Source organism: Malaclemys terrapin, chromosome 1, assembly GCF_027887155.1.
Source record: "Malaclemys terrapin pileata isolate rMalTer1 chromosome 1, rMalTer1.hap1, whole genome shotgun sequence".
Taxonomy (NCBI): domain Eukaryota; kingdom Metazoa; phylum Chordata; order Testudines; family Emydidae; genus Malaclemys; species Malaclemys terrapin.
Window position 1 is genome coordinate 128,443,531 of NC_071505.1, and position 1,120,482 is coordinate 129,564,012.

The window sequence follows — 1,120,482 nt, forward strand, 5'->3', positions numbered from 1 at the left end:
CACTGTTCCATGAATTTACCTATATCAAGTGACGTACGGGACAAAATATCAGCATCAACATTAGATTTTCCAGTTTGGTATTGGATATTGAAATTAAAGTTGGCCAATTCAGCTACTCACCACAGTCCAGGGGCATTCACTCTGGCTGATGCAAGTACATATGTCACTATATAAACAGTGAAGGATATCACGTAATATAAATAATACTGAAATAGCTCTATAATTGCCCATTTCATAGCCAGAAACTCCTGTTTCCCAGAATGCAAATTGTCTTTTTCTGCAGGAGAAAGGCTACAGCTCTAGGACCCTATCACTAGTAACTTGACCTCCTGTCACTGATACAACCCAGCTCCCAATCCATCAGAAGTCGCATCTGTATGTAAAAGGAATGTCAGGGAGAAATCTGGATAGGCTATTACTAGGAGTTGCACTAGAATCAGGGCCGGTGCAAGGAAGTTTCGCACCCTAGGCGAAACTTCCACCTTGCACCCCCCCCCCAACCCCACGGCAGCTCCCCACCCCTCTCCGCCCTAGGACCCTGCCCCCCACAGCAGCTCTCCCCCCTCTGGGGGAGCCATGCGGCAGCTCCTCACCCCAGCTCACCTCTGCTCCGCTCCCGCTCTAATTCTCCTCCCCTCCCAGGCTTGCGGCACCAAACAGCTGATTGGCGCCGCAAGCCTGGGAGGCGGGAGAAGTGGAGCGGTGACCACACGCTCGGGAAGGGGGCATAGCAGAGAGAAGCAGGGGTGGGGAGCTGCCGCACAGCTCCCCGGGCTGGGGGGGTGGGAAGCTGCCATGGGGGGGGTGCCCCAGGGCGGAGGGGGGGAGCTGCCGCAGGGCTCCCCACCCCAGCTCACCTCTGCTACGGCCCCTCCCCGAGCACGCCGCTCCCGCCGGCAATGACAATAATTGCATGGAGTAGCCGCTGCACTGGGAGAGGGAGTCTGAGCCGCACGTGTCAGCGCGCCACTGGCAGCCCAGCCCAGGAACGCTGTAAAAAAAAATTGGGCGCACCGCTTTTTGGCGCCCCCCAAATCTTGGCGCCCTAGGCAACCACCTCGTTTGCCTTAATGGTAGCACTGGCCCTGACTATAATATCGAGCATCTTTTCTAATATTTTCTGACGTTCCTCGGTTCATATGATTGGCTGGCTAGGAGGCACTTGACCCATCCCATTCTTTCTCTGCTTTCTACAAGGCCCCTTCTCCCCACAGATGCCTTATTGTTGCGAGGTGGAAAAGACAACAGTATACAAAGGCCTTGCTGCTTTTGAGAAGTCCTTAATGTACTGGCGATAATCATTTAGCAAGCCCAATACCTTCGGCAACTCGCTCACATTGCAAAGTTTTTTCTCTTTCAATGTCTGTACTGCAAGGCTGTCAGCTGGATCCATTTTATAACCTTCAGCTGTTATAATCAGCCAGATATCAGACCTTGCTTTTAAATAAATCACATTTTGCAGCCTTTCAGTTTGATGCTATATTTTTTGAATTGCTGAAGGACTTCCCTAACATGCTCAACGTTTTCCTCAAAAGTTCTTCTATAACCAGGGTATTATCCAAATATAGGACACAACTGTTATCTCTCAGACCGTCAAACAATTCTTCCATATACCTCTGGAAGGTGGCAGAAACATTCATAAGCCCAAGTGGAATACAAATCTATTCATACAAATCCCATGTGTAATGAAGGTGGTGAGGAGTCAACTCCTAGTGAACCCTGGATGGTAGGCCTTGCCTTGGTCTAGAACCAAGAAGCATGACTTTCCACCAGAGCCATCTAATACATCCTATATATGGGGAAGGGGTTGATAATCTGGCACCATCTTTTGATTCAGCACTCAATAGTCAATATGGAGCCGCCTTCTGCATGCAGACAACAAGAGAAGTGAAGGAAGAGCTGGACCTAGTGACCCATCCATGGTTGAGTAGGCTTGCCAACACCTCTTCACCTCCTGGTAGAGGCAGCAGGTTGGGCCTCATGCAGCTCTATGTGCATTTCTAAACTTTGAACTTGGCCTATTTCCTGAGCATCCTTTGCAAAAAACCCTAACTCCTTTCGTAGCATGTGTTGGATTGCCTCCTGCTGCTCCTTACTAAGAGGATGCAGGTTAACTGGTGATATCCATCTGAAGGTGTTACAAGGAGGTGAATTCCCAAATGAATGTTTTGACCTGGTATCATTACCACTTGGAACAGTGTCACATTCAACTCTCTTCACTTTGACGCTGTCCTGGTTCAGGGCTCGGACTGGTACTGGCAATGGAATTACTGCTCGGATCATTTTGAGACATCCCAACGCTGTGTGCTGGCGGAGTGTAATATCACGTTGGATTGAATTGCTGATGGGAATGCTGACCCCTGTGGAATTCTGAGTGGCGGTCTCCTTAACCTATAACTCTTCCAGCCACTGACCCTGAATGCCTGGGTCAAAAATGGCCGGTACTCCATCAGAAAGCCAATTTATATGTGTTCAACCTTTCAAGTGTGTCATGTCCCCTTTTTTAGTTATGACTCCACATTTCCCTACTTGTACCATACCAAGGTCCCCACACTTTGAGGCCTTTAGAAAGTGTACCAACACATTCATTTTTTGCCTGCTGAACATGGAGAAAGGTAGTTGACAAATTACTATGGAGGGCATGGGGTACTGTGGCCTCTGATCATTCCTGACAATACTGTTTAACAACCTCTTCAGTAACATTATATCCAATAATAGGACTCTCCATCTCAGGAGTTGTGACCAGCATGGGGACTGTTAGTACTTTCCTGCCATTTAGCAGCTGAAGCTGTATTTCAACCGACACATCATATGGAATAGGGGTGCCATTAGCAGTTGTGAGCCTCAGGCTTTCATCTCTCTCAAGCAACATCATGAGTTCCCTTACTGATACATTAGGAAGGTTCTCCTTCACCCACTGGCAAGGCACTATGCATGCTTGTTTACCATGTCCCACAAAATTGCTACTTAATTCCTTTCAAAGCACATCGAACCGTACCTTTTGCCCCACTATGTTAATTAGCTTATCATACTGCTTTGATGTCAATGAACAATTACCTACTATTCCTTTAATATTACAGTTGTACTCATGGTCACAAGTACATCTATACAAGAGTTTAACATTTCTAGTTCTGCTAGCCCCATGGGTTTCTCAATTTCTTGTTTATTGTTGGCAACTGTCTGTCTTTGGGACTTCTGGGGTTGTTGGTCATTCGAGGTCTCTTTGGAGTGATTGGGTGTAATTTCCCTTCCTGTCCACTCTTAGGGGTCTCCTCATGAAACAACATCCAGACTGGTAGTGCTCTTCATTCCCCCACCAAAAACAAGTGTTGCAAGTGTCACAGCTCAAGACACTTGCACCTGTGTTGCCCCTCCAAGGTCCAGCAAGGGCACCCACTCTAGACTCAGAGCTCCTCAGCTGTCACCTCTCTTAGGTGGAGACCTGCATCTCTCTCCCTCCTGACTTGGGTATTTCTAGGCTGCACAGTTCCCTGACTATACTGTGATATCCCTAGCAAAAACCAAACTTAATTCAATAAGGTTTGCCAGGATTTTGCAGGAAATTGCATTATTGCAATATGTATCATATTGCTTTTGTCCTCTTTCTGGTAATTGGGTCACAGCTTCACCACTAAGGAGCTCTCTGTGGGATGGATTGGAGTGGTCTCCTTCTATCATGATGGGGGACCCTCAGAACCTCTTTGATAGCAGCAATCTCCATTTTTAGTTCTTTAATTGCCACTAAACTTGTCTGCCAATCTCCAGTCTCATCCATCAGATGATTCCACGTAAGGATATTTTTTCTTCTGTTTCCTCGTCAATCTCTGGCTCACAAACAGCAGAGGCCTATTACACAACATTAAGTTCTGCAGCTTTTCTTCATGCCCCGCTTGCTGCTTTGTGCTGTTTTTCTCTTTCCTCAACCATTTACAATGGTGAGTCTTTCCAATAAAGCCTCCTCTGTAACTGAACTATCTTGGAGATAGGGTAACATCACAGACCGAATGTCATCACTCTGTAGCCCAGTGGAGACCAAATGGAGGAACATATCTTGCATCAAGAGTGGATCATACTTCAGAGTAGAATCAGCTTCCTGTGATGCAAACAGTACTTTCTGTAGCAAATCCAAGGCACGTACCAGGAAATCCTGAGGTATTTCTTTGGGACCCTGGACTGCACTGGTAAAATTATAATAGAGTTCAGTTGCATCATTCTCTTCATAATAGGATCTGAAAAGTCTCCTCCGCTTTGGTAATGCCACGGTGCTATTTCCTTCCCTGTAGCTCTGAAGACTCCTTCCAGGGCATATTGCTTTAACAACTGCCTCCATTACTTCAGGTCCTGAATAGCCCTTTTGTAGCCCTGTTTCTATCTGATGGACCAGTCTTGACAAACTCAGTCCATCCTTCTGATTGAAACCTCCAGTCTGTCTTGTCACTTTGAAATCCTTCTTGAGCAGAGGTGCACATTGCAGAGCTTGTACTGCTGCCATTGCTCTCATTGGGATTGCAGTCTCTCCTATTTTCTTCCCCAGTGGTGTATTGGTTATCTGCTCCATCCTGTCCCTTAGGTCCAGCAACAGAGACATGCCCTGATCTTCCATCCTAGTAACATCCTCGCTGTCTTAAGTGCTTATTAGCATACCTAATTAGAGCTAACGGGTCTTTTCTTTAACTCTGCTTTGACTCTTTCCTGAAATGTTTAAGTAATCACAAATAATAAAGAGATTGTCACTCTGTAGCTGGTAAAACTGCCCTTCTAGCTGGATGTGTAGATTTTCCAGCCTACCATCAGCCATCTTTGTTTGCTGTGCTTAGTCTAGCCCCAGCAACACTCTCAGTTGCAGCAGCTAGCTGTATTGCTTTGTAAGGCCTGCTCTTTGGAAGGGTTGTTTTCCACCTTCAGAAATCAGCAGCTAACAACCCCTCCTGGCTGGCTTATCAAATCTAGCACACTTTAAAACATGGATTCTGTCCTTCAAAAACACAGGATTCTTTATTATCTCAGTTAGTGTAAACATACTGCACACACCTGTAACACAGAGCAGAAACTGAGGGATCTGTGCAAAAAACAGAGCTCCAAACAAATTGTTCACCCCCATACCACAGCAACCCCAGACAACAGAAGCTTAAAGTGTGTAAAAATCACCACCTCTGAGGAACAGAGTGGGGAGTTGTCCAAAAAGTTCAACCACTGTGCACTCCCTTTTGTGTATGTCTTACTTGGATTTAGCTCTTCAGTGGGAGCTGTGGTTGCTCAAGACCTCCCAGAGGAGGGTAACAAAGCTGATCAAGGGTATGGAACAGATTCCATATCAGGAGAGACTAAAAAGATTAGGGCTGTTCAGCTTAGAAAAGAGATGACTAAGGAGGGGAGGATATGATAGAGGTCTATAAAACCATAAATGGTGTGGGAAACATGCATAGAGAAGTGTTATTTACCCTTTCATGCAATATAAAAAACAGAGGTCACCCAAGGAAATTAACAGGCAGCAGGTTTAACACAAACAAAAGGAAGTACTTTTTCATGTAACACACAACTAAACTGTGAAACGCATTGCCAGGGGACGGTGTGATGGCCGGACGTATAATTGGTTTAAAAAAAAAAAAGAAGTGGATAAGTTCACAGAGGATAGGTCCATCAATGGCTATTAGCCAAGATGGTCAAGGATGCAAATCCATGCTCGGAGAGACCCTAAACCTCTGACTACCAGAAGAGCTCTGTGTAAACTCAAAAACTTGTCTCTCTCACCAACAGAAGTTGGTCCAATAAAAGACATTACCTCACCCACCCTGGCTCTCTAATATCCTGGTACCAACACAGCTACAACACTGCATAGAATCTGGGAGTGGAAGACAGGGGTGGATCACTCCATAATTGCCCCATTTTGTACACTACTCCTGAAGCTCTCATATGGGCCACTATTGGAGACAGGATATTGGGCAAGATGGAGCAGGGTCTGACCCAGGCTGGCAGCTCTTACGTTCTTAAGTATGTTCTAAGACCTCTGAAAACTCAGGTCACTCATTTAGGTACGTAAAGGTGGATTTATTTTCCTAATTTCCGGCACCTAAGTTTGAAAAATGGCCTTATACCTTATTCCTCATAAATCAGATACTAGTGCTTAGACATCTAGATCTGTAAATATAATATTGTTTCTGCCATTGTATTTAATCACAATGTGGGCACTTAATTGGAGGTCCACTTGAGGCTCTTGGCCCAGTTGCTCTCATCTTTCTCTCGGTAATCAACCAATCTTTTCCATGAGACTTGAAAAACTGAGGTTTAGTCTGCTTTGTATGTATACTTGTGACCTTAAGAGCATCCCAAAGTCAGAAGGCAAGGGGCTCACTGGTAACAAGTAGTGAGTGTTCTCTGGCCTGATCAATACAGTGTATCCCAATTCACTTATGTCATAATCTGTATTTAAAAGATGTCATGTAAGGTATCATCAGAAAACCAATAACACACCGATCATTAATATTCCTGTGTGATGTATGTATGCTAAATACCCGACGGACTGTACAAATGTGAAGGAAATATGGTACTACAATATATTTGAACCAGAGAAGTCTGGGGAATAAATAAACAGGCATTTTCCCAGACAAAGGAAAAGCCGACACCTCCAGCCAGCTGCAATCACAGACAATTGGCAATCAGAGTCAAGTTGCCATTCATTGGCATATTGGAGGCTGCAGGGACAGATCAAAAATTTGCATTGTAGAAAGCACCAGCGAGGAAGAAACCAGTATGGAATCTTCTCCACTAGACTCCATGGTGCCTCTGCTCACAGCGGGGACAATCAACTTTAAGAAAGGTACATTTCAGAAGTTCACAGGACTATAAGAGGGGTAAAGAACCCCAAATTCTTTCACCTAAGAAGACTTGTAGCATTTTGTACTTTGTGGGAGATCCTGACCAAGAGGGTGGGCATCCATCTTGCTGAAAGGAGGCGGGGTAAGAATCTTGCCTTGAACCAAGAGTATACTTTTAAGTCTTAGTCACTAGCAAGCATTATTCCCTTTTATTTGCTTGCAACCATTTATCCCTTACACATGAACTCACTTAAAACCTCTCTGTTTGTTAATAAACTTCTTTTACTTCTATTCTAAATCAATCCACTGCTGTGTTTGACTTGAAGTGATTATAAACTCCAGTTAAAGCAACAAGCTGCTGTGAGTTTGTCTCTTTAAAGGAGCAACAGACCTTAGTATGCCTCTGACTGTTCCAGGAGAGGGCTGGACATTTCAGGGCAGATGGTTTTGGGGAAATTTGGGACTGGGGTGTTTCTTGGGGTCACATGGCTAGTAGTAACTGTGATGTTGCACCCCATAATGCTTTATAGAAATATGCTTATTAGTGTAAATATGACATAACTGGAATATGTTTTATGCTAGATATGCCATGTAACATATCTTTGCAAAGGTTATGTTCTTCCGCATGTATTCATCCTATTTGTATGCATGTATCATTTTTGTATTCGAAATTATTAATATTGGCTGTGTACTTGTTTGATTTTAAGTAGCCTTAGTGAAGCATTTGGTCAGCTTCTTGAGAAAAGACTATTCTCAGTAAGTGCCCAATCAAGAAACACTTAAGCTGACAATAGACCTTGACAGACACCAATCCACATCTGAGCTTTCCTGGGAACATCCTGTAGAAAATGGAGTCATGCATGGACATGTGACTTGCCCATGTGACTCCAAAACTCCATTTTGTAGCTGATTCTACACGGGGGATAGGGGGGTTTCCACCCACAAGAGAGAAACTATATAAACCCCTGGATACCCCTCCATTTTGTCTTCAGCTGGGTCAAGAGATAGTCTCTCCACCCCCAAAAGATACCCAAAAGAAACTGGAACAAAGGACAGTAACCACAGGGATGTGAGTGATTGCTGGACCCAGGCTAGAAGGAGGCTAGTCTGTAAAAGAAGTTTACTGGAACATCTCTGAGGGTGAGATTTCATCTGTAATCACTTTCTCACTGTATTATGCTTAGACTTGGTGTGTCTTATTTTATTTTGCTTGGTAATTCACTTTGTTCTGTCTGTTATTACTTGGAACCACTTAAATCCTACTTTTTGTATTTAATAAATCACTTTTTACTTATTAATTAACCCAGAGCATGTATTAATACCTGGGGTGGGGGGGCAAACAGTTGTGCATATCTCTCTATCAGTGTTATAGAAAGTGAATAATTTATGAGTTTATCCTGTATAAGCTATATACAGGGTAAAACGGATTTATTTGGGGTTTGGATCCCACTGGGAGCTGGGCATCTGAGTGTTGGAGACAGGAACACTTCTTACGCTGTTTTCAGTTAAGCCTGCAGCTTTTGGGGGATGTGGTTCAGACCTGGGTCTGAAGTCCCAAGCTGCCAGGGGAAATGGGCTTAGAGGTAGTCTCAGCACATCAGGTGGCAAGTCCCAAGGGGGTTTCTATGATCCAACCCATCACAGTAACCAAGGCTGATGAAGACTATGGCATAACAAGCAGGCTGCCCGAGTCAGAATTGCTGAACCAGGGATGCTCGCACACACATTCTCAGTGCTTGCTTGTGTGCTGCCGATGAACATCCAGACACCACAACAGCTACTCAGGGTTACAGGACAAGTGGTGATGCAACCTCTCACTGGTCTGAACTGCACCCCAGAACGTGACAACATTAAAGAGCCACTGATACTTTTCATGAGTCTTAAGGCTTGGGCTGGGGTCCCTGGTCAAATATTCCTTTCCTTCCATTGTTGTGCAGTATTCAGTGCTGCTCTCACCCCCAAAGCTGGTTGCATTCCAGTGTTGCTTGACTATGGGCCGAGATTTAACTAAGGGCATTAGGCACCCAATGTTAATTACATTCCAGTGGAATTTGGCTGCCTTGTGCACTTATGCATCTCAGCCACAGTGCAGTTTGAGATCTTTAAGGATCTGATATATTATCATGTTATTATTTGTACTGTGACCCCCTTTCCTGCACATTTCTCAAGTTACATCTGGGCCTCCTCTGTCAGGATTTTATGTGGCAGTTGTGACTGTACTCAAAAGAGGGGTCCATTTCCCACAGCATTTCCAAGGAGGTCCATGAGATTCAACACAATGGTTTACAGGGGCAGAAATCCGGAGTTAGGAAGTAAGAGCAGGTTCACAATCCCTTTCTTTTGGCAACTGCCGCTGACCCCCTGCTACCCACTTAGGAGTCACAACTCACATGTTGAGATCTGTGCCCCAAGCAAAATAGAATTAAAAATAAAAATCCTGCTTTTTCAGCTGCAGCTGGGTGTCTTGTTCCCGTCATTAATTATAAATTGCAGTCCAGCCCCTTTTATAATCCCCATGCGTGACTGGCTGGGATCCCATAGGACTTCTTGCTGGCATCAGAAATACGATGCTCAGGGCTGCCAAGGTTCCTGAATAGACAGTAAGTGGCAGGAGATTCATCTTTCCTGGGCGGGGCACCTCGAAAACATCTACCTCAAGAAGATGTGGGGTGGCGGGGGAGAGGGAAGATTGTTGATCACTTCTAGGGATGGGGCATGGTGTGTGAGGGTCGGGAGAAAGAGAGACCCTGGTACTCCTTTCTGTACCCCACTACAGCATGCTAGGCAATAGCTCCAAGGACCACTCACCAGGGAACTCCCTATTAAACACTGGTGATGGGGCAGGGATCTGTGCAGTTCGCGCGGGAAATGAATGACAGATGGTCATGTCTCAGCAAGGAAACCTGGCAGGCTGGTGCGGTATAAGGACACAGTGCAAGTATGAGTCCCAGCCCTCAGTGTTTTCTGTCTACAGGGCTGCACTGCAAATAGAAAGCACCATCCCTATGGCGCTGCGCTTGAGAGGCGAGGAATTCATTTTTGCTACTGTGAGGTGCATTCTGGAGGCTGGACCCACCCCCCCCCCCCCATTTTAAGGCAATACTTCCTGCACAATGAGAAGTGATCTGTAGCCAGGGTATTTTTATATAAGATGGACAACATTTTCAAATGTGGATGCCATCAATTAGGCTTCTAAGTCCATATTTAAGCACCTAAGCAAAAAAACCTGCTGATTTTTAAAAAGGCAGACAGTCCCAGTGAGATGTACTGGTAGAGAACAAGGGGGAGGAGAAGGCATGAATAGAGGAACTGGGTAGGGGCATGTTCGGATTGGCAAGCAATCAGTAGGGATGTGTGTGAGCCCAGATTGGGAACAGAGGGGATATTACAGGTCAGGAATGCTGTACCTGGGGAGTTACAGCACCCTGTGAGCAGACTCAAGCTTACAAAAGTAAGGGTAGGGTCAAATCAGGTCTGAAGGGGCGTTGGCAGAGTAGTGGTGCAGGGAACTAGCCTGTAACTCCCATCTGCACTATGCCTGTCTCAAGTCAGGGCTGGCGGTGCTTTGCTTTTATGAGCAATACATTCATTCAGAAGTTAGCTAAGAAAAGTGCTCCAGTGTGGTTATGCGGGAGGAGTGAGGGAACAGAGACGAGCAGTGATTTCAGACAGAAAAAAGAGAAGGAAGAAAATAGGGGTAGGTCTACCCTGCAGCTAGGTGTGATTCCCAGCTCAGGCAGGCAGATTTGCACTAACACAGCTCAAGCGAGAGCTCCAAATAAAGCAGTGTAGACATTGAGGCATGGGCAGAGGCTCGTGCTACCATGGGAGTCCACGCACCCCAGATCCCAGCTTGGGCGGCTAGACTGAGCTGCTGCCTGTGCCTGTGTCACATTGCTATTTTTAGCTCGCTATCTTGATGTGAGCTAGCGTGAGTCTGTCTACCAGCGCTGGGAATCACACCTGCCCACTGCAGCATAGACATACCCCCAAAGGCTTGATTTTTAAAGATGGAGCCGCACAACTGCACATACAGATTTGTGCACACCCAGCATCTGCACATAAATACCCCGTGGACACAAATTAAATAACTGGGGACACAGTCAGTTAGGAACCTAACTGATTTTTTGCACGCACAAACAGCTGATTTGCACGCATACATCAGATATTTCCATACAGACCAGTACACACATTGTTTATTGCATTTCACTCACTTTGAAAATCTGACCCTGCATTCTCTTGGATATTTAATATTCCTTCTATGTCTCTACAAAAAGTACATTGGTAAATGTGCGGTGCAGACATTGTGGGGAATAAAGCTGGTCAAAAAAGGCTGAGAATGTAAATAATTTTAGTTGCTTTTAAAAAAAAAATCAAACATTTTCCAGTTTTTCAATATAAAAGAACCTGCCCTAATGAAAAAATATTTGTTTTGTTTTTTATTCTTTTCCCCAGGCCTTTTCCTTGCCCCCATGTTTTCAGTGGAAAAAGGAACAAAACAAAACAAAACAAAACAAAAAAACAGGCGGGAGGGGAAGGGGAGGATCATAGAATCATAGAAATGTAGAGCAGGAAGGGACCTCAGGAAGTCATTACATCTAGCCCCATGTATTGAGGCAGGACCAAGTAAACCTAGACCATCCCTGACGGTGGTTTGGCCAATCTGTTCTTAAAAACCTCCAATGATGGGTATTCCACAACCTCCCTTGGTAACCTGTTCCAGTGCTTAACTAGCTTTATAGTTAGAAAGTTTCTCCTAATATCTAACCTAGATCTCTCTTGCTGCAGATTAAGCCAATTACTTCTTGTGCTGCCATCAGTGGACATGGAGAACAACTGATCCCTATCCTCTTTATAACAGCCATTAACATATTTGACAATTATCTGGTCCCCCGTCAATCTTCTTTTCTCAAGTTTAAACCTGTATTCATAGGTCAGGTTTAACCTTTTTTAATCTGTATTCATAGGTCAGTTTTCTAAACCTGTCATTTTTGTTGCTGTCATCTGAACTCTGTCCAATTTGTTCACATCTTCCCTAAAGTCAGGGGAAGGGTAGAAAAAAAAAAGTGGGGGACAGATTGGAGTGGGGTGGGGGGGGGAGTGAAAAATGAAACACTTTCCAATTTTCTTTTTTCCATCAACATTTTTTTTAAAAGCCCCAAAGTTGTCTACAAAATTTTATTTCCCCAAAAGTCTTTATTTTTCAAAAAATAAATAAAATATTGCGAATGAAAAATTCAACTAGCTGTAACAGGCGGGTGGGGTGTTGATGATTTCTTGCTTGGAAGCCTGTACTCATCTATTAACATAAATGGAAACCGAGGGCCCACACGTTTGCTTTGGTTGAGCTAGCATGCTAAAAATAGCAGTGTAGCTGTGCATGGCACAATGGGCTAGCCAATGGTACTGAGGGGGGCTATGTAGTCCTGGCCTGCTCCGTTCCAGCTGTGTACAGTGTGTACAGTCCTGGTGTAGGTTTTAGCACTCATTTCAAAGTGAACTAGGACAGACAAGTTGTACCTACATGATAGACTCTAATAAGGCCCCAATCTTGCAAAGCTGTCAAGCACATGTGTAACTTTAAGCATTGACTTCAATGAGACAACTTACCTGTTTAAAGTGAGGCACATGGTTGAGTGCTTTGCAAAATTGGGACTTAAGAATGGGCTCTGTGACAGGTTGCCCCCCCTTTAAGATGCCACCTGATGTACTGGGATACCACTGAGCCCACGTGTTCCGCCAGCCTGGGCACCCTTTAACCCTGTCTTCCTGAGCCAGGCTTTTAAGCCTCCTCCTGCACACACACAGGCAGGGCCACACCCAACTACAGAATGACACAGACTCTGAGACCAGCTCTGGGAAGACTCAGCTAAAGGGACTTGCCCCAGCACTCAGGTGCCCACCTCCCTTGGCAAGCAGACCCAAAGGTATGTTATGAAATCCGCCTCCTCCCTCAATGTGGAGGAAGGTATGCACAGCCTCTTGCCCCCCCCCCATTATGAATTGCACAAACTGGGTTATATTATAAACAAGAAATAAGTTTATTAACAATAAAAGGTAGATTTTAAGTGCTTAAAGAGCTAGCAAACAGAACAAAGCAGATTACTAAGCAAATAAAACAAACCACACAAACTAAGCTTGATTCACTAAAGAAACAGGTTAAAAAATGTAATTTCTCACCCTAAATGTTGAATTTAGGCTGGATGCAGGGTTTCTGTAACTCAGAGTTCCAGTTATTTCTTCTTGCAGACTGGACCCCTGTCTCAGTCTGGACTCTCCCCTGCCTTTCATTTCAAGTTAGTTACTTTGTCTCTTCAGGTACTTTCAGCAGTCCTTCTTCTTGGGTAGACAATGGAGGAGAGTCCCATTTGCCTTCCTCCCCACCCTTAAATAAGATTTACATAAAGTGGGAATCCTTTGTTTCCCAACTTGACCCCCCTTCCCTTTTAGTGGAAAGTTACAAGAAGTTCAAGATAATGTTTAGTATCAGATGACAAGATCACCTGACCTAGTAGTGTTACAGTTATGTCCCAGGATGCCTCTCAGGAGGTAGAGAGATTAGAATCTTCACAGTCTTGTTTTTCCTTCATAATAGCCCATCAAATGTGATGGCCTGTCATCTGGTAGGGGTCTTCCCAATATACACCCAATTGTAATTGTTACATAGTCCATATTCCTAACTTTAGATACAGAAATGATACATGCACAGAAATTGGATAATCACATTCAGTAAATCATAACCTTTCCAATGATACCTTACACGAGCCATCTTGAATAAAGTATATCTCAGTTATGTCATATCCATATCTAAGCATATTTTCATAAAGATTATGCAGTGTGGTGTCACAGGCTCCATCCTGCAGGATGCTAACCATAATTGGCTTCCACTGAAGTCAGTGGCATCTGAGGGAACTTAGCACCTACACGGACCAGGCCTATTGTTGAGTGAAAATTCTAAAGCCTGAGTCACTGGTGCACTGCTCTAGTGTAACTCCATTGAAATCAATTCCACTCTGTTGAAATAAGTGGTGTTACACTGGCATACATCTGGAATAACGCAGGGGGAATTGCAGCCCAGGGTGTATAAAGTGATGGAAAGTCATTTTGTATGCTGATTCTAACACTGTCCATTAAAGATATATTATGCTAAACTAAACCTAGTGTATTAACTGTGGTAAAATGTTTATGCTGTGAGGATATGAAAAAAGATAACACTCCAAAGTTTAAAAACAAAATTGTAAATTAGAAAATAGTAAATTTGCTGGAAAATGCATTTTTTGGGTCCCCAAAACTATTTGCTGAATTTGGATCAAATTTAGCAAATAGTTTTGTCCAAAACAAATTCGATTTTTTTTTTGTAAAGTTGAAATGGTTCATTTTAGCCTTTTATTTTGAAATGGTGTTTTGTTTTGAAGATTACTTTTACTGTTTTTAAAAACTAAAAGAGGGGGGAACACACCAGAAAACCAGTGATATAGTGGTAAAAAAAGAAATGGGTAAACTAAACTCCATATTCCCCAAGTGAGAAGTGGGTAAACTCAGTTTACCTGTGTTTAACCTGGACTACACTACTGCCAAAAATGACCCAAAATGAAACATAACAAAAATTGTTTTGGGTCAAACAAAACATTTCATTCAAACCAAAATGTTATTTTGTTTGTTTGTTTTAGTTTTGGTGAGGATACAGCCTGGATATTGAGGAAGAATGAGAGGCAGCAATCCAAGATGGCTCCCAGGTTGTGAGCCTAGGTGACAGGGAAGAAGGTAGTGCTGTCAGGTGTAATGGAGAACAATCTGCGAGTTGTCAGTATAGAGAGGAACAGTTAAAACCATGGGTGCATAAACTCACCCAGGGCCAAGGTGTGGAAGAAAGAGGGGAGAGGGCCCAAGGGTGGAACACTGGTATGTTGCGTGTGGAAGCCTACACTGCTACTGCCCATCCTGTACTTGGTCTGTGAATAAACAGAGACTGTCACACTGCCCAGCTGTCAATTGTCCCCTTCTGTTTACCTTGTTTTGACCCTATGGCCTGCACCCCTGTTCCTGTTTATTCACTTTTTGTCCCCCTCTATCAGCTGATAACTGGGTTCTGGGACTCCTTCCTCCCTCTCCTGGGCCTTCCATATCTTTGGTGGACTCCACACAACAATCCCAGGCACCAAATAAACACCTTGTAGCTGGAGGGGAGGCCAATGCTGCCCTTTAGTGGGCGCTGTCTCCTTACAAAAAATAGCTCCTTTTTACTTGGGCTAAATTCACTTCAAGATGGGAGGGGGAAAATGGTCTAGAGAAGCCCTTGTCCTTCATTAAAAATCTATTCCAATTTGAAATCGAATTTGCTGGCAAACTGTTTTGTTTTTTAAGCAGAAACAGCTGTGGGGGAGGAAGAAAAAAAATGAGAAGCTGCATAATCTGCTTCTCTTTCAGGCAACTGCTTGGAGATCTTTCCCAGGGGGCTGGGTTCCTGCTTCCCGTATGTCTCTATTGGCCTTTTTTCCCGGGCTTTTTATTTTTCAAAATGGAAATGTAGGTCAGTGAAATAATGTAGGTCACACCGTGTTAGAAAATGTAGGTCAGACAAACCATACCAAAAAAAAAAAAAAAAGAGACGTTTTCTGACTGCTTTCAGCAGGAAAAAAACATGCTGGGAATTGGGCTTTTGATTGGGATATCCTGTCCCATTCCAGCAATCCCTACTGGGACTCCAAAAGTTTGCAGCCAAGAATAACAGAGGATCGGAGAATGGGAAGGGAGAAGGGAAGGCAGGAGAAATGACCAGCTCATATGACCCTCCATTAGAGACTTATATAACGAGCTGGTACAAGCTCATTTTTTCATAAGTTTTAATCCCTCCGCCTCCTATGATGCTGAGCCAGGAGTTTTCTGGAGAATCTGAGTCACACGGATTGCAGCTGGAAAGAAAGGATTGATAGCAGCTCAGCAGGCACAACCAGCCATGTCTGGGTAGCTGGGAGGGGAGCAGCCAAGCCACCAGTTTTCAACAACAAATCATTTGTCTTCGAAGGAATGGGGAGAGACATGCCAAAAATGTCAAAGTGGGAACACGATGCTTGTCCTTATGTCAGCCTTACTGCTTCTGCGTTTGGGAGCTACTAGGTAAGGGAATACCCCTGTGCATGTTTGAGAGCATGGGGGTCTCTTATGAGGTTTGGTTTTCTCTCTTGGTTTGGATGCCCAGCTTGGTTTGCTCTGCTATGAGGAAGTTGCAGGGGGAGGGAGCTTTACATGTAAAACAAAATATGTTCTTCTCTTTAAATGGTTTTATTTTGAAGGGTGGTGTAGGGAAGTGGGGAGCAGAGCTTGCAGACCACAAAACCAGACACACTCTTCTCTCCATCCTGAGGACACTCAATACTTCATAGTGACAGGAGTAGCGCTGTGCTTACTTGGATTCCTTCTCCCCCGCATCACCAGTTCCAACATCTGAGCAGGGGAAGCTGGACAGACACTTTGGTTCTGACTTGGACTCGGTGCCTTTCTTAACAATATGGGCTGGGTTCCATTTGGCCTGGAGAATATTAAAGTCATTTGGTATAAAAAAAACTCACCCCTTTCCGATTCAGTTTTATGTCTATCCATTGATACCTTATTAACCCTATTTGTAGCACATCCTTAGCACACTTCAGGGCAACTGCATCTGTACTCCCCCTTGAAGGCCCGCACTCTAGGCTCCTGGCTCTTCAGCCATCACCTCTCTTGGGTGGAGGCCTGTGTCTCTCTCGCTCCCCTGACCAGGGCTTTTCCAGGCTGCACTATTCCCTGCCTATACTGTGATATTCTCGGCCAGCCAGACTGTCTAAACAGACCAATGTCTGTGCTTTGCTTACTCTTCGAAGGCTGTCATTGCCGGCAGTCACAAGTTACCACATAGCTCCTTTTAAGCAAGCACATTTATTCTTAAAGTGGAAGCACTACAGAGAAAACATATTAAAAAACAACAAAAGTTCCTATATGCATGTTCAAAGCTTAACAGAGGGCACCCATCTGTCCTATGGACCTCAGTAGACGAAAGGCCTTCCAACTCTTCCCAGGAAGAATTGGGGCTTCACAAGGTCCTGGTCCTTTGCTGGCTCAGAAAGAAGGGCCTGAGTCAGGCTATTTATCCAAAGATACTTTCTTCATCTGTTGGACTATGTAGAATGCAGTTTGAACCAGTATATGTGAGTCTCCCCCGGTGGGGTAGCTCTCTGAAGGTGTTACAACGTGAGTGAATTTGCCTAATCATGTGTCACGTGTCCGTCCCCCCTCCCACCCCCCACACATACACTGTTATTATTTCCTGGAGGGTTGTGGTCCGTCTCCCCCATGGAATTACATGCAATTCCTGGCCCACAATGATACATAAATTTAAAACAGTAAGAGATCCCAAAAATATTACTGGAAATTGCCATATCTGTTGCAATCCTGATTAAGGACAACAAGTAATGGTATCTCCATCTCTCTGTTAGAGCAAACAAAACCATCCCTTGAATCTGGAGTCCTGCTTCTTCAGTTTCCCAGTTGTTGAGCCTATTCTTCTATTAGGTGTTCCCAGATGGGTGCAAGGCAGAGGATACGTAAGTCCTATTCACATCAATGGGAGTTACCTGTATATCTCCACCACATGGGTGGTGGGAAGAACAGCTCCTCGTGTGTTAATCAGAGAACTTTTCCCCTGAGTCCTCATTGTGTGTCTGATAAACAAACTAATGTGCACATCTTGATTCCTTCTGCACCAATATTACTCATTAAACTGCTTAAGGGACCTGATCATTGTTGCCTTGCACTGTGCTGGAAAATGGCAATTACAGTAACACAAAGACCTTCCTAAAGCCCTGTCTCTCAAGTGAGTGTTACTTGCAGCTCATGTGTCAGCGATGGAGATGGTGTTTTTGTTACTCTGCAGTGTTTATTTTATTTTCACCCACGTAAAGGGGAACATGCTCAATTTAGACAGACTCAGGGAGGCCCTGGAAGTCTGCAGCTCCACTTGGGGTTGTAGTTTGTTCATTTGTTGTCTACCCTGAGGGAATTTTAATCCACGGGAGAGTGAGAGTGTGACAGTGACTGGAGCCAGACATGACTCATGCAGTGTACAATGTGCATGCTTTCTTCCATCCCTCAGTTTGGCTAATGCACCCCAGACCTGCCCTGCAGCAACCCCCCGCCCAGCTCTACTAAGTTCCATTTTCAAAAGTGACTCAAGCATTAATACCTTTAAAGATCTGGATCGAAGTGTCTAATTAACTTTTGGAAATGGAACTTAGGCGCCTACGTCACAGTCTTTTGAAAATTTTACCCTTAGTCTTTGTTATGGGTTTGTGGAAAAGGAGTCATAGCTTAAGATAAAATGGGCCTGGTTTGCTTCTTTTTGTTTTTCCTGGTGTGAGTCAGGAGTAAGTGACCAGAAGATGATGGAATTACACAAGTGCAAAACTGAGGTAACAGTGTTAAGAATCAGGCCTGGTGTATTTGCTTAATGTATCCTCAAGAAAAAAAGATAATAAAATAATAAAAATATCACGGAAGGAATATACACAGACCCAGAGAACTTCTGGGAACTAGCGGCGTTGCTGAAAAGGAAAAAAGGAAAAAGTATTATCTGAACCTATTAAAAAAAAGTACTAAGAATTAAGCCATAACCTCCAAGCTCATTCTCACTAGCCCTCTTCATTAAGATTCACCTGCCAGAAGTAGTAACCCCTAATGTTGAGTATTAAATTATATTACTGCATAGAGTTTTGAATAGTCTGCTCGTCCAACAGCCAATCAGCTCTCAGGCCTGGATCCTGCAAACATTCACACATACTTAACTTTACATATGTGAGTAGTCCCAGTGCTTGACTTTACATGTGTGAGTAGTCCCATTAACGTTAATGTGTATTAAGTTAATGACATATGTTTAAGTGTTGGCAAGACTGGAGCCTATATACTTATTATAAGTGATGGGATTCTGCAGAGGAATCATATTCAGATCAGCATGGTAACATTTTACACCCATTTTGCATTTACTGTATGCAAGTATAAATGCAGTGCATGGGAGTAGAGAATCAGGGTTCTATAACCGGATTCTCCTCACACACCATTTTCCCGCCATAGACTTCAGTGTCCCTCCTGATTTATCTTAGTGTAAGTGAGAGGAGAATCTGTTCCCTGGTCTATAAACTGGACTGGAAATAACTAATGAAAACAGGCTCTCTCATACTCCCTAGTTCTGGTCAGCCTGGAAATACCACAAGTACAGCCTTTCTTATAGTATTTTGCCATTTCTAAATCAAATTTCCAGCTCATCAGTTGGTGTAACCTCATTGACGGGAGTTTGAAGCAAAACTATGCTAATTTCCATCAATTGATGAGCTGGCCTAGCAATTTTTAAAATGTGAATTATTTCACATTTCCAAAAAGATTCAGGTTTGGTTTGAGTTTTGAGCAAAGCTTTGGGTCAACCCCTATTTTATCCAGCTGGGTCACCTGTCCCTAATTCTTGCTCAGAAATCAGTGTTGGAAAAAAGCCCCAGTGCCATGGATTAAACCAAGAGACCACACCTGGAAACAATCAACTTTAAATACCTGTTGCCTAAACCCTAAGGACCAGATTTTTAAAGCTTATTAGGCATCTAAAGATGTAGATAGGTGGTGGGAGCTCCTAGGACCCAGATCCGCAAAGGTATTTAGGTGCCTAAACCCCCTGGGGGCTAGGGGCTTAAATATTTTTGTGAATCTGAGCCTCAGGGGGATTTCAGTGGGAGTTAGGTATCTAGATGCTTCTGAAAGTCCCAATAGGCAGCTATCTGCATCTTTAGATGCCCATGCAGCTTTAAAAATCTGGCCCTAAATCCCTTACAAAGGACACAGTATAAGGTGCAAGTTGACCTTGAAAGGCAGAGAATTAAATTTTATTAGAGAATATTTAAAAATAAAGACGGTACAAACGATTCAAGGAGTCAGTTGTCAGTTATTGGGGGGAACATACAGAGTATGGGGGGATGTTTGTTATGTTGGGGTTGGCAGCACACATAATACATACGAACTGTAGAGTCCCCAATTGGGGGGGTGGGCGGTGGGCGAGATAAAGACAGTTGATAATCGGTGAGGGTCAATCATTCACACATGGGGCACAAATATTTATGGGCACAAGTAGGTGGGTTGCATGGTGGTGATGGGGTGACCCTCACGGGGTGGGATCCAGGGGAAAGAAGCCCTGCAGGGTGGGGGGGGTTGATAGGTCCCATCCCCCTTGCGGGCGGGCGAGGTCTCCCCGGCTCACTCCTTGGCATTGACGGTGGCCGGTGAGGTTGGGTGGGTTCAGGGCTCAAGTGATGAGGCCCATTGGGGGGTGGGGGGTAGATGGGCCACTTCCCTCTTGCCGGTGGGCAGGGTCCCCTTGGCACACACTCGCTATCGGCGGTGGTTGATGGGGTTGGGCGGGTTCAGGGCTGGCGTGAGGGGGAAGTATGGGACCCCTCCCCCTTCCAAGTGGGCAAGGTCTCCCTGGCACGCTCGCAGCACTGGAAGCGGCCGGTGGGGTTGGGTGAGAAGGGGCCCAGGGGGTAGGGTCTCTGACCCCTTGTCGGTGGGCGAGGACTCCCTGGCTCGCCCTTGAAGTCCATGAGAGGGGAAAAAAAGTCAGTAAAGAGAATTCACGCCTTCAGAGAGCAGTTTGCAGCTTCTTAGGCTGCAGCTTTCATATCCAAGGGAGCCGCAGGGTCAGCAGGAAAATCAGAGTATAATAATTGGCTATCCCACAATGGGTTTGACTCTTTGCCCTGCTCCCTGGGTGCCCACCCCTTGGCAGCATAACAAAGAAGTCATGTGATCATTGCCTTCCCTGTCATGCTTGCACTCTCCCCTCCCTTCTGAGTGGTAGGAGATTCATACTGCCACTGCTTGAAAACCCCCACTGAGTTTGGAGGGGAGCATGCTGTTTAGTGTGACTGCCCCTCGCCTCCGTCCCCTTTCAGGTCCAACATGGATCCCAAATCTGCAAAGATCCGGCAATGCCGTGCTCATGTGAAAGGAGTTCTGTGAACTTCTGGGGAGAAGGGCACCCTGGCATAGAACATGCACTCCCTGCTTCTTCCTCTTTGCTCCCCTGCTCACTGCACAATGGAAGCTGGTTCATGTGTGGATAATACCAGCACTGTATCAGATGTGCTAGAGCAGTGGCTGCCAGGCTTGGACAAATGTCCCAACAATTAAAATAAAAAGCCACATCAATAGGCCATATTCTAGCATTGCTCCATGCACAGCTCAGCCACTGACCTCACTGGGATTCTGATGCATACAGCAAGCATACAATATTGCTCCAAATGCTTTTGTAGGTCTAAATGGCAACTTAAAATTAATCCCAGTGGTTTCTCTTAGCACAGGAGACAAACAGAGAATTCCACTTCAAGATTCTCTTTTGCAAGGTTTCTTGTGGTCCAAGCCACCAATGAAACAAGAAATAAAACACCTACTAAATATCTCCCACACTCACCTTCCAATCACTCATGACAGGCCTTTTAAAGCCATCTTGCTGAAAGGAGGCGGGGTAAGAATCTTGCCCTGAACCAAGACTATACTTTTGTTAAGTCTTAGTCACTAGCAAGCAACAGACACAAGAACATGGAGTGAGGTCGATCCCAGGATATTAGAGAGACAAGGTGGGTGAGGTAATATCTTTTATTGGACCAACTTCAGTTGCTGAGAGAGACAAGCTCTGTGCAGCTCAAAAGCTTGTCTCTTTTTCATCAACAGAAGTTGGTCCAATAAAAGATATTACCTCACCCACCTTGTCATAAGAACATAAAGTCAAATTCAGTTGTTACCAGCTCTTAGCCGAGACTGTTTTTTTCTCCCCTAATTAATGAGCAAACATATCCAGAAAAAGAAACACAGATGACTGCAATATAATGTTCTATAATGCAGATGAGAATGACCTGGGGGAATTTGCATAACTTCAGCTTGTATTTATACCTGGGGAGGTGGGCTAAAGCATCTTTTCATTTTATTGCAATGAGATCAGGCAGGCAAGCTGTATATTAACTGTGTTAAACAAGTTTGACACTTTCCCCTTATAAAGTGACACCATGGAAACCATCTATGTCTTGTATTAAAAAAGCCAGTGTGAATATAAGTTGAAAATGTACATTTATCTTCTCGCTGGTGGCAAGTGGAATAACAGGTTGGGAGCGTGGGCTGACAGGGTGATGTCCAAATCCTATTCAAACCAACTCTGTCTGATGGAGACAAGTATAGACCTTTGCATAAGACCCATGAGTGCCCTCCAAGAGATAAAAGGTTAGCTCCGTTTTCACTGTGAGTAAGAGGTCAATGCTGTTGATGATGATAAACTGATGAAGGGATGTCCTCAATAAAGACAGTGCACAGGGAAGCTGGGGTTAAACTCTATGGTTTGAGGGTGGCAAGAGGGGGTCTGTGGGCCAGTTCCTCTGCTGCTGTACAGTTGCATAGGTCCATTGACTTCAAAGGAGTTGCACTGATTTACACAGCTGAGGATCTGACCCCAAGTGTTGTGAGTAAATTAAAGCTATTAGCAGTTTGGTTTGGGATTTGGGTTGAGCTTTGTTTATTGGTTACAAGATACCTAATATTTTCCAAATTGTTACCCACCTTTTTTTTACAGTCACTGTACACAGCTGGGTGCATACTGAATATTGAATCGTTTACAAGGCACGACTCAAGAAAACATCACAGGGAACAATTCTACACTGGCCTCCGGGGCATGTACTGGATGACTAAACATCTCTTTATCCATAATTTCGAAGGGACCAGTCCTTACTTTAGGTAAAATTCCCATGGAAGCCAATGTGAGTTTCACCCGAATAAGCCCTGCAGGGCTGGGACCTTTGATTCTATGTAAATATACATATCAAAGAGCTTCCTGAATAAGCAGTAGGAGCAGGAGGTGTTCAATGGGAGTTGGGCAATTTTTTCTTTGAGGAAGATAGTATCTAAGTGCTCTAATTATAGATACAGTTCAGAATCCAAGGGAAATCCCCACCATTACTCTTCAGTAGTTGCTGCTGCAGATTCTCAGGGTCTGACCTGTGACCTGTGCGTTAATTTATATTTTCTACAAACCGGTCAAACTTCAAACTTGTCTGGTAGTAAAAAATAAAGTTCCCCTCTACCCACCCCCATTCTCTTCTCTGTCTCGTGAATTGAGAAAATCTTTGGAGTAGAAATTACAGCTCAGACTGAAGCTAGTTATTTCAGTGAAGATACCAAAGGTCTTAGGGAACATAAGCATCACAGGAGAAGCAGTGGTTTCTTTCATTCATGTAAAATATAGAAGGGATAAAGTCTTCAGGATTCCCCACCCCCATCCCAACTTCCTTGGGTGTATAGACTTGCATAAGACAAATATAGCAGCCAGCTCCCATCCACTTTCCTCAATCTACTCCCCTCCCTCATTCCTGGCCTTACACTCTGCTCACTTCAAAGAGCCTACACGGGGTCACACCACCGATAATGGCCAAGATTTTCACAAGTGACTAATCATTTTGGGTGCTCAATCTAAGGTACCCTGAAGGGGCCTGATTTTCAGAGACTGTTGAGCACCCACCCTCTGAAAATCAGACCCCTTTAAGTGTCTTAAGTCAGACAATCAAAAAGCTGAGGAAACCAAAAACGTTAAGGGCTAGATCCACAAAGGGGTTTAGGCCTAACTGCCACTTTAGGCAACTAAAGTCCAAAATTTAGATCCTCAAAACCTCTGTTCAGCTGCCACTTAATCTTGTAGGCACTGAGCTACTTGGTGCCTAGCTCACACTTAAGCCCCGGTGGGATTCCCAAAGTAGGCCTTCTCCCACATGCCTCACTTGCAGGCCAGTAGGTGAGCTCTGAGCAAGCCTAATTTTCCAAAAGACAATAGTGCTGTCCCCCTTGTAGTCTATAGCCCAGTGGTTAGGGCACTCACCCAGGAGATGGGAGCCAGGTTCAAATCCCTGCTCTGACTCTGTGCTCTCCCCTCTCAGTGCTCCAACCACTAGACGTGTGAGATAGCAACTCCCCCCATCTCGGCTTATGATGAGAAAGGGCTGACCAGGGCGAGGTGCCCTACTCCCTTGAAGGAAAGGGCTCACCTGTGAATCTTGAGTGGAGATAGGCACCTACCTCCCCCTGAGGTGTGGAGCTTAAACCCTGCCTCTCTCCTCAGGATGTCCTACTGGCTAGTTTAGGTGGCTCCTGCTCAGCGTACTGGATTCTGTGACTCCCATTCATAAGTGCTTAACTCTCCCCCTGTTGTGCAGGGAGCCTAGGCACCTAACTCAGGGCTGTGAGTTTCACTGAGTAGCAAGGCACCAAAAGTTAGGCATTGCAATGCTCAGCTTATGTACCCTCTGTGTCCCTAGCCTAAATTACTGAAACTTTGTCCTCCTCCCTGTCCCTTCACCCCCTGTACATCTTGCAATGTTTGAGTTAGAATATAAGCTCTTTAGGACAGAGACATTGCCTTCACAGATGGCCTGTGAAATGCAGAGTGATCTACAAATAATTAATCAAAGCAGATTCTGCTGCTGTCCCATAATCACATGGGACAGAACCTTAATTAACCAGATTCTTTCCTGCTTCTTAGCACTAGTGTAACTGATATAAGCCATGATAGCCATTTAAAAAGCCATGTTAGCCGTATACAGAGATGATATTGCTCAGACAAGCCACATTCAAAATGTATTAGCTATTTAAATGACCTGGTTAAACAAAACATAATTAGCGATACCTTGGTCTCCTTGTATGCTTCATAAACCTGTACAGGGGAGCTCTGAATTAGCTGAATCAGTTCTCTCCCCCAAAGCAAATTTCCCATGTGTGGGATTTACAAAACCTACCAAAAGACCAAGTTATGGCCATAGGCTGAATTAATTCCTGAGTGGATTCCTTGGGTGTTGGGGGCAGGTGATGGTGCACAGCTCTCTAGTCTTGCCCTTTCACACACATAGATCCCTGTTCCCATGGAAGTTCCTCTATAAAATCAGAAGGAAAGGAGTACAGTGCAGTAAAGATTACCAGTCTCTCTTGCTATGTGGACAAGGCAAGTCTATGTGTACAGTGTGCCCCCCATGCACAAACCCCCGGTGCACAATCTCTTACTGCAGTCCTGGAGTTTTCTTTTTCTACTAACTGTGGGCTTCAAGTCTCTGTCATGACTTTCAGTAGGCAATATTATCTGTACTTCCAAAGCACCCATCCCTGTAATATCTGGGTGCCAGATGGCCAGGCCAGACAAGGCATATGGCTGTATATATATATCCAGGAGTTATGTTTGAATCTTTTATTATTCATCAGCAGCTCACTTCAGGCTGATTGCTATACACCTCCTTAGACAGAGTAATCCAAGAGTTCAGCCTGACATTGTCTACAGTCTGCCAAACAAGGTTAGCCTGCAAACAGACCTGCACTTTTCACCCTCAGTGATCAATAACCTATTCACTGCTCCCATGGGACAGGTTACCACATCAGGGTTTTGGACCGTCAATTACATCTGTATCTACACTAGATTTAAAGATTGCAGGAACATGTGTAATATACAAACACTTGGCCAGATCCAATATTCAATACATATGTGGATAATGGTATTATTGTGTCAGGGAGAGTTTACATTGGAAATTTAGAGTAGCTCCAGGTGGTTTGGAATCAAACAAATAAAAGTCCATTTACTCAGTGAGCTAACTAAAACATTTGGCAATTCAAATACTTGCTGATGATCAGTTCTTTTAGATGAGCAGCCGTCTATCACAGGCCATGTGGCATAATTAAATAAGAATACTCTGTGTGCAGTCCAAATTCCCTGGGATGCTTCCCTTGAAGTATGGCAAGTAGGCAAGCTGGCCTTCATGGCAAAAAGCCCACCTAGAAAGTAGTCACAGCTCCCAAGCAGTCAGTAAAATCTGGACGTGAGAAGCATGTTATAGCTTTGTTGGGACTGGGCGAGAAATGAGTTGATACAGATACAGGATACTGTGTCCTAGCCTAATTTCTTTATAAGTATACCTGCTCCTGAACGATAAAAGCAACGTGTAGCTTGTAACACACCGATGTATGGGTAGCACACCTGAATTCCAGACAGGCAGCTCTTTCTTCAGGTCGTTTCTCTGCTTCTCTCTTAAACATACTGTTCCAACCGTCCTCTGGTTGGATACAGCTCCACTATTGCCCGGCCTTGGCCGCTCGCCAATAGAAAAAGAAACCCACCTGAGTACAGTGATCAATGACCCTCCCTCTTAATACAACCACTCAAGCCTTGGTTGTTAATGGCCCTTCAGGTCGAAAGGCCTGTATTGTTCTCACCAATTAAATGAATTCATTACTGAGTTGGATATGTTTGCAGCATCTGTCAGCTGGTTCTGCAGAGAGAAGGGACAGCTCCAAAATAACTAATTTCAATTGATTTATTATATTCAGACCTTTTAGCAATGTACTAAGGAGCCTTATACAAACAAACCAGGACAATACTATGCACCTTCTAAATGCTTCCTCTGTGCAGCCTGTAGGTGGCTCCCGAACTGAGTTGTCAGCAAGGTCAGCCTAGTACACAAACTTGCTGTTTTCAGTGCAATTTCAAAGCGGTGCATAACTGTACTCGGGGGTTGTATGGCAGCACACAGGGAGACAGATGCACCATTGTCTCACAAGTGAAGGCACCGTAACCTTCACCATTCTGATCTTGGCCTAATACGTATGGGTTAGTAAACAATGAATGACTGAATTCCAATAGTGTGCTGTGGGATGACATCCCAACCCAAACATCCTCTCCTAGGGCAGGAGCTGCCCCATGTGAAAACAAGACCTCCACTACTACCAAGCAGTCCTGGACCAAAGAACTTGTCAGACATACCTCCAATTTTGTGCCCCGGACAACTCGAGCTAGGCTGTAGTCCAGGGATATCATTGCACTACCACCACTAAAGGGAATAGCAGCAGAAGCTTTTAGTCCCAAGCCTGCAAATTCTGAGACAAGTGTTCTTTGTTAAGGAGGGTTATGTTTACATTGACGCATACATCTGCCAGCATACAAACCATTATGTTTGTCCCAATAACCACTTATATGGTTCGGGTTAGAAACCTAAAACCTAAATCAAATACATACCATAACAACAGAGCCAGAAGGTGGTGCTGAATTAATCTGTTCATACAAATTAAGGCCATGTCTACACAGCAGACTTGCCATGATTACAGCCATCACTGTCCAGCTCTTGATATAGTTGTACCAACACAAATGTAAGCTCTGCCAGTACAAAGAATAGCTTTGTCTACCTACATGAGGGTTTTGCTCCAGTACAGCTATGCTCCAGTACATGAGGGTTTTGCTCCAGTACAGTGGCTGGCCATCAGTGGATGAAAACAGGACAAATCTGCAGTGTAAGGATGGTCCAGAGATAAGGACACTAGCCTAGGCAAGAGCTAGGGTCAAGTCCCTACTCTGCCACAGATTTCCTGTGTGACCTTGGGTAAATCACTTAGCTTCTCTCTGTCTCAGTTTCCCATCAGTAAAACAGGGAGAACAGCATTTCCCTACTTCACAGGGATAGTGTGAGGATAAATAAAGCACTTTACAAACATTACTTAATGTATCCTCATAATATCCCTGTGAGCTAGGTATTAGTCCCATTTTACAGATAGGACAACTGAGGCACAGACCATGACTTTGCAAGAAAGTCTGTGGTAGACCCCAGAATGGAACCCAGGTGTTTTGACTCCATGATCTGTCTCTTAACGACAAGACCATTCTTCTTCGGAAGTTTAAAAATCTTTGGTTAACTTGTTGTTTGCTTGCTTTTGGGGGAGAGGGGGTAGGAGGGTAGGGTCAGAGGTTTTGCTATGTAACCTTGCACCTTTAGGGCATGTCTTCACTGCAGTTAGCTCAGTTTTCAGTGTGGGTGTTGCCCCTCAGCCCCCTGCCTTCTAATCACAAAACCCTCTCATTTGAGAGCGGCAGTGCTTTCAGTTCAGGCTAGCTGGCCTCTTCTGGGGTATGGGCTAAACCCCAAGTGCTGCTTTCACTCGGGCTGGTAACCCATTCCCTTTCCAGTGTGGATGTAAGCTAAATCGCTTAAGTGCTGACAGTCCTCCAGTGCCTTCCCACAATCCCTCCTGTGGGCCCACAAGGACAAAGTAGTTCTCCCACAATGCACCATGATAGATTCATAGACCAGCTCGTTTACTGCAGCATTAAGAACCATGGGCTGTACCCCCAGAAGTCCTAGTGACACACACGTGTGCGTGCAGCACTAGTAAGACACAGTAAGTCAGGTAGGGCTTTGTAGTGTGACTGCTCAGCTCCAGGCTAGGCTATGAGTATTCAGACCTGGGAGCTTGTCACCCAGGATAACTTGGCAGTGAAGACAAACCCTTTCTTCAAATCCAGCCCAGCCTGGTAGTGAGCAAAAGTTTCACCCTCTGACAGTTAGTTGGTGGCCTGTGTAAAATGAGTGTATTTGCCTCAGTCTGGTCTGCACCGGACTGGTGTCAATACCACAAAAAATTATCACAATAACAGTCTCCCTTGCAGGCCGGCTCAATGCAGGACCCACAGACTAACTGGGCCTGGGGACTGAATTACAATTTCATCCCTAGAGGTGGCCCCACCAGAATGGGATTTCCACATAATGTAGAGAGGGGTAGTGTGCTCTTCTACTGCCTAGATTGAACCCTCTCGGTGCCTACAGACAGAATTTCAAGCTCCAGGATCTTTCTCCTGGCTGGCATCTTTCTCCAGTGCTATGTTCACATAAAATCTTGCTAGAAGGAGAAGAAGAAAAAAAACCCAGCTCTTTTTTTACATTTTCTCACATATCTGCTGCACTTTCTCCTTTTTGACCAGCCCTGGAAACAAAAACAAAATCATGAGAATTTCACTGGCAATATTTGTAGCCAACACTAGGGGGTCTCAGAGTGCTTGTTCTTGTGACACTTGAACACCCAGGAAAAGGAACAGTCCAATTTTTCCAACCTTCTCTAAACGGAAACCATTGAGGTTCCCCTTTTGGTACTGAAAATGCCATCATGACAATATAGCTCCAGCGTGTCACTAACAGGCCTGGAGCACACTTACAAGCCTCCCCCAACTATCTGTAAAGTGAAGGGAATCCTTTCCCCCGTGCTCTCTCAGGATTTGGGAGGTTAGAATTCTCTCAGCTCCATGCCTCGTGTCACTCGTCAGGCATGACTATTTAATACACTGTGTCTGACGAAGGCAGGATGGGGGCAGTCACAGGGGAATACAGGAAAAAATAGAGTGTGTTTGTGAATGAGGAATGTTCTCAAAGGTTTCAGAATTCTCCAAAAATAGACACACATTCCTGAGGAAAATGTGCAGTGCAGGTAGGAGTGGCGTGATACTTCTGCTACTGTTTAGGGGAAGTTGGGGAGGGAGGTGGAAAATATACTGGAAAATATCTTCATTCAGTTCTCTTGCTCGCTCGCTCTCTTGGCTTAAACATGAGAACAATTATTGACTTTCATCCCACAGTCCAAGCACATAGCTGCCAACATCTGTGTTCAAAGAACCCTTTGCACTTCACCATTAACTGAGGGCTTCACCTTCGCAATACTTAATGCAAAAGCTCATCTGTCCCATTACTGATTATCTGGGGATTGAAAAATACAGAATGTTTAGGACCCTGTAGCTTTTCTCTCTGTCTTTTGGAGTTGTTTCTTTGTTCAGTTTTTCATTTGGGGTTGTTGTGTCATGTACTGTGTCCCCAGTACTGTTTTCATAAACACACACACACACACACACACACTTACCAAAGTGCTGTGTATTTGTCCCACTCTGTATAATCTGAAGGGGGAGGGGAGATTCTAACCTGTCCCAACCCGTGAGGATGAGCAAATGTGTCTTATTCTCATACTCTTCATAGTCTCTTACTTCCTATCCTCCAAAGTTCAGAGTGACACCTAGTGTCGGTGGCCTTGAGTAACAACAGAAAAACACACACTTACATTGTTCTAGCTGTTAAAGCCAAGTATTGCCAGACAAGGTTATTTTTGCAGCAATGTGCACAGTTCCATTTGTTCGGAGGTGGTTAGAATAACCCCTCTAGGGTTTTTTCCCTTCTCTTCTCTCGCACTCCATGGGCAGCTGCTTTAAATAATAAAACACTGGTATGTTATGACCTAGAAATTTGTTACCAGGACTGGACATATCCCCCGGGTGGAGAAATTTATCAACATAGCTTTAGAAAGGGAGACTTTATTCTGTAGTTCATAATGGCACATTATTACACATAAAAGATCTACATTCCTTAGCTCCTTAGGGACCCAGTCCCACTCCCACTGAAGTCAATGAATGTCTTTCCATTGATTTGAAGGGGAGCTGGATCAGTGCTTAATTGCATATGATTTTCCTCTCCCTTTAGTCACATTCTGAGTAGTATATTTACCTGAATTTTATCAGCAGCAATATCTGTCTGCATTGTTTGTTAGAGTTACAGCTAAATAACTATGTGTTCAGCTCTCTATTCATATTTTCTTGTTTTGCTGCATTATTTCTGATCCCTTGTTTATACAGAGCTTTTAAATAAAAGCAAAGCCAAGCTGAAGACAGTAGCCAAGTACTTTTTGGAGTTTTAAAAATCCTGCTTTTAACTAATTGCTCCTAACACCTTGCTGGGTTGCAGCAAACCAGATGTTCTTCAACAAATAAGTCTCGCCACCTCCTTTATGAAGTGCATGTCTTGCCTATGGATGCAAAAACATCTTTGCGCTGAGACAAAGTTCAGGATCTATCAAACCTGTGTACTGCCTGTATCGCTGTTCAGATCAGAAACCTGGGCCCGCTTACAGGTAGACCTGGAGTGGCTAGAGCCATTCCCTATGCCCTGTCAGTGCAAATCCTGAGCATAAAGAGTATGACTTTGTGCAAAATGTCACACTCTTGCGAAAGGTCTGGCCTTCCTTCAGTCACTCACTATATTCAAAAGCGATCTTGCATGCTCTATGGCCATGTCACCAGGATAAACAAAACCAACAAAATCACCCGACGTGTGAAAGGGTGAATGCCTTGAGCCTACCTCGCACCACCTGCAATGCTGCCCCAAAGATTTGTGGATTCACAGGATTGAGCCAGATCTAGGAACTTCATGGTGTCTGGTGTGATGCCATCAACTGCGGGCACTCTGGTTGGTGCAATGGTCCGTAGTAGGCTACGCATGTTTGATGATGATGTTTGGTTACCAGCCTGCCCAAAACTGCTCTCTTCTCAGGGCTGGGGGGTCACAGATTATGTCCAGCCCAATTGCTATTTATAGTTCACTCAGTGTCCTTAAGATAGGACCAGGTTCCCAGGCTGATTGATGTTTAATCATCCAGAAAAAATTAGGGGAAGAGATGTCTCCCTGCTGAAAGCGCCATTCCACTGACTCAGCCAGAGGGTGAAGATCCCACCCTACTCATCTCGCAAACAGGCAGGAAATGGAGTATCCCACTTACATGGATGGTTATGGGTGGAATCATCCCCATTTCTTCTCCACCTATTGGGGGCAGGAGAGATACACACCCCTCCCCTGGCCTAGGTAGCTCTTTTCTGATGGTTATTTTCTGAGGCTCCTCCCAGGACCTATATATATCTAGTCAAAATCTGAGCCTACCAGCTCTGCTGGACCCTTTACCATGTTATGCCAGTTTGACTGAAGAACATCCTGAACTTCGCTTTCTCCCCCAGTCATGGCTGCTTACCAGCACCAAGGAAATAAGAATTCTGCTAATGATGAGCCCCCTCCCTCCCAAGCTGGATGGAGAGTGAACAGGTCCAAGAGAGCATTATGGAATGTGGAGGGATCATTTCCATTGGCTTTTCTCCCCACAAGTTGCTGCACAGATTCCTGATACACAGAGTTGATAATAAACAAAGGCTGGCGACATCTGGAAGTTGGTGGGTAAACCCAGCTCCTGGGGGTAGGAGCAAATGCAGCAGTAGGGAGAGGTGGGCATGAGCCACAGTCTGCAGGCATGGGAGAGCTACCTCCTGGATTGCTAGGAAGGATGGCACATATTGTACCACACATTCTGTTTGGCTATGCATCCCAGTGAGCCCTAACTGCACAGTATTCTGGGGAGAGGGGGTTGATGTCACTTTGGCTCTCTTCTTGCCAACATGTTTTGGGACATTCAGGTAGTTTCCACTCCATTCCTCTCCTCTGCACTGCACAATGAGGGAGGGGCGGTGATATGGCTGTACATAATCTTTGCTTTTAAAAAAAAACTCTCCTTGTGTGAAACGCCCTCACAACCTCTTCCCAATGCCTCTATTCATTTTTCTGCACTTCCTGGTCCATTTCTACTGCAGCTCCAGCCTTTCTGAGAGGAGTCACGCAAAGTGAATGGTAACATAGTCCATATTTTTCTGTCTCCTTCATATAGCCTCTGGCTTCTTATTCATTGCTCAACCCCTTGCTGCCCATTGAGCAGATATCTTCACAATGCTGTCTGTAATGATGCCCAGACCTTTGTCCTGAGAACTTCTGATCCAACCTTATAAAACTCAGTTGAGCACCCACTGCTGCATATGATTAGCCTGTTTTCTGTCCCACTGTTTAGTTCTTTGCATATTTTTGTGTAGAATTTCAAATGCCAATAACCCAATTTCTTGCACTAGTTTTGTTAGGTATCTCCAAGTTCTCATACCATACCCCTCACCATGGCATCTGTGCACCTTCCAGAGATACATTAAGCAACATGGCTAGTATCTGTCACAGCTTCTGGGCAGCACCTCACCACTCTCTCTAATCTTGACTAACCTAAATATTTTTGGACCAGATTCCACCACCCTTACTCACACTGAGTAGCACCTTACTCTTAGCGTAGTCCTGTTAATTTCTCAGTGTAAGGAGCTACTTGATTTGAGTCAGGAGGGCAGAATATGACCCTTTGTGAACAGGCAAATTTCACAACCTCACAACTTGTCCCCTTATCCAGTTGGACAATCTATTGAACAGCTGTGATCCTAGTATTATATCTAGACAAAATCTGAGTTAACACATTGTTGTTGCTTTCCTCTGAAGGACTGGTAACTGCTGGAGACTAGGTATTAGATGGACCGATTGTGTGTTACCATGGAAGTTACCTTGACACTGTCTCTGAAGCTTTTAGAACAGAGGGTGGAATACTAGTCCTATTAAAGTCAATGGGAGTTTGCCCACTGACTTCAGTGTGGCCAGGAATTCACTCCGAGTTTCAGATTTAGCCTTAATTTTCCAAACTTAATAGTTTCCCCCGCAGAGTCACTTAAAGGCACGGGGGAGGGGGTGTGTTTTAATTTATTACAGATATGGATTATGTTAGTTTTGATCAAATTCACTTTGAAATTCTACAGGCAAACATCTTATAATATCTGGGCTTTCTTCCATTAATCAAGCTTTACATTCACCTAAAAATGACCTGTACCAAGTCATTCAAATTTATGTGCACTACAAAATGAACTAGGCATTTGCCCTATACATAAATATGGTATGCCCCAATGACACAAATTACAAACAAATCTTAAATAGCTTTTTTGGCACTCCTGGCATTTAGAGTCGGTTTAAAACCGTTAGATTTGCCCCATGTCTAAGCGCACTTCCTATTTTTGAAAATAAGCCTAGATGTCTAATTAAGACTTTTTTTTTTAAAGTGGTCAATGGTAATAATTTAGCGTGCTTAATTAGCCCTGAAAATGTCGGTACATATTTTGCAAGTGTGCATGTGTGACACACACAGAGAGAAACCTGCAGCATTAAAATCCAGTTCGTGCATTATACACTTGGCCAAGGAGGCAACATTAAGTGCAATTTGCACCTTAGTATAATCTTTTAATAAGAATAGTTTAAACTAATAGATGACCTAAATATGTACTCATGCAGAGATGTCGGGCACAGTTAAGTCATTAGGGCAAGGGTTAAAATTACTTCAAAGTGCTGGCATTTGTTTCTTAGAGGATGGGTCAGGCAGGAACAGAAAACTCCATAAACCTCCAATTGACTTTAAAATTAAAAACATATGCTGAAGCCAGAAGCAATTTGGTTGGCTTTGTTCTCACCAGTAGGTGTCACTACAGTCAACACTGGTATGTCACAGGGGGCTTTTGAGAGACAAGGACATTACATTAAAGAAACAAAAGTAAATCCAACTTTCACAAACCTGATGTGCCTTGCTAGACTGATATATTGCCTTTGCCAGCCCTCGTCATTCAGTTTATGATGAGTACAATGTAAACTCTTGTGTCGCTTGAGCAGAATCATATTAGACGGTGAACTGAAGAGTTCAGTGCATATGTTGAAGATGAAAACACGACAGGCAAGTATGTCTCTTCATTTAGCTGCCTTTTAGGCTCTCTTTCTCATTGAACCAGATCCCGTTCTCAGTTATAGCTGTGTAAATCCAACATACACAAACTTCATTCATTTCAGTGGAGTTACTTCAGATCTACACCAGTTTGTCTATGATTGCCATCTGGCTCATTTTATACTGCATTTGAAAAAAAAAAGAAATAGACAACCACACAAAAAACATTTTCTAGAGAATTGCTTCTTTAAGGGGTAAATTAATGACATCTTTCATCCTGGAAGTTTTTTCCGGTATTAAAGCTATTGTTATCATCATAGCCATTACCATCATGGTATTTTCCAAGTGGTCACCTTTCCAGGTATGTCTATATTGCAATCAGAGGTGTGATTGTAGCTCGTGCAGTTTCATTTAGCTAGTGCAGCTAAAAATAGTAGTGAAGCCATGGTAGCCCAGGCTACAGTGCGAGCTGTAGAAACCTGCCAGCACCCCGGTACATTCTTGCATTCTTAGTCCTGGGGTCCGTGCTGCTGCAATGTCACTGCTAGTTTTACCCACACTAGCCAGAGTAAAGCTAGCCTGGGTAAGCCTATGTTAGCTGCGTGCACTCACCCTGCTGACTGCAGTGTAGACATACCCTTACTCTGTCCTGCCATTCATTATCCAGCTGGAAAGCACGGTAATTGCTGGGCTTTGTAGTGATCCACCTGACCTTTGTTTCCCCTGTTCGCTTCTTGAATCTCTCTTTAGTTTCAGCTCAGGATTCTAAGCAGAATTCTAAAAGTAGGGATTGGAAAGGCCTGCTCAGTCAGTTAATCCATCCCAAGGGAGGATTGTTCTTTACCATATATTTTCTATAGCCAAGATTTTCAAAAATCAATGGGTGCTGCTGGGTCAGAATGTTTGAAAATCAGACTGGTGGATTTAGGAGCCAACTTGAGGCAGGCATTTTTGAAGATCTTGACCAAATAGGTTTTTTCCAGTCTGGTTTTAAATGACCCAAAATGATGGGGCTAATATCACTTCCCTCTGGAAGCTATTCAAGACTCTCATTGACTTTAAATGACTTTGGATCAGGCCTTCAGTGATCACTCCTATGAGTTCTCATGGAAAGGCCTTATGAACTCCATGCCTTTTGCACAGAAGGCTGTGTTATTTTGTAATAATAATACCTAGCAGTTACCAGCTTTCCATCAGTAGATCTCCAAAGTGCTTGACAAAGATGGTCAGAATCATTATCCCTATTTTACAGACTCAGAAACTGAGCACAGTGCGGGAAAGTGACTTGCCCAAGGACACCCACCGGGCCAGTAGCAGAGCCAGGAATAGAAACCATGTCTCCTGAGGGCCGGTCCAGGGCTCTGTCCATTAGGCCACACTGCTTTGGCAATGAAAATTAAATCAAAGGAGCCTTGCTACTTATCTAGTCTTTGCATTCAGGCTGGTTCTGGCTGCATTTATTTAGTCTGGATGACACAGTGGGTCTAAAGAATTATCTTAACTTTCTCCAAGCCATCATGGTTTCTTGTCAGTTTGCTCAGTGGTCAGAGAGTTTAATCTGACAGCACCACATTTTTATATAGCTCTAGTACAGGGCTGCACAGGGCTAGTGAACCAGATGACACGTTTTATTGGCACCCTATGGGAATTGCTGTTATCACAAACTCGTAACAGGTGGCTGAGAAACTCATGAAAATAAGGTTTATTATTCGAGTTTTCCACCATGGCCTAATTTGCATATAAGCTATTCCAGGAAATATGTTCCTCAGTTCAGTGGAATCTCCCACTTTCTGAATGGTGATAACAATGCAAATTGCATCCAGCAGATGGTGTGATCTCATCTCTGGGCACAATAAAAGGATTTGGAGGGAGAAAAAAAGCTACCTAACAAACAAGTCCTGTTATTTCCCTTTAGGTAGTATGTGGTGATGAACTTTGGATCAAGTGGCTGTGTACGGAGTTCTCCCCCGTGCATTGCTGTGATCTCGCCCCACCCCTTCCACTGGAGAGCTGCTGACCAGCCAGGACCTCTCTCCCTCACACCACTGGAGAAACCAGGACAGACCGGGACATTTCCCTCCCCTAGAGAGATGCGGACCAGCCAGCCCTCTCCCCCAGTTCCCTGTCTATGGCCGCGGGACTCCCTCCACCCCCTTATTGCACTCCCGGAAGTGAATCAAGGCAGGGCCCAGCCAGAGTTTCTGGGACTGAGCTGGACTTGGCCAGCAGCAGGATCAGCCTGGCACTGCATGCTGCCGGAGTGTTGGGGAAGAGAGGTGTCCAGACTCCCAGGGCAGGACAAAGCTGCCCCATCCTGGGGATGTTGCACTTGCAGTCTGGCCCTGGCTTTGCCCGTGGCCTCCTGAAGAAAGAGATACAGGCAACGAAGAGTGCCACAGATTCCATCTTTTCTAGGCTGCTGTAGCCACTGCTCATGCTGCTGCTCCAGGTCGTTGGTGCCAGTTGCAACTGGGTTTGGGGTGCTGAATTTACTGCCCAGGCCACAAGGTGCCGTGACTGTACAGTGCTCTAACTGTCCTGTGTGGACCCTGCTGGCTTACTCTGTAGGCGTGGGCTGTGAATTCAGTGCCACAAACCCCCTCAAAATTGCCACCGCTTGCCTCATATCAGATCGGCACTGTGCTGTCTGTGCATGTACCATTGGGGCAGTGGCAAAGCATGCCTGAGCTATATGATAGATTCGCTGTATTTGCCATTTGTATTTAGTGACACACATTATACAGATGTATCTGCGTGTGCTTTGACATACTTCAGCCAGGAGGATGGGGAGAAGAGAATTCAGCACTCCCCCTAACTCAAGAAAATGTACAAAGAAGGCCAGGAGGAGGGGGAACAGGCTAGAGCATGACTCCGGATGGTAGGAAAAGTAGGCTTGTACTCAGTGATGAGAAAAGAAGTGACAGTTGGCAAGTGAACCATGCCAATGTCCTGACCTACAGGCACAGTTAAATGCTGAGACTTATATTAAGAGGTGACCTTAATGACATTGAAAGTGACATACTGTGGTGTGGGCCAAATTTCGCCCTGACTTCTGCTTTGTACAACCCCATTTGCTGCAAGACACCGTTAGGCCCTAAGTCTGTGTGAGACGGAGTAACTGACACGTAGCGATTCATTCTGGCAAAGGTGCAGAGCCGAGCACAAGGATGTAATATTGTTTGTTATCTGTAATGTGGTAGCTCCTGGGAGCCACAGTGATGGACCAGGACCCCCTTGTCCTAGGTGCTGCGGAAACACAGGACAAAAAGATGGTCCCGGCTCCCGGTCATGGAGCGATGGTTAGAACAACTAGGGAAGAGTCAGGGCACAGGACTATGCTAGCCACGCTCCATCCTATACTCGACACCCCCACTTGCCTTCAACATGCCCTGGAGATGTCCACTGCCAGCTGAGTGCTTGCAGGGTCATAGGGGTGTATAACTAGTTCTCAAAAGTCCCTCACTTCCAGTCACGTCACCCATTTTAGTCCCACAACTACAGATGTTGCTTACAGATTTGCTTCTCTGTTATTGCTGACAATTATTAAATTATTGAAGGTCCCTTACAGTTCATATCTTACGTTCCTGAAATCTCATGCTTCAGGGCTTCAGCTGGTCACCTGTAGGTGGAGTTTTTTGTCTCCTTCCTCTGAAGCATCAGGGATGGCCACAGCTGGAGATGGGACACTGGACAGGGTAGCCTGGTGCTCAGTGGTGGTACAGAGAATTCACTCTCTTAGGTGCCTGAATGGCTGGCTTTTGCTCACATGCTCATGGTCTAACTAGTCATCTATGGGGTCAGAAAAGAATTTCCCCCCAGGTCAGATTGACAGTGACCCTGGCGGGTTTTCACTTTCCACATGGGGTGTGGGATCATTTGGGTATATCTCACTTGACACTGCAGAGGCCTCAGACACACACACACACATTCTCTGCCCATGGCATGCAATAGCTTAGTCTCTTGTGGGGCTGTAACACTTTGGTCTAATTTTGGTGATTGGGTTTAGAGTGTGGGTGCCTGGGAGGTGTTGGTGGCCTGTGATATACAGATCAGACTAGATGATCTGAGGGGTCCTTTCTAGACTTAAACTCTGTGTGACTCTGTACTGGACATGCAGAATCATGAAACTGAAGTTACAGAAAGTTATTTACGCTGCCAGAAGGCGTCACACAACATTTTGAGTTACCTGCCTGACTGATTTGTCCATGTCCCTCATTTGGGCCTTGGCAGATTAGGAGGTACACATCAGAAGATAACAACGGCCATGCTGGATCAGACCAAAATCCATCTAGCCCAGTATCCTGTCTTCCAACAATGGCCAAGGCCAGATGCCCCAGAGGGAATGAACAGAACAGGTAATCATCAAGTGATCCATCCCCTGTCACCCATTCACAGCTTCTGGCAAACAGAGGCTAGGGACACCATCCCTTCCCATCCTGGCTAATAGCCATTGATGGACTTAACCTCCAGGAACTTATCTTGTTCTTTTTTTTTTTTAACACTGTTATAGTCTTGGCCTTCACAACATCCTCTGGCAAGGAGTTCCACAGGTTGACTGTGCCTTGTGTGCCATGGGCAGAGAAAAAAAGGCGGGGGGTTTGGCTTTCTATGCCAGGAGGCAAGCAACAGGAAGGTATAAAAGGGAGTATGATAAAGAAGTGAGGGCAATTTTATCTAATGTTCTGTCAGTTGCTTTCCCCTGCATCTTGGCAAGGGCTTAGACTAGATGACCCTTGCAGTCCCTTGGTTCTATGGTGAGTGTAACAACCACTATTTACAGCACCTCTGCATCCCTCGCTAAAGGTTCACACGAAAATGACCTCAGTGCCCCGTCTTCCCCGCTGACCCCCAACAACATGCACTGCCCGCTCATCAGCAATGCCCAGAATCAGGATTCAGCAGGATACTCGCACACCTGCCTAACTTTAAGCACGTGAATGTCCTATTGAAGCCAGTGGAACAACGACAACAAAACGTTCCCGCTTGTGAAGTGTGGCGATTTTCTCAAACCCCAGACAGTCAGAGGGTGAATTGGACAAGGTGTAGTTATGTATCTGAAGTTTGTCCAGGACACCAGGCCTAACATCGCCGCTCTTCCAAAAAACACCATGGTATCTTTTGGGCCCATTCTGGCAAGGTGCTGAAACCTATAGCAAGATACTCAGTGCCCTCTCCTTCCATTGCCATTTAAGGGCCCCCACAACTCGTCAGTCAACAGTAGGGATGGATGCCAAGCACCTGTCAAAGTCAAGATACAAGTTGATAGAAGTTTAAGTCAGAAGGAATTGAGGGGGCGCAGAACCTGGCAAGACTGAGCCCTCAATAGCTACAAGTGGTCAGGGCCTCCATTTTACCTCTCATTCAAAAGGAGGCATCTCCAACAGCAGAGTGCCTGCTGACACCAAACCGGGGCACTAGTTCAACACAGAGGGAGGAATGCTCCTGTCTGAAGCAGATCCCAACACCACACTACCTGGAACACGTTTTTCTTTATGATCTTCCAAACAAGGCTCCAATTCAAGAAAGCACTTCAGTCCATTCCTATTCAGGATAGCACTTAAACACATACGTTGGACTCAAACACTGGTTTCAAGTTATTGACTTCAGTGGGAAGTTGAGCATGAGTGTAAGTGCAATCCAGAATAGGGATGCTTTCCCGAATCAGGGCCTAAATACTGACCATGATCCAAGATTGTACTGCTGCAATTTCACTTCAAGTCACAGGGAGAAGTGTACTTGCCTTCCTTCCTGTTCCAATGGAGAAATTAAACTGCAATTTTTTTTAAAGTGATCAAATATATGTCAATATATAAACCTCTGAGCTCATTCCAACACACTATCCCCGGGTGCTCAATCATTTCATAATAGCCTTGACTCCCATTGGGGTGGTGTGAGACTTCAGGAGCAGGAAGTAGGAAGATAAATTAAAATCCAGGGTCAAGTTCAGAATAGGTGTAAATGGGTGTGACTCCTTCAAAGTCAATAGAGCAATGCCTGATTACATCAGATCTGAATTTGTCCCCCTCCCTCCCACCCGCAGCTTGCAGAACAACAGGTGCACCAGTCAGCTAAGGCTGAGAACATGGGTGCGGTGTTCTGACCTGTCATTCCTCCCCTTACCACTTCATTTTATCAAAACAAAAACAAGCCTCAAGGAATTTAAACCTGCTGTTTTTGTTCTGTTAATAAATACCAATTGCAGACTTGTTTTTCTTGATCGCGTTTTGGGGAGGGGAAGAAAATATTAGGAGCGCGAAGGTGCGAGGTCTGACTAGTTTACATTTATGAAGACCAAGGGGGCTGGAGTTGATAAAAGGGTTAAGCTGACCTCTTCTGAAAAGCACCCACCTCCGTGGAGAAAGGGAACGTGACAATGAGAGAACATGAGCTTTAAAAAAACAGCCGTAAAGAAAGCTTTGTGCAAGAGCATTTCATGTGCAGAATTATGCGCACATGTGGACTAAATTATCAAGAGTGGGCATTGAAACAAAACATTTAAATACATTTAAAAGCTAGGGACTAAAAAAAAGGAAGAGGAGAGGTTGCTAGAGAAAAAAGGACGAGAGATGAAAGAGGGAGAGAGCAGGACACAGTAACAAAGTGGATGAAAGTGGAAGGGCTGAATGACATTGGCGGCTGTCTCCTGTTCCGCTCATTCTTGTTTATCAAGCACCTTTGGAGTTCCTGCTTACGGGCCACGTCCTGCCTTTGAATGGATGCACAGGGCTCTCTCATGCACATCCAAGGACAAAGGAGAACAAGAGCATGTGGAGAGGAGGTAAGCACCATGGAAGAAGGAAAGCACTTCCCCCAGGAGATCAGTAAAGCCCCTCTACCCCAGCATTGTGGCTTGGAGGGCACAAGGGGAAGGAAACAGGAGCTATGGAGCAGCTGCTGTCTTTAATGTATTCCCCTCAAGACCTACCACATATCTAGATGGGACCAAAGGGCAGGGCCGGCTCCAGGGTTTTGGCCGCCCCAAGCAGCCAAAAAAAAAAATAAAAAATAAAGCTGCGATCGCGATCTGCGGCGGCAATTCGGCAGGAGGTCCTTCGCTCCGAGCGGGAGTGAGGGACTGTCTGCCGATTTGCTGCCGAATAGCTGGACCTGCCGCCCCCCTCCGGAGTGGCCGCCCCATGCACCTACTTGCCAGGCTGGTGCCTGGAGCTGGCCCTGCCAAAGGGTGCATTAGCTCCCATTCTGTGTCTTCATCCTCCTTTGGGAGGGCGTTACTATTTCGGCACAAGCCAATGGCTTCATGGCTCTTAAGGGCATGTCTACACTGCAACTGGAAGCAAGCCTCCAGCCTGGGTAGACAGACTCTGCTAGCAGGCATGGGCGGAACATGAATGCCCCCTCCCGGTTAGCTCCCCGGCCCCACCCCTTCCTCCTGAGGCCCTATCCCTATCCCACCCCTTCCACCCCCCTCACCTGCCAGAGCCCTGAGCCCCGCCCCACAAGGCCAGAGGAGCCCTGGCCAAACCACCCTGACCACCAGCCGCCTTCTGGCCCTAAGCGCTGGCCCCTGAGTGCCGACCCAACAGCCACTGGCCAGCCCCTGAGTGCCAGCCCAACCCCTAGGCCCCTGGCCAGCCCCCAAGTGCTGGCCCGATCCCTGGGCCACCAGCCGGCTGGCCCAACCCCTGGAGAAGGCTGGACAGCACAGAGAAGCACCCCTCCAAAAGGTTAGTGCTTCTCCTCAGAGATGCCCAAGAATGATGCAGTTTGGATGGCTGTTTCTGTGCTTGCCATTTATCTATCATGGTGCATTCACAGTGAATTCATGGGCTATTTATTCCCCTCCTGTGGTTTTTGCCATGGGAAGGTGTACTGTGGCCCACAATAAATATAAAGCTGAGTATTTACAATTCACACTGTGATACAAGGAAGCAGGCAAATGTTTCTGGCACTATCTGCATTGGCCAAGGAAACTGCAGTATGACAAGATTCTTCCTAGAAAGGTTACAACCACTAAGGCCCTGTCTATACTGAGATTTGGAACTGTGTACCAGCACATCTGCTGCTAACTCAAGCCTGGTCTATGCTCCAAAAATGGTGGTTCACCTGCAAGCATAGGCAAGGAATTGTCATGCTCAGCACTGTTCCTGTAGCCACAGCTGAAACCTGTTCTGGCCCTGCTGCCCCCATGCTTCTGCTCAGGTTTTTATCATGGTCACAGAAAAAGCACCGAACCTTCTCCTTGTCTACACTTGCAGCTAAAGCCCTGTTCAGGGGATCTTGTTGCTGACACCTGTTGTCAGCAGTGGATAATTTTTTTAGTGCAGAGAAGCCCACAATACCTGGAGCTTGGCCAGCATAGACAGGGCCTTAAATTAGACTAGTTCTATTCAGATGTATTTAGCATGGCCATGAAGTAAAAGTCAGTATATTGCCCTGATCACTGGAATCACAGAAATGTTTGGGCTGGAAGAAAAACTCAGGAGGTATCAAGTCCAGTCCCCACACTGAGGCAGGACCAAGTAAACCTAGACCATCCCTGACACGTGTTTATCCAAAACCTTCCAATGATGGGATTCTACAATCTCCCTTGCTATCCTGTTCCAGTATTTAACTATCCTTATAGTTAGAAAGATTTTCCTAATATCCAACCTAGATCTTTCTTGGTGCAGATTAAGCCAATTACTTCTTGTCCTACCTTCAGTGGACATGGAGAACAATTGATCGCTGCCCTCTTTATTACAGCCTCTCAACACATCTGAAGACTTATCAGGTCCCCCGTCTGTCTTCTTTTCTCAAGACTAAACATTTCCATTTTTAAAAAAAAACTTTTCTCGAAGGTCAGGTTTTCTAAACCTTACATCATTACATCCTCTGTTTGTTCACATCTCTACTGAAGTGTTTCATCCAAATACTCACACACTACTCCAGCTCCCACCTCATCAGTGCCATGTAGAGAAGAACAATTACTTCTTGTGTCTTAAATACAACACTCCTGTTAATACACCCCAGAAGTATATTAGCCTTTTTCTCAACGGCATCATATTTTTGGCTCATGTTCAATTTCTGATCCACTATAACTCCCAGATCCTTTTCTGCAGTTATACTGCCTAGTCAGTTATTCCCCATTTTGTAGTTGTGCATTTGATTTTTCCTTCCTAATTGTAGAATTTTTCACTTGTTTTTATTGAATTTCTTCTTGTTGAGTACAGACCAATTCTCCAATCTGTCAAGGTCCTTTTGAATTCTAACCCTGTTCTCCAAAGTGCTTGAAATCCCTCCCAGCTTAGTGTCATCTGAACATTTTATAAGCATACTCTCCACTCTGTTATCCAAGTCATTAATGAAAATATTGATGAGCCCTGGACAGACACCTGCAGAACGCTACTAGTTATGTCCTCCCAGTTTGACAGCAAACCATTGAGTTTGGTCAATCAGTTGTGCTCCTACCTCATAGTAATTTTATCTGGATCACATTTCCCTAGTTTGTTTATGAGACTGTCACGTGGGACTGTTTCAAAAGCCTTACTAAAATCAAGGTATATCATGTCTACAGCTTCCTCCCATCAAATAAGCCAGTGACCCTGTCAAAGAAGGAAATTGGGTTGGTTTGGCATGATTTGTTCTTGACAAATCCCTGTTGGCTATTACTTGTAACCCTATTATCCTCTAGGTCAGTGGCGGGCAAACTTTTTGGCCTGAGGGCCACATCGGGTTTCTGAAATTGTATGGAGGGCTGGTTAGGGGAGGCCAGGCTCCTGCCCCCATCTGACCCCCCCGCTTCTCGCTCCCTGACGGCCCCCCCAGGACTCCTACCCCATCCACGCCCCCCTGCTCCCTGCCTGCCCCCGGACTGCCCGCCCCTGACTGCCCCCCACCCCTCCATCCACCCCCTCTCCTTCCTGACTGCCCCCCGGTACTCCTGCCCCAATTCAAGCCCCCTGTTCCCCGCCCTCGGACTACCCCAACCTCTATCCACACCCCCGCCCCTTGACCACCACCCTGAACTCCCCTGCCCTCTATCCAACCCCCTCCCCCGCTCTCTGCCCCCTTACTGTGCTGCCTGTAGCACCGGTGGCTAGTGGCACTACAGCCCCGCTGCCCAGAGCACCAGGACAGGCAGCCGTGCCGCCCGGCTGGAGCCAGCCACACCACCGCACAGCACAGAGCACCGGGTCAGGCCGCGTCTCTGCAGCTGCGCTGCCTGGCAAGAGCTTGCAGCCCCGCTGCCCAGAGCATTGTGTCGGTGGCGCAGTGAGCTGAGGCTGTGGGGGAGGGAGAACAGCAGTGGAGGGGCCGGGGACTATCCTCCCAGACCAGGAGCTCAGGGGCCGGGCAGGACGGTCCCGCGGGCCGGATGTGGCCCATGGGCCATAGTTTGCCCACCTCTGCTCTAGGTACTTCCAAATTGATTACTTAATAATTTGTTCCAGTGTCTTTCCAGTATCCACGTTAGGCCAACTGGATTATAATTCCATGGGTCCTCTTTGTTCCTTTTGTTAAAGATAGGCACTAGGTTTGCCCTTCTCCAGTCCTCTGGGATCTCACCTGTCCTCCATGAATTCTCAAAGATTGTCAACAGTTCTGAGATTGCTTCAGCTAGTTCCTCGAGTACCACATGATGAATTTCATCCAGCCCTGCTGAAGGGGGAGGGATAGCTCAGTGGTTTGCGCATTGGCCTGCTAAACCCAGCATTATGAGTTTAATCCTTGAGGGGGTCATTTAGGGATCTGGGACAAAAGTCTGTCTGAGGATTAGTCCTGCTTTGAGCAGGGGGTTGGACTAGATGACCTCCTGAGATCCCTTCCAACCCTGATATTCTATGACTCGAGTACATCTAATTTATCTAAATATTATTTAATCTGTACCAGAGGCCTGTGTGTTTTGGAGTGTTGCTGTACTGCTGTAGTAACCTGTCCTCGCCCCATATGTTTAACCTGTAATAGCCCAAGCGGGCATCAGGGGTTCTCAAACATTTTCATGGCACAGGCTGCATCTTAATAGAGATTTCCCAGGGGCACCTCCCCACCCATTCGCAATTGCAAGACATCCCTGTGGCAGCTACAATGATTGCTGACATGGAAAAGGGACATGAGGAAAGTATTTTATTTTTAGCCTCTTTTCTTGTGCTTCAGCAGCTGGGAACAAAGAGGAGCCAGCGCCATGTGACCAGCCAGCTCTCCACAGACCAACTGAGAACCTACAAGGTTTATCGCTCATTATAGGTGCAAACCTACCTCTGTCTCACACATACCTGGTGTTATCCTGCTATTGATTGTTGCAAGCCCAACATCTTGACAAGTACCGACTGAGAGTAGTCTCTGCAGCGTTCTTTCCCAAAGAATGAGGGAGATGGACAGGAAAAGACTATGCAGGAAAAAGCAGCAGCTGCTGGAACCAGAACAAAGGAGGCACGTCAGCAAGAACAAACCCCTGTCCTTCCACAGCCCCTTTGTATTAAAAATCCCTAAGCCCTAAACATGAAGTAGAAAAACATGTACCTAGGTACTTGGCTTTAGCAGTTCTTTTCTGCTTTTCTTCTGTAGTGCCTCTCTTGCTCCAACCCTTTTTCATCCAGTCCCCTACCCACTTTCATTCCTGTCTCCATGGAACCATCTATTCTACACTGTGACAGGGTCTGCTTACCCCACACTAGCCCTGATAGGGTTAAGCAGGGGTGAAAGTAACTTCCTGAGGTGGGTAGGGCCTCATCCAGAAGAGGGGGGGCCTCTCACGATTTAAAGGCCCTGGGGCACCGTCTGTGGCTGGGAGCCCCAGGGCCTTTAAATCAACCTGGGGCTCCCAGCTGCGGAGCTGCGAGCAGGATTTAAAGGGCTCTGGGCTCCCTGCCGCGGTGGGGAGCCCAGAGACCTTTAAATCCCCGCCGCAGAAGCCGGTGCAGTCTGGCACGGCATACCGGCTTACTTTCACCTCTGGGGTTAAGCCCATATTATTGACAGTGGACTGGGCATGCTCCAAATGCTCTAGCAGTATAAAGGGAGGAAGCCCGGCTCATTCTGGGCTTGAGGCAGCAGGGGAAGGACTGGTCTGGGAAGTGCCTGTGGAGGGCCAGCCGTAACCCCTGTCTGTGCTGGGAACCAGAGCCTCCCTGGGCCCGCTTGAACCCTGGTGACTGGAGTAACCACAGGAGGTGACCGGCCCAGCTGACCACAGAGAACCCAATGTCTCATGGGAGACCCCCAACACAGACACTGGTAGGAAGTGACCCAGGGAGGGTGATGGAGTGGTACCTCCCACCCAGGAAGCATCAGCATGTTTTAGTAGGACCCTGCCATTGAGTCAGTGGCAAGTTGCTACACCACTGTGAGGGCCCTGGGTTGGGGCCTGGTGGAGTCAGGTGGGCCTGGGCCCCCCTACTGGGGATGCCACACCTCTTGGTGGGTGCCCCACCCCCATGGACTCTGGCTGCTAGGCCATGCTGCCCTGACCCTAGGGGCGTAAACTGTCATGTACACCATAGTACAAATATGCCCCTAGCCCCATTTTTAAACACTGGTGAAGCCCAACACCAGTTGCCTGCTTGGCCTGAAGCATGATTATATCTTTTTGGTAAACAGTTTTCAGATTGCAATGGTCTCAAGACTGGGTTTCTAACAAGGGATTTACACATTTTTGTCTGGGTCATCACTGAGCAGGCAAAGTAACTTAAAGGCAGGTGAGATTGAACCAATTTTTAAAAACAGGTGCAGCTGACACTTAAATTTTCATGTTGAATAGGTCTTTGTTGTAGCTTATTCCTTCTTTCTCCCATTCTTCTCCTATTTTCCCCTTGGTTTCTGTTCTTTTCCTCTTTCACTCATTCCTGTTCTCTTTATCCCTTTATTTTTCTTTCATTCCTTCTCGGTGCTTTTTCAATATTCTTCCTCCCTCTCTTATCTCTGTGCCTTATTACCATTTCCTGTTCTGCACCAAATTCAGCTGAATACATGGGGTCAAATTCTGGTGTAAATAGGTGTAACTTCATTGGAGTTAATGGAGTTGTGCCCACTTATACTAGAGCCAAATCTGATTCTTGGGGCTGGAGATTAAGGCCTTGTCTGTCTACAGAAATTGCACCAGTATAATGTTCCTTATGAGAAATGCCATGTCTCAACACACATGTTGTCTCTCATTGATGGCTCTCTGGATTTGAATTCATAGAGGTTACTTTAGTTCACAAGCAATACAACTTTTCTCAGATCGTATTAAATGAGTTTAGTGGAAGTGTGACTGCATCCCACTTCTGATTTAAGTGTACAAGTTGTCCTTCCGCTGCTGTCCCGCACTGCACCAGTCACTGCAAAACTGAGTCCTTGAGTAACTCCAGAAAGACCCACTGCCTCCGGGATGCCACCATCTCTCTTAGGCTGTGTCTTCACTGCAGAGGTAACTCTGGTTATCTACACCAGGAGTGGGCAAGCTACCGTCCACAGGCTGGATCCAGACTGCAGGATTGCAACCCCCGTAGTGCCGCGAGCCCCATGCCGCTCCCAGAAGCAGCCTGCACCATGTCCCTGCAGCCCCTGGGGGAAAGGGGGCAGAGAGCTCCGTGCACTGCCCTCACCTGTGGGTACCTCCCTCCGCAGCTCCCATTGGCCAGGAACAGGGAACCGTGGCCAATGGGAAGTTTGGGGGAGGTACCCACAGGCAAGGGCAGCACGCCGAGCCCTCTGCTTCCCAATCCCCCGGGGCCGCAGGGATGTGGTGCTGGCCTTCCGGGAGTGGTGTGGGGCCAAGGCAGGCAAGGAGCCTGTCCTGGCCCCGGTGTGCGCTGCTGCCACCCCGGAGCCACTCCAAGTGGCACTGAGATGGAGCCTGCACCCCAACCCCCTTCCCTGAGCCCCCTGCTGCACCCTGTACCCCCTTCCTTGAGCCCCCTTGTACACCCTGCACCCCTCCTCTGCCCCAACCCCTGGCCCTGAGCCCCTTCTTGCACACTGTACCCCCTCCTGCACTCCAACCCTCTGCTCCAGCCCTACATTCATGGCCCTGCATGCAATTTCCCCACCCAGATGTGGCCCTTGGGCCAAAAAGTTTGCCCACCCTGATCTACACTCAAGTCATCTCCTCTTATGTTACCCTAGCATGAGTGGAAGTGGCCACACAGCACAAATAACACTTGAGCTGCAGAGGTGGGATTAGTAGCACACAGTGGCTGTGTCAGTAGCTGAGAAGTTTGGGCAACTCTAGCTGTCTATCCCCGGAGGGGCCAGTCAGCTCAAATTAAAAGCACCACCACACCAGAGTTAGGGTTTTGTGTGTGGACAGGACTTGGATTAGGAGCAATACTTCAGTTATAACTCTAGTTAACTCTGCAGTGAAGCCAAGCAATGGGAGCTCATTTTCAATCTCTGCAAGCGACAGGTGTGCAGTGTTCCTCTGAGCCTTCTCCATGCCGACAGCAAAGTTTGGAAGTTGCCCTGGCAACAGATGAATACTGGGATAGAGCAGGAGGGATCACTGGAGTTTGGCCCTTCCACTCACAATTCCTCTGGCCTCCAAGAAGTATCCCACACTCTGCCATGAAAGTTGCCCAACATGCTGGGAGCCTGGTGGAAGTACAAAGCGCCCTGGGATACCACATTACAATATACTACACTGATTCCACACTATGCTGTGCAGGTTTGTGGCGTGTGCCAATGCCAAGCACAATGAACACATGCAGTGGGTGTGTTTAGTTACCTCAGTTTAACTATATCAGTATCACTTATCGTCATGCAATTTGTGTGTACGGACAAGGAGGTAACCTAAGTCTTGTTTTCAATAGCAATTTAGGCACTTATGAGTCTAGAGTATACTATCTTTCAGTGTGACTTAGGCACCTAAATCTCTTTGGAAAATGGGAATTAGTCTGGTATGTTACTTAGGCCCAACTCCACAAAGTTATCTAGCACTTGACTCCCATAGATCTGGGCCTGAGGCACTTTTGAAACTTTTACCCGAGGCCAAGGCCTTAGACTTGGAAAAGCTGTTTAGTTCTTGCTCCTTTAGATGATCCCACCAGTAAGGATCATCTTTTTGTTCTGTAGCTGTACGGCGCCTAGCACAATGGAGCCCTGGTCACAGCCCAGGGCCCAAGTGCTATGATATAAATAATAAATAAGGCTAAGATTTAGTCATAGGTACTGTATTTTGGGTAAAAGTAATGGACAGGTTATGGACAAGAAATAAAAATTCATGGCCCGTGACCCGTCCATGACTTTTACCAAAAATACCCCTGACTAAATCTCAACTTCTGGAGCCCTGCTGCTCCAGGGGGCCCCTGCTCCAGTGATGGGGATTGGCTGCTCCCCTCCCCCCCCCACCAGCAGCTGCTCCCAGGGACCGCTTTCTGCTGCCCCAGGACTGCTGCTGCTCGGACAGTCCCCAGGGCGTCCCCAGGACTACTACTCAGGTGCTCCCTGGAACCAGCCACACCATCCGCTGCTCGGACAGTCCCAGGAACCAGTTGGTCCCGGGGCCACTCTTGCAGTGGTGGGTGCGGCTGGCCCCAAGGCAGACCCCCATCGCACAGGCACTCCCCGGGGCTGCCCCCAGGACTGCTGCTTGGGCGATCTGTGGGATCAGCCACATCGGTTGCTGTTTGGGAGGCCCCAGACATCTGGCCCTAGGGACTTCCCGAGCAACTGGCCCTGGGTTGCTCCAGCAGTGGCCAGTGAGGCTGGCTGTGGGGCCCTGGGGTCAGCCACACAAGCCACTGTGGAAGTCACAAAGTCACGGAATCCATGACTTCCGCAACATCCGTGAAAAAATCAAACCCTTAATAAATAACAATATTACTGGCACCTGAGAGGAGGACAGGGGTCAGAAAAGTTTTACTCCAGCATGTGGGCTATATTTTAACAAGGCTCCAGGCCAAATTTGTTCTGTGGGCTGTAAATTGGCCAACCCTACTGTAAATGATTGACATCAGAGAGGCTGAATCATGAATGTGAGCTGATAGGGAACCGAATAAACATAAGCAAAGCAGCCAACTATACCCACAATAGTTACATTCAGTGTATCAGCCCCAACAACAGTTGTCCCACCTCTGCCCTACCTGCAGCAAATCCTGTCCAGTTAAAAAAACAAAGCCTTTACAGCCAGGAACTGACTCACGAGCTATAAAATCCACTTGTTTTGGTTATGAAACAACTATTGTCATAACCATCAAATTAAATGAGCCCACACATACAAATATACTTATTCTTAACATATCAAAACCAAAATGAGTTTATTATAGCACAGTTATTACAGTAAGGAGCACCTGCAGCAGCTATGATGATTATTCAAAAGTCTCCTTTGCAAAATGCTTGGGGCAACTGCACTGACAGAAGTGGTGTTCATTATGGACAGTGCTTTGCTTGAAAATTATATTAGAATAGGCATTACATTCCAGAGTGCAATCCAGACCAGTGAGGAGCTGTGTCCCTACCTGCCTGCAACCTGGGGTGCCTCACAATGCTTTGCTGCTGTAGTTCCCAACCTGGGCTGCTCTCAAACAGCCTATCAGCATGCAGGCCACACCCAGAGTGTCTGTGAATAATCCCAGCCCTGGTCCAACTCGGACCCAACAGCCTGTCAGCAAACACCAGCCACATGCTGGCTTCCAGCAGCTGTGGTTATATGCAGGGTGACCCAACATGCTCCCTGTCCTGGATTTCCCCCCAAACATGTGTGTGCTGCACTGTCCAGCCCTCTCCTGGACAGTGCAGATATATTGGGTCCATCGCTCCTCTAAGGGGACCAATATACGATAGTTTGCTAGCCTAACTGGAGTTACCCACACAGTTCACAACACTGGATTAGTTTTGATTAAAGACTAAAACAAGTTTATTTAACTACAAAGAGAGAGGTTTTATGTGAGTTCAAGAATCAGGCATTAGAGTCAGAAACAATTATAATAACGATACTACACTTTCTAGTACTAGACTTAACAAACTAGACTTGGTTCAAGGTGAAGTCCCTTACCACATTTCCAGTAACATTGCTGACCAAACTCTTAGGCCAGGGTCTGCTCCCAAAATCCAACAGCTGTTTCTTTTGGTTTCTTAGGTGAAAAAGAGAGAGATGGATAGGGAGAGACAACTTGGGGTGTTTTGCCCCTCACTTTTATAGTTCAGTTACCCTTTGAGATACATTTTCCCAACAGTTACCCCTAGTTAAAGTTCATTCAAACAGTAAAGAAGGCAGCATGGTGCCTGGTGGTGAAAGAAGATGCACGTGCCTTCTTCTCACCTCTGTTTGCAGAAGTGCAGATTCTCCTTGTCTCCCCTCTTGCTGTCTGAGGACCCTGTTTACAATTTACATGGAAACTGAGGTAAACACACACTCCTTTGTTTAGGACCTACTGGAGGACCTGCCTAACGGGGGCTATGTACCACCAATATCATTCAGGGGAAGTCATAGCTTTATATATGATGATGCTACATACATTTTACCATAATATTACTGAGCAGCAAGTTATTAGTTTTCAAATGATACCTCACAAGGCATATTTTGTCCAAAGATTACTACAATGATGTATAGGGTGTGACTACAGGAATGCATTCAGTTACAATATGATTCAGACATGGTGCCACCATAAAACAGTTTTTAACATAGTGGGGTGGCCAGTTTGAAAAGACCCTCAGTGTTCCAGGCTCTGTTCAAGGACTATAGTCTTTAGCATGAATCTGAAAGTGGTTCAGCACCATCTACAGCATCTACCCAAACAGGTTCAAAGCCGGATTATTAGATCAGGGCCCCCATTGTGCTAGGCACAATACAAACAGAGACTAAGAGACAGCCCTGCCCTTGAGAGTTTACAGTCTCACTAGACAAGAGGGACAAACTGTGGGAGAGGAAACAGAGCCAGAGAGGTGAAGTGATTAAAAAAAGGTGTGATACGAATCCGTGGTGCAGAAGCCAAATCCCCCCAAAACAGCTGTTTCCAAGGGTGCAGTGGAAACATCTGTGACTGGCAGCTCAGTGCAGGATTGATGCCCAAGCACTTGTCTACCCATGGAGTTTTTCAGGAACAGCAATTAAGGTTGTGTCTATGCTACAACTTCTGCTGCCTTGGCTGTGTCAGTCAGGGTGTGAAGAAGTGTGATCCCTGACCACGGAACTGTGCCAGCAGTTATGCCAGCAAAACTGCACTTTTCCAGTATAGCTTGTTTCATTCAGGGATGGTGGAATAAGCTATACCAGTAAAAGCACAGCTTTGCCAGTATAAACTGCAGTCACACTAGGAGCATGTGACATGAGTGCTTCTGGGTTCACAGCCAACTACTGTTAGGCTCCCAGTTGAGTGCCTAGCACACAAGGTCTTTATTTAGTTGTCACCCCCCTTCAGGCAGGGCACCACCTGCAGCAGTCTTACCCAGCAGCAACAAGCAAGGCATTGGCAGCAAATCACAACAGTAGTGCCACATCAGGCCTACCTTCCCCCAGGGAGGCTATGGCAGGCAGCAGTCTCTCAAGCAGTTCCTGGCTCCAGGCAAACTTCTCTTACACACTGCAAGTGAAAGTCTATTCTGCCTCCCACCAACTGAATGAGTTGGGCTCGCTCCTTTGACCCCTCCGTCCAAGGCAGACACCTATAGCAGGTGTAGCAGGGAGACGCAAACAAAGCCCACAGCAGCTCATTAACCCTTTCCTGGCCAGCATGGGGTTTGTATATCCCACCACAGAGCACTTCGCCGGAATAGTGTATGGTGGTAAAGCACTCCTAGTGTAGGAATTCCTGAGTAACTCCAAGTGTAGACAAGCCCTAAGCCTGCCTTTCTCCCTGTCCATAACCACAGTTGCAGTCAGTGAAGATGCAGTAGCTGGAACTCCATTGTTACGAGAGAGGGGTATCCAGCAGCATATTCCCAATTAGGGGAGTGTCCCCCCCCCCCCATTTGGAACTCACTGCTCCCCTTGCTCCAAAACAAGCCCAAGTTTACTGATCTTTGGAAGAGCACTTTGCCAGGTCTGTCTGTTGTCCCTGGCTTTTAGGGAGCAGGGGAAGATTTGTCAGGCTGGCTGGCTTGTGTGAGCCCTGGCTTATGGATCTTCAACTTCGTTCATATGTTTGCTGCTACTTGTTTTTTGTAATGATCTGGGAGTAATTAAAAGTATCTGCTGATTTAATAGAATGATCTGTATTTTCAAAGGATTGTCAAGGGCACCCCAGGCCAATAGTTTCAAAAGCAACTGGTGATTTGTGTGCCTCAGTTCTGGGGTGCCCTCCTTGGGACACTTTTAATGGCATTGATTTTGTGAGGTGTCTTAATTATGGTACTCAAAATCACTAGTCACTTTTTAAAAATGTAGCACTAGAGCCTTGGGACATGAGCTCTTTCTTAGCAGTTTGCTATAAATGTATACAAATAATGCAGAGGTTATGGCCTATAACGTGCTTACCAGAAATTGTCAACACAACCTTTGTGTGTGTGTTTGTGACAGAAAGAATGCATAAGAGGATGCATGTGTTTGCGGGATGGAGGAAGGGAAAGAAATTTTACTTCAAGTGAGGGTTTTGTTGTTGTTTGTTTTAAAAATAAAGTACAAAATGTTACTGCTGGAACAGTGTTGCTCTGTGCTCTGGCCCTTTTCCAAGACAAGATTTAAGTACTTACTGAGGAAAAGAAAACCATCGTATTTGACTTTCTACAGTATACGCTGTATCATTTGTTATAAACTATACAGGAAAAGAATCAAATGACTGAATAACTAAATACCAGCTCTGTAAAGCTGTGCAGAAATAACTAGGCTCCAGGGCCTACGCTACTACTCTCCATTATAAAAGTATAGGTACAAAAGAAATATGGTTTATTTGAAATATTTTCAAGTTCTGCCAGTAATAAAATTGGGTCTTAACATCATCCCTTTTCCCCAGCAACACAGAGGGAGAGAAGAAAGCTGTTGAAGATATTGTAGCTCTCCTTACTGAAGGAAAAAATTTACACACACTCTGATGGTGGAAAAATATAAATAAATAAATGAAATGAAAAACCCAAGCAAAAAACAAAAACCAATTAGTGTAAACTAAACTGATATAGGGCACTAGGTGTGCACACAAGGAGGTTGTACCGATCAAAACTAAATCGGTTTCTAAACGGATTAAATCAATGCAATTTTCACATGTAGAGAAGGGGTAAAAAAAATTAAACTACGTAAAACCCAGATCCTCAAAGGTATTTAGGTGCCTAATCCCCACTGAAATCCCATTGGGAGTTATATGGCAATATCTTTGAAGATCTGGGCCTAAGTGATTTAGGAGCCTAAGTTCCATCAAAGACATTACTTAGGCACCTTAGAGCCTAAATCTCATTGACTTTGAATTGACTTTTGAAAATAGAATTTAGGCTCCAAAGTCAGTTAGGCTCTCTTGAAAATTTTACCCAAGGCTTTGTACATATCACATATTCAATTTGTCATGTTAGGACCCAGTTCTGCAAACACGAATGGATGTAGCATTTACTACAATCTATGCACTATAGTAAACACCATGTCCAGAGTAAATGTTTGCAAGTTTGGGCCTTACTATGTCTTTCTAAAAAAAAGATAGTCTAGCTCAAAGCTATGGGCCTAATGCCGGGATTATTGGGTGAAATTCTCTGGTCTGCACTATGCAGGAGGTCAGACTAAATTATCAGAGTGGTTCCTCTGGTTTTAAAATATATGAATCTATCACAAACTTTAATGGAGCCATTCACAGTAGTAAATACTACATCCACAAGTCAGTGTCTGCAGAATTAGGCCTTTCATTTACTTACATTGGCAAATCTGTCAATACAGAACCCTGGAATAATTAATCTGAGGAAAATGTGCAGGATTTATAAAGAACAGATATAATTCAGACTAGTATCAGGGGGTAGCCGTGTTAGTCTGTATCTACAAAAACAACAAGGAGTCTGGTAGCACCTTAAAGACTAACAGATTTATTTGGGCATAATCTTTCGTGAGTAAAAACCTCACTTCTTCGGATGCATAGAGTGAAAGCTACAGATGCAGGCATTATATACTTACACATGGAGAGCAGGGAGTTACTTCGCAAGTGGAGAACCAGTGTTGACAGGGCCAATTCAATCAGGGTGGATGTAGTCCACTCCCAATAATAGATGAGGAGGTGTCAATTCCAGGAGAGGAAAAGCTGCTTCTGTAGTGAGCCAGCCACTCCCAATCCCTATTCAAGCCCAGATTAATGGTGTTGAATTAATTAATTAATAATTCAGACTATCCATCAAACAAATGCTTAGGGGGGCATATGTATATATATGCTCACAAACCCCAAACAGAGGGTCCCACTGGAGTTGGATTCCAAATGTGGTCACACATGACGCAGTATTAATAGCCTTCATTTACCTTGTCTCTCCAATATCCTGGGACCAACAAAACTACAACAGCACTGCGAGCACAGATAATTCAGGGAAGTGGTGTAGCTATGACAACAAAAAAACTCCTTCTGTCAGAATACACTGCATCTATAGTTACATCAGCATAGCACGAGTAGTGTCGGCAAGGCCTTAGTAAAACTCAAGTGATCAATCTCTGCTGTGAGTTTGCAGTAGCACAGGTAATAGACCTCAGTGAAATTTTTCAAATTAAATGTTTTTGCACCAAAAATATGCATATTCAGGTCAACTGAAACATTTTGTAACAAATTCACCAAATTATTTCAGACATGAAAAAAAGTTCTGAAAAAGCAGAAGTGTCTCATTTTTGACATGTTTTAAAGGAAACATTTTGATTTTTTTTATTCAAAACGACTTTAGAATTTTAGAAAGATACTTCTACTTTATTTTCCAAAAGATTATAAAAAACCACAAACAAAAATAAATGTTTCATTTTGGGTTGAACAAAAAGTTTTGTTTGACCAAACAAATGTTTTGACTTCTTTTTTTTTGGTTTGCTGAAAAATTTAAAAAGAAATATTTTGGATCAATCCCAAATGTTTTTTTAGGCTTGGCCACCAAACCAAAAAATAAGTTATTTGCACAGCTGTAATAGCTAACATCCATTAGTTATCCCTCAGTGAAATATGCCTTTTTATCAATGAAGACATTACCTTAGGCTCATTCCCTACCACTGTGTTGATTTTAGGACCACATTTTCAAAGCTATTTTCAAAGCACCTAACTCCTGATGGGAATCTAAATACCTTTGAGGATATGGACCTAAGGGTATATCTACACTTAAAATGCTACAAAGGCGCACCTGCAGTGCTGCATCTGCATCAATGTAGCACTTCAATGTAGGCACTACCTACACTGACAGGAGGGGTTTTCCTATCGGTGTAGGTAATCCACGTCCCCAAGAGGCGATAGCTAGGTGGACAGAAGAATTCTTCTGTCAGCATGACGCTGCTGACACTGGGGGTTAGGTAAGTATAGCTATATCTCTCAGGGGTATGGCTTTTTCACACACCCTGAGAGAAATAGCTATGCCGATGTATGCAGTGATGAGCTGCCAGAATGTTAATAACCGGTTCCCTACCGGGTCTTCGGCGGCACTTCGACGGCGGGTCCTTCAGTGCCACCGAAGACTCGGAGCGAGTGAACAACCCGCCGCCGACCCGGTAGGGAACCGGTTATTAAGCGCCACCCGGTGAATACAAGTCTGGGACCCCACACACACACCCTAACTGCCCCCCAGGGCCCCACCCCCTACCCAACTCGCCCCACTCCCTGTCCCCTGACTGCCCCGACCCCATCCACCACCACCCCGACAGACCCCCAGAACTCCCATATCTACCCAACCCCCCCGTTTCCCATCCCCTGACCATCCCCCCAGAACCTCCACTTCCTCCAACCGCTCCCTGCCCCTTATCCAACCCCTCCTCCCAGCCCCGGCCCGGCCCCCTTACCATGCTGCTCAGGGCAGCATGTATGGGTGCTGCACGACCCACTGGAGCTCGCAGTCCCACCCCCTTACCATGCCGCTCAAAGCATCAGGAGCTGCCCAGGAGCAGTCCAGAGCACTGGCGCTGGGCTCTGCGAGAGGGGGGAAGGTGGAGGATGGGGCGGGGGAGCCTCCCCAGCTGGGAGCTCAGGTGGGCTGGACAGGATGGTCTCGCGGGCCAGAGTTTGCCCATCCCTTTAACAACCGGTTCTAAACTGGCTTCTAAATTTAACAGTTGGTTCGCTCAAACTGGTGCGAACCAGCTCCAGCTCACCACTGGATGTATGTTCCCAGTGCAGACCAGCCATTAGTCCCAACAAGCCTATCTTGGCTTGTGGCAAGGCTGGCAAGATTCTTTTTGAGCTAGTTTTGCTTCGTTGGGGATAAAGAGTAAACTAAAACTGAGGAGGAGGAGGGGACCCTGGGGAAATTTGTAGAGTGAAGACTGCTGCTTAGTTACTCCTAAAGCCCATGGGGGGTAAATTTGGAAGCACCCCCCCCCCCCCCCAACAGCCTAATAAGGCTCTGAGGGGATGCCACAACCTGAACTCTAGGCCTCCTAAGGCCCATGACGGAGAGTTTGGGGACAGGTTAACCTAAGGTTTGCAGGAGGTGCATTCTGGAGGAAGGCCCAAGGAGAAGCCTCATTATGGACTGCAGGTTGAACTTGTCATAGGGCTGAAGAGCTTACATGGGCTCAGGGGAAGGAGAATCATGGTGCATGGGGGAGGGACTCCCAGGGAAGTAGCCATGCAATGCAACAGCAGCTTTTCTGTTCCCGTGACTCTCGTCCTCCCATGCAGTCCAGAGAACAGCAGGCCAAGAGGGAAGGGAGATTTATCCCCCAACTTTCCTGCCAGCCACATTTCCCCCCTTGCTATATACCTTAGGAAGGGACCCTCAATCCTGCAGACCTCATGGCTTGATTTTCAAAACTGCTGAGCCCCTACAGCTCCGACTGATTTCAACGGGACTTGTGTGTGTTCAGTATCTTTGAAAATCAGGCCTAAAGAATTAAGACGTTCTTAGTTTGCATGGTAACTGATAAATAAACTCTTTGCTATGGATGGATAACCCTGTTGCCAACTCTTGTGATTTTAACATGAGTCTTGTGATATTTGGTATTTTTGTGAAAGCCCCAGCTCCTGGACTCACTTGACCACAGGAGAATCTCGGCTTACATTAATAAAAAGTAAGTTTCTGTCCCTCTTGGTTACAGAGAGAAGATGGAAAACTTGACCCCTAAAGGCTCAAAACAGCTTAGAAGATAAATCCCTCCTGATTTTTAAGCCAATCTCATGATGGGGGTGGGAGCTGACTCATGATTTTTGAATACTGGAGTTGGCAATATTGAGCTAAAGTAGTCTGAGTTTCTCAGGGCATCACATGGGGGAAGAGTTAAGGTGGTCTGGCTACCTAACTGGATTTCCATGCTTTCAGAGGTTTGGGTTTCTTTTGAGTTTAACCTTCACTCTGGATTTCCAGGGTTTCCAATAGTTTATCAATTTCTTTTTGTTTTGTGTCTACCTTTCAAGAACTTTGGCTGAAAATTACATTTAAAATTGTTTTCAAACCAATGATCAATACGGTGACAAATTCTTTTAATTGAGGTTTTCAGATAAACAGCTTTGAACAGAAGCTTCGGGTTACATGGATACAGCTAGGAAGTAGTAACACTCTAAAAACAGTCAAAAAGCCACACACACACACACACACACACACACACACTTTTCTGCCCCCACTGAGAGCCCTCAGGTAAAATTTTGGGATGTAAATAAGCAGGGCTTTTTTAAACCATCAGAAAGAGAATACAAATCCAGTTATTTTTCCTTTGCAGATTACCTTTAATAGAGACACCTTCTTATTAAAAACAAGCAAACAAAAAAGACATTTTCTGCCCAACCCAGAGCTCCCAGAAGCATTATACTTGATTCCAATGGGAAGCAGATGGTTATGCAGAAACTCTCTTCCCTTCTTTTAAAAATACCTTTCATACGGGTCACAGGGATTTGCTTCTTTTAGATTTCCTCTAAATTCCCAGAAACTTGCAGTGAAATGGGAAAATTTACCATGTGGGAATATCATGTTGTTATATGTTAGTGCACTAATGATGTTGTATCATGACGCTGTGCAATTCCATAACATGGTTTAGGATTAACACAGGCAAGATATAATAAGTTTGAGGCACTGCTCTACATTAATTATTTATTATTACACTAGTACCAAGGGTCCCATTGTGCTAGGTACTGCACAAACACAGTTCCCCACACAGCTTAATAGTCAAGTCAGACAAAGTATGGGAGGGGACTCAGGCAACAAGAGTTGAAAGTACCTGCTCAAGGTGACACAGCAAAGCCAGGAATACAATGCAGTCTAGTCCAATGTCCTATTCATTGCATTTAGCACAGACATGACGCTGTAATTTTTGATGTCTGAGATGGGCTGTAATTTGAAATCAAAGTTCTTTAGAAAGTAAAATCATCCCCTATAAAGAATTTAGGAAGCAGCCAAACCAATTCACCTATTTATATAAGAAAAATGTTTCTAGCCCTCTTGATCCTCAAGCAATTATTACAGCTAACGAAAAAACTTTGGGCAGGTCCTCGTGGGTGTAATAGCTATCGGAACTAAGACAATTACACCAGCTGAACTGTGTGTGTGTGTGTGGGGGGGGGGAGGTTAGTAATTTGTGTGCCTTTTGCACAGATTCAGTAATAACTATCACATATATGGAGTGCTGCTTTTATGAAAAAGCCTAATACATAAAGATGTAGCATTTACTGAAAGAAAACACAACACAAAACGGACGTAAAAAACTCCCTACCAAACCCTTCCAGCAATGTCCAGTTACTGATTTAGAGGTTAGTGCTGTGTTCTGGAAAAAATCCAGGCACCATATGATTTCATGCACTAAAAACTTTAAACATTTCAGAGAAACATAACATATGACATAGGGTGTTTTTATTTAATGAATGGCTTTAAAAAATGGAGCCAGTGTCCCTTTCACAGATGTACATCTCAGGCCAAAAGCATTGCTTTAGAATGTGTCATCACTTGGGAACCTAAAGAATTGTGCTTGAGAAAACATTGCTAGAAAATAATATCCCCTTCCCAGAATGGTTCACTTCAGGCTTTGTAGAAAAACAGAACTCATTTCCACTGGATATAATTTATCTATTGAGAAACTTACTTAAAGGCACCAGGTTACTGGGCACATAGTTAGAAAACTGTTTACTCTCATAGTAATAATAATAATGAATCATTATTATTAGCACTTAGCTCTTATATAGCACTTTACATCCTCAAACCATTTTGCAAACATGAAGTAGTTAGTCCTCACAATACCCCTGTGAGATAGTAAAATATTATTAGCTCCTTCAGGGGATGTGTGTGGAGATGCACAATCCAAACTGGAATTTCTGGAAGCACATTGCACTTGACTTAGTGCTTGTCTTCACTGCTAAAAAACCCTTTGTTTTTTACCTCAGAGTAACTAATGTGCACGAGCTATTCTGAGGCACAAAGTGAAGACCAGGCACTTTAGTTTTATTGAGAGGTAAACTCACCAAGGTAAACGGCTTATAGCCCCGGATGGGATTCACTTTGGCGAGTTTACCTGACAGTAAAATGAAAGTGTCTGGTCTTCACTGTGTTTTTGCTTCAGGATAGCTCATGTGCATTAGTTTTTTACACAGAAAAATGCCTGTTCATCAAAACAAACTTTTCATGGGAGACAGTTGGTTTGGACAAATTTCTTGACTAAAACAAAAATTTGGAAAAAAAAGTTTTTAAATTGTTGAGACGTGCCATTTTGACTTTTTTTAAAATGAAAATTTTGGTTTTCTGGTTGAAAACATCTTGTTTCCTCCAAAATTTAAGCTAAGTATAGTACCTTTTTAAATAGTCATTCCTGAAACAAAACCTTTCAAAATTATCAAAATGAAATGTGTCAATTGACTTGAACCAAAAACTTTTTGGTTCAGGACAGTTTTCAAAATGTTGACTTTTCATCCCAACATGGGAAAAATTTCCAAAACTTTGAAAATGTTTGTGGGATGCGAAAACCATTTCCTGCCCAGCTCTAACTAGGACTTTCATGTGTTAGTTAAAAGTGTTAGAAATACACCATTTTAATGAAAATATGAGTCATACCTCCCCCCGAGATGGAAGAGAAGGTTTCTTGCATCCTATGGCTGACCTTGAGCACCCATGAAGGGCTAGTCCCAGACTACCCCTAATGGACACATATAAGGGCTCCTTTAATAAACCTAGATATGGCAGGCCAATTCAACTCACCATTCAGCACATAGGCACTCTCTAGGGCCCCAATCCTGCATACAATTAAGTATATTAGTAGCTTTATGCATCTGAATAGTCCATTGAACTCAGGGGGACTACTCAGGTGCATTATTGGGGCTTGTGTCTGGTATTATACTTACCCCTTAACCACAAATTCCTTCAGGAAGGTAGCGTTTTGCATGCAAATGGCTTTTTAATGGAGTTTGAATTATAATGAGCTCTCACAGCCTTGGATAGGTCAAAAACAAGTGTAGTCAAACCATTGAAATAGATCACCTTCTCTTACCATTTTCTTCATCCTGACTGCAACAGTGTCCAGTAGAGTGGCTGTCTGATTATCCCAGCCTGACCCACACTTCCTAGATTAACTTTAAAAAAACAAAAACAAACAAAAAACCCCCCACAACCACAAGATATTAAGTGGCTAGCTTAAGTATGCTTTGTCATTTTTGCAAGTGCCGTCTTAAATGTTAGGGGGATGGGGCAAAATGAAGATGGGACGCTTGCATAACCAGTTCCCAAAGTAAGAATACAATTGTGGGGCTTGGCTAATGTTGCAGCCCAAGTAAGAGCTGAGAAGCAAGTACAGGCTGGGGGGATACACGAAAATCCTAGCACTGCTCAGATCAGCCCTCTATCAACTGTTCTCATTCCTTTCCTTTCTGTTTCTCTTCTCTAAATTTGTCTTCGTTTAATCCTCTCTTCCAGGCTTTGACTCGTTTCTTCTACAACTGACACACACACACACACACAGCTCAGTTATGATCATTTCCTGCACGATGCATAACTGAACGTCGAACGGGATTAAAAAGTACATCATGTCTCCTTCAAACTATTTATCTGAAAACCTCGCTCTGTTTTGCCTGTCGTGCCCTCTTTCTGCGGGAGGATGGCGCTCTGATATTTGAAGATCTTTTCTTCGGGGCTCTATAGTAGTTTTTCACGCTTTGCTGCTACTATAGCAGGCGCCTGCCTCTCTCACTATTTGCTGCAGCAATCAGGGGGTGCCTGACTGTAAACAAAACACTTTAGATCACAGCAAGGTCGCTCCAGACACAGCCTTTCTACTTACAGCCTAAACTATTTAAGGTGGAATGGTTGTGGTTTATTTCTTCTAAAGGGGAAAACAATAAGAAAACTCCCCTGTTGCCAATTAGCTAATTAGCCTGACTCCAGCAGCAAACACTGCTCATAAAATGCTAAGCAGGATGTGAGCTAAGGGTTGAGTTGCTCCTTGAGGAAAGACCATGATAACTACAGGTCATTTGAAGATTTTCTCCACAGAATTGCTGAATGCTCCAAATCGTGTTAAGTCCATACCTCTTGGAATGTCTTCTCATGTGAAAACGATTGCATTGCTGAGGCTACAGTCTTGAGTCTGCCCTGCTTTTGCACATAGCACAGTCCTTTATACCAGTACAAAGCAGGTGTAAAATACTTCCAATCAGAAGGTGGCATTTTATCCCTACTTTGCACCGATATAAATGACTGCAGCCTTACAGCCTCCAATGTTGCAAGTGTAACACAGTCTTTTAGGATGGTTTACTCTAGGGCAGAGGTGGGCAAACTATGGTCCGTGGGCCACTCCTGCCAGGCCCCTGAGCTCCTGCCCCCAGCCCCTCCCCTGATGTTCCCCCTTCCCTGCAGCCTCAGCTTGCCCCGCCGCAATCCTCTGGGTGGCGGGGCTGCAGAGCCGCTGCCTGACTCGGTGCTGCTCGGTGGCGTGGCTGGCTACAGCTGGGCAACGCGGCTGCCTGTCCTGGTACTCTAGGCGGCGTGGCTGTAGTGCCGTCAGCCACCGGTGTGCTCCAGACAGCATGATAAGGGGGGAGGGAGTGGAGGAGTTGGATAGAGGGCAGGGGAGTTCTGGGTGGTGGTCAGGGTGTGGATAGGGGTCAGGGCGGTCAGAGGGCAGGGAACAGGGGGCTTGAATGGGGGCAGGAGTCCCCAGGGGGCAGTCAGGAAGGAGGGGGGATTGGATGGGGTGGCAGGGGGTTGGATGGAGCGGCAAGGGGCAGTCAGGCAGGGGTTCTGGGGGCAATCAGGGGACAGGGAGAAGCGGTGCTTGGATGAGGCAGGAATCCCAGGAGGGCAGTCAGGAGTGAGAGGATGGGTTGGATAGGGTGGCGGGGGGCAGGCAGGGGAAAGGGAACAGGGGGGAGGGTTGGATGGGACAGGAGTCCCAGGGGCCTGTCAGCAGGGCCGGCTTTAGGCCAATTTCACCAATTCCCCCGAATCGGGCCCAGTGGCAGGGCCGCCGGGGTGGGGGCAAGTGGCTGAGAATCCCTTCCCTGGCTAGAGGCTCCTTGTTAATTTTTACTCACCTGGCAGCGCTCCGGGTCTTCGGTGGCACTTCAGCGGCAGGTCCTTCACTCACTCTGGGTCTTCGGCAGCACTTCGGTGGCAGGTCCTTCAGTGCCACCGAAGACCCGGAGCGAGTGAAGGACCCACCGCCAAAGACTAGGAGTGCCGCCCGATGAGTATAAGCCCCACGTGTTTTTTTACGGTTTTTTTTTTTCAGTCATCCCTGCCGGGACCCCATCAAAACTGTTCGAATCGGGCCCCGCACTTCCTAAAGCCGGCCCTGCCTGTCAGGGGGTGAGAAGCAAGACGGATCGGATAGGGGGCGGGGGCTGGGCCAAGCCTCACTGTTTGGGGAGGCACAGCCTCCCCTAACCAACCCAACAGACAATTTCGGAAACGCGATGCGGTCCTCAGGCCAAAAAGTTTGCCGGCCCCTGCTCTAGGGTCTCTCTTAAATGCCCAAGCTCACACTTGCTTTTTTGGCAGTCCATTGGGTCTCTGGCTGAGAGAGGTGTGTGGCTCTCTGTAGGCCTTCTCTGTACTAGAAAAGTGAACCAAGTTTAGCTAAATAAACAGTTAATCTGATGCAAGCCTCTGATGTAGTCAAACTAGTGCTTTCTAGTATAGACCAGGTGCTAGATCTGATGCTGAGTTCCTAGCTGGACATACAACTGATAACCATTCATGTATAATTTATCCAGGCAAGCTCCTGAAGTCATGAGAATGTTGGCTTTATTTTAATTTTATTTTAATTTTAAAAGTAAGTTTTTAGACTTGTGGTAGCAGAGAGAAGTTGGAAAATGAAAACTAAGGGCTAAAACCAAACCAGAAGGTAAATAAAAAGGTAGACAATTTTATTATTTCATTGAAATCTCATGATTTTTAAGATAATCTCATGGTGTAGGTTTTTTGTCTTTTGGTTTTTGGCCTGATATATGATTTGTTGAATGATTGGGCTGGCAATATTAAGACCCATCGGACATAATGGTCCAAGCACAGGATAGAAAACTAAGGCCATGTCTACACTACAAAATTATGTCCATTTAACTGATGTCAGCATACAGCCACTGTAGTATTAAATCACTTGTGTGTGTGCATGCACACTTGGCTCCTTGTGTTGGCAGTGCATGTCCTCACCAGGAGTACTTTTATCAATTGTAGTGTCAGTGTTGGCATTGTGGGACAGCTCCTGAAGGCCAGTAACAGTCGATGTAGGTGCTGTGTTGACCTAATTACTTCAACTGACTCTATCCGCTTGGAGAGGTGGTGTTATTTAGGCCATGTCTACACTAGCACTTATGTTGACAAAACTTTTCTTGCTCAAGGGGTGAAAAAACCAACCCCGAGTGACATAAGTGTTGCCAGAATAAGCGCTTGTGTGCACAGCACTATGTCGGTGGGAGATGCTTTCCTGCCAACATAGCTACTGCCGCTCGTTGAGCTGGTTTTATTATGGCAACAGGAGAACTCTTTCCTGTCGCCATAACATGGCTACACAAGCAATCTTACAGCAGCACAGCTCTATTGGTACATGGCCTAAATCAGTGTAGAGAGGTACTTATGTTGGCGGGAGCCAAATTTAAGAGAAGACACCTCCACAGTTAGGTCAATGCAAGGCAGCTTATGTCGATCTAACTGTGTAGTGCAGACCAAGCCTAAAATTAAAAACTCCCTGCTCTGAAACTAATGCCTTCTAAGGTCTTGGGTAAGTCACATGAAATGGGAATGATCATTGTGATTGAATGGGGCAAAAGGGGAAAACTGGATTTTCCATATTTATTTTTCCTCTTCCTTTCCCCAGCCTTACTCCTGGTGTTGGGAAATGACTATTTTTATTACATCATTGCCTTAAGGAATGTTCGTACTGAAAGCTTAAGCAGCCCATTAAAAAGAGAGAGAGAGAGAGAGAGAGAGAGAGAGTGTGTGTGTGTGTGTGTGTGTGTGTGTGTGTGTGTGTGTGTGAGAGAGAGAGAGAGAGAGAGAGAGAGAGAGAGAGAGAAACAAACCCAGTTGCTTCAAGGTCAGTTGAATCCTCTCCCTCCCCCAGTTAAACTCTGTTGTATGGGCTCTCCGCTTAAATTAGTTTGTCCAAAGCAACAAATCTGGCGGTGCATAGGCACATAGAAATACAAATCGAATTAAAGTGAAAATATATCGTGTTGTGCAGGATAGAGGGGAACACAGAGTGACCGTCAGCCCCAAAGACTAGGATCTTTCTGTTCCCATTACAACGGTAAAGGAGTAAATCCTTCAGCAAGGGCTGGTGGTAGCGTCCCCCGGGGCGCTCTTAATCTCGGAGGATCAGATTTGGACTGAAGCCCTAGCAGAACCCTCTACCCCTGTCAATGGGACCTCCCTTTCACGTGAAGGAGACGGCACGGGCTATGATCCGGGACGGGCAGGGAACAGAAAGTGTTAAAGGTACGCAGTACTGGCCGTTATCTGCTCCGAACCTGCCGTAGCTGACTGAGGAGGTGGGTGTGATTCCTGGAGCATCTAACCCATTACCCCAAGCACATTACAGAAACTAGGCTAACTTAACTGACGGCGACCCTAACCTCCACGAAGAATGCGGGAGCCGCCGCTTCGCTTACTTCTTTCTCTCTTGTTAGGAGGTGTCCCTGCTGGCTCCCTCCTTGCTTACACCTCCCTACCTCCCTCCTTATCTGGCGGGCAAGGGGTGCTGTTGTATCGAGGGGTCCCGCTTCTCTCTCCCGGCCCCGCGTGTGTTCAAATCCAAGATCCCCTTCCAGCCCCAGCGCCTTGCCGTGAACTCCTGACCTTCCCGTCTCCAGGGCGAAACACTTGGCGCGGGTGGATGCGAAGCGCTTGTTGCAAGAACGAAGTCAAAATGTAACTAGCCTCCCCACCATGGCTCGCTCCCGGCCCCGCTGCAAAGCCGCTCCGCGCTTAGCCTCCGCCAGCCCAGCTCGCTGCGGGGCAGATGGGAGCTTTGCAGGGCCGCTTCTAACAACAGAAAAATGGCAAAACGGTTTTTCTCCATCTCCCTCCCCCCCCCCCTTTTTTTTTTTAAATGATTACGATTAAAGCGTATTGAGACCGAGAGGTGGCAAATGAGGCCGGGCCACCTTTAGATCTGGCTGTTTGGAAGAGGTGAGGCGCACAGATGGGGCGGCGCCCTGCGCATTAACCAATGGATCGCCTCCGCTGTTTAAATAGACTTGTAATGTCAATCATTTTCTTCTTCGTCAGCCTCCCTTCAATCGCCATATTGGGCAACCGAGAAAAGGGCTCGTCTTTTCTTGTTTTTTCCGTCGTCTTTTTTTTTTTTTTTTTTTTTTTTTTTTTTTTTTTACTACACGGCAGCTTTGACATCGGCGAGGTTTGCGAGCGCAGTTTGGATCGGGGGAGCCGCGGGCTTCGCATCAGCCTGGAACTGGGCTTGCAAAAGGGGGCTTGGCTTTTCCCCATCCTCCGCTCTCCACTTGATCTGCCCCAGGCTTTCTGGTGAATATCAGGGGTTCTCTCCCCCCGGCCTGTGTCTTATGCAAGTGTTTGGTGTTGTCTCTTCTCGTGGAGCCGAGATCGAGTTTAAAAAAAAAAAGAAGAGGCAAGGAAGAAAATATTTTCACGTAGCGAAAGAGAAAAACAACCACCGCCGCCAGAAGAAAGAGGGTGGGGGGAAATGTCAAACGTACGTATTTCGAATGGGAGCCCGACCCTGGAGCGGATGGAAGCCCGGCAGTCGGAGTATCCCAAGCCTTCAGCTTGCAGGAACCTCTTTGGGCCCGTGAATCACGAAGAGTTAAACAGGGACTTAAAGAAGCACTGCAAGGACATGGAAGAGGCATGTCAAAGGAAGTGGAATTTTGATTTCCAGAATCACAAGCCCCTGGCTGGCAAGTTCGAGTGGCAAGCCGTGGAGAAAGGGAGCTCGCCCGACTTCTACTTCAGACTCCCGAGGCCCCCCAAAGTCGCTTGCAAATCTGCCATCCATGAGAGTTTGGATGTAAATGGAAACTGCCCAACGGTGATTGTAGTCGGTTCTCAGGGAATCTCAGAGGACACTCACTTTGTAGATCAAAAAACTGATGTATCTGAAAATCAAACGGACTTAGCAGACCAGTGCAGTGGGCAAAGAAAACGACCAGCGACGGATGGTAACGTACTCTTAGAAAACAAAAGCTTTTTGCTTTCTGTACTGTATCCTTGTCAGTGTTAGTTAGTGCTGTATACCTCCTTCGCATATACATCACGCTCATATCTTGCATACAGTAAACTGTTCTACTGGTTTACTGGGAGACAGCGTTTTAAGATTTACCCTTCCTCTTAGCTTAAAAACCCAGGACTGTCTGTACTCTCGGGAAGCTTGAGTTAAATTGGCTTCTAGAGCCCATGGATCATTTGCAATCAAATGCCCTTACAAACTAACACCTCCTTCCTCTCCCCGCGACTGTAGTAATCGCTATGTGAACTCTGCATCCTTTTGACTTTTTTAAATAGTACAAGTTTCATAACACATATGAAGCAACGCGTAGAAAGATATTTTGGACAAAACAAGAAACTTGTATCTTTATTTAAGCAAAAAAAAAACCCTCCTCCCCATCTCTTTCATCTCTTTCGATAGTTGACCCTGAGGGTCATAAATATTCAGGGTCCTCCAGTCCCTCGTTCCCCCATGCAGCGCAAACATCTGGCAGCAAACGTATTTAATATCAAGTTTTCAGTTTTCTTTTTGTTTCTTTCAATGTTGCCCTCCTAGATTCTTCTCCTCAACCTAAAAGAGCCAACACAACAGAAGAAGAGGTTTCAGAAGAATCCCCCAGTGCCAGCTCAGTGGAGCAAACACCCAAGAAATGCAGCCCAAGAAAACGTCAAACGTAAACTGTTTAGGTGGGTTCCCATTACAATGGTGGAGTTTGTTTGTTTGTTTTAAACCAGTGTAACTGAGTAAAGCATTGAAGGACTATGGAAAGGTCCACTCTGAGGCCATTCCAGTATCTATGATATTAGTTTCTCTGATAAACTTTGTAGACTTGGTCTTTTTTTAATACGCCTGAAAAACAGAATTTCAAAAGGGCTTTAAAATAGAAGTCTACAGATTAAATACATCTTGTTAATATGCTTTAGGAAGACTATGCTAAATTTTGGGGGATAGGGGAGAGGGAGAGTAAATGAGCGAGTTTTTACTGGGCCATTAATAAACAATACCTTCCTTCTGGTTTAAGATTTGGGTCACTTAAGTAGGGAGGATCCTCTTACCAATTGTATCGGTACCATGCTGGTAGAACGCATGAGTTTCAAATACGTTCTTTCTAAACTGTTTTAAACTTTCAGATGAGTATTAATGGCTTTTCCCATGGTCTTTGCACATACCAGCAAACTTTCATCGTGAGACATATAAGTAAATAAGGACTGTAAATCAAGAAGCTGAGCATTTTATTTATATCAGAACTATTCTTTTTGTTATATTTATTTTTGTACGATCACACACATCGGAATGTACAATCAGCACCCTGCGTTAGTGAGAGGGGTTTTTTTAAATGTAAGGGCTAGGGGGTCGTACATTTACCGATGGTTTCAAAGTAGTAGGGATTAAAGGAAAGGGTTTCCAAACATGATTTGCGATTGTGCAGAACAGATTAAGCTGTAAAGCAGAAGTTAAAACAAATTAGCTCTGCTGGGGTAAACAATCCATGAACACGTCAGCATGCATGTGTATGCAAATTGTACTACTACTGTCTGTTTATTTGGGTGTTTGAAGGGGAAACTAATGGTGTCGGCAGACAAAAAATAAAAGGAGTGGAGTAGAGGAGGGTTCCCTGGGCTGTTTTTTTTTATTATTGCAACCCAAAATACGTTTTGAGTTTAGAAAGATAGAAGATCAGTTGCAAACGAATCTTGCATTAATCTTAAATATGTGACTCTGGGTCAGCCAAGAGACTTGTTGCAAAACAGCTTAATAACACAGCATTTATACTACTTTAAAAAAGTGAAATATGGGGAGCTCTGGAAACATGTTCACTTGGTCTCAACTCTGTGTAAGCCTGCTGGATTTAAAAAACCTATGTGTGGATCAGCAGCCCTCCATAAGGGTGGAGGTGAGTTTCCCTTGTTTTTAAAGGAATATGTCCCTCTTCTGCCCATATACTACTGATTACTCGTCAAAAGTTTTCTTGGCACCACACCCAATTTAAAATCGCTCCATCCCCAACAATTAGGGCAAAGAATGCAAGTGATCGATTTAGTTTTTAAATAGTGACTTGTGTCTCATGATCTCTAGTAGAGCAAAGCAATTGCATTTCTTTTGGCACTTCTAATACCTTCCTTTTTTATTTTCATCACAGAGTTAAGAATATGCATTTCCTTGTTCATCGGATGCCTCGGAGGTTGATGAAGGGAGGAAGATGTAAAGTTTTTTATATATATAAAAGTTAAAATACATATCGTTGATTCTCCATGGGATGGAGATACTGTACAAGCACTGAAAAAAACAAAAAAATAAACAATAACACTAAAATTTTAGGCACTCTTAAAAGACCTGCCTCTAAAAGCATTGGATGTAGCATTGTGCAATTAGGTTTTTCCTTATTTGCTTCATTGTACTACCTGTGTATATAGTTTTTACCTTATGTAGCACATAAACTTTTTTGGGGGGGGGAGAGGGAGGGAATGGAAAAGGGTGACCAATTGAAACTTGCTTTCACAATCTAGCAAGCAGGGAAATTTATGAAGAGAAGCAGTGTAGAGGTTTTCTTTAAAAAAAACTTTTTAAAGATGTATTGTCTCTTTAAGTGGGCTCTACAATGTCTTTTTTTTTTTTTAAATACACCATAATGCTAACACTGGCTACAGCAGACTGTTACAGACTGCTTGTGAATTTCTACTTATTACATTAAGCTTATGAGGTGGGAGCTCTGTTTCCGTTATGTAGCAGCAAAAGGATTTTTATGTCCTGCAACTTCTTAAATCTCTTAGGATAAACCTAAAGAATTTTAGAGTAGTTCCATTGATTCTAACTATTATCCATAACATTAGCTGGATATTTTCAAATGAATCTGGAGAGTTCATATTTCAAAACAGAATATTGTTGATTACTGATGTTCATGAGTGAGTGAAAAGGGACACTACATCTTTAAACAGTATTTCTACACTGCCTGTGTATCTGTATGTAAAAATAAAAACATAAAAGTTTGAAGTGTACCTGTGTACATAACTCTGTAAAGACACTGAGAAATTATACTAACTTATTTATGTTAAAAGATTTTTTTAATCTAGAAGATATTTTTTCCCCATAAAGCCAAAGTGGCATGTTTTGTGCATTTGTAAATGCTCTATTTGGTAGACTTTTAGGGGTTTTTGTTTGTTTGTTTGTTTCTGTTTTTTTTTTCTTTCTTTTTCTGTTAATTAATATGGCTGTGCTGAAAGGATTGCAGACTGAGCCAAGTTTAATATTTTTTTTGTAATGCGTGAGAAAAAATTGCCAATTGATATTGTTTCACATCAAGCAATCAATAAAGAAAACTGCCATATATATGAAATGAGTTCTCTGCTGTGTGTTTCAATTTCATTCTTTACCTGGCCCAAGAGGAAGTAGATTACTTCAAGTAGTACAGCAGGTTTCCCTCTGTGTGCCTAAAGTATAGGGGAAAGTAAGGAATAAAGATACAGCATTATAAATATATACATTCCTCAGGCCATGTGTCATAACTTACTGTTACTTCCACCAGTAATAGGCACTATCTCAGATTAACTGGGAGCAAAGGCCCTCAGCCTCTTGGTTCAATGGAGGAAGTTAACTTCTTGAGTCACACCATTTTGTTTAAAAACTATACCTTTGAAATCTTAATCCAAATAACATCTGGTCATAACATACTCAAATACTGGACCATATCTTGCCATCAGATGGCACAAGATTTGGCCAACTGTACATCAGACCTAAGCTGCTGTTAAGGCCCAAATCCGTAAAGGTATTTAGGCTCCTAACTTCCACTGAAATCAATAAAGCTTTCACTCTATGCATCCGAAGAAGTGAGGTTTTTACTCACGAAAGCTTATGCCCAAATAAATCTGTTAGTCTTTAAGGTGCCACCAGACTCTTTGTTGTTTTTGTAGATACAGACTAACACGGCTACCCCCTGATACTTGACAATAAAGGTAAGGAACCTAAATACATTTGAGGACCTGGGCCTTAAATCCCTCAACAATCTATGCCTGGAATCTGTCAGCGCTACTCCCGTACCCCCATTTTAAAGAATTTTCAAGTTCTGATATGACTGTGTCTGAAAACCCTCTTATATTAACCGCATCTTACCAAATATGTCCATTTCCCTTGTCCACACAAAATAAGTAAATCAACAAAATCATAGGATTCTGCATATATAAAAAAACCCTAATAATTACATTGACTAGTAAGTACGCAATTGGGTTTGCTTTTAGTATGTTTGTGCTTCTAAATTATCTCCATGTTTGTAGAGCAAACACATTGGTTTTTGTTCCATACAGAGAGTTAACCCTAGAAAATATTCTATGATCTATGGCTATGGTCCTGATCTTGCACACACTTATAAAAGTGCTCAACATTACTCACCTGAGTAGTCCCACTAAAACCATTGGACCTACTTTCCTGCTTAAAGTTAAGCATGTGCATAATGGTGGGGGTTGTTCGTGGCATCAGGGTCTCGAGTAGTAATGCCACCTCTGTCCAAAGCACCCTCACTATGTCACACTACTAAGGCTACTCTCTCTAATATAGAATCATGTACAGTATAGGGTGAATTAGGACCTAAACAGAAGTGGTTTCATACAGGGATAATGTTTTTCATCTGATTTTAAGCTGCTTCATTACAAACTCTTATGGAGAGCCAGTTTCCTGGGGAAAGGAGCACAAACCTATGTCAACAGGTAAAATGCAGGTAAGGTTGCTATCTCCTATTAATCGTTTTGACACAAAACCAAAGAGGTTGCATCACCACAGGAAAAAAGCTTTAAACAAGACAACTTGCATGCAAATCATCTACTGTAAAGGGGAAGGTAAATTGAGGTTTTTATAAGTGGATCTAAGACCATTTAAAAATAAAGGTCATTAGAAATATTTCATCAGTTGTTCTTTCACAAGTGCTCTTTCAAACTTTACATTGCCAGGGATGGAATCAGGACTAGTTAGCAAAACCTCACATCTCTTCAGGGCGTTGTTTTTTCTGAGCTTTCCCAGATATCTTGAGAGAGTCTGTGCCCCAGTTTCTCTACCTTCCTCTCAGCGCTGGGGGAGAGGCACTATGTAAGCATTGCCAGCTCCTTACAGGGAAATCCCTATAGCACTGTAAAGTTTTATTGTTCACACTATATTTGCCACGGCTGCATGCCTGGGCCTGTTCAAGTTGATCAGCTATTGACAGTGTTAGCACAACCATTTTTTCGAACATGTAGCTGAGCATACATCCATTCCATGCCCCCTGAAAATCGTATATGTGCGACAAAAAAAGCCCTAAATCTCAGCGAGTGAAATTTCTAGCGGGGCAGAAGCACCTACTTAAAGAGTCTAATTCACTTGCTGAAATCCCCTATTAAGCAATGTCCTGTTATTTATTTCCACCATGCCTGGGTTTTCCCTCGCTTGCTGCCTTAGCTTCGCTTAAAATACACTCTAGGCGCACAGGGTGTGCACTATCCCTGTAATTAAAGGCAGGAGAGGAAAACCGAACCGTTTCTCCCCAAGGACAGCAACTCGGAACGCTGAACGACCAGCCTGAAAGAAACCCCGACTTCTGAATCAGGGCACGCACTCCCCGGCTATGTATGTACTTGATGCAAGGCAGATGCCACCCGAGGACTGCGACTGTCCCAGGTCTGGGGAAAGGGAGTGGCCAGTGTTTGTTTCCACCGTGCTTTTCCTCGTCTGACGGCTAGGGATCGGTTTCAAATCCCTCTTCCCCGCAAGCCTATGGATGGCATCCAGCCGCCTGATGGTCTAATCTGCTTTCGTCTCCAAATTTTTAGGGGTTCAAAAGGTCTCGGCACGCCGAGTTGATAAGAAAAGCCCTAAGGTGAAGAGCACCAACAGGGAGTTTGCCATGAACAAAAGTGGTCACGGATGGGAAATAAACAGGCAGCGGCTCCTCCCTGTCTCAGCCTAACCCAAGGGATAGCGCGAGCGAAACCTCGGCCCGCCTAAAAAAAGCTTAAAGCGAGTGGGAAGGGAGGGGAGCAGAGGTAGGTCAGGCTCACGTGGGGCTCTGTTTGGGGGGTATATAGCGTAGGATCCGTACCCCAGATACACCGACCCAGTACAGTAATTGCCAGGTCCTAAGCAAGGAAAGGGGTGAGGATGGCACCTTTCCAGGGGTGCAGAGCGGGGTGTACCGGGGTACAGGATTACGTTGCGAGATGGGCGTGCAGGATTTTAAAAAAAAATGTTTTATATCGCACTGCAAAAAAAGGCAGGCGGTGTTTAGAGCTTTGCGTTGCAGGAGGGGGGCCCTCTACAAGGAATCCTTATCGAGCGATCATTTTCACCTGGGACCCATCACCATACCCTAGCTTCAAAAATCAAATAAAAAAAAAAAAGCTCCAAAATCTTGGAGTGGAGAGTCTCTCAGACCTCTCTAAAAAGAAACCCACTGTCTTCCAAAAAACAACTCAGCACCGATCTGCAATGCTTCGGGCCGTCCGTGGGTTAGCAGCACCCTCTCTCCTTGCTCACATGTTCCCCCCCCAAAGGGGGTGTGGGTAGGGGGAACGAATAAAACACACTCAAAAGTGATCTCACAATTCATCTTCCCCTCTCAGTAACCTTCCTCCCCTTGGAAAAACAGAGCAAAAAAACAAAAACACACCATTCCCTCCATGCACCGGCAGGGAAATGCAAATCACAAGCACACAGAGAAAAGACGAAGGCAGGATTGCATCATTGTAATATGTCCCCCTCAGCCCCCCCTCCTGCCCCCCAGCTCGAAAAGTGTTGTTGCAACAATCATGGCGTTGTTTCAAGTTACCCCCTCACTCCTCCACTCCCCCCCCCGCCTCTAAAATCAGCGGGTTGATCTGGGGAGGCGACTCAAGGGAGGCACCTTTGGAAAGTTGTGTGTGTGTGTGTGTGTGTTTTTCTTTTGAAATCCAGATCGCGCTGTAGTTGCGTTAGGAGGGAACGCTTGGCGGCGGGGGGAGGGAGAGGTGGGTTATTCTCTCTCTTTCTTTTTCCCCCTGCTGGCCGTGCTTGTTGTTGTAAACTGGATTGGCGTCGGCTGAGCCCAATGAGCCCGTGCTGGGGGAAACAGCCCATCGGCGGAGCGGCCATTGGGGAGATTTAAGGTGGACTCGTGGGATCAGCCGCGAGCGGCTCCAGAGCCCGCCCGAGAGGTCGTGGCTGTGCACCGGCTAGAGCAGGGCTCATTTACATACACTCCCTGATTGGCCTGTCGCGGCAGTTCGAATTCGTCTGCTGCTTGCTTATTAGTTCGGCGGCATTTTCCCCTCTAGCTGGCTGGAGGCAACCTTGCCTCGCTGTCTTTCCCGGGATGCCATGATGACCAGCAGCTCCCTACTCTGATCCTTGTGGGGTAGTGGGAGGGAGCAGCCATGCTGTCACTTACACACACACAGTGTGTGTGTGTAAAAAAAGCGGCTGGCTTGGTGTGGGTGTGGGTGTGTAAAAGTGTAAGTAAAAAAAAGCATCTGGCTTGGTTTGAATCTCAACCTCCAGAGATCACTCCCCATTCAGCCTGATGCAATATCATCCTCCCCTTCCCCCACTCCCGTTTCCACTGCTGCGGCAGAGTGAGGACGAGGGGGTGCTAAACAAACAGCCAAGAATTCGGCGAATGCGGTGTTGCACAATGTGTCAGGGAAGCAGTTTAGCAACCTCCGGCAAAATCAATATACATAGGACAGGAGGGAGTCTTATGGTGATAACGTTTCACCAGCAGGGTCCTTCTGAGGATGGCTGGGAGCCTCTCACCCCCCCCCCCCAACTCCTGCTTGTGGGGAGGGGGGATAAGCAGGACTCCTCCACACTGATCAATTAAATTAAAGGATAGTTTTAAAAAAATGAACGAGTGAGATTTTATAATGTCACATTGGAACGCAAAGCAAAAACCGTAACTAGGAGGCAAAGATTTGTCTCCCTCTGTTTTTGTTTAAATTGCCTTAAAATTAATCTAGAGAAGGGAGTCTCCAGAGGAGGGAGAGGGGGTGGCGGGAAGAAGGAAGAAGCAGTCTAGCAGTTTTCTCTGTAGCAAAGTTTCTTTGTGTGTGTACTTTTCTGCCCTCAGGATTTCTTTTTTAATCTTGACAAAACCTGTTTTAGAGGGAAGACGCATGGTCTAGTGGTTTAAGCACAGGACTAGAAGGCAGGAGATCTGGGTTCTTCAATTTCACATTTGCTGTTTAACCTTGGACAAGTCACTTCAACACTCTGCCTCAGTATCTGGAAAATGGCTAAAATACCCTCTCTCAGAAATGCACTGTGAAGTTTACATTGTTTGTAAAATGCTTTCAGATCCTTGAATAGAGACTGCAAAGTCTTGCATACTGAAGGATCACACACGATGGATACCACATGAAGCAGTCAAGCAAATCCACAAAGGTTCACTTTGCAGATCCCTATTTGCATCTTTACTAATTTTAAATTTCCCCCTTTATTTCCTTTACTTCATTTCAGGAAGTTGTTTCCCCCTCTCTGTATGAGAGTATACCCACGTCTGTAATGCATTCTAACTCTGCTCTACCTCTCGCAGCAGTGTTTTGCCATGCCTTATCCCAGAGTTTGGGATAAAGGTTCTGCAGGGGGCAGGAAGATTTTATTATCAGTTTCCTCACCCCAGCCAGAAAAGTAGGCATATGATGGGTTTCTTAACCAGAATTGACTTGAGAGTGACCAGGTGTTTTTGAGTGGAACACCTGGTTGAAAAGGGACCCTGTCCGCTCTGGTTAGCACTGCCAACTGGGCCATTAAAAGTCTGGTTGGTGGTGCTGCGGGGCTAAGGCAGGCTAGTCCCTACCTGTCCTGGCACTGCGCTGCACCCCTGGAAGTAGCCAGTAGGTCTGGCTCCTAGGTGGAGGGAATGGGGTTCTGCGTGCTGCCCCCACCCATGCACCTAGATGGGGGGGGCAGTGCCTGTGAGTGAGAGCAATGCACAGAGCCTCCTGGCCCCCTGCCTAGGACCCAGACCTGGTGGCTGTTTCTGGGGTGCAGCACGATGCCAGGACAGGCAGGGAGCCACCTGAGGTAAGCTTGTGCCCCAGCCCCTTCCCCCAGCCTGGAGCCCCCTCCTACACCCCAAACCCCTCATTCCTGGCCCCACCGTAGAGCCCTCACCCCCTCCTGAACCCCAACCCCCCTGCCTCAACCTGCAGCCCCCTCCCACACTCCAAATCCCTTGGTCCCATCCTCCAGCCTGGAGCCCCTGCTGCACTCCAAACACCTCATCCTCAGCCCCACCCTAGAGCCTGCTCCCCCAGCTGGAGCCTTCACCCCCTCCCGTACCCCAACCACCTGCCCCAGGTCAGTGAAAGTGAGCGAGGGTGGGGGAGAGCAAGCCACTGAGAGAGGGGGAATGTAGTGAGCTGGGGGTGAGACCTTGGGAAAGGAGCCGGGCTAGGGTGTTTGGTTTTGTGCAATTAAGACGTTGGCAACCCTAACTGACTTGTGCATCAGTCTGATAATTTCACTAGATCATATTTGCACAAATAATATTTGGGAGAAAAAAGTACTAATAGACTCTTAAAAGTGCGTGTTATCAACAAACACACTGGTAGCCATTTAATCATGGACTTTTTTCCACCACATTTCTCCCACTGCCAAATCTGCCTCCTTGGTTTTCTTCCCACTGCCCCGCTTGCATCCTGCCCCCCATCATTCATTTTAAAATTTTCCTTATTTTTTGCCTAGCTGACTTAAGTCTCTTCACATAACCCCAAATGATTTTAAAATCTAAAACAGAAATAAATGAAAGTGGGATAAAAGTGAAAAAATGTTGCCACCTTATTCTGCTCTGGTGGGAGGGAGGGAATATACTCTCCACTAAAATTACTAAGCTAATTTATATAAATACCTCTCAATAAGTAAGTACACACTCTTCAGGTTGCTGTTCCAGTATGATTTCCTCTGCCTCTATCCGAAAGAAAAAATAAAGTTGGGTTACCACTATAAAAGTTACTAAAGGAAACACTAAAAGTTACTAAAGTTACACAAACAAATAAATTACAGGTGAAAAATACATCTGTTTATAACTATGAAGTGCTATCCCACCTAATCATCCCTCATTACCATCTAACTGTTCCTTGGCTACAGCTGAACATAAGTAGAGAGATGTCTGGATATCCCTGCCTCTCACAATGAGACCCAGCAGTTTCATCCTTAAAATTCTGGTTTCCTGGGGAGACAAAAGGAAGAGGGAAAATTAATTGTCCAGCAAAGATGACAGAAAAATTGCGAACAAGTGAAAAGTAATCTGATGATATCTAGCAAGAGGTTTCCTAAATCACATTGTTCCAGATCTGACATTTAGGCACTAACTCCCATTGATTTCAGTGGGAGTGAGGTGCTTAATGTCTTTGAGGATCTGGATCATAGAGTCTTCCAGGGTAGATAAGAAGCCTATTATTTATTACAGTAGTGCCTAAAGGCTCCAAACAGTGACTGTATATATATAAAAAGATGGCTCCTGCTTTAAAGAGTTTACAGTCTAAGGGTACATCTACACTACAGGGGGGAGTCGATTTAAGATACGCAAATTCAGCTACGTGAATAGCGTAGCTGAATTTGACGTATCGCAGCCGACTTACCCTGTTGTGAGGACGGCGGCAAAATCGACTTCTGCGGCTTTCTGTCGGCGGCGCTTACTACCACCTCCGCTGGTGGAGTAAGAGCGCCGATTCGGGGATCGATTGTCGCGTCCCGACGGGACGCGATAAATCGATCCCTGAGAGGTCGATTTCTACCCGCCGATTCAGGCGGGTAGTATAGACCTAGCCTAAGTGTATGAAGAGAGGCAACATGTGGATACAACAGACTGTGGGGAGCGTAAGGTGACAATGAGACAAAAGACCTGGACAAAATATGTCAGGGTTTCTTCACCATACATCATGAAGCAAAAGAACGGGCCACAAAGCCAGGCTCTTGGGCCCAGATCCTCAGTGATATTTAGGCACCCAATTGCCATTTAAATTAATGGGAGTTAGGTACCTAAATACCTTTGAGGGTCTTGGCCTTTTCTCCTTTCAGGACACCTTTAACTCTTGTAGTCCTGGTCTATACACGAGGGTTGCATTAATATAAATTTCCTTTTGGCAGGAGTAGGTTTTCACACACATCTTTCTCCAACTGATGCATCCTTAAATTAAATCAACAGTTGTAACCCCCTTTTTTAGGCGTGCAGCTGTTGACTGGTGGAGTTAAATTGCTACTACATCAATGTGGATGACTACTTATACTGATGTAAGTACATTGGTCCAAGAAGGCCTCTCACTGCTATCCCATGCTGCACCAGACTCTGGAGAATTGACCTGTCTGGTAACTTTTCTGAACTCTACTGCCCAGGACTCAGGCTGACCAGAAGTTCCTCTTGGCTTTAAAAGGTCTTGCTAAATCACCCAGGCTACATAAGCTTTTGCTTCTTACCAAAGGGATATACTGCCTTGCACATCTGCTTTGACCTAAAAAGGAGGTCATGGACTCTGCTGGATTCTGGGATGAGGAAACTCATGTTGGAATATGAAAGTCTACAGCACCTCTCAGAGCAGATGGTCTTTGGGTCTGATCCAATGCCCACTGAAGTCAATGGAAAAATTTCTATTGAATCAAGCATTGCCTGTTGTCATTGGATCAGGTTCAGCAACCAGCTTCAGTCTACAACAGGATTCCATGGTGAGTGTGTTGTCACCTGGAGCATGAGTTGCAGATCTATAATGATTGTGTAATCTCAGATGTGGAGATTACAAGTTATGTTACATTGATCATGTCCTGAATGTCCCTCCCCTCCTAGTTACCTCAGACATTTAGCACCTAACTGTTGGATTTTTTTGAAAACATATTTACCGATTACCTTTAATGTGCATTTAATGTTGATGGGAAATGCTGATTGACTCTCCTTATTATTTGAAGTCCTCCATCCACGGGACAGATGCAGCATGGGCAGTGCCAGAACAGGCTTCCATATGCTGCCTTCCCAATATGCTGGCAGTAGTAGACTAGTAGATGAGGAGAGTTACCTTCATACCCTTCCGACCTTGGCCTCTCTTCTGAGACTGCCAACAAGGGTTCCAGCTGCTTTGAGTTTTCATATTTTTTTGTGATGTAGACCCCATTAAAAGATGGATCAAGACCAACAATTCATTTCGCATAGACCAACAGAAGAGCCATTAAGTTGTAAAGGCTTTCAGGCACTGCTGATTATCCAGATTCAAACCAGTGACTTATACAGGAAAGGCTCCATATCACATTACCAATCCCCTGAACTACCCTTGCATGGACTAAAGAGCTCTTCAAGCAAATGGACCATATCCCTGCTGGGAGCAGTTTCAGCAATACCCTTTATTCTCCTTTTTCCTTTGTGGCAGACACACGCATTGTTTTGGGGTCTGTGTTGGCCTTTCCTGCTGGATGAAAAGTCTGGGGTTAGTGTTGTAACTTTTTTATACAGTAGTTTGCACTTTGTGGACTAAAGTGCTGAACAGTTCACAGCTGAGCCGATAGGCTCACTCACTTATTTATTTTATTCTGTTTTGGGAATGCTTTCAAAAGGGAAAACTTTTTTTATTATTATTTTTTATTAGTGGATTAGTAGAAGAGAGACCTCTACTGGCTAAACTAGTGGAGCTGCTATAATTTTATTCTCCTGCACACTTCTGCCTTGTGACTCTGGCTTTAGACATGGGCTTTCTTTCCATTCAGCTACTTTCTGAATTCACTGCTGGTCCACACAAGTCTCCTGAGGAAATGTAAGAAGCTACATCTGACATTTTGTTTGAATGTTAAGGGAATATCTAGCCCTATGGCATCTGCTAGCTACCAAATTAGTAACAATGCCTAGTGTAGTGGGAATACTTAGCTTTTTTAAACTGGCTTTTTTCGAGGAGATGAGTTGAGGGGGACTTGAGCACTGAAGCATGGGAGAGAATTGGAGGCTTATCAGTGATGGGAGGATAAGGCAGCAATTGTTTTCAGCTGCCTTTTATTCTCTTCAGTTCTTTTTCCCACTGTCCAGCTGTGTTACCCCTATCATTCTACGCTGGGGAAGGTTTAACCAACTAGCCTTCTTGGTTTGGTGAGGTTTAGTTCCCTCTCTCTGCTATTACACAAGAATTATATGGCAGACAGTTTCCATCTCTCTCAGCAATCACCGTGGTAGGTGACCAACTGTTTATATTTTTATGTTAGAAAAATGCTAAATATAAAGTGTGTTAGTAAAAATGTCCCTATTTGCACATATGTAAAGGAAAAATAGCTTTGGTGTTTATAAAAGGGTGGAATTGGGTGACTCACAGGATTGTTACTGGCGTGTGGTGCCTTTAATCCCTAGGTTGCCTGTCCAGGTTGAAAGCTGTTGCCATCTGTGTTGTTCTTTGCACTAAAACAAATAGAGCTTGTGTTTAGCAATTTATTTTTATTCCAACATTACATAACACAGCAATCAAACCCTGTTGTAAGCTGCAGCTTACAGGTCACTCTCTGACCCTGCAGTCCAGGGCTCAACCTTCTAATGTACGGTGTGACTCCTCTGACCTTTGCAGCCTCACTCACCCTATGTCCTTGCACAACAGCTGCACCTACACCATCTGACAGCTGTTTAGTGGCCTGTGAGAAATGAGTTGGTGGCCTCTGTCAGCTCTGAAGACTTGACTGGACTAGAATCAGACGATCCTGCTGCCACTTGGAATCTGAAATCTCTGAATATAACATTTGCAAGTAGTTTGGCCAAAACAGACATGAAACAGGCATCTCCCGATCTAAATTGCTTTTACTTCCTCTTTTTTGCAGGAGGACTACCCTGGCATGGATCTAAATAGATGGAAAAGCCCTGGATTCTGACGTCCTCCATTCCCGCACTTGGTTCAAAAGTGGCCTTGAGCAGCACACTTGGGCCTTTCCCGCCCGCTGCTGGCACACCCCTATATAATGGCGGTGGTCATGTGTGTGTGTCTGTGTGTGTCTCCTAAAACTATTCTGGCAGCTCTCTAATGGTTAGAGAACCTCTTTACATTGTAGGTTTCCCTCAGAGGCTATTTCTGCCTTGCTTTTTTTGCTGCCAGAGTGACATGTAGGAGCATTAGGGCAACAGAGACTCAGGCCCAAGATCTCTAAGGGGGGAAATTAAAAATATTTGCTAATGATTTTATTTTTGATGGAACTGCTAGTTGAAGGTTGGATCTACATTTTCTGCTCCATAACTTTTATTTTTTTTTAGTCTTTATCTAAGATAGTGTTTCATTAGTTTTGCCATAATTAACTGCAGAAGACAGGCAGAGTATTCCTAGATCTTACAGCTACCTATGGTATGACCTGGCATATAGGCCTACTACCAAAATTGGCATTGGTCCTATCGCAATGGGTTATCATGGCTGTGGAGCTGCTGCTGAGAGGCTGCCAGTTCCAAGTTTCACTTGGACGAAAAACAAGCTTCTGGAGTTCCCAAAACAATGGTCTCTACCTTAGGGCTCATTCTAGGACTGACACTTTTCAACCGCTACACAAATGAGCTTCCCTGCACTAATGCCAGATGTTTTATCTAGGCAGATGACATATGTCTGGCAGTGCAGGACCAGGATTTCAGTCACCTAGAAGGAGTCATGAATGAAGTTATGAGAGAGGTGACCCACCAGTGTAAAAGATGGAGGCTTTAACCAAGTGCAAAAAAGTCACTTTCCAGCTATTTCCATCTAAACCACACAAAGGCCAACAGATACATCTTCCTGAATGGCCACAGGGTGGACCATGACCCAAAGCCTGTGTGTTCGGGTGTGACACTGGACCGCACAATGACATTCAAGGAACACCTTACCAAGACCTCACTGAAAATCAGGGCTGATGAGAGGTGGGGGAAGCTGGTACAAATTACCGGGGCCCGGTGGTCCAGAAGGGGGCCCAGGACCCGACTATGTTGCATATGTTTTTGTCTACAAATCCCGTGTAAAGATTTTTAGCTGGTCCGCCCTTGCTGGGGGGCCCAAACCTGCTCTCGGTGGCCCTGCTGAAAATAAAGATTAGAAACAACCTGATCAGTAGACTAGCTGGTTCAATCTGGGGAGCCAGTGCTTAATTTGTGCCAGAGCTTGCTGGGCCCGAGCCCTGGCACCTTTAGGCTTGTTAGTTCATAGTCCTGGCATCTCTGGGCTTGCTGCATGAGTTATGAATCTAAAAAAATTGCTTGAGCCCCGGCATCTCTTTACAAATTAAGCACTGTGGGGAGCCTACGTGCAGACACTAAGAAGCTCTGGGTTTGCCTTTTGCTATTCTGTAGCACAAGATTGCTCTTTGATGTGGCTCAGCTCCTCTCACACAGGACTAAAGGACAGTCAGCTGAATGAAACTATGTGCATAACAACTGGTACCATGAGACGAACCAACTAGGCCTGGCTGCTGGTCCTGTCCAGCGTTACCCCTTCTGACATCAGGTGACAAGTTGCCTTGCAGAATCTGTTACTTAAGATGCAAGACTTGTCACATCTACCCCTGTTTAAAAGATGTGCCTAATCCACTGATCTACCACTGTTTGGATAGTTCCTTTAAAGGACCTTGATGTTACCTCCAGATGGTCTACTAGGTGGCAAGAACAAGCTTCACACGTAGCCAATGACTATCTCACGGCAGCTCTAACAGTCCAGCCCCCTAGTTTTACCTTCCATGTCATCTGTGGGCAAAGCTCACTTGCTTCAGGTGTAGAACGATCAGATGTAGTGCAACAGTGGGGCCTTTGTGACTCACCCCTTTGCCACTGTGGTCAATTAGAAGAGATAGATCATAGACTTGCAGACTGCATCCATCAGCAAGGGCTACCTGATTCCCTCGTGGACTTGCACAATGCCCTTCCCTCAGATGTTGAATGGTTAAGACATTTAGACTAACACCCTTGTCTGGAACGTCTATGTAAATGCAATCACAATAAAAAACACTGCTCTACAGCCAAAATGCTTCTGAAATAAATGCAGTCAAACTTTACTAATTCTGGGTCACTGAGAACGAAAATGATGCTTAAAATTGTTGATTGGCTCTAGTTTTCAAGATATGCTACTGGGTCAGTATATACGACCCTTGACTTGGGAATGGCGGAGGATAAGTGAGTTATAAAGGGAAGGGATCTCAATTTAAACCAGAAATGACTAAAATACATCTTTGACTGGATCTATGAATAAATCTATGACTGGGTTTGGACAGTACTTGCTTTTTAGGCAAAACAATGAATGATGCAATCTGAAGCTGGTATTGCGTCATACATGATATGAATTGCATCATGTTATTCCTAGAAGTCATGGATGATGCAATCATAACAAAGCTTACATCACTCTGCTGAACAAAGTGCCCTAGATCAGCTCTAGAAATCATACAGTGTCGTGCTCTCTTATTTGTCAATGTTTGATTTTGCAAAGGGACACATTTCTGTTTAGCCAAAGTGAGCAGAGATGCCTCGTACTTGTGTGAACAGTGCAGATAACTTCTGCTATGTTTGTGGTGAAGTGACTTTTGCACCACAAAAGCGCAGTATAACCACTATGGTTAAGAAAGCCTATCACCTTTATTTTGGCTGCAAAATTGGAGATCAGGACAAGAGGTGGGCCCCACACATATGTTGCAACACTTGTGCAACAAATCTTCGCCAGTGGTTGAACAAGAAAAGGAAATCTATGCCTTTTGCAGTGCCAATGATTTGGAGAGAGCCAACAGATTGTAACCAGTAACCAGCAATTGTTACTTCTGCATGGTGCCTCCAGTTGGGAAAGGTGTGTCAAAGAAGAAAAAGTGGACTGTGCATTATCCAAACATTCCATCAGCTATACGCCCAGTAGCCCACGGAGAAGGACTGCCGGTTCCCGATGCACCAGAATCATTCTCACTTGAGTCAGACGAGGAAGAGGAAGCAGATGAAACTTCTGGTCCTGAACCATCATGGCAGGTGATGTTAGGGTTTCCATGTTCCGTGACCGTCAAAAGGATCTTGTCCTATTCTTCTTCATGGAAGGTGATCTTGTAGCCTGCAACAACATCGATGGTGTGATGGCAGCCCTCAACATCGTTCACGATCCAGATGAGTGGAGACTGTTCATTGATTCATTGAAGACGAGTCTTAAAGCTGTTTTACTGCATAATGGCAATGTTTTGCCATCAATTCCAGTTGGTCATGCAGTCCATATGAAGGAAACCTATGACAACATGAAACAACTTTTGAGGTGCATAAACTATGACCAACATCAGTGGCAGCTTTGTGGCGATTTGAAGGTTGTTGCTCTCTTGCTTGGTCTGCAGACTGGATACACAAAGTACTGCTGTTTTCTCTGTGAATGGGATAGTCGTGCAAGAGATTCCCACTACATCAAGAAAGATTGGCCACTCCGACAGTCATTGGAGCCTGGGAGGAAAAGTCTTCAGCATCCACCACTTGTTGAATCAAGGAAGATTTTGTTACCACCCTTACACATCAGGCTGAGTCTGATGAAGAACTTTGTCAAGGCCATTGACAAAACACAAGCAGCTTTCAAGTACCTCCATGGAAAATTTCCAAGGTTAAGTGAAGCTAAGATAAAGGAAGGTGTCTTTGTTTGTCCTCAGATTCGTGAACTTCTTCGAGATGATGCATTTGACCATGCACTGTGTGGCAAGGAAAAGACGGCATGGAAAGCCTTCCACTTAGTGGCAATAAATTTTCTCAGAAACAACAAGGCAGACAACTACAGGTTGTTGGTGGAAAACCTCCTCAAGGCATACAAAAGCCTTGGTTGCAACATGTCACTAAAGATACATTTTTTGCACTGTCATCTAGATTTTTTTCCACCGAATTGCGGAGCAGTGAGCGATGAGCACGGCGAGTGATTTCACCAGGACATTGCAACAATGGAGAAACGCTATCAGGGCAAATGGAGCCCATCAATGTTTGCAGACTATTGCTGGACAGTGACAAGAGATGCTCCATTTAATGAATATAAGAGACAAGCCAAGAAGTGCCGAGTAGACACTGAATAGGACTAAACTATGTACATAATAGTTTTTTGCCTTTTGTTTCATAATAAATTTTATTTATATAACCCTTTTGCTGATTTTGAAAGTGTTACATAAACAGGACAGGTGAAAAATTATCATGTAAAGCAACCATAAACACATGAAAAGATCTAGGTTTGCAATTTATGATTAAAACTCTACTATCTACACAATATACATAGACATAAAATGTAAAAACTTAAATATCTTAGAAACAGTAGCCAATTAGTTGTCATATTTGAATTCAGCACATCAAAATACATAATAAATAGCACATTTTATCTCTGAAGCAGACGACTTCTCAAAAATTGTAGACCAGTGAAACCTGGCTAAAATGGTGCCAGTCTGGGGTTCCGTCCACCGGCTCCGCTCAGCCCGCTGCTGGTCTGGGGGTTCTGGCCGCCAGCCCCTTGGCAGCCGGGGTCCTGGACCCACTCAGCCCGCTGCCAGCCTGGATGAATAGAACCTCAGGCCAGGCAGCGGGCTAAGCAGGGCTGGTGGCTAGGACCCCAGCTGGCAGGAGCCGGCAGATGGAAGGGGTCCCAGCTGCCGGCCCCGCTCAGCCCGCTGCCAGCCTGGGGTTCTGGCCACCAGCCCCGTGTCAGCCGGGGTCCTGGCCACCAGCCCCACTCAGCCGCTGCCAGCCTGGGATATCAGCCGCCGGCCCCGCTCACCTCGCTGCACTATTATTTACTTTACATACAACAATAGTTTAGTTATACAATATAGATTTATAGCGAGAGACCTTTTAAAAATGTTAAAATGTATTACTGGCATGCAAAGCCTTAAATTACAGTGAATAAATGAAGATTTGGCACCCCACTTCTGAAAGGTTGCTGACCCCTGATCTAGGCTGTGTCAGGAAGAAGATCTTTGGTTAAGCTGTAGTTCAGAGAGGGAGAAGAGACAGCACTTCTACATTCTTATCACTTTCACGCTGGCCAGGCCTTAGCAGGAGTAGAATATTCAGGCCTTCCTGGTTCTAGTAGGAGGAGGAACTTGAAAGGCCCGCTCAGTTCAGGTCACAAAAAGAGGAAAATTTAGGCCCAGCTAAAGAAAACCAAGACAGCAAAGGGAAATGCCTCCATCATCTGTAACATTATTCTAACTGCAATTCAAAGTCATTTTCCTAGTTTGCACACCTCCCCATGCAATCTATCCATTCTACCCCTCTGCCATCATTTACTGCCCTGCCTAATCATTCCGCTATTCTTCATTTCTGCAACTCTGCCCCATGAGGGCTGCTTTTTCACAGATACAGCCCCATTTAGGTAAGATGTGTCTACACTTTGAGCTGGGGATGTGATTCATACCTCAAGGAGACATACTAGTGCTAGATCTAATTGAATTAGTGTGCTAAAAATAGTGTAGCCATGGTGGTGCAAGAGGTGAATAGGGCCTTGCTGGCCTGAGTACGTGCCTAGTATCTCATATGGGGATGTACTCAGGGCAGCTAGCCCCTCCCTCTGCTTGCATGGCTGCAGCTAAACTCTATTTTCAGAGCACTAGCTCAATCAACGCTAGCACAGGTGTATCTCCTCGAGGTGGGAATCACACCTCTAGCCTGCAGTGTAGACATAGCCAGAGAAATCTCCCTCACTCTGTACCACTGCTTCACTTTTTATTAGCTCCCACCTTAAAGTGTAGCTCTGCTCTAAAATGTGACTGTAAAAATGACACATTGCTTAACTAATTTGCTCGCTGTGAGTTTTCAGAGTTGTATCTGTTGACTTTAAAATAAGTTTCCCTGGAAGTTCTGGGGAGTCAATTCAGCCAAGAGAGAGCGGAGCTGGCTTTCATTCCTTCTTGGGTATCATCAGCAGAACTGTTTACTAAACCCCAAACAATTACACCTGTGCAAACCCACTGACGGCATTGAGTTTACACAGCTGTCACCGAGGACATAATTGAGAGACAAAAGTTGCACAGTTGTCACTGGAGGTATAATTTGGCCTGCAGTCTCTCTCTATTACTGGTGATGAGTAGGAAAGAACCCAGCTTGTGTTTCAGACCTCAGTGTGTGTTTGCTGGTCTGGAATTAGGAAAATTGAGTCAAATAAATTCAAGGTCTTGGCTCTTGTCTTCAAGGCACTCAGTGGCTTGGGCCTAGAATATCTAAAAGATTGCCTAAAGCGTGATGAAGACCGTGGTCAATAGCCCTGCTCTTAAGGCCCAGTGGACATAGGTCCTGAAACTCGGAGTGCTGGGGGTGCGGCAGCACCCCCTGGCTTGAAATGGTTTCCATCACTTACAGGGTTTACAGTTTGGGTCAATAGTTCTCAGCACCTCCTCTATACAAATTGTTCCAGCCCCCCTGCCAGTGGAATGTTCTACAATAAGGGTAAATCTCCTCTGTGCGGTAGACAGAGCTTTCTTGGGGGCTGGTTTGAGAATGTGGAATGAACTCCCACAGGAGTTTTCACAAACCTCAACCCCTTCTGCTCCAAGTGCAAGGTCCACATCTTCGACCTGGCTTTCTCTAATATAAACACATACAGTGTGTAAAGTAAATGAAAACCCAAAACAAAACTCTCCCAAAACAAAAAAACACAACTGTGCACACAGTTCTCCCCTGGGGGAGAGGATGAGAGAGAACAAACCACATGTGGCAGATATTAGTCACATCTCTTCATGCACTACTGGAAGACACTCAGCTGCTACAGTGATGAAGGCGGTATAAGAACCTTTATAGAATAAAAAATAAGTACAATTTTTTCCAGTGAATGAGGCACATTTGATATGGAAATCATTGAGAGGCAATAAACACAAAGCACAAACATGTCATTCTCTTTATAGAGTTATTTTTCAGAGTATAATATATTTTCCTAGTAGTTTACGATTCAGGTGACCATATCTTCATAATTGAAGAACAGGACTCATTTAAGATTATTTTGGGCCACACAATAGGCATACAAAAGACAAAAGCACTCTTCTTTTTTTAAAGTGCATGCTGGTGTCTTTACTGTCAGCTTCTGACTCAACAGCCACACGTATATTTTTCAGAGCAGAGGATTTTTTTTCCAGTTACTTAGTGTCGTGAATGTGCATAACATGAAGCACTGAGCAAGTGTCATTAATAGTCTCATGAGTAAAAGAACATTCTACACTCATTTGGTTTTTCTCTTCACTCCATGTAGTGCTCATCACACTGAATCCCCATTCCATTGTCATTCCTCATTCTTTGTCCCTTTGTAACACATTTTATTTGGTGTAGCAATACACCTTGAACAAACCGATTGTTTTGTTTGATTAAATGGAAAACTGGGATATTTCAGATGTCTCAAAAGAAGTCCATGGGACACTGGCCAAGGCTGCCCAGGTTCAACAGAGATGAACCTCTCTTTGCTTATGATCGATTCTTTGAAGAGTTCTGTGATGTTGTCTAGGAAGACATTATGTAAAATATAAACTGCATTTGTTCCCTTTGGCTCCAGTAAGGGCCTGACCTGACTCACATTTAAGTCAATGGTACCTGAGTGAGTCTCATAGACTCCACATGGGTTTAAGGATCTGCATTAGCACATTTATTTGCAGGATTGGGCCCTAAGTCAGTGATGAAAGGTAATAGGGTACAAAGGAAAGGATGGGGCCAAATGGGTTCAAAGCACTTGTTTAAATGCAAATATTTTTGACAGTGAATCAAAGCAGCCAAGGGAAGCTATGAAAACCACATGAAATGTAAATAGATATTTTGGGGGTTTTTTTAAGGCTGATAAATGTAAAGTTTTGTGAAATGTGACAAACCTTCTTTTGCCCATGTAAAGAACACACAGGATGGTGCAGTTTTTTTTCAAAATTGTCAGAAAGTCTCACTGTCAAGAATTCTGGCTGAAGATAAATCATCTGTTTTATTGTTGCATATGACCTTTAAGCAATAGATTTATGGTGAGCCAGGGTGGCAACCTTAAAAGACCAGAAGAAATTAAGGACACCTGGATTACGTCTGAAAGTCTGAACATAATTTTCCGCTTATTTAAGCCAGTCACAAAGAATTACAAGATTTCTTGGGCCAGACTCTGGGCAAAGAAGGCAATTTTCACTTTTTAACTTGCAATGACCAGAGGTTTAGGTTTGTCCATAATTCTTATTCAACATGAGGGATGCTCCCTACTGATAGGTGGCCACCAGTTTTCTCTGTGGGAACACAGCAGAGATAGGCTATACTCCAGCTTTAATATACACGTACATGGCTAAGAAATGATGTACTGGCTTTTTTAAAGAAGGGGCGTGCCTGCTTTGAAAAGATCTCCAAAGCTAGCACCCCAAATTTCAAACCTCTGAGAATGGAGCCAAGTCTGGCTCCTTCCAAAGTCAACAAGTCTGGCTGGAAGATTGAGGGGCTTCTACAGGAGTCAAAAGGTATATGCTGTAGGCCTGGCTTGCCATGAACCACTGATTCACCACGTGACCTTTGCTGCAATTTGTTGCCACTTTGAAAAGCAGCTGTCACATTTGAACTGACCTCTCCTGAGTAAATGAACATTGACAGGTAGGGCAGGATTTTGGCTGCAAATGGGCAGCACAGAATTCTCCTGGAGAGGGGAGCTTTCTGCTGGAATGAAGCTGGCAAATTTAGCTCCTGTGCCAGCTTCTCCTCAGCAAATGAAGGGGGCAGGTGGGGTAGGGAAGAGGAACAGCAGAACTAAACTAGACCCCAGTGGTGTAGGCTCTCATAGGAATCCTAGGCCTGTGCATGGCTGCTTTAACTTACACAATGCCAGGATCCAGGAGATGTATCTGACTAACTCTTTGTGGCACTCCCTTGTGGTGAGTGGAGTTCAGATGCAGAAGGGAATCTAACCCATGATGCCCATCTCCATATAGAGTGGGATGGTGGGTTATAAAGGTTTTATCAATATAGTTTTAGAATGGGCATATTAGCTATGAGTGAGTCTGTCAAGGCTCCTTCCCCACTCTGAACTTTAGGGTACAGATGTGGGGGCCTGCATGAAAACTTCTAAGCTTAACTACCAGCTTAGATCTGGTCCACTGCCACCACTCCCAATGTGCTAATTCCCTTCCCTGGGTAGCCTTGAGAGACTCTTCACCAATTCCCTGATGGATCCAGATCCAACCCCCTTGGATCTAAAAACAAGGAAAATCAATCAGGTTCTTAAAAAGAAGGCTTTTAATTAAAGAAAAAGGTAAAAATCATCTCTGTAAAATCAGGATGGAAAATAACTTTACAGGGTAAGCAAACTTAAAGAGCCCAGAGGACCCCCCCTCTAGCCTTAGGTTCAAAGTTACAGCAAAAAGAGGTAAACACCCTAGTAAAAGGTACATTTACAAGTTGAGAAAACAAAGATAAAACTAACACGCCTTGCCTGGCTGTTTACTTACAAGTTTGAAATATGAGAGACTTGTTCAGAAAGATTTGGAGAGCATGGATTGAGATCTGGTCCCTCTCAGTCCCAAGAGCGAACTACCACCAAAACAAAGAGCACAAACAAAAGCCTTCCCCCCACCAAGATTTGAAAGTATCTTGTCCCCTTATTGGTCCTTTGGGTCAGGTGTCAGCCAGGTTACCTGAGCTTCTTAACCCTTTAAGGTAAAAGGATTTTGGAGTCTCTGGCCAGGAGGGATTTTATAGTATTGTACACAGGAGGGCTGTTATGCTTCCCTTTGTAGTTATGACACGCCCCCCAAATCACAGATAGTGTTGGACAGCCGGTTCCACACTGGCTGTGATTTCTTCCTGGAGCTCTAGGAGAAAACAGAGTTAATAAGACACATGCACCTTTAGACATACTACTGATTATATAAAAACTAACAATATGTCCCACATTCCAAGAACAATTTTTAACCAGTTGATTGTGGGAAACTTTCCCGGGAAAGTGCATCAGCCACTTTGTTAGAAGTTCCTGAAATGTGTTGTATTACAAAATCAAAATCTTGGAGAGTTAAACTCCACTGAAGAAGTTTTTTGTTATTCCCATTGGTGGTATGAAGCCACGTTAGCGCAGCATGGTCGGTTTGTAGTTGGAAACGCCATCCCCAAACGTATGGGCATAGCTTTTCCAGCGCGTACACAATGGCATAGCATTCCTTTTTGCTGATTGACCAGTGGCTTTCCCTCTCAGACAGTTTCTTGCTGAGAGACATGACAGGATGGAATTCTTGATCTGGTCCTTCCTGCATTAAAACTGCTCCCACACCCCGTTCGGACGCATCTGTGGTTACTAGGAACGGTTTGTTAAAGTCTGGGGCCCTTAGCACAGGGTCAGACATGAGTGTTGCCTTAAGCTGGTTAAAGGCCTTTTGACACTCATCATTCCACTGAACTGCATTTGGCTGTTTCTTTCTGGTTAGGTCTGTCAGTGGGGCGGCGATTTGGCTGTAGTGTGGTACAAATCGCCTATAATATCCGGCCAAGTCTAAGAAGGATTGGACCTGTTTCTTTGACTTTGGAACCGGCCACTTTTGGATAGCATCCACTTTGGCCTGTAGGGGATTTATAGTTCCTTGACCCACCTGGTGCCCCAGGTAAGTCACTCTGTTTTGGCCTATTTGACACTTTTTAGCCTTAACAGTTAGTCCTGCCTGCCTGATGCGCTCGAAGACTTTTTCCAGGTGCTCCAGGTGTTCTGCCCATGAATCAGAAAAAATGGCCACATCATCGAGGTAGGCAACTGCAGATTCTCCCAATCCCGCTAGGAGACCATCTACAAGTCTTTGGAAGGTGGCGGGTGCATTTCGCAACCCGAAAGGAAGTACATTGAATTCATACACCCCTGCCTGGGTGATGAAGGCTGACCTTTCCTTGGCGGGTTCATCTAGTGGTACTTGCCAGTACCCCTTGGTTAAGTCTAAGGTAGAGATGAATTGGGCATGTCCCAATTTCTCCAATAGCTCATCTGTGTGTGGCATTGGATAGTTGTCAGGACGAGTTACAGCATTTAGCTTACGGTAGTCCACGCAAAAGTGTATTTCCCCATCTGGTTTGGGAACTAGAACCACTGGAGATGCTCATGCACTGTTAGAGGGGCGGATTATACCCATCTGTAGTATGTCCTGGAGCTCCCTTTTTATAGCAGTTTGGGCATGAGGTGACTCCCGGTAGGATGGGGTTCTAATTGGGTGAGCATTACCTGTGTCAATGGAGTGGTATGCCCGTTCGGGCCGTCCTGGAGTGGCTGAGAACATTGGTGCAAAGCTTGTGCACAGCTCCTTGATCTGCTGTTGCTGCAGACGTCCAAGGGTCGCGGAGAGGTTCATCTCTTCCACGCCACCGTCACTTTTTCCTTCGTAGTAGACACCTTCAGGCCACGCCGCGTCATCTGTTTCCTGGGCTGTAAACTGGAAAACTTTTAATTCTCTGGAATAAAAGGGCTTAAGAGAATTAACATGGTATACCTTAGGCTTTATGTTGGAGGTGGGGGATGCTATGAGATAATTAACAGCTCCTAGGCGCTCCTGGACCGTGAATGGTCCTTCCCACAACACTTCCATTTTATGGGCCCGGAGCGCCTTTAAGATCATGACTTGGTCTCCTACTTTGAAGGACTGTTCTCTGGAATGTTTATCATACCAGGCCTTTTGCTCTTCCTAAGCATCCTTTAGGTTTTCTTCAGCAAAAGCTAAAGAGTGTCGGAGGGTGCTTTGTAGGTTGCTTACAAAGTCTAGAATGTTAGTTCCTGGAGAAGGCGTAAACCCCTCCCATTGCTGCTTCACCAACTGTAATGGCCCCTTAACCTCACGGCCATACACAAGTTCAAATGGTGAAAACCCTAAACTGGGATGTGGTACAACCCTGTAGGCAAAAAGCAACTGCTGTAACACTAGGTCCCAATCATTGGAGTGTTCATTTACGAATTTACGTATCATGGCCCCCAAAGTTCCATTAAACCTCTCCACCAGGCCATTGGTTTGATGGTGGTAAGGGGTAGCAACCAAGTGATTCACCCCATGAGCTTCCCACAGGCTTTTCATGGTCCCTTCCAGGAAATTAGTTCCCGAATCTGTAAGGATGTCGGAGGGCCAACCTACCCTGGCAAAAATGTCTGCTAAGGCCTGGCACACACTTTTAGCCCTGGTGTTGCTTAGAGCTACTGCTTCCAGCCATCGGGTAGCAAAATCCATGAAAGTCAGTATGTACTGCTTTCCTCTGGGTGTCTTCTTTGGGAAAGGACCCAGAATATTCACAGCTACTTGCTGAAATGGGACCTCAATTATGGGTAGTGTCTGGAGAGGGGCTTTGACCTGGTCTTGGGGCTTTCCCACTCGTTGGCACACCTCACAAGACCGGACATAATTAGCAACATCCTTGCCCATTCCCTCCCAGTGGAAGGACTTCCCCAACCGGTCTTTGGTTCTGTTCATCCCAGAATGGCCACTGGGATGATCATGGGCTAAGCTCAAGAGCTTTACCCGATACCACTGGTCTACAATTTTTGAGAAGTCGTCTGCTTCAGAGATAAAAATGTGCTATTTATTATGTATTTTGATGTGCTGAATTCAAATATGACAATTTGAATTCAAATATGACAATTCAAACAACTGATTGGCTACTGTTTCTAAGATATTTAAGTTTTTACATTTTATGTCTATGTATATTGTGTAGATAGTGGAGTTTTAATCATAAATTGTAAACCTAGGTCTTTCCATGTGATTATCGTTGCTTTACATGATAATATTTCACCTGTCCTGTTTATGTAACACTTTCAAAATCAGCAAAAGGGTTATATAAATAAAATTTATTATGAAACAAAAGGCAAAAAACTATTATGTACATAGTTTAGTCCTATTCAGTTTTTACTCGGCACTTCTTGGTTTGTCTCTTGTATTCATTAAATGGAGCATCTCTTGTCACTGTCCAGCAATAGTCTGCAAGCATTGATGGGCTCCATTTGCCCTGATAGCGTTTCTCCATTGTTGCAATGTCCTGGTGAAATCGCTCGCCGTGCTCATCGCTCACTGCTCCGCAATTCGGTGGAAAAAAATCTAGATGAGAGTGCAAAAAATGTATCTTTAGTGACATGTTGCAACCAAGGCTTTTGTATGCCTTGAGGAGGTTTTCCACCAACAACCTGTAGTTGTCTGCCTTGTTGTTTCTGAGAAAATTTATTGCCACTAAGTGGAAGGCTTTCCATGCCATCTTTTCCTTGCCACACAGTGCATGGTCAAATGCATCATCTCGAAGAAGTTCACGAATCTGAGGACCAACAAAGACACCTTCCTTTATCTTAGCTTCACTTAACCTTGGAAATTTTCCACGGAGGTACTTGAAAGCTGCTTGTGTTTTGTCAATGGCCTTCATCAGACCCCTTTCACACAGGAAGCCTCTGAGTGCAACCCCCCCTTAAATTAAAAACCACTTTTTTTATATTTAACACTATTTTACATGGTAAATTTATAACCCTATTGTTTAACATGAATTTACCTTTTCTCAACACTTTTAAAGTAAGATTAAAACATTTTTATCAAATCATTATTATAAGCAGAAAAGTTATTTAAAAAAATATTTACTCTTTTATGTAATTTTTTTGTCAATATCACTTTTTGCAGCAGACTTAGCGCCCCATTACCACTCTTACTTCTGCGCTGCTGCTGGCAGCGGCACTGCCTTCAGAGCTGGGCAGCTGGAGAGTGGCGGCTGCTGGCTGGGTGCCCAGTTCTGAAGGCAGCGCCGCCACCATCATTATCAACAGCGGCCCTGAATTGTAGAGTAAGAAGTAATGCCATGCCATGCCACCCTTCTGTGTAATGTTTGCCCTTTATGCTAGGAGGGGTGGCTACAGGGTCTTAAGGCAAATTTTGAGGTGGCTATAGCCCCTGCAGGCACCCCCACAGTGCCATCCCTACCTGTGTGTTTGATTGTTCAATTATAAATTACTTTTTTATTTGCCGATCTTAGTGTTCTGATTGGTCTGCGGTTTAATACAGCTCTTCAATTGCTGAACAATCAAGCCCTTGAATGTTGTCTCAGTTCCACCTTTTTAGTCTCAAGACAACAAACCTGCATGCATGATACTACAATCCTCAGAGTCCAATTTCCTTAAAGTGGTGATAATACAAATATATATTTTGTTTAGGAATAACAATCACTGCATTATACGTTTACAATACTTTTTGAAGTAAATACACTACATTGTGACGGAAAGCTGTGTATAATTTTCTAAAACACTAGATTTAAACTATATATTTTATGGCAGTTGCCCTCTGTTTTATGCATGTACTTGCAACCTCCATGTTATAACCCCCAGTTCAAAAACCCCTGCTTTAGCCCAATGGTCAGGGTGCTCACCTGGGATGTGGGAGACCTCTTGTTCCAGTTGCCTCTCTGCCTGATGAGGAGAAAGGATTTGAACAGAAGCTTATCACCTCTCTGCTGCATGCTCTAACCACTGGGCTATGGGGTATTTTGATGTGGGGCTCCCGCAATCTAGCCTGTTGAAGTTGTTCCACTTCAATTAAATAATTGAATAACTAGATATTAATTGGGCCAGAAAAAGAGTAAGAATGCCTCTGTAGCCCAGTGTTTAAAGCACTCACCTGAGAGATAGCAGCTCCCTACTCATCTCTGCTCCTAATCAAGCAGAAGGGGGACTTGAACCAGGGGCTTCCCATATCTTGGGAGTGTACCCAAACCACTGGGCTAAGAGTTACAAGGTATAGGCTCTGCCTTGCTTTTTTTTTTGGTAGATCTTGGCAGCCTCTGGGCATGCTTACAGGCCCTGTACATGACTTAGGCAGCCAAATGCCTATCTTTCCCCATTTGTGAATCACTCTGGGGCTTAGGCGGGAGATAGGTGTTCGAGTGCCTAGATGGAGGCTGCCGTGCACATGCTCAGAGACTGCAACGTAGGCGCCTAGGGAACTTTTGCAGCAAAAGCATAGGCACTGAGGGAGTTTAGGCACTTACAGGGTCTGGTGGCAGCCAAGCGGGAGTTTTGTGGATCACAGTGGTGCCTAAAAATGGGATGTAGGCACTTAAGTCTAGGGGTTAGGCATGTAAGTACTTTTGTGGATCTGGGCCTAAGTGCGTGGGGCCTGTATCTTTATATCAAGCTACACCACCACGACATCAGGCTACATCACCATGCATGTTTGTATTCTGTATATGACACATTTTACAAGAAAATTATTTTTGAAATGTTTGAGAGTTTAAAAAAATTATTGGGACTATTTGTTTGTATCTGGTTGCCTGTGCAACTTCAATTTGGCCTCCTTGACCATATGATTACAGTCTGGTCTTTAATTACATGATTACATACTACTTTTTCCTGAGGACCCCTGCCTCATTCAATATTTCTTTTTATCCTCTTCATTCAAATCCATCTTACAGACTCTGCACTGAATTACAAAATTATTAGTTTCCTCTTGGGCTTTTCTGTGGTGCTTTTACAGTAGTACCCGAGTGCTTCATAAACATTAGTGAATGTGTCGTCACTAACATCCTGAGATTAGCTGGTATTATCCCCTTTTTACAGCTAGTGAGCTGAGGTACAGAGAAATTAAGAGCAAAATTTTCAAGTGTCAACTAATTTTGGATGCCCAACTTGAGACACACTCATTTTCCAGAGTACTTGGCATTTTTTCATAGCACATTAAAGGCCAGTTCTAACTGACTTCAGCTGCAGCTACGAGTGCTCAGCACCTCTGCAAATCAGTCCCCGTTGTCTCAAATCAGGCACCCAGAAAATGAGGAACACAAAATTAGTGAAAACCAGAGAAAAGGTTGGTTTAAGCGACTTGCCTAGTATCATGTAGGAACTCTGTGGCAGAGGCAGGGATAGAATCCATTTCTCCAGGGCAGCATTCAACTGCCTTAACAATGAGACCAACCGTTCTCTTCCTGCACTTGTTTACTCCCAAGAGAATCGTCCATCCTGTGCACTGAAGGAGGCAGGAGTCCTGTGGAAAAGAAGAGTACAGTAACTCCTCACTTAACATTGTAGTTATGTTCCTGAAAAATACAACTTTAAGTGAAACAATGTTAAACGAATCCAATTTCCCATAAGATTTAATGTAAATGCGGGGGGGGTTAGGTTCCAAGGTCATTTTTTTGGGGCAGACAAAAGGCATTATATACTGTACAGTACTGTACTGTACTGTGGTGGAGAGGTGCCCCTGGCTTACCCCTGGGGCTCAAGGCTGGGGGTGCAGGGTCTGAGAGGGAGTTAGGGTGCGGGAGGGAGGTCAGTGTGGGGGTGCGGGAGGACACTAAGGGCTGGGGCAGGCAGGAAGTGCAGAGCACTTACCTGGGGCAGCTCCTGTTTGATGCAGGGGGTGTGCAGGTGGCTCTGCGCAGCATGGCTCCGCTCCCATGGTTGCGATTCTGGGAGCCGTGATTCTGGGAGCTGGTCTCTCCGCCCCCTCCCCCGGCAGGCAGGGCCACCCGGAAAGCAGGGGCTTTAGGGGCTGCAGGGCCCGGGGCTAAGGGGGCCCAGGGGCCCTGGCCTGCAGCTCTAAAGCCCCTTTTGGAATGCAGCCCTGCAAGCATGGGCCGGAGGACACAGGAGGAGCAGGGGCAGCCGCGCAGCCAGCGGCTGGAGAGAAGCGGCGCTTTCCCCTTCAAAGCACCGCTTCTCTCCGGCCAGCTTTGAAGGGGAAAGCGCCGCTTCTCTCCGGCCGCTGGCTGCGCGGCTGCCCCTGCTCCTCCTGTGTCCTCCGGCTTCCCCGCTCGCTCACTCCCTCCTTCCCTCCCTCCCTCCCTCCCTCCCAGAAAGTCCTAAGCGCTGCCAAACAGCTGTTTGGTGCAGGGGAAGCGCTGGGAGGGAGGGACAAAAGGAGGGGGAGGAGGTGGAGAAAAGGAACTTGTGCAATGCTCCCTTGTAAAGTCAGCCAAACGACATGATAAGGGAGCATTGCACAACTTTAAACGTACATGTTCCCTAATGGAACAGCGACATAACTTCGAAACAATGTTAAGTGGGAGGACGTTAAGTAAGGAGTTACTGTATGTGATCATGTTATTAAAGATAATATTATAATGCATATGCACAAGTGGGCAAATTAAGGTTGCATAGGCAGCCTTAAATCTGACGTTGCCTGACTTTGGAGAGCTTGACCTTGCAACCTTAATAATGTTCTTCTAACATAGGAAATTATACACACAAACTATTTTTTTTAAACCACAAACTGAAAAAAAAAACCCAACCCAGAAATTCAACCATGTGGAGCCATATTGACCCCCATCTTGGGTCATTAGCAGAGTTCAGATCTTTAGGTCCATAACACTGGCCTCTACCATTTAAGCTAGCAGAGTAACAGATAGCAGTAACAGGCTGTTATCCTCTATGTGGACCAGCCACTAGAAAGGATGAAACACATACTTTGCCAGGGGGTTTCATAGCTTTTCTGACAGCAGAGGAATTTTGAGACTCAGGACTCCTGGTCCAATTCTAGGTTCTGGAGGGGAATGTGCTCTAGTGTTTATAAACCAACCATGCTTCCCTGTCCCCTGCCCCTCCCTCCCTTGCACCTTTCTCCCCCTAAACATGCTTTCAGCCCCCTCCTCTCTCTTCCTGTCCACCCACAACCAGCTCCTATTCCCCAACTCCTCTGCTCCTCACCTTCTGGCTCATGAAACCCCATTCCCTTCTTCCCTTCTGTATCCTTGTCAGACAGTTTCCTCCTTCTCCTCCATGCTGCCTGGGCACAAGCAGTGGGACTGTTTCACGCACAGGAGAGACGGTCTCCCTGCTCTCCGTTCCTGCGCCTGGCACTACAGTCCTGCAGTAGCCAGAGGGAACAACTGTAGAGAAAGTCCCTGCAGTCCTGTGATGGGATGGCACATCCATAGGCTGTATATAGAATATTTATTTTTCTGTTTATCTTATATAGAACCTGTGAAGAGATGGAGCATGCCAGCTGTGACGAGTCTTTACCGAGTCTTTTTCAGAGGCTTATAACTGGGCCATATTTTGCGAATTTTCACAGGGACAGCAACAGGCACATCTCTATAGCAGGGAGATCTCTTCCTCATCCAAATTCAAGTCCCTGCTCCAAAAAAGGCACTAGAAACAGTTTTTCAATTAAATGGTTGTAGCAATTTTTAAAATATGGGCAAAATAATATATTTTCTCCTAATCTTGTTCTTGGTAATAGCTGAACCATTTTAGATGAAACTAAAAAAATCAATTGGAGGCAGACACCCAGCGTAGAAACATTTCAGCCTGAACAGTTTAAATTTGGTAAAGTTATAAGCAACTGAAAACAAAGTTTGATGGTGGGAGGTGTCAGCAGCCTTAAGTACAGGCATTGCTACCAGCTCTACCTATAATTTCGGCGAATAGGTATGAGTCTGGGTATCTGAAACTGCTACTTGTTTTCTTTACCTTCATGCTTCCTATATTTTCTTCCAATGGCTTGCTGACTGAGAGAAAATGTATCACTTGGGCAGGGCCTCAGCCACTGTATCACTCTTTCACGTGCAGGAAATATTATACAACATAATTAGACGTGGTGCAAACGAGTTCAATTCCACCAAAGTCAATTGTATTTCAATTACTTACACCCATGATCCGAATTTGGGCCTAGAAATCTGGGAGGTGCCTGACCCTCTGAGAGAGAGAGAGAGAGAGAGGGAGGAGGGCTCATGGAGGAGCTGCAGAGACAGCTAGGCTTGGGGAATAATTAGAATCCATTTCATATAGGCAAGCAGCCCATTGTGGTTGAGTTTTGTATAGATTCCCCAAGTGAGAAAGTCAGAACCAGTATCAGCCATGGAGAGGGAGTCTCATTCATTAACTAGCATTGGAACAGTCAAAGCATAGGTACATTCTAAGCTGGAGTGATTTGACAAGAGCACCCCAAAGTTGTCCCTCTAACGGGACAGTTTGCTTAAGGGCCTCACCTGGGTGGCTTAAATTGAGTTGGTCAAAATTTTTCCATCCAAATTATTTTTGACAGAAAATTAGGTTTCTGACTAAGTTAAATTATTTGAAAACTTGTCTGCTGTCTGTAGAAAATTTCAATATTTTAATTGAAAAACAGAATGCCTGAGACCCCCCCGCCCCATGACAACACTAAGAGGGGAGAAAGCGGTGCATGTGCGAGATGTACTCTGGCCACCAAGTCTGGACCATAGATAAAAATGGGAGCAAAATATTTTGGTTTACAATATTTCACCAAAAAAATCTAAAATTTTCTGTAGAAAATTTAGTAAATATGAAAAAAATGCTTTGTCTTGAAATTTTCCACAGGTCCCTCAACCCCCATTTTCCAACCATCTCTAGGCATGAAAATGAGCTGATTGCAGCCCCATGCGTCATAGAATAGAACCAGAGGTCCCAGCATGCAATTCTCTATATTGAGTCAAGCAGCATGTTAGCACTGCATGATGGAATTTTTATTTTCCACAGGCAGTAAGTCTGTACTAAAGATGAAGTATGTTAGGTCTTGTAGCCACTGAGGTCTCACTGCTGCTGAATGCTTTCTACTAGCTTTCTCTCCACACAATGCCAATTTTTTTATGAGCTCGGAGAGACAATTTTCAAGTGGTCTGTACATGTTACAGTAGGTACATCTTCCCTCTTTATTTGTTGCGGGACATCTCCCTGGAGGAGTTGGGGCACATTTTCTTATCTATAATTTTTGCAAGTTAAAGTTTAAAAAATAAGCATCCTGGCATGGGGATGTGGCATACTTTGCCCTAAATTTCACCAGGCCCACTGTAGTCCTCCTATTAAAAACCAGGCCTATGCCAAAAAGGCCTGTCATAAGGAGCCACAACTGTTTACAGCCTAAAATGTTACTGTATGTTCTCATCTCGCTGAGCAGAAGTGGAAAGGTGTAGTTGTGCAACCCAGTTGCAAACAGCTACAGCTTGGTAATCACTCTCTGATGCAGGCTATGACTTGTCTCCTTATATTTACTGATCTGATACCTGTCTGTTTCAGGTGCTGCTAATGAAACAATTTATTTCAGGTGGCTTTGGGTTTTGAAATGAATGCTTTTAACAGATTTTTACAGCTGCAGCCTTTTCCTGAGTTTTATTCTTTTGTCTTCCCCAAAAAGTCCTCAATTTTTCCACAGGAACTAGCTTTTGTTGGGAGAAGGCAATGTTGTGAGTTTGATTGTCTGTCACTACTAAGACTAGATCTTTTTTTTTCTTTCAAAGGAGTGATGTGTTTCAAAAATCATTTTCTGTCTATCTTAGGTATTTATACGGCCCTCGTTACTGTAGTGTCTCAGTAGCTCACAACATTGCTGTGAGCCAGGGTAGCATCTCTATTTTACAGATAGAAAAATGAGGCACAAAGATTAGGGGTATATCTTCACTGCACAGTAACCTAGGTAATTGGCCCCCAGGTTAGCCTAGCCTGTGTGCAAGCATCCCCATGGCACAGCCCTACCTGCAATATTGTGTTCTCACTGTTTCTGCACTCATCCATGTGGCAGGGGTCATGGCCCATGGGTTGTGGTGCTGAGACGCTGTAGGATTCTTTCCCAGTCAATTTGTATCAATTGCGGGAGAATGTGCCTGTGCTTGGGAGCGAATTGTAGGAAAGGCATTGGAGGACTATCAGCACTTGAGTGATTTTTGCCTGTGTCATCTCTGGAGGGGCGGGTTCCAACCCCAATTCAAAAAGAGCCCAGGTTCTAACCTGTACCCCCAGTCGTGTAAAATAACTCAGGCTTAAAGCATCTTCAAATTCAGGTCAGAGGTTTTTGTGTGTGAGTGGTACGGGAGTTGGGCTAAAACCTGCTCAGGGTTAACTGTGCAGTGAAGACATGACTTGTCCAAGCAAGATCTCAAAGGAATTCTGTGGCAGAGCAGAGAATTTAATTTGGGTATCCAGAGTCCCAGGCTACGGCCCTAACAACCATCCTTTTTCGATAATCATCCTTTACTGTAAATATGAATGATCCTTTACTCTTTTCTGTAAATAGGAATGATCACACTGAAATAGACAAATAATCCGTGTAGTCTGGTATCATGTGTCTGACAGTGGCCTGTGTCAGTTGCGCCAGACAAAGCCTCATCATAAACTTTCTTGTGTAATATTGTATCATGGGGAAAATTACTTCCTGACCCCATATGGTAATCTGCCACTATCTCTTCATGTAGGGTGTGTCTGTGAAGGAGATAGACTACATTTTCTTATCTATATAATTTTTGCAAATTAATGTTTAAAAGATTAATTTCCTGGAGTGGGGAAGAGGCATATGAGAAATGACAGGCTTTGTCATTTTATTTGAACAAGTGTAAATGCAAATACTAGTCTCATTCATATAAATGTTGACTACTTTTTAGAGACTATGTTATTTACCTTAATAGTATCCAGCAGCAGTGAGTTCCGGAGGTTAATTTTTGTTAAAGTATTTCTTTGGACCTGTTTTAAATTTGTTGCATTGTAAGTTTCATTGAATGCCCTCTTGCTTATGATGGGAGAGGGTAAATAAAAGCACTCAACCAATCTGTATTTTGTATAAATTCTACTGTTGTGTCTCTTCTTGCTCTTTCCTTTTCCAAATTAATTAACGATGGTCTTTTATAATCTTTGTATAAAAACTGTTCTCTGCTTCTATTATTTCACATAACTTTCTTTTTCCCCTCCAGACCTTTTTTATTTCAGTTATGTCTCATTTGAGATAAGATGATCCAGATGGAATATTGTAGTCTAGAGGAGGAGATATTGTACCATCCTTTAATGAGCAACATACTGTGATTTTTTCCCCATCCGATTATCTATCCCCTCCTCATTACCGTCTAACATCTTATTCAGTTTCCTCCCATTGATTATAATTACATTTTTAAAAAAGCCCTATATTAAAACAACATTATTAAGGTTGCAAAATCAAGCACTGAAAAGTTAGGAAATGCCAGAATTATAGTTGCCTGTGCAACCTTCATTTGGCCCTCTTGTGTGCATACATTACGATATGGTCTTTAATTACATGATCACATACTATTTTTTCCACAGGATCACCACCTCATTCAGTGCACAAGCTGCTGGTGCTCACTTAAGGAGCAGCTATTCAATATATTGTTTTCTCCTCATTGTTCATTGTGTGGCTTCAGGCCTTATTTTCTGCACACTATTCAAACCCTGCTCGGAAGACAGAATTATTAATTTTCTCATGGGCTTTTCTATGGTGCTCATCACTGTAGTATCTGAGTGCTTCATAAACACTAATCAATTTGTCTTCACAACACCCCTGTGAGGGGAGGAGGTGGTATTATCCCTATTTTACAGATGGGCAACTGAAGCACGGAGAGATGAAGGTCAATTGTGTTCTCTAATTTTGGGTGCCCAATTTGAGATGATTAGGGCACTTATCTGCCTCCCTCCCATCCCACGTTCCTCACCCCTCTGAATTTGAGTCATGATGCTTCCTCCTCCTCCAGACTGACTAGCCACAGTAAGGGAAGCATTGAGAGCACAGGAGAGACAATCTTCCTGCTCGCAGTTCCTGTCCCTGGTGTCACAGCAGTCCACATCACCCTGAAGGAGCAATTGCTGGGAAAGTCCTACTCAGGCCCTGCCACCCTGGGCTGAAGCATACTCAGTTGCTTTGTGGGGATGGCACATATATTGTCCAATTGTCCCATAGGAGCTGTGTGGAGATATAGCATGCTCAGCACACCTGGAATCTTCAGAGAATTTAGATACCAGACTCTACAAGTCTCTACTGAGCATGTGCAAACTGAGATTTTTTTCAGAAGCCTATAATTTGGCAAGATTTAGGCAGATTTTTATGGGGATGACAAAGAGACAGGATCCTGATAATTGGATGACATCCCTGCCAAATTTCAAATCCTTGCTCCACGTAGGAGTGTGTGGCTGTTCCTCCCTATCAATCTTGGAGGGAGGCCACACCCCGTTGCTGTCCCATTCCTAGAAAGGCAATCTGAAAAGGGGAAAGATTAGCTGTCTCTGTAGTCCGGGCCATCTGAACTGGGCTGAACAGTGATCAGTCTCTGGGGCTCAAGCCCTCAGGCAGGGTGGAGCCCCAAACAATCTAGGGTTCTGGCTCTCAGGCAGGGCAGCCTAGGAGCCTAGGCCCTCAGGCGGGGCAGGGCACCAAAGAGTCTAGGGGCTCTGGCTCTCAGCCAGGGCACAGCAACAAATGGTCGGGTATCCTGGCTCTGGCAGACAGCTGACAAGCGCAAGCCTCTTGGCCTACAGCAGGAAGGCTGCCACCCCAGGGGTGGGGTTGGCAGTGAGGGGTAGGGGGACCTGGACCCACCCTACTCCACCAGGTCTCAGCCCAGGGCCCTAACAGTAGCAGATGGTTCTACCACTGGGTCAGCGGGGAATCCAGCTGCAACACGCTGACCTAGATTCAGGTAGCAATGTCGCCAGACAATAGTCGGCTCTCTCTGGGCTACTTCCTCCTCTTCCCTCAGGATGTACCTGGATCTCGGGGTCATCTTCTGTCTCCTCAGGGTTCACCACCAGTGGCAGTCCCAGAAGCTCCTCAGTGCCTGGGGTGTCTGGTGAGTCCTCAGCACAGCAGGAGTCATCTTTGGATTCCTGCTCCAGCAGCGGGTGGGGAGTGTCTGTGTCCCTTGGTGGCTCCAGCCCAACTGCACTGCAGGACCCGCCTTTTGTATTTCTTGTCCAGCCCCTCCACTTCTGGCAGGTGGGCATGGCCTTCCTGGCTCTGTCCAGCAGGGGTGGGTGGTGGTTCCTCCCTGCCAATCTCAGATGGAGGCCACGCCCATTCACTACACTCCAAAGCATGGAACTGCTACAGCATCAGGGCCAGCTCCAGCGTTTTTGCTGCCCCAAGCGGCCAAAAAAAAAAAAAAAAAAGCCACGATCGGTGAAACATTTCTGCAGCAGCTCTTCCGCTGCTGCTTCATTCTTTGGCAGCAATTCGGCGGCAGGTCCTTCCTTCCGAGAGGGACTGAGGGACCCGCCGCCGAATTGCCGCCAAAGAGCCGTACGTGCCGCCCCTTTCCTTTGGCCGCCCCAAGCACCTGCTTGCTGTGCTGGTGCCTGGAGCTGGCCCTGTAGAGCATTACAATGAAACAACTGTATACAAAAAATGTTACCATGGGAAAAACAAATGCTTTTTTTGGAAATAGTAAAAACCATTTTTGTTGAAATTAAATTTTGTTTTTTCTAATTTCAGGAAAGACGTCTACAAATTGGAGAAAGTCCAGATAAGAGCAACAAAAATGATTAAATGTCTAGAAAACATGACCTGTGAGGAAAGACTGAAAAAATGGGTTTCTTTAGTCTGGAGAAGAGAAGACCAAGGGGGGAGATGATAATTTTCAAGTACTTAAAAGGTTGTTACAAGAAGGAGGGAGAAAAATTGTTCTCCTTAACCTTTGAGGCTAGGACAAGAAGCAATGGCCTTAAATTGCAGCAATGGTGGTTTAGGTTGGACATTAGGAAAAACTTCCTAATTGTCAGGGTAGTTAAGCACTGCAATAAATTGCCTAGGGAGATTGTGGAATGTCCGTCATTGGAGATGTTTAAGAGCAGGTTAGACAAACACCTGTCAGGAATGGTCTAGATAACTTAGTCCTTCCTTGAGTGCAGGGGACTGGACTAGAAGACCTCTCGAGTTTCCTTCCTATCCTACAAGTCTATGATACTATGACTACACAACTCCTTTTATTTTTAGACATATATTATAAGAATAAAAGGCCCATTTAATTTGAAAACGTATTAGCAAGTTTTCCTGCTTTCACAAGTCTGACCCAGGTATCATGGAAATTAAATGAAAGCCATTAGTATATGATTGCTGTTCAGTGGCCTATAGGAAGTAGTTTCATATCAGTTCCTAGTGCATAGATATCACAAAACCCACCACTACACCCATGTCAACAGTCTCTCAGCAGAAAGACTGAGTGATCATAGAAAATGTACTATGCTAATTATGATGGTCATTTTTGCAATGCGATACAAATTCTTTGTCTACACTAGAGGTTTGCAACTATATGAGTAGCTGATTATTAATTGCTGAAATCCAGGCAAATTCCTAATAGAGACAAGGCCTTTCATGGTTTTCCTTGTAGCATGCTAAGATTTCCTAATCGTTGTCTCAAACAAGCTTTGCGAAGCCTGCTGAGAAAAAGGATGATATTTGAACCTCTGTAGGCACTACAGGCTTAACCTTAGCAGGAACATAATGTGACAAATGATGCCCCTCAAATGATACCCCTCTCAGTTGTTTCACTCAGGTTAACAATGGGGGAAAGCTGTGGAAGGGAAAGAAATGACAGAACTGAATCTTAAAGTAAACTAAAGCATTTCATTGGATAGATTGTTACAGCTAACTATCCATTGTTGATTGTTTGTTGAAAAGCCTTGTTAACTGTGTTTGCTTTGAATAGCACAAGCCATTGGGTCACTCATTGGGGAGTGTGAGTCATGTTCCTCCTGATTATAAAAATCATGGTTTCATGGACTTTGTATTGTGCTCACTGTTGAGTCACACTACATAGGGTTTCTGGCCCTTGTCTATGACTTTGGAAGGAAGTAGTATGACAAGGGAAATAAGCAGGTTCCTTTCTCTGGTGGCTTTTTTCCTCTTTAAAGATTACAAGCTACTTCTGAAGTGTCCATCCTCTGTTCTAAAGGTAAGATTTGTTTCAATCCAGAGAATCCGACATACTGGAATTCTATGGTAGTGCTGTAGAAAAATGGGTCTATATTTGTGTGTCTTGCTTACATATAAGTATCTTGACTAGGTTTACACTGTGTAATGGAAGGCGTTTTTAGTATTGGGTGATGTAGATGGCTAAAAGCATTAAAACCGGGCCTTTCATCTCTACGTTATGACCTCGGCTGGTAGTGACCAAAGCTGAGCGAAAAATGTGTTTAAATATGATCATGCATTAACCTCTGTACTGTTTACTCTTTGACCTAATTTCTGCTACTGGGAAGGAATAACTGATTAAAATGAAAGGAATAGAATAAAAAAGGCTGTGGTACTGCAATAAAAAATGGAATGTGTCAGTATTTTAAAATAATATTGTATTAGATTAATAGAATTAATACTTATATTAAAGATACGGCTGATGTTTTGGCACACAAGCATCTTCCTCAGAGCCAAGAAATTCTATTGCTTTAAGGAGGAAATACCTCATTTATACATAAGGTTTCCAGAGCATGAATAGGAAATGAGCTACCATAAAGCCATTATTGCCAACTGATATCAGTCACTTATCTCAGGCAAATAATCTCTCAACACAGCAATGACAAAATAAGAAACAAATTAGAAGATATGGAGTTTTTATCAGACCACGTAGAGCCTGTGAATAAAAGTACATTATCCGTTTCATCAAGGTTGATCGGATAATCCATGCGAAGGGGAAAATACTACTTGGGGAATTATAACTGAGGGACAAAATTAACCAAAGGGGGAGAGGCGCTAAACAGTGAAAAAAGATTGTTGCTCACATATCTATGCAATGTTTCTTTTTATGCACCAGTACCAGCAAATGGAAAGGGTTCCCAAGTCACAGAAGATAGCAGACAACAACATGGCTAAATTAAACAATGACTTTGAAGGAAGAGTTGATGCTGCTCTTGGGGAAGAGGGAGGAATTCTCTTTAAAAGAAATTCAAACTGCACAGTCTTCACCTTCACTAGTTAAATGTACCCTTGGCAGGGTTATTACCATCTTGTTCCTTTTATGTCAACAAATATATTAATTTTTTCCTCAGCTCAAATTACCATCTTTGTTGGATCCAGCTGGAGACAAATTCTCTGCTAATGGAATGTCATTCTCTTCAGCATTGCTATGTCAGCAGAGGGTTTGGCCTATTGTTTTAAATAAAAAATTCCAGATAGCCTCTCATTTGTTCATCTTCTCTATGAACCTGAAAGTATGTTCAGTAACCACACATTATAGTACATTATCAGGATTATTTTAATTTAGAAAATATCTAGCAACATGCGAGACAATATCAGATATACATTAAGTAATTCATCTGCTAATTGCAGATTTATGGTCAGTAATTCATCATTTCAAAGGTCTAGGGACGCTCTCAGATATGACAATCCTCAAGGACATTAGAGCATATAATTTACATAATCAGGATCACATATAAATCTCGCACAAATGGAGATTTCTCTACCAATTAAGAATGATTAAAGTAAGGAGCTTTAATCATATTGTTCCAATCATCACTACACGATTGACAGGGAAAATTTCTAGTAGTCGGATTAGGGAAAATAGTTAGGTTTTTATATCATCAATAAAATGAGAATGTAACAGAAGCTCATAAATTCTGGTTTCTCTTACAAGAAGTTTCTAGCAATTACTTAAAAGTACTTGGCTATACTTTTAGTTTAACCTTAATAAACTCAATAATTGTAATAATCTTTTAGAAAAATGGGACTATATAATTTCCATGACTGGGGTTCCTAAGCACTATATTAATTCAAACAATAAATAATAATAATAATAAAAGGTATTACAGCATTCTTAGTTTAGTCTTAATTCGTAATAAATTCACTCCGAATCCAGCACACTTTTCTCTAATAACCATTTTCTCATAACCCCTGCATATAAACCCTTCACCACCTACCTCCTCCATCTTTGCTATGTATTCTGTCTGATTAGAACATGCTTCAGGATTGAGGCTAGAATGATTATATGTATGAAGTGAGTGACATCAGTTGGTGCAGTAGCTTGTTTCCTGCTCACACCCTGAAGTTTTTGTGTGAATGAGGGATTTCCTTCTCAAGGTAATGGATGTTTTTGGCTGTGAGGAAGATTCTTTTGTATAGTATTTTTTCTATTGATCTAACAATAATATTTACCATGGGCCAGATTGTGCAACCAAGCACTTACTCACATGGATAGTCCCATTGAAGTTAATGGGACCACTTGAGCAAATGTAAGTGATGAGTAATCTAGCCCTGTGTGTTTTAAAGCAATGTTTGAGGTACTCTGCTTGTACAGGAGTTCCACTGCCTTCTCTTTTATATGCTGGTGATTTAGGCTAAGCAGCAATTGGTTGTTTGGAGATGTTTGTCTATCACCCATCTTTATGCTATATTTTTCTACACCTATTTTTTATTGTGTATTAGATATATTTCACTTTTAGGAGTAACTGAGACAGCAATACTTTCATTACTCTTTAACTGGCATGCATATCTTCTCTATATACATGACAATAAATAATATATTATTATGACAGTCTGTATCCCCATGCTCACTCTTTTTACAAAACTATAATGGATTTTGTATAAAGTATGCCTTGTGAGGTATGATTTGAAAACTCAAAATTTGCTGATCATTATTGTCATAGTAAAATATATGTGGCAACATTGTATGCAAAGTTATAAGATTTTATTGTATAACATTAATGAGACACACTCCAAGTTTAGAAAAGCAGGCACAAACCAACCAGTTCCTTGAAGACAAAAGGCAAACTGTTGCCTCAGCCAAGTTTCAACAAAATCAAATGGACTATCACCTGGTTAAGCGGACATTCTTTGGCAGAAAAAAGGATGTGTGAGCGAGAAATTTACATCTTGGCACAGAAGTAGCTGGAAGTTCCCATCTCTCCAAACTTTCTGTCTCCTGAACCCCAGGTGAAGATGATTCTCTAAGAAGAGGAAAAGGATAAAAATGAGGAACAGAGTCCCCAAATGATCTCTTCCTTCATCTCTACTTATAGTATCAACAACACCTGAAGGACAAGGAAATTAACACTTAACTGGGGGAGAGATCCTGGGTGAAAGGTATCCAGCCAGTAAGACTGCTAGACCATGTGATGAGAGAGACCCTTTGCTTTGAATTCACTTAGTTTGTTAAGTTAGGTATGAGTTTGTGTTTTACCTTTTATTTCCTTATATTCAATTCTGATTTTTATGCCTCATTACTTGTAATCACTTCAAAGCTATCTTTCTGTAGTTAATAAACTTGTTTTATTGTTTTATCTAAACCAGTGTGCTTGGATTGAAGTGTTTGGGAAACTTCATTTTTTATAACAAGATTTGTGCATATCATTTCTATTAATGAGATAATGGAGGTTACATAAGCTTGTGTTGTCCAGGAGAGGGATGGACAGTACAAGACACACCTTTCTGGGGGAAAGTCTGGGACTGGGAGTCCGCTGGTGTTACCCTGCAATGTAATTCATGAGTGGCTGGCTCTAGTATTCAAACAATATAGCTGGGAGTGATTTATATGCTGGAGGCTGTGTGTGAACAGACCAGGAGTGGTTGCTTTCACAGCGATGCAGTGTAAGAGGCACCCCAGGTTGGTGAACTGAGGGAACACAGCTGTCCATCAGTCCAGATTGTACCTTGGGGAATGTCACAATTCTAGTTATAATTATTTATATTATATTACATAAGATAAGTTAAAATAACATTAAGGTAGCAAAATCAAACAACCTTAATTCTGGAATTCCATAACTTTTGAGTGCTTGACATTGCAAACTTAATGTTATTTTAATGTTTTTTAGGGATAATTTTCTAATTAAAATAAACGAATAACAAAGTAACAGGTATCAGCAATAGGCTGTTATTATCCTCTGGGTGGATGACCGGTTACTAGAAGGAGATGAGGTATGCACGCTTTGTCAGTGGGTTTCATAGCTAATTGCCCACCACACATGAATGTTCAGACTGAGGACTCCTGGGTTCAGTTCCAGATTCCAGAGGGGAGTGTGCTCGAATGCTTATAGATCATTCTGCCTTTGTTCCTCTCCCATCTCTCCTGCTATTCTGACCAACACCCTGGCTCCAGTCTCCCCCTGCTCTCCAGCTCCTACAACCTACACTCTTCCTGTCCCTTGCCGTTTCTCATCCTGCTGCATTCAAATCAGGTGGCTTTCTCCTTGTCTGCCTCACTGTCTGCTCCGTGCAACCAGAATCTTCAGAGAATTTAGCTCCCATCGTCTAGCAAGGCTCTACTGAGCATGTGCAAACTGAGATTTTTCAGAAGCCAAATTTGAGAAAACTTTCACATGGACGTCAAAAGGCACATCCCGGACATGAGTCCTGTCAGCAAAATTTTAAGTCCCTGCTCCAAAGCATGGAGGTGCTAGAGTTTCTCAACAAAACGGTTGTAAGAATTTTTGAACATGGGAAAAGCATATTTTTCCCTTATCTCCTTCTGAAAAATAGCTGAACTGCTTTTGCTTAAATTAAAGAAAAAAAACACACACACACACGAAGAAGAAAAGAAAAAGTCTCAGGCAGATATCGGCATGGAAAACTTCAGCCCAAATGGTTAAAATTTGGCAACGTTATAAGCACAGGAAACATGGTCTTATAATTTAAAGTTTCTAGTGACCTTAACTAAAGGTGTTGCTACCAGCTCCACCTATTTTACGTGTGCGTGTGTATATGTATGCATGCAATGTGTATAATTTACAATCAATATATGTATTTAAAAAGTGTGTCTATAAATTACATGTTACATACTTATACTGATGTATAAACCTAATATGCAACTCTCCACACCTGTACTGTGCAAAATCAAGCTCTTTGTCTGACCTCAGATCAATGATATAAATCCCATTGGCTAGTTTAGACATGCGCTTCCTTAATAGTCTATTCTTCCTTTTCCTTATAATATCTTCCAATATTTTTTGTAAATTGCTACCACTGGAGAAAATCAAATACAGTCTAGCACATTTGTCTCTGTTTTTCATTTTGTTTAGCTACAGAAGGTTAAATGAAAAGCCTTGGAAGGACTTTCTTTAACACAACTGAGGAAGCAGCTGTTTACCATGAAAACAGTCCATACATTTTAGTTTCCTGAGCTGGGAAATAGCTCCAGTTGCCACTGGTATATTTCTTTGTACTTTACTCCTCGCCTGGGACATGACTTGTACTGACAGACCATGGCACACAAGGAGAGGGGTAGGGGTGGGAGGTAGAATCATGTGGCTGTGACTCACTGACATCTAATTTACAAAACCTAAGACATTAGTAGTGTGCCTTCGGTCCAGTAGCTGCTGCAAACCCTATGCAAATAAATTCACACTGCATCATCTTGTCCCTGAAATGAAAAGAGCTAGGAACCACCCAGAGACCCAAATGCTGTAGGTTGCTTGATCTGTAAAACACATGAAGCCAGTAGCTATGACACTGGGATGAGAAGAGTTTTGTCATTTATAAAAGAGGAGCTAAACCAGTGATTCATTATCTTCACAGGTGCATAAATTGGCTCAGATCACTTTTTTAAAATGTACACGTTCAGTCTCCAAATCAATGGACCTGTATTCAGCAAATGCCCCCAAGATAACCTAACCCACAGCCAGTGCATGAATTGAACAAGTGCTTCCATCAAGGGACCGAGACAGCGAGATTCTGCAGGAACTCCTGCATTCAGAAGACAGTCATTCTGAGAAATCAGCGTTGCAAACATTTCCTCCTCTTTGCACAAGCAGAAACATAACAACACAGGAAGAGCTACTCAGGTTTCCTAATTTATGTTCGCTGGCTTCCTCATCTGGGCATTGGAGCTGGCAGGCTCCCACTCTGCCCTCTGTCCTTTAGCTCAGTGCCATGAGTGGGCTGTGGTTTTACGTACATAATGCAGTGTTAAACCAAATCACTACCCATCAATGAACAGAATATTGAAGGATGTGGCTTTTTGTCAGCTGATGGCCAGAGAAGTGTGCACCTTCGAATGCTGTTGCCCATAAGTAATAGAAGATCAGATATATCTCTCTCTCAGCTACTTGTATGGCTTCCATTACTGTAATATCTGAGCACCTCACTAATATTGATGTATTTATCCTCACAACACCCCTGTGAGGTAGGGAAGAATGCTCGTTTTACGGATGGGGAAGTGAGGTGTGGAGAAATTGAGTGACTTGCCCAAGATCACATAGGACATATGTAGTAGAGCAGGGATTTTCAGCCCAGTCTCCTGAACCCCAGGCTAGTGCCCTAATGACTGGTCAATCCTATCTCATGCCTTAGGAGTGACTTCCCTCTCCAGTGCTCCTGTTCGTGCATGACAGAACAGCAGACCTAACCACCCACACTGATGCCCCTGTTCACAGATAAATGATTGCTGTACTCTAGTTTAACGCACCCAATAGTATGGTATCTGTGCAACAGAGACGAAGAATTCAACCCTTGCTGAATCACGGCCATTGACCACTAGGATGGTTACATCTCACCATGCCATGTGCACCCAGACTATTACTTTATTAAAGCCAACCTATTTTTCTTGCTGCCTGGTTTGAAGGGCTCTTTGTGTATTTGAATGATGAGAAACAAGGGGACAGGCGGAGGAGAGCAGCATAGTAACAACCCCTTGGATGAAAAACCTCTGAAACTTCTGCTTTCTGCTACTTCTGAGCAGACTGTAGAGCAGTATAGCTGTCCATTCTGACCCATCCTGTCTAAACCAGTATGGGTAAGGCTTCAGGTGCATTGGCACAGAGGTTTCTAACACCAGAGGGTGCAGTTCAGGACTGAGGTGCAGTGACAGGGCTGATGGAGACAAGCTAGAACTGAACTGTTGGTGCTATTCCTGGCTCAAGCCAGCACACTCATTCCCTCATTTTCCAGATAATTAAATGTATTATCAGCATTGGGGTAATGCCTACATGCCCCGGCCCTATTGAGCTAGACACTGTACATACATATATCACAAAAGACAAGTCTGCAGTTAGTGTATATCTGCATAGCGTTGCTGATTTAGGATATGCCTCCATTGCAAACAAGAGGTGTGACTGCAGGACGTGCAGACATACTCGAGCTAGCTATGATCTAACAAGCTCAAATAGCAATAGCGGTTAAATGGCAGCAACATGGGTGGCAGCACAGGCTGTACCAACCTGCCTGGGGCCGGGGTATGAACTCCAATGGCTAGCCTGAGCTGTCGGGGTATCACTGCTGTTGTTAATTGAGCTAGTTAGCTCAAAGCTAGCTCAGGTATGTCTACACATGCTGCAATCACACCTCCGATCACAGTGTAGACATAACCTTAAGTGGAGCTACACCCATTTATACCAGCTCATGACCTGGCCATAGGTACTGGAACTAGGGGTGCTGCACCCTGGCTTGAAGTGGTTTCCATCATATACAGGGTTTACAGTTTGGTTCAGTGGCTCACAGCACCCCCACTATACAAATTGTTCCAGCACCCCTGGACCTGGCCCATTAAAGCATCTTTTCTCTCACTGGTATACACTGGCAATATCTTTTTAATGACCGCTCACATGAGCTACAAGAGATACATTATAAGGTCTGTAAACACCTGTTAGTATCACAGTAAACATGATACTCTATTTCAGCTTCCTATTCACTGCTTTCTTATCACTGAAATAATTCTCCTAAAAGTGAAGTTTCACTATGAATGTACATTTTCCGAGATGGAGCTTGTACATTTTGTTCTAGTGTTACCTAGCATGCGGTAGCTCAGCACACTTCAAAGCCACCCTTTCCCCTGGTAAATAAACTAGGGTAATTTAGCTTCTTTGCCCAGAAGACCTCCCAACTGCAACTGCCTTTAATGGGATTGAGGAGGTAGGAAATGAGTAGCTGCATGGGGCAGTAATGGGCCCAAAGGAAGCTCACTCTGGGATCCTGTGCCTGAGGCGTGGGTATTTGGAGTGCGGTGTCAGGGGAGGCATGGCTATTTGGGAAGTAACACCTTTGCAGGACCAGAAGAGTGGCTGGAGAGGGGAGAGTGTCTGGGGAACAAATTAGTGGCATGAATTCTAACTTTACAATCCACCTTGAATGGGGCGGGGGGGAAGTGGGCTGGGAGGGGTGCAGAGCTGCACTGTGCAGGGAACAGACTGAGATTCAGAGTCACGCTTCCTCCTTTGCTCTACCCTAACTCTGAGGGTGTGTATATGGAAGGGGAATAAGCTACTTCACCCCTTTGCAAGAGACGTTTACTCCGCCCCTTTCCCCATGGGCGCAGCCAGCTACTCTGGTGAGTGGTGAGCTCCCATGCCTTGCTCCTTTGCCCCCTAGCGCACAGGGCAGGAGTAGCTGTTTTCCCTTCCATGGCCATACTCACTCTCTGAACTGTCCTGAGTTAGTGGAGCAGTGAAGAGGCTTTACCTGTCTGTGTGGCCATATAAGGGGGTTAGTGACATTCCAGCCCTGCGAGCCCATTGCTGGAGCATGGTCACAAGAGGGAAGGTTTTTCAGGAAAGTGGCTGGTCAAGAAAAGCCCCGTGCTTTAGGAGTCTCTCCCAGAGCATGGGGAGAAGAGGAGGGCGGATTTGTTCCCAGTGTAGTTGGCTAGCTCCTACCACTAATGCAGTCAGGGGGGGCGGCTAGCATGTGGGACCCTTCTTGTGGGCTGGTGTCATGGCAGGATGTTTTCACTGCAATGCAAATATTTGCAGACTGTTTGCGTCAGATTCAGGTTCACCCAGCTTTGTGGCTAGAACTGAAACCAGGACATCTTTACTTTTGCTCCTGGCTATGAACGCTCTTGCTCTCTCCCAAGCACACACCCTTAATCCTGAGGCATGGTTAGGTATTACCACCTGAATAATCAGATTCAAGAGAATTCTTGTATATTTCTAGTGTTATGTGTACTACTGTTATGACAGGTATGCATGAGGTGCTGTTCCCCGCGGCATGTGAGTCCACTTTATCAGGTTTAAATTTCATAACAAATAACAGATCTCAGAAAAGGCACCAACACAACACTCCTTGCTGCTCCTGCTCGAGATCATGAGGCGCTTTTCATGCATTGCATTTAAGTGTGATCTAAATCTGAAAACATAGGACCTAATCAACATACCTGATGCGGTCAGACCCCATAGTATCATACCTTTGAAGCGTGGGAGAGACACTGTGCTATGCCCTGAAAAAAATTAATGTGCCTTTAAAAATATTCAACCTTCAGGGAAATATGTTCTCCTATCTCCAGAAATGCCAGTGGTTACACTACCGCCAAATAGTTGTGGCTCCATGTTTGCTGTATCTGGAGGACAATGGCATCTGAGATCAATCCTTGGTTGCACTGGAGCAGGGCAGAGTTAGGAGTAAAGGTGACAAATTTCTGTCTCCTGAAGTCCTGGGGCAGGCCAGGAACTGAGTCAACCCCCAGTGCAAGTGAAAGCAGCAGAGCTCAGTGCAACATTTGGGTGACAAGATGGGGGGAATCCGCTCTCTTAATCTGGTGCATTTATTTGCTTTTAAGGATTTGGATGGGTAGGTAGGTTGTACCCTGGATTAAATTTAAATGGCTTTGAAAGAGGCTTCTGCTTGTTGGGATTAATTGATACTAGAGATAAGATGAAAATAGCTACCACACAAGGAACTTTAAAAAAAAAAAATACAAAGCACCAAATTCTAACTTCCCGGACATTGTCATATTTATCAGTCTAAATGGTGTTGAAAATAGCAACAGCTGCTTCTGGGAAATGTGACATGCAGTTTTGAACAGGAAATTTACTGCCTTGTTTGACTGGAGTTTCTTTTTTATTACCTGCTTGCAGAGTTAGGGCATAAACATTGAAGTCATCCTGATGTTACCTCTGTGTGAATTGGTGGGGTCTTAGTTCAGATAATGGACAATATGGCCTCCAGGTGGTGCTGAGCAGCTCCATAACTCAAAAGCGATGAGCTGATTAAATATTACGGGGTTTAAAATAATTTGAAAAAAAAACACAACTATTTCCTTTGCTCTTCCTGCGTACGAGCTGTAGCTCCCACCCCAACCTCACTTTGAAATATGATTAAGTATGTTTCAAATTATAATACTCCCCCGTGTCTCCCCCTCCACCCACCTATTTTGCAGATGCCAGTTCCAACCCCCATCTCTCTCCTCTTTTGCCAGTGCTTCCCGATGACAGCCCTCCTTGGAACCAATTTGCAATCCTGAACAGGATGAGACCAGTTTTCAGGGATAGCTCTGATCCCAGATTCTACAGGGATCAACCATTTCTCTGTTTGACAGCCCTTCAAACCAATCCAGTGCAAAATAAGCAACGCATAAAGTGTGGCAATCTACTAATAGTATAATAATGTCTTCGATTTTTATAGTGCCTTTCACCCTGAAGTTTCTCAATTTGCTTTACACACGCTCATGTAAGCTGAATCACTTTATCTGCCATTTAAATGCAGCTCTCTCTGGTGTAAAATATAGCAGTGATTTAACATTGCACGGCTACACTACAGACCAGTGTGGCAAAGATGAATAATGTTTGTATTCAGCTGAACCTGCACGGGGGAATTTAGGTAGGCAGAATGTAATTACCCATATTGGAATCTGGCCAGAATGCCGGAGGCTAACACCTGTACTCTTGCGAAATATGCCATGGGATAATAACAAGCAGAAAATGAAGGGAGAGCCCATGTTCTTCATAATAAAGCAGCGAGCTAGGCATTGTGCGAGATCTGCAGTATTAGGCTGAATATTCCAAACCCCCTAATTTTGAATGGGGGCGGGTCATGCTTCATATGTGATAATAATACAAACCAATTTTCTAGCCCACCAGAAAGAGGCAGTGGACAATTCTATTTTGTCAGAGTTGAGGAGTGGGTTTGGAAGTCATTAATTTAGAACGAAATAACTTTGGTTGCCTGGGGTTTGGTTTCAGATATAATTAGAGACAGGACAAAACTGGAACCGTAGTTCTGTACCAGTTTAAATGTCATGGGGGCCGGGGGGTTAGGAAGTGACTCTGTGGTTCTGAATTCACCCCTAAGGCTTTGGTTCCAGGTCAAAGCCAAATCTATAAAGGGCCCAGTTTTGATTTTGGATTGGAGGTAGCTGAGAGCTCATGAGATTTTGTTGCATAGTGGTTGAAATCTTGTGAGAACAGCTGACCTCATGACTATTCTGGGGTGAAATCACATGAGAACAGTTTGTGGGATTTCATTGTTGTTTTATCTTACCCCTAGCTCTAAACCATAGCCTAGCTCTGAATACTGCATTCTTGGCCCATATATGCGTTTAATGTTAATTTTAAAACCCTTTAGGCAAATACCTTTCTTTGGTCTGTGTTTGTATAGTGCCTAACACAATTGGGACCTGGTCCATTTATCACCATATAAATAATAAATCATCATAAATTAACTTATTTGAAATTCAGGCCCAGTTGGGCATCTTTCTGATTTTGGGATCAGCTGTGCCTTGCAGTCTTCCCTCCTGAAGTTGGAGCATGAAGCCATGTTAAAGAATTTCTCCATGAGTAAAACCAGTAAGAAAAAAAATCCCATTCCTGTGGGTCTAAAAGCAAAACAGTGTTTTGAGTTGACCCCAGACGTGTTGTGAGAATGAATGGCTGACAGTTTTTACAGACCAGGAAGTGTTACATTGTAAGGAGGATATGGGGATGATATGAAAAACAGCAACATTTCTTGGCAAAGGCAACAAATTTTTCATGCCACGCAAATTCATGAAAATTCAGGGAGAGAACTTTATAGTCATTTTCACTGCAAGGAACTGTGTTTGTCCAAATAAACAAATATATCAGTCTTCACTCACAAATACCCTCAAAGGAAATATTGGTAGTTTCTCCCAGCACTAGAGACACTGTGTAGGTCTGCCAGAGGGAACTGTAGCATGTGGATCTTGGAGATTTGCAAACTGGTCTGAATAAAATAAGAAATCCCTATGACCCTTCACCCCAAATATCAAACAAAGGGCTACATTTAGCCCTACCCTATACCCCACTGCCAAAGAGGTGCGAAGAAATCTATGGGCAGCTGAGGAGTCTCTTGGCATGGAGACCTATTGGGCCCTAGGCAGCTCTTACAAGCTGGTTTAAATTACAGTAGCCCTAAAGACTGCTCTAATTTTCACTGAAGGCCAAACCAACTCTGTGTGTGTGTGTATGTGTGTGTCCAGTGCAAAGAAAGCTTAAAATCACCCTTTGCTCTTAACCCAGATGCCCCGTAGCAGAACTCTGGGGTGCACCCAAATATCTGGGACAAACTGTGAGGTTTCCACAAGTTTTGTTCATTCTGTCCTGCCATTATTTTCCATTTCTGAGTTCCTCTGACCTCCCAGGATTGGGTTGGAACTAAAGGCAGAAGTGATTAAAAGACTTCAAGACACTTTTCATCTCTGGGACTTGGGCAGCAGCCTTCCCACATTTTGCATACACCTCCTTGCTGTCCCAGCCTGGAGCTATTCATTTTACAGAATCCTCTACTTATGGGAGTTACTTCGTTTTCATACTTTTTGAGCAATCCTATATCCTTATAGGGCGTCTTTTATGTTGAAACACCCAACATGTGACACAAACTATTACTGTTTAATGATATACAGACTGACCATCCACCACAGAAATGCAGCCACCTCTGGAGGAAAAGGGGAAGGGAAGCAGGTGCCATTTCGTACTGATTGACCTAGAAAGCTCTCAGCAGTGGCAGCTGGGACTGTCAAAATTTCTAGGAAGTAGCTTTCAATTTCCTGGATTGCCTGTTCTCGGCTACTTATGGTACATCTCAGAAATGCACCTCACTCTCTGTTATATGTAAATCTGTAGTAATACATCCTAGATTCCTGTAAGGCACTATCCCCCATTCGATTAATAGAAACCTCGGGTTCCTCTTTTTTGCTTCCTCTATTGACCACAACTCACGTCATGAGTAAAGTCCCGTCTGCGATGGCTGCTGTCAGCTTGGGTGCATATGGTGTGCAGCATGTGTATGCAGCAAACCACTTCATAGATTTTTTTTTTTCCAGTGGAAACTATTAAAAGCTGAAAGTCTTTTCTAATAAAATTCACACAGCTGCTGCTGCTGCTGCTGCAGATGAAATTGCAGCACCACAGTAGGGGTCTCCGGAGTGGGACGGCCTATGCTCAGTGTACTGAATCAGTCAAAGAAGTTCCAAGACAAGAAGCTCCGGCAAATAACTTTAGCATGTGCCTCTGGCTGTTTGCCTGTAAACAAACTGGCATTTAAAGCTGTTCTCTGGTATTAAAATGCCTTAATTTCCCCTTTCCCCTTCTATTTCCTCGACTTCACCCCAGCCCCCTCGAGATGCAGGGAGCATAGAGACTGAAGCCAGCTTAGCTTGACCCCTCTCTGCCCCAGACAGCTGCCCTTCTGCAGATTGGATTCAGATACCGCTGCTTCCCTTAAGGTGGGAAAATACTGGTCATAGGCGGCTTAGGTTTGGCCTATGATGGTTTGGCCATTTTTTCCTGGGGACCATAGACTGTCAGGTGTGTGTATAGCAATATGATAATGTTGTGTCACAATGACAATGCTGATACCTTGGTGTGATTCTGTTGCTGTGGAGCCTGATAATGCAAAACAGGAGCCCCTCCCCCCCCTTTATGTCATTTAAAATGTAACTATTAAAAACATAAACTAATAAATCTTCCTGCAAAGTGGCCTACAGGACATGGGATGGGTCCATCCAAACAGGGAATTTTCCAGGACACTTGGTTGGCCATGCTCAGGGCCGGCTCCAGGCACCAGCCCACCAAGCATGTGCTTGGGGCGGTGCCTGGAGGGGGGCAGCGCGGCAGGGTGCTCCAGCCGAGAGCGGGGCCGCGACTGGGCTCACCGCCCTCCCCGCGGCGCTCTGGCCGCCGGAGAGAGCGGAGAGCCCCGGTGCTCTGGCCGCCAGGGAGAGTGGAGCCATGGCGGACTTGGCGCCCTCCCCTGCCGTGGGGGGGGGGAGAGGGGGCTTTTTTGCCTAGGGCGGCAAAAAAGCCAGAGCCGGCCCTGGCCATGCTAATGTGAATATATCTTATATTGTAAAGGGCCCAATTGTGTTACCCCATTGGCTGAACATTCTCTGACCCCTAGGGCTGCAAACCATCCTGAAATATAATTGTTGAAGACAGGACCGTGTCCATTCCAAAGCGGGCCTACACTGCTGGAATTTCCTTTCATCTCAATATAGGCCAGAGTTTATTTGTGGTTCCTTGGAGGGAAAGTCTTTTTGCACCTTTACATTTTGGTGTGAATTTAGCATCAGCATCAGCACAACCTTCCCCACTCTACTACACCAATGTGCGTAAGCCAATATACGTGAAGGGCCCCCTTACAGCTCAAAACTCTAGGTCCTGTCAGTTCTTGGTTCCTCTGTTGAGCATGTCAATTTATGCCAAGTATAGTAGCAGCTTTGCTTATACCGCCACTTGTCCTGCTTTCAAAAAGCCGAGGCAGGGTCCTCCATGGAGGAGTCAATGAGGAGGCGCTGGTTGTAGGATTAACATATATTAACAGGTCAAGGTAAACCCTAGGCTTCGCCTAGCCTTTACCTCAACCTGCTAACATGTGTGAAAGCTACAAGCTGCCTTGTGTTCACTAGCGTTTTTACCTGGTGTTGGCTAACTCAAGTTAAGACTACACCCTTTTTCCTAGTGAAGATGCAGCCTTTGAATAGACTAAAACCACCAGTCCACTGAGTCATGCAAAACCATTTCAAACCTCAGTCCTTTTTGTTCCTACTTTAATAGTAGTGCATGTGGGTTGTGTGTGTCATGTTGTTTAATATATTGTATTTTTAGGGGAGTTTTCATTCCCACCCCTGGGATTTGTGGTACTGGAGGATGGTTGTTTCGTAATGCCTGGCTTTGTACTAGTGTGTAGAGGCCCTCAGCTGGGGTGCCAATCAGCTAAAACAATTATTATGTTAAAATGTATTTTTAACTTTTATGCATGACACCTCTTTTTAGAGCACAAAATGACTAATGGCACATACTGTTGTCATTATGATGGGGACAGGCAGTATTTAAAGCATGTTTCTCAGCCTGGATATTCCTCTTAAACAATAGTAATAATCTGGAAAAAATTAAAAACAAATAAACCCCCTCGGTGATGCATCCTGAATATTTAAAAGCTGATCCCTGCCAGTGTCACTCTGAGGTTAGAAACTACTCCCTCAACGAGACCCTATTACAAGTGCTAAGGCTACTGCTTCTGAATCCCTGAAACAGCATGGCTTGGGGAGCCGGTGGGTCAGACCTTCTAGTCCTTATCCACAGAAGGATTCAGGCCCGAATCCTGTAAAGGACTGCATGCTGCACAAAGGCCCACTGATGCCTTTAAGTTGTTTTGTTTGTCTGGGGGAAGGGAACCTTAGTGAAAGAAAGTTGTCACTGACTTCAAAGGGGTTACTTGCCGGAGTGAGGACTACTTGTGCACATAAGGATTACAAGAACGGGTCCTAGTTGTGAAATGCATTGCATGTACTAAAGCTGGCCCAGGCTTGTCTTTCCGTCATGTTCCAGGCCTGGCACAAAAATTCACTTTTAACTTGGGCGCAGTTATTTATTTGCCAGTTTCATCACAAGGGAAAAGGATGACACAAGGGTTTTCCTCCAATGAATTTATTTGGGGGGATGTCAGATGATCCCAACATTGTGAGACAGAACCAGCAGGCAAGAAAGTTAGAATGAGGTGAAGGTGGGGGCAGGAGTGGTGTGTATGTGTGGGAGTTGGGGGCGAGGGAAGGGAATTCTTGGGGCAAAAATGGCATCATGGGGTGGTTGCCAGACTTTAGGTTCTCCCCTTATAATAAAAGGCTACAGGATCCTAGAGTTACTGGCCACAATGTTGCAGCCTGCAATGTGTTTATTCTTTGATTTATGAAATGTGCCCTATTACACAGGTCTTCAAGATACATATTCCCAGGTTAAGTGCCTTGCCATGAGCCCTGAGTGAGGGGCAGTGTCTTGTTGTCCTGCACCAAAAGCGGCCCAGGAAGCAGTTTGTGACTCAGAGGCTACATCTACACTTGGAGTGAGGGGTGTGATTCCCAGCTCGTGTAAGTCACACCTTTAGGTTATATTAAAAAAATTCTAATCAGGCTAACCAAGTAAATCTGGATTTACTATCCAGCGCACTTCCATTCATAGGAATGGGCATACTGAACCAGAGACAGGGTCCATCTAGTCCCGTGTCCTGTTTACAATAGGGACCAGCACAAGGTGCCTCAGAGGAAGGTGCATATTATGACTCTGTGTACAGTCTTGCCCCTCTAATGTGTTATTTGAAGGGCTCACATTACCATGTTTCTCTGCTTGGAGAATACCTTAATCTATTTGATTTTACCAGGCTGGGGTTATTTTCTGCATCCAGTGAGATTCTCTCTGGTTCATGATTTTTAATCCATATTGGCTAAATCTGGCAGTCCTTACTCAGCTTTTACTCAGATAAAACTCTGGGTGACTTTAATCAAGTTTTGCCTGAGCAAGTACGGATTTTTTTCAAGGCCTTGTTGGAAGTTCCATTATTTCCAGTGTCAATGTATCAAGAAGGTTCACATCCTATTGAAATGCAATTAGCAATCAGCAATTTCCCAGAAGCTGGAAGACTGCAGCAAAAGTTCATAAAAAGAAGATGTTCTCTTCTTTATTAGGGGAGTGCACCCCACAGAGACTACAGGTCCCAGCATTCCTATGGTACTTCTTGATCGGAGCAGCTTTCTGTTTATGTCAAGAGGCAGCACTGCAGGCTGAGATCTGTAATATCTCCAAGTGCACCTCTCTCCAGTGGTGCATGGAGAGTCAAGCTCCATTAAAGTCAATGTGGGTTTGCCATTGACTTCAAAGGGAGCAGGATCAAGTCCATAAAGAAGGCCTAGACACACTTAACTCACAACCTACCTCTGCCACAGAGGGTTAAAACACTCTTTCTGGATCCAGCCGGTTGGTTTATAAAATGACACTATTGCTCCTTGCAGTTCTACAAAATGCTGCCTAAGCTTTCCTGGGACGTGACTTTTTTTGACACAAGCCTTTTCCAAAAAACAAGCAAAGCAACTGTGTTTTGACTTCTCCAAATTGTGGGAGTGAGTCACGCTGATGGAGGAGCTTGAGGTCAGAGTAGAGGCAGAGGCCCACTCAATCTCAAAGGGAGCACTAAACACTGGTGCTCCTTTTCCCTGTGAAGAGGCCTTGAGTGAAGAGGGCCCCCCTGCAGACAAGCCAGAAAAAAACCTCATTAAATAACATTCAGTGTAACTATTTAAAAATCTGCTCTCTGTACGCATTAAGTTTCCTCTGTTTATGTTAAATGCAGGGTCTGTCTTTTTATTTAAGGTGTGGACAGTGCCTAGTTCAGTGGGGACCCAATTCCTGATTGTAGCCTCTAGGCACTACTGGAATACAAATAATACAGGAAGACTAGGTAGCTCAAGAGATTCAGAGAGCTACTAATGGAAATACAGAGCCTTTCACTTTAAGGGTTCTAGGGCAAATCCAGCCCACCTGGGCGGTGATCAACATTTATTTACACCCGATGGTGTAACATTTATTTACATCTGTGTGAAATGACTTGATTGTTTCACACCCCATTTCCTAGTGATCAGTTTTCCACATCACAAAAACCACCACCATGGCTAGCAATATTGGCATACTTCCAGCAGCCTCATCAACAGCTGAGGACTGTGTGGGCATGGACAACAAACCATATTCTCATGCCTAGAGGAGGTATCTCTAGATCAGATTGAAGCACGCCAGTGGGGCAATTTCACAGAAGCCTCTTCTTGTTCTGAAGATAAAGTTCCCTACTCATGTAGGAACAGAGGCAGACCATGGATCCTTCATAGCTGAAACGGTATGATGACAACTCTATGCCGTGTAAGAGGACTTCAGGCCCTGGCGACGTCAAGCCAGGACCTTCAATGCATGGAACTTATTTAAAAAAAACAAACACAAAATCCCCACCTCAGCAAAGTTGGCTATTTAAACACCGGGGTAGAAAATCTGTTAGAGATGCAGAGCATCTGCAAATACTACTGAAGGCAATGGAAAGTTGCAAGTACTCAGCACTTCTCAGGCTCAGGCCTTGAAGGATTTTGTTTGCTTTGAGGGAGAGGAGCCTGGTGAAAGAAATTTTAAAAAAATCAATAAGAAAATAATAAAGAATGAAGTGGAGGGGAAAACAACCAACCACCAATGACTAAATAAGCTAAAAATAGCAAACGGCCCCAGAAAATTGTCTTTGCAAAAAATGAGAAAAAGCAAAGACAGCAAGAGAATCTCCTTCTTCTGTTTTCACAGCTATGTCCCCCTCTCAACAGCAGCAGTGATCCCTGCCTTGGGGTACATCTACACTACAGGGGGGAGTCGATTTAAGATACGCAAATTCAGCTACGTGAATAGCGTAGCTGAATTCGACGTATCGCAGCCGACTTACCCCGTTGTGAGGACGGCGGCAAAATCGACTTCTGCGGCTTTCTGTCGGCGGCGCTTACTCCCACCTCCGCTGGTGGAGTAAGAGCGCCGATTCGGGGATCGATTGTCGCGTCCCAACGGGACGCGATAAATCGATCCCCGAGAGGTTGATTTCTACCCAGCCTTGGTCACTCAGGCCCACATCTTCCAAGGTATTTAGGCTTCTAACTTCCATTGATTTCAATAAAGCTGTAATGGTAGAGGGCAATGTAATACCTGAGGCAGTAATGTGTCTATATTTTACAATTTTGACAGGACCAAAGCAGAGCCGGCTCTCACACAATCTATCTCAGGATTTACTCAAGACCCAGGCCATATCAGACCAGGACACTCTGCAGGGAGTTTCAGTTCCCAATAGATTTCCATCCCAACTGGATCTATTCAATAAAGCTGCTTGTTATTTATTTGCTGTGACAGACTCACGGTGTCAGCGTCTGTGAACTGGTGACAAATGCTCAGTGTAAGGTTGGGGGGGGGCACAAGGTGGGGCCAGCTGGGTGCCTAAAGGCTGCTCTGATCTCTGGTGCCTGCTAGTATGGTCCCTCAGTCAGGAATCAGCCAGAGGCAGGGGTGACTCAACCAGTCCCCCCTTTTCCTGGCCAGAGCCCCTGCAGTGGAAGCTGGGACACAGAGTGGGGCATTATTTGTAAATGTCCCGAATGTAGACAGTGTCGGCTGACACAGATGCTGACACTGCATAATCGAAAAAGAGCACCAGCATGGACCGTACGGGGGGTACTGGATCTGATCGCTATATGGGGAGAGGATTCAGTGCTAGCAGAACTTCGTTCGAAAAGACGAAATGCCAAAACTTTTGAAAAAATCTCCAAGGCCATGATGGAGAGAGGCCACAATAGGGACTCAGATCAGTGCTGCGTGAAAGTCAAGGAGCTCAGACAAGCCTATCAAAAAACAAAGGAGGTCGCTCCGGGTCAGAGCCGCGGACATGCCGCTTCTACGCCGAGCTGCATGCAGTTCTAGGGGGGGCCGCCACCACTACCCCACCTCTGACCGTGGATTCCGAGGCGGGGATAATCTCATCAGCTACACCTGAGGATTCTGCGGACGGGGAAGAGGAGGAGGAGGAGGAGGACGAGCTTGCGGAGAGCACCCATTCTCCCCAACAGCCAGGATCTTTTTCTCAGCCTGACTGAAGTACCCTCCCAACCCTCCCAAGCCAGTATCCAAGGCCATGACCCCATGGAAGGGACTTCAGGTGAGTTTACCTTTTAAAATATAAAACTTGTTTTAAAAGCAAGCGTTTTTTAATGATTACTTTTCCCTGAGGACTTGGGATGCATTCGCGGCCAGTACAGCTACTGAAAAGTCTGTTAACGTGTCTGGGGATGGAGTGGAAATCCTCCAGGGACATCTCCATGAAGCTCTCCTGGAGGTACTCCAAAAGCCTTACCACAAGGTTTCTGGGCAGTGCAGCCTTATTCCGTCCTCCATGGTAGGACACTTGACCACGCTATGCTTGCAGCAAGTAATCTGGTATCATTGCATGACAAAGCCTGGCAGCGTATGGTCCCGGTGTTTGCTGGCATTCAAGCAACATCCGTTCTTTATCTCACTGTGTAATCCTCAGGAGAGTGATATCGCTCATGGTAACCTGGTTGAAATACAGGAATTTAATTAAGGGGACAGAGGTGGCCGTTCCTACTGGGCTGTTTGCCTGTGGCTGAAAAGAAATCCTTCCCTGCAGTTAGCCAAGCACGGGGTGGGGGGGGAATTGGCCCTGAGCTTTTCGCGTTTGGCTAGCATGGATCTTCCCTGTTACCAGCCATGCGGTGGGGGGAGGGGTAAAGCGATCATCCCAGAGAATTTATGGCGGGATGGGGGGTGTTAGTTTGGTTCCTGCAGGGATCTTCCCTGATACCAGCCACACGGTGGGGGGAGGGATAAAGCGATCATCCAGAGAATTGGATGGGGGGGTGGTTAGTTTGTTTTCTGCTGCTGAAGGTTAACAGGAAAACCGCAGCACTCAACGGGCTTTGCTTGGTATGTGGGAAAGGAGGGCGCAGAAGCCGAAAGACAATGGCTTACCATGGCCGCATGCAAGCCGAATTCTGTTGCCCAGACCTGCGTCTGTGATCTCTAGCAGCAAAGCCACAGGCACTCAATATTAAGAGGCAAAATGCGACCTTGAACAGAAATCACATGTGCTATGTAATGTGAATAGTGTTGGTCACCTTGAAAGAGTATAAGCATTGTTCTGCAAAATGTATCTTTTAAAAAAATTCTCTCCTTTTTTCCCTCCCTCCAGCAACTGCAAATTTTTCAAGCCTCCCTCCTCTGTCCCGAAGGCTATCTCAGATAAGGCGTCGGAAAAAGAAGACGCGAGATGAGATGTTCGCAGAAATCATGGAATCCACCCGCAGTGAAAGAGCTCATCTGCATGAGTGGAAGGACACAGTTTCAAAGTATAGGAAAGAAGCCAGTGAATGTGAGGACAGGAGGGACCAATGTGAGGACATGAGGGACCAACGTGAGGACAGGAGGGACCAACGTCAGGAGAGGAGAGACGCTCGAGATGAGAGGTGGTGGCAGGAAGATCAGAGGAGGCAGGATGCAATGCTGGGGCTGCTGTGTGAGCAAACAGACATGCTCCGGCGTCTGGTGGAGCTTCAGGAACGGCAGCAGGATAACAGAGTGCCACTACAGCCCCTGTATAACTCCCCTCCCCCCCTCACCATGTTCCATAGCCTCCTCACCCAGACATGTAAGAACATGGGGGGTGGGGGAGAGGCTCCGTACACCCTCCCATTCCACCCCAGTGGACAGCCCAAGCAAAAGGCTGACATTTTTTTAACCTTTTTTTAGTGGCCTTTTCCTTCCTGTCGATCCTCCTCCCAAACCCCACCTGGGTTCTCTCCCTCTTTTTATAATCAATAAATAAAGAATAAATGATTTTTAAATGATAGTGACTTTATTTCCTTTGAAAGCAAGCTGGGGGAAGGGGGAAGGTGGATTCCTTACAGAGAATGAGTCAATAAAGGGGGAGGGTTTTCATGAAAGAGAAACAAACAGAAATTTCACACTATAGCCTGGCCAGTCATGAAACTGGTTTTCAAAGCTTCTCTGATGCACAGCGCTTCCTGGTGTGCTCTTCTAATCGCCCTGGTGTCTGGCTGCGTGTAATCAGCAGCCAGGCGATTTGCCTCAGCCTCCCACCCCGCCATAAAGGTCCCCCTCTTACTTTCACAGAGATTGTGGAGCACACAGCAAGCAGAAATAACAATGGGGATATTGGTTTGGCTGAGGTCTGAGCGAGTCAGTAACGATCGCCAGCGACCTTTTAAATGGCCAAATGCACATTCTACCACCATTCTGCACTTGCTCAGCCTGTAGTTGAACAGCTCCTGACTCCTGTCCAGGCTGCCTGTGTATGGCTTCATAAGCCATGGCATTAAGGGGTAGGCTGTGTCCCCAAGAATAACTATTGGCATTTCAACATCCCCAACGGTTATTTTCTGGTCCGGGAAGTAAGTCCCTTACTGCAGCCATTTAAACAGATTAGTGTTCCTGAAGACGCGAGCGTCATGAACCCTTCCCGGCCAGCTCACGTTGATGTTGGTGAAACGTCCCTTGTGATCCACAAGTGCTTGCAGCACCATTGAAAAGTACCCCTTGAGGTTTATGTACTAGGTACCCTGGTGCTCCGGTGCCAAGATAGGGATATGGGTTCCATCTATCGCTCCACCACAGTTAGGGAATCCCATTGCAGCAAAGCCATCCACTATGACCTGCACATTTCCCAGAGTCACTACCTTTCATAGCAGCACCTCAGTGATTGCTTTGGCTACTTGCATCACAGCAGGCCCCACAGTAGATTTTCCCACTCCAAATTGATTCCCGACTGACCGGTAGCTGTCTGGTGTTGCAAGCTTCCACAGGGCTATCGCCACTCGCTTCTCAACTGTGAGGGCTGCTCTCATCTTGGTATTCTGGCGCTTCAGGGCAGGGGACAGCAAGTCACAAAGTTCCATGAAAGTGCCCTTACGCATGCAAAAGTTTCGCAGCCACTGGGAATCGTCCCACACCTGCAACACTATGCGGTCCCACCAGTCTGTGCTTGTTTCCCGGGCCCAGAATCGGCGTTCCACGGATAGAACCTGCCCCATTAACAACATGATCTCCAAAGCACCGGGGCCCGCGGTTTGAGAGAATTCTGTGTCCATGTCCATGTCCTCATCATGCTTGTCACTGAGCTGCTGTCGCCGCCTCCTCCTCGCCTCGTTTTTCTGGTCCTGGCTCAGCATAAACTGCACAAGAACGCGCGAGGTGTTTACAATGTTCATGACTGCTGTCTTGAGCTGAGTGGGCTCCATGCTTGCCATGGTATGGAGTCTGCAGTGTTCACCCAGGAAAAAAGATGCAAAATGGCTGTCTGCTCTTGCTTTCATGGAGGGAGGGATGAGGCTGTACCCAGAACCACTTGCGACAATGTTTTTTGCCCCATCAGGCACTGGGATCTCAACCCAGAATTCCAATGGGCGGGGGAGACTGCAGGAACTATGGGATAGCTAAGGGATAGCTACCCACAGTGCAATGCTCCGGAAATCGACGCTAGCCCTGGTACATGGACGCACACGCCGAATTAATGTGCTTAGTGTGGCCGCATACATTCGACTTTATACAATCTGTTTCCAAAATTCGAATTATATAAATTTGGATTAATCCCGTAGTGTAGACATACCCTTAGCATCTAAGGATAGAACAAGAAGCAATGGGCTTAAACTGCAGCAAGGGAGGTTTAGGTTGGACATTAGGAAAAAGTTCCTAACTGTCAGGGTGGTTAAACACTGGACTAAACTGCCTAGGGAGGTTGTGGAATCTCCATCTCTGGAGATATTTAAGAGTAGGTTAGATAAATGTCTATCAGGGATGATCTACTCTAGACAGTATTTGGTCCTGCCATGAGAGCAGAGGACTGGACTCGATGACCTCTCGAAGTCCCTTCCAGGCCTAGAATCTATGAATCTATGACAAATATGGAGAGCTAGCATAAAAGAGAAACAAGCCCTGGGTACCTCACATGAGGCAGGGAGAGAGTAGCTACTTGTGCAAATGAAAAAGTGAAAGAGGCTGGAGGCACCATATCCAGTCATGGAGAAAACATCCACTCATGCTAATAGGGATTTTTCTTGCGTGTCAGGGGTTTCCCCTCCCCCGCTGAAAAGCAGCAGCAGCTGGGAAGGGTGAGATGCTCTGTTTCTTGGTCCCAAGTAAGATGAGCAGTAAAAGCTCATCAAGTGAGACAGTGATAATATAATGGTGCGTATGGAGGCTCAGAGGGAAGCAAAGTTCTTCTTCGAGTGATTGTTCACGTCCATTACACATTAGGTGTACGCACGCCACGTGCACGGACGTCGGAAACTTTTTCCCTTAGTGGCTCCCGTCGGGCCGGCAGGGCCCCCTCCTTCCCGCCAGAGCGGCGCCCCGCTCCAGGGTATATATATCCCTGCCAACCCGACCCCTCCAGTTCCTTCTTACCGTCTGTGGCGGCGTTGGAACAACTCTGTTTCTCGTCTGAGAGTGTCCCTTAGCATAGTCATTAGTGTTATTTAGCAAACAGTTATCAGTTATTTAGTAGTAGTGTTGAGCTTAGTAGTTAACAGCTCATTAGGTACTTAAAGTTCCTGCTGTGGTTGCTTGGTCAACCCCGGCACCGGCCCTGGGCGGCGGGGCATGCCGCACGCCCAAGGCTTCAAGGCTTGTGCCACGTGCCGCAAGCCTATGCCATTGAGCGACCCCCACAACTCGTGTCTCCGCTGCCTGGGGGAAGCTCACCAGAAAGAGCGCTGCAAGATCTGCAAGGCCTTTAAGCCCAGAACTAAGAAAGAAAGAGACTTTCGCCTTAAGCAGCTGCTCATGGAGACGGCGTTGCAGCCCTCCACTTCGGCGGCACCGTCTGCCTCCGTGCGGAGCGCCCCGGCATTGGTGCGGGAACCGGCGCCGGCGGGTCACCCGAAGCCCACGGCACCGACCCAACAGGGGCATGTACGACACCGGTCGTCTTCGCCGGCAAAATCGAAGGGCCAACCCAAGGCCTGAGGACGCTCCCCGCATAAGAGGGCGGTGCCGGTGAAGACCTCGAGTGCGCCTAAGGCCGGTACGGCCCCGGCACAGACCCCGGTAGTGGCTCCGGCGCCGAAAGGCCCGTCGAGCCCCGGGATAGGCGCGTCGAGTGAGGATGAAGGGCTGGAGGAGCTCTTGGAACAGCCCTCCACTCCGGACACATTTGAGGCAGCTAAGGACCTCATTGCATTGTCCGTTGAGGCCCCTACACGTACTGAGGACGCTCCGCCGAAGCTGCCACACAGAGGCAAGCCGGCGATGGTGCGCCCATCACGGTCGCCGTCTCGGCACCGTTCAGGGCACCGGTCCCGGTCGAGCTCCGCCTTGGTGGACTCCCGGTTGCCCTCGGCGCAGAAAGCACCGCAGCAGTCGGGCTTCAACAAGCGGTCGGCACCAACTCAGCAACCAAGCACGAGTCGGCACCGCGAGGCCTCGGCGGTACGTTACCCGAGGCCGACCAGCCGTAGTCGTTCCCGGTCCCGCGATCACCGGTACCGATCCAGGTCCAGGTCAGCGAGACACTGCTCAGGTCCTGGTCGCGGAGGCGCTACTCCCCAAACCCGGACTGGCACCATCCTACGGCTCCGCCGTGGCCTTCCAGGTCACCGTCCGTGGTCTCGGAGACTGACTCGGGCCGGTACGGCGGGTATGCCCATAGGGCGCAGGCTAGCAGGGACTACGAAGCCTATGGCCATTCCCAGTGTGGCCAACCGAGCCAATGGCCCTTCTGGACACCCTGGGCCTACCACCAGCAAGGGCTCCCATCTAGGACCTCGAGATCCGGGCCATCAGGGTACCGATCCTGCTCCCCGCGGTACCGCCCACCATTGCATAAGGAGGCAACGGTCTCTAGACCGCCGGAGCGGGAGGGAGTGGACTCGGCACCGAGCACGGTACCGTCCCAGTCCCACACTGTGGGTCAGGCCCCAGAGGAGCAACCGGTCGATGCTGGGTTGCAGGAAGATGAGGATGGGCAGAAGGCCCCGACCTCTTCCTCCTCGCCGGACGAGGCAGTAGCGGGCACGACGGTGTCCGGCCCTCCCCCGATTGACCATCGGGCGCACCAAGACCTGCTTCGTCGGGTAGCCCTCAATCTGGGCTTGCAAGCGGAGGAGACTGTAGAACAGGAGGACCCCATGGTCCATATCCTGAGCCCGGAGGGGCCCTCCAGAGTCGCTCTCCTGATTATACGGACAGTCCAGTCCAACTATAAGACGGTGTGGCAAACGCCGGCCTCCAGTGCACCGACTGCAAGAGGTGTGGAGAGAAAATACTTCGCCCCATCTACAGGGTCTGACTTCCTCTTTTTACACCCGTCTCCTTGTTCGCTGGTGGTCTCGGCGGTCAACGAGCGAGAGCGTCATGGCCAGCAAGCTCCTGCGCCCAAGGGCAAGGAAGCTAAGCGATTAGACTTGTTCGGGAGGAAAGTCTATTCATCTGGGGGCCTTCAGCTGAGGATCGCTAATCAGCAGGCAATTCTAAACAGACACAATTTTAACTCTTGGGCATCAGTCTCCAAGTTTAAGGACTCCCTACCACCTGACGCGTATCCTGAATTCACGGCCCTGGTGGACGAGGGGATGGCGGTGGCCAAGACCTCATTGCAGGCCTCCCTTGACTCAGCCGACGCAGCGGCTAGAACAATCGCGTCAGGGGTAGTGATGAGGCGTTCGGCATGGTTACAGGCTTCAGGCCTTCCGCCAGAGGTGCAGACCACACTGCAGGACCTCCCGTTTGAAGGTTCGGGTTTGTTCTCCGACCAAACGGACGCCAGGCTACATAGCCTTAAGGACTCGCGAGCAACCCTTAAGTCGTTGGGTATGCATACCCCGGTGACACAGCGCAAGCCCTTTAAACCTCAGCCACCACAGAGGCAGTACCACCCTCGCCCTCGGCACGAACCGTACCACCGTCGTGGCAGGGATAACAGGCGGAGATGTAACAATACGCCTAACCAGGGCCAAGGTCACAGCCAGGGCAAGCCACAGCCAGGGAACAAACCAGGCTTTTGAAGCTACGCCTGAGGACAGCGTACCACATTCCATACCGGATCCTCCTCCGAGTTTCAAGGACCACCTGTCCCATTTCTACCAGGCATGGTTGCGCATAACATCGGACCGCTGGGTCCTGCGCACAGTGAAGGCGGGCTATACCCTCCAGTTTTCCTCGCCCCCTCCCTGCCATCCTCCTTCCCCGTCCCTCTTCAGGGACCCCTCTCACGAACAACTTCTCATGCAGGAGGTACAGACCCTTCTCGCAGCAGGAGCAGTGGAAGAGGTCCCACCAGACCTAAGGGGAAAAGGATTCTACTCCAGATACTTCCTGATTCCCAAGGCAAAAGGGGGCCTCCGTCCTATCTTGGACCTGCGCGACCTAAACAATTTTCTGATCAGAGCGCGCTTCCGTATGGTCTCCCTTGGAACTATTATCCCATCCCTGGATCCGGGGGACTGGTACGCTGCCCTCAATATGAAAGATGCCTATTTTCACATCGCTATCAATCCGGCCCACAGGCGGTTCCTGCACTTCATTATCAACCAGCGCCATTTCCAATTTACGGTCCTGCCTTTCGGCCTGGCATCAGCACCACGAGTATTCACGAAATGCATGTCCGTGGTAGCAGCCTTCCTTCGGAAGAGAAGGATGCGTATGTTCCCGTACTTGGACGACTGGCTTCTCGCGGGCAGGTTGGAGGCCGAGGTCCGATCTCACGTGACGCTGGCCTTGCAGATGTTCGACAGACTCGGCCTCCGGGTCAATGTGCCCAAGTCCACGTTAGTCCCCACACAGAGACTGGACTTCATAGGTGCGACCCTGGACTCGGTGACCGCGCGGGCAAGTCTCCCAGAGTCACGGTTCCTGACAATTCAGAGGGCCGTAAGCTCAGTCCAAAAATTCCCCACGACAACGGCAAGGTGTTGCATGCAGCTCCTGGGGCATATGGCAGCTTGCCCACATGTGGTCAGACATGCCCGCCTAAGGCTCCGGCCTTTGCAGTTGTGGTTTGCCCAAACGTACCGCCCCAACAGAGACCCATTGGATCGAGTGGTGACGATCCCAGATCAGGTGCTGGGCTCGCTCCGCTGGTGGCTCGATCAACAGCAGGTCTGCGAAGGGATCCTCTTCGCTGCCCCACAGCCCACTCTGACGTTAGTAACGGATGCATCGGACCTAGGTTGGGGGGCGCATCTGGGGGAACTACGGACCCAAGGGCTGTGGTCCAGAGAAGACAAACTGCTTCACATCAATCTAAAGGAGCTAAGAGCGGTTCGCCTCGCCTGTCAGACCTTCCACGCCACCATAGAAGGTCACAGTGTGGCAGTCCTGACGGACAACACTACCGCCATGTTCTATATAAACAAGCAGGGCGGGTCCCGGTCTTCTCCCCTCTGTCGCGAGGCACTCCAATTATGGGACTTTTGTATAGCCCATGCGATCCACCTCATCGCATCATATCTTCCGGGGATCCAAAACGGTTTAGCGGATCGCCTCAGCCGATCCTACCAAATGCACGAATGGACGTTGAGGCGAGACGTCCTGCATTCAATCTTCCGGAGGTGGGGCTTTCCCCGGGTGGATCTGTTCGCCACCAAGGACAACAGTCAATGCCCTCAGTTCTGCTCATTCCAGAACCTCAGCCCGGGATCATTAGCAGATGCCTTCACGATCCCATGGGGAGGGAGCCTGAGGTATGCCTTCCCTCCGTTCCCGCTCATACACAAGGTCCTCCTCAAGACCCGCAGGGACAGGGCGACAGTTATACTCATCGCCCCGGCCTGGCCACGCCAGCATTGGTTCATGACCCTGCTGGAATTGTCCATAGTCAACCCGATCACCCTCCCCCTCCATCGCGACCTAGTCACACAAGACAAGGGTCGCCTGCTCCACCCGAACCTGTCTTCGCTACATCTCATGGCGTGGTATCTCTCTGGCTGAACGATGCAGAACACAGGTGCTCTCACCAGGTTCAACAAATCCTCCTTAGTAGTAGGAAGCCCTCTACAAGAGCGACCTACCTGGCCAAATGGAAAAGGTTCTCCCACTGGTGCGAGCCTCAGCACATACAGCCTCTACAGGCCTCAGTTCCATCGATCCTGGACTACTTACTGCACCTCAAGCATCAAGGGCTTGCGCCCGCCTCGATTAGAGTGCATTTAGCCGCCATTTCGGCTTTCCATCCGGGAGAGTTGGGAGTGTCAGTGTTCTCCAACCCCACAGTGGCCCGATTCCTCAAGGGGCTGGAGAGGGTGTTTCCCTACTTGCACCCGCCTGTCCCTGCGTGGAGTCTGAACCTAGTCCTAACAAAGCTCATGGGACCCCCCTTTGAACCCCTAGCCACTTGCTCCCTCATGCACCTCTCGTGGAAGGTGGCGTTTCTCGTGGCCATAACATCGGCCAGGAGGGTATCGGAATTGAGGGCCCTCACTTCAGAACCCCCTTATACAGTTTTTCATAGGGATAAGGTGCAACTGAGACCGCACCCCAAATTCCTTCCGAAAGTGGTATCGCAGTTTCACATGGGACAGGACATTTGTCTACCGGTGTTCTTCCCTAAACCCCATACGGACCCTCACCACCGCAGCCTACATACCCTTGATGTTCGAAGGGCATTGGCATTCTACCTGGAACGGACCAGGTCGTTCCGCAGAACACCTCAGCTGTTCATTGCCATTGCGGAACGTATGAAAGGCTTGCCTAACTCGACACAGCACTTGTCGGGCCCACTCGACTAGGGCCCAAGCGTCCTCAACGGCCTTCTTGGCACAGGTCCCTATCCAGGAGATAGGATAGATGCACCTGGTCGTCCGTGCATACGTTCACAGCCCACTACGCGATCCATCATCAGACCAGAGAGGACGCGATGGTCGGATGGGCTGTGCTACAGTCAGTTGTACCTTGACTCCTACCCACCTCCAATGGTAAGCTTGGGAATCACCTAATGTGTAATGGACGTGAACAATCACTCGAAGAAGAAAGAACGGTTACTTACCTTCTGTAACTGTTGTTCTTCGAGATGTGTTGTTCACGTCCATTACACTTCCCACCCTCCTTCCCCTCTGTTGGAGTCTCCGGCAAGCAGGAACCGGAGGGGTCGGGTCGGCAGGGATATATATACCCTGGAGCGGGGCACCGCTCTGGCGGGAAGGAGGGGGCCCTGCCGGCCCGACGGGAGCCGCTAAGGGAAAAAGTTTCCGACGTCTGTGCACGCGGCGCGCGTACACCTAATGTGTAATGGACGTGAACAACACATCTCGAAGAACAACAGTTACAGAAGGTAAGTAACCATTCTTTTTTAGGGCTGTCAAGCAATTAAAAAAATTAATTGTGATTAATCGTGTGATTAATCGCACTATTAAAAACAACAATAGAATACCATGTATTTAAATATTTTTGGATGTTTTCTACATTTTCAAATATATTGATTTCAATTACCACACAGGATATAGTGTACAGTGCTTATTTTATATTTATTTTTATTACACATATTTGCACTGTAAAAACAAAAGAAATAGTATTTTTTAATTCACCTCATACGAGTACTGTAGTGCAATCTCTTTATCATGAAAGTTGAACTTACAAATGTAGAATTCTGTAAAAAAAACCCACCTGCATTCAAAAATAAAACAATGTAAAACTTTAGAGCCTACAAGTCCACGCAGCCCTATTTCTTGTTCAGCCAATCGCTCAAACAAACAAGTTTGTTTACATTTGCAGGAGATAATGCTGCCCGCTTCTTGTTCACAATGTCAAAGTGAGAACAGGCATTCGCATGGTACTGTTGTAGCCGGCATCGCAAGATATTTACATGCCAGACGCACTAAAGATTCATATGTCCCTTCATGCTTCAACCACCACTCCAGAGGACATGCATCCATGCTGATGACGGGTTCTGCTCAATAACAATCCAAAGCAGTGTGGACCAACACATGTTCATTTTCATCATCTGAGTCAGATGCCACCAGCAGAAGGTTGATTTTCTTTTTTAGTGGTTTGGGTTCTGTAGTTTCTGCATTGGAGTGTTACTTTTTTAAGCATGCGCCGCACCTCGTCCCGCTCAGATTTTGGACGGCACTTCAGATTCTTAAACCTTGGGTCGAGTGCTGTAGCTATCTTTAGAAATCTCACATTGGTACCTTCTTTGCGTTTTGTCAAATCTGCAGTGAAAGTGTTCTTAAAATGAACAACATGTGCTGAATATGTTGCATCTGAAGAAGTGAGGTTTTTTACCCATGAAAGCTTATGCCCAAATAAATCTGTTAGTCTTTAAGGTGCCACCGGACTCCTTGTTGAGCATGTGCTGTGTCATCATCCGAGACTAGTGTAACATGAAATATATGGCAGAATGCGGGTAAAACAGAGCAGGAGACATACAATTCTCCCCCAAGGAGTTCAGTCACAAATTTAAATAACACTTTTTTTTTTAATGAGTGGCATCAGCATGGAAAGATGTCCTCTGGAATGGTGGCCGAAGCATGAAGGGACATATGAATGTTTAGCATATCTGGCACATAAATACCTTGGCAATGCCGGCTACGAAAGTCCCATGTAAACTCCTGTTCTCACTTTATGGTGACATTGTAAATAAGAAGTGGGCCAACATTATCTCCCGTAAATATAAACAAACTTGTTTGTCTTAGCAATTGGTTGAACAAGAAGTAGGACTAAGTGGACTTGTAGGCTCTAAAGTTTTACAATGTTTTGTTTTTGAGTGCAGTCATGTAACAAAAAAATCTATATTTGTAAGTTGCATTTTCATGATAAAGAGATTTCACTACAGTACTTGTATAAGAGGTGAATTGAAAAATACTATTTATTTTATCATTTTTATAGTGCAAATATTCTATAAATTATATAAAGTGAGCACTGTACACTTTGTATTCTGTGTTGTAACTGAAATCAATATATTTGAAAATGTAGAAAAAAATTAAAAAATATTTAATAAATTTCAATTGGTATTCTATTATTTAACAGTGTGCTTAAAACTGCAATTAATCGCGATACATTTTTAAAATTGCAATTACTTTTTTTGAGTTAACTGCAATTAATCGACAGCCCTAAGAGTTTTTAAAAAAACAACCAGGAAAGGGCACAGAGAGAAACCGGGATTTTCCTCCACACTCTCACTTTAGCTTTGTCACTCAAAGCACTTCATTTCACATAATGTGCCTTACAGCAGTGGTTCTCAAACTAGGGCCGCCGCTTGTTCCGTGAAAGCCCCTGGTGGGCCGGGCTGGTTTGTTTACCTGCCGCGTCCACAGGTTCGGCCTATCGCGGCTCCCACTGGCCGCAGTTCACCGCTCCAGGCCAATGGGGGCTGCAGGAAGTGGCGCGGGCCGAGGGACGTGCTGGCCACCCTTCCTGCAGCTCCCATTGGTCTGGAGCAGCAAACTGCAGCCAGTGGGAGCCACGATCGGCCGAACCTGTGGACGCGGCAGGTAAACAAACCAGCCCGGTCTGCCAGGGGCTTTCCCAGAACAAGCGGTGGCCCTAGTGTGAGAACCACTGCCTTACAATATTGCAGAAAAAATATGCCCATGTGTGTTTTGTTCATAACACACACACACAGAAAACTTAGATAAAAACATAAATACTATTGCTGGAGGGTTGCAATGTAACACTACTTTATTTCGTAGAATTCACAATGATAATGCACAAGAACTCAAACACTGAGAGAAACAAAGCAGGCTGCTCCCTAAAACAGAAGGGTACAATTAACTACACCTCACTTGAGGCTGGCTGACTGCAGATTGACTGCTGCTGGCATAGGCGCTGACTTCCTCTCTGCCCGGTGGTTGTTTGACCCCCCCACACCCCTGTCCCTGCCTCTGCCCCACCTCTTTCCGCCCCTGCACCGCCCTCACCCCACTCCACCCGCATTCTACCTTTTCCCCAAAGTCCCTGCCCCACCCCACCTTTTCCCACCCCACCTTTTCCCACCCCAGCTCCACCCCCTTCCCACCCCCATTCCACCCCCTTTCCCCCAAGTTCCCTCCCCTACCCCGCCTTTTCTCCGCCTCCTCCCCCGAGCGCGCCACATCCCTGCTCCTCCCCCTCCCTCCCGGAAAGTCCTAAGTGCTGCCAAACAGCTGTTAGACAGCGGGAGGCAGGAAGTGCTGGGAGGGAGGGGGAGGAGAAGGAGGTGAGGAGGGGGGAGATTGGTTGCCAGTGGGTGTGGAGCACCCGCTAATTTTTCCCCGTGGGTGCTCCAGCACCGGAGCACCCATGGAGTCGGCGCCTATGGCTGCTGGGCCCCGAGCACCTGCATGCAGACCAGAACAAACCTCTGAGCAGTTAAAGTGACAGCTTATAATTTCAATACATTTTCAATACACCACATTCTGTAAACTGGCAGAGCTGACAACCCAGCCCACTAATCAGAGTTGCCAACTTTCACATGGTAAATAAGCACCCTGACTTTCACAATAGGCCAAATATCAAGCTAATCCCATTGCAAAAGAAGGCCAAAACAAGCCAATCCCTAAGAACCCCAACACTCTATGTGACTAGATCCCCCCCGTGTGCAGTCTGGGACTGGGGTGGGCCCACTGTGCACCCCTGACTCTCTCCCCCCTTTGCCCCTGCATGCCCCTTTCCCCCTGCTTGCCCTCCCTTGCCCCTGCTTGCCGGGAGCCAATCAAAAAAAAAAAAAAAAAAAGAAGCAACAAGCTACAGGCCAAACAAGCAATAAGCAATAAACCAAAAACTAGCCAACAAGCAACTCGCAAGCCAATTAACCCAAAAACAAGCCCAATTTCTGCATTTTTTTTCATGGGTTTGGCATGTCTGCCACTAATCCTCAAGAAGTGATCTGATTTCTCCACCCATCTGGTGAACACAGCAGCACCCCAATACAACTTCCACCTGCCAGTATTTCTGCTACCCTGAGGAGTATCTTGACCCACTTTCCAACTGCTCTGCAGTAAAATCTTCCCATGACACCTTCACTGTTCTGCCGCTATAATTATTTGTAGTACAGTAGGACCCAATTGCTGCAATCTGAACCTGGGGCCTAACTGCGCTGGGTGCTGTACAGACCCTGAGTGAGAAACCTCTCCTGCCCCAAAGAGCTCACACTCTCCCACTCCCGCACAAATGATTCTAGCTGCCAGCTGCCAAGGCCTCTCTCCAATGACAGCATCCCATCCCATTCCCCATCAGTTAGCACGCTGAGGATTTGAACAGGAAAAGGGGGGCCCATTGTGAAATCTGATTCAGACCATCAGCTGTAAGTGCTATTACTGCTCCAGCTGCTACCCTTCCCTGCCCCAATCCTTCATCGTTTATTCCTTCTTCCTGGCATGAGTTTCGGTGGGCATATCCAGTACAGTATTCCATGACTTACGAGGTTTAATTTCCTGTGGGCAACATTTCTCATGGCTTACAGGCAGGTGCTTTTTTCCCCTTCTCCTTTCATCAGGCGTTTCTTTAACACACTACTTCTGGAACGCTTCCTTGTATCTAACTACTTCTGGAAATTTAGTGATCATGGGCCCCATTCTGAGCTCACACCAGTTTTATACTGATACAACTTCCTCGTCTTCAGTGGAGTTAATTGTGATTTACCCCCGGGTGACTCAGAGCAGAATCAGATGCAGATCTGCTGTGTTTTCCATGCACAGTTCTTACTGTGCAGAACAATTTCTCCTTGTCTACACTTGCAGTTAAACCATATTCAACACCAGCACATTGTAGAGAAGGTGTTTAAGGTGCAATAAACAGAAAACATAGCTACATACATCACAATAGTGTGTTTAATAGCCTATCTGCTTTGGGAGGGTATAGACAGACCAGCGCAGGGGCAACAAACTGGGGAGTGAATCCTCCCAAACTGCTAGCTCTGCTTCACTATATAATTAACTATAATATGTGCCCCTCTCTCTCTCTCACACACAGACACACACACACACCTACCTATCTCTCTGCTACAGTTGCACTCTCCTAGCACCCTGAGGGAAGGCAGGGGGAGAGAGAGAACCAAGACTGTAATTTTGGACCCATAGTTTCTGTGCCTGGATAGAGGCCTAAGTGAGAGAGATTTGACACAAATCAGAAGAGGAAGTTACGTGTAAAAATGTCGATTTTGCTTTTTCACAGTCTCTGTTTTCACTTCCATGCTTCATTTCTTCCATGTTTTCTTTTCTTTTCATTGGTTTTGACAGCAGATTTCCCAAAGGGGCTAAGCCTTGAGATTCCAGAGGGCTCAGTAGCAAGAATCTGTGTGTAATGTAACGAGTCATGGGGCTGCTTTTCCCAAAGGGGCAATGAATGAGCAGATGTAGGTCAGGGATTGAAATCGTCTTCCTCACCCACCAGAATTCTTCCATCCTGGAGCCCAGCGGATCCTCCATTTCCATTTTACTCCCACCCACAAGCTCCCCAGGACCTTTCTGTAGAGACTGTTCTCTAGGCTAAGGAAGAGGCAACCAAGTGGCTCAGTGCAGCATTCTGCAAGTTCACAAGAGTTAGCAGGTCTCATTGTCTAGCAGCTGGAGATTATACTGAAAATAAGGGGTGTTTTTAAGTTATCTTTTGTTCATTTACCATCCAGGATCCCCTCTCATACTTCCCTTTACTTCCCTCAAAGGCCATGTGATGCAGTGACCCTCCTAGTGGGCCAAGACAGTTCAGATATGGCTCTGTACTGGACTCCATCTGCACTGCTCCAGTTACCTGGAGGCTATCATTTGACAAGGGGCTATAGAGTATCATATGAAAACAGCATCTCATCACCAGACTGATGTTGCAGCACTGATATCTCCATGCAGAGAGGAAAGGACCCTAAAGTCCACAGCTAGCTGCAGAAAGGAAGGAAACTGTGTTGGTTGGGTTCCTGCAGGCCTCTTGTTGAAGGAGGCACTTGCATGGCCCCATGGATACTGCTTTCTAGATGGTTCCTGAAGCTCAATGCTCCCAGAACACAAATACCATAGGGATGAATATGCAGCGCAATACTCTGGAAGAAGAACTAAACAACAGACATATCTGGGAATATGCAGGGGCCACTGTGGCTGGAAAAGATCTTTGTTTTTCACCCAGCCTTGCCTTCACTGAGCTCTGTTCTGCCCTTCTTAATCTGCTGTGCTGCCTGGGGCCTCTCAGAACCTCCACACCAACTGCTTTGCAGGCCCTGTGCTCTGCCTCTCATGCTCCACTCTTCCTATGCTGCCTCCTCCACTCACAGTCTGGCTGCTGCTTTTCGGCACCCTCAGCCAAGCCCTCTCTGAATTACAGTTTGCCAGGTGGCTGCACATTTCTGGGTCAGTTTTGTGAGATGTGTACGCATGCTGTGAACGAAAAGAGGATTTGGCTAAAATACACGGAATGGCAAAAGCACTGGATTCAGGAACCCAGTAAGGGAAAAGCATACCCAACTCCAGTGCTGACAAATACGTGTATGGATCCTTTAATTTGTTACTTGTGAGTTTCACAAAACGGAATAGAGCAGTTTTGCACCTCGCTGGGTGCTCACTGGCAGAGTCATCTTTGCTGAAGGGTGACCTTGCTGGGACACTAGTTGCATGAGAATTGAACGGCAGTTTCTGCAAACCAGTTTCCACTCAGCCATCAGCTTCACTTTAGTATTCAGTAGCTCCACAAAGGCTAGGAGTTTAAAAAATGGAAGCCTAAAGTTAGACTCCTAAATCCATATGCAGGGACCTAAATAACTGGTCTGGTTTTCAAAAATGCTGAGCTCCCATTGGCTTCACCTAATTTGCATGTAGAATCAACTGAAACCTGTGGGCTGGAGTCATTGACTTCAAAGGAGCTACACTGGCTACCACCAGCTGAGCATCTGACCCTTCTCTCTTCAGACACCCATTCTCTGTTCACCCCCTGGGCATTTTCATCTGGCCTATTTGTGAGCCTGGCCAACGTGGTGCCAGGAGCTTGAAATTGGCCTCTGCCTATGGCAGTGGACCATGCCCAGCCTAGGGCTTACATTTTTTTGTGTCACTGTGTAGATTCCATGCACATTTGCACTGGAGAGCACTCTACAAGGAGCCTGGAGTCTGAAATTCCATCTCTGACTTAGATGTGGTCACTTCGCATGAAGGGTTGGGGCGCACTGACCGAGCATGATAAGTCTGCCTTGCTCCTGCCGGGGTTACACCTATTCTGTGGCAAACAGAGAATTTCTGGTGCTGTGCTTTGAATGACTTTCGCCAGCTCAAAACTCAAGAAAAAAAGCAAATAATCGAGGATGCAGTTGCTTCAACACCGATTGTTTTTAAAACTGGATTCAACTGGCTTTAATATAAAATGAAATAAAATGCCTACATATCACTTCAAGAATAACCCTGTTGTCAGCAGAATGGAGCTGAGAGTAGCAAAGCAGCGTCCATGTGTGGTATAACAAACTGCCTACAGGCTATAAAGGTAATAGCTTGCACAGCTTAGCTTATATAAATTGAACTGCAAATGCCAGCAAACGGCAGCCATCTAAGAGAGTCTAATAGGTTTGAAGTGTCTCAGAACAAAGCTACTTTTATGATTTATACACTTGCCAGACAACCATCAAATTCTTTGCTGAAATGGGAGCTTCGCTGGTAGCGCCATAGGGGCTGGCCAGCTAGCAAAGAATTCTTGGCATCAGAACAGCTGTCCCAGAGTGGTACAGAAGGCCTTGCCAATGTGAGGTGGAGCTATCAATAGAATGTCTATCAGTGCAGGGAACAAATGGGACCCTGGTTTTGGCTTCCTCCATCTAACTAACCCCAGTGTATGTGATACACTGATAACACCCCAATAGACAACTGTAATAATATTTACGTGGAAGGTGTGGTGGCCATGATATGACCCTGCTGTTTTACACTGAGCTGTCAATAATTTACTGCAGAGAGCCAAACGGCTAGAGTAAAATGAGGAAGGACTCAAATGATTACGTTACTGGAAAGTCTGATAACCTGAGACAAATGCTGTTGTCCCTCGTGCAATCACAAAGGAAAAAAAGGAACTAGAGTGGAACATTGACTTGCCCATCTATAGCATGAGGGCAATCTGATTTACTACAGGCAAAATCTAAATATAGAGGCTTTAAGGTGTCTGCAGCCACTGGCTGGTAGGGAAATGTGAGACAAAGAGAGATTAGGTGATTTGCCTGGGATGCATTATGGTGTAGGGAATTAAGTGTAGTTCTGGGAGTCAGGAGAAATCTATGGCACTACTCACGTGTGTAACAGTTTCCAGGATCAGACTTTTAGATTTATTCTGCCACTGACTTATTGCGTGTTCTTAGAAAACTCACATTACCTTTCTGAACCTCAGTTTCCCCATCTGTAACATGAGGACAATGGTATTTAGTCACTTGATAGCTAAGCAATGTTAATAATATGCTAAGTATCAGAGGGGTAGCCATGTTATTCTGAATCTGTTAAAAGCAACAGAGGGTCCTGTGGCACCTTTAAGACAAACAGAAGTATTGGGAGCATAAGCTTTCGTGGGTAAGAACCTCACTTCTTCAAGAAGTGAGGTTCTTACCCACAAAAGCTTATGCTCCCAATACTTCTGTTTGTCTTAAAGGTGCCACAGGACCCTCTGTTGCTTTTTAGTAATATGCTAGATAAGAATAAGGCATTGATAAGAGCAGTCATACGCAGAGACAGGTTTAGAATTCAGGAGTTGCTAATTCCTAGCCCTGTACTTAATTCCCATGAAAATGTGATTTCCTCCCACTTTATCAGAATTCATGAGTGCAAATTTTTGCTTGAACAATGGCTTTTTGCTTGACTCACTGCAAAAAAGATTCAGACTCCTGAAATTTTTGCTTTTTTGTTGTTGCCAATTTCACCCAACTATATAGAAGTTCCGTGAAATGTCACCAATGCATGATTTAGTGAAACCAAGTCATATTTCAGTACTTTGCAGGGGGTGGGGCAGGGATAATAAATTAAAACACCCTGCCAGATGCTCAAAGATCTCTTGCTAGTACTAACCTCAATTTTCATTGCTGCTTTTTTGTCAGTAGGCACCTGCTTGTTTCTTCTGGTTTCCTAAGCCTCAGCACTAGAGATTAATTTTCACATTTCTTTGTATGTGGTGTGTTGTCCACTTGAACGCTTCAGCCTCAAGTCTGTGGCCATTAAAAGAGGACACTATGGACAGAAAGCAGAGAGGCAAGCACACAGATTCCAGCAGAGACACTAGCACATGGAATACCCTCCAGGACAGAAATATATAGCTATCATCAGGGGAAAACCTTGGGGCAGTAGTACGCAGACATCACTGAGGACACACGTCCATGCATATTAGAAGAAGGGGACCTCTGGAATACAACAACACGGCAAGAAACAGTGAAACTCTTTTAGTCTAGCTAATGAAAAGCATGAAACAAAGCTTATGCAGTTGTGGAAAGGGTTTGTTCCTGGAAAATATTTCAATGAACCCCAAGTGATTTGCTTTCCACTTTTAACTTCCTTGAATTCTCCAAGTATTAGTGGCCAAATCCTGGTCCTAAGGCAGCTCTTGCTATAGGTGTGAGGAGAATTTTGCCCTTTATATTAGGGCCTGATCCTGAAAATGCACATGTAACTTGACTCATGGCTAGTCCCATTGACGTTTGCCTGTGTGTGTTTGCAGGATTAGGCCCTTAGTAAAATCTTTGGGGTAAGGAATGTGTGTTACCTGATGAAGCTGATTCTCAGTCACCTTCTGCTCCCTTTGTGCCTCCCTTGCATACATGGATTTGGGGGAGCCAATTCCTACACCTCTGTCCTTGCTGCACATAGTGGAGGCTGGAAAGGAAGAGGGGCTGTAGCAGAAAGCACTCTGGTGATTCCCTGCTGGCAGATCATCCCTTGGGACCCTTGCCAGCTGGTGCATGTTAGAGCAGCCCCAAGCTGCTCCAACCTGTGCTAGGGCCTGGCAGAGTATCAGGGTGCCGTAACCAGCTCCTTGATAGCATCTGCGTCTCTGCTGAACCCATGAATCCATTGCTTTATTTGCAAAGCAGCTTGGAAGTTTACAGGGTTATATAAATGACTAACAACAATCTGGCCACTGGCCTCAGGGAGGCTGGATTGGATGACTAATACATCTTTTCCATCCCTAACGTCTATGATGCCCATATAAATCTATGAGCCATTTAAACTTTTTAAATGACTTTTTATGGAGGAGTGAGATGTCAAAAATACTATCTGGGGAATTTAAGAAAAAACTTGAGGATATCAGGCTATTGTGTTGCATGCCTCCTGATCTCTGTTATTTGACAGAGACAGTTTTTCTCGTAAAGAAAACATCCAGGGCCTGCTCCAAAACCTACTGAAGTCAATGAGCTTTGGATCAGGCTTCTAATGCATTGGATTTCCAGTTACAGGCAGGGAGAGGCAGAACAATCCATCGTATTCAAGAGGAACTCATTCTGCCCCAGTGGGAGTGTTGGGGTTTGTCCTGCTCACCCTGTTTGTTCACACACTGCCCTCTCGACCTCTCCCTGGCTTTTCAAGGTTGCTTGCTAAACACACACTGGCCATCTCTTCCATTTAAACAGAATCCAGCAGTATTTGGATGCCAGGGAAAATAAATCAAAATGTTGCTCTCAAGCCACAAAGGGTCCAATTCTTTCATGGAGATGATACAAAACCTCTTGAATTGCAGAAGATGGTTATCAGCTCTTACTTGGGGAGGAAAAGGCTGGGAGTGAGTGGAACAGAAATCATTGCTCAGGAAGCTTTTGCTTATGAAAGTCACCAGTCTCATTTCAGCTTCATAAAAGGTTGATCTGGGAGCGAAGGGACAAGGTCTAAAATTCTCAGTACTTTCCAACTAACAATGCTAAGTCTCCTCCTACTCCCCACCACAGCCTGCTCGCCAAGGGCCAGTAACGCCTTCCAGCGCTGCTTCCGTGGGAATTGGAAACGCTCTGAGTAAACGGCAGGAGGGGGGAGGCAGAGGACAGAGTGGAAAGGAAGAGCTTGCCTCTTTTCAGGAAGAGCCGTGACGAGAGTAACAGCTGAGATGCTAGGGGAGGGGCAGAATTTTATTTATTGGGGTCCCAAACTATTTAGCCGGTTGGTTGGTTTTATTTGGGAGATGAGAAGTAAGAGTGTGTGTGTGTGTGTGTGTGTGTTGGGAGGAGGAGTGGGGGCCAGTAATTGATTCTGGGGAGAAAGGAGGTATCTAATTGCCAGCTTCAGCCCAACTACTTATTTTAGGTATCAGCTGCTACTATCTGATGTCAAACAAGAGGCATGTCATAGACATAACTGGGGAGCACGTGTCCATAATGCCTGTTATCCTGGTGTGTCTTCTGGGGATGACTCAGACTATAAAAAAGATCTAATTGTAACAAAAAAGCTATAGTGCTGGGTATTGGAAGAGTTGAAAGGAACCATGATTTGCCTGTTTGAGATGGCTTCCTTACCAAGTAATGGAGGTTTGGAGGGGGATGGGGGAGGGGAGTTACTTTTTCTCCACGTAAAGCACCTGCACCTTGAATATTCAGTAACAAAATACTTTGCCTTCTAGAGATTCAAGTTTTATGTATGGCATTTGAATTGCCAGCCAAAAATAACATTCATTAGGTAGCTCAGTAGCACACCCTGATTACAAAGAGTTCATAGATCTGCTGAAGAGAACTAGGTAAGAAACAGCTAATCCCAGCTGCAACGCCCACGGTATGGCTCCTAATCTTGTGAACCTGGCAGCAGGCTCTGCAGGTCTCCCCCAGTTTGCTCGTTACTTAAAAAAAAAGAAGAGAGAATATCCAAATTAAACTACTTGCAAAAGATATTCCTTTTATAAGAAGTTCCTTTCATAATAAACATAGTCATGGGACTTTAACTGTAGCTAGCATCTTTATGGAGCAATTCTGATATCCTTGTGGCAGCGGCTGGGGTAAGGGAAAGGAAGGTTCATGCTCCCACAGGTGGCCTTGGCAACACTCCTGGAATTGAAGGACATTTTTCAAATCCAGAAACAACTACGAAGGAAAAGAAATACCTTTATAAAGATTGCAATGAGGAGGAAGAGTCCAAGAGCAAGAGATGCTGACTTGGTTCAATTCCAAGGGTTCACTATCAGAGAAGAATGCATGCAGAGTCCAAAAATACAGCAGGCCTTAACTCACAGCATGTCTCCAATCAGAGTGGAGTGGACTAGGAAAGTCAGGGATGGAGGACGAGGTCGTCTAGCCCCAGTACTATGAAATACTGATGGTGGAACACAAAAGTTTCACCGATTCAGTCAGATGAGCCACCAAAAGTTTGGATAATTGTCCAAGGATAGATTCTGCAAGTCCGCTGTGATCTACTGTGCTGAACCTGGTGCTGCAGTTTGGGGGCTTGTCAGGAACTGTGTGCTGTTGCTGCACATCTGTGCATATATCACTGCCGGTGCAGCTAATAACATTGTGGTGCTTGCTGTATTTTTGTGACAACTACATTGTTTGGCACTGAGCCAATGGGTTTAGCATCTACAAGACTACTATTTTCACTGCCAGCAGGCACTGTACATCAGGTGTAAACTAATAAAGATGAATCACTTTAAAAATAAAAGAGTTTTATTCAGTCATGAAAACAGCTCCAAGCAAACAATATGAAGAATTTAATAGCAAATACATTTTTAACTTCAAAAAAATAATTAGGCACCCTAATAAATAAACAAGGGAAAGGAACATTGATGTCCATTGTAGCTACCCATACATCAACCATGGCTCTCACAGGTCAGTGTATGTGAAGCTGTAGTTGTCCATGCTTTCCCCTGGTGTGGAGGGGTAGAGGTAGGCATGCTGGCCCTGAGGCCATGTGGAATGCTAGGGTGGGTGGGGTGTAGGGAGGTGCTATGCTGCAGTTCTCCACTGACTTCAATGGGAGTCGTGCCCCTGATTGTTGAACCCGGAGGTCCACAAGACTTGTTTGCTGATGGAGAAGCTCCATTATGTCCTGGTGCATCTCCCTCTCCTGTTCTTGTGCCTTTCTCCTATCGGCTCTTTCCTTTTCCATACAGTCTGCAGTATTCACTTGCAGCCTTCTGTTCAAGGTCTGATGCAGCACTGGCTTGCAGGACCTTGCAGAACATGTCTTCCTGAGGCCTCTTTTTTCTCCTCCTCATCAGGGTCCATTGTTCCACTGGTGTGGAGGGGGGACCCCTCAAGTCTGCAACGGTCCCAGCTACAGATAAAACACCCAGAGATACCATTGTCCATATAGTATGTACAGAAAGCAAAACTTAAGATTGAGAAAGTCTCCCTTTCCCTTGTTCCCCTAAAGTGTTAAACAAGACATGTTTATTGGCTCTTCTGCTTTGGAGTGCTTGTTCATGGTGCCACTAACAGCACCAGTCATGGTATTACCTACTAGCGGTCTGGGAAACGAAGAGAGAATTGCTCGGTTGCATGAGACCATGATTATAGATAATGGCACTGAATACTGGCAATATTTGCCACAGGTGAAAGTGGTTTTAGCTGATATCTCCCTCCTGAGGATAACAAAGGCAGAGAGAGCACAGCTGCTGCTGATGTCCTGAAGTTGCCTGAGCCCATATGCCGCTAGCCTGTTTAAGGCAATGGTGTCTGCCAAAGTTATCACTGAATGGTCTGGGCAAGTGATGTATTGAGGAGGAAGAAAAAAAGCTGCCATCCCTAAAAGCCTCTGGGAGTGGATTGCAGAGCACCTCCATGGAAGTTTCCTTGAGTTCTCTCAGGAGGCTTCAAGGGACATCCCTGTGTACACAAACAAACTGTTTGCAGCGCCCCCTCTACCTACCTCTAGAGAGGAATGAAAAGCAGACAGGAATTCTACCTCTCTTTGTTGTACGAGTAAATTAATGAAAATTCAATAGCTGTGTCCTGTTAAGTTGGGGGCACCATTGCTGTAATGGGAAATTTATTTACACTCTCACCCTAGTTTCCTTCCCCTGCCTGGGGCTCACCCATGCTCAACTGCAGGGACTGGCTGGACTAGAATGGAGTCAAAAACAAGTCCTGGCTGATGGCACAGCTCGACTCCCCACCCCATTGTCTGTCTCCCATACTCCTTCTCCTTGTCCTCATCCACCTCTTCCTCCTCCCTATTCATGGCACGGACCTGTGACTTGGGCTCCTTCGAGGTATCCAGGGTAGTGTGTGGGGGTCATGATGGGTAAAATACGTCAATATGCCAAATATGGCACGCAGTTCTTTGTAAAAGTGGTAGATCTGTGGCTCAGCTCCTGATGGATTGTTGGGCTCCCTGGCCTTCTGATATGCCTGCCGCTGGGGTGGCAGGTTTGTACAAATTTTGGTGGTGCCCAGAACCCGCCCCCCCAAACTCCACCCCACATCTGCCTAGGGCTCTGGATAGGAGTTTGGGTGGGGGAGGGGGTCTGGGGCGCAGGCTCTGGGATGGAGTTTGGGTGCTGGGTGTAGGCTCCGGGCTGGGGCAGGGGGTGGAGGTGCAGGAGGGGGTGAGGGGTGCAGGCTCTGGGAGGGAGTTTGGGGATAGGAGGGGGTGCAGGGGTGAGGGCTGTAGGGTGGGGCTGGGGATGAGGAGTTTGGGGTGTGGGAGGGGCTCAGGGCTGGGGCAGAGGGTTGGGGTGCAGGGTGTGTGTGAAGGCTCTGGCTGGGGGTGCGGGCTCTGGGGTAGGACAGGGCTGGGCATGAGAAGTTTGGGGTGGAGGCTGCCCTGGGTCTGGGCCCAGAGAGGAGGACTCCCCCCAGCCCTCTCCCTGCCAGCAGCAGTGAGCTCTGGGGGAGGGCCCCCCCTCACCACTGCCTCACCACTGTCACTGCATGTGCTCCTAGGGCCCCTCTCAGGTCCAGGGACCCCCCTTGCCTCCCCTGGAGTGGGTGCTGGGGGGAGGGGCTTCCATCACGTGTGGGCCTCCTCCCCTGCTGCTGCCCCTCACTGTAGCCTCACTGGGGGTGGGGGATGGGGCTGCCCCTTGCCCAGCATGGGGCAGGAGCGGTGACTGTAGGCAGGGGGACCCCCTGTACTGTTGGAGGGTCCCGCCGGAAAAGGGAAGGGTCCGAGGCAGAAGGGCAGGGTAAGGCAGCCTGCCCTGCCATTAGTGAATGGGGGGCACTAGGACCCTGTGGCAGCAGTTGATGCCGGGAGCCAGCAGAGCAGAGTCAGCGTGAGCTGCAGGCTCTGGGCCCGGGGGAGGTGAGCGGGGGCAGTAAGTGGGGGCCGGGGGACACTCGGGGGAGGCGCTTGGGGGCGGCAGGCAGGGCCAGGGGAGAGACCTGGCCCCAGACATTGGTGGAGCTGGGCCCCTGGGCCCTGAATATTGCTAGAGCCCGGGCACCACGGGCCCATACAACTCACCACCCCTGCCTGCCGCAGCTCCTTAGCTTTCATGTGGCACTGCTGCTGGTCCCCCTGATGTCCCTTCTCCTGCAATTCCCAAGCAATTGGCTTGTAGATGTCAATGTTTCTATGGCAGGTTCATAGTTGTGCCTGCACAGCCTCTTCTCTCCACAGACCCAGAACTCCGATATCTCCTGTCTACTCCAGGCATGTGTAGCCAGTGAGGTCAGCTGGGCAGTTGCATACAACAACGGAGAGCTCCTAGGTGTGCTTGCTCAGCTGGACAACCAGCAAAAGGCATTTCAAACATTCTCAGGGGTTTTAAAGGCAGGGGGCGGGGCTTCTGATCTGACGCCTGGGCAGCGGTGTTAACAATTGTGACCAGAGCATCAGCATCAGGCATTTTGGGACAGCAGCTGGAGGACTGGTAGAGTTGACATAAGTAACACAATGTCTACACTCGTGGTGCATCGACCTATGTACATTGATCATAGCTCAACGCTGCTGGGGGAGCTGGTGTTACTGTCAGCATAACATGGCACTTACATCGGTGGGAGAAAACTTTCAGGGGAGACCCATTGTGACAACATCTGAAGATTCAGCAACATCTGAAGATTTATCAGTGGTCATCCACTTTCCCCCTTTCTCTAGTTCTTTGCTTTGAGTTATTTGCTTAAGATTTGTTTTCCCTCTGCCTTTACAAGTTTGCCATGCACAGCAAAACCTGCTATTTTGTTCCCTGTGGTATCTGGCAGCCAAACAAAGGAATTACAAAGAAGAAAAGGATCATCATTGTTTTTTTCCTGATGATTTAATACACAAACACTCTTTTTTATTGCTACTGCTGTTGCTGTGTTTAAGCATCTCCCTCTCTCTGACATGCCAAGAACTACTCCAGTGGAGAGAAAATCAGGTCCACATGAACAGTGATCTCAACAATTATTTCTAGGTTCCATCTATATCTATCGAGATCCCTTCACAGATTATTTTGGTACAGACACTGGAATTGTGGCACTCATCGTGAGCCACAATGATTTTGCATTGAGCCTCCTGAAGTTCAGATCTGTAATATACCACCTTAGTTTGAGTTAAATGCATTGGAGCCTCTATGTTCAAGGTGCTTTTTGTCTTTTATGATGGGTAATGTAAATTAAAATCGTGTTGCATTTTGTGATGTCTTATTTATTCATCTTTTTCAAATTTAAGCCGACAAGGCCGGGACTGCATTGTTTCTTCTGCACCAATCCCATATTTGCTGGGATATAGATAATAATAATGAATTCACTTAAATTAAGTAATTTAATCTCTCTGTAGCTCAGTTTTCCCAGCTGTAAACCATAAATTTCACGATGTGAAATGAATTAGTTATCAAGTCCAGTTCCAAGTGGGCATACGCCCATATCACACACAAAACAACCACGTGGCCAAGTTGAAGGGCCATTATGGAAAAAGGCATGGATGACTCTGGTTAAGAAGGAATTGGAAATAAACCCCAAATTTCTTTGTTTTCTGTAAAAAACAGTGATGAAGTTTAAAGGGACCTTCCTCTCCTCAGGAGATGGCAAAATAAGACTGAAAAAAAGATTCATAGTGATTTATTTTACATTGGGGGAAAAATTCTTAGTAGACCCCTCCTCTTGAAAAATGAGGCTTAAAAGAGCAGAAAATAAGGAGCTTAGTTACAATGTACGCAGCACTTCAGGAAAGAGTCCTATATGATTAGTAATTGGTTTGGGAGCATGGTTAATATTTGGTTCAGAAACTTAGTAACATCTTTGGCCTATAGTTTGAGCTGCATGCTTTTTGGTTTCATCCACCAGAATAGCCTCTCTCATGATATTTTGGTTTTTTCCCTCCATTACTGTTCTAGAACAGGAAGCGCACAGGCACACAAAATATAGAAACAAACAAGCGAGCAGAGTTAGATGAACTCTGTGAACATCTACACCGGCTTTGGGGGGGGGGGTTTGGCAGAGCACAGGGTGTGTGAATGGCCTCAGCTCTTTCTCTGAATCTGCTCGCCTTGAATTATTTCCCCCTCTTGCTTGTGTGAGTAAAACCGAGAGTCTCTTGCCTTCATACTACTGCACCACAGCAGTATGAATGAGAATAATATGCAGAATGAAAGAAAAGCCAGAAAGGGTAATATAAACAGATGACTCATTACTGCAAAAGAGGTTGGGGTGGGGAGAAGGGACGGGGGAGGGGGTTGTCGTATAATTTCAAGAGAAACTACAGATGTGGAGGTGGAAATTTGCAAAGGCAGCCATCCCTCTCCCTCTGTATTGGGAGGGATAAAGCGGCTCCCAGAGAGCAAACTGAGGGTACCAGTCAGTCCTCAGCCAGGGACAGTGGCAGCATTCAGCAGGCTCCAGCTGCCAAGAAATATGTGGAAATTACAAGTTGTAAGTCAGCTAAATAAACAAGAAGGAAAATGGCTGAGTCAGAGAAAGTGGAGTATTCAGGTCCAATGCATTATTAATTGAAAAACTGCTTAGCACAGTTGGAAATTCTTTGGGCAGGGGTAAAAAAAATATGAATGAGAAAGAATCTTTTGAAGTACTAATCAGTACTGGTGTGGTGCTGATATCTGGGTCTATTCATGCCAATACTATCCTATCCTATCTACTTGTTATGCTGTGTGTTTAGCTTGTTTGTAGTGCTGCTGTGATTTTCAGTTTGGTGTGCAGGCATTTCTTTTCTAACCATGTACACAAATCAACATGAGAAACTGCAGATTTACCAGCAGCAAGTGCAGGTTAATGCAGAAATTAGGGGCTTAGTGTTCCAACGGTCCTTGGTTAGCTCACCAAGGAATTATCCGCTGGGCAACAGTTTATGCAGGTCCAATTTCTGAAAGCAGTAGCTGCCAATTCTTTCCCAGATTCCTTCAGCAGCAAAAATAATACAGCAGCACGGAAGGTGAAACTAAATGTAAGAACAAAGGTTATTTCAAAAAACAAATTAAATCACAAGACAGTGTATTCTGAAGATAATACAATATAGAGATGGAAAAGATCCTGTTAAGATCATCTTCCTGCCAGTTCAGAATACATAAAGGACAGGTGAGATATTAAACTGAGAGTACACTTGATTAGCCAAACAGCTACAGTCATTACACCTGTGACTTAAGTACTAAAAGCCACTGTGGATTAAGCATGACAGGGCAGAGTAAATTTGTATTAGTATGCAAAGAAGAATGCCATCTCCTGGATTTTTGTGTAGAGTTGTGGGTTTTTTTTTTTGTTTTTTTTTTGCCAAAGGGTTCAGAAACAACTTCCAAATAGTCATGTCTTGGTCAACAATTGCCTACTTGAACATATTTTTTTTCACATTATTATAAGTCCCAGATGCATGCAATGGATACCTTTTACTTCCATTTGGAGGCAATAACACAGCTGTCTGCAACCAAAATAGACATTATCGAGACACACCCTATTATAAGGTAAATTCCATTTATTTTTGTATGCTGAGCGGGCATATCTCAGATTGGGATCTCTGCCTTTTATATTTTTCTTAATCTCAATTTTCTGAGTTTTCACTGTATCCATCAAACCCCTCTCTCCAGGAACAAATGTACTTTGGGATTTTATTCAAATGACTGGGACAGATTTTCACAAGCGTATGCACAAAATTGCACGTGTGCCTTTGTGTGCTCCAAAATTGTACGCAGCTGCAATGCATACAAAGCAAACCCCGATTTGCCCATCCCAAAACCATCTTTGAGCAGGGCTTGTGTGCACACAAGCTGAGCACATGCAGAAGTGCATGTGCCATTTAGCACACACCATTTTGGAAATTTGGCACAAAATTTGTCTTTATTCGTTGCCCTCGTAACTTTTTCCGTAGTTGTATTACCCATGAGCTGCTAACTCCTCTAGTCTGCTCATTTTTAGCATGGATCTCCTAGGATTTTTTAAATCTGTTTCATAGGGTGATAAATGTAGCTCTTTCAGGTCCATTGTTCACCCTTTAATACTTTTGAAAACCTCAAGTAGCTCATCACAAACTATGCTCTTTTCCAAGAAGAATAAGTACAACTTCACTATAGACTTTCCTCATAACTTGAATTTTATTTTTAGAACAGCTGTCTTCTCTGTTGCCTAACGTTGCACCCTCTGACACCGGCCACAATGCCTTTCTCACATCATGGTGACCATTACGGAGCACAGCAATCCAGATTGGGTCTAACGAGTGCCCTACACTGTAATAATAGCATCTCTTTTTGCTTTGTTTTGTATCCTCCTGCTTAGGTGCTAGGACTCCACTAGGCTTGTCAGATTAGAGAATCTTTACAAAGATCAGGTAACAATAGTACACACAGCAAACTGACACACAGAGACAAGGAGCCCATATATTTGGATCTCATACAGACATAGACAACTTTTTAAGAATATTGGAAAAACAAGCACACAGGAAGTATCCATACATTATAACAGCAAAAACCACCTTTCAAGCCACCAGCTCACTGAACAATCCATCCTCTTACAGATGCTGTGCTGTGGAGATCTCGCTGTTTGCTTTCCTTTGGAGGTGCAGCTGCAATAGCCAGGCATACATGATTTTAATAAGGCACAATAATCTGTCAACTCTAAGGACTATGGAGTGACCCCATAAAAGATAACTGGCACAATGATAAACATGCTGAGATATAAAACTCCGTTATTCTCTTACAAATGAAATAAAGATGTAATTGGACACGTCATGCTATGGGGCTAAGAGCAACATTACCATAAATAATCATCCAAAATACATTATGTAGCAGCTGCATGAAGACAAAGGAGATGAAAACGTGTGTTTAAACATGCCAAACGTGTTTAGAATACTTGCGACACATGTTGATTGCTATTCTGTATTCAGGGTTATTTAAAGTACGTCAATACACTGAGCACAAACTGTAAAACCCTGCAGAGTGGGAGCTTAGAGATGAGCCAATGACTTCTATATAAGGAGTGTACAACTGGAACTACCAAATGAATCCCTTGGAAGGTTCTTGAGAAACCATATACCTGATTCTGAACCATTAAAGTCAGTGGGAACTTTGTCATTAACTTCAGTTGGCACAGGATTGGGACCTAAGTGAACAGGAGATGTCTGGCTACTAATATAACTGTTTGGTAAACTTGCCTGGCAATTTTAGTTCCTAACAATACCTCCAAACTAGAGCTTTGTGAATACATTGCAAAAACTTCCACTAATATTTGCTGGAATAAAAACTGAATTAGCTTCAAGCTGTGTTTGTGACTCCTACCTGACTTTTTAGTGTACTTTTCACTAATATTTATTCATTCTGACTTTCAACTGCCCGTTCTTCACTTTAGGCACTTTAAAGTGAATGAGTTGGCTGGCAGGAATGTTCATGGAAACAATGAATTTTAAGTAAATAATAGAGAATAGTCATGATAAGTGAAATTTGACCTTGTAAATATCAGTATCTGCATTGGAAACCTGATTCTAAGAGTTTCACTTATCCAATCAGGGAACAGAAATGATATCCTGTGACCCAGCTGTCCAATCAAAACTATCCAACACTGCATGAATTTTGACTATCAAACATTCTGAACAAACTGCTCACAAACAATCCAGAGTCTGGGAATCAGTCCCAAAAATTATTCAGAGAATGACTTCAAATAATTGATACACTGGAGAAAATCACAACTTTTTTTGTAAACTGTTAGCTAACTGTAGCAGAGGCTAAATTAAATGAATAAATTATTCACTCATCTCTACTCAAAACTAAGACATTTGTGATCGTTTTCATTTTTGCCTTATGAATATTTTACTATAGCTTCTGCTCCCATTTGAAATCAATGGCAAAACTCCCATTGTCATCAGTAATGGAGGAGTACACCAATAATGAAGGCCATTTCTATGAGCATTGTATTGCCCCAATGGCTTCTCTCGACCTGTACTCATCTTTTTGAGGCATGGTCTTTATTTAATAAGTTGCTTTATTCCAGAATAAGTGCTCTATTCACAAAGTGGAGTGTATTAAAAGTGAACTTGATTCCATAATACAGTGTCTACATGGAAAGCTATTCTAGAATAGTTAAAGCAGAATAGTTTATTTTGCAATACTTATGCTGGTCAATTTTTCTGTATAGACAAGGCCAGAAAGATGACCAAGAGTCCTTCTTCCACACCTCCAGTAGGAAAAATGAAAAGAATTACTGGGGTATTTTTTTAGTACAATGGAAAAAATCCTGCTGTCATAATCATCATTAAAACATAGAAAACTTGTCAGTTTCCTCATAAAGCTGCAATAAAATTTGCATGAGGGACTAATTTGTGCCTGTTTCTCCAGTCTTCCTTCTACCCCCCATCTTAGTGCTAGCACATCTGACAGCAGCAATGAGATATATATGGAAATCACAAAGTCTTGGTATCTGCTCTGATTGATGGTACTTGTGCACTAATTTATTTTTACTGCATGACATCTATGGCACATAAACTTAGGCCACTTAAAAAAAAACACCAGCTGCCTGAAGTTAGTCTCCCAAGTCCATATTTAGGCCTCAAAATCCCTGGCTCGATTTTCAAAAGTGTTTTGGCTGGAATTTTCAAAGGACACTAAGTGAGCTAGATGGCCAGCTCCCAAGCCCCTTCAAAAATCCCACAGCCTTTGTCTTCAAATAGGAGCTGTTGGGTGCTTGGAGGATTTCTGAATGAAGCTACTTATTAGGTCCCTCAGTGTGGATGTAGGGGTACAATTTTCCAAAGCATATAAGGGCCAGATTCACAAAAGGACTTGGCCATTGCAATGTTGTCCCCTTTCTCCTCTCCCCGCGAGCCATTTTGTGTGGAGGTAGGTGTGCTCAGAGCATGCCTTCAGGATTGGGTCCTTCTGGCATGATTGGTAGGGCAACTTCTAGTTTTAGAATTCCACTGGGGCTCAGGTGTCTAGGTGCCTGCCTGAGGTAGCAGTCCACGTACCCAGTTGCAGAAAAACGTAGGCATGTAGGGGACTTTTACAGGAAAAAATTAGGCACTTAGGGAATTTAGGTGCCTCCAGGGTAAGGCGAGCCCAAATGTCTACACAGCAATTTTTAGCCCTGTAGCCCAAGCCCCACAAGCCTGAGTCAGCTGACCTGCGCCTGCCATTGCTGTGTTTAGGGTCTTTTATTCCAGAGTACCCTTAGGCGCTTTTGAAAATGTTGCCCATAGGAGCTGAATTTTAGGCACTTACTTCTGAAAATCTTGGCCCAATAAACAATATAAAAAATTAAATAAACCACAGAATAAAGATTAGCAGTGTATTGTGTGCGTGAACCTTGCCACAATGATTTACATAGCTGTGCATTATCTCTCATTGTTCTTGGTTTTCTCACAACGCACCCACCACAAATCTCAATTAGATACAGAACTCAGGCAACTGGCCAGTCACCTAGCATGTTTACACCATATCTAGCTTGCCCCTTTTACAGAGGAAAATCCTGTGCAAGTTAAAACAATAGTTTCTTGGCCTGCCTGTCCATGACACAGAATAAATTAACTAAAAAATTCCTTGCCCAATTCCTAGTACATGAAATGTTCACAGCAGATATCCCAATACTGGAGCAGATGCACTGAGATATAAATAGTGTCTAATAACAGAGATACTATAACACACATGCATAGTAATTAAAGTCACTATTGTAGAGGAACCTGACCCTAACCTTTCATTATACCCAGCCATTTCTTTTTTCCTTCCATGTTTTTAAGAGTTAAAAGGCCCTGGAGATCCAAAGGAAATTTCACACAAACCCAGACTTTTTCTTTTAACTGGTCGGTGGTTTTCAGACAGCTAGTGAGTAATAAACAAACATTCTAGCATGGCAATGATTAGTAGAATACTAGAGGTCATTCTATCTACATCATGTAAAAACAATAGGCAATGACTAATATCACCAGAGCTATGAAACTGAGTAACAAAAGTATAAGCAACTGAACCACAAGGCCAGTCTCAGAGACTAAGCTGTAGTTCCTCCTATAGGTTTGGAGATTGGATGGTTACATAGCCTGACTTTTTAATAAACAAAATGAAAGCTTTAGGACTGCACTTCAGTGCCAAGAAAAAAACGCCAACACAAACACATCACTTTGTGTCACATCAGCATATTGAGATGATATTAAAAATACGGAGGCAAAAGCATTAGCTAGAAGAGGCTCAAAACGCCAGCCATTCACACATATTAACTAATGATAATGCTTATTTTTATAGAGAGCTTTTCATCATTAGATCTCAAAGCACTTCAGAATCTTTAATGTATGTATCGCACAACACCCTAGTGAGGCAGGGCAGTGCTATTATTCCCACTTTACAGATGGGGAACCAAGGCACAAGGCTATGTGACTTGCCCAAGGAAGCCCAGGGCTGAGCAGGGAATTGAGCCTAGCTACCGGACCATCCTTCTCCCTAGGGCCAATCCTGCAGTCTCGACTCAGGAAAAACATGTCTCCATGTCCTGACTCTGCCAAAAGTCAACGTTGGTATTTATGTAGCAGTAGCATCTTGGGGCCCCGACTGAGCTTGGAGCCCCATTGCACTTGATGATTAAAAACACATAGAGTCACCCTTCCCCAAAGAGCTTACAGCTGTATAACCAAGGCCTGGTCTACACTACGAGTTTAGGTCGAATTTAGCAGCGTTAAATCGAATTAAGCCTGGACATGTCCATACGACGAAGCCCTTTTTTTCGACTTAAAAGACCCTTTAAACCAGTCTCTTTACTCCATCTCCAACAAGGGGATTAGCACTAAAATTGGCCTTTGCGGGTCGGATTTGGGGTAGTGAGGACGGAATTCGACGTTATTGGCCTCCGGGAGCTATCCCACAGTGCTTCATTGTGACGGCTCTGGACAGCATTCTCAACTCAGATACACTGACCAGGTAGACAGGAAAAGCCTGCGAACTTTTGAATTTCATTTCCTGTTTGCCCAGTGTGGAGAGCACAGGTGACCACGCAGAGCTCATCAGCACAGGTAACCATGATGGAGTCCCAGGATGGCAAAAGAGCTCCAGCATGGACAGAAAGGGAGGTATGGGATCTGCTTGCCATATGGAGAGATGAATCAGTGCTAACTGAACTCCATAGCAGTAAACGAAATGGCAAAATATTAGAAAAAGTCTCAAAGGCCATGAAGGACAGAGGCCATAACAGGGACACACAGCAGTGCCGCATGAAAATTCAGGAGCTAAGGCAAGCCTACCACAAAGCCAGAGAGGGAAACGGAAGGTCCTGGGCAGAGCCGCAAACATGCCACTTCTATGCAGAGCAGCATGCCATGCTAGGGGGTGCAGCCACCACTACCCCAACCGTGTGCTTTGACTCCATCAATGGAGAATCACGCAACAGGAAAGCGTGTTCGGGGTACGAGGAAGATGATGATGAAGACAATGAAGATAGCTCATAGCAAGGTAGCGGAGAAACCGGTTTCCCCAGCAGCCAGGATATGTTTATCACCCTGGACCTGGAACCAGTAACCCCCGAACTCACCCAAGGCGTGCTCCCAGACCTTGAGGGCACACAAGGGACCTCTGGTGAGTGTACCTTTGTAAATATTATACGTGGTTTAAAAGCAAGCATGTTTAATGATTAATGATTAATTTGCCCTGGCAATCATGGCCAGTACAGCTACTGGAAATGTCTGTTAACGTGTATGGGGATAGAGCGGAAATCCTCCAGGGACATCTCCAGAAAGCTCTCCTTCATGTACTCCCAAAGCCTTTGCAAAAGGTTTCTGGGGAGGGCTGCCTTATCCCATCTGCCATGGTAGGACACTTTACCATGCCAGGCCAGTAGCACGTAGTCTGGAATCATTGCATAACAAAGCATGGCAGCGTATGGTCCCGGTGTTTGCTGGCATGCAGACAACATCCATTCTTATCTCCCTTTGTTATCCTCAGGAGATTGATATCATTCATGGTCACCTGGTTGAAATGGGATGATTTTATTAAGGGGACATTCAGAGGTGCCCGTTCCTGCTCGGCTGAACAGAAAGATTCCCCGCTCTTAGCCACGCGGTGAGGGGGAGGGGTGAAGTGATCATCCCAGAGAAATGTGTGTGTGTGTGGGGGGAGTAGTTGGGTTTGTGCTGCATGTTAACCCGGAAACCGCAGCCCCTCCTTTTACATTGCAAACCCATTTTAAATGGCCAACCCAATGGATGCTTGGTATGGGAAATGAGGGCGCTACTGTTTGAAACCATTCCCACATGTTAAGATGGTTAAAAAAGCCAAAAGACTGTGGCTTACCGTGGCTGCCTGCAAGCCAAAATCTGTCGCCTGGCACTGCGTGAGTGATCTCTCACACCAAACCGGCAGGCCCTCAATATAAGAGGAAAAATGCGACCTTGTAATGAAAGCACATGTGCTGTGTAATGTGAACAGCAAAATTTAACGTGAAAGAGTGTACCCATTGTTCTCTAAAATGTGTCTTTTTTAACCACCTCTCCCTTCTCCTCCACCAGCTGCAAATGTTTCTCCTTCACAGAGGCTAGTGAAGATTAGAAGGAGAAAATGGCGGACTCGGGATGATATGTTCTCGGAGCTCCAGATGTCCTCCCACGCTGACAGAGCACAGCAGAATGCATGGAGGCAGTCAATGTCAGAGTGCAAAAAAGCACAATATGAACAAGAGGAGAGGGCTGAAGAGAGCAAGTGGTGGGCTGAAGAGGATCGGTGGCGTCAGCTTGCTGACAGAAGGCAAGAGTCGATGCTCCGGCTGCTGGAGCATCAAACTGAAATGCTCCAGCGTATGGCTGAGCTGCAGGAAAGGCAGCAGGAGCAGAGGCTGCCGCTACAGCCCCTGTGTAACCAACAGCCCTCCTCCCCAAGTTCCATAACCTCCTCACCCAGACTCCCAAGAACGCGGTGTGGGGGCCTCCGGCCACCCAGTCACTCCACTCCAGATGATTGCCCGAGCATCAGAAGGCTGGTCTTCAATAAGTGTTAAAGTTTTAAACTGCAGTGTGTCCTTTTCCTTCCCTCCTCCCCCACCCCTCCCGGGCTACCTTGGCAGTTATTCCCCTAGTTGTGTGATGAATTAATAAAGAATGCATGAATGTGAATGTGAAGTAACAATGACTTTATTGCCTCTGCAAGCGGTGCTCGAAGGGAGGAGGAGAGGGTGGTTAGTTTACAGGGAAGTAGGGTGAACCGGGGGGAAGAGGGAAGGGTTCATCAAGAAGAAACAAAGAGAAGTTTCACACTGTAGCCTGGCCAGTCACAAAATTCATTTTCAAAACTTCTCTGATGCACACCACGCCCTGCTGTACTCTTCTAACCGCCTGGTGTCTGGCTGCGCGTAATCAGCGGCCAGGCGATTTGCCTCAACCTCCCACCCCGCCATAAATGTCTCCCCCTTACTCTCACAGATATTGTGGAGCGCACAGCAAGCAGCAATAACAATTAGAATATTGCTTCGCTGAGGTCTATCCTAGTCAGTAAACTGCGCCAGCGTGCTTTTAAACGTCCAAATGCATATTCCACCACCATTCAGCACTTGCTCAGCCTATAGTTGAACAGGTCCTGACTACTGTCCAGGCTGCCTGTGTATGGCTTCATGAGCCATGGCATTAAAGGGTAGGCTAGGTCCCCAAGGATAACGATAGGCATTTCAACATTCCCAATGGTTATTTTCTGGTCCGGGAAGAAAGTCTCTTCCTCCAGCTTTTGAAACAGACCAGAGTTCCTGAAGACGCGAGCATCGTGTACCTTTCCTGGCCATCCCACGTTGATGTTAGTGAAACATCCCTTGTGATCCACCCAGGGCTTGCAGCAGCATTGAAAAGTACCCCTTGCGGTTTATGTACTCGGTGACTTGGTGCTCCGGTGACAAGATAGGGATATGGGTTCCGTCTATCGCCCCACCACAGTTTGGGAATCCCATTGCAGCAAAGCCATCCACTATGACCTGCACGTTTCCCAGAGTCACTACCCTTGATATCAGCAGGTCTTTGATTGCGTTGGCTACTTGGATCACAGCAGCCCCCACAGTAGATTTGCCCACTCCAAATTCCCAACTGACCGGTAGCTGTCTGGCGTTGCAAGCTTCCACAGGGCTATCGCCACTCGCTTCTCAACTGTGAAGGCTGCTCTCATCCTGGTATTCTGGCACTTCAGGGCAGAGGAAAGCAAGTCACAAAGTTCCATGAAAGTGCCCTTACGCATGCGAAAGTTTTGCAGCCACTGGGAATCGTCCCACACCTGCAACACAATGCGGTCCCACCAGTCTGTGCTTGTTTCCCGGGCCCAGAAACGACGTTCCATGCCATGAACCTCCCCCAGTAACACCATGATTTGCACATTGCTGGGGCCTGTACTTTGTGATTTCCTCATCACTCTTGTCGCCGCGCTGCAATCGCTGCAATCGCCTCCTCGCCTGGTTTTGCTTTGGCATGTCCTGGCCCTGCATATACTCCAGGACAATGCGCGTGGTGTTCATAGGGCTCATAATTGCCGCGGTGATCTGAGCGGGCTCCATGATCCCAGTGCTATGGCGTCTGGCCTGAAAAAAGGCGCGAAACTATTGTCTGACGGAGGGAAGGAGGAAGGGGCGAGTGACGACATGGCTTACAGGGAATTAAAATCAACAAAGGTGGCTGTGCATCAGGGAGAAACACAAACAACTGTCACACAGAATGGCCCCCCCAAAGATTAAACTCAAAACCCTGGGTTTAGCAGGCCGTTGATTTCACGGAGGGAGGGGGAAGCAAATGAATACAGAACAAAAATGGTCCATCTATTTTTTACATCTTAAGCTGGCAGCAGACGGTGCAGCATGACTGATAACCATCGGCATCTTCTGGGTGCTTGGCAGAAGATGCTGTACTACGACTGCTAGCCATCATCGTCAAGATGGTTCAGTAGGACTGCTGGCAGGACTGAGTCTCCAGAAGACAAAACCCATGTCTGCCCAGGTGCCTCTGATTGAACTCACTGAGGAATATGACAATGGCGGATATCAATCGTAATACACCATCTACTGCCAAAAGGCAAGGAACTGCTGTTGTGTAGCAATGCAGCCCTACATCTGGCAGCACCCAGATAGCTGATGACGGCTACCAGTCATACTGCACCGTCTACTGCCAAAAGGCAATTAGCTGCTGCTGTGTAGCAATGCAGTACCACGTCTGCTGGCACCCAGATGACATATGGTGACGGTGAGCTGAGCTGAGCTGAGTGGGCTCCATGCTTGCCGTGGTATGTTGTCTGCACAGGTAACCCAGGTAAAAAGGCGCGAATCGATTGTCTGCTGTTGCTCTGACAGAGGGGGAGGGGCCTGATGACATGTACCCAGAACCCCCCGTGACACTGTTTTTGCGTCATTAGGCATTGGGATCTCAACCCAGAATTCCAATGGTGGCGGAGACTGCGGGAACTGTGGGATAGCTACCCACAGTGCAACGTTCCAGAAGTCGACGCTAACCTCGGTACTGTGGACGCGGTCCGTCGATTTAATGCACACACAATCGATTGTATAAAACCGATTTCTATAAAACCGACTTCTATAAATTTGACCTAATTTCATAGTGTAGACGTACCCCAAGACAAAAGATGGGAAATAGGAATTCATAGTATCCCTGGTTTAAGGGTAGAGAGCTGAGGCACAGAGATTAAGGTGGAATTTTTAAAGCCATCTAGGGCATTTGGATGCTTATTTCCCATTAATTTGAATGAGTATTTAGGTTGCTTTGAAAACTCTCTTTTATCCGAGATCACACAGGAGAGCTGTGACAGTGCTGGGAACTGGGCTTAGAGCTCCTACATGCCAGACCAGTGCTCTAAACACAAGCCCATGTTTTGACCAGGAGCTGGGCCTCAGTAAGAACTGCAGGATCTGGACCAATGGGCAATGGCTGTTTTAAATTGACGTATATGAATTGTATATATTATGAGTACTGCCAGTTCTGGGGGAGGAAACCAAGAGCCCGCAGAGTATTTACACCTGTGAGGCCTTTTTCTCTTTTGTGTGCATAGTTGCTGCTAGACCCTTGTGAAACTTTTGTTATGAAATCCAAACCCACATGAACCACAGCTGCATTGGGGTTTCATTACAAATTCATAACCCAGTCCAGAGTTTTCTTTTAAGAGAACTCTTTTAAGCAAAACTTGGCAGCTTCACTTTGAGCTTAGGCTAAGCAACATTCAGGGGAAGTGACATGATATGCAGGTTCTCACTGATCCTTGCAAACTGCAGCCACCGGCTTTTGCACAGCTCTTTTAACAACACTACAAACTAAACGGCAACCATGCTGAACAATTTGGAAGATTGGAAATGACTCAGACTAATTCAAGGTCCGGAAAACATGCCTTATAGCGAGAGACTTGACATTCCATTTCCCCCCCCCCCCCCCAAGATAAGGTTAAGCGGTGCTTTAATGTAAGTACATACCTGCGGAAGAGATTTCTAATAATAGCTGGCTTTTTAGTAGCAAAAAGGCATAACGTGATCTAATGTTTGGAGCCGGGGCTAGATAAATTCAGACTAGAAACAAGGCACAAGTTTTTAACAGTGAGGGTAATTAACTATTGGGCCAACTTACCTAGGAATGTGGTGGATGCTCCATCACTTGAAGTCTTTGACTCAAGACCGGATGCTTGGCTAAAAGATGTGCTATCTGTCAAACAGATGTTGTGGGCTTGGTGCAGAAATTATTGGGTGAGGTGCTAGGGCCTGGGTTATGCAGGAGGTCAGACTACGTGATCATAACAATCCCTTCTGGCCTTAAAAACTATGAGGCTCTGACAATCCAGTAGAAAACAGGTTTTTTTTAACAAGGTACTTTATAAAATTCTTACAGAATCCTTGTTTAGATTGCATGTCGCCACAAAGGATTCCCGAATGTGATAGCTCTCAATGACCAACACATTTATTAATCAGTACTTTCAGGCTTGCTATACTAGTTATGACATATCCCTAATTATAGTCACATTTAACCCCACAGACTGCTAATTTAGGACCAAATCCTGAGAGACACCAAGTAACTGCAACTCTCATTGAAGTCAATGGGGTCAGATTTTCAAATGAGTTCTGGGTCACATTTTCAAGTGCTCAGCTCTCACTGCTGGGGATAATTTTTCAAGAGAGCTCAGCTCCTATTTACTCACCAAAATAAAGGTTAGATTTTCAAAAATGTTCAGCACATAACAACTCCCACTGTGCTATCTAAGGCCAGAGTTTCTGAGATCAACATCCAATGTGCGGAGATCTTTTGAAAATCTGGCTACTTAGCTGGTCACTCATTAAGTAGGAGCTGAGCTTCTTACTAGACACTCTACTGTATGCGCTTTTCTCCCTTGAGGAGAGACTGGGAGAACAAATGACATGTGATAGATGTTAGTCATGATGTTTGATGCACTGCTGATAGGCACTTAGATACAGTTCTGGGAGCCACATTTCAGGAAAGATGTGGCCAAATCAGACAAAGTCCAGCGAAGAGCAACAAAAATGATTAAAGGTCTAGAAAACATGACATATGTGGGAAGATTGAAAAAACTGGATTTGGTTAGTCTGGAGAAGAGAAGACTGAGGGGGGACATGATAACAGTTTTCAAGTAAATACATAAAAGGTTGTTGGAGAAGGGAGAAAAATTGTTCTTGTTAACCTCTGAGGATAGGACAAGAAGCAATGTGCTTAAATTGCCAAAAAGGAGGTTTAGGTTGGACATTAGGAAAAACTTCCTAACTGTCAGGGTGGTTAAGCACTGGAATAAATTGCCTAGGGATGTGGTGGAATCTCCATCATTGGAGATTTTTAAGAGCAGCTTAGACGAACACCTGTCAGGGATGGTCTAGATAATACTTAGTTCTGCCATGAGTGCAGGGGACTGGACTAGAAGACCTCCAGACCTACGATTCTATAACTATCATCCTCTGACTTTCATTAGCCAGTCATAGTGACATGTACTAAGGACCTGATTCAGCTCCCACTGATGTCAATGGAAAAACTCCCACTGATTTTAATGGGAGTTGGATCAGGCCCCAAATGTATGTAAAGAAAAAGAGCTGAGATGTGTTTTTTAGCGCTTTTGTTAAATGGATTCTCTGAAAGATACTGAGAAGGAACAAGTTAGCAGAAGGCAAAAAGCTGTCACACAGGGAGAAACAACCTTGCAAGCACCTTATGAATATTGAGGGACATGAGGGATTGCTGTGTGCTGTCAGCTGCTGCTCTCCTCTGTTTATTGACTAGTCCCCACCTGTTCACATGCCTCTTTGCAAGTGTGAGGTTTCAGTGAACATTGTCCTGAGGGATGTGTGGGATAGGGGTGGGGGGCTCCGGGAGGGCTGGCCGATACATCCAGGATGAAATGTCCAGGTGCCAGGAGCAGAAACAAAACAAGACACACGCACACACAAAAATCAATAAAAAGTGTAATGCAGCTTTATTTAATTAAATCCCACTCTTGACTTCACTGGCCAGCTCCATCCTGTGATGACCTCTGACCTCCTTCATTTTGTTGACTGGCACAGCTGTTAGTAAATCACCTGCTGGAGCGGCTCTCTGGAGCTTTAAAGGTCAGCTGTCAGCAATTGCTGGAGAAAGATAAAGAAGAAAAACAGAACCTAAAGTTTGAAAAAAGGCAGTTTGAGCTCTGTGCATCCAACCTTCCCATTCAGCCAACTGTTTACCTTTCCAAGCACCTGTTTTTTTTAGTCTCAAGGTTTGAGCCATCACGTTCCTCCTCAGTTGTGGTATTATTATTTTTCTAAAATCTTCCATTTCATACATTCTTCTTTCCTACACCATTAGCTTTGTTTTAATGACACTGGACGGGCCAGATTGCATCCCTGAGGGCCATATGGAGAGCCATGCAGAATGGAGGCTTGAGTGCCTCCGGTTCACTGTTCCCTTCTCCCTTCCCCAAGACCTTGCACGGGGATCTACATGCAGTCAGAATTCTGAGCTGGGCAGGGGCTGGAGTTCACGTGCGATCGATGGGGAGGAACACACCTTGCCCCCCAGTCCAGGCTTAAAATGTAATACAGCTTCAGACGACATTAGCTTCTCCACTGAGCTGCAGGAGCCAACACAACTAGAGGGGAGCTCCTATTAGCATGGCTCCAATGGATCCACACTGACCTGAAGCAGCAATGAGGCTAGGGGTTCCTGCTGGGTGTCCAGAGCTGCTGCAGATGTTTTTGGGTCTCCTCCTCCTTGGTCCCAAGGATCTAGCAGGTGTAGAGACATCCTTTTACCCCATGGCACAGACCGCCTTCAGAAAGGTGAATGAGGTAGTTTCTGCAAGGGATTCCTCACTGAGATTTTTGCACAAGTCCCCTTGCTTGTGGCTTTTCACATGAGAGGGGATAATCTGGTTCTATAGCCACCTGTCCATCCAATCTACCTATCACTTTAGCTTTAGAGCTGTGAAAAATATTCATATGAAATCCAGGTTTTCAGGGCCCACCTGAAACGTGGGCCAGGGTGAGCGCTTTTGGGGAACCGTGGCATATTTGGCATGATTTATGGGTTTAGGAGTGTCAAACTTGGCTAATTTGCCAGATTTTGTTATGAAGCTGGGCAAGATGTGCAGGTTCTCCTTTTCCTTTGAGTCCATTCAAACGTTAAACTCAAAGGGAAGCTCATGGGTGTGTGAACCCATCTGAAGTAAAGAGAGAATGTTTGCCCAAAGCTATGCAAACCTCAACTACAGAGCTACTCCCTTTATCCCCTCTCACCCTCATCTCTCTGTCTATTTTAGGGCACATGTAGTTTCCATAAAATTAATAAAACCATGGGACAACCTAATATTTACTTATAACTGGTCATTGTAAAATTCTGGGTCCCATTCAGAGTTGATGTAAGCAACCATTGAAGTGAATGAAGTTGATCTGACTTTGACCCACAATGGCTGTGTACCAAAGGAAGGTAAAAGAACAAGCCAAATTCATCCCTGATGTAATTCCACTGAAGCCATTAGAATTACGCCTGAGATTAATTTAACACAGGTACCTAGTGTCTTGGATGGGGTTGTACGTGGAGTGGCTGATTCTTCCCACCATTCCTGCTGCCACAGCTATGCTTCTATTTTTAGTGTGCTCCCTCAGTCAGAGCTAGCACCGATATGTCTTTCCCCACTGGGAATTACATGTCCACTTCAAAGTGTGACCACGGTTCCTTCACCAAACTAACCTCTGAACCCTTCAACGAAAATTTAATTGTGCACCAAGGACCAGTGGACTGTTTATCTAAGTAGACTTCCGCTCTTCCCTTGACAGTGATTCTCCTTAAATGCTTTTCTTGGATACAGAGGTGGGATTACTGACTGGAACAGGCTTTAGAGTCTATGGGCCAGCTCTTGCCGCCCGATACAGCCCCTTTTTAATTCTCTGAAAGGAGCTGTAAAGCTGGCCTAACTGGGCAGTTGTTGAGGATTATGTCAGTGTGGGGAAATACCTTGGTAATGCAGCCCCCAGTATAGAGGGCTTGTCGGGACAGTGGCTAGGAGCTTAGCTAGAGGGCAGAGTTGGAGTGGCTTATGCAATAGATCCTTGAGGGCTGCTATCTGCTGGTGTAATTTAGAATAGCTCTGAGGCTGCTCTAAGTTGTGGATGGCACAAATGACCCCCAGCAGTCCCCGCCCCTCCAGGTTTGGGAGAGTACAAAAGTGTCATGCAGTTCACAGCTTGGTTAGACCTAAGAATTAGGGGCAAAATGATCTGTGTCACAGGAGCTATAACCAGCCCTCCTTGATCACCCAGACCAGCTCCCAAACAAAGCAAGAAAGTGAAAATAGTATTTATTGTACTGCCATCATTGGCAGAGGAATGAACAATACTGCTGCCTGTAATTCATACCAGTGTTTGGTAGACTCATGTTCATTCAGAAATATTTTGTTTTGTAGAGTTTCAAAGAACTCCCCCCCACCTACACCCACACCACGATATGAGATAGATTGAAAATACAAAATAGAACCAGGCAGGGAAATGGAGAGGCAGGATCAATGTTACACTTAGAAATAATAAGCGAGGGAGAGATTTTTAAAAAATAATTTTCTCCAAAGTTAAGGAAATGGTTCAGACAAATGTCTAGCATACATCATTTAAAAAACACGATTGTATTGTTAAACAAAAAGAAATCCTTGTGAGTCTGTTTGAAGAGGCTATATACAGCATTTACATTAATCACAGAGTTCAAAATCCTCTTTTTTTTAACGCTTACAGCGAGTCCCTCCCTTCCCAGCCTTATTCTCCCCAAGAGGAGATCAAATAACATCAAGACGATGAGTTAACATTCAGTTCACAAGCCCCACAGGTCAAATCCAAACCCCGAGATACACTAGTGTAGAGCCGTAATCTAAGCAGAGACATTGTACTTTTGCAGTCACCCGGGAGCCACTGTAAACCATAATAAGGACTAACGAATCATAATGAGTATTTTGGCAAAAAAGCTCATTTCAGAGAAGATGTTCTTTGCAATTTTGCTCTTTTATGTTTGAGAGACACTGTTTAATGTCTGACAGAGAGTGAGAGAACACCCCCAGCACCAATAACACAAACACAGCCCAGAGCTCGATTGTCTCAGGAGGTTAAAAGCTTGCTCTGTTCAGTGGGAAACAGGGAACAGTGAAGTATGGCAAATCATCAAGAGCAGGATGCTGCAAGCAGATCACATTTCCTGGGAGAGCATCTAATGTGGTCCATTAGTACACGTCTTTCCATTTACTCAGCGGTTTAGGCTGGGATTTTCAAAGGAGATGACAGCTTTGTCAATGGGAGCTGGGTGCTGACTCCCTTTGGCTTTATCTTGACTAGGGAAAGTGATCGAGTTCAGGCTGGGGTTCATTAACATTTGCTAGCTAATCCTGACCTCCTTAGTGTAGACGCAGGGTAACACGTGGTGGTTTGAATTAGCTGGTTGAGTTTTGTCTAAGCTAGAACAAGTGATTTAATGATTTATATATCACAGCTTTCCACAAAACTTAGCTGCAGTCTTTTACGCAAATCTGAAAAGCACAGTTCCCTTCCAGCAGATGGGATGCTATCCCCCAAATATAAAATATTCTCTTAGATATTATCATTTAGGAAGTCTATGAACTACTGGTTAGAAGCATGCAGATGGCTCCTGTCCCGCTATTCTAGTGGTAGGGCTCTGGTTTGGTGTGCAATATACATGGGTGTGATTTTTATATGTTCTGCCTCACTCATGAAATGAAAGAGTTAAAGTTGGGGAAGACAGGAACTCCATACAGGATGCAGAGCATCCTCTGGTGAAAAATGAAGAGCATAGGTGTGTGGAAAATCTACAGCAGTAGCCAAATCAAATGGTTTATCTAAAGAACACCCACCGTGGATGGCAATTCTTTCTCCAGTATGAATTAGCTCACTTGCTATTCCTTTGTACTTGTCAAGAGATGGATAGAGTGTTTTGACTAGACAGAAGCTCTCTGACCTATGATCCATCTCATTTATTTCAGAGGGCACAGTAGCATCCTCTTTAAGAATGAGAAGCCTTGATAATGAGAATGGGAAGAACTCACATTTCACCCAAGATGTAGTTTTATCATATGTGGAACTTTAATTCAGCTCACTGAAAATATAGGAGTTAAAGATGTTCGTATACATTTCCAGATAAAATCTGCTTATGAAAATACGACTGACTGTGTATTATGGAAATAGGAACGCAATCCCCCAAGGCTTCTGAACATCTTGCATCATCATAACCTGACAACAGATTGAAAGATGCCCTAGATTCCCACCTTTCCTCCCTTTGTCCTGCAAGTTGCCATGCATGAATTAAAGGAAAGTAGAAAATCTTCTTTTGATTGGTGTAGACTTTTGTAATGCAGGAGGACAGCATGAAGCTTCATGTTGCAATCTGAGAGGGGAAGATCCTTGTTACCTTTTTGGAAAGAAACACAATATTGCTTGATTTCTTGTATTCTGATATTCTTTTGACACAGCGGTTTAACAATTTCATTACATCCATTCCTGGTGTACTCTATGATACTGTGGTTTCAAGGGAGCTTAGCTGGTTAGTTCTCATGCTGCCAGCTGGACACTGTAGAAGATACTGAATGTGCTATGCTGTTTCCATGATGGAAGATTTGTCTTGAGTCAAATCTGGCATGTTACAGGTTGGAACGCTTGTGATGGACTGGTGTCTCTTGACGCCATCCAGCCCTTGTGTTTTAGGTCTTCTGAAGGATCTTTTCCATCCTGCTTTCACAGGGTCAAAGTCACAGATGATTTCCACAGGGAAGTTGGCAGACTATACCACCTTAGAGAGCATTGGGCAATGGTTCAGGAGAGTGGGACCTCTTTAGTCAGAAAATGGATCTCCTCATTCGACTTGAATTCATACCATTGGATGTTTCTGCTCATTTGGAGATGTATCATCTCAATGATGTCCAACTTCTTTTCTATCTTAGCCATGAGAGGCCGTATTTCGGTCCCATAGGTCACCATACTGACCACTGAAGTATTATGTATCCTCAGCTTCATTGCTCTACTTATCAGGGTGTTCTTAATTGCAAAATCTAATCCTTTGTTCAGGACTGACAAGACAAGATGAGGCTATATCAGGCCTGGGAGCAGAGTGCAAGGAGTTTAAGTGAATCACATTCACCACTGGTGTATCATTCCTCTGAAGTCAGAGGAGTTACAATGGGGATGAACTTAGCCAAATGTATCCTTTTGGCTACAATAGGTTTTGTAATGTGAGTGCTGAACTCCCTGTATGGCGATGTTAATATGAAAAACATGAGATCAGCGCTTAAGGATTGCAACGTCCCTATTCCCCAGATGTCTGGATGAAGAACACTTTCCTATGAAAGTGTTGACAGGAAGAATCCTGGCCAGGCAGAATTCCTCCTAGGAACCACAGCCATGCCTTCATCCACTTCATCTTAAAGGCATATTATTGGTATCATTAGAGAACTTGAAGATTTGGTCAAGACCTCAGCTCATGATCTTTCAACTAGGGTATCAAACAACTCATCAAGAGTTACCAACAGCTGTTAGGGAGATTCTTGGCTTCCCTATGATCTCTCTCTGTTGTCTTGTTCCTTGGAGGTTCCACAGATTAGTATTGATCTCAGGCAGCTTAAAGAGTCAGAACTGAAAGAAGACGGCTGGTGAACCATATAGAATCTTATCTTCTTCTGTGCAAGTATTCATGCAGGTGCACACAAGTAGTAAGTGATGTTACTTGTTCTGGCATAGTTATTGCAAGGAACCAGCCAGCTGTTTTGGGTAATGTGTAGGCTGATCAAACCAGGCTTCCTTCTCCTGTTAGCTGTACCTTCAGTGGTTCACCTAACATACGTGCGACGTTCTTCACTGATAGGCTAGATCAGCTTATGGCTGGTTCATTGGGGCCTTATGACAGCAAGAGTTCTCCATAGATTTCTGAGTTTCCTGAGGCTCATCTCCCATAATTCTTATGCTTTTTTTCATTTTGGTTTGTTTAAAATGATGTAGCAGTGATGGCATAAATGACGGGTTTGTTGATATCTTGCTTAGGAAAAGGAAGGGGGACTGACCATCCTAAAGCAGGGAGGGTTGGTTCAGACCTCAGGAAAGCATACCTTGATGCTAGAATGTCTGATGATGTTCTAGGTTGCTCAAGGAATAGATGAGACCTCTTGGCAAGATCATTTCCTAGACACAGGATAGAATCAATATGCTGATGATATGCCACCATATAACTTTTCCCCATGGTCTCTGCATGTTCATTCTCTGCTTCGAGGAGTTCTCGGGTAATATTGCCAACTAGAAGCACTGAAGCTGCCTTTTCCTCAACCCTCAGCTCAATTTTTCTGCTGGATAGAGGCTGCCCTCCTCCAGGTCTCCAGCTGGCTAAACTTACCTTTCCACATAAGTTGCGAAAGTGTTTTTTGCAGTGGTGCAAATTGCACAGGCTATGCTACCTGTCCCAGTGTCCTCAAGACTCAGTCAGTTCAGTGCATTCTGCAGCAGTCCAAATGGCAGGGTTTCTTGGTCACTTGTAGCTTATTCAGAATGCAGCAATAAGCACATTTGCTCACTAGTTTAAACATTTTTGAGCACATTATATCCACCCTGCATCCTCCACAGTGGCTGCTGCCAAAGCAGTGGGATGAGTGATAGCTGGTTTTTAACTCCCTTAGTGGCGAAGGTGCTGGCTACACTTACGACTTCCTCTTTGAGACTTGTCCTGATGAGAGGTGTCTGGGGTCATACCTCCGCCTCCTTTTAGGTCTCCTACTACTGCACCTTATATTAGTAAGTGATTGTGCTTTTGCTGTGCTTGGTTTAGGTTGTGGAACATATTACACCTTGAAAACAGTTTCAAAACATTTTGCTTTTAAAAAAAGACATACACACACACACACACACATTTTTAATGACAATACAATAAATCTCATTACTATGATATACTGGAACATCATTAAGGAATTGGATAAGAGTGGAGAGTATGCTTATAAAAATTGCATATGACACAAGGCTGGGAGGGGTTTCAAGCACTTTGGAGGACAGGATTAGAATTCAAAAGGACCATGATCAATTGGAGAATTGGTCTGTAATCAACAAGATGCAATTCAATAAAGATCAAAGTACTACACTTAGGAAGGAAAAATCAAATGCACAAATACAAAATGGGAATAACTGGCTAGGGCAGGGGTAGGCAACCTATGGCATGTGTGCCGCCTTCGGCACGCGAGCTGATTTTCAGTAGCACTCACACTGCCTGGGTCCTGGCCATCCGTCCGGAGGGCTCTGTATTTTAATTTAATTTTAAATGAAGCGTCTTAAACATTTTAAAAACCTTATTTACTTTACATACAACAATAGTTTAGTTATATATTATATACTTATAGAAAGAGACCTTCTAAAAACATTAAAATATTACTGGCACGCGAAACCTTAAATTAGAGTGAATAAATGAAGACTCGGCACACCACTTCTGAAAGGTTGCTGACCCCTGGGCTAGGCAGTAGTATTGCTGAACAGGAGCTGGGACTTATAGTGGATCACAAGTTGAATACGAGTCAACAATGTGATTTGATTGCCAAAAAGACTCATCATTCTGGAGTGTACTAACAGGAGGAGAGCCACAAATATAATAGGCGTTTTAGACAATCTGCTCTTGAGAAAAGGAGTCTGAGTGGGGACCCTGATAACAGTCTTTACATATGAGAAGGGCTGTTACCAAGAGGACAGTGATCAGTTGTTCTTCATGTCCACTGAAGGAAGGACAAGAAGTAATTGGTTTAATCTGCAGCAAGGGAGATTTAGGATAGCTAGAAAGATAGTGAAGCACTGGAATAGGTTACCAAAAGAGATGGGGGAATACCCATCGTCAGAGGTTTTTAAGAACAGGTTGGACAAACACCTGTCAGGGATAGTTTAGGTATACTAGGTCCTACATTTGTGCTGGGGAATGGGCTAGATGACCTCCCAAGGTCCCGCCCAGCCCTACATTTTTATATTTCTGTGTTTTCAATTTCTTTTCATCCAATGTTTTTTCAAATTATCACTCTTGGCCTCACGTTGATGACTCTTTTCTTTCTCCCTCTCCTCCATCCCTCCTTTTTTACCCCCTGCATATTGGACCAATTACATTTATTTTAAGTTTCATAGGATAAAAATGTTATTATAATGAGTATATTTTAGTAAAGAGCTTTATTGTGTTGTACTTTGCCCTGACCACCTTTGCAGGTGTCGCATTAATAAGTAAAATAGGGTTGTTATTAATGACTAGTAATGGAAACAATAAGGGATGCCAATGACAAACATTTGGTATTTCCCAGGAAGGAAATTTCATCTTGCCCGCCTTTAGATTTGCTGCAGTGTTTGGGTTCAGAAGCAAAATCCATGAGCCCCTCTAGTGATGTCTGCTCTCTTTTCCTTTCTGACTACTGGGGGAAATAGAGTGTGAAGGAGACAGTCTCCTTGTTGGTGGCACAATAGAGCACATTGGAAAGCAGAGACCAGGTCCAAGTGAATTAGGTAGAAAGCACTAAGGGCTATCACTGATATCTCTCTGAAACTCACAATTCTGCCTGATAGTCAGCTGCAGCTCGGCACTTCTCTGACAGTGATTAATTACCATTTTCCCATGTTGCAGGCTGTATTTGGTAGTGCTCAGTAATTCTCCACCGTAATCAGCCCAAGCAGAATAGTGGCTCATCAGCTGATTTAATTAAAAGCACATTTCTTTTTTCATTGCCTCTCACATGTCATTAGTGCTGTGTGTTAGAAGCGCCTCCAGTCCACAGACTGGAATCAGCCTGAGAGTGCTCTTTCCAAGCCTGAATTCCCAGACACACAAATCTGGAAAAGAGTTTCAAAGGGATAGGTGATTAGTGCCTGATTTGACTGCTTTAAAATGGTCATTTGTTTATTGATGGCCTAATCTTGCAAGGCACAGAATGCCCCCTGGGAAGGGCTGAGCATCCTCAATGCCCGTGGACATCAGCGGGAGTGGAAGGCACTTAGCACCTCATAGGATCAATCCCTAACTCTGCAGATCTCTGGTCTCAGCAACCCCCATTCATTCAGACCTTTGATTATGCCAGTGAACTTCGTGTTCCCAGCTACATGTTGATATGCAAGGCTGTATTTTACTTCCGTAGCAGTTTACATGGTCAAAGTACTGTAGACTCACTTGATCCTCCACACCTCCTGAGGCACCTATATAGGTTTGGAACATCAGCACTCCATACCGTGAGCTACGGAAGTGTGTTTGTAAGTGCTTCAGGGCAGGCATTGTATCTTCTGTCTGTTCTGTTAAGTGTCCACCACTTTGGGGGCCTGCCAAACAAATAATAAATAAAGTGAATCCCTTTTTTTACAGACAAATTCACAGGTGAAGGCCCAGATCCTCACTGAAAACAACTGTTGTTAGGTGCCTCAATTCCTGTGAAGACCTGGGCCTAAACATCTAGCTCAAGATCACAGAGTGAATCAGTAGCAGAGTCAGTGGGATGCTTTGGGGTTCAACCCAGATCAGTAAGGCGTTGTGTCACCACCTGCCCTGTAACCCTGGATGCCTCTGTGCTGTGGAGCTGCGTCTCAGAGCCCTGAGACCAGCCACGTGCTCACAGCACAATAGTCTCACCCCAGCTGGGTTACTCCTTGCAGGGTGACACCAACCGCGCTTCCAGCCCCAAGTTTCCCCTGTAGTGTCCAGTCCCTCCCACCGAAACACTCACAAAGCCTTATGTGTTTGCTGCTCCTTTAAAGAGCCAACAGCCCCAGCTTATTAGCTTGGCTGAGGATTTCACTTTTCAGTTTGAAAGACTGCACTGGGATGGCTATGTAATAAAACAAGCGTACGTTTATTAACAAAGAACAGCTATTGCCGCGACACCCAAGGAAGGTCCCAAGTGATAGAAGGAGTTGGGAGAGAAATGGTTACAAACAAACCAAAGTAACAAACAAACAAACAATGCTTCTAAGACTAAAACCTAACTTAACAAACTAGAGTATTTTGTTCAAAGTAAGTTTCTCACCACAGTTGTTTTTCCAGCATGGCTGGCCAGTTCTTAGTCAGAATCCAACACAGAGCTCAGAGTGCTTTGTTTCTCTGGGTCTGCCTCCATTGCAATAAAACATCTTTGGCTGGCCCAGACCAGCTGACTTGGGTTCATGGGGCTCAGTTCTGCGGGTATAAAATTGCAGTCCAGCTATTTGAGCTCAGGCTGGAGCCCAGGCTCCAAGAGCCTGTGAGAGGGGAGGGTCCCAAACAGGAGTGGCGGAAGTGTCCTAAAGGTGGGGGGCCACAGGCAGCTAAACCGTGGGCCCGCCCCCTGTGCTGCATCATCCTCCCCCTGAGGTCTCACCCCCACGCCGCCCCTTCTCCACACGGCCCCGCCCTCACGCCGCCCTTTCCCCAAGGCCCCACTCCTGCACCGCCTCTCCTCCCCCAGACCCGCCCCCTGTTCACTCCTCTTCGCCCCCTCCCCCCGTCACTCACACTTATGGCCAGTAAAATGTGGAAGGGAATAGCCTTCCCACTTTTAAAAGTGATGGGGCCATGGCCCTCTGGCCCCCCTGTTCCAGTGCTCCTGGTTCCAGAGCCTGGGCTCCAGCCAAAACATTTAAAATGCAATTTTATAGCCTCACAGAACCAAGCCCCATGAACCTGAATCAGCTGACTCGGGTCAGCCACAGGTTTTTTATTGCAGTGTAGACATACCCTTTGACTTTTCAGGTGAAGAATGCCAAAATGTCTCTCTCTCTCTCTCTGCTTATATCTTCCAAAGGTCAATGACCTTATTTCAGGAAGCAGGAAGGTTTCCTGGAGCTGCAGCTTCCATCCCTCATTAAGTGACCATCCTCCATACTTGTTTGCCTGATGGCTTTGTCTACCTGGCATACAAACGTAATTTCATTGTCTCTCCTTGCTCAAGTTACACTGGAGATATATTCAAGCAGGTGGAACCACATTCCTTTGCCTGCCTGCCAGACACACTTGAAGAACATATTGCCAGCACACATTTATAAGTTTTCATACACCACCTGTACGTATACCACACAATAATGTTGACCAGCATGTTGCCAGTTTGCATATGATACCTTACATGACACCGTTTAGATACAGATGATGACAAAAGTGAGTTGGGGTACACTGAGTCGGTCAGGCCAGCTGATACTCACTGCTACATACTGGGGAGCCCTGGGCCCTCTGGATGTTCCTACGGTCACAGCCAGGATTAGATCTCAGGAGTTCTTAGCTCCTACTGCCATTCCTAGTTCAGTAGGCTATCCTACCCCTCACTGCAAGCTGAGACAGGGTTCAAAGATCTTGGTTTGGTTTTGGCTTCTTCTGAATTAGGTTGACTGTACTTACCACAAAACATCAGGGCAAATATAAAAAAGGCCGTAGTAAATAGCAATATACCTTTTTATTTACGGTTATTATTTACATATTCAGCAATATTATTGCTTGGCTGATGTGCAAGAGAAGATACATTTTCTTACACGGGTAATTGTACACATCATTAGCATTTCACAGAAACAATACTTCAGCCAGCATCTGTACTCAATTTACAATCAAATTACATGAAAACGCAGCATTGTTATATACAGCACTTTATTTAAATAAAGACTAGCTTTCATCTACAGTGTATGTGCATTTGTTTTTTCAAAACATTGTCATTCAAAATCACGCTGGCAGCACTGCGGCTGTACAGGGTTAGTTCAGTCATTCAAACTGGGCTTTGCATGTTTTTATGCATCTCGTTATTATACAGGTTTCATATATTAAAAATAAGGCAACTGGAGTAAATAATCGTCACTGAATGAAAGTAAAACAGTGAGAACATTCTGGATAACAGTCATCAGTGCAGCTGATAGCTATTAAAATGTTCTTGTGCTTTTACCCGAAGCAGATTTTATCTCTCATTTCTGTCTGTTCCAACGTGCATCTCGTCTCATTGGCAAACGCTTTGCTTTAATTAGCTGAGGTCTTGCTTCAGTCTTTCGCATGTCAACCAGCCTCTGTATACTTTCATATTTTTAATCAGTAGCCTGTTGTCTTTACTTTGTCATTCACACTAGCAGATAAATCTGCCCCTTTCATGATCCTCGCTGCTTGGTTGAAGTCTTTACTTCAAAACATGCTGTTTAATTTTCCTGTTCACTGATTTCCATTTGTTTCATGTTCAAATGATGGCCCCCTCCCCTGCTTGAGCATGCTGCATGCATTAAACTAGTGTGAACAGAAGAGTGAATGCCAAAAAGGCAATCCTCTTTCGTTTCACCTATGAATGAGAGTTGTTCTACCCTGTTATGGGATTCTCACTTTAACAGTGTGCTCTCTGTGTGTGTATGGGTACAGTCCGCCTATACTACGGCACTATCAGCATCCCACAAGCTGACATGGATTCTCCCATAATTGCTAAGATATTGGGTGCAAAAGTTTGTGGGTTTGTACACATGGGGGCTTTTTTTAATTTAACAGACTGCTGCAGAATATTTAACTTCAACCAATGACGAATGCAGAAGTTCCAGACATCAATAATAAAAGTACTGTAACTATACTTGAAAGAAGGAGAAGGTGACCGCGTGGTATCCTGCTGCTTTTACATTTTCCGGTTCATAGGCGGGGAATCCAAGGATGACCGAAAACGTCTACCAGTTGGGGTGGCTGGGGTTGATGTCTGCGCTTGCGGCTGAGTGCCAAATTGAGTTTGGAGACTGCTCAGGATGTCATCGAGCTTTTGGTCCATCTGCGTGACCTGTTAGGAAATCACAAAGCGGATGGTCTATCAGATGGTCACACACCCTCTGCCTGTTCACTCTTATGCTTACCTACATGTATTTTAAAAAGAGAATGGTGGTGGTGCTGCAAAGGGGCAGCCTGATAATATTGGAAATAGAAATATTTTGTACAGCACTGGCATCTTCACAAATCCATGTAAACCAAATACAAAAAACAAGAGGCTTCTACAACTCCCCAAACCACTGTGTTGTGCACAGTTCTGTGCTTAGACTAATGCGAAGATCAAACCTTACATCGGAGTGGCCAACCTGAGCCTGAGAAGGAGCCAGAATTTACCAATGTACATTGCCAAAGAGCCACAGTAATACGTCAGCAGCCCCCCAGCAGCACTTCCTGCCCACTGGCAGCCCCGCCGATCAGCGCCTCCTCCTCCCTGCCCGCACCTCCCGATCAGCTGTTTTGTAGCATGCAGGAGGCTCTGGGGAGGCGAGGGGGAGAAGCGAGGGCACTGCAGGCTCAGGGGAGGAGACAGGAAGGGGTGGAGTGGGGACAGGGCCTGCGGCAGAGCCAGGGGTTGAGCAGTGAGCACCCCCTGGCACACTGGAAAGTTGGCGCCTGTAGCTTCAGCCCCGGAGTCGGTGCCTATACAAGGAGCCGCATATTAACTTCTGAAGAGCCGCATGTGGCTCCCGAGCTACAGGCTGGCCACCTCTGCCTTACGCTATAATAAAGTCACTGGGAAACCACAGAAATAGCAGATTAGTGGTCCTAGAAAGTAGGCCCAGCAAAGGCTAGTTGAGTCATCCCCTCTGGCCCTCTGCATTTTGCAGCATTCCCAGAAGTGCCTTATTATTATTCTATCTTAGATCATCTGTAGGGAGGGTGCCTCCTTTGAAGATCTGCTTTGACAATCTATTTCACTGCTCAAATTATCTTAATTCCTCCCTCTCCCCCCGGGTCTATTTTACACTTCTGCCTTCCTCAGATATTGGCCATTAGTCCATATTTTACTATCTTGGGACATTGAATGATCCCCTTCCTACATTTATGATGGACAACTCTGTGATATGTATTATGATTGGCGATTTAGCTAGTACTATGTGCATTTATGTATATCATTCGAAGGCTGGCCTATAAAGAATATTGGAGCTCTAGTTTGCTGGTAAATTATAGATCTATGGTATAAAGACTAACTTTCTATTAGAAGCTTGATTTTGATCGCTCTTTTCACTTCATTAAATCACTGGTTTTCCAGACTAATTTTCTCATGCATGTTCTCTTCTCTAGACAGAGAAGAACTTTTTACTTTTTCTGTTGAAGGCTGGGTTCTGTCCAACAAGGTGCCTTGGAGATGCAAGTTTGAAAAAACAAGAGGGTTATTTTGCTTTTGGAAAAGTCTTCTCGTGTGTATGAAATGTCATTTCAAACATGATTTGGGCCAAGATTTTCAAAAATGAGTTGTGGTTTTGGGTGCCCAACTAAAGGCTCCTTGAAGGGCCCCGGTTTTCAGAGGGTGGACGCGCACTTTCTGAAAATCATGCCCCTTCAAGGTGTGTCAAGCTGGACAGTAACGAAAATGGAGGCACCCCAAAATCACTAATCATGTTGAAAAATCTTGGCCTCAGCCCAGAAACTCCACATTGGTATTATTCAGTCATTGCTGAGGGATTGGTCCACACTACAAAATGTTGCCACCTTCAGCATCTTGTGAGCGAATCATGATTAAACCCGCAGCATTCCATCACAATTATCTGACACGATGCTGAACATGAATTGTTCTGTGCTCCTGTGACTGGAAAGTCCTGGTCAGTATCATGTGAGCTGCCTCAATTGTTCGCAACAGGGCTCGAATGCAGTACAGCTTGGTAGTGCAAGCGAGCCCAAGGAGAACTAGTATTTTAAGGAATGTTGGATGGTTCATTTTGGAGTTATGTAATGTGAAACTCTGAACCTTTGAAAACTCTGATCCATCCCCACTGGGTCTAATGATGGTTGAACCTTTAAAGTGATATAGGATCTACACAAAGCTTTCATTTAAAAAAATATTTCTAGCCTTTTTTGTTTTTTTAAAAAGATAGCTTAGGAAATTTACAATAGCTGCCAGGATTGAACATCTATCAAGTTGAGATTTCTTTAAAAAACAATAGTAGCACATTATTCACTCTCCTACCCCCACCTGCTCTCATTATACTCACCCACTGGCCACCAGAATGCCTACGTAAGTTACATCACCGTGACTGCCGGTATCTTTACATATAGACAGCCTGCCACTTGGTGGGAAAGGCAGTGGTGGAGATATGCCCCCCCAACAGAGAGACAGACACACCTACAGTCTCCCCACTGAAACCCCTGCCCTTTAATTCAGTGATTCTCTCAACAGTGCAACCAGGAGAAACTGGCCATGCTCCTGCCAGACCCTAAGCAGTGGTGCTTCCTGTCAGCCCTGGAGGAGATAGAATGGGACTAAATCTCTCTTTTAGCAGCAGAAGCTGCATTCCTTCCTTCACCATGCTAAACCTCTGCAGGGGCAATTAGGTAGGAGCAGAATTTCATTTCCACACATCTCCCTGCTTGAAGGCGAGAACAGGGTGGTATCTCCCACTACAACAGCATCATTTCTACCACAGAAAGGTTCAAAAGGGGAAAAACAAAAATCACAAGTCTCCAGGACAATTTGTTATTAATTTATTTCCTGTATATGGTACAGAAACAGCACTTTTCTGCTATCCAGAAAAACCTTATTACTTAATCAACACTCTGTATACCAACCAGAGACCCACTGTATCTAAGATCTCCATTCCGCCACACATCCCTATATGTATCTGAAGGCAGCACCCTTCAAAAACAGGTCCGATGTGTGCCTATACCCCAGCCACTCTGCATAAATTATGAGTGAAGTAAGAGTACCATCATTAGCAAAAGACACTGAGGCATATGGGTAGAATGCATTACCTCTTCTTGTGTAATCAAATGTTGCAAAAGCTTCTAAAGTTCCTGTAATACTTATAATAGACCCATCTCCCCATAAAGTGGGTTGGCTTGAGAGTAGAAGGTCAGAGTTAAGGTGACTGTGGAACCTTAACTCCACATGGTTAACTTTCAAACTTTTATTTTTCAGCAGCTATTATGTTCTAGTAATGCTAGCTTAAAATAACTGATTTACAACCTTAGTGAAGTTAACTCCAACAGTTGCCATAGACCTTTTATAGCTGGCTATATAACATTGTCACAACAACCAGGGACGCGGGTATGGCATGAACCTTTTGCTTTGGATTCTAAACTGCTAAAGACGGTCTGGGGTTGGAATTGGTTTGAGTGGAGGTGAGTTTTCAGAGGGTAGAGGGTTTAGAAACCTTACTAATGATCTTAGAGGTTACTCAGGGACGTAACCCTTAGTCCTGAGTCTGTTATGAAAAAAAGTGGGGGAGGGGTGGTATTTGGTGGTAGTGTCTCTAGTTTTTATTACAATCTCTAAAAGAAAATCCACCCAATTCCCTTGTTGGTGGCTGACAGGTCTTTATTGGAAGCCAATAAAACCTTGACTCATTTTATCTCAGATTTTTATCTGGCAATTATAGAGTACTTTGAATACAATGGGGTGGATTTTCCCTGTGTCTGAGCACCGCTTGGGGCAGGAAGGGGAGTGGAATGTCACGTTGCTTGTTACAGCTCCCTGATTCTCTGGGCTAGCCTGTGCTGGTCCTGGCCTAGGGTGAGTTAGAGCAGCCTCAGTGTTGCTCTAACTTATACTAGCAGCATGTGGTCCTTAAAGGACCAAACACTAACTGAAGATTGTCATGAGAGAGTTCCATCCTCCTCCTGGCCCAGCATGCCCCCTATACCATCTGCGGCACTCTGACCGTTTACTTGTCTTGTAACTCAAAAGTCAGCCGGAAAGAGGTTGATGCTGTTACAGCAGCTCTCTCTCGAATTTGGTCAATGGTAGAAACAGTCCTGTTCTCATTTCATAACCCTTTGGAGCAATACATCAATGAAGTGACACGGGGGTGAATATGGTCCATGCTGTCGGAAGCTCTGAAAACTTCTCATGGTTGGGGTAAAAGAATCCTGCCTTTCCTCTCCTCTGTGCCCTCTTTTTCCTCCTCTTCTTTCTGGCCTTCTCCACTCCCATCTTCATCACAGCTGTTTACTGAGTGGTGGGACTGTGGGTCAGAGGTGAGCGGATGACAGGGACTGACAATTGAGTTAAGTCACTTATTGAACAGCTCATTGTTGAGGTATTATGATGTCATAGTGGTGGGTGTGTATGGATACATCTACATTGTAGCCAAGGGATAAAAATAGCAGCGTGTGTAGATGTACCAGTGCTAGCTGTACTCTGGCTTGCTCCTAAAAATAGAAGAGAGGATGGTGTGGGCTTCACACGTCTCAAACTGGGGGCCGTGACCCCTCAGGGAGTCACAAGGTTATTACATGGGGGGTTGTGAGCTGTCAGCCTCCACCCCCAAGCCCCACTTTGCCTCCCGTATTTATAATAGTGTTAAATATATATAAAAAAAGTGTTTTTAATTTATAAGGGGGGGGGGTCACTCTCAGAGGTTTGCTGTGTGAAAGGGGTCACCAATAAAAAAAGTTGAGAACCACTGTTCTGCACGAACTATAAACCACAACCCCAGCTGCAGTGTAGATGTAGCCCATGTGTATAGAGTTCCATACACAGAGAAACATTTATGGAGACCAAAAATCCGCATGTTCTGGTAAGCATGTATTCGGCTGGAAATCTGGAAAATACTAGAGTTGAAAGGGTTAAGCAGCCTGGAATTAATTTACAAACCACAGCCTTGATTTTCTTGCTCCCCAGTTCTTGAAAAGCCTGTTTGGCTGACGCCAGTAGTGACTCAACAGAATCTTTCTTAAGCAGAAATAATGTACAGAGCAGAAATTAAACCAGAGTTACTGCACATGAAGAAGATGGGGGTATAAGAGCTTTAAGCAGGGAAGTACGACTGGATGGATAAAAGACATTTTAAGGCCTTATGTAGTGAGATTTTGTCAATTTTGCTCTAAACCATATGCTTGGATCTTAAATACATTATGCCAACATGTTTTATAATAATTCAAAAATACCGTGCTTCTCAATGTACAGTACCAGTTCAGTGAAAGTATGTAACTGATAATAGTTTTGTTACAGGATTTATGTATTTTCTCCAGCAGAAAGAAGCACCAAAGTTTTTGTTTAAAAAAAAAAAATAATAATCCACCACATAAAAAGAATTGCATGTCACTTTACCAACAGAGAGAACATTTTGCACTTCCATAGTGTCTTCTATACAAGGGCCTGAAAAAGCTTCCCAGTCATTAATAAATTGAGACTCACAACATTCCTATGCATGTTAGATACACACTGTATTTTAATGCCCATTTTACAGATGGGAACTCAGGCTCAGAGAGATTAAGTGACTTGGCCAAACTCAGAGAGGAAATATGTGGCAGAGCTCTCCTGATTCTCAATCCTGTGCTTTAAGCAAAAATCCTCCAGACCCCTGCTTTATGACCCCAGTTCAGCTACATACATAAGCATGTGCCAACTAAGCATGGGCATAATCCCACTGAAGTCAATGGAACCACTCATTTAAAGAGAGATGCGTGCTTCGATACTTTGCTGGATCGGGGGCCAGAAACTTGTTAAAATTGATACAAAATGTTAAGCTAGCCAACCTTGCTTAATAGGCTCAACTCAGGGCCTGTTTGAGGTATGTGGGGTTACTCTGAGGAGTCAAGGCTACCACATGAGTTAAACTTTCAGAATCAGGCCCTAATTTTCCCCAAGACACTCAGGCATAATGTAGCTAACCCTGCTAAATCTCCTAACAACTGCCACTTTCCCTCAGCCTGGCTGCAAACAGGACAAGTTGTCAGTTTGGAATAACATATCCAGGCAAATGCAAGGGCAAAGGGTTAAATTTTGGAACACATTTCTCAGCTGAGTAAAGTGAGAAGCCAGCAGGCCTTACCACAGAATTTTCAGAGACGTGATATGCTCCTCGTAGGCTCCTTGGAGACAGGTGAGTTTGGCAGCTGTCCACTGGCAAATGGCAACAAAACTTCTGCTCCTCCACATTACAAAAGAGCTCCAGAGACAATCTACAAACTTTAATGCTTTTAAATACCCTCAACTGCCCTTTAGAAAGGAGACTGGAAATGCAGTTTGAAATATGAAGTTGCTGTTATTGGGGCTTTAGGGTGAGTTGTTGAGATTTATATTTGTGTTAGCATTCCTTCTGAGGAGGAATTATGATTCTATAATGGCATGTGATAGGGTTAAAAAAAAAGTCTTGGAACCAGCTCCTGTGAGTCATAGCAGGGAGCAAAGGGGAATCGGGTCATGTTAGCCACTGGGCCTCAGCAAGTCAGAGTTCTTAACCTTGAACACAGTATTTGCATTCTGTATCTGACTGTTTGTCATCTGTGGTTGCTTATAAGTCTGCCTTTGTGAAAACCAGGGCCTTTGGCCCCTTTTTAAATACTTCATTTTAGCCCAGTGAGTTCACACTGATTATCTGTAAAGGATTTCTGCAGTGTGAAAACGGGGACCCTAAGAATGGCAGCAATGTGGAAGACTGAATTGTGCTGTCAAATTTACCACAGGCTGGATAGATTCCTAATCATTATAAGTGAGCTTAATTTTTTCTCCATCTGTCTGCCTCTCCTCACACACACACAGAGCAAACTATACAATAAACAAAAAGGGAAAAAAGCGAATTGAAGTAGCCACATAATCTTCAAAAAGTTCACTCAATTTAAAACAAAAATGTTCCCCTTCATGGGTGTGTCTGCCTTTTAAATATTATTTCTGGAGGCTTGGAAGGCAGAAATCAAATATGTGAACAACTCACTGACTTGCACTGCTTCCAGATGAGGAGTATAAGGGGAAGATACGCTGCTGGAACACTAAATTGTGAACCCACAAACATGCTTATGTTCTAGTAAGTGGATGTTGGCTTGGATTAAATTTTTTAAAAAAGTTTTCACCTTCTGAAAGTTCCTTTTTCCTTGGGCACATAGCAATCCAGACTTCCACAATCCCAGCAAAGCTGATCAAAATAGCTGAGCTGAACAGCAGAGTCTTTATGAAAATCTCCAGAATGTTAGTGCCATAGTGCAGAACACAACACTGGGATGGGGGATAGAAGACGGGCTTTTCAAAGACCTTATTCCAAAACTTCACAATGTGCTTGGTTTATAGCTCAACTGCATTGTCTTTGATCTCCTGTTTGCCTAATAATTAGAAATGGGCAAACTAGTAGTTGCACCGATGGATTTGATAACTCTAACCCTCTTTTCTTTGCTTGTGAATTACCAGACTCATTTTTACCTATTTATCTGCTATCAATAGAAGACTTTATGCAAACATCTATCAGTCTAGTGGTGCTGCTGAAACTCTTCATTTTAACTATGGCCTTGTCTACACTGGCAAGTTTCTGGGCAGTAAAGTGGCTTTCTGCGCTGTAACTCCCGAGGTGTACACACTGCCAAGCCACTTAGTGCGCAGAAACTGTACAGTTCAGCACTGTAAAAAAAAAAAAAAAAAACACCCCGACGAGAGTTGTACAGCTTTCTGCGCTGGGGGTACAGCACCGTGGTGCCAGTGTAGACATGCTGGTTGATGCACCGCAATTGCCTCTGGGAGGTGTCCCACAATGCCTGTTCTCGCCTCTCTGGTCATCGGTTTGAACTCTACTGCCCTGCCCTCAGGTGACTAACCATGAGCCCCACCTCTTAAATTCCTTGGGAATTTTGAAAGTCCCCTTCCTGTTTGCTCAGTGATGCGTGCAGTGGTCTCAGCACATCTTTTCAGGTGTCCATGCCTGCTCCACACACCAGGCGATCCCCCGCTTGGAGCAATGCCAAGCTGCTGGACCTCATCAGCATTTGGGGACAGGAGGCTGTCCAGTGCCAGCTACACTCTAGCCGTAGGAATTATGATACCTACGGACAGATTTCATAATGCATGACAGAAAGGGGCCATGACCGGGACACACTGCAGTGCACGATCAAAGTGAAGGAGCTGCAGAACGCCTACCACAAGGCGCGGGAGGCAAACCGCTGCTCCGGTGCTGCGCCCACGAGCTGCCAGTTCTACAAACAGTAGAACGCGATACTTGGTGGTGACCTCACCTCCACTGCGAAGGCCACTGTGGATACTTCGGTGGTTCGCACGCCAGTCGAAAGTGGACCTAGGCAGGAGGAGGAGATCTTGGACAAGGAGGGGGAGGGGGAGGAGGACCCAGAGGCAGAGGACGACTCGGAGGCCAGAGATGCATGCAGCCAGGAGCCCTTCTCTACCCTGGAGGAGGCTAGCCAGTCATAGCTGTCAGATCTTGGAGAAGCGCAAACAGGAGAGGAGGCCCCTGGTAAGCAGATTTGATTTGGGGAATTGCTGAAGTGAGTTGTTGGGGGCAGGAGGGTGGCAGAAAGCAGGCTTGTGTCTGTATGATGTGCGTACCACCACATGCCTAGTCTGAGCAGTGGAACAGGGTGTTGATTGACTCCCTCACTTCACGGGAACCTGCCTCAGAGATCTCCTGGAAACTCTCGTGGAGATACTGGGCAATCCACTGCCACAGGTTCTTTGGCAGAGCTGCTTTGTTTCTTGCCCCATTAAGGGTAACTTTCCCATGCCACTCTGCCATCACTTGGGGGGGGGGGAGGGGACACCATTGCTGCACACAGGAGAGCCGCATAAGGGTCAGAGTGGAAGACGCAGTCTTGGAGAAGACCCTCCCTTGATTCCCTGCTTACCCTCAGCAGTGAGATATCTTCCATAATATCTTCCACAGCCTGTGGAAAACATGGAGACAGTAATGATTATAAGCCCCCCTACAGTGATAGCTCTCCCTAAGAGCCACTTGCCCAGTGTACAGTCCAGTCCTGGAACACTGATTTCCCCTGCCCATGTGGTTACTCACCATTTTGGGGGTCTTGCGGCTTGTGTGCTTGCCTGGGGTCAGCCAGTTAGTGACAGGTGTGTGAGTACTGGCTGTATTTTACATCACTGAATCAGTGGTCTGCGTGTTGCAAACAATACTGCTTCTGTAAAATGTTGCATTTTGGCTTCACAGATATGACCTTGGGAGCCCAGCCTCCTTCTTTATTATCGCTGGCTGAACGGCTGCGCAGAATTAGAAAGTGGCCGCGGAAAACTAAGGAGGACTTTCTGCGTGATGTTATGATGCACTCTGCCGCTAAGAAACAGAAATTGAAGGAGTGGCGGGATAGCAAGAAGAGGGACCGAAAGGAGAACGGGGTGTGCCAGAATGAAGCCACCAAGCGGCTCTTAAACATTATGCAGTGCCAAGCGGACACGCTCCGGTGCTACTAGCACTACAAACCGAGCAGTTCTGTGCCCTGCAGCTGCTGTCGCAAAACTCTTTCCCCGCAGACACCGCCAACACACTCTTAACCTCCTGGCTCCAGTCTGTACCCGCAGCATTCTACTCCTGCCCCGTCACAGTCCAGCCCTGCGGACTCCCAGTACCCACTGCACTCAACACCCGTCCTTCTGCAGTTTAGCCCTGCTGAAGAACAGTACCCACAGGACAAGGTTGCAAATGATATCTGGACATACACAAATCTTTAATCGTCCCGGGCCCCCACCTCCTCCTGGGACCCTCCCTTCCCCCATCCCCAACGGTGCTGATATGTTTTTTTGTTTGTCTCTCTCCTCCAGTTGTTGTTTTTTAATAAAAGAATTGTTTTGGTTTGAAAGCAATCTTTATTCCATTAATTGAAAGCAAACAGAGCCCTGGAAAGCAACAGACAATTTTCTTAAACCTTCACAGTGCATCATCTGCACCAATCACAATCACCTCCTAGCATTACAAGCACTGCACTCCCGAGCATAGCAACAAATATTAGTGGCTTTCAGATTCAAATTGCTGCCTCAAGGTATCCCTGATCCTTATGGCTTCGCGCCGCACCCGTCTAATAGCCCAGGTCTCTGGCTGTTCAAATTCAGCCACCAGGCACTGAGCCTCAGCAGTCCAGCCCTGAGTGAAGCTTTCACCCTTCCCTTCACAAATATTATGGAGTGTACAGCATGCGGCTACAAACATAAGAATATTGTCATCGGCCAGGTCCAGCCTCCCATATAGGCAGTGCCAGTGGGCCTTTAAACAGCCAAAAGCACACTCAACAGTCATTCTGCACTTGCTTAGCCGGTTGTTGAACCGCTCCTTGCTGCTGTCAAGGTTCCCCGTGTATGGCTTCATAAGCCATGGCATTAAGGGATAGGTGGGGTCTCCCAGGATCACAGCGGGCATTTTGACTTCCCCATGGTGATTTTCTGGTCTGGGAAGAAAGTCCCTGCTTGCAGCTTCCTGAACAGGCCAGTGTTCTGAAAGATGTCAGCGTCATGCACCTTTCTGGACCAGCCTGTGTTAATGTCTGTGAAACACCCACAGTGATCCACAAGAGCCTGGAGAACCACAGAGAAATACCCCTTCCGATTATCGTACTCGGTGGCTAGGTGGTCCGGTGCCAGAATTAGAATACGCGTGCCATCTATTGCCCCTCTACAGTTAGGGAAGCCCATTTGTGCAAAGCCATCCACAATGTCACGCAAGTTGCCCAGACTCATGGTCTTTTGGAGTAGGATGCGATTAATGGCCCTGCACACTTCCATCAACATGAGTCCAATGGTCAACTTTCCCACTCCGAACTGGTTAGCGAACTATCGGTAGCAGTCTGGAGTAGCCAGCTTCCACAGTGCAATCACCACGTGCTTCTCCAATGACAGGGCAGCTCTCATTCTTGTGTCCTTGTGCCGCAGGGCTGGAGCGAGCTCATCACACAGTTACATGAATGTGGCTTTCCTTGTCCGAAAGTTCTGCAGCCACTGCTCGTCATCCCAGACATGCATGACGATGTGATCCCACCACTCAGTGCTTGTTTCCCGAGCCCAAAAGCGGCGTTCCACTGTGGTGAGCACCACTATGAATGCCATAAGCAATCTTGTGGCATAGCTACTATGCGTGGTGAGATCAATGTTGAACTCCTCTTGCCTCTGTAGTTTAAGGAATAACTCCATTGCCACTTGTGACGTGTTAGTGAGAGCGAGCAACATATTGGTCAACAGTGCGGGATCCATTCCTGCAGATCAAAGAGGCAGGGTGTGCAGTACACAAAACATTGAAAGATGACGCCAAATGTGGACGGAAGCACAGGGGTTGCTGGAATGCGAAGCAATGCATCACGGGGCCCTGGGACAGGACCCAGGATGCCCCGTGACCCCGTCCATCTTCCCAGAACTCTTAGCGGCAGAAGAGGAAGAGATGCTCTGTGGGATAGCTGCCCACAGTGCACTGCTCTGAATACCGCCGCAAGTGCCGATAGTGTGAACACACTATTGCGCAGGCAGCTGAGTGTGAACACACAAAAGTGGTTTCCCTTCAGTGCTCTCTGAGTGGCGCTGTAACTGCCTGCGATGTAACTCTGCCAGTGTAGACATACCCTGTGTCTCAATAGTCACCACTCATTATTTGTGGACGACAACTTGTCTATTTGAGAAAATGTGTATCCATTTTAACTAAATTAGGCACTGGGAGGGAAGGAAAGGTGTTGATCGGTGGGGCCACCGGCGGATGGGAAGCATTGGGGGAGGGCGAGGAGCTGGCTGCCAGTGGGTGCTAAGCACCCACTAATTTTTTTCCATGGGTGCTCGAGCCCTGGAGCACTCACAGAGTTGGAGCCTATGCTACTCATCCCTTGCAGAAGATGAGGTGCCAGATTGGGTAATTGAGGTATCTAGCGAAATACCCATATTGATGCCACCTTCATAGAGATTTCACTAGTGAATATTTTGATAGATCTGCAAAACAGGGAACTACAACTCCCATCAGATCCCTGCCCACTGTGCATACCCTTCTTCCTGGGATTATGTTTCCCATCAGCCCACTCCCTATTGCACTTCCCCTGGCCATTTAAGAGGAAAGCTACTGCCCGGAAAGTGGCAGGACTCTGTTTAGGGGTGGGAGCTGCATGGCAGCAGGCAGTTGCGGAGAAGCCCCAGGACCTGTATGTCGAGTTGCATGTGGAACAGGTTGTGGGTGCCAGACATCACAGCTGGGAGCCAGTGACTGGGCAGGGAACCAGGACAAAGCAGCCCCAAAGAGAGACACTAACTGAGCCTGGCCTGGAAATGCACAGATGTTTATTAGCTTGAATAGAGACTGGATTGGAGAGGGCACTGAGCCTGAAGAGCCCTGAAACTCTTGATTGGACTGCTCCAGAGACCCAAACAGGAGCCGCTATTGCTCACTTTGAACTGGAACTGTTTAAGCCTCTGTTCCTAGGGCTTTGCAACCTTTCCTCTTTCCTGCCAGCCCTAGTAAAAACCTTCCCTTGGCATTGTGTCTGAGTGGTTATCGGGACCCACTAGGGCTACAAGGCTTAGCTGCCGAAGCACCTACAGTACTGCCCTCTGAGCTGCGGTACACCAGGCATGCGACTGGCACCCTAGAGGTTTGGGGTGCAGAGTAACCCCAATAATTACACGACTAAACAGATAATCAGTGGCCAACTCTGCAAGCCATTGTGCATCGGCACAATTCCTCATCCCATTCCCTTAAGAGTAAAATATGGAGGATCAGTTCCTGCTCTCAGTGAAGACAATGGGAGTTTTACCACTGATTTCAATGATCAGGTTCTAAAAAAGGAAAAAAGAAAAACAGAGCTAATTTCAGTGAAATCTGTTGTTCTGACAGATACGGCCCTTGGAAACATTAAAAATAAATATATAATCCATCTGAATATCTTGTTTGACTTAGTCCCCCTACCTCTTACCAGATATCTCTTGTTTATTTTCATTTCATTAAACTTATCTATATAATTCCTCCATTTTCCAATCCTCCCTTCCTTTATCCCAAACATACCCACCCATTCTTAGGTCAGGTGTTATGGCCTTTAGTGGCCTAGAATATATTAACCTTTATTTTAAGTATAGTTTCATTTGTTTTGGTTTCCATCTCCCTTTCCTGTTTAAATGAAAACACAAATGTCTATTCCTCTGCAGTTTGTTCCTGGGGTGTTTCCTGTTGCTATTCTTTCAGTGAGCTCTATAGTCTTAAATTCCCTACACCACAGTCACAATGGTTAACCTTCATGCTAAGAAGACTGCTTATAATTGCGACTTCTGCTGTAATACACTGTCCACACTTCATCACCGGGCTGCTCTCAAGACTCACAGCTGTCTGCTTATTTCTAAGTTAGGCTTGGTCGACACACAGATTTTGTATCAGCACAACTATATTGACAAGTTTCAGAGTAACAGCCGTGTTAGTCTGTATCCGCAAAAAGAAGAACAGGAGTACTTGTGGCACCTTAGAGACTAACAAATTTATTAGAGCATAAGCTTTCGTGGACTACAGCCCACTTCTTCGGATGCATATCTTATGCATCCGAAGAAGTGGGCTGTAGTCCACGAAAGCTTATGCTCTAATAAATTTGTTAGTCTCTAAGGTGCCACAAGTACTCCTGTTCTTCTTTTTACAACTATATTGGTTGAGGGTGTGATTTTTTTTTTTTTTAACCAGAACAGTTCTAGTGGGATGATCCCTAGTGTGGATTCAGTTGTACCCATGTAAAAGTGCCTTATACCAGTAGAACTTATTCCCCTTCCCATATGGGAACAGCTATAGTGGCACCTTTCTAACTGTGTCCACGCTAGAGGGGTTCTGTGCAGCTTTAACTATACTGGAAAAATTTAAAGTAATACAACTTTTTGTGTGTAGACAGGGCATTATAGAGGATCCCTTGAAACTGCGTTTTTCCCCTCATCCCCACCCCTCCAACAGGTACGTTGGCAATTGTTTAACTATTTCTCTAGTGATGGAAATATGGGTTGGGTTTTTTTGCTGTAAGGTTTTTCATTCTTTTCCCTTTCAGGGCCTGCTCAGATTCTCCTTGTAATCTTGCCGTCTGTATTTGCGACATCACAGTGCAACCGCACCCTGCATGATGCACTGCCATTTCTTAGCTAGTTACACGGTGGTGGCTACAAGTTCTGCTGCAAAACCAGGGTGAAAAAAAATGAAAGCTGGCCCAGACTAAAGGGCACATATGCAGTTTTTATGAGTCACACCTTTATTTCACAACATATGCTTCATTATAAGCTGCCAATTTTTTTTCAGCCCCAAACAACATTAGACAGAGAGATGCACTGGAAAAAATACTAAGCACTTTTAATTGTGCCAAGGAAGAACTGACTAAGGAGGTTAGACAGACTCTCCAGTTAGCTGGATGCGATGGTCTTGTTATTTGTTCGCAGCACAATCCTTGGTGTAAGTAGCATGGTATCACACCCTCCATTATCTGAATTTTTTTGCTTTTACTTCCTCTTCTTAAAGCTGTGTTAAATCTCTACTACCATAAATTATATCTATCCATTTATTGGTCTGGCTAGGCGTTTCTAGTGGTTGTGAGAATAATGTTATTTATGGCACTCTCACTGCTTTCATTAATTTTTGCATAGTGCTTATGTAGCATGGGAAAAAAATGCCTTACAAACATGACAGGTGGACAGATAGGCAGCACCTATTGCATCACTCATGGTCAATAATTCTTTCATTATCCAGGATCTTATTGCCAGCAAGTTGCTTGACCTGTCCTACATGACTGGGACGGTAGGACTGGGGTTAGCTCAGCTCATCCCTGCCGGATACTCAGTTTGCCACAGATCTTGCATCAGGGAGGATAATTCTAGAGAGGGAGAAGCCCCTCTATATCCTTCTCAACTCAAATGCAGCAAAAGCTCTCCCAACGTTAAGTCATTTGAATGTCTCTGGTGAAACTGAGTCCAGTGACAAGACTAACTTGCCCTTTCAAGTAAACCATAAACCTCTAGGCACCAAAGGTTTCCTAGAGCAGTTGTTAGATGATGTGTCTAATAGGGCAATGACATTTTCAGGACTCGTTATTATTCGTCTTGCAACTCATATCTAAGAATAAGCTCGACCATTCATTCACACACAGACAAACAGAAAAAACCCCACTGCAAATGATCAGTCTATTTTTCCTATAGGGAGAGTCTGTTATTTATAACACCACTAAGGCAATGCTCAGACATTATAGTTGGGGGAGGGGCTAGATTAACAGAGATGTAAGTACTACAGAGGAGAGATGGTCCAGTGATTGGGGGCTAGTTTTGGATTCTGTAAAGCCAGGTTCTATTCCCAACGGTGGTATAAACTTTCCCTCTAACATTCTACAAGCCACTTAGGCTCAGATCCACACAGGTATTTAGGCTTCCAACTTCCACTGAAATACCTTTGGGGTCTGGGCCTTAGTCTCTCTGTGCTTCAGTTCTTCAGCTGGAAAATGGGAATAAGAGTATTTCCCTACTTTGCAGGGCTGTTGCCAGGATAAATACATTAAAGACTGTAAGGTGCTCCGATACTCTAGTAATGGGGGGGGCATAGAAATTCTTAAGATAGCAGTCAACTGAAATTCATTAGACTAATCAATCAATTTTAGTGGCTAATTATGAATTATTATTTTTATGAGGAAAACTATGGAGAGGAGTGCTGCATTTTGTCTTTCCCCTCTTTCTACTTGTATCAATTTTTGTCTTGCTTTCCTTTAGTTCCACAGCTACTTTTCACCCAAACACTGATCGTACTTTTGCTCAGAGGTGCTGGAACAATTTTTATAGCAGGGGTGCTGAGAGCCATTGGACAAAACTGTAATCTCTGTATACAATGGAAACCACTTCAAGCCAGGGGGTGCGGCAGCACCCCCCATACCCCTAGTTCCAGCACTTATGCTTATGCTCTGGGACAGCTGGGAAGTGGTACCATTAGCTTTTGAGGAGAAGGATACGTAGAGCTGGATGTTATCCTGTGTAATGTTGGCATTAGAGACCAACAGTTAGGTAGGCAACCTGTACAACTGGCTTCAAATTTGGTTCCAAAACCTGAACAAAAATTGGATCTTTACTGCTTTTGAATGTTATTACAAACTAGAAACTTAGAGAAGGTAATTGAAAGGATTTGTTAGGGCTTGTGAATCAGACGAATCTAGGGTGACTTATTGTTTCACACTGAGTTATATGAACCCTGCAGTTTCTTGTGATTTAGGCAAGACAAAGATCATGTGAAACTGAGCAGGTTTGACTGAGTTAGAGGATAGAAGCAGCGGGTCCACAGAGATTAGAGCCAGCTAAAAGGTTGAGTGAAACCCCTGTATGTAAGGGCACAAAGGTACCCTAAGGATACAAAACACAATGAACCATGCCTCAAGCAGCAAGTAGGAGAACTCCCTGACCAGGAAGTTCTTATGTTTATTAACAAGTGTAGTATGGCTCCAACGGTCAGCAGAAATGGAATTAACCTGTCGTGGGGAAGAAAAAGCAGGATGCTCCATTTTGGGAAGAGTATGGGAGAAGAAGAGAGGACCAGCGACTATTTTGTGACCTAAAGCACCCACAATACTTACACACTTGTATTTCTCTTACTGTTCTTTCTCCCTCTTGATATTGGCACTTCTATGAATGGCACGGCAGTGCTGGAATGCTGGTTGGTGATGGGGTTGTGATAATGCCGGGGAATAGATTAAACCAGGAAGCAAATGAATGCGTGTCTAGTGACTGAAATGGGGCCCGGGAGACAACAAACCTGAGCTCTATTTTCAGATACACTGGGGGGTGTATGTCTACACTGCCACTGGGTGAGCGCATCTCCCAGCCTAGGTAGACAGACACATGCTAACTCTGCTTGAATTAGCACGCTAAAAATAGCAGCGTGGCCATGGCAGAATGGGCAGCGACATGGGCTAGCTGCCCAAGTACAAGTACCCGACACCCTGGATCTGTACTCATGGGGCTAGCCTGTGCTACTGCCCAGGCTGGAGTATCCACACTGCAATTTTAAGTGCCCTAACTCGAACAGACCTAGCATGTGCGTGTCTACCCCAGTGGTGGGGCATGCTCCCAGCTGCTATGTACACATACTCTGGGTGACTTCGGACAAGTCCTTTAACCTGTGGAAGGGCAGGTCCAGGCACAAACTTGCACTGAAATAACTCAATCAGTTGTAATAACCTTTTGTTATTTCAGGCACGCTGTGCATAGATACTTATTTCAGCATAAAATGTCCTATTTCAATGTAACTTAAACAGGTAAAAAGATTGTTAGATGGTGAATAGCTAAACTGATCTAGAGCACTTGTAAATCTAAATGAGAGTATCCATGCACGGACTTGCACTGAAACAAAAGGTGTGAATGAAAATTGATGCAATTATTTCAGTGCAAGCCTCGAGTCTCCCAGCTCACCCATTTGCCAAATGGATATAACAACACTTATCCTAGCCTCAGACAAGTATTACGAGGCCTAATTCAAAATTGCAAGGCAATTTGAGATCCCTGGATAACAGAAGTGCAATATGTTGTTATTAATAAAAATATTTTTCTATTTTTCCCACCACTCAGGTATTTTAATTGCTTGGATTACAAAACACCACTGTTTGCTTATTAAAACAGAAGTAAAATATTATCAGTTACACCACCCTAGGGTAGGGCTGCCTGTAGAGATTTAGACCTGCTTTGCTGCACCTGTTTGTTTTTGCCAAAGCCTCACTTATCACGAAAGTGATTTTTTTCTATTCCAGCAGAAGGCTCATTTATACCAGGTCTGCAGCCAACGTCGTTTAAAGCAAGTTTGGAAAGATCCAAAAGGTACTGGGTGGAATTCCAGTCTGTATGATTTTATCTTGTAAACACCATTATCCTCGGTCGTTACATAACATTAAATATGTCCATATATCAATGCAAAGTAAGGGCTTGATCCTACAAGGCCCTATGCCTTTCAGGTCCAATCGAGCAAAAAACATTTAAGGCCGTGCTTAATTTTAAGCATCTCCGGAGTCCCACTGACATCAAATACATTGCTGGATTGGGGCCAAAGGACTCAGCACTTGCAGCAGTGATCCCTGAAAGGGCCAGCATCCTCACACAGCTGCTTGGTAAATGCTTGAGAGAGACTTACGCCAAAGACTTGATCATTCATTGCTCGGAGGTAAAGAATACATCAAAAAGTAGAAAGTTGGGGTTTAATACGTCACGGAGTGAGCAGGGAGAGGACTGGACATGTATTTTTCCCCCCGTCAAGCTGAAAATTTGCATGTATAGCATATTATATATTTATATGCATGTGTGTGTGTGTGTGCATAAATATTTTATTAAGATGATGTTAAAAAAAAATTGTGAACAGAGTTTGAGCATAGAAGTTTCTGGTTATCAGGGAATAACATACAGATTATCGAGGGTGCAAAGTTTGGCTTAAGATCAGGTGGCATGAGGAATACTTAATCTGCAATATCCCCGATTGGGAGTAAAAGGTTGATGGGTCAAAGTACAGACATTGAGATATGAGAGTATGAAGTTCATAGAGTGATTGTGTTTGGGTGTGGAGTATAATGAGTGGATATGATGATGAGGATGGATTGACCCTCATTTGGTGAGATTTAATGTTTAGGGAGTTTATGGTTCCAGTTCATATGATCCAACGGAGAAAGTCACTTGGTCCCTTTCTCGTAGTGGGAGAACGATGTCACTCTGGCTCTATTACACTCTCTCTCTTGTTCTCTCTCTTTCTCTCAAACTACCTTATGCAAAATGCAAGTTTAAAGTAGGAAATACAGTAAGGTAGATTTTTCCAAATCCAGAATCTAAATTGTGGACATTTTACTTTCCGTTCTGGCTTGGAAATAGACGAGAATTTCCAAAATCATCATGGCTACAACCCCAGGGGAGAGGCTAATAAAGCACCAATTTAAGTACAGAAAGGGAGGAGTCCTGTTTGAACTTTGCTGAGCCAGATGGATTACCTGCAAAAGCTATGAAGATGCTTGTGGCAGAGGCACTGCCCTGTACCTGTAGCTGACAAACAATGGGAAACAGGGTGGAGGATGCAGGGCTGTAATTGCCAGATAGCTTTCTTTCTGGTGAGACACATGTCAAGCCAACAAAAGCCTGGCTGAGCTTTTTGTTGCATACCATTGCACTGTTCAATACAAATGTTTGCTATAGTTACTATCCTTCTTGCAGGTCTTTAGAATTACATATCCTGGTGCTCATGAGGGTGAAGTATAATACAGATCTTGCTTTGAGAGTAGACAATATTTTGTGTCGCTTTCTTTTCTGTTGTTCTTCCATATGATTTTATTGCAGAGAAAATGCACAGCAATAAGAAAAAAGTGCATGTACTAACATGACCGTCAAGGTGCAAAGATATAGGAAGGACCTGCTGAGATTTCACAGTGCTGTCCTTTGGGGAACCCTGCAAGTTTCATTAAAGCCTTGGTTTATCAGCCTTTCTGAGGTTCTGAGGCAGAGCGCAGATCCACAGGGGTCCTCCCTAGACGTTTCTGCAGTAAGGGGAAGATAGGAAAATACTGTAGTTCAGGCCCAGGTGTTTCCCCAATTGAAAATTCATTAATAAAATAATGTGCTTCTAGAGGCTTTTTCACCTAGAATCCCTCAGATTTAACTGCTTACTTAGCCTCCCTGCCGTGACTTTTGAATTGAGACACTATCTTAAAGTAATCTAGAACAGTGCTACTCAAAGCCGGTCCACCACTTGCTCAAGGAAAGCCCCTGGCAGTCCAGGCCGGTTTGTTTACCTGCCACATCTGTGGGTTCGGCCAATCGCGGCTCCCACTGGCCGCGGTTCGCCGCTCCAGGCCAATGGGGGCTGCGGGGAGGGGCGGCCAGCACATCCCTTGGCCCACGCCACTTCCCGCAACCCCCATTGGCCTTGGATGGCGAACTGCGGCTAGTGGGAGCCACGATCGGCCGAACCTGTGGACGCGGCAGGTAAACAAACTGGCCCGGACCGCCAGGGGCTTTCCCTGAACAAGCGGTGGCCCAACTTTGAGAAGCACTGATCTAGAACACACAATGTACGTTCAAAGACGTATTCACAAAAAGTAACACTTGGGCTATTTGTTGTGAAAGAAAATGTCCACCTGTTTACAGTAGGAATCATCTATTATATTAAGCTTTGTATATTGGTGTTTGTCAGAATGAAAAAAATCTTTGTATCTTTTATCTAACAAATACATTTTACAAAAATGATGGGCAAAATTTTTAATGTTCTGTATTTCAAATCCCAGGAGCATCTCATATGCTTGTGTGTCTGCACCAAGTAGTAAATGCATAATGAAAATATTACAAAAATAACAATGCCTATGAATTCATGTCCTGGAAGTTATGATCTATAGTTTAGTTTTAGTCAACACTGTGCTCACTTCCTCCATGCATTCAAACAAGGGATGTCACACAGCCCGATAATCTGTGTGAAAGAGTCCTCTGAGACATTTTCTCACAACAGCAACATTTCAGAGAGGAGGAAAACATTCCTGCTGAGAAGGCGGCTTGGAGTATTTCCATTTTTATGCGATCACATGCGTCGGGCTCATCAGCAAATAGGAATACAGCTCCTGTGTCGTCTAACTTCTGTATATGGAAGCAGGCTCAGGAGGTAGCTCACTGGGTTTACTAGGAAATTCACTTGAAGCATCTGAGATATCATCTCTTCAGTACGCTTCCTAGACATAACCACCAATGATGAAAGGAAGGCCTCCTTTTCAGCTCGAATTCACTGGAACGAATCATTTTTAAGTGCCATCAACAACTACAAAGCAGTGGTCTGAACTGCAGCTGCATTGATATTTTTTCCCCAGCCTTGAGTTTAAGGAAGGCACCAAAAAGTGCCTGCATATAACAAAAGTTGTGCGTCAGCACTTTGGTATTAAAAGAACCAGGGGTCAAATCCCTCCCCCTCACTGCAAATGTGAAGAAGGACCTGACTGCAGCAGAACTACTTCGGCTCTGCTTTGCAGGGGCTGTGGGGATTCCACTCCAAGGTTTGCAGTTCCTGCAGGCTGCACAGCAAAGCCCTGTGAGGCCCTCCATTGCCCCAAGAAGATGATGGGTGTGAGACGGGGCGGGGCCAAGGGCTCTATGCATACACTGACGAGCATATGGTTTTGTAGCTGTAGGGGCTACTGCAGCCCTGAGGATCCATGGAACAGATCCACTGCCACGCTGAGGCATGGAGCAGAGGCTTCTATCTCCTACTGCACATGAGCTATATATAGGGAAGAGCATCACGCAGAGCTGGACTGTCTCCAAGAGACAGATTGTGCTCCCATGCTTAGGCCTTGTCTACACTAAGAAAAAACTCTAGACTCCCCTCTTAGATTTGCCCTGACCAGCTAAAATTACACCTGCCTTGTTTACACTAAGATTTTCATGTATGTTAGTTAATACATGTTATTTAACACATGTTCAAAACATACCTTTTCCCCTAGAGTGGCCATGGTCTTACATGTCTACGCAGTGCGGGAGTGGGGAAGGCACAAGAAGCTTGCCCTCACATGCACAGCCCTTATGACAGCCCAACAGAATGGCAAATAATGTGCTTGGGAAATGCAGGGACTGCCAGCTCCATACTCCCCAGGGAGCATGCAGTGCTCCAAAGGAGACAGGGCAGAGGTACAGTAGCAAGCAAAGAGGTTTTCTGCCTCCTTGAAGCACAATGGTCCCCATTGCTTCCCATGGGATGGGCAGCTCCTCGGCCAGTGCAGTGACATGCAGCCCCTGCCTCAAAGAATTTACATTCTAAATAGACAGGACAGGCACAGGTTGGGGGAAAGGAAGGATTATTATCCCCATTTTACAGATGGAGAAACTGAGGCATTGATTACCGATTTGATCTTTCAAGGTGATGAGCAACCTGGCCCAGATCCAGCAAAGAACTTATGCGTGCGTACACACACACACACACACACACACACACACACACGGGGTTCTGTCTGATTGGTTGATTTAACATTTTAAAAACATCTCTCTAGGAATAAAGGCCAGACTTTCAGAAATCAGATTGGCGGACACAGCTTATTCTGACATAACAAGAGTTCAGTAACAATGGTTACAACAGAATGATCCACAGGCAATTAAGGCAGCCACATGAACACGTGTCCTAAGTGCAGTGCCATATACCAAGGACTACCTCCTGCTGTGCTTATTCAACCCGATAGTCCTTAGCAGGCTTGGGCAAGTGAGGCAATGAATTACTCAAGTGAAGTCAGTGGTACTTCTATGAGTGAAGCAAGCTGGATTTGATCTCAAGTCACTGGAGTAACATTAAGAGTATCCTAATTACTCCCTTCTGACTGAATAATTGGGCACTCTAGATAAATGAAGTGATTTAAATATAATTTTAAAAGGCACACAGCACTGAGTGGACAGCTGAGGAAGATGAAGCCTTCTCGTTAGCCACTTCGTAATGAAACTCCAAGTGTGGCTCAAATTTCATCTGTCCTGCCCCGCTTCCATCAAATTTACAGAGGTTAAAGAATTTATCAGCAAACCTAGGCTGAGTTTTGAGTGAGTCTTGGTATATTTATAATTTCCAGTGGGAGCCATTAAAAAAAACTCAGTGGTTTTGCATGGTTTCAACGCCAAACCAGACAACACTTAGTAGTTTGGGATGAGTTTTGCTTTGAGTTTTTGCATACAAATCCAAAACACAGGGCAGACTCACAGGGGAGGAACCCATGCAAACCAAAACTGCTGAGTTTTGCACAGCTCTAATTGTAATCCCTCCACAGTTGTGTTATGATTTATTATTGTTTGTATTGCGGTAGCAGTCAAGGGCTCCAATCAGCATTGGGGCTTCCCTAGCACATTGAAGACAGGATCCCTGGCCAGAAGAGCTTACAACCTAAACAGACAAGACAGATAAACAATGGAGGAAGGGAATACAACATACAGGCAAAGTTATTAGGGTATTGGTTGGCAAGACAACTGTCATTAGTTTCACAGACACCCCCTCTTGTCTATTTAGATTATTCACTCTTTGGGGCAGGGATCACATTTTCCTAAATGTAGACTGAGGGGAGGCTAGGCATGCAGCCCCGCCCCTACCCTCCCATCCACCGGAACCCCAAGCTGCCCCCACCCCAAGGCTGGAGGATCCACCAGTCAGTCCCAGCGCTGAGTCGCCCACCGGCCCCAGCTGGCTGCTGGCTTCTGGCCAGAGCTGAGCTCCCGCCTGCTTTGCAAAGCATGGGCAGGGACAGGCTTGGCTTAGGGGAGGCTTAGCCTCCCTGGCCTATTATACCCACCGCCCATGGTGAGAGGAAGAGTTCATGGAAGCAAGGAAGGGACAGGGGACACTGAGTGGGGTGGAGAGAAGGGGAGATAGGGAGGGGACAGCCTGGAGTGGCACTCGGAAGGCAGGAGAGCAAGGTGAGCAGTGAAGAGTCACTAAGCCCTGGACTATACTACAAGTTTAGGTTGAATTTAGCAGCGTTACATCAACTTAACTCTGCACTCGTCCACACGACGAAGCCATTTTTTCCGACTTAAAGGGCTCTTAAATCAACATCGCCGGGTCGAATTTGGGGTAGTGTGGACGCAATTCGACAGTATTGGCCTCCGGGAGCTATCCCAGAGTGCTCCATTGTGACCGCTCTGGACAGCACTTTGAACTCCGATGCACTAGCCAGATACATAGGAAAAGCCCCGGGAACTTTTGAATTTCATTTCCTGTTTGGTCAGCGTGGCGAACTCAGCAGCACTCAGCAGCACAAGTGACCATGCAGTCCCCCCAGAATGTGTCTATGTTCCCTCTATCATCTCCGTCCCTGAGATTATTGCTGATTAGAAGGTGGAAAAAACTGCACTCACGATGACATGTTTTCCGAGCTCATGCAGTCCTCCCGCACTGATAGGGCACAGCGTAATGCATGGAGGCATTCAGTGGCAGAGGCCAGGCAAGAATTGCTGTGTTTGCTTAACGGCAAAAGTATCGTGCCTCGCTAGCGATCCTGCCCGAGCCAGGTCGCTGTGTCAGCCTTGGGCGGGGGCATGACCACTTTGTGAGCAGGAAGGCCATAGATATAGACATTGCATTAGGTAGCTTCTGTAGCTACAGAAAACATTCCTGTGGCAAAAAAAGAGAAGCCCCGTAGTGTAGTGGTTATCATGTTCACCTAACACACGAAAGCCCTGTAGTGTAGTGGTGATCATGTTCACCTAACACATGAAATGTCACTGGTTTGAAACCAGGAGGAAACAGGTCACTGTTCCTTTTTCTGAGTCCCCTCCTGCATTTTTAGTCTTAGAACACACTGCGCTGTGAAATTTTACTTTGAATTATATCAATTATAAGTTCAATAATATGGAGGCTCTCTCTCAGTTATAGTCCCGGGTTCCTTAGCCTTTCAGCTGCTCTGATAAATTAACATTTTTGTTAGGGGTGGGGGAAAATTTTCATGAAGCCTTTTATAGGGACTAAATGCTATCTAGGACTCTGAAATAATCTTAACGTGGCCCATAGAGTGCAATCCTTCGTTCTGGATTTGTCATTCCACAAGTTGAACTTCTCCTTACTACTGTCCAGGCTTCAGGAGCCATGGGAGCAAGGGGCAGGCTGGAGTAGGTGCGACCGCACGGTAAAGCCAGCTGGGAGAGCAGCCTGAGGCAGAAGCCTCCAGCTTGCATGATATTCCAGGCAGGACGAATCTCCATGAGATGAAACTTAAAGAAGAGAATGACCTGGAGTCACTCCCATTCGGTGCTCTAAGAGGAGGACAGCCATGTCTGTCCAGGCACCCCCGATCGACCTCACCGAGGTCTGCCAGCTGAGCGGGGTTGAGTGGGACCCTGGCTGGCAGAAGCCAGCGGACGGAGCCCCAGACCGGCAGCGGGCCGACCCGCTCAGCCCACTGTCTGCCTGGGGTTCCGATCATCCAGACAGGCAGTGGGCTGAGCGGGTCCGGTGGACAGGACCCCGGAAAAAAGGCATGAAATGATTGTCTGCCGTTGCTTTCGGGGGGGGGGGGGGGGGGGGGGGGCTGACAACATGTACCCAGAACCACCCGCAACAAAGTTTTTGCCCCATCAGGCATTGGGAGCTCAACCCAGAATTCCAATGGGCAGTGGAGACTGCGGGAACTGTGGGATAGCTACCCACAGTGCCACGCTCCGAAAGTTGACGCTAGCCTCAGTACTGTGGACGCACTCCGCCGAGTTAATGGTCTTAATGGTCTTAAGTGGGGACACACACAATTGACTGTATAAAATTGACTTCTATAAATTCGACCTAATTTCGTAGTGTAGACATACCCTAAGACAGCAAAGCAGGAGGAGGTTGGAGCAAAGTCCAGAGATCAAACTGAACCTCTACCTGCTCGCCCCCTCCCACAATCTCTACATCATCATCTTCTAGGAAAAGACTTTCTTGTGATACATCCAATACTTCCTGGCTTGAGTCAAGTCAGAAATCCAGTAGCATGAGAGAGGCTGATCTTGGACAAGTGACTTAACCTCCCCGTGCTACAGCTTCCCTTTACGTTGAGTAGGGATAAAAATACATGGCTTAATTAATGAAAGATGGAAAGTGCTTTGAGATACTCATGTGAAAGAGGAGTCCAAAGGCCTGTGATTAGTAGCCTCCTCTTATATTATTTCCACTGCCAAGTTGAGGCCTGAAGTCAGGAACTGTAGAGGTGCACGTAGTTACAAAAAGGTAGGCCATGATATTTAAAAAAAAATCCAATCCTAAAGTCAGGCTTCTAAATTCAGATTTAGGCACTTAAATCAGAGCCTGATTTAAAATCAGACCATTTATTTCAATGTCTAAATATGGATTTAGGAGTGTAGCTGTGAGCTCCTATTTTGAAGAATGTGGCCACTAGTTAACTGAAACATTTCAAATCTCAAAAGAGGTCTGCAGTCTTTGTTTTATCATGTCCTGTATATAGTGCCACTGTGATTTGGGTGAAAGTTTGGGTCAGTTATTTTATCCAAGATCACCCTTCTGCAGCTGTTAAACTAAATAATCCTCCTGGGTATTACTCACAATGTGAAGATACGTATCTTGAAAACAAAATCCATTTCCTCACTGTATCTTTTCCTGCACTATGAAAACATATGAGTTTGTTGTTGTAGGATTCAGCGTTGCCAACTTTCAGGATTTTAATCACCAGTCTTGTGATATTTATTTCTCTTTAAGCCCGAGCTCCTGGAGTAAAGTGATAACATGACAATCTCAGCTTTCACTTCAGTTTCTAACCCTCCTGGCTGCAGAGGAAATCTTGAAATTGGGACCAGAAGGTCCCCTAAAAGCTGAAAACTCAGAGGTCAAATGAAAAAGAACCCCAAATTTATTATTTTCTTAAAATCTCATGATTTTAAACCTATCTAATGATTTGGGGGGGGCCTAACTTGTGATTTTTGATGTTTGGGATTGGCAGTACTGAGGGTTAGTCATGCTTGTGACTGCATGCTGATTTGTTATTGTAGAGCAGCTCATGAGTACTGGGCTGTTGCCACTTTTTTCTTTTAAAGCAACCCTACCAAGGCATTTGTTTATGAAAATGATCCTACATAAGGAATTACATAGACTTGGCAAATAGAGACACTGGGTCAATGTCTAGTCCTCCCAAATCTGACAGACTCTTGTTGGCTTTCACAAAAGAAGGAAAACAGAGCTATTAAAACGTTGTAGCTGCCAACTATCTAGTAAGTGTATAGCATAATGTAAAGCAAATGTAAATATAATATGATTAAATGTATATTTTTTAAAAGCAGTTAGCTGGGCCTTGTATACAATAGGAAGTTTTATTCCTGCAGGTAGTTAAAATATATTAAATCCCAACATGTCACAGCTTCAAATAGATATTTTCAATAAGAAACTAACCGATGCATCTGCCTTTAACATGGGAAAAGCTCATTTTGCCTGTTGATTTATTAAGGTTGCACTTTTCAACACTCCATTTCCTATTTCCCCATGCCCACAAGCCCCCACGGGAAAGAAAAAAATATGCAGTGAATGTATTTAATTATTACCAGTGTAACTAAAGGGCCACTAAGGAAAGGAGCAGAGCAGGAAAAGCGATGTGAGGAGCATAACAAAAAATAACCCAGAGGAGAAACTGGGGAATTTGTACAAATGGGAGAAAGACTATAAAAAGGTGGTAGGTTAAAACTATAAGAGTCTGCTCTGTACCATTCACAAAAGCATCCAAGTGACTTAAGAGCACGCTACTCTGCCACGGGGAGTCAATGAGCCACATCAATGCATTCCCAGCATGGAAGTGTGAATGGGTAGATGGACCCTGTTCATTCTCCCCCGTGCAACCATGAGGGAAGGGGAAAAGGTACATTGCCGATGTGCAATTCCACTAACAGTGACATTGCACCGATTGGCTCTGTTGTTGGTTTTGTACAGGTGAGTCACAGTACTCTACATCACCACACTTCCCCTGCAAAGCAAGGATATAGCCATACAAGGCTTCCTTGCTCCTCTGGCCCCAGTTATCAGAAACACACTTTCCAGTTGCTTGGACTGGGCCTGTAAACCAGCACCGTCTTTGAATGACTTCTGTTGAAAATTCTCTCCATTATCCTGACATAGGTTGTGCAGTGCTTATTATGCCCCAATAACATGAATGGCATGGACGCATTGACACCCAAACGGTTCCATACGCAGTGCCATCTTGCCTTCAGTCAGCCAAAAGCACATTCTACCACCATCCTGCGACTGCTCAGTATGTAATTAAACCTTCCTCTCCCATCAGAATAGGGCTTCATGAGATAGAGGATAGGTAGGGTCCACTAAAATAACAGTGGGCACAGATACCCCATTGATACCCATGTTACTGAGAGAGGAATACAGCCCCTCCTTGTCCAAACAGCTTAATACCAGATCTCCTGAGCACCCAGGCACCATGCACAATGCCAGCGAATTTCGTATTGGTGTTCATGAATCTCCCTCTGTAGTCAGGGCCGGCTCCAGGCACCAGCTTCTCAAGCTTTTTTTAGATCGCGATCGCGGCTTTTTTTTGGTTTTGGCTGCTTGGGGCAGCCAAAACCCTGGAGCCGGCCCTGTCTGTAGTTGACCAAGGCCTGCAGTATCCCTTCCGGTTGGCATATCCATTGGTACCTTTTGGCCGCCACTGACAGTCCTGATAGCACACTTCAGGAACCTCATTCTCTCAAAGCCAGCAATTATTCAGGGACATTAGCCATCTTCACCACCTCCAGGCAAATCACAGAAATAATTCCCTCACAATCCTCCACCACCACAGCCATTGACCTGTAGCAGTCTGGGGTAGCCAGCTTCCAGATGGCAATAGTGACCCACTTCTGGACTTGTAGGGGCTTTCTAATCTGCATGTCCGGGTGCTGAAGGGTGAGGGGAAGCACCTCAAAACATCCATGAAGGTGGCCCTCCTCAGGCAGAAGTTCTGGAGCCACTGCTGGTCATCCCAGGTCTGCATGACGATGTGATCACACCACCACTCTGTGGTCCTGCTCCAGAACTGCTGGTGGGCAAGGTGGGATTCCACAGCTATTAAATCCTGCCTCAGCTGTGTCCACTCTGAAATCATCTGCACAGAGCCTGCGTGATCTTAGTAGAGCATGCCGCTGCTTTCTAAGGGCAACAAGCCACTGCCAAAATGCCATCCACCAAGTCTCATACCCGGCATTCACCTCCTGTTGCCAAAATGAGAGTTGCATTAAAGGTCAAAAGCCTGATCCTGGTCATGGTCCTGTGCTGGGTCCAAGCCTTGCTATCAATGGCAATGGAAGCTATGGACAGAAGTGTGGGGACTGCTGAGCTGGAAGTGTTTTAGTTTACTGAGTTGGCAGTCTAAGAACACGTCTACACAGGGGCCCGGAAAGGACAGACAAGTTCTCACCCAATACACTGCAAAACAATGTTTAGAGTGGTTCAGTTTAGTGCAGCACTAAGAACCATGGGATATGCCCTCAGAAATCCTAATCCTTAACCAGGGTTAGTGAAGAGCCAATGTGGATGTGGTTACACAGGTATGACCTAAGTGTCACTTAACATCACACCTGGGCTTGGCTAACCCAGCTTCCCAGACCAGATGCCTAAACACAAGTAAATTCTGCAGTACAGACATACTCTAAGTGACTTAGGCACTTTTGAACATTTCACTCAGTCTATCCTGTTTGTTCACTGCCATTGTGTTCTTTCCTTGATTTTCAAAGAAAACTGGTCTTTTCTGAGCAAACAATGTCCCTATATTCCTCTTGACACTCCTGACTCTAATGCCTAAGCTGTGCTCTACTCCTTTGCTAAGCAAAGCTGCTTGTAAGTCATCGGGTCAATTTGTTTTCCTCACCAGTGGCAAGGGTTGGGTTTGTCAGGTTAAGTTCAGTAGCCGTTGAGAAGTCTTGGCATCATATAGCTTCTGCCATCTTGCAAAGCAGAAGTAACCATGGACTAATCAAAACATAATGAAAAAACAACAACTTCCTTTTGCAAATTCATCATGGTATTCATTCATTTGCATTTCTGGCCCATACAAGTAAAAAGGAACTCATGCCAGATGTGAGCAGACATTTAAAGATGTTGGCAGTTAAGGTTCCCATCATCTGAAATCGATTCCACTCACTCATAGACATGTGGAAAATAAAGTTGTGATGGGAACTCCTTTGGTACAGAAAGCAATGTGGGGCAGAATCTGGGAGATTTCTTTTGCAGGTGCTGCCAACTAATGAAATATGAGGTCGCTGGATGGATTTGGGGTGAATCGCCCTCTGGTTCACTTGCAGCTTAGTCGAATTATTCCAGCAAACTTGATCTCATTAATAATGTTGCTGATTCATCTAATGGTTTTAGAGAACATCTGTTTTCCTTTCAAGTAGTTAGATTGTCAGATCTAAAGATGGGATTTGATGTCTGTTGCAATCAGACTACTTGCTTTCAATTCCTGTTCATTTTTGTTTTGAATGGATATTGTGGACTTCATGAAAAAAATTCTAGTGGGAAAATACTCTGCAGTCATGACTCAGATTCTTTTAAATGTCTACAATCAAAAACAAGTCACTTCCCTGAAACAATCATTCATGGGATAATTCTTTAACCATTTGCTACTAACAATGGCCATTGTGAATCAACTGCCTGGCCTCACAGTGGCGACAGCAGAAAAGGACAATGTTTTCTGACAGATCTTGCAAGCTCCTTCAATGCAGGAAGTAATAGATTATAAAGAAATTTTATTTTAGTCCCGACGGGGCAGATTCCAAAAGTCAAAGCACCAGACCTATTTTTCTCGAAGCCCTCCAGAGAAAGTTCTTGAGATCCCAACACAATATCAAAGAGGTCAGCTAGAAAAGAAAAACTGTCTGTTCCTGGCAACACATCAAAACGTTTCCCACAAGTTTATAGTTGTCTGTGTTCAACTGATCATCAAAGAAAAGAGCATGGGAGAGGTTTTTTTTTTTCTTTAGTGGCAAGAGGTGTTATTAACTCTGAGAACATTGGTATTTTCCAGCGTGCCAGCCAACATTAATGTTTAGGACACATAAGGCACTCATTTCCTAAAGCATGGACCGTTTAATTTGTGTACAAACAAGTATTTGCTGGTGCAAAACATTCAGTTGCATGCACAGAGCAGGCAGTTGATTGGGCATATAGAAGCACCCATTCGGCACACACTTTGCATAGTTTGCACACAAAAATGTCTGTGGGTTTGCCCCAATGTGCATATGTTGTGTGCAAAACCCAGGTACCTATTTTTAATGATGCATTTCTCTATCCAGTATATTACCCTCATCATAGCTGTATCTGAGTCCCTAACAATCACCCATGGATTTCATTCTCACAATAACCCTGTAGGTAGAGAAATATTATCCCTATTTTACAGATTGGGAATTGAGGGAGAGAGATTGAGTGACTTGCCTAACATCACACAGTTAGTTTGTTGCTGAGCTGAGAACTGAACCTGAAGTCTCATTATTACAGTAAAACCAAAATCTCATTATTACAATAAAAGCTGTGTTACCCGGTACTTTACCTACTGGAAAGCTCTAGAAACCAGCATTTCTGATATCTCCCAATACAAATCTTAAATAGGGTTGCCAGGTGTCCGGTTTTTGACCAGAGTGCTCAGTTGAAAAGGAACCCTGGCGGCTGGGCCATTAATAGTCCAGTTGGCATGGGACTGGCAGGCTCCCTACCTGGCTCCGCATGGCTCCCCGGAAGCAGCAACATGTCCCTGCTGTTCCTAGGCGGAGGAACGACCACGGCGGCTCCGCGTGCTGCCCCACCCCACCCCAAGTGCTGGCTCCGGGGACAGCACCTGCGAGCGGAGGCAGTGCGCAGAGCCGCCTGGCCGCGCCTCCATCTAGGAGCAGCAGGGACATGTTGCTGCTTACGGGGAGCCACCTGAGGAGAGCGCCACCTTGATCCGACACCCTGAAACCCCTCCTGCACCACAACCCCCTGCCCCGAGCCCCCTCCTGCATCCACTCTCCTTCCCTCCATTGGTAAATATAACTCTTAGTTAACCAGATTTTTTGACTTACGAGTACCCCCCATTTCCCCAACATACCAGATAGCAAAGCTTTTACTGTATTATTATTAATTTGTACTATAGTAATGTCTAGGACCAGGACTCCATTGTGCTAGGTGCTGTACAAACACGGAACAAAAAAGACAGGCCGTGCTACAGACAGCTTGCTGAGTCCCAGTGCTTCTTCCATGAGATCATCCACCCTACCCTCTATGGGTATGTCTACACAGCAAGAGGCAGCCCACGGCAGCAAGTCTCAGAGCCCAGGTCGACAGATTTGGGCTTGCGGGACCCAGACTACGGTGCTAAAAATGTCCGTGTAGACATTGCAGCTTGGGCTGGAGCCTGGGCTTTGAAACCTCTCCCTCTCCTGGGCTTCAGAGCCTGAGCTCCAGCCTTAGGCACAATGTCTACACAGCTGTTTTTAGTGCAATAGCCCTAGTCCCGTGAACACAAGTCTGTCGACCTGGGCTCTGAGTCTTGCTGCTGCTCAGTATGTGCATGTACCCGCAGTGTCTCTGCATGGCGGCAGTATCCACAGCTTTAACAATGACTAGGGCCAGGTCTGCACTAGACAAGGTTTATCGGGATAGCTATATCAGCCAACCCCCCTAGTGCAGATGTAGCTTTTGCCTCTATAGCTTATACCAGTTTGCCAAGCGTAATAAGCTACAGTGGCAAAAAAAACCTCTCAAACCAACAACAAAACATCCACATTGGTGTAACTGCATCAACACTAGGGCTTTCGGCAGTATAGAAATGTTGCTAAAAATCACCCCTTTAACATCCACTGCCATACTGGCCTATACAAAGAAGTGGCAAGAAGCAGCAGCGTAATCAGGACAAAGTAGAGAAGTAAAAATGTTATATGTTGTTACCTCCTTTCTCCTGGTCCCCACCCCAGCACTGATGGTGGACCAATGCCAAAAACTGATTGACAAGAAGTAACCAAAGGACAGCTGCATAGGAGTTTCTATAAAGAAACCTCTTTTGCTCCCAGTTCTAGCTGGGGAATCAGCAGGTGGTGACAAATGTAACATCTCTACAACCCTACAAGTGGCTGCACAGCTCCTTCACCCAGAAATGCACGAGAGACACACACATGTGGGGCTGGGCTAAGAGCGCAGGGTATGTGCAGCAGATTGAAATACACTAGCATGGAAAAATAAACCACTGAAGATAAGAAATCAAAAGGAAGGCGTTCCTTCAACTGAAATTGAAACCTCTGCAGTTTGACGGCAAACTGCACCCATTTGTGATACCTTAGGCCTGGTCTACACTACGAGTTTAGGTCGACTTTAGCAGCGTTAAATCGAATTAAGCCTGGACACGTCCACATGACGAAGCCCTTTTTTTTGACTTAAAGGGCCCGTTAAACCAGTTTCTTTACTCCACCTCCGACGAGGGGATTAGCGCTAAAATCAGCCTTTGCGGGCTGGATTTGGGGTAGTGTGGACGGAATTCGACGTTATTGGCCTCCGGGAGCTATCCCACAGTGCTTCATTGTGACCGCTCTAGACAGCGCTCTCAACTCAGATGCACTGACCAGGTAGACAGAAAAAGCCCCGCGAACTTTTGAATTTCATTTCCTGTTTGTCCAGCGTGGAGAGTACAGGTGACCACGCAGAGGCCATCAGCAGAGGTAACCATGATGGAGTCCCAGGATTGCAAAAGAGCTCCATCATGGACCGAATGGGAGGTACGAGATCTGCTCGCCATATGGGGAGACAAATCAGTGCTAGCTGAACTCCGTAGCAGTAAACGAAATGGCAAAATATTAGAAAAGGTCTCAAAGGCCATGAAGGACAGAGGCCATAACAGGGACGCACAGCAGTGCCGCGTGAAAATTAAGGAGCTAAGGTAAGCCTACCACAAAGCCAGAGGCAATCACGGCCAGTACAGCTACTGGAAAAGTCTGTTAACGGGTATGGGGATAGAGCAGAAATCCTCCAAGGACATCTCCAGAAAGCTCTCCTTCATGTACTCCCAAAGCCTTTGCAAAAGGTTTCTGGGGAGGGCTGCCTTATCCCGTCCGCCATGGTAGGACACTTTACCATGCCAGGCCAGTAGCACGTAGTCTGGAATCATTGCATAACAAAGCATGGCAGCGTATGGTCCCGGTGTTTGCTGGCATGCAGACAACATCAATTCCTTATCTCTCTGTTATCCTCAGGAGAGTGATATCATTCACGGTCACCTGGTTGAAATGGGGTGATTTTATTAAGGGGACATTCAGAGGTGCCCGTTCCTGCTCGGCTGAACAGAACTGTTCCCCGCTGTTAGCCACGCGGTGGGGGGGAGGGTGAAGTGATCATCCCAGAGAATTGGGTGTGTGTGTGTGGGGGGCTAGTTGGTTTGTGCTGCATTTTAACCCGGAAACCGCAGCCCCTCCTTTTACATTGCAAACCCATTTTAAATGGCCAACCCAACGGGTCCTTGGTATGGGAAATGAGGGCGCTGCTGTTTGAAACCTTTCCGACATGTTATGAAGGTTAAAAAAGTGTCAGCTTGCAGACAGAAGGCAAGAGTCGATGCTCCGGCTGCTGGAGCATCAAACTGATATGCTCCGGTGTATGGTTGAGCTGCAGGAAAGGCAGCAGGAGCAGAGACCGCCGCTACAGCCCCTGTGTAACCAATAGCCCTCCTCTGCATAGATCTTTGTGCACAGCATGCAGCATACTTCCACCTCAGAGATGGAATATGTAAGGCACGTGGGTACTAAAAATGTAAAAGTTCCAGACCCATTTTAGCTTTAATCCAGCCCTGAATGTGATGTGTCAAATAATCCCCAGTAGTAAAACTCCACTGAAATCAACAGAGTTACAACATCAGGGATGAATTTATCCCAGTGACTTTCTGTAGAACTGGCTCCAATGTACATTATTACGTCCATCAGAGGGGATTATGGCTTCAGGTGGGGAATATGCAGCTGGAATAGTTGAACTATGCAAATACTAAGGATCTGCTTTCGTATAAATGTCTCTTGTATAATAAAAACTATGAAGGAAGGGGGGAAATTCTCTAAAAGTGTAGGACAGATGAAACTAACTGATTTCTATATACTGTACAATGAGTTACAAAGCTTTCTGTAAGACAGAGATGAACAGGGATGGGGTTGAAGTAAATATTCCAACATGCTCAGACCACAGCGTGGTGGCAATGCTGATCTGAACTCTTCATTTTGAATCCAGCTGTTCTGTAATGTTTGCCTAAAAATTGTACACATAGCCTAAGTGACCAATAGCAGCGCTACAGTGGCACTGCTACACCCCTGTAGCGTAGATACCTGCTACAGCAACAGAAGGGTTTTTTCTATTGCTGTAGTTAATCCACCTCCCTGAGCAGCAATAATTAGGTCAACGGAAGAATTTTGCCATCTATTTGGCATTGTCTACACTAGGGTGAGGCTGGCTTAACTACAGTGCTCAGAGGTGTGATTTTTTTCACCACCCTGCACAACATAGCTAGTTTGATCTAAATTTAAGTGTAGACCAAGTCTAGGAGTCTGATCTAAAGTCCACTGAAGTGTTTCAGGCCATAATTGCTCAGCACCATTGTCACTTAAAGAAAATAATCACATTATTTTTGATTCTGCTGTTGGTTTCTTTTCTTACATACCGAATTCCAGATGCTATGCAACACCATTTCACTTGTCAATTATATAGATTTATATTTTTAGATCTTTATGTACAAGAAACCAAACAATTTTACTGAAAACCATATTTAGATTTACCAAAATTAGTGTTGTAAAACCACATATTTTTCTGAAAAACATAATTCAAAAATTGTCATGAATTTTAAAAACATTCCCATGAAAAACAATTGCCATTTTTGAAGAGCTATTCTACATAGACAAATAAAGAACAAATGGCAGGCAGTTGGGCAATAAATCACACCACAACATCGCAAGGTGTGCATTTATCCTCTCTCACACTTCCCAAGTGGTAGAAAACATTTGGGCTTTTTTCACCTGTCTCACAATGCCTCAGAACTGTGTGGTGTGGGCATCCAGCGTAACTGTACCCCTTGACCTTGCTCCCATTGACGTGAATGCCAAACCTTGCACTGACTTCAGTTGCAGCAGGATCTGTGGCAGCAGGATCAGGCCATTTGCCTTGTGTTTCTGCTGATGCATTTAATGCTTGTGGCATGTATATCATTTGTTCCTTTCCACGGTTTAACAAGGCAATCAGCTAGAGTTTTAATATTTCTGTTCACCATAAAAGCCACTTTCTGTTTGCATGACAAAATTTTGATTACAACTTAAACCATGTCTACACTACCACTGATGGTGGCAACACTTGTGTCGCTCAGGGGTGTGAAAAAACACACTCCTGAGCGACATAAATTTTGCCGGCATAAGTGGTAGTTTGCACAGCCCTATGTTGGTGGGAGAGCTTCTCCCGCTGATATAGCTATAGCTGCTCATTGAGATGGTTTTATTATATCGACAGGAGAGCCCTCTCCCATTGGCATAGAGAGGCTACGTGAGCCATCTTACAGCTGTAAGCTCGCTGATGTATACAAGGTCTCAATCCCTTCCCCTGCCTTACATTCCCCATAACATGGATAATGTTTAGGGTTCAAATCATACTCCACCAGGTGAATATAACTCAGGTCACTTCAGCCTCTGATGCCATGAGAGAGAGAGAGAAAAAAAAACATTTATTGGGGCAGAGCAGAGCATTCAGCATTTCATTCACTCTCTGTTTAGCTTCCCTGCTTGATGGAGTGTCATGTTCAGGTACAGTGGCCTGTTACAGCTGCAAAGAAATCACTGAAGCTTCTGCTTGTCTTAAAGAAAACTTCCATGTGGAATGAGTTAATGACACTCCACCCTCACTCTAATCCACAGAGATGTTTTCTCCTTGCTTGCAAATGTTCTGTGGTGGCATGTTTATATATACAATGTATAAACTATTTTACTATGGAACAATTTAAAAAAAAAATCTTCAGCGACAGCACAGAAAGTGATGCAAAAGTTGCTAGAGCAGTGAACGCATGCTGGACAGGAATCTCTTTCAGTTCCTCTTTTTCTTCAGCCTTGTTTAAAAAGAGTTTGAAGGCTGGTTTAATTCTGAAAACCAGCTCTCCAGACACCAAACAAAACAGCAGCCTGGCCTAAAATTGGCACAAAGTCAGATGCATATTTTGCTCACTTCTCGGTGCCAATCTGCTGTAGCAGTGTGTCAGTCCAAGTTGGCTGTCTGAAATCCAAGTTTAGTGGCCTGAAAATATCCTAACCCTGCTTTGTTTCATGTGGTAAACAGCTCAGTCAATGTGTTTCTTGAATACTGAAAAAATGAAAAACAAAAACAAAACAAAAAACAAAAAAACACACTTGGGAGACATGGTACCCATCCTCCCATTTTACAAACTAGCAACGTTTCACTATTTTCCCTGTAGACACTCAAGGTGAAAAGCCTGGCCAAACTTTTTTCTTATTCAGGCCATAATAAGTCTGATCCTGACAAGTGCTGAGCACTCCTGAAAGGCTGTGTCCTGTAGGTCAAGCCAAAAATGAATGAATCCTGGAACAATGTTTGTGGAGCCTCTGCATTTAGTCTAGCATTTACAACTCTGTTAGCTAACTGGCAATCAGTTAACTTAAGATAAAACAGGACCACAAACTTTAGTCTACAAAAACCCCACTGGGAGCTGAAGGAACTTAGAAGGATTGGGTCCACTAGTTTTTAACTAGAGCTCACTAGGTTTGAAGGCTGTTTTCTTGTCTTTTTTAAAGGTTTTTTTCAGGGTTGTGCATGTCAAAGGAAGAAAAGCAAGCAGTATTAACAAGAGTTTATCACGATTTACCATTTATGTAAACTAAATTCCCTCTCTGCTATTGAAATAAAAATAAAGGGCCCACAGGACCCCTTCTGCAGACAAATAATTGGGAGTGCAGGATCAGGCCCCCCAAATGGAAAACAAACTAAATACACAGACTCCAAATGAAGCCCAAGCCCAATCAATATAAAAATAGCACAAAAATACCAAGGATGGAACACTGTTTCTCAAATAATTAAATCCAAGCAAGGACTCATCTCTCCCAGTTTTCTACCAGCTACTTCCTCTCAAAGGAAATTGACTCTGAAAACCTGAAATCTGTCCTCCCCCGGTCAGCTTTCTAGGCGAAGCAAAAGAACTCAGCTTTCTGCAGGGTACAGCTAAACCCCACCAACATACAGTAATTAACAAGTTAGCAAGCTGTTTTCCTCCCTTTCCAACAGACTACACTGCTCTGAAATGGACTGGATGCTTACTGAAATCTAATGAATGAAAACAACAAGTACAGATTTGGAGATGAAACACATATTTAAGTCCTAATGCACAGATAAAAGTGTGTGTGTGTGTGTGTGTTAGTTAACAAGAAGTCCCCTCCCCACTTCCTAGGGAAAACCTACATATTAGCAATGCAAGTAATACTCCATTAAGCTGTATATTAATAATAATGCTTAGCACTTTACATCTTTGAAGTACTGTACAATATCAACAAACTGGATTAAAACAAAACAACTTGTGATGTAACGGGAGGTGACAGTTATGGAGGAAGAAGGGAAAACGCCTGTGCAGGAGACAAGACTTGGGTTGAAATATTTGCCGCATCAATAGTCTTATCTAATAAAAAGAGAAAGCCAGTTGTGCAGTTGAATTCAATTGAGAGCCTTTGTTTCCTGGTTTTGTTCCAAGTTCATATGTTCTATATTGCCATGGATTTTTCCTCCCTTCGCTCTCTGTATTCTCTTAAATCATGTAGGAGGAGAAAGTAGCTAGTCACCCTCTGCCGCCCCCTGCCCCGCCCGCGACTAGCTGTGTTTTTATGAGACTGTCTCTTCTCCCCTCCACACCACAAGGAAGGAAAGCCATGTGGACATTATAGATCAGGGCAATTTCTGTGTACCTGCCAGTTGTGTAGAAAACAATCACTACCACAAGAGAGCCCTGAAGGGGACTGTATACACTACTCAGAAGAGTATCAGGATGGGTTCTGGCTGCATTTATCTCCCCTGCCCATTTCTTTGGGATTGCTTTCCAGAATCTCAGGTTACACAGCCTAGGACCCCCTGCAGACCCCAGCACTGCAGTTGGAAGGGAGGAGTGGGGGAAGGGAACAAGAAGGGGAAGTTTAATTTAACTGGCTCTGGTGGCCTCTTTGTATGCCCAGCTGACGGGACCTGTCGATCCCCCCATTTATCACAGCCCCAACTGGAGCAGGCAGGGTTAATCCTCCCCACTGCAGGAGTGAGAACTCTCTCCCCCGCCCCCATCTTGTTCTGTGCTTCTCCCCTCCCCCAACAAGCAAAGACAACCCTCCAGGGGAATGACTTTCCCGAGCTTGGAGCACTGTGCAGGAGGCAACGGGATTTATAGGCGAGGGTGATCGGGCGCTTACTTTACACATGGTTTTCTTTTGTTAATTCGCACGTTGATGAGCGAAGCGGCACAGGCAGTGTCGATTGTTCCAATGATGACTTGGGCAAACAAGATGATTGATTAGGCTTGTGTATCCAAGCAGAGCAACAAGCCTAATCCTAAAGGTTAGCTTCCGGACAGGCATTTTGCAGGCTGGGAGATGCATGGTATAGATTTGTAGCTGGTAACAGGAAACATACTCATTGCACATATAAGAGGGAAATCAGAAAATGCGTAATTGTGGGATGAAACAACTGAAGCTTTTATCTCCCAGGACCGATGATTCATGATGTATTACGCTGCAAGCAGAAACTCACGTGCATTTCGTGCTTTTCCTGCTTTCCAGTAAAGAGAGCAGCAGGGGCGGGGGAGGAGCAGTGGGGGAAGAAAAGAGAAATGGAAGTAATTTTGCTCGCACAATATTGCAAGGGGAATTGGAGCGATTTAATAAATGTGCGCTGAGATTATTTTAAAGTGACAAAATCTTTCCACTCTCACTTTCTGGGCTGGCAGGAGGTCCAGAGAGGAGTAAGCAGCCAGATCAGGCTTGCGCGGAGAGTGCTTTGGGCCACTCACTCACCAGCAGCTCCTGCTGATTAAGGAACAGCCCTGATGGATTCCAAAAGGAGCACAGTCTAGGTCTAGGTGTCTTCAGCCAAGGGGGTGGTGGCTGGGTTATGCCTCGCTCAGGTGAATAGAGAGAAGAAAATTGTAGTGAGGCAGAACCCTTCAGGGCTTTAGGGAGGCCAAGGAGCCCTTCCCCCAAACAGAGAGAGAACCGTCAAAAATGTAAACAAAGTTATAGCTGTCCTCTGTGCATTGGACAGGAAGCACCCCTCTATTCATAACCCATTACTGGAATAATCTTGCTGCAAAGTGTGTCTTGCGAGGTACCTTTGAAAATTCATAACTCACTGATCATTAGTATTCTTGCATGTTGTACCTACGTGATGTATATTCAAAGTTCTCAATATACGCTGGAATTATGATTAAAGTGTGTTTAAACCAGGCATGCCAGAAGGAAACAGGTCTACCCAGGTGTTGAATACAAATGAAGCAGGGTTGACCAGAGAATATGGGATTGGATTGTAATTTACATATGCGGTAAACAGAACCATCAAAGCTCACAAGGTGGTTGGAGGTCAGCATGTCTGGACCAGATAAAGCAAGCTATCAAGCAAACCAGTGGGGGAAGACCCAGCAGGAGAGAGAAGCTTGGTCTGGGTTTTACTTTTCAGAAGCATCCATTTCAAAGGTTTACTGGTTTATAAAGGGGCGGGGGGACCTCAAGTGATAAGCAACTGAATCAACTGATTGCATATAATATGATTGTAATATAAAAGTAAACAGAGTGAGGTCTTTTTCTGAAAGCTGATGACACACTGGTGATTGATATCATTGTAAAATGTAAGTATTAACACAGTAGGAGGAATTATGAATACTCATTGATATGTTTTAAAGTGTGTGGCCAAACAAAGGAACAATTCCTGCCCAGACAGGAGGTGCTGGGGACAGCTAGTTATTTGTCTCCTATATATAGTAAGCATGGTAGAATCAAAACAATGGAACACCATTTCCATACAGGGGGAAGGGAAGAACAGCAATGGGTCATCCTGCCTCTTGAAACTAGTTCATTGGATTTTGGAAGGACAGAAGCCACTAGACCAGGGGTGGCCAACCTGAGCCTGAGAAGGAGCCAGAATTTATCAATGTAGATTGCCAAAGAGCCACAGTAATATGTCAGCAGCCCCTCATCAGCTCCCTCCCTCCCCACTCCCATCGCTTCCCATCCACCAGCAGCCCCACTGATCAGTGCCTCCCCACACCTCCCGACCAGCTGTTTCGTGGCATTCAGGAGGCTCTCGGGGGGAGGAGTGAAGGCATGACAGGCTCAGGGGAGTAGGTGGGAAGGGGTGAAGTGGGGGCAGGGTCTGTGGCAGAGCCAGGGGTTGAGCAGTGATCATCCCCCAGCACATTGGAAAGTTGGCGCCTTAGCTCCAGCCCCGGAGTCGGAGCCTATACAAGGAGCCGCATATTAACTTCTGAAGAGCCGCATGTGGCCCCGGAGCCACAGGTTGGCCACCCCTGCACTAGACGGACACAAGGGACCAGAATTCTTGCAAGCTGATGAAGAGTGGTCCTTCAATCAAGGTGAGGTTGAAGGCTCTGGAACTGAATATCGGTGAAAAACCTGCTTAGGCAAAGATCTTTTTCCTAAGATGAATAGGGAAGCCAGCATCTTGTACTTTTGTGGAAGGTCCTGACTGAGGGAAAGTCAGCCATGGTTGGAAAGAAGAATGACTGGTGAGAAACCATCCTGAACAAAGCCTGGATCTTGCTAGATTAAGTTTTAGACTTTTAGAAGCATGTTTTGTTTTACTTGTACCTCTTTCTCTCTTCATTCCTTATACCTGAACTCACTTAATCCTATGTATGTTTTGTTAATAAATTTATTTCATTTTTACCATAAACAAATTTGATGCTGTGTACAAAAAGATGGATGTATTTATCTTATTAAATTAATAAGCTGGGTTGTGTTTTTGTGCTTTTTGAGGAACAAACAAATCTTACTATCTCTCTGAGCTGTCCTAGAGAGGGCTGAACACAGTTCTGTGGTAATTCAAAAATCCCCACCAAATATAAAACATCACTTGTTGGCAACACTGCCTGGAGACTCTTCCATTAGCCCATGAGAGTCCTGTGCATAAAGGAAGGAGTGCATCCTCCAGGGCTATCTTTTACCAGCCTGGCTTTCTAAAGCTGTGTGTTCCATCTTGGTGTATTTATGTCCTGTCTGTATGGTCATTTCAGTCGTATATGGTTTATTTCGCTGCCCCAAGCTGCGAGCAGCAAAATGTCCTTTGAACTGTAGAGTTACAGAAGAATTCTGAAAATACCACGGATAGCCTGTGTAACCAATGAAAACAGATCTCATTGCTGATTGGAACTCAGCAAATGCTAGTCAGGGATCTTATGAAAAGAAAGATTCAATTTGCTGAGCACATTTTAAAGGATTCAGCAGGAAAGGCATGTTTATGGATACTGGCAGAAGCACAAGAGACAGAAAAGATCTTGGATGGACGATATGGTACCCTGGGTGGATCGAAAACGCTATTCGTCCACAGAAATTAACAGAGGATCATACAGAATGAGCTACCATGGTTGCAAACCTCTGCCAGATTCCACTCCAAAGGTGTCTGCAATTCAGTGATGGATGAATTGATTCTCCTACTGTTTCTGGTACTGATTCTGCAGACCAAACTTATGCCAATTTCTCATTAAAGTCAATGGAAGTTTAGCCTTATTTAGGACTGTAGGATGCACCCACAGTTTGTAAAACATTTTAAGAATCATTGAGATGAAGGTGCTTTATGAATGCATAATTTTATTATGGTTTGTTTTGTCTTAGATTTTTGTGATTATCTCTTGGGATAACAGCTGTCCAACTGTCACTCTTACTTGCACCATATATTTATGCATATCGTTTCCTGTTTAGTAATAATGGCCTCATTTTCAAAATTAGCCGCACACAACTGTACACTTAATTTACATGAACAATTACAGTAATAAAGTGTACCCATTATATATTTGCATATGCAAATCAGTAGTGCTTTGCATTTGCAATCAACAGTAATTTTGCATGCCAGCTAGGTGCACAATTGGTTACCATTCATTTTAAACATCAGGCCCCAATTATTATTGTGGACTTTAGAGTCTTGCATTTTTCTGAGTTACTTATGTGACTTTTTTTTTTAAACACATATCTGATGGAGTTTTTCATAGTGTCATAGAGAAAAAAAATCTGATTAAAAAGTACATTAATTTATATTCTAAAAGCAAGCGCTAAACCAGCTAGACACGTCTGAGGATTGCAATACACACAGTATGTAGGATCGCACTTTGTTGTGAGACCCTTGATGTCCTTTGGCACAACAGAGGAAGATAAAGAAACAGTGGCAGCCGTTCTACTCTGAGTCTTGCTTGTATAAGCTAGACCATCAATGTTATTAAGAACAGGTGTTCTTACAGCGGTGGCAAACAGTAATTTCACAGTTGCTGTGTGAGATTTATTGCACGATCTTGCAAGGTCTCATGGGAAAACCATTTAATTTCATTGAGCTGTTACAGTTTATCTTGTCCCTCTTGTTATACAATTCCAATGAGAAGTTGGGTTTTCTCTGGTTTAATAATACTAAAAAAATAAACCCAACGGAAATTAAACCACAAACAACTATATTCAAAAAACAAAGGGTCTGGCTGAAACCCAAGAAAGCAAGGAAATTTAAAGATAAAGGAAACTGTCCTTATTTCACCCTCTGGTGCCTGAGGATTGCTGGGATTTCCAAACGGTGCATGTTGCTAAATGCCACACAGCATTTGGGTGTGGCCAGCCCCTCGGAAAGGGCAGAGTCCTTACAGCAAACAATCTAGACTTTCTTTCCTACCCTTTAATAGTAAAGTCATGTGGCAGACTGGAATCACAGATTTTTTGAAATTTAGAAACCCTCGCAGCCATGTGTGCAGGGGTGGAGTAGGACTAAGCAGGGCCTGGACTAACCAACAAGGCCAGGGACCTTCTTGCAGTATCTCCAATGGGAAGGAAAAGTCTCTAAAATGCTGTGTTTTCCTTGAACTCATGAATTTATGCTCAGTTCCCTGGCCTGCTGTCTGGAAGAGGAAGCCAAACAGACTATTTGACTCAGTACTGAGAGGTGTAGATCCACAGTACTAGTTGCTGTTCACATGCTCTGGGTGGCAGAGACTTGGAGCCTTGCTCTATGGTCCCAAATTCAGAGGTCCTTGGGCCCTGATTCTTGTGTGCTATGGATTCAGTCAAACTGTCACTGCGCACTACCACATCAAAGAACAAGTCTAGCAAACTTCTTACTTTTGTGGGCTGAAATTGAGGTGCTTAAAGCTCTGTGTCACTGTAATATACATAGTAGCTATGCAATAGTAACATTTAATTTAAAGATGATTTGGAGCTTACACATTTCTTTACGGTAAAAGTTACTAAATTAAAAAGGGTCAATTTTTAAATGTAGGCACCTAAATTGTGCCTCACATGTGCAAAGATGCAAAGTGCATGTGCAAGATTGATATATTGCAGGTACAACTTATATGATTATGTTTGCAAATTTGGTCTTTAAGATACGTCCAGAAAAAAATCAAATGCCTAACTATAAGGGGACTAGATGGCCCATGTGTTTGGAAATGGGATCTGAATGCTTTCACCTCTAGATTACTGATTCTAATTCAGCCCAGGCTGACTGTGATTGAAAGTTATCTAATTGCAGATCAGTTTCTCATGTGGAAGCTCACTGGTGCCCACATGACAAAAACCTACATAACTGGTACTGACAATCACTTGTTGATTTTTTTATTTTTATTTTTCGGAATTACCAGAAAACCAAAAAAAAATCTTTTTTTTCCCCCCAGATCTACAATGGAATCACATCTGTTTACACCAAGACTGAATTTGGTTCTTGGTGCAAAGAATGGACAAGGGAGCCAGCTAGTAAATGTTTAAGAAGGAACAAACTCCAAAATAAAGAAACCAGCTTTGCATACTTGTTTGTTAAGCAAATACTTTTCTTGATAAAAGTATTTGCTAGTTTCATTATGACAGCTCTTGGCTGCACGGTCTTTGCTCCCAGTCCAGGTTAAATGACCTTGCTCCACCTGGTAATATCTTGGTGGAGCAGGTTTGCCCACACAAACATTTTTTTTCTACCATCATAGTTTTGCCATCGGCTTCCCAAAGTATATTGAAAAAGCTGGTCTCTGTCACCCCTCCCTTCCTTTCCAGTTCAAAATTATTATCACAGAGTGATATGTGATGATCCATCTCTTTAATACCTTGGACACTGGAGGATTTCCTGTACCCTCCTTCTGATTCTGTGCTGCCTCACAAAGGTTTTGCCTTGGTGTATACATTCACTGAGAAGTGAAATGAAAAAAAGTAGGCAGTGGCACTGAAATTGCAGATTGCCAAACTACTGAGAAATAATGTACTATGGACCTTCCACAACTTCTGCATTCCTGATGACCCTTCTTGCAGGTGCATACCTTAGCACAATATATAATAAACACATCTGGTTGGGATGTTCACTCTCCTAACTGAAATCCCATTAAGTAAATAAGCCCTACATCCATTCTAAAAGTTTTGTAAATTCAATGTTTGTTGATTCTACTGCATCATATCAGCATTGTCTACAATACACAGATTAAAAAAAAAGAGAGATTAAGGAACAGAGCTACAAAATTATTAAAAAATCCCACATTTTAAAAACAGAAATCATGTCCAAATGGTCAGACATACTATGTGCCAAAAATATTTCACTGTTTTTTAATACTTGATACAATATGCCTCTGATGCCTGTACCCCACACTTGCATGGAGATAGACTCACTGATCTAATGTGTCTTTTTTCTACTTCTAGCAGCTGTGATTCAAATCACTTTCTTTAATGAAACATTGAAGACCTCTTTCCTGGCCTGATGTCCCAGGGATATAAACCTGAGTCTGCCTCAGATTCTCCGAAATCAAGTGTTGTTCCCTTATTCAGGAAGGGGATTTAAACGGAGGAAAAAATATATCAGAAAACAAACAAAAAGGGCTGAGATCGCCATAATCACTGCATCCCTATTTTCTGTTTTCTAAAGTTTTCCGTTACTGAGGTCTGTAGGCCCCTGTTATCTCTGCCACACAGTTAAGAGATACAGTACATGTCCTGTGCTGCTGGCTACGGTGGCACTACTGGGAGTAAAAAGCTATATGACCACACTCCACCTTCTTCACAGGAGGTGTCGGTGTTACTGAGTATTTACGCAGTAACTTAGTTTTCAATATAATATTTCCTCTTCCACCCCCTCGCTCACCACTTCCTCTCTGCAGTGGCCAGCGATATCCCATCTCCCCATCAGTAGCTGCTTTGGTGCCCAGAGGGGAACATGAATCATTTCTGGATCATTTTGTACCTAAGGCCATGACTACACTAGAGAATTTTGCCATCACATCCTCCTAGTATGCTTGTAACATAACACATGTCCACAACCAGAATTGTCACTAATGGTTCACACCACCATGGGGATTGGACTTTATCTGATTAACCATCATGTCACAGCTGTACTGTTGCAATGGCAGAGTAGACAGTAAGTCCTGGTGCAATTCGCCCTTCCACTGAAATCCCACAATTCTCCAGCCCATCCTTCAGCCTCTGCTTTGACAGCTGAAGGCCCTGGTTCTATCACCAAAATGCAAACACATGCAAATGGATACTATGGATATTGTAGGCATGATGTACCAATGAGCTGGTGCAGCATTCCACCAGCCCTGTAACACATACGTGTAGAGTGGTGTGTGGAGGTGATGCTTTGTTTCCATCTGAACCAGAATGCCTAGCATGGACACACCTGGAAGCCTGCAGCATTTCACTCCTGAAACATGCTGGCAGTGGAACTGTTCAGTGTTTCTGAAACAAAATATGGACCTCAGGCTCCCAGCTCCTCATGACTCTCTAGTAGCTCACCAGGCAGGGAGACAGAGAAGCCCTGGCTCCCAACTTCCCTGCCAGGTGAGCTGCTGAGAAGTCAGGGAAGGGAGCAGACAGGCAGGAAACCTGCCAGGCATCTGTTGGAAATTCTGTCCAAAATTCATCTGTAGAAGGGTTCGGTTGGGGTCGCCCCTCTCTGGGGCGGCTGGGAGCCAGGCCGCCTCACTACTGAGGTCCGCTGAGTCGGGGAATTAGCCGGATGAGGCAGGAAACAATCAAGGGCTCAGGTCCTCAGGCAGGGGCTGAGCAAATCGTTCAATATCAGGCCCAGGCCCTGGGTCAGGGTGGGGCAACAAACAAACAGGAGCTCAGACCCTCAGGCAGGGGCTGAGCAAGTAGTTCAGGAACAAAAACCCAGACTCCCGGTTCTGGCGTCTGGGGCGAGGGGGAGACTGCCACCCATAAGTGGGGTGGCAGGGGGGACGCAGGCCCACCCACTTCACTGCGTCCCAGCCCAGGGCCCTAGCAGTGGCAGAAGGCCCACTGCTGTGTCAGTGGGGATCCTGGCCGCAACACACTGACATGGGCTCTGGCAGTGCTGCAGCCAGACCAGGGTCGGCTGCCCCCGGGCTACTTCCTACCTCCCCCTCTAGCAGTACCTGTGTCTGGTCCATGTCCTCCACTGAATCAAGCACCATGGGCTCCTCAGGGTACTCGGCGAGCGGTAGGCTTGGCAGCTCCTCTGGGTCGCATCTCTCTGGTAGGCTTAATAGCTTCTCCGGGGTCTGGTCATCATCAGGCCTTGACTGGTATGGCCAGTCCTCGGGTCGGTCACAGTCTGCAAGAGTCTCCCCAGCGGGAGCTAGGCCCCCAGCATCTGGCTTCTCCAGCAACCAGGCAGCTTCTGAGCTCTGGGGTGGGGCTTTTGTACTGCCTGTCCTGCGCTTTGACCTTTGGGGAGCGGGCGCAGGCTCCAGTGGCTCCACCCACTTTGGCATCTAGAGGGGCTTGTACCTCTCTGGGGCGGCTGGGAGCCAGGCCGCCTCACTACACATCCTTTGGAACCTTTCAATTTTGATGAATTTGCATTTTCTGATGGAAAATTTCCAAAGAGCTTGATAGCTCACATCAAATTTATTTGGCTGATAAACCATTAAGAGGTCACAAAACCTCCCTATCGCCATTAGTTTAGAGGGGAGCTGAGTAAGAGGAGACATGATATATGTATCTAAAATAATCGAATCCTCCTGTAATATAAAAATAAGGGGATGCTCAATGAAATTACAGTAATTACAGTAAAGTCATCCCGGTTAACGTTGTTACACTGCTGATCAATTAGGGAACATGCTCGTTTAAAGTTGTGCAATGCTCCCTTCTAACGTCGTTTGGCAGCTGCCTGCTTTGTCCACTGCTTGCAGGAAGAGCAGCCCATTGCAGCTAGCTGGTGGGGGCTTGGAACCAGGGTGGACCGGCAGCCCTGCATCAGCTCCCCGCTCCCCTAAGTTCCCTGTGCTGCAGTTGCCCAGCCGGCTATCAAGGCAGTTCAGCTGTCCCTCTCCCCACTGCCATGTGCTGCTCCTGCCATCTGCCTTGGAGCTGCTCCCAGAGACTCCTGCTTGCTGTGCAGGGAGGGGGGGGCTAATGCCAGGGTGTCCCCCTTTTTTCCTGCTCCTGCACCCCACTTAGCCCTTCTCCATATAGAGCAGGGAAGGGACACAGATGGAGAGAGACAGAGAGAACTTGGGGCAGCAGCTGCTGTCTCAACTTCCTGATCCACTTAAAAAGACAATGCTCTTAAGAGTGGGTCAGCTTACTTAAAGGGGCAGTGTGCATCTCTCCCTCTCTCCCACACATAAGGTGTGTGTCTGTCTCTGTCTGCTATGCTGTCTCCCCTCCCTCATGTTTGTGCTGCCTTGTGTGAGAGGTGACATTAACAACAATGTGTTAACCCTTGAGGGCTCAGCCAAGTGCTAGTTCATCATTTAGCAGCAAGGCATTCCATGGGAAATATCCCTCCCTCTTCCAACCTCTAACTTCACCACCTCAACCAAGCTTCACAATCATCATAGCTGAGAACAGTATTAAATTGTTTGTTTAAAATGTATACTGTGTATATATCTATATAATATATAGTTTTTTGTCTGGTGAAAAAAATTTCCCTGGAACCTAACCCCCCCTATTTATATTAATTCTTATGGGGAAATTGGATTCACTTAACATCGTTTCGATTAAAGTCGCATTTTTCAGGAACATAACTACAACGTTAAGCGAGGAGTTACTGTAAGTCAACTCATTTGAAACTGATAAAACGTATTATACAACATATAATTAATCTCCGTCACTCACTGCCACAATATATCATCATTGAGGAGGGTTCATAGGAAGATTAGAGAGGTTTATGTGACTAGCAAGAGCTTCATCTGTAGTTACTTGCTAAGATAGACCTTTTATCAAGGGTGTTTTATCAAGAGTTGGGTGTGCACACAGATCATGCTGTTAAAAATGGGCTTCTCCTCTAAATATCCATCCTTAAGTGTTTCCAGTATGTTGGTGCTACTATCTGCTAGAATGTTTGCATTGTGAGCTTTCTCTAATAAAGCCTCCTTCCAAACCTAATCTATGTATGCGAGCTGGCATGTGGCCTTTCCTGAAGATGACTCAGCAGGCGCACATATGGCTGTGTGTATTCCCTCCCTACACAAACAAGCTTCAGATACTTGCTAGCTACCCAGCCAGCCAGCAGGCATCTCAGATGTATTGCCTTAGGAGAGAAGGATGAAAGGCTGAGGCCTTCACAGTTGTTTTTCTCTGTCATTAATAAAAATGTCAGCCTACCACAACTCCATAATAAATTCAGTGCTTGAGCCAGTGCTCCAGCTCTCTCCGCCTATGGCTCTAAATCACCAGCATTATTTCTGCTCTCCTTCACACTTAGATGGTGGCTGTCTGCTTGGGCTAGAATTAGACAAGCACAGGTGGTAGCACCTGCTGCCAAGTTTGCCAGTCCGTGTTAATTCTGTGAATGCTTCCCAGTCTTTCCAGAGTCTGTTCTGTGAGACAAAAGGAAGCGACCGGCAGGACAATGGGCTCCTTGTTATTGTTAACAGGATCTCTGGACTTTCTCTCCTTGGCATTCAGCAGCACGTTGGGATGGATGCACGTGGTCCAGGCCGTGTGTAGTGCCACTTGTGTAAAGGTGAAAAGAGAGGTTCCAGGTCTTTGGGGTAGTTGTTTTTTAGAAGCGTATTGCAAATAATGTGTCCTTCTCTCTGTCACCAGATCCACACATCAGATGGTGACAGGAACTTCCATGGCTTTTGCTACCACCACTAGTCACCAGAGGCCTATGGTGTGTCAGGCGCAGCTCCTCTCCATTTTTCTTTTAGTATTTGTTTCCCCTTTTAGAGGATGAAACCACATATTTCTGTTTCAACCTCTCCCCTCTATGAAGAGTCTGGAAACTAGAGCAATGAGCACCAGGAGGAGCCACCCCCTAGCTGCTACGGAAGCCCAGAGGCTGTACTGGAAGCTGTTGTGCTCCCTTTTGCCCCAACATGGGATTTTGGCCAGTGGATTCACATACTCAGAGACTCACAGGCCATGTCACACCCTTCCCTGCACCCATCCCAACCTTATTACATGTTACTCTGGAGAGAATCACTATGGAGCACTGCTCTGCAGTGCACATCGTGGGCTGAGTTCCTTCGTGATCCCTGCACAGCCTGCAGCTCTGATGTGTTTAGCTTCTTCTGCACCTGTCGGTGGAGGGTTTGCAGATTGGGATTTGCTTCTTGAGTGGTGTGAAACATTTACAATAGTTTAGTGTCCTGAGGGCTGTAATACTTTGCTCTAATGCTGGTTGGTGATTTGGTGTGTAGGTGGCTGGGTGTGGTTAGGAGCCTGTGATACACAGTGTAGCGGGGTGGACACCTACTCCTGCCCTGAAGAGCTTGAAATCAGCCCTTAAAGAGGGCTGCAGGGGTAAAAGCAGCCCTGGAGAGGGCTGCAACTCTGAATGCTGGGCTGATTGGGGAAGCAGCTGCAGCTGGGCCACGCCCCAATCAGGGCCCAGCTGGCCCTATAAAGGCTGGGAGCCAGGAGTAAGGACACAGTCTCTTTCTGCATTCAGAGAGAGAAGGGCCTGGCTGCAGGGAGCTAGAGACAGAGTACCTGAGTGGAGCAGGGCTGAGGAAAGGCGGAGGAGCTGCAGCCTAGCAGAAGGCCAAAGGGTACTAGGGGTTGCAGAGGGCAGCCCAGGGGTAAGCCAAGGCAGCAGGTCCAAATCCAACCTTACCAGTGATGAGTAGGCTGATACTGCAGTCTGCCCCAGGGCGTGGGGCTAGACGATGACTGGCAGTAGCCATATACTGAGGTGAGGTGGGAATAGTGGGTGGGGGTTCCTTGGGGAGGGGAGACCTAAGACTGAGAGGTTACTGCCAGGGGGCAACACCCCTGGTAAAAGGGCACCGGGGTCCAGGGTGGGACACGGGGACCAGAGGACAGGCGGACCACCAGCCTGCAGAGGGCGCTCCAGGATGCTGGAAGAGCTAATTCCTGGAGACTACCAGCAGGAGGCGCTGCAGGGGTGAGTCCGCTCCTCTACACACAGGAAGTCAGATTAGGGGCTGTCCATAAATGACATAACACATTAGGGGATCGGTGGGTCCTTAATTTTGAGTGTGTATTTCCGTATTATAAAGTGTTACAAGGACATGGGTGGGGCTTCAAAATCACCACAAATGTGATATATAATTCATGGGCAGCCCCTTAGATGATCAGGTGGTCCCTTCTGGCTTTAAATTTTATAGCAAGGAGACACATATTCCATGCAAAACTCAACTAGCTCCAGGTTCCATTATGAAGTTCATATAAATTGCAAAAATCCCATAAAGAGTGGGAGTGAAACTAGAGGCAAAGTGACATGGCTAAAGGTCACACAGAAGGTTAGTGGTAGCACTGGCATTAGAACCCAAGTATCCTGACCCCTAATTCCAGTGCCCTAGATCCCATTGCATCGGATGTACCACAGTCTCTGTGCTAAATGATTTGGTAAGAGAGCCATCCAGTTTTCATTTTCAATGCTACTTCTTCATTCTTTTAACGTACAGCTCAACTGTCGCAGGCAAATTCTACGAAGTGCTTGCTTGCTGGCGTGGTTTGACAGGATGTGTGCTTTGTGTACTGGCAGTTTGATTTTAACACCAAATGAAAAGTGATTTTTTTTTTAAATGTAATTTTTAAAAACTAAAATCAAATGTTTGAAGGGCTTGAGTTGTTTGTGTGGAAGAGGTTGATTTAATCAGTGCAACCAGGTGTAACTGGTGTTCAAGGGAGTTGGAGGTATTCGGCACCTCTCAGGGTCTGTCCCAAACTGCTAGCCGTGCCGGAGAGCAAGGATGTCTTAGAAAGATCACATCACCTATGGAGCAGCTTTGGAGGCATAGGGAACTACCTAGTTATACCTACTCTATGTACTTGTCCTGTTCCCATCACCAGAGTGCCTTGACTGATTCCTCCAGGGCTAATCTCCTCTTTCTTGCTGGGATGGGTCATCTCAACATCCAGATCAGGCAGAGTACAGGTGAAGCATGGACGACAAGTGCCGCAGAGTCTGATCTAATTCCTATTGATGGTTTTTGGTTTTTAACTTTTTATGAAGGCAAAGTTACAATAAAATGTTAACATACTATATCATATGAAGGATCAGGTTAATATTCAAAGAACTTGGATAAAGATTCTGGCTTCATGACTGGGAAGTCCTCCTCTTCTAAGTACACTGTAAAGCGTAACCAAATTTCTAAATACCTCTCTGGTTTTCAGCACTTCACTTGTGTACGTACTTGATGTGAAAGCTTTTCCATTATAAGAACAGCCCATATTTTACTGGACCACAGTTCCAGAAGAGGCAAAGTTACATTTTCCCCGCAACGTGCAATACAGACTCTAGCTGCTAACAATCAAAAATGAAATTTAATTTGTCATTCTGTTTAAAATGCTGGAGCATTAAGTAAGCAAGGGATCTCTAGAAAGCTGGAATTTTGTTATATGACAAATCTCTTTAATAATTACCTCCCCAAGCCACGTAATTCCTGTACAGAACCTGATGGCCTTAATCTATCCAGTTCTGAAACATTAAGTTTAACTTTTTCAAAATTCTAGCAACTCTTACCTTATCCACCAACTGAGAAGATGCCATTATCATCTAGCATACAAGCTGTAAGAAACAGGGAGTACTGAAGATGATTTTTGCTTTTAGTCCAAGGTAAGCAATGGTTTGAAGTTTTTGGAAGGAACTATCTATTCATTTACAAGCTCCCAAGGGTTTTTTAAATGCTGAATATTAAGAACTCACTCTGACTCAAAGACCTTGTCAGCATGAATAATCTGGCATCATTCTTCAAAGAGTCCTCTGCCTTAGATGCTTTAATTTGAACCACTTTAATTTCAATTAAACCAGTTGAGACCAATTTAATTTCAATAAAGTATATCTTATTGCTTTCAGATGAGTATATATCATTTGCAATAAAACTTGCAACTGCTGTGTCTCCCACAAGAACCCATTCCTCAACATGATACTTTTTTTTTTATATTAAGTGGCACACTTATTTATGTGATCCTAGTGAGGTCTTCTTCTTGTGGAAGTATTTTACAGTTCCCCACCATTCGATGAAAACAACTCCTGCAACTGAAGTTAAATAGCTAACATTCCTCTAACATTAAGACCCCCCCCCCCCAGATTTGTTTGCTAATTTGAATGTCACATGAGGGAAAGATGAGGGAGATTTTCTTGCATTTGGGAAAGTTCATTTCCCCCCTTCCCTGGATCTGTAGGCACTGCTAAATATCTTGGCTAGATACAGTTTCTTTCTAACTTACAACGATACCATTATACAGAGCAAAATTGTTTTGATCAAATGGCAGCAAGTTAAAATAAAAAATCTTGGTGGAGCAGACTCCTGGACCTACTGCTCCTCTCTAAAGAAACAATCAACAAACTCAGTGCTGACCTCCAGCCTACTAGTCAGTAGATCTTTATCCCAAGGTGGAGGACAACCTTCCCCCTTTTGAAGCCACCTTTCCTACATGCAAATGAATTAGTTCATTTTTATGCATAGTAATATGAAATGCTCAGCACACCAGTCTCTTCCCCCACAAGGCCTTTATTCTCCCATCCTCCACTTCCTTGCAAATTATTCAGCTCTAATGCTGGACAATACACAAGATCATGGGAAGTGAGACATTACTTTTAGTACCTGGCTGATCATTCACCTACTGTGTTACTTCTGCTAGAGAATAAGTGCAAGGTGTCGCCTACACCATAGGTATATAAAAGGATGTTACTAAGTGAAAGAACAAGTAATCTAAGTCAATGAGGCCAGAGGAATTAAAAATGGGCTTATGCTAAAGAATGGAATACATATATTGAATAGTGGAACAAATATTTACTGATTTAGAGTGCTGTCAATCTTAATGCTGCATTGACACATTAAACATTATCCTTTCTTTAATACAGAAAAGCAAACAACCCCGCTCCCCCTCCCCCACCCCCACACACACCAGAACAGACCTGAACCACCGAAAAACCTGTGCAATTCAAATTACAAAACATTTGGAAAAGTAAAAGTTGGGCTTCCAATGGCAATGTTAACTTGGCTACCTGACACATTCTGTACATTTAATGAGAAACAAAAATTAAAATGGCATTTAACAAGAAAAGCAGGAATAAAAATACTACATGCATTCAACCAAGTCCAGCTAACACCGCATTTGTAACTGTTACATTTCTTGACTTCTTGTGATGTTAATTCTGCAATGTTAAAATTGGTTTAACAAAAATGTTTGCACTCAATCTCTAAGTTTTTTTTTTTTTTTTTTTTTTTCTTCAGTTCCTTTTGAAAGTGCATAATATGACACCGATGGGTCTGCTGCTTTTACTCATGTGAGTATAGTAGTCCCATTCATGTTAGTGGGGCTACTCCTGTTAATGAGGACAGCAGCAGGCCCCAACTGTTACATTCTAGAGAGTTAAGATACATAGAACACTGTGCGCTGATCAAAGAATGCATACCGGCAGAGTGCATTACTGTGTATGCGTGAACTCGCAAGGTAATTTAGAACTGTCAATGCCCTGTACACAACATTCAAAAGTTTCAACCGATTGTTTTCAGGCTTTGTCCTGGTTTACTTTCAGTGAACATTATTTACATGAAAATTTTCAAGTTCAGTCCTTTTTCTATTATCTACTGAGAAAAAAAAAGTAGGGCATTTTTTTCCCCGGCACTGAGAAAGGGTTTTGGTTTTGTTTGTTTTGAAATGTACACACTGGCATACAGCTAAGATAGGGTTGAAGGGATTTGATCAAATTGACCTGCAACAAAAATCACCTTTGGATGAACACTAAGTAAGGGAAGATTAATCTGAAATGTTTTTTGTTTTTTTTTAAAGTTCTGATCATAGGAAAAAGGGAGATAATAGTTAACATTTTTTGTGTAATTAGCTATAGAGTTGCTACCTAATGTTTTATACCTAGTCATAGTTTTCCACACACACATTTTTATAGCTACACCTCTACCCCGATAAAACGCTGTTCTCAGGAGCCAAAAAGTCTTACCACGTTATAGGTGAAACTGCATTATATCGAACTTGCTTTGATCCACTGGAGTGCGCAGCCCCGCGGCCCCCCCCCCCCAAGCGCTGCTTTACCGCGTTATATCCGAATTCGTGTTATATCGGGTCGCAGTATATCGGGGTAGAGGTGTATATAGATATGTGTGCACACAAACAATGTGTGTCTATTAGTGTGTGTGTATATACACACACACACACACACACACACACATATATAAACATTTTGAAGAAAATTTCCTCAAGCACTTGTGTCCCACTGAAAGTCAATGGGATATAGATTTCGGCTCCTAAATCACGTAAGCCCTTTAAAAACGTGCATCCTTTGTCCATTACATTAACATATTCACTCCTTGGATCAAAAAGGATCAGCTCTCTAACAGTGTACAGCAACACCAAATATTATATTTGTGTTATCGTACCCTAGAACCCCAGTCATGGATAACACTGTGCTAGGAACTGTACAAATAACAGGTCAAGGCAGGAAGTAAAGAGTACCGTATCCAAATGAAAGGGCAGATGTATATCACCTTGATGTCTCAAGCCAGCCGTACAGGAAAACGGCAGTTTAACTAATATAAAAGATCTGGTGACTGCTTCTGGATGCTCACATGTTGTGTCTAGCTACTGAGCTTGGGGGAAGTAAGAGGCTAGTAATGAACATCAAATTAGTCCAGAGCCCGTTGAGATTCTACTTTCATTCACTCTGATCAAGCGTCATGTTGTAAAGCAAACAAAAATGAAGAATGTTGCTATTTTTAGGAATGTTTCTCATCATTTTAATATATTAAACAAACAAGCCAAGCCTGATTTTAATTATTTTTGTTTTAAACTCATGGAAAATCTGCACTTATGGCACTGCATAATATCACTGTCAAAAGCCCCAACTCTTTTAATGGCTGCATGTGAATTAAAAAAAATCTTTAGCTTAGTGACCACAGCAAATCATATTTTTACAGCTGTCAAGGTTCTCATTTAAGATATAAACCAGAATCCAAAAGGGATTTTGTGTGTGTGTTGCATGAAGATAGTGCTATTATAAGTAGGCTAACATTTCTAATGCTGGGGGCAGGGGAAGAAAGAATAGCTGAATGGGAGAAGAGGAAGGCCAGGGCTTGACAGCAATTTTGTGCTGTCCAGCAATGTATTAATATATCCAAAGACAATAATTTGGAGATTCAAGTTTCACATCACAAGACACAGTTCTGTTTATATTTTGAGTGCAAGCAGTTAAAGGCAAAGGGCCAGATTCGGTATCAAGATCTGCTTCCTTTACACTACACTCAGGTGGTACAAGGGAGCTGGAAATGGGCTTCAAATGGCCAGCAGAGAATTCCCGTGGTGTAGAGGAATTCCCTGCTTGCATAGATGGATCTGGACCAGTTGTATATCCCCCTTCACAGCATAAGGGGCATGTCAGATGAGGGAGCACATGTGGTGTAGCGATACAATCATCCACTGGCATAAGGTCTGTTAAGAACCCTATCCCAGAAATGTATCTTAAAGCAGCCTAGTGACTGCACTAAATACTTCTGGGATCAGGGCCAAGCAGAGCTCAGGCACAAAATAGAATTTGGCTTTATAACTAGTTTGGTGGAATTTCATTATAGTTTCAGGGGGTAAAAGAAAAGAGGGAGAACTTATAACTAAATTTACTGCAAACAATGTTCTGCTGCTTTTAATGTACTTTGAAACCAAGATACGCTGTTCAAAGTTCTTTGATTTTTAAGTCAGTTTAGTCCTGGTGAGAGGTTCCAGTTTGGTAACACTAGAAACTGACACCTCTTGCACAGATTCTGCAAACACTTATGCTTGTGAATAATTTTATGCACATGGGTAGGCCCACCAAGTTCAGTGGCTGTACTCATGTGTGGAAACATTTGCAGGATCAGAGCTTCGGTGCACAGGACAAGAGGAGTACTGTCTTACAACCCCACAGTGCCCCAACAACAGTGTCTTGAACTCTGCCCTGATGAGTTGTTCTTTTAATGGCAACAACCAGAGTTTGTATTTAACAATTACATTAGTTTTGTTCAAGCACTGCCCATCACCAAAACCAGAGCCTGCTGCAGAATACTGTCTGATCTGCCCCTTGCATTCCAGCACCCTGCCTTCCAAAATGGAGAATGGCCTTTGGTCTCTGAAACCACACCCACATCCGTACACAGCTATGATACAGAGGATTTATACACCAATGGAGCATCGTTCTGCTATGACTAACAAAGCTGCCAGTTGTGATATCTGCCAAACAAGCATCAGGGATGGTCAACGTTATATTTCCTGAACAGATGTACAATTTACCCAGCAAAAAAATGCATTCAAAATAAAATAAAAAAATGTTTTGCACTGACTAAAAGGGCTTTTTCAATAGGATAATGCACAGAAAATAAAACTGAGTCCAACTGATTCTGGTTACAGATGGGCCCAAACCCTGAGCAGCTCCAAACTTTTGGAAAGTTCAGATCCACCTCTGAATTTAGGGCCTCAGGCCCATTTCTTGTTCTCACCACTTTAGATCCTCAAATGGATGGTTTTATTTAGAAGAGGAGCTAAAAAGCCTAAACAGACTTTTAAGACTCTAATATTAGCTATGCAATAAATGTATGGGCAGCAATAGGTGCCAGTGAATAACCTGATCTCCTTTTTAGGGCTTCTCTTCACTGCAAAGTTAACTCAAGTTGTATCTTGAGTGCTGCCCCTAATCCAAGTCACACAAAATCCCTTGACTTGAGTCCGGTGGTGTTTTTAACTCAACTTGGCTGGTCATCAGGAAGTATAGACTAAACCTCAAGTAAGCACAACTCATCAGCTGCTCACCCACCCACTTTGCAGGCTAATGCCACTCAAGCATCATTAGTCATCCAATGCCTTCCCACAGTTCCCCCCATGGGCCCGAGTTCTCCCACAATTCATTGGGAAAGAAAATATCAAGCAGCTCAGCTTAGTACTGCAGTGCTAAGAACCACGGAAAGTGCCCCAAGACCTGTCAGGGCCACACAGTGACTATAGTACCCGAGCGGCTACAACAACTTGAGTGTTATATTGGAGTGGGGCCACTCTCACTAGGGCTAGGCTAACTCGAGTGTAGATAACTCTAGTTAACTCTGCAGTGAAGAAATACTCCTAGCTGCACTAGAAGGTGGCTCTGTAGGATGTGAATTCGGTCCTTCCATCACCCTGTGAAAAATAGCACATTAAGTATCTTAAGTTACTTGTTCTGGTAAGTGCACCTACCCATACAAAAGCAAAACTATAAAACCTTATTTGCTACATGAAGATTTAATGAATACACTACTTTTTAAACTGCGGATTTATTCATTTAAAGTATATTCATGCTCTGGTCCTTTGTTTCTATTTTACTACTATTTTTTTTTTTTAAGTTGCCTGCTGACTTCAGGATTTGTTTTTAACTTTTTTTATGAACAGCTGGGGCATATTAAGCATGTTTTTTTCACAGTAGTGTTTTATACCAATACTTGATAATGACACACCTGTAAACACTCTGTATAACTAGCACCGTTAGGCCCTCATGGAATGCGTCTGCCACAGTCTGCATGGCAGAAATGCTGGCTAACTCCACCCCCACCGCTTAATCCAAAACTCTCTTCAACACATCTTTCCCCTTCTTAATCTCTCATGACACAATGTTGAAAGTTATTACTTAACTGCATAAAGAAAACCATCTGCCAGTTATTTACCTGCTCACATGTGGACCAAGTACCCAAACATCACTACCACCACAAGCCCAGGAAAATGCACAGCTTTGAAAAAAGCAGAACTCTGCGTGCAGTCATTTGACTCTGCTGCTCCATCAGGTGAGTCTGTAAAATCCGTTGCCCCTCAATGAACAACCAACGCTCCAAATACCATTTCTCACAATCTAGGCCTGTCTGAATCGACATAAAACCTCCTGTGAAAGCGTACGGCAAATGACATTTTAAGAATTGCAAAATGTATTGTCAATGCTCACATGGCCAAATATTATCATGCAGACAGTCTACATCGGGGTCGGCAACGTTTGGCATGCGGCTCACCAGCGTAAGTACCCTGGCGGGCCAGGCTAGTTTATTTACCTGCTGACACAGCAGGTTCAGCCAATCGCGGCCCCCCTGGCCGTGGTTCGCCATCCCGGGCCAATGGGGGCGGCGGGAAGTCGTGGCCAGCACATCCCTCGTGCGCGCCACTTCTCGCCACCCCCATTGGCCCAGGATGGTGAACCGCAGCCAGTGGGGGCCGCGATCGGCCGAACCTGCTGCGTCAGCAGGTAAATAAACTGGCCCGGCCCGCTAGGGTGCTTACCCTGGCGAGCCGCATGCCAAACGTTGCCGACCCCTGGTCTACATGCTAGTCTATTAACCCTGTTTCTGATGTCATATGTCACACAAATTCACATCAGAGTCCAAATTCAGGAGTGCCATGGGGTGCGGGGGGGGAACCTGGTCCCCACATGGGTGGAGATTGGTGGTGACTGGGGGGGTGTTGCCCCACCAAACTGGATATCTTGCAGAGGCAACAAATGGGGACACACCCAGATTTCTGCTTTCCATTTGGCTCTGCTCCCTCCCCAAGCCCTGCACACAGTGCCTAGCTACCCCTTCCCTGAACCCTGAGCTACCCCCCTGCACACAGCCCCAGCTACCCCCGCCCTGCACCCTGAGCTACCCCCCTGCCTGCACATAGCCCCTGCTACCCCCGCCCTGCACCCTGAGCTACCCCCCTGCCTGCACACAGCCCCTAGCTACCCCTTCCCTACACCCCGAGCTACCTCCTGCCTGCACACAGCCCCTAGCTACCTCTCCCTGCACCCTGAGCTACCCCCCTGCACATAGCCCCAGCTACCCCCGCCCTGCACCCTGAGCTACGCCCCTGCTACCCCCGCCCTGCACCCTGAGCTACCCCCCTGCCTGCACACAGCCCCTAGCTACCCCTTCCCTACACCCCGAGCTACCTCCTGCCTGCACACAGCCCCTAGCTACCTCTCCCTGCACCCTGAGCTACCCCCCTGCACATAGCCCCAGCTACCCCCGCCCTGCACCCTGAGCTACGCCCCTGCTACCCCCACCCTGCACCCTGAGCTACCCCCCTGCCTGCACACAGCCCCTAGCTACCCCTTCCCTACACCCCGAGCTACCTCCTGCCTGCACACAGCCCCTAGCTACCCCTTCCCTACACCCCGAGCTACCTCCTGCCTGCACACAGCCCCTAGCTACCTCTCCCTGCACCCTGAGCTACCCCCCTGCCTGCACACAGCCCCTAGCTACCCCTTCCCTACACCCTGAGCTACCTCCTGCCTGCACACAGCCCCTAGCTACCTCTCCCTGTACCCTGAGCTACCCCCTGTCTGCACACAGCCCCTAGCTACCTCGCCTGTGCCCTGAGCAGTTTTCAAACTTTTTGAGCTGAGCCCCCTCTTTGAGTTATAATTTTTGATTGTGTAGCCCCCCCCCCGCCCCTCCAATCCAGACAGACTCGGTGGCTTGTTGAGGTGATGCTCCATCCCCAGACCCTGCTGTGTGCCTGAGCCCCACTGGGCCCTGCCCCCGCCCCCAAATATAGAAGTCAAATTATGTCTATGAAAAAAAACTAGAAACAGTAAAAATCCCCTCCCCCCCACAATCTAAAATGGTGCCCCTGCCCAAATTACCACTCAAAATGCTCCTGTCATAAGGCCACATATGTTGCAAAGTTTATTATTTCCCTAGTTTTCCTTCCATGAAGGACAGCATCTTCAAAAATGCTCAGTGTTGGCCTAACTCTGCTCCTATTGAGGTCACTGGGCGTTTACTATTGACTTCAATGGGAACAGAGCTAAGCCAGCATCGAGGGCTTCGAAAAACCCACCCAAACTTTCCAAAATAGAATTCAGCCGAGGATGGGAAAAGGGTAAGGAAAAGGTGATCACGGAATCACAGAAGTGTAGGACAGAAAGGGACTTTGAGAGGTCATCTAGTCCAGTCCTCTGCACTCCAGACTGGACTACATAATAGCCAGACCATTCCTGAGAGGTGTGTCAGGTCCAGGTTTTATTGCTAGTGATTACAACTTGATGATAATATGAAAACCAGCCACATAAAACTGAGACAAATTCTATCCGCAGGGTAGTGCAATCCCATAGTCAACCTGGAGGCAGAATTTTGCCAACATTCTTTAAACCACCTTTATCAAATTTTAATGAAGAATAGGAATGCTACATATTCAACTCTGAAACAGTCTCTGAAAAATCTGGTCCAGGCTTTTGTCTGCTTCACCATTAACTTTTGTATATTTGGGGCATGAAGACCTTTGTAAAAGGAGAGGCAGGCATCTCTTCAGAGATGCTCTGTATAGAGTTGTGTGGCTGGCTCTATAATGGAACTTTGACTTCAAGCTCTCTGAACCTGGTGAATTTCATGGGGCCATTCTTTGTGGGTCTTCTAAAATATCTTACTCCCAAGGAGCATGTGCTTTCTTAGCATCACCACTGTCATATGCTCTGATGGGATTAACACTTGCTACTACTGGCTAATTCCAGATACACATTGCTTCAACTTCCTTCCCAGCGTGAGGCTTGAAAACATTATGCATGTATTCCTTCTTGTTCTAACCAAATTGACCAACTGATTGTGATTTTAAAACAATAGCTCTCTCTCACGACATACGGCAGTGATAGCCTTAGCCTTCCAAAAGTAATGTGCTCAAGACTTTGTAGATAATAACTAAAAAAGTACCAACAGAAGTAATAGATTGGCTGGTAGCAGTCAGCATTAAGTTGCCTGCAGGCCTAAGTAAAGCTGTGCTTACTTGCTCACATTTTCTTTGTGAGGATGCTCCATTTCTTTAGGAATAAAAAGAGGAAAACAAAATGGATGGGCTTTTCAAAAGCACTCAGTCCTGGCTTAACTTAGGGAGTCAAGTGACTTCAGATCCACCTCTCATATGAGCCAGTAGTCCATTTATATTTTCCCTCGTATCATATCACAGGGCGTTTTACCTGCAGAAATAACAACTTGGTAGAACAGAGGGCAACTGTCAAGAGCACACATGCTGCAAATGCCATCAAATGCAACTCAGTCATTTCAAAGACATTTTTAAAATATCATCTCTGCAGCTTGCTTAGACATTTGTTAAAAGCAAATGGCATCTGGGGAGCCTGGAAACCCAGAGCAGCCATTAGGTATGTCTAAAATATGCATCATCTGTTTAGTGCCATATCCCCTTACCGCACTGCCTCTTCTCGGAGGCCAGTCCCTTGAGATTTACAAAAAGACAGATCAGAGAGAAATAGGAGATCCATCTGCAACCTGCTGATTAGCAAGTCATCAACAGATTAACTTGTACAAAGGGATCAGGGTAGGAGGCTCAGACTGGCTAAGTACATATATGGTAATGAAAGCACAAGTGACACAAACATGAGAAAAGCCAGATGATGTGACTTCTGGGCAAAGCACCTTTAAAAAAAACGGGGGTGGGTGGGATCATGGAGTGATTCACTCCAGAAGATTTGGCAGTGATCTGAAATCAATGGGCTCAGCCTAATCACACTGTTTCCTTTCTCTCTGGGCACGGATCTCTGCAAGCCAGAGGAGCTGGTGGGCGTATGGTATTTGAAGTGGTCTTATTTTCTCTGGGCTAAAAATACTTTGAAAACGTTGGTTTTATTTTCCATTCCTAACAGCTGAGCCCTGGTCCTGAGGGAATGTATGTTATCCCACTGTGAAAACATCTAAACAGGTGGAAAAGGACAAGGGAGGGGGAAGAGGGCTAGACAGACAAACAATTCCTGTTTCCTTTGTGTAAAAAAAAAAAAAAAAAAGCAAAACACAAACAAACAAAAACACACAAAACAAAGCTATGGCTCTGCAGGTTTTAAAACTAAAATAAAAAAATCCAAATCTCCTTGCTTAAACTGAACAATTCTGTATCATTTTTGGAAGCAAGAGAGAAAAATAAAGCTGGAAGTATTATAAAAGCATATTTTGGACAAACTCTACTGCTGTTCCAGTCCTGGGCCTCTGCACAATTCTGACATTGCACTTCATTCTTTACCTGTTGCTTTTCATTTATGCCAGTCTGAAGCCCCTACACAGCCCTAGCAATGCACCCACCTCAGTCCTAAACTCTACATCTGGGGTCAGCAACCCAGTGGCACTCTGCTGCCAGCTTGGGGTACTGACCGCCGGCCCCCTGCCAGCCGGGGTTCCGTCCACCGGCCCCGCTCAGCCCGCTTCTCCAGCCCTTGTTCATCCAGGAACAAGCCTAAGACTAGCTGTAAATAATTCTGTCCAACCAAGCCAAGTCTCGCAACCACCATCATGTAGCCAGAAGTCCCTGCAGCTGCTGCGTAAAATAACAAGTCACCAGAAAGTGGTCCATAGTCTCAAGTGGTGCCGGAGCCTGGCATGGCGCCCATGGACAACCTTTGCTCTGCACATGCCGGCCATGCACAATTGCATGGACGTACAGTTTCCCATGAAAGATGTGCCATTGTACGTCTTGGTACTTACGTGCCATTTGTAGATACTTTAAGGCGCCCGTCAGTAAGTTCTGAGGACAGTTGATCACCTTCAGTAAAACCTTCCTAAAATTGGCCTGCATCACTCTGTGGTACAATGAAGTTTTTCTCAGCAGTTTGGAGGTTTGGTTCAATGATTTGCCAAATAAGATACCATTGTATCTACAATAAATGAACTGCCTGTCTCTGCCAGAACAGTTGAGAGATGCATAAGCGAAATGGCAGAAAACATTAACGAAAAGCAGACGGCTGCATTATAAGACACAACAGTGTTTAGCGTTGCAGTTGATGAGAGCGTGGATATAAACAACGTTCCATGTTTGGCAGTTGTTGCAAGATATTGTGCTTCCAATGAAATCCAAGAGGAATTTTGTTGTCTAAAACCTCTGCATGGCACAACAAAGGGGGAAGATATAGTGGAAAGTTTTGTAAACCATTTTGAAGAACGAGAACTTGATATCAGAAAAATATTTTGTGTGACAACAGATGGTGCTCCTGCCATGGTCAGAAAACAGAAGGGATTTGTAAAGTTACTTGAAGATCAAATTGGTCACCCGACAGTCAAATTTCACTGTATCATCCATCAAGAAAACCTGTGTGCTAAAATTTCTAATTCAGAGCATAATAATGTGATGAATACAGTGGTGCGAATTGTGAATTTCCTTGTTGCTTGATCTGCTTTGACTCGCAGACAGTTTCAAGCACTGCTAGAAGAGATGGACAGTGCTTATAATGACATTCCACTTCACAGCAACATTCGGTGGCTAAGTCGTGGCAAGGGTTTGGTGCACTTTGTAAACTGTTTTGATGCAATCAGGGCCTTTTTGTGGGAAAAAGCACAAAACTACCCTGAACTGGATGATGACAAATGGCTGTGTAAGCTCATGTTTCTAACTGACATCACTGCTCACCTAAACGAACTCAACCTCTGTCTTCAGGGTGCAAGGCAAACGGTTCTGGATCTTTATGAAGCCTGGAAGGCATTCGTTGTAAAACTAGCAGTTTTTTCTCGGGATATTCAAACTTCGACTTTCTGCTACTTCCAACACATAAAAGAGCTATCGACACGTTGCACTGTCAGTGTTGATGAGATTGGAATGTACATGCAAGAACTGGAATCAGAATTTTCTGACAGATTTCAAGATTTCCAGTGATTTGGCCCAATGCTTTCTTTTCTAATTAAACCTGAAAAGTTCAACAAAAGCAACTTGGATTTGTCTGTATTTCAGTGGATGGGTGTTGAAGATTTCTAAATGCAGCTCATTCAGTTAAAAAGCTCAGAACTGTGGGCATCAAAGTTTGGAGATCTGCAGAGTGCAATTGAAGCTACCGAGAGAGATTATGGGGCCTCTGTTCTGACCTGCTGGACGTCCCTGTCCGTGAAATTTAACTGTTTGAAGAAAATTGCATTTGCAATGCTTTCAGCATTTGGATCCACATACCTGTGCAAAAAGGTATTTTCACACATGGAATCTGTCCTCTGTCCCTCTCGGAGCCGGTTAACAACTGATCACTCAGAAGTCTGTGTGCAGCTTAAAGTATCCAAATACGTGCCAGACATTGAAAAATTCAGCAAGGAAAAGCAAGGGCAAGGATCACACTAAACTGATAAGATCTGCATTTTAATTTAATTTTAAATGAAGCTTCTAAAACATTTTAAAAACCCTATTTACTTTACATACAACAATAGTTTAGTTATATAATATAGACTTATAGAGAGAGACCTTCTAAAAACATTAAAATGTATTACTGGCACATGAAACCTTAAATGACAGTGAATACATTAAGACTTGGCACACCACTTCTGAAAGGTTGCCGACCCCTGCTCTACATCCTCCTTTGTTCCAGTTCTGGGTTTTTATAAAGCTTTGCCAAAGCATCTCAGTCCTGACCAGTACCTCTTGTTTGACTACTCCTGTGCCTCTCCAGAGACAGACTGTCAGTCATGCTGAATTGTGCCACATGTTATGTTGTTTTGCAATATGGCCAACTTTCCATTTATAATCAGGATTTTGACAAGTGAAGCTTTTTCACTTGAAACCAAGGATGGGTTTGAACCAAGTTCCCCAAGCAAAAGGCTAATGCAGTAACTCTATTCTGCTGGTGATCCCCAGCTTATTTTTTGGTAATGGCCTTTTACAGGGAAAAAAATTCCAAAGATTTATTCTGTACAAAGTGAAGTCAATAAAGTAATTCAAAGTTTCATTCTAAAACTCTCATAGAGATGATTAGCTCAGAAATTTTAATCCAAAACAATTTTCAGAACTCAGGAATTTCCTAAGCACCACCTGGGATTTTTCTGCTGCTTACAAGGTTTTTGAAGATTGCAAATCCTGCCAAAAGATTTCTTCAAATGAAATCTGAAAAATGTAAAGGCAAGTCCAAATCAGATAAGCAGCCCAATGAATTCAAACACTTCAGGGATCAATAACCTGTGTGTGAGCTTCTCACTTAGGGGATGCAAGTTAGAGAACAATCATGAAAAATAGACCAATAACAACAAAAGGAAGTCTAGGAACAAGACTGAAAGAATGCAGCTTCCACATCAGCGACTTATAGACTCAAACTTTAAGGCTAGAAGGGACCATCATAATCATCTAGTCTGACCTACACATTACAGGGCTACAGAACCTCACCCACCCACTCCGGCAGTAGGCCCACAACTTCTGCATTACTGAAGTCCTCAAATCTTGATTTAAAGACTTCAAGTTAAAAAGAATCCATCATTTACTCAAGTTCAAGCCAAGAAGTGACCCGTGCCCCACGCTGCAGAGGAAGGCGAAAACCCCAGAGTCTCTGTCAATCTGTCCTGGGGAAAAATTCCTTCCCAACCCCAAATATGACAATCAGTAAGTTAGACCCTGAACATATGAACAAGACCCACCAGCCAGATACCTTGAAAAGAATTCTCTGTAGCAAACATAGAGCCCTCCCCAACTAGTGTCCCATCTCCGACCACTGGAGATATTTGCTGCTAGCAGATGTGGATGGCATTGTAGGCAACTTCATCATACCATCCCCTCCATAAACTTATTTAGCTCAGTCTTGAAACAAATTAGTTTTTTTACCTCCACTGCTCTCCTTGGAAGGCTGTTCCAGAACTTCAGTCCTCTGATAGTTAGAAACCTTAGTCTAATTTCAACCTAAACTTATTGCTGGCCAGTTTATATCCATTTGTTCTTGTGCCAACATTGGCACTTAACTTAAATAACTCCTATCCGTCCATGGTGTTTATCCCACTGATGTATTTATAGTGAGCAACCATATCTCCCCATAGCCTTCGTTTGGTTAGGCTAAACAAGCCAAGTTTCCTCAGTCTCTTCTCATAAGGCAAGTTCTCAGTTTCTCTGATTGTCCTGGTACCTTTCTCTGCACCTGTTCTAGTTTGAATTCATCTTTCTTAAACATGTGAGACTAGAATTGCACACAGTATTCCAGATGAAGTCTCACCAGTGCCTTATATAATGGCAATAACACTTCCCTAGCTACTGGAAATACTTTTCCTAATGCAGCCTAGGGTTGCATTGGCCTTTTTCATGGCTGCGTCACATTAGTGGCTCATAGTCATCCTGTGGTCGACCAATGCACACAAGTCTTTCTCCTCCTCTGTCACTTCCAACTGGTAAGTCCACAGTTTATAATAAAAACTCTAGTTGTTAGTCCCTAAGTGCATGATCTTGCACTTTGCACTATTAAATTTCATCCCATTTCTATTACTCCAGTTTTCATGGTCATACAAATCTTTTTGCATGAAATCTGATCCTCCTCTGTATTGGCAATACTTCCCAATTTGGTCTCAATTTTTCTCTGTTGCTCCTGTCCTGCACTTGGCACTGGAACAGGGTGGAGGAGAGAACCACAAAGGTGGCTTGAAGGCTGGGCTAACTTACCCTCAAGTAGCAATAGCCAACTATGAGTGTCCACCTGGCATGAATACTTGGAGTTCAGCAGTGTGGGAGGAGGAGCCAGTGTAGAGCCATTCTGGCAGTTCTATGGCCAGGGTGCCCCCTTGTATCCAGGTATTCCCGCAGGGCTATTTCTGCTCTCCTTAAACCCTCGGAACAAGAGAGAATCGGCCCCAAATGCTGTGTGAGCAAAACGAAAATTCAGCTTTACTGTCTACAGTAAGTTGAGAGACTCATATGGCTCATTCAGATTCCATTATGCAACAGTTTAAGTCAAACGTCCACTGAAATGGATTCAGAGTAAAGCTGAATAAAATAATCCTAGAATAATCAATCTGCTATCACCAACTATAGAGGTGCTCTAGACTTAGGGCATGTCTACACTATACTGATGTATGGCTACACTCATATAGCTGTACTGGCATAGCCCCCTCATGTAGACACAGCCTATACTGACAGAAGGCATTTTTCTATATGTGTAGGATCACCACCTCTCCAAATTATGTTAGCGCCATCAGTGGATCCCTCCATTGGCACAGCTGCATTTGTTGGCATAGCTCTGTCAGTTAAAGGTGTGGTTTTTTCAGTGTATGTCACGCCTTATAACTTTTCCGACCAACAGACCAACCTTAGTCTGTCACAGCTAAACTTTGAACCAATCGCAACACAGGGTTAGCATTCCTATGGGTAGACACAGGCAATGAAGGCCTAGGGGGGGCCAGTGAATAAGGATGAATCTGAAGAAGTGGGTTTTTTATCCATGAAAGCTTATGCCCAAATAAATCTATTAGTCTTTAAGGTGCCACCAGACTCCTCGTTGTTTTAGTGAATAAGGAGTCAGAGTCAATGAAATGTAAAATGGCCAAATCATGAATCACAGTGCCTATTCACTCTAACCATTTATTTTAAAGTAGACTGTTAAGGTTGCAAAACCTATGGTTCAGTTTTGACTAAAAGGCTAAAACTGAGGAAGTATGATTTGGAGCCTGTTGGAAGAACACAATCTAAGGCTGAGATCGCTTGCAAGGCAAGTGCACAAAAAAGCAATTATGAGGGTGTGTCTTCATGAAAAAGGAGCCTAATTTATCATTAGCATGAGTTTTCAGTACCACTCAGGGCATAATACTGTGACCCAGGAACTTCTTTGTGCCAACTGGCAGTAGGTGCAGGGGGCACAGGATTTTACAGGAGTCCCCTGGATCAGATATATGCACAATAATTCACCAAAGGGTGGCATGTAAGGTCTCTACTGAGAGCCAGTAGCCCACTAGTCATCATAATAATTGGGAAATGTATGTACAGATAGTATTTAAGAAGTTATGTATTTATAGTAGAAATTCTGCTCTTAAAGCCTTGAAGTTGAAGGCAGTTCACCAGGAGATGACATGCCTCAGACAGGTTCTGTTCAGGCAGAGGGTAGTAGATGCTTATCTCTATGTCTGGTAAACATGTGCCTTACAACGTAAGTGTATTTGCATACTGAGCCACCATCTAATCAAGACTGTGAAACTGACAAGGGGTTTGTCTGGCATTTCAGAAGAATGCAAGGAGACACATGGCATGCTTCACCTATGGGACAAATTGACAAAATGGCTTGTCTCATGATGAAGGGATCACAGGCTGCCTGGACGAAAAACACTGGTGAGCAATACCTGATTAGAGATGAGAATATCTTGTTAATTAAGTCTAGGCTCTAGATGCATGTTAGGATTTTATTTTATATGTTACCATTTGTTTCTAACATTTCTGCTTGCTCTCACTTGAATGTTTATACTTTGTTAAATAAACTTTTTCTTGATGTCACTACAAATGTATCTACATGCTGTGTGTTAAGCAGAGCAGTGAAATGGAGTGAAACTGGTAAGCCCGAGCGTACAGTTCTTAGGGGAGCAACAACTCGGTGAATACTGTGAGTGTCCTGCGGAACAGGGGCTGGACATTACAGGCAGGTGCAGAAAGGGGCTGGGGGTTGGAGTGCGCCTGTCACTAACCTGTAGAAAGACAGAGAAGCCTGTGTAGGTTGAAGGGGTGGGGAGGCGGGACTTGTGTTGTCCGTGGCTGGTGGAGTTGTGGAGTTGACCCCCAGCAGGCACAGACAAGGCTTCCTCATGCTAAGGGTAGGTGGTAGGGGGGTGCCTCACAACCCTAGGTACCCCTGGGGAATGTCACACATACAAAAGCCATCTGTTCGTTAAAGCTTTCAGACAGAGCTGAGAGTAAGGCCTGGTCTACACTAGACAATTAGGTCGGTATAACTACATTGCTTAAGTGTGTGAAAAATCCACACCCGAGCAACACAGCTAAACTGGCTCAACCCTTGTGTAACTGAATTGAAATTAATGGATTTACACCAATAATTTGAATGTTACACTTTTGTAAAATATATATATCAAAATACATTTACCAGTAAACTATGAAGTACAGCATACAGAATTATACCACTGTTGCCTCTTTTTTTACTCCAGTGGTTAGCCAAAATTTAGAGTCTAACAGATCCTGTTGATTAGGAGAAGAAACTGATGATGGTGTTAGATGTTTCTTTGATGCAATTCTATTTATTTACAAATAATGTACAAAATCCTGTTTCTCTGAGCACAGCAGGAATAAAACAGCAAGAAATCATTTCTTTGCTTACAGTTCCAAGCCCCTTTCCAGCCAGCACTTCGCCGAAAAGCTCTCTCTCTAGGCTTTTGTAGGGCTATATTCCAGCTGTATCTTTGGCTTTCTGCTGCTTCTTTCTCAACTACTCTGTTGTTTCTGCTGCTTCTCTCATACAGACATCACACGTCCTCCAAACAATACCCAACCCAAACCCCTCCATATGTGCCTTGCATGGGCTTTTGTTTTGGGCAGTGAAGTTCTTGTGTATTGGGTGGAGGCTGCTATTGTTTCAGCTGTCTGGTTCCATGTAGGGGCTTAATTGTTTCTTATATTTATAAATAAAGGTAGCTGTTACACCCACTAGTTTTAATGAAGTTTAGCCCAATATATAACACTATATTACATGACAGAACAAATCAACAAACCACATTTTGGGTTACAGTATTTTTGCTATATTTATCATGCTTGATTGCTTGGGGCCTCCATTGATTTCAATGGGTTTTTGATCAAATCCTTATTAATTCATCTTCAAATAATATTGCAAATTAGGGAGGTTGTTCAACTGTACTTGTGAAGTGACTAATCCCATAGTAAAATATGACAGTTTACACTGTACACAAAAGACCCAGCATTGAACCCTGAGGCACCTTATATACTCTGTCACTGTTAAGGAGTCATCTTTTGTCTACCATTATCAAGCATCGGAAATGATGCTTTTTTCTGTATTGCAACTAGGAAGAAAAACGGTGGCATCTCTGACAAGGTGAGGTAGCTATTGGCAAACTATGATTTTTAATGTAATAGTAACACTCTCTCTCTCTCTCTCTCTCTCTCTCTCAGTGAAGGACTAAATTCTGACTGAAAACACCTAAAAGGAAATTCAGAAAGATAGACTAAGGGATTGTTAAATCATTCAATAATATTCCACTATTACTCATATCAAAGGTGCTGTTAATATCTAATATGTAAGAAAGTTCCCTTTACCTAAGCTAGTTAAGACAGCATTGTTGTTCACGGTGGATGGGTTTGGAGAGCATGAACTCACAGAAAACTGTCTGAATTTCTCCAGCAAAAGACGTTTGTAAAGAGGATTCTGTGAGGAGTCTCACCACAAAACAGCTTAGTCAACATAAAAATGGACTCAGGATATGTGTGTTCAGATCTGAATCCAGATCAGGTTTAACAAAGAAGGTACATTAGGACAGTCATTCTGGTGAAGATTTTGGTCCCAAAAATGGTGGAAATCTCCCACAATCAGTTGTTCTCACCATATTTTGCCCATCTTGAACTGAAATCTCATATAGCTCTGCATATGTTGTCAAGTATGGCTCTCCTGTTGGATCACTACCCTACAAAAAAGCAGAAACCTTCTAAACTCACAGTTTCCAGCTTGAATGCAGATTCTCACTGGCCACCTTGGGTAAACCACTAAGACTTCACATGCCAGCCACTGGCAACTTGTCTGAAAACACATATGGAAGAACAACATGTGCCACCAGCTGGATTCCATGCCAGGACCTGGATTTGAAAGCTAGCTCAAAAGCCTGCACCAGTGTAAATGGCGGGTGGTACCATTCACAATAGGCCTAAAGAACTACCAAACCACAACTGTTATTTTACAGTGCTAAAATCACTTAAAACTTCAAGGAGTAACACAAATAACAGGGCGGAGAGCCTAATCCTTGACTGAAATCCAGACACTGACTGTATTATCGTTTCAGTCCAGACATGTGTCTGACATAAGAAACAAGGACAAAATAAAATAGGAGCCATCAACGTGAGCCTGAAAAACTGAGACTTAACCCTTTCCCAACCCAACAAACTTCTGCTGAAATGAACAGTGAACGTATCTTGGGAGGGAGGTTTTTTGAAAATAGCATTCATATTATCGGAGTCTGAGCCAATAGTGAAAATGGAGCTGCCAAATTTATCACTGTCCAGAAGATTTGTATAAGGCCCAAGAGACATTAGTACAGAGAGGTTAGAAACAGGTCAGCAGCAGGGCTTTTAGCTTTCTCTTTTTTTAAGAGCCAAATAATCCATCTCACCAAACTTAGTTTTGGGTAAATTTTCAAATTTATAATTATTGATAGGATATCTCCATAAATTTAACATTTCTCATATCTCCTAGAACTGGAAGGGACCTTGAAAGGTCATTGAGTCCAGCCCCCTGCCTTCACTAGCAGGACCAAGTACTGATTTTGCCCCAGATCCCTAAGTGGCCCTCTCAAGGACTGAACTCACAACTCTGGGTTTAGCAGGCCAATGCTCAAACCACTGAGCTATCCCTCCCCCCTGATAAGAGAAGTTATAGGAGCTATTATTTCTGCTACTGAAATTAATTCCCGGAGGGGTTGCTTTATATTAGGCTGGCTTCTCTAGCTGTGCTACTTTTTTTGCAATGAAACCCAATTTAGAGAAACTCACTTACCTGGGTGTTTCAGACTTACATTGTAACTGGATTCCAAAGACAGCAAAAAGAAACGTCTTTGACACAATGTTCCTCTGAAATTGAGGCCTTGTCAACACTAACGTTGTAAGTTGATCTAAGTTACACTAATCTCATTAAGGTGGAGTACTGACATTGATGGGAGCATGCTCTCCCATCGCCTTAGTGCGTCTTCACCAGACCCACTAAATCGATGCTGCTGCATTGATGGCAGTGGCGCCGATTTAGCGCGGTAGTGAAGACAAGTCCTGACGCATTTAGTTTCTGGAGTTTTGTGATGAAAGTGACAAAAATCTCTGGTTTCAGAAGGAAGTGGACAGACCCCCTAGAGCTTCTTAACCAGGTCAACAAAAGGTGTTGATTTCATTCTGAGTGCAAAAAGCCTCTTAACCAAATCCACCAGACTGAGGTGAGTGGGTCTCACCAAAACTCATGCAAACTCAAACGGATGGATTTAATACAGCTTTACTGGAAACCCAGAACTGCTAAGATAACTGACATGTATATGGGGCTTTATCTTTGGCCAGATCTTTAGCGGGTACAAATCTGCATAGTTCCACTGATGTCAATGCAGTTACATCGATCTACCACCAGCTGAGGATGTGGCCCTAAATGTAGGTCAGTGCTGACCCCAGTAAAATGAGGCGAACAGCTTTGTTTTTTCTAGTTTGATTCAGAAACATGCAGGTTCCATTCAGAATGTCCTTGTACAATACAGATTGCTGCCTGTTTCACTCAAACGGCCTTATATAAAATAACATAGTATTCTACAACAACAACTGAGCAGCCATTTTGTGAAAAAGCAAAGGTTTGTTCTTTTTCCCAGTGTAAGGGGGATGTAGGCCTCTTACACTTAGTGGGTTTTTTGGTTGGCCCTCTCCCAATACCAGGAGAAGGGAGAAGGCTGAAGAGAAGGTCTCCAGGGCCAATAGGGAGAGGCCAGCTCTCCAAGTCATCCAGATTGGCCTGCCTGCCACGTCAATCAGCACCTGTCTTCTGTGTGAGCTGGGGCTGCCAGGACAGAGAAGGTAGAGGCAGGAAGAGTGCAGCAGCCCAGAGCTGGGGAGCTGGAGCAGAGGAGACCAGCCATGATGATGGTGAGCTGGGACCAAGCTACAGTGGAGAGGCACAGGACAAGCACCACAATAGCAGAAGGCCTGCCATGCTGCAAGTAAACTGCAGCTAAGAGAGATGAGCGGCTGGGAGAATGAGGTGGGAATCCTGGGCAGAGAGGGCCCAGTGGAGGGAGATGCCTGACAAGAGGGCCCTGAAGGTTGGACGTGGAGGGGGGTCGTGACCCTGACGGGAGGGCTGACACTGGGGAGAAGGGTCCTTCCCGCCACCTACAACCTGAGGGCATGTAGCCACTGCCAGAGCAGGTGTCTTACCTGCGATATCACCACGATGCATCCAGGTCCTGGGAAAAAGGCCTGGGATGTGTAAGGAATAGGTTGTACATTTTCTTGAGTTCCAGAGACTATTGTGTACAGCGTCCCTGTGCCCATAGTGCAGGGTTCCTTCATCCTTTAACCTTTTCCATTTTTCCCTTATGTGTTTACAGTTGTTGTTTAATAAATTGCACATGGTTTAAACCCAATGTAGTGATCACTGGGACAGGGGAGTGGCCAGTGAGGAGAGTGTACCCAGAGTGGGGACACCCTAGCCCCTTTCTTGAGCGACTCACAACGGGATTGGCGGCAAGCCCCTCACGGACCCTGGGCCCAGCTTTATCGGGGTTCCGAGGGCTCCACCACATAGGAAAGAGAAAGAAGAGTCTGTGTGGTCAGGCAGAGGCCTCTGGATAAAGGGAGTTGGGCCAGGGTCAAATCCTTTTGCTAGTTGATTCCACCGGGGTAGAGTAGAAGCCAGGAAACTTCCCCATGATAGTGGGATCATTCCTTCATTTACACCAAATTAGACAATGTAACAAAACTAAAATAGAAATGACAGTTTCCCTATCCCAGATACAGCAGATGGTCCCTATGAAGCCAAGCTTTACATTTGTGATGCTCTTGCAATGAAGGCTCTGAAGACAAGAAGTGCCTTTTGGCATTTTTATGGGACTTTTTGCCAAACCTGGAAATTCTTGTGTGTGCTGAGCCAAAAAAAACGAATCACCTCTTCCCCTCATGGGAATTATTCTACATCATATTAAGATTCCAACACTAACAATTTTCTTGTGACTCACCACTGTCTCTCTCTTTACAGGGTGAGATTTAATAAACAGTCAAACAAACCATTAAGATAGATTGCAGGTGAAATATAGTACTATGTTCCATTAACAGCATTAATAGTAGTGATATATTGGCTAGGTTACAGGCCAACGCGTTAAAACTACAGGCCACAGCAGACATACCCAATGCCTTGTACTAGCATATATTCCTCCTCCTCCACAGGGTGGCTCTTTGTCCCCCTCTAGTGGCTACGCCACATACTGAGGTTTATGAGCTGCTACTGTCTCTGAGCTAACATACTTTGTCTTTTAAGTTTACCAGTAAAGGCTCACACTGTTAGATCCAGTCCTGGGTTCAACTACAAAAACCTGTTCAGTGGTGTTGTTATATTTAGAAAAGAATTCTGGTTATGAAGCATTTAGAAAGATCTGCCAATGTATTTCTCTGCCCTGGCAAGTCATAGTACACTGGACCTTAAAATGTAGGCATCACCTAATTTAATCGATGTTTTCAGTATTGTATCTGTTATTGTAGTTTCCTCTCTGCAAAGTCTGGGGGGCCATTTGAAGCCATGCTGTTGCTGATACAAGTAAGTCCTATTTCCATATTAAAGAGAAGCTACCACTACCCACTTACCCACCTACCTCACAGTCTGTACAGTGCTCTGAATACAACTTTAGTGGGCCTTGCCTACAACCCAAAGCACAGCTCAGCAGAGAGGTGTAATGTATAGTTTGGGTACCCTTCCTCTCAGTATAAGGGGTACCAATCTCCTTGGGGACAGGTTGGCTAGAGTAATCAGGAGGGGGTTAAACTAATAGCAAAAGGAGAGAGTAAAAAAGAGGGAAGATATGAGCAGGCAGGTAGCACAAAACTGAGAGGTTGAGAACAAAATTAATCAAGAAATCAAAGGACAAGAAGAAAAGAAATTCTTGAATTGCCTACAAAATAATGATCGGAGAGTCACTAACAGACAAGAGGAATCGGAATTGATCATTTATTAGCATACATTTGATCTATTTGGTATTATTGAAACCTGATGGGATGCTTTGCATGATTGGAATGTTAACATCAATGGTTATAACCTATTTAGGCAGGATCGAGTGGGCAAAAGGGGAGGGGAAGTACCACTCTAAGTCATAAATGGCATTACCTGTTTCTGAGTCACTGTTAACTTGAAAAAAAAAAAAGATCTTGAATGCTTATCGATCAATGTCCTAACAGATAAAGCACAAGATTGGGTACTAGTTGGTGTCTGCCACAGACCACCAAATTACACCAGGAAACAGGATAAATGCCTCCTTACACTATCTATAATGTGTAGGGAAAACAAGAAACCTGTGTGATCATGGGGGATTTCAATTTGACTGACTTATGCTGGAGGTCTCATGCTGCTAGTAATAAAACATCCTTGGAATTTCTAAACATTATAGATGACAATTTCCTAAAGTGTTTCAACCAACAAGGGGGAATTCTATATTAGACTTTGTCCTAACAGAAAAAGAAGAACTGATCACAGAATTAAAAGTTCATGGTAGCTTAGGTACAAGCAGGATAAAGTCCAGTCTAGTAATATATACTTGGTGCTTTAATAGGACTAATTTCACAAAGCAGAAAACAATTATGAGCTAAAACAGCTGTCAGAAAGAATTTAATGAGAAACATGTGATTGATAATTGGGAATAATTTAAAAACATCTTACTGTATGTTCAAAAAGAAACAATCCCACAATTAAGGAAGAAGGCTGTGCTGGTTATAAACACCAACCTGTGAAAAACGAAGGAAGGTAACTGTGAAAAATGAAAAAAGGCAACTGTGAAAAATGAGAAAATAATATACAACAAATGGAAGAAAGGGGAAGTTGATAATAATGAATATAAATCAGAAGTTAGGAATTGTAGAAAATTGATAAGAGAAGCCAACTGAGACAAGACGAAATCTATGGACAGTAGAGTTAAGGACAAGAAGACGGAATTTTAAAAATATATTAGAAACAAAAAGAATCATGACAATGGTATTAGTCTATTACGATATGGAAATGGCAGTATTATAAATAATAATGAAAAGAAGGCAGTGTTCAATAAATATTTATCTTCTGTATTTGGAGAAAAACAGATATTATCTCATCATATTGTTAGGATAACATTCTTTCCATTCCATTAATATCTCTGTAGGATGTTAAACAGAAGTTATTAAAGTCAGACATTTTAAAATCAGCATGTCCAGACAACTTGCATCCTAGATCTGTCTAAGGAGCTTGCTGGACCATTAATGTTGATTTTCAATAAGTCTCAGAGCACTTGGGAAGTTCCAGAACACTGGAAGAAAGTTAATGTGCTGATTTTTAAAAAGGTTAAATGGGATAACCCAGGTAATTATAGGCCTGTCAGCGTAACATCCCTCCCAGGCACGATAATGGAATGGCTGATATGGGACTTGATTAATCAAGAATTAAAGAAGGGTAATGTAATTAATACAAATTAACAGATTTATGGAAAGTAGATCCTATCAAACTAACTTGATATCTTTTTTATGATGTTGTTTGATAAAGGTAATAGGGTTGACATAATATACTTAGACTTCCATAAGGCTTTTGACTTGGTACCACATGACATTTTGATGAAAAAACTGGAATGATATAAAATTAACATAGCACATGTTAAATGGATTAAAAGCTGGCTAACTGATAGGTCTCACAATGTAACTAAAAGGGAAATCATCATCAAGCAAGTCTGTTTCCAGGGGGATCCTGCAGGGATTGGTTGTTGGCCCTATGCTAATTAACATGTTTATCAATGACTTGGAAGAAAACTTAAAATCATTACTGATAAAGTTTGTAGATGACACAAAAATCGGGGTAATGGTAAATAATGAAGAGGATTGGTCACTGATTCAGTGCGATCTTCTAGATCACTTGTTAAACTGGGTGCAAGCAAACAAAATGCATTTTAATACAGCTATCAGTAAATGTATACATCTCTAAACAAAGCATGTAGGCCATACTTACAGGATGGCAGACTCTATCCTGCAAAGCAGTGACTCTGAAAAAAGATACAGGGTCAGAGTGTATAATCAGCTGAACATGAGCTCCCAGTGTAATGATGAGGCCAAAAGAGCTACTGCGATCCTGGGATGCATAAACAGGGGCATCTTGAGTACAGGTAGAGAGGTTATTTTACCTTTGGCACTGCTGCAACCACTGCTGGAATACCAGTTCTGGTGCCCACAATTCAAGAAGGATGTTGATAAACTGAAGAGGGTTCAGAAAAGAGGCATGAGAATGATTAAAGGATAAGCAACATGCCTTATAGTGATAGCCTCAAGGAGCTCAATCCATGTAGCTTAACAAAGAGAAGGTGAAGGGGTGATTTGATAGTCTATAAGCACTTACAGGGGGAATAAATATTTAACAATAGTCTCTTCAATCTAGCAGAGAAAGATATAACATGATCCAATGTCTGGAAGGTGAAACTAGACAAATTCAGACTAGAAACAAGGAATAAATTTTTAACGGTGAGAGTAATTAACTATTGGAACAATTTACCAACGTTTGTGGCAGAGTCTCCATCCCTGACAATATTTATATTAAGATTGGCTGTTTTTCTAAAAGATATGATGTAGGAATTATTTTGGGGAAAGTTCTATGGCCTGTGCTATACAGCAGGTCAAACTAGATGATCACAATGGTCCCTTCTGGCCTTAGAATCTATGAATGGTGGACTTTGTATTCTCTCTGTCCTGGGTCAACAGTGTCCCAGGCCCTTTGGAGAAGGGATGCTATAAGTTCTGCCATCTATCAAGGGCCCCAAGGGGCAGATAGTGCAGTTGGAGATCAGCAGGTAGGTGGCCATGTCTCCTCCCCTGATTATGCGCCCTTTGAAATCAGGGAGAAAGATGGGCAGGGGGACCTCTATACCAGCTATACTCCACCAGAAGGTCACACTATACTGGGGTGATCCGCCAATGACCAATTAGTGATTTTAGGACCACAATCTGCTGGTGGCAGGCTGCAGAGGCTGCACCACACCCTACCCTAGGCACAAAGCACTATATAAATAGTGAGAATTATTATTACTACTAGAGCTAGTTGGAAGATGATTCCCCACCGTCTTTGTGGAAAATTTCAGAATTTTCAGCAAAAAAAATAATAAAAATCAAAATTCAAAATATTGTGATTCTGAAATGCTGCTGCAAGACAGTTGTAATTTAGGTTCCTCATGCTCTCATTCTTCTCTATAGGTTGGCCTCTATGGTCTAACTACATCTCACAGGATGCACCACGATTTCATGTCTCGGTGAGGGGAAGCAGTGCATCATGGGAGATGAAGTCCAGCAGAGGAGCCCAGCCCATAATGGAGAATGGGTGCATAAGGCATAACTACAACTACTATGAAGTATTGTGGCAATATTTCAGAACCAGAATCTTTCAAGTTTTGGTCATTCCGTTTTTTGATGAAAAATCCAAATTTCCCATGGAAAGCACACACTCTTCATGAAAAATATAGTTTAATTGAAAGCCCAATTTTCTGTGAAAAAACAGTGTTTGTGGAAAATTTTCTCCCAGGCCTAATTACTACCCAATGAAGTTGAGAAAATGCATTTTATTTTCCACTTAATTTCATTTTGACTCAAGGAAAACAGTGGAGTTACATAGTTGGGAAGGTGAAATAATACAGCGGCAAATTAGACCAATGTGTACATATTATGCATACATCAGTGGCTCCTCGAGTAACAGAATGATTATGTTGTGAGACCCCCCCCAGTTATTCCCAGTTATTCCCAGCTTGTCAAGGCAATGACTTCTAAGAATACACAATGCCTGTCTGGACGGATGGAACTAACTTTCCACTGTTGCAGCATCACAAGGAGTTTAATGGGTGTCAGCTGCAAAGACAGTCAAAGCTGCTTCCCTGTGTAAAAAAAATACAATAAAAATAAAATTGCACCTCTGAGTTATGGTAAAAGTGTTTGCAGTCTGTATCCAGGTGAAAAAAAGTGACATGAATGACGCTAAACATATGAGCTGTTTTAAAAGATTAATGCGTCATTGGCTTATTATCCATCAATGCTTCATCATGCCTAGTTTATGATGGGCATTAGAACTGGAGAAAAAAAATGTCATGTTTACATGAAACACTGGAGGACACTCCCTCCACCCTTTGATTCCGTCAGAAAGCTGGAAGGAGGTTTGTAAACACATGAGAGAGTGTTCCACACAATGCCAGCCTTTATTCTCCTTTGAATTACTCATACTGAGCAGCATGAAGCAAAAAATAACATTTGGGGGTTATTTTGCTCTTAAGAAATAGCACAGCAAAACACTGGTGCAAACTAGAATGCTAGCCAATGTAGCGGTTGGTTCTTTATTTTTCTTGAGTTTTTCAGTTCTGGTATCTCTTTTGGAAACTGTACAGAACGTACTTCATGCTGAAGTTGTTACTTTCCTACATATGCAGGAGAGGCCAAATTCCTCCCCCTGCCCTCAAAGGAATTGTTGCTGTCCCACTACAACAAGGTTTTGCAGGATATAAGGCAGTTTAGCTAGAAAGCATAGGCTAAAAAGCAGCTGGCTCTTACCAAGGAACTGATAATCTCGGCCCATATGAGCATAGAGAATCAGAGTGGGGTAGCTAGCTCTCTGAGCACTGCAGTAGAGACCCAGACAACATGGCTGACTCCATGAAGTGATCTACTCTGTGTAGACTTCCTTAGTGGACTTAGCTGCTCACCCAGTACCTAGACTGATATATGTCTTTCCTGAGATCAACATCTTCCCCCCAAATCAGGTGCAACCCACTCAGTAATCCACAAAACCACCCTTCCCTTAGCTATCGTCACTCCCATACCATCAGATGGGGGTGCGGTCAGTTCCCCTCTCAGGCTTCAGGTGGCGCAGTTGTATGTTGCAGCACTCAGCTGGTGAGGACACCATCTTTGCTAGCCTCAGAGTTATGCTTTGGAAAGCAGAGGCTAAAAAAGAATGCACTTTTGCCCCTCCCTCTCATCACTGTGATCTTTCCCATTCCATTTTTTTAAAACTTCTCATCTGTACCACAGTTATTTGTCTAGTGTTCCTTTAACTACCACATATTTAGCCCCACCAATAGAACACTTCAGATGTTCTCCCCAGGCAGCCCCTTTAGCAGTGACCTGGGAACAAGAGCCAAACATAGACCAGAAACTAACAATTTAGCCATGCCCTTAGCCCATTTAACATTCAGGTGCCTAAATCTGCTAAGGCCACCACTACCACCCCTGAAGAAGAACTGAGGAAAAACTCTGTGCAGCTCAAAAACGTGTCTCTTTCACCAACAGAAGTTGGTCCAATAAAAGATATTACTTCGCCCACCTTGTCTCTCTAATATCCTGGGACCGACGCGGCAACTGGCCACATGTGATAGAAGTGGAATAGTTCTGGAATAATTTATGAATACTGTATGTTGACCTAGTTATTGGAATGTTTGATGCATTTATATGTTGGTTTAGCTTAGAGGAGGGTTGTCAGGAAGGTGCTGATGGCCTCCAACACTCACTGAAGTCAGTGAGAATTGAATGCACTCACCACATCACAGTAGTGCTCAACATCTTGTCCTTAGTCATGACTCCCATGAGGTGAACTTTGCTTATTTTATATTTCCCCTCTTTTAAAAACATTTCAAACAGAGTTTTCTAGGTGAGGACTGACAGGCTCAGCTTTTGACCCATCTACATTTCTTTCTCACCTGTTCCCTGAATCATGCTTTTTCCCTATCAGGTTCCCACCCCCAAAAAGGACAACTGTCTTAAAATCCCAACCAGCAAATTGGTAGCAACACAAACAGGAATGCAGACGCCTGAGCTCACTGGGCTTGTAACGTGAGTATGGTCTTGACACTGCACCAGTACCAAATTCACCAAGCAAGGGATTGACCTCAGTAAGAGGGACAAGCCCTTTTGGACTCACCAGAATGAGAAGAAAAATACTGGAATATGTATTTACATCTCACTCTTGCTCAGATCTACAGACAAAGAGTCCAGGTGGGTTTGTTTTGTCTGATAACCCAGCCATCAGCTAAGATTTTTAAATAATTGTCTCCCTCATTTTGGAGGCCGATTTAAATTTTTTAAAACTCATTCTCTAACATAGACAAAACTACATCCTTTTTTAAAGAGGGCAGTGGCAACTTTTACTACCGATTGCATTATCCGTCTGAGCTTCCTAAAAGCCCATGCTCAAGTCTGACATAACACAATAGATTGGAATGGCTCCAAAGGAGTTTGTTTAGTCCAGCTTATAGTTATTACCTCGTAAACAGGATGCACCTTTAAGTTATAATTTAAATATGATAAACGGGCCAAACCCCAAAGAGTTTTATTATCCCAGGATACAGTTACTACTGAGTTAACAGGAAACACCTGCAAATTATTGTTATAATTAGAGCTGGTCAAAAATGGGAAAGTGATTTTGTGAAAATTTTTGAAATGTTGAAGTTGTTTCCATTTTCAATATTCAGAATGGAAAAATTGTTGGCAACATTTTCTGTCTTTTTAAGTGACTATTGTTTGAGTGTTTTTGTTTTGAGAAATCCATGATTTCTCAGTGAAAGCCATATTTGATTATTATTTATTATTATAATTATTATTAAAATTAAATGTTTGATAACATATTAAAAAACAATGTCCATAAGAATTACAATAGTGATTTAAAGTGTTGTGGAAAAAGATAATGAGAAAATATGGAAAATGTTGATACTTTGACAATTTTTTTGTGAACGATTTTATTTTCTGACAGACCATGTTTCAGTAAAAAAAATGAAAAAAAAAAAACCCAGCCAGCTCTATTATTATACTGAAACGTCGAGGGGCATGTATCAGCGTTCAAGTCACACTCCCCATCAGTACCTGGCCTGGGCCGGGGAAGCTAATGATCCAACCAATGATCCAAATTCAGTGATAAATCCTGGTCACCTGTGGCACGTTGCATAGATGCTAAGAAGAAGACTGAAACGTCTTTTCCATTCTCCTCTTAAGATCCATAAATCTCTCCAATCTGATTGACTGCTGTATATTTCTGTTGGCTTCAGTCCTCAGTCCCCATTCATATTCTTTCATGTCTTCCTCAATTTCTTACCCATGTCACATCCTTTGATCAATCCCACTCCTGATATTATAAACTAACTAATTATAACAGGAATTACTCCTAGTGGTAGGAAAGAAGACTAAATCTCTGTCAAGAGGAAGGGGTATGAAGGATACATTAAAAATATACCAAGGAGCTAGATCAGTGGTTCCCAACCTTTCTGTTGCAATAGCATATTCATGTTCCCAGAAGAGTGTGGCGGGCGCCTGACGACCAGCCGCCGAAATGCCGCCGAGAAGTGGCATCATCGAGAAGCGTCGCTGCTGAAATGCCACTGAGAAGCAGCGGCATTTCGGGGGCAACGCTTCTTGGTGTTGCTGCTTCTCGGCGGCATTTCGGCGGCTGGTTGTCCGGCGGCTGCACTCCTCGGTGGTGGGTTGTTCAGCGGAAGCGCTCCCTTGTCAGTAGGCGGGTGCGCATAAATGCCCGTGGGCACCGCGTTGGGGACCACTGAGCTAGATGGTTTGACAGAGAGAGCTTAGAAATTGGTCAAACATGAAGTTGAGGGCAGTAGCCAATCAGGACAGAGGGTTTTTAGAGTGGCCAAGATGAGTGCAGAGGTGAAAGGTCAGAGAGCACACTTCAGTATATAAGAATGATTTTGAGGGTGCTTTCCTATTAACTCAGTAATAACTGCATCCTACAGTAAAATTTCTTGGTTTTCAGTCTCGGAATTTATTTGGCCTAGAATAGAGTTATTACCTTGTAAATACGAAGTACCCTCAAATTATCATTTCAATATCATTAGACACATCAGACATGTTTTAAAAACTGTTTGAATACTAATTTACCCTGCTGGCTATAATTTCTTTGGGTGGAAAAAAATCTTATAGTCTATAACAAGTCATTCTCCCTTTTAAAAAATGATCTAAGCATGTATTCACATAATCCATCTGTGGAAATACCTCCAAGATGCTGCTATGCTGTAATATTTCAGCTCTTGTATTTATTTATTTATTTATTTATTTTTAAATTAAACTTTATAACAAAAATCAGAAAATTCAAACCCCACAAACACGCTTTTTTAAACTAACACCAGTGGTCTGATTTAACCTCTTAGCACAAAATTCTCTTCTCATTTACATCTGGGTAACCTCACTGACCCTAGGTAATGCGGGAGGACATGATGTGCATTCACACAATATTTTAACTACATTTTGCCGTAGTTTTGTACAGTCTCATTGCCATAGGCTCATGTCAGGTGTACTGACACAGGATATATATTTAAAGGGATACCATCAGGTAGTTTAGTCTAAGAATTTAGGTCTTGAAATAAACAGAACCAAAGAAATAATTTTCCAGTTTTTTTAAATAATGTAAAAACTTTATATTAAGGGTACATTTATAAATAGTTAATAAAGGGTTAATAAATCATTAAGAGTTGTTTTAATAAATTGCTAATCAAATAAATTGTTACATAGTCCAACATGTTGCTTAGAATCATCAATAACACTTGCTACTGCTATGCTTATACCTAGAGCTGGTTGAAAATCATTGAATTTAGAAATTTTTCAATGGAAAAAAGGTACACTTCTTTGTGAACCTTTATACCATCTATACTGCATACTACTCACATCTGCAGTGTACTTATTCCACTGAAAGTCAATAGGACGTAGGCGCCCAAGAGCCTACATCACTTTTGAAAATGAGACATGAGCTCCTAAGCCATTAAGGGGCTTTTGAAAATTTCACTCAACATATTTATAGACCAACTGTAACCATAATATAAATTGCAACAAAATTCATTTAAAACCGGTTTTGGTTGGAGTTAAACATTCCCCCTCCCCTCCCAGTCTGCAATCTTAAAATGAGAACATTGTGTGAATACATAAGAGCCAGAAAGCAAAACTGACCTGACACTGGAGTTAAACAAAAATAAAATTGACTAGTCTACTCCTATCACCCAGTACTGAAACTGTCAATGCCCCTGTAAATTCAAATTCTACCTGGAAATAATTGCACCCGGGTGAAACTTATCGCTCCCTCTTCTATTACATTTATCGACATTTTGGTTTCACTACAACTAAACGGTGAAGTGAGGGAAATTACATGTTCACATGCTGCTTCTTTTTCCTCCGCTACTATCAGACTTTCCCATTGTATATGGATAAGTAGGAAAGGACATGACTGAGTAATCAAAATGAGTCATTTTCTATCTTTAGTGAAATAACCCTCTGTTCAGAATTTCCCTCTGCCAAGAAACAGGCAGCAATTGCAAGTAGGTAATTGCATTGCTAACACACGCCAAGGTTAAGATTAAGAACCAATCTGGGTACATGCAGTGTATTAACAAATTCTCCAAGCATTGACTCTACAGAATAAGATTCAGCATTTTCATCCAAGATAATATGCTCTAATTAACCTAAGCAGGGTACTTTACGTTAAATACAGGGCTTGAATAGAACTTTCGGAATGGGATAATGGAGGCTTATTAGGCTAATAAAGAACCATGTGTTCCAAGGCTGGCTCAAAAACATGATTAGACTTCCCTTAAAAGGGGCCATACTATTTCAGATTTTATCAGTTCTTTCAAGGGGTTATCGAAATAATGAAATAGACATGGCAACTGATCAGTGACATAATTTCACTGGACAATAAAATGAAAATGCTCTAAATAATGTCAAGAATTTTGGTGATCAATACCATTAAAAAATATCCTCAGCAACAGGATTTCTATGCACAGTGATTGGGCAGAAAAAAATCTAATTACAGCACGGAGTCAACCTGATAAACACAAAATGCAGAAAAATGGTTGAGAAATGTGGCTTTACTAAGATTGCCTGTTTATATAATGTCCTGGGAAGATTTCTCTGAACATCTCCGGCTAGGACCTTGAAATCACCCACATTGAGTTCATGCCAGTAAACCCTAGTCTAAATGTTACACAAGACCCAGGACATGCTGGAACAGGGCTTTGATAGTTCAGATTAATGTTGTATAGATGTCCGGGCAGAGGGGATGTTCTCAATAAGGTGCTGATCCTGCAATAAGCTCTGCGCGGGCCTATCCTTGCACCCGTATGGTTGAGTCCTATTGACATCAATGGAGCTCTATAAGGACACAAAGCTCCACCCATACAGAGCTCATTGAAGGATCTAGGGCTAAGTCACTAGAACTAGCCACGCAAATTAACAGGAGAAAGGCCTTATAGGCTCAAACTCTTAGACCAGGGATACTCAGACCCTCAGCGGTTCAGGAGCCAAATTAGCGATCAACATTATCCAAAAGAACCAGAGCAGTGTGAATCAGAGGGGAAATATTTAATATATATAATTATTCTCACAGCAAATAAGTTGATAACTTAGTGCAAATTGATAACTTAATTGGTTAATAACATAGTAAAAGCATCCTGATTGGTTAATATTAAAATCACAGTGTTTTAATATCATGTGCTGCAAAGAGCCATAGGAGACCCATTAAAGAGCCATTTGCAGGTTGAGAGCCACAGTCTGAGCATCACTGCCTTAAGCTTTACCATCTCACCTCTATTAGTAGTTAAGATCTTGAAACAACAGCATTACCAATAATGCGTTGTCTATCAAATCTCATTCGATTGCTTAAATTCAACATCGGTCTGCCAGCCTGATTGGATGGTAGAAAGGTTACAGTGGTAGAATCCACAGTATTCACCTTTCTATTTGTTTTTCAAGTAGACAGTTCTTTTTACACACACCTGAAATTAACTATGTCAACAATCTGTGTTATTACTTAATTCCCTGCTTCTTATCAATTCAAATGATTGTCTTAGGCCTGGTCTACACTACGAGTTTAGGTCGACTTTAGCAGCGTTAAATCGAATTAAGCCTGGACACGTTCACACGACGAAGCCCTTTTTTTTTTTACTTAAAGGGCCCTTTAAACCGGTTTCTTTACTCCACCTCTGACGAGGGGATTAGCGCTAAAATCGGCCTTTGCGGGTTGGATTTGGGGTAGTGTGGACGGAATTCAACATTATTGGCCTCCGGGAGCTATCCCACAGTGCTTCATTGTGACCGCTCTGGACAGCGCTCTCAACTCAGATGCACTGACCAGGTAGCCAGAAAAAGCCCAGCGAACTTTTGAATTTCATTTCCTGTTTGCCCAGCGTGGAGAGCACAGGTGACCATGCAGAGATCATCAGCACAGGTAACCATGATGGAGTCCCAGGATCGCAAAAGAGCTCCAGCATTGACAGAATGGGAGGTACGGGATCTGCTCGCCATATGGGGAGACAAATCAGTGCTAGCTGAACTCTGTAGCAGTAAACGAAATGGCAAAATATTAGAAAAGGTCACACAGAATGCCCCCCCCCCAAAGACTGAACTCAAAACCCTGGGTTTAGCAGGCCGTTGATTTCACGGAGGGAGGGGGAAGCAAATGAATACAGAACAAATCTGGTCCATCTATTTTTTACATCTTAAGCTGGCAGCAGACAGTGCAGCATGACTGATAGCCATCGGCATCTTCTGGGTGCTTGGCAGAAAATTATGTACTACGATTGCTAGCCATCATTGTCAAGACGGGTCAATAGGCCAGGAGACAAAACATGTCTGCCCAGGTGCCTCTAATTGAACTCACTGAGGAATATGACGATGACAGGTACCAGTCGTAATACACCATCCACTGCCAAAAGGCAAGGAGCTGCTGCTGTGTAGCAATGCAGCCCCACGTCTGCCAGCACCCAGATAGCTGATGACGGCTACCAGTCATACTGCACCGTCTACTGCCAAAAGACAATTAGCTGCTGCTGTGTAGCAATGTAGTACCACGTCTGCCGGCACCCAGATAGCCGATGAAGGCTACCAGTCATACTGCACCGTCTACTGCCAAAAGGCAATTAGCTGCTGCTGTATAGCAACGCAGTACCACGTCTGCCGGCACCCAGATAGCCGATGAAGGCTACCAGTCATACTGCACCGTCTACTGCCAAAAGGCAATTAGCTGCTGCTGTGTAGCAATGCAGTACCACGTCTGCCGGCACCCAGATGACATATGGTGACGGTGAGCTGAGCTGAGCTGAGCGGGCTCCATGCTTGCCGTGGTATGTTGTCTGCACAGGTAACCCAGGTAAAAAGGTGCGAATCGATTGTCTGCCGTTGCTCTGACGGAGGGGGAGGGGCCTGACGACATGTACCCAGAACCCCCCGCGACACTGTTTTTGCACCTTCAGGCATTGGGATCTCAACCCAGAATTCCAATGGGTGGCGGAGACTGCGGGAACTGTGGGATAGCTACCCACAGTGCAACGCTCCGGAAGTTGATGCTAGTCTCGGTACTGTGGACGCGGTCCGCCGACTTAATGCACTTAGAGCATTTTATGTGGACACACACAATCGACAATATAAAACCGATTTCTATAAAACCGGCTTCTATAAATTCGACCTAATTTCGTAGTGTAGACGTACCCTTACCCTATTATATTGCAACAAAGAGATGAGCCAAATAGCTCTGAGGCCTGATCATTAGGCAAAAATCCCACTGAAGTTGAAGGGAGTTTGAGATTGGAGGATGGTATCTTGTGTGATTAACAATCTTTTGTGATATATTATTTATTATTATTATTATTGAAAAATGTTATCAAATTACAGCACTACACTTAATAACATGGTGATTTAAAAGTACACTGCATTTGCTACTCTAATAATTTTTAGTGAAAATAAACTTTAAAAAGAAAAACAACTGGAGATTTGGGATGTATCAAGAAGAACAGTCTTAAGGCAAAATTCAGTTCACCGTACTCATGTGAGTGATCCAGTTCATTCAAATGGGAACCGTCACATGAATGAATTTGGTCCTTTCTTTGTAGATCTTCTCAAACAGATGCAAAAATCTTCCCGTTTCTGTCTATAAAAACTTTTCCCAGCTTTTTTTTCTTCTGTTTTCCCCCATTTCTTGTAACCTGCCTTTCTCTATCCCAGCTGCAATTAAAATCTAGTTCACTCACATCCACTACATGAAACAGTGGAACCCCCGTTGACCATCTTCAGTCCTCTTTGGCTTCAACACCATGCAAGATTAAACCCTTCAATAGGCGACTGCATTGGTAAGAATATATGTTGTTGTTTCATAGCCTGCTCATCTGTTCAGTGCTGATGCTTCTGTGCCGCAGAGGACTGACCCAAAGTTTGCTGAAGCCAATGAAAGGACTCCCTTGGGCTTTGGATGGGCTCTAATTGCACTATAGGATTCTAGAGCAATTCTAAGCTTTTCAAGTGATACATGTGCATTAATGATATGCAGAACTGACATACGTGTTAGCTAGAGCATTTAATGATACTTTGTATGCCCATTTTTTTCCACCATGGGACCTTAGTTTGAACAAAGCTGCCCCTAGTCAGCTTCAGCTGGACAAACACCACAGGCTAGAATCCTTATGCCAGTGTATGTATCCTGGGAGGGAATATAATCCCTAAAGAATATATGCAACCATTTTCTTGTCACTGGAATTATGCAAATTATTTTCAACTCAATAAAAAAATATCCCTTATTATGTGGTGCCATCTTGCTTTACATAAGGTCTTTCAGAAGAAAGAAAATATTAAATGACAGAATCCACGTTTGTGGTATATTTACCAAAATACATCAAAAGGCAAGGAGATAAACAAATAAAACTTACTTTCACATTCTTCAAAATGCCTGTTTTTTTGGGTTAATGTATATTTTTGGAGGAAAATTTAATTTATGAAAGTTTAAACGGTTAGTTTCAATGAATGTATTTTTAGCGTGAGTTTTGACTGAAAGTGAGCTACCCAGCTTGCTTTTAGCATTTTTCACGGCACTGTAATAACCACCTTCAGTAAATGACAAAAAAACAGAGTTAAAGCTGATCTTTCCCTTCTTAGTTTTAGATGACAAATTAAGTCTCTATTAGTGTGATAAATAAAGTGGTGGGGTAGCTCCCTTTTATGGAAACCAGGCCAGCCAGTTAGCTGGAATATCCCTCTTGGTGTCTGTTCTCTGCTTGCTTTACCTGCAAAGGGTTAACAAGCCCACAGGTAAAAGAAAAGGAGTGGGCACCTAACCCAAAGAGCCAATGGGAGGGCTAGAACTTTTTAAGATGGGGAAAAAACTTCCCTTTGTCTGTGTGTTGTTGTTCTCTGGAGAAGGAGAGACGGAGCAGCAATGCTATAAGCTGGAATGCTGTGTAAGGCTTGAACCAGGTATAAAAATTCATCTTCCATACCTAGAAGAAATTATTGGACATGGCATGTTTAAAAAGATGTGATTAGGTTTATTTTTTATTTTGGCTTGTGGACTCCTCTGTGCTAACCCCAGATGCTTTTGTTTTGCTTGTACCCTTTAAGCTGAACCTCAAGAGAGCTATCTTGATGCTTAATTTTTGTAATTGTTTCTTTTGAGATCTAGCAAAAAGCCTAAGTTCCAAATGTATTTCCTTTATTTTGTTTTTAATAAATTTTACCTTTTTTAAGAACAGGATTGGATTTTTGTGTCCCTAAGAGGTTTGTGCATATGTTGTTTAATTAGCTGGTGGCAACAGCTAATTTCCTTTGTTTTCTTTCTCGGCTCTTCCCCGGGGGAGGGAAGGGGGGTGAAAGGGCTGGAGGGTACCCCACAGGGAGGAATTTCCAAGTGCCTTCCTGGGTTCAAGGTTTTGTTTTAGCATTTGGATGGTGGCAGCGTTTACCAAGCCAAGGTCAGAGAAAAGCTGTAACCGTGGGAGAGTAATACAAGCCTGGAGTGGTAAGTATTCATTTTTAAAATCCTTGCAGGCCCCCACCTTCTGCACTCGAAGTGCTAGAGTGGGGATTCAGCCTTGACAATTAGTAAAGTCACAGGTATTAATACTGGTAACAAATCTCCTGCAGGCAGAGAATGAATAGTTAAAATTCTTTTCCCTGTTTTACAATTGTGAATGAACGTACCTACAAGGTGTCGATGTCCACCTGCAAGGTTACAAGCACCCCCACACCTACTCACACTTTTCAGGAGGCATTCAACATCTTGAAGGATTAGGCCCTCCCTATGCTCAGAAAAGTGAAAAGACAATAGTACTGGCCAGTCAAGCATGGCATGGCATGCTCAAGGCATCTCACTCCTGATCTACAGCACAAATACTTCACTTGGATTAATGTGTACTAGTCCTGAACTACAGCTATATACTGCATCCACTGCTACAACTGTCCTGGAACCAAATTCAGCTATACTGAAATTCAGCAATCTCAGTCGTCCCTGGAGTCTCCTCTGGACAGAGAATAACAGTTATGGTAAATTTGTTGCTCGTTTTATGATGTGCACAAAGACACAGATGAGAGGAAGAAACTTATCTTCTGTGAGCTCAGCAAAATTTAGTTCCCTGGAACTCCAACCATCCAGTTCAAGATTCTTGTCTTTACCCTTCCAGGCCCTGTATAACTGTGCCCGTCCTGGCTTATCTGCCTTTGTCTCCTTTTGCACTGCTCCCTGCCCCCTTCTATGGCAACATGCTGCTATTTCTGAAACGTATAGCGAACTGCCCATACACGTGGAGGAGCAATTGCTAGCTGGTATGAAAGGTCACCACCTGCTCCACATTCAAATCCCTCCTGAAGAAACATTTCTACCATGACACTTAGGAGAAGCCAATCAGCTGATTAAAGCAAGGTTGCGGGTACCTGGTAATAATTTATTTATCTTGCCTCAAAATTAAAACATTAGATTGCCACAGTATTAATGGTTATCACCTTGAGCACTTCCCTCATATGTAGTGGCCCTGACCTCTACCCCTTTGGCTGTTTGATTGTCTTATAGATAGTAAGCTCTTCAGGACAGAGACCTAGACCCCTTATATAATTTCATCTCTGTGAGTGGTAACTCCATTGTACAGAGGAAGACCAATGAACTATCCCAATGTACCCCAAGAAGCATGCCACTCCCCTCCCATCATCTCCACATATACACATTCTGTGGGCTTGATTCTGACCGCTGACTTCAATGGGATTAGGCCCCAGAAAAGTTCCCGACATAAAAGACAATATAGTATGCTTCTACCAATGTTCATAGCATAAAAACAACAGGACTGGATATGAATCATGGCAGTTTCAGCTCAGAGAGTCCGATCTTACTAGGTGTAAGGAGCAATGTACTCAGACTTAATCAAGACTTTTCAAGAGGCAAGATTTTACCCTTTTCCTGTCTGTAATTCTTCATCCTGACTCTTTTCAGCCTCAGCCAAGTCAAACATCCCTAAGATCCGAGACGGCTGCATTCAGCAAAGTCACACACAGCAACTTTTTAAGGATGCAACAAGCTTTCTTGCCCTCTCTGTTGTGTGTCTACATTTGGGGCCCCTTTTGTTTTTGAAATGTTTCAGCTCTACACATCTGGAATGCCGCAGTTTCCCGGAGGGAAAGGAATACGTTTACAGCAATAAATATTTACGAGAATTCATCTGTAACAACAGAACAGGAAAACTATTTAAAATAACAACAACAACAAACAACAACAGGAAAACACTGGCCAAGAAAAAGAGTGGAATAATCCCAATGGGTTGGAGAGAGCTATTTTTATGATAGAAATAACAAACAGATTTAAAACGGACTTTACTTATTATTACTTGTTGCTTGTATTACAGTAGCATCTAGGGATCACATTTAGGAACTGAGGCCCCATAGAAACTGCTTGACACTGTTTAAAATTGAAATATCTAGCTTTTAAAAATTAAATTTGAATACCATTCACAAAATAACCTCATTATAGGCCCAGTGTAGCTCCCATTAAAGTTAATGAAAAGGCTCCCATTGGATTTAGTAGAAGTTGGATCAAGCCCCACAAAAGCCATTTCTAGTTCTTATGATTGTGGGAAATAAGCTAAAATATGTGAAACCGAAAGGCTCAAAATTTAGAAGGCAAATAAGGAACCCATATATATCATGATTTTTAATCCAACGTCAGGATTTTTGAATGTTTGGGTTGGGTATTAATTCAGTAAAAGGAGAGTTAGAATTAAAGTAATTGGAACAATATTCCTCCCTGTCAAGGGATCAGGTCATAGGCGGTCAGACCTTATGGTCAGAGCAGGAGTTAGACCTAGTGGATGGAGTCTGAATACCAGAGCCCAAGGGCAAAGCGGAGTCAGAGATGGGAATCGGAGTCAAAGTTCAGAACCAAAGTCAAAGTCTGAATGCCAGAGTCGAGAATCAAGACTGAGTCAGAAGGTCAGAACTGTAGTCAGAGTCCAAATGCTAGAATCAGGGGTCAAGAGAAAAAGCGAGGAGTCCTTGAGGCACCTTAGAGACTAACAAAAATGTATTTGGGCATAAGCTTTCATGGGCTATAACCCAGTTCATTAGATACATGGAGTAAAAAAAAGTAGGCAGGTATAAATATACAGCACGTGAAAAGATGGGAGTTGCCTTACCAAGTGGGGGCCAATTCAGTTAGGGTGGATGTGGCCCATTCCCAACAGTTGACAAGAAGGGGTGAGTATCAACAGAGGGAAAATTATTTTTTGTAGTGACTCAGACACTTCCAGTCTTTATTCAGGCCTAATCTGATGGTGTCAAGTTTGCAAATTAATTCTGGTTCTCCAATTTCTCGTTGAAGTATATTTTTGAAGTTTTTTTGTTGAAGAATGGCCACTCTTAAGTCTGTTATTGAGTGGCCAGGGAGATTGAAGTGCTCTCCTACTGGTTTTTGAATGTTACAATTCTTGATGTCCGATTTGTGTCCATTTATTCTTTTGCGTAGAAACTGTCCGGTTTGGCCAATGTACATGGCAGGTGGGCATTGCTGGCACACGATGGCATATATCACATTGGTAGATGTGTAGGTGAATGAGCCCCTGATGGTGTGGCTGATGTGGTTAGGTCCGATGATAGTGTCCCTTGAGTAGATATGCAGAGAGAGTTGGCAATGGGGTTTGTTACAGGGATTGGTTCCTGGGTTAGTGTTTCTGTTGTGTGATGTGTAGTTGCTGGTGAGTATTTGCTTCAGGTTGGGGGGCTGTCTGTAAGCGCGGACTGGCCTGTTTCCCAAAGTCTGTGAAAGTGAGGGATAGGCTGTAGATCCTTGATGATGCAAAGAAAGTAACAGAACACCATTAGCCATCACCTACAACTCCCAACTAAAACCTCACCAGTGCATCATCACGGATTTACAAGCAGGGCTGGTTCCAAGGCAGGAGCAAAGCTGGGGCAGGACTGTGACAAGGCTGGGTGCAGGTCAGAGTCCAGGCTGGAGCAGTGGAGACGCAAAGCAGGAGCAGGGCTTGGAGTGAGGCAAGCACAGGGAGGCAGAGAATCCACAGGTGTGTGTGTTGAGCAGTCAGCAAGTTACTGCTGCTGCTGGGTTTAACGAATGGCCTGTTAGCTTCCTCAGGCAGAACCTTTTTCGGTCCATCAGGTAGCCTAATTCAGGAAGCCGAGCAGCTGCAGCTGTAGGGCCTTATTCCTGACACTCCCCCACCCCAATATATTTGATTCACAGTCCCAGCCCTGTTTCCATTCAACTCTTTAAACTCTAATCTAAACCTTTCACCGAAAATCTGTTCATATATTTTATGAATATATATGATTTTATATCCAAATGGTGTGTGTGTGTTCTGGAAATAAAATAATTCCTCTTATAAACAAAAGATTAAAAGACAAAAGAAAAACCAACCCAACGTTACCTCAATGGTTTGAGGGTAGTGGATGGATGTCGTCAGAAATTTGTTCAAGGATTTGCTAAACTTTGGAGATTAATGTGCAAAAGCAAAGCTTAGAAACCTGACACCATTCTATCTGCTAGTGGCCTAAGAACATAGGATACACTGAGAATAAATAAAAGCTTATTTACCCCAGTGAAGCTAATATCTTTTACTTACCATATTGACATATTAATTTCTGCTGTTCTCCTTTCCTCTCCACTTCCCAATGTTATCCACATCTCAATGAGTTTATCTGTCCTCAGTGGCTAAGATGATATATAATACTTTCTCTGTTTTAACCAGTTTTAATTACATATTTTAATTGAGCATACAGCTGATCTGATGAAGGACACGGCCATATTACAAACTGGTGAATAGTAGATCACTCTAGCTTGGTATTTGTGGTATTCACTTTCAGCGCAAGCAAACCACCCAAATTACATTTACATGGACAAACTCGTCCACCTTAATTTATTGTAACAACATATTTTAGGCTTCCATAAAAGAAAAAAAAGAAATAAGAACAATGGAAACAAATTCTAGTAGTTCATTGTCTGAAGCCAGCACACAACATTTACTGGTAAGATCATTACCTAATAAGATTCAAAATTGTTATTCTTGGTATTATATAATAATTTGGGGGTAAATTTTGCCCTCCATGATATCTATACTATGCAAACAAAGTAAGTAGGAATAGACAAGTGTAATTAAGGACAAAAATTGGCACTTGGAATTTAAAGATATTGCTGGTCTTTTTGAAAATAATGGACCAGATTCTGTCCTCAGACACAGACATGTAATGCCCACTGACTTCTATGGGAGTTGCATGAGTGCATCTGCACACAGAAATTAGCCAAATGCTAACAGCAGAGAATGTTGTCCCAGAATTTTATGGGTATGGAATTCTGTTTCAGTGCAGATTGCCAGAAACATGGAGCCAAAGAGACAAATTCCTGGGATAATATTCTATTCCATTGCAGATAATAGACACAGGATTTTTTTTTTTAAATTAAATAGCTTAGCATTAATTAAATTGTGCTAATGAGGGGTAACTCCACAGAAGTCAGAGTAGTACCTGTGTAAAAGTGAGATCAAAATCAAATTCTTAATGCTGAGGCAAAGCCAAGATATTTGCTTTCAAACAGAAGCCAATAATACTATGATAATGTTCTTTGACAATTGCTGGTATTCTCTGTTACACTAAATGAGTGATGGGCATTTCATCATTTGAGTTGGCAGATCCTGGTGCACTGTCTGCTGCTTCACTGTGCCATCATCAACTCTGCTGCGCTGAAAGCAGAAACCAGCTTTTCTATCTGGGGTATACCGAAAGCTGAGTGAATGTAAAAGCCATCATATTTCTGAATATCAGAAATATAAAAGAGCCAAACAGACAAAATACTGAGAGAACATTTGCGGTAATGTGAACACGACAATGGGGAACAGTGAGCTCTGGTTAACGCAGACAAAAAATAAAATAAATATAGTTTAGAATTCAACTATTCCAGGACCAAGTCTTCTCAAAAATAGCTCAGCTAAAACTAGTTTTAGGCTCATCGTTAATAATGGTAGTGGCTTAAAATAAAAGATGATTGGACATAAATTGTTGTTATTATTTTAAACAATGGCATTCCTGGAGTGCTCAGGATTTTAACTATGTAAGACCTAAAAACCATAAATCTACTTAAATTATATAAAGTTTAAATCATCCTCAAATTATTTTTCTTAGGAGACGAAGCAGTAGCTAAAACAATCATTCTAAGGCATTGTAAATCAGTTGTACTTTGCAGACTGGTACATGAGTGAAATGGCAAGCAACAACATACTGCCTTGAAGGAACGCTTGCAGATTTCAAGGAGAGACATGCTCATGCAGGATATGAATAACTCCCATTGACTTCCCATTGACTATGCGTGGCTTCCCATTGACGTTACTGGTATCCTGTGGTTGGAGAAAAGGGCCCATATTTTTAGATCTGCATGTGATAGATATGATGTGGAATAGACACCACAGTTGTATATTTTTAGCGGTCCCTTTTACTGCATAGCATTCTCCAGGTTCAGATGTGTCATAATGATGAAGGTTAACATTTCAAGGTTGTCCCCTGCAGCTGATAGCAGGCACTTCGCTTACCTCCTATATCATTCTCTAGACGGTTGCAACCCTGTGGTCTGGTTCTGGGGTATGAGGCACAGCCCCCCATCTGTGCCTTTTAGTGAATCCACCCCCTTTGGGGGGATATAAGCAGTTCAAACAAAAGGAAAACACTTCCCCGACCCCCTTTCTTGTGTAAAGGGGAGGGAAGCAGTTTCTGAGGCCCCGCAGGCAGTCTCAGTTCCCACTCCTCAATGTGAGTAAAGGTCAGGGCTTAATCCTGGGGGATTTCAACTGTCTTCTTCCTCAGAGATCTTGGCAGGGTAGCGTTTGCTAGCTGCAGGTCAGTTAGTGCCCCAGGGCCCCGAGTCTGGGAGCTCTGAGCCATGGCTGTGCTTGCTTCTCAGTGTCATCCCAACTGCACTGAGTTCCTCCCTTTTAAGGGCCTGCAATTCTGGCCTGACAAACCTCACAGGTGCGGCGGGTTGGGGCTGATTGCGATCCTTGCCTGGCTGGTATGGGGGGTCATCTGCCCCACCATACATACTCAATGGTTAATCTGTGAACTTTACTATTTACACATTCCCTCCCAATATTTTGTCTTCTTTCCCCCCTCCCCGCCCACTGTAACCAAAATAAAAACAGGAAGAACTCCTACCTACCAATCCATTTTTGGGCACAAACGTTTGTAATTTTTGTCCAGAAACAGAAAGAGTCTCACCCAAGAGTTCCTGTGTCCTGCCAGCTGTAATGCTACTTTAGTCTTCCTCCCATCCTTCCTCTCCTGCCTCCCACATGCCCCTAAGCACTGCTGGGACTTCCAGGCTGCCTGATGAGCAGCTGCCTCTTTGATCCTACCAGTCACAGAGGAAGCGGTGCTGACTCATAAGTCTCATCTCCTTTTTTCAATTACAGGAGCTCCCTGAGTGCAGGGAGGTTCCCAACCAGCAGAGGGTAACAGATGTATCAGCTCTGAGCCCCACGCCAGGAAAGAGCCCAAATGACACATGAGGTAGAGTCTGAGTGGGTTCAAGGTTGGATGCAAATATTTCACACATCTTCAGGGAAGGCTATTACCTTGCTGATGCACATGCTTAATTCTCAGCACTGCTAATGCACACTCTACCAGCATATTCTACAGGCCATTATCCTCTGATCCCACTGAGGATTACCTAAAGAAACTACACCATCTGCTAAAAAAACTCCCTGACAAAGCACAGGAACAAATCTGTACAGACACATGCCTAGAACCCTGACCAGGGGTATTCTATTTGCTACCCAAGATCCATAAACCTGGAAATCCTGGACGCCCCATCATCTCAGGCATTGGCACCCTAACATCAGGATTTTCTGGCCATGTGGACTCCCTCCTCAGGCCCTACGCTACCAGCACTCCCAGCTATCTTTGAGACACCACAGACTTCCTGAGGAAACTACAGTCCATTGGTGATCCTACAGAAAACACCATCCTGGCCACTATGGATATAGAAGTCCTCTACACCAATATTCCACACAAAGATGGACTACAAGCTATCAGGAACAGTATCCCCGATAATGTCACAGCTAACCTGGTGGCTGAACTTTGTGACTTTGTCCTCACTGACAACTATTTCACATTTGGGGACAATATATACGTTCAAGTCAGCGGCACTGCTATGGGTACCCGCATGACCCCACAGTATGCCAACATTTTTATGGCTGACTTAGAACAACACTTCCTTAGCTCTCGTCCCCTAACGCTCCTACTCTACTTGCACTACACTGATGACATCTTCATCATCTGGACCCATGGAAAAGAAGCTCTTGAGGAATTCCACCATGATTTCAATAATTTCCATCCCACCATCAACCTCAGCCTAGATCAATCCACACAAGCAGTCCATTTCCTGAACACTACTGTACTAATAAGCGATGGTCACATAAATACCACCCTATACCGGAAACCTACTGACCGCTATACTTACCTACATGCCTCCAGCTTCCATCCAGGACACACCACACGATCCATTGTCTACAGCCAAGCTCTAAGATACAACCGCATTTGCTCCAATCCCTCAGACAGAGACAAGCACCTACAAGATCTCTATCAAGCATTCTTAAAACTACAATACCCACCTGCTGAAGTGAAAAAACAGATTGACAGCCAGACGAGTACCCAGAAGTCACCTCCTACAAGACAGGCCCAACAAAAAAAATAACAGAACACCACTAGCTGTCACCTTCAGCCCCCAACTAAAACCTCTGCAGTGCATCATCAAAGATCTACAACCTATCCTGAAAGATGATCCTTTACTCTCACAGATCTTGGGAGACAGACTTGTCCTCGCTTACAGACAACCCCCCAACCTGAAGCAAATACTCACCAGCAACCACACACCACTGAACAAAAACACTGACCCAGGAACCTATCCTTGCAACAAAGCCCGATGCCAACTCTGTCCACATATCTATTCAAGTGACATCATCATAGGACCTAATCACATCAGCCAGGCCATCAGGGGCTCGTTCACCTGCACATCTACCAATGTGATATATGCCATCATGTGCCAGCAATGCCCATCTGCCATGTACATTGGCCAACCCGGACAGTCTCTACGCAAAAGAATAAATGGACACAAATCTGACATCAGGAATCATAACATTCAAAAACCAGTAGGAGAACACTTTAACCTGTCTGGTCACTCAATAACAGACCTGAGGGTTGCAATTTTGCAACAGAAAAGCTTCAAAAACAGACTCCAACGAGAAACTGCTGAACTTGAATTGATATGCAAACTAGATACAATCAACTTAGGCTTGAATAGGGACTGGGAATGGCTGAGCCATTACAAATATTGAATCTATTTCCCCATTTAAGTATTCTCACACTTCTTATCGAACTGTCTGTACTGGGCTATCTTGATTATCACTTCAAAAGTTTTTTCTCTTACTTCATTGGCCTCTCAGAGTTGGTAAGACAACTCCCACCTTTTCATGCTCTCTGTATGTGTATATATATCTCCTCAATATATGTTCTATTCTATGCATCCGAAGAAGTGGGCTGTAGCCCACGAAAGCTTATGCTCAAATAAATTTGTTAGTCTCTAAGGTGCCACAAGTACTCTTGTTTTTTTTGCTGATACAGACTAACACGGCTGCTACTCTGAAACTATGGGTATTGTGGGTTAAAAGAAGAGCTATACGTCTACGGTACTAAAATGAACACCTCCTCACCTTATGAAATCCAAATGCCTGAAAATAGTGTGAAAGAGTGTTCATGATTTAAAACTAGCTGGCATGGTAACATGATTTGGGTCTTACTATCACTTGCACTGGTAGAATGGTAATCATCAATATGTCTGTGTGTAGGATGCATAACATTGTAGATAATTTTTGTGCATTGTGGTTCTCTCTCTCTCTAGTAATTTTACTGCCTAAATTCCATGCTGATTATAATTATTTCTGTTTACTATATAGACTATAAGGTTTATTCAGCCTCCTGATCCTTGCACCTAACTCTTAATTAAATATACCTCAACAACTAACTAAATACAATACACAGGGTTAATTTCTATGTTCATTATGATGTATTTTTATATTAGAGTTTCATGGTAAGTTTCCCTTAATCTCCCAGTAGATACCTAGCTAGGCTTGTTATATCACAACAATGAAGCTATGGTTTCCTCCTCAGTTTACTTTTTTCAGGCTGCCTTTCTTTCCCGCAGTGAACTCTAGACTTGTGTTCTCTACAGAGCATGCACACGAGCCATAAAAAAATCCATATAACATTACACAATGCTTCAGGGTTTAGAAAGATACTGTTTTCCCCCCTCACTGCCACACACACAATCCTTGCTGACAGCTGTTTGAAATATATTGTATTGTTTTTACCTACAGTGACTACAGTCCTAGGAGAATCATACAGAAAAATAACAGATATTATTTTAAACATTGAAAACATAACTCTAACTGATTTTCTAGCATGCTATAGTTTGTCAGAAAGAAATATGAGTTTTCTACAGATGTATGCATCTCTCTCTCGCTCTGTATATAACTGAGCTTGCAAAATGCATTGTATTCAATGAAATTAAAGATGAAGACAACCATGGAGCATATTTTAAAAACTATCTACAGCTGTCTTTTGACCTCCCTTTTTTCTGTTCTGGTTTTTAGAGCATGCCCATCATCATGGTGTATCTGAGCACCTCCCAGTAGTGCATGAAGTGACATTACTATCATCTGTCACCAGTGGTTCTTTCCCTCTTTCTTCCTTACCTGAGGGGGAAGCTTGCACATGGACTTTTTTTTTTTTAAAAGTGTGTTGTGCTGTGCATTTATGTTAGTGAAGGCAAAGTTGAAGAAGTGTGCCTTGCACTTTCTGTAGTTTGTAAGGAGTATTAGCACCTTATGGAATGAAAGGAAGATACTATTTTTCACCTTGTTTCCATGAGAGCAACATCCATTGTGAATAAAGGGTATATCTATACTGTAGCTGGAAGATGTAATTTCCTGCCCAAGCTGATCAAGCTAGCATGCTACTGATAGTAGTGTAGCCACAGCAACATAAGTGATGGGAGGGACTAGCCACCCACCTATGTACCTAGTGTCTTGGACAGGATTACACTCGGGGTGGCTAGCCCCTGCCACTGCTTGCACCATGGCAGCTACACTTTGAGCTTGCATGCTAAAAATAAATCAGAGCTAGTGCAGATATGTTGCTTCAAGCTCAAAACTACACTTTCCCTCTCCAGCATAGACTTTCCCAAAGAGGTCGCTTATTAAATCTCTTGATGGGGCTCCTGGAGAGTCAAGTACTACTTCCACTGTGATACATTCGTGGTGCTCTGGATACTTGGGTGGCTGCCTAGATTCTATTAAACTTTAGGGTTCCAAATGCTGGAAAATACAATACCAATGACCTGTTGGCATTGCATTCATGGAGGATAGGTCTATCAATGGCTATTAGCCAAGATGGGCAGGGAGGCAACCTCAAGCTCTGGGTTGCAATGGAAACTCTGACTGCCAGAAGCTGACTGGACAACAGGGGATGGATCACTTGAAAAATTGTCCTGTTCTGTTCACTCCCTCTGAAGCATTTGGCATCAGCCACTGTTGGAAGACAGGATACTGGGCTAGACGGACCATTGGTCTGACCGAATATGACCATTCTTATGTTCTTAAACTGTAGTTATTTGGCTGACAGGCCCAGAGGTGAGCTGCAATCCATCCAATGTCTCAACTAAATCAGGGGCTGCTTTAGGGTGTATAGGGAAGCCAAGTACTTGATCCAGGGTAGTGTCCATGAAGTTATTGCTTTGCCCAGATTCATGGTCTTCTGAAGGGAAAAGTACCTGTCTGGAATCCAGAGGCTGGAGTTGCAGGTGTGAGGACAATTTTGAGGTGTTTGGCCACGCGTCAGGAATGGGTTGCTGGAAAGGGCTTTGGGAATTTTCCCCAGTAACGAGTTGCCCGGGCTTGACCCCCACCCCGTTTATGGAGACTAAGCATAGTCATTTCCTGGAGTCACATGGTTTGGGGACTTGACAGGACAGATGGGCACCACATGGCTGGTGCCACCACAGTAAAAGCACAAGTTCTCTTGCCTTCAACGTTTCTGTTCTGAAGGGTCCAGTCAGGTCCATGTCGAGTCCATCAGTATGGGCTCAGGCAAGAGGACCTTGGCAGGGATTGTGGGTGGTGCCTGGACAAGGGGTGGAGCCCTTCTCCTCTCAAGTTGCTTCTCATTGAGTCTGATATAGATTTGGATGCAAAGTTCAATAAACGGGTCGAGATCCATGGGAGGCTCGACGCAGGCAAACTCCTCTTTTATTTCCTTGTTGAGACCAAGATGGACTGGTGTAGTTGGGAAGGCTCATTCCAAATCATGTCTTCCACCAGGCATCAGAAGTGGGGTGCACACATTGCATCTGACCTCAAGGCCTGGCAGAGCATCTATAGGGCTGCCTCCCCTGTGCAAACCCAGTGGGTTCATCAAAATTTATGGCCAAAGTCTCAGGAAGCTGACCAGGCTAGCTAGTATGGGATGATACTGCTCTAGCAGAGGGGAATAGAGAGTTCAAGGCCTACCCTGATGACCAGTTCCAACTTTGCCTGGTCTGTCTGGAAGGTTTTAGGCCATAGCAGGAAGTAGCACCTGCACTGGTTCATGGAACATCGAAACTTGATATAGATCCCGTTGTAGTGCTCTGGTAAAGTTATTGTGGGTTTGGGTCCAGTGGACAACATAGGATGCAAGGTCAATAAGGGTGTTCCTGCTTGCAGGTCTGAGGTCTATTCCCAAAGGGTGTGGTTTTCACCCAAAGCTGGTCCATTGTGGCCTGTAAGGCTTGGTTTTCCACCTGTAGATGGGTGATCCACTCCTGGAGGCCCATAGTTCCCTAGGGAGCCTGCGACGCTATACCTGTGGGTTCCACGCCCTTTACTGGTAGAACAGGCCTACGGGGAGACTGAAGGGGTCTGAGCAAACTGTAACGACCAATCGCTGAAGCAGGCTAGAGGCAGTCCAGAGCAGTAGTCAAGTGTGTGTGGATGGTCGAGTAGCTGGGAGGTCAATGGGTATCAGAGGCAGTTTGGGGCAACGGTTAAAGTGCTTGCAGGAGTGAGAAGCCACGAGAGCCAATCCAAGGGGCCAGGTCAGTGGGTTAGGGAGGCAAGGGCAGGTGAGGCAGCAAGGCAAGGCAGTACAGGCAGCAACCTTCAGGCAATGGCCTGTTGCTAATACAGCTTCCTCTTCCTGTTGGGCGTCTTTATGTAGTCTAAATAGCCACTAAGAATGCTGTCTGTCCAGCCAATCAAGATCCAGGAGTGTGGCTGCTGTGGGCAGCAGGCCTTGAGCACTAAGGCTGTTGGTCAGGAGCAACAGTTCAGCATATTATAATGACGTGGAGGGTAGCAATGCTGTCTAGGGACTCAGCCGACTGGGGTTCAATACCAGGGACCTGACATGATATAACAGAGGAGACTGGGGCCATGTCTGCACTACAGATGCTACAGCTATGGTGTGGTAGCTATGCTGCTGTAGTGGAGATGCTTCTTACAGTGACAGAACAGGGTTTTCCCTTGCTGTAGGAACTCCACTTCCACAAACAACAGTAGCATTCTTCCATTGACCTAGCTGCATCTCCAGAAGGGGTTAGAGCAGCATAAATATAGCACTCAGGGGTATGATTTTTTCACACCCCTGAGCACTTGTGGCTATGTCTTTTAATTGTAGATCAGGCCTAGAAATGAACAGAGGCACTGGGGTTGCCAACTTTCTAATAGCAGAAAACCGAACACCCTTGCTGCACCCCTGCCACGCACCTTCTCTGAGGCCTGACTCCCCACTCACTCTGTCTCCCCTTCCTCTGTTGCTCACTCTCCCCCACCCTCACTCATTCACTCATTTTCACCAGGCTGGGGCAGGGGGTTGGGGGGCGGTAGGGGGTGAGGGCTCCGGCTGGGGGTGTGAGCTCCGGGTTGGGGCCAGAAATTAGGGGATCAGGATGTGGGAGGGGGCTCTGGGCTGGGGCAGGTGGTTGGGGTGCGGGAAGGGGTTCGGGGTGAGGGCTCCAGGCAATGCTTATCTCAGGTGGCTCCCGGGACATGGACAGCATATCTCTCTGGCTCCTAGGTGGAGGCGCAGCCATGGGGGCTCTGTGTGCTGCACCTGCTGGCAGGCACCACTCTGCAGCTCCCACTGGCTGCAGTTCCTGGAGCCAATGGGAGCCGGCGCTCAGGGAGGGGGCAGAATGTAGAGCCCCTGTGGCCACTCCTGCACCTAGGAGCCAGAGGTACATGCCAGCTGCTTCCTGGACAAAGCTGGGCAGGGAGCCTGCCTTAGCCCCGCTGTGGTGCCAACCGGACTTTTAATGGCCCAGTCAGCAGTGCTGACCGGAGCCACCGGGGTCCCTTTTCAACTAGGTGTTCCGATCAAAAACCGGACACTTGGCAACCGTAATAGGCACAGGAGACAATTCTGTCACTTTGCGAAATTCAGAACTTCAGTGAATCTCTCTCTTTTCTCTGCTTTGATAGATGGTAACTTCCACAAAAAGAAGAAGAAGGAAAAAAAAAGAGTTCTGCACCGGCCAGGCATGGAAATGGAAATGTCTCTCTGTTCCTTCCAAATGCAATCTCCAGGACAGTCTCCCTTCATGCTTCTCTTTTAGGCAGCGATACATTAGAAAGCATTTCACAGCTTCAACTGTTTTTTCTGAGCACAGGACAGATTCCTGGTCTCAGCTGTGTAAATGTTTTAACTGAGATTCATGCTTGGCTATTCAGGTCATTGGTTTCCCTTCCGGCCCACACAGGCCAAAAAGCATCTATATAAGCATAAAGTGTCCAAAACTAATACAGCATTTTTCACTCGAATACACCCATCACACGTGGCTCACTCAAAGTATGGGGTACAATGCCAGGCAGTAAATTCATATATTTGCCTGATATGAACTTGCCATGATTTATAAAAGAGATGCAATATCCCTGTTGTGCGGCTTAACGTATCCGATTTGGCAGGAGCCCTTTCCAAACAAGGAGCCCAAGGAAACCAAACTTGCAATTATGTCTTAGGAAAAACACAGCCTAACACACCATGTGAAGGTATTTTTATTCTTATTCTTGTGTAATTGTTAATAAGAAAATTATTTTGAAATTTCACAACTGCATTTGGAATTGATTTTTAAAAAATTAAAATGATGTACCAACCTCTATTTGCAACCAGCAGAGAGAATAAATACAAAAATATCTCATTTTGGTCTTATCTAGGTACATTTTTAAAACTACATGGAGGGTTTCAGGCATATGATTTCCACCTGAAAGAGCCCACAAGCTGAGGGGTTGATCGCTCTTTCTGATGTCACAGCAGGCATTTCCCTAACTGTCTTTCACTTGCACCTTTCTTTCTTGAAACCTCCTCTCCCGTTCGAGTGCTTCTGCAGCAGGTGGCAGAAACAGCATGACCAGCGGTACTGAAAGCCTCCTCACACCACCCCATCAATGTGCCTCACTTCTGAGTTAGCATCTTCATGTCTATTCATCTCTCTGCAGTCCACTAGTTAGTGCCATTTGCAATAGAAGCTTTTGGCGATGCTAACCTCACTAGGAACTAGACCAAAACCACCAAACTCATTTCCAGGGCTGGCTCCAGGCACCAGCCAACCAAGCACGTGCTTGGGGCGGCACCTTATAAGGGGCGGCCAATGTTGGGGTGGCGGGGGGCACTCGCGGTGTTTTTGTTTTTGTTTGCGGGGCGGCACTCGAGGGTTTTTTTTTGTTTCGGTGGCGTGGCACTGGGGGGGCGGGGGTTTGGGTGGTGTGGCCTGGCCCGGCACGGCGCTCCAGGGGTTTGGGCAGCGCAGCGCGGCGCTCCGGGGGGGGCTGGGGTTTGGGCGGCCCGGTGCGGCGCTCGGGAGTTTGGGCGGCCCGGCCCGGCGCAGCGCTGGCGGGGGGGGTGGGGCAGGAGATTGGGCGGCATGGCGCTCCAGGGGTTTGGGTGGCCCGGCCTGGCGCTCGGGGGCGCGGGGGTATGCCTGGCCTGGCCCGGCCCGGCGCAGCGCTCAGGGGGTTGGCCAGCCCAGCCCGGCGCTCCGAGGGTTTGGGTGGCCCGGCGAGGCACTCGGGTGGGGGCGGGGGGTTTCGGCGGCCCGGCGCGGCAATGGGGGAGGGTGTTTCGGTGGCCTGGCGCGGCGCTGGGGGTTTTGGGTGACCCGGCGCTCGGGGGTGGGAGGTTTTGGCGGCCCGGCACGGCAATGGGGGGGGGGGGGGAGAGGGTTGGTGGCGCGGCACTGGGGGGGGGTGTTACGGCGGGGCGTGCTCTTCTTTTTTGCCTGGGACAGTAAAAAAGTTAGAGCCGGCCCTGCTCATTTCATATAGGACAATGAAGAGCCATCAAATAGCAATAGCTTTCATTCACTACAGAGCTAGATCAGATTTGAACTGTCAACTAAGGTTCCCTATTCAGCAAGTCATTCAAGCACATGCTTAAGTCCCCTTGAAGTAAATGCGCATGCTTCAGTGCTTTGCTCAATTGGGGCTTCAAGAGATGACATGTATCATTGCCCTCTGCCTGTGAAAACCAGCAAGTCCCTCTCTTGCTTGCTTTCTTTTTGACTTGACTGGTCTCTCCTGGGCATTGCTGAGTGCAAAGGTATGCTAGCCTTTAGCCCAAACTATAATTAATAACAGAATTAAACAAACTATTTCCAAGAAAAACAAAACAAAACAAAACAAAAATAGGTCTAGCTTTGTGGTGACATTTCAGGTCACTTGTCATTTTATCTCAACCACTTTTCTCCTCTCTTGTTATTTAGTTGGATCAAGATTTATTAATGTTGCTTTAAGACTTAAATCAATTCTACACAACATACCATGATGCAAATTGCTAGAATTTTAATAAAAACCAAATCAAAACAAAAATGATTTCCAGAAGAAGAAGGAGATATACAAACAGCCACTTGTAATGAAGACAAACATAGTGCAGCCTCTACTAGTTAAATCAAAGGGAAGTTCTGTTTTGGTTTATCTAGTTTCACTGCTGCCCACAGGCTCCTGGTGCCAGTCTCTGCTCTGGTAATATGTGGCATTAATGCTATATGATGGGGGACACCCCTAAAAAGCAAAATCCCCTCTAATATCTGGCTACCAGTTGGCAAACACAACAAAGCCATCTAAAAATATATATATGAGATTGGATTGTTTGGTAGGAAATTAACAGAGAACAGGTTGACAGAGCTGGGTCTTTTGTATAAACTGGTTCTTCAAGGGCCTCCTTCCCGTGGGTCCCTATGATGAAGATGTCATGAACGTAGCACAAGTAGAGGAGGGGCGCTAGGGGACGCCCTTGAAGAATTCCACCTGGATTTCAACAATTTCCACCCCACCATCAACCTCAGCCTGGACCAGTCCACACAAGAGATCCACTTCCTGGACACTACAGTGCAAATAAGTGATGGTCACATAAACACCACCCTATATCGGAAATCTACTGACTGCTATACTTACCTACATGCCTCCAGCTTCCATCCAGGACACATCATACTATCCATTGTCTACAGCCAAGCCCTAAGATACAACCGAATTTGCTCCAATCCCTCAGAAAAACACCTACAAGATCTTTATCAAGCATTCTTAAAACTACAATACCAACCTGGGAAAGTGAGGAAACAGATTGACAGAGCCAGATGGGTACCCAGAAGTCACCTACTACAGGACAGGCCCAACAAGGAAAATAACAGAACACCACTGGCCAACATGTACAGCCCCCAACTAAAACTTCTCCAGCACATCATCAACAATCTACAACCTATCCTGGAAAACAATCTCTCACTCTCACAGACCTTGGGAGGCAGGCCAGTGCTCGCTAACAGACAGCCCCCAACCTGAAGCAAATACTCACCAGCAACTACACACCACACCATAGAAACACTAACCCAGGAACAAATCCCTTCCTTTCAGTGATTCATCAAGTTTGGTATCCCCTTCTCCAGCACTGATAATTCAGAGCAGAAAGAATCCCTCCAGTCTCAACAATGTACTTTAGCTCTGGTCTACACTGGGGGGGGGGAGGAGGGCGGGGGAGGAATCGATCTAAGTTATGCAACTTCAGCTATGTGAATAACGTAGCTGAAGTCAATGTACTTAGATCGACTTACCGCGGTGTCTTCACCACAGTGAGTCGACTGCTGCCGCTCCCCCGTCGACTCTGCCTGCGCCTTTCACCGAGCTGGAGTACAGGAGTCGATGGGAGAGCGCTTGGGGGTCGATTTATCGTGTCTAGAATAGACCCAATACATCGACCCCCGCTGGATCGATTGCTGCCCACCGATCCAGCGGGTAGTGTAGACATACCCTAAGTCAAAGTGATTATGCTATATATCAGGAAGGTATGCAGACCCCTCCCTGACAACCGTGGTTATCATTTTATACCTTTGAAGCACAAGACTCAACTACCTTCATCTGACTCACCTATAACAAATATTTGATGGCCGAAGAAAAAGGGAAGTGGCAGAAAAATCTCTTTAAATGAACGTATAACATCTTGAATAAGGCTCCAAACCAGGGGCAGGGCAGTGTAGCACTAAGATTTCAGTCTCATCTGTATTTTAAAAATAATCAAGAGGTGAAATCTATTCACTTAGTGAAACACACAAGCTAAATGGCCCTCTGCTTTCCAGGGGTTTAATCTTAACTTGATGTACATAAATCCTTATGCAACAAAGCAGCTATAGAAGTTCATGACTGACCTCTTATCCCAGGGTAAAGTGTAATATCCTCCTAATTTGAAGGATGGCAGACAGGTAGAACATATAGCAGAACGTGTCCAAAGGAAAGCCAACCAACAACTTCTGTAGGGTGCACCAAGGGGATAGAACAACCTACATCCTGCCAAAGGATATCATCTAGGCCATGGGTTGCATTTAAGTAAAATGTTCTTGTTCAGTGAACAGAAGTAAAGATATGCCTGAGGGGAGGGAAGGAGGAAAGCACGGTCTGGAAAGTAATGCAGTCAATCAGCAAATAACCACAGAGAGCTCAAGAGACAGCTCCAAAAGTTGCCAACACAAATGCCTGTGAAGCGTGCCAGGGATCTAAGTGCAGCACCAGAACAATACATTACACACATTGGCGTCGGATGACGGAGGCAGTCAACTAAAAAGCGAAAGGAAGAATGGTCTGACAAAAAGCAAAAGAAAACACATCCCACCACCTTCATTAAAATGTGCTTAGAGTTTAGGCAAAATATTGTCTTGAAAAACTCTGCCACAAAAATACAGCTAGTGATAGAATTGAGAAAGAAAACAGATTGGCTTTTTCTCTGCTGAACATGTTCCTTTTATATTACTCGTTAGATAGAAACTAGTCTATTTTGTTCATGTTTTGATACAGATTATTCTCAATCACCTTGATTATGGATAAAGAAGTTTGTTCTACTATCTATCCATCCATCCTCTATTTATATAATGCAGGGAAGGGAATGAGGAAAGGAGTGTGTGAGAGAAAAAACTTCCATAATACAGTTGTTTAAGAATAACGTCTGAATCCTTGATCCTGTAAAGACTTACAGATGTGCTTAACTTTCTCCATGTGTGTAGTACCAATGACTTCAGTGGGATTACTCATGTGAGTAAAGTTAAGCACATTCATAACTCTTTGCAGTTATGAGATGTCAGGCAGATTCAGCTTGGTCAGGTCCATGGAGGATACGGCGAATTCACGTTCCTACCACAAAATGCAGTGCAGAAATTTTGCCTTGCCTTTATACTGGCTTGTCCATCAGGAAGCTAATTTCTAAAGTAGTGTTTCTTAACTTTTTTTTTTGGTCTGTGCCCCACAGAATGGCAGAAAAATCATCTTTCAACCCACAGTCTTTTGGAGCCATAAAGGTATATGGGCTTGGAGTCATGGGATGATTTTTAGCCACTTGGGGGCTGGAGGCCTGGTCAGGGCCGGCACAACCCATTAGGCGACCTAGGGGGTCGCCTAGGGCGCTAACATTTGAGGGCTGGTGACCGCGGCGGCCAGATCTTCAGCCACCCCGGTTGTCGGTGGTATTTTGGGGGTGTCGGGGGCGGTATTTCGGGGCCAGGACTTTCCACCGCCTAAGGCAGCAAAAAGGCTGGCAGTGCTCCTGGGCCTGGTGCTGCTGGGTGAACAGCTTTCAGGGAAGTAGAAGCTGGTGCTGTTAGGTGGATTCATTTGTGGATGCTTAGCCCTCCCCTCTCTTAGCCCTGTCCACCTGCAGTGCCGGCTCCAGGGTTTTGGCCGCCCCAAGCAGCCAAAACCAAAAAAAAAAAAAAGCTGCGATCGCGATCTGCAGCGGCAATTCGGCGGGAGGTCCTTCGCTCCGAGCTGGAGTGAGGGACCGTCCGCCGAATTGCCGCCGAATACCTGGACCTGCCACCCCTCTCCGGAGCGGCCGCCCCAAGCACCTGCTGGTGCCCCCTGCCACCTGGCACTTAGCTCCTGAGGCAGTTCTGCTCCAAGAAGCTGTGAAGCCAGACAGAAGAGTCACGTACTTCTAGACCATAGTAGGAGAACACACAGAACATTCAGAATCCAGAAGAGCCTGAAGTCTATATTCTTGGCGTCTCTTTGGTCAGTTCAGACAAAACTGGCGTCCAGACTCAAGCTATAGACAACTAGTCATTGCCAAAATATTGATCCTCTGAATTTGTGAGCCCAGCATGACTATTCATAGGTATTAGACAAGTGTCAGAAGATAAACTTCTGAACATATTGCCTTACGGCAATTCTTCTGTGATTCCATTAAAAAAATATGTGAGTGAAGATTTGTAATGTGGCTGCCTGTGATGTTTTTATGTAGTTAAAATAATGTTGTTTTTATGAGAGATTTAGTCTCATTTGTTTCACTAACTGCTGCTCCTTATGTGCCTGATGATTACTTCTGTTATCTGTCAGCGTTCATTTAAGAAGGTAGTAAAAAAAACCAAAGAACGGTAAGAACAGAGAAATTTACTTTATTAATAGAATGCTGCTGGGCTTGCTTTATAAAAAACACGTTTAATGATAATAAGATGAAAAAAACACTTGACTTCCCGCCCCCCCAGTACATGCTGGAAAAAAACTTGACTCAGTCGAATACCCTTATTGCTTTAAATAGCATTACAGAATGTTGTAATAACTCATTTTAATGTCAGTAAGACAATAAGCTAGTCTGCCCAAATAACACAAGGTGTTTTCCCCGGTACCTTCGTAGTAAGTCTGTTCCTCAAACTTCAGCAACTGATCTAATTTTCAGGGAGGAAACAATAGCTGGATCCAAAGCTCACTGAAGTCAAATGAAAGACTTGCATTCACCAAAATGGGCATTGGACCAGTAGAGAAAGCAAAGGTGGCGGAAGTTTTACCACATGGGATCTAAGCCCCTCCATCTTCCGCAAAGGACCCTATATGCTTGCTGATAAGTGAAAATGTTTGTATTTTCATATGTTGTTTTTTGAATATCTGTAAGGTTGATTGGCAGGCTATTTTTGAAAATTATTTATTTACTATTAAGAAAACAATTAAAGGGGGATTTGTTTCACCATTAAAGTAAAAAAAAAATCCAATACACAGTGGGAATTTTTTAATTATTATTTTCTTGGTGATTAATTCACTAAAGTTAGTGTCATACAGTAAAAACTTGTATGTAGCCCTCAAATATCACTTCTAGGGCTCCAGTCCTCCCAACACGTATGCATATGAGTAGTCTGGAACCCTCATAGACTGGTCTGGAACTATTCACAAACATGAAGTTATTCACATGCATAGGTGTTTCCAGGAATGAGCCCCTAGGATGTATGCATTCAGGGATGATGGATTTTCCTAATATATTTAGTCCCTGATTCAAAGCCCATTGAAGTCCAATTGATGTCATTCAGCTTTGAATGAGGATCTTAAAAAGCAGAACTCAGATCTGTGGTGTTCAGTTTTGATGGTCACTCATGGAACCCCATAAAGCAGTAAAGGCTGCAAAGGCTTTCTTAAGGGAATTACAGTCTCTCTCTTATTCCTCTATAAAGATCAGGACTTCACATTCTCATATAGACACACATTCATATCTACCTAGGGTGCTTTCCTGTTTTCATAGTGAGCAGTTTTTGAACGCCAAACCCATGCTAAGGAAAACCACCATAACTTCAGGATGGCACAAAAAATTTATGCCAACAGAATACACATCCTGTCAAACTGAATGGGAGAAACTGCTAAGAATTACCATTGTTCAGTGGGTGTAAAATAATTCTGACCTAAAATCATGAAGAATTACGGAACAGCACAAAAACCATAGAGCAGTTCAGCATGAAAATATTATTAGTTAAATTCAATACACCTAGATATTAAATCACTTCACTTGTCAAAACTTTTTATTTTAATTGACTGTCATGGAGATTTGTTGAACATATACCTGGTTATGCTGGCTCCCGGCTCACACCTGAAGTGTAGATGGCAGTAAAAGGTCTTTTTTTGTTTTTGCTTGTACGTGTGTGAGTGAATTTATGGTCATTTTCATGAAAGTGACAGACTAATAACAACAGCAATGGCTTGATCCTGGATGTGGTGACAGGCGATATGCAACCTTCTCATGCACAGCTCTGCCAATCCTTCTTTATCCTGACCTCCAGTGCCCTGTGCAACATCAATGGTAGGCCTGCTAGTGAGGAGGCTTTGTGCTGGATGCTCACAAATGGGAACAGACTTTCCAACCCTGTTTCCTTTCCGCTCTGCATATGAAGAAAGGTTTCCAGAGTTGAATGAGTGATTCGGCTCCTTAGCTATAGATGAGGATCTGGCTCAAACATAACTAAATTCTAAAAAATGAATGGAAATTCTGAACGCTAACAATGCTAGAATAAAATATATGAAGAAATAGTCTGCATGTGTGCGCGTGCGTGTGACTATATACCAATACCAAATCCAAACACGCACCTCTGTAGTTCATTCCGTCTGATGTTTATACCTGGCTTTTGAAGTTTCCTTTGAAGAACAAATATTTTGCCCTTGGAACACAACCGACTGACAAAATGACAAATATTTTAAAAGAGTATTTCCTGAGGGAGGAGAGCTTTGGGAAACAATATAAGGACTCCTCCCTCCACTATCTCCTAGGTAATTAGTTAGCAGGCCAATAGAGATTGCTGAGGACACTTGCTAGTCTGAACCGTACGTGTTCCTACATGTTTATATAACATCTAGCGCCTATCTTGAATGGGGCTGCTGAGTCTACCAGAATGCAAATAAAACTAATAAAAATGGCCATAGTTCTAGGTTAACACCCATTTCCCCTGCCAGTGCTTTCTTTCTTTAACCCCCTAGGCCCTCTCAGTTGTCCAGGACTCAATACTTTTATTACAGCCTTCCAATTTCATTTATTGAGGAGATGTGAAAAGTACAATGTCTGTGGAAATTACCTAGAAATGGTTACACTGGAGAATCTGAATTTGGCCAGTGACTCTGTGATAACAAACACACACATTACATCAGCTGTGCAAAGCTTTCCTGGTGCAGCATGAAGAAACTACGGACTGGATGGAAAATTCAAAGCCTCAGCTAGTATCTGTTCTTTGCCCCCGTCCAGATAATAGGAAAATGTAGTTTTCCCTAACAAAGGCAAAGAGAACAACACAATGGATGATTCAAGGCTGGGAATGTGCTTCGAGAAAAGACTCTCTCAAGCAGGTGAGACATAAATGTTACAAGTCAGAGTTTTAGTACTATATTTCTATAGCTCCATGAAAGGCAGTTTCTCTCTTCACAGCACAGTTCAGCTGCTTGAGAGTGAGCAAGGCTACTCATAGAAGTAGGAGGAATCCAGAAAGCTTCACAGTCACATATTGGCAAGTGGAAATTACAGTACAGCAAGGCAATCCTACGGCACCAGGAGGAGAAGACTGGGAAGTATAGGCATAGTTTGGGGAGGAGGGGGGCATTACCCCCCTAAACTGCAAGCCTGGGGCAGGCACAGAATTTGCCCCCCTACACATGGCCCCATTGATCTGACTGGAGCTATCCCCACAAATACAGAAGTCAAACTACACTTGTGTTGGGAAGGAATGGATTAAGGTAATTCTGGGTTATGGTACCTACTGAGGCCTAGCCTCCATTAAAAGATATAATAATGGGTTATCTTGGGGCTATGATAGGGTGACCAGATGTCCCGATTTTATAGGGACAGTCCCGATTTTTGGGACTTTTTCTTATATAGGGTCCTATTACCCCACACCCCCTGTCCCGATTTTTCACATTTGCTGTCTGGTCACCCTAGGCTATGACTAGATAGCAATTAAAATCTAGCTACAGTCAAAATATCACTTTGACAAGGCCACCAAGTTCCAGGAGCCTTAAAATTCATAGTCAATGAATAGGTAATTGAAGTATTGGAGCAACTGTGACTTTGAAACTCTTTACATGGTGCTAACAGATTAAAATAAAATACATATTTTTATTTATAAATATTAAATATAAAATAAATAAAATAAAATAAATATTTCGTATGTAGGTAGTGCATTACAGATATTAATTAATTCTAAGGACAGAAGCTGGCCTTTTATCACCATTCCTTATGTTGAATAGTACTTTACTCTGTGACTAGTCCCATTTTTTTCAGTTGGGAGCAAGGTTCTACTCACCATGAGCCACTTTGGCAGAATCTTCAGGGGAGAGAGCTGTGTCTTCTAAGCACAGCTAGCACTTAACAAAAAAACAACCACCCTCACATGACTCCTGTTGAGTGTTTTCCTGTTTTACAGATGGGGAAGCTGAAGTGGAAGGCTTACATGAATTTCCAAAGAGCATAGCAGAAAGTCATTGTCACAGCCAAGATTAAAATTTAGAAGTTCCTAGCCCTTGGTCCTGTGCAGTAGACCATGGAAGGTCACACTGGAAAGTATGGGTCTGCTTCTTCTCTGACTTACATCAGTTTTATATTGGTGTAAGTCCATTTACTTCAAGGGATCTATTCCTGATTTACTCCCAGTGTCAGAGAGAAAAGAATCAGGACCCAAAGTATGAACATCAAGAACAAACAACTCTCCCATTTAGTTTCAGCAAAGGGATCTCAAGCCCCTACAATTGTCCACTTGGCTTGTTACAAGTCCCCTCTCCTTTAGCTTGCACAATGCTGCAGAAGGTTCATCATATTAGAAGGCTACAGGGGTGGTGGTAACAGGCTCTCAGAATCCTCTGAGACCTTGTAGCAAAACATCCTCACCAGAGACTGCCTATAACCATTTGGATCCTTATAAAATGCAAAATTACCAAACCATTTCTGGGTAGCTTCATGAGTCTTTGCCAAAGATAGGTATGATTCAGTGAGGAAGCTGAAGGGAACTTATATTTAAGTTTTATGAAGAGCAATGAACATTAAAGACACCCTAACAATTTTATGTTTTAAGAAGAGGGTAACCTAAGGCTAGACTAAAAAGCAGACCAGCTTCAGAAAATGGGCCAGATGCTGAATCTCAAGCAGAGTTTAATCCAACCCTGATCAACCGCCAAATCCCTGTATTGCTTGTCTGTGTCTGAAGCTTTTGATGTATGCATAAACAAAGCTGCCATGTAAAGAGAATTGGTTGGTGCTGATATTGGCACATCAGCCAGGATATTAAATAATGATGACGCACATAAGCAGCAAAGGAGCCGTTTCTCTAGAGCAACTTCACTCAACAGCTGGAGAAGGAAACCTGGAGAAGAGGAACTTTATGACTTCAAACTGTCCAGAACCAATCTTACCCCACTTCCTCCTCTCCATGCCCTTCATTGCCCTCCCAGACACCATAACAATATTTGGAAACCAACCATGAAACATAAACAGGAACTGGCTTTTTTTTTTTTTTTTTTTTTGCCACTTACTATTGCCAAGAAGGATCCTTCAGATTTGGACACCTGGTTGAAAGCCATACCCAGAAAAAAAGAAGAAAAAACCCTCCAACTCAGGCAGCAAACACCACAGAAATAATACTTTGTCTCTAGCTATAATTAACTCGGACTCCCAGAACAAATCAAAATACTTTACTATTATCCAGCCAGTCCAACAACCCAAATACAACACCCAGAGTCTGATTTCCAGCCTGTTATTTCTATCACTTCTCAAAATGTTAAAACTCTTTTGCCTTGATATTAATTTTTTTAAACAAAAAATTGAGAAAAAATCTTCACAAGACTTCGAGCTAGAATGGAGGATGCAAAAATTCTGCCAAAGGCTCCAAGAATGGATAAAGCATTACTCTGTGTGTGTGTGTGTTTTTAGAAGATGTCAGATAGCATTATTTAAAAATTTAGGACAGGACTCCTCCTCCCCTTCTTTTCAGTCTGAACGCCAAACCTTAATACACAACCAAAATACTGCAGTGGACAGCTGTAAAATTCTAATTCCTGCAGTGCACTTAATTTGCTTAGATTGTAAGCTCTTTGGGGCAGGGCCTGTCTTTCTTTTCTGCCTTTGGACAGGGCTTAGCACAGTGGAGTCCTGCTCCATGACTGGGAGTGTGATGCATTACGACAATACAAATAAATAAATACATAAATAATGTAATTGGGAAGGAATGGGGAAATAGTCAGCTTAGTCTTTTTGAGATTATATCATAAAGCCATGATGACTATCTTTGTTGTTTATATATACTACTCCTTTATGAATGATAAAACAACAACTGAATCTGTATCACAAGACTATGCCTTCTGCTTTATATTGTAACCTGTAGTACCCTCACACATCTTGCTTACAACAAAAAGGTTCTAAACACCAGTATTTACTCATGAGTAAATCCAGTGAAGTCAGTGGTGTTACACCCATTTAAAAACTAATATGAGAGAAGAATCAGATGCAAGAAACAGAAACGGGCTCAAATCGAAACCCAGGATCTGAATACTGGAAGTTTGGAGGGGAAAGGCTCAAAACCAAAATCTGGATGTCAATTTTACAAACCGCTCCTATTTTGATGATGGGCCAAACACACCTGAACTTTGGTGTAGTCAAAATCCAGATCCAAATCTGATTGCTGTGGCTTAAGGATATCTCTGAAGTGGGTTGAGAGGAGATACAACTGTAAGTTGATAGAGTCAATCTGTGACCTTACTTCCCATAGTTTAAGTGAATTCGTTTTTATGTCTATTCATTCTCCTCTATCTTGATTCCCAGTTTCACTCAGCACATTTGCAGCTGGCTGCTTCCCAAGACCCTCCCTCTTGACCTACTGCACTTGCAATTTCAAGGCTAGCCAGCAGGGAATGCTGCTATATGGAAACACCATTTCTCTCATTGTGAGAAAGAATATGCTACATATACAGAAATGCTCTTCCCTAGTTAGGAGAGCATTGAAAAATCCATGCTTGACCTGGGACTTACTGGTATTTCACACAGCAGGAACAGCAAAACTGGCTGTCGTGTGCTGATTTTAACCAGTGCAAAGCATATTTATTTTATTCCACTTGGGCTTTGGCAAGGTTACTAGCAGCTTTAGAGGAAGGCTTCCTAGTTTTCAGTGTCCGTCATATGTCAGCTAAGGAGGCCAAGAGTGCTAAGGCTGTCCCAGGGTTAGATGATACACCAGCCATTTATTTACTGTAGTTTCGAGCATCTGTTCCCAAATACAGGTGGGATGTGTTCAAAAGGTCTCTTAGAATGACAGGCCCCACCACCTTGTCATGAAAGAGCAAGGGTATTTTTGTTTTATTCTTCATTTCCCTCGTCAGGCCCAGCGAGGATAACGAAGAGATGTACTTTCAAACAGTGGCAGATTTAGAGTTAGTGGGCCCCTGTGTACAGCTTCATTTTTGGGACTCCCCCTCGGGACCCAGCCAAGAAAAAGAACGTTCTCTCTTATCTCCCTCTCCCATCCCCCCCCCCCCAGTTTTTCATTCTTTTTTTTCTTCATACTCCTCCTATATTATAAGTAATAGGAAGTAAATGAAAATAAAGTGAGGTACCTTGATTGTTTTTGTAGTCAAACTTTTTTCTCACAGACCACTTGAAAATTGCTGAGCGTCTCGGTGGACCACTTAATGATCTCTCCAAATGTTGTTTGTACCATTAGCCATGCTCCCATCTCACCTTCAGGTGGGTGTTCTGCCCGCTTCTCCAGGCCAGCCAGTGGGGCAGCACCAGAGCCCGCAGAGCCCTGGGCACGGGGCGGCAACTGGGACTCCGGGCACAGGGTGGCAGCAGAGCCTGCAGAGCCCTGGGTGGCAGCCAAGACGCCGGACGCCCTGGAGGCAGCGCATGAGTGGAGCTGCCATGGGGCTGGAGAAGGAGGCAGGAGACACCAAGATCTTCCTGGCCAAGGACAGCTTCGGGCACCCTGGTGGCCCCATGCTGGCCGGCCTGGAGAAGCGGGCAGAGACCCACCTGGGCTGAACACCCCTTGTCCTGGAGGTGAGGGGGAGGCACGGCTCCATCGGCGGCCACCTGAGTGCCCCGCTGCCTCCGTGTGCTGATCTCTGCTCGCTTCCCCTGGCCACTGGGTCCTTGCAAAGCAGGTGGTTGCGATCCCCCTTAGCCGCTGCAGCTGCCCTGCAGCCCCAGTGGCCAGGTTTGGGCACCTCCCTGTCTCCCCAAGAGCCCGGGTGGTTCTGTGCTCGTAACAATATGTTTTAATATAAGTGGCCTGGGGCAGCAGCTGGGACCCTGGGCGCAGGGGCGGCAGTGGAGTCTGCAGAGCCCTGGGTGCGGGGTGGCAGCCGGGACCCCGGGCATAGGGCGGCAGCGGAGCCCCACATAAAACGTAGGGGTACTGCAGCACCCCCTACACCCCTAGTTCCCATGCCTATGTTTTGGGGCCCCCTGTCATTGGGGACCCCGTGCCATGGCATGGTATGTTTCTGGGTAAATCTGCTCCTGCTTTCAAATCTTTGCTGCTCTCAAGAGAGGAGGCCTTTTTTGGCAGCCGTCCTTACTCTTTCAATAAACATAAGGTTTTTCTTGGGTTTAATTTATAGCCCTGAAAGTTAGTAGCTTTTCCATTCTGCAGTTAATGATGCTGAAAGCTGGAAGTTAATGGTAACATAAAACAATTAGGGCCCTATTTCTAAAACTTTTATGCATTCTTTATCCTTCATAAAACAGGGAATTTGCTCTTCCTTCTTTAAGGCTACCAAGGTCCAAGTGTCATTTTCATGGGTGTGTTTTTAACTTTACACTCAAAAACCACAAAGCCCATAGGTGTCAAGTATCAGAGGGGTAGCCATGTTAGTCTGGATCTGTAAAAAGCAACAGAGTCCTGTGGCACCTTAAAAACTAACAGATGTATTGGAGCAAAAGCTTTCGTGGGTGAGTACATGCGTCTGACGAAGTGGGTATTCACCCACGAAAGCTTATGTTCCAATACATCTATTAGTCTTTAAGGTGCCACAGGACTCTTTGTTGCTTTTTAAAGCCCATAGGGAAAAGCACAAGTTCCTCCACACTTATGGGGCACCTCAGGGGAACGCAGTGGGAAATATCTGCCAGAAATGAAGCTTTGGAGGCTCGTTATGCATTTGGGTTGCAGTACCAAAGCTGTTTAGAAAGAAAGGAGCAGGGCCGCCCACTATGGGTAACCACAACATCAGCAAAAAGGGGAAGGGGTTATCTGAGGGTATGTCTACACTACGAAATTAGGTCGATTTTATAGAAGTCGATTTTATATAGTCAATTACGTATGTCCACACTAAGCCGGCGGCGTGCGTCCTCACTACCGTGGCTAGCATCGACTTACAGAGCGGTGCACTGTGGGTAGCTATCCCACAGGTCCCGCAGTCTCCGCCGCCCATTGGAATTCTGGGTTAAGCTCCCAATGCCTAATGGGGCAAAAACATTGTCGCGGGTGGTTTTGGGTACATGTCGTCAGTCCTCCCTTCCTCTGTGAAAGCAATGGGCAGACAATCGTTTCGTGCCTTTTTTCCTGGGTTACCCGTGCAGACACCATGCCATGGCAAGCATGGAGCCTGCTCAGCTCACAGTCACCACTGCTGTTGCATCAGAGAGGCTTTGAAAACCAGTTTCATGACTGGCCAGGCTTCAGTGTGACAATTGTGTGTGTTTCTCCTTGATGAAAACCCCACCCCCTTTGTTGATTTTAATTCCCTGTAAGCCAACTAATTTAATATGAATTGAGTCAGAGAGACACTGACTCTATAGCTGATATGTGCCCTCCAGACTTGATTGTTACAGTTCATTTTCTCTAGGAATGAAGCCACAGGCCTCAAAGAAGATCCTGGAATGTGGAAGACCCACCTTCAAATCCCTGACTCCAAATCCATAAAACAAAGACTTGAACCTGAATCTCTTACATCTCAGATGGATGCCCCTGTTGGTTTTGAGGGGCTGGAATTCTCCCTGTCTCTTTGACCAGAAATTCTATCTAGGACCCAAGAAACTTTGCCCAATAAAAGTGGTGTTGAAAACAGTATATTCCTGCGAAAAGTTTTGGTTTGGAAAAATCGATATTTTACAATGAAAAACCATTTAGTTGGAAAATTCCAACCGGATCTAGTAATACCCATTCAAGGACCCTTCACAAACACTGATAAAGGGATCACTGATCAGATTGACCACATTAAGGGCTATCTTCTGACTCTTAAGTCACAGTCCCCACTGGTAAGGTGTTGAGCAGGATCTGAACTCTGGAAGCATTCCATCTGTCTCAGCCAGAATTACTCTGTGAGTGTGAGAGGAGAACGCACACCACAGCAGCTGTGTGCACTCCACCCAGAGTCTGCTTAGATCTGCTGGGAGGTAAAGAAGTGGGGGTCAGGAAGAAATTTCCCTCAGATAGCACAACATTACATTGCACATTTTGCAAGGTGCATGTTTGGCTTTTGCCTGATGCATCAAGTACTGACTATTATACATGGGAAGATACTATTTCAAATGTATCATTGCTAAATGACACACCTGAAAAAAATACCCTCCATTGCCACCCATGATCTACTAATATATTGGATCCCTTTCAGTTAAGCTTTAGGCCAGGGAATGAAATAGAGACAGCAGAGATTGCTGTGGTGGATGACTTCCTCCTGTCCGTAGAGATGGGAAATACATCCATGCTCATCTTGCTGGACCTCTCTGTGGCATTCGATACTGTTGATCGCCAGTTATTCCCGATCTGTCTCCACAAAATGCCGTGATGTTATTGCATGTCAAAATAGCAATGGCAGAAAAAAGCACCTAGTTCCATCTGCGACTAACTAGAAGGCTGTGTGCACCTTACCAGTGGACTCAGACTTGGCTATAGTAATCCACACATTTGCCACCTACAGGCTTGATTATTACAACTCATTTTATCTAGGGCTGGAGCCAATTACCCTGAAGAAGGTTCAGCAACTCATCTGCCTAGTAACACAAGTCACCATGAACACATCATCCTACTGATCCTCTCTCTGCTCTGGTTTCAGGGTAGCAGCCGTGTTAGTCTGTATCCTCAAAAAGAACAGGAGTACTTGTGGCACCTTAGAGACTAACAAATTTATTAGAGCATAAGCTTTCGTGGGCTACAACCCACTTCTTCTCTCTGCTCTGGCTCTCCATTGAATACTGAGTCCAGTTCAAGGCCTCACTTCGGCTTTTCATAGTCCTCCATGCAATTGGCCCTGCCTGAGTGATTGTCTCTCTCCCAGCAGCCACGACCTCCCAAAATGGCTACGTTCCACAGGCACCCAAAAATTGTCACCCCAATAAGAGGACAGCCAGAGTGCAGGAGTCAGAACTTTCACAGGAGCTGAAACTACATGATGGAACTCATGCCTACAAGAGTGACGAATGGAGAAGGAACCTTCATCAGCTTCAGAACCAAATGCAAAATGCACTTCTTTGAGAGTAGACTTTTCTTCAGTAAGTGACACATACACACACAAGCAGAAACAATAAAAAAAAACTCTAATCAAACTATTTCTCAGTTTGAGGAATTATTTTGACTGCTAATGGAAAATACAAAATAAAGTAGCATTGTTTTAAGGGACTGTTTTTTTCTGGAAATTTAATCTGAGATTAAAATATTACTTTTATGAGCATGAACCAGAATTTTTAAAAATGATCCTTCAGGGATATTTCTGGCTTCCAAGTCAGCATTTAGTGACTTTTAAAACTACAGCAACAGTGCTATGATGAACAATGTGATCCAAGAAAGATTATGAGCCACAGTTATATACAGCAGATGGCTTTCATGGTTAGCTCTTCCAGGTAATCTACCAGCCAGATTTAAAAAGGATTAGGGTTAATGAGTTAGGATAACCCATCAGCTAGAAAAGTTTCATTGCTACCACATGCTGGACTGACGCAGTTCTTCTATATCATGCAATGTTTAAATGTTATTTGGCATCTAATCTGATGAAGGCAAAAAAGTACAAGAAAATGCATAAAATATATCACCTGGCATATATTTCCCAAACTTTCTCTTATAGTATTATTTTGAGTACATAGTTGCATTATCAATTGTATTTAGAAGCTTTCTGCAATTTTGGTCAAAATTAAACTATATTTCTACTGGCCCTTTTTGTGGTTTTATGATTTTTTCAGATTGGATGCCTGATAACGTTTAAACATTGCATGATATAGAAAACTCCACCACTTCCCACATCTGCATTCACCCTGGAGATGACCACTACATATGTGCCTATCACGTGGAAGCAATGAAAATGTTTTAGTTGATGGATTACCCCGTAGTGCCCAAAATGCATCCAGGCTGGTAGAGTAGGAGTAGGTGCAGCTTCTTCACAAGCTCCAGAAATGAATGCATCTCATTTACAAAGGTGTGTGACAGCAACACCACCACATTTACCAGGATGCAAGGATGCTCATCTGCTGTTTCACAAACCCAGTAAGCAACAATTCAGTAATTTCACATCTCTGCTGTGAAAGTCGTTACATTACATGCCTACTTGCTATAGCGGAAAATTTGCAGTGGCTTGTATAGAATCCATGGCAGACACTTCAGTGTATTCAAAAGCACATATTTTACCCTACAGTTGAAGGCTGTTGGTGAGGAGTGGCTGTCTCTCAATGGGAAACACCTGAAAAGTTTAGTATTTTTATGCCAGGTGATGAGCCTACAGTATGATCTGCACACATCCATCAAGGACCATGGCCCAGTGCTGTGTGTTCAGTTTCCAACAGTGAGTCTCTCCCTAAATCTTTTTTCTCCTTTCTTCTTTTCTCTGTTTACTTTCTATGAATTCTCTGAAGTGTTTCCAGTCTGAGTTTGCCCAGCTTCTCTTCTGATTTGACTTTCCATTTCCCCCCCGCCCCCCCGTTTGAACTTCACTGCACCCTAAGGAGTGAATGGAGGCAGGCTACATCTGTGGCTCTCCTCATAGAACAGCTTGGGGCTGAAGCAAAAAGACAGATTGCTCCGCTTAAAAAAATAAATTGAACGTACCCAAAGAAAAGCGGATAGGATAGAACAGGGAACCTAGTGGGTGGTAAAGGACAGCTAAGACTTGAATACCTGGGGAGGAGGGTGGGCATTTGAATCAAACAAAATATATACATCTATAATGGAAGCCACATGGTTAGGATAAAGAACTGAGAGCCAGGCTGCTCCTGACAAGAAAGATGGGGCTGCAGGTAAGGCACTGCACTGGATCTCAGGAGACCTGTGTTCAGACCACAGGCACTGACTTTTTACTTTGCCCAGGAGTGCTCAACCCTGGCTCAGCCCCAGGCCTCGCCCCCACTCCACCCTTCCCTCAAGCTCCAACCCCCACCCTGCCTCTTCCCGTCCAGCTTCAGGCCCTGCCCCCACTCCACCCCTTCCACCAAGGCCCTACCTTTGCCCCGCCTCTTCCTGCCACCGCTCTGCCTCTTCCTACCCAGTTCCACCCTCTCCCTCAAGCACGCCCGGTCCCTGCTCCTCCTCTCCCTCCCGTGCCTCCTGCATGCCATGGAACAGCTGATCACAGCAGGCGGGAGGCGCTGGGAGGGAACAGTTGATTAGCTGGGCTGCTGGCAGACAGGAGGCACTGGTGGGGAGGGAGATCTGCCGGCCAGTGGGTGCTAAGAACCCGCTAATTTTTTTCCATGGGTGCCCCAGCCCTGGAACACCCACGGAGTCAGTGCCTATGGTTCAGACTCTGGCTCTGCCACTGACTTTGTGTGACCTTGGACAAGTCACTTAGGGTCAGATTTTCAAAGGTATTTAGGTATATAAAGATAGGTGCCTAGTGGGATTTCTTAAAAGCACCTAAGAAGGTTGGGCACCTAATTCCCATTGAAATCAAATCCCTGTTGCTGCCTATCTGCAGGGCTGGCCCGAGACCAAATGGTGCCCCAGGAGAGGAGCATCTTTGGCATCCCCTATATCCATTTGTTAAATGGCTGGCTGACAACATTTTAGGAGGTTTTAGGAAAATGTATTTCTCAGAAAGTCTGGAAGGTTCCACGAGATTCTACAAAGGTCCAGAACGTACTAGAAGGTTGGTGAAAAATGAATCCACATACCGAATACCTGAAACATTTTACTTCAAACATTCTACTTTCCCTTTTGTCGCTAACAACAAAAACAGCAGCCTGAGCTCAGTGCTCCCCAAGCCTGGCATCCCAGACGATCACCTGCCCCTTAATCTGGCTCTGCCTATCCGCATCTTTAGGTGCCTACATACCTTTGAAAGTCTGGTCCATAAGCTCTCTGTGCCACAGTTCCCCATCTGTATGATGGACATAATAGCACTGCCCTAGCTCATGGGAGGTGTTGTGAGGGTAAATACATTAAAGTTTGTGTGGTGCTCAGATACTGTAATGATAAGTATAAATTCCTAGATGTATAAATCGAAGACGAACCTTTAGTCTGCTATATGACTTCATGCAAGGCACTTGTCTATCTTGGGCCTTTGTCAACACAACTGTGTTTTGGAGTGGTTGGGAGGGGTTGGCACACTCAGGAAATAGTTAATCAGTAGCTTTCAGTAGTGGCCAGGTAGCTGCCTTCTGCTCTTGGGTTATGTTAAGCCATTGAAAGCGTTGTGATGATGTAATGCTTCTCTCTGCACTTCGTTGACTGCCTCTGTTGTTATTCAATATCCTACAGGGAAGTTGTGTGGCTGGAGATCCTGAACTAGCCAGCGAACTCTAGATCTCATACTCATGATGTTGAATACAGCTATCAGTAAAGAGCAGTTATTGTTCTAATCTGCTTCTTGGCTGTTAATTAGTGTTACTTGATATACAGCAAATTGTCAACATAGCATTTTAAATAAGGAGGATACGATAGAGGGAGCAGTAAACTGTACAAAGCATACTCTATCTTATAATGGACCTTAAATCAGAGATGGGTCAGAACCAAAAAAAATGGACCTGAACTTCCATGACATTTGGGTATGACTATATCCAAATGTGAATTTTGAGGTTCAGGCAGATCTCTGCTCTAAACTTTTCCTACCATCCCCTTTCCTAGTTACTGCATTCTTGCGTTACACCATGACTATAATTAATTAGCCTGCAAGAATATTGCATTTTTCTTTTTCTACCCTCCATCTGTACACAATATTTTCTACTTTCTGTCACTATGACTGTAACTATTCCTAACATTATAACAACACATTGCACTTACACGGCACTTTTCATCCCCAGATTTTTAAAATAGAGGTCAGAATTACTTTCATTGTACAGATAAGAAAACTGAGGCACTAAAATTAGAACCATGGCAGTCCGGGCAGTGGGATGGGTTAGCTGCCCCAAATATGATCCTGTTCAGGACCCTAGGTACATACATACTCAGAGCAGTTAGCCCATTCCACACTTGCACCACCATTGCTGCAATTCTATTTTTAGTATGCTAGTTTGATCAGAGCGGGTGCCAGAAATTACACCACCATCTCCAGTGTACAGTATATCTACCCTGAGGCCCCTTTACACTGCCTGGGAGTGTGAAGGGGCCTTAATGTGAGTGTAAACATGACATTTATGTTCACTTTAAGGACCTTTGACATACAGAGTGATGTAAAAGGGCCTTGGTGTCAATAAGACTCAGGCCCTAGAGTTTAAGGACCTAATGAAGTTGCATGTAATTAACATACCAAACCTCTGAATCTGAATTACTCTACTTTTGACAGAATGACAACAGATCACAAACTAGCCTCATGCAAAATTCTCTGGAGGAATCAGTTCTACTGTTCTGTGACTTGTCTTCATTTGCTAATTGCTAGTTAAGTTCTCTTAGTGATTTCTTGTCAAATGGTTAAAAACTGAAGTGCTGAAAATTCTTAGTAAATGTATGTGCTGGAACTGGGTGATTTTTATTTTTACACAGTGAGATCTTTTATGAAGACTTGCTTTAATTTTGAAGATCACCTTCCTAGGGAAATGTGTCTTTCAGACATGCCAAACATTTGCTTTGAGTATGAAACTTTTTGTGCAAACAAATACTGTTTTTCTGCCTATCCAAGGCCCTTATTTATTTTCATTGCATCTATTCTCGAAACTACTGTGATAGTATTTTATCAAATGCCTCTTGCTTTTCCTTTGAGTTTTGGTTTGCTGATTATTCATTGGGTGTATTCCCTCTAGAGTCCCCAACCAAGACAGGGCTCAGTAGTGTTGTGAGCTGTACAACCAAATTAGAGAAAATCCCTGCCCTGCCCAGTCCCTTACAATCACTCAGGCCAGTTGCTGCCCCTGCTTAAAGCCTCACTGGAATCTACCACAGGTCACTGGTTCAAACCTGGCCTACAGTGGTAGTTATTGAAAGTTGGTGCAATTTTATGAGGAGTTCTCAGATATGACAATGCTTAGCATGGTATAAAAGCCTGGATGGATAGACTGTTACATGTCTCAATTGACGTGAGCTCAATCAAGTGTATCCATATCACATAAAACCAATATGAAAATTGCCACTAATTGGTATTCTTATTGGCAATCTGGCTTGTTCACCTAAGGGACCTTCTAATCTTCCTTTGATTGCTAAAACAAAATTAGGTTATAAATGAAAAGATAACATTTATTATATAACATCTAACGGAGGTCAACTCTCTCTTCCCCATATACACCAAGCGTGTGTACACACAGGGATGCTGGGGAGTTTGAGGAAAGAGCTGATTTATGCAGTACCCTTGTGAACAGTCACAGCAAAGAGGTCATTGGGTGAGTAGCGATGTTAGTGGTGTTGTACCAGTTCTGTGAATAAACAGGGAGCCTAATCTTCAGGTCTGTCAACTTCTTATAAGCCATAAATTCTCACCAAAACACTTCTTTACCAACCATGTAATACAGAGATCATAATAAAGAAAAGCGTTTCTACCTTAAGAGAGAAGTGGCCCATACTTCATTACACATTGCAAAGGAGTTCAAGTCCAATAAGAATGCCCAGCCAAGTTTTTTCGTTTAAATCCCTCTTCATTCTAAAGCATCAAATGCATAGTTACAGTCAAATAAAAAAGCACTGCCCTCTTTGCAAAAGAGAGGTGCAAGCCCCAGGGTGATTCGTGCATCAACTTGTCACAGTGGGTTTGCAAGTGTGTGCCTGCCTGTTTGTTCATGGATTTGGTAAGAAACATGTACTTTCCATGGAAGCTTCTATACTGCAGGCAAGAAACCATAACTCCAAGATAAGAAGTCCTACACCAAGAGAAAACATCCACCAATACACCACAGGAACTTCTGTGTTTTTATAAAATATATATTCAGTGGAGAAAAAAAAAACTGTGGAGCAATAAATCATTGTAATGACCTCACCTTCTATGGTACAGTGTTTAATTTTTTTCCTAATTCCATTAACATTGTTATTTTTCTAGAAGAAAAGCCTGGCAGAATTAATTTCGTTTTAATTAGAGGGATGAAGCAATGGATTTGTAGGGCTTACAGGTCCTTCAAGCTGTGTTGTGAGGATTCATAAAACTAGTTTGAGTTTACAAAAGTTTCTTCTTATTATTTACACTGTTTTTTTTTAAAGGGGAAAGAATTCAAAACAGGCTCTCTAGCTAAAGGGAGGCTTGTGCTAAGTATTGACAAAAGAGGAACGTTGGGAGTTATATAAATAACAACACATTGTTAAACTAGGCCATAGCAATTCTATGTTCAGGATATGTTTGCTCTTTCCCACAAATTTTTCCAAGGTCCCTGGTGCTCAATGCAGAACTGGGTCCCAAATCTGGAAGCTCACTACCCTGCTTCCATTGGGTTTGCTAATGAGAAACTGAGAATGAGGCCAGCTGTCTGCTACACCATGCAAAGTAATGCACACTGGAAAAAAATAATCCCAACCATACATGATGGAATCTTAATTTGCTGTTACCACTCTAGAAAGTGATCTTGGAGTCATAGTGGATAGTTCTCTGAAAACATCTGTTCCATGTGCAGCAGCAGTCAAAAAAGCTAACAATGTTAGGAACCATTAGGAATGGGACAGATAATAAGACAGAAAATATCATAATGCCACTGCATGCCCACACCTTGAATATTGCATGCAGTTCTGATTGCCCCATCTCAAAAACCGGTATGTTAGAACTGGAAGTAGTACAGAGGAGGACACCAAAAATGATTAGGGGTATGGAACAGTTTCCTTAGGAAGAGAGATTAAAAAGACAGGACTGTTCAGCTTTGGGGGGAAAAAAAGACTAAGTGAAGATATGATAGAGGTCTATAAAATCATGACTGATGTGGAGAAAATCAATAAGGAAGTGTTATTTACTCCTTCACATAACACAAGAACTAGGGGTCACCCAATGAAATCAATAGGCAGCAGCTTTAAAACAAACATAAGGAAGTTCTTCTTCACACAATATGTAGTCAACCTTTGGAACTCATTGCTAAGGCTGCAAGTCTGTCACAGAGGTCATGGAAGTCACCCCTCTCCCCTGAGCACCAGCGAGCACCCTGGAATCCCCCCACCAGCACCAACGAGCACCCTGGAATCCCCCCACCAGCACCAGCGGGCACCCTGGAGCCCCCCGCCCTCCAGTGCCAGCAGGTTTCCCCGGAGCCGCCCCCCCCAGCACCAGCGAGTGCCCCAGAGACCCCCCCCCTTTAGAGAAGCAGCTGCACCTCCAGAACCTCCAAACACCAAAGATTTAGTCAGGGGTATTTATAGTACAAGTCATGGACAGGTCACGGGGCCATGAATTTTTGTTTATTGCCTGTGACCTGTCCATGATTTATACTAAAAATGCCCATGACTAAATCTTAGCCTTACTCATTGCCAAGGGATGTTGTGAAGGCAGAAGTATAACAGGGTTCAAATAAGAACTAGATAAATTCATGGAGGATAGGTCCATCAATGGCTATTAGCCAAGCTGGTCAGGAACACAACCCCATGCTCTTTGTGTCCCTAAACCTCTGATTGCTAGAAGCTGGGACTAGATGAAGAGGCTGAACACTTGATAAAGTGTCCTGTTCTGTCCATTCCCTCGAAAGCATCTGGCACTGTCCACTGTCAGAAGACAGGATACTGGGCTAGATGGACCATTGGTCTGACCTAGTATGGTTCTGACCATTATTTTCCTGAAAGTGATTTTCTATAATTTTTGAACTGAGATTTCTGCTTCAGAAAGATAGAGATAGACAAGATTTTGTTTGGTTGTTTAAGATCTACAGTCTGGGTAAAAATGATGGACACTCTTTGATTCTGAGAAAAGGTCCCCAAAAGGCCTATAAAGTAATTTTATTAGAGATCAGCTCTTGGTCATTTAGATTCACATTTGTAAATATGTCATTAAACAGTCAGGGGCTTGCAGTGAGTGTTGTGTGTGGAAATATTAAGTGTAACAATGGCACCTGGACTAGTAAAGCAATCACCTACTCAAATGAGATGTGCTGAGAAACACCAAGAGCTGCATTGCTGCAGAATCAGGAGAACAGCGTGTCTTGTTCAAGCGCTGCTCATCAGTCGCATGTTCAGAGGGCTTGCTACTTCCAAGAAAGAATCCGCTGAAGAGGATTTATCACAGAATACTCTCCCTCCTCCTTCTTTGTACACCATCTGCAACTGATATGCTTCTATTACCACCCCCACATTCCTATCTCAGAAACAATAGACAGATATGGCTGCAGCTGACTAGCTAGCTGATACAAAAATCGAACACCTGTGTACCACATATGCACAGCTGCAGCGTGCCACGGCTGAGCTATCTTTTACAACCCATATATTCTCCAGTTGCTTTACATAGGGTGTGTCAGTGAGTGCATGTCAGAATGTGCAGAAAGATGGGGAAACCAGTCAGAGAAACAAAGGCCATAGAATAATTTTACGAAAGAGTTTTTCTTTTCATTGCTCTGCTTGACCCCAAAGGCCCCCTGCAGGAAGTCATTGAGGGGGTCATTTCTCAGTGTTGTTCAATGTGTATATATGAAACCAACTGGGGAACTGATTAAATGCAATAATCTGAGGTATCGGCTATCTATGGATGATACCATACCACACATGCTGCATCTGATCCTGATTCCATCTCTGTGTTATCTCCTTGATTCATAAAGATTAAGAATTAGATGCAAGACAGCTAGTTAAGGTTCCACCCAGGTAAAGGGGTACTGTATTATTGGACAGACCTAGAAAATACACAGAAAATCGTATTTGCTCTCTAGCAGCACTGTTTAATTGTCTGTATTGTACCTTGGTGCAAAATACTATAATCTATTATTATGAATGAGAGGGTTTGACTTAGATGTTTAGACAAGGTATGCACTTTGGGGAGTTACTTTTGACCATGAGCAATCTATCTAGTCCATCCTTCCTACCCCTGGGAACACAGCTGTCAGCAGGAGGCAGAAGTAGCATTCTGCATATCTGAAAAACTGAGAAGCTGTGATCCCTTCTTGTGGACGCAGGCCTGCCCATAGTGATCTGCAACTTTGTGACCTCTCGGTTGGGTGACTTTAATGAAATTACATGGTTTAATGGAACCACTCACAGATTTCAGCCACTGCAAAACATGGGAGCACATGAGTTCAAATGGTGAGAATCACTGACACTCTGCAAACCTGAGTGGCTGCATGTCAGTGCTGTAATTTTAGCAAAGTCCTAAATAATAGGGACCAATTTATCAGAGGAACCATCTGCTTCTCCGTGTTCCATTATGGCACCTGAAATCAGTGGGAATGGTCCAGCTGCCTGTTCTGAGACAGAACACAAAGTGGGCCACTGGCAGTGCCTTTTCCAGGGAGGGCATTTGCTTTTGGGAAACACAATAGCTGGTTTAGCAGAGTATGTTGGAGGATTCCAAAATATATAATGCATTTAGTGTTCCATTTATATGCTGCCTAATGAGTGTTAATTGGTTATAAAGGACATCCAATAAATTGTATATCATTTATTTTCTATAACATACCTTGTTGACCAATAACAACTTACAAGTGTATAGAATATGCATATTTTTTGTATTAAAAATATGGTACAATAAAAGTTGAAAGTCTAATCTGGTACTTCATGCTATGATGCAACAAGAGATTTGAAACTACTGGAAAAACTCACTTTTTGCCTCTGTGGACTCGGCTACTGAAAAACAGACCCTGATTACTTACCTCACTCATTACTCACAAAAGATGTGGTTTGTGCCTACAGCCATCACTAGAGAAAGACGCACTGGGGCCGCTAAAAGAAAACTGCGAAAAACTGTGCTTGTGGAATAAAACTTTAAAGCTAAAAATAAAACATCAGCATTTTTCAGTGTCTGGCTGAATATTGTCCCTATTATTCTTATTATTCTAATGATTCTCCCTGTTATTTATACCACTGAGCCAAGGTTTCCAGGCATGTGAGAAAGTTATTCAGAAAGCTGAAGTGAGAGATATACTTGGGACCTATTTATGCTCACTTAATAAGGCCTCTTTACACTGCTAATATGGTGTAAAGGGCTTTCATGTAATTGAGAATCAGACCCTTCCTTTAGATCCTGTAGATCCTTATGTGGTTTTACTTATTTTTTTAAATATAAACTTTCATACTGAAGTTTTGGGGTGCTCCATACAGCAATTTAATTTCTGATGTAAATTCACTGAAATCAGTGGGGATTAAACCAAAGATGAATTTGGACCATTCCATTTTTAAACTAGTTTAAATACTTTGATAGTATAAAAAAGAACACTGAAAGAGCAAATGATGTCATAACAAGAATTAAAGTAGATTCTTTTCAAAATTTATATGCAGGAATGTTATAGATTCTACCAAGTTTCGTGGATTTACACCTAATGATTCTCAATGACAGCATGCGGCACATTGGAGTCTGTAAGTTGCAGTCCGCATCCTCAGTTTTACTAGTTAATTCCCTTTCTCTCAGTTAAAGATTAACATAAGCATTTTCTGCATAAAGGCAAGATATTTTCCCTTAGTAGTTACAGGACTTTAAAATAAGTCTTTTAATTGATTTTTCAAGTAAACACTCATACGTCAAATGTAAACCAAACAAATAGTCACAGTCCAAACAAATATAAACACAACTCAATTTAACATGTTGCAACAGTCAGACAAATGTGTCTAAAGCTAGAATAAGGGCCTGTTTCTACTCCCATTTAAATCAGTAGGTGTTTTGCCATTGACTTCAATGGGCAGAACACTGGGGGCATATTTAACAGTTATCTTAATGAAGAAATGTAACAAATTATGATAATACGTAACATCAATAAGGAAAATAGACACTTCAAACTGGTCATTTCTGAGGATTTAAAATATTCCTTTCAAAACTGTTGAGTTTAAAGATGTTCCAATGCAGAGGTTTTAGCATCTGCTGCCAAGCTTATAGTGGACTAGGAAATACTAGAAAATGGAACAAGCCATCACTGAGTATGCTTACAGAGTTTATTTACCTTGAGCTAATTAACAGTCAATTAACCTTTGTAAAGGTTAGTCTGGACACTCCCCTGCCATTTGAAGTTCACTCTAGAGATCAGCCTAGAGTAAACTACAAACTTTTGTAGCCTGAATCCAGTGTTTGAGGAGTGTCCAAATTAGTCTTTATAAAGGTGTTAGTACCTGTAGTTAGGAAACACAAGCCCAGAGGGATGGAATAGATGGCCTAGAATCGTTTCCACCTGTAAGGCCTGGTCTATACACAGCATTTGTACCATACCGCTTTATCAATATTAGTTTAGAAACTGGTACAGCTAAATCAGTGACATCCCCTGGTGTGGACACAGTTATACTGGGATGAAGGTGCCTTATACCAGTATAGCTTATTCCCCTACTCCCAGTAGAAGCAGCTTTATATCTGTATAACTGCACAATGTCACCGATTTAACTTTATCTGTTTCCAAACAGATCTAGTTAAAGCAGTACAAAAACTGGGTTTAGACAAGCCCTTACTTCAGTGGTAAAGCAAATGGTAAAAGCAGATATATACAGGGTTCAACCCAATTTATCTAAAATGTTTGAAGGATATCAAGATCATTTAGCTAAATGGGGTTCTGATAATGATGTGGGAGAGGGAAATGATTTGGTGACAGCAGACTCAGGATAAGAGGACTTTAAAATAAATGGAGTCATATAAGTAAAAGACACAATCTCTCTTCCACTCCCATTCCTAGCCCCTTTGTACATTAAAACAAAACAATTGCAAATTTGATCCTGAAATTCTCCATCTACCTACAGGCCTCCCACAGCTGGTTTCAATCTGACAGTACACCAGAACTTTTCTTTCTTTTTTCCAAATCAAAAGGGAAAAATACTTGCAACAAATTTATAACATAAGATGTCTGTTCATAATTGAAATCATTTCATGCAGTTTAAGCTATTTTTTAACTCGAATACTGCACTGACATTTTATTTTAAGACTTAATTATAGGTGAAAAGGAAGAGCATACATTTAAACAGGGCACTGCTTCTTTTCTGTTCTATTTTCATAAATGCCCCCCTTTCTGTCCCCCTACTGTTTAGCTTTTGCAAATGTACATTCCCTTAATATGAGAGTCTCTCTTAATGAAAAGTCATACAGGTTTTCAAAATTATTATTTTCATAGGGATATACAAACATAGATCTAGGAAACATGATTGCACATGTGGAGATATGAAAGCATTTTTTTAAAGGCTCTCTGGAGGAGATGGCTTATATTTGTAGATATTCATAAGCTGAGTCAAACTCACACCATATATTTCATTCACATTTTTTGCTCTATAGGATGGTATAATTTCACATGAGGTTTTTGTTTTAAATTGTGTGTGAAAATGTAGTGTTAAGGAAATATTTCACGCATCTATTATTTAGAGGACCTTTACCCGAGTCCATTAAAGTCAATAGGAGTCTTTCTATGAACTTTAATGGACTTTGGATCAAGCCCTTTATATTCATCCTTCAAGAGACAATGGCAAGGCATTCTTATTGTCTTATAGATTAAGAAATCCACTGGCATGCTGGATGATTTTTAGATTTGGCAGGCATTTATGGGTATCAATCTGGGGCTGTCTCTCCCAGCTGGAGAAGATACCCAGGCTGGCGCTGATCATTAAAAGTCGAGCATAGCTGTGGCAGGAGGGGCTTGCCACCCCAAACACGTGCTTACAGTCGCAGATGGGTATGTACTCAGATAGCCAGCTCCTCCCGCTGCTTGCGCCACTGTAGCTACAATCTATTTTTAATGCACACCAGCTCAATGAGAGGTAACATGAGTATGCCTCCTGGAGCTGGCAATCACTCCTACAGCTTGAAGTGTAGACACACCGTATATTTAATGTGCTAGAGCTAGTGCAGGTATATCTCAGCAGGCTGGAAATTACAGCCCCCCCAGCTGGAAGTGAAGACAATGCTTTTAGTTTACCTGTTCTGTGCATGTTCTAAGGCACTGTAAATTGTGGGAAGTGTTTATTTGTTTCAGAAGTATCAGAATGCTCATTGTACCATTGTGACAGCTGAACTTATAAACCCTATAAAACATTGCTGATGTGCCAAGGGTTGATGGACTGAAAAAGCCTTTGCTTCAGTTTGACTTTTTATTCCTACCAATCCCCATTCACATTTCAGCAAAATTAAATACCCTTCTGTTTAGGTGCCAACATCTGATGGGAGCAGTAAAAGAAGTTAATTGAAAGCTATTGGCTGTAATACCAAGTCAAGATAAAAAAAAACGGTCATGGTTTCCTAAAAGTTCTGTAGCCGTGATATATGGTAATTTAAGACTATAAAACACAGAGACCTTGCATTCTATTCTTAGGGGTTTCCATTAGCGCTACTCTTTTTTCCATTAAAGTTACTCTTTTGACTTTTAGAGTAATCTGTCTGAATCATGGTTCTACATGAAGTGTTTCCCATCCCCGCAAAACATGCTGATCTTACTTCTCTATTTCTTTTACAGCAGCTAGTGTGGGAGCAAATATTGACTGTGGCGTGACACTCCATACTCTATATGGAAATATGCTTATCATATGGATATGGCATAATTGAGATATATTTTATGCAAAATGGGTCTTATAACCTTTCCAATGATACCTTACAAGTTACTGACTGTGATTATCCAATTTCTATGCATGTATCATTTCTATCTAAAGTTAGAAATACTGACTATGTAACAATTACAACTGTGTGTATATTTTGGAGATACCCACCAGACAACAGACCCCACCAGCCTCGATGGGCCATTAGGAAGAAACAGCAAGACTGTGAAGATACTAATCTCCTTCTGTCCTTCCTGGGACTTAGCTGTGACACTATTAGGTCAGATGGTCCTGTCATTTGGTATTAAACACTATGCTGGAACTTATAGTAATTTTCCACTAACAGGAGGGAGAAGTCAAGTTTGGGAAACAAAATATTCCCCCCCTATATAAATCATATTTAAAGCTGGGGAGTAAGGCAAACAGGTCTCTCCTCCATTGCCTACCCAAGAAGAAAGACTGCTGAAAATGCCTGAAGAGACAAAGGAACTAACCTGATGGAAAAGGCAGGGGTGAGTCCAGACTGAGACAGGGGTCCAGTCTGTAAGAAGAGATAACTGGAATTCTAAGCTACAGAAACTCTGAAACGTGCCTAAAAGATCATTTAGGGTGAGAAATTACTTCTTGAAACCAATCTCTTTAAGATCTTAAGCTTAGTATGCGTGTTTTGTTTTATTTGCTTAGTAAGCTGCTTTGTTCTGTTTGCTATCCCTTATATTCACTTAAAATTTGCCTTTGATAATTAATAAACTTGTTTTTGTTTATTATTAAACCCGGTTTGTGCAATTCCTAACGGGGGGCAAGAAGCTGTGCATATCTCTCTTCACATTGAGGGCGAGGGGGAATTCTTATGAGCTTGCGCTGTGCAGATCTTTCTATACAGTACAAGACATACAATATACCTTTGGGTCTGCACTCCAAGTGAGGTGGGCACCTGAGTGCTGGGTCATGTCCCTTAAGCTGAGTCTTCCCCTAGCTGATCTCAGTGTCTATGTCTTTCTGCAGCTGGGTGTGGCCCTGCCTGTGTGTGTGTCCTAGAGGAGGCCTAAGAGCCTGGCTCACCAAGACAGGATAAAGGGAGCCCAGGTGGCAGATCAGGCAGGCTCAGTGGTATCCCAGTATATCGGGTGGCACCTTAAATGGGGGTAACCCATCACACTGACCACCCTTACAGAGAATAATACCTAACTCCACTGAAATCAATGGGACTACTTGTGGTGTAAGGGACCGCTCTGCGTGACTAAGGAGAAAGAATCAGGCCCTGAAGAACTAAGGCCCCAATTCTGCAGTTGGCAGAATGCAGACAGGTTGCTGCACCCTTGTGACGCTCCACTGAAGTTGATTGTGCACTGTCAAGTTCGGGATTGGGATCTGAGGTCCCAGTCCAGCAAACACTTCGGTCAATGGGACTAAGTACGGAAGCAAGCACTAAACCCAGTAGTAAGTGTTGTAGGATCAGCTCCTAAGGAAGCAACTGTACAAGAAACAATTTTAAACGAGGAGGGAATTGCCTTGTTTGGGAGGTGGATGGGGCAGAAACTAGTTTGGTGTGTTTTGAGAGGGATGATGGAGAAGATCGGCATGAGTGGGAAAAGCTGGTAGAATCTACGTCCTTACCCAAAGCTGTAAATGTACTTGCACATCTGTGAGTACAGCAGCAGGTGATTCCTTGAAAGGCACCTGCCTTCCCACCCTCCTGGTGTGGCCCTGACTGAGAGCAGCTCACATGCGTAGAGCTGCAGGTGTAGGCCAAGCTTCTCTGCCCTGCTCTTGTGGCACTCAGCTCAGCTTTGGATGCCCTCCTACCCCCAGCAGCACATGGCCTCTGTTGGGAGGGAGAATGAGGAATGTGACTGAAGTTACCAAGGAGGAAGGGCAGAGTCAGCAAAGAAAAGAATAAAAGAGGAAAAAAATACACAAGAAGGAAAAAAGAACATCAGAGAAGAAGAAATGAGAGAGGAAATGAGCAGAAAAGAGGAGGAATGGTGGCTACGATGTTAAAACATAGCGCAAAGGGATACGAGGTGTGTGCAGGAGTGCCCATCTGCCAATCCATTCCAAGGTGCGGGAACCAAAAATGAACCAAACCTGAACTGAGTTGTTGTTTTCCTTTTAAAGTGACAGTAACACTAAAAGTGTCTTTCAATAAAATAATTATTTGTGTTGCTAACACAACAGGTTATCGAAACCAAAAGAATTTAAAAATCAAATGTACTTTTAATGATTTCCTCTATTTCTTTTCTAGTTGCACTTCGCTCAGCAGAGGCACTGAAAGTAGGTTGGTCAGTTTCACTTCCTGCTTAAAATTAGATTTGCGTTCTGCTTCTACTGCACTAACAGAATGCAAATTTGTTTAGATTTTCAACGTAGGAATTGTCATATTGGATGAGATTCATGGTCCAACTAATCCAGTATCCCATCTTTGACTATGGACACCACCAGCTGCTTCAGAGGAAAGTTCAAGAAACCCTACAGATGTGGGATGAGCTGTTCCCCATCCTATTAATTTCCTAATCTCTCCACTAGTAACAGCATTTTAAGTCTTGAAACATGGGGTTTTATATTCCTTCCAATACTCTTTTTTTTTTAGCATTAACTATTGTAACTCAGGGATTCTTGTTACCCATATGAATATCCTGTCTTCTCTGTGAATCTTGCTAAATTCTTGATCTTGACTTCCTGTGGCAATGAGCTCTACATTCTAATTACACATTGTGTGACAAAGTATTTCCTTTCATCAGTTTTGAATTTGCCACCTTTTGGTTTCATTGAATGTCCCCTTGCCTTTATGTTGTGAGGCAGGGAGAACAGAAGCCTCACTTCAAGTGAATGATTAAAATCCAAAAATCAGCTCTTAGAATTTCTTAGAATATACTTTAATTAATAAATGCTTCCCCCATCTTTCTCTCTGGCTTTTTCATGGCTTCCCCATCATTTTTTTTTTAAATGAAATAAAATCTAAATTTTGGATCAATGTGACAGTGACCTAAGCCTACTTGACAGTGCCCCTTGGACATGAGCTTGAACTGCTTGGGCTGCTTGACAGTATCACTTTAATTTAGTACTTCACTAACTTATCAGAGTAGAGACCAGGTATTTGGCATATGATGGAACATGAATAAATTTCTAGTCTCTGACCTGTAATAATCTGGAGCTGCCTTTTGGCTTCCCTACAACTAAAAGTCCCAGTTATATCAGTGGTGAAAACACTCATTAAATAAATAAGCACAAGGCACTGTTTTGAATGAGATGCAACAACATATGATTTCATACACTAGAAATAAAGAAAAACTCTCCTCATAAATGAAAGCCACGAACACTAAAGTCAAGGTTTAGAGCTTCAAATTATTTGGAGGAGACAGTAGGCCAGATCTTCAGCTGCACAGGAGCAGTGTTCAGGGCTGGGATGTCCATACATGGCTTTCCTGATGGTAGTGGCTGTTCCTGGTGCTGACCAGGCACCAGTTTACCCTCTAGCGGGATGTACCCTGCTTTATGTTGCGCCCGGCTGCCTTTAATCCCAGGCATGTATCTTTACAACCAGAGATCACTGCAGTGCACAGCACTCTGGCCACATCTCTTTTCCTCAGCTACACCTCCTGTGTTGGGTGAGGAGGACAGGCTGGGTAGGGGTGGCAAAGAACTACTATGTCTGTGTGTCCCTTCAGGATGCCAGCTAGGCTGGCTTTCCAGCTGCCTTTCACCAGCACAGCTGCACAAGGGTGCAGCCAAATCATAGCGGAGGAGCCAGCCCATAGACTTAAAAAAAATCCCACCTATAAAAAAGGCTCTAACTTCAATTAATCCTGCTCTTCTTTTCATTTCTCAATTTCTATGCAAAACTGATAACAGGACTAAGGGTAACAAACAGTGATAAGCTTGTAACTCAAAACAATGGGGCCTGTGCAACGAAGGGGCCCGTATAGTGAAGGCGTGCCTGTGTTACTTGTGGGCTGCCTATTGCGTTATTCAAACTGTGAACTATCAATATCCTCAGGGGCATTACATACATTAACGTCAGCATTAACATACTGCAATTCATTAGCTGAACCAACTGTGCTACAATTATACATTCTGCTATTACAACATATGCAGCCAAAACAGCTTATTACGATGTATCATCAGATGTTTGTGGGTGGGGTGTTGCTTGTCACTTCCTTAGGCCTGGTCTACACTACGTGGTTAGGTCAATGTAAGCTGCCTTACGTCGACCTAGCTGTGAAAGTGTCTTCACTGAAATTTGGCTCCCGCCAACGTAAGCGCCTGTCTATGCCGATTTCGTAACACCACCTCCCCGACTGGCGTAGAATCATGGTCGATGTAATTAGGTCGATGCAGTGTCAGTGGAGACACTGCGGTGCTTACATCGATTGTTACTGGCTTTCAGGAGCTGTCCCACAATGCCTCACTCTAGCAATACAATCGATACAAGTGCTCCTGGTGAGGACGTGCGCTGCCGACACAAGGAGCTGAGCGTGGACACACACAAGCGATTTAATAACTGCTGTGCCTGTATGCTGACGTAAGTTACGTCGACTTAATTATGTAGCGTAGACATGACCTTACAGAGGCAAAACACCAGTACGAAATGTGATGCATGTCTAGGTTACACAAGCTTTTTCACACAAATCTTTTTCCTTCTACACCTGAGTTATAGGCCAAAAAGGAGAGCAGCTATGTAGAAAATACCATATCACCTGGCTGGTGCTGAAATATTAATTCCTGCTCTGACTAGCATTAAATCTTAACTATGGTTTCTCTCAAAATTGCCAAGCAATTCTGTCCCCTACAAGCTAGAGGGGTTGTGTGTACAGTGCAGGAAGAGGACTCTTCAAAATCTCCAGAAAGGGCCACTGCAAGATCATAAGGCTTGGGGAGGATGTAGGGTTGGTTAGAACAGCTTTCATCAGCTTGTCCTCCCACATGAAAAGAACTGCTGAAAGATCTATAGTTACAAACGAATCCCACGGCACACACAGATGTGGCTCATGTCCCAGGAAGCAGGGCATGCTTAAGGGGTGGGACAATGAGAGAGTTTTCCAAGCCTACAATAGATACGGGTGTCCCCATGTTATTATTCATTATTTATGTTCCCGTAGCTCCTAGGAATATGGACCAGGACCCCATTATGCTATGTGCTGTATAAACATAACAAAATAGAGATATAATTTGCTATAACGAAGTCTTAAAGCACTTAGAACCAGATTTCAATGAGAAATTAATACAAATTAGGTGCCTACGTGCTTTTGAAAATCCCAATAGGTGCCTAACTGCATCTTTAGACACTTAAATACCTTTAAAAATCAGGTCCTTTGATACTACCATGATGGCCACTATAGAAATGCATCTGTTGTAATAGTAAATTATTGAAGATCAGTCAAATTCTTCTAATTCACTAAAGAAACTCTTCACAGACAAAGACACACTGTATAATGCTGCATAAAGAATCAACAGGCACCACAGGAAATGTAATGCAATATGGGCATTCGATTTACAAACAAACAGTTTATGTCTTAATTCATCTTAACTGCTTTCAAAGGCCTTGTCCAAATGATGAATAACACTTCCTAAAGTGCTCTGCTACCCAGGGCCGGATTATGACATTCTGAGGCCCTAAACTATGTCAAGTATAAGAGGCCCCATACCATAAAAAAATGAATTTATTATTTTCACAGAAAGGACATTGAATATATAAATACAAGAGCTTTATAGCTGTATATATACAAAGGCGAAGTTGTAAAAATAGAATAATAATCTAACTAAAACACATCTTGTAATATATCTGTTTGCATTTTAAAATAGTTTCAAATTAACATTTTCACCAATGATTTCTTAATTAGTAGATATGAAAACTTTGTATCTACAGCAACACAAAAGCAGTGACAGTTACATAGACCAGCTTATTTAATGGAAGCAGTACTACCTGCAGTATGTCTGTTTGCATATCACATACATTTTAACACTGAAATTTAAAACATTTTCATTCGTGATTTTTGGAGACCAAAGTCATTGAGGATGTCCTCAAATGATAAGCTATGGAGTTTGTCACTTTCAATGCACAAAATGGTTAGGGCAGATGGCTTTTCTTGCAGCATTATTGTCTGCAGTTCATTCTTGATATATTTCAGTTGCGAAAATGACTTTTCCCCTGAGCAGTTTGTTACCAGTAGACTCAAACAAAACTGCAAAATCACTTTCAAAAACCAGTAAACATTTTATATTATAAATATTGAGATTTATATATCTATACAACAACAAATAATATTTTATTAATATATATATGGCGAAGACCTGTGTTATTTTACCAAGATCTTTCTGTGAAAGTTAGTGCTATTTTGTCTATGTTCTCACAGGAAAACAAGAGAGGATATATAATTTTTTTTACACCATGAATAAGGAAAACTATCCTTCTTTTCATATGAATACATGAAAAAACGTTTGATTAATTTTGTTAGGGAAATACAAAGTTTATCCAGACTATATATAAAATATATTTACAAATATTTATTCTTATTGAATTTTTGCTATGAAACATGAATTGTTGGGATTTGTCTTTTGCTATACTATAAAATACAATGTATTATGCATATGATATGTGATTTTTAAGTCTATATATGAATTTTTACATAGCATACTACCTATAATAAAAAATTATCTTGCGCGCTGCAAACCTACCAAGCAGAAAACCCCAGTCTTTTTTCCAGGCAGACATCTCTCTTTGCATTTCACTTCTCTATCCTCTATCTCCACCAGGACCACTAATTAATCTCGAGTAAACACCTTGGACACACAGTGACAACAAGCTATATGCGCGAAAGGGAAAGAAAGAATTTACCAGAAAAAAGACTGGTAATCTCTAGACAGGCACTGAGAAAGTGAGAAAAACTAGCCTATATTCAAGCAAATATAATGACTATTATAGATTTTAATAGCCTATACATCATATATGCACATAGTTTGAAATAACTTGCTCACCAAGTACTCAGAATATTTGGATATATATGTATATCTTCCTTCACGTCTCTCAAAACCCTTTATTCCTCCTTTTGTCAGCACTCTCGATATTTACTGTGAAGGTTCCCGAAACTGACAGAGGGAAGCCAACACAAATATATCCTCCTCAAGATCCATTCAACCCAAGTCCATAAGACGATCACCTGCAAACTCAATCATGTGAAGTGGATGAAGCAGAAAGCGGCGTGCGCACTAAGATACACAATTGTATCTTAGAACACACTAACACTTAATAATACTAAGAAAAACAGGAGCGAAGGCACTATACAACTGAGCGTGCTGGACTGTAAACAAAAGATGGAGGCTTTCTGGCTATTACCAGCCACTCTTGGATGAGTCCCATACGAGTATGAGTTTAGCAGGATTGCCTTATGACACCGCCGTGTCCGTCTTCACATTTTTCCCGATTTTATCGGCAGTGAGATTATTTATTTATTTAAATAGGTTATGAAGGCACGGTCAGAATTTTACCAGTAGCAGCTGGCCAACAGAAGGCTGCCTTAGGAAACTGATAGCAGACTTACTCATAGAAATACTAATTTTCCAAGTGCAATTATTGTTTTTTTCTAAGCTCTGGCCTCCGGCCTGTCAATAATGAACAATTAGTGAAGGGTAAAGGTAGGGTAAGGGTATTTGTGTAGCCAGATGTGTATATTTTTGTACATATTTTTGGGCATATTTGAACAAAAATGTCTATATTTAGAAAGAATCTTCTTTTTCCCATATCTCCTTTATTTCTCAATCGATTTTGATAAAATTTGAAATGGAGTCAGTTTTTCCTTTTTTAGAGGCCCCTCATATTGTGAGGCCCTAAGCTGTAGTTTAGTTAGCTTATGCATTAATCTAGCACTGCTGCTACCCATGTCCCTCACTCACCCACACACAGGTGGGCTCACTTCTGAAGCTCTGCCTGGAATACTTTTGGAAGATGGTCATGAAATGCCCTTGTGATTTTCAATGGCAGCGTTGTTCCCAGTGGGAAAAATAATACAGTGCTGATTTGTTCTTTAAGAATTTCCTCCCCTCCATTTTCACTTCATTCCAAACCTACCCATAGTTAATTAATAATAGTAATGGCCAATTTTTTCAAGCTGGGACATCCAAAACCATATTTAGGCATCTAAATAAGATGTGTTGAGCTTCCAGCTCACATGGATTTCTGCAAGAGCCGGAAGTGCTCAGCTGAAAATCAGGCTCCTTATTTAGCTGCCTAACTTCAGACACCCAGGGCTAGGTTTCCAAAGGCTGTCAGCAATGACAATTGTGGTCAGATTTTCAAAAGAACTCAGCTCCCATTTAGGAATGTAGATTTAAAAAACAAAAACCGTTCAGTTCCCAGCAATTCCCATTTGTTCTGTGTGGCAGCGGCTGCGTACTAAGAACTTGTGAAGACCTGTCCATTTCACTTAGGTGCCTAAATGGGAGATGAGCTCTTTGGAAAAAGTGGCCACTTACTTTGGTGCTTACATTGAAACTACTGGATGCTGAGCTCTTTGGGAAATCTGGCCCTCTACCTTGAAAATTTTGACTAACAGTAATAATCATACAGTACTTGGCACTTTCATAGTGCCGCTTCTCCAAGAATTTCAAAGTACGTCACAAGCATCAATTAATTAAACATTGTAACCCCCAGGTGAGAGCAACTGCATGAAATCCTGGCTCTGCTGACGTCAATGGCAAAACTCCCAGTGAATTCAATTGGATCAAGAGTTCACCCATGACATTTATTTTACAGATGAGTAAAATGAGGTACAAAGTGTTTAAGCGACTTGTCCAAGGGCACACAAAAAGTCAGTGGCTGTGTTGTGGCCCCTAGGGTCCAATTCTGATTTCAGTAATAGCAAGGTAACTCAGGAGAAACTCCTTTCACAACATTGGAGTTACATCGATGTATAACTGGAGACATAAGATCATTGCCCCTTCTCTTGATCTAACCACTAGACTTGCTCTCTCCTGCCCAAGGCAAAGCAAGAATATGGAGTAATACCGCTTCAAACTGTAAACATTACACTGACTTATACACAATTAACACCAGCAGGAACTGGTTCCCCTCCTATCCACACAAAGATACACTTCTTTTCCTTCCTAAAGCAAAGCAAGCAATATGGAGCCATAATAGCTTCAAACTACAATCACCGTTAACATTAATACGGAACTGGCATAACAGTTAGCACGAGGCAAGAACTGGCTTATATGGTAAAACTATGAAATCTTCAAAGAGACAAACGTAAAAATTAGTGCCAAGATTTTCAAAAGTAGGTGCCTAGTTAGGCCCCTAAATCCACATTTAGGGCACTTGTTTGATTTTCAAAAGGGGTGAGCACCTAAACAGCTCTCATTCTCTTCAGTGGTACTGCTGAGTAACTGGTCAGATGCAATCTGCACTAGTGGAAGCTTCAGTATGGTTATCCCACAGGTAATGCAGTGCATTAGTGCATTAGTCAAAACTGCAGGGTAGAGGGGCATAGCTAGAAAGTGTGGCAAGGGCTCCAAACCTGCAGATCGACATAGACAAGGGGGGAAATGATGGCTGCTACATCGTTACATTAAAAAAAATGTGATTTTTTTCAAACTTTCTCATGGCACATCAGTGATTTCCCCCAAAATATAATGGATAAAAGCCACAGCCTTCACACTGATTATATACAAAATATGGGCAAATACTCATACACTGTATGGTTTGATCTTATGTTAATTTACTTTACCACATGGCATGTATGACTGAAAAAATTCTCATAAATGAAATATAAGTTTGTAGGGCTGATGTTATCTCATGCTTTGCTATTCTTCATAAATGGAGATTGTTGTACCACGCCGACAAGCTCTGACAAGATGAAACAAGTGTGCATAATAGATACTTGGCTTGGGAAAATTCTGTTTTTTAAATTAAAAGCTACTTATTGTGACAGCATTAGACACAGAATTTTTGAAGCAGTGCGGGCTAGATTTTCAAGACAGCTCAGCACCAACTTAAGCACCAAAATAAATGCTGAGCACTTTTGAAAACCTGACCATAAGTGTTCCAATGTGAACTGTTGCAGAATGGGCACTTTGTAAAATCCAGCTCTTGTTTAGGTGCCCCAAATGGGAGCTGAGCTCCTCTGAAAATCTGGCCTCAATTGTGGGTTCTGAGCCCTTGGAAATCTGGTTGGCCCTGAGCAATTTTAGAAATCTAGCCCTCAGTGTGATCATTTACATGTTATTACCCAGAATGCCCTTCCATCTGAGAGAAACATTTCATAGAGATGGTGGGATATAGAGTTCTGAGAACAAACAAAAAACATATGACCTGTCTGTGGATGCACTGCAATTCTTTTCTGCTTCCTAACTAGCTTTCTAATGTTAGACAGCCCTGAAATGTATATGCTAACACTCAATAAATTCACCATGCTTTCATTGACCCATGCCATTTCTTTACCTTAAGTCATTTATTGTAATACTCAACTGAGACTTGTACATATCAGCTGCAATCCAAGCTGGCAAAAGCTTCAGGTGCTACAGTATATTGTGACAAGAGGGGTTGTCTCTCCAGTGATGTAGCTTAGTACAGTGTTTTTCGATACACAGAGAGAACTTTGTTTGAGAGAGTTCTAACAGTCACACCCATAGATATAAGCCTGAGACGGAGTTAGAGGACTACTGTATAAACAATAGTAACAGTCATGCTATATGCTGCGTATAACACCTGGTACTGTAACAGGCCTATTTCCATTTTGTACATGCAAACCAAGCAGGCTGTTGTAATCTGAGAAGAAACATCTGGCTCACTTGCTTCTTTTTTTTTTTTTTTTAATATGAAAAAAACTTCAAATGGCCACGGAAATGTCTAATAATTAGCTGCCTTTCAAAAATTAGCAGAGTATCACTTGGTTATGATTAAACTCATTTCAAACCTGTTCCTCAGGAAATGCCAGTATTAAATTCCAAGCAATTCTTAAGGCAAACCCACTTAGCATACAATAATAGAAAAATACATTCGTTCCAGGTGCTGACTCGGCAGAACCTGACATTCGAGTCTGTTTATCCTTTCCACCGTCTCCCTAACCCCTTTGGATTTTGTTATTCTATAAGCCTCCAGTGTTGTCCTGTCTCTTTCCCATCTGAGGGATGGTTGGGGAAGGGGGAAGCACTAATGAAAGGAGCATGGAGCAGAGCCACAAGACTAATCCAAATATGGCCTTTGTTTTTCTATTATGCAGCTGGCCCCTTGTATCATAAAACAGGTTCTTCCATTACCACTGCCCCATTCAATGGGAATGCAGAGGCTCAGACATAATTTGTACACTTTTTATTACATTTATTCATTTTTTGTTAAGAATTAACATTGTGTAGGGAGTTGTACAAAATGCAAAGGAAGATGGAGTCTTTGGCACAAAGGTCTTAGAGTCTAATAGACAGGCAAAGCGCGCGTGCACACACACACACACACACTCACACACAGAGATGCTGCTGCTGCAAATTGGCCAACATTTTCAAAAGTGATTCAGTCTTTCGGGTGCCCAACCTAAAAGGAGACTATTTTTTCCAGAGTGTGGGTACTTGGCACTTTTTGAAATGCAGGCACATTTGAAGTCTCTCAAGAAGAGCACCCCAAAAATGATGCATCCAAAATCACTGGTCACTTCTGAAAAACTTGGCCCTAGAGCATCTTTTTTACTTTTAACATTTTATTTTGAATTTCCATAATAGGTGTTGACAGCACTTTACTGACACAGGTTAATGCTATCGACCTGACAGAAGAAATAGGTTTGGAGTAGAGGTGTTTTTAAAAAAACAAAACAAAAAAGGACAAAAACATTCAATGAAATTTTTTGCTATAAATATGAACTGTTTTTTGATGGATTCTGGTTTTGAGAAGGACTTTGAAGGAAGAGAGACAGGCCCTTGGGACTAGAGCTGGGTGAATAACTGATTTTTTGGTTTGCTGGCAGTTCCAAAATAACAAAACAAAAAACAATCAAAACAATTCAGTTCAACCCAAACTGACTCTAACCGTTGCAAAAAATTTCAGTGAATTGAAAAAAATTCAACAACCTGTTGTGGGTCAAATAAATGGACCCGAATAGTTTTTTTTACAGACAGCAGTGGTAGAGCCTCCCTTATAACTCAGTAGTTAGAGCACTCACCTGGGATGTGGGAAACCCAGGTCCAATTCCCCACTCTGCCTCATGTGGAGAAGGGATTTGAACGCAGGTATTCCACACTGCAGGAAATCACCCTACCTGTCATGCAATGGGATATTCTAGGGCAAGACTCTCTGAATCATTCCTGTTGAAGCAGTTCCATTTTGTTTAAATAATTAAATAGTCACTGGCAAAGGAACTTTGGTCTTCCACATCCTAGCGGTGTGACTACAAATTAACATTATGGATGACAATGGGCCAGAGAAAGAGACTGAGAATAGCCTGGTAGTTAGGATACTGAATCTCCCCACATACCATCTCACTTTCAGTTCAAGGGTTTATAATTGTATCAGATTAGAACACCTGCTTTTGATTTGTGGTAGATTTTTATTAATAATACATTTCACACAACTGAAGTCAAATTAGCAAATGTAATTGTATCTTGAAAAAATAGTGCACTGCTATCTTGTTAGTTTCATTGAATTTACCTGAACTATGGGCCAAATCTTGCTTACTTCACACATGCAAAAAACTCTTTTTGTCTTCAGTCAGAACTTTGTTTGGGGGGGGAGGGGCGGGCCACGGCAGAATCTGTCTGAAACTGGACAGCAACAATACAAAGCACTTACCATGCTTTAAACCTTCAAAGTGGTGTCCAAATATTTCATATTCACTTTCCAACATTAGAAATTTTGGTCTTGTCTATCCTGGAAGGCTTTATGGTAACTGGAAACTACTGAAATTATCACAAGTGAAGGAAAGGGGGAGGGATTTTTAGTCAGACTGGCACTCTATTTTTTCACATCTTTTAAATTCCAGCGCCAAATGAACATCTGGGAGAAGAGATGTCTTGGGTAAAGACTCGGCACATCTGTCACTTCAGTTAAGAGAATTCTGAGCTTACATCTTTGATACAGGCTAGTCAGTCCTCCAGCAAAACCAAGACTCTTCAGAATTGACATCCCAGATATTTCTAAGGTTGCAAAAATATAGAAGGAGAAATAATACATAGAAAAAAACAAACAAGAACTCCCAAACCTTTCAGTCTTTTTTTTCCTGTGTAATATAAAGAAGGACACATGGACAATTTTAAAGGAATCTTTTGCAGATTACCTATAAGTGTTTCATGTTGTGAAAAAATCTTTGAGACCACTGAGCTTGGTGATTTCTTTACTCTTTTCTCCAGAGAGTTCTCCTCCTAATCCTTTTCTTAGGCTATGTCTTCACTAAAAACGCAGCAATAGCACAGCTGCAGTGTACACCACTACAGCAACATGAGGGGTACTCCGGTCGCTGTAATTAATCCACCACCCTAAGAGGCAGTAGTGTGGTCAATGGAAGAATTCTTTCATTGACATAATGCTGTCTACACCATGGTTAGGTCAGCTTTTATTGAGGTGTAGACGTACCCTGGGAGACCCAAATACAAAATCCCTTCTTCACATTTGGCAGAAGGGGAATTGGAGCGGGGTCTCCCACATCTCAGGTGAGTGCTCTGGCCACTGGGTTAAAAGATCACCGCCTGGATTTTTCATACCCCTGAGCAACGTAGCTGGCTTGGCCTAACTTTTTAGCATAGACGTGGCCAGGGCTTACACACAGAGCTGTAGTTACCATAGTAATATGAATGTACATTAACAGATCTTCTGTCTGGGAGGCATGTCAAATGCACCTATTACTTCTCAAGGTAGACAACAGCAAGATTTTCAAACCTGGGTGCCTAACTTAGGTGCCTACGTTCATATTTAGCCCCCTAAATAAACAGCTTGATTTTCAAAAGTGTTGAGCAACCAGCAGGTCCCACTGACTTCTGAAACTCAGGCCCTCTTTATTTAAGTGCCTGAATAGGAAATTGGAAGGCTAACTTCAGGTATCTGAAAAGCTTGATGGCCAGTGAGCCATGTTCACTAACATGGGAGACACAATGTAATAAAAATCCCAAATAAATTAAAAAAAATTGTGTTCCCCCACCTGCCATCACCAGAAAATTAATACCTGGCCCATGACATACATCTGACTTGGCTTATATTTTGGCCTATTCTTTCTGAATTAATTTAGCTACCTAAGCCTATTTTATGCCTATCTAGAAGCCATCTGAATGGAAAATAACTGATCTGTGATGCTATTTTGCCCATCCCTGATTACCTCATCAAGAAGCTCCCCACCCAACCTGCATCGAGACAGGAAGCACAAATTCATGACCACATAGGGTAAAGAGGGTGCCCCAACAAAGCCACAATGCTAGCGAGGACTCTAAATTTAAGCTTGCCATAAAAGCTTTGAAAATGATGACACACACAGACAGAGAAACTACGGGGAATGAAACACCTTAATTTTCAAAAACCACAATGATCCACCCAGCACTTTTAGAGCTTTGAGCTCTGAGGCATGAATTAACCACAGGCAATGTTTTTAACCTACCAAACACAAGCATTCATTCTTTCATACTTGGCAAATGCCTAAAATGGGATGTGTGTGTCTTGAAAAAACATAAACTGGACGTTTCTATTTCTGTTTTTAAAAAAATATTCAACTGAGCCATACACCTGCTTTAAATGTAAGTCCAAGATTCTCAAAAGTGGTTTCAATGCCTTCATTTTGGGGTACACAACCTGGGACACCTTAACAGGGGCCAGATTTTCAGAAAGTCCTGAGCCCCAACCCTTTGAAAATCAGTCTCTTTTAACAAGTCTCTATTTGGACAGCCAAAACTGAGGCATCCAAAATCACTACTGTGAATCAAAAATCTTGGCCTAGGTCAGCAATTTCATAATTCTAGCATGTTGGTCAAGTTCCACAGAAAGGTGCTGACATTGTCCCGAACTGCGACCATAATTAAATTAAATTACTACATCATTCATTATCATTGTATATTAATTAGTCAGTTGTTAATTAAGTGTTCTTAAAGCACATCTTTCATTTTAGTAATTCAGCTTGGAGGATACAAAATGCAGTATTAAATAGCTTCTGAACTATAATGTTACACAAATAGCCAAAACCAATGCCAAGTGGAACACTGTTAAATACATCAAATTTAGATCTTTCTTGCATTGCTGAAGCTTTGACTAGTATTTCTTCTGCAGGTCTTATGTTAACTGCACGTGTGTTGGAGAACTTCATGTTTTAGTTAACATGAAGCGTAAAGGTTTGTTGAAAATAAAACACTAAGCCTGTTCCTGCTCTCACTGAAACCAGTTTAATCCTTGCCTTTGTTAGTATCAGCACTGCATTCTTTGTTTGCATCCTTCCCAAAATGGGGAAGAAGTATATGGAAATTAATATTGGAGAGATGAAAATCAAAGCAAATGCGAATAAAGTTTTTTGCATGGTCAAATATAATTTTCAATAACTTATAAGTAATTTGTACTGTGTGGTTTGGCTGGATTTATACACCCACCACTCACTGAAAATCACAGGGAGGGTGTGAAAATTGAGGCTTGAAAGAGAATGTTTTATTTTTTAGCAACACGGTGTCCTTCCAGTTGTCACTTCGACAGCGTAACCAAGAACTCTGCGTTTCCAGTCCATTCCAATCTGAAGATGGCAGCAATTGGTTCAAACTGTGTTAAAATACAAAGCTAAAATCCTTTCTACCTCTCCATTCAGCCCATGAATGACCCTTTGGGTTTGGTCTGGGAGAAAGGAGCTGAGGGCCTGTCTACACTTGCAGTGGTGCTTCTGTAGCTTGTATTGAAGATGCTACTTACGCTGACAGGAGAGTTTCTCCCATCAGTGTAGGTATTCCACCTCCCTAAGAGGTGGTAGCTATGTCAATGGGAGAAGCCCTCCCGTCAATTTCTGAGCGTCGTAGTTATACCAACATAAGCGCCTCGTGTAGGCCAAGCCTGAGCCATTTCAAGACATTTCTGTTGCCCCCGGTAGCCTTTCAGAGGCGAAGCAAAAGCCTCTGCTGGTAAATGGTACTGAACACCACAGAGAGGTCCAGCAGGATGAACTGGAAGCTTTTTGCTGCCATGGCTGTTTGGCCATATAGTAACATTGAGGCATTTCTGTTCAATCCTGCAGCATCATGGAGACAGGTCAGGAATATTTGGTGACCAACAGCATCAAATGCTGCAGAGATGTCCAGAAGGATGAGTGTGGATATACTTCCCTTGTCTATGGACAGGGACAGGTCATCTACTAAAGCAATCTCTGCTGCTTCAGCACCATGCCCTGTCCTGAAGCCCGACAGAGGATCTAGGACACTGGCAGGTGGCCGTGGGGAGGCAGTCTAGGTATAGGAAGAGATTTCCAGTCTAGAGAAGTTCTATGGAGCCTGGCTTTTATTGCCTTTCTAAAAAAAAGGGAGATATACAAATACACGTACAAACCCATATAAATGTTCTCACTGGAATCTTATACGCAAGTTTTCTTTTTCTAAAAACATCTTTTTATTATTCACCTTTAATTATGGGAAAGTTCTCATTTCTATGACCTCAGTAAAGATGACTATTCCAGGAGCAAAGCACTGGCTCCTCTACAGTGGTAATGGGTGGGTGAACCTTATACGTTATCCTCACGATGCACTGTTCTTCCCATGTGCAGTTTGTGAGGGCGGGAGCCCCAGTATAGTTATTAAGAGGCTTGTCTGCAGACATAAGGGCAATAATCTGACTGGAGCCAGTCAGTCCGTGACCTTAAGTGCACCATTTAAAAACCAAGCCTTGCCCTCATTCTTACTCCACCCTCTGCAAAACAAATCACACCACTCTAGTTTCATAACTATTTAAGACTACACTACACATTTTTGTAAGAATGCGGTCATCAGCTGTGCAGATACTATTGCCCAGGATGGAATTAGATACTCTATGGCAGCTTTAAGAGATACAAAATCTCTCTTCTGGGTTTTCTTTTAGTCTTACCTTGAGTACCTCTCATTCCTTTTTACACTACCACATTCATAGTTGGATGGCACCTCTGAATGCTTTTGCACAAAACATCTGATGTATGTGCAGTCAACTCAAACAATTAGCTCTTTTATGTCATGTCTTTTTTGCAATTTTATACAATGTTTACTATTGTGTTGTATGTATTGGAATGTGTAACATACCAACACAGATACACCACAAAGAAAGAGATGTTAAAAAAAGCAAGCAAGCAAACAAACAAACAAAACACCCTAACACTGATAATTGTTTTCTTTAAAAAGATTCTAAATTACTTTCTCCCACCCCTGATTGTGTTAAAAAATATCATCTTGGAATAGATTAGACAAGATATATCTAGAATCCAATAGATAGAGCGTTTAAAAAGAAAGAGTAAGAGATAGAAAAATACCACAGAAAAGACAGCTAGAAAGATACACAGAGAAAGAAAAACTCTCCCCAAAATTTGGCATATATAGTTTGAGAATTTTCACTGTTAGATTTTATGTCACATTTTGGCTTGGGGAATGGAGGGGGGAAGGGAGCTAATTCTGGGCAGTACAAAGAGGCCATAAACCAGCTTAACAGGCCAGATAATGTTTCTTTCAAAGTGGAGGAAACCTAGATGGCCCAGAGCCAGCAACAACCCTGCCCTGGGGATGCGACTGGGCACAAGGGGTTATAAAATGGAGCACTGCCTCTCTCTGTCTATTCCTGGCTGATGAAACAGACCCTTGGGGTTATTGGCAGCTGGGTGCAAATTCAAACACCACATGTGCCAGTCAGAAGCCATGGGCTGAAGAGGAGAGTTGAGTGCATCATTGATTTTTTGGTTTTGCAGCTGAAACAAAAAATCTGAAGAAAAAAAAAGTTATTTCATTTCAAACCAAAACTGATTTTTTTGGAAGGTTTCTGCCAAACCAAAAAATTGAATAAAAATGTCATTTGTGTTGAGCAAAACATTAGAAAATGTCAATTAGAAATGAAATGCCAAAACACTTGTTTTGAACATTTCAAAGAGTTGGGTGTTTTGTACCCAAAATTATTCACCAAATTTGACCTGAATTCACAAATAGTTTTTGCTATTTTCCAAAAAAATGTCTCCCAGCTCTACCGAGGAGTCACAAAAATGACTCAAAGCCACCTTTGCTGCTTCCACTCCCTCCGGATGCTGTGCCCAGCAGAGCTCAGCCAGACCAGAAAATCAGGGCCATTACGTCCCAGTAAATTGCACATCAAATGTGAGAAGTAACATATGAAACTAAAGCAGTTTCCACCTTTATTGTTTTTGGATTGAATACAAGTGATCGAAATGCTGCCCTTGGAGGGGATAGCCCTACACTGTGCCAGCTGACTCAGGCTCGTGGGGCTCGGGCTGTGGGGCTGTTTAATTGCAGTGTAGACTTCCAGGTTCAAGCTGCAGCCTGACTCTGGGACCCTCCCAGGTTGCAGGACCCTAGAGCCTGGGCACCAGCCCAAGCCCGGAAGTCTACACTGCAATTAAACAGCCCCGCAGCCCGAGCTCAGCAAGCCCAAGTCACTTGGTACGGGCCAGCCACAGGCATCTAATTGCAGTGTAGATATGCCCAGAGAGAAGATACCTATGTGCCTCTCCTGCTGCCATTGGCAGGCCTGGGATGTGAGTATCTCAGAGCTGAATTTGGCCCAAGAAACTTATGCACATTTTCTCTGTTTATACATCTGATAATCAGACACATGGGGCAGCCCAAGCAACGGTGGAACAAGGAAACTGAATGCAACTTCCGTGTGGTTGGCATTACGGGACAGGAAACAGATTCTTTCCTCTGTCATTTTCTAGATTTAAAATGGGTATTTTTGTTTATAAATTTAAAAAATATTTTAAAAGAATTTTCTTAATCTGGAATATTGAAAACCTTCTCTAAATACAATATCTTTTACAGGCCCAATCTTGTAATCCTATGCAGGCAAACTTCTACTAATGTCAATGGGGATTTTGCCTGAGTAAGAACCAAAGGACTGGCCCTGTATCCAGCCTCTGCAAATAGAATCTTCCTATTTTATTCGGCAACCAGCTTTCAGTTTAGCTCAATGGAATTCCCACACGCTTCTCCCAGGTGCTGCTATTGTGGATCCATGCAAGTTCTATTACCTTTTAAAGTGCCAATTAATGTAATCCTAAGAAGCCATTTGTTTTCATCTCTCTGCCATCAGGGAAAAAAGCAGGACTCCTCCTTTCAGCAGCTCATTAAATCTTACGAAAATATGTGCCTGCAAAATAGGTAAATTAACCCCAGAAATCCACTTGACAGTGTCTACCCCTGCCAGATTCGCTCTCATTTTCCCATGAAAATAGTAAGCCACTGAAATAGAGAGAGTAGTCAGGAAAAAATCTCACAATTTATTTTAAGACTTCACTAGTTTGTATAAAAGGAGCCTGATTCTCATGTCACTTACATCAGTGTCACTCCATGGACTTTACTGGACTTACTCCTGATTTACACTGATATAAAAGTGAGAGCAGAATAAGGCCCAAGATCTGTCTGACATTCAGGCAATATGTTTCTGTTTGGTCTGCATAAAATGTAACAAACATTTTCCATGATTCCTCTCTTTCTTATATCTATCTATATAAATACTAGAAAGGTTCATCATAAAAACAACTTGTGCGTCTCTACTGTACAAAAATTGAGTAAGAATAGAAGAAACATTGTATCAGAGGGGTAGCCATGTTAGTCTGGATCTGTAAAAAGCAACAGAGAGTGCTGTGGCACCTTTAAGACTAACAGATGTATTGGAGCATAGGCTTTTGTGGGTGAATGCCCACTTCGTCGGATGCATGAAGAAACATTGGCCTCCAAAGCAGCGGTTCTGATAAAAGTTAATTAAAATTCAGATAGAATAGACTAATAGAACAAATGGAATCTCCATCCTTAGAGGTTTTTAAGGCCCGGCTTGACAAAGCCCTGGCTGGGAAGATTTAGTTGGGATTGGTCCTGCTTTGAGCAGGGGGTTGGACTAGATGACCTCCTGAGGTCCCTTCCAACCCTAATCTTCTATGATTCTATGACTGCCTGATTCATATTCCTTCCTGTGTGATGCTTGCAGCCTGTATTTTCTACTATGAGTATACACATGCACAAAGAGGGTAAGTTATATCTGTAAGGCAATGGAGATGTGTGGGCATTGTTAATATGATAAACAAAAAGAAAATAAAAGAAATTACATTGTGACTTTTCTTAAAGGGATCCCCATCCTTTGTTTAGACTTCAAGCAGAGCTAGTTTTGAGGTAGCCAACCTCATTTTACCATTACAGGTACTAATGTCAAGGCTTTTCAAAGCAACCACAACCTAACTTCCTACAAGATCTCTGCCACAGTAAACAGAACCTTTTGCTTTATTTATTTCCATTTGTGAATACACTTCATAACTAGTTATTTGTTTGGTGGCTTTTCCCCTCCTTCTCCTCCCCGCTTCCCACATCCTCATTTTCTGCAGATAAATTTTATTGCTGCAGATTGTTGATGTTACAAATGGCACCTCCCTGAACAACAACCAAATAGGTGTCAGAAATTTTAGCCAGTTGAGCCACTGGACAGGCGTTTGAAGGCAGCTCAGATCAGTTAGGATCAAAATTATGCTGCTGCTATCTGATGCTCGTTCAGTGTTGGGTGTAAAATGGATTGGTGGCTTCCATCCAGGAACCATTCCAGTTCTATCATAGAATCATAGAATATCAGGGTTGGAAGGGACCTCAAGAGATCATCTAGTCCAACCCCCTGCTCAAAGCAGGACCAATTCCCAACTAAATCATCCCAGCCAGGGCTTTGTCAAGCCGGGCCTTAAAAACCTCCAAGGAAGGAGACTCCACCACCTCCCTAGGTAACGCATTCCAGTGTTTCACCACCCTCCTACTCTTTGAGGACAGCTGTCCACATCATGGAAGCCACCATCCACACTGGACCTGTTACAATGCCAACCTCTCTAATTTTATTCCTTTCACTCTGTGTGTGCATGCTTTTAAACTGAATTTTCTCCATGAATCTAGAAACGAAGATGTGTCCTTTTCATTGCTCAGACAGAGTCTCATTGTGAACCTTAGAACTTATATGGTAATTCTGCCTAGGAAGGTGTTACCCCAAGAAAAAAAATTCTAGTGAAGCATACATTTTTCAGAGAACACGTGTGCCCAATTTCTTTTGGCTTTCAGTGGGACTTAGGAGACTAAGTCACTTAGGTGCATCTAAAAATTTTACCCATAACCAATAGTCAATATAGGTTTTATAACAGAAAGAAAAAGAAATCGTAAATTGCCTATATTTCTATTACTTCAAATAGAAGGGAGGCTGTTTTAGTCAAAATCTAAAATATCTTTTGACACAACCCTAAGGAATCCTTTGCAAATTGTGTCAATGCCCTGATCAAAGAAGATGAGAGACCATAATTGAGGGAAGTCCTCTGCAAGCTCCTAGGGCAATGCTACACAGGCAGCAGAGTAAGAACTCTGGAGCTGGGTCACATACATGTCACCCTATGGGAAGGGTCCGAGAGCAGTGAGAGGGAACAATTTATCCATTCTAAGAACTGTACAGTCCCATTACTGCTTTTTCCTCTATTCCCCCAAATATATCTAGGATTATAGCCCAAATTGCACCATCTTTTCTTAAGCATTTCATATTTCAAGCTGTTCTATCTGCTGCGTCTAATTCGTAAAGATCTTGCCTTGTGGCTGCTGTTCACAGGCATAGCATGGTGAGTAGAAACTAGAGAAAGCAGCTCGGGCTTGCCATGCTGGCTAAACCTCAAGTTTAACTGTATCTGGTTGCTGAGACGCACTTAGCTTTTTTAATTGTCAATAGATATTGACTGCTCAAACAGAAGTTGCAGGGAAGTTTCAGAAGCCCAGTGACAATTTCATTTGATGAGAGACAGCAGCTAGCTGCAAAGGAGATTAGCAAGTTACCACCATTGAGAATTCACCGACCAGCTCTTTCTGGGTGAAGATTACAAAGCTTTACTGACAGTCCCAGTAACCTAAACAAACTATGATCGCTTAGTCATCCAGTTGTAGCTTTCCCAAAGCCTTCTGGAGCCAATTTACAACCAGATTCTTTTAGCTGTAACAAGCTGCAGGGAGGGATAAAAACTCATTTAGGGACTGATTTCAGCCAGGAAAACTAAGCTTAGGAGCAGCTATGTAATATATCAAGTAGGATCTCCACTCAGTTCTAATTAGTCTTAAAGAAAAAAAATAGTCCACAAACTTGTTTTATTTAAATACAATGAGATACTACCACTCTTGTCAGTGAGCCTCCTGCAATTTTTGCTTTCAGAATGTATAAGTTAAATTTATGCATTTGGGTGATGTGCCTGGTCCTTCAAACATTTTATGACTCCAACCTCAGCTAGTGATTTCTACTTTGTAAGTACAGTATTTGCACATGAATGCTGATATACATTGGTAATGTGATCCAAGGTGAACTGTCCTCTTTCTGACATAAGCATAGTTCTTTCTTCTCCTAAGATGGGCAGAATTGCAACTCCAGACTAAATGGTGAATTTTGATATATTTTTCCCAAAGGAAAATCTGAAAATTTTTCATGTCCAAATTATATTTTTTAAATTTATTTGAACTGACATTTTATTTTTGTAAAAAATTCAAGGCGAGGTGTTTCACAAACTTCCACTCCTTCCCGTTTGTCTGTTTATTCACCTATCGTGTTTTGTCCAAATCTTAGATTGGGTGCTCTCTGCTGCAAGGGCTGTCATTGTGTTAATTGTTAGTACAGTGCCTAGTTATGGAGAGCACAATTGAAATAACAGATAGAAACAAAATGGCACAAAGGTATTAACAGTAAAGATAACCAGTTTATAAAAAAATGAGATAAAATAAAAAGCATCCATAAGGTTACTTAAAACTTGCCGGGTGTAAACTCACAAGAAAGGCAAGAGAAGACAGAAAGCCAGTACATATTATTCACAAGGGGGAAAAATCTGTTGTTCAAACAGATAAGTACTTAAATATTGTCTCTTCCCTCCAAACAACGGGGAAAAGATTAGTCTAAGTAAAATTATTAATAATTTGCCAGTTACTATTGAACTACAATAGCTAGAAAGTAAACATTAAAGAAAAAATCTAGAAAGCAAGGAAATATTAATGTAGAGCCAACATCACATCCTTGGCCCAAGTCCTGCAATCTTGGTTTCAGCTCTGGCACAAGAGATTGCCTGCACAAATCTGATTGCACAGTTGGGCCCCCAGAATGCTGTTACAGTCAGAAAAGTGGGTATGTGACAGAAACCCTTATGTTTCTTTTGATGGTTTGAAAGAGGGGCCCATATGAATTCTAAACTCCTGGATTTCAGCACCTGTTAAGCCCCTCCAATTGTAAACATAACCTTTTTTTTTTTTTAAACCCTGTTGTGCTGATAAATGAGATGGGGCATTTCAGCCCTCATCTAATCCCAATCTTTCCCTATCCTGTAATTAAATAAATTAATCATTTTAAATGGGTACATTTCTGAGACCACATCTGAAGAAAAGAAATCCCCATTGGCATTTATATAATAAATTACCAACCCTTGCAGAATTCTGGTCTAGGCTTGTCTGGGGATAGCTAGCTGGCAGAAGGGCCAGTCTGTCCAAAAGTTAATGTACAGCACTAGACAATTACAATACAATGTGAACTGCCTTTTATAAGGAATGTATATATTTTTTTCCTCTCTGAGGGTGAGGGAGAGGAGGCTAAGCCAGATTTCTTGATGACCTTGATAGAATCCTGGAAATTCACCAGGATTTTGGGTTTGTGGATTTTTTTTTTAATCTTTCCCTTCTTGGTGCTTTGTGCCAGGGCTACCATCCTACAGGCTGAGGAGACTTTTCTTCTGGCTGGAGGGGACTCTCTTCAGAGTCCAGCAACACTTCCCATTAATCAACAGAAGGGATGTGAAGCAAACTTTCTCCACCCCAACTGACTCAGCATACTTCTCCCTGCCAGTCCCTGCCTGACTAGTAGCAGGGATCAGCCAGCTAGGTCTGCCTCATGTCACTGTCATGTACAAATGTTGTAATAAATCAGACAATACAAATTGAAACCCATGAATCATAGAATCATAGAAAATCAGGGTGGGAAGGGACCTCAGGAGGTCATCTAGTCCAACCCCCTGCTCAAAGCAGGACCAATCCCAACTAAATCATCCCAGGCAGGGCTTTGTCAAGTCAGGCCTTAAAAACCTCTAAGGATGGAGATTCCAACACCTCTCTAGATTCCCATCCTCCCCAGGTGCTCCTGGGCAGCTTGCTGGCTGGCTCTGTGCCTGGAATTTTTTGAAAATTTCCATTCTGCTTCTCCCGAAATGGGATTTTTTGAAAATTTACACTCCATTTCTAACTTTTTGTTCTGATTTGGAACATACACACACAGACTGAGAAACACAAAATTGTCCATCGAACAGAAATTAGTGTGGTAGCACAGCTCTCGTTTGAGGTCAACCAAAGGTCCAAATCTCAAAGTGAAACTCAGGGTGTTGGAACCCCATACAGATCAAAGCAGAAGCAAAGGAACGCTCAGCTCTGTTCCCAGTTCCACCGAACTCTGATTATCTAGGGAATATGTGGATTTTTTGTTGGACAGGAGTGTTAAGGACACTACCCTAGTCTTTAAAGCTCAGAACTTAAGTCAGGTTAAAAATGTTAAATACTTAAAAAACTCTGGACCAAATTTATCTCTGTAGCTCCACTGAAGTCAATAGAGTCAAGACCCAGGGTTAGTTTGGCCCTCTATATTTACCAAAACCTGTATCTTACACGGGTCCAGGCTTTGAGTTTTGAATGAGAGACTTAAATGAAATGAATAACTGGAGCTTGTCTCTGAATTCTCAGCACTGTGCGACTTAGAACTGCACCTTGCTCCAGCACTGAATAGGCTGAGGAAACCAATGACACAATTTCACCATCAATGGTGGAGTTCATGAACCTTGACAGAAATAAAATATTTTCTTTGGGTGCCAATACTGTTGACTGGGTTTCATTATTGGGGCAGTATCCCAATTTCAAACTGGAGATACAGTTAACAGTCGGAAGGTTCCCAATAGCTACTCCTGTTCAGTGGAAATATAAGCTTCCAGTTATATGAACACATCTTGATTGCCACCAGGAGGATCACAATCTGTGGCAAACTTGTCTCACCACAGATGCCAAGACTGAATGGGCCATGAAAACTGCACCACCGTCTCACCCATGGAGGCAGTCTCTGCGGAAGAGGATTTAGAGATATTGATACTATAGTATAATGGGAAATCTATATCTGCTTTCCTGAACTATACCAAAGGAGTTAAAATGTTAGGGTTTGCATCATGTCATAAAATTTCCCACATACACAGTGAGCATGTGAGTATAAACATATAAACAGAGCTGTGCAAATAACTGATTTTTTGGTTCGGTGGCCAAACCAGAAAAAAAAAGAAAAAGTTGTTTCAAGTCGAACAGAAATATTTTGGCAAATCAAAAAAGTTTGTATAGGATTGAAATAAAGTGTTGTTTAGTTTTTGTGTTGAAAGAAACACTTCATTTGACCTTAAGCAAAAACATTTTTTTTTAAATATCATTTTGTTTTTGGAGGTTATTTTACTTAAAAAATGATCTAAATTTCAAAATGAAAAGTCATTTCAAATTGAAATGTTTCATTTAGAAAATGTCAAAACAAAGTATGTTTTTCCTTCCCTCCCCCCTGAAACAATTCAGCAAATTTGACACAAATTGACAAAATGTTTTGGCCAAATTGCCTCTGCATTTTTTGGCCCAGCTGTCCTTATAAAGAAGTGCATCAGACATTTGAAACCTGAAGACAAGTTTTCACACATAGACACTTTTTTCAGGTTCTAAATGTCACACTTTATTGCTGATTTCTATCACACCCATGTCTTGGCCTCAGAAAATACTGCAAAAACAAAATGAAAATGCAATTAAAAATAAAAGTCCTTCAGATATTGTGTTTTTAAAATTATTACTTTACTGTCACCTTCTGAATCTACTCCCCTCCACACGAACTGCAAAAATAAAAAAGGTAGTAAAGACTCTTTCATTCGACTGAGTTAATTTAAAACTTGCTGACATTCAGTGTTTAATATCCAGAAATAGTCCTGTGCAAAGCAGACCAACAGAAAAATTGTCTACAATTGATCTTCAGGCCTTTGAAAGCAACATCAAATGCCACTTCTTACAAGAAGCACAGTAACTACAGTGAGATAAGCAATATTTTCCATTAGCTGCAGATAACTGTTGCACCCTCATTTCTCTTATAAACTCCTTCTGCAGTGAAATAAATAAATAATATCACTCCTGGACTATTTCATTTTAATAATAAGGTTTCACTGCAGAGTAAAGCTTTTTTCTTTTCATTTCTTTCTTTCTCCCCTCTCCCCACCCCCAACGAAAGGATAAAACATCACAGCTATGATTAGTTCCTTTGCCAGCAAGCGAGCCTGACTCTTTAATGTAGCTGCTCTGCTCCTTAGCTTTGTTTTCATTATTATTTGCATTCTGCTGCAGATGACTAAGAGATAGTCAAAAGATCAAAGGTTTCCTTTGATGGTTTATATCAAGGATCCCTGCTGTATTAAAAAGGATCTCAGGTCAGGACATTCTTGTTCACATGCAGATCTGAACAAGGGGCTGAACGCAGTGATCAAACTGGATGAAGGCTGAATACATCCATCAAAGGGATGACCACACTGAACCAAACAGAAGAGGAGGTTCTACTTCCATAACCATGACATTAACTAGCGACAGATGTCTCACTGTGGCTTCTTCTTTGATGTGTCAGGACTAGGAAGAACTAGAGAACCTGGAAATGTTACACATTCTGAATTACTCTAGAACTATATGTATCTATTGGAATATATATATCTATATCTATCGGAAAAACAATTTCTAAAATTAAAGGATTTTATTGTTTTCATAGGATCACAACACAGGCGAGTCTTGTGTTACCAAACCACACATCTGCTATAAATAATATATAGCACTTACCATGTGCATTTCACCTTGAAAACATTTACAAACATCAATAAACTAATCAGCACAGCATCGCTATGAAATAGAGTATTATTAGTCGCAGCTTGGAAATGGGGAAACTGTCACAGAGTGCAAGGCCTAGCCTATGCTAGGAAAGTTTGCCAGTACAGCTATACTTTTAGCTAACACATAGGCTAGGTCTTCACTTAAACTTTTGCTGGCATATTAATGATGGTTAGAGGTACAATTTTTCATCACATTTTCGTACCAGCAAAAGCCCCAGTGTAGCTAGCAGCTTACAGCAGCAAAAGAGTGCTTTTGCTGGTACAGCCTATACCAGTTTCCTGAGCAAAATACGTTATACTGGAAAAAGGACTTTTATGCTGGTATGACTCCATCTACATAGGGCTTTTGCTGGCATAAAAATGCAACAACAAAAAAATCACATCCCTCACTGATATTAATGTACCTGCGTAAGTTTTAAGTGGATACCTGGTCAAAGTGTAAATTTTTAAAGGTATAGATCACTCACAACTCCCATTACCTTCCTCACCTCAAAGAATCAGGCTCTCAGTAACTTGCTCAAGGCCAGGATTAGAACACAAGCCTGGATTCCCAGCCCCCAGGCCTGTGCTCGAACGACACTTCTGTCTCTTAGGTCATCCTACATAGAACATTAGCTACACAACATGCTGTCTGCCTTTGGTCCATGTTGCAACTGGCATCCAACTAGAAACAACATCTCTGAAATGGTTTGTTTGATTGTTACATTGTGTTCTCTTTCTTGTTGGGAGGGAGAGGGATAGCTCAGTGGTTTGAGTATTGGCCTGCCTAAACCCAGGGTTATGAGTTCAATCCTTGAGAGGGCCATTTGGGGCAAAAATCTGTCTAGGATTAGCCCTGGTTTGAGCAGGGGGTTCAACTAGATGATCTCCTGAGGTCCCTTCCAACCCTGATATTCAATGATAAATCTCAGTTTTGGTGGTTATATTTTTTTCAGATCAATGCAATGAGCAGGCTAGTAACTCAAAGAAAGGACAGGCACTATGATTAAAATAAAGAGGAAGTTCAAAGAAATTGTTGAGGAAACAGCTTTATATGAACAACAAAGTGAAGTGTATTTTTATGTTTTCCAAGAAATCCTAGTTATCAGCATGCCATAGAAGAGAATCTGAGCCTACCAAACCAGACAGCCTTGGAACCCCAGATATTATGCATCATTACCTCTATGCACCTGTGAAATCATACCCTGGCTCTTCAATTTGGGCCTGATCTAAAGCCCGCTGAAGTAAATGCTGCTTTTCCACTGACTTCAGTGGAGCTTGGATCAGCCACAAAGTTACTTGATTCAATTCCAGAAGGTTTGAAAGGCCTCCACTTAAAGTGTTGGCTCTTTTCCTTGCCCTACCTAATTTTAAACCTATCTCCATCACATAGCTCACCTAACATCATTTTATAATATCGCCATCTGGAATATATCATTGCTCTTTGGGGTTAACCTATCCTGAAATAGCATCAAGTGGCTAGCTCTAGTGACAAAACTATTTCTCCACCCTATCCCCTCCCCGGTCCCAGCTTTCCCTGTTAATTCCATTGATCGGCAATGGAATGAAGCAGAACAAATGCTGTTCTGCTACACATGCAGTTTTGCAGATAGAAACACCCAAACTGATCATTTTTCAGTGTGGCTAAGAAGCTGAATTTTGAAAACCTTATTTAAAATGGTAAGCACTTTTTAAACAGTCCCAGGGAAGTTAATGGGGCTACTTGTGTTAGTAAGAGCTCACCAGTATGGGTAAAGGTTGCTCAATCTAGCCTTGAACATTTGCTATTTTTAAAGAATCACTGAAGGACAGTTTTCTGTGTACATGTTAATCACTTACTCATCTAAAATGTGAGCAAATACTCAATAAGGGAGTGGATTTGAAGTCTTTAATGTGAATTGTCTTTATTTCCCAACAACATATCATGCAATGTGATGAGGTTGCATATTATGAGCCACACTCTTTGTTACATAACCGTCTACTGAGATGCATTTTCATTGATCTGGAGTGTAAGTGCTACTCTGGGAAAATAAAGTTGCTCAGTAACAATTTGAGGGCAAAACACTCTTGTTTATGCACCAGGCTATCACCCAGATATTCAACAACTTGAAATAACTTGCAAGTAGACTAGTATGTCTATCATTCTGTTTGCTGTCTAATAACTTCCAGTTTGACTTCTCATAGAGTTCTTCCTCTAACCAGCCGATAAACACCACAAGGTCCACTGAATTTTGTTTCCCACCAAGACTGCATCTTTATCTCTAGGAAAGATTGATGAAATACAGTGTAAGTAAAACTTTACTAGCAAGGGCCTCTGTGCTTTGCCACACCAAGACCAATGTACTGTGGTCGCTTTGTATCTGCCTCACGGAGTTTGCATGAGTGACAGGCTGATAAATGGTCTTTTTAGCACTGAAACTTAAACAAGGAGTGGATTGAGCAAAATCACAACCTGGTCTGGCTCAAAATGACATATCGAGACCATTTCTCAGTGATCAGTTTCCTGATGGCTGAATTAACTGCAGTTTTATCTTGCTCTGTATTAGCTGCTTTACCTCACTTTCACCAAGTTGCTTTCTTATCACCGTAAACACTGCTGAGTTACTGTAAATTGCCAAAGGGGCAAAACTTTGCTATCCAGCACATAGGTACAAAAATTGGATTTTCTACTTCACTTGTCCATTGTATTTGAAACCATCCCAAGAGAAACAGATTTGTAAAACCACATTTTATCTTGATCCATGAAAAATGTTATACTTAATAATGAATTATTATTTTCATATGATTTGACATGAATTTCAGTGACAGAAGGCCACAGGGCAAGTACATGTAAAAACCCCTCTGTTTAGGCTCTGGTTTTATGTGGTACCTTCAGCTGCCAGGACATAAACCCAAAAGAATTTATGGGAGACTCCTCCCCACCATTCATTTTCAAGTTGCCAAGGTCACATCCAGAATCTGGGGGCAAGCCTTTGAGATTCTGACATTGATAGGAGGGAGGAATGGAGTGGAAGCCTATTAACAGTGCTCCTTGCATCTTCTTAGCCCTTCTCCTTGGAGGAGAGGCCCCTTTAATGAAAGATTGGAGCAGGCCAGTAAATACTAGGGTGTGACGTTATCTAATTTGAATATAATCATGCAAATCATTGCTGCTACCACTGTTATATAATTGCTACGAATCTTATACAAAGTGTGACGCATGGCCAGAAAGGGTTAAGCAGCTTGCAGACTAATTGACCCAGATTCAACCTTTAGAAACATATTGGTAGATAATGTTTGTGTTTTTGTGCGTTTACCTATCTATTGTTAGAGATTAACAATGTAATCGAACAGTCCCTGTCTATGCTGTATTCTGTGAATTCAGAGATCAAAAGGACATCTTAACATTTAAATAAACTGTAAACATAGTAATATCACTGTATTCCTCTCTTTGAAATATATAGCAAATCACCTGCGAATGGCGAAAAAACAAGCAATTGCCTTATGTTAATCCATGCAGCTAATTACATGCGATGCTTAGGAAATAGGTCTACTTCAAAGTCTCCATGATTGCCTATTGTTCACCTAAGGACTCCGACCCTCAAAAAAAGGCCTGGAACAGTATAAAAACCCCTTGGGTCCTGATCCTTTTAATCTCAAACCTACTTGATGCTTCCTGCAGGGGAAGCTTAAGTCATAAGGCTGAGATCTCCCAGTCCTAACAGTACTATAACCTATGGACTATTTCTGAAAGGTTTCAGAGTAGCAGCCGTGTTAGTCTGTATCCGCAAAAAGAACAGGAGTACTTGTGGCACCTTAGAGACTAACAAATTTATTAGAGCATAAGCTTTCGTGGGCTACTGCCCACTTCTCAAGAGTAGCCCACAAAAGCTTATGCTCTAATAAATTTGTTAGTCTCTAAGGTGCCACAAATACTCCTGTTAGTTCTGAAAGAACTCTTTGCAACTACAAAGCTCACCATCTCTACTATGAATCTGATCTCAAACTGTACTCATGTCTGTATGCATATTAATCTTTTAACCAATACTCTCTCTCTCTTTTCTTTTTAATAAATTTTAGTTTAGTTAATAAGAATTGGCTGTATGCTTAGCTTAGACTTCATCGAACCTCTTCAAAGGATTTTGTGGTCAGTCAGAGCCTAATCAAAAGCCTTCTGGATTTAAGATTAGGATGAGGTTCATGGGGTCATCCCCATGGCCAGCTAGAAACTGCAAGGATAGTTCTGATTTTCGTAAAGCCTATGATTGTCAGCGTTGATTAGAACTTTATTTGTATTAGGACAAAACTGATGCCTTTCTGTTGGGAGACAAAATGTCAGTGGCCACAGCACTGCTGAAGCTTCTCAAAACAATTCTTCCTCACAGGTACATAGGATTCACAACTGTAAGGAATGCAAATCCTTTTCATCCACTGCTTGTCTAAATAATCACAGAATTCAAGATCTGGATCCATCTTGCACTCACACTATTCCATATGTAGATAAGTGAAGGTGGTTCAAGATACATATTGTGACCTGTTTCAATTATGCATTCCAGAATATATCAATAATCCTCCTAGACTACTCTTTTAAAGCTCTGAATTCTTGAGAATCCTCCCTTTCTTAAGACATTACTATTCCTGGTGGATAAAACTTGCTTTCCCAACTTCAATTTATTCTACCCTGGTTTTAGTTGGGAGACCTACTAGTTGTAACCTGATAGGCCAAACATGGGGTAGGAAGACAGTTATATGTACATGGGAAAAGATCAACTTCCTGCTGTGAAATATGCCACTGAGATATGGCAAGAATACCTAACAAAGTACAATATAGGTCTGCTAAATTTGGCTTATAAACCAGTTACAAGTCATCCTGAAGTTAGTAAAAATATCAAAGCAGTTACACAATGAGACGTCAAGGTCAGCAAAGGATTTATATACTAATCCTTTATATTCTAGAACCATGCTCTCTAGATTGGCAGATTCCTAAATCTTATGTTTTGCAGTATTGGCAAATCTGCTATATGGTACTCACATTTTATGGGGACCGAAAAAGTAACAGTCACCACAAAATCTGAAACCTCCACTGGGGTATGCCTGGGATAGGACGTACAACACACACTATTTCATATTTATCAGTCATCACTGGGACCACAAGGAAGAGGAAATATTGTGAACTGAGCCTGCCTGTACTGCAAATCTCAATTTGGATTAGGACACTGGAAAAAGGCAAGGTCTGTTTCAACAGGTTTGCAAGGTTTCAACAAACAAAAGATTAAGAATAATATATACAATTCTTCAAAGAGCTTATTAACTCCCGAGATAGTAGGCCTATGAGACTACGGATGTTCCACAGATTTCACTTATTGCAAAACCTCAAGAATGAACCCTTCCTGCATATCCTCTAGCAGTGCTCCGCTCTGATGAATGGGAATTGTAAGTGGGGTTGGGGGCGGGGGAAGATTGGTGGTACTTCAAAGGTTAGGAAAGCTGTGCTCTCGCTAGACACCAAGATGTGTATTGGGCAAAACATTTTGGTTCAAGTCCTGGGTATTTCCTTGCTTTGCAATTAGCAAAAAGCTGCAACACTGTTTCAAAAAATCAGTTAAAGAAACCACATATCAAGAGGGCCTAGACGGGTCTCTATTTATTACTTCTGATTTTGGCAAGGACACACTTCACCCAACTTCTTGGAGTTACCGTATCATCTTTATTTTCCCTTTGGTTTTAATTTTCCAATTCTAGCTCTTTAGGTAATATGGTGTTAGAACCACACTTCAATTGTGACAGGTTTCAGAGTAGCAGCCGTGTTAGTCTGTATCCGCAAAAAGAACAGGAGTACTTGTGGCACCTTAGAGACTAACAAATTTATTTGAGCATAAGATTTCGTGGTGGGCTGTAGCCCAAGAAAGCTTATGCTCAAATAAATTTGTTAATCTCTAAGGTGCCACTTCAATTGTGGTGCAAAAGGAAGCCCCTACTATGTGAAATGTTATTTCTACTGGTGTTATTCTTATGAACAGTTCAACCAACAATCTCTGAAATACAGCTGTCTCTTTCATAGGATATGGTAACCCTTCTTCTCTAGCAGCACTGTCAAACATTTTTCTAAAGTATGGAACTGAAAAATAAATTCAAATTTAAACCACAGGGGGATTATTATTATTTTTTAAAGCACAAACTGGTCATTCGAGTAAGAATTTGGCCAGAATTGTACAGATAACAATCTTACCCTTGAACAAAGTCCCATGAAATATTTAGGACCTATTGATTTCAATGGAAGTTAGATCAGCCCCCGAATGACCCTAAGTAATCAGGTGTAATTTTACATCTCATCTGAAATTACTGACACGCCACATGCCCCACACATGGAGTAAAGCATAATTGTAGCTGTCAGTAAGCTGAATGGCAGAGGGCAAAAAAGAGATAATTTTATAAAACCGCCATTTAAAGGAAGTGTTTCATTCTTGGCCTGAGGTGACGTCAACATGCAAAACACAAATTAAACGGATGAATGCCATCCCTACACAGGCTGGCGGCATTGGCTACAGTGACCCAAGAACCTCTTACTGCCAACGGCCTGCAGAGGAGGAACAGGAAGCTCCTGAGTCTGGTAGATGCGTTCTAGTTCACCAAAGAATGTCATATAGGTCTTAAATGAAAGTCGGTGTCACAGTGATCATCAATATCATTATAAACCACATGGACAGATGTTGCACATCGAGTTATGTATAGATATTGAAAATATGTTCTTAAAGTCTGTATCAAGGTACTGGTCACCAGCAAAGATGAAAAACAGGTTTTATGTCAGACAAGAGACAATTGTCCATCTATCTGTTTACATGTAAATTGAGTATTGTCTTGTTCACAATGGGTCTCCTATCACCAGTTTGAACTGAATGCAAATGAATAATTGTAACAATTTCAGAAAGAAACTAACAGGAAGAGAAAAACAGCAGGGGAAGAGAACCTTATCTTGAGGTGCATATCAAAGGTTTGCTTGACTGTTTTTGGACACCCGGGTATCCCTCATCTAGGAAATAAATGGACAGCGAATTTGTTTTATGAAAGTGGGATCTCAATTAGGATTGGCTAAAAAACACAATTTTGGGTGAGATAAGCTTCTTTAGACAAGAAAGCAACTTAGTAGTTAAAGTTTAGTCTCTAGAAAGCATGTTATGATTTTGTTTTATATGTAACCATTTATTTCCAATATCCTTACTCACTATTACTTGATTCGCTCTTCTTTGATCATAAACTTATTCTTGTTTTCATTAAAAATATATCTAAGCACCGTGAAGTTAAGCAAAGTGATGGTTTAAGGCCCAACTTATACCCCAAATTAAAAAACACAGTAAAAAGAACTAAAAAAGAGCCACCATGGCTTAACAACCAAGTAAAAGTAACAGTGAGAGATAAAAAGGCATCTTTTAAAAACTGGAAGTCAAATCCTAGTGAGGTGAATAAAAAGGAGCATAAACACTGCCAAATTAAGTGTAAAAATGTAATAAGAAAATCCAAAAAGGAGTTTGAAGAACAGCTAGCCAAAAACTCAAAAGGTAATAACAAAATGTTTTTTAAGTACATCAGAAACAGGAAGCTTGCTAAACAACCAGTGGGGCCCCTGGACGATCAAGATATGAAAGGAGCACTTAAAGACGATAAAGTCATTGTGGAGAAACTAAATGAATTCTTTGCTTCAGTCTTCACGGCTGAGGAAGTTAAGGAGATCCCCAATCCTGAGCCATCCTTTGTAGGTGACAAATCTGAGGAATTGTCACAGATTGAAGTGTCACTAGAGGAGATTTTGGAATTAATTGATAAACTTAACAGTAACAGGTCACCAGGACCAGATGGCATTCGCCCAACAGTTCTGAAAGAACTCAAATATGAAATTGAGGAACTATTAACTATGGTTTGTAACCTGTCCTTTAAATCAACTTCTGTACCCAATGACTGGATGATAACTAATGTAACGCCACTATTTAAAAAGGGCTATAGAGATAATCCCAGCAATTACAGACCGATAAGTTTAACGTCAGTACCGGGCAAATTAGTTGAAACAATAGTAAAGAATAAAATTGTCAGTCACATAGAAGAACATAAATTGTTGGGCAAAAGTCAACATGGTTTCTGTAAAGGGAAATCATGTCTTACTAATCTATTAGAGTTCTTTGAAGGGGTCATCAAACATGTGGACAAGGGGGATCCAGAGGACATAGTGTACTTAGATTTCCAGAAAGCCTTTGACAAGGTCCCTCACCAAAGGATCTTACGTAAATTAAGTTGTCATGGGATAAGAAGGAAGATCCTTTCATGGATTGAGAACTGGTTAAAAGACAGGGAGCAAAGGGTAGGAATAAATGGTAATTTTTCAGAATGGAGAGGGGTAACTAGTGGTGTTCCCCAAGGGTCAGTCCCAGGACCAATCCTATTCAACTTATTCATAAATGAGCTGGAGAAAGGGGTAAACAGTGAGGTGGCAAAGTTTGTAGATGATACTAAACTGCTCAGGATAGTTAAAACCAAAGCAGACTGTGAAGAACTTCAAAAAGATCTTACAAAACTAATGATTGGGCAACAAAATGGCAAATGAAATTTAATGTGGATAAGTGTTAAGTAATGCACATTGGAAAAAATAACACCAACTATACATACAATATGATGAGGGCTAATTTAGCTACAACTAATCTGGAAAGAGATCTTGGAGTCATCATGGATAGTTCTCTGAAGACGTTCACACAGTGTGCAGCAGCAGTCAAAAAAGCAAACAGGATGTTAGGAATCATTAAAAAAGGGATAGAGAATAAGACGGAGAATATCTTATTGCCCTTATATAAATGGATGGTACGCCCACATCTTGAATACTGCATACAGAGGTGGTCTCCTCATCTCAAAAAAGATATACAACTAAAATGGGCAACTAAAATGATTTAGGGGTTTGGAATGGGTCCCATATGAGGAGAGATTAAAGAGGCTAGGACTTTTCAGCTTGGAAAAGAGGAGACTAAGGGGGGATATGATAGAGGTATATAAAATCATGAGTGATGTGGAGAAAGTGAATAAGGAAAAGTTATTTACTTGTTCCCATAATATAAGAATTAGGGGCCACCAAATGAAATTAATGGGCAGCAGGTTTAAAACAAACAAAAGGAAGATCTTCTTCACACAGCACACAGTCAACCTGTGGAACACCTTGCCTGAGAATGTTGTGAAGGCTAGGACTAATAACAGGGTTTAAAAAAGAACTAGATAAATTCATGGAGGTTAAGTCCATTAATGGCTATTAGCCAGGATGGGTAAGGAATGGTGTCCCTAGATTCTGTTTGTCAGAGGGTGGAGATGGATGGCAGGAGAGAGATCACTTGATCATTACCTGTTAGGTTCACTCCCTCTGGGGTACCTGGCATTGACCACTGTCGGTAGACAGGATACTGGGCTGGATGGACCTTTGGTCTGACCCAGTATGGCCATTCTTATATTCTTATGAATCTTACAAGCTGGCATGTAATGTTCCATTGAGAACAGCAGGTCTGGTAATTCTGGGAGTGTTCAGAGGATAAGCCACTGGATATTGCAGGGAATGCCCTGAGTATTCAGGGGTTGGTGTGTGCCTGTCCCTTATCTGTACAAAGAGAGCGAGGCCTGGAAGGCAGTGCTTGTGCTACCTGAGGCTGGTGGTTTCAGGGAGCTAATCCACAACAGGCGCAGACAAGCCTGATTCATGCTAAGGGCAGGAGGTGATGAGGTGCCTCACAACCCTGGATTAAAACTTCTAATTAACATGACTTCAGAGGGCAGTTACTGAAGAGGCAGATATCTAATAGTGCATGATAAACTAGGGGGAAAACAGCCAAAGGACTTGAATAGTGGGTGACCCACTGCTGCTCCGAGTGAGGTGGCCCCAAAATAAGGAGTCTTCTCTAATGTAAGGTGACTCAAACATTTGCAGTACATGCAAACAGACTCTCTAAAACTTGACAGACTCTCCAAAACTTGCCGTTCCCTTCAAAAACCTGTTAAGATTAAGGAGGAAGGAGGGGATGGGAATCCTGCAGGAGCAGCACTGAAAGTTATGCATCTGCCGGAGTGGCAGTTTCAAGTATCAGAACTGTCTTTTCTCACATTCATGTGCCTGCTTGGGGCTTCCATCCTAAAGCTACCTAGCCTGTGAAGACTTACCTCTCTTTCATATAAGGAAGCTGGACCCTGCAGATCTCTTTGGTCTATGGATATTATATGTGAATAATTTTCAGTGGGTCGAAAGTTACTTTATTTATGTTGCTCTCACATAATTAGTACTTGTCCTTCCAAAAGCAAGACCTCTCACAAACCCTCCTTTATTATATCATTCTTCTAAGCAGAGTTTTTTCCAATACTGCACAGAGTATGGCTTTGCTATCTTTTTACTGTAAAAGTAACATGGCCACTTCCATGGAAGTGTCTAATAGCTGGTTTTCTGTGCTAACACATCTAAAATTGGCAGCACAACCCAGCCCAAACCTTAAGTGTATAAGAAGGCCTGCTGAGAAGCATGTGAATCTGACATAAACTTGAAATAATTAAATGGAATCTGTTGTAGCTATCTGGATACTCTGAACACAGTGATTACCTCCTCTAGACAACCCTTCTGTCTGCAGCAACGCTTTAAAATATCCCCTAGGTTTCTAGTGCTGTACAATTTTGTTCGACCCTTTGTCAAACACTACCTCCGTTAGGCAACAAGCTTTCACTGATGCCTGAGTTGGTTTCATAAGACAAGTTTCATTTGTATTTGTATATACATCTTCCAAAGGATTTATTTGGCTGACAGTGTGGAAAATAACATAGTGTAAGGGTCAACTTTTGCCTTCAGTTATGTATATGCAGTTCTTATTGACTGCAATGGATGTTGCATGCACATACCTGAGGACAAAATTTGTTCCTATGCTTGTCATCTAAATGGAAGCTAGTTCTTCTTCTTTTATGTCACAAAACACAATATTATCCAAGTCAGCTATACATCTGGGATGTGGGAGGAAGAAATTTTGCAGATGTGAATTGTAGAATGATATACCCAGACTCCTCCTCTTAATAAATTCATTCACTTAGCACTTCCCAAGAGAAAGGCATAGTGCCTTCAAAATCCCTTTAATTTAAATTCCTTCTGCACCTGCTGCTTCTCTCAATGAAAACCCACCAATATTTAAAGCAGACCAAGACAGGATGACGAGCTAATCAATTCTGGTAACTGTCTCCAAACACCTCATTGTTTTGTGGTGATGCAACACTGGGTCTGCTTTCAGGAAGGAAACGGGAAACAAGAAGTGCATCTGAAAAGAGTTGGTGTTCTTAAGCAGCAGCCCATTAGCATGCCATATATAACTATGTGTGCATGCGCGTGTGTGTTTGCTGAGCTAAATAGAGGCACATTCCTTGGCTCTACAGCCTTGCTGGAGAACTAACACTGATGTCAACACAAATAAAAATGAGGAAATCAAGGGGTTCTTCCATAACTCATTTTAAAATATTCTAGGCAATTCCCTGCATTGTTAAAGATTTAAACATGATTCAAAGGAGATTGTATGTATTATTGATCTGCCTCTTTCTCCCAGGGAAGAGGGAGCTAACAGGAGGTTTGGATCACTTTCTCTTCCGAAGTCATTCAAAGGCAAGGGAGGGGGAGCCCTCTCTCTGCTTTTAGCAAAGGAGAGGGAGCAGTATTCCCCAGAGCTCTCCCTCTACCTTGCACCCAGCACTTTCTTTTCTCCTTGCAGCTGAAGTACGCAGTCATTAACAAAGAGGGAAAAAAATGAAATGAGATACACAAAAAACACCTCATCTGGATCACATGGAATTGGGCCAGTCCAGTCAGGTTTAAAACATTTTGAATTTGAGGGCTGTGAAGGTGGCAATTTACTAATGACTACAAGTTCTTAAAAGGTGTGTAAAACTATCTAATAACAACTTTGGATGCTTAGTGGTTTACCTTTTATTTATAGATTGCGTGACTTTGTTTTCCAGCCTTGTCCCAGAGCTCATACTAGAAGACAATAGGCTTTGAGCTTGAGAAAAAGAAGAAATTTTTCTTTGTGTGTTTCTGTCATAAAGAGTCAGACATTATGGGATCAAAGGACTAAAATACTGAAAATTATTTAACCCAACCCTTCCTGCGTGCCTCAGGCTACTCTCTGGTTTAACTCTCATCTGAAGGTCAAGAAACTTTTGTTCATCTGACATAAATGGCATATATATGTTGGATGATGTCCTGTAAAATGACACTATAAAGACATCTGAACAGCTTCAAAAGGATAACTTGCTGTATGAACAGAATTAAAAATACCTCAAAATAAAAGTTGTACTGCTCCTAAAATCCCCAAACAAAACATATCGCCACAAGCCCAACTAGCCTTCTCTGTGTTAAATGGGCAAGATGGTCAAGAACACTATGCAGTTATCAAAATGCATTAAAAGAATGTTAAGGTTGCAAACTCCAACACTAAAAAGTTAGGAAATTCCGGAATGAAGGTTGCCTGGGCCACCTTAATTTGGTCCTCTTGTGCATATACCCAGGAGCCAGTATTATTATAAGAAGGACTCAACAACTTTGTATTTATTGAACATCTGTTTCTTTTATTACAGCACCAGTCAGGTTCCCATTCACTCACCAAGAGGACTTTTAACCCTCTGTTTAAATTACACATTAATATGTTCTAATCCTCTGACTGATGGGTTGGGAAGGTGGCTGGCTTTCGAGGAGAGAGATGGAGAACCAGGTGGCAACTGAATTTGTCACCAAAAGAAGACAAAAAGGATGTCCGTAATACTAGGCTTTCTGTGGCAGGTGGAATACATGAAAAACTTCTGCAGCACTCTGAATATTTCACCACAGCTTAAGACAATGATATCACTTAGTTATACCTAGCCCTTATATCAGGGGTGGGCAAACTTTTTGGCCCGAGGGCCACATCTGGGTGGGGAAATTGCATGCAGGGCCATGAATGTAGGGCTGGGACAGGGGGTTGGGGTGTGGGAGGGGGTATGGTGTGCAGGAAGGGGCTCAGGCCAAGGAATTGGGGTGCAGGAGGGATGCAGGGTATATGAGGGGGCTCAGGGCAGGGGATTTTTCAATGATGACAAAATAGTCAATACCCAAATTTCACATTTCATTCAAAAGTCAACACCTCCATTAGGACAGTGCCCTGCTAAATCCATGCTGGGACACTAGTTCAGTAGTGACTCAGAAGGAAGAATGTCACCTACTGAACCACCAACACTACTTCCTGTGGCATCTATGTGTATTGAGATCTCCCAACAGGCCCAACATTGCTTAGACTGTGAGAGCAGATGAGAGTGCAACCCAAGGCAGGACAGTTCCATTGTGATATTATTTCATGTATATGTGTCAGATAAACGGTACAATTGGAATGACCTTAAAATATGTTAAGGGCTGTTATAAGCAGGATGGTGATCAATTGTTCTCCATGTCCACAGAAGGTAGGGCAAGAAGTAATTGGCAATCTGCAGCAAAGGATATTTAGGTTAAATATTAGGAAAAACTTTTTTACTATAAGATAATTAGGTACTGCAATAGGCTTCTAATCTTTGTCATTGGAGCTTTAGTTTTATAAACAGGTTAGGCAAAAACTTACCAGGGATGGTCCACGTTTACTTGGGTCCTGCCTCAGCATAGGGGAGCTGGATTATATGACCTCTCAAAGTCCCTTACAGCCTGACATTTCTATGATCTATGTTATGCTCTCCCCTGGTACCACAACGTTCCATTCATGACAAGCCCAGTTAATACTGATAGGAGGTGCCTCTTCAGCAGAAAAAACCTATTGTAAGTCAATATGAAAACCCCAAAGATTCCTCATAGTCTTGCAATTTTTCCTTGGCTTTCCTGGCCTTATGTAAGAAGAGGTATCACTGCTTTCACCCATAGACAGCACATTCACATTTTTAATTGAAAATCTCAAAACTGTTCAGCTGTGGAAGCTGCAAGACATGGCTTTTTTTTTTTTTTTTTTAATTTCCATCTGTGTGCACCTGCGCATAAAGACATTTAGTAAGAGAACCTAGAGTCATTCACATCTGACTGCAGACAGCCTGAAGAATAGACTCTTTTTCTGGAGAATGCTTTGCTACCCTTGATTCAAGGCCAAATATTATTAAACCAACAGAGGCAAAAGTGCAAAGTTCTCTTTGAGATGATAGGAGGACCATGAAAAAATAACAGTACCTCTCATAAGTGCCGTAAGGAAAAAGGTAAAGATTATAAAGTTATTTTTATTCTTGGCTGACACTTCTATAAATTCAGGCCAAGTATCATGAGGAAAAGAATAGCTGCCTTCCCTTTTTCACATAAAAGGATTCTGCACAGAGTAGTACTTCAGAAAAATGATCAGATCATGACTATATAACCCTGGTTTGAACTGAGTGACCAGTCGTGTCAAATTAGGAAACATTAATTCAAAATATAGGGAAGTATCAAAGTACTCTATTTGGTCTCAGCTGTACAAAAATCTGTATTTCCTTTTCTTTAACCTGTTCTCTTATTTTTTCCTTTCCTTTGATACAGAGGTCACAGGCCACTCTGGTGGGCCGGCCTGCTTATGGTTACTGACTTTCCATACATATAGACAAGGAAAACTAGGGAGTTTATCAATGCTAAACTGATACTCATAGTAACTGAACCAAAAAGGAAAGACATCTACTCATTATTACCATCTTCTCCTCCCCTGCCAGGGGTTTTCCATACCTCTCCATTCCTCCCTTCTCCAGCTCTCTGTGTGGGCTTCATTCCCCCCTCAACCCATAAAGAGGTCCCCCTACTCTCCCCTATTCCAGGGTTCTGTGTGTCCTCCGATTCTCCCCCTTTCTCCCCACCACTATCATTTCTTTTCTCTCTGTCTGGGAGATAAATCAGCAGGGTGTCAACATTTTAAACTGAGATGGGGGTGTTATGCTGGAATGTGTTAATGGTTGCCATCCACCAATTCTTTGATCTCCAGACAATTACAGAGCTGGTCGATGTTGCCGGATCTGCTAACCAGATGTAAAGGGGTCTGTGTTTCACTCATTTCCCCCTTCTAGTTTTCCAAATTTAACCCAAATCAATGGGATTCTGCTTACTAGTGCCTAGAACATTCCCTGAAATTTTGGAATTGATTGGATGCAGTGTTCAAAAGCTATCACATTACAGATGAAGAAACAGAGTGCTGTCAAACTGAGTAAGGCCTTGCAAGCTAGGCCAGCAATGCAGCCATGAACTGACTTAGTTGTTAAATGCAGTATAATTGCATCTTATTAACATATATAAATATATATTATATTAACATATAAAAACATATATAGATCACAAACATTCATCTATATCGTCTGGTATTTTATGACTACATAGTTAGAGATGACACATGTAATATTTTTAAATTGCTTTATAACTGGCTATTGTTTTTAATTAAAAAGGTTACAAAGACACTGCACCAAATTCAGACCTGGTTCTAGTAAGTGGAATGCCACTGAAGCCAACAGAATTCTATCCACTTACCCCACATATGAATGTGTCTCATAAGCTCAGTCTTTTACTGGCCATTTGGAAAACACTGTTAAAAGTTCTGAAACTCCAGGTAAATATCTTTACCAATGGTTAATTCATTTACCAACCTAGCACAATTTTATATGTTCACATGTCCACATGCTGGTCAGAATGAAATGTTTACAGAGATAACTATCTATCTTGATATTATGCATTGTATCCACACCCACAGTATAAAACTTGTGTTGTGCAAATAACTGATTTTTCAGTTCACTGGCAGTTTTGAAAAATTTTAAAAATTACTTTGGGTCTCAATGAAAATTTAATTTTGGGTTAACTGAAAAAGTAAGAAAAATTTCATTTTTGACTGAATGAAACATTTCATTCAATCAAAAAAGGAAATGTTTTATTTGGGGCATTTTTAACCTTTGTAATAAAAGCAAAGGAAAAACATGTGGGGACAAAATCAGAAAGTATAAGGCACAAAATGAGTTACACCTAGCAAGGGACATAAAACACAATAAGGAGACGTTCTATAAAATATCAGAAGCAAGACAAAGGAAAGTGTAGGCACACTACTTAGAGGGGAAAGAGAGCTAATAATGAATGACATCAAGAAGGCTGAGGTGTTTAATGCCTGTTTTGCTTCAGTCTTGACTCAAAAGGTTAATTGTGACCAGATGCTCAACACAATTAATATTAACAACAAGGGGGAAGGAACACAAGTCAGAATAGGGGACGAACAGGTTAAAGACTACATAGATAAGTTAGATGCATTCAAGTTGACAGAGGCTGATGAAATTCCCCCTAGGGTACTTGAGGAACTAGTTGATACAATCCCAGAACCATAATTTTTGAGAATTCATGGAGGATGGTGAGGTTCCAGAGAACTGGAGAAAGGCAAACATAGTATCTATCTTTAAAAAGGGGAACAAAGAGGATCAGTCGCCTAACTTCAATAACTGGAAAGATTCTGGAGTAAATTATTAATCAATCAAGCTTGGAGCTCCCCCTCAGTGGCACATGGTAGGCCTCCCCAAGCCTATTATACACACCACCCATGGGAGAATAAATGATTTGGCAGCAGTGCTACCAAAAAGAATCTGAGGGAGTAATATTGGATCACAAATTGAATAGAAGCCAACAATGTGATGCAGTTGCAAAACAGGCTAATATCATTCTGGGGTGTATTAACAGCAGTGTCCTACATAAGACTGTGACATGGGAGGTAATTGTCCCACACTATTTGGCACTGGGGAGGCCTTAGCTAGAGTATTGTGTCCAATTTGTGATGCCACACTTAAAAATGTGGACAAACTGGAGAGAGTCCAGAGGACAGCAACAAAAATAATAAAAGGTTTAGAAAACCTGACCTAAGAGGAAAGATTAAACAAACTGGGTATGTTTATTCTTCAGAAAAGTAGACTGAAAACTGATAATAGTTTTCAAATATACTGAGGTCTGGTCTATACTACCCGCCTGAATCGGCGGGTAGAAATCGACCTCTCGGGGATCGATTTATCGCGTCCCGTTGGGACGCGACAATCGATCCCCGAATCGGCGCTCTAACTCCACCAGCAGAGGTGGTAGTAAGCGCCGCCGACAAAAAGCGGCAGAAGTCGATTTTGCCGCCGTCCTCACAACGGGGTAAGTCGGCTGCAATATGTCGAATTCAGCTACGCTATTCACGTAGCTGAATTTGCGTATCTTAAATCGACTCCCCGCTGTAGTGTAGATGTACCCCAAGGGTGTTAGAAAGAGGATGATGATCAATTGCTCTCCATGTCCACTGAAGGTAGGACAAGTAGTAACTGACTTAATCTGCAGCAAGGAAGATTTAGGTTAGATATTAGGAAAAACATTCTAATTAAAAAAATAGTTAAGTACTTGAATAGGCTACAAAGAAAGGCTGTGGAATCCCCATCATTTGAGATTTTAAAGAACGGATTAGCCAAACACCTGTCAGGGAAGATTTAGTTCTGCCTCAGCATGGGAGGATGGATTAGCTCTCGAGGTCTCTTCTAGCCCTACAATTTTATGATTCTTTGACAATGGAGGAGTAGGTGTCCCTCTCCCTTATCATAGAATCATAGAACTGGAAGGGACCTTGAGAAGTCATCTAGCCCAGTCCCCTGCACTCGTGGCAGGACTAAGTATTATCTAGACCATACCTGACAGGTGTTTGTCCAACCTTCTCTTAAAAATCTCCAATGATAGAGATTCCACAATCTCCCCTACGCAATTTATTCCAGTGCTTAAACATCCTGACAGTTAGGAAGTTTTTCCTAATGTCCAACCTAAACTGCCCTTGCTGCAATTTAAGCCCATTGCTGCTTCCCCTATCCTCAGAGGTTAAGACATTTTTTTTTCTTCCTCCTGCTTGTAACAACCTTTTATGTACTTGAAAACTGTTATCATGTCCCCTCTCAGTCTTCTCTTCTCCAGACTAAACAAACCCAACGTTTTCAATCTTCCCTGATAGGTCATGTTTGAAAGACCTTTAATCATTTCTGTTGCTCTCCTCTGGATTTTCTCTAATTTGCCCACATCTTTCCTGAAATGTGGCACCCAGAACTGGACACGATATTCCAGTTGAGGTCTAATCAGCATGGAGAAGAGCGGAAGAATTACATCTCATGTCTTGCTTACAACACTCCTAATATTACATCCCAGAATGATGTTCGCTTTTTCTGCAACAGCGTTACACTCTGGTCCACTCTGACACCCCAGATCCCTTTCCTCAATACTCTTTCCTAGGCAGTCATTTCCCATTTTGTATGTGTGCAACTGATTGTTCCTTCCTAAATGGAGTACTTTGCATTTGTCCTTATTGAATTTCATCCTATTTACTTCAGACCGTTTCTCCAGTTTGTCCAGATCATTTTAAATTTTAATCCTATCCTCCAAAGCACTTGCAACCCCTGGTTTCCCACTAGTTATGCACCCACCTTATAGTAGCTCCATCTAGGTTGCATTTCCCTAGTTTGTTTATGAGAAAGTCATGTGAGACAGTATCAAAAGCTTTACTAAAGTCAAGATACATCACGTCTACAACTTCCCCCCATCCACAAGGCTTGTTACCCTGTCAAAGAAAGCTATCAGTTTGTCTTGACATGATTTGTTCTTGACAAATCCATGCTGACTGTTACTTATCACCTCATTATCTTCTAGATGTTTGCAAATTGATTTGCTCCATTATCTTTCTGGGTATAGAAGTTAAGCTGACTGGTCTGTAATTCCCCAGGTTGTCATTATTTCCCTTTTTATAGATTGACACTAATATTTGCCCTTTTCAAGTCTTCTGGAATCTCTTCTGTCTTCCATGACTTTTGAAAGATAATCGCTAATGGCTCAGATATCTCCTCAGTCAGCTCCTTGAGTATTCTAGGATGCATTTCATCAGGCCCTGGTGATTTGAAGACATCTAACTTGTCTAAGTAATTTTTAACCTGCTCTTTTCCTATTTTAGCCTCTGATCCTACCTCATTTTCATTGACATTCACTATGTTAGACGTCCAATCACCCCAACCTTCTTGGTGAAAGCCCAAACAAAGAAGTCATTAAGCACCTCTGCCATTTCCACATTTTCTGTTATTATTCCCCTCCACCCCTCATTGAGTAACAGGCCTACCCTGTCCTTGGTCTTCCTCTTGCTTCTAGTGTATTTGTAGAATGAATTCATAGAATCATAGAATATCAGGGTTATAAGGGACCTCAAGAGGTCATCTAGTCCAGCCCCATTTCTTGTTAACTTTTTATGTCTCTAGCTAGTTTGATCTCGTTTTGTGCCTTGGCCTTTCTAATTTTGTCCCTACATACCTGTGTTATTTGTTTATATTCATCCTTTGTAATTTGACCTAGTTTCCACTTTTTGTATGACTCTTTTTTGCTTTTTAGATCATTGAAGATCTCCTGGTTAAGCCAGGATGGTCTCTTGCCATACCACCTATCTTTCCTATGCAGTGGGATAGTTTGCTCTTGTGCCCTTAATAGTACTCTTAATAATGTCTGTTTGAAAAACTGCCAACTGTCTTCAGTTGTTTTTCCCCTTAGACTTGCTTCCCAGGGGATCTTACCTACCAACTCCCTGAGTTTGCTAAAGTCTGCCTTCTTGAAATCCATTATCTTTATTGTGCTGTTCTCCCTCCTACCATTCCTTAGAATCGTAAATTCTATCATTTCATGATGCCTCCAAGCTGCCTTTCACTTTCAAATTCGCAACCAGTTGCTTACTGTACACTGGTTGGCTGGGGTTTGTCCCCCTCCAGGGCGGCGGGGAGCCAGACCTCCTCACTGCATTGGTCAGGTATGTTGGGGAATTAGTGCGGCCCTGCAGCAAACAGTCAGTATTAGGAGGCCCAGGCCCTGGGTCAGGGCAGGGCAACAAATAGTCACTAGCTCAGGCCCTCAGGCAGGGGCTGAGCAAACAGTTTAATAGTAGCAAACCCAGGCCCTGGGTCAGGGCGGGGCAACAACCAGTAGTAGGCCAAAGCCTCCAAAGGCCTGGGAGAGGGGGAGACTGCCACCCACAAGTTGGGTGGCAGGGGGGACGCAGGCCCTCCCACTCCACTGTGTCCCAGCCCAAGGCCCTAGTAGCGGCCAAAGACCCGCTGCTGTGTCAGTGGGGATTCTGGCCGCAACACACTGACATGGGCTCTGGCAGTGCTGCAGCCAGACTAGAGTCGGCTGCCCCCGGGCTACTTCCTAACTCCCTCTCTAGAGGTACCTGAGTCACAGTGGTGTCCTCCAGGGGGTCCAGCACCATGGGCTCCTCAGAATAGCTGGCAAGCGGCAGGCTTGGCAGCTCCTCTGGGTAACTAGCGCACGGTAGGCCTGGCAGTTCCTCGGGATAATGGGCGAGCGGTAGGCTTGGCAGCATCTCTGGGCTCAGGCTAGCCTCAGGTGGTGTCTGGTCTGGGCAGTCCTCGGGTTAGCCGCCAATCGCCATGGTCTCCCCACCAGGAGCTACGCCGCAAGCGTCTGGTCGCTCCGGTGGCTGAGAGCCAAGTGAGCTTTGGGGGCGGGCTTTTATACTTCCTGTCCTGCACCCTGACCTGTGAGGGGCGGGCGCAGGGTTTTCTGGCTCCGCCCACTTTGGTGTCCAGAGAGGCTCATCCCCCTCCAGGGCAGCGGGGAGCCAGACAGCCTCACTACACTCCCTATTTGTCAAAATCCAATCTAGAACAGCCTCTCCCCTAGTAGCTTTCTCCACCTTCTGAAATAAAAAAGTTGTCTCCAATGCATTCCAAGAACTTGTTGGATAATCTGTACCTTGCTGTGTTATTTTCACAACAGATGTCTGAGTAGTTGAAGTTCCCCATTGCCACCAAGTCCTGTGCTTTCGATGATTTTGTTAGTTGTTTTAAAAAAGCCTCCTCCACCTCTTCTTCCTGGTTAGGTGGTCTTTAGTAGACCTCTACCATGACATCATCCTTGTTTTTTACCCCTTTTATACTTACCCAGAAACTTTCAATAAGTCTGTCTCCTATTTCCATCTCAACCTCAGTCCAAGTGTATACATTTTGAATATATAAGGCAACACCTCCTCCTTTTTTCCCTTGCCTGTCCTTCCTGAGCAAGCTGTACCCTTCTATGCCAATATTCCAGTCATGCGTATTATCCCACCAAGTCTCTGTGATGTGTTTATTTACTAGCATTTCAAGTTCTTCCTGCTTATTCCCCATACTTCTCGTATTAGTATACAGACATATAAGATACTGATTTGATTTCCTCCCCCCCCAGTTCTGTCTTGTCTCTCCTTTATCCCTGCTATAACAGTCCATGCTCCCCCCCAAATTCTGACCCTTCTCCCAGATCCCCACGTTTTTGACTTACCTGTGGGCTTTGGTCACCTGCCCCCTTCGAACCTAGTTAAAAGTCCTCCTCACTCGGTTAGCCAGTCTGTATCCAAATATGCTCTTCTCCTTCTGTGACGATACGGTTCTGGCGGGACCCAACTGAGAGTGCCAATTCAGGACAAATGGCTAAAACAGGGCAGTCACAGCCCAAGACTGGGGTTTTTCCACCTCTAAGGCCAACCAAACCAGCCAGACTAAGAGGACTTCGGTCTCACCCCACTTGCTAACCACAAGTCTCACAAGCAATTCCCTTAGACACTCCAGTTTCCCAGTATCCCCACCAGTGCCACTCGTTATGGGGACGAATGGTTATGAAAACCAATACCCCAGAAAAAGAAAAAAGGTTCTCCTGATCCCATAGGACCAAGCCCCAGACCCAGGTCAATATACAAATCAGATCTTACCCACAAATCACACTGTTGCCAATCCTTTAGAATCTAAAATCTAAAGGTTTATTTATAAAAGAAAAAAGATAGAGATGAGAGCTAGAATGGGTTAAATGAAATCAATTACATACAGTAATGGCAAAGTCCTTGGTTCAGGCTTGCAGCAGCGATAGAATACACTGCAGGTTTAAATCAAGTCTCTGGAACATCCCCAGCTGGGATGGGTCCTCAGTCCTTTGTTCAGAGCTTCAGTTGTAGCAAAGTCTCTCCAGAGATAAGAAGCAGGATTGAAGACAAAATGGAGATGAGGCATCAGCCTTATATAGTCTTTTCCAGGTGTAAGAACACCACCTCTTTGTTCTTACTGTGGAAAATTACAGCAAAATGGAGTCTGGAGTCACATGGGCCAGTCCCTGCATACTTTGCTGAGTCTCAAGGCATATTTGCCTTTTCTCAATGAGTCCATTGTATAGCTGATGGTTCTTAATGGGCCATCAAGCAGGTAGGCAGAGCTAACACCAGCTTGTCTGGGATGTCACCCAGAAGCATAGTATAAGTTTGCAATACAGACAGTATAGAGCCAATATTCATAACTTCAACTACAAAACTGATACACACATATAGACAGCATAATCATAACCAGTAAACCATAACCTTGTCTTAGACACCCCATTTGACCCCCTTTATACAAGATTTGGGTGCCACTACAGGACCTTGGTTGCAATAATGATCTATATGGTCCCAGATTATATCAATAACGTCACACCTTCCTCGATAGGTGGACCTCATCCCTTTTTATTAGTCCTTCTTCCAGGTACAGCATCCTGTGGTCAAGGAAGCCAAAGCCCTCCTGGCAACACCATCTTCGCAGCCAGGCATTCACCTCCAGGATGCATCTGTCTCTGCCTCGGCCCATACCCTTGACCGGAAGGATCGAAGAGAACACCACCTGCACTCCCAACTCCCTCACCCGTACTCCCAGGGCCCTGTAGTCACTTCTGATCTGCTGAGAGTCATACCTTGTAGTATCATTAGTGCCCACATGAATGAGTAGCATGGTTGTAGTAGTCAGAGGACCGGATGATCCTTGACAATCCCTCCGTAACATCTCAGTTACGGGCTCCTGGCAGGCAGCATACCTCCTGGGATGCCATGTCAGGGTGACAGATAGGTGTCTCCTTCCCCCGCAGAAGAGAGTCACCAACCACCACTACCCTACATTTCCTCCTGGGAGTGGTGGCTGCGATCCTCCCAGCCTTGGGGTTACATGACTTCTCCTCCTCCACCTTTGGGGGTAATTCCTCATCGCTCGTTGCCAGGGCAGCGTATACGTTTTCCATCACCATGGTGGATGGGTTGGGAGTAGGGGTGGAGCACTGCCTGCTGCCAGAAGTAACCAGCAGCCAGTGTCCTCCCTGTGACAGAGTCATATCCTACTCCCCCGGTGGTGTGACAGCAGTCCTCTGTAGCTGGATAGCCTCCTCAGCCTTGGATGTCTCCATGTGAATCCTCTCAAGTAATTCCTCGTGGGAATGGATGCTCCTCAGCCTACTCACCTCCTCCTGTAGCTCTCCCACGTGTTTCCTGAGAGATTCCACCAGCAGGCACCTTTCACACTGGATTGGGCCCCCAGTCTGGCTTTCTGTGAGTGGGAAATGCAGGCCACAGTCTTTGCAAGTCCACACCAGGATCTGGGTAGAGGCATCCATGGTTAGGTTGTCTGTCTGGATACAGGCGTAGGTGGAGGAGACAGGAGCAGCGTTGACACTGGTGAAGCAGCCCTTCCCAACCATAGCGATTATATTATGACTTCCTCTTACAAACTCCCTTTCAGACTCCCCTGTTTGCGGTCCCCTGTTCGCTAGTCTATTATTCAATTATGTATATAAATATATTATATTACATATATATATATAATATTATATTCAATGGCATTGATGTGGGAGACCTAGGTTCAAATATCTGCTCTGGAGCAAGGACTTAAACCCAGGTGTCTGACTTGAGTTCCCTAACCACCAAGCTACAGGATATTTCACTTTCTTCAACTGAAGCTGTTCTACATTGTATACATTATTAAGTATTTACTGGACCCAGTAGGCATTGGAACCAAGGTGTGTCTCCCACTTCTGGTGAGTTCTCTAACCACCAGGATATTGCAGGGTGGGTCACCCTCACTCTCAATCTCTCCTTGAAGCTGTTCCACTTTGTATAAAATACTTGAAGTCACTGCGCCAGCGAGAGTGAGAATGACTGTACTGCCCAGTGGTTAGGGGATATAGCTAGGAGAGGGTAGATCAAGATTCCAGTCCCTGCTCCAATGAATTTATTGTTATGAGCTGGGTTAAGCCCTGTTAGGGATTGGGTTAAACCCCAGTGAGGTTGATAGATGTGAACTCACCCTTCAGTTGACATAACTGTAAACATAAGCCCCGCCTAAGACAAAAGGTGTGTGAACCTGCCCTGGAGCTTTTGAGCTAAGTATTGTTTTGGGTAGGTGTGTGTGTGAGAGAACACACTGTACACACAGATACTGAGTGCCCGGACAAGAAGTGGGAGAGAGGCAGAGGAAAAGAGGCAAGAAAAGCCAAGTAGGAACCTATAAGCAAAGTGTGACCTTGAAAAAAAGCAAAAGAGTGCGCTTTTGGATCTGATGTTGGCTAAATGGGCTTGGGGGGCTGGTAAGCTAAGCAACTGCTCCTTTTTGTTCTTGGTTCCTTCTGTATTTACCGACACAGGACTTTGTACATTCCTTGTAAAGAAACAAGATTGCATCAAATAAATACTTGGCTACCACTAATTTCTAATCCCAACTGAGACATGCAGAGAGCCCCAAACTTTGTCAAGCTGCTCAGGTCAAAAATATAATCACTTGTATAATTATTTACACAAACTGAAACAGCTTCAACAAGAGAGATTGCGAGACCCCGACATTCAGAATATCTCATCGCCTGGTGATTAGAACGTTCACCTGGCAAAAGGGAGCCCTGAGTTCAACAAATTGCTTCCACATTTAATTTTTTTTTCCATTTAAGACCAAAATAATTTGCCCAAATCAACACTAATTTGCAAAATGTTTCTGTCATTCCGAATCTTCATCTTTCAGAAAAAAAAAAATGTTGGGCCAGAAATTTTCATCCACCTTTCTGTAAAACCTGTATGTATCTGGCCAGTAGCCTAGTCTGTATACTTTTTGGAGCTGCTACAAAGGAAATCTTGATTCAGAAATGAAACTAGGTCCTTGTTCCTTGGGCAGGCATTTTATTGAGGTAATATGCTTGTTTGGTCCCAGAATAAGGGAGGGGCTGTCCATTGCACAAGCATCTTAGGTCAGTCAACTGTAGGAGCAGCAATGGTATCTGCCTTGGGAATGAGTCCTTCACCTGCCCTCCAGGCGGGAAGTGGTATAATGAGATCACAGCCATCTGGAGAGAATTGCACACATGTAAAATGGTGTGTTAGAGCACTGACTGAGTTGGCTTTGGTTGAATGACAAGTTGATCTAGAACCCCTACTTACAGAGCAAAGGGTAAGACCATGACTTACCATACAAACACACACACTTTCCACAGTACTCTGCACACTAAAGTTCTCTGGAGTGAATTTTTAGGAATAGAGGCCCTGATTCAGCGGGATATTTAAGCTTGTGACCAGCTTTAAGCACAAGAGAAAGAAGTTAATATGCTTAAATAATATGCTAGTCACATGCTTAAATAACTTGCTGAGTTCAGCCATAGTTATTACTACCTGTCAGCAGACAAAATCTTTTTTTTTAAGTGACACGAGAACTGACTTTTAATATAAAAGAAAAACGGCTCCACCTTTCAGAACAAGATACACAAAAATATTAGCATATAACACCCTCTCTCCCTGCCCCGCCACCTCCCTCTCCAATAAAAATGGGGAAACATGGATATGGGGAGGGAGAAAGGAATACAAGGTATAACATTACCCTGCATTAGGACATTGTAAAATTATCTAGTGGGGAATCAAGGGCAAATACAGTAAGGCTGAACACTCATACAAGGATGCCGAAAGTCAAAATTAGGACTCCACATTAACTCTTATTATGGAATAGGCTTTTTATATTCAACCTGCACCATACCTCAGCATACTATCATCATCCCTTCTTTCCTATTGCATTTTTCTATAACTAGTTGCATTTCACTATTACATGTTGTTTATAACAAGTAGTTCCACCCTAAAAGTAAACTCCCACCTCCACCCTTCTTTTCAGCTTTTCTTTTATTATTATTACCACCAGTGGAAATTGGAAATCATTCCGTAACTGAGAAATTACCGGAGTGATCTGTTTGAGCAGTGGCATTTTTCTCTTGAAGATATTTTACTTTCACGCTTCTGATTTTTACTGTGGAATTTATTGCGCAGCCAGCACTATACGGTACACTTAATGCATTTGATCTGCTCAGAGTGAAATCATACCCTACAAGCAGCAGAAGGCAGTGCAATTTCAATGACTGAGACTTACCATTTGAGCTGGAGAGGTAGAGACTTACTGGCTGATCCAAGAGCAGGTCTTACACACAATCTCTCCTCTCCCCCCCCACTTTTTGTACTTTTCAATGCTTTTCTTGGCATAGCTGAACATTCCAACAAACTGACAGCTGAGCAGCACCTCACTAATGTATTACCTGATTACATTAAGTACTTTCACATGTGGCATTTTGCACATCTAGTGTTCAGCCAGTGACAGTAACAAATAGGGTATTAATTAACAACACAGTGATTAAAGACTTGGAATCCCGACATCTATAATAAATGTTCCGACGATAGTGTCCTGGGTCAGGAATCTGTAAATCAGGGTGATTGCAAAATGAGCTCTGCTCTTTCTCAACTCATTTCCCATTCTTCGATTTCTAATAAGGTTAACAAGGCAGAGCTGAAGTATTTGAATCTAAACCTTACTTTTCTAAGGACCTACTGAATCGTGATCAGACAATTTATATCATGTGTTTTGCAGCAGTAAAGGGCATTTGATTAAGATGCTTACCTATTGTGTATTGGATGAAAGTCACGGTACATAAGAAGCAACCCTGGCCATTATCATAGAATCATAGAACTGGAAGGGACCTCAAGAGGTCATGGCAGGACTAATTATCTAGACCATTCCTGACAGGTGTTTGTCTAACCTGCTCTTAAAAATCTCTAATGATAGAGATTCCACAACCTCCCTAGGCAATTTATGTCAGTGTTTAACCACCCTGACAGTTAGGAAGTTTTTCCCAATGTCCAACCTAAACCGCCCCTGCTGCAATTTAAGCCCATTGCTTCTTCCCTTATCCTCAGAGGTTAAGAAAAACAATTTTTCTTCCTCCTCCTTGTAACAACCTTTTACATACTTGAAAACTATTATCATGTCCCCTCTCAGTCTTCTCTTTTCCAGACTAAACAAACCCAATGTTTTCAATCTTCCCTCATAGGTCATGTTTTCTAGACCTTTAATCATTTTTGTTGCTCTTCTCTGAACTTTCTCCAATTTGTCACATCCTTCTTGAAATGTGGCATCCAGAACTGGACACAATACTCCAGTTGAGGCCTAATTAGAGTGGAGTAGAGTGGAAGAATTACTTCTCGTGTCTTGTTTACAACACTCCTAATAATACATCCCAGAATGATGTTCACTTTTTTTGCAACAGTGTTATGCTGTTGACTCATATTTAGCTTGTGATCCACTATGACATCCCAGATCCCTTTCCGCAGTACTCCTTCCTAGGCAGTCAGAATTTCATCCTATTTACTTCAGACCATTTCTCCAGTTTGTCCAGATCATTTTAAATTTTAATCCTGTCCTCCAAAGCACTTGCAACCCCTCCCAGCTTGGTATCGTCTGCAAACTTTATAAGTGTACTTTCTATGCCATTATCTAAATCATTGATGAAGATATTGAACAGAACCAGACCCAGAACTGAGCCCTCAGGACTCCACTCATTATGCCCTTCCAGCATGATTGTGTTTATGATTATGTTTAAAATGTTTTTATTTCATTCTTCAACATCTAATTTGATTATCCCATTAAATTTCAATGCACTTTCTTTAACCTAGAGATTTGTTTCTCAGTTATTTAATTACTGCTTTTTTGTCCCCCATTAAAAAAACATGACAGGTCAAATGGAAGCTCCCTTTCCATAGAGCTTCAGTTCAAAGATGAAGTTGATTGAAACATAGTATATAACAAAAGTATTGGCATTCAGTCAAAATCTGACAAATTAGTTATGGCTTGTCTAATCCAGGTTCAACTATAAAACACAATTTAGCAGATATGTTCGCATAATAAAGGATATTAGATTTCTTACTGAATTCCCTCCATCTGACACTCTCATAATACACAAACATATATGGATTTCATTTTTTCATTTCCTTAGTGATAGAATATTTCAATTTATTAATGAACACAGAAATCCTGGTAAATCCTGAAAGCCAGTAGGGCTTTATTTTTCTTTCAAATTATATTTTTGCTGATTTTTCTAGTTTTCTTCATGTTACATATATTTGCTGTTCACAGGGTTTACAATAGCAGGCACACAATGAAAATGGTACATCGTCTCAAAGAAAATAGCGGAAATAGGCAAAACACCAAGACATGTAACAAGATATTTTTAAAATCAAAGTTATTACCATCCTAGTGTTTCTCAAAGTTCCCAGGAGAAAGGGCTAAAATGCCTATAAAGGTAAAACTTGGCAGCCTTTAGAGACACTTAGTATTTCTGAAAAAACAACAACCCCAAAACAAAACAATTTTCCAGTTCTTTTGCCATGGGAAGTCTGCATGTGCATTTGAATCATATCTGTGTAGAAACAGAAGTACCTTTCGAAGCCAAAACTTAAGCTAGACTGGATATGCGCCTGGTGTGACTACTTTCAAATTTGTGTCCTAAGCATGAGGGAGACATGAAACTCGATCTGTGACATTAATGGGATTGGATGAGGAGGTTTAATCCTATGGAACAGGCAGAGACTGTTTTCGCCCACTCTTGAACCTGCACTGTTCTTGTTAAGGTCTTGACCTTCGTCTTGTTACAGTAAAGTCCGCTAACCAGAGGCATCTTGTTTCTCTCAGTATATATTGTGTAACACTAAATACATATTAATTTCCCTGTCAAACTGAATCAGAGCCAAGCAAAACACAACGAGCAAGAAAAGCTCTATTTTCCAAATTTCTGGTTGTATTTTTTTCTCTGTTACTAACTTTCAAAGGAAAAAGAATCACGGGGTCAATTTATTTTTCAGTAGTATGCACGGCTGAGTACAGTTTTCCCTCCGCAGACTTGTGTCTGAGCTTAACACCCCTTATACGCGAGAACAGAAGGGCTCTGTGCAAAAAATACACACACATCTGATTACATACCACACTTCAACAAACTTGCTATTAGACAAAGATGAATTTGCTTGCATTGTCTCCCTTGTTTTTGTTCAGCACATTCTCCCCACACACTCTTTTTATATCTGTCTGTCTCTTTTCCCTCAGGCTGTCAGTGTTGCCTTCAACTTGCTCCCCCCCCTTTACCTCTAAATCTCTCCCTTCAGCCCTTTTGCATCATCTATCTATCCATTCTCCAACCTCCTTGTTCACACCACCCCTACCACTTCCCGTGCTACTGGCTCAGCTCAACTCTGCCCCTGCCTTTCCCACAGCTCTCATTCATGGAAACCACTCCCCACCACCATTCTTAAATGTTATGTTCTCTCTTTCCCTCTGGATCTCTGTCTGGCTTCCTGAAACCCCTCCTATTGCTCTACTCTCTTTCCTTTGAGCTTCCCACATCTCCTTCTTGACCTCTTTCTTCATGGAGACTTTTCTATTCTTCTCCCATCTCCAAAATTGCATCCCCATTTCCACCTCCTGCATCATTTCATCCTTGTCTCCAGAGAGGAACATTTTCTCTCTCCAACCCACCTTTAGAGTGGCTCATCTTTTGTAGGATCTCCTCTGTCTGTTCCATGTCGATGAGATTTTATCACTGGTGTGTGTTTGTGTGTGTATAAAGAGATAGGGACCCCCAGTGGTTTTCTCAGTGTTGTCAACTCATTATATTTGGTGCTTTACTTAAAGCCCCAGCTCCTGGAGGCACATGGCTGGATGAGAATTTCAGCTTTCTTTTTTTTTTAAATAGTAAGGTTTGAGCCCTCATGATAATGGAGAACAGTTTGAAAATGTGACTCATGTGAACCCTAATGGCTCAAAAGCCAGAATGCAAATAAAAAGACACATCTCCCGCCCCCCCCCCCTCCCTCTCCCCCAGCACCGTGGTGGGAAGGAATTATGCTCTCTGATCAATGCAAAGCCATTTTCACTTACAAAAAAATTCACTTAAAAAAGTCTCATATATTAGCACACACACACATACACCCCGCCCCAGCCATGAGCCCATTTCATGATAAAAAAGATATAAGGAAAAAGCATATGCAGTGTTGATCTGAAAAAGAGCTCTATGTAAGCTTGTCTCTCTCACCAACAGAAGTTAGTCCAATAAAAGGTATCACCTTACCCACCTTTGCTCTCTAATAAGAAATAAATGATTTTCAAATAGTTTTGGGGTCCAAGCATCTTAGCAGTACAGTAACCTCATAGTGATTGCACTGGGAGCCTCACTGCTTCCTGCAATGGCCACAGAGCTCCTTCCTCCTTCTCCTTAAACTCCACAATGCAAACTTCCCCATACATAGAGTATAATGCATCATAGCTGGCAATCCAGGGCAGCTCTTCCATCTAAGAGGCCATTGCAACCACAGGTTTGGGATCCTCTCTGAATCAGTTTAGGAAAATGGCCCAATTTCCATCTCAGGCTAGTGGGAATTCCACACTTTGGGGAAAGAAACAGTTTTATGCCAGGTGTGTGTGCGCGTGCACGCATGCACATATGCATTTTAATGGTGCTTGTTTGAAACTGATCAGAAATGTGGAATACTGAAAGTAGTCCCAGGTGAGCTGGATTAGCAGATGAGTTGAAAAGAGTCGGTACATGAAAAATGCACTTGACAGACCATGGGTATCACCAGCACACGTGTAGTATCGATCTTATTACAAATTATGGAATTAAGGGGGGATTAAACTCATTTTTGGGCCCATGAAAGGTGTCAGACTAACAGCTCTAGAAATTGAAATCCTTTATCTCAAACATGTGAGCACATGCCCTGCCAATGGGTCTCAACCCTGATCTGAAGGGATTACCTATAAGGTTTTGCCTGCACCAGATAGTAAAAGACAGATTTTATAACTAGTCAGTGCACGGTCCTTTCTATGACAGGGATGCCAATTAATAAAAGCAGTATGTCAGTTTCCGTCATTGTGGACACCTGCCCTCTACCAACTAGATGGAAACCACCAAAGCTTCTTCACATACACCACCCAATAGCTGCTAGATGGTCACGTTTTTGTCTTTGTTAACCTGAGATGGATTCAAAGCCGGCAGCAACCTCGGTTTGAGCGACTCTACATATTACTAATCTGTAAGGACTTTATGGCCTAGATTTTTAAGAACAGGCGCCTAAAGATGAGCTCCTGAATCCATATTCAACCACTTCCCTGATTTTCAGAAGTACTGAGGACCCGACAGTGTCCTCTTCATAGTTACTGCTTTGACTTTCTTCTTATTCACAATTCCACAAGTCGTAACCTGTTCAGAAACCTGTTTACACAAGGGAACAGATCTATTTTAGTAATTGGTTTAGCTAAACTTGTACTGAATGTGGATTAGCTGTAAATGTATAAGATGCTGTCAACAGTAGCTAACTATGATCATAATTCCTGTCAGGGGTGGCTCTAGCTTTTTTGCCCCCCTAAGCATGGTGGGCAGGCTGCCTTCGGCGGCATCCCTGCGGGAGGTCCCCGGTCCTGCGGATTTGGCGGCATGCCGGCGGGAGGTCCCCGGTCCCGTGGCTTCGGCGTACCCGCCGTCGAATTGCCACCGAATCCGTGGGACTGGCGGACCTCCCGCAGGCAAGCCGCCGAAGGCTGCCTGACTTCCGCCCTCGCAGGGACTGGCAGGGTATCCCCTGCGGCTTGCCGCCCCAGGCACACGCTTGGAGTGCTGGTGCCTGGAGCCGCCACTGATTCCTGTTTGGAATAGGATTTAACTATGGTCAACCGAAACAGTGTTGATTGTAATTTACCCTTGTCTATTCTTTCAGCTAACCCTTATAGACAAGACCCTGGTCTCACCCACTGCAGACTAATTTGTTATCTGGGAAAAAATCATTGAATTAATTCACATCAGTACTCCTACCTCCCACTCCATGCAGAGACAGTATAGGCAAAGGAGTGGCTCCCATGAAAATGTTCCAGAGCTTTTCATATTTCCATAAACAAATACTTGCCATTCCCTACTCAAAAAGCTAGTGATAACAGAAGCCTGCAATTATCTGTGCATAAGAATAAACCACACATAAATGAGAGTGGAAGGATTCTCCCATGACTTCTCCCCAATCTGGAGTTTATCTGTTTCTGATCAACATTTTACACCTCTGTTTCTGGGAGGGAAGGTGTGTGAACCTGAAGATTTCAGAACAAAATTATGTATGTGTTGAGAGGGGTGAGGTGCGAGTGTCTGAAGAGTGGGAACATTCTGATTCTATAGCTATCAGGAATCTTTTCAATGGGAGGATGAAAGCTTGGATACATAGATCTGTTATAGGCTATTGGGCTATTTGGCAAGGTTCCTTTGTGCATGGAAATTACGAAGTATTTCCAAAATACATCTAAAATTTTCATCTGTTAGGAGCAAAGACACTTCTCTTTGTGCTATTTAAATAAACTGCTATGTTAATGTTCTGTTTATTTTTAAGATACAAGGGCCAATGTTTATGACATAGGTTCTGGAATTAGAGGTGTGTGGGGTGCTGCTGCACCCCCTGGCTTGAAATGGTTTCCATCATATACAGGGTTTACAGTTTGGTTCAACGGCTCTCAGCACCCCCACTATACAAATTGTTCCAGCACCCCTGGTTTATGGTGTTTACTGTTGTATAAGAAAACCCCAATACTAGATTATTATGCAGTTACAGTGTACAGGGAAGGTGATAGCAAGAGATGAAGGATTAAATGGCAGTGGGGAAGTGGCTGAATCCTCTAACTCAGGGGTCGGCAACCTTTGAGAAGTGGTGTGCCAACTCTTCATTAATGTAAGGGTTCACATGCCAGTAATACATTTTATATTTACAGGGGCCGGCAGATGGCACACCAGACTGGCAGTGCGGGCTGCAGACAGAACCCGCTGCCGGTCTGGGGTTCCATCTGCCAGCCTCTGCCAGGTGGGGTCCCGGCCGCCGGCCCCGCTCAGCCCGCTGCTGGCCCAGGGTTCCATTCATTCAGGCCGGCAGCGGGCTGAGTGGGGCCAGTGGCCAGGACCCTGGCTGGCAGCAGAGTGCCACTAAAAATCAGCTTGCATGCTGCCTTTGGCATGCGTGCCGCTGGTTGCCGACCCCTGCTCTAACTCTTCATTTCCAGATGGCTGGACTTTTTTTTAAAGTGTATCAGTTTGTCTGGAGTGTATAATATTGAGTTTTAGGTGTCTAGCTGGCCCCACCTGACTTTCAACTAAGTCATGTTTAATAAAGATTTTTTGTTTGATAATATATTACTGTATGTTCTTTATCCATATTCAAAACATCTATTACATAGATGTTATGACTGTGAAAAATATAGAAAGTCTTAAGGGGGATAAAAGGATGCTGCCTTTGCAGTAGTATATAATTCCTCTATGATCACATGGGATTTCTCTGTTGTTACTTAGTTGTACATCACAATGGATCAGAAATTCACAGCCACAGCCAAGACAGAACTCGGATCCTTGTCCTCCAAAAGAACAGGCTACTCACAACCACGTGGGCTAAAGAAGAATCTCTGTTGTCATGCAGAAGTTCTGAGTGATCACAGCGTGCAGCACAGTCACAACCATATGGTCCTAGATGACCATGAATTTGTTACAATTTACAGTCCCTCAGAATTTTGAGGTGAACCAGTAAGGTTATTTTATTTAGGCCACTAAACAAAAATGACACTTGGGGAGAAACTTTGGGTCAGCCCCTCTCTGCTACAGGAGAACTGGTGATCAGCTGCTTAGCCCTGGTCTACACTGCGGGGGGGGGGGGGGGGGGAGGGAGGGAGGGAGGGCGGGAGAGGATTGATCTAAGTTACACAACTTCAGCTATGTGAATAACATAGCTGAAGTTGACATACTTAGATCAACTTACCGTGGTGTCTTCACTGAGGTGAGTTGACTGCTGCCGCTCCCCCGTCGACTCTGCCTGCATCTCTCACGGCACTGGAGTACAGGAGTAGACGGGAGAGGGCTCGGGGATCAATTTATTGCATCTAGACTAGGCGCGACAAATCGATCCCTGCTGGATCGATCGCTGCCCGCCGATCTGGCGGGTAGTGTAGACATACCCTTAGTTGCCTTAATTTTTTTTTTTTAAAGGATAAGTATCCAGATAAACCTATGGTTTGGTAGGTCTTAATCTACATGAGGTACACAGCAGCAACAAGGGCTTGAAACAGTCTTTGGGTGAAATACTGAAGTCAATGGCAAACAGGGCCAGGATTTCACCCTTTGTTTAGTAAAAGCTAATATTAGCAAGGAAATTTAGGGGGTCCCAAGGAAGATCAGACTCTGTATATCCGTAGAGGGAAATAATAGGGTCTAGATTTATCTACTGTCCTGAACACGAGGGACATTTAGAAAACCCTGCCAACTTCAACTCCATGGAGCTAGTGGGCATGCAAATTTAGAGGAGGAAAAAAGCCCCTCAAATGTGATACCCAAAGCCACGTGTTTAAGATGTTTTACAACGTGTGACAAATCCAACTAAATAATTATCTCTGAAGTCAGGCTGCACCATATTAATAAATGTATAATAGTAATATCTTTAATTAAACATTTTTATTCTGTAGTAGAAGGGTGGGGGAAGGGATAACTCAGTGGTTTGAGCATTGGCCTGCTAAACCCAGGGTTCTGAGCTCAATCCTTGAAGGGGCCATTTGGGGATCTGGGGCAAAATCAGTACTTGATCCTCCTAGTGAAGGCAGGGGGCTGGACTTGATGACTTTTCAGGGTCCCTTCCAATTCTATAAGATAGGTAAATCTCCATATATTGTTATTATAACTCAAGGAAGGAAAAAAAGAGAAATAACGTCTGGCCTTCCAGAGGAGAGGTAATTAATGCTTGAAAGGTTAACAAGCAAAAGATAAACAGAATGACCTCATCTGGAACTAGTATGGGGATCTAAACTACAATACAGTCCCTAGGGAGAGTGAAAAACAATGAGATAACTATGAAGCAGTTCTTGAGAACTTCTTGAGAAGCACGATCATTTGGAATACAGACAAACTAATGCACATTGTACAAACATTCTCAATATATAACTACAAAAAGATTGTTGCCAGGTATGGTGATTTGTTTTAAGAGTTTTCAGCTTCTTCATATCAAATGAATCCCTTCAAAGACAGATATTTATAATGTTGATAGTATGATCTTACCCAATACACAGCCTTGTGCCCCTGTTCGGTAAACAAAGTTATAAAAATGGCACATTCAAATGTAGTGGTTCATCTGAAGCAGCTGGCAGCCATGTACTTACACACATACCAACCCAGAGCATAGCTCGTCTATCAATAACTTGCAGCCTTTTCAAGTATAAAACTATTTACATTTTAGTGCACACTACTATTTTAAACCTGAAACCCTATTTGCTAGTATTAATCTTCTCAGTAAGTAGTGGTGATATTTCATTTACTACATTTAAAGAAGGGCATATGTAAAGTGGTAATCACGGTAGCTCAGTAATCAAACAACAGTAACTCACCCAAGCAGTAGTTTTGGGCAATCTCTCTTTCCCTACCTCAGTAATGCATTTATTCCTGGTGAAAGTGTTCTGCTGACAGACCCAGAGACCAACACCTTTACGTATGCACAGAGCAGATATAGAACAGATTCAGGCAATGTTCTTCCACACGCTAATCTGTAGGCATGACCTCCAGAGATGATGTTAGTTTCCATGGTTTGGCCCAATGGCACTGAAGTCAGTGACAAAGGTGCTGGATCAGTCCTCCTGTCACTCAATCTTTGGTCCCTTCTGGTGAGATTGCAAACAAAAATATCAGTTGTGATGCTGTTTTTGATACAATATGTGGACTCTTGTCCAAAATGAACTGGACCTGGGCAGAGACTACTAAGGCTAGGTCTACACTACATCTTACGTCGGCATAACTTATGTTGCTCCAGGGTGAATAAACCACCCCCTGAGCGACATAAGGCCACGTCTACACTACCACTTTTGTTGGTATAACTTATGTCAATCAGGACTGTGAAAAAAACACCTCCCTGAGCAACATAAGTTATACAAACAGAAGTGCCAGTGTGAACAGCGCTATGTTGATGTGGAGAGCTTCTCCCACCAACATAGCTACCACCGCCCGTAGAGGTGATTTTATTATGCCAATGGGAGAGTTCTCTGCCATCAGTATAGAGCGGCAACACGAGCGATCTTACAGTGGCACAGCTGCATCGGTACAACTGTGCCACTGCAAGATTTCTAGTGTAGACATGGCCTAGTTACACCGACATAAGCACCGGTGTGGACAGAACTACGTCAGCGGGACAGCTTCTCCTGCCAACATAGCTGCTGCTGCTCACGAGGGCTGGAGTAGTTAAGCTGACAGGACAGCTCTCTCCAGGCAGTTTAGACAGCAGCGCAGCTGCATCAATGAAGGTCCACTGCTGTAAACTCTCTAGTGTGGCTGCGCTCAGTCATTTCACAAGGGCTGCCCTGGGCAGTACCTTTTTTCTGGTCTAATCTGAAAATAAAGACAGTTGATTCTTGAAGATTTGCCCATTCTATTTTCAAATACTCCAAACAAATACCCCTAATGCCTGCCTCAACCTCTGTTTTCTTATTACAAAACCCATCTTTATGGAGATCATTAAGTTCTTGACTTAGACATGACAAGCCCAAATATCACAGAGTCATGTAACATTAAAAGTGGCTCCATGGTGAATGCTAAAAATTGTTAATAAAAAATTCCAAGCCAAATAATAAAAAGTTATTTCATCTGAGTAACACAAAACTAAGCTTAAAACATGGAAAAGGGAGATCCTTCTCTTCCCTTTATGAAACTGTCCTACAGCTGCACTGTCAAGACAAATAAAGGAAACATATTCATTCCCCATGCACCTACTCCAATAGGCATTTTTTTCTGCCAGGAGCAGATACAGAAATTAGTCGTTAATACCACACCAGCAGTCAGTTCCAGTCATCTTGCCCTTCGGGGGACATTTTTGGTGAATAATGCTTCCTCAAAAAGATTTTACTTTATTTCTTCACTCATTTGTTTAAAAACAAACACAAAACACCCTCTGAAGTAGAGCTGGTCAGGAAATTATTATTTTTCCTATGAAAATTTTTGACAAAAATAGTATTTTTTTCTTCTATTTTTTTTTCAGATTTTCTTCAAACAAACAAACAAACAAACAAACAAACAAAAAGAGAGAACCTGAATGTTTTTAAGCAACCTAACCACTAAATGTTTCAATTTTTGGTCACCAAAAATGGAAAAAAAATGTTTTTCATAATACACTGAAATGTTTCAACATTTTTTTTGGTGAAAAGTACCATTTTGTCCAAAAAAGGCATTTTCCATTAAAAAAAATTTACACAAACATTTCAAGCAGCTCTACTCTAAAGCTTGTTGTAAATACTCCTCCACATAAACTTTAAATAAAACTGAATAGATGATACGTGGGGTGGGAAAGCATCAATACTTTAGAGAATGCATCTTCGTGATATGATCACTACTAAGGTTGTGTGGTGTATTTGCAATTAATAGACAGTCTCGGGTCTGCTCTACACTGAAAACTTAGGTGGACATAGCTATGTTGGTTTGGGGTCTCAAAAATCCACACCCCTGAGTACTGTAGCTATGCTGACCTAACCCCAGTGCAGGCTGACTGAAGAGTGATTTCATTGATCTGGCTACTGTCGCTTGGGGATTGGAGTTCCTACAGAGATGGAAAAACCCCTTCTGTCACTGCTGGCTGCGTCTCCACTATGGGGTTACAGTATATACAATAGCTATGCTGCTGTAGTGCCCATAGTGGACACATGGCATAACATGTTTCTTTGGGGCTAGAACCTAGGTATCATTAAATGGGAAGCACCTAGGTGTAGTGGACCATGAGAAATTCATAAATTTCCCAAAATTACACAAATTTGTCTGTATTAAGGGCAAGTTAGAGTAAAGCAGCTTCTTGGGGAAGGATGTCTCAGGCCACCTCAAACTGTATCTACACTATGGAGACTAGACTGGCATAGCTACAGAATACAGTGATGGAAGAGGTGTTTTCATCAGTGTAGAAACACCACCACCCTAAGCACCAATAGCTATGTTGATGGAAGCATTCTTCCACTGACATAGCTCTGTCTACACTGGGGATGAGGTTGGAATAGCTATGGGAGTCACGAGTGTGGTTTTTTCACAGCCCAAACCAACGTAGCTACATTGACCTCACTTTTAAGTGTAGACCAAGCCTCAGCCTCATAAGAGAGGTCCTCACATAAGAGCAGAAAGAGCAATGCCTTGTGGTTAAGGCTCTGGAGATCTCTACCACACATTTCGTGTTGGACAAATCACTTTCCTGTGCATCAGTTTACCATCTGAAAAATGGTTATAATAGCTCTTTTCCCTACCTCACAGGATGCTTTTAAGGATAAATATACTACAGTTAGCGAGATGCTATGGAGATGAGGCCATAACAAAATGTTATGAAATAATAAATAGAAGCTCTTACTAGAGCTAGCTTTAGTATGAAGAAAAACAATGCTATTTTCCCTAACACAGAATTTTAATATGCCACAGTACAGGGCTGACCCTTGCCACTCCTGTTGGAGGTCTCACAAAACTGAGCCAATGTTTCTCAGACTTGGCCTCCAGCAACTCCAATCCTGGCCCTCTCCTTTAGTCGGTATTGTTGATAATGCATATTTTGTCAAAGCATGTGCCAGTTTACTGTCCACTAGAGACCAGGGCAGGCAAGAGTGAAGGGCGGGAGGTGAAGATCTTGGGACAGTATTAATGTGCACACGAACACTGGGGGAAGGGAAAGGGGGCCTTCAGAGACTCTCAGCTTTTCGGAGTAACTCCTGGAAAGATTTTCAGGACTTGGAACCTTTTCTGATTAAAAACAGTTTCTTCCTTACTTTATCTTCTGTCAAATTTGAAGAGTTTAATGACAGATTTTAAAGAACATACTCTCACACGATCGGAAATTCTCAGAGTGTCTGTGACAGGGTGCTGGGCAAAGGGTTGCTGATTTAGTCCTCTATCATGCCAGCTCCCATTTCCGGGATAAATTAGAGCTGGCTGGAGATAACCCAGCCCTAATTGGGGAAGCATAGACAGCTGTTGCCTAATTAGCCTGGGGCTGTATAAAAGTCTCAGGGGAAGGAAGCCAAGGGGGAGAGCAGAAAGAAAAGACAGGGAGTGGAAGCAAGGGGATAGCTCTTCCCTCCCTCCCTCCTGCCTGCAGACAGTGAAGGGCCAACTGTACATGGTGAAATGGTGGTATGAATAAGCCTGTGAATAAACTGCACTAGTGGTTGCTAACCCCAGGGTCTCAGAGTGACTTCGTGGACTTAGCAGAGGCGCCCCTGACATGCCCTGCTACACTTAAGGGCTTGTCCAGGATCCAGTGCCAGAGAAAATGTTTGGCAGTCTGAAGATGGAGGAGACCCTCAAATGGATGGTCAAGCAGCAGGAGGAGTTGGAGAAGGTAGAGAATCCAGAGGTTATACAGAACTATCAACATGCTCTCTCTGGGGGCAGAGAGACAGATGTGGAGGGGAGAGCAGAGAATTCAGATGTTGCATGGAAGAGCCAGCAGTCCACCGTTGAGGTGGGTAGCAATACAGATGTGGAAGAAGAGGAGGCAAAGGATCCAGAACAGAGCCCATTCCTACGTGGCATTCTCCTCCCCCTCAGCAACCGTGGTGCTGGAAAGTAATGAAGAAGGTGGCAAGACCCCTGACACCCTCTGCCCCTCCCTGCACCTTTGCTACAGCAGCGCGAGAACCCCTGGCCTGCCGGAGAACAGAGACGCTACGGGAGGTCTCGAGCAGTCTGGGGCCACAGGGGTGGCTGGGAGGGACCCGGAGCCTGCACTGGCCACCTGCTGCTTGGCCAGGAGGCCCAGCCACACAGACATTGCCTCGGCCACAGGGCGAGGACCTGCAAGCCCCCCAGAGGGACCAGCTGTCAGGGGCCTGGATAACGGTTACCCCTGTAGAAGTGGGCAGTGATACAGATTTGGATGAGATGGTATGGCATCCAGATGTTGTGCAGAAAAACCGTGGAACTGCTCGGACAGCGATGCAGATGTGGAGGGGGCTGTGGATAATCAGAAAACCCCTAGACAACAGAGCCTGAGAAAGGAGAGGGAAGTTAGAAGTTATGGGTGAGATGTCCACCCCAGGGTCCTTGACCAGAGAGCAAGGCCTGGCGGAGGCTTTTATTAGCGGACCCCCAAAGGAAGAGAACCAGGCCCTGTTGGATGAACTTGGGGGATAGGAAGCCCTGAGTGTCCAGGAGAGGGCTGTAACCAACCCCAAACCCCTGACAGAAAGGAAGGGGGGAAAACAGGGGAACACTGAGGAGGCTGTGAATGGTGCAAGGACCTGTGGGTTGCAGTGCAGCTGTGGGGCCATCCACCCACACACAATTTCGTTTCTGTGGTTGGGGGATGAAGGATTTACACACAGAAATCCTGGGATTGCCCCGAAAGAGGGTAAAAGACTCCCCCGTAGAGCCCTCTCCGGTAGAGTAAGGAGCGGACGCAGAGGGGTGAACCTGGCAGTTGGAGAAGGTGGGGAGGTGTGTGACAGGGTGCTGGGCAAAGGGTTGCTGATTCAGCCATCTCTCACGCCAGCTCTCATTTAGGGGTATAAATTAGAGCTGGCTGGAGATAGCCTGGCCCTAATTGGGGAAGCAGAGACAGCTGTCGCCTAATTAGCTTGGGGCTGTATAAAAGCCCCTGGGGAAAGAAGACAAGGGGGGAGGTGAAAGAAAAGGAAAGACAGGGAGTGGAAGCAGGGAGGTAGCTCTTCCCTCCCTCCCGCCTGCAGGCGGTGAAGGGCCAGCTGTACATGGTGAAACGGTGGTGGGAACAAGCCTGTGAATAAACTGCACCAGTGGTTGCTAATCCCAGGGTCTCAGAGTGACTTTGTGAACCTAGCAGAGGCAGGAGTCAGGGCGGACCCTGCTGCGACATGCTACATTGGCATACGAGGCAGGAGCATAAAAATTCTTAGGGGAGAGTCTTACGGACACTTCGGAATTGCATGCATGCTTTGTTACAATTTTTCAAACATTACTCTAAAAATGCATCACTTTTGAATCTATTTACCATTAAAGAGAAAGCATGAAAAAAGTCAATTAATTTCACTATCCCACAATTCAAGTACTGTGCTACAAATGGAGATTTTTTTGTTCGTAGAGTGAAATATACTGTGTTGGCCTTAGATTGTTTTATGTGTATATACATAACACATAAAATCAAATCTATTTAGTTGCAGCCTCAAAACAAGGTCTTTGGAAAGGTTAGTGCTTATGCTGTACGTATGACTTTGATTTATAGTTCTATTTTTCACAGCATGACACCCATTGTTGGTGAACTGAGATTGTGATAAAATCATGTAGGTGTAAAGTTTCACTGGCTGGATGGCAAAGAGCTGAGTGAGAGAGAGTGTAATGTGAGTTGAGAGCTTCACTCCAAATGAATGAACTTGTATTGTGGATCTGGTTACAGCAGGCACACTGCCTTAATCCATCAACAGCAAGTTCACTTACAAACCAGCCTTTGTTTTTAATCCACAAGCCTTTGGGGATTCGCTATAATCAAATGACCAATCAGAAGAACCCGCCAGAGGAAAAAAATTGCTGCAATAAAGTTTACCCTCAATCACACGCTATTCCTTTAAAAAAAAAAGTAATGCAGATAACACTGTAATGTGCTGTATTAATCTTCCAGGCATTAAAAACTCCATGGCTTGAAAATTAAGGGATACAACTGCAGATCTCTTTACTTTCTTCTGGTGGCCCTGTCAATTCTATTCAGAACGCTTTGATTTCATACGACTTGTGCTCATGGCATGGACTCAGATTAGTGATGGAAGACAGTGACAGGGATTAGTACACTGAGTTGTTTTTGCTTTCGGACAAATAAAAGGAACCACCTGGATTTTGCAATCAAAATAGGTCAAGCTGAAATAACATATGTACTTTGGCAAATGTGATATCTAGACTGAGTGTGTCTGTATATACATACACATGCATATACATACACTTGTAAACATCTTAAAAATAAGGCACATTTATTGACTATCAGTAAAAGGTTACTTTGCTTTGTTAGAAGAATGGGCCAGGCATCCATAACTCGCAACCATCAACAGTCTATGCTAAGATGACTCTTACATCCCTAAAGAAGGGACTCAGGATATGTTGCAGTGTCTGTCCGAGTATAATCTTCAGTTTTCTCCCTGAATCCTTAATTCTGGGCTATTTGATCCACCCTTTGGACCCAACTGTCCCTTTCTTGTAACACAAAAAAAGGGGGCAGATAAAGCTGTGAAAGGAAAACTGCCAGAAATGTGGAACACAACTTATCTGCTGCCATATGGATGAACTACATTTAAACTGGTCTGTGCACAGCCAGTGGAAGAAGGTGACAACTAGTGTGCATTGTGACCATAAAAAGGAGTGACAGATTGTGATGAAGGTGCTATAAAACCATTGACAGCTCACGGCAAGAATTAAAACAGCTGCTGAGGTATCCCTGGTAAACAGCCCGCTTTTGGGTCATCCGATGTACAGTACATATCACAGTAACTGTCATCTCTCTCAAACACAGTGCCTATACTATCATAAATCAAGACAAATGTGTCTTTCCCCTTAGGCAGAGGCTGCAATGAGGTTTTGTATTGAAAGACAAGCAAAGGAGAGGGAGAACTGGATGACTGTTAGGGGAGGGGAGTAGAAAGAGACTATTATGTAACCTAGACAGTCTATTAAAGACATACTCAAGCAAGAAGATGCCCAGTAAATGGCTATGAAGCAACAGACAATCCACCAACCAAGTCTGACTAACATTCTTGTGAACCACTGCCCAGTCTCTAAATTCCACTTTCAGGGGAAGTTCATTGATAAATTGGTGATGGGCTGATTCCAACAGCATGTAATATCCTCAAAATCCTTGGGCTCCCAATCAGTCATGCTTTAGACTTGGGGAAGGCACAGGAATAGCACTGATTACAGTGGCTGACAATCTACTGGGGGGAATGGATACAGGCCAGACCATTTGTTACTAATGTTAGTGTGATGGTATCTCAGGGTACCCAGGACTGTAAGCGACCTTGTTACTCTCTGCCACCAGCACAAGAGATTCTTGCTTGTGCTTAGTTGGGTGTCAGCTCCCAGACACCACCAGCCTGTGAACTACTTAAACACCCACCTCAGGGCTCTGCCAGTCCTTACCTTGCCTTGCAGGTTAATAATAGGTGCACCCCGAATCCCTTTGAAGTGTTCTCCTGAGATATCCAGCCTAACATTGACCACTTTCAGAAATATCAGGTCTGCTGTCCCCAAAGGAACAGTGTGCAACCACCTTGTGAGATTCAGCTCAGGACCAGCACTGGTTTCATATCACAGCACTGAGACAGATTTATAGTGAAAACAAGAATAAGTTTATCATCAAAGATTCAAGTGATAGTGAGTAAGGATATGGGAAACAAATGGTTGGCTATAAAACAAAATCACAACACGCTTTCTAGAGACTAAACTTAACTACCAGGTTAACCTTTTGCCCAATGAAGTTGATCACACCCAAAACCTTTTGCAACTTTTCAGCCAATGTTGGCTGAGATCCCGTTTTCACGAATGTAATTGCACAATTTACTGTTTTAGGTGCAGGACGAAGGGGTGTCTTCTTCATCTCTTACATACACATCCAAAATTCATTGTCTATACTCAGAGACAGGATAACCACCCATGGCTTGTTTTTTTGGTGTGATGCTTCCCTGTTGATTTAACACCTCTTCTTTAACATCTGACTTTATATGCAAATGGATATTCAATTGTATTAGATTACCAGGCTTAATTTACATCCCAACACACAGATCTACATTCCTTACCTCCTATCTGGAGGAAAACCTGTTTTTCAGTCTTTGAAATCATATTTGCAGTATATATACGTAACTCCTCACACAGTATGCGTGCATACATTTCACAATTATATTAATGGCCAGCACAACCCTGGCTTTCCTTTAAGACATCACATGACATTCTTTGGTGAACCATAATGTACATATTCCAATCAGGATAGACTTGACACCCTCTTGCCAGTTGGCTTTGAGGGATTGTTGGTCATAGCTAGATCTCAGCATAATCATACCAACATGGCAAGGAGTCTATGCATTCCACTCATTCCTTTTATAGCATTCTAGAGGGCAGTGTTCGGAGAGACAGCGTGACCTGCCAGGTAAAGCACTGGACAGGGATTCAGCGTATCTGGGTTCTATTTTTGGCTCCGCCACTGACCTGCTGGGTGACCTTGCAAGTCACCTCAACTCCCCATGCTTCACTTTCCCCTTCTGTAACATGGAGATAGTGATACTGACATCCTTTGTAAAGGACTTTGAGATATATGGATCCCCCTTTACTGAGCTCCTTTCTATGGCCCCTCTTCCTTTGTCTTTCCATTAAGTTAATCATCTCCTAACAAATCCCACCCAAATATTTTGTTAAAGGTAACCAACCAGCTTCTTCCCCTCCTCTCCCTGAGGATAAAACCTGTGGAACTAAAATAACAATTGCAAACTATTTTCTTGTATGTTATATCCCTTTCCCCACCCATTGTCTGTGTTGTCTGTTCAGAAGGTAAGCGCTCTGGGGCAGGGACTTTTTATTATCCACTGTTTATCCAGCGCCCGAACACAGTGGGACCTGTTACCAGTTAGCCCTCCAAATAAAAATAAGTAGAACACAGATTTTCTGATTTCCAATCTTTTGCTCTAAGCAACAGTCCATGGTGTTTCCCTCCAGAACCTGCCCCTCCCCATTTTGACCCTCAAAGCGCTCCTCACTCACAGCTAGAGAGAAAGAAAGGGAGATGAGATCATCTGTAAACCTGAGTCTTCCACATGCTAGTGCACTGTGCTACCAGTCACTATCAGATCCCTTCACTCACTCTGAAATTTACATTCAGTGAACTATGAATTATGTGGGCATTAGAGATTAGCTATATTCTTCTGATAAAGCAAAATAAGTATATCCCCCTTTAAAATCAAAGTACTTAATACATAATCACTTTTCTGGGAATTCCCTGAAATTAATTAATCTTTTAGCGTTCAGATACCACAGATATAAATGTGCAATGTAAGAACCTAGATTAGATATTGTAGATATACAGGTAGTCACACAGTGTTGCCAACTCTCATGGTTTTTGAAGTTTTTCTTAAAACCCCAGCTGCTGGGATCAGATTATTACATGTGAATCTCAACTTTCATTTGGGAAAAAAAAAGTTTCTAAGCCTCATGGTTACAGGGAAAAGCTTTAAAATGCAAACCCTAAATGCTCCAACAGCAGAAGGCAAATTAAAAAGAACTGAAAATGTAATCTCATGGAGATTTCAAAATCATCTCATTATTTTGTGTGGCCTGATTCATGATTTTGGAATACTTGGGGTTGGCATTACAGGGACAGAGATGATCAGTACTATCATGAGTGTGTTGCAACTGATCTGTCACATACTCAATATCTTGAAAAAGAAGGGGGAAGAATACACCATGGAAAATGAATGTAGTGGTAATGGTGGGGGAGGTAATATCTTTTATTGGACCAACTTTTGCTGGGGAACAGACAAGCTTTTCAGCTTGTAATGGTGGTAGTTCAAACACACACAAAAAGAAAGAAAGAAAAAAAATCTTCAAATGCTTTAGACCCCAATCCAGTCTCATAGGAGAATAGTATAAACTGATCCAGTAACTTGAAAGATATGCCTCAATGTATTACAGGGAGCAGAGGGGGTTACTTTACACAGTTTCAAATGTGTTACTAAGTTCCATTTACAGGGTTCTTTGATATTGGCTGAATTTATTTCTTATTTTATTATGTTCTTTGGTTATACCACACTGCATTATTTTGTACATAGAGGTCAGACTAGATGATCAGAATGGTCCCTTCTGACCTTAAAGTCTATGATCATCTGAACACTGATAAACTAGATCATTCCAATAAAAGAATGTTGTATTTATGATCAAATATCACTGAGGCTAATAAAGAGATAGTGACTACATATACCTCTGCTTGTTTATGTCCAGGGAGTGAGAATCAATCTGATTCAGAACAGGTATTTTAAACATGGAAAGATGTTATCAGATAATGCTCTTTTATGATTAGTGCATGATTATTGCACAAATAAAGGACCACTAAAAAAATCTTTCAAGGGTCTGCTCTGTAATGCTTACTCATACAAAACTGTGTGTGTGGCTGGGCCTGAAAATGCTTGTATGATTCTTGTCTATATGTGGCGGACTGCCAGGAATGTTAATGGGATTTGTGTAGAATATTAAGGGTAAAAGTGCCCTTAAGTGTATTTTGCATAAGAATATTGGATTTCTGGAAAATTACTTTGATGCTATTGACTCCTAACTACTGCCTTCCAATGCAGTGATCATGCTCTACAGTCTCATTGCTAAAAGCTAGCACTGAGCTTTTGTAACCTACCAGATGAATGATGGAGACTTAAAAGCAAAAAATCTGAGTTAAAACCTATGGATCAGATTCATTTCTGTGATCTCGCCACTTGCCATCACTTTGTGTCACAAAAAGGGGTCAAGAAAGCTGGTGGATCTCTAACCAAGGACTCCACAAGTGTGGATATCTCCATGGCTGGCTCCTAGTCTATATCCTCTGCAACCGCCATTGTAGGAGGCATAGCGGGGCCAGGCCAGAGTGCTAGGTGGGCTCCAGCTATTCTTGGCTGGCATAATGGTTCCTGGGGGCTCCAAGGTAGGTCAAAATTACACCAGGGCTGGGGCCGGCAGTACATAGGCTCCAGTATCAGAAATCCTCCCTTTTTCTCAGTAGCTTCCTCTAAGAACCTGGCCCTATGTTTTTTTATTGTTATAATTTCAAGAGTTTAGTTTTCAACTGGGGGAAATGAGGGGGAGGAGAGGAAGAATAACCCCTTGTAGAGGACATTTGAAAAATCAGCTAGTGTCATTCACAGTCTGAAGTGAAGCCACATGGGACTCATAAGGTGGTGCTACTGTATGCTCATTTTTATTGCTATGAGTTAGTACTGCTACGAGTACTAACAAAACTGTTCTATATGTAAGTATTTCAATAGTGAACACAGCACATTCTCTTCAGCATTAATGTAGACAGTTGTGGCTACCATGCTGTACGTTCCTATGCCTGTTCTAAACTTGCTTTAAATCCACATAAGGATTATAATTACGACTGGGTTGGTTTATGCCAGACCTTTCGCAAGCTGCAGACACTCAGAGAATTATATACTATACATACTTGGGGAACACTTCAGCTGCCATTTTGCCACCATTCTGCAGTGGAACACAGCAGCTATCAGAATAGCACCACCCAGCTATGCAACAATTTAGGGCAGTGGTTCTCAACCTATTTACCATTGTGTTATGTGGGCCGCATCCAATACTACCTCTATGGCCCTGAGGATGTCACATGGGCTGCAGCTCTGTGCTGATTGGGCCCGCAGGCCACAGGTTGAGAACCACTGATTTAGGGACATGATGTGAAAAAGAATTCCTTATCCTCTTAAAGCAAAGGGGGAATTTAGGAAGGTAGAATGTAATCACCCATACTGGAATGTGGTTCAAGCACAGGAGCAAACATGCTTATTCATGCACAATGTGCTACAGGGTATTACATAATCACAACTGATAAGATTCTGTATTTACAGCTCATCTGAAAGGCAGCACACCCAACATTACAGTAACCCCATAACAGGGCATTGTTTTAGTATGGACATACAGAGAATAGTGCCACCTACCTAATCAAATCTTTTTAGCACCTAGGGTCTCTCATATAGTTAATAACCCAACCAAACCTGCTTAGATAAAGATCTAATCACATCACCGCAAGCTGTACTACAATCTTCATCATATTTAAGACCTCCTACCTTTCCCTGATTTCTTTAATACCTAACAGATTGTTGCAAAAGTTGGATACAACCTGCACTACGTGAAACCTCCCCCACCCCATTATTAAAATGTTATGATTACTGGAGATGGAACACCCTGAACTTCAGGAAAGTTTGGATCCTGATTCTATTTATGTCAATGACAGAACACACACTGAATTCAGCGGGAGCAAGATTAAATCCTCTGTGACTTTCTTTTCACAATAAACTATTTAGCTTTGTTTCACCAGCCTTGAAGTATGAATTGCGAATGCTTCGATAAATGAATTGGCTTAGGCAGCTGAACTGTAACTTCTTAAAGTGCCTCTTGTATCTTCTTCCAAAATGCTATTCTGTAATTTTTTACATCAGTACTCAGAACCGCCAACCTTAAGTATTCTAAGAATCATGAGTCAGGCGCCCAAAATCATGGAATTTAAAAATATATATATCACAAATGTTAGGTTCTTTTTAATTTACTTTCTGGTTTTTTAACCTTTAGAGCAGGGATGGGCAAACCACAGCCCGTGGGGAACCACGGCCAATGGGAGCTTTGGGGGAGGTACCCACAGGCGAGGGCAGCGCGTGGAACCCTCTGCCTCCCCCCCCCAACCTGGGGCCGCAGGGACGTGGTGCTAGCCACTTCTGCAAGCAGCACGGGGCCAGGGCAGGCAGGCAGGCAGGAAGCCTGCTCTGGCCCAGTCCCGGTGCGCACCACTGCCACTCCGGAGCCACTCCAGGTAAGTGACGCTGGGCCAGAGCCCGCATCCCGCACCCCTCCTGCACCCCAACCTCCTTCCCTGAGCCCCTTCCTGCACACCGCACACCCTCCCACATTCCGCACTCCCTCCGGCATCCCAACTCCCTTCCCTGAGCCCCTTCCTGCACACCACACCCCGTCCCGCACCCCACACTCACTCCGGCATCCCAACCTCCTGCCCCAGCCCTACATTCATGGCCCGGCATACAATTTCCCCACTCACATGTGGTCCTCGGGCTAAAAAGTTTGCTCACCCCTGCTTTAGAGTATACTCAGGTTATGTTTTCAAGCTTTTCACAAGAACCATGAGGGTGAAAACCTTTTTTTTTTTTTTTTTAATGAAATCTGAGGTTCGCACATATTCATATGACTTCAGGAGCTAGGGCTTTAAGACAAACATAAAATATCCCAAGACTTGTGATTAAAATCACAAGGACTGGCAACACAGCATATGCAGTGAACAAAAGCTATCTACAAGCTGTGTACAACCTCACCACTGTAGAGGAGGGCACTTTCCTTCCTTTGCAAGTGGCAGAAATACATCACTGTCAGTATTCCTTACTTCCTGTCCTAAGATATTGAGTAGTGTTGGTATGCAGCAGGGTTAAACAGCTGTGCAGTTTCACTCTGGAGGTAGCCACTTGTCAGCAATGAGTGACGTGATCCTTATGGTATCCCTTAACTACCTCAGAGGCGTAATTAGTTAATGTCCGCAAAACATCTTGAGACGGTTGGATTAAGGGTGCTATATAAATACACAATAGTAATCTATTTAATCATATGCTGTATACCGGATTCACCAGTAGGATTATTAATAGCAAAAACAGCAACCATAAATAGGAATTATAAAAATAACAATTCTAAAGTCATCTGAAGCGTCTTTCCTAGGCACCTCTGGATAAAATATTTGCTGACCCATCAGTAATTTTATTGCTGTGAAGGCAGCGCTGTGTGTCATATCATGTTATGTTTGGGTTCTTCTAACATCCAGCTGTTATTTTACTGTTATTGTTGGCTATTGCTCAGGTACCGGAGATACTGCAGGTGTTCTGTGCCCTTAAGGTTCAACGTGAAAGGGTAATGCTGGGATAAGTGTGTGACTGGGTTGTGTGTATGTGTGAGGGAGTGAGAGCAGATGTTCAGTCAGTAACAGTAAAGACAGAGACAGTCTCCCTTTTGGTCCACTTGAGGACTATGAGGGTCCTGGTTCCAGTCTCAGCTGTCATAACATGCAGAATACCCTTAGACAGAATACTCACCAGATAGGGTTCTCTGTTCATTGATTAAATCTTTAATTATTTTGGACACTTAATATGATCACAAAAGTACTAATTCTTAGCATATGGAGAAAGCTTTTTGATTTGCAAAACACAATAGCTGTGTCAGGTCAGTAAATACGAATCACCCTCCATTTCGAAATGGGGAAACCGAGGCACTAAGAAGTTAAACAACTTGTCCATGGCCATGTAGGAAGTCAGGGTAAGATCCCTGGTTAGGGCTCAGGAGTTCCTGGATCCCAGGTGTGTGTTCAGATAATCAGTTAGAGCAGGTTGCATAGTGTTTACCAAATTAAACTGGAAATTTCTGGTTTCATGAAGCCACTGAAAGTTAATCCCTTTGGGGCGCGCTCTCTCTCTTTTTAAGAAAAATATTTGACAAATATCATGAGCAAAGGGCTGCCTTTGGATTATTTACAATGTTGTAAACTGATGTTCAGCCTGGGACATTGATAACCAAAGTCACTAATGAGTTGAACAAACATATTCAGTGTTGAATATTTGTATTTGAGATTAAATATACCTTTTTGACAGCAAATAAATGAATTCAGCCAAACCATTCAAGCCAGTTGTGAAGCCACATAAGTCTGTGAATACGAAAAGTCACAAATATGAGCACAAATCAAACTGAAGCAGTAGAATTCATGAAATATTTTCATTTTTCCTAATTAGCTCAAATTAGTCCATACCTCTTATCAAATCTTGACTATCAGTACTTTATACTTTGGCTTGACAAAGTTATTTTTTAAAATGAATTACTGTTGATCTCTATGTTTCAAACTTTCCCGCTACACCGGTGATTTTTTATCAGAAACCTCAGAAGGGATATTTTAGGGCCAACTTTAAAAAAAACCCAAGAAGAAGCAAACACATAGTGTTTGTCCCTGGTGTAACTCGGCTGACCCCAGTGCAGTAGCACCAGGAATACTTTTGGCTCTGTATCTGTACTGAGAGTGAGGCCTATGTGAAATGAGTTTGCTGGTCTCCCACCATTTGGTTGTGGCTCCACTGGAGTCAAAACTCTCATTCTAATTCTTTTTCTCTATGTTACAGTAGCACTATAAGCCCTAACTAGTTGTGGGTGAAATTTTGCTGAAAAATGCATTTTTGCTTGACATGAAACTATTCATGCTGAATAGTTTTGACTGAACTGAAAAAGTCAAAACATTTCAACATTCAGGCATTTTGACAAAAGCAAAAGAGAGGATTCACAAAACAGCAGGATAGAGAAGAAGAGATGGTAGCTATAAATTATTCACACTATCTGTCTAGCCCAACGACTATTCACTGTCATTCACAGTGGCAGTTCATAGTCATTCATGATGACAATGGACAATCATTTGGCCAAGGAAAGAGAGCGAGAATGACTCTACAACCTGATGGTTAGGGCACTCACTGGGAGAGGGGGAAACCCAGTTTAAATCCTTGCTCTGATCACTATTTAACTAGTTATAAAAAGTCGAACAGCTCCAAGAGGAGAGGTTGAGCAAGACCCACACGAGACTATCCCATAGTCTAGTGCAGGAGTCGGCAACCTTTCAAAAGTGGTGTGCCAGTCTTAATTTATTCACTGTAATTTAAGGTTTTGCATGAACGTTTTTAGAAGGTCTCGCTCTATAAGTCTATATTATATAACTAAACTATTTTTGTATGTAAAGTAAATAAGGTTTTTAAAATGTTTAAGAAGCTTCATTTAAAATTAAATTAAAATGCAGATCTTATCAGTTTAGTGTGATCCTTGCCCTTGCTTTTCCTTGCTGAGTTTTCCAATGTCTGGCACATATTTAGATACTTTAAGCTGCACACAGGCTTCTGAGTAATCAGTTATTAACCGGCCCGAGAGGGACAGAGGACAGATTCCATGTGTGAAAATACCTGTTCACACAGGTATGTGGATCCAAATGCTGAAAGCATTGCAAACAGTTAAATTTCACTGGCAGGGACGTCCAGCAGGTCAGAACAGAGGCCCTATGATCTCTCTCGGTAGCTTCAAGTGCACTCTGCAGATTTCCAAACTTTGATGCCCACAGTTCTGAGCTTTTTAACTGAATGAGCTGCATTTCGAAATCTTCAACACCCATCCACTGAAATACAGACAATTCCAAGTTGCTTTCATTGAACTTTTCAGGTTTAATTAGAAAAGAAAGCATTGGGCCAAATCACTGGAAATCTTGAAATCTGTCAGAAAATTCTGATTCCAGTTCTTGCATGTACATTCCAATCTCATCAACACTGACAGTGCAACATGTCGATAGCTCTTTCATGTGTTGGAAGTAGCGGAATGTCGAAGTTTGAATATCCCGTGAAAAAAATGCTAGTTTTACAACAAATGTCTTTCAGTCTTCATTAAGATCCAGAACTGTTTGCCCTGCACCCTGAAGACAGAGGTTGAGTTCGTTTAGGTGAGCAGTGATGTCGGTTAGAAACATGAGCTTACACAGCCATTTGTCATCATCCAGTTCGGGGTAGTTTTGTGCTTTTTCCAACAAAAAGGCCTTGATTGCAACAAAACAGTTTACAAAGCGCACCAAAACCTTGCCGCGACTTAGCCACCGAATGTTGCTGTGAAGTGGAATGTTGTTATAAGCACTGACCATCTCTTCTAGCAGTGCTTGAAACTGTCTGTGAGTCAAAGCAGATCGAGCAACAAGGAAATTCACAATTTGCACCACTGTATTCATCACATTATTAAGCTCTGAATTAGAAATTTTAGCACAGAGGTTTATCAGAAATTTTAGCACAGAGGTTTTCTTGATGGATGATACAGTGAAATTTGACTGTTGAGCAACCAATTTCATAGAATCATAGAATATCAGGATTGGAAGGGACCTCATCTAGTCCAACCCCCTGCTCAAAGCAGGACCAATCCCCAGACAGATTTTTGCCCCAGATCCCTAAATGGCCCCCTCAAGGATTAAGCTCATAACACTGGGTTTAGCAGGCCAATGCTCAAACCACTGAGCTATCCCTCCCCCCCGATCATCAAGTAACTTTACAAATCCCTTCTGTTTTCTGACCATGGCAGAAGCACCATCTGTTGTCACACAAAATATTTTTCTGACGTCAACTCCTCGTTCTTCAAATGGTTTACAAAACTTTCCACTATATCTTTCCCCTTTATTGTGCCATGCATGAGTTTTAGGCAACAAAATTCCTCTTGGATTTCATCAGAAGCACAATATCTTGCAACAACTGCCAAACGCGGAACGTCGTTTATATCCACGCTCTCATCAACTGCAACGCTAAACACTGTTGTGTCTTTTAATGCAGTCGTCTGCTTTTTGTTAATGTTTTCTGCCATTTCGCTTATGTGTCTCTCAACTGTTCTGGCAGAGACGGGCAGTTCTTTACTCTAGATACGATCGTATCTTTACTTGGCAAATCATTGAACCAAACCTCCAGACTGCTGAGAACAACTTCATTGTACCACAGAGTGATGCAGGCCAATTTTAGGAAGGTTCCACTGAAGGTGATCAACTGTCCCCAGAACTTACTGATGGGAGCCTTAAAGTATCTGCAAATGACACGGGTCTCTTTTAAGTACCAAGACATATGATGGTGCATCCTTCATGGGAAACTGTAGGTCCATGCAAATGTGCATGGCCGGCATGTGCAGAGCAAAGGTTGTCCATAGGCACTATGCCAGGCTCCGGCACCACTTGAGACCATGGACCACTTTCTGGTGACTTGTTTTTTTACGCAGCAGCTGTGGGGACTTCTGGCTACATGATGGCAGTTGCCAGACTTGGCTTGGTTAGACAGAATTATTTACAGCTAGTCTTAGGCTTGTTCCTGGATGAACAAGGGCTGGAGCAGCGGGCTGAGTGGGGCCGGTGGACAGAACCCCGGCTGGCAGGGGGCCGGTGGCTGGTACCCCAAGCTGGCAGCAGACTGCCACTGAAAATCAGCTCATGTGCCACCTTTGGCATGCGTGCCATAGGTTGCGGACCCCAGGTCTAGTGGTTGGGGCACTCTTCTGCAATGTCGGAGACCCAAGTTCCAATCTCTTCCCCTTAGCAGGCACAGGAGGAACTGAACCTGGGTTTCCCTCCAACCACTGAGTGCTCAAATGACTGGGCTAAACTTTATAAGGGAGGCAGCTCCCCCTCCTCCTGCCATTTTTTTGATCCTTTCCATTGCTTTTGTCAAAATGCCTGAAAGTCAAAACATAGTATGTTGGGTTGGAATGAAACGTTCTGTTTCTACTTGATTTTTTTTTTTTGACTTTTCAATTCACCAAAAAAATTCAAAAAAATGTCATATTTGCTTCAGCCCAAAATGGAACTTAAAAAAAAAAAATCAAAACCAAAACCCCCATTATTTGCCCATCCCTTGTCTTAACTCAAAATGGGGGGAGAAAAAAAGGAATCCTTCTCCTCTTCCCTGAGGGAGGGGAGAGGCTGGGAGACAAGTGTATGAGCATTGTGCCTCAGTAGACTTCGGAGAAAGCTAATGTCAATTTCGCCAGATGAAAGTGAAATTGAAAATTGCCTTCCAGGCAGGCAGCCAAGGAGCCTTCCTTTTGATTTTCCAAATAGAAAATTGAATTTTTTCAGCAAAACTGAAATTTTTTTCCATGGATTTTTTTTTTAAAAACATTTTTCCTCAGAAAATCATTCCAACAAACTCTAGTCCTAACTGAGATCAAGCCCCACTGTGCTAGACACTGTACGTTGTAACAGACAGTCCCTGCCCTGAAGAGTTAAATAGTTAAATAGACAAAGCAGACAAAGTGTATAAAGGAAAACATAGGCACAGAGATGAAGTGGCTTGTTGAAGGTCAGTGGCTGGAACCCAAATTTCCTGAGTCTCCATCCACTGGCCCACACTGCCTCTGATTGCAATGGTGCAGGATCAGGTTCTCATTGCAGTTCCTAGTGGGCAGCTGTCACCATCACTGCTGGTACTGAATGTCATCCTTCTTGGTTGTCTCACCCCCAAAGCCAAGTATTGTGTTGTCCTTTCACCTATGACTAGCCATAGAGGAGGAAGTTTACATTCTGACACTGCTCAAGCCAAATAAAGACTCATTCTCCAGGGCTGTCAGTCCACTACCTTTAGCCATTACTAAACTTCACATGGTGAAAACAGAGATTAAAAATAAAATAAAATAAATTCTTCTATTGGTCTGAGTAAGAGATTTCAGGTGTAGGGGTTTGTGTCATATATAACAAGCTACTTGACTACAGGCTGGATTTAACAATGGCTTTTTCTTATATGCAAAAAATCCCGAGTTGTGTGCACTGTAGCTGTACAGCCTGCCTCACTACTGGTCTGCTAGAACAATGTTTTAAAGCTATTTCACCTGAGTGCCTGCTGATTAGCCTGCTGAGTTTTTTAAACCAATCCATTGAATTCACTTCCGTTCTGTGTCCCCAGTGATCATTCACCTATAGAAATGCATAGACAAACAAGGCCACAGGTGCAGAAAATTGGGTCCTTCCTGTTGCTTATTACAATGTTGACCTTGGGGATTTGTCAGGGGGAAAGAAAGAAAGAAAGAAAACATGCTATGCAATAGAATTTTACTAAAATCCTGCCTTCCTTTTCTTGGTAGACTTAAAAAAAAAAAAGCCTTCATTCCTGCCAACAAACACAGACAGTGAACTGTGTTTTTGTTTGTTTCAGATCCCTTCTGCATCCGGGTGGGGGTATATTTCTCCCCCACCCCACCCTCTTGCACTTTGGTTTCTGGTTACTTTTTTCAGCAAAAGAATGTGTTCTGCCTTGTGGTCACTGAACCTGCAGTCTTGCTGGTTTCAGTCCCATGTGCACAGGAAGACGTGACCACCTGCTTGCCATATCAGCACAGTGTGTTACATTTAAAACCAAATCTGGAGAGTTCTCATCTTGAAACACCTGGCTCTGATCCAAAACAAAACTGCCCCATTAGCCAGAATGCTCTGTGTAACTCTCCTATCTAAAAACAGCCCCAGTTCCCTCCAGACTGTAGCAGTGGTATTCAAAGGAGAGTTTGCCTGCCAGAAGAGTTCAAAGCTTTGTTGACATTGTGAAGTGGGGCAACTCTTGAAAATTTCATCATTTCTGTCCTAGCCCCCTTTTACAGATTTTATAATTTACTCTGCTTATCAGGGGGGTATAGGGCAATGCTATAATTAACAGTGCCATTTTATACTTCATTGTAATTTTTATTATTATTTGTATTACAGTAGCACTCAGAGAACTCTAGACACTGCTCTAGGCACTGTTCATGCATGTAGTAAGAGACAGTCCCTGTCACAAAGAGCTTACAATCTAAATGGACAAGAGAGACCCTGGATGGATGAAAAGATGCATTGTCCTCAATTTACAAGTAAGGAATGGAGGAACAGGAAGTCTGTGGCACAGCCAGGAACAGATCTCCTAAATCCCAGCTCTTTGTCTGAATGATAAGACCATCCTTCCTAATTATAATATGATTTCTTTTTTTGACTTTTATAAATATAATGAGCTGAGGATAAAGGACCTGTCACTGGCTCAGATCTCATGTACAGAAGACAGGTGATCTGCATCCCTCCCAATAAAAACATCTCTGCAACATACCTGAGTTTCAACTGCAATTCCAGTCCTGGCTCTACATGAGGCCCTACAAGGCACTTCAATTTTGATCTGAAATAAACATCCTGTGTTGATCCAGTCTTATATTTCTCTTTCAGCAGAGAGAAAATCTGTGTCAAGGTTCCACAGTGGTTTTTATGATGTGACCCAACATCTACTGGATGAGACTACTATTTAAAATATATGATCTGAATTAAGCTGCTGTTCTATCTATTTCCTTGTGTTCCACCTTAGGAAGAAGCTATTGAATAACTTTTATGGCTATTATTATTATTAGCTATTATCCACATTGATATCACCCTTTGAGAAACTGAAGAGTTCTCGCTCTTCTAAGGTGCATTCATTCTGTACAGGAACTTTACTATATTTTGAATGGAGCAGATATGGACCATTTTCAAGTTAAAAGGAACTGCAATCTCTATAACATCACGTATCACAACATACCCACAGCTCCCAGTGAAGCTAAAAAGATTTGCAGGTGCTCATATCATTTTAGGATTAGGACCCAGAAGGCCTCTGGGCACCAGCATCTTGTACTGAGGCTGGCACAGCCCTGGGAATAATGCTTTCTTCTCTTAGCTAACTATTGTTGAGAGTGAAAGCAAAACATAAATTTCTGTGGCACCCAAAGATGATCATTGTAAGATGTCCTAAATGGAAAGTGGCCATTTCAGTATAAAGGACATAGACCCTGATTCAGAAAAACATGTGTACACCCACTTAACCTTAAACCAATGGAACTTAAGCTAATATTTAGCTGAGTTTGGGCAGTAAATGTGTGATTCAAAACTATGACAAAAGAAAGTAAGGAAAATATTTCAATCCCTAATATTGTTAACTATAAACAAACAAGTCGTCAATGAACATCCAGCGTGTGTGTTTCTTGGGAGAGCCTAGGGTGAGCACTGCAAGAACCTGGGTTTTAGCACGTTTACCGTTTTAATTAAATGGCTTTACCACAAGAGACACAAGTGAAGCGGTATGACTGGCTGTCATTCATGTCATACTCTAGCTGTATGAATTAATAAATGCCATGTGGATGGGCCTTCATTTTCTATTATTTCTATTTCATAGTAAGCAATAAGAAGCTCCAGGCAGGGTATTTCTGGGGCAGCTGTAGTCACTTGACCTTTGGTCTTATGCTGCACAATAGCGCCCCAGGCCTGCAATAAAGTAATTCCTTAGAAATGCACAGCTGGGCCTTACGGCTTCAGTAGTTTAGACTAAAAACTCTGCGTAGTAAACACTCTTAATGTAATATTAACCAAGGATAGCGAATACAATAATGGATGCATACCAAACAGCAGTTCCCTCAGGGTAATGTAAAGGCAATGCCACCTACCTGAAGTACACTTATGTTGAACTGACCTGAAAACTAATGTGTTTAAATTCACAGGTACCAAGGAATTGCAGTCTGCTGTTATTCTTCCTGTGGACACTATTTTCAAGGTGCTGTGTCCAATCATGATAAATGATTGACCACTTGCCTAGGACATGTTTTCACTTCGTATAGGAGGGAAAATAGAAAAAAAAAAAAACATATCAAAGAACAAAGCAAATGAATTATGGAGACAAATGATTCCTTTCAACTGATTCACTAATGAACGTATTCTCTTAAGCCTTTTGTTCATGAGGAAAAAAGGTGTGTTGCTAACACATTAGCTAACATGTTTAAATAGTAGGAAAGACAATCCAAGTTATCAAGTGGTAGGCCTTCCCCCCTAGGGTTTTTAACCTGATTTTTAAACCAAAGTAAAGTCCAAAGTCCTGATGGGCAAACTACAGCCTGCAGGCCGGATCCGGCCCATCAGGACTTTCAATCTGGCTCGCGGGATTGCCAGCCCCATGGCACAGGGATGCTAAGGCAGGCTCCCTGCCTGTCCTGGCCCCGCGCCGCTCCTGGAAGCGGCTGCTGGGGGAAGGGCGGGGTGCAGAGGGCTCCATGTGCGGCCCTCACCTGCAGGCACCGCCTCCCGCAGTTCCCATTGGCCGGGAATGGGGAACCGCGGCCAATGGGAGCTTTGGGGGTGGTACCCGCAGGCAAGGGCAGCGCACAGTGGAGCTGTCTGGCCCACCCCACCCCCAGGAGTTACTGCCGGACATGCTACCAATGCACACCCAGGCACCCCTTAATCTCACCATCTCAGAATGCTCTATGCTGTAATGTTGGAAATTTGGTATTTCCAATAAATCAAAAATTTTGTTAAATTGTTATTTTCTTGCATTGTTCGTGCCATTCAATATGATTTTATCATGTCCTCTTAAAAAAATCTACTTAAATAAGACCAAACATTTGATTTTCTGATGCTATTTTTAAAGTACTTTAATTTCAGAAGCAAAGAATTGAGAACAAATGTGTTTCTTTAAATCAGACTCACAGAATTAAATAGGAAAATCCATAAATTCCAAGACCAGAAGGAACCATTGTGCTCATCGTTATGTTGGACCACCTGTATAACACAGGCCACAGAACTTTCCCAAAATAATTCCTAGAGTGTAGCTTTTAGAAAAAGGTCCAATCTTGGTTTAAAAATGATCAGTGATGGAGAATCCACTATGACCCTTAGTAAATTGTTCCAGTGGTAACTACCCTCATTGTTAAAAATTAATGCCTTATTTCCAGTATGAATTTGTCTAGCTTCAACTTCCAGCCATTGGATTGTGTTATACTTTTCTCTGCTAGATAGAGGAGTCCATCATCAAATATTTGTTCCCTATTGTGACTGGGCAGCTTCCCCCCACTGGCTGGCAAATGGTTAATAGCAGCCCTTGGAGTGGCTGCACAGAACCCAGCCAATCAGAGGAAGGCTTAGAAGCAGCCAATCAGGGCCCGGCTGGGCCCTATGAGAAGGGCTGCAGGGAAGAGAGGAACTCAGTCTCCCCCTGGAGCTTGAGGGAGAAGGACTGTCTACCTGTAGTGAGAAGTGCCTGGGACAGAGCAGTGCTGGGCAGGGTCAGAGGAGCAAGTGGAGCTCCAGCCTGGCTGGCTCCCAGACTGTGGCCTTGATATAGGGGCCAAGTAGGTGCTGGGGCTATGGAGAAGTGGCCCAGGGAAAGCAGGTAGCAGCAGAGAGGAAAGAGAGGCAGTGAGCAGCTGCCAGCTATAGAGTCTCTGGATTGCCCCCTGTTTCCCTACTGGCCGCTGAGGGAAGTGGCCAGCCAAAGGACTGCAGTTTGCCCCCGAGCGAGGGGCTGGACTAGGGGCTGCAGTTTGCCACTGGGGCAAACGGCCAGGTGAATGACTGCTGCTTCCCCCAGAACGGGAGAGACAACGGAGTTGGGGCACAGCCAGAGGGCCATGCCCTGAAGACGACGCCACGGTCTGGGAGCAACCCGGGACCCCACAGACAGCGGAGACAGTAGAGAAGCACTGACAGGGAGTGAGACACCACAAGAGGAGGGTGCCCTGCTGATGGACAGAACTAATTCCCGGAGCAACCAGCAGGAGGCACCACGGTGGTAAGCACAACCCGTTACACCCATGTAGATACTTACAGACTGTAATCAAGACACAACTTAACCTTCTCTTTGTTAAGCTAAATAGATGAGCTCCTTGAGTCTATCAGTAGAAGGCATGTTTTCCAGTCCTCTAATTATTCTTGTTGCTCTGCTCTGAACCCTTTCCTTCTTGAATTGTGGGCATCAGAACTGGACACTGTATTCCAGCAGCGGTTGCACCAGTGCCAAATACAGTAGTAAAATAATTTCTCTACTCCTGCTCCACTTTCGGATTTATGCATCCCAGGATCTCATTAGCTCTTTTCGCCACGGCATCACATTGGGAGCTCATATTCAGATGATTATCTTCCACGACTCCCAAATCTTTTTCAGAGTCACTACATCCCAGGATAGAGTCCTCTGCTCTGTAAGTATGGCCCTACAGTCTTTGTTTCTAGATGTATTTAGTGTCATATAGACATATTAAAACGCATATTGTTTGTTTGTGACCAGTTTATCTAGTAATCCTGATTGCTCTGAATCAGTGACCTGTCCTCTTCAATATTTACCATTCCCCCAATTTTTGTGTCATCAGCAAAGTTCATTAGTGTCCCATAGTCAAGGGATCCCCAGATGCAGCCTGGGACTGTGGGACTGCTGTGCCCCTGAACTCTCTCTAGCCTGAGCTGTCTCTCACAATGCCTTGCTAGTGACCAGCAGTAGACCCCTCCAGGTGCTGTTACCACTCAGAACAACCGCAAGTGGACATCCCACACCCATCTAGATTCCATGAATGCTCCCAGAGTCACAACATGAATCACACAGAGAAAGGCACCAGAGCCAAATCCTCCCAGCATGGTACCTCAGGAATATACTGTCTTGCACTGCTCAGGTGCAATTGGTTCACCACTTCATCAATGGAAAGTGGATATACACCAGCCTTGGCAGACCAGAGCACATTTGCCACACACTTCAGGCAAACTCACTGGTAAAGATAAACAGTAAAAGATGTTCTTTGACTACAAAAGAAAGATTTTGAGTGATATTTAATGATAGGCAAAAAGTCAGTTAGTTACCAAAAGAAAATATAAGCATGCAGTCTAAACTCTCAATCCTATCAGACCGCAAACTGCAACTAGACTAAGCAGTTTTTCTCACCCCACTGGATATTTCAGTTCATAGTACACAGATTTCACCCTTGAAATCTGGGCCAGTTCCCTCAGTTGGAGTCTTCAGAGTGTCCTTGTTGCTTGCAGCATAAGTGGGTGAAAGAGAGAGGCCCCACATGGTCCTCCTGTGTTTGGTTTTATAAATTCAGTCCATGTGCTTGGAAAACACAAGTCCAGACATGTCTGGGTGGGCATTGCTGAATCTCCAGGCAAGGTTGAGCAATTCCCCTGGTGTGGCTTCATGCAGGTGAGTCACTGAATTGTAGCTCCCTTGCTGGACAATGGCTGTTTGACACCCAGCCTGGGTGTTGGTTACTGTCCTTGTTGTTGCCTTTGTGGAGATAATACTGGCTGATTCCCCAACTTACAACATGTTTTAGTGACAACCATACAATACAATTCTCATGTCTTCATATGCATTAATGATATACATCTATGGATGAAGAAATGACTTTCAGCAGATCATAATCTATCCCCTGATACCTTACAAGGCATGCTTTATATGTAAGATCACAACTATGTAAAAATGAGGAATATGGGGGTTCCAGGACGCTCCCCCAAGGTACAGAATGTCACACCCATATCTACAAGTCTGTCAGAGAGGTCACGGATTCCGTGACTTTCCGTGACCTTCGTGACTTTTGCAGTGGCCATTGTGGCTGGCTCAGGGCCACCTGAGCAGTTTGGGCAGCCCCTTGGCCAGCCGCACTGGCCACTACTGGGGCAGTCTTGGGCCACCATGGCTCCCCCACCAGCAGCAGCAGTTTGGGTGTGGGAGGGGGCTCAGGACTGAGGCAGAGGGTTGGGGTGTGGGAGAGGACTCTGGGTGGCGCTTACCTTGGGGGGCTTCACAGACGCAGCGACATGTCCTTTGGCTCCTAGGTGGAGGCAAGGCCAGGCGACTCTGTGCACTGTCTCTGCCTGCAGGCACCGCACCCACAGCTCCCATTGGCCAGGAACCACAGCCTGCCAGCCCTGCCAACCCCCCATATCAGCAGCGGGGGTCCTGAACCATGCGCCACCGCCCCCCCCCACCAGCTGCGGGCCATCCCCTCCCCAGAGTACCCATGGTGCCCTCCTGACAGCCCCCCAGAGCACCCAAGATTTAGTCAGGGATATATAGTACAAGTCATGGACAGGTCATGGGCTGTGAATTTTTGTTTACTGCCCGTGAGCTGTCCATGACTTTTGCTAAAAATACCAGTGACTAAAATGTAGCCTTACATATCAGCTGCTCCATTATCTTGCGTGGGATCAATGTCAGGCCGATAGGCTTATAATTACCCAGATCATCCCGTTTACACTTTAAAAAAGTCAGCACAACATTAGCTTTCTTCCAGTCTTCTGGAACTTTCCCAGTGCTCCAAAGTCTTATGGAAAAGCAACCTTAATGCTTCAACAAGCTCCTCAGCCAGCTCTTCTAAAACCCTTGAATGCAAGTGTGACACATGGCCAGAAGGGGTTAAACAGCCTGCAGGATGAATTACTCAAATTCAACCCTTAAAGACATATGGAGAAATAATGTTTGTGTTTTTGTGTATTTATATATATATGGGTAGTGGTCAACAATGTAATCAACAGTCCCTGTCTATGCTGTATTCTGATAATTCAGAGATCAAAAGAACATCCTAGCATTTAAATTAATTGTAAACAGGGGCTATCTCTGTACTCATCTCTCTTTGAAATGTACAGTAAATCATCTGTGAAAGGTGGAGGAACAAGCAATTGTCTTATGTTAATTCATGTAGCTAAGTACCAGTGATAGACTGCCTAATGGATAACTTGCTTTATGTTAATCTGTATGAATAATTAATGACAATGCTTAGGAAATGAGGGCCTATTGTTCCCCAAGGACTCCGACTTGTCAAAGAAGGCCTGAATTGTAATCTTTGGGTCCCAATCCATCTTATCTCAGATCTGCTTAAGCTTCATCAGGGGAGGGTTGAGTTGCCAGATTGAGATCCCAGTTATGTTGGTACTCCCTGAAGGTGATATTGGACATTGGACTATAACCTATGGACTAAAGCAGGGATCGGCAACTTTCGGTCCACCAGGGTAAGCCCCCTGGCAGGTTAGGCCAGTTTGTTTACCTGCCGCGTCCGTAGGTTTGGCTGATCGCGGGTCCCACTGGCCATGGTTCACCGTTCCAGGCCAATGGGGGTTGAGAGAAGATGCGGCCAGCACATCCCTCGGCCCGCGCCGCTTCCTGCAGCCCCCATTGGCCTGGAGCGGCAAACCGCGGCCAGTGGGAGCTGCGATCGGACAAACCTGTGGACACGGCAGGTAAACAGACTGTCCCAGCCCACCAAGGGGCTTACCCTGGTGAGCCGCGTGCCAAAGGTTGCCAATCCCTGGACTAAATTCTAAAAACTCTTTGCAACTACAAAGCTCACCATCTCTGCTACGTATCAGAACCTCAAGAATTGAACTCATGTCTGCATATATATTGATCTTTTAATCATACTCTCTCCTTTTTCTTTTGTAATAAATTTTAGTTTAGTTAATAAGCATTTGGCTGTGAGCGTGTATTTGGGTAAGATCTGGAATATTCAGTAACCTGGGAGGTAATGTGTCTGATCCTTTGGGATTGGTAGAACCTTTTCTTTTATATGATGAGATTTCAGAAATTTTCATCATATTTGACGTGAGTACCTGGATGGAGGCCTGAGGCTCAGTTACTTCAAGGGAACTGTGGTGTTGGCTGCTGGCAATCAGTGAGATAATAAAGAAGCTGTTTTATGATGGCTTGGTATATCTAAGTATTGAAAATATCCACCAGCTTTGGGGATTATCTGCCCCATTCTTTGCAATTCACTCTAGTTCAGTGACCTCAGCTGGCTCCCACTGGGACCCCGGTCACAGCAAGTTATCTGGAACTGCTGATTTTAAAATGTCTAACTTTAGTAGCTTCTGTTTAACATCCTCTATAGATACTAGTGGAATGGAAAGAGTGTTATCACATATGAAGAGAATATATCATCTGTTTTCCCCCAAATACAGAACAGAAATATTTATCGTGCAATTCTGCCTTTTCTGCATTATCATAAATAATTCTACCATTTTTATCTAATAATGGACCAACACCATTGTCGGGATTCTTTTTGTTCTTAATATATTTTAAAAGCTCCTTATTGTTCTTAGCTCTGCTAGCCATAAACTTCTCCTTGTGTCCCTTAGCTTCCCTTCTAAATTCCTAACTTCTGATTTATATTGAAATACACATTGATTAGAACTACAGTATCTACAGAGGGATTATAGCTAGAAAAAGAGCACCCTTAATTTATTATATGGCCCAATCTGTCCATTAGATGGTTAAAAGCCATGTTTGAACCCTCCCCACCCATGGGCTACACAGCACACTGTATTTAATTGGCCATTAGAATTTTTCTCTTTCCTTCTTTCTGCTTCCCTTCCTCCCCCCGCCCCCAGTCTCTCTGGTTTTTAATTCTATCCTTATTCTTCTCCACTTTTCACCCTCTTAATTGTGTTTTTTCTCTCTGCCCCTTCTTCCCAGAATGTAAACTTAAACACATAAGTCAAACCTTTAAATCCATGGTGTTTAAAGTGAGTTCAAAATTAAGCAAAAAAAGTTCATATATCCCTACTAAGAAGTCCCATCCCCCTTCTATTAAATGAACAGAAATGTCTATTTAAGCTGTTTGTTTCTCTATCAATCTGTGAAAAGTTAATGCAATCTTGTACCATATTTGCCATGGAATCAGCTTTATAAAAATACTATATGGTCCATTAAGGCCTGCCCTTATAACCCCAATAAATACAAATCACCCTAGAATGCATCATTCTAACCTCAAATATGCAGCCAGTGCTGTAATCTCAAAAATCCTTCAAAAACAAAACAAACTAGTTCCTTTTTAAACTGATGGCTTGGTGCTCTTGACTTCAGCTATTTGTTCTATATTTCAACAACACTAAATAAATATGCTGAAATTGCTTATCAGCTCTGACTCATCCCCTTGCCATCCTCGATCCCAGACTTTTTGAGTTAGTGACTGTCTCAGAAAGATGAATTGAATTCACTCACTTGGTTCCTTTCATTTCAGGATTGTCTTCAGTGTATCCCTGGGGAGCCTCTTATTTTCTAAGCTGCCTAAATCAGGCTAATCTTTTTTGATAATTCACGTCCCAGCTCTCTATTAGAGTTCTTTTAGATACTCTCTGTTCTAACTTTTCTTGATCTGAAACATTATCCTTCTAATGACACACACTATTATTTATATAATATCTTTCTTATGTCTAATGCCAGAATAACCTCCTATAACTTCTATTTCATGTGTACATACCTATAGACAAGACTCAAATGGTAAACATTATGCAAGGAGAATTATCTATTCATTCCCCAATAACGTATAGCAATTCTTCTAATTATTTCATTCTTCATTGTTCCTGATTTTCTTTCCCCTAACATTTGGATAACAAAAATCTTCTCTCTTTCTTTGTGATTTACACCAGTATCCACTAATAAGGTCTGAGTGATAACCATATCATGCAGGAAAGGGGAATCTATGAGAGTTGTAGATAGCTCTGGAACTTGGGTTCAGACATATTGTATCATTTCATTGCTGACCAATTGTGTCCCACTGAACTTCAGTTAGCTGTTGTAGGTGGGTGGACTCTTGAATAGAGCTGCATGACTAGCCAATTTTTCAGTATGATTTAATATTCACTCTTCAGGATAGGTGATTCAGTACAGTGAAGCTTAATTCTGGATGTCACATTAAACTCTGGTTAGAGACATGTTTCTCTTTCAGAGAAGATCGGATGTAGTATCATTGTAGGCCAACATTTTCAAAAATGATTGAGTTTTGGTGCCTCAGTTTTTGCGTTCTTCACTTGGCATGCCTTTAAAGAAGTCTAACTTTCAGAAAGTATGGCACACCCACTCTCTGAATATAAGGTCCTTTTTAAGGTGACAATTTGGGCATCCAAAAATTGAGGCACCCAAAATCAATATTAATAAAATCTTATCTTAATACCTAACTAGTCCTTGGGGGAGGAAGCAGAGAGAAGGGGGAGAAGAAAGAGAATGACTCTTTATTCAGCAGTTGCAGGTGGATGAACTCAGTCTTCTAGTATGTCTTTTCTGTTTTTAACCCTATGATCAGGGTGGACGGGTTGCACTGCAAGCCAGAATACTATGCCACAAGCCAAGCCAAGCCTCCCTATAGTAGATTCCTTCCTTCTTTCACATCTTCTGCCAATCTCCTCCACAATGCAAATCTCACAGTGGCTTCTTCACCGGTCAGATACATGTTACAGCTAGGCAAATATCTACCAAAATCTGGTCAAAATGTTAAATGAATTTGCTCTGGTCATGTTTGTGCCTCTTTTGTACTCGCTTTCAAGGAACATTTTATTGGTACAACTTTTCACAGAAAACCAATGAATTTTAGTATTTGTGCTGGAAGTACTTACATGTCATACTATCAGGGAACAGAAACAATACCATGTAATTTATATGACAATTCCCAACTAACAAAAACCCAAAACACTGCTCAAATTTAGACTATTCAGGATTTTAGGATCATAGAGCAAACAGTTCTAAGAAATGGTTTGTAGAGTAAATCTGAATAGTGAATATATATATATACAAATTGTGATTTCCATATTTATTTATATTATAAATTTATTCTATAAATAAATATGGAAATCACAATTTGTTCACAGATAGTGAGTCCATAAAGAAAGATCCAGGACCCCACTACAATAGCAGAAAGACACAGTGTCCAGCTCCCTGAGGGGTCTCACTCTGTGGGGGAGTCCCCAAGTATGGTAGACCCACAGTAGCAGTTCCTGTGCCACTCCTCCTGCTGGTCTATGTCATGTCCAGGAGAAAGACAATAGATGCATAACAGAGCAGGCCCCGAGGCCTCTGCATTGAGAGGGGGGGAAGAACTGGGAAAGTTGCTTAATACCAGTTTTGCCGTGACTCCTGCCGCTGCCCTGAGCACAACTCTGATGCCATGATGCAGCTCAGATTCCTGGTCTGAATGTGTTGAATAAACTGTCGATTTTGAATTGTTCACTTAGCTCTTATGAATGCTCTGTATTTTTTCCTGTGTGAATACAATTACAGGATATTTGCCACACAGTCTAAGATTCTTTCATTACCCTCAGCATCCCTCTACAGGATTAGGAAAGAAGATCAATCAACCAACACATCACTCAAATCTTATTTTATCCTAAAATATACTGTATCTATCCAGTGCCTCTTTGCATCTTCACAGGAAAGTGTAAAGGCAGCTTTACTATACAGATAACATACAGTGAAATAGATTGTCAGTTACAATTTCACCTGCCATTAATTCACCATAATTCATCAAGAGAACCTGGGATAGAGGGAGCACAAATAGCAATGGGTTAAATACAGTAAGTGGATGACAGAGAGAATCTATTACAAAAAAGATATGCCTACTCAGGAACTGGAAAGAAGTTGTTCCTCATGCCATCCCTATGCCTCTAGAGTCAAGCTCTAATGCCTTTTACAGGTGGCAGCTTGAAACATATGCAGGAATGCTATTAAAAACAAACAACCTTTTTGTGACCTGAGTGCAAATTTCTCTGATTATTGAGAATTTGAGATAAAGATGATTATGTTCCAGGAAATGTCTTGGCCAGCCACTTAAAAACAGCAGCCTCTCTGCAGCCACTGCAGCCATGGGTCCAAGTATAATAGCTGAGTGTAAACAAACCCTGGGCATTAAAAAAAAAAGGGAACAAAAGAAACTGATCTGTACAGTGGCCAGAACAGCAATGTGCTGGCTAAGGATGTCAGTTCTGTGAGCACTTAGAGGATTATATTATCCCCTTGAGGTATAGACACAACTCCTCTTAGAACTAGTTAATAATGTATGCTTACATTTGTGACCTAGTAGAAATATACTTTAAATACACTGCATGCACATACATAAATATATCTCATCATAAGAAATGGAAGGGAAGGAAGCAAGCACTTTAAATTTTACTAATTAAATCTTGATAGCAAAGTGGAGACTATCTAATGTTGAGCACTCCAGATAACTCTTTTAAACAGGTGTGATATGAATGTACGACGACTTTTTAATATGGCACATGTAATTTGTATATTCACCATTCTTCCTAACACCACACACACACACGCTATGAAACATGACAAATTATAAATCATGCTGTGGATTCTTCTCAATGTTTATAAAGCTGTACTCTAGTTTTGAGGCAGAAATTGGAAGGATGCCTCTTTTACTTGCAGATTTTGAGTAAGAATACACCTTGGTGAAAAACTGCCATAAGTCGTCTTCAAAGAAAAGCTGAAATGCAGAATTATAATATAGAAACCCTGTCTGATACATCTCTCACTTTACTTATCCAGCTGGCAACATTCTCTTTATTTGTTTACTTACAATATTTTAAACACATTGTCAGCACTTTGGGAGAGAAACTAAATCTTCTTCTATTTCCATAAAGCACTGTGCATGCATATGACAACATATAAATTACTGACACATATGTTGGCAGAAAATGGATTATAAAATACTAATAAATTAATACATATTATTACTATTAATAATAATAATAGCAACAGCAGTAGATAACAGGACAGAAATAGCCATGAATTGTTATTGTATATCTTCTGCAAAGTCCATCAAAAGAATAAATTCGATTGACAATCTGCAAAAAAAAAAAGATTATCATGGGAATATCACTGTGTTGGATTTCATTCTGACTATTGCATTGCATTTATCAACTCTGTAAATACTAGAGTTGGGCCAGTTCTGCAATATATTTTCTATAGATATTCGTTAAACATGTTAATGAATTCCTTTTGGCTATGTTCACGCTACTTTTTGTGTTTTCTTTCTGCAATATCCATGCAATTCATTGTGCTGCCACGAACGTCAACACTGAATGCACAGATATTTTTTGGAAACTGAATTTTACATGTGTGTGCAAATATCTGGACCTGGAAGTGCTTGCACATTCCTCCAATCCAGGGCAGACACAATACCATTTAACCTACCTGACCAAGCATAACTAACCAATACAGCTCAGATACCCAGCACTTAAGAGAATTGTTCACAGTGAATCCACAGATTTTAAAGCATTCAACAAGTAATAAATGCATCTCAGGAAATCGCAAGCTGCTGAGGGTTATTCTGTGACCACAAATAAAAGCTAAAATCATTGAATATTTTTTTTTGCTGTGAATCATCAGTTTGTCTGTAATAAATGATGGCTGATAATTCTTTGTTGGTAATTTAAAAGGATTTGATCCCTTCTGAGAAAGATCCTTATATTGCACATTTCCAACAGAAATTTAGAAGTGCTGACCCAGCAAGCCCTCCATATGTGTAACAGCCCTTGGAATCCATGGGAACCGTGTGTGTGGACAGTTTGAGGGATTAGGTCTTTATATGGCAGCTTACGGCATTCATGTTGTTACATCTCAACCAGCAGCATGCAGTATCAAATGTTTTTTACATGAAGAGTGTTAAAGAGCTGTCAACCTGAGATACTTGTGTTAAAACATCCTCGACATTTATGTTCTTGGTTGTCCTTAAAGGAGATATACACTTAACAATGCATTTATATTTCCTGTGTGCTTCCTCATTTCTCTCACTACAGTTAATTAACAGAGATTTTTATTATTTATTCATTAGCTGTATTGAGGTAGCACCTGGGAGCCCCGATTAGGGACCTGTAGCGTTGCTTGGGAGCTATAGGCTGTGCTAGATGCTGTACAAACTCAGAACAAAATATAACCCCTGCCACACACAGCTCACAAGCTAAGAAAGATATTAATGCTTGTCTTTCTCATCCTACTTGATCCCACAGTAAAGTCAAGGCTGAATTTTATAACATCACAATGGTTTACAGAGCAACAGACAGTGGAGTTGTAAAACAGGATGATGACTTCATTGCAGGATCAAGCAGAAGGGGCAAGGTAGCCTGAGGGGCGGGGGGGGGGGGAGAGTTCTAGAGCAGTGCTAACCTTTTGTTACAAAATCCCAAACCTCACTGAAGCTTTGCTATAAACCCAGAATTTGGTCCAGGCTCTTCCAAAGGTCGGTGAACACGGCCCGAGTTTCAGGTAAACACCCTCCTCTGCTACTCACTGCAGGGAGGCGTTTTTTTAGCGCTGGGTTAAGGACATAGCGATCCGCAGCTGCACAGCTTATGTGTCATGTTTGAAACAACTGCTATCTTTAACAAAGAAAAAACCCTCCTGTGAATTGCACTCTTTCTGCCTAGCCAGACCATATACTGTAACTATTTTTTTTTAACAACTCCCTTTTCTGCTTCTCGCACCATGCAATAAATGCCACCACTAATGAGATAATATCAGTGTGTTTGAGAGCAGACTGACCCTGCTGTTTTCAAGCAGTTTCAACTTCTCGACAGTCAGGAGCCTGCCTAATGTTCTGTGGCTGCCTCTGGTCAATGACATGGTACAAACTGCCTTATCTCCCTGTGGGAGGGAGGTCATTGCCAAAACCACGGCTACTTGACTGGGGAGGAAGGCAGTCTATAATGATACAAGCAAACAGCCTGAGCCAAGGAGAGGGCTTACAACAAATAGCCCTAAATAACTCCAATCTGAAAGCATTTCAGTTTTCCCTGCATGTCAACAGACGGCACTGTCTGAGCTCTAAGTATGATTCAGGAGACTTTGTTAAACATTTTGCACTAAAAAGTCGTCATTTGGGATTTCTGACTGGGCACGTTCTCAAATATTCGCCTTCACTTTTTACACAGCCCTTTTAATTGAGCCCTATCCTGGCAGTGGAGAGTGCTGTTAAATATATATCAGTTGTACATTATGGTTACATTGTTTTATTTTTATTTCCAATATCACCCTTTCCTCCAGAACGCACGTGGGAAGATGCTGTGTTGTTTTACCATCTCCCCATGTCATGTCCTTCATAACTGTGCTGACTGGATGAGTGGGAGCACCTTGGCACACCGTATGTGTGTTGCTCCTCCCAGATGGGAAGAAAACCTGTCTTGGTAGGTAACGCTGAGAGGAAGTTTCTGCCTTGGAGAGAAAGTGAAACTGTTTTCAGGGAACTGCCTCTGGTCCCTTTTCCAGTAATAAGTAAATGGTCTGCTGTTTACTGAGCTTGTGCCTGTGTCATCATTCTACAGACTCTGCCCGGCTGTGTTAACCCACTAATATGTAGACTGTAAGTAGTTAAGCAGACAGACTGACATAAACATTCTGCTCTCAGTTACACCAGGGAGATCCCGCTGTGTTGCATAGATGAAACTGAGCAGCAATGGGTCCAGGGCCAGTATAACATCAAAGAAAAATAAAGAGATTCCAGTGTGGGCCTACTAACTTTGACTGTGTCCCGGCAGCAACCTATGCTACTTAAGGAAGAATCTCAATTCATTCCCTCGAAGGTCTATCATTGTTGTGGAGAGGGTGCTAAGCTTGGGCAGGGTGTAGCCTCCATACCCTTTGTTATATTTTTACCTCATTCTTTGCCAAGCATGAGTTGTTGTTTTGGTGAGTGATGCTTGATCCATTCCTGAATCTGATCATTTAGATGCAGATTCAGAAACAGCTCTGCGCAGCTGCAACAGTGTGGAAACCCAGCACAAGCCCTGAAAAATTAAGTGTTGGGTGTGGGGCTTGTGTGGTCTGAGTGAAGATTATATTGAGTCTCTCTCTTACTCTGCAGCCGAAGAGCAGTCATTACAAGAAGAGAAAAACGCACAAAAATGGAATAGTAAAATTTACGCTTCTCAGGGAAACAGCTAAACCACACAGCAACACAATCTGTGGGAGGAAGCGAGGCCCTGTGGCCCCAGGAAGCATTTTCTCCTCCCTGTTAGAGATAGGTCAGTAGTTCACCTGTGTGCCACATAGCCAGCTGGCTCACTACATGATAGCCCTTCCAGCTGTGTGGCTCAGATCCCAAGGATTCTGCCACAGGGCTTGACCTAAAAGCCACTTAAGTTGGTGGGAGTTTAATCATTGATATCAATGAACTTTGGATCAGGTCCTTAATCCTTTCCTGGAGACACAAATATCTCCAGTAAACAATTGGAATACAGCAAATTAAAAGTGAAATAAACTCCTTTTTGTTCAAAATGTTTTCTTTTTCATGTGTTCCCCAGTGTGGAAATCTTACTATAAGAGAGATTGTTTGTTTGATTTTTAAAGGTCTGTTTTTTCACATCTTTGTACTGGGAACAGCCTTTTTCTCTGCTTAAATTAAGTCCAAAATGCTAACCAATTTAAAAAAAATATTCTACTTTCCAGAACCCTGTTGCTTATAAAAATAAGTTCTTTTGCTTTACAGCTTCCCTATATGATAGTTGGACAGGCAAAAAGCAGTCTTTCTGATCTGACAGTGTACAATAATGTCAACTGATGAAATGATCATTAGCTACCAGAAAAATCACACTTTGGTCAGAAATGTTTTCCCTTGTTTAGAAAACTAGAGCAAACCATTCTGATGAAAGCTCTTAAATCTTGTTTATGTTCAGCAAAATGACAAGTTTATTTGAAATTGAAAGTTGAGTTCATCACAAATAAACACGAAGAATTTTAAAGAATCATATAAGCAGAATCCTCACTCAAAACTGAATTAAAAACAATTTAGGCTTAAATAAAGGTATATATTAGCCCTTTATAGCATTCTTCTTTTTAAAAGAGAGACAGAACAAACTATGCATTTAATATGTGCTTAAGCAACTGTAACAGCATAGTAAGAGCTTGTATTTTTTCTGGCACACTCCTGTGTCATAATCCCATTGCATACTTTCAAATGTATTTTTAAATTGCTCAACTTCTATCAACAAACTCATTCAAGGCTGTGTTATTTAAAAGGTGAATGCAAAATTCACAGAGCTCACAATGTCCACTCTGACTGACATATCTGTTACCAAGCAGCACTAAATCATCCCTTTCCGACTGAAAATAAAATGAGGACTAAAGGATACCAAAAAAGGAAGACAGTGCCCATATTTAGCTCCAGCAAGCTGAGATGATGCCAAATAATATACTTCAAAACTCATTTCCATTAAAAAGAAACTTAACCAAAAAAAAGTGTTTACCTTGCCTGACGTTGCATGGGTAAACATTCCTGCATAAAACGTGAGATGCTATGTTTAGAAATGTATCCTAAGCAGGAAATGAACTGGGTTTCAGGGAAAATAAAACCATCCCAGGCCCAATTCTGCCATCAGTGAGATGGCTGAAGTCAATGGGAGCTGCACCCACCTCACTCAGGGCAAAACCGGACCCCATATCTTCCTCCTCCCTCACCCCCCAGTGTGGGGGTAAATCCTGCTTTATAAATTGCAGAGATATACAAGGGATTCTAAAACCATGTGAAACCATGCAGATTATTTAAAAAGGAATAACATTATTGAAAAAAATGTTATACAAGCAGTGGTAAACCTCAGTGGTCTGGGTCTCAGACAACAGAAAATCCCTTTGAGGAGTAGTAAACATACTAAAAATAGGAGCTGTTTCTTTTTTTAAACTCAGCTTAAAATAATTGCCTTTGCTCTTCTATCCTGATTTGCAGCTCCATTTTGAGGTGTCCAGCGATCTTCCACTGCATATTAACATGACCAGGGTTTAATTCTGCAGCCCATCTTGGGGTTTAACCCCCATTTACTGTCAAGAGAGCAACATCATTATCAACTGAAGTAAGATCCCCAGGGCAAAATTCTGGCCTCAGATGCATGCAACTTTCAATTTAATTTAACCTCTAATATCTAAGGGCAGAATTAGACCTTTACACTAGCTAAAAAAATGCTAGCCTCAGTCTGTGCGCATGTTAATATATACTTTTAAAATCCTCACTGCAGTGGGACATATATTAGTATGTTTAATAAAATGCCCTATATGTTTCAAAGGTTTGGCATAAGTTCTTCTAATTTTCCTTTCACTTTGAAGTGTTCCCCCTCCCCATTCTGTAATTCTGACAAGAGTTTCCTTTTCATTTGGACTTAACAGGCATTCCACCACAACAAGGGATTCTGTGATCCTAATCTTCTAATTTAGTTACTGTGTATCTGTAAAGTAGACTTGTATTTCATTGCTGTATCTCCAATACTGCTACAGCTATAGTTAGTTATTTCATATCTAAAATCTGATTGTGTTCTTTAGTTTTCAGTTCATTAAAGTTCACTTTAGCTTTTCTACTGAAACAAAAGAAACGTTTCCGTGGTCATAAAAGTAGTAACTGGGGGTGGGAGGGGCAGGGGAACAGCCTTTGAACATTTGGCACAGTAGTTTGTATTTTAATATTCTCCTTGTGCGTGAATTTAAAATAAAAATATATTGTTTATAGGAGCCTTCAGCTACGAAAGTAAACAAAAGTTCTTTTAAATATAGCCCCACAAGTAATTATAATGCAGAGTAGGAAAGAAGGATGGGAACACTAACATTATGCTGTGCAATGCGTAATCATACATTTTGAGTAAACAACAGAATTACCATAAAAGCCAAGATCTGTGCCCTTACAGGTCGCTGGGTGTCAGGGTCTATCACTCCGCATTCCCTTGCACAGTGAAAATGCACTGGAAATAATTTTGACTTCAACTTTTTCCATGCTGTGTCAGTAAAATCTGAAACCTAGAGTGGCCCTTTTATCTGAACATTTCTCTCAGCTACTGAAAAGCTGCAGGCACCAGTATAGGAACAGGCCAATTCAATTTGAGGGCAAAACATTATTGTCAATGCAGCCTGGTCTTCAGCTATGGAAAATGCGTTTTCCTGCCTCTGTACTTCATTCAAATGCAATTTCCATGTTGTGCCAGCAGAAAAGAGCTTTTTGTTAACCAAAACAGACCAGGCAGCAACTGATGATAAAAATGCAAAGAGAGGGAAAATAAAAATGAGTACAATGGGTTTTATAAAATAAATAATAGAAAAAATGCATAGTAACTTCCACCTGAGGCTCTCAAAAATGCTTATAAATTAATTCATTCTTTATTAATTAAGCACATCTCACAACACTCTGTAAGACAGCTAATACTATCTCCATTTTACAGACAACTGTAAACAGGCCTCTAGTGGTTATGTGACTTGCCCCAAGTCAAAGTCAGGAAGAACCTCAGAGGTGAAATATCCTGGCCCCTATTGAATCAATGCCAAAACGCACAATGCGAGCAGGATTTTGCCCCAGGAGCCTGACTCTGAGTATATTGCTCTTACCACTTAATACACTGCTTTTTTTTTTTTTTTAACTTCCATTGTTCCTGTTTATTTAATGTAGTTGATGCACAGACAGCAGTGGGTCTAATAACTGTGGAGCCATCAGGCGTATTGTCTATAGCTATACCTGAACTGCAACACTCCTGCATGGCTGAAATTATATTTTGTTGTAGATTTTGTTTTCGTAGCCAGTATAGTATTTGTCCACAATACCACATAACTTTTGCCATCTTTAAAGCACTGTGCAGATACTAATTTATCCTCCCCATGTGAGGTAGTTAAATATTATTAGATTCATTTCTTCAGCCACAGGGAGGTATGAAATATATAAACTACTGCTGCCACCAAATGGTTCCAAATTAAGAGAACAGCTTTAAGTTCTGGCCAGGTCTCCATAAAAGCCCTGCTTGCAGAGGTTACCTGGGAGATAGGGCAAACCAGCTCCACATCTCTTAAATGTGCCTCGCCACTTGCCTTGCCACTTGTGCCAAATGGCTCCATCCCGGCCCCTCACCCAGTGTAATAGGGGTTCCATGCAGCTTGAATCATTATGCCACTTGCTCCTGCAGGAGTTTTCCCCTCCAGAAGCCCAAAGCCCGGGACAGCAGAAGCCAATGCTGAATCCAGCCAATTAGCCTTTTTGTGCAGATGGGGAAGTGGAGGAATAGATTTTAAGAGACTTGCCCAAGGCCAGAGAGGCAAGCAAGCATCAGAAGTAGTTGTAGAACTCATGAGTTTTAGCTGCCAGTTTTGTGGTCTAACTACTAAAGCATGGTTCTTTCTCATATAGTCTCCTTTCTCAGAAGGGTCCATCCTGCAAAATTGGATTCAGTATCTTTGCTAGAGCAAGTTACTACACCAAGAGTACTTCCAACTTTCTCCTCATCTAACAGTTACTGAAGCACAAACATATAATAACGTGCAATGCTATAATTAACCATAAATCTCTGCTTTGAACCAAAAGAGCTCTGACATAGTATATACTGTGTAACTGAAAGGCTGGAACAAGAGCACAACTATCACCGAATCCACCTTTGAATAAGTTTCTGTCTGTATGATGTGCTTGCTTTTTTGGTCTAACCCACAAGTTTGCATTTGTATGGTTAGCTACGAATCATATATTATTTACCAACACCACCATTATAACGCCAGGATCTGGCAATGCTCCAACTGAGAACTGAACAGCGGACACTGTATGTTTAATTTAAGAAACAGTACAGCTAAGCCTTAAAATACCAATCCTTGACTACTATACATTTAAATCATTCAGTTAAAAGAGTTATTTCCCAAGCCTTTTGTTTTCTAGCTACACAATTATTTGGGGTCAATGAGGAATCAGGAGCGGAATGGTACCCAACAAAGGGCCTGATTCTGCAAAGTGCTGAGCCCCCTTAATTCCCAGTCTTCTATCTATCCCGGTACTTTCACCACCCTTACTCACGGCAGTGTCTGAGCAACCTTTGAGTACTTCAAAGTAGAGATCACAATAGTATCTCTTGCACTCTCCCTGTTTTTCGTTTGCTTGTTTGTTGTTGTCTTTCAACAGCCTGTAGAGAAAATGTTGAAGTTTATAGGGGGTTGCTTTGTTTATGTTCAAGTGTGTGTCAGGGAGAACTTACTGACTGGAAGCTAAGTTGAAGAAATGGGCATTACATTTTGGATTTTAGGTGGTGACATCAGTGGCCATTCTTGTCTCTTGTGGGGATTAGTTCTATAGTCTAGCTCCATCTCCTGTGAAGCTTTGGCTCCTGCACTCAGGGACCTCTCCCAGCTGGTCAGCAACTTCATTGTTTCTGTGGAATGTTGTTGTCAGGGAGGTAATGGTTGCCGAAGGAGAGGTGATCTCTTGGATAGTTAGGGCCAATCTCATTGAGAGCTCTGAATATCAGGAAGAAACCCTGAATTGGATTCTGTAGTCAGTGAGTATAGGTTGTTCATGTCAATCTGTGTTGCTAAACAGACAGACTGCTGCCTTTTATATCATTTGGAGTTTTTTGCAGGGGGTGCAGCTTTATTTCTATCAATGGGAGCTGAAGATGATAAACACCTCCCAGGACTTCCTTCTCACTCTCTCCTCTTCCCATTCTTCAGGTCACCCCATTTTCACAATCTCCCATCCCCTTCATCCTCACTCAGATTCACTTTTCCATTGCCCATTTCACTTTCCCAGTACTCTCAGCAGGCACTGGGGTTCATGGCTGCTGGGAGAATTCAACAGGGAAAGTGGAACAGGGTCTGAGAGGACACAGCCATGTGTCCCCAAGGCTGAATTCCACATGGGAAACAGGAATCTTCAGCACTAAGGCTGCCTGCTCCTGCCTTCACACCCCAAAACCCTCAAAAGGGAAGGAACCATCATCATCATCTTCAGTTTGGTGACCTATGTGGCCTGCTCCTAGTCCTTCCTCCTCCCTTCAGCCAGCATGATTGCTTGGGGGGGGGGGGGCGGTGAGGAAAGGTGGAAGACCCAGTTAAGGTGCAACCAGATGAACCCTTCCACTTCATTCTATTGAGGAAGTGGGGTACGTCCCCAACAGAAACAGCTATGAGAACCCATTCACAAGCAATGCTGCATGGAATTCCCTCTGGCTGCAGCAGCCTCCAAAATGCCAGAGGGGATACTATGCAGAAAGGATAATATACCTTAGAGTTGAGCATGCATGTGCATGTCCCCATCTCATCCGCTCCTCCTTCTGAGGGAGGGGAAACCCACATATGGAAGAGACCTTCCATGAATTGATCTGAAGGGCATAACCTAACTTTCATAATCTAGTTTTCTGAAGAAGAATCTTAGATTCCTACCATGAACCTAATACACCTCTACCTCAATATAATGCGACCCGATATAACACGAATTCTGATATAACGCGGTAAAGCAGTGCTCTGGGGTGGGGGCAGCGGGGCTGCGCACTCCGGCAGATCAAAGCAAGTTCGATATAATGCGGTTTCACCTATAACACAGTAAGATTTTTTGGCTCCTGAGGACAGCGTTCTATCGAGGTAGAGGTGTAAAGCGGCATAATTTTTTAACAGGATATTTACAGATAGCACCAGGAGCGGCGCCAGGATTTTTGCCGCCCGAGGTGGCAGCACTCCTTCTCTGAGCATTCAGGGGGCCTGGGGTCTTCGGCGGCGGGGGTCCTTCCGCTCTGCATCTTCGGGGCACTTCGGTGGCGGGTCCCAGAGCGAGTGAAGGACCCGCCACCGAATTTCCACCGAAGATCCGGAGCGGAAGGACCCTCCGCCGCTGAATTTCCGTCGAGGGCGGCAAAATGCAGCCCCCCAAATCCTGCCGCCCTAGGCGACCGCCTAGTGGAAGTGCCGGCCCTGGATAGCACATACCAAAAACGTTAGCTTTCTATATACTATGACTGCGTATATGGACAGCTTCATTTCAGAGGCACCAAAACCACTTGTTATATACACATTGCAACTTGTTTAAAATTTATATTAAAATGCAGTTACTTAGGAAAATCAGTTGTCTTTTTGCTTCATTCCCCTCAAAGGACAAAAGTATGAGGCTTACTAGCATTTAAAATTGCAGCAATGAGTAAACAGTTTCATTTAAGGCAGTCTCATAGATTTTAAGGCCACAAGGGACCATTATGACCATCTAGTCTGACCTCCTGTACATTCCAGGCCACAGAAGCTCACCCACCCACTACTATTATAGATCCCTGACTGAGTTACTGAAGTCCTCAAATCATGATTTAAAGACTCCAAGTTACAGAGAACCCACTATTTACACTAGTTTAAACCAGCAAGTGACCCATGCCCCATGCTGCAGAATAAGGCGAAAACCCTCCCATGGTCTCTGCCAATCTGACCCAGGGGAAAATTCCTTTCCGACCGCAAATATGATGATCAGTTAGACCCTGAGCATGTGGGTAAGACCCACCAGCCAGATACCTGGGAAAGAATTCGCTGTAGTAATTCAAAGCCCTCCCCATCTAGTGTCCCATCTCTGGCCATTAGAGATATTTGCTATTAGCAGTCACAGATTGGCTACACGCCATCGTAGGCAGTCTCATCATACCATCCCCTCCATAAACTTATCATGCTCAGTCTTGAAACCTGTTAAGTTTTTTGCCCCCCCTACCCTCCTTAGAAGGCTGTTCCAGAACTTTACTCTGATGGTTAGAAACCTTTGTCTAATATCAAGCATAAACGTATTGATGGCCAGTTTAAAACCATTTGTTTTTGTGTCAATGTTGGCACTTAATTTAAATAACTTCTCCCCCTCCATGGTATTTCTCCCTCTGATGTATTTATAGACAGCAATTGTATCTCCCCTCAGCCTCCTTTTGGTTAGGCTAAACAAGCCAAGCTCTGTGAGTCTTCTCTCATAAGGTAGGTTTTCCATTCCTCTGATCATCCTAGTAGCCCTTCTCTGCACCTGTTCCACTTTGAATTCATCTTTCTGAAACATGGGAGACCAGAATTGCGCACAGTATTCCAGATGAGGTCTCAGCAATGCCTTGAACAATGGTACTAACACTTCCCTGTCTCTAAAAAAAACCACCTCACTTGATGCATATTAGGATTGTATTAGCCCTTTTCATGGCCATATCACATTGGTAACTCATAGTCATACTGTGATCAGCCAATTCACTCAGGTCTTTTTCTTCTTCTTCTGTTGCTTTCAACTGACAACTCCCCAGCTTATAGTAAAAATTCTTGTCATCAGTCCCTAAGTGGATGACCTTGCACTTTGCACTATTAAATTTCATCCCATTTCTATTACTCTAGTTTTCAAGGTCACACAGATCTTCTTGTATAATATTCTGGTCCTCCTCTATATTGGCAATACCTCCCAACTTTGTATCATCCACAAATTTTATTAATAAACTCCCACTTTTTTTTCAAGGTCATTAATAAAAAAATTTCCCATTTAGCCAGTTCCTTATCCACCTTTCAATTCTCATATGAATCCTCATCTTCTCCAATTTAACTAATACTTTCTCCATGTGGAACTGCCTTACGGAAACCCAGGTAGATTAAATCGACTGTATTTCCTTTGACTAAAAAAATCTTCTCAAAGAAGGACATCAGGTTGGTCTTGCATGAGCTACCTTTTGTAAAACCATGTTGCATTTTAGTTCAATTGCAGTTTACTTCTATGTCCTTAACTACTTTTGCTTTCAAAATTTGTCTTTTTAATTTTGAAAAATACTAAGGACTGTTTTGATTATACTGATCTCTTTCTATTTACTGAATTACTTAAGCTGCTGAGCTACATTCTAGGTCCTCTATGGTCCCTTTTCTCTTCACTAAATTTTTAAAACTCATGGTTCCATGGATTGGATTCTGCTCTTAGTTACATGGTGTAACTGGTAGGTACATTGATTTTAAGTGTGATTATTCAGAGGTGAGCCAGCTGAAGGGCAGAATTTAGTGATATAGTTTCACAGATTTTTTTTTTAAAGGAATACAGGAATTGTCATTCTGAATCACAGCTAGTGGTTCATGTAATGTAGTATCTTGTCTCTGACAGAGGCCAATAAAAGATGCTTCAGAGAAAGATAAAATTCACCTGTAGTGAATTATTTTAAGGCATAAGCTGCCCACAGGAGAAGTTTCTTCCTAACTTCATCATTTAGTGATTGGCTTATGTCCTGAAGCATGAAGATTTATCCCTCTTATTCTCAAGAAAATCCTAACTAATGTAACTGTGGATGTTCTGATTACCTATATTATTGTCTAAACCTACTAAGCCAGTGGTGGGCAACCTGCAACCCTGTCAGGGCAATCCGCTGGCAGGCCGTGAGACAGTTTGTTTACATTGACCGTCCACAGGCACGGCCGCCCACAGCTCCCAGTAGTCGCGGTTCACTGTTCCCGGCCAATGGGAGCAGCCCACCACTGTACTAAGCTCTCATACTCAATGATCTGCAGTCGCAGTGAGTTCCAGTTTGTTCTATGTGCATGTAAAAAAAAAAGTATTTATTTTTGTCACTTTGATATTTGTTGCATTTCACTGAATATCCCATTGGTGTTCATAATTAGTAAATAGCAAAACCCAATTAACTGTTTTTTAAAAGCTAGTTTAATCATGCTCTTGAAAACTATATACATTTCCCATAAGATATATAACCAGTCCTGCTCCTATTGCAGTTATCAGGCCCATGTTTAGTTTATCCTAAACCAATAAATCAGAGCATTCAGAGTTATAGCAGTAAATTATTTGGCTATACATATATAAATCTTGATAAAGTATTTAAGGTCTCCCCCGGTTTCAAAATTTCTCACAGCTGAATAAATGTTAATCAAAAATAAATCAATAAGTACAGTATAAAATAAATCAGAAGGAGCCACAAAAAGCATATACACTCTGCCTTCTTTATATCCATCTATATTTATACACACACAGAGTATATATTTAGCAAAATTGTGTCTTTCCACAAGAAAGTGCTGACAGTCATCTCAAGATGGCCTATTAAAAGAGCAGAGAGAAAAAGACAGCACTGTTTTGATGAAATAGGTGAACATATGATATCTAAATTGCTTTACCTATACTGCCCCTCACATTGAATACTGACATTATATATATTTATAGGCTGTGGGTTTAGTATTACGAAAAATGTTTTTTTCTCTTTGTGAAGCAGAGTTGTTTTTTGGTCCACTTACACCAATCATAAATATCAATACTTTTTAAAAAATGGATTTGGGAGCCTTTCCTTCACCCAGTTCCCATCAAAATGCAACGAGTCACAGAAGACTGTCTGATTTTTCTTTTTTTAAAAATATGGGGGTTGTTTAGGGCTGCTGGAGAGAGGAGTGCATTCTCCTTTCAATTCTCGTATATAACTTCCATTAACATAAGTTCCAATGTATTCCTTGTCTACACTAGGAAAAATCCATCAATATTTTTGCACTAGTACAGCTCCAGTGGTTGTAGCAATGACGGAACAGGACTAATTCACATAGGCCACCACCTACCACTTTGGGCCACCATTTGGGCCCTGATTAAAGAAAGCATTGCTATTTATGACAGCACTTAAGTTTGAGGGTTAAGCACATGCTTAACTGCTGTTCTGTGTAGTAGTATGACTATTGTACATCCCTAGTAACAGCTTGATCACTAATTGACTGGATTTGTACCCAGAGGGTGACCTAGAAATGAAAGACTCCAAATTCAATTGACCCAGCTGCAAGTTAAGATCAACAGTGTCAGTGAAAGATACATTTGAACTGAAGTCTCAAATCTGAAGCCCTTTAAAATTTGTTCTGCAGAAGCAGAAATTGTGTATTCGGATTAAAATTTCCAGATCCAAATCCATCCCTAGTGTCTTGGGTGAGGAATAGATCCTAACCAGACCTGCTGTCTGGATATAGTTTAGATGTGGCAAAAATTAAGTGAGAAAACTGACCACATGAGACTTACTCCGGTTTGGCCTGAAACCTTATAACAGCAGCTCATGAGAATTCACTTTCATCATCCTTGATCAGAGCCTTCACTCGGGTCTGGCCCTGAATCAGACTAGCCTAAACCTAATCAGATCCAGGCTCAGACACCTCCTCCTTGGATGTAAATTGGATGTAAATTGTTCTATATTATTGTTTTACTGAAACATTTTTTTAAAATAACAGCAGTGTTTTATATCTGTAGGGAGTACTATAAAATGTTTGAAAATATGTAGTTTATTAGACTGGAAATACTGACCCCACACACTGTTTTACATCTACTTGTAAAGAGATTTAATGTTTTTCAGTTGTAGCATTGGATAGAAGGAGTTACATGAATGCATAAGAAAAGGCTAAACATTTATTTTGGAAATATGCCTCATTACCCACTACTGTTTGCAAACCTAAAAGTCTGTTTTCAGAGACCATTGAAAAGGGCAAAAATTTACCCTGGATTGAATGAATACTTGTGAAAATCTGGGGTCATGCAGATTTTCACACCATGTTCAAAGCTAAAATTGGTAGCTTTGACAGCTTTAGAGAGCAATATGTAGACTGCTTTTTCACAAAGAGATTTGTGAGTGAGATTAAAATCTCATAGAACGTGCCCGTAGTGTATAAAGAAAAGAATCCAAATTAGAATGACTCCATTGATATTAAAACACACCAGGCCTTATGCTGCTCACTGCATACCATTGAAAGTAGAAATAAGGTAGAAATCAGCAACTGCAAGGCACCCTTCCTTCCTGCAAGTCCCTCTTTGCTAAACATAGGAACAGAAATCTGCAGAATTTGGGGAGAAAGAGTCAGGGAACATCTGTGCTGTAGAGCAAACCTGCTAGACAACATGGCAGATACCTGGATGGAAGCTAATGTTTCTCTTCACAGCATGCCATTATGCTCCCTGTCTTCACCCTCCTTGGAGTGGGAAATAGGATGCACGTGCCACAGGAGGCGTGCCAATAGCATTATGGTACCTTAGCAGTCATTCAAGAATAAGGGAGGAAGAATAGGGCCCTTAGTGAGCTGTATTGCTGGACGCGATGGAATGCACCCCTGTATTCACACTCTTCACACTCCTGTAATAAGCTGTGTGCAAGGTATGCCCTGTGGGGTATCCTTTTAAAACTCAACTTGCTGATCAGTAATATCAGGGTACAATATATGTAGCAACATTATGTGTAAAGTTATGAACATAAGCTGAAATCATGACTGAAGTGTGTTTCCCAGGTAAGTCTGGGGAGTGGCTAAACCAGTTTCTCAAAGACAAATGGCAAACTGATGCCCTATCCAGATGTCAACAAAACAGATGGGCCATCACCTACCAAATGGACATTCTTTGAGAAAGGGGGGGCAGGGAGAAAGAGACCTGAATTTTAGTAAAGGAACAGCATGAGGTCACCTTCTTTCCCCACCCCCATATCTTCGTTCTCAGCTGGAAATGTTTTTCAAAAAGGGGCTGAAACTATAGAAAGGAGGGCAAACATCCCAAGACACCCCTTTTTCTCTCCTTCTCCATCTCACTCTTTGCACCTGAGAAGACAAAAGAAGCAACCATTGGACTCTGGGTGAGGGATTCTGACCTGAAAGTTTGCTCTGTTGGAAGCATGTGGTGAGAAACTCTGCCTTAAATCTAATATAGTTTTGTTAAGCTAGGCACTAGAAAGCATTTTTATCTTTATTTTCTTGTAACCACTTCTGATTTTTATGTCTCATTGCTTGTACTCACTTGCAATCTCTCTCTCTGTAGTTAATGAATTTGTTTTATTGTTTTGTCTAATCCAGAGTGTTTAAGTGTCTAGGTAACTTCATTTAGGGTGGTAATGTGTGTGTATATTATTCCCTTAAAGGAATAACAAACGTAATGTATTTGAAATGTCCAGAAGAGGGCTGGACATACATTTCTGGAGGAAAATCTGAGAGCGTATTGGGGGTCACCCTGCAGAAGTAACCCAGGCTGGTGAGAGCCAGAGTGTAACCCAAGTGTGGCTGGCAGGCTGCAGTTACACACAGACACTCAAGGTTTGACTTGCATGTCAGAAGGCTATTTGTGAGAGGGCCAGATGGGAGCTACTTCAGCAAGCCATTGTAAGGCAACCTAAGGTGGCAGTGCAGAGGTGACACAACCCCTCACTGGTCTGTATTGCACCCTGGTATATCACACTGGAGAGTCCACGGAGCAGCACAGAGGGACTGGTTCTCTGTATAGATCCCTGGGATCTATGAGAGTCAGATCCCTGGGATCCATGCTGTATGAAGCCCACATCCATATACAGCAGCAAAATCCTCCCCGAGGGTTGAATGAAGCAAAAAACAAACTGTTGACCCATTAAAGCTAATAGAAACCATTGAAGTTTGGGAGACGTTTCCCCCACTTCTGTGGGTTTTTCCTTGACTGGGGAGAATATAGCCCATACTTAGCTCTCCATTGATGATTTCAGTCAGGGCAGGTACCTATTTTCATCGGATATTACTCCAGATAAATTTTACTTCCATAACACTGGCAAATACAGATCATGAAGACTTTTTTTTTTGCAAGATACTCATGCAAATCTATCTGAAATTTAATTGGTTTCTTTCATGTTTGTGAACCTTCTTTTATTATCTTTTAATTCACACTTATTTGTACCCAGACAAAACAATGAAACTTTCTCCTTCTCAGAGGATGTCATCTCTGCTTGTTAGAAATCAAGATTTGGGTTGTAAAAGGGCCCAACAGGCAGATACCACAATTTAAACAACAAGGGACTTCAGGACAAATACATCTGGGGAGGAAATTAATAAAAGCACAACTTGGAAAATCAACCACTATTTCAAAGGATCTCAGAAAAGAGTAATAGGAAGCTAAATGCTATTCTGAAAAAAGCCACCAACTAAAGGGAAGTCACTCCATGTGCACAGACGTAAGTGGGGAAAATGAAGTGACTGTGGCCATCAAATCCTCATTAACTAGTGCTATTCTCTTCCAGTGATATAATCATGTGTACGTCTGAATTATGATCTGACACGGAGTATACTTGTACTGTTACAAGCTTGTAGGCATTAAATATTTGGAAACTTTTTTATCATCATCATCATTTATACTGTGGTAATGCCTAGGTAACAAAACTAGGGGTTCATTGTGCTCGGTGCTGTACAAGTCCCCAGGAATACACAGTTGCCCATCTGGAAGAGCTTAAAATGTCAAGAAAACACATGGTTAGAGAGTACAACAAACAGTAAGGAGGTCTGGGGGGAGAAAGGCCAAGGTAACAGTAATACTATCCATGTGGTAACACAGGCTAACAAGGCACACAACTAGCTGACAGTGGGATTCCCTCAATGACCCCAATTGTCTGAAGTCTAAAATGACTAAAGGCTCCTGTGTGTGGCCTGCTGAACATGGAGGGCAAGGCCCTCAGAGCCTCTCTGTGCCCCAGCAGCTCCAGCCACTTCCCTTGCCAGGAACCTTCTGGTCAGGAGTGGTGTTGGCTGTGGCTCTACCATGTCCTCTGTAGTGGTGGGCAGGGGGAGAGAAAGGAGACCCTCTGCTCCAGTCTGAGGTTTGCAAGGGGATTGGACCCTCAGGGTACGTCTACCCTGGAATAAAAGACCCACAGCACAATTGTGGCTGGCCCGGGTCAGCTGACTCAGGCTTGGGCTGCGGGGTTAAAAATTGCTGTGTAGATATTCAGTCTGAGGCTAGAGCCTGGGTTCTGGGACCCTACCCCCATGCCGGTATGTCTACACCACAGTTAAACAGCTGTTACCCAAGCCCTGCAAGCCTGAGTCAGCTCATATGGCTAGCTGCAGGTGTTTAACTGCAGTGTAGACATACCATAGGTGACTCTCCAGTCTCATTCCAGGAATCCCTGCTATGTCCCATAAAAGAATGTGTATGCAGTGGGGAGGAGGGCTCTCAGGTTTGATCTAGGATTTGCTGGGGGTGGAGGCAGGGCCTTCCTGGCCTCTCCTGTCCCTGAACCAGGAGTCTCTGAGCAGCTTCAACTGCTTCCCCTACAGTAGGGATATGTCTACACTACAAGCACTACAGCAGCGCTGCTGTAGCACTGTAATGCAGCAACAGCAGGGGCTTGTCCATCGCTGGAGTAAATCCACCTCTCAGAGAGGCCGTGCCTAGGTTGACGGAAAAATGGGCCTTGTTGCTGATTCTGTACAAAGAAAGTTGACACCTTGATTGAATTGACAAGGCAAAAAATTGTACAAGAAACCATTGTTTCTTGGCCAGGGCATGGTGCTGGCAGTTACATACCCCCGCAGTACTTTACTGGGTTTTTTTCTCCTTTCTTTTCAAGTGACATGAACTTTGTCTTTTTCTTTAGAAATCTTCATAGGAATCTACAATTTTTCAAAAGATGCTAGAAAATCATCCCTTTCTTTTCTTAAATAAAATAAGATTGTGCTTATTGCCCTACACCATACCAACCCCAAAATCCCAAACAAAAATAGGAAACTAGTAAAATCTAACCCACCCTCCCCAATCAAAACCCCCTACCCCAAGCAGAGTTTTGACCCCCCCAAAACAGAGACGTGCCGGAGACTTCATGAAATCTGCTAGGGATTACAATATTGCTATTGTTTTTAAGTGGAAAGTGCTCAAATACTACAGTGATGGGTGCCACTAAAATTCTAAGATAGATAGAAGACAGGCACTTTAACAAATTCTTTAATCTATCTTCCCCCGCATCATGCCAATTAAATCTTTCGATTTTTCTTAGATTCTATGACAATTTCCCTATTTTTTTTCCTTTGCAGAAGACATTCATTTAAGACCCAAGACATTCAAAGCAAAATTTCATTCAAGAGGACACGGCAACATTCTTGCAAGCTTACACAAAACTATTTACTTGAGACAGACTAAGCACTCCAGAGAGAAGTATTTGTCCTGGCAAGAATATTTATAAATGAACTATTAAATATTATGACATTGTACCAACAGCATTGCAGTTTGCCTGTTGTTTTCCTTCCTGGATTCTGCTCCGATGAGCAAGAACACTTGGGGCAGGGGAGGGGATGAATTATCTGCAGGGCCAAATGGAGGGGGGAGAGGGAGGTTTCACTTCAGTAGATATGGATGTAATGAATAAATAAACCCTTCAGCTCAAAAAAAATTGCAATCATTTTAAGTCCCCCATCAGTTGAATCTCTGCCGCTTACATGGGAGAGGCTTAAACAGTGGTGGCTGAAAAAGGGTCTTGAGGTCTTTAGCCACAGGCCATGAAGGTTGCAAAGCTACCAGTGAGAAAACACAGGTCACTATTGAACATAGGCAAACATAAACCACTCTTCAGATTTCTTTTTCTGACTGATGTACCAAAGCAGCAGCAGCAGCAACAAAAACCCAGCAATTAGATACTCCAAACAGGATTGCTATTTTTAGAGCAACAAACTTCAGCAACTTTTTTTTAAAGAAGTAAAACACACACACACACACCACAGCTTATTTAAATGTCAATAAGGCATTTACTATATTTGAATGTTTCCTGCAAACTACACAGACTTAAAACTGATTTGTTATAACCTATAAAACTGCAATTCAGTGAGGGGCTGGTATTTTTCCCCTTCACAAGGCCACATACCAATACAGGAAAGAAATCAACTTCATTCAAAAATCTGATGTCACATCTTCACATTTTTAATATGATTACTACTAATGAGCCCATGTTCAATGGGAGTTTTGCCTGCGTACAGACTGAATCAAAAGTAAGGACTTCAGAATTAGGTCCCTGGAATATTTTTAGTCCAACCGTCAGCTGAAATTGTTGTTTATAAATGAATTTGATACAAACACAGCTGAGGACCACAACTTTCTACAACTTCAACTCTGTACAAGTAGAACACGGAATCATCTTAAAATAGCTTTAAAAACCCAAAAGTTTAAAAATATAAGGGAGTAAACTATGTTTCACAGACATAAATATCTCTCAGAGACATGGGAGACACCACCCCTCAATAAATCTATAGATGCCTTGGGGGACATGTACTTAACACATTAATTTATTTGAAATTACAAAGTATTTACAAGCTCATTCAAAATCCTATGCTTCATTTGATTATCCCTACATTTAGTGGTCTACTTGTATATTGCACTACACTATAGTCTGTCTCATGTAATTTGTGTTACTTTGTGTGTGTGTGTGTGTGTGTGTTATGTTCCAGCAGCAACACTATAGTTATGACAAACAGGGCACTTTCATTCTAAACTTCTGTTTTCAGGTATCTACAAATTCTATAATAATCATCAACGTTCTGGATAAAATTCTTTGTTTTCAGTTCAAGTTTTTTTTTTTTCATGGGGGAAGAGGTGGTAAAATTCTATTAATCCATTTTTGAGATATCAAAGCATAAAAGAACAAATACAAAAGAGTGAAAGAAAGTTCTTTTCATACTTTTAATTTTTTTTAAAAGGGCTCTTGGACAAGTTAGAAATATTTTCTTAAAACATTTTAAATTTGGTATCTATAAAGTCCTCAGCGAGGCATGCGTGCTCTGCTATGTTTGTAAAGAGTTGGATGAGAAATAAGTTACACAATATCTAGAGAGTACACATGAAAATACACACACAGAGGTCTGTTTCTCTACTTTGTTACAGCAGTTTTACTTTGGTCTAACTGCACTGAAATTAATGGAGTTACAATGGCATAAAACTGGTATTAATGGAGTGGAGTACCAGAGTGAGGTTATAAGCTCCACTCTGTGAAATAAACACACATGGGTCTGGTATTCCACGCCATTAATACCAGTACTCCACTCCAACTGAGATCAGGGTCCCATTGTGCCAGGCACTGATACACACTGGAGTGGGCAGTATCTCTTACTAAGAGTTGACAATCTCACTAGACAAGACAGATAAAGGGTGAGAGAGGGTCACAGAGAGTGGAAGTGACTTACCCAAGGTCACATAGTGGCTGAGCTGGGAACAGAACCCAGGTTTCCTGAGTCTCAGAGCAGTGCTCCATCTATAGGACATGCTCCATGGAGCACTGAAGCCATTGGACCCACATAAAATGATATCTGCGGCCCCTCCCATGGCCCACTCTCAGACTAATCAACTGCAGTCTTCCGGGCTTGCCTATGTGGGGCTGATATGGAGATGCCTTCTGATGTACATAGGGGATATGCAGACACCTCTGCACAGCTACTCAGCCAGTGGTCTTCCAGAGAGTCGTTATCTAGGCCCGGCCGAGCCGCCTTTAAAGGAGCGGCTGAGCCAGCACCTCATGCAGCCCCCGGGATCTCTGCCTGCCTGGCTAGGAGAGGCACCCAAGGCCGGATGGGGGAGCCCCTCTCGCCTGGCTGCGAGCGGCTGCAGCACCCGGCTGCCCATGGGCGGAGGGAGCGGGCGGGCGCCGCCCTTCACCCCCCCTGGGAGCCGCCTTGACCGCCCTCCACGCGCTCCCTGCAGCTGCCGTTTTTTTGTTGTTGTTTTTTTTGCTTCGGCAGTCTGGCCGCCCTTGGGGCAGCAAAAAAGCTAGATCCGGCCCTGCCAGCCTCCTTTTGAAAACCTCCAGTGAAGAAGCTTCCATAACCGCCTGAGACAGCCTTCTGAGACTCTAGGCTACACTCGCTTCACTTTTTCAGTTTTCAAACTTTTCTCTGCATGGGGGCCAGAAACTAACTTTTAAAAAAAATGAAAGGTAAGATTTCTTCTGGAGCTGGGGCTTGAAGAAAGGCACCAATTCCATGAGCTGTTTGACAAAATGGCAAAAGTTTGCAGTACTGTAGCAGTGTTCCAGAGGGAGCATGCGTTGCAATATGGGGCATATCCACAGACACAACCCACTTCCATACCCACTGCCACCTGGAAACTGGCTTTAGGAAAAGCACACAATGCACCCTTTCAAATCATGCATTACGTCTTAGCTCACTTTCCCAAAGCCTTGGAAGCATTCTGTCTGACTGCACAGGCAGATTGCCTCAGGCAACTGTCAGTCAAGTGCTGCTCCTCTGCACCCATAATGCACTATCAAGTGGAAAAGCCACCACCCAGCTCACAATGTATATGATGGAAGAAAAAAGATCACTGTGCACAGAAGCCGTTTTGCAGGGGAACTGAGACACCTTTGCTGTTAGTAACTTCACTTTAGTTTTTCTTGTTTGCGATGTTCTTGTAGTTGTATTGGTAGCAGGATATAAAAGGAGGGTGAGGTAATATCTTCTTTTGGTGAAAGATACAAGTTTCAAGCTCCACACAGCTCTTTGTCAGGTCTGGCTTTATATTTTCAATATATAAAATCTTAAATATATATCAAGAATCTGATTTTTTTTTAAATGTATTATCATCTCTGGTCTAATGTCTTCCTGTGAGACTTTGTGAGAATGTGCTGCATAACTCTGATAGGTGGATGCACAGACTTTCTAAAATTAAAAATGAACAAATAATCATAAATGTAGTCAGATGTATTAAAAGGTGTAATATAAGATATATTTTGTTAGTCGCTGAATCCAACTTAGTCCACTCTGCTTGCTTATTCTAGTTAAATGCACATGTCAACATATAAAAAGTTATTTCAGACTGTAGCATTTCATTTTCTGAGCCAAGCCAAATGAACACAGGAATAGCAACAGTGCACAAGCCAAGGAAAATGAACTTTTTTTCCCTCCTACTGTGACATTTTTGGAGGCAGCCAATTATACATTCACAAATAAATAAATAAATAAATAAAAAGCATGAATGAGTAGTGAAATTTTTGGAGCTATAACTTAAAGTGAACTTTCCCTTTTAATACAAAATTAGTGTAACCATGACATTTTTAACAGCTTTTCATGGTTCAGCATTCTTGTAAGTGGACTCATTATATGTAAACTTATATGCTGTATAAAAGGCCCACAACAATCTTTCCCCACTAGTAAAATTGCTACTCTTATGTGTGTGAGATATATAGAACTTTGTACATACATAAACAGAATGTGGTCTTTTGTGGGCTCTGTAGATTACACTGGAGGCATATTAAGGGAGTAATGAATGCACCAAATTTGTTGGAGTATTTTACAGAGTCTTGATTTTCCTGTCCCATGTTATTTTGTACATTTCCTGCTCTGACATAAATGACCTCATTACAGAGAAATTCTAATAAGTATATCCAGTTTTCGTTTCTCAAAATATGAAGTTTGCTGGCTTTACTTCTGTTTTGTGACATTCGTGTGTATTTATGGATTTATGGGGGAAAAAAGAGGAAGAAAAACCCTCTCCACACAAGGGAGTTTTCTGCTAAATGACATAATAAGAACTCCAGTCAGTCTGAGCGATGGTCAGGCTACAAAACCACCTAGTAAAATTAAGTAAACATAGGGAATATATTTTGGGATAGAAAATTACCTTCCAAATACAAGAAGTTGATTTTTACCATCCAAGTTAGGGAAGGAAATCAGACAGCAGTATACGGAGTACTATATTCTGTATATGCTATGACTGTATTAGGTTAGCAATGATTCCTGTCACCTTACAGTATGTCTCCCACCAGCTGGTTGATATTGCTGCATGTGAGGGGGACACAGGACTGTTACTGCAATCCAAACTCAGATAAAACTTCAATGGGACTCCAGGAACAATCCCACATTCTATCTACTTTGTGTGTCATCCTGTTACCAGGCTTGGAAATAAATGCTGCTCTCAACATCTAAACAATTATTCTTACTGATATTTTACAGTATATAACTATGTCAAAATCAACATGTCTTTACATAACAGTGCTCAGGGTCCCAGATGGTGCTTAACAACAAATAAACAACAACAACAACAACAACTACTACTACTACTTTACATTTCTATAGTGTCTTCTATCTCAGGATCTGACCACTTTATAGACATTAATGAATATACTCTCACAATACCCTGTGTCAGGTTTCAGAGTGGTAGTCGTGTTAGTCTGTATCAGCAAAACCAACGAGGAGTCCTTGTGGCACCTTAGAGACTCACACATTTATTTGGGCATAAGCTTTCGTGGGCTAGAACCCACTTCATCAGATGCATGGAGTGGAATATACAGGAGCAGGTATAAATACATGAACAGATGTTCCACTATTGTATATTCCAATCCATGCATCTGATGAAGTGGGTTCTAGCCCACAAAAGCTTATGCCCAAATAAATGTGTGAGTCTCTAAGATGCCACAAGGACTCCTCATTGTTTTTGCTAATACCCTGTGTGGTAGGTATAATCTTCAAATTACATATGAATAAAGAGGCACAGAGACATAAAAAGCAGACATCAGAATCCAGAACCACATGAAAAAAATATACACATCATTGCCTAATTCATGTACACAATTACTAAAAATGCATGTGCAAATCGGTAATTAGAGAGACAAGGCGGGAGAAGTAATTACAGAGACAAGGTAGGTGAGGTAATATCTTTTATTGAACCAACTTCTGTTGGAGAGAGACAAGCTTTCAAGCTTACACAGAAGAACTCTGTGCAATACTAGTTACAAATCAAGTCATGTCACGCACAAATGGACTGTTAGTCATGCATTTTTAAACACAGATATCCAATTTGCACATGTAACCAAGGTAATTATGATCACAAATTAGGTATGCAATTGAGTATACCTTTTGGATAGAGTCCTGGGCTTCTGCCCATTCAAAATTAGGTCCTTAGTGACTTGCCCAAATTCATACAGATGGTGAGTGGCCATGCTGGGAATAGAATCAGGATCTTCTGTATCCCATTTCTGGGCATTAACCAAAAAACGATCCTACTTTTACATTATTTTAAAAGCAATCAAAAGCAACAGAAAATAAATATTTTTTTCTGTTTAATTTGAAATGCTGAGGCAGACTGTGAACAAAAAGAACAAGGAAGTTAGTGCTACACTCAGGGCTGGCGCAACCCATTAGGCGACCTCGGCGGTTGCCTAGGGCATTACAATTTGGGGGGGCAGCGACCGCGGCAGTATTTCAGCGGTGGGACCTACCGCCGCCTCTGTGGGGGGCGGCATTTCAGGATGGGACCTTGCACCGCCTAGGGTGGCAGAAAAGCTGGCGGTGCTCCTGGCTACACTCGTGGTGCCTACTTAATTCGATAGGCCTTCCTTTTCAAAGACTTTAGTTTTAGTCTTGGACAGACAAAACTGGCTGCCATCTGTGGTACATATGGTGACAAGTTTTGTACAGCATCTATAGGCTGCAGCCACTAGGCACCTTGAAATTTAGTAATACAACTAACATTAATATGCAGCTTTATGCTAAGGGATTTTAAAAGAAGGTTGAGTAAGAATATGGGCTGCTGCTTCATTCTACATTGCATATAATCAGGGTGGCCTATGAGCAAGGGTTTACACTGGCCCAACCTTGATAAGAAAAGTATTTAAATTACATCTTTTTAGTTAAGCAAAAAGCACCAGCCTGAAAATACTCTGGTGATGATAAAATGTGTTTCAGTTTAAAAAAATACTAATCCATTGACTAATCTAAAGACACTATAATGTCCAAGCTTTTTACTGGAGAATTTTTATAAGTTATATAGAGTTATTACATATACTACATATGCACTATCACCAATCACAAGTCAGGCCCCAAAATATCAAGAGATTTGCTTAAAAAAAATCCAGAGTGTTTTTTTAACAACAACATTCTAGGTTCATTTTATTTACCTTCTGTTTTTTGAGGCTTTCGTGGTCAAGTTTTCTAACTTGTCTGCACAACCAGAAGGATTAGAAACTTACTCTTCATTTATAACAAACAAACAAAAGAAAGAAAGTAAGAGTCCCAAGAATTTACTTGATTCCAGGAGCTGGGGCTTTAAGTAAACAATCAAATGTTGCAAGACTCGTGTTAAAATCATGAGAGTTGGCAACACTTTTATATGTGCAGTCATTCCTTGTATGAAATGTTCAGCATCTCAAATCAATAGTTCATGACAGGGGCAACTACAGAAGAGATGTAGACAAGAATGTAGTCACCCCACACTGGATGTTGCGAGGGCTAACAGCCCTACTCTTGAAAAAGGGGACATGGGCTCTTTAATTACCACACCTGTTGAAGAACTGTGTTCTCTCTCTCTTCAGAAAGATGACACCTCACCCATCGGACCATCTGTTATCTCTTTGCTGGAGGAGCTACAAGAAGAATTATCTTCTCCTTCAGGACTATAGCATTACAATATCCCTCTGCAATTTATGCTGTTACTTATATGACGACATACAGGAGAGACACAGAAAAAGATCAGGTTCATGCCCATATCATTTGTATTTCAGAGTAGGAGGACAGAAATTTTGCTTGATCCTTATCAAAGGCCAGAACATTGTAACCTTGTTATTCCCACTTCTACATATGTACACGCCCCTCCACCAGCTCATTAATCAGGCCGTGAGCTATAGCTTACTGGTATAGAAGAGGACATGGCATGACTTGCTATAGACCCCATCAGTGTCACTTATTAAGTAGCCCAGAAGCATGACCAATCTGTAGAAATGATATAGTGCTCTCCCACTCCCCCAACACTGGAGATGTATGAAACAGATATTAAAAATGCTAAACTACTATACTTGAAGTTTTTTCATACTTTGTTGCAAACACAAAAATGAGCCCAATTTTGTAGAATGTTTTTGGCAAGATACACAATTTTTTTTCAAGCAAACCCAGGCCGATGACCAAGTTAAAATGGAAGAAAGCAGGCCCAGTTTTTGAACAGAGATAGCTATGACAATAAACAGAAGTAAACTTTTGTGAATGATGGAAAATGTAGAGCATATGAAACTGCACAATTCACAATGACAACATTTTTTACATCAAATTCCACGGCACAAAAATTGCAGGTTTCTCCTCGCAGTTCTACTACCAGCACTGACAACCCCATCTACTAAAAATCACATCAGAGACCAAAAAATAATTAGATTTGTTTTTAAAAATAATGAGATTAAAAAAATACTACATTTTGGGGTTCTTTTTATTTGCTTGCTGGTTTTTGAGACTTTAAGGTTCATGATTTCAATCATTTTTCCTGCAATGAGGGATGGAAACCTACTATTTTCTGAATTCTCACACAATTACATGTCTCCTGGAGCCAGATCTTTAAGAAAAACACAGACTCTTGTGAGATTTGTGAAAAAGTTCTGAGAATTGATACACTGTACTTTCTACCCCTAAAGAGACAAGCAGACTATCAGCAACATTCTGACCCAGGAAGGCACTGGGAATGAGAGATCTGACCAGATATTTAACCTTATCTTTAAAAAAGGTAGTAGAGAGCACTGCCCCTGAACCAGCCCATATTTTTCATGGGATATTTTAGGAAACCTACCTTTTTTGCTTTATGCATTCACTTACAGACATAGATTTTACAACGCTATCCTCTTCGCTTCAAGTGAAACCATACTATTTTAATGTCATTTCCAATGTCTTATTTTTGTCAATACATTGTCACAAGAGAAAATGCTACAGGACTTGCAGCATTCGCAATTGTAGGTTTTGGAAATGCCAAAACTTTAACCACTGGTTTGTTCCATAGGGTGTATTTTAATGATGGGCTACAGGTCTGTTAAGCAAACAGGAGGATGCCAGTTCAGTACTTCGTACTGTATCTTAAACACTAGCCCATCCAGTCAGCACATTTTTAGAGGGGATTACTTCATCTACATGATACAAGGCCATTGTTTGTGAAGTATGCTAGACCCATAGGACAAACAGCAGGACACGGCAGTTTCCTATTGAACTGTCAGATTGCAGTTACCATTTTGTGGCAAGGCAGCATGTTGAAACTTTACAACTTCAAATCCAGCTGCAGAGACTCTGTTCCTCAGATTCAAGAAATCGAAAACTCCAGCAATCAGTTCACAGGTAGAGCTCAGAAAGGCATTTAAAATGAAAACAAAGATTGTGTGAGAGACCATGGGGAGGAGTGAGTCTACAGAGATGCATTGGATACTTAAAAGCTTTGTTTTAGTGTCTAAAATATCACATTAAAAATGCTTTCACTTCTGTCTAAAGGACTTAAATGGCCCCTTTTTACTGCACTTTAGAATATTTAATGCATCTATCCTCAGCACCCCTGTCCGGGTGAGAAGTGCCATCCCTGTTTTACACATGGGGATCTGAGGCACAGATAGACTATGTGACTTGTTCAGGGTCACTTAGGAAGGCAGTGGCAAAGCAAGGAATTTGAATCCAGGTTTCTCAAGTCTGAGGTTAGTGGCCTAACCATTGGGCCAACCTTCCTCACTTTCAGTCCTTACAACAGCATCATTATTCTATATGAGTGCAATTTAATCTGTGGTAAAATATTAACTGAGAATGACAAAAACCAGCTGAGTAGGAGTTAAATCACTATGTGCAGGATAATACTGACCAATTATGATTTATTAGGTATTGTGGTATTGCCAAGGGGTCCAATCAAGGATCAGAGCCCTATTGTACTAGACGCTAGACAACAAATGAAAAGACGCATAATGTATCCTACGCTACCTCATCCCTTAGTCCTCAGGCTGCTGAATGTTTAACGGACATGTTGAAGAACACAGGGAAGACTAGTACCTCCCAGCCCACAGTACCTTAAAAATGACTTCTAACAGAAAAAAAAAAACATGATTATGTTATTTGCCAATAGAAACAAAATTACATTACTGAGAATATACTGTAATGATTTACTCTTTATCTGTGTCACCACTTTGTCCCACTTGTGTGACTAGAAGTAATGTGTCTCAAACAGTATTCCAGTGGAGAATACTGGGGACAGTGCTTCTAGGTTTCTTCACAACACTTTACTTTTTTGCCTCCCTCACCCCAGATGCCATAACATGAACATATAAGAACATGGAGATTAATTCTTAAACTAGGTGACCATTTCCTGTTCAAAACTCTTTTTATAAGGTTAAGTAATTTTCTAACATGTACTGCACAACCATATTTCCTGTACTTTTTGTCACAATGTATCTATGCAGTTACAATTAATAATGATAAAATCCATTACAGACAGTCAGGGACTAATTCCAAAAACTCACACCCTAAAATGTACTTACAAAAAATGCATAAATTCAACTGCAAGTACAAATAGCTATTAGTTTAATTAAAATGTGGATTTGGCAATTATATTTCTTCCAGCTGGTGCAACGAGAGGCCAATGCTTTAAAAATCTGGCGCTCAAATAAATAAGTAAGCACTGTCATTTTAATTACTGATCCTGAAAGGGCTCTGTGCAGAGAGGCCACATAATTTTGAAAGGAGTTCTATGGGTGGAGCTAGAGCTGTGCAGGAACCAGACTTTTTTTGTTCAGGAAAGAGTTCTGTGATTTCAAAATATCTTCTACTCCACAACAGGGGGTGGAATCAAAATATCCTGCAAACCGAAATAAATAAAATAAATAAAGAAACAAATAAATTCATTTTGGTTCAATCAAAACATTTCTCATGGTCAAAATCAAAACATTTCATTCTTATTTCAGCTTTCAAAAAGGGTTTCAAAATGGAAAATTGAAACATGTATATTCAATTTTTGTTTCAAAATTATTTTTCGTAGCAGGTGACATGTTTCCACTAATCATTTAACTTTTGATGAACTGGCACTTTGTGATGGAAAAACATTCTTTTGGAACAATTCCAACCAGTTTTAGGAGGAGCACTTGCAGGATGCAACCCTAAATAATTACGAATGACTTAAAATTAATATTTTGGGAAATAATTTTGAGAGTTAAATTACTTAATAATAATACATAATAATTTGAGCTGGTCAAGAATTTTGAGGGTTTTTTTTTTTTTTTTGGAAAATGCCAATTAATCAAAATTGAAACCGCTCGTGAGACAGGATTAGTTTCAATACATTTCCAATTTTGAATACATTTTGAAAATAAGTTTCAAAATTGTCAAAAGGGGACATTTTAAATATTTTCAGAACAAAAAAAGTTCAATTTTTTGGGCTGAAACAACTTTTCATTTTGAGATGTAAGTTAATTTATAGTAAAAATGTAAAAAAAATATAAAAAATTGAAATCTAAATGAAACGTTAAAAACTTATTTAAACAAAATATTTCAATTGACCTCCTCTGAATTTTCTTTTCTCTTGGGAGATTTTTGTTTTGCAAAAATGTTCAAGATCTTGACTTTTACCCCAATTGGAAATGGGAATTTTTTTTTGAAATCTCAAAAATTCTCATGAGATGGGAAAATAATTTTCTGCCCATCTCTAGTAATAATAATAGTATTAAATAAGTATCAGCAATGGTGGTGTGGAGCTACACTGCCCCATTCGGAAACCCTGTGTTTCAGGGTATGTCTGCACTGGACCTGGAGGTGTAATTTACCAATCAAGTAGATACACCTGCGCTAGCCTTGATTGAGCTAGCGTGCTAAAAAAAGAGTCAGAGCTTAAGGCCAGAAGCGATCACCAGATCATCTAGTCTGACCTCCTGTATATCACAGGCCACCAACACCACCCAGCATCCATACACTAACCCCATGGCAGTGTAGCTGTAGTGGCATAGATGGTGGGAGTGGCTAATCAACCTGAGTACATGCCTTGGGTTTCAAATGGGAGCACTGGAGTAGCCAGCCAGTCCCTCCCACTGCTCATGCTGCCATGGCTACATAGCTATTTTATGCATGCTAGCAGCAAAGTACACTTCTCCAGTTCACAGAATAAACTTACTGTGATGGGTTCGGTCACAGAGACCCCCTTGGGACTGTCACCTGACATGCTGAAGTTACCTTTGAGCCCATTTTCCCTGCCAGTTTGGGACTCCAGGACCCTGTTTTGTTGAGCCAGACACACTAGCCTGCTGCAACACTGACCCAGCTCTGGTCCATGCCCCCAAAACTGCAGGCTTTAATCAAAAACTGCTCAGCAGGTCTCCTATCTCCACCACCAAGACACCCAGCTCCCAATGGGATCCAAACCCCAAATAAATCTGTTTTACTCTGTACAAAGCTTATACAGGGTAAACTCATAAATTGTCTGCCCTCAATAACACTGATAGAGAGATATGCACAGCTGTTTGCTCCCCCAGGTATTAATCACTTACTCTGGGTTAATGAATAAACAAAAGTGATTTTATTAAGTATAAAAAGTAGAATTTAAGTGGTTTCAAGTAATAACAGACAGAACAAAGTAAGTTATCAAGTAAAATAAAGCAAAAACACGCAAGTCTAAGCCTAATTCATTAAGAAACTGATTACAAATAATCTCACCCTCAGAGATGTTCTAATAAGCTTCTTTCACAGGCTAGACTCCTTCCTAGTCTGGGCCTAATCCTGTCCCCTGGTACGTCCTTGTTAGTTCCAGCTCAGTTGGTAACTAGGGGTTTTCTCATGACGGGCAGCTTCCTTTGTTCTGTTCCGCCCCCCTTTTATAGCTTTGGCACAAGGCGGGAATCTTTTGTCTCTCTGGGTCCCCACCCCTCCCTCTAAATGGAAAAGCACCAGGTTTAAGATGGAGTCCAGTATCAGGTGATATGGTCACATGTGCTGTGAGACCCCAGCCTTCATTCTTCTAGGGCTGGCCCGCACTTGCCCAGGAAGGTTTGCAAGTAAACAGACCATTTACAACCAATTATCCTAGTCAATGGGAGCCATCAAGATTCTAAACCACCATCAATGGCCCACACTTTGCATAATGACAATAGGCCTCAGGATGAACACACTCAGTAGATTATAAGCTTTGTAATGATACCTTACAAGAGACTGTGTGCAAAAAGCATATTCCAGTTATATTATATTCACACTCATAAGCATATTTCCATAAAACATTATGGAGTGCAGCATCACATTTACCCTCTGCTTCTTGGAGCTCTCCAGTTGTGATAGGGAGAGAGCACTCTGCTATAGTTGTAAGCAGTGCAGCATGCTCCCCGCAAGAGCTAAGTCAGCAGAACTGTCAGACAACGGTAGGGAGCTAGTGCCAGAATTGTGGTTCTAACTACTCCTCATGCACTTTGTGCTTGTACATAGGGTTGAAATTCTGGCTGGCTCATATGTGGGCTTCATATGGGCAGAGTAGGGTCCTTAGTCCCTCTCTGCACTGCATGGCCACATTACAGCTAGTTACAATCTGACCCTTAGCATTTGATTAAAAGTACTTGATTGCTATCACAATCAATTACTACAGACAGTGTGTAGAATGCTAAACTATTTTCACTACCACCGGTAGCTTTCATCGGTAATTTTATGTTAACTGTAAGAAATTTGGGCTTTATTTTGGTGTACAGTTGAGCACATTCAGCATAACCGGTAACATGCATTGAAGACCATGGCTGGAATGGCAGGGAGTGCTACAAACCAGGATTGGGACAGAGCCAGAGTTGTTGGGGTGGTAGTGGGTGGCTAAGCCTGAACTGTATTTTGCATTATTATATATTTAAAATCTCACTTTCAGAAGCATCAAATTTGCTCAAAAACTATATTGAAATATGAAGAAATCAGAGTTTGTAAAATTTCCCAAGGCTAGGCAGTAGGACAGTAGGCTCTCCCCTAGGTTAATCAGTTCAGACCCTTCGATATGGATTAGAATTAGATATCCTAAATCAACTTTGCACAGGAAAGATTCCATTCCCTCAGGGCTCCATTATTTATAAACAGCCCTAAAACCATTTAATTATTTCTATCTTTCACAATGTTTATAGCAATTTTGTGAAATTTTGTCAATGACACAGTTAATATGGAACACATACTTCTTCAGGTATCTCTCACTGATTTCCAGTAAATGAAAGGTAAATTTATCTTATTTAGGTAGGCACAAGCCTTTTCAGTTATCAGTTTGATGACCTAAGCAAGTGTATACTGTGTAAGCCCCCATTTTATGCCGCAGGACATCATGAGCAAGATTAATAGGTTTTTTGAGGGGAAAAAAAGGTTCCACTGAAATAATTTCAGCCAAGATAGCAGAAAAGCAATTAGATTATACTGTCTGTCTAATCACAGCAATCTTTGAGACTGCTGTAAATGGGATCAAACTAATTATGCCTGGACATTAATCAACAGACAATACAGCCACAGGGGAACAGATATAATGATTTGCATGCTCATTTATAGGACTCCTAAATTATTTAACATTTGATTTATGGTGCTCTAATGTTGTACTGATAAAAATTCACAATGTCAAACCCTTCCCTTCACCCTCCCTTTAAAAAAAAAATTGGGGCCTGATCCATATTCCAAGGACAGACTGCCACTGACTTCACTATGCTTTGGATTAAAACCATGGTTCTCAAAATTAGCAGTGAAGATTCCATTTCTGTCCAGTTTTCATGACAGAACTCAGAAAGAGCTCATGTGCTTCCCATGTTTATTTGGGGGGGAATCTTCATGGAGATGCAAATTACTGCAATGCAGAAAGGATACCTCACAATGATCCATAAACTAGGCTCCATAACAAGAACCTTAAGGGAAGGATTTAAGTTTGATTAGTTCAACTGTATACTCTAAAATATTATGTATCTACATTCCTTTCTTTTGTTTCAAAGTACTTATCAAAGTAAACTCTTACATTTGTCCCTACTTTCAAACATTCGTTGTCAGGGTCAGAAATGTTTTACAGGCATCTTGACACTGGTCTCTCTCTAAACTTGTTTATTGGCTAATCTAGGCCAAATTCTTATTTGTTACCCTATTATAAATGTGAATTATGTCCTCTGAAGTCAATACAGAGTTATCCTGGATTCACACTAGTTTAATAAAGTGATATTTATTCCCATAAATCCTTTGAGAGTATAACAGCAGCAAAACTTCCTCGATCCAAAAGTTTCAAACCAACAAAATTCTCTTAAAGTTAGACTTCCTGTCCTACATGGTGTTCAGCAATCTCAGAAATCAAACGAGTTAAAACACTCAGGTGTTTTAATCCTATGCACAGTATTTGCAGAATTAATTTTGTAGGTTGTATTTTTGCCATGCCCTACTATTGGGGATGGGCAAACAAAGTTTATCAGTGAATGTTTCTGAAGCACTGAAATCACCTTTTTGAGTTACCAAAAATAAGGTTAGGCTGCCACAGTGATCTCTGCACTGAGAAGTCAAGTAGAAAATCTGGACATTTAAATATTGCTGAGGATCCAGTTTATCAAATCAGCATGAGTTAGAGCTCAGGTTAAAATTCTGTCCTTAACCTGTCCCATGGGGTTTAAGTACTACAGCATATGTGGAAAACCAATTCACACACCCCACCAGCATGCCTGCAATACTTTTGTAGAGTGGAGTGAAAACAGAATTCTGTTCAGCCTTAATACTGAACTTTTGGAGCATCAGTCTGCGTTTGCTTACATCCTGTGCAAACCCAATTAATTGAGTGGGGTTCGATAACGAGTGAGGGCAGAACTGGGAACCTTGTCTTTTTAGGTTTAAATCCTTGTGCCAAATTTACTGTCATTTACACCACTGTTAATCCAGAATAACTCCACTGAAGTAAACAAGAGCAAAATTTGGCAGATTTCTTTTTCAAATTAGGCACTAGTTTTAGTCAAATTACTTCATGCTATGAGGACAGTCAATGGATCTACTCTGGATTTACACTGGTATAAATAAGAGTCGAATTTGGCCCACTTTTAGTGGTATTCTCTTAATACACAGTCACAAAATCTCTCACACTGTCTCTTTGGACCAAATGTGGCATATGTTGAGGCTATGTATAGACAATATTACTCATTCTCCATTAGAGATCTAACAGCACAATGTGGGTACGTTTAACTGCATTAATTGTGGACACAAACACATCATCAGCAGCCAAACTGTTTAAGTTATTTTAGTTTCTTTGAAACACCAAAACCAAATAACTCATATTACAAATCAGTTGTGTAAAAAGTTTCATCAGAAAATGTGAATCAATATTTAAGCAACCAGGGTGCCAAAAAACAAAACAAACAACAAAAAAACACCAACCAAACCACAACCCCAAAAACAACAAAACCCCACCCCGATTTAACTCCACCATTGTCCTTCCGCTCCAAAATGTTAACTTGGCAAACTTATTTGGTGGGTTTATTTTTAATGTATTCTTGAACCCTCATAAACAGATTTTTTAATTGACTTGTTGTACGCTAATTTTCAGCCTCAATTTTTTTTAAACAGCTGAATTATGCCCTTCCTCCCCACCCCACAAATTAAGGGTTTATAATGGAAATGCTGACAGACCTTTAACTATGGTGGTGCTTGCAGACGCCATCATGATAAACAATGTGATGATGACTATTTAATGACTCTTGATGTAATTACAGTAGGAGTCAGATTCATTGAGCATCAATCTCGCTGTTGTTATCCAAAAGAAGGATGCACAGAAACCACTCTTCTCAGAGCCCATCGTTTTACTCCCAAGTTTAGAATTATTGTTTAAATTGGTAAAGAGAGAGCTTACCACCACAATCCAACCCCCTCATTTGTTTATTTTGGACCATGCTTTTGTTCTGGCTCACATTACTCAGATGGGTTCAACTTTACTGCCCTGCTTTCTCTGAGCATTTCTGCATTTTTTAAATGCTACCAAATGGTTGTTTTTGGCTCCTACCATTATCACATGTTGACTGTAAGCATGGAAATAGTTATGGTAATATGGATGTAAATCATAACTGTAAATACCACATAAAGAAGACTGCCATATAATTATAAAAATACCTAATAGATTTCTTTTTCAAAGACAACACAGCTGTCCCTTTTAACCTTCCATTTGTAGATTCTTTTCTCTCCTGTTTTTATTTATAGGTTGCTGGGCAGTTTGACACAGTATATCAAGATTTTTGTTTCTAATTTTTGGGGGGAAAAAGATTTAGTACTCATTTCATCATAAAGAGGCATTAGTGTACAATTTTAAAGAGAATCTAATGCCAAATCTAGAACATCATCTTGGAAATGATCTCCCTCCTAATGCATTTCAAAAGAATCTGTCAATGGCTACATGCCCCAATTTAAAATTAAACCCTGCCATTGAACTAAAGGAAGGGTCGGCCAAATGGGACATATCATTGGCACATATCATTGGGAAAGCAGCCCCATTCTTGTTCTTGTTCACGTCTCTGTGTTCTGAAAATCACCACAATAGGTTATTATGCTCACCACAACAAAATACACCTTTTATAACCTACTCTGAGAAGAGCAGGTTGAAAAGTGTTCTGCGTAAACTTATACTACGCAACATGCCATGTTAATGAAGGAATAAACCATTACATAGCACTAATGTTTTTACATATTGGGTGGTTTACATATTGTCTGGAATCTGCCACCATGTGTTTTATCCCTCTCCCACCAGGCTTTGAGTGTTTTAAACAATGTTACGCAAGGGTACGTTAACTCTCCTTCACTGTAAACTCACATGCTATTCCATCCTGCACAAACCTGTTCTTATCACACTTTTATTACTGTAAGATTACTTCAGAAGCACTGACAGTGATTAAACCTGAGGTTACAGACAATGTTTTTGATGTTAAAGAAAAAAAACCCATTGTTTTTTTGATCTTTGCAAGCTTCTTGCACTGCTGTTACTTATTCACCTTTTTGGGGTCTTTGTCCTAAATTATGTCCTGTACTTGGCAGGTTGAGAAGCTTAAACCAAAACAATAAGAAACCTTTAAACGAAAGAGACTAAAGTCCATCCATACCTCGTTTCTCTCTGAAACATTATAAACAGACAATTACTATGGCTCTGTGTAAAACAATGCACACCCCTCTGAATGGATGAATTATGTGTAATCCCCTTTTGTACATAAAGGTAAAAGCAATCTACTAGAAAATGCTGGTGGGAAAGATCAGTCTGGAGCAGAAACATGTTAACTGCTTACTGAGACAAGATTTTAATTGGATAAAAAATAAAAATCCATAGCTGCATTTTTATCAATCTAAACCAATTAGCCTTTGTCCAAAAGTGTGTCATTTTATCAGATGTGTCACTGGATTGGGAGGCTGCCATGTCTGCCTCGGGTGACTGCATGTTAAAACAATTTCTCTAGGGCGATGGGGTTCATCCCAAAGGTTTCCAAGTTCCAAGGGGCAGGTCATTTTTCATTACCAGCTGGAGCCTCACGTCAGACATGCCCCCACTCCATTTATTCTGCTTAGAGACTGAAGACTGCTTTGCCCTTCCTGACTCCCAATTGTTTCAAATTTGGGTACATAGTACTTACCATAGGGAAAACCATTTAAAACAAGAATTGGTGTGATATGGGAAAACGGTTGAGGGGAAGCAGTTTGACAGCAGGATGTGGTAGTTTCTATTGTCCCATTAAAACAGGGATATCTGGGAAGCCTAACTTTGTTCCTACTATGTAAACATACATATTTTAGCCTTGTGTGCAAAAAAGATGCAAACATATTCACTCATTTAAAAAAACAACAAACAAGAAAGGTTTGTCTTTTTTTGCATACCATAGTTACATTCTTGAGATAGGACTGATGTCATGAACAACGAATGAAAGTTAAGCTGTACCGAAAAAGCAAACAATTTAGCTTTCATTGTGGGGCAGACTTCACTGCTTGCCTTTATTTTGTATTTGTAGTTTGTTCTAGCACCTAAAGGAAGCTGGAAACACTGCATGCATTTTGCAGGTTCACCTAATAAATTATCTTCATATGTTTTTATTCCCTTCATTGTTCTGGAGAAAATAAATATAGAGATAGAAATCAGCAGTTCCAATACAACATGTGGAAAGTTAAAAAGCTATGCTAGAATCAATCAATCAATCAATCAGAAAAGCAGTGAGGCCTTGCCCAAACCCCAATTGAAACTGAGCTCGCAACAACAATATTTAAATCATAGTTATATATGATCAATGTTAATATGGCTTTATCATGGATTTTTGAGCTAGTGTAGATGCTGCTCCAAGAACCCTGCAAAATAGGTTCCAAAATAAACCCATTCAGTAGGTGGGCAATACATGCTTATAATGGACATTTATAATGATAATGTAAATCCCTCATTATTTTACCACCTTAAAACTTTTATGTTGATGCAAAGTGGATGAAAATAAAAGCCTTTGGGAAACTACTAGAATTTGATTTGCTTGCATATGTTTAAGCTACAAGAACAAGGGCTGTAATGCGGATTATTCAATATAGCATGTTATTCACTGGGAGAACTTTCCACGGTATTCCATCCGTTACACCATTCTACCTCTTCCAGCCAGCTACCGCTGAGAATCTCAAATTAAAATTTCTGAAGCCATTACCAATAAAGCCTTGAGCCTGGACCAGCAGCAGAAGCAGTAATGATACACTAATTTCTCTTCTTCATAACATGGAGGAGTCAGAAGCATACATACTACTAATTTAGTAAGGCAATCGCTCTTTCAATGTTTGGAATTATTTCTCACACAAATTGACGGAAGTATTGTCACAGATATCCTTCATACACTATATTTCCAGACCTAATATATATTGTTTCCTTTGCCCCTGAAGTATATTATCTCTAGGACACAACCCATTCAGGTCCAAGAAACTAAAAGTCTAGGTAAATCAGTTATCCAAGATCACAGCATTGTATATTTCCGTGTTATTATGATAAAGTTCCTTCAACGTTAGGTGGCTGGTGGAATTTCACCTTTGTATCATTTTGACATAATTTTTGTAAGGTGCACTGTGGTTTCTTAAGAAAAGCCAAAGCTTTTTTCCCCCCTTCACATAATTCAAAAAAGAAACAACTAAATGAACAACTTGAGGGAGAGACACACATAACCAATGGATATCCTTGATCACAGACAGGCTTTCTCTCAAATGTTAAAATAAGCTGTAGTGGAGAATGTCTGCTATGATAAAACTGAGATATCAACTGTTGCTATTTACAAATAATGCTGATAATGGCCTCTCTATTATCTTTAATATACTAATTCTGGAATGACAGACACCTTGTCACTATGCAGTATTTGTCCACCAGACTTATGTGACCTACCTTTAACATGAAAGTATTACTACTTGATATCAAGAATCAAGTTTGCATGGCAGTTAAATGGTTAAAAGTGCTAACAGCATAAGAATGTAACTTCATCAAATCCCTTACAAAAATTAGGATATTTTTCTTTATTATGGTGCCCCATAGTTCTAAAGTAAATCATGCAAAGATATTATCTTGCAGTTCTGTAGATCAGATATCATTAGCCAGGGGAAAAAAAAAAAAAGCTTTCATACACTTACCTTATCCTCTAACCGGATCAGTCTGGCTCCTACAGTATAGTATCCTTTGTCTACCCCTTTTTCTAAAAGAAAAAAAAATTGTGACAGTCATTAGACAAAGAATAAGATGAAACTAAGAAGTATATTTAATTGGATTTAAAGCAAAATAGAAGCTAGTAAAAAGTTAGGGTGATATTGATGAGTGCAACAAGTAATTTTTATTTCATAGACTGTATGAGTGAAAGAGGGATTGGGTACACATGTAATATGTGTGTGTACATATGTCTATATGTACCACTTACACAATGTGTGCATATTAACTATACAGTCATGCATACTTTTATATAAGAACACATATTATATCTTCACGTTTATAAATGTGACAGGCAGTATAGTCCAGTTGACAAGACACCAACCTGGGATTTAGGAGACCTGGGCTCTATTCCCAGCTAAGACATTGGGCAAGTCATTATACCTTTCTTTGTCCTCATTTCTCTTCCTACCCTTTTTCTGTCTTGCCTGTGTTGGCCCTGATCTTGAATTGAAGGATTGGTACTTAAAAGTGGAAACTGTTCAAAGCAGGGCCTGTCTCTTGTGTTTGTACAGTGTCTAGCACAATGGGGCCACAATTCTTGGTTGGGACCTCTAAGCACTACAGTAACAAATCAGAAATAATAATTATATTATGAGCTGCAAAAAATATTCATAATGGGTAAAAATTTCAAAAGCACCTAACACCTATCATGGATCAGCTAGGTATACTGCAGCCACTGGCACATCCCCAGAATACAAGACATCCCTGTCCCCGCCTGCGTGAGCCCATCTCCACCTGCTTCACTTCACATGAAGGCATCTCCCCTGTCTCTATCCCCATCTGCACCCCCACCCCTGTCCTTGCCTTTCTGCATCCAGTCGATTCCTCTTCCCCCTCCTTTTCAGCGGACAAAGGCACGTTAGGTGCTAAGTCCATACTGGACAGGGACAGTGCTCCATGAACTAGGACTGTGTGGCTTAAAACCAGACAAATGGCCTCCCTAGCTAGCTATACTTGGTTTTACTTCAGCTCGGTGGGCTGAACTAGATAGCCTGTTGTGGTCCTTTCCAGCCCTAAATTTCCATGCGTCAATTAAGTGACTTAGGAGCTTAAGTCTGTGGGACTTAGGCACTTCTGACATTTTCACCCAATGAACTAAAACGCTTGCTTTCAAATTTGTGATTTTTTTTCACACAACAAAAGCAAAACGTTGTAAATTTCTGATGGAAAACATGCACTCAAACAGTTTGCTATTAGAAATGTGACTTTTTCACACTCATGTTTATCTTCCTTTTTCACACGTTGAGCTGGATTGGTTGTTTGAGGTTTGGCCCAGAAGCCACCCTCTATTTGGTTATAATTGCCTGAATGGCCGCGCCAAACAGTTGAACAGAAGCTATGTTGACCCATTTTTCTTAGTGTGGGTGGCCACAGCAGGGAGCAGTTCTTGTGCAATGTTCTAGTATTGTGTTTTTGGGAGGAGGGATACTTATTGGCTGCCCCTCTCCCCCTGAAGACACGCCAAGATTTTAGGAGGGCAATGGCCCTGCCTGCAGCCTTCTGAAGATATTAGATAGGAGAGAAGTTTTATCAAAGAAACTGTGGAGGTAGCTAGCAGATCACCAATCCTTCCCCAGAAGTAGACAACACAAATACGGGTGGAGGCATTTTGTGGGCAGAGTGGCCTGGCTGGATCCAGAGATTTGTGCTATTTGGACAATTCATTAGTTTAAGAACTCATAAACCTCTGAAACTTGAAGAGACAGATTCAAGATCCTGGTTTGGCTCATCTCCACCAAAAGTGGAATTTGCGGATTTGATAGGTACACAGCAGCCTATCCATTAAATTGCAAGTACGTAGAATCCTGACATTCCCCCATGTGTATTAGGACAAATATGCATGTTTTCTAAATCTGTGCTTCACAACCCCATGGGGTGTGGTTGAATAAAAGTGGGGAGATCAGAGCTCTATATCCCAAATCTTAACTTCCTACCCATCTCAAGTAGGCAAGACCCCATTTATATTTTAAACATCTTTACAGAGTAAATACTTTTTGGTAGAATTGCACATGACCATCATCAAAGGCACAAGTCAACAGGCTATAGGAAACTTTACCCAGCTTTTAGATCAGATGAAATCCAGAGGCAGAGATGCTATGTGCATTTCTAACATTCAGGAGGGAACTCTGGGTTCACAGCTTAATCAATGGGTTGCACATAGAACTGGTAGAAAATTTTCCCTCAAAACCTGTTTTTGTATGGAAGAGAGTCTTTTGTTGAAACAGAAATTTTATGTCAACATCATATTTTGGATTTTAATTGAAAAAGTGCAATTTTTGGAAATTAAAATACTGAATTTTTTGTGGGTTTTGAGCCCATATTTTCCAGTTTTCACTTGCTGAACCCCCCACAACAATCATTTTTTGGGGTTTCTGCAAAACTCCCCCAAATCTGAAGAAAATGTTGGATCAAAATTAATTTAAACAAATGTTGAAAATTTTCCTGGGAAAAATAATTTCCTAACCAGCTCTAATTACACAATTCATCTATGCACAAGCTATCCAAACAAAAACTAAACAAGTTAATAATATTTCTCATTTTAATTACTCCAGTACACTATGTAGGAGAGAAAACAAGAAAACAAGAATTGCTTAGACAAACAGTTGGACGGGGGTGCAGCTATTTTGTGGCATTCCTCTCAAGTGAAGTGAAAAACATGTCACGCAATGCTCAGTTAGCTGTGGCATGGCTTTCACTTTTCTGACGTGCATGCTCTAGATCTCACAGAAGGCAGCAGTCTTTCCTGCTTCTGGTTAGCCTCCATTTAGTTAGGTATTTCAGCTGTAATTTATAAGTATTGCCCTCTAATAAATGCTGCAGTCTTTTCATAAAAGTAAACTGGGTGTGTAGTCAATCTGGGAAGCCTTGTGGCAGAAGGATGGGCACTAGCTCAAATAACACTGTTCTAATGTATTTCATTTCTATCTTGTTTTTATAGTATTCTTCTACAGTCTTTTCAAAATATAGTATTTCATCCCCCCATTCCTTCTTCTGCATACTAGATTATTTGCCTTTGTAAATAGTAGGAAAAGCTTGGACAGACAACTGTAAACCTGAAACTTCTTAACTTTTGTGTTTTTTACTTTGTAACTTAAGTAACATTCTTTTAATGTAGGGTTGGTTGCTGGGTGGGTTTTTTGTGTGTGTAATATATGGTAAGATATTGGCTCACCCAAATATTAACACTTTACAAATATATATGCGAAGTGCGTAAACACACACAAAAAAGGGAGAAGATAATTATGAAGAGGGGAGTATAATTAAGTATAATGGGATGAAATTACATAAGGAAAATTTAAGTGAAATATCAGGAAAGACTTCCTGATGCTAGTCAATATCCGATAGTGGAGTAATTTTCCTAGGAACATGATAAATGCCTATCACTTACTCTATTTAAATTTAGACTAGGTAAAACACTTGTAGATGTACAGTAGGAAGCATCCTGTACAATCAGATTGAGAGAGAATATCTTTTGAGTCATCCAGTTCATTTCTAGACTTCATCATTATTATATAAATTGCTGCCCCTTGATGTGCTCTTCCTCTAGGTTTGCCAGGCATCTGTTTTTTGACTGGAACACCCAGTTGAAAAGGGACCCTGGCGACTCCGGTCAGCACCGCTGACCTGGCCATTAAAAGTCCAGTTGGTGGTGCAGCGGGGCTAAGGCAGGCTCCTTGCCTGCCTTGGCTCCACGTGGCTCCCAGAAGCGGCAGCATGTCTCGCTCCTAGGTGCAGGGTCAGTCACGGGGGCTGCCCCTGCCCCGAGCGCTGGCTCCGCAGCTCCCATTGGCTGGGAACCATGGCCAATGGGAGCTGCTAGGGCAGCACCTGTGGACAGCGCACAGACACCCCTGGCCGCCCGTCCCTAAGCCTAGGAGCCGGACATGCCGTCTGCTTCTGGGAGCCATGTGGAGCCAGGGTAGGCAGGAAGCCTGCCTTAGCCCTGCTGCACCACCAACTGGGAGCCATCTGAGATAAGCATCGCCTGGCCGGAGCCCACATCCCAACCTTCTCCCACATCCTAGCCTCCTGTCCCAAATCAAAACCTCCTCTTACACTCTTAACTCCCTCCCAGAGCCTGCACCCCATCCCCCTGTCCCAGCCCAGAGCCCCCTCTTGAACCCCAAACATCTCATACTGGTTCCACCCCGAAGCCACACCTCAGCCAAAGCGTGCATCCCCTACCTCAGCCCTGAGCCCCTCCCGCACTCTGAACCCCTCGGCCCCAGTCTGAAGCCCCCTCCTGCACCCCAAACCCACCCAGCCCCACCCCAGAGCCTGCACCCCCAGCCAGAGCCCTCACCCCCTCCCACACCCCAACCTCCTGCCCCAGCCCAGTGAAAATGAGTGAGGTTGGGGGAGAGTGAGTGATGGAGGGAGGGGCGATGGAGTGAGCAGGGCCTCAGAGAAGGGGCAGGAGTAGGACCTGGGGCCGGGGGCGGGGCAAGGGTGTTTGGTTTTGTGTGATTAGAAAGTTGGCAACCCTAAATTCACCCCCTCCCACACACACACATACAGTACCTTTTAAAAAAAGTAAGATAACATTTCCAGAAGTGTTTGCTAATCTGGGGTACCACCCGTTTTTAGTGCACAATTTGAGATACCTTGTTCTTTATTTTCAGAGGTGCAGACCAGTCACTGCTCCTACTGATGAAAACCAGGAACAAGAAATCTCAAGTTGGTCACCCAAAAATTGAACAGATTAAATCATTGAAACACTTATGAAACATTTTCTGCAAGGGAATAGTGAATGTCACATCTAAAATGAGGAAGAGCAAAAGAACAAGTGAAATGGAAGATGATGATTTTTTTTAGGTTACTATTTACTAAAGTACTATGCCATACCACATCAGAACATAATGTACAAGAACATTAAAATATGTTTGTTTCTTTTATTAGTGAGAAAAAATACTTATGGGTAGTAACTCAGTACATGAATTCCTGCCAAACTGCCTGAAATATGATTTGAGCTGGAAGTGATCTGTTGCATTTTCACAGGGTAAGCGATCAGACTCAATTTTTAGCACATCTCAAACTATTGCTTTATAAATTATGAAGTTGTTAGAGATTTTTTCATATCTATTTTGAAGTATTTTTCTAAAGGTAGAAAAGGGAGAATTTGAGCTGGGTGACCTGTGGAGTAGCCCAGACTGCAAAAGGCACCTCAAAATCTCAGGAAAATATATCAAGCCCAGCACATTACTGTGGGCCACTGGGAGTGAAATGGGCTAATAGAAGACACCACACTTTTCTGTCTTCTTTAAAGCAATTAAAAGTCCATGCAGGTAGACGGCTGTACCTGTAAAGAATTGTTCTTTTACATCTGGGATCTCTAAAATAATAGATAAGAAAATTATCTAGGGCTTAGTGATTAGATCATTTTGGTCATAATTTAAGTAATCTTGACCCCTTCTTCAACTGAGATGCAGAACAGAAGTACATTGGATTTTGTTACATAGCTGTGTTGTATTTCTGCACCTTCTCCAGAATGTGCTGATGCCAGTATTTGGCCATGAAGTCATAACAATGTTTATAAAATAACGATGGGACTAATTTAATATGAAATACTGTATGTATCCTTAGTAACTATTTAAAGGGGGTGAAATTTGACCATGTGTGGAAGGCCAAGGTAAGTGATGAATAGGCTCCCATCTAGTTTTGAAAATGGGACTTAAGTGGTGCATAGTCGTTGTTTCTTCAAGGAAACTAATTTCACCCAGAAGTGAAAAACACATTCAGAGGCAAGATGGAGAACAGCCTGTATCTATATAAAATGATGTCTGCTTAAAGGGCTTTTTTTCTCTGCTGGCAGATTTCTTTTTGATCCCACTTTCCTCATCTTTATTTTGTGTGTGTGTGTGTGTGTGTGTGTGTGTGTGTGTGTGTGTGTGTGTGTGTGTGTGTGTGTGTAAAACAGTACTTAAAGAAACACTGACTCCCATATATTAACCCATTTTAAAAGCCAAATTGATCTGAACACATTTAAGAATATAAGACATAAGAATGGCCGTACTGGGTCAGACCAAAGGTCCATCCAGCCCAGTATCCTGTCTACCGACAGTGGCCAATGCCAGGTACCCCAGAGGGAGTGAACCTAACAGGTAATGATCAAGTGATCTCTCTCCTGCCATCCATCTCCACCCTCTGACAAACAGAGGCTAGGGACACCATTCCTTACCCATCCTTGCTAATAGCCATTAATGGACTGAATCTCCATGAATTTATCTAATTCTCTTTTAAACCCTGTTATAGTCCTAGCCTTCATAATCTTCTCAGGCAAGGAGTTCCACCGGTTGACTGTGCGCTGTGTGAAGAACGTCCTTTTATTTGTTTTAAACCTGCTGCCCATTAATTTCATTTGGTGTCCCCTAGTTCTTATATTATTATATTAACAAGTAAATAACTTTTCCTTATTCACTTTCTCCACACAACTCATGATTTTGTATACCTCTATCATATCCTCCCTTAGCCTCCTCTTTTCCAATCTAAGGGGGGATATGATAGAGGAATATTTATTAAGCTTCTGAAAGATTCTTCTTTCCCACTTCCAGTTACTGGCTGGAAACAGAATGACACAAAATAAGAAACTCCTGCTAAGTCCACCCAAAAGCAGGAAGAAGTGCCCAAAATCTCACAAGAAAGCCTGTTTCTGGTGAGATTTCCAGTTGTGTTGCACACACACAGGCGGGTCTGATGAGACACCAACCTTTGGATATTTATTTGAACCCAAACACTGAATCTTTTGTGGCATTATTCTTCCACTGTGCTCCTGAATGGCCATGGGGATTCTCTGAAGTTGCATTCAAAACCACTGAATTTCATTAGGTGCAAAAGGTGGCTTGTTACTGTTTTACATTTTATTATTTGTACCATCTCATAGGTGTTTGTTTTGTTTAGTAAATATTATTGAATCTCCAATTTCACTTTGAAAATGGGACTTACGCACTTTTCAAAATTTGACCATTAATTATCCAGGTGACTAAGCATTATCTTTAATAAAATATATTATTTGGCTTTTTAAAATTTCTAGTCTTTAAGGAATTTTGAGTGAAAACAGCCAATAATTACTTCTAATTAACACAAACTATTTCTATCATGTATCTGTACTATCTTGTCAATGTTTATGTCATTCACTAGTGAATCTAAAGCTAGATCTATACTAAGTATCACACCATGTATAGTGTAGTCAGTATTGACCACAGAGATTCAAAAGATGTCTGATCTGAAGCTCATGGAAGTCAATTGAAACATTTCTATTGACTTCAATGGGCTTTAGATCAGACCTTAAGATTCTTTGAATAAAGCTGGTAATAAACCACAAAGAAGTCATTGGGAAGGCAACATTCTTTTTGTATTTTTCTTTTCAATACTTTGATTTTCCCTGCATTTTTATTTCTCGTTTCTTTGCCAGCTATGAATGCAAAAAATCCAACAGACTAGAGAATACACCGATATTGCTGATGAGGGAGATTCTCAACAATGTCTTTGCTTGTGAAGAATGCACTGTTTAAAAATTCCTTTTTAATGCAAGACTGGCCAGCCATGCCTATGAAAATTCAGGCATCTCAGAGGGGATGGGAAAGTGCGAGTGTCTGTCACTATCAGAAAGGGGCCAAGCGACAACCATTTAGCTGAGTTCACCTGAATGTTGTTGAATAAAATAGGGCTGAAATCAAAACCACTTCTGGTTTTAGTTTTGCAAAACTAAAGTCACCCAGTACACAAAATGAGGTGGGTGAAATCTGGAACTATTTACTGTATCTAGACCTACCCATCATTCTTGAACTTAGGGAGAGGGTCAGATAAAATAAGATGTAAATCAGATCATTTCTGCTCTTTGTCTTGCAAACCCATAACTGAGACAATTAGGAACCATCTCCAGTTTCCCCCCTCTCCAGTTGATATTTATGATGCTGCCAGCTCCCGTGTGGGCACTGTTATATCTGCCTGCAAGTGGCATAACTGTGTAGAGCTGGCAGGCTATGGCAAGTGGCGTCATTCTTGGCAGCATCACCTTTGAAAGATGGTTACTTCTGGAAAAGTTGTCTCAGAGCAGCCGTTCAGCACTAAGGCTGTTCCAAGAACTGATTAGCAGAGGAAGTTGTTTAAGTGATGGGGCTGCAATGTTCTTGTCTGGAACAGCAAGCATCACTTGCATAAAATATCTCCAGGAGCCCTGGTGATCCTAAGTCTGCTCTCAAATAAGGCTGTGCATCATAATCAAGGAGGGGGGTAGGGATAGCTCAGTGGTTTGAGCAGTGGCCTGCTAAACCCAGGATTGTAAGTTCAATTCTTGAGGGGGCCACTTAGGGATCTGGGGCAAAATCAGTACTTGGTCCTGCTAGTGAAGGCAGGGGGCTGGACTTGATGACCTTTCAAGGTCCCTTCCAGTTCTAGGAGATAGGATACCTCCATTAATTAATTTATTTATTTATCAGGTCCGAAGATGGACTTACCAGAATTTTTCTTTGTATTACTGGATATTTGTGCAAACTAATACGTTCTCCAGAGACAAATAAAATATAAATGCAAAATGAAGGGCAAGAATTTTCATTAAAAAAAATTGTAGCAGACCCTAGTTTGAATAGAAATCCCCCCACTGCTCCCCACTCTCCAGGATGGGGTTTTCAGACCATGTCACTAGCGTAGGGTCTCACTGCCAAACCTGAGGGCTCCTGGTAGTCCAGGGATACCTTACAGGCCCCACTCTTCCCTGAAAATTCTTTGCTTCTAATGTAGTATCTGCTTGTGAACTGCCTGGAATGGAGCTGATTACAGCTCCCAGACAGCCACTGGGGCAGGTTTGGCCCCAAACGGCTTTATTTCAACACTTATTTAAATCCCTAAAGCTATTTGAGATCAGCCAAATAGGCAAAATAGGTTGAAGGAGCTAGGATTTAGGGACTAAACTTTAGTAGCCTTGACTGTGGGATCTGATGTTTAATCAAGCAGAGATGGAGAGTACCCAGCTTCACAAATTCCTTGGAATGTTATCTCACAGTTATGCTCTTTAAAGTCAAATGTCTCTCTTGCTCTCTGCCTTAGATACAAAAAGCTGTCTCATAAAACATATTTCAGTCACCTCCAATGCTATGTTCAAGTAATACAAATTATAGCTCTAATCTGGTAATATTAAACCCAAAGTAAAAAAACAAAACAAAACCCTGAAGCCTCACAAAATTTTCTAAAACTCAGCTTGCACAATGCACTTTAAAAAAATATAACTCAGCGTGCAAACATACATAAATGTGTGCAAGCTAGACAATTTTTTTCCCTACAGGCCAAACAACAGTTTAGCTATGAGGCAGAAATGCATACTGTGTATTCCACTTTGCTGCAGGTCCCCTGCAGTGGTCAGACTTTAAATGTTTCTTCCATTTTGAGAGATATTACTGTTTCTTGTGTTATTTTTCATTTTAACTATAGGGTAATACGGGTAAAAATTTTCAAAAACACTTAAGTGATTTAGGAGCTTAAATTACATTTTTCAAAAGTAACTCAGACACTCAGAATCCTAAATCCCATTGACTTTCAGTGAGACTGATGCTTCTGAGTGCCTAAAGTCACTTTGTAAAAATAGGACTTAGGTGCTTTTGAAAATGTTGATCCTAAATCCAAGCCCATAGAATCTTTCTAAAAGGAAGAGACCTTTTTAAGTGTGAACAATATATATCCAAACCTAGCCATAAATGGTTTAGACAGCAGTTTGGTATGGCAAATCTTATAGCAGGAGAAGTTTTCAGGCATCTTTGCCCGTGTACACATTTTTAACAGCTGTACTCAGTTTCTGTTTAATTCCAGCAGCCCTACATGAATGCCAAGTAGCAATCCTTCTGCAGCTGTACTGGGCCTATTAACTGCATCCAGCAATTTACTGTATGATTGGTCTACATTAATCTACCAACAGTTATTTCTACTGAATGACAGAGCCATTCATTTTATAAAAAATATATAGTCATCATACCTGGAAGAAAAAGGCCAGGCTTCCCTAAGGAATGATCCAGTCTGAAAAGAAAACAGACAATCATTTTAGTTTGCCAGCAGCAGAATTATCAAACAACTTATTGTTTGATGCTTGGAATACTACACATGCATATTTTACATGCAAAAGAACAGTAGTTTTAAACCAACAGCAAGGCAAGTGAAAATGCTGGTCTTGCATGACTAGATTTACATACTGTCAGCAGTCTCGCTCTTTATACATTGTTGTTTGTTGTAATAAAGCTGCATTGTTACTGTGGTTTTCATGAACACTGATATTTTACTTATTTCTTCTGTTTTCGTTATATAGCTAAAGCAATTTAGACCTGTATTGCACTGAATCCAGTAACTATGACTATCCAGATAAAATGGCTTCTTAATAATATTCATAACTGTTCCCTGAATCACACAGAGACAGGGTGTTTTTTTTTTAAATCAATTCATTTTGAATAAGTGGACCCTATCCTGCTCAATAGGAATTTTGCCACAGGCCTCAGTGGGTGAAAGATCTGGTTCTGGTGTCCTCAGTAATTGATAAAGGCACTACAAAGAAAAACCTATGCTGAAAGCCAGAAGTACATTTTTAAGACAAAATTTCACATGATTGATTCAATAGTTGAGAAAGTATGTGACAGAAAAGTACGCAAGCCAGAGGAGTAATTGTGGGAAAGGAAAGGGGAAGAAGAGGAGATTCAGATAGACAGGCAAGCACAGGTGAAATAATGATTTCTCCCAACCATGGAGAGTCATAAGCCTGGTCTACACTATGAGTTTAGGTCGACTTTAGCAGCGTTAAATCGAATTAAGCCTAGACACGTCCACATGACGAAGTCCTTTTTTTCGACTTAAAGGGCCCTTTAAACCGGTTTCTTTACTCCACCTTCGACGAGGGGATTAGTGCTAAAATCAGCCTTTGCGGGTCGGATTTGGGGTAGTGTGGACGGAATTCAACATTATTGACCTCCGGGAGCTATCCCACAGTGCTTCATTGTGACCGCTCTGGACAGCGCTCTCAACTCAGATGCACTGACCAGGTAGACAGGAAAAGCCCCGCGAACTTTTGAATTTCATTTCCTGTTTGCCCAGCGTGGAGAGCACAGGTGACCATGCAGAGCTCATCAGCACAGGTAACCATGATGGAGTCCCAGGATCGCAAAAGAGCTCCAGCATGGACAGAACAGGAGGTACGGGATCTGCTTGCCATATGGGGAGACAAATCAGTGCTAGCTGAACTCCGTAGCAGTAAACGAAATGGCAAAATATTAGAAAAGGTCTCAAAGGCCGTGAAGGACTGAGGCCATAACAGGGACGCACAGCAGTGCCACGTGAAAATTAAGGAGCTAAGGCAAGCCTACCACAAAGCCAGAGAGGCAAACGGAAGGTCTGGGGCAGAGCCGCAAATATGCCGCTTCTACGCGGAGCCGCATGCGATGCTAGGGGGTGCAGCCACCACTACCCCAACCGTGTGCTTTGACTCCGTCAGTGGAGAAACACGCAACAGAGAAGCGGGTTTGGGGTACGAGGAAGATGATGATGAAGACAATGAAGAGAGCTCATAGCAAGGTAGCGGAGAAACCGGTTTCCCCAGCAGCCAGGATATGTTTATCACCCTGGACCTGGAACCAGTAACCCCCGAACTCACCCAAGGCGTGCTCCCAGACCTTGAGGGCACACAAGGGACCTCTGGTGAGTGTACCTTTGTAAATATTACACATGGTTTAAAAGCAAGCTTGTTTAATGATTAATGATTAATTTGCCCTGGCAATTGCGGCCAGTACAGCTACTGGAAAAGTCTGTTAACGTGTATGGGGATGGAGTGGAAATCCTCCAGGGACATCTCCAGAAAGCTCGCCTTCATGTACTCCCAAAGCCTTTGCAAAAGGTTTCTGGGGAGGGCTGCCTTATCCCGTCCGCCATGGTAGGACACTTTACCACGCCAGGCCAGTAGCACGTATGGTCCCGGTGTTTGCTGGCATGTAGACAACATCCATTCCTTATCTCTCTTTGTTATCCTCAGGAGAGTGATATCATTCACGGTCACCTGGTTGAAATGGGGTGATTTTATTAAGGGGACATTCAGAGGTGCCCGTTCCTGCTCGGCTGAACAGAAATGTTCCCCGCTCTTAGCCACGTGGTGGGGGGGAGGGGTGAAGTGATCATCCCAGAGAATTGGGTGTGTGTGGGGGGGTAGTTGGGTTTGTGCTGCATGTTAACCTGGAAACTGTAGCCCCTCCTTTTACATTGCAAACCCATTTTAAATGGCCAACCCAACGGGTCCTTGGTATGGGAAATGAGGATGCTGCTGTTTGAAACCATTCCCACATGTTATGAAGGTTAAAAAAGCCAAAAGACTGTGGCTTACCATGGCTGCCTGCAACCCGAATTCTGTTGCCTGGCACTGCGTGAGTGATCTGTCACACCAAACCGGCAGGCCCTCAATATAAGAGGAAAAATGCGACCTTGTAACGAAAACACATGTGCTGTGTAATGTGAACAGCAAAATTTAACGTGAAAGAGTGTACCCATTGTTCTCTAAAATGTGTCCTTTTTAACCACCTCTCCCTTCTCCTCCACCAGCTGCAAATGCTTCTCCTTTGCAAAGGCTAGTGAAGATTAGAAGGAGAAAACGGCGGACTCGGGATGATATGTTCTTGGAGCTCCAGATGTCCTCCCATGCTGACAGAGCACAGCAGAATGCATGGAGGCAGTCAATGTCAGAGTGCAAAAAAGCACAATATGAACGAGAGGAGAGGTGGCGGGCTGAATCACGAGCTGAAGAGAGCAAGTGGCAGGCTGAAGAGGATAGGTGGCGTCAGCTTGCTGACAGAAGGCAAGAGTCGATGCTCCGGCTGCTGGAGCATCAAACTGAAGTGCTCCAGCGTATGGTTGAGCTGCAGGAAAGGCAGCAGGAGCAGAGACCACCGCTATAGCCCCTGTGTAACCAACAGCCCTCCTCCCCAAGTTCCATAGCCTCCTCACCCAGATGCCCAAGAACAGGGTGGGGGGGCCTCCGGCCACCCAGCCACTCCACCCCAGATGATTGCCCAAGCATCATAAAGCTGGCTTTCAATAAGAGTTAAAGTTTTAAAGTTTTAAACTGCAGTGTGTCCTTGTCCTTCCCTCCTCCCCCACCCCTCCCGGGCTACCTTGGCAGTTATCCCCCTAGTTGTGTGATGAATTAATAAAGAATGCATGAATGTGAAGTAACAATGACTTTATTGCCTCTGCAAGCAGTGCTCGAAGAGGGGAGGGGAGGGTGGTTAGCTTACAGGGAAGTAGAGTGAACCGGGGGGGGGGGGGGGGGGGAGAGGGTTCATCAAGGAGAAACAAACAGAAGTTTCACACCGTAGCCTGGCCAGTCACAAAACTCGTTTTCAAAGCTTCTCTGATGCGTGCCGTGCCCTGCTGTACTCTTCTAACCGCCCTGGTTTCTGGCTGCGCGCAATCAGCGGCCAGGCAATTTACCTCAACCTCCCACCCCACCATAAATGTCTCCCCCTTACTCTCACAGATATTGTGGAGCGCACAGCAAGCAGCAATAACAATTGCAATTTTGGCTTCGCTGAGGTCTATCCGAGTGAGTAAACTGCGCCAGCGCACTTTTAAATGTCCAAATGCACATTCCACCACCATTCGGCACTTGCTCAGCCTAGCCTCCTGTCCAGGCTGCCTGTGTACGGCTTCATGAGCCATGGCATTAAGGGGTAGGATGGGTCCCCAAGGATAACAATAGGCATTTCAACACCCCCAATGGTTATTTTCTGGTCCGGGAAGAAAGTCCCTTCCTTCAGCTTTTGAAACAGACCAGAGTTCCTGAAGACGCGAGCATCATGTACCTTTCCCGGCCATCCCACGTGATGTTAGTGAAATGTCTCTTGTGATCCACCAGGGCTTGCAGCAGCATTGAAAAGTACTCCTTGCCGTTTATGTACTTGGTGACTTGGTGCTCTGGTGACAAGATAGGGATATGGGTTCCGTCTATCGCCCCACCACAGTCTGGGAATCCCATTGCAGCAAAGCCATCTACTATGACCTGCACGTTTCCCAGAGTCACTACCCTTGATACCAGCAGGTCTTTGATTGCGTTGGCTACTTGGATCACAGCAGCCCCCACAGTAGATTTGCCCACTCCAAATTGATTCCTGACTGACCAGTAGCTGTCTGGCGTTGCAAGCTTCCACAGGGCTATCGCCACTCGCTTCTCAACTGTGAGGGCTGCTCTCATCTTGGTATTCTGGTGCTTCAGGGCAGGGGAAAGCAAGTCACAAAGTTCCATGAAAGTGCCCTTACGCATGCAAAAGTTTCGCAGCCACTGGGAATCGTCCCACACCTGCAACACAATGCGGTCCCACCAGTCTGTGCTTGTTTCCCGGGCCCAGAATCGGCGTTCCATGCCATGAACCTGCCCCAGTAACACCATGATTTGCAAATTGCTGGGGCCTGTACTTTGTGAGAGGTCTATGTCCATGTCAATTTCCTCATCACTCTCGTCGCCACGCTGCAATTGCGGCAATCGCCTCCTCGCCTGGTTTTGCTTTGGCATGTTCTGGCTCTGCATATACTCCAGGACAATGCGCGTGGTGTTCATAGTGCTCATAATTGCCGCAGTGATCTGAGCGGGCTCCATGATCCCAGTGCTATGGAGTCTGGGCTGAAAAAAGGCGCGAAACTATTGTCTGACGGAGAGAGGGAGGGAGGGAGGGGCGAGTGACGACATGGCTTACAGGTACAGGGAATTAAAATCAACAAAGGTGGCTGTGCATCAGGGAGAAACACAAACAACTGTCACATAGAATGGCCCCCCCCCAAAGATTGAACTCAAACCCTTGGGTTTAGCAGGCCGTTGATTTCATGGAGGGAGGGGGAAGCAAATGAATACAGAACAAATCTGGTCCATCTATTTTTTACATCTTAAGCTGGCAGCAGACGGTGCAGCATGACTGATAGCCATCAGCATCTTCTGGGTGCTTGGCAGAAAACGATGTACTACAACTGATAGCCATCATCGTCAAGACGGTTCAATAGGCCAGGAGACAAAACATGTCTGCCCAGGTGCCTTTGATTGAACTCACTGAGGAATACGACGATGACGGATACCAGTCGTAATACACCATCCACTGCCAAAAGGGAAGGAGCTGCTGCTGTGTAGCAATGCAGCCCCACGTCTGCCAGCACCCAGATAGCCGATGATGGCTACCAGTCATACTGCACCGTCTACTGCCAAAAGGCAATTAGCTGCTGCTGTGTAGCAATGTAGTACCACGTCTGACGGCACCCAGGTGACATATGGTGACGGTGAGCTGAGCTGAGCTGAGCGGGCTCCATGCTTGCCGTGGTATGTTGTCTGAACAGGTAACCCAGGTAACCCAGGTAAAAAGGCGCGAATCGATTGTCTGCCGTTGCTCTGATGGAGGGGGAGGGGCCTGACAACATGTACCTAGAACCCCCCGCGACACTGTTTTTGCATCATCAGGCATTGGGATCTCAACCCAGAATTCCAATGGGTGGTGGAGACTGCGGGAACTGTGGGATAGCTACCCACAGTGCAACGCTCCGGAAGTCGACACTAGCCTCAGTACTGTGGACGCAGTCCCCCGACTTAATGCACTTAGAGCATTTTATGTGGGGACACACACAATCGACTGTATAAAACTGATTTCTATAAAACCGGCTTCTATAAATTCGACCTAATTTCGTAGTGTAGACATAATAGAGAGGAGCTAGAAAGGGAAGTAATTATTGGAAGAGTTTTTCTTTTGTGAGAACTGGTCAGAAATGCTTAGAACCTGCACTAAATTTCGCACTATTTACCTCAATTTCTTTTCTTCCCTTTTGATTTTTTGTGGAGGATGTTGACAAAAATTTTGAACTTTGTTAAAAACTGACTAAGTCAAACCTTGCAGATATCATGCTCCCAGCCTCCAATTTTTGACAATTACTATTCATTAAGTACATTTCTCTTCTAAAGCCAGCCAGCACCAGAGAAATCAAATATTTGATTAGATAGACAGGGCATACCTTCTCTGAAGTTCTTTTATGCGGACCATCATATTAAGGTGTCCTTGAGAGTATTGTTCAATTACATCACGTACATCATATGGTTTTCGAGCTTGCTGTGAAAGGAGTAATATGAGAGACTGCGTAATAACCCTTGTTTTACATCACTCATTTATATCAGTTGGACCATCAGTTTTAATCCTCTAGAGCTTTTGTTGTTTTGGAAAATTCTCTGTAATGACTGAAAAATATGATATTCCTGGAAATTAAAGGAGTGCATATTCAGCACAGGAACATAGCTGAGCGATACCCATCTCTGTCAATAAGAGTTACGCCTTTACACTATCACATACTGAGAAAAATACTGGAGCGTCATAGTCCATTTTAAGCACAGAAAGCAATGGTACATAATTGAATGAAGGTTACATGTGTGACTTTCCTCAGCTTATTACAGAACCATATAGACGTCATTCTGGCATAATCCTCAACAGTAGAGAGAAGCTCAATGTATAAAGCTTGGATCCAGATTCAAACTCTTCCAAACTTTGGGGATGCTTAGTGACAGGGTTTTGGTCTAGATCATTGATGAGATAAGCGCTTCCTCAAAGCTTGACTGTATTTAGATTTGGAGTTGGTTCTGGCCCATATCTACCCAACGGCAGGGCCGGCTTTAGGAAGTGCGAGGCCCAATTTGAACATTTTCGGTGGGGCCCCGGCAGGGATGACTAACCAAAAAAAAACCCAAAACAAAACACAACATGTAAAAAAAAGCCTTTCATTTCTTCCATGTATTATTTACTTTCCATAACTATATAAATAATAAAATTATATATTATGTACATTGCATCATATATGCTGTTGATCAGTTATTAATGAGCTCCGTTTCACAAGTGTGGGTCCCTGCCACTGCCACTCCTTGCAGATGTGGTGTGCACATGTGTGGGTCCCAGCTGCCCCCTGACCCTCTCATTGAAGCAGGTGTGCAGGGTTACTGCCCTGGGAACTGCAGGGCACCAGTGGACATGGGACTGGCTGGAGGCAGGGCAGGCGCTGACTGGAGGTAGGGTCTGGCTGCAGGCAGGGTAAGGGGTGCGGGGCTGGCTGGAGATAGGGGTGTGTGGAGCGGGCTGACTGGCTTCAGGCAGGGTCACAGGTGGGTGTGGCAGGGGTTGGCAGGGCTGGAGACAGAGGAGTGCAGGACTGGCTGGCTTCAGGCAGGGGGGTGCAGCAGGGGTTGGCTGGAGACTGGGCAGGGGGTGCAGGGCTAGCTGCGGGCAGGGCAGGGGGTGCAGCAGGGGCAGCTGGAGCCCCGGCCCTTTAAATAGCCCCTGCGCCCCCACTATCCCAGGGTTCTGGGGGCTATTTAAAGGGCCCGGGGCGCCCCTCCTTCTACTGCCCGGCACTTTAAATAGCTGCAGGAGCCCTGGGGAAGTGGCGGGGCTCCAGCGGCTATTTAAAGGCCCGGGGTGGTAGAGGCAACGGGAGCCCCGGACTTCTTAAATAGCCCCCAGAGCCCTGCAGCCCTACCCCAGGGCTCCAGCAGTGGGGCTCTGGTGGCAATTTAAAGGGCCTGGGAGCCCCAGGCCCTTTAAATTGTCCCCTGGGGAAGCCAGGCCATGCCGGTACACCGTACCGGGGCGTGGGCGCGGGGCCCTCTTAGGGGCGGGGCCTGATTCAGGGGAATTGGTTGAATTGGCCTAAAGCCGGCCCTGCCCAATGGTTCTAGATGCAAAAAGGAACAACTAAGATTAAAAATAGAAGTGAAGCTACAAAGGCAAAAAGGCTAAAACTCCAGGGTTTCTCTGACTTCTCCCTTTTCTAATCCTGACTCCAGCTGCTGCTGCTAACCGCCAATTGATGGATATGGCTGGTGAGACAGAGTTTTAAAAATAAGCTTGGGTAATTTGCATGAAATGATGTGATTATAAAAGGTGCAGTATGGACAAATTAGGGGAGGAAAAAGCTGATCTGCTTTTGAAAATATAAGCATTTTTGGAGCCATCGGCCCAGTGGGAAATATGGGGCAAGATGTCTTCCTTTTGGCTTTGGATCAAGAAAAAAAAAGGTACACGGCAAATCTAGTAATTGAAAATAACTGAAAACAGCTCATTAGTCATCTTGTTGTCTGTTTCCACTCTGCCACAGCTTCAGCCAGAGCCATTAGCATGCACCATTGCACACATGCACAGAACACCTACAGTATGTGCTGGAGTCATGCTTGGAAGGCAGCCATATAGACATTTCAAATAAAAAGCATGCAACTGGAGTGGAAACAAATCCTGTAAAATGAAGAAGCAAAAACTCTTAATGACAAAATACGCTCCTCGTGCTCTTCAGTTAGTAGTTACCTGTAGCATTGCTTTCAACGGAGCTTAGAGTTTTGTTGTTGTGTGTAGATATGTGTGTGTGTGTGTTTAAAGCTTTCAATTTACTGCCATACCCCCCTTCCTCCCCACTTTCTCAGCTACATTTGTAGTAGACGCTGACACATCACTATTTCTGGCCAGAAAAGCAGGCTATTGTCTTCCCCCAGAGAAACAGTGCCAATATCGCTCTTTGGATTGACTGGCAGGGGTGCTTTGAGTGCATTTTGGCTAACCCTCTCTCTTCTTTTGGGCACTCTCTATTTACAGATGATGCACGGCCCAGAGCCTAAATGTACTAGGTTTTTTGTTTTTATTTTTAAATATATGTTACCATGTGCATAATTAATTCTCCTCATTCCCAATAAAATTTCACTTCCCCACCCTAAAACTCTCTTTATCCCTGCTACCAAACCATCAGCACTAAAGCCTTGTGTTGTAAAGTACTCTACATTGAATGCTGCCTGAGCCCAGTCTAAAGTTTGGAAAGAATCAAGATTAAAAAAAAATCCCTTTACTTCTATTCTTTTTCTTCCATTTTCCCAATAGCCCTCCTTAGACCTGAACATCTTATGCCCTTGCCAACTTCTGGCACAGCATCCACAGACGTGCCTCGACTAAACACAATCTCTTCTCAAGTTCTGACTGAAAAATACTACAACATACAGTACAACTAGGGGAAGGATATAATGGAGACCTCCAGGAAAATTTGGCAAATTCGGCAAAACTCGCTGAGTCCAAGTAATCAGGGCCAGCCTTACGGGTGGGCGACGTGGTCAGGGTGATGCCATGGCCAAGAGGTAAGGAGTGGGGCAGGCCTGGGGTGCGAGGCTGCAGAAGGGATTTCAGGGTAATGGGGGGGAGGCAGTGTAGCCCGGGGGTGATGGGGTGGATGGATGGGGAGGCAGTGGGGCCAGGGATGATGGGGGGATGGGTGGAAGGCTGGGGGAGGCAGTGTGGCCCAGGGGCAATGTGGGGTGGGCAGGGAGGCGGCAGAGGAGCCAAAATACAAGTTCACCTAGGACACCATTTTCCCTAAGGCTGGCCCTGCAAGTAATTCTCAGACTCCTCATTACCGGACTCCTTTCCCCCTTAAGTTATCATTGGTCCAGGCCATTTGGACTCAACATTCTAAATCCATCTCAAATTCAGTGACTGTTGAGTATAGACATCCAAGCACATCTGAAACTCAAGTCATCTGTATCTGAATTCCCCAAATCTATCTCACACTCTGGTCTACCTTAGCCTATGTTTTGTGGCCATAAGGTCATCTGAATATTGATTTCCCAAACTCATCTAATACACAAAGACTTCTAGGCTAGGATATCTTAAAAGAAGTTACAAACTCAGGTCCTTTGGTTCTGAGCATTGCAATCTCATCTCACATTTCTGTCCCTTGTGATTACATATTAGGGCTTAAGTCAAACCTGCTTGAAACCTATTCTCTCCATACTCCATATTCTCTCTTTTTTATTTTTTATATCACCTCAAAATAGTATGAAAACTATGAACTAATGCATTGTGTGGCAAACTTGTAGCCAGATTTTCAGAAGTAATTAGTCTCCACATATTTTATTGAGCTTTGTGGGTGCTGGAGGTGTTCAGCACCTTTGAAAATCAGGTCACTAGTTACTGCAAGAAGAATATCATAATTAAATTAATAATAATGTGCTATTGTAATGGGAAATTAGGGAATTAGACCTTAGGCAGGTGAATGAAAAAGATATTTCAAAGTGACAAGTGATTTTGGGTGCGTCAAATTTTGGATGAATAATTTGAGAGTCCTTAAAGAAAGTGAATGTTCAGAAAATCGATGCTCAGTACTTTCTGAAAATCAGGCCCCCTTTAAGATGTCTCAAGTTGGGCATTCAAAACCATTAGTCATTTTGGAAAATCTTGATCGTGATTTTGAAAGCAACATTGTATTATATACTACTAAAACAGTTAAATCTATTTTGTTGCACTCAAACTATTCTCCAGTCTTTTTTTCAGACGCTTACTAGATGATCATCATATACAATACATATACAACTGCATTGTAGCAGGACCCTCTATGTAGTCTTTTCTGTTAGTTGAACAATGCACATGAGCATATTGATCATCTTATTCAACAGGAAAAAAAACTAATATTTTTAAAATTACTCTGGAAATTAAAGGTGCAACAAAAAAATATGAGTGAAAAAGAATGATGGGGCTGATTCTAGAAATGCTGAATGCTTGAATGTTCTGGAGCACCAGACTGACGTTAACTAGGAGTTCTGTACATATTGTAAAAAGAAGAACAGGAGTACTTGTGGCACCTTAGAGACTAACAAATTTATTAGAGCATAAGCTTTAGTCCTACAGTCCACTAAAGCTTATGCTCTAATAAATTTGTTAGTCTCTAAGGTGCCACAAGTACTCCTGTTCTTCTTTTTGCGGATACAGACTAACACTGCTGTTACTCTGAAACTTGTACATATTGTGAAATTTGCCCCTATGTAGAAGGTAAGCATGAGGCCTAGTGTTTAAGTATATAGGCTTTTTCCCAGCCCTGTGCTGAAGGGCAAATTGTACCCACTGAGCATTTTCAAAGTCCAACCCATTGTCCCCCCCTCCACTTGTCTTTCTCATTTGTCCCTATTGTTAATATTGCTGCTTACCTGAAATTTTCTTCTGGCCACAAAATATTGCATTCTCCTTATGACTTTGACAGCTATTCGGTGTGCTTCAGTTAACCTGCCGAATAAAACATACAAAAAGAAAAAGAAAAAAAAATAACGGAAGATGACTATAAGCAATGAACTAAACCATGTCCTAATACTCTTCTACAATGCAAATTTATAACACAGTACATTTAGCACATATGTCTCTTTTGTTCCTTTGCCTTGCCTTCTTCTATAGTTCTGGCTCTAAGTATAATAAATTGATAAGAGAGACAGTAGAAGCAGGTGTACAAAGATAAAATGTGTGGGGGATTAGACAGGATTACTGTCATTGCATATAACTGGCATCAGTTCGAAGAATGTGAAATGTTTTTAGAACCATGACCACATTCCTTATTTTGCTTTTATTGAATGGTTGCCCATGAGCTCCAGAGCATGGAAATTAAGTCCTTTGAAAAGTGCTTTGATTCTTCGGAGGAGGGGGGGAGGAGGAGAGAATAACAAACCACAAGATTTGAAACAAGCCTAATACAACACACATACATATATTACATACTATGTGTGTATGTACTTGTACAAACAAATACATAGACACCCATACACACACACACACACACATATAACAGTTACACACATATAACAATATCATTGCACACAAAATATTTAGCAAATATCATCCTCCCAATCATTCAAAATTGGTGAGATGAGCGAAGTTATATTTATCCTCCCAAGCTGGCGACAGTGCTCAGAGGGCCATACTCTATGTTGACATCATCATTGACATCTGATGACAGCCTCGAAAAGGCCAGCCAGCATGGTGACTGGATCCGCCAAGTATCCTGAAAACAGAGCCAACTGTCTCTCCCCTACCGTCACTCATTGGGGAAAGGAGCCGGCAGGCGGCCCTGGTTTCTCCAGCTCTGAGGTGCCCCTTTACAGAGTGAAGGCCTTAAAGACGTAATGATTTCAGTGCATTACAAAAGAAATAGTGCCCGTACCAAAGTAGCACTTTAAAATTGTTCTTTGATTAAATCATTCCTGTTGATTGGGCAATTTACCACAAACTGAGGAATATTTTTTTTTTAAACCTCATGGAAATATTTTACTGTTATTCCTATCTAAGTAAGTCACTATTTGCAGTTTAAAAATATATATTTATACACAGAGTGTCTGTATGAAATGTGTGTATATACAATATAACCCCCGCTTTCCCACCCAGCACATTGTATATACATAAATACACAGAGAGAGCATTGCGGAGTCAAAAAATTAATCAAGTGAGCTGGATTCCAAAACTTCTTGTGTGTCATCAACAGAATTGTTACGTTCCAAACATTACACTTGTGTAAACCCATTAAACAAGCTTACTAGTAGTTTGGCCTACAGGACCTTTATTATGACAAAAGGAAAGCACTGAGCTTGGCTCACAGAACTCCAGCTAAGATTGTATGGCTTGTGATTAAGAGGGAAATGTCTTTTTGTCTGTAAACTGAGTACATTTGATAAAGAAATAGTTGACAGTTATTAAACACAATGCAATTTTTAAAAGAATAGAACACCAGAACCCTAAACATTACCTACAGGTAAAGAGAGCCTGAAACAAACATCTAGATCGGAATATCCTGAGATCTGTATGCACCTATAGGGTTCATTTAGTGCAATCCAAGGAAATGGGTTCTGCGGGGCAAAAACAGCTCCAAATAGATACAGCCAATAGAAAACAGACATGGGTGAAGTCCTTTAAGTCCAACCCTCCCCTGTCGGCAAAGATTTGTTCCCCATGGTACATTCTCTAGTGCACTGTCAAGTTTTTAAATATCCCAAGTGATCAAGTTGCCCTTTGGAGGCTATTACACAATTTAACAGACCCCACTATTAGAAAATGGTATTTATTTTTTGCAATAAAGAGAAACGCCAAATTATAATACAAAAACATTCAGCATGGGATTTTCAAACGCACTCAGCATTGACCGGAGACTCGGCTCCTAATGATAAAAACTCCTATGGACTTCACTGGGAGCAAAGCGGGGCTGAGTGCTTTTGAAAATCCCATCCGTATTTGGAGAGCTAATTATTGTTCATATTTAATGATCCCTAGCTGTAAAACAGAAGCACAAAGCTATGAAATTCTATTTTAGTGGGGAAAAAACTACAGCATGAAGAGGTGCACCACATCCAGAGCTGAGATATGTATGTTATTTGAATTACCCCAATAAATCCACAGACACATACTGTCTCCAGAATCAGAGGGGTGGCAGTGTTAGTCTGAATCTGTAAAAAGCAACAGAGGGTCCTGTGGCACCTTTAAGACTAACAGAAGTATTGGGAGCATAAGCTTTCGTGGGTAAGAACCTCACTTCTTCAGATGCAAGAAGATGCAAGCTTATGCTCCCAATACTTCTGTTAGTCTTAAAGGTGCCCCAGGACCCTCTGTTGCTGTCTCCAGAAGATACACATTTAACTGCTACACCCTAGTGGTGAGTGATATTCTGTTCTTAAAAATCATGTTACCCTCAACATTGATTTTGAATAAAGAAACATCTGCTGTGGGGTTAGATGATGCAGATGGATCTAAATTGTACCGTAAATCATATACCTCACAGTTTTATAAGGAAACAGGCCCAACGGTGCCAGAACCAGTGGGAGGGGAGCAAGGGACCATGCCCTCCCCCATTTTTTAACATGGGCATAGTTTGGGGGACAGGAGGTGGTGTTGCCCCCCAAACTGCAAGCCTCAAGTAAGTGCGGAGCCACACCAGTAGGGGCTGCACCCTTGCCCATTGGCCCCCAAACTATGCCCATGTTAAAAAGTGGGGAGGCATGGGCCCATGGCCTTCCTAGTTCCAGCACCAGTGGCCCCCCTCTTCTACAAAGGTTCCAGTGCCCTTGAACAGGCTCATCTACTAAGTTATGAATTCCCAAGCTTTGATCACTTTGAGTCACAGCTTAAAATGTTTTTTGCAGTTAGGACTAAATTGTGGCTATTAGGCACTGCATAGGGGCTGATGCAGAGCCTGGCACACAGGTCATCTTTTAACTGTTTCTTCTCTGTCCCCCAGCAGTGCACCTGAACTGCTTCTTGTACTGTCCCCACCCTGCACTTGCATATGCACACACCTGTGCATGCATACACACACGGGCAAAGGACAATCTGGTCTTTCACTTAATATTTTGATATTTAAATTACTTGGCTTTAATATAGCCTTCTGCACAAATCTGTAATGACACTCATTTCTGTAAACATTATGCATGTGTAAAGTACCTTTCACCCAAGGATCTCAGAGGCACTCTACAATACAAAACATTAATTAACCTCGTAACCCCTTTCTCTAAGCATTGTTATTATTATCCCTATTTAGACTGTGACACAGAGCTTATGTCTGTTATCCAAATGTACACTGTGAGTCAGTGGCAGATCTAAGAACAGAACGCCGGAATCCTGATTCCCAGTCCTCCGCTTTAAGCTCTAATTCAGGAAAGCATTTAAGCAGGTGCTCAAGTCCCATTGACTTGTTAAACACATGCTTAAATATTCTCCTGAATAAGGATGCTTTCCTGTAACAAGGCTTTAAATGACTATGTGACACACCTTTCATAATCGAGATTTACTTTTAATTAAATTCCTTTATATTTCTTTGTGTTATTTACTCTTGTAATTGTAGCCTTTTTCAGTCAAGCTTTTTTTATTTGATATTGTGAATAGTTCTGAAAAAGCAGCTGTGGGTTACTGTCTAAGAAGAGATCTTTAAGATTTTTTAAAAAGGAATTTTATATCAGGGATCACTGATGAAACTGGGTCCCAAATGTGTCACGTGTAGTCAATTCATATACTAAAAATAATTATTTAGGCCAATCAAAACTAGATCTGTACTGATTTTTTTCAGTACTCATTTTCAATTTTTATATAAAAACCAATCAGTCCAGAGTAAATACCTTTATGTATATATTCCTTAGGGATAACAAGGAAGCTGTGAGCACTCCCAGAAACTCATTTATCCAGCTACTTAACATTAAATGTAAAAAAGAAACACTCAATAGTCCCATCATTAATGCAAACTTAAGCATCAACAACAAAATTAACTTTTACACATTGTACATCCTGTAAACTTTATAATATGCAATTTGTGATAAAAATCTGAGCCAGTCTAGGACCTTCGTGATTGTCACTATGCTGGACACCTTGGCCCCTCTGAGTTTCTAAGTGACAGCAGGCACAAAATCAATCCAAGACACAGGACATGAGCACTTGAGCTAAATAATAATAAAAATCTGTGTTAGCTGTCAGCATTATAGTGCCTATGAAACTGTTGAAAAGTTCTGATTCTATCCAGTGGAGGACAATGACATACGTATAGATGATACTGAGCATGCTATGAAGTTGTTTTGTAGTTTGCTCAGACATTTTCATGTGCAAAACCAAGCAAAAGCAACAGTTCTCATTAAGTACCAGGTCCAGGCTGAGTCAAGTTTTGAACTAGTTATTTTTGCAAGAGTCCCATTCAAAAGAATGTGGTTAGAATTTTATCATCAGGCAAAAGTGTATTTTTTCCACTCTCTCAAACTCAGAAACAGCTGAAGGATTTTGTTGAAGCCTTCCCCAAAATATTTGCATGTTGGCATAGAATAACAAAGGAAAATTTCAGTCCAAGTGGTGACAGTATTGGAAAGTTATGAGCACATAAAAACAAGAGCCAATAACGGAAACTTTTTGCATCCTTAACTATAATGGGTACTACCAAGTGTCTACTGCAGTAATATAGACTTGGATTTATAAATAGAACCTGACATCATCTTAAGGTATGTCCTTGAGACAGGCCCAAAGCCTCCGGCTAATTTGCACGATAGTAAGTGTCCCTTACCTCTTTGCAAATTGGCTACTTCACAAGCCAACCAGTTTTAAGGACAATCATACCTATTGTGAGAGGGTGGTGAGGGGGGACTCTCATAGATCCAAGAACCTCTCTGCCTTTAGGCATTGCCTGTGGTGCTACTAGCACACAGATGCCCTTGGTTGGGGAAAGAGAGAAGGGGGACAGGGGTGAAACTGAGATCTTTACTTTATGAGCAAATCGTTCTGCAAAACTTTGATGTTGAATGGCTGTGCCTTTCGCCAACAACTAATCTGGTGGATAAGGGGCAAAGGGCCCCCTCTTTACTGGCTGACATAGTTTGCCCCTCCTTTGGATTTGAGTACATCTGTGTGGCTGCAGAGCCTGGCTGGACCGCACAGCTGTTACAGGCTCCGTGCCAGGGAGGCACCATGGCCCCATATTTGGATCCTTAACATGTGGCACAGGGAGTATTATGAAAAGTTGCTACTTTTAAGTTAGAAAACTTGGACACAATGAAAAATTTTAAATAAAGAAAGGAAGTAGCCCAAGTCAAAGAAGCTGAACATTTTCAATTTAAAAATTTAAACCAATGGGGAAAGAGGTAGATAATCAAATCCAAAACTCCTTTGGACACTATTCATGAACTTTTTGTTAATACCACTCGGTTAAAAATATAGCGTAGCCAGCTCAAGCCCCCTTCTTTCATAATTTACATCCAGTCTGATAACTTTCAGCCTGATGTGCATTGAAACAGCCAAGAAATATTTTTAGGTGGAAAAGAGGGTTTATAGTAGATATGGGAAGGACCCTAAACTAGAGAAGTACTAGAGAATTATTCCATTCTAATGCTGAAGCACAATGTGAGTCTCAAAAGCACTGTTGGTTATTGCTTTCACTGTGATGCACCTTTCAATCTGGAAGGTTTTTATCTTTAGTATTCACTTAAATGTAGAAATAAAGGAAGGGTTTTATCCAGGATATACTGTTTTTATGGCTGCAGATAGTGAAATATGCATTCCATGGTGATTTTCCTGCAGTTTATTCAGGTGTCGTGAATTAAAGGAGTTATTTAGTGTAATCTACTATTTTGATCAAATACTGTGGAAAATAAAGGCCACTTCATCTAGGTTAATTATAGCTCTCTGACCCAATTTGCAAAACTGGTTTGAGGATACACACTTACAGTACCATATTTCCTCAGATTACTGCAGAGATTAATTCATTTCTTACGTATGGCTGCTTAACAGCAAATATGAAAAAACATCATGCTAGCTCTGTCTTTATACTGGGTCTTTGAATAATGCCATAACTCCTGCCTGCAGCAACATATGGTATCTTTTCTGGAGTGTTTCACCTGACTTTGTTTTTTTAAGCCAGCACAAACATAGACTAGGTCAGGGATTGCAATTGAAAAATAAAGGAGTATTTTGAACTGCTCATTCCTATATTTGCCTTTTTGTTCTCTCACCATGTTTTACCAAAAGTATCTACTTTCATTCACTCTAGCTGTGAAAGGGCTTTGAATCGCAATCATTGCTGTAATTTTTCCTCACATATACAATTGCCAAATACAGACGAATATTTTATTAGCTAAAACAGAAGGGAGGCCTTGGACAATAGTAATGTCAAAAGTATGATCAGAAACAAAACAAAGGGAAAACTTCAGACTCACAGGCCTGAACTCTGCCTTCAGCTGTAAGCAGCATGGGGCTCTCATTAACTTCAGAATGAAGATCTTCCATTAAGCTTCAGTTGACTCCCATTAACTGCAGTTAGAATTTAGCACAGCTAAACCAATACCCCTACATGGAGATGAAATTTGTAATAGGAGTTCCCACTCTTTGGATAATATTCAAAATATCTGAATTAAAAAATAATGTAAATAATGTGGGATGATGCAAACTATAGCCCTAAAGTTGCAAGTTTGGCAACTTTCCAGACTTGCCGTAGAAGCATTGGGGGGGGGGGGGGGATGTCCAATCACATGGAGTTACTTTCAGGATCAAGATCTTTAACAGGTAGCGGTGGGGGGGCAGCAACAGCATCACAAGATTAGGAATAGAAAAGAGGAAAACTGTTTCTTTTTTGGTGGGGAGAGAGGTTTAAATAACTGGAAAACTAAAAATGTCAAAAAAAGAAAATGGATCTCACCCTAAAAATAAATAATAAAAATAATTAATGTTGGTTTTAGGTAGGCTGAGCCAGACATTTCACGCTTTGTTTACCGCTCAGACAGAACACAAGGTCTGTGTTGATCCTGGATATTTTTATCTACCAAGATCAGAGAAAGCCAAAACTAGAACCTTACGGGTGAATCCATTCAAATGTCAGCCTGTGGTTCTGGTCCCAAGGCTCATTCAATGCTAGAAGTGGCCTATCTTTCAATGTGACTGAAATTTCTTGAAAAAAAAGTCAGTCTTGTAGTATTTCATTTAAACCTTGTGAAAATCTGAAAAGAACAGACAATATTCAATGATTCCAGCATTTAACATGATCACCTGATCAGAGGGCCTATAAAGGCAGCAAAGAAGCCAGCCAGTGGAACAGGAGCCAGCAAACAGAGCTGAAAACAGGAGCATTTGAGTGGGAGTTTATAAGGAGAGTTTGGGAGAGGAGGTGTGTGGTGTTCTGCTTCTGTTTTGGTATTTGGTTGGTTGGTTTGTTTTTCTTTTTTTCTTTTCCTTGACAGGAGCTTAGGCAGGAAAGTTTTGACAGACACAGAGACAGCAGTGGTAGTGACCTAATGAATGGAAGAGACAATGTAGATGACCAGATGTGGAAGCTGCAGGATGTACATGATCCTGGAGCAGGTACCCAGAAAGAGCTTTGTTTGTATGGATTGCCTCCTGATAGAACTGATGGAAGAGAAGGTTTGGAGATGCAGGTGGAAACTATCATTGAGTTTTGAAAGGGATTTAAGCAGATGATGGAGGGAAAACAAGAGGTGGCGGAAAGAAAAACTCAAGACTCTCAGAGGCAAGCTGGACTGGAGAACTGTGAGGGGAGACTGCCAGGTGAGGAAAGTGGCCAGTGGAAGCATGTGACTATGAGAACCAAGCAGAGGAAAAGACCAGCTAGCAAAGGAGAAATAGAGTTCAGGTTTTCTGAGTTGGAAAATGAAGAAGGGGGTACAGGCAGTAACAGAAGATGGGAGGGCAAGGGAGAAAAGAAACACAGCTAGTGCCCTCAGAAGAGGGGTAGAGTCAATGTAGATACCCAGAGTGCAGAGCCCCAGGAGGATACAGGTTGACTCACAGAAGATTGCAAGGGAGAACAAAAGACAAGAGGACTTGCAGACAGAAAGAACAGGAGGAAGACCAGAGAATTGTACCAACACCAGGAAGAGGCCAGTCTATGTGACTGGTGACTCCCTACTAAGAAGAACAGACAGGCCTGTCACCAGAGCTGATCAGGAGAACAGAAGGGTGTGCTGTCTGCCAGGAGCTAAAACACAGGATGTGGACCTGAGGCCGAAGGGGATCCTAATGGGAGCAGAAAAAAATTCATTGATTCTTCTTCACATGAGAACAAATGATACTGCCAAATTCTTCCTGGAATGCATCAAGGGAGACTATACCAGGTTAGGGAGGTTGCTTAAAGAAATTGAGGCTCAGGTGATCATCAATAGGATTCTACCCTTCCCTAGAGAAGGAGAATGAAGGCAAGACAAAATTATGATGATCAACAGATGGCTCCAGCAGTCGTGCTATAAGGAGGGCTTTGGGATGTTTGACCACTGGGAGGCATTCATGGACAGAGGACTGTTCTCATAGGATGGACTCCATCTGAGTAGGATGGAAATAGACTTCTGGGATGGAGGTTGGCACAGCTGACTAAAAGAGCTGTAAACTAGGAACTTGGGGATGATGGTTATGTAATCTCCGAGCTTGATTCTAATATTGACTGGAAAATTAACTAAGAAAGAGTACAGCAATGGAGAAAGGAAGCATAAGGGGTAGGAGAATGAACATTGAGAGGAAAGGTAATGCCAGTACCAATGAATCTAACAGTCAGGTAGGCAATAATGGCAGTAGAATGACTGTACCCAGTGTGACAGACCCAGACCAGCGGGGTACAGGAGTCTGGTAGAGGGCAAATATACTGGTCACTGGATGAGTAGTTTTCTGTTCCCTGAGTGACCAGAGCAGGGGCTGCACCAGAGTAATCAGGAACCTGCCAGAACCAGTTAAAGCAGGCAGGCTAATTAGAACACCTGGAGCCAATTAAGAAGAAGCTGCTAGAATCAATGAAGGCAGACTAATCAGGGCACCTGGGTTTTAAAAGGAGCTCACTTCAGTTTGTGGTGGGAGTGTGAGGAGCTGAGAGCAAGAGGCGCAAGGAGCTGAGAGTGAGAGGGTGTGCTGCTGGAGGACTGAGGAGCACAAGCATTATCAGACACCAGGCGGAAGGTCCTGTGGTGAGAATAAGGAAGGTGTTTGGAGGAGGCCATGGGGAAGTAGCCCAGGGAGTTGTAGCTGTCATGCAGCTGTTACAGGAGGCACTATAGACAGCTGCAGTCCACAGGGCCCTGAGCTAGAACCCGGAGTAGAGGGCGGGCCTGGGTGCCCCCCAAACCTCCCAATTGACCTGGACTGTGGGTTCTTCCAGAGGGGAAGGTCTCTAGGCTGTTCCCCAACCCACATGGTGAATCTCTGAGGCAAGAAAATCCGCCAATAAGCGCAGGACCCACCAAGATAGAGGAGGAACTTTGTCACACTGGTTTCAGAGGTGGGATCTTGGGGTGCACAGCGTGGCAGAAGAAGGAGGGTGATTTAAAACATAAATAAATAAGGGAGAGGGTTTATTTTTTTTTCACCACAATGAATGACGTAGTGCAGGCAGTGATACAAGCTACGGCGGCCCAGCAGGAGGCTACCCGTGTCCAGGCAGCCGCCCAACAGGAGGCAGTGCGGCTGCAGCAAGAGACTAATCGCCTGCTGATGGACCAGGCTGCTCAAGACCGAGCTATGTTGCGGGAACTGGTAAACCAGGTAAAGTCCCTTACAGAGCTGAATCATGGCCATGATGGGATGCGGCTCATACAGGCCAGCCATTGGCTGCAGAAAATGACACGGGAGGATGATGTAGAGGCATACCTTCTGGCCTTTGAGAGGACAGCCCTATGGGAGGCCTGGCCTCGAGATCAGTGGTCTGGCATCCTTGCCCCATTCCTGTGTGGGGAGGCCCAGAAGGCTTACCGTGATCTACCTGAAGAGGCTGCGGCAGACTACCCCCAGCTGAAAGCAGAGATCCTGGCCATATCTGGGATAATGACAGCAGTGTGGGCCCAATAGTATCATGGTTGGAGGTACCAGGAAGACAAAACCCCGCAGTCCCAATTGTATGACCTCATCCATCTTGCATGAAAGTGGTTGCAAACAGAGTCCTGGAGTCCGGAAGAGATACTAGCGGTTCTGGTCATCGACCGATATGTGAGGGGACTACCACCACACCTTCGTGCCTGGGTAAGCCAGAACAAACCTTCCACCTATGACGAGGTTGTCGCCCTGGTAGAGAGGCGAAGGACAGCGAGGGAGCTGACCCGACCAGTTAAGGAAGAGGCACCCCGAGTTAAACTAGCAGCACCAAGCCCTAAAGTTCAGGTGACTGGGCCACCAGGAGGGCCCAGGTGGAAAAAGAGAGAGGCTGAAGGCCCATCAGAGGCCACAAAGAGTTGGAGCACTGAGGGAGAAGAGGATCGTTGTGCTAGACTGCCCAAACCAAGAGACCGGGGAACACCTAGGGCTCCATACAGATGTTATGCCTGCGGGGGTGGGGACACATAGCTGCAAAGTGTCCCAATGCTGAGGAGCCTATGCAGTATAACCTGGGGAACTGGGCAGATCCATGCTCCCTAATCCACCTTGTGGGGGTCTTCACCAACCCCACATATGTATAACAGACCAGTGAAACTAAATGGGGTAGGGACCACGGCACTGGTTGATTTGGGGAGTGCTATCACGCTTGTCTTGGGGAAGCTCGTGAAGCATAGTCAGCTGCTGCAGGCTAAACGTACGGGGATAACATGTGTCCATGGGACAGTTAGTTACTACCCCACCATCCCAGTAAAAACCGAGATCCAAGGGAACACTACTGAGGTAGCAGCAGGTGTAGTCCCTAAACTCCCATACCCGGTGCTCATAGGGAGGGACTTCCCAGGGTTTGGAAACTTACTCCCAGTAGGGGGATTGGAGAAAGGTGGGGACCCTAAAATTGATGAGGCATCCACAGCAGACTGTCAACCCCCAATCTTCTCTGAAATATCCCCAGATTTGTTCTCCACTCCCAGACAGGGTAGAAAGACAAAAAGGGAAAGAAGGGCAGCTAATGCCTTGGGAACCCAAATACTGACCCAAAGCCAGAAGGTCGCTCTTGTAGGTAGGTGGACCCGTGCAGCTGAAAAGGAGGCCACGCAGGAGGGAGAAGCACCTGAGTCTGACCCCCACCCTAATGCTTCTGAACCAGTAGAGGCAACAGAGACTGGGCCCCTATATCTTGGGCAGATTAGCCCCGGGAGAGGAAATTTTGGATGGGACCAGGCAGAAGACCCAAGGTATGACAACATTAGGAAGGAGGTGACTGAAATAGATGGGGTCCCCGTGGAAGGGAAAACCCAGGGACCAGGACCCTACTTCATATTGAAGAAGGATCTCTTATACCGGGTTGCACCAGTACAGGGACAGAAGGTACAGCAGATCCTAGTACCTCAAAAACACCAGAACGCTGTATTAAGTCTTGCTCATAGTCATCTTTTTGGGGGGCATTTGGGGGTAGAGAAGACCCTGGCACGAGTCCTACGACGGTTTTTCTGGCCCGGAGTACATGAAGAAGTGCGGAGGTACTGTGCCTCCTGCCCGGAGTGTCAGCTGCACAGTCCCCATCCCCACTTGAGGGCACCTTTAGTACCCCTTCCCATCATAGAAGTCCCCTTCGAGCGAATAGCCATGGACCTAGTGGGACCCCTGGAGAAGACGGCTCGGGGCCACCAATATATACTTGTTGTTTTGGACTATGCTACTCACTACCCAGAAGCCGTCCCCCTGAGGAACACGGCCTCTAAAACTATAGCCAAAGAGCTGGTGGGGATCTTTGCCCGAATGGGGCTACCAAAGGAGATATTAACCGACCAAGGAACCCCATTTATGTCGACGCTAATGAAGGACCTCTGTACGCTGCTCCATATACATACCTGAGAACTTCGGTCTACCATCCGCAGACTTATGGGTTGGTAGAAAGGTTTAACCGAACCCTCAAGGCTAGGAAGGTGGTAAGTCGGGACGGGAAGGATTGGAACACCCTACTACCCTACCTTATGTTCGCTATCTGGGAGGTACCTCAGACCTCAACTGGGTTTTCCCCCTTCAAGTTATTATACGGGCGTCACCCCCGTGGCATACTAGATATCGCCAAAGAGATCTGGGAAGAGGAACCCAATGAAGGGAGAAATATAATAGAGCATGTAATGCAGATGCGAGACCGGATAGCCCGGGTTACCCCTATTGTACGGGAACATTTGGAGAAGGCACAGGAGGCCCAGCGAACCCATTACAATCGCCAGGCAAACGTGCGACAGTTCCAACCAGGGGATCGGGCACAGAAACCCAGAGGACAGTACAGACATGAAACAATCAGTCCCCATGGACCCTGTGCTATTCACCATTTCTGGGGCTCCTGTGGGTTATATGCATTCGCTTTGGGACAGGCAAAGTATGGTTTTTGTGATTGCCCTCCTTAAGTGTGGGGAACATTGCTCTGTCTGGTGTGTACAATGCTGCCTCTGTTAAGTGTTGCATTTTGCCTGTATAGGTGCAACCTTGAGATCTGAGCCGTCATTTTTATCACTGGCCGACAGACTGAGAAGACTCAGGAGGAAGAGGCCACGTAAAAGCAAAGAAGGCATGCTGCATGAAGTCATGCAGCAGTCTGTAAACGAGAATCAAAAGGCACAGAAGCAGAGGGAGAGCGAAAGGAGGATCCGCCAGGAAAACGCGACGCACCGGCAGCAAAGCACGGAATGGCTGATTAGCATCATGGAGCGCCAAGCGGACTCTATCCAGGTGCTCGTTGCCATGCAGGCAGAACACTACTGTGCTCTCCCCCTCCCCCCCCCCCCCCGCAGCCCTTGTCCCAAAACTCTTCCCCTTGTGCCCACATGTCCCCTCCAACCCACTTTCCCCAACATCCGGGTTCTTACTGCCCCCAGCTGCCTCCTACACCCGCAGCTTCACCACCCACCCACGAAAACTACGACCCTTATCCACTGCACTCAACCCCCCTCAACATGCCCTATAGCCATCCTGAAGTGCAGCACTCAGTGCATAGCACTCCAGACAGGACTCGAGAGTATGAAATCAGGCCATACTCAAGCCTATGGGTGAACCGGTTCCCACCCCACCCCCTTGCTCTTTCAGTATTTGGGTATTACTTAGTTTTTTTTCAATAAATAAATTTTCTTTTCAATATATGGAGTTTTTTACTTTGAAAACACACTCTATTAGTGCATAAAGCAAAATATACCTTAGCCCAGGAAAGCAACAAGCACTGCAAGTAAGAGTACCAAACACAGCCACTGCACTTATCTCCTGTGCAGAGCACCAGACATTACTGGCTCCTTCAAGGCATCCCTAATCCTTGCAGCCCCAGCTGGGCCCCTCTAATAGCCCTGCTCTCTGGCTGTGCAAATTCAGCCTCCAGGTGTTGAACCTCCGAGGCCCATTCCTGAGTGAAGCTTTCACCCTTCCCTACACAAATATTATGGAGGGTACAGCATGCGGATATAACCGTGGGGATACTGTCTTCAGGCAAGTCCAGCTTCCCATAAAGAGAGCGCCAGCGGCCCTTCAAATGGCCAAAAGCACACTCCACAGTCATTCGGCACCGGCTCAGCCTGTAGTTGAACCATTCCTGGCTGCTGTCCAGGCTCCCTGTGTAGGGTTTCATGAACGAAGGCATTAAAGGGTAAGCGGGGTCTCCAAGGATCACAATGGGCCTTTTGACTTCACCTACGGTGATCCTCTGGTCTGGGAAAAAAGTCTTAGCTTGCAGCTTCCTGAACAGGCCAGTGTTCCAAAAGATGTGTGCGTCATGCACCCTTCCTGGACAGCCTGCGTTAACGTCAATGAAATGACCACGGTGATCCACAAGCGCCTGGAGAACCATGGAGAAATACCCCTTTTGGTTAACGTACTCAGAGGCTAGGTGGGCTGGTGCCAGAATAGGAATATGCATCCCATCTATTGCCCCTCCGCAGTTAGGGAAACCCATTTGTTCAAAGCCAGCCACAATGTGATGCACGTAACCCGGAGTCACGGTTCTTCTGAGCAGGATGCGATTAACGGCCCTGCAAATTTGCATCAACACAATTCCAACCGTCAACTTTCCCACTCCAAACTGGTTAGCGACTGATCGGTAGCTGTCTCGAGTTGCCAGCTTCCAGATTGCAATAGCCACCTGCTTCTCCACCGGCAGGGCAGCTCTCAATCTTGTGTCCTTGCACCGCAGGGTTGGGGCGAGCTCAGCACAAAGTCCCATGAAAGTGGCTTTTCTCATCCAAAAGTTCTGCAGCCACTGTTCGTCATCCCAGACTTGCAGGACGATGTGATTCCACCACTCAGTGCTTGTTTCCCAAGCCTAAAAGCGGTGTTCCATGGTGTTGAGCATGTCCGTGAATGAGACAAGCAATTTTGTGTCGTATGCGTTACACGACTCGAGATCATCATCGGACTCCGCACTGTCACTTTGGATCTTAAGCAGTAACTCGACTGCAAAACGAGATGTGCTGGTGAGACTTGTCAGCATGTTCTGCAGCAGTTCGGGCTCCATTCCCGCAGCCTGAAAGGGAAGACAAAGCACGCTCTGCACAGAAACCATTGAAAGATGGCGCCAAATGTGGACGGAAACACAGGGATTGCTGGGATGCGAAGTGATGCATCACGGGGCATTAGGACAGGATCCAGAATGCCCCTCACCCCACGCCCCTTCCCACAAGCCACAGTGCCAGAATGGGAAGAGGTGCTCTGTGGGATAGCTGCCCATAATGCACCACTCCAAATGCTGCTTCAAGTGCCGCGAATGTGGCCACGCCAGTGAGCTTGCAGCTGTTAGTGTGGATAGACTGGAGCGCTTTCCCTGGTGCGCTCTCCGAAGGCTGGTTTAACCCAAAGCGCTCTACATCTGCAAGTGTAGCCATGGCCTGAGGGAGATGACCCTGAAGTTGCCCATGAGCACAGTGGAAGGGGCAGCAAACTACAGAGCCTCTCCCAAGAAAATAACTGAAGGCAGATGGAGCTTATTGGTTGAGGAGGATTGTGTGGGGAAGATGGCACCTGAACTTTTGGATGTTTATGTGAACCCCAAATCTTTACTGATTTAGTAAAGACTAGTTTATTAGTGTTTCGACAACATCACAAAAGTGTATTTATTGGGGAAGGAGAAGGGATGTTCAGATTTGGTCCCCTAGTAATTAAGACACATATGTAAAGAGGTAATCTAAATCCACCACCAAACACGCATACAATTCACCTGCAGCTGGGCACCAACCAGCCTTATCTGAAAATGATTTCATAGGGGTATCTTTTCCCTGTGAAACTAGAATTAAAGAGAGGTTTTGTTTCCTACTCTGAAGTGAGCAAACTGCTTCTGGACACTGCTGAGAGAGGAATGACTGCTACCATAACTGGCTGAATTACAGAGGTCAGATAAATGATTCTAAATGAGGCCACTAGTTGGATGAGTGGAATCCTCTTACGTCATTGGCTTCAATAATTTTCCCTAACCTTAGCCTCTGATCTCATTTGATGCTCAGTTCCTTGAATCTCTGGCAGCCAAACAGATTCTGATCAATATTCACAAATTTTTGCCCCATCAGTTAAGACTGACATTGATCCTATCTAGGGAAATTTATTATTCGATTCACTTATCCTTGGGATTTTGACCGGATATTTAAACAACTTGTTATAATTTATACAAAATGAAATGAATACATTATTAGTAAAAGGTGCCAGAGACACAGTCCTTGAGACCAATGTGCTCTTTTTCCAAACTCCAGGTGCAATACATGTATCATCATGCCCATGAATCTGCTGACCTGACAGAATCACCCCTAGTAATAGAAAGATTGTTCCATATCCAGGCTTATTCAGTTCTTGACCTTTCTGGTGAGACTAGCAGGAAGGATGACAAGCAATTGTGCCTCTTACAATAGAAGATAAGATGTTGACAACTATCCACTGTGAATTGGATTGAGGCCACCTTATTCATTTTGCTCTGGTTTATTCCTTTAAAAAAAAAACAAACACTGTTATTGAGTTCCTATTCTGTGTACTGTAAGAGTTCATTTCCCTCTTCTCTGTATTCAACATTTATGGGAACAACACTGAGTTCTTAATATACATCAGTGATTGAACACTATATTTACACTTCACTGATTTCTGTCATGAAAATATAATGCCTGGCAAAGACAGAGTCTCTGAAACACCAGTTTGTTTGGGTTCATTAATTTTAATTCCTACCTCGCCTGCACAGAAACTGGATCACAGTCAAGTCAGGGAACAGTTCTAAGAATTAAAATTTTAATGGCTTTCAGGCAGCTCAGGGCTTTATATTTCTTTTAAAAAATAAATAATTGCTCTCCATTATATACCAGTAGGGACTTAAACTGCAGTACTGAGGAAAAAGTCTTTTATGACATGTTTAAAAATGCAAAATACTATCTATAAATTATATATATCAAGTATAAAATACAGCTAAGGCTTAGGTGGTCCCCATTATTATAGAATCAGAGCAGCTCAGAAACAATAATGGATTTACAGTAGAACCTCAGAATTACAAACACCAGAGCTATAAACTGACCGGTCAACCACACGCCTCATATGGAACTGGAAGTACACAGTCAGTCAGTAGCAAAGGCAAAAAAAGAAAAAGCAAATACAGTACAGTACTGTGTTAAACATAAACTACCACAAAAATAAAGGGAAAGCAGCATTTTTCTTCTGCGTAGTAAAGTTTCAAAGCTGTATTAAGTCAATGTTCAGTTGCAAACTTTTGAAAGAATAACCAGAACGTTTTATTCATAGTCACGAACATTTCAAGAGTTCGTAACTCTGAGGTTCTACTGTATTCTCATAGCATGAATGTGAGGTAGGAAAGTATTATCCCCATTTTCTTAATGAAAAACCGAGTCAGAGAGAGCAATTGACATTAGCATATTGGGTACCAAGCTCTTTCAGAGATCTAGCCCTAAGTGTCACAATGGGAGTTGCTACCTGCAGAGCACTTTGAAAATCTGGCCCTCATTTAGGTGCTTAAATGGAAGCATCTAAATAAGCGCTGACAGAAAAAGTCTCTTGCCCCATTTGGCTTCTTTTAAAAAAAAGTAACATCCACCCCTATTTGGGATCTAGAAGGAAATTTGTTCAACTCAGTATGTAAACATTGGGATTCATTTCCACATTTTCAATCCTTTCAGAAATTAGGATGTGTAAATAGAACCATTGCCTGGATTTTGTTTTAGCCTGATTAAGGCCCTGATTCAGCAAAACACTTAACTTGAAGCACACGCTTAGGTGTTCTGCTAATCAGGGCCATTGTAGTCTATTATGAGCTGTGATTTATACTCAGTAAAGGTAAGATCCTGCAACTGGATCTGAATGGGCACAGGGATCCACCCACATGGTTAGATATCTGTTGAGTAGTTTCTATAACTGTGGTTTAGTAGTTAGAGCAGAGGATACAAAGGCAGGACACCTGGGTTCTATCTCAGTTTGGCCCGTGACTCACTGTGTGATCTTGGGGATGTCCCTTACCCTCTTTGTGCTTTAGTTGATACATTTGTAAAATAGGTACAAAACATATCTGCCTCAGAAGAGTCATGAGGCTTAATTCATTAATATTTCTAAAGCACTTTGAGATCCCAGATGAAGAGCTTTAAACTGGTGAAATGGCTCAACAGGAAAAAAAAATAACTGATCACCAATCCCTCAAGGATTAATGGTATATCAAGAAAGTAAGATAAATCAGCAGCCAGAAAATAAACAGAAAAAAACATCTGAACTCCCAATAAAATGATGGGGTCTAAATTAGCTGTTACTACTCAAGAAAGAGATCTTGGTGTCATTGTGGATAGTTCTCTGAAAACATCCAATCAATGTGCAGCAGCAGTCAAAAAAGCGAACAGAATGTTGGAAATCATTAAGAAAGGGATAGCTAATAAGACAGAAAATATCATCTTGCCGCTATATAAATCCACGGTATGCCCACATCTTGAATACTGCATGCAGATGTGGTCGCCCCATTGCAAAAAAGATATACTGTAATTGGAAAAAGTTCAGAAAGGGCAACAGAAATGATTATGGGTATGGAATGGCTGCCATATGAGGAGAGATTAATGAGATGGGGACTTTTCGACTTGGAAAAGAGATGACTAAGAGGGGATATGATAGAGATCTATAAAATCATGAGGAAATGTTATTTACTCCTTCTCATAACACAAGAACTAGGGATCACCAAATGAAATTAATAGGCAGCAGATTTAAAACAAGCAAAAGGAAGTATTTTTTCACACAACGCACAGTCCTCACAATAGTGACATGGTTTGGGGTTGCATTACAAATGCAAAACTCTGTTCATAAACCCATAAGCCTGGGCCCAGTTTCCAACAAGTCTGAGCTGATGCATCTTCTTGCTTAGAAATTATGCAAAATCTGAGGGTTGGCATGGTCTTGATGCAAAACCACTTGAAACACTGCAGTTTCAAATGAGTTTACAGTGAAACCCCGCTATACCGCGATGTTTGGGGTCCAAAAAATTTCATCACGCTAAATGCCGGGTCACGGTATAGCGGGTTTCAAGCCCGTCAGTGGTCCCCAAGGCGGTGCATTGATGTGCGCCGCCTAGTGCCCCTAGTGCCTAGTGCCCAGCAGGGGAGAGAAGCTGCGGCCCCGCACCTGCCGGGGACAGTGAGCACCGGCACCTGCAGCCCTGGAGTTCTCTGTCCCTTGCAGGCGCGGGGCTGCGGCTTCTCTCCAAGCGGGAGAGGAGCCGCGGCCCTGCGCCTGCCGGGGACAGAGAACAACAGGGCTGTGGGCGCCGGTGCTCACTGTCCCCGGCAGGTGCGGGGCCACAGCTTCTCTCCCCTGCCTGGCATTAGGCGGGGGCACATCAATGTCCCGGCAGCCATCATGGCTTTAGGGACCACTGGTTCAGTACATACAGTACTGTATTACTGTGTGCTTTAAAGGGGTGCCAAATTGTGATCGTGTTATATGCGATTTCGCGTTATGGCGGGGCGCCTTATTACGGGATTTAACTGTACTTTGAAAATTTGAGTGTGCTCAAACCTGAAACTCAAAGCAAAGCTTGGGGCAGGAGATGTAAACTAAAGCAGGTAGAAATAACAGAAAACATTCACATAACAGCCTGTTAATCAGTGTTAATTAGCTTCATCTGACTCAAACAACAGGCCAACAAAATGGGAAATAGATAGTATCTTTTGAGCAATACCTACGTGGCCTGGATTTAAGACACTGACAGAACTGAAAGTTTCTCTCTTCCATTACCAGCCCTCTCAACCATGATGCCCCGTATTTAAAAATTGTAAGAACCTTACCATCCTAAACTGATGTTATCTTAGCTTTAATATTTCTCTGCTTCTATCAGTCACAACATAAAGAATTTCTCAAGCCTCATACAGCAACTGTAAAGGAGGTCAAGACCTGGGAGCAGATCCAGGTCAGCGGCTGACAAATGCAAAGTTTTCTCTGGTTCGAATTCAACCAGTCTTGGTCAACAAAGTTTAGAGGTGCAAGGAGAGCTTTGTGCTGTGAATTGGACCTGTATTCTTCTACAGCTGGTGAAATCTAAACAAGAAGGTGTTGGTTCATTATCAGGGGAGATGGTCATAGAATCATAGAAGATTAGGGTTGAAAGAGACCTCAGGAGGTCATCTAGTCCAACCCCCTCCTCAAAGCAGGACCAATCCCAAATAAATCATTGCAGCCAGGGCTTTGTCAAGCCGGGCCTTAAAAACTTCTAAGGATGGAGATTCCACCACCTCCCTAGGTAACCCATTCCAGTGCTTCATCACCCTCCTAGTGAAATAGTTTTCCCTAATATCCAACCTAGACGTCCTCCACTGCAACTTGAGACCATTGGTCCTTGTTCTGTCATCTGCCACCACTGAGAAAAGCCTAGCTTCATCTTCTTTGGAATCCCGTTTCAGGTAGTTGAAGGCTGCTATCAAATCCCCTCTCACTCTTCTCTTCTGCAAACTAAATAAGCCCAGTTGCCTCAGCCTCTCCTCATAAGTCATGTGCCCCAGCCCTCTAATCATTTTAATTGCCCTCCGCTCGACTCTCTCCAATTTGTCCACATCCTTTCTGTAGTGGGGGGCCCAAAACTGGACACAGTACTCCAGATGTGGCCTCACCAGTGTCAAATAGAGGAGAATAATCACTTCCCTCGATCTGCTGGCAATGCTCCTACTAATGCAGCCCAATATACCGTTAGCATTCTTGGGAACAAGGGCACACAGTTGACTCCTATCCAGTTTCTCATCCACTGTAATCCCCAGGTCCTTTTCTGTAGAACTGCCACTTAGCCAATCGGTCCCCAGCCTGTGGCAGTGCATGGGATTCTTCTGTCCTAAGTGCAGGACTCTGCACTTGTCTTTGTTGAACCTCATCCGATTTCTTTTAGCCCAATCCTCCAATTTGTCTAGGTCACTCTGGACCCTATCCCTACCCTCCAGCATATCTACCTCTCCCCCCAGCTTAGTGTCATCTGCAAACTTGCTGCGGGTGCAATCCATCCCATCATCCAGATCATTAATGAAGATGTTGAACAAAACCGGCTCCAGGACAGACCCTTGGGACACTCTGCTTGATACCGGCTGCCAACTAGACATTGAGCTGTTGATCACTACCCGTTGAGCCCGATGATCTAGCCAGCTTTTTATCCACTTATCCAATCCATACTTTTTAAACTTGCTGGCAAGAATACTGTGGGAGACCGTATCAAAAGCTTTGCTGAAGTCAAGATATAGCACGGCCACTGCTTTCCCCATATCCATAGAGCCAGTTATCTCATCATAGAAGACAATCAGGTTGGTCAGACATGACTTGCCCTTGGTGAATCCATGTTGACTGTTCCTAATCACCTTCCTCTTCTCCAAGTGCTTCAAAATGGATTCGTTAAGAACCTGCTCCATGATTTTTTTTTCCAGGGACTGAGGTGAGGCTGACCTGTCTGTTTCCCTGGATTCTTCTTCTTTCATTTTTAAAAGATGGGCTCTATATTTGCCTTTTTCCAATTGTCCAGGACCTCCCCCGATCACCACGAGTTTTCAAAGATAATGTCCAATGGCTCTGCAATCACATCAGCCAACTCCCTCAGCACCCTCAGATGCATTAGATCCGGCCCCATGGAGTTGTGCATATCCAGTTTTTCTTAATAGTCCTTAACCTGTTCTTTCACCTGCTTACCTCCCCCCCATACTGTGCTGCCCAGTGCGGCAGTCTGGGAGCTGACCTTGTCTGTGAAGACCAAGGCAAAAAAAGCATCGAGTACTTCAGCTTTTTCCACATCATCTGTCACTAGGTTGCCTCCCCCATTCAGTAAGGGTCCCACAATTTCCCTTACCTTCTTTTTGTCTACATACCTGTAGAAACCCTTCTTGTTACCCTTCACATCCTTGCTAGCTGCAACTCCAGTTGTGCTTTGGCCTTCCTGATTAACCCTTGCATGCTCCAGGAATATTTTTATACTCCTCCCTAGTCATCTATACAAGTTTCCACTTCTTATAAGCTTCCTTTTTGTGTTGAAGCTCACCGAAGATTTCTCTGTTAAGCCAAGCTGGTCGCTTGCCATATTTGCTATTCTTTCTGCACATCAGGATGGTTTGTTCCTGTGCCCTCAGTAAGGCTTATTTAAAATACTGTGAGCTCTCCTGGACTCCTTTCTCCCTCATATTAGCCTCCTAGGGGATCCTGCCCACAAGTTCCCTGCGGGAGTCAAAGTCTGCTTTTCTGAAATCCAGGGTCCATATTCTGCTGCTCTCCTTTCTTCCTTTTGTCAGGATCCTGAACTTGACCATCTCATGGTCACTGTTGCCCAGGTTGACATCCACTTCTACTTCCCCTACCAATTCTTCCCTGTTTGTGAGCAGCAGGTCAAGAGGAGCATGGCCCCTAGTTGGTTCCTCCCGCACTTGCACCAGGAAGTTTTCCTCAACACTCTCCAAAAACTTCCTGGATTGTCTATACACTGCTGTGTTGCTCTCCCAGCAGATGTCAGGGTGATTAAGTCCGCCACGAGAACCAGGGCCTGCAATCTGGAAACTTCTGTTAGTTGTCTGAAGAAAGCCTTGTCTACCTCATCCTCCTGGTCTGGTGGTCTATAGCAGACGCCCACCACAACATTGCCCTTGTTGCTCTCACCTCTAAATTTAACCCAAAGACTCTCTACAGGCTTTTCTCCAGTTCAGACTGGAGCTCTGAGCAATCATATTGCTCTCTTACATACAGTGCAATTCCTCCACCTTTTCTCCCCCACCTGTCCTTCCTGAACAGTTTATACCCATCCAAGACAGTGCTCTAGTCATGTGAGTTACCCCACCAAGTTCCTGTTATTCCAATCATATCGTAGTTCCTTGACTATGCCAGGACTTCCAATTCTTCCTGTTTGTTTCCCAGGGGTCTTGAGTCCGTGTACAGGCACCTAAGATAACTTGCCGATTGCTCTACTTTCTCAGTATGAATTGGGAGTCAGTTGCCAGTATCTCTCAAACAGAGGAGGAACTAACTTCAAATATACAATTTAGCGGCTACATTCTTGAAATGTGCAAAATGGCCCTTCAAAGCAGGTGTTCATATATACTTTTAAGGCAGCATTAACATGTGACCATTTTATGGCTGGCACTACCCTCCTATACCATTGTACTGCAAAGATCATTCTTGGCAGAAGCAATAATAATCTGCATAGTATGTATGTATAGGGACTACTGACACCCCATGGGAAATGGAAATTTTTAACACTGAGGATAATTAAACATTGGAACAGATTGCTCACGTAATGTGATAAATCCTCCATCATTTGGGGTCATTAAAATCAGGATTGGATGCTTCTCTAAAAGATAGATTCCGTTTAACCCTAAGTTTCTGGGCTAGATGTAGGAATCACTGTGCAGAATTTCATGGCCTGCATTATGTTAGAGCCAAGAGGTCAGACTTGATCCCATAACAGTCTCTTTTAGCCTTAAAAATCTATTAAACCACAAAGGGTATGTCTAAACTGGAGGTGGGAAATCGAATTTCCTGCTCAAGGAGACATACGTGCGCTACTTCTGATTAAGCGAGAATGCTAACAATAGAAGTGTAAATGTGGCAGCATGAGCAGTGATAGGGGCTAGCCTCGAGTAGTGCCTCGTGTCTTGGATGAGATCGCACTTCAGACCTCTAGTCCCTCCCGCCACTTGTGCCAGTGCTGCTACTTTTCTGTTTTTATTGTGCTAGAGCGATCACAGCTAGCAGGAGTATTGTCTCCTTGAGCTGGAAACTGCACCCAAAGTGTATGCAAAGAAACATAGGTGCACACATCTGACTTATAGGCCCTACTCTGGAATGTCACTCCAAGGCACCTACTATGAAAGGCTTCAGAAAAAATGCAGAGAATAGGATGTCGAGTTCTGTCCTGTACTGTTCCGGCCAGATTTTGGCCCTAGATTGCACGTTTAACGTGACTATGATATAGCGCACATTAAGTAACCAATTAAAAATCCTTTTGCATTGTTGAGATATTGAGAATGAACAGTAGCAGATTTTTAAAAAGAGCATTGCATTGTTTTTAAAATGCCTTAGGGCTCAGCCCAGTTTGGAACTGTCAAAGCATTCAAAATCAAATCTGAAACCACATTGTCCCACTCACATCCCGAAAGTTGGCTTTCTAATGTTAATGCTTATAAAGCACTACTTTCAGGAACAAACATTTTCTGAATGAGACATAAGAGAGATTTGTACAACCTAAGACCTAATTACAATTAATGAAGGTCCCAGTCCTGAAAACACATACGTGTGTAACTTTAGGCCCATGAGTCGTCTCACTGAATTCATCTGGGGCTACTCATATGTAAAGTTACGCATGCCAATAAGAGCTTGTCAACACTACAAGTGCTTTGCTGGTATAGCTATACCAGTATAGTTATGCCATAAGAGCCAGAAAACAGAGGAATTTTTCTGGTGGCATAGCTACAGCATCTCCGAAATGACAAAAGCTAAACTGACAGAAGTACTTTTCTGTTGGTATAGTTGCATCTACACTGGGGGGCATAATTCTGTCAGCTGGGAAGAGTGATTTTTTTTTACACTCATAGCTGACATCATTATGCTGGCATTACTTTGTAGTGTAGACTAAGCCATAGTGTTTATAGGATTTGGTCTCAAGCTTGTAATTAAATGATGTATCAGGGAAAGTCCTTCAATCACGCAGCTTTAGTATGGATTGAAAAATGACTGAAGATAGGACCAATGTTGTCAACATGATGCATAAAGTTACTCTGTTATGTCTTAGCTTTTTTCCATGGGCCCGGTCTTGTAGTAGCCCTTACTCAGGCAAAACTTCCATTTTGAACAAGTAATGATGGCAAAATAGGGCCCTCATGTGACAACAGGCAGCTACCATTAACCAACAAAATTAACAGTATCAAACTGACTTGACTAGGTTCCAGTTAATAGTCACAACTAATTGGTCTGTACTGTATAACATTCTAGTCATGAGAAAGCTGGAAAGATTGAAGATATATTATACACAAATCTATATATGAGTGTTTCATGTATCTATGACTCAAGATTAATTGGATTTTCTGACTAGGATACAAATTAACCACTTTTAGTAAACAATCGTATATAAATTCTGTATATGTGTTAATTGTGGGTATCAATATGGAAAAATACAAACCTGCTTTATACAGCCCAAATTATTTCAATAGCAGTTTAGCTAGTTTGAATACCATGAAAAAGACTAATTTAAGGTCAAGAATAATTTAGTTTTGACTGACTTGGCAATCCTTTGTTCTCCAGGTCATGTAAGTGTTGAGTAAATTATAAACCTGTAATTCTATCCTGAGGTTAAGGGACTTCAGGATTTATTTGATATATTGGTCTCCTGGAAAGTTCTTCCAAGGCTAATACTCTTTAAACTGTGTTTATGAGTTGACTGCATTAATAACTAATAGAGTTATATGGTATTAGCAATTGTGAGGTTAACCCTTTCAAAGAACAATATACTGAGGAATCGTATTTTTCACGGAAAGAAAAGTAGCTTGCCAAAAGGAAAAATACTATACATTTCTAGAAGCAGCCAAATTTCTAGAGACTAAGCTAAATAAAAATAACATGAAAGAACAAACATCCAGAGAGTTGATTTCAGGAATAAAATCAGAACTGAACAAGAAAAATCTCGAAAAGACTGGGTTCATTGCAACAAACACATTATTTTGATTCTGGAAAGAATAAAAGCATGATCTGACACAAAGTGCCTCATTCTGAAAATATGTATGTTATTTATGGCATTTTGATTCACACCAGGAGATGTTTGCCTTGGACAATGCATTTCTTGGGTATTACTTGGACTGTCACAGAATCCATACCAAAAATGCTAACTTTGCTGTATGCTTTATGTTTACTCCTGCAGAGCAGAAAATTCAGCAGTTGGTTCAATTACTGAATGATCAATAATCACTCTGAGGTTGACAAGAACAGCTTTTGCTGCAATGTACTGAAGAGTTTGATTTATACATAGAGTGGGAACCAAGCTACAAAATAATACCATCCTATCTTGGAAAATAACTGAACATAGGAGCAGGCCCAAAGTTAATGGGAGTCTTTTCACTGACTTCAGTGGGCTTTCAATCAGGTCCATAATAAGTATTTTAAAAATAAAAAAGGCCAAAACTAAGACAAGCTCCTATGAGCTCCACCCCGTTGCTATTTGCTATAGAAGGCAACAGAGTGGGATGGATTTGCAGAAGAAATGGTATGCCAAGCTGCAGACTCTTCTGTGTAATGCACAGAAAACCAAATAAATGCAATCATTTTTTGATATTCTATATCTGCAGGTCATTTATTAACTGTCTCCTTGGTTGTATATATGTTTTTGTTTCTGTTTATCAACACCACAAAACAAAATTTCCCTTTGTTAAGATTCATTAGCTCAATTTTGAGTGAAAGATACTTTCATAAAGACATTGTAAAAACATCACCCTGGCCATTTTAAATTATAGTTACTATACAGTGAATGTACGTGGCATTGTATATTTTCTATAAAAACACTACATTTTTAACTTCCCTGGGACCATGTATATAAATATTTGTACATGAAATTATGAGATAGGCTTTGAAATTTATGCCATACATTTCTGTTAATGTTTTAAAAATATTTTCCCAAGCAAATAAAATTGCAGTAAAATATTTTAGTACAGATCAGTGAAAGGTTCTTACAACTTTATCTTCCTAAAAATAATATTCAAGCTATAAAACAGAGTTTCATTTCAGATTTATAAAAGGTAAATTTACCCAGCTTGATTTGATTAATACCAAGTAGCTGAACATTTTTTAAACACTGAGGTTTAAGGTGAAATAAAGTCAAGCTGTAGGCATTTTTCTTTTCTTACATGTAAGATTTAGTTTTGTTTTGGAGTAACTTACACTGTTAGGGGTAAATTGTTTAAGCAATACATGGGGAGTTATGTGCGCTGATCCTATCGGCATTAGCAATAATGAGACCAGGGTGTGTTGCCTCACACACAAAGCTTTGAATATACAAATTGTTAATAAATGACTCCTCATGAAACAGTTTGAAAATTAATACTTTAGTAAGCAGTGATGTGTGGGCCAAGATATATTTTCAAATGTGCTCCTTTGGGTGTCCCACCCCTTTAATCACCATACGCGTTACCCAACCAGCTCAACAGCCATCTGGCTACTCCCTATGGCTTACCACCCACAGTGGAATCCTCCTGGGTGGCTAATTTAAGAGAACTATTCAGTGCTACCATTCCTAGTCACACAAAAGTCCCTTTGACATCAGTAGTTTTGCCTAGGTAAGGAAGGAGTATGGAGTACTGAATAGCCCCCAGTCACATACACAATATAAAGGCGTTTTCCTAGACAGTGAGCCTGGGGCAAACCTTCATAAAAGATTGTTTTTTTCTCCCTTTACACTTCTCTGTGCCCCCACCACATGTCCTGTGATTGAATGTACCCAAATCACATCTTTCTCCTACCCAGCTCACAGCCAGCGGTAACTCACACCCAACTTACCAAGTCACAACCACTCAACGTATCCTACACCTCACTTCATGTCCTTTCATTCCCCCTCACAAAGCCCAGCCCCAACTTACACTAAGGTATGCTCCCCACTCTACTTGTCCCATACATGACTCCCACTTCCCATGCCCCATACCTGCTTACAGCTGTTTCACATCACCCAATGTGCCCTCACATAAAATAGACAATGAAGGGAAGAAAGTGAGCCAGACAGCATCCATTTTTCATGACATATCCCTCTCTTTGCAGCTTTGTTTTTTGCAAAACTGGTCACAATTATCATTTGTACCTGTATCCCCTGCCCTGCCCTTGGAAGGTGCAAGGTGCAGGGGCCAACGGGAGACCTAATGCTGAAACCATGGCCTATTTTCAGTTGGTTCTAACTTTTCCATATTTTAACCATTTGCACTGAAATTATCCATATTGGGTATCTGCCTCAGGCTGGACTTTTTGAAAAATTTCAGCCAGACTGGTTCAATCATTTCCAAGAATGAGGCTGACTTTTCCTTTGAGAAGATTTAGTACCCCTGTGCTTTGGAGCAGGTACTTGAAATATGGCCAGGGAGTGGCCCTTGTGTTCGGGTGTGCTTTGTGCCATCCCAGTGAAAACCCACCCAAACTGGATGTAGGGTTACCAATTTTCTACTCATACAAAACCGAACACCTTTGCCCCACCCCCTGCCTCCTCCGAGGTCCCACCTCTGCTCTGGCCCATCTCCAAGGCCCCGTCCCCCGCTCACTCCATCCCCCCTCCTTCCGTCGCTCGCTCTCCCAACACTCACTCACTCACTCATTTTCACCAGGCTGGCTCAGGGGGTTGGGGTTTGGGAGGGGGTGAGGGCTCCGGCTCGGGGTGCAGACTCCAGGGTGGGGCCAGAAATGAGGAGTCCAGGGTGCGGGAGGGAGCTCTTGGCTGAGGCAATGGGTTGGGATGCAGGAGGGGGTAAGGGCTGGGGGTGGGAATGAGGAGTTTGGGGTACAGAGGGGGCTCTGGTCTGGGGCCAAGGGGTTTGGGGTGCAAGAAGGGGATCAGGGGTGCAGGGTCCGGGCAGCGCTTACCTCAAGCAGCTCCTTGAAGCAGCGGCATGTCCCCCTTTCGGCTCCTATGTGAAGGTGTGATCAGGCAGCTCTGTGCACTGCCCTGTCTGCAGGCACCACTCCTGCAACTCCAATTGGCCATGGTTCCCGGCCAATGGGAGCTGCAGAGATGGGGCTTGGGGCAGGGGCAGTGTGTGAAGTCCCCTGGCTGCCCCTATGCGTAGGAGCCGGAGGGCGGACATGCCGCTGCTTCTGGGAACCGCGTAGAGCCACAGCAGGCAGGGAGCCTCCCTTAGCCCTGTTATGCCAGGGTCCCTTTTCGACTGGGCATTCCAGTCAAAAACCGGACACCTGGCAACCCTAACTGGGTGGGATTATGGAACTTTGTGGTTTGCACACGCCCAGTAAAGACTTGCTAGAATGTAACAGGTAAAGACTCCAAACTCACTGAGCATGCTCCAGCCCCTCACAGCTCCTACGTATGACCAGACTGTGCTTGTGCCATGCCCAATGGAATAACTGACCATGCTGTAGCAGAGGGCTGCAAGGGTGACATTGGACTCTCCCTGTAATTACTGCTTCCGGCTGCTCCAGGCCAGAACCGGAACTGAAAGCAGGGAGCCTGCCTCTTCTGTGCTCTCAGTGATATCCTCCCCACACACTGCTGGCACCCAGGCAGCTTGGAGGAGGAATTTGCCTGACTTCAATGCAGAGGGGACAAGAGCCAGATCAGGGACAGGGAAAGAAGTAGCCTGGGACAAGGAGTCTGGTGATACTGGGATTGGAAGAGACAAGGACTGAGAGCTGTGGGGAGGGGTGTGACTATGGTTAGACAAGTAGAGTGAGACTAGGAGCCAGCAGGGATGAAGGGAGGCTGGGATTTGTTGGCCAAGAAGATTTGGATTGGGGTCTGGGGAAGGCGGGAAGACTGGGAATGGGAGCCAGTGAGAGAAATGGGGTGGAACTGGGAGCCAGTCAGTGGAAGGCTGAACACTGAGATTGGACGAGGAGCTGGAGGGAAGGGGGGAATCTGCAATGGGGAACCAGTAGGGGGAGCAAGGGGGCAAGCGTTGGGGAGACAGACCTGACAAGGAGCCAGTGTCCCAGGGGAGACATTGACTGGCTGGACAAAGAATCTGGGACAGGGAGCCAGGGTGGGGAGATTAGGACAAAGTGTCGGGAAGGGAGTGGGTCTGGGGTGGGGAGACAGAATGGATGAAGAGCCCGGGGAGGCAGACTGAGGCTGGGAGCTGGCAAGAGAAATAGAAGGAGGGGAGACTGGGAGCCAGTGCAGGTGAAAAATGGGGGTGGGAGGGAATGGCAACAGATCAACTGAGGAGCCAGGAGGGGAAAACTAGGACTAGTTTCACAAACAGGTTAGGACTTGGATGAGAAGCCTTGGGGTAGAGACTTGGACTGCGCAGGTGATGAGAACACGATGGGGGTAAGGAAGAGACGGGGCAGAAGGGGTCAATTTTGGGAGAAGACAGGCAGAAGGTTTTAGAGCACGCTCCCCTCCAAAGCCTGGAATGAAACCCAATATTCCAGAGTCTCACCATTCCTCTGCTATCAGCAAATATCTGTAAAACCCATGGGGCAAAGTGTGTCTCATATTTCTCCAGTACTGGTCCACATAATCAAATAACAATATTAATAAAAACTGCAGTGCAGACAAACCGGCCAGGCATAGTTGTTGCAGAAAAGAAGGCAAATCAGACCAAGTTAATGGATATTGCCATACCAGCAGCCAGACACATAAAAAAAAAAAAAAAAAAAAAAGGAGAAGAAGAAGAAGAAGAGAAAATGTGAAGGATGAAGAACTCTGTCACAAAGTGGAACAATTATGGAAAACTAGAACAAAGATGATCCCAGTAATTATTGGAGCACTTGGAGTGATCTCCAAGAGTATGAATACGCAGCTCAAGGACACGTTAGGAGTGGAAGACATCATCCATCAATAGGGTTGCCAAGGGATGTCCCCCTTTTTTTCCTCATCCTCTGTACAACAAGATCGGGAGTTGCTGAGTGCTGCAAAAAGCAGCAAGAAATACCCCAGGCGAACATAGGTGACTGCTACTTATTAATTATTATTAATGCTAAGGATGATAATGGCAATAAATAAATAAATACATAAAATAAAATAAAATAATAAATATTGCGAGGAGAGATGAGATGGAAGTGCTAAGACAATCTACTATTCCTATTATTCTGTCAGCTCAAGTTGCAGATGTCTGTGTGGTGGATCTAAAGGTTCTAACCCTGCTGATGAGTGGGGATGTCAATGTGATGCCCCTTGATGGAATTTTTGTTTTTTCAGTTTGCTTTTTTTATATTTAGGAAATTATGCGCAAGAAGGCCAAGTTAAAAGAACATTACTAGAGTTGCAAAGTCAAGCACTGAGAGTCAGGAAATGTCAGCATGAAGATTGTGTATACAACCTTAATTTGGCCATATTGTGAGTATGCATTATGATACAGTCTTTAATTACATAGTCACATTTCTATTTATTTTCCAAAGGAACTCAGGCTCATTTGATGCACAGGATGAACCATGAAGAATCAGGGTTGGGATGAAGGAGGTCATTGTCTGTAGGACCCCAGCCTCATTTGTTGCAAAAGTTGGAAAGTGTGTAGTGAATGAGACAGAGGATGGGTTACAGAAAGAGAAAGGAGGGTCTCATGGTGAAGGCAGTTGAATGCTGCCCTGGAGAATTGGATTGTATCCCTGCCTCTGCCAAAGAGTTTCTGTGTGATGCTGGGCAAGTCGCATAAACCAATGTTTTCATTGGTTGTCACGAACTGTGTGTTCCCTCATTTTCTCACATCTAATTTGCTTTCACATCGATTTTGCCCACTCCTGTATCAACTGTGGTCTTTGCCAGCATTACTGCTTTCCAAGTACTTCCATCATGGAGGGTTAGATACATCTTCCTTTGGAGCTCATTTATTATGCTCTTCCCTAGACTGACCCATCTGAGATCACTAATGAAATGACACATAGGCTCACCCATTGGAAAACACACCCACCACCGTCACTGTCCTAGGGATAAAGGATTATGTAATAATATGTATTTTTCAAAGCAATCAATACTTGTGGTTTTTAAACCACCTCCTTTCTTTTTTGAGGGGGTGAGAAGTGAACTTAATTCACGGTCAGATTTCAATCTAAAATATATTCAAGCACTAGCTACTGAACCATATTCAGTATAGAACCAACTGGTGCAATAGCAGCGCCACAAACTATAATTATTTGTTGCTACAAAATCATTTTCATGAATTAACCTCTCATTCCCAATCCATCTCCAGGAGGCCACAACCATTACAGCTTTCATGTAAAGAAAATATAGGTCAGTAACATAGCATCACAGCAGGGAAGCTATAGTTACTTCATTGACTTAGAATCTGGGTCACTGCACATAATTATACAACCATCAAAATAATTCTAACCCAATGGCCAAAGAGACTAACTATTCTTACAATCCACAAAAAAGATTGGGGGGAAGAGGAAAAAATTAACTTCCCCGGGGAAGAGCTAATGAAGATGGGAAACTGAAATGCCTACAGATGGACTAGTTTAGAATCCTGTATATTGGGTCTAAACCATTGATATGATATTTCTACATTAGTCATTGGATGCTGAGGATGCTGGGTAAGGCCAATTAAATTTAGAGCTACATATATATTTAATGTGGTGAACTTAACATTCATGAGGGAAAGTTCATATATTATAAATGGAATCTAGGTGCTTATTTGAATCTCAAACTGACGATTCAGTCAAACACCTGTACAGCTGCAGGTGACCGTACTCTTTTGGTCCTATTGGCTGGAAGGAACAAAACCAAACAAAACCCACTCATCCAAGGAGGCAAAGCAAAAATAAAGCAATTACAAAAGAAGCCACACAGAATTGCAGATAGGAAAAAAAAAGGAAAGAAAAGGAAATTCAATAAAAAAAGGCCGTCCATTAATGCAACATTATGGTAGAGATTTTAGACCTAAAATATTTGGATAATTCAATATTGGTGTTCCCAGAACAACTGCACCTTAAGCATATTGCACATAGATGACTCACAGCTTGTAGGATCAGATCCCAATAGTAAGTAGAGAGGGGTCTGCCTCCTAGTTTGGAATCCAGATCTAAACTTAAACTTTCCTAAACAGTAGGGGCCAGATCCAGAGTTCTAGTTCAAGACTGAAGTAAGACATAAAAGCGAACAGTGTCATGAAAAATGCAAAGAGTTATAGTTGCTGTAGAAACCTTACCCCTGAATCTCCTGACTTTTGTGCATTTGGCTTCTTGATGATAATGTTTCACTAAAGTAGTGTTTGTATTGAATATATTTTCTTTTCTCTCTCTCTTTTTTTTTTGAGACATTTGCATGAAAACGGAATCTTTGTCTCTGAAGATTCCATCTGCTCCTGCTGCCCATTCCCCACCTGAAGCCATAATCCTCTGTTTGTGACAGCACAAATGGCTATTGTGGATATGATTAAGGGCTTCAGGTGGGGAACGGATACCAGGGTAAGATGAACTCTTTAGAAACAAAGATCCTGTTTTCATGCAAAATTCCTTAGTAATATAGAATGAAGGAAGAAAACAGCAAATATGTGACAGAGGCTGAAGTGATTCTAAATAGCATGCTTTTCAAAGATTTCCTGAGGATATTGTCTGTTTATAAACGAGACTGCCTGTCCAATAACATCCCATAAATCAACTAGCAGGGGTGACCGCTATTATTAAGTGATGTTTCCAACACCCACTATGTCTATGTCAGACTTATTGAATTAATACATTAATATAGCACCTGTTGCAAGCCCATTCAAGAAAAACAATACAAAATATTTTTCAAAACCCTAAAGAACAAAAACAAAAAACAAAAACAACAACAACAGGCAAATGCAGTATAGATACCAGAAGAAAGAAGTGCAGAGTCAGTTGCTCCTTTAAACTACCAGAGAGTTAAGGATACAATTAAGAAGGATCACAACACTGCAGAGAACCTAAATTACTTATTTGCATCAGTCTGCATGACAGGGGAGGAGATATCTACTCTTTGCAGGTAATAAGGATGAGGCCCTGTCAAAGACAGAGGTGTTAGAAGATTTGGCGTTGAAAGCAACAGATAATGTAAACTGTACCAGGATCGGCCAAATGTTCATAAGGAACTTAAGAATGAAATGGGTGAGCTGCTAACAGAAATACAGAATCTCTCAATATCAGCTAATTTGCCAGAGGACTGGAGGGTAACAAATGTTGTACCTAGCATTAAAAAGGTGCTAGTAGTGGGACTTGCAGACCAGTGAGCCTTACTACAGTAATGGGTAAATTAGTTGAAAAAACATTAAATATAGAACAACCTAGATGCATATCATATGAAAGGAACAACCCAGCATGATCTCAGTAGAGAAAATCGATTACTCACCATCCTATTAGCATTCTTTTTGGGGAGAGAGGTCGACAAAATAGTTGATAAAGGAGAATTTTATAGATAGATAGATTAGATATAGATATACACACATATAGAGAGAGATATACACACACACACTTTTTAACAGCTCTTGATAAAGTTCCTCCCAAAGAGTTACAGTAGTCTTGGGAAGAGAGACAAAGTTTTGTCAAGAATTAGAAGCTGGCTGAGGGAGAAGACAAAGGGGAGGAAGAAATTGACTATTTTCAGCACACAAAGTGGCTAACAGATTACTCCAGTGATACCTACTAGGGATGTTATTATTTAGTACATTTATTAATGATCTGCAAGAGGAAAGTGAACAGTGAGGTAGAAAGCAACAGAGGGTCCTGTGGCACCTTTAAGACTAACAGAAGTATTGGGAGCATAAGCTTTCGTGGGTAAGAACCTCACTTCTTCAGATGCAAGAAGTGTATCTGAAGAAGTGAGGTTCTTACCCACGAAAGTTTATGCTCCCAATACTTCTGTTAGTCTTAAAGGTGCCACAGGACCCTCTGTTGCTTTTTACAGATTCAGACTAACACGGCTACTCCTCTGATACAGTGAGGTAGAAGAATTTCTGGGTGATCTAACATAATTGAGGCTAGTCAAATCTGGAGAGGATTATAAGGAACTTCAGAAGGACATAAAGTCAGGTAATATACCGCATCATGCATGGCTCTAGTTAGTGCTGTAAGTCACACACTTTCCGGTGCATCACAATTAGATGATTCATCAAAAATAAGATTATTAAAGGTAAAGAAAAAAAATAATCTACCAACAGCTTTCTAAGCAATCAAAAATATGAATATTCATGTCTAAACTCTCAATTAATGCAAGGAGTTAAGGGAAATGAGAATGCAGCAGCACTGCTGTAATACTGACTGGAAATCGTGTGACTGATATTGTTAGTATAAAACTATTATTAGTATAAAAACATGGTAACAAAAGCAAAACCTCCACCTGGATGAAGCCTGGAATTTTCCATCTGATTCGCAGTCTAATCACTCCTTTTACAGTTTGTAAACATAAATATACAAGCGCAGGAACTGGCTTTATTGCAAGCCACCAGCAACCTAGTGAAAGATTTGAGTAAGCACAATTAGGGATTATAAATTAAACATTTAAGGGAGGAATATTTATGAGGGCCACAATAGTGCTGCAGTTAGCAAATAAGGCACTGAACTGGGACTCAAAAGACCTGGGTTCTATTCCCAGTTCAGCTGCTGGCCTGCTGGGTGACCTCAGGCAAATAACTTTGCTGCCCAATGCTTCTGCTTCCCATCTGATCCTTTGTCTCATCTTTTTAGACAGTAAACTCATGGGGTAAGGACTGTCTCATACTATATGTTTGTACAGTGCCTACCATAATGGGTCCATGATCTTGGTTGAGATCTCTAGGTACTACGGTATTACAAATATCAATATATCCAGATTAGGCAAATAGCACTGGGATTAGATTTATTCATGAAGACCATTGATGGGCAGTTTAGGTTCATTAGAGCAGCTAATTTTAATGCATATTTAAAATAGTAATACACAAGCAACAACAAGAAAATACACGGATGAGACTATACAAGTTTTTCATACTTGCCAACCTTTGAATCTTTTAACCAGGGACAACTTGCCTTTTAACCCCATGAAATCAGACTAGACTACAACAGATTTTTGAAGGGGCAGAACAGGAAAAAAAAAGGTAAATATGTTTCTGCAAAACACGGATGGTAGGCATGTATGTATAATGACACCCACATCCCCTGCATGAATCATCAGTGGAGTTTGAACGTTGGAACCTTCATAGATATATAATAGACCTCTACCCCTTGAGTTATAGAAATAACTCTACTGGTTGGCTATTAGTGGACCAACCACTACAGGAGGATGCAGCGCACACTGCTAGGGGGTTACTTCTTAACAGTGATGACCTTGGGGACCATGGTGATGGGAGAATGTGCTGTCTGCTCCTATAAAGAAGTGATTTTCCTTAGACAATTAGATGTGTGGCGCTGTCCTCCCAGCCAAAGAAAGAGGACTACATTGACAATCATAAAATAAAAAGAGGCTATAAATTGTTGGGATTCCCAAAGTGAAAGATCGAGATCACTTCTGGGCTCATTATGAGAGCCAGTAGCTGGCTGATTAAATCAGATTCGTGTCAGAAAGAAGAAATACGTAATAGATTCATAGATTTTAAGATGAGAAGGAACAATTAGATCATCAAGTCTGAAGTAAAGCACATTGGAAACCATAATCCTAATTATACATACAAAAAGATGAGGTCTAAATTAGCTCTTGTCACTCAAGGAAGAGTCACTGTGGATAGTTTTCTGAAAACACCAGCTCAATGTGAAGTGGCAATCAAAAACGCTAATAGAATGTCAGGAACTGTTAAGAAAGGGATAGATAACAAAACAGAAAATATCATAAGGCCACTACATAAAGCCATAGAATGCCCTGTGTGCAGTTTTGTTTGCCCCATCTCAAAAAAGATTTATTAGAATTGGAAAAGATACAGAGAAGGGCAACAAAAATGATTAGGGATATGGAACACCTTCCATATGAAGAGAGATTAAAAAGACAAACAGTTCAGGTTGGAAAAGAGATGACTAAGTGGAGGGGAGGGGAGATGTGACAGAGGTTTATAAAATCATGAATGATATGGAGAAAATTAATAAGGAACTGTTATTTACCCCTTCACATAAATTGGTGAAACAGGAGTCACCCAATGAAATTAATAGGCAGCAGATTAAAAACAAAACTTTTTCACACAAAGCACAGTCAACCTGTGAAACTCATTGCCATGGGATGTTGTGAAGGTCAAAAGTATAGCTGGGTTCAAAAAAGAATTAGATAAAATTCATGGAGGATAGGTCCATCAATGGCTATTAGCCAAGATGGTGAGGGATGCAACCCCATGCTCTAGGTCTCTTTAAGCCTTTGACTGCCAGATGCTGGAACGGGATAACAAGGGATGGATCACGTGATAATTGCCCTGTTCTGTTCATTCCCTGTGAAGCATCTGGAATTGACCACTGTCATGAGACAGGATATTGGGTTAGAGATGGACCATTGGTCTGACCCAGTTTGTGTTCTTATGTTCCCACATGCATGCACCCCGAATCCCTGCTCCTGCCCAGCACTAACAACCAACCCCTCTTTGTTCTGTACAGGTGTCCCTTGACCAACTAAGGCAAATCCCAAACTGTTGCTACAGTCTGAGGTTGTTACTACCTGATATTATTGAAACAGACCCCAACAGGACTTTGCCATTTAAATGTGCCTGAAAACCAGGCGGAAAGAGATCTAAATGGAATTACAGGCACAACTGATTTTGCCTATAAAATCAAAGGCTGCTATTCAAAATCAGGCCCTGTATCTATATCTAAATATAGAGGGACAGATTCTAAGTTAAGCCCAGCAAGAAGAGGGGAGATACTAAGGAGTTCTCTGCCTGTCCCTTATCCCCCAAGTCCCGGGACTAGTTCTGCACTGATCTGGTCCCTGGTATAATTTAGAACAGCCTTGGATCTCTTCTACACCCAGCTATTAATGGCTTCCCAAGGGTCTTTCCAGCAGCCAAGGATTGCTGGAGGGCAAGGGCATTCTGGTCAAGTCCCCTTTTCCCCTGGAATACCCCTACAGTGGAGGCCAGGTTAGGGGTGGCACAAAGCTGGATTTATGCTATCTAATAATGCCCTTCTCCTGGAGAAACCTGATCCACTGGATTTTTTGCCTGCTTTGTGCCAGAGACTGGTGCAAAGCATATTTTACAGAGCCAGAATCTGGCCCAAAGACTATATAAAGACAGAGACAGAATTTGTTTTATTAACCACAATACTATTTCCCCTTTTAAAAAGGTTTATGGCACTTTGCAATTATGTTAAAAATCACACATTAATATTTTTTAGACAATAGAAAGGAATGTGAGTGGACGCGTGGAATGTAACATATCTCTGGTTTCTAAGACTATTAGGGGCTTTATCTATTTACAGAGTTCTGCATAACTTCAGATTAAAATAACTACAATACAGAGGAAGTGTAATTTGGAATTCCTTAGAGACTTCTACAACTGCATGAGGAAGTTTACATTCTTTGCTAGGTTCAAGTCTAAAATCTTTTGGGGGAAAAATGAAAAAAAAATTGTTTGCTTTGTATTTTATTTCCTTATACCTAGTTATTTGTTTTATGCTGCTATTTTGTCTGTATTTATACAAGCCAGCACCACAGGCCTACATTCAATGCATGTTTTACCACTGAAAGAGCCCTTAGTATAAATATTTTTTTCCATAGGCTTAATCTATTATTAATATTTGCTATTTAGGCCTGATTTTTTTTAGATCAGATTAGAAACCAATCAAGAATAGCACACAACAAAATATAGTAGATGAACATAGACCTCTTGTTTTCTGTTGAATAACACTGAATACCTGCTTGACACTGACAGTTGAAGATGCAAAGTTAAAGTCAGTCTCTGCTCCAAGAATTTGCAATCTAAGGCCCTGATCCTGCATTGAGTACCATATGGACAGTCCCCTGTATTTCTGGACACCATGAAATCCACCCACACTAGGGTTGCCAACTTTCTAATCCCACAAAACAGCACCCTAGCCCTGCCCCTTTCCCGAGGCCATGGCCTCTGCCTCAACCCTTCCCCGAAGCCTTGCTCCCTGCTCACTACATTCCCCCTCCCTTGGTGGCTCACTCTCCCACACCCTCACTCACTTTCACTGGGCTGGGGCAGGGGTTGGGGTGCGGGAGGGCTCTAAATGGGGGTGCAGGCTCCGGGATGGGGCCAGAAATGAGGGGTTCAGAGTGCAGGAGGGGACTCTGGGCTGGGACAGGAGTGTGGGATGGGGTGAGGGCTCTGGCTGGGGGTGTGAGCTTTGGTGTGGGGCTAGGAATGAGGGGTTCTGGGTGCAGGAGGGAACTGCGGGTTGAGGCAGGGGGTTGGGTGCTGGGAGGATGAGGGCTCTGTCTTGGGGTGCGGGCTCTAGGGTGGGGCCAGGGATGAGGAGTTTGGGGTGCACCAGAGGGTTCCCAGCTGGGGGGTGGGGCAGAGGGGTTCAGGATGTGGGAGGGGGCTCTGGGCTGGGGCAGGAGGTTGGGGTGCAGGGGGATGAAGGCTCTGTCTGGAGGGGCAGGCTCTGGGGTGGGGCCAGGGATGAGGGATTTGGGATGCAGGAGGGGGCTCTGGGTTTGGAGGGGCTCAGGGATGGAGCAGGGGGTTGGGGCAGCTCTCTCAGCGGTGTAGTGGGATGGGGGGGCTAAGGCAGGCTTCCTGCCTGTCCTGGCACCGCGGACCACGCTGTGTCCCGAAAGTGGCCAGCAACAGGTCCGGTTCCTAGGCAGAGGTGTGGCAGGTGGCTCTGCATGCTGCTCTTGCCTGCAGGCACCGCACCCTGCAGCTCCCATTGACTGTGGCTCCCAGCCAATGGGAGTGCGGAGCTGGTGCTTGGGGCAGGGGTAGTGCGTAGAGTCCTGTGCCCCTCCCCCTGCCTAGTAGCTGGCCCTGCTGCTGGCCGCTTCTGGAGTGCAGCGCAGAGCCAAGACAGCTAGGGACTAGCCTGCCTTAGCTCCGCAGCACCGCTGACTGGACTTTTAATGACCCAGTCAGCACTAGCCATCAGGGTCCCTTTTCGAACGGGTGTTCCGGTTGAAAACCAGACACCTGGTCACCCTAACCCACACAGATCTGATTACAAGACTGAGGCCTAAAAGGCAGTCATAGTAAAGTCAGTATTGCATGGGGAAGCTAAGAGGTGGGAATTACCGTAACTTACTTTTGATGTTGTTATTGTTATAATTATTGTTACAGACTAACAACTTGTTGGCATCCTGGATGCTCATCGAATTGAGCAGAATGCACCACAATCATTTGATTCATCCAATAAACCAGAGGTTCTCAATCTCTCTGTTTCTGAGGCTCCCCCCAACATGCTATAAAAAACGCACTTCCCACTTGTGCCACAATAACTGATTTTCTGCATATAAAAGCCAGGGTTGGTGTTAGCGGGTAGCAAGCAGGGCAATTGCCTGGGGCCCCACGCCACAAAGCTACATTGCTCAGGCTTCAGCTCCAGCTCCATGTGACGGGGCTCAGGAACCTGGACTTCAGCCCCATGCAGCGGGCCTTCGGCTTTCTGCCCTGGGCCCCAGCGAGTCTAATGCTGGCCCTGCTTGGAGGCCCCCCCTCCTATGGGGCCTCGGACCCCTAGTTGAGAACTAATGCAAAAAACTATAGTCGTTCAACAGAGTGGAATACAATACATTTGAAAAGAAATGGGAATATTTAAATCATATTTCATATCATTTAATACGAGTAAATATAGGCCCAATCCACACAATTTGAATCCAGATGTAGATCTGAACTTTACCCATATTTGGATCTGAGGCTTTGACTTTTGCATTACACAGCTACAACATTTGGATCTAGAACTGACTTTCACCAAAGTGTGTGGATGTTCAGCTTTGTGGTTCTGATCCAGGCACATCTCTAAACTTTACATGAGCTAAACTTCTCAGAATTTCCCCGGCTAGCTTCAATGTGTGCATAGTTTGATGCATTTAAAAATGTGCTTATTCGTCACACCAGTCAGGTAAAAAATTTAATCTACTACATCACTTCCATCTTATCTGGGCTGAAAGTAGACCAGCTAAACTTGCTCTCATCCATGCTTTCATGTCACCCAAACACTGAGCCAGTTCACCAACACCAATTGGATGAAGTGAAATGGACAATGGCCTAGTTATTAACTGTCAAACCTCTCACTAAATCCAAACACAGGACCTAGACTAGGGCCAGTTGTGTTTGTTGAACCAGTAACAAATGCTAATATGGGACCATCATTTTGACACTAAACACTTAGAACTGCCCATTTAAAAATTTGGTTATCATCAATCTTGAGAAAGGCTTTTGCAAGGAAAAAAACAACCACCATTGTGTGTCCTCATTAATTCCAACACAGTAAAAACAGAGAACCTAGATGCAGCATGACTTTTTTGGGGAGGCAAGGGGTAAGAAAGGTGGTAATGCAGTGAAGCGGATATTCTTTTAGCAGGTGGAGTAAGACTCTTCAAAGTAAAGATGACTACCTCATTCAACACCATTCAGATCAGAAAAAGGAAGAAATAAAGAAACCCCTCAGCTTCTGCTAATGTTACACAAAAGCCATTGCTACCAAAGCCTCGCATATCTCAAACGGTCTGAAAGCTGTTCTGGAATTAGACTGAAAGATACTGAATTTACCATTGCATATGCTGTGCTCTGCAGCATTTTTCAATGTGTATGTGAGAGAAGCGTGTTTTAATTAAAGACAGAAGCACGAATGCAGTACATGTTCTCTCATCACTGACACATGTTGACTTCTACTATAGAATGCCCTCTACGAGACACTTGACTTCCTATTGGGGAAGTGCAGCTTTCTTTCTTAACAATGGGCCAACTGGTTTTCATAATGGAGATAAATACTCCCTGCTGTGAATTGTAATAGAAAAACATGTCAAACAACCAACAATAAAAAGAAGTAGCACAGCCAAAAGACTGGTTTTTCCTGTTTTTGTGTGTAGCATAGTGGAAATGAAGCACGTGAACTGCACTTGGATCCTTATAAGTCAAAATATCACCTCTTTCAAATGAGACAAAGCAAGAATGCCCTCCCCACCTATTTCTGGACCCTTTGTTTCCCTCTGAAATGCAGATATGGAAATACGACCTTTTGTTAATATTGATTTGCCAGTGGTTACTGTGGGAACTCTGAATGTGAAAGTCAGATGTTCTATTTGTAAAATGATATTGTTAGGATGTTGTCAGCTTTTTAAAGCTATTATTGTTATTGTGAGTACTAGGACGCCTAGCTGCACAAACTAGCATTTGAGAAGCTGTTTGTTTCCTTAATCCACTGATGATACTAGAATGCTTTCTACCATTTGTACATTCTCTTTCCTGAACCGGTGGGCTCTTTGTTCCAACCTTATCCTGCTCCCACCCACACAGTCTCTTCGCTTAAGCCTCAATCCACCTGCCCTGCCTGTACCCCTCCTTCCACTTCCCTCCATCTTATCCCCCTCATTTCCCACTCTTACTTCTATGGCCCCTCCCCCATCCTTTATCTTTCCTTTTAGTTAATCCTCACTACCCCTCTCCCTCCAAGAACTAAAAATAAATAATAATAATCCTGGATCTAACATGTTTGCAAACCATCACTCAGTACACTCTACGTATAGGGGGTTATATCCCTTCCCCTACCTGATGTATGTCTTGTCTATTTAGACAACTGAGCCCACGAAAGCTTATGCACAAATAAATGTGTTAGTCTCTAAGGTGCCCCAAGGACTCCTCGTTCTTATTTTGAGAATGTACTGTCTATCACGCTGTGTTTGACCAGTGCTGGTACAACAGAACACTATTCTCAGCTGACTGCAAGTGCTACTGTAATACAAATTAATTATTGCACTACAAGTAAATATTAGATGGAAAAATTACTCAAACTCATTTCTGAAACCCACATTTCATTTTGCCACCTTTGCACCCCTTGCATTAGCTTTTCGCAAACCTCGGTGTCCTTTTACATGTAGAGATTGTCAATGCCTCTTTTAGAGAGAGCAGACTGCCTATTGCTAGTTAGGAAGCAATAGCGAGGCCTTGCTCAAGGAGTGTTTCTTGCTAATTATTGACCAGTATCATATCTTCTCTTTTTGGGTAAGGTTATGAAGACAGTTGTGGTGAGACACAACAGAGGGACCTGCGGCACCTTTAAGATTAACAGAAGTATTGGGAGCATAAGTTTTTGTGGGTAAGAACCTCACTTCTTCAGATGCAAGTAATGGAAATTTCCAGAGGCAGGTATAAATCAGTATGGAGATAATGAGGTTAGTTCAATCAGGGAGGGTGAGGTGCTCTGCTAGCAGTGGAGGTGTGAACACCAAGGGAGGAGGTTGATTTGTTCCTGTGTTAGTGTAGGAAGTGTCCTGAGTAGATGGTTCAGTTTCTTAGTGTATTCCTCAGTGGGATCTGAGGAAAGTGGCCTGTAGAATTTGGTATTGGAGAGTTGTCTGGCAGCCTCCTTCTGGTAGTCAGACCTGTTCATGATGACAACAGCACCTCCTTTATCAGCCTCTTTGATGATACTCTCAGGGTAGTTTCTGAGGCTGTGGATGGCATTGCGTTCTGCACGACTTAGGTTATGAGGCAAGCAATGTTGTTTTTCCACAATTTCTGCCTGTGCACGTCGGCGGAAGCATTCTATGTATAGGTCCAGACTGTCATTTCGACCCTCAGGAGGAGTCCACTTGGAGTTCTTCAACCTACCCTTAGAGCCCCGACCGGGGTTATTCTATCTACTACCCAAGATCCACAAACCTGGAAATCCTGGACGCCCCATCATCTCGGGCATTGGCACTCTCGCTGAAGGACGGTCTGGATATGTGGACTCCCTACTCAGACCCTACGCCACCAGCACTCCCAGCTATCTCCGTGACACCACTGATTTCCTGAGAAAACTACAATGCATTGGTGACCTCCCAGAAAACACCATCCTAGCTACCATGGATGTAGAGGCTCTCTACACAAACATCCCACACACAGATGGAATACAAGCTGTCAGGAACAGTATCCCTGATGATGATACAGCACAACTTGTTGCTGAGCTCTGTGACTTTATCCTCACGCACAATTATTTCAAATTTGGTGACAATATATACCTCCAGACCAGTGGCACCGCTATGGGCACCCGCATGGCCCCACAATATGCCAACATTTTTATGGCTGACCTGGAACAACGCTTCCTCAGCTCTCGTTCACTCACGCCCCTTCTCTACCTATGCTACATTGATGACATCTTCATCATCTGGACCCATGGGAAGGAGACCCTGGAAAAATTCCACCATGATTTCAACAGCTTCCACCCCACCATCAACCTCAGCCTGGACCAATCTACACGGGAGGTCCACTTCTTAGACACCACAGTACAAATAAGCGATGGCCACGTTAACACCACCCTATACCGAAAACCACCGACTGCTACGCCTACCTTCATGCCTCCAGCTTCCACCCCCGGACACACCACACGATCCATCGTCTACAGCCAAGCGCTGAGGTACAACCGCATCTGCTCCAATCCCTCAGACAGAGACCAACATCTACAAGATCTTCACCAAGCATTCTCAAAACTACGATACCCACACAAGGAAATAAAGGAACAAATCAACAGAGCCAGACGTGTACCCAGAAGCCTCCTGCTACAAGACAGGCCCAAAAAAGAAACCAACAAAACTCCACTGGCCATCACCTACAGTCCTCAGCTTAAACCTCTCCAATGCCTCATCAGTGATCTACAACCCATCCTGGACAATGATCCCTCACTTTCACAGACTTTGGGAGGCAGGCCAGTCCTCGCCCACAGACAACCCGCCAATCTTAAGCATATTCTCACCAGCAACCACGCACCGCACCATAACAACTCTAACTCAGGAACAAACCTCGATGCCAACTCTGCCCACATATCTACACCAGCAACACCATCACAGGACCTAACCAGATCAGCTACAACATCACCGGCTCATTCACCTGCACGTCCACCAATGTTATGTATGCCATCATGTGCCAGCAATGCCCCTCTGCTATGTACATTGGCCAAACTGGACAGTCATTACGCAAGAGGATAAATGGACACAAGTCAGATATCAGGAATGGCAATATACAAAAACCTGTAGGAGAACACTTCAACCTCCCTGGTCACACAATAGCAGATGTAAAGGTAGCCATCTTACAGGAAAAAAACTTCAGGACCAGACTCCAAAGAGAAACTGCTGAGCTCCAGTTCATCTGCAAATTTGATACCATCAGATCAGGATTAAACAAAGACTGTGCATGGCTATCCAACTACAGAAGCAGTTTCTCCTCCCTTGGTGTTCACACCTACACTGCTAGTAGAGCACCTCACCCTCCCTGATTGAACTAACCTCGTTATCTCCATACTGATTTATACCTGCCTCTGGAAATTTCCATTACTTGCATCTGAAGAAGTGAGGTTCTTACCCACGAAAGCTTATGCTCCCAATGCTTCTGTTAGTCTTAAAGGTGCCACAGGACCCTCTGTTGCTTTTATAGATTCAGACTAACACGGCTACCCCTCTGATACTTGTGGTGAGACAACTCTCATGATAGCTAGATGCCTTTTATCTTCTTGACCCATGTCAATCTGGATACAAACCGGGCTATGGCACAGAGACTGTACCAGTTGAATTGTCTGATGATCTCCTCCTGATGACAGATAGTGACCAAGGTGGTATTATTAGATCTATCAGCTGGGTTCTATACAACTGATCCTGAGGAGCCGGTGACTCACCTGCCGGCATGGAACAAGCTGCTCTTCAATGGCTTCATTCTTTTCTCTGAGAGATTTTAACGGGTAGTGGTGGGCAACTGCTCCTGAAGAGCTCTCAAGTGTGGGGTGTCATTATGTCATGCTTCCTGTTCAACGTGCACATGGGTCTGGGGAACGACACAGCGTTCAGTGTTTTCCATATGCTAACACCCAGCTGCCTGTCTCTATCAGATCTGATTCAGATAATGCAGTTCAGTGCCAAAGCCCAGTGTCTACTCAAGACTGAGGTCTGGATGAGAGTGAGATGATGAGGCTCGGCCCAGATAAGATTGAGGCGATAATGGGTGGATTGGGTGGAAGAAGACTGAGGAGATGGCAGAGGTAATATCGGTACCTTTGATTGATGGACTATGGCGCCCAATAGTTAATAGTGTCAACTTAGGAGAGATTTTAGATCCCCCAGCTGCTCTTTGGCAATCACATTACATCACTGACCTAATCAGTTTTTAACCTGGGGAGGAGGGATAGCTCAGTGGCTTGAGCAGTGGCCTGCTAAACCCAGGGTTGTGAATTCAATCCTTGAGGGGGCCACTTAGGGATCTGGGGCAAAATCAGTACTTGGTCCTGCTAGTGAAAGCAGGGGGCTAGACTCAATGACCTTTCAGGGTCCCTTCCAGTTCTATGAGATAGGTATATCTCCATATATTATTATTATTTTTTATTATTACTGTCTGCATCTGACTAGAAGGTTGCAACCTTTCCTTTAGGATGCAGACCTTGCCACTGCTGTCTATGCTTTTGTCACCTCAAGAGTAGATTATTGCAATGCACTCTAAATGGGATTACTCCTTAAAACCATTCAGACTGAAGCTGGTGCAGAATGCACTGAGTGGAGCTGCTTGTAGGTGTATCCTAAATGATGCCTGTGTTTTTGGAGCCTAGTTGCCTAATGGCTCCTGTATGCAGTTTAATTGGTAATCATAGCACTCCTTCTCAGCTGTGGATTTGTTACAACTGGCACATGATTGTTTGATTTTAAGCTTGTGTCACTCCAGATATATGATAATTAGATTTGCCTAAATGTGAGGGGACAATTTATTGATTAGATTTTAAGTTCACTACAGTCTTCCTCTGGATACAGTGTCAGCCCTACCCAAGTCTGTTACAGCTAAAGAAGATTCCTCTCTTGCCAAAATTACAGGGGCCTGGGCTTTGGAAACAGAAGGACTTGGGCGCTGTGTTTACAACTGACACCGTGGACACTGTTAGATAAGAAACAAATATAGCTAATAGATTAGAGAATTTTCAATGTTTGTTACCGTAGTAAGAATGATTACAGTAACCCATGCTTTAAGTGCAATGGGAGAGGTCAAGAAAGTAGCAAGGGAGAAGAGTCAGAGTGCGAGGTCTAGAAGGTGTAGTTTTCAGGAGGGCTGCTTTAGCCCTGTTCTGGTTCCTGTTAACAAGACTATTCTTTGGAACCCAGCTAAAGTCTCTCAAGTATAAATGCATTAAGGTACATTAGCTACTATGCCTATAAAGCATCTTACAGTAGTGTCATTATCAGATATATGGGACAAAGACCAGCTTTGCAAAGCTGCCAAAGAAAAGCAAACAATCAATTACAAGAACAGCCTGCCCATGCGTTGATCTTCCCAGACATGGTCTGATAATTGAAAACCAAAGAAAGGAATTAAATGTTAAGTACTCTGTAATCGAGGAATAGGTTGAAATCTCACTTCCATTTGCTGCAGAGGAAAGTCATCTACCATATGCTTTCAGACTAGGTATCAAACAATTTACTTCAAAGCATAACATTGGCCAAGGTTATCTGAGACATGAGAGATAATCTCTGATAAAGAGTGAGAGTTGGATACTTGAATAGATATGCAAAGGAGGAAGAAAAATTCATAGTTTTTTCCTAATACAGCACTTGACAAATACTGGACAAAGAATCTAATAACTAATGCAGGTTATTGCATTATATGATATGCCATCATGTGCCAGCAATGCCCCTCTGCCATGTACATTGGCCAAACCGGACAGTCCCTCCGCAAAAGAATAAATGGACACAAATCGGACATCAGGAATGGTAACATACATAAGCCAGTAAGTGAACACTTCAATCTCCCTGGTCATTCTATTACAGATTTAAAAGTCACTATCATTGAACAAAAAAACTTCAGAAACAGACTTCAAAGAGAAACAGCAGAACTAAAATTCATTTGCAAATTCAACACCATTAATCTGGGCTTGAATAGGGACTGGGAGTGGCTGGCTCACTACAGAAGCAGTTTTTCCTCTCCTGGAATTGACACCTCCTCATCTATTATTGGGAGTGGACTACATCCACCCTGATTGAATTGGCCCTGTCAACACTGGTTCTCCACTTGTGAAGTAACTCCCTGCTCTCCATGTGTCAGTATATAATGCCTGCATCTGTAACTTTCACTCTATGCATCCGAAGAAGTGAGGTTTTTACTCACGAAAGCTTATGCCCAAATAAATCTGTTAGTCTTTAAGGTGCCACCAGACTCCTTGTTGTTAATGCAGGTGCAGTTTTAAGATTTGGGGATTATTAGATCAAATGACTACACACTTAATATTAATGATTGAGCCATCTGTGTTCACAAGAATCATTTTATACCTCAATGAGGTAGTGTTAACTACCTGTCTGCTAATATGCCTCATGACTGACCTTCAGGAAGGAAGAGGAACAGGGTAATTTCATACTTAGAACTTCACTTCATATCACAGTGGCAGAATTAATGGTTAGTTAATGGAGATATCCTATCTCCTAGAACTGGAAGGGACCTTGAAAGGTCATTGAGTCCAGCCCCCTGCCTTCACTAGCAGGACCAAGTACTGATTTCTGCCCCAGATCCCTAAGTGGCCCCCTCAAGGATTGAACTCACAACGCTGGGTTTAGCAGGCCAATGCTCAAACCACTGAGCTATCCCTCCCCCCTATTATATAGTTTGATTTCTAAAAATGAGCAGAAAGAATAGTTTTGTCTTCTCTTGTATTGAGCTGATAGTAAAGTTACTGGACTCACTAAATGCATGGGGGAGAAAGGAACTTCTTTTCCATTAGTGAAGTAGCCACATGGGCCTCAATTCAGTAAAGTACTTAGGCAGGTGCTCACCATGCTGTGCTGAATCAGGGCCCAAAATTGTGGTTACAAGACACATATTAGCTGAAGGCAAACTGTCAGCTAACTATAGGACTAAAAATAAGTTAAATGTTATCAAGATTTGTTTTAATTAAGTGAATAAAATATTTTTAAGCATAAATATTCTCCTGCGAAGGAGTGGAAACAAAGAAAACCCCAAACAAACAAACAAACAAAAAAAGAAAACAGATGCACTGTGCAACTGCTTGAGAGAGTGAAAGAGAAACTCAGGGGAAAGAAACGTGAAACTGGCAAGGTCTCAGCAGTGAAAATCAAGCTAAAGTAAATACAGAGTAAAAACTGTTTAAAGTAATTTAGAATTTTATAATAATTCCATATTCCAGTAATCTAATTAAATAATCTATTTTGAGAACGAATGTGTTTTATAAATGATAGGCAGGGCTGATATCATCACCTGCTATTAATGTTGTGCAATACTTTGCATTATACCTGTTTTCAGTTGCTTATAACTTTGTCAAACTGAGCATTTGGGGTGAAAATTTCCATGCTGGGTGCCTGCCTCAGATTGAATGTTTTTGGATACTTTTTTTGGACAAAACTAGGGCTGTCAAGTGATTAAAAAAATTAATCACAATTAATTGCACGATTAATTGCGCTGTTAAACAAAAATAGAATACCATTTATTTAAATAGCTTTGGATATTTTCTACATTTTCAAATATATTGAGTTAAATTAAAACACAGAGTAAAAAGTGTACAGTGTTCATTTTACATTATTATTTTTGATTACAAATATTTGCACTGTAAAAAACAAAATAAATAGTATTTTTCAATTCACTTAATACCAGTAATGTAGTGCAATCTCTTTATCATGGAAGTTGAACGCTTACAAATGTAGAATTATGTACAAAAAAATAACTGCACTCAGATATAAAACAATGCATAACTTTAGAGCCTACAAGTCCATTCAGTCCTACTTCTTGTTCAGCCAATTGCTAAGACAAACAAGTTTGTTTACAGGAGATAATGCTGTCCACTTCTTATTTACAATATCACCTGAAAGTGGGAACAGGCGTTTGCATGACACTTTTGTAGCTGGTATTGAAAGGCATTTACATGCCAGATATGCTAAACTTTCATATGCCGCTTCATACTTCAACTACCATTCCAGAGTACATGTGTCCAAGCCGATGATAGGTTCTGCTTGATAATGATCCAAGGCAGTGCGGACCAATGCACGTTCATTTTCATTATCTGAGTCAGATGCCACTAGCAGAAGGTTGATTTTCTTTTTTGGTGGCTCAGGTTCTGTAGTTTCTGCATCGGAGTGTTGCTCTTTTAACTCTTCTGAAAGCATGTTACACACCTCCTCCCTCTCAGTTTTGGAAGGCACTTCAAATTCTTAAACCTTGGATTGAATGCTGTAGCTATCTTTAGAAATCTCACATTGGTACCTTCTTTGTGTTTTGTCAGATCTGCAGTGAAAGTGTTCTTAAAATGAACAACATGTGCTGGGTCATCATCCGAGACTTCTATAACATGAAATATGTGGCAGAATGAGGGTAAAACTGCAGGAAACATACAATTCTCCCCTCAAGAAGTTCAGTCACAAATTTAATTAACGCATTTTTTTTTAACGAGCATCATCAGCGTGGAAGCATGTCCTCTGGAATGGTAGTTGAAGCATGAAGCAACATACGAAAGTTTAGCATATCTGGCACGTAAATGCCTTTCAATACCGGCTACAAAAGTGTCATGCAAATGCCTGTTCCCACTTTCAGGTGACATTGTAAATAAGAAGTGGGCAGCATTATCTCCTGTAAACAAACTTGTTTGTCTTAAGAGTACTTGTGGCACCTTAGAGACTAACAAATTTATTAGAGCATAAGCTTTCGTGGGCTACTGTCCACTTCTTCGGATGCATATAGAGTGGAACATATATTGAGGAGATATATATACACACATACAGAGAGCATGAACACCTGTATGTGCGTATATATATCTCCTCAATATATGTTCCACTCTATATGCATCCGAAGAAGTGGGCAGTAGCCCACAAAAGCTTATGCTCTAATAAATTTGTTAGTCTCTAAGGTGCCACAAGTACTCCTGTTCTTTTTGCAGATACAGACTAACACGGCTGCTACTCTGAAACTTGTTTGTCTTAGCAATTGGCTGAACAAGAAGTAGGACTGAGTGAACTTGTAGGCTCTAAAGTTTACATTGTTACATAACTGCTCTCAAAACAAAACCAACCGAAAAAAAACCCTACGTTTGTGAGGTGAACTTTCATGAAAAAGAGATTGCACTACAGTACTTGTATAAGGTGAACTGAAAAATAGTATTTCATTTGTTTATCATTTTTACAGTGAAAAGATTTATAATAAAAATAATAATATAAAGTGAGCACTATACACTTTACTCAGACTAACACGGCTACCCCTCTGATACTTGACACCATGCAAGGCACTGCATTTAGCCATATGGAATGGAAATCTATCAACCTCATGAAGAAACTTGCACAAATACAGACAGATATCATCTTCCTTTCCAAATGCAAACTGATGGACATCATACCAAATGGACTGAAGGTGAAAAATCCACTGCTATCTACATACTGCACAGACCACAGTGAGAGATTATGCCATACATTATCAAAGAAACTGAGGAACCACCTGATCAGCATCCTATACAGCAAACGGAAAAACATCAAGAAAGAGCTCTCCAACCTGGAGACTTTCATAAATAACCAACCCTCCACACAAATGGACTTTACTAAAATAAGACAGGAGATCTACATTACACACTTCACCTCTCTACAAAGAGAAAAAGGAACGTAAGCTGTCTAAAATCCTACCTGCCACATGGGGCCACAACAGGGGTACCCCTAACTCACCCAGCAATATCATCAATTTATCCAGCTACAAACTCAACCCAGCAGAAGAGTCTGTCCTATCTCGGGGACTCTCCTTTTGCCCCAGCAATCCCACGAACATGATACAGTTCTGCGGTGATCTGGAAGCCTACTTTCGCCGCCTCTGACTCAAAGAATACTTTCAAGATAACACTGAACAGCGCACTGATACACAGATACCCTCCCACCAACAACACAGGAAGAAGAACTCCATATGGACTCCTCCTGAGGGTCGAAATGACAGTCTGGACTTATACATAGAATGCTTCCGCCGACGTGCACAGGCAGAAATTGTGGAAAAACAACATTGCTTGCCTCATAACCTAAGTTGTGTAGAACGCAATGCCATCCACAGCCTCGGAAACCACCCTGACATTATCATCAAAGAGGCTGATAAAGGAGGTGCTGTTGTCATCATGAACAGGTCTGACTACCAGAAGGAGGCTGCCAGACAACTCTCCAATACCAAATACTACAGGCCACTTTCCTCAGATCCCACTGAGGAATACACTAAGAAACTGCACCATCTACTCAGGACACTTCCTACACTAACACAGGAACAAATCAACATACCCTTAGAGCCCCGACTGGGGTTATTCTATCTACTACCTAAGATCCACAAACCTGAAAATCCTGGACGCCCCATCATCTCGGGCATTGGCACTCTCACTGAAGGACTGTCTGGATATGTGGACTCCCTACTCAGACCCTACACCACCAGCACTACCAGCTATCTCCGTGACACCACTGATTTCCTGAGAAAACTACAATGCATTGGTGACCTCCCAGAAAACACCATCCTAGCCACCATGGATGTAGAGGCTCTCTACACAAACATCCCACACACAGATGGAATACAAGCTGTCAGGAACAGTATCCCTGATGATGACACAGCACAACTTGTTGCTGAGCTCTGTGACTTTATCCTCACGCACAATTATTTCAAATTTGGTGACAATATATACCTCCAGACCAGTGGCACCGCTATGGGCACCCGCATGGCCCCACAATATGCCAACATTTTTATGGCTGACCTGGAACAACGCTTCCTCAGCTCTCGTCCACTCATGCCCCTTCTCTACCTACTCTATATTGATGACATCTTCATCATCTGGACCCATGGGAAGGAGACCCTGGAAGAATTCCACCATGATTTCAACAGCTTCCACCCCACCATCAACCTCAGCCTGGACCAATCTACACGGGAGGTCCACTTCCTAGACACCACCGTACAAATAAGCGATGGCCACATTAACACCACCCTATACCGAAAACCCACTGACTGCTACGCCTACCTTCATGCCTCCAGCTTCCACCCCGGTCACACCACACGATCCATCATCTATAGCCAAGCACTGAGGTACAATCGCATCTGCTCCAACCCCTCAGACAGAGACCAACACCTACAAGATCTTCACCAAGCATTCTCAAAACTACGATACCCACACAAGGAAATAAAGAAACAAATCAACAGAGCCAGACGTGTACCCAGAAGCCTCCTGCTACAAGACAGGCCCAGAAGAGAAACCAACAGAACTCCACTGGCCATCACCTACAGTCCTCAGCTTAAACCTCTCCAACGCATCATCAGTGATCTACAACCCATCCTGGACAATGATCCCTCACTTTCACAGACCTTGGGAGGCAGGCCAGTCCTCTCCCACAGACAACCTGCCAACCTTAAGCATATTCTCACCAGCAACCACGCACCGCACCATAACAACTCTAACTCAGGAACCAACCCATGCAACAAACCTCGATGCCAACTCTGCCCACATATCTCCACCAGTAACACCATCACAGGACCTTACCAGATCAGCTACAACATCACCGGCTCATTCACCTGCACGTCCACCAATGTTATATATGCCATCATATGCCAGCAATGCCCCTCTGCTATGTACATTGGCCAAACTGGACAGTCACTACGCAAGAGGATAAATGAACACAAGTCAGATATCAGGAATGGCAATATACAAAAACCTGTAGGAGAACACTTCAACCTCCCTGGCCACACAATAGCAGATGTAAAGGTAGCCATCTTACAGCAAAAAAACTTCAGGACCAGACTCCAAAGAGAAACTGTTGAGCTCCAGTTCATTTGCAAATTTGACACCATCAGATCAGGATTAAACAAAGACTGTGAATGGCTTTCCAACTACAGAAGCAGTTTCTCCTCTCTTGGTGTTCACACCTCAACTGCTAGCAGAGCACCTCACCCTCCCTGATTGAACTAACCTCGTTATCTCCACACTGATTTATACCTGCCTCTGGAGATTTCCATTACTTGCATCTGAAGAAGTGAGGTTCTTACCCATGAAAGCTTATGCTCCCAATACCTCTGTTAGTCTCAAAGGTGCCACAGGACCCTCTGTTGCTTTTTACTATACACTTTGTATTCTGTGTTGTAATTGAAATCAATATATTTGAAAATGTAGAAAAACATCCACAGATATTTAATAAATTTCAATTGGTATCCTATGAACAGTGTGATTAATCGTGATTAATTTTTTTGAGTTAATTGCGTGAGTTAACTGCAATTAATCAACAGCCCTAGACAAAACAGCTCAAGAAACAGGTCAGGGGAAAATACATTGTTTTGCTCATGTTAAAAAATTCGGATGATCTTTCCTTTGAAAAGCTCCCGCACCTCCATGCTTTTGAGCAGGAACTTGAAATTGGGCAAGGAGTTGGTCTTTGTGTCAGGGCTGTACCTTTTGTCACCCCTGTGAAAATCCTCCCAATTTTGGAGATCACAGTTTCCACATGTTCAGTAAAGACTTGCTAGATCTTTGAAGTTAAATTCCTTGAAGATTACATCTGCACTGGGAATGCTCCTGCCTGGGGATGAGCAGGACTTTCCCTGCACAGCTCCGAGACGCTGCTAGCTATGCTGGGCCAGGCACTGAAGCTGTCTTTCACGTGTACTAAATGATACCTCTGCTGGACTCAGGTAATACAGAGGAGGAAGCTGCCTGATTTGAATGAGAGGAGGTAAGAGGCAGACTGGTAAGGGTGATGAGTAGATTGGGTCAAGGAGCCAGGGGAGGGTGAGATGACAATGGGACTGGAGGCTAGCAGTGAGTGGAAATGAGAGTGGAATGGAGGTTGGAAACCAGTGGTGGGGGGAGGTACTGAGACAGATCTGATGAAGTGCCAGGGTACAAGAGGAGAATTGGGACTGGCTGGGCCAGGAGATTGGGACAAGGAGCCTGAGGGGGACACAGACTCAATGAGGATTACAGAGAGGAAGATTGGGACTGGGAGCCAGTGGAGAGGGGGAATGTGACTGGGATGGTGGAAGGAGAGAGAAAATGTGGATAAACAGCCAGGAGGCAAGGAGAATGGAACAGGGATAAGAAGCCTGAGGAATACAAAGTAGGATTAGCTAGACCAGGAGAATGGGATGGGGATGAGGAGCTGGAGGTGGGGAAGAGACAGTTACTGGGATAGGTTAAAATGTATGGGGCAGACAGTGTTAAGCTTTGGAGGAATGGGCAGAAAAGTCTGTTCTCACTAGAAGGCATCCTCTCCAGAGCCTGGAATGGAAACCAGGATTCTTGAGTCTCACCATTCCTCTGCTATCAGAAATATCCATGAAACCTATTGCCAAAGTATATGCCTCATTCCTCCTCTAGTACTGGTCCATATGGAGGCTGACAACCTACAACTGCTATCAGTTATTCCATTAGCTTAAGTAGCAGAAGTCTGTGAGGTAGATCTAAAGTTTCCAATTCTGCAGATGACCCATGTGGCTATCAATATGATGCCAAATGAGGAAAGTCTGTTTTTTACGTTTGTTTTTTTAAACACCTAGGAAATTTCTAATAAAGAGACCTATGTTAAAAGAACATTCTTAAGGTTGCCAAATCAAACACTCAAAAGTTAGGAAATGCCAGAATTAAGGCTGCCTGTGCAACCTTCATTTGCCCCCCCTTTTGCATATGCATTATGATGCAGCTTTAATTACATGATCACATACTATGTTTTTCCCCACAGGAAACCTTAATTCTAGCATTTCCTACTTATGAGCATTTGACCTTGCAATCTTAATTCTATTCTGTTAACATGGTATGTTTGATATAATATATATACATACATAAGCAATATTATGCAATAAGTAATACACATATTGATCATTAGATGTATTCCTTACTTATGCCATTCACATGGGAAAGGATATGCTATATGAATAGAATTTATGTTGAAAGCAAACATTTAGGAGAATTATAATGCACATTGACATGGAGTGTATCACTACATGAGCACAAACTTTAATCAGCTCTTCTGCTTATTATTAGCTTGGTTGAAAAATGATCTTAAAGTAAGTTTTAAAAGTAAATAAGTTAAATGGGAAACAGCACCAAAAGCCTGAGGTTTGCTGAGATTACTGAGTGATAAATACTTTAACAGTGGTAAATGTTTAAATTAATATGTTAGATGATTTTTTTTCTCCTGAACCCCTAAGTTTGAAACAGTTTATTGGATTTTTATAGAGAACAAGTAAAAAGAAAAAAAAAAGAGAGAAAAAGAGACCTCAGAGACCAATATATCATATGTAACAGCAGATAACAGGTTAAGGCCCAATCCTGCAAACACACACATTCCTAACTTTAAGCATATGAGTCATGACATTGGGTTCAGCGGCTTGAATTACAACACAGACTCATAGTTCTGATATGTATATGGCCGTAATCCGTTTTAGATCAAAAATCCATTAAAAGTACTCCATATATTCATGAATGTTTTCAATCTATTACTTCTTAAAGCATATCCTTTCCAAATTGGACGTCATATGTATGGAATGCATCTAATGATCAATATTTAGTTGTGAACCATCCTTCCAATACAATTGTTGTAAGTGGTTTATTAAAAAGCATGTGTGATAAATGTCAGCAGAGATATTAAATTTTGGCAAAATGTTAGTAATGTCAGCAAAAAAGATTTTAATAAACGAAACTATGTACAGTATGTAGGCCTCTCTGTGCTGCCCATCAACTTTAAAAAAAATTATTAACCTGACAGAGCCTGGGATCTATATAAGTCTTGACAACAATGCACTGAACACTGTCTGCATGTGGGATTTATACATCTCTGCAGACCAAGAGAGAAAATGTTTACAGTAGATAGGGCAGTGACACACAGTTGCCATGTCTTTGTTTTAATGCATATGAACTATCTTACACTACATACTATTTCCTGTTATCTGTATATTTACATTCTACTGTTTTCAACTTAGGACTGCAATGTAAGTGCAGAATCTATCAGTATCAATGCAAAATGGACCGGGCTGTGATACAGCGCCACTTGTAGTCATGTAGGCACTGATTCAACATAGCACTTAAGCATGTGAGTTACTTCCTCCCTACTCAACAAAGCACTTAAGCATGTAATAAAGCATTTTTTTCTGAATAGAGATGGAACTACTCACATGCTTAAAGTCAAGCACTTACGCATGTACTTAAGTTCTTTGCTGAGTAGGATGACATATTCTCTGCTTACATACTGAGGGGACCAGAAGAAGGTCAAGCATGTGGTTAACAAAAATACAAAATCTTAAAGAAATTAAAATAATTTTTCCAATGCCTTTTGTGGCAAGGTATAATACAGCCAGCATATTGTATCTTTAAAAGCTTGTGCGCTGCCCAAACAAAGAGTGACACAATGAGGTGTGAATTCTTCAGGATTAGCACAATAAATCAACGTGGCACAGCAGGCACAAAGAGCTGATGGAAAATGTGTACATAACTATAATGTGGCCCGTGGAGTGTTAATTTGCAATGATAAACATGGTTATCTTTGTCTATCAATTAATGTTTTAAACCATTTATAGTGATCTTGCTAAATATAAAAAAGTTTTTAGAACAACTATTTAAATAAATCCTTTGCTAAAACAAATGCTGAAAAATGGTATCTCCATTTTATATAATTTTTATGTTTAATTGCCTGTTTTCATTAAAAATTAAATGATAAAGTTATTATAGGTTTCAGAGTAGCAGCCGTGTTAGTCTATATCCGCAAAAAGAACAGGAGGACTTGTGGCACCTTAGAGACTAACAAATTTATTAGAGCATAAGCTTTCGTGGACTACAGCCCACTTCTTCGGATGCATATAGAGTGGAATAAATATTGAGGAGATATATATACACACATACAGAGTTATTATAGTTATTTGTTCCATTTTCTTAAAGGCTCTGTTCCATCTTAGATTGCCTCCACTCTTAGACCTCATGCTCCCCTAATACAGATCATTCCCACATATGTGTGTGTGGGGGGGGGGGGGGGGGGGGCGGGGGGTTTAGAATTTTGTGGCTTTCAATTTATAGAGTTTCCCTGGAATCCTTCCATTATGAGCCAGCTTTTGCTCTCCTATGTGATTGCCCAGGGGGTTCAGATCCCTAAACTCTCAGAACTCTGGAGACCTGCTAGAGGTAAGGGCCAGACATAGAGAGGCCCTGCTTCTCAGTTAAGCCACAAACATTTACACCACTCCAGTGCTCTATAGGTAGGGCAGATAAATACTAAAGGTAGTCCTGGGGAATATCCCAAGCACAGAAAGTCTTCCAAGTTCTACATTGATCCCCCACATTCCTGTACTTAAAATAGCTAATATTGCTAGAATGTTGAACATGTCTGGAAGTGGAAGGAACTTTTTAAATTCCCCCAAACGTACCAACCAAACGAACTGTTTGGCTTCTTTAGCTGATATTTTAATTATTTGTATTAACCTAGCACCTTAGGCACCCTAGTCATGGATCAGGACCCCATTGTGCTAGGTGCCGTACAAGCACAGAACAAAAAGATGGTCCCTGCTCCAGAGCTTACAATATATATTTTTTTTAAAAAAGAGGGACCAGATGGAGACAGACAGACAAAGAGATGAGGGAATAGATGAAAACAATATTGATTAGTATGACAGGCAATTGTTTCAGCAGCAGAAATCATGAAGGTGCTTGTTTGAGGGTGACAGAGGCTGGCATCATGGGCCGATCAGAGGTCGGAGTCAACTTTTTGATTCTGAATGAGAGATCATGGGTAGGGCGGGGATAGGTCTTGAAAGACCTTGAAAGTGAATACAAGCAGCTTATGTTTGATGCAATAGAGAAGTGAGACCCCGTGGAGGGATGCAGAGAGGGGTAAAATCATCAAAATGAAGGGCTAGGAAAATGATCTTTGCAGCAGCATTATGAGTGGATATGAGTGGAGCAAGATTGCATTTGTCAAGGCAAAATAGAGAGAGGCAGTTAGTGCAGTAATCAAGATGTCAGATGATGAGATCTTGAACATGAGTTAGGAAGCCGTATCTCAGAGGTTATCCACACACCAATTTAGTGAGGGGAGTAAACATGCAGCTTGCTCTATCTTGCTGTGCGCTAACTGGCTGTTAGGTCAAAGTGCACTACAGAATGCACTACAGAACTTTTAGTGCACAGTAACCGGGTTCACACGGCGACTTTTTTGTGTGGCAGGCTAGAGCGCTGTAGATTTATACCTCAGCTTGTCGTGCACTAACTGGCTTTGTGGAAAAGTCCTTAGAGGTATTATACAGAAAGAATCAGTGAGTTTTAGACATAGCCTGGATTGTGAGGATCTAGAGAGAGGTCCAAGTCGAAGATGACACCCAGGTTACGGGCCTGAGTGACAGGTAGTTTGACTGTGGTGTCCAAAGCGATTGAGAAAGGAGGTAGTGGGGAGGGCTTCCATTAATCCAGTATTTTACAGAATCTATTCATGGTGGCAACATGCTAAGGATTATCATTGCTAAGAAAGAGCAGTTGAATATATTCCATAAAATCTGGTTGACAAGTATCAAGATTTAAAGACTGCTAAAAGAAAAGAAACCTTCAGGATAAAGATGAATTACAATGTAGAAGGAACATTGCACCAGCAAACTATTAAATGAGCCCAGGGTAAATGAACAATTTATTTACTGAATATAGCGGTTTTATTTCTATATGCAAATAATTTCCAAACATCAACATTTCTAATATGTTCATTGCTCAAAATAATTTTATGAATATATTTCAGCCTATGGATTGAAGGAATCCATAGTCTGAAGTAAATCACACACACATACACACTCACAAACAAAATATAGGAAGGATGGTCTTATGGATAAAGTTTCTTGACTGGAAAGGGAGACTGGTTCAATTACTCTCTCTTCCATAGATTTCTTTTGTGACCTTGGGCAAGTCACTTAATATCTCTGTACCATGTCTGCTGATCCGTCAAAATAAGACCACAGTACTTTGTCCCATTCTTTTGTTTGTCTAGTTAGATTTGCTCTTTGGGATGTAGACTGTGTCTTCCTATGTTTCTACTGTGCCTAGCACAATGGAGCTGATCTCAGTTCTGGCCCCCAGCTGCTACAATAATATAAAAAATAATAAAAGAATTATACTAGATTACTCAGAGCAAACATTTTGTGAGCATTGCTTCAAGAATTGGATATTCACAAGTTTATATGGGATTGGCCATATAGGTCATGGTATGCTTACAGCCCAATTGTATGAGCATAACTCTCTGGAATCAGGTTTTCTGTACAATTAAATCCTATCAATTTCCAATTTCCTTTCCTCAAATACTTCACAATATTCACTTGACGTTACTTGGTTCAACAAACATTCCTGCAGGTAAACAGGTTTGCTAAAATACTAGTGAAAAACTAACACAAATGCTACAATGACACAATCAATGTGAATTTTAAAAAGATTCCCAAATAATTTTTTTTTGGTGGGGGGGGAGTGGTGGCGGTAATATTCATGCAGTTCTAGATCAGACTGTACAACTTCTTAAATTCCTCTTTTATAAACTCATTAATTCTGCCCTGCAGCATCTTTTTGCTAGTACTTCAATGATAAGCTCAGACAAATATTCATAAGCTCCTCATCGGAATTCCAGGCAAAAATCTGTGTACAGGAAGCATTGAACTTTGTGCTTTCCCTTACATGTATTACTGGAAAGTACAACTATACCATTTTAGCACTCGTGGGTCACCTCATAAATACTGTATGTGCATTACTGTAAGAATTAGCAGAGTTTAGTAGGTTACCCAAGACTTCAGTTTATTTATTAGCTATTGCTTCAAGCCCCAAGGAAAGCTAAGTTCAGACTGCTTCTTCTGTTGTGTGTTTGTGGAGTCTAGTTTGCCATGGAGTTTAAGGGTAACCCTAACGCTCCGAAAAGCTTCCAAAAACTAGGGTTACACTTTGCTTTTCAAACCAATAGTCACATGATATCATAAAAGCTAATCATGACACAATTTGTTTCAAACAACGTTAGCAGATCGTAGATTTAGGCTTTTTGAAAAATAATATTTTCCCATATTTGAGAGTAAAGTTATTGCTCATTAAAGTGCAGCCCTCAAATTCTGGACAAAAGCAAGGCAGGCTCTTCTGTGCCAACACCAATGATCTCCATCCTCCTCCTCCCCCTGCAAAATCCTGGGCCTCCACACAGCTCTGCCCAAACATCTCAGTCCTGACCTGTGGCAGCCTTTGCTGTTCCACTCCTGGGGCTCCCAAACAGTTTTGCCAATATCTTATTTCTGACCTATAGTGCTCCCTGCTAGTTCATTCCTTGGGCTTTCTCACTGCTTTGTCAGTGCATCACTCTGCTGCCTTACAGCACCCCCTATTATCATTACAGTCCTGGGCCCCTACATAGCTCTGTAAATGAACCTCAGTCCTGACCTAAAACTCTTAGTATTAGTTTTAGGGCCTCTTTTGAGCAAAGGCTGCCAATCACTCCAAATTATTGCATGTTGGGATTATGAGAGACTTTTTTTTTGTTTAAATTTAATAGACTCAAGGAAGAATTTAAAGAATACAATTTTACATGTTATGAAAACAAAGGCTTTTTTCTGGTTCACTGCAGCAGTGGCACTGAAGTGACCCTTTTCTACTGCCTGGAACACAGTGCACAGACTAAATAAAAAGAAAATGTATCACAATGAATCCACAAACATTGTGACAGGGAAAGGAGAAACAGAGAGTTCTTTTAGTGAAGAATTTCATCTCCATCCTCATTTCAAGGCCCGTGCGCCTCGGTCCTGCCTAGATCTTGTCCCTAATTGTGTTCTCTATCGTTCCTCCTATATCCCACAGCCCGCTTGTGCTCTGTCAATTCTATATGTTTTGCTGCTCATCCGGGCCCCAATCCTGCAAACACCTATACCCAGGCATAACTTTATAATATGAGTAGTCCCACTGAGTTCCAGGGGACTGCTTCACATGTGTAAAATTTCTCATGATTAGAGATGAATGAAATTGTTCAGCTTATAGATATATTTATATATTTGGCAAAAAAAATGCAGATTTGGGTTGACTGAAACATTTAATGAATTCATGTTGGTTTCCATTAATTGTTTCAGTCAAAACAAAAAAAGGAAACTTCCAGAAATGTCTCAAACTGTTTTGACAATTCCAAAACAAATCATTTCCATTTTTGAGGTGTGATAAACCTTTTATTTATAGATGTAGGAGCCATTCACTAAACCAAGGAGGAGCTGGTGCTAAAGCCCAGTGGTTAGGGCACTCACCTGGAAGGTGGTAGACTGAGGTTTGAATCCTTGATACAGAGCAGGGACTTGAATCCAAGTCCCCGAGATATACCAAAGGAATGCTCTAAACACTGCGCTATAGGCTATTCTGGAGTAGGTTTTTCTCCAATTCGCCTATTGAAGCTATTCCACGTTATATAAATAATTCACTACTAATTGGAACAGTGACTGAAACCCAGATCTCCCCCCTCTCTTAAGTGAGTGCCCTAACCACTGGGCTATAGAGTCTCTTTATCTCTTGCACAATGACTGTTCAAGTATTTTATACTAACTTTTTGTCAACCTGAAATGAAATTTTCCAAATTTTTTAATTCACTGAAAATTTTAAAAAATATTGGTTTGGGTTAAAATTGAATCAATCAATGTTTTCATTTTTCTGAACTGCCAGTGAACCCAAAACATCATTTATTTGCCCAGCTTTATTCGTGAGTGGAAGTACTTGCAGGTATCAAGGCCTTAGACTGTAAATTCTTCTGAATAGGAATCTGTAATTTTTGCCTGTAAAGCACCGTTTGCAATATAAATAATAAGTTTTATATAATAATAAAGTAACAACTAAAGAAAATTGCATTCTTGTGAGAGATGGCAAATGTTAAATCAATACATTCACATTTATTTACTTGAGATCCTCATTGTGACTCTATAGTTAAGTTTGTAACAAAGTTCTGTTATAAGGCTTATATAAATACCTATCTTCTACTCTTAATTTTTTAGCAGAAAGATATACCAGCCTGAATTTTTTTTATCAACTTGTATAGCAGATTTTTTGTGTGTGTGATGACTTTTCAGAAATTGTTTATATGGATCAGAATTGTTCATATGGCAAAGAATTGTTTATATGGCAAAGATTTCTTTTAAAGAGACCTTGGTCTTCACACACACACACACACACACACACACACACACACAAAACTTTAATGATTTTTTGGCCACTTATATACAAACACTACTTTTTTGTGAAAGTCTGAAAATCCATAATTATGGGCATCCATGCACAGTTCTGAAAGCTGTAATTTATTTTCTCTTTATTTCAGAATATTAAATATTTACATTGTCCAGAACTATGCCAAGATTGTATGTTGAGGTTACTATAATATATTTGTTGACCAATCTACTGCTCATCAAACAGATGTGTTATCTAAATATTTTGATGACAAAACTTCTGACCTACAAAGCTTTAGACTTTTAGAGGACAAAATTTTGATCTCTAAAATTTCCAGTGACAGAGAACTTACAAGGTGTCTCAGGTATATAAGAGTTTCCACGAGGTCAAAGAGATACAGTGTCTAAAGCAACAGAGGGTCCTTTGGCACCTTTAAGACTAATAGAAGTATTGGGAGCATAAGCTTTCGTGGGTAAGAACCTCACTTCTTCAGATGCAAGTAATGGAAATCTCTAGAGGCAGGTATAAATCAGTATGGAGATAATGAGTGTCTAAAGGTGAATTTTCACAAGATTTTGCCTTGAAACCAGACAGAAGTGCTAGCTTCAGCTCTGGTTCCTTTTGAGTCTGATTTATTTGAACTTGAAACTTTGGGTTCCCTTGTGAATCAAAACTGAAGCAATGACATTAAATGTGGCTCACTAAGGCTGCACCATATCCAAACAGGGCTGCCGGGGGGGGCACGTGGAGCAATTTGCCCCAGGCCCCGCAGGGGCCCCATGAGCCCTGGCCAAGAGTCCCTTCACTGGCTAGAGGTGCCTTTTTTAATTTTTACTCACCTGGCAGCGGTCCGGGTCTTTGGCGGCACTTCGGCGGCGGGTCCTTCAGTACTGCCAAAGATGCATAGCGAGTGAAGGACCTGCCGCCTCTGCAGACTTGGAGCGCCACCCGGTGAGTACAAGCACCACAGCGGGTGGTGTCTTTTTTTATGTCCGCTCCCTCACTTTGCCCCAGACCCCCTGAATCCTCTAGGTGGCCCTGTACCCAAACCGTGCTCTATAGTGGCTCAGAGTCTCCACAGGTGTCCCAGATCATCTCCCACTCTTCCCAATCTGAGCAAAACTGCAACGATTCTACTGCATCTAGGAACTCCCCACACCAGAGGGCAAGGGAAAGGTTTTACCCCAAAGACTGTTTAAATGATCCATTTTAGTGTGGTTTCTATGTCTCCACTACCTGCCGAATCAGTGGGCAGCAATTGATCCAGCGGGGATCGATTTGCGATAAATTGACCCCCGAGCGCTCTTCCGTCAACTCCTTTACTCCAGCGCCGTGAGAGGCACAGGCAGAGTCGACGGGGGGGGGGGGGCGGCAGCAGTCGACTCACCGCTGTGAAGACACCACAAGTAAGTCGATCTAAGTATGTTGACTTCAGCTACGTTATTCATGTAGCTGAAGTTGCATACCTTAGATCGATCCCCTCCCCCCCCAGTGTAGACCAGAGCTCAGTAACATTAACGTGCACTGCATGAAATTGTCTGCCTTGCTACGTATGGGGAAAAGAACTTAATTGTATTAGCAAATTATTCTCTGTTACTACAATTTTGGATTATTTAATTTATTTATTTTAGAGGGAAGCAGTGCCAAGGATTCTAGAATAGGAAACCATGATAGGAAAAAAGTGGATTTTGGGTTGTAGGTAGAAAATGTTGGAGAACTTTTGAGGCCGACAGTACCAGGCTACTAACTGGTTTGATTTACAATTATGTGATGCACAGAACTTATTTTTCTGAGCAAAATACATGTGCGAGGTTCTTGTATTAGGCTTCATAGGGAGCAGAGAACCAAAATTGAAAGGCTATCTTTAAAAATATTACATCTGGGGGGAAATGTGCTAAATAAAAGTAATAGAATGCTTTGCTCAATAAACCTTAAAAAAAACAAAGACAAATATAGAGCCTGAAACACCAGAAATACTGAGATGCACCATAAAAATGAAGTTGATAAAGCATGGTTAAATTTACATCAACTTTATTCAATTACTAAGTCAAATACTGGCAATGGCAAGAAAACAAAACTGATTTCAGACGGGATGGGAAGAGGTTTAAAAATATTTACTGTATACAATCTGAAACACAATCTTTCAAAAACAGGGGTTAGATTATGGCTTTTACAGCCAGAGGCATGACTGGCAGGGGGAGGAGAAAGGAGGGTGAGAGGGGAGAGCAGGAACCAAGCTGCAGCAGCATTGCCCAGAAGGAATTCTGGCTGACTCAGCTAGAATTCCTCTTGGTGCTTCTGTGAATACTTTAGCTGTCGCCCTATTGACCTGCCAATGGGTGCTGTGCTTACACTCCCCCTTCCTATTCTGTGTCTGGCCAGCTCTGCCCCATTTGATTAGCCTGCTAGCACACTAGCAGGGAGCAATACCTGGGATTGCGCCGAGGCCCTATGCAGGGATGCAAGGAAGGAAGACTTGTCGCCCTTTCTCTCCCACAAGGTCTGATCCTAATCTTTGTAAACCCAAGATAGTGAGTCAAATTTATTCCTGGTATAATTCCACTGGCTTTCATAAGGGTTCTGTTCGGTTTTTTAAAAAAGCATCTCTTTTGGAACCACACCAATCCTCGCCTCTTCCATTATGTTCTTATAAACATTACACCAGAATTAGCTGAATTACTGTCCCCTTATGGCCTGTAACTGCTGAATTCATTACAAAGGTGCTGCCTGCATTGATTATTCATGGGTCAATATTGGGATCAGGATGGAGCATTGCATGGCGGAAGCTGTAGTCTCTGCCGGCTACATTTCCATGTTATTAATTATAAGGGTTGATACGTAGTCATCCATAATTTATGCAAATTTGATGCAGCTCTCAAGATCTTGGCCAGCTGCCCAAGCAGGCCTTTAATGGAGCAAAATTTGGGCATCTCACATGGGACTTCTCTTTTACAACAAAACAAACAGAACTATAAGGACTATTATCCTTGAGAGTTGCGGTTGGAACCCTTATATCTCAAAGAAGCATTGGTCATGTATCTAGCTCATTTATGTAAGTATAAAGCTAACTTTTTAAGAAATCATCAGAACCTCTTCATTCCCTGGCGTGGGAAAACAGTAAAACACTAAATCGTAGTAAGTGTTCCCCTGAAGAATAAATACAACCAATATACATCCATCATAAAGCTAAGATACCAAGGGCTTAAATCTGTGTTGCATTAACTTCCAATTCACCACAGTGAGAAAGTAAGTAAAAGAACCAGAAGGCTGGTTCTTAAACAGGCTAATGCTGTCTTATTTTCCTCACAAGAATTCAGAGTAGTAGTAGAGTAAACCTTATAGAGAACCACCAACATTAAAGGAGGGTGATGGTGGGGGGAAATCAGTCATGCTGGGGATTGTGTGAATAAAATGAGGTATTGAATTTCTGTTTTTCACAATGAAACACTCCAGGACAAATGAGGTGCTGAAGCAGGATTTATAATTCATTGAGTAATAGGATTTTGTACTGTTTAGCAGGATTAGGCATGTTAAAGAAAGACCTATTTATTTCAGTCCGACAATGGATGAAAAATGTGCATAGTGCTCTTTGTTGTTATTTTAAGCAATTTACAGGATTACTTGGTAGTAGAGGCCCTGTGCTCCCCCTATCTGTAATGTGTCACAGTAATGGCGATATTTGTATAATTGCAGTTTTCTCCATACAGCTTCATAATCCCAGCACATGACCTAGCAAAGGCCCAAGGCTTGCAAGGGGGTGATGAGGGAGAAGAACAGAAACCAATTAAAACACTCCCTTATTAGGGGCCTGACCTTGGTGACCTCAACCCTCCAGTCTTTGGGACAGCATACTATGTGGCTTACTGTTTTGTTTCAGTGGTTTTATGCTGAAGTGCTGACTGTGCTTTCTGCAACGATGTTGGCAATTGACATGGCAATGGGATTGAAACCCCTCTTGCGAAGTGGCAAAGAATGGTTTTCACCACCAAAGAACACATGTCAAGACTCCTGATTATAGATATTACTTTTTTTTCCTTCTTCTTTTTAAAATACTGCTTGACTTTCTTGTCTTTCACTCACGCAAACTGCCTCAGGGTTTCATCCTGAAACTGGCTGTCATGTAGCTATTTGTTTTTATTGGCAAACACGAAAATAAAACTATCAGCATATGCAAGCTGAGATCTCAGACCAAGAAGTACCCACTGAAGAAAAGCTCCCTCTCTAGCATAACATTCAAACAAATGTTTCTCTCAGATGCATTCATGCCTCTGTAGCTTGTTTTCATGTGTGATACGAATGTGCATTGCAGAGCATAATTAGTCTTTGTGGAATTTTAAATGCAGTTTTGTTGAACTGATATAAGTTTTCATTCTCAGCAATGCTGTTAATCATCAGCGGGTTTTTTTTTTAATGCATATAGGTTTATTTTAAATAAACTCCTTCACTCTTCCTAAATCAAAAGGCCAAATTATGCCACTAGTATACTCAAGCAGTTCCTATTGAAGTCTATAGGAGCTATATAATGCACAGCCAACAGCAAAATTTGGCCCACAGAACATGCCAGAAGCTGGGGATGGATCACTTGATGATTACCTGTTCTGTTCATTCCCTCTGAAGCACCTGGCTTTGGCGACTGTCCGAAGACAGGATGCCGGACTAGATGGACCTTTGGTCTGAAACAGTATGGCCGTTCTCATGTTCTTATCCCAGAGTGGTGTGACCACTTCTCTTCTCAGATCCCCAGTACTCCATTATGAGCATTCTCATCATGGTTGTGGATACAGCCTTTGGACAGTTTGAAAGGTGACAGCTTTTGACCAAAAATAGATGCCTGATCTTCCATTATTTGTTTATATGACTTTGGAAAATATATTAAAACAAATAAAGCAGGAGCTGCACAAACCTCAGGTCAGCTTTCTACACATTTCTATTGTAGAACTAACACAAGCTGCTTTGCAGGAGGAGGAAAATTGTGCTGTAAAATAAAATGACAATCTACCTCCTGAAGGGTTTTGCACCTCAGAGAATTAAGGAGAGAAGATGTAGGAAAGGAGGAGGAAAAATGGTAGAAGAAAGCAGAAGCGGAAGAACATTAAAAATAAATCTTTAAACTGAATCCTTTATCTAATGGTTTCAAGTTAACACATCTTCCTACTGTACTTGGCCAGTAAGATTTATTTTTTGCAGAATAAAATAGCAGCTGCGGAGTACAAAAGCTTATTTATCTCTTTCTTCCTGATGCAATTCTGGGAGCAAGTAATATTATAGTGAAAGAGAGAAAATATATATATATATATATATGATTCATGCAAGTATGAGATTACACTCATGTTCCTCATAGGGACAGCGGAATTACCTCTAGGCTGAGAGCTTACTGAACTAAAGGCAATAACAAAAAAAAATATCTGCAGCTTTTATAACATTCACAGTCTGAATGCAGATATTAAACAGTTGACCATGCAAATCATTGTATGGCAGAATTAATCAAACAATAATCCCTTGGAAATTGGTCAGTAGTACAGGCTGAGCCAAAACAGAGGGGATCAGTAATTAACAAAATGGTCATTAGCAGCAAATTAATACTTGAATTTGTATGTATTGCTGTTAAACTACAAAACAGTAGGTTACCCAGCAATAAGTAATAAAAATAGGAAAAAGGTTAGAAAAATATAACTACCTACCCAATCCAAAAGGTAGGACACATGCCTTTATGCCACTACTCTGATGACCCTAACAATACTTTGTTCTTAGAGCATCTTCTACCCAGAGATTCAAGACTTCTTTCAGATATTATGCCTCAAAGAATCCCTACAGCTTCCAAAACATTAAAACAAGATTTTTGCATCGTACACATACCAAAGAGATGTATCCAAATATCAGAAACCAACTTAGGCCCTGATCCTGCAAACACTTATGCACATGAGTAGTTTTATGCATGCGAGCAGTCCCACTGAGTTTAGGGGGACTGCTCAGTGTTGCCAACTCTTGTGATTGTATTGTGAGTCTCATGATATTTAGTGTTTTTCTGAAAAGTCTCAGGGCTCTTGGAGTCATACAATTCAGCTTTCATTAACAAAAGTCTTGTCCTCATGGCTGCAGAGAAAGGCTTGAAAATCTGACACTTAAAGGCTCAAAAAACAAAAAGCAAATGAAAATAACTCAATATTTCCTATTTTTAGTTATTATGATTGGCAAAAAAAAATCTCATTTTTTTTGGGAAGGGGGTTCGGCAGGGAGGAAGTGGAGTGCTGGCTCAGGATTTTGGAATGTTTGGACTTGGCAATAATGGGCACCCAAATTTGAGCTTTTTGACCACAGTGTCACTATACCACCAAACAGCATATAACATCTGTAGGTAGATTGTAAGAAAGATGACCTAAGGGTTTGTTTACCTACAGGAGATATGCTGTATCCTCTTAATTCTTCTTATACCTTTACTTCCAACCCTGTGCAATAGGCACCATTTTACATCTAACTTCCCTGTTTCCCTGCTGCCATTCTGAGGGTAGTTATTTATTTTCTGTAACAAATTTTAATACAATTATCTCTGTTTGCTGCAAGAGAAAAGCAGAGCTCGACAATAATTTTCACTGGCACAGAAAATACCAACTACATATGTTATGTTACCTTTTCTACAGCTGGAACTGTGTGTGAAACCCATGCTGAAAAGTGGCCCCACTAAGTCAATTCTCAGTACAGATAATTGGCTAGTGTGAAGAGGATCAAATTTTAGTTAAGTATGGTTTTTTAAACCATTTCGGCCCCACCCACACTGCTTGCCCTCTGTGCTCAAAACTAGATGGAGGAACTGTGTTGGACATGTATTTTAATCCAGTTTTCAGACACTGTACCATTAGTAATGTACGTGCATTCTATCACATGAAATATGCTGCAAAGCTTTTAGTAAGGGTATTATAAGGAGAACACAATGGATTTTCACACAACAGATTACCAGGGAGGGCTTTGTAAAATAGCTGTTAGTGCAAAAATGTGTGCTGCTAGCCTGACCCTGTTAATGATCCTCCCACAGGTTCATCCGCAGAAACCTTGTTATGACTTCCTCTAGATCAGGAATCGGCAACCTTTGGCACGCGGCCCGTCAAGGAAAACCGCTAGGACAGTTTGTTTACCTACAGCGTCCGCAGGTTCAGCAGATCGCAGCTCCCACTGGCCGTGCGGCTTGCCGTTCCAAGCCAATGGGGGCTGCAGGAACCGACGCGGGTAGACCACCTGAATGGAGCTCCTGGACCACAGTTTGAGAACCTCTGCCCTATAGACTGTTAATCACTATCTGCCCCAGCCAGGAGGCAGTGGGCTAAAGACTGTTTGTGCCCTGCCCTGCCCAGAGAGCCAGAGCTTCCCCCATAGATTATTGATTACTGGCTGCCTGTAGTGAGGCGGAGTGGCCTCCTCACAACTCAGGAGCAAGGGACTGCTACAGTTCTGCTTAGATAATGTAACATTCATTTTTATTTGAGCCACTCATCTCCAAGGATAGGTACAAGTTGAAAGATTTGTTCAAAATATTTGCTGAAAACAGCGTTTCAATTCCACAAATTCAAAGCACCTGTCTATACAGTCAAAATGAATTCATTTCAAGCTAATCACCATTGCAGAGAGACACTGGTTAAAAGTGCTGCACAACAGTCCTTTTTAAAAAAAAAAAAAAAGCATGGAGCATAGCTAAGAAAAAAGCAAAGTACAATTTAAACATAAAAGCATTAGTAGATAGAGATTGAATAGCTGTTGTTTTCTTTCTAATTATATAAAATGTTGAGCTTTCTACCATGATTTTAAGTAACTAAAATCATAACTTTTTATGGCTGTGACAGCAGGCAATCAAAATAATTAATCCCATAGCTAACAAAAGCAATTAAACCAATCACAAAACCATGATAAAAGTGGCACGATCAAGTGAGCTGATGATGTTGCAACAAAGGGCCCAATTCTGAGAGGTTCTCAGCACCTTCACCCTCACTTGGAGAATGGCACTCAGCACTCACAGGATTGGGCTCTATATGCACGGCACCTCAGAAGAACAGGCATCTCAGTGACGGCAATAACTGAATCATAAATCAGTTCCACATCTGTAAAACGAGGATAATATTCGTTTTCTCCTACCATTTGTCAGACTTGTCCATTTTGATTGTAAACTCTTAGGGAAAGGACTGTCTCTTACTATGTGTCTGTAACCAAGCCTAGCACAGTGGGGCCCTGATCTTCTGGAACACAAATAATAAATAACCAAACATCATTTCCATTAAAAGCACTCAATTTTGTTCATTTGCCGCTGAAATTACAACACAATTTATTTACAACTAAACTTGAAAAAAGCCCACATTCAAAGGAAAAACAATTTAAAAAAAGGCAAGCCTGTCCCCATTACAGTGTCCTATTTCCTATGTGGCCTTTCTCTTGTATTTATTATGGACAAAGTAGGTGTATACTTTTCTATTGCACACCTACTTATTGATCATTTGAAATTTTACATTAAAATAATTGTGCCACTGTAATGCCTGAAGGTGCAAGTGCTATCTTCATCGGCAAAAGTATTGGTGTAAGGGAAGGGATTAACCCTCAAAGAGGCCAGATTTACTATGTGATTAGGGCTCCATAGAAGCCTCACAGGAAGAGGCACTGAATCATAATATATTTAGCCAGACTGTACGCACTTCTTTCTCTAGCTCATCCACTTTTTGAGCTGGATGAGCTAGCCCTGCTCCTCGGCAGGGGTTAGGGGGGAGGGGGTGCAGGTATCCGTGCAAGGGGGGGTGCCGCAGTTGGGCTCTGGGCACAGGGGGTGCGGGTATCTGGACAAGGGGGGGGCTTGCAGATGGGTTCTGGGGGGCAGGGTATCTGGGCCAGGGGGGCGATGGCTGGGCTCTGGGGAGGAGGGGGTTGGGTGTATTGGCTGGAGGGGGGGCATGACTGGGCTCTGGGGGGAGTGGTTGTTGGTGTCTGGCCCCCCATCTGGCCTCGGGGGGGAGTAAGGGGGCAGAGAAACAGGAACTGGGTTGTCATAGGGGTTTAACTCTCTATTCCTGGGGGAAATTTTGTGTGTGTTTGTATTGTTACAGACATACTTGCTGACAGGTAGTTTGAAATAAATTACCGAAATAATTGAAACTGGTGTGATTATGTAGTGTTATTGTGACAAATAAAAAGTGCAGAATTTTGCAGAATTTTAAAATATTGTGTACAGAATTTTTAACTTTTTGGCACAGAGTGCCCAGGAGTAATATTTGAAGACTTATCAGGTCCCCCCTCTGTCTTTTCTCAAGACTGAACATGCCCAGTTTTTTTAACCTCTCCTCAAAGGTCAAGTTCTCTAAACCTGTTATCTTTTTCATTGCTCTCCTCTGGACTCTCTCCAATTTGTATCTTCTCTAAAGTGTGGCACCCAGAACTTGTCCCAGTACTCCAGCTGAGGCTTCACCAGTGTTGAATAGAGAAGAACAATTACCTCCTGTGTCTTACATACAACACTCCCGTTAATACATCCCAGGATGATATTAACCTTTTTTGCAACAGCATCACAGTTGGGTTTCATATTCAATATTTGATCCACTATAAACTCCAGATCTTTTAATGTAATATTATTGCCTAGCCTGTTATTCCTTATTATGTATTTGTGTATTTGATTTTTCATTCCTGAATGTAGTCCTTTGCATTTCAGACCAATTCTCCAATTTGTTGAGGTTGTTTTAAATTCTAATCCTGTTCTCCAAAGTGTTCTCAAACCCTCCCAGCTTGGTTTCTTCTGCAAAATTTATAAGCACACTCTCCACTCCATTATCCAAGTTATCAATAAAAACATTGAATAGTAACAGACCCAAGCCAGAACCTGTGGGACCTCACTCGATACTTCACATCCCAGTTTGACAGCGAGCCATTAATAACTACTCTTTGAGCATGATTGTTGGAACAGTTTTGCACCCTCCTTATAGTAATTTCATCTAGACCGCATTTCCCTAGTTTGCTTATGAGAATGTCACATGGGACTTTGTCAAAAGCCTTACTAAAATCAAGTTCTATCATGTCTCCAGTTTACTCCTCCCAGTCATTAGGCCAGTAACCCTGCCAAAGATGGAAATTAGGTTGGTTTGGCGTGATTTCATATATATACACATACAGAGAGCATATCTCCTCAATATATGTTCCATTCTATGCATCCGAAGAAGTGGACTGTAGCCCACGAAAGCTTATGCTCAAATAAATTTGTTAGTCTCTAAGATGCCACAAGTACTCCTGTTCTTTTTGCGGATACAGACTAACACGGCTGCTACTCTGAAACCTTTTCCAGTGTAGTTATTTTCTTTCTCTAAAGCATCTTCATACTGTTAACTGTATCACATTCTGTGTTGGTTGGGTGTGTGAGAGAGATACTTAGCTATAGCAGTGTAGACAATCCCTTAGTGTCAAAGTGCAAAGGCTTGGGTGTTTTATTTTCTTATTTCATATGAAATTGCCTACTGGGTTTTGCTTTTGCTCAATCTACTGAGCCCTCTGGCTGTGCAAATTTGCAAGTCTTCTGCATGAAACACATTTCCACTAATATTTAAAGTAACAGACAGATATTATATAGCAGCACAAGACAAGCTACCATGAATTGGGACCATTGTTTCCTCAGATTTCAAGGTATTGAATAAAATAATCACAAGATTGACAGAAAGAATTTATAAATAGCTTTTTAATGGCCACTTTTTTGTGCAACTTTTTAATAAGCACTTTTTTTTTTGTTGGCAGAGAATATCTGCACATATGGTACATTGTGGAGGGTACCAATCCGCCCTCCTGATACTGGGTTGCTTTTCACTTTGGACATGAAGTGCTAATGTTATAGTCCTAAAATCAGCGTATAGAGCTATGAATGTTAACATAGCCCTGGCTTCAACTTCCTAGCTATCAATTTTCCATTTTGCAGCCACAGCAGAATTCATTTCAAGGGAAAGCTATGAGGAGAACAAACTTAGGATGTGAAATACTTGGTTTTATTTCTTCACAGGCAACTCTGGAGCATTTTACTGTACTCGTGGTCCAATAATTTTTTTATGTTACATTTATTAGAGAAGAAAATTAGGGTATTATTTTTTTATGTTGTTCACACACAGTTACTAGCCAAGAGAGTGCTTGTTTTCCTAAAATGCAGTAGCTGATCATTCCCTGAATACCTGTTGCTGAATTTATTTTTCCATTTGAAAATAAGCAGTTTATTCTTTATACAATCAGAGGCAAATCCTTCTTCCACCACGATTGTTGCATTAGACAGTCCCAAACACAGTAGAACCGGTGCTGTTGTGGTGGACTGAGGGAGATAGGGAGCAGTTAGGAGCCAGATTTCAGAAGCCTGAATAAGTGAGGAAAATTTAATTTTCCTCACTTATTCAGGCTTCTGAAATCTGGCTATACAGCACAGAGTCCTGCTCCATGGAGGTACATGGTATGCTACTTTGGTGGGGTGGGGGTGGGGGGAAAGAGGGCTAGCGTGATAAGGGACCAATGGATCTGTTGCTGTGCAGATACACCAGCTATTGCATGCAGGATGTGGCCTTTAATGAATTATGAATGTCTACAGAGCTATCAGTTCTACACCTGTACTGGTGCCTTAGTTGGTTCTGCAGTACTAGGAATTTTTCAGCATTCTGCAATGCACTTTAAATAGCACAGTTCTCTGCATAATCTTGTCTCAGTCTGTAAGCTTAGGTGCTGACAGGCTTAACAAGTTACAGTTTTCCCAGCTTGCTGATGCAGCAGGGAACTGCTTTCACACACTTAGCTGTGCTATTCTGGAGATATGGTAACATTTAGTGTTACTCTATGTGAATGTATGAAAATAATTTGTCCTCATCTAGTACCATTTAAAGCACTGAAGTGACATTGTCTGCAAATTTCCTTGCAGTCTCTTGGGTTTAAATCATTCACCCACTGTCACGTATATTTACAAAATAAAGCCAGATGATCTATCCCCTCCACACCTGTGTTCATATATAAAAGACGTTTTTCCGATAAATGATAAAAGAAAGGGAAATATACCACTTCATCCCCCCCAAAAAATTACCTGTGGCTGGAGAAAATTAATTTTTGAATTAAGATTGTCTGCATTCACAAAAATTTATCCTTCCTTGTCTGGCTACATTTTTTTCCCCAAGAAAAGTTAGTGATTATCTTCTGAGTTGTCTTGCAGTTGTCAATAGAGCATCGGAGTGCAATGCTGTTTCTGCAGTGTTTATAGCCGGCTGTTTGTGACACAATGTAGCACAGCCAGGAAGCCGACTAAGCGATGGAAAAAATCAGAATGCTCTAGCAGAGCAGTGGGGGCTGATATTATAGCGTAATTACAGACGTCATATGGCCTGATAAAATCTTTGGAATAAAGGACCTCCTGATGAGCATAATAAAATTTAAAGCAAAGGTCAAATAAATCGTCTGAATGTTGCATAATTATAACAATACTCTGGCCTAACCAAACCCCAACCAAAGTGCACAGATTTCACAAGCCATAGGATTCTGTACTTCCTTACCACCCAAGTTGCATCATCATAACAGCAGCCATAAAGCAGATCTGTAAATAACAGTTTGTGACAGAGTTGCAGTTAATATTTCATGTGTCTCTGAGAGTTAGAATTTAGCACTAGTAAAAGGTACTGGATTGACAGCCCTGGAGAGTGGAGTTTCTCCCATCTACCTGAAGAGGCCACATTTAGAAGGTAAAAGGATACATCAGTCTCCATGCACATTCAATCCTTCACCTCTTTGTTGAGATTCCCGGGTGGTGGTAGGTTTAGCTATAAGGAAACACTTGAAAATGGAGACCAGGACTGTGACCAAAATATTGATTCATTTAAGCTATTGAACAAGTGGAAGGTGGTAACATAGGCTACATCTGAACCAGAGGACTTAGGGGTGAAAGGCTCTATAACTCATTAATGTCTTAGCCATCCAGTCCCCTTCCACTGTTTTTATCCCAGAAGCCCCCTGATATACTCCTAATCATATGTTTAAAAACATGTGTCAAATTAACTATTACATTAAATTATTTTGGAAGCAAGACAAATAGAAAATTATCTATTATCAATAAACTTGTGTTGGGAACTGCAGCAGCACTACTCCCATAATAGTAATGCTCCTCATCTGGAAACAGAGCCACTGATTTCCCTTTTTGTAGATTGGCACTATATTTGCCCTTTTCCTGTCTTCTGGAATCTCTCCCATCTTCATGACTTTTCAAAGATAATCACTAATGGCTCAGATGTCTCCTCAGTCAGCCCCTTGAGTATTCTAGGATACATTTCATTGGGCCCTGGTGACTTGAAGACATCTAACTTGTCTAAGTAATTTTTAACTTATTCTTTCCCTATTTTAGCCTCTGATCCTACCTCATTTTCACTGGCATTCACTATGTTAGACATCCAATCACCATCAACTTTCTTGGTGAAAACCGAAACAAAGAAGTCATTAAGCACCTCTACCATTTCTGTTATTGTTTTCTCCCCCTCATTGAGTAACGGGCCTACCCTGTCCTTGGGCTTCCTCTTGCTTCTAATGTATTTTTAGAATGTTTTCTTGTTACCCTTTATGTCTCTAGATAATTTGATCCAGTTTTGTGCCTTGGCCTTTCTAATTTTGTCCCTACATGCCCTCATCATGGATAGCTGTCTGAAAACATCATTTCAAAGTGCAGTGGCAGTTAAAAAAGCTAACAATGTTAACCACCATTAGAAAAGGGATAGATAATACAGAAAACATGGTATGCTCACATCTTGAATACAGCGTGCAGTTCTGATCATCCCATCTCAAAAAACATATTAGAATTGGAAAAGGCACAGAGAAAGGCAACAAAAATAACTACAAGTATGGAACAGCTTCCATATGAGGAGAGACTGGGACAGTTCAGTTTAGAAAAGAGACGGGGACAGTTCAAAAGACTGGGACAGTTCAGTTTAGAAAAGAGACGACTAAGGAGAGATTTGATAGAGGTCTATAAAATCATGAATGGCATGGAGAAAAAGTATTATTTACCCCTCCACATAATATATAAACTAGGGGTCACCCAATGAAATTAATAGGCGGCACGTTTAAAACAAACAAAGGAAGTACTACTTTTCACAATGCACAGTTGAACCTGTGGAACTCCTTGCCATGGGATGTTGTGAAGTATAACTGGGTTCAAAAAATAATTAGATAAGATCATGGGAGGATAGATCCATCAATCACTATTAGCCAAGATGGTCAGGGATGCAACCACATGCTCTGGTTGCCCCTTAACCTCCAATTGCCAGAAGCCAGGACTGGACAACAGGGGATGGATAACTTGATAATTGCACTGTTTATTCCCTCTGAAGCGTCTGGCACTGTTCACTGTCAGCAGACCATTGGTTTGACCCAGTTTGGCTATTATTATGTTGTGATGTTCTTGCTTGTTCATGGGTCATTAACTTTGGCACTGACCTTTCCGCGTTCCCAACCATAGATCTTCCCTTGACAGTTCCCTTTAATCCGGCTGCTCTGGTCTCAGGTTAGTCCAGAACTTGGAGGTCAAGACCTCACTTGGTTTTACACAATGCATTGGTTTGTTAAATGAAAGTCTGTCCTGATTCCCACTATATGCTTTACACAAGTGCCGAAGAAAAAAGAAATAACCGAGTCCTAGCAAAAAATACACTGATATCAGAAACCCTTCCAATCAAGGGGAATCCTTGGTGGCCCAATTTAATTCTGATCATATCATCTTAAAACAAACAAACAAACCATGTCCACAGGCGTTCAGAGAGATCATAAACAAAACCAAAGCTCTCCCATGCTCCACCCACTACAGGCATAGAAATAAAAAATGGGCAGCAGAAAGTCCAATAGTTTTATCAGCTTTCTAAAAGAAGAAGTGGCTAAAGAAGCTGAGCCATCTCCACCGCCCAATGTAACATTGTATGATTAATTCCCTTGGGCCCTGGCAATGCCTTTTCATCAAATGATACAGTTTGTTTTCATGACAGATCCTTCTTATTAATCATTCCACCCTCCATTTACTAGTACGATGGATGGTCATTTGGCTGTTCTATCCCTACTTTTTTTTTTTTTTTAAATATCTTAAGAGGAGCACCAGTGGTGTTTGTAAACTACCTTTAATTAGATTTAACCACTTGATAAACCTCTTTGTCAACTCAGGAAATTTAATAAACTATTAAGCTTTGAAGACAAGATATTAAACAATCATAGCAAAATTATATGAACTCTCCCTCCGCCCGATGAAATTAGAACAGCACTAACAAAATCTGAAAGGATTATTTTACTTAACGAAAATACTCATGGTAAGCCTTTAGCAGTTTTCATCACATAATATTGCATTGTTCAATAAAATAACGAGATGCTTAGAAATGGCTGCGTTGCAATGGAATAACACCCTGCCCAAAGGTAGGAGCCTTGCTAGCCCAGAGGAGAACAAATGATCGGGGAGCTTCCTCTTGCCTTAGATGCTATGCCCCCTTCATTCCCGCTCAGGCTCTCACAAGGGACAGTTAGCAGGGCTAAGGAGAAGGGCCAATCAGGAGACTGCTTTCAGTACGACTGACTGCCCAATAAGGGCCCTGAGTGGATTCCCTGAGATCTATACAAGCTTCAGGAACCCCTGCATGCAGGAGATCAGTTGCTTACTTCGGTCTGTGGCTCATCGAGAGAGGATTGTGGCATTACGGAGAAAAGCAGCAATAGTGAAGGCAGACACTGCTATCTGAGCCAACTACCAAAAGGAAAAGCAACAGTGTTCACTTAGCAAAACTAGTAAAGGAACACTTTTACCATAAATACCAGTCCATTTAGCATTAAACTGTTTTAATTATGTCCCCAGAACAACTATATTCTGTAATATATATGAACACGCTTTCACAAATGTTGTAGAATATAATTTAAACATTTTTATAATGATGAATTATAACAAGACACAGCTGCTTTCTTTGTGAAACCAAATTATGGGTTGAATTCACCTCTGTGTTCCTCTATCTGTGTGCTGGTATAACTCCATTGGTACCAGTGGTGTCTCCTTAGTGTCAAACTGGAGCAAGGCAATGCCGATTCAGGCCTCATAATTACAGTCTATGCAAAGGATAGTCTTTTCTTTTATGTGCGGGGATTTATACAACCTCTGCATCAAAATAAGAATATACGTCTAGGGCATCAAATTCCACATGGTGAGGAACTACACTAAAGTAAGTGGCAAATTCACTGTGATTGAAGGCAGACCTACAAGAATCAATTTATATACCACTGAAATGCAGGTACCCATGTAGCAACCTCTGGAGTGAAGCAAGGCAGCTATTTAACAGCACTCAGCAACATTGCACAAGTATTTAGGGCAGGAAGTGAATCCCTTAGCCAATTAAGGGTGCATTGGAGGCTAAAATAAATCTGTAATGTAATCACTCAAGCTGCAGTTTGGCTAGGACAGTAGGATTAACACCTCTAACTCCTGCAAAATTGTCATAAGATTTATAATGAGCAGAAGTGGTCAGAGCCTTGGTTTTATCTGTTAGCCAAAAGATGAGTTAAGGGCAGAATATTGAATGAATGAAAGTTTACTCTGTCTTCCAGAAGACCAATAAACAAGGAGTTGCAATAGTTAATCCTAGATGCTATCAAAGAAATTTCAGTTCAGTTCAATCCTTTTAATTTCCAACCTTTGGAATTCAGCCAAATAGTTGTGACTTAATAGGATCTGCAAGTTAAAATTAAAATCCTGCATGCCTGTCCATTTTAGTTCTTATCCCTCACTTCCTCTTAGAGAAAAACACTCCATTATTACTGCTGTGTCCAGGGCCTGTCTTTTGTCTCTGGTCTCCTTTAGCTCCTTATTTAAAAAAAATAAACGACTGTAGAATCCAACATCAATAGTCAAACCAGGAAGGTTCACAATACTGATACATCAGTGTTTGGGGGCAATTACTTTAAAATAATGCAGTATGTTTTTTTAGGGCTCCAATGGGCTTTGGATCAGGAAAAATAGAAGAAACTATGAGGTACATGAAGGCTCAGCTGCCATAGCATGGCCTCAGAGGTGCATGGAGCCTCATATACTTTATGACTATAGTTCTGAATATTATGCAGAGACAAATCAAAAAGCATTTCAGAGTAGCATGTGGCTCATAGATACAAGTTAATCACTCTATGGCATAAGAGTTTGTCACTCCCAACTCAAAACACCAATGCTATGAGATCCTGACACCTGTTCCATTAAGAGATTTGAATAATAAGCAACTGCCGAGTTTTTATTTTCTTTTCTCAACGGAAAGGGAAGAGCACAGGTTACCACTTACAAAAAATGAGGACTGATCTGAAAGGCATTTGTGGTCTTAATTTCAAGCACATGACAATGGTTAATTCTTGTCTTCATTTTAGCATTGACATTCCTTTCCTCTTTCTCCCTTATCTTTTATCTTCATCTTTTCTTATCCCCACATTTATGTACAGACATGACAGAGTGCTTTAATTACCAGATAGTGCTACACATTTAGTCAATTCCTGTTGTTTTTTTGTATAATAAATATATGCTGTATTTTATGCTTCAAGCACAGCCTTGGTAGACTAGAGATCTCTAAAGTTGGAAACAAAATTAATATATATTTTTTTAAAATAAGTGTCCAATTGCCCTCAATAGCGCCTAGAACCAAAGTACTTTCAAGGCTTCTAGCACAAACAACAAAGACTACAGTTGTCAACAACTGAGAATTGCTAAGGGTAGCAGCTCCAAAAAGTTGCTGTTGAGACAAGGGATAGTCATTAAGCTTTTATCTAATGAAATAAGTAACATTTATTATTCACTACTAATTGTGCTTAGGAACTTTTTAGCAAATCTGATGCACATTCTTCTTTCAAACTTTACATATCTCTGCCAATAACAGAATGATAAGGAAAAATATGTTTCCATCCTTTATTACTTTTCTGCCTTACAGGAGTGCTCCTACTGTGCACTGCACAAGACATTTCACAAGACATTTATCTCCAAGAGAAAGGAACAGAAAGAAATTCAGGCAGAGTGATTAAACCTGATGTCTCCTTTCTGCAGACACGTGCACAGGCTTAATCAATCTGACGCCAGCAGTCTCCACTTTCACATTGCCTGCTGGCTTCATGCCTGACAGATTCCACCTACTGTACATCTTTGTAGGCAGAATAAAGATGTGAGATAAAGAAAGTGAAGTGAGCCAGCAGAGCAGACTGCAATAAATTGCATGCCACCAGTATAAGCTGCATGGGGTCCTGATCCCTGGGACTATTGCTGTCTCAGCTACCCTGCTGTGTAAATAGAGTGTTTATGAAGAGTAGATGCTTATTCTTGAAAACTAAATTTGCAAAAAGTTAGGCTTACTATGAATTTTCCAATCTGTGAATGTAATGCTTTCAACATTAAAGAGACTTGATTGTTTATATGCTAGGTCATCCATCTACACATAATATATTAGTCAAATATAAAACATACCACAGTAACATAGGCTCTTATGACAATTTACCACTTGATTTTAGACACACTCATATAAGAGGAATTTTTTAAAAAGCCAAACACATATTAGGCTGACGACACACTAAAGTAATGGCTGGCTGTTCACAAAAGTAATGGCTGTTCCAGCCTAGACTTTTCCCTAGAGGAGGAAAAACAAAATTAAAATTAAACAAGAAAAATAGTTTCTATAATAATTGGCACTAGGGACTTATGATCTCTGAATAGAATGGAAGACTGATTAAATGTTACAAACAACAGTGCCTGCTGGTCATCGTTGCTTAAGGTTCTTCCCTAAGTAAAAACATCCCTTGTGGCTGGAAATGCTAGGTCAGTAGTCAGCCCATTTTAAGATAGGATTAAAAGCAGACTTGCAAGGTCACTCACAAAGAAATCCATGAAATATTCCTCATGTCTTTCTCCTGATCATTCTCACCTCAGCCTTTTGACGGCCAAATGTGGGACAAGGTATGGAATCAAGACTCAAAATGCCCGGGAAAATTAATAGTGCATGAAGCTGTAAGTGACCTGGAGTAAATATTTTAGCATAAACAGCATCTAGTATTTTAGCTTTATGATCACACATTTCTGGTATAAACAATTTACAACAATAATAGTGAAAGAATTCCAGGCTTGTATCTAAAATAAGGAACATTCCTCCTAATAAGCAGCAGTTGAGAGGTATGTTCCCATTAATTTCAATAAGCCTCTTTGTGATCACCACATTTCCAGTCTGCTGGGAAACAAAAATATAAGCATTCACAGATCACCTGCCAAGCTATTATGGGTCAAGCTACAGTTCCAACTGTACACACATCCCACTGGAGAAAGCCCTGATTCACCAGCATTCCATGAAAAAGCCTTATAAAATCTGATACTAGAAAAGTTCCTTGCATAAAGAAATGTAATAAATTTTAAATAATTTTTGAAGGGCTGGAAATTGCCCTTTCAGTTCATGGGAGGAAACTGTCAAGTGAAGGGGACTGATTCTTAATGATAAAACATACGGGGAGTCCTTAATTCACAAAAAGCAAGACAAAGAACAGGCTCCTGAGAATTATAGACCTTTACAAACTATCTTGGTGTAAAAGAGATCATTCACTCAAACGCAGGAGAAGAAAGCCGAGAACAATGGGGTGTCTTGACCCCACCGTTTTAATAGTGGTCATATGGAAAGAGCCAGATGGACATCTTATCTTAACAAAAGGTTCATGTGAATCCTCTCTGTAAAAATTTCACAAAAATTTTAAAAGGATAATATCAATGCTGGGACTGTGGATCTGAAAATTAGACATGTCATCCACACCCTTCTGCTCTGCACTAGTGAGTCGGCAGTATATAAGATTTTTGTAAATATCGGTATTCTTCCTGTACTCAGAACGGAGAGAGCATAAACATCATAGAGAGAGTACAGCATGCAGATGTCCTTCCATTATCAAAGCCAATCCAGCATCCTAAATTTGTGGCTGAAACAACAGAGCATTAGGCACTAAACCTATATGGCAATTCCTCACCACCATCTTTTTTTCCCAAGGGGATGATGCATTTTTCAGGATTTGGAGGAATGTGTTTTTACAATTCATTTATTTATTTTTTAAGGCAGATTCGAATCTGAGTGATCAATATGAAGAGTCCTTTTATGGGAAAAACTGAGTGGCCACCGTAAAGCAGGAGACAGAGCATTTCATCTTCATTCTTCATCTAGCAATATTTTAAAAACCAAAGGGCACTAAATGTAAAAGGTCTGAAGTAGACTACAATATACCATAACAGTCTAAACACAGGGCACAGAGATAGAAGACGACAAAAGTCTTCCAGAACTCTCTGGAAGAATCACTTTTACACTGAAGCAAATTTGAAGCAAGAAAATGGAAGATTGCTCTATTATTTCCATTCCTCCACTGTCTGGGAAAAAGTAGCCCTGATTTGCCAAGGCACAAGCCAAATTATGAAAAACAAGAGAAAGGATCTATAATTAAAGGCTGATATCCTCACCCTCCTGACAGAGCTCAAGGAAACTGGCTGTGTATAAGGATAAGAGGGAAAGAATAATTTCCCTTCCAGCCTGGAATCAAATCAGAGCAGAACACCTATGCAGCCAGTCCGCTGCTGCTACCTCAGCCCACATGCCTTAGGAGTGAGTAACTATTACCCACTATGTTCCCCATCAGAGGTTTGTGTATAAGGACTAGTTAAGTCCTTGTCTCCCCTCTTAGCTCTCTCGAGTTCCTGTGGAATGAGTCACAGCCAGGGTCAGGAACTGTGGTGTCCCTGGACTGGGCACTTCCAGCCCCTGCGCAGCTTAATCATGGTAGTTCCCCTGAGTTTTGGGCCTCTGTAGTCCCTCAACAGCAAGCAGGATTTAAGTCTGGCATGTCTGAAAGCTTTTCCCAGTCTGAAAGTCTTTCTTTTAAAAAAAAAATGAACAAAAGAGAGAAAGCCCTAAGCAGTAGAACAACTACCTAAGTAAAACACAGGCTCAAGGCTGAGGCATGTGATTTAATTGGGGATGTATTTAGGCCAACAGGAAATGCCACTGATAAGTTAAGGGCTAAATGGACAATGTCATCTGAGGGATTTCAAATTCTTTAATGGGCCCATAAGGCAAAAGTCCACTAATAGTCTGTGTTGTACACAGAATTAATTACGGATTTGTAGATTTGAAGGAAAGGTTAGGCAGTTATCTATAATAAACCTAAATTGGAGAGGAATAACTTGAGGTCAAAGAAGTGATTAGTCTATCACAGAGGATTTCTAGCAAATCAAAAAAGCCAGATGATATTTCCTTTATCATCCACTCTGAACAGCTGAGAAGTAAAATCAAGCAGTACAATTTACCTAATCTTTTCTGCATAGGAAACACATGTTACAGAGATAACCACTCTATTACAATGTCACTGTGAGGCACAAGCTGAACATTTAGCTGGAAAACAAAGCAGGTTTCAAGAACCAGGGAACTTTTCAGAAAATTATCTTACTCTGAGCTGGAGGCTGTCTCTCTTATACACCAAATGTAAAAGAACTATTGCTTTTGGGTCAGACATTTCTTCAGGTGGGTGAAGACCAAAAACAATTCTTTTCACCCATGAAAGCTGCAAATATGCTCTCTGAGAGGGTAACTCAAGCTCAAGCAGATATTTGATTCCATGAATCTAGAGATATGTGCCGGGACATGACATTGATGAAGACTTTCTAGCGGAAGAATGGTTTAATGCCAATTTCCCTGCCTTATATCATCATAGAAGTGACATCTCTGCCAATGAACAAATTGTTGGCCCTCGAGCACTGTAACTTTATTTGTTATGAGTACATTAAATTGAATTAAAAACCTCATCCACCCTTATGTTTCCAAGAAATAACTTGATGGTACTTCCAAGGAAGCATTTTGATCATCTGACTTAGGTTTCATGAGAGGCCTACACACGATACATATCATGCCAAAGCATCAAGAAAAACTGATTTAACTTGAGTTCTTGCCCCAGAAAAAAAAAGCAAGTTCAACCTTCCTGACCTCAAATGTTTGATAATCTCCACATTCTGAAACATTATTCACTTAGAGAAGCCCAGTGATAGATTTTAAATGCAAGCAAATACATGACATTAACATTAAATACTCAGAATACATAATAAAACAGATTTGTAATCACACTACTTTCATTCTGTCACTGACCTCCAAGAGACTATCACAGTTACTGAATCTTTTCATACCTGTCATTTCACTGGCAAGTAATCTTTTCTAATTTTCCCAAATCGATGAGACGTGGATACTTTTTATTGATTCACAGTTTTTAACCAATTATCCACTTAGTAATTTTATTAACATATTGTGATCTTTATTCACAGCTGAAATATCCCCAGTATATAAATTTTAGGATCTAATGGAAAACATATACATAGTATTGGTTGAGATGTTTTCATGTAGCCTCACAAAACTAAAGCATTACTCCTTTGGTTCACTTCCACAATTCCAGCACATACACATTGAACTTATGCATCCCACCAGGGCTCCAGTACAGTAGAGTAAGCAAAACTTTCTGTCAGCAATTAGGCCTACAATCCAAGAGACCACTTCTCTTCCCTTGGCATACTGCTGCAGTGAATGGAGGTGCCAGAGCTGAAACCCCTTTGTTATTAGAGAGAGGGGGTGGCTAGCAGGGCATTCTCCATGAGGGTTCTGAGCATTTAAAACCAACAGCCCTGGTCCATAAAAACCTGAATTTGCTAAACCTTCAAGACATGCTAAATAGCAATGATTTCCGTCTTTGGCTGTGATGGTCTTGGGTGGGGTTGTTTAGCAGTGGTACAGGGAGGTTAACCCCAAAAACTTAATTATATTTATGCAGCCATTTGGTTATTTGATTTGATCTGATTTGTTTATTTATATGTGTATGTTTAACAGGTGCAACCAGACTGTTGAATGGAGCATCTGTTATTGCCCAATAGTAACAATCCACATACAAAAATTCCATAATTATTTGATCAGTTCTAAACAACGAGCACAGGAGTGGCCAACCTGAGCCTGAGAAGGAGCCAGAATTTACCAGTGTACATTGCCAAACAGCCACCGTAATGTCAGCAGCCTCTGTATCAGCTCCACCACTCCCGCCTCCAGTGCCTCCTGCCTGCCGGCAGCCCAACCGATCAGCAACTCCCTCTCCCTCCCCAGGCCTCCCACCTACCACAAGCAGCTGTTTCACAGCGTGCAGGAGGCTCGGGGGGGAGAGGGAGGGCGGAAGAGGAAGGAGCGAGGGCACAGCAGGCTGTGGGGAAGGGGTGGAGTGGGGTCAGGACCTGGGGCAGAGCCGGGTGTTGAGCAGTGAGCACCACTGGCACATTGAAAAGTTAGCGCCTGTAGCTCCAACCCCGGAGTTGGCACCCATGCAAGGAGCCACATATTAACTTCTGAAGAGCCGCACATGGCTCTGGAGCCACCCGTGGACTAGCATTATTTCAGAGTTTCCAACGCACATGATTTTATCATGTCTTGTGATATTTTGAGTTTTTCTTGCAGTTCCTGGAAACATGTGATTAGGTGAGAATACCAGCTTTCATTAAAAAAATATGTTTCTAGCCTTTTAACCTACATTTTGCCCCAGTAAAAATTATTCTAGAGTCCTCCTGCAGTTCTGTGAAACGCTATCGCTGCTTGAAGTTCAAATACAGTGGTGTCGCATAACAGGCGCATTTAACTTACGCAGTTTTAACTATACGCGCTCGGCAAAACAAAACAAAAAAGAGAAAAATAACAATTTAAATACTGTACCTGTTGTGCGGGCGATTCCGCCCACCATTCCACTCAATGAGCGTTTGACTATACGTGATTTTCGCCTTACGCGCTGACTTCAGAACCTAACCCCCGCGTAAGATGCGACTCCCCTGTAATCTGCACTCCAGCAAAAACAAATTATAGAGTGTGACACCTGTAGCAAAACTACTTACTGGGCAATACACTGAATTAGAGATACACTACATCCTAGATCAGAGGTGGGCAAACTATGGCCCGTGGGCCAGACCGTTCTGCCCGGCCCCTGAGCTCCTGGCCCGGGAGGCTAGGCCCCAGCTCCTCCCCTACTGTTCCCTCTCCCCCGCAGCCTCAGCTCACTGGCACAATGCTCTGGGCAGCGGGAATGCGAGCTCTTGGGGTAGCGCAGCTGCAGAGCCCGGCCTGACCTGGTGCTCTGTGCTGTGCGGTGCATGGCTGGCTCCAGCCAGGTGGTGCGGTTCCCTGTCCTGGTGCAGCCACGCCTCCAGCCACCGGTGCTCCAGGCAGCATGGTAAGGGGGCAGGGAATGGTGGAGGGGAGTTGGATAGAGGGCAGGGGAGTTCGGGAGGTGGTCGGGGCCCGGGTGTGCATAGAGGTGGGGGCGGTCAGAGGGCAAAGAACAGGGGGGTTGAATGGGGGTGGGGGTTCTGGGATGGTCAGGGAGAAGGTTGGATGGGGTAGGAGTCCCGGGGGGGCAGTCAGGAAGGAGAGGGGGGGTTGGATGGGGCGGCAGGGGGCAGTTAGGGGCTGGAGGTCCGGGGGCTGTCAGAGGACAGACAGCAGGGGGAATGGATGGGGCAGGGGTCCCGGGGGGGCCATCAGGGGGCGAGAAGCGGGCGGGGGGGTCAGATGGGGGCAGGGGCTAGGCCATGCCTGGCTGTTTGGGGAGGCACATACAATTTCTGAAACCCGATGCGGCCCTCAGGCCAAAAAGTTTGCCCGCCCCTGTTCTAGACCAATATATTTTTTGTAGATTAATTGAAAGAGTGAAACTCAGCAATGGTATATTTAAGACATGGGCTGAAACTTCTGAAGATGCAGGAAATACTAGAGCTAAATCTTGAAGTCTTTACCCGTCCTCAGACTATTTCCTTTACACACATCAAAACCCACAGAGAGGCCTGGAAACTCACTGAGGTTCTGCCTCACAAAGTTTCCATCAGATGGTTCCATTCGAGGAGTTTGCCCCACCCCAAACAAGCAAGGGTTCAAACTACTAAACTTTGTGAACTGAGTGATTACTGCAGCCTGAAGCAGTGCCTCTGTACTCCCTGTTACCTTCCTACAGCTCTTAAGCACAGTACCTGAATGCCTGCTGGTTGGGGCAGGATCAAAAGTACAGATGGGCACAGAGTGCCAATAATCTCTTGCCCACTGGTTTCTGGGCAAAGAAAGGAAGATGATGAACATAGGACACCTGTTTGTTCAGCCCCCATCATAGATCCTTGTCACAGGGTGGCTAGCTCTTTAAAGGGAAATGGGCCTAGCCTCATCTGTAATAAATCAGCTACCTCCGGGCCAAGAGTAATCAGCTAGGGATCAGGCAATTATAAAGGCCTGTGGCTCAGTTTGGGTAGAGAGCTGCCAGGCTCAGGGAGGCTCCTGGGCCAAGAGCTACAGGAAGCAGGTTGTCCCTGGAGCAGGGAATGACTCTCAGGCAAGTGGCCTGGAGAGTGGAAAACTGAAAGGAATAGACAGGCCCCTACAGAAGATCCAGGATTCAGGGGAAGGGATGATAGATGGGCTGCACAAGTTTTATGAGGAAGAAGTTTAGAGAAAGGGGCCAGAACCAGCAAGGGCCAGCGCGACCCATTAGGCGACCTAGGTGGTCGCCTAGAGTGCTACAATTTGGGGGGCGGCGACCATGGCGCTATTTCAGCGGCGGGACCTTCCACCGCCTCTATGGCGGGGCGGCATTTCAGGGCAGGACCTTCCGCCGCCTAGGGCGGCAGAAAAGCTGGTGGCGCTCCTGGCCCCAGCAAGTGGTGTCACTCCTTCCTGGGTTGAGGCTACAGGCCAGCAGCATACAAACTTCAACTCTGCAAGGTCTGAGGACAGGAAGATATAATGCTGCTGAAGCATATATATATGCAATTAGATTATAAAAAACTGCATTCATTTTTTTGCACACCGAATATTAGGCAAACACCTGAGGTTTCACTACTGCTGCCTAGAATGAGCTCTTCATTTTTGATCAATTATATATTAAGCATCCAAATTTATGTTCATGGTTTTATTAGCACACAAGACAGCAGTTCCTTGCCAGAAGGAGCTTACAATGTACTGGTCTAATTTTTCACTCTCTTGCACCTACAGGAGTCGTTTACCCCTTTGCAAAGTAAATGCAGAGTGGGTGTAAAACGCTATCTCCAGTGTGAGTGAGAGGAGAATTCTGATTTTATACCCAGTTGGCCAGACAAAGGGCCAAGGCAATAGAAAATCACCCTATGTATATAAAAAACAGATAAGAGGTGGGGGGAAAGGAGGAAAACATACATACAAAGTGCTTGGCCTGATGTTTGGTGTGAGTCTTGTTAGATCTACAAGCTCTGTAATTTTTTTTCTTTGTCCACACTCCCCCTCCCTCTCATGCTTTAGTGCCCTGACTTTAAAAAAAAGGTTGTGTGGTGGGTTTAAGGGAAGTGGCCTCCCATATGGCTTCACCTGCTCATTAATACTAATGAAAATTGAGCATCCAAATCCCTTAGGTGGCTTTGAAAACCTCAATCTTATCACATACTATTAAATTATCAATTTCCAAAGTGTACCTCATAATATTATATCCCCTATTACAACAGTATCTGAGCATTTGCAATCTTTAATATATTTATCCTAACTCTCCCATGATGCAGGGAAGTATCTCCATTTTACAATTGGAGCACAGAGAGACTAAGGACAAGTTAGTGCACAGCGAGCTGGGGTGTAAATCTACAGTGCATTAGCTTGACGTGCAGTAACTGGCTGTGTGGACCCTGCTACTGCGTACTAAAAGTTCCCTAGTACGCACTGACCTATGTAGGTCAAAGCGCACTAAGGAACTTTTGGTATATGGCAGCAGGGTCCACACAACCAGTTAGTGCACTATAGAATTACACCCCAGCTTGCCATGCACTAACCGGGCCCCAAACAAGCCCTAAGTGACTTGCCCCATCCCACACAGGAAGTCTGGTCGCTCACGTCCCAGCTAACCACCAGACCAAGCTTCCTCTTTGTTTCATACTATGCACATGCTAGTGCATACAAACATGTCTGTGTTTGTTTCAGAGATGGTTTTCGCTCTAAGGCGTTTCTTTTGTTATGCTGTATGGGTATCCATTTATATAGTGAGAGACAGAATTTTTACCCGAATCCCATATTTAAATATTTACTATATTTTCTACTAAGGTTGATACAAATCAGTATATAAACCTATCTACCAAGACTGCTCTCATGTATAAAACATAAGTCAAACTATAGAGCAGAGCGCAGCATTTCTCATAAAATCTGTACTAGCTGCAGTAGTAAAATACATATATGTACTAGCTTATTTGTTTGGATAGTCAGTTAAGGTCCTGTAAGGATGAATGACAGAAAGTAAATATATGTCTTCACCTTTAATTTTCTTGAAGAATTAAGGTCAAGCTGCGGATAATGCTGTTGTATTTTGGACAATGGCACTTCCCTTTTGGATGAAAGTGGTGCAACAGTGAGTTGTAATGCAAAGGAATGTAAAATGTTTGAAAATATATCTGCATAGGTTATTGAAATTATACCAGAGATTATTAAAATCATACACTGGTTAGTTCTTCCTGAGTACAATGGATACCAGGGATCATCACCAAGATTGCACTGCCTCTGATTGGCTGTTCATCAGTAGAGTAGAAAACCAGTACTGCTCAGGCACTCAAGATAACTGAACAGTTTCCTCGAACCCTTCTCACACCCTCTTAGTGCATCCGAATCACCATGTTTGGCACAATTTCACTATATCGCTCTTTTAATGTGAAAGCATTAAAGCAGCATGGAAGCTGGTTTGTAAGCTCAGCATTTAGGCCAAGATTTTCAAAAGCGACTAATCATTTTAAGAGTCCAACTTGAGACACTTCAAAGGGGTCCGATTTTCAGAGTGTACTGAACAAGCTGCCCCTTTAAAGTGTCTCAGGTTGGGTACCCCAAGAACTTGGCTCACATTTTTCACAGTGCCAAAACAGGTGACGCCAGGAGGAGGCTGTGAAATATCAATTTTAACTAAAACTATTATTTGCAAATACAATTTTACATATAAAAAAGCTGCTTCTCACTGTGCAGACTCCCAGAACACTGCACGAAGCACAAAAGCAATTTTGTGGTCGATCCAAAGTCAGGAAGTATTAAACATTTTACAACAAACCTCTCTTGTCAGATTTCCAGAGAGATTTGGGTAAATTTGCCGAATTTTTGGAAGCCTCTTCACGGTGAATCACTGGACTTTTTGAGATTTGCTTGGTGTTAGAGGGTACAAGATTAGCACAAATATGTACAATAAAGAAATGAGCACATCTCACCTGAAAGATAGCATCTTCAACAGCATAGCACACCTTAACACCATACTGTAGCATTGATTCAAGTTCTGATTTGGAGGGAAAAAGTGCCACCTACTGAACAATCAGCACCATTTCTTGAAGCAGTTTATGTTTTCCTTGGAGGTCTCTTATCTGAATACCCATCAGGCCCAGGCCTGTTTAGCTTGTGAGATCTAATGAGACCACAACCCATGACAGTAAGGGTATAATAAGTGAGCTTACTTTTTGTGTGTCCATGAGGGGTGGTTTGCGCTCCTATAATTTACAAATGGCTATATAAAAATAATGCATTCCCAAGATGAATGAGCATGACAGCTCTTAGCCCATAGCAAGCAATTATAGAAAATTTATATAATATTAAAAACTGAGGTTTGTAATAGACATGCTAATGAACCCTTAGCAATAGCAAATGATAGTGACTATACTGCTATGGTAAACCAGGAATCCTAAAAATGCATTTAAAAAGAATGGAATTTAAAATTATGGGATGAGCTTACAAAAATGATTCACCCCATCACTACTTTATCCAATTCTCCCATTTAACCCAGGAAAAATTCAGAGCAGAGCCAATGAGTCAAATTTCTGACCTCATTTAAATCTTGAGGCTAACCTTGTAATTATGGAATTTCCTCATGCCCTTTTTGAGTTATGACTTACAATATTATGACTATGTTTTTTTAAGCTGTCCTTTCAAAACATGTACTTGGATTAACTATCATACATAAACAACTCTTCTTAGAAAACTTCCTTGTAATTACAGTCATTTAGAGTATGTCTTTCAAGAATATATTTTAATTAAATAGAAAATTATCCATACTCCATAAGCCAATCCAATATAAGAAAGAGGATAATCTATCTGATCTGAAACACTCCTATGCCCTGACACTACAGTTTATGTATAGAAGCAAGTTGGATGTGCATTTGCATTCTTTACGTTGAACAGAGGTGATGTTGGGAGCATCTCCAACTATTAAGGTTGCCCGACTCTTCCCATTACACTGCTCTACAGCCAAAATGCTTCTGAAATAAATGTAGTCAAACTTTACTAATTCTGGGTCACTGAGAACGAAAATGATGCTTAAAATTGTTGATTGGCTCTAGTTTTCAAGATATGCTATTGGGTCAGTATATATGACCCTTGACTTGGGAATGGTGGAGGATAAGTGAGTTATAAAGGGAAGGGATCTCAATTTAAACCAGAAATGACTAAAATACATCTTTGACTGGATCTATGAATAAATCTATGACTGGGTTTGGACAGTACTTGCTTTTTAGGCAAAACAATGAATGATGCAATCTGAAGCTGGTATTGCATCATACATGATATGAATTGCATCATGTTATTCCTAGAAGTCATGGATGATGCAATCATAACGAAGCTTACATCACTCTGCTGAACAAATTGCCCTATATCAGCTCTAGAAATCATACAGTGTCGTGCTCTCTTATTTGTCAGTGTTTGATTTTGCAAAGGGACACATTTCTGTTTAGCCAAAGTGAGCAGAGATGCCTCATACTTGTGTGAACAGTGCAGATAACTTCTGCTATGTTTGTGGTGAAGTGACTTTTACATCACAAAAGCGCAGTATAACCACTATGGTTAAGAAAGCCTATCACCTTTATTTTGGCTGCAAAATTGGAGATCAGGACAAGAGGTGGGCCCCACACATATGCTGCAACACCTGTGCAACAAATCTTCGCCAGTGGTTGAACAGGAAAAGGAAACCTATGCCTTTTGCAGTGCCGATGATTTGGAGAGAGCCAACAGATCATATCAGCATTTGTTACTTCTGCATGGTACCTCCAGTTGGGAAAGGTGTGTCAAAGAAGAAAAAGTGGACTGTGCATTATCCAAACATTCCATCAGCTATACGCCCAGTTTGTTTCATAGTAATTTTTATTTACTATTTATTTTATTTTATTTAACCCTTTTGCTGATTTTTAAAGTGTTACATAAACAGGACAGGTGAAATATTATCATGTAAAGCAACCATAAACACATGAAAAGACCTAGGTTTACAATTTATGATGAAAACTCTACTATCTACACAATATACATAGACATAAAATGTAAAACCTTAAATATCTTAGAAACAGTAGCCAATCAGTTGTTTGAATTGTCATATTTGAATTCAGCACATCAAAATACAAAATAAATAGCACATTTTATCTCTGAAGCAGACGACTTCTCAAAAATTGTAGACCAGTGTTATAAAACCCTATTTTCAGCTGCTTATAACTTTGCCAAATTTTAATCATTTGAACTGAAATTTCCCATGCCAGGTGTCTGCCTCAGGAGCAGGAGGATATGTTTTTTAGTTTAGTGATTTTTTTTTTTTTTGCTCAGGAATGGGGGGAATTTTTAACTAAAATGCTTCAACTGTTTCCAAGAAGGTAGGGAAAAATAAATTGTTTTGCCTGTGTTTTTAAAAAATCTTATAAGTTTTGTTGTGAAGTTCTAGCACCTCCATGGTTTAAAACAGGGACTTGAAGTTTGGCAGGGGAGTTGCCCTAGGGCAGAGGTTCTCGACAGTAGTCCGTGAGCTCCATTCAGGTGGTCTGCGAATAGTTCCTTTTAAGGTGTGCACCTGGGTGGCCACACACGAGAGAATGAAGGCATGGACCCACTAATCAGGTGCCTGGACTCTGGAGGAGACACACATGTAAGGTGAGGTGGTGGCCTTGGGGGGAATAGGGGGTAGTTGGCAGGGGGCAGTGAGGTGAGAAGAGAGAGTGAGGAGAATTTGGGACGTGCAGGCCAGCGGCAGTCAGAGAAAGAGGCGACTTTCCCCAGTTCCAGGGCTCCGGCTGCCAGGGAGAGACAGCCCTCCTTCCCAGACTCAGTTCTGAGGCTGCTGTGGCAGGAGAGAGACTCCCATCCTTCCCAGCCCCAGGTCAGGAGCTGCCGTGGTGTAGGAGAGAGGTAGAGACCCCCTCCTTCCCAGCCCCCGTTTGGGGGCTGCCACGGCAGGGGACAGAGGGCACATCCATCACATTAGAAAGGTAAGACTACTGATATTAAAATATGAGTTGTGTGCTTTTATTTGTAGAACCAAAAAAATTAATTATCATTGTTTTTTTTTATATATAGCGCTTTTATCCAAAGCGCTTTACAATAGTTAGCTAATGGTACAAACCACCTTTGGAAAGATCATTAAGTGGTCCGCTGAGACCCGTGGCAATTTTCAAGTGGTCCGCAAAAAAAAAAGTTTGGGAACCACTGCCCTAGTGCCAGGGAGGTGCCTTTTGCCATCCCCAAGAAATCTGTTGAAATATGGCCAAGTAATAAGCTTCTGAAAAATCTCAGTCTACACATAGTTAGTAGAGAACTTGTAAGAGTTTGGCAGCTAAATTCTGTGAAGATTCCATATGCACTGAGCATCCTATATCCCTATACTGCTCCTACATGACAACTGAACAGCACATGCACCATCTCCACAGAACAACTGAGCTTGCTTTCTTAATCTAGGGCCACAGGAGCTGAGCGCAACCACCCCTGCAATTACACCTCCTGGCTACCAGCTATTGTGACACTGACCAGCAGAAATGAGAGTAGGGAGATTGTCTCACATGTACTCTCAATGTTTACCTTGCTGGTACCCAGACAGTGTGAAGGAGAAGGAGGAACCTGCCTGACCAGAATACATAGGGATAAGACACAAGAGGGGAGGAAAGAGATACAGGGTGAGGAACAAAGGCAGGAAGGAAGATGGGAATAGGAGCTGGGAAGCCGGGGGCTGGGCAGGAGCAGAATGGGGCAAATGACAGGGGAGTAGGAAAAATGGGGAAGGAAGAGGGGCAGGATCCAGAGATGGATGAGAAGAGAAGGGACAGGGGGATATGGATAGGAAGTCAGGAGCTGGGGCTGGGGTGGTAATCAGGGCAGAAGGGTCTGTAAGCAGTAAATCATATTCCCATACAACACTTGGAATTGAACCCATTATTCCTAAAACTCAACATTCCTTTGTTATCTAGCAAATAGCTGTGAAACTCACTGGCAAAGAGTGTTTCTAAATCCCCTTCCAGTGGCAAGTTAACACAGAAGATAACAGACTTCTGTTGCTACTAGTTACTCTGTTCATTGAACTGGTACAGTATTCTGCTGTGGATATAAAGATCCCGACCCTGCAGATGACCCAGGTGTCTGGGCAGAGTCAATATGGTTCCACATAACATTTTTATTTTTTCAATTTAAGTTTTAAAAGACTTTGGAAATTACATCCTAAAAACTATATTAAAAGAAAGCTAAAGTTGCAAAGTCATGCATTCAAAAGTTAAGAAATATCAGACTGAAGGTCACCAGTGCGATCTTAATTTAAGTGTCTTGTGCATATACAGTATGATACAATCTTTAATTAGTAATTCACATATTGTATTTTCTATAAGACCATTACCACATTTGGATTTTGCAACATTCTTTTAATATACTTTTATAATGGAAATGTGTGTGTGTGTGTGTGTGTGTGTGTGTGTGTGTGTGTGTGTGTGTGTGTGTGAGAGAGAGAGACTCTTCCCTCTCAGTAACTAGTGAATCAATGCTGTAGCATCATGTCAAGGTGCACTTTGATTAAATATAAAATCATACATTACAATTTAACAGATACACCTCTACCCCAATATAATGCGACCCGATATAACATGAATTTGGATATAACGCGGTAAAGCAGTGCTCCGGGAGGGTGGGTCTGCGCACTCCGGTGGATCAAAGCAAATTCGATATAACACGGTTTCACCTATAACACGGTAAGATTTTTGGGCTCCCGAGGACAGCGTTATATAGGGTTAGAGGTGTATAATGTTTGCATAGTACCAGTCATTCTGAAAGAACCCAAATTTATATTTGTAAAGAACTTGACATGCAAGCAACAGAATATACAAGGTGGGAAAATACCACATTCAGTAGAACCTAGAAAGTGACTTTCAGGAAATCAAAATGTAACTAATCCCAACTATAACCTAGCTAGGTTACTGGGACTAACCTTTTTATTGGGTAAAGTGTCATGTTTGAAATGTGGTCCCTCCATAAAAGACAATGCTTGATGACACTTTTAATGTTAGTATTGAGATTTTGTATGTTTTCTGTAAATGTGATATATGGCCCTGTATTCCTGTATTGTTAAATCTATTTTATTTGAGACCAGCATGGGACACTGGATGATTTTCATGATTTTCTTTCTCTCAGAATAGTGCACTAATGTTCTGCAAACCTGAGTGGATGAGCTGAAATGTTTTTAGAAATATTTAGTCATTATTTAAGATCACAAATCATTTAATTACCCTTACAGTAGAACACAGGTGTAATGAAACTAACTAATACTATGGTCTGATTCTGGAGCTTTACTGAACTTGCAAAGTGCTCCCGAGAACAAACTACTGCTATTGTGAATCCACAGAATTTATGCAAGGTACAAATATTTCCCAGATGCTTATTTACATGTTCATTGCCTGGTCCTATGTTGACAGACTGGCTACATCCCCTCAGAGAACATTTAATGAGGTGATGTGACATACTATTCGAGGCATAGCCAAATTGCCCCGATATAAAGACAAGACAGTGAAGCAGCCTGTCAGATACTTATTAAAACATCTATTCTTTAAATTTATGTACAGGAAAGTTTACAAAGTGAAAATTTACAAAACTCTATGCTCTTCTTATCAGTCAGGATAGCCAAATGAAAACCGCCTGCTGCTCACGAGTTACATACCGCCAAATGAAGCACCAGCTGACAATTATTACAGAATCATCTTCTGATTCACACTAGATGTAAGTTAAGGCTCAGCCAACTTTGAATGACTCTCCATAGGTCATTTTCTGATACCCTTATTTGTGTAAAATAGCCCCTTACTCCACAAATATTTCCACTGAAGTCAACAGGACTCCTTGCGAGTAAGGGTATCAGCATTTGGCTAAGTATAAGATATACAAAACCTCATTTTATGGAAGGAAAAGGTACTTCTATCCCTACACCCCAAACTTCTCATAAAATGGCCTATGTACCACATTACAAGTGTATCAGAAGCTTCTCTCTGCAATATTAGCTGCAGAGAGACATTGCAAAAATCACTATTACTACTATTACACAGTAGTATTTAGGGACGCTAATCAAGAGGGGGGAGGAGGGGGCTCATTGTGTTAGGTACTGTACCAAGGAGACAAAACTGGCATTTGAACATATAGTTTAGGTACTAAGGTGTGCAGATGCTGCAGCTGAATGAAAATCTAATAAAATATGTGGTAGTTGGATATGGTATAAATGTTTTATTCAGCATGAGACTAAAACCACACTGGTCACAAATGGAGATCCCGCACCAACACCGATGAATCCTTTATAATACTCTACACCATTCTGTATATGTCATGTTTTAAACACAAACTATTTTAAAGGTGTTTAGAGAGTGGATACGGATGCTAGTCTCCCTCCACCTACAAACCCAAGTGCCATAGTATGATCCCAACTCTCCAGCACACAGAATGAGAAAAAAGTATTAAAAACACATCCACTAAAATCCAAAAGAAACATGACAAACCTCTTTATGAAGCTGAAAACTGCATATTCTGAACCCTCACACTTTACTTCATGAACATACTATTGAATTTCCCTCAAACATTTCATATTATTGTTATTTGTTATTTGTGTTGCTGTAGCACTGAGGAGCCCCAGGCACAGGGCTGTGCTGAGGTACAGTACCAACACAGCCCAAAAAGATGGTCACACTTTTACTCCCATGTAAAATCACACTTTGGAAATTTAAGGTGGATTATCTTAGTTTTGGAGAAGTCAGCAGAGGGGTCAAAATGATGCTGATAATGGAAAGCTAGCTTTATCCTTAGCTATAGAAACACTAACATCTCTCTGGAATATAGATAATAAAATACTAGGCCAGCTCTAACAGATTTGGATTTTTTCCCCAGTGTTTTGCACTTGGACAAAGCCTGAAAAATTCTCCATATATGTAAATATATTGTTATTGTGTTCTTCTTCTTCTCTTCCCAAATCAGTACAGGGACTTTAAGTATGTAATCAAACAAAGATTACACTATTCATTATATAGTTCCAGATTAACGGATTTGGAGTTAAAGGGTTACTGTGCTTTATCAGTGTAATTATTATTTTTTAAATGGTATGTTGAAACTTTTAAGACCAATTCCAGCCAATATGCAGGAGCATGATAGAGCTTTTCATAATCAGGTCAGCTTTAAATACAGGACTTATTTGTATCCACGTTTGATGGAAAAATCTCACATGCACACAGAGTTTTGTTCACAACTCAAACCTGGTTGTTTATTTATTACTAAATTTTATTATTCAGAAGATATCCTTAAATTGTCATGGTCAAAGTATTACTTCCTATAGACACTCAAACAACCTTTTCACTGTTCAGCGGCACATGATCCAAACCCAAATTACTGCCAGCAACTGAATGGTTATGTGAATGGTTCTGCCAATACATTTCACTGACCTTATCTGGGCCATTAGCAGGTAGTTCATATTTCTGTTAATCTCCGAGCCATAGTATGGAGAAATGTTATGTATTTAAGAGGCTTAAAAGTTTAATAGCTTAAACCCTCACAATTCAGTATTTTGTTAACACAATTTTAGTGCGTTTAACCATCCTGTACTTTTAAAAAGAAATTGTTTAAGTCAGTTCAACTGCAAATACAGTTTTCCATAGCATGACCATAATTCAATCCTTCTCTTATGTTTTGTCTCTTCAAACAGTCCAGTAGCACAGTCCTATTGAATTATTTTTTTCATGAAATGCAAGTTTCCCAGGATAATGTAATAAACAGATCATTTACATTCAGTAAAATAGAAATAAGCTCTCTCTATGCAGTGGTATCAGATTATATTTAGTGTCATAGGTGGCCCTTTCTAGGCATGGCTTTTTCATAGATCATCTCTGGCTGACCTATTCTTTTTTCTAACACGGCTTTATAAACCTGTGAAATGTTTTTGGATCATTATTTCCCATTAGGAATATGATAATCTAGAGCGGCACTGATGGAAAATAAAGTTCATTAAAAATACAAACGTTACAGGATTTGTCCTCACGTGGGCATCTCCTGCTGAAATCAAAAGGAATTACATCAACCTAACAGCAAAAGTAGCACTCATTGGGCTAAATCTTCTGGATCAAATTAGCTGTGGTGGACACAGTCTCAGAGGGTGGAGGGTGTGCGCACACTAGGGGAGATCAACAGATGCCAGAAGTACGGAATTTTCAAGTAGTGAAAAGTGGCAGTGGTGCCATTTGACAGCTGTGTCGGCAGTCTGGAGACTCTACTGCCTCCTCCGAAAACCAAGTGCACTGTACTCTGTGGAGATATGTTCCATGGTGCCCATGAACCTCTCCTCTTCTACATTGGCTCCATAAATCCGATCCCATGCAGCAGAACCACAGCTCCCATAGTTCTGTGTCCAAATCTCAGAGTCAGTTTTGAAAATCTCAAACTTCAATCTCCACTATTTTCAAGGCTGTGACAGGAGTTCTCAACCAGCTTGGTCTTGAATAGACCGCAACACACACTAGTAGTGCTCCATGTCTAACGCTGTTCATGTAATTACTGAGATTATCAATGCATATGTATGTATACAATGTGATGTTCACCGATATTCGTATGTCTGTCATGAAAACAAGACACTGCGACTCACAAGATTATCCTGATGTGTCTATTTTAAATAAATTCCTATACAAGCATGGATTAGACTAAAAGTTTGTCCCACTGAAATTAAATTGACTCAAAAAGGCTATTTTTTTTAAAAATTAGCTCTGAGAAGTCAGATCGGTTAACTGGTAGATCTGGGGAAATATGATTTTCTTTTATACGGATGTACACAGATTTTCATTTTTGCTGGTTTGCAAAACACGGCCGTTTCCATAGTGACTGAAGATGAACAATTATGTATTACAGGCATTAGCCAGACATAACAATATATATACAGAACAATACAGCTTTTGCATGAGAAAGGAACCCCCAGTACACCAATCTGAATATAAAACAATCCACTGCAGTCACAGTAAGGAACATTTGTCTTTTATTGTAGCTGACCTTCAATCCTTGTTATTAATGTTTATTCATTTTTAGGAGATATAAATTGTCAATAATAGAAGCCCTTAGTGGTCATGCTTTTCCCTCAGCACAAGTATTTCTATCATTCCATTCCATGAACTGTTTTGTATATTTAATAAAGAGAGGTCACAAGTGTAGTTTAAAACAGAACCCTGAGGTCATATGGCCTGGAACAAATGCAAATATTGCTACAGGCAACACATCCTAAGTGTGGAGAACTAGAAAAAACAGAGATTTCCACATTGCTCTAATCAGAATATTTCTCTCCTAACAGCTGGAACTTTTCACTTAGACTACTACTGTAATATGTTGGATTAGTTTAAATGGCCATATACCATTACAAGCCAAGAATAAAAAGATCCAATTTAAGTGTGCTGGTGATGTGATTAGTGGAATTGGATGGTATCAGGCAGGTAACTGGACAAATTAGGCATTTCAGTCTCTTTAGCTAGTTCTGTGCTAGATTTGTTTCATTTGTTTTATTTAAAAGTAAAAAATGAACAGTGTAACTATGAAAAACTGAAATAGTTTTTCTGGTTAACAGCATCATAACCAAAAATGTCAAAGGTTAATGATTACAGCAGAGAAGGCTATCCACAGAGATGTTTTTTATAATGAAGTCTATCATAGAACAGATAAAAGAACATTATTCTCTCTATTTTATCCAAATGCAAACTTTTTGTAGCATTATGCCACCATCCTTTCCCCATTGCAACAGCAATCCCACCAGGAATTTTGTCTTTTGAGCACCAGCATTTTTCAGGGGAATCCTAAACCATGCATACACTGAACTGAAGCAGGATTAAAGAAAGGTTACTTAACCACAGTAACTGTGGTTCTTTGAGATGGTGTCATCAATATGGATCCTGCTGTAGTTACATACGCGCCTCATGCACATGAGATTGTAGCCATTTGAACAGCAGTGTCTGTTGGGGCCACACTTGGTCTCTGGGTCTCCTGGTGCTCCCATGTAAAGGCCCAAGTGGTCAAGCAACCACTATCCTCCCTCAGTTGCCTAGCAATTCAAAGGTTGTAATGTGGAGGACTCTGAAAGCAGGGGTGAATGGCATTTCATGGGATCCATGCTGACTGCACCAACTCGAAGAACTGCAGTTACTGTAGGTTAAGTAACTGTTGTTGTTGGAGTTGTATCAGTGTGGGTCCCACTGTAGGTGATCATTAATCAGCATCCCAGCTGGAGGGTGGGAATGAGGAGTTTCAGTTGAATTAGTCAAATGGTGATTGCCCTCCCAAACCTGCATCAGATCTAGGCAATATGTCAAGGACAAAGTTTGATAAAGGTCAACAGGTTGTTCCACATAGCTGGAAGCTTGTAGTCCCTCAACACATGCTGAACTTCTTCTGTGCTTAAATAAAGAATATCAATATATTGAGCTGTCAATTTGTTACTTTTCACCAATATTAAGGTCACACAAACATTTGAAAAAATGCTACTATTCAACTCCCATACTTATTATGGTGTGTATAGTTGATTACACATGAAGAACTTGCAGAAGTACAGTCAGAACTCTGACATCTGGAGACCAACCACTTCTGCAACACTCCCTTCTTGGGATCAGAGGTGTTCAGGTCACTGCTGAATCTGCAGTGACATCTTTATGTGTGAGTAATGAATCTGCTCCCTGGGTGTGTACTTCTTTAAGGAAGAGGTCTGAATGTATACTACCAACCTTCCTTGTTACTGTATTGAACTTTGCCTTCTGAAATTCTAAAAAGTACTAAAAGCCAGTAGTCTGCTGCAGAAATATGTGCATAGGAATCACACCTTATAAAGCCTGCAGAGCCACTTTCCACCCCCTTCACACATTATAGTGTCGGCAGAAGCCCTTCTCCCAGCTCCAAGAATAGAAAGAAAAATATGTGACTAAATATTTCATAATGCAGCTACAGCAAAATACAATCGTTTCACACTGCCATTTCCCACTAAAACAAGGAAAGGCACTAGCCTTTAAATTGTTTGCCAGATTTTACCACTTGACTTTCAGCTGTAGGGTAGTCAAAAAGGTTGCAAAATTCTTTATTAACAATAAGGACAATTATTCTTCCCTCTCTTCATGCTCAGAAGTGGCTGAACCATTTTTCTTTTTCAAAAAATGTATCATCGGTTAAAGACTAGCATAGAAAATTTCACCCTGAAAGCTTTAGTTTAAGAAAGTTATGTCTGAGTGAAAACAAGGGGTTGAAATGGAAACCATTATGCATCCTGGACTATAGTGGGTCATGAACCCCACTCTATTATAAATAATAATGCTTAGCACTCGTACGAGTTTTACATCTTCAAAGCACTGGAGTTTTAAGATTTAGCTTCCTCTCATGTATAATCTGATATTACTAATATAGTATGCTTACTCTATATTTCTTATAGATCCTACTGCAAATTTAGGATCATGTGATATTGCTACCAAAACTTATAAATAGGCTTGGAAGCATTTGATTTTTAATTGGTAAATGTCAGTAAATGTTGATTTCACCACACCCCCCACACCCCCACACACCCCCACACACCCCCCCCACACACAGATGAACAAAACTGAATAACTGAAATTTACAGAAATTTACAGTTCTTTTTGCGGATACAGACTAACACGGCTGCTACTCTGAAACCTGAAATTTACAGAGAGGCAAAGTTAGAAAAATGTTGCTTGAGAAGTTGTTAGAGATTAAGGGTATTAACTTTGTATATTTTAATATGTGATGTTGACCACTTGTGTTTTAATGGTTATAAAGCTTTACTTTTTTGAATCTCAATGTCTACTATCATTAAATAATTATTGTTTGACTCCCTCCATGATTTTTTGCAATTGTGAAAATTAAAATTGAAAAAATGCTCAAAAATAAACATTGATGTTATCCATCCAAATGATAAAAAATAAAAATTGAATTCTAACAAGCCTATTTATAAAGATTCTTTAGCTTCAAAGTGCCCATACCACTCTCTTATTCAGATTGTAGGATGAAGTTGTAAGAGCTTTTGTGTGGCATATGATGTACTTGTGCAGTAGTACATTTACTACTATACTGTAATAATGGAAATGCTATCTCAGTCAATGTAGCCTATTTTCAGGGTTTATACAGTTCTCATTTGCATAGGTAAAGTTTCAGATATTTGCAAGAGTAGCACTATAAAACAAAATTTGTGTTCTTGGGTGAAAAACTTCATACAGATACAGTAGAAGGGGTAAATGCACGTCAGTTTATTTAAAATACAGATTACTAGGATGTTTTTCTTACCTAAAAATATTGAAAGCCAGTAAATGTGGAGACAAGTTCCCTTGCATTAAAAAAGTAGTCACATTTAATTAATGGATAGTTTGAGGAGGGAGTATTGTTTAGTGGCTGGAGTTTGGAATTATAATCAGAACCCTTAGGTTCTAAGCTCAACTTTGCCACAGACTTTGTGACATTCAGCAAATCATTGAATATCACCAGGCATCAGTTTGCCCATCTTTAAATTAGGTACAACCCTTCCCTCTCTCACCTAGGTGTTATAGATTCATAGATTCTAGGACTGGAAGGGACCTCGAGAGGTCAACGAGTCCAGTCCCCTGCCCGCATGGCAGGACCAAATACTGTCTAGACCATCCCCGATAGACATTTATCCAACCTATTCTTAAATATCTCCAGAGATGGAGATTCCACAACCTCCCTAGGCAATTTATTCCAGTGTTTAACCACCCTGACAGTTAGGAACTTTTTCCTAATGTCCAACCTAGACCTCCCTTGCTGCAGTTTAAGCCCATTGCTTCTTGTTCTATCCTTAGAGGCTAAGGTGAACAAGTTTTCTCCCTCCTCCTCATGACACCCTTTTAGATACCTGAAAACTGCTATCATGTCCCCTCTTAGTCTTCTCTTTTCCAAACTAAACAAACCCAATTCCTTCAGCCTTCCTTCATAGGTCATGTTCTCAAGACCTTTAATCATTCTTGTTGCTCTTCTCCGGACCCTTTCCAATTTCTCCACCTCTTTCTTGAAATGCGGTGCCCAGAACTGGACACAATACTCCAGCTGAGGCCTAACCAGAGCAGAGTAGAGCGGAAGAATGACTTCTTGTGTCTTGCTCACAACACACCTGTTAATACATCCCAGAATCATGTTTGCTTTTTTTGCAACAGCATCACACTGTTGACTTATATTTAGCTTGTGGTCCACTATAACCCCTAGATCCCTTTCTGCCGTACTCCTTCCTAGACAGTCTCTTCCCATTCTGTATGTGTGAAACTGCTTTTTCTTCCTAAGTGGAGCACTTTGCATTTGTCTTTGTTAAACTTCATCCTGTTTAACTCAGACCATTTCTTCAATTTGTCCAGATCATTTTGAATTATGACCCTGTCCTCCAAAGCAGTTGCAATCCCTCTCTGTTTGGTATCATCCGCAAACCTAATAAGCGTACTTTCTATGCCAATATATAAGTCATTAATGAAGATATTGAACAGAGCCGGTCCCAAAACAGACCCCTGTGGAACTCCACTCGTTATGCCTTTCCAGCAGGATTGGGAACCATTAATAACAACTCTCTGAGTACGGTTATCCAGCCAGTTATGCACCCACCTTATAGTAGCCCCATCTAAATTGTATTTGCCTAGTTTATCGATAAGAATATCATGCGAGACCATATCAAATGCCTTACTAAAGTCTAGGTATACCACATCCACAGCTTCTCCCTTATCCACAAGACTCGTTATCCTATCGAAGAAAGCTATCAGATTGGTTTGACATGATTTGTTTTTTACAAATCCATGCTGGCTGTTCCCTATCACCTTACCACCTTATGATGCCTAATTAATGTTTATAAATCTCTGAGATCCTTGGCTGAAAAGCACTACAAAAAAAGAAAAAGATATTATTCCACTTTATACAACTAACTAAAGTAACTGGTAAGTTTGTTATAGTTCTGTGATTTCCCAGAGAAGAACCTTCTCTGAAAAAACTTCTAAAATGTGTTCCCAAGCAATTGTATTGAAGACGTGTCTCAACACATACAAACACAGCTTAGGAGAGCTGCTCCAACCTTCCCATGGGAAAGTTTGAAATCATGAAAAAAAATGTTTTCATTGGCTGTGCTAAATTGCAATTTAAATTGTTTTAACCAAGTGCAATTTACAACTCACATTATTATTACTATTTTTGTTAAAATATGTGGGTTCAATACACTCAAACTGGAATTAGTCTTAAGGGTTTGTAGTTAATGGCTTCAGAGCAACATTGTTATTTGTTCATAGAAGGATGGCTAGAGCATTTACTTTAAATGCTAGCAGCAGCTAAATGCTTAAACAAATAACTTCTCAAAATAATTGAGTGTTCAATCACTTTTACTTCTGGGTAATATTGACTTGTTCCTCTTTAGTAATTCTGACTCTCTTCTCAGATTCTGCTGACATTGGACTCAGTCTATCCTTTTCAAGTAATAAAAGTACTTACTTGTAACTATTAGCTTTATTGTCAGCCTAATCTTTGGCTACGGATTTGATTGTTAGCAGTTGGTATAATTAATATTAATACATTGGTTTAATTTTATACAACATACTGCAAATAAGACCACCTGTCCACATTCTACTACGGGGAGAAACTGAAAGGATAATGGACAGGCTAACCACATTTTCCAGAAAGTTGTGACTGTGTACTATTACTCTTTCCCATAGTATTTTTTTTAAGTGTAATCAGTGTTCCAACAATTTGCAGGAAGTGTTGTCTAGTGGTTAGAGCACAGGACTACAAATTAAGAGGCCTCAGGTCTATTCCTGACTTTGCCACTGATGCTCACCATGTGACCTTGGGGCAAGTCAAACAGCCTGGATCAGGCTTCCCTTCTATAAAATGTGAGTTTTTTTATGCCACTTTCTGATCCCCAGATGAAAGGTACAATATGAACCCAGATTATTAGGAGTATGTGAACTTTAATTTAAAAAGAGTCAGCACTCTAGGCCTGAAATGGCTAATATTAAGCTTAGAAAACACATTCATGAGGGGAAATTTACTACACTAAACAAAGTAATCAAGATTGGGAAAAAAGGATTCTACAGATGTAGTGGCAGGACCAGCTGCCAGCATCTTAACCACCATGTTGCTGATATGGTGGTTTAAATGATGGCAGGCACTGGTGCCCTGTTTACACTAGGCTTTTACCTTTGCTCCCACTGGTGGGAAATCTTAAGAAAAGGCTAGTGTAGACAAGGCCATATTGAGTATAAACAGCTGAGCCTCTGGTACTTTCCTTGCCAACAGGAATGGAGTACCGTCACTGCTGCTGAAATAAAAGGGAAGTTTCTAAAAACACATGCCCTATTGTTTAAAAATAAAGGAAGACATATCAATTTGTTCCTTCTCTCACACTCCCAATGAGCACACTACCAATAAATCCATGTGATCAATCTACAGGGCTGTATGTCAGTAACTCATGGTCAACGAATAGTTAACCCCCACCTACACCTAAGCATGACTCATCAATTTGTGGGGCTTTCATATGCTTTTTAGATCATCATACCTGAAAGTGCACTCTGTGTTATTCCCAGCTAGGACATTTTTGTATCTGTGCTAGAAGAACAAGGTCACAACAGATAATCCAAAAGATTATTTCATGAAGGATAATATTTGAACGATACTATGGGCCATAGATCATGCAACTCCTCTGCTGCCTAGCCCATCAAATCACGTTTAAAGTTACCCAGAGGTCAGGTTCCAAAATAAATCAGGTGGTATTTTCAGCATTTTGATTTAAACCAATCCTGTTCTTCAACTGTGCCATGTCAGCTTACACAACTAGACTGAGTCACGCATGTTGCCACTGCTACTTTGAACAAGAAAACTCTGATCCAAAGGTTAACAGAGTGAACTAAAAGATTAAAGGTCAATAAGATAAGAAGGAAGCGCGAGCAGTTAATCTGCTAGTCAAACTAGTCCGGTCTGTGCAGCTTCTACTTCAGTGTAAATTATATGTCCTGAATCCAGAGCTGTGCCTCTCCTCCGATTCATGCCGCTGCAGCTACACTACTCTTTTTAGCATGCTAGTTTGAGAAAAGGTAGCATGGGTACAGTATATCTAATAGAGCTGGAAATTACACCACCAGCTCCAATATACACATTTTCTTAGATTATGTGAAATTCATCTCTGTGAAAGAAGTACTCGAACGTTTGATGTGAAGTTTTTGTTTTTCAAAATAGACGATAAAATTCATTTAATAACATGCTGAACCAAGAATAAAACTTTATTTTCTACAAAGGGACATTATCCAAGTTGCAAGGTCAACATTTGGAATTGTGCCTTTTCTCTTGTATTTCGTTACAGATTTCATACAACAATTCATTTTTGGCACAACAAATAACTCCTTTTACTAAATAAAAAAAATAATCAAAAAGTGAAGTCTGCATCTTCTAACTCATGTAAGCCACACTACAATAAATTAAGGACAAAGTGTGGAAGGAAAACAATCTCTGGTAAAGCAATAAACATTTTCAACTACCCAAAGGGCAAGGAGAAATAAGATTACTTAAAAATGTATTTTAAAATACCATGACAGTATTCTTTTCAACCAGTTTGGCTAGTGGAAAAACTAAGATAAAGTTAGATCAAAACAGTGGTTTATTTTTTTCATGATTTTAGTTGAAACCGTCAAAATTCTTCCCTGGAGTAACTTCAGCTAAGTCGGTGGAGTTACACCAGGGATAAATTTGGTACAGTAAGTTTTCAGCAAGTGAATCTTTCAAAAACCTTCATGTGAGAACAGTGGCCTACTAAATTCTAAATCATGGTAGTTATAGAATTCTTTCCCAACCCCTCCAATCCCACTAAGGAGCTGCACACACAGCTAAAATACAATACAATTTAACACACCATAAAAATGTAAGGCTAACAGACTAGCATTATCATAAAGGGCAGAGGATAAGGTAGGGAATTACTCATGAGCCAGCTGCAATACCTTTGAAACAAGTAGTATTTTCAAACATTTTTCAAAGGAAAGAGATGTGCCAGGGCAGCTGTCCAGGAAGAATAAACTACACATCTCAAGAATCATGAGAGAAAAAGCTTTAACACCTGTCACTTCAAGTTATGATTATGTGAACCCCTTAAAGTGAATGGTATCTTCAAGGCTCCTGAAAAGCATCTTCAGTTTATGTAAAGGTTATTTTTAAACCAAACCACCAACATAAAGCAGGCCGGGCAGGGGTAATTAGATCTCAGCTGCTCAGTCCAGTGAGGTAGGCATGCTGCTGCATTTTGAGGTCATTGCAGAGAGGCAGTGGAGCCACGCTGGAGGCCCAGCTAAGAAAGAATTACAGTAGTGAAGTCTTGTGGTCACCAGGCCATAGATATTGCCATTGTGAGGTCATCTCAGGATACATAAGGGTGAAGCCTGTGCAAATTGCAGAGCTGAAAGAAGGATTTTTGAAGCACTCTGACACACGGTTTTCCATAGGAAGGGTGGGGTCAAAAATAACACCAAGTTTCTTAACTTAGCTCATTGCTTCTCAGCATCGCCCTTCAAAAAGTGGGAAGAAGTAGGGAGAGAGAACCTCCACACAACAGTGACCCCCACCCTCCAGCCATATATTTCTCTTCCTTTGGTTAAGAGCAGGGCAGCTCTGACCCATTCAGCCATCAATGTAACACTAACTTCTAATTAAACAAAGAGCCAGGAAATGGGCTTAACACTGTATCCTCTTTGCCTGTCTATTCCACAGTCACTGTAGATTCAAGTTTATAATTAGCAGGAAGTGTTTCAATGTTATGACTAAGTCAGAAAAAACAGGGATTTACCTAAAGTAACACTGGCAAAGCCACTATTAATTCAGTGCATAGTCGTTTAATGAGGTAATGACTCTGCCCCATCCCTATGTTTTTTTATTTGCCCTGGGACTGACATCTGACCTCAGCAATCATGAGAGGGGAAAACAAAAAGTCCACGACAACATGGCTAATAACATACAAAACCCAACTGTTTTTCCTGGTCTTTTATTGACAAAGGTTATGCTGCAGCCGACTTCCACTACAGTAGTTACAATAACAAACTAAACATAACCTAGACGCAGCCTGAATGGATGTTATGACAGAGTAATGGCACTGAATAATGACTTTAACAGTTCATCAAAATTATACTTTCTGGCAGCAGTAATTTATCTGCCCAATTCCAGGGTAATGTTATGATTTTGTATTGTTGGCTATTCACAAATTGCCTATCATTACCGTGTGAACAAAAGCAATAGTATTTTCAGCGTCATGGGTAAGCACCCTGGCCACTGATAGCCTTTTGTATAAAACTGATAATTGATGTGCTGAAACTTTCCCAAAGTCCTTTATTATATTTCACTGCACAGGGCCAACAGATAATCAGAGGAGAATTTTGGCAAAACCCACACAAGTGTGCTGGAGGACCAAGTACTAATGTAAATTTTATCACAAAATATAAGCAAACCCCCAATTCTTCTTGTAACCATATACAGTAAAAGGAGCACACAGAGGATTGTTCATATGACTCTTCTATTGCTCTAGTATAACCCATCAAAAAGAAAGGCTATGGAGCTTCTAGTTTGCAAAAATCTGCATCCTAAATTTGCTTTGGCATCCGAACATCAGTATTATGGTATTGAAGTAAAAGTGCCTTGATAGGGAACTGGCCAATAGAGGGGACCAACTTGAAAGCTTAAAGATGAGAGGAACATGGGGGTGGCTTTTACCTCTGTAATATGATTATAATAAAAACAGATGTTTGTTTTGTCGTTCTTACTGGCAAGGGTTAATAAGGTTATTTTTGACACCAGAATCACAACATTTTCTATCTCAATATGGGCCAGTCTCTGTAGTAATCAAAGTGGTGAAGAGGTTCCTACAGATTGATGTTTTGTTGCTATATTATCTAGCTATCCATTGTCATGTCCTCCTTTGTGAAAATGACTCCTTTGATGTGGCCAGGTGCACTGTTGTTCAGTGTGACAGCTTATCAATTTCTGCTTTCTGCCCACATTGGAGCTCACCAAATTTGTTCTTCTAGATATCATCTCAAATTCTGACATTTCAACATTTTTTATCCAAAATTGAGGTGGGAAGTTGACATTTCAAAAAAAATTTGTAGAATGGAAATTCCAAAAAAATTCAATTTGGAAATGGTGAAACACTTTTGTTTTAATATTTTCAATTGGAACAAAACATTTCAACATTCACAAAATTGAAATGCTCTATTTCAGTTTACTGAACTGACCCAAAATGCTTCATTTTGAGTTACTTCAACATTTTCAGAGGGAAATTCTCATTTTGTTATGGGAGATAACATACTGATAGGGAAATACAGTTTAATATTTTATTGAGCGGATTTTAAATGAAATATTTCAAGTTAGTTGTACAAGGCAAAGTATTCTAATTTGAGTCTACCCAACAAATAATATTTTATTTTTATTTTTCATTAGGAAAATCAAAGAAGTTTGGCAAAAATCAAAATTTTCATTAAAAAAATCAATTTTGCATAATCTGCATTTCTCTTCAGAAAAACATTCTGATAGAAAATTCCTGTCTAGGTATGAAATGGGTTTTCCTAGGCCATTAAAAAAGAACCGTGAATTAAGCAGTAGTTCATGTGGCTGGATATGCATGTGGTGGATAATCAGCTGAACATGAGCTCCCATTGCTGTGGCTAAATGGGATAATGAAGGGGTAGGCAGCCTTTCAGAAGCGGTGTGCCGAGTCTTCATTTATTTACTTTAATTTAAGGTTTCGCGTGCCGGTAATACATTTTAATGTTTTTTAGAAGGTCTCTCTCTATAAGTCTATATATTATATAACTAAACTATTGTTGTATGTAAAGTAAACAAGGTTTTCAAAATATTTAAGAAGCTTCATTTAAAATTAAATTAAAATGCTGATCTTACGCCACCAGTCTGCTCAGCTCGCTGCCAGCCTGGCATTCTGTTCACCTAGGCCGGCAGAAGGGTGGGTGTGGGGGGTTTCAGAGGTCAGGGCAGAGAGCTGGAGGGGTGTGGGGGGGTGCAGGGCAGAAGGCTGGGGGTGTGGGGGGGTGCAGGGCAGAGGGCTGGGGGTTTGTGGGGGTGCAGGGCAGAAGGTTGGCAGTGTGGGGGGCTTCAGAGGTCAGGGCAGAGGGCTGGGGGTGTGTGGAGGTGCAGGGCAGAGGGCTAGGGGTGTGGGGGCTTCAGAGATCAGGGCAGAGGGCTGGGGGTGTGGGGGGCTTCAGAGGTCAGGGCAGAGGGCTGGAGGGGTGTGGGGGGTGCAGGGGGCTTCAGAGGTCAAGGCAGAGGGCTGGGGATGTGGTGGGGTGCAGGGCAGAAGGCTGGGGGTGGGGTGGGTCAGGGCAGAGGGCTGGGTGTTGGGGGGGAGGGCAGAGGACTGGGGTGTGTGTGGAGGTGCAGGGCAGAAGGCTGGGTGTGGGGGGGTTCAGGGCAGAGGGCTTGGGTGCTCGGCTCATGGGGGTGCTCACAGCCCCCTGCCCTGTGCCCTGAGTGGCTCATGGCAGGGGGCTGGAAGGGATATGCCCTGTTTCACCCCCTTCCCCAAGGCCCCGTCCCTACCTCTTTTCTGCCCCCTTTACCCAGAGCCAGCTTTAGCAAGGGGCCGCAGGGCTGCCGCGCGCCGGCTGGAGCTCCGGACAGGAGAGCGGGGCCGCGGGGCTTTTGCGGAGCAGCGAGCACGCTGCCACTCCTCCCTCTCCCTGGAAGAAGCTGGGGAGGGAGGGAGCTTGGCTGCTACAGGACGAAGCTTCTGCCTCCTGCCCCAGCAGGGGAGAGCGGTGGGCGGGGGGGGGTGTGTGTGTTGGGGGAGGGGTTAAAATAACAGGGTTCAGAAAATAACCACAAGAGTGATTAAAGGATTAGAAAACATGCCTTACAGCGATAGACTCAAGGAGCTCAATTTACTTAGTTTAATAAAGACAAGGTTAAGGGGTGACGTGATCACAGTTTATTAGTACCAACATGGAGAACAAATATTTGATAATGGGCTCTTCAACCTAGTAGACAAAAGTATAACATGATCCAGAATGTGGAAGTTGAAGCTAGACAAATCGAGACTGAAAATCAAGTATAATTTTTTTTTTAACAGGGTAATTAATTACTGGAACATTTTATCAAAAGGTCATGATGGATTTCCCATCATTGGCAATTTTAAAATCAATATTCGATGTTTTTCTAAAAGACATGCTCTAGGTATTATTTTGGGGAAGTTCTATGGCCTGTGTTATACAGGAGGTAAAGCTAGACTATCACAGTGGTCCATTCTGGCCTTGGAATCTAAGCATCTGTGTCAGGAACTGAAATATGTGATCCCAAACTATTCTCGGGCTACGTAGTTTTGTTACTAGATGGACTAGGGATCAGGGAATGATTACAAAATCCTTTTACTTCTGTATATGATAATATAAAGTAAGTAGTAAGAGAAACAGCTCATCAAAGCACCAGCCACCATGTGGGTGTCCCTAATTTCTCAATTATTTTAAACATTTTTGAAGATTTCCCCCCTGATTTATTTTTTTGATGAGCCAATACTTTTTACCACTAGTTACAGTCAACAACTGGCCCTAGACAGTGATCCATTGCATCAGCCCATGCTCAGAAGGAATTACGTTTTCATCAGAATATCCATGCAGAATCTACATTTTTTCATTCTCCTTCATTGAAGTGTTAGTCTTTTTTGACTGAGTAGATCACAAGCCCCTTAACAGGAATAGTCCAATACCACAGACAGACTGGCCTGTCCCAGAGGAGCACTGCTGTCCATGAAGAAACATCCCTAAAGAGCTTATCTGTGTCAACTAGTATTAGCCTTTGTTTGCTGATTAAGAGTTTGAGAACTTCTGGCCTTGTCCAGGCTGAATGACCATACTAAACTGTGGATCCTCATTTAATAGTCAGTCAAAAACATGGAGACCTGGGAGAAGGGTCAGAATCTGTGAGGAGCATGGGCTGTTATAGCAGGGATAAGGGAGAGACAAGAAAGAACATAGGAGGGAAATCAAATCAGTATCTTAGATGTCTTCATATTAATGCGAGAAGTGTGGGGAATAAGCAGAAAGAACCAGAAATGCTAGTTAATAAACACAGTTATGACAGTCACAGAGGCTTGGTGGGATAATTCACATGCCTGGAATATTGGTATAGAAGGGTATAGCTTGCTCAGAAAGGACAGGCAGGGAAAAAAGGGAGGAGGTGTTGCCATATATATTCAAAATGTATACACTTGGACTGAGATTAAGATGAAAATAGGAGACAGACTTGTTAAAAGTCTCTGGGTAAAGATAAAAGGGGTAAAAAAACAAGGGTGATGTCATGGTAGGGATCTACTACCGACCCCCTAACCAGGAACAAGAGATGGATGAGGCTCTTTATAAACAACTAACAAAATCATCCAAAGCACAGAACTTGATGATGATGGGGGACTCCAACTACCCAGACATCTGCTGGGAAAATAATACAGCAGGGCACAGACTATCCAGCAAGTTCTTGAAATGTATTGGAGTTTTTATTTCAGAAGGGGGGAAAAGCTACTAGGGGAGAGGCTGTTCTAGATTTGATTTTGACAAATAAGGAAGAACTGGCTGAGAATTTGGAAGTGGAAGGCAGCTTGGGTGAAAGTGATCATGAAATGATAGAGTTCATAATTCTAAGGAATGGTAGGAGGGAAAACTGCACAATAAAGATAATGGATTTCAAGAAGGCAGACTTTAGCAATCTCAGGGAGTTGGTAGGTAAGATCCCCTGGAAAACAAATCTAATGGGGGGGGGGGGGGAAACAGTTCAAGAGAGTTGGCAATTTTTCAAAGAGACATTAAGAGCACAAGAGCAAACTATCCTACTGCGTAAGAAAGATAGGAAGTATGGAAAGAGACCACCAGGAGATCTTCAATTATCTGAAATTTTTTAAAACGTCCTACAAAGTGTGGAAACTAAGGTCAAATTACAAACGATGAGTATAAACAAATAACACAAGTATGTAGGGACAAGATTGGAAAGGCCAAGGCACAAAACAAGATTAAACTAGTCGGAGACATAAAGGGTAACAAGAAAACATTCTATAAATACATTAGAAGCAAGAGGAAGACCAAGAATGGGGTAGGCCCATTACAGAATGAGGGGAAAAAACAATAACAGAAAATGTGGAACTGGCAGAAGTGTTAAATGACGTTGTTGTTTCAGTTTTCACCAAAATGTTTAGCAGCGATTGGACATCTAACAATGAATGCCAGTGAAAATGAGGTAGAATCAGAGGCTAAAATAGGGAAAGAACCAGTTAAACATTACTTAGACAAGTTAGATGTCTTCAAGTCACCAGGGCCTGATGAAATGCATCCTAGAGTACTCAAGGAGCTGACTGAGGAGATACCTGAGCCATTAGCGATTATCTTCAAAAAGTCATGGAAGATGGGAGAGATTCCAGAGGACTTGAAAATAACAAATATAGTGTCCATCTATAAAAAGGGGAATAATGATAACCTGGGGAACTACAGAGCAGTCAGCTTAAATTCAGTATCCAGAAAGATACTGAAGCAATAATTAAGCAATCAATTTGTAATCACCTAGAAGATAATAAAGTGATAAGTAACAGTCAGCATGGATTTGTTAAGAACAAATCATGTCAAACCAACCTAATAGCTTTCTTTGACAGGGTAACAAAATTTATGGATGGGGGAAAGCAGTAAATGTGGTACATTTTGACTTTAATAAGACTGTTCATACTGTCTTGCATGACCTTCTCATAAACAAACTAGGGAAAGACAACCTAGATGGAACTACTATAAGGTGGGTGCATAACTGGTTGGAAAACCATTTCCAGAGAGTAATTATCAGTGGTTCACAGTCAAGCTGAAAGGGCATATCGAGTGGGGTCCAATAGGGATCAGTTCTGGTCTGTTCAATATCTGCATCAATGATTTAGATAATGGCATAGATAGTACACACAAAGTTTGCAGATGATACCAAGCTGGGAGGGGTTGCAAGTGCTCTGGAGGATAGGATTAAAATTCAAAATGATCTGGACAAACTGGAGAAATGGTCTGAAGTAAATAGGATGAAATTCAATTGGGACAAATGCAAAGTACTCCACTTAGGAAAGTACCACCAATTGCACACATACAAAATGAGAAATGACTGCCTACGAAGGTTTCAGAGTAGCAGCCGTGTTAGTCTGTATCCGCAAAAAGAACAGGAGTACTTGTGGCACCGTAGAGACTAACAAATTTATTTGAGCATAAGCTTTCGTGGGCTACAGCCTACCTCATCGGATGCATAGAATGGAACACACAGAAAGAAGATATTTATACATACAGAGAACATGAAAAGGTGGAAGTAGCCATACCAACTGTAAGAGGCCAATCAATTGAGATGAGCTATCATCAGCAGGAGAAAAAAAACTTTTGAAGTGATAATCGAGATGATCCATAGAAGGTGCGAGGATACTTAACATGGGGAAATAGATTAAATTAGTGTAATGACCCAACCATTCCCAGTCTCTGTTTAAACCTAAGTTAATTGTATCTAATTTGCATATTAATTCAAGTTCAGCAGTCTCTCTTTGGAGTCTGTTTTTCAAGGTTTTTTGTTGCAAAATTGTCACCTTCAAGTCTGTCACTGAGTGGTTAGAGAGGTTGAAGTGTTCTCCCACTGGTTTTTGAATGTTATGATTCCTGATGTCAGATTTGTGTCCATTTATTCTTTTGCGTAGAGATTGTCCGGTTTGGCCAATGTATATGGCAGATGGGCATTGCTGGCACATGATGGCATATATCACGTTGGTAGATGTACAGGTGAACGAGCCATCAGGGGTTAGTCTCTAAGGTGCCACAAGTACTCCTGTTCTTTTTGCCTAGGAAGGAGTACTGCAGAAAGGGATCTGGGAGTCATAGGGCTAGTCCACACTAAGCCCCCAGTTCGAACTAAGATACGCAACTTCAGCTACGTGAATAACGTAGCTGAAGTCGAAGTATCTTAGTTTGAAGTTACTTACCGCGGGTCCACACGTGGCAGGCAGGCTCCCCCGTCGACTCCACCTACTCCTCTCGCAGAGCAGGATTACCGGCGTCGACGGCGAGCACTTCCGGGATCGATTTATCGCGTCTAGACAAGACGCGATAAATCGATCCTAGAAGATCAATTGCTTACTGCCGAACCAGCGGGTAAGTATAGACATACCAATAGTGAATCACAAGCTAAACATGAGTGATCTGTGTAACACTGTTGCAAAAAAAAAAAAAAGCAGACATCATTCTGGGATGTATTAACAGGAGTGTTGTATGTAAGACATGAGAAGTAATTCTTCCGCTCTACTTCCTGCTCATTAGGCCTCAACTGAAGAATTAGTCTAGTTCTAGGCGCCACATTTCAGGAAAGTTTTGGTTGAATTGGAGAACATTCAGAGAAGAGCAACAAAAATGATTAAAGGTCTAGAAAACAATACCTATGAGGGAAGATTGAAACAATTGGGTTTGTTTAGTCTGGAGCAGAGAAGACCGAGGGGGGACATGATAACAGTTTTCAAGTACCTAAAAGGTTGTTGCAAGGAGGAGGGAGAAAAAAGTGTTCTCTTTAACCTCTGAGGATAGGACAAGAAGAAATGGGCTTAAATTGCAGCATGGGAGGTTTATGCTGGACATTAGGAAAAAACTTCCTGTCAGGGTGGTTAAACGCTGGAATAAATTGCCAAGGGAGGTTGTGGAATCTCTATCATTGAAGATTTTTAAGAGCAGATTAGACAAACACCTGTCAGCGATGGTCTAGATAATACTTGATCCTGCCTTGAGTGCACGGACTGGACTAGAAGACCTGTAGAGGTCCCTTGCAGTCCTATGATTCTATGTTTGAGGCCCCATAGATAACATGTGTATAATACTACACATCCGACCATGTAATGGCAGATTTTTCTAAAATGCATCAGAATTTCAACTTCCTAATTTGTCAAGGTAACCTTCAAAATATGAACCAAATGTATAAATCAATTCAGTGGTCTGTGCCTGAGTCTGCAGATAACATGAAACAGAGAACAACTGAGAAACATGAACTCCACTCATTCATCTCCTGGTGTATTGAGTCTGAAGCCCAAAGACCATTTCAAGTAGAAGTATTAACTATTTCACTGCTGATCATTTTAGCAAAAGCATTATGGCTAATGTACTTGCCTATCTCTAATTCTAGTTTGCAGACATTAGGGTGGAATTCAAAAGGACAGGTGGTTGATGAGGTACAGAACAGTGAATTCAAACCTCACTCCCCTCAAATTTAAAGTCATTTTTACAAGAGCAAGAAAAAGGCATGCATCCACTCCCCAGTAACAAGATTTGCAAATGCCTCATGGATAACAGAACCCTAGACTGCCTCTAATACCTTCTAGGGCACTAAAAAGCCTAAGTTCTCTCTCCCAGATGTAAAACCCTCCAACTTTATCTAGATACCTTCTACAATGTAGCTGACTGTTTTCAGACACAAAAGTCTTCAGCAAATTGAATAATTGAAAATGTGGGGTGGGGAACATGAATCAAATGGCATTAAATATCAAAATAAATAAATAGCATAAGGGTTACTGGTTGTTTTTGATTTCACTCTGGTGACAGTGCCACAAAAATTGAGGATCCCTTCCACAAAATTCAGGGCTATCGCATCAGAGAGTTCACAGTGCTTTGTGTATATACAGCACCACCAATGAACCATTATGCTGATAAAAAGTAATCCAAGTTGGAAGAGCAGGTATTTAAAAAACAAACAAAAACGCAACACTATCACTACCAAAAAAACCCTCAGAACTTGTGAAACTATTATTTTGCCATCGAAAAGTAATTCTGATATTCGAAAGCATAACACTGCCATTCTCCAAGGCACAGTAAAATCTTTAATCCACCCCCGCCCCAATCTGAGTTTCAGGCTACATTGCAAATTAATTTTAAACTTCCTTCCAAGTTTTTTCTTAAATACATTTAACTAGGCTTTCTATCCAGCTTGCCTGACCCAAGGGAGAGATGTCCGAAGCCAATACATTTATGCAAACATATTATGGTTGAGTAGCCCATTTTCTCAATGATATAAATTGGCAGTAGTAATTGTGATTTTTGGAAATTTAAATAAAAATTGATGTTTTAGTAGGCCAAAGAAAGCTGGATATAGGATGTGTTTACTTGTCAGAGAGCCAATCGTTTAAATAAAAACAACACCTGACACTGGTAGGGTTTGCAAACAAGCCCAGTTTATGGGGGGACTTCAGTAGGAACGAGATGGCGCACATTTCAATGGTGAACACGTAAGGTTAGCTTTGGTCCTGAGGCTGCATAGCATAGAGTAAAGATCCTGAATAGATTTCAAAGCCTTTCAGATACTCATTTGCGTGAATCTGGCCTTCTGTGTTCCATTTCAGAACAAATAGTAGAATTGTTCTTAATTCTCCAAAGGGGAAAACCCAAACCAACACAACATTGTTTTGAAGTAGATATATTTTCTTTCAAAAATTTCAAATGAAATTGAGCCTGGGAGTCCAAGCGCTAAAGCTTCCAGCTCAGCAATAGCTTCCAAGGCTTCTAGGCTCTGGTTCCCCGTCAGCCCTGACAGGCAGCAGGGAGCCTAGAAACCCTGGGATCCATGTCAGAACCAGGAGCTGGAAATCTGAAAGTCCTCGCTAGTGCTAGCTCTTCCACGGCTGTCAGGTTCCCGGTGACACAGCAGGGATCCTGGAAGCACAGAGAGCTCAGATCTAGCCAGGGTTCTCCAGGCTTCCAGATTCCCTGCCATAGAGCCTAGGCTCTCTGCCATGGAGCTGACTCAACACTAGCCAGGGCACTCAGGGTCTAGGCTCCTACCAAGCCAGAAGCAAAGTGAGGTCTCTCAGAGCTGTCAGGTTCTTCGCTCTGTGACCGGGAATCTGAAAGCTGTGGCGTTCCTGATCCTCGGACTGTCCACACGGTCTGGGTATCCCAGATACATGGATACTGGAAGCCTTGGTGTGCCCAACTCGGAGGCAGTCTGCATGGAGGGGGTGCCTTGGAGCTATAGACCATAGAAACACTGGGGTCCTTGACTTCAAGGCAGTCCACATGGCAGAGCTACTCTGGAGCTGTAGACCCTGGGAGCCCAAGCTCCCCCACAGCTTACCAGGAGAAGTGGCAGGAAACCAGGTAAGGTTTCAAACCCTGCCTGTATTTCATTTGAAGTTTGTCAAAACTGATATATTTCCATGAAACACTTTTGATTTTGATGAACTGGCATTTTCTGATGAAAAACTGTTTCATCAGAAAAGCCTTGATTAGCTCTACTCATAACAACACTAATATATGTACATGCAGAAATAAACCAGTCACAGTATGTTGGAGGTTGGGTGAAGAGAAAGAGAGAAAACTATACTCAAGATGTTAAGAAGCAACAGTGATTCTGTGTGCTCAACCTGGGACACTTTAAAGGGGCCTGATTTTCAGAGGTTGGGTACTCAGCATCTTCTGAAAATCATGCCCCAAGTTGAGACAGCCAAAAATCACTAGTCACTTCTGAAACCCTTGGCCCGTAGCTTTGTATGTACTTAGCAAAAGGTTATGAGGCACCATGCTGATGGGCACTCTATGAGTAGGTCAGATAGTTAGAACTATATGTGTGCCAGCTATGTCTGGCAGTCACTACATGACAACAGAATAGGAAAGGGAAAAATCTTCTTGGCATTTCTCTTTTGAGAACTTGTGGACACAGTACTGCTGCCCCATAAAACAGGTTAAGAAAATGTTACCGCAGAAGCCAACTATGTCCTGTCCCTCCTAGCCACATTCTCTGAAGCACAACAGAGGGTTGAAGTGACTCATGGTCGTTGTGCTGCAGCGGTACAAGGGAATGATAATTCCCCACCAGCCCATGCCCCACTTGTGGGCCCTGAAGTCTTGGCAGGGGTGTTACCTCTGCTCTTGGAAGCAGTAACTTCACTCTTTCAGCCCCTTTCTCTGATCCTGCCTCCCTCAGCTGCATGGACCAAAAGCTTAACAGTCACAGAGTCTTCAAATCCCTTTTATTCAATGGAATTCACCTGCAAGGGCAAGTAACACTTACAGACTCCAGGACTGTAGTGGCCAGAAGAAGGGAGGCAGACAACTGTGGAGTACAGAAATGCTACTGCGTAAATACCTCTCTCCAAGTGTACTTCCCCCATCCATACCTCAGCAAACTGTGAAATTAGGATCTTATCTCTTCCCCTTGTGCTAAATAGACAAAAGGGAACATATGGTTCTCTGTCTATATCCTGTTCCATTTGAACTGCTGTCCAACACACTGCATATAATAGACTGTAAAGTGCCCAGAATAGGACTTCTTGTCTCCTCTGTGTTTGTAAAAGTGCCGTGTCCAGTTACAGTGAGGTCATTGAGCCTGATGCTGCAGCATTCAAGTCAGTGGAAATTTCACTGGGGTTATGATTATTTAAAATTCCTTTTAAAAATCTACATTAAAAGAATATTAAGGGATCAAAGTCAAGCACTCAGACTAGAAAATGCCAGAATTATGCCCCTTTGTCCACGTGCATTATGATACAGTTTTTAACAGGGGGATTGTGGAAAAAAATAGTACGTGATCATGTATTTAAGGACTATATCATAATGCATATGTACAAGGGGGCTGAATTAAGGTAGCACAGGGAACCTTAATTCAGGCATTTCCTAACTTAAGTGCTTGACTTTGCAATCTTAACATTCTTTTAATGTAGTTTTTTGTATGCAATTAGTGTATTTCATATATGTAGATATATTATGTGCAAGTATGTACATCCACATATTAAGATAATTGATAAAATACACACGCTAACAATGCGGTTAATAGGGTGGGTGAGGTACAGCTGTCCAATTATATACTCCCAATAACAGACTTAAGTTAATGAAGAGAAGAGCTGTATGGCACAGCTACAAGAGAAATCCTAAATAATCTAGACATGCTGTGCAAGTGGACTGATATGTGAAAAGCTCTTAGGGAGCAGAGATCATATTTTTGTTCTATGTTTGTACAGCTCCTTGCACAGTGGGGCCCGGATCCATGACTGGGGCCCATAGGAACTACCGTAATAAAGATAATAAATAACAAAACAAAATTGCAGATAGCTTTTGAGTGTCATGTATTAGGCAAAATACAATAAAGAGATATAATTTTTTCACTTAAAATATAATTCTGGGCACTTTGTTGAAAATGAAATGCACAGCACCTCTAAAGATATAAATATGTAAAAAAAAAAAAATCTTAGATCCCATAGGAGCTATGAGGACAAGCTGAGATTTATGGATGAACAGAGCCCAGAATGCATTTCATCACCACATATAAAAATCAAGTTTAGATTTTGCTCATTTTAGTCTTTGCAAACATGCTTCCTCATCTTAGAAACTTTTCAAGCAGAAACAACTAGTTCACAACTTGTGCCAGGAAATACACTTCTGCAAATCATCTCTAATGTGTGGAACTTAGTTAAAAATGATTAAACTAAAAACCCTGGGGAAATTAAGGAAATGACTATGTGGCATGTTGGGAGCATGGCTAGAGTATTAAAATAGGCTTTACCCTCGAATTCTTAGGTCTAAAGTATTGCTTAGTTGTCACACAGCTCACAGTCCATATGTCTAGGAGTACGATTCTCAAGGATTTGGACAAAGGGACATGACACAGACTGCAGATGTGAAAGATGTCAAGGCTTTGTGACAGGGCTGTATTTTTTCAACAAGCATCAAAAGAGACTTCTGTTCAGCAACAGTAGCTGCAACCCTGCCATTAGTTAATATCTGGCACTGAACCACCCTCTGACTATTATACAAAACTTGTATAACAAAGGGTCAATCACCATTTTAAAAAAGTCATAATGAAGTGTTAGATAATGGTTATATATCTAGCTGAATCTGACTGGACTACACAATTTGAATTTGAGGTTACATAAAAACCACAAGTATACAGGATGGCAAAATGAGAAGTATTGTCAGAGGGTTCACTACCAAGTAGAGGCAAGAGCATTTGATTCAACAGTCACACCTCTGAAATGTATTATTGGATTTGTAAATTTGTCATTATTAAATTAACAAAAGAGTTCATTAGAAGAAAAATATATTTCGTTTTGTACAGCGATAGCGTAGGGAGGGAGTATGGATCACTCTAATGTCCAGGTTGGATAGATGGACACACACTTGTTTTACTCATGTTAGCACACTAAAAATAGCAGCGTAGCCACAGCAGCAGGGTGGACTCCCACCGGAGTAAGTACCAAGGGTGCCAGGTGGGATTGTACTCAGTGTGACTAGCTCATCCAGCTGCTCACACCACCACAGCTACACTTCTTGTTTTAGTGTACTAGATCCATCAAAGTTAGCCTGGTACATCTACCCAACCTGAAAATTACACCTCCAGCTCCAGTCGAGACATATTCTTAGTGGCTGGAAAAGAGAGTCAGGGCTCCTTGGTTTTATTCTTGGCTCTATCATTGACTTGCTGTGTGACATTGACCAGATAACTTAACTTTTCTGCCTCAGTTTAACCATCTATCAAATGGGTAAAGTTCCACGGGGGAGGGGGAGAGGGGAGGTTTTTATTCATGATTCAAAGCCTCAAGTGGAAGGTCCTACCCCACGTTGTATTAAAATGCAAATGTCAACTTAACAATTACATTTAAATTTCCTTTCTAAAAAAATATGGTTAATTTCTGCTTAATATTAAAAAACACAGCCCTGTAAACTACAAAATTTAGCCTTTCACTTCAGCAAAGTAAGTAACTTGAAAGATTTCTGTTTACAAAATGGAACCTTAATTTCTAGAGAAACAAAATGTTACGCTTTCCTCATTCTGCACCAGCCATCTCTAAAGGATTTAGTGAGGAGTCCTTACTCAACCGGGTGAGCAGTTATTTACACAAGTAGCCCCGCTGAAGTCAGAGATGCTATTCGTGGGAGTAATTGCTCAGCAGTGTCAATAATGTATTTACGAGTTCCTTAGCGGAGTTGACCTGCCTGGAACACACACTCCCCCTCTTTTCCTTTAACCTGCAACCTGTTATTTTTCTATAACTTCTTTCTGAACTACCAACATTTTTCAAGTTAGTCACCAAAAATGACATAAAAAAAAAGAAACATTGGAAAACCCCACGCTTAGAGCCCCAAATCTTCAAACACCTAAACAACATGAAGGATTTTTAGAAAGCCGCTGAAGAAAGAAGTTATGTCCAAATGTTGGAGACCTTTAACTTGCTTTCCCCTTTGTTTTGGTTGTGTTCTGCCTGGGTAGTTTTTTGTTTGTTTGTTTTAAATTGAGTTTTGTTCTAATTTTCAGTTTAGCTTGTGATCCATGGCCTGAAATCCATCTCAGACACAGAGGAATCTATTTTTTTAGTTATATATATTACTTTTCTTTTGCTTTAGAGTGTTAGAGAATTCATTTGTTTCTGTATGCAATGCAGTTTTGCCCACAGACTACATTTGATCATTACTATGACACGTGTGTGTACTGACTTCACATACTAAAATAACCTGGATTTCTTTAGCCATTTTTTCTGAAAAATAAAATAGTTGTAAAATCTTATTAAAATGTGGATTTTGGGAGGCAGCTGATTGTTTTCAAAACAATTTTTAATAAAGTTTGTTTTCATTAAGTAATATAAAAAAATCTAAAGTTGTTTGTTTTGGTGTCCCGAGAACCCAAAAACTTCCCTAAGCCAACTTTCCTCAGATTCAAAACAAATAAATAAAATTTATGTTTGTTACTCGAAAATCTTCTAATGAATGTTCTGTCCTAGAAGCTTATATCCCCTTAAGTTAAGGTTTGCAATGGGAAAGCAGGCACATCATTAATTATAGTCGTTACCATAATACTATATCTTTAATTGGTAATATTGCTTGTAGGAGGCATAAGTGAAGTAAGACATTGATGTTGTATATCAAATAAAACCACAACTAGGTAAAAAACAGTTTTTTGCCTCTGATCCCAGGTCCCCCCCTCAACATACACCCTTTATATTGTGTTCAGTACAACTTTGTTTGAAACATTTTGGCAACATTAAAAAACATTTGGATAAACAGGGGCTAGAATAATTAGTAAGCAATTCATGCCAGGAGACATAACTGAGATTTGAATAAGATGGAATTTTGGTTAACAGGGGTAATAACTAAACGGGATTGCACAATACTAGATGTTGATTTGCACATCTGTTTGTACTACCGTTGCTGTTTATTCCTGACTAAACATGTGGAATCTGAAATGTTGATCTTTATTCTTCAGTGGTTAACATTAAATCCCCCATCAATAAAACTGGTAAGTAAACACAGTGAAAATAAGGTAATGCACACATATGCAAATGTCACAATCTACAGTCTGTTTACAAGTATTTGCTACTGCTAATTCAAGAACGAGTTACAAAAAAACAACTATAAAACAAACACATTGAATCAATAAAGGGAGTTAAGAATGGTTTAACCACTGGTGCGAACATTAATAACTCTTTTCACTTTGTTTGTGAGTTCATTATTCACAGTAGTATTAAAAAGATAACAATTACTCCCAGAGCAGCACTTCCACCCATCTTTCTGTTATGCTTTGAATTTAAATTTTGTCTCTTTGTAAATAAGAGTAAAAAATATGAGGCTAGGTATTATTACTATACATTTTCTTAAAGATGACTTTAAAAGGATTTTTAACTGTTTGTGCCTTTTTCTTGGCTTGTTTATGACATGTAAAGTTTGCTGTTGTTAAATGATGTTTATTATTTTACCTTGACATTATCAGAAATGTTATGCCTACTTTTCCCTGGTTTTTGTAGTGGACTTCTTGAGGATCTTAGTGGTGTGCATAATGAACTCTCACACCTTAAATTAAGGAGGGTGAGGTTTCTGAATCTTTAACAAGATTTCCTTTCTCTTGAGAACTGGCATGAAATAAGAAGTAAAAAAACAAAAATCAGAGTTTTAAGATGTTTGACTAAAAATCCCTTTGCCTCTGAAGCTCTCAGTTTACAATCTTTTGTTATGTCAATTTCATTTGTCCACATAGATTTCCAGGGTAGACAAGACCCTATGTAAAACACAAATAAAAAGAAACAAAAATCTTTTTTTTTTATTATATCCTATATCACAAGTAACAAAAAAGAGCACAAGATCCATTTTTTCCCTTTATGGGTCACCCTCAAAACAGCTACCTAATGCTATTATAAGATGCATAAATATTTAGCAGTGTTCTTCAAACTGTGGTCCCATGGGCCATTTCCAGGTGGTCAGCATAGCTATTTCAGCCTCTGTATTGAACATCTTTCAGTGTCCAAGAAATGAAGTTCACTGCTACATGAAGCCCAACAGAGACTCTTTCAGGATGTACAGGTATATGTAAAATTATAGGACAATTTTTTTTAGAAGTAGGTGCCTTAAATCAGACTCCTCAATTCATATTTAGGCACCAATATAAGAGACCTGATTTCAGATGTCCTGAGCATCCATGAATTTAGAAGCACTCTTTTAAGGCACCTTTGTCACTAGAGTATTTTCTATTTTATTTCATCAACTAAATTAAAAAAAACAAGCCTTTCTCTGCACAATTCATAGCTGGCTTTATATATTTAAAAAGAGGTAAAATTTAAAAATGATAAAAGGACCTACTTTTCACACAATGCACATTCAGACTGTGGAACTCACTGCTACAAGATATTATTGCAGATTAGAGCTTAGCTAGATTCAAAAGAGGTTCAAACATTTAGATGACTATCTAAAATATCCAGAGTGACAATTGCAACTACTAGGCATTAGAAGGAAATTTTCCCTAAGTGTTGATTTATCCCATAACTGTCAGGGTTTTTTCCTCAGAAATAACTGATATTGGCCACTATTGGAAACAGAATACTAGACTACATGGACCACTGGTCGGATCCAATATAGCTATGCCTGAGTTACTATTTGCTAGGAGTTTTTAGTGTAAATTCAACCATGATTAAATTTGAGAATGTAACTTAAGCACCCTCATGGCCAAGATGGTTACAAGAATAAGGGAAAATTGAGTTATAAAAAATTGAAAGCTCAGGGAGAGGAAAGCACAGATAAAACACATGGGGAAGAATTAAAACCAAACAGCAGCACCTATACCATTAAAATGGGCATATTTTCATCTTTTATACTTAGTACTGTCCTGATATTTCTCCATATAACTGAGTACTATTGTTGCCACAGAGATGGTATTGAATGAGGAGGTGGGGAGACAGCCATCTCTTCCTTAAGAACGGGTCTGCAGTGTGACAAGTTTGAGAAACATGATCATGTACTCTCAGAGCGATAATGTTTCACCAGCCCAGACAAAAGGGTCTATTTCTTTGTTCACCTGTTATTGTGTAGCTCTTTTCAAGACCAGAATTGCATATTGCGCACACATGTCAGGAAGAGGTGGCATGTCTACCAGATGTTTAGGGTCCATCTTAGTAATCAGACACCCATGCAAGCTTGAACAATACGTGAAGAACCCCCAGCCCCACAATGACACAAGCTTCCCTGAAAGACGACAGATCAGCTCAAAGGTGGTGAAAGTGATTCATCACTTCGTAACAATAAAGTAGAAGTCACATGAGATGAATACATAGTTTGCCCTTTTCTTTATTCTTCCACAGGTAAAGAATAAAGGGGCATCAATTAATTATTAATTACACAGAACTTTTTACATGCAAGCTGGTAATATATTGTGCTTTGCTAACAATAGCTAATTTGTTTCTGAGCAAGGCTCCTGCAATATTTGAGGAATTTTCTCCATGTTATATACAAAGATTTGAGAGATTAATTGTCCAGATGTTTCCTTGGGTTTTGTTCTCTCTTTCTCACATAATAAAAATCTTTCAGCACATCCCCCCCACCCCCAATAAACCCACAGTCAATCTGTTATACTTTGCTGGAGACATAAAACAGTACTACATGTGTGTTATAATCATTCTAAAAGTAAATCTAACATTTTTCTTTTACAAATAAGGTGAAAGATTGCATTTTTATTTGTTGGTTAATGTCTTGATATGTTGCCCTTTGCCCTAGAACACTGGTTCAGTTCACTAATACCTTCACCTTTACTTCCAGATTGACTGCAATTTCAAAATCCCAAATCAGATTGTAAAATCAGCATGTCAAATCTTTTAGTTTCTTACATTGCAGAAACGCAATAAAATAATAATAATAGTTACTAATAAAAGTAGGTGATTAATAATTATCTAATGCTTACTAAAAGTATAACCCCCTCTCAAAATTACTTTAGAACGTATTTAGCTCTGGATGTCATTTGAGTAAAATGTATATATGTTGAACATTTTTGTTCGGTACATATCACAGTACAATTTGTTCTGTCAGCTGAGCAATACTGAAACAGCAGTTAAAACACAAACAGCAACAAAATCCACTTCCTAAATCACCGCAACAACATTTCATCCCTGAAACACAGAACTGATAGGGAATTTGTTAGCAAGGCTTATGGGGAAAAAAGCTGATTTTACACTTTTAGGACAATTTTAATGGATGGGACATTTGAACTGAAAATCATTTTTGTTCTGGAAGACAGCATTCAAAAAAAGGGAGACTATGCAATAAAGTGAAACAATATGACAGTAAGACCCTGGTCCTTCAAGCAGATCTGTGGGCAGACTCTTGCTCCAGTGAGGAGCTCCACTGATTTCAACAAGGCTCTGCATGGTCAGATCAGATCGAGCCATTTGCAAAATCGGGGCCTAGGCATTCAGTGAATTTCTTTTGGTGCCTTAGATAAGTTTATTAAGTACTTTACTTCAAACAGGTTATATTTAGAGCTGAGTAAAAACTGCATAGGGGTTAGTCACATACTTTCTCAACTCTCATTGGAACTCAAGATCTCATTTTGAAGAACTGGGCCACTACTGCAGGTAAGCCCATTACAGAACTTTGACATTTTGCCTAGTCGAACAGCCCTCACCAAGGGTGTGATGCAAAGCCCACTGAAGTTAATAGGAAGACTCTCTCTGACTTCAGTGGGCTTTGGATCAGACCCTAACCTAATAGCAGCCAGCTGTAGCCTTCATTTTTTCTCCAACAGGAAGCCCACCCTAAATCTTCCTGACTCCCCGCTCAGCTCCAGGTCAGGGGATTCAGTGAGTGGAAGGGAGAGATGGAATTCTTTAAGGAAGATCTAGGTGGGTGGCATTTTCTTCTGTAGGAGAGTTGTGGAAGCAAAAATAGAATTACCAGGTGAAGAGTTTGGGGGGGGATGGGCAGGGTATTGTTGGAATTATATGGTATTATTTTTGTGGTAGAGAAAGTGACTCAATGCTTATGCTAAAGAGCAAGGACAACAGATACCTGTAGACATTTTGCCTGCTTTAGCATTTCCTTATGATAGTTTTGCACATCTCTATTTATGATGCTAAATACAATAGCACAATCAAATCCCTCATAGCCTGTGTCCATTTTGGTGCACAGTTTTCACTTAAGCTGTGCCAGGGCAACTTTGATTGTGTCAGTCCTTTCTGACTCAATGCCCCTCCTCCATTAGACCAGCAATACTCAACTTTCTTCTACAACCAAAGAAAGGGAAACAACAATTGTCAAGAATACATACAGTATTTCCTCAAACACAACAATTTGATTCAATCTCATAGCACATATATTTATTTTAAGATCTAACAAGGAACAGTATACAGAAAAAGGATGATTTGTTTAAATATTCTGTGTAACTGGTATGGAAAGTTTAACACATGCTACCAAAATATAGTTAGTGTTTATAAAGTATGAAAAATAAACTAACTATGGTTATTTTTACTCCTTTTTGTAACAAAGACTAAAAGGTTATCCATGTTGGCTCATGTTAGCTTATCTCCTTCCAGGACTGTATGCTTCATTCCAATTCTGCTTAAACTACTCAAAGAATGGAGCACTCTTCTCTGTCTACAGCCTGAGTCAATTATAATCCAACTCTGCCTTGCAGATTCTGAGAATACACAGTAGGCAATGTGTCTCAGTCCTTGAGTAATATACTTTTTTCTTAAAATGCCTCCCTTCCTTGATAACATTGTTCAGCCCCCAAAATTGGGTTTCAATTTCTGCTTTCAAAGGGAGGAGGGGTGAAATTCTGGCCCTACTGAAGTAAACAAACAAAACTCTCATTGACTTCAGTGGAGACAGGATTTCAGCCAGAATCCTCACTGAATGTATAATTTGAACGTCTATTTTTCTTTCAGAGTCATTTAATAGCCACGGTGGTTGCTCCATGCAGTATACCACAGGATGTTTCTTCCTTTCCATTAGTTGTAACTTCTCACCTTTCAATAGTCCAGTGCTGCTTATAATTTAATAGCAGATAGATTAGCCCCCTCTCATTTTTTGAAAGACAGTTCATTTTAATTGAATTAAATGATTAAACATCATACCTGCTCTTCCACCAATTAAAACCTAGATGTCAACACATTGTATTTAAAACATATAGGACAATTTTTCTGAACAGGTGGAAACCGACACAGTTTTAATTTTTTTTGGAAGGCAGATTTGCAGAGTTACTTTTTAATTATTTAGAAGAGAGAGAGAGAGGACACACCTCATTTCCTCCTAGCCAGCATGGAACCAAATCCTCACTGCCTAGGATTCAGAAGTGAAGAAGAGGTGCAGAAAGTGAGACACAAGAAAAATAGAAATAGAGATGAATCTGAGCCATGAAGTTCAAATCCCAGATTTCTGGATTACTTTGATCTTAGGTCTCATTCACCCCACCCTCTTTCCGAGAAGAGGAGTAACTCCTATGAATTCACCCTGACTTTGTGTTTTGAACAGCACATTACATCATGTCATTTCAAGACAATGCCACAATGCAAACTTTGCAACACAATATCGGATCATCACATTGTGATTAATTTGTGGTTCTCTGCATGTTTATTCAACAAAGAAACCTCACAGCTCCTCAAGGCTGAGTACCGCTGCACAGACAGCTGAACAGTTTAAAGTGAATAACAATTTTACCATACAAAAGAATATCATTAATGTGCCCTTTGTTATAATTTTAAGTGAGTTAATATCCTGAACAGCTTGAGCTGAAGTCAAACAATCTTCTTTCCTTTCTTCATTCACAAAGGTAAGAAAAAAAAAAAGAGAGTCTATTTTTGATGAAGGGTCTCAGAATGACAAATGTCACCTTTCTGGTAATGGCCTTACAGTTTCCAGAATTTCTATGCTGGTATGAAGTTCCTTTCTGTGTATATCAACATGATCCTGCTCAGTCTTTCTTTACTACCAGGGCATACAACCAATTCTATTTAAAATGCTTAAAACTACCAAGACAGCAGCTGAAAGCTGGATGCTACGGTCTATGTAATCAAACCCTGATTTGGTGACTGTGAAGGGATGCTGTGACATTAGCCTTTTAATAAAACTTAATAAACATGTAGCAGCCTCTATTTTAAATGGTAGGTGCCATATGCAGGACTAGGTGGAGCCTTTCGATAAGGCAGCTTACCATATGGTGTCCCAGTGACTGTGGCACGGATAGATATAACCTGCTGAAACCTCAATGAACTTATTACTCCGCTTCGGAGTTTTAAATTACACATTTTGCCCCATTCACTTGCTCTAGAAATTAACTCTAATCACCTGCCCACCTATTCTTAAAGCTATCATGTTTTTGAGCTGTTTGTATCTCCAAGCAGGTATCTGTTTTCTCCGGTTGAACTGTTTGATAGTCTTTGATACATCACTGCATTAGCATTTGGCATCCGTGTGTGGTACTTAGCAGTACAGAAAGGCAGTTTCTTTTATGTTCAGATTTATGTTTAAAAAAACCTAATCAAGATTATAGGTCACATCCTACAGTCCTCGCTCAGACTCAGCTCCCATTGGAGGCTATACAAATTTTGCCAGAGTGTGTAAAAACAAATGGACCAGACGTTAATAGTTAAAGGGCCCAATTCATCGCTGCATTACTCCTTCTTCCCCACTGTATAACTCCATTAATTTCAGAGACGTTCCACCCACATAAAACTGGAGTAACACACTGATGAATGAGGCTCAATACCACTAAAAAAATAGACCACTTCAATAAAGTACATGCTTGTAGATCAGACACCTTGTTCATATTTAATGTGCATTTATAACTAAATTAAAATAATTACATTTAATACTGTCCAAGGATATTTTCTCTTGGTGTATGTATTCTCCTCCCATTCCTTCCTCTCCTAATCCAGTTTTCATTATGAAATTCACAACAAAGACAGATAAATTACAAGCTATTTTGATAAATGTACCTCCTCCAAATAAATATCTCTCTCACTAATAGGTTTGTTAAACCATCATCAAAGACTCTCTATAGACCAACGGGCTGTGGGAAAATCAACCAAGATTAAAGCCTTGTCTAAACCATATGAAAAGATGAAAATGATCAGGTATTTCATTCCATGTCTTAATAAAATTGATAATAAAAATAACAGCTACATAAAATTGTTGCTTTTCCCTACCACAACTTAGTTGTTTCACGTACAGTCTAAGGACTGATCTTGCAAATACTTACGCATGTCCGTAACTTTACTTGCCTGAGACAGTCCATTGAAGTAAATGAGACTACTCACAAGAGTAAATTTATGCATGAGCTTAAATGTCTAAGATCTGGTCCTTAGTGAGCTTTTTGTGGCACCAACATTGTGCTATTGATGTTGACTGTGAGGTGACTAGTCCCCATGAAATCTGTATCCTATAGGGTAAAAGCACACAAGAGACCAGATCTCATGGTGGGAGACCAGATTTTACCGTCCGTGACACATTTTTCATACTGTGAATTTGATAGGGCCCTATATATAAACAATGCACAAGTATATTAATTTTTTACTTCATCACTACCATAATTCCTATGTTTTTCAGACTAAACTCCTTGGGGCAGTGAACGTCTTTACGTATATATTTGTGTAAGACAATGGGCTCCCCTCTGTTCTTCTGGCACCTTTGGACGTCACTGAGAGATAAAGAATATTAGTAAGGGCAATTTATTAGATACAATATTGTAGAACAATTTTCCCAATTAAAAAGTACAAAGTACTAGAGGCCTCTTAACTGCAGAATTTTACAACCTTTATTTTATGAGCTATAACAAGGTACTGTGATGTTATTTTTATAGGTTTGCTTTGATTATAAAGTGGGTGCCAGGGCACCTTGACCCTGAGGCAAATTTGGAAACAGTTAATTCAGCAAGTGGCTCATCCTGCACCAAACCCACCCACAAAATAACTAGTTAAACAATGAACTCTCCCCTATCTTCCTCACATCCCAGGTGGCAAAGCTGATGAAGACATACACTGCTAAATCAATACTCGATATGGGATTCTCGATAAAAGGGTTAAACATAAAGGGTGAAATGCTGACCCCACTGAAGTCAAGGGCAAAACTCCCATGGACTTCCATGGGTATGTCTACACTGCAGCAGGGAGGTGATATTCCCCAGCCTGGGTAGACAGACTCACGCTAGCTCACCTTGAGCTAGTGTGCTAAAATGGCAGCGCTGACATTGCAGCATGGCTGACAGCTCAGGTTAGCCACCTGAGCTCAGGCAGCTAGCCCAAGCCACCACCCATAGTGCAGCATCCACACTGCTATTCTAGAGCATTATCTCAAGCGAAGCTAGTGCAAGTCTTTCTTCGCGCCCTGGGAATCACACCTCCCAGCTGCTGTGTAGACATGCTCACTGGGGCCAGGATTTCACCCAAAAGCTTTGTCAGAAAAACCTGGCAATGTCAGAATGGTGGGGTAGTCTATACTGTGTGTCAAAAAGCAGAAGCGCCATCAGAGTCTAATGGGCTGAAATGGCTTCTCCTTTCTTAGCAAGACAACCACAGAGAAGAATGGGAACAAGCTGAGTGAGTGGGGGCAAGCTAAATTGCACAGCCCCTGGAAACAGGTGCCTGAGACAACTGCGAGTAATAGCTCCCGAGCGACACTTCCAAAACCAAAGGATTTTGTTGCGTGTGTTTGGGGTGGGGTTAAAACATATAGCACAAAGACAGCGGCAGAGATGCTGGAAGCAACTAAAGCCTTGTTTACAGTATGGATCCCACTCATTGAAACAGTGGTAGCAATGGTGGGAATTTTTTCCCTTCCTGTAGACATAGCCACAGACACACACTGGAAATGAAGACAGGGCATGCATGGGAAACAGACAGAGAAGCTGCTGCTGATGGGGAGGGCGGGAGGGAGTGCTGACACATAGCTGTTTTAACTGGAGCTCTGAAAGCAGAATTGTGTCTGTGAAGCTTGGCTGCTGCTTTTGCTATCTTTGTTCAGGGAGAGCAGGAACTGTGTATATTGTACCACATTCAAGGTAACAACTGCATGAGCCATATTGGCTAGATGGTGCAATAAAGACACCATGCTGATTCCTCCACCCAGACGAGTAAAAGGAATAATGACAAAAATACTTCATATGCAGTCACAGATAGTTACCTACTTCATCCTTTGTTGGCAGCACATTAGACAGCAGGGCTGCCCATCTTATGCCAATGGAACTATATGGCAATGCTTATGGATGAAGTAAAATTATATTGAAAGTCTTGGCTGCTGTGGATTGCACGCACAGCAGGTCATCACTACAAAACTATGCACTTTGTTTGTATAGCTAGAAATTGGTGAGAAAAAACAATACGAGCTCACTGAGAGCAAATTAGCAATGATGAGGGTTTTACTCTGTGTAGAAAACACTAAACAGACTAGTCCATTTATTATTTTTTTTCCATTCTCTCCTCTGTGTTATTCATAAGCTCTTTTTAGCCCTCCTTATGGCACTCGCCGTATTGCACAGCTAAAGTTAAAGGAGCCTTTCCTGCTTGTTGTGGCCAAGAATATATTGCTTTTATTTAACGGTCCCTGGCAATGTGGTTGGTGCTGGACAAAACAAAAACAAGGGAAGAAATGGTCTTTGCCCTAAAGAACTTACAACCCAGGGCCCAATTATAGGAATTACTCACATGCACAAAGTTGGGCACATGCATAATTGTTTTCCGGACATGTGACACTGTTACACGTGACACCAGAGGTTAGGGGTCTATTTCGGTAGTGGGTGAGGTTTTGTGGCCTGCAATGTGCAGGAGGTCAGACTAAATGATCATAATGGTTTTGGCCTTAAAGTCTATTAGTCTATGAGATGGAGGAGGAGAAGAAGGGGTATTCCCAAAAGGTCTCATATACTGTTTTTATGTGATACATCAGAATGGGCTCTAACATTGTCTTTGCCTTCACTAGTCATTTCTGAGCGAAATATAAAGCCACCCACAGTTGAGGTGTTGATCCATCCCTATAGCCAACAGCTTACATTACTGCCTGTTCTGGAAAATCAGCTACCTTCCTTGCCTACAACACAAGAAAGTCACTGATGTCCTCTCCCCCACCCTCCTGCCCCCAAGATACATCACAAAAATTTGCCACATATCAAAGGAAAATATAGATCTGACTAACTGAACATCAGAAATTTGTCATGAAAACCACTATTTGTCATACCTCCTTCATTAGACTCATTGGCCCAAGTCATCAAAGATTGTTACAACCCCTTTGCACCACTTAGTTGGCATAAAAGTGGCTGTTATCCAGCCACAAATGCACAGAGCATTCCCATTACATAGGGGAACTTCCTACTAGTGCATCTATACTACTGTTTGACTCTCCACTTCTGGCCTCCTAAGTATGTTTGAGGGAAGAGGAGGGGTGGCAGCAGTGTGGTTATCCTCCACTGTCATAGCCAGCAGCAGAATTGAGAGCTTCCTGACAGAAAGCTTTTAGCAGTGTTAGGGCCAGGGTTGGTATTGGCCCCAAGAATAAAGGAGCAATATTTGGATCCATGATTTCCCACCCAATCCACTTCTGCATTAAGCAGAGTTCTGGCACAGGGCAGAATCTACCTTTTTATTTAGGGGAATTTGAACAAACCATGGAGTTTAATGCTGAAATGTTTGTATTTGTATTTCCGACCCCCATGCCTGAATTGATAGTGCATTCTAACATAGCAGAATGCCTCCTGTTACAAGCGTGCTCACAATACAAGCACAGCTACCAGCACTAGCTTTAATTTAGCCAGCTTGGATATTGGACTGCAGTGACACCAGTGTAACAAGCCCACCCAGAGTCCTGGGTCATTAGTTGTGGGTTTAGCCCATGCTGAAACACGTGCTGCCATGGCTTCACTGCTCCACTGCCCAAGCTAGCTAGATTAAATACAGGTATTTGTATACGAGCTGTAATCACACCCCAGGTGTCATGTCAGTATACCCTAAGTGGGTCTGAGAACATTTCTCATCAAATACTGAGGTAGCAGCAAGGCTATCTAGCCAGTGAAATGTGATGAGGCAGCCACAAAAGGCAATGCTGAAAATTAAAGAATAAAAATTCTTCTTCGGCAGAATGATAATTCAATGATGTATAAGATGAATAATACCTATGCAAGAGATAACAGCTGTAAATAGAAAGAAATAAAACATATGCTTCTGGTAAGAGCCAGCCAGGCAGAGGTAACAAAGGCTTCAGGCTACAAGCCCTGGTAAAAGCCAGCATCTCCTGCAAAAAGACACTTTTTGTCGTTGCTTTTTAATAGGAAGAGGGTGCTTTATCAATTCTTTGTTTCAGATACAAATTACAAGATTATTCTGAAGGCTCATCATTGCTTGAGTCTTTATGCAAAGAGCTTAGAAAATCCTCACATTCAGCTGTAGCTGATGAATCTTGCCCGTCTTACTCACAAAATGAAGTGAGTGGGACTGCTCACTGGATCAGTTCTTCAGGGTATGTCTACACTGCAAAATAAAGCCTGCGGCACCAAGTCTCAGAGGCTGAGTCAACTGACTTGGGCTCCTGAGATGAGGGCTGCGGGGCTAAAACCAGCATCCTAGACAATTCTGCTTGGGCTAGAGCCTGGGCTCTGAAACCTGCTGGGGGGAGAGAAGGGGTGCCTTGGAGCCCAGGCTCCTGCCCCAGAGGGAACATCTACACTGCTATTTTTAGCCCCATAGCCCAAGCCCCATGGGCCTGACTCAGTTGACCCAGGCTCTGAGACTCAGTGCCAGGGGTTTTACTTTGCAGCATAGACATACCTTTAGTTAATTTACCTACAGTCTTTCCATTGGTTTCAATGAATTGGATCCAGCCCCGATTCTTGTTACTTTTCAGTACAAACTGTTTCTAATTGCTGCCTTTAATAAAGGTTTTTTATTTGGCTTTGGTATTTAAAATATGGTTTTCATGTTGATCATTGTTTGCGTTTCTCTCTTAAAGGGGATGAAATATACTCCATGTTCAGTATGGTCTGATCTCATCATGAAAGAAAGAAACAAATTGAAAAGAAAACCCTGAATCTGACATGCTCGTCACCCATCGCTCTGATCCACTTTGCTTGAGGTACGTCTACACTGCAGGATGCATCCTTTTTCCTTACTCTACATCTGTCTCACTTCATTAGATTGTAAGCTCTTTGGGGCAGGAATGGTCTCTTATTATGTGTCTGTGCAGAACTGAGCTCAATGGATAGGACTGTAATACATAAATTTTCATCACCATACCACACAAAAGCCAGAAAACCATTTAAAACATTTTTTAGTTATCAAGGTAAATTGGTGCAAAAATACATTATATACATTAAATGACACTTTGAAAAAATCTTATTAGACTATCTTAATAGTCTGAAGAAATGAAGAAGGGAAAGAGACAGTTAAAACACGGTGGAACTACACTAGGAATTAACTGTGTATCAATAATAAAATAAAATTAATAATAATAAAGATGTCCAAAAAGTGACTTAATATCTATAACGTTAAAATATACTCATTGATTCCATTTCCAGCTACATTAGCTAGCTGGCCAAAACAAACTCCTATTTCATATGCCTATAAAACAAGCTAACTGTCAAGCGAACATTAATCTGTTACTAATTCATATTTGATACAAAGGAGAATAAAGTTAGGAATTAGACAAAAATATAAGATGTATCTTTGTCTGCTCCTAAAGAGACACATTCTGCTTAACTTCTCCAGACACGGACAATGGAAAAAGCAAACCAAGCTCCACCCACCTTGAGTCTTAAACTGACTTACAGGAAGGCAAGATCAAAGGGGCATTTGAAATGTGAGTCTTAGGGAAAGGAAACTCTGGAAATACCTCTAAAGCTGGCCAGAGGAATGTCAGAAGAGTTAGGGGACCACAGCTATTCTATGGAGGATGGAGACTATGCCATTTCCCCCTTACAAGAGATGCAACTGATCAAACATTACTTTTTTGAAATGTGGATGTAATCTAGATCTGCCAACCTGGTATGATAATAGATGCTGCCACACCTCCAACATCAGAAAGGGAGCAAGGAGAAAGGATAATAGAGGACAGCGGAGGCTGGAGGCCATGTTTCTGGCATGCTGCCTGTCAAAAGTTTAGAGCCGGTTGAAAGGCGTGAAAAGAATTTCAGGGAGAATTTAAAATGGAATTTTTTTTCTTATTTCTTTTTTTTGCAAATTTTCACTAAATGCACTACTGATTTTTTTAAAACATTCAGTTTTCCCTTTTCTCCCTTTTTCCCATTGAGTACAATGAAACGAAATGAGATCCAGGTTGAGTTTTCTTCCCCCATTTTTCCTTTTTTCCATTCTAACATTTCAAAGCTTCCTCAACTAATGAGTCCTCTCACATGAAGTGTATTACTGCAGGGCTATGCTCCTCCATATGCCCAGGAAATATCTAATGACCATGGATAAGAACCACATTTAAGGGCCAAAGGTGATACAAATGAAAACCAAAATATAGTATTAACCAGCTTAAAAAGTAGCCAGAAGCTAGGAGTGGATGACAAGGGATGGATCACTCAATGATTGCCTGTTCTGATCATTCCCTCTGAAGCACCTGCCATTGGCCATTGTTGGAAGACAGGATACTGGGCTAGATGGACTATTGATCTGATCCAGTATGGACATTCTTATGTTCTTAAGTAACAATTCACTTTAGATTTATGTGAGTGGATGAGTAGAAAACAGTGTTTAGTCCCAAGGAGTCCTTTTTGAAAATTCAAAGAAGTAATCTCAGTCAAGAGCTTTATCTCCAAGATTCATACTTAAGTTCACACAAATCAACAGTCACGTTCCAAACAAATCTACAGAGCCACAATGAAAGAGTCCTGAACATCAGCCTACTTCTTATTGTCCTTCAGAAATATTAGAGAGGAAATATGAGCCAAGTCCCAAAACACCAACGGAATCAGACTGAGTTGAAAGAAATAGTTCTAAATGTGTAATTAGTGATCTTCAAGGAAAACAAGCTGATGACATTTCAAAGTCTGATCTTTCACATTACCATGCCTCCTCTTCACTTCACTCAAGTTCACTTCTATCACTTTCATTGAACATTTATGGAAAGAAACTAAGCAAAGATAATAAAATTGATAAAATTATGCAGTGAGCTGTAGTGTACAGCTCACTACAGTGTACAATGCATTATACTCAGTAGTGAGCTGAGTATACATCCTATATAATATAGCTAAGCACAATCAAGTCTAGCTAATTTGCCTGTGTTTACCTAACTATGAATGATACAATTGGAAATCTTTCCAGGAAAAGAAAACTATACAGAATTTAAAAAATGTGCATGTTTTAAGTTAGAATATACTTCCTTTGTTGCATTTTCCAAAACTCCTTTTGATAGTCACTGTATAATTCAATAATAAATGAGAATAGGGTAACGGTGATTTCCTGTCATATTGGAATTTATATTTGTTTCATCTATGGGTATCTTTTTTTCCCTTTTTTTCCCCAAGCAAAACAAACTTATTTACATTAGCAGTAAAAAAAGTGAAACAATTTTAATTTAGAACTTGTAGTATTTTCTTTCTGTGATGAAATATGAGCCGAAAGGCAGCTCCCAGGTGCTGCAGCTTCCTCTGAATACCATGCTGAAACTCATCTCTTGGTAGCAGAAGCCCCATCTAAACACTACGCTGGAAATCAGCACCTGTTCATTTTGCACAATACCAGCTATATCATCTCCATGCTGCTCTTCCGTAGTAGTTTAATTTTTCTTGTTACTCAGGTCAACCTATATTTCTACACTACAATTTGAGATTGAGCTTGTAAATTACATCAATGAAATAAGAATAGACTGAGCAGTGGCTAAAATAGAAGCTATTTTTTGGCTACATGAGAAAAAGTTGTAGCATCTTGATTGGGTGCCCATTCATAGCCTGTCAAGAATGATGAGATTTATTTCTAATCACTTGGTTGCTAGGCATCTCTTGTCATGTGAAGGGGCTTTCATTTTTGTTTGTCACTGAAAGGGTCAGTGACAATTCATGAAGAACTCACAGCAAAGGGAAAAAATTTGTGTAGAGACAAAAAGTATTTTTCCAAGCTGATGCAAGAGAATAATTTCTCTTTAGTTTTTATTTTATTTACATATAAATGGTTTTGGTGAAGCTGTTAGATAAGGCAAAGAATGTCCCATCATTCACCTTGGACATTCAAAATTCAGTGCTACTAGTTGCCAAAGTTAAAGATAAAGAGCTCCCGTCTCTCAGGTACTGTGAAATGTTCTCTTCATGCATTATTGAGGTAGACTGAAACTCTAACCTGTTGAGAGCCCATTTTGAATTCTGTTGACTCCCAGAGGTCTGGTGACTTCATATCTACTTCTGTAGAGGCAAGCCACTTCACGTTCTTTCCTGGGAGTTGGGCCTAACTTAGAGGTGGGCAAACTTTTTGGCCCAAGGGCCACATCTGGGTATGGAAATTGTATGGTGAGCCATGAATGCTCATGGAATTGGGGGTTGGGGTGTGGGAGGGAGTGAGGGATCTGGCTGGGGGTATGGGCTCTTGGGTGGGGCAAGAAATTAGGAGTTCAGGGTGTAGGAGGGGGCAGTGCTTGGGGCAGGGGCAGCGTGCGGAGCCCCCTGGCTGCCCCTACGCATAGGAGCCAGAGGGGGGGGGACATGCTGCTGCTTCTGGGAGCCGCACGGAGCGGGGCAAGCCCTCTACCCCGCTCCAGCGCCAGAGCAGAGCAAGCCCCAGACCCCGCTCCCTGGCAGGAGCTCGAGGGCTGGATTAAAACGTCCGGAGGGCTGGATGCGGCCCCCGGGCCGTAGTTTGCCCACCTCTGGCCTAACTAAAAAAAACACCTTACAGTCTGTGTCAGAAGTGGCTTCTGGTGTGGTTTTGCAGAGACTGTAACTTGCAATTTCCACTTACTGATATCCAGGCTGGGGGGACCATCCAATGTGAAAGGTGCCTGCTGGTGGAATCTCTCAGGCAGCAGGTGGGAGAGCTACAGGAGGAGGTGACTAGGTTGAGGAGCATCCGAATCCACGAGCAATTCCTCGACAGTGTCCATGTGGAGACAGCTGAGGTAGCTGTCCCAGTACACAGGACTGCTGATACACCACTGGTGGAGGAGGAGATGGCTCAGGGTGGACACTGGCAGCTGGTTACTTCTGGCAGCAGGCAGTGCTCCACCCCTGCTCCGAACCCTCCTGCCGTGGTAATAGGTAACCGTTATGCTCTTCTTGATACAGGAAAGAAGGAATCACTCCCTACAGTAAAGGAGGAGAAGCCTCATACCCCTAAGGCTGGGAGGTCTGCTGCCATCACTGCGAATAGGAAACGTAGGGTAGTGGTGGTCGGAGACTCTCTGCTGAGGGGGACGGAGGCGCCCATCTGTCGCCCTGACATTTCATCTCGGGAGGTATGCTGCCTGCCGGGAGCCCGTATCCGAGACGTTACGGAGGCATTGTCGAGAATTATCCAGCCCTCTGACTACTACCCCATGCTACTCATCCATGTGGGCACAAATGATACTGCGAGGTGTGACACTGAGCGGATCAAGAGTGACTACAGGGCTCTGGGAGTACGGGTGAAGGAGTTTGGAGCGCAGGTGGTATTCTCTTCAATTCTTCCTGTCAAAGGTAGGGGCCCGGGCAGAGACAGATGCATCATGGAGGTGAATGCCTGGCTGCGAAGATGGTGTCACCAGGAGGGCTTTGGTTTCCTAGACCACGGGATTCTATTCGAGGAAGGACTGCTAGGCAGAGATGGCGTTCACCTTTCGAGGAGAGGAAAGACCCTATTTGGACACAGACTGGCTAACCTAGTGAGGAGGGCTTTAAACTAGGTTCGACGGGGACAGGTGAGCAAAGCCCACAGGTAAGTGGGGAACATGGAGACCGGGGAGATGGGTCGGAAACGAGAGGGAGTGTGGGCTATATTGTCAGAGAGAAAGGAGGGTCAGGACAAAACTGGGAGGAAAGATCAAACCAGTATCTTAGATGCCTATATACAAATGCGAGAAGTATGGGCAATAAGCAGGAAGAACTGGAAGTGCTAATAAATAAATACAACTATGACATTGTTGGCATCACTGAAACTTGGTGGGATAATACACATGATTGGAATGTTGGTGTGGATGGGTACAGCTTGCTCAGGAAGGATAGACAGGGGAAAAAGGGAGGAGGTGTTGCCTTATATATTAAAAATGTACACACTTGGACTGAGGTAGAGATGGACATAGGAGACGGAAGTGTTGAGAGTCTCTGGTTTAGGCTAAAAGGGGTAAAAAACAAGGGAGATGTCATGCTAGGAGTCTACTACAGGCCACCTAACCAGGTGGAAGAGGTGGATGAGGCTTTTTTTAAGCAACTAACAAAATCATCCAAAGCCCAAGATTTGGTGGTGATGGGGGACTTCAACTATCCGGATATATGTTGGGAAAATAACACAGCGGGGCACAGACTATCCAACAAAATCCTGGACTGCATTGGAGACAACTTTTTATTTCAGAAGGTTGAAAAAGCTACTAGGGGGGAAGCTGTTCTAGACTTGATTTTAACAAATAGGGAGGAACTCGTTGAGAATGTGAAAGTAGAAGGCAGCCTGGGTGAAAGTGATCATGACATCATAGAGTTTGCAATTCTAAGGAAGGGTAGAAGGGAGAACAGCAAAATAGAGACAATGGATTTCAGGAAGGCAGATTTTGGTAAGCTCAGAGAGCTGATAGGTAAGGTCCCATGGGAATCAAGACTGAGGGGAAAAACAACTGAGGAGAGTTGGCAGTTTTTCAAAGGGACACTATTAAGAGCCCAAAAGCAAGCTATTCCGCTGGTTAGGAAAGATAGAAAATGTGGCAAAAGACCACCTTGGCTTAACCGTGAGATCTTGCATGATCTAAAAAATAAAAAGGAGTCATATAAAAAATGGAAACTGGGACAGATTACAAAGGATGAATATAGGCAAACAACACAGGAATGCAGGGGCAAGATTAGAAAGGCAAAGGCACAAAATGAGCTCAAACTAGCTACGGGAATAAAGGGAAACAAGAAGACTTTTTATCAATACATTAGAAGCAAGAGGAAGACCAAAGAGAGGGTAGGCCCACTGCTTAGTGAAGAGGGAGAAACAGTAACAGGAAACTTGGAAATGGCGGAGATGCTTAATGACTTCTTTGTTTCGGTCTTCACCGAGAAGTCTGAAGGAAAGCCTAACATAGTGAATGCTAATGGGAAGGGGGTAGGTTTAGCAGATAAAATAAAAAAAGAACAAGTTAAAAATCACTTAGAAAAGTTAGATGCCTGCAAGTCACCCGGGCCTGATGAAATGCATCCTAGAATACTCAAGGAGCTAATAGAGGAGGTATCTGAGCCTCTAGCTATTATCTTTGGAAAATCATGGGAGATGGGAGAGATTCCAGAAGACTGGAAAAGGGCAAATATAGTGCCCATCTAAAAAAGGGAAATAAAAACAACCCAGGAAACTACAGACCAGTTAGTTTAACTTCTGTGCCAGGGAAGATAATGGAGCAAGTAATTAAGGAAATCATCTGCAAACACTTGGAAGGTGGTAAGGTGATAGGGAACAGCCAGCATGGATTTGTGAAGAACAAATCATGTCAAACCAATTTGATAGCTTTCTTTGATAGGATAACAAGCCTTGTGGATAAGGGTGAGGCTGTGGATGTGGTATACCTAGACTTTAGTAAGGCATTTGATACGGTCTCGCATGATATTCTTATCGATAAACTAGGCAAATACAATTTAGATGGGGCTACTATAAGGTGGGTGCATAACTGGCTGGATAACCGTACTCAGAGAGTTGTTATTAATGGTTCCCAATCCTGCTGGAAAGGCATAACGAGTGGGGTACTGCAGGGGTCTGTTTTGGGACCGGCGCTGTTCAATATATTCATCAACGACTTAGATATTGGCATAGAAAGTACGCTTATTAAGTTTGCGGATGATACCAAACTGGGAGGGATTGCAACTGCTTTGGAGGACAGGGTCATAATTCAAAATGATCTGGACAAATTGGAGAAATGGGCTGAGGTAAACAGGATGAAGTTTAACAAAGACAAATGCAAAGTGCTCCACTTAGGAAGGAACAATCAGTTTCACACATACAGAATGGGAAGAGACTGTCTAGGAAGGAGTACGGCAGAAAGGGATCTAGGGGTTATAGTGGACCACAAGCTAAATATGAGTCAACAGTGTGATGCTGTTGCAAAAAAAAGCAAACATGATTCTGGGATGTATTAACAGGTGTGTTGTGAGCAAGACACGAGAAGTCATTCTTCCGCTCTACTCTGCTCTGGTTAGGCCTCAGCTGGAGTATTGTGTCCAGTTCTGGGCACCACATTTTAAAGAAAGATGTGGAGAAATTGGAAAGGGTCCAGAGAAGAGCAACAAGAATGATTAAAGGTCTTGAGAACATGACCTATGAAGGAAGGCTGAAGGAATTGGGTTTGTTTAGTTTGGAAAAGAGAAGACTGAGAGGGGACATGATAGCAGTTTTCAGGTATTTAAAAGGGTGTCATAAGGAGGAGGGAGAAAACTTGTTCACCTTAGCCTCTAAGGATAGAACCAGAAGCAATGGGCTTAAACTGCAGCAAGGGAGGTCTAGGTTGGACATTAGGAAAAAGTTCCTAACTGTCAGGGTGGTTAAACACTGGAATAAATTGCCTAGGGAGGTTGTGGAATCTCCATCTCTTGAGATATTTAAGAGTAGGTTAGATAAATGTCTATCAGGGATGGTCTAGATGGTATTTGGTCCTGCCATGCGGGCAGGGGACTGGACTCGATGACCTCTCGAGGTCCCTTCCAGTCCTAGAATCTATGAATCTATGAATCTAAAACTTTTGAGGTGCATACACTATGACCAACATCAGTGGCAGCTTTGTGGCGATTTGAAGGTTGTTGCTCTTTTGCTTGGTCTGCAGACTGGATACACAAAGTACTGCTGTTTTCTCTGTGAATGGGATAGTTGTGCAAGACATTCCCACTACATCAAGAAAGATTGGCCACTCCAACAGTCATTGGAGCCTGCCACTTGTTGAAACAAGGAAGATTTTGTTACCACCCTTACACATCAAGCTGGGTCTGATGAAGAACTTTGTCAAGGCCATTGACAAAACACAAGCAGCTTTCAAGTACCTCTGTGGAAAATTTCCAAGGTTAAGTGAAGCTAAGATAGAGGAAGGTGTCTTCGTTGGTCCTCAGATTCGTGAACTTCTTCGAGATGATGCATTTGACCATGCACTGCGTGGCAAGGAAAAGACAGCATGGAAAGCCTTCCAGTTAGTGGCAATAAATTTTCTCGGAAACAAGGCAGACAACTACAGGTTGTTGGTGGAAAACCTCCTCAAGGCATACAAAAGCCTTGGTTGCAACATGTCACTAAAGATACATTTTTTGCGCTCTCATCTAGATTTTTTTCCACCGAACTGCGGAGCAGTGAGCGACGAGCACGGCGAGCGATTTCACCAGGACATTGCAACAATGGAAAAACGCTATCAGGACAAATGGAGCCCATCAATGCTTGCAGACTATTACTGGACAGTGACAAGTGATGCTCCATTTAATGAATTCAAGAGACAAGCCAAGAAGTGCCGAGTAGACACTGAATAGGACTAAACTATGTACATAATAGTTTTTTGCCTTTTGTTTCATAATAAATTTTATTTATATAACTCTTTTGCGGATTTTTAAAGTGTTACATAAACAGGACAGGTGAAATATTATCATGTAAAGCAACCATAAACACATGAAAAGACCTAGGTTTACAATTTATGATTAAAACTCCACTATCTACACAATATACATAGACATAAAATGTAAAAACTTAAATATCTTAGAAACAGTAGCCAATCAGTTGTTTTGTCATATTTGAATTCAGCGCATCAAAATACATAATAAATAGTACATTTTATCTCTGAACAGACGACTTCTCAAAAATTGTAGACCAGTGTATTACCATGCAAAGAATTTCTAATTAAAAAGAATAGTGAACTTTAGTTCAGTTAGCTGTAGATGTGCCAATCTCCCTTGTTTATATTCTCATGGCAAAAGAATGCAACTGAGGTGTTGGGGGATTGTTTCCCTTTACCTCTCTGTGCCTCAATTACCCCATTTGTAAAAAGGGATACAAATAGATTCCCATTACAAAGAGTGAGAACACGTGGACATTTTCAGATGAAAGAAGTTCTACAATTCCAAAGAATTCTTTATACACATTTAACTGTTTCCCATACTTTGTCATGTATTTTGAGTTTTCCACAGCTACTCTGTAAACTTAGCAAAGCTAAAGAGTCCATCTTTTTTGAGGTTCTCTGTTAACTTCCTATCAGTCTCTCTAGATCCACAAGTAAAGAGATGCATTTTATCATGACTTTTCCCTTACTCTCTAAAAAAATCCCTTTCAGAAAAAAAATCTTACTCACAAGGTCAAAATAAAATATAATGGGAAACGAGCATACTCAATGGAACAGTCTTTCATTAATGATGGCATTTTTTCCCTATAACTCTTCCCCTCCCCTTCTGCTCTGCTTTCCATTAACTCAATATCAAACAATGATTAGCAGGCAACAGCTTTATTTACACAACAGTGCTTATGATAAAACCTCAGTCTTTTAAGGAGTCCTGTGGGAACCGTAGATCCAAGAACAACATATTTCTCTCACTGAGAAATACTAGGGTTGAATTTGTTGATTGCCCTGTCCAATAATGTGAGAATTAGGGGGTCACCTGAAGAAACTAATGATGGATAAAATTAGAAAAAAGAGAAAGAAATAAAACTGTCCACCAAAGTATATATATAGCCAAATCTGTAAAATCCAAAGAATGCCAGACATTCAGTTATGGAAAAGATCTATGAAGTTACACCATCTAATTTTTGGCCAATTCAGGATGGTTCCCTACAGCAGATTTCTTGTTTTGTATAGTCTAGTTTTAAATGTTAAAAAAAATAATGGAAGCTCCACATTCTTTTCTGAGAGACTGTTCCACATTCTAAACGGAAGATACTCCAAATATTCACTATGAATCTTCCTTCCAAATTTAATCCCATTTCTCTTAATAGTATTGTATTACCTTAAATAATTGCTTTCTATCCTTGGTGCTTACACACTTCACACATACGTAGATCTATGTCTTTTAATCTTTCCTCATAATACTCTTAATGCATACCTCCAATCTCCTGATCTTTTTTGTTGCTCTTTTCTGAACTGGTCAACATACTTCCACTAATGTGGTGTCAAAAATGGACATAATATTCCATGTGAAGTTGCCCTAGAGAAGGATTATTATACCACTGCTTTGTGACAAGCTGCCTCTGCATAGGCAGCTTGAATTGATCTTTTACACTGCCATATTGCATCACACTCAGATGTCTAAATTTGCTATCTATCACTTCAAAGTATTACTACTACCCCATGTTTCTCCCTCTTATTAAAATCTGTATTTGGATTATTTTACCTCAACTGACTATCTTGCAGTTCACTGCTGCAGGAAGCACTTTAATAAAAAACCATGGCAAATAGGAACATTTTGAATTAAACACACACTAAAATAAGATCCCGTCTACACTATGAATACAGACATGATTTTCTAACCAGGTTATGACAAAAAGAACAGATGTACTTGTGGCACCTTAGAGACTAACACATTTATTTGAGCATAAGCTTTCAAGGGCTACAGCCCACTTCATCGGATGCATATAATGGAACACACAGCAAGAAGATATTTATACATACAGAGAACGTGAAAAGGTGGGAGTAGCCATACCAACTGTAAGAGGCCAATCAATTGATAGCTCATCTCAATTGATTGGCCTCTTACAGTTGGTATGGCTACTCCCACCTTTTCACGTTCTCTGTATGTATAAATATCTTCTTGCTGTGTGTTCCATTCTATGCATCCAATGAAGTGGGCCCACGAAAGCTTATGCTCAAATAAATGTGTTAGTCTCTAAGGTGCCACAAGTACTTCTGTTCTTTTTGCGGATACACACTAATACGGCTGCTACTCTGAAACCAGGTTATGACACTTATCTGACCCACTTACAGCAAACAGTTTAGCTGTAACCACAAAGCAGCCTTTTTTCACAATACTATGACAAGTCAATCATGTTGTATGCCTTCATCTACCACACCACCTACTTTGAGGTGCCCTATCACACAGACAGCTGTGAGAGAGGAGTTCCTACCAGAGCATAGGCATGATTAAGGGATCCAGTCTACACGAAAAGTAGCACCTAGTTACAGGAAGACACTATGTACCATTGTAGGCCACTGTAAAGATGACATGATAACTACCTACTGTGGTTACTAAGGCCTTACCTACATGGCAGAATATTTTGGTAGAACTGAAGGGGTTAATTGAAACAGATGTAGTTATACTGGTATAGCCCCATGTGGACACTTATTTTCAGTTTAGCTTATATGGCTTTGGAAAGGGTTGAAGCTAAACTGAAAAAGTCACTCTTATAAAGCAATAAGAGGGGGGGGAAGAGGGTATATCAGTATAACCACACCAGTATAATTTGTAAAACTTTCCCATGCAGACAGGACCTAACAAAGCATTAACCAGTTGTCACCGAAACCTCCTCTAAAGACAATGATTTTAACAGGCCACAAACTTGATTAAAAATTATAGTACAGATAGGGCCTAGGATATATAAGCCAATCACTCTAAGCGGCTGAAAACTCCGTGAGGTTTGACTCATGAGGTTTCCAACTGATGGCTTAGAAGGGTGGGGCTTTTCATCACAGATCTCAGTAAACAGATCCATTCGAGACTACAGCAATCTGTGAAGAATGACTGTGCTGCTACACTTTTAATGCCTCACAACCTTTCAGGTTAAAATGTGTGCCACTACCCTCACCCCTCCTCAAAGAGCATGTGGAAAAGGAACAAAAAAATTGTTTATTGCATCAACAATATTTATAGTTATACATACTTATTTCTTAGAAAAGGGATGTGGGAAAAGGGAAATTATCACATTTGGAAAATGCCAGAAAGAAGTTATCCCTTCCCTGCCGGATCACTACGGAGCAACTGTGGGAAGGGATGTCCATGTGGTCAGTGATAGAAGGGAGCAGGCCAAGGAGACATTACTTTTCCTTTCTACACTCCTGCCCCGGACGTGGTACCTTTGCTCCCTTCCACTCACAGAAAGGTAGGGAAGTTTGTCCCCAGGAAAAGCTGCTAGAGGAATATGATCAAAGCAGCAGCTGACTTGAGGAACTTTTGATCACATATTCATAACTAAAAGGGACAATAGCCTGAAATTAATTTCTTCTGTCAGTAACATGTTACATTTGCCCTCATATTAGATACCATTCATAGATTCTAGGACTGGAAGGGGCCTCAAGAGGTCATCGAGTCCAGTCCCCTGCCTTCATAGCAGGACCAAATACTGGCTAGACCATCCTGGATAGACATTTATCTAACCTACTTTTAAATATCTCCAGTGTCTTGCTCACAGCACACCTGTTAATGCATCCCAGAATCATGTTTGCTTTTTTTGCAACAGCATCACACTTTTGACTCATATTTAGCTTGTGGTCCACTATAACCCCTAGATCCCTTTCATGGACTAAAGAAATTACTTTAAAGATACAGTTATGAGGTCATTTAAAATATGCCATAAGATAACAGAAGCACATAATTAGAAAAGACTAAACCTGTAATTTTAGATGCCAATGTCCATTCTGTCTCCTTTAAATTAAGTTTTAGACCTTAAAATAACTTTCCAGAGTGAGTTACACAGTCTGAATTTATGACTACCATGAGTCAAAGATACTTAAATATCTTGTTACATGCCTGGGTCAAAATGGAAGCTGCCCCTCCGTCTCATTTTGTTTTAAAATGCCAGCCACATTCCACCCTGTGTAGGGCTAATGTTCAAAACATACTGGTTTCATACTTTGTTTACTGTAATATCTCTAAAAGTGTGGTGTATGGATTTGCAAACCATATTGTATCAGTATAATGCCCTAATGCTAGATGGCTTGTTACAAGGTTTAAAAGATCTCAGTATTATTAACATGCATCATTATAAACCAGATACAGCTCTTTTTCCTAAACAAATGGTAGTTTTATTCCTGAGGGAAAAGAGAACTACCATCTGGGTCAGACTTGAGTTCCTCTGGCTCAAAGCCTCAAAGTGATTGGTGAGCAGGCATTAAATTGGCAACCTCAATCTCAGACAGCTCCAACAGTAAGAGCTCAGAGAATAAAAATGTATGCCCTGAAACAGTGCCAAGTCAGGCTAGGTCTAAGCTGGCATGGCAACAGCATGAGAAGTTTTGCAATGTGTAAAGGTGCTTTACTTAATAATACAAAAAAACCCACCCCGTCCATTTACCATGTTGTGAAATAATTTTATATGAACAATGAGAAATGTCCTGGGTGTGTAATGTGTGTAAGAAACATAATTCTTCCTCCTATGGTCTGTAGATGTCAAAGTTGCATTTTAGGCTTCACAGCTTATAAAGTGACAAAAATAAAACAGCAGCAGCAGACAAAGCAGTCCCAATATTCTGGTGTATGCATCCAATTATAGTATTGCAAATTCCTCGTTGGCCTAATGTCTTGAATATATTTATGCCTTGGTTATATCAGCAGTTTTTTTTAGTACTTTCTGCCTTGCTAAGAAATCCTGGCAACAAGTACTTCATTTTGTCAATGACTTCACTTTCAAAAGCAAAGAATAAATGTTTAACTCTTGGAGCACAGCTTTCTTTCATGGGGCACAGAAATTAAATTAACAAAGATAACTTGTATAAATACTTTTATCTGTTATGAAAAAGTGTCTGGACCAAACTGTTGCACTATTTCTGTGTCTCAGGTTTGGCTCCAGAATTTGTGGTTTGCGTACTTGGATTAGGAATAGTTTTACTGAACTTTTCTTTGTCAGTGCCAACGGTACACTCTTTTCTTTGGTCAGTTTGGGTACTGTGACCAACAAAACTTCCTTGTCTCCTTACCAACGAGATAGCTGTCAATTAGAGGTTTGAGACATTTAAGACTCTGCTTGACTGCCTGAGATCCAGGAAAAATAAAAGATGCAGATAGAGGCCAATAAGCCATAGGAAGAAAGAAAACTTCTGTATTGTACTGGCAGTGCAATAGCATCACTAAAACTTAAGACTCTGGCAGCATCTATCTTATAATTGAATATCCAAAGACCATAACATTCACATTTGACTGAAATTTGGCATGAAATGCTGCCATTTGACTGATTCACATTTGATTCTAAAGTTAGTTTCTCACTTTACACCAATGATGGGCCACAGCACTCCCAGCTCATAACAATTCAGGACCGTTGTGCCACTCTTATAGCATACTCTGGTAGCCAGTTAAAGTAGAGATCTTGGAAAAGGAATTCTGAAGTAAGTCTTGTGTTTTTGCAAGGAATAATGCCATGGTATTCTACAAGTTCTTCCCCCTGGTTGAGAAATTAATCTACTAGTGTATGAGACTCACAGATGTCAATTTGTACTTGTCCTCCTCTGAGGATCTCCAGTTATGTTTTACAAAGTTATGTTTTACATACCAGTGAATTGCTGACTGCTGAAGATGCACCCCCCCCTCTGATGGATGTGGCACCACGCTGCATTACTCTCATGGAATATAATCCGGGCCTTTATTCTACATCAGAGGATGTCTGCAGTAAACTTTCAGTGTATATCATGACCCTGGGATGTGGGCTCCAGAATCTTATAAATTCATCTGTTAGGATGGTCTGGGGGGCCTGTATGTATAACTTATGAATTCTGTTTGATATTGGGGGCTCTTTATATACATCTATGTCAGACTGAAGACTCCATTTTGGCTGTGGTGGTTTTTTTTAATCTTCTCTGTTGTCCTCTTTCCTTCAAAGACCTCCCAAAGGAATCCCAAAGGCTGGTGGCAAAGGAATAACTATAGGAACTCACTGATTTAAACATTTCATGTTAGTGAAATGCAATCACTCTAAAACAATAGGCTAGCTCCTACCCAGGAAAATTGGTTTATCAGAGGAGAGTTGTCAACCATAAGAACTGTACTCTCACTACAGAATAGTTATGCTAAGGAGGGGAGCTGAGTTGGGAATCCAGATCTTTCCAACTTCCCCCAGAATCGACTGAGGTTTGGAAAGTAGAAAGTTACCAAGCAGACAAAGACACCAAGGTGTTGATGCTAGCCTTTAAAAAATTACAGAGGCTGGGTGGGTCAGGGGAAGACTCATGGACACACAAAGGCAGTTTTTGCAGGAGAGGGGAAGGGGACAGACCAGCCAAGGTCAGAGAAGGAAAGCTGAAGAGAGGAGACTCTGTTTCAGAACACAAGCCATGCACAGGAGGATTCCCGACAGCCCCAAAGGATTCTGACCCCATCCCAAAGAATGCCCTGGAGTAGTGGGGAAATTGAGGCAGGGAAATGCATGTTGGGTTTATTATTTTTGTACAGATGTGTGTATTTCTCATGTGATTAAGAAAAGAGCAATGGTGTGTTCGAGTCCTGTGTAAAGTCTGTATGTTATGTGGTACAGTATCACCTGGCCCCAGAAAGTGTGAAACTGTAATCCAGAAGACACACTAGTGCCAGATTAAACAATTTTGTACCCTGTGTAATATGGCAACTCTAGGCTCCCGCACCTGACCAGGCCCTGGGGTGGGGAAGGCCCTAAGAGTGGTCAGGTCATGTGGTCCTATCCCCAGGGTGAAAGGCCTCGGCAGATGGGGTTTGGAGGCCCTGCACTCATCCCACAGTGAATCCTCAACACTGGGACTGACCTGGCCCCTCACTCCAGTCTATTGGGTTTTGCCACAGCATACAGATGCGGCCCTCCCCGTGTGATGCGATTCCCTACCCCTTTCCTGGTCCTGGGTTAGTTTTGTGTGTGTGTGTGCGCGCACGCACACACTGTCCTTCCATTCAAACCCCCCCCCCCCCCCCCAATGCAGGAACCTATGCAAGTGCACGGAATACACACCGGTTAATCCCAGCCTGAGGTTCACACCTTCAGTGGGGATTCTGGAAAAGGATGAGTATAAGCTACAGAAGAGTCTGAGGGCTCTGCACTGCTTCTAGGGGCTAGGCAGGTGATTACATGGTCCAAACTCTGAGGTCGGGGTGCTAGAGAGAGGCTATCTGAGAGTATGCTTAGGGACCCTAAGACAGGGACAGTGTCAGTGCCCTGTTCATGCTCCAGAGGCTTAAAACACTTGGGAACCAGCATCTGGATCCTTTCACAGCAATCTGGTGAATGGCCAAGACCAGACCTGTGACATCATCACACAATAAAGCAAATAGAGTTACATGCTAACCAAGGATTGTTCTCTTGCCAGGAAGAATTTATGTCCTTTCAGATGTTTCTTCATCAAGGATTCAGTTGGTTTTTAGGATAGTTTGTTCAGACAACTTTGTGGAACAAAACAGAGTTAAGAAACAGACATACCAATTTATTGGCCAAATACTCAAAGTTATAGGGCCAGATTGTAACCTGGTGTATGCAGATACAACACAATGGATTTAATTGATTTATTTGTATGCCAGGTCTGAAAGTTGACCCACTGAGTGTAGACTAGATATGCTCAAAGTGAGTAGCCTGTCCATTATTAAAGAGCATACTTTCCCCAAAGGGATCTCATACTGGTTCCACTGTTTCTGATTTTGGAGGTCTTCACATCAGAGTGATTTACTTCAGAAGTGCCTACTGGTATCATTTTTAGAGGGCTAAGTCTTTGATAGTTAGGATTTATCCCAAGTTGAAAAGCATTGACTAATTTGCAGAAAATAACTGACAGCTATTTTAATCCTCTTTCCCTTGTGGGATTGCTAGAGAACAGCTTGGTTATGGCAGGCTAGGAACCTCTGATAATGTCTGAAGAGGGGAAAGCTTTGAAGCGGCTTTCAGGGTCTCTCTCTTTCAGTTTATAATCCAGTGACAGAGAACTCCTTACATCCATCAGCACTGTGTGGTGGTTGGCCCCCATTCCTCAAGATGTAGCAGGTATTTGGAGCCAAGGGACTGTACCTTTCATCATCTTTAGGGCTATGTTTGGGTGGGGACTTCACTGCCATTGATTCTGAGATACCACTTTCTACTTTTTGTTTTGTTTAAGCTATCTTAATGAAACATTGAAAAGGAAAGTCAGTTGGCCAAGCAGAAGAAGTCTATGAGCTTGATGAGAGTTGCATCATCCTCTAAAGGTAGAAGCACCCTTGCACTACTACATAGATCAACATTCTTTCACATTTTGCCAAAAATAACATTCTTCCCCTGAGATGGGATTCGGGAAAATAATCCACTTTTTTTTGAGTTTCAAGCAATCTAGTGCTCTCAGAAGAGGTCCCAGGCTTTCTGACACCTTCCACTAGACTGTGAATGATACACAATTCTGTTTCCTCAGCTTGAAGCCTCTCTATGATATTTCTTTTCTGGGCATTAAAATGACACTAGCGCCTCTTCTACTCAGATGAATCCAAGCAATTCAAATTCAGAGTGCCCACTTTGCTGGCCTTTGGTTCTCTCTCATGATGATCCAGCATTGGATCATGAAACAAGATGGTGAGCAAAGGTTACCCCTCATATTGTGTGTGCACCCAGCATATGCAGTGAAGCAGAGGCCTGGCTCCTCACCATAGTGGCCCTGAGCACAAATGCCCACTCATTAGTACAATGAGAGAGAGTGCAGTAGTAAAAGAGGTCAGGATCACCTTCAGCATGCTGTGGAGAATCTCAGTGTTGATCTGTGGCCTGGGCTATTAGGGTTGAAATCTGATGGCCTGGGAAGGTGGAACAGCATCAAGTTGGATTTCAGCCTTTATTGGACTTGTGGAAGTATTGAGAAGAAAGAGGGGAGTCCAAGAAGTGCATGGCTATATGTGGGCCTATTGTAATCCAGAACTGGAGGATGCTGCCTGGAACACAGACAGATCTGGTCATCCTGAGGCAGTGTGTGGTTCAATGGCATCCCCAAAGTCTTCCATGAGTTACTGTGTCAGGTCAGCGGGCAAAAGTGATTGGGGTTAAATGAAGACAAGTCCCCCAAGACAGGCTTTTTCCATCACTTTCAGAAAGTCTAATAGGTGGGTTTGGCTTTAAGGAACAACCCTCAGTAGACTTCTTCTGAAGAGAGAAAGGATCCTTCTTGCAGATGTAATCAACCGGTATTGAATGAAAAGTTATCCGTGACTGGATGATAAGATCATTTTACAGTGGAGTGAAATTCTTGGCACTAGGAACATTTAGCTTTCACTGCACATCAGTAATAGAAAACTAATGTGGTGTTATTCCCAAATGCATAAACTAAGCTTGAACAGGGACTCATAATACAGAATACAAATGTGCACACCCCATTAAGCCTTATTCAGCTCCCACATGCTATAGCCCTTCCTTGCTTTCAAATACAAGGCACAAATCCTTTGATGGTGATATGAAGTTTGGAGGCTTTTTTTCAGACAAACATCTAAATAGCTAGGTGCTTTCATGGACCTATCCAAAACTCTACAGTCTAGATACTTCATAGTAAGAGATTCCCTTGTTAACTACCTGGTCCTTCCTTTATAGGCCATAACAGAAATGGCTCCAGAACAGACTTTCTTGGGGTAGTTTGGCACTACCACTGGCAGTGGGAAGAGAGGAGTGCTAACAAATTAAAGAAAGGTAAATTAAACCATCCAAACTGTTTTTTTAACCTATAAAAGTTTTGGTTCAGGCTCTGCTCAAGTTTTAGGAAAAAGGTTAGGGATGAGAAAACTAATTTTTAAACAAGCATGCCCATCATTAAAAAACAAAACAAAACACCATAAAACTTTGCATGTAGCACCTGTAGCTCATCAAGGGATGAATAAGTGATAAGTGAGGGTAAATGCAAACACACGTGTCTTCAAACAGAGCATATCACTGTGTGTTGCAATATTAAGGAACATTGCAATGGGCTAGTGGTGGGGTTTCAAACTTAACTTTCAATTTCCTTCCTTTCATGGGTTTAAACCTTGACATTTGGAGTGCAGTAATGTTAATGGTTTGACTAGCATTGGACTACTTGTTAATGTCAATTTGTGTGTCAGAGTTTTACAAATGGTTAAATCCCGCTATTGGTAAAAACATCCTTTTGATCACTGTACCATAACTGTGTTTGCTAATATTGGGTTCAAACATCTTTTGATGTGGAATATGATTTAATTGGATTTAAAAAAAAAACAACAAAGCTTTGGTTTGGGGTCAAGGAACAAAGATTTCCTTTCATAAAGTATACAGAATAATAATCTTGTCACTGAAGTCTTGGTGTAGGTTTTATATTGCCAGTATCCATAATACATAATGTCATCACACTACAGATAAAATGTAATGGTTCCTGATTGTATCTGTAGGATTTAAATTGGGTAATTGCCTATTACATCTTATTTTTGCTTCATATTAAAGTTTAGGCCCCTGTCCGGAAAGGCCCAAACATAACTCAGACACACTTATTGAGAGACATTAAGTTGAACTAAACACTAACAGCTTACAGAGAAGGTTATATTACTTAAGCACTCATGTTTTGAAAGGGGAAAAACATTAACATAAGTTTAAATACAACATTAAAAAGTTTGAAAACTTCAGATAACCCCAAGTTAATTTTTTTGCACCGGTAAAGTTTGAGGTAATGCCACAAAGTAACCGAACCATGCAGAAAGTTAGAAGAATAAGGGACATATCATGGGATTTTGTATATAAACACAAACCCTTGCTGGTCATGTGATCAAATTCAGTGCTGGCAGGCTAAAGGAAAACAAGCTTAAATTACAGGAGACCAAAGACATTTTCTACCATGCAGTAAGTCAGTGGCTCTCAACCTTTCCAGACTACTGTACCCCTTTCAGAAGTCTGATTTGTCTTGTGTATCCCCAAGTTTCACCTCACTTAAAAGCTACTTACTTATAAAAATCAGACATAAGATACAAAAAAGTGTCACAGCACACTATTACTGAAAAAATGCTTACTTTCTCATTTTTACCATATAATTATAAAATAAATCAATTGGAATATAAATATTGTACTTACATTTCAGTGTATAGTATACAGAGCAGTATAAAGAAGTCATTGTATGAAATTTTAGTTTTTACTGACTTTGCTAGTGCTTTTTATGTAGCTTGTTGTAAAACTAGGCAAATATATAGATGAATTGATGTACCCACTAGAAGACCCCTGCGTACCCCCATGGGTATATGTATCCCTGGTTGAGAACCACTGCTGTAAATAATACTTAAGCTTGAACTCACCTAATTCTGATTTCCATAGTATGTCATAGGATGGGCTTATTTCCCCTGAAATTCTATTTCATGATTTTTCTCTCAATTTCCATTTTGTGACAATAACAATCTACTTTTATTTTTAAACAACCGTATTTGGGTACTGTTTAGTTAGTTGGAGTCACTCATTAGCTGACACTTCGGAGAGCAACTGACTGAGCTTGGGAAAGAATAAAAAAGTGACTGATCTGAGCACAAGATCACAGGCAAAGGAGTTTGTGAACCACCTCCCCACACACTATCTCATGGTGGCTGGGCTACGAATATTGCATTCACTTGGAGGGCCAAATAATCTGAAGTGTGTAAAGTCTGACTACAATCTTACACATACAGCAGATATTTCACTTTATACATCACCAGTAAATAAGTTACTGTATAGTAAATATTTAAAAGAAGCCATATTTAAGTCAGTAAAATAAGAAGGATTTATAAAATGTAATACAAATAGAAATGTTTTCATGACAGTGAAAACCATCTTAAATGGCAATAGATGTTGTATATAATCACTTGCTGCACTGGAACCAAAACACAATGCTTTTGGGCTTCTGCATGAGTATCAAAAAGGTGAAACTAACAATGAAGTAAAACTGACTTGACTACTTTAATTTTCTAAGCAGAGTGAATTGCCAAAAATTATACAAAAGAGCATAAATGATGCAAAGGATATTGATCAAGATTTTCAAAAGTGACTAGTGATTTTGGGTTCCTAACTTAAAGGGTCCAGATTATCAGAAGACAGGGAGGGGGGGAGGGCTCTGCACTTTCTGAGATCAAGCACCTTTAAGGTGTCCCGAAGCTGGGCAGGTAGCCCAGGCATGGAAATGACATTACTGTATTACTGTTCTACAAATAAAATTATCTAATGAATCTCTTCCTTTTAAAAGTTAGAAAGGAAGGCTAAGTATATACACTATACTGGACTATAACAACACACCATCCAAACCTGACCGTTTCCACTTCGAAGAGAATGTAGCTCTTCTGAAAGGAATAATAGCATGAAACTAAACCTCCCAAATTACCAAGAGAAATATTGGATCACTGGGATAACACAGGTAGATTATAACTTTTTCCTTCTGTATACCATGAAAACCAATAACAGAAAACAAAAGCATCTTGCAAGGTAACGTGATAGGATTGTTTAATTCAAACCTAAAAATGTGCCATCAGCAGTCAGTAATGGCAGGAGTCTGCTATAACAGAAATAGCTAGAAATGACTTTTTTCCCCCCCACTAGATGTAGTATGCAGAGCTAATATTAGGGTGAGTGAGAAAACAGAAGGATAAAGGAGCCCAGCACCAACCACTCCACTAGTGTGAGGAAGTGAGACTATATAGACTGTTTTCTTCCTCAGAAAGGGGGAAGAAATTACTTCCTTCTATAAAGAAAAGAGTAACGCATATAGGAATGCAAAATGTGCAGGTAGTGAAGTGTATTCCCACACACTTCAAGATACTTAGAGTCTGACCTTCAACTGTTCAAGTTTGCCCCGGCTTTGCCATAAGTGGCAGACAATCTGCTGGCACGGACATTTACATTGTGGTAGTTTTTGTGTGTTTATTTCAGAAAGAAACAATACTGAGCAAACAAGTTCACCACTGCAGAAAATTGGTCTACAGCTCTTCAGCCATTCTATGGGCAGCCAGCAATTTGTCAGGTAGTGTGTATTACATCATTGAGTGAGTGGTGTAATGAAGTCTGACAACATGACAAACCCAAAAGATTAGCAGCTGGTTCAAGATTTAAATCAATACACACCTATTTGTGAAAAGCAAAGCTGCTGTTGGCTTGTACTGCAGTTTTTTCAGCTGCAATGAACATAAAAGCCAGTTTGGGTGTTATTTAAAAACAGGTCAGGTTTGCAGTGGTCTGATTGTTATAAAATCTGCACATCAAAACTACTGAAATTTAGCAAATATCTGTCACTGAATATTTGCTATCCAACCAGATAACAGACATCTCATTAAAACATTGCTGCTATATTTTACTTTTCAATTTGATTAAGCATGTCAATTCCCTTTCTTCACCCACTCTGTTGCATGACATTGCATACCAACATGACATAATGCAACTTGGCATAAAGGAGTCAACAGGTAACTAGGGATAATTTGTCCCCTCTAAGACAGCACATGAAAAAAAAAAAAAAAGAAAAAGAAAACACAGCGTAGAAATAGTAGCAGCATGATGCAAAGGTGTGATTCAACTTTCATTTATACAGGCTTCATACCACTGGACTTCACTGGACTTATTTCTGATACACAATGGTAAAAGAAAGAACAGAATCATCCCTTAATGTATAGCAAACTACTATGGATTCTCAGTACTTTTTTTACTCTCTGAGTAAAGTTTGTTTTTTAAGGACTATAAGAGGAAATCTTGGATAATGGAGCAAAGGCTGAGTAAAAGCCTGTGCTAGGAACTAAAACACAATGGGGCTGAAATATGGAATCCTGATCCCCTACATGTGCTTCAAGGGCTCCTCATCTTCGTGGATCGCCTATGCAGGATGCAGCCTACTACTCCCTACGATGGGTTTGGCTGTTATGGATTTCCTCATGACTGTGACTTCAACTTGCCCCATCCTCTGTGCACTGTGAATATCTGCCATGGATAACTACACTCAACAGAATGCAGGGTATGTGGAGTCCCACCGGGTGGGTTCTCTGTGGATTGGATCACAAGCTTTTAGCCATAATGCATCCTCAGGTATTAAGCCTTTAATACTAGTTCTGGGTGAATTTCAGATTCAGTTAAGCACCAGTATGTTGGGTGCTAATCTGCACTTTACCTTTATTCAGCTTCTAAGCCATTACAAAAGTCCAATGACCTCCCCACTCACTGAGCCTCTGCTAATCTCCCTCTCCCATTAGGCCCCATCACTGTTAATTCCTTTGCCCCCACTTACAAATGGAAGCTCAGAAGCACTGACAGATTTCCTGTGGGGCCAGCTCCGTACTGTGCTGCATCTACAGTTTCCTGTTAATTATGCTCCAGAATATACTGTGGATCTGACAGGACATTCCAGAGCAGAAATGCACACATGCTTTGGGGTGCAGCTAACAGGAGTCTCAGAGTTCAACATGAAGAACACTAGGGCACAGCAAAGAGATCAATGGGGATTAGACACAAGAAGGGGCAGGGTGACCCTTTCTGACACCCTAAAACAGTTTGACTGCAGATTGGCCAAGGGGGTGGCTGAAGAAAGTTCAAGCTGGTTTATATTTAGCCTGAACTGTTTCACCCACCCTGTTAGACCCACCCTGGTGTGGCTTTGAAATTGGAGCATTTGCCCTTTTCTGACCAGATTCTCCTCACAAGTTATTTGGTAGCAATTTAAAAATTAAGCTTCAAGAGAAAGAAGCAGTGTCAGAGTGGCCCACCCAGAAAGGCCGATATTGCTGGGTGGTCTCTACCTACCATTCAGGCACGGCTGTATTATGTTAATATAACACTGGTGTGCTACTGCGTGTGAGTCAACATAGGACTCCCAGTATCCAGAATACAAATACACTGCAGTCCAGCACTAGAGAGAATTGTATGTATAATACTTAGTCACTAATTTAGTGACTAACTCACCCAAGAAAGTTGCAAGTGTCGAAAACTAAATTTTGCTTTTGCACCTTCAGAAAAAAAAGTTTTATCAATATGAGAAAGCAAAAAACAGGAACCAATTACTTTTTAAACACATGACCGGCGAGTACCTGTTGCAAGGTAAGCTGTGTTCAAAGGGGCAAGAAAGAAGGTCTCCTTAGCAGTAAACACATATTGTTTAAAGAGCTCCAAAAATAGTATTTGCCTGACTTCCTCTTTTAAGTCGAGTAATAACATAAATGCATATTATTTAGTTTCACATCATTGAGGTGTATAATGTGGCTGGACCTGTGCTGGAGTGGTGATAAGAGGGGGGCGAAAGCTCCTTGCATTCTTAAACATTTACATAGAGCCAGTCACAATGCCCGTTGTGTGGCACTATTTTCAGCTAGTGCCAGTGGTCCCATGCAAAAGAGGGTGGAGAGGGTGAGGTTATGCTCCTTTGGCTGACATGTAGTGTGCAGACAGGAGTCACACTGCAGCCTTTTCAATGCTGTGGCAGAGCTGTTACTCCCCCGAATGACTGGAAGAATTCTGTCTCAAATAACCCACTGCACCCACCAATAAATAGGTGTGCCTCACTGCTATAATCTGGAGCTTTATATTTGAGTCATTCCAATGTTAGACTTTCCAGGGAAACTACAATTCTAACAAAGTCCAGTCAAGGCATTTGCTATTTTGGTGTAACTTGTCACTCTTGCTTTTAGGCCTACAATACAACTTTTGAAAAGCAAGGACAGTTTTCATTCTGTTGCAATCATTTAACTTTGATATTGCTGAGCAATGATGATGTTATTATTGGCAAAAATGTCCAAACCTGGGTTCCCAGAATTAAGCTCCTAATCCTACTTATAAGACTAAAACAAACAAACAAACAAAGAGGCCTGATTTTCACAGATCTGCCACAAAAGACTTTACCATCTCATTTCAGCATGATGGGACAGAAGGGGGGAAATAAAACAGTATGGAATGGTAAGCAAGAGTTGGACAGGACTCTAATCAATGATACTATGATCATTCAGCAAAAGCTTGTGTACAACATGGAGAAGCTGAGGACATATTTATTTATTATTAAGTAAAATAGGACATTTATAATCGTAGTACTAATATTAGCACTTAATGTGGGTCACAAATATACACTCAGAAGAAAAGTGTTTTCTTAAAGAAATCTACACCAAAGCAAGAGACCCTGCTGCCTACAAAGGAATGACAGGTCTTTAAGGGCTTCTCTACACTGCAATTAAACCCCCAGGGCTGGCCCATGTCAGCTGACACAGGCCAGCCGGGGGTGTTTAATTCCAGTGTAGTCGTACCCTGAGAAGCCCTCGCAAGGAAAGAACGCAAACTAGAGCCAAGCAAATTTTTTTAGATGAATAGTTTATTCACTGAAAAGTACAGTTTCAGGTCATCTGAAACTATTTGTGAATTTGGGTCAAAATAGGCAAATAATTTTGGCCAAATATATATACACACTCTTTTTTTGAAGTTGAAATGTTTCCTTTTGACATTGCTGATACAAAATGTTTGGAAATGACATTTTATTTCGAAATATAGCTAGATTTGTCTATTTATTTATTTATTTAAAAGGGTAAAACACACCTACAACAAAACAAATATTTTGTTTTATTTGACCTGAAATGACTCTTTTGGGTTTGGTAATATCTTTTATTGGACCAGCTTCAGCTCTATGTAAGCCCAAAAGCTTGTCTCTCTCACCAACAGTAGCTGGTCCAGTAAAAGATATTACCTCACCTACCTACCTCACCTCTTTCTCTAATATCCTGGAATCAATACGACTGCAACTACACCTTATACAATTTTTTTGTTTGTTTGTTTGTTTGTTTTTTTGTTTGCCATGTCAGTGACACACACACACAAAATTTCACTTCAGGTCAACCCAACATGATTTTTTTTTTCCTGTTCAGCCACAGAACCAGAAAATGCAATTATTTGTTCAGCTCTAGAAAAAACCTGGAAGGCTAAAAAAGAAAAGGATCTAAACCATTAACTGTTGTGCAGACAAAGAAAGCCTATGCCAATGTGAGAATCTAAGTTCTGTGTAATGCTTTACTTTTTTGAGCAGGGTCAGAAACTTTTCAGATGAATAATTTACAAGGTTAAAAGTATTCACTTCTCTGAGAAGGCAAGATCTATTACTCTATAATTAACTGCCATTGTGGGAATATGGTTTTTGCACAGTCAATGAGAACAAAATATTTACTACCCTATGAACATTGCCACTTTCTTCATTATATAAAAGAAGCACGAATGTTTAAGGGAAACGATCTATTCACCAGTGCCATGTGACCATGCTTGGAGCAGTTTTATACTGTAGCATAAAAGCTATAATCAAAACTGCCACATTTCGTGACAAAACCCGAACGCTAACAGCCAACTCAATTTCTAAACACAGAAGCTAGTGTATTTCCAAATGTAGTATGGAGAATCCCTAGACAGAGTGTCTTCAAGTGGGATTTGACCACAAAACCTCAGTGCTCAAGTTTTTTTGTTTGTTTTTTTCTTCATTGCCTGTCCCAGAGTCATTACATTTCATCACTGAGATGACATGTTTATACAACTGGTCACAAATTCTTTTTATTTTGGTGAAAATGAAAATGAAGCAGAAGAATATTTTAGAGCTTGTACATACAAACACACAGTTTTGTTTTGTAACTGAGACTCAATATTTTCTCAAGAAAACAGTCTTTCACCTGTCCATGTCAAAATGTAGAAGAGGACTTTACAATGTATGGCCAGGAGTTACATGGGGGACACAATGAAGATGGCAAACAAACAAGCTTAGAAAGGTGAGTGTGGCACTCTGTACCTCAAAGCAGCACCCTGGAACCCCCATATTCACCTCTGTCATAAAATTATGATATGTTTTGTATAAAGTATGCCTTGTGAGTCTTGATCTGCAGAACATTAATATCCTGTTGCATTGTACGTGCTATCATTGTCTGTGAAGTTATGAGGTACTGCTGTATATGTTACTGAAATATGTTGAGGGGTTGGGTACACCCAAAACCAGCCTTTCAGGTACAACACAGGAGTAGCCAGACACGCTGATGGCCCATTAAAGGGAATCCACACTTCCAATTACCATCCCAGAAGATTTCTGAGAGAAAGCAAGTAGACAATGGAGGCTGCTTGACCAATGAAGTCGGACCCCCACATCACAAGCAAAGATCTTTCCAGCAAGCTGGAAGAAACTATAAAAGAGGGGAAGTGACATCATCACTTGGTTTCACTCCCCCCACAACTCAACACCTGGAAGAAAAGTCTAGCGGACAAAGACTTTGAACTGGGGAGGTGGCCCTGGGCTGGAGGAGAGTTCAAGCCTATATACTGAAGATCTGTGACCTGTTTGTACCATCTGCCAGGGTGAGAAAAACTGCTTGATTCAACTCCTTTTTAGTTTATAGAACTTAGACGGCAAATTTATTTTATTTCTTAGGTAACCAGCTTTGATCTCTACGCTTACTACTTATAATCACTTAAAATCTATCTTTCTGTAGTTAATAAATCTATTTTATTTTTGACTTAAAACAGTGCGTTTTGGTTGAAGTGCTTGGTAAATCTCAGTTCAGTTTACAAAGGCTAGTAGTGTATGTCCTCTCCACTTTGAGGGAGGGGCAGACTGGGTAATGAACTTACATTGATCAGGCTTCTGACCAGGGCAAGATGGTACAGTTATGGGGTGCAAGGCTGGGGAGCTGGTGGGAATTGGCTGGAGCCTCTCTATTGTTGGTTCATGAATGGCTGGGAGAAGCATCCATGTAACTCAGTTGGGTGTGTCCCTGCCTGTGGATGTCTCTTTAAGTGCAGTACCTGCCAGAGGTTTGTAGCTTGCCAACAGCATCATAATGTAAGGGGGATACCCCAGGTTGGTGGGAAAGAGGGCTCAGCAGTCCCACAGTCCAGGTTGCACCCCAGCAACCCCATCACAGTGAGGAATTTAAGTGTTATCAAAAAGTTTTCCTATAACTCCAGTTTTATGATTCAGCATTTCCTGAAATATCAGAAATAAACGTAGGTCTAAATTAGATGCATTTCTCAGAATAAGTTCACTTAAAAGTCATGGCATGATCACATGACCAGGAAGAATTTTACATCACAATATGTCCTATTCTAAAAAATACATATTATATGGAAATAAAAAAGAAATAACATTGAGAGCATAAAGGTCGCATATTTAAGCACTCAAAAGATAGAACATGCCAATGTTAAGATTTTGTGTGTCATTTCAAATCTGCCACTTTGCATATAATAATTATGGTACAGTTTTTAGTTACATGATGACATACTAGTTCTCAAATCATGTACTTCAGCATACAATTTTTTCAACAACTTTAATACACATTTGTAGCACTTTTTAATTTTGAAAGGGCAGCAGAAAAGCACAAACATCTGTTTGCTTCTCCAACTACAGCCCACTCTTATTCCCACTTGGCATGCAAGTTATGCCTGCATACTGATGTTTGACTTAAATTACAACATCTCTGCATTTAGCTGCGAGCTCCAATACAGATCTAATCCAATTCACAGTTGGAAATCTGACAAATTTCGCTTCCTTTTTTGTACCTGGAACGTAGGAACCTAGAACATAGGACTGGAAGTGACCTCCGGGGTCATCAAGTCCACTCCTCTGCTACTGCAAGCTGACCACAATTTCCTTAAATTTATTCATTCAAAATGATTCAATAAATAGAAAAATCTCTGGTTTTTAATGGTAGCTTTGTCATGCATTCACCTTTTGGCTGACATTTTCCAGCTTATTCCATAATCAAAAAGGGAATGTTTTTTGAAATTTGGGAAAATATGGTTCAGTCATTTTTGAAAAAGAGTGAAAAAATACCCTCTTCCCATTTAAAAAAAAAAATCTTACAATTTATTTTTTTAAACCACGTATAACCTAACCAGCAGAAGTTTGAAATTTGTAATTAATTGCGGAAATAGCTGTAAGAAGCAGTACACAGCTTTGATCTACAGAGAAAAGGTTTTTATTTGCATGCTCTATTCTTAGGCTTGGAAGGATTAGATTTTTATGTTGATTCCACCATATACACACAAAGCAACAAATTGAGACTATTTATTGTATTAGTTGATAATAATTGAAATTTACAGATAGGCAAAATAAGAAAAAAGCTTCCTGAGAACTTATCAGAGTTTCATTTAAGAATTTTTATTTTGTATATTCTGACATGTGATGCTGACAGTTATAAAGTTTATCTTCTTGAATCTCAACGTCTACTGTCATTAAATAATTCTTTTTCTGACCCCATAATTTCCCACACACAAGTGTGAACAGTTAAATTGATAAAAATTGAAAAAAATTGCTTTAAAATATACATTGATATCTGTCAACATCATTTAAAATAAAAATTGAATTCCGTCAAGCATCAGATTTCCAAAAGCCAGCAGAGCTTTGAAACAGGAAGACTGAAGCTCCTTCTTTGGAGTCCCACTTTTTCCCTTCCTTAAACAAGAAAAAAAATTCAAAAAGAAAAAAATTGAGACTATTTATTGTATTAGTTATACACTCAGACCTTGGGATTGTTAAGATTGAACTCTCAACCTTAACTCTATCCCATTTGGCATATGCATTATGATACAGTCTTTAATTACATGTGCACATAACATTCCTCCAATACACTGTATCAGCTTACTTTTCTACAGCCATAGCTACACATCTTATAAGCCTGTGTACTAACTTGTGTATGCCAGACATTTATAAGAAAAATATAGCGTATGTTGTACCTAGACAATATAAGAGTAATAGTGAAAATACATGTCTGAGAGGGAAAACCATGTACAGCCATACACAGACTATGGGCAAAAATGTTTCTAGTGCAGCTCACTAGTAATGCACACTCATCTGCATTGTTAATATGCAACTAATACCTGCTAAAACTGCTTACGGACTGAATTTGTGCAATAGCTATGAAAATATAGCTATGAGCAATATAAAATTGCCTTATGTTTATGACTTCAGTACCATATTTGCATATGACAGATTACTGTGCATGAAATATCCATTTAGTATTATTTTTCCCCACTCACCCTAATTACACATGTAAATGCACTGATTTCCTCATTTCTTTCAGTTTAAAGTGGATTTGTTGCAATTAGGAGAGAATCAAAATTACAAATTCGTGCCAGAGAGGAGAATGGAAATGCCATGAGAGTAAAGAGAAAAAGCAAACAAGTGTTGCGTGCATGACACTGATACACCAGATGGAGGAACAGGAAATGATGCATCTTACTCAGTTATTTCAAACAAATTAATACAGTGGCATTTAAGTACAGCAGACCTAATTTATAACAAAACCTTACACCCAAATTCCAGTTGCATGAAAATTTCCTCCACATAATTATACAATTTGTGAGAATTGTTTCTTATAGTTACAATTGGCTGATGGCAATTCATCATTACAAGTAAACATATCTTCTACCACAGCATATTTATTTTATGAATTGCAATGTATTCAAAAACATTCAGCCAGATTGCTAACTCTCTCCACAGACATACAGCATCACATGCCATAAGTACATCAGTTTTCACTGAATTTTAAGATTATTTCCCTGTTTAAAGATTAGGCTTCCCTGGTCTTCGCGTCTTACTCGAAGAGATTCAGTCCACAAGAGAATGAAAGACAGACACTGCACTGGATTTTAAGCAGTAGATGACAGCTATATTAATTCAACATTGGGTAAAGGAAGTACACACCCACCCAACTCACATATCAGGCATTTAACTGGCTCCACAGGGCTCCCACCATATAACCAATAATCTGGATTAGATCCCTCTGCTTACACCCCAGGACTCAGCTCACTTCTGAATCATCTAACGTTCCCCACACTAAGGGGATGGAGGAGAGTGTCCTAATGTTCTGTTCTCCAACTGTGTCTCCACAAGGATGATGAAAAAAGCCAACAGACCTCCAGCAATTAAGTCCAATGGGAAACAATTCCTTCCTGATCCCCAAAAGCAGGCAATTGCTCAGACTTACAGGATCCTGGAAACACAGCTCAGTCTCTACAACTACAGAGAGGGACAGCAGGGCAGCTGAAGCGGTAAGAGACTAGCAGCATGGGAAAAAGTTTAAATTGTTGGGGTGAGAGCGTGAGAGCCAATCAGCTATTGCTCAGTGCTCCTGGCCAACCAATAGGATGCAGTGAATCTAAAGGCACAGAGGGGCCTTGCTCCAGCATATGCTTGCACTTTCTTTTTTGGTTCAACCAACAACATCACCCCAACCTGTTAAGGCAGAGGGCAGGCATTTTAAAGCATGAGCTGTATAAATTAAACCAATTCATAGGTGAAACCGTTATATTTGGCTGCCTGTAAATTGCATCTTTTCATTTTAAATTAAAATTCTGGTTGATTCTATGGTCTCTCTCATCAAAAACACCACCCTCTTTTCCCTATTGAACAACGTCGCCTTCCTCCCCCCAAAACCCTCTGCATCTCAGCATGCCCCAGCCTCATTTCATACCTACTTCCTCAGTCCTGCTCCCATGCTGCCACGTGCCCCTGAAAAAAATCTGGAAATTACTGGGGCCTCCCTCCACCCCAAATTCATCTTCTCCTTCAGGTCTGGCTTCTTCCTTGCCAAACAGTTTCACTTTACATCCAAGAGTGAATCCTCTTGCTACAACCACATTGCCTCTTCTCTACTTCTGACTCCTTCCTTAAAGCCTCGTCCCCTGCTGCTTCTCCTCTGTCCTGGATCACTCTGATTTATTTAAAGGGAAAAAAATCTATGACTTCCACCCTATCCTTTTTCATCTCCCTCCCACTTACTTTCCTCCTTCTTCCCAATCACTTATGTCAAAGTTTTCCTCCTCCTCTCACTTGCCAATTGCTCAGCCTCTGGTGCAAAGCCAATACAGAACTACTAGAGGCAGAGAACCAATGCAAAGGTCCTGGCCTCCATAGTTCCCTTAAGACCCATTTAGATGTCTGGGGAGAATCCACTCATTTTGGATAATAAATTCCTTGCCTGTTCTACATAAGAGGAAACCTTGCACCCAAGAGAAAAATGCCCAGGGAATTTTGCAGATTTCAGTATCTCCTACATAAGTTACTCCTGTGTAGGGGACTATCTGTACCAAGGTTAGGCTGCAAGTAAAAGAATTTATGAGTCAGTAGAACAAAGCTATGAAGGTCAACTCATGTTTTGGAAGGATTATCTATCTCTACTCAAAGGTTGGGCCTGTGACCGTGATAGAGGTCTGAATCAGTGGCAACCTGTGCAAAAGACTTACAAGCTTTCTGGTTTGACCGAAGACCCTAATGCTGGTCCTTCGCTTTCCTGAGCACTCTTACTTCTTTTAATTGTTGGGGGAAGGAAGAGAGGAAGAACTGAAAAAGAAGCCAAGAAAAAAAATATTACTATAACTACTGTGAGAGTGTGCTCTGTCCTTAGCAATCAAAGGAAAAACTGGAGGGAGAGGGTCTGGGGGAAATGTAGTCTGTACTTACCAGCTGAAAGAGAGAAAGATTCAGCCAACATAGCACCGCCAGTTGTTAAATGGCTACCTTAAGGTCACAGCTACTTGGCTGCACCAAATTTTAAAGGCTGACCCCAGAAAGACATGCTGAGAAAAAAGATTTTATAAGAGGGCAATCTGGTATCATGAAGAATTAGTGGAGATCAGATTTAGTGTTAGTGGACTACAATAAACAGGAGATTAGACTAAATGATCTGATCATAGAATATCAGGGTTGGAAGAGACCTCAGGAAGTCATCTAGTCCAACCCGCTGCTCAAAGCAGGACTACTCCCCAGACAGATTTTTGCCCCAGATCCCTAAATAGTCACCTCAAGGATTGAACTCACAACCCTGGGTTTAGCAGGCCAATGCTCAAACCACTGAACTATCTCTTCCCCTCCATTATAATTATGACATACTCATATCATAATAATATTACTATGAAGAATATGGGGCATAATGCCACAGCACTAATTTGCCCTTTTCTAGCCTTCTGGCCTTAAATTCATGAGTCTAAATCACCAAGGAAGGTGTCTCTAGGGAAAAGTCTGCTTTAATGCCATGCCTAACCCCACGACATCTTAAACAGATTTGATCAGGTCACAAATATTTATGAGAAGTGGGGCAAATGAATAATTACAGAACGTGTCACATGCTGCTTGTGGGATTACCAGTACGAACAGAACATCATCTAATTTCACTCCTATTGTTTTCTAATACACCCATAAGCCTGATCAGTGCCCTGTGAATGACCTGACATGCTTCGACATTCATGTGTTCTCAACCTGGCATGACCCACGCACTTCTGACTCTTTCTGCATTAGTTTTAGCACTCACTTCACTTTGAAAATACATTTACCAACTGAAGCCAGTCTTCTAAATAGTTTGTTCTCCATATTTACAGACCCAAATGTTTAATGATTGAATATAAGTATTAGTTACCATTTCACAAATAACGCGTACCACTACAAACTCAAGTATGGAAAAGATTAAGGAAGTAATTAAAACTTACATATTGAGAACTTTCAGCAAACGCAGAGATTTAGAGAATATTTTCTGATTTGTATTTATGATTCAGGAAAACAGGGCAGCTGTTTTTAACTAATCACACAATATTTACTTTAACATCAAAAGCATGTAAATAATATAAAATAATTTACACATAATAGACTAGGGTGAGGCTATGGTATTTACTGCAATGTAAAAGCTGCATCTCTCTGAACCATGTTACTAAATGTTATATAAAATACAGTTAAAACAATAACAAAATTATAGGGTGCACAAAGACAGTGAAATCCATCTGCCTAAATTTTTGAAAGTGACCAGTGCTGTTTGGTGCTCAATTTGGGATTCCGGATTTGCTTAATGTGCTGAACATCTGCCCTCTAAAATTCAGGTTCTTTTAAGGTGTCTCCAATTCAGCCCCCAAAATCACTCATCACTTTTGAAAATTTAGGACACAGTTCTTAAATTAATTAATTTTAAAACAGATTAATTAATTAATTACAAAAGACCTCCTGCTTGCTATCTTTTATTAACCTCAAATGCTACTTACCCAACCTGACCATCTACCTAGTCCTCCATTAATTGTATTACTGCACCCTAGAAAAAGCCTGGGAAAATCTCTAAGGACTTGTCTACATAAACATTTAGTTTGTGACAAGCTGGGGTGTGTATCTACCTTACACTAGCCTGCTGTGCACTAACAATGCATGTGGACCCTGCTGATGTACAACAGCAGCTTGTTAAGGCACTTTGAGCTACCCCATTTTGAAATGGGAGTAGATAAAGGCATACTAACCAACAGTGTCACCAACTCTGAAGGTCTCAAAATCTGCCTCTGGCAGAACAAAGGAGGGTGGCAGTGAGTTAAATTAATACAACCAGATGGGCTTAAAAGGTCCATGAACCTATAGATAAACCTGATTTGACTTTTGAATTTGTAGCAAAAATGAAGCCCGCTGAATTTCAGTTTGCCCTGAGATTATTTTGCAATTGCAGATAAAACCCATTCAGGACTTCTCAGTGCATCTGAAACACATCACCATTATAACTTGGCATGAAAGAAGAGTGGACTGCAGCAGAAACATCTAAAGAATCAAGAACTTCAGATCTGTAGAAAAAAATTGCATGCTAGAAGACTGTGTAAGCTCAAAAGCTTGTCTCTCCCACCAACAGAAGTTGCTCCAATAAACGATATTCCCTCACCCACCTTGTCTCTCTAATATCCTTGGCCCGACACAGCTAAAACACTGCATAGAAGGACAATATGTGATTAATAAAATAAATTAAAATAAGAGTGATAACAGACCCTGTACTTCTGCAGTTCTCAGAATCTCTGTTAGGTGAAAAAAAGTTGTAAAAACATATATTGAGCTGGGTCTATTTGTATGACATCAGGAAAGTTGATGACAATGGTTGTGTTTTCATTAGATGTAGCAGTTGCAGAAGTACATTCTTAAAGCAGCTGCATGGCCTGTGTGGTAATGCTGTTACAAGGTTCTTTCATTCCATTAGACTAAAGTGAAGGTGATCTGAAACACAGATGTGCAAGGCGCCTTGCTATTACCCTCCCAAGTTAAAAACTAGATCTGCTTTAGTAAATTGCTCAGTTTGTAGAATTCTAGTACCTTCCTTGTGTAATTATTTATTTATATTGAAAGTAGTACTTAAGAGCCCCAGACATGGACCACTGAGCTATGCACTGTACAAATAAGAACGGAAAGATGATTATCACAGCAAATCAGCGCCCTGATCCTGAGATCACTCTCTAACAAATGGGTGTCTACAAAAGTGGATGGTTACCCAGCTGCATGATCAGGACCCAAGGATTTTGATTGGTACCTTGGGCACATGAGAATACGGAGATGTTGGCAGACAGCAAAACAGGAAAGAAGTGGCTGCCTTAAAACCAAAGCCCTAGTGACAAGAGAGATACCGTACCTGTGTTAATATGCTTCAAACAGTTTAACAGAAGACAGTCTTAAAAAAATTACTGTTTCACAATGTTAACATATCTCAAGAGGTTACAAGTTAATGAATTATTTTAAGAGTTGTAGCTGCTGTTGAATTGAACACCCCTTCCTGCCAAAACAAAAGCAAGTCTTTCCCCTCCTGCCTTCCTATGCATTACCCATCACACTGTTTCTGAATTAAAGACATAATGATCTATTCTGGAGGTTGACATGTATGGTTGATGTTTGCCCTCTTTCCCTCCCATCCAAACTGCACCTTGGCTGAACAGTGGCCAGCAACAAATCAAAGCAGCTGCGAAAGGAGATTGACCATACGCCTGATCCTTCCATTGACTTAAATGGAAGTTCAGGGCTCTCAATAAAAAACAAACAACTTTTAACAAAAATAATCCTCCTCTGCTATATTAGCAGAATTTAGGTAAGAATGTAGCAGCTGATATCAGTAAGGGAGCCCCAGTTGGGGCCCTATTCTGAAACAGTGCAACTTGAGCTAGGGCAAAGGACCTCTACTAGATCTACTTACATGGCCCCTGTTACCACAGTGTCTGAGCGGCTCACAACGTTAAATATAGTTATCCTCTCAAAACTCCTGTAAGGTAGGAAAGTGCTATTATTCCCCCCCCACACTCCACCCCCGCCGCCGCTTTTTACAGCACAACAACACTAAGTGACTTGCCCAAAGTCACTCATGAAGTCTGTGGCAGAGCAGGGAATTGCATCTGGGTCTCCAGAGTTCTAGACTTGGTCCCCTAACCATCCTTTCTTTCCCACTGTAGCTGCAGAGCTGTTCTGACAAAGCCTATATCCTTAGTGGCAGTACTAAATACCTCTTCATACTGCTTGAATAGGCTAGGGGGATAAAGATGGAGAGTTCTGTTTATACCCTAATTTTCCATGGGGAAAAAAAAGAAATGGGAAAAGGAGAATTCACAGAAACATACCAATCACTATTTTTCAAACCACCAGTTCCATCCCCAAACCTCCACCCCTGCAAACAAGTTAGCAATAGAACAAGTTGACCAGGTAGGTTATGAAATTGCCATCAGTGAAGATATTCAACACTAAAAATTGTGTAAGAATCACCATGAAACATATTCTGCTCTCAGATGTGTGTCTGTGCAGCTCCCACTTAGTTCAATGGGAGCTGCGTATATCCCCATAGACAGAAAGACTATGTAGGAATGTCTTGACAGTTCTTCTGCTCTCTGTGTACCCCTGCATTGTTACAGTCCTGACTTTGCTATATTTTAAGTTTAAAGTTTAAAAATTATTTAAAAAATAAAATCTATTCTAATTTTGATTTCATTCTTCATTTCCCCTTGTATCTGAGTCTACTTAAAAAGTATGCAACTTAAAGTTCTAGACTTTAGTGACTCATCTCTCAAAGCCTAAAAAAAAAAAAATGTGTTTAAACTGACCAAAAAATCAAATATTAATGTTCCTTTACTCTGCATATATGGAAATCTCTTCACATTACAGTAGCTTCCTTTCATTATAGAGATGAAAATGTAGGGAGAAGAAAATGGAAATTCATAGGGAAAAATAAGTGACATTGCAGAGATTTGTAAAATTAATCATTTCAAGCTGCTTACCTAACTAAGAACACCCCATCTTGGAGTAAAGTTCTTAGAAGTGAGGCATCTGCTACAAACTAAAGTCTTTGCTGCATTTCAAAGAGAAAAATTAGAAACTGATTAGTAAATGGAGCCTTCTCCTTCCCACATTTACAGGTTTGAAGATGGGTCACATTTCAAACGTACATTCCCATGTATCATCCAGAGACGACCACCCAAAATTAGTACAGTTTAAACAAACTTTAAACAGTAGTCTTTTGCACTTACTCCCTGAGCTGAGCTCTTTAGCTCTGACATACAAGTGGTGATCAGGATATAAACAGCCACATGACCAGCTTCTTTTTAAAAAAATCCCTATGATCTTGAGATGCATTTTTTTTTCCTTGATGATTTGGAACAAAGACTAGAGTTTCCCTCCTTTCCATGAAAAACGATCATCATCATAAGCCCTCCCACAATGGCACAAGTCAAAGCCATCAACTTTAACTCATCTCGACAGCTGGTATAACTTTGATATTGTTAAGCAGCATGGCTTAAAAAAGCTCAGCAAGAGACAGAAGAATTAAATCTTAACTCTTAAACTTATGAAAAAGTAAACGTAAGTGTTTTCCATGGGCCTTTGCTCTGTAAGAAATATATATGTATCATAAATAGGCAACTAGCCACAGATGAACTTCTCTTAATTAATTGGCCTCTCAGAGTTGGTAAGACAACTCCCACCTGTTTATGCTCTCTGTATGTGTGTATATATATATCTCCTCAATATTTGTTCCATTCTATATGCATCCGAAGAAGTGGGCTGTAGTCCACGAAAGCTTATGCTCTAATAAATTTATTAGTCTCTAAGGTGCCACAAGTACTCCTGTTCTTCTTTTTGAAAAGCATAGTGAAGGTAGAAACGTTCATCTAATGATTTTATCTTTCAGTTCAGATCTTTTAGTCAGATTAGCATTTTCAGAGCATTCCCAAAACCGTGCATGCAGAATAAAACAAAGGAAGATTACCTTTTACATTTTGGCTGGTATGGGCCCACTAGGAGAAGTTAGACCACAGAAGGACTAGACAGAGATTTGTTGACATATTCAGTCAAATACCATTCTCCTTTACTCTTTGTTTTAGTTCTCCCACTTGTACCCAGCAAGAGCACTTTCAAGTAGGTTGGGCATCTACCAACACAGAGTGTGGGTTATTTGATGGCAACCACTGAAATGGAAACTAAGGGGCTGCATGGTGTCTCTAGCCTCAGTTTTGCCATAAGATGGGAATGGGCAACAGGGGATGGATCACTTGAGGATTACCTGTTCTCTTCATTCCCTCTGAAGAACCTGACATTATCCACTGTCGGAAGACAGGATACTGGGCTAGATGGACCATTGGTCTGACCCAGTATGGCCATTCTTATGTTCTTATGCATAATTTGGTCCTATTGAGAAAACTCCTCTATCATCTACTATATTTATGCTGCCTTTACTCAACAGCTTTCAAGTTCCTCCCATGTTTTTCTTAGTTGCCTTTTACTTTCAACTATTATTTGTAAATAAGGAAGCAAAGGTGTGTCCTGTTTACTACATTAGAGCAAGTGCCAGTGGATGACATTTGTAAAGATTTCCATTCTGGGGAGCTTGAAATGGAAGATATGAAGTCAGACTTTTGATGACACTTTGCTTTGGTTGTTTAGTCATACACAACATGAGCACTGGATATCCATGCTCCTCAGACCTACAGCCCCCTCTCCCCCCCCCCCAGGAATGAAGCTCGGAAATACCAACCAAAGGAACAAGTGATTCCTTGAGCTGAGTCAATGCACACAATTACTCCAACATCATCTACTGTGTGCTTTCTGTTCCCAACAGACAACTGTTCACTACCCTCATTCCCTCAAAACTATGGTCTGAAACAGTTCAATATTTGCCACAGTTGATATAGTCAATCTAGCAAAAATCAGGGATCTTCTTTTGAGAGAGACAGAACCATAGAAATAAGAAACAAAAGAAACAAGAGAGAGCTAATGTCACATCCGGCCAATTCCCCTGAAAACGAAGCACCGCTCACATTAGAATGTATTGTCCTGCAATTACATGAAAGCTACAAGTATCAGAAAAGTATCACGAAAGCTTATGCTCCCAATACTTCTGTTAGTCTTAAAGGTTCCACAGGACCCTCCGTTGCTTTTTATGAAAGCTACAGAGTTGTGGGTAGAGAAAGGTTCGTGTGGGCTTTTTTTTACTGTTTTGGCTTCATATGGAGTCTCACTCTGAGTTCTGCTCTGAGTTTCCAGTTATAAGGAACACAATAACAATGTGAAACTCACCTAAAATCCAATGTTCCACATGGAGTCAACAAGAAGTATAATATCTTGAAACTTGGTTTACTCAAAGGGTCACAGTCTACACATCATCTTACATCAAGATGGTTTGATTCCTCCCCGCCCACTCCTGAGTCACATAAAATACAATGTATGGTACAATAACTAAGCAATATGTCATCAATTTAATGTTATCTCACATCACCTTGATATCCACCTCTTTCACAACCATCTGATTTATGTCTGCTATGCAGTACTGATATTGACACTGATATTGTAGGCTTTATAGCATCTCCCAAGGAGATATTGGATTACTGCTGAACTACTAAATATATATGGCCATGAGCTAGCATGGCACAGCATGCTGCAAGTGACCTTCTCAACTTCAGCTGAAACTTCCTAAACTGATACTATATCACATGGGAATACTTCTTAGAACATACAAGCTGGAAAATAATATTGGTCACTAATGTTTATTTTACTATAATTTGGATAATCTATAAATACTCTCTGAACAAAAAAGCCTGTAATCATCCCTCTCTCCTCATCTAATATCCCTACACATTAATGAGACTGGGATCTCTCTGATTTTATACAGTTGACATCATTTCATATATTAAAATGACTATTGCCCAATTTTTTTTCCATTTGGGACAATCCCACGACATACAAAGATGGTTCCCTGAATCCAATTAATATTTCAGTACCAGGTTGCTAAAAAAAAAAAAAAATCTCACAATTTATAGATATTTTGTTAACCAAAATTAAGAGCAATGAAGTTATTTACTTTCTATATTAGATTAACAGAACTATTTGAAGGGATGGATGAAAGATTTTTTAAAAAAATCATAATATATACACTTACTGGACTTCTACCATATTCCCTTATCCTTTATATCCAAAACCTTCTATTTTAATACTTATGGAAAAAATAACTTCTGTTAACATTCTGTTTATCTTTAATAAAAAACAGTACTGAAAATTGATTATAGCTCCTGTTTCAAACCTAATAATATATAGTGCTGATCATCCATATATCTCAAAGTACTTTACAAAGGAGGTCAGTATCATCATCCTCATATTACAGATAGGGAGACTGATGCACAGAGGGAAAATGAAGAACAGGAGTACTTGTGGCACCTTAGAGACTAACAAATTTATTAGAGCATAAGCTTTCGTGGACTACAGCCCACTTCTTCGGATGCATATAGAATGGAACATATAATGAGGAGATATATATACACACATACAGAGAGCATAAACAGGTGGGAGTTGTCTTACTAACTCTGAGAGGCCAATTAATTAAGAGAAAACAAAAAAAAAACTTTTGAAGTGATAATCAAGCTAGCCGAGTACAGACAGTGTGATAAGAAGTGTGAGAGTACTTACAAGGGGAGATAGTCAACGTTTGTAATGGCTCAGCCATTCCCAGTCCTTATTCAAACCGGAGTTAATTGTGTCTAGTTTGCATATCAATTCTAGCTCTGCAGTCTCTCTTTGGAGTCTGTTTTTGAAGTTTTTCTGTTGTAATATAGCCACCCGCAGGTCTGTCACTGAATGACCAGACAGGTTAAAGTGTTCTCCCACTGGTTTTTGAGTATTTTGATTCCTGATGTCAGATTTGTGTCCATTAATTCTTTTGCGTAGAGACTGTCCGGTTTGGCCAATGTACATGGCAGAGGGGCATTGCTGGCACATGATGGCATAGATCACATTGGTAGATGTGCAGGTGAACGAGCCCCTGATGGTATGGCTGATGTGATTAGGTCCTATGATGATGTCACTTGAATAGATATGTGGACAGAGTTGGCATCGGGGTTTGTTACAAGGATAGGTTCCTGGGTTAGTGGTTTTGTTCAGTGATGTGTGGTTGCTGGTGAGTATTTGCTTTAGGTTGGGGGGTTGTCTGTAAGCGAGGACAGGTCTGTCTCCCAAGATCTGTGAGAGTAAAGGATCATCTTTCAGGATAGGTTGTAGATCTCTGATGATGCGCTGGAGAGGTTTTAGTTGGGGGCTGAAGGTGACAGCTAGTGGTGTTCTGTTATTTTCTTTGTTGGGCCTGTCTTGTAGGAGGTGACTTCTGGGTACTCGTCTGGCTCTGTCAATCTGTTTTTTCACTTCAGCAGGTGGGTATTGTAGTTTTAAGAATGCTTGATAGAGATCTTGTAGGTGCTTGTCTCTATCCGAGGGATTGGAGCAAATGCGGTTATATCTTAGAGCTTGGCTGTAGACAATGGATCGTGTGGTGTGTCCTGGATGGAAGCTGGAGGCATGTAGGTAAGTGTAGCGGTCAGTAGGTTTCCGGTATAGGGTGGTATTGATGTGACCATCGCTTATTAGCACAGTAGTGTCCAGGAAATGGACCGCTTGTGTGGATTGATCTAGGCTGAGGTTGATGGTGGGATGGAAATTATTGAAATCATGGTGAAATTCCTCAAGGGCTTCTTTTCCATGGGTCCAGATGATGAAGATGTCATCAATGTAGCGCAAGTAGAGTAGGGGCGTTAGGGGACGAGAGCTAAGGAAGCGTTGTTCTTTGCCCCAGGTCTCTAGCAGAGCCAAGAAACAGACACCGGGATTCCTGTGCCCCAGTCCAGTGCTCTAACCACTAGACCAGTGGTTCCCAAACTGGGGTTCATGAACCCCTTGGGGTTCGCGAAATGTTACAGGGTTCTCGGGAAAAATTTTCCTAATGGCGGACAGAGCTGTCCATAGGGACCCCAAAGGGCCAGCAGCCCAGAGCCCCTGGATCTCTAAGCAGATCAAAGCAAGCATATCTATCACACTGAGGAGATTTAAACTTCAAGACTCCTTATAAGAAATGGAAAGGGAGGTGGATATTTTTTTACTGTTTTTAAAATTAAATAGGCAGCTAGTGTTCTTCATAATAATTTTAAAAACAGTAAGTTTAATTTTTGTTATAACATGCATTGTTTGCCTGAACTGCTCAAGACCTAAATGCTTGCGTAGGAGGAACATTTTGAGTTGGCTTCTTAAATACCTTTCTACTGTTTCACATCTGATACTCCTTGATGAAACATAGGAGCCTTGTCTTATAAACAGGCTTATTCAAAGTGATACAAGCTATGAAAGTGTGAACTTGGAAGAGTGTTGAGGTTTTCATAATGTAATAAAATACTGTAATGATGAATAATAATTAATAATAAAGCGTGTGTAATCACCTTTCATTAAAAAAATTATATTTCCAAGATCACTGCTTTTATAATTTATACTCAGGTAAAGGAGAAAATCCCTGGAAATATTCATTTTTAGGAGGGGGGTCACGAGACTTGACATTTGAGTGAAAGGGGTTCACAGGTTGTTAAAGTTTGGGAATCACTGCACTAGACAACACCGCTTCCTTACTGTTTGGGCTAAAGGGATGGCTTCCAACTATGGTTCAATTGGTTCTTGTTGGTTTGCTTTTATAAGAGACATGAAATTTTACTTTTTTTCCCCAACATTGGGAGATTGACATAACCGCGACATTTCAATTATCTTTTTATACAGATATATCTTTTATATATCGTTTGTCAAGTTTGATCCACCATGAAATTCCTCCTTTTAAACTCAGAGAAGAAGTACCTTGTCCTCCATTCCCTGTATCAGCAATCATATTATCAAACACACATGCTCAATAGGGAGAGCACTGAATTATTGGTGGCAAGAAAATGCAAGAAGAAGAACAACAACATATGACAGCGGAGTCTTCCGGAGCGTATTTACATTTCACCTTTTGGTCTTTAAATATATAAGAATTAAAAAAAATATATTAAGCGAAAGTCATAGAAGAAGTATTCAAGCCGAGCAATGCTATGTAAAGATCAGCCAATGTAAATATTTCACTAGAATTAAATATGAAAAAAATCAATTTTAGAGTCATCTGTTTATTCATACATTATAGTTACATATGGATGGATAGACTCTCTAGTGGGTCTCCTGATCTATCCCCATATAACATAACTGATTCAATATTCATAAACCACCCTTGCTTAATAAGTGTCTTGTGCTGCTTTCTATCTCCAGTTTTTAGGACTCCACAGCCTCCCTGGGCAGTTTTTTCTACTGCTCAACTATTCTTAGTTTTTCCTCAATGTTTACCCTAATATTTTCCTTCTGTTGAACAAAACCAAAACAGCCTATTTTAGATTCTATCCCATATGTATTGTTAACTAATTCAGTTGATGAGATTCTACACTATAATTTCAAATTTAAAGGGGGGTGGGATATTGAATTTACAGCCTATTATGTCACCATAAATCATGGAATTAAACTGATTATTGCACATTGCTCAAAAAGATGAAGAAAATAACATTTTTTTCACTGTGTCAAAACACATAGATTAGGGTTTAGATGGACCAACCTGAAAATTGTTTAGTGCAAGCATCACTAGAATTAATAATCCGTGGTTAAAAAAAAAAATCTATACTTATCAATGTCTGCCTATTTCCTGTATTCGCCAAAATGTTTTTTCACTAAATTCCTGAAAAGAGTCCAATTGTAGGATTCAGATCCAATATCATTAATTCTCCAACAGGTTTTGGTAGGCCTATTCAATAAAACTATCAGTGATACCTCTCTGAAAAGTTATTAAGGACATACTTCTTAAACCCACTTGTCTTTCAAAGAGAACATATGTACCCACTTTACGCATGTCTTCTCAACTGCCTCATGTAGACTTGTAGAAATGTTCCAATTATTTGTCAGCTTACTCAGTATAATGATCCTTCTGTGTCATGGTAACAGTCCTGTATTTATTGGACAAGCTGCCACTCTGCCTGCAGGAGAAATGCCCTTTGACCTTTGGGGATAGAGGGCAGATCTGTGGGTCTCTGTTTTAGTGTAGGAATTTGAAACCCGCTTCTGCAGCTGGTTTACTACAGAACTGAATGCACTTGCAAAAATCTTCCCTTGAGCCCAATGCTTTAGTTTTAGTTTAGGTTTTGCTCCTATCCCTTGTTTTAAGTCAGTTTTAAAACCGTGTCATTCATAAAAGCTTCCTCCCCACACTGGATTAGACCACAGTAAATACTGAACTACTAAGTCCTATGTTAATGACAGCTCTAACAGAATCAGGTCAATCATTTTCTTACCTTGCACTCATTGTTTTATTCTCTGATTTGCTATCACTCCTGATCGAAATGCTACAAAGAGTAGGAAAAAGAATGAGCTGAGAATTAATAAACTTCTTAGAAAAGGACAATGTTCAAGGTATTTTTCAACATTCTAAAAAATCATTTTTACTCCATATTACTATTAAGCCCTTTTGAAAAATTTATTAATTATATGGAGTTCGCAAATGGATACAAGACAAGGAACAGTAGGTTAAATTTTGGGTATCACAAATGTGATAATTGTTCCTTTAAAATGAAAGTACTGTAGTATTGTAAGGATGGCTTAAGCCTACTGAAAATACAATCCAAGTCTACTGCTGATCCTTAAAATAAACAACATTTTCTACACTTGTTTATCCCAAATCACTTATACTCTGTCAAAGAAGCTTTCATATAATCATGACCTCAGGGCTACAGTGTATGACTGACATTTTATCTATGCCTTGAATGGGGCAAGTTAACTATAAATGAAACATAATGGCTTCAAAGTACTGCAGAAAGTACAATGCTAGAATTGTTTAACCACTTATCTGTCAATGCTTTAACCTTTCATTAAGGCTACTGTAGATATATGGGTGATCTACTAATACTTTATCTTTCTAACAGACATTTTCCTCTGTCAAATTGTCAAAAATATAATAATGATGCATATTTGGCAACTTATTCATGGATGCTAAACTCAAGCTTGATAATAAAGGTCATGAACTACTTTTGCTGAGAGAAACTGTAACCTGAAATTGAGCTCTTAAAATACTAGTTAAATTCAAAGTGAAAGAGATAAAGAGGGAAAAAAAGACATGTTTAACATCAGCTACATGTAATTGTAGTTGATGTTAATGGATTTTAACTTTTTTCCAAAACTCTAAACAAAACTTTGTTTTCAGGAAGGGTGAGTGTATTCTTCTTCTTCTTATGAACCAGTTGAAGAAGCCATGGTATATCCAGGGGTGTAAAAACACATCTAATTGTGTTACCCTAATAAAACTAAAATAGAAATAAATTGGATTTTTTAAAGAAATGCCAGTTATCACAAACCCCCCCACCCCGCAAAAAAAATGCGAACTTTCAAAATATTGCACACTTTAATGTGAAAATTCATTTTCATAGGAACAAGCATTTGAATGTCAAAGTATTGGCTCAAAAATTATTAATTACTCTTCTGTTTTATATAATGTATGTTATAGGCATATATCTTGAAAGGTAGTTTTTAAAGAAACTGTACATACACTTTCAGTAACTACTTTCATTAGATACTGAAAGTACAGACCTGAAAAAAGTTTGGAAATCTAAAACCTATAATGAATATCAAGAAAAAAATTAGACCAAAATAAGGAAGAACAGAGTAAAAAAGTGAAGAGACATAAGCATGAAAGAATATACATTTTGGGCTGATCCACACTAGCCCCCCACTTCGAACTAAGATACGCAACTTCAGCTACGTTATTCATGTAGCTGAAGTCGAACTATCTTAGTTCGAACTTACTGCAGCTCCACACGCGGCAGGCAGGCTCCCCCGTTGACTCCGCGTACTCCTCTCGCCGAGCAGGAGTACCGGCGTCGACGGCGAGCATTTCCGGGATCGATCTGGAATCGATTTATCGCGTCTAGACAAGACGCGATAAATCGATCCCAGAAGATCGATTGATTACTGCCGGACCCGGAGGTAAGTATAGACGTACCCTTTATGAACACATAACAGGAATGGAATTACACGCCCTCTTCTCCTCTGCTCTCTCAAACTGTTTCACTAAAATCTGATTTTCAAGCAAAACCTTATGATGTTTCATACACGTGTAAAAGAAAATTCAAGAACTAAAAACACAGGTTTCTAATTCACTGTTAACATTTTACACAACCCTAGTAGTAAGAATGGCCAAATTATCATGACGCTGAGGTCACAGCTCAAACCTGAAACTTCATTCCAAATCTAAAGGAAATTAGCATTTGAATGACGTATTATCTTTAACTCCTGTTAGCTTGGAAGTAGTTTAAGTCCTGCTAGTTAGACAAAATATCCATTTTGTATACATATGGTAATACCTTGTGACATCAAACTTTTTGCCAATCTAGGGGAAATTACCTTTCAAATATATATGCCATGACCCTCAACTCCTAGTAAGTCACGAGGAGTTCTTATCTTGCCATTCATATAACCATATGTTCTGAATGTTCCAAATTATAATTATGGCACCAATCAAACTAAAGCTTAATTATTGTATTCCTTAACCATGTAAAAGCAAAAGTACTGGCTGCTATACCTCATTCCGCTTAATAAAGTGAAGAGGAGTAAGTAAAACTAACATAATGATATGGTTGGCAGGCGTTACTGAGCCCTGAGAGAGGTAATCTGAAAGTCTTTTGGAAGCCTCAAACTCCAAGTTTTCTGTAGCTTAGCACAAAACAGATGGGACAGTCTCTGTTCCTGAGCAGAGAGGGAGTCTGGCATAGCCTGCCAGCTGCCAGCCATGTTATTGTAAAGAAGCACCTACCATTTTGCACCCCCCTGGACTAGAAGAAATTTGCTGGATATCATGTCTGATAGTCAAAACAGGCATTTAAAATGTTGATCATTTTATCATGGAAGTTCACGTCGGGCTGAGTACACTCAGGTAATGACAGGAATGTGGAAACCTTCAAATAAATTCCATTGCAGTTTTGAAAACATCTCATACACTTTACAGCACTAAGACAAAGATTTTCAAAGCGGACTAGTTATTTTTGTGGACCCAATCTGAGACACCTTAAAGGTGGCTAATTTTCAGAGTGTAGGTACCCAGCACTCGCTCAAAAAATAGACCTCTTTAAAAGGTTCATCTTTAAAAGGTCACCTCATAATTCAGACACCCAAAATCACTATTCACTTGTGAAGATCTTGGCCTGAATACACAGGCAAAGAAAGTCAACACTATTGTATTTTTAAAATTTGCTTTACTTGGTTACTATGAAATAGTGTAAGTTGAACCCCTCCCTTCCTTCCATACAACATGTGAACACAACACAAGAGAAAAAACTTACTGTCGGTCTAAGCACAAAAGAATATTAATGGAAAATTCCAGCTAATATACTTTACCAAGTATGGCCAATAACTTTTCAGCATTTGCCTAGACATAATTAAAGTGTGATGTCAATCTTTCTAGTTCTTAATACCCAGTCTCATTTGTTAAAATGTGATTACAAAGTTTAGTTATAGCCTGTTTTTTAGAGACACATATGTATATGTAAAGCATACAAAAATGTTCTATTATTGATCATTAGTCCCAGGTCTGCCTCATCTTTCAATATTGCATTGGACCAAGCTCTCTTATAAACTTCTGATGTAGCTCCACTGCCAGAAGAGAACTTGGCTCATTCATTGTAACTGTTAGCACAGCAAGTGAAAACAAGGCCAACTTAGTTTGCCTGCACATAATGCAAACGTGAGTGAAAAGCACAGTTGATTAAGATGCCTGGTTAAAAATATCGGCTTCAGGGCCTCTCTCTTTTACCTTTATATTAACTGAAATGAAAACTAATGAACTGTTCATTAAAATGAAGAAAATAAAGTCAACCATGTTGACATAACATGTTACTTGATGGAGCCATCACTTTTCATTTTATGGAAAGGAGTTTTTAAAAAGGAAGGCTTCTTTGAAACAAAACAAAAACACATCTCCTCACCACCACCTCCATAAACAAAAGAAAGAAAAAAAAACGTTGGTGGTTTGCTCTTCCCCTAAACAAAGCATTTACTCATTACGAGCTTTCTACAGTCTTTTTGTCTCCTTTTTTAAACTGGAGACTCTTCATGTTGACACTATGCATAAAGACAGATGATATAAATTAACCTGATCTGCCTCTTGTTTTACTCGAAAGCAAGAAGGGGAGAAACAGTCACATAAAATTAAAAAACTCCCGCAAGTTTACAAAAAACAGACCCCAAGTGATTTGCAACATTAATACTTTCCAGATTAAAAAAAATAATTAAATAAAACTACTTATTTAAATTTCTCTCTCACACGCACACATACGGAAAAATATATATTTCAGCCTTGCAAAATCAGTAAGAACATTTACCAGTTCACCCACAAATCTACATTAACATGATCATACCACCTCCCCACCTTCACCTTTCATTCGACAGAAAAGTACATTTTTTCTCCTTGCATGCACATACTTGTCTATGGACCGAGTCACACAAACACGACAACACACCAACACACATGCACACACAAAACCCTCAACATAACCTTCCCTTCCCTTTACACAACCTCTCTCACACACACACCCATTCATAAATCCCATACCTCAGTGCACATACACTCTCTCTCTCGATCACATATGCATATAAATAATTTTCATATAGATCAGGCAAACACACAACCCCACAATTAACCCTCAACTCAGTAACAAACACTAGCTAAGTGCCATTTAATCCCACCCACTCAGTCTGTCTCATTAAGGTACCATTCACCAGTTCTCTTTTCTTCTTCAAGCCACCAAATTCATCTATTCACTTCCCCACTGATGATTATGAAGTCCTTCTGGCACTGGCACTGTGGCAAGTCCATTATAAACCATGGTGAGGTGTAATGAGATGTTCACTATATACATCATATATATATATATCTCTAATATACTATTTATAGCATAAATTTAGTATATTAGAGAGAATAACAATATATGTAGGCTTGGCAGAGTTTGATTATTATTTGCATAATTTTGATGGATACTATCGATGTTATTTTTAAGCATTTTTAAAATTATTTATTTAAATTTTCATAATTGGAGAAATTATTGGGGGGGGGGTCACACAATTATTTAATGACAGTAGATATTGAGATTCAATAAGTTAAAGTTTTATAAAAAAACACAAATTGTCAATAGCACATGTCAAAATATAGGAAGTAAATATCCTTAAATCAAGCTCTAATAAGTTCTCAAATCATTTTTCATACTTTGCCTACCTTTAAATGTAAATTATTATAGATGGAAATATATTTTGGTTGGTTTGTGCACGCGCATGCAGTGAAATCAATGTTTAACAACATTTACCAATAGAAAGCTAATCCTTCCAAGCCTAAATATACGATAGCATGACACACACACACACACACACACACACACACACACAACTGTTACACTCCTGAGTCTCAGTTCTCAAACTGTCAGAGGGAAAGGAAGTCTTCAGTCCAGCTCAGTTCATTGCTATGAATCAAAAATGTTGTCGGAGTCCTTAGGTGCTATAGCTGCCAAAAGGCTTTTAGATACAATAGTGATTAATGTGGCATAAATACCTATTACATTATTAGAGACAGAGAAAATGAACTAGGATATGAAAAAACAAGCCTTCCTCTTATACAACAGCGGTCTTCAGATTGTAGGCTAGTACCTAACAATAAAGCAATCTGACCAGTTGGGGACAGGTCAATGTTAGTATAGTGTACTGCAGATATATGATATTGAAGAGAACAGGGATGAGGGAATTTGAAAACAGGAGTGTCTAATTTTAAATTTACTAATTTGTTTACATGGAATTAAGAGGAGATTATGGTGGTATAAATTCCAGCAGGTTGCAAGCTACTCTAACAGTGCAAATAAGCTTTCATAGAATCATAGGACTAGAAGGGACCTTGAGAGGTCATCTAGTCCAGTCCCCTGCACTCATGGCTGGACTAAGTATTACGTAGACCATCCCTGACAGGTGTTTGTCCACCTGCTCATAAAAATCTCCAATTATCAAGATTCCAAAGCCTCCTTAGGCAATTTATTCTAGTGCTTCCTAGTTTTTCCTAATGTCCAACCTAAACTGCTCTTGCTGTAATTTAAACCCATTGCTTCTTATCCTATCCTCAGAGGTTCAGAAGAACAATTTTTCTCCCTCCTTCTTGTAACAATCTTTTATATACTTGAAAATGGTTATCATGTCCCCTCTCAGTCTTCTCTTCTCCAGGCTAAACAAACCCATTTTTTTCCCAATCTTCCTTCATTGGTCATGTTTTCTAGACCTTTAATCATTTTTGTTGCTCTTCTCTGGACTTTCTCCAATTTGTCCACATCTTTCCTGAAGTGTGGTGCCCAGAACTATACTAAGTTGAGGCCTAATCAGCACAGAGTAGAGCAGAAGAATTGCTACTCGTGTATTGCTTACAACACTCCTGTTAATACATCCCAGAATGATGTTTGTTTGTTTTTGCAGCAGTGTTACACTGTTGACTCATATTTAGCTTACGGTTCAGTATGACCCCCAGATCCCTTTCCACAGTACTTCTTCCGAGGCAGTCATTTCCCATTTTGTATGTGTGCAACTGTTCCTTCCTAAGTGGGGTACTTTGCATCTGTCTGCATTGAATTTCATCCTGTTTACTTCAAACCATTCCTCCAGTTTGTCCAGATCATTTTAAATTTTAATCCTATCCTCCAAAGCTCTTGCAACATGGTATCATCCACAAACTTAATGGCAGAGAGAGTACACTTATAATCTAAATCATTGATGAAGATATTGAAAAGATATCTACACCACCTTGTCACATCACCCCTGATTTGTGCTGTGTCAAGCCAGGGCCACAGTTGAGACCTTGCCCCCTAGTGTCTCCTAGCAATGCAATGCATTTTTAATACCCTTTCTTAGCATACCAGTGGAATAACAGGCCTTTTCTGGGTTTAATTAACCCTTAAAAAGAAATATAATATGCTGGCTAGACAGCAGTACTGCAAAAAAGGATCTGGGAATCCTTATGGGGGATCTGGGGATTATAATGGCTCACAAATTGAATGCGAGTTAATAGTGTGATGGCGTTGCAAAAAAGGCAAACCTCTTTCTATTAAGAAGAGCGTTGTAGGTAAGACACAGGAGGTAATTGTTCTGCTCTACTCAGTACTGGTGAGGCCTCAGCTGGAGTACTGTCTCCAGTTTTGGGTTCTACACTTTAAGATAGATATGAACAGTCCAGAGAGAGTGTCCAGAGGAGAGCAAAAGAAAGGATAAAAGGATTAGAAAATATGACATAAGTAAATATTGAAAGAATTCAGCATGTATAGTGTAGAAAAGGGGGGGACAGGAGGATAATAGTCAATATGTAAATGGTTGATATAAAGGAGAGAGTGATCAACTCTTCTCCATGCCCACAGATGGTAGGGCAAAAAGTAATCTGCTTTGTTTGCAGTAAGGGAGATTTATGTTGGATAGTAGGATAAACTTTCTAACTATACAGATAGTTAAGCACTGGAACTGGTTCCCTGGGAGGTTGTGGAGGTTTTTAAAAAACAGAGACACACACCTGCCACGGAAGGCCTAGCTATACCTAATCCTGCCTCAGCGCAGGGGGATGGACTGGACCTGGAGGTCCCTTCCACCCCTGTATTTCTAGGATTCTGTGCTTCAAGAACAGTTTCTAAATAAAGTTAAAGAAATGAACTCGCAGACAAGTGTTTTGGATTTGCCCAAAGGTCTCATTCCACCTCCTAAGTACCATTCATTCTTTTAGGGGCATTTAACTAAAATTTCTGAAGGATGAGGCTAAAGGCCCCCTTCGGCATTTAGAACATGTAACTAAACTTGGGCTAAAAAAGGTCTGTCCTTAGGCTTTACCTTATTCTGATACGGATTCACAGTTGAGTCCCCTTAAGTGATGGGTAAAGTTATAGTACTGTATACCCTTCTACAAAAATCACAATTTGTCACTGTATTAGCGGCTCAGAAGAGGCCCAGTTCTCCAGTAAAAGGAAAGATACAGAAGGGACTGAGAAGCTGTCCATGGGATAACATGCACAGTGCACATCCAAACATGGGAGCCCTTTTTTTCTCCTAAGAATTTTCATGCTTACCACTTGTTGATAATGAGTTACCTCGTAACTGTGGTTACAGACATAGCATTCATGCGTAATAGCTAGATTCCTGTTCTAATACTTGTAGGAAACTGCAGCTAAGTTGGATGCCAGTGAGCTTTTAAACTCACTGGAATTATGCTGTAAGTACAAAAGACTGTAAAAAACTAAAGAAAATATAGACAATTATAATTACACACCACTCCCATTTTCCCTTTCCCTTTCATGCCTTTCCTTATCTGAGTTGCAGGGATGGAATGCTATGGACATTCTGGGAACACAGTCTGGTGGGGGATGGAAGCTACTAGCTTCGACCAACTGCAAACCCCCAGACCAATTATGGAGTAGCACTGATGGGGTCCAAAGACAGCCCAATCCAGTTACCAGGTGGATAGATGGTGGCTACAATGTGGTTCCTTGAATGCAAAGGGAACCAAGGCAGTGTAACGTAGGGGTTATGACAGGGCCATGGAGCATTAGGTTAGGGCTGGGGTATGAGGAGAAATATTGTATATTCATTTTTTATCCTTAACTAATATAATCTAATAGCAGTGTGCCTGTAAGCAAGTAGAAACTCTTTGGGGAAAAATCTAATGCAAGTCCAAGAAACAGCCACATGTATAAAAGAGTGTCACAACAAGGGGCACCGAGCATGGAGTCAGGCTACAAAAATATTTGAAGTGTCTGTTGAACTGAGACCAAAATGTGAGTTGTTCATGAAGTTGGTATGGCTCTTGTAATTCCACACAAAACACACCTTTCAAACTTCAAATATCAAAAAAAAACAGTTGCCCTAGTCTAGCTCTTTGTTCACAAGTTAATAATATCAGCTTGAAATATCAAGATGGACCTACCGGCTGAGTTTTGTATATTTGTCACACAAACAGGCAAGGATAAAAAGAAAAAACCCTCATCATCATAATCCTGTCTTTATTGAAACAGCCAGTCACAGCATGTCATTATTCCCAGTCCCATGACACTTGTTTCCAACAAAAGGACCATGAAATTACAGAAAAAAAGTATATAGCTCTTTGGGACTAGGTAGCAGAGAGGATAAACCTTCAAGCCTTTCATCTGTAAAGACTTCTGTTTTAATCTGTTTCAGGTCACAAGTGATATGAGCTTGGTGGTTTCAATCAAATGTTCATATCAATAAGCCACCATGCAATTCAGTATAACAGGCAGAGTTCAAGGATTGAAACATGAAATATTAGCAGCACAAGATGCAAGGACCAAAGTACACTGGTAGGACTATATGGCGAAGCTCACACAATATCTGTTTACCCTACACGATGGATTTGCTTCTTATCTCTAATACAAACATGTTTGCACAGAAATGGATTTTTGAGAGACCTGAACAAAATGCTAGGCATTAGCCAGCTCCATCGTTTTTTTTCATTATTATGAATGAAATTCACCAAATAGCCCCCTGAACACACACCAAAAGAACTCTACTATTTATGCTGCAGTAACACCAAGAGGCTGCAGTCAGGATCAGGACCCCATTGTGCTAGCGCTGCTCAAGTGCACAATATAACATGGTCCCTACCCCCATGAACTTACACTGTAAATTACTATTTATTACAGATAGGTCTTAAACCCATAGTATAATATTTACAGTTAGCTGTATTCTGGCTACTTTCCCTATAATGTTCACATAACTACCAATATCACACATAAAGAACACACACACATTTTTTATGAGGGTATATTATAACTAACCCTCTTCTATGTATCTTGTTCCCAATTACAATGAGTCCTATAAAATGTGATATACTGTTAACTCTCCAAAGAACTATTCACAAAGCTTGCCTCTTGTAAGCAGCGTACTAAAGTGAGTGCATCTTGTAATGGTAACAGGATACAACAGACAAAAAACTATGGTCATCACCTCAACATTGTCAACGCTTGTTCAAAACTCATGTCAGGCCAAGCTTTTTTCCACAAGCACAAGGACAAGAAACTTACTTTAAAACACCCAGAAACTATGACTCTTAGATACTTCCAGGAACTGGGACCTTTGAAAACAACAGCAAATATCACAAGACTTGTGATAAAATCGTGAGTGTTGGCAACACATCTAACCCATCCCTTTAAGAATGCAGTATTTTTCCCAGAAGTATTTTTTTCTAGCACTTTGTTCACTTTGCTTTTAATGTCATGTACCAAATATGAGCCTGGTGATGGAAGGTACTGAGTGCCCTCAACATCCACTGATCTAAAGTTGAGAGGGCACAGCACGACACTGGAAGCACTCAGCACTTCAAAGGGCCGGGTCTTACATTCATTCTTCACTACATGAATTTATGATGTCATATGTCACAGCATGCTAGTTCTCAATTTAGGCATCAGTCCTGCAGTGATCTATGCATAAGACCCCTGCACCCGTGCAAAGCCCCACTGACTTCAGTAGTGATCCGTGCAAACATAGGGGGTCCATCCACACAGATCTCATTGCAGGATCAGGGTCTTAAAGAGCAATATTGCTGCAATGCGAGGGGCACATCCTTGATCTTTAAATTTCAAAGCTTATTTCCTCCAAATTTTGAGTCTTTAGAGTCTGAGTTAATTTCATTGATGACACTTCACCTGTTTGTCATCATCTAGACATGGGAGTGGAAACATCGCTGAACTTTTTTTTTTTTTTTTTTTTTTTTTTTACAGCAACTTTTAAAAAGGTGGAGAGGGGTTGCCAAAAGATTCCTTTTTATATTTCACAAAATTCTGTCCAAATGATATCGCCTTTGATGCAATTATTCATTTCACACAAATGCAATGAAACAGGAACAGAAGCCCACCAATTTTTATCCATGTCCTGACTTTGAAATAAAAGGAAAACCGATGCAATAAAGCTACTTCAAACACCCATGATAAATTTACACTGGCAAAGACTCAGCTGTATTATGATGACAGCACTCCCCCAGTGAATAAGTGCACAGTGCATTGTCCCTTCTAGAGCTCAACTTCAAAGACCTTGAAAATCTCCTTTGAGTTCGAACCCTCAACATCAAAGCCTTGGAGTTCATTTATAGTTTCAGGATCAGATGAAGGCAGCCAGTGAAACAGCCATGATTTAAAGGATAATCACTTCAGAACAATAAGTCTATGAACATTTTCCATGGCATTACACTTAAAATTAAGTTTGGAAAAGTAATGCCGCACACGCTTCTTTTCTGTTTCAGAAAAAGACAGGTGAAATAAATATTTAAAACTTCTTGGTCTTCTTATCACTTTCCCTTCTTATCTTGCAGGCTTGGTTGTGAGTAACCCTCTCCCCCTCCCCGCAAAAAAAAGTCCTGCCCAAAATATTGATGGTTTAAACATTACTTTGCTTATTTATACATTTGACAAGATAAATGCGTTTCAGGGTCCATGCAGTTTGCAAATGCTATAGCTTTCAGGGAAGGCCCCAATATGATACAAAATTTGGGGGTAAATCCACCCCCCCACACCTGTTTGCCCCAGGGGACAGGAACAGGGGGCAAAGAGCAGGGAATGGGAAAGGGGTGCGTCGGGGGGGGGGGAGCTGGCAGTAGGGGTACTGGAAAAATCTTTGTCTCCAGTTAAGCTCAAAGTGTTACAGGTACTCTTTTGGGATTACCCTAACAAGACAGACAGGGCACACTTATGGTAAAGGTTTACATCAGGGGTTAGTATTCTATACAGGGCTAAGCGTACGTCCAGACTACCTGCCGAATCGGCGGGTAGTAATCGATCTATCGGGGATCGATATATCACGTCTCATCTAGATGCAATATATCAATCCCCGAACGCGCTCCCATCGATTCCGGAAGTCCACCAGGGCGAGAGGCGGAAGCGGAGTCGATGGGTGAGCTGCAGCCATCGATCCCGTGCGGTGAGGACCCGAGGTAAGTCGAAATAAGATACGTCAATTTCAGCTACGCTATTCCCGTAGTTGAAGTTGCGTATCTTACACCGACAGTGCCCCCCCCCCCAATGTAGACCAGCCCTAAGAAATCACATAATGTCCATTGAAGGGGTGAGACACACTGTAAAGAAAAAGATTGCGCTGATGGGATTGTCCATCTCCTGCTCAGAATCTAAACAATTCAATATACCACTGGAATGGGCAGCAGCCCAGGAGTCTGGTTTGCACCCTCCGGCACGCTATTTGGATGATGGCTTGTTTGCAGGCAGGGCAGATTCTGAGGAGCACTCCAGCCTGCTAGCCACATTCCAGGCACTGGTTGGTAGATTGGGGGTACCTTTGGCTGATGAAAAAGCAGAGGGAGCCCTCTATGAAGCTGATCTATTTGGAGATTTAGTTAGATATATGGGTTGATATATCTAGACTCTCCCAGATATATTAGAATTGGAAAAGGAACAGAGAAGGACAACAAAAATGATTAAAGGTATAGAACTGCTTCCATATGAGGAGATATTTAAAAAGAATGGGATTTTTCAGCTTGGAAAAAGGGATGACTAAGGGAGATATGATAGAGGTCAATACAATCATGAATGGCATGGACAAAGTGAATTAGGAAGTTATTTACTCCTCCACATAACACAAGAATCAGGGGTCATCCAATAAAATTAATAGACAGCAGGTTTAAAACAACCAAAAGGAAGTACTTCTTCACACAATGCAGAGTCAACCTGTAGAACTCATTGCCAGGGGATGTTGTGAAGGCCAAAAGTACAGATGGGTTCAAAAAAGAACTATATAAGTTCATGGAGGATAGGACCATCAATGGCTATTAGCCAAGATGGACAGGAATGCAACCCCCTGCTCTGGGGATCCCTAGCCTCTGACTGCCAGAACCTGGGAGAGGACAACAGGGGATGAATCAATTGATAATTACCCTGTTCTGTTCATTCCCTCTGGGGCACCTGGCACTGGCCACTGTCAGAAGACAGGATACTGGGCTAGATGGACCATTGGTCTGACCCAGTATGGCCATTCTTATGTTCTAGAAAAGGCTGTGGGAACTTCTGGGAGTGATTATGAAGACTAGAGTAGCTAATGAGGTTACACTGCAGGAGCTGCAATCTATTATTGGGCATCTTAACTTTGCATGCTGAGTGATGGCCCCAGGGCAGGCATTTTGCACCGGACTTTCAACTGCTAGCATACAATTTAATAGAATGTACTTTTGGAGGAAGGAATGGGTGTTAGAGGCAGATTTAGAGGGCCATTCAGGTGCATTCAGGTTTTGGACTGTTTTACCCAGGCAGGTTGTGTGCCCAGAAATGGCCCTCAGATTGGATACAAAAAGGGATAGTAACGGATATAACATTCCGGGAATTTTTTCCCATTTTGGTAGCAGTTCTCCCATTTGGAGAACTGATTTTGCAAACGAAAGCACATATTTGGAGTTGTCTTCTTCACATGGCTGATATCAATGTAGATCAACAACTGTAATTTTACATTTAGATGGCTAACCCAGATAATTATGTCTGGAGTAGCAGAGTGTATTGCTGTGAGGCCACCTTCAGATTTGTGAATCAGGCATTGAGTTGTTGCATGTTCCATGGTCTGTTCTGGTGACCACAGTCGCACAGTGGAGAGTCTTTAATTTTCCATTTGTGCAGCAAGTATCTGCATCTGCCATGGTTTGTGTGGATATGGTTTAGAGTTGCCAAGAAGTTCGTGGGCGATCGAAGCCAGGGATCTTCTTTACAAGGTGTTTATCCATGAAGTGAAAAAACAGATTGACAGAGCCAGACGAGTACCCAGAAGTCACCTCCTACAAGACAGGCCCAACAAAGAAAATAACAGAACACCACTAGCTGTCACCTTCAGCCCCCAACTAAAACCTCTCCAGCGCATCATCAGAGATCTACAACCTATCCTGAAAGATGATTCTTTACTCTCACAGATCTTGGGAGACAGACCTGTCCTCGCTTACAGACAACCCCCCAACCTAAAGCAAATACTCACCAGCAACCACACATCACTGAACAAAACCACTAACCCAGGAACCTATCCTTGTAACAAACCCCGATGCCAACTCTGTCCACATATCTATTCAAGTGACATCATCATAGGACCTAATCACATCAGCCATACCATCAGGGGCTCGTTCACCTGCACATCTACCAATGTGATCTATGCCATCATGTGCCAGCAATGCCCCTCTGCCATGTACATTGGCCAAACCGGACAGTCTCTACGCAAAAGAATTAATGGACACAAATCTGACATCAGGAATCAAAATACTCAAAAACCAGTGGGAGAACACTTTAACCTGTCTGGTCATTCAGTGACAGACCTGCGGGTGGCTATATTACAACAGAAAAACTTCAAAAACAGACTCCAAAGAGAGACTGCAGAGCTAGAATTGATATGCAAACTAGACACAATCAACTCCGGTTTGAATAAGGACTGGGAATGGCTGAGCCATTACAAACGTTGACTATCTCCCCTTGTAAGTACTCTCACACTTCTTATCACACTGTCTGTACTCGGCTAGCTTGATTATCACTTCAAAAGTTTTTTTTTTTTTTTTTTTTTTTTCCTCTTAATTAATTGGCCTCTCAGAGTTAGTAAGACAACTCCCACCTGTTTATGCTCTCTGTATGTGTGTATATATATCTCCTCATTATATGTTCCATTCTATATGCATCCGAAGAAGTGGGCTGTAGTCCACGAAAGCTTATGCTCTAATAAATTTGTTAGTCTCTAAGGTGCCACAAGTACTCCTGTTCTTCTTTTTGCGGATACAGACTAACACGGCTGTTACTCTGACACTTTTAAAGGAAACTTTGGGGAGTAAATTTCCTTTCCTTGTTTTTTTTCCCACAGATAAATATGGCAGGCTAGAGAAGAATCTGGAGTGTGAGCTAGTATGCATAGTGCACATCCACACAAATGGGTGTAAGAACATAAGAATGGCCATACTGGGTCAGACCAAATGTCCATCTAGCCCAGTATCCTGTCTTCCGACAGTGGCCAATGCCAGGTGCTTCAGAGGGATTGAACAGAACAGGGCTATTATCAAGTGATCCATCCCGTCACCCATTTCCTGTTTCTGGCAAACACTCCCCTCTCAATACAGTCCCACACACATTGAGTTACATTAGGATTTTTTAAAGCACTCAGCACGCTTACTTCAATGGGAGTAAAGCAAAGCCTATGATGCATGCCTTTGAAAATCTCACCCTAACTCAGATGTTTAAATCTAGGTTCTGTTAACACCTGATCTCAGATGTCAGGGAAGGCGGTAGCTCCCTAGAGGAAAGTAAGTAGTACATCATAGGTATTTATGGAGCAACAATCACTCTAGTAGCTAGTCAGTAGATAAGCATAAATCAGAATGTACTCTGCACTTAACGTTTATTTACTTCAGCTGCTCATACTTAATCTCTCTTTCTTTTGAAGGTGGTCTTCTCAGATAGCTAGGAAACAAGCCACACAAAGTCTTATAAATCATAATCAACACCTGGAATGGCACCCATAAGTAAATAGAAAACTCATAAAAACAAATTTCCCTGTGACTCTCACTGCTTAACGGGGCTGCTGCATTCTGAACTAGCTGAAGCTCAAAATGTCCTATTGTCTTACAAAAACGTAATTGATGAGGTCCAGATTGGAGAGAGACATTTTAAAAATATTTAAATCTTTTAGACTGTAAACTCCTTGAGGCGGAGACTGTATTTGCTTCTTGCACACCACCAAGTACATCATTAGTTTTTAACCAGTTGTGATGATTTATTGTTGTTTAGCTAAATGTAGTTAACAAGTTGCTACTGAAGATACAAGACTCAAAAAAACAAGTGAGAATCTGGGAATATCCCAGAATATCAAAACTTCCTTGACAAAAGGCAGACACTACTCCTGCTAATTTCCACTGCCTCCCACCACTTCTTCTGTCTTGCCTGGATTGAGCCTCAACCTCTGATAGACATAATAAAAGCAAAGACTGAATCATCCAGACATCACCTTAAATCGTCTCATTTTCCCCATCTGAAAAAAAGCTGAGCAACAAAACGATTTCAGATCACACTACTACACAGAAGAGTGGAAGGACTATAGATCAATGACATGAAGGGGAAAAGTGCCATGGGAATTGACAGAGCTACACCACAGTAAGCTACCTGTGGTCACCACAATGAGACAAAAGAATCCACTCGTTGAAGTACCTGGAAATCAATATATCTACAACAGAAAAATTATGGGCTGAGTAAACTATGACAGGATCTGAACTCAAATGTTACACAATCAGCTGAAGCACAGAACACTAAAAAAAAAATAAAGTGAAAGCGGGGAAAAACACTTGCACTTTTTTACTTTCACAAAGTGAGACAAAGTGAATTTTCCCACATACATGTATATATTTTAAAACTCTATGATGAAAAGTGTTCATTTTTTTCCACTGCAAAGGATTTCATTTGTCATCAAATCCCATTTTTCAACCAAAACGTTTTGACCAGCTATATTTGGGAGTCCATCCAATCATGGAGCAAAAAATTATTATTTAACCAATGTGCACAACCCACAGTATGAAGACAGTCAACAAAACAGTCAAAGCCTAGTTCATGAGACATCCACAGACTGAAATATTTCATGTAAGACATTCAATTAATAACTTCAAATGAGGGACAAATATATAAAAAGCAGACTGTTAGTTGATAATCTATCAACAGGAAGAGTTAAATTCATTAAATTGTTTGCTGCACCTGGCAACAATCCTATGTATTTCAAAGGTGTACTTGCCCAAAATATCCTATTTCCTTCTCTGTGGTCTAGTGAAGTGCGCATTGGTTGTCTGCTGCCCACCCCCCAAAACTGCTGCATTTTAGTAGTGCTGTGATCCTTTGAGGGTAAAAGTCACTACATAAAAATAATAAAATGAGGTATGTTATCAGAAAAAATATATGCCAATGGATGAGATAAACATGAAACCCATGATATTTTATTAGGAGAAATAAGTAAACCATTGTAACTTCATATTGATCATGGACAATGTCAGCTTTAAAAGAACTGAGACAACATATATACACATATCAAAATGTTGCATTAGAATAAAGCAGCATCTTGAAGCATGACATTTTCCATTCAATCATGTTATGCCTTTGTTAATTCATTTCAAAAAGGATTCCAACAACATTCCAAACCAAGACAAAAATTTATGGAGTACGTGTTTCACCTAAAGTCACTACGTGCTCTAAAAAGCACCCTGGGCCATTAAATTTGATTTTATTCAGAATAAAAACTGGTACAATGCTACTTATGAAAGGGCCACTATTGTTCCAAATGTCAAGGGAAGGAAATAATAGGGCTACAGCTTTTGTACTCACTATAATGCAGGAGCAACTTTTAACTCTGGTAATCATATTGTGGCAGTTGTCCAAAAGATTACTAAAAACTGAGTATGCTTTGTCAGTATTACATACAAAATAGTGTTTTTAAATAAACAAGTGATAAAACACAGCTCTTCCGGGAGAAAAAAGAAGAATGATTTCTACAAGCAGAAAAAATATTCAATGTAAAATCAATTGCCGTGGGGAACGTATGAAGAGTTCCCCTATCTTTCCCTTCTCCTGGATTTGGGGAGCTGAACTTCCCCAGACCTCTGCCACCTCCTCCTGCGTCTTGAATGGATGGTGAAAAATGGACTCATCAGATAGGAGACTTTGAAGTGAAAACATCAGAAGAAGCCAATAGTTCAAGTCTTGCTGCCAACAGATGGAGCAACACCAATAGCTGAATGACCCAAGCTGGAAGTCCTTTATCTACCTCTTTTCTTCCACAGGAAGATCTGACCTCTGCTGGTTTCATCCCCAGCACAAAGGGGAAAAGCATGCCTCCTCCAGGTCTACTTCTCCTACAGCAGAAAATTAAAACTACCACTCCTTTCCCCACTGCTAGACAGAATCCAGGGGAAACAGAATGACTATGGATTCTCTCTGCACTCTTGGCATACCACAGTGGTATGTATGTGTAGTGGAGAGGATGATTAGGAACACAAGGGTTTTTCCCCCCTACACCATTTCATTCTGTGCACGCATGTGCCTAACTTGGGACATAAACTCCTTTCAGACAAGGTTATGCAATGTCAGAGAGACAGAGACTATTATTTAGAGGGCAGTCAAAAAAAGGTCAAATTTACAGTTGTCCATGCAACCTTAATTTAGTCCCCTTATGAATCCAACCTATGTGCTAAACAAAGCAGGGGACTTGTAGAAAAAAAAAGAAGAGCATGTCATGTGATCATGTAAATACAGACTGCATCATAACTAGAGCTAATCAGGAAGTGGAATTCTGTTCTGTGGGCAATTCTAACATTTTGAAAACAACATTTGTTCCAAATTGTAATGAAAAGCCAAAATTTTGAAATTTCCTACAAAATGAAAGTTTTTGACCAAAAATTTTGATATGGGATTATTGAAAAGACCAGTGTTCAATAGTTTCGTTTCAATAATATCAAAATTTTATTTCAATAATGTCAAAAAGTTTCAATTTTGCAATGTTGAATTAATTTATTTCTGACTTTTCTAATCTTAACATATTTAATATATGTTATTATAATAAACATTATATACATACTTATGAAAATATTTTAATATAAAAATCAAAATGTAGTGAATTGAAATGATAGTCAAAACCAAACATTTTTACCTTACCAAAATGAAATATTTTGACACTATCAAAATGAAACCAGAAAGCTGAAGTGATTGATTATAACTTTTTCCTGTTTATCAAAATCAATATGTTCTAAGGCGACCAAGTCGCAAGTGTGAAAAATTGGGACACTTTTGCGGAGGGAGAAATATAGTTGCATATATAAGACAAAGCCCCTAATATCAGAACACCTGGTCACCATAATATGTTCCCATGAAACTGCATTTTTTAACAAAAAACTGTTAAATGCAAAATGTTTTGACCAGCTCTAGTCATAACGTATATGCACAAGGAGACTGAATTAAGTCTGCACAGATCATTTTAGATCTGGTACATCCTAACTTTCAACTTTGCAACTGCAAAAACATTATTTTAATGTAGTTTTTCGTATGCAAGTAATATTTATTTGGATAGGATCAGCATTGTGCTATCCACTTTAAGGAGAAGTTAAGCATGACCCTTGCCCAGTACAGGCTGTCAGAAGGGAACAAACCTGGAATATTAAGTTTCAAAAGGAACAGACCTCTTCCACTAGACATAAAGGAAAATTCCTTCACCTGTGAGATAAGTAGCAGACAGCATAGTTCCTGGGATCAGCCACTAGAGTCATGACTACATGCTCAGGCTCTTTTATTACATTTGCACACTGCTCAGATAATGTAAAAATGCAGGGGACAAAAATGAGGAAGGACAAAACATTATAGCTGAAGTATGCAGTTGGCAATCCCTCAGAGTTCAAGGATGATTGTCTTCTATAAAATGATAGCCAGTTATTGCTAGTGGATCTGCAGGTGGCTAATGAGACCAATTCAGGATCCACAGAACTTGTCACAGTTGGGGCAGACATTTCCTGGTGGAAGGGAAGGATCTAGATTGTTGAGTCGGGCTGCAATGTGTTCTTGCCTCCTTTCCCATTTCTCCATTTCCTGTTGTCTTCGTTGGATCTCGAAATACTGGGATCCTCGCCAGAAGATCCTTTTCCATTTTGGTCGGTTGAGGGCTTGAGTTTCCCATGAGTTTATTTCAATATTGCATTTCTTCATGTTGGCTTTGAAGGTGTTTTTGAAACACTTCCCCACCCCCAATCTATTGGCCACGGCTCAGTTGTGAGAACATGGCCTGTTTCGGGAGTCGATTGTCTGGAATTTGAAGAACATGATCAGCCCAACAGAGTTGATGGCGGTTGATCCTAGCCTCAGTGCTGGAGGTTTTGGACAGAGTCAGGAGTGCAACTTTGCAGCTGCAACCATGACTGACCAGCCCTTTTTAGGACTCACTCTGCTCATCCTACATGGGGAGGGGGCTAGAAAAGGTGCCCTAAATATAGTCTGTCTGGATAATTGCATCATCTCACTGTGGTCAAAATTGAACAATGAAATTTGGAACCTGGAACATCTGAACCCTGATGGATAACCTGAAAAGTAACCAGCCAAAGCAAAGAATAATGATCGTGGCCAGAGAACTCGAGACACGACATCGACATTGCTGCACTGAGTGAAGCCTGATGTATAGGAGAAGGACAGCTCAAGGAACAAGGTAATGACTTGTTTCTGGAAAGTAGCAGGCAACAATGGAGTGATGAATCCATGGTGTTGGTTTTGCCATCAAAAATGAAATCGCCAACCAACTCTCAGAATTACCAGATAGCATTAGTGAACAACTCATGACCCTCTGTCTTACATTTGCCAAGATCCAGCATGCAACACTTATCAGTGAATATGCTCCAACCAAATGGTGAAAGCAAAGAAAGATTCTACACCAACCTTGACCAAATTCTTTCCACCATCCCTAATAAAGAGAAGCTCATCCTCCTTGGTGATTTTAACACAAGAGTTGGATGTGATTTGGAGCTTTGGAATGGAATGATTGGAAAGGGAGGAGTGGGCCAGACCAATTCCAATAGCATTCTACTCCTGACCAAATGCACGGAACATGAACTACTTATCATGAACACCATGTTCCACCAAAAAGAACAAGTATAAGACATTGTGGGAACACCCGCGATCTAAGCTTTGGCATATGATCAACTATGCCGTTGTTCGTGATTGTGAAGATATTTACATCTCCAAAGATATGACTGGTGCAGACGATTGTTAGACGGACCATTGCCTCATCACTTTCCTCAAATTTGCACCAAAATGACAAATGCGGAAGAAATCAACCAGACAGAAGATCAACATCAAGAGTCTCAAGGCCCAACAAAACATGACCTTTTCTGGCAGTGCATCACTGAGAAACTAATAGTTATCAAAACGAGATGGAGAGCCCTGAAGATCCCTGGAAAGCACTCAAATCAGCAGTCCATGCCGCGTATGAGTGAACACTGGGCTTCTCAACGAAGAAGGACCAAGACTGATTTGACAGAATGATCAGGAAATCCAATACTTGATCGACCGTAAGTGCATGCCTTCTCTGCTTGGCAGAACGACATCAATTCCAAGCAGAAACAATATATCCACCATCAACTCAAAACTGAGGTTCAAAGGGAAACCCACAAAATGAAGAACAAGTGCTAGGAGAATGAAGAGAAGGAGATCCAACAACTCGCCCAACACCCATAACATGAACGGATTCTTCAACACCATCAAATACCTCTATGGCCTCAGCACCCAAGGACTAACCCCCCTTAGATCCAGTTAAGGAACCAATCTCTTCAGGGACAATGAATCAATCAATGTATGATGGAAAGAATACTTTGAAGACCTCCTGAATCATGACTTTAACATTGATGAAAGCATCTTCAACTTAATCCATCAACATCATATTAAGGATGATGGACATCTGGACCGTATGGAATCCTTGCCAAAATCTCCAAAGAAAGTGGAGAAGAACTGGCTCAAGATCTTCACACCCTAAAATTCAAGATTTAGAACTCAGAAGAAATCCCAGATGATTTTAGGGATGCCATGATTGTGACCATCTTCAAAAAAGGAGACAAACTGGATTGTAGAAACTATTGAGGAATCACCCTGTTGTCCACGTCCAGAAAGATTCTTGTCAGAATTTTCCTCAACCAGCTGTTCCACCTTGCTGAGGAAATCCTCCCAGAATTGTAAAGTAGATTCAGACCATCTTGAGATATTGCCACAATGATCTTCGCTGCCCACCAACTTCAGCAAAAGTGCCATAAACAATATCGATCTCTGTACATGGCCTTCATCAACCTCACAAAAACATTTGACTCCATCAATTGTGAGGCTCTGTGGAGAATTCTCCTTCAATTTGGATGCCTGCCAAAATTTGTTGTAGTCCTCTGACTCCTCCACAATGACATGTCTGTGATGGTCATCAGCGATGGATCTGTGCAGTGAGGCTGAGTGGCCTCCCTCCGAGCAGGAGAACGAGGGACCATTACACTCCCCTTGGAGGGTGGAGCCTAAATCGCCCCGCCCCCCTGGCCAGAAGTATAAAAGGCAGGCCCTGCAGCACAGTGGGGGCAGAGCCTGTGGAGAAGAACAACGCTCCACCGGTTCGGTAGCGTCCCAGAGCAGTAGCGTAGCTGGAGGGGTGCAGGAGAACCAGCTGCTTCCCCTCAGCACATTTTTCAAAAGCCGCACCTTAGTTAGGCAGGGTTACCATGGCACCAGCGGCGGGGCCCACGCTCCGCTGCCACGCCCATCAGCTGTGTCTCCCAGCAGAAGGGAGACAGCTGATCACGTGGCAGGCGGGGAGGGTAAGAACTGAGTTCCAGCAAGCTGGGCTCAGTGGGAGGAGCCGGAGGAGAGGCGCTTAGCTGATCAGCTGCATCTCCCAGCAGGAGGGAGACAGCTGATTGCCCGGCAGGGAGGGGAAGATAGATTAAGAACTGAGCTCCAGCAAGCTGGGCTCCTGCAGGCAGGCTTTGCCGGCTTCCCCCAACACGCGAGGCAGGGAGGTGGAAAGAACTGAGCTCCAGCAAGCTGGGCTCCTGGGGAGGAGGAGAGGCTGGGGCCTTGGGCAAGAAGGGGGTCGGTTGGGGCATGCCCCCCCATAGGGGCAAGCAGAGGCACCCACCCACCAGTCAACTGTTTATGGGGTCCCTGGGGGCCCACGAGCCATCAGCTGTTCGGCTGGGGCGGGGGCAGTAGGGTAGCTAGGGGAGTGCTGTTTAGCTGGTTTTTGGCCACTAGCCAATCAGCAAGGGGAACTGCTCCTGGAGCAGGGGCTGAGCTAAGAGACCCCACCGGTGAGGTGCAGCCCCGCCTCCTTCTCCTACCTGCTCTTTGTGGCACTGTGGCAGTGGCAGGTGTGCTTTCTAAAGGCAGCCAGTAGCAGCAGCTGGTAAGTGTATCTCAAAGGGGGCCTTTCTTGTGATGAGGGTGGCGGGGGGTGGACTGGAAACCCCCCAGGTGGCTGTGAGAGCCAGCACCTGGCTGCTGGTGGGATGGCCGTCTGCATGGTGGGGGGCAGGGGGCTCAGCCAGAGACATCTCCAAAAACATCCCCTGCACCCCCGCAGCACAGAGAGACTGAGAGTACCAGCCCCTGCCGGGCAGCTGGACCTAGGGTGACCAGATGTCCCGATTTTATAGGGACAGTCCTGATTTTTGGGTCTTTTTCTTATATAGGCTCCTATTACCCCCTACCCCCTGTCCTGATTTTTCACACTTGCTGTCTGGTCACCCTAGCTGGACCAGGACAGGCGGGGGGAGGGGGGGAGGCAGGTCTCCGGTGTGATGTCCCTACTTGCCCTCCCTGCCCAGGCAGAGACGCCTGCCTCTCAGAGATAGTGGCCATGTAGTGCGCTTGGTTCCCCCTCCCTGGCATCTGGGTGACTGCTCTTAGGGGGTGAGGGGTGAAAGGGAAGAGGCAGTGGGGAAGGATGGGGGGGTAGGAGAGGAAAACTATCAGGGGAAATCTTCTTAGCAGTACAATCTCTGCCTTGGGGGTGTGGATGGAATGGTCTCCCAAGGGACGGCTGGAACTATCTGCTGTGCTCTCTGTGAGCTGAGGGGTGAAATAATTATATGTGTTTAGTCCATGTGCTCTGGCAAACAAGTCCAGGCACTATGTTGGGGGGCAGGGAGAGGTAGCCTGATTTTCCCTCTCCTATCAGGGGAAACCTGAATTGTTTCCTAAGGGAAGGGCTTGTCTTGTGATCATGTTGGGAGGAGGAGGGGGGTATTGTTGAGTCCCATGGTTGAGTAATTCTCTGGTGATGGTGGTCATTAAATTACTAATTGTCATTCACTTGCTGCACACAATGGCTAGTGATGGTTGTTTACCATTCACCCAGCCATTTGGTCAAATGCCTTGTTTCTTGGGAGTTGCCTTCTGTAATGTCTCTAATTTCATCCCACTCTCCTGTGAGTACAAATTCTGGTTCTAAGGACCTGGTGCCTGGTCCTATATTGCCTTACACTGGGATTGGGAATTAGTGCCCTGCAACTCCTCTTATTGTGCCAGTGTAGATCCTGCTGTTAGTACAGCCATTTGCAGGTGCCCTTTTGTTTAGCTGAACCTTTGGACTCAGTTTAGTGGGGATGGACTCAGAGACTGAGATCTAAACTGACACTACTATCCTGCTGTGTGGATCCCAGTGTGCTTGTACTGTGAATTTTTGGCATGCACTTGTGGCTCTATTTATCTCATTGTGCTGGTGCTACTTCCTTGGTGTGATGATCGTGAAAATAGTGTCCTGGTGTGATGGTGGTCACTCTGTGCTGTTCATGTGAATCTTGCATTTTTGTATGCTGTGCTGGTGTAGCCCTGTTGTTCCCAGGAAATTAGAACCACAAGGTGGGTGAGATAATATCTTTTATTGGAGCAATTTTTGTTGGTGAGAGAGAGAGACAAGCTTTGGAGCTTTCACGGAGTTCTTTCTTCCTGAAGAAGAGTTCTGTGAAAGCTCAAAAGCTTGTGTCTCTCACCAACAGAAGCTGGTCCAATACAAAATATTTTACCTCACCCACCCTGATATATATTACCCCCCTCATATTACCTCACCATTTATCCTAACCTTTCGAGATTGTACCACATTTTTCTTACCTTGCCAATAAGTAGCACAATTGCAGAACGATCTTTTAGCCGACTTAAACTTATAAAGTCCTACCTGCGCTCTACAATAGGTGAAGATAGATTGCCTGGGTTAGCTTTGCTCTCCATTGAAACATAATTGGCTACTGAAGTAGATTATAATAAAGTAATAGAGAACTTTGCTAGAATGAAGCTTAGACGAAAGAGGCTGTTGTAGTTGCTTCATAGATTATCATATTGTTTTGATCTTATCTTTGAAATATAAAATAAGTAAATAACGTGTTTTTATTATGTTTTGATTTCATATACAATACTGTAAACCTTTTTTATATTTTAAATGCAAAATAACACACGTACTTATAAAACAATATAATCCTTGTGTTTTTATTTTAAGTACAAAATAAATATGTATAATAAATTTAAAAATATGTCACTAATAATTTGATATGGCGGCGGGTGGTGCCTTTTTTAATGTGTTCACTCCCCCCGATGTTAGAACCTGGCTATGCCGCTGTCCCAGAGGGGAACTTGGCTGTTCCTGATCCCCAGACGCCGATGAGGACCTGCTCAGAGTGCCTGGCACTGTGTACCCCGAGGAGCCAGAAAAGGCCTGGAGGCCTCCCACAGGTACCAAACCCCTATGTTAAATTCTCCCTAGTGCTTTTGGAAATGTTTGAAAAAAATATTAATATACAAAATCATATCTGTGTGAGATCCAGAGTTCTGCCACATTCCACTCTTGCCTCACAGATCATGTCCTTCAGAACTATACAGGGAAATAAAAATCAGCTCCGCTCACACATGTAGGCTCAGGGTTAATAGAATGTTGAGAGATCTCTGCACAGAAAAAGTCTAAGAAAAATCAATGTGCATGCACACAAAATACTTTCATTAAATCCTTATAAAGCAATCCTATCAAAACAGATTTTCTTCTGGCTGTGTAATTTCGGGTTAAACCCCTTCCAAAATTCCAAGTTTCTACCATTTCCTGTGAGGTGATAGAGATATTAAACAAAAGAGTTGCAACATATGACACATTTTAAAGCTATATATAATGACAAAAGCATATCTCCCCATTATGTGTTTGGTTTTGGTTTATAAACTCAATTGAACTGGCTTCACTTAAACTTAAAAAAAAAACCATTGTTTTCCATCTAGGAATATATGTGGAAAATTTCAGCCAAAAAAGAAAATTGGCAAAGTTATCAGCATTTGAAAAAAAGTGTTTTAGAATAAAATTTTGGCAGCCTTTACTCTTTATGTTGCTACATGCTCCACTTATAATTACACACATGCACGTATGAGCACATCGGACTAGATTTTCAAAAATGCTCAGCACCCACAATTAGGGCCAGATTTTCCATAAAGAGTTCAGCTCCCACTTAGCAGCACTTAGTGAAAACAATAGCTTGCGAACAATGCAAGATGTTGTATCTTGAGCACTTTTGAAAATCTGGCCTAAATAAATATACTAGAGACAGATGAGGAGTCCAGATCAGGTTTGGTTTTGAGGCTGAAACAGAAAGTAGTTTGGATTCACAGGTGATGTCCAAGTACTCAAACTGTTCTCATGAGATTTTTAGATGTATCTGAACTAGATATTAGGAGTAGAGCTTTGCATTTCCATTTCACGGGAAATTTCAAAAGTTTGATTTTTCCCCCCCATTTTGAAATGGAAAAAAATTTCAAAGTTTCCTGTGAAGCAATTTCCAAAATATTACTACTACTAATAATAATAATCTTGAATTGACATTTTTAATAAATTGTTTAATTTTTTAAAACAATAAATTCTGAATGCAGTCATTTTAAAATGAAAATGAAAATGTTCCATTACAAAAATGTCAAAATGGAGTATTTTAGCATTATTGAAACACTTTGTGTCAAGTTTTTTTGAAATGAAGTTTCCACAAAATGTTTAACTTTTGGTGAATGAACATTTTCAGATGGAAACATCCATTGCAACATTTAAAATCAGCTCTAATTATGATTTTTCCTAGTTGTTGTAAAGTTGGGATAAGGAAATAGGGATTCGAATCCAATATTGCAATAACCCACAATATTCAAATTAGAAAGAGTTATGATGTTGGTATATCTATATTCACAAACAAACATGATTTGAAATAATTACAGAAAAAATTATGAAATTGTGGTTGAAACATTTTACAATGCAGTAACTTTAGATATTGTATAAATAAGATAATTCAATATTAAGAAATTTACATATTCATGGCTTGCATGCCTAAAATCAGACTCAAAATATTATTACCATTTCTAAAATTCCAGAAGCCAGATTTGCTTTCATACATTAATTTGCATATCTAGTTGGTTAGGAAAAGCACAGTTAAAGCAACATTGTTTATGTGATGTTTTGGGGTTATGTAACATTAGGAAAAAAGAAGGATTTTCACTTAATGGAATATTTTCATTTGATAAAAACAGGATAGCTTTTAACACTATGATACAGAGTAGAGAAGTGGTAGCCAATACATTATATTTTCTTTGGTATCTGAGCGCCCTCTGTGTTTCTTGCATGGCACATTAGTTTTAATATATGCTTTAAAAACAACGAAAGCCCTTCTTTTCTCCCCATCAAGTTTTTGTATCAAATTTTCTTTGTCTTTATCTTTTGCTGAGACAGAATGGAATGTATGGAACTCATCCATTAAGTTCCCAGGTAGCAAACCAACAAGGTAATTATAGTCACCGTTTAAATAATCCAGACTCTCAGTAGTATTCTGAGTGTTTGCCTCTTTACTTAGCACTTCTCCAGAAAGCGAAGTTCTGTAACCTGAACTGATGCTAACTCAAGACAGTATTATATTGTAATGATCCTGACAGCTCCGTGCTCATACATACAGTGAGTAATCAGTAGGGATAGACCTGGATTTCCCAAGAGGACAGGACAGCATATCAGTCACTACTTGCAGTTCAACACACACCAACAGAGGCTTCCTCAGAGAGATAAATCAGCATGTTTTCTGGTTAACCTGGTCCTGCCCCGCTTTTGGGGTTCTGTCGTAAAGCTGAGCAAGTAACTAATTTTTCAGTGCACTATTAGTAGTTCCAAGAAATTGGGGAATTATTTTTTTTAAATGCAGCAAATTGAAAGACATTTTTAAAGAGGTAGATGTACTAAAAGGCTGGAGGAGGAGTTGGTGGTATCCTTGTAACTTTTAGCCCATGGTTAGGGAACTCAGCTGGGATGTGAGAGACCTGAGTTACATTCCTGCCTCTGCCTATGCACGGATTTGTATTTTGGTCTCCCACCTCACAGGAGAGTGCCCTAACTGCTGGGCTATGAGGTATTCAGGGGCAGGTTTTTCTCAATCTCGTTTCACCCAGGAGAGGGCGAGACCCAAGTTCAAATCTCTCCTCCACATCCTGCAGAGGGAGGAATTGAACATAGGCCTCCCCAATCCCACGCAAGTGCCCGAACCACTGAGCTAAATAGTATAGGGAGGCTACCACTAAGTCCCTTTGTGAATCTAACCTAAAAATGTTTTTGGCGGGAACTGTTTGGCAAGTTTGAGTCACAATTTGTGAATAGCTTTGTGTTGACTGAAACTGCATTTTGTGGTGAATAAGCTACTTGTCAAAAAAAATTTCTCCCAGCTCTATTCCAGCAACCAGCTCTAGGCCTCTTCATTTGCAGCAAAGTGTTATCACTTGTTTGTCCCCAATCCATCTCTGGGTGGAACCTAAACCTAGGTTATGCCAGTGAGCAATTGTTCATTACAAGTGTTTGGCATTTTTAATAGAATAATTATTCAAAGGTTTTCTATGATTCATCCAGAGATAGCAGAATAGTAAATAATTTTGATTATGAATAGTAACAGTTTAATTAATCTGTGAGTAATCAATTCAAGAGTAATTTTTTTCTACTATTTATGCAGCTGTATTCCAGAATTTATCTTCAAGAGGCAATACACTAGCATTATTGCAGCCATGGCTGTGTAAGCACTGACAGCTAGGTTAGGGGAACTTCCAGCAGGTGAAGCAGCACAATAGGTCAACCCCAACAGCCTTGGCCATTCTTAAAGAGGTCTTAGTCAGCCATAAAGGACCACTGACCTAAGAGGCTAATCTCCTTTTAAGCACACAGGGCTCCCCTGAGAGACTATTTAAGCTTAGTAGTTCCCACAGCTAGAGAAGCAGGTAATGTAAAAAGGGGGTTAGGGTCACAGAGCAACAAGTTTGCTGGAAGGGCCATCCACGGCACACTATGTAAGGTCAATTAAAATGGGTAAGTAGAGGGATTTTGATCTGTCTGAGCAGGAGTAATTTTAGCCTTAAATCAATTTCTACCCAAATTATATATTTTAGGATCTGCAACCTCATTGACTTTAAACACTCTTGAAAAGAAGCCACGTCATCCAGTTGCCTAAAGACCTTTACAGATTCTGCCTACTCTGAGAAATAGATATATAGTAGATATGTAATGACTTTCCGTTGTCCCCAGCAGAGCTAGATTCCCCAAACCAAGCAACATGATAGATATGCACTGAAAAATGCATCCATTGCCACCTCAACTTTTTCCAGTCATAAATCTGAGTAACTGCAAAAATCAGTTCCTTTTCCCCCACGCAGATTTAACCTGTAACATTTTATTTTAAGACAAGTGGAACTTTTCACTCCACAATACCTACATTTTTTCTTACATTTTAAAAAGAAAATTTAAAAAATATCTGACCTTCACAATTCAGAAATAGATTTCTGAACCTCCGACACTTCAGGAATGTTCAAGGATCTGAAGTTTAGTTCCGATCCATATTTACATTTTGTCCAATTTTTAATCCAATTAAAACAATTTCAGCATCCCATAAAAATTTTCTGTTTTCAAAAAAAATTCCCATTGTGCATCAATACAAAACTGAGACTTTTTGACCAGGTGAGTACCATAATCACTGGGTTACTGGGGTGGAATCTCTCTCAATTCAACCCTGGACCAGAGAAACCTTCCTAACCAAAGTTTCAATGAACAAACCCTTCACAAATCAATTTAGGATTTGACAAACTGGCATTTTCTGATGAAAAACTGTTTCATCAAAAAATTCCTGACCACTTCTACACTATCATAATACAGATAAACAATAAGTTCTGCAACTGTTCTAAAGAGCTACTCAAAGACACATAAAAGTTTTCCACATAAATGCTAGCAATGTAAAATATGAGAGAGAGCCAGGGATGTTTCCAATAACAATTCAGTCACTTAGCCAATATGCTTCAAAAATGACTTGCAGACTAGTACCAGCCATGTGCTCAACAATACAATCTGTACCAGTAAACAAGAAACCCAGAGATTGTATGAATTGGATAAATAAGTTGCTGAGAAAGCCCACAACAATTAAATCTGGTTTGTCTGTTCCAGCAAGGCAAGGACCTGACATCTGCACTACTAATATTGAAAAAGGCAGCCCCTGTTTTATCTTTGAGTGCGTTATGTTGCCATACATCGAATGGGCAATAAACAGCAAGGCTTAGCAATTTTACTACTGCAATATGTTATGGTGGGAGCTAACAAATAGGTAATAAGATAAGTTTCCCGTTGTAGTTTTTAGGGTACTGTTACACACCACTCAGAGCAATGGTGACCCAAGAAACACATTTGCACTTTTTATTGTCGTGCTTACATGGAGATTTATGTAGGGTTTTTACAAACCTAAAATGACTGCAATAATTTATGACCACAAGATGTTGCTTATAGAACAATTTTCAAACTTCTAGGTACACACTGCCAAAAGCTATAAAATCTGGTTCTGAAACCTTGAAATAAAGAGTAAGAGGCTATTCAGTTTATGTGTAAAGCCACATCTGTGTACAACATACAGTAGAGTACTTTGATGCATAAATGATTCCAAGATGAGCAACCTGTACAAAAAATACTTTCCAAACTTCCACGCCTCATGCTTCAGACTACATTATTTGAGGTCTGTTCCAGAGCTATAAACTTATTGTTTTAATTTACCCAAGAACATTTCTCTTAAAAAAAAACAAAAACCCTTCTTTATTGGACACCCACATCCAAACTCAGAAATCAGAGAGCAGCAGACTTGCCCAGACTGTCAGTAAGTATTCTGACCCAGAAGCCTTTCCATATTTAAGATACGAACACAGTTTTCATCATAAACCTGATTATGCCCCATAGCCAAAATCCACAAACATCTGAATATCGGCCTCAAAACTGGTATTTTAGGTCTGGGGCCCAGGTAGAATATTTCTACCAAATCTGAAGTGAATCAGATCAGATAAGTGGCTTTCAGATGACATGCCCCTTAAAATACAGCTGTTCACCAGGTCCAAAAGATCTAGCTTTTTTGCTACAGAGCAGCAAAAAAGCAGAAATAGTGATATAAAATCTTAGTTAGTGGACTCTTCTTGTCAAGATCTAATGCACAGGAGCAGAGATTAGTTTATTCAGCTCTTATTTTAAAAGCTAGTTAAGATTTTATCTAGGAACATCAGACTGGCAGACAAATCAGGGTCACAGAACTAAGCTTTCATTAAAAGAGGATGCAAGTCATCTTGCCCATTTCCTTACAGAGACAAACCCGAAAGGAAGGCATGTCAATGGAAGACTATTTCATTCTCTCTCACACACACATACATGCACGCACATCAATTGAAGTTAATCTAGCCCTGGCTGGGATGATTTAGTTGGGAATTGGCCCTGCTTTAAGCAGGGGGTTGGACTAGATGATATCCTGAGGTCCCTTCCAATCCTGGTATTTTATGATTCTATGTATAAATTATGACATTTCACAAAGGGAGACAGTCACTACAATAAGAAAATTCTTTTTTTAAACCATTGGGGTAAGCAGGGTGGGGACAGCAAAAGTTCATCAGGAACACGCAGGTGAATGAAGGCAGACGCAGGATGGAGATAAGTGGCAGGCTGCAACTTTATTAACTTAACACTAGGGGAGGATGCTTTCACCGTGATGTCCCTGACTCTTACACACCAGGCATTAAAGGTGGTCCAGTGAGGAGGTTTATAGACCTCTGTAGTGGGGTGGTTACCCACTCTGGCCCTGACAGGGTTAAGGACAGCCTGGGAGAGGGCTGGGGCTGTAAGGAAAAGCTCAGGCTGATTAGGAAAGCAGGCACAGCTGGGGCCATGCCCCAAACAGAGCACAGCAGGTCCTTATAAAAGGGCTGCTAGCTTGGAGCTAGACAGTCTCTCTCGTCAGTCTTGGAGGGAGCAGGTCCTGGCTTCCTACAGAAAGGGTACTGGGAGTGAAGCAGGGCTGGGGAAAGGCCAAAGGAGCTGTAGGCTGGTGACTCCCCAGGCTGCAGGGCCTGGTCCTAGGCCCACCCGAGGTACTGGGAGGCAGAGGAAGGCAGCAGGTCCGAACCCCCTTGCCTATGATGAATGGCTTTTACACTGCAGTCTACCCCAGGGGGCTTGGTGATGACTGGCAGTAGCCCAGACTGAGGCAAAGTGGGGGATTAGAGGGTTGGGGGTTTCCTCTAGAGGGGAGACCCATAGAGACTGAGGCAAGGTGAGGGGCTGGGGGTTTCCTGGAGAGGGGAGACCCATAGAGACTAGTGGGTGTATTGCCAGGGGGCAGCCCCAGGGTAAAGTGGCACTGGGGTCTGGGAGGGACATGTGGCCAGCTACAAGTGGTACACCGGCCTGCAGAGGGCGCCCAGGCTGGAAAAGAGCTAATTCCCTGGGACGACCAACAGGAGGTGCTGCAGGGGTGAGTCCCATACCTTTACAGCCTCCCACTGTATTACCCATTACTTGGGGTAGATCCTCCTTGCCCTACTTCTGGCATCTATTCACTCATCTGAATCCTCTCACTCTCACTCATGCTAAGGGAAGGAGTGTACCAAAAAGGAGAGCTCGGGCATCCCCTTCTACCATAGATAAAAAATCTCAGGTCTCTCCTCTCTGGGAGCTGGCCCTTTGGCCTTTATCTGCACTGACCACAAGCTGTGATGAGCTAAATGGTCCTACACATTACTCCTACTTCTACTGACTGAACTGTCCCTCCTAGATACTGCAAGGAAGGCCAAAAATCCATTAATCCTTTCCCAATCTGATATCAATGGGGAAAATACCTCCCTTTAATGAGGGGGAAGTGAGGGGCCAATCAGCTCCTGCCTCCTATCTTCTTCTATATGGCCAGAGGGAGGCAGAGACACTCTGGAGAAGGAGGAGGCATGGTCCCTGTATTCCCAGTCATGTGCTTTGCCCCTTCCTCTGGATCTGTCCTCTACACTGACACCTGATTAAATCTCTCAGCCTGTTTGACAGGTGAGTGGCGAAAGAGGACAGCAAAGTGCAGCATTCCGCCTCTAATCCAAAACTTAATAGAGCCCATTTGCAATTGGCGAGACTCCAAAACATCCCCCACAATAGAAGTTTTAGTAGGCTCAGTGGGAAACTCGACAAACTACCCTCACACACCAGAAGCCTTATTAGTTTCAGCTGATCCCAATGAAGCTAAAGAGTTGTTGGAGCCATGATGGATTCATAGCCTGCTAACCACTAGTTCAAATGGAAAAAAGATAACCACATGGATACCCTCTTCCCCCTATTATGTCAGAAACTCAGACATTCCCAATGCGGATAGGTAAAAACCCTGACAGAAAAGGGAATTATTACTTTTCCTTTCTTTCCCAACTGCCCAGTCCTCTGGTTTTCCCTTTTTCTTTTTAGTTGCCTAGTTATAGATTAACTCTTATCACAGCCATGACCCATAGACCCTAAATGGAAGTGTCATTCATCTTTGGTCTTGCCACAGACCAGAAGCTGGGCACTTCCCTTCTAATACCTCTGGGAGTAAACAAAAATGCATCCAAAAGGAAGGCACTCCTTGGGATTCCTAATCAAAACTTTGTTTTTTGGTTATATACACTTACAAGAATCAGCCATTTAATTACTTTGCTATTTTATTATGGTGCAAAAGAGAATGGTCACTTTTCACAATGCATTTCAGTAGTTTTCAATACTTTAATCATGCCACCTCTAACTCTTGAATTAACACGTCATTAAACATAGGGATATCTTTTCCAGGCAAAATAGTCCTAGCGTTCAGCTTCCTAATCCCACCATAAAGAAGTCTTCATTGTTTTCTCCAGAGCTTTACAGTTTCAGCATAAGATTGTAGCATCCACAGTTGTTTAACAGTGCTTGATTATTCCTCTCAAACTATTCTATGGGAATAGTTAACAAGATGAGATTTTTTTCAAAATCAAGAGTTTTAAAATGCCTTTATTGTATGTCAGATGTCTCAAATTTTTACAAAATGTTTTAATATGACATCAGACAATTTATCAGGAAGCAAAGGCCACCACTGAACTGATAAAAAATAAGATTTCTCCAAAAATGACTCGGAGATTAATGCAAAAGGGGAAGATAAGAAGAGGAAAATCTGACTGCTGCCTACAGCTTTCCAATATCATTTCATACAAGAAAAATCACAAATTCTCCTAATTTGAAATTTGGGTGCATCTATTTATTGCAATTAATTTGTGTCTAATTGTTTATATTGTGTGGAGGAGCCAAATACTTGTAGAAAAAAACATTGAATAGAAAGCAGCAGTAGCAAATGTGAAATGCAGCTGAGAGTTACTATACATAATGATTCTTCTAATGGTTAATTACATTCCTAATTGGATTTAATCATGTAAGAGATCCAATGTTTTAATGTTAAAATATTGAAATTAACTGAAAACAGCTTTACTTCACAGCAGCTGGGTTTGTTAAGGAGTCTTTTTGTATCTTGCACCGAATGGATTTGAAACTGTGTCCTTGCTGAACCAAAAGGAAAATATTGGTGGCTTTGTTTGAAAACTTTCAGAAGCAGCTGAAGCTTTATATAACATTTTACATCCTACACATGAGAACTTTGAAATAATCATACTCTACTTAAGATTGTAAGCAGTAGCTAGATACTGGCTTTGGTTAACTAAGCCAAATTTACCCTTGCAGACAAAATTTATTAGCACTATATTACTTACTATATTGAAATGTGAATGAAATTGACAAAAGTTCCTCCCCTCAACCAGAGAGAGAAGATTTTTATCCATAAGTCAAAACCTTAATTTTTGCCAAGCACCGGCTCCCTGACAATAGTAATTTTAGCACTACTTAGAACTTGTTTGCTTACCTCTACTTGATACTTAGAACTTGTTTGTTCAGTTTTACTTACATTGGTTATATTGATCAGTGTGTCTTCTCCCACTCTTCCTCCCACCCTCCACCCCCCAAAAAACAAGCATTTCACATAGTTACTATTCTGTAACCATGCAGGATGCATTGTTTAATACATACAGAGAGTCCTGTGGCACCTTTAAGACTAACGGATGTATTGGAGCATAAGCTTTCGTGGGTGAATGCCCACTTCATCAGACGCTTATCCTCCAATACATCTGTTAGTCTTAAAGGTGCCACAGGACTCTGTTGCTTTTTACAGATCCAGACTAATACCCCTGTGATGTTTAATACATGAGACATATAGCATATAAGACAGGAATACAAAAATTTAAAAATCAGACCAGACACACAATTTTTAATGAAAATGTGAATGTCATTATCATAGAAATGTAGGGCTGGAAGGGAACTCAAAAAGTCAAGTCCAGCCCCCTGTGCTGTGGCAGGACCAAAGTAAACCAGGCCATTCCTGACAGGTTTTTGTCCAACTTGTTTTTAAATGCTTCTACGATCTCCCTTGGAAGCCTATTGCAGAACTTAACTAGCTTTATAGTTAGTAAGTTTTCCCTAATATCTAACCTAAATCTCCCTTGCTGCAGAATAAGCCCATTACTTCTTGTCCTATCTTCAGTGGACATGGAGAACAATCGATCACCATCTTCTTTATAACAGCCCTTAACATACTGCAAGACTTATTTGGTCGCTCCTCAGTCTTCTTTACTCAAGACTAAACATTACCAGTTTTTACAATCTTTCCTCATAGGTCAGGATGCTAAACCTTTTATCATTTTTGTCGCTCTCCTTTGGACTCTCTCCAATTTATCCACATTTCCTAAAGTGTGGCATCCAGAATTGGACACAGCACTCCAGCTGAGGCCTCACCAGTACTGCCTAGAACTGGACAATTACCTCTTTATTACCACTTGTCTTTATTGAACTTCATCCTGTTGAATTCAGACCAATTCTCCAATTTGTCAAGGTTATTTTGAATTTTAAACCTGTCCTCCAAAGTGCTTGCAACCCCTCCCAGCTTGGTGTCATCTGCAAAATGTATCAGCATATTTTCTACCGCATTATCCAGTCATTAATGAAAATATTGAATAGTACTGGACCCAGAACTGACACCTGCAGGACCCCACTAAATACATCCTCGCAATATGAGAGCAAATCATTGATAACTACTCTTTCAGTATGGTCTTTCAACCAGTTGTGCACCCACCTTATAGTAATTTAATCTAGAACACATTTCCCTAGTTTGCTTATGAGATTGTCATATGGGACTGTGCCAAAAGCCTTACTAAAATCAAGATATATATGTTTACTGATCCCCTCCATTCACTAGCTCATAATCCTATCAATGAAAGAAATTAAGTTAGTTTGGTATGATTTGTCCATATAAATTGCGTTGCGTATCTGGTAATCATTAACTGTTTTAGTGAAAACTGAAGCAAAACAGGCATGAAGAACCTCAGCTTTCTTGATGTCATCTGTTATTAGTTCTCCATCCCCACTAAATAGAGGACCTACATCTTCCTTCATCTTTCTCTTGCTCCTAATGTATTTAAAGAATTAATAGACTCATAAGACACCTTCTATTGCCTATAACTGCTGAGGAAGTGGTCTCAAACTTCTCTTACCAACATTAGCCCTCAAAATTAAGGCTATCAATTAATCGCAATTAACTCACACAATTAACTCAAAATTAATCCCAATTTAAAAAGTTAATTGTGATTAATCACAATTGTAATCGCACTGTTAAACAATAGAATACCAACTGAAATTTATTAAATATTTTTGGATATTTTTCTACCTTTTCAAATATGTTGATTTCAATTACAATACAGAATACAAAGCCCAGCCCCGTTTGTTCCCCTGCGGGACCCAAGCGGGACAGGGGGGCTGGAGCCTGCTGCCCGCACTCCGGGGCCACCCGCGGGATTGCACCAGCTGAGCAGCCAGCCCAGACGCGACTGGCCAGGGGCTGGGCGCAGCGTGTGCGCTGCTGGGTCCCCGCAACAGGCCTGGGCTCGGGGGGTTCAGGCCCCGGCCCCAGAGCCACAGCTGCCGAGTGCCACGTGCTTGGCCGCTTCCTCCAGCCACGGCAGTAGGAGCTGCAGCAGCGGCTGCTCCCGAGTCCCGCTGCCCAGGTGGGGAGAACAGCCGCCGCGTGCCCCCGTGGGCCACCCCCCTACTCTCCCTCCAGGTACTGTCCGACTGAGTCCTGCCTGCGCTTGGGGCCTGGCCAGACTCTCACTCACCCTGTCCCCGTGCTCCCCCTGCGTCTCTGTGGCCTCCCTCCAGCGCTTGCGGAGGAAGGGGGGGGGGGGGTTGCTCTGCCGCCATTTTTTGTTTGTTTTTTGCTCCACTCCCCCCACCCCCCCCGCGTCCCGATATTTGACCTGAGTGATCTGGTCACCCTACCTGAAAGTGAGAACAGGCATTCGCATGGCACTTTTGTAGCCGGCATTACAAGGTATTTACGTGCCAGATATGCTAAACATTCATATTCCCCTTCATGCTTCTGCCACCATTCCAGAGGACATGCGTCCATGCTGATGACGCTCATTAAAAAAATAATATGTTAATTAAATTTGTGACTGAACTCCTTGGGGGAGAATTGTACGTCTCCTGCTGTTTTACCCACATTCTGCCATATATTTCGTGTTATAGCAGTCTCAGATGCTGACCCAGCACGTTCTTCATTTTAAGAACACTTTCACTACAGATTTGACAAAATGCAAAGAAGATACTAATGTGAGATTTCTAAAGATAGCTACAGTACTCGACCCAAGGTTTAAGAATCTGAAGTGCCTTCCAAAATCTGAGAGGGATGAGGTGTGGAGCATGCTTTCAGAAGTCTTAAAAGAGCAACACTCCTATGTGGAAACTTCAGAACCCAAACCACCAAAAAAGAAAATCAACCTTCTGCTGGAGGCATCTGACTCAGATGATGAAAATGAACATGCGTCGGTCCGCACTGCTTTGGATTGTTATCGAGCAGAACCCATCATCAGCATGGACACATGTCCTCTGGAATGGTGGTTGAAGATGAAGGGACGTATCAATCTTTAGCACATCTGGCACATAAATATCTTGCAACGCTGGCTACAACAGTGCCATACAAACGTCTGTTCTCACTTTCAGGTGACACTGTAAACAAAAAGTGGGCAGCATTATCTCCTGCAAATGTAAACAAACTTGTTTGTCTGAGTGACTGGCTGAACAAGGAGTAGGACAGTGGACTTGTAGGCTCTAAAGTTTTGCACTGTTTTATATTTGAGTGCAGTTATTTTTTTGTACATAATTCTACATTTGTAAGTTCTACTTTCATGATAAAGAGATTGCACTATACTACTTGTATGAGATTAATTGAAAAATACTATTTCTTTTGGGGTTTTTTTAGTGCAAATACTTGTAATCAAAACTATAAAGTGAGGACTGTACACTTTGTATTCTAGTTGTAACTGAAATCAATATATTTGAAAATGTAGAAAATGTCCAAAAATATTTAAATAAATGGTATTCTATTGTTTAACAGCATGATAATTTTTAACTGTGCAATTAATCAAGATTAATTTTTTTTAATCGCTTGACAGCCCTACTAAATCATAATTGGCCCCCAGGCTTATTAATGCTTTGGCTGGCACTTAGATTAGGTATAAAATGTAGTGCCATATTTTTCAAAAGAGCTTAACTGCCAGATTTTTTTTTTTTTTTTTTTTTTTAAGTATTTCGGTGCCTAAAGAAGTAGATAGGCACCTGGTGAGATTTTCAGACGTGCCCAGGAACCTAAATCCTATTGGGATTTAGGGATCTACACACTTCTGAAAAATCCCATAAAGCACCGACCTGCATCTTTAGACACCAAAATACTTTAAAAAAATCTGGCGCTAATCTTTATACCTGCCCTATGAGGAAAGTAAGTGCTATCATCCTACTTTTCAGCTATTTAAAACAAAGGAAAAAGGGGCCAAATGAGAAAAGTCCCTCCTTCGAACAGAACCTAGAGATGGTAACTTACCACAGAGAACACACAAAGAGCGGCCCAGGATAGACAGGGTGGCAGAGTCTTGTTTGTGCCCTAAGCAATGTTTGACAGCAGAGGCAGGATACAGATAAAGCACAGAAAAGGATGTCACTTGCTCAAGATCCCACTTGATTGAGAACAGAATCCAGAGTACTTAGTATCAGGCCCGTTCTCTAGGAGTTAGACCACATGGCATGAACATTTCAAATGCAAGCCTTAAACCACTTTTATAAAGCCACCAGTTCCCATCTGACCAACAAAAGGGATCCACCCACTCCCACTAAATAGCACATAAAGTCCTGATCCTGCATCTGCATGTGTGTACATTGACCCCTGCGCACCCATGGAGATCTCCACCGATTTTCATGGGGCTGTGTGTAGACACAGGGGTTTACCCACCAGCATGGACGTGCAGGATTAGAGTCCAAGACTGGAAGCCAAGAATTTCTTGGGTTGACTGTAAAACAGCTCTCACTGAGTCAATGACTTCCCCCGTCCCCCCCCATCTGCAGCTGCCCACTAGTCACCTCTCTCTTTGGCTGTTTGCAACTAAGCAAGCAAATAACTCTTTCCCCACTCCTACCTGATCTTAGAAAAAGGCCCAAAGTATCCTAAACTCAATTTTAACAAATATCAGGAAATCGTTTCTAAAAATGTTAAATATGAAAGTGAAGATGTATAAAGGCACCAGTGCAAAGATCGTATTTAACACACTACTCTATTATATCCATCCTCTGCTTTAATACAAGTGAGATTTCATGCACGTTCCTGCTCGTGAAGTAATATGAGGCATTGCCCTCAGTTTATTGGCCAAGGCAAATAAATATTCAAATGATTTATTAGCAGTGTCAAAATGTTTCAACCAGATTTCATGTTATAACACAATAAATGACCTCTCCTACTGCATGAAATTTATACAAAAATTCTCTAAAGCTGCTGCCTACTAGTAGTTCCCCACGGGCTGCATCCTGCAAGCTATTTGGTTCTCCTTTGAGGTGCTGAACATCCTCAGCTCCCACTGAAGTTAGTGGCAATTAAAGATGCTTCACACATCATAGGAATGCTCAGGAACTTAAGGCCTTGGCTACACTGGCAATTCACAGTGCTGCACTTGCTGTGCTCAGTGGTGTGAACCCCCCCCCCCCCCCCCCCCCCCGAGCGCAGCAAGTGCAGCGCTGTAAAGCGCCAGTGTAATCAGCGCCTGCAGCACTGCACGCTCGCTCGCAGCGCTGCAAGCTATTCCCCTCGGAGAGGTGGAGTACTTGCAGCACTGCGAGAGAGCTCTCGCAGCGCTGGCGGTGCGAGTGTAGCCAAGGCCTTAGAGGCCCAAGTGTACACTTGCCACTGATCCTGCCATGAAGCAAAGAAACAGCAGACCTTCACCACAGTGTTAAGAAATGTTAAATTGCAAATAGAGGTAGAGGGTCATATGTAGGTGGAGGGGGATCTTTACACTGTGCCACTGAATTGATTTGGGATCTCAACTATAAATATGCCCAGTGCAGTCTGCTTTTAAGATAAGTTTAAGATAACCAGAGTCTTTACAAAAGACAGAGGGAACGCCTGAGGAATGGGTTGCTGGGCTGTAGCTGAGCAGTAGGGGGTCCGAATATGGTCAGATTGTTTAAATCTAGGGAAACAGCTCATAATTTTGAAATTCACAAGATCTCATGGTTTTCCAGGCTAGTGCAGAGGTCCTGAATGCTCAAAGAAAATTGCTTAACAGAGAAATGTCTCGTAATGTATGCCGCAGAGAAGAGAACTCACAGAAGGAAGGGTGCTTTTTATTATTACTCACTCATAGTAAATCAGAATCCGGTTTTCTTGAAGGATCCATGGCACGCTTTGACAAGATGCTTGTGAAAATGTCACACACACACACACACACACCCCCTACCTTTCCTACATTCTATTAACCAAAAAGTATCCAACTACAGGATAAAGATATAAAGAAGTTACAATAAAAATGTCTGTAATCAAATAGCCTCCAGGTTCTGCTGCACTGTAGCCCATTTTTTCTTGCCCTTTGGTTCTTCCTCCCTGAAAAAAGGGCTGTTATTGTACTCTGCACAGGTGCATAGAAAGGCTCCTAAAGAGAATTTCCAATGAACACAAGGGCATAAACAAACTCAAGTGTGGTCTTCTCTGCAAAAAAATAATTCAGCCAATGTGAAACTCCCTCCTTATAATAAATTAGCTCCTAAAACGTATTCAGAAGGTAACCTTTGACCCCCGTCTGTATTATTCTCATGATCACCAGTGGGAGATGAGGTTAAGTTGCTCAGTTCTTCTCACAAATCAGTGTTGTCTCTTTAGCAAAAGGGAGGGAGGAGAGGGAAGAGAGAAAGAAAAAAAGGGGGGGGTAGAAAAATCAAATTTGCTTCTCCATTGAAACACAGGCTTAGCAAGTAAACCAAGGAGGCCCAAGCCTTCCCCCGGCAGGCGTCCAATTTTACAACACATTTGTAAGTGTGCTGCTATCTAAATATACTCAACGCACAGAGAAATTCCACACCATGGCTACAGCAAACGGACCAGCACTCTGCAGCCAGCTGCTGCAGGATTTTTCGGTGTTAGGTCTGCAAACTAAAACCATGGAAAGCAAATGAAAAGGCCACAACTGGCAGCTTGTTCTGGCTGTCTCACATATATGAGACTCGTCTTCTGATTGAAAGCATATGAAGAAGGTTAGGGTGCTAAAAATAGAATAATTTGTTAAGTGGTACATTCCACCTACCCATGGTTGGCATATGCTATGTTCATTCATACTCAAGACATTTCTCACCCATCTGTTTTGACGTTTTTCACTTAGTGGATAGTAATTCTAATAATAATAATAATATAATATATATATAGGTCCAAATCATCTTTGTTAATAAAGTCACACATTAATCTGTCTCTGATATCTCAGATAGTTTCATAGAAAACCTTTTCTTCTAATACTCACCGATTGCTTCAAGAATTGTTGTAAGTAAAGCTCTCTGGAAAGTATTTCAATAATCTGTAGCTGGCTAGCATTAGATTTATTTTACTAGGCTATGCCTCATGCTGGACCACTAAAAGAACCTACTGTTATTTTTATTTGGAAAACAAAAACTGTCCTGTAGTTTCAGTACCTCCTAACTGCCTGGCTACTACTCAGTCACTTCTGTATTTTGCCCTGGTAAGATTAGGGAAGATAAAAATGCAGGGTTTCCAGCAGAGGTCCAGAACAGACAATTATTTGGAATATGTTGATTCTGGAAAAAAAAGTCTCTCAGAAAAATATTCATCCAAAGCACACTGCCAGAAACTTTTAATTAATTTACAATAAAGCTAAGCACTTTCATCCAGGCATTTATACTGCATTATATACAGAGCCTGGCAAATCATCACTACTGTATGCCAGCTCCTCACTGACAGTTTTAAAAATCCTTTTAAGCCCACGTTGAAACTCTTGGAGAAATCATTTTACAATTCTTCTACAAAAATGCAAGTTGCTCCTTCCTCTCCCCCCAAAACTCCCTACTCCAAAGGCATTTACTGTACAAAATTTCTTTTTTTAAAAGAAAGAAATATATAGTTAATTGAAAACAGTTTCAGAAAAAAAACATACTAGAATAAAAAGGACAAGAAAGAGCGATCAAAACATAGTGCATAAGAAATTAACTTTCACGATGTTCTGTTTTCAACTTGTATATTTCATGAGAAAACATCTCTATACAGAAAAAAAAGTATCCGATCTGTTTCAGAGGAGTAGCCGTGTTAGTTTGTATCAGCAAAATTTCATGTGCTGTATATTTATACCCGCCTACTGTATTTTTCACTCCATGCATCTGATGAAGTTGGTTATAGCCCACAAAAGCTTATGCCCAAATAAATTTGATCCAATATATTCTACATGACTATTCACCATTGAATGCTCTGAAAAGAAGTCTAAGAAGTTTCTTAACTAAAGCAACTTCCCCACATGGCAGTGGATTCACCATTCAAAGACACAGAGAGCATTGGCTACTTTGTCCCCTAAGTGATGGATAACCATTATATTCCATAAAGTTCATTGTCTTTGTCTCAAGAGTCAGGATGACCCCAGGGAGTTCACACTGCATGGTGACCTCAGGTGTGCAGATGCCTTGCTGTTTCCCCATGCTCCTGATAAACTGGTGTTTACCTCAAATGCAAATGAACAGCCCATTGTTTCTGTCTCATCATGATCAATTTACATTAGAAACACAGCCAAAGAGGCAAACAAGCAAGTTTGTCCTAGACAAAGAAATGTTGATCAACTCTGCCCCAGAACATATTTTAGGAACATATTTTCAGCAAACATATAGAACTCTTTACACACCTTCTATCCATACATCATACAATGATATTAATGACTGGTGTGTCACCAGCTTTCATTTCATACTTCACATAACACTCATACAAATAAATGCTATGATAGCAATGTATTATATGTAGTGAGCGTGTCAGGCCTAATATGAGATACAGTCCAGTGTGCTGTACTGTACTGTACATTGTACAGATGCCATTGAGGGGCTCACAGTATCATGCATATATTCTTGAGTTTATAGATCTTGAGATTCACCATATCTCCTTCTTGTAAGACTTCCGTTATGTAACATAATAGGAGAAAAATATTTATTTTTTCCTTTTGCCTTATTTCCTGATGCCATGAAATAATATTATCTGGACAGATTTTGTGTATAGGAAGAGAGGAGGGGCAGTTATCAGAGTCACTTCTCAGTTCCCTCTTGACTATTATTGCATGCTGCTCCTAAGTGTGGATTTGAAAAGGAGCAGCACAGACCACATGAGTCCGAATTGTTTCTTGGACTGTGCTTCACAAGCTGTGGCTGACAGGGGAGTCTGCAAGGTGCAAATCATTTGCTCTGCTTCTAGCTATTCACCAAACTCTTGAAAATACTGTCCTAAAGGCTCTGAGCATGTGGAAAGGCATGGCAGAAAGGCATTCAGGGGTGCGATTTAGGGGTAGAAGGCATGCTCCACACATTCTATAATCCATCCAGCCTGAATCAGGTGCACTGCCCTATCTCAGGCAGATTCCTCTTCCTTGCGGGTAAGAAACTTCTTAGACAAGGATTATAGCTTGCAGAGTTAAGTTTTAGTCACCAGAAAGCATTATGATACTTTTGTTTTATCTGTAACCATTTTCTGTTTCTGTTATCTCTGCTTAGTATCACTTAAATCTCTGTTCTTTATTAATAAATTTATACTTTTTTGATTATCAATTCGTCTCAGTGCTGTTATATTAAAGTGAGATGTGAGTCCTCAGCTGAGCCAACAGGCTGGTGTGTACACTGTCTCTTTGGAGACAGCAGACTTGGTAATTTCTGAAAGCATCTAGTAGTGACAAAGGCTGGATACTGGAGACCTTGAACAATACTAAACTTCAAAGTGAAATTCAGTCAAATTCAGAACTGTTCCCAGAAATGTTACCCACTTTTCAACCTGCTTTATTTGTATTACTGTAGTGCCCAAAAGCCCCAAGCAGATTCAGGTTCCCCACTGTGCAAGGTGCTGCACAAAGAGTAGGTCTACACTGTAGCTGTGAGCATGCTGCCCAGCTCAGGCGGACAACTCACCCAAGCTCTGCTCAAGCTAGTGTACTAAAAATAGCCGCATAGCCAAAGCTAGCACAGATAGCAAAGCTACCGCCCATGCTATCTTTGGCCACACTTTTATTGCTAGGGGACTAGCCTGAGCAGGGCTAGTGTGTGTCTGTCTACCTGAGATGGGAAGTACGCTCACAGCTGCAGTATAGACATAGCCACAGTCCCTATCCTAAAGCATGGTTAGTGATGTACTAAACAAAAGGAAGAAATAGTCTCTGGCCCAAATAGACTACAATGTAAAGATCAAACACCACAATTCAGATACAAAGTCCACAGAAAATCACTTCTTTTTGTTCAGTATGTATATGCATGGGTATAGAACTTGCAGTGATACAAAAAGGCTCACAATTCCTTCCAAATATTTTGATGAACGGGATCTGAATTTTAATAAAAAAAAAAAACACAATCAGTTCATGTTTTGCATGATTTAGGGATTTTTTGCAAAAACATTGTACATTTGTGTCATGGAGGCATGATACTAAGACACTGGATTTCAAAAAAGGCAAATTAAATAGTACAATTGGTGCTTTGTAATTCCATTAGGATCCGGAGAACCTTGTTTTAATCTTTTTTGACAAATAGGGTAGTTCTAAAAATGTTTAACCCTGTAGTTGACAATGCAGAATAATTGGGGGAATTTATCATTTGATTAAGTCTAAACTGTCCAGCAAACATATCAAAGGGAATTACAATGGGCTTTGTTCACATGGTGAAATTTCAAACACGTTTTAAAATCAGTCTGCTAAATATATTTAAAAGCTTGTTAGATTCATAGTGTATTCCCAGTTTTAAATGTTTTGGGTTAACATGGCTGGTTTTTACTTCATTGGTATATCTGAAACTCATTCAATAAGAGTGAGTCTGCCTTAAACTGGGTCTCTGCATCATGCTCCAGTAGTTTTGAAATTAGTTCAAAAATTTCCTGATGAAGACAGGCCCATGATGTCGGTTTTGACCAATAGATAAGATACCTTTATAATTTGGCTCCTGGATGCCTTAGGGGTCACCTTATCTCTTCTTTATCACGGTAAGAGCCTCAAACCAGAAACATCTTGAAGCTGGTAGCAGGGCATCCTGTAAAATTGCTTTCCACACCTAATCTGCCTCCCAACTTTTATTGACCTTCTGGATATGCTGTAGCTCAATTGCTTATACAAGTTTTTAACCAGAGGAGGGCTTGGAGAATGTTCTTTTTGGATTCTTTGTAAGTTCTTTTATTGACTTTTTCAAAGAGAATTAACAACTCAAACCAAAGATCTGTTGCTTAGCACGTCATCAGCACATTTTAACAATCCAAAAAGAAAACAAAGCACATATATGAGTTTTGTAAACTATATTTTGGCTTCTAGATTTGTATCCTAGTTAAAAATGTAAATGGAGAAATAGCTTTGCTTGTTTTGAAACTGTTGTAAATAGAAAGGGTAAAGAAAGTGTTTCTTAATGTAACCATAAAAGAAATTCAAGCACAAACTAGCCTTTTGCATTGAATTACTGAATACATACACTAAAATGGAAGTCTAATCTGGCAATTAGAGTCATAGACTTTAAAGTCAGAAGGTACCATTATGATCCTCTAGTCTGACCTCCTGCACCACGCAGACCACAGAATCTCACCCACCCACTCCTGTAATAAACCTCTAACCTATGTCTGAGCTACTGAAGTCCTCAAATCATGGTTTAAAGACTTCAAAGTGCAGAGAATCCTCCAGCAAGTGACCCTTGCCCCACGTAGCAGAGGCAGGCGAAAACCCCCCAGGGCCTCTGCCAATCTGCCCTGGAGGAAAATTCCTTCCCGACCCCAAATATGGCGATCAGCTAAACCCTGAGCATGTGGGCAAGGCTCACCAGCCAGACACCCAGGAAAGAATTCTCTGTAGTAACTCAGATCCCATCCCAGCTAACATCCCATCACAGGCCATTGGGCATATTTACTGCTAACAGTCAAAGATCAATTAATTGCCAAAATTAGGCTATCCCATCACACCATCCCCTCCATAAACTTATCAAGTTTACACGTGAAGACAGATATGTCTTTTACCCCCTCTGCTCCCCTTGGAAGGCTGTTCCAGAACTTCACTCCTGTGATTGTTAGAAACCTTCATCTAATTTCACGTCTAAACTTCCTGATGGCCACTGGATTTGGACTCGGGAGACCTGGATTAACTTCCTAGCTCTGTCACAGACTTCCTTTATGGCCTTGGGCAAGTGTCTTAATCCCTGTGTCTCAGTACCCTATCTGTAAAATGAGAATAATACTTCCTCTCTCCCACCTTTTAGCAACCATGTCTATTTACATGGTAAAAATTTTGAGGTGGGGTGATCTCTTACTAAGTTTATAGCACCTAGAACAAAAGAGCACCAATCTCGGTTAGTGCCTCTAGGCACTACTGTGATGAAACTGCTAACATGAGTTAATAGTTGTGTAATAGTGTCAGACTAAATAAATTGTTTCCTACATGTCCAAAATACCAGCTTGATTCCTTATTCCTGAGATTTCCTTCATCACATATTCTTTCCTTGAAGACCAATTGATGTTGAATCATCATTACATACAATTTAACCTGGCTTTTATAAAAATATAAGCACTGTGCTATTAGTTTCTTGCAGTAATTAACTGTAGCAATTCTTTTCTGCTTTGAAACATCAATGAAGCTGTGCAGTGCTTGACCATAAGTAGAATTTAGAACCCAATGTGCTAGAAAACAATTGTGCTGTAACAATTTGAACTGGAAAGGAGACAAACATTTTCTCTACCCTTGGGTGATTGTACTGTCTGTATCCTTCAGCAGTCCTTAACCCCAAAAGTCTTTGCTACAATTAAGCAGTTGGGCTGTTTTATTTTTCATAACTTCATCAGATTTTTACGCACACTTTTTCCACTGCAGAGTTGCTCTTTTCAAAAGTGTTTGTAGGCAATTGGTTTTAAAATGGCTCCAGGGGGTTCCCTACTGTGTTAATCTGTTTTGATATTCTTTTATAAGCACAGTTTTAAAGTTGTTCTCCCAGATACATTGTCTTGTTATTAATCAGCTTTATGGGGTTCAAGGTTGCCATTCAACATTAATTACTCATTGTACAGTTCACAGCTTGTGGTGATGTTTAAATGGCAAGTAATATTTAATGTTCAAAGACACTTTGATAATGTGTATTCTTCATAAATCTTTAGATCAGAAAGTAAACAACATTCACTAATAAGCAGGACTAGCAGCTTATTTTGGAAGCAATGCTTATGGCTATCTTTGAAACACCTACAGATTTCAGTTGGCTCAAAGACCACAACCTGAAAAAAAGCAGGTTGTGGATACTGCTATAAAAATGGTGCAACACATAAAGCGAGACAGCACAATGGAAACAAAGTGATCCAGAGCTTTTTAAAGTGCCTTGTTTAAAGATTTACTAAGACAAAGTGTTTGAGAAATAGCTAGGCCTGAATGAAAATCCAATACAGAGAAATAGGGTATACATTTTTTTACTTTTATAGTAGTACTTTAGCATGTTTTCAATCTGCATAGTGTCGTTTTAACACTTTTTTGGGGGGTGGGGGGAGAAGAGTGAGCCAAGGCTTGTCACATTTTGACAGTGGCAGGAATGATGTCATCAGAAAAAACAGCCCTTAAAAAAAAGGCTTATTTAGACTTTGGCAAACTGGCCAGGGCAAGCTGCTACAACAGATTTTGCCTGCTCCCTCTTCTGCTGTACTTATTCCTTAACTTATTAAGAATTCAAGAACAGTTGAGGCTTTGAAACAGAGAGGAACCAGAGCCAGAAAGTTCTATTATAAGTCTCATTATACTGAGTTCCTTCCCTACACATTCTAACAAACATAGCACTTCTCTTGTCTGTGTACAATATACTTGCTTAACTGAACCTTTTTTTAATGATAGTGCCATATTAAAGACCTCTGTTTTCTTTTCTGATGTCCTGTTTTGTGGTTTAAATACAAAATACTTGCTGCCTCCACTCAATCACACTTCTGCAATTACTCCTGTGTCTCCTGACAGTACTTTAGCAATTATTTTTATCTTCAGCTGGAATGTTTTTTTTTCCTTTGCATGTTAATTTCTTGATTTGTTTAGGGAAAATATGTTAAGCTGATTTCAAAAATATGCTTTACAATGTGCAGGTCACTGCCAGATATTATTTAATACTTTCATGCTGAAGCTATGCTTCTGTATCTAGTAAATTTGATCCTCTGATGAGTTGCTTGTCAATAACTGCCGAGTTGACATTTAACAAATAGATGTGATTCAACACAAAAAGTGAGATTGGTATCTTAATTCTGGCACAAATGTTTGGGAACATTTTAAAAGCAAGAAGTATCTTGGTTAAGATTTAAAAACAATGTCAGGCTCAAAAAGCTTGTAAAACACCATTTTTCTTCTTTTTTTTTTTTTAGAATCTCATTCAATTATCTGGTACGTTTCCCCCAATCCCTTCAGTACTAAGTGCCAAAAATAGCTCCAAGAAAAATGAAGATTTTTTTGCTACAATCCTTATGCCTGACTCATTATGTGATTCTGTTTTGTTTTTTTAACTACAAAACCAAAAATTCTCACTGCCAGATAAACAGGCAATAAAATAAAATCACATTTAAGTTAGTTTTCTAAAAAGCAAAACTATTTTTCATTTTTACTTCTGCTTTTTTGGCTACAGAAGCAAAAAAAAGACAAATTTCTACTTGAGAAAAATTATGAAAATGCCCTTTTCTCTGCCTCATTCATTCATTGAAATGGCTAATTTTTTTTATGGCCACTTTTAAAGCATACCATCTTTTTTGTTTGGCTTTTCATTATTAACTGTGTATTTTTTTTTAGTTCAAGAAATTTCCTTTATTCAATAGGTAAGGCATTTTAGAATCTTATCAACTAGTTCCCTGTTCACAAGTAAAATCGAAGAGCTGCTGGGGCGTAATCTAACCACATTTTTGAGAGTGAGAGATTAATTTTCAATAATCCTATCTAATAAAGGGTATTTGAATGATGTGCTGGAGGACAGCAAGTCAAAAATATCAGATAAATGATTCATAGCTTTTCTTTTTCCCATTTAAAAAGATACCAAGTCACCATGACAGGTTTTTAAAGTCCTGTTACTCTTTTCTGAGGAGTGATCTGTATCTAAAACTAGATGATGACTATTGGCTCTACTTGCAATTTGCATATTACATCTATGAAGCAAAGATCTAGAGGAATGATCTGTGGAATGGGTATCAGGAGGGGAGAGGCAGGGCCGGTGCAAGGAAGTTTCGCGCCCTAGGTGAAATTTCCACCTTGCGCCCCCATCCCCAGCCCTGCGGCAGCTCCCCACCCACCCCTGCCCTGAGGCACCCCCCCCTCGCGGCAGCTCCCCTCCCCCCCGGGGAGCCGTGCGGCAGCTCCCCACCCCAGCTCACCTCTGCTCCGCCTCCTCCCTGAGCACGCCACCCCCACTCTAATTCTCATTCCCTCCCAGGTTTGCAGCGCCAAACAGCTAATTGGCGCTGCAAGCCTGGGAGGCGGGAGAAGTGGAGTGGCGACCGCGCGCTTGGGGAGGGGGCGTAGGAACGCTGTAAAAAAAATTGGGGGCACCGCTTTTTGCGCCCCCAAATCTTGGCTCCCTAGGCAACTGCCTAATTTGCCTGAATGGTAGCACTGGCCCTGGGAAGAGGTCTAGCTCCAATTTTGCTACAAACTCTCTTAATGGACTTTGGCAAGTCAGCTATGACCACATTCTGCCACTCTTACTCACACTGAGTTGTACGTTACTTCCCGAGTAGTTCCTGACCTTTAACCTCTCTGTCTCAGTTTCTCCATCAGTAAACTGAAATTTAAAAAGGAAGCACCAAAATGTAGCCCGCTCCTATTAAAAACCTCTAAGTATACAGTCATCTATAAAAGAGCACTTCACTTGCAACAATATTAAAATATTCTATTCTATTTACCCATCCATCCTACAAAGTACTCCAAACAAAGATTTGACAGATAAGATTATAAAAAAAATGTGTAGACTAGGATAATAATTAAGATTAACATTTGGAGTATGCCATACCCAATGTATGACCTAACCCCTCTAATGTGTTTCTTGAATTCTCCCTCGATTTCTGCAAACATATAAGGCACTGTGTGTCTGACTTCAAAGAAGAACTGTGTGAGTCCTTGTTGCTCAGCATGGTGGTCCTGGCTCAAGTGTCTGGGTCATTTTGTTTTACACTTTTTGTGTGTGTGTGTTAAAGCTGACTTACTGTACAAACATTGTGGTCTCGGCCTCCCTCTCTCTACTTATCCCTACAGGAAAATAGATGGCCTTACATAGATTGTTGTTCTGCAATTTCCAGGAGGAAGTTGAAGTGATCCCATTGAAAACATATAAACACTTACAATTTTTAATTACACTTGCAAATATCTATTATATATTTATTTAATAACAATACCAATACACTTCAGTACATGGTGTTTCAGGTTATTCCTCTTGGTACACAATCCCTTGTTTAAAGTTATGTACAGAGATTATAGCTGGACAATTTTTTTCTGCTAGTTTTTCATTTTCACTGAAAAATGCATATTTTGGGGCACCAAAATTACTCATGAATTCAGTGAATAGTTTCATCTGAAAAAAATGAAAAACTCCCTAGGAAAAATCAAAATTATTTGTTTCAACCATGTCGCAACAAAATGTGTCAAATTTTTGTTTCAAAATCATGTTTTGTTTAGAAATTTAAAAAAAGAAAAAAACACCCAAAAGCAAAATGAAAAACCCAAAAAATTAATTCCAGGTTGAATGAAATTAAATGTTTGATTTTTTTATTTTTATTTTTGGACAAAATAAGCTGAAAAAATTCAGTTTTAATTTCAACCAAGTCACACTTCCCCTCCTTCACCCGCTCTCTCCCCCGCCCCACCCCCCCGGATATTTCCTCTTCTTCCCCAAACCAAAAGAAAAAAATATTCGTTCAGCTTGAACAAGGACCACAGTTCAGCAATATACTTAACCATATGCTTGATTTCAAACACATGGATAGACCCATTAAAGTTATTTGTACTACCCACTTACCTCAAGTTCAACACATGCTTAAGTATCTTGCTGAATTGTGGCCACTAAAAATAGTGATGATTCCAAACCAAAATCCATGATCCAACACTCCAAAATTTTGGAGAAATTCAGATCCAGGTCTAAACTGTATCTGAGTGCATGAAGAAGTAATGTATATAACAGGAACAGGGATATTTCCAGGCTGCACAGTTCCCTGCCTTCACGGTGTTATTCCCAGCACAGACAGGTTGGTTGTCCAAGGACACCTACTTGCGTTCTCTTCAGAGATGGTGAACAGGTGTAATTGTTCCAGTTATCCGGTAACACACAGCTCTTCTTATACTTAAGGTAAAAAGCACTACAGAGAAAACATTAAAAAAATAAAAAGAAACTGCACATGCTAATAAGCTTACCACAATCAACCCAACCCTAGCATGGATTTCAGGCCTTCAAACCGCAACCCAAAGGGGACTCCTTGTGGTTAACAAGTTCATCGCAGATTCAGCTCAGAATACGCACACAGTGTTATGAGGCGTCAGCAGGCCCAGTCCTTCCAACCCTTCCCAAAGGATTGGGTCCCTCTGTGGACAACAGATCATGTCCATTTGCTGGATCTTGAAGGAGGCCATGAGCCAGTTTAAAACCAGGCTATTTATCTAAAAACTCTTTCTTTGTCTGTGGGCCCCTGGAGATCCAGTTTGAACTAGAATATGCACATCTTTCCGGGGGGTGGCATATCTGGAGATGTCACAACCTGAGTGAATTTGCCTAATCACCTTCTGGCTGCTCTACTATTTACCCTACCCATGGAAATACATACAATTCCACAATAACACATACGCAACTGCATGTGTAATACAATGGACCCCAGAGGTATTAACCTAATTCAGTAAGGTTTAATTTAATTCAATAATGTTCATTCAGGATATGGCAGGAAATTGTCAGTCTGTCACAGGTTCTATTTCTATCACTACCATTGCCTCAGAGAAATGGCACTGGGAAATTATTTCAACTCTGTGATTCAGTTTATCTGTTTCTAATATGCTAGAGGGATTGCGAGGCTTAATTATCTCATGTTGGTAAAAGATTTTGAAATCTTTGCATGAAAGCTTCTGTATGAGCATGAAGATTTTTGTTATTACATCAGTACTGGTGTTATATCAGTAAGACTGTGAGCTGAATTAAATAGCTGCCTTTCTTTTCCATATTTTATAATATGCAAGTGGCAAGTCAAAAGTACTATCACATTTTGTTATTCTAGCACAGGGTTCGGCAACGTTTGGCACATGGCTTACCAGGGTAAGCACCCTGGCGGGCCGGGCCAGTTTATTTACCTGCTGACACGGCGGGTTCAGCCGATCACGGCTCCCACTGGCCCACTGGGGGGCCTGCTGGCCCCACTCGCCATCCCGGGCCAATGGGGGCGGCGGGAAACCGTGGCCAGCACATCCCTCGCCTGCACCGCTTCTCGCCGCCCCCATTGGCCCGAGACGGCGAACCGCAGCCAGTGGGGGCCACGATTGGCCGAACCTGCCACATCAGCAGGTAAATAAACTGGCCCGGCCCGCCAGGGTGCTTACCCTGGCGAGCCGCGTGCCAAACGTTGCCGACCCCTGTTCTAGCATGTCTCTTTCCCAGTTTTACAGCAGAAACCATAACTCTAGACAAGATGTAAAAAGGATTGAGTGCTTTTTTACATCCGTAGAACTATACATAGCTATTCACACAAGCAAGGGTATTTTCTGACTGTACTACACTAACTTTATTTGCTGTCAATAACAATTTTATTTTTTGTTGTCATAACTTAGAAATTAGATAATATGTGCAAAATCTTGATACCAGGAGCAAAGGGAGAGAAAAAAGGCTGTGTACACAGGCGACAGAAAAAGTAGAATCTTACTCTTCCCCAGTCCACCAGTAAGGTCTGAGTTTCTGTCACAAGCTGCAATATTGCTACTACTGAATAATGGGAAGTGTTTCAGATATGGTCTGCTGCTCATACAGAGATTGAGCCAGCCATTGTAAATCAGTGTAGGTCTGCAGAAGTCATTGGAGCCATGCTAATTTACATCAGCTAGGGTTCTGGCTCAGATTTGGGACTAGGGGATCCTTGCTGGGCAATATGTGGGGAATAACAATAATTCTCTCCACTGCAGTGAATACTATGTGAAATTTCATAGCCTGTGTTGATCCTGGAGGTCAGACTAGATGATCATAAAAGTCTCTTCTGGCCTTAAAATCTATGACTAAAGCATTGCCAACTCCAAACATTCAAAAATCATGATTTAAAACAATACTTTTGGAATTTTTTTCCCTTGTGGATTTTGTACCTTTAGGATTCATGTTTTTCAGCATTTCTCCATCCCATGAGGGTAGAACTTTTTTTTTATTTTATTTTTTTTAAATGAAAGCTGAGATTCTGTACCATTCACATGAATCCAGGAACTAGGCCTTTAAGAAAACTAATAAATATCATGAGACTTGCAATAAATCATGAGCAACATTGTGAGTACATAGACAGCAGCTACAATCTCCCATCTACCAGGGGAACATTAGTAGACAGCACAGCCCAAAATCTAGCCGGGTGTTGGCAATTTACACTTTCAGGGAATCTGGCCCAGTACTTATAAATAAAGCTGAATTTGTAGTAATTTTAAACCAAGCCCCATGAAAGAAAATTTCCATTTTTAACTCTGCATTATTTGTTTATTTTTTTACGGTCGGATATAAAGGGAAAAACCTCTCAAAACTGATTATTTTTAAAGCTTTTCAACTGTTTGTTTTCCCTGACTCCAGCTATTTGGAATCTCTTGTGCAGTTAAACTAGTGGAAAATATAACTTGGCATAATATGCAGATGTGGTTATAAGTTGTTTACTTTTTTATTTGATTTTACTAAAAGCATTAGTGAATAGAACCAGAGTAGTGTCAGCCACAGAATACCTGGGCTTCCATTCCACTCAGAATCTGGTGAAGAAACTCACCGAGCACAGTATCTCCCTCCCACAAGAGTGCCATGAGAGGCAGAAGAGCTGGCTGAAAAAAATGCTCTTCAGGAGCTGGTATGACCATATCTGTTAAGAATGTTAACTGGAAGACGTAGGACAAATGGGGACCAAGATAATATGTAGATCACATTGTATGAGTCTTGATACTTTTATTCCTGGCAGCTTCAGGCTGATTTACAAGCTACAGAAAAAGATTGAAACCTACTTTTAAAAATTAGAAAGGACTGAAACTCCCTTTATGATTTGTTTCACTGCCAACGTTGCTATTCCTTCCAAACAGAAAAGTCCAAGAAAGGAAAAAACAAAGACTGTAATATACCTAAAAAGTGGGCACAGAGTGAGCCAATGTGACCTAGTGGATAGAGCACCAGTCTGTAACTCAGGAAACTGCAGTTCTGTTCCCCACTCTGCTGGTGACTTTGGACATGTCATTTTCCCTCTCTGTGACTTAGTTTTCCCATCTGTAAAATTAGGATAATGATACTGACCTCCTTTGGAAAGGGCTTTGACATCTACTGACAAAAAACACTGGAAGAGCTCATATTATTATAGGTCCAAACTTGATCCAGGGTAAGAGAGGTTAACAATTTAGAGAAGAAATATTATTGTAATGCTTCACACTTACATAGCACCTCTGATATGAGCTTGTTACTCAGGTTACTAGAATTGGTTCTCTTCCTGTGAGGAAGAGTTTTGTTATACCCTCTCTTAGTTAAGTAAACTGAAAAGGGCAAGGTTAAGCAACATTCTCAAGATGACACAGGTGAATCAGGAACAGAACCAAGGAACTGGCTCCCAGTTTTGTGCTTTAACCACTACAGACATCTTCCCAAATGGAAAATTAATTTCTTTTTTTCCCTTTGAGTAAAGCATGTGTTGGGCCCAGATAGGCAAAATAAGCTTATGGGAATTTTATAACCAGATCTCCACATCAGTTTTACTGCTACACTTGCTTGGTGTGGCCGTTTCAAAAAGGGATCATTTAAAACACTGATTCCCATGTTGGTGTCCTTGTTCTGTCTAGTTTTAATTTGATTTCCATATTTCATATCATACAATATAGAAGAAAGTGAAAAAAAACAATTAGATTTAGATGGGTGAAAAAGGTGTCATTTAAAATATCATACTAAAATAAAAGATTCTGGGACTTAAAATTGCCATGAGCAGAATTTCTCTTTAAAACAGTTTAAGATACATTCTTTAAATAAAAGAACATATTCAGCTGGAAATATCTGACTGATTTCAGAGCTGGATAAAATTAAACGGGCTCCATCTTGCCCTCAGATTTCCTATCATGTATATCTTCAAGCTGTTGAGCTTGAGAACATATTTGCAGTAGATGCTTTTACAAGATTCATTGGCACAACATCTGCACGCTCATTTGAGGACAGGAATGATCCCCTGCATCAAGTATCAACCATATATACACATTTTAGGTGAGGCAGTGTTACCTAAATATCACTATTAGGGCAACCAGACAGCAAGTGTGAAAAATCGGGACGGGGGTGGGAGTAATAGGAGCCTATATAAGAAAAAGCCCCAAATATTAGGACTGTCCCTATAAAATTGGGACATCTGGTCACCCCAATCACTATCAGGGCTCATGGATGGCCTTGCTCTTTTATGAAACATTTAAATTATTTCAGCATGCACCATCATTCTGGTGCATTTTAGAACACACAGAAATGGGTTCAAATACCTAATCAGCAACAACAACAACAAAAAGGCATCTTGAATGCTACCAGTGGCTTTTTATTGGCCTGATTAATACAAATGTCTCAATCATCACAGAGCAAAAGACCCAATCAGACTGAAGATGAACTTTCTCTCAGATGAAGAAAAAAGCATGTCATATTGAGCCCTATATCTTAGCCACATGTGTTCATAAGATTTGCCAGTGGTTCTAGAAACACTGACTGAGATTTAGCTACAGAACTCTAATTTTGATCGGAGTTGTGTGGTTAAATCCTATAATCATCTTTGAAAACCTCAGACATAATTGTGTCTGTTTTCACAGACATACATAGAGGTACATATTTAGCACTTATGTAGCTGCAACCAGAGTGGTTTATGCACGGTTATTATTTGTATTACCACAGCACCTGGGAGCTCCAGTCATGGACCAGGTCCACATGGCACATCCTAGCCCTGTCATTCTCAATGGCCCACCTCCTATCCCATCTTTCTCTGGTCCAAGGGACACAGGAAGATCCACCACCTCCCTCATGTGCTTCTTTCCTGGCTGTAATCTCTATCCCTCACTGCCCTGGGAGGAATTTTGTATAATAATTTGGAAGCATGTAAACCCCACATCCTGTACCATGTGCAACAATAACAGCACTAACGGGTGGCATCACAGCTTTTGCTGCTTAACCTGACCAGAAACAGAAAGAATCAGGCAAGCAGGTGGTAGCTGCTCCAATGCTAGGCCCACAGCTAACTTTGGTGCATATGTGGACTACCATGTTCATTGTCTATGATAATAGTCATTTTCAATATAAACAGAATCTTCCAAGTGGCTTAATCACCGAAGCTGCCCCAACCCTACTGCATACCACCTGGAACATTCCCAGTTCCTCTCAAATTTCTATGGGCAGAAGAAACTATTTTGCACAAAAACATCAAACAACACCATTGTGCAATTCTGTCAGACAAGGTGGTTAAAAATCATGACATATGTTCTATGTCTATCCAGTAGAGAGACACCCTTAAAACAGGAAGGTGGAAGCTCAGAGAATTTTGACGTGGTACCAGACTATCTGAAGAGAACTTACTGTTAGCCAAACCAAAAAAAGCATCTAAAGATGAATATGTATTTTGGGAAGCTTATCCCCCTTTTGATAAGTGAAAAGGAGACTCCCCTGAGAAATGTGTCCTTAAGAGGGGAAGGACACACTTCAGTGGGAGCATGTGTGGGAGACTGTGTTTCAAAAGAGAGCTAATCTATGAGACATGCCAGAGCAAACTATGGATTCCAAGAGTAATTCATAGTTGCCTGATAGCCACTAATAATAGTACTTTCCTCCTTTTTAGAACTAATATAAAATAGACTCACCACATCTTTCTAAGAGTCTGAGCAATGCAGTTCAACATTCAACAATTTTGGGGGGCAATTTTTGTGGGCAATTTTATCTTTTACAGTTAATGAATGGCTGTGAAATGTGTTGAAATTCCTAGACAGAAAGTGCTAGGTGAGTGATATTACTGTTATTACTACATTCTACTTGTTATTAAAAACCTAATTTAAGGAAACCATGAGAAGCTAATACAGACGGTTTGGCACGGATGCTTTTTTATATATATATTATCTTGCTTTCTGATCCATGGCAGGTACAGTAAAACTGGCGAGAGTGATGGACAATTACCGAGTATGGGTTAGGAGACAGAATGTACCTGCTGCTCAAAATAGGTGCCATAGAGAGAATGAAGAGCAAAATGACAAAGATAACAGGTGTCATCATATTCATGGTAAAGGGGTTAGGGCTAAAACCTAGGTAAGAGCCCAGGCTAACTGCAGTGAACAATACCTATGCAAAGTGTTGGATTAAAGCCATGCACCATCACTTAAGCTCTCCAAACAGAGTACAGGAAGAACTCAAATGGTATAAAGGGCTTATTACTGATCCTCTGCATAGCAGTGATTTTTTCTCCCTATGAAGAATTACATGGGCTTTGTAAACAAAAATAAGGAAGAAAAAAATAAGGTGGAATCAATTTTTTTTCTTCTTGCTAGGCATGTTGATACTGTCATTTTATCATGGCTCCCAAGAAAAACTACAGATGAAAACTGTATAGATGTGTCATTGTGTCATTTAAGAGTTTGCACTTATTTTTTGAAAGTGGCTCTGTTTGTATAGACTTTTATCCTACAAATTCAGTTAGTTTATTCATTTTTGATCTGTAATATTATAACCTTTCTAATTACTAAAGGAAGTGAAAATCCACCAAAATAAACACATTCAATCTGCTAATTTTACTTGCATTTTCTGAAGTGACATAATGCAGCTTCTTTTTAAAGCTTTCTTGAAAAAACAGCAATTTCCTGTGTTTATTTTGTCTTTTCTTCTTATTTCAGAAAAGCCTTTCTGATTTGTGGCAGCAGACATGATCTTCTGCAAGATAAAAAGATTTTGCCAAGCAAACGAGCTTTTAGCTCGTCTGCTTCTCTCTAGAGAAATAAAGTGCCTCTTGATTTTTACTGCCTTCATACATTTTCAGACAAGCAGTACCTTTATGAAAACTGGCTTTTGGGAGCCTCATTTACTTGCATGGAATAAGAACAATCTGAGCATCTAAATTTCTAACAATATGTTTATAACGCTAGAAAATGACTGGTGATTTAGTTTATTTATTACTGAAAGAACAATTGGACCCATTTTGCTCAGCTGAACATGATGGAAGCTCATATGGTGAAAAGTATTTATTATGCATGCAAGAACTGTGACAATTGTGGTGATTTTTTGTTATGTTTTTAAATTACAACGGACACTGAGTCCAGAACCTTATGTGATTATCTTACTGAAAAGGGATTTCATGGACTGCAGGAGATTCAGCTGGAATAGAATATTAAGCAGCTATAAAGGTTTGACTTCCAAAAGAAATATGCATATTTTTAAACAAATTGCCTAATTATTTTAATGGGGCTCCATACAAGAGCAGCAGTCCAACAGAAAACAAGAAGTTGCAGGATTGGGGCCTACTTTAAAATAAGATGCAACAAGGGATAATACAATAAAGGGAGGGAAGAGTGGATGGAAACTGAGGATAGCACTAGTAAAAATTGCCAATTACATAAGTTGACTATGTAAATAACTTGATAATACATGGTGTTTATGCAATTTCTTTCTTTTCTAAGGCTGGTCTTAGAAGTAGATCCAATGTACTTATAAATGAAAATGTCAAAGCTCTACACAGGGAAAGCTGGTCCCACTGTACTTCAGAAATGAATGAGTCTCTGTGTGAGAGATAGCTGGTACAGACTAAAACGTAGTTTTACAATCTTATGCATATCATGGGAAATCTGAAAATCTATGCATATAGTTACAGCTGTCTTCCACATCGAGAACATCTGTAAAGTACGCTTTGTACTGTATTTGTTCCCCGTCATCTGCAAAGGGTGTAACAAGATTTGCAACAAAGCTTCAATGGAAAATTGCTCTTTTTCATAACAAAGTTAATATAAATACGACTGAGGCAAACTGTGCACAGAACATTATTTGAATACGACAAAATGCTTTTCATATTCAAACTATTACAAAACACTTTTTAAAATGTGTTATGATAACTGTACTGTGAAGACCATGTAAACAAATAAGTAGCAATTACATGAACAACAAACAGCCATGTACAGCACTGAACATGATTTGGACCCATTTTCTCAAGAAAATGTTGCCCAAGGAACTGAGGTTATCCCCAATTCACCAAAAAGTGTCCTGGGGTCTTTAACATACTCCTGCAAACAGAGAGGACAGAAAGGGTCTCAATTTAAAACTGTTCTCACATAATGGCCTTTTTTAGACTGCAGCACACCTCCATAGTACTGAATTAGTATCACAGCCCTAGAAATCAGTCCAAGCCTCACCAAGCATCTCACAATAGGTCTAATTAAATATAGTGTGACACAAAAGGCATTTATGATCTAAATCACATTAATACTTAGATATAGTATAATGTTCTCTCATATCTTCACAAAGCGCCAAATAAAGTTATACTTATCATCCAGATATCATTAGTGATGCTCTACTATTTCCAACCATCTAAAAATAAGATCACTATTATTGACTAACTAGGAAAATTAGATTTCGGATAACAAGGAATAAAAACCAGACTATGAAAAAAACAAATTCGCAGGAAGAAATCATGTATTTTCAATTACGATAGCCCATCTTCTGCATAATTGTGTTGTTGCTCTGTCAGTCATTTCTTCACCAGCCATGCCTGTGTTTTGCTTATTCCAGTGCCACCCATCCTAGATTGAAAAAGTATTACTAGAATACATACAGAGAGCACATAAAATCTATAGATGAATTGTATGTGCTATTTAGACTTATACCATGGCCAGTATGCAAACACATTCTTCTCGAGGCAGACCTGTGATTGTTTCTTCTTCTCACTTACTTGTGACTAAATGTAAAAGATTCCTTATGAGAACCCACACATTTCCAATAGCGTATTTTTTCCCAAAATTTCACAGGAAATTAAACTTACAAGAGAGAACCTCAAAACCATCTAAATGGAAAAGGCTAGGCAGGTCCATAAAATACCCATCCCTTGCTTATTTACCAGGCATGAGAAATTAAAAAGGGGTGCTCTTTCAACACAACTTTAATGTAATGTTTTACTCCGCAGTTTGCCCACCCCCACTTCTTGTTTATAAAGTCACAAGCAACTTCCGGTGTCACCTACACTAGGGAAAACAAGCTGTTCACTTATCTCAGAGATCAACAAACATAAATCCACACACACTGCACATACCACACACAGACTCATGTAATATGTATGCAGGTGAACACCCATTAAAACAGGTTATAGAGTTTAGAAAGCACAACAGCATGAGTAGTTCACATAGAATAACAGGTATCCAAAATATCATTAAATTCAGATTAGCATGAAAGTCGGTCATGCTCTTAACAACACAATAGGGAGGTGAGGAGGAGGGACAAGAGGGAGGAAAATTCTCACTTGATGCTAAGCTCTTTCCTTTCTTTCAATCTTCAGTTTCTGTGGTTTCTATGATTATTACCAAATAATAATAATAAAAAAAATATGGAGATCTACCAATCTCATAGAGCTGGAAGGGACCCTGAAAGGTCATTGAGTCCAGCACCCTGCCTTCACTAGCAGATTTTTTTGCCCCAGATCCCTAAGTGGCCCCCTCAAGGATTGAACTCACAACCCTAGGTTTAGCAGGCCAATGCTCAAACCACTGAGCTATTCCTCCCCCCATAATCAATATATTACAATGCATGATTTACTGAAGACTATTGTTTGGCTTTCAATACTTTTTGAATTTCTCAGATTAGTTACCGGCTATATTCACTGACAGTCCATTCCTGTATAAAAGCCAAAGAGGTCTTGCCTAAACAATAGCTGTGACTTCAGTGTACTGAAGTGCCTTTTGCTTCTCACAAGGTGCTCAAAGTCTCTCTGAATTGGGCCCAGACATTTCCCCCCCCACCCCCCCGGCTTAGAGTTCTTAAACTGCAGCAACCTCTCAAGACACTCAGCATGAGTTCCTGACCACATGGGGTAGGCTCATTCAAACAGGGCATCAGAACCAATTCCATGTTACTACTAACAGAAGTATTGGGAGCATAAGCTTTCGTGGGTAAGAACCTCACTTCTTCAGATGCAAGTAATGGAAATCTCCAGAGGCAGATATAAATCAGTATGGAGATAACGAGGTTAGTTCAATCAGGGAGGGTAAGGTGCTCTGCTAGCAGTTGAGGTGTGAACACCAAGGGAGGAGAAACTGCTTCTGTAGTTGGATAGCCATTCACAGTCTAAGGAAATAAAGAAACAAATCAATAGAGCCAGACGTGTACCCAGTTTAATCCTGATCTGATGGTGTCAAATTTGCAAATGAACTGGAGCTCAGCAGTTTCTCTTTGGAGTCTGGTCCTGAAGTTTTTTTGCTGTAAGATGGCTACCTTTACATCTGCTATTGTGTGGCCAGGGAGGTTGAAGTGTTCTCCTACAGGTTTTTGTATATTGCCATTCCTAATATCTGACTTGTGTCCATTTATCCTCTTGCGTAGTGATTGTCCAGTTTGGCCAATGTACATAGCAGAGGGGCATTGCTGGCATATGATGGCATATATAACATTGGTGGACGTGCAGGTGAATGAGCCAGTGATGTTGTAGCTGTGATGGTGTTGCTGGTGTAGATATCTGGGCAGAGTTGGCATCGAGGTTTGTTGCATGGGTTGGTTCCTGAGTTAGAGTTGTTATGGTGCGGTGCGTGGTTGCTGGTGAGAATATGCTTAAGGTTGTCAGGTTGTCTGTGGGCGAGGACTGGCCTGCCTCCCAAGGTCTGTGAAAGTGAGGGATCATTGTCCAGGATGGGTTGTAGATCACTGATGATGCGTTATAGAGGTTTAAGCTGAGGACTGTAGGTGATGGCCAGTGGAGTTCTGTTGGTTTCGTTTTTAGGCCTGTCTTGTAGCAGGAGGCTTCTGGGTACACGTCTGGCTCTATTGATTTGTTTCTTTATTTCCTTAGACTGTGAATGGCTATCCAACTACAGAAGCAGTTTCTCCTCCCTTGGTGTTCACACCTCAACTGCTAGCAGAACACCTCACCCTCCCTGATTGAACTAACCTCGTTATCTCCATACTGATTTATACCTGCCTCTGGAGATTTCCATTACTTGCATCTGAAGAAGTGAGGTTCTTACCCACGAAAGCTTATGCTCCCAATACTTCTGTTAGTCTTAAAGGTGCCACAGGACCCTCTGTTACTTTTTACAGATTCAGACTAACACGGCTACCCCTCTGATACATGTTACTACTAACAACCTACAAACCCAGATTAATACACAAAAAATGAAATTCATCTGCTAAAAGAAGTGTCACAGTCACTCAGATAACAGAAAAATGTAATGGCCCACTTTATCAAAATATGACATGAAAAACTTTCATGGGAATACTATATTTTCACACACATAGTGAAGTCATAACTAGACAAATTTAATCAAATACAGTCTTGCTATGAAAATTTCACAAAGCTCTAGAAATCACCAAGTGTTATAAAGTTTCCCTCCAAACCCATAAATCTGTCTAGACTCACTTGAATCACATGACAGCTTGGAACAAGAAATTTTCAACCACAGGAAAACTGGTCTATGTAAAAAATATTTTGCACACACTTCAATAAAACTTATGGTAATCTGAAATCAGTAACATTATTATTTTCTTAGTTGAGTGTAGAATGGTGGTCGCACCCAAGGGGTGTAGGGAAAGGGAGACGTACATCAAAAACAAAACAGCACCATGAATTTATATCTATTATAATCATTGGTTAAAGCCTCAATTTTTTTTTAGTTTCATAATGTATATCTTGTATCTTTATCAGAGCTATATCTCTATGTTATCTGTATTATATATATCTCCCCATGATACTGAAAAATGGAATTTATTGAATTAGTGATTACCAGCCTAATAAACTGTCTGCACTAAAATATGCAGTGTTGTAATCGTGTCAATCCCAGGATATTATAGAGTGGGTGAGGTAAAATCTTTTATTGGACCAACTTCTGTTAGTGAGAGAGAGAAGACCTGAAGAAGAGCTCTGTGTAAGCTTGAAAGCTCTTCTCTCTCTCATACCAACAGAAGTTGGCCCAATAAAAGATATTACCTCATTAAAACAGTCACAAGTCTCTGTCATAGTAAATACTAGTACAAATGTTAGCTTATTTTTATTGTCAATGTAAAGAAAATCATTTTCTACAGTTGCATTAGGAAATGGGGCAAAAATGGGATTCAGTCAAGAAGATGCTTCTGACAACTGTGCGTATGGTGTTTTAGCTAGGGTAATGCACAGTTATGCTAATGTGGAAGGAACTAAGACTGAAAGATGAAAGCTTTTGAACTTAATCTAAAAATAAGTTTATTTTTTGTGAAACACTTTTCTGTTTTCCTTTGTTCTAGATTTCATCAGTATCTTTTGTGGTGGTGAACCATGTCTCTGCCTCAGCTAATTCCATTTATCTATCGGGGAGAAAACAAAAGTTAAAAATAACTTATTTGGGGTTTCTGCTGGTTTTGCATGAGAAGTGACTGAATATATTAATTCCAAACCTGTGTGTCAACGTTTTGGTTTATCTTTGTTATGGTTTGATGCAAGTACCACCACATTAGCAAAAAAGAAGAAAAAAAACTTTGCTGTGCAGAATGAAGAACTTGCCCAAACAATTTCAAGTAAGCTACAATTTCACATCATCTGTAGCAAATGAAATGTTCTTCAAGTACAAAACATGTCAGCACTACTGAGTATTTTATTTGCAACTGGGTATTCCTTTTTTTAAAATGCCTTGCCATTTCATGTAATAAAGTACGGTGACAGACACAGGTTCTATCAAAACACATTGGTTGCACTTAAAAGTTTTCTTCCATTTTGAAAGATTCTACCCATTTCAGAAATATTCCCTAAACTTCAAATAGGGAATAATACTGGAAACAACAATCTCCAAGCGGATGAAGCTTTGACTGGAGAAGTCTGGAAATCTTGTGGGAACCTTGGTCTTCTAAGATCTCTGGTACTTCTTTCTTTCATTTAGACATTCCTGACCAGTTCAGTGTGAAAACAGCCTTACCAGAAATGTTTTGATGCTTGAGCCTTGAACTGCAAAGTTCAGAGGGGACTCTGTGTTTGTGGGTGGCAGGAGATTTGGTTTACATTCAGTTTGAGATTCGGGTGAAGGTTCGGTATGTTATCTTATTTCACCCATGCATAATTATAACAATAATAATGTTAATTGCCAGGGCACTTGACCGTGTACACAGCACAAAAGGCATAGAGATCGTCTCCCTCCCCCCGAAGAATTTAGTACCCACAATCGGTCAGATTTTCACAAACACTCAGCATGTTGGGTAAAGAGCACTTAAAAATCTGGCCCTTATTTAGGTGCTTAAATAGGAGCTGAACTCTTACAAATCTAGCCCACTGTCTGTACCCCAAGGAGCTTACAATCTAAATGGACAACACAGCCCACAGTGGGAGCCTTAGGCTGTATACTTGCACCGTGTTTAAAAAAGAAATTTCAAGGGAGATGCTGACAGTATCTTTTGATGACTTAGGTTAGTTTCCCTGATAGTACAAGTAACTGATTGTTGAAGTTCATATTCTGATACCCTTGCTCATGTTAAGAAGCACCTTACTTCACAGGAGTAAGGGTACCAAAATCTGACCCTGAATGTATTAGGTGACTGATTTCTCCCTCAGACTCTCCACTCTTTCCCATCCATATTAGTTAGTTGCAATACTCTTCTCACACATGACAGCCAGTGGCTAACTTGTGTAAAAGGTAAATGATATGTCAACAGTGGGCTGTCCATATACCGAAGGGGAAAGACCGCAAACAACTTTTCTAAATACAAATAAATATTTAACAAAATTTGGACCAGGAATCAGAAAGTTACCAGAAAAGTAAATAGTTTTCCATTTACATTGGGCCGTGCTTATGTTTTGAATGCTTAGGAAGATAAGGAAATATCACCATTCACACTGACTTGCAGAAAGCATGTAGAAAAGTCCTACTGAAAATAGTCTATGTTAGACATTCTCCCCTTTCCAACAAGCTCCAAGGCTCCTCACTGACCTTCATCAATCTTCTGGGATTGAGGCTTGCAACACCTCTGCTCTATCCTGCTGTCATTGCTGGCAGTTGCTTGATAGTCTAATTCCCCATCTGCTGTGACACTGTATGATTGAAACGTGACCAATCATATCATTAATATTACCACTGTTAGACAGTTGCAACAAATCTTGTACAAAGTATGCCATGTAAGATGTCAATGGAAAAATTATGATTTGCTGAATTGGATACAATACAAAGATGATACATGCATACAAACAGAATAATCTTAAATTATGAATATTGACTATGTACCAGTATTTCAAATGTGTTTGCTCCTAGAGTAGCACCCACAAGATAATTTACATCCAGTCTGGACAGCACATTGTGAATGGACTATTCAAGTTGATGGCCCTTTAAAGGACACTTAACTCACACAACAGACGACAGAAGAAGCCCAACACCACCCAATGGACCTTCCTGTGGACATTTTAGCCAGAATATGGGTAATGGCTGCTCCTATGACTCATCAAAGCATGCAAGGGCATGTGACTTGCTCATGTGACCCTGGACACAATCTTGTGCCTGTAATTTTCCACAAACTAACACAGAGCAGTCCCTCCACATGGGAGAAGGTATAAAAAACCCTGGAAGCATCTCCATTTTGCCTCTTTCCTGCTTGATGTCTGAACTATTGACTTAGACTAAAAGAAGGATTACAACCAATGTACAGAGTACTTTCCAATCTTTTGGAAGTTGTCAGAGACTTTACAAGCCAGCCGTTGGTAACATCACTGCTTCCAAACCTGATACAAGAATTTTGCAATGAGTATGTATTTGATTTCCTTAACCATTTTAACTCTTCTCTTTCTTTTCTCTTATAAATAAACATTTAGATATTAGATACTAAAGGACTGGCAACAGTGTGATTACTGGGTAAGATCTGAGTTATATATTGACCTAGCTATGTAGCTGATCTCTTGGGATTAGAAGAACCCTCTGTTTGATGAAATTGGTTTTAAATAACCACTCATCATTAGATCTAGAGTCTGGGTGGTGGAACAAGAGCTGGGACGCCTAAGGAGTCTGCAGTTTGGACTTCTTGTTATTCATTGTGGTGAAACAGAAGTTTACTTTTGTTACTGGCTTGGTATATCTTGTGTAACCACCACCAGTTTGGAGTGGGTCTGCCTCATTTCTAAGCAGTTTGTTCTGAATCTGGTGTTCTCAGCTGTGACCCACTGAGCACGGTGACATGCTGTCTTTTGGGAAGCCAGCAAACATCTTTTGGAGGATAGGCAACCTGATGGCCTCACTTTCAATAGCAGCATCCTACCTAGGAGATGTTTGTCACAGGAACAAGCTGAGGTAATGTAAACTGGATTCCTTGCTGCCCTCACCACAAATCATAAATAGTGACACAAGGACAGCCAGCTGCCTACCAAAGTGTTTGAGAGAGAAGGAGCAAGGAATGCAAACTGTCAGGCACCAGCCTATCCCCAGAAGATGACTATAAGTAAGTGATATGCCTCTTGGGAAATGGACAAGACAAGGAGATTTTTGAGGACAGTGGTGATACTAGGGTGACCAGACAGCAAGTGTGAAAAATAGGGACAGGGGATGGGGAGTAATAGGAACCTATACAAGAAAAAGACCCGAAAATTGGGACTGTCCCTATAAAATCGGGACATCCGGTCACCCTAGGTGATAATGAAACTTACCCTTTTCATTATGAAACCAGCAACTTTTGCCAGATTAGCTTGGTTTTTCTCTGAGTTTTTAAGAGTCAGATATCTCCAAAAAACTCATAAATGGAAATAAAAGGCTAAGGATCCTGGCAAATCAACCTGCAAGCTTGGGTTCAAGAAAACAACATGATCCAAAAATTGGGAGGGGGGGGTTTCTGCAGAGTCTTTAAATTAAGTCTTGATGGCTCTGCTATATTAAGCATATCAGAGAAAACGTGAAGGATGAAAGGATTTTTGAAAACAACAATATTCAAAGACAAGGAAAAGCTACTTTGTAAGTCCCTTGGCATAGTCACCCATGATATCACCACATTCCATGCCTCTTACACTGAGCGTGCTGGAAGTATTTAGGTTCATGAACTCCAGCCTCTCACTAGCCACTCCTTGTACAGATATTATAACTGGGGCCACAATGTTCTTTTAAAAAGTGTTCCAAACTTAACCCTGAAAGACTATGTATTTTTCTCTTTGAGAATGAGTAGCTTACTCTTACTGGAGTTTCCAAAATGCTATTATTGCTTTGTTTTGTATTGCATATTATAATATACTAGCTTGTATACGTCAACATGAATGTAATAGAGAAGCAGTGACTACAATTTTAATTGTTAGTTGCAATTAATATTGCGATAATTTAGCTGCAAGTCACGTATTTCAAAGTCAGGACAGAATAGTGGAAGAAGAGGAGGAACAAAATATAAAACTGTGGAGACTGCATAATAGTAGTTAAACATTCAAGAGGCATGTGATTTTGTTTCAGTACTCCCCGTAGGTATTTATAGTAATAATCATGACTATGTAAAGATGGCATCTTTCTATGTAATACCTGTTCCATTTTGAGATTTTTGGAGCCATTTCTGCTCACTTTAATTACAAAAATAAGATTTTAGTACTGTTTACTCCTTTACTGCTAGTTAGCCTGTACAATTAGAGGAAATTTAGCAGCATGTTATTCTGCCTCATTTATCACCTACAGATTTGTCAGTCAAATTCCCATTGAAAAATTCTTATTTTGTTACTGATGAGCAAATCAGCAAGCATTCATTTTGACTTTCAGATCACAAAGTGAGTGGACAGGGTTGATACTCAGGGGAAAAGAAGTCTTAAATTGAATATATCCATTCTGCAAGTCGTTGAAAGGCAAAACACAGAATGCTATTTTCATTCACTTTTCTGCATGTAACCAGACTTCAGCTTAGTATTAATGAAAATCTTTGGGAAGTTAAGGGCTTCTGCAAAACAGTTGTCTGCGGTGTATTCAACCAATTCATAATATAGAATCTGGAACACAATATGACAACTTGTACTGCAAAATACATCACTCAGCCTATGAAGTAGAACTGCTAGACCTCAAAAACTAGCATCTTTCTTAATTTCCAAAGTACATTGTGATGTGACAATTTTTTGACAGACCCACATGCACATATGCATGAAAATTATAATTAGAAGTAGAAAGAATAAAGATTGACCCACATTGCTGACATGAGTCCAGGTCAATAGCTTTCTGTGTATCAAAGAAAAGAAATTATACCAAAATGTATAAGTGCATATTGCAATCAGTAAAGATTTATCGTTTTCCCCTGTTGTCATGGAATTCACAGCAGATATGAAATTATGTTTGCCATGAAAAATGTTAGATTCAAACTTTAGCAGTCCCCTGCCCCCACAGAGACACAAGCCAGAGAGGTCTGAGCTAATCCACTTTGCCTGGGGTATGGAGGGAGTGCAGAAGGGCAAGACGGGTGTGGGGCCTTGGCTGGAGCCAACTGGCCTGCTCTTAGGCTCTCTGGCTGAGCCTGCAGCAAGGGGAGAATGAAAGAAGAGTTTTAGAAAAAGATGACCTGACCCTCAAACAGATGGTGAAAGACTAATTGCCCATCAGGGGTCTTGAATTCAATGTAGTGCAGACCTCCTTAAAGTAAATGGTTTTGTATGACACAAGAACTTCTTAATACCAACTGACAAGAGGGTGCAGAAGGATACCACTATCTCCTGATTCTGGTTTGTATATTCTAGTTCACCAAAGAATGACATATGATGTCTCAGATGAACGCTGGTGTCACACTGGTCATCAATATAATTTTGTAGTGCATGTACAAGTACTATGTAAAAGGTTATGTATCTGTACCAGAAAATTATGTTCTTTTGCATGCAAGTTAAATGCAAGCCATCAAAAGGTGACACGCCTTAATCTGGTTTCTCCAGACAGGAGGTAAGAGTTATGTATCTCTCTGTCCAGATGTAAAGTAAGCATCGTAATCTAACACAATGGATCTACATCCACATATGAAGTCAAATGTTAACAAAGATGTGAAACCAAAACGGAAAAGAGCATACAAGCGACACAAAACCAAAAAACCATCAAGCCAATAGGGGTTATCCTGTCTATGAGTAAAGACAATGAACATTGGGGGTATTTCTAGAAGGCAGAGACAACATCTCATCATCCTATGCCTAGGAAGTAAACAGATGGCATGTTTTCATTCATGTAAGGGGGGCCTGAATCAGCCTTGGTTGAAAACATTGAAGAGAACTTTGTGTTAGATAAGCTTCTTTACACAGGAGATTAATCAGTTAGTCAAGTGTAGTCTCCAGAAAGCATGTTATGAATTTATTTTATATGTAGCCATTTGTTTCCAATATCCTTACTCACTATCTCCTGAATGTCTAATCTTTGAGGATAAACTCATTCTTGTTTTCATTATAAATGTATCTCAGTGCTGTAGCATTAAGTAAAGAGATAGTCCTGACAAGTTGAGTCTAACAAGCTGGTGTGTACTGTTCCTTTGGGAATAGCAGGCCTGGTCATTCTGTGAATATTCAGTGGATAAAGGGCTGGACACTGCAGGGAATGCCTTGAGTATTCAGGGATTGGTGTGTGCCCATCACTAACTGTACAGAGATAGCAAGGCCTGCGGAAGCCTGGAAGACAGTGCTTGTGTTGCCGGAGGCTGGTGGTTTTAGGGAGCTGTTCTGTGGCAGGCACAAACAAGACTCTTTCACACTAAGGGCAGGTGGTAGTTAGGGGCCTCACAACCCTGGGTACTCTTGAGGAGCATCATGGTATGTTCAAGTGGTCTCCTCTGCACCCAACAGCAGGAGCATCTGGATACCAAGAAGGGGCTAGTGCCCAGGGCCACATGGCAAGTTGAAATGGCCAGTGGAGGAGTGTGGACCTAACTGAGTTTTCATAGGTTCAGAACACGGTAATGGAATAAGGCCTGCAGTAAGCAATAGAGGGAGAAATTGGAAGGACTCTGTGTAGAGCCCTGGAGATAAGCAATGTCAATTCTTAGAATCATAGAATATCAGGGTTGGAAGGGACCTCAGGAGGTCATCTACTCCAACCCCCTGCTCAAAGCAGGACCAATTCCCAACTGGACCTGACCTTAAAAACCTCTAAGGAAGGAGATTTCACCACCTCCCTAGGTAACCCATTCCAGTGCTTCACCACCCTCCTAGTGAAAAAGTTTTTCCTAATATCCTACCTAAACCTCTCCCACTACAACTTGAGACCATTACTCCTTGTTCTGTTATCTGCTACCACTGAGAACAGTCTAGATCCATCCTCTTTGGAACCCCCTTTCCGGTAGTTGAAAGCAGCTATCAAATCCCCCCTCATTCTTCTCTTCTGCAGACTAAACAATCCCAGTTCCCTCAGCCTCTCCTCATAAGTCATGTGCTCCAGCCCCCTAATTTTTGTTGCCCTCTGCTGGACTCTTTCCAATTTCTCCAAATCCTTCTTGTAGTGTGGGGACCAAAACTGGACACAGTACTCCAGATGAGACCTCACCAATAGAGGGGAATGATCACGTCCCTCAATTTGCTGGCAATGCCACTACTTATACAGCCCAAAATGCCATTAGCCTTCTTGGAAACAAGGACACACTGTCGACTCATATCCAGCTTCTCATCCACTGTAACCCCTAGGTCCTTTTCTGCAGAACTGCTGCATAGCCATGCAGTCCCTAGCCTGTAGCAGTGTATGGGATTCTTCCATACTTCTTCTTGGGTCAGGCTGAAGTACTTGATGGTCAGGCTTGATGTTCAAATCCCAATCTCCCCTTCATACTCCCAGTCTCTGCCCCTGACTACACCTGGTCCCAATATCTTTGCCCATTAAGTCCTATTTTCCCCTCTCCTGGCTCATCATCTGATCTGTATCTCCCTGTCCCCCCCTTCCCACCTACCCGCCCTCTCAGTCCCAGTTTTCTACCAGTGGCTCCTCATCCAATCACAGTCTCTCCAGCCCTTTCCCAGCTCCTTGTCCCATCCTTCCCTCTTTCCCCCGCCTGCCATGATACTTTGGGTAATTTGTTTATGTACAAATTATGAAGTTCAGTTTGATTTTATGAAATTGCTATATCCTTATCCTTTATGGCTGCTTTACTGTGTTCTGACTCAGGCTTCTTTTGCTGAGCAGACAGAAGAGTGGCAATGACATATCTATCCAGGAACAGGTTGACCTTTAAAGACTATCAGCACCTGATTAGATTTGACATGGGGAAAACAAAAGAGTAAATGCATCATAGAAAAAGGCAATTTTCTTCCATCTTTTTGCAGGGAGTTGGGGTTTGAAGGAGTGGAATTTCCCCAAGAATCAGAACAAAGATCAGGTGCTAATGCTCTTTCAAGTATTCATCCAAGGATTTCAAAGCCCCTTACCAATACCAATTAAAATTTTAGTAAAAAAAAAAAAAATGCAGTTTGGTACTAATTATCCACATTCATTTTACATATAGTGTAACTGAGACACAGTAATACAGCCAGAAAGAAATAATGTTTGAGGGGTACCAAACTTAGCTTTTTCTTAACGTACTTTTGAATATGCACTTTTAACTTTCCTGTATTCTTCCCTTATCTGTTAGAATACCTCTGTGATTACATTTATAAAATACTCTGGCTGTTATTATAAGCAAATAAATCTGGCTAAGGATAGTGCAGCTCAATGTATTACTTTGTCTCTTCCTCTTTGAGCTCTTTTCCCTCCCTATATATAAAAAAAGTTGTTTCCCTTAAAGCACATACTGTTCTGAAAGTAGCGGACACTAAGATGTATCAAAACATTTCAATGCTTGCTGTGTTACAGCATCCGTCAACAGCCTCCTTTCATGTGCATTACGCTTATATACAGTGTTTTCAGAGTTATGCAATGGAAAATATAACCAGTTTGGACTTCAAGTATTTTACTGGTCACATCAGTAGTGTCCATTAATCAGTGCATTTTTAACTAGACCAGCATAAATTAAGAGTGACTCCAATGAATTCATTAGAGTTTCACCCATATGTAAAATAAGATCATAGTGAGTTTATCTGAAAATTTGAAGATAAAAGAGGAAACTGCTGTAGTTACTGAAAATCTTGCAAGTCTATATGGAAAAGTCTGAGCCTCCATTATATACACAGAGGAATTAAATCAAACCAATGTAGAATTTTTTTCTCACTTCTTCCCTCATGTGGCAACTGGGGCTATTCCTTGTACTGTAAACCTCCAACCCAGCAATCGGTTCTGTATGAGTGGATCCTTCTGCAGCCAGTGGGCTCCACATGTGCGGGAGGACTGCAGAATGGTACATACACAAAGCTCTAATTGCAGGATCAGAGCTTACGTTTGTACTATAGGCAAGTCCAGCATTAGGCAGAATCAATAGGAGCCATGGCAATGGCTTTGCCCCCTACCTTTCGGGAGACCCCTCACTTTGGGGGCTCACACTGTTAATACGCACCCAGGACCAGGTGACTCACTCCAACATCCCACCCATGGACTTCTGCAGTGTCTGGAGACATTTCTTTAGCTAGGACAGCTGGCTCCACTTTCAATTTTCACACTGGAGGGAGGTTTTGTGAGTGGTGAAAGTGGGGAGAGATAGGAATGTTCTTTACAAGTACAAGTAGCAGGCTGGAGAAGACTCAGAAGAGAAAAGAAGTCTGAAGAGGGCATGTATTACTTCGCACAGCAGGGGGGCACGGAGGGTGTGCGCAAAACTTATGGCCCATTCGAGAATAAGGTGCATTGAAAGAACTACTGTCACGGAGCTGCAGGTTCCACAAAAGTAGACCCAGATCTCAGAGTTTCCTGGTGAGGACTCACACATCTGGTTATTTTGGAGTAAGCATTGCTTTTGCTTTCATGCTTCTTAGATGAGTTAAATAAGCAACTTGACTGAGTTCACAAGTCAACCATTACCACACCCGGGGGATTGGGATTATTTCCCTATCCAGTGTGTTTTACTGTACATTTATCCATGAGCCATCATGCTACCTAATCCCTTCATTTGCTGAGATTGGATGGAAGTTTCTCAAAACCACTTTAGGTGTTATTAATCTAAACTAATTTTAGAAAAATCTACAATCAATAATCAAAGCAGTTGATCAATGACTGCTGTATTTAGCTCATTTTATTCCCTCTCCAACATTTGTGCCATTTTAAATTTAAAGAGAAGGTAGCAACATTATGAGAGCCCTAGACCACATACTAACCCACATTTTGTGTTAATGGCCATCACTGTTAATTGGAAAATTAAAAAAAGAAAGAAAAAGTAACAATGTATCTATTCTGGAGGACATGGAAGATTCCCACCCCCATCCCCATCCCAGCCAAACCTAGTTAAAATGAAGAAACGTTAACCTGCATACAAATAGAGAGACACACCATTACTTTAATGATACCAAAGAAGCACCTAGTTACATCTTCTTTTACTGTTAACTACTAATGCAACTGTGACAGTTTTAATCCAAAGAACTCAAACCATATGCAGACATGAGAGGTAAGTATTCCTATCCCCGTTTTATAGAGGGGTAAATTGAGGCAGGCAGAGAGTGTGAAACAGTGAATTTTCCAAGCAGGACTGGGAGCCAAGACAAAAATCTAGACTAGTGGTACTTCATATGCAGTACTCATGGGTGAATCTCTAATGCTAGTGTCTCTCAAGTCTTGAGAGGTTTTTTTTAATAAATCTGCATTTTTTTAAAGCTGCAAAATACTGGACTTGATCATGTAATGGGAGGTGTGTGTAAGGACTGCAGGATTGGACCCATTAAAATACAGAGGAAAAACTAACATCTATAGCAGAGTTATTATAGCTGAGCATACAATGTCACTGTTAGCTTTACTTTGTTTTTTGTTTTTTATAAATTCTACAATCATAGCTTTTTTTTTTTGTGGTCACTTACGAAACTAAACTTTCTGTGTATGTAACCACGGTATCGAATGCCTACGTGGCATTTAGACTGGTGCAGAATAAGAAAGAAGAGGAAGTAAAAACAAAAACAGACTTCACACACTCTAGTCAAGTGGCCATATGTTCCTCTAGTTCACAGAATTCAGATCTCATTTTTACTGGCAAACCAGCAACAAACTTGTTCCCTTCTTACCATCATTTGCTTGGATTTTTGCCAACATTTTAAAACATTTTCTTCCCAAAAGAAAACATCACCAGCATCATTTACTACAAACTCCTGAAAATGCTTATAATGCAATATTACAGGCAGACGTTCAACATTTCTGCCTTTTGAAAACATCATTGCCTCCAGATTTAAACACTAAAGCTTTTCCATGTCCGAGAGATACTATGTTCAATAAGTGCTGCTGACTGAGAAAGAAAGATATAAACAAGGAACCTTTCTTGAGATGAGGTTCATTTCTTGTCTTTATAATCACAAAATATTTCATTGTATACAGGTGCAAGTCTGAGTCACCTCACAATCATGTAATCTCACAAGCCCACAGGGAACTTCTGAATATAGATGTGTTTGGAAAGTCTACAATTTTGAGCTGCAAAGTACAAATATTTTATAGCTAATTCTTACAGCCACATCCAATGTTTTTCCTGCTGGTGTCACAAACTAAACTAATGATAAACCACTGGATCCCTTCCAGCCGATCAGAATTCATCCCAACTATGCAAGTCCGGCATTGTTTTTGCCAACAATGCATTCCCCAGAACCTGAAAAGCAGTGAGATTTTGGCTAGCCAGGAGGAGAAAAAGGGGTTCTAGTTCATTTAAGATTTCCCCCACTGCCTCTGAGTTTTGACAGAAGGGCAATAACCACAACAACAACAGCAACAACAACAAAAGGTGAACCAAAGAGTGAAAGAGGCTGGCTGACAGCAGTGAGGAAATGGAATGTGTACCAGCGGGTGGGAGGTTATTTACACCCACCCTCCCTCCACCCGTAACATTCTCTCACCATGGAAAAGCACCACCCATCCATGGGATCAGAATAGAACCAGGTTTCATGATCTGCTGTTGTGCTGTCTGTTTTTTGGGGAGTGGGGGACCAGGAAGGAATTTTTCCCTTACAGCCAGATTGGCCAGGGCATAGTGAGGTTTTTCCCCCACCACCACCTTCCCCACTGTAGGTCAGGGATCCGGTGGGGCAGGTCATGTGTTAAGTTAAGAAATTGCAAGTTAGCAATGTGACAGGTGTCCGTCCAGGGCAGATACTTGTTCTAGAGGGCATGTGTGATAGTTGAAGACACCAGGTATATTTAGCTATACTGACCAAAACACTAGAAATGTACAGCTAGTGTTATACTTTCTCAGAAAGGACAGAACTTGTTACTCCCTGCCCCTGCCTCAGCAAGAGAGAGACATTTGCTGGTGCTAACCTGGGTCACAACTTCCTGACACCCCAGTCTGTTAGCCATTAGCAAATCTCTCTTTCACTGAAGCAAGGGGGTAACAAGATGACCCATAGTTTTGGGTTCCCCGAGAAAGTGTCACAGTGGTGTAGTTGGCAGGACTTACACACAGTTGGCTGGCTGGCTGATCTTCACCACTTCAAGCACTGATAAATTAGAGTCTACAAGATTCAGAGTGAGAAATCTGGAAACAAATGAAAGTTTATGTTTGTTACTTGCTGGTTGTTTATTTCGGGTAAAGGAAATAGAACAAAAGAGTATAAAGATGAGTAAGCAGCAGAAGAGGCAGGATGAGCAAAGAAACACATGCTGAACTCAGCATGAAACAGTTAGCTGTGTGCACAGTGAAATCTGCCAGCTGCTAATCAGAACAAATTGGAGCTATTGGCCCCACTGCACTCATATGTCATGAGGCAAGACAAGGCACCTGCTCCACACAGAGGGTCTAGAAGGGGCCCCCTTTTCTCCTACAAGGCATGCAGGAGACCAAGCAGACAGGTCCCCAGGCAATTCAGCAGAGATGGTGAGAGGCGCCTGGAGTTGGAAAGGCAGCTTGTGGAGGAGAGACACATGGAACTGGCGGCCAATTGTCAGAGCAAGGAAGCAGAACTGGCGCAACAGAAGCTTGCTCACCAGGACAAACGCAGGCAGTTCAAACAGAAGAGGGTCAATTCATGCCCATGGGACCCGGATGGAAGGACATAAGGATGTGCCTGATCAGGGGCCTGCAAGCAATCAGATGTGATACAATGAATCCCACTGCTCTGCCTATCGGTTGAGTCATTATGGACACAAGCGGCCATTCTGAGATTCTGAGTGGGAATGTGGGAAGTTTTTCTTGATGTGTTATTTTCCGTAATGATATAACAGGGTTGAGCCCAAGGGCTCAAGCACCAGCCTACCATAACCTTACTCAGTGGTTAAGGGGGGAAACTGCATCAGTGCTGAGTGTGTCTGTAGTACAGACAAAAGTTGTTGTGGCCCAGGATTTGCTAGGAGTGATGAGTCACTGGTACAGCTAGGTAACAGCTGTGGGCCAGTACTCTACAGAGAACAGAAAAGATTGCTGGAAGTGGCAAGATTCAGATACAGCTAGGAGATGCTCAAGGTCAGAACTCCACTGAGAGCAAAGAAACTGAGGCTCAGCTAGAAGGTGCTGTGGCCTACAATTTGCTAAGAGCAGTGAGTTACCAGTAAAGCTAGGAAATAGCTGTAGGCCAGTATTCGGCTGGAGCAGGGAAAAACGTCTAGGTGCATGAGACACTGGCATAGCTAAGAACCACTGTGGGCCAGAACTTTGCTGGTAGCAGGGAAGACTGTGTGGTAAAAAGATCTGGTTTCATGCCTTCGGGCATGACAGAACTCTTTATTGGTCAGGGTGACCCAGATGGGCATGAAGCAACCACTGGGGAAGTATGGATGTTAAGAAAAGGCACAAGTAGCCCTTAGGGATTCCACTCTGAACTAGACATAATAATTATATTCCATACACAAAACTGAAAATCACAGGCATGGATGGGTTCAGAGGGGCTTTGAATTGATACCTGCAGAGTAGCCAGTGGCTAAATCTACTGTGTCAATGTTGGGAGGAAGGTGTGACAGAGAGGCCCATTGGTGGTTCACTATTCTGTGTCAGCAACTCCTGTCAGGCCTGATAAACTCACTACATCTAACACATTGCTGTCATAATATTTATCTATAAAGAGTGTCTGTAAGGTATCAATGAAAGGCAGTAACACATTGGACATTAATATCACTGTGAAGTATATGTGAACAATATATAAGGAATTATGGATACTTACTGATATTATGCTTTAAAGTCTATAACTAAACAAAGGGAGAAACAGGTTATCATCCAGACAGGAGGGAAGGTAGTTATTGCCCTACCTCTAATGTAAATTAAGCACTGTGAAATCAACACAAAGGAAGCCCCATTTACACCCAAGTCAACTGGAAAAGCCAGGTTGACTGGGGGACTTGAAATGAGCACGGGGATACATAGGAGTCTGAACCCCGGGGGTTTATCCTGATTCTGTAAGCAAAAACAATCAGCTCTGGGGAAACATAAGGTGAAGCAAAAAGATGTTTGGGTTATCCATTTCACTGACAAACACTCCTGGTGGAGGGAAGTGACTCAAGAAAAATCTGGATCCTGATTCGACTGACATCAGAAAACTCTGCAAAAGGGTGAGGATGGCAAAACTGTGTGTGTTAGTCTCTTAGAAGTAGGCTATATTTTTGTTCTACTTATAACCAATTCTGTTTCTACTATCTTTACTTAGTATCACTTTTATATCTTTATTAATAAACTTCTTTGTTTTATCATAAGTAGATCTTGGTGCTCTAATATTAAACAATGTGTGAATTCTTGGCTGAATCAAATAAGCTGGTGTGTACACTGTCTTTCTGGAGATAGCTAATTTGGTAATTTCACTGTAAGTGCCTAGTGACAGGGCTGAATGTTCCCAGGGACAGCTCTTCCAGGGGCCTTGGGAACTGAAGTGCACCAAGTGTTACCTGCAAGGCAAAATCAGGGCTGGCCCCTGAGAAGTTTGTCGGGGTGGCTAACAGACTGGGGTAACAGGGAACTGTCAATCTGTTCAGCACCAGCAAAGCTCTCTCTTGCTAAGGCAAGGGGGGGTAACAAGGTGACCAGTAGTGCTAGGCTTCCAGAGCAAGTGTCACAGATGGGAATAATCCAGCAGCAGGGGAGAAACTAGATGACCTAAATAGTTGCTTTCCATCTTCAGTTTTGACTTCACATACTGCGTGGGCTGCATTTCTACAGCAGGGGCCTACTCACACAGTTATTCTGTAGTAGTAGTTAAAGACAATGCATGTGCAGGGGCAAGCAGGTGAGTCTTGGAAAGTGTCTGCATGGTAATTGGAATCAACTAACTAAATGGGTTGTGATTCATCCCTCTAATTATTCCAGGGCAAATCTATGTGTAGATATTCTGCAAAGTGGGAATTAAAACCCATTTATTTATTTTGGTTCTATATACTGCAGAGACAAGCATTGCACCCTAAAAGAAGGCAGACTCAGGATCATCCTGACCTCTTGTGGCAAGGAGTTCCATAGCACTCCCCCAGCTCCCTGGATTTTCACATTGGTCTGTGTCAGCTTCAGCATCTCTACTGATTGCAGCTGTTGGGGGCGGGGAGGGAGCGCAGGAGGGAGGTCTGAGAAGCAAGAAGTCTGAGAGACAGCTGAGCCTCAATTCAATCAGAACGTTAAAGATCAGAACCAAGACCATAACAATGCAGAAACCTCTTTTAGAAGTGTCACCCTTGCTAGTAGTCTCAAAAGAGAGGCCATGGATTGAAAGGGTATGGAGAATTAAGTACCTCCTCACCCCATGATATTGTTCCCACTGGATAGATAGAGGCACATAGGCAGGGCACCATAGAGAAGCTATGACTCACCATTTTCTGGGATATTTCTGCATTGTGGATAGAGGATGTAAGTCACTTGAACTAACAAACCCTTTCAATGGCACTATATTTGCTAAAAATAAAACTTAAAATTCACAGGAGGGAGTACAATTGTTGTCATAAAATAAGTTTATCTTGCCCAAGCAGTCAGAATAAGAAAAGCCACATCAGAGAATATCAAAGAAGAGAAAGTGAGGGAAATGCTGTCTTGAATAGCAAACTCTATAATGAGCTCATGCTTCTTCTATTTGTAAATGAGATAAGAGCCTCTGTGAATGAGCAACAGCTAAGGATAAGATTAAATAAACTTGGTTGCAGATCCAACCCTACATAAGGGTATGTATCAAAATGCCTCAATTCATCTGCTTGAGTTGATACAAAGCTTAGAAATGTATGCCATCAAAGCTCAGACAAATATGATCCAATGAGAAGAGCATTTCCCTTTGAGGACTCCTGCCTTCAGTGTACTTTCTTAAGCCCCTGTGAGTCTTTTTTTATTGTACATGTACTACTTCTCCTGAACTAAAGGCTGCATGTATGAGAAAGGGAGTGGGTTTTTTGAGGTTTAGTTCCATGAGTTCTGGGTCACAGAATGTAGCAAAATCTTCAATACTGGACTGTGCAAAAGTAAATTTCTACTGAGACCCCCATTCGGAACAATTGAGCATTCACAAATCTGTCAAATAATTTCCACTAAAGTACCAGGGGAAAAAACATTTCTATTTAACCATTGGGATGTTTGTTGTTCATGTTAAATAAACCAACTAGAAAAATCTGTTAAACCATAGCTAGCTGTTTATCTACTGGAAGTGAAGAAAGCTGCCCTCATGAACAGGCACTTAAACTTTATTTTATCCTAGACCACCCACAGTGTGCTTACTCATCACACACAGGCTTGTTGTAAAACAAGCAGTGGGATAATTCTAACTTAATTTTAAGGTTTGAGTACTATGCATTGTACAGTAGAATTAATTTTAAATTCAAACTAAATATGCAAAAGAGTTCAAGCTACCTTACAGCTTTGACTACTAGGCAACAAACATTAGAGAAACCCAAAAGGGATAATGTAACACTGCAGAGAAATAAGACTTCAGTGAGAAAGAAAAATCACATCAATATAAAAATGAGAGGCTAAGGATGAATTTTAGCTTTTGTGCTAAATGAGTGACTTTCAAGTAGAATGATACTGTCATCAGTGTTCTCCCTACTGACTTCATCTGTATACCTAAGTGACCTGTAGGGATGATGCTTAAAGGAGGGTACCATTTAAGATAATGGTATCCATATTGATAATGGATCATAGAAGTGTAGGACTGGAAGGGACCTCGAGAGGTCATCTAGTCCAGTCACCTGCATTCAAGAGAGGACTACGTAATAGCTAGACCATTCCTGACATGTGTTTGTCTAACCTGCTCTTAAAAACCTCCAATGATGGAGATTCCACAACCTCCCTAGGGAAGTTGTTTCAGTGTTTTACAATCCTGAAAATTACGAAGTTTTTCCTAATATCCAACCTAAACCCCCCTTGCTGCAATTAAGACCCATTGCTTCTTGACCTATCCTCAGAGATTAAAGAGAACTATTTTTTCTCCCTCCTCCTTGTAACAACCTCTTATATTCTTGAAAACAGTTATGTTCCCCTTCAGTCTTCTGTTCTGCAAACTAAACAAACCCATTTTTTTCTATCTTCCCTCACAGGTCATGTTTTCTAGACCTTTAATCATTTTTGTTGCTCTTCGCTGGACTTTCTCCAGCTGGTCCACATCTTTCCAGACATGTGGCGCCCAAAACTGGATACAATACTCCAGCTGAGGCTTTATCAGAGCAGAGCAGAGGAATTACTTCTCGTGTCTTGCTTACAACACTCCTGCTAATACATCCCAGAATGATAATCGTGGTTTTTTTTGTTTTTTGCAACACTGTTAACACTATTGACTCATATTTATCTTGCAATCCACTGTAAGGATGAAGGACAAAAGAATCTGTTTCCTACCAGGTTATCAGAGTGATCTATCAGCTACACTGTATTCTCTCTCAGAAAGCTTCAACATCCTATTGGATGCATTAGTCTCATTGGTCTCACATCCTTGAAGAGACCCAAAGGAGGACCTTGAGCTCAAACTGCACAAGGTAATACACAGCCACTTGGCTGCTGACAATATGACTATGTTTTCTATGAGCAATAATTATCTACATTTACTTCATCCCCCCCTTCCACCTTTTCTCTTAGCGCACTCATTTTTATATTACTAGTGAATTAGACCAGCTAGCTTGACAGCCAGATGTACTACATGCATGTATGTATTCCACTCCAAACTACACATCATAATTCTATCCTATACACAATACTGAAAACCAGTAAATCAGATAAATCAGTGTTGTGTGGTCTCTGAAGTTAAATAATCTTCATTTTCTGGTTTCCTTATGGAGAAATGTGTCAAAAGTAGAAAATAGCGTGAGTTCCCATTGTCCAATCAGGAGTGACATGAACTTGATTCCACAATTGTGTTAGCAAATTCACTGCCTCTCAAGGCCTAGAAAGAAAGAGCAAAACTAATATAGGAGGTTTGCACACTGCACATCTAAAATATAAGGGCAGGTCTTCACTACGGGGGAGGGTCGATTTAAGATACGCAAATTCAGCTACGCGAATAGCGTTGCTGAATTCGACCTATCGGAGCCGACTTACCCTGCTGTGAGGACGGCGGCAAAATCGACCTCTGGTGGAGTAAGAGCGTCGATTTGGGGATCGATTGTCGCGTCCCAACGAGACGCGATAATTCGATCCCCGAGAGATTGATTGCTACCTGCCGATTCAGGTGGGTAGTGTAGACCTAGCCTAAGACCTCTGCTCTTGTGCTACTAGTCCTTGCCTTTGTGAGCACTAAATATGTGAGTAAAAGTTTAAAAACAGAAGAAGAAAAAAATCAAAGCAAGCACAGGAACATGTGAAAACCTAGAGTGAAAGTGTCCATTAAAGGAAGAAAAAATCATTAAATTAAATTAGTGATCTAATGTTCGTATTGGTAAAAGGACAAGTTACAGAACTCATTGAAAAGGATTCTGCAGTAAAACTGCTGAAGTAACTAACCCTTATAAAAGTGGCTTTATTAGCTCTATGTGTTTAGCTAGCTAACATCAGTTTTAGCCAATAATATTTTAATAGTAATGGGCACCATATACATTGTAGACAGCTGATTAAATATAAAAACATGATCAAGATGATCGATTCTTGCTATTCTTGGGGTGTAAGTACGCCTACAAATGTAAGCCAGAGGAGATAACTATCAGTAACTTATGAAAAATGCCATTACAGCAAAGTGAAACAGTCATGTGAAATGAGAGGCACAGAACTCAATATAGCGTGCAATGACTATAAGCTTCAGTGCCCACATACTAAGCGTTTTGTACTGTAATAGTCTGATACATTCATTTTGACCCAGAGACCAGAGATAAATTGTCTTAGCAATACAAACAAACAGCTAAGCAATTAGGGCAAGGTTTTTGGAGAATATACTGATAACATCTAAAAGCGTTGTTGGGGCGGGGGAGGGGGAACAGCCCTGGAGATAGCAGTTTTAATCTAAAGTAAAGGAAAGCATGTAATTACTGTTCCAAGTGCCAATGTAATAAAAAAAGAAAGAAACAGAAGAGCAAAAGGGCACGGTCTGACCTATTTTTCTATCTAACCTGAAATGTAACTTTTAGTGTCCCCAGACTCAACACAGCAAACTTCGTCTATACAAAAAAAAAATCTAACATTTTAAATTGCACAGTTGTATAACTGTAGGAACCAAGACATCTAAGAGGAATGGTTGGGTTTTGAAAAAATCTCTAATCAATTAATTTGATTTCCTCAACAAAATGATTTAATAAAATAAGATTTGAGGACTCATCTTAAAACAGTCAAAACCATGTTTGAAGCCAGCACACTTATCTGTCAGCTCCCTTTACCTATCAAAACTGTCCCCAGATTTAAATATACAGATGTAAACTAGAACATTAGTTTACAATTTGTTAGCACCAGAAATAGAAGAGTTATCTGGTATTTTATTTAAACTAAAAAAAAAATAATTCTGAGATAATTCTTTAGTTGTTGGATTAAAATATGGCTCAAAGCACATACCTATCAGAGACATTTTTAGGTATGAAACATATAAACACAATGAGGTACTAGGGTTAAAATAGCAATATAGGTTGGTCCAAAACTAGTTACTCTTGGTAGGTAACCCAACAAATAAGTTAGCCACAAGAGGTAAGAAAGAAGAGTTCAGTATCCTAGACTAACACACATTCCTTTTAATCATGGGGCACACACATACTTGCCTTTGAACTACTCACCCATGCTTTTTGTGTTTCTTGGGGTGAAGACACTGGCTTGTTGAAACAACCCAAAATATACATGGTATACAATTCATAGTGGCCAAGGAGATGACTGTATCTCATGCCAATTATGGAACCTTTTCCCTATCTTTTTTCTAGGAAATTCCACTGAAGATAAATTTAAAAAAATAAGATTTAGTTTTAATTTAATTTTTTGAAATTTCAAAATAATAATAATAATAATAATAATAATAATCCCATTCTGCCTCAGAACAAAACAGGGACTTTCTGAAATGTTTTATGGAAGGGCCAAATATACATTTCCGAGAGACACTCTGCCCTGAATAGCCAACAGTCTGGTGTGTGGTCAGGATCTTCACCTGAGATGTGGGTACTAAGGTTCAAGTCCGTCCTCTGAATCAGGCAGAACAGGGATGAACCTGGGTCTCCCACATCTCAGATGAGGGCCTGCACCACTGGGCTATTGTGAGGTGGGTCTCCCTCTATCCCTCTGACCAGAAGTTCTATCCTGGACCTGAGAAACCTTTCTGCCAAATGTTTAGCTGAAACATTCATTCCCACAAAAATGAAATGAGTCACAATTTTCCAAATAAACAGTTTTGTTGAAAAATTCCTGACCACCTCTACTTATTTATACATCTTTGGTTAGGTGAATTTTCTAGCTAATTTTCCAGAGAACGAACAAACACACACACACACACACACACACACACACACACACACACACTTTTGCAGAGGAAGTGTTTAAAAAATTCAGAAGCTTTCACCTTTTGGTTCAAATGATATAGATAATAGAATAGTGTTCAGATTATGGATTTTAGTTTATGCATAGTAAACTTGCTGCAAAGCCTTTTTGTATAAATTGTTTTTATTTTTTAAAAACTGATTGTTTTTCATAACATTTTAATTCATTGTAAGATGAAGATCATGTTATTTATAAATAATTTCCGTTTTTCAACAACTTGCCCCATCTGTGACAAACTTATCACACTTTTCCATCTTTTCCTATAATCCATCCTATGTAAACCCCTCAGCCTTCCCACTCAGTCAGCCTTCTGCTCCAAGACCCACTATTTATTCATACCCTCCACCTGCCCCCAATCCCAACTGATCTACCTCTTCCTCCAGACCCTAAGTGAAATAGCTAGCATTGTTATGTAAGAACATGGGTATGGCTGCAGAGACAGAAGCTCATCCTCCATTCCGGAAGGCAGGGCTCTGGACCACAGGGAGCTGCAGTCACCACAAATGATCCAAGTGTTAAATATATGCTTTCCTACCTTAAAAAAAAAAAAAAAAAAAACAAGAACATGCCCCCTCCAAATATGATCTTCCTGCCCTCACCTTCTCTACCCCAACTTGATCCACCAGCAGACGGATTCTTTCCCCAACTTGATCCACCAGCAGATGGATTCTTTCCCCAACCCTTCAACTTATCTGCACACATCTTTCCCTTTGTTTGCCTGGGTAGGGAGAAGGGGAGAAGGCATTGCTGCAACGCAGTTGCTCTATAGAATTCAGTCTCTCTGAGCGACACACTCCATTAGCAAAGGCTCAGGCAAAGAACAATGGGACGGCCTGTCCTGCTTTCTGAGGATCTCTCTGCCTGGCACAAGGAGCAGCCCTCTCTGTCACCATGTGGGACAGCAGTAGACAACAAGCAGGATGCTCTTGAGCAACTGCAGCAGGGAAAAGAGTGCAGCAGGTCAGTACACTCCCTTCTCACAGAGTGTGCTGAAGAAGACACACTTTCCCCATAGCTACAGGCCTGGATGCACAGCACTTTTCTCTAGCACTGGAAAGTCCTGATATACTGCACTTGAAAACCACTAATATTATTTAAGGGAGGTTTTAGAAGTTTCTCATATCACTATAGTATCTAAGTACTCCCCAGTAAATTAAATCCATAGTGATGACCCTAGTGGACTTTATAGAATTTCCTGTTCATATTCCCTTCCTTGATTATAGGAGCATCTGATTAGGGGCTAATTTTTTTAATCATGCCAATTATTCAGGCTTTGCAGACATAAGGATTAGTCCGGGCAAATAACTGATTTTTCCATTGGGTAGCCAAACCAAAAAATCTGAAAAAAATTCAATTCAGATCAACTGAAAATGTTTTGTTTTTTCTTGCTGGAGCAAACAAAACAAAAAACAAAACAAAAACATTTTGTGTTGAACTGAACATTTCATTCAACCCAAAACAGGGATTTTTTTTGGTTTTTGGTCTGGGGTGATTACACTTGTAAAAAAAAAAATATTTTAGCTAAATTTCTATAAAAAAGAAGCCAATTTTAAAAGAAAATTCAAACTGTTTCATTTTAAAAGTGTTAAAACATTTTGAGTTTTGTCATTTTTCCCACCAAAACTGTTTGCTAACTTTTACCCAAATTTCCAAATAATGTTTAGCTTAAACTATTTGTCTGAAAAATTTCACCCAGCTCTAGTAAGAATAGCCTAAATCCTCGAAATCTGATTCCAAACCTTTTCAATATTGTGGTTACTTCAAACTTTATTTTAAAACTTGGTGGCTCCCCACAACCAAACATAGTTTTTGTTTGTTGTTGTTTTTTTTACTGACTCAAAACTTTGATTCAAGAGGGATACTAAAGGCTAGATGATTTTTCAATTTTATTAATCTACATACAGTTTAATTATATGATCTGCTCTAATCTTGATTTTAAAAACTATAATTTGAAAATATGGATTTCGTGGCATGTTTGGACAGGCTAAAGTTTTTTTTTAGAAGAATGGGCCTGCTTCAAACTGAATAGTTGCACAATGTTTGTTTAAATCTCTTATAGTGCAGGATGTAAATTGTTTTTCAATTTTAAATGATTTCTATGTTTAGTTTTTACAGAAATCATTGCTGAAAACCTGGACAGAGAGATAACAGGAAGTGAATGGAAGCAGCACTTTCAAAGCTTCATCACTGAGTTATTTGTTCTCTCCATTAACAGAAATCTGGAATTCCTGGTTTGTTAGATTTGAAACGTGATCACATTCTGAAGAACAAGCTGACAATTCTAAGAGATTTTCCTGAGCCAACATACTTAAGCTTAGAATGGAGTCAACTGTTACCAAGAATGGGTTTCAAATCCAATCAGTATATGGTGATTTATGTTCAACTGCATGAAAATATTAATCAAAATGGGAATACAATCCAGACAAATGAATTAATATTTTGTCTTTATAGTATTTTGATCACTTTCACCCTGATCTTTTAAAAATTCTGATAACACTGGAACACATCTCGGTAACTCTCTTTAAATATGGCATCTCCAACAACAAAGCTTATTCATGAATCCCCCTATTTTCTCTTTCACATCTAGTATATTTGTATTCCTATCGTGAAATGCTAGGTTCAGTGCTTTCCCACGTAAGTTAATGTAGTCAGAAAGTTCACATTACACGTGTAGTCAGCAAGCTCTGTTTTACCAAGGAGAAAAATTTTGATATCATGCAGTTTAAAGATGCGTCACAACACTTTTCCACATGACAACCACCTGACTTCTCTGAGATACAGACGCTGCGTGTGGTCAGAATCTCTCTCTCCATGCAGCATACCAAACAACGTGCGTTCACTGCCTGGGATTTTATACAATTAACCTTCATACACTACAAATGTATTGAAGATCTTAATTATTTCCTCACTTGTGATATGGGTTGGATTTATTTGCAAAATAAAAGTGCTTTCTCTCCCTCAGCTCCCTTGCCCCAATCTGCTAGTGCTTCTGCTGCTAACGTCAGCCATGAAGGGCCTTGTTTTGCCCTCTGCTCCAGCAGGGGGCTTTCAGCTGAGAGACTTCCTGCTGAATGCTTCCCCCCAACGGAGTCTCTCAGCTGAGGGTGCCATGCAAGGGAGGGCAAGAGAGACTCCTAGTGCTGAGAGCTGAGCTGTAGCATCATAAGACACAGACCCACAGATAAGACACAAGTGATTTTTAAGCCTACTTTAGTAGTCTCTTAATTAGGAAGAAAACAAAAATGGGCATGTTGATTAAATTTTTTCCTCAAACACCCATTGCTTCCCCATGAAACTTTTATGGCTCCCCAAGAAAGCCATGGCTCACAGTTTGGGAAGCACTGCTCTAAACCATTTCTAAAGTGTTTTCTCTGTCAAAAGTAGCATATGGTGGAAAGTGGTATAAAGGTTTTATCAGCATTGGTTTGGAATGACATGCATGACTCATTTGCCCAAACAAGCCGTTCTAACCAATCACCAGGTATTTTCTCTCTCAAATATATATATACACATGTCTCTGTAATATTTTATATACACACACAGAGATAATTTTATGTAACATATGTGTATATATTACTAGAATATATATTCTCTCACACAAAAAATTGTTAAAGAACTAAAGTTGATCCCTGACACAAAATCATAAAATCAAAGGGAAAAACACACACTTAAATTCATATATATTGCCAACACACACACAATATGAAAGACACAGACATATTTATCCATATGCAATACACAACATCCGTCACATGTTCCCCACCACTCTCACTGACATACATCTAGCCCTAATTATGATTGGCCTCTCATCTATGGGACATTGCATGTCTTGCTTTAATTCAGGCTTCACAAAGAGAAATACATGCCTGAATGGTGTTTGAAATGTAGCCACAACATGATTGGTAGATTTGTTTCATTGCGTAAAGATAGATTGAAATAGATGAGAGGATTGTAATGTGTGTTACCAATGTTATTCTGTGTGGTTCAATCTTAGTGGTAATTGTAGCGAAGATTGTGTGCATATTGGTGAGTGTAATGGAGCAGGGTGGAGACTGCTGTGCATGAGTACACATGAATGTCCTGCTTTAACTGAAATTCTCAGTAAAACCTGAATTATGGAGTCCCTACTAATGCCTCTATAATCTGTATACACACACCACTGCAAGTCTACAAACACAAACTATTTAGATTACTGCCCAATGCCCATATATCATAGGACCTTCACATAAAATAAAATAAGACAGCAGGAACATGGTCTCTCTTCCATCAACCAGCTGAGTGTTTGTTCAGATAATAGGTTTTGGTGTTGGGTGAGAGGGGTTTTTTTTGGGGGGGGGAGCCGGGGGGGGGGAAAGGAGGAGGAGGGGAAGTGAAGTCAAAGAAATTAATAATTATATTTTGTTCTGAAAGTGGTAAGGTTATTAGTTACTTATTTCTTGCAAGAACGAGTCCCACAGTCTAGAATTCTAGAGGATGATTAGAAAAACAAATAAAAAAAGATTCTATTCTAACAAGAATACAATATTTATAATAATTTCTTTAGGACTTTTCCATTAGGAATGATTTATTTGCTACACACATGTTTGTAGCATATATACAAAGATATATGCTGACAAAAAGCAAGCTGTTAGTCTACAGTATGTTGTCTGGTGGATAAAGTACAATATTAAGTTACATCTTTGAGAAAATATCCTAAACTTACTTGATCAGTTTAATGAAATACTTAACCAACCCCAACGTGGCAGCTTGTCAGTTTAACGTTTAGGAAATTCAGGTGCTTAAAGTAAGTTTATAAGTTTGTTGAAAATAAATGACAAATCACATTTCCAAAACAGAAACATTGTTTAGTTTTTGTCATTCCATTATAATACAGTGCCCTCTACTGTCCAAATAACATCACTTTTTTCTCTGCATTTAAATTTCTTGCTGAAATATAAACTACACAAAATTAAAAATGGAACAGAAGTATGCCAGATTCTTTGAAAAACTTACTGTATTAACATTTGTATATTAATGCCAATATTTTATATAATATTTTTACCAAACTTTGCTACTTTAAAAGAAAGTACGTCTCCTTCCTTGTTCATATTATTTGGATGTAATTTCATATGTTGTAAAACTGAGTTTAAAAACACATACTGGCCAAGAACAATTCGAGGTCCCCCCCAATAATTCTAAAACTGAATAAACTAGGAAAAATGTATGAGTAAGTCCCACATTCACAGATTTGGAAATCCAAGTGAACTGCACCTCAGTGGTAAGAAATTCAGATGCAAGGAACCCATTAAATTTAAAATTTAGGGGGGCATTTTTGACTCAGTTACATTTCTCTCATTGTCATTGGAAATGAGTCAGCTACTTCCCAAAAATACCCACTCTTCAGATACTTGCTGTTTAGATGCATGCTGCGTATTTTCTAGCTCTAATATATGAAAAAGAAATTACCAATCTCTACCAATTCAGTCCATGCAAATATAAAAAAAAAGATTTTCTTCAGAACAGCCACAGATACCTGTATTTTTAAGAAGTCAGAGCTTTTAAGAGATTGAAGTTGAAATAAAATTTGAAAGAGCTTGAATTATTGTTTTTCATTAAGGAAGTCTATTGTACTTGACTATGGGTGATAATACAAAAAAAAACCCACAGAAGTGTTTTTTGGGCAAGGTTAAGATGAAACATAACTTTAAAGATAAATCCAGATTTCATAATTATAGGAAGCATATGCCTGTGACATAAACTAACTTATTTCAATTTGCAAACACCCAACACCCCTCCAAATTGCTTTTTTACAATAACTAAAACCAGTATTGAATATAGTGTACAGAACGAGCTATGCTAGCTTGACTGCAAATCTTCCTATAGTCCTCCATATTAGGTTCACCCAAGGATGAGGATGACAAGGCAACAGTTAGGTTGCTGGTGTGCTGAGACCACAGCTTATCATGCTGACCAATACTGTCTCATTGTACTCCCCCATATATCTGTATCCACCTGTTGTCTCTTTTCTTGTTCTTAAATTGTAAACTCATTAGCACAGAGACTATCTTTTTGTTCTGAGTTTGTACAGCATTCAGCACAATAGGGTTTTAGTCCATGACTGGGGCTCCTAGGAGCTCTGATAATAAAGTATAAAATAATAAAAAATAAATACCAGTGTAGCACAATGGATTTGTACAACAGCAACAGGGTCAAAAAGCAGAGTTCAATCCCTTTAAGACAAGAACATTTTTCCTTTTCTCCTCCCCTTAGATATTTGTGGGTTACCTATTTCGGCTTTTTCATTTTTTGTTTAAAAAATGACAAACAAATGTAACAAAAGTAGGCAACCCGTAATATATTAAAGAGATATGTCTGCCCCCACTTACAACTAAGAATTCCCCCTGCTGCTTTTGTCCCTCTGCTTGCTGACCTAGTCTCTCAGCCCCTTTTGCATGATGATAACCACCGTCCTTACTACCCACCCATTGGTGGCATTGCCCCCCCGCCCCATTTTCTCTCCCCTTTCTCCTCTAACAGTATTTGTCCACGACCACCAGTGGTGTCCTCACTGCCAAAAAACACCCTGGAGAGATGGAACGACAAACATTGAAAATTTGCTCTAAATGCCTGATTTTTGGAGGTGCTGCGCCCTTGCAGTTAAAGTCAGAGCCTCTGAAAATTGAGCCCAAAAGCATCATGCAGGCCATTCCAATGTTCAAGCATGACAAAAGCCATCTTGGTTTTCATTTTACTGTTGCCTACAAGCACATGAGTCCTAACAGTTTTCTATGGATTCAGGTTATACCATAATATAGATTATCTGATTTACACAAGATATGATTGTGATGTTACACCCCATATTCTTCATAGAAATATGGTTATGATATGAATATGGCATAACTCAAGATATACTTAATGCAAGATGGCTCATGTAAGATATCATTGGAAAGGCTATGATTTACTGAATGTGATTATCCAGTTTGTATGCATGTATCATTTCTGTATCTAAAGTTAGAAATATTGACTATGTAACCATTACAACTGTGTGTGTATTCTGGGGAAATGCCCACCAGACAGCAGGCAATCCTCCTGAATGACCCATTTAAGAATAGAACTCTGAAGATGCTAATCTCCCACCTTCCTGAGGTGCTTCCTGGGATGCTGCATTGACACCACAAGGTCAGGTGATAATGTCACCTAATGAAAAATACCCCCTTAGAGACTGCTGGTACTTTGATGGGGATCAAAGAAAGGATTCCCGCCTTAAGTAAATCCTTTTTCAGGCCTGGGAAGGGGGTTGATCTGGACTCCTACCCAACAAGAAGGACTGCTGAAGGAACCTGAAGGGACAAAGGAACTAACCTGAAGGGAAAGATAGGGGTGAGTCCAGACTGAGAAAGGGATCCAGTTTGTAAGAAGAAATAATTGGAACTCTGATTTACAGAAACTCTACAACTTACCTAAAATAACATTTAGGGTGAGAAATTGCTTCTTGAAACGAGTCTCTTTAAGATCTTAAGCTTAGTATGCGTGTTTTGTTTTATTTGCTCAGTAATCTGCTTTGTTCTGTTTGCTATCCCTTATAATCACGTAAAATCTGCCTTTTATAGTTAATAAATTTGTTTTGTTTATTATTAAACCCAGTTTGTGCAATTTCTAACTGGGGAGCAAGAAGTTGTACATATCTCTCTTCACATTGAAGGAGAGAGTGAGTTTTTATGGAGCTTGCACTGTGCCTATCTTTCTATACATCGAAAAACAGTAGTATTTTGGGTTTATTCCCCAAAAGGGGTGGGCACGTGAGTGCTGGGTGAATCCTCTCACACAGAGCTGACTTCAGTCTGTGTCTGCAGCTGGGTGTAGCCCTACCTATGTGTGTGTGTGTGTGTGTGCTGCAAGAGCCCGGAGAGCCTAATCCAGCAAAACAGGGAGAGGGAATCCATGCTGATGGAGCAGAGGGGCTCAGTGAAACCCCAGTACATCAGGTGGCATCCCAGAAGGGGGATCCAACCCATCACAATGATCATTTCATTGACATATCCAGCATCAGTCCTTTATTTAACAAAACTAAAAATAGATAAACTGGATGGGGGGGCGGCGTTTGTACAGATAGTAGATAATGTTTTCACCCCTCAACTCACAGTAGAAAAGATTTGCAATGTACTCATGTTGAATCTCAGAGCTGTGTACTCTGACTGGGATTTTCTAACTGGGCTAATGGACATGGACAACAAACTCACTTATACCCTGTGAATATCCCAGCCTGAATCTGAAGATTGAAAGGACAGCTGGAATTTCTTTTGGTGTTTCAGTTGGTGTTCTTCTGGTTTGTTCACTTATAACCTAAAATGGACACTCAAGTTAAAGTCATTTTATCTGAACATACTGAAAGAACATTAAAATACAACCTTGTTTTCACTATTTATACTATTAACTTTGGGAAATTCTCTCTCAGCAGACAATGAACGGAGAAAATAGTCAGCTTTGGATTGCTCAGCTTCGGACTAGTTTGCTTCAGACTAGTCCATTTCATTTTTGGTTTACAGTTAGTTTCCAGCTAACTTTGCTCTCAGATTTTTATGCTCAAGGCTGCAAAGACTGGGTCACAAACACTACAGGGAAATTATTTGTTAAAAATATGTTTCAAGTGGAATGAAAAACAATTAACTTTGTTCAATCTTGTTCTAACAAAACAAATTTTATATCAAACATGACCTGAAAATGTCTCCCTTTTACTACAGCAGTGCAAGCTACTACCTATCATTGAGGGTGTATTCTACGTGTGTTGTTAGCTCTTATTTCTCCATAATAGGAGTGTGTTAGGCCTCAGTATTCCCTCATGTCTGCAGTCTCTCTTATGGTTTGGTAGTTCAGCATGGTTTTAGCACTATGTCCATCTGGGCAAAGCAAAAAGTGTTCCCATTCCAGGATAAACAGAAGTGCAAACAAAAAGCAAACATGTCCTTGGCCCTTCTCAGGGCTCTGCCACCTGTTTGTATAGGGACTCGGTGGTCCTCCTCTTTTTTGTGTCAGATTGCACCCCCTTGACAGAGAACTGATACCAGTAGACTGCCCCAGATTAAACAGTTCAATCATCCTTCGTCAGGATCCACTTGGCCCTCCCCTAATTGATGGAGCGGGGGGTGGGGGAAGCTTGTCTTAGGAAAGGCTGTTGGCTTTATTATAGGATTCTGTCTCACTCTGCTACTAGGTTGTCCCTGGATTTTCCCTTCAGTTACTTTTCACCGTTTTTGGGGGTACTTTTATATCCTGACTGTAGGTCTCCTCAAACTCTCTTAATGGAGATCCCCATTCCAGATTTTACCTTGTCCAAACCTCTCAATTGTGAGCAAAAGGCAGGTCTTATATTCCTGCCACTTTTCCCAGCAGACCCTGTTATTGGCTATCATCGGTGGCGATCCCTCGAGTTCGAGGATGATCTCTTTCACAGGTTTTATTTTTCATGGGTCCTTTGGTGACTGAGGAGTACGATTCTTGAGCCGCAGGCTCATTGGCAGATGTTGCAGGTGGTGTTGGAAGACAGGGTTGGACTGTGATTGCTACGTGACTATTGTCTTTCCTTTCTTTTCTGGCATTTTTCTGTGACCAGAGCAAGGCAATTTTCCTGAAAAGTGGACATTCCCACTCTGACAAGTCTTCACCAGTTATCCCTATCCTGGGCTGCTGTCTCCCAGTGTGTGGTGTCGATGCCACATCTCTTGATGTTTATCGTGAGGGTGTCTTTAAAGAGTTTCTTTTGGCCTCCCTGTTTCCTTTCTCCTTTGGTGAGTTGGGGATACAGCAGCTGTTTTGGTAAGCATACATCAGGCATGCGCACACACTACCCGCTCCACCTTAGCTGGTGCTGGATAATCAGGGCCTCAACACTGAAGACGTTGACCTCTGTGAGGACACTGACATTCGTGCGATGTCCCTCCCACTCTGTGTTCAGAATCTACTGAAGAAAGTGCTGGTGCTGGCGTTCCAGGTTTTTCAGGTGTTTTTTGTAGGTCACCCAAGTCTCACAGCCGTAGAGGAGAGTTGGGATTACCACCGCTTTATAAACTAAAAGTGTAGTGTGTGTTCTGATGATGTGATTGTTGAACGCCCAGCAAGACAGTCTACCAAAGGCAAGGCTGGCACAGTGACTTCTGTGTTGAATCTCGACATCTATGTCTGCCCTCTGTGAGAGATGGCTGCCAAGATAGGCAAAGTATTCTATATTTTCCAGTTCTTCTTTGTCTATATAGCTCTTCCTTGCTGGGTCTGATGATTGATGGGATCTGGCTGGTGGAGAACTTTAGTTTTGCCAACGTTCAGAGTTATCCCTAGTCTTTTGTAAGCTTCAGAGAAGCATTTAAGGTCTGTCTGAAGATCCTCCTCTGAGTGTGCAACTACAGCACAATCATCTGTGTACTGAAGTTTGGTTATTGTTGCCGATATTACTTTAGTTCTGACACAGAGACGAGAAAGGATGAAGAGGTTGCATCAATCCGATATTGGATGCCAATGCCCTGTGGTAGACTGTCTTGGGTTAATGTTTTCATAGCTGCTAAGGATTTGGAGAAAAGAATGGGTGCCAGTACAAAACCAGTTCGGATGACAAAGGGCTCAGAGGTAGAGCCATTGCACAGGATGGAGGCAGTCATTTGGTCATGCAGGAATCTTACAAGGGTAATAAATTTGCTTGGGCAGCCAAACTTTGATATGATTTTCCACAGAGCCTCACGGTTGACAGAGGCTAAGGATTTGGTCAGATCAATAAAGGCCATATACAGCTCCTGGTGTTGTTCTTGACATTTTTCCTGGATCTGCCTGGCTGCAAAAATCATGTCGGTGGTGCCTCGTGGTGGTCTGAAGCCGCACTGGGACTCTGGAAGTACTTCATCTGCAAGAGGGAGCAGGTGATTCAATAAGATTCTAGCTAGAATCTTCTGAGCAATAGAGGGGAGGGCAATGCTTCGATAGTTGCCACAGTCGGCCCTGTCTCCCTTTTTGAAAATAGTGATGATGCTAGCATTACGTAAGTCAGCATGGATTTCTTCGGTGTGCCAGGTTTTGAGGAGCAGCAAGTGAAGCTTGTCAGTGTTTCTCCCCCCACTTTCAGTACTTCAGCTGGTATGCTATCAGGACCTGGAGTTTTATTGTTCTTCATTTGTTTAATTGCTTTGCACACCTCCTCAGGTGGTGGGTTGGCAAGAGTTTCCCAGATTGGGTACTGAGGGATGGAGTTGATGATGTCATCAATCACAGTCGATGTTCGATTTAGAAGCTTTTGGTAGTGTTCCTTCCGCGCTCTTTGATGGATTCATTATCTTTAAGAAGGGTACTATCGTCTTCGGACCTCAGCGGCATGAGGCCACATGAGCTTAGTCCATACAGGGTCTTTGTCTCACAAAAAAAAATTCCGCATATCACGTCTGTCAGTGACTGGATTTCTTTTGCTTTGTCTTCCCACCATTTGTTTTTGATTTCTTGGATCCTCCTTTGAACTTCAGCTTTCAGCTGATGGAAAGAGCTCTCCTTCTGACTGGATAGTCGTTGGTTTTGTCAGTCACAGAAAGCTTTTCTCTTCTGGTCCAAAAGGGCTGTAATCTCAGTGTTCTTGTCAAATCAGTCCTGATGGTGGCAGGTAGCAAGGCCAATGGATTCCTCACAAATCTCTGGATGGTCTGTTTTAGGGCTTCCCAGTCTTCTTCGACACTTGTGTTGTCATTTCCAGGTGTGCATATGGACAGCTTTTCACTGAGGAGTGCTTGCAAGTTCTCTTGGTGCACTGAGGATTGAAGTCTTTGGATGTTGTATTGCTGTCCATGTGATCTGGATTGCTTTCTATGTTTTGGTGCAATCCTGAGAGACATGACTGACCTCAACAGGCAGTGGTCAGCCCAGCAATCATTGGTTCCTCTCATGACATGGATGATCTGGATATCTCGTAGATGTCTTACAATGACATAATCTAGGAGGTGCCACTGTTTTGAGTGGGGGTGTTGCCAAGTTGTTTTGTACTTGTTGCTTTGATTGAAGATTGTGTTTGTGAACACAAGGTCGTGCTCTGCGCATTTACCGAGTAGAAGGATGCCATTGGAATTGGTCTTGCCCACTCCTTCCTTCCCAATGATGCTACTCCATACTTAGAATCTCGGCCAATTCTTGCGTTAAAATCCCCTAAAAGGATTATTTTATCTGTTTTTGGAATGGATGACAAAATTTTATCCCTGTCAGTGTAGAAGGATTGTTTCTGTTCTTCAACGTCAAGAGTTGATGCATATACACTGATGACAGTGGCAAATGACTTATTGGCCAATTGGATGTTGAGGGTCATAAGGCGCTTGTTGATACTGATGGGAAGCTCAGTCAAGCAGTTGACTAGAAGGCTTTCTTGCAAAGCCAACACCGTGTATTCACCTGTCGCTTGCTGGTTTTCCTTTCCAGAAGAAAGTTTAACCGCCGCCCTCTTCCCTCAAGTGGCCTTCCTCTGCGTGTCTTGTTTCGCTGAGAGCAGCAATGTTGATGTCGTACTTCAGGAGTTCTTGGGCAACAATTGCTGTTCAGCGTTTGGGTCTTTCACTTTTTGATTCGTTTAGTAGGGTATGGACATTCCAAGTTGCAAGAAACATTTTTGTTTTTCGACTACACTGAGACTCTACACTCTGGACACTGTTATCCAGTCAGGTATGGTGGGATAGCCTATACTTGGTGCACCTTTTCTAGCCCTTCCCCATATGGGGTGAGCTGAGGGGTTCCTAAAAAGGCCTGCTCAGTCATGACCGCTGCTGCTATCCCAGTCCAGGGGCACATGATGACCATCTTGCAGTCACCGCCTGCATGTGGGTCTGTGACTAGGGACTCCTGGGGGATAGGTGAAGTGATCACCATCACCACTCACCCATCGCTGCAGGACTTTTATGGGTAGGGCTGGGGAAAAAGTTCTTCCTGTGAAATAAGCCTGCACGTGAGTACCATCACAGAATCATAGAAATATAGAGCTGGAAGGGATCTTGAGAGGTCATCAAGTCCAGCCTCCTGCACTGAGGCAGGACTACGTAAACCTAGACCAACCCTGAGAGGTGTTTGTCTAACTTGTTCTTATAAACCTCCAATGATGGAGATTCCACAGCTTCCCTTGGAAGCCTATTCCAGAGCTTAACTACCCTTATACAGTAGATTTCGCTTAATAGCAATCCTAGTATTAGCAACTTCTGATTAATGACAACATATTGCAGGAACCAGTCCAGAGAGCACCTGTGCCTGCGAGGGGCAGAGTGAGGGCAGCCAGCTTCAGCAGTGTTACTGAGCATGCTCAGACAGTGTGAGAGCATGTTCATTACAAGCCAAGCAGAAAATACCCCCCCCCCGCCCAAATCTCTGAACCAATCCCATCCCATTAACATCAGTGTAAATGGGATTCAGATATTTGCAAGCTCATGCCTCTTATTAGCAATTTTTTGGAAGAACGGCCCCACCTGCAGGCATGTTTGTGAGGCTGCAGCCAAAGAAGGAAGTGCTAGGACATGCCTTCCTTGGCTGCAGCCCTGCAAACCTGCCTGTAAGTGGTGCTTAGCCCATCACAGGTCTTCTTTCTGGGGCTGCAGCCCAGCAAACTTGCCTATGTGCAGGGACCACACAGGAAGTAAGGGGCTGCAGTTTGGGAGGGCAGGCTGGGGGCAGGGAATTAGCAGGGAGAGGGGCTTCTGCCCAGATGTCAGAACTGCAAGGCACCCCTCCCTGCACTCTCCAGGCTGCGCCCCACTGGAACACTGCATGAAAGGAAGGAAGCATTGGGATGTGCTGAGCTCCACTCCCTAGAGAGCATCAGGGAGAGGTATGGAGCAACCCCACAGGCCCCTGTACATCTGGACTGCATCCACTCTCCCTGCTGCTGCCCTCCCCACAGGCAGGTTTGAGAGAGAAGGCAGCCTCCCAGCACTTCGTTCCCTGGCTACTGCCTCACAAACCTGCCTTCCACTTATTAGCAACTGCTGGACAATAGCAACTTTTTGCTGACAGCCAAGGGGTTGCTAATAAGCGGAAGCTACTGTATTTTGAAAGCTCTTCCTAATATCTAACCTAAATCTCTCTTGCTGCAGATTAAACCTGTTTCTAGTTGTTCTACCTTTAATTAACATGGAGAACAACTGATCACTGTCCTCTTTATAGCAGACTAACGTTTCTGAAGACTTATCAGGTTGCCCCTCAGTCTTCTTTTCTCAAGACTAAACATGCCCATTTGTTTACTTTTCCTCAAAAGGTCAGGTTTTCTAAACCTTTTATCATTTTTGTTGCTGTCCTCTGGACTCTCCAATTTGTCCACATCTATGGCACCCAAAACTGGACACAGAACTCCAGCTCAGGATTCACAAGCAGCAAGTACAGTGGGACAGTTGCCTCCTGTTTCTTACATACTACACTCCCGTTAATACACCCCAGAATATTAGCCTTTTTTGCAACTGCATCACATTGATGACACATATTCAATGTGTGATCCACTATAAACCTCAGATCCCTCTTAGCAGTACCACCACCTAGCCAATCATTCCTCATTATGTAGTTGTGTATTTGATTTTTCCTTTCTAAATGTAGTACTTTGCACTTGTCTTTATTGAATTTCCCCTTGATTTCAGACCAATTGTCAAGGTCATTTTGAATTATAATCCTCTCCTCCACAGTGCTTGCAACCCCTCCCAGCTTTATGTCAGCCACAAATTTTATAAGTAATTAATGAAAATATTAATTAGTACCGGACCCAGAACTGATCCCCTGAGGAATCCCTCTAGATACACCCACCAATTTGACAGTGAACCTTCAATAACTAACTGATGGTTTGATAATTTGTTCCAGTATCTTTCCAGGTACCAAAGTTAGGCTCACTGGTCTATAGTTCCTTGGGTCCCCTTTTTAAAGATAGATGCTATGTTTGCCCTTCTCCAGTCTTCTGGGACCTCACCCGTCCTCCATGAATTCTTGAAGATAATTGCTAATGGTTCCCAGATTGCTTCAGCTAGTTCCTTAGGTAACCTAGTACGAATTTCACCAGACCGTGCCAACTTGAATACATCTAACTTATCTAAATATTCTTTAACCTGTTTTTCCCCTATTTTGGCTGGTTTTCCTTCCCCATTGTTAATATTAATTGTGTTGAGTATGTGGTCATCATTAATCTTTTTAGTGAAGAGGGAAGGAAAATAGGCATTAATTACCTCAGCCTTCTTGATGTCATCAGTTATTAGCTTTCCTTCCCTGGTAAGCAGAGGACCTACACTTTCCTTCATCAGTCTCTTGTTCCTAATGTATTTAAAGAACCTCTTTGTATTGCCTTTTATGTCTCTTGCTAAATGTAACTCATTTTGTGCCTTAGCCTTTCTGATTTTGTCCCCACATGCTTGTGCTATTCTTTTGCACTCCTCCCTGGCAAGTCATCCATGTTTCCACTTTTTGCAGGATAACCTTTTGATTTTCAGGTCATGAAAGAGCTTCTGATTAAGCCATCTTTGCCTTTAACTATTCTTCCCATCTTTCCGTCACATTGGATGGAATAGTTTGTACATGAACCTTCCTGGGAAAGGGGATTCTCAGAATGCCTAGTTCAAAGGGGCTGAGTCAAAGGAACAGGAGTGCTGGGTCCTGGCAACCCTGTTAGAGGGTGTAAGAAAGTTGATTTGTAAGTGGTATGGGTGCAACAGTCACATAGCAAAACGTAGTCGTTCTGAGCACGATTTCACAAATCAGACCACTTTTTCATATTGTAAGAGCTACTTCTGATTCTAGGTATAAATTGAATGCAAATAACACTTTTTTTTTGGCAATGCAGTTGCTTTCATATTCAGATTTTGGTTTATGCTTCTAACTTTAAGGCCTCAGACTGAATTAAAGAAGCATGTTTACATTTCTTTGAAGCATTGTTCCTAATATGATATGGTCAGCTAGCATAAATGTAGCCAAGCCACATAAAACCTAGAACCATATTTAAAAATTGTGTGTAGAATCTGTTTTAGCTGGATCTGTGTTTACACACACTGTTCCTTAACTTGATTTGATCTCCACTGTGCATAGGGCCCTTAGAAAGAAGAACAACTGTTAGTCTTGCTCTGAACCCATGAAAATTAATTAAGATCCCATTTTCCAATGGGGGAACAGGTGTACTATCATTTCACTGGCAGTCCATTTCACTTAAGAGTTATTACTACAGCTGTTCAGCTGAATGCAGTTACCACTGATGATGTTCATTGTATGCAGCTCTCACCTTCTAAAGAAATCGTCCCAAGAGAACCTAAGTGATGATTGCTAAACCACAGCATTACGCTAGTTTACGTTAAGAAAGACCAGCTGACATTTACCTTTCCATGACCTTATTGAGCTACAACATGCATACTCAGCCACAGTTGCCTAGCCATGCTGACTTACAGTATACCTCATTATTACTTTAAAAGATTAAAAATTATACAGCAAATTTTTAAACTCGCACAGGGCAACTCTGAAAAACAACAAAGGGACATATCAGTTTGGTGTAATCTTTCGGTACAAACCATGGCCCAAACTCTGCATTTCCTTACTAGAGGTTAACTCTCGAACATGTCAAAGAGTGTTGGCTTAACCATACAGTCTTGTCATTGCAGTAGGGTTGTGGGCACTGAAAGCATCTTTTGCTTACAATTTTTAACTATAAAGCTAGCGAGGGTGAACAATCTGCTTCACCAAAATCCTGCACCCAGATCCATGTGGGCAGAGCTTATGTGTGTGCACTGCTGCTCTAACTTTGATGGAACTTTGCACAGTGGTCCCGTACACCCATGTAGAGTTCCACTGAAGTCACTGTGTCTCTCCACAGGCCTAAGTATCTGCCTGTGCAGATCCAGTTGCATGACCTCTGTGTAAGAACACTGCTATCCAAAACGCATAGCACAGAAAGGCCATTGAAAAAAGAAGTGCCAATTCTTGTTCCATAATGTATTGAGCAGTAGCCCGCACCTGGGACACCTCAATCCCCAAGAGTTGTAGCTCTCCTCATTCCTCCCTGTTCAGGGGCTCAGTGACACACTGTAGGTCCAATGGTCTTTGCATGCGGTGCCTCCACCTAGCCACCAGGGGCATAAACTAATAACCCGTAAGACCTCTAGGATATTACAGTTTATAATGACGTGGAATCAAGAACCAACAGATAAGGATAAACATTTTTCTTCTGAAAGGCTAGGGGTACATCAAAAGACGGGGGAAAGAACAGACAAAGGAATCAAGGATGTTAAATAAAAGAGGACCCAACCAACTACACAAGAAGAAACACTAACAGCCTACAAACTAAGTCAATACAATGAACAGCCCCCTTGCCCAAGTATCCCCTGCAGGTTTTACTAGGTAGTGGAGTTGGAGTTTGCTGCAAAGGGCTACTCTCCCATTCAGCTGCAATGAGTCCCTATTGGCCACAAGCCTTTGCTGTCCCACCTCCAGGTGCAGGGGTGGTCTGCTGTGCTCAGTAGATAGCTAATGCTCTCACGTCAAGACACAGAATGGAGTCTTCAGTACTCTGTGGCCAAGGGACATGTATGCATGCCACCTCTGATCGAACTAGTCTGCTAAAAATAGCCATGTAGCCATGCTGGCATGGGCAGTGGGATAGGCTAGATGCCCAAGTACCTAGGGTCTCGGATGGGATTGTATATGGAGTGGCTAGCTCCTCCTACCCACCCAAGCTGCCATGGATAAGCTAGGGCATGTACGTCTAACTCAGGCTGTAAATTACACCTCCAGCTCCAATGAAGACATAACTCAGTGAACCCTCTTCATCTAAGGGTGTGGTAACATGGTAAAGAAATAAAACACTATGCATTATCTTGAGGTACCAATATGACTGAGGTCTGATGGAGAAGTTCCCCTAAAATCTAATACTGTACATTTTCAGAATAAGGAAATTAACTGATTTCAAGAAAGTACCTACATTTCTATAACTGACAATGGAACAAGTACCTATTTCACAAAGAGACTAGAGTGAAAAAATTAAAGTTTTGAATACTAGAAATAAGAACGGCAAGATCTAGAGTTTCATTCAGCAAACACAAAATCTGCAGTATTGTGTAATTTGATATAGATAATCTTCTACATAGCAACCAAGACAATGTACATTAGTAACATGTAATTCTCAAAAACGAAGTGTACACGATAGATCGTTCATCCTGCACCTGCTTTACAACAGCTCTTTATAGGTTTCCAACAGATGAAAAAATGTACTCTATGTACTAACTAATGGAATCACACTTTGTTTACTTCACAGTGGCATCTCTGAATGCCTGGCTTTCTGAAAAATGGGATGAGTACATAGCATTACAGCTCATGGCATTTGACATGCCAATCTCAATACTTACGGTTCTTTAAAATACACACTCCAAATGCTAGAGCTTAGTAACTTGCTCAAGTTAACCAAGTCTGACAATATTTGACTTCTAACAAAAAAATAACCTCATTTCTATTTATGGAAGCTATTATAAGTTTAATAGGACAGAACTTCAGCTTGTTAGTGTAGCTCCACTGAGGTCAGCTAGGGTGATTAACATCAGCTGAGGACCGAGAGCTGATATATACAGAGAAAATTTCAGTCAGCCACATAATACATTTTCTTTTTTTAATATGCTGCCTCTGTTCCCTGTATGTTTGAAACACTGCACTCGGCTGCATTTTACCTGGACCACAGGCAATTGTGGTGTTGTGGCAGGCTCCTTGGCAGCTGCATTTGCACTCTGAAAGTGATTAACTTACGGCAGTGTTGAAAGCTTGCTCCCCATTTTCATTTTAAATGGACTCTTCCTTCACACTATTTTTTCCAGTATAAAAGCAGGCATTCTCTTAGCATTCTGCCAGCATGCAGTGCCAACATCATACACATCCACTCTCACCAATATTGGAAATGACATTGAAAAGTCATCTTAAAGCAGCAACCTGGAGAGAGCCGCAAGCCACTGTGTTGGCTTTCCTATGATATTAATGACACATATTCTGTAAGAGGCACATCCTATTTGAGCCCCAGCACCTTCATACTTGAAGAGTATCCTGATCACAGCTCAACCAGAAGGAAGGTGACCAGGATGCCAAGATCCCATACAATCTGCCCCACTTGCGGATCATAAAACTGTTCTGTGAGGGCACACTGAACCTCAACATGCATTGGGTTGGAATGGGGATGAAGTGGCATGGTCAATGGATGCACGAGAACACAGATACACAAGCTATTCTAACACACACACAACCACAAAGCATGCAGGGATTACTGGAATTATTGAACACAGCTCTCCTATCACTCAACAGCCCAGCAGGGAGGATTTCTGACCCCAATGGACCTAGTTGACTATCCCCTGTGCATACCCAGTTACTACCCAACCAGTGTACAGACAAAAGGATTTGCTCCTACATGATTCCCAGATTTGAGAAGTGTGCTTTGATCAGACTTTTTTTTTAAAAAAAGCTACTGATTTGAAGTATCAGGTTTAATGGCTGCATCAACAGCTAAGTGTAAAAAAAATATAAGTTAAAGACTTTGAAATAAAGAATTACTAGGCGCATGATCCTGCAGCCCTGTTGAAATCAATGAGAGTTTTGCCACATGGGGATCTCTCTATATAGTTTTATTATCACGAGATCATACTAAGTCTGCAGGGATTATAGCTGTCATGAGAAACCCTTGGTGTTGGTTTTTTTTTTTTATTTATTTAATGTAAGACTTAGGAAGCTTCATTGAATTTCGGTATTAGGCTGAATTCTATTCTCTGCTTTACCTTCGTAAAACCCATTGACTTTGTTGTTTACTTAGATCAGAATTTGTCCCATTAGTGGTAAAATGCATCTCTCTCTTAAATGCAATAAAGTGGAACTATTCACATTGCATAGTCCATCTCATATAAAAAATAAAGCTATATTTTAATTCCAGGTGACCTACTGTAAGGGAGATTTATGTTGTGTTGGCATACAACATGAGTTAATGTTTGCACTAAATATTTTATTTAAAACAAGCAGAACTCAGAGTGAAAATGTAGCTTTCAAGAAGAACAAAAGAAAAGAAATGATGCAGCCCTGTCACAAATTTCAAGACACAGTAGTGTAGGGTATGTATTTATATAATACATATACAAAATGAAGGGGTTTCAAGAAGGGTCACGCCAAGAGATAGGTATATCACAAAGGACCACTTACCTGCTTATACTTCTGCTAAAAGACAGAACAAAATGTGTGTTAAGGATATCCATTATTTGGGTATGTTGGTCAAAACAGGAGCTCCATAATTAGGATTTGCACAAATGCAGAATACTTAAATTTGCAATCTGCATAAGGACATGCTACAGTGGTCAGACAAGCTGAATACATTCATGTGTATTTGCTATAATGGTATATTAAGTAGAATTGTGTTTACCTAAAAGTGAAATTAACACTCAGAATGATGAAAACTCGTGTTCTTGACACTGAAGATGAAAAACACTACTCAGAACAATGATAAGGCATTGTTTTAACAGAAAACTTTAAAATGTTGCATTTTTATTCCCTACTTGTGTTGAGCATATTCCCTGTACATTCCCATTTATTACAGATGTACTGTAGCGAAACATATTATTGACAGAAGCCGATTCAACTTAACATGCATAAACCTAACATTCTTTAAGTGAAAAGCCATGCTGCGCTCTCAGTCCACACATGCATCTGACATTGACATTGAGTGGCATGCATGGACTGATAACATCATTACTAGAACTGTACAAATAATGGATTTTTCAGTTTGCTGGCAATTCTAAGAAATCAGAAAAATATGCTTCTGGGGTCGAACAGAAAACAAAATTATAAAAAAAGTTTAGCAAATCAAAATGGTGGGGAAAAAACTGTTTTCTTTTTGAACTAAAGATTTAATTTAAAAACCCTAAACATTTAGTTTCAATTTCACTCATTTCAAACAATTTAAAAATAAAATAAAAGTGAAGATCTTTTTTAAACAGTCATTTTATACTAAAAAATGGAAATATTTTGTTTAAAAAGTGTCAAAATGAAGAATTTTAATTTTAAAAATTGTTACTTTTAAAAAACTGAAATTCACTGAAACTGACAACATATCAGTGTCGACAAATCTGTACAATTCACAAAAAAAAAAAAAAAAAGTTGGCCAAAAACTTTTGCCCAGATTTAAGAATTTTACCCATCTCTAAACATCATGCAGAATTTAAAGTGTATTTTATATTTATATAGTATCAGTTTTCTATAATTATTTCCCAGAATTTCCACCAAGACAGAAATACATATACCTTTTAATATGATCTGGAAATGCAAGTACGATGTTTGAAAAGTATAATGTACCAAATGAACTTAACAAAATCACAGTTCTTCATATACTAAACAGAAGATGTAATGAAAATAATTGTTTCTTACACAAATGAACGATAGAACCAATCAGTTAGTGTAATCAAATTCTATACTGTATTGTACTGTATAATTTACTATGTTCAAAACTAATTTCTTGTTCTGAAAAAAGGAATCAAACACATTGTTGAGGACTCAAACATTGATTTTCCACAAATTAGCAAGCAAAGTTCCTATAGACATAATATACTGTGAGTAAAATTCTCTGATACACAATGCAGATATCTATTGCACATTCTACATGGACTACAGAATGTTAAAGACAGACGTATACGGTGGATCAGAAAATAGTTTTGCTCTTAATCTCATACTGACTGGTACAGTCAGGGTTGGCCTTACCATGAGGCGAACTGAGGTGGCCGCCTCAGGTCCCAGACTGTGGGGAGGGGGTGCCACTAGGACCCAGAGTGTAGAAAATTGTGTCTGCTGCTGGTGCATATGTATTCTCTCGGCTCTAGATGTACAGAGATGGTGGAGTGCTGTGCTGGAGGAAGGAGGGCACAAGAGACATAACAGGCAGGCAGGAGAAAAGGTGAGAGGGAATAACAGAAAGCAGCAGGAGCTGCAGGGAGAGAGAGGAGGAGGAGCCTCTTATGTACCTCTCTAGCACACCAAGGAGCCTGGACTGATTAACACCAGCTTCTCAGGGAGCTTCCTGTTTCCTGCTGCTTCCCTGAACCCACTTGAGGAGAACAGGCAGTCAACTGAAATAGTAGGAGCCAGTTAGGCCCTTAAGACGCTGATATCTTCCCTCACTCAGGCCCTGCTACTAGCCTGCTTATTTGTCCCCTTCAATTGAGTGTTGAGAGCCACTATAGCTGGTACAGAACAGCAGTCATGAGTGAAAGAAGAAAAGGCCCCTCTGGGGCAGCATTCAGAAAAAGAAAGCAAGCAAAGAAAGCTTTTCTATCTAAGCAGGAAGGAGCTCTCCTAAGATACATAGACACAAATGTTCACGGTGAGCCTTCTGGCCCCAGTGAGGATGTGAGTGGTGAGGAGATGCCTGATCTTAGAGTTAGTCGGAGTGCAGGTGACCTGGCAGCTACTTCAGCATCCATATCTCCATCTCAAATGGATCTAACCTTGCACATTCCTGAAGAAAAGTGTAGATCAGAGAAGAGTGTGGTGGAGGTGCAAGAAACAGCTGCTGCTGAGTTTAGTCCCTTAAGTCTAGATGATCCAGGACTGTGGACCCACTTAAGCGGTAGCCTGAAGGACTTCCTTGTACTGCATGGGCCACAGCAAGTGAAAAACTTCATGTTCCCCAAACACAATGAAAACAGAAGTTTCCATCCAACACATTACTGGCGTGAAATCCCCAATGGTGACAAAGTGGAGAGGCCATAGCTTATGTACTCAAAACCCCAGAATGCTGCATAGTGTTTTTTTTGCAAACTCTTCCAGTCTAATGTTCCAGCCACACTGGGTTCTACAGGAACAAAGGACTGGAAAAATCTGGCTAGAAATCTGGCATGCCATGAGAAGGCAACAAATCACCAGAGAGCATTCCATAGGTGGAAAGAGATTGGGATGAGACTAAGGTTAAAGGCCCCCATAGATGATCAGCATCAAGAGAAGATTGCATCAGAGTCTCTTTACTGGCAAAATGTTCTGAAAAGGCTCATTGCCATTGAGAGAGTGCTTGCTACCCAAAACCTAGCGTGGCACTTCAGATCAGCTGTATGTGCCAAACAATGGAAACTTCCTTAAAATTGTGGAGCTGATGGCTGAGTTTGATTCTGTACTCCAGGAGCATCTAAGAAGAGCCACCACCCAAGAAATGTACACACAGCACTACCTTGGAAAAAACTATTCAAAATGAGATCATACAGTTACTGGCAACAAAAGTCAAACAGAAGATTGTGGCAGATCTGAAGTTAGCAAGACATTACTCTGTTATTCTGGACTGCACACCTGACATCAGCCATACGGAACAAATGACTTTAATGGTGTGTTTTGTAACAACAACAGAACCTAGTGAAAAAGTCCCTGCAATGGTGACTGTCAGCAGGGCCGGCGCTTCCACTAGGCGACACTAGGCGGTTGCCTAGGGCAGCAGGATTTGGGGGGCGGCATTTTGGCGGCGGGGGGGTCCTTCCACTCTGGGTCTTCAGCAGAAATTTGGCGGCAGGTCCTTCACTCACTACGGAAGCCACTGCCGAAGTGCCCCGAAGACACGGAGCGGAAGGACCCCTGCCGCCGAAGACCCCAGGCCCCCTGAATGCTCAGAGGAGGAGCGCTGCCACCTAGGTCGGCAAAAACCCTGGCACCACTCCTGACGGTCAGAGAGCATTTTCTAGAATTTATTAACATTGATGATACTACAGGAGCTGGTATGACAAATGTAATTCTTAAAAAGCTGGAAGATACGGGAATTGCGATAGCTGACATGAGAGGTCAGGGCTACAATAATGGTGCCAACATGAGAGGAAAGAACAGAGGAGTGCAGACACGGATCCGAGAGTTAAACCCTCGAGCTTTTTTTGTCCCATGCAGTTCTCATTCCTTGAACTTGGTGGTCAGTGATGCAGAATCAGCCTCTAGTGGGGCTGCTGAATTTTTTATTGTAATTCAAAGCATCTATGTATATTTCTCTGCATCAACTCATTGATGGCAAATTTTGAAGCAACATCTGGGAACATCTTCTCTGACACCGAAACCACTGAGTGCCATGCGATGGAAAAATCGAGTGGAGGCAATAAAGCCTATCAAACACCAAATTGGGAAGTCAGATGATGCCAAAGTTGCCATTATGGAGGATAATGCTATGACAGGAACTGTTTGTGGGAGAACAATGGCAGAGGGAAATGGAATCACCAGAAACATACATAACTTCCAATGTCTGTGTGGCTTAGTGTTGTGACATGACATATTGTTTGAAATAAATGTTGTATGCAAGAGACTCCAAGGTGCTGACCTTCATATATCTGGAGCAATGGAACAACTGGACAAAGCAAAGTCATACCTACAGTCTTACCAGTCAGATGAGGGATTTCAAAATGTTCTGAAGAGTGCACAGAAGTTGGCAGAGGAACTTCACACTGATGCTATTTTCCCACCCATTTAAGAATACAAGAGTCACCGAAGAAGAATACATTTTGATTATGAGGCATGGGATAATCCCATAAAAGACCCCAAACAACAATTCAAAGTTGAATTATTTAACCAGGTGCTAGATTGTGCAATACAGTCAGTTGAAGAATATTTAATGCAGCTCAAGGAACACAGCAGTATATTTGGGATCTTGTATGATATTCCAAAACTCCTCACTGTACCTGAAGAAGACCTACACCAGCAATGCATTTCAGTAGGATCAACTGCAAAGGCTGTTCTGGAATATATGTGCACAAATAAGATGACCACCCTCTTTCCAAATGCTTTTGTTGCTCTGCACATACTTCTAACACTTCCTGTAACTGTTGCCAGTGGTGAACGCAGCTTCTCCAAGCTGAAGTTAATAAAAACACATCTACGCTCCACAATGACACAGGAGAGGCTTGTCAGCCTTGCAACCATCTCAATAGAGCATGAGCTGGCCCAGACTGTGGACCTTCAGGAAGCAGTTCAAATCTTTGCAACCAGGAAGGCATGGAAAGCACCACTTTGAATAATCAAACAGATAAAAATGCCAGTGTTTACTATGCAGATAAGAAAAGTTACATTTGCTGTTCAGGCGTTTGAAAGTTAAGTGTTACTTAAAATTTTTAAACAAGGCATTTTAAGTTGTTAGTTCTCCTTTACTGGGGTAGCAGAGCAGTACCATGAGAGGAGTAGAACAGGAAGAAGGCAGAATTGAGACCTTTCAAAGTTTTGGCCCAGGTGAGGGGGCATGGAGGCATCATTTGAGCTCCCTGTCTCAGGTGCCAAAATGTTGTGGGCCGGCCCTGGGTTTAGTCTGTGTTTATATTAGGCTGCTATTTTTTAAATAAATCCTCACTAAACATAAACTGAACATATTCAATATATTTTGCTTCTATTTTAGTTATCAAAGGCCCATGGTTTAAAATTACCCAGTGAACAGAGATAATTCATCAGAGCTTGGTATTATACAGCTGAATAAATTTATATGAGTACAATTTTAACAAGAGAAGATTGCCAAGGATAATTTAAAAAAAAAAAAACAAAAAAAAAAAAACCTAAGTTCCATTTTCAGAACAGTCTTAAGCACTTAGGAGCCTAAGTCTCATTGGAAGTCAGTGGGACTTAGGCTTCTAAGTGTCTATCTCACTTTTGAAAATGGAAGATGGGCACCTTCCAAAATGTTACCCAAAACCTTTTAATGGCATACGTGGATGTCCAAAAAAATCCCAGATGAACAAAACTAATGGAATACTGAAGTGTCTCCCAGACTTTAGAAAGAGAAGCCCATGCACTCTTGTTACACAGGTCCATTCTGGTATCATGCCATTACACCTATATCTAATGTTTAGGTCATAACATGCAAAAAATAGTCAACACATACATATGAAAATATAAAGATTGGAAACAAGCCCATCAAAGCAGGACAATCCAAATTAGTGACATGATGGCTAGAAAGCTCTTAAAAAGTCTATAAAAGCTTGGCACCATATTGTGCCTTTTAGAGCTTTCCAATTGTTGAAACGGAGATATCAATGTCATGTCTGAACACAGTTGTTGCTAATAATTCTCGTACAATTTCCTTGACCAGTATGGATAGGAATTTATTTCAACTGAGTACGTAGTTAAAACTATAGAACTGCGCTACAGACTACTAGGGAATCTCATAGCCTGAAGCAGTGCTTCTCAACCTTTTCCATATTGAGACACTCCCCGTCCCCAGGAATCCTTTCCCATCTAGCAAGGATCTAACTGGGTGCCTCCTCCTATTTTGGTTATCAAGAAAAAGAAAGGCTGTCATAAACCCCTGACCCTTGTTCATGACCCCAGTGGTCTTTAGCATTTTTCGGTTTCCCAGAAAAAGAAAATCTACAATAATGAATGGTTGTGGCTGTCGTGGTTTCAACCATATTAAGGACAAAAAGCTTATAGAAGATTGGAACATGATTATGATTTCATTTAGCCATCATGATCTCTACTGTAGAGATATACTAAGGGTTATGACATGTAAATGCATGTTTTGGTACTTTTTAAAATGTTTTGTTCACCCAGCAAATCACACTTTTCAGTATGGATATTATCTACCTGAATGATTCCTTTAGATGCGTCTCTGGCTTCTCCAGTAAATGCAAGTCAAGTTTTACTTGCCCCATTCATGCATACAAGTCCACTTAAAGCCAGTGGGACCACTCACATGGGTAGAGCCAACAGGATGAGGGCCCTATATATGTTGATACATTTACTAGTTTAAAGTAAACATGTTTTACTTACTTTGAAAAACACACCTTATTAGCTTACGTAAACAATTATTTTGCAGATCTAACAGTGTTGGCTAACTACCAAATATGCTATAGTGCATGCATGAATTTCAAAGTCCAAGCTTCATGTAAATACAGAAGAGCCCCTTGATTCAATTTGTATTTAGATGCTTTAGGGTAGCTTCATTCTCATACAGTATAACCTCACAGTACGCCCCAGTCATTGTACAAATCCAGCTAAACTCATGAACTGGCATGGTTGTTTAAAATGGGATATTATGTTAGTACAAGTGTTGCATTTGCTAAACAACCTTCCTTGTTGATTTTTAAATGTTAATATCACTAAAATATTTCTAAACCAAACAACGCAACCATCCTAAAGTTGCAACTCAAGCACTAATGACTACTGCTGATACAAGAGCAGCATGATAGTTTCACCATAGTTAAAGTTGTTAAAACTGAACTCTGTAACACAGGTATTTTAAAACTTTATTTTATCCAAATCTTATTGAACCATCAGAAACTAAAAACACAGAATAGAAACTGAGCAATTTTGATTTTCATGGTCGTTTGATGACAAATGAATTGCTTTGGTGATTTTTTTTTTCCCCACTGGATTGTCTCCGTTTGCAAGCAATCTAAAACCCTCTGGAACCTGTTCTTTGGCACATGGTTGTTTTTCTTGTGCTGTTTCATAGAATATCAGTTGCACATTGGGAGTGTTTGTCTTCAAAGACTTTTATAACTTTTTCGTCACAAAAGGCAAACCCATTCAATTTTAATCTGATGACAAATCTGCTGCAGGACGAATGCCGTTCTCTTCCAGTGGGCAAGGCGGGGAGATTTTCACCAGATACCTCTAAAGCTTAGAAAAATTCCCTGAACTGGGAAAGATGGGACCAGGAATTCAAATCTCACCTCTTAACTGTAAGTTACCAAGCAATTCACTATCTTTATAATTGACTGAATCCACAAAACTTTTGTTTGCTGTGGAGCTCCATATGGCTATTTAAAAAAAAAAACTGACTTAAATAACGAGTGCCTCTTTTAAAATTTAGAATATCCCCAGTTAAACTGTAAGGGCTTCATTAAATGTGTGCTGAATTCAAGAGTTAGCTGCTAGAGCTGGGAGTACACAAATAAGGCATGGAAAGCAGGTAATAGCAGCAACTAGCAGCATTCTTACAGCCCTGTCTCTCTTTAAAATAGTTTTTACTGTGAGGTTGTTATTCATGATCTGTGGGATGGAAAAAGCTAATGTACCAAACTTTTTTGGATATCTTTATTCCATCTGATTTATAACAGATACATAATGGATTCATCTAACTGCCAAATTTCAGCTAACTAATGCTGTTTTTCACTTAAATATTTGTAAAAAATATGAAAACATTCAATCCCAGCATTAAACCTGTGTACAACATAAAACACTAACAGATTTTTTCCCTCCCTAAAACATTTCATTTCATTTCAAGGCCATCTTCTCCAGCATCTGCCTCGCATGCTCATAGATCAAGCTCTATGCTCCTACAATTAGCAATTTGTAAGCAATACGTGCAACTCATACTGAAGATTTAGAGGTGGTTGCTGGGAAAGGATTCCTCCTCTTGAAGGAGCAAAATCTAACTGTAGGGTCACACCAAGTGTTTTAGAAAGAGGCAAATCCCAGCCTTGCAATAGAAGTCCTTTAACAGCTCTGCCTCACCCCGAAAAATATTTTCAACTGGAATTCCATCTTTTCTGTGAACTGGTGTGTTATGTACATCTTCTGTAGTATATATCTGTTATGGAATGCAATGGAGCAACAATACAGCAAATCTTATTAGTTCATTGTATCATTCTTTCATCAGTACTTCACCATTCTTTAGAATTTTACTAGGCAATACGTTACATTAGACCAGGGATCGGCAACCTTTAGCAAGTGGCCCGCCAGGGTAAGCACCCTGGTGGGCCGTGCCGGTTTGTTTACCTGCCCCGTGTCTGCAGGTTCGGCCGATCGCAGCTCCCACTAGCCACGGTTCGCCGCTCCAGGCCAATGGGGGCTGCGGGCCGCGTGCCAAAGGTTGCCGATCCCTGCATTAGACTGACAAATATGTACAGCATTGTGCTGGGAATAACATTGTTCTGTACCCAGTGGCAGCTGGAATGTAATCTCGCTGTATTGAACTCACAAAATAGGGCTTTTAGCCCTTTCCCCTCCTTACTTTGAAGAAGAAAACTCAAATGCAAGAGTCACTTGCACATGGAGTACCAGAGTTTAACAAATTACAACTTCACTGCAAAAAATATAATGTAACCTTATTTTCCAGCCATCTACTTGTCATACTCCGAAGGTTCAATCATCCAACTTCCTCACTAAGCCACTTCCATACTTTCCTTTCCAAATGTGAAGACAGGATAGTTTTCACATTTGACATTAAAAACAGCCATCATTTTTTTAGTTTAACAACACACTCACATACTAAGAAGCAAGATTTATTCTTCATGTATGAAAAACCAACACATACTTATCTCTGAGAGGGACATACAAGTAAAAGCACTACACACTGCCAGACGAGTTTTGAGATTCATTCTGCTCTGTCTACACTAGACAAAAAGTAATTAAAAAAAAGACATTGCTTAGAATGCCTTGAGATTGCACCTCTTGTGATGTACCTTTTTTCCACACACCACTGCCATCGCAGGAGTTTTTAATCACAAGTATTGGTTGCAGCACCTAGGATGAGGCCTTTTGCTGAGGTCTGGCTAAATAAGTATAGATTACATTAGTTTTGCTTCAGCTTAACACAAAGCCACAAGCATCACAGCTTCACTGGTTCAGTCAGTCCAGCTACAACTGCCAATGTGCTGCCCCAAGTTTGAAAGTTATCCCCAAAGTCGCTACACTCGCAAGAGACTTGAACATTATAGGACAGATGTTTCAGAGTCCTTGAATGAACTGCTACAGAGTGGCCAACGTGTGGTGAGGTTCTATCAAACAGTATTGATGCATGTACTTGCGAAACCAAAAGGTAAGTGATATGACAAACAATTTCACGAAATCAACACCCCTGCAATGGACGCTGAGTGTAGACATGCTCTTCAGGTCCTACTCAGTGACAAATCAGAACTGCATTAATTATTCTACCCTCTAATTCTTGAAAGCGCTGTTTCCCTGTTAAGTATATCCATATAATTCCTTTATGAACATAGCTGTTTAAGTGTCTACACTACCTTTGAGGTAATATCCTACAAGTGCATTTCCTCTTGGAGGCAAACATTTCACTTCAATTGTCCTTTCAACAATTGTTTCCTTCCTTTCAGGTCATGTCCACACACAAGTGTTTCATTATGACCTACAATGAACTTTCAATGCATTCAGGAGATTTTTATGATCAGACCCATTCAGAAGTCTGCAGAGGCTGAACCTGCCCTTAAGAATCAGTCTCAGGAAACATTTTTAATGGACGCAAAAGATGAAGTCACAAACCAAAAACACCAAGTCTCCTAACCATGTCTTAAAGAGCAGTTTTTCTGTCCCAATACATTATACTGAGTAACAGCTCTTAGCTTAAAGCTAACTGCAAGTGTGTTTAAAAAAAATTAAAAACTTCTATTCAGTATATAGCATTTTCCGCCACCATTAGCTGATGTTTATATTATCCAGTAAAAGCCATTATTCCACTTACTGTGCCACATCAGATACAGCAGACAGTGGTGACTCCTCTGATATGAGGTCTATGTCATCGATGAAGCTGTTGTCCTGTGAAATTTCATTGCTGTTTCCTTCTAAGCGCCTTCTCACTAGACAAATAATTTAGAAAAAGCATAGTACATTAGGGAGGCAGCATCTTCAAATTCTTTCCCCTCACCCATGGATTTCCATAGTAGATCATTTTTTTTAAACAGTCCCATCGTAAGACACTACATTTTTAGAGTAGATGCAATGAATTGTTTTGATAATTATTAAACACGTATAAGCCACATGCAAAAATACAAATGTACACATATGATGTGGTACATACACAATGAGATCAAACACACAGGGACCCTCTTACAGTTAAGCGTGTTTTTTCCTGAAGACCAACTTTCGCTCTAAGTGGAAGTTCACTATACGAAACGAATTGCAATTTGGACACTGCAATGAATGAAAACAATTGGGAACTTTGATTTATTTTGCAATAAATAGTATTCCACTACATCCAGGTTCTCTATGAGCTAAGAACTGGGTCCATGAGGCTCCCAAGTGCCAGGCTTCACAGCCACTGAATATTACGAAAACCTTGAAGAGGGAATCATCACTCAGTGGCAAACACACACTGCTTACATAGTCACTCAACTCTGTCAGCGTTGGATGCTGTGGAGACCATGAGCAAGCACTGTGCTTCCCTGAGCTATGGGTGGGGAGTGGTGACAGGTTGCCAGAAAAAGGGACAGACAGTCAGAAAGGAACCTTAAATAATTGATCCTCTGTGCTCCCTGCTGACAGCTCACAAAGGGAACTTGGAACCAAGAAACAGAACAAAGATATTGGGCCAAAGAGAAAATCTTCTCACCAGAATTAGGAGGAAAGAGATTATCCACAAACAAAAACAAATATTGCAAGATGGGGATGTGGGAGAGAGAAGCCAGTTCAGAATCTGTCTCTCCCCTCCACTTCCTATAGTCCCTCACTCAACCCCATATTAAAATCAATGGTGCTAGAGTAGCAGGATGCATGGCAGGTTTCTGAGAAGGATACAGGCTCATTTTCACCATGTAACTATCAATTTCTTGCTATACTTTTAATTTTAGCACTCAAATAGTTGAGACTGTGGCTAAAAGACATGTCGCATGTTATATGTTAACAGAGACCTTTTCACTGGTAGGTGAAAAGAACTATGTAATTATATTAGAGGCTGTACAGCACGTAGGCTGCCCAAGCTCATTAACTGATATCCCTGAGAGCATTTTTTCCCCAACATGGTGTCTGTCAATAGGTTTATTCCTAGCCTGAATTTATGAACGTAAATATTATGGTGAAAGACTATATCTTGTTTGGTGACCCCCCATATTCATGCCTTCAGGGCGGAAGATGAAGAGGATATAGGAAATGTACTCAATGCTAATGAAGATTAAGAATTCTGGGCTAATGTTTCCATTCCCACCGATGGGGGAAAATGTGTAACAAACATTGTGCCAGTTTGATGGGGTAGAAAACACATCACTATGCTGCCCACTTGTGGGAGGAGTTTGAACAAGCCTGAAAAGAGTAGAGGGCAAAGCCTGACAACTTTGCAGATCCTGAAAATCTGTAATACATTGTGGAATAAAATGCAAATACTGCATGGATCTTGGTACATCCCTAAAGAAACAAAGGCCAACTCTGAGCTTTCCAAGTACACCTGTTGCCCTTGTAGCATGAAGTGGCTCATTGATCCACAGTTATGCTGGGGGAACTACTGGCAGCATTTTTCTTCAGGCTGTAGGAAATGCATATTTATTATAAGGCATGATCTCAGAACACAGTTGTTCTAACATCATGTCCTACCTGATTGATAACCCCATACAATATATGTTTCAATACATTACCACCGTAAATACAGCTTTTCAGAAGCTACATTGCAAGTACGTTGCAGAGCCACTATTACAACCTTTTGGTGTACTCTTAGCCATACTTGTGTTTTGTTCCCTCCAGGTTGTCCAAAGAGGGATACATACTTCTCTAGCTTTCTGAATAACCAGCTCTCTGCTCCTTCTAGATTTGTAATACATGCAGAGACATTGGCTTTCTAGACATAATGTATACCCAAATTTTCAAGACGATAGATGTGTATGGAACAGTTTTTTAATTATTTCAGGCAATTTACTATGGACCCATGTGGACAATCCTTACTCAAGTCTAACTCCTACTGACTTCAGTCCTCTAAATATAGGGCTATTGGCACTGTTTCTCTGAAGTGACCTTTTTGGAGACTCATGGTATTGCATTTTTTCATATTTTTCATTCCAGTCAAGAATAGTTAAAATCTTTCTATGATCTTTCAATAATCATCCATTTTCTTGCCTTCTTCTTGTATTTATCTTTTGAGTTTCATCTGCAGTTGAGAATTGTTTGGAAGGAGAATGGTTTGGATTGACAGCACTATAATTTTGCTTAGGTGAAAAAAACTGATCATTTCGCTGCTTTCTTCAAGGCCAGACCAACATTAAGCATGTCATTTGAAGCAATAGGAAAAAAGGGAAAGTATATAAATAAGTTTATTATGACAAGAAATTAAAACTCTCTTTCAGTTAAGCTAAAAATCTGCTGATTCATCAGCTTCAATAATGAAAACCTGCGGTTCAATTTAGTCAGATTATGAGTATATTATAACCTGATGCTGGTGAAATTAAAATATCAACATTTGTTTTCATGCACTTTTTGGATAGTTCTTTTGGATCTGTATTATAAGCAGTATCCTGTTTCTCCAAAATATCTTGATGCATGAAAATGTCTCTCACTAATACAGCAACAAAAGAGAGGTTGGGATAACAGGCAGTTCTCTGGTTATTTAGAATTTCTGAACAAAAAATATCCACAAAAGTCCACATAATTTATTAAGGATGAAGGTTGCCATCGGTTGCCTTGTGAACCCTTGTACTTGGTTTGGCCTGCAGATTACACTTTAGACACACCTGCTATAAAAAGACATAAAATTTGGACATTTTATCACATACTGCATCAAGAAGTGTTAACAACAGTTCAGATATTACAGCCTTTATCAATCCAGGCAACAGATTTTTTTTTTTAATTTAACACAGAATCTGCTAATAGCCAGAGTTTCCGTAGTTATTTTCAACGTTGGTCTTGCTGTCAGGTCTTGATATTTTTTTGGCCTTACCCAATATATTGCATGCATTGATAAAGACAAATGGAAATTCATTCTAGTGGTATGATAGAGCAACATTTTATGCCACTATTTTCAAATGATTCATGGACTTATTAACTTAGTGGTTAAAAATCTTCTCTCTTTACATATATCTGTATTCACAGTTATCAGAAGTATTTAATGTTGTGATGGATTTAGAGCTGCCCTGTAATAATTTATTAATACTGTATGTTGGCCTGGTTACTAGTATAGTGTCTCTTATATGAATATATTGGTTTAACTCAGGAAGGGTCTGTCTGGAGAACAGGCAGGAAAAAGAAGAATCGCTCCACAAAGCCACCTACCAGCAAACATTTAGCTCCCACAGGGGCAATGCCAGAACTTTGATGATTCTGTCTTTGCTTCTCCAGTCAACCTACAAAGCTAGGTTTGACAAGGAAAGGCCAAAGCCCATGAACAGAGGAGATGCCTAGGCCCACCATCATGCAGTACTCTAGCTGATAGTACTCTAGCTACATTAGACATGCATGTAGATGGTTTTAAAATCCTTTTTCTCTAATGCTTTGTTTCTAGTGCTATATAAAACTTTTGTTTTAAGAAAGCTGTTTAGTCACCATATACCACTGGTCCCAAAGGGAAGAACTGCAGGTGTCCATACTCAGTCAGACCCACTGGATGCGCTTGGCGGATACAGACTACTACAGCCCATCTCCAGGTCTAAGAGTGGGAGAACTGCAAAATTCCTTGCTGGGATAGGTAAAGGTATGAAGCTTGGCACCGGAGAGAGTGCACTCAGAGAGACCTCAAAGGGGACAGAGGTGCAGCTAACCCTGTAACTGCAAAATAATATATTTTAAGAATTGAGACTAGCTAACACTTTAAAAAGCACTAGTACCCTATGTTCATTTCAATCAAACATGGGGCCTGACATTCACTTGCTATTCAAATAAATGGGAGTTGTAAGAGCTCAGCACCTCTGAAAATCAGGCATACAATTCTTTGGATATTCATCAACAGTTTGTCTTTAAAACAATATAATAGACATTGCTTCATTTATTTCATGCAAAAAACATTGAAAATATCTATGGACATATATAAGTTTACTTAAATCATTTTGATCTGAAGCAACAAAATTTGTCAAAGCTGTTAATGATCCAAACAGGTTCTATGGAAGTTCTCTTCTGCATATTTTAATGTTGATACTTCTAGAAAACTTGGTACAAACAACCGAGAGCCAATCTAAATACAAGGGACTAACTTGGAAAACATTGCCATGAACAAACAATTCGATTCAACCAAGAACCACCATATGCATACTACCAAAGAAAAATAAGTGACCGTCCAGAAGAAAGCAAAGTGAAATACTAATTCATCACTGTTTGTGAATGTAATTGATTTAAAGTGAGCAGAAATGAGAAAGGCAAGTCCACTTAGAAAATTAAAGTTGTCAGACTCTCAGGTTCATCCTATGGCACCCGTTGATTGGCTGATCTTCAAGCTAAACACTAATGCATTTCACATCAATGCTGAAGAATGGAAAATCCATAGTACACATGCTAAGGAGTGAAAACGTAGGCCTGGACAATAGAGTTCTAAAATGGCATAACTGAACATTGCTAGCAGGACAGAAAACTGGAAAATAATTTAACTTACATCTGATTCAGACCTGCATTTAACCAGAGTTACTTTAAACTATGTTTTTAGGGAAAAACTAAGTTTTCTGGCACTGGAAATAGAACTCTGTGCCCTTCTAGCATTATTGCTGTGGCTGCTCCAAAGGAGCTCTATAGAATGTGACCTGTCAATTTTGCACTTGTTCTGACAAGCCACATTTCTATAAGCAAAGATTCCATTCATTGATCACAGTCTTAAGAAAAAGCAACTGAAGGATGCTGCAATGTATGAAGTATCTTAAGTAATCACACAAGTATTTAGGATTAGACATTTTTCGGACCCCACAGAAGCAGCATCACTTGTGGCCACAGACAGAGGGTGAGGTTTGGCCTTGATATAAGGAAGGGTTTCTCCTCACAAAAAGCTATTAGAATTTGAAATAGTCTATCAAAGGGAGGGTAAGTCATGGCCTAAGTGTATTCAAGGGATGAAGAGTTCTGTTAGCACCCACAACACACTCTTGAGTATTCCTACTGAAATGCCAACGAAGGGACCACAGTTCAACCAGAGATTTAGGAGATGGCTGGATATACAGGTAGTAACTGTGGCCAGAAATGCTTTCTTCCCTCTGCATTGAATAAGAAGTGTCCAACCTTTTATTTCCAATGCAAACTTTTCTATGATTATTCACAATCTTCTCAGCTCAAAATTAAGCTAACTTTGCGTACTGTTAGGACCACTTGGAAGCTGAAGTTAGTGCAGAATACTGGTGCCTGCTTATTAAACTGTGCTTTGATGCAGGGAGCACATTGCACTCTGCTCTGTAATCTGCACAGCTTCTACTACGTTTTTTTTGGTGGAGTTCAAGGTGTTCATCTTCATATATAAAACCGTAGGCATCTGGGGCATATCTATGTGACAGATTGCCTTTCTCCCTGTATGCTAGATTTCAGTCAGAAAAGGCACTTAAGCTGTAGCTCCCTCAGTTTGAAAGAAAAGTTCCTGCCCAGGGACTATAATACAGTAGCCTGCCCTCTGGCTTCTGACTCTCTCTAGGGTGCCACAACTTATATAATAACTAGATGCATCATATCACCAGATGATATTTTAACATGAATTCCATTTCTGAGCAATAGCTCTTCACCCCATAAGGGCAAAGTGCAAATCTTTTCCAAGAATAATTCATTACCACTTCCTATACCCACCAGATGCCAAGGGGGAAGCCAGGACAATTTCTCCAAGTGCTGGTAGGGCCTTCAAGAACAGCTATCTCATCGACAAGAATCAGTGTGAATTTGGTTCGAGCCTCTCACTGGGAGAAACTAGATCCTCCCCGTTCTGAGTGGGTCAGTGGAAAGCATTATTATGAGGCACATAGCATTTAGCAGTTATATTATATGGTTCTCTAATGCTCTCAGACAAACAGCACTCTTTTCTATCAGAAGCATTCAATTCATGCAGAGTCAGGCAGTGCAGGTTAGTGTTCTGTAAAATATTAAGCCACTGCTAGACAATTCCGTTTTTTTATCCTTGTAACCGTAACATTTCCCCTGGGGGTCTGGGGACAGAGTAGGACCACTGCTCCTCCAGATTAGAAAGTTGCCCAAGATGCACCATATGATGAGCAAGTCAACCATGTCCATACCGGATTGGTCGCAGCTCGGGTTAATAATGACCGCACCATCCATCTCCTACTAGGGCGGACATGACAAGTATGCTACAGCTGAAACCCCAACAAAGAGGACCTGTGGAAGAGATAACATCACCATAGCCACATGGAATGTAAGGACATTGAGACAAATAGGGAGGTTGAAAGAACTCACGTATGAAATGGAACAATACACCTGGCACCTCCTAGGAATCTCTGAGGTCAGATGGAAGAACTTTGGAGAGGCACTAACGGAAGAACAACAAGGAGTCTGGTGGCACCTTAAAGACTAACAGATTTATTTGGGCATAAGCTTTCGTGAGTAAAAACCTCACTTCTTCGGATGCATCCGAAGAAGTGAGGTTTTTACTCACGAAAGCTTATGCCCAAATACATCTGTTAGTCTTTAAGGTGCCACCAGACTCCTTGTTGTTTTTGTAGATACAGACTAACACGGCTACCCCCTGATACTAACGGAAGAAGGCCATGTTCTCTATTACAGTGGAAAGGACAAACATGTCAATGGCGTAGGATTTCTTGTACATAAAGATATCAAGAATTCAGTATTAGGATGCTGCCCAATATCCAGCAGGCTTATTTCCATCCATCTAAAAGGCGGCACCATTTAATATCACAGTGGTACAAGTCTACGTCCCTACAATAGACTATGACGATGAGCAAATTGAAGATTTTTACAATCAACTCCAAGACATCATCAATAAGGTACACAAGAAAGATATCCTGATTGTACAGGGAGATTGGAATGCTAAAATGGGCACAGGCAGATCTGCAAGATTATCGTGGCCCTTTCTGTAATGTGGTAACTAATGAGAAAGGATTGAGACTTTTGGAGTTTGCCGGCTATAACAATCTGGTTCTTGTAGACACATTAGGAGCACATAAAGCATCCAGACAATTAACATGGCATGCACCTGATAGTCTACATCACAGCCAGATCGACTACATCATGGTGCAAAACTGATTTTGTTATGGGACTAACAGAGTTAAAACAAGAAGCTTCCCCAATGCTGATATTGGAAGTGATCATGACCTTGTGATGCTAAACTTTTGACTGCAGCTAAGGAAAATCGTCAGGCCAAAGTTTACCAGAACCAAGTTTGACTTAGAAAGAGTCAGAGACCGAAATGTTGCAAAGTCATTCCAAGCAACGATCAGCAGAAAATTTGCTCCGCTGCTTGCTTTAGAGGAAGCCATAGAAGCAATGACAGCAATAGACATCCTTGGGAAACACCGTAAGAAGACAAAACCATGGGTCACAAATTAAATACTACAAATGTGTGACATTAGAAGAGAACTCAAGAGAGACAAAGAACAGCACTGAGGGAGCTGATAAATACAGAGCGATTGGCAGAAAGATCAAGAAAGGAATGAAGGTGGCCAAGGAAATATGGATTGAAAAACAATGCTCTAAAATTGAAGAGTGTATCAATAATAAAAATAGCAAACAAGCCTTCCAGGTTGTAAAAGATCTGACAAAGGAAAGATGGACCAAAGCTAATGCAATTCAAGACAAAGAAGGGAACAGTCTTACAGAAGAAAGGGACATCATCGATAGGTGGACAAACTACTGCTCTAATCTATACAATCGCCAGGCAAATGGAGATCCTAGTGTCCTAGACAGCCCAGATTCAACAGAGGAGGATGACTTTCCAATATTGTGCAAAGAAGTGGAGACAGCTGTGAAATCACTCAAGAACAGAAAGGCTACAGGTATTGACAACATCCCACCCAAATTGATGAAATTCATAGTAATAAATGTATTCACCAAGATCTGCAACAAGATCTGGCAGACCGGTGAGTGGCCTTCCACGTGGACACAGTCACTAATCATGACTCTGCCAAGGAAAGGCAACCTGCAATTGTGTCAAAATTACCTGACCATAAGCCTAATTAGCCATTATAGCACAGTGATGTTGAAAGTCATATTGAATAGACTGAAGCCACAAGCGGAGAATATCATCGCTGAAAAACAGGCTGACTTTCGTGCTGGAAGAACCACAGAACGGATTTTCAACCTTCGTGTTCAATGCGGTTATTGGAGTGATGCTGATGATGAACCCTAACATTAAAAGCAATTTTACACTGTTGCCACTCTAAGTGACCCAATTCTCTGAAATATTAGCCCTCTAATCCTTAAGTTTTTCCATTCTATAAAATCAAAACTTTATCAGTGATAAATTCAAACTTCATATCACCTGCATTAAAAAAATTACATTGTAAAGATGATTGTAATAGTTGTGAACAGTTATCTTTTTGCCCAGAAATGTTTTTTTTCAGAAATTATTCATTTGCTATATTGCAAGATGACTATTTTTTATTGTGTGGATTTCCAAAATTCACTTCAAAATAAGTGTTCACTCAAAGCAAAATATCAGAAGTCAGAATAGAAAGGGATAAAAATATTTTCTGTGTCAAGAAGTCATAAGCTTCTAAGCAACTAAATAGCTCATCAGAATCATTCATGATAATTCTTCAATTTTGAAGAAATATAAAACATTAAAATACCTTCAACATGTGATAGTGAGGCTACCCAGGAATAAGATCCGAAGTTGTAAACTCCAGCTACCAAATATAGATAGCTCATAACAGTTGTAACTCAAGCCTGAGGAATTGTATCCTCGATTTAATTTTACTTTAACCAGTTTTGCTCCTCAAGAGTGGTCTTACAAGCACAAACTACTGTATGTGGGATTTTTTGTTTTGTTTTTTGGGGGTGTGTGTTTTATTTTGATGTGTTTGTTTTTGAGTTCCATTCCAAATGCTATCAAAAGTATAAAGGAACCATGGCAGAAGAAGCAGCTTAGTTTAAGAGTTCACGGTATTCCTCTGAGCATGACTTTAGGAAGAATAATGATTTGAAAACATACAATATCCAGTGCAGTAAGCGTACTATGAGAAATGTCAGTGTATAGTTTGAACTGTGGGCCTTAATTATTGCTGCTAATCCTATGAAACTTTATTTAAAAAAAAAAAGAAAGAAATCTAAGCTTTTTTTCTGTACATCTTTTTCCATCACTGCTGATCACTAAACAATGAGTTTGTGTATTATATATGTTGGACAAGCCTCTCTCAGGTCTCATGCTTTTTATATATATCAAAGTCAGTCACCCATTGCTTAAGAATCCAGGTTTATTTACACCAATTAACATAAATTAATCTATTAATCATACTTTAAACATTAACTTCCAAATTTCTAGGCTGGAAAAAAAGACATATCCCAAATTTACAATTAACACAATAAAAAGTAAGAATACAGCAGAGACAACATCTCTACTCAACAGCCAGAGTCATTCTTAAATATATCATCCCTACCACAAAAAAAAACCTCTCTCAGGAAAAGGTGAACAGAGGAGCCCTTTTTTCATAGATTCTAAGTCCAGGAGAGGCCACTTTGATCATCTAGTCTATCCTCCTGTATAGCACAGCTCATACAAGTCCCAAAAATTATTCCTAGAACATATATTTTAGAAAAACATCCAATCTTGATTTAAAAATTGTCAGTGATGGAGAATCCACCATGACCTTTGGTAAATTGTTCCATATGGTTCTATGCCCCTTGGTAACTGCACCATTCCCTTTCAGAGACAACAGGGAAGAAAATTTCACAATCCTCCCCTGTATTTGGGAAGAGACCTTCCCTTGTGATGCCCCAATCCAGTGTCTATGACATCACACAGTTTGCTATACTGAAGACAATCTGATGTCTCCCAAACTGGATTGGGGCACCACTGAACAAATCAGGGAGGAATAAGAGGCTGATGATAAAGAAGAGAACTTCTATTTACACACAACAAAGATAAATGAGGGAAGAAGGAAAGGAAGGGAAAAGGAGAAAGAAAATATTTGCTTATTAGGTTTAGGTAGTATTATATATTCTTTGGTATTAAATATTCTGTTTAGATTCAGTTAATATATGAATCCAGCTCCAGCCAAAATATTCACAATGGCCAATATATATCCAGTCCTGCTCGCTAGCTGCTACTTTTTTCTACTTGCTGTGCCAGCTCCCAAGAAAAAGTCAGATTCACCAAAAACCAGAGGTAAGCTGAAAGGTAGTTTCTAATCAAGTAGATTATTAAACTGTCATTTTGCAATGGCTGCTTAAGTTTTGTAAAAGACCATCTGTACCAAGTATAGCCAAAACCTGGACACCAAAGAACTTGAGTGTAGGTAGACATTTGGAGAAACCAACAGGGGAAACAGGGGCACATGAATGGTAATGGACTGCAAACCTGAGCCAGCTTAATTACACACAAAACATGTACTGTCACATCAATAAACAGTCCTTCAAGACCTATATGATGATGTGTGTAGACACTATGCCTTGTACCTGGTGATGGGGGACAGCTTGCAGCACAGATGGATAAAGATGACCAGGAAAGCTGTCGACCTGCATGCAAAAAACAGGGCCAGAAAAGGCCAGACAGGAAGCAGAGAATAAGCTAAACCAATTCTCAGCCAAAGCACAAAGAAGATTAACATTCAGAGAGCAGTAGTGAGGATAGAGTCTCTTACTCTATTAGGAGTTAAGCTGAAAACAGGTATTTTATTACAGAACACTATAAAAAAGGGACTTAGAAGACCAATAGTAAATTCCAATCCACCCCTTCAATGCTGCTTTTGTTTTCATGTCACTCTTACCTACTTGATTTTTTGCTTATTTTCCCCCTATGGGAAAGATTGAGAACAAACTTCCATGGTTTATAACCTACTACACATATACAGTGATAGGAGATAAAATGAGTTTACCAATTTGCTTACAGTGAGTAAGATTTTCAAAAGCACCTAAAACTGACTTAGGAGCCTAAGACCAATTTTCAAACATGACTTAGGCTCCTTAATGTACATGTTACCCAATATGTACATTTTGGTTTTATTATTATTTAGTGCTGCTGGAATTTACAGTTTAAAAGAATATGTATCTAGGATCCTAGAAGAACTTCTATACAGTAGAAAACTGTCAAGGCAGCTTGTGTGTAAGGTCCAACACCACCTCCCACCACACCCATCTAATTTAAGGGTGTATCTCATGAAGGTAGTATAAATTGTGGTAAACAATATTAAAGCAAAAGCCCTTGTTTGTGACTAAACGCTAATGTTATATGATGCCTACTAATATTTAGCTCAAAAGTTAGTCTGTCTAAAAGCTTTTAAACTATTTCACCTACTGTTCATTGTAGCTAGTATCTATAAAATAGGACTATAAAAAATGTCCATGTGTGGGGCTGGACCCTGCCAGCACATAGAATCATAGGACTGGAAGGGACCTCGAGAGGTCATCTAGTCCAGTCCCCTGCACTCATGGCAAGGCTAAGTATTATCTAGACCATCCCTGACAGGTGTTTGTCTAACCTGCTCTTAAAAATCTCCAATGATGGAGATTCCACAACCTCCCTAGGCAATTTATTCCAGTGCTTAACCACCCTGAAGGTTAGGAAGTTTTTCCTAATGTCCAACCTAACCCTTCCTTGCTGCAATTTAAGCTCATTTGCTTCTTGTCCTATCCTCAGAGGTTATGAAAAAAAAATGTCTCCCTCCTCCTTGTAACAACCTTTTACGTACTTGAAAACTGTTGTTATCATGTCCCCCCTCAGTCTTCTCTTTTCCAGACTAAACAAACCCAATTTTTTTCAATCTTCTCTCATAGGTCATGTTTTCTAGACCTTTAATCATTTTTGTCGCTCTTCTCTGGACTCTCTCCAATTTGTCCACATCTTTCCTGAAATGTGGCACCCAGAACTGGACACAATACTCCAGTTGAGACCTAATCAGTGCAGAGTAGAGTGGAAGAATTACTTCTCATGTCTTGTTTACAACACTCCTGCTAATATATCCCAGAATTATATTTTTTTTTTTTTGCAACAGCGTTACACTGTTGACTCATATTCAGCTTGTGGTCCACTATGACACAACAGGTTTCTTTCTAAATGGAGTACTTTGCATTTGTCCTTACTGAATTTCATCCTATTTTCTTCAGCCCATTTCTCCAGTTTGTCCAGATCATTTTAAATTTTAATCCTATCTTCCAAAGCATTTGCAACCCCTCTCAGCTTGGTATCGTCCACAAAAAATTGTAAGTGTACTCTCTATGCCATTATCTAAATCACTGATGAAGATATTGAACAGAACTGGACCCAGAACTGATCCCTGTGAGACCCCACTCATTATGCCCTTCCAGCTTGACTGTGAACCACTGATAATACTCTCTGGGAATGGTTTTCTAACCAGTTTTGCACCCACCTTATAGTAGTTCCATCTAGGTTGCATTTCCCTAGTTTGTTTATGAGAAGGTCATGCAAGACAGTATCAAAAGCTTTAGAAAAGTCAAAATATACCACGTTTACTGCTTCCCCCCATCCACAAGGCTTGTTACCCTGTCAAAGAAAGCTATCAGGTTGGTTTGACATGATTTGTTCTTGACAAATCCATGCTGATTGTTACTTATCACCTTATTATCTTCTAGATGTTTGCAAACAGATTGCTTTTTTATTTGCTCCATTATCTTTCCGGGTACAGAAGTTAAGTTGGCTGGTCTGCAATTCCCCGGGTTGTCCTTATTTCCCTTTTTATAGATTGGCACTATATTTGCCCTTTTCCAGTCTTCTGGAATCTCTCCCATCTTCCATGATTTTTCAAAGATAATTGCTAATGGCTCAGATATCTCCTCAGTCAGTCCCTTGAGTATTCTAGGATGAATTTCATCAGGCCCTGGTGACGTGAAGACATAACTTGTCTAAGTAATTTTTAACTTGTTCTTTCCCTATTTTAGCCTCTTCTAATCCTACCTCATTTTCACTGGTATTCACTGTGTTAGACGTCCAATCACCACCAATCTTCTTGGTAAAAACCGAAACAAAGAAGTCATTAAGCACCTCTGCCATTTCCACATTTTCTATTATGTGTTCCCCCCCCCTCATTGAGTAAGGGGCCTACCCTGTCCTTGGTCTTCCTCTTGCTTCTAATGTATCTGTAGAATGTTTTCTTGTTACCCTTTATGTCTCTAGCTAGTTTGATCTCATTTTGTGCTTTGGCCTTTCTAATTTTGTCCCTATATACTTCTGTTACGTGCATGACTACATCTCAGTCATTGCCTACTGGTTCTGCTACAGCACTCAATAGGTTACATAAAACTCTAGTACACAATAACCGGGCAATTTTAGAAAAGTATTTGTTAAAGAATGAAATGGGACAGTCCTGATGATCTCCTCAAATGAAATTCTCATTGAATTCAATGGAAATTTTGCCTGAGTAAGGTCTGTAAGACTGGGCCCTAAAACACAACTCTCTTTAGTTCATCGAGTCACATGATCTCCATCTGCTGGAAGACAGAAATGAGGCAACAGTTCTCAAGCTAGGAATTCCACTCACTAAGTAGTGATGTCACAAAGTTTTGCTTTATTTCCGGTCTCCATCTTGTGGTAGGAGATTATATTAACCCACAGCTTTGACTAGTGTTTTGGACATCATCTTTGGAGTGATGAAAACAATGTCAAAAGACATGTATCTGGGCATAGATGCTAATTTATTTAATATCAGGAATTAAATTATTCCAAGTCTTCTCTTTTTGGAGAACACAGAAAGTGACACATGAAAATCAGACCAATGGCCTACCTGGCCCGGGGTTCTCAGATGTGCTTCTAATGAGAACAATATCTTAACAGAAAGATGAATCTACTTATACCATGAGATTGTCTCTCTTCCTGTTTATAACATGACCCACCTGCTGTCCCATTGGCACCTAAAGCACCACTCGGTGAAGCAATTAGGAAAGCCTTTAATGTACTACTTTTAAAATATTTTAGCAGCTGGAAGGAGAGCAAGCACAAGTGAGAAACCAGCTCTTTTCAGTCCACCAGCAAGTGCTGCATGGATTGTTAATTGTTCACAGACCACAGATTGCGAACCAGTGATCTAAACTAACAATATATAACCCAGAATCCCTGACACCTTTTACTAGCCAAAGTGCAAGAAGTGACATAATAGACAATTGTGGAATAACTTGCCTGTAAGATAAGTTTTAATTACAGTTGTTGGGCTTGTGCCCTAAAACTATAAGGGTTTATATCCCTAATAAATGTTCATCTTATGTGGTTTTGGGTATTTTCATTATCCATCTAATCCTTTTTGAAGCACTCTAAGCTCTTATCCTCAATTATATATTGTGACCTTGACTTCCACAGGTTAAGTATGTGGTATAAAAAGCAGTTTCTTCTTTTTTGCTTTTCAATTTCACTGGCAACCAACAGGGCTGATTACAGTGGGCTGGAGGGAGGAATGTCCATTTTCCCCCCCACCCCACCAAATGTTTTTTTGCACTTACTCAAAGTTCCACAGGTCATGGCCTGGCCACTTTTAAGCAGAGGTCCTGTACTAAATCAATCTGGATGCTGCCAAAGTCATCTGGAGCATCACTCTGGCTGCATGGTCAGAATGCCACTTATATTTGGCTTGACTGTCCCTCCATACAGAGAGAAGGGCAGCCAGGCCAAATGATGTTGCAACTTGGCACATGGGAAGTCAGAGCACATGAGAGTTGCTGAGAACTCAATTCCTAGCAGCACTGGCTCATGCACTGTGTGCGTAAGAGAGAGGGTAGACTCAGTGGAGCTAAGCAAGACCTGACTTCCCTGAGGTAGGGAGAAGCAGGGACTGGAACAGAGTACCTGCCGGGAGGGGCAGGGATTGCAACTTCCCTCACCCCTCTGCCCAAATATCTGAATTGGCACTACTGTTTGCAACCCCTTATTCTAGTATTACAAACTCAATATTAATCTCAAGTAGGCAGTGGCATATTCACTCTAAGCATAATATTAGACATATGCAAAGAGCATGCTTTTAAAAAGAGAAATTCATGGTACTTTGTGCCACATTCTGCTGTGAACATTTTAAGGATTGCCTACATTGGGGTGGCCAACCTGTGGCTCCGGAGCCACATGCGGCTCTTCAGAAGTTAATATGCAGCTCCTTGTATAGGACACCAGGGCTGGAGCTACAGGCGCCAACTTTCCAGTGTGCCAGGGGGCGCTCACTGCTCAACCCCTGGCTCTGCCGCAGGCCCTGCCCCCACTCTCCTCTTTCCTCCCCCCAACCCGAGCCTCCTGCACACCATGAAACAGCTGATCGGGAGGTGCGGGGAGGGAGGAGGAGGTGCTGATCGGCGGGGCTGCCGGTGGGCAGGAGACGCTGGGAGGGGAGCTGATGTGGGGGCTGCTTACGTATTACTGTGGCTCTTTGGCAATGTACATTGGTAAATTCTGGCTCCTTCTCAGGCTCATGTTGGCCACCCCTGGCCTACATGGTACCTTAATCCACACCAGCTGAGATGTAAATTCTATTGCACACCAGTTGTTGTACAGTAACTAGCCTTTGTGGACTCTGCTGGAAAACATTAAAAGTTCCCTACTGCATGCTAATGTAGTCCCATTTCAAACAGCACTACTTTAATCGACACTAGGGACATTTTACTGTGCACCAGCAGGGTGCATATGGGCCAGTTAGTGTGCAACATACTAGTGCACATTAGAATTTACACCTGAGCCTGTGTGGACTAAGGCACCATCTAGACATGCCCTTAGATAAACTTCAACAGGATACAACATCTGGTATCACAGGTATCCAATTTAAATCAAACAACACTCAAAAAGCACGATACACAGGAAATTAGACACTACTATTCACTTTATTCTTTCTATGATCTTTTGTCCATATAAATCTACAAAGTTACACGCTGCCTTGCATACCACAGAATCATAATTCCTAACATATGTAGTGGGATGGCATAGTGCGTAAATGAGCACAGAATGCAACTCCAAATCATTAAAGCATGCTGCATCTGAACACTGGCAGAGAGCAAATAATAAAATACACCCTTGAATTAGTATGAAGATGCTTTGAACCTACCTGATTGCTTGAACATCCTTGTAAGACCTAGTGGGCAAGAAGGGTTATATAAAATCATAAGTGATGTGGAGACAGTGGATAAGGAAAAGTTATTTACTTATTCCCATAATACAAGAACTAGAGGTCACCAAATGAAATTAATAGGCAGCAGGTTTAAAACAAATACAAGGAAGTTCTTCTTCACGCAGCGCATAGTCAACTTGTGGAACTCCTTACCTGAGGAGGTTGTGAAGGCTAGGACTATAACAACGTTTAAAAGAGAACTGGATAAATTCATGGATGTTAAGTCCATTAATGGCTATTAGCCAGGAGGGGTAAGGAATGGTGTCCCTAGCCTCTGTTTGTCAGAAGATGGAGATGGATGGCAGGAGAGAGATCACTTGATCATTGCCTGTTGGTCCACTCCCTCTGGGGCACCTGGCATTGGCCACTGTTGGTAGACAGGATACTGGGCTAGATGGACCTTTGAACTCACCCAGTACGGCTGTTCTTATGTTCTAAGGGGTCAATGTATATATAAAGTCATTTTCTGTAGTATAATGAAATTTAAGATTACTGTAAAAAGGGTGTTCAAATACAAAATCAGCCTCAGATTTTTACAACACAAGCACAGACAAAATTATAATCCATATGAAATGATTTATGTTGTCTCTTTCTAGTTCCCAATGAACATTAAATGCTCATATCACTGAAACTGCATTTGAATTGGAAGTGGCTGACAGGCAGGCTTGTTTGTAGAATCAGAAGAGAGGTCAAGGACTGATTGGACATAGAGACTTAAGTATCTGCTCTTGCCCAGATATGATCCTCCAGAAGAGGATGGAAGAACATTAATGAAGCATGCACTGCTAGTGCCCAAGCTCTATCTACACAGAAAGAAGAGTTAAATCTCCAATGCTATCAATGCTGTACCTTTCAAAAAGATTTTCAATGTAATTTTTGCCTGCCCATATTAACCTTCTGATTTAAAAAAAAAAAGTGACAATAATGCATATTGATTATACAATGGCATGACAACTGCAAAGACAAGAGCATGGACTATAGCAACAAGCTAACTCTATTCCAATAGCTTTACCTTCTAGATTTCTGATTATGCTATGCCCAATCCCAATTTATCCCTTCTCATACCAAAGGCCAGAAATGCATGGATGCAGCAGCATGTTGAGGGACATCAAAGGACTGGTTTACAATATTAAAAACTACTTGTCTGGCAAAAGGTGTCAGCTACGTATACTTTAACTGCATGCATAGGCCAGGATAAGTGGTGTTCATCCGTGCCAATGTCAGAGAGGTATGTTTAGGACTTCCTCCCATGAGGCATGTTTTTCTGAAATTGTGCTAAACATGGCCTGTTGTAGTTGTGATGGAAATGGAGCTGTTCTGTTATAATTTATTAATACTATATGTTGGCCTGGTTATGATGATGGTTACAGGGCTAGCTCCACTTCTGTCCCTCTGAGTGTACCCCTGCAGGTATTACGTCTTGTGCCTTTACCTATCCCATGGTGGAATCATGCAGTTCTCCCACTCATAGACCGGGCCCTGGGCTACATTATCCTGCAAGTATGCCTACACTGCAATTAAACACCCATGGCTGGCCCATGTCAGTTGACTCCAGCTCAGGCTGTGGGACTGCAAAATTATGGTGTAGGTTTTCAGACCAGGGCTGGAACCCTGGCTCTCGTGACAGTGGGGAAGTTGCAATAAATGACAACAGCAATACAACAAAAGGAATTGCTTATTCTTAGAGCTTCTAATTTTCAGTTTTAACCAACAAACACCATTGATACAAAGGAAAGACAGATGTTTATCCAATGAAACACCAGAATGAAGACACCAGCAATGGTTACTTGAATCCAAGGTTTGTCTACACAAAGCAGTTGTGCATTTATGGGTCAGTTTAAGATCCTGCTGGTGCACACTAAAGGTTCTCTAGTGCTTTTTAACACAGTGCTGTTTCAAACTGCACTACCTTAAAGAGCACTTGGGAACATTACAAAGAGATTACTCATTACAGTATATGCAAAGAAAGCCCCTGGAAAACCTGATTTTTGGACAGCCACATAAAAAAGAAAAACTCAGAAAGTGTTAAAAATAAACCCTGCAACTTGAAATAATAAGCCCTGAGAAACAGAAGCAGGAAAAATAAAGCATGAGATAAAAGGATGTATCTCTGTCTTTAGGTAACCTAGGCAGGCCTAACATCTTTAGACTCCTCAGCGGCATCTGAAGCCCTGTTGATGTAACCCAATATAGTTATACAGCAATCATCTCAATAACCAGGCCAATGCGCAGTATTCACAGAACAGCTCCAATTCCATCACAGTAGTCTATGATTGCGTTTCAACCTTATGCAGCTAAAACTGCACAGAATCAATTGCTGACACTGCTTGTTGGCAATGAGTTCGTTTTCTGGCACAGATCTTTTTCCAGCCCTGAGCAGTTCAAGAGGAATTTGAACAGGACTTCTCCAGAAGCAGAAAACCCAACACGACTACTGCATTCACACTGTGTCCAAAGTAACCATTTTGTCAGTATTCCATAGCACAGAACCATTTACATTCATTTCAACTTCAACAGGTATTCCCTCTGCTCATTTAAATGCCACTCAACAATCATTCAGCAATTTGAACTATTCTTCTCACTCACTTTGTATCCCATTATTCAAGGACATTTTGAATCCATTTGGAAATGCATTTCCAGGGTTGGAGATGCCATCTACAACTTCTGAATACATTCAGAGGATCAGCTGTCCAAGTTCAAAACACTGATGCTAACATAGCTGACTTTTTTAGGCTAGCAAAGAACAGGCATTGATTGTGTTAATTCAGCATTTCTGGATGTACAGTGAGCACATTCAGGGAAAATATCAGTCTATATTAGCTTTGAAACTGATCCTTCTTCATTGATTTTTTGAAAAAGGGGAGAAGAACTTGACCCTCAAACGAAACAATTAACAGTCAGTGAAAAGTCACTCAGCAGCTTCCTGGTTCTGCAGGGAGAGCCTCTTAACACATACAAACTCTTAAAGTTACACACAGGGAACATATCATGTAATAAAAATATATAGAGTTACTTCACATTATGAGATTCAGAAGTGTCATAATAGTAAAAATGTTTGTTTTGAAAGGAAAGACAGTTTTACTGTATCTGTTAAAGAAAATAAACCCCAAAATGTTTTCATTTTTCACTACTGTTATTATTCAAAGCATACAAATTGCTATGATATTAAAACAGGAAACATCATCTGAATTTTTGTTAATCTTGTGACTCCGAAGAACACAAATCCAATTATGTTGCATTACAGTGAAATGTATCATAATTATTTGCAGGTCTGATGCAATCTTTTGCATCACATAATTGAAGTCTTGTAGAACAATTTAGCATTCACTAACAGTTAACTATGAATTCAAGAAAAAAAGAGCATTGTTACTATTAAGTCACAAATCTGCTTACCCTCTAGTGATTGGAAAAAGACTGGAAATTAAAATAGATCTCATTAGCCGACAGAATAATTATAGTATTTTTCTCAAAACCTGAAGCAAGTCAAGACAAAAATTTTCTTATGAACGGATTGAATTAAACCAAACTATTCCTACTAAAAGTCCCAATTATCCCTATAGTTATTATCTATTGAATCCAGAAAAAAAAAAAAGAATTTCCGTGGGAAAGTACTCTCTCTTTTTCAAATTACATATATGACGTAATACTTAGCCATTAAAAGTTTAATTTGGAGATATTTTAAATGGCATAGCAATTTATCTTCAAGTCTAAATAATAGTTATGCACATTATGGCAAGGTTAAAAAAGAGATAGTTCAAAATAGACTAATTAAACATTCAACACATTGGCCTCTGAGCTTCAAATGATGCAAATATCCAGCTTACTTACAGAGTCTGGAACCTAGCAGATCCTTATAATATTCAAGAATTTTTTTTATATAAATGCATTAACTTTCTAGAGGTACCATCAAACATAACAGCACTTCTCTGGAAGTTGAAGGCACTGGGTCTTCAGCCTTGTACTTTAACATGTACTGGGGACATGAACAGGGCCAGCTCTGGCTTTTTTGCCACCCAAGGCAAAAAAGCCTCCCACCGTCCCATCCCCCCTCCAGGAGTGCGGCAGGGGAGGGGGCCAAGCCCGGCCGCGGGCCGCTCTCCCCAACCGGCCGGAGCGCCGGGGGGAGGGCGGAGAGCCCAGCCACGGCTCCGCTCTCCCCGGCAGCCCGAGCGCCGGGGGGAGGGCGGCGAGCCCACTGCGGCTCAGCTCTTCCCGGCGGCCGGAGCACCGCGCTGCCGCCCCCCTCCAGGTGCCACCCCACGCACAAGCTTGGTGGGCTGGTGCCTGGAGCCGGCCCTGGACATGAATATCCAGTGTAACACCACAGACATTTACATGTTATGACTTATGAAGAAGCATTTCATATAGACCAGCATGGAAATTATAAAGCTTGTACTGATATACCTAGAGTCATTACGACAGAAACAAACCTGTAACTGAGCTTTTCATTTAGGTTATTTTTTCTGTTACAAGATTCTAATTCTTTGTGAAGGAAAAGATTAGGTTTTTATGACAACACACCTGGTGTGTGAAAGCCTCCCAAAATTATGAAGTGTGTACTTAGAATTATTTCTCCCTTAATATGCCCCTCAATCAGCAGAGGCTGGACTTTTTTTTTTTTTTTTTTTTTTTTTTTTTTTTAAAATGGTGGCATTACTGTAGGAAAGCACAGTTGAAGTGAGTTTTGGATTTTGTTCTTTAGGTGCTGAGTTTTGTGGTCACCTTGATCTCGTCCTGGCACAAGCTCCTGATTTGTGGGCCACGGTGGCATTTCTTGCATTTCAGACTGAACTGGAACAGGATGGCTAATCTCTCTCCATCCTTGTCTTATACAGGTCTAAATGCAATGAGTACCCTCTGTGAGCCTACAGCACCATCCAACCAGAAATTATTATACAGACCAAGTTAGGAAACATTTGTGAGCAAAAGACTTCCTGATCAGGTGGCTTTCCATTCACCAGCAGTTTCTGAGGCCCTGGTGTTATTGATTTCATCTGTCAAGCTTATGTGAAATGGGTGTTGACCCCCAATATTTTAGGAACAGAAAATTCCTGTTCCTAAAACCGTATAGCAGTTTGAGAATGATGGAAGATATAAGCCTGTGGCCTGTCCTTTTGCTGTTCCCTATGTCAGGACAGACTCTTCTTCCTGCTGGCAGGGGAATGGGGCGGGGAGTGCTTCCTGGGTTAAGATTTCTAAGCTTTGAGACCCAGAAAGTCTAGCTGTTTTCTGAATTCCTGGCTACAGCTAAGGTGTCCTACTCTGCTACCTGTTTGCGGGACAGGCAGTGTTGCTCTTTCTGTTGGGTGCTTCTCATTGGTGGAAAGAGGTTAATAATACTTTTTGGAATTGAAGCAACTGTATGGTTATTTGCTTGTGCTGGTAGCTCCTCTCCTTTTCTGTTGCTGATGGAAGGAAGGAGAAGAAAAATGAAACGGCAAAGACTGATGAGCAGACTTTTAAATGCCTGCTTATTATCAGTTCCCTGTTTGGAATGTATCCTTTCTTATCTTGAGGCGTAAGCTCTAGTTTGGCTGAAGTCACAGATGAAATGCATGTATAGATCTAGTTGCCACACTCACAATACTGCATGTTTGGCAGAATCTTTTTAGGAAAGGCTGAGACTGGAATAATGTAGGGTTTTGAGAGGTCCATGAGCAGAGCTGTGGGGAAAAACTTGCAAAGCACCTGTTTCCTCTAGACCCAGGTCAAACTAGCGCTCTCAGTATGCTATTCTGAGGGATAAAACATTCCAATAGAAAACCTTCACAACTGAAATCTTAGCTCATTCTTTACAATAAAAATAAAGAAAGCCACCATTCAGTCATAGTTGCTTATTATATGCTATACACACTCTCAGTAACGTACTTGTGCTGCCTTTATTCTAAAGTGTTAAACTAGTTAACAATGTAGAATCAAATTCAATAGTTTTATGTAACACTGACTATTATTGCAACAGGTCTATTAACTATTTAATTTAAAGCTCCTGATGTCAAAGACAATATTTTCCATTGCAGTCTATGCACTTTACATGCCTATGTTTCTAATTTCTTTTGGAGATAAATACACAAATAATCAAAATGCAATAAGCATCTGAAATTATGTCCATTTCAAAAGTTGAGAATGTTGGTGTGCACATCAGTGAAATAAAAATACCAATAGTATATCTCAAACTGAGCCTTTAAATCTAACTCTCTCCTGCCTGGACAAGAATTACTTTGCACCCTAATGAAGCTGATGGGAAGAGACAGACTCATTTTTTTAAAGCCTACTACTCTCTTCCTTAAACATGCTTATCAAAGTATATAGCTAGGGTCCTTCATTTTTGGTTTTTATTTAATTTTTCCCAGGAATTTATCAGTGTTTATTACAACAAAAACAGGTGAAAATCAGTGCAAAAAACTTATTTTTTTCTGGGTAAATATTGAGGTTTATTTTGGTGGATGGAAAGACAGGGGATAAAAGCATTCAGTTTAATGCTTTGATCAATGTAGTTTGCTGCAGAACTAAAACAGAATTCAAAATACAATGCCACCTCAGAGTTTAAGAAAACAATACATCTCTAATCCCCAAATAAAACTTTTCATTTGACTAAGCAGTTTATTGTTGTAGACTTAGAACTAGTAGCCTATAAATATTTACATTTAATAATTATAATTGGGTCACACCATTTGCAGCGCATACACTCAACTTCATCCTTTTCTCTTGTTTTGTTTTTTTTAAGTTTTGAATGCTTCCTTTTGCTCTGAAATATATTCTGATATAGATGTTCCCTTTCTTGCCATTTTAGTGTGTCAAATCATTAAAACGTTATCTGCTAGCGGCTTGAACTGTGTACATGGAGGGCATAAGATTCATCAGTATGTACAGATGTGCACGCACTTCAGAGCTTGCGTGCGTGCCTGCCTGTTTTTTTCTTGTATGTATCTTCTAGACTAATACACAGCCTTACTTCAACAGGCATCTTTGCATACACATATAGATCAATGTATTATCATAATACATCTCTCTCATGCAATATATTGTATTTTCCTAATAAAACAAGTTATTTTTATATATTCGAATGATACAAAAGTAGGGTGAAAAATCAGAAAAAAAACAAACAATACTTTGTAAAACCCGGGATATTTTTCAATAAAAATTGGTTTATACGGAAAACAAAGGTGCTTAACTATACTCAGAACAAATCAGAGGATAGTGGATAAGTTTATATAAAATGTTTAAAAAAATAGAAAACTTTACTTTCTCAAATCTACCATTTGGAAGCTACTACTGACATTTGAACTGTATGGTCTCTGATAAAACAGCCCACCTCTCTTTCTTTGTAACAAATGCCCAATAAAGCTATTTACCTTTCAGCATGTTACAGTTTATTGTAAAAGTTTTAAGATCCACTTTTTTTTCCAAAGATTTTGAACATTTTTCTTCTGCAGAAATTTAAGCACGACTCAGACATGTTATACAAGACACACTGAGATTCTACACAAGACAAAATTATTCCAGTGTAAGAGCGGTCACTGACCTACTGAGTTAATTTCTATAGGGTAAACTCAATATCATCCACCGAGTATGTATGAATGAACTAATCTCTTGTTTTATGAAAGCATTTCTGCCTTATTGGAAATATTGTACAACTTTCTGAATCTCCTAAGATTCCATTTCTCCACAAAGAATGGGAAATGTCCTATTTAGAGGTGAGCAAACTAGTTCTGATTCCAAGTAAGATCTCCCGCACCTTCTGCCTTTGCAACATTATGAAAACTACACCCAATCTGACCCTTTCCACTAAACAGCAATAGGAACTGGAAGGCAGCTAGGGTTGCAGGCACCCTCATTCTGGCTCACTCAGCACACGCCAGTTTAGGGTAGAGTTAGGTCAGCATGACCTGAAATGGAACTTATTTGAGGTAGTGCAACCAGGTCTGTGACCATGATTTCCTCATTGAAAAGAGAAAGGAAAAAGCCACTAGCAACAAATGCCAGCCCTCTGCTGTTCAGTGTTTTTGAAAACTGGAATCAAGCTCTGAGAAGTCAGCATGATGATAATATATGAAAGAACACAACCTGATCCAAAGGGTTAGAACTGGGTCATAGCTGATGCACCAATGACGCATGATCAGAACCAGGTTGGCTGCACTTCAGCAATCCTGGAGTTAGTACAGTATTAGAATTGGGTCACGGATGTTCTGCCCATAATTAACCTACTCAGGCTTGCAAACCATTCCCCTCCTTTTACAAAAAGTTTAGAAAGTCCATGGTAATTGCCCATAAAACTTTCATATTTTTAAGACCACATACTAGAGTCCACAGCAAGAACCAGGAAAGCATGGAAGCTAGACAGCTTTATTACCTATGCTAGGAGATGAATAAGATTGATTTCACAGATAATACAGAGAACATAAAGACATCCATATTGCCTATACTTTTAAGCGCTAGGTTCTACCAGAATCTAATTCATTCCTGTGAAGTGTGGGCCACTTTCATGTATGCTTAGTGGTGTTATAAGTAGAAGATACTATATGTTAACTTTCAGTTCCAATGGTCCCAGAGTGCTTCAACAAATCATACACATGCAGCCTTCTCTGGGCTAGAGTCCCAAAATGACTGCCAGCACACAGCATGATGCATAAGACTAGTGCAGCAAATCCATACCCCTTCAAAACATAACAGTATCTTTAATTACCCAAGCAGAGCATACAGGACCTCAGTTTTCATGTTCTGCTCAAAGAGATACACACACAATACACAGCACCACATTCAATTAATCTATCCTGAAAAAAACCCAAAGGGTTGGAGTTGACTCTGCTTGGAACCTGAACACGTAGTTTGAGGGAACATAGCTACCCTAGGCATGACGTTTAGGCTACTAAGCCATCCTCCTCTGGTTAAAATCAAATTGCAATCTAGTACAAAAAAAAAAAATACAGTTTCCAAAATCAATACCAATTAGTGCCCTTTCAAGAATCATAGGACTGGAAGGGACCTCAAGAGGTCATCTACTCCAGTCCCCAGCACTCATGGCAAGACTTAGTATTATCTAGACCATTCCTGGCAGGTGTTTGTCTAACCTGCTCTTAAAAATCTCCAATGATGGAGATTCCACAACATCCCTAGGCAATTTATTTCAGTGCTTAACCACTCTCACAGTTAGGAAGTTTTCCTAATGTCCAACCTAAACCTCTCTTGCTGCAATTTAAGCCCATTGCTTCTTGTCCTATCCTCAGATGTTAAGAACAATTCTCACTCCTCCTTGTAACAACCTTTTATCTACTTGAAAACTGTTATGTCCCCTCACAGTCCCAATTTTTTCAATCTTCCCTCATAGGCAGGGCCGCCCGGGGTGGGGGGGCAAATGGGGCAATTTGCCCCAGGTCCCGGGCCCCACAGGTGCCCCACGAGAATATAGTATTCTATAGTACTGCAACTTTTTTTTTTAGGGAAGGGGCCCCCGAAATTGCTTTGCCCCAGGCCCCCTGAATCCTCTGGGCGGCCCTGCTCATAGGTCATGTTTTCTAGACCTTTAATCATTTTTGTTGCTCTTCTCTGGAGTCTCTCCAATTTGTGCACATCTTTCCTGAAACATTTCAGAGTGGTAGCTGTGTTATTCTGTATCAGCAAAAACAACAACAAGGAGCCCTTGTGGCACCTTAGAGACTAACAAATTTATTTGGGCATAAGCTTTTGTGGGCTAAAACCCACTTCATCAGATGCATGGAGTGGAAAATACAGTAGGCAGGTATAAATACACAGCACATGAAAAGTAGGGTGACCAGACGTCCTGATATTATCGGGACAGTCCCGATTTTAGGGGATTTGTCCCATGTCCCGACCTTACATCAGTCGGGACGCCCTTTGTCCCGATATCAGGGTCTGTCCGGACCGCAGCCGCGGCACCACCACTCACTGCTTCCTAGGGCAGCTCCTGGCACCCACCCGATGGCAGGAGCGCCGTGTGCTGCAGGGATGGGGCTTGCAGGCACCAGGAGCGGGCAGAGAGCCCTCCACTGCCCCCACCTGACCCACGACCCTAGGAGCCAGAGGGACCAGCCTGCCGGATGCTTCCCGGGACAGGAACCGCCCCAGGTGAGCACCGCTGGGACTCCCCACCTCGCCCCCTGGCAGGTCCCTCTGGCTCGCAGTGTCGGAAGGCTCTGCATGCTGCCGGCGCCTGCAAGCCCCACTCCATGGCTTCAGCAGCTCGCGCTTGTGGTGGGCGCAGCACATGGAGAGTCTGGAGACTCCCCTCGCCACTCTCACCCTAGGAGCCAGAGACCTCCCAGCAGGGCTGGTGAGTGCGGCCAGGAAAGGGGGCAGGGTGTTATGGAGTGAGTGTCAGGGAGGTGTGTGTGGGGTGCTGGGCTGTGAGGGTGTGGAGGGTGCTGGGCAGTGGGGGAGATCTGTGTGTGTCAGGGCACTGAGCAGTGCGGGTCTGTGTCGGGCATTGTGTAGTTGTGGTGGTGGGGCTGTGGGGAAGGGCACTGGGAGGGAGGAAGGAAGGGAGAGAGGAGAAATCTGTTTGTATTGGGAAACTAGCGAGTGGGGGGTTCTGTGTGGGGTGCTGGGCAGCTGTGGTGGGGCTGTGGGCAGGGGGGCGCTGGGCGGGGATGTGTGTGCACAGCACTGTGCATTTGTGATGGAAGGGTTGTAGGGGGGCTCTGGGCACAGTGGATCCAGGGGGCACTGGGCAAGGGAGCTATGTGGCGCAGCATAGGCCCACCCCCAACAGGAAGGGGCATGCTGGTAGCACAGGGCCAGGCAGACCAGTGTGCCTCTGGCTCCGGTCAGGACTATGCACCTGTGTCTGTCTGTCTCCCCCACCCCCCCACCCCCCCGCTCGCCCAATGTGTCCTGATATTTCACTCTTGTGATCTGGTCACCCTAATGAAAAGATGGTAGTTGCTTTACCAAGTGGCGGGTCAGTGCTAACGAGCCAATTAAATTAAGGTGGAAGTGGCCTATTCTCAACAGTTGACAAGAAGGGGTGAATACCAAGGGAGAAAAAAATCACTTTTGTAGTGCTAATGAGGCCAATGCAATCAATGTGGCCCATAAATGGGCCCGCACTGCTTCCCACAGCTCCTATTGGCTGGCAATTTCTTCTTTGGGAGAGCAAATCAATTCTGAAAGGGGGATGTTTGTAATGTAATGGTATACATTAAAGAAGAAATTTAATTTTCCAGAGACCATTCTGCAATGTGGACATTTCCATTGTAAGGAACTATTAACTATTTTGATCTCGTTTTATATATAATATAGATTTTAGAAATTTGCATAAAGCAATTACATACCCTCACTTTTAAAGTGGCAATTAACTTCTCAAATTATTAAGACGTGTGAGTATCCTGGCATTATTATTCTAGTCAAGTTTTTATATGTCCCAGTCAATGCAATATGAGAACACCTTCTAGAAGTGCATAAAAGTAACAATTAGCATCTGTCAATAGGGATCTCTTGCTCCCCTACCCTCACTGAGGGGAAATTATGTGAGAATTTAATACTTGTAAACATTTATTTTACATCTTTTTTGTGATATGTGCATCAAAGACAAGGTGGAAGAAGCATGCTTTGCTTTTGGAACCGAAAACAGGAAGAGTTTGAGGTTATTCTTAGATTGTACAGGAGTATACTACAACCTGGGAGCAGCCCTTGAGAAAGCTAATTCCTGCCCAGATTCACCTTAATCTTTGTGGTGGATAATTCCACTGTCCCTGAGGAACAGAGCTGTCAACCACAAGCCTCATCTCAAAGCTTTGGGCAATCATTTCAAAACCTGGGCCCAGACCATTGAGGATAGATAAGATGAGCCACAGGAAGCCAATGAGGCTGCACAGGGAGGTTTTTTAGCTATCTAAAAACTAAAAGGAATACATACAGAGAATGGAAGGAAGGGCATGTAGCCAAGGAAGTATACATGGGAATAGCACAAGCATGTAAGGAGAAAATCAGGAAAGCCAAGGCAAAGAATGAGTTACAGCTGGCGAGAGATGGTAGAGAAAACAAGAAGGGATTCTTCAAATATGTCAGACAAAAAAGAAAGCTCAGATTGTGTGGTCCACTGCTCAATGGCAAAGGTGAGCTGGGAACTGAAGATGATAGGAAGGCAGAGCTGCTCAATGCCTACTTTGCTTCAGTCTTCTCACAAAAAATAACATGTGACCAGACAACTACCAAAGTTACCATAGATAATAAAGGGAAAGGGATGCAGGATGGGGATAAGTAAAGAAACATTAGATCTTCTGACCAATTTGAATGAATTCAAATCAGCAGGGCCTGATGCTATTCACTCAGGGTACTGAAGGAATTAGCTACTGGCAATAATATTTACAAACTCAGGGATGACAGGAGAGGTCCTGGAGAAGGGATAACGTAGTGCTCATCTTTAAAAGGGGGAAAAGGGAGGAGCTGGGGAACTATAGACCAGGCAGGCTGACTTCAATACCTAGGAAGCTACTAGAGCAATGTATAAAACATACTATTTGCGAATACCTGGAAGATGAAAGGGTGATCGCTAGCAGCCAGCATGGATTTAACTAAGAACAAATCATGCCAAACCAGCTTGATTTCCTTCTTTGACAGGGTAACTGGGTTGGTAGATTGGGGGCGGGGGAGGGAAGGCGGTGGACAAAATATACCTGGACTTCAGCAAGACTTTTGAAAGTCCCACTGGCATTCTGATAAGTAAGCTGGAGAAATGTGGGTTCAGCAGAACTACCATTAAGTGGATACATAATTGGTTAAACAACCGCAAACAAAAGAGTAACTATTAATGGAATTATATCAGAGTGGAGAGAAGTCAAGTTGGGTTCCACAAGGATCTGGTCTGGTCTGGTGTTATTTAACATCTTTATTAGTGACATGGCTGTAGGAATAGAGAGCCTACTGATCAAATTTTCAGATGACACAAAGCTGGCGCAGGAGCGGGGAGATTGTCAACACTTCAGAGATTAGAGCTAAAATTCAGAGGGATCCTGATAAATTGGAGAACTGGGCTATAGACAACAAAATGAAATTCAACAAAGACAAATGTCAGGTGCTACACTTAGGGAAGAAAAAACAAATGCACAAATACAGAATGGGGGGATAACTGGCTTGGCAGCAGCACTGCTGAGAAGGATCTGGTAGTTGGGGGATTACAGCCTCAACATGAGTCAGCAATCTGATGCTGTTGCAAAAAAAGCAAATGCAATTTTAGGTTGCATTAACAGAGGCATAGCATGCAAGTCACAGGAGGTGACAGTACCCTCTTCAGTGCTGGTTAGAACTCAGCAGGTGTGTCCAACTTTGGTCACCATTGTATAGAAAGGACTTGGAGAAACTGGACAGGAACCAGAGGCGAGCAACAAAGATGATCAAAGGGGTGGAATGTAAACCATATGAGCAAAGGCTGAAAGAACTGGGTATGTTTAGTTTGGAAAAGAGGAGATTAAGGGGAGACATGATAGCAGTCTGGAAACACTTGAAAGTCTACAAATATTGTCCATAGATTACTTTTAGCCTATATTTTACATTTTTTTCTTACTGTGTCACACAGTTGTTCTCTTGCTACAGAGGACAGGACAAGAGGCAATGGGTTCAAACTACAGCAAATTTAGATTAAATCTCAGGAAAAGCTTCCTAACTGTAAGAACAGTAGGACAATGGAACAGACTGCTTAGGGAGTTTGTGCAGGCTCCTTCACTGGAGGTTTTCAAAAGGAGGCTGGATAGCCATCTGTCTTGGATGACTTAGACACAACAAATCTTGCATCTTGGCAGGAGATTAGACTTGGTGGTCCCCTTCTAACCCTATGATTCTATGACCAGTTCCACAATGGCACTTTGGCAGTGTGATGCTGAGCTTCACAAGGCCTAACTTTTCAGTGCCTAGAAAAACCACAGGAACAATACTGCAATCCACAAAGCCTGAGTTAGGCACCTCAGCTCCCCTACACAATGAATGGGGAGAGATAGGCACCTTGGAATGAGAGTCATAAAGCCAGCACACGGGGGGAGGAGCCATCTACATTAGCCAATGGGAGCTGGCGAAGAGAGGGGTGTTTAAGAAGCTCCACCCCTCTCAGAGTTTGACACCAAAATCCAGGCTTCAGGGAGACACCCAGCTCTGTTTGCAACCCATGAACCAGGGGGAGATGGGTGCTCCTGCACCTAACTTGTGTGTGGATCCGGATGTGGTAGGCATGTTCAGAGGCTGCCTAACTCGGTATAAAACAGCTGTAGAGTGGGAATGGAGCCCCTCACTTATAACCTTTAGCCCAGTGGATAGGGTACCCACCCAGGATGTAGAAGAGCCTGGTTCAAGTCCTGCTCTTCCTGATAAGAAGGAAGTTCCTGCCTTTCAAGTGAGTACCCTTCCCATGGGACTAACAAACCATTCTCACTCTCTCTTTAGTCCAATTACTATTTAATTATTCAGTTATTTAACTAAAGTGGAATAATTAAAATAGGAGCAATTGAGGGAAGCCCACATCAGCACCTAGGGAACTTTTACTGCAAACACTTCAGTGCCAAGTGATTTTAGGCGCCTTCAGGGTTAGGCAGCAGATGAGCAGGGCTTTTGTGGATCATAAAGGAGCCTAAAAACAGGATTTAAGAACTTAAGTCTAAGACTCAGACATCTAAGTACTTCTATGGGTCCACACCTGAGTGCCTTAAAGGTAAAATCCAAGATTTTGAATTTGACTCAATAGTCCAGTGAGAGCCTGTGTAACTAGCAGAGGGAACATTTGATGGGTCCACAGTAGCAAGTGTTGGTGAGGAGATGCACTACACATGTTGTCCGGTTTAGTTAGTAAGTCACTATAAATCTTCAAAAACAAATATAAAGAAGGGCTTGTCACTACACTGTTTGTTCAAGTTGTCACTCAAGTTTCGCCCCTACCCCAACTCGTGTCTACATACAAAAGTCTGCAACTCAAAGTAAGCGGTGCTTTAAGCTCAAGTTAGCTAGCCTGGAGGTGGGAAGAGGGGACTGAAACTCAAGTGCTGCTGTTACTAGAGCTACTAATGCAGAGGGGATGCAGCAGCTCAAGTGACAACAACTGAAACTGCTAATGAAGTCATTCTGCATAGCTCTAGTGTTTTTTTGCAACCTGGTAACTCTTGAGTGAGGTAACTCAAGTGCATTAACCCGAGCAAACTGTTGCAGTGAAGACATGCCCTAAAAGAGCGAGTTTTCTCCACCAATATCCATGCACTTCACTGTTTGCAAAACCTTCTTAGAAGCTCAGAACATATCCCCCCTCCCTTATTTCTTTTGCATTTCAGTAGACAAATATTAATTCCCCCCACATCCCCATTGTTTTTAAAGGAGCAGAAGTCCATATGGGTGCCTGTTTATTTCTCTATGATCCGGCATCATGGACATCAGCAGGAATACGAAGGATCTCTAGAAATGAAGTACACTGTAGCTATAGTGATATAGACCCTGTAGTGCACACGTGGCCTCAGTCCACATGCCTTGCTCAAGGAAAACTTCCTATTGATTTCAGTGAAGAGTTCCTGAATAAAGCATTCTAGATAGGGCCCTTGGTTAATTGTTTCCTGCACAATGGCAGAGGGAATTCACACACAGGGGCAAATTCTGTCTAGAGAGAGTTTTATTGAATTTACCAGGAGCCTTATGCAAGTGAAGAGAATTTCGCCTACCTGCCTTTGGTGTGTTACCTAAAGTGTATTATACCAAAAATGAGGGGCATAAATTCTCATTGCTAATACTTGCATAAGGCTCTCAGTGTGTTGCACCAAAAGTGGAAGATATTTTTTCTCCTTTCTTGTTTTATTTCATTTTTCAGTCAAAAAAAATGAAAGATTTTTTAAAAAAAACAAACAGATCATTTCAACTGGAGGAAATTCTTTACCACGTAATAGAAAGTTTTCACCATATAAGAATTCTAAGGGAGATAAAGTGAGTGGAAACTGGCAAACAACCCATTCTTACAAAGAGGCCTTATCAGATATACTGTATATTTTTTAGACAAGTAAGACTATCCGATCTTTGTCAAAGATAAGCTATACAAAGATAAGTCTATAAATGTAAAGATAACTTTCTAAATTCTCTCTCATACTAGTCACTTGTTTGCCAAACCAACTTGTGCATAAATAGAAAGGAAGACATGATTTCTCTAAAGCCAACTGGTATTTTGGTCCAAAGACTAAAAATAGAGCATGATGCAGGAATCATGGAGTCAGCACCATCCATGTGCTTGAGATGAAGCACATGTTCAGCATCAGTTTTCTGGGACCCAAGGTTCCCAAGTCAACTCTCATCTTGGTCTCACACACCAATATACTAGTGCAGTGTTTCCCAAACTTGGGACACCGCTTGTGCAGGGAAAGCCCCTGGCGGGCCGGGCCGGTTTGTTACCTGCCGCGTCCGCAGGTCCGGCCAATCGCAGCTCCCACTGGCCGCAGTTCGCTGCTCCAGGCCAATGGGAGCTGCTGGAAGTGGCGCGGGCCGAGGGACGTACTGGCCGCCACTCCCAGCAGCTCCCGTTGGCCTGGAGCAGCAAACTGCGGCCAGTGGGAGCCGCGATCGGCTGGACCTGCGAACGGGGCAGGTAAACAAACCGGCCCGGCCCACCAGGGGCTTTCCCTACACAAGTGGCGTCCCAAGTTTGGGAAACACTGTACTAGTAAAAACATTTGTCCTTTTAAAAGAGCCTCATCTTCTTAAACTACAGAGTTATTAGGTAACAAATTGGCTCATGAATATAATTTATATACATATTGCAGGATTTCAACAACTATCTGAGATCCATACTTTTGGCAGCAAAAGGAAAATGTCCTGATTCTGGGACTTGCACTCCTTTCCAATTCTGTGTTTTTAACTAATATTTCTTTTGCATAGCAAAGCATTGATGGCGTCAGTTTTTAACATTAAATAGGATACTCCTTTTTAAACCTTGCAAAACCAAGCTTGCCAAAACGAACTTCTAAACAATAATTCTACAGTAGTCTACACAATTGTGTTATTTACTGTATACGTGTCACTTATCAATTTGGTGATGAAGGCTGGAAGAGGGGCATAGTGACAGTATAAGAACAATGGCTTTCCATTTCTGAGGATTTGGATTCATGTCCTAATGTCACAAGTACAGCTAGTTGAAACATTTTTGACTGAATGAAATTTCATCAAAGCTAAATTGTTTTGCAGAGATGTATGTTTCATCACACTTTTTTTCTCTGAAAGATTTAAAGAAAGACACACACACACTAGCTCGGGATCCAGGAGACCCAGTTCAAGTCCCCACTCTACCTGATTCTGTATGGAATATGATGAAAAACTCTGCCTTGAGTCAGGCAGACAACTTGAAGCAATGAAAACAAATTTCAAACACTTCGTAAGTTGCAGTGCAATGGAATTATCATCATCTAGCTAGCTCTAGTCACAAACAAGAGTGTATTTGGCAGTCACAGCTTCTCTCTTTCTACCCCTCCCCACACAAACCCTTTTGCACATCACAGGATTGGCCACAGAATTCAACTAACTGGCATTTTCTGCTCAAGGTGACCAGATCTGAAATGGTAAAGATATTGCAGGACTAAAATGCACTGGTGGAAATGTAAAAATATGTCTGCATAGCAGGGGTTGCTCCAGGCACCAGCGCACCAAGCACATGCCTGGGGTGGCAAGCCGTGGGGGGCGGCCTGCCGCTCACCGTGAGGGCAGCAGTTCGGCGGAATGCCTGCGGGAGGTCCACCAGTCCCGCGGCTTTGGCTGCAATTCGGCGCCGGCTAGCCGCGGGACCAGTGAACCTCCCGCAGGCATGCCGCCAAATCCGCGTTACCAGCGGACCTCCCGCAGGCCGAAAGCCACCTGCCTGCCGTGCTTGGGGCAGCAAAAAACATAGTACCTGCCAGCAAAATGCTTAGCTCAAGCAAATGCCAATAGTGTCTGACTATGTGCATCATAGTCACCAACAAATTTAAAAACAAAAAAGTAAGCAGCCCTATCTTGAATATATTGTCTGGCATCTGTTAAACTCAGCCCTCATTGAATCTGAAGATCTTCACAACCAAGATTTCTGGCCACTTTCTCTGAGTAACTTGGAGCATATATTCGTATTTACCCTGTTCCCATCTATTTCCCATTAGTGACAGCAGTGCAGACCCTCACTAACTTGAGCATTTGCTTGGTTGAGTTAATATTAGCCACATGCTTTTTCTCACTTTTCACTCAACTTATCAGCACTGGCATCTTTATGAATCCACTTCATTTAAAATGTTTGCTTCTTTATATATATTGCAGATTGTAATCCCTCCACCCCATAGGATGAAGGCAGCCCCTCACTCTATGCCAATTCAAATAGTCTCTAAAAACAACCTATACACTACCAGATAATGGAAGCCATCATCAGTGTAAAAATTACATTATGTACAGAATGTATTGACATTAGCAACATTTATATAGGAGGGCTTTTGAAGCTGGGGTTTTTTACCCAAAAATGTCTCATGTCGTTTTGATTTATACACAAGGGAAAATTACTATGCAAGAAATCCCCAAAAGCAAATTAAAAAAGCATAACAATGGAGGATAGAAAGCTCATTTTTATCCCAGTGCTGATTTATCATTCTGAGGTTCTTGTGACTTTGATAAATTTTACAATAATGAGTTGTGTACATGACCTATAATAACCGACAGCTTGTAATATGTTCCATCTGCTAGAGAAGTCCCAAGAGGCACTAGCCTTCTACATCCAAAACTGTTTCTAATTTTTTTTTCTAATTGAAGAAAAAAATTATGAAACAGCTATTCAGTTCAGCTCGGCTCTGGAAAGCTTATACTAGACTGGATAGTTGATATTTGAAAATGAAACTTCACAAATGCATAGAAAAGGATGCCAGTCTCATTAATTAAAGTGATCCTTTTATTCTCGTTTGCCTTGCTTCTTCATATCCATCATTTGTTCTAGTAATCTCAAGCGTCTCATCTAAGCCCTATACGTATACTAGCAGATGTCCGGTGAGAGGTGAGGTGTTGTCTTGTCACTCTGACACACTCTCTGGGTGGGGGTTGGTGGCCTGTGATATACAGAAGGTCAGACTAGGTGATCCATTGGTCCTTTCTGGCCTTAAGCTATGATGCTATGATACTAGACCTTTTTGCAGCAGAAGATATAGACCACAGCAATGGTGACAGAGAAAGATAAAACCTGATTTCTGGGCTGTAAAGCAATGTCAGGATTTCTGTCCTAACAACCTGAAATGAGGAGGAAGCTGGGCTCAGTTCTGAAAAAGAAAATTGTATAGTAATGCTGAGAAGAGTAAATCAGTGCGTAAGAGCTCTTGATTAAGAACACTAGAAATGCAGGGCAAGAAAATAATCAGGGCTAGCTCCAGGCACCAACTTGGCAAGCAGGTGCTTGGGGCGGCCATTCCGGAGAGGGGCGGCATGTCCAGCTATTAGGCAGTAATTCGGCAGACGGTCCCTCACTCCTGCTCAGCGCGAAGGACCTTCCGCCGAATTGCCACCTCAGATCGCGATCGCGGCTTTTTTTTTTCGGGGGGGGGGGGGCAGCCAAAACCCTGGAGCCGGCCCTGAAAGTAATACAGCAAGAAGTATCTTTTAGGTCTTTTCACAAAGTCATATTCCAAAGACTTGTTCTTGTTGGTTCATCACTTGGTAAATCCATGCTGCCTCTATTTTTCCATTGTGATGAATTTTTCTTTAAACTTTCCAGATATGGTCTGTACAGACTGGGTTTGCTGCCACTGTAGCAGCAGATCCATGTTTGTATGGGATAAATGCAATGTCTTCAGAATGACTCCTAAAACAATTGCTCACCAAGAATCTGGAAGCACTCGAGGAGTTTGGGCGAGCAACACGGCTCTTTATCCCTCGTGGTTAGTAAAGAAAAAGCAGAGAGATATTAGGTCCACTATATGCTGAGATTGCCAGCAATCTCTTTGGGAAGTTAGGGTACTGGCAACCCTTATTCATGTCTCTGCTTTGTGCTAAATGAACTCAGCAATTATTGCCCTAAGCTTCCCTTTTTGGAGAGAAAGTAATTGAGAAAGAGCTGTCCTGTCGTGACTGGTTCCTGTCTGGAGCCCTGAGACTTCCCTGATCCTTCCATTTGACTTTAAACCTGGATGGACACAAAAACTGGCATTTGTCTCACTGGTTGAAGATCTCATACTAATGGGCAATTGTCAGGTGTCTAGGCTTTTTTAATATATTACACCATTGGTTCCCAAACTTGTTCTGCCGCTTGTGCAAGGAAAGCCCCTGGCGGGCTGGGCCGGTTTGTTTACCTGCCATGTCCGCAGGTTCGGCCAATCGTGGCTCCCACTGGCCGTGGTTCACTGCTCCAGCCTAATGGGGGCTGCGGGAAGCGGTAGCCAGTACATCTCTCGGCCCGTGCCGCTTCCAGCAGCTCCCATTAGCCTGGAGCAGCAAACCGCAGCCACTGGGAGCCGCGATCAGCCGAGCCTGCGGATGCGGCAGGTAAACAAACTGGCCCGGCCCGCCAGGGGCTTTCCCTGCACAAGCGGTGGAACAAGTTTGGGAACCACTGTATTACACCATTGGTCACAAGCATAAGGCCCATCTCCTCTCCTCCCAAGCATTCATGTCAGAAGGGAGGAGCAAAAGTGTGGGGAGGAATTGCTTGTTTGTGGAGGATGGCCATTTTTGCCCACCTGTGGAAGATGTGGAATTATATAGATTTATGTCTAATTAAGCCTGAGCATTCTGGAAGGGCACAGTCTTTAAATCCAAGAACAAAAATAAACTTTATAGACAAAAACTAATATTCCAAAATGCAACTGAGTGAAGCAAATGTGGCCCACACAATGTACTCACATACTGTACTCTGGGTGTTGCGCAGAGAATAAAAATGCCAGGTTTTAAAAGTATATGAAGCATAATCTTGCTAGGAACATTTAAAAGCTGATGAAAGGCTAATAACGGTGAATGAAGACTAAAGGGAGAGGTTACAGTGAAATAAAGGAAAGAGAAACATCCCACTGGAAAACTGAATGGCTATTAAATCTAGGGCAATTCTTCCAGGATTAAGACTGCTTCTCCATCATCATCATAAGTCATGTACTGCATGTTCTTTAACAGAGGAAAAGAAACAGTTTATATTACACCTGCCAAAACAGTGCAATTAAAAGTAGTTATTTCACAACACCACATTTTATACAGCATATTTCATTTGAGATCATCACAAACTGACTCCACAAGTCAGTATTTATGAAAGTAACAATTTCTAACATTGTTTTTCACATATGGATAGTCCAAAAATTACTGATCTACCATATTTTTACAGACACTTTTTTTGGAAGCATCACAGTTCATAAGTTCTCATTTCTCCCCGTCCTACTCACAAGCACCTGCTGTGACATTCTATGTTCACATCTGAATTAAACAGCTGGCAGGCACTTTTTTAAAAAAACAAAAACTACAGATTTGATGTTGCAAGGACAGATCAGTAGAGATGATGCAGCCTGACCCCACTGAAGTTTGTCATAGTCTCTGTGAAACCCTCAGCTTCCACACACCTATGGCCAAGCTACTCCAATCTATGGAACACAAACAGCAGAGAGCATCATCTCTGTCATTTACCATTCCTTTATCCCTTCCTAAACTCCTCCAATATGCTTCCATTTTTATTTCAGTTTCGGGGAGGGGAGCGGGAATTCCCCCCTTTTGAAGCACCAGGCTGCAACCTTTAACTACTCACAAGGGATCTTTGAGGAAAATCAGGTTAAAACTGTTAAGAAGGTCAAGCATATTTAGCCAACTGAGCAATCTAGTTGGCTCAACACATTCTTGGAAGCTTGGTTACAGAAAAAATAAATCAGAACAGGAAACACTGTAATTTAGCACTGTACTTCAGCTAAAGGAGATAAATAAGATAGAAATAAAAGTTGGCCCTAGAATAGCATGCATTCTAGCCTCTACAGCAGGGGTCGGTAACCTTTGGCATGCAGCCCATCACGGTAATCTCCTGGCGGGCTGCGAGACAGTTTGTTTATGTTGACTATCCACAGGCACGGCCACCCGCAGCTCCCAGTGGCCGTGGTTCACCATTCCCAGCCAATAGGAGCTGCAGGAAGTGGCACAGGCCGCAGGGACATGCTAGCCGCTGCTTTCTGTAGCTCCCATTGGCTGGGAACGGCAAACCACAGCCACTGGGAGCTGCAAGGGGCCATACCCCGTCCCCCGTTCCCCCCCCCCGCGGCTCGGGTCCCCCCATCTCCCCCCCCGCGGCGCGGGTCCCCCCGTCCCCCGTTCCCCCCCCGCGGCGCGGCTCCCCCCGTCTCCCCCCCCGCGGCGCGGCTCGGGTCTGAGACGAAGCAGGGGCGGGCCAGCAGCACGAGGTAAGCTGGGGTGGGGGTGGGAGAAGGGGTCCGGGGAGGCGCGGCCCGTTCCCGCAGGCCCCAGCGGCTCTGGCCAGGCTTGGCTCCAGCCCGGCCCCCGGGGCCCGGCTCCAGCCCGGTCCCTGCGGCTCGGGTCCCCCCCGTCCCCTCCCCGCGGTGCGGCTCGGGTCCCCCCCGTCCCCTCCCCGCGGCGCGGGTCCCCCCCGTCCCCCGTCCCCCCCGCGGCGCGGCTCGGGTCCCCCCGTCTTCCCCCCCCCCCCCCGCGGCGCGGCTCGGGTCCCCGCGGCGCGGCGCGGCTCGGGTCCTGGGGGCGGCTCGGGTCCCCCCCCGTCCCCCCCGCGGCGCGAGTCCCCCCCCCCGTCGCGGCTCGGGTCCTGGGGGCGGGGCTTGCAGCAAGCCCCGCCCCCAGGAATCGGGCCCCGCTTTTGCTAAAGCCGGCCCTGGTCAATGTAAACAAAATGTCTCACAGCCCACCAGCGGATTACCCTGATGGGCCGTGCGCCGAAGGTTGCCAGCCACTGGTCTACAAATTGGAAAAAACAATAACTCAATTTTCTCTTCACCCACCTGAAGGGAGAAAAAAAAACCACACTTGATTTTCCTTTGTTACCAACTGGTAGGGGCAGAAAGCACTAAAAATATAAGTTAGCCTTTTTAACAATATTTCCTGCTAGACATAGCACTTTGAACACAGGAACAGTTATAGCTGGGTCAGACCAATGGGCCATTTAGCCCGGTATCCTGTCTTCTGAGAGTGGCCAATGCCAGATTATTTAGAGGGACTGAACACAACAGGGCAATTAGTAAGTGATCTGTCTTCCAGTCCCAGCTTCTGGCAGTCGGAGTTTTAGGGATACGCGGAGCATGGGGTGGGGTCCCTGAACAACTTGGCTAATAGCCACTGATGGACCTATCCTCCATGAACTTATCTACTTCTTTTTTTAAAAACAGTTATACTTTTGGCCTTCACAGCATTCCCTGGCAATGAGTTCCACAGGTTAACTGTGCACTGTGTCAGGAAGTGCTTCCTTATATTTGTTTAACACTTGCTGCCTATTAATTTCATAGTGTGACTCCTGGTTCTTATGTTACGTGAAGGGGTAAATAACACTTCACTATTCACTTTCTCCACACCATTCATGATTTTATAGACTTCTAGCAAATCCCCCCCTTAGTCATCTCTTTTCCAAGCTGAACAGACACAAATGTATGAAAACTGTTCCATATCCCTTAATCATTTGTATTGCCCTTTCCTGTACTTTTTCCAATTCTAATGTATTTTTTTAAGATGGGGTGACCAGACCTGCACACAGTATTCAAGGTGTGGGTGGACCATGGACTTATATAATGGCATTATATTTTCTGTCTTATTATCTATCCCTTTCCTGATGGTTGCTAACATTCTCTTAGCTTTTTTGATTGCTGCTACACATTGAGCAGATCTTTTCAGAAAACTATCCACAGTAACCCCAAGATCTCTTTTTTGAGTGGTAACATCTCATTTAGACCCCATCATTTTCTATGTATAGTTTGGAATATGTTTTCCAATATGCATTACCTTGCATTTATCAACATTGAATTTCATCTGCCATTTTGTTGCCCAGTCACCAAGTTTTGTGAGATCCCTTCATAACTTGGCAGTTAACTTTGGTCTTATCTCTCTTGAGTAATTTTGTATCATCTGCAAACTTTGCCACCTCACTGTTTACCTCCTTTTCCAGATCATTTATGAATATGAACAGCACAGTTCCAGTACAGATTCTTGGGGGACCCCACAATTTACCTCTCCATTGTGAAAACTGACCAGTTTGCTTGTGCAAACAGTGAACATTTAAGGAATATTCTTTAAATAAACAAGGCAGAGGAATGGACAAGGACTTCATGTTCTTTTCTTTCTCTAACTTCTGTGATACTAAGGAACAAATAAAACTTTATTACCAATCACACTTTTTTCTCTTTTGCCTGTCACTGTCTGACTATTACTGCAGTAGCTATATATCTAAGATGAAGCAAAATCTTCAAGTGAGAATACATGCAAGGCAAGTTTTATAGCCATTAAGAACAAATGAGAATGTCATGAGTAAATTGTAAAAATAATACTCTAAGTGACAACGTAATAGAAGAATGTAGTAGAGAGGTTAATCAATGTATGAATAATGTTGCTTTACATTAGGATTCAAATCAAAACAATAAGAAAAATCAAAATATACATGAATGTAACCTTTAACCAATCCATTAGTTTTACTCTGCATTTGGATGTACCCCATGGATAGGAATAGCAACTAATTTTAAATGTAATTGCTTAATTAGTATATTTTTAGAAGTAACCAAAGATAGAGATTTTAACGATATTCATTTGCAGCAACCTCTAAGTAGCTGCCTCTCACTCTAGGTATACTGTATAAATAGCCCATCAAGAGGGTCCTCAGAGAAAGAAACCAGAATATCATGTGCTTACACTTTTCTTAGTGGATTTATTTTTGCTACTCAACAGCCTAGCGGGTTATACAACCTAGCATACCAATTGACTTTCATTCCTGTGGTCTATGAAGTCAAAACTATTAAAAAAAAAAAAAAGTCACCACCTTATTACACTGTGTTCAGCAGCAACAGGCACACAGCATGTACTCTGAGAACAAATACATTTAAAAAGCAAACCATCACACCACAAAATCATAGAGAAAAAAGCTGTCAAATCCTGTGACAGCCCAAATGCCACATAAGAAAATCCATTTAGTACAGAGATGCTAGGCAAGTTTATTTGAGACTTCTTGTATCCCATGTCAAATGGCAGAAGGTTCTTCAAAGTTACCCAAAACAAATATTTTATTTACTGTACTTTGCCAGATTATTTTTGGATCCTTCATTTAGCCTGGCAGGTATTTGCAGGCTTCCAAAAGGGTAAGATAGGAGCATGAAGAAACCATCCTCCAGTGAAGTCTACTTCCTCAGTTAGAGGCTTTGCTGTTCCAGGATTTGTACAGAAAGGGACGTTTTTCCCATAAAACAAAGGGAGGTAGTCTACCGATAGAAAAATCAGTTTTAAGAGGAGCCCCGGAAATTTTTACACTGATACTATTTTATATGCACATTTATGTAGTGACGTCCATCATTAAAAGTCTCAAAGGACTGTACAAACAAGAATCTCTTCACTTAAGACTGAAATCCAGCCATCTCCAGAGTGAAATGAAGCAACTGTTTACAACACAGTACTTCAATGCAGGAAGTGAAGAAATATACTGTCTCCAATTCAAACTATTATATCCACCTAGGTATAAAATCTGTATATGCCACCCCATCATGGTCATATCTGCATGTCACGCTAGCATATAAGATAAGAAAAACAAGTCTCACTTTCTCCCTTCCCAGTTGGTAGGAACTTGATTAAGTTGACAGGGTACATGTGTGTGTTGATAACATACTTAAGGAAAGCGAGGCTCAAAGGATGAACTTTGCATTTAGTTCTCACTGTGGAGTGAGATCTGTGCCAGAAATTTTAAAAGGCAGAACTAAACTGGCATTTTGGATTTTATGTACAGTTTGTTAAACAAAAAGACAACTCCTTTGGGTCTTTGATAGTCACAATATATGTTAATTTATCTCAAATTTTACTATGTTGTGCCCACATTTCTTTGTCATTTAATGGTCCCTGTTTTCAGATAACTTCATTAACTATTTTAAAATTGCGTACACAAGGAATGTAACCCTTTGCCAGTTCAGTTCTTTTAACAGTCTGTTTAAAAGATTTGCAGCCCTAAACATAAATAAAAGTAATTTACCTCCAGGTTCATCAAGGTAAAAAGCCATGTCTTTTTTGTCTTCTCTTTCATCAATGTGATCGTAAGTAATTTGTGGAATGGGTAAGGCAGTCTCTCCAGGATTTATTATTGGTGCCGCACCATTATCACGCCCAGGTTTTCCTTTTCTTTTGTATCTTCTAGACTGTAGCAATGGAAATGGGATAATAGTAAAGATATTAACAGCATACAGAGATAAGAGCAACACACTTGAGATTTATTGTATAGTAAATTTGAATTTGATACTACAACCATTAAGTTAAGTTAAAAAGTAAGGGTGAAATTCAGAGCCATGGCCAACAGCAAATTCAAAGCCATGGCCAAAGCCCTTGGCCAAGGTTTTCAAAACTGACACATTCTGGATGCCCAACTTTAAAACACCTTAAAGAGACCAAACTTCTAGTGAGCAGGCAGTCGATACTCTCTGAAAAGAAGGTCTCTTTAATTTTTCTCAAATTGGATGCCCAAAACTTGAGTATAAAACTAAGGCCCCAAAATTATGTGTTGTGATTATTTAACAGTTGCACAGGCATCAAGGCCTTTTAGAAAGATAGAACAGAGGGCTAAGAGTAGAAAAATGCAAGATCTAATGGTTAGATTTCTTCAATAGCCTGAGAAAATTCAGAATTGCTGTATTTTCTCTCCAGAGCATACTGGTGCAGCTAGAGATTTCCCCATTTTCCCTGTCTGTGAATAAGTAAATTAATTAAAAAATAAATTAATATCAAACCTTGATACTATATAATGTGCCAGGCACAGTACTAAAATGGAATCTAATATTATAATTCAAAATGTGTAAAAAAAGGGAAGTCAATTATTAGAGATAAAGCTTTGGGCAAAACATTGTAAATTTTAATAACAGGCTTCACCTTGTGGGCAATCCTGTTAGGAAAGAAATGGGTTGTGTTCCTATTGATTTATGTTAGTTTAAGTGATAAAGCCAAACAGTGTGTTTATAAGAACACTTGACCAGAGGGGAATAATCAGAAATAGAACTGATTAATAAAGCACAGACTCAGCTCAGTCATATGTACAGAGGCCCCGCCATTGTTGTTAAAACAAGGAGAACAGAAATGGAAAATTTACACAGATGTTCTAGTTTGAGAACAACAGTTACTGAAGTGACTTTGTACTGTATAATGTACTGTTAAACGAGTTTAAACAACATCAGAGACTGTGGAGTGACTTTTTATAAATTATGTGACCTCTAAACTGGATGTTTCAGCAGCTAGAAGAGTATTTGATAGAGAAATTACAACTTGAGCAAGCATAACTGCAAAACTGGCCAAGAGACGTGACACAGAGAGGCTCCCGGAAAGCTACTCATGGAGACAAGTTGCTGACCAGAGCAAACAGCTGGAGTTCAATGCAGGTCTTAAAATGTTTGTACCAACAGCTATGGCCTAACTTGTCTTTACACAAGCTGGAGTGACAAGCTGTATTGCAAAAACAGACTGGAAAATTCCAGGCCCAATTGCAAGATCTCAAAAGCTGATGTCTCGTTCCCTGATTGGACTAATTTACGTTGGTCATTTCAATTCTTCGGTAAAAGTATGGGTCACTATTTGGTTGGTCCATGCCAGCATCTAAGAAGAGGCACTAAATTGAACTGCCCAGCAGAAATAGGATGAAACAGTCTGTCTCCTTCAGTACATTGCTTCCCTAAAGCCAAAGGACCCCTGAAGGGAGAAGACGGATGTCATGGGCTGGACATCTGGGAGTCCGCCTGGTGATATCAAGTGCCTATATTGGATAGGCACCTCTAACTGTCTCTTTCTATTTTCCAGCAATTTGGGTTGCTAGGGAACTGGGAAAAAACTATATTGTTTCTGTCCTCCTTTCCACCTTTGTATGCAGTGTCAGCTCTTGCTGTGACCAATAACTGAGCTGAAAGCTGATGGCTGGGCAAAGATCTGGTGATAAGTAACACACATACTGTATCCTGGCTGACAACCCAAATCAGTCAGTTGACCACTTCCTGAAACAGTGTACCTAATTAGTATGGATGTGTACATGCTTGTGTATGTGCTTTAAAGATTGTCATGAAGTGACAGTGTGTGTCTGAGAAGAGTCAGCTCTTCTCATCAGGGTCAAATTCACCCCCTGCCAAGGCCCTGCACAAAGCCAATAGCCACTTGAACCCTCAGCATAAGGGCCAGGGTAGGTTTAAATGGTACAGAGAAATCTTCACTGGCCCTCTTCACAAGCGTGAGTTTCACTCATTAATGAACAAGGGCAGAATCTGTAATTATGGGATTAAGTTATAGAAAAGGAAATCCAGGTATAATAGTGCACTAGATAAAACTAGAAAAATAAATAGAGGCAGTGTGATCCAGAAGGAAAGACACTGGCCTGGGAGTCAAAGGACCTGAGTTATCTTTCTTAGCCCTGCCACTAGCTTGTTGTATGAGATTACACAGGCACAGAGCAATGCCATGCCTTGTGCTATCCCTCCCCACCTCTGTCTGAATTGTCTGTTCAGATTGTATGCGCCTCAGGGCACGGCCTGTCTCTTACTATGCATTTGCACAGCGCGTCTATCTGCTACTGTAATGAAAATAATAAAATACACTTGGAAACAAGAGAGGCATGCACTGAAATTCGGCTTTATTTCAGCCAAACTGGGATATTTGCCTAACTCGCTTTTCAAAGGTCTTCTATAGAGATAAGCACTTTAAACCAATTAATTTATATATTACTAGCCAAATTGAGAGCACAGACCCTACTGTTCCACTGCCTTTCCCTTTTCCCGTCATATAACTGTTCAGTTGAATGTAAAATGGATATAAAATGCTATCAGCTCATATAAGATAGCAATGTATGCTTAGTTGAACAGTTATAAATGTCTACATAAGGGACAAGGTAATGGAGAATCATGCCCATAGAAACCAATGGATACATTCAAAACAGAGACATATTGTCCATCAAGTTTGCCTTAAGGACAATTAAGTTGATCTTGACACAATGTAAGGAAATAGATTCCATATCCCATTACAGGTCTCTTCCAACCCAAATGTTTCTACAAATTCTCTGCAACCTCTATACCTCTTTTACTTATATTACTTAACTAAATTAAAACCAAAGAAGAAAATAAGTATGGCAAGTTCCTTTTAACCTGTTTTCTCAGACTAGGGCTAGATGGCGCTGGTGTTTTTTTTGTATTTTGAGCAGGCGATGTAACATAGATCTTCCATGTTGCTGTAGAACTGTATGATTTCTCTGCTGCATAGCACCGCCATAGAGTCTGTAAAGTAAAAATCAAAGAATTCTTTCTGTGAACAAATGGGCATGGTGTTCTGAAGGAAAGGTAACTATAACACTGCCAAAAATAAACCTACAGTGTGTTCTTTGATTTATACAAATGTGCTGCAAACGGTTTTCATTGAACCACTATGTGCTGTCATGTCAAATAAAATGCAGTCGCTCCCACGAGTAACTGTGCTAAGAGGTAACCATCACCCAGAGTCATGTTCACTTCAGCATGTGGTGTTTTTAAATATGCTGCTCTTAGTATTATCAGTGGAAGTGGCCTAATCCACTACACATGCAGATGAAAATCTGCCCCATAAGAAGAAATACTCTTAGAACATTAAGAAATGCTCCAGCTTTACTTTTTTATGCATTGTGCCACATTTTAGTAACTTTGTTCTCAGTTGACAGTCTCTTTACACTATATAAAATGTAATATTGGAGCATTTTCCAAAGTCGGGTGTATGTATCCATACATACACACCCAATTATTTAAGACATACGCAGTACTAATGGGAATACTACAAGGTAGATAATAATTACACGAAAATTAAAAATAAATGACAAAGGTGCTTCTTTAGTTCAACAAGAGTCTGCACCTGACCAGTGTCTTTCACCTGAGAATCTCAAAGCACTTTAAAACATTAAACTTCACAACAAGCCTGTGGGATAGGTAATTATCCTCATGTCACAGATCAGTAAACTGAGGCAAAATTATTTAGGGTTTAAAAGCCAATCAGCAGAGATGGACTAGACCCTACAAGTCATAACTCCTTAGTTCTGTGACCACTAAACTATACTCTTCCATCTACTCTGTTTTATTATTCAAGCGATTACCTGAATTAGAGACGCTGCAGCTGGGATCTGCCTGTTGAAATGCTTCTGACGTTGTTTCTGTTGTACCTTCAAGGCAAAACCAGAACCCAGAATCCCCTAAAAATAAACCAAATACAGGTAAGTCTCTGGTGAAACTTTTTTAAACCAAAATTTAAAGCATGAAATAAAAAAAACATTTTCTTCTTGGCAACTCCTCCTTTAATATTAATGAGAGAATTTCACCTAAGCTCAGTTACAGTCAGGGAGTATCTTAACTCTTAACATATCCACGAGGATGAAATTCATTTATCCAGTGATGAAATACAGTGTATTTGAGGTATTCTGGGCCTCACATGAGTTCACTAAACTCTTTTACACAAATCAGGAAATATTCTGTCCCCAAAAAATACTTACAACAACCATACATTCACAGCTAGAATTTACGGGGAATATTATTCAGTACAGTAGCTGTAGCCACTTTCACTACATTCTAAAAGCAATTGGCACATGATAGTGAGAGAAAAACAAATGAACTCCAGATGTATTTTACACTTACTATTTCCTTCCCCCACAAATAAACAACTCTTTTCACCTGTCACCTGTGGAAGAACTCAAGGAAACATACATACAATTTTATAGAGTGCAACATTTCTTTTATAATGGGTCTATATTAGGGCAATAAATTATTACAGAGCTATAGCTGTATCCAGTTTCAATTTCTCAGAGGTTTCATTAGTTTTTAGTAATGTGGGTTCATATCCTCCAAGTTCTGCTTTGAACAAACCTGCAATGAAACTCAGGCAGAACAGTCAAGTATCACCTGGTTTTGACAAAGCTGTAGCCCAGTTTTGCTCAAAATATTAACAAACCTTTAGTAAATACAATGGAATTGGGCTGAGTTGAGTTTCCATCTATACAAGAACAGCGTGTGTCTTCAGGTTTCAGACTGAAAGCTGCACACCATCCTTGTTGCCTGACATTCCTTCTACCTGTTGCTATGTTATGTGTAACGCTAAGTCATTCCAAGGATTTTATTTTCAAAACTTCAGCAAAAGTCTTATAGCTTAATTTGTTTAGTTAGTTTGTCCTTACATTCATTCATATTCAATTTGGGGAGCCAAAAAAAATCTCAGTTTTTTAAATCATAAAAGACATGAAGTTAAGGAGATCTGGGCTCTATTCCCAGTTTTGCCACTGGCCTGCCAGTTGGCCTTGGGCAAGTCAATTCACCTAACTGTACCTTAGTATCCCCATTCGTAACGTGAGGATAATGAATCTTATCTCCTTTATAAAGGGTATTGAGATCTATGGATGAAAAGGGCTATAGAAAAGCAAGGTATTGTTATATGTTTCATTCCCAATATCTAAGGAATGTAAATGGCCATCATCACCACATTATCTGAGCTAGAGTTGACAATTTTGGTTGGACGTATTCCTGGAGGTTCCAGCACAAGACATAATCTTTCATTAAAAGAGTAATCTTTAATTCCTGGAGACTCCAAAACAATCCTGGAGGGTTGGCAACCTTAATCTGAGTGCCTGACAATTTATCCCATGAGGTAGCGATTATTACACCCATTTTACAGAGTGGGAACTGAGGCACAGAAAAGCGACTTGTGCAAGGTCACACAGGAAGTCTATGGCAGAGCAGGAAACTGAACCTGGGTTTCCCAAGTCCTAGGCTAACCCCCCCAACAATTGGATCATCCTTCCTTTCATGATGAATATTACAAGTTAAAAGGTGCAATAAACTATTTGGTATATTCTGAGACAAAAAAAATTCTTAACAATGGCATCAATTAACAAATATTTGTATTATTTACACATAGGATTAAATAACTACTTTGAATTCCCACTCACCGCTGGAAGAGCAAAGAAAGATATAGCAAATACTGAGAAACAGGAGGCTATTGTCTTCCCAATCCATGTCTGTGGTACTTTGTCGCCATAACCAATTGTTGTGACCGTTACCTGCACCATAAACAAAGAAAATATTCACTGCAAAGTTATAAAGTTATTTCAGAAAGTGATGTGAAAGCAGCACAATGTATGACAATGCATTTGGCATAAATACTATAACCCCGTGCCTAAAGCTCTACCTCCTGAAATCATTTGCTTATGTTAGAATCTCGATCTGAATAGCCAGGAGAGGGGTGAGTAATCCCATTCATCTCTTTGGGGCACTGCACTGGGGGGCTCCATCAACAACACCCCAGCAGAGGACTTGTAGCAGGAAGAGAGGAATACAATGATTTCAGCACACCCATCCAAATAGATACACCAGCAGACAGAATATAAGTACAAGAGGACCCCATCCTGTTGCATCTGGCCTGTCTGGGAGAGGAGGCCCTTGCCGCCGCCTCTCAAAGTGGGATGCAGGGCCAGGAGGGGAGGGGCGCGTGGCTCATATCAAGGCATGCCTAACACACCATATGTCAGGGTTGGGTTTTGGACAGGCGGCCTAGTGGCTAGAGCCAGTCAGACACTAGGAAGTGGAGTTGTGGGTTGATCCAGGGTTGGGAACCAGGGGTGAGAGTCAGGAGTCAGTGATGGGAACTAAAAGCCAGGGGTCAGGAACTGGAAGTCAGAAGCAGGAGACAAAGCCAAGTCAAGAACTGGATATCAGAGCCAGGAGGTAAAGCGAAGGTCAGGAATAGCGTGAAAAAGCAGAGTCTGTTACAGCAGCTAGCTAGGATTCTGCCTAGCTATTGAGACAAACTTCCTCCCGAGGCTAAAATAGTATGTCTGGACCCATCAGGAATGTCTTGTCAATTTGGCTCTCGCTGGGCAGCACACCCATATTTGGGCCCCTGAGACTCATGCTCTGGTAAGTGTTTCTACTGTCAGGGGTGTTAGGTGGTGGTGTGGAGGCAGCCACTTCCCAAGGAATCTGCAGACCCAGGTTGTATACATGCTGAATCTTTCATCATATTGCCATAATTGGCCCTGCCCACTGCCCTGTTTCAACATTGCGAAGATGGTTTACTTCTTCTCCAAATTAAAAGCTCTAGCCATTGACTACAGAGCATTTTTCATTCTGTCTGATACAAATAATTTTAACAGCTACATCTATAAAGAGTTATTAGGTTTCAGGACATAGACCCAAACCTATCCTCCACTCCTTCCATTTTGCCACCAATAATACCAGAAATATGACCAAAATAGGTTGATGAATTCATATTCACCTAACCATTCACAATGGGAACAAAAGAGCCTATGGGAATTAGGGTTGACCAGAGGATGACGATTCCATTTTGTGGCAACTTTCAAGATTTCAGAATTTGTTTTTGTTTCTCCTTGGACAAAATCTTTAAAAATATATATATATGATATATATTTCTGAAAAGAAGAGAGAGAGGTTGTTTAGCCTCATGGTTAGCGTGTTGACCTGGGACATGGAAGAACCAGGCTCCACTCCCTCCTCTGCTCCAAAATCAGAGCAGAATTTTTCATCCCGTATCACACCAAAACAGGCAGAGCAGGGGCTTGAACCTGACTCTTCCACTGAGCTACAGAGTCAGTCTTTCCTCTTTGTGCTCACCCCGACTCAAAAACCTTCCTACTAAAAGTTTCATGGAAACAAATACATCTCCGCAAAACCTTATGGCTTCAACAAAATAACATATTTCACTAAAATTTCATTTTGGCAAACATTTTTTGAATGGCTCTAGTGAGAATATGGCCATTTAGGGCACAGTTGCTGCTATCTGCAATTGTTGCACCGTTAGAAACTATAAATAATAATAATAATAATGCATATTTCTTATAAAGCGCTGTTCATCAGAATCTCAAAGCACTTCACAATCATTAATCTATAGTTTTTAAGGTTTTCCCGAAGAGCCTATAAACAGTTGGAGAGAATATGCTTCCTTTAGAGCAGTGGTCCCAAACTTGTTCTGCTGCTTGTGCAGGGAAAGCCCCTGGCGGGCCGGGCTGGTTTGTTTACCTGCCGCGTCCGCAGGTTCGGCCAATTGTGGCTCCCAGTGGCCGCGGTTCACTGCTCCAGCCAATGGGAGCTGCTGGAAGTGGCGGCCAGTACATCCCTCGGCCCGTGCCGCTTCCAGCAGCTCCCATTGGCCTGGAGCAGCAAACCGCGGCCACTGGGAGCCGCGATCGGCTGAACCTGTGGACACAGCAGGTAAACAAACCGGCCCGGCCCGCCAGGGGCTTTCCCTGCACAAGTGGCAGAATAAGTTTGGGAACCACTGCTTTAAAGCATTCTCTCAGGAAAGCACTGTAATGAGCTCGGAAGGAGGATTTAAAAAAAAACAAAAAAAACAGGGCTGAAAATACTATTGAACTAAGACTTTCAAGCCTGAAAACTAAACTCACATTTACTTTTTAGACTCTTGGCTCCTCATTCCGAACAAAATGCCAGTTGTTTAGCAAACTCAATATTTTAGCATCTTTATTTCCCTGCAACTTTCAACTGTATGCTCACCTCAGCAAGGACCACATCTTCCCATGAATCAGTAGAGCCCCTAGCATAACAGAGCCCTAATAATGATTAGGGCTATTGCTTACTACCCCAAAACAAAGAAATAATAATGATAATCACCAACACCACATGTTAAGTTTCAAAACGATCAGATCTGGGGCGTGGAGGAAATTAAAGCAATGATTCCTTAATGACCATTCAGCTTCTCAGTGCACCCAGATAATCCATTAATGTCTTGCTTTTTCTTCTCCCCTTCATTTTCCTATGAAAGGCTCCTTGTTTTTCTGAGTTCTCCAGCACTCAGGAATTAAAAAACAACTGCCGTAAGGCTGAACTACTCTAACATTACTGTGGGAGACAGCATGAAAAACCATAACCACAGAGAAAGGGAGAGATCCTTTTCCATCCCTGCAGCAGACATTTGGTGGACAGATTCCTGCAGGTGTCTGGACACGTCTCAGGAAGTTTCTCCATTGCCACTTTAAGAGGACTCTTTCTTGCTAATCTAATTAATACTTGTAAGTATGCAAAATGGATTATAGATAATGTAAATTCTCCATCTTTCTTAATCCTGTCCAGAATTATTTTGAACGTATTTCTAGGAGATGCTAGTGAACCGGTCAGCATATATTTAATAATTAGCTATTGAAAAAATAAGCCTGTTGCCTAAACCAGATTCGCTACATCACATGTCCACTGATATCTTCTGCACATGCTCTAGCTAACTTAGCCTCTGATCCGACAAACACATACACATGCATAGCTTCAAGAATGAGAATAGTTTCACTGATCAGCAATAGGACTATTCACATGCTTAAAGCTCTTTCAAGATCAGGGCTTTAGGACCAAACATTAAAAATAAAGGGACATTGCTCTGGCTCGGACATGGGTACTTGATATTGGAGATTTGGTGAAATAGCTCAAAAATTGGTATTACAGGCAGAGTAACCTGATGTAAACAATCAGCTATTTGACTCAAATTCTACAAGACATAAATTAGCCCTGTTCTCATCAAAAGATACTAAGGTAGGGTCTCAAGAGATAGGAATGGAAATGAAATGTTAACTTCTGCCCCGAAAGAGGATTCAAAAATAATTTAAAACAGGCAGGATTAATAATTTTGCCAGACTGATAATCCCTTAGGAAATGTCTTTCCATATATGTTAACAAGGTAATAGTGCTGAAAATGGTTCACATAAGAAGCTATAAGTCTTCGGTAGAACTCTGCAATTAAATCTGCCATGCCTGTCAAAAGTAGATGAAACAGCCTTGCGTTCAACTAGAGTGAGTGAACCTGGTTAACATTTGGTTCCAAATTCCTTTTATTTTTGTTTTATTTTCCTTTTTCCTCAAGTTTAAACCCTTTAGGGCCTTTGTATCAAATTCAGCAAGCTTGCACTTTCTACAGTAGGCAAAATCTCACACATAATAGACTCTGCGGTTTTAGCAGATACACACACACACACAAAATCTTTCAAAAGCTGCTACCAAGATTTTTTTAAATCTTGGATTAGTTTTGAAAAGCAAAAGTGAAATTAAATTTCACTCCCTAATAACTCCACATCTGTGTTTTTGTGGTATAGAAGGTTCTAAAAGAAAAAGAAACTAAGTGATTCACTTTGCCCTGTGTCACTGGTCCCAGCTGTGAACTGCACCTGCATCGTGACTCACTAATGCTGCAGAGGCCTACACGTCTGGAAAGCTTAAACAATTTAAACAGTGTTCTTCCTTCATGTGTCTCACATAGATAAAGACAAAGCTGATTTTATCTACCCATTACACAACTCACAAAGAATTTTACAGAAAAATCCCTGAGCACTTTGCGCAATACATAAACACTTTAAAAAAATAGGTTGAATTCTAAATGTTCCTATCTTAAACAATGGAAAGTGTTTAAAGCAAGCACTGATTAGCCTACATTTTGAACTTATTCATTCTGTTGAAAATTCTCCCAGTTTTCTTTTATTAACTTATAATCAAGAATATTTGCAAAATATACTCATATGAAGAGATATTAACTATTTTAAGCCCTGATTCTGCAGCCTTTACTTTGTCAGGCCTGCAGCATCTAGCCCTTAGATTCCAAAATAGTTTCTCATGTTAGAAAATTGGATTTAATTCTTTAAGCATGTTCCTGCCAGTAGCTAAAAGAGAGGGATGTTTTTGTGTTTACCTCTCACGGAAGGTGTTTAAATACCACAGTGACGGGAAACCTTATTAAACCATAGCTAAATACTACAAAGTTCACAAGAACAGAGATCGACATCCTATAACAATTACGTTGAACAGTCATCCCAATTTATTAGAGAGAGAGATACACACACATACACACGTTGCCACTAACCTCTTTGGACCACTGGGGGAATTTACAAGCTTCCCAGGAGATCAGCTGAACTAATGCTAGCTCTGGTGGGAGCCCTAATGTTGTTGAGACTCCCACAGCTAGACCCTCTTCTAACACCATTTTGATTACATTTACTTTTAATCATATTTAGCTGAAACGGTGGTAAAAAACTAGCTGAGCAGCCATGTCCCCACTGTTTTGAAAACTAGTTCAACTGAACTGGTGGTAGAACAAGTAGGAATTGATTGCTGTTAAAGTTTCCTCAGCATAGACATGGCTTTTTGTGATGACAGTCTAAAAAGGCACAGATTTGTTTGGCCTTTGCTGAAAAATTATAGAATAAAAACCAAAACAGTAATCTGCTCTTGTGGAAAGTTTCTTCCTAAGCTCAATTGATTAGGGATTGTTTTATGCCCAGCTGCACAAGGTTTAAGTTCCTTATAAACTTTTTATCATGTATGTCTACAGAGGGGTTTAACAATTGATTTTGTGGGCCACTGGTTTCCCCCTGCCAGACTATTTAGTTCTGTCCAGTCATTTCGGAGTGGAGGGGGGTGTTGGTCAGGGTTTTTCATTTTTTTGGATCAATTTATTGGATGCTTTGTGTACCCTACAAATTAGTTAAATACATGATAACCAAATCACTGGAATTAAAGATTGACAACATTTTTTAACTGAGCCATTAAAAAAAGGGTAAGCCAAACTTCTATAAAAAATAATTTTAATAAAGGTTTGTATGTCACCCTTCTAACACAAATATTATAAATGTTTATGTATTGGGACTTTCAAGGCCCTTTTTTTTTTTTCCATCCCACAGACTCTTACCAGTCTTTATTTAAAGGATTATTTAGATGCAGGTAAAATATTACTTTGTTACTTAAGGAAGTTTTCCGTCTTTTCTTTACAAAGACTTAAACTGCTTATCCCTTTGGTCTTGGATTAAACCAGCCTTTAAATTCTCTCTCTCTCTCTCTCTCTCTCTCTCTCACACACACACACTTACCTATGTCAAAGCCAGCAAAAGGTTGCATAAGTGCAAAACCCACCCACATAAGCAAGAGAGAACTTTCTGTAGCATACCTTAGCACTCACCCATCACATTCAATAGTCTTACAGACATGCTGCACACCTCTGCTATGAACTCCCTTGCACATATGAAGAAAGAGTATGAAATACACAACATTCTCTTATTAACACTACAACAAATACAGCAAATGTAACATTTGTTAGATATATGGACTGTATACTTGTCAATGGGTAGTATGAGGTAGGAATTAAGATTTTGCTTTACAGCGTGGTTTGGGACCAGTGCCGGCTCCAGGGTTTTGGCCGCCCCAAGCAGCCAAAAAAGCCGCGACCTCGATCGCGATCTGCGGCGGCAATTCGGCGGGAGGTCCTTCACTCCCAGCCGGAGTGAGGGACCGTCCGCCGAATTGCCGGCGAATACCTGGACCTGCCGCCCCTCTCCAGAGCGGCCGCCCCAAGCACCTGCTGGTGCCTGGAGCCGGCCCTGTTTGGGACGAAGAGAATAGTCAGTTAAGGGATGAGTAAGGGCTGAATGGGCAAGTGGGGGAGTACTGTGGATATTTGGGAGCTAGTGGCTCTAAGTCTGCCCCCAATAAAATCTCTTCATCATACATATCCTCAGGGTATGTCATTCCCATCCCTATCACCAGACCTGATTTGTCAGCCTCCTCTGGGGTGTCACACTGACACTCATGAGCCACATGAGATTTGCCAGTGGGGAAAGCTGCCTCAGGAGCACAGGTGGTGTATCAAACTCAGACTGCTGGTGAGCAGAGGAAAGACATTTCCCAGAGATGTGTCACTAATGTGATGAATACGGCTAGAGGAGCATCACCAATACCTGTTCCAATACCACCTCACCAATACCTGTTCTCTCTTCACTCCCCACATAACCACATATTCCCTTCACCACCCAGCTGGGCATTCACACCCCTACACAACGCCCATAACTGCCCATTACCCCCAGCCCCAAACCTTCTTTTCTAGTTCACCAAGATTCCTTACTGAGCCCTGCTGGTGAATCTGGGAAGCACAATCAGACATCCAAAACAGCTGATGGATCTGGAGGGCTCTGTCAACTACTCTCAATAGAACTATTTAATGTTATCAAAACTTCCTATATTCCATGTTTTAAAATATTCAGTTTGCATTGTAGTACACATGACTGACATCCACACGCATGCTTTGGGGGCTGTCTGTACAGTGGCATAGCTAGAGGTAGCTGAATAATGGAATACCCTGGCCTAAATTTCTCAGAGGGCACATTCTTACAGTAATGTTTCTTTTTAGAATAATCACTGAAAATTAAATTGGGCTCAAAAGAGCATATAAAATTTCAGGATTAATTTCTCGCTCTTTAAAATAAGGATTTCATTCCTACTTTAAGTACAAAACGCAATGCAAACTTTACCATGGAGCCACTACTTTGCCTTCATAATATACTTCAATACTGACATACTTTAGTTCTATTAAGTTTACTTTAAAAAAAAATAAAGGTAAAATTTCCCTTTTAGATTACCATTTACAAATTGAAAGCCTGATTTTGCAAATCAATAAATCCTTACTTTGGAAAAAAAAATCCCTATTAACATCAATGGTCTATCTTGCATGAGAGTGAACAAAGACTAGGCACACACTTTGCTACAGATGACTTACCACACCCCACCACAGGGCATCAGCATAGCTAGAGAAACCTGTTCTTCCATCTTCATCCACTGCATCCTTCTCAGCAAGATAGACAAAATAGGATGAGAAGATCAGTCCCAAGAATCCAATGTACAGAGTGGTTATGAGTTCCTAACACAAAAGAAAGGAAATAGTATGTAAGACTTAAGTTATGTACTTTCCAGTTTGAAACCAATAACTTTGTTTGGTTTTACTAGCATATTTTGCTGAAAGGCACTATCATGGCAATCCTGTGCAATGGCAATGTTAAAAAGACACTCAGCATGTTTAGAATGCAAAATGTGCTTCCATAAAAAATAGATGAATCAGTGAATAGCTTTTTATTTGCTTCAAAACTAAGTCATTCAAGGACAAACGGTCCCTGACAGTAGATTTGGACAGGTAAAAACAGATATAAGAGTTTGCAATGGCATTGGCCAACTTTGATGATATGCCTTTTAAAACTGAAGATAAATCCTACCATACATTCTTAGACTATGTGATTTATTTACAGTAAATTTGTTTCTTCTTCACATCCCCCAGCATATTAACAGATATGGGGAGCACAGCATTCACCATTAATTCCTGTGCATGGTCTGTTCATCCATTCATGTCCCTGCATACGATGTCCCACCATTTACTCCATAGTCAGTATCTAGGCCTGACTTACCTTGGTTGAATTTGTGTTAGTCTCTTTGACATCCTATCATGTCTACGTTCTAAAGTGTCCCCACCATAGTAATCTTTTTTCTATTGCAGCCAATTCTGTACCCTGATTTCTCGTCCTACTCTCCTTCTAACTTGATTTATCTTAAGTCATGACTCTTTACATCCACCATCTTCCAAAGAACCCATCACTACTGCCTCCAGCCTTCTGATGTCTGTTTCATTTAATGCACCTGGTTCCAGACCATAGACAGAACAATTGTTTGATAAATTTTCACTTTGGTATCACATGTAATGTTTTTATTAGTCCATAATTTCATCAACTGTGCAGCACTTGTTGCTAAAGCATTTCTCCTTTAAACCTCATCTTTGACACGATCATCAGCATTGATCAAGCATCCTACGTACACATAATATTTGACTTGTTCTACAGTTTGGACTTACAACTTTATCATCTTCTTGGTATTTATTGTATCTTGGAAAAGGGACAATGGCTAAAATACATTAGCAGTCTAATGAAATCTACTGCAGTATTAGACATTGTAAAATACCCAAAACTTTCCTTGAATACTCTGTTTATAACTGCAATGTCATATCATTATTGACTTAGACATACATGAATCACTTAGGAGTAACCAACTTGAAGGAAATTAAACTAATTTAAGTTACCCACAAGCACATATATAATGCTTAGCTCTAAATATATTTTTCAGACTATTTATTCACCCACACAAGGATTTTCCAAGGATGCACATTATTGCCTTCCACCTAAAACTTTTTTTTATTTAACGTTTTAAAAGGGATCGGAGACTTCATCCACATTTACTTTGTGTTGCCTGAGAGACTGTTTGGTCTTTTGTAATACTTTTTATTTAAGCTTTGCCACCTGCAGGAAGACTGAATAGTAAAATTTACTATATGCCTCATCTGTATCGTTCCCTGGTTCTTTATTGTGTTCTTCTAGTCAACATTCTGAATTCCAGAGAATTCTTCTCCTTTATTTTGTGTCCCAAATATTGCAAGAATGTTTTTTAAAAATAAAACACAAGTCTAACAAAGAACCCCTCTATTTAAAATAGATGTTTCTCTCCCACCATCCTTCTGTCACGTCTTACACTAGCATCCAAAGCTAAATGTCAGAGTTCCTGGAATATCTGGGTTTTATTACCTTACCCTGTAATTTCTTTCTGCTCCCTTCATTTTTTCATTACAGCATCTCTCTAGTGGCAATGGTGAAGCCTTGGAATGCTCCCCAAGACAACTGCTACTTGTAGCATCGGGAGTCAAGACTCTACAAAGCCTGTCCACTGAAACTTCACTGAGATAATCCAGATTCAGTGTACCTAATCAACTTTTGCACAAAACAAAGCAGGTTCCCTTCTCAATAAATTTTCAAGTAATCCATTAGTGCTGATTGTTCCCTCTCTAGTTTCAGTTTTTAGTAGCATCCAGTTTCACCTGTAAGTCCTTTTCTCAGCTCTAGTTGCCGGATGCATTGGTTGAGCAAGGAAGTCAGAGCTGAATCTTCACTAGTTTGTTGTTCCATTGTGGTCAACCTCTCCTCCACCAACTCTGATGTCTCTTTTTGTACAGCAGTTAATACACTGTGTATGTCTGATCTTATTGCTTTGAACTCTGTTAAGAGTTCCTTTTATATTTGCAGCTCGCATTGTTTTCTCTTGGTTTTGGCAGCTTTCTGTGCTATCTTGTCCAAGTCATTCCTCTTTCAGCAGTGATCATCCATTCATTATGCTAAGATATTGTTTAGTTTGTAGGCATGGGTTACTCTAGCGATGGACAAACTAGGCAGCTTCCTAGGGCAGCAGATTTGTCCCAGCTGCCCTTCTATCACGATGGAGGGGTGTTCTGGCCAAATATGAGTGGCATTGTGACCCCATGCACCAGGCTGCAATTCCAGTCACTCAAATTTGACAGATGGACAGCTGGGTCAAACCTGCCATCCTAGGCTTATAAGGAGAGGGGTGGCACACTGACGTTTTGCCTAGGGCAGCAGATAGTCTTGAGCTGCCTCTATTTGTGGGTGTCCATTTAACAGTTGGAAAGCCTGAATTCAGCAGACTATAAAGGGCAAGAAAGCCAATGGAGGCAGATGTTCTAGATACCAACTAAGCATGAAGTTCCTATGCTTCCATCCCCAGGAGATGATATCACTTCCCACTGAATCAAGGTACTACTAAAGCTGTCTGTGTCTTGCTTCAAACCAAAGCCCAACTACAAAACATCCAAGCTACTGGTAGATGTCACAAGTCACTGGAACACAGAATCTACTACTTTCTCACTGATTTTACCTTAGAATGGAGGCCAGAGACCAGACAATAGTTGGAGAGATTTTCTATGTGAAGTATTAGCTTTAAAAATCAGGCAGACAAATGAGATTTTTAGTGGAATTGGGCAAGATCTCAGGATCTCACTGTGACTGAAATGTCACCAGAACTACTGAGGATATTTCAGCATCGACATTTCTAAACTGTAGCCCTATTCATCAATGCCTGAACCCTTGTCAAAACTCAGTCTGGATGCAAACATCACTTCCTCTGATCATCTCTAATGGCCACTCTGAATACGTACGTACATGTTTAAAAACAAATATTGCAATAGCAAGTGTGTATATATAAATATTAAAAATAATTGTTCCAGCAGCCCTATACTAAGGAGATATGTGTAAGATAGGCATGAGCGCCAGGTTTGTATAATTTTTGGTGGTGCCCAGAACAGGCCCAAGCAGAGCCGTCTCATACATAGGACGGACCGGGGCAACCGCTCCGGGCCCCAGGGGGCCCCACGCTTCAGGGGCACGTGGGGTCCTGGGCGGCCTGCAGGGTTAGCGGGGGGGCTGGTGCCAACAGCAGGGAGAAACCCAGCCCCAGCTCTGCTCCGCTGGCTCCCAGCGTCGCTCAGGGGAGGGGGTGGAAGCTGAAAAGAGGCAGGGTGGAGGTTTGGGGGAAGGGGCAGGAAGAGGCGGGGTTGGGGCAGAGCAGGGGTGGGAAGAGGCAGGGCGGGGGTTTGGGGAAAGGGGTAGTGTGGGGGTGGGGGCAGAGCAGGAGCAGGAAGAAGTGAGGCGGGGTGGAGCAGGGTGAGGTAGGCTGGGGCTGGGTTGCTTGCTGCTGCTGGTGCCAGGCCCCCCGCTAACCCTCCAGGCCACCCTGGATCCCGCATCCCCCCGAAGCACGGGGCCCGGGTGGTTGCTCCATACTGTCCTATGGATGGGACGGCTCTGAAAATATAAGCCCAAACATTGGTAGAGTCGGGCGCCATCACGTTCCTGAATATTGATGGAGAACAGGCACCATGGACCCATATAACTTGCCGCCTATGAAGACAGGATATAAAGATTTCAACAAAAGTGAACTAAAGTACATATAAAGAAACAGGATTTGATGGCTTGCACTAATATAGCATCTAACATCTGAAGTCCCCTGAATGTTTTGCAGAAATCAAGGCTCAGATTATCATCTCTATTTTATAGCTGAAGTAACAGACAGAAGTTAAATAATTTGCCCAATACAAGAAAGTCAGAAGAAGGGCCAGATACACAACTCAAGAGTCCAGGTCTTGCAGTCCTTGCACTTACCACACAGCAAAGCTTACTCTCATGCTTTTGATTAGGACAGCTAACATACTGAGATGCTATTCATCAGGATCACAAAAAAATAGTCACAAAAAAATTATTTTCCTTTTCTCCTCCACAGAAGTCCAACACACTATACTTTGCAGTTATGACTTAAAAATTTTTTAGTGGTGGGGTGGTGTGCAAAGAAAGCCAAAATCACACTTGCATATTGGGTAACATGATAAATCCGTATTGAGGCGCTGAAGTCAATACGTTATTTTAAACCTGGACACATTTTTAATTATGACAAATTATCCCAAATAATAATACTCAGAACCATCAATTGACCTTCTATTAGAAGCATTATGGCAGCTCACAAAGCAAGATGAGGGATAAGTGAACCTCTGTGATTAGAGACTCATAAGCTGGAGCTCGATAAGTTAACTCAATAGTTTTTCAGTGAGCTGCATGATTTTTTCCAAGTTTTTCCATCACCATATGTGATATTGACTCATGTTCTGTTGCCTTTGGCAAAAACCACTAGTATAAGCTTAACCTGCTGAAAATAGCTGAGTGCCCTGGCCAAATCGGGTTTCAGTGAGCTAATACAGCTATACGTAAAACTCAGACACACATGGAAAGCATTGGTTCAATCTTTACTAAGCTTTTCTGGGCACAGACAGATACAAGTGAATCCATTTTCAATGGAACCCAAATAATTTACTTTTTTGCACTTTTCAGGGATTTAGGATCCTATTTTATATTGAAAAAGTATCTAATTCATCAACAACAAGAACAAATAAAAGTCTGCTTTGTACGCTGGCTGCAAAGAAAAAGAAACTGAGATCCTTTTTTCTTTAAAACGCAAATTTCTATTGCAGACTGGAGGGGAATAAAAGTTCTGTTTTCCCTTCTGTTCACTGCAGTTTCAGCTACACTTATCCAATGTCAATAAAGTATATTTTTGATTTTGAACTGCTCATGTGTCAGTGGATGATCTCCTTGGTCCAGCACCACAGATATGAAGACTGTTTATAGATCATCATAATCACTTCTCTGGAGTAATAGAACTTCAAATTCATTTGGTTCATGGGCTTATCTTCTCCAAGGTATTTTTTATTTGCCCCCAGAAAACCCCCACAGTCAGCCTCATGAATGCTAAGAAAATACTTTAGGAGACTAGTCCAGTATTATATGGATAGCCATGTAGTGTAGAGATAAACAATGAAGCTTACACTGACATGGGCCATTAAAATTACTCCTGTCATATAGGAATGAAGTGGATTTGTGTTGAGGGATTTTTGCTGTTTGTTTTGGGATTTTTTTTAAACAGGAATTCAATGTTTTTCAATGGAGTTCAGCCTGTTGGAGCTGAAGTTACCTGCAGTGCAGCAGAAATGTTAATAGCACAAGAATAACTATACTACAGATGTTCACTGTTTTGCTTTAAGCGGCTCCCAGTCATCCGTAACATAACATTACATAACAATGATCTGCTGAAGTAAATGCAGGTGGCACCTGTGATGGAAGTTCATAGTTGTTTACACTAATTGGAGAACAGATTTATATGAAGAAGTGTGAAGGAAGGACTGTCATAGGAGGCGAAATAACTGGCTATAAAGGTGAAGAAATCTATAGTGTGGAACAAGCCACTATAATATGACAGGATGAGTAAGAGAGAATGACAATAATATTATGCTGATATGGTTAACCTCAAGCACCGGTTTTAATCAAAAACTATACAAAAGTTACCCTTTAAAAAGGGCCCTTCAATCATTCATTTGCCAAAGTCTGTGTAAAAGTCTATACGAAAAGTGATTATTTAAGCTTAAGTACTTCTGAACAGGATAGGTAATGCTAAAATGTAAAAGCTTTAACAAAAACAGGCTGCTATTTATAGAAATATTTACCTGTATTTCACAGCCTATATCCTTAGATAAAATAGTGTTTCCTGCATGTTATAACACTATATTTAATATTTTTATTTATAGCACAGATTAGAAACCCCAATATTTAAGTAGCTAAATAAAAAGGAATGGTTAAAATGGTTGATGTGTTAACTTAAAATGTTTCCACTGGTTTTTGTTTTTTTGCCAAAATAACCTGGGCTAGAAGACATTTCCTGCAAAAACAGCTGACAGCATTTTTATATGCGAGACAAACCATGTAACTCTGTTTAATAAATTATGCCTGAATAGTTCCATCAAACTTCACAGAGAACCATTATTCACAGCTATAATGCTAATTTCCAGAAAATACCACTGCTGGTGCCTACTAGCCACCAAATTGAAAGAAATATTCAGCCTAATTGTGTTCCTGTTTTAAAAATAAAAAGAAACGTGATTGTCTTTGAAAGTGATTCATTCTATCTTGCAACAATCATTGTTCATTTTAAACCAGATCATGATTTGAAGTCCAAGAGATGAATAAGCTTCACAGGCCACGTGTTAGAGATTTTAAAATATCCAGTACCTGACGATGTATGAAAACAACTGATCCTAAGAGTCTCCAAGTGCCACCCTGCCGATCTACATGAAGCATGCGAAGTATCTGGAGAAACCGGATTCCCCTGAAAGAAAAATGCGAAATGAAATCAAAAACTTAAATATCTATACAAACTATTTTTTAATCTGCACACAGCCTTCAGGATGCATTTATATACTGTAATTAAAAAACCCACAACAACAAAAAACATGTGCATGATCATCCTTCAGGATGCTGAGCAACTTCTCTTCCCAGAGATGTGCCTGGGAATTAAGACTATTCAGTACCTTGTGTGTGTGGACCCATAAATTTCAATACTGTATACTACTCTGTATATAAGTGTATAGTATATCAATATACCAAACAGTTAAATAAATTGTACAACTATTTGTTCATACTCATAAGCCCATTACATTTTTATTTATTTGTGACTCTCAAATGTTTGCTTTCTGAGAACATTCAGTACCAAAACTTTACTAGTGTGAACACTTGCAAAAAGTAAACTTTTAACCCTTATATTTTCCAAAAGCAAAACCTGAATTGAACGTTCAATTGTAAAAGTCACAATTCTCACTTTTTTGTATGTTTTTAGTTACATAAATCATCCAATCAGCGAGTAGAGACAATACTATGCAACTTAAGTAACCAAACAGAACATGAATTTTGAATTGGGAACTTTTGCAATTCAAGGAAGGTGAAGAGCACCTGGGAGAAAAGGGACCCTCCCCAGCTTGGTGCAAATGTGTGAACGATGGAGGGAGGGGGAATGGAGGGAGCGGGGTGGGGCCTCGGAGAAGGGGAGGTGCAAGAGTGTTCAGTTTTGTGTGATTAGATTTTGGCAACCCTATGCTGAAGAAATGTATGAATAATTTTAAATTAATAATTCAAATTAAAATATTTCTCATTAGTTTGGTTTGGTTTTATCATGATCTCTTTATTTCTTACACACACACACTCTTAGTCATTGCTTATAGCAACTACTGTATTGAAATCCTATCACTGAATCTAAGTAGCCAGAGAAGGAAAGGAATCACCTATCCATCTGCTACTGCAAGATTGTCCTTCAAGTTTACTTTCTAGTGACCTGTCCAAATCCACAGTCAAATAGGTTTTACCACTAGGATATTTTTTTTAATTCAGCCAATTTTTTTCTTTTTATCATCCCATTAGAGTTAAGCTCTCTTGTGCCACGTTAATAGGCAGGAACCTCAACAGTTTTCTCCACAATGTTGTCCAGCAATCCCTATTACTCCTCAAAGACAGGTACTGCATTTGTTTTTAGAAAATCTAATCTCTCCTTCATTTAAAGTTCGCTTTTTTCTAAGCTTCCCCAGAAGAAAAAAATAAAAAAACTTACGAGAGCCTTGTACTTTTTGACCCCACATGCAATACTAAGAACTGTACCATGACACTGTGAAGCCTGAATGGCAGCATACATAAATGGCATTTTGTTATTCTTTGATATGCTATTGATTTTACACAGTTGTATTACATTTTAGAAATTTAACTGCAAACTTGTAATTTTTTGAAATAAGGACTGAAAGAGGAGAATTCTCATAATATGTGGTATGCCAACACTGCCTGGTTCACACAGCTCCCCCATGGGGGGAAAAGGAAAGGACACAAACACAATTTTTAGATGCTCCCCTAGGTTTCTTTAATTTAACAGCTGACAGCAAGTAGACATTATGACATTTCTTGGTTGAGCTGTCTTTAATATATCTAAGTTGCTTACCATCATGGCGTCCAACTGCTGATATGGACATTATGGGCACTTGATCAATGGTATATTACCAAAATTGATGTTTGTGGAGTATCAGAGACAGGCATAGCTGAGGCATAGCTTCTCTGCAAATGCACAAGCTCTCCGCAAATGTAGAAGTGATGTTGGTAGCAAAGGTGACTGTTTTGATGATCTATACAAAAGTCTGAAGACATCAGAGTGCAGACTATCAAAGTGCTACAAATTTTGTACTTGTAGTGGATTCTGCACTGGTTCCAGACTTGCCAATTTCCACCGGGGCAGAAGCGGCCTTTCATCTTTGATAGTTCAGGAACTTGCACCCTTTTCTGTCAGACAACAGCCTAACCAGGGTGATCCATGTTTCTGTATCTTCCAGCTTAGACTACTGCAATTCACTCTATTCGGGACTGAATGAAAATGCCTAAGTTGATGCAGCATGCTGCAAAAGCAACAAAGTCCAAGGCAAACATGACAGCTGTGCTTTGTGAAATCCAGCACTATCATTCACTTCAGAACAGACTGCAACATCCTGTCCTTAATCTAAAATGCCCTTAACAGATTGGGACTTGCATAATTTAGACTGTTTTTCCACACAGGGACAATGCCATTGAAGGCCTAGATTCTCTTGTGATGCCGGCTACAAAAGTGCCATGCGAACGCCTGTTCTCACTTTCAGGTGATATTGTAAATAAGAAACAGGCAGCGTTATCTCCCCTAAATGTAAACAAACGTATTTGTCTTAGCAATTGGCTGAACAAGAAGTAGGACTGAGTGAACTTGTAGGCTCTGAAGTTTTACAATGTTTTGTTTTTGAGTGCAGTTATGTAACAAAAAAAATCTACATTTGTAAATTGCACTTACATGATAGACAGATTGCACTAGAGTACTTGTATGAGGTGAATTGAAAAATACTATTTCTTTTTAGAAATTTTACAGTGCAAATCTTTGTAATAAAAATAATAATATAAAGTGAGCACTGTACACTGTACTCTGTGTTGTAATAGAAATCAATATATTTGAAAATGTAGAAAAACTTATTAAATTTCAATTGGTATTCCATTGTTTAGCAGTGCAATAATCGCAAATAATTTTTTAAATCATGATTAATTTTTTTTAGTTAATCATGAGAGTTAACTGCGATTAATTGACAGCACTAAATTAAACAAATCTTAACATACACATTCACCTGTGGGAACAGAAAGTACATATTTGTTCTGGACACTTGTGTCTTCATAATCTTGTCAGTTCTTATATGCAAAAAGTCAGTGCCCTATAAATACCTTAGACAGACACTAAAGGGAGTTGTATATCTGTTGGGCCCAATCCTGCAAAGTGCTGACTTCCTCACTTCCCAATGACTCAGGTGGGACGGAGGCACTTAACACATTATAGCAGGTGCAGCACCCCTTTGCTGGATTAAGCACAGTGGGAATGCACCTCTACCACTCCTTATCGCTCCTTTCCAGTATTTACTCAGTTTTCCATCCAAAACAAGATTGTGCTACTTGGGGCAAGCTGAACAAACACTTCATAAATCAAATTTGTCTGGTTCCTGCTTGGTATGTGTTACCTGTACCATATAAAATGCAATTGTGCTTTGATGGTTTTAAGTGAAGTAGTTACATATTTTCCAAAAAAGTACCAAGTGAATTAAGTGGTGTCTGGATTACTTCTTAAATAAACCAACGTGCTGTAATATTCCTTTTTTCCCTTCAGAAAGAGTGTTAGATGTTTTGTATGGGACATAATGTTTCTTTAGTTGTGTCCTCTCTGCTTCCACACTCACACCCACTCAGTATGCGTTGCCTTGATACTGCCTTTCCCAATCAGTGACCGAGGCACAATGGTACACTGAGTTCTTCATAGTCCATTTACCTTGACATTTTGATAATCATCTTTGGCAATAACAATTGATGTGTTTATAGATGCATGCTCTTGTATTTAATTACTTTACAGTCACTAGAAGAACATACCTTATGGCAGATGTGGCAAACACCTGCCCATTTGATCCTACACTCAGAACAATAATTGAGGCTATCACAACAATAAGATCTGTTAAAAAAAACACACAGAACATTAGATTTATGCACTTAAACAGTCATTGAACACCAGATGAAAAAAAGCAAACAAAAACCAAATGACTTTAGTTGAGTTTTGTTGGAACTGTGAGTTAACATAGTGGAGTTTCACATCTGGAAAACTAGGATGAAAATCTGGTTTAGGCCAAGTGAAAACATGTTTCGTAATCACATCAAAATTCCCTATTATTTCCACTTCAGAAAATGAGCACCTTCATCCCATTCCCTTTCCCCATACACACACTAAAAGAACATTATAAAGGGTGGAAACTCAAGCACTCAACAGTTATGCAATGCCAGAATTCAGGTTGCCTGTGATACCTTAATTTGACTCCATTGTGCTGTATGCATTATGATGCAGTCTTTAATTATATGATTACATTCTATTTTTCCCCAGAACTCCTACCTCATTCAGTGCACAGGATGGATGGTGTTCAATGTATGTTGTTTCCTCATCGTTATTCAATGTGTGGCCCATGCCTTATTCACTGCACACTATTTAAACCCTACTCTTAGGCGCAATTTTATTTCCTCCTCAAGGTCCTTACTATGGCACTGACCATTATAGTTTTGGAATGCTTCACTATTATTAAATTTATTTCCACAGCACCCCTGTGAGATGAAGGGGTGTTATCCCCATTTTACAGACAGGGAACTAAGGCACAAAGAGATTAAGGTCAAAAGATTTACCTATTTGGGTGCCCAATTTGGGACACCTAGGACCTGATGTTTCATTAGCATTATATCACACTTAATACGTTCAAAGAATAGCTCTCCCATTGACTTCAGTCACACTTCTGAGTCCTCAGCACTTCTGCACATAAGACCCATCAGTCTCAAAGCAGGCACCCAGAAACTGAGACATGCTCAATTAATTAACATACATGAAAAAGTTTGCTTCACGTGACTTGCCCAGCATCACATAGGAAGTATGTGGCACAGTCAAGGGTATAATTCAATTCCCCAATGGGAAAATTCAACTGCCTTTACGACGGAAGATCCCTGCCTCATTCACTACTCATCTTCCAACTTTTGCAACAAATAAGGCAAGAGTCCTACAGACAGTCTCCTTCACTACACAGCTCTGCTTCATCCCTAGAGCAGGTCCCTCCTGTGCACTTCCTGTCCTTTTGGGGAGGACACTGGTTGTCAACTTGTCCGGTCTATGCTCTGGCACCAGTTCAGCACATTGAGCCCACCCCACAGGAACCCTAGCCAGACTCCAGAAGAAGTTCCTGGAGTTTTTCTGGCCAGTCTGCACTGGGTCTCTGTGGGTGTCCTGAGCCTCCCCTTATGGGAAGGCAGACCAGATCTGCTCTGCATCCACAGGCAGGCCCACAGCTCCTGCATTCAGGCCCTGCAGTGACAGTGCAGGTAGTCATGCACGGAGCATTTTGGTGCACACCTTCCTCCATCATCTCCAATATGCCAAGCAGCTCTTATCTCCCAAGACCTCTCTGAGCTACCCGTCTTTTACTGGGACCTCCTCAGGGCCTGGAAGCATCTAGTGTCAGTGGCCAGGTCCATAGCAGCCACTGTGGAGGAGGCCCTCCTTGCAGAACCCCTGCTACACAACCCCATCTCCATGTGCAGGCGAGGGAGTCCCCCTTGATACACTGGAAGTTAGTCCTGGCTGGTACCATCAGACTCTGAGATGTCCTGGATTACGATCAGAGGGATTACAGGGCTCTGCCATTGCATGGAGCTGCCCACCCTGCATGTACCCTGTTGTGTGCTCCAAGAGGCGAGGGCAGCCTTGTCTCCTGCTTCTCTCGTTTTCCTCAAGTGGATCCTGAGGAAGGGTGCGCTCCACCCACTGCTGATCCTCTGGAACTTATCATCAACCCCTCTGCCCCATAAACCTCCTTGGCCACACCCAACATGCCACCAGAAACGTCTGCACAACATCTAGCCAGTCTATCTTAAACCATGCCTCATGAACATCTCTCTATGCTCATCCTCCTCAACATCCATTTCCTCACCCCATACTACCAAGGGGGGACAAGTGGCAGGACCTCCTATGAATAGGCCTATGAACTGAATAAGGCAGAGGTGCTGTGGAAAAAACAGTACGCAATCATCTAATTAAAGACTATTGTGATGCATATCCACAAGGGGGACAAATTAAGGTTACACAACCAACCTTTATTCTGGCATTTCCCAACTTTTGAATGTTTGACTTTGGAACCTTAATGCTCTTTGAAGATGGGATTTGTGTGCGTGTAGTTTCTTAGGTTTTTAAAAAGGCAAACTGAAAATACAAATTCCATCAAGTGGCATCATATAGTGCACCCATATGGGACATCAGTAGGACTAAAATGTTTAGCTCCACCACACAGACCTCTGCTTCTTGAGCTAGTAAGGTAACTGATAGCAGTAGTCATCCTTTATGTGGACTGACACAGAAGAGAGATGAGACACTTTGCCAGTGGGTTTCACAGATATCTGCTGACAGTAGAGGAATGTTTAGACTCAGGACTCTTGGGTTCAACTCCAGGCTCTTGAGAGGAGTGTCTCTAGTGGGTACAGACCTTTCTATCCATTCCCCACAATCTCAACTCCTCCTTCCCCATCCCCAGCAACCTGTTCCTGTCTCAATCCTTTCTCTTCTTCAGCCATGGTTCCTCATCCCAGTCCCTGTCTCCTTTCCCACCTCTCATCCTGGCTGTTCAGAGATGTCTTCCCTCTTCCCACATTTTTTCCTGCCCCACCGATTCCCTGTCAGTCCCAATCTGCCAACCCCGGTCTCCCTACCCAACCAGTCTCAGCCCCCTCTGCTCCCTACAGCTGCCAGTTCCAGTCTTTGCTCACCCTAAATCCCAGTCTCTCTCTCAGCCATCCTCCCCAGCCTCCAGTCCCCACTTCCCCCACCATGTCCCAATCTATTCCCTTCCCCCTTGCCCAGATCTTGTCCTTTCAGTATATGAATATTGCAACTTCCTCCCCCATGCTGCCTGGGCACCAGCATGGGGTGAGCTGAGAGAGAGGGGAGATGGGTTCCCTGCTTTCAGTTCTGGGGCACAGGCAGAGGCTCAGGCCCAGACCCAGACCCAGCTTGCACCAGCCCACAGCTGCAAATGTAGGCAAAGTTTTGCTTAGTGTCCTGCAGCCCTGGGCTTGAGCATGCCCAGTGAGGACTGAATCTTGGGGAATTTAACTGCAAAGCTTTAGCAAAGGTGGAACCAAATTTGCGTGGATTTTCAATAGAATGGCAAAAGGCCTATCCATCACACAAAGATCACTATTATATCAAATTTCAAGTCGTTGCTCCAAACTGTGGTGGTGCTAGAGCTCATAAAAGGAAAGGTTTGCATAGGTTAACATTCTGGTACACAATCTATTCTTCTCAACCTCATTTTTGGAAAAGGCTCAAACCATTTGCGGTGAAATTTTATGGAAAAAAAAAAGAATTAGCCTGAGGCAGACACCTACCATGTAAAATTTCAACCCAAATAGTTAATGTTTAGCCAAGTTTTCAGCAACTGCAAGCAGGGTGTTATAATGGGAAGTATTGGACAACCGTGCCTTTGATATTGGACCAAAAGTCACCCAACTATTTCTTTACTGGGATCTTGGAGACCTCTAGTATGTCAAAAATCAGAAAAAAAAAACCCCACATGGAATGCATGTAAAACTGACTTTACTAATAAGGTATACAACTAATCAAGTTAAAGCTTTCCTAGATTTGAAAGTACACTAAGTATTACTTGTGTTGGGGTCTAACTAACCCCATGATCAAACATACTTTTAAGAAACTACATGCTATGCTGGTGTCAGGGTCTAACTGACCCCATGTTTAGACAAAACAAGATAGCAACAGCAACAATATAAGAGGCCAGGGGCAGGCACAAGGTGGGGGGCAATCAGGGGCATGCATCCCCCATAATCATTGGGGGACACAGAACTCCTCCAACCTCAGGGCTGGGGCAGGGGAAAGCAAGCTCCTGCCGGAGCCGGGGGCAGGGGAGGGAGGGAAGGAAAAGTGAGATCCTGCCGGGGCGGGGGGGGGGGGAGGGGAGGCACAGAACGTGGCCCCCTAAAGGGGTCAAAGTTAAATGTCTGTGCACGCCCCTGTAAGAGGCACAAACAGCAAAATGGCAGTAAATAGCCTACTACTTTGAACAAATGGGGCAAATAAGTGACATATGTTCTGAATGTACAATTTCACATTTTGCACATTTTAGAGGTGTTTTTCTGTCTCATTCTCTGGAACAGATGTAACATCTTGCCTGTTTCTTAGGCTCTGGACCAGTACCTAGCACACTAATCACTATTCCCCTAGAAACCTGAGGCAGGCTGCAATGTTGCTTTCGTGCACCAGTGGTTTCTTCGTTTTTATACCCAGGTCCCTGAAAAACATCCATCTCTAACTTAAGGATTTATTAAGCCAGGGGCAATTCAACAAAATCCAAATAATATATGTATTCAGGCACGCAGTGTCCAAAATGTTCGCAAAAACTACCATCAGCCAGTGTTCGCCTATCCATTTTGAAATGGATGAGGATACCATCACACGTGTCCTTTTGTTTCATTATAAAAATAAACGATATCTGGTTTTGCTTCAGCCCCAGAGGTAGAAGCATCTGAGTGCATAGATGACAACAGTAATACCGCTTTCCTCTTTTTGGGTACATAACTCACAAGGGTCATATTTTCCTGGAAACCAAACTGGAGTGATCAGGTTTTGCCAGTTGGGAAGGAACTGAGCAGGAATTTCAGGCTTGTTCCTTCTCATTGTGCCAGCCAACAGTTAGTTTTTTTGGGCAGCAAGTCCCTTGCAAGTCTAACACTGGTGAAAAAATTGTTCCTTGTTGCCTTTAAAACTTGTGCCCATTTGTTAACCATGTTTCTTGCCAGATTTCTTGCTGCTGCTGCATTCCCCTCTCTGCCAGCATATATGTCAGCATTTAAAACATACAAAGCTGTGAAGTCACAGCATAGCAGAATTTAATGCTAGACCTGGCTGATTTTGAAGGCATATAATGCCTGGAAGGACAGCAACCATGTTAAGCCACCAGCTGTTTGTTAATGGTGACACTCTCACAGGGAACCAAACACCTGAGCAGAATACCAACAAACAAATCCCATAGCTCTGAATGGTTGGAAATTGATGGAGTGACAGTAACTCTGAATACCAGTCTTCCATGGTCATTTGACCACCACCCCTCTCATACTTCTCCGCTAGATCTATAAACACCTGCTAATATATGCAGTCCCAAGTAGGCACGAAGTTTCTCTTAAGTATTGGCTGCCAAGTACTCCCAAACAACTCAGCCCCATACTTGTTAAAATACTGGAGAAGAAGATCTAGCATAGCTTGAGTCAAGAGGAAGTTGCAAGCAGGGGAATAAAATGTCCTTGGATGCACAATATGGAGTGCATGGTCAATCCTGGAGCACAAGCAGGATGTTTCTGGAGGGAGGATTTGCTGGCATCTGTGCTATCTTTCCCCATTTTTCAGCTTTGTTCTTGGAGAGGTAAATTTCTGCAGGCAGATCCTGACTTTTACTGCCCAGCAGTAGTGCTGGAGTCGCTTTCCTCAGTGATTTCATCTTCCAATGCTTCCATGCCACCACCCCGTACTGCAACAGCAAGCTCTCGGTCAGCGTCATCACCACTGGACTGCCCAGTATCAGAATCATCCATTTCCACCGCGAACATTCTCAGGAGCCCTTGTCGAGACCTGGCTCCTCTTGCCCTCTTGTCTCACCCCCAGGAGAAACACACAGCCAATGGAGCTTTCAAACACAGCTACTGCCATTGATGGTAACAGGGCAAGAGAAGTTAAACTGGAACTGCTTCTGTGAATAGCGAGTCTTTGTCTACAGCATCTGTCAAGTGAGGGCTTTCCAGGAAATGTATCTGACAATTGTGGCTTCCCCAGAAACTCTTCCTCTCATGTCAATTTGACAGCATCATCTTCAAAGAAACTCAATTTGCTGGACCACTGTGATGATACACGAGACAAATGTTAACTGGGGTCTCAGACGCTCCCCCAAGGTCTTTTGGGGGCATTTTTTTGAAAAACAAAAACCACTGAAATGATGATGATAAAAACAATGCTGAAAGATTCATATGATCACATCCTAACTGCTGCCTCAAAGTAAAAAAAAAAACAAAACATCAGTCTGAAAGAAAAAATATCAGTCGCCTGCATAAATAATTTGTGGTCTAATTAACACCAAAACTCTGAGTGACTTTTTTCTACACCAAAACCTCAACAGGCATGCAGACAAAATCCATGCTAACAGGTTGTCCTCATTATAATTTGAGAATATTTGAAGAATGAGGTGGCAATGGTTTGATTATCAGTTAAAAAAAATTGTATGTGTTTCGAGATCCCCAAAGACCTTGGAAGTGTAGTACTTTCATTTTCCCCATTGACTAACACAGAGAGGTCGAACTGATCCCATTATCTTTTTTTAGACACTTTTTTCCTACTAAAACCCATGATGACAGGATACTAAAACCAGTGCAGAAAGATTGACTTCAGCTTAGTTTGAGAATACTTAATGTCTGAACAGGAACAGGTTTGGCACAAAAAAATTATTTATATTTTTGTGTGTGTTGGGGTCAGATAGATCCCAAAACAGTGAGACGACAGCTGGTGCTACCAAACCTGACTATAATGTATATGCCTTTATTACTATTATACATATATAAACACACACACACACTTTCATATATGCATAGTGTGGTGCATTATAAAAGATTAATCAGCAGTTATATCAATATATATACACTACATAAGTGTAGAGATGATAGCCCTGTGATAAAACTGCAGAGCTATATGTCAACTTATTTATCTCACAGCTTTGAAAACCCTGCCTTCTAGTCCATCCTCCTTGCGGCTTATTGTACTATTTCAAATCTTTCAGCAGCTTCAAACAGCTATCATTTATATCTAAAAATCAGCTTGCTAGGCAAGTATTTCTTATTTATACACATAGGCAGAGCACATAGTAATACCTACAGTCAAGATTGCTTAAGTATTTCCATTCTTAACTCAACAATTTGATTTCTAATTTTCTAATATCTTTACATTTGGTCTACAACTTTCAATAGCTGGTGATTTTGAGCAAACTCAATTCACCCATTCTTCAAGTACAAAAAGCAAAAAAAATTCCATTTTAATAAAAACTTTGAATTGTTTTTAGCAGCTCTAGTAGTTTATGGTATGACGTTTATGGTCTGGAGATAGCTCTTAGGCTGGATATATGCTTTTTAGTGGTCCAGTGAAAATCTGTCTGTAAGGACTTAAAATAAACAGCCTGCATGCACATACTTTGAGTTCTGACTTACAATAATGTGGTTTTCACTAACATTCACTCAGTGTTTTATTGGCATGGCACTGGTAGGCTTATATAAGTTGACTGGAATTTCACATTCAATGTGCAGGTGCTCCTTCAGAGCCCTGTCTCATTCCATAACAAACTTTGAAGGTGCATATGAATATATTCCATACAGGCCCATTGCTAAAGGCAGACAATATGGGATAATAATGCACACACAACACCCTTGAACATATACCTGCCTAATATTTATTTCCAAGCATAAACTCCCAAGCTCCCAGGGAATGACCATTAATTACAAAAATTCATCTGTAGTGACATTTCTGTAATGCAGCAAAAGGATAGCATGTGTCAGCAAAAGGATAGTGTGTGACCTTGCAATCCCTCATGTTATCTTCGCCTGTGCCCACTATTTATCTTTTACAAAAAGCCTAATTATAAACATTCAGGATGGGAATTTTCAAAAGCATTGAGTGTTGACTCAACACTGCTCCTGCTGAAGCCAATGATAAACCCATATCCATTTCTCTTAAGCATGTTTAAGGCTCCTATCACCGTAGTATCTGAGCGCGTTATAATTTTGAATGTATTTATCTTTAGTGCCCTGTGAGGCAGGGGACTTCTATTTTCCCCATTTTGGGGATGGGAAACTAAGGCACAAAGAGATTGATGATTTGCCCAAGGTCATGCAGGGAGTTAATGGTGGAGCAAAGACCTGAACCTGTACCTCCTAAGTCCCAAGATGGCTCCCTAACAACTAGGCGATCCTCACTCTCACCTCTCACTGATTTCTACATAGGCAGAGTTAGACCAGCACTAGTGGCTTTGGAAAATTCCACTTCAACAATGAAAACTTCAGGTCTTCCAATAAAAGGTTGAAACTATTGTACTTTTAAGTTTTATCAAAAATAAAAATAAAAAAATTGTCTCCTCCAGTCCTAACTTTTTCTCCCTGTAGTTTTCCTTCCTTCCCCCACCACCTCTCACTTCAGTATTATATTCATCTTGCCCCTTTCATGTTGTTCACTCTCCTCCTCTCTCCCCTTTGGCACACCCAGCTTCTTCTCCCCAACTCCCCCCAGGCTTTTGTTCTTTTGAAAATGCTTCTTCATCAACATATTCTATCCAGCATCTCCAAAAAAACAAACCAAAGAAAAGCTTTGACAAAACTAAAGTAAAGGAGAGAAAAAGAGGAAAACAAAGGAGGGGGAAGAGTAGCAACTGAGGGTATCTGCCAATTTTAACTCCTTTCTATAAACAGCACTGAATTCAGAAGCAGTGAGCAGATTTAGGATATAAAGTTATTAGTGGCCCTGGCAATGAAGGTCCCTTCTCTTTCATAAGCTTCTAAATCCTCACATCTATAACAGAACAACAACAACAACAACAAAAGAAAAATGAGAAAATTAAGGGTGCATCTGCACAGCAATTAAACACCTGGGCCTGGCCCATATCAGCTGACCCGGGCTCACAGGGCTAAAAATTGCTGTGTACATGGTTTGGGTTTCCAACTGGAACCAAGGCTTTGGGAACCCCCTGGCCTTGCGGGGTCCCCAGAGCCCAGGCTCCATCCCGAGCCTGAACATCTACAACACAAACGTATAGCCACACAGACAAGCCTAGCAATAGGGCTAGTACGCCATTTCTTCTACAACATAACAGCAACAGTTGTACTTCCAAATGTATTTTCCCAATGAGCCTTCATTCCCACAAGAATAAAACAGTATTTGCAACTCTTTTTACATGACCTCCCTCATCTCTATACTTAGACGTTTTGAAGCACCCTAACAAAAATGTTGCAACCCTGTGCTCATGATTTACACTTAGCATTTAAAGTGAACTGTATGATCTCTAATGCTATACAAACAGTAATTGCTACTGTAGTATGCATAGGCGCCAATTTCTGCTCACACCGGTGGGTTCTTGACCCCTGTCTGCCTCCAGCCCTGCCCCGACTCCATCTGGCACGTAAATACCTTGCAACGCCAGCTACAACAGTGCTATGTAAACATCTGTTCTCACTTTCAGGTGACATTGTAAACAAGAAACAGACCGCATTATCTCTTGCAAATGTAAACAAACTTGTTTGTCTTAGTGACTGGCTGAACAAGAAGTAGGACTGAGCGGACTTTTAGACTCTAAAGTTTTACATTGTTTTGCTTTTGAATGCAGTTATTTTTTTTGTAAATAATTCTACATTTGTAAGTTGCACTTTCACAATAAAGAGATTCCACTACAGTACTTGTATAAGGTGAATTGAAAAATACTATTTCTTTTGTTTTTTTTTAGTCCAAATACTAGTAATCAAAAATATAAAGTGAGCACACTTTATTCTGTGTTGTAATTGAAATCAATATATTTAAAAATGTAGAAAACATTCAAAAATATAAATAAATGGTATTCTAGTAACAGTGTGATTAATCATGTGATTAATCGCAATTAATTTTTTTAATCACTTGAGATCCCGAACAGCTATAAATTTTGTGCATTCCTGCTTCTGTTTGTTTTGCATGCAATGAAACTTCCCCCAGGATTTGTACATTATTTTCCCCTATTGTTAATTATGCATATTAAGCTCCACAGCAGACTACTTGGTTTGCTGAGTTTTCACCTGAAATTTCATGCAAATCATAGGTGTTGAGTGAGGGAATTAGCTGTGGACTCTGCAGATGAGGTTAAACTCACACACTGCTCCCCACCTACCCATACCCTGCAGAAACATGACCACAAAACCCAGTGAGCTGAAACTCAGTTTCCAATACCCCTGTATAAAAATAACCTATGAAAGGAAACACAGGCCCCTTAATGATTAAGAAGTGTACAGTATGTGGTACTAATAGACATTTTATACACATTTGTATCATTGTAGCACCTAAAATGGTTAAGGTGGTGTACAAAAACCATAGGAAGATAAAGCCTTTCCCAAAGGGTTTATAAATGAAATAAGAAAAACACACTCAAGACAAAACAGAATGTTTATGGCAATGTTACGTACAAATCCAGTTACTTTTTTCCATTGCCCCTTTTCCCCAACACCCCTCTCACTCTCCTCCAACTAGCTCTCTAGTCCCTCTTCCTCTCCATCCAGCAGCTCCTTTGTGTCCTCCCTTACACCCTGTCCTCTCTACAGTACATATTCAAGCACAGTTTGAGAACCTGGGGCTGGGGAAAGACGGGAGAAAACAGCCAGTGAGAGGGTGACCAAGTTATTGAAAGTATCTGAAAGTATGGCCACCCTCTCCAGGCCCAGTGTCTCACATAGCCTCACCCCGCCCGTTATCCCTAGCAGGTGACGCTGCTATGTCTTCCCTACCCTCCAGAGAGGGACTGTGTCGTTCAGATTTTCCTTCTTCAGCTACGATTTCCTGTAGGCAAGGGCCCACTACATACTATTATTTCATGATATGCAATATTACTGCTTATTAGTTGTACCATGGTAGTGCCTAGAGACCCAATTGTACTAGGCACATTTCTAAAACATAATAAGACTGTAAACTTTTCAAGGCAAGGACAATTTAGATAGCAAAGACAGACACCGGGAAGCACAGACAGCTTGCCCAAGGCCCACACACAGGTCAGTGCTAAGAATCAAGGATACAGCTCAGGTCTCCAGTATGCTCTTTGGGAATAACTTTATATTTGCACTTTAAAAGGGATACTAAAAGAACAGTCTAAAAACAATATAAATCTTACCAATAATTGATATAGGCTTTCTGGCAAAACGTAGTCTTCCCTTAAAGCCAACATATTTACTTCTGCAACCAGCAGACCATAGCCGCACCAAATATTCAGCACCAAAAAACACCACCAGAACAATTTCCTGTTGGAATTAAAAGGAAAAAAGAAGATGTGATTAACGTTAAAAATTAACCCACAATTTGCATTTTCCATTCCTCTCCTGTGACTTGTCAAGCCACCTCCTGAAAACCAAAAAAAGCCAACAGTAACAAGGTTGTGTTTTATTTCTTTTTCAGAGGGCAAATTTTAAAAAATGGAGTATACTGCCAGCAAATTATTTGTGGAGTAAGGTACTAGTCAGCATGTATAAGTTGTTTAAATAGAAAACTCAGAGCTAAGGGTTATTCTCTTAATCCCTCTAGGCAACACCATAGTAATGGACTTGGAGAGAAGTCGCAGTAAGTTTCTTCCTCTGTTTAGTTACTGTTCCTAAAAGTTGAAAATAGAAGGATGAAAATCTTATGAATAAATCTGTTTTCCATTTAACAAAAATATGAGCTAAGAAACATAAGGATTTTGAAGACAAGGGGTGAACTACATGAACATAACAGAAGTCCAGACATTAACTTTGGTATACACAGGGAAATATAGTACATCAAAAACATATTAGTAATCTAATCTTATTATTTTTAATCTACATTTACTCTATGTTTAATGAAAATTCTGACACTAGCTTGTAATCAAAAATTAGTTCACCCAGGAAAGAGCCCATGGGGAATTATTTCTGTGCTTTGGGACAAAAGTAGATTTGGTGAGGACAACAATTTGAATTTAGGTTACTGAAGAGTTCTCTGCTTCTTTCTTGTTTTCCTTGACCATGTCAGTGCATTAGAACAACTAGAACACAAACTGCCAGGATGCCTGCCAGCTGAAACTGTACCCAGTTGACTCAGACATACATTTACTATACAACTTCCTGTTCCAGAATGAGCTTTGGAAAATATTTACATTTTCACTAAAATATGTCTGAAATCCATTTTAGGAATTGCAAGGTACCAATACACTTATATCACATCCCAATTTTCATTAAATACTGATAGTTATCTGTCCTGGGACTTGGAGCTCTGAATGGCACAGTAGAGATCAAGCATTTTGAGACTAGGCATGAAACAAGTACTTCAGATAAAGTATTAATTGAACAATACTCAAACTCCAACCCAACTTTTGGTGTTTGACACAGCTAGGTTACCATGCCTCCTTCACTTCCTGGCTTTGGCTGGAATGAAAAGCAAAAGGAGCAAACACAAGAAATCTTTCTGCTGTTCTTGTGTAATTTCTATCCTAACTAAAAAACAAGGATTAGTAGAAATCTGACAAAATGTGCAGTACAATTTGCTGACAAAGAAGGCTGGGAGATAACATTCAAAATTATGATGCTGTTTTATTCAAGACAATGTTTTCCAAAATATTATATGAAATGTTCTCCTGGGCTTCCATAGAGAATCAATTACTCCTTTTAAGTTTGGTACTCTTGGTTCTAATCACACACAATAAAAGCAAAGAATCTCAAGTTCTTTAAGGAATGTGATTCTGAAATTTAAGGGAACTTGCAAAATTCTACTTATGAGTCAAGTTTTCATTTTTTTAATAAACTTAACAACTAATGTTCACAGAGAGAGAGAGAAAGAGAGAGAGAGAGCTCTATATGCATACAAAGCTATGCAAAAATGCAGAATCAGAGTTTACGAACTTGAAACCTCTTTTAGAATCCAAAATTGTACAATTCTCCCATCAACTCGCATCTAATTACACATTCACTGAAAGGAATGTGGTCTGTTTTGAGAATAGATTCATGGATTCCAAGGTTAAAAGGAACTATAGTGAACATCTAGTCTGATCCTGTATAACACAAGCCATAGAACATCCCCAAAATAATTCCTTGGGCATATCTTTTAGAAAAACAGCCAGTCTTGATTTAAAAATCATCAGTGATGGAGAATCCACCATGACCTCTGGTAAATTGCTCCAGTGATTAGTTACTCACTTTAAAATTGATGCCATATTTCCAGGCTGGATTTGTCTAGCTTCAACTTGCATTCATTGAATCGTGTTATACCTTTCTTTGCTAGATTGAAGAGTGCATCATCAAATATTTGTTCCCCACAAAAGGTACTTAGAGATAAATAAAATTTATAAATTAATGGAGATATCCTATCTCCTAGAACTAGAAGGGACCTTGAAAGGTCATCAAGTCCAGCCCCCTGCCTTCACTAGCAGGACCAAGTACCAGATCTCTAAGTGGCCCCCTCAAGGATTGAACTCACAACCTTGGGTTTAACAGGCCAATGCTCAAACCACTGAGCTATCCCTCCCCCCTAATTAATCAAGTCACCCCTAATCTTCTCTTTCTTAAACTAAATAGACCCATGGAACTCAAATCTATCACTATGAAGCATGTTTTCTAATCCTTCAGTCATTCTCATGGTTCTTCACTGAACTATCTCCAATTTATCAACATCTTTCTTGAATTATGGACACCATTACTGGACACAGTATTCCCCCAATGGTCACACCAGACCACATACATAAGTAAAATAAACTCTCTACTCCTACTCAAGATTCCCCCGTTGATCCATCCAAGGACTGCTCCATTCCTTTTGGCCACAGTGTTGCACTGGCAGCCCATGTTCAGCTGATTATCCACCACAACCCCCAAATCTTTTTCAGAGTCACAGCTTCCCGGCATAGAGTCCCCTATCCTGTATGTATGGTCTACATTCTTTGTTCCTAGATGTACATATTTACATTTAGCCATATTAAAAACATATATTGTTTGCTTCTACCAGTTTACCAAGCCATCTACAGCGCTTTGTATTTGTCACCTGTTCTCTTCATTATTTACCACTCCCCCAATTTCTGTGTCATTTACAGACTTTCAGTGATGATTTTAGGTTTTCTTCCAAGTATTTAATTAAAAAAAAAAAAGTTAAATAGTGTAGGGCCAAGAACCAATCCCAGTGGGACCCCACTAGAATCAGGAATTTCCCAATTCCTCAACTACATGTTGAGACCTATCAGCTAGCCAGCTTTTAATCCATTGACTGTGTGCCATGTTAATTTTATAACTTTTCAAAATATCATGGAGTACTAACTCAAGTTTTGCATTTGATGTGTTACTTTTACATTACATGCCAGCTAACATCACATACTAGAATGCCCACTATTACTAAATAATTAAGAACAATAAGATAACCACTGTGTTAAAGCAAGTGCATCTTGGCAACCTTCCTTCAAGTGAAGAGGGCTGAATACAGATTCTTGCAGAAACTACCAATGCTGTCCCTACTACCAGTCAGACGTGTTCTCTTGAGTATAATGGGAATGCATCCTACTTCTACCCCACCAGCTCAGCCTGTGGGGTTAGAGTAGGAGCAGTCTCAACTCAGAGAGCATTTAGGAACAGCCGCATTCCCCATCTTCACACCTGGAATGGGATTCATCTCTCTGAACAATGTCGATTCATCCTTAAAATTCCACATAATCAAAGTATTTTAGAGGATGAAAGGTGAGTAAAAGAGGGATTATGCAAGCCTACTAATTATAATTAGTTGTTAACTGTGGAATCAGACCCCCAGGATAAGGATTGTCATAGCAACTTATAACAAGAAAAGATGTGCCATATAATTGCAACATAAAAGTATGTCTTTTCCCTCCCAACCCCCACGAAGATGTAGGCTTTTCTGACTCAAACGTAAAGGATATCATTAACGCCAGTGCAAGAATTATTGACCGGAACAGTGAGGTAGAATTGCTGTGTCCAGTTACACTAAATATTTGCTAGCAGAGAAAACACTATGTACAAGAGAAATGCTGAGGAAACAAAGGATTTATAGTTTTGAGATTTTTCCCTGATGGGAAAAATGTGGCAATATCACCATGCAGGCCTTTTTCTGGGAAACAGAGAGCGTATCTAGCAAAGCAAAAACTCCTAAAGACAGATCCCTCAAACTGATCAATTAATCTCTGTCCTCTCCTTTAGCTTACTACTTCATTGTTTGTATGCGATATATTTGCTAATTCAAATAGAACAGGGTTCTCAAATTTGCTAGAAGAGATTTCAGAAGTTTGACAGCTCTTTACTCACTTTCAAGAACTGATAGAATCATCAGAATTTACATTAGTTTTGTCCTGTCTGCTTGCTTACTGCTCTCTGCTGAAGTCAGTATCAACACTTACAATAACTACAAGTCTGTCTCATTTTGTTTTGGAAGCCAAAATTATAGTATGTCCTAGACACTTTCTCAAGACAAAGGAGGTTCTAATTAATTGTATATAAAAGATACAGTTTTCTCAATTCTTAAATAATTCTCTAACCTATTTGTGTCAAGCATACCCAGAAAAAAAATCAAAATACATTAAAACATTCATGCTCCAGCACTATACAACATATTTAAAAGATCGTGAACATGCGGATATGAGGATAGAATGAAAGGGAAAGACAAAGGCAAATAGCTTCCAACAGTTTACAGTCCAAAACTCAGTCAAATTAGAAACTTTTGAGGAAGGGTCATCAACTTTTAGGATATACTAGGTTTGATATACTTTATAGGTTTGAGATATATATATATTTTATATGATAGACTGTCCTGCTAGAACATCATCTGTGACCAAATAGAAGCCTCCTTGCAGCAGTAAGTAAGATGTACATCATGTAAATAAAGGCATGTAAATGAAATGTATAGCTCAGAATTCACAATACCTCCCAATATGGTTAAAGATACACTGCACCAGAGAAGCAGCTGAACGGAATGAATGCAGCTGGAGTGATTAAAGTGCACACATGAAAAAGGCAAGTATTTTCTCAGCTGCAGCTGTGTTTTAGGTGGAGAGTATATACAAGGCTCTCTTCACTCTTTTTACTGGCATATTTAGGTGCTCGGGTAAAAGGAGGAAGCAGGATGGCTAAATGAATAGCGTGCTCATGAAGATTCAATCAAGGAATGTCAGCTCAAAACAAAGAAGCCTCAGAAGCAAGCATAGTGGTTTAATAGTCCCAATGTTTGCACACGTGTGCTTATGTCCGAAATTTAATCTGATAACCTGTCTTCAAGGTTTTCTTGTCCTTAGAGTTGAAAATGTCAAGTTAACAACCTGCTTAATTTAAATGACTACTCGAAGGCAATGAAAGTCAACCAGCACTGAGCATGTGCACTTCTCATCCTAAATCTCACTGTTATAAGCAATAGAGATTAAATCTGAAGCTAGCTGGCTGAAGATATGTAAAACATGGAAGAAAGAGCCATGCAGATTTTCTGTATCTCCCACGCTATCAGCTCATTTTGCTTTGAATAACATGGAGTTGTTTTACATATGATTGATATGTTTAATAGAAAAGATTGACATAATCTACATTTAACAGATCCATTGCAAAGAAACGGCACTGACTAAATATTTTAGAGCACTTGTGACATATCCAGCATTTGCTGATGTCACACCAGGAGTAATTGTCTGGTCCTCTAGTTTATCAACACATTCTATTTACTATAGAAGATGGAATTTTAATCATCTGGCTAATGAGAGAAGTGACAACTCTATACTCTGCTCCACTGTCCAAACATGTTGCCATTGAAGTCTGGAATTCATCCGTGAGGGTGTTGCAAAGGAAGTTTTAGCTCCTTAAATACACTTTAGGTGGATAAGACACTGTCTAGAGTACAGCTGAATACATTCTGACCTACTGTGAATATAGCAGTACTTAAAACACAACAAGGGCTGTAAGATACCCTGAAGAGCAACCTTAAAATCCAACTTCAAAGAAACCATGAATTTGGTCAAGCTACTATTGTCCGGAGATAGGAAGTCCTTTATTTATTCATAGACGCAGGCAGCAGTGCAAAATTCCTCAAGTTAACCAACCTACATGCCTCAATCCTACCTCTAGCTGGAAGGGAAAGGGTATAGTCTTGCTTTTCAGTGGCCTCTATCCAAAGTGGCCTCTATCTACCCCCTTCTAAATTATAAATAATCATATCCTGTTTCTTAATCTCTCCATTTGAGAGGCTCAGAGCAGTGTGGGTTTCATTTTTTTCTGCTCTTTTTTCCCCACCTCTCATTCCCAACTAAATAAAAAAAAGAAAAAACAGTCTCCTGGGCCAAATCTTGTGGTCTTAAAGCAAGCAAACTCCCTCTGATTTGAATGGGAGTTAACTAGTTAACGTCATAATTTGGTCCTTTGTTAATAACTCTCCTAGTAACATTTTCTGTTTGAGCGAATTGTAGTACACATTGCAATCAGCCTATAGAGTAAATTCTGTTCTGTACTAAATCCATGTATTTGATGACCATTCCATGTCCATAAAGGCAGTGGCTGCTAAACAACCAACATAGGGCAAGACTTGAGTTAGTGGACTGGATCCACCAAAGCTGAGAGGAACTTGCTATACCATATTTTCCCAAGTTGTCTGAGGCATTAGAAAAAAAACTATTTTAAGGTTTATTTTCTAATACTCTCCTAAAAGGCCAACTTAAAATGCAGCCACACAGATACAAGAACCTCTGTCTGGTTATTTTTTTTCTACCTACACCACAAAAGTTGTAGTGAAAGTTAAAAATAAGTTAAAAAGACAATAGAATGAATGTATCTTATTTAGATTTATCCTACATAAAGAGTGCAAACATACCTTGTCTGCCAATAGGATCTCTTCTCCAGCATAAGAGAAATAACATGTTTTTCCTGTGGGCAGGTTCACCTGTCCATTTCTAAAAGGCATGGACATCTAGTTAACACCCTTATGCAACTGAAATACCTTGCTACCATAAAGTAGCACTCCAGATTATGGAAGCTATCCTATATGCCTTACTCCGGCAAAACTGTTACTGTTCCCTCAGTAAGGGCTGCAGGATAAGACCCCATTAATTCAGTGTGCTAGACAACCCACATCTCTCTATTGCATGCATCATGCCCTGGGGTCAGAAAAATGTAGCTAGACACTGATTTGGAGACACATTGATGAAAGCAAATACAACAAGGGGTCCTTGTGGCACCTTAGAGACCAACAAATTTATTTGGGCATAAACTTTCATGGGCTATAACCCGCAGATGTATGGACTGAAAAATACAGTAGGCAAGGTATAACTATACAGCACATGAAAAGATAGGAGTTGCCTTACCAAGTGGGGGGTCAGTGTTAATGAGGCCAATTCAATCAGGGTGGATGTTGCCTATTTCCATCTTTTCATGTGCTGTATATTTAGAGAGAGGGCTGGGGCTGCAAGCTAAAAGCTAGGCTGACTGGGGAAGCAGACACAGCTGGGCCATGCCCCAATCAGACCTCAGCTGGCCCTGGTAAAAGGGCCAGGAGCTAGACACTCTCCCTCCAGCTTCAGAGGGAGAAGGACCTAGCTGCCTGGGAGCTGAGGGGGGCAGGCAACAGAGCAGGGCTGGGGAAAGGCGAGAGGAGCTGGGGAGCTCCCGCCTGGCAACTCCCCAGGCTGCAGGCCATGTGCAAGGCCAAACCAGGTACTGGGGTTGCAGAGGCACGAGGTCCAAACCCCCCTTTGCCAATGATGAATGGCTTGTACACTGCAGTCTGCCCCAGTGAGCGGGGGCTAGCTGGAGACTGGCAGTAGCCATAGACTGAGGCGAGGTGGGGATAGAGGGGAGGGAGACCCAGATCTGTGGGGGTACTGCCAGGGGGCAGCACCCAAGGTAAAGGGGCACCAGGGTCTGGGAAGGCCACGGGGGCCAGCAGAGAGCTTTTCCAGCCTTGGAGCACCAATTCCCTGGACGACCAGCAGGAGGCACCTTGCCAGCGAGTCGTCAGCACGCTACACTGCCTACTGTATTTTCACTCCATGCATCCGATGAAGTGGGTTCTAGCCCAAGAAAGCTTATGTCCAAATAAATTTGTTAGTCTCTAAGGTGCCACAAGGACTCCTCATTGTTTTTGCTGACACAGACTAACACGGCTACCCCTCTGAAACCTAATTAATGAAAGCAGAATATTAAACACCCCAATTGCTGCTTTTTGGAATTTATTCCTGAAAAGGCGACATTCAGAAAATTCAGATTGCACCATTAAGCACATAGAATGCAGGAAGTGACAGACCAAAGGTTGCACTTGACCTCACTAGCACAGATTCATAATGACAGGGTTATCTAGCTGGAGTCATGTGAGTGGGTGAGGGTCGCTGAGAAAAAGGGAGAAGAGGCAGAGTAGCACTCAGTACTGGAGAATGCTGCATCACATGTCTCTAACTGGAGAAAGGCTGTAAGAAATCAATGATTTAGAGAAAAATATTGTAAAATATAAAATCTATAATGTGGAACTACTGCACCAGACATCACAGTCCCAGACTCCTCAAACTGTCCACAGCAGGGACCCCACCTCTGCAAACCTTAGAAAAATGTTGCCTTTGAAGCTCTGAAGCCTCAAGTTATATACTGGCTCTAGCAAAATTTAGACAAACTCTTTGAATAAAATTTCTATCATATAAACTTAAACATGACACGAGTTTAGCAACAAAATAGTGTTTGTTGCTATTCTTTGTTGCGAAAGAATAGCAACAAACACTGCAAAGGGGATGGGTGGTCATGGAAAGAATAGTTTAGAGCTTTCAAAATAAAATTTAGACTGTTCAGTTTCTTATGCACCTTTCCTCATCATTTCACTTATATACTGTTATAGATTTTGTTGCTGCTATGAGACTAAGTTTACTAGTTAGAACTATTCTTTGTTTGTAGCATTGGGCAGCAATGGATAGGGATAAAAGAGGTGAGAGGAGCAGCTAAAGCACAACAGATGAAGAGGGGATGATAAAAAAGCCTGGAGAGATGGGAATGGTTAAAAGGCTGATGGAAGAGGTTAGAAGTAGGTCAGCAAAGTAAGATGGCATGGTGAAAGGCAGCCAAAATTTGACAGGACTGGCAACCATGTATGAAGAAGATCAAAAGGTGGAACGATCAATTACATGTCTAAAACATAAACAAAGCAACTCTGAATGTTGTGTATAGTAAGAAAAAAGTCAAACAATGAGTTACTGTCTATACAACTAAAATTATATAAGCATCTAGTATCCAAGTGACAAGAGAACACAATGCCAGGAAGGCTGAGACAAGTAAACATAATGAGACTATTAAGTATCTGAGTGACTCAAAATCTCTAATGTATTTATTCTTACAATACCCAGTGAGGTAGTGAAGTACTATTATCCCCATTTACAAATGGTAAACAGGCACAGAGAGGCTAAATGACTTGCCAAGGATCACACAGTCTGTGGCAGAGCAGAAAACTGAACCCAGGTTTCCCACAGCCCAAAGTAGCACCATAGCCATGGGATGATCCTTCCTCTCTAGATGCAGGAGATCGGGGTGTGATGCTGCTGCTCTGCAGTGTCCATGAAATCCACTAGCGACATTGCTAATCAAGTTTATGTGGACGACGCTGAAATACTACAGGGATGGGCAGGAGTACAAAACTCTAAGATAGTCAAAAATGGTTCAATATTGAAAAAAAAAACCTTTCCTAAAAATAGATGTTAACCTTTAGGTTGAAAACAAACAGTAAATTTAAGTTCAAAAAGAGTTATTACAGAGTAAGATAGGAGTAAAATATGAAGGTCTCTTGACCATGAATAGAGGGGTCCCCCCACTCCAAAGCCCCCAGTAAAAGTTGTTTACAAACATTTGGAAGTGAGGTCATAGGGCCCAGCTTAGCATATGAACGTAGCAAGGATTTTGAAGTCCAGCTGCCCATTTCAAACTAGAATGCTATCAGTGAAGAAAAAAATGTATTTCCTATTCCCATTTTAATTCAAACCACTATAGCATTAAACAGATGATGGCATATTACTAAAATTCATTTTTAAAAACATTGAACAAATATGCTTGTGGATGCAAATATTTATCTATCTCCTCTGAGCCAACAATTCTGTTTGTTTATTCAAAGATTTCAATGTCAATACAAAATGAAACTAGATATTCCTTTATTACATCAGGGGTTTTTAAAATGATGATGTATGTCCATTGTAAATAACAATGGTGACCTCTTCTGGTAGAAATATATATGAAAATAGACACTTGGTTCACAGCAGCCAAAACATTCAAGAGATTAACACTCAGAGTGGGAGTCTTTGAAAATTAAACTGGGTCCATTTAACATCTTATAGTTGTATAATATCACATCCATAAGGATCTCAATGCAATTTACAGTTTACATAAACTATTAGAATACAGAGATCTCTCTACTCCCCTCTTCTTTCTCTGCCCTTCAAATGAAACACAGAGTAGTTTATTACATAACACCCCTACACAGAGGAAATGAATGAAGATGAAAATGAAGGGGGTCGGCAGAACTTAGAATATGGATGGTATTATGCTTCCCATACTCAAAAAGAAGAAAATGTGTATTCTGATTGTAGAGCACTTATTTCCAGTTAAGGAAAAACAAATGCAGGTCCTGATCCTGCAAGCTATTCTGCACTGGCCGAGTCCCACACCCACACAGAGTCCCACTGCAGCCAGAGAAGCTCTGCAGTCTGTTCACACAGAGCAAGTAGCAGGATTAGGCCATAGCATCCCCATGACAGAGACAGAGCTCTCAAGAGCACACGATGACTCACTAATATTCTGTATCTGAATCTGAGGGTACATCTACACTACCGGGGGGAGTCGATTTAAGATACGCAAATTCAGCTACGTGAATAGCGTAGCTGAATTCGACGTATTGCAGCCGACTTACCCCGTTGTGAGGACGGCGGCAAAATCGACTTCTGGGGCTTTTTGTCGGCGGCGCTTACTACCACCTCCGCTGGTGGAGTTAGAGCCCCGATTCGGGGATCGATTGTCGCGTCCCGATGGGACGCGATAAATCGATCCCCGAGAGGTCGATTTCTACCCGCCGATTCAGGCGGGTAGTATAGACCTAGCTTTAAATAAAACACAGAGTAACAGACACCCCCTACAGAAAATAGGAGTCTCCTGCAATTGATGGTGAAGTTAAAGCAGAATGACAACTTCTTTGAGTTACAGGATTAGATACACACCCTCCCCCTGGGAAAAAAAAAACCTCACCTGCTCTATCGCCCCCTACATTTTGTGACATGAGATTATTAAAACCATGGGATGACAAGGGAATATATTTTTCCATAAGGAAAATGAAGTTTGCGCATGAGTCAAATTCTCAGTTTAAAAAAAATTGTTGGCCAAGCCCTCTCTCATGGACACTTCTGATGGTGTAAAGTAACTCTCCAGAAATTTTAGTTCTTTGCAAGAGAACTGCCCATCAACTGCCAAGTCCCTAAAAAGGGAGTAACTTCTACCTCCATGCACTTCTGCAATGTCTGCTCTGAAATGGAATAATTTCCTTCCTCACTCCCACTACTGCCATTCCTTCCTCCAAATCTCCTTTACCACCCAATAATAGCAGCCCCCCAGCCCCTGGCTAGTAGCGTTAACCCATGAAAACCAAAAGTATCGGTGACATATCCGGCATGGACGGCCACAAGAAACTATTAGTGAGACTTTTCCGTTTTCAAAACTCTTTCCCAGCATGGATAACGTAGCTAGTTATAGGCTTAATTTTATTCTACATAAATTAAAATGTGGGGAGATTTTTTTTTTACATGAAAAACGTTTGTAATTGAGATAACAGACAAATGAGGCTAAAAGAGTAAGTGGAGACAGGTACATTCCACACAGGTCATGGTATATAAAATATTTAAATTTTCTGGGTGCAATAATTTTTTAGGAAGTACTAGAATATTCCCTCTGAGTCTTTTAATTAACACCACTAAATATAAAACAAATAATGGCAGTCACTGTGTTACCATGATCACACTATCAAGATAATTTCAGTATAGCTTTGTGAAGTAATGACTACCCAAGAACACTGAGACCTATTTTGCTTTTGAACTGCAAATGATCATTTTTTTTTAAAGAGGAAATTATCTGTATTTTTAATTATCTATCACCAAGCCAGATATAGAAGAAAAGCATGAAGACATTATTGGAGCACTACAATGGGAAATTATTTGAAATACATGGAATTTCCATGTTAAAAACACATTATGAAGTCTAAAAAATAAAAACTTTATAATAAAAACTTCATAGAAAGCACGTTCGTGCTGGAAGTAACTAGGATTAGACTAGAATTAGGTGGCAAGAAGGAAAATGGACAACACCAAATTGCACTAAAACATAGATGTGATGCTCTATGATTGAAGATGACCATTTATATCATTGATATTACCACTGTTATACAATCGCAACAAATCTTGCATAAAGTTTATCACGTAAGGTGTCAATGGAAAAGTTACAATCTATCAAGTATGATTAACCTGGTTAAATCCATATATCATCTTTGTATCTAAAGTTATGAATACTGGCTACGATTTGTCTCTCAAACATGTATTGTGTGCCTCAGTGAAACTCCCCAAATAGATTTACATCAGGGCTAGACAGCTATGTGTTGATGGCCTATTAAGGACACAACTCTCACAATGGGCCATTGAAGACACTCATCCCATCCAGACAGCTCTTCCGGAGGATGCCTCAGACAACGAAGGGCCAATGGCCACCCCTGTGATTCAGCAAAAGATGTAAGGGCATGTGATGTGGACATATGAACTCGGACTCCATCTTGGGTCAGTAACTTTCCATACACAGGTACTGTGGGCTTTGTTTGGGACAGTAGCTTTCCATGCACATGGCAGACGATATAAAAAACCTTCTGAGACATCTTCATTTTGTCTTATTCCTGATCCACTTCTCTGGACTGTAGATTTACAACTAAAAGGAGTATCTTGAACTATGAATTGAGAACCTTCCAATCTTAAAAAGCAACAGAGGGTCCTGTGGCACCTTTGAGACTAACAGAAGTATTGGGAGCAAAAGCTTTCGTGGGTAAGAACCTCACTTCTTCAGATGCAAGTAATGGAAATCTCCAGAGGCAGGTATAAATCAGTGTGGAGATAACGAGGATAGTTCAATCAGGGAGGGTGAGGTGCTTTGCTAGCAGTTGAGATGTGAACACCAAGGGAGGAGAAACTGCTTTTGTAGTTGGATAGCCATTCACAGTCTTTGTTTAATCCTGATCTGATGGTGTCAAATTTGCAAATGAACTGGAGCTCAGCAGTCTCTCTTTGGAGTCTGGTCCTGAAGTTTTTTTTGCTGTAAGATGGCTACCTTTACATCTGCTATTGTGTGGCCAGGGAGGTTGAAGTGTTCTCCTACAGGTTTTTGTATATTGCCATTCCTGATATCTGACCAGAGCACCTCACCCTCCCTGATTGAACTAACCTCGTTATCTCCACACTGATTTATACCTGCCTCTGGAGATTTCCATTACTTGCATCTGAAGAAGTGAGGTTCTTACCCACGAAAGCTTTTGCTCCCAATACTTCTGTTAGTCTCAAAAGGTGCCACAGGACCCTCTGTTGCTTTTTACAGATTCAGACTAACACGGCTACCCCTCTGATACTTTCCAATCTTTTGGAAGTTACCAGAGAGACTTTTGCAAGTCAGCAGTCTATTCCATCACTGTTAGGATCTTGATCTATGAACACTGAAAATCACTTGTATGTATATGAATCTTTTTAACCACTTATAACTCTATTCTCTTCTTTTCTTTTATTAATAAATTCTTAGTTTATTAAGGATTGGCTGACAACGTAATATTTGGGTAAGATCTGAGATGCATCTGCATCTTGACCTGAGGATAAGTGTCTGATCCTTTGAGATTAATACAACCCCATTGAAAACCCCATTCATCATATGTAACCTCTCACTATCTTAGACCTGTTTGTCTGGATGGGAACCAAGGGCTGAGATGACTAAAGGGGTTGTGTTTGGCTTCTGGTTAACCAGTGGGATGCTGTGGAAGCCCTTTGATACTGGTTTGGTGAAGCTAATTACAGAATAAACCACCAGTTTTGGGGGATTGTCTGCCCTATTTCTTGCAGTCTGAGCATAGGTGCGGACTCTGTGGGTGCTCTGGTGCTGGAGCACCCATGGAAAAAAAAATTGTTGGTGGTCAGCACCCACCATCCACCTGCTGATCAGCTGTTTGGTATGCCCTGCTGATCAGCTGCTTGGCAGTGGGTGGAGGCACTGGGGGGAGGGGGTGGAGCAGGAGCAGGGGCAGGAAGAGCTGGGACGGGGTCTTGGGGTTGGGGGCGGAGCAAGGGTGGGAAGAAGCGGAGTGGGGGCTGGGCCTCAGGAAAGGGGTAGAGCAGGGCAGGGCCTCGGGGGCAGCGCACCCACCCAGAAAGAAGAAATTTGGTTCCTATGGCTCTGAGTGTGGCCTTCTCAGTGTGGGCCATCCCAGACACCCATGACAATAAATGGCAGATTGCATTGTGTCTTTGTTGATAAAAAGCAGATTTCTGCTTCACTGGGTAAGTGGATGGGTGGGAGAGGGGGAAGCGACAGACAGACTGACCAACCCACTCCACCCCTCCCTGCTTGTGTAACCCACACACCTTCTGGGTGTGGTGTTCTGTCCCATCTAGTGGTACCAAAACCACTTAAAGAGAGAGAAAGATAAAATGGGTCTTCTAAGCACCAGTTGGATTTAAGCTCATGCGGTAGAGGCTCATGCACTAACTTCCAGAGGTCTTAGGATAACAAACCCACAGGTAAAAGAAAAGGAGTGGGCACTTGACCAAAAGAGCCAATGGGAGGGCTAGAACTTTTTAAAATGGGGAAAAAAGCTTTCCCTTCGTCTGTTGCTCTCCGGAGAAGGAGACACGGAGCAGCAATGCTATAAGCAGGAATACCTAGAAAAAAAAAATCATTGGACAGGGCATGTTTAGGAAGACGCAATTAGGTTTATTTCTGTTTATTTTTTAAACCTTGTGGATCTCCTCTGTGCTAACCCCCAGATGCTTTTGTTTGCTTGTAACCTTTAAGCTGAACTCACAAGAAAGCTATTTTGGGTGCTTAATTTTTGGAATTGCACCCTTTTAAAATCTAGCAAAAGCCTAAGTTCCAGATGTATTTTCTTCCCTTTTGTTTCTAATAAAATTGACCTTTTTTAAGAACAGGATTGGATTTTTGGTGTCCTAATCGGTTTGTGAATGTTGTTTGATTAGCTGATAGAAAACAAAGGAAATTAGATGTGGCTTTCTCAGCTCTTCCCTGGAGTGGGGTGAAAGGACTTGAAGGTACCCCGCAGGGAGGAATTCCAAAGTGCTCCTTCCGGGGTTCAAAGAGGATTTTTTGCATTTGGGTGGTGGCAGCATTTACCAAGCCAAGGTCAGAGAAAAGCTGTAACCTTGGGAGTTTAATACATGCCTGGAGTGGCAAGTATTAATTTTTAAAATTCTTGCGGGCCCCTACCTTCTGTACTCAAAGTGACAGAGTGGGGATTCAGGCTTGACAGATGCAAAGAATTCATTTAGTTTCTCCGCAGTGGCCTTATCATCCTTGAGTGCTCCTTTAGCATCTCAGTCATCCAGTGGCCCCACTGGTTGTTTAGCAGGGTTTCTGCTTCTGATGTACTTAAAAAAATATATATTGCTATTACTTTTTGAGTCTTTGGCTAGCTGTTCTTCAAATTCTTTTTTGGCCGGCCAAATTATATTTTTAAACTTCATTTGACACAGTTTATGCTCCTTTCTATTTTCCTCATTAGGATTTAACTTCCACTTTTTAAAGGATGCCTTTTTGCCTCTCACTGCTTCTTTTACTTTCTTGTTTAGACATAGTGGCACTTTTTTTTATTCTTTTACTATCTTTTTTAATTTGGAGTATACATTTAAGTTGAGCCTCTATTATGATGTCTTTAAAAAGTTTCCATGCAGCTTCCAGGGATTTCACTTTTGGCACTGTATCTTTTCATTTCTGTTTAACTAACTTCTTCATTTTTGTGTAGCTCTTTTTCTGAAATGAAATGCTACAGTGTTGGGCTGCTGTGGTGTTTTCCCCACAACAGGGATGTTAAATTTAATTATATAATGGTCACTATTACTAAGCGGTCCAGCTATATTCACCTCTTGGACCAGATCCTGTGCTCTACTTAGGACTAAATCAAGAACTGCCTATTGTGGGTTCCAGGAAGCTGCTCCAAGAAGCAGCCATTTAAGGTGTCAAGAAACTGTATCTCTGCATCCCGTCCTGAGGTGACATGTACCCAGTCAATATGGGGATAGTTGAAATCCCCCATTATTGTTGAGTTTTTTATTTTTATAGTCTCTCTAATCTCCCTAAGCATTTCGCAGTCACTATCACCATCTGGTCAGGTGATCAGTAATATATTCCTACTGCTATATTCTTAGTATTCAAGCATGGAATTGCTATCTATACAGATTCTGTGGTACTATTTGTTTCATTTAAGATTTTTTACTTCATTTGATTAAATCCTTTTTTTCACATCTAGTGCCACTCCCCCACCAGCACGACCTGTTCTGTCCTTCCAATATATTTTGTACCCTGGTATTACTGTGTCCCATTGATTATCCTTATTCCACCAAGTTTCTGTGATGCCTATTATATCAATATCCTCATTTAATACAAGGCACGCTAGTTCACCCATCTTATTATTTAGACTTCTAGCATTTGTATATAAGCACTTTAAAGACTAGTCACTTTTTAGCGGTCTGCCATTACATTATGTAATTGAATGGGACTTCATTTCATTTGACAGTTTCTCATCAGATCCTACCTGTATTTTATCATCTTCATCCTCTCCTCCTTACTAGGACATAGAGAATCTCCATTAATAGATCCTTCCTTAACAGATGTCTGTCCAAACCACGTTCTCCTCTGCACCTGTCGGCTTTCCTCCAACCCTTAGTTTAAAAACTGCTCTATGACCTTTTTAATTGTAAGTGCCAGCAATCTGGTTCCATTTTGGTTTAGGTGGAGCCCATCCTTCCTGTATGGGCTCCTCCTTTCCCAAAGGTTTCTCCAATTCCTAATAAATCTAAACCCCTTCTCCCTACAGTTCTGCCTTTCTAACTGGCCCTGCACGTGGAAATGGAAGCATTTCAGAGAATGCTACCATAGAGGTCCTGGACTTCAATCTCTTACCTAGCAGCCTAAATACCCTGTGGGCATGTCATCTGGTGAATCAAAGAAATTTAAGAGATAAATATGGAACTGTACTATTTCAGTTTTACAGGTGCTTCTGTACAAATCTCATTGAAGTCAGCCATATTGTGACTAGTCTCCTTGATAGGGTGAATGAATCATTGTCTCATTGTGTCTGTTAGGGATTGGCCAATGAGATCAGATAAGTGCAAACCCCTTCTTTCCCACTTCCCCCACCCACCCCTCAAATAAATCATTCATCCACAACATAAAGCTAAGCTAAACCAAACCATTACACAGAGTTGAAAAAATTTAGCTTTGTTTCTCTCACCTATTTTACATTTTTGTAGACCAGTGCACTTCCATATTTTTGATAGGACCACTATCGAAGGTATCCAAGCCACCCAAAATTGGGTTTAGTCTACCAGGCCTGACCCAAAACAAGCATTAAATAGAAATCACACCAAAAACACTGCTCCTGTGAGTTTTCCAGCTTGATTTTGTAGGTTCAAGAGGTCCAGAGAATTTGGATAAGCACCCAAAAGTCCAGTTGCTTATCTAAAAAAACCTGATCCTCTAACTCTTTTTGAAGTTCACTCATGAATTCTACATACCTTTTCTGTTCACCAAGAACATTAAATTGCTCTGATGTCACTGCCCTTGTGTTCTGGCTTGCTAAATAGCCAGAGTAGGGCAAAGAAACAACAGCTAATATCCTACAATTTATCTTGCATAGCATGACCACAAACTAAATGATCTCATCAAGCAGAGGAGCTGGCAACAAGCTCATAACAGCTAAGTAACATAAATATGCATCATATTTGTTGTTTAGAAAAGAGCTCCTTTTAAAAGAGAGGGCACATCTCCCTCAGCTGGCAGCAAACGGAAGCTCAAGACAAGCAATCTCACCAGTCCCAAAACCACAGAAGTGAAGTTAATACATTGTTAATCAGATTGAAAATTATGGCATGTGCCTGTCTTTTCCTGATTACCAGAGAGCAGGAATTCACTCCAAGCCCAAGCAAACACTACAAGTAGAGCTATTACTACATTCTGTGAGCCGTGCCAATCAGCTTGAGTGATGAAATGATTTAAAACTCAGCAATAGTTTTTTCTGATATATCCCCGTCATCTTTGAGGATATAACTTTACATTCAACTTTGAAGACTTGCTTTAAGAGCAATTTGACACAAGTGTCATAAGCACAGGAACATTATTTCCCCCCAGAATTAGGTTAAAATTGTTTCAGCTGCTTTTATTTGAAACCTCTGACAATTTTAGTGCCTCTCAGATGCCTCTTTAGCCCCCCTTCACAAAAACTTTCCTTTTAAAAGATGTAGTAGTGTTGTATTCTCCCCTTGACACATGTACATAATTTGCCTTAATGCCAACAGATTTCACATATCAAGAGAATAGAATGATGAGTTTTATTGCTTAATGGGTTTTTACTATTCTTTTTATAAGCTTCGAAAAGGCAGGGATAATGTTAAAATATCCATTAATGCATAAACACTAAATGCTATGCATAATGGGCCAAATTTGTCCCTGGTAAAATTCCATTAAGAATAATGATGTTGAATTTCAGCCATCATCTTAACCCCTCAAAAGGAAGCCACATTCAGGTCTGAATGTGTGTTGTATGGAATTCCCATTGTCAGGTGTCACCAACTTGGAAATGGTAAGTGTTACAACTTTGAAGTTAGATTACAACTTAGTAAGGGCTATTTCAGTAGAACTAAATGCAGACCTTGAACAGGAAGACACCAAAAGTATGCTCTATCGTCATTTAGCTCACTCTCAATGTAGAGCACAACACAACCTTCCACAAGTTACAGTTAAATGAATCTTCTCCAGTGCTAGCTACAGTATGTGGTCTCATCTTTAGAAAGACAGCGATCTGCTACCCTTCTGCACAAGTAGCCAAATAAATAGCCAATATCACAACTAGCCTTTTTGTCCGGTGAATTAAGCAGGGAAGCTAAGGCCTGGTCTACACTAGGCGTTTATGTCGAAGTTAGCGCCGTTACATCGAATTAACCCTGCACCCGTCCACACCGCGAAGGTATTTAGTTCGACATAGAGGTCTCTTTAATTCGACTTCTGTACTCCTCCCCGACGAGGGGAGTAGCGCTAAATTCGACATGGCCATGTCGAATTAGGCTAGGTGTGGATGGAAATCGACGCTAATAGCTCCGGGAGCTATCCCACAGTGCACCACTCTGTTGACGCTCTGGACAGCAGTACGAGCTCGGATGCTCTGAACTGCCACACAGGAAAAGCCCCGGGAAAATTTGAATTTGAATTCCTTTTCCTGTCTGGCCAGTTTGAATCTCATTTCCTGTCTGGACATCGTGGCGAGCTCAGCAGCACTGGCAACGATGCAGAGCTCTCCAGCAGTGATGGCCGTGCAATCTCAGAATAGAAAGAGGGCCCCAGCATGGACTGATCGGGAAGTCTTGGATCTCATCGCTGTGTGGGGCGATGAGTCCGTGCTTTCCGAGCTGCGATCCAAAAGACGGAATGCAAAGATCTACGAGAAGATCTCTAAAGACATGTCAGAGAGAGGATACAGCCGGGATGTAACGCAGTGCCGCGTGAAAATCAAGGAGCTGAGACAAGGCTACCAGAAGACCAAAGAGGCAAACGGACGCTCCGGATCCCATCCCCAGACATCCCGTTTCTACGAGGCACTGCATTCCATCCTCGGTGCGGCCGCCACCACTACCCCACCAGTGACCGTGGACTCTGAGGATGGGATAGTGTCCACGGCTGGATCCTCGGACATGTTAGCGGACGGGGAAGATGAGGAAGGAGAAGAGGAGGACGAGGCAGTCGACAGCGCTCACAACGCTGATTTCCCCGACAGCCAGGATCTCTTCATCACCCTTACAGAGATCCCCTACCAACCCTCCCCAGCCGTTACCCCGGACACAGAATCTGGGGAAGGATCAGCCAGTAAGTGTTGTAAAAATCTAAACATTTATTTGTAACAGAACAGGAATATTAACAATTTAAAAAATGGGTTTCTCATGATTAGTTTGATTAGCTTAACGGTTCAGTCATGGGCAGTGCAACTATTAAAAAAAAATCTAGCAATGTCCGGTTTTGCATGATTGTCCTGCCCAAGCCGCTCTACTGGTTAGTCACTGCTACAGCAGCTACAGTAAAATGCGGTCTATATGTCCGGGGATGGAGCAGAAATCCTCCTGTGACATCTCGAGGAAGCTCTCCTGGAGGTAATTGGAAATCCGCTGCATTAGGTTCTTGGGGAGAGCGGCCTTATTGGGTCCTCCGTAGTAGGACACGTTGCCACGCCACGAGACTATCAAGTACTCTGGAATCATTGCTCTGCACAGCATGGCGGCATACGGCCCTGGTCTTTGCAGGCTTTCCCGGAGCATTCTCTCTTTCTCGCTGTCAGAGATCCTCATGAGGGTGATGTCGCTCATGATGACCTGCTTTGAATGAGGTAGGGGAATGTTAGTGTTGGGACTGCTTTGCCGTTCCTTTACAGAACTGTAACCGCTGGTTTGCAGCCACGCGGTGGAGGCGGGAGAGGGGCAGCCGAAAGGGATCGTTCCCGGGGACAGCCGCGAGGGTGTGGGACAGGAGCAGACTTCCTGCTTGCCGAATTGCTGGCAGCAGGGACCGACATTGATTTCAATGTGAAATGAGGCCATTGCTAATATTAAAGTTTTAAGCTGCCACAAGTCTACGGCTTACCATGTCTGCCTGCAACAGAAATTCCGTTCTCCTGAGAGGCTTCTCAAATGTGTTGTAGAAGACCCCAGGCACTGAATGCGAAGGCCGAGAATTCGACCTTGTGCTGAGTGCGCATGTGATAGGTGCTGTGCATGGTCTTGTTAACAGAGAAAGACTATGTTCTTTGTTCACAACTACATTTATCTTTCTGAGGAATTCACTCCCTTTTTCCCATTCCCACAGCCCCATCTGCGACTGTCTCACAACCTAGCCTGTCATCACACTCCCAGAGGCTAGCGCGGATTAGGCATAAGAAGAAGAGGACACGGGAGGACATGTTCTCGGAGCTTATAGCCTGCTCCAGAGCCCAGGCAGCACAGCAGACCCAGTGGCGGGAGAACTTGACCCGAATGCACCAAGCCAACATGGATCGGGAGGAGAGGTGGCGTCAGGAAGACCAGCAGGCGACTCAAACCCTGCTTGGACTAATGAGGGAGCAAACGGACACGCTCCGGCGCCTTGTGGATGTTCTGCAGGAACGGAGGCAGGAGGACAGAGCCCCGCTGCAGTCCATCTCTAACCGCCCTCCCCCGTCACCAAGTCCCATACTCCCCTCACCCAAAGTGCACAGAAGGAGAGGCGGCAGAGTCCCTGCTAACTCTCACTCCACCCCTGCAGAGAGCTCGAGCAGCAGAAGGCTCTCATTCCCCAAAATTTGACAAGTTCTTTCCTTCCCGCCTGACACAAGCCCCCGTCCAAGTTTCACTTTCCCAGTTCCATGTTTGGTTGATAATAAAAAATACGTTTCTGTTAACTACTGTTTCCATCATGTTCTTTTGGAGGAGGAGGGGATAGGGGGTTGGTAATTCGACAGGACAGTCACCTTTGGCAGGGTATATAGTCGGGGGCAGGCACAGCAGCAGGGCACATAGACAGTGCAGTGATGCAGTGACTAGTTACCCTGGTTAGTCTGGGAGGTTGTTTTCATGTTATGTGGTGGGGGGTGGGTTGCTCTGTGACTTTGTGGCAGGGGAGGGCAGTTACAGATCTTAAGCGGCGGTCCTTAGGCAGGATCACAGAGCCACACAGCAGGGGCTCTGTAACCGTCCTCCCCCTGCCACAAAGTCACATAGACCCCCCCATACACACAGTCCCTATCAGGAGGGGTGACAGGCTCCGTTGAAACAACCATCCCACCGCAGCGGAGCCTGTCAATCCTTGAGTTTAGAAGCTGCATTCGCGCCACTACAGTACACCCGCTCCGCACCACAGTCTGCGTCCCAGTTTTAAAAAATTCCCGCGAATACAGTATTAAAGAAAACGGTGTGCTTTAACAAAGTAGAACTATTTTTATTTTGAAACGTGTGTTGGAAGTGGGGTGAAGGGGGTATGTAACTGGATAGGATAGTCAACATTAACTGGGCAAAGAAACGGGGGCAGGTTTAGCTTCTCAATACACAAACTTTAAAGTCACAGGTTACCCTGCTCACTCAGGAACTTTGCTTTCAAAGCCTTCCGGATGCACAGCGCTTCCCGCTGGTCTCTTCTAATCGCCCGGCTGTCTGGCTGTGAGTAATCAGCAGCCAGGCTATTTTCCTCAACCTCCCACCCCGCCATAAAGGTCTCCCCCTTGCTCTCACAGAGATTGTGGAGCACACAGCAAGCTGCAATAACAATGGGGATATTGGTTTCGCTGAGATCACAGCGAGTCAGTAAGCTTCTCCATCTCCCCTTGAGACGGCCAAAAGCACACTCCACCACCATTCTGCACTTGCTCAGCCGGTAGTTGAAGAGTTCTTTTTCAGTGTCCAGGGCGCCAGTATAGGGCTTCATGAGCCAGGGCATTAGCGGGTAGGCTGGGTCCCCGAGGATGACTATAGGCATCTCCACATCCCCAAGAGTTATTTTGTGGTCCGGGAAGTAAATACCTTGCTGCAGCCGTCTAAACAGACCAGAGTTCCTGAAAACACGAGCGTCATGAACCTTGCCCGGCCATCCCACGTAGATGTTGGTAAAACGTCCCCTGTGGTCCACCAGTGCTTGCAGCACCATGGAAAAGTAGCCCTTTCTGTTAATGTACTGGCTGGCCTGGTGTTCCGGTGCCAGGATAGGGATGTGAGTTCCATCTATGGCCCCACCGCAGTTTGGGAATCCCATCGCTGCGAAGCCATCTATGATGGCCTCCACGTTTCCCAGGGTGACTACCTTTGGCAGCAGTACATCAACGATTGCCTTGGCTACTTGCATCACAACAACCCCCACGGTAGATTTGCCCACCCCAAACTGGTTCGCGACTGACCGGTAGCTGTCTGGCGTTGCAAGCTTCCACAGGGCTATGGCCACTCGCTTCTGGACAGTCAGGGCTGCTCGCATCCGGGTGTCATTGCGCTTCAGGGCAGGGGACAGCAACTCACAAAGTTCCAGGAAAGTTCCCTTCCGCATGCGAAAGTTTCGCAGCCACTGGGATTCATCCCAGACCTGCAGCACTATGCGGTCCCACCACTCAGTGCTTGTTTCCCGTGCCCAGAATCTCCTTTCGACGGCATCAACATGACCCATTGCCACCGTGATGTTCTCGGCGCTGGGTCCCCTGCTTTCTGAGAGGTCTGTGCTACTCTCAGACTTCAGGCCATCACCGCGTTGACGTAGCCTCCTCGCCTGACTTTTCTGCATCTGCCTCAGGGAAAGGTGTATGATAAGTTGCGAGGCGTTGAGAGCGGCCACAACTGCAGTGATGGTTGCAGCAGGCTCCATGCTCGCAGTGCTGTGGCGTCCGCGCTGTCACTGACTAGAAAAGTGCGCGAACTGATTTCCCGCCGGCGCTTTCAGGGAGGGAGGGCGGGAGTGATGGACGGATGAAGACAGTTACCCAAAAGCACCCTGGACACCTTTTTTTTACCCAGAAGGCATTTGCGGCTCCACCCAGAATTCCAATGGGCAGCGGGGACTCCGGGAACTGTGGGATAGCTGACCACAGTGCACCACTTCCAATGTCGACGCTTTCCCCGTTAGTGTGGACTCACAAAGTCGAATTACTGTCCTTAGTGTGGACACACACGTTCGACTTTGCAATATCGATTCCAAAAATTCGATTTAAGTAAAATCGAACTACTCTCGTAGTGTAGACAAGGCCTAAGGATTCAATGGCATGGAAGTGACACTACTCATGTCCCAGAAAGATGGACCTTTCAGCTCAGGGTTGCAACACGTTGACAGACTGACAGAGAGACTGTCTTAGTACTGTCACTGCCCATGCTGTACCCATTTGGTTGGGGGGGGGGGGGGGAGAGACCCACAGGACTTGAAGTTGCTAGGAATGTTAATCTGGCAGTTTTTCAACAACCACTAGATTCACTAAAAATATTATATATACACATATACACACACACGTAACCAGTATAAGAACAGAGGTCAACACTGACTATCGCTCAGTATCACTATGTCAAGGTTCTGACTCAATATAACTTACCATTATCTATTTATCAGGGTTTTAGAGACTTGCACATGACCAACAAAACTGCACTTTGTTTGACTCTGAGTAAAGCCAAGCAACATTTGCTACAGCATTATCATTAAACAAATGCTTAAAAATAACCCTGTGAACCTAATAATGGTTTTAGTCAATCACATGTGACGTCTGCATGCACTAATGAAGCTTAAGCTCCAGTGAAGTAAATGGGTACCTAGCTTTGATTCTCAAGCCAGCTGTAAAGCAAAAATCCATCACATTAGGAAATCACCATTTTTAAAAAAAATCAAAATAGCTGTTGTGATGTTACACACTGAGCTCAACAGATCTAGGTTGGATATTAGGAAAATTTATTTCTCTAGGAGGGTGGTGAAGCACTGGGAATGGGGAAAAGCCCTGGCTGGGATGATTTAGTTGGGGTTGGTCCTGCTTTAAGCAGGGGGTTGGACTAGATGACCTCCTGAGGTCTCTTCCAACCCCAATCTTCCATGATTCTATGATCTGAGTTGCTATACATTTACATCAGTAATTTTCAACCTTTTTTTTTCCATTTGCAGACCCCAAAACATTTTCCAGTGAAGGTATAGACCTCTTTGGAAATCTAAGGCATAGTCTGCAGACCCCCAGGGCCCTGCAGACCACAGGTTGAAAACCACTGATTTAGATGTTATGTATTATCATGGTACACTTCACATCACTTCAATAAAGGCTGCTTCATCAAACATTCCCATTATTAACTTTTCTTTAGGTGACGTGATAAGGGGCATTCTCTGGAATACACACACACACACACTTTCCCCCATTTTACTTCCCACCAGTTTCAAAAATAACATCATTCAAAATCATACATATTGTAACAACTTTTTGCAGTAATTGCTGTGCACATGCTAGTCACCTTGTGTTTATAAAACTAAGGGGCACTGTATGCTTTGGTGTTCAGTAACCTCTCATCTGAATATCAGTAATTCAAAGCTAGCCTAGGACTGGTGGTAACTGAACACTATTTCCATCTGAGTGTCGTTCAGTGGCCATTGTGAAATGAGTTAGTGACCTCAATCCAATTCCAAATGGACAGATGTTCCTCACCACAGCAAGATCTAATTGTCATCCCCTATTGACAATGTCCTTTTGCAAAATACTAAGTATGCTGTTTGATAAGTTCCCCAAGAAAAGCCTGAGACATTAGTAGATTAGTAACAGTCATAAATCCTGACAGGTCAAAATTTATTTGGCCTAAAATCTGAAAAGGACAGCAGTGACACATGGGAGAAGTGTGGAATAGGCTTGTAGTATTCGCTGTTAAAATTCTGCCACTAAACTATGAGAGGCATTGGTGTGATTTCTCTGTCTCTGGTAGAGTTTCGTGCTGAACCTATACTGCTAAATCACTGTGCCAGAGAATGTTTACCACGGAGACTCAAATATTTCTGAAGATCATAATCATTTAGCAACTTGCACTTTCAGGTGCAAAAAAGTATGTAATAAGTAGTATTTTCCTGGAGGTAGGAAACTCCATTAAACATTGAATACCTTGATATGTTTTAGCTCAAAAGTTATGGGCTTAAAAGAGGAATCACTAGGTGAAATTTTGTGTTTGGAGTTATGCAAGTCAGACTAGATGATCATCCTATTTTTTTCTGGACTTAAAAATATTTAAAAAATGAACACTGCTACACTATGAATACTCAGATTTTGTAGATTTATAGAATAATTTCTAAATAACTTTATTTAATCCTTACATTCTATATTACTTTTCCATAAGAAGCAGCAGCTAGTATTTTAAATTCCCTTATCTTACTAATGGACCGCCAATAGATTTCTCTATTTCCTTTCCTTGTTTTTCAGCTTACAAAAAGAACAACCATCGTTTTGTCACCAAAATAAACAATTATATTTTACAAAAAAAGGAGTACACTTACCATCCAGAAAAGGGTCCCCGTGGCGAATTCTGAATAATGTTCTATAGTAGAGAGTACACTGAAAATTAAACAAATCAGCACCAGTAGAAATCTGTAACAAAAAACGGAAATGTTTAATGACATGTCAAAGAGATGCTACACTGCAAATACTGATTTATCTAATGTTAGCCATCAAAAAATGCTTCTGTATCATGTAATTTAATCATCCTTTTCTTCTGTTTCAGCTGAATTCAGTATTCTGGACATCCAGAAGTTCCACTTAAGTCCAAGGGAGTTTCAGATTTATAAAAAAAAAGCGAACTTTCATTACTTGTGGCTATAAAAAAAAAAAAAAAAAAAAAAAAAAAAAAAGAGGCTGATATGGACTTCAGTTAAATATCTAAAATTCACATCATCAACAACTCCTTCCAAAATAGACTTTTCACACAGTTACAATGGTTTTAAGAGAAATAATCACTATTACTTTTAGTCTGCAATGCAAATCTTTCAAATTGACACATTAATTCTAATGGGCTCAGACACTCTACTAGAGTTAAGGGTTAAATTAATGTCACTGTAAGTAATTATTGAAGTTAACCACTACAAAATACATACAAACCAGCAGAGATGATGTGATATTTCTATAGCCATTGTTCAAGCACGAGAAAAAAATGTCTCTAGAAAATATATGTACCATTCCAAAAACTTGTTAGAGAACCATAAAATATAAAATGGGGAAAGAAAGAGAATGTTGTGCACGTAATACTCGTTACTTCAATAAAAGCAGAATCTTATCACCCATCTCTGCACAAATGGTAACATGCAGAATAGTTGGTAGAAGTGTAACTTAATGTTTCACAGAGAACACTTATGCCTTTACCACAGGTATCACCGGATGAATTCTTACTACACTTCTCACCACCCCTCCATTCCTCCCAGGAAATGCAGGACTGAACTGTACATCTGGTCCTGCATACATCAGAGAAGCCAAGATGTTCTGCTTCTTTCATTTGGGTGGCCCAGAAACATTCATCCACACCTACTGACTCCTTCAGCTGTCAAATCCTTTCATTCTATGACAAAAGTCCTGATCCAAACTCTCACCACAACTGCCAAAGCCATCCACAAAACCTCAACCCCACATATAACTACCTGTAAACTCTCCCCCCCATCCCTCAACCTCTGTGTGTTATGGAACAAATTAGTTCAAAGAGCTTACAAGCTCCCTCATGAACCTGGCACAACTAGCCCAATAACTCCAGAGCAAAAAAAGCTTGCAAGCTCTGTTGACTGCACTGTTTAAAATTCACAAAAATCAGCAAATGAAGATAGAAAGGTTCTAACGATATTAACTCATCTGAGTTGTAACCGTATGTTATACTCCTGATTTTCTTGTCAAAATGAGTACCTTAGTTAGTTATTGTTTGTGTCATTAAATATATAAGATAAATATAGGAAAACAGCAGAATTAATATTGCTCTAGGACCTTTAATGTTTGCATTTCCTACATTTTAGTGATCTTGACTGCAGCCTTGTTTTTTTTACTAAGCCATTTTTGCATTGAGTTGTTCACAAGTGCATAATCAAGTTTCCTGGACCGTGACAGGCTAAATATGTTTTGCCTTATAAAAGCAAAACAATACACTCTCCTTCCTTTTAATAGTTTCTAGAAGGCTTCTCAAGCCAAGAAGTACTAGGCTTATTTTTTCCCTACCGTAGCCAAGTCCACGCTATGGCGTAAGCTGCTCAGCAGGTGGTGCTGCTAACAGTTGTGCCCAGCATCTTATAACTTGGGAGAAGATTACAGGAAGAATACAGTATTAACCAGAATCTGTAAAGTGAAAATCATCATTTAACTGAGATGTAGGAGCTTACAGCTTTAAAAACCCCACCAGCCTCAAATCTCTGTTTCCTGTATCGTCTAATTACTAATGTGCATGTGTTAATCATATTAATTCTTGGTCATATGCTACCGTGACCTTCAAAACCGGTCGCAAGTGTCCCTTTTAATAACATTGTGGGGCTTTAAACAAAATGAAATAAACTGGAAGGGACTTTAGGATTGCCTGTTCTCCATTATTGATTCAGAATTTCAGAGGGGAGGGAAACAGAGCTGTGATTTGTGTTCCAGCAGGACAGATTAATATCCTAGTACAGTTGATTCTCTCATCCACAGCATTCCAATTCAATTGCCACCGGGTCAAGTCCTCGTGTGAATTCTTTGTCCTGACATTTCTTACTTTGAACAAGGAAGAGATAAGGAAATACTGCTCTGCAAGTTCCTTAAAAGTTTTAAACTCCATAAATATCTGTTGTCACAGAGGGCTTTTTGGCTAAGTTCAACTGCTGATACTTTCAAGTTGATCAGCTGTGCTCCTATCTAAACTCACCAACTGTCACAGCAATCTAAATGAATTACTAAAATGCTTTTCAGTGGACACAGGATGAACTGCTGCCCGCATGCCTCCCCAAAATATGAATACAGATCCTAAGAGATGGAATGATTGACACAACATACCAATGAAACAAACATTTAGGCCCAAATTAGTTGCTCACTTAACCTGGTAGAATCCTATTTTCCTAGGATATACATTGGTGTAGAATTTGGCCCTTAAATTTAATGGTTTTCAAAAATGTTGTCCTTAATGTTTTACACTTCAAATGAGGCTCACTTAAAAAATATACTAGATAAAATTCACTATAGTTAGTACATGGGCTATCCAATATTTATGCTTCCTAACAAATTGAGACTTTGGTCACCCTGTGCTAGACTTTTCTCAGGAGTTCAGAACATCATGTAATACTTTCACTGCTCTTAGAGCTCCTAATGCTGAATGGATCTCAATATCCTTTTCCAACGCTGAAGCCCCTCAACCAATAGAACCTTCCAAAAACCAGCAAAATCAAAAGTTCTGAATGAGGAGATGTGCACTCTCTCTCTCTTTTCTGCATCAGAGGTTTTTGAAAAGAATACCATAGTTGCTGTAATGGATCAGAGAAGAGTTTCATCTAATTCAGTATTCACTTCCCCTACTGTGGCCAGTACCAGCTGCTTAGAGGAAGCAGGGCCGGCTCTAGGCACCAGCACTCCAAGCATGTGCTTGGGGCGGCACTTAACAAGGGGCGGCACTCCGGCTCCTTTTTTTCCCCCTTGGGGAGCAAAAAGCCGGGAGCCAGCCCTGAGCGGAGATGAGCTGCGGTGGTGGGGTGCACAGGGAGGTCCGCAGGAAGTAACCTGGGGGGGGCAGAGGAACCGCTCCCCCCCCCAGCTCACCTCTGCTCCACTGCCGCCTGCTCCCCCGAGCGCGCCGCCGCTCCGCTTCTCCCCCCTCCCTCCCAGGCTTGCCGCACGAATCAGCTGTTTTGCGGCAAGCCTGGGAGGGAGGGGGAGAAGCAGAGCAGTGGCGGCGCGCTCAGGGGAGCAGAGGTGAGCTACGGCGGTGGGGGGCGCGGGGAGGGCCTCAGGAAGTAACCGCTCCCCCCAGCTCACCTCCACTCCACTGCCGCCTGCTCCCCCGAGCCTCCCCCCACTCCACTTCTCCCCCATCCCTCCCAGGCTTGCCTGGGACAGGAGGGAGGGGTAGGAGGGGAAATGCGGCGCGCCCAGGGGAGGAGACGGGGCCTGGGATTTGGGGAAGGGGTTGGAATGGGGCGGGGAAGGGGTGGAGTTGGGGAGGGGCGGGGGGTGCGGGACATGTTTTTTGCTTAGGGCGGCAAAAAACTTGGAGCCGGCCCTAAGAGGAAGACACAAGAAACCCAATAATGGAATAAACCAGAATCTAGAATTCAAATGTAAAATTGCATTTCTTGTGCTTAAAAATGAACCACATAGATTCATAGACTCTAGGACTGGAAGGGACCTCGAGAGGTCATCGAGTCCAGTCCCCTGCCCTCATGGCAGGACCAAATACTGTCTAGACCATCCCTGATAGACATTTATCTAACCTACTCTTAAATATCTCCAGAGATGGAGATTCCACAACCTCCCTAGGCAATTTATTCCAATGTTTAATCACCCTGACAGTTAGGAACTTTATAGAAATGTAGAATCAATGTGGAATTTCAGAATAAATTTGAAAATCATGATACTGTACAAGTAACCTGCCACGGAGAAAAAAATTTCACATGGTACATCAAATAAGTTCACCTAAATAAGTAGTTTAATTCAGGCAGAATTTAGTTAATTGACCAGCATTTCCAAGTATCATGATAGGATTTATGTTTCTATTTCCACATACTAGTCCAAGAAAGTCTTATGCATATGCTCAACTTTACATCTGTGAGTAATCCATTTGAAGTCAATGAGACTACTCACATGCATATAATTATGTCTGTACACAAGTCTGTGCAGGATCAAGGCTTCACAGTTTTCACTTTCTCCAACATATATTCAGTAGTTTACTTTACAGAATCTTAATGTACCTCCAGAAATAAATCTTTCCTACAAGTAGCTGTATACTTTAGAAGCACCAATTCTGTCTTGATATACTCATTTCTTATTCGGTCACGCAGCAGCATCCAAACCTGATGTAAATAATGCATTAAATTTGTTGGTAATACTCAAAAAAGATCTTAAATGTTATATGGGTGTTTAGAAAACCAATCACTGTCGCTTTTATTATCATCTCACTATTATCCTGAGAATTCTAAGGGGTAAACTTCCTAACACTGTCTTTGACCTCCACAAGGCCCTCAACCACAAGTCTTTATTTTTGAGGACCAAGAATATAAAGGAAAATCGATCATTAAAAAAAAGAAACAAATGTTTAACCCTCTTCCTCTTGCAAAGACAGGCTTGAAAATATAAATCAATATAAACTAGTTGCTAGCTGTGAAAGATGGTCGCCAATTTTTCCTAAAGATCAGAGATGGCCTTTGTGGATCATGAAAACCCTAGTTCAAAAAAGAACAAGATAAGTTCATGGAGGATAGGTCCATCAATGGCTATTAGCCAGGATTGGCTAGGATGGTGTCCCTAGCTTCTGTTTGCCTGAACCTTGGAATGGGCGACGGGATGGATCACTTGATTAGCTGTTCTGTTCATTCCCTCTGGGGCACCTGGCATTGGCCACTGTCGGAAGACAGGATACTGGGCTAGATGGACCTTTGGTCTGACCCAGTATGGCCGTTCTTATGGCCAATGATTTCAAGGTTTTTAAGAGGACCCCAAATTACTCTGCGTCACCCAGGCTGGTGCTAGCACTAAATTCATTGCAAGCTCCCTCTCTGCCAGCTGCTGTTAGCTGAGCCTAATTCTCTACCATACAGCCAACATGATATATGTAAAACTCATCCACCACACATAGAAGTGCAATGATTACTTATTTAATGTTGGCAAAGAACTATACATATACTGAAATAACCAGAATGCACACAGCCTAGCACCTATCTATGACAATTGCAGAGTAGAGTGAGACTATATTATTTAAGATTTTATATACCAATAGTGAGAGTAGGACAGTCACTTACTGCATAACCATAAGCAAGTGCAATGTAGAGAGAGCTAACATCCACTCACTTACAAGCAAAGGCCCTTGATCACTCATGCTGCTGTGTTCCACAATTGCTACAATCTAGGAGTAGTTTTTAAAGGCAGTACTAAATGAGACAGAGTTGGTGTTGCCCCCAGGTCACAGATTTGTGGTTCTTCCTGGCCCATTCAGCATCCTGAAGGGAACATTACATTTCTGAACTGTGCGGATATTGAAACACACTTTTAGCCCATGCTGAAACTTGCTCTTCCACATTCACCTCATAGTAAAAAGTATCCTCCAAAGTTGTAAATGCTGTCCAACTGTCTGAGAAATTACCCATAAACAGACCCTACAGATAGGCCAGATCTTCTAGGCTTTTCCCCCCATCATACAAGAAATAGTTCCTTCTCATATATTAATACCGCAATTTGAGGCACGCAGCAAGACAATGCAGTCACCGTGCTCAGATTCCTCATCACAAGTGTAGAGGGATAGTTCAAACCATGCCATTACCAATTCTCCAATTATTTCATGTGCATACGGAAGAGTGCCACAAAGTGATCCGTACTGGACTCTGAACAGGAATATTCTTGGGTTCAGGCATAGGTCCTCAACAGCCACTGAAGATTAGACCCCCAAAATAATGAATGAATCCTAAAAATCATCAGTCCATCCACTTGGCTGGATCATTAATATCCTCTAATCAACTGCATCATAAGCAGCTGATTAAGGGCAAACTGTCCTTACTTGATAGTGCTATCTCAGACAACAGCTAGCTTAATGCTGAAAATGGATCTGAAGACATAAAGACACTGCTATTTAGATTATCCTGGAGAAGCTCAACCACCATCATCCACAAGTAGAGATTTGAGAGGGTGATAATTAGATTGATCCCCAACAGTGAGTTTCTGAGTAATAGTCAGACCCTGGTATATTTCAGCTGTGCGGGCATTGTGTGTGCTGTAATAAGGGCCACTTTCGATACATAGATGCTTTTCACATAGCTTCTGCCCACAGGCCTGGGCCTAAGCCCATCCTAACACTACCTGAACAGCGAAAGGTGTAGACCAGGGGTATGCAACCTATGGCACGCGTGCCAATGGCGGCACGCAAGCGGATTTTCAGTGGCGCTCACACTGCCCGGGTCCTGGCCACTGGTCTGGGGGGTTCTGCATTTTAATTTAATTTTAAATGAAGTTTCTTAAACATTTTAAAAACCTTATTTACTTTACATACAATAGTTTAGTTATATATTATAAACTTATAGAAAGAGATCTTCAAAAACGTTAAGATGTATTACTGGCACGCAAAACCTTACATTAGAGTGAATAAATGAAGATTCGGCACACCACTTCTGAAAGAAGAACAGGAGTACTTGTGGCACCTTAGAGACTAACAAATTTATTAGAGCATAAGCTTTCGTGGACTACAGCCCACTTCTTCGGATGCATATAGAATGGAACATATATTGAGGAGATATATATACACACACATACAGAGAGCATAAACAGGTGGGAGTTGTCTTACCAACTCTGAGAGGCCAATTAATTAAGAGAAAAAAAACTTTTGAAGTGATAATCAAGCTAGCCCAGTACAGACAGTTTGATAATAAGTGTGAGACTGGGAATGGCTGAGCCATTACAAACATTGACTCTATCTCCCCTTGTAAGTATTCTCACACTTATTATCAAACTGTCTGTACTGGGCTAGCTTGATTATCACTTCAAAAGTTTTTTTTCTCTTAATTAATTGGCCTCTCAGAGTTGGTAAGACAACTCCCACCTGTTTATGCTCTCTGTATGTGTGTATATATATCTCCTCAATATATGTTCCATTCTATATGCATCCGAAGAAGTGGGCTGTAGTCCACGAAAGCTTATGCTCTAATAAATTTGTTAGTCTCTAAGGTGCCACAAGTACTCCTGTTCTTCTTTTTGCGGATACAGACTAATACGGCTGTTACTCTGAAACACTTTTGAAAGGTTGCCGACCCCTGGTGTAGACCCTGTCAATCCCCCCAAAAAAGAGATTAAGCATTCTGGCCTTCTTGCTCTAAAACTGTCAGTATAATAAAAGTGAATGTGATCTCGACAAAGCAGCTGGAGATTCCAGCCCCTAATTAAGAGCTAGAAGAGACTAATTCTAGAGTAGAGTTTGGATGAACAAGACTTTCCACTACTCAACATCTTCACTGAGAGAATATCACCACAGCTACAGTGAAACCCATTTGTGGTTTTTTTTTTTTTTTTTTTTTTTGTCTCCATGAGTTTCAATATAAAATATATATTAATCTTCTATTACAAATTCAGCCACTCATCATTTCATCTGAGGGACAGCATTTCCTTTGTCACAAACTATGGATCACATCATTCCCTTCCATGGGAAGTAGTCCCATGAGAGTCATCACATGGCATTTCCTATTAATACTAGCCTCAAAGGATGTGATTTAGGACTCATGCAAGTGGTGAAACCTTAAATCCACTGGAACCACCCTTGCACATCCTAACCCCTGGTGATGCACATAGTGTCTCTCTCTCTCTCTCTCTCTCATCTATTCCAGAAACACACCACCCAAGGAATACTTGTTGCCATTGGGCATGCCTGCACACCTACAAAAATGGAGACATTAATGCTGGGCAGAGGATCATTAATAGAGGTACTTGGAAAATGCAATTTCCATTCCCTGGGAAATTCCAACATTTCAAAATTTGTTTTTGACCTGAACTGGGATGAAGAGTCAAAAAATTTTGTGGAAAGGAAATGGCAAAAACAAACACACACACACACACACACACAATTCTGAAACACTGAAAATTAGTTCATTGGAACCATTTTATTTTTGACAGATGTCAATGTTTCATTGTCAAAATGTCATCTGTCAAAATATATATATATATATATATATATATATATATAAATAAAAGCTAATATATATTAATACTAGATTAAAATTGTAATACAAAATACATCAAAACAGAGAAAGTCAAAACAACCATTTTGATTTAGATGGGAAAAATTCTAAACAATCTAAAAGTTTGTTGAAATTGACCTGTTCCTGCAAAATATTTCAATGAAACTCATCAAAAAAGAATTTAACCAGCTCTAAATCACAGAAACGTAAGGCTGGAAGGGACTTCAGGAGGTCATTAGTCTCCCCCCCCCACACACACACACACACACACAGCTGAGGCAGGACCAAGTACACCTAGACCATCCCTGACATCCATTTGTTCTAATCTGATCAAGGATTTTACAGATAGCAAAACTGAAACAGAGAAGTAACTTATCCAAGGTCATTCAGCAAAGTAATGTCAAAGCCAGGAATTGAACAAATTCTATACCAGTGTCCTATCCACTCTGTTATCTGTTCTCACTGACAGATGAAGCAATGCAACTGTAGAAAGGTGAGCTTGAATTTAAGCCTGTCAACATTTATTTAAAATGAACACAAGCAACACCCCCACCCCCAAAACCTAAGCAAACAGGAAGAGCTCTCTGAGTTAACTCCCTGTTCTCCAATTCTTCACTGCACATGCTCAGAAACAAGTTCTGAAGAGCTCCCTTGATACCCATAAAAGGACAGATTCATCACAGCGCCATGAAATTTGGGACCTTTCATATCCTTTACTAGACCCCCTGGCTTTATTCTGTGATGCAGAACAGAACTTGTTACTTCTGGCCAGAATGTTTCAGTAAAATTGCAATGTTAATTAAGAGATATACAGAAATGTTTCTCAAGGTTGGAAGTACTACCACAGTATCAGCTATTTCACTTTCAAAACTGAGGTTTTCATTGATTGTTTATTAAATGTTTATCCATATTGATCCATGCTATTAAAATCAATCATCTCAGTTTCTCTTTAATACGGATTACAGGAGTTCCCAATCACTGGCTGGTGATTGAGCAGCACGCCATAGGTAGTAGGTATTTCTCCTCCCTTTTGATCTAGAGGCAGGGAGAAAAGGTATCCAGTAACTGGTTATATAACAGCTCCACACGGCATCTGGTGCTGTTCTGTCTCTCACTTAAAGGGATAATCCGATGAATATGGATAAGTGCCAAACATTTTGCTGAAAAAAATATGCTTTATTTGTGCATTTCAGGGGGTCTCCCCAGGTTTAATTTGGGGGTGCATGTAATCTTGATTCACAAAGATGACAACAGAAATCTATACGAGATGAATGAAAACATTGGTGAAATAATGAATACTAGTACATTATAATCATGCTTGTCCTCACTGTAAAGCAACAGAACATTAATTGCAAGCTTATCAGCTTAAGATTTGATTACTTGACCTCCATTCATACAGCTACAGTAGCTACAGTACAAAGTTGGAACAATACCATACACTCTAAAAAATATGCTGGTGAAAGTCACTGATTTCTTTCTATACAGGGCCTTACAATTTTTCACCTTTTTCCTTCCCTCTCACCTTATCTGCCTTTTGATGTCATAAACTGTAACTGGTTATTGAAATAGAGTACACTCCAATTCATGCAAATAGCATGGAGGGTGGATTTTTTTTTTTCAGATAATCGGGAGTTTGTATAATTGAGAGGGCATTGAATAAGCAGCCAGGGAAACAGAAGAAAGACTATCACTTACTGAATTTTATTAAAAGAATGTAGGTTTATTTTAAAGTAGGCAAACACGAACAAATCAAGGTACTAGGGAATGCTAGGGAACACAAAGCACACCAAATACAGAATCATAGGTAGTCACAGTGATCAGCTACAATACTGCGAAGAACCCGGTTATAGCAGCCTGCTTTTTAGTGCTATTTAATTTTTCTACTGCCTACATGCATCATTTTTGGAGGAGCAAGATGCACAGGTAGTCAGTCTCCTAACTTCCATCCAGAGTAAACACTTGTTAAATGCAGCAGCTGCTTCAGGAGCTGTCAGTACATGGTCCAAAGTCCCTTTTACCTTTGACTCATCCTCATCATCCTCTTCAGGGCAATGCTAACCTTTGTTGCCTTCATCCAACAGCTCACCATAACCCTCATGTTGAGCATCATAATCCACCCATCAGAGGCCACAATTTCCATACCTCAAGTATGGATAAAGAGAGAAAAATATATGTAGTATTCTCAATCATATGAAGATGTGACCATTCCATGGCTGCTATGCATAAAATAAATGCTACGAGTAACCTTAACTGCATTCTTAGCTGAAGTGATCCTTTCATCACTTCAGATGGCAATTGCTTCTAACTTCTACATTTTCTATCAAAGACATATGTGGGGAAGGTGTTTATTATAAGACTCCCAGATAGAATACCTTCTAAGTTGGATATAAATTTCTTTTTTCCCCTGCTTATTACATAACCAAGAATTAAGGAAGCAAAAAAACGTTGTTTCTCCGATTAGAATGATGTCAAATACAGAGCAAAAGGTATATTCTGCTTAATCAGAACATTGCAATCTGTACTACAAAGAATTTCCAGGGCTTTTGCCAAACCAGAGTGGTAGAATTTTGCTCTGGTTGTGTTTTTCATTGTATACAAGACCTCAGGACCAGTCTGTATCGGTGTCTTATTGGCTAGAATCGCTGATGTTGCAGATGGTACAGTGGGACAGAAGGTTTGCTTTTAGCACATACAGATCACATGAGATGGCATTATTCCTCTGACATTCCATGCACAGCTTTATTAAAAAAATAAGGGAGAAACAAAAAACATACACATCTCAAGCAAGTTGTAGGAATGGTTCCATTCATTTTACTCAAGAACTCATTTAAATGATTGAGGGACCTTATACCATGAACCTCACAGTTTGAGCCCCCACAGTGATGGTCATTGGCTGTGTGGTAGTGCTTCCCATGGGAACCCACAAGATATAGAATATAGCCTGTGTATTACTTGTCTTTGGGACTCTTTGCCGCCTTCTTGTGAATTTAGAAGAGACTGCACTGTGAAGAGCTGATTGAAGGGGAATATCAGGAGCAAAACACCTCCCAGTCCCACTCCTCTTCCTTCAGTTTTTAGAACATTTAATGCAATATATTTTGAAAGATACAAACATTTTTGTGCGTATTAAAAGCACAGCTTATAAAGAGGAGCTTTAACTACTTATTTTTGCAGCTTTGTTTAGATTAAAAGAAGTTCTTAAAGTCTTGGATCCAAAAGATCCATTGACATCAGAAAATTCCATTGGAATATTAATGCCAGAATAGATTTCAGTGTTCCCATATGAAATATGCATTTCTTTGAGCATTTGTTGGTAAATTTTAAGACTAGTATTGCTCATATTCCCTCACTACTTCCAACAATTTAGATAAAACAGATGGTCTTAAAATTGTCACTTAAAGTATCATGTTCTCCTTCAGCAAGTTCAGTTTTTCAGCCTGCCAGCTCTCCAAGTAAGAAATCGCTAACAAAATGACGATCTCTGGACCCAAAAGTGACTGCTCTACAGATCTTAGAAGGTAACGTGACACAATCCAGATTGTTGTATATATTATTTGCTCAAGTTTTCAACTTTTATTTTGCAGTTTTCAGTCAGCCTTGATAAACTCTTCCAATACCACAGGCAATAGGATAAATGGTACCTTTCAGATGGTGGAGGAAAATATTTACCAGAATTCTTCCATTCCAACTCCTATTCCACTTTGAGCACTAAAGTTTAATTTCCTGGGATTTTTTTTGTTTGGTTTTACTAAACTATCAGTCATGAAATGGCCTGAGTCTGAGCCCTGTGATCCTGAATCTGAACGTCTGCCTGTCTCTTTAATGTATGTGACATCCTAGATCGGTTTATGATGAGATTCTCCTTTTTGCTAGACTGGGTTTCCTGTGGTAATGCAATCTTAGGACATAAAAACAAATACTTAATACTATGCTGCATTTACAGGGCTTTTATCCAATGATCTCAAAGCAGTATGCAAACAAATTAACTCTCACAACCATTTGTGAGGGAGGTATGAATTACCCCCATTTTACAGAAGAAAACAGATAAATATTAAAGAAGAAATCCTGCCTTATTTTGCATGAGGGCTAGAGAGAAAAGGAAAGTGTGTAAGAAGCCTCTGCTCTCCCTCTACTTCTCAGCACACACCTGAGCAGAACAAAAAAAGGCATGGATGTGGCACACCTCTCAGTGTCACTGGGGCATTGCTAATGCACCTGCCAGAGGCACTGCACAGCTACAGTGACTGGGGAGATAGCCAGTCATCCAACCTGTTGGCAGCCAGCAATGGGTAAGAACATGCGTCTCATTCTTCAAGCAGCATTCCATTTTCAGAGCCCTTTTGTCATGTTCAGCAGCCATAATCTTTCCAAGACTTCAACTTGACCAGTGCCACTTCACTCCCCATCTGCTTCATATAAGCAAGGTCAAGATTTGACTTTAGATGACCTAGCCAAAGTCAAAGTCAGCAGTAAAGCTGGAAACAGAACCCAAGAGTCTTGAAAACAAATGGCTGTAATCCTTAAAGAAACAGCTGTCAAATGGGAGAGCTCTCAAGGTAGGCTAGCCTTGTCTTAAGTACCTGATAGTTAGGCTTTCAAAATTAAGCTAAAAGGCTGCATCCTGGAACATACATATATATATATATATATATATATATATATATACATACATATATCAGTGTTTTGCTAATGAAGCCTCTTCACAACATACTAATACCTTCCATTTTTAAACTGAATTTATTTGTTAACTTCAGTTTTTATTCCACAGGTCTCATATTTTGCTTAAGTTGCATTGCCTTTTAAAGAAATCCCTGAACCACGGCAGTACATATTAAACTAGCCTGTTCTTTAAAAGATTAATCCTATTTAAGGTCTGAAAAAAATTAAAAACAGGTTCATATCTAATCTCTCTTCATTGAGTAAGTCAAAAAACATATTGGGCCTAACAAAGGAATGTCAAAGGACAATTCCGTTACAGCTGAATGACCTTAGCATCTCAATTTTTTGGCATTACCAACAACTGTTACCACTAGAAGGAATTAAGTGTGTGCACTGGGCATCAAGAATACACACTAAAACACATTTTTTTCAACCTTTGCATTTTTTGCAATGACAGGCAGCAGTACAGTGAAATTAACAAGAGGGTTTTTTTGCTCTTCCTATGCAGGCCCATCGAACCACAGAAATCTTAGATATCTCTATACTAATGCAAGAAGTATGGGGAATAAACAGAAAGAACTAGAAATATTGGTGAATAATCACAATTAGAATCACAGACTTCGTGGGATAATTCACAACTGGAATACTGGCATAGAAGGGTACAGCTTGCTCAGGAAGGAGAGGTGGGGAAAAAGGGAGGTGATACCTTGTATATCAAAGATATACACACTTGCACTGAGGTAGAGACAGAAGTGGGAGGCTGAACTATTGAATGTCTTTTGGTAAATTAACAGGGCTATAAAACATGGGTGATGTCATGGTAGAGGTTACTAAAGACCAACCCACCTGGGTGCCAAGGTACAGAAAATGGTCACATTTTCCAGGGGTTCTCCACTGATGGTGATTTGTGGAGTACAAAGAGTAGTTTGTGCAGGTGAAGGCTGATAGAGTACCTTGGGTTTCCCAATGTTGAGAGAGAGAGAGAGAGACAGAGACAGAGACACCCAGGCTGTGATAGGCATCTGCAAAAAGATTAGGGTGCTTTGCAGGTTGGCCTCTGTGTGTGCAAGAATGATGTAGTCATCTGCATACTGAAGGTCAGTGATGCCAATTCTCATTATCTTAGATTTTGTTTGGAGATGTCGAAGATTGAGGAGTTGGCCATCCATACGATACTCAATCCCGATTCCATCAGGAAGGCAGTCGCGAATGAGAATCAGAATCACGACAAGGTAAATGGAGAAGAATGTTGGAGCAATGACACAGCCCTGCTTGACACCAGTGCGAATAGTGAACAGTTTGGTCTCTGAGCTGTTGCACAAAATGGTGGCAGTCATCCCATCATGGAGTAGTCTGATGATGGAAATGAATTTCTGTGGACAGCCAAACCTACACAGCACCTTCCAAAGGACATCAAGATTGATAGAATCAAAGGCCTTGGTTAGGTCGATGAATGCCATGAACAGTTCCTGGTGTTGCTCTCTGCACTTCTGGATCTGCCATGCCACGAAGATCATGTCAGTTGTGCCTCAGGGTGGCCTGAAGTCACACTGTGATTTGGGAAGGAGTTTCTTGGCAAGAGGGAGGAGGCGATTTAGTAAAATCCAGGCAACAATCTTCCCTGCGATGGAGAGGAGAGCTAGCCTCTGTAGTTCCCGCACAAAGATTTGTCCCCTTTCTTTAATATTGTAACAATGTTGGTGTTCTTAAAGTCAGGTAGAATTTCTTCGCAGGTCCAGATTTTGTCAAAGGGTTGGCAAAGTTTGTGCTGGAGCATTGTTCCACCAGCTTTAAAAACCTCAGCAGGGAATCCGTCTGGGTCTGGTGCCTTGTGATTTTTTTGTCTGGGTGATGGTCCTCAGAAGATGGGGGATCAGCAAGGTGTTCTATTACTGAGTGTTGTGGAATAAACTCGATGGTGTCTTCAGAGACAGTGGAGTCGCGATTTAGTAGGCTCTCAAAGTGCTCCTTCCAGTTTTGTTTAATGGCTGCATTATACTTGAGGAGGGTGGAGCCATCCTGAGAACATAAGAGGGTTGGGCCTTTGGATCTTGGCCCACAGATAGCTTTTCTTGCTTGAAAGAAGTTTCTCATGTCATCCTGGTCTACAAAACCCTAGATCTCAGAGGCCTTCTCTTGCCACAACTTGTTTTTGATGTCACGTAGCCTCCTTTGGACTTTGGCTTCAAGCAGGTGATCGGCCTCATGTTTTTATTTGTTAGAGAAATCATTTTGCCAATTACAAAATGCAGTTCTTTTCTGTTGAATTAATGCTAGGATTTCCTCATTGTTTTCATCAAAGTAGTCTTGGTGCCATTAAGTGGAATACCCTATGGTTTCAGCATATGCATTATGAATGGTGTTTTTAAGTTGATCCCAGCGCTTTTTAATGTCAATGATGTTGTCAGGCAGGTTAGAGACTGTCTCAGACAGATGTTGCTGGAATATCTCGCAGCTGGCTTGGTCCTGAAGTGCTTTGATGTTGTAACGCTTTCGCTTAGTCTTTGAGTGTTTGTGGTGTGGTGGAGCAAGCTGCAAGTACATGACTGATCTTATTAATCGATGGTCTGTCCAACAGTCATCAGTACCTCTCATAGCTCATGTTCTGTAGGTGTGGGTATAGTCTCAGGCTCTGACTATAACAGTCAAGGAAGTGCCAGTGTTTGGACTGAGGAGGTTTCCAGGTGGTCTTAAATTTGTTACTCTGCCTGAAGATGGTATTTGTGATGAGCAGGTCATGCGTCACACATTTGCTGAGCAGGAGAATAGGATTGGGGTTTACATTTCCCACCCCTTCTTTGCCTATTGTGCCACTCCAGAGTTGAGAGTCCTGTCCAACTCTGGCATTGAAATCTCCCAAGAGGATGAGTTTGTTTGCCTTAGGTGTGGCTGTGAGGACTGCATAAAGAGCGCTATAAAACTGCTCCTTGTTGTCTCTCTCATCATCGAGTGTTGGGGTGTATGCGCTCATGACTGTGGCATATTGGTTCTTACTGAGCTTGAGCCGAAGAGCCATGAGATGCTCGTTGATTCCCACGGGAGGCTCCAAAAGCTGATTGGTGATCTTATTTTTGATGGCAAAGCCAATCCCATGAATGCGTCTCTCTTCAGGTGGCTTTCCTTTCCCCCAAAAAAAAAAAAAAAAAAAAAAAAAAAAAAAAAAAAAAAAAAAAAAAAAAAAAAAAAAGCTGTATCCACCTCCATTCTCTTTTAATTGGCCCTCATCAGCCCGGTGGGTCTCACTCAGAGCTGCAATGTCAATGCTGAGTCTTGCCAGTTCTCTAGCAATTATGGCAGTTCTTTCTGGGCATTCACTGTGCTGAGAGTCCATAAGGGTGCGGGCATTCCAGGTGGTGAAATTTATTGTCTTATGTCTCTTCTTTCAGCCGTGGAGTTGAGTGATCCCACTGGATATGGCCATCCAGTCGGAAGAGTGTGAGACAGCCTATGTTTGGGGCACCTTTTCTAGTCCCTTCCCCATTTGGGGTGAGCAGAGGGGATCCTGAAAAGGCCTGGTCAGTCACAGCCACTGCTGCCAAAACGTACTTCTGTCTCAGCCAAGCACAAGACAACCATCACACGGCTGCTGCCTGTGTGCAGACTTGTGACTAAAGACTCCCAGAGATCACGGCTCCGGTCTTCCCTGCCATTCGTCCATTGCCACAGGACTTTGTGCGGGCAAAACCCTTTGGCAGAGGCTTGTCTGTGAAATATTTTAATGTGGGGAAACTGATGTGCAGGCAGTAACCACACAAAATATCAGAGATGTTTGAAATATATATCCCAAAGGGAGGGAACACTAACTTATCCCTGTAGAGAATTAAGAATCTTCTGTTCTCCATTTCTTCCTCCTTATTTCTCTGTTGCTCCAGTCATTTGCTATTCCCCTTTCACACAGATAAAACTAAACTCTAAGGATGAACACAGAAGACCACAGGCCAGATGTCCAGCTACTATCAACTGATGAAGTTCCATTGAAGTTAATGGTTCTCCTCAATTTACACTGGCTGAGAATCTGTCAACTAGTTCTAGTCAACCCAACCTATCGGCCTGCTCCCTAAATGGGCCAGATCCTCCTCAACTTCCTAATGCAAATTCTGCTTTGATGACAATGAGACTTCTCATGTGAGTAATGATCAGCAGATTTGGCCCAATGAGTTTGTGACTAAACGCCAGCTCCCTGTAGGAGCCTAAACTCACTTGGCATGTAAGGACTGCCTCTCCTTAGATTCTGGATGCCTAGCTCCCACCTAAGCCCCAGAGTGATCCACAAGCCAGGCATACATAGGCAGCTGAACACTGATCTCACCTGTAGGGCCTGATCCAGTATGAATGCTCACAGGCCACTTACCTGATGACCTGGATCAGATCCCATTTGAAATCCTGCCAGAGGAGAAGGCACAGCAATCTTATAACTTTTAGACCAGTGGATGGAGCATTCAACTTTTATGTGGGAGGCCCAGTGGATGAAGCACTCATGTGGTATGTAGGAGACCCAGATTCAATTCCCCCACTTTGCCTGAGGGGAAGAGAAGGTTTAAATAGAGTCTCCCACGTCTCACAAGAATGCTTTAACCACTAGGCTATGGGATATTCTGATGTGGGGCTTGCTCAGTCTCTCCTACTGAAGCTGTTCCACTGTCAATAAATAACGAAAGATTCACTGTGGGTGTGGGGGCGGGGTGTGGGGGTGGCAGAGAAACTGACTGACTCCATATGGGGTTGGCAACACTTCAGTATCTTCCATTTGCAGAAGGACATAAGATCCACATTATGAAACTCACAGACCACACAAATGGCCCTTCTTGATGGTTTATATTTATTGGACTTTAAGATTCTCACTTAAATAAATGTCCCAAGAAAAAAAGAGTTTTGGTGTCGTCATACAGCATGGCAGCATATAACAAAATCAAAAAAAGGCTAAACAGTTTACACCAGAACAAACCTCTTCTGTGTCTTTCAGGGCCGCCTGGGGGAAGGGGGGGGTCAAGTGGGGCAATTTGCCCCAGGCCCCGCAGGGGCCCCCACAAGAATATAGTATTCTATGGTATTGCAACTTTTTTTTTTATGGAAGGGGCCCCCGAAATTGCTTTGCCCCAGAGCCCCTGAATCCTCTGGGCGGCCCTGGTGTCTTTATAGGCCACTCCTTGCAGAGGCAGTCACTATTCCTCATGAATCTCTCCCAAAAGGATCTTCCCTTTCTGAAATGGGTTCAGCCCATTCAGAAGCAGGGTAAAAAGGTCCACTTGATGGACAAATTCAGTCAGACAACATTCTTTGGTTCTGTTCCATAATTAACTCCAAAATGTTTAATATTTTTACTCTTATTTATATATGCCTAATATGAAATAGCAGCAACAGGTATAGTCTATTTTTGTCCTGTTAGCCCTCTGACTTTGCTACTGGCTAACTTATATTGTAAACATGCTCCCACTTGAGCATGGTCGCTCATTTAACATGTAGGTAGCTCTTCTTGCTGGAGTGCCACAAACTAAACCAGAGAAGAGTCTACTTTCCTACATTTCTATTCATGGTAGTGGGGAGGGTAGTAATAAGTGAGCAATCTTGGTTGACATGGTGCTTGTGTGTTCCCTATTTTGACTGTTGTATTTTATTTGTTTATTTTATTCTCATCAAGATTTTTAGAAGTGAGATTAGGATCCTTAGTTTTGGGGAATCCAACTTGGGACACTTGAAATGAGCCTAATTTTCAGATGATGGGTTAACACTTTCTAAAAAAATCAAGCCCCTTTAAAGGAGTCTCAGGTTGGATCGCCAAAGATTTGGCATGAAAAATCATTTATCAAAGTCTTGGTCAATTCTAGGACTGGCAAAAAACAACTACTCCTCCTCCAAATGTTCATTAAGGTATATTAAGGTAAACCTTGAAAAGGTTGCTTTTGGGGGGGGGGGAAGAAGGGGATTGGAGAGGGGAGGAAATAGGGCCATTCCTCCCAGTAACTGTTTGAAAAGTGAAAGTTTACAAGGTAAGTACCTTTCTGAATTTTACACCCCTTATTACAACCTTGAGCCCTAAGATTGTCTCTCTCCACTACTGTTGGAGGAAGACTGGGGAGGAACTAGTCCAGTATTTCCTTGAATGGCTCATAGGTAGCTACCTCTATTGACTAGCCATAGAACTAATGCAGGGTGATGAGCACAGATGATAAACTAGCTCAATGTTAAGTCCTTTAAATTCACTAAAGAAGCTATTAAGCAATACCTGACTGAGGGTGATTTATTTTTAGAAGAAACTGATCAAAAATATCCATCATAAATAATGCCATTCATATATCAATTGTACCCTGAGACTATTCCACTCTAAATGAAGCAGCTTATTACCCTTATCTGGGGAGAGTTTTTGTTATTAAAAACAAACAAAAAACACACAACTTTGGCACTATTCCTTTTCTTTTTTTTTTTTTTCTTCCTTTCCGTATTTTTCTGTCTGAATGTGAAGAATTTTAAACAGGCTTCCAGATGTTTTCAATCAGACATTATGCCACAGGTTAAGACCTATGATTTGAAACTACTGTGTTGCAACATAGTTGTAGGAAAATGGATGTAGAGCTGATGCTTATCATAGATGCTTTCCAGGCTTCTAAGAAAATGGAAAGTGACTAAGACTGATTGATTCCATTGGTTAGGCCTAATGACAGCAGATTTAGTCACTGAACCCTTAAAACCAGACATACATCTCTGTTACATACTATACAATGTACTATACTGTACAAGCAAATTATAATTGCCATAATTTTCAGTTTTATGCATTGTAACTCACTGAGAATCAGATAGAATACTGTAGTTCATTTTTAATATTTAACCTATTTATTCTTGTACAATGCTTTGTTTCTCACTTTCATAACAATACTCATTTAAAACTGTATTCACATCCCTGTGCAGCCAATTTATCCCTTTACCTGTTGTATGAACAACAAAATAAGATGCTAAAACATTATCCAGACATTTAACACAAAGGAAGATTTCTCTCCGCTTTCTTTAAAATATCATGTAAAGGAATAACACTGACTGATGCAAAGACAGACTTTATTGTGCCATTTAACGCAAGAATAATTTTTAAAACACTGAGTTATTCTACAGTCTAAAACTGGTGTTCTCCAGAGGTGTCCTGGCATATGGATCTCAAACATTTTTGAGCCTAAGCATTAGCATCTAGTGCAGAGGTGGGCAAACTACGGCCCGCGGGCCACATCCGGCCCATGGGACCATCCTGCCCTGCCCCTGAGCTCCCGGCCTGGGAGGCTAGTACCTGACCCCTCCCCTGCTATACCCCCTCCCCCGCAGCCACGCCACCATGCGGGCAGTGCTCTGGGTGGCGGGGCTGCATGCTCATGCAGGGCAGCGTGTCTGGCTCCATCTGGGAGGCGCGGCTCCAGACATGCTGCTCTCAGCAGCACGGTAAGAGGGCCGGGGGGTTGGATACGGGGCAGGGGGTTCTGGGGGGCAGTCAGGGGACAGGGGGTGGTTGAATGGGGCAGAGGTTGGGGGGGCAGGGGATAGGGAACGGTGGGATTGGATAGGGGTAGGGTCCCAGGGAGCCTGTCAGGGAGCGGGGTGTGGATAGGGGTTGGGGCAGTCAGGGGACAAGGAGCAGGGAAGGTTGGATGGGGATAGGGTCCTGGGGGGCAGTTAGGGGCGGGGGTCCCATGAGGGGGACAAGGAGCAGGGGAGGTTGAATGGGTCAGTGGTTCTGAGGGGGACAGTCAGTGGGCAGAAAGTGGGAGGGATCGGATAGGGGGCAGGGGGCAGGCTGTTTGGGGAGGCACAGCCTTCCCTACCCGCCCTCCATACAGTTTCGCACCCCGATGTGGCTTTTGGGCCAAAAAGTTTGCCCACCCCTGATCTAGTGGAAATCACAGTTTGAGAACATGATCAGAAACCTGGTTGAAGAGATGCCGAATATATTTTGATCCATTTAAAAATGCTACGTTAATTTTAAAAGGGACCCTGACAAGTAGTTCCAAGCTGCTTCTTGAAAGCTGGTAAGAGAACTTTGGGGAGTCAAAGGCCTCAGTATCTGTGCAGACACATACGTGTAGTCCCCAGTAATGTGAACAAAACCTTTTCACCTGTATGAAGCGAGTACCGCCAAATAAAGGAAAGCAGACATGGCGAGGATATAGATGCTTTAGCTCAATCCAGTTATGACAAGTTACAGACAGGATTCTGCAACTCCTACACTCACAAAAGCAGTACCTTACTCTGAACCCATTGGTTTTAAATGGTGTTATTCAAGTACTACAGTACTATTCCATCTGAATAAGGGTGGCAAAATCTGCCCTACATTACATTAGCCAAGAAGTGACGATACCTATACTGTGCTCACTTGTTGAAGAGAGAGCTAACAGATTATACAAAAATAATTGTTTTCCCCCCAAACCTATGCAGATGTAATTAATGATGGTGATATACACTTAAGAAAATGGAGCAGAGCCATTTGGGCTTATGCTTCACAAGGAACAAAGGACAGAACTAAAATAAGTCAGTGATTGTGGAATGAAAAAGGACAAACTAATAAAAATAAGTTTGAAGGACTGTACACAATTAAAATCTTAGTGTTGGATACTGATGGTGTATACACACAACTTTAGCCCTTCCCCCAACACAATAGGAATAGGAAAATAAAATTGCCAGTGTTTTAATCTAATTAGCACCAGGGCCGGCTCTAGGTTTTTTGCCGCCCCAAGCCAAAAAATTTTTGGCCGCCCCCCCTTTAATTTTTTTCTTCATACTGGATGGCATAAATGACGATTCGACTCATTAAATGGATATTCAAATGTAGGCTCTAGTTTTGAAGGACCTTTTTTCACAATAATCATTAGCATTGCATCAGTAATTATTGTCGGCCATGTACTTGATCCGATCCTATGTCAGTCTCTCCACCTTCCAATAATTGTTCTTCAGCTTTAGATTTGGATAACAGTTCTTCATTTCTGAACTTTTCAGCTGAAGTAGTAAATCTTTGGACGGATTGTGATTGTTCGTCTTTATCAGTTAGCGAAAATCATCTTTGGTCAGATTATTGTTCACCTTTATCAGTTGATAAAGATAATCTTTGGTTCAATTGGTCTTCATCAGTTCATGAATAATCATTTTCAATGCATTGCTTAGAGCTTTCTCCTTGATTGTCAACTTTTTTAAAATACTTATTTGAAGTACGAGATAGTTTTTCTAATTCTTTTTGCTGTTTCTTTCTGTTGCCGGTAGGCAGCACCAGAAAGTTGTTTTTGTTTTTGTCCCAGCATTTTAGCCCTACAACCACTGGTACCGACAACACAGAAATTGGCACAAGTGGCGCTGATAGGGTGGCACAGTACACACAAGTAATCGTGATTCCTGATTTAATTAATCAATAACCGTTAACATTTACACATTTATGCACGTTCACATTATGAGTGACCGTGTCACAACGTGACACGATATTTTTCACTTCACGCTCTTATCGCACTACTGGAGATTTTTTTGTTCTTCATGTATATTTTTTTCCCGTACATTGGTGGATTTTTCCGGAATAAAAAAAAAAAAAGGATGGCCGGAATGCTGCCCCTGAAAATGTGCCACCCCAAGCACATGCTTGCTTTACTGGTGCCTAGAGCCAGACCTGATTAGCACCACTTTAGCTTTAAAAAATATGGGATTTATTATTATTTGTATTGCCATAGCACCCAGAACCCCAGCTGATATTGGGGCCCACTGTGCTGGGCACATGGTAAAAGACAGCCTCTGACCCAGAGAACTCATAGTTTCAATTAACAAGTCTGATAAAGGGTAGGAAGGGAAAGAGGCATCTAACAAGTGATTGCATCACAGGTCAGTATTAAGGCAGAACAGAACCCAGCTCTCCTGAGTCCTGTCCAGGGCCTTATCCACTGGGCCACCCTGCAGATATCAGTTTCATTTGATAGCCATAGACTCAGTGAAACATGGACCTGATAATCACAAACACTTTAAAGTTATGCATAACTTTATTCATGAGTATAGCCACATTGACTTCTATCCGTCTTGCCACCATTTTAAACTCCCTTTATGTTCTTTCATGAATAATAAACCAAAAACTTGCATTTTTTACATTTTCTTTAGCTAAAATTATTAGCTACTTTAACATACTGAAACTATGTTATAAGAAACCAAGTAATTATTATAAAAAAGTGCTATACGTTATGGCCTATATATTTATAATGTAATTTTAGTATATTAAGATGCATACAAACAAGGTAAATATATACATTCTATATCAACTACATCAGATTTCAATATATATAAGATATTGATCCTTTTTATTTTCATCGTACATCCCATATATTTTAAATTTAAATTCTCCCCTTAGCCTCTGTCTCCATCCACACCCATGAAGAATGAGACTCAGCCCCCACTACTAAGAACCAGAATAACCTGCATTGCACCCTTCACCCCATATGGGCTGACAGCTTCACACAGCTGCTGAGGAGGAAGAGAGCACTTAGGGTAGGTCTACGCTACCCGCCAGATCGGCGGGTAGTGATCAATCTATCGAGGATTGATTTATCGCGTCTACTGTAGACGCGATAAAATCGATCCCCGATCACTCTGCCATCAACTCCGGAACTCCACCGCAGCGAGAGGTGGAAGCGGAGTCGACGGGGGAGTGGCAGCGGTCGACTGGCCGCCGTGCTCACGGCCAGGTAAATCGACCTAAGATATGCCGACTTCAGCTATGCTGTTCGCGTAGCTGAAGTTGCATATCTTAGGTCAAACCCCCCCAGTGTAGACCTAGCCTTAGACATAGACTTTAAGGTCAGAAGGGACCATCATGATCATCTAGTCTGACCTCCTGCACACTTGGGAACCAAAAGCACAGCAAAGACAGCTCATATCAGAAGAGATTGCCAGTAACACACTGAATAGACATGGGTTGGGACTTGCTTGACCCCCCCTTTCCCAGTAACTAGTAACCTTATCTCATGGAAGAGTGTCCCCCACCGATTACAGAAAAGCTGAGAAATTTAGCCAGTTGCATGGAATTAGAGCATTTAAGAGGATATTTACCAATTCTGGAGAGTAAAAACAAACAAATTGCTTAAGAGCAATCCTTTAGTGCATGATCCTGCCAGGGGCTGAGGCCCCCATCCTCCAGGGTACTTATATGCCTAAGTCCCAGTTTTAGATTCCACTATGATCCACAAAACTCCTACTTGGCTACTACTTAACCCTGTAAATACCAAAACACACCCAGCACATACATTTTCAAGGTAAAAGTTCCTTAGGTACCTAAAGTTTCTGTCTTCAGGCAGATGCACTGCTGCTTTACTCTAGGTGTCCAGATTTCTATCTCCCACCTCAGCCACAGTGCAATCTATAACCCAGGGAGAGAGAGACAAAAACTCCCATCTCACCTGTGGGCCCTGATCCAGTGGACAGCCTCTGCACACACCTACCAAATTGGGTCCCATTCAAGATCTAGCAGGAGATGGAGGTACCGCCGTGTCCACCTTATAACTTTTAGCTCAGTGATTAGACCACTCACCCAGGATATTATCATGGAAAGGAAGGGCTGGTAGGGACCTTGAGAAGACCATGCACTGAGGCAGAAGCAAGTATACCATTCCTGACAGGTGTTTCAGCTGTTCTTAAAAACCTCCAATTACTGGGATTTCACAATCTGTCTTGGAAGCCTATTCCAGGGCTTAACAATCCTTATAGTTAGAAAGTTTTGCCTAACATCTAACTTAAATCTCCCTTGCTGCAGATTAAGCCAATTACTTCTTGGCCTGCTGTCAGTGGACATGGAGAACAACTGATCACCTTCCTCTTTATAACAGCCCTCAACATATTTGAGGACTTATTGGAATTCCTCCCCCACTTCCCTCCAAATCTTCTTTTCTAAAGAAAACCCATGCCCAGATTTTTATTAACCTCTCCTCATAGGTCTTGTTTTCTAAATCATTTTGGTTGCTCTCCTCCAGACTCTCTCCAATTCATTGACATCTTTCTTAAAGTGTGGTACTCAGAACTGGATACAGTACTCCAGCTAAGCCTTCACCAGTGCTGCGTAAAGCAGGAGAATTACCTTCTACACTTTATATATGACACTCGAGTTAATATACCCCAGAATTATATATTTTTGCAACTGTATCACATTTGACTCATTCAATTCTATAACCCCCGGATCCTTTTCAGCAGTACTCCCACCTAGCCAGTTATTCCCCATTTTGTAGTTGTGCATTTGATTGTTCCTTCCTAATGGTAGTACTTTGCACTTGTCTTTTTTGAATTTTATCTTGTTAAATTCAGATCTATTCTTCAATTTATCAAGGTTGTTTTGAATTCTAATCCTGTCCTCCAAAGTGCTTTCAACTCCTCCCAAATTAGTGTCATCTTCAAATTTGATAATATACCACTCCATTATCCACATCATTAATGAATATAGTGACTAGTACCTAACCCAGGACAGACCCTTACTGGACTCCACTTGATACATCTCCCCAATTTGACAATGAACCATTGATAACTACTGTTTGTGTAGAGTCTTTCAACCACTTGTCCACTCACCTTAGTAATTTCAACTAGACCACATTTTGCTAGTTTGCTTATGAGAATGTCATGTGGGAAATGTCATCAAAGGCCTTATTAAAAAAATAAATATCCCATCTACAGCTTCCTCTTCATGAACTAGGCCAGTAACCCTGTCAAAGATGGTTTGGTATGGAATGATTTGTTCTTGACAAATCCATGTTGACTATTTATATTATCCTCTAGGTGCCTACAAATTGATTGTTTAATGATTTATTCCAGTATCTTTCCAGGTATTGAAGTTAGGCTGACTGGACTATAATTCCCACATCCTCTTTGTTCCCCTTTTTAAAGATAGATACTATGTTTGCCCTTCTCAAGTTGATTGGGATCTCATCCATTTTCCATGAGTACTCAAAGAATCACTAACAGTTCCAAGTTTGCTTAGCTAGTTCCTTAAGTACCCTAGGATGAATTTCCTCTGCCAACTTGACTACATCTAATTTATCTAAATATTCTTTAACCTATTCTTTCCCTATTGTGGCTTGTGTTCCTTCCCCTTTGTTGTTAATATTAATTGTGTTAAGTATCTGGTCACAATTTAGCTTTTTAAGGAAGACTGACGCAAAATAGGCATTAAATAATTTAGCCTTCTTGATGTCATTCATTATTAGCTCTCCTTCCCCACTAAACAAAGAATCTACACTTTCCTTAATCCTTCTCTTGCTTCTAATGTATTTAAAGGACCTCTTCTTGACTTTTATGGCCCTTGCTAAGTGTAATTCATTTTGTGCTTGGCCTGATTTTTTCCTATATGCTTTTGCTATTCTTTTGGACTCACTTAGCAATTTGCTTCCACTTTTTTGTAGGATTCCTTTTTGATTTTTAGGTCATTAAAGAGCTCCTGATGGAGACATATTGGACTCTTACTGTTCTTCCCATCTTTCCTTTATCTCAAGATAGTTTGCCATTGCACCTTTAATATGGTTTCTGATCAACTGCCAGCTCTCCTGAATTCCTTTTTCCCTTAGATTTCCTTCCCCTGGGACCTTACCTACTAGTTCTGTGTGTTTGTTATAGTCTGCTCTTTCAAAATCCATTGTCCTGATTCTGTTGTTCTCACTTCTTCCTTTCCTTAGAATCATGAAATTTCACCCAAATTGCCTTCCACCTTCAGATTCATAACCAATTCCTCCCTGTTGGTTGGAATCAAGTCTCAAATGGCTGCCCCCCTAATTACTTGTTCCACCTTCTGAAACAAAAAATCATCTCCAGTACATTCCACCAACTTATTGTGTGCATTTTGTGTTTTGCTGTATTGCTTATCTAACCGGGATGTGGAACACCCAGGTTCGATTCCCCCCCTCTTCCTAGGGGACGGGTGCGCAGAATTACTATTTGTTAACCTCAGAGTACCTGGTCATATTCTAACTTGAGTAATTATTTCCTCTAATTGAAATCCCTCCCTGTAATTTCAAGACAGGGTATTATTCTTCACTCTCTAACCTACATTACAGAGCACTGTTAAATACTTCAGCCTGCAGGTTGCTACATTTAAGCAACGTTCTGTTCAATGTGTACTCTGTGAGAGGTAGGAGACTCCTCTTCAAATTCCTCCTCAAGAAGAGAAGTGAATTGAACTGGGGTATCCCACATCCTGGGTGAGTTCCTTAACTACATTCCTCCTCATCCCCGTCCTGCTATTTAGTGTGGATTTAGGCAGGTGCCGAAGCTATTCTGGCAATAAAGTATCTCCCCCACAAGAGAAGTTTTGAAGCTCTGGATTGCAAACAGAGACAGGCCTCTCCATGTAGCCCAGACTTAGGCATTAAACTCTGTGAGAGCTGCAGAGTTTAGAGCACACCTCTCTCATTGGCATCTCCCATTGGCTAGCTTCGGAGGCTTCCCGCCTAGCATTCTGTTTTTTGTGGATCTCATTCTTGGGTACCTATTTCTCCCCATGCTTTGTATAGGTAGCCTAGGTGTCTTACCCAGGGTTTATGAATTCCTGTTATTTTCAAGACACCTAAAAGTTAGGCTTGATATACTTAACAGTGCTGCTGCAGCAGCATAGCTGCACCAGTGGACCTGCACTGCTGTAGTCCTTAACAAAGACACTACTTTCAGCGGAGGTACTCCACCTCCCCAAGAGGCAGTAGCTACATTGACAGCTGAAACCCTCCCATCAGCATAGTGCTGTCTACAGAGGGGGTTAGGTCAGTATAACTACATGCTCAGGGAGGTGGAAAATCCACACCCTGAGTGAGAGTTATACTGACATATGTTGGACCAAGTGTAAACCAAGCCTTAGGCGTTGCAATGCCTTAGTCCCTTTGTTGAACAGTTGGCTAAACACTAGAGCAGATAACCAATTAGCAGAATCTTTCCATCAGGTAGCTGAACTAACTGTTCATATGGAACTACTTCCTGCATATTATAGCAATATTGTATATTTAAATACATTTAAATTAAGTTTCCTGTTTCCACTGAAATAGTCACACCCATAAAACAGCTTCAAGAAACTTTGAATCTGTTGTCTTGAAAGGTCTGTCACTGAGAACTGAAATTGTGCCTGCTGAATGCTCATCTGCTATTGTAGAATGACCTGTATTACACAGTTTATATTAAACTGAAGATAAATCATATTTTCTGTAGATCTAGGACTTCCACAAAAAGGACTCATGTATCTCAAGATTACTCCAATGAACAATTTTTTAAAAAATAAAATATTACAACAATCAAGGATCCTCATGGTCCAAAAGTAGCAAAACTAATCACATGAGCCTAAAAGAAACTTCTCCCCTGCTCAACCTGTACTAAAATGTATCTTCAGCTAAAAGTCAATCATATCATACAACTCTGCAATTTATTCTAGTTCCCGTATTATTGAACAACCATAATACTTTATATATCACACCAACTGCATTGACACATACTAATAAAACAAACTATGAAACTGTAAAAATGCATTGAAAGTCTAAATTAATAAAAGCCATTTGGCAGCTTCATGTAAGCTTGCAAATATACTGTTTCTTTAGCTATTGCTAGATTAAGACAGATAACAAAATATATTGTAACCCCTTCAGAAGTAGGGCTTTTTTTAGGTGATGCAGTACCCAATGAAGTTACCACAGCAGATCTGCCTCTTGATCTGAATTAGAGGGCATATTACCAGCAAATCATCCCAACTGCTAAAGATCATTTTGCTTCCTGATTTATTAGTGAGAGACAGCTGAAATCCATCATTTGACCTAATTTTGCCTTCTGCTGAATGACTTCTCATGTGATTACTCATGCAAAATGAGACTATTTTACAGTGTGAGCCATTAGCTAGACAAACCTGTCACAAATCAAGTCCAGCTTTTAGATTCTTAGGGAATCAGCCCTGGAGATCTGATTAAAGAAAGCAGCTGGGGTCTCTGGTTAGACTTCAATTCACTGATTAAATCAAAGATGAATAAAGTTAAAAAAAGAAAGGAAAAAAATGTCATTTACTGACAATGTAAAACACTTCTTTATATCCTTAAGATGCATCTCTCTTGGACGCCTGCTACACAATTAAAAGGTTCTCTCCAGCATGAAATTTCACTCAGGAATAAAATATGTTGCTTATTACATTATTCTAATATTCAGCTAATTATGTGTTATCACAAGTTATCATACTTTAACTCCAGTGTCATTTTCCCATCTCTTTGCACCAGACTCAGGCAAAGGGCCTATGGAGAAGGGCTGCTGAGGAGACCAGCCATGGGAAAAGGCAGTTCTGAAGACTAGATTGGTCCCCATGCTGAAATTATTTTTTACTTGTTACTCTTTAAGCTTCTGTTGGCTTGTTTACACAGCAACATCACCTGTTGCCATGTTTTGTACCTGATGAGTCATCCCACCAGCTTCCATGTGTACATATGAACACAAAGTTCAATGTTTCCTAGAGTGATAACTAATTTTGGGTGCCTCCTTTTTTAGGCGCACAGCATGACACCCTGAACCCGATAATCAGAAGGTGCTGAGCACTTGCAGCTCCCATTAGTTTCAGCTACATTTGTAGGTGCTCATCACCTCTGAAAATGAAAGCCCCTAGACCAGTGTTTCTCAAAATGGGGTCACCGCTTGTGTTGGGAAAGCCCCTGGTGGGCCAGGCCGGTTTGTTTACCTGCCCCATCCACAGGTCCGGCCGATCGCAGCTCCCACTGGCCGTGGTTCATTGCTCCAGGCCAATGGGAGCTGCTGGAAGCGGCGCGGGCTGAGGGCCTTACTGGCCACCACTTTCAGCAGCCCCCACTGGCCTGCAGCAGTGAACCGTGGCCAGTGGGAGCCGCGATTGGCCGGACCTGCAGATGGGGCAGGTAAACAAACCGACCTGGCCCGCCAAGGGCTTTCCCTACACAAGCGGAGACCCCAGTTTGATAAACACTGCCCTAGACATCAAATACTGCTAACATCAAGTGTTCAAGGCCTCTGAAATCATGTTATCAGGACTTAAAATAATGAAAGTTTAAAAAATAATATATTTGAAGTTATTTGCTGGTTTTTTTAGCCTTTAAGGTTCATGTTTTCAAGGTTTTCTCTGCAACCATGAAGCTGTTTCTATTATTAAATGAAAGCAGATCTGCAGGCATATTACTATGTGCATAACATTAACAAATCATGTTCATGTTACAGGACATGCAACAAAGTAACATTAACAGGACTCAGGCTTTGGGTTAACTTCAAGAAGTTCAACTTTAAAGATGCAGTTTAATTACTGCAAAACCCAAAAAGATTTAGTTTTATTTGCATCTTCAATATCTAGCGATATGTCTGTGGTTTATGCTACCCAATGAACCCTCTGAATACTGGGGTGCAAACAAGTTTTGAGCACTCAGCAGGGCCTACGGGGAATGAATGCCCTGTGGTCAGCAAAAATGCCTCATGAACACATATATAGCTGAATTTACAGTACCACCTGACAGAATGCACCCCTTTATTCACATTCTGCACACTATTGCAATAATCTTTGTACAAAATGTGCCTTGTAAGTTATCATTTGATAACTAATAAATCTCTGGTGAATAACAAGATGGTGAAATGTGTGTAATAACATTACATGTAAAGTTGTGAACATAGGCTGAAATCATGACTGAGGTGTGTTTACCAGACAAGTTTGGGGAGTGGGTAAACCTGTTCCTCAAAAATAAAGGACAGGATGGTATCTCTAGCCAGGTGTCATCAAAGCTGATGGGCAATCACCTACCAAGTGACAATTCTTTGGCAAGGAAGGGAGGCAGGAACAAACAGATCTGCATCTTAGCGAACGACTGCATGAAACTTCTTTCACAATAAGACTCCCTGACTCCAATCTCACAGCAGGAACGAACTTTATCTAGGAGCTACCCTTAGGAAAATGCATTTCAAAGGACGACTGAACTATAAAAGTGAAGGGGGAAACACCCCAAGTTCTCTCTCCCTATTTACCTCTCTCCTTTTCACCTAAGATGACAAAAGGAACAGCCATTGGACTTTGGGAGAAGATCCTCCCCTGAAAGGTGGTCAGTAATGTTACTGGGAACCTGTGGTAAGAATTTCACCTTAAACCACATCCAGGACTAAGAGTGCATTGGGGTCACCCTGCGAGTAGTAACCAAAACTGATGGGAGCCAGACTGTGGCTGACATTTGCTAATAATAGGCTGCTGGGGTCTGAGTTGTTGGACAGGGCTGTGACTCTACACAGACACTCAGGGTGTGACTGCATGCTGTGAGCGCCCCAGGGTGGAAGCTATAGCAGCAAAGCATTGTGAGGCACCGCAAGTTGCAGGGCAGGGGTGACAACCCCTCACTGCATTGCACCCCAGAATATTACACCCACCTAAAACTTTAGCATGATTCACTACTCATTTGTGGCTATGCTCCAAGTCCAACCTCCTATCTTAGTTTAAGGACCAGGTTTTCTCCAGAGATCTGTCACTAAAGATGTTAGTTTATCAAACAAGTAGTGCCAGATTCAAGGCCTCCATGGACATATCCTGTTTCTGATTGGATTTCTGACTTACCCAGCAGTAGAGTAAGTGGATGAATAGGAGTTAAACCAAAAATTATAAAAAGTTTAAAATGGGGGAGAAGAGCATGTATCCCCTTGGCCCTTAATGCATGCTGTGTGGCACTTTCCATCTCTTCAGCAGTGGTCTGTTTCTCTTGATCCTTGCCACATATACTCTCCTTTACTGAAAAAAAGTTTAAGCTGCAACATTGTGTGCGTGATCCCATGAGAGCGGAGATGCTAATCAGGTGAAATCAATATTTGTCCTGAATTCTCAGAAGCTGCAGGAACTCTTACGGATTCAGCAGGTGGAATCCTTTTGTTTCAGACAGAGGATCAGCATGGTATTACAGAGCACTGTGATGCTACGCGCCTCCTTTCAGTACCCTGGCTCAAGCTCCTGAATCTTTGCTTTAGAAGACTTTTTCCCTCTTATCTTCTACACTACTGACCTCCCACGAATGAGACCATTATTTGCTCTCCCATTCCTTAACCTTGAAGTTCCTCCTTCCCCATCATAACCTTCACTTTCCTGAAAGCTGCATCAGCAGCTCTTCCCAGATATGGACAACAAATAGTTTGTCCCTCCCCTGACACGCAAGTATTTTTTCTCCTCTTTCAATTTACCTGAGGCAGATGTCTGTCCAGTAGCTACATAAAGAACTACATTGCTTGACTTTTAATTTGTGTTTCATTATCGAATCACAGACAGCAAAGATGCTGCAGGTGGAAGGTGGAAATTCCATTCCTCCCGCTCTTTCAGACCCTGATTATGTAACCCTCATGTTTACAGCTGCTGTAGCCAGGGCCGGCTCTAGGCACCAGCAAAACAAGCTGGTGCTTGGGGCGGCACATTTTTAGGGGCGGCATGGCCGGCGCCAGAATGCCGCCCCTAAAAATGTGCCCCGGCTGCCCTAGCTCACCTCCGCTGCTGCTGCCACGGCACACGAAACAGCTGATTCATGCGCGGCTACTCGCCCTCCCTCCCAGGCTCTCAAGCGTGGGATGGAGGGGGAGCAGTGGCACGCGAATCAGCTGTTTCACGTGCCGCGGGGTCTCCCCCTCCCTGGCTCTCAAACTTGGAGGGAGGGGGAGAAGCGGCGCCCGCACCACGGCTACTCGGAGTCTCCCCCTCCCTCCCAGGCTCTCAAACCTGGGAGGGAGGGGGAGACTGAGTGGCCACGGCACGCGCGCCACTTCTCCCCCTCCCTCCTAGGCTTGAGAGCCTGGGGGGAGGAGGCAGGGCTGGAGATTTGGGGAAGGGGCGGAGTTGAGGCAGGGCCGGGGTAATTAAATAAGGTGGGGGGGGGCGCGGCCAAAATTGTTTTTGCTTTGGGCAGCAAAAATCCTGGAGCTGGCCCTGGCTGTAGCTACCTTTGTCCCAAGATATTAGAGACACAACATGGGTGAGGTAATGTTTGTTTGTTTTGACCAACTTCTGTTGTTGAAAGAGACAAGCTTTAGAGCTTACACAGAGCTCTTCTTCAGGTTAGGATCTCACCCACCTTGTCCCTTTACATTTAGTTATTTCTCTGCACCAAGTACTTCTGTGTGCATAAATGATTTTAATATAGGTAATAGATGAAAGCTCTCCTTTCCTCCCCCCTCCCCTCCCCCATACACTGCAGCTTTCTGATTTAGGGACAACTTGAAAGTCAAGTAGGTCGTTTTTTTCTTTTCCATGTGTCATCTAGTTAACTGAGTAGTGAAGGGGGTTACAGATCAACTAAAGTTAAAAATAAAGACAAGTGTCTCCTACTAGACTGGTCTCCACTAGAATGTTACCTCATGTCAGAACCTTGAGGTTTTATGTTAGCAAACAGTATTAAACTCCACTGTCAAGGACAATCATGTCAAATGACTATGAGTAAATCCTATTGGAAGCTAAGTTCACTATCACCAGCTGGTATAATGTTAAACAACATAGAGAACAAAATCATATTCAATATCATCTTAATGAATGTGTCTCATCTTCACTTAAAAAAATTCTAATAAAGAAACAATGAAGATAGAAGCTCTTAAAAAAATGAGTTCTTCCTTCCTTCCAGTTTTATATAAATAACATGCTATTTATAATAAGGGTTGTCTCTTCATCTACTGTAGTGAAAGTGCTAGCATTATCTCTCCAGAAACAAGGAAAAACAAACATATTTACAAATTAGAAAACAAAGACCGTCCACAACAGATAGATCCAAAATGGGAAGTTTAGGGCTGCAGTTATTTAGGTTTGCCAAATTTAATGGGTTAGCCCTAAAAAGGGATGCTATGAAAAGTTCCTATAAAAAAAAAAAAAAGCAAGTCCTGCAATAGAGGAAATTTAATGAAAACCTAGAAATCATGAGGGAGGGGTGCTTTTGTTTTGTGTTAAGAGCTACTAGCATATTAATTACAATAATAGCATAAATAATCCAGACTAATGAACTAAATCTGTTCTCAATGTCTTGCCAATAAATAATGTATATTGTGTTTAGGCATTCCAAGTATGATCATAGAATCATAGAATATCAGGGTTGGCAGGGACCTCAGGAGGTCATCTAGTCCAACCCCCTGCTCAAAGCAGGACCAGTCCCCAACTAAATCATCCCAGCCAGGGCTTTGTCAAGCCTGACCTTAAAAGCCTCTAAGGAAGGAGATTCCACCACCTCCCTAGGTAATCCACTCCAGTGCTTCACCACCCTCCTAGTGAAAAAGTTTTTCCTAATATCCAACCTAAACCTCCCCCACTGCACCTTGAGACCATCACTCCTTGTTCTGTCATTGATTCAAAGAAGTCACACATGGTTCTTTCCTGGGGACTGAAAATTACCGAGTTGCTGTGGGCTACTCTACTACATAAAAGACAATCTAGCAGACAACTTTAGAAGACTAAAGCTCTATCTTCAATGTGAAACTATAACCCATATTTATTTTTGATTTTGTGCTTTTTGCTTCCCTTTGCTCTAGTGACATAAATGTAACTAGTTACTCCAGTACACTGGAATAGAAGTCTAATATCTTAGCTTGCTTTTCAGTAACCAAGGCAAAGAGAGGACACCAAGGGTAATGTGTCCAACTATGTATGTGCAATTATAGCGGACCAAGAATTGGTTTGTTTTTGGTGGCGGACAGCCTAGTTGCCCAGTGGAGACTTCCGTTGCATTCCATGTAGCCATTGATTTGGGGAGTGAATGGGTTTTCCCAGCAGAAAGGGGATTTTTTTAAGTGGCTAATTTAGGGGCCTCTTTAGCCTAGGCATATCCTCCTTACATGTTATAGAAAGCAAGTAATCATCACTCCTATGGGCTTGAGTTCTCACTTTCGTTAAATATGATTACTGTGGTTTACCTTTGGAAACCATGTGTTCTGGTAAAACATACTTATCTTTCAGCAGTTTTTATACAAAAAACACTCTTTTTTGTTCCTATGGACTTTAGACAGCTAAAGGAGTTGCTGGCTTAACCAAAGAGGTGAAATTAACAGAAGGCTGGCTGCATGCTTCAGAGACCAGTCTCAGTATCACTAATTCTCTTAATTTTATTACAAGTCTCATGATATTTGATGGTTTTATTTAAAGCCCCAGCTCTTGGATACAACTAACTGTGAGAATTAGAACAGGTCAGAAGTTTTCTGATAGAACATTTTTCCAATTAGAAAATGCTGATTTGTCAAAAATGAAGTGTTCTGGAGGAATGTGTTTATTTTCACAAAAAAATTTTTGACTAAAACCACACACATTTCTGACAGAAGCCTGGCTGGTTTTCTGACCGCCCCCTCAGCTGCTTGACTAGTAGGACATTTCTGGTCCCACCATTCTGTGGAAAAATTCACACATCCAACTTTTTGTTGGAATTTAGGACAGGTTTTTCCAAATTGTGAAGTTTTCCACTGGAAGGAAATTCTGATTCCCACACAGCTTCAATGAGAATTTCTGCTTTCACTTTTTTCTAAAGCACCTAGCCCTCATGGTTGCCTGGAGCAGCCAGAAACTGTGACTGCTTTTTAAGTGTTTGAGTTTGGCAATAGTATTTTCTCCCATCTTACAAAAATCCTATGCCACAAGCGGTCCCTCTTCTACATCTACAACATGATTCAAACAGAGGACTGTTCTGCAAGCAGTATACCTTCAGCTAGTAAAATGCATTGCTATCTTCTTTAGGAAGCCACTGATCCAGTCTGGGCCAGCAGCTCCACTCTTCTTCACCTCCCAAACACCGGAGATAAGTAATAGATGACAATAGGGGGAGAATGGGTGAAAATGAATCATAAGTCTCAAGTGACAGGGAAGATAAAGAGTGTGTAAAGAGTGTGGCCACAGGAAGAGAAAATATGAAGAGTGGTAGAGAAAGTTAATAGGGGGAGACAAAAAGCAGCATAAAGTAGTAAACCAAGGAGAGAGGTATGTAGGTATTCTTATAGGGGACTTCCCCTCTGCCCCTAATTGAAGTGTATTACTGTAATAGGGAGGCCACGTCTGAGCACCCCCTTGTGTGTAGGGTGACACTACAAAAACCATACCTCAGTTTCCGCTCCTGTAGTCCATTAACTTCATGTCAAGCTTCTCTTTCTCAATAACACCACTCCTTGGGACTGATTTATTATTAACAACATTGCACAAACAGGCCAAAATATATGTCCCAACACATAGTCCATGTATCAACCCACTGGAAGTAGTCATGAAAATCCCAAGACATCTCATCTCTCAACAAGCACCTATGACCATGCCCACTCTCAGTCAGTCCTCTTCTGGCCCTGGACAGCCACCTTAACCCTTCCAGCTGGAGTGCAGCCCAGCTCTTCTCAGCAGAAACTGCCCCCACTCTCTGCTGGGAGCACCCCTCACTCCACAGACCCTCTCACGGTTTCCATGAGTCCAGGTCTCCAGCCCTGAAAATGTCAGCTCCTCCCCTACCCTTAGCTCCACCTCAGGGCCAGCAGGTACATCCCTCTGCTGCTCCCTAACCTTCAGCCCTGGTTCTCTAGGGCTGGACATGCCAGCAAGAAAACCTCTCTTGCTGCTCTCCTGACTTCAACCTTCCCTCAGGAACCACATACAGTCTACCAGATTCAATAGCCCCCATCTCCTGACAAACTAAGGCTGTTCTAACTCAGCAAATCTTTCCTCCCAGTAGGTCCCAGGTGCCTTCTTTTAAGCCTAATTGGGAGGCAGCAGATAAGACACAGGGGCACTGCCTCTGCTCCTTCTTAAAGGGCTAGTGTCACCTTGTGACACACTTTTTCTCTGAAAAGTGGGCAGGCTAGTAGGGGAGGAGTGGGTAAAACCTTCTTATACACACAGCCTTAATCACACCAAAACTGTCTCCTGTGCTGCCTCAGCAACAGGTGTCTTGGATTTCACTCTGAAAACCTAGCCACCCTAGACCTACATTAACTTGTCCTTTACATCTTGGTTGTCAGAATAGGTAAGTTTTAGAACCAATGAGTTATTTAAAAGATTAAGCAATCTTTCACTGAGACTGAATGGCTCACTTTTCAAATTGTATTTTGAGCTATTTAATTACAATTACACTGTTCCATTAAACATTGTACTAACATTTCAAGGGCAAACTGCTTAGGTTAACATATGCATAATTATCTTTAGCAGGGTAATAAACAACCACCTAGCAAAGAAATGACAGCCCACTAACTCTTATAAATATGCACCCAGTACATATAAACTCCTACACTTCTGTTGCCATGTGGTTTAGTCTAGCTTACTGAAACCAAGTCAAACATTTCAACAGTTTCAAATGTATTTCCAGTGCTACTTCAAATTTGCTCAAGTACGTAGCACTATTTGACATTCTGCAAATAAACTTCTAACCATTGCTGCTTTGAGAAGATGAGCTAAATGCCTGCCAAGGCTAATTTTGAATACTTTCTGTCTAGCTGAACATCGTCAGGAATACTACTCAGGAACTGATCTATCCAATCTATTTGTCTCTGGTCAAGTAAATTCATGGCTGACTCGGTTTCCCTATCTGTAAAATGGGAGGGGAGGAATTATTTCATATGTGTGATGTGAGGAATAACTAACACTTGTAATGCACCTTGTATTAAAAAGCAGTTTATAAATACTAAAAAGCACTCTTATTGTGGCAACTTCAAACTATATCTGTATAACTAGTCATGGATGAGTTTTGAGTGAAGGAGACCAATGGTCCTTCACAATAACTTTGAGTTGCAAGCAGAAAAACAAAATTTCCATTTGTTGTACCCTTCACTTCGAGTCTCCAAGGGTAGGATTTGTGAAGAGACTGAGCCATTGCAACACTGAACATCATGGCACCTAACTTTTAGGAGCCTAGAAAAATCATAGGAACAACATTATGATCCACAAAGCAGAGTTAGGCATCCATGCTCCCTATACAAGGAATGAGGGAGAAATAGGCACTTAAGAATGTGATCCACAAAAGGTAACAGACTGGGGGGTTAGATAAACATCTAAGCTAGTCAATAGGAGATGCCAACCAGAGGGGTGTGATGCCCTCCCCTCTTTGCAGAGTTGGGCTGGTCTGCAGGGAAGCACCTATTGCTGCTAGTGATCCCTAAACAGGAACCAGTGGCCTGAAATCAAGCAGTTTAGGTGCCTAAGGGGTTTCTTGCAGGAATGAGTTTAGCACCTGCATTGCTCCCCACAAAATGGCCAGGGGCAGGGGGTCAGAAAGTCTCTGTAGCCTAATGTTTAGGGCACCCAGCTTGTAAGTGGGAGACCCAGGGTCCAGTTTCCTTCAGTCTTCTATTATTTATCCACTGCTTCAACATGAGTGACTGAGGGAGCCCCCACCTGAGAATAACCCATAGCTCAGTGGTTAGAACACACTCCTGAGTGGTGAGAAACTGCTGTTCAACCCCACTCTGATGGGGCAGGGTGGGATAGGGGAATGAACCTAGGTCTTCTACATCCCAGGTAAGTGCTCTAAACACTGGGTGGCAGCACCAGTTCCCCCACCACCTCCTCTTCCAGATGGATTTTGAATAGGACCCTATTCAATAAGCATGCTCAGCAGCCACCTACTGCATCAGGCCCAGCATGCAACAGAGGCAAGTGAGCACCTGTCCTCCCCTGGTTTGTGAATTGCTCTAGATCAGAGGTCCCCAAACTGTGGGGCACACATCCCAACGGGGGCATGGCAAAAAGTTTGGGGACCGCTGCTCTAGATTTTAGGTGGGAGATGGGCATCTGGATGCCTGGAGGGAGGCAGCACTGTGCATGCCTCAGGATCTAAAACTTGCACCCAGAGAACTTTTACAGAGGAAAGTGAGGTGACAAATGAGTTTAGGTGGCAGCCAAGCAGAAATCTCATGGATCACAATGGTGCCATGCACAAGAACTTAGGCACCTACCTTTAGAGTTTAGGCACCTAAATTGCTTCGTGGATTGCACCTTTAGGGGCTCAGTCCTGCAATGTGTTAAGCACCTCACAGAATCAAGCCTTTAAAGCTCACTCCTGGAAGATATGGCATGCCCTCCATTCCCAATGTGAGCACTGCACAAGTCACAGGATTGGGCCCTAAATCCCTTAAACTTGCAGCAATAGCAGATTAGTGTGTAAAGTTCTAAGGGAGACCAAATAGCCAATGACGTTCAGAAATGTTTTCTTCTGTATGTCTTTTTTTGGCAACAGGGAATGAAATGCCACAGTAACTCAGATACTGTGGTGCAGTAAATGTTTTTAATGTTATCTACTTTACAGTCTTTCCCATGATACTAAAAATCATGTTTTTAAAAATGGGCAGGAAATGGCATTCAAAAAAATTCCACCACAATCACCAATAACTCTAGCAAAACAAATTATGTGTCCCCAGGGATTTAAAGAAGAATACAACCTAAGATGAGAGAATCACAAAAAGAAGTGTATTTTGTGTTAAAGTATATGCATCCAGTAGCAACCTCCTCCCAATCATCCAATCAAACATGACACCTTAAACAGTTAAAGGAACATCCCCTTTAAGAAATAAATGAAACTTTATTTAGCTTTTTTCCTAATCATTTATAACTTTCCATAATAGATTTCAGTTCTTTCTTGTATTGTTCTCAGATACCAGAAATCGAGCAGTACGTTACACTTTGCTCAACCCCCTAGCACAGGGATCGGCAACCTTTGGCACACAGCCTGCCAGGGTAAGCCCCCTGGCGGGCCAGGCCGGTTTGTTTACCTGCCACGTCCACAGGTTCGGACGATCGCGGCTCCCACTTGCCGTGGTTCGCCACTCCAGGCCAATGGGGGAGGCGGGAAGTGGTGCGGGCTGAGGGACATGCTGGTCACTGCTTCCCGCCACCTTACCTGGTGGGCTGCGCGCCAAAGGTTGCCGATCCCTGCCCTAGCATCTAAAGTCTGCTATACCAGGAGGGAAACCCTATCAACAGACAGGTCTGCAACTGGTGTGTATGCCAAATATAACTAGTACATTTCTAATTCAGAACACTTGGCAGCCTAACTTCTGTGTAAAAATTCTAAATAGTGTTTCTTACCAGTACAAGCAATTACTGAATTAAACCCTCTCTATGGAATACCTTAATGAGACTATTGCCACATTCAAATCTGAATTTTGATTTTGAAGTCATGAGACTCTCACATGCAGTCATATGCTCCTTATTGCTTTGAACTTTAGGTGTTATTTATGTTGTGCATATAGCAATCACATCATTTGGGGACTCCTGTTAAGGGGAAATATCTGTCTGCACTCTAGAGATACTTGTTCCAAGGATCCAAAAGGGAATTAGAGGGCGCCCTAGAGATAAAAAATTACAAATAATGGGCTGCAAGTTCCATTTACTGATAACGGTAAGAGAAACACTATGCTAATTTACTTGCTGAATGCTTTTAGCGGTGGTTTTCAACCTGTGGTCTGTGGACCGGTGGGAGTCTACAAACTATGTCTAAGATTTCCAAAGGGGACTGCACTTCCATTTGAAAATTTGTAGGGGTCTGCAAATGAAAAAAATGTTGAAAACCACTGCTAAAAGTATCACTAAATGAGAGTTGTTACATTAAAGGTAGTCTACAGAAAGTCCACAAGTTCAAGCCTTCTATAATTTTCCATGTAAGAACTATTTACTGCTAATGATTAGGGGTCTACCAAATTTGCGGCAATGAAAATCACGTCACGGACCATGAAATCTGGTCTCCCCCATGAAATCTGGTCTCCTCTGTGCATCTGAAGGCAGAGCAGTAGCTGCTGGCCGGGCACCCAGCTCTGAAGGCAGCGCCACAGCCTGCAGCAGCACAAAAGTAAGGGTGCCAATACCCCACCGCCTTTACTTCTCTGCTGCTGCTCGTGGCGGCGCTGCCTTCAGAGCTGGGTGCCCAGCCAGCAGCCACCACTCACCTGTCACCCTGCTTCAGACAGTGCCACCGCCAGCAGCAGCAGAGAAGTAAGGGTGGCAAAAGCACAACCCCCTAATAGGCTTGCAACACCCTTTTGGGTCAGGGCCCTCAGTTTGAAAACACTTCGGAGAAATCACATATATTTCATGGGTTGGCACAGAATAAATAGCAATTTTTGCAGATGTGTAACACATCCATGAAATTTGCTATTTATGCCATGACCAACCTGCAAAAAGTGTTATTTCTCCGCGATTTAAGTAGACCCCACTAATGAGTTCTGAAACATGACAATACTTAAATATTTTTAAAATGTAAACTGTAGCAGCAGCCCTTAATTTTTCAGTTGCCTTAGTCATTAACATTACCACAGTATTTCCTACACTAAATTTAGGGAATACAATAACATGAGAAAAGTAAGGATGAATAGTTAAATACTCAGATCAGGAAAAGGCAATATTTAGGGTGCCCTAGCAACCTTAACTCTGTTTCATATTTATAGACATTATGATACAGCCTTCAACTACTGGATCACATTATTTCACAGAATTTTTACAAAGAACTTAGATTTACATCCATATCTTTTCCCTTTCATTCTTGTGTACTTATTTTCAGTGTTATAATGACTCAGTATCTTTACTGACACACCTTTTAATCTTTTCTCTAAGGCATGTATTTAGGTGCCTAACTCCCATAGAAATCAATGGGAACTAGCCATGTACTATGCAATTTCTTCTCAAGCAGCAGCTCGGCCTTTATTGGATATAGTCTGAAAGAGGCAGTTAACTAAGCTAACTTAGTGGCAATCTAGGGCCTAAAATGCCATGCGACATGCCAACAAACATTCACTATTACTCTTTGTAGATATACTTGCACAATTTTACACCACATGCAACTGATTATTCCATACTTCTCAAATGACTATAAGGATTTGTCTGACATACATGAAGTATTACTTCAGATGCTACACAGCTTGGTTGTGTCTAAGGTTGTGGAAAACCCTATCCCAAGCAGAGTTTCTAATACCCTGAAAAGAGAGAACAGCTGGAGATTCCATTAATTCCAACAGGGGTCTTGCTGTGGCTGATCAATTTTACAATTCAGACTCAAAAGTAGATAAAAATAGATAGAAAAAAGCTGTTGATAAATTAGATGTGAAACAATATGTGATCATATAAAGTGAAGTACTGAAGTATAATGAAGATACGCCAGGGGTCAGTTAAATTTGTGCATACAGTCTTGGTCACTTTCTGACTTGACTGCTTCACCATGGGATCTTAAAGTTCTCTTAATATAGGTTTTTAAAATATATACAGTCTGAGCTGGGGAGGGGGTTGAAAGGAAAAAAAACCCTCCATAATGTGATCATGTATGGCTTGATAATCCTAGAACAGGGATCGGCAACCTTTGGCACGCGGCCCACCAGGGCCCATCAGTTTGTTTACTTGCCACGTCCGCAGGTTTGGCTGATTGCGGCTCCCACTGGCTGCGGTTCACCTCTCCAAGCCAATGGGGGCTGCGGGAAGTGGCGCAAGCCGAGGGACATGCTGGCCGCTGCTTCCTGCCGTGGCAGACCACGTGCCAAAGGTTGCCAATCCCTGTCCTAGAATTTCTCATCCCTATACCACATGAGGTCTGCCGTACAAAATCCCTCCGCTGTGCTCCTTAGGAGCTGCGTAGTTCTTATCTAACAAGATACTTAAGGAATGAGGAAGGCCGGTGTTCATTTATTTGTTTTTTGAATACACCTCGGTGAAGTAATCTGGGATGTTTGCTCTAAGAATAAGATTTTTATTATTTAGAACTTATACAGTACTTTTCACTCAAAGCCCTTTTTGATTACTACTTAGACCTCAGCATACCCCTGTGAAGACGGTATTGCAGTCATCATGCTGTAGTTTAACCATTTGTATAAAGTAACCTTTAACATTCTCAAGGTCACATAACAAGAAAATAGCATAGGTGGGAACAGAACCCAGGAATCTGTCACCTAGTCCTCTGCACTAAACCCTAGGCCAAACTGGGGGTGTGAAGCTACTTTGTACTAGCCTGGTATGGACCAGCTATCCATGGGGATCCTGCTGATGCCTGTTAACTGTTTGTTAATATGCTTTGATCTAGTCCCTTTTCAAATAGGACTAGATCAAAGTTCATTAATGAACTCTTAATGCATGTCAGCAGGGTTCACATGGACAGATGGTTTATGGCAGGCTAGTGCAGGGAAGATTCACACCCCCGCTTGCCAGGAAAACATACAAGAATTTCGTCTCCCTTTTCATACAAACAGTACTTGTTTTCTCTGCTGAGTGCCAACGTGGGTTCCAACCTATGCTCACTGTACCAGTGATTATAATGTGAACATTTGTTCACTGAGAACTCGACTGAGGCCAAAAACTTCTTTCATATCTCCCCCAACAGACATTAAGTCGTCTTCACTACTGACTTGGCCTAGACTCAAACCAGTTGCCTACAGGTGAAAGGTTCACTCTCTCACGATAAATCCCTGAGCCATCCTGATGTCCCTTCCCTGACACCTCCATCTAAATTATTTTCAGTGACTAAGCCGACTGTACTAAATATTAACTCATCCATGTTGGACAGTAACAGTGTCTGTGATAAGTTAATAGTACCATCAATTTCACATTTTTACATTGCTCCATAATACAAATAAATACAAATGTAAAAGGTTTCTGATGCAAATATAAACCTTGACTTAGAAGTCAAAAGGGACCAGATTCTCACCCCTATGTAAAAAAGGAACACTTCCCATGGAAATCTGTACATTACCCCACAGCAAGTTATTGGGAAAGTGGTGTTTACATCCCTGTAGGAAAGGCTACAGGGCCCTTGCTAAGCTCTCCCTTCAGGGAGCCCTGGGAGGCCAGAGTAGTTTATGTTGGTCCTGAGCCCCACACATCAGCTCCAGCCTGTGGCAGCTCCACCTGGGCATCTTGTAGTATGGTTAATGAGCTGTACTGAGCATATATACAACATTTGATGGAGAAAGAGGGGGAAACAGTAGGCATCCCCACAGCCCTCCCTGAGTCTGACTGCTCCCTTCATGTGGACACAGAATAGTGCAGAGAGACCTCTGCAGGATGCAGTGGTGGGAAGGACATGGCATCGTGAAAGTACCTGAGTTTCTCTTCTATGCAAAAGTGTGTAGATCTACACATGGAGGACCTCTTTATGTGCAGATCAGAGGAGTTGTGATCTGCCCATAGAAACAAGCTTAACTGTAAGTGAAGGATCTTTCCAATTTTCAAAAAGCACTGTTAGATACACAGACAACTGTGCATCACACTTATCTTCAGACTTGTACTCAACTTCTGACTTCTGTGTCTGAAACTAATGGGCCAAGCCCTGCTCTGATTTACACTAGTGTAAATTCCATTGACTTTAAATGACCTTCATTCTTTAACTGAGTGGAGTTATACCTGATTGACACTAGTGTGAGGGCAGAACTTGGTCATTTATATGGTATATGATTACAAAGTAGTGGTTCTCTTGGTTTAACTTTCCTTTAAGCTGGAGATGATCACTTTTCCCCATTGAAGTCTCTTATCTTCAAGAGACTATCTATGGTATACTAATTACCAAGTGTAAACTGTGAAATTATTCGAATATTTAAAAAATAAATGTAATATTTGCACTTCTATCTTGATGGCTGGCAATGTCCATTTTACTTTGAAAATCTCTGGTTCAAGGGTAACAGACTACAGCAATTCCCAACCTGCCATAATACTGGTTTAATAGCAGAAGATCATCGTGTGAATAAGAAACATTTTAGTATTGAATATGCAAGTTCTCTTTTCAATAGCAAACAGTTCCAAATCAGAATATGTATGGGTTTCCTTTTGGTCAACTCTTATATTAAGTTTCAATGACAGAAAAGTTTTAATGGGACAACACAAGTGAATAAAGATAACAGGGTTTGACCCTCAACTCTATGTTAGGTTTCTGTACTGTTGTTGCTATAAATGTCCTTGTTTTCCAACAGGGTGGCCACCATTTATTAGTAGCTAAGAAATTCCAGTTGCAGTTAATGAAAATAATTTTATATCTTACTTGTTGTTAGGTGCTGCTCAGCTCACTGTATCTGCCACAGAGTGGTCTCTCTATTGCTTGCAGTCAGAACAGAACAGAATCCTTATCTCCATGCGAGGATATGGACAAGCAACTCAATCAAAGTCATTTCCTTTTCTAGGGTGCACATATAACAAAAACCACTTCCCCACCACCAGCCACAACTTTCCTGTCTTCATATTTGCCACCTGGGACTTCACTTTAGTGAGCCTCAGCTGGATCTATTTTCTGACCACCTACCCCTTCCCAGTCTGCTTCTCTGCTCCTGGGACCTGCCATGAAAACTGGACTGTGCATTTGAATCCTAATGAAATGTCTGTCACCAAACTCTTGGGAGGTCCCCAAAGACCTGGACACATAGCATACCCTGTGACATAGTCTAGAACATTAGTCAGATAAAATGTATTGTACTATGCTTTGTGTTCATTGTTATTTGATTCCTAAATTGGGGTGGAATAATTTTGTCATTATGGAAAATTGGCTGCCCGTATCTCTTTCCAGCCAATGGGCATGCCTATGCTAAATGAGATGTTTAAGAAACCTAACAGTATTTTACATTATAATCCAGCCACTTGTTATTCAATCCGCAAACTAACAAAATGTTTCACCAAGATATAAAACATGTAAGATGTTCCAATCATAGTTACAGGATCTAGCTGTCTGGATTTGCATAGTAACTTTAATTAAATATAATCTTCTTTCATTTTTTTTATGCACATAGTAGAAAGTAATTGGAGGGATTAAAAGCAAAACTTTGGTGCAGAAAGGGGGAAACACAATACCCATGTCTTATTAAAGTGAATTTGCCTGCCATGCTACAATACTCCAGGGTCAAAATTACACGTCACACAACTACTTCAAAAACAAAATCTGAGGGTTATACAGTGCTATCTTGGCATGTGACTAGGATTTAAGCAAATGCATACAATAGTTGAGAACTCAAATTCAAGCAAGGCACTCCTGTGTCTGGACTAAAGACCATATGGTCAGCAGCTGGACTCTAAGATATATTGATACCCAGTACTTTAAGGAGCTTCAGTAGGAGCAGAAAAAAGGTTGGCACAAAAGAGAATCAAGACACCACATACTGTGCACCACTGCTATTTCTGCTGCCCTCTATTCTCCTTCTGCCCACAAATGTAATCTTTCACTCTGTTCATGACAGTGCTCCCCGAGTTCACTTGTCCAAACAGTCCTAACAAATGTGAGAACTACTTGGGTAACTAAGGATTTGCAGGATTGGGATCTTAATTTGTAAGTAAATATGTAAGACAAAGGGGGCAGGGATGGGAAAATTCCTAAGCATACCCATCCTTCAAAACGGTTGATCGATTAAGTTTTGGGTGTAATCATGAAGTTAGTTACACCAGTGTAAATCTGGAATAATTCCACTGAGAAAATTAGCTAATGTGGATTTAATTAAGAAAAAAAATCTGTTCCCTTTTCTGGTTTTCTAACACACAGGTTACAACAGTTTAAGGAGTAATTAGTAAATTTTGAATCATATCTGATCAAGTTTGGTGCTTTAATAAAAGTTTGAGATCCCAGGGGAATTATAAATACTACATGAGACAGTAGGTTGTCATAGTAATTTCAGAATACAAGAGGGTTGGCAAGTTCCACAGAACTTGTGTTCACCTTGCCTTGTCTTTTTTCATAGTATGTGCACTTTTCATAGCTGAATTGGAAGTACCTGTCTTTTTTTAATCTGACTCCGGTCCCATTTGGATATAAGTTCCCCACAGGTTTGTAAATGACTAATGTTGTCACTGTAGTATGTGGAGAATCTGAGGAGAGTTAATGAAAGTTGTGCATCCAATTCCCCACATTCTACGCAGATAGATTTAGTCATAAAACTTCAGTTACATACAAGGAAGAAGAGAGTTAAGATCCTAGTGATCCATGTAACATGTGGATTCCTTACAAATTAATTATATCTGTAATGCATAAATGAAATGGGCACATTTTTAAAATTTTGATACTCAGTTTTTATTCATGTCATTATGTCCTTTAATCATATTTACTTTTGTATGGTATATCTACACTTTGTAAAAATCCTTGTACTGTAAATGTATATACTATATGATCATTAGGGAGCTAAAGCACTTAAGTGGACACTTAGATGCAACTAATGTCTAAAGAATCATATACAAGTTTTCTTTTAATAAAAATAAGCACTTCTTGGTGAAAAGTTTTTAAAAGTGGGGTGAATGGGGGAATTAAGTGGGTTTTAGTTTTACTAAAATCATTATGCTGCTAAAAAAATAAATAAAAAAAAATTCTATTAACTCCAGTGGTTTCCCCCAACCGCGGTCTAGTTTTTAAAAAAAATCACAGCCACAAGCACAAATTAAAGGTCAGCCTTAGTTTGCCCTCATCATCGGTATTTCATATCTCAAACGCATTTTAGTGAGACAAATAAATCCCAACCTCAAATAGGCTTAAACCATGACCATTCACATATTTAAATCTATACAAATGAAATCTGTTTAAGCCTTAGGCATGATTATATACTATAAGTATAGTCCTTGAAAGAGGCCCTATCCGTTTACTTGGCAAAATTTCATGAATCAAAACATCATTTGATAAAAGCCAAGATAATCTTGAGGCAGAAAGGAAATAAATAGTAATAAGACTATCTACTTTATGACTAACAGAGGCTTCATGGTTTGCCCTCATTTTAAAACATTGCTGTATCTTTCTAAGTCTTTTTTCCAAAAAGTAGGTGTTTGACACTCTCTTGCTTACTTGAAATGAGTGATGGTTTTCTTAGGATAAGGAATGCATGCTCAGGTCCTAAGAAAGCACCTGAGACAAACACAAGAGGTATATGCTCCACTTTCTTCATAACAAAGACTTTTTTTTTTTTTGGCTCAATCTTAATCTCATTCCAGTCAATGATGAAACTCCCACTTGATTCAATGGGGGCATGAACAGGCCCTTTACTGTAGCAAAAAGCAAATAATAGTTACTGTTAAGGTATGTCCCATGGCAGCCCCTGGCAGAGATCCTCCCAGCCTGGGTCGACAGATTAGGACTCGCCAGGGCTGGCTTTAGGGAAAATGGCGTCCTGGGTGAACTTGTATTTTGGTTCCCCTGGTCCCATGGGTGCCCTCCATTTTCCTTGGCCCCCATGGATTCCCCAGGCTCCCCACCCCTCTCCTGTGCCCCTAACCCCTGCATTCTGCCCGCTTCGCCCCAACCCCTGCACTCCCCTCCTGCGTCTCCTAATCCCTGCACTCCCCTTCTGTGCCCACATGGGGAAATTGACCTGGATGCATGGAGCAGCTGGCATTGCTGCTCACTCTCCCCCTCCAACGCTGCCCCTCCGCGCGCCCCTAGGGGGCTGTGAGTGGAGGAGCAACGTCAGGGCTCCCTGCATCCAGGTCACTTTCCCCACCTGGGCTGACCTGGTTGCACGGAGCACTTGGTGTTGCTCCTCACTTCCCCACTTACAGCCCCCTAGGGGGCACAGAGGAACATTGGGGAGGCAAACAGTATCTGTGCATCATCACTGTCCTGCCATGTTCCTCTGTCGGGAGGAAGCAGGGAGAAATCTGGGTATCCCCCCGCACGCGGCACCCCCTGCCAGCCAAGAGCAGTTTCCGACACTACATTGGCAGCGCGCATTCTGCGCTGCTGCACAGCGCCCCCCTGACCATGGCACCCTGGGCGGTTGCCTGGGTGGCCCACCCCTAATGCCGGCCTTGGGGCTCGCAGGACTTGTGCTACCACACTAAAAATAGCCTTGTGGACTGCATTTTTAAATTTCAGCTTGGGCTGGAGCTTGGCCTCTGAAGCCCACCCCTCTTCCTAGGCTTCAAAGCCCAAGCTCCAGCCTGAGCTGCAATGTCTACACAGCTATTTTTAGCATGGTACCATGAGCCCCACAAGCACGAGTCTCTTAATCTGGGCGAGAAGGGGGCTCGCTGCTGCCCTTAAATCAGTTTTGTAACTGCAGGATGATCAATGCGCATCTACAGTCAAAGGATGTATCTGACCAGAACTAAGTCTTATACATCTCCTTGTCTACTGGAACAATGTAAATAAATTAAGACAGAGATAAAAAAAGTGTGGTAATAGTACTGGACCTTTTTTGTCTTGTATATAGCAAGGATGAAGGACAGTATTTGAAAGAGAAGCCACAAGTAAAAATAAAAACACTGAAGGACGCCAGTGAACTGCACTAGAAAAGTTAACATGTATAAGGCCTGATCCTTTTCGGAACAAGCAGTTCCATCCATTTCAGTGGGATTACCCATGAGAGAAAAGACTGTGCATGTGAGTAAGGGTGCCATACTCTGACTCATAGTAGCCTGGTTTCTGGTAGACCATGAGTGCACAATTTCATATAGCTCTTACATCAGAAATTATGTGAAAATATAGGTACTTACACAGTAAAATGGTAAATAAAACACTTCCATCCACTAGGCCTCTCCAGGAAGTTGTAGACATCTCCCTGCATGCTAGTTTTGGTTAAATAAGGGCCATAGAAGCACTTGGTAGTGTAGGTCCTACGGATTTCACTTCCTGTCATAGGTTGGTTGCTGAGCTGGAATGCTGAATCCTTTGTGTCTTGTTCAGAGTTAGGGGGAATTCCTGATCCATTATTCACCATGCTATCTGGAGCTAGAGCCACTGAAGAATATTGCTTATTGTTTAAGTTCCCTGTGACTTCCAACAATCCTGAAGACTTCCTATGACCATTCAGACGACCTAACTGGGAGCTGGAGCTTTGACCCTGACCACAGAGGTTATACATCGAGTGCCCACCAGTTTCCTGATTAACGCAGGACATTCTGTAATGAAGCACAGGTATTGCTAACCCTGATCAATATTTAAAATAATAAAAGAAGGTATTGTATGTCCTTTCTGTCCTGGGTGTTCTCCAATAACTGATAAGATGTCTTTCTGCCGTTATCCTGGAACTCCTCTGTGACACAACAGTGTGAGCCGCCAGCCTGTCACCTGTTGTCATTCAGAGGCTCTGAAATTAAATCAGAAGAACATATTAGACAATGGAGACACAAGAAGTAACTAGACGGTAAGACTTTTGGAGGGGGTAGAAAATTTAGATTCAATGTAATGACAATTAAACAAAAACAGGCTTAAAAGTTACTAAAATAGCACAACACAAGTACCTTACCTTCCTCTTAGGTGATTCTATCAAATCATTTTAGATTCAGTGAATACAGAAGTGTCCTTTACTGCAGATAGAACTGCTACAGCTGCAAATTTATCAGTGCTTCTGTTTTCTGAGGGTCTATACATTGACTATAAGCTCACTGTGGGCTAAAGCATAGTATACATAGATTTAAAATATGGAGCTTCATTATTATGTTGCATTCTGAAAGACTTGGCTAGGATGTAGAACAATTTTAAGATTGAGAATGAGCAATTTCAGACATGAGAGACCTGATCCTGCAATTGTAACTCCTGATGTGCTCAGTTAGACTTTTGCCCAAAAAACAACATCAACAACAACAACAAAAAGCAGGACTCTGACTTTATTATGCTCCTTTAACTCACAATTTTGGTAGATCTCTGTTGTTGCAGTGTGTTAAATGAAAGATCTAGGGCCTGATTCTGTTTTGCTACAACAGCTTTATATTGGTAGTAATGACATTGACCTAAGTGAAGTCCTGCTTGTGGAATAGTGTGGAAAATTTGGCCAATAAAGCTTACCTTGTATTTCATCAGGGCCGGCTCTGGCTTTTTTGCCGCCCTAGGCAAAAGCACTTGGTCAGAGTTAGGGGGAATTCCCTAGGCAAAAAAGCCACCCGCCGCCAACACCATCCCCCCCCGCCTCCAGCACGGCAGGGGAGGGCGCCGAGCCTGGACGCGGGCCCGCAATCCCCGACCGGCCGGAGCACCGGGAGCAGGGCGGAGAGCCCGGCCGGGGCTCTCCCCGACAGCCAGAGTGCCGGGAGCAGGGCGGAGAGCCCGGCCGGGGCTCTCCCCGGCGGCCAGAGTGCTGGGGGGAGGGCGGCGAGCCCGCTGCGGCTCTCCGCTCTCCCCGACCGGCTGGAGCACCGGAGAGAGGGCGGCAAGCCCGCTGCGGCTCTCCATTTTCCCTGACCGGCCGGAGCGCCGGGGGAAGGGCGGCGAGCCCGCCGCGGCTCTCCGCTCTCCCCGACCAGCAGGAGCGCCGGGGGGAGGGCGGTGAGCCCAGCCGGGGCCCCGCTCTCCCCGACCGGCCGGAGCGCCGGGGGGAGTGCGGCGAGCCCGCTGCGGCTCCGCTCTCCCCGGTGGCCGGAGCGCCGCGGGGAGGGCGGCGAGCCCAGTCGCGGCCCCGCTCTCGGGCCGGAGTGCCCCGCCGCGCCGCCCCCCTCCAGGCGCCGCCCCAAGCACATGCTTGGTGGGCTGGTGCCTGGAGCCGGCCCTGTATTTCATAAGACAGACTTGAATAGCTATAGTCTAATACGTGCTAACATATGTCTACATTTATTTTTATATCAGAATATAACAGTTTTGCAGGTTTTAGAAGTCTGTTTTCTGAAGGGACATTTTTAAAATTGCCTCAATTCTTTCACATGTCCATAAAAATATAAATATAACATTATAGGTTTTGCTTACCCTAACAAAAGCAAGGCAATACTGGAATTAATGCTGAAATGATGGTTAGAACTCAAGTCAGGATGCCTATTAGTTGCAGTTGATTTGTTCCTCTGTCAGAGGGGCCTCAAACATACCATATGATCTGCTATTACCTCAGCATAACAGAATAATTTAAAATGGAATTTTAGCCTTAAGCTCCTGCCTTTTGTCAAATTAAATTTATTCGTTTTGTTGTTAAGGTCTCAGTGCATGAGTGAATAAATTGTCATTTTAATACTTCTAAGTAGAGCCTCTCTTCCAAAGTATTTCATGAAATGTTTACATGGGGTAGTGGACTTGTTACCAAGTGAACTATTTTTTTTCTTAATGCATTTTGCAATGAGAAAAATATCCTTTTTAATCACACTGCTGATGGATAAATACTTCTAATCTTAATTTTCTCTAGCCATTTCCCTCAGTGCTAAAAAGCTATCGGGAGCAATTGCAAATTTAAAGCGAGAAGCCTTTCAGTCCACCCAATTCACAAGATGAACCTATGTTAAACAAATATCAGAACTATTCTCACTCAGTCCAATTCATTTTACAGGGCTTAAGGGTAACCAGACAAGTGCTACTAACAAAGGTCTGTTAACCAGCATTTGCAACCAAGGCTACATAAAAAACATTTACTAGCGTGCTTAATTTAAAAAAGGGAGATTCCACACACAGACAGAAATAAAATGAAGAAAAACCTGAAACCATCTGGCAAGCAGCGCATACTCTCTCCTGTTGTACGTCCCTTTTCTCCTCCTCTCTGCTCCTCAGCTACATATGGCAGATTTCATAGGTGCAGAGAGAACTGTTGTCTGACTCTGCCCCCTAGCTTATCAAGCCCCACCCTTACCCATCCAGGGTAACCTCCCTTATATCTCCCTTGTCTGTTTTCCCTTGAAAGTAGGTGTGAGGCAAAAAAGGAATTAGGGACTCCCAGTTCTGATGGTTTTATCATGTCAGAGAGGAGCATTTGTGCTTCTCTGCTGTTATGTCACTAGCAGCAGACGTAAACTATAGTTTAGATGTTCACTTCTCCCCCCGTCCCTACCACAACCACCCATCTTTTCCTACCTGTGTATAACTAATTAAAAGGATTAATAATGGTATTTCCTTCACAATCTTTTGAATTAAATTATGCACTGGTACAAGCTGGCTCTACGCCTTTGCAGCAGTCTCTTATATTCAAGAGTCTAAGCAGGCTGCGTATCTTTTTTCACTGAAGATTTGGTGAAGCCAATAGCAGAGGATCATTATGTGTGCTATATCTAGCCCATGTCAGGATGGACTATCTTTTTCTTTGTTGCCTTTTCCGAACTAACACTAATTTTTCTTATTCCAATGGAAGGAAGAGAGCACCCAAAATGTAGACTCTTCAGCATTATGTTTCTTAGCTTGTTGCTGAGACTTGTGATCATGCCAGAAAAGTTGGGAATTCTTTTTTTTTTTTTTTATTGTCTCATTTCTTTGAAAGCAAAAACAGTTTCCTGTGAGGAATGCCAGGAATTTGACCCAGAGTTTTCGCCCAGTATGTGCAAGATCACTTACCTACAGGTGAATCAAAGAAACTAAAGTGGAAAAGACCCATTACATCCACCCTCCATTTTCCTTTGTTCTGTACTCCAGTTCTAAATGTTCCAAACAAGGAAGTTTGCATCATTTCCCTTAGAAGAATATTCCAATCAAACACTTTCAGGAAGTTCTTAGTTTCTTATTTTCATCTGACTGTTCCTAGTTACACCTCTATGTATAACCTGAAAGAATTCTTCTTGTTCTTAGGTGCATACCGTTTCAAATCTTTGTAAATGTATCACGTTAACTAGCCCTTAGCTATCTATAAGCTAATCTATACACATTTACCTCTTTTCACAAGTCAGTCCCTCCAGAACACTGATTTTTTGTTGCTCTCTTTCATTTGCCGTCTTTTTGGTTATATAGTGTCCAGGTAGTGCTGAATTTGAACCATAGAGAAGGATTGTCACCTGCCTGAAACCATACATGCTTTTCCAGAAAGGTGGCCCAGTTTCAATTAAAAGTTTAAGAGTCTGTTAGAAAACCTTGCCCATGTCTTGGGTCTTTTACAAAAGTTTTGCACCACACTGGCTTTCACTCACCCCTTCCACCTTAAACTCCCTTTTGCCTTTATTAACATCCTCTATGATTTCTTCCTCATCCTTTCCTATGGTAGTTTTCCAACTGCAACAATTATTATTGGTTGCACTCATCTCCAAACCCTCTCAAAAGTACTTGTATTTCTATTCCCACTTGCAAATTGTCCAGCAAAGTTATTCAGGAATAACATGTCTCCGAGGCTATGGAAATAATTACTTTTGAATACCTCTGAGCATTTCAAGGCATTTTATAGACAAACTACACAACATTCCTGTGAGAAAATATCCTCACCATTCTACAGAAGAAGAAACCAAGACACCAAATAATGACAGCTCTCGCAGTGAATATGTAGCAGCAAAAGAACCCGATTGTCTTGGACTGGGAGAGGAAGGATTGTCCAGTGGCGAGAGTGCTAATTTGGGCTGTTGGGAAATATGGGTTCAATTCCAGTTCCACTGGACAAGTCACTTATCTCTGTGCCTCAGATCCCCATCTGTAAAATGGGGTTGGGAACTATCTTTCTCAAAGGGGTGTTGTATAGTTTCATGGTCTATAAAATGCTTTGAAACCCTGACAGTATGCAGCACCTAACAGTGCTTCCCTACCTCACAGGAGTGTTGAGAGGATAAATATGTTAGATTATGAGCAAAGATGGGGGTCTATCTATTGAGGAAGGGGAAGAGCATCTTTGGATACAGACTGGTTAACCTAGCAAGGAGGGCTTTAAACTAGGTTCAGTGGGGGCAGGAGATTAAAGCCCACAGACAAGTCAAAAACATAGAGATGTGGGGAAAGGGTTGGAATCTTGGGGGAGCATGGGCCATTATAGCAGGGATCAAGGAGAGAGACAAGAAAGAACATAGAGGGGAAATCAAATTATGTATACTGTATACTAATGCAAGAAGTATGGAGAATAAGCAGGAAGAACTAGAAATGCTAGTTAATAAACACAACATAGTTGGCATCACAGAGACTTGTTGGGATAATACACATGACTGGAATATTGGTATAGAAGGGTACAGCTTACTCAGGAAGGACAGACAGGGAAAAAGGGAGGAGGTGTATAGACTTGGACTGAGGTTGAGATGGAAAGGGAAACAGACTTGTTGATAGTCTCTGGGTGAGAATAAAAGGGGTAAAAAACAAGGATATGTCATGATAGGAGTCTACTACAGACCACCTAACCAGGAACAAGAGGTGGATGAGGCTTCTTTTAAACAACAAAATCTTCCAAATCACAGGACTTGGTGGTGATCGGGGACTCCAACTACCCAGACATCTGTTGGGAAAATAACAGCAGGACACAGATTATCCAACACATTCTTGCAATGTATTGGAGACAATTTTTTATTTCAGAAAGTGGAGAGAGCTACAAGGGGAGACACTGTTCTAGATTTGATTTTGAGAAATAGGGGGGAACTGGTTGAGAATTTGAAAGTGGAAGTTAGCTTGGGTGAAAGTGATCATGGAATGATAGAGTTCATGATTCTAAGGAATGGTGGGGGCAAAAACAGCCCAGTAAATATAATGGAATTGAAGAAAGCAAACTTTAGCAAACTCACAGAGTTGGTAGGTCAGATCCCAGGGGAAGCAAGCCTAAGGGGAAAAACAGTTCAAGAGAGTTGTCAGTTTTTCCAGGACACATTATTAAGGGCACAAAAGCAAACTATCCCACTGCGTAGGGAAGATAGGAAGTATGGCAAGAGACCACACGGTCTTAACCAGAAGATATTCAATGATCTAAAACTCAAAAAAGAGCCCTACAAAAAGTGCAAACTAGGTCAAATTACAAAGGATGATTATAAACTAATAACACAAGCATGTAGGGATAAAATTAGAAAGACCAAGGCACAAAATGAGATTAAACTAGCTAGAGACATAAAGGGTGACAAAAAAACATTCTATAAATACGTTAGAAGCAAGAGGAAGACCAAGGACAGGATAAGCCTATTAGTCAATGGACGGGGCGGGGGGAGGGAAATAACAGAAAATGTGGAAATGGCAGAAGTGCTAAATGACTTTTTTTTTCTGTTTTCACCAAAAAGTTTAATAGTGATTGGACAGCTAACAGAGCAAACACTGGTGAAAATGAGGTAGGATCTGAGGCTAAAATAGGGAAAGAGCAAGTTAAAAATTACTTAGACAAGTTAGATGTCTTCAAGTCTTCAGGGCCTGATGAAATGCATCCGACAATACTCAGATTTGTTACTGAGAAGATATCTGAGTCATTAGCGATTATCTTTAAAAAGTCATGGGAGAGATTCCAATGGACTGGAAAAGGAAAATATAGTGCCCATCTATAAAAATAACAGACTAGTCAGCTTAATTTCAGCACCTGGAAAGATAACCAAGCAAATAATTAAGCAATCAGTTTGCAAACACCTAGAAGATAACAAGGTGATAAGTAACAGCATGGCTTTGTCAAGAACAAATTGTGTCAAACCAACCTAATAGCTTTCTTTGATAGGATAACAAAGCTTCTGGGTAGGAGGGAAGTGGTAGATGTGGTATATCTTGACTTTAATAAGGCTTTTGATACTGTCTTGCATGACCTTTTCATAAACACTAGGAAATACAACCTAGATGGAGCTACTATAAGGTGGGCGCATAACTGGTTGGGAAACCATTTCCGGAGAGTAGTTATCAGTGGTTCACAGTCAAGCTGGAAGGGTATATCAAATGGGGTCCCGCAGGGATTGGTCTTAGGTCCAGTTTTGTTCAATATCTTCATAAATGATTTAGATAATGGCATAGAGAATACACTTATAAAGTGTGTAGATGATACCAAGCTGGGAGGAATTGCAAGTGCTTTGGAGGATAAGATTAAAATTCAAAATGATCTGGACAAACTGGAGAAATGGTCTCAAGAAAACAGGATGAAATTCAATAAGGACAAATGCAAAGCACTCAACTTAGGAAGGAATCATTTGAACACATAAAAAATTGGAAATGCCTGCCTATGAAGGAGTACTGCAGGGGTCATAGTGGCCCACAAGCTAAATATGAGTCAATAGTGTAATGCTGTTGCAAAAAAAGCGAACACCATTCTGGGATGTATTAGCAAGAGTGTTGTAAGCAATACACGAGAAGTAATTCTTCCAGTCTCCTCCACTCTGATATATCCTCAACTGGAATACTGTATCCAGTCCTGGTGCCACATTTCAGGAAAGATGTGGACAAACTGGAGAAAGTCCAGAGGAGAGCAACAAAAATTATTACAGGTCTAGAAAACATGACCTGTGAGGAAAGATTGAAAAAACTGGGTTTGTTTAGTCTGGAGAGGGGACATGATAACAGTTTTCAAGTACATAAACGGTTGATACAAGCAGGAGGGAGAAAAAATGTTCTTGATAACCTCTGAGGATAGGACAAGAAACAATGGGCTTAAATTGCAGCAAGGGAGGTTTAGGTCAGACATTAGGAAAAACTTCCTATCAGGGTAGTTAAAAACTGGAATAAATTGACTAAGGAGGTTATGGAATCTCCATCATTAGAGGCTTTTAAGAGCAGGTTAGACAGTCAGAGATGGTCTAGATTAGTGGTGGGTAACCTGCAGCCTGCAGGCCACATGTGGCCCATCAGGGTGATATGATTGCAGGCCACGAGACATTTTGCTGACGTTGACCATCCATAGGCACGGCCCCCTGCAGCTCCCAGTGGCCGCGGTTCACCATTCCCGGGCAATGGGAGCTGCAGGAAGCGGCGGGCCACAGGAACATGTAAGGAATTTGACTAGTATAAGGACTGTAAGATCTAAATAGCACTGGAGTCAGTACTAGTTTCCTCATTTTCTAGAGGTTATTTTAGATAGCCTTAGTAAAAGGAGGGAATTCCAATCCCCTCTTTCAGAATCAGGATAGATTAACCTATTATGACTCTATTCCTACATCAGGATCTACCAATATGGATCTGTGCTAGTGGGTCCTGATGCAGAATCTGGGCCTAAATGCTTATTATTCCTGAACGCAGGAACATGATAGCTAGGAACTAGAAGAAAACTCAGCTTTTTTACTCTCCATGATTATAGACAGAATGCAGAAACAGTCTACCTGTCTCCTTTGAGGCTTGTGACAGAGATGGTGGCTCTTAAAGCCTAGAAGGGGCCAGAAGACCCCACTCCAGGAACACTAGAATGAACAAAGATACAGGAACTGGCCAAAGCCAGAAGACAGGAAGTGGTCCTGGGGAATTAGTAGTTGGATGGGAAAAAAGACATGTTCCTTTAAGGGCCCAGGATTAGGAGCCCTGTAGTGTAGGGTGAGCAGAGGTCCTCTCTTTCCCAACCAACCGGGAGCAGCCCTTTGAAAAAGGGCAGTATATATGCTGCCTTCTCCCTCATAACAGGCAAGGTGCAGGCAGGAGAAGGAAGCCAGAGCCAGAAGACTGAGATCCAGCTAGGAAGGGCTAGGAGAGTTGACTTTGTGAAGAGCAGACCAGGTCAGAGGAAGAGCTCAGTGTGTGGTAGAAGAGCCAGAGATGAATATAAACTTTTATGTTGCTGTAATAGGCTGTATTTTAGGACTTTGAAGATTATTTTTAACTGGTTCAGTTATTTAAAAAAACCCAGGCAGGGGATGGTGTTAGCCTCAAGAAAAACTGGGGAGTCGTAAGGGGCCCTGAAGAGGGGAAACAGAGACAGGGCACTGTGGAGCCACTTCTGGCCATGAGGGGGTGTTCAGGAGGCAGCTGACCTGATACAAGGATTAATTTAATGAACACAATTTATTCCAAGGGGAACATTCCAAAGCATGGTACAGAGTTCTAGCTGTAAGGCTCTCACTGATTTAAACAGCAGATAAAACCTTAGACCACTCGAGGGGAGGAGAAATCTATCCCTTCAAGTTTTAACTTTTGCCTACTACTTCTTGCCTTGTGTTGAGTTCCCCTGTAATTTCTGAATTGTTCTAGTGGTGGAGGGGGAAGGGAGGAGTAACCAGGAAAAGACAAACATTTGTGATGGGTCACATACTCAACAAAACCTGCAGCTCCAGGTCCATAATGGTCCCAAGAACTGTGTCTGCTGTTTCTGTCTGTTGCACCATTTCACTTAGTGTTTCATTACTTGTCTAGTGTAGTTCTTCTACTATTTCCCATAATATCAATGATGGCTTGTTAGGACAAACCTAAATTAGGTGTATGCACTTCTTGCTTCTTTATGATGTATAAAGACATTTTGAAAAGTCTTATAAAAATCTGCTAAATTAGAAATGAGGGTCTTCTCTAGGCAGGAATAATATGGGTGATGTCAGAAGAGTCAAGGAAATGAAAGCTGAGTAATTAAAGGGAAGGTATTTTTAGTCACTGTTGAAACCTTTGCTTTTTTGTTTACACCTATTAAATTTCAATGATTACATATTTTGGATAAAGGAAGCTTAAACACAGATTAAACACTCTCATTAATACAAGTAATAAATTATAATAATAATTGATTTCAGTTACTATAATCTTAGAGCTCATAGGAAACATCCTTAAGTCCTCACAGTTTCTTCAGCAATATCAGGAAAGACTTAACTTGACATTCCTGACTTTTCTAAAGTAAAGAACATGCAAGGAAAAAATGAAACTTTCAGGCCTGTCTTAAAGGGTACAAGCTCAAATTCTTAAAAATCCTTCGTACGTCATCTTTAAGGGGGGAAATCCACTGTTTCTGCTTCATGATTAAATAAACTTATGCCAGGGAGGGGGAGGGATAGCTCAGTGGTTTGAGCATTGGCCTGCTAAACCCAGGGTTGTGAGTTCAATCCTTGAGAGGGCCGCTTGGGGATCTGGGGCAAAATCAGTACTTGGTCCTGCTAGTGAAGGCAGGGGGCTGGACTCAATGACCTTTCAAGGTCCCTTCCAGTTCTAGGAGATGGGATGGGAAGTACAAACATTTTCCATTTCCTCCACAATACTTTTACCAAGAACTTCAAGATCTGGTCATATGTTGATCTGATTTGACTATCTCATATAGTCAGGTCACACATGTGGTTTGACTTGACTTGTGTATTTCAGGGTGAAATTTGCCTTTCTGCAGAGGACTTGCCACAAGACCTATGCACTATGACTAATTTGTGGTCTTTTTTAGATTCCAAGGCCAGAAGGGACCATTGTGGTCATCTCATCTGACCTCCAGTATAACACAGGCCATAGAATTTTCCCCAAATAATTTCTAGAGCATAGTACTGGTGTGTATGTCTTGTGTTAGCCCCATGTACTGGGTGGATTGCATCCAAAGAAAGCAAATCTGAATAAGATGCTGGCAATTCTTATGTTTTTTTTTCTAGAGTAAAACTACACTTCAGATAAATTATTTGCTATCAAGTGAATGCTATATTAAGGTCCTTGTTAGTGATCTGTGATATAACTATATATGCTTCTTTGTCCACTCTTAAGTAGTGTCATTCTATACAGAATAGTTGTATTGTGATGACAATATTTAAATTGTAATTTCAACAGGCGGTTGACTTCTTGAGGAAGTGAATTGTTATATTAAAGTTATACAAAATTAAGAAAATTTCAGAACAACGGTACATTTTTCTAACTTTGTATTTACATGCTAATTATGGGCATTTTGCTGTTCAGAGCCAAGCACAATGAAGCCCTGATCTTGATTGGTACTTTAGGAACTACTGTAACACTAAGAGTAATTAAAGTACCATATGCCAAAGTTTTTCATTGTACTCTTAAGGCCAAATCCTGCTTGCCTTACATCAATCCAACAGGACCCAAATGTCCCTTAATTAAAAGCTTGGGATTTGGCCCTTAATTTTTATTTTTAAATACTCTTTGGCAGCTTAATAGAATGTTTAAAGTAATTAGTATAATATTTCATAAATATCCATAATAACTTTAATATCCATATAACAGAAATTATGAAGAAATGGTATGTATTAACAAAGAAATTATTCACATACAGTGTGGGGAAAAGTCTCTGTTGATATCACTGTGTTAAAGAAAGGGAAGACAAGAATTACTGCTTGAAATATTGGATCTATTCTAATTGATGAAGAGATATCAGATGGCAGCAGTAGAGAGCTTTCAAATAATAAGGGACAATTTAAATTCTTGCACAGTGAACCTCAACTGTAATTTGATTCCTTACTCCAATTATATTAAGTGTTCTAGCATTGTTTTATTGCGTTTGTTTAAATCATTAGTGATGCACTGGAAGAGAAGTATACTGTTGTTGATACCATGGTGGTAACAAAATATCATTATTAAAATTGGACACATTACAAGTATATTTGAAGTAATTGATCAAAATATAATTACTGCTTCAGCACATTTTTTATGAGAATTACATGTCTGTAACTGAGGAGAGACTTTGGCATTTGCTGAGATGTGAGTCATGATAAAAGTAAAGGCAATAAGAATTTCTGCTTTCGATTTAAGGTTCCCATAAGGCTCTTTTCTGTATTCAATTCCCACATGCAGTGCAACAAAGTCAAAATAACTCTTTTTAAAGAAACTGCAGTGTAACTTAATATTTTAATCAGCACAGCTAATTACAAAAAGGGTAAACTACTTTTTAAATAACTTAACTCCTGCAACACCAGAGGCCATATTCCACTTGCACCACTGGTACTACTCAAAGTCTGAAGCTGTAGTTTCCTCCACAGTGACTGGTCAAAATGCCTCAATTCTAACCCTAAAGGGGCCAATTGCAGGGATAGGATGACTTAGTCTTAATGAACAATCCATTTCTGGCCTCTCTGTTCTGATGATGCCTTTTGTGATATGGACTGTATCCACTAGGAGGTGGATTCAAATCTGAGTGTTCAGTTCATCTGGATGGGAGCCAAGGGCGACTGTGTTTAACTTCTGGTTAACCAGTGTGGTGTTGCAGAAGCTCTTTTGTTACTGGCTTGGTAAATCTAATTATAGAGCAGGGGTCAGCAACCTTTCAGAAGTGGTGTGCTGAGTCTTCATTTATTCACTCTAATTTAAGGTTTCACGTGCCAGTAATACATTTTAATGTTTTTAGAAGGTCTAGTTAAGTTAGTTAATGGAGATATCCCATCTCCTAGAACTGGAAGGGACCTTGAAAGGTCATCAAGTCCAGCCCCCTGCCTTCACTAGCAGGACCAAGTACTGATTTTGCCCCAGATCCCCAAGTGGCCCCCTCAAGGATTGAACTCATAATCCTGGGTTTAACAGGCCAATGCTCAAACCACTGAGCTATCCCTCCCCCCCTCTTTCTATAAGTCTATAATATATAACTAAACTATTGTTGTATGTAAAGTAAATAAGGTTTTTAAAATGTTTAAGAAGCTTCATTTAAAATTAAATTAAAATGCAGAGCCCCCCGGACGGGTAGGCAGGACCCAGGCAATGTGAGTGCTATTGAAAATCAGCTCGGCACGTGTGCCATAGGTTGCCTACCTCTGTTAGAGTAAACCATCAGTTTTGGACAATTGCCTGCCCTGATTCTTGCAGTCTGCCCTGAGCGTGGCATTCTCAGTGTGGTCAATCCCAGGCACCCAGTTACACCAAGTATTTTGATTTATTTTACAAAAAAAAATGTGCATGATTTAAGGTAATTTTAAAAGAAAATATACACTATAGGCCCTGCCATTCAACATGAATCTTCTCAACACTACATACAAAGTAACGCACACTAAACACATGAAACAGGAACTGCAACGTAACATTTAACACCTGCAGTTAGGAACTTGTTACATTACTGGCAGTGCAAACAATCAACAACAAAGAACCCCTTCTTGTGTTACCCTACAGAGGAAAGGAGAAATAAAATTGACAGTGACCTCTAATTAGGATTACTTCCATCAGTTATTGAATATATAGCAGGATTTGAGAATTTTTGATGACCCTGAATAAAGCTTCCTTCAGTTAGTAACAAGCTGGTGAAGTTGATATCTTGTAAAGGCCAACTTGATTGACTGGTTTATATTTGTAAATTACAATGAATATCTGTTAAGTATTATAAGTGTCAATAATTACCCTATGACTCAAACTTTTACACTCTAATGGCCCCCTTGTTTTTCTCTTCATGTGCACAAACTGGTTGGAAAGAAATTTGGTTGTAGTTAATGTAAATTGTTATCAATTATTGTATCTAATTCTTATGATTATATTCCAGACAAAAATTTCATTAAAATAGAATTAAGGTTGAGAGTATATATCAGTAATTTAGGGTAAACTACATTACAGAGACATTGTAATTATACTAAAACCAAGTATATTCAATCCAGAAAATTCACAGTTAAGGCTAAACTTAAAATAAATTCAAATATGACAAGGCATAGAAGTGTACTTCTGGGGCACCCAAACAACCTTAACTGATCTGTAGTGACCACCTGTGAGAGCAAGGGGCAAAAGGGGAAAGAATCTAATGTGTTTTTAAAAATCAATTTAATCTAAATTCCAAAGAATAATGGGGGAGCGAGGAAATGACCATTCATCCTAAATAAATAAAAAACAAAAATCTTCAAATGTAGCTTCTGCACAAGACTTCCATGAGCTTTAACTACATGGGAAATCAGAAGAATATGCGGCTGGGCGGAATTAAGGTTGTTTGGGTGCATTAATTGTCCATCTGCTTTGTTTTGGGATAGTCACAGCATCCCTGGAATGTATTTTACCTTAAATTATTGATATGCAGTCTCAAACTTAATGTAATTTTTTGTCTGATGATGTAAAGAAAGTGCTAGCCATGAAGTCTAGATTTTGGAATTAGTTTATTATTAACCTCAGGATGCGGAGTAAAACAGAAGTGGAAGCCTGAATGTAGTGAGGAATATACATTCATGGAAGATTAGCAGAAATGCTATGAAGATGACAAACGTATCTGCTATTCATATGTAAGTACCACAAACTGAATCTAAGCATTAAAAAATCTAGAGCAGAATAAAACAAAGAAATTAAAGATAAAAGGAAAATACTTACCAGTCTCCATTTGTTGTTGACAGCTTCTGTAACAAGCAAAGAGATTCCTGCCCAGGATTACTCGGAGACCTGCAGAATGAATGGGTTTTCAAACAATGAGAAATAGAGCTGGCTGAAACATGTTGAAGATTTTCAGTAGAAAAAATTGACACTTTTGGGGACTATCTTTGATAGAAACATGTTGAAAAACATCCAGCCATCCTCCTCTTTGTTGTCCCATGGGGCTCTGATTAATTTAGGGTGAAATTTTAGTTCTGTTTGGAACACCTACCTGGTGCACAGGCCTTCTGCATGTTGAGATGAGTTCCTGTCTGCATCCTGTAAAACTTGCCCATACCGGTATTGCCCTGGCCTCTTCTTTTGTCATTCAATGTTGCACGCATTCTAAAACAATATGCATTTCCTCACCTTTTGGGGGCAAAGCCAGACTTTGAGGCACCTGCTTCCCTACTTGGTGTAAACTTTGCTTGTGCCAATCAGAAACGAACACAAACAGGTTTTGGGCCCCGTCCCCTATGACACTTCTATGATGTCATAGTTGGTACTTTATGGGCCTGCCTGCCATGTGCAGGCAGGGAGAGGAGAAAGAAAAACGAATCCTGTGTACATCCGTAACCGAGCCTGATCACCTTGAAGCCTCTCTCTCAGCTCACGTGTTTCAAACAGAGTTTCTACGTTTGCCGGTCATTATGTGTTGGTTTGTATTTGTAAGTATCAGTTATTACTAATTGCTGCATCTTTGTTTATAAATATTGTTAGTAGATATTTTAGTCATTGTGTGTTTTAAGTTTCATTAACTCTATTAGCTAATCAAATGCTGCTCCCTTACCCCTTGTAATTATCCCCAATAAAACTTTAAATTGATTAATTTTAGTTGTGTGGGTGTCTGCAGTTTGCATCGTGACCCATACTCTCCTTGCATCCCTTACCAATATAGTCTATTGCCATGGGCAGCCTGGTAAATAACAGGCCTGCATTTTCTTTCGCCCCTGCATGCCCGTGGCAATCCACATGGCATCACAAACAGGATGCAAGGGAGTTGGGCCATGCCCATGGCACGCTGCAGACCGCGCAGATGATAAAACGGAACAGTTCCAACATTTGCAGTTTCACCTTTTTACTAGCCAAAATTCGACTGATCCAAAAATAGGATGGATCTGTTCCCTTGGCGCGGGTAAAACTCTAAAAGGCTATACTGTACCATTAACCCTGGCAGATACGGGATGCCTCCTTCGGTGCCAGCCGAGCTGTCGCTGGCTCTTAAGCAAACAGCAGCTGCCTTGGGCACTCCCACTGAAGTCCAAGCAGATGGTGGGCCACCCTTTGCCAGCAAAAGCATTGAACAGCTCATTTTTGGACGGGGGGCTTCCCTTCACATCCATACTAAATATCATCCTCAAAGCAATGGTGTGGTGGAGCGAAAAATCGCAGTCCTTAAGACTATGCTGCAAACAGCAAACCCCAACCCTGATTTTAAAAACTGGAACTCATTTTTACCCCAGGTACTTATCGCACTCAACAAAAGTTACTCTCACTGGCCTCACATTTCACCTACACCTAAGCCACCTTGGTCCCCCGTGTTTAACACCGGCCAGCTGGTTTGGCTTACAGAACCCCAAGCCTCTGGCCATCGAGAACCTATAAAAGCCACCATTCTCCGGGCCGGCAAGTACCCTAACACCTACTTAGTGGCTACAAGTACCCCCGGTGACAAGCTAGTTCATCATAACTGGCTCAGCAAATGTAGTTCTTAATAAACAAACTAATGCCCCTGAGCAGGGCTCGTATTATTCTCTTTTACAGGTTATGCTGCTCTCCCTCACAACTTCTTTGCCCACGGAGCCCTTAGGAGAAGGTGGACTACAAACCTGGTTTGCCGCCTACTGGGTGCAGGAGGTCAGTGGAAACCAGTCCCTGTCAGCGCTGAGTCCAGAAGATTGTCTTGTTTGCTCCACTCAGTTCTCACCTAAATATCCATTACCCTTTCAATTTGTACCAATAGTTTATAATTTTTCTTCATTTAATATTTCTAGTGTGAATTGTTCTTCCCCCTATGCGCAGTGGGCTGCTTCTAGTGTTTGAAATAATCGTTCTTCACAATTTAATTCTTGTGTTTCCAGTTCTTAATGCTTCAGGTCGAAGTGATCATAGCTTTCCTTTAATTGAGAGTATTAAAGTTACAGCATCTCATTGTTGGGTTTTTGTTGGTAATAGTTTAACCCCAGCCTCTACTTGGGTTGGTACTTATTCTAATTGTTCTATGTGGAGTTTCTCTTATGCTAATACCTCCCTAACTAAACCCACTCTTCATTTTACCTATCCCCCTCCCATTAATTTTTCTTATCGTCTTAATTATAATATTTTTTTGGAACCTTCTATACCTCCATAACACATACGTATCTGTTTCATGCCCAGCATATGCATCATGCTGAGGCTGCATGTATCAATCGTGCATCCAGCTTTTATTCTGTAACCAATAATGGGTGGAGCCATACCACAGTTTCTTCCTTAAGACCCGGTCATTTTTGGATTTGCGGTAATGTTGCATTTGCTGTGCTTCCTCCCAATCCCCGGGGTATATGCACCATTGGCACCCTGTATCTACAGGGCGGAGGTATTTATACCTTGCCATCTAGCCACCGACACCATCGTAGTACCCACTCTTTTTGGACTCGTTTGCAAACAGCAGCTTCCTCCCTCGCCTCCTCTATTGTTAGTTTTAACCCTGTTGGTTATATGATGTTACGTGATCAAGTGCTGTTTCAATCCCTTGCTATTAAAATGCTTGCTAATACTACGGGCATGGGCCTCTCCTTAATTAATCAGCAGTTAAATTCCCTTGTTCAGTATAGTATTCAAAATAGATTAATGATTCAATATTTGTTACAATCTTCCTCATTTTGTACTAAATTTGCTAAAGTATATCCCGACTTTGCTGATAAATGCTGCGTTTCTTTGCCTTCTATTTCTCCTAATTTGTCCTCAACTGTTAAAGACCTGCAAACGTTGAGCTCTACTGTCTGAGAGTCACGAGAGTCCTTCCAGTTTTGGTCATGGCTCGATTGGCTTGGCCTTGCGCCCTACAAATCCTATTTCCAATCCCTGTTTGTGTCCCTTCTAGTTGGGCTCGCTCTTCTCTGTCTCGGATGTGCCTTCATTAAAGCCTGCATTCACAAGTTTGTTGCCTCGGCCTACATCGCTTCCACCCCCGAAGCACATCCCCTCGTAGGTGGGAATGAGGAGTTGGACTCGGAAATTTAGGTTTTCGGCCTAACTATTTCGGCCAGGGCACAGGGGCATGTTGAGATAAGTTCCTGTCTGCATCCTGTAAAACTTGCCCATACCGGTATTGCCCTGGCCTCTTCTTTTGTCATTCAGTGTTGCACGCATTCTAAAACAATATGCATTTCCTCACCTTTTGAGGGCGAAGCCAGACTTTGAGGCACCTGCTCCCCTACTTGGTGTAAACTTTGCTTGTGCCAATCAGAAACGAACACAAACAGGTTTTGGGCCCCGTCCCCTATGACACTTCTATGATGTCATAGTTGGTACTTTATGGGCCTGCCTGCCATGTGCAGGCAGGGAGAGGAGAAAGAAAAACGAATCCTGTGTACATCCGTAACCGAGCCTGATCACCTTGAAGCCTCTCTTCAAGGGTTTCGGTCGGCCATTGGCAGCGGTCAGGAAGGGATTCCCCCCCCCCCCCCAAAGAATTCTGGGAGTTTTTTTTATCTCCTTCTAAAGCTCAGGGATGGCCACAGCTGGACATGGGGTAGGGTGGGTGAGGACTCTGAGGTGTACCAAGTATTCTTTCTCTCAGAACGTTGTGGAGAAGGGTTCACCTTACTCTGCAGAGTTTGTGAGTGTGGGTCATTTGCCAGAATCATCTGAGAAATCTCACTTATCATTTCCTTGCCATTGTGGGGGCCTCGAGGACTGGTGCACTTTGATCCCTCCTAGTTTCTGCCTCTGGCACATAACAGTCTAGTCTCCTCTGGGACGTAATACTTTGGTCTCATTTTGGTTGTTGGATTTAGTGTACAGATGCTGGGGTGTGTTGGTGACCTGTGATATACAGGAGGTCAGATTAGATGATCTAGTGGTCCTTCTGGCCTTAAACTCTACAATTCTATGATGACCTGTGTCACACAGGCTTTCATTAGTGACATTTTTACATGATATTTTTTGGCAAACTAATATGTAGATCCTGGAGCAGGGGATCCCTGTGCCCCGTGGTTTCTATGAAGTATTTTGTTCAGCGAGTCTTTAATATGATACTAGCTACAGGAACTGAGCTACTAAACCAATAATTTCAGTAACCACCTGTGCTTTGAGATTAGCTCAATGAGCTAGAAATAGTAGTGAGTGCTGTCACAGAGCTCATGTCTTGACATCACAACCAGAGACCTCAGAAAACTGTGCCTTGAAATGAGCCCCAGTTAGCTAGTTGTAATGAACCAATGACTTCACAATGCCTGTTCCTTGATATCTGCCATATTGCTAACTCTCATAGTCATTGGTGTGCTCAAGCTCCAGATTTCTGAGTTATGAAAATATGTGAGAACCCCATCTTTCACTCAGGACAACCTCCCTCCCCCCTCCCCCCAACACGCACACACAAGTTTATAATCTTTATGATTGTGGAGAAAAGCTTGAAAACATGACCGAACATAAGACCCAGAAACCAAAAGGCAAGAAAAGGATGTGAAATTTAGTTTAAAAAAATCTCATTAAATCTCATGATTTGCATATGTGGGACTATCTGTAGGAGTATAGATGAACACAAGTGTAATTAGAGCCATACCCTGTAGGCAGCTGGCAGCCAAGCCTTCTATCCCTAGTGCACCTACTGATGTTCAAGCTACTTCAAGACCCCCCAAAACATGAGTTTTCGAAGTAATACATTGAGGGCACTTTTTATTTGTCATCTGGATTGTGAACCTCTCAGAGTACTCTTGGGCTATGTTTTCAAGCTTACTCACACAACTGTGTCACCTAAAAAGTTACTTTAAAAAAACAACAACCCTAAAAGCGGAGATTCTCCCGCAATCACATGAAAGCAGGAGTTGGGGTTGTAAGAAAAACAAATATCGCAAGAGTCGTGATAAGAGCATGAAGACTGGCAACAGTGGGGTGCTGCTACGTATGTTTAATGATGTGTGGAAAGAGCAGCAGCTTGCCACTTTCTGCATAAGGCACCACTTTGCTCTTCCTCCCTTCCTTTTCATCCTCCTTTTAAGATAATCCTTTGCTACCAGCCACCATTTGTTTGCTTTGTGCTCTACAGGGGTTATTATTAAAAATTCATTATTGCTGCTGGAAATTTATCACGCCTCCCTCCCTCTCAAAACACCCACGCACATTTTCCCTCGCATGCTTCCCAGACAGAAGCAGCCGCAGTCTCAGCGGGCTGCTCTGCAAGCTCTCCAGCCACTAAAGCAAGAGCAGCGCGCGCCTCACCCCGCCAAACGGGCGGGCGCACGCGAGAAGCCCCGCCCCCCTCCCCAGATCGAGCGCGCGCGGGGAATCTCATGCTTCGCCTAATCGATTTGGCCTAAAGCGGCTTCCGTGAGCCGTCTGAAGTGCGCGTGTGTGAGCCGCAAAGTAACATGGCGGCCGCCAGTGGCTGCCTCTTCTTCTGCGCCCGCCCGATGCTGCGCTGGCTTTGCGGGGGGCTGGCCGCAGGGCCCAGGTCGCTCCTCGGGGTATCGGCTTATTCCACCGCCCTGGTTGTGGGGAGCGGGGGGCCCAGCCAGAGCAAAGGTGAGAGCCGGCCCCGGGAAGGGCGCTCGGGGCGGGGCCGCTGAACCCCCAGAGGTTCCATTGTAGGGATTCGAATTCTGGTCTCCAGGTCTCGCGCCACGCGTCTCTGCTGCGTGTTCTGTCCTGTCCTTGGGAAGGAAAACAATAAATGCAAAAAAACCCCAAAAGCTTAAATTCAGTAAACTACGATAAAGTTAAGTTTGTGCAGAACATACTTCAATATATTTGACTTTCTTTTCAGCGTGGTATTACCTCTGAATTCCCTGGGGCTATAATGCTTGGTTTGGGGGTAATCACCACTTGCTATTGATGTTACCTGGCAGGTGCTCAAATACTATAGGGATGGGTAGCAATAAAAAACCTTAAGAAGATCTTTTTGCAATTTGTCCAAAGCTATGGAAGTAGACTTTGTTATAGTTGTCATATCTTTGCTCTGATGTTGACTACTTTGGCTGTGAGCATGCCATATATTTGTCACTCTTGCTTCACAAATTGTCATCAGGATATACCAATTGTTAATAAGGTCGGATTTCCTAGTCATGAAACAAACTTTCTATGTGTTAGCTTCTATGCATGTAAATATCTACTGATGGGAGAGCAGATCTTTGTGGGCAGTACAGAAGACTAGTTCATCAGATACATATTACAAGGATTGATGCAGGTCACAAGATCTAATTCAGTCTTGCCATGAGTGGATAGAAATTAATTGTATTGGTGATACACTAGGGCTGAATTTGTCCTAACATTGTTAGAGTGCTTAAAGATCTGCTAAATTACGATTAGGGTATGATTTTATTTGCTATATTGATTTTAGCTCATAATTGTATTCTTGAAATATGAGCTTAAGAACATGAGGTTGGTGTTCCTTTTCGCCATTTTTTTAATTTAAATGTTCAAACAAGACTCTGAAAATGTACCAATATGAAAGATGGTTGGGCTGGGGAGGAAGTTAATAAGTGAGGTCCATGGTCAGTTTCATGTTGAGAAGTCATCTAGATGGCAGGTGTCTGGTAAGTTTGAAACTCCTTCCTCATTCTGGCAGCTCAAAGTGAAAACTCCTCTATCCTTCCCCACTTTCCTTGCCAGTACCCATTGCTGTGATGTGGGACAGGGTGTATGTGTGTAAAACTGACATTGTTTAGATTGTTGTAGGCAGTGTTATTGTAGCTATGTTGGTCTCAGGATATTAGATACACAAGGTGGGTGAAATAATATCTCTCACTTGAGCAGCTGCTGTTCATGAGAGAGATGAGCTTACACCAGACCTGAGGAAGAGACCTGTGTAAGCTTGTCTCTCACTAACAGAAGTTGGTCAAGTGAAAGATATTACCTCACCCATCTTGTCTCTCTAATTCTTCAGAGTTTCACAATTGCCAACCCAGAGGTGAAACTCAAGTGTCTTGTTCATTTTACTATGTTGCTCATAGCTTTCCTGAACAGCAACAGCAAAAGAACTAGAGCTGTGCTCAGACTCTGGAAGACAGCACTGTATTGATATACATTTGAAAGGTTATCTCTGCAAATGCATGGGCTCTGCATAAAGGCTAGAAATTTAACTCTTTAAAGGAGAGCTTCAATTCTGCAGAAACTGATGGCCTAAGTTGCTCTTTTCCACAGATAGCTTCCTTCCCACCGCTGGCAAGTGATGTGTGTGTGTGTGATATATATTTTTTTTTAATAGTCCTGATCTGAAAGCCAGTTCTCGTCACTGTTTTTTATCTAACTATAACAATTAATTCTGCAGGTTGGATTTACCATTTAGTTTTACCGTTGTCTTGAGATGCCATGGAATGATGAGGCAAAGTAAAAATTGTTGAATGTGCAAGTTTTTAGCAATGCTGCTTAAGTCTTACTGAAGATACTTGCACTGCTTTATCTTGCAGTTGCAGCCTCGAGAAGAAGCAGGACATCACCAATTGCAAGAAACAAAAGAGTGGTAAGAAATAAACATGTTTGCAACTACCTTATCTGCAAGACTCTGAAGAGTGTTTACTGCGTATTTTAGTAATTTGTCCATTAACCCTCCCTGTCCCAAGAAGCTTACAATCCAACCATAAGACAAAAGATGGATCCAGACAGTCATGGGAATACAAAGAAATGATGAGATGCTATTAGTCAGCATGATAGGCAGCGGTTTCAGCACACCAGCAACCTACCCGTTGTCAAGGCTTTTGTAGGCATCGTGGCAAAGAGTTTTAAGGAGGGATTTGAAGGAGAAAAATAAAATGGCTTTGCGTATGTTAGGGTAGGATGGATTAATTTAAATCAGTGACTTAAATTACCAGCTTTAATCGCGATTTAAATCAGCAAACAGGAAACTGAGATTTAAATTGTTTTTTTAGTTTTGTTTTGCATCTGTACTTTTTAGTTCTTTTCCTAAAGAAAGATTGATTCTCATTGGTTGGTAATCATTAAAACATGTTGACTTGGAACTAAATATAGCCTTGAAACTAAATTTGGTGTTTCTTTTTGTTAACCAGGAGGATATGCCATATCAATACACATTTATTTAAGTAGTCATAGCTTACATCTATTCAGAATTTTAATTTTTACTCACTAGATGAATCTTGTACTCATGACTTGTGTCAAGCTTTTTTTGAAAAATCAACTAAAATTGCACAAAACAGCATTTTAAAATTGTTTTTTAGTTAAATAAAACAACCTGAAATGTGCAGGATAAGAAAAAAGTTTATCAAAACATGAGTTTTGCATTTAAAACTAACTGATTTATTAAACAACATGTGAATTGAATGATTGTTTCTGGTCACCATTTTCCTTCAGAATTTTAGAACTAGTGGACCTCATCCTTGCACACTTAGTTTTTATGCATAGATTGGAAGAGGAAGACAAATTTTCCTACATTTTGAACTCCAGTTGGTTTCTTAACTTTGAATGAACTAGTAATTGAACAGAACTAGTCGAATAAACTAAAATGAAGAAAATATTTTTTTGCATCTGCAAAAGAGGCTACTTTTGTCAAAATCTGGTTTAACATTTCAACTAACTCTTGGTTACAGTTTAGTCCATGACTTCCACCAGTGCAGTGGTTTAACTTTCTTTAAGACTTTGGCAGAAAACATGTACTGCCTCATAACGTTGTTTAGTTTAATTAAATGATTTCAATAGGTTATAATAAACTTAGGCCTTAACATAGGTTGTTATAATTTCAAATGTAATTTTAAATAAGCTGATTTTAAAAAATAAACTTGTTTAATTTTAAAAATCTGATTTATTTACATATTACACATACACACATTTTTATCCATCCTGTTTTATAGAGAGTTCCTCCCAAGCATGAAAGGCAGCATGAGAGAGAAATTTTAGGTGCTTGCTTTGAAAATTTAGCAAGTGGGCAATGGAGGCTGGCATCATGGACCATTATAAGTTAAGAGTTGATCTTTAGACTCTGAGGGCAGGTCTGCACTGTGGAGGAAAGTGTCTAAGCTACACAAGTTCAGTTACGTTAGTAGGGTAACTCAAGTCGACATAGCTTAGATCTATTTACCGTGGGGTCCACACTATGCTATGTTGACGGGAGAGCGATCTGTGGTCGATTTAACCGGTCTTCACTGGTGGATTGATCGCTGCAACGTCGATCCACTGGCAAGTGGAGACAAGCCCTGAATGAGCGATGATAGGTAGTGGGGGTAAGCCATAAAGGGCTTTGAAAGTGTTTGGTGCAGTATAGAAAAGGCAGTCCGTGGAGGGATGTGGAGAGGGGTGATATGGTCAAAGTGACAGGGTAGGAAAATACAATTTGCAGCAGCATTCTGAATGGCTATTAGTGTGGGAAGATTGCATTTGTCAAGGCCAGAGAGAAAGAGGTTGCAGTAGTCAAGATGAGAGCCTGGATGGAGGTTTAATTGTGTGAATGGATGGGAAGGGATGTATCTTAGAGATGTTATGCTGAAGGACTCCATAAGACTTAGACATAGCCTGGATCTAAAGACGTAGAGAGAGTTGGTAATTGTACTGAAGCCAAACATTCCCAACTCCAGGTCCTCAGAGTTAAGGTAACATTTAAGAAATCCATATATGTTGAAGTGTGACCTTGATTTGAGTTTTCTGCATTTGCAATACTTGATTTTAGGATAATTACATCAACTATCATGGCTTTGACACTAAACTACTAATGCATACTCTCAACATTAAAAGAACAGGAGTACTTGTGGCACCTTAGAGACTAACCAATTTATTAGAGCATAAGCTTTTGTGGACTACAGCTCACTTCTTCATGGTATGCATCCGAAGAAGTGGGCTGTAGTCCACAAAAGCTTATGCTCTAATAAATTGGTTAGTCTCTAAGGTGCCACAAGTACTCCTGTTCTTTTTGCGGATACAGACTAACACGGCTGCTACTCTGAAACTCTCAACATTAACTCTGTCTGAGTGGGCGTTTTTGTCTGGGAATCTCCTGTGTGTGTGGCTTGTTTGTTTTTTAATAAACACATGGTCACTCGACAAGAAATCCAAAGGGAATGCATTATTTCTGATTATTTGAATGAAAATATATATACACGCACACTTTTAAGGACCGATTCAGTGCCACACCAAAGCAGCTAGAGCACAGCAACCAGTTAAGCTGAATCTACAGCTGCTTTGTAATAACAGAGCAGTGCAAAGTGGCCAAAACACTGATGAATCTGGCTCTAAACCAATTGACTTACTGGTTTAAAGGGTTGTGTTAGTAAGATATGTGGTATGTGCAGTGTCAAGGGATAGAGCTCAGTCTGAGGCCCAGTATGGCTGTGCTTTAAAAGTTCCCTGTCTTGGCTCCCTCATCAGTACTCTGTGCGCAGTGGAGATGAAACATCAGTGCCATGGGGGCCTTTCAAGCACTAAAACCCACGCTATATTTAAGTTGTTAAACCTTTCAAGAACAGTGACAGTTGTGCCAAGCAATCTACTAGTGAGAATGTTTGACACATCTCCATTCTCCCTCATACCACTGAATCATTACAACTAATAGTTGTAGAATGAAAACTATCTGTAGATTCCTGTGGTGATGGCTTAGGTTATCTCTGTAACATTGGCCCTGCTTGTATTACATGATCCAGTTTTTAATTACTTTTAAAAATCCCTAAACTAACAGATAATTCATTCTATGCTCAAAGAGTAAAGGTGTGAAGATGAGGCAGAATACATTGTATTTTTCTTACAAAACAAAGACAAACTCAGCCTTAACTGTGTGGAATCGTGACCAATGCCTCAATAATCCATTCAAAATACTGCTGCAAAGATCATTTTCTTGATTTACTACATCACCCTCTTTGTGTCCTTCTGCTTGCTTCCCTTCTGTACTGCATCAAACGTAATTTTTTTGGTCTTCACTTTTAAGGCTTTTCATGGGCTTTTTTCCTGCCCTACCTATCACTTCTTATGCTGTTGAGATCTAGAGTTCCATATCTGCTCTGTCAATTATGCCAGCCTACATCACCCACTTCTACTTAAATTTTTGAAACAAGTACCTTCATGGCTTTTTCCAAGCTGCCCTTTGTGCATGGAAAGAGCTCCCTGCAAACATTTGCAAAGCCACTTCATTGTTGGCCTTCAAATCTTCTAAAACTCTTCTCTGTCATGAGGTTGACACAGATGTGACCTCTGGGTTTTATGATGACCAGTATTCTCATTGTTATCCCATGCTCCTCATTCTGTTTGTATCCACATGTTTCATCTTTCCAGTAAAATAGTAAGCTCTTTGAGACAAGGGGTGGTCTCTTTGTTGTGTTTGTACAGTACCTGATACAATGGGGTCCTGATTCATGATTGGGACTCCTAAGGCACTACCACAGTACAAATAATACATAATAAATTCTAAACCAAGCCATGTTGGGGATATTATGGGCTAAAAAAGTTGTTGTTTTGTTCTGTTTTTTTAAATCAAGTGAACTTCAGTTAAATTTTCAAAATACCATAATTTTTTATTCTTGTTTTGTTGTTTGTTCTATTGTAATTTAGTTTACCTGCTTAGGCACTCTGAAAAATTCCACTTGGTGCTTATCTGCATCTTTAGGCATCTAAATACCTTTCAAAATCTGTCCCTCAGAGCTCACATTAAACATTACTTGGTCATCTCTATGAACTTATAACAAAACCATGGAAGACCAGACTTAACTTTCCTGATACTTCTAGAATACAAGGCGGGGGGGGGACGACACACTTTATTTATCATAAAGAAACCACAAAGGGCACAAGTCTCTCTTTTAAATTCCTTTGCATGTCCCCTTTGAACTTTTCCCAGAATGAAATAAGAAATGTGATATAGAATAGTGGTCTAAAATTTGGGTTTGACTCATCTTTATTTTTTACATTTGCAGATTTGAAACTTGCAGGCATGCGCGCAAGCACAAAATACCTCCGGGTAAAGAGAGAGACTTTCTTGTTGTGAACGTAGTTTTTTCTAGAACATCGTGAATGTAGTTTGGTTAAAATAAGATGTTCATATGATAGAATAAATGTTCTACAGTTGAAAAGGGATTTATTAAATACTTACTACAAAAGTATCTTTTCTTAAAACTCAATGACCTTAGCAAAAGGCATTCCTTGAAGTTACTGGCCTTAAGAAGATCCACGATAGCCAGCCAGTCAGTTATTCCTGAGAACACCGTTCACTTTGACTGTTACTGGTTTCATCTCTCACAATAACTGACCCCCACCTATTTTGTATCACTTCTAATTTCTTTAGCCTGAAGCTCCTAGAACTGAAAAGATGGCTGTTGATCAGGACTGGAGCAACGTTTATCCAACTGCAGCAGCATTTAATCCTTCTTCGGTGCCTCTTCCCATCAGAATGGGCTATCCTGTGAAGAGAGGAGTACCTCCACCGAAAGAAGGCAATTTGGAGCTTATAAAGGTAGGTGCATCACAATAGTCTTTATATAACTTAGTTTTATTCCAACTCTCAAAGACCAATGATTTGCAGTATGGCTTGATCAAAATGTTTTCTCCAGATAGCATTTCATACTTGATATATTTATATATACTTCATCCATTTATCACACAATATATTTAACATAATACAACTGTGCACCCAAGTAGCGAATGAAGATGAAGAGATTCAGTTCAGCTTTAATATCAGTTTACTGTGATCCCTTAAACTTTCACGTGTACAGGGTCTGGTCCTGGTGACTTGCTCTCATAACTTATTAATGAGACTTGTGCTGGGTCAGAGGTGAGAAGAGACACTTGTTTAATCCTCTCATTTGAATCTCCTATCACACACTTGGTCTAAAGACAATTAAATAGTGAAAGTAGTATTCTACTTTATACTACTTATTCTACTTATAAGTAGTCAGACTTTGTTTATTGAGCAAGTTATTGTCTGCTCACGGGAGTGCCTTCAATTTTAAATTCACACAGCAGTTTGTTTATAAGCAAACTAGGTTACTGAAAAATAATCAAATATTTTATTTCAGATCCCCAACTTTCTGCATCTGACTCCCCCAGCAATTAAGAAACACTGTACAGCTCTTAAAGGTGAGTTTTTGCCTTTTCTTTAAAACGGTCTCCTTGGAATTCTTAAGACACTTTAATAAGTAATTTAATTACACCACTGCGTGGTAGGATAAGAAGACCCAAATACAAAGCTTGCTGCTTGTCAGATTTCTTTCTCAATATTGTCCAGTACCATTTTTCTTTTGTCCCATTGATTGGTATGGAATCATATTTCACATAAGTCTATATATTCATGCTTCTTCAACTCTCAGGGAGTTCAGTTTTTTCCCCCAGAAAAGAGGCCGTTGGGAGGCTTAATGTGTTACTCTGGGTTGCGATGTATTCAATGTGCTGGTGAGATTGCTTTTCTCTTCTGTTAGGCTCAGCTAGTGTAGGGAAATGGATAACCTGATGTCTTCATGAGTATGGGGCTTGGATATGACTCAGTCCAGAGAAAACTACGGCCTGGTTTATATACAGTGTTTTGTACCAGTAAAACTGTTGGCTAGGACTGCATTTTGTTTTAAACTGATATAGGTTTTCTGGTACAACCCCCAATCTGGATGTAGTTATCAGTATAAATGTGCTTCTACCCCATTTAGAAGAGGAAGCTATACTGCTATACATTTATACTTGTGTAATTTCATCCACCCTGGGGTTGTACTGCTTTAACTGTAGCATTTTAGCTATACCAGTATAAGGCCTGAGGAAAGCAGCTGGAAGAGTTGAGAAAGATTGTATACATTCTCCAGCTGTGATTGCGCAGAAAACACAATTTAGTTGTATTAGATGTTTGGTTGTTCTTGGATGCCCAGGTAGTGATGGAGGCCAAGAGTGTGTTTTTCATCTGTGTCTTTTGAGAAGTGCAACCTATCTTCTTCCAGTGAAGATCTTGCAATAGTTATCCATGCCAATGTCCTCTCAAAATTAATTACTGTAATGTGTTCTGCTTGGTTCTACAACTTGAAATGGCTTGGAAATTAAAACTAATGATGAACGTAGCAGTCCCCTTCTTAGGTGGAGTTTCATGCCAGGGCACATTCTACTTGTGCTATAGAATCTCTGCTGTATGCCAGTAAGTTTCTAGGTGGAATTCAAAATGTTGGTTTTAATTTATAGATTCCTAAATAGCTTGAAACCTGGTTATTTGAGAGATCCACCTGTCTCTTCCATTCCTCTGAGATCAGTAAAGACATTTCACACGGGAGCCTCCTCCATACAGAAGAGGGATCTACTGGCAGTGTGTTTTCTGAGAGGAATTCTCTATTTTGAAATTCAGGGGTCTTCTATTTTGAAATTTGTTTTTCACCCTCTGCCCAATGCAACAGATCCACAATCTGTTAACTAGAGCTGGTCAGGAATTTTTTAGAAAAATGTCCATGTGCCAAAATAGACTTCAAAACAGAGTCAGGTTTGACAAATCTTCCAACTTCCCCCTCTTCCCCCCCCCCCCCCCCCCAAAAAAAAAAAAAGTTGAAGAAAAGCTTCAAAATTATTGAAACAAAACAATTTGGCTGACCCAAAAGGAAAAAAAAAATAGCTTTTTGGTTTTCAAATATTTTCAGAATTTTGACTTTTTTTTTCCTGATTTGAGATGGGAGGGGAAAAGACTTCTCAAATATAAGATATATAAATATAATAAAATTCTCAAATATTTGTGAGATGGGAAAAGTTTCCCACCCAACTCTATTAGCCTTTAGAGTATTCTGCAAAGCCCATCTTTTCTTCTGGATATCTGGAAAGGGTTCTTCCAGCATTAAGTTGATGAACTGATTTCAAAGTGAAGCAATATTGTTGTGATGGTGCTTGTAAACCAATAACCGCTTTATGTTTTCATTACGTAAGGGAATATGGTTTCCCTATAAATATACAAAAAATTCTTTAAAACTATAAATACAGGTAAGCGACAATTTTTTTAAAAAACTTGACTTTTGTATCCCTCAGATTTCTGCACTGAGTGGCCAACTCTATTGGACAGTGATGAGAAATGTGAGCAGCATTTTCCTATTGAAATTGAGACAGTAGATTATGTTTCAGCAGGACCATCTGTTCGTAATCCCAAAGCAAGAGTGGTGACTTTAAGAGTAAGTACTACATTTTAGTAAACAACAAAGGCATTTTTCAAGCTCTTTCAAGAAGTGTTGCAATTGAGCCTCAAATAAAAGGCAGTAGATTACTTTAAATATAGAGCAACATGTGGAAACTCCTTCATATTAGTATGACCTGTATCATATATAAGTGAAGAGCAGTTTAAAGTAAAGCCCAAGTGGCATGCTTCCTGTCCATTCAAACATTCTGTAAGGCAGACAGAGATACAGTTATTAGCCACATGAATTTATTTTAGAAACCAAAATGCCATCAAGCTTGATAAAGTCAAAGTCTTTGTTATTCCTTGGGTTACGGAATTTTATTTAAGTAATATCTAACCAATGACCGGCATTTTGTGGGCCTGGTATCTTCTAGGACTCCTTATTGCTTTTGCACTTTTTCATTTGTTTGCTATAACTGTAAGACTTATTATAATGAGAAACTTTATTATAATGAGTTAACTTGTGTTGTGGCCATAGGGATCTGTTTAACAGTTTTCTAATTAATCTGTCATGCTTTCTAATCTAATGTCATCAGGTTAATGTGCTCTGACTCGTGATGCTCATTATTAATTTGCTAGAATGTGATAGTAACAAAAGCTTGGATTGGAACTGTTCCCAAAAACAGAAATCTAGTCCTAGGAGTGCAGTCATTTCAGGTATTTTATTCTTTGTCTTCAAGGTGATTTACAAAGGGGAAAAGAGTTATAGTAAAACAGAAAATCTGTGATGATATAGTTTTTAATTCTGCTTGATATTTACCCCAGAAATGGCAGAATATAAAGTCATACCTGGCTTTGCTGGAGGACTAGAGCATTTGGGTGATAGCTTACTTAGCTAGAATAGAAAGGGCAAAGTGAGTCATTATCAGAGAGCTTTAATTCACCTGTCGAGAGTTTAATATTCAGGAGTTCACGGAGACAAAACTCTTCTGTTTTATGAGTTAAGCCATGGAAAGCAGGTATCCTGTCCTAGGGATGTGAAAACAGTGTAATCCTTGTTGGGGCCAGGGTGGCAGAAATAGTGTTACTTTTTCCTCTACTATTTTATTTTGGGTAAAAATAATGTTTAAAAAACTGTTCAATTATCTCAGTGGTCTTAATATAGTTATGACTTTGTTAATATTCCAGGACCTACAACTACATTAAAATGGAATTAAGGTTGTGAATAATGGGGTGGGGATGGGATTACAAATATTCCAGAGGTGTTGTAATTATTATCCCAAAAATAAAGCATTACAACACTTCTGGATTTTTTTCATATGTAAGGTAGAGATGCACAGTTAAGGCATGCATATAACCTTAGCTCTACCTTGTAGTGACATCCTGCAATAGCCATATGATTATGATTAAAGCATTTCAGTGTTTGTGGTCCAAGATCAGATTAAATTGATTTTTAAAGATGTATTTGACTTTTTGTATTTTTCCCCTTGTGTTGCCAATGCAAGGGAGAGTTAAGTTTTTATTGCATGCCTTAAGTGTGCATTTCTTACGCTAATATCTTTGGATTTCTGCAGTACAACTGCTAACTCTCAATTTCCTGGGTTTGTAATGGTTTTAGGATAATTAAAGTTACTGAAATCTACTTGTAAGCTTAACTGCATTATAACTTAATTTTTTTGTCTTGGAATCTTTATAATTGAAAATGTCATACATGAACACTAAACAGGGAACACTACCTTGTGATGTAGTATTGACATTAAATAATTTTTAAAACTTTAGTTTGAGGGCAGATTCCAATACACCAAAGCTGTGCAAAGCAGATAGCTGGGGGTACTGGTGAATTTGGCTCTTAATTTGCAGTTAATTTGACCTACTTGTGTAGAGGGCTGAATTAATCAGACAGGTGGTATGTGAGGAAGTGGGGGAGAGGGGAACAGGGATAACCCAATCCCAGTGTCTTTTTGCTTTAAGGTTAGCACTGATGCCCAAGCTAGTATGTGGAAATGGAAGCTTTTAGAGAGCAGCGACAGATGGGCTAAGTAATCGACCAGTGAGAACTCTTGACGCATGTCCAGTCCCCCTCATATGACTAACTCTTTACAACGAGTAGAATTGTTATATGCAAATTAGCAATACAGGAACAGTGGTGACTGGTGGTTACAACCCTATCTGTGGCCTATTATAATTACAAAAATATTAGATACAATTATAACAACCATGGTTATAGCTATGGGCAAGATAAGATTTCAGATAAGTTTAACTGTATGGATGTCTTATTCCGACAAAGAAAAGACTGAGAGGGATGCTAAATTTCTTGAATGACCCTAACAGACTTGATTATTCATTCTGTACTCAAAGTTGTAATGTTGGGGAGGCTACACTGTGTTTCATACATAACAAGGAGGTGGTGGAAATGGAACTCAAGCTTAACTATGGAGAGTCAAGACCCAGTGCCTTTAGTATAAATTAACTTCCCTTGGGGTGGCAGGTCTTTGAGATGCATGAGAAGGGGTATATTTGGTTTTGGAATCTTAAAGGCTTGTGTGTACTTTTTGGGTTTGGGGTGGAGGGGCTTTGAGGTTGGAAAAGTGGTAGTAAGGGCATTGGACCCTGGCTACCTCAACCGTGGTATCTCCATTTTCTATGGTTGGGGTGATGAGGATTGGCTTGAATTCTCTCTGAATGAGAGATGTGTGGGCTTTAATGGGGGTAATGGAGGGAAATTCTCAATGGTAAGGAAGTACCTGTAGAAGTGTTGTCCGTTCATCTGTCTTCTCCCTCCCTGTGTGTGGGATTACATCATTTGTTAGATGGCTTTTGCAGCTTGCCCTGCAGACTGATACTTGGGCATCTGACTCTGGTGACTGCTTACTTTGGAGTGCTGACAGTTTGGGAGATCCAGATGTCTATGTGCAGATTAAAACTGTAGTGGTTTCATAGGAAATGGAAATGAACGCGGGTAGTAAATTAGCAGTACTCAAGCCTGTGTAACATTGCACTTCTAATAACCCCATTTACCAGTCATGATGTGGTAGTGCTAGCCTCTGCTGCGTGTAGAAATGGGGCTTCAACGGAAGCAGTCTCCCTTGATAAGTGGGAGGAACAGTCTTCCTGACAGTGGTGGGAAGAAGGCTGGGGACTGCCTTATTTTCATGCGTTTGTCTAGCCTGGATGGTGGGTGTCTGCTAACCCTTCATTGCAACAGGCCGGGGTGTGGTAGCAGCTGTCATTCCTACAGGAATAGTTAAATGCTCAGTATTCCTGCTGTGGATCCAGGTTTCTCCATAAGTCTATCAAAACTGTTTGTTTTATTTTTTTTCCCCCCTTTTTCTTTTTTCCTTTTAGTTGTCCAGTGGCTAGTTGGCAATATGAAACTTCAGAGTCCTAAATAATGCAGTTTTCTCAGGGTCTGATTTTATTCTTAAAATCTTAGCCTCGGTGTTCATGTTCATGTCTTTGCAGGGGGAGGAGGGCTGTTTTTATTCTTATTTTTATTCTTGCATTTTAAACAAGGTAATTGTGAAATTGAAACACTCTAGTCCAAAATCTTAAAAATGAAATCTATTTTTTAATTTTTTATTTATTTATTAAAGAATAGGTTTAGCATTTTGCTACACTTTAGATTTTTGGAAATGTAAATGGCCTTAAATCTCAGTTCTTTCCAGTGATTATTTTTGTTGACATCAGAATCCAAATACTTAGTAGTGATGCAGATCTGATGGTAACTGACAGCATTCTATCTATTATAACATATAGAGGTTCTGGGGTTGTGAAATATAATGCAGAAAATGGCTTTTGATTAACTCTCTTTATTTTTGTGGAATGAACTTAGTGCTATTGAAGAGCACTGTATTAACAGGCCTACAGAGATTGTCATTTTTCAGCCTGATCTTGAGAATCGCCTTTGTGGCTGAGATATTAGCCCTTTGTCTGAGCCCCAACCCTCCTCCCACCCCCCCCCCCCCCCCCCCCAACAGTGAGCTCTGTTGTAGTGGCTGTTGTATGATAAGGATGGGTCCCGTTAAAAACTTCAGAAGACCACCAAGTTCTATAATTCTATAGAAGAGCCATCAGATTATGCTAACTTTGAATAATGGTTCACTTCACCTCTGAGCTATCTAGTTTTTTTCCCCCCTTACCTGCCCATTAGATACAAATGTAGCAACTTGTGAATTGGAACTGAATTTGATTGGTCAGTGACTAACAATTTTGTACTTTACAATTAAGTAAAGTCCTGTCTAGCTGAAATGTGTGTCCTCTGATATTAGCATGTGATATGGTGTTTATAGGGCAGCATGTGGATATTTAATAGTATTCAACCAAAAAAAAGAGAGTAAAAATGAAACAGCCAGCCATATGGGCTTATAAGCACTAATGATCATACCCCAGACCTCATTAATGAATTCTGATTTTAGTCTTCTCTGATTAATCCTTTGACAACATAATCTGCCTGGTGTGGGTGGGGAGGTGGGGGGAGATTTCACGGTGGAAAGCAGATGACATTAGGTCAAACAGTGACTGAGATTCTGTCATGAATTTGCAGGTATTTGCTGCAACAGTCTCCATTGTGCCATGGAATAAAGAAACCTCTGTTGATGTGTAAATTTAAATACCGTATTTTCCGGCGTATAAGACGACTGGGCGTATAAGACAACCCCCAACTTTTCCAGTTAAAATATAGAGTTTGGGATATACTCGCTGTATAAGACTACCCCTCTTCCAACGCACACCAAATAAAAATTAAAAAAACATCAGATTTTATTTCAATATGGTAATTTTAATTCAAATGCTTATGACATGCAGGTACTTAGCAGGAAAACTGTCACTTATAAACATAAGGCTGTTTGTCATCAAACATGTAAACATAAAACAGTGCAAGTGGATTAAACTTTTCCTAATTCACTCTAAAGCTGAAAGGAAGGATAAGACAATAAACCCATGGGAGCTGCCATGCTGTTTGTTTTCTAAGCTGTCAACCAAACTGGAACTGATGATGATAGGAGGAAGATAACAAACAATAGAGAGAGAGCAAGTGCCGGGCAAGTTCCTGGCGAGTTAGCAACGCCCATCATATCTGCAGGCTACGGTATTTTTACAGGTTTTGTTGGCGTGACAGTTTCCCTTTAAAAGCCTTCAAAATCCTCCTGTTCGTCATCTGATATCGTAAGTACATCAATGACATCTTGTGATACATTTGTAAGGCAGTCATCGTATGGATCGAATTCCGTATCAGATGGTGTGGTCTCAGCTTTGGCTTCCTCTTCATCTTGCCACAAGTAGTCGTCCTCCATACCATCTAATGAATTTGATATGCCACACTTCTTGAAAGACTTGATTACTGTTTCTGCATCAATATAATTCCAGGCTTTTATAACAAACTTGCACAAAACATCCAACTGTGGAGCACGCATGTTTCCTCCTTTTGTGAATGACTTTTCGCCGCTAACCATCCATTCATTCCACTGTTCTCGAATGCAATCTTTAAATGGCTTGTTTAGGCACACATCCAGTGGCTGTACCAATGATGTCAATCCTGCAGGAATAACTGCCCTATCTGTGTTTAGTCTTGCAAGCCTTTGCTTGGTGCTGGGAGTTAAATGAGCCCTGAACATATCCCACACCAGTAGACTACATTTTTGAATAAGTCCACCTGGTCGCCTGCTCCATACATTATCAAGCCATAGCTTTACCCCTTCTTCATCCATCCAGCCTTTTTCATTCACATGTACAAAACAACCAACAGGGAACTTGAGTTTCGGCATTGTTTTTCTTTTAAAAATAATCATTGGTCTCAGTTTGGCGCCATCAGTTGTGCATCCTAGTACCACTGTAAAACTGGACTTCTCGTGTCCTGTTTTAATTAAAATTGTTTTTTCACCTTTTTGATGGACAGTTTTATTTCCAACCATATCAAAATTCATTGGAGTTTCATCCATATTTCCAATACTAAACGCATAGCCATGTTTAGTGCGCTGTTGTATTACGTATCGATGGAAACTATTTACTTTGCTATCAAGATCTGCAGGTAATTTTTGGGCAATTTTCGTCTTTTGCCTCAGTACCATATTATGCCTTCCCATGAATCTAGTACACTCGGATACAGTGGCCTTAAATCTCTTGCTGTGATCTGGGTTAGATTTGGCCCACTGAAGTGCAAACAAACATATTTTATTTCGTGTCACTACATAACCGTTTTGGCGATGCTCATTCACCATGTCTGCTACATGTTTTTCGAGTTCTGGCCAATGTGGGGTGCCTCTTCTTAATGCACACTTACCCCTTGGAATACTCTTTAATGCTTTTTCATTTGCTTTCCAGTCCCGAACCATCTTTTCTGTTACTCCATACTGTCTTGCAGCAGCGCAGTTATTATGTTCCATAGCAAAGCTTACAACTTTAAGTTTGAAACTGGCTTCATATTTCTTTCTTCTTGCTGGTGGAGCCATGATGGGGTTTTGACTGTTGGACATTTGTATACTGTACTTTATGTGCTGGTGCTATACTGTATGAACAGGTACAGATACTGGTGCTGTACTGTATATGGTACCCAGTATACAACAACCAGCCAATCACGGCAAGCGATGTACCTTACCGGCGATTGGCTGGTTGTTGTATACAAAGCCTGCTTGGATTGGTCAGCTCTCCCTGCCTGCCCAGCCCTCCCTGTCTCCAAGACTATCAGCGGTAGTGCAAACACGCCTCTTTCACCCGTCTGGCTCGTCCTTGTATCCTATTACCTCCTTCTCTGCCTCTCCGATCTCGCACATGCGCACCTGCGCCGCTTCACTGCAGTCCTCAGGAGCGAGATCTGAAAGGCAGAGAAGGAGGTACGGTAATAGGATACAAGGGCAGGCCAGACGGGTGAAAGAGGCGTGTTTTTCTGGGCACAGCGCCGCTCTATCTCTTTTTTTTCCATATCCCGGGCGTCCCAGACGCCTGCAGCTTGCTCCGCCCTTCACTTACACCTTCCCGGTGAGGCGCCCCCTCACCTCGTCATCGGGACCGCGTTAAGTCACTTCTTTCCACGAATCCTGGTGAGTGGATTTTCTTCTACCGTACTTGTACAGCGCCGCCCTTGCTGCTTTCATACGGTCGCCGCATACGGCGGGGATGCGGCTGCGGCCGTTTTTGAGCTCCCCCCACCATATGCAGCGACCGCAGATTCTCCAGTCCAGCTCGGAAGTTTCAGCACCCGCCCTATAAGACGACCCCCGACTTTTGAGAAGATTTTCCTGGGTTAAAAAGTCGTCTTATACGCCAGAAAATACAGTAAAACAAAAGTGCAGAATTGTATTGTTTTTTGAAGAAGAAAATTGTAGAGGCTCTTTAATATCTTAATTTGCCCCCCACATTTTTTGTTCCCTCCTCCTCCAATGCACTTGCTTGGGTCTAATCTCAAATAGGAATCTTGTCAGCTATTAGTCTAACCTAATGTTATAGGACTGAAAAAATAATCCGCTGTCATTTTACATCATCCACTATTAATGATACTATGTTTTATAAACATTAACTATCATAAAACAGTGTGGAGCAGTCTGTTTGATAATTGGAAACAGTAAAATTAATATCCTGCTTGAACTAGCTAACTGCATAAATGTCTGTCATAGTAACATGGCCCTGGATGAGCAGAAATAAAAATGAAATCTTTTAACTTCCTGTAACATAAACTGAGCAGACAGTTAAATATTGCTTATGGAACATAGTAATATGAGAATGCTATAAAGGTGTTTGTCATGAGTTTGGGATAATTACACTATGCACATGCGAGTATAACAGATACTGATACCCCACAACTATAGTATGAAAAGTACTGCTATGTTACAATGGAAGAATGCATTGTTGGTACATAAGAGCTAATGCCTGAGATCTGAGTTGGTGGTTTTCACTATGTACCAGGAGGTTCTGTTAAAGCAAGTTAGATAGCATACATAGGCACTGTAAAATCATGACTAACATGTTTGTTTGTCACCCAGTCGCTGAAACTATTCAGCGCTCATAGCATAATCTGTTCATATAGCTTTCTGCAGCACTGACCCAGTCTTAAAAGAAATATTTGACAAAGAATGATTGCCAAAATTTTAGCCACAAAATACTTAATTGGAGACGGTCATTCAAAAATACACGTTAAAACTTGCAGTAGAAATGTCCTCTCTTAACTGTTTTAAATGGTGGCTTAGGGAAGGGTTTTTATTGTTGAAGCTTTAATGAAAAGTTAAACTACTTAGAACTTTGGTTTCTAAGATCTCATTCAGTCTGCTCTTTATAGACCACAACGATCCAGTGGAAAATCTTGAGAGTAGAAGTATTTACTCATTACTTTTTTTTTAATGTGCTCTGTGATGGTATAACCATTCGCCTGGAAGAGATTCCATTTTTAAATGGTGTTGAACATACATGAGACTCACTCTTGCAGACACTGATGTCTGTCTTACATGGAGCCAGAGCTCTCAAGTGTACTGAATCTTGTGCGACATCTGAATTTAGGGTGAATTAGGCTGCCTGTTCAACAATAGGAGGAAATTCTCATCCCCTCCCCCCGCCTCCCCCCGTACTGTAAGCAAGAGACAGAATTCACATCTTACATCTACTGACTGCTTTTTATATTTCCATACACTTACACAGCCCTTATTAGTAAAACCTCATATCCTGATACTAAAAGGTAGTCAAGATCCCCTTCTTACAAATAACTTTACAGAGAGAGCATAAGGAAATTGCAGGCAGTACTGAGATTAAAGCTCTCTTCCACTCAAATTGCCTTTCAGACTGAATGTGCTAGATATGTGTTTTGGTTATCCAATCTCCAGTCACTGCACCACATTCCTCTCCTGAAGCAAGAGTGAGAACTCAATATGTCTGATCTCCAAAATTCTAATGCTTGCCTAGTAAGTAGTTTTGTAACCCACAGACTGTGTGAGATGAGTCCCCATCTAGTGGCTAGTCCACATGGAGGTCAGCATTTGCTAAAGGTTTGTAGTGGGATCTGAAGGTCCAGGTTTCAAATTCATGTGGAGGGAATTTACAGTTGCATGTGACGATGTGTTTTGTAGTTTTCTTTCTAGAAACTGGTTAATGTAGTTAATAGACAGAACTTGGTTTAAAACAGAGCTTACAGTTTAAAATAAAATCTATAAATTGTGGTGTGACATGCAACAAAACACAGGTAAACCACATTTAGGTCATTTGTCAAACATTTTGATTGTGATGTCACATGCTATCAGACTTCCATTTTCTCTGTAAGCCTGTCTCCTCTACACATTGCTAAAATTATAGAAATCGTTCTTACATAGTCTGGACATAGAGGAAAACAGACTTCCACAATAGCATTGCCATATTTTCTTAAATCATAAGACCTCCAGAACAGGTAACATAGCTTTTGTGTATTTGTAAAAGGTTACGTGAAGTGAGTGCTGTGACATTTTTAGTGCTACTTCCTAACTTCCTTGTCCCTTTTTTCCCCTTGTTGGTTAAAGACATATATTCCAAGTTCTGTGCCTCAGCCATTTTTGAGTCATTAATTTAATCCTACTCCTTATTAATCTAGTACATTTTTCATGAAGTTTGTTAAAGCCTCCTAATTCTTTTAGCCCTTTAGCTAGCATTGACTCAGGGCTAGTCTACACTAGAATCGCTACAGCGACAAGCTGTAGTGCTGCTAGTGCAGATGCTCTATGCCAACAGGAGGGAGCTCTCCTGTCGGCATAATTACTCCACCTCCCCAAGCGCTGGTGGCTATGTCAGTGGGAGAGCTTCTCCCCCCCAACATAGAACTGTCCACACTGGCGCTTAGGTCTAAGGGGGTGGCTTTTTTCACACCCCGGAGCAACTTGAGTTATACCAAAGTAAGCGCGAGTGTGTACAAGCCCTCAGTCTGGGGGTTTTGTCTGCCTTTTCTTGACAAACCCCTTCCTTCCCTTCCTCCCTTTGACTGGGGGGGGGTTGTTAACAGGCCACTTCACCTTGAATGGTCCCTTGAGATATGTGTCAACTACTTATACTAAACAATCTGTCTCATCTTGTATTTATCTGTGACGCTGAGACTGTCTACTTTACAGCGGCACAGCTGCACCGATGCTGCTGTGCCCCTATAGCGCTTCTGGTGAAGATGCTTTAAGACGATACGAGAGAGATCTCGTCTCTGCTTAATAACTCCTGCCTCTGCAAGAGGTGGTAGCTATGTCTGCTGCAGAAGCTGGCCACACCAATGTGTAGGTTGGTATAACTTTGTTGCTTCGGGGTATGGATTAGTCACACCTCTGAGCGATGTAAGTTATACAGAAGTAATTTGTAGTGTAGACATTGTAGTTTCCCAGACCTGAAAAAAAGCTCTGTGTGAGCTTGAAAGCGTCTGTCTCTCACCAACAGAAGTTGGTGCAATAAAAGATATTACTTCACCCACCTTGTCTCTCTAATATCCTGGGACCAACACAGCTACAACAGCACTGCATCTTCTTTAATTGTCAGAGCACATTCTGGTACTCTTAGTGTACAGAAGCAGGGTCCATGTGGCCAGTTAATGCACAGCAGGCTAGAGCACCATAGATTTATAATCCAGCTTGCTGCACACAGTCACCTCATGGACAAGCCCTAATTCTGATCTTTGAACAGTTCCTCAAAGAGCTACATCGGCCGCTGCTTGTTCCTTGCATTGTTCCTTTTCAGAGGAATTAGTCCATTGCTGGTTAGCAGTAATGCCTTTTAGAATTCCTCAACTGCCTTTCACACTGGTGGATTCTAATATGTCCTCCCATCGCTCCTCAACAAAAATTTGTCATCCTGAAATCTAATATCCTTGTACAGGTGCATTCTGTGAATCCATTATTTGCTAAAGTGAATTCAAGTAGTTTATAGCCACTAGTACCAGTTTATCATTCTTTCTTGGGTTCTGTATATAATAAGTAGATTCAGGTTGATTTCCTCTTAGCTGGATTCTTCTGCTTGTGCATTGTAAAGCTATTTTCTATGCATCTAAGGACTATAGGCTTGATGCAGGAACTACTGTGGAAAACTCTGTGGCCTGTGTTAAACAGCCTATATGGTCAGTATCATCTCTTCTAGCCATAATATCTATGAATATTTTTGATACATGCTTGTATTTGTCAGTTGGGTAATAAAAATCCCCCAATAAGTGTTGTGGTATTTTGGAGTGCATCCTTTTTAGTGTTGTCCTGTTTTTTAGACACTTAGGACAAGCATCTTTGAAATATGAGTAGTAATCCTAGTGATCTGCAAAAGATACCTGTTGTTTTTTCTGCATCTGGATAAAAGGAGAGACTGACAAATTCACCCCAAAACTCTTTGTTCTCAAATGGTTCCTTGTCTATATTTTAAATATTTTTGACAAGTAATGCTTTTAAAGAGATTTCTGTGAGTGCACATATCTCAATTCCTGGCTTTTAATTCTTCAGTAAAAGATAGTGTCTAATTCTAAAAACATCTTGTGTGTGTATGTGGATTGGATCTGCAAAAGAACTAAAGATGTTTTCTCTTGTACTTAAAGGTTAAGCTTTCCAAATTGAACTTGGATGACCATGCAAAGAAGAAGCTCATTAAACTTGTAGGAGAACGGTACTGCAAGGATACAGATATGCTTACCATTACAACAGACAGGTATGGTAACACAAGAAAAATGTCTGTAGCATTGGCCCTATTGGAAAGTAGTGAGGGCCTGTTGCACTATGTCAATTTGTCTTACTAAATTCATGTCCCTTTCTGAACTAAAATCTACTGATTAAAGGCAATTACAAGTATTCAGTTTGCAACTATATGTTTGTAATGGAAAATCTTAAGTATCACCAGGTGCTGGAGAAATGCATATTTGTAAATCATTATTTTAAAATTATGTTTAGAAATGTGAGACAATTGGATTATATGAATTTTACCAACACTAGAAAGAGCATCAGGCAGAAAACTAAAAGGGCTTTGTTCCAAACAAAGATCTCTTCAAAACTCATCTATTTATAGGTCACTAATCATTGTAGTTATTTATAGTTACATTTCAGCATTGTAGTTACTTATAGCTTTCAGAGTAGCAGCCATGTTAGTCTGTATCCGCAAAAAGAACAGGAGTACTTGTGGCACCTTAGAGACTAACAAATTTATTAGAGCATAAGCTTTTGTGAAGAAGTGGGCAGTAGCCCACGAAAGCTTATGCTCTAATAAATTTTAGTCTCTAAGGTGCCACAAGTACTCCTGTTCTTTTTATAGTTATTTATAGTTACATTTCAGCTCCCTGGAGGAGCCTGTTTTTTGTGTCTCACTGCGGCATTTAAGAGGATAATCCAAATATGAAGTTGTTTGTTTATAAACCAAAATATCCTACAAATTCAGAATTTAATTCAGTTATGGGGTAAAATCTGTTGATATATACATGTTAGTGTTTGTAAAGCACTACCAATATAAAAACACTAACTAGGTAATCTTCAGAACACTTATGCACATCAGCAGTATTATCCTCATTTTACAGCTGGGGAAATTAAGACACTGAGTGTTGCTCAGGGTTCCATAGCAAATTACTAGAGCCAAGTTCAGAGCTTCAGAGTTCTGGCTTCCAGTCCCATTTTCAGTCCACTTGATCATATTACTTTTACTTACACTTACACACACACACACCATTTCTTTTTTTAAAGGTATCTTTCAGTGGAAAACTACATAACTGAAGTTAAAATAAACAGAAGGTGTAACTTTTTGGTCACAGGCCTTTGTATTCCAAGTTGTTAACAAATTGACTATCTGTTACAACTATTATTTAATACAATTTTGTAAACGTCTTTACTGAAACTGACTGTGTAGGTTATTTGATATTGGTAGCAAAATGTTAACTTGAGGTCCCTTCTGCCAGTCTGCAATGGTTTCTGTAATGGAAATTAACAATCTCATATTGGATTTTGAAAGAATAAGACTATAACCTTTATCTTGGCAATGTTAATTTTTAACCTCTTAATAAAACAGATTCTAATGTCCAAGGCTTTGAAGGAAAGCTTTTGCTCCATCTACAAGGCCTTCTACATTGGCCTAAGGTACACTATTCAAACTGGTGTTTGTAAAGTGCTGTGAGGTATCTTGAGCATGAAATGTACTAGAGCAAGTTACACTCAGTTCACTTAAGGGATCTTCCTTTGTGGAAAGAGTATGGGCAAAAAGTCTTGGGGCTCTTTTTCCCCCCCCTCCTTTTTGTGACTGTTGGTTCCATCATGATTCTTAATCGTTTAGATGGATGCTAAAAGTGGTTCCGTTGAGCGCAATCTCTCCTACTTTCTTCAGTTACACAACTTAGTTAATGGTAAAGGGTTGTGTTTGCGTGAAATTGAAACAGCAAAGTAAAGACTTGTCTAGATAAGATTTTTGCCTTTGAGTTCAAGCAGCAGTTCTTTGAGTGATTGTAGACATGTATTCCACTCAGATGTGCACATGCTTCTCGCACTAAAGCCAGAGAACTTTGCCTAGCAGTGCCTGTAGAAGTGGTACTCATGTCTTCTCACCCCTTAGCCTATTTAAGGTCCTCTCACCTCCCTAGACTATTTAAGGGCTGTGCCACTCTGACCCCTTCAGCTCAAGCTTTGTTGTATTTTATTGTATATAGTTAATAGTTGGTCAGTATTGTTTAGCAATACCCCTAGGTTTAATTTGTAGTAGTTGTTATTTAGGATAGATAGTTACCCTGGGTAACTCCCTCATTTGGGGTTTATACATTCTGTCGTATGAGGTGGATATTCCCAATAGCGACCCTCCACATGTGCTATTTGTTATGCCTGGGAGAAGAGCATGTTATAGAAAGGTGCTCCATCTGCAAAGTGTTTCAAAAGGAAATGCAGGTGGAGCATTCCATGAGGCCCACTTTGGCCCCGGGGATGTCCACAGATCATCCAGCTCCATGCTCTTCTTCGGAGCCGACACAAGATGCTTCTCTGGGTTCGAAGTCCACTGCTTCCCTTAGTCCTCTGAGAAAGAGTTCCCACAAGACTGACTGACAGACCATTCCAGTAGGTCAGAGATTTTTCTTCATCTTCCAAGAGGGGGGCTGACCAGCACCATGATTCCTCCAGTATATCGGATGGAGTTGGGTCGCCTAACTGCTCACTGGTACTGTGCCAAGATCAGTTGGACACTGTGCTGTTGAGATCAGCACCAACTATCTCTGTGCCATTGGCCTAGCAGACAGCATCAGATGTACTCTGCTTCTCTGTTCCTGATTCCCCAATAATTCAGGCGCATTCCGCTGCCATGGCATCTGCTGCTTCTGCAGTACTCTTGGCATCATCTGGTCCCAGAGTTATCTCGTTCATCAGTATTGTATACCACACTGCCTAATGCAGTAGGGATGGGGCCTCTGGCCTAGTATGTACTAGCCACCTTGACCCTTATTCCCAGTTGCCCACTTGGAATTCTTGGGATGTTCCTTGGTGTATAAGATCCTGTTCTTCAAAGTAATCCAGAGGAAGGTTGCCGATTCTGGCTAAAATTTATCTTCCTGAGCCATCTCTAATTACAAGTACAGTCTGAGGTAATTCCTCCTGAGCTGGGCCTGATGCTCTCATGCAGGAGCCTCCAGTGGCCCCATCCCCTTCTACTTCCTGCTCACCTGATGACTCTCTGATACTGGACTGTTCTTCACCTGTGCCTGAGGATTTTAAGTTATACCAGGACCTCCTGAGGCACATGGCTTCCACCTTGGGCATTTAAGCTGAGTTTGTGCAGAATACGCCTAAATTGCTGGATATTCTCAAGTCGTTAGCTCCATGGAGGGTAGCTTTCCTGATAAATGAAGCTCTCTTGGCGCCTACCAAGTCCTTGTGGAATATCCCAGCTTCATTACCACCTACAGCAAAGCTCTCTGGGAAAGTGTTATGTTCCTTTGCAGGGCTTCGAATGTTTCTGTTCCCATCCAGTTCATAGCTCGCTCATGGTAACAGCATTAATGACAGATCATGACACGGGAGATGTAAGTCCACCACCAGGGACAAAGAATCTAAGAAGATGGACTTGATAGGGAGAAAAATGTACACAACTTCATGATTACTACTGCGTGTTGCAAATCGGCAGGCACTGTTATCTAAATATGATTTCATCAATTGTCACTATGTTCAAACTCACAGCGAAGTTGCCAGAAGTGCCCACTTAAGGCTTTACAGCTTTCGTTGCAGAAGGTCATCTGGTAGGCAAAGCTTTGCTGCTGTCAGCCCTGGATCAGTCATAGACTTCTTCCAGAGCGATGGGATCAGCTGTGACTATGAGAAGGGCCTCATGGTTGCGAATTCCAGAAGATCTCCTGATGTTCAGCAGAGCATAGTAGACTTAGCTTTTGATGATTGGCTTTTGTTTTAGTAGAAAACTGATGAGACTTTACATTCTTTGCAGGACTCTCGGGCTACTTTGTTGGGGGTTTATACCTGTGACAAAGTAAGGAATTTTCTTAATGGTTTGCATGAATACTGTGTGTGTCTGTTTCCCTGTGTGCTGCATGTTTAATGAGGTGGTGGGAGAGGGTGTTTGTTGTTGCAGAGGAGGTGTGACCTCACTTAGCAGTCAGGGCTCTGGATAATGACCTGGAGATTGGGCACCCTAGCAACTGGTGACCGGAAGGCTCACCCCATCTTGGAAGTCAACCAGTTCAGACCAGTGGGGGAACAAATGGGGGGGAGGAATAGCTCAGTGGTTTGAGCATTGGCCTGCTAAACCCAGGGTTGTGAATTCAATCCTTGAGGGGGCCATTTAGGGATCTGGGGCAAAAATCTGTCTGGGGATTGGTCCTGCTTTGAGCAGAGGGTTGGACTAGATGACCTCCTGAGATCCCTTCCAATCCTGTTTTTTTAAAAAAAAAGGGGACAAGAGAGGGGGCCCAGATGGCATCTTTACCTGGGACCAAAGACAAAGGACGGAGGAGGGGCTGTTGGAGAAGGTGATGAAGGATGATGGGCTGGAAGGAGGGGGCGGCTGGACTGGGGACTGAGAGAGCAGCCTGAGCCCATTGGGACTGGGGGCAGACCCAGATAGACTGTGGACCCGAGGGCCCTGAGAACTTCCTGTGCTGAGTTCAGACATTCAATAAACCCTTCTGTTTTAAGCTGGCTGAGAGTCACTGCAGTCTAGAGATCAGGGTTGCATTGTTGCTTCTGGGTGTGGTGAGTGGACTCCCTGAGAGGGCCCAGGGCGAGAGAGAGAGAGAGAGGTGTGCAGAAGGCTCAGAGGTACAGTTCCAGGAGGTGGCAGGGCCAGAGGGCCTAGCCCCAGAGAGAGAGTGCAACCTTCACGGAAAGCTGTCACACTGAAGAGGATTACTCCGAGGGACCATATGGAGCTGAGGGATCACAGGGCCTGTGAGTCCTTGATGATACTCCAGCCACAAGAAGGTGGCATTATAGAGGTCAGCAGTAATAGCATCAATATCACTCTCAGCTATTTTTCTGGCAGTTGTTCTTCCCTGTTATGCAGCAGGAATTATCTAGTAGAGGACATGGATTGTGGAGGAGAAATGGGCCTTCTGGGTCTAATTTCCGCCAGCTAGCTGGTCATCCTTCAGTGAGCAAACAGCCATTTTGACTTTTAGATCCAAGGCAGCATTCCAGTTGTGACTTCCATGCCTCTATCTGCTCAGGTTGGCTTGTCTTGCTTTATCCGTGCTTGGGATACAGTAATACACAAATAGGTCCGAAGCACCATGAGATCGGGTTGTGCCATTCGATCTCTGTGCATCCCTCTTCCCTACAGTCCTACCCCTTCCCTCTTCAGAACCCCTCTCACAAGCCACTGCTCTTTCAGCAGGTCCAGACTCTGCATGCTTCAGAAACTATAGAAGTGGTCCCTCTGCAGCACTGGGGAAAGGAATTCTATTCCTGGTATTTCCTGGTCCCCAAATTCAAAGGAGGGATGAGACCTATTCTCAATCTCTCCTCTCAACAAATACATCAAATATGGGAGACTCCGTATGGTCATTCTAAGCAGCTATTCTTCTGTGTTAAATCACAACTCGCTTGCTGGCCTGGATCTTCAGGATACTTACTTCCACGTGGTGACTTTTTTCCCCCAAGCCACAGGAGGTTTGAGATTTGTTGTGGCAGGTGAACATGATCAATACACAGTGCTACCCTTTGACCTGTCCCCTCTTCCTTGCATTTTTACCAATGCGTGTTAGTAGTGACGACATACCTCAGAAAAAGAGGAATTCATGTCTTCCCGTATTTGAACAATTGCATAGTGAGGGGCAAGTCAAGAGAACAAGTCCTCTCACCTGTCCAGTTCACATTATGCCTTTTTTGATAGTCTGGGTCTGATCTTGAACAAGAGAATGTTGACATTAATACCATCTCAAAAAATCAAGCTCATTGGCGCCCTCTTTGATTCTACAAACTCAAGGGCATTTTTGCCAAATGAGTGATTCCAGGCAATTAGTCACCTGTCTGTGTCTCTGCTATCACGCTTCTGTTCAAATCTGAGTGTTTCTGAAGCTGTTTGGTCATATAGCCAGACCCTTCATGCAAGATTGCACCTTTGTCATCTTCAAGCGTGGTTGAAGTTGATCTATCACCCAAATTGTCAAGCATTGGACTGTCAAGTTCGAGTGCCTCCAGAAGGTCTGGATTCTTTCCAGTGATGGTTAGTTCAGAGCAGTGTATGCCAGGGTGTTGCCTTCGCTTGCCCCCACCACCCCGGACAGGACCATAATTACCAGTGCTTCCACAATAGGTTGGGGAACACATCTGGGGGAATTGGAGGTACAAGGTTTGAGGATGAAGCAGGAAGCATCTCTTCATATCAACATCTTGGTGCTTTGAGTCACTTACAGTGCCTGCAAGGTATTTTGAGTACAGCTCAAGGCTGTAGCAGTTCATGTACCCACCACCACCACCACCACAATGTATTATGTGAAGAAGCAAGGGGGGAGCTCGCTCCAGTCAACTTCATCATCTCTTGACAAAGCTCTAGCAGCTCTGCACCATGTTCCCTGAGCGATTCATTTAATCTGAATAGTGGATCAGTCCTGATGTATGCTTTCCCCTGATCCCAGTCATTCCTGGGATGAAGCTGGATCATAAGATTGATTCTCATCACAGCAGCTTGGTCAAGATTGCATTTCTCTGTGATGTTTCTTTACTAATGTTTGCAGGATTGCTACTTGGTCTTCCATACCTACTTCTACCAAACATTATGCTATCACATCTGTGACCAAATCAGATTTGAATTTTGGGAAAGCATTCTTGCAGTTGCTCTTTAAAGTAGACTCAAGCCCCATCTCCTCCTGATACTGCTTTTGAGTCACCTGAGTGGAATGCACGTCTGCAATCACTCGAAGAAAAGATGGTTATTTACCTGTCCTGTCACATTATTCGTCAAGATGTGGATGCAGATGTTTATTTCACAACCAACCCTTCATCCCCTCTCCATTGAAGTCTCAATTATTGATGTTTGGTATGAAGGAGAACTGAGAGGTCAGGGTTGTGTTGCCCTTAAATAGCTTGGGGAGGGCCTAAAAGGCCAGTGGTTATGAGTGCCACCTGTACAGGTACTGCTACGCAGTGTTCTCTGACTTTGGTGCACTGGGCCGTGTGCACACCTGAATGGAACACATGTCTGCACCCACATCTTAAAGAACAGTTACAGTACAGATAAGTAACTTTTTCACTGATTAACAATGATGCAACTTGTTCAGTATTCAGTTATAACATACATAGCGTTTCAGTGTGTCATCAACAATTTACTAGCTTGGATGCTGACACTAAGCTCTCTAATCATGGTTATCAATTATGAATTTTAGATACTAGCCTTTGGGAAGTTCTCATCAGAATTGTAAATAATAGTAAATAATGATACATCTAATTTCACCTGCAGAAGTAATTTAATTTATTTTTCCAATAATCTGGCAGCTTCAAATTAAAAATTACTTAAATATCCTTTCCAAATGGCTTGCGGTGTTCAGAAAAGCTTCAGACAAATGTCATGGCCTCAGCAAAGTACATAGCACAAGTATTTAGTTTTGCTTAAGGAATAAAAAAGCTTTTAATATTTCTTGAGCCTTTCTGCTACAACCTGTAATTAAACTGAATTTCAAAACCCTTCTTTGTCAGTCTCGAGTTAATTGAAAGTAAAAGTACAACTTAGCTGTGTTCAGAAATATGAAGCAAATTATGATAAATTTAGAATTAATCATGGACACCTGCATTTTGTGTAATTCGTTTGGAACACTAGTTAAATACATAAACCAGTAACTGAAGTATTGTATATATCCCAGACTTTGTCCAAACATTGTGAGGGTTGTCGTCCAAATATTTCTATGTGGTGACAACACTGATTCCTAATTTTATTTCCCATTTTATTATCAGCACTGTTGTTAGTACATTCTTTGGCTCATACTTTCTAGGTTATTTTGTGTAACTATTATGTCCTTTAAGGTTTAGTGATTGTAGCTTATTATTTGATTGAAGCATTTCTATTAGGGTTATTTGTTTTATGAAAACTTCTTCCACCAGGGGGCTGTAAAGAACCTCCAACTGCAGGAATGGAAAACAATACTCTTTGCTGATTTATGTTTTTGAGGAGGGAGAGAAATCTGTTATGTTGGGATATCACAAGACTTACATTAGTTTAATATTGCTTTTTTTAAAGTTTAGGTTGTTTTCCTGATGCTTAGTTTTGCCTTCAGTGCGGTTCTCTTCGTGCCCAATCTTATTTTTAAGAAATAACTAAGAGTCAAACTGTTACCTCAGAAATCCCCAGTTAAAGATCCTGTGAAGCAAGTTTTTATATGTTCTCAAAGCTGCTTAGGTGGTGATAGAGGCAGGCTTCATTTGGTGATAGAGTGGTTTGGCCCAATTCCCATTTGGAGGCTGGATATTTTTTAATTACACTAAACTAAAAGCAAGCCCCGGGCACAAATAGAGGGATGGAAGGCTTCTGCAGCTATTATGAAAGTAGTAATGTAAACAAGGTTTATGTTCATTGAAGAAATATTCACTCTTTAAATAGTGAGAAGTTAGATTCAGTGTTGCGGAGTAGGGACAATGGTTGGCAAGTGTTTAAATCCAATTTAAGCTAGTTTAAACGGTAGATTGTAGACTTTACCTTTGTGACCATTGCTAACATGGTGTGATCGTGACGTTTTTCATGCTTTGGCTGTCCAAGTATCTGGTTCTGTAAGTCAAAAGGAGTTGTCCCTCTGAGCATCACCAATAATAAGTTTCTGTGGGACAGATGAGTCAATTACACCTGTGTAACCATGTGGCTTTTAATGAATTTGCACATGTCTTGCTGCTTTAACTTGATGAACTGTTCTGTTAATGCAGAAGGCATAGAAACCAACACCCTCAATCTTAATTCTGTCTGCTCTACAAGGTTACTGGAAATTAAAAGCCGCAACAATTAGTAGACATGACTCCAGATGCACAAAAAGATTGTGTTCCACAACCATCCTGACAGAAGAAATCCTGCCCTGGTTTAAAAACCTCTGACCTGGCTTTGCAGGTACTTTAAGCCCAGGCTAGTTTAACCAGTTGTGGGTAAAGATTAGAGCCCAGGCTCCAGTTTAACTCGGGTCATTGTCACCAGTCTTCTTTTGAAGTGAGGATACAGGCAGTCAATCGAGTGCTGATAGTCCTCAGTGTCTGTCCCGCAGTTCCCCCAAAGAACAGACAAGTTCTTCTGCAGTTGACAGGGAAAGAATCCTAGGTTGGCTTAGCACACAGAATCGTGGGTGAGTGCGGAAACAGAAAACACAGTAATGCAAGTAGGACTTTCACTGTGGGGATCCTTGTGCCCAGACCCGGTTGCCAATTACCTGCATTAACTGTGAAGACATACTCCACACTTAGTCTCTGACAAAGCCTCATCTTTGTTACCCGACAAGAACAGGTTGACCACAGTATCCTTTGTAATGAAGAAATTTTCGTTTCTCTGAAATCCCTTTGTCATCAATTAGTCCCCTTGCTCCCTGGTATCCCCATGATTCTCTTGTAGGCATCCTGTTTCTAATACTTACAAAACTTCTTGCCTCTTTTTTTTCCTTTAGTTATTTTCTTCCAAAATTCCCTCTTGCCCATCTTACATTTTTTCCTGCCATAGTTGGTTCCTTTTTATTGGCTTCACTTTAGCTGGATTTCAATTTTTGAAGGATACTTGTTTGGCTCAAATACTCTCTTGTCCTTTGCCATTTAATCGTAGTGTGATTTGGGTTTTTTTCTTTCCTGTTTCTTTTTTTAGGGGACTTAGGAGGGCATGCACCCCTATACATACCTTCTGTGATTCTTATAGGGAATGCTTAAGTAATTCCCTTGCTGAGTGAAAGGATTTTAACTTCCTCACTTTTTAGTTTAGGGTCTTTTCAGGTAGCCTGCTATTATAAATCTACTTCCACTGTTACTTAGTGGGTCAACTACAATTACTTACTGCTCAGCTCCTGTGTTTTACTTCGGACTAAATGTGGCATAGCTACTCATGTATGCCATAGAAGTAGCTTTTCCAAAAAAAAGCTGTCATTTTAAGACATTGAGAAATGGCTTCTCTAAACCTTGTCCTGATATGACACTGGTACACTTTCTGTAAGTGGGTACTTAAAACAAGCATTATTACTAGTTTATTAAATTTTAGTTGTCTCTAGGCTCTCTCTCAATATTGCACATGCAATATCGTTCCTGATCCAGAGGCTGGTAGTGTAAACTTATTAGTACGTTTTACATTTTTAGGAATTAAGATTTTTATGGATACCATTTGTATTTCCCTTTCCATTCAAACTTTTATAGAGGTTGGCGGTAACTTCTAAGTAGAGTTGGGTTCAACGCTGGAAAAATAGAGTAGGAGGGGTACTACCTCCCCTGCTGACACCACCTCCTGCCTTATGGAGGGAGAGGGGAAAGAGTCACTGGTTGCTGCACTGCCTACTTTGCTGGACTGTGGGACTACCTGAGAGCTTGGAGCAGAAAAGGTGCTGTACTGGCCCTACCTGACCCCAGGAGATCACTTAATACAGAATGACTCTCCTTCCTGCACCCTCTAGTAAATCAGTAGAGAAGGGAGAAACTGATGATGAGCACCCCACCTTTCAGCCTGGAAAGAAGCCCACAGATACGTTGGGGGAGTTGGTGTGAATGAAAAGGAGAATTGAAGGCACGGTGTGTTTAACACCAGCTTCCTCAATTAAAGGATTGTGACAGCCTGTCCTAGTGTCCTTATGTTATTTCTGGAAGTAATTCAGTCTCCCTCTGGACCTCCAGATCAGCACCTCTGGTTTCAAGGTGCATTACTTGTGTTCTGAAATCCACAACCTGTTTGTGCCTGATGCATACGTAAAGCACTTGGGCATGAGGCAAAAAAGTGCACACCATAGTCTGTGCAGTATCCTTCCCTTTCTGGCTACTTACACTTGGGAGCATCTTTCTCTAACTTTGGTATTAGGTTGATCTAAGTTTTCTTACATTAGAAGCTAATGTTTTATTTAAAGTTTTATTAGTTTTTTCTTCACTCACTAACTGAACAATATACTTTTCTCAGGACCAGAATCTCATGCAGTCTACACTTACCTGTACTCACTGAAAGCAGAATTTCATTGAAGACTAGCTCTGGCCAAGAGTGTGCAGAGACTTGAATGGTTGCTGAATATGTGCCCCATCGGTTCTAGTTTATTGTCCTAATTTTTCTCCCAATGAGCAGATGCAGAATAGTCACTGAGGGAAATATTTCCTTGACATCACACTAAAAGCCTGAAAATCTGTATAAATCAAATTTAATTCAGAAATGTACAATGAGCAATTGACTAGGAACTGAAGTGATACAAAATCTTCCCAGAGTCTGGGGACACAGATTAAACAAACAAACAAATCTTAACTATGTATTCTAAATTTCCAAAAACGGAATAGCGACTATTTCAAAATGCATCCTTTGTTTTTAAATTTCAGGTGTCCGTTAAGGAGACAGAACTATGACTATGGAATCTACCTCCTCACAGTTTTGTACCATGAATCGTGGGTAAGCAAATGAATGTATCTAGCAAAATAAACAGTGCTTTTAATCCAGAAAAGAGAACGCTTCACCTAGGACCACATTTAGTTAAAAATCCTGACTTGTGTGGTGGGTGGAATCATTCTGCAGGTTCAGCATGCTTGGAAGATTTACAAAAAGCATAACAGCCCTGTTCTGTCCAACGTGAACCACAGAAAGCACTTCTAATACCTTTCCAGGATGCCACAATTTTATTGTTTACCTGACTTCATATGCCCACAATAAATAATATCTCACAGGAAGTCTTAGAAATAAATTCCTTTCTTCTGACAGGAATTAGGAATAATTTTGATTGCATTTATCCTGATGCAATATTAAAAAGCTAAACGGAAATGAAACAGCTTTCCATAAGATTTCAACTGGCTATTAAATGCACACACTGAAAATTAGATAAGAAATCAGTGTAAAACGTTTGGGTTTTTTTAAATGTGGTTTTATAATACCTGATTATCTTAACCCAAAGCAAAATACAGAGAAGCAGGAAACAAAATAATTTGACAGACTTGTGTTTAAAAAATACAAGTTAATTAGTTAAATATTCAAGATGTAAAATCAAGTTTGTTTTTAAGCAATTAATGAAGTTATTTTAAAGATGTCACAGATTATTTGAATCTTACTTGTCTTAAAATACTTTTTTTTCCCCTTTTGGGGAATATTTTATATTCAAAACAAATTTTTTTAATGTGTACAACTTAATTAAAAACAGCTCTGTGCCTAGTAAGTTTCACAAAAGTAGTGACCTTGTGATGAGTGAAATATTCTCCTGTGGTGGGTAGAGGGAGAATAATTTTGCATTTATTCCAGTTCGGGGGGTCTCTCTTTTTTTTTGGTTGGCCCCTCCCACCCACTGCCCAATTGCTGAGGCTATCCGTGGAAGCATCAGTTGAGGTGTGTTATCAAGAACACTTGTACATTAGGAATTAGAATGAAAAACTGTTTCGTATAAGTCATCAAATGGACATAAGACAACCTTTTAATCCATACTCTCTTCTCTATCAAAATGTATCCCTCAGCTGGCCTGTTAATACTCAGTATATCCATTTCGCCCATGACTTCTAGTCATTCCTATTGATTACAAATATTAAAATGCATTTTTTTAAAGGAATCTATTACATTATATAGAATGATAAAAGCAGCATAACATACGTGCTATAAAAAAGAACGTTGAAAACCAATACTTGCATTTTGGATAGCTTCTATTTGTTTCAGGGAAGTAACTGACAAATATGACATTTGGCATTTGTACAGCATGCATGTTTTCGCACAGTATGTGAGCAGGTATGTTTACAAGTACAGTATTTTTTCAAGAAGAACAGGAGCCTGTATGCATCCGAAGAAGTGGACTGTAGTCCACGAAAGCTTATGCTCAAATAAATTTGTTAGTCTCTAAGGTGCCACAAGTACTCCTGTTCTTTTTGCGGATACAGACTAACACGGCTGCTACTCTGAAACCAGTATTTTTTCAGAGTCTGTAAAATGTAGCAGACTGGTAGTTCTCAAAATAATGATTAAAAAAATAGTACATTCAGTTAACATTAACCATCTGACTAATTATATTAGACTGAAAATAAGTTGGGTACTTCCTTCCCACAATCTCTCAATCTTAGTTGTGCCTTGGTGTCACTGCATTTGTTACCCAGCTTTTATATACTTCTCTGTGAACCTTGCAGTACTGAGCCCTGGTCTACGCTGCGGGGGGTTCAACCTAAGATACGCAACTTCAGCTACGCGAATAGCGTAGCTGAAATCAGCGTATCTTAGGTCGACTTACCTGGCCGTGAAGATGGTGGCAAGTCAACCGCTGCCGCTCCCCTGTCGACTCCGCTTCAGCCTCTCGCGAGCTGGAGTTCCAGATTGACGGGGAGCAGGTTTGGGGATCGATTTATCCGTGTCTAGACGAGATGCGATAAATCAATCCCTGATAGATCAGTCTCTACCCACCAATCCAGCAGGTAGTGAAGATCTGCCCTTAGTCAGAGTGCAGTTAAATTGGATTGTATTTTTAGTCTTGCCTTTGTATGAGAAGACCCTTAGTTTCCCTTCATAATACTATTTTTAGTTGACTTTCCAGTAGTATTTAAGTCCCCATAATCAACATTCTTTCAAAGTCTAATATTTCTGCCTTCAGTCGTCATAGTTACTTAATTATGTAATAACTCATTCAATGAGGTATTTTCATTTGATCAGAGACTACCTTGAAGGATGCGTATGATGTAATTATGCTATTAAATTTGGCTTATGAATTTATATTTTAAAGAATAAGTTTTATAAATAAGCTTTTACTTTTCAGTGGTATGCTACCAACATAGGTATTTTCTTTTTACCAGTAACACAAATCTCAAACTCGGATGACAGATCAAAGTTTCCAGTAGTAGAACAGTGACAACAGAGGCTAAACACTGTTCCTTTTTTATGAATTCCAGGCGAACAACACATCTGTCCTTTGCTCTAGCATTACTTAGTGATAGAAGTCCAGGCCATACGATATTGCCATGTGAGTGCTTGCTGTGTATTGAATACGCACAAGTCTCTTGCCCTTTTATTACCTTTCAACTTCCATGTTAATATTTGATGAACTCCTCAATCAGTTGTAATTGTCTTTGATTTCCATGAAAAATTTATGGTCTACTGTGACATATTTGATTTTTTCCATGATCAGTGGTAATCCCTTTTAATAGACCTGCTGAAAGATAGTTTCGATGCATTTTGTTAACCAAAAGCAAACAGGCTGTGATCTATTTTAATCTGTGTGAACTTTAAATATTGCGGGGGGGATTAATCCTAACTATAAACAGTAACGTTAGACAAAAGTAATCTCGATATTTGGTCACCTTGCCAACAGAGTGGTGCCACATTGCATGCTTGCATGAGTGGTTGGTGGAATGCAATAAGAAAATGAGGCCAGTCTTTCCTTTCCGTGTTGACTGTTACTGCTTTTGTTGCAGGTTGTGATGCAAGACCTAAAGACCCAGTGCAGTGCTTGCTGTTTTAGTTATTGTAGACCCTCTAATTTGTACTAATGAGTGGAAGAACTGTTGTGAATTACTGAAACTTGCAAATTAGCACGTATGGGAACAAACAGACTATGAAAACCAAGGGCTGTATATAGGTCAGAAAGTGTAGTTATGTTTTAAGTGTAACTTGGCTTTAATTGTTTGATGCGCCACAGCATATGTACTAGTATTAGGAAGTAATTTGTCAAAATAATTACATATTAGTAATATGAGGTCTCACTATAGTATCTCCTAATTAAACCTTTTCTCAGAGGTGGGAGGTGCCAATTTCTAGGTGAATTGTCCAATGCTTGGTAAATTGCATGCTATTGATCTGTATAAAGTGATGCAGGAGTAGTAAAGTGCTAATATAACTTTGTTCCTAAGTAACACATACATAGTTAACTCTGGGTTGGTTGGTTTTTGGAAAAAAATCCCTTGTGCATCACTCTTTGCAGAAAACTCATGTACTTTTTTCCCCAAAGATTGCCTTCCAGGTCCAAGTTTGGTCTCGAGGAGCATTTCTTCCTTTCTAACTGAGGCTTCAGTCCAAGGACTAGGTCCTCTAGTAGTGGAACTCTGATTTTATAGATATTGCAGTAGCACTTGAAGGGTCCAATCAGAATTGGGTCTCCATTGTGCTGGGTACGTAAAAATAGCCAGTGACAGTTGCTGTTCTGGTGTGTTCAGTCTATATGTGCAACAACTCAGTGACAAACTAAATGGGAAGGAAAGGAGAGGGCAGGAGTAACCAATAAAGTAACAGTTGCATAGATAAGGTATTGCTTAATATGAAGTGTGTGTGTTTACAGGACTCATTTTTGTCTAATTGGAAACAAATATCAGCTATTCCTGATTGACTGGCTCGGTGTCGATCTTTGGAGGTAGGAATGTTTGTGTGCATTAATTCAGTGAGTGTGTTCTGTGTATAACAGGCAGCATTGAAGGCATGGAGTAAATTGTGGGAGCAGATGAGACTAGCATTAGCGGAGTGAAGTGGGGTTGATCTATTGAGATGGACAGGAAGAGTCAGAATTGGGAAGCGCTTGAAGAGTGAGCACAAGAAGACTCCATTTGATGCAGTGAAGCCAGTGGAGAAATTCAGAGTGTTATTGATGTGGTCAAAATAATGTGAAAGGAAAATTATCTTAGTAGCTACTTTTTTGAATGAACAGTAGATAGGCAATGTGAGGCTGCAATACTCCAGATGAGAAATAATGGAATAAATAGGTAGTCTTTTAACACTGGAGAGTGTGTGAAGGTCAGATTTTGGAAATGCTATGGAGGGAGAAACTGTGACTGGATGTGAGGGGCCAGGGAGAGGAAGAAGTCTGACTACCACCTAGATTATGAGCCTGAATGAATGACAAGATGATTGTTGTGGTTTCAACAGTGACTGAGAATGGGGTGAAGATGAGACCTTGAGAGGAAAGATCAGGGATTCACATTCTGCTGTGTTAAGTTTTTGTCAATGAGATATTTAGAAAGAGGGGCTGGAGAGACAGGCTGAGATGAGGAATTATACACATGGAGACAAGTCAGGAGTGGGAGAAGTAGATTTGTGAGTCACCTGTGTAAAGGTGGGTAGTTGGAGCCATGTGAACAGGTGAGGTACCCAAAGAAGATGTGGAAACACTTCTAACATTTTATGGTTTTACTTGAAGCCACTACACAGGCATAGTTGAAAGTGTCTTCCCACATGCTGATCCCACAAATGGTTTGATCTTGCAAATTCCTATGGAAGTTGAGAACACTCAGCACTTTTTCCAGGATCAGGCCCCAAGTTTACCAAAGTGTATGTTTCCCTGGGAGATCTGTAAGTATGGGGCAAATTTGGCAAAGTGTGAAGTTTAAGTTTCCACAACCATTTTGAAGGGAGAACTAGGATGATTTCCCTGTTTCTGGCATTCATTCCCACACAGTATAATGCACAAGTAAGATTCCCCCAAACAGCCTTGATGGGCTCTACAGTGCTGCTTACAGAACAAACAAAAACCAGGAGACAGTACTCCCAAACAGTGAACTTCTTCATTGCATCAATGACCTTGGAAAATCTGAGGTTATCTTAATTGGTTAGCTTTGATATCGTTGTTATGCTGATGGTCATACATTGTGGTGAGATTTAAAGGTAGATGCACTACACTTTACCTTTCCATAGCAAACTTTCTGCCATATAAGCCTATGCACAGGAGTTTGAGGAAGGCAGGCTTTCATGTTTTGTCCCCAGAAGTGATGACATTTTGGTGACAATTTCCAACATACAAACTTTAAAACATTGATTACAATATTTTGAAAATATATAGTAATGCTTAACATTTTATATTTTGCAGCTTTTTCATCTTAATCAGTAATTAAGTTAACACTTGCACATTATTAGTTTTTACACACCATGTAGTAGCTGTCTGAATAGCCAGTTTGCTGTTCATATGAACTGCAATTTTCTAACCAATGCCTGAATGACCCTATGCTTTGTTCTACTGTACTCTCTATTTGATGCTGTAATGTTTGGGTTGGTGGGGGGAGAGTTTACTAAAGTCTTGTTCTGTTCCCAGTTTGGATGGTCTAGACTCCGTTCCTTGTGTTTTGTGTCTTGGCTTTGGAGACTGTTCCCAGGAAAGGGCCTGTGGTGGACATAGTCTACATTGCCAAACAAAAAGGGCAGCATTGAGAGAACTTTAATGAAGTGTCTTTCTGTCTTACTGTTGATAGCGGTACACAAAGCAGTAATTATAATAGGCGTGTAGCGGACCTTATATTAATTTTGGATGGATGCAAGTATAATAGCACTAAGAAAAAATTTGTATTAGTGTCAAAAGAATGGTAGTTTGCTGCCATCAAGTGGTTAAAGGAGGCATAAACCGATCTCTCATATTTATGTAGGAATAATCATTGAGATTTAAACTTCTGTTGTGGGTTGGAAACAAAGGAAACAAAGCAGAAATAAAAAATCAATTTTCAAGATGGATGGAGGTTAATAAGTAATGTTGTAAGGATCTCTGCTTAATATTAATGATCTGGAAAAGAGGAGGAACAGTGAACTGGAAAAATTAATTGACTCGTTTAGTATGCAGCGGTGGTGTAGCCCTGTTGGTCCTGGGATATTAGAGAGACAAGGTGGGCGAGATAATATTTTATTGGACTGACTGCTGTTGATGAGAGAGACAAGCTTTCAAGTTATACAGAGGACTTTGTCAGGTCTGGAAAAGGTACTAAATGTCACAGCTAAAAATCAAATGGCATAAGTAGTTAGCACATACTCTGAGGAATCATTCAAGGTGAAGTGGCGTATTAACACCCCTCTAGTTTAGTGCCCCCACTAAGTGTCTCTCTCACCAACAGAAGTTGGTCCAATAAAAGCTATTACCTCACACACCTTGTCTCTTAAAATACTGTGCTCATTTCTGAGCTCCTCCCTGCCTCTTCTATGTAGGAGAAATTTAAAAAAAGTCAGTAAAAGGCAACAAAAAAGATTGGAATCATAGAAAGGTAGGACTGTCCAGTCTCCTGCACTGAGGCAGGACTAAATTTATCTAGACCATCCCTGACAGGTGTTTGGCTAACCTGTTCTTAAAAACTGACAGTGACTGAGATTCCACAATCTCCCTAAGTAATTTAAGTGCTTAACTAACCTTACAGTTTGGACATAGGAAAAACTTCCTGTGTTCCCTCTAAGCTGCGCTGACTGAGTGTGTGTCTCCTCTTGCATCGGCAAAGCTAAAAACACTTTTAAATTATATACGTCCATGTTAGGAGATTGGATTGATTTACCTAAATTGGTTCTTAAACCAATCTAGTTGAATTGGTCCAAAAACTGTATGTAGTTCAATCCCTAGTTAAACTTTAAAGTGAAAATTATTGGAGACCAAGTGAATACCAGTTGCTGGAGCTTTTCCTTGCAATTCCTCAATTGTAGCAGTAATTGAAAGGTTTGGAAGTTAAACCTGCATGTTTGCAACATTTTTCCTGAACAATGTGTATTGTGCACCTACTCCTCTTTTTGGGACTTTGTAAGAATACACTAGAAAATTGCTAATCTGTGCTTTATAATCAATGTAATAAAGGCTCCCTCCCTGTACTACTCAGACACATTGGTATATAGTAATTTATACTTTCTAAGATATTACTTTTTACAAAATATGCTACAGTATATTTACTGGTGCGCTGTATACATTACAACTACAATATTTAATTTTGACTGCTGAATGTTTTATGATTAAGGCTAAGATTTTGTCATGGTTATTTTTAGTAAAAGTCAGACAGGTCACAGGCAATAAACAAAAATTCTGTGCTGTGACCTGTCTGACTTTTGCTGCTGCAGCTACATGGTTTCCCCCGCCACTGGGGTGGCTGGGAGCTGTGGGGTTCCCCCGTCGCCCATGGCAGCTGGAAGCTGTAGGGAGGGGGCCCTCTCCCACGGTAGCTGGGAGCTGCAGGGGACCATATTTCCCAAAGAGAAAACGGGACACCCCCAGCCACTCGCCTGAAGCATCCTACTTCTTTCCCCCTCCTCTGCGCCCCCCCCCCCCCCCGGCATGAGGCTGTCCCCCATTCCTGAAGGGGCCCTCCTCAGGGCTCCAGCAATCTGTCACCTCTCACTTCTGTTGCCTGTTGGTGGAACCCTGCCAGGGCCCCTGGGCTGAAACACAGAATGTCACGGAGGTCTCTGGAACTCAGATTCCATGACCTCCATGACATAAACATAGCCTTAATTATGATGCATTATACTTGTTTTTTATTGTCCACCTGTTAATTAACAATTTAATTTGCAAACAGTATTCCGGTCATTAAAATAAATTTTAAAAAGTAGTTCTGTATGTATATAAAGCAAGGGGCTAAGTAGTATACAGGGATCTGGAATTAGTAATCCATCCATCCTGGAAACCTGAATTCAAATCCTTAAAATCAAAAGTGAAGAGAATTTGGTGATCTCAGTCTAGATCAGTGGTGGGCAATCTGCGGCCCGTAAGAGTAATTCGCTGGCGGGCCACGAGACAGTTTGTTTACATTGACAGTCTGCAGGCTTGGCCGCCTGCCCACAGCTCCCAGTGGCTGCAGTTTGCCGTTCCCGGCCAATGGGATAGATTGGATAGATATCCCACTCTAGGATAACTATTAAAATTAGCCTTTTACTTTATTTGGAATAGTGAGAGAATAAGTTAGATAAGAATAACTAAACTTAATCACACGCGCAGATTCTGATGCATTTCCCCTTTAGTCCAGAGCTGCTCTTTAGAGGCTTTTATTAAGTGCTTTTCACATATTACAATTTTATTCCTGGTGTTACTGATGCAAGTGAGAATAGTGATTCCAATTAATGGAAAGTTCCAAACTTTCTATGTTTAAATGGGAAACAATATGGCATTGTTCTGGAGTGACTCAGAACTGTGAGTGCCAGCCTCAGGGCAGATTGTCAAAAAGCAGGGTAGAAACCCCAAACTGGTTGTATGTTCTATAATTAGATTTCCCCAACCCAGTAACAATCATGAACTCCTAAAGCACTGTAACAGTCTTACCATGGAGTCCCAGACAGTCCCCTGAGATATTCCAGTCTGTTTTGCCAGCCAGGCAAGCTGGACTATGTGATAGAGGGTCACTTTACCCCAAAAATCACAATATTCAGGTTACTCACGGTCCCAAAGGACCAGTCACTTACCCCAGGTCAGTTGTACTCAGATCTCAAACCAAAGACAACACCTGTAGCCAATCCTGTAATGAACTAAAGATTTTTTTAACTAAGAGAAGAAAATAAGTTATTTACAATGTTAAAACAGAAAACATATACACACAAATGAGTTAGTCGTAGATTTATAAAGGTAATGTAAGCTTCTATAATCAGCTTTGTATGTACTTTAGGGATGACCCATGCCAAGCAGCCCAGGGGTCTCTTGCTTATGTTTAGGAAACTTTACCCCTCAGAGTCCAGAGACCGAATTTCTCCTTGTCAGGGATTTTTTTAGTCCCTTCACCCCAGATTCCGAGGCAATGGGATGAGTTCGTATACAGGTTTCCCTTTTCCTTGACGGAGTTAGGAATGCCATCAGCAAAGTCTCTGTCCTTTGATGCTACACAATGCCTCATTTGCCTTCAGTGGGCCATCCAGTGTGCAGGATGAGCACTTTATCCTAATTAAAGCTTCTTTTCTTCTTTGGTGAGTTACACAATTACGGAGGTTGACAATGCAAACACTCAATATAACTTTATACCATTGGACACATATATTATAAGTAGGATTAATACATGCACATCCCACAAGCATTCCATAAAGTCTAAACACTAAGCACATTCTTATAACACTAATGTATATTTTAACTATACTAACCCACAGATAAGCCAGACCGGTTTCCAACTCTGCATTTGTCAGTGTTCAGAGAGGCCTTGGCATGAGCTGGCAGCTGGTCTGCCAGCGTCACACATTGGAGTTCTATTTAGTAGTTGCCTGGGCGGGGGAGCGGGGAAGGGATTTGAAATAACCTAAGCAAGCCTACATACAACAAATCACTTAACTGGGTGTCTTTGTGGGGCTGTACTGTGAAACTATGCAGGCTGGGGTTCAAGCGCTTATCTCAAAGGCTGTACTAGGAGGAAAGGTGTATTCATATCTTGAGTTCACTAACTTGTAAAATCATAGTGAAGACAAGGGAATTTGTAGTTTTCATACAAATTAGCTGGTCGAGTTAAACTAGCTGACATGCTAATTTGTTTGAAAATTGCACGCTGCCTTGTCTTAACACAAGGTAAAATACTAGTGAACTCAAGGACACACCTCTTACTAGTGAACACACAGCTTCTTTTGGGGTGAATCCCTGTACATGCCAAATCATGCATTGTTTCCATGTGTTTCAGTGGAATACCATGTTGGCATGTCTCTTCTAAAAGAGAACTTCAAGCAAAAACAGAAACCAAGTTAAAGGTGGTCTAAAATATTTTAAATTTAAAAAAAAATAGTGCTCCATTTGACTTACCATTCCCTTAGAAATATCTTCAGTGTCAAATCTTATGTTTTCTGGATTTGCTGGAGAATTTTGGGGAGGGAAAGGCTCTCAAATATATGGTGCAGAGTCTTACATTGGGAGAGAGGATGTCTCTGAAGATCAACCTCCCCAGTCTTTCATCTAAGTGTTTATCAGGTATAGGTATTGAACAAAAAATCCAAAGTTTTAAAGCCTCCTTAAAATATTCCTTTTCCTCTCATATTAGCTTTTAGTTTTTTGATGTCATTATCTCACTCGTTCTCTAGTCTCCATAAGATCTTTGCTTTCTGAAAACCTTTGTTTGGACTTAAACCTTTCAGATAATCTTTACACAACCAAAAGATACAAAAAAGTACAGGTACTTCCATCCCAAGATCAGTATTATCTCCATTGTACAGATGGCCAAATTGAGGGATAGAGGTAATAGTGTCGCTTAGTAAGTCAGTAGTGGCACTGGACATGGAACCCGGGAGTTGTCATTAGTTATAAGATCATCCTTCCTCCTTTACAACCTGCATTATTGTTCTGAGACAGATACCTGTTTTTTCTTAATCCTTGTCTCTTTGGTACCACTGGCTCATACTTTTTTTCTGCTTTTAATTTGCCCTCTTCCTGCAATGATCCTGTCTCCCATCTCCACACTTCCCCACTGAATTTCTTTATAACTCCTGTGGTGCTCTCTCCCTCATACCATGACTACTTCCTGGGGGCAAGACCAGGACACAGCAGTCCTATCCACTTATTCGTTCCCACTGTTCTTCAGAGAGGCACAAAGAGGTGGAAGCCTTTTGTTCAGAATCTCTTGAGTGATCTCTAGCACCTGGGAGGAGAGGGAGCTGAAGGGGAAACTTCACTCATTGTTTGTATCCCTGATTCTATGTAGTGACATTTCAGTTGACATGGGTAAAAGTGACATTGGGACAAATGTGCTTCAGATGTGACATTTGACAGGTATGCTTTGATTTTAAAACTTAAAGCAAGATTTCTGTGTTATAAATATATTTTGCTTTGAAGCTCACCTTCCAGGCTACATAAGAGTAAGTTCCCTATAGCAGCATTTACAGTTAACGTAGTGAATTATATCAGACAGATGGTTTTAAGTATATTTTGCCCATTAAGTGTTTTTACACACATACTTATCTTTCAAGTTGTTAGCTAAGAATTTGTAAGTGCAGTTCAAGGATATAGTATATGCACAGCGATGGGTATATAAATAGTTTTGACAGTTTTTAGAGGTGCTCAACTGAGTTAGTATGTTCCAAATCATTGCTCTTTATTACTACTTGTAAATTTGTGAGACAGGTCCATGAAGTAGCTAAAATGCATTCTATTTCAGCATAGTAGAAAGAGACAGGTTTACTCATTCTAGGGTATCTTCAGGTTAAACTGCCATTTTCAGGTTTGTAAAAAAACTACTAAAAATACTTGCTTTTTTGTTGAACAGCATTAAATCTCTGATTAATGTGTTAACTATTCAGGCTGTTGACAGGAAAATTGACTAACGTGAGTTCATAAGTATTTCTAATTGCCTTTAATTTTTCTGTGTGCCACTTACAATGAGTTTTAAAATAGTTTAACTATTTAACTTTTCTAAAAAGACACATCAGAAGATTTGGCAACCTTAATCCTGAGTATTACTGCAGCTGCCAATTTGCTAAACTGAAAGAAAAGCCAAGAAAAATGTGATTTAAATGTCATCTTAAGTGATTAAAAATCACTCATTTTTGTATGTTTAGAGAGTCATTTTATAATGAGGCTTTTTGGTATTGTCTTGAATCCAATTTTTAATATTGAGGCTTTGTCAGCAATTCAGTTATAAGCCCCTATTTGGGGAGGTTCACAATTGATATAAAAGATTTGCATAGTAACACACCTTTGTTCTCATTATGGCATTTTTAAAAAGTCTCATCACCTGTTCTGGGGAGTGCAAAAATCCCCCAAATCTCATTTGTAGTATCCATTTCAGACATTTTCTGAACTTACATTAAAAGAAAAATATTCTATAGCTTTCATTAGAAGTGTTTACTGGAGAACCAGTTGCACTATCAGGTGAATGTACCTTTAGGTGGGTCTGGCTAATGCTTCTTGGAAACGGTGTGTGTTTGAAAGAGCCATTTCAGTCCAGCTTATTGAGTAAGCATATATGTAAGGTTTTTAACCTAATACAGCACTGAGTCCAGAAAAATGGTAAACACACACAGTTTGAATATTCCAACTGTCAAACTTTATTCAAAGTTAAAGCGCTCACTGCATCCTTCACTCAAATATTGAATTTTGCAGGAGAAGAAATGGGCATCTACCACTCTGAATTAAGACGTCATATTGATGTACTTGGTTTTTGCATCACTGTCTCATTGGCACACTTTATAACCCTTTAAACTGAGACATCAATGTTTTGTTGTAGCATTCCTATTAGTGAGTTCACATATGGGTTTGATTACCCTAATGTGTTATCAGGTGGAAGTGTAATTCCAGGTTCATTTATTTTTACTCTTGCAGTAAATCTTCTGGTTGAAAGGTCTTTAAATTTACTTAATACAATCAGCCTGCAAAAATCTAGTTTCTGTTCAGTTTCCTGTTTGATATACTTCTGGATCTATGTATGCTAGGATAACATTTCATTTTGAAGGATGGCCACCAACATTTCAGCAAATGATTCTGGCTTCTTGTAACAGAGCAAAGGAACATATTTTGAAATCACACCCAGACCCCATCCTTAGAAGCAGTCTGTTTTATTTTAAGAATTACTTTGACACTCCAACCTGTTCGCAAAGCTTACAAACTAGTAATACTTCACAATTTCATTTGTCTAATTTAAAATCCCTTTGCATTGCACTGTTCAAGAGAGATGGGAAGCTTGTTAATCTGTTTATCAACATTCATCTTTGAAATCCCATCAGTTAATGTGCACAGAGAAGGATTTTCCTGAAGAGATAAATGTAATGACCATAATTGGTTTTTATTACCTCTGCTGGAACTTAAAGGTGTTCAAAGGCCTCACAGTGATCTTTTGTTGAACCTAGGACATGATTCTGGCAAATAACAAGAGTTTGGTCCAGGACTGACCAGGTGCAACACTCATTCCTTTACTTTTGAGAAACCCTATACCTGTGAGAGGTGGTTGTTTTTTTTAAAAATTCTTTCTGAACGGGACAGACTGCCCTGGAGAGACAGTGTGCAATAAGTGGCTGGTATGAAAAGCAGGATAACTTTGCTAACTTTTAAGAATGTATAAGTATTTTTAAAAAGTGTAACACTTAGTTTTATTAATAAAGTGTTAACATTGGCTGAAATCTCATGATGCATACAGAGAACGCTTCATTGTAACTATTTGTTTACTGGTGCTCTGCAGGTGCAGATTACAGCACTAAATTTTCCCTCTTTAATGACTGAATAAGGTTTTTATTTCTGCTTTGCATTGTGCCCAAGTTCTTTAAATGTCAGTCACATGAGACTTTTCATGATGTTAATCTGTTTCTGATTTAACAACATTTGGATTTGTAGATTTTTAAAAGAGAGAACTTCCATTTACCGTATTCTGGGTGCAACACTTAAAGCATTTGTAAATAGTGTATTCAGGCTCAAGCACAAAGGCATAACTTGGATCCATATGTTGGAAATGTAAAAAATTTTGGCTTTCATAATACTAGCCATTATTAAGCATTATGTGTTTTGTATAGAACTACTTTGTTAACTAGGTAACAGACTTAAAAAATCTTTTGCCAGATTTATTTGAGTTTTACTTTTGTTTGTTGCTAATGCAACTTAATTATGGCTAGCAAAGCTGGAGGATTACTGAAAAGTTGCCAGTTAAGGGATTTCATTAAGGACATATGATGTAAACGTTTTAGGAGAGTGCTTGTTTTAACTTACTTCCACAGGAATAACTTTCTTCAGAAGTAATTTCCTCAGCATTAAATGCAACAAAAGCATAACATAAAAATGAAAGGTTCAAAATGGTTATGTTGCTTTTCTCAGTTGTGGTCTTTCGTTGTATGTTATAAGTGTCTAGCAAAATGAAAATAAAAAGTTGTGATGTTCACCTATTTAAAACAATGTGATGGTGTGACCTAAATGAAGTTTACATTATAGTAATTACATACACAAGAATGCCAGTTTACATGGCACACCATTTGAGCCATCTCCTGCGCAGGCAGTGAAACAAAATAAGGGGCTACGGTATAAGAAAAACTTCTGGATACTTGGTGTACTCCTTGCAAGTAGAGTACTCCCAAATGTTTACAGGCAATGGTGCTGCAAACAAGAAACTTGAAATGAGAGGATCACAGCACTGACTAAAGAGAATTTAGCTGTCATTTCATGGATAAAGGTCCTCTATGGATCAATTTGTGAGCTGCAGAAAGTGGGGATACCATGGTAGGCAGTGCTCTTTCCCCAAGTCAGAAATAAATCAGTTTCTTAGCACTGAGGAGACCTGTCTTCTGTATAGAAGTACACACCAACAACCCATCTTACTTAATTTCTTACCTGATTAGATCAGAGCCCGGGGATATTGCTACAAAGATATTAGCTAGCAATTGCTACAGCTTGAATAAACAAACAAATAATGGAGATATCCCATCTCCTAGAACTGGAAGGGACCTTGAAAGGTCATCAAGTCCAGCCCCCTGCCTTCACTAGCAGGACCAAGTACTGATTTTGCCCCAGATTCCCAAGTGGCCCCCTCAAGGATTGAACTCACAACCCTGGGTTTAGCAGGCCAATGCTCAAACCACTGAGCTATCCCTCCCCCCATCTCTGGGGTAATATTGTCTGTCCTACCCAATTGTTCTATCTATCTATATATAAAAAAAATACATACATACATATATATACACACACACACACACACACACACTGATTGGGCCAAAAGCGACCTGCATTGAGAACCACTGTTTTGGACCTAGTGGCTTCCTTCATAAGGAAGCAGGTTCTCCAGTCACTAAACTTGAATGTTTTTCCCCCACCTAGCACGTCCTTGGTTTGTCTTCTGGCTCTACCGCAGGCTGATTCTTTTTGTCTCTTTGTGGCCAACACGGAATGAAAGAGCAAAAAATGCCCCCATTGTAGAAGCATATGGATTCTTTCAGCACACTCACCCTGTGCCGCCTTCTTACACAAGTTTTGACTACTGTTCCTGCTCCCCTCTCAGGATAAGTGACAGGATCTCTCTCCGCAGAGAGGCTACAGCCATGGAAATGCCTGCCACAGTCTCCCTTCTGGGCTTTGGTTGGGGGGTGGGGAGGGTGTGTCAGTCTTCCAGCTTATCTGCTTCTCTGAGTGAATAGGAGGTGAGACAAATTAGAAAAGTACTGAAGGTAACTTTCATGGCTGTAGCTCTAAAGGGCAATACCAATCCAACAGCATTGGAAATTCTTCACCTCTTTGTCCTGATGATGTCAGTCTTCAGGCCCCTCCTCCCTTTACACTTTGGATTAGTTTATCCACTCCTAATCTTTCACCCCAGTGGTGGAAGAACCTAAGCATCCTGTCTGTGTGACTCTATAGTCAGTGAAATATGATTTCATGTTTCGCCAGTATGATGGTCATTCAACTCAAGGAATTTGATCATACACTATATTTCATCTTTTTCTTTTATCAGGAGTTTAGAGAGACAAGCTGCATGTCATCACTACTTCTTTCAAAACACAATCTGAAACCACTTGGCCGTTATATGGATGGGCGCTGTGTCATTTTCTGATGATTAACCAAGTTCTTTAGTCTAAATACATAAGAGAATTGAATTGTGATCCATTGCATGACTATATGTCCTAAAGGTGTTGAGGTAGAGTCCAATTTGGTGTGGAATGATGATAAAAATCTGGTGACTTGACTTAGTCTGACTACACAAACTGAGACTACCAAAAGTAAGTCCTATTGATCCAGATAGTCTAATGGCTGGTGTACCAACTTCCAACTAATGAAGGGAAAACTTCCTTTCATTTCACAAACTTTGGGTCAGATTCCAATAATGGTGTAAATACAGAGCTACTCCAGTGTTGACAGTGGAATTCCGACCATTATTTTAAAATAACATTTTGAAGGATTTGGGCTTTTTTTTTCTCTCTTGAAGTTTGAACTGTAATCAGTAACTTTACATAACTGGAAAACTAATTATTGCTTCTGCCAGCTCTTTTTCTCTCCAGATTACTGTAATCATGCCAAATGATACAGATTTGAAATGGATTTCCAGGCTTATATTTACAATAGCATTTGAACTTTAATCGCAGAGTTAAATTCACCCTGTGGAGAGGTCAAACGCAAAGCCCGTTCACCTCTTAAATTTCACTTAAGCTCTGTTGAGGGTTTTTTTGCATAGACTCTACACTGGAGTGAACTTCATCCAAGACAAAAGTCTTAAACAATTTTTTGTGGGAGAGCGGTGAGAGTTTAGATTTTTCCTGATGGTTGTTATTTCAGTATTCAGTACTAACATTTTTAAGGTGATGTCTATTTTCTTTCAGAAAACTGAAATGTGGGAAAACGAAAAGACTGAAGCAGACATGGAGGAGTATATCTGGGATAACAGCCCCTCTCAGAAGAATGCTTTGGACACGCTTCTTCGAATAAGAGCTGCAGAGAAAACCACCGAAGTAACCAGGGAAGAGCTGCTTGCCTCTGAGATAGTTGAAAATTACAAAACCGCTGTAGTTGCACTTAAAAATGAAGGGGAAACAGAAAACAACATTTTGCAGTACAAGGAATCTGTGACAAAACTACTGAATTTACAAGCATTACAGTGAAAATTGACATTCCATGCACATCTCTGATCTTATGTCAATCTACAAAGATAATGTATGATAATATTACTTTGTAGGAAATTGTGAATGCAGTTATCCAAGTTTTTCTGGACCTTCAACAAAACAAGTTTTCCTTAGAAAATTAATAAAATTTTAAAATTTCAAAAACCTTGAATGGAATTTAGAGTGAATAGAGATTCAAAAAGGGTCAGCAACAAACATTTTGTTTCCTCTTCTGCCAATATCCTCCTTTTCCTCTATAAATACAATTTGTATCTAGTCTTTTCTGGGAAGCCTTCTGAGTATTTATGGGCTTAAGCACTCTGTTCTGCTGTTCTAGCCTGGGATTTAGAAGGCCCTGATCGAATTCCTTGCTCTACCACTGACTTCTATGAATCCTTGGGTAAATCACATAAGATTTTCAAAAGCACCTCCTAAGTTCCACTGAATTTCAATGAGGTTTAGGATGCGGTGTGCCTAAGTCATTTCTGCAAATGTGGTACACAGGATACATCTACACAGCAAAGAAAAACCCATGGCTGGCAGGGCCTGGGCTCCAGCCTGAGTCCGGAAGTCTACACAGCCATGAAAGAGCCCTGCAGCAGGAGCCCCACAAACCTGAGTCGACTGGCACGGGCCAGACGTGGGTGTCTAGTGTGCATTTGAAAATTTTACTCTTAGTCTCTCTCTGCTTCCATTACCTTCATTTTTCCAGATGAAGGTAAACATTATCTCCTACCTTGGCGGGCAGTTGGGAGGATAACTGCATTGGAGGTTGTGAGGCACATAACGTAATGAGGGTCACATAAGTATCTTAGATAGACGTGTATATATCTCTGAAGGAAGGGGAAAAGGATAAAGTCCAGAATAGAAAATGGATGGAGTAGTGTACCATAAAGAAGGGAGGGAAAGGTTAAATAGTGGCTGAAAGGATGCAAAATAAAAGTATACACCTACATCTTTACAATAAATATATGGCATAAGTAAGAATTGCATGTCTTATTAGAGGAACAAAAACAGTTTGGGTGACAGATGATGGGAAGTTAAATTAAATATTTTTAAAGGATATGACTTCCTCTTAATACAGAAAGGGTGTTGTATTTACTCGAGAGACAATTTATGAGTAATAGTGCAGAAAATTCATCTAGGTTCCAACTTGTCACTATGAGTGAAGGAAGGAATTATATGGATTATGTTACCTTTGGTAATTGCTCTTTGAGCAGAACTGGTCTGAAAACCTGAAAGTAGTTGGTAATTTTAGCACTCACCAATTATCAAAAATAGTTCCTAATGCTAAAAATGTGAAAAGAGAACTTATTTTTAAAAGGAAGAAAAGAGAAGTGAGCTTCAAAAACTAAGAAGGTTAAGATCCTATGCCATTTAAAAATACAACTACTAGTACCAGCAAAATTAGGCATTCATGTTACAAAAATATTTCCCTTTCACGTGGGTGGCTTTTCATCAGAATTAAAGATTCTACAAAAGGTTAAATAAGCTTAACATCAGTCACAATGTTCTGCCCCCCAGCCACAGCTGGTTAAGAAGAAAAGATGCAACATAAGAGCATAGGCACCAGAACTGGGGGAATGGAGGGAAGTGACTCTTGTGCATCTGTTTAGGTCTCTATTGGAGCTGTTCTGCATGGCTTATGGGTACTCCAGCTGCTGCAGCTTCTGTCATCTACATGTAGCCTTTGAGATTGGAATGTATATTCCCCTTCTAAAAGGAGTGGCATTGTCAAATGGGTTCTGTCTAGTAGAACACAGTTTTTCATCCAGGAATAAGTACCTCTATGCACATAAAATAGTAATATAGCTTTGGTAACTGCTATAGTTAAGATTGAAAATGTTTGCTTAGTAAACGCATATTTCAGACTGTCAAAACTTTGCAATCCTTCACCTTTTTGGCATTAAACATTCCCTCCTTTCAGCTCTGCACCAAGGTGAATTTTATTTGAAAGTGTCAAGGGCGAAAAATGGTTCAGCTGTTTTTGAATGTTGGGTTTTGAGGGGGAATAAAAGTGTGTGTGTGTGTTCATATATAGAGATATACTAACTTTTTTTGAAAAGTTATGGAACAGAAATCACTGGAGAATTGAAAGCTGCAATTTGACTTGGCAAATGCTGTGAATTCTAGATCAGTGCCTAGCCTTACACCAGCGGAAATTTGTTTTCAATATGTATGGGAGGGATTTTTAGAGCTAGGGACTAATGCTCAGCTAATTTAACTGCACAATGGAGTGGCTAGTCTGCAGAATCACTGTAGACTGATTTGAGTAACTTTCTACATATTTTGAGACGCTTAGAATCTGATAAGGTTCTTGTTTCTGTTGCTTTTTCCCCATCAAAATGTCCTTGTACACACGAGTGGGCGACAGGAGGTCCTGAGTTCTATTCCTCTGTACAAATGAATGCAATTAATCTCCTACCTGCCATAAACTTTACTAATTATGACCTGAACAGAGCATGTTCAGATGAAACTGCTGAAATTTGAAAGCAACAACTTTGGCATGGAAATAGTCTTCACAGATGCAATGGAGGGCATAGGTAATTAATTTTCATTTTACTACATTAGTATTTTAAAATCTGAAGTTTTTGTATCATTAACTCCATATCTAACAGGGGATGTGCTACAAAATGTATAGGAAATGCAAAATCCATTAAACTTGAGTCTATGTGAAGTACTTCTTTCTAGCTTGGATTCACTTATCAAATGTTTCTAGTAATCCAGAGCAGGGTGAAAATTCATCCTCCTCCAGCGAGGGCACCTGGATTTGGGTGTCCTTAATCAGAGATGATTGTTTTCTATGGCAGCTGGATGGTTCTAGTTACAAAGTAAAAAGCCGAATTGTAACTTCTTTGCAAGTTAGAGCTCCAAGGAGCTGAGGATCAAAACTTGCTCTTTTCTTTCTCTTTTTTTTTCTCTCCTTTTTTTTAAAAGGAAACAGGAAATTTAAATGTAAAAGTGTTAATGCAATACCAAATCCAAAATTGCATAAGCAACATTAACTACTCCTACTTGCGATTATGCATTACAGTACAGAGCTTTTGTGACCCAGTGGGTGAGGCATTAGATTAGGTCCCAGGAGACATAGGTTATATCTCTGGCTCTGTCACTGACTTGCTGTTTAGTCTTGAGCAAGTCTCTCTACCTTTCTCTGCCCCGGTCTACACTATGAATTTAGGTCGAATTTAGCAGCATTAGATGGATTTAACCCTGCACCTGTCCACATGATGAAACCATTTTTGTCGACTTAAAGGGCTCTTAATCGATTTCTGTACTCCTCCCCGACGAGGGGATTAGTGCTGAAATCGACATCGCCAGGTCGAATTTGGGGTAGTGTGGACGCAATTTGACGGTATTGGCCTCTAGGACCTATCCCAGAGTGCTCCATTGTGACCGCTCTGGACAGCACTTTGAACTCAGATGCACTAGCCAGGTACGCAGTAAAAGCCCCGGGAACTTTTGAATTTCATTTCCTGCTTGGCCAGTGTGGTTAACTCAGCAGCACAGATGACCATGCAATCCCCCCAGAATGTTTCTATGCTCCCCCTATCATCTCTGTCCCTGAGGTTATCGCAGTTCAGAAGGCAAAAAAGGCGCACTCGTGATGACATGTTTTCCAAGCTCATGCAGTCCTCCCGCACTGATAGGGCACAGCATAATGCATGGAGGCATTCAGTGACAGAGGCCAGGAAAGAATTGCTGTGTTTGCTTAACAGCAAAAGTATCATGCCTTGCTCACGATCCTGCCCGAGCCAGGTCGCTGTGTCTCATGCAGTCTGTGCTGTGTCAGCCTTGGGCGGGGGCATGACCGCTTTGTGAGCAGGAAGGTAGAGATATTGCATTAGATAGCTTCTGTAGCTACAGAAAACATTCCGGTGCTTGTGGCAAAGTCTGTGGCAAAAAAAGAGAAGCCCCATAGTGTAGTGGTTATCACGTTCACTTAACACGCGAAACGTCCCCGGTTTGAAACCGGGTGGAATCAGGTCACTGTTCCTTTTTCTGACTCTCCTCCTGCATTTTTAGTTTTAGAACAGACCACGCTGTGAAATTTTACTTTGAGTTATATAAATTATGAGTTAAATAATATGGAAGCTCTCTCTAAGTTATAGTCCTGGGTTCCTTACCCTTTCAGCTGCTCTGATAAATTAATATTTTTGTTGGGGTGGGGGGAAATTTTCAGGAAGCCTTTTATAAGGACTAAATGCTATCTAGGACTCTGAAATAAACTTAAGGTGGCCCATAGAGTGCAATCCTTCATTCTGGCTTTGTCATTCCACAAGTTGAAATGCTCCTTACTACTGTCCAGGCTTCATGAGCCACGGGAGCAAGGGCAGCCTGAGGTAGGTGTGACGGCATGTAATGCTGGCTGGGAGAGCAGCCTGAGGCAGAAGCCTCCACTCGCATGATATTCCAGGCAGGACTGAATCTCCATGAGACGAAACTTAAAGAAGAAAATGACCTGGAGTCACTCCTTTTCGGTGCTCTAAAAGGAGGATAGCCATGTCTGTCAAGGCACTCCTGATTGACCTCACTGAGGTCTGCCAACTGAGTGGGACCCTGGCTGGCAGAAGCCGGCAGATGGAGCCCCAGACTGGCAGCGGGCTGCCAGTCTGGGGCTCCGTCCGTCGGCCCCGCTCAGCCCGCTGCCTGCCTGGGGTTCCGATCATCCAGGCAGGCAGCAGGCTGAGCGGGTCCGGCAGACAGGACCCCGGAAAAAAAGGCACGAAACAATTGTCTGCCGTTGCTTTCACGGAAGGAGGGAGGGAGGGGAGGCCTGACAACATGTACCCAAAACTACCCGTGACAAAGTTTTTGCCCCATCAGGCATTGGGAGCTTAACCCAGAATTCCAATGGGCCGTGGAGACTGCAGGAACAGTGGGATAGCTACCCACAGTGCAGCGCTCTGTATGTCAATGCTAGCCGTGGTAGTGAGGACGCACTCCGCCAACTTAATGCGCTTAGTGTGGACATATGCAATAGACTGTATAAAATCGAATTCTAAGAAATCGACTTGTATAAAATCAACCTAACTTCGTAGTGTAGACATACCCTCTGTCTCCCCTCTCATTCTGTCTTCTCTAATTTAGCTTATAAGATTTTGTGAGGCAGGAGCAGTCCATTACTATGTGTTAATACAGTATGTAGCACAATGGATCCCTGACCTGAGCTGGTGCTCCTAGGTGGCTGCTGTAATATGATTAAGTTGTCTAATGTATAATATACACTTTTATAACAAATCAATCTTAAGCATCTTCTATTACATATTCTTGTAGGGCTCAGTCCATGAAAGACAGGGCCCTGTACTTAGACCACATCTTGCTCATGAAGTATAACAGCAGTAATAAATGTGCAGGTCCACAGAGTGACTTACTGCATCCCTGTCAGTGGTGCTTTATTAATGTACACTACTGCAAGTACACTATTACTCTGAACCTTATATACGTACATTTTTACATTACGTATGACTAGACACATAGGTCACATAACATAAGAACGGCCATCCTGGGTCAGACCAAAGGTCCATCTAGCCCAGTATCCTGTCTACCGACAGTGGCCGATGTCAGGTGCCCCAGAGGTAATAAACAGAGCAGGTAATCACCAAGTGATCCATCCCGTCACCCATTCCCAGCTTCTGGCAAACAGTGGCTAGGGACACCATCCCTGCCCATCCTGGCTAATAGCCAGTGATGGACCTATCCTCCATGAATGTATCTAATTCTTTTTTGAAGCCTGTTATAGACTTGGCTTTCACAACTGTGACAGGTTGGATGACAGAACCCCCCTTGGGAGCTGCCACCTGATGTGCCAAGACTACTTCTATCCCTGTTTTCCCTGCCAGCTCAGGACTCCAGCACCCTGTGTTGGTGAGTCAGACACTCCCATCTGCTCCAACACAATCCCAGGGTCTGAATTACTTGCCCCAAAGCTGAAGGTTTACCTGAAAACAGCTCACAGAAGTGTGCTTTTCTTCAGCACTCAGATGCCCAACTCCCAGTGGGGTCTAAACCCAAATAAATCTGTTTTACCCTGTATACAGCTTATGCAGGGCAAACTCATAAATTGTTCACCCTCTATAACACTGATAGAGAGATATGCCCAGTTGTTTGCTCCCCCAGGTGTTAATACATACTCTGAGTTACTTAATAAGTAAAAAGTGATGTTATTAAATACAGAAAGTAGGATTTAAGTGATTCCAAGTAGTAACAGACAGAACAAAGTAAGTCACCAAGCAAAATAAAATAAAATGCGCAAATCGATGTCTAATTAAACTAAATACAGATAAGATCCTCACCAGTTCCAGAATGCTCCCTTTTACAGGCTAATCTTCTTTTAGCCTGGGTCCAGCAATTACTCACACCCCCTGTAGTTACTGTCCTTTGTTTCAGTTTCCTTTAAGTATCCTGGGGGGGTGGAGAGGCTCCTTCTTTAGCCAGCTGAAGACAAAATGGAGGGATCTCCCCGGGTTTAAATAGACTTTCTCTTGTGGGTGGAGACCCCCTCCTCACCCTGTGTAGAATCCAGTCACAAAATGGAGATTCGGAATCACATGGGCAAGTCACATGCCCATGCATGACTCAGGACTTGCAGGTAGTAGCCATCACCCACATGCTACCTTGAACGTCCTCAGGTAGACTTCTGATGTGGATTGGAGTCTTCTAAGCTCTTTTGTCTGTTAAGTGCTTCCTGATTGAGCACCTAATTTGCACATTCCTTTCCCAATAAGTGACCAAATGTTCTAACTAAGGCTACTTAGAAATCAAGTAATTATACAGCCAATGTTCATAACTGAACACACAAATGGTGCCTGCATCCAGGCATATGTAGCAAAACCCTATTCCACTTATATCATTTATGAGCACATACACCCCCCATAAAGCCTTATGGGGTACACTGTCACAACAACTTCCTCTGTCAAGGAGGTTCCACAGGTTGACTATGCGTTATGTGAAAAAATACTTCCTTTTGTTTCTTTTAAACCTGCTGCCTATTAATTTCATTTGATGGCCCCTAGTTCGTGTGCTATGAGAAAAGAGTAAATAACACTTCCTTGTTTACTTTCTCTACACCAGTCATGATATTATAGACCTCTATCATATTCCCCCTTAGTTGTCTCTTTTCCAAGCTGAAAAGTCCCAGTTTTATTAATCTCTCCTCATATGGCAGCTATTCCTTATCCCTAATCATTTTTGTTGCCCTTTTCTGAACCTTTTCCAAGTCCAATATATCTTTTTTGAGATGAGGCAACCACATCTGCACGCAGAATTCAAGATGTGAGTGTACCATGGATGTACATAGAGGCAATATGATATTTTCTGTCTTACCTATTCCTTTCTTAATGATTCCCAACACTCTGTTCACTTTTTTGACTGCCACTGCACATTGAGTGGATGTTTTCAGAGAACTATTCACAATGACTCCAAGATCTCTTTCTTGAATGGTAACAATTAATTTAGACCACATCATTTTATGTGTACAGTTGGGATTATGTTTTCCAATGTGCATTGCTTTGCATTTATCAACACTGTATTTCATCTGCCGTTTCGTTACCCAGTTACCCAGTTTTGTGAGATCCTTTCGTAGCTCTTCGCAGTCTGCCTGGGACTTAACTATCTTGAGTAGTTTTGTATCATCTGCAAATTTTGCCACCTCACTGTTTACCCCTTTTTCCAGATCATTTATGAATATGTTGAATAGGACTGGGTCGAGTACAGACCCCTGGGGGACATCACTATTTATTTCTCTCCATTCTGAAAACTGACCATTTATTCCTACCCTTCGTTTCATATCTTTTAACCAGTTAACAATCCATGAGAGGATCTTCCCTCTTATCCCATGACAGCTTATTTTGCTTAAAAACCTTTTGTGAGGGACCTTGTCAAAGGCTTTCTGAAAACCTAAATACACTATATCACTGGATTCCCCTTGTCCACATGCTTGTTGACCCTCTCAAAGAATTCTAGTAGATTGGTGAGGCATGATTTCCCTTTACAAAAACCATGTTGACAATTCCCCAACAAATTATGTTCATCTATGTGTATGACAATTTCAACCAGTTTGCCCGGTACTGAAGTCAGGCTTGCCGACTGTAATTGTCGCTGTCTCCTCTGGAGCCCTTTTTAAAAATTGATGTCACATTAGCTATCCTCCAGTCATTTGGTACAGAAGCTGATTTAAATGATAGGTTACAGACAACAGTTAGTAGTCCTGCCATTTCACATTTGAGTTTTTTCTGGTCCTGGTGACTTATTACTGTTTAGTTTATCAGTTTGTTCCAAAACCTCCTCTACTGACACCTCAATCTGGGACAGTTCCTCACATCTGTCACCTAAAAAGAATTGCTCAGGTTTGGGAATCTCTCTCACATCCCCAACCGTGAAGACCAATGCAAAGAATTCATTTAGTTTCTCCGCAGTGGCCTTATCATCCTTGAGTGCTCCTTTAGCAACTCGATCATCCAGTGGCCCCACTGGTTGTTTAGCAGGCTTCCTGCTTCTGATGTACTTAAAAAAATATATATTGCTATTACTTTTTGAGTCTTTGGCTAGCTGTTCTTCAAATTGGTTTTTGGCCTTTGTGACAGACCCAGACCAGTGGGGTACAGGAGTCTGGAAGAGGACAAATATACTGGTCACTGGATGAATAGTTTTCTGTTCCCTGAGTGACCAGAGCAGGGGCTGCACTAGCATAATCAGGAACCTGCTAGAACCAGTTAAGGCAGACAGGCTAATTAGGACACCTCGAGCCAATTAAGAAGAAGCTTCTAGAATCAATTAAGGCAGGCTAATCGGGGCACCTGGGTTTTAAAAAGGAGCTCACCCCAGTTTGTGGTGGGAGTGGGAGGAGCTAGGAGCAAGAGGTGCAAGGAGGGTGTGGGGGCTGCTGCTGGAGGACTGAGGAGCACAAGTGTTATCAGACACCAGGAGGAAGGTCCTGTGGTGAGAATAAGGAAGGTGTTTGGAGGAGGCCATGGGGAAGTAGCCCAGGGAGTTGTAGCTGTCATGCAGCTGTTACAGGAGGCACTATAGAGAGCTGCAGTCCACAGGGCCCTGGGCTGGAACCTGGAGTAAAGGGTGGGCCTGGGTTCCCCCCAAACCTCCCAATTGAGCTGGACTATGGGTTTTCCCAGAGGGGAAGGTCTCTGGGCTGTTCCCCAACCCACATGGTGAATCTCTGAGGCAAGAAAATCTGTCAATAAGTGCAGGACCCACCAAGATAGAGGAGGAACTTTGTCACACCTTCTTAATCATATTTTTACACTTCATTTTCCAGAGTTTATTCTCCTTTCTATTTTCCTCATTAGGCTTTAACTTCCTTTTAAAGGATGCCTTTTTGCCTCTCACTGTTTCTTTTACTTTGTTATTTAGCCATGGTGGGGTTTTTTTTTTTTTTTTTTTGGTTCTCTTACTGTGTTTTTTAATTTGGGGTACACATTTAAGTTGAGCCTCTATTATGGTGTCTCTTAAAAGTTTCCATGCAGCTTGCAGGGATTTTACTTTTGGCACTGTACCTTTTAATTTTTGTTTAACTAACCTCCTCATTTTTGTGTAGTCCCCCTTCCTGAAATGAAATGCTACCATGTTGGGTCGCTGTGGTGTTTTCCCTGTTACAGGGATGTTAAATTTAATTATATTATGGTCACTATTACCAAGCAATCCAGCTATATTCACCTGGTAACGGTTTCTTGATTTAAATGTTAATATTCTAAATTGCATCTAGTATGTGGGAGGGGGAGAGAGGACAGGAGTAATATCTGAACTTTAATAAGGCATGAAAAGTACTCCTGCATCCTGCAGGCAGACAAAGAGGCATTGACTATCTTCACCAACAATGGGCCTGTTATCTTAGTGCTGGCCTTTACCAGCCAACAGTAATATAGGGCTAGTGTGCAGGTCATGGTCCAAAGCACTCCGAACACTTCCACTTCAACTTGTCATCAGCTGAAATTTGAGCGAAAAAAAGCCCACTGTATTTGTCCCTTCGAGACATTGTGTCTGTGGGACAGGACAGATGCATGATTCCAAAACCATGCAGTGTTCACAAAGAAACTGTAAATTCCTTGCAGTGAGAGAAACTCAGCTCTGTATCCAGTAGAGGCAACTCAGATTAGCCAAGCCAGTGCTTTGGTGGAAGCTAAGTTTACCTGTATCTCCCACTGAGCTGCTTTAAAAAATGTCTAGATGTTGCAGTCAGACTCTGATAAGATCTTTGTGCATTAATGTACTAGCTATTTCCTTGTTTCATTTATTGCAACACGTTGTGATCTTTTTTGGTGAAGCAAGGAACAGCTCAGTTCAGAGCTATTGTATTAAGAGTCATGGACTAAAGATTTTTGTATTATGGCAGACCGTTGACTGTGGTATTTCCTCATAGTCGTCAGTAGCCTATGCAGTATCACCGCTCTTCTTATACAGACTACTAAATTAAGTCTCATGACCTGACTGGATCAGTGCGTCTTAACTTCAGACCACATGAGGTGGTGATGTGATCTTCAGCAAGGGGAGTAATATCTCCATACGTGAGAACCAGAGTGTGGCCTGCTATACACACACAGCCAGAAAGCACCGATGGTAGCCCCCTGGTTATCACAGTAGCAATGAACTCCTGAGTTAATCTAGGAGAATAGCTGTCCACCTCCCACTCCCCCTCTTACCATATCTCTGAGCATGATGTTGCAAAGTTGGCCGTTAAGGACACAACTTCCTCAGCTAGGTTCCCAAATAGGAACCTGAGAAACTCTTGTTGTTCCTTCATGTGGCTGCTATTGATAATCCCCCACCCCGTGTAATTAAAAAACACTAAACAAATCCTCCCCCCAACTATGAAAGTAGTCCCAAAAACATTTTCCTTTTTACATTCTATATATTCCTTTCTCCTATACAAAACTTCTCCTATGTCAATCACTTAGGCCCAAAAGCCCTTACTGAAATATGAATCCTGAGGAAACTCCAGGATCTTCAATCCCAGAATAATACTTTCTCTCTACTTTCTAGAAATTAATCCATAATATATATATATATAGTGCTTTTTGACTGTATGTAATAAATCACTTTGCAAGGAGGTTAAGTATCACTATCACCAGTTTAGAAATGCACAGAGAGGTTTGAGATCACACAGCTGATCAGGGGCCAGATATAAATGTCTTTCTGTAAAGGGGAGGAAAACAAACTAATCATCCTTTAAAATATATAGTACAATGGCAGCAATATTAAAATGCATGCCTCAGGGCAGAGGTTCATACTACTAACTACACAATTCTCTAAATCATATCTTAATAGAGAGAGGCTCTTGAGTAGACATTGTATTCTTATTCATACATCATCCCTGTTGCAATTACAGCAACTTCTTATTTTTTCAGTATCACTTTTCCATGTGTTTGATTTTTACTTATTCCACTAGTGGAGATACTCCACACAACCACAGCAATGTTACAGTGGTTCCAGTCACTGATGGCAGCTCTTCTAAGGAGCAGGAGCTACTAGGGGAAGCAACTATGTTGGCTCCTCTTCCTTGATTGCAGCTGCTTTTATAGGCTATTTGCAATTAAGAGAGTACCATAAAGCAGCTGAAAGTCACCACCATGTGGCCTCCCAGTTCTGGAAACTACCAGCAAGTGTTCTGTGGATCTCTGTATGAGAACCCCTGCCTTACTGAGAGGAGAACTTAGGCCTTGTCTTCACTTACCGGAGGGTCCGGCGGCACGCAATCGATGTTCTGGGATCGATTTATCGCGTCTGGTTAAGACGCGATAAATCGATCCCGGAAGTGCTCACAGTCGGCGCCGGTACTCCAGCTCGCCGAGAGGAGTACGCGGCATCGACTGGGGGAGACTTCCTGCCGCGTCTGGACCGCGGTAAGTTCGGACTAAGGTACTTCGAATTCAGCTACGTTATTAACGTAGCTGAATTTGCGTACCTTAGTCCGAAGTGGGGACTTAGTGGGGACCAGGCCTTAGTATCTAAAAAGTCATTAAACATATCCTGACAACTAAAAATTAGTGTAAATATACAAGAATGAAAGCATTACAGTATGCTAAAATGTGGCTGTTTTACATAAAAATGTATGATGTATTTGAGATGCAATTCAAATTGTATTATGATGCATCTGATAAATGGGCATATTTAAGTATCCATGTTCCATTTAACTTTTGACACTTCCTGTCTTTTGCATGCTTAACCATGCAATATTAATGTTGCATTAACTATTTATTTAATTGAATATGAAAAGGGTTTGCTCAGTGTAGCCCCAATTCAGGAAAGTTCTTAAGAATGTGCCTAATTTTAAGAGGCTACACATGTGCTTAAATTTAGCCAAGTGGTTAAGTAGGCTCCAGTTCAGCAAGGTATCTCTGCAAATAAATATACATTCTATTCAGTATTGTCAACTATTATATATGAAGCATTCTGATACAAACTGAAAGTAAATTAGGATATGATGTTTACAACATTGTGGCATTTGTGCAAATCTTATGTTAGTTACTACCTATTGCAAATGTTTACATATATAAATCTAATCTCTCATAATGCATGGAAATTGCAGAAATATTCTGCAATCCTTTTTTATAAAACCTGGGGAAGAAACAATGACTTATGGTCATGCAAAAGGCTCCCAAAGTATTTTACAAACATAATATAGGGATTGTTAACGCTAAAATGCATCTGCTTCTGTGGTTAAATATGACAACTGTTTAACAGTTCTTAGCAAAACTATAACCTAAGAAATCAGTAATACTTTAGCCAATTGAAACTACAGTGGAATTTTAAGGTAGGCAGAAGATGACATTACCAAGTACAATTGGGCCAAGATAGCAGAATGAGTGTTCTATATCTGCAAAAAGAGATAATATTCCTAACTCTCATTCAAAAGATGCCACCTTCTGCAATATAGTTCTCCCCTGCCCCACCCCCAATCACCATGCTGGGGGCACTGGGCAAAATTCTCTTGTAGAGAAGAGTTGCACCTAGGGTTACCATACGTCCAGATTTTCCTGGACATGTCTGGCTTTTTGGGCCTCAAATCCCCGTCCGGGTGGAAATCCCAAAAAGCCGAACATTTCCGGGAAAATAGGGAGGTGCTGGGCCGGGGCCGGGGGTGCTCAGCCAGGGGTGCTCGGCCGGCGGTGCGGGGGCGCGGGGCCGGCGATGCTGCCCTGGGGGCCTGGGGGTGCTCGGCCGGGGGCTGGCCCGGGGCCGGCACCCCAGGGCCCGAGCCGAGCCAGGCTGGAGAAGCTGGAGCTGGGGCCGGCCGCCGGAGGGAGCCGCTCGGTTGGGGGGGGGGGGGGGGGGTAGACTGGGCCGTGCCTCCTCCCCCCACCCCAGCTTACCTGCTGCCTGCTTCAGGCTTCCCGCAAATCAAATGTTCGTGGGAAGCAGGGGAGGGGGCGGAGTTGGGGCGGGGACTTTGGGGAAGGGGTGGAGTTGGGGCGGGGCTGGGGGCAGGGCCGGGGCCCTGTGGAGTGTCCTCTTTTTGGACACTCAAAATATGGTAACCCTAGTTGCACCTCCTGCGTGACCTGCCTACTTCTGGTCAAGCCAGTTCTTTCTTAGGTAGAGAGATCACAGCATGAGATGGTATGGCTGCCATGCCTGTAAGAAAAGGGACAGGGACTAATTTCAGGATGAATGTATATTCATAAATCTGTGCTGCAAAATCCTGGAAAATAAAGTTTGCGCTATTTGGAACGTCCAGTTTCTCAAGTAACACAACACCTACTTTCTGGCTGAGGGCTACAGAGGCTAGACTATGAACACAAACAGAGCTTTAAGAAAGAAAGGCTGCATTCAGCCTGAAGAAAGGCATCCCAAAGGTGCAGATCTAGTTCTCTTAGAAGTATTTATCTGGGTTTAGGTTTAGGCTACCTTAAAACTTAATCCCACAAAAGTACAATGTTCTTTAAGGTACAGTTCTTGCTGAGCCACCATTTGGCAGCAAAAGGTGCATTTTGCTGTTGTCTAATCATATGGTCGGGATAAACCATGAGGAAAGAGTTTGATAAACCATTTCTCTTACACTGAATCGAATGTTTATTCATGTGGTAATGGATGGCCAAGGAGAAAGCTAACAATAGTGTTTTTTTTTTTTTTTTTTTACATGTTACTGATATTCCCTTTTCATCTTGCATACAAAAGAGGGCTTTTAATGCTGCTTTTGCGTGATTAAAAGTAGGAGTTTTCCCCTTATTTAAGTTTATGTTTTATATAAACAGACATCAGAATCTGGCTTACTAATGTGTTTAGTAAAGAGCTCAGAGGATGAAAAGTCCTAGTTAATGGTTTTGGTGGTAAAAAACAAAACAAAACCCACAACTGTTTGATTTGTGGGGATGTGGCTGATCATTTCATGCATTTAATGTATGTAGCTATAGTTATGCTGTTATGTGTAATGTTGTAATGTAATAGCATATGAAGTCAGAGCATCTAAATGTTGCCCATCAGAGAGGAATTACCATAACTTGCCAGAAACCTAATTTTTTTTTTTTTTTTAATTAAACTGATTACTTGCGCCTTCATCTTGAATTCAAAAGTACATCGTGCAGAACTAGGATCTGTTGTTCCATTTTGATCTTAGAGGTAGCTAGAAGAGGGGCAGTGAGGGTGCAATTATTGATGTCATCTTGTTCAAGGTAGGTATGGATGTTGATGTTTTAACTCCTTTGGAGATCTTGCCAATTTATCAATAAAACCACAACAAACCTCAAAACTTAATTCTAAAAATACAAATAGATTAGGGTTAGCTGAATAAAAAAAAATGAAATTTCTGTTGCATTATTTCTTCTGATTTAATCTCTTCTCCCTCCAAATTAGTACTTCTAGATATCTTCTAATGTTAATCTGTTTTGTAGTATATGTGCACATAGGCTTATATATATAATCAGAGGCCTTTACAGACTTGCTATATTCTAGTTTCCTAAATTTTAGTAGTTAATTAATATTCAGCTAAAATATAGTTTTAAAGTCGTTCACACCGACCTCTTCTGCTGTAATGGCTTAGGCATTTGGCATTGAACCCTCATCAGTTCATTAATTTAAACTTTAGTCAGTGTATCTTATCAATTTTAAGATAGTTTTACACAAATATAGTGAACAGAAACTTTAAGAAAACGACTTTAATACAATAACACAAATTGAACCAATGTGTCTTTTTACACCTCTTTGTTCAAGAGAGCCGGTTAAATTACTTCGGACAGAAAGTAAAGAAACTGATGAACCCTGAATCATCAACCAGTTTAAAAGATGAACAATCCAGGTGACTGTTGAAAATGCACTTGTTTTGCCTAAGTTCATTAACCAAACTTCTTGGGTAAGGTAAGGTGGCAGCTTACTACCCTGCTGATCTAGTAACTTGGTTTGAAAAATACATTGGGAATTGAAGGGCCATTCTAATTAATAGAGCAGTGGTTTTAAACCTGTTGTCAGCAGACCCCTGGGGATCTGAAAACTATGCCTAAGATTCCAAAGGGTCCGCACCTCCATTTGAAACTTTTTAGGGATCCGCAAATGAAGTGGTTGAAAACCACAGGAATAGAGTGTACAGTGCAGAACAGGAAGTGTTTTTTATTTGTAATTTATATCATGGAAGTTTCTAAAGGCCTACAATTTCAGAGCCCCATTGTGCTATATGCTATCCAAATATATAGTAACTGTGTCTTCTTCAAAGAGCTCGCAGTCCAAAAGATGTGACACAAACAGGGTAGATGAGAAGAACAAGTGGGCCAGGGTGGATGACATGGAGTAACACAAATAATCTTAGCCAATCATGAGCAGTAATCAGTTTGCCACCTGCTTAGCCATTATAAGATTGTATTTCTCAGCATTCATACAAAACATGAGACTTTGAGGACAGACATGAAGGAGGGGAAAGACTTGAAGGAGGCAGCCTGGGAGAAAGCACAAAGGTACTTGTGAAGGAAGTGGGGAGAGAATTGAGGCTGGCCTCACTGGCAGAGTGAAGCAGGGGGTAATGGCTTCAGGAGGGAGGGAAGGAATGGGGCTAAACTGTGAAGGGCTTTGCAGATTGTGACGCATGGCTAGAAAGGGTTAAATCAAGCAATCCTGCAAAATAAATAACCCTCAAAAGACCTGTGAGGAGATAATGTTTGTTTTTGTGTATTTAAATATGTATGAGTAGTGTCATACTGTAATCAACAGTCCCTGTCTATGGTGTGCTCTGATAATTCAGAGGTCAAAAGAACATCCTGACATTTAAATGGATTGTAAACACAGGATATCTCTGTATTCATCTCTCTTTGAAATGTATAGCAAATAATCTGTGAATGGTGGAAGAACAAGCAAATTGCCTTATGTTAATTCATATAGCTAAGTACCAGTGATGACCTCCTTCCAAGTCATCCTAATTACCATTTGTTCCCAGAGGAACTCCCAACTCGTCAAAGAGGTCTTGAAATTGTATAAAAGATCCTTGAGTCCTGATTCTGTCATCTTAGAGCTGCTTAAGCTTCATCGGGGGAAGTTTGAGTTGTAAGACTAAGGTCCCAGTTATGCTGGTACACCCTGAATCTATTTGGACATTGGACTATAACCTATATCTGAAAAAACTCTTTGCAACTACAAAGCTCACCATCTCTGCTATGAATCTGAACCTCAATGAACTGAACTCTGTATGTATATTGATCTTTTAACCCTACTCTCTTTTGTTTTGTAATAAATTTTAGTTTAGTTAATAAGAATCGGATGTAGCGTACCTTTAGGTAAGTTTGAAACATTCATTAACCTGGGAGGTAATGTGTCCAATCCTTTGGGATTGGTAGAACCTTTTCTTTTATGATGATTTCTGAAAATCTTATTTCATCATATATTTGATGGGTGGAGGCCTGAGGCTGGATCACTTTAAGGCAGGGATTCCCAAACTTGGTTCGTGGCTTGGCCTGCCAGGGGCTTACCCTGAACAAGCCACGAACCAAGTTTGGGAACACCTGCTTAAGGGAACTGTGGTTTTTTTTTTTTTTTTTTGGACTTCTGAGTAACCAGTGAGGTAATAAAACAGCTTCTTTATGCTGGCTTGGTAAACCTAAGTATTGGAATATCCACCAGCTTTTTGGGGATTGTCTGCCCCCTTGTTTGCAGTTCACCCTATATGAGTGACCACAGCTGGCCCGCACTGGGACCCCAGTCACACAGATAAGGACAAGAAATGTGTATGAGATGGTGCAAGAGCGCAGCGTTTCATGGAAAATGACAAATGTCTGGCTAAAACATCTCATCCTCATTTTGCCAGGGGAAAGGCAAAAAATCCAACCTCTGGGATTTACTCGGAGAACAGAAGTAGAGGCCCTTTTAATGAAAACAGTAGCCCAGAGACAATTAAGAGTTAAATGTGTGTTTTGCTATAGTGTCAAGAGACACAGTTCATTTTCTTGTGGAGGGGGAGGGACTTTAGGGTGTTTGACATTTGTAAGATATAGGAGAGCATTACCAACTTGGAGGGCTATTGGCTTGGGAGGAGGTGAAAGAAAGGTTGGCATCTAGGATGGGAGGGGGAACCAAAGATGGTGCTAGAGACTCCTAGAAGGGAATTGGCAATTGAGCATGCTGCAACAGGCAAAGGAAAATATTGGCTAAATATGAAAGTATATTTCCAAATAATAAGGCCTAAAAGATTGTGGAAGTCCCATCTCCAAAATAATTTTAAAACACACAGTAGCAACAATCCTGTCCTGGATGGTTAAGTAGATAACTGTGTTTTCAAACTCTAAATTTCCTCTGTTTTAAACTGATGGATGTTGTTCAGGATATTAATGATCTAAAAGTAACTAGGTCTGTTTCTCTATAACCTTGCACCTTTTGTGTCCATAAAGACTTAGACAAAGTAAGTGTAAAATGCTGCTTTTCTGATATGGTTGCATTTTACACTTGCTTTACGTTATACGAAGTAAGACAGGGGAAAAAAGAGTACGCACAGAGGAAGTGGAGAATCAAGCCCACTGTCTCTACAGAGAGGTTAGGAAAGGATTCTAGCTTTACTCTTGATCAAATTATAAACAAAGGTATGTAGAAATACCTCTGAGTTCAGTGGAAGTTGTGAGCATGTAGATGTGACTAGAATTTGGCCCTATATCTCTTTGGATCAGTGGGTAGTAAAAAGAATTATAACAGGATGTTTAGTCGACACTTATCAAAAGCTGCTGAGACATCTGCCAAAAAATAGTTCAAAATCTCCAAAGGGAAACCCCCAAGAAATAAGCTGAGAGGTATTTCACTAAATACGGCTGCTGCCTCTTTCTCCACCAACATGAGTGATGCAGGTTATTTAGCTCCTTATTACTTTTTCAGTATCTATTACAAACTATCCTTTACAAGAGTATATTTTATGTACTGCCTGGACCCTCCCTCTCCTCTCTGCACTGGCTTATAGTGCCCTCTCCTCTTCCTGCAGCGCCCAGCTGCCAGAAGAACAGTACAACAGCAAAGGAAGATGAAAGAAGCGCAAAGCACCAGAGGGACAAACCAGGCACCTGTATCCACTGCCACCCAAGCAGGTCTTTGACCCTCGTTATCTGAAGTGTAGTTCCTGCCACTGTATCCTTTGGTTTCATTGAAGTGCTGCTGACTGATGTTTAGACGAGCAGGACTGGACACATGAGATAACATCTTAGTGGATACAGACATCTTTTTGTCTGAATTAGATGTCAAACCTGTACTTTCTGACGTCAAATCCAGCTCCTTAGCAAAATGGTCATCCAAGGGTAGAGACCTTGCCCATGAACGTGTGGTTGGTTTGGTTTTTGGGACTAAGCCACTTGCATTGTGGCTATGACTATCATTTGCTACCAAGCCCTGGCTAGTGGTAGAAGATGGAGACTGGAGTAGAAGAGACCTCAGTGTGACATTATTGTGTCGGCATTTTTCTGAATCAGCAGTCCTGGAGTTGTTTTGCCTTTCCCACTTGTTAAAAGAGGAACGGGTATTTGGATCCTTATAAGACAATTTTTCAAAAACAAGAAGATCCGGATCAATCCCTGTTAAAGAAGGGGAAAAAAACACATTAAATACACATCTGAAAGTGAAAAGCATAGCAATACTGGTGCATTTTCAGTTCATCTTTCAAATGTTGAATGAAAGAGAGGAAATAAAACATATACATACATGTAAGTAAATGCAATTTACAAGTTAGTTTATAACTGTTGTAGACAAAGAAAAATCCCCCAAGACACTTTTATCATGTGTACCTGTGTTTCAAATGAAATACAGTGATGTCCACCCCTCATCTTAACATAATGACTAAACCGACACAATAGTCAATTACCCCATCACTGACCTGTTTCAGCCTGTGTGTGCATAATACATTGTTACCTGTTGTGATGTTGTACAAAAGGACATTGGTTCTAGCCCTCAATATGCAGCTTTCCAAGGCTGGACAATAAATGTGCAGGCAATTAATTTTCTCATGGATAGTTTCAAAGTAGAAAACTGCCCGGTTACAGGAAACTATAATAAGAAAAGAGTAAAACAGAGTTTGAGTGGACATGATGACCCAGGCACATTGCCTTTCATTTCTATTGCTTAACATTGAAAGTTATAATAATGACAGTTACATAGAACTTTTAAACCATAACACTTTATAAACTTTCATTAAGCCTCACAGCACCCTGTGTGGTAAGTACTATAAGTATTTTTAATTCTCATTTTACAATTGGGTAAGTGGGCAGAGAAAAAGCAGAGTTGTTTGCATTGCAGATCATTCTCTTGGTTCACAGAACAACAGGTATGCCACAGTCCAGCTTCACACAGCTCCTTCCATTGTGTCTCAACCTTGTTCTGGAGGACTGTCCACATCTACAGATGGTTCTGGACCTCTAAAGCTGCCAGCAAGGGTGACTTTGAGATGGTAGCTGTTGTGACATGGATGACTGTCCATTAGGAACTGGTCTGAGACCACCTACTCATTTCACACAGATTATTAAAAAGCTGTCAGCTAGCAATTGCTTCTGGTCACTCCTGAGGTAGACTGCATTCAAGCATGAGGCCTACTCCCTTAACAATCCCCTAAACCAGCCACCATCAGTTTTTTGTTTGGTTGGTTGTTGGGGTTTTTTGGGGGGGAGGGGAGGTAAACAATAAGTATCTGTTAAGGCTATACAATTTCAGGTCTGATGCACTATAATTTGGATTTCAGATCTATCTGCCAAAAAACAGAAGTCCATGGATAAAATAATAAAAAATACCTAGATGTCTTAGCAGCACAAATCCCATTGCCTTGAGACTTAGGCTTCTAAGTACCAAAGCCACTTTTGAAAATGAAACTTAAGCTTTTAAGTAATTTAGCCATTTCTGAAAATTTTGCCCCATGTACTCGTCTAATACTAATGCTAAAATACTTTCAATTAAATTAGTCAGATGCAGTTCAGAACACTGGCAGGATTTCCTGTGAGAATATCTTATAATGGGTTCAAAAGCAAAACATCTAGTCCAAAGCTAATTCTCCTTCACTGCATTGATTTACTCTTTTTGGTACCATCAGTAAGATTACTGCTAGCTTTTGTTTACCTCATCTCCTCTTCCCCTGCCACAAACTAAACTAAACTGAACTAAACAGGGCTACTTGCATTCAGGGCCCATGCCCAGAGTCTATAGCAAAGAAGCTATGACTGAAATTAAAAGGGGTATCTTCTGGTACTAATTCTCGCTGTTAGCAGAGCATATGAGAAAATGCTGACCATATTTTTGAATTTGAATTGGACCATTTGTTTTTGTAGTGTGCTTTCCAGATTAGATGCTTATGGTATGTGTCAGCATAGCTCTGCTTAGAACACATGTGTATCAATAGAGCTGAGCACTTGATACAAAAACATTTCTGGAATGATTCTGTAGTTTTTGATGTAAAAGAATCTGATTTTAATTACAGTGCATGTATGTCCTTTACAGCAAAAACAAAACATTATACTGAATCCATACAGAATAATTCAGAAACAAACAGCATGTAATAAATGTGTTACATTATTGTGATGTTTATATCAACAATCACCCCAGTGTTTTGTCCAACAGGGAACTACCTTTTGGAATAATTTTGTTAATACCATTTCCATGGATAATCATGGAAAAATCACAGCTCCTCTCCCCCCCCATGTATTTACACACTCAAAGTATTTTCAGTTATCTACAGTGGAAAAAGAGGAAGATATTTGTTGAAATATACCAAAACCAGCCTTTTAATCTTTTCTCTCCCTTATTTTATTTTTTTCATTTAGTAGCCTACATACTACATCAGAATAACACAATCAAAATACTACTTGGAAATAGGCTCATCAATATAGACAAGCAAAGTTAGTACAGTAAAAGAGAGGTGATGGGTTTTTTTTTTTTTTTTTTTTAAAAACCACTTCTGAGTTTCAGGATATGCACTTGATTTGTTTATGATAAACCTGAAAACACCAGCTTTCTGAATGAAGTAATTACAATTCTATTACAAATAACATGTTACAGCAAAAATAGACCAGACTTTGAGTTTTAAACCAAAACTTTCTTTGCGCAGTTGGAACCAACACAGAAAAATCAATAAACAACAGATGAGTATCTTAAAAATGCTAATGAAAATTCTGTCAAAGGGAGGTATGATCAGGTCTCAAAAACAGAAAATAATTAGCAAGATTTCCTTGTCTGAAGTCATTCTTCATAGTCTATATCTAATTCTAGTCAACTGTCATCAGCCTCCAATGAGTTGTCAGACTGATAAAAGGTTGCGGTTTGTTCTTTAATAAAAGACAGGTGCAAGGAAGTATAAACACTGTCATTATGAAAATAACAAAACATTCTGTGTGAAGGACAGAAGGATAATCCTACAGGCTTCATAGATAATTCTGACTGTTTTGTCCCAGTCTTTAAATAAGACTCAAACACATACCAGACCTGGTGCATAAATACCACAGTGTTACAGAGCCATCTTCAGTCACTCTATAAATATTTTCATCCATTCCCTGAGTGCTCTAAGCATCATTATGGGTCATATATAGAAAACTGTTTTCTCCATGTGTAAAAACTTAAGATTCACTGACCATTTGTAAGACTGACTACACAGAAAACTGCTCTCAGCACCAATAAGCCTTTCCATTTTCTCTTTCAGTTTTAATAAATAATAGTAAGCAAACAGGATGAAAATGGCTTTTTAAATATTTGTTGTAGAATAATGGCTAATACAATATTTGATCAATAGTGGACATTAGTAATCCACATCACAGGAGTTAATGTACAATACGCTTGGCAGTTTATGCTCAATAGACATTAAAGACTGAAAGATCAGGTATATAGAGGTAAAGTGAATTACCAGGGGTATTTTGGGAAGCTGGAACCAATGCACGCTTGCAAAACATATTTGCAGTTACACAGTATCTTTCATTCAGGGATCCTAAAGTACTTTACAAATGCTAATAATCTAGGAGTACAAACTTTGTATAGAGTCATTGTTTGAAAACTAGAAGCTTTATATTTTTGTTCATGTTGATAATTACACCTCAGATAAAACTGTACTCCTCAGTTTTCACTAATTACAGTAACAATCTGTATCCTTACCCTCAGAGGCAGGTGTACATTATTAAGAGCACTAATATGGCCTGTGATGATAGCATGTCTTGTTTCTTTTAGCACTATTCTGCATCAAATACTCTGCAGTTTTCCTGGTTAAAGTATGTCTTATTTAAGAACACAAAATACCTGCAAATAGGAGTGCTAAATGGACATTTTTATTTCAAAGCAAGGACCATGTCCCGAAAATCTTACTTTCATACTTCTTATGTATGGAAGATTTTCAGGAGCCAATGCAGGCATCCATTTTCATCTCAAATTTTTCTTTTAAAAGCGCCATTGTTTTTACAGATTACTCAGCATATGCAAATTTCACTACATTCTTTCACTGAAGGTCACAAAAAAGTCTACGTTCATTTGAAAAGAATGAATATTAGAGTCTAGATACCCTTTAACATGTCTGTTTTATGCTTAAAGTAAGTGAAGCTGGTTTGAATGGGCTTACTAATTAATTTGCTCCAATCATAATTCTTGGTAAGGATGAGGATTCTTTGGTAGGGAAACAACGAATATTGCAAAAACAGGCTATAGTAATGTTTTTTCCTTACCTTAGAGAGTTAGTAGGCAACTTCAAGTTAGTTTGTTCTAATTATTTTAACTTTTTCCATCTTGTAATTTTAATGCTTGTTAAACCTACTGTTTTTGAGAGTCCTGGAAACAAAAGCAAGTACATACCACATGGGCAATGAGGGAGTACATTTCCCTGTGCCACTTTTGCCAATGTCCATAAAACTCTGTTTTGAATGGACCAACGGTATTTTTGTTTTTGAATCTCTGTTTCCATTCAGTCCTTGCCTGTTTGATGAGATTGCCAATTGTAATGGTTGTTCGTAATGGTCGTTTTGGTGGTGGATCTGTCTACTGGGAACTAAAGTGTTTTTAATCTTATTTCAGACAGTTAATTGAAATGCCATCAATAGATAAACTCTTGTTTATAACATAACAGAACCATATTTGAACCTGTGACTGTGTTGTAATGTTCCATGTGCCACTGCCAATCTTCCTCAGAAATCTAGTCCAAATTTTATATCTTTTAGTGGAAATTTCTTGGGTGAGACATATAAAATGCAAGCAAAGTAGATAGAATGTTTTTTTTAATCTGGGATAAAAGCTTCCTACGTTTATATCCAATTATTTAGTCATTGTATTGTAAGCAAATCGACTCCTCCCAAAATGCCTCTTGTTGATATCCAAACCCTCCCAATTGAGGATGCAGGCACTTAGTTTTCCTTAGAGGTGCCTATTCCCAGTAGAAAGCAACCGAGAGTCCTATGGCACCTTTAAGACTAACAGATGTATTAAAACATAAGCTTTCGTGGGTGAATGCCCACTTCGTCGGATGCATCCAGACATTACAGATCCAGACTAACACGGCTACCCCTCTGATACTATCCCCAGGAGGTCAACCAAAATGTCCTCAAAACTTAAACTAGAAGGCTTTGCTTTTACTGGAAAAATTGCATAGCAATAGTATCTGATTTCATCCTGTTCAAGGCTAATATCCTAACAAAGCATCCTGCCCTATTAATGCCAATGCAGAAACCCTAACAGAATTTTTAGCTTTCTGCAATTGTACAGAGAAGCAGTACAATCATTATGTGGTTTGAGGCTAAGAATCAGAAGCTCCTGAGTTCTAATTCCACCTCTAATATTGTCTTTTTATATCTTTTGGCAAGTCAAATAACAGCTCTGAGTCTGTTTCATAATTTGTAAAATGTCAGGACCAGGTCCCCATTGCTCTAGGTACTCTATAAACACAGAAAAAAGATGATCCCTGCCCCCAAGGAGTTTACAGTCTTGTTAACTTACCTCAAGAGAAGGCCTGATTCTGCCATCCCTACTTAGGTTTAGTAGTAACTTAATTTGAGTGTAGTCCTATTGAAATCAGTAGTACTACTTAGGGAGTAATGGTCTTGTCAGCCTGATTCCTGGTGACAGAATCACTCCCAAGGATGTTGTGAGTCTCCTTTACTTAAACAGTAGTGTTGTTGGCAAGTTGTTCCGAAGAAACCAGTGTTGTAGTGGAAATCTAGAGTTCCTCCATTTCATTAACCTTTAAATAAATACATATAATTCCTCTACTGTTCAGGAGAGACAGAGCCTACTCTGTCTTATCTAAGAATGTCACCATTCTAATTTGCTCTTCCAAAGAGTTCAAGTAGTCAAGTTCACTTCTATAAGGATAAAGTGGGAGATAGGAGGGAAATAGTTCAGATGTGTCCTTGCTTTCTATCCTCAAAATATAGCCAAATTTTTGCATTCTTACTGTTTGGAATAATGATTAAATGATGTATAAACAGCCTAAAATTAACTTCCTTGATGTGTGGTAATACATATTTTTAATATAGACTGTATAGGCTATACACAGAAGCAGATAATAAACACTTACCATTCTTCAGAAGGCAGCAGGTCCGGCTGCACTGCTGGGCTGTGACTTCTGTGTAAATCTTCAGCACCTGGGCTCCCCTCTTCTGAGATTCCTCCAGATCAACCAAAAGACCCGGGAAGCGTCGGATCCAGCAGTTTTTGTAAAAAGTAGTGGGTGAGCAAAGAGAATCTGACTTCCACACCAAACCCAGAACAAACAGCACTTCTGCTACTGCCACCAACAGAAACATCTCCTCAATGTGATCGGCTTAGTAAGCGCCTGTTCTCCAGCCTGAAGCACTGGGGACTAGCCAACATTTTGAGAGACAATCTCTTGAAGTGGCAACACTGCCAGGAGAAGGAACTAGTTTCTTTTAAGCTGTTCCCATGATCCTGTTTGACTGAGCCATTTTCTGACTTACATGTTGTTGGGCTTTTTTTTTTTTTTTTTCTTTTCTCTCAAGATGAGTCCCTGGGAGACTGTTGAAATTCTTAATGTCTCTTTCATGAATTTCTGTTGTTCTGCACCCCAGATACACACTGCCTTTAATCATTCAAAAAGCTGGACCACGTGATCCTGAGTCAGCCTTGCTTGTCCTGCTAAACCGAACTACTGCAGACAGCTTTAATGTGTGAATAAATACAGTATAATGGTGATCCTAGAAGAATCACTCCAGTTCTCTCTGGAAAAAGCAAATATTTCAGTAATTTGAGAGCAGAGGGGTCTCCCACCTGGTTCAGGTTCATTATTACACTTAGCACAGAAAAAAGGGATTGGTTTAGTCTCCTGATACTTTTGAATGAACTGGTGGCCACACGTATATTTCCTTTCCTTATTAGCTAGTTTAAGTATTTAAATTATTTCTGCTGCATAGCAACCAAATATGGAAAGTTCTCACCCCCTTCATTTCTTCAAAAAGCATTTTATTGTATTTGTTTAGATCCCATAACAATTGGCAATGACTGGAGGAGGGTGCAGCCTGCACGTATAATCCGATAGACTAAATAGTTAATTTGTCTTTTCCGTCTCCACAAGACTAAGAATTCAGTTTGTATGGATTTTTCTGCTTGTGCTTGATCTTGTAGAAGGTCTGACATTATACATGCTCACATTGTAACAGGGAGCAGCTGGAGTCAGTGCAGTTCTTCACATACCTGCCCTGCAAACATCATCTGCTCTGCTCCGTGATTGCCGTGTGTGTGTGTGTCAGCCCTGTTAAAAAGCTTAAAGATGTTACAGTACACCAGTTAGTTTATAATCAGCAGACTGTATGTGCAGATTTGAAGGATGTCAGTAGAAAAGCAATAATTTTCTATTAATATGTATCTTGTAAGAGGATGCGATTTTTTTCAGCAACGACAGCATCAAGAACATTCCTCTGGTTGCACCTAAAAACATCCAAGTTATATGCACATAACTGAATTTTTCTTGTGAACTACATATTGATGTTGGGTATTCTTCGCAACATCGGGCTTTGATCTTGCAAGTAGATCAGTGCAGGTGCACCCTTATGTCTGTACAGAGCTCCTTTGAAGTTAACGGGGCTTAGCACAGGTCCACTCACATGAATCCAATGGCAGGACGGGAGCCATAATTACTGAATACCTTCATTAGCTACAGTCACAAGGATTCCAAACAGAGATCTGTGTGTGCTCAATTTTTTGTACATCCTAACTTAATCATTTACCTAACCCCATAACATTCAGTGTTGGGAGTATATACTCTGAAATAACTCTTGCACCAATTTTCCAGTTTTAGCCAGATGTCTCTTGATTTTGGACAATCCCAGAAGTGGAGAATGTCCCGCTACCATGGCATTCCCTCCAGCATTTTATTGTGAATTTTGAGCCTGTTTTGTTTTATAGGACTGGCATGTACAATTATTGAGTCCTATTTTTTTCCCCACTGCTGTTTTCTCCATGAAGGGGAAACTTACAATTTTCTGAACCATTTGAGGAAGAATGCAGCAAGTGGGATGAACTGGGTTCAAAACAAATCATTCATATTCTTCCCTCATTACAATGAATAGAACCTTACTCTCAATTGAAATAAATAGGGCTAGTTGTAGAATAAGGTGCTTCTCCACATCAGGAAGAGAGTCAGAATTAGGCCCATCACAGTTATAGTAACATTACAAGATTCAGGGCTGGGGTCTAAACATGTCTGGAGGTTGAAGTATCACTCAGACCTGGCAATGACTAATTTTCATGCATCACATTTTCAATAAGGTGACAAATGCTGAAGTACTATCACTTTTGTTCAGCCTGTAACTAAATGCTATACAGAGCACAGGTCCAAAGCAGACTACTCATGAGAACAATAAGTGTTTGCTGGATTGGGCCCCACGTGTGTAACAAGTAGCTTTCTGCATACAAATATTCAATTTCAATGTGCACTTTCAATACCTTTTCAATACCTATAAAGTATAGGTGTTGCCACAGTTTTTTCATCTCATTACCTTTGTATAATTTTTCTGCATTTCTGCAGTATGCTCCTTTCAGGCTACTGTAATAGCATCCATTTTCCTTGGCATTAATTTTAATTCCTCTCTCCTCCCCCATTCTGGATAAATAAAGCAAGAATAGTTGCAAGGAATCCTCACCTTTTTTTTTTTTCCTTTAAAGAAATGTAAATGGATTTTACCATCCAAAGTATCTAAAACTACTCTGGACAATTCCCAACAAATCAAACACTTTACTTGCCTATTAAATTGCAGCTTCGTTACCACTTTTTGCATCATTAATAATGACTCTGCTACGGGGAGATGCATGAATACATTTCTAAATTATAAATGAATATGGATATCCCCAAAATCTCACAAGAAGCAGATATCAGTGTCTTACCTGCAGAAAGTCTGGTTGTTCCATGTGCTCCAGGGGGAGGGATGTAGGGCTGTTTTCTGTGAGCAAAGAGAAGCCTGGTCAGTGTCAGATCCGATCCTCCTGTTTTCAATAGTATTTCATAGATCTTTCTTCTAAGATTTACTCTTAGGAAACAAATTGGCAATTGTTTATTTTCTTTGAGATTATGGCCCTCTATAATCCTGCTGTGCAGAGAGATTTGTAAACATAGCAACAACAAAGGGGGAGAATGTTCTTTGTAGGAATACCTGTTATAAATGGAAATCGCTACCTGAAGTTTTCTACCTGCATGCAGGGATAATGGCACAACCCAAAAGCTTCCTAGAGAAGATGGCTCTCATGCATTAACTCTTTTTATGCCAAACCCAAGGAAAATAAACTTCTTTGCTACTTTTCAGAGTAGCAGCTGTGTTAGTCTGTATCCGCAAAAAGAACAGGAGTACTTGTGGCAGTTTAGAGACTAACAAATTTATTTGAGCATAAGGCCACGAAATTTGTTAGTCTCTAAGGTGCCACAAGTACTCCTGTTCTTTCTTTGCTACTATTAGAGTTCCACATGCTGATGTAGCTGTTTGTTTGTTTGAATCTAAAGTGTGGTGGTCTGGCATCAATTGTGAAATGTGTGAAATAAGAATGCACTTGCAAATGAGAATAATAAAGTAAATACGTCAATCCTACAATCAGGTCTGTGTGGATAGACCCTTATAGCCATCTGGAGCCCTGGGGAAGACAATGGCCCAGTGGTCTGCTTGCAGGATCTGTGTTAGACAAAAACTTTTATCTCATTGCTCTGAAATGTGTTTGTCTTTGCTTTCCCTTAGTGCAACAGTGACATTGACACTTAATTTGTTGCCAGGTCTTCTGTAAGTTTATGGAGCTGAAACATATACTAGCGTTGAAGTGAGTTAACTATGTCCTTAAATAGTAGAGAGGAGCCCAAGTTGTAAAGCTCAGAACTAAACTTCCTCAAAGTTTGGAGGGAGAGCTGGTCAAAAACTGGAATTTCAATTTCACAGCAAAATCTACCTTTGCTGGTTTTTTGGTGGGTTTGAGTTTTGTTTTGTTGTTCTGAATTGGAATAAAAAGCTAACCTTTCAAAGCTTCCTGTGAAACAAAAGTTCCAAAATAATTTAAATTCAGGACAGCTGAATCATTTTGTTTCAATAATTTTTAATTGTATCATTGACACTGTTGAAATGTATTTTTTCAATAATGTTGAAATGCTTTGTTCTATATTTAATATATTATAAAAGTTAAAACTTAATTAATTAAAACCAGAAGGTTGAAACAAAACATTTTACCTTATCTAAATGAACCATTTAGACATTTTTCCCATTAAAAATGTCATTGAAATCAACACATTCGTGTGAAACATTTTGATTTTGATGAAACTGCATCTATCGATGGAAAACTCTTCAGTTGAAAATTTTTTAACCTAGCTTTCTGTGAAGGTGTTAGTACACATAGGTTTGGGTTCAGCCCAGCATAGAGAGACTATTCAGTCACAAATCTTGGATCTGGATTCAAACTTCTTCAAGGTTTGGGGTGATCAGACTCCAGGGTTTTGGTTCACACCCATCTCAGCTAAATAGTAGAATTAGGTGAAATGCTCAAGTTTCTGTTTATGGGGTTTCCTGTGAACCTTTCCTTTAGCATTGTTCCAATTGTGGGAGGGAGGAGGGGAAATTTGCACACCCTGAGAGTCTCTCTGAGTTTGAGAGTCAAATGAACCCTGACAAACCTTGAAATCGAATCCCATTGAGTCTTAACTGGTTTTGTGTTAAAACGATGCATAACCAGCTTCACATGTGAAACTGTAAATCTGTCTAGATTCACTTTAAACTGAGCCTAAATTCATTGTATGGGGGCAAAGACTTTAGCAAATCTACTAATGAATACACTGGAGTTTATATCAGAACCTAGAACTTTCATCACAAAACCTGCAACCACATTCCTCAGAAAGTTGCACACAGTTCAGCTAGTTTACTGAATATCTCCCTTCTCCAGTTATCATGTACTGAAACACAACTTGCCCTGTCTACACTAAGACTTTAAAATGTGTTAACCATCCTGTTTTTAAACCACACCATTTATCCTAGTCTAGACAGAGCTATAGACCAAGCAAGAGAACTCCAGCCCAGCCTGGGATGTATCTGTGACTGCCACTAAACAAAAGTGCCTCCTAACATGCGATTCCCTATGCAGGAGCAGACCGAGACAGTGCTCTACCTGCCTGATCCCAATTCCGAATTTGTTAGGAAACACTTTTCACCTGAATCAGTCACAAACTGCAGTCTTTTGCATAATATACTCCACAGATTGAGAGTCAAGGCCGTGATTCAAGCACACATGCTTCCTTTCTACTCTCCAGTGACTGAACATTCTCATGATCCATGGAGAATACCTACCAAGACAAGAACAGTTGGCATGTTTTTGCCTTCAGAAACAGCCACCTGAGAACACTAATAAGTACAAATAAAGAATGAAGCAAAGATGGGGTCAAGTGCTTGGTAACAAATAAGAAAGTCAATGTGTTGGTCTTCCCTGTCGCATTCTTTTCAAGCGTGTGCTATACAACAAATTTCATTGCAGTCCAAAGAACATATTAAATGGCCTATCAAAAGGCAGATAAAATAAGCTGAAAATAATGGGAATGAAATGTAACCGACTGCTTAAAAATGTGTTTTTTGACTAACATAATGTTTAGAGAACTTTGTAAGAAGCGCTTTGTTTGGCTGGGAATTTGAGGAGGGGATTATCCTTGTTTAGCAGCCCATCCTTCAAGAACCATAAAGCCTGTAGTTGAAATAAAATCTGCTCCACTCAGCTTCTCTCAGAAAAGACGTTGCCTTTTGCAATTCTGATCTTTTTAAGGCTGAAATACTGAAGTGTGCATCCTATGTTCCAGAAATGCCTGTTTTGTATCAGATGACAAGCAAAATGCTAAGCAGGGGCAGCATTTGACTCATCATTTCCAACAGACTTTAAATCATTGGGTCTAATTCCTCCCTAGGAATTACTGGCAGTAGAATTATACTAGGGAAGAATGTAGCTCTAACTTTTTATGGTGGAGACACTATGAAAATTGTATGTATTTAGAATTCTCTCTCACCCAGTACTGCTCACATCTTAGATTATTAACATCGAAAGAACTTTTAAAATCTAATTTACTTTTACCCATGTGTGTTGCTTGTATATTTTTTACATTGCCTTTACCTTAGGCAGTGATATTAGACTGGCAAGATTTACATTCTGTTTATAATAATTCACTTTCTGGTTCACACGTACTAGCATGGTGCTGTTGTGTTCAGATTGCCAAGATCCAAGGTTTATTTAAAAAAATATGTCAATGTTCCCTTGTGGTTAGGGCACTGGATTGGTACCCAGGAGATCTGGGTTCATTTCTCTGCTCTGCCACAGATTTAATGCATGATCTTGGGTAAATCGCTTAGTCTCTTTTGTGCCTCAGCGCCTCATCTGCAAAATGGGAATAATTATACTTTTCCTTCACACCCTTTGTATGTTGTGTCCGTTTAGATTTTAAGCCCTTTAGAGTGACCATCTCTTACTGTGTGCTTGTCCAGCATCTAGTACAGTAGAGCCTTGATCTCATGTGAGTCCTCAAACTGCCACTTGTAACCCCCTTCGTCAGTGGGTGTCATGTGTCCCCCTCTGTGCTCATTCCAAAGAGGAGGTGTGAGTTTGTTACAGCCCCTAGCTACAGAGACTGACTCTTCAACTCACACTGTAGAGGCTTATGTTTTCAGCTCTGGAGAGCCCTGGTTCAGTGCCTGCTGTTAGCCAAGATGATAGCTGACCTGGCCCCTGAGTGAGGACTTGTCTGGGATTCAAAGCAGCATGGGCCTCAGATGCTTGGGACAAACTTCCTCTGCCTTTGGGCTCCCAGATAAAGTATGTAACGCACTCATCACAGTATGTGTTACGTCCCCCTCTGAACCCAGTCCACAGAGGATGTCACTATGTTACCGTTCTCAGCTATACAGGCTGCCGCTTAAGCTGTAGAGCAGAGGTGGGCAAACTACGGCCCGCGGGACCCTCTTGCCCGGCCCCTGAGCTCCTGCCCTGGGAGGCTTGGCTCCGGCCCCTCCCCAGCTGTTCCCCCTCCCATGCAGCCTCACCTCGCCCTGCCACCAGCGCAATGCTCTGGGCGGCGAGCTCCTGGGGTAGCGCAGACGCAGAGATGCGGCCTGACCTGGTGCTCTGTGCTGCACAGTGGCGTGGCTGGCTCCAGCCGAGCGGCGCAGCTGCCTGTTCTGCTGCTCTGGGTGGCGCGGCTGTATTGCCACCAGCGCTCCAGACAGTGCAGTAAGGAGGTCAGGGGGGGTTGGATACAGGGCAGGGGAGTTTGGGGTGGTGGTCGGGGGGCAGGGACGTGGATAGGGGTCAGGATGGTCAGAGGGCAGTGAACAGGGGGGTTGAATGGGGGCAGGGGTCGCGGGGGGGGGCAGTCAGGAAGGAGAGAGGCGGTTGGATGGGGCAGTGGAGGGTCCGGGGGCTGTCAGGGGACAGAGAACAGGTGGGTTGGATGGGGCAGGAGTCCCAGGGGACAGGGAACGGGGGCGGGGGGGTAGATGGGGCAGGAGTCCTGGGGGGGAGGCAACAGGGGACGAGAGGGGGGGGCAGGCCACGCCTGGCTGTTTGGGGAGGCACAGCCTCCCCTAACCAGCCCTCCATACAATTTTGGAAACCGGATGTGGCCCTCAGGCCAAAAAGTTTGCCTGCCCCTGCTGTAGAGACTGATGTTTTTAGCTCTGGAGGTCCCTGATTCAGTCATGAGCATGTTGGCCAAGGCAGCAGCTGTCAAACGGCTGCACACTACTATTAAAATACAGTTGTGACACAGATACCCCTTGGGAAAGGGTCCCCTGTTCTTTGTCAGGTCCGAGGTAAGAGTTGTTTGCAAACTCACTGCACCACGCACATGTCATATAGGATATTTAGCCATAAATAGTAATGTGTAAGGTATCTACAGAAAGCTTGTAACTTGTCAAGATTCATAATCATTGTGAGAGGTATGTAATATTTAAGGGAAAATGTATTTATATTCAAAGCATATTTAAGGACATGGAGTAAAAATTAGTCACCAGAGGATCATGTCTCTGTGTGATGGCCCATTTGGGCAGGCGGAAGTTGTCACTCCACCCTTTTTAGCTGGCGATACAGTGCAAGGCTTAATTGTTTAGCCTTGCGCAATACTAAACCAGGGAAGACTCCCTCATGCTGGAGTCAGTGGGTAACTAGCAAAAAGAACAGGAGTACTTGTGGCACCTTAGAGACTAACAAATTTATTGGGTAACTAGGTGACTCTCAGTATGGGTATCCCAAGAACAGTCACACCAGCGAGCCCCCATTTCCTTGGAGCATGATTTCTCTGAAGTGCTGAGCACTGCAGCTCCCCTTGATTTCAAGCAGAGTTTGGGAGGGTTAGTAATTAGCTAGCACTGTTGCAAGGCCCTCCACATTGTAATTTGCCATGTTCTGAAATGGTTTAGGCTAATGTTTTGTTGCTATTGTGTATGGGGCATGACTATTCAATTACTCGAGAGAGCCTGTGGCGGCGGGGGGGAGGGGAAGTTTTCCCGCACCAGCAGAACTGACACAATTGGTTTACCCAATATGGCTTTGAAAACTGACTCTAGTAAACCTGTTAAGTACACAGAAATTTTCCCTATATAAACAGAGCTAGCATGGGAAAGAAAGGAAAGGTGGTGGGAGAAACGTTAGCAATTTTAGAACCCCATGTAAGCAAAATCAAAGTGAAAGCACATGTTGGAGATTCCCTCCCACTCCACCTGGTAAAGTGCCTTCTGGTGCAACAGAACACAAAACAATCAAAACACTATAAATTTTTGTGTTTAAACTTTATGTTCAGATTTTGAGCATTTGCTATAGATGATTTAAATCTGTAAGTCTGTTGGAGTATTAGAAGAGGAAAAGAGGAGAGGATTTTGCTGAGCTCACAATGTATTTTCTATTCCAAGCAAAATCTTGTGACTTTTATTCTAAATGTGTGATTTTAGTCTGTCTATTCTTGCAGCTAGATCCTGCTCACTTGTAGCATTGAGCAAGGACAATGGCTGATATTATAAGATGGAGACAAACAAGCACCTCTGCTATGTTCTATTGAAACCCTGGGATAATTTACAACATTGGATTGTTTGTCTGTGGGTTTTTTTAAGGCAATAACAAACCAAACAAGAACCATCCTTCCTTGCAGCAGTGAACGTGACCTGTTTTTCCTTTGTTTTTTAACTGATGGCTCAACTAGCAAGAGTAGGTGGGAACTGTGGGGCATTCAGTGCTCAAGAGATTTTTAAGTAGATTTTGGGGTTGTTTTGCTTTGTCGGGTTCCCTGAAGTCACAGCTCACCAGTTCCTGGTCTATGGTAAGTCTCGCTGTGCACTTTGCTGGTAAGATCACAGCCACCATGGTATATGGCTGGAGCAAAAAGCCACTTTGCAGATTACCTGCCAATACATAAATGCTACTAATGAGACATTCCCATACGTGGGCAGCACCAACAGCCAGGACGGTGGAACAAACCAGGACGTCCAGAACAGATTCAATAAAGCCAGGAACACCTTCAGGAGCTTAAATACAGTCTGGAAATCATCAAAATACAACACCAAAACAAAACTCGGGATCTATCAGAGCTGCGTACTTCCAACACTACTTTATAGTGCAGAATGCAGGGGAATGACAAAGTATGACATGTCCAAATTTTATTCATTTCATACTACCTGCCTCAAAAAAATTCTCCATATCTTTTGGCCCAGAACAATATCAAACCAAGACCTATTCACACCGTGCAGCCAAGAAGATATGAGCACCATCATTAGAGGATTGGGCCAAAAGAAACCTGATGAGGTTCAACAAGGACAAGTGCAGAGTCCTGCACTTAGGACAGAAGAATCCCATTCACTGTTACAGACTAGGGACCGAATGGCTAGGAAGCAGTTCTGCAGAAAAGGATGCAGGGGTTACAGTGGACAAGAAGCTGGATATGAGTCAACAGTGTGCCCTTGTTGCCAAGAAGGCTAACGGCATTTTGGGCTGTATAAGTAGGGGCACTGCCAGCAGATCGAGGGACGTGATCATTCCCCTCTATTCGACATTGGTGAGGCCTCATCTGGAGTACTGTGTCCAGTTTTGGGCCCTACACTACAAAAAGGATGTGGAAAAATTGGAAAGAGTCCAGCAGAGGGCAACAAAAATGATTAGGGGGCATGGAGCACATGACTTATGAGGAGAGGCTGAGGGAACTGGGATTGTTTAGTCTGCAGAAGAGAAGAATGAGGGGGGGATTTGATAGCTGCTTTCAACTACCGGAAAGGGGGTTCCAAAGAGGATGGATCTAGACTGTTCTCAGTGGTACTACATGACAGAACAGGGAGTAATGGTCTCAAGTTACAGTGGGGGAGGTTTAGATTGGATATTAGGAAAAACTTTTTCACTAGGAAGGTGATGAAGCACTGGAATGGGTTACCTAGGGAGGTGGTGGAATCTCCTTCCTTAGAGGTTTTTAAGGTCAGGCTTGACAAAGCCCTGGCTGGGATGATTTAGTTGGGAATTGGTCCTGCTTTGAGCAGGGGGTTGGAGTAGATGACCTCCTGAGGTCCCCTCCAACCCTGATATTCTATGATTACCAGGAGGCGCTGGAGATGGATTGGCCATGTGCTTCAGCTGGAAACTGATTCCATCACCAGACTAGCAATAAGATGGACACCTGAAGGCAAGCAAAAACAAAGTCATCCGAAAACAACACAGTGAAGAACTGTGGAGGCTGAGCTGAAAAACCTGGGGAACAGCTAAGGCGTGATGGGGACTGACTGACTGACTAATGAGACATCTGGGGAGGAAAAATAGGAGCATGCCTTTAATTCTATTGCAATACATTGGTCAAGGAAAGTTTTTGGAAGGGACAAAACTTTGGGGAGGGATAGTTCAGTGGTTTGAGCATTGGCCTGCTAAACTCAGGGTTGTGAGTTCAATCCTTGGGGGGGCCATTTAGGGATCTGGGGCAAAATCAGTATTTGGTCCTGCTAGTGAAGGCTGGACTTGCTGCCCTTTCTGGATCCCTTCCAGTTCTATGAGATAGGTATCTCTCCATATATTAGTGGGAAAATAGAAAATATGTAGCTAATAAATGGCTGTCCATTCTAAATACAGATATGCCACCTGCACATCAAGCAGGGTTACTACCTCTAAATATCAGAGGGGTAGCTGTGTTAGTCTGGATCTGTAAAAAGCAACAGAGTCCTGTGGCACCTTTAAGACTAACAGATGTATTGGAGCATAAGCTTTCGTGGGTGAATACATGCGTCTGACGAAGTGGGTATTCACCCACAAAGCTTATGCTCCAATACATCTGTTAGTCTTAAAGGTGCCACAGGACTCGCTGTTATCTCTAAATATTTCTGTGATCATCCCAAATTTCATGGGGCAATCCAACACCCTGCAATCCAGTCTTGGGAAATATCAACATGCCCCAAAGCATCTTTTGAAGCCTGTGAGATTGTTACATATGGGTTATAATCTAGACTGATGGGTAGCTGTGTGACTCCTGCCCTCTAACCTGGGGTGCACTTTACACTGCTTTGCTGCTGTAGTCTCCAGTCTTGGACTGCTCACAAACAGCCTCCAACATGTAAGTCGCTCCCAGCTGTATCTGTGTGTGTGCTGTTACCCAAAATTGGGTAGGCTAGTAAGCTTAGGGAGGACTAATGACCCACCAGCGTTTGGCAGAAAGCAGCAGGTTTATTATAGTGATAGCTAAGCTCAAAAGAAGGGGGGGCGGGGGTCGTCACACTCACATACTCACACTCCCAGGACAGGCATGGCATTGGAGATGTCAGGATCCTTCAAGGTAAGTGTCCCACAGCACAGCGATGGATGGTGTGATGAAGGTAAAGGTGTGATGAAGGTGCCTTCAGAGCTGGGCTCCCAGGACAGCAGCCGCTGCTCTCCAGCTGCTCAGCTCTGAAGGCAGCGCCACTGCCAGCAGCAACACACAAGTAAGAGTAGCAGTACTACAACTCCCCCACAAATAACCTTGCGACCCCCCACATCTCTTTTTTGGGTCAGGACCCTTACAATTACAAACACCATGAAATTTCCGATTGAAATAGCTGAAATCATGAAATTTACATTTTTTTAAAAATCCTATGACCATGAAATTGACCAAAATGGACTATGAATTTAGTAGGGCCCTAAGTATTGCCTATGCATCTCTGTGACATACCAGAGTATAATCCAGACCAGTGGGGGGGGAAGGGGAGGGAGCTGTGTCACCCCTGCCCTGTAACCTGGGTTGCCTTGCAGTGCCTTGCTGTTGTAACCTCCACCTGGACTACTCACAACCAGCCACCAGCATGCTGGCCACTACCAGATTGTTTGTGTAACTGCAGCCTGCCAGTCACACCCTGGCTTTCGCAAGATTGCTCACCAAACTCTTCAGGTCAGGACCCCTTCCCCCCCGCCAAGCCCAATGACTGTTTTCCTTTGTATTCTTAAGTGTGACGCCAGACGGGGAGAGAGAGAGAGAGAGAGAAGGTGTCTTGGGGTGTTTGCCCCATCCTTCTATAGTGCCTCTCTTGAAAAAAACTTTTCCAGTTGGGACCGATAAGAAAAAGAGTCTGTGTAGAAGGATGTTCCCTGCTGGATTCTTTTACCTCTTTTGAGCTTCTTTTGTTTTCCCTTCCTGCTTAATGACTCTGTTTACTGCTTGAACACAAATTAAGGCAAGCACACATTCCTTTGTTTAGGACAGATTTTTGCCTGGGCGGTGCTGTATGATTTGGAAAATGCGTTCATAATATCATACATCAGCAAATTATGAGTTTTCAAATGATACCTTACCAGGCATACCTTATACAAAGATTATTACAATAGTGTATAAGGCAAGGCTGTGGGCAAATTTTTTGGCCCAAGGGCCACATCCAGGTATGGAAATTGTATGGCGGGCCATGAATGCTCATGAAATTGGGGGTTGGGGTGCGGGAGGGGGTGAGGGCTCTGGGATGGGGCCAGAAATTAGGAGTTCAGGGTGTGGGAAGAGGCTCTGGACTGGAGCAGGGGATTGCGGTGCGAAGTGGAGGCTTAGGGCTCCAGCTGGGCCTGTGGGCTATGGGGTGCAGCTGTGGTTGTACGAGGGTGCTCTGGGCTGGGACCAAGGGTCTGAGAGGGCAAGAGGGGGGTCAGGGCTAGGGCAGGGGGTTGGGGCGCAGGAGGGGGTTGGGGTGCAGGCTCCAGGCAGCACTTACCTCAAGCAGCTCCCCAAAGCAGTGGTATTTCCCTCTTCCAGCTCTTACGCGTAGGGGCAGCCAGGGGGCTCCGCACACTTCCCCTTCCATAGGCGCTGCCCCTGCAGCTCCCATTGGCCGCCGTTCCTGGCCAATGGGGGTTGGGGGGGGGGCGGCGCTTGGGGCAGGGGCTGGACGGGGGGACATGCCACTGCTTCTGGGAGCTGTGCGGAGCCATGGCACGGAGCGGGGCAAGCCCCGGACCCCACTCCCCAGCGGGAACTTGAGGGCCGGATTAAAACATCTGACGGGCCGGATGTGGTCACCAGGCCCTAGTTTGCCCCCTCCCCCTCTAAGGTGTGGATGCTGTCACAACCTCAACCAAGATCAGAGCCCCACTGTCCTAGGCACCACACAAACAACACAGCTAAGAGACAGTCCCTGCCCCAAAGAGCTTACAATCAATATAGCCAAGACAGCCGCAGAGTGGGAGAAATCAGGGCCGCCCAGAGGATTCAGGGGGCCTGGGGTCTTCAGCGGCGGGGGGCCCCCCACCGCCCAATTCCCAGAGCGGAAGAAGCTCCAGGGGGCCGGGCCCAGCGAGAGTTTTCCGGGGCCCCCACAGCGAGTGAAGGACCCCGCTCCAGGGGTCCCGAAAAACTCTCGTGGGGCCCCTGCAGGGCCCGGGGCAAATTGCCCCCTTCCCCCCGGGCAGCCCTGGGAGAAATGGACTACTAGTATCCCTGGGATGAAACAGGAAGGCTGGGGCACTGCTATGAATTACAGCCAGCTGACCCAAGTGGCAGTATGGTGCCTTAACTACAAGTCCACCCTTCCTCTTCCATCAGCTCGGTTCATCATGTTTTATAGGAGCCATATAACGTCAGAGCAGGCAGGTCTCCTTTTTACAGCGAGAAAGAGCAGAGGGTGTTAGACCAGAAACTCCCTCATTTTAAATTGCGTTTAAGGCAGGTTTAAACGCCTCTCAGACCCACGCTGTGCTGCTGAGTTACTTACACCCGGGCTGGGCACTGCCGGGGGAAGGCAGCTCAGGGCTGACCTTGGCCCCCTGCGGCCTGTGCTGGAGAGGCTGGCGCTGGGGGTGGGTGTGCTCCACACAAAATGGAGAGCGTTTTAAATTCCTCCCCGGCCGGGAGGCTGCGGCAGCTGGTGCCTAGAGACGCTGGTTCCCAACCGGCTGAGCGGGGCCCGGGCTGCGCGCTCCAATGTTGCCTTTTTAGGCCTGTGCGCTGCAGGACGCCGCCGGGACTGGGGCTGAGGCCGCCGCCAGAGGAACCATCCCCCAGCCCGGGCGCTGGCACGTCCCCCCGCCCTTGCAGCGGCTGCGTCTCCCGGCGTGCGCTCCCCGCCCAACCCGGCAGCGGGCACGGAAGGAGCCGGAGGTGGAGCCCGGGGCCGGAGCGGGCCATGTCCCGCGCGGAGCCGCCGGCGGGGGAGGCTGGGGCGGGCGGGGAGGAGGTGGTGCGGATCCGGCTGGGGGACAGGTGCTACCCGGTCTGCAAGAGGAAGCTGATCGAGCAGAGCGACTATTTCCGCGCCCTGTTCCGCTCGGGCATGCGGGAGGCTGGGCAGGGGCAGGAGGAGCAGCAGCTGCGCGGGGGGCTCAGCGCCCTGGGGCTGGAGTTGGTGCTGGACTTCATCAACACCTCGTGCCTGGCCCGGCTGGAGCAGGAGGAGGGCGGGGAGCAGGAGCCCCCTCTGCTGGAGGAGCTGATCGAGGCCGCCTCCTACCTGCAGGTCACCCCCCTGCTGCGCCTGCTCCTCTCCCAGGTGAGGCTGGGCAACTGCCTGGAGCTGCACCGCCTAGCCCAGGTCTATGGCCTCCAGGACCTGCAGGACGCCTGCCTGGACTTCATGGCTGCCCATTACCATCAGGTGCTGCGGAGACCTGAGGCCCGTCCCCACCTCCTCCTGCCCAGCGCCCTCCGGCAGCAGCTGATGGAGAGGCGGATGAAGGGCACCGCCACCCTCCTGGCTATTGGAGACTTCATGGGTGCTTCCTCTCTGGGCCTGGCCCCGCGCCGCCACCTGCAGGAGGAAGCCCCTTGGTCCATGCTGAGGTACGATGAGGTGGCCCAGAGGTGGCTGCCCTTGGCCAACAACCTGCCCCTGGATCTCATGAATGTCAGAGGCTACGGGTCGGCGATGCTGGACAACTACCTGTTTGTCATCGGGGGCTATAGGATCACCAGTCAAGAGATATCGGCTGCCCACTGTTATAACCCCTCCATAAATGAATGGAGTCAGATGGCGTCAATGAACCAAAAGAGGTAAACCCCCACATGGTGAATTAACAAGATATATCCTATTGAGTCTGGGTCTAGTGTCAATACCTACACAAGATGCAGGGCCTGATTCACCACTGCCCTGCTCCTTGTGGAGTCAACTCCATCAGCGTAAGCAGTGCTTGACCCTCCCCTTCTCTTCCTTTTTGCTGGTGTTAATGATAGTAGCCAAGGAGCAGGGAGGTGATGAACCAGGCCTCTAGGGTCCAGTAGGCTTTGTAGTCTTTAAATATCTGTCTTTGTTTAAAACAGAAATTCTTGGTAAAATAATGAAGACAAAAGTCTCCTCCCAGGCTCTGCATGGCGCATTTTGGCTCAGTAATGTGGTCTTCTTATACACATAGAATCCTGTTGGCATCAATGGCATGCATGTATGGAGTGCAGAACGTCTGAGTCAAGATCCACCAAACAGATTACTATTTGTATCACGTCAGTTAGACGTTGTACTAGGCACTGTACACACATGCTATAAAACCGCAGTCCCTGCCCCAGAGAGCGTATCTTTTAGTATACCTGAGGAAAATGTTTGCTGAAATTGGTTCCTTGTATCATCAACCCCCTCTTCCTGCTTCTTATATTGTTTTTAAAAGCTGATGAAGTAGACCATAATTGTATTATAATTGTCAGTGGAAGTGGCCCATGTAACTCAGTATTTTTTGTGATTAGTTTTTTATTGATTTTTCATAAACTAATTGATAATGACAATTAGAAAAAAGGTACACTTCTACCTCGATATAACGCTGTCCTTGGGAGCCAAAAAATCTTACCGCATTATAGGTGAAACCACGTTATATCGAACTTGCTTTAATCCACCGGAGGGCGCAGCCCCGCCCGCCCCGGAGCGCTGCTTTACCACGTTATATCCGAATTCGTGTTATATCGGGTCACGTTGTGTCGGGGTAGAGGTGTAAATGTTTCACAGCTTGTATGTGTTTCCAGCTGGTGCATGCTTCATAGGATCACCAATAGAATTATGCAATTACACTATTTTACAAGTTGTTAAAGCTGCAAGACTAGACAAAACTAAGGGAAAGTTTAGGTTTTCTTTTTTAAATTCTTATTATAAAATGGAATATATTTAATGAATACATACATTCTCTACATTCTCAACATTCTTTTAAAAAAAACAACAGTTTACAGCAAAAACAGCTGAACTCTAAAATTTGGTATGTAAATAGTCCTCATTGAGTATTTGAAAACTAGAAGATTTTAATAGGCCCTGATTCTGCATTCTCATCTTTTGTAAGTAGACTTCTGTGTAGGTGCAGAACACTTGACTTCAGTGGAATTCTGCGTAGGCATAAGGGTCAACCCATGCAGTGTCCTATTGAAGTCAATACCTGAGCATGGATCCTACATTGATCCAATTCCAGGATTGGAGCCTTTAGTTGTAAGATGAGCATGACAGGAGAGATTTACTACATCCCATGCTTCTGCTGCACTACAAGTGTGTGCTTTTCAAAACAATATCTTTTAGTGTTTTTTCACCTGTACCGTCCCACTCCTGACCAGCTGTCCTCCCCCCACTCTTTTTTAATTCATTGTATCTGAAATGATTTAATGTATTTATTGGCCTTAAATTGCTATTGGATATAACATTCATGCTTACGTGGCTCCAGGGGTGCTGGGACAATTTTATAGTGGGGGCGCTGATCATGGAAACCATGTATTTGGTGTTTAAGTGCATCAAGCCGGGGGTGCGTTAGCACCCCTAATTCCACCACTACTGCATGGATCAGGCCCTGCAGGCATCCCTTTTTCTCTTTCCTCTGCCTCTTTGAGTAGGAAACTAATCCCAAGACTAACCCTTTATCCTCTTGACCTAGAGAGAAGTTGATCCCTAGTCTTCTAAGTATTTACAAGAAACAAATTTGCCTCCGAGAAACATGCATTGGTGCTATATCTTTCTTTCTTTTTTCTTTTTCTTTTTCCTATTTAAAACACCTAAGTGCAGAAACATTAAGCCTGTGCAAATTAAAATGTTTAAAAAGTCAGGAAATGCAAAATTAAAGGTTCATGCAGCAGCAGCAAGTTGGACAGGTTGCATATATGTAGTGTATTTTCTCTTCCCATTTTCCTTGTTTGTTGTATAAGATAATACAGGTAAACCTGACAATCCGATTATCTAAATTTTGGGTTATCCCAAATTAGTTTGTGAAATTGATATTATGATAAAATTTCAGATGTTTCCTGAGTCATGTGCATAGTCAGAGTTTACCTGTAATTTACTCTCGTGTTTAATGTATATCACAAACTATAAAGGATGTGCAACATGCCTGAGTTATATTGCCATAGAGACTCTAAAGCATGCATTTCCTGAGACTTTAAAAGAAATGGTGATATCTTAATATTGTATTAACCTCACTTTTCTTTTCTTTTTTTTTGCTCCATGAGAGAAATGACATTAGATAAAAATGTAGGCCAAGATTTTTTTAAAAGGGTGCTTAAAGTTAGGGTCCTAAACCCATCTTTAGGCTCCTAAATAAGTGGCCTTGCTTTCAAAAGTACCCAGTACCCTGTGATTTAGGCCACTTATTTAGGTGCCTAAGAATGGATTTAGGCATCTAACTTTAGGCATCTTTTTTTTAAAAAAAAAAATCTTAGCTCTATTCTCTTATCAAGTTCTGCAGGAGCAGTCCTACTCTAATCTGAATGCATTGATTGATTGCTTATATTTTATGATGTCAAAGGCCAAACACTTGGACATCTTATATCAATGAAACAAACAAGAAAGTACGGGTATTACAACATAAAAGGACCAACAGTGAATTCACTGTCCCGCCTCAGAAGCTCCCATCCTAGTTATGAATCAAGCCAACAAGCTTTTGAAAGCCTGACTCTTCTCTCTTTGTAGCTTGCTTGCTTGGGTTTTTTATGGGATTTATTGCCATAGTATTTTAGCATTTTATAAGCATTAATTTAATGAAGCATCAGAGACATTATCCTTACAATAACTCTGTGAGTAATGGGGAGTTATTCTACAAATGTGGAACTGGAGCACATAGAGTTAAGTGACTTGATCAAGATTACAAAAGAAATCAGTGGCAGAAGCAGGAATAAATACCAGATCTCCAAGGTCTCATCAGGTTCTTAACCATAAGACCATTCTTCCTATTCCAGAGAGGCCCTGTCTCGTTCACCATGCACCATTCAACTTCTGCATTTAAATCTGGCAAGGGCCCTGCTGAAAATACAATGTGTTTGCCGTGCAAACTAAGACTACATCTTAGGACTCTCAACATGTGGGGCTTTTCCTGAGGATGCCTTGCCGCTAGTTGTGGAGAATTGAAGACAAGAGTAATCCAGCAGATCATAATCCCTGCAGTAGTCTCTCTTCTCTTGAGATCCTGGATTCTCGTCAACCTGAGACAATTCTACAGAAATGCTTCTGCCTCTTGGGTATATAGTGGCAACCAATGAACACGCAACACTCTGACCAAACAGTCGGGGGCGGAATTTTTGCCAAGGGGACTCTTTCAAAGGTCTGTTTTTATGAAACATCCCTGGAGACTTTAATGCCTGCATAGAGTAGATTGGGCTTGTAAAGTACACAAAACTTTAAAACCACAACAACCCCCGTACACTTGTCTTTTTAATCACATGTCTGAAGATGTATGCCATGTGTCAGAATGGAATAGCAGTTGAACAGTCCCACCTCTAAACGGAGGGCTGTATAACAAAGGTGAAGACACTGCCTCAGCGAAAGCAGTTCTAAAACTTCATGGCATTTATGCTACACAGAGAGATGCTGCAATAAGAGCATGGTTCATTGTACATTATATTTTAATGTGTTATTCCTGGGGGAATTCTGTGCCAAAAAATTAAAAATTCTGCACAATTTTTTAAAATTCTGCATATTTTATTTGTCAAAATAACACAGTATAATCACTCTGGTTTCAGTTATTTCGGTAATTTATAGAATGGATGGAGAATGGGAGTGGGGAGCATTGCAGGAAATCCCCAACCCCCCTTGCTTAATAGCAGGGCTTTGGAGCTGTGCCCCGGCTCTGCTCCAGCTCCAGGCAAAAACTTGCAGCTCCACTGCTCTGGAGCTGCTCCACGCTCCAGCTCCGGGCTCCGCTCCAAAGCCCAGCTTAATAGTAACATAGCTAGGTTTGACCCTTTATTTCTAGTTATTGGTCAACAAATATATGCAGCCATATGCTCAGTGTTACATCATAGGCAACTGAAGAGAAAGTGAGGGCTGGGGAATCAAACTCACAGTTTATAATGGCTACTGACCATCTCCAGAAATGTCAGTAGCAAACAGTTCATGGACACATTTTGATAGGAAAGTTTTTCAGTCCAAACATTTAGACCAATTCTAATCATGAAAGCACCATAAACGTTTATAAGGCCATACTGTCCTTTACACCCCTCTGGCAATGTTAAGGAGCCTTAAAATTGTACACCTGTTTTATACTCTTGGGGGAAAGCATAAAGACAATAGGAACAATTCACTAAGCAGGCAGGCTGCTACAGTCTGCTCTGCCTCAGGGGGCAGAGCCTTCCCCATGCCTGCCTCCTCAGAAACATCCTGAAGCCCTGCCCCTCCACTCTGAGCATGCTGCAATTGTGAGCCAGAGGGACAGAGTGTCTCTTTCTTTTTCTCTTGCATGACTGCCTAGCCCCACCCTCCCGGTGGTGATTTACGTCTCTACCGGCTGCTCCGAGCCAACCAGCCTGTGCTGCCCAGGAGGGGCACATGACTGCTCTTGCAGCTTCCCTGAACTTTCCTGTCAGAAGTCATTTTTCTGCGGGGAAGCAAAGAAATCTCTGGGGGGGCATGAATTCTGCACATGTGCAGTGAATGCAGAATCCCTCCAGGAGTAGTGTGTGGAGTCTTAGTCAAATAAACAGGCCATTTGCTCAGCATGCTTCCAAGGAAGGGCAGTCACAAGCCCTGGATGGTGTGGCTGATGTGGTTAGGTTTGTAGGCACCAGGGTTTGTAGCAGGGTTTGGTTCCTGGGTTGGTGTTTTTGTTGTGTGGTGTGTAGTTGCTTACAGCCAGCCTCCCAACCTGAAGCAAATACTCACCAGCAACTACATGCCACACAACAAAAACACCAACCCAGGAACCAAACCCTGCTACAAACCCCGGTGCCAACTCTGTCCACATATCTATTCAAGGGACACCATCATAGTACTAACCACATCAGCCACACCATCCGTGGCTCGTTCACCTGCACATCTACCAATGAGATATATGCCATCATGTGCCAGCAATGCCCCTCTGCCACGTACACTGGAAAAAACGGACAGTCTCTACGCAAAAGAATAAATGGATACAAATCTGACATCAGGAATCATAACATTCAAAACCTAGTAGGAGAACACTTCAATCTCTCTGCTCACTCAATAACAGACCTCAAAGTGACAATTCTTCAACAAAAAAATTTCAAAAACAGACTCCAGCGTGAAGCTGCAGAACTGGAATTAATTTTCAAAGTAGATACCATCAGATTAGGCTTGAATAAAGACTGGGAGTGGTTGGGTCATTACAAAACCTAAACTTAATTTCCCCAATACTAATTTCTCCCTACTGTTATTCACACCTTCTTGTCAACTGTAATGGGCCACTCTCTTACCACTTCAAAAGTTATTTCTCCTCCCTTGGTATCCTGCTGTTAATTGATTTATCTCATTAGACTGACTTAACACTTGGTAAAGCAACCTACATCCTTTCATGTATTTATACCTGCTCCTGTATTTTTTACTTCATACATCTGATGAAGTGTGTTTTAGCCCACAAAAGCTTATGCCTAAATAAATTTGTTAGTCTCTAAGGTGCCACAAGGACTCCTCTGTTTTTTTGCTGATACAGACTAACACGGCTACTACAAAAAAACATTGTGTTCAACTGATAACTGTATATATTGTGGCTAGGAAAACTGAAATTCAGAGTTTCTTTTTAATCATGGAAAAAGGTGGACTTTTGGGGGTTAAATCAGAATTTTGTGATCATTTTTTATGATGGAAAACGAGGATCCCTGGTTACGAGGAAGTAACTTCACATGGAAAGCCATGCTCTTAGAGCCCAGTGGAGTTAGAGAGAAAAAACACTATCACTGAAAGAGAAAGGGAGATAAGGAACTTTAGGGATTGTGTAGTGATAAACAGAGTCCTTTTCCCTTTTGTTTTCCTTAGTGACACTGCCAAATGAAATTTACTAAATATTTTGCCTTTAGAATCCCTGCCTTTTGAGCCAACCTTGGCTGTATTTTTAATTATTTTGCTCCAAAATGGGTGATGTGGGGTGTGTGTGTGTGTGTGTGTTTTCCCCCCTGGTAGACAATCTCCCAGGGTTGAAAGGCCCTTGTAAACACCAGCCTGGGAGCATGCAGATGCATATGGAACAGTGCTTATGGGATCAGTCAGTAGCTGAGCTGCTGCCACCTGCAGGGCTTCCACAGGGAGACAAGAGGAGCTGCTCCTGGTGAAATCATAGAGGATTAGGAGATGTTCAGGCTGCCTCCTGAAGAGATCTTCTCTTCTCCACTTCCATCCCCTCACTCCCAGTTCCTTGGTATCAGGAATTACTGCAAACACGTCCGCTCTAAAAGCCTGAAGGCCAGATTCATCCCAGACATACCTCTTGCTCTGCCAAGGCCCCAGTGTGGGATGCAATACATGAGAAAGATCCAAAATAAAGGGTACAAATAAACTACAGTGTACTTTCAGTCATCCGAGTGGCATGGGGGACATGGATTTTATTTGGATAAGTGTGAGTTTGGATAATCAAGAGGATAGGAGCGGGGTAGCCTCTCCTGTAGCTGGGGGCTCGTCCTTCTCCTCCTCACAGTTCTGGCTGAGGGTTTCTGCTCTGCCCCACTAACTCACTTCCATGATAGTGGGGCTGCAGCAGGCTTCCTGTGCTGCTGGAGGGCCAGTGACACCTGATTCTTGCAGGCGCAAGGTGTGGGGCAGAGCAGAGACCCTTGCCAGGATTCTGCTCTGCCCATGTGGACCACAACCTTCCTTGTTCCTGCAGAGATTGGGTGTCACTGGCCCTGTGGCAATGCAGGGAGCCCTCTGCAGCTCCACTATCATGGCCCTGCTCAATCACTCCCATCACAGCAGGACCACAGAGGGCCATTCAGCAGCAGGGACCACAGAGGGCCTTCCCCACAGCTGAGGGTTCATCGTCCTCCTTGCAGCCCTGTCTGGGGGGGGGAATCTCTGCTCTATTACCCAAACCTCTGTATTAACCAAATCCTTTCCTTGAGAGACATGGGCAAGGAAGGGATTGGATAATAGATTTCGTCCATAAACCCTGTAAACCCCTATTCCTGTAATCACACTTTCATGAGTCTCTATCGGTGATGTAAATAGTTTTCAGCTATAAAAATAAGGAGGCAACAAATTTGTGTGTAACCTTGGGATTAAAATGAGTGACATCCAAATGAGGAACAGGAGTACTTGTGGCACCTTGGAGACTAACAAATTTATTTAACCATAAGCTTTCGTGGGCTACAGCATCCAAAGAAGTGGGCTGTAGCCCACGAAAGCTTATGCTTAAATAAATTTGTTAGTCTCTAAGGTGCCACAAGTACTCCTGTTCTTTTTGCAGATACAGACTAACACGGCTACTATTCTGAAACCTATCATCCAAATGAGGGGCATTTGAAAGGTATGATTCCTGGTGTAACTCCATTGAAGTCAGTGGAGTTACATCAGGAATGGATTTGACCCAATATTGAGATCAGTGGTTCCCAAACTGTGGTCCATGGAATACTGACTAGTGGTTATGAGAAGGTGGTTTGTTGTATGGTGCTTGCTTTCCTTGTTTCTAGCTGCTGAAGCACATTTTAAAAAAAAGGTTAAAAAGGCATTAAATACTTTCCTAATGTTAGTTTTCCATAAAAGCAATTGCTGTAATTGGCACACAAAGGCAAGTGGTTGTTCAAAGCAATCTCTCTATTAAGTTAGGATCCAAGCGTTGACAAAGTATGATCAGTGCCTGTGAGTAAAATAAATATTTTAGTTAGTGCTGTAGGTAGATTTCCCGTATTTGAGGGATATGCTTTGAACATCATATTAACCAATGCTGAAATCAGATATGTAATCTGAACACTTTTACATGAATATCTGACAGGAACCCCTTCTAGGCTAATAGAAGTTAAAGGTTGTGCCATACATCATTCACAAAGTCTTCCCTAGATTTGTAACAAGGTCTCCAGTTATACGGACACCATCAGACAAATGTGATATTAATGATCTCCCTACAACTAAAGCAGCAAGGGGCCACATTTTCTTGTGATTAGAGCAGCTAAATCTGACTAAGACCTGAGTTCTATTCCATTATGAGACTGTGACCTTGGATTATTCATTTGTCTTCTCTGTATGTTAGCTTTCTTCATCTGTAAAATGGGGTTAATGCCCAACTTTGCAAAGTTGTCTTGTGGCCATCAGGTGAAAGACATTGTATATGCCCAAGTGAATTAATTTTATAAGACCAGAGCTCTGCTCCTGCCTCTCCATAATACACAGACAAACACTCTATAGACTTGCTAAAATTTTAGTAATTTTAAAGGATAGGCTTAATTTCTAAAATGTACTCATAATCAACCTACAGTTCCTCAGTTATGGAACTCCAGTAGTGTATATGTGTATATTTATTTTTCTTCCTGCTATAGCATTTAAAATAGGTACTCCTCTTTGAAACTCGAATGTTTTTGCAAGTAATGGCTCTCATTTCATACCCATTATTGCCACTTAAGTCCAGATTCTTTAAGCTGGAAAACATAATCACTGTACATTCGAGATGTGCAGAGTGCCTTAATAGTAAACGACAGCACAAACAGAATCAAAAGCAAATAATTCTTTCAGAGAAGCATTTTAGTTTCCAGAACCATCTCAGGATTACAAGAACAAAATGATTCCACTTGGAAGGAGACGTCCCTCCTCCCCCCTTACACTTCCCCAAATATCTTTAATACACAAAAATTGCAGGGCAATCTGCTGCCAGACAGCATTCATTTTGTTCAGACAAAACCATGCATATCTACATAGGCAGTATTCTTACTGACTTGTAACCTCATGCTTGCACTGAGTGGAACTCACCTTTTGGTGTACAGGGCAGCACATAGCTAATGTACCACTAAAGCCTTTACGGACTTGAATGGGGTATTGCATTGGCCTTATGCTGGTCCAGCGCACAGGGATACATTTCATCCATTGAATTTATTGCCTGAGTAAAATTTGCTGGATCTGGCTCAGAACAAGTTGTGCTGAAGGAGCAATTTTATTATCCATTGATCCCGTTCTGGATCTCTTTCCCATCTTGCTCCTTTGCTTCAGTTTTTATGTGTCTTCCTATCTCCCCTTTTTTTCCAGTCTTTGGAATGTTTCTCCATGCGTTTTATTTTTATTTTTATTTTTATTTTTTTAGGGGCACAAGTTGCAAAGTGATACCGTAATCATCAGCAAGTTTCCCTTTGCAGCCTGTGAAATATACAGGACACAGTGGATTAAATTGGGAGGGGAAAACATAGAACTTTGATACTGTTACACCAAAACCAGATTATTGGTATATTGAGCTCAGCATCCTGTGTTAATGTGTGGTTTCAGAGGAAGGTGTGAAAATATCTAGCCCTGGACTGAAGGGAAGAATACCAAAATGTGTTACTTTCAGGGTGATTGTGGTGGTGAAAATAAAGAGAGAAATATAGAGAGGAGATATTCCTCTTTGTCTTCTGCAAGGTGTCATTTACCCTGTAGTAAAATAAATGCCTATTTATTATGGGCTATTGAGACACTATCGCAGACCAGGGACAGTGCTCAATTTCAGGTATTAATCTGTTTTTGCATGAAACTCCAGGAACTCTGACTGGAATAAGATTGTGTGTGTGCGTGCACGCGTGCGAGCGAGTGAGCGTCTGTGCCTGTGTGTGAATGCACACATACTTCACAACAGAATACACACACACAAAACACAATACAGCTAGAACAGATTACTCTGCTAAACAGCTACATTTAAACTGTATTGATTTGAAATATAAGTATAAGACATTAAAAATACTCATCATTATTATTTTTTCCTGAATGCCGTCAGTGTTCTCAACCCTTTACAAACATAAAGGATACAGCGCCTGTCCCAAGGAGCTTACAATCTATTTTGGACACAGGCAAAACAGTTCAGACTATAATATACTGGCTGATGGTACAAGTTTGAAGTGTTGATGGTATCTTGGAACCTTCATAAAAATAATGTCCTTTCCTTTCTTTGTTTTTTCTTTCACATGCTAGCTATTTCATTACTCCAATTTCCAATTTGTGTCTTCTAGGTCCAATTTTAAGCTTTTGGCTGTAAACGGAAAGCTCTATGCCATTGGCGGTCAATCCCTTTCCAATGTGGAGTGTTACAGCCCAGAGCACGACTGGTGGAATTTTGTGGCATCTATGCCAAACCCTCTTGCAGAATTTTCAGCTTGTGAATGCAAGGGCAAAATTTATGTTGTTGGGGGATATACTACAAGAGGTAAGACACATTTCTTTTAAACCCTATTGTTTTTAAAGACCAAAACCAGTTTGTTCAAGACCAAAATTTAATCTGCCTTTAAAGATGAAGTGGAAAGCTCTAAAAATAAATACAGAAAATAACCTAAGATAAAACACTTGGGAAGAAAATAATTGACAGACAAAAATTAAAAGCAGGGTGCCTGTAGTTAAAGTGGCCTGACTTCTAAGGAATTGCTTATGTTCGACACCTCTGCAAATCCTAAAACACTTCAAGGCATGCAGATCAGTCTTCTCCTTTTTAGGGGTTTGGTGGTTGCAGATGAAACAAAGGTCTTTTGTTTCCTTTTAAAATAACTTTCTTATTGTAATGTATTCTCTTAGCAATCTAAGATCCCAAACACGCTTTTTCATTTAAAGAATCAAATAAAAACACTTCCGTTCACCTTTTAACTGTTACAAGCTGTTTCCATTGCTCTGCCAAGAAAATAAACAGAAATAGCCATCACTTTTATGTGATACAGTTAAATAGAAACCTGCTTCCTTCCATCACTGCTCTAGCCTCCCATTGCTGTGCAGCTTTCCTGTACCTTGCAATGGCAAAAGCAGAGCTGTGCGTATTCCTGCTGACATGATCAGTGATTGTGGTGCATGGATGGGGAAAGAAATAAAAAGGAAACACTGTTTGCATCTACTGTATTAGAACTGTGGAGGAAAACAAATATACTTAGCTCTTCTCTATTTGTCCACACTATAGTTTTCCACAGCACCATTCACCGTAATGTCTCAGTGCTTCACAAGTAAATTAAACTGTAGGGTAAGGTCTAGGGGAGTTCATGGATTTTTGTCCTTTCCCTCCCTTTCCCCCAGTTAAAGGATGCATTGGCTGAGACCTGAGAATATTTTCTGCAGGGGGAAGTGGAGCAATTTTCAAGTATCAGTCAGTGACCAAAGATTAAAAAGAAACACACAAGCTAACACACAGGAATTATTCAACTAAGCCCCTTACTCCCTTCATACTACTTGGATCATGTAATCATTGTGCCAAAAGTGGTTTAAAATTTTATCCTCTACAAAAGAAAAAAAGTGATCAGAGACTCCAATCTCAAAAAGGAAAAGATTGTCACTCCAACACTTCCTTGTAAATAAGTTAACACATGACAAGCAGGGTTGGAAGACACATTGTTGTTCACACTGGTTCTAAATAATCAGATAGACAATCTGTAATACTGATTGACATACCATAGATTTCTACTGATGTGTTTGGGTTTTTGCATAAACATCTCTCCTTTGTTTCAGACAGGAATATGAACATCTTGCAGTACTGTCCCATCTCTGACTGCTGGACCAACTTTCAGTTGTGTGATGTCCACATTCGCAAACAGCAGATGCTCTCTGTCGAGGAAACCATCTACCTGGTAGGGGGTTGTATTCATGAACTGGGACCTAACCAAAAATCCAGCCAAAGTGAGGACATGTTAACAGTGCAGTCTTACAACACTGCTACCAGAGAATGGCTCTACCTCAAGGAGAACACGTCCAAATCAGGTCTCAACTTGACTTGTACTCTCCATAATGATGGGATCTATATAATGAGCAGAGATATTACGCCATCTACAAGCTTGGAACACCGGATTTTTCTTAAGTATAATATATTTTCAGACAGTTGGGAGTCACTTAGACGCTTTCCGGCCTTTGGACAAAACATGTTGGTCTGCTCTGTATATTTGCCTAATATGATAGAAGTGTAATTACACCATTTTTTTCCTTTCACTTCATCAGTCATTTTTGGAAGAAATAAATTATTTTCATTTTTGAATGGGACATGGTCACATAGCCTATGCATAAAATATTGGTTCTGTTTAAAAAAAAAAAAAGTTGCAAAACTCAATAGAGATGTTTCCAGGATTTTTGAAAATTTCAATTAAACTTACTTTTTGTTGTTGTCTGCAGTTTAAATGATGCCAAGCCATGTGTGCAATCCAGATACAACAGCACTGTGCTGGTATCTCCCTACAGTTTCTTATGAAACATCCATGTAGGCACTGGGCACATTTGCACAAAGATTTAAAAGAGCTTCCCTAGGTATTGGATGTTCTTTTAATGTAAGTTAGTGACAGGCAATGAACTACTCCCTACATTTAAAAAAAAAGCACAGGTCAGGGGGCACTAAACTCAAAATGGGGAACGTCTGCTCAGCTGGAGAAATGATTTTTAAATTTATTTTTTATTTATTCAGTAAGCTTCTCCAAATACTCAGCCATTAAGATCCAATTGTAGAAACAAGGGAACAAATTGTGGGGGCAGGTTACATGGCAGTAGAATGCATATGAGCCCCAGAAGGCTAAGCAGGCTAGCTCCATCTTGGGGTTGGTCAGCCCCATGTACAAAAGGAGTGTGGGGCAGCTCAGAGGTGTGGTGAGGAGAGGTGAGCTCATGTAACTGAACTGTCACCTGAGCAGCTCTATGTGAATCCTTGTCCTTTACCTTCCCACCAGATGGTGTTATATGGGTTACTCTAGCCTGTGGTCTATGGAAATCCCTTTTCTGCCCCATAGGGAAGGGGCAGGCAGAGATGAGACCTAGACCTCTGACTTTTCATAGGTGCTAATTTGGGGGATTTGGGAAGAGTCACTTTTGGGGAAGAGGGTTCCTGTCCTCTCCTTACAGCCCCTCTCAAATTGCCTGGGGGGATCTTTAGTCTAATTTGATCCTCTTCTCTCGCTAGTTGCCAGTTCTGAAGAGCCTGTTCACTCTATCTGCTTGGGTGGCATTCACAACTCCTCCCCTGGCAAAGGGGAGAGATAGGACAGTCATGAAAGTCTTACATCTGCAGAGCCCATGCCACAGCTTTCTCACATAGCACAGATGCTGCTGATTCCAGGACTGGGCCACTTATCCTTGCGTGTTCAATGATAGGGGAAGATGGAGAATTCAAGCTTATCCCTTGCAGTGGTTCAGTCAACGTAGAAGCCTCTTTTTTGGCTGGAGAGAATATGTGCCTGCTGGTTTTGTGCCCACAAAATGAACTGCCGGTGCAAGTTTGACTACAGCAATCAGGAGGCCTCAGCACTCAGGTTCGTGCCTACTGTCCAACTAGGCGCACAAACATGTGAGTGGCCATGGTTTTGAAAATGTGACACACAAGGAGCAGCTGCCTCAGTTATACCAGCACAAGCAGGCTAAGGGTACATCTACACTACCGGGGGGAGTCGATTTAAGATACGCAAATTCAGCTACGTGAATAGCGTAGCTGAATTCGACGTATCGCAGCCGACTTACCCCGTTGTGAGGACGGCGGCAAAATCGACTTCTGCGGCTTTCTGTCGGCGGCGCTTACTACCACCTCCGCTGGTGGAGTAAGAGCGCTGATTCGGGGATCGATTGTCGCGTCCCAACGGGACGCGATAAATCGATCCCCGAGAGGTCGATTTCTACCCGCCGATTCAGGCGGGTAGTATAGACCTAGCCTAAGCAATCCCATTTACTCCAGTGTAGAAATAAGGTGACTGGAATGGAATAGTTGAATAAAATCCCTGTTTTATATTTTCAAAATACGTCGTTTCAGTGTCTTAGGATAGATGTGAGCAGGAGGCCATTACCCCACGACAGCTTTCCCTTACACACATTATTTGATGATTTGTTTTCCTTCAGTTCTCTACAGTACTAGATTTTTTTTTTCTAGCATCTCCCCAGGGCACCCCAGATCACAATCAGAACAATATACATTGGAGATCTCTTCACAGCGGAGTCAGTCAGTCTGCATTCTGTGGCTTAGTGACTTATGTGCTGAATTGTTTGTGAAGAGCTATCGCTTCCAGATTCACCCCCTGCCTAGAATAATATCTCCGAATGACAACTTTCAAATCTGGTGTCTATTAATCCAATGACTTCAACCCAAGCTGGGGTTTTAAGAGCTTTGTTTTGTTTCTTGGGAGTGATTGTTCCTTTCATGGTGGCCTCCTACTATATTAGGTTAATGTACAGTCAACTTTATCATTCTCTTATACGAAATGAAGAAAATCTTTCTCTGCAGGTCCTACTTTCTGCGCTCTATGATCAGATGACTATTTTTAAGGTCCGATGAGCCAGCAGCGGTGAGTTAGATGGGAGTGGTAGCTGAGACAGTAGATGACACACATTTTGGGGAGTATTCGGACATTGGCATCTCTACTTCAAATACATCCGAATTGGCACAGGCTTTAATGCAGTGGTGGGCAGCCTGGGGCCCATCAAGGTAATCTGATTGCGGGGCGTGAGGCATTTTGCTGACGTTGACCGTCCGCAGGCACCGCCCCCCGCAGCTCCCAGTTCTCGTCAAATGAAACGTCTGGGCAGTGCTGTGATAATGCTGTGGGACCGTATTGAACCAGGCTGAAATAACCATTGCACAAACCATTTTTTCTTTTGGGGAGGAACTCGTGGTGTGTGGCCCTCCACACCTCAGAGAAGAAATCCTAATGACTGTCCCATTCCATTCTCCTTTTCTTTCCATTGCTTTAATATTCCACATACGGTATCGTTTAGCAGCTACTGCCCTTCTAGGCAAGGTAGACTGGCAGAGGGGCTCTTTTCATAGCTCATCAACAAACTGCTTCTCAGTCAGCCAATGGAACTGTTGTTGAGGGATGCAAGACAATCTGTTACCTCCTTTGGTGGGTAAAACAGTCTTAATGTAAGGGACAATTAAACTTCCATTGAATGGCAGCTATATAAATCTACTAAAATGAGAGGCCGTGTGGTCTACTTAATTGAGCGCAGGACTGGGAATTCCTGAGTCTTAATCCCAGCTCTGCCCCATAGTTATTGTGTGGGCTTGGACTGGTCACTTAGCTCCTTTGTGTCTGTTTTCCCCAATTGCAGACTATGGATAGTAATATCTACCCCACTGATGTGTTGAAGTTTAATTGATTAAACACTTTGAACATGTAAAGAACTACATACATGCTTAGTATTGTTATTATTTATTTCATTATTGAAACTGTCTTGTGGGAGGTGTTAGGACAGAAAGCAGCTAGGAATCCCACCTTGCTCTAGATTAGTTATCTTCAGAAGTGTTTACAATCTTCTCTGTATCTCTTAACAGATTTGTCTTTTCATTTGTCAATTTTTTTTTGTTTACATAGTGGTTCTTTTTCTTTTCTTCACATAATCAGCTATAGCTTACCTCAGTTCCCCTGTCCCCACCTGCCTTTTGTGTTTTAGCCATCCATCCTCAGTACCTCTTCTTGCCCTTCATGTCTAGGTTATTCAGGGTTGTGTACCCAGGCATCAAGCTTTCATATTCCCTCATCGCCACTGTCCTTGCTTCATGGGCCAGTTCTACTAGACAGTAAAAACTGGAAAGAGTAAAAACTGACTATACAACAGAGGACAATTCTAAGGGCTTGTAAAGATCACTGAGACGAAGGCAAAGAGAGATCATCAGACCTGTAGTTTCTGCCTTTCCAGGTATGGCCTGTGGTTTCAGTATGAAATAAGATTTGGATGATATTTAAGCTTGTTTTCCACATAATCTCCCTGGCCAATTTCCATAGCTTTCCGTCCCTGCCCTGCTAGTTGACCTTCCATGTCTGTATTTTCCCTTCTTTGAAGTTTTTGCCTTGCTACATCCATTGTCCAGCCTGTTTTGCTAAAATTACATGATACCAGTTTATCAGCCTTTAGAACTTGGCCATCTGCCTTTCACACTGTGCTGTTCTTACCAATAACCAGGATGAAACAATGGAGCAATCAATATGTAGCCCCCGTAGAGCATTTTTATTTCTCTAACTTTGGACCCCTAGCAGAGGAGAGGGCTGCAGAACAACAAATGTTGCTTTTATCGAATCCTCATTTTAGTGAGAAATGACACTACAGTTATTCAGAGGCTGTGAGAAGACTGGTCTGTGTCAGAGGCATAAAGAGAATGGAAGGCATAGCATATAATGACACTCCGCAGTTGACATGTTCAGATGCTTCACAGTGATGAATCCTCCCTATCTTCCCTGCTAGGCAGGTACACGCAGTAGGTGGTGTTATGATCTGGGGCAGCTCTTTAAGGGTAAAGATTGGTGTGGTGAGTTCATAAGCAGCTCTCAAGAATTCCTTTCTGAAGGCAGTAACCTTGAGTGTCTGTACTAGATTTGATTGATTTTGCACTTACAAGGATGACCAAAGGGTGGCTCCCAACACCCACAGTAAGTTTTAGAAACAAAACACAAACCTTAAGGTAGGGGGAGTTGAAACATTTCCCCCTGATATTCTAATTAATGTTGACATTCTGTACAGATTGTATGTTTTCTCTCTGATACGCTCGGTGCCTGTTTCAGCGCAAATTATGTTTCTTATCCAAAAGGGAGAGAAGATGCTGGAAAAGGAGTCTGGCCTTTGTGAGATTGTTCTTTCACCACCTTTAAAATTGGTACCTTAATGCACCATGGTGTGTGTGTTTTGTTTTTTCCTGATGGTGTTGATGTTATCAATAAACAAGTACTGTATTAAGTATGCCATAAGAATCTTGGCATTTTTTAATATGCTTTCATTTTTTGCTGGAGCTAGAACTATTACACACGCACACAATTTCTTAAATGTTAACTCCGCCTGTCAAAAAAAGCACAACTCAACTGAAACTACTCTATTCCGTTTGTTGCTTGCAGAATAGGCACTGTGGCCTTTTGGAAGGTCCAGTTCTCCAGGATGCTGAGTGCCCTCAAGTCCCATGCTCTCCAGTGGCAGATAAAAGCACTCAGCTGCTTGTAGTTTGCCAGCGCTCACAGACTTCTCTGAGGTTCACTAATGTAAGGACATGTGAGCTCTTCTAACCCTGCACTCCCTTTTTTTGTGACTGTTTCAATGTGTGTGAAAAAATTGTCACTATGCCTAGAGGTGACAGATGCACTGTAATAAAGTAATATTTTTCAATTAATAAAATGGACCCTTCACTTCCAACAGTGCTAGAATGTGAATAGAGCCCAACCAGTCATTCTGGGTCCAGTGATCCTATATTGTTCATATACACACACAAACCCATCTCTCTCTGTCTCCTCTGATGGATCTCCCACCTTCCTCAGCTACGCTGACTATTCTGGTGTTCTCATTTAGAACAACAGACCATGTAGCATCTTAGCTGACAAAAAACTGAAGGAGGAGGTGTTTCTATTGTAATGCAGTTGCTCCTTTCCTTCCCCCCTCTGAGGCTCAAATACCTCACTTCCACTTCATGCCAGGGCTCAGAGCTGAGCTCTTTCCTGTCTTCAGCCTCCAAATCATTGCCAAGGTCAGATTTATGATGCAGGACTCGTCCTTCTGTGGACCCAGAACTGCCTGCCCCCTTCTGTGCAGTATGTTTTTGATGCTTATCAACTCTTCCTGCTGAAGCTGATTTATGCACTCTCTCTCTCTTGTTCAAGCTCTTTGTAAAGAAAAGCTAGACATATTAGGGAGTGTTGACAGGTGCTCCATGGTTAAAGTTGAAATTAGCTTCCCATTATAAAACTGATCTTTACATTTCCTCTTCCTTTCCCTTTTCCCCCTCCACTTTTCCCCTAATAACTTCCCCAAAAAGTAACCGATGCCCCATAACTCTGCATGTAGTGGTTGATCCCCAGATAGGGATTTATGGATTTGGGTAAAATTAAGAGAAAATGGGTTTAATTTTTTTCCCTGTTCACTCTATACAAACTTTCCTAACTTTTTTGACTAGTCAGATTTTGAAAATGTCCTAGTCTACCAATTCCACATTGCTTTTGTTGGCCTTGTCATGGAGAACCGTCTTTTAGAGCCATATTTTGCCACCTTGACCCACGTTGAGTAGGACCTCAGTCCACAAATAGCTCTATTGAACTCAGCAGGGCTATTTACAGATTGCGGTATTACTCAATGTAAAGGTAGTAGAATCCTTAGTGTTTTGAAAGGGTGGAGAGTTTAGTGGGGAGACTAGTGAGATATAGAATGGCATTACTTAATATGCCTGGGGATTATTGTCATTTCAAAATGTTCACATTTTAAATTGTAGAATTTTTATAATTTAACTAATTTGGGGGGTTGTTTAAATGTACCTTACTTTCAGTGCTGGCTGCTCTTTAAAGAAGTCCCCAGTTTAGGAATGTATTCAAGTGCAGACCAGAGCTACGTGGTGGATAAGAACCTGTATTTGTGGTTTTCTAAATTTCAGTGGATGATGGCCACAGCAAAGTCCACAAAAACTAGGTTTTAGGAGGGGAGGCAAGGAGGCAGTTGGAAAACAGATACTCAGCAACAGCAGCTGTCCATCCTCGAGGCATAAACTGTTCTCAAATGTAGCAACAGAGCTTTCCCTACATTCCTCAGTCAGTTTAAAACAAACAAAGAAACAACACACGTTTGTGGGAAGGAATCTGTACATATGGAAGAAACTGTCAGAGGTGTTACAGGAACATGATGTTCTCGAGCAGGGGGTTCCCTCTCACAGCTAATCTCTGGCAATCCAAGGAACCTGCCTTCAACTTTTCCCAGCAGTTCAATGACTGACATGGATGTCTCTGTAATGAGATATGTGTTGGCTTCTAATGGTGCATGTTTCGGTGATAGGTGAGGTGAAGAGTCATAAACTTCCACTTGTATAAATAACAGGAAAGACATGGCAAATGTACAGTTAGGCATGTGGAGAGCCATTGTTTTTTTAGCAGATTCATAATCTAAGGGTGCTGCTATTTATAGGGCTTGATCCAATGCCGTTTAAAGTTAATGGAAAGATTCCCATTGTCTTCAGGGAGTTTTGGATTAGGCCCATGGTGAAGTGAATTTACCCAGGTAAACTCCCATTGAATCTAAAGAGATGCTTATGTTGGCACTCTAACCTTATGTTGATTATGTTGGGACAAGGGAAGCATACACCCTAAAGTCTTCAGGAGAACTTTGTTGCTACGTGATACTTCTAGTTTCCCTGTGTGTGTTGCATGTGTTGATACTTGAAGCAAAGCTGATAGCCCTCATAATGCAGGTTTCCGAATGTAAATGAATAATGGCTTTCAAAGGATCAGGACAATGTTTTTTTCATAAGAGTATCCCGTGAAAAGGTGAAGACTGCTCACACATTTTACTGGAACAACTTTTGAGAGAGCGGTGCTGATCCATGACTCTGAAAAAGCAAAGCACTGACCTGTATCTCTGCTGTAGCTTCTCATTCCAGCTGCCAGTGAAGATAATGAGAGTTGCAGGTGTGTAGCACCTCTTGGGATCAGACCCGTAACCTGCTCTCACAAGAAAGAGCACTCCTGTTGAATTGGAAAAATGGACAAGAAACAACTTGGCAGGAAGGCGGTACCGTGACTCTAAACAATGGATATAGGGAATACTAAGTCCCGGTCTACACTAGAAAACTAGGTCATCATAACTACGTTATTCATTAGTGTGAAAAATCCACACGCCTCAGTGGTGTAGTTAAGCCAAACTAAGTCCTCATGTAGACAGCACTAGAATTCTTCCATTGATTTAGCTACCATCTCTTGGGGAGGTGGATTACCTATGCCGACAGAAGAACCCCTCCCGTTGGTGAGGTAGTGTCCACACTGAAGCGCTACAGCAGCAGAATTGCAGCTGCACTGCTGAGGAGTTTTAAGTGTAGACAAGCCCTAAATCTTGCTTGTGTCCCAACAGCTGTGAATTAGGGTTTTCTAGTTGATGTTTCCTATGTCTTATTTCCTTCAAGTTCTTCCATGAATCTGTTGTGGTCTTTGAAACCATGCAAATATAACCATTGTGAATGCTTTGTTCTCTTTGCCTGTTGTTAAAGAAGTTCATGAAACAAAAGTGAATCTCTCTCTCAGCCTAGTATATTCCTCTGAACGTGTGAGAAATAGGAGAATGGCTTCATTGGCATCATGATTTTATTAAGCCAACCAACCACTTTCTGTTGAGCAGTATTCAGAGCTTGTTGTAAAGTATGGATGGGATTTTCAAAAGCACTCAGTGTTGATCTAATTCGGCTCCTATTGAAGACAATAGGAGTTTTAACATTGACTTCAGTGGAAGCAAAATAAGTAGCTGGGGCACAGATCCTCAAAGATATGTAGGCACCTAACTCCCTTGGATTTCACCAAAATATCTGTGAGAATCTAGGCCTGAGTGTTTTTGAAAATTCTACCCTATCTATTCTCAATTAGCGCATGATAATAGCATTAGAGTTTAGCTAGCTTTGCTTATAGAAGAATAAATTGTACAGGTCTATCTTAAAAAATAGGAGCAAAATAAAAAATAATGTTCAGGTGGAAAAAGAAATATGAACAGGGATAAAGGGTATAATGTCAACCACACTGTGTATAGATTTATGCATGGAAGAATGTGCAGTGAAATAAACATACACAGACATATAAATAAAGGCCAAGATTTCCAAAAGTGACTAGTGAGTTGGAATGCCCCAGTTTTTTGGTTCTCAATCTGAGACACTTGAAAGGGACCTGAGTTTTCAGAGGGGGTAGTGATCAACACTTTCTGAAATTAGGCCCTTTGAAGGTGTTTTGAACTGGGCACCTAAGGGATTGAGGCTCCAAAATGAGTCACTTTTGTAAACAGGCATAACTAAATATTAAGTGCTGAAAGAAATATATATATTCACTGTCACAGGTTCATTGGCCCTTTAAGGGGAGCAGGGCTCAGTCTTGCCTATGACCTAGCAGTTACCCCCAGGGCCGACGAGATGGGGGGGAAGCCGGTACAAATTACTGGGGCTCGGCGGTCCGGAAGGGGGCCCCGCCCTTGCTGGGTGGCCTGAAAAATTTTTTTCACTGGGGCCCAAACCCGCTCTCGGCGGCCCTGGTTATCCCTCAGCTGATGTGATCTGGTGGCTTAATTACCATTAGTGACCCAAGCTGTGAAAGGATCAAGGAAGGCTACACAAAGGAGAACTCAGTCAGAAAGAGGGAGACTCTAGAGAGAGGATGTAGGAAGTTGTACTCTTTGGGAAAGGCCTGGTGAAGGGAGGCAGAAGACGGTCAGTGGGGTTGGAGTTAGCTCCTGTGGTGAGCCCAGGAACAGGTACAAGAGAGGCAGCCCTAAAGGTTGGTGTACCAGGGGAGGACTGAGGATCTAGGGAGAAGCTTGGGAACAAGAGGAGAGGCTATATTAACCACAGATTTCTGGAAAACAGCGGAGGGGCTTGGAGGTAGGAAGGGGCCTATATAGCAGCAGCACATCTAAAGGACCAGAACTGCTTGCTCACTATGGGGTACCTGGGCTGGAACCCAGAACAGAGGGTGGATCTGGGTTCCTGTAAAAAGTCCCAATGGCACAATTGATTATTGAGCCCAGGGTGGGTCTGAGGACTGAGCCCAGAGGAAAGGTGGAGGCATAGCCCGAGAGGGGTGAAAGGACGTTCTGTTGGGACATTTAGATTTTTGTTACCCTGAGAGGGAGCTGGACAAGACATGACTTAAAAAGCTTAGTTGGGGACAGAAATGGGCCAAAGAGGTGATCAGCAGAGGCATTAGGGCCAAAGACCCCCTGTGTGAGATGATAGTGCGTGGAACCACTTACATTTACTGGTGGGGAGAGCTATGGGACTATTTTCAAAGGTATTTAAATGTCTAGAGATGCAGATAGTGCCTAGTAGATTTTTTTAAAAAGAAGGGGGACGGGGCTAGGTCCTTCTGAAAATCCCACTAAGTGCCTATCTGCATCCTTAGGTGCTTAAATACCTTTGAAAATCTAGCCCTAAGTCACTTAGGCATGCTTGAAAATTTTACCCTGGTCTTATCAAAAGCTCATTGCAAAGTGATGCTCTCTTGTTCAGAGGAGCATATAAAATTTGGGGAAGTTAGGTAGACCAAAAGCAACTTATTTGAAGGAACACTGAGGCAGAAACCTATTAGTCTGTAAAGGTGCAATTCCACCACCTATGGCTCCACAGTTAATACATTATAGATTCTAGATAAGGGTTTTAAAAATACCTTGTATAATGCTCATTAGGTGCTATTGAATGGTTAACAGTAAATATATGTAATCTGTCTGGAAAAGCTCCCCAAAATCAATTTGGTTAAATATAAGGCTGAGCAATAAACAGGGACAGTGACTGCAACTGGGAGAGGTGAACAGAGAAATAGAAATAGCTGGAAATGGAGAGGCCTTGCCTGTAAAAATTTCTTGTTTTCTGATACTGGCTATTTTTACCCATGTGTCTGTCTGTCCATTCTGCGACTGCCCTCTGTAATGGGGTCTACAAACCCCATACTGAACATAGACAGAGCAGGAAGGATAGTCCCTCCCATTTACAAGCAAGTAGCTTGATCACAACCCCACACAGCTGCCAGTCATGGAGGCAGGCACCCGCAGCTGCAATCAATAAAGAAATAAAGGTCTGCTATATAGGGGAGAGTGTAGTGAGGGAAAGGGAGGTAGAAAGATTTGGGATAGCAAGGGGGTGACAACCCTGCACCAGGTTGCCTCCAAGAAAACAGCTGGGCGACTGGAAGAGATGACAGGCTTCAATGAATATGAGGGTCCAAGCGCTGACTACTGAGAGCAAACTAAGGAGGGTCACTCAGGTGCAGCTGAGTCCGCTCAAGAACCCACCCCACAAGGCGGTGACACCCTCTGAGGAAGTCAGTATTTGTTTTAATAAATGATGAAGATTTTTCCTCTACCACTCCTGAACTCCGTGAGCTTACTGAGGCAGGGGAGACCCTATGCTTTTGTTCGAACAGGAATCATTTTGGGGACATTCTATGGTCTGTATTACACAGGAGGTCAGGCTAGATGATCACAGTGGTCCCTTCTGGCCTTGGAGTCCCTGAAGGGTGATTCTTTTGGATCAGCTCATAGTTGCCATGACAAACGGGATGGTTCCAGGTGGATTTTGTGTCAGACACACTCTGAATCTAGTATTCAGGATAGGATTTGGGGTAGGGGGATGTAAATTAGTCCCTGTCACAGACCAGTTAGCGCTTCCTGTAATTTGAGGCCAGATTGTGCCCCTCTCTCTCGTGCCAGAATGAAGTACCTGTTTTGATGATTCCTCCTTGGAGGCTGATGAGTTCCCAGACAATTCTGCAGAAGATATTCAGATGACAGATTGCTGTCAAGGGTCTGATAGGACTGTACAAAACTGCGTCCTTCACCATCTCTACAGAGACTTCCAGCCCTTTAGCTTTGGATGGGCTTAGGCCTGATGTCTCCCAGCAGCCACAATAGGCATAGAGACTTCTAAACACCCTCTCCACTGGCTTTGCCTCCACAGGTTACCATGGTTTAAGATTCAGTGCAATAAATGAAGTGACCAAGATGGTGTCTGGGAGTGCCCGTGGCAGAAATCTCAGGCTGAATCTTATTGTTTTGCAGCATATTGTATTTTTAAAGTTAACTGTATGTTGGGTGAAGAAACATTTCCGGTCCTTCAACCTGTTTGAGTATTACATGTGGCTGACAGCTTCATGAAGCCTTACTGTCTCCAGTGGATTATGTAAAGGTGCATTTCTGGGTAAAGAATTTTCCTGTTACTCTGCAGGCTCAGATTAGGATTTACCTTTCTGCTTTAATGGAAGCAGAACAGTGACATAAGGTACTTGAATGTCAGGGTGTCCCCGCTGCCCCGTAGTTTGGACTAGGGATGTATGAATAACAGTGTGGACCAATGTGCTTTGCTGTAACTCCCCCATGGGGACTGTCTAGATGTGAACTTAAAGGCCCTGAGTTCACACTAATGTAGTCCCCTTCAAAGCCCTCAGTCAGCTTTGCCTGCTGAGGTGATAAGGGTGTTTTGTGCCATAATCTGAAGTGGATCCTTGTCACCTCTGAATGGTGAAGTGCAGGAGGGAAGGAAGTTCTGGTTCTCTGGTTGAAATAGTCAATGCCTGTGTGTGCACGAGAGATTCTACACAGATATTTCCCCTTGCCCCTTTTCAAACCTTCACCTTTAAAGAGCCCTAGGTGTTAGTCTAAAAGTGAACTGTTAAAGTATTACAGCCAGTTCCCACTGTTCATGCAAGGTCGCCCTGGCTGACTCAGAGTGCCTGCTGGCTAATTCAACCTTTTGCCCCTTTCACTATAGAAAACTATACACCAGCAAAATAAACCACCAGTTCAAATATAGAAAGAAATTTGAGATGAGATGTCTAACAGAATAAAACACTACATTAGACAGAATTAGCTGTTACTCAGCAATACAGACATTTTAGACATCCTACACAAAAACACTTACAATTCCAAACTTAAACTTTTGACACAGTGTCTCATACATAGTGAATACCATACAAACACCGTATTTCATGTTGTCTAGTAACACATCAATAAGTCTGGTTCTATTCACATAATAGTGGCATTACATTCCAATAATGCATCCATAATAAAACTCACACAAATATTCCATAGGTTCAGTATAGTGCTTTTGAAATGCATAATATGCATTTTAGAAACTCCCAATATAGAATACATTTCTCCTAGAAAATACTTAAATATTTATCTAAGGTGTTGAAGCACAGCTGCGGTCTTCCTCTTAAAAGTCCAGATGTTGCTACAGTGACTGCCCAGCCTGCTTTCACAATGGTGGTGGCTCAAAGTGGAAAGAACTATTATCTAGGATAAATGTGTAGATATGTTATGCCTCTGTTTAGTTGTACAGAATATAAGGCGTGAATGAACAGAGACAGAAGCAAAATTGTTTTTTTTTTCTCTGTGTACATGCTGCTCCTTAACATGACTGAGCCATCAAGGTACTTCAGTAATACAAATAGTAACTATCCCTTCCCAGCATTGGTCAAATTCTGTATTGGCATGCACCTGTGCCTTTTCATTTGCATCTGCAGAATTGCACATGAGCAGAATTAGGCCTGTTATTTCTGGTTCTTGATTGAAATACATTGCCAACACAGTATCTGTGAAGATCTACTTCTGCTATCCATGTTGTGGCTGTATCTGGGATAAACTGAGGACTCTCCCCCCGCCCCCTCTATCTCTAAGTGAATTCTGACTTGTTTTATGTAAGATTTCATTTGATACTGCTGCCTATCTTAAAAAAGGATTTGGACACTTCTGTCTCTACAGTTTTTGTCTCTCTTGCTGGATTGTACAATCTTAGGGAGAAGGGTTTAACTTCAGAAAAGGTCATCCTCATCAACAAGCACTGATCAACACTGCACTCTCCTCCAGTCAAAATATCCCACCGAGACTAGAGTGCTGATAAGAATATGCTGTATTTCCCTGTGGCTTTATCGTGGAGCCATTATGTTCCTGTGATTAAAAGCAATCTAGTAAGACACAATAATGACGCAGTCATATAACTGTTATGCATGGTTACACATAGCTTAATTTTAAAGTTTATTCCCACTCCTGTCTTTGCCCACCACACCTCTCCCCTCTCATACCACATGATTTGAAAGCGACCCCAGAGAAGAGCACTGGCCTCTGGAATGCTTGGCTCCCCGCATTCATTCACTTGCATATTGGTGGAGTCTCTTAAAGTCAGTTAATCAAACTCACACAGGATGTTTATGCCAAAAAGCAAATGTGAAGTAATAAACATTAGCAGTTCTTTTTCAGTAATAAAGCTATCCCAGAACTGAGACTCTGTTGCAAGAGTTTCTTTAAGAAAAGTTTAATACTGTATATACAATCTTAAAGCAGTTTTCCTACCTATGTACATAAACCTTCAGAAACTCCCCTTATCTCTTCAGGTGCTGTCTGAGTCTTTGGTTTGGGGCAGGGGGATGAGAAGAAGGGGTTTGTGACTTTTAAATCTGTTTTTAAAATATCTCAGACTAATTAGAAGTTTCTCATAGATTTGGTCAAGCATGTATTAGAAGATGAGTGAGATAGAAATACCACAGCTTAGACTAGAGTGGATCACAATTAGTTGGTGCCACAAAAATGAGGGGATGGGGGTTCAGTATTAATGGAATCTGTACTCCTGCAGTAACACACAGACCTAACAGCCGTTCAGATGCCATAGGGTGGGGGTGCCATATAAGATCCTTAATAGATGTAAAACAAAAATACTTATTTTGATTTCTGCTGTTCAGTTTAAACATTTCTAAGGGCTTGTCCTAATTAAAAACTGTATCAAACGTGAACAGAAGAGCTGAGTTAGCTGACGCAATGCAGAACTGACTGGTCAGTGTAGACCAGGGCAAGTCCTGTTCTTCACGGCACCTGATTGTGAAGAACTGAATCACATTCAAACAAGATACAATTTTCTAGTGGAGACAATCTCTAAAATTATTCACTTTGGGCCAGTTCTGTCCTGAATCCAACCCTATTGACACCATTTCTTCTCAGTGAAGTTGCAGGGATATTGGGCAGAATTTGGTTTTCAGTCCAGAAGCAAAGCTCCAATAGCACATTCAACAAAATAAGAATTAAGAAAAGGGAAATAATATCTTGCTGAGGGATTGTTAATTTTTCTAGAGATTGGATTAAATAATAGACCAGCAATTCACCCAACATACTGATGTTCTCCCCTACTGCTTGCGGGGAGGGGAACTGTAGATTAGGGTTTTTTGTATTCTTACTCACTAAAGTCTTGAATGTCTTTGAAGTTATTTCAAAATCCATGACGTGTTCTAAATAATGATAAATATACAAACATTACACACCCTGCTGTCAGGTCTGGAACTCCGCTCTTGAGGCATGCAAGTGTTTTAGGAGGGTTCTGTTAAGCTGTGGGCCTGAGGCTTCACTTTAATTTTTTGGCAACACAGGATCCTTTTGGTCTTGCTATTCCTATAGCGTTTGGACAGTAACACATACAGCACTGGGTTGATGCATGGGTGAAGATACTGAAGAATATTACAGATGAAATAGAAAGTGTCCCAAGCGTAGCTATGGTGGTAGACTCTCAAGTAGATGCATAACTCCAAAATATACACTGGAAGCCAACATGCAGAGAAGGCAGCAGTTGTACAAAAAATCATTACTGAGGCTCTTCGGGTATTTCTAGAACTCACCAAAGACATCATGGGACTCTTGTGCAGGAAAAGAGCAAGTCGGATGTAGTTGAATGCAATTACCAAGACTGGGATCAAATAATATAGAATAAACTGGCTAAAGACAATCTTATAGTGCTCCTGGTAGAGAGCTGGTAGGCAAAACGTCATGTTTGTCGCAAGCCTTGTTTCCATCGTGGCATGGATGCGCAGTGATAAGCTGATGATAAAACTCAATGTCCAAACCACAATCAGCATCACGATCATGGTAGTCTTCTCTGGAGCTCTGTAAGGTCTCATGATGATTCGAGCCCTAGTGATGGAGACAGCACACAAGGAATAGATGCTAGCAGCCCAGGAGAAAGCCAGTCCAAACTGGAAAATCTTGCAGAATATATCTCCCAAAACCCAGGTGTTCTGGAGAGCAGAAGCAAGAACAAAGGGAATCAGGGTAAGTGTAAGCAGGTCTGCCACAGCCATGCTCAAGAGAAGAATGTCTAGCTGACTTTTCTGTACGGAACTGTATGTAGCAAAGAGTGTGAAAACCAAAGCATTGGCGCAAAATCCAATGACCAAGATCAGCCCTAATGAACTGGAAAATATTTGAATGTAATCTATGTACATTTTATAATGGCAATTGGCTCTTTGTCTTTTAAGAAAGCAGGGTTCAAAGTCCGGAATATCTCCTGCTCCTATTTCTTTCTGAAGACTTTGTTTGTGACAACCTCCGTCTTCTCTCTGTGTCTCCAATAAGCCGCTGCAAACAGTTTGTTCTTAGAAACCCAATCACACTGACTTCAGCTGTTGATCAAAGCAAAGTTGCCTGCGTTAGGTTTTAAAACTTCTTTTAATGCAATTTCCCTTCTTCAGAAACCTGATATCAATATTGCTAGTTGCTTCTGCCCATTCTGTTCAATATTTTTATACAGTATTCAGTCTTGTTACACAAAGGGAGAAAATAAACCTTTCTCTCAGAAAATTCCTCCCCAAATAAACAGGAAAAGAAAAGGACCAAAGTCTAGTCTCTGGTAACAGGAGGACTATATGACCCATGAACTATATGCAATCGTTATGCATTCTATGCATGAATGCTTCCTTCAACTCAACAGGCCATAATGGGCTTTTAAGCAGATCTTTTCCAGCAGGGTGCCTTTGGACAAGATTCCTTCTGCCAATATTTAAGACCAAATGTACACAGGAAACATTATCAACTCAAAGGTTAGGTCTCGGGGAAGAAAGGTGGGTGTAGTCCACCAAAGTCAAGTTAGCCAGAAATGGGCAAGGCAGGTATACATGAGTGAACTCTCAGGCATCTCTAGAAAGTACTTACAGATGCACAATGATGGAGAAGAGGGGATCTATTTCACATCTCTGGTCGAGAAGCACTGCTTAATAAAGTGTATTACTTATTGGTTGTATCACAACAGTGCCTAGAGGTCCCATACAGATTACAATCTTTAGCTAGGTACTGTACGGACAGTAAAATAGCCTGAAAAGTTGATGATCTAGATTAAGGCAAAATGTGAGAGAGGGCAGGCTAGCAGTAGTAAGATCTTGTTTGTCTTTATCAGCGTATTTCTAGCCTTGGTAGGTTGTGAGACCAGATAAAAAACATTCTAATCTTCCTTTCCCCACCACCCATTCAGTTGAGATATGATTTTTAGCTGCTATCTCCAGAGTTAGAAATTAATACTTAATTATATTTGAAAGCTGCAGGGTAGGTTTTTGTAATACTGCTGTCTAGCTGTAACAAGACAGTGGCTGTGAAAATCAAGTGTAGAATTGAAATGGGAGTGAGAGGAAATAATAGTAATCAAAGAGAGATGACATAAAAGTCAAATAGCAGGTTACTTGTAATATCACAAATGCTCTTCCCTCTGAAGCACCTGGCATTGGCTACTGTGGGAAGACAGGATACTGGGCTAGATGGACCTTTGGTCTGACCCAGTGTGGCTGTTCTTATGTTCTCTTATTGCAGGAAACTTGAGAGTCTCAATTTTTCTAGTGATATGTGGCATTTGTTTCGAGCGCTGGTGGTTTGTGAGATGTTGTAGAGCAGTTAATACTGTCCATGGTCCTTCAGGCTACCCATGCTTTTTAGGCATTGTTCCAGGTCTGAAGCAAATCCCAGATGTTGGACCAGGCTAACTTTCGTTCCCTGATGGCCAAGAGGCATAGAATCTTACTGAAAAGGAGCAATTCCTGGAGGAAGAAAGAAAGGGTCATTCTGTATCTTGTCTGCTTCTATCGAATAGGATCCTATGCTGCCCCCCAGGGAGTTTCAGGATGGTGGGAATGGCTTCATCTTAATGCTTGAATTATACAGAAATCAATAATAAAAGTAGAGTTGTCATCTACTGAGCACAGTTCAAAGCAAGGCTGCCACTTAGTCCCTCTCACCAAGCCACACAACTGTTGCTCCAGGCTGCTTAGAGGGTTGTACGTTGTTCCCTCCTCCTGACTGAATGGGAGCCGTTAGCTTCCCCCCTATTTGGTAGTGGATGTAGGAATCACAGCAAGTCCTTCCCTTTCCCACACCATTATGGGCAAGGAGAGAGCATATAGGCCTCTCAGGACGGACTGCTCAGATCCCTGCTCTGTCTGTGATACGTGTGGGAAAGGCTAGCATTTAGCATGGAGACGCTGGTGCTAGGATTCCTGCCTGCAGAACCAGAATGGAGAGGGGGTCAGTGTGCTTCATTCAGTAGACCCTTATTTTTGAATCAGGAACTGAACTCATCATTGGTCTCCATAGATACAACTGGGATATTTAGCAAGGCTCTATTCTTGCTCCCATTGATTGAAATGGTACAGATGAGAGGCCTAACTTACCGTGCCACCCACCATTTGGTTTACTTTAAATAAGAGTATCCAAATTGCCCAGCTAAATATTTTCTCTCTCTCTCTGATTTTTCTGCCTCCAGCTTTATGCTTTCTCTTAAGGCAATACTGCAATCCACCCCACACATTTCCCGGTTTATTCCTGGTTGTAATTGGTCTCACCAAGTAGGAAAGTATGAATTTGCAACCTAGTGGTTATTTTTATATAAGTATGTCACTTGGTGGATGTTTGAGTCTAGCTTTCTATGTTTTTGAAATGGTGTCTGTATTCTGATTTTTAATTTGCTTCTGAGGAAGGCTGTCTACAAACACTCGCCAAATCTGGCTATAAAGGCCTCTAGATCCTGGAAGGGGTCCCTTGAGAAAGCAGTTCAAGTCATTTATTCAGCGCTGGCTGGTTTCACATTTGGCTTGACGTCTGACAACTTTCCACCAGACCTGCAGCATAGAAAAGCACATCCTCTCTATGACAGCAGCAGAGCCAAGGAAATAGCAGGTTGCAGGAGTGGCTGCTATAAAGCAGATGTTATTAGTAGGCTTCACCAAGGGTGGGAGGCAAAGCGCAGCAGCTTTATTACAGCTTCAGAGGTGGGCCACGAGATTGCAGTCTTATGACCAAGCTGTGCTTACAGTATTTGGCTCAGCACAGCATCCTGAAAATGTCAGTGCCGAGAAGCATTTTTGTGCTATGTGTAAACTCGAAGCTAGATTTAAAGGAAAGATTTTGATTAAAATCAGCCTTTTTGTAGAGCCTTTTGCTGGCAGCCATCGTGGTGTAAAAGTGGACAGTGCTGGAGACTCCTGTGGCAAGAGGCCCAATGTCCAAGTATTTCAATCAGCTTCCATCCTCTTGTGGTGGTGGTGGTGGTGGTGTTTAAGCATCAAGAAAAAATATACTACTGTACAGGATTAGATTTTGCTCCCATTAAAGTCAATGGCAAAGCTCCCGTTGATGTCCATGGGTACAGGAACTGGCCTCACAATCTTTGAACAGGAAAGATCTTCTAAGTAGGAAATTAGATTAGATATCTTTCTGACAGTCTAGGCAGAGCTCACAGTCTCTGACAGCCTGCTCTTGGTGTTGCAAATGTCAAGACTTTATAGTAGCTAGGTCCAGAAATGCTAAATATAGTATAGTTTTTCAAACCCTTTTTAATGTCCAACATGATAAATGGCACAGTTCCCAACTGTCACTCAGTAAAAGTGGACAACATTCTCCTTATTCTCAACTGACTTAAGGTCCAATTTTACCTCTGTGGAGCTGTCTCATTTTTAATGTTAATTATATCAGAGATGTTGAGAATTGTGCTTGTATATATTAGTACTTGCTCCTAATGGAGCATTTAACAAAGCATCCAAGACCGGTGTGCTTTAGTTTAAGGGACACTAGATGAATTGCTGTTTGAGGGCTAAGTTGCATGTCACAGTTGCTGATCAGTGGCTAAACTTTCAAAGCCGAATAGAAAGATTGTACTTTCAAGGATGATCTTGTCCTGAGGTGGGATGATATTTGACTCAGGCTATTTGAACACTATTAGTAACTGTATTTACTGTCTGTAAAAATAGTAAGATAATTAATCTAAGAGGAAGAAATCCATAATTTCCTTTCTGTAGTGCAAATTACTGGGTAGTTAGAAAATTGAGTTTGCTCATCTTTCCAAGGTAAATAAATCGAGTTTCATGCATCTTCATGTATATGAGTCTTTCACATAAGACCTTAAAAACTGATATCTTTTCTGCATTGTGCGGATAGCAGGTCCATCAGACTGGGAATCAGTAGCTTTGTGTTCTAATCTGGGTTCTGTCACTCATTTGCTATGTAGCTTTGAGATAGTCACTTCATCTCAATTTCTTTATTTATGACAGGGAGAATGAGTTGCTCTACTGTAAAGTGCTTTTGGATTGACAGATGAAAAGCACCATCTACAGTAAGTGCTATATATTGGTGTTATCCCACATCATGATATGTAAAGTCAGGGGTTGGCACCAATACTTTTTAGCCAAAATCTCCTCAGCCTAGACTGGTTTGTAATGTAAGCTGCTATCAACTGCAGAGTATTTATAAATGGTGTCTAGTTTGTAAAGTGCTTTCGGATCCTCTGGAATGAAAGATACTATATCCATGTGACATATGTTGCTGGTGCTTTCTTAAGCTTTTAATGCATTAAGTAGTTTTACAGGCTTTTTCATTTTGATGGTTGAAAAGGTAGATATTGTAACAAGACTTATTTAGAGTTATATAAATAGGAGCTGTATGAATTTTGCAGACTTAGATTGCCTTTTATTGTGTAAACAAGATTCATCGTCTGTCTTGCGCTTACAAATTTGTCAGTAAAAATACTGGTGAATGTTGCTAATCATTTTTTAATTGTGGTGGTGGCAGGTTATGGTATTTGGTAGTTGTGTTGACATCCTTATGTACAGTCTCTATGCTTTTGCATGACCCTTTGTAAGTGTATGAGGGTTTGGGATTTACATCACACAGACTTTGATTGCCCTGTCCTGTACTCTCTCAAATGTGTATCTTTCTTGACGGTGTCCACAAAATGGTAACTATGCTCTGAGGTCACCAGGGAACAGTAAAGAACATTCTGGGTAAATGCAATTGGATTAATGCTTTGGCTTATAATATATTTGTGTTTGACTGACTTTCCAATACCTTTATTAACACTGGTGTTGATAACATGGCTTTTAGTGGCTTTTATAACCACAAATGCAGCATGGAACATGGCAAATAGGTCATTAATCCCTTAAAAGGAGAATTTAATGCAATGCTTCGTGACAGGAAGTGAGCAGGATAATAAAACCTTTACTGTTTGAAACCGCGCTTAATATTTTTATGGCACCGTTGGTTTGACAAAATATTCTTTGTGAGTCATCACTTCAAAGCAGGGTCCTGGGGACCATTAAAATTGTAGCTACAACCCTCGTGCTTAACTGCATATAGGCTTGAGGTATTTTTAAATATCTCTTTCAACTAAGAAGAGTTGCATCAAGACTAATTAGAAAGGGCCATTCACTCCAAGATTTTCAGTCTAACATGCCCATATGCAGAGACACCCTGGGGGAGTCTAGATGTTACAGAAATTTGTGCTATATAAACAGTTCATGCATTTCTCTATATAGTCTCCATCTTCCAGAAATAATATTCTAGGCACACAACTGTAGGAGAGGGTCCTTTCTGTACCTTGACAATTCTGAGTTTTAAAAATAAAGTCCCACTGGCAGTTTAGAAATTTTCTTTTTCTTAATGCTATTAAAATATATTCTGTGCAACTCAGCTTCCTACTAATACGGCAGCATAGTTTAGTAGACTGGGAATCAGGAACATCGGAGTTCAAATTTCATCTCTACCGCTGGCTTATTTTGGGTGAGGCATTTAACTTTTCTTTGTGGCTGTTTCCCATTTTGCAAATGGGGATAATATGACCTATGTCACTGACGTGTTCTGATTAAGTAGCTAATGTCTGCAGAGCTCTTGGAGATCCTCAAATGAAAGATGCTCTATATGTGCTCTTAATGTTAGCACTTACCCTGCACCTCTGTAGGCTGTCAAAGAATCAATTTTGACAGCATCTCCCTAGAAAGCAACACACTGGGTTTGCATCAAAACAAATTGCCTCCACATTTCACATTGCTTGAAGATAAGCTGCATGCACTGGTTACACTGCCAACATTGTGCATGTAACACGGATGATAAAAATGGAGCTTTGAATGAGAAAATTAGCCTGTTCTCTAGTAAGGTGGAGAATAAACTGGCAAGCCGAGAATAAACTGTTAGACTAAACCCATTTTAGGAAGGGGTTCAGCTAACATTGCTGCTCTAAACAAGGTGTCTGTGGTACAAGGGCTCTCTATCATTACAGTAGCATCTAGAGCCCCCATTGTGCTAACAACTGTACAAAAGACATAGTAAGAGACGGTCCCTATCCTGACAAGATTACATCTAAATAGAGAAGACACACGAAGAGTGGGAGGGTGAACTCACTTGTACAAAGTCACATGTTAAAGCTGGGAAAGCATGCTGGGAATAGAACCAAGGTATCTAGACCCTTAGGCAAGTGTGTTCTCTGCAAGACCATAATGCCTCCTTAACAGTTGCCTTTCCGATTTATTCCTCAAAAGATAAACTGTTTTAAAAAAGGTTTATGGTTGTAAGTACTGTATGTTTCACTGGTATCCAGGTGAAATTCCAAAACCATATTATTCCCTTTACACAAATTGTTCAATGTCCAGAAACCGCCTCACCCCCCAAATGTTAAACGTCTTGAAATGAACAGTTGAAGGATCCAGCCATAGAATCCTTCCTAACTCACTATCACCCCTCAACTTTCTTCAGGGATTTCCTTGTGTTTCTAATGAACACCAAAAGTTTAAATCATGTTGGCGTGTCAGACTTGCAAAAGGGGAGCACTGCTCGAACAGCTCTTATAAGGTCCATAAAAAGCAAAGTTTCCATCCTGTAGACTCCAGAAAGTCTATAAGAAGTGCGCATGGGGTTGAAAAGGTGAGAGCGATTATGGCAAAACCAGGATTCTATCCACTTGTAAATCCTTAAACATTTTTCTTTACATCTGTTTAATTTTTTAAAATGTTAGCAAAAGGCTTCACCATTCTGTTCCCCTCTCTATCTTCTCTGACCATCTATTTCCCCTCCATATCTTTATTTTGCCCTTTTTGGGGTCTGAATCTAGCTAGATTTAATGAGAAATGTGGCCAGACTTCTAGATCCATATATAATAAACGTTTGAAGTTCGCATCCAGATTCAAAACCTGTGGCTCACCCCATACCTGGTGGTGATAAATGTCTTGGAGTAGAAATAGTGGGTAAAGGATAAATGCATTGAGAAAAGCAAACCAGATCTTTATTATCTCCCACTTATCTTCCCCAAGGTTGTTATATCATTGAGAGTTTGTTCCCTCCCCTGACCCTGTACTACAATAAGTGTGAAAGAGGATCTCTTAAAAACTAATAGAAATGAAAAAAAGAGTCTTGATCTTCAGACTCTGAGTTTGACGGAGAGCCAAGAATTTCAAACAGCAGGCCTTTCATAACAGGGACTACTAGTGCTAGAGACTTTGGGTGTGCAGTGCAACCACATAAGGCTCAGCACATGTCAGCATCACTGATAACCAGATTGTACCTCTCAACCTCCCGTACGGCATAACATTGGCGGGCCGCCAGCTTCTAAAACCCAATTAACATGCTGCCACGCTATGACTGGAAGGGTAAAGCCACAGGTTTATTTACTGCATAATTAACGGGTAAACATGACTTAATCATAACTTAAACATTCAGCATTTACGAGAAAATTTCAAAATCCCTTTAGCAGCCCTTTGAACCCTTCAAAAACAGACCCATTGCAATGTGGAATAAACCACCTGTTCCACCAAGGGACACCCCTGCTTTTGGCTGCATAAGGACAGCACTGCTATTTACTTCCATCCCTGCAAAATTGAAAAGAAAGTAATCTTATTAGACATTCTCTTGTGTACATGATGGTTAGAGAAATCAGTCAGATCCCTCTGCTGGATCAGTTCCTCAACTGTGTGAAATGGTGATGGTCCACTAAAGACAGTGAGGATCTGGACCTCTGTCTCCAAATAGAAATAATTCTCTCTGAAGCCCAAAGTATAGTAAATCCTCTGTTCCTGGCTAGGTCACCCACCCATTGCTGTGCAACAGATAGGCTCACAGAGACTTGTGCATATGCTTAACTTGATGCACCGGGAGCAGTTCCATTGACTTTAACAGGATTACTACAGCGCAAAAAAATTAAGCACATGTGTAAGTCTTTGCAGGTAGGGGGCCTTAAATGGTATCTTGTGTCTTGAACTCTTTTTTTTTTGCAAGTACAGTGAAGACCAGGTGAAATCAATTACTTTCAGTCAGGGCAGTATTTGTTTTTCTTAAGAGAATTTGGTGGTGATCTGCCATGTTTGTCTCCTCCAGCCAGAACATAAAGCTAAACATTTGAAACGTGCATTTGTACTGGCATATCTCTTGTCTGCTTGGCAGGAGGCAGTATAATGCCTGGAGGTACAGAAGTCACTAAATGTACACGCAATCACTTACATACAAATATCTAGGAGAGGAGGAAAAACACCTTCCCTAATCCAAAATTAAAGAATGAACTACAACCAATGTTGTCTACTATGGTTTTCTACTATTTGTAGAAAACTGGGCACATTACAGAGACAAATGTAAGGCAATTAATAAAACCTGTCCATGAGGAGCGAGCCATACCAACCCTTTTGCCAATTACCTACTCATCAACCAGGAAAGAAATCAGAAAAGAAAAGGACAGTCTTAGTTTTCCCGTTGTCTCTGTTATAATGACATCTCTGTTACCAGTTCACTGCTCGTGCCAATGCACCGCAGTAGAAGTTGGGTCGGTGACAGTAACACCATCACTGATCCAAGTTGTCAGGGAGGGGCTGCTCTTGAATGTGAAACAAGTTGTTTAATACCTGAGAGTATGTCTCAGGTTTTCTTTTAAATATGAATTCATCTGAATCTAGAACTGAACAAACAATGGGGAAAGGGAGGGGGAGAAAATTATATTTTTTCTTTTTAAAATGTATTTATTTATTTAACCAGCTGTAGTGGGTGAATGAAGATTAACATCGTTGCCTATGGTAGCCGGCTTTCACAAATTGCCTTTTGTATTTCTCTGTGTAAGCCAAGATGCCACAAGGTACATAATCTTACAACCTCTATGATTTTCAGATTAAAATATGTGAGAAGTCAAGCAGATAATTTAGCCTGCTGCTTCAGGTTCATGGCGAAGTATGTGGGGAGAGTATATTTCATTGTGCAACAGCATGAAATCCTCAATAATGCTCTCTAGTCAGGCATTTAGCTAGTCACAAGGGAGTGTGGTGTGGTGATGAGACTCAGAGTTAAAGGAGGAGTCTTAGATTCTATTACCAGCTCTGCCATCGGCATACTTGTAACCTTGGGTTTATTGTAACAGCTGTGAGCCTCAGTTTCCCCATCTGTAATGGGGCTAATAATACTTACCAACACCACACAGGTCTTGTGATGCTTACTTAATTTTAGAAAAAGCTTTAGGCTACATTAGAAGTGCCAACTATTATTATTGTTATGGGAAAGTGTTGAGTGTTTTCTTTTTAGCACTCCTGTTAACTTCTTGGCTTCAGGAGTAACATGAATGTGCTTGTGTCTGCCTGTGCCACTTCACAGTATTGTGTGTGCCAGTATGTGTATAGTGTTCGGATACACAATATACAGTCTGTATACACTTTTTTGTGACTCTGTGGGGCGGTAGGGATACTATCTGTGTGTCTGTATGTGACGGCATATGTTTGTACAGTGTGTGTGTGTCTGTGGGCTTCAGAGACTGAGGGGAGTCTGTGGTTCAGACTGTCTATTTTCTTAAAGCAGCAAAATCTGTTGATATAGATTTCTTACAGGAGCTTTTTGTATTTCATGTTAATAAATTTCCCTCAGAGCAACCTTGCCACACATCACTTACTTATAAGTACCATAAAAACAGGTTGCACAGAGACCGCTCCATTCGCCTATCCGTTAAGCACTTTGGAAGAACAGAAAAGCCTCCAAGTTTAAAACTAGCAGAGAGGCAGCATGGTCTGGAGGTCTGAACACAGGAGCCCTAATTCAGCAAGGTACTGGGGAACATTCTTATCTTCACACACTTGAGTAGTCCCACTGAAGTCAATGGAGTTGCCCATGTGCTTAAACCTAAGCATGTGTTTAAGTACCTTGCTGAACTGGATCAAGGTTGGGAGTCAACACACCATGAGTTCTGATCCCAGCTTTGCCACTGACTTGCCTGTCACTTTATTTCTCAGTTATCCCCATCTGTAAAATAAGGCTTATAATGATAATCCATATCAGGGATGTGCTCCATCCAAAACTACTCTATACCCAAGTATGTAATTATCAGTTATAAGAATAATATAATGGGGCAGGGTTTTTTCTTCAGAAATAAAACATCTCCTGTAGAAAATATTAGGCAAAGGTAGTTAATCCCCTTCCACTCTGAGGCTGTCATCAGTGTTTGAACCTGGGGCTCTCGGTGCTGACCTCTATCACCTGAGATAAAGGAGTTAGCTGGCAGCAGTAATAATCTGTTACAGTTGTGTGGGCTAGTCAGCTACAAAGGATTTTCTGCCTTGCCCATAGGGCACTAATAGAGCTCTGTGGGCTTGGATATCTCTCTAAACTAAGAAGTGTTGCACTTTATGGAGGTCCCATAGCTGCCTTGCCAAAATCTCTGCTAGATTCTATCTTGATATCTGCTCCTAGACCCAGATTTAGCAAGGTAAGCACACGCTTAACTCTAATCATGTGAGCAGTCCCACAAAAGTCAATGGAAGTATAGCCAATGAGAATATTAGTCATATGCTTAACTACCTTGCTGAATTAAGGGCCCTACTTTGGCTCTCCTCTCCTTAATTTTCCCCCCAAGCATCTCTTCACCTTCACCCCTTTGTACTTTCTTCCATACAGGCGCTTACGAACACAAAGGCCTCCAAGTTAATCTGAGCACAGCTCCTTCTTTGTCTTTCAAAAAATTCTGAAACCCCCCTTGGTTTTTCAGATGTTTCCAGCTCTAAGGACAGCACTGAATTGTATGCACACTGATACTGTATCAGTTTTTCTGGGACAAGCTCTTTCGACTGCATTTGTGAAGGCCTTGTTCATTTTCAAGGTGGGCCTTTAAAAAAGGGGTTTTGCCCTGTATTTGCTTTCATTGAAGTCAATGAGTTCAATGAGAATAGAATTAGTCTAAAGTTGAATACTGTTGAAAATCACATGCTAAATGTTCACAGATTTTTAAAACTGGGTCCTGAAAATAATAGTCCTTACAAGAAAATTACATCCTAAAAATGTTTTTAAAAAAAGTTTTAAAACCTTTAAAATTCCTAATCTTGAGTTGTCTTGATATTTCTTTAAGATGTCAGTGAGACATACGAAGTAAAATTTCTCAGTTTGGCAGGTTTTGAGTTCACTGAGCACAAAACATCTGATTAGAACACATAGAGGAAATTTTTTATGTGGCTTTTTTTCTCCCCAAGGCTAAAATAAATGAATGGTTCAACTGATTTTCATTTGAACTTTCAAAAAAAAAAAACAAAAACAAAAAAAAACCAACCAACAAACAAAAACACCTGTCAAGCATAGAAAACTTCAGCCCAAAATGGAATTTGAGAAAATTACATGCCACAGAAAAAGTGGGTTAGAAAGGAAATTCGAACTCCTTAAGCACCAACTTAAATGCCAGGTTTTTAAATGCTAATATTAAATGCCAATATTTGGTTTAAAGTTACACACAGGTTTGGAAGCACTTAGATCTTTTTTTAATCCCTTTTTATTATTGTCACTGGCTTAGTTTTGTTTCCCCATCTTAAAATAAAAGTGGCTTGTAATGTATTGGACATACATAAATTTTTTCATCTAGAGATCTAAAACCACTTTAGGAAAGCAAGTGGGTAAGTTTTATTACAATGATTTTACTCTTGACCTAATTCAATACAGAGATTTGAAACTTTGTATGAGATTTGATAAACCTGCATCTAACATCTTCCTGAACAAGATTCTGTTTCTGGCTCTGCTACAAACTTCCTATGTAACCTTTGGCAAATCATTTAAACTTTCCCTTCCTCAGTGTCTTCTCATCCCCCAGCCCGCTGCTGGCTTGCTGCATCCCTCCTCAGTCCCCCACCCACCGCTCGCCTCTTCGCCTGCCCACCACTTGCTATGGTGCAGACTTCCTCTCTGCCAGGTGGGTGCTCGCCCACCCCTGCACCGTCCTCACCCCACCCCCTTCCCCCAAGTCCCCGCCCCGTCCTACCTCTTCTCCTCCTCCTCCCCTGAGTGCGCCACATCCCCGCTCCTCCTCCTCCCTCCCGGAAAGTTGTCTGGCTTTCAAATAAAGTACATTTCTTATACATCTTATAATTCCTGCCCTTGAAAACTTCCTCCTGCATGAGTCAGTGTCTAAATCTACCTATCCTTAACTTTTGTAGCCTAATGTGTCTTCATTGGGTGGAAAGAGAGTCCAAATAAAATTTTTTAAAAAGTCATTGTAAAGTCTTTTATTTTCAAAAACCTCTCACCCAACGGATTGTAAATGTTCAGATTGCATTCTAGTTGTTGATGAAACTCAACTGTAAAAATATGAAAACAAGGTTTTTTTCTTTTTTGAAGTATCAAAGGGGACAAAATTGGCCATATTTGCAACTGTAATTATGAAGAAGCTACCACCTCTCCATAATAAGCCACACAGACCTGTGGAGTTTGGACTAGAACCTGGTCCCACAGCTCCAAAACTGCAGGCCTTTGTCACTTGGGCTAAAATGTATGGAAGAAATGCCCCTCCCGTCAACTGTTTTTTTTTCTAGTCTAACCCCACCCCCAAAAAGACAAATGCTCTTATACAAAATTCCCATCCTGCTTCCACTGAAGTAATTGTAAAAGAATCTCCCATTGACGTTGATGGAAGCAAAATTAGACCTTAAGCTGTTCGCAGCCAAAGTAATTAACTTATCTTAATTACAAACTTGGTAGAAATTTCTGAAACGTTTAGGGGATTTAGACACACATCTGTTATGTTCCTCTGTATCAGCTAGGACTGGTCACAGAGCTTGCTTACACACACCAAATGTGTTCTTCCTCAGAGCCGGCTTTAGGAAGTGCGGGGCCCGATTCGAACAGTTTTGACGGGGCCCCGGCAGGGATGACTGAAAAAAAAAAAAACCACGTAAAAAAACATGTGGGGCTTGTACTCACCGGGCGGCACTCATAGTCTTCGGCGGTTTGCCCTTCACTCGCTCCGGGTCTTTGGTGGCACTGAAGGACCTGCTGCCGAAGGGCTGCCGAAAACCCAGAGTGAGTGAAGGACCCGCCGCTGAAGTGCCACCGAAGACCCGGAGCGCTGCCGGGTGAGTAAAAATTAAAAAGGAGCCTCTAGCCAGGGAAGGGATTCTCAGCCACTTGCCCCCACCCCGGCAGCCCTGCCACTGGGCGTGGGGCCCTCTTAGGCGCGGGGCCCGATTCGGGGGAATTGGTGGAATTGGCCTAAAGCCGGCCCTGTTCTTCCTAAGGTATTTTGTTGCTCTGTCAAGTATGGCTGAGGATCGTTTAAATAATTAATGTATCTTACACACAGTGCCATCTAGTGGATTAACAGTATAATACAGGTTTCAGAGTAGCATCCGTGTTAGTCTGTATCCGCAAAAAGAACAGGAGTACTTGTGGCACCTTAGAGACTAACAAATTTATTAGAGCATAAGCTTTCGTGGGCCACAGCATCCGAAGAAGTGGGCTGTATGCAGAACTCGAATAAAACATTCAACATTTTCCCCTGGTTCTTGAATTCTCTGGTGGAAAAAATGCTTTTTCATAAACCACATAAAGAATGCATCAAGCATAGTCAGAACTGTTTCATAGTCATTTTTGTGACTGTCTTCAGTAAAGTCAAAGGATTTTAAATGACACTCTGCTTGCTTTCCAATGGCATAAATTAAAAAAGACACTTGCATATCTCTAGTTTCTTTGTGCAGCTTGGTAGCAATGCAGAATCTTGCAAAATGTTGTTTCCAGTCTGTCCATTCTGACAGTTTTCAAGGCTGAAGTTCTCTGGGACACCAAAGAGTGGCATGTTACTGAGATCCTGTGACTTCTGTTGCTTTATTCCTTCTATTTGCAACTTTTGTTGCTATTTTCTTTCTGTTTCTGTTCTTAGTTTACTCCTGACACCATGTTATGTTCTTCTGTACCAAATATGAACTGGTCACATAGCTTGCTTATGCATACCAGATGTGTTCATCATAAGATCCTTTAATATTCTGCCAGGTGGTCGAATGGTGTAATAGTTTTGCATTGCATTATGTCTCCCACTGAAATTAATCAATTTCAAATGAAGTTACATTGCTAGATCTCAGAACACGTTAAAAATTGCAACATTTTCTTCAATATAGCTGCCACTTGCATTTTCAAGGAGATCTAACTGTATGGAAAGTTAGAGGGGTACCAATAAGCATTATTTTATTTTGCTGTTTGTTTCTCTTTTCAATAAAATGGCACAAAAATACAATCCAGCTAGCAAGATATTTAAATTGGTACAAGAATCATTTTCTTTCTTGCTTTCCTGCTTATGCTTGTCTACTGCTTTTTTCTTTATGTACATATATTTCACACAGGGTCCCAGGGTAGGGTCATAAGACTAGCACATATTTTGTACAAAACACAGAAGTAACAAATACTTTGTCGGGATAACAATTATGATATTCTGAGGCGGAGTAACATATGTACTTCACTAGACTATGATTTACCTTAAGGGAAACAACATTAATCTAGCTGTTTCTGAAATAGCAATAATAATGATTTTAAATAAGAGGATATAAATATTGAGTTAATATAATGAAATGACCTCTCCTCCCCCTCCCATATTACAGCCACTTTTGTGGAATGGAGGGAAACAAATGCATTACCAGTCTAATTTGTTGACATTTTTAAGTGACCAGTAATCTGCAGTTGAGTATGTGTAATCCTGGCAGCACTGATGCCACATACCTTAGTATATGGGTATAATATAAGCTCTTAGATGGGTATAATATAAATACCTACACAGGCAGAATCAGGACATGTTCATGCATCCTTTGTGAACTGCACTGAGTAAGGTGAATACACTTTTTTTTAAATAATCTTGGCCCTATCAGTCCCTAGACACTGCTGTTGTGTGACCTCCCCACAGAGGGTTAGAATAGCCATGCAAAGGGCCTGGACACAGGCACAAACTCAGTTTAACAACAGAACATCTATTTATGACTGAAAGAGGGAACAGGGACTCTCTCCTCTCTCCGAGGCAGGAAGCTCACATCTCCACTTCTGAGTTACTTTTTGAGACAGGGGTCCTTCCCATCTGGGAGGAGCCACTCCCTTTAGGTGCTGTATGTGGACATGGCAAGAAATACCAACTCCCACCGTGAGTGCAGCAACTTTGTTGCACTACCACCATTGGCACTGTACAAATACTTAAATTAAACATTCCCCCAAATCCCCTCCCTTCACTCATAATCTCCATGGCATTGACCACACTCCTCCTCCCCCCCAAAAATGTTATCATGAGCCCCTCCCTGGGTTTGCTCACTCACCCTGCTGGATTTACTCCAGCTGGTTCCCTCCAGTGGTTAAAATTGGAGGGAAAGCTCTCTACTTTAGTGGCAAGGTCTCCTGTTTCCTCAGTAGGTGAGGGAGAACAGGTGCTGCATCCACCCACTAGCAAGAAGAATCAGAACCCCATAAAGTCTTCCAGCCACCAGCTCACCCTGCCACCACCTCAGAGTCACCTGCCTGATGAGTCCTCATTTCACCAGCCACAGGAGAGGCAGAAGGAGAGGACAGTCATTGGGAGGGTCACTGGGAATGTGGTTGTGGTATGGGGGTTGGTGGGACTGTAGGGCTGGTGGTGTGCTTGCTGTTAGTTACGGAGCTGGTACTGGCTTGAAGTGCCTCCCTTTTCTTCCCTCTCCCCTCACAACCCCACCCTCAAGCACTCTGCTCCAGAGCAGCACGGCTTCCCTTGTCCAGAGTGGGGCATAGTTTACGAGTATTGGAGGGAAAGGACTACACTATTTGGATTTGGGAATGGAAGGGAGTGGAGCAGGGTGAAGGAACAGGAGGGAGGGAGGGACTTGCTCCTCCCTTGACTCCCATTGTGTGCAGCTACCACAAGGTTTTGCTTTCCCTCCACCCCCAACTGTGGGATCATGGTCCATGGAAGGAGAGGCACAGGGACAGACTATTTGCAGAAAGTGAACTGAATGCAATTCTGGGATGAGGGGCAGTGTTTGGAATGAAAATTCACAGAAAATAACACAGGCGTAGTATTGGTTGTGGTTTCTTTAAAAGTATCTTCATTTATTTATATAGGGCCAAATTTGTAAAGAGATGTAGGTGCCTAAAGATGCAGATAGGTGCCTAGTGGGATTTTCAAAGTGGTTGTGGGCTGTGGTCACAAAAGGACTTAGGTGTTGCAATATGGACCATTGTTGCACCTATGTTTTAGGCACCCTGCAACCTTCTGAAATCCACAGTTCCAAGTTAGACACCTAGGCTCTGAATACGATGCACATGGAGAATTGGGTGCCTAAGAATGGGATACACAAAAGCCAGCACACTGAGCAGGGAAGCTGTTTAAGGGAGCCCATGGGAGGGTCCTAAATTCTGCTCCTCAATGGGATTTGGGCATCTGTCTCCACTTGGGACTCTCAGTTGTGAATGCTTTCCTAGAGGTAAGCACCTATGCAGTTTTTGCAAAAAGTGCCAGGGTGGAAAGGATTCCCTTAGAACCTTTAGCCCAGTGGTTAGGGCACTCACCCACCATGTGGCAGGTTCACTTCCTCCCTTTGCCTGATGTGGAGAAGGGATTTGAACTTGGGCTTACCACTTCTCAAATGAGTGCCCTAGCTACTGGTTTATAATCATTCTCTTTCTCGCTCAATAAATATTTAATTATCTATACACAGTGGAACAGCTTCAGCAAGATAGACTGAGAGAGACCTATATCAGAATATCCCATAGTCCACTGGTTAATGTGAGAAATCCAAACTCCAATTCCTTCCTCACATCAGGCAGAGGGAGAAATTGAACCTGGGTCTCCTGCATTCTATGGGAGTGCCCTAACTATGGAATGGCAACCATCTGTTTCAAAAGATGACAGTGTAAGTGTCAAAGCAGTTCAGGAGCCATGTGTTGTGCTGGAACATCGCAAGTGGCTAAAAAGTCCAGTTCTTGAGTGACAGTCCTTGCCACAGATAATGCACTGTAAAGTACAGGGTAGTACTAATAGCATTTGAGGCCTAATGCACTTTCCTCTTTGCTCTTTCCTTTCTTCTTGCTCAATGCCCTCTCTTCACCCCCTTTGACTCACTGCTGCAGCACAGCCCTTCAATGTAACCTGTTGCTAGCTGCATCATCTTAGCTTCTGATGTCAGTGCTGAAAGCCTTCAAGTCCCTCCTACAAACGTCCCTGAACCTGAGCCTACGTCAGCCCAATGGCCTTGGTGCATCCTCAAGTTCTCCATACAGGAGATTCTTTGGAATGAGTCTGTAAGCTGGCGCAGACTCACCCGGCAGCGCCTCCTGCTGGTTACTTCCGGGAATTAGCTCTCCAGCTTCCGGAGCACCCTCTTCAGGCCGGTGTCTCGCCACCACTGCTGGCCCCCGTGTCCCTCCCAGGACCCTGGTGCCCCTTTAACTGGGTGCTGTCCCCGGCAGTACCCCCACAATTCTGGGTCTCCCCCTCCCAGGGGAACCCCTACCCACTATCCCCACTTCACCTCAGAATATGGCTACTGCCAGTCATCATCTAGCCCCCGCTCACTGGGGTAGACGACAGTGTACACGCCATTCATCACTGGCAAAGGGGGGTTTGGACCTGCTGCCTTTGCCTACACCAGGCTAACCCTGTGTAGCCCCAGTACCCATCCTGGCTTTTATCAAGGCCTGCAGCCTGGGGGTTCTCCAGGCTGGAGCTCCCCAGCTCCTCTAGCCTTTCCCTAGCCCTGCTCCACTCTAGGTACCTTTCCCAGCTTCTAGGCAGCCAGGCCCTTCTCCCTCAACAAGCAGAGGGAGATTGTCTGTCTGCCCCATCTTCCCTGCCTTTATAGGGCCAGCTGAGTCTGTTTGGGGCATGGCCCCAGCTACAGCCACTTCCCCCAATCAGCTCAGCCTAAGAGCTGCTTTCTCCAGCCACAGCCCCCTCCTAGGGCTGTTTTTTAACCCCTCTGGACCAGAGCGGGGTGACCACCCCGCTACAGAGTCCATAGTCCATTCGCTACAGATGACCAAGCTGACAGAAGTTTGTGTTTGAGAATAGTGGTTAGAGTTGGTAATTTTGCTTTCTCAAGTACTCTGGAGTCCGAAACTGTGGTTTCCCACCTGATGATATTTAGAATATGGTGGAAACAGTACATGTGGAAAGTGTTTAGCCTTTTCTCCTGCCTGCTTGTAGAAAAGCAGACTCACCCCTGCAGACCCTCCTGCTGGTGACTTCTGGGAATTAGCTCTTCCAGTGTCCTGGAACGCCCCCTGCAGGCTGGTGATCCACCTGTCCTCTGGCCCCCGTGTCCCTCCTGGACCCCGGTGCCCTTGTATCTGGGGTGCTACCCCCTGGCAGTACACCCCTCAGTACTAGGGTCTCCCCTCCCCAGGGAACCGCCACCCACTATCCTTACCTCGCCTCAGAATAAGGCCACTGCCAGTCATCAACTAGCCCCCACTCCCTGGGGCAGACTGCAGTATAGGCCTCTCATCACAGGCAAGGCTGGGTTTGGACCTGCTGCCTTGGCCGAGGCCTAGGCTGCCCTCTGCAACCCCCAGTACCCTTTGGCCTCCTACTAGGCCGCAGCCTGAGGCTATCCAGGCTGGAGCTCCCCAGCATTTCCCTAGCCCTGCTCCACCCAGGTACTCTGTCTTAGCTCCTTGCAGCCAGGCCCTTCTCTCTCTGAGTGCAGAGAGAGACTCTTTGGGCTCCTGGCTCCCAGCCTTCTTATATAGGGCCAGCTGAGGCCTGATTGGGGAGTGGCCCAGCTGCGGCTGCTTCCCCAATCAGCCTAGTAGCTTTTCCTTTGCCCCAGCCCTACTCCCTGGCTGTTTTAAGCCTTTCAGGGTAGGAGCAGGGTAACCACCCCGCTATACTGCTGTAGGTAGTTCAGATCTCACTGCTGTACTGCAACATGCTCAGAATACGAATCTTGTACCCCCGTATCTTGGTGTACAGTGTGTTTCCTGTTATCCCACATGTGCTTGGTCAGTTGGCTGAATGTGAGGCTGCCTTTCCAATGCAAGAATTAAGCTAATAATCTATAGATAAGTTACCTGATACAATTGATCCTAGGTGCAAAACTTGTAGCATGGCACTAACTAGTAAAATTTCTGGTGCTGTCAACACAGCTTGTGCCATAATCATTGTCTTTAGACAGGTGGACAATCCAAATTCATCACAAGCTAGCACAAAGCTATTACAAAATTGCTGGAGCTCCTCTTCATTGCGTACAACAAACGCTGCAACATCAGAAAAAAGTTCTCTTATCAGCTGGAGTTTGACTTTGCATGTCTATGAGGAAAAAGCAATGTTGAAGAGTTTTCTCTTCAACTTTTGTGTTAGATGAGAAAGCATGATGAAACAGCAGAGAGAATATACTGAAGAGTGTTGGTGGCAAAACACACCTGTTTGACACTACTGTGCTTTTCAGAATTGTCAGATTCATCTCCAGAATATTGGCTGTAGCCTTTGTGCCATCACGGAAGGACTGAATCAGAGGATTGGTGGGGGAGAACAAATCTCTCTAAACAACTGGAAAGGGCCCTTCCTTCTGATCAGGTCAAAAAGTCTCTGTAAGATCTACAAAGGCCATGTAGAGAGATTTTCCTTGTTCTTGACACTTTTCTTGCAGTTGCCTTCGATAGTTGATCTCCTTTCTTTTTATACAACATTACAATTTTAGCATCCTTCCTGTCTTGTGGTATTCTTCCCTCCAGCAGGCAAGCAAGATGTTGGGCAGATCTTTAAGCATGATCTGTCCTCTTTAAGTATTTCTACTGGAATTCCATCTTTTCCTGGTGCTAGGGAGGTGATTTCCCTTTCAAACTCATTTATAGATGTTTCTATATCAAGCTCTTTCATTGTGTGGAGCTGGTGATTGCATTCAGCACTGCTTCAGGAACAGTGGTTTCATGTGAATAGAGTTGATGATAGTCCTCCATCTAGCACTGTATCTGTTTGCTTCTGTCTATGATTATGTCTCTGTTAGGAGATTTAAGTGGGGCAGTGTTCTTGGCTGAAGAACCTGTTGCTTTTTTGGATTCCGTCGTACATACCTCTTAGACCTCTAGTCTTAAAGAATGTTTGTATCTTCATGCACAGAATGAGCCAGTATGACTGAGCACATTGCTTTGCTGTTTGTTCCAATGCACTCTTGGCCAATCTGAGGTTAGTACGTGTCTCAAGAGAGGGGTTCGTGTTGTTACAGGGAGCTGCTCTGCATTTCGCTTCCCAAGCTGGAAACATTTCTTCAGAATACGCTGCAAACTAGTCTTGTACAGTCTGTTTACCATAAGCCAGGGGTAGGCAATCTATGGCACGCATGCTGAAGGCGGCACGCAAGCTGATTTTCAGTGGCACTCACACTGCCCAGGTCCTGGCCACCGGTCCAGGGGGCTCTGCATTTTAATTTAATTTTAAATGAAGCTTCGTAAACATTTTAAAAACCTTATTTACTTTACATAACAACAATAGTTTAGTTATATATTATAGATTTATAGAAAGAGACCTTCTAAAAATGTTAAAATATATTACTGGCACGCGAAACCTTAAATTAGAGCAGTGGTTCCCAAACTTTAACAACCTGTGAACCCCTTTCACTAAAATGTCAAGTCTCGTGACCCCCCTCCTAAAAATGAATATTTCCAGGGATTTTCTCCTTTACCTGAGTATAAATTATAAAAGCAGTAATCTTGGAAATATAACATTTGTTTTTATGACATGCTTATTACACACTATTAATTATTATTTATAATTACATTATTTTTATTACATTATGAAAATGGCAACACTCTTCCAAGATCTCACTTCCTTAGCTTGTATCACTTTGAATAAGCCTCTTAAGAGACAAGGCTCCTATGTTTCATCAAGGAGTATCAGATTTGAAACAGCATGAAGGTATTTAAGAAGCTAACTCAGAGTTCCTCCTACATAAGCATTCAGGTCTTGAGTAGTCCAGGCAAACAACGCACGTTACAACAAAGCTTAAACTTGTTCTTCATAATAATTTTAAAAACAATACTAGCTGCCTATTTAATTTTAAAAACAGCAAAAAATATCCACCTCCCTTTCCATTTCTTATAAGGAGTCTTGAAGTTTAAATCTCCTCAGTGTGATAGATGTGCTTGCTTTGATCTGCTTAGCTCTTGGAAGTCCAGGGGCTCCAGGCTGCTGACCCCATGCTGTCCGGGGTCCCTAGGAACAGCTCTGTTCGCCATTAGGGAATTTTTTCCCGAGAAACCCCGTAACATTTCATGAACCCCCAGGGGTTCACGAACCACTGAATTACAGTGAATAAATGAAGACTTCGCACACCACTTCTGAAAGGTTGCCGACCTCTGCCATAAGCTAAGGTTGCAGCTATATGGATATTCATTTTGAGTGTGTCCCATGCTGCACCAACATTCGGGGGAGATACAGTCAATGACATAACTTCTCTGAAGTTTGTAGCAAATTGGAGACACCTTCTTTGGTCTTCTGTGTTTTTGTTAATGCAAGGGCAACAGCTTTGTGTGGCATGATGGAATTTCCTGAGTGAAAGTCTTATTTTGCAGCATACAAATGCATGTTCCGTGTCACAGTTTGTACTCTGAAAACATGGAGAATATCCTGCGGGTGTTCTATATAGGTACAATTAAATCCAGTTGGTGCCAGTGTCCAGACCTGGGCTGTCTCCATGTGAGCTTCTGATAGTGACTGTCTTCTGAAGTAGGTGTTAGAGGTGCAGAGTCTTAGTGGGTGCAGAGCTCTAGTAGTTTTGCCCATTGTTTTTTATTTTTTCCACCCTATGGTGTCAAATGCATAACAGCCACATCTTGTAATCTGAGCCAACTCTAGCATTGAGGTCTCCCAATAAATGGTCACTCACCCAGTGGTAGCTTATTAATGACTCTGAGAGAACAAGTCTGTCTCTTCATAGATGGAGGAAAGTGTTGGGGCGAAGCCATCTGTGGTAGATATTCTTAGTGTTATATGTTCAGGTGTTACCATGGGACATTTGACCTTGGGTGCTAATGATTTTTTTTTAACTGCAAACCCTCCCTGTGGGTTGAAGATGATAAGGGAGGCCTTCTCCTCCTCTGGGTTTTTTGTGTTGGGTTAAGCATGCTCTGAGCATGTCTACTAGGTTGGGCCTGGCAGGGGAACACCTGGTTTCAGGATCTTGCTGAGATTTAGGCACTGAGCTGCTGGGTGGTGTCAGGACTTAGGCAGCTGTGCGCATACCCAGCTCATGAAATTAGATCTTTAGGAACTTTAGACACCTCTAGGGTTAGGTAGCAGCTGGGGTGGGGGGGACTTGTGAATGCCAATGATGATTTGTGTCCAACTATAACAGTTAAAGTTCCTCTGTGAATCTAACCCTCGATACCTAACTCTCCCAGATGCTGTTGAAAATCCCTCCAGGCACTCATCTGCATCTTTAGGTGCCCAACTAGCTTCAAAAATCTGTCCCATGCTGCTTTTCTTTCCATAAGGATTCTGAGGCACTTTTACATATACAAGATTTTCTTCAGCAACCACTGAGATGCTGTCACCTTTGGGATGGGATATGGCAGCTGCACATCAGGGCCCAGCAATCCTGCACAAAACTTACTGAGAGACAAGAAAGAAAAATAATACAGCCAACTGAAATGAAGGGGGAATTTACAGATGTAATTACCCAAATTGAAACATGGCCAGGATACCAGTGTTAAGTAGGGTAACCAGATGCCTGAAGCCAAAATGTAAGATGCCTATTTTTGCTTAACGAGAGTTCGAATCTGACATCAGTGCAGGAGTGAAGCCAAGTAATATGACAAGTAAAGTGCTGCAGTTTGGGGAATTTCTAATACGCTTGTGTCTCTCATGTGAAAGCATGTCATGTACCTGTCCTGGCCGGTCCAGTTCTTGAGCAAGATTATGTAGAAGGGGAACAGAAGACACATTGAGAGTGGTGGTGTTCTTCTGTTACTTTTAATAGACTCTGGGAGCCTTTTTTGTGTGTCTACTGTGTTATGTGGGGGAGAGGAGGTTAGGTGGGGGAGGGTGGTCTCCAAAATGTACTATTATCTTCTCATATCATTGCTTTCTTCCTCAGTCATTAACGTTTAAGAAGTGAGTCAAATAAAACCACAAAGACACAAACCGCTTCCATTTATTTGCTGGTCTTTTTTTTTTTTTTTTTTTTTTTTTTTTTTGCATCTTCATTCCATGATGAGACCTGTAGAAACATGGGAGAAATGTGTAATAAGTTGCCAAATAATCTTTCAACTCATCCAGCTTGGACCTGTTGTGCTAATTTAGGTGGAATAAATGTGCCGAAATTGTCAAAAGTATTAACATAATCCAGTCACTGTCCGACATTAAACAATTCTAAACAAGGTTCAGGGTTTGGCATATAGAGACCTCAGCCTGCTTAGTACCATGGCAAACACATCATTAAACATCCTTGTAACCTTTTACCAAACATACAGAAAAGAAGGAAAACCAATTAAAGCATTGAAATATTAAGTGTGGCTTTCATTTTAACAACATCCTTGTTCCCTTTCCCCTTAGCTGGAGAGAGTTTTTAGAAGAACCTCTCTCCCCTTTGTCTGACAGTCTTTTAGATGGTATCAAAGATAGTAATACCCCTGTCCTTTTAAAGAAAAGAGAAGAAGGGCTGGGGCTGTTGTTGCATCTTTTAAAGTTTGATCCTGTTTCCTAAGAAGACAAAACAAGACAAACACACACACACGGAGAGAGGAAAGAACAGTAAAGATAGAAAATGCAGCTTCTGTCTCTCATTTTAACTTTCACTTGCAACTTCACTGTTGGAAAAACACAAACCCAGCACCCAGAGGCTAATCAGCCATTCCAAGACCTGGCAAACTTGTACCAACATCAGATCTTGGCATTGCATGTAGTTGCCTCTCTGGTCACAGGCTCATAGCAGTGTTGCAAAATATGTGGTCGTGGCTGGCTAAACCAGACTCTTACACAACAGAAGGCAAAAAGGGAGATAGGAAAGAAAAGGAATAAGGTGGGGAAGGAAAAGGACATAGGGAGTGGGGTAGGGGACACAGTCTCACATCCTAGGTGGTGTTTTGGATTTAGCTGGCGGAGATGGTGGTGGTGTCATCTGGGACCCTCTTTGGCCTGTTTTGGTCAGGACATTTCTCAGAATTAGAGCAAAGAAGGTGTGGGGACATTAGCCAATGTGGGGGTAGCCGCCTCTTTCAGTTCCTCTCCACCAATATTCCTCTCAGTCGCTTGTATTTTAAGGACCCCAAAAAGGGAATGATCAGTGGAACAGTCCATCCTCTTATTATTTTGTCCACCAATGGACCCAGTTTCCAACACATCAATTTTGGTTCCCTGATTTCTGGTCTCATGCTGTTCTAGTTTACCAGGCATGATCCTAGTACAATCCTTGGATTATATCAGACCTTTTTGTTTGGATGAACTCAGTCTGCCTGCCTCGCAATGAAAGTTACACTTTGAGCTTCCAACAGAATGCTCACCTTCAAGGAGATGGTCATAAACGATATAGAAATACTGTACAAAAGTGGGATTATTGTACCAGGAGTTATCAGGAGTTCCTTTTATGACCACCTCTGTGAGGGGTATTCCCTGAAAAGCTTCTTACCTGATGATGGTTTTGTATATAGTACTAATTGGCTATGGAAGGATCAAGCAAATGCCATACCTATGTGAGTGCACTAGGGGAAGTTTGAGGGGGGAGACAGGAGTAAAGGCTGGAAAAGAACAAGATACTGGGAGCAGTTAAATTTTGATGAGTTTCTTTAAATAATAATAATTTAATCCCATTGATCCCTTGCTTATTTCAATTTTTTTTAAAAAGGCTTCTCCTTAACCAAGTGACTTTCCAGAGGTCCCATTCTTATTTTAAGTTCTTCTTTGGCCTTTTTACCTGTAAGAGATGCTCCTTTCTGAATGTATCTTTAAGCATGGAATTAATGCTAATACTTCTCAATTTTTTTTAAGTGTCATGACATGAGGTCCCTCCCTGCCTTGAAATTCTGATGATACTGAGTATATACTCTCTGAAATCATTTCCATACATGGTGTGTGAATGATTTCTTAACCTTTTGATGAAATGGTTCCAGTTTCTATCTTTGAGGGGTTCCCATAATTTTTTTAAAAAATTACTCCCTGGGTATTCCCCAGGAAAACCTTTCCCTCTCATTTTGCGGCAGGAGTGAATAAGGGGTTCCCTTGGTGAACATAAATGTTGTGACATCCTATGTATTTTTAGAAGATTTAAATCACTAAAGGGGGGGGGGGGAAACATTTCTTTCCAAGACTATAATTTTCCAGATGACACCATTTTGTTGCACAGTGCCATACCATGAGAAAGAGCATTCTTGTGGCTTTTGAACTGGAAATCCTGTAGGAATGCTATTTCTGGCATTTATTTGCTGTGAAGCAAGGCACACATGGAGAGCAGACAGACTGACCAGATACAGTTTGTGGTATTGAGGTATTCAGAAATGTCCCTGCTGCACAGCCCTTTTGCCCAATATGAGGTGTTGAGTGAAGTTGAAAAAGCATCAGTGGAGATCAGATCTGAAAGCCATGATCTGATCAGACAGCCAGACCTTTATGCTATTACAGTACTCCTTCCTCTTGCAAAAAACACACTTTGAAAATTCAGTTTTGCTGTCTTAGTATATTGGTGTTCATAAAACTGAGCTCAGAAACTAACTAGATTTTGATAGCCTTCACTCACACTTGCTAAATTTCCACTTTTAATTCAAACAAAACTAGCCCCCACCCTTTAACTGGACAGATTTTTAATTTTATTTGAGCATTTATGTACAAGTATGAATCAGAACTGGGTCAGCATGTGGACAAGGTGTTGACAGAAAAACTAACACAGAACATATATTTTAGGGCCTGATCCATGCGCTTACACGTGGGAGTAATTTTTTTCACATGATTAGTCCCACTCATTTAAAAAAAAATCATGTAAAGTAAAGTTAGGATCTGCCCCTTGATGACTTTAATCTTTGGATAGACCCTTTAGTTAGTTAAACATGATAATCTCAGCTGTTTCTTTGATTTTTTTTTTTTTTTAACTGAAATGCTCTTATGAAGTCCTTCTTGGATTGTGTTTTGTCTCCGCACAGCCTCTCACAAGAACAGCTCTAAAATGATAGTCTGCCTGGACTGAGCAAAAATGCCAGTAAATAAGGTGCATTCCTCTTTAAGAAAGTATATTTATTCAGTAAGTTTAGAAACCACTCTGAGGTTAGGTTACAGCTATTGGGATTAGAGGGCGTCTCGTGGGCAGTTCAGACATCAGGATATAGGTCCGTGGAGTGAAGCTAAGCTGTTTCTAGCCTGATGTCTGAATTATGAATTAGATTCATTTCTAATTCCAATGGGGTAAACCTCAGAACAGTTTATATACTTATTGCTAAGTGCTCCTAAAATACAGGGTATTTATTTAAAACATATATATATAAAATGTAATATCTAAAAATGTAATATCTAGCAGTCTAGTGGAAGAGCAATGCAGGGTATATAAATCTGAATGCTTAGCTTGGCCCTCACAGAAGGGGAGGCACAGCTGGCTTTAAGCCACCCCCTCACATTCTCCATTAGCCAAAGGCCCTGCCTGACTCTCACTATAAACTAGAGCACCCTCAGGACTAAATTAATTTACCTGAAGGGGCTATTGCAGCAGAGCTCCAGCCATTCCCCTCTCCCTCAGCCATGTCCCTTATGCACTGACTTAAAAAGACTGACATCAAGTCATTGTACCCTCATGCCATCTAGGGTACTCTCTGATACCAGGAGTGTTCCACAGGGGCTGGTTTCTCTCACTTAACAACCCCTTTATATCACTGGAGTGGTGTAAAGGGGCCAGAATAGAATTCAGAATCAGGCCTGTAAGATTTGTGAGAATAATTAGGATTCAGTGGGTTGGAGAGAGAGCACAGCACTTATTAATTTCCCCAGCATCCAGACCAGTCTCAGAGTGCTCTGGCTTCTAGAAACATTTAGTTCATGCTAGCAGAATTGCCAGCTCAGTTGCAATAAAATCACTAAACACTCTTTTGGGTGCTGCTGCAGGCAGATGGGTGGGTGACGATGTGAGAAGCTGCAGTCTACAGGGGATTTTCAGATGGCCCTTCTGATGGCCTGCCTGCTGGGGAAGAGCAGCCAGTCAGGGCTATGGCGGGAAGGTGGACAAAGCTCCCTCCAGCCTCTGGGAGCCAAGAGAAGCTTTTTTGGTTAGGGGAGCAGGGAGAAGGAGCAGGTGATACCATTTTCACAAAAGGAAAATGGAGAAGATGAAGCAGAATGAGTCCAGCAGCTCAAGGTGGCTCTGCTCAGTCCTGTTCCCTCCCTTCCTGTAAAAAATGGGTCAATCTACACACCAAGGGTATAGCCACGGCTCGGCCTGGATGGGCCATGTTCCACCCACCTTCCACCCTCAGCCCCAGCACTGCTCTGGCCCCAGTGCTTGCCCCGCTATGCCCACCTGCCTGCCCCATGCTCCAGCCGGGGAGCAGGGTCGAGGGCTCACTCTGCCCACCCGGCGCTCCAGCTGGGGAGTGGGATTGAGAAGAGGACCCCTGCTGAAGCAGCCCCCTGTCCCAGGCCTGGATGGGATGAAATGAAGAGCCCTGGGTGCTGTCCGTTACAGGCCTGGTGGGAAGGTGAAAAACTGCCATAGCTGCGGGAGAGAAAGCTGTGAGGCTGGAGGGGATATAGAATTGATTGTGTTGAGGTGGTGGTGAATTAATTGATATGGGGGCATGGGGACCAAAACTGCTTTCCTGGCTCTAAATTTGCAAGAGTTGGCAAACTAATTTTCACTTGCCCATAGAAGATGAGCAGCTGGAGTTCAGAAATCAGAAGATATGGGGTTTGATCTAACCGTCTTTTTTAGAAATCTCATGCCTTTGGTCCAATCTCACAATTTGGGGTGGGGGGGGAGGAATAACTCATGATTTTTGAATGTTTGGGGCTAGCAATAGTGTGCTAGTTGAGCTCAAGTGTAATCGGGCTATTGGAATGACCACTCCCATGTTAGCAGCCTCATGATCCCTCTATTATGACTCCAATCCTTAGCTGGTTGGGCCTGAGAAGAGTGTAGACAGGGAGTCAAATCTTTAGCTGGTGTGATTTGTTGGGACTCCATTGAAGTCAGTGGAGCAATACCTACTGATTGAGGATCTGCCTAGTATACATAGCCACAAAGAGGGTGTGATGCAGGCCCTTGGTAGTTCACTGCTGTGTCAGCAACTCTTGTCAGGCCTAACATACTCACTGCACCTAACACACTTTTGTCCTGATATATACCCAAATGGTGACTTGTAATATATAATTGGAAAACTAATAACTCAATGATCATTAATATTCTTCTGTGATGTATGTATGGGGTGTGCACAAAGAGTTAGGGATATGTGCTAGAATTATGTTTGTTTGGCCAGCAATGCATAAGCACGGTCTGCCCTAGACAAAGGAGTGTGTGTTTGTTTGTCTGGCCAGCCTGGTCATCAGGCAGAGACAATGAAAACGCATCTACATAAAAGGTAAACAAAGCCCATTAACCTACTGAGTGGGGAAGATAGCTTCTTCTGGGGTCTGAGCTCAAATGCTAAGTAATAGAATTCACTGATTTTATAATACCGTAATACAGTAATGCTGTATGCCAATGTATCAAGTAAGGTCTTTTCTGAAATGACACACTTGTGATGAAATTGTGAAATGTATTAAAACTACATGTGGAAATATGGATACTTAATGATATTATGCTTTAAAGTCTGTGACCAAACACAGGGAGAAACAGGTTTTCTCCCAGACAGGAGGGAGGGCAGCTATCTACTGTCTCCAGTGAAATTAACCAAAAACAATGGAAGCCCCATTAACATAGGAATCCACAGGGGGATGGGAAGACCACAAGAAGGGAAGAACAGCATGAAATCACACTGAGTCTGGGGATAAAACAGTGAGTTTGGAAATATGTAAGGAAAAAGAAGTCATCTTGGCATCCATCACTGGACAGAAACAAAGAGCCCAAGCTCTTACAAGCTGCGAAATATTGATCTTTCAACCAAGGGAGTTGAAGTCTCTGGGAACAGAATATAGGTGAGAAACCTGCTTAGGTAAAGATATTTCACCAAGGAAGATAAGGGAATCCAGCAACTTGTACTTCTGGGGAGGGTCCTAACTGAGAGTGAGTCAGCCATGGCTGGAAAGGAAAAAGATTGGTAAGATATCTACTTTGATCTAAGGCTGTAGCTTGTTAAGTTAGGTTTGAGCCACTAGAAAGTGTATTTGACTTTTATTTGCTTGTAACTATTTTATTTGTATCCCTTGTATTTGAATTCACTTAAAACCTTTCTTTTTGTTTCTTTTACTTTTAGTCTAAACCAACCTAGTGCTGTGTTTGAATTGAACTGATTGTTAACTCCAGTTACAATAATAAGCTGAGCTTTTGTCTTTTTTAAAAGAGCAATGATCTTATTAACTCTCTGCATGCTCCAAAAGAGGACTGGATGCTTCCAGGCAGATGGTTTTGGGAAAATTCAGAACTGGGGTGTAGCAGCCAGTTGGGTGGAAGTAACCAAGGCTGGTGGAGATCAAAGTGTGGATGTGGAGTAAGAAGCAGACTGTTGGAATCAGTGTTGCGGAATCAGGGCTGCTTAACATACAGACATTCAGTGCATGCTTGTATTCTAGCTGAGGGTGTCCAGATAGGGAACTACAGCACTGGAGCATTTTAAGGCACTCAGCATTACAGGACAAGCTGTGACAGAACCTCTCATTGGTCTGGTTTACACCCCAAACCATGACAGAGGGAGGGAGACTTCAGTGTCAGGGTACAGACAAAATTTCAGTTTCAATAGCAAGGACGGCGGGGTACCACAATGCAGAGTCTCTCAGAGTAAAAGCAAAGTGAGTTTTTGTATGCTCAAGGAGGAAAGAGTCTGGAATGGGGAAATCATCTTACACCCCTCTTTCTCCTCCTCTCCATTGCCTCAAAGGAAGACAGTAATGCCTGCCTCTGCCCCAGTCCCTCTTGAAAAGTATTCTAATACATTAGGAACTCTCTAATGTAAATTAGATACTAGGCATTAGAGATGGGCTCCAAACTCCCCCTGAATTTAGAATAAGCTTAGATCTGGAATCAAACTTTACAGTTTTGCTTGGCCTTGTCTCTACTAAGAATATTCAGCCAATAAAACAATTTGGTTGACTGAATGTGTCATTGTGCTTTAAAATGAGCTGTATTGAAAGATGACCTTTCCCTAGGCCAAACAACATGCTCACCTGGGATTATTTAAAAGAGAGTAACATTAACAGTGCCATGAATTTTTTTGTAATGGCTTTATGGACTGAGGATATCATGGCATGGTGTGGAATCAAAATGTTTTGCCTTCAATGTTTTTGAGCCAATTGCCCTCTTGTAATGCTGCTTTCTTCACTTGCAACCACTGTAGATAGCTGGAGGTGAGGAAAAACTCTGCAAATTTTTGTAGAAAAATATGCATCAGTCAGTGGAAACAGAATGACAGAAAAAGTGATCCTGTTGTAAAGAGCAGTTAAGTCCTGTCAAATGAGTACAGCAATTTATTTTCCTTGAGCAAAACCAGTTAGACCTAATCCTACCCTTGAGTGCTTTATTTTTGAGAGCACTCCTCATTAAAGAGAGACAACAAAATTAAAAAATGTCTGCTTTTTATGGAAACACTGTCATAATGTTGACAGGTTTTCTGCCCAATAAGTTGACATGTAAATTAACAGTCGAAAATATTGAAAAGCAAGAAAGGAAAGGAAATGAAAATCTGCTTCAGAAAAAAATATTTGCAAGTAAAGATTTTTTTAATATTTGAATTGTAGTGAAGACATAAGTGTTGCATTTTGCATTAAACATTGGTTTGATGCTATTGGCAGAACAATTGGCACAATTAATTCAGCCATTGGAAAGTTGCAGAACAAAATTATGAAGAACATGTCCCATTCTCTTCTTTTTCTTTGAATTTGCAGCCAAGTAAATTAAAGAATCCCTATCACTTACTGTAGCCCGCAATCTGTGTCACATGCATCATCTTCCCTGCCTTGAAAGACTGCCTGAGGAATATATTTTGTAAATCAATTACTCTCCCCCCTCAAGAAAAAAACATGTAAATGCAATGGATTCCAGTTTCCATACTCCAGTGCACCCCTGGGTGTTGATATGGGAGGCTTACTGAATATCTACATGACACAGACAATATGCCAATGAACACCTCTTATTTATTCCTTTCAAAATGACCAAGGTAATATCAATATTTCTAAATGGAATGCAGATGTGACCAGACTTGCTTGTCTCTGTTAGGAGTGGGGTATTTGTTTTTTTAATTCTTTCAATATATTAAAATTGTCTGACAGTAAAACCTAAGGGCTAGATTGTGTTTGTATATGGTTCCTCTTAAATATTTTCTTACTCCAGACAGGTTGTAGATGTATTGCTCCAGGAGCACCTTAAGGAAAAGAAATATGCCTCAGAGAAGCAAAATTATTTTTCTTGGTCCCTCCTTGCTCCTGTTGGAGGATATCATTCTCTTTCAGCCTTTGGAGTCTAGTAGTAGATTACTTCCCACACCTGTGTGTAGAATCTGACTTTGAAAATGGCATGTGCTCAGATGTTGAATTCTGAAAATGGGAACAATATTTCCTAACCTTAACTCCCCCCCCCCCAATTCTCCCCCAGTTTTGCACTCTGCTATAGCACTGGGAGATCTTTGTAGTGCATGTTCCCCCTGTCTACTGAGATTGCAAATTCTTTGAGTCAAGGGCTCTCTCTTATTTTTTATTTGTACAGGGCCTAGCACAATATGTTCCCAGTCTCAGCTGGCTTTGATACAGACTCTCTCCCTGGCTAAGAGCAAGTGGTTTAACCTGCCTGTGCTTGTTTTCCTCATCAGTAAAAACGGAGGGAATATATACATTTCCTTCCTCAAAGATGGAACTTATCTCCACTAGGATTTTATAACACAATAACTATTGTGTAAGTGAAGATATAGCCTAAGGTAAATAAAAGCAAGCGGGGTGAAAAAAATTGGTGAAGACAAAAATATTTCAGTCATCTTTACGTTTTTTATGACAGATACAAGTCCGATTTAATAAAAAAAAATGTCAGTCACCTTTAAAGCTGAATTAAAATACTTTATAACTGAGTATTTAGTATTGTATTCCTTGAGATATTGTTTCCCAAACTTTTGAAAGGTGAACCCAATTTCAGGGAAACGAAATCAGTCAAACCTCTTCCCATCCCACCATGTGTTGTACAGTTATTATACATAATCGAGCAGTTGTAGACTTTGCACACCCTATGGCTACCTCTTCCCACAAACCTTAGGGAATATATGTGTATATGTGTATGTATGTGTGTGTATGTGTATATATGTATGTATATATATATATGTGTGTGTGTATATGTATATGTGTATATATAATAAAAACCCTACAATTTTTAACTATGTCTTCCTTTAAGGGCAGAGACACCTGCTTTGAATTAGTCATGCCCCGGCCAAGTCCAGAGCAGCCATTGCTCCTGTTTGGGGCACAGGAGCTTTGTGAGGGCTTCTGAAAGTTCAGAACAAACATTCAAACCCTTTATCACACCTCATTCTCTCTTGCCTCCATCTGAGCACTTAGGGTATGTCTACACTGCAATTAGACACCCATAGCTGGCCTGTGCCAACTGACTTGGGCTAAGGGGCTGTTTAATTGTTGTGCAGACTTCTGGACTTGAGCTGGAGCCAGGGCTCCAGCTCCTTGTGAGATGAGAGGTCCCACTACATCTACACTGCAGTAAAACAGCCCCAAAAATTGAGCCCTGAGAGCCCCTGTCAGCTGGCATGGGCCAGCCACAGGCTTCCAATTGTCATGTAGACATACCTGCAGGGACTACTGCTAGCTAAAGTCCACTGAGGCAGATTGGGGCAGAGCTGGGCATTGAAACCAGACCTCTGGAGTCCTAGTCCAGTGCCCTAACGCATAAACCACTCTTCTTCCCTGGAATTCCTGGCTCTTAGTCTTGGTCTTGTTCCATTAGATCATTAGCTGGACTGTGATTAATTGGACACTTCCTTTTGCCTTCTTCGGTTGGTCACATTTCTCCTAGATCTTGCAGTCTGCATGTTGAAAACAAAAGGCAATGTGCCTCAAAATGACATATAATCCACTTGTGGAATTCAATGCCGTGGGATAGGGAGGCAAGCAGATTAGTAAATGTTAGAGTAGGATTACACACTTGAGTAGGAATAATATCTGCAGTTAGACTAAACTGGCTAGGTTAAAACATTACAGACCTATCAGTTCTTCTGCTTCAAGGCATAAACTGCCAGAAATAATTCCCCCCCCCACCCCCCACTTAATGTTCGTGGCCAACTATGGAATGCTTTTATGAGGTGGGAGGGGTATTTTACTCTGAAGCATCCAGTATAGGCCCATGCTAGTCAGGATAACTAATTGGAATAGTCTGTTCCTCTGTGAAGCCCATGCCAGTTTCAAATAAAATATTTTTATTCATTTAGCAGTTTTATTTCCTGGTTTTAAAAGATATTGCTGTACATGTCGGAGTCAGACAAATCAGTACATGCCAATAGGCTTCCTTGTGTTGAACTTTATTTGCAGCAAGGTGTTAACACGGGCAAATACTACAACAGCCAGGCACCACTTTGCAGTCCTGGCTACATTTCCATGTAAAGAGAAATGCTAAGTTACATGTGTTTGTGCTTTTGTTTTATTATAATTTTAATATGAAATGAACTCGACTGCCATTTTCTCTGATGTCAGGTTCTTCTGCAAATTCTCTTTTCATGTTCTTGGTAAGTATAAAGTAGGAAAAGGCAGGTCAAGCATTCCTGAGTTTTGTTGTTTTCCATTAATGTCTTTTTTTTACAAAGAGATTATTCATCTGTGCATGTTATGGCTAGAAGTAAATGCACAGGCATTAACTTCAGCAGCAGGTGTTTCAGGGATCGTTCACCTTCATAATATTTGCACAGCAGCACTTAAATAATTAGCTGTTTGCCCCCAAGGACTGGAGTTTATAAAATGGAATACTTTGCAGCAAGGGTAGTTCTGATTGGAGTTGGCACCAATTAAAAGTGAGGTTCTTGTTTTCAGACCTGAAGGTTGAGGTTAAGGGAAGAACTTTCTTTTAAAACTGTTTGCCTCAACACTTTAAATATCGGATCCTACTAAAGTAGGGCTTTGGTTTCGTTAAACTACAGCCCCACACCCAGGAATGCATTGTCTCCCTAACCTCTACTACCTCAAAAGATGTTACATTAGGGAGCAGAATTATGTGCAGCTCTCCGTGGTCAGAGGAAAGGAAGTATCTTTAAGTAGAGATGTTTAGGAGCACTCACCTCTTCGAGTACTGAAAGACAGCATTACTGACTTCTGAGATGATCAAATTAGACTGATACCTGCTATGCTTATTGTTTACAAGGGCTTCCAAAAGGGACTGAACATCTCATATTTAACCCAAACACATTCATGCTTCCAGAGATGTTGACAAAATTCATATCTGAGCATATGGACTAAACATCGCTCCCCAAAATTCCTAGTCAGCAACTTTAATAGGAACCTGAGACTTCATTTTAACATTAAACCTATAATTGATATTACATCGGTTGAGGAGGAGAAAATAGTAGTTATCAACCTCCATCCAGCAACACTTGGCATCAGTCAACATCCTGGATGCCTCAATCAGGGTTCAGACCAGGGCATAGCACAGATTGCTCTAGTGGTACTAAGAGATGATCTCCTCAGGGCCAGGGACACAGGTAAGATCTCCATGATCACGCTGCTGGACCTCTCTGCAGCCTCTGACACAGTGGACCAGGAGGTACTACTAACATGCCTACATGGCATAGCAGAAGTAGATGGCCCAGCATTACAGTGGCACCAGTTGATCCTCTCCAGCAGAATTCAGAGAATGGTGATGGGTAACTGCTCCTCCCTGCCAAAGGCCCCTCACCTGCAGGGTCCTACAAAGATCTATACTATCCCCACTTCTCTTCAATAGCTCCATAAGACCCCTGGGCTTAGCTGCTAATAACTGTCAACTATATATCTCATTTCAACTGAAGCAACCTACAGAATCATAGAATATCAGGGTTGGAAGGGGCCTCAGGAGGTCATCTAGTCCAACCCCCTGCTCAAAGCAGGACCAGATTTTTGCCCCAGATCCCTAAATGGCCCTCTTAAGGATTGAACTCACAACCCTGGGTTTAGCCGGCCAATGCTCAAACTACTGAGCTATCCCTCCCTGATTTCCTGCCAACAGAAAATCAGCTCTCTGATGAAGAGCAACTGCCTTAAGCTGAGTCCTGGTAAGACTGAAGTAATGCTGGTTGGGAAGGGGAAATGCTTTGAAGAGCTAGACAAGACATTGTCTCCAATGTCTAGTCAAGGTAGGGTGACCAGATGTTCCGATTTTATAGGGACAGTCCCAATTTTGGGGCCTTTTTCTTATATAGGCACTTTTACCACGCCACCCCATCCCGATTTTTCACATTTGCTTTCTGGTCATCCTAATTCAAGGCAGAGAGCCCCCATTCATCAAAAGTGATGTAAAGCCTCAGGGTGCTGGTAGACTCCTCAATTAGCTTGGCTGACCATGTAGCATCATTTTCCAAAAATGTGTTCTTCCACTTCCATCTTGCTAGACAACTTTGTCCCTTCCTCCAAGATGAGAACCGGCGCACAGTAATCCATGCATTTGTCACCGCCAGGCTGGATTACTGTAACTCATTATGTCTGAAGCAGAATGTGAAGATAATCCACAGACTTCAACTACTACAGTGTGTGGCTGCTTGCCTTCTCCATGTCTCAGGCTGCCGCGAGCACTTCAGGCCGGTGCCCAAGTCCCTCCGCTGGCTCCCAGTCAACTTCCAATACCAGTTTAAGGCCTTGGTCCTAATTTTCAAAGCAGTTAATGGATCAAGCCCCAGCTACATCAAAGATCACATTTTGTTCTGTGAATTACAGCATCAGCTCTGGGGCAATGCAGATCCCAAGAGGTGGGGGATCTGGCTATGTAACAATCTTCCAAAGGAGTTCATATTGAAGGAGAATCTGTTGGGGAAAATCCATCACCAGCGTTATAATGGTATGGAGGAGAAAGGAAGTTGATAGTGCGTGATGAAGGATTATATGGTAGTGAGTAACTGGCTGGATCCCTTTAGATGTTCATTTCCAGACATTCTGGGCCAGATTCTGTTTCCCTCATCAGCCCCTTTGATGTGGCTGCTCACCTAAGGCAAAGGGGGTGGATATTGACCACATCTGGCCAGCTGAGAAGTTCCCTGGAAGAAGGGAGCTGTTGGTTGGTGTAAAGAGCACATAGCTAACTCCTGTGTTGCCCCCTTCCTGGCCCTGTGCAGGGGACATGCTGGAGATGGGAGAGGTATGACTGAAGGGCAGCTGTGCTCTGGCAGTTCTCAGCTGATGGAGGGACCCATGGGGATCATTGCCAGCTGGCGTAGCTGAGAGCAGTGTTAAGGATTTGGGTTGAGGCTGGAGCTGTAACTAGCTACTTGTGAGTCACTGCACTGCACCTACATGGGAGCTGGGATCCACCTGAGTGGATCTTGGTGTGGGAGAGACCTGGTCTTTCATTTGGGGAGGTGTTTGGGTTTTTTTATGACATAGATTTTTTTTTTTTTTTTTTTTTTAAGAAAATCCTAAGATTGCTTTTGGGTGTTCTCTGGGACACACTTGCAGCTTGACTTTTTTTTTAAAAAAAAGCTCTCTGTTTGTGACCTTTGCTTTTTTTTTTAATGAATGAATGAACACTAAAAGTTTAAATTGGGTGGTGTGCAAGATCTGCAGGAAGGATCTTACAGGGTGACAAATCTTATGAGGTCCAGCAAAGAGGGACTTCCCTCTTGCCCACTTGTAGCAAGCCCATGTGAGGGTCTCCTTTCCCTTTTTCTCTTGCCCCTCAGGGTTCTTTTCTTGGCTGCCTTTTGCCTTCTATTTTTATATCCTTGCTCCACTTATTTGTTTGCCAACGAAAATAGAGGCTTTTCGCTGTTTATCTCAATATGCAGCGTGTATCTCTGTAATTCTCTTCACAACCCCTTCCAATATCTGTAAGGTCAACCAAACAAATTTGGGGTTTCTAGACAAAGCCATTTTGGGGAGATAACTAAGAAAAAAAAGACTTATGAAATCTTACAGTAAAGGACAAATTAAGTTTCAAAAAATAATCTTGAAATGTCTTTTCACATTTCTAGTAAACTTTCTAGAAAATATCTATCCTGGGAGTAGATGTAGCATATGAATTTTCAGAGGATTTTTTTCTTTTAGGGTAGTGGGTGATTTTAAAAAAATAGACTTATGATGAGACTATTATAATGAGAATCTAACTTCAATCCTAAATATGTTTATGCTTTTTGCCACTCTAGTGTGTGTGTGTGTGTGTGTGTGTGATCCATTTCAATTTCAGTCAGGACTTAGATATTATAATGGAATTGATTTTAACTGACCACTTTGGATGTGGATCAACTCTTATTCTTCAAAAGCCAGTTCCCATTGGGGCCTGTGGATTTGCCCTTCGCCTATGCAGCTCAAGGGGGTTTCGGTTGTGAGGATCAGATTGGAAGTGATTTCTTTGACTTTCTTTGGTGTTTTCAAAGGGAGAAAAGAATTTTGCACCTTTTTGAGTGCCGCTCTGCTGCAGGTAAAGAATTTAACAGCTTGTGAGAGTGCAGCTAGAGCCAATAATAATTTGACTGACATGCTTTGGCATTGAAATACCTATTAAAACTCGCTCTGTCCTTGCAAGATGGAGGTTTTACTTCTAGGCACTTGTCTGATTTTGAAAATTCACTCTTTCGTAGATTCACATGTGGGGTTCATGCTGATGTAGCAAGCCAAAGAGGGGGCTGCCTAAATGAATGTTTATGGTAGGATTCTGGCTGGAGTTGGAATTTGTAAAACGTAGAATTATTCTAGTGGCAATAAGTACCTAACCTTCACTGTGATGACGAAGTCACAGAAGTGTTTCTGTAGCCCAGTACATACTGTCAATGCATTCTTATCAGATAAAGCATTTGATTCTGTACGTAACACACAGTTCTTTTCCATTTGGGACTTACTGGGGTCAGGGAATGTAAAACAAATCAAATATCCCTAAGGGGGGAAATAGATCTTTTCACAGTGGATCATGCTGCTTTCTTCTGTCTCTTGTTTTGTACGGCTGGCTGCGCCCTTTTAGTGTTCCTTGGAAGAACACAGGGGACTGTGGATTCTGATAACCTGGTAACAGTTTGAATAAGAAAACACTTCGTTTTGAGAGTTTTACGGGTAATGCAGCAAGTAGATTCTATTGTTTGTACTAGCTGATAAGCATAACCGAGTTCAGATTGGAAACATTATTGTTATTAAGTCAGTCATCCTTACCTCTCCTAGGGACAGGATTTCTGTTACAAATAAGATGGCCCTAGTTGTAAAATCTCCATAATATGCACTCTAACTTCACAGAATACACAACAAACCATTGTAATGAACCACATCATAATGCCTTTGATTCTAAATACAATATCACCTCCAGTTTATACTTTTAGGGCCAGATCCAAAGTTCGTTGAAATCAATGGGAGTCTTTCAGTTGATTCCAGTAGGCTTTGGATCTGGCCCTCAGCCCACTTACTTAGACCTCCAGCAACCAGAGGAATTTTTTCTTCTGTTTAAAGAGCTGTTTCCTAGATGGCATAATAGACCTAAATTCTGTAGTAAAGTCCCTTGATTTCTGCAACTTGTGGCACTAACACAGAGTTACGGTGCCTACTGAAAGCTAGGCAGCCACATAACATTTTATCTCAGTAGTGTGCGCTATTAATTTTCATCTTTCATGTAATGCATTAAAACCTCGCATTTTAGAATATGTTGGATGCCTCTGATAATATTGTGAACATTCTTATTTGCCACGGAGTCTTGTGCTGGTTTGTCATAGAAGCCAGGGGGCTTTTGCTACAGAACTTCGGTCCTGGGTGCTTCAAACTCCATAAGGCTCTAATTAAGCTATTTTCTTGCCTGGATAATCTGCACCACAATTATTGTATAGCCTGTATGTGGAAGTCATTGTCCCAAGCGTTCATCTAAGAATTCTTCAAGGCCTTTCCAATCAGATTTCCAAAGTAATCTATAAAGCTCTTTTCTTCTACTATCCAAACTACTGATGTGCTGCCTCTTCAGAGTCCTATTACAGTGGCTTGGGGAAGTTTGGGGTTGAGCCCATGCCTTTCCAGGGCTTTCTCTACCCAACAAATATACAGTTGCAGAAGAAAAGAGCCATTTTGCTGCTGACAAAATCTAGCAAGAGGGACAATGACTCCCTTAGAACTGTGCAAAATGTTTTTTTCAGTTGGGGTGATATTCAGTTCTCTGCAGACAGCTCATCTATGGAGACCGGCTGAGGAAGCCCTGCATGTATTGGGCTTATCTTAATAGTTTCCCAGAAAGTTCATTTGGGACTTTGTTGCTATTGATTTTACCAGGAAAGTGCTCAGGTGATGGGTGGTGATATAAAACCTTAACATAATCAGGCATGAAAGAGAGCACAGACATCAGGTTAGGAGAAGGTTTGCTGGATTTGTTCCTAAATGCATCCAGTTGCTGGGAACCCCCGCTTGTGTAGCACTAAGATGTAATAGCTTTTCTACGTCTGCCCATATTCTGGAGCAGCAGCAACATAGAGGTTGCATTGCAGCTCTGTGGTCTATAGCTGGATCCTCCCCACTCCATTCCTCTCTCAGAACATCTGTATAAAGAGCAAAAGAACAGGCTTTATACAACCTCTCTGCATTTCATCCATAATTAAATCTGATTTAGTTTTAGTCTTGTGAAAGATGCAGAAAAGAACTTTTTACCATTGTAGTTCAACATGCTTTTGTCATGAGCAAGCATCAGCTTTCTCTAATGACATAAAGATTTCTAGAATTAACACAATAGAAGATAACTTATGAAATTCAATGAAACTAAGCACAATGTCTCCAGGCAGACATTACTGCCCCTAAAATTTTACAAATATATATATACACAGCATGTTTTTGTGGGTCTAGAAACTCAGGATAAATTTTCCCTTTGTATTACAAGGTGGGCGAGGAAAATCTATTGTAGGAGTAGCTTTTTAAAAATACTTTCTTGTATGAGCAAAAAAGCAATTTTGGCTAGTAAAAAAATTAGGAAAAATTTCTTGGTATAGACTCTTTTGACGCGTGCACGCAACAATGAGTTGACATCTCAGGTCATTCCATCACCCGACTCCCTAACTCCCCAAACCTTCAAATTTGGTCTTTCCACATTATGATTATAACTGTTCCATTAACAATTTTTTGATCCTCAAGTGGAAAAAGAAAAATCCCAGGGCACATTTGTGAGCGAAACAGCCTACAAACCTGCCGAGAGAAACAATGTCTAACACAGTTTTGGCTAACACAATTGCAAGCATGGGGCCAAGTCTGCTCCCTTTTTATGCTGGTAGAAGTCCACTCACATTACTGGAAGTACTTTAGACTTACATTGGTGTAAATGAGAACAGAATTTGGGCCATAGCATGTGTGAGATTAATGAAAAATCCAAATATTCTACTTGGCTATCAATATATTACTTCACTGAACAAGTAGGAGAGTTGACTTTTGCAAGTTTGCCTTAGCTAGTGGTTGTGAGAATAGCTTGAAGCTATGAACGTCTCTGAGAATAAATTTGCTAGCAGGAATAACCACTTAGAACACGACTAATAAAAGAAGTCTTATACTTACATCTCATTTAGCATGTTTATATATAAATTATAGAAATATACCAGATTAGCAGAAGCATTTGTGAGGCCAACTGGTTTGGGGGATTTGCTGCCTTTGACCTACCTTGTTTTAAATTTTCTAAACTATGTGTATTTGTCCCTCGACTTTGGTCTTTCAGCACATGACAAGTTCTAGCTGTCTTGGGTACTTATATGGCCCTCCTCTCTATAGTATCTGAGTGCCTCACAATCTTTAATGTATTTATCCTTAAAACATTCCCATAAGGTAGGGCGGTGCTATTATCCCCATTTTACGGAGCGGGAATTGAGGAACAGAGAAGCTAAGTGACTTGCCCAAGGTCACACAAGAAATCTGTGGTTTCACAGAATTGAAGCTGGGTCTCCCAAGAAATATGAAGAAAAGAAAATGTTTGAAGGACTGAGGGTTACATGCTCCAACATGCCATCTCTCATCTTGTCTTCAAACAAAAATATTAGCTGGGCAGTGGGTTCCTTTAACCTCAGGGATCCATTTTCAAAAGCAACAGTAGGGATACTCAGATTGCAGTGCTACTGCTGAGATAAAGGCAGCTAAAGGGAGGGCCTGCTGGGATTACACTGACTTCCTGGGAAAGAATCTCTAGTAATAGAGTTGAAGGGGGAAGGAGAAGTAGGAGGGAAGAATGGTGTACTGTTCTGGCAGGGCCACAACGCAGAGGATCCGTCATTCAGAGTTACATAATATTTTTATATCTTTATATATAACTATGCTCTATTAGATGTAAGCATAAGGCAATTGCCCTTCAGGGTTAGGTAGTACATAAAGAAACTAAGCAATTTAAGGTCCAGCATTCTAATCCCTGCCTGTGGATAAATAACACCTGTTGATTAATTGGACACATGCCATGTCCTGGGTGCTCAGCTGTCCCTAGCATTTTATCTGGTTGAAAGTCTCCAAGCTTTCCTATGTTGTTTCTCTTGGTGTTGTACACTGGAGGCCAGAGCACATCTCTCTACTGTCTCTCCAGAGACTCACCTCTCTTCAGGGTGGTGGTGGTGGGGGGGAACACTGAACCTTCTTTCTTTCACACTAAAAGGCCTTTGTCCCAAACCACACATGTAGATTTTAAACAGAAAATAATATTAAAGCACAGTGCTTCCTTTATAGTAGACCTTATGTGCCTTATGCAGCTTTCTGAGTTCCTGTGTCCATGGATTTATGATGTGCTCTACACTTTCCACATTCTCAGTGCTGTTTTCCCACATTTGAAGGAGAAATGATCAAGAGATTTGTGTTGGAGTAAAATTTATTCTGTCTTAAGCTGTGTAAAGGTTCCAAATTCACCACAGCATGGAAAATATAAATGCTGTAAGCATCTTGGGCCCTTCCCAGACATGCAGACACCGTGCCTTGTGCAGAAATGAACATTACATTCTTGTAATTACTGCCCTTGTCAGAACTGCTTTGCTTCGAACGAATCAGGTAACTGTAAATTGACCAGATTTCATGGCCCCAACACTAAGGGGACAGTTCCTGCATGGGAAGGGAGCCCCCAATCCTCTGAAAAGTTATACTGTTCTGTTGAGTGTGGGGGAGAGTGGGCCTTTCAATCAACTAGAGCAAGCTATGGAGCTGCACCATGAATTCTGCAAGGGGACTTCAAAAATCCTGTCTGATGAGAATCATCAATTATTAATTATATTTTACTTGAACCCCTTTTAGAAGCCGTTTAACACTGTGGTACTAGTATAAGGTATGTCATGTTTGGTCATTTTGGTGCATGTGGGATGTAGGGCAAACTCTGCCTACAGTTTTTTCTATTCCATTTAGTTTTTTTATACCACACCTGTCGCCAAGGTATTAGAACGTCTCCTGACTGATAACTCTGGTTATACTGTGGGCAGATACTACGTAAGCTTCACACAGCCTGATCAATGCACCTCAGTGCTGCCTTATCCCATGATCCTGCTGTTCCAGAGCTGGGGCATCTCTTGACCTGAGGTCACAAGTCTTGTCACTTTGTGTGGGGAGGGTGGACAAACTTCCACGCGGCACAGGAATGAAACCATCAAACTTACCTTCATTTGGGAATCATGCAGAGTGTAATAGTAGCTTCAGTACACTGGGGTTTGATGTCTCTTGTTCACTTTCTGCAAGCATATTATTTTTATACCAGCCGATGCTAACATATGAAAGTTAACTGGGTGCTGAGATACTGAAGATGGATCTATTGTGATGCCAAAATTGGTTTAAATTACTAGAGTTCCGCTAAGTAATAGAACTAGTATTTCTTTCTGCGTGCTTATGCATCTTTTGACTGACAACGATAAAGCTGCACCAAACTAAAAATTAAAGGTTAAAATTCACTCCTGGGCCTCTGACCCATTCCTGTGCCATTCCAAGGACTATTCCCCACTTAAGCCCTTGTGCTGGCCTTCTGAATTTCACCCTAAAAGAACAGCTCACGACGTAGGAAGAAACAAGACACACATTCCTGTGATCTTTGGCTACTTTGGTTCTTGCTAAATATTTAGCTGCGCCAGGTCATGCTGGAATGTCAGTCAGTTTAGGCTCTGCTCTAATGTTTTCAGTATGATTCCCCATCTTGGTCTCTTACATCCAAGGACAGCAAGAGCTGCAGACAGCATATCTGGGCTCTATCACGGAGGATATTAGTGCCCTGTGTGATCTGAGTTTCTCTCCCGACTCTCTAGTCAATGAATGACCAACCTGGGCAGTTTCAGTGATCGGGCAATGGGGATACTTGTGCCTCAAAAACCAACATGGTCCTATGACATTCTCTCCTCCCCCCCACCCCAAAAAATAGAATGGTAGCATTGGGGTTGGAAATATTCAATATAATGAAGTTAACAGAGGAGCTGTAGGACCACATCTATAGCACAAAAGAAACCTGGAGAAATTGCTTGGGATGGCAGGAGCACGAGCAAAAGAATCAGGACAAGCTGGAACATTTAGTCATCTTAATTGGAAGCTGAAGAAAGATGTTAGCATCAGCGATGATAGGACTTCACAGCAGATGGCACTGTGGAATTCCTATGGACAGTTGGGTTCTGTCTGGGTGTTGTTGGTGGGGAGTCAGGGGAAATAAATTTTAAACCTATATATAGTTCTCTGCAAGGGATGTCGTCAACAATGTTAGGATTAAAAATTAACCCAATTCAACAGGGCTCCTACTTGGAATGGAAGTGGTTTACCTCTGCAGATTCTTCTCCTTTATTTTCCTTTAAATGCCTGACAGTTTGGCGATTTGATTTCTAGTCCCAGCTCAGATACTGACTTCAAACAAATTACTTCACAGCTCTGGGCCTCAGTTTCCTCACTTGTAAAATGGGGATTATAATACCTATCTACTTCACATGTGCTGGTGTGAAGCTTAATCAACTGTTTGTGAAGCACTTTGAGATTTCCCGAATGTAAAGTGCTATGTGAGATGACTTCGCTTTTATAATTATTCTCCTTTTGGTTCTGCTCTATAAAAGCACAAGAGACTCCTTTGTTATGCTGTCATCACTACTGCTTAAATACACTGCACCTAGACAAAGGAGTGTTTTCATATCCCATACCCTTCAAGTCCTTGGACTGAAAGAAGGAGGCTCACCAAAGAGAGAGAAATGAAATTGTGTGTGGGTGTCTGCAGTTAAAACAGGAATTAATAGAGAAGAAGGCTTATTCGTGTTTTAAATGCTGAAACAGAATAAGGAACAGGTTTTCCTGTTAATCACATCAGATATGGGAGATTGCAGGTCCATTCAAAACAGGGTTCCTAGTTCCAAGATGTCTGTCTGCTGTCGCAGAGGGCAGAAGAATTGGTAGGAGGGTGGGGTAGATGCAGGGGCTGTGGAGTGCCATTTGAAGTGGGGGAGGAGCATGGAACAGGGACATCCCAAATGGGGACCATAGATGAAAATATTTGTGTTGATTCGGCACAGGGTAGATATTTATTTATTTTCATCAAAAAATAATCTTGTTCTTGAAACCAAGCCCCAAACAAGCCTAACAGAAAAGGAGGCTGTAAAGGGCTTGCACATAGGGTTGCCACCTCTGAGGTGCAGAAAAACCAACTACTTCCCCACCCCCACCATCCCCAGCTGTCTGACCCCCGCCCCCAGATAGTAATGCATGAAGGGTCTGGGGGTGGTTAAAAATCTCTTTGCTTCTTACCTCCACTGGAACTTTATGCCCACCCCCTCCGAGGTGCCCCCCCTCAGCCCTTCAGGGAGCCCCTCTGAGGTCAGCTAGACACGGGATCTTCTGCCTTGTCCCCCTGCCATGAGCACCTACACTCACTCTCTCCCAGGAGCCTCAGCTATCTAGGAAACACCCCTACTATCTCCTCCCAGGAATCCCTGCCTCCCCTCCCTGCTGGTGAGCCTCAGGTCCGTCCATCCCGTCCACTTCTCCGACCCCGGCACCAAGAGGAGCAGCAGGCTCAGCTGCCATGTTGGCATGTTGAGGGCCCAGCATGCAGAGCAGGACTCAGGTGCTATGCTAGCAGCGCTCCCAGCAGCCATGTGACCTGGGCACCATACAGGGGCCACTTGAACTATAGGCAAACTAGGGCAGCAGTTGTCTTGAGCAGCCTCTGTCCCTGCCACTGCCCACCTGCTGCTCCTCCAGATAGCTATCCAGTGGGTGCTTGGCATGGGGCTCTGGCTGGCACTGATGCAGTTGCTGGGGCAGAGGGTGCTGCTGTGGGTGGTTGGTGCCCCCAATGGGGTGAGGAGGCATGGCTGCCCCAGAGCAGCAGAGCCAGGGATCTGCACCAGACCGGCTCCTGCTCCTTGGTCCCCCAGCGGAACCTTCTCTGAGGGATCCCCGGCTGTGAGTCCCCCACTCTGACAAAGGGGTCTCAGTCCACAGGGCTGTTCTAAAGGGTCTCCAGATTGTGACTGGTCTGGTAAGGTACCCAGGGGTCAGTCCCTCCAGCAGGGTCACAAGGGACCGGTGCACGGAGCGCCCCTCTCCTGGGTCTGGCTAGTGGTCCTTGGTTCGCTGCCTTGCTCCACTGGGGGTCCCTGCGGCTGTCCCACCCTAGCTGGGTGAAGGAGTCCCAGGGCTGTCAACCCTGTGGTGGCTGGGAGGGTCTGTGGGTGTCCCCTGCATGGCATGTCCTGGCTCAGAGCAACCACTGCTGCATGTCACCTTGCACAGCAGCTGCTCCTGCCCATGCAAAAGAGGGGAGTAAGTCCTGCTCTCCCCTCCTGTGATTCGTTTTGGGTACCAGCAGTTTGTGCTTCCCACAGCTGGTCCTGGGCACCTGCAGCTCCTACCTCTTGCGGCTGGTCCAAGGGATCCTAGCTGCATAGAGACCCCCAGGCCCGACGTTACTTGGGGTGGAGGAACCATCTACCCTGTTGCATGGGGCAGCAGGGATACACAGTGCCCCAGACTGCTCCAGCAGGGGCGGCTCTAGCTATAAGCAAACTAATCCTAAGGTCACAGATTGTCTTGAGTGGACTCTGGCGCTGCAGTGGATTGCTGCACAGCTGTTGGCATCCCTGTGCGTGTGTGCTAAGGTGACCATATGTCCCATTTTGGCTGGGACAGTCCCTTTTTAAGCCCTGTTCTGCGCGGCCCAATGTTTTTCGTCAAGGCTGGGCATTTGTCCCCTTTGCTGTTGCCAAATAAAACACACAAATGTATTTTGCTGTTGTTTTTTAAATCTAACGAGTTTTTTTGGGGGGGGATCCTGACCCACGATTTTTTAACATTTGGAGTTGGCAATACTCCTAATATCTTAGTATAAGATGTCTTACGGCTATGTGATTACTTCATTAGAAAGCTACATCTCTGCTTGTGCTGGCTCTAGAGATAAAAGGAAGTTGGTCACCAGACATCTACTGCAGTAGAGCATGTTGGAACACACCACTTCACCTTTATCTTTATGTATTACAGGCAGCGATGCCAGCACTTTTTATTATAAGACCCTGTTTTCAGTTGCTTATAACTTTGCCAATCTTTAACCATTTTACATGCTGGGAATCTGCCTCAGGCTGAATTGTTTCTAAAAGGTTTCTTATATATGAATAGTAGACATGAGAAATGAAAAAAGCCCTACTGGGCTTGATTTTCATAATGGTACCTGTGCATTTGGTACCTACTTTGCTTATGCCATTAATGTGCTTGCCCATAGAAACGTCCATTTGCACACATGATCGCTGTACCTGTGCATGCAGATCGAGGACACATAACTGCTCCTCCACTTAACCAAAGCTTGGTCCCAATGGAGGATATTTTTCAACAGCACTTTTTCTAGCGGAGTCAGTCTGATTTTAAAACCTGCAAGCAATAAGATTATTCCAGTCCCTAATAGATTTCACTGTTGGGACTTTCCCCCCTGTGTTATAACAAATGTTCCCTCCTTAAAATGTTCTCCTTATAGTTCTAATTGTTTCTTGAGCAGAGAGGATGTGGTTAGCTTTGTACAAACACAAAGGAAGATGTGGTCTGTGTCCCAAGGAACTCAGTCTAAGTTAGACACAGCCAACATGGACCATTTGTATGCGGTGATGCATAAATAGAAGGTTCCCATTCTGAAGGAGAGGTTTGGTGGAGAAAAGGGGGCATTTTTGTTTGGCTTTGTTAAGGTGAATGTTTTCTTGGATGCCCAAATTGAAACACAGAAGGCTATTTTTCCATGATGTTGAGGACCTGGAGGTCCCATTGACTTCACTGGAGACATAGGGTACAGGGGTATTAAACTGTGCACCTAAGAATGGAGGCAAACAAAATCAGTGTCCCACTTGAAAACTTGGCTATAAGTGAATTAAGTGCATTTTAAGGAAGGATTCGGATAAGGAAGATGTTTGATCACTGCCCATTAGTCTAGGCTCTTAAAAGGAAACAATCTTAAAAATCCATGCTTCTGTCTAAAAGCTTTTTCCCTACTGTTGCTGCAAGAAACACCTTAGCTCATTGTAACTAATACTTTTTTCTACTTTTTCAATTTGTTTACTTTGTACCTATAACAGCACTTTGTGTAAAGTTAGCTTCACTGTTTCCTCTCTGTGGTCAGCCACTTTTCCCCGGTTGAATGTGTGAATGACCCACAGAGTCAATGGGGAGAGAGAAACACTTTTTAAAAAATGGGATAAAGTTGTTAAACCACATGAATGGGCAGGATGACTCAGGAGCAGGTGTTATACCTGAAACTACCTGCAATTCACTTACAAAAATGAACTAGAGTTCATATTGATGGTATCTCTCCCATAATAGTGCTTGCTGTTCTTTTTACTCCTATATTTGTCAGTAATTTTCTGGTAATGAGGTCTCTCAGAAATGATCCTGGTATTGCAATCTCATACATAGAGTGATGTGCAATGGCATCACATGCCACCTAAAACAGCATTAGTTTCTTGCTACCATGTCAGATATCTAACTTAGATCTAATTTTGTCTGCTGTCATTCCCAGGTCTCCTCTGGCATCACTGCTGTCTGGGTAGCCAGCTTGCACTGAATATCTGTATTTCCAGATTTTTTCCCCAGATGCATCAGAATCTCCTTTTTGTTGTTTTCCATCCATCTTTCCGACTTCTTTAGAACCCTTTATGTCTGTGTCTTCATCAGTGCTTGCATACCTTCCCAGTGCAATATCAGCTGTACATCTCACTTGGATGTTGTTCTTCCTTTTCTGTATCATTGATGAATGTTTAAATAACACAAGACCTAAGAGCAACCCACTAGTGGGCTCCCCGTTGTTTTCTGTATTCCCATTTATCATTACTAGTAGTTTGGGTTAAATTTGGCAATGTTTAGGAAATATCATGAGATGATGATGGCAAATTCAGTTGGCACAGGAGCTGTTCTGCACCCCAGATAATCTTTTATTTGTCCTTTTAAAAATATATCTCTAGAGAGAGGGGAGAGTGGTACTTTTGCTGTCAGAACAGTACAACATTAGTAGTTGCTGAAGCAGAGCTCTCCAGTGTAAACCCCTGCTCACAGCAAATGTTGTGGGGAGGGAGAAATTAAAGCTCTCAGTGAGAATTCATTGGTCTGATCCTTTGTTAACCACAGTGTTGCTGCGGAGCTCCTGCTCTCTATTAGCCTCCCTGCAGTCTCGGGTTTAACTTGGCAGCAGTTGAAGTGCTCAGTGAAATTGGTTCAGCCCTTTAACCATCATGTCTACCAGCCCACATGCAAAATCCCCAAATATCAAAAGTCCCGGATACTATAAAAAACACATGAAAACCCTCGACTCACATGTCAGCTGTGACAAAAATGCAGCCTTTATCATTGCCCTTTTGTTTGCTGGTCTTCAGCCAGTTTCCAGTCTGTGACAGTACTCGTACCCAAGTCAATTATAAAATAATGTGGTGCAGGAGGTTTTATAAAACTGTATCAAATGCTTTACTAGACTTCAGATCCACTGTGTTCCCTTAATCCACTGCTTTCTTTAAATATGAAATGCAAAATTAGTCAAGTTTGTCTGGCAATACTTGGTCTTTATTTATTTATTTATTTATTTGTATGTAAAAATGGTCTCTGGGTCCATTCACAAGACTTAATAAAAATTACAGACTGCCAATAACTGTCAGCAAATCGAGACTCCCCTGATTAATTGCAGCTACCATACATTAAAGAAACTTGCAAATGCCATCTCCAATCTGGTAAAGGTCAGAGTGAACAGATGGGCCATGCTCTGCATCCTAAAGATCCTAAAACATGGGTTTAGGTGGGCCCACCTAGTGAGGAGTTTTCAGTCAAATACACCTCTACCCCGATATAACGTGACCCGATATAACACAAATTCGGATATAACGCGGTAAAGCAGTGCTCCGGGGGGGTGGGGCTGTGCACTCCGGCGGATCAAAGCAAGTTCAATATAACGCGGTTTCACCTATAATGCGGTAAGATTTTTTGGCTTCTGAGGACAGCGTTATATCGAGGTGGAGGTGTACCCTCTACCACACATCCCTGAGTGTTCCAATCTCTGAAGTGTTAACCAAAGCACCTCAACTGAGTTCAGCTACCAGCGTATGAGTTGGTCTGATATAGGAAAGGAGATAGTCTTTGGGCAGGTCTTCACTACAGGGTGGGGTCGATTTAAGATACGCAAATTCAGCTACGCGAATAGCATAGCTGAATTCGACCTATCGGAGCCAACTTACCCCGCTGTGAGGACGGCGGCAAAATCGACCTCCGTGGCTCCCCATTGACGGCGCTTACTCCCACCTCCGCTGGTGGAGTAAGAACGTCGATTTGGGGATCGATTGTCGCGTCCTGACGAGATGTGATAATTCGATCCCCGAGAGATCGATTTCTACCCGCTGATTCAGGCAGGTAGTGTAGACCTAGCCTTTAATACATAGATAGGAATTGACCTATGGGGTTTTCATTTAAAGCTAATGTCTGCAGTTTCCCCCCAGAAGAAAGCAAGTAGCTAGTGCAGTGTATGGAGCACAAATGTACTGTTCTCAATATGGCTACCATCACCAAACAAACAAGCTGCTGCATTCTACACTTAATGAAACCCCAGAGTGGTCTCCAAAGATACCCCCAAGAATTAATTAGAATAGTGCAAGCTAGAAAAGGCAAAGGGGTGGACAACTCTAGTGAGGTCTATCTCCAAGACAAAAAGGCCACCATATTCATGCCAATAGCATATGGAAAAAATATTCCCAAGCACCACTTGAGAACTCAGGAGCAAGTGCGAGAATAAAAGAACCACTTGCGGACTTCTTTACAAAGGATGGGCATGCTCTAGCTCAACAGAAGGTTAAGACACTGCTCCCACCAGTTCCTTTAGAGGCTATGGACTAGTGGTTAGAACACTAGACTGGAAATCTGGATTCTAATCCCAGCTCTGCCATTGACCTGCAGGATTATCTTGAGCAAGTCACTTCACCTCTGTGCCTCTGTTTCCCCAGCTGTAAAATGGGGATAACAATACTGACCTCATAGGTAAAGCACTTTGAGATCTACTGATCAAAAGTGCTGTATAAGAACTAGATGATATTATAATTATTGTGTCCATCTTGTCCAGCACTCTTAGGCCATCAATAGGAAAGCACAGAGACAACACCAACCATACCTGATATATACAAAAAAAAAAAAAAAGAGAGAGAGAGAGAGAGATGTCATCAGCATACCAATGACACTGCAGTTCAGTATGTATTGCAAGCATCCCCAGCTGCCTCACATGTACATGATGAAATGGAACCCTGTGGAATCTCATATGGCAGGGCTGTTAGGCAGGGTGAGCAATTGTTCAATATAATTCTCTCTGGAACCTCTTGGAGAGGGAAGAATGAGTCCACCTTGAGAGCAGTCTCATAATAATAATAATTAATTAATTAATTAATAATCCGCCTCTGCCAGGGACCACAGGTGAGTCAACAACACCTCATGGATAGTGGCATAAAAGGCAAATGATGGATTTAAAAGTATCCATCTGGACAGTGACCGTTGTCCATGACGTGGAGTAGATTATTGATAAAGGAAGATAATGGAAATCTTGTATTATTCTTAAACTCTGACTGACTGGGTCGATTAAAATCAGAAGATTCTAGATTTCACAAAAGCTGTTTCACTTCAAGAGAAGATTTTGATATCAGGTGATATTTAGCCAGAACCCATTTATTAAACTGAGGTTTTTTATTTCTCATGCTTCCGTTATTTTCCTCCAAATGTTTAGACTGTTTTCTCTGAGTATTTGTACCATTGTTTTATTCAGGATTGAAGTTAGATTTACTGGGTGTGAATTGCTAGGATTGTGTTGCTTTTCTTGTTTTTTTTATTTTTCTTTTCTTTCCTTCTTTTGGAAGATCATTACTAAATTTGCCCTTTTCCCAGTCATCTGGCACCATCCTAGCTATTTAAAAATATAATTGTTAATGATTTAGCCTGTTCATTAGCTAACTCACTTTACTCCTTTCTGATAGAACAGTTGGTCTATGTCTGTTTTCCCCCCAAATTCCTATATTTGGTCTTTCAGTAGCTTGGTTTGCATTCTTATTAAAGAGAGATTTAAACTATATTAGTGATTTTTAGAATAATTAATTTCACCTTCTACCTGATTTATTACTCAGTCTCCTTAACTCCTTTGGCTGTAGAATCCACTCACTTCCTTTTTTCCCCCCCGACCTTATTTTTTGTCTGCAGACAAAAGACTGACTATTCTGGTTTGCGTATGAAGTGGGGGAGGCATGCATACTTTTCCATTTCCAGTACAATGTATTTTACCATCGGGTCTTTGAGAAATCCCTCTTGAAGTCATGTTGGCTGCTCTGTGTTTCTGCGTTCTTCTTTTTCAGAGGAATTGTAACCTGTTGGACCTTAATTATAGTGACTCCAAGATTCTCCAGCTGTCTTGGATTTTAATATTTCCTCTCCCTATATTTCTTCCACTACTCCACCTCTTCTTCCCTTCCAATCCTTCTGCTCTTCTTCTGATGGACTAAATTAAAACTTTCACTTGCAGAAATTATGGTGTGCAGCTGTGGACCATTTGCTGATTCCAGAGTCTTCCCCTCTGTATTTTCCACACAGATTGTTGCTGCCACTGGAAAAACAAATTAAATTAAACTGGCACTCGGCATGCTGGTGAGACTTGCAGTAAACAAGCTGGGGAATGTTAGAGCTGCTTGATAGCAGAGAGAGAATGAAATGAAATAAAAAGTCCAGCTGCAATGAGCTGTTAAACACAAATGCCTAGAAAGTATCCTGAAGGTGAGACCTCCCACAGGGGGGTGGCTGTTCAGTGATTTTATTAAGCCTCATCAGCTTTGCCATCTTCCTTCAGGTTACAGAACTATCAGGTTATGGGATGACTGAGGCCCTGGGAAGGATAACTTGCTTGTTAGTAAAAAGTCAGGATTTCTGGTAAGGGAGTTGATCTCCTTGCTCCCTCCCCCCACCACGTAATTTTGGTTGGTTTTAGTTAATTAGTTTGGAGAATAAGGAGAGATGTTCCCTAGTTAGTTTAAGATGCATGTGTCGGTCTGCTGGGATATGGAAAATCTGCAGCCTAACTGGCAATAGATAAACAGCTTTCTAAAGTGTGGAGCCAGCTGCATGTGAATTTGCATCCCTGAAATGCTAGCAGTTGGCAACCCCCGAGATCTGCAAATATTAAAGTATTCATTCTTGGATCTACCTATATGTTTATAACTTACCTCCCTCAACTGTGCACCAGTGTCCAAAACCAAAGAATCCCTAAATATCCTTCCCTTCTCTCACTCCCCCCCAACATATATGTGTGTGCATGCACGCTTACCGGTATATATTATATAAAACCATACAAACATACAGAAAACAAGGGAGAAAGGAAAACTGCTCTTTAAGGAACCTTATTTGCAAGACATAGTGTTATAGCTTCATATTTATTTCATTTAATAGAAGATATTTGATTTTTGCTTTCTTTCATAAAATAGCCTGCAATGACTATGAAGTTAATGGAGATCTGTGTGAGGCAGATTGTGGGGAGGTCTGTATATGTCAGACGATGGGGGAAAGTTTGCAGGGCCTCCAAGGGGCAGAAAAGCTTTGTATAACTTCTTGGATTCTTATCCAAAATGAATCTCCAAACCACCTTCCCCCATGGGTCCAGCCAAGCGATTTCTTGCTGTGCAGACCCATGTCATAGAGGCAGCAGGCATCGCTGGAGAGAGAGACATGGAATTCAACAGCTGTTTTTTGGGAAAAGCAGAACATAGACCCCCCCCCAACCATTCTAAGTTTGAAAGGTATGATGCTTCCTTAGCCACCCACCCCCATTAATACAGTGAATATGATTTTTAAACTGTGAGACTTTAAGGGTAGTAAGTCAACAGCACTGCGACCAATTTTTGATTAATCTTTGAGTAAAGAATTCCATTTGCTGTGTACAGCACTGGGGCATAAAAAACTCCCTGACAGCTAAGGCAGAGATGAAGCATGTGCAGCCTTCATTTGAGTTTAGCTTTCCCTCCCTGTGTTGTAAAAGGCAGTATTTTTAAAGCAAGATGATATTATATATGTAATGCATAATATAATTTTGTGGTGTGTTTTTTTTTTAATTTAAAAAAAAAAAGCTCTATTCAGTGTGAAATAGAATCAGACAGTTCTGAGCAGGCCAGGACACTTCACAGTTAGATTGAAGACTGTAAACACACAAGTATATACAGTAGATAAAAGTATGAGATTCTTTGGAGGGAAACCTGGTTGGGATTCAAGCTTTTGATGTGGACAGAGCTTCGTCCCAAGCCTTGGTTCTGCAGCCAGTTCTTTTAAATTCCAGTAAAGTCTGAATGGAGATGTAGTCTCTTCTCTCTCCCTTTTCCACGCCACCTCAAACGGGTGACTACTGCATAGGAGGTCTTGCTTTAATCTGACTCGTTTTCCTTTACTGTCACAGTGACCTCCAGTGGCTCACTTCAAGTCATACTCAGTCCTTTGAAAGGAATTGGGTTGTACTTTTTTAATAATCAAGAAACAAAAGTGGTTGAAGGGAAGAAATGAGAACATATTCAGGTTTTTTTTTCTTCTTCCCTGTGTGGGCACTGGACCTTTCCTAACTGAATGTGCAGAGAAGGCATGCATCTGTGAACTGGTGAAATAATTAACTGGTGAAATGGAACCATTATTTGTGACTCCGAAATGAATGAGTAAAACTGTTCTGAGATCTGCCAAAATATTCCTTAGAAAAATCAGTATACTCAAGGGAAGCAGGGTGAGACTCTTGGAAAAACTGATTTGCTGAAGTTTGGAGCAGGTCGGGGAGGGGTTGGGGAGGGAATAACTTCATCTCTGAGGTGGTCCCATTTTCAAGAAATTTGTGAGTTCTCTTTCTGGAAGGGGTTCTCTTTATACATTCATACCTGGCTGGCAGGGGTCTCCTGCTCTGCCTTCCACCATTTAAAGAAACAGCTGCATGTCAGTGTTTTTGTTGCAATTGCTTTGTACCCTGTGCCAGAATCTCTGAAGCTGTAAGGCTGCTCACCTTATGTATGTATACAGTATATAAATCTGTATTTCAAGGAAGGCTGAGGGGAAGAGACCTGGAGGAAGGCAACAAAGAGAAAGGGAAGAAACAGATAAAACTGGGACCCTTTTATATTCTACGGAAAGATCACTATAGGTGAAAGTGAAATTGCATTAGGAGTATAAGTCACAAACACTATGAAATTCTTGGGCTGCTATCGAGCACACCTTACTCAGACAAAGTTACCACTGAAGTCAATGGAATTTTGCCTGGTTAAGGATGGCTAAATAGGGCTCTGAAAAGAAAACCAAAAGGCCTAAAACTGTTTGGAGAAAAGATTTACTACACCCAAAACACTTTGCTGTGTATGTGCACCGAATCAGGACGGCTTTAATTTATCTCGTCCCTTAGTATGCTTATTTTTATTGAATCCTATAAAAATAAGCCTGATTTTTGAAGAAAATTATTGTGAAAGAATTTCCTAGCATGTCATCAAACAATGCATCAAGGATAACTTGTACACTTCTTATACTTCTTGAAAATACCAGCAGTCCTAATGAATGTATTATGTATCTAATTCATTCAGGAGTCTTGCTGAATGCTATTTTGGGGTAGAAAAGAGAACAGAATGGTGAAATGGAGAGAGAGACTCCATCATCTGCTCTGAGAATTAGCTAATGGATTATTTCCAGTTGAATTTAGAAACTAAAGGAGTATTCAATTTTCTGAGGCCAGTGTACTAGTATGTACAATAGGTGAGTTCTTTACACCAGTGGTTCTCAATCTTTTTTCATTTGCGAACTCCTAACAAAATTTGACTTGAGGTGCGGATCTCTTTGGAAATCTTAGATACAGACTGCAGACTCCCAGGGGTCCATGGGCCACAGGTTGAGAACTACTGCTTTACACTCATCCCAGTGTCTTCACCACAAGGTCCGGTGTGTATACATTGGTCTTGATGTTTGATGGTAATTGCTGTTAACATTAGTGAGGGTTCTGCTAATTATTTACAGTGCACCAAGAGAAGTGTTCCTTTTAGAATGACCTGAGCACTTCCCAACAGACCTAATAAACAGCACAAAACAAACTTCCAATACTATCTTATATAGCATGTTGACAAACCCAACAACAGACCATTGGAGTGCTTATTTACAGCCTTGTGCTGCCCACCGACTATTTTTCAAGTAAAAGCACATAGCATGATTCACACATCTTCCTGAGGTATTGTTCAGAGAACACTCATTAGATCTTCCTAGAGCTGTTTCTCATTATGGGTGAATATGGACTTACAATAATAGTGCTTAAGTAATATGTGGACAATTCCTGACTATCAGTATATGTTCCAAGGTCATTAGTGAATTTGGATTGCAAAATTGACTCCTGCATTGTCTATCTGCCAGTCTCTGTGAGTTTCTCTCTTTTTCCGGCTGCTTATCCTTTTCAGAAGAAAATGTAGCTACTGAGGACTCCAACGAGTTGATCTTGTCTGCTAACTACATCTAATTAAGGGATTAAATATGAATGCACATTCACCTACTATTAGGTGAATTAGATATTTCTTTATCTGTTGTCACCCTAGCACTGTTGGAATAGTCCAAATAAAACAGCAATGGTTCTACCATATTTATTTATTTATTTTTCATTTACTTTCTCAATCAAGTGCATATAGTGAGAGCCCTGAAACTGGGCAGGGCTGGGCTCTCAATCTGCTGACGCCCAAACGTGGAACAGAAGTCCAAACTAAGGCTGGGTCTACACTACCCACCTGAATCGGCGGGTAGAAATCGACCTCTCGGGGATCGATTTATCGCGTCCCGTCGGGACACGACAATCGATCCCCGAATCGACGCTCTTACTCCACCAGCGGAGGTGGGAGTAAGCGTCATCGACGGGAAGCCGCGGAGGTCGATTTTGCCGCCGTCCTCACAGCGGGGTAAGTCGGCTGCAATACGTCGAATTCAGCTATGCTATTCACGTAGCTGAATTTGCGTATCTTAAATCAACTCCTCCCTGTAGTGTAGATGTAGCCTAAGAGTAATCACAATGGAAGAGGTTTTAATCAATGTAGGTTACAGTCCATTAACACAAATAACCAGTTTTGTGATTCAGAGTTTGATGTAAATAATCTACAATCGGTGGTAGGGAGCTCCATCCAGCCATTGTGTACTAGTTGAGTTAATTGAGAATAGACTTTTTTTTATAGGGCATTCTTGCTCCATCAGTCCAAACTTTGGACAAACTTACTATTCAGATTCTCGCATTGGTACCCATCATCATAGTAAGTGACCGCTTGCCTGTGCTGCTTCTGAGTAGAGGCTTTGTCATCCAACTAGCAGTTAGTAGTGCTGCCTACTGTTTCCTCAACCCAGACCTGCTTGTAGACAGCCCTCAGGTATGGCTGGCATTGACTCTGCACCTGTTACAAATGCTGTAGAAAACTGTTGTTGCACAGAACCCGCAGAATTCCTTTGCCAAAGCATTAACTATCACATAAGGCCTGACTGACCTTACTCACGATAGTGAACACTTATTTACATGAGTAGTCCAACTGATGTCAAAGAGACTGACTGACTGTGCAATCTTTGTTCACTGGCATTTTCATGAACAGTCCTTATACCTGTGTCACTCACAGTGGTGGGTTAAAACTCAAAGTGGGTTTCTTTGCCCTAAAAGGAGCGTGCCTAACAAAAACACACTTGAGCTGCTATAGCTCTTTTCAGTGTACTCAGTCAAAGGGGGACCGATTGTCCAAGCTCTTATATCAGGGGGTAGCCGTGTTAGTCAGTATCCACAAAAACAATGAGGAGTCCGGTGGCACCTTAAAGACTAACAGATTTATTTGGGCATAAGCTTTCGTGGGTAAAAAAGCCCACTTCTTCAGATGCATCTATAAGATGCAAGCTCTTATAGTTTGTTATGAGTGAATTGATCTTCATCACTTCTCAATGAGAAGATTCATCATTTTCTGTGAGACCATTCTAAGCCCCCCATTTTGTTTTTTGAAAAAATATATTCAGAAGGCCGTGTTCTTTACTGGACAGTCTTTTTTCAGTTACCATTGAAACTCTTTAATAAGTAGACAGGAAATGAAAGAAAGCTGGTACTTCAGGAGGCGAGAACAGTCCATTTATGCTCCAGGAACTCATTCACCTGTCAGTATGAATAGCTAAAGATCCCTTTATTTGACTAGTTCCTGGTCACCACTAAGTCTTCTTTGCTCCACTTCAGCATTGTCAAGCAGACTTCTAGCTAATCTGATCAGCTGAGGAGTGGCCTAGTGCTTTAAGACTCTTCAAGTAGTGCAGAGCCATTGTGGATGACCCCGCCCCCTATGGACCCAGCATAGAAAGTGTGTCACATGTGAAGGGCCATTGAAGCTGGTCATAGGTAAAAGGAGCCCTGAGGTAGCTCTAATTTACACTGGAAGCTGACCTGGCCCATGCCTGGCCAGGATTGGGCAAGCACAGAGGTGATATAGAGCCATGTATGCTCCCACTCAGCTGGGTCTTCCACTGAGCAGTTTTTGGCCCATAGGGTTTAGTGTAAGTCCAGGCCCTCTCAGCTACAAGAGAAAGGGTGAGGAAGGAGTTAACCAGCAAGGACAGAAGAATGCCTGCCTGGGAGCACATGGCTATAAAAACTGGCAATGATGAAACTGGCCTGGAATATATCAAAGTATTTCCTCTTCATTCTGGTGCAGTGACATAAAGGAGATTCTGATGAATTCTTGAAAACTCAGGTTATTGGGTTGTTTTCATCCTCATATAGCTCTGTGTTCTTAGACTTTCTGAGGCACCTTTAATACTGGGGTCTGATCCTCTTGATACATTATAGCACCACAAGTATGCAGAAAACACATGGACAGTGGGTCTTTGCTCCTGGGAGCTTACAGTTTAAATGATAGACTGAGGTCAGACTAGATCATCATAATGGTCCTTTCTGGCCTTAAAATCTATAAAACTTTTTCATTAAACTTTATTCTCTGTTTTAGATGTGGAATTTACAAAATGTCTGATTCTCAGTAGCTGCAATCCACATAAATCCATCCCTCCACCCTCTTGTACATGTTGCGGGTAAAATAGCCACTACAGCTTTATGTGACTCACCAAGGATTTCCGTTAATATGTACACCAGGCATATCCCATATTCCTCACTGGGCAAAATTCCCTTTAATTTCTAAGGAGTTTTAGATCAGGCCCATCATCCACAATGAGGGCTTAAGCCTATGTTTCTCTGAAACACAAACATGTATCTTAGCAGAGCAGTTCATTTAATAAGATACATAGGGATGCTCACCTACCTGTCAGAGAACAAGATCAAGCCCTTGGAAACTGACAATCTATGGCACAGGTATTGGAAACCACTATGGTAGAGCACTAACTTTTCTTGGAAGGAGGAGCATGGAGAGGGTTAGCTCATAGATACTTCCCATAGTAAATTAGTTAACATTAACAGTAGGAAAAAATTAGTTTAGTTGTGAGAAGAGTCCAGGAAACTGATCAAAAGGAGGACTCTAGGGGGTGTATTTTCAAAGCATTGTGTGGGTTGTTAACTGCATAACTTCCACTAAAGTCAGTGTTTAGAATGGTGTGGTGATGGTTTAGAGGGGAGTGGTGATGAGGTAGTCATTTTATCTCTGTCACCTTTGCCTGGATGGGTAGAAACCAAAAGCCATTATTATCTGATGGCTGTAGCTGTGGCTTAAGTGAAACAACTTGGATAATCCACAGGGCAAAAAAAAAAAAAGTTGTTATAATAATACTTTGCACTTGCATAGCATTTTTTCCTTGGTACAGCTCAAAGCACTTTACACACATGGAGGATAAGTCATACTCCAGTTACAGATGTGGTATCTGTAGTGTAAACAAATTAGTAACCTGCCCAAAATATCACAGGGCGTTGGTGTTAAAGTTGAGACTTGAATAATGGTCCCTATCTAGAGCTGGTCAAGCAGTATACACTGGACAATTCTGATTTGCCAAAATGGACACATACCAGTTTTAACAAAACTTTTGGAGGAAAATGTTTTTCAGGTCGAGGATGTAATTTCTGATCAAAACCAGTAAGTGGGAGGAGGGGATGGGAGAGAGAGAGACTCACCCCAGAGCAACCAATAGTTAAAGTACTCACCTAGGATGTGGGAGATCTGGGTCTGAATCAGGTAGAGCAGGGACTCCAACCTGGGTCTCCTGCATCCTAGATAAGTGCCCTAAATACTGGTCTATGGGTTAATCTGGGGTGGTGTTACTCTCTATGGTTTTTTCATTGAAATGCTCTGTTTTGTCCTAGTGTGGAATGGGAAAAAATTTAAATCTGAAATTTTCATAAAACAGGGAAAACTATTTACTGACCATCTCAGCACCCAACCCCAGCCCCATGCCTGATTCACTAGGTGCTGAGTCCACTGACAATCTCAGCAAATAGGACAAGCATTGTATCTGTTATGGAGGATGAACTACTTGAATCGTAGAGCTCTGGTGGTCCCCAGTTTACCACTGAGGCACATTGGCATGGGACCGTAAGAGAAGCTTGCGCTGTTTCTGCCTGTGTTGTATCTATCCTGTAGTTAAATAAAGACCTTCAGATTCCAGAGGTGCTATTCCAGCACCTTTCACCAGCACCAAATTATGTTTAAATAACAAAATGGTTTAAACATTCAAATACTGTAACTACATATAGTCAATATTCCCCTACTTATTGGATTACTGCAAGACAGCCAAATTCCCTGTGGTAGTTCTGGAGCACAAGGCCACTTACTTATAAATGAATGTACAGGATTGCTACACTGTAGGTACATTGTGTCAGAGAGTAGCATTATCCACATTTTGGGATGTCAGATACTTAAAACTAAACTGAACAGTTCTGGCCCTTGAAATGCCAACAAGACTGATCTCTGAGCTGATAGGGTCCAGCTTCAATCATTATATATTTTACTTGTAAACTATCCTGGGTTTGTATGTGATTTGGAGGAAAAAATAATTTCTTTATTTACAAAGAACCATTAAACAGAAACTCTGAAAGTGCAGTGTATAGTGCTAAGAGGTTGACAGAGTTGATTATAGAGGGTTTAACTGTTGATGGTATGAAGATTTTTCTCCATTTGATATTTCTCAGCAATTTAATATGAAAAATCGCAGGGCCATCCGGGGGGATGGAGGGGCAAGTGGGGCAATTTGCCCCAGGCCCTGGGCCCCATAGGGACCCCGAGAGTATAGTATTCTATAATATTGCAACTTTTTTTTATGGAAAGGGCCCCCAAAATTGCTTTGCCCCAGGTGCCCTGAATCCTCTAGGTGGACCTGAAAAATCGTTGTTTTGTGCTTAAAAAATTATATGGTCGATAATGAGGACAGTAGTGTTGCGGAATTTTTAGGCCTTTTATGTTCCCTTCCCTGTCTTGAAATGGACTTTAACAATGTATTAGATTATATAGATGGGGCTGGTACCTCTGCCTACTATTAAAGTTGTCCAACAGTGCCCATTATAAGACCTTGTTTTCAGTTGCTTATAATTTTGCCAAACTTTAACCATTTGGGCTGAAATTTTCCATGCCAGGTATGTATCTCAGGATGACTTTTTTCTTTCTTTTCTTTTTTTGGGGGAATGGGGGTACAAAGGGAGTAAAACTTCAGCCAAAACGGTTGGGTGTTTCCAAGATTGGTGCTAGGGGGAAACACATTGTTTTGTCCATGTTAAAAATTTTAATGGCTTTAAAAGAAAAAGTTCTAGCATCCCCTTGCTCTGGCACGGGACTTGAACTATGGCAGGGGTGGTGGTCTTTGTATCAGGGTTGTGCCTTTTGTCATCCCCATGAAAATCTGCCCAAATTTGTCAAGTTAAAAACCTTTGAAAAATTGTAGTGTGCACATGCTCAGTTGAGACTTCTTTGATTTTTAGCAGCTCTGGGTATGTCTACACAGCAAAACAGAGACTTGAGGCAATGCGTCTCAGAGCACAGGTCAACTGACTTGGGCCCTCAGGGCTTGCATCCTAGGGCTAAAAATAGTAATATAGAAATTCAGGTTTTGACTGGAGCCTGGGCTCTGAAACACAGCAAGGAGGTAAGGGTCTCAGAGCCCAGGCACCAGCCCAAGCACAAATGTCTACACTACTATTTTTATCTCCATAAACCCAGGTCAGGCTCTGAGACTCACTGCTGCAGGGTTGTGTTTTGTTGTTATTTTTGGATGATTTATTTGCTGCGTAGAGTGGAGGTACCCTGAGGCCTCTGAAGATTCCATTGTCTCTGAACATGCTCAAGTTTCTCACAGTTCCTAGTGCTGACCAGAGTGCATGCCATCCTCACAGAGTGACCGAGCATGCTCCCTCCAGCCCAGAGTTACAAGTGTGAAGCTGGACTTTCCCTGCAGTAGTTTCTGCTGGCTGTCATGGGTCAGGGTGAGGCTGGACACCAGAGCTGAGAGCCGGGGGCGTGTCTCTCCTGTGCTCTCAGTGAGCCCCCCACTGGCACCCAGGCAGTGTCATGGAGGAAGCTGTCTCATTCAAATGCAGAAGGGACAAAGGCTGGACCAGGTGGAAGGGAGAGGATTAGACTGGGACAAATTGCCTGATGAGGCTGGGAGGAGCCAGGGTGGGAGAGGGAGTCTGGGATTGGGATCCATTAGGGAGATGGAGACTGAGACTATGAACCAGTGGGAGTGTGTCGGTGGGTGGGGGAGATACATATCTGACAAGGAGCTGGGGTGCAGGGGAGAGAACCGCTGGCTGGGCAAAGAGACTGGGACAAGGAGGGAGGTCTGAAGGCTTTTGCTGTGCATAGAAGTGTCCATGAAACAATTCACCTTATGCAAGTTGCCCCAGCAGCAGCTCTAGTAACTGTCAGTTCAGTCATGGTCAGGGAGAATATGTCATGATGTCACAAAGTGAGTGAGACTTCATTAAAACTTTGCTTAAAACAGGAACATTTTAACAGATGCCCGGATGATGCATGGTGACTTGTATATTGTTTGTAACTTTATTCAACCAATGGGCATCCAGTTGTGAAGATCTGCCATTATTTTCTGTTATCTGTGCATATGTGGAAAAATAATACAAGATTTTTTTTTCAGAATAGGAGAAATGTGAGGTGTCTTTTGAGGGGCTGGGTGGTTTCCTTGGTTTGCAGTTTCACAGAACTAGAAAAATAGTTTACTCTATTCTCTGTTCTATTGAGTATAATTTTTATACCGCACTCGTCACTATAGTACCTTCCAATAGAGCATCAAGCCATGTTGCACATCTATCACATGTTATTTGTTCTCTCATCCTCTCCCCAGCTGGAGAAGCCTGTGCAGTGGAGTGTCCTG

The 1,120,482-nt window shown here is 42.1% G+C and overlaps 5 protein-coding genes and 1 long non-coding RNA gene across 15 annotated transcripts; 3 read left to right on the forward strand and 3 right to left on the reverse strand.

Moving 5' to 3' along the window:
- Positions 1 to 12,884: 12,884 nt before the first annotated feature.
- Positions 12,885 to 66,490, reverse strand: LOC128842623 (uncharacterized). 7 transcript variants are annotated; one of them, XR_008446060.1, is made up of 7 exons: positions 66,276 to 66,490; positions 55,021 to 55,177; positions 51,259 to 51,313; positions 50,992 to 51,070; positions 45,296 to 45,432; positions 44,589 to 44,678; positions 12,885 to 16,344 (listed from the first exon to the last, which is right to left on the reverse strand). It is a non-coding gene; the product is annotated as an uncharacterized LOC128842623 (long non-coding RNA). The 7 variants fall into 7 exon arrangements; XR_008446053.1 differs by having other exon boundaries at positions 44,589 to 44,681; XR_008446082.1 differs by lacking the exon at positions 12,885 to 16,344 and adding an exon at positions 30,020 to 34,265 and having other exon boundaries at positions 44,589 to 44,681.
- Positions 66,491 to 66,764: 274 nt separating this feature from the next.
- CDKN1B (cyclin dependent kinase inhibitor 1B) lies at positions 66,765 to 70,999 on the forward strand. The gene is made up of 3 exons (XM_054038750.1): positions 66,765 to 67,615; positions 68,218 to 68,348; positions 69,803 to 70,999. The coding sequence occupies exons 1-2, from the start codon at positions 67,141 to 67,143 to the stop codon at positions 68,337 to 68,339; spliced, it is 597 nt and encodes a 198-aa protein (XP_053894725.1). The 5' UTR covers positions 66,765 to 67,140; the 3' UTR covers positions 68,340 to 68,348; positions 69,803 to 70,999.
- A 108,705-nt stretch (positions 71,000 to 179,704) lies between these two features.
- On the reverse strand, positions 179,705 to 920,448 carry LOC128831200 (potassium voltage-gated channel subfamily KQT member 1-like). Its single transcript, XM_054017484.1, has 17 exons — positions 920,081 to 920,448; positions 870,745 to 870,835; positions 844,641 to 844,767; positions 833,551 to 833,629; positions 829,822 to 829,918; positions 823,104 to 823,244; positions 815,500 to 815,610; positions 813,661 to 813,756; positions 812,690 to 812,818; positions 809,557 to 809,719; positions 767,045 to 767,159; positions 652,293 to 652,343; positions 471,968 to 472,043; positions 466,984 to 467,078; positions 460,949 to 460,989; positions 450,912 to 450,973; positions 179,705 to 181,058 (listed from the first exon to the last, which is right to left on the reverse strand). Exons 1-17 carry the CDS (start codon positions 920,446 to 920,448, stop codon positions 180,903 to 180,905), a joined length of 1,998 nt encoding a protein of 665 aa, XP_053873459.1. The 3' UTR covers positions 179,705 to 180,902.
- Positions 920,449 to 939,859: 19,411 nt separating this feature from the next.
- Positions 939,860 to 991,113, forward strand: MRPS35 (mitochondrial ribosomal protein S35). Its single transcript, XM_054038762.1, has 8 exons — positions 939,860 to 940,037; positions 941,921 to 941,973; positions 946,723 to 946,890; positions 947,453 to 947,513; positions 949,416 to 949,555; positions 960,998 to 961,107; positions 972,378 to 972,447; positions 988,909 to 991,113. The coding sequence occupies exons 1-8, from the start codon at positions 939,884 to 939,886 to the stop codon at positions 989,185 to 989,187; spliced, it is 1,035 nt and encodes a 344-aa protein (XP_053894737.1). The 5' UTR covers positions 939,860 to 939,883; the 3' UTR covers positions 989,188 to 991,113.
- Positions 991,114 to 1,006,151: 15,038 nt separating this feature from the next.
- On the reverse strand, positions 1,006,152 to 1,028,321 carry MANSC4 (MANSC domain containing 4). Of its 4 annotated transcripts, none has more exons than XM_054038801.1 (5): positions 1,028,232 to 1,028,321; positions 1,016,935 to 1,016,990; positions 1,014,113 to 1,014,773; positions 1,008,499 to 1,008,633; positions 1,006,152 to 1,008,164 (listed from the first exon to the last, which is right to left on the reverse strand). In XM_054038801.1, exons 3-5 carry the CDS (start codon positions 1,014,339 to 1,014,341, stop codon positions 1,007,485 to 1,007,487), a joined length of 1,044 nt encoding a protein of 347 aa, XP_053894776.1. In that variant the 5' UTR covers positions 1,014,342 to 1,014,773; positions 1,016,935 to 1,016,990; positions 1,028,232 to 1,028,321; the 3' UTR covers positions 1,006,152 to 1,007,484. The 4 variants fall into 4 exon arrangements, with proteins under 4 accessions (XP_053894776.1, XP_053894761.1, XP_053894783.1 ...); XM_054038786.1 differs by having other exon boundaries at positions 1,014,113 to 1,015,479; XM_054038808.1 differs by lacking the exon at positions 1,028,232 to 1,028,321 and having other exon boundaries at positions 1,016,935 to 1,017,018.
- A 15-nt stretch (positions 1,028,322 to 1,028,336) lies between these two features.
- KLHL42 (kelch like family member 42) lies at positions 1,028,337 to 1,045,734 on the forward strand. The gene is made up of 3 exons (XM_054038774.1): positions 1,028,337 to 1,029,505; positions 1,039,808 to 1,040,001; positions 1,041,279 to 1,045,734. Exons 1-3 carry the CDS (start codon positions 1,028,337 to 1,028,339, stop codon positions 1,041,728 to 1,041,730), a joined length of 1,815 nt encoding a protein of 604 aa, XP_053894749.1. The 3' UTR covers positions 1,041,731 to 1,045,734.
- The last annotated feature ends 74,748 nt before the right edge of the window (positions 1,045,735 to 1,120,482 follow it).

What these genes read in the sequence shown, in the direction of transcription:
- CDKN1B (XM_054038750.1), top strand. Translation starts at nt 67,141, where the DNA reads ATGTCAAACGTACGTATTTCGAATGGGAGCCCGACCCTGGAGCGGATG. An exon ending in AAAACGACCAGCGACGGATG is followed by an intron (nt 67,616 to 68,217) that starts GTAACGTACTCT and finishes TTGCCCTCCTAG; the next exon opens with ATTCTTCTCCTCAACCTAAA.
- LOC128831200 (XM_054017484.1), bottom strand. Translation starts at nt 920,448, where the DNA reads ATGTATAACCTCTGTGGTCAGGGTCAAAGCTCCAGCTCCCAGTTAGGT. An exon ending in TTTGCCACATCTGCCATAAG is followed by an intron (nt 829,919 to 833,550) that starts GTATGTTCTTCT and finishes TTTTTCTTTCAG; the next exon opens with GGGAATCCGGTTTCTCCAGA. An exon ending in TGGCCAGAAGAAAATTTCAG is followed by an intron (nt 467,079 to 471,967) that starts GTAAGCAGCAAT and finishes CTCCTTTCACAG; the next exon opens with CAAGCTCGAAAACCATATGA.
- MRPS35 (XM_054038762.1), top strand. Translation starts at nt 939,884, where the DNA reads ATGGCGGCCGCCAGTGGCTGCCTCTTCTTCTGCGCCCGCCCGATGCTG. An exon ending in GGGGCCCAGCCAGAGCAAAG is followed by an intron (nt 940,038 to 941,920) that starts GTGAGAGCCGGC and finishes TTTATCTTGCAG; the next exon opens with TTGCAGCCTCGAGAAGAAGC. An exon ending in GCAATTTGGAGCTTATAAAG is followed by an intron (nt 946,891 to 947,452) that starts GTAGGTGCATCA and finishes ATTTTATTTCAG; the next exon opens with ATCCCCAACTTTCTGCATCT.
- MANSC4 (XM_054038801.1), bottom strand. Translation starts at nt 1,014,341, where the DNA reads ATGTTTCTGTTGGTGGCAGTAGCAGAAGTGCTGTTTGTTCTGGGTTTG. An exon ending in CTGCTGCCTTCTGAAGAATG is followed by an intron (nt 1,008,634 to 1,014,112) that starts GTAAGTGTTTAT and finishes TTCTTATTATAG; the next exon opens with TTTCCTGTAACCGGGCAGTT. An exon ending in TTTGTACAACATCACAACAG is followed by an intron (nt 1,008,165 to 1,008,498) that starts GTAACAATGTAT and finishes CTTCTTTAACAG; the next exon opens with GGATTGATCCGGATCTTCTT.
- KLHL42 (XM_054038774.1), top strand. Translation starts at nt 1,028,337, where the DNA reads ATGGAGAGCGTTTTAAATTCCTCCCCGGCCGGGAGGCTGCGGCAGCTG. An exon ending in GCGTCAATGAACCAAAAGAG is followed by an intron (nt 1,029,506 to 1,039,807) that starts GTAAACCCCCAC and finishes TGTGTCTTCTAG; the next exon opens with GTCCAATTTTAAGCTTTTGG. An exon ending in TGGGGGATATACTACAAGAG is followed by an intron (nt 1,040,002 to 1,041,278) that starts GTAAGACACATT and finishes CCTTTGTTTCAG; the next exon opens with ACAGGAATATGAACATCTTG.